The sequence below is a fragment of the Musa acuminata genome, chromosome BXJ3-4 (genome assembly GCF_036884655.1).
Source record: "Musa acuminata AAA Group cultivar baxijiao chromosome BXJ3-4, Cavendish_Baxijiao_AAA, whole genome shotgun sequence".
Taxonomy (NCBI): domain Eukaryota; kingdom Viridiplantae; phylum Streptophyta; class Magnoliopsida; order Zingiberales; family Musaceae; genus Musa; species Musa acuminata.
Genome location: NC_088352.1, coordinates 46,793,910 through 47,891,116, shown reverse-complemented (window position 1 = coordinate 47,891,116; position 1,097,207 = coordinate 46,793,910). Strand labels below are relative to the sequence as shown.

Below are 1,097,207 nucleotides of genomic sequence, written 5' to 3'. Positions count from 1 at the left end.
TCAAATAGGCCCATTTACTAAACTAATATGGTTACATAATTACTTTTAATCAAATAATTTCATTTACTTGTTTGATTTCTCTGCTGTTCAAAAAATACAGATTCGACTACAATTGATCTTCCTCAACCCCCTCACTGCTTGAGCCGAACAGGGATCTCTCTTCCTTACTATTTTCTGTTCACTGATCCTGATGTATATGCAGGTACTGATTTTTGCATTACTGATTCACAGGGCACTATCATTCTAGAGGGCAGCAACGTGCACCAGGCTTCAAGACGTCTTCAGGCATAATGCTGGGCTATATGGGATGGACTTAAGAAAGCTTCCCAGATAAGCTTGATTAATATCACCATAAAATCTGATTGTCTAGAAGCTGTGATGATTTGTGGCAAAAGCAAATCTAAGCCCCTTCCATAGCATTTGAAAAATATTTGTAATAATATACTTCAGATGGCTGAGAGTTTAAATGTTTTGTGCTTTGAACATGTACACGGGGAGGGGAATTTTGCAGCCCACAACCTTGCCATTCGGGCAGGGCATTTTTGTTCTCATCCAGCCTCGGAGGAGAATTCTGTGTGGGGACTGATACAGTCCCAGTTACTTAAAAAAAGCTCAGTTTTCCTTAAAAAGAAAAAACTACAATTGATCTCAACATTTGTGCAGGTTAGCAAATATTTTATTCATTTTGACAAAGCGACCTCAGTATAAGCAAAATTAATGATGCAGAAAACCCTCCCGAAAAGAAAACGCACACGCATACACAAAACACTTAACTACTCACTGGTGCTGATACTCTGGCTTTGCTACCGAGTCCTGAAGCCAAAAGATTAAAAACTCTTAATGATGTAAAATCTGTTGTCAATGATCTTTAATGTTCCAAGAGAACAGAAATGATGGCAGAAACAATTCCAGGTGTGTAAAAAATTGAAGTTAGAGATATGGATAATCTAATTGGTAACAGTAGCTTCAATGTGTATAAGATTTTGGATCAGTAGAAACACTGTGACAGCCAATTATAAGAAAGCACATGCTATTAGCATCCAGAAACAAAAAGGAAATAATAGAATAAGTGGAACAAAGGAATATCATTTTACGATGATGGATATACATTCTAAACACATTTCTTTTTTTGATAGTTGCTATGCATATCTTGCAGAGAGATGATAACGATTATCTGACAATGGATGTAAATTTTTAATTCTAAATAAGAAGCAAAAGTAGCACATTTGGTCACCCTGCTGTGTTGGATGAATGAAATCTGTCTTGTTCTTCAACCACTCCGTTGACCTCCTCCTTTCATGTAGGTTTCAGACGCACTTAATTAGTGCGAAACCTTTTGACATGGTGTCCAACGGAGCCGATTAAGGACATAATCGAATTCCATCAATCCAATTAGTGAGCTACCAGATTGGATCTCATCAAGAAGATATGATCCTTGGAATTCACAACCTAAGTAAACATTTTTTTAATAAAAAAACTAGAACTCTTAATGAAATAGTCTAGTGAATCATATCTTAACCCCTCTCTTACACACCCATGAGTAACCTCTCTCCCTCTCTCTCTCTCTCTCTCTCGTTCTCTCTCTCTCTCTCTCTCTCTCTCTCTTTATATATATATAATAGAAATCTAAATCAACTCAAGATATATATATATATATATATATATATATATATACATACATATATATATACATATATATATATACATACATATATATATACATACATATATATATACATATATATATATACATACATATATATATACATATATATATATACATACATATATATATACATATATATATATACATACATATATATATACATATATATATATACATACATATATATATACATATATATATATACATACATATATATATACATATATATATATACATACATATATATATACATATATATATATACATACATATATATATACATATATATATATACATACATATATATATACATATATATATATATACATACATATATATATATATATATGTATATATATGTATATATATATAATAGAAATCTAAATCAACTCAAGATACATATATGTATACATACATATATATATATGTATATATATGTATATATATATAATAGAAATCTAAATCAACTCAAGATTATATATATGCATACATATATATATGTATGTATATATATGTATGTATATGTATGTATATATATGTATATATATATATATATATAATAGAAATCTAAATATATATACATACATATATACATATATACATACATATATACATATATACATATATATACACACATATATATACCACTCATCACTTAAAATGATTCTAAACTTACAATCTATAATTGAAATCTAAATCAACTCAAGATTTTACAATTCTAACACTACGTTAATTTTACAGTTATAAAAATTTGGGAACTTTTGATACAACCGAAATGACTAATTAAACAACTTTTGAGTTTTCCTTTTTAATTCTTTTTCTCCAAACTTATGAATGCCCTGTCTGTTTGAATAATATGCATGCACACATGCGCACACATAAACTCGCGCTCATGCACGCATGCACACGCACGTGTGCGCGCAGACAGGTGGCCTATCATTGCAATTGCAGTCAGATCGATCAGTGGCAATACCAATTTACAACTTTCGTCTTTCCTCGTAGTCCTTCAAAGAGGATGATTGAAATCAGAGTTACGTCTCATATCAGGGAAACGATTTCTATAAAGAAATCAATTGTAAGCACTATTCTCTTAGTAAAATCGATCCGACGAGAAATCAGCCACAACAACGAAGAAGAATCAACCAATTAAGCGTGAATATCACAACAATAATGTCCGACCATCAGCAAAAGCTCATCATCAATCGAATCATGCTACTAGGGTTTTTAGAGCGGCAGAAAAAGGACATTTACCGGAGGATGAGAGAGGAGGAGCAGGCGAGGAAGGATGGAGGTTAGAAACCTCGCGGTCTGGCTGAGGAGCGACAGACCCGACCCTGCGGTACGGGGCGGCGGCGTCGGAGCGGAAGTCGCAATACATCATGAGGAAAGAAGCGGGGACGAGAAGGGGCTGACGCCAACTCCGCCTACAGGTCGAACAAACCCACCCTTCTTATGATGATTTATTGATGCGTATATTTCTTTAAATAGACTAGCAATTGTGATTTGGAAAATTTATGTAAATAATTATTGATTTTAGTATTTATCCCCTTAAAATTGGTTTTAATATAAATAATTAAACTTGAAAATTACATGTATATATGTATATATTTATATATAGTTAAAGTCAGAGACACACTATCCATTAAAAACTTTATTGACTCAAGAAAAATAAAAAAATATTAAAAAAAAAATTTTAAACAGTTTATAGTAAAGAGTACTAAAGACATAAATTTTCTACATCAAACAACAACAACAACCAAGATAAAGTTGACACTCTGATGAACTAATGGAGTTCAGCACTCATTTGTTTCCACAGACAACCACAGCAAGCAGTCCCTCTGCATCTATCTACTCATCATCTGCCAAATTCGAGGATCATACATGAAACTTACGATCCATTTTAAGCTTTGTCAATCTTACTGACTAATACAACTCAGGTGCAAAGCTTTGTTCATTTTGAGCCCCAGTAGAAGCTATACACTGAGAGATTGAAAGGTGTGATACAAAAAGCAGACCAAGAGATTGAAAGAAGTGTACAAAGGAGTGAGCATGTTAGAGATTTTGGAATAAGGAGAAAGGTAAAAATCCCAAACTTGCGGAATTCTTTGGCAAATCACAAACCCCTAAATTGAGAGAAGGTGGAGGTCACATGAAAGTAAGGTTACAAAAATTTCCAGTAACCTTGTATGAATATACTGGGTGTTGCTCCACAAGCAGAGTTTGGAGTAAACCTTATCCAAGGCTCCTGTCCATGTCTGGGTGACTGATGGCCTTTGGTGCATCAACAATCTCATGGAGTGTTTCCTAGGCAAAGGCAAGAATCCAAACCATCATCAACACAATGTAGGGGGCATGGCAGGATATGATTGGTTTACTGGCCTATCCAATACTTGATTGCCAAGTTCAAAACCACTGCTTGACTTTCATGCAGACAACTTGAAATTTCTTGTGCTGAGACCTCATTGCCTCCCCCACAAGAGGCTCATGCAAAACATGGAGAAGTTTCTTGAAAGGCACCATAACTGCTTTTATTGATTCCACAGTGTGTCAGGATGACTTTAAAAAGGACATGTGATGGTCTTTCCCAGCCATATAAATTGGAGTAGGAAGGAGTCCCCATCAGATTTGTCACATGTAGCATGCATTATGCGTGCCACTGCAGACTGGCTGGTGGATAACAGTGGCCTTTTGGTCTACCAGCAATGCCAAAGCTGACAAATGTGCCATCCCACCTATATTAAAGAACTTCAAACTACTTGTTAGAATACCTCAGAGGAAGATAGAATGAGATTATCTACCTACAGAATCAAGCACTAGACAAAAATATGATGCAGCCAACTTAAAAAAGTCTCTGATCTATCTAGATAGATAGATATATATAGAAAGAAACATGTCGAATATTTACAATGACCCAATATAGCACTCAGGTAACTCAAGAAAAGAGTTGAATTCGCTCGATCCTAGGAACTATATTTCTACTTTGATATAGCCCTGAAGCTTTGCCTTCATCACTTAAAACCATACATATACTAATGCATAACCGAAGGGGAAGAAATAAGAAACAACCAGACTTTTGCAAAGCTTTCATAACGTCAGGGCCCTAAACCATGACTTGTGACTACCTCCATTACCTCCACCAGACAATTCAGAGGTCAACTGGCTCTGTGTAGTCTTGAAGAGCCAGGCGCTCGGATATTTCTGCCAGTGACTTGAGGTTGCATTTGATCAAGGCCTCCACAAAGTAGCAAGTCTCATCCTTGGTGTTCCCATCAGGCACATCCACTACGAACGATTCGATCACCAGCGTCCCAGGTTTCCCATCGATGGTCTCGGGATGGGCTGTTACGATGGATGAATAGTTCTGCATAGCCACAAAAAAAACAAGGCAGCTGATGGTCAACAGCATTTCATGAATTTTGTATGTATAATTCAATGTTTATACCACATTTCCAGCGGAACCACCAGATCAAACAAAAGAAGATAGATGATCAACAGTCTGAAACATCAACGGCAAACTAACAATTTAAGAAATAAGAATGGTTTTTATCATTAAGCAATTTTTGTAGTAGCTCAAAGGAACCGATCTCTACCCGGTAATAATACTCATCCGAAGCAACGTCACAGAGTTGATAGCTAAGACACATTCTTAGATGGATGAAGTGCAAACGAATCATAAAGCTTAGGCGGTGATACTGAAGTTGCCATTTAAGTCTTTACTATATGATCTTTAAGCAAAAATACAGCCAAAAAGTCTTCACTACATGACAACGTTAGCACCAAAGTCAAAACTAAGGAAGAAATTAAGCTCATATGGGGCATACATCGAAATAAATACATTAATAATTCACTGCAACAGAAGAAAAAATATTTCAGCAGTCTAAGATCACATGCCCCTTCCCTGACTGAGTCAAAAAGTCAGAAAAGATCCGTGCTTCCTCATTTGGGAACAGCAACTTTTCCTGAAAATACATGCTCCTCAGAAAGACAACTCTATGCTAATCCATCATTGCAAGAATTAAGCAAAGTCATGATATTATATATCATCGAGCACAAAAGCTTATCCAGATGCATGACAGTCGTGATAATTTCCCATGGTGCTCATCGAGAAGCAAACAGATGTTTCATTGCTACATCATCGACTAGCTACATAAAATTCTCTCGATTAAGCTCAAATCTGGCTGCAAATTAATGATCATGATGTGTGTTAATCAGAGGACAGTCTTATTTTTAGCAGAATAGAGGTTGCCATAACAAGAACAGAATGTAACAAGATGCAGTCAGCAAGGAACCAGGGATGAACGACAGTGAGAATATCGACAGACCTTAAGCCTGTGGTCCCCTCCGACGATCTTAAAGCTGAGAATGTGCTCAGTATCGTCGAGATGCTCCAACCTTTCAGTACTCGTGGTGGCAGGGAGCCCGGACTTTACATTCACCTCCCTCAACCTCCCAACCCCGAGATCCCCCTGCGCAATACACCTGCTTACAAAGGGCTTGTACTTCTGTGGTTCATCAAATTTCCTCACCAGAGACCACACCTACCAACATAAAAGCAAGAAACAATAACTCAAAGAATTAAAGTTTATGGTACAGCTCTATTCGTTAACTAAAGATAAAACCTTTACCATCAAACCCCTGTCAACAACAAAATGAGAGAAAGAGAGAGGGAGGCCAATCAATCTACAGCTGTATTTTCCTCCTTTTTTTGGGCTAACATGCTACATGATTCGTTTATCCAACACCCCAACATCATTTTTTTGAGGAAATACGGGTTGATTACCTCGTCGATTAGGTTTAGTGTGGAAGAAACTCTCCGAATCCCACACAAACAAGCAAGACCTGGAACAAATACTGCATCCGACTCTTGGAAACTAGAAGATTCGATCGTTTACAAGGAAGAAAAAGACTATCCGTTTGCAGAGTTGAGCACACCAAAGACGAGTCACAGAGAGGAACCAAGAGAAGAGGGATCTTACGAGGTGGACGGGGGCTCTGATGTGCCTGACGACGGCGGAGCTGCACTGATTCTCTTCGGGCTCGTGGCGGTGGAACGCCCTCACGTGCTCAGCCGCCACCGCCCGGCATCCGACGCCGGGAGGGTGCATCTCGTCGGCAAGCCGCCACGGCCGCGCTCCCCTCCCCGCCGCGACGCCAGTCCCGGTAATCTCCACCATGCTGCTTCGATTCAACGCACCGTGTCGCACCCAAATCGAGGACGCTCCCCAATCGCCTTCAATCATTCCCTCTCCACACACATATATTATCCAATACCTTACTCCACTCAACTAATGTAACCTCGAGATCCAAAGAATTTACGGAAAAGCTACCTGACGATGCTTCCTAGCTGGTGGCAAGGTGGCACAAAGGTAATTGTGTTCATCGCAAAGGGGTATCTGAATGTAACGTTTTCGTCCATTTCTGCCGCCAGATTCCGCCGCCACTTGATGTACAAATGACGGTGGCCGTCCATCCACGCGTCCGGTGGGCCGACGATTGGACGTGGTGGGTCCACCTCTTCCCGCTAGGGTTGGGGCCACCATCAATTCCACTAAATCAGGAGTATTAGTAGCATGGAGCTCGTTAAGGTCGTTGACCTATTTCTTATTACAAGATAATTGATTAGCTATTGATTAATTATCGGAATTATACCAATTAATCGATTCAATTTGAGAGTTTAATTATCATTATTGTATAAATTAATCATGTCCCATTCTGAGTTCCATCTTAGACAAAGATGTCTAAAAATTCAAGTACAGATTTGTTCCAAATATATATATATATATATATATATATATATATATATATATATATATATCATACCCGATAAAATATCAATTAAATATCAAAGTCATAACAATAAATGAAATATCTCCTAAAATATATTTTTATGATTATTACATTACATCATTAAACCATTAATGAATTGAGAGATAATACACAAAACTATCAGGAATATGGTTACATGACAATGATTTTATTAAGCTAAATTTTCCATCGATGATTCAACCTATTCATCGACGCCACGTTGCTAACTTGTGAGATTATACGTGTCAACCAAATAAGTGTGACATATCGGCGATCATGTTGGTATCACTTGCCATAGTTAAAAACTTTTTGCACAATTATAAATTAATAAGAGGATTAGATGTCACATTGTCACCACTAATACGAAAAATAATATAATAGAAACTTATCCCTCCCACTCTAAGTTGAATATGATTTTAATTTTAAAATTAAATGAGATATATATATTTATTCCAATGCTTTTTCAGAGCCCACCAATTCATCATGTCGGATTGGTGGAACAAATTCCCATCCATTTTCTTACCAAAAACTATCAGACGGATGGAATCGATTGGACCTTAGGATCATTCAATCATTCTCCTTTGGAACGAGTAAAGTCTGGTTGCAGTAAAGTGAAGGAAGCTCTTGTTCTGGATATGGATCTAATTGACAGGTGAATAAGTGAACTACTTGCACCAGCATCTCTCTTTCGTTTCCGACGTGATATGATATGATCGGCAGCATGACATGATATGATTGGCACTCCATGTTCGAAGCACCTCAAGCTTGCAGCATTTGATGGGGAAAAGGAAGGAAGGGTTGATTCATTAACCTATCGAGTCTAATTATGTATCAAGGCTTACATCAATGACATGCGGTTCTTCAATTCACCCATAGCATCACTATTCTTCTCCTTGTAATCAGTTGATGTCATCCGCGTAAACAAGGAGGTGATCCAACGATCTGGCTGAGAATTGGTCTCTCTCTCTCTTAGACAAATGCATGGAGAAGAATTCTGGTCCAATCTTAATCTGTCGATGCAAAAAGTTACAAGGAGAGAAGGATGATATTCTTGAACACATCATGATTCTCAGATATGGAAGAAAAGAGAGGATGAATTCTGACAACAAGGCACAAATCTGAGGCATCAAACAAGCATGGAAGGAACATGAGATCGAAGAGGGCTGCAGTTTTTGGCTTCAGCATTCCCCACGGTGTATCTGAACAGGTAAAAAGGAAAGATCGATGGGCTTCATCTTGTATGCTTTTGCTTTCAGATTGGATGAGCATTTGCAGCATCAAATCAACATTGTTGTAATTGATACTCATAGCATTCGACGATGTCGTTTGTACTAATTAAAATTCTTCTGCTTGTTCAGTGTATCATGCTACATAATCTTCAGAGATCGTAGGCATGGTATTATCGTTCCCAGTTCTTGCGATGAGGACAAATCTTAAGCACTGGTGTTCATTTTACATCACTAAGGACAATGACACAATGCAAGAAAGAGAGAGAAGCAATAAACAAACATGATAGTTCATTGACCAGAATTGCTGGGTTCTTATTTCATCTGATAAAGAGAGAGAGAGTAGTTTGGGATAGAACAACTGATCCCTATTAGAACTAAGAGACTAACGACAACCCAACAGTCTAATCCAGAGCTCCAATCTGGTGATGTTGGGACTCCGATGAGCTCGGAACCCCATGAGCTTGATGACATGGCGGAACGCAGGCATTCTGGGAGGAATTCAGCTGTGAGCTTGGAACCAATAACCAACCAAACGGAGGATGAAAGAGCAAGTGTGGAAGGTGTAAGGGTGACGCAGCTATCATGTTCTATCAATCTTCTTGATCTCCATGCAACTGGTCTCCAACCTCTCCTTCCCTTCGATCCTAAACCTCCGCTTCTTCTTGGTGAACACTCTGTCAACTATCGTATGTCTTGCTATATGCTTGATATCGTAGAATCTACAGAAAGTTCTCTTCGCTGCCGCTATAAACTGTCTCAAAGTAGCAAGCAGCAGCGCTCCTCCGGTGGTCAGTTTGATCACGTAGGCCACATCGTGAGGCCATGGAAGGTGACGTAAACGGGTCGAACAGTCCTCCACTTGTCGCACTTTTCTCGAGATTGTTAAAACACACACACACACACATATATATATATATATATATATATATATATATATATATATATATATATATATATATATAAAATAAGTGGGTGGTATTAAGATTATGGGTGGTGGTGGTTTCGATTCTAATTTCGACTCCAAATTGATGGAGATGAAGATGAAAAAAATTAAATTATTATCTATTTTAATAGAAGAAATTAAATTGTTAAAATTAAACGAAAAATAATTTTTTTCATACTTCATAATAATAATAATAATAATATGTCGGTTTGGGAGTGGATTGATCACCACGTCTTCCCGCCAAACTTCGAATTCTCTCCCCCTCTCTCGCTCGCTGGCGGTCGGCGGTAATGGCGGCCCCGTCCACCTTTCAAGAGAGGCTTCGGCAAATGGAAGCCACCCGAACCCAAAGGCTCGCCCTTCTTCGGGTTCACCTCTTTCCTCCACTCTCCATCCTCTCCGTCCTTTCCCACCAACCCTAACCCTAGCTCTGATCGTGATGGCTCCAGACCGAGAAGGAGATCCAGATCGCCAAGTCCCATCTGCTGTCCGAGAAGATCGAGGAGCTGCGGCGGGCGGAGCGGCGATGCCTTCTCTTGGAGCGGAGGAACGCGGAAATCGCCCACCGGATCCTCACCAACAGGACCCAGATCGATGCCGTCGACGCCCGGTACCAAGCCGCCGCCCGCGAGTACAGGCATGCTCTGATCTTTACCCCTTGTTTATTGATTGATTCTTGTACGAATTGTACGTTTCGATGGAGAGGTGGTTTCGGGGAGTAGGGACTTGAAGAGCGCGATTGAGGAGCTGGAAGAGAGGGAGAAGGAGAGGGACGGGTTTTATGCTGCGAACAGGGCGGAGATGGAGGAGTTCAAGGAGCGGCAGAGGAGGTTCGTTTCGGACACTCGCGAAGAGGTGCGGAAGCTGCGGGATTGGGTCTCGGAAGTAAGGTTCTTTTGCTCCTCTGTTTCTAATCCTAGAATTTTGGTTGGATGTTTCTCTTCTCACAGCATTCCATTTCTCAGATTTTGTACATGTAGAGTTAATTGCATAGGAATCCGATTGCACTATCAGTGAATGGTGCTTAAATGAAGAAAGCATATGCCATTCTTCGGCCTATGACAGCTTCTTTCCCCTCCCAAATAGAAAACTAAGATGATAGTACTCCATCCCGGATAATAAACAGTCCATTTCACATTGATCAAACCTCCTTATGCATGTTATTTCTTTTGTCATTCGTCAGTTTGGGATGCCAATCTAGGGTTCCTTGATTCTTTTAGCATCAAGATGGCCTATTAAAATAAATTGAGACCATAAAGTTGATAATCTTCATTGAATTGAGCGATAAAAAAATATAAGCATGGTAGCCGCGACAAGCTGATATCAGAAGCAAAACATTTAAAATCTTGTGCAAATATATCCAGGTAGTCAAATTTCATGCCAATTTATTATGTGCACCATTGCATCTCATCCTTTCAGAACTTTTGTTAAATCTCTGTCCACATTTTGTGCCACATTCTGTGTACTTAGGAAGTCCAATGATAGATTTCATTGAGAAAGATGCCTGGTTGAAGAAAATGTAGTCCAAATCTTTTCATGATCAAATTTGCAATTAAACAAGGAAATTTCAAGTAATGTTTATTCCAGGTAAACAAAGTTAAAACACTTATTGGTTTGATGGCCCTCTTCAAAGCTTAATGGCAGGACAAAGCCATGCAGTCAAACCAAACAATTGGGATGTTTTCTCTTTCTTGGTATCATGGTAGGTAACTAGAACTAAATATATTTTTAATTTATTTACTAGAACAACAAACGAAGGAGCATTACGTCTAAAGTTTTGTATTTGTTTCATATGTCATACATCCTATCAGTAACGTAGACTTTTTCTACATAATGTATGCTATTGCAGCTCAAATCATCTCTGAAACGCCTTCAAGGAAATGATGGATATCTCAATAATGCTAAGATTGCTGCTGCAGAGGCGAGAAAGTCTGAACTTTTAGCTGAAAAAGAGAAGCTGGATAAGAATTTAGCTTCAAGTTCCCATTTGAGAACGTTGTTGCAGAAACAACTACATAAAATGTTGATATCAAAAGATAGAGAAAATAATTCAACTACATTACTTAAGGATAAAGCTGAGAAATAACGACAAGGGTTGAGGTTGGTGCCGTTATCTCTTTGCTGCTGTCAACTTGAACTAGAATTATGCTCTTTTTCATTGTTACTAGTACTTGATGCAGCATGTCATTCAGGACTCCAACCCCATTGCCATTTCTAACCTTTATTAATTCTACATATCACTGTTTGGTTTTTATTGCAAGACATGTTTTCCTGAAAACAAGAAACAATTTTCTCATTAAAATTGTTCTAGTACTTCCATATCATATCTGGACAAGTTAGCACATCATGCAAGAGAGATTAGAACTTATCCTTGGATTCTTTTTTTTTTTTAAGAGTATCAGTATATAGTGGATCGAGCTTGATATTTGTCAAATATTCGGACTTTTGACTGCTTTGATCTTTTGACTAGATTATTAACACTGCTTCATCATGTTGCTGGAGCACCCTCATGCATCATTGTATCTGGTTTTTATCATATTTAACTGAATATCTAGTTATATTAATAATAGAGACTAATGTGCATATTGTTATTGTATAGAGCACTAAATATCTAGGCCATCTCATCCTGGCTCCACCTGACCATTAACTGAGAACCCTGTACATATCTGCTGAAGGAACCAATGTTGTCTACTCTTTTATTAGCTGTTTTATACACAACTATATAAGAATCAAACTTGTTCATAAGGTATTTGATGGCCTCCTGCTTTTGTTTTAAGTAAATTCTATTTCATCATGTTAGTATAACTATCAATCAGACTTGGGATAGTAACACGTTAGAGAAAACAAAACTCGTTTTTGACTTTGATGTTGAAGGAAGAGAAGACAAAACCTCTGGCTAAAATTTAAAACGTGGAATCATAAACACTTCAGAAGAAGACATGAGTCAAACGCTGTAGCATGGAATGATATTGTAGGCTAATAAACAATGAAGATAGTGAGAGCAGGTAGGAATTTTAATACTTAATTTTATGGTTAATTCATTAGTATCCTTCTGCGTGGAACGAGTTGTTCCACATCTCCTCCTGCCCTGTCGGCATAGTTGGTCTCAGTGTTATTTGTACTTGCATAGGTGCAGTCTTATACTGTTTATTTCCAAAGCCACCAATTGCGGTGGTTCCACTTGCTCAACGTGGGTGACGACATGAATTGTTTTGGATTTACCTAAGATGTTGATAATTATTCTTTTTGTAATCTATAGTTTTTCCTTTAAATCAAGAATTGATTGTTACTGCTCTTCACGGATTCTTCTTGCTCTCACCTTCTGATCTCTTTATAAGGAATCTGAACCAGGTCATGGATGCATGATAAGGATCTGAATTAAATAGAACAAGCTTGAATGTCTTTTCCTATACATATGATATGGAGACTTAGCTCATAGGTTTTGACTCACTTGCAACCCTAATGAGTAGATCAAACCTAGTTTTTTTTGTTGTTGTGTCAAAAACCTAATTCATAAATACTCTAAATACTAGCACATTTAAATTAAATCCAAGCGTCATCAAGGCCTATGCTTGTCATGGCTTTTCCTGTTCGGCTGTTCTTAATACCCCAGTTTATAGATTAAATAGCCTGAGAAGACTGTAAGGTCGTATGAATTAATGAATATACCCCAACTTGGTCAATATAGGATCATCTAAAACACATCATGTCCTATCAAAAACAATAAAACCTCATCTTCATAATAGAATGAAAGTGATTTATGGCAGTGTAAGAACAGGAAGAGGTGAGAGCTCATGGGTGTGATGAGGTGTGGTTGTATTGAAGTGAGTTTATATATGTGTTAGTGGTTGTGAGACATACAAACCTGTTTCTTTAAGCACTACCAAAGCAGAAAAGTAGTACTGAACAATAACTTGCTACAAAAAAATTACTGATTTCATGCAAAAGTTTTGTGGATTGATAACTTCTTTTATCCCTTAAAAGCAGATGTTGCTGATATCTGCCAGCTGCATTAGCCCCATGAGGCCCTATCTTGGAGAGCCAGAAGAAGCAAAGCATACTCGCAAGATTTGTTGAGCTCCTCTCCATGCCTCCTTTTAGCAGAAGTCATTTTTGGGCTTCAACCACACATGGAAAGGTGAGGGGATACCTTACCTTGTTACAGTGGGAGTAGTTGCTCAACTCAGCATGTACTCGAACTCTGAAGAACGCTTAGCATTTAGGTTTGGAAGAAGAAAGAGAGTACATAAAATCTACCAAATGGTTCAGTGAGTAAACCTACATCAACAGAAAGAAATCATAGCGAGAAGAAGAAGAAGTCCTCTCATCCCATTTCCTCGACATTGTTGTGTGAATACCAAGGTTTTCTACATGAGCAAGAGAGGATATGTTCTTACCTTTGTTTACTCCTCAGGGATGACTTCAAGCGCTGGTCTCCATCTACCACAGCTCGATCCATGCCTGGAAGTCTGTGACCTTTTAAGCCTTCTTACGGCCTCGGCAATCGTCCTCTCTTCGCCTTGGGCGCAGATGGCTAGCAGCTGAGCTGCCTCCTCCTTGGTGAGAACCACCTTCACTCTGGTGACACCCTGCTTCTCTCTCTCCTTCGTGTGCTTAGATGCTGGAAGATACGTTGAGTCCCTGCTTCCGCTGCAAGTTTGCGTAGGTTGCTTCGTTTTCCGCAACCAGTTTAGAGGGACATCGAGGAGCAAATTGAGCCCTCGCTTGGATTTGTTCGAGGGCTTCTGTGACATCTTGGCTTCATGAAACAAGCAAGGCAAAGGCAAGAAGTTCCCCATGCAGAGAGAGAGAGAGAGAGAGAGAGAGAGAGAGAGAGAGAGAGAGAGAGAGAGAGAGAGAGAGAGATGATGGTGGATAAGTTGAGGCCAAGTACATATAATGGGAAGCCAAGTTTGTAATTCTAAAGGAAATGATGTGTAGAATATGTGAAGGTTGGAATGTGTTATCAGAGAGGCTCTAACAACTCCAAATCTATCATTAACGAGGAGATCATCCGCTATAGACGCTGCAGAATATTGTACTCAGTATTCTCAACCTGATACAAAATTTTCTTTTGAATATATACATGGAAACATATAAATTAATTGACCAGCTCACTAGTAATGGTTTCAAACGATTAAATTAATCTACATATACGGAATGGACAAAAATGCCCAATAATTCGTATCCATAACAGGCTTTATCGATCAACTCAGTTTATTGATAGTATAGAATAGATCGACGAAGAGTTAACAAGGCGAACCGATGTTGGGCCAAGACTCCGTTCCAGTTCAGACCCGACCCAACATTTTCTGTGGTCCGAAATCAAAGCTGCTTATGAGCGGCGCACGCACGCGCACTGTCCTACCGGGTACGAAGTGGGGTAGGTTCTGAGAGTAATCGTTTCTTTTCTCTTTAAACCCTAAACCCATATCGATCTTTTCCAAAATAAGTAAATAAACATACAAATCAAATAAGATAGAAATTTGAGTTTGCTTGGGAATCTGCTTGTGGTCTCCATCCAAAAAGCGATTATAAATACCCCACGGAGGAAGCCCCCTCCCACCACAATTCCTGGTGGTTTTGGCTCTATCTCTCTCTCTCTCTCTCTCTCGGTTATACATAGGACGCAATCATTGATCTCCTCCGCCGACGCAAGATTTCTAAAAAGATCCTCTCTTGGAATCCGTCTATTGCTGCCGGGTTTGTTTCTTGAACCCTCTCTGGTAGGCTGTGACGGCGGGATTCCCGGTCGTTTCTTGGTTCTCTTTTAGATCGAAGCATTGATTCCTCTATGTTCTTCCTCTAAAGGCCCTATTTTCTTGGATTAGAGATCTCAAGGTCTCTTCCCTACTAATTCTACTAAGGTTATTCCAAAATCGATTGATCTTATGTAGATTGATCTTAAGAACTGGGTTTTTGGCAATCAATGGTTGTCTTTCTCTACGTGCTGTTGTGTTATCGTCGTTTTTATACGTAATTCCTTGTAAATTGTACGTGTTGTCGTGAGCACTTGAGGTCACGGTCTTTAACTAGTTATAATTAGTGTAAGGTAACTTTAGGTTATTTTTTTGTCCCTTAAGCTAATTTTTTGCACAATGTAAGTTTCGTTGTTCATGTGCGGTTTGTTCTTTCACGTTGTTGACCATGTAGTGACTATCATGTAGCGTTGATGTTTAAGCCACCGTTTTGTTTTTGGTTAACAGAAAATATGTGCAAAAATAGTTTCTTAATCTTTTTTGTTTTAATGCATGAAGTTCTTATTGTGATCTTAAATTAATTCCTTTTCTATTCTGAAGTACATCCAGAATTAATTGGTATTCTGTTTGAACAGCTAAGAGCAAAGTTTCCAAATCGAAATAAAAACTCATCGCAAGAATTCGTACGAAAAGAAGGCAGAAAAAATATTTTGTTGATCCTCTATCTTGTTGGAGATTCACTTTCAGCATGGATGTCGCATATCGACTATCTTGGGGCAATGTGTATCAGGAGATTGAAAAAATGTGCACGAGTAATAGTTTAGTTCAGGTTTGTGCCATTTATTTCAACTTTTGTGGTTTCTTTGACTTTTGAGTACATTTTTTCAGTACCTTCTGAGATAAATCTATTAAGTTTGATAAATATCTGGAGCAACAGAAAAACCCAGGTTTGTGTCATCTGTCTTAGTTTCAGTCATTTGTTTTGAGCATAGTCTTTCGGTAACAAATGAGAAAAAGCTATTTAAACTTGTACAGATTTTTGGGTCATTTATTTGTTCATTACAACAATAACAACAAGTCTGGTGTCCAAACTATTTGGGGTTGGGTTATGGATAGTTGACCGCCATTGAGCTTTTTGTAAAAGAAAAATTAGCTAAACTAAGGTCGATATGAGGTTTGATTTTAAGGTTTAATATGGGTTGAGTGAAAAATTATGATCCTATCCCTGATGTCACTCTTTGCATAATCTATTGTATTTTTTTTTGTCAAACTACTCTATCAAAATAGTGAAGGGCTATTTCTGTAAGGTGTAGGATCAGAATCTTGATTTTGATTATTACTATTTGGATTTTGAACATATTGCCAGAAGAGAATTCATGAAATTTTATTGTTTTATAAGGGTGTTTATGATATTATAACTATACAAGGTTTTTTTTGTGAAATTCTAGGCGACCCTCAGGGGCATGTGCAGAATTTTCCAAGCGAACTGACTTCTTCTGTGTGCCAATTATTTTTTTTGGTGGGACAGGCCGGTAAAGTTATCGCTGAGAAACTCGATCAGGCTGTGGGAGATTGGCTTGATCCTGATGCTTGTGTCTCTAATAAAGACACACAAGAAACTTATGAAGCTGAATCAAATGTTTTTGCGGATACACTAAATGAAAGTTCTGAGAATGCTTTACCTGTTGCTGAACCTCTTGCTGGCTGCCAAAATGATTCTCTATCAGATGATGAGGCCCTTAAATCTGCATCAGATCAAATTAATTCAATCAAGGAACTTGCTAGCTATATTTCACCAACTGGAGCATGTGGTATCTTTGCTGTTTGATTCTATGGTCTTTTCTTCTTTTTTCTCCTCTTTTTGTTCCCTTGCTTATCATATCCTTTGTCCTCTTCTGACAGATGTGAAAGAAAGCACTTCTATGTTACAGGATTTTACAACTCACATGGAGGAAAATGAATGTGAACAACAGATTGAAGATATTAAGTCACTTGTTTCTGAACAAGACATAGAAATTGGTATGTACTAAAATTTCTTCTTTTCTTGTTTTCCTAGCCCTTCTTATAAGGATGCTACTTGGAAAACTGTGTACCATGAATTGGATTATGAATTCTTATCCTGAAACCAAGTTTGCTTTTGTTTATTTTATTGATTTTCTAGCAGAAGTTCTAATGGTTCAGCTTAAGGTTATTAGTTTGGGTGGTGCATGGGGTGCCATCTGGCTACTAGAATGAAACATATTGGCATATTGAGCCATGCTGTTGCTTGGCACATGTTGGTCTGGAGGTGGACTTATTGTGGGTGAAAAGGGGGAAAAAATGAGAGAAGAAGATAGAAGGAAAGAGGAAAAAAGAAACAGGGTCAAAAGACTGTTGTCTGGTCAGAACAGTTATTAGGGCCAGGTGGAGTGTCTCTCCATCATGGTGGTCTCTGGTGAGGTCCTGGCTGTGGTTGCCTTGTCAACTCTCGGTTGTAGTCTTGTCTCATGAAAATTGATACTGGAAGGACTGTGAACCAAAATAAAGGTTTGAGAAAGCCATCAATCCCTCTGAATGTTATTAAATGCTAGAGTACCCAAATTTGTTTCTGTGTGAACAATTAAATGTTCTTTGTTATGTTGTTCCCTTTTCTGGAGGTGAAGTTGCATGGCAACAAAACTGAAATTGTTGCTTTTGCCAACCATTTGGCATTTGCATTACCTTATCGTGCTTTTTCTCAGGGGTTTCAGAGAGCTCCCACAGGGAAGACATGTGGAACAACATGCATGTTCTTGATCTGAAATCTGAAGACTTCCAGGATGTAGATCTTCATGATAGCTGGGAGGATGATGATGAAGACTATGACCTTGTTTTGGCCTCGTATCATGAACCGAGGAAGATGTCATGCAAGGTAATTAGAAGCTTGCATAGACAACAATCTATTTTTACCTTCTCTTGGCTATATGTTTAAACTGTTGCATGAAACATCATGGAACTAGTTAATCACCAAATCCATTTTCTTGTTTGAATAGTCTAACAGCGAAACCCAGTTTTTGTTTCTTGGTTTTATGTCATGACCAGCATATGTTGGCCTCACATTTTGATTGTGGTATTGGATTACTCAGGGCTGTAAAACCATTGTAGGTAAGGTCTTGCATTTCCCAGTTGATATTCTTCCAAAGATGTTTGTAGGTCTGTGTAATCCCTGTAGCTAATGTCATGCATCTCCAACTTACAGCTACTGATTACTTGGCTGCCTGTTGCCCTGGTTGATCTCTTTTCTTCAAATATCTATGTTTCTATACCAAGTGCTGACAAATATGTGACTGAATGAGACACAAGGATGAATGTAACATATGGTTAAATTTATTACCTTGAATGTGACCTAAACACCGTTTACCACCTTCACATCAGAACAGATCCTTTATGGACACGGTGGGACTTTGTGGACAGTCGGTCAAATAAATTGCACCGAGCCTTCTTGCCGTATTCTAATATTGGAAATCTGAACTTTAGTATTTAGAGAAGTTTTTGTTGTTGCACTCAGTAACTGATGTTTTGTCTTTCACAGAAAAAAGTCGTTGCCTTATTTATTTCAAAATTACGAATGTTGAGCCATTACAAGAAGGCTGGTACCTCCTGCCGTGATCTCAATGCCCAAAAGCAACGTGCACGAGGAGTCCGCTCATCATCAGATTCTGAGAAGGGTTCTAATCGTGACTTGGAGTCTGAATGGGAACTCCTATAGATTAAACAGTCATTTCTTTCCACGTCGTGCCAGAAGATTGTCGTCTACCGTAGTCAATGATTGCTAGAGGAAACTTGATGGCCATATCTATTCACCAAAAAAAAAAAAACATCCATTTTTATTAGCAACTACCTGCGCTGCTAAATTTTGTCCATATGAGTGAATATTTTTAGATGCATTCTTGTGTAAATTCTCATTATACATAGTTTCATTATGAAATGTGTTGATAGTTCTTTAGCAAAATCGTGTTGCTGCATTGTTTCTGTATGCCTATTTGCATTCTGGCAAAGCACAAAAGGTTCATTCCTTGTTGCTTCAGCAATCACCTCTGTTACAGGTGCCATGACTCAGGAAAATGCATCAGCTTCCTGCTACTGCCTTGCTTGTGTGCCATACATAAATAGCGACCGAGACAGATCAAACCAAGTCTCAGTGCTGTTCTCTAATGCAGCTCTCGATGGTTATTAGTGAGGTCTTATGCTATAATACAGTACATCATGTTTATTAGTTAGTTTATCGAGTTGGATGATCTAACAACATTATTTTGGACTGAAATATATTGAATCATCGGTTCAATCTCATCAATTTATGACTCGATTTTGACGAGAATGTCAAGTCTTAACTATTATCCATTTGGATTTAAGCTATAAGAATGCAAAAGAACACACTTATTAGTAACCATTGAATGGATGATACACAGACATCGAAAGAACACATGGATCCAAAAGCTAAGCTATTGACTTGGATTTGGTGGTGGAACTGTGGCCAATAACATGCACCACAGTAGATCTAGTTTTGTTGCAGGATTGGTGGATTTGCATAGGGACCTTTGAGCCAACCATTGGCTATGAGGCGATAAGCCGCTTCAGTCAAGTGAATCCCATCCCAGCTCACATACATCGATGGATCTGAGCACACATCCGAGCCTGGCTCGGCACACTTGGCCTCCAGATTCACATTATAGTCTCCTCTCCCACCTGCCCCGCAGCACGCCTTTAGAGCTCCGCCATCACTGAATCCTGCAACATTTCGCAGATCTTTAGCTTGCTGTGATGGCGGTCGCCAATGGAGACGAAGAACTCACCGTACTGTGTCGGACTGGTAATGAACTGAATCGTGGGGTCGAAGAAGTCGGCGTATCTGATCCTCGTCCATGAGTACCTCCGCTGCAGCCCGCGCAGTCGCCGGCGCAGCAAAGAGTTGTGGTAGGATGTCAAGTCATTGAACTTGTTCAAGCATCCGATGTCGGTGTAATCGTTTGTGTTCGATGTACTGTACAAGGTTAAGAACATGGGGAAGCACCCGATCGGTAGCATTCCCGGCACCACGATCTCAGTCGCCCCATGGCCGATCAACCTCTGCACATTGTTGCCATGAACAACGACGATGAGCGGTAACAGCAGATACAGGTTTGTGATGTGCGATCGAGTACCTCAACACCGGAATGGATTGCGTGGATGACTTTGGGCACGAAAGTATACACTTGTTTCAAGCTCCTGCCGGCAAAGATGGGAGTGTTATAGTCGTTCCCACCAAACTCTCCGACCACGAAGAGGGATTTGCTCAAGTACTCCTTGCATTCTGCATGCGTCCATCGTCTCACATGTTCCGATAAGAAGAAGAAGAAGAAGAAGAAGAAGAAGAAGAAGAAGAAGGATGAAGATGGTAGGGAGAGAGAGAGAGAGAGAGAGAGATGAATCAGTTGGCACCTTGAGAAGAGTTGCAGAGAGAAGGCATCATCTTCTCGAACGACCTTATTTGGGTGCTCAGGGAGGCGTTGACCCATAGACCGCTGCTGAGTCCTAGCCGGTGGAAGAAGCGGAAGCCGAGTGTGGTGGCGGCAGTGTAAGCAAAGTTGGCGCCTTTAAGGAAGCTTTTGCCCTTCGCGGTGGATGGTGGAAGCAGCGGCAGCCCAAGTGCCTCGGCTGCGTCGATCATAATTGAGTTCTTAGTTACTACGCATTGCCTGTATGTTAGATTGAGTGCAAGTAGTAGCAGTAGTACCGATGAAATCTATGACTAGGCGTCCGTTGGAGCAACGGCCGGTGGGCCGGCCGAAGAAGCTCATGCCGTAAGGCAGCCCGGCGACGACGACGTTGCCGGTGTCGGAGAGCGAGTCACCGAAGCTAAATATTGCGTTGTAGCTCTGAGAGCCGGAGAGGTGGAAGCAAGGGAAAAGGAGAAGGAAGAAGAAGAAGATTGAGAGCCACATTCTTAGCGCTGGAGTTGGTGAGCAAAATTGTGCTACGGCTTACTGCCTCTTATAATAAGCTTCGTGTCTTCTCTCTCTCTCTCTCTCTCTCTCTCTCTCTCTCTCTCTCTCTCTCTCTCTCTCTCTCTCAACTGCTGCAGGAGAAGCTACGAAGTGAGGTCCATTGTCGCACTAACGTGGTTTGCAGTAAGGGTCAAAGCAGAATCAAATTGAGCTATACTCTACATCCTTCTTTGCAGGATCTCCAACACTCTGCTCGCGGGAGGAAGACCACAAACACCTGATCAATGAACCATGCTTTATATTTCTTAGTGCCAGCTTCTGGATTCAATGATGAAGAAATATATCAAGCAAATCCATGTCCGATATGGTAGATGTAAGTGAGATGCCAGGCGGCGCGCAGTATAAAGCGGCTGAATGATTGCTTTGCTGAATCATTGAGATGTGAGGAGGATAAGTCCGGTGGGACACGAAGGGCAGCAGCTTGCTCTTGGCCAGCTGCATGTGGGAAGGTGCCGCTTTTCCTGCAACTGGCATCTTCCTCAACCATGGCATCATGATGAGGAGCCCCACCCACATGTGACCCATTCCGGAGAGAGAGGTGTCATCCAACAAGGAAGAAGAACACAGAAGGAAGTCGAGGAGGAGTTGTCTGTGATCAATTCCTAAGGACTCGAGTTCGATCAGTTGGCTCTACCTATGAAAGATGAAACATCAACTTATTTCTTTTTGGAGAAAAGCATCAACTCCATCAAAGAAAGTAGATTCTTTGGCTACTTTATGATGTGGATCACACTTCGTTGCTGCCAGTTGTGCCTGATCTCTTGCTTTTGGATGTGTCGAGCCATTATTCGCTTGGTGTTCTCCTCGGGTGATTGATCAGCTCAGATACTGAGGGAAGCTTTTGTTTGTGTCACAGATTTATTACAAGCTAAACGAGAGAAGAGAGATGAATAGCAAGAAATCTACAGCAGCGTCACTCATTCACACACCACAGTCTTCCAATGGCAACTCGAGAACAGGAAAACAGGGGAAAGAAAGAAAGAAAGAAAGAAAGATAGATGAAAGCAGGATGTCGCTAACAGGGGATCTGCGAGGTGAACCACTCCATGACATGGAGAGGGGCCTTGACGAGCTCAATGGCCACCTCCACCAGCACCGTCACGCACAGACAGCAAGGGCAGATGCAAGACAGCAGCAACCTGCGAACCATGTCATCACCATCACCATCATCACTTCATCGAACTGTGAACCAACGAAACTAGAGGATGATGAGAGAGGTATCAGGATTACCCGACGATCCAAACGGCGACGCCGACGACGGAGACGAGGAGGGAGAGGAAGGCGAAGGGGAGGCCCAACAGCCACCCCAGAGGCCTGCACTCACCATCGCAACACATGCTCTTCCCCTATCGGTGTTCTGAATCGAACCACCAGCTTCAGATACATATATTACGGAGGAAGCAGCGTCAAAGCAAAGAAAGCCCAACACGTCTTCTCGGTCTTGAAGAAGACTAGTAGATTGCTTCCACGGCAAGGAACAGAGGCAGCTGTAGCAGATTGAGATGAGTTGGTGGCAAGTCGAACAATTGCAGAACTCCCAAACAGGAGGATGACACGGGTGAAGATAGTGGGATCACAGGAACTCTCGCAGCAGAGCTGATCCATACCCTCCTGTCTCATTTTACCCACATCAACATCAATTTCCCTCATAGATCGAATTTAATGTCTCAAAAAGAAAGCGAGTGTATGCATTTGCTTAAAGAAGTTGGAATTGGTTTTGTCTCGTAAAGGAATCTTTATTTCCAGCTCACCATATTTGTGTCGGTCAACCTTCAGTACACCCCACGATTTGACTCTCTGCAAGCCGTCGTCTGGTCAACAGGGCCGCAAGAAATCAAGATCGTCACACCACCGTATGTTTCATCTTTTTTATCATTGAGGAGAAGAGGGGAATAACTTCTAATCTACCCACAAATGTGTCGTGGATGGTGAGTCAGCATGACTTGATCCACGGGTTGATATCGGGAGTCTTCTGTCGGTTGAGCTGGATGCCGAGGTCGATCGGGCTCTCTCGTCGGGGTGCTGATCAGCGTTTCTTGGTGTGCCGATCCGAGCGTCGTGTATGTCGAGCTACGTCTCTCCTTCTTTGGGGTGAACTCGTCTTTGTGAGGTGGCTATGCCCTCGGGAAGGGGTGCAGGTTGGCGTTAGTCGGGATCTGGGTCGATTAGCTGCTCTCCTTCGTGCACTGAATGACAATTCCCGAGTGGTTGGCAGCTCGCCTTCGTGAGGTGATCGCGTTTTCCTACAAAAATAGTTCTCGCAGGGATCACCCGACGAGAGCCCTCCGACGAGCAAGTTAGTGGAGTGATTAATTGATTTTTTTACCTTTTTTTTCTTCCTTGGCTAGATGACGATCAGAAATCTTTATATTCGATCGTACACGGGTTGACGTGATGGATGTGTCAAACAGTATCTTAGTACAGATTCTAACTTGAGGTGTCTTGGGGCTCTTGACACGTGATATGTTGAGTAGTGTCTTAGTACGGATTCTGACTTGATGTGTCTTGAGGTTCTGAGGCATAACGTGCAAAGTAGTACTCTCAGTATCTCCTCGGGCACGACCGTCGAGGCTGCCCGACCACCGCCCGCGTGCTTCATGACCGAAAATTGGTGACCTCGGCGATGAGGAGGTGGCAGTGGGGGCGCGGCAAGTGCGAGTGTGCCTGCGCCCGATGGAGGTAGGGGAGAGGGTGAGGTTTCTGATCAGATCTCACCTCTCTCTCTCTCACACTCACTCTCTCTCTCTCTCTCTCTCTCTCTCTATATATATATATATATATATATATATATATATAGGGTTGTATGTATGGGTGTGTATGTATGTGGATGCAAATTTCTTGGTATTAATGGTTAAGAGATAAGGGTTGGTGGGGGAAGTCGTCAACGCCTCATCCGTCCATAAGCAGTATGTCCAACCATGGCAGCACTCCCATGGCTAACAGAACAGCCTGCTGCGATTTGGACACCATACTGGAGCTCGTCGGCATCTCCTTCAGCGTCTTCATCCTCCTCTACCTCGTCATCGTCTGCGCCCGCCACCTTTTCGTCCGGCGCCTGCGGCCCGGAGCTGCCGCCCACGATCGGCGGAAGCCGGCCGGGCTCGATCCCTCCGCCATCGCCGCCCTCCCTTATTTCGCCTACGGGAAAGCCGCTGATGCCGTGGAGTGCGCCGTCTGCCTTAGCATCCTGGAGGAGGGGGAGATGGCAAGAGTGCTGCCCAACTGCGATCACATGTTCCATGCAGCCTGCGTCGACCTGTGGCTACGGAGTAACTCCACGTGCCCGGTGTGCCGGACCGACGCCGAGCTGGGGAAGGCTGCCGCAGAAGCCAAACCAGGTGGGGGAAGCCAAACCAGGCCGCCACCGCCACCGGTGCTCCATGGCGGTGCTGCGGTCTTGCTAATGGGTATGTGAGATGCATGCATCAGAAGGAACTCGATAAGATAGAATGCAAGTTGTTTTAGAGTTTTAGTAGAGATGTAGATCTCTATTTTTCTTTCATTTTCTTCTGTAAGTATAAATATGATTGATCAGTGTTCTCTCTCTAAAAAAATCAATGAAGTGAAAACAAGTCTGCAATGGAAGATAGAAGAAGAGAAATGAAGAGAAAGAAAGAAATTTGCCAATAAATTGGTTGATTAGAATGTATTTGAAAGGAAATAATCTTTTGGTTGATTCAATTATGAAAGGAAAATGATCCTTTGATTGATTCCATGAGAATATATAAACAATTCATTTGACTGATTTGATGTATATTTAGTTTTAGAAACTATATAATTGTAATTATAATTTCATGTCTTAATAATAAAATATTAAGTAGAGTATTAATGCATAGTTAATAGAATCTACTCGAACCCAATGGTCAAATCAAAAAAATCAAAAATTAAACTATCAAAAAGTTTGATTCAATTATTCTAATAAATGTGTTGGAAAATCAGAATGTGACCCGATCGATTTTTACATGAATAGAATATGCATAAAACGATTCAGTTTTGTAATATAACAAAATGTTACTTAAATATTTTTAACTTTAATTTTTTTTATTATTGATTTAAGATGACATTTTCATCGATCATAAAATTAGGATGATAATTTTCTTCCCATTATATCATAACTTCTAAAGTTGGATTGTATTTCATAATAAAAATATAACATGCTCTTTTTTTTTTTAGAACTGATAATGAATTCCTGCTCATAATTAGAAATGGAAAAGTAAAACTTTCCCATTTCACTTCAGAAGTGTTAGATTCATTTCTATTTTTGTTAGTTAGTAGAATGAAAATTTTCTTCTTATTTTACTATAATGCATAAGTATTCTTTTTTCTAAAATGGGTTGCATTCACATCACATCATGACCTTTCAAATAACACATATCACGTATTCATACCAACTACATCTTAGTTACAATGAAGCTCGTCTATTATTTTAATTATCTCATTAGTAATTTGGATACAATATCATCAGAGCTTCTATTGTCCATGATCAATGCATAGATTTTATTAATAAAAATACATTAAGAATGAAAATTTTTCTTATGTCGAGAGATGGATCTTCTTGTCTTGAGATGAGTAATAATATATATTATATGTTCTCTTTCTTCTTATTTGTTCCGGTATTATCAATATCATCAATCGTATCATCTTAGGTATCTTTTTTTTTAAATCATATTTGTCATATGTAAGGTTGACAATCTTATCAGCATGACACTCATTGGAATAATAACTAAGCTCCCTACATATGAAATATTTTTCAATCATGGGTCAAGCATATAAATTGTTTATGGTAGTTGGGATATGCTTATCTTATCTTGTTACTCTTATGGTACTTGTGCATTGATTTATAGGTTATATTGACTGATTTTCTCTTATTTGTTAAGAGTATGTCATGTTATCAGAGAATTGCTAGGTAATAATTCGAGGTTAAGTCAATAATATTTTATCTTTGATTATAAATTTTAATTTATTGATATATCTTATTGTTTGCTAGTCTTTTAACTCTAATAAATTATATCTGGTTAAAAGACATATAACTCATCAGTGTACTCGGTTATAGATTGAGTGCCTTGGATGTGATTACCGATGTATTTCCTTATCTTTTTCTATTATTCTATGATGTATCCCATTAAATTATTGTACCTCCTTTCAAGTTGTACGTAACAAACTTGTTTACTATCAAGATCATCCTAAGAAAATTCTCTACTACATAATATTTGCATGGTTACTTTCCAAATGAAATTTAATTATATATAAACATAAACTCGATTGGACTTTTCTTCAAATAGAGAGGATTAAAGTAGGAGAAGAAGAAGAAGAAGAAGAAGAAGAAAGCTTTTATAAAAGAATTGACCAAGTAAATTTGAAGAAAAAAAAAGCTAAATAAACTTGATCAAAAGCCTAGGAGCCTCAAATCTTTCAAAATATATAAATACTTAAAAAAGAAGTATACTATATTATTATAAAGATATCATGGTAATATACAAATAGGTACCAAGATTCACAATATCATGAAAAAATTATTTTTAATTATTTTTATTTTTATGTTTCTTTTAATTATTTGACATTCTTAGTTGACTAATTTTTACTACCTAGAACTAGTACAAACAAAAGTCTTTTGTAAAGGTCTATGGGATCATCGAGAAATAATATCTTTCATATTATATTATAAAGATCTTCTCTCATTAGTTTGGCAGAATCTTTTGCAATAACATTTTCTTGATTTTATTTTGGTTTTATATTACAAGAACAAGCCAGTGAAAATTGACAGGGATTCGGGCAATTCAGTCGATAGAACTCTGAGATACATGATTTTTTTTTCTTAAGATCAATCGAGAGTGTACACTTACTGTCCTAATTAATTTGCTATTAATTCTTGGAATTGACTTCAGCTCCTTTGATCAAATTTATATATTTATTTATTTCCTGAAATTGATTTGATCAATTCATTTATAAAAAGTCTTCTTTCTTTTCATCCCACGTTATTCTGTATCACCTCTCCATCAATCTAAATTCCTCAAGCAGCGGAAGACATGATGCAACTTCCAACACCTTCAGCGAAGAAGGCAGTCCCTTCTCCGGTGAGGCCACGCCACGCGTGGCACCATCTGCCGCGAATTGACGAGTTGCATGAGATATGCGGCTGCATCATAGAACTATGACCACATCCCTGGTTTACTTAATTATTTTGGTTAATGTTTGGATGCATTGAATTCGTGTATGATTCTCTCTAGTTACTACAACATGAGAGTAGGTCAGGTCCGCAAAGGCTCAAAGGCAGGTTAAGAAGCAGTTATCGGGCCTTCATCTGAAACCAGGTTAAGCAAACACACCAACCCAGGCATAAATTTGATACCGACATTAAATGGGGAACACTGTAGTAGCAAACCATTGGAATCTGACAAAACTAAGGTTTACACTGATACATTAAAAAAGTGCCACGACTACGAAAATGATCAACACCAGTGCGAATGTTGGCAATTTATGATCAGTTTCCAGCACTTACATGTTAAAACTTCTCTCCATGTATGTCGTTATGCTCCAGTTGCGTACAGACGAGTCCATTCTCTTGCTGCATTATCCAAGACGTACACAACATAAACAAAAGCATAAAACAATAATGTTCCAAGCAAACAATAAGCTGACCTGTTTCTACGGCTTCGGCTTCATTTGTCTTCCAATGTTTTGCAATATTCTCCGAAAGCGGGTCATCCGGGTTTGGAGCACTTAGCAGTGCTTGAATACTGGTACAAAACGTGAAACAAAGAAACCTCAAAGAATTGAGCGACTCAACCACAATGGTAGATTTGATTGGTTTTCTTTACAATTATTATCACTATTGAAACCAGATACCTCACAATCAAGCCACAAAATGTACTACTAGCATATTAAGTATCTAAAACATAAACAAATCAGTTTGTACATGCCCTCATAAAGATTAAATTCAAGTAACTACACCCATCAAGACAACAAATAATTACTCAAGTTGACTATCAAAAAACAATAGCATGAAGTTGCAGTCATCTTTTCCCCTCCCTCCTCTCTCCCTCGTCTCTCTGCTATGTCCTTCATCTTTTTGTTTTATTTTTTGTTTGTTTATTTTGTTAAATATGCCTCAGAGGTTATCTAAAGAAAATATAAAGATATATGTCATTTTACATGTTATAAAAATGGAGGGATGCATGAAATTTTAAATTTAGAAAAATCACATACAGAATCTCTTGAGTGTGTGTGTGTGTGTGTGCACGCGCACGCGTAAGCACACACAAGTTCCTCTTATTTTTTATCCATAAATAAAACAATAAGGTAAATGAATAGTATATTTAAAACACAAACATAAAATATCTTGAAGCCTTAAAAAATAAGGTAACATATAGTATATTTAAAACACAAACATAAAATATCTTGAAGCCTTAAAAAAAACACTGGTTAACAATGACCCACTTTAAGTTCTTTTCTTAAAGTTGATAAACTTTACTTTCATAATGACGAGAAAAAAACAGTTAACTAAGAAAAAGTGCTTTCAGAGAAAAAATAATGTGCTAAACGCACCCCTGACCATGAAAATCATAAAAAGTTCAACAAGTTATGACTGCAATATAATAGCTCAAGTCACACGTGAAGGTCACCTCAGCAACACAGTCCGAATTTGTAGGGCTGGACTCCATTTATCTTTAAGTATATCAAGGCATATACGTCCAAGCTGCAAGAATCATTTTACCATTTCAATACACTAATAGCACCTCCAAAGCATGAACAGAGAATGATGAGATATCTGCTTGCCTTGTCAATATTCGGATGGTAGATTTTTGTTAGAAAGCGGACCTGTAACAGAGGATACCAGAACAGAATGAACAGAAAGCTCAAACTTCACAAAAGAATAGGCGAAACAAAAATCAGGGACTAATAGAATGAACAGAAAGCTCAAACTTCACAAACAGAAAATCGAAAGTAGTAACAGTAGTAGTCAATCCCACGTATCAGGGCCAATCAGATTGTATTAGCAGAAATTAAAAGCAAATGAATGTAAAACCAAAAAACTGCATGTAGGATATGATAGATTTATGGGTTTTAATGATATGGTCCTTTTCTTGCTAAGATCTGCTTTTGCAAAGAATCAGTTTCTGGGATCACATCTGATTGACAGCAGGCCCAAAGGTGATTCATCTTTTATAAAGTCTCTCGCCCATGAAATTTCCAACATGAACACCATGTTTGATATGAGAAAGACTTGAATGACCATCTTGAAACATTTGCCATCACCTTTCTATGAGCACATGCACACATTCCTACTACTAGCAGAATCAAGGGCAACATCACCACAATAAATTAGCTTACTGGTTTAGCACAAGATGAATAATGGGTGGGGAACTCTGTTGAGTTTAAACAGCAATCCTTAAAAGAGGTTATGCTTTGGTAGAACAAGGAATATTAAATAATTGCTTGTGTCTATTTCCAACTTCAGCTTGCAAAGAATTTCTTAAACTCCTTTCACAAAGCTAATGACCAACAACACAAGGCTAAACTAGAGTTCTTTATCCCTGATTCTCCATGCTTTTCAAATCCATGTAGAGAGCTTAATTTGCATAACGATATTTACACAAAACATTGCCATTATAAAAATCAGCTTTTATCTTAACATATAAAAAATAATAATTATAAGCTTTGTTAATCCTTGGCAACATTATGCAGTCATAATATTCTGGCTTCTTATACATGAATGGGCCTAATACAGCTAATGCTATGACTGTAAACTGTGCAGGAACTTACCAAATCCAACAAAGGGTTGAGATTCTATGAAATGGAAAGTTGCTAGCAGGTGAAGTCATCAAAAGACATCCAAGTAAATCATGTAGAAGTGCAAATAACTTACCAATTTACCATGATCACCAGATTTTGTATTCCAATTGTAGAGTTGCCCTTCAAAATCAACATATAGGCTACCTCTACAGTTATTATCAACTTCTCTAACTACTTTGCATGCCTTTGCAACAGTCAACATGATCTTCCAGCCTCCCCATAAATACATAGAAATAGGGGGAATATATGTACCAAAAAGGTGACCTAAATGGCTCAAGCAAAAAATCTGGATGCCAACTTCGATTATTTAGCAAAGTCTTCATCAAAGACTTCCACATGCAAAAGTGATAGGTCCTTTCCTGACTCTAGTATTCTCCCTAGATTGACCCCCTTGAGACATTCCAATGCCATCTAAGATGTGTCTGAACTATATTGCATCAGAACTCTTACCTTCAGGACCAACTCTACCAATCATCAATGCAAGATCATGTCACAGACACAAATTTATTTCAACTTGGACAGCGCTTATCAATCATACTAAATGCTTGGTTTCATGCTAAAAATTCTGATGCTTCAAGTTCACATTATGCACCAACATACTCAATGGTAAAGAAATTTCAAGTTCATGAAGCAATTAGGAGAAAAATACAACAACAAATATGAACTTAAAACGGTAACTAGGTTTTCTAAATTTATCAAATTAAACAACCAAATGAATGGAAATTTTATGGTTTATTTAAATTTCATTTGTAGCATCAGAGTTTTTTATTAATATTGAACAAAGAATAGATGAGTGATTTTTCCCGATCTCTAGGTAATGAAATGTAATTCAAATATTTCTAACTATGCGTGAGCCATGTCTAGATATAGTGATGCTTCATATTTGTGAAGTTGGAAATTTTGAAATATGCAGTGAAGTACATTTCAACTAAGCAAATGTAAAGGGTGAACCCAGTGGACACCGTTCCCACCAAGGGCCTGGGAAGGATCAACATGTGTAGCCTTACCTCATATAGTTTATACAGAGGTGGTTTTTGTGACTTGAATCTTGGCCACTCGAGTTGCAGAGGAGAAACTTCACCATTGCACAAAAGTTCAACCTCGATTCAACTAAGTAAATGTTATTATCTTAATGCTATTGTGAAAGAATGAGTATGCATACAAGACAATTACATTAATCAACTACCAAAAGTGTTATTCTTGTGCACACAAACTCATTGACTAGTAATAAATTTAACAAAACAATCACATCGATGATGCTTGTACCTTGGGGGCAGCCATTGGGTACTCTTCAGGCAAGAACAATTCAAGCTTAAAAACACCTCCTAATAAAGAAATGATATAAAATAGGAGGAAAACAATTAACATAGCGCATGATAACTAAGCATAAATAACATATAATGTCTTTGAGAAGTTACTATTCCACAACTTAAATGTGAATGGATATCCGAAAAATTCTACTGTTCACTACTTGAAACAACTTAAATCTCATGAAGACATGTTGTAAGCAATTGCCACTAAACTTCATCAAAAACATGCAGTAATCCACTAGAAAGTACAATTTCTAATAAAATATAGCATAGAAAAAATTTCCAAACAAAAAATTCAAAGAATAAAAAAATACTGAATTGTAGTGTCAAACAAAAAGTAAATGTTAGCCAGTTTTAGAAGGATGGAAAGTCTGATTAACCTTAAAATAAGCATTAACCATCCTCGGTTTACCAACTACTGCATCAACGCTCACTAAGGATAACCTATCAAAAAGTCTGGTTGATCACATATGTAGATGGACTTATCCTGATTAAGTCAGTTAAACATTTATGACACATTCACCCTAAACAAAAAACTAGAATTAATTTGATATAATAATGGTTTCCTTGGAATTTTCTCATCTAACAATTTTCTATCTCCATGCCAATGCAGACTGCTGTCCTCTAGCTATACCATCAACCCATCAACCAGCATACGCCCGTTTGGAAAGTAGTAAATCGATAAACAGAAGGTAAGTTAAACTAGAGGGTGGCATCAATGGTAGATCTGACACCACAATGCAAAAAAATAATCTCAACTAAGCAGATATATTCTTGTCTAGATCTAATCCCATCCTAAAATACACTATTCACAGTAACACTTTCTAAAATTCATATACTTCTACTTTTTTCCTTGAACAAACACATGTGGCAGGACCCACAGCACTGCTCGTTCCAATTTAAGGAGGAGGAAGTGCCTCCCAAGATAGGACTACGTCAACTAAAGTAAAAAACCCGAGGTAGGCACACAAAATACCAGAAAATGTTATACAAGATTGATTTGAGTACTGAACATCCAAAAGAAATCCATCTACAGGAAAAGAACCTTCGTAAGGAGACTGTGCCGGGCCAAGGATCATCACGTTGAAGTAGCGCATGTTTTCTTCCGACGGAGATGCACTGATCCCAGGAGCTGCAACAAAGGACACCGAGATGAAGCTGACTAGGGAAAGAACAAACCCTAACACCCCAAACAATCTCCCCACAGATTTCCAAGCAGATCAAGAACATCAATCCGACCAAGATATCACTAACACGCAGAGATCGAACATTACCCGGTTCGCTGAGCAATCTCTGCGTTTCCTGTTCGAGCGAGGCGTCAAGAAAGAAAGAAAGAGACAAAGAGACAGAATCAGATCTTCGACGGAGATCTCGGGAGGAAAAAATGGGAGATCGGAGCACAGATCGGGAGACGGGAAGAAGCACCTTGATGATCCTCGGGGGTAGATTGCTGCTCGCCATTCCCAATCGGAGATTAGGGTTTTGGGTCGTTTCTTGGAGTCGACAGAGGAAGAGGAAAGACGAGACGAACAACAGCGACCGCAACGAATAAACGAATGGCGGTTTATATATATACCAGAAAAAATAAAGAAAAAGATATTAAAAAATAGCCTCATAAATAATATCGATTTACCGAAAGTGACCTCGGTTTTGCCTCCAATAATCATAAAAGGACAAGATAGGAATTTAAGATTAAAAAATAAGCTTAAAATTATGAATTTTTTAGTGGTCTTTATCTCCTTCAAACAAAACATTAAGATTGCTTCCAAAATGTGGCCTTACAGATACCAAGATTTGCTTGGCGACGACGAGATCACAGCATGTACTTGATTGGTGACCTCTGATCTGAAATCGACATGCTTGTGGAGCAGATCTTCTGTGGCCTCTTGCCGGTCTCAGCGAGAAGAGGCGGCACGCTCTGCTCGTTGCTGAAGAAGTTATGGGGATCCACCTCGCCCTTCACCATAGCCAGCCTTCGGAAGTTGTTCTTGAAGTACCTCTCACCCCACGCCATGGCCTTCCGGTAGCTCGCATTGCCCTCCTCGTTTCTTCCCAAGTCGAGGTCCCTGTAGTTGAGATACGCAGCTCGAGGGCGTTTGGAGACGTACGGAGTCATGAAGCGGAACATGCTCCTGATCCAGCCCAGATGCTTGGTTGACGCTGCGACGCCTTCATCTCTCCATGTTGAGAGGTAGAGGATGATGAAGAGATTCCCCTTCCTGTGTGGGAATGGGATGTCCGACTCCGAGATCTCACTCATCCTCCCTCCCCAAGGATCCATGTGCATGGAACCCGTAGCTCCCTCCTCGGAGAGCCTCGCCCAAATGGCTTCCCATCCACTCACCGGGATGGGCTCCGTGACGTAGTCGGACTTGCCTTTGTTGAAGTCCTTCGGCTGCAGCTCCCTGTTCACCAGAATCTCTGCAAGTTCTCCGTTCGTGTAGCCGGCGGCGTAGACTGCCGAGTCGATCCAGCTCATCTCTCTGCAGTCATTCCTCTCCACGCCCAGCGCCGGGAAGTGCTCGCCCATGTGTCGGAGCAGCCCATCGCAGTGCCCGAGAAACAAGGACTTGAACGCCGCCTCCACCACCCTCCGATCTCCTCTGTTCACGTGGACGATGTCAACCCTGAGGAGTAGATCCTCGTGGAGCTTGTGAGCAGTGTTCTGCCATCGGTGAACGAGCTCTATCGCTCCCTGCTCCATCGTTCGGCGAACGGTGAACACGCTCACAGTGGCAGGAACGTGGACGAGCTTCACCTTCCAAGAGATGATGATGCCAAAGCTGGCTCCTCCGCCGCCTCTTATGGCCCAGAAGAGGTTCTCGCCCATGGACTCCTTGTCCAAGATCCTGCCGTCAGCATCCACCATCTTGGCGTCCAGAATGTTGTCAGCTGCGAGGCCATACTTCCGCGACAAAGGACCGAAGCCGCCCCCGCTTAGGTGGCCACCGACGGCGACCGTCGGGCAGACACCAGCCGGAAACCCAAGACGCCCGCTCTTCTCTGCAACCTTGTAGTACAGTTCGCCGAGAGTAGCACCTGCCTCCACCCATGCCACGCCATGCTCGACGTCGACGGTCACCGAACGGAGCTTCTCTAGATCGAGCAACACGAAGCTGCTGGCCTTCTCGGATCGGTAGGACAACCCTTCGTAGTCGTGGCCCCCGCTCCGGGCTCGGATCGGCAGCCCGTGACTCCTGCAGCATATGACCGATGCTTGGACTTGGAACTCGTCGGCCGGTGCGACGATGAGGAGGGGCTTTGGCGTTTCAGAGGATGCGAACCGGAGGTTTTGGATGGAGGAAAAGAGGAGGGAGGAGTAGTCGGGGCTGTTAGGGAGGTAGAGGAGCTGAGACAAGTTGGTGGTTGGCGAAACGTGGGAGAAGCAACGGAGGAAGCTTTCATGATCTGACAGCGAAGAGACTGAGAAGATGCAGAGACACGCAACGACAGAAAGCGAGAGATAATAGGAGACTGCTGCCATTATTTCCTCTTTCACTTGTTCTTCCTCTTCTTATATATTGTCACTTTGTCATCCATGACCCGTAAAGGTCTCAGATAGGCAAGTGTTGTCAGCCACAACCCGTGACCTTTCTAATGTTGTTCATCTTGGCAGAAACCACACCGGTGGAACTCTTTCCATCAGTGTGCGTCTGTGGATACCACCGGCGGTGTCTTTCTTTTCATTATTGGCAGAAAGTCGCATTCTCTCATACTTATCGTGCCCGACCCAATAAATAATCGATATGTTTGAAATGAAAAAGGAGATCCACGCGGATCACATGCCATTTTATTTTAGTGAGATTGATGAGAAAGAAGAGTGAATTATTTTATAGGACTTGATGGATCTATTATTATTAATTTAGATCTAAGCATTTCAATTGAGTAATACATATCCATTTTTTTTATATGTATGTGTATTTTGTTTGTATTGTGTATATAGAAAAATATACAGGAGAAATCATGTCAGAGTTGTATCCATCTCATGGCCGAATAGAGAGCAGTGAATCGACTGAATCCTTGTTAATTTCCACCGGCTTCTTCTTGTATCACCTCTCCATCAATCTCGATTCGAGGGATGTGCCTGATACTTTCCCAGTTGCTGCCACCTTCCTTTCCGCAGCGCCCCTTGAGCAGGGGATGACATGATGCGATTTCCAACACCTTCAGCGAAGAAGGCAGTCCCTTCTTCGGCAATGACTGCATCTGAGGGCAGTTTGAGACGATTAACTTCTTCAGGTAGCGAAGACCTCGTAAGTTCGGGAGGGACCGGAGATTGGCACAACCGTTGAAGCACAGAGTTCGGAGGAAGGTGAGATCCTCAAATGCCTTTTCCTGCTCGGTTGTCAAGGAAGTTATCTCGAGGCAATTGTGGATTTCTAGATTTTGAAGGGAGGCAAGGTTTTTGCTAACGGTTAGTCCTGTGAGCAACGAGATGTCACCGACGCTGAGAGTTTGCAGCGATGACAAGCTGTCTTCTTCCTTCAGTGATACACAGAATCCAGCGATGAGCACAGGGCAATTGTAGATGCATAGTGATGAAACTATTGATCCAACTGGTGCCGTCCTGGTGTCATCAAAGTACGGTATCCAGAATCCATGATCCAAAACGGTTAATTCCGTAAGATTGCAAGGTAAGGGAGGCAATATCTTGAGCTTGTTGCAGTCCTTGATCACCACACTCTGGAGATGTGGAAAGAATCGTCCGTCTCCCAAAAACTCTTCGAGCTCGGGCATGCCATCGAGCACCAGCTCCTCCAGGCGTCTAAAAACCTCGCGACCAGGACCCAAGAGCTCCCAGCCAATGCTCTTCGTTGCATGCAACCCCTGTATCCAGAGTACCTTCAGCGAAGGCAGCTGAGCGAGAGGGGGGAGGGATTCCCAGCGCCTGCAACCACTTAGATAGATGATGTTGAGATCGGTGAGCCATTGGGTCTTTAACCAGCTGGGATATGTGGCACCTCTACAGCCCATGATCTCTAGCCTCTTGAGATTTGGATGTGGCCGAAGGCCTTCAAGAACTTCATCATCGTCATCATCCACCACCTGATTCCTTTCACCGGATTGCCATTGTAACTGCAGAACACTAAGATGCTCTTTGCCGTTTAACATGGCCTCACTTGCCTTGTTCTTACTCTCCACATTCTCTAGATTCCTCACGTAAAGGGATCCTCGAAGCTCGTTCAGGTCCCTCAACTCTCTTATCGTATACCCAGCTTCGGTTCTAACTTTGAAAACTTGTAATCTCTGAAGGCAGGTCAGTCTCCCGATCTCTGCTATGTCGGAAATTAATTGATCAGCCGCAGTAAGATGCCGCAAACTTACCAGGTTCTTCATGTCCCGAGGTAAACTACGAAGCCTGCATCCGTTCAGGTTCAGCACTTGTAGATGGTAAAGCCTGCACAGAGATTCCGGCAAACACTGAATCGAAGTTGACGAAAGATTCAGGAAGCGCAAATGTATACACTGGCATATTACTTCTGGCAGATTATCCATCTTGCAGTGAGACAGATCCAATACCCTTATGTGTTTCAAATCCCTGAGGACATCTACAAGAAGACCATCATCGAGGCCCGACCGGAGGACTCCGCTGAAGGAAATTAGAGTGCGCAGGTTATGAAGGTGGTGGTGGTACACATCTTTAACCATGACAAGCTTTTCGGCCTTGATGGATAGGTGACGCACGGATGGTGGAATGTTGGTGGGTTCATCGTCTTCGACTATGATGCATTCATCTCCGGAAACAGACTGTGCCAGATCGTGCAGTGGGTCATGTATGCCATAGAGTGTGACGAATTCCTTATTCTGCACTTGGAAGAATGATCTGCGCATCAAGTCATTCATGTAGTCTTGTCCTGCATCCTCCATCCTCACATTCTTGTTTCGGGGTTGGATGTACCCTTGTGCCATCCAAAGGTGAATCAAGTCATCAGACTCGAACTTCCAACCTTTGGGGAATATGCTGCAATACGCGAAGCACCGCTGCAAGTGAGCGGGTAGGTTATAGTAACTCGGTTTTAGGATTGGTATGATATGATCCCAGATGTCATTTCTCACCAAAACTGAGTTCCATTCTTCGGCATCCATCTTGTTCTTTCGTAACCTTGCGATTGCCTTTGCTGCGAGAGGCAACCCCTTCAGTTGTTGAGCGACTTCGCTTCCAATCCTCTCCAATTTGAGTTGTTCTTCGTGATTCGCATCACGAAACGTGTGTTCCTTGATCAAGGACCAGCAGTCTTGATCTCTCAGACCCTTCAAATCGATCGAGTGCATCGTACCTAATGTCTCAGACACCGTTCCCGATCGTGTTGTCACCAAGATCTTGCTGCCACTTTTTCCTGCTTTCAGAGGAGCTAAAAGCTTATCCCATCTTTCCATCTCAGATAGCCTATTATTCCTCTCGTCATTCCACACATCATCCAGGACGAGCAGAAACCTCTTCCACGCTACCTGATCCTTGATCGCTGTTTGAAGCCGATTAAAGTTGGTGACACTTGGGTGCTGAAGATAATCACCGGATGATGCACATTCTAGGATCTCTCTCGTGAGCTCGGTATCATCGAAGCTATCAGAGACGCAGACCCACATCCTCAGCTCAAAATGCCGAACGATTTTAGGATCATTATAGACAAGTTGTGCGAGAGTAGTTTTTCCAACCCCTCCAATGCCGACTACGGGGAGAACCGAGACTGGTTCATCGTTGGATCTCATCAGCAGCAGCAGGTCAATTAGATTTCTGACTTCGTCCTCTCGTCCGAACACCTTGGTGCTGATCAGTGAGCTGGTTGCGCCTTTTCTGGTGCTTTGCTTCGGGCCGCTACTGCAGCGATCCAATTTAAAGAGTGTGATGGTCTCGCTCACACAACAACTCACGTGATCCAACCTTTCGATTACGCTTCTTATTCTAGCTTTAGTGATCCTATCCCATGCCAGTTCAGGAGTGCCCGGGGGCCTCGAATTGCTACATGTTCTGGGAGCCGAGGAAGCAGCAGCTGCCTCCTGGTTGGAGGCGCTGCCGCCGCCTTTGAAGCTAAAGAAACTTGAAGAAAGGAGGCCACCGGCTCGGGTGGCCACATCCCTAGCAGCCTCCAAGTTGGAGACAAGGAAAGCACTCACCGGACTGCTGCTTTCACCGTCCAGTTGCTGTTGAAGGCGGCGATATTCTAACTCGTCGAGAAGGTCTTCGGCATCATAAGCGACGTCTCTGAGCTCCTTCATCCACCCGACCAAGCCGTCGGATTGGGTTTTCTCTGCGCTGCTGAGTACCGATCGAATCCTGAGCATCGCAACTCGCAGCTTGTCGAGGTCGTTGCCTATGCCGGAGTTGGCCGCCCATGTTTGGAGCTTAGAGGAGAGGAACTTGTCGAAGATCACTTGGATGAACCAGCCGCCGATGGTTATGTAGGATGGCACATCCATGCGGAGGGATCGGAATGGCTACAGTCACCACCACGCCAGCGAAAGAGGGAAAGAACCAGAGAGGAAAGAGGGAAGGGATCGACTGTGTCTTCCACAGCGGACGAAGCTAACATCTAAACCTTATCCCACCTACTAAAGCATTTCGGCCTCTGTGCATCACTGTCGAAAAGGTGGTGGAAAGGTCAGCAATAATAGTTTCTTTGATAAATCCATTTAAAATCGGTTAATTTCATTACTTTCGTCTAAATATAAATTTCTTGACCTGTAACTGTTAAGGACTGCACTTTGGGGGCTATCAGACAAGGATAGAAGAGATTTACGTATTATATTATAGTGTAGGAATCATGTGTAAATATTCATGTTTAGAGTTTTATTTGACCTTTAATCCTTATTTTATGTAAAATATTTATTGTTAAATAACAAGAAAATTGCTATCGAATTTAGATTTATTGTCATGTCACCATGCCACGTCATCGATCATGTCAACGTTGACCACACCACGTCACCACCGAGTTGCAACAGTCGGTGATGACCATTGACACAGCGGACTACATCACAATCTACACAAAAAAAAAAAACTGCCTTGCCATCACTTATTGTGCCACGTCATCATTGACCGGGGTTGACTATTGCCGCATCATCATTGACCACTACCACGACGACGTTGACCACGGTGTTGACTATTGCCACATCCTTCAATGCTATCAAACCCGACCTCATTATGATTGAGCCCAAGCTTTGCACCCAGCGCAGATTTGAGAGACCCAATTCTGTATAAGCCTCCAGTGAGCTGACTATGTGGGCTCAATCCATACATTGGCTATGCAGGCTAAGTTAGTGGTGGGCTTGTCCCAGTGTCAGCTCATGAGCAGTAATAAAATTAGAATATAGATAATAAATTAATATATAGAAACAATAGAATAGTGCAGCAAATCATAAAAATATAGAACGAACACTAGAAAATTTTATAGTGGTTTAGAATTGATGAGTTATGCATACAATATAAACTTAAATAAATTAAGATTTACGATATATAATAAAATTTATCATGCAATTTATCTGTTTACTTTCCAAAATGCATCGTGGTTATATTCAAGATGATGATGGTACATCTTATTTTGTATATACGTGGATGCATGAGATACTTGATATTATGTTGAGAGCAATAGACTAGTATTAATAGGGTGATTTTTTTAGTATAAGTATTATTGAACTTTCGACTTAAGACATTTTTTTATTTTTTTTTTAAATTCATAATTAAATAATAAATATTATTTAATTATATGTATGTCATATATGTCCATGTTTTTTCCCTCGTTTTGTTACCTAATCGATCGCATCAATCTCAAAGCAGACACAACAGCGAATTACCAAAATTACCCTCTTCTGTAAATCCCCTCACATTCTAACGGAAGATTGCGCGGTGGCATATGTGAAATTTAAGCACTACAAATCCATGCGCTTTGCCGTTGGATCCCAGAAACACGAATCATGAAGGAAACGAGAAGATATCTCCGCCTTACAGGTCTACAAATGCTTGCATCGATATTAGTGTTAATTGCTGTCATAAACATGCTGCTGATTGTAATTCTATGAACAACAGCCACAGCTTTAAGATTAGGCTACAGAGGGTTGGATTAGTAGTCGAGAACGGAAATGCTGTGTTGACTTTGATAGATAGATTGAGATTTGCAGCGTTGAGTGATGGAAAGAAAAACTGTATCGATCAATAATACAAAATTTTTGAGTGAAATAAATGTCGTCAAAGTCTGTCGGAGAAAAGAGAGAATCTGATGATGAAGCTAATGGCCGACGCCGGGGCTGGGGACGGAGCGCGCCATCTCCTTCGTGTCGTTTTCGCTGGCGCCATGACTGCTGCTCGGAGGAGATGGTGGTGGGAGAACGCTCTGCATCAAATCAGCTTTCGAGGGAACCTTCCCCTTCCCCAAGTGGATCAGCTTTCGTGCCTGCGGAGTTGGTGCAAGAAGGAGAAGGTAGACGAGCAGAAGTGGCGTTGACGTCTTGTTGTATGAAGCCATGGAGGAGAGGTATGTGTATATGTCTGTGTGTGTGTGTGTTAAGTCATGGTGTGGCCTTATATCGATGAAGGTGATGAACATCCCTCTCTCTCTCTCTCTCTGGGGATGCTGATGGAGAATAGATGGCACAACAAAGACAAAGAAGGGAGTGAGAGAATTGAGAAGCGTGGGGAGGTAGCTAATTGGCGTAGTCAAATGGATATGTGTTATTGTGGTCGTACCTCCGTTGTCTCAACCTTTCTTCCCCCACGCTCACTCCATTTCCAGTAGTCACACTTTGGAACTCATCAAACCAACCATTCAATTCATATTAGTTTAATCCAAAGTATTGGCATTTTCATGTAGTCGATATAATATACACTAAATAGATGCCAAGAAATAGCTTGCCTTTGTCCTCATTAGATTCAAGAAATGAGTTCACGGAAGGAACAAGAAGAAGCTCTTCCTTCCAAGCAAATGCAAGTTCATGTTCCTCATGCCTCTTCCTAACCACATAAATAGTTCTGGGCACAACTGTGGCGCAGATTGCGGAGTTGATTCAGCGTGGAAGACACCTCCGGAGGGAAGTGTTTCTTAATGATGGATGGAAAGGGAGAGACAAAATCCCCCCAAGTAATTAATTGTCCGACATCATTGTTCTTAAAGAAAGAAAATGTAATTGATCTTAAGAACGAAGGAACACATTTTATCTAATTAATCAATCACAATCACTTGCCTACGAGGAAAACTTATCCGGATTCCTTTACATATCATCATATCTGGTGTGTCCTGGAATCCACCGAAGCCTCATCATTTGGTGATGTGATTTCATTCACACATGCAGGTTTGGGAGGAAGTTGATTAGACCCCCCCCCCCCCCCCCCCCCCCCCCCAGTTTGTGACATCAAATGGCCACATATGCACAAAAGATACGTAAGTGTCTGCACTGCACACCATCATCATCCAAAGTGATCACTATGCTGCCAACCTTATACTCTTCTCTCTCTGTCTCTCTTTGTTTGTGGAAACAGCTCACCCATGTTTCATGGTGTGGAAGGAGGAATATGTGAGGTATCTTTGTGGACCATGTGATCTCGACTCGACTCGATCCATGCCAAAACTATCCACATCTAGTGTTGAATTTGCATAACTTAGAATATAAGCTTAATTCATGTACTGGATCGAAACAAATATGTACATAATATCACCATCCATCGTAGTTATGGACATTTTATTTTGAGATCTACATGTGAATCGAGATGAGTCTAGCTCAAAATTAATATTAACATGCAAGAATCCCTGCGTGCTTGCATGCAGCCGAATGGACTTCATCGGCTGAGGTTTATGGGCTGCTGATGCCCCATTAATGGCTCTTTCTAGGTCCATTGTCGCTCCATTAGGTGGATTTCAGGCCCATTGTCGCCCCATGAGGTACCACCTCAAGGAGTCATCGTCTTCGTTCTCGGTTGTGGTCTCGTAAGAATGACAGTAATGGCGTAGGAGTGTCCGAGAATGTTGCACTAGCATACACAGAGAGAGAGAGAGAGAGAGAGAGAGAGAGAGAGAGAGAGAGATCATCGCCTGCTGCAGAAACTCTTCCAACGTTTCCACTGGATGCTTCTCCGTATCTCGATCAAGTGTAGGTGGTGTGTGTTTCTTGCCTCGGGGGTGGCGACTTCACCCGCCTGGAGGCATGTAACCCCGCCGCTGCATTAGCGCCGCCCATCTTTCCGTGTTGTGGTCCCCTTCTCCTTCGTCTCTATCCTCGCGTAGTCCCATGGCGCTCCCGCTCCTGGTTGGGCCCCTCCTCCCCTCCCCTGGCGCCGATCACGTGGTGGACGAGGTGGGTGTGTCGTGCTCCGTGGTCCCCCCCACCCGCCCGCCCCGACTCGACCTGGCGCCGCTCCTCGTCCTCCGCCGTACACCCTGCGCCGTAAACGCCGCCGCTGGCTGGTCCCACCGCAGCGCTAGCGAGCCAACCCGACCAAGAACCACCCGCTTCGCCTCCGACGTCCGCCCGTGCCGGACCCACTCGAGAGGCGGCTGGGCCCCAGTCCCGCTTCTCCGCTCCAGTCTCATTGATTTGGCCTCGCAAAATAAAAGACGCTGTGCCGTCTCAGACAGGAAGTCGCGGATGACGTCACGAAGACGTCTTCTGCCTTCTTCGCTGCATGTACGCGGTTACGTTGCCAGCGAACTCAGATTTGGTGCTATCTGCCGTCGTCGTCACCCACCGAGCCTGCAGCTTAGGCTCTGATGAACAGGACTGCTTCCATCTGCGTGGTGTCGGTGGCAGGCGGCGTCGCTTTTCCGTGTACCATGCGCCACCTCGAGAGCCGGGAAAGCTCTCCTGTTTGACCGTGACTCACTTTCCTAGCAGCGTCCCACCCTGCGTTCTTGTCGTCAGGTGCGGATCGTATATCGAAATGGGCGAACACCACCTGCCGCTCCGCAGTCCCTCTTTTCAGCGGGCGAATGATGTCGTCTGCGGCCAGAAGTTGCAGTCACCGACTTCTGCCTCCCGATGCCGCTGCCGTTTTCTCCTCCGTCCCCTTCCCAGCTTCCGAACGTTCCACACTAAGTCTCACACGAACTTATTATTGTTGATGATAAACATCATAATGTGGATCCCAGTAGCCGGGTCGAATCGTAAGGCAGGTAATTGAGTGGGTGGTCCTAGTTACCTTTTTCGTAATTAATCAGAAAAGAAGGGGTGATAACTAGCAGCACCTGCATTTGACTCATCTCGAGGAGGAACCGGGAGTCGGACTCCTCCTGTTTCCTCTGACTCCGGACGTGCCCGCGGCCGCCCCCGCCCCGACCTCCTCAGAGCCCCAACCCCTTCTTCTTCTTCCTCCTTATTTCCATCTATTCTTCTTTGGGGAGCTCGCGACGGACGGGATCGGGCGACCGAAACACACCGTGTTGGGTCGAGGCCAGATCGATCGAGGCGCGGGGGGTGGAATCGTCCGAGTTGACGAGGTGGGCAGGGGATGACGTCGGGGACGAGGATGCCGACGTGGAGGGAGAGGGAGAACAACCGGCGGAGGGAGCGGCGGCGGCGGGCGGTCGCGGCCAAGATCTACACGGGCCTGCGGATGTACGGCAACTACAAGCTTCCCAAACACTGCGACAACAACGAGGTTCTCAAGGCCCTATGCGACGAGGCCGGATGGTCCGTCGAGCCCGACGGCACCACGTATCGCAAGGTCCCCATCCCTCTCTTTTTTCCCCCTATATTATAATTACCAAAATAATCGAAAGCCGGCGCACGCGCCGCTGCGTCGGTGAAGTTCTGGTCGAGATTGGCTTCCACCGGCGCAGGTTAGCGAAGATCGTCCGATCTGCGCGCCTCATGCAGCTCATTGTCTCATGTGACCTGGGGCTCGGTCTGGATCACATGGGCTTCCTTTTCTTGAATTCTTTCTTCACAAATGAATGAAGGTTTTAATTTCTAGGGATCTAATACCTACTCGGCTACCCAGAAGAAAAGTTTGCATCTTTGTATGTTCCTTTACCACCGGTAAAAACATAGTCTGATTTCATCCTTTTGAGACAGCTTATGCGAATGGATTTTTGCTTCGAGGAACATATGTATGCTGTGTCATCGTGTGTTGAACTCAAGTTCAGTAGCATCGAAATGATTGGATTGTCCCCCTTTCTGTTCTTCAATCAATAGAGCCCTGGTTTTTATTCTTCAAACAAGTCAGTCCTCTTTGGATTCTTCGATCTTGTAAGCTACATGTGATGTGCATTGTATCGAAAGAACCTCTACGGAGCATTTCCAAAGACATTTCCTTGCTAGGTTTGTACTTGATCTATGTGACAACAAGTTTGCGAAAATTGTACAACTTTGATGAGTTAATTAGTGGTTAGCACTTCTTAGATTGATATTATCTATAAGTTGCAACAATTCACAGTCGAAACAAGTCAAAAGCTTTTGGCGAGCATTTTAGAGCAATGCAGTTGCTCTAAAATATTGAAAGGATAATCTATGTTCCTCTTTATTTTTCCTTTGATTTCCCTCTTGTCTCCAAGGTAAAAGCCATTGGTTTCCTATGATATTTCACAGTCAACACAGAACAATTGAAACCAATGGAAGAGGCCAAAGTGTTTCAGTGCCAGAAAAGGGTGGAAGAAGCTCACCAGTTTTGTCTGCAGCACATAAACAGCTTTCTCATCACTCAACTGTCATTTTGTTTTATTTATTTTACATCATATTTTGTCATATATTATTTATTTATTTCAACTCCACGGTATTTATGTCTTGCATTTACTTGTTTATGCCTCTCATTCTGGAAGATTGTGCTTCTGAGTCGTTTTACTGTAGTACTACTATCTGATGTCTGGAAGTTCTAGTTTAGCTTTAGCTCATTGATGAGATCTTTGCAACTGCGAACAAATAAACCTGTGTGAGTTATTGTCCATTAAATCTATCTTGAGTTCTCAAACCATCGATCAGGATCCAAGCATTCTATGTAGGATGCAGCTTATTTCATCTTTTGCATCAGCTGTGAATGTCTTTTGACTGCTAATTTGAGTCCTCGAATGCTGATATATTATTTTCAGGTCTTCTCATGGAATTGCTTTATCTCTAACTATGGGTTTCGCATTTTTTTATTGCAGGGGTGTAAGCCTCCAGCAGAGCATATGGATATAGTAGGCGGTTCAAATTCACACAGCCCATACTCTTCTAACCAGCCAAGCCCATGTACTTCATACAACCCCAGCCCCGCCTCTTCATCCTATGCAAGTCCTGCATCTTCATCCTACATTGTTGCTACGAACAATTCTATCAATGCTGCTGATGCAAACTCCCTCATCCCATGGCTTAAGAATCTTTCATGGACTTCCACCAGTGACCTAACCAGGTTTCTACACCAACATCCTTTCTCCATGCATGGTGGGTCGATAAGTGCTCCTGTAACTCCACCACTGAGTTCCCCAACTGCTCAGACTCCCCATATCAAGTGTGACTGGGATGGTTCAAATGCTCAACCATCATGGACCAATACAAGCTACACTTTCCTACCGAATTCGACTCCACCGATTCATGGTCATCAAGTCATTCCAGATCCTGCTTGGATTGCTGGACTCCAGATCGAGACCGTGTCTCCTTCATCTCCCACCTTCAGCCTTGTTTCATCAAACCCATTCAGTTTTTCAGGTGGGGGGTCCTCGAGAATGTGGACACCGGGGCAGAGTGGTACCAGCTCCCCCGCCTTACCTGGTATGCCACACAATGTTGGTATTCAAATTTCCGATGGCATTTCTCAGGAGTTTGCATTTGGTAGCAGCACCACTGATGATAACCCAACAGCGACATTAGTGAAGCCTTGGGAGGGGGAGAGAATCCATGAGGAATGTGGATCAGATGACCTGGAGCTTACTCTTGGAAGCTCAAGGACCAGAACTGATTCCTGATTGATCTGAAGAGACTTCATACTCTGGAAACACTATAAGCTCATGTTATTATCCATTCTCTGATGTTTCCACAGAGAGAGAGAGAGAGAGAGAGAGAGAGAGAGGCACAGGAGACCATCTAATGGTTTCCACCAAACAACCTCCATCCCTCTTTCAGGTAGTTGACATTTTTTCTTTTTAATCTTTAAGTTGGAAGTATTTAAATGCCACAATGGTGGATGCCAATTGACAAAATTGCTACTGCCCAAGTTTGCTTTCCCACTCTGTAATCAATCTTCATTTAAGCTATCAAGGAACATTCTGGTTAAGTTACTCTGCTTCCTTTGTACTAATGCATATTTCCTTTGTGTTCTGGTTTCTCTCTCTATAGTTTTTACAACTATGTCATTAAAGATCAAATATCACATTAAACAGAAGACAACATATCAGCAGAGCTCTTCAAACCTAAGATGACTCTTAATTAAAATAATGCTTTACTACTTAGTATACTCATGCTACCCTGTGGATCTACATTAACCTCATTAATCTAATATTGATGTCATATTTGTCCTAATATTTCTAAATCTTTTCCATATCGATGTTCTTTATAAGAAGGAAAAAATGTTTATTAGTAACTCGGGCTTATCATACGGCCCACTAAGCTACCGCCCACTTAAGCTACGGCCCACTTCAGCTGGCCACGTTGCCGACGTGCTCCCTATATAAACCGCCTCGTCCACCACTCCTCCGCGGTTCGATTCCTCGATCTCTCAAGAAGAGGAGGGAAAGCCCCTGCGAGGATTTGAGGTGATTTTGTGACTCTACTCCCTTTCCACCACTCGATCGATTTCGATCCTCCGTTTCTAATTTGACTGCTTAATTAGAGCTTCAGGTTCTGTAATTAGGTTTCGTTTAATTTTTTTCCCCCATCGTGGATTTTCGTCTCCCGCGAGTTGTTTTTATGATTCTGGCTTATTTCTCAGTGAGTTAAGATTATATTCTCCTTTTCCATCGCTTAATTTTATTAGATCCTTCGTTTCGTATCCTATTCCTGTGTTAATTTCTGAGCTTGAGGCTCTAAATTGACGGCAGAGTTAGGGTTTCAGGTTCTATGATTAGGGTTTGCGTGAGTTGTTTTTATGATTCTTGCTCATTTCATAGTGAGTTAAGATTCTCCTTGTCCATCGCTTAATTATATTAGATTCTTTCCTTTCCTTTCCGTTCCTATTAGGATATTTGTCCTTGCGATCCGCATGCACGGTGCTGATGGTTTCGAGGTTTTTGAGTGCCCAGGGTTTCGGACTTTGGTTCCGATGTTGCGAACGATTACTTTCTTGGGAATTATTTATGCTCCTTTTCTTGCAGTTACTGAAGTAAGATGGGGAAGAGGAAGTCGAGAGCAAAGCCGCCTCCTAAGAAGCGAATGGACAAGCTCGATACTGTCTTCTGCTGCCCATTCTGCAATCACGGCAGTAGCGTCGAGTGTGTCACATGTAAGTATGTTGAGATATATTACATTCAATGCATTCTTTCACCAAGCTTTGCTCCTACCCTTCTTTATAAGGTTGCTTGTTTTGATGTATGCAATTGCACAATAGTGAAAAAAGGAACTGCAAATGGTAGGATCGTTCTCCCTCGTAGTTTTTTAGGCAGAATGTAGATTATAATCTTTCGATCGACCTTTTTGTGCAGTGACATGAAGAACTTGATCGGTGAAGCCTCATGCAGGATTTGTCTGGAAAGCTTCAGCACTACTGTCACTGGTATGATTTATTATTATGATTATTATTATACATTATACAGAGTCACAGAGTATATGATTTATGCTTATTATTATTATCAGACAAGAAAATTGTAGTTCTGCTCATTATACAGAATCACCGACTATGTTGTGCACCACATTGCCTTAGGAAAACTTTCCCATGAAAACTCAAGCAGTGGATAGTTATTTTGATGTGCGGTTTCATTTTTAAGTGCTTGTTTTTTTGCTGATGAGACATGTGTCATATAAACCCTTTAAGAACATAGAAAACCAGAACTCAAAAAGAGGCTACTTAAAAAGACAAGTTTTTGAGGTGAACCAATGAACAGATTGTTGGTTCATCCATAACCTTGAATCTCCAGGTGCATAGCTCGACTCATCCAGTTTTGACCGAACTATGAACCACGGGAAGCAGGTCGATGGGAAATGTTTGTCTTTAGCTTCACAAAGATGTTTAGGTTTGCCCAGAATTTTCCTACTGCAACGCAGAGATGTTGGTCCAATATATGGGGAAGAAAAAGGCATTTTGCAGTGCTGTGTAGTGTGTTCTTTTATCTTTGAACGTTCATCTATCTGACCCCTCTATCTTTTATCTTTATTTATTTACTGTGCAGCACTGACCGAGCCTATCGACATGTAAGTTGATGTCTATCGTGTACTGGTACATGTGGATGACGATATTTCCAACCATCACGATGACAAGGATTATGATGGTTTTGACTTTTGCAGATACTGCGAATGGATTGACGAATGCGAAAGGGTCAACAATCCGGAAGACGATGGTGCTTGATCATCGTGGCTTGTGGATGTATATATGATGATATATACGCTGGTGTTGTACAATATGTCATCTCCCTGGGTTGTGTGCCTGATGATATCTGGGGGGTACTTGCCTACGGATTATATATATATATATATATATATATATATATATATAGAATTGAATAGCTTAATGTACAAAATCTGAGTATAATTTCACTTCTTCAAATAAAAAAAAAGAGTGCAACAACCTCGCACTCCACAACCTGAAGCAAACAACGCTCAAACTATCTGAAAAGATGCAATCACAGCTTTCATAAGCATCACGCATACCAACTCCTTGCAAAAACAAATGTTATAAGAACAAGAACCACAAAAGATGCAGGGAATGATTACTTATAAGGGTTAGGGAAGCAAATACAAATGTTATAAGAACAAGAACCCATGACTGGAACACGCAATCAGATCACCAAACCTATGAGAACAGAAGAATCGAATTGCTTTGCCCAAGATTGGGGCTCTTGCTCACAATTACAAGAAACGCAATGATCAGAAATCAAACGAAGACATCCACAACATAACGAGTGGCGCAGGAACATTAGGGGATCAAGGCGATCGATAGCGGAGAGAAGAGAGAGAATTCGAACCTTTGGGGGGCTCGGACGTGCTTCAACGGGAGGAGCCAATCGAGCAAAGGCGCAGAAGAGGAGACGAGACAAGGGGTTCATTCTTGGGGCAGGTGGGGCTTTAAGGTTCGATGGAACTGTGACGGCGAGAGAGAGAGAAAGAAGAGGGGGAGTAGGTTCGGGTCGAGGGACGTATCACCGACTGATTGCATCAGGCAAATCCGACGGCAGAGGGAGAAACAGCGGCAGTGTCATGCCACCTCACCCTTGAACGGTGAAACGCATCAGCAAACATCGCCAAAGCCCTTCTTTGAGGCGAGGGGCAAAAATACGTATTTGCCCCTCTCTCTTTAAACTATTTCTCTCGCATCATCGATGCATCACGCCAATCCAACGGCAGAGGGAGAAGCAGCTCCATCATCATGCCACCTCACCGTTGATATGTAAAACGGGACTGCAAACACGTCGCAACTGTAATATATCAGTCATGAAGCACGCGTGTAGCAACGTACTGTGTTGCATTAGACGCGAAGGAACTAAAGATGATCGTGCAGTGCCTTTCACTGTTGAGAAGCTGTAGAAAGTTCATACAACCTGCAGTAAGCTGAGAGAGAGAGAGAGAGAGAGAATTAACCCTCTTCTGTTGTGATGTACCCGGTGCAGATCGATGTCACCAGCTAAAAACAGCAGTGTTTCATGTGGAATCCTACAGCCATACTCGGAAACATCACTATCTCGACATGGAAGAAATCCTAGCTATTTCGTAGCCACACTCACATGTTCACGTAAAGATCACTACTCTCTTTGCCATGCTTTGGGTTAACAAGATGATGTTCCATTAATTAAAGCCACATGTTGCTGCAAGTAAAACCTAATAATTCACGGGACCAACCTGCCTTAGTAGTTGATGGTGGAAGTACCGGCAGTACCAACTCATCCTACTACCTGAGCCGAGAAGGCCACATAAACAAAAGTACAGGAGCTTCCACTAACTCCCTATAGTCGTCGATAAAGGATTTGCCCATGATCCCTATCTATCCCGACTTCCTAAAAAGAATCGTAAGACTTACTCATCGCTAATACCATGGCTAAAGAAAAGGTCACATCCTCGCATTAATAATCAGTGTCATGGTTCGCCTCCCCCACATCTCCCTTTTGGATAATTGAAGAAGGGACCACTCCCTGCTTGACTCAAAGCAACTAAAAAGACGGACATGGAACGTCGTTTTGATCACCCAGTATCGACGTCAGTCTCGGGACGGCACACCGATAAGCTGCCTCCATTAATGGCCCATGATAAGCTGGGTAGGAGGGACCCACACCAATCCTCATCCTTGCTGCCAAGCGCCCAAGTATAAAAACAAAGCCCCAAGCCAAACAAAGGCAAGCGAGTGAACACCACACTCTCCTGAATACTGCTAACTTTCTCCTTCCCAATCCCCTTGACTTTAGCATCAGATGGGTCACGTCGGGATATCTCCTGACGTTGACCTATCATGTAAGATCCCCGATGCGGTTGAGGAGGCACTGCGAGATGACTCCTCCACTGGTAAGGTGGTCCGTTCTACCAGACCAGTTCACTCTTTCCACAAGCGGGAAGCCCCAAGCCAAATAAGGGCAAGTGGAATCCCCAACATAGCTAAGGAGGTACTACGAGATGACTCTCCCACAGGCACAACGGTCCATCCTCGCTCCCTCCATAAGCGGGAAATCTGGGTCAAACAGGGGCAAGCAGGATCCCTAACATGGCTGAGGAGACACTGCGAGACGACTCCATCATGGGTAAGGCGGTCCATCCTCCCATATCATTTCACTACCTCCAAAGCTCTTCACACTAGCTTTTAATGCTAACTCTCTATGCTTGTGCCTCGTGCCAGCTCTCCATAATAATTCTCCACCTCAGCTCTTCGGGAAAGATTTACACTTTCAACATTGAACCAAGTCAAGCTAATTAGATATGATAATCTAATTATATGATCCTATCTAATTATGAAAAGATTTCTTAGGAGATGATATTGATAAGAGAACTTCCTAGAGAAGAACTAACTCAGCAGATTATTAAGAATATAGATATTCTTAATATCTCTTAGTCCGTATTCCATCGCTCCTAATAGTGCTGTGACAAATATAAAAGAGAGGAGATGGTGCGTCTAATTCTCCATGCAGATCAACATTACTATCACTATTGGATCCGACGATGGTACACCTACAAATTAGATAAAGACTTTCTGAATGATATCAAGAGGTACACATCATAAATTTGATATATCGTTATTTGATTTTAATTTCTAGCATTAAAGCTTTTTATATAATAGTAGCATTAAAGTTGAGATCAGAACTATGTTTTCGAAATCAAATACCTTAGATCCTATTTATTAGCACCCTTTGCTTGCAAAAAAATATTATTTGGTTTTGATTATTATGCTTAAATTATTCATGTATATTATTGCTATATTTTTTTAGTCCATCATATTGCTTACTTGCAGGTAATTTAAGGTTTATTGTATTTGATCAATGGATCATCATTGACAACTTACTATCCATGTTAGTATTGTTGAATGTGACAACCTTCGAATGTTACCAACTTAGTCATGGGTAGTGACTACATACATAGCGAAAGCACCGCGGGATGCAACAACCTTACGATGGCTATGGTGGCTATGTAGTATCGTTGAATGCAGTGATTACAATTACATCGCATACCTGATGCAACGATCGCGAAAAGGGAAAGAATTTGGGTTTTGATTTTAAAATTATGATTTTACCTTTATAAATCTTTTTATTGTTCTACCCTTAAGAAACTATATAATTTTATTATATCCTAACAAAATTATAGTTTTACCCCTTCCAAATTAAGATTTTTTAACTTATGTCCTCAATTATAAAATTAATCAATATGATTTATTTTTAATTACATTTTTTATTAGACCTTATCATAATTGTTTGATTAGATTTAGAGTATATTAAATAAGTTTTGATAAATTTAGGAAAAATCAAACTTTGATTATTATTTTTATTTTTTTTTGACTTATTTAATTGGGCTAATTTAGCTTAATTTTAAACATGTCTAATTAAATAGGATTGACCGATCTAATTTAGGGCTTCATGCATAATTAAAAAATAAATTATTGTCTTCTTTTATAATTTTCTCACATGACTTATTTTTACATATGATAATTAAACTTCAATTATTATTTTTGAGGGATTTGTTTAGTTATTCATATGTTATATTTATTTTTCATAAAGACATTATTTATCTTTTATCATGATTATAATTATCATATGAGTTCTTATTATGTTGATTAATATTTAATAATTATTATAGTTATTATTTTATTATTATTAAACTATTTTGATGTAAATTAGATTAAAGGATACTTAATAAATATTATTTGTAACTTATGTCACCAAGTTTTATCTGAGTGACAATTGTTCAAGTGACTGAGGATAATAGATATATGGGATATAAATTATAATAAATATTTTATCAAGTATTAGTCCTAAATGATATCAATAAAATAATTTCATAATTACATACATAATTATGAGATTTAGATAATATTAAGAGAGAATCTACATAAATAAAAGAACTGGCTACACTTAATATGATGATACTCGAGGGATCTAAGATAATATCCTCAATATGACTTGATAATACTACAAAACTTAAAGTATGTCTTACCAAGTGTACTAGCAGAATGATATTACTAAAATATAAAATGATACTCTTATGGACATAATTAGGAATATGATGAGCTATTCTTTTATATCTAAGTGGGGGAAGTTCTTAAGATAATTATGTATATCTTAAATGGGTTCCTCGTAAGTTGATTCTAACAATCCATTTGAGTTATGGACCGATATATTTCCTAAATAGAGATATATACATATTTAGAGTTATCTCACGTAGATGAGAATTTTTAATTCACATGGAAAAATATAGGATCAAATAACTATATTTTAAAAAATTATTTATTATCTAGAAAAATCTAGAGGATATAGATTTTATTGACTTGATCACAATATGAATATAGTAATATCTGGTAATATAAAATTCTTAGAAACTAACAAAATTAGTTGAAGTAAAAAATATCAAAAGATCAATTTGGATATCGAAGAGATACAAATCGATATTTTTTTATCATTTTCTATTCGAGATATTAGTATTACTTAAATCACTAAGAGAATTGATGATGGTAAATAACAAAACAATATTGATGAACTCTCATATGATATTGATGTCGTCTCTTGGAGGACAATCACGACCGGCAGTTTTGAGAAGATATGAAAGAGAAAAGAGATATGTCATTTCTAATAATTATATGATACATTTATAAGAATCAAATTATGACATAAGAATAAAAAGAGACCGATTATCATTTTCAGTTATAAAAAGTAACGATTCTAAAAAGTGATATGATGCGATGAAAAAAGAATTAAATCGATGAATCAAAATGAAATTTATTGAATTACCCAATAATTATATCAAATGACATGAAACTAGACTTGTGGTCAAATATTTTTCTCATAAAGAATATATCAACTATAGCAAGGTATTTTCTCTAGTTTCTAAAAAAGATTCGTTGAAAATTATTATGATATTAATAATTTATTATGATCTTGAGTTATGTTAGGTGAATATAAAAATAATATTTATAAATGAAGATCTAGATGAGAAAATCTATATGAATAAAAATTGTGTGTGGATCAATTTTTTTTTTAAGTTTGATTTTCTGAGAATGTCTCTTATTCAATTTATTGATCGACAAAGCATGTACCGGTAACTATATCAAGCCAATTAGCTTCTAATTAAGTTTTACCACTAGTCTCTCTCCTGTCTACTTTTTCTTTTCTTTTTTAAGTAGAAACAAACAAAAATCAAATCGACTAAATCGCTGTTACGTGAGAATCATTTGGATTTATGCTTTCAGATAGATAGGATGACTTTTTTGTGAAGGAATAAAAGCATCACACTGTTCATATTTATTACCGTACATTTCCAACCTATCAGAAAAACAAAGCAAAAACAAATAAAATTAATCCAACAATTCATCTTTATGCCTTTTGTTAGCCATTCTCTCGTTTTCTCCATCAACACACCCCTTCAGGTTTATTCGCAACGCATGTTGGTTCTGCGAACCCATCGACTTACAGGATAACATTACTCACCAGCGATCACTCGGGTCAAATTGGTTCTCGCCAGGCGTCCCGATTCCTCCGGCACGAGGACCCATCAACAGTGCCCCGTGTCTTATCCCACTCCAACAGTTCTACTTGGACACCGAATATTTCAGCCATTAAATCCAGCTTCAGTTCTCTCATGGACTGCAGTGGCAAGACGGCATCGAGAAGACGCCATTCTTGCAACATCTCATTTGGTAGGTAATATGCTGATCATATATAGAACTCACATGTACCCAAAGACCAAAGGAAAACTGCACAGCTTTATTTGCGTGCTAATGCCAACAGAAAGAAAGAAGGAAAGATGCAAAAAGCAAGGGAAGAGGATAAGATAGATACATTTTGACTCCATGATTATGAAGACAAACCGAGAGCTAAAACCCTGTGTCCAGATGGAATGAGAAGGGATAAGCTGCTGATCCAACACCAACATCCACCTCCATCCCTCCATACTCACTCCCCGCCCACGCCGGACCGCCGTACAACCCCACGGAGTCGATGGTCCCCAGGAACTCCTCCTCGTCCCCCTCCGTCATGGCCTGTCCATCGAAGGAACAACCACCGCTGCCGCCTTCCATCTCCAGCATCCTCTCGTCGCCCCCCGATCGAAGCCGGGCCCGCTTCTCCCCTGCCTCGATCGCGTCCGCGGCCGCCGCCGGCCCCCCGAGGCGGTGGATCAGCTTGGGGTCCCCGGCCACCTTGACCAGGAAGGCCAGCATCTGCCTCGGCCTGCGCTCCGTCTCCTGCACCCTCCTCCACATCCCCTGCACCGTTTCATCTATCCTCCGCTGCTCCTGTTTCAGCCTCACTACCTCCGCCACCACCCTCTCCTCTTCCTCCTCGTTCTCCTCCTCCTCTCCCCCTTCCTTCTTCTTCTTCCCGCAGCCGCTGTTCCTCCGCACTATCTGCTTCAGCAGATGCATCTGTCCTCTCAGGAACGACGCGTGCGCGAACTCCCACCGATCCGGATCCACCTTCCGAAACCCCTGCGTTCAACAACATACAGACCGAGTGAGTTCATGCAACGCGATGCTTCTCGTCACGGAATATATGCCGCGCGTGAGATTGTCCTCACATAAGTGTTGAGCTGGCGAACGAAGCTGGAGAAGTTGCTGTGCTTGAAGTGGGAGGGAAGGAGGGACTGCGAGAAAGCAAAGGGGTCGATGACGACGAAGCTGTTGTTGTCGCAGCCCCAGGCGATGACGGCGTCGGTGGAGGGGTCGTCCACCATGCGGTACGTCTTCAGCACGAAGGGGGCGGCCACCGGTCCTCCTCCCCTTCCTCCATGGCGGTAGCGTTGGTGGTGAACCGTGCTGCGGCTGCCGTCTTCCATGTCGATGCTAAAGACAGCGGGGAACGGACTGCACGGAGTTGATACCGCGGATGATTTGCCAAACACGGGAAGAGTAGGTAAAGAAGAGGAGGTGGTCTTGTAGTGGCGTTGCGGCCGGGGGGGGTCAAAAGCTAGGCGACAGACACCGGTACGTCATCGGCCGCGTGTCCCTCCGTCCCGACTCTTCCATGACCCCGTCCAAGAAAAAGGAGACGGAGGAAGAGCAAATGACAAAAAGACAGTGAAAACACTCGACCTTTTTTTGCATCTCCTCCCCAACGAGTGAGGTCAAAACAGGGAGTGTGATCCCCTAAGTCGAAATATTTTGCCCCCTCGTTCATCTCTTTACCATATCTTTGCTTTTTTCTGACAATGGTCCGGCCGATGCCTTGTGAGCCAAAAGATGGCACAGTAGGTGGTGAACGCCGATTGCTCCACGTCCATGGCAGGGACAGAGCACACCGCGACCCACCACCGCTCTACGCTGCGAGCATCTTCCCGTACCTAAACCGCTACAAATCGGGAGGCAGAGGTTTCAGCTTCCAATGGCTTCAGCCGCCTTACAAGTGGACTTCAATCTCCGTGGTGCCTAAATGAATCTCCGTTTGCAGCGGTCGACTCCCGAGTGGAAGTGTTTCTTTCACGTGGTGGTGTAGCCAAACACACGCTCCCATCATGTCCCCTTTGTTGGGATCTTACATGGATTCGGGTTGTCGCTTTGGTGACCGCCAGCAGTCGGTCGGGTGCGACGGTCGCTCTCCGGGCCTCCGAAGTCGACCGGCACATGCACGCACCGCGTGGCTTGCGGTGAGGGGCGCGACCACGTGGAGCGACTCATGCATTTATTACTGTCCTTATTATTATTATTATTACATTTTACGATATATCTTAATAATCTTCACATACGAATCGTTGATTAATTCATATATATATATATATATATATCAAAGGAACGGCTGAGATTTTATGATCCAAAATACGGCATAATCGAGACGAGAGATCTCCCAAACTACGTCGTCTAACTTACGACAATCAACCTGCCGTCGTCTTCTGAAGTTGATCGGTGTGGAGTTGAAGTGGAGATTGGCATGAAGAGTCCTTTATGTATTTTGCTTGTTATTTATGTGTCTTGTCCAAGGAAGTCGGATCGATCTTTCTGACAGTCGAGGCATGCTGCAGGCATTGCTGTTCTGAGATGCCCGGAAAGGACAGCCGCGAAATCAGCAGCTGCCATGAACAAGAGTCCAGGTTAATGTCCTCCCTGCTCCTGCTAATGTAATGATGACATGAGGAAACAGTGCAGGTAAGTATAGTAGCAAAAGGCATTTTCGATCCTTTAAGAACTTTAGTGATGTCTGAGAATGATACTGTCGTTTAGGATTAAACAGTTGTGAGCGGTAGGGTTAGCGATGATGTTTGCAGAGACTCAGCTCGATTTGAGGTGTTAACAGCTTCCTCAAATTCCTCCGCTGCTCATTAACAGTCCCGAGTGTCGCCGTCCGCGAAGGTAACGTGTGGGATATTTCGCGGAGGAGTTTAGGATGAAATGACATAGGACGAATCGGCCATCGCACAAATGTCCTTTGCTGTTTGCAGTGACGCAATCGAAGTGGATTCCATCGTTATCTTCTTTCATCTGGGGATGCAGCCGGGCGCGTCACACAGCCAAGTAAATCTGCTCGCCATCCGTGATGGATCTTGATTTGGCTTGCAGAACACGGGCAGCCGGTGGGAACCGATGCTTTCTTTCTTGGGGTTCCCCAAGTAAGTTGGCAGTGCACGAGGCTCGTGTGATCTGCGGCGAGTAGTTGGATCCATTGTCTGAAGCATCGATACCATCGTTATGTTTGTATGCAGAATCTAAGGAAACAAGCAGCCGTGTGTCGTCAATTAATACTGCGCGGTTGGATAATCTATTCATCGGCATATGTTTCACGTTTTGGAGAACAGTAGTACGCAAAGGAAACCATCAGAACGAGTGAATAGATCGACATATCAGAACAAGGCAGCAATATTCCAATCTTTCAGCAATCTTTTGCTGCCAATCTTTTCCGCATTGCATGCCGCCTGGGGTAGGGTGTGTGCACCACTGCTCGAATCTAACCGCAATTCGATGAGATCCGACATCCATGGAATGACTGTTAATTAAAATGGATCGAATTTTTCTTTTCAGGTATTCGTATTTATCCGATCCATTTAAATCATTCATGTTCACGGTCATCAAGATTCGTAACAAATCTAAATTGTTCTACACAACACACATGAATCCAATAAGAACTACTTTGTTCTTTTGACACACACAACATGAGGTCAATTACTGCTGCTGGCTGATGGTTTATTCCATGGTGTTCGCTTGGTAGGTTGTAAGATGGTGGATTGCAGTGGGCTCGAGTACAGCCCAGGATTTCTCTCTCTCTTTTATTTCCTAAATCAAATCTTTTAACACTGCAGTTAATTAGACGAATCAGGGGGGTCAAAATTATGCATCGGTTGGTTCTTCGTCGTTCGTTGATCACTGTCTCAAGATATATATACTTATCATATGGATATCATGGTGTATGTAGTCAAACCACTTGATATCATCGAGAGATCGGATCAAAATGGTAAATCTGATTTGATTCGATTCGGCAGATCATACCACTTTGTGTCATATAGATAGATAGACAGAGAGAGAGAGAGTGTGGAAACGGGACTTGATATTGAGAGAGCAGAGGGAAACGTATGTATCGAATCAAAATGGTAAACCATATTTGATTTGATTCAATTTGGTTGATCAAACCACTTGATATCATATAGATAGAGAGAGGGGGAGAAACGGAAACATATTTATCGCATCCCAATGTGAGCGTCGTATACGTCATATTTATCGGATCAAAATGGTCGACGCGATGTGATCCGATTTGGTGGATCATATGAGAACCGAAAGATCCGTCTGAGAACTCCGGGACTTTGACTGTTGACTTCTTTCCCAATCACAATCCCAGTAAGATTCTCCTCACGGTTGCGTTGACTTCCATTTGCGTCGTTCCGTAGGGTTGACGGCACCTTCCTGCGTCTTTTTCACTTTGCTCCCTCGATAAATTCCTATTTGCACAAATTATGCTTATTTTGTGTTTCTGATAATGTATTTACTTTGCCCCCATCCAAATACATTTTTATACTTTTAATGCCACCTATAAATAATAATATTTGAGGCTCTCTAAACAAATAGACGATTAGATTATTTCCATCCTAATTTTCTGATACTTTATAATTAATTTGTAAACAATAATCAAGTCAGGTGGTGCGGTGGAAAATAATTATTTGGGAAGGATCTATATGCGAAAATGTATCATGGCGAGATGGCTGGTCTGAGGACCAAGACGACGGTGGCGGCGGCAGCGGCGTCCGTACCTTAAGGATTTTCTTCTTCGTCACTTTAGCTATCTGGCGGCTACGGGAGGAAGGCGGCGGAGCGGTTCTTTGTAAGCACCAGGTTGGGATCTTTCTGCGGGCGGATGCGGGTTGGGACTTGGCCTCCCTCTTCGAGGTTCTTTACCTCTTTCCCTTTGCATAATCTTGTCGTCTGCTTCTCTTCTTCCAAGATTTGTTCCTTTCCTGTGGTTCATGGATAGCCCGTGATCACGGTTTCGCCCGCCGTAGCGCAAAAAAGGCGGCTTTTATGATTATTTCGTTGACTACCCGTTAGTCCTTTCGGAAAAGGAGCGATTTTGACGTAATTTGAGCTTTGTTCTTCGAATGCCTTTCGTCGTTATCGAATTTGATCTTCGCTCTTTTCCCCATCACTGATGCAGAAAGGGCTTTTTCTTTATTCTTCTTCGTTTTTTTTTTTTTGCAAAATTCATTAAAAAAAAAAGGGGAGCGATTTTGACGTGGTTTGAGCTTTGTTCGTCGAATGCCTTTCCTCGTTGTCGAATTTGATCTTCGCTCTTTTCCCCATCACTGATGCAGAAGGGGCTTTTTCTTTATTCTTCTTTGTTTTTTTTTTCTGCAAAATTCATAAAAAAGGAGCGATTTTGTTTCATTCCGTATGTCCATGCTGAGATGATGGTATGATGACGACGGCGACAACGACGACGATGAGTCGTTTACTTCTGGTCATGGAATACGACCTCTTCTTTACCTTTTCCTAATAAAAATCCCTTCTTGGAATCATTTCCTGCTTTTTTTTATAGGATTTCCGAAAGGTATATGAGAGGTTGGGATCGCATCTCCTCCTCCCACTGGGGTTTTAATTTTGTTTCGTTGTGGGTGGATTCATCTGGTGCAGGGCATCATTCGAGTCTTCGCTTTGGTGTTCTTCGACCCAATCGGTGGACAGAAGATTTTGATATGGAAGAGACCGGAGATCCGGAAGCGCTTCCTTCGCTGGTTTTTGATGGGATTCGAGGCTTTGCTGCCGGGATTTGATTCATTCGGTGTGCTAATTGGTGGGCAGTAATGGAGGAAGACGGCAGCTCCTGGGTGAGGAGGGCAAAGTTCTCTCACACGGTTTGCCACAGGTTAGATTCTGCTAAGCTGCCATCGATCCCATTGCTCGTCAGATCTGAAAGTAGTCTCGAATTGAAGCCGACAAGGACCGCAGAAGCATCAAATTTGGCTTCAGTTTCGTTGCCGGTCAATCGAGGTGCAGCACCGAAGGCAACAGGCTCGATCACTCATTCTACTAGCTTGCCTTCATTGCATTTGTTGCTACAGGATGGCCATCATGGAATAAAGACAGAGAAGTCGAGCTCGGTGATTCCTACTTCTTTGCACTCTGAGCAAGTACCAAAGACAGGGGCCACAAATTCGATACTAGAATCTTTAATCTCTCCTCAGAAAAGCGACAGACATCCTAATTTGAAGCCGAAGAGCTTGTGTAGTTTTGAGTTTTCGAACTTTGCTTCTCATCCTGATCGAGAAACTAAGGTGAAACCAAAGAATTTGAGTCTGGGATCTTCTGCCTTCACTTCTCAGCGTGATCTAGATCAAAGATTGAATCCTAGGAGCTCCAATTCTGGCACAACATTGTTTTCTAGGCCTTCAATTAAGTCTCACCTGAATTCTCATTCTCAGAAGTCTGGTACTTACATGGATTGGAAGAAGTTTAAACCGAAGCAGAGGTCTGCGTCTCCTCTACCAAGAATCTCCATTTCAGATGTCTTCAGAGAAGCTAAGGCAAATAAGAAGAGGTTCTCAACTCCACCACCTAAGAGGAGAGGATCAGATAAGAGTGCCTTTAGCAAGTTATTTTCGAGAGAAGTCCATGATCATGTGATCTTTCACTCACCACCTCCCGAAACAAGTCCTCTACATCACTTCTCGCTAATGAAAGAGTCGGACAAGCATGAGAGTCAGAAGGAGGCTTTATGGACGAGATATTTCGAACATGGTGGAGGGAAGGTAAATGCTGTCGAAGCTCTGGAAGAGTGGATGGTTGATCTTTCTCAGTTGTACCTTGGGCATAGGTTTGCTTCTGGAGCTCATAGCAAGTTGCATCATGGTATCTATAAGGATCAGCCAGTGGCAGTAAAGTTTATCAGACAACCTGATGATGACGAAAATGGGATGATGACTGCTCGCCTTGAGAAACAGTTCACGAGGGAAGTCACTCTTCTCTCTCATCTCTATCACCGAAATGTGATTAAGGTACTTCTATTATTTAATGCCTCTGTTATGGGTTCTTCTTCGGTATGTTATTATACCTTTGGATAGAATGCGAAGGCGCACAATGATCTGACAGCAATTTATCTTGCTTTGGATACATCAGTTGTATGCTAAACTACAATTACTCCTGAATTTTGTAAAAGGAAGAAATGTTATTTAAAAAAAATGCATGTAAAACAAACACAAAACTTAAGGTTTTCTCGTGAGTTTTTTTTTTTGGTCTTATAATTTGCATTATTAGTTTGCTTGTCAATTTCTCATAAGTCATTGTATCTGTTTCTATAGGATACCAAGTGTGGATCTTATTATGTGAACCATGGACATTATTTCATGAGACTCCGATTTCCTTCATTTGGTTGACCATGCTTCAAAATTGATTTGTGGTCGACCATTTCTCAGTAGTTGACCCTTGAAATATATGTCCTAAAGGCCATGATCTTTGCACACTCTAGATTTTTCTTACGTTCCTACATTTGTAATAGAAAATACTTTCTATACGCTACATTCTCAACTTTATGCACATTATGAGCACTTTCCTATTTCTCCTTGAATCTTTATCAAGGAATAAAAATAAATGCTTGATGTAACACTACTTTCTGGCTTTACAGAACAAGTAATGAATGCATATTGCATGGTTTGTAAAACTTCGATTGAAAAAATATAATCAAAAGAATGTCCAACCTCTGAAAGATTCGACTGCACTGCAGAAAACAAATGTTAATATAGCAAGGAGTTTAGTTGCGTTTGATTATGCAGGGATTATAGCAGACATTTTTTTGCATTCCAGTTCATGTTTTGACTTCAGCTAGGTTCTAATGCTGAGGATATATCCTTTTGCATTTTCTCTGTTATTCAGATGTTCCGTGATGTCCATCCTCATATCTTATTGTATATTTTCTTTGATGCAGCTGATAGCGGCATTTAAAAAACCACCAGTCTTTTGCATTATCACTGAATACCTTTCAGGAGGGTCACTGAGAGCATTCTTACACAAACTCGAACACAAATCTGTTCCTCTACAGAAACTTATTGTGATCGCTCTGGATATTGCACGGGGAATGGAATATATTCACTCGCAAGGGGTTATTCACCGGGACTTGAAACCTGAGAACATTCTTTTTGATCAAGAATTGTGTGTAAAAATTGCTGATTTTGGAATTGCTTGCGAAGAGGCTTATTGTGATACTTTAGCAGAGGACCCTGGAACTTTTCGTTGGATGGCACCTGAGATGATTAAACACAAGCCTAATGGACACAAAGTCGACGTCTACAGTTTTGGGTTGGTCCTATTGGAGATGGCAACTGGAAGTATCCCTTATGAGGAGATGACACCTATCCAAGCGGCTTTTGCTGTGGCTAATAAGGTATAATTTGCGACTTTGATTTTTACTTTCAATTTTCTCATCCTTTGCACATATGTAATGGACCTGCATAATTATTATCATGAATTTGTTCTTGCAAGCCTGCAGTTATTTTTGTCAGGATTTGTGGCACAGGGATCATTAGGAATTGTCAAATGGGTTGGTTGATGATGTTTGTGGTTTCTTACTTTCCCTTTTAGAGATTGTTTTCAGTTAGAACTGTGTGTGCATCCTGGATTCATCTGTCTTTCTTAATTAGCTTTGTTGTATGTTACCGTCGTGCATGGACCATGAATGTGGTGTTATCTATAGTTTCTGCTTGAATCAATGAGGAAAAATAAATGTTACCATGCTTGATGTGTTGTCCTACAATAAATTCATGAAACATCAAGTTTCTAATCTTTCGATATCCTTCAAATCTGATGATACAAATGGATGATAGAAAGATAGCAGTTGGCTGTAGAAACTTATACATTCCTGATATGATCAATTGGTATTTGTCAGAACTTGCGGCCTGTTGTTCCCCCTGAGTGCCCGGCAGCCTTACGAGCCTTGATCGAGCAATGCTGGGCGCTCCAACCAGACAAAAGACCTGACTTTTGGCAGATTGTGAAGGTTTTGGAACAATTTGAGTCTGCTCTCGCTCAAAATGGCACGCTTGACACTGTTGCAAACATGAACTGCGAAGATCATAAGAACCGACTTCTTCACTGGATCCAAAAGCTCAAACCTACACATGCTGATGGGTATGGGTCAGGGCTTCCGATCACCAAGCTTTCGCCTTCCATGCCCAAACTCTTGTAGCGCTTGCTCGGCTCGTGCTTCTGGATTTTGTTTCTTCACCGTGTAATCAACTATCTTGTCTGTTTTAGTACCACACCGGGGAAACCTGCATGAGTGACAATGTACATAGATTGACTTGTTGTTACTAGGATCCCATCCGTGTGGGGAACTATCACTGATCTAACCAACCATTCCCTGCTTGTTTAAGTTGATATGCAGAAGGTTCTTGTGGACTCTCTTTCAGACTTCATACTGTAACTATATGTGTGCATATGCAATTTTGTGTTGGGCAGCTGTGGCTCTGCAACATACTAATAATACCCAGCTATGTTGAGCTTCTCAGATCATTTCGAAGAACATCGGCTTCTTGGACATGACTGGTTGATCCTTTTTGCTATATAATTTGCCTGCTTGACACACATCTCATAAGTGGAACCATTCGAGAATTCAGTTCTATCTGATGAAGAGGCTTTTTATGTAAAGCAAAGTAGAAACAGTGTGGAGGCAAGAGAGAAATGCATCTCCTTTTAAGAATTTACCATTCTCGACAGATGACAATATGACCCTGCATATTTCATGGATATTTCGAATTGAAGTTGTGCAGCTAAGTTTATCTATGTAAGGAGGTAAGAACTTAAGCTTTTCTATATATATATAAATAAATAAATATATATATATATATATATATATATATATATATATATATATATATATATATAAATAGTACTCTAAAGATTTTGGACTTTAGAGGGAAAAGGTTCACAAGATAAGTAAATCCCAATCCTCAGCATGCATCTGATGTTTTCATTTGATCTGATCTGCGAAGAGAGATGGTGGCTTGGATGACCCATCTCTCTTGATCCAAACATGTTTCTATAAGAACTATAATTGGTTGGCATATTAAAACTAATGAAGATCAAGGTCCAAATCAGGTTAAGGTTGGTCCTTTACAACCCAAAGATCAGAATTCTAAGTCTCGAAAATAGTTTCTTTATATTTAGAGTAAAATTATGTATGTACATTAACTCTCTGTAGATCTTATTATATAGATGAAAGCTTCATTTGGTACATTTTTTATTTTCTTGAAACTAATGGAGAACATGAATCATGGAGAGTAGACTGACCTTTAAACCTTTTTGAGGAGAATGTTGAACCTTTAGCTTTAAGTCGAAGCTTCTTTTCAAGCATGCATGAAGGTTGAAGCATCTTCAAGCAACAATAATTGGCTAAACAAGTCTCTAATCCCAAAAGAGAAGGATACAGTCCAGCTGGTACTCTTATCATATTTCAAACCTACATGTTTTCACACATCTTACATATCTTATTCCTGGGAGGTGAAGCTTTGATCTGCCAACAACAAACAATAGAGTTGGGTTAGTAGGTGTAAGTTGATGAAGCTGCATCCCTACCGGCGATTAAAAGTTGCAGTCTCCACTTGGTCTGCACTTCACCTCACCTCAATCGGAGGAGCAAACAGGGATCATTAGCTCTGAAAACAAGCAAGAAAGATTCAACAAAAGAAACAAAGAAGACATCAGTACAACAGAATAAAGAAAGAGATATCCTTTGGAAGAACTAAGAGGTACTTACTTTTGCACTCACCACCGTCGTTAAAGCAAGGGATTGATGAAGGCGAAGCAGAGCATCATCAGGCCACGGTGTAACGTGATACGCAAGCAAGGAAAAGTGCATGCTTTTGAAGGGAAAGGAAGGCACACATGCTTCGACTTCTGATCTCATCATGGTAGAAGAGCAACTAAAATATATGAGTCAACAGTGTGGCTGATTTCTCTCTCTCTAACCAAGCAATATATATATATATATATATATATATATATATATATATATATATATATATATATATATATATATATATATATATATATATATATATATATAACATTTGGGACAATCTCCGCTTTAATTTTATCTTTATGATCTTATGCTCCACGCCTTTCTCTTTCTATTTAATGATTAAATAAAATAACTAAAAATAAATTTAGTTATTTTATTTTTTATAATTACGAGAACTCAATATACATTTTGTATAAGATCAACAACAATACTAAAGGCTTTTAAGTACAAAAGGCAAAAGGTAATATGTAATGAGTGAAGTCAGGCCTATGATCTCATTGATCCAACTATGTTGACAGTCTGGAGAAATGTGCTTCAGAAAGAATATTTTAAAGGAGAGGGATTGGGGAGAACCAAAGATTACTCTTTAGGTTGCCAATGCCTGTAATCTGTGTCAGTGATTCTTTCTCTCCCTTTCACCAAACATACACATAAAAGCTGAAGTGTCAACAGTGTTTCTTTCTCTCCCTTTAGGGAATCTCTGCTCTGCAGCTCGGAAAAAGATGCTGATAAAGACAGCAGCTGACAGCATTGTCATAGATTTTGATATCGTTGTTGAATCTTCTCAAACTGTGTACCGTCTGAAAGCTCCATGTTTAACCTACACCAAACACTGGTGAAATCCTCAGATACGCAGCAATCTGATAGAAGAGTCCTTTCCTTTCACTTGGAACAGTTCAAATGACAACTAAGATCTTGACTTTCAATAAGGAAGAACATCTTTGCATAGCTTTGATTGATGTATCCCATCACACAAGAACCCTAGAGAGTGAACTCTCTTCACCTTTCCCATATTATTATTTAGCAGCTACTCATGCAAACATCCCCAAGCAAGTCTCTGACTTTACTGTCTTCATCACTTGTACTATTTACATGCATGCGTCAAGCAGCAGCTAGTAAATCCATGTGGCTCTCGTAACCTTGGAAAGCCATGACGACGTCTTCCCTTCTAATCCAACCAAAAGTTTCACCGCCTCCTTCATGGATGGCCTCTCAGCCGAAGTGCACCGGACAGCCAAACCCATGGCTCCGATCATCTCGTCTCTGTGCTGGCTGACCTGTCCGCTCATCGCAGGGTCGATCCACGCCTCCACGTGGCGCTCGCGGTAGCAGTAGCGGGCCCAATCCACTACGCCTCCGGAGCCTCCTCCCTCCTCGCCGTCGTGGTGGCGCCGCCCGGTCAGTAGCTCCGCCAGCAGCACGCCGAAGTAGTAGACATCGGTCCTCGCCTCCCCTGGTGTACGTGCATGGTAAATATCAGCAGATGCTAGGGGCATTATCGTCCGAAAAGTGTCATAAGCACGCGTTACGGCATAATTGCGTTTATTTCGGTACCTGGACGGACGTTGGCGACGTCGAGCACAAGGCGAGGCTCGCCGTCGCCGTCCAAAACCACGGTGTCCGCCGTCAGCACTGCGCCGAGTAAACCGCAGCGGTGAAGGTGGCGGAGGCCCTTTGCGACGCCGAGGGCGACTCGATGACGCTGCTTCCAGCTCAAATCCCTCATCGCGACGCCCAAACATCTCGCGCCGGCGGTCGGCTCATACACAAACACCCACCTACTCTCCGACCTGCATGCCGCAACAAATCCGGCCACGTTGCGGTGCCTCGACCTGCCCAACTTCGTCACCTCTGCCCATCCTAACCCCGGCACCTCCTTCACCTCCCTGACCGTGAACCACCTCCCTTCACCATCGCTGTTGCTGACAGCTCCACTCTTGGCGTTCTTGATGGTCCTCAGGATGGCTTCCACCGTTGACAAAGTTCCGTCGAAAACCCGCACCTCCCAGACGACGTTACTGTCAGTCTCCGCCTTCTTTATCTCGAACTCTCCGCCTCGCCACCACTTTCTGGCTAGAAAGGTCAAGATAACGGAGAGGAAGATGATGACAAGAGCCGCAGCCAGAACCGTGACCGGGAACCACCACGGTGTCTTCGCGGAGGCGGCCTCGCATGGCAGGAGACCGGTCTTGGGCCCACCGCCGCAGAGGCCGGAGTTCCCGACCAGCGAAGCTGCCTCCACGGAGAAAAACGCTTCGGTCGCCGGGACACCACCGATGAGCCTGTTGTGAGAGACGTTGATCGACACCAGCGAGCCGGTCTTGCCCAAACTCGGCGGGATCTCTCCAGAGAACCAGTTCTCTGACAGGTCCAGGGCGCTAAGGACCGGTAGATCAGCGATGCCAGTCGGGATCTCGCCGGAGAGGTGGTTCTTGCTGAGGTCCAGTCTCACCAACCTCTTCAACTCGCCAATCGATTCCGGGACCGCACCAGAGAGTCGATTACCGCTGAGATTGAGATCCGATAGTTCAGTGAACAGCCTGAATCCCGCCGGGATGCCGCCGGCGAACTGGTTCTTGGACAGATCGAGGTGCTCGATTTCGTCACCCCCGAAGGACTCCGGCAGGGGCCCGGAGAACTTGTTTCCTGCGAGGCTCAGCATCCGCAGCGCCGGCATCTCCCACCGCAGGCGGCTAATCTCTCCGGAGAACCCGTTCCCTGAGGCGTCTAGGTAGTAGACCGCGGGGAGCCGGGCGAATTCCAGCGGTATCTCGCCGGAGAGCTGGTTGTTCTCGATCCGGATCCTCTCCAGGGTGCGGCACCGGCTCAGACCTGGGGGGATGCCGCCGTGGAGGGCATTGGAGAAAAGGATGAGCTTCACCAGACGGAGCGAGTAGCAGAGGTGCTCCGGCACCCGGCCGGTGAGGTTGTTCGAGGAGACGTCGAGGACGGCGAGGTCGTCGTTTCCGAGGCCGAGCGAGCTCGGAATCGGTCCCTGGAACCGGTTCGACCACAGCTGCAGGACTTGGAGCTGCCGGATGGCCCCGAGCGAACTGGGGATGGCCCCCTCGAACCGGTTCGAGAATAGGTGCAGCACCTCGAGATTCTCGAGACGCACTACGTCCTCCGAGACCTCGCCGGACAGCTGGTTCTGGCTCAAGTCCAACGCGATCATGGCCGTCAGATTATAAATGGACGGTGGGATGGGGCCCGACAAGAGGTTCTGGTACAGGAAAAGGTACTGTAATTTCCCCAGGTTCCCGATCGAGCTGGGGATCCCTCCGGTGAGATTGTTGTACACGAGGTCGAGGTGCTCGAGCGCCGTCAGGTTCCCGATCTCCGGTGGGATCTCACCGGAGAGGTTGTTATACCCGAGATACACCCATCGGAGGGCTATGATCTCGCCGAGCTGGGCCGGGATCGGCCCGGTGAGCTCATTGGAGGCCAAGGTCAAGAATTGCAAGCTCCGAAGCTCGGAGATGGAGATGGGGATTCGTCCTCGGAAGTAATTCCCACCAAGATCCAGGACCTTGAGGCGTGAAAGATGGAAGATTTCGTCGGGTATCGGCCCAGTGAGGAAATTATTGGAGAGGTCGAGCACCTGCAAGCTAAACAGTCCTCCGCCACCGCTGTCGGAGACGAAACCGACCGGGCCGGAGAGGTTGTTGTTGCTGAGGTTGAGGTAGAGGAGGGAGGGGGCGAAGCGGGGGAAGGAGAAGACGCCAGAGAAGCCGTTGAATGAGAGGTCCACGGCGGCGACGAAGGGGAGGGAAAGGAGGGGAGCGGGGAGCGCGCCGGAGAGGTTTTTGCCGGAGAGCCGGACGGCGGAGACGTGGCGGGAGGAAGAGTCGCACGTGAGGCCTTCCCACGTGCAGAAGGAGGTGGTGGAAGAGTTCCAGGTGGAGAGGGAGTGGAGTGGGTCGTCGGTGGATGATCGGATGGATAACAGAGTCTGGAGCTCTTGAGCTCGGGTTGATAATAGTAGTAGCAGCGGCAGGAGGAGAGTATGCAAAGCACAAGCCCTCATCTCTGTCTCTCTCTCCCCTATTCGAGTGTGAAGAAAGGGATGGGTGAGAAGAAGTTGGAAACGGAGCGAGAATACATATAGACAGGAAAGGGTGATGAATTGGGTGGGAAATGTCGATAATGGGGCTTGACTCAATTTTGAATGTGATGGCGTGTCACATGAAAGGTGGGGGAGGGGGGATGAGAAGGATGACACTTGTACTCGACTGTGCATATACTGCAACCAAACTCACGTGTCCTGTCGTATTTACAAATATTTGAACCCACCAATTAAGAAAAAAAAAAAAGAAGGAAAAATAAAAATATTGAAGCGTCACACACTCATGTCTTATCAATGTGTTACGGCTTGTCACATCATGGAGAGGGAATGACAGATGATCATGATCTGATCATCATCAATGCTTGTGAGTATAAAAGTTCTGATCATCTCATCAGATTCACAAGCGGACTCTGCAACCCTATACAAGCCTCAAGCACGAAGAGAAGACCTCCGGCCTGTTCAACCCTGGACATGGATGGCCTTCGTTCAAGGCTGCGAATCTGCCATGGCTCTGATTTCATTCAGTGCCTTCGGCAAAGAGAATATGCAAGGAAAGGAAGACAAGGGAAAGGTGGGAGACATCATGAGAGCCCAGATCTGATTGACTCTCGTACGCAGCCTTTTTCTGTACCCACACCTCTACCAGTCTCTTCCTTTCCCTCGTAGTGCTGTCTTAGTCACACCAAGCACGCTTGTTTGCCTCCTCCTCCCTCACACTCTCCTTCGCTTTCCCTTTGGCCCTTTGCTCCTGGTTCACTGGTTCCTCTTCTCGTGTGTGGCACTGTTTGTGTTACTGTAGTACTATGTTTCAGTTTTCAAAGCATATGGGTCATCCTCTTCCCCAGTGAGCTCTCCTTATCTAGTTCAGATGTCCAATGAGCTCCAGAGTCGGTTGCTAGCAGGAGGATTAGGTTTCTCTTACACAAATGCTGGTGTTTCCCAAAGGAGAAGCTGATACATTATTGTGTACAAAGGGTGGCATCCGCTGTTGGATGATTCAGGCATGCTGGTAGTGTGTGGCCACAGCACAAAAAAATAGATACTTAACAATGGAGGAGACAACTTGCATGTATCATGGATAATCTAGATTGTTTAATTAGAATAGGAAAAATCATGGAAACAACCATTTTGCTTGCAAAGTAAAGCAGTGTATAGTAATTCAAAACATGAAAGTTTTGTGATTTATGCTAAGCCAGTCCATGATAACTTCAGAAGGTAAAATTGAACAGCAATAACAGTCTTTACTAAGTATCTAATGTTTCTACTTCATGATTAATGATGCATTGTATTCTTTATCTTGTAAACATATTATGGATTGACTCACCTGAACCTCTTCCAAACTCTTGCCAAAAAGGACTCAGATGATCTTGTCCCCTTGCTGAGATATTTCCAGGTGGTGAAACTGGACTCTGGCTAACAGAAGGATATCCAAGCTTCAGCAACATCAATGGTCCTTCTGCTGATTGAGGAAGTTCACCTGAGTGTGCATCCATGATAATTTATGGAGGAAACACCTGAAAGGCATTCAATTTGTTCAGTTAATAATTATCTATGAATTTAGTAGCAAAATGGAAGTCAGCATTGATCCTCAAACCATATATTTATAGTTCAACCTTCTCTCTAGCTATTTTTAATCTCTGATGAAAGCTGGAATTCCAGCTGAAAGCTAATTATCACTTTACAGCAAAGAGACTATTATTTATTTTCCTCAGAGAAAGATGGAAGGGAGAACCCCCACCCCACATGTATATATCATTTCAAATCGATGACAGAGTAAGAACCACAGAGCCAAGAAAGAAAGAAGCCAAAGGAAGAAAAAGTAAACAAAGGAAACACAAAATCACAAGTTTTTTCTCCCACAAAGCAAATTCCAGGGTAGCCAATTCACAAAGAACATCAGAGTCTTGCCATGGTTCATGAACATTCTAATGTAACAGCATCACTAATTATGATTCAGACTGCCAAAAACTTGGCACCTATGTGCATGCAGATCAGAGATAAAAGATCAAACTGTGAACAAACGATGGAATCTAAACATATATATAAATGCGACCCACCTTTTGCCAAATTCACAGCTTGGTTCATCATCATCACTCTCTCTCGACTGCTTGTTGGTTTGTTGATTGGCTCAGAATTCCACAAAAATACACCAAGAAACCCATCTGATGCCCTGTCCACTTTAACTCAATCAAAGTGCAAGTATTTGTGTCAGATTTGAACTGGCAAATCGATTCCGGAGGGTTTTCATCAAGCACGCCATCATATGCGGTCGATTCTCTTCTCCTTGTACTCGACATTCAAAGAACCTGGAGAGGGTTTGCCAACTGTTGATTTAAGGGGAAAGAAAGAATACAAGTTCGACAAACGAAAGGGATATCCTGCCGAATTTTCATCGAACAACAAAAACCAGAAAGAAAGGAGGTACCGTCGATGTGAAGGACCTTTTTTTGGGCCGGAAATAAAGCCCTAGTGCAGCTGCCGGGGAGGGACCGGGACAAGGACGCGTGGAAATCGAAGGGAAGGGGAAAGGGAGTGGGAATTACCGAGAGTGTCGCAGCGACATGCGACGGCCCTAATCCAAGCAATAAAAGACAAGATTAGCGTCGCTTAATCCAAGTTGTTAACGGCCCATCACAAGCCCAAGCAATCTTTGGCCTTTCTTTTAGGCAAGTAAATATGATTATTATGCCAAAAATAAAGACAAAATTGCATATATATATATATATATATATATATATATATATATATATCCTTTTAAAACAGATGATTTTTATAATTATTCCTCTATATATAATTATACGATTAAATCGCCTTTGTAAAGTACAAAAAAAAAATTGTCTAAGATAGTATACTATTAATAGTTAAATGCAAATAGCTTTATAATCAACACTTCATGGGCTTAGTGATGACCTGTTCAGTGGCCACAGCCTAAGCAGGGCAACATGGCCTTCTTTTGCATGAGAAGATCATCCTTCAAACTACTCTCTCTCTCTGTATCATCTTACACCCTACAGCTTGAATTCACTTGCCCTTGAAAGCCTGCACAGGGGGGAATCATTTGAAGCTGCTGCTGATGGTAGCACTTGCAGAATCCATTCCCACAGTGTAGGTTTTGTGTCATCCAGGAACAAAATCACCAACTGATATTATATTCTTGCTTCAGAAAAGCACTGCAAATGGCTAATTGCAAGGCCTCAGTTTACCATGAACATGCTTCCTGTCACAAGAATCTGAAGCAGCATATATGGAATCTCAGAGTTGAGCAAAAAGTAAGAATTTGGAGTGAGATTCTACTCTCTGCTTCTGAAGCACAATCACCAACTCCATGAGTAATTCCTTAATACTCAACAAATCCAAAAGCAGATTCATTTCATTGTTGCATCAACAATCACTGAAGGGAATTTGTGATAGAACACAACCACTCAGATATAGTTAGAGCTGTTCATTCGACACAACACAAAAGCTTTCTCCTTTGTAGGAATCTTAAACAGAAGGAAGAATGGTGCCAAGGAAAACATACGAGACAAGCCCTCATTAGAAACAGTGAGGTTCTAATAATTTCTTGCCTTTCCACTTGCCTAATCCACAATCCATCTTTCCTCTACCACACAAACTTTTTTCTTTCTTCGCTCTTATCTCTTCTTTTAGACCAGCCGTTGTTGCATCTCCATCCTCTCTAGAAGACCAAAGTCCACATACTAAGGGAAATGAATAATTGATATGGACCCCCTCCCCCCCTTTGTTCATAATATTATTTTGGAGCAGATGGATGTGCTTGCAACTTTGCTTGCAAAGAAGGTGCATCTTGGCCTACAATCAAGACAACATGTATTCCTTTACGATGTAGATGATCAACTTTTTTACTATTAAGCAAGAAGTATTATAAGCATCTCTTGCAATAATGTGGCCAATACAGCCTTAAGCAGTACAGTCATGGTAGGAAATATGGAGACCTTTTGGCTCAACCTTTATAATTATGCATTAGACAGAGAGAACACCACTTACATACATAGTCAACCATCCTATCTTTTGCACTGTTTCCTATCTTCTTTCATGAAAACTACTGAATGTAATATCAGGTGAGCTTGATCAGTTCCTCGAACAACAGTTTGCACATATTTACTAAATTTATAGTCTCAATCATAAGCTACCTAACTTGTTAGCTTTTTGATATGATGTGGTGCCAACCTCAAGGACCTGAAAGGGAGACTAGAAATGCTGGCTAATCAATCCACTGGCACTTCTCTAGGTTGGGACAAGGGGCTTTCTTCAGTTTTAGGTAATCCAGTGAAACAGTTCAAAGGGAGCTCACATGCTTTGTGTCAGCTCAGGAACACTAATGCTTTCCTTTTGTTTTGCTAGAATCCCCTTTGGCTATGCTTCTGCTTTGCTAATGGATAAGAACTCAGAACAGAGGATATTCCTGCAGAATTCACATCGGTTTCTGAGTCTTACATGGAGCAGCAGGCTGTGGGAGTCGAATGAACTGTGAGTTAATGCTGGGTTTCTATGCCAAGTTATTTCCCCTGTGTCTTAATCAAGAGAATAAGATAACTGCAACCTAGCTTAGATGATGTCTCTTTCATGATCCACAACCAAGACAACAATGATCGTCTGCACTTCTTTCCAGAAAGTTAAGGTGTCAGATGTCAAACTGCTGATTTCTTTCATACGAAGAAATGACCGAGTCCCAGTTCTTACTGTTGGTTTATTGCTCACCAATACGGTCCGGTATATTCCCACGCGTATTTCTCGCCAATACCTTGATTGGAGTGCACACAAGGCTGCTGCAGAGAATCCAGGCACCGAGCAGCACCACCACCCACCCAGTGGATCGGAAAGGGGAGAAGACCGCAGGAAGGAGAAGAAGAGTATTACTGTTTGCGGCACGTGGTTTTCATGCGGATTCTGAAATTAACGAGGCAAGAAAAACAATAATCATTATTTTTTGGGGCATTTTTTGGTTTGAAAGGCCAACATGTCTTCGGTTTTCAGATATAATATCTTTTTAATCTAATTTAAAATATTAACATCATCCTTTTCTCCAAATGAGTATTATCGATAATCGTCTTCGTCTTCTTTCCCCCTTAAAGAGGTCTCATTATTTTTATCTATCCTACCGTTTCAACGGTGCTACCGTCACGACGAAAGGAGAAAGAGTCATTGGCGATGATGAAAAAGATTATTAAAAATATATATATTAAATAAAAAACAAAAAACATATATTTAGAAAAGAAATCAAGAAAAAAAGTCTTTTCAACTAAAAAAAATGACTAAAAAAATGTCAATTTGTAATAGAATATTAAAAGAAAGGCAAGAAATCAGCATCCACATTGAGAGGTATGGTAATGCATGGTTGCATTAAAAGCTGCACACCAATAATGTAATGAAGTCACTCTTATGCTTTTCTTTCTTTGTTGGGAGACCAGATTTTGTGGTGTACACGTCAACATTTATGTCTGGGCCCACTTACCTGCCACGTGGATGGATAGGTGTCACCAGTTCCTTGCTGCCAACCTTTTGGAGAAGCCCAATTAGCTGCCTTCTCCAATCAACCCTAATAATGTCTTCGACTTGCTAAGTTTAATCCTACCAAGCGATTTCCTCGGCAATTATCACCGTTCTTTTATTGGTTTCCATGCTCTATAAATGGACTCCTCTCCTGCCACCCTCTCTCTCAGCCCAAAAACCTCTCTACTTTCTCCTCTCTCTCTCTCTCTAGAAAAGAGAAGGAAGCAAGTAAAAGGACAGCACCTGAGCATGGTCCATATGGAGCCGTCCAGAGCAGCCAAGAGGCTGTGGCACGTATTGAGGGTGGTGCTCTACATGCTCCGGAAGGGCCTCTCCAAGGACAAGTTCATGATGGATCTCCACCTCCTCATCGAGCGCGGCAAGATCGCCGGAAAGGCCCTCGGTAACCTCATGACCTTCCACCACCACGACCCGCGTGAGGACAGAAGCTTCATGTTCTCGGGCTTCTCGTGCCGGTCCACGGACCCCAACCTCTCCTTCTACAGCCCCATGGAGGTGGAGTTCAGCTGCAGCAACACGCCCGCGTACCCCTCCTTCCGTGCCGTCAAGCGAAAGAGCCGCCGCCGCCGCCGCCGCTACCACGACGACGACTACGATTACGATGCAGCTGCGGTAGCGAAGGCATTTGAGATACTGAACTCCGAGTTATCGGATGCCGAGTCGGTCGTGGCATCCCCATCGCCGGCGCCGGTGATCTGGAGCTTCGGGAAGAGCCCAGCGGTGGTGCGACAACTGCGGATTACGGACTCGCCATTCCCATCGAGGGAGGAGGACGACGACGTGGACATCCATATCGATGAGAAGGCAGAGGAGTTCATCAGGAGGTTCTACGAACAGCTTCGTCTTCAGCAGAGGACTCCAATGACGCCGGAATTCCAGCGCTACCGGCGTCAACCATTGATGGGGCGAGCCTGAGACGATGGTTCTCTGTGAACGATTCTACGTAGACAAGAATGCAATCTATGTTGCTTACAGCTACTCTGCTTTCAGTAATGAAGGAGATATGTATGTATGGAGGTGTACATAACTAGATGTTTTCCTTTTTCTTATTCCCTCTTCGATGCATCAAACAGTGAACTCCTTTCATGCTTTGGTTATAGACCGAGCGTTCACTGAGAAGCTTCGTTCATGTAAACATTCCATTCTGTATTCTAGTAGAATATTTGTGGTATTTCCTTTTGTCTCTTCTGCTTCGGAGGATCTGCTGGTAGAAGTTCCAATTCTTTCAAGATTCCAGGCAGTATCAGACAATTCTAATAATTGGAAGGGAAGACACTGTTGCATACGAATGGGAAAGGGATACCTGAAATGAAAGAGGACATAAGCCAAAGGCATCTGTTTTGTGGTGTCAAAGTGATTGGAAGTCATATCAAATGGATAAGGCCAACAGTAGTTCACAAGGATACAAGACAGTGGATTGCTCTACTTCACGTGTGTGTGTGTGTGTGCTAACAAGAAGAAGAAGAAGGACATGTACACATCTCTCTTGAAGAACAATATGGTAGGCTCAAACATCTCGAGGTTCATCAGATCCTTCGTGGATTTCTTGATTGCTAGCTGCTTTTAAGCCTCCTTAAACCCTTGTAGAATTTAGAGAAACAAGATCTTGATCCGTTTCTAGACACCAACTCTTGCTGAAGTATCAACATGTTCTTGAGAGACTTGTGCTTGTTCGAACAAGCTGTTCGTCTATCAGTCGTAAGCTGTGTTCAGTGGAAATGCATTATCGAAAGAGAATGACGGGCATTAGCCGCAAGAATTCAAAAGTATTTGTAGTCATTTTCTCTGCATTAACCCCTTTTGTCAATCTAGGAAAAGGACATGATAATTTCCACTGACAACATTTATTGATCTGACAATGTCAAGAAACCCTACTGGCTAAGCAGGCATCTCTTCTGATGCATCCATGGATGTGACAACCTATACTAAATGAGAGTGAGATTGTTCAGCTATAATATTATATGTTGACCAAAGTCTCCTGGTTGATTCATGTCTTTGGAGGCATTGTTCTTTTGCTACACACAAACTTGCAATATCATGCATAGTTAGCAAAAATCTCTTTTGCCATTGCCAATTCCACCTCTCTTTGTTGCAAACAACAATCATGCATTCATGCACATCTGGATATGTGCAACCACCCCTCCAGGAAATATATATTCTTGGGAATCAAACACAATGATGCTCCCCCATTTGTAAGGCTTTTTCATGTGATTCAAGTTGGTTCTACTTCATGATGTATGTAGCATTAAATATATAATTGCAGTGCCCACAAGCTGCAAAGAAGAGGGTGAAATGAATTGGAGGTTGAAGAACTCACAAAGCTGTTGTCTCCTTTTCATTGCCATTGCACTGATTTAAAATCTCTAGACATAGAATGGAGAATTGAAGTAGGTGGATTGATGATGAGAGCAACATGATTAGACTTGTCCATATATTTGTTCCTTGTTGAAAGCAAAAGACTTTTGGGACCATAAATCTTGCCTTTTTTGGTTGCTTTAACTTTGTACTGCATGCTTGCCCACCCCCCATGGCTAATGGACTGTTACTTTGTGAGAAGTTGCAATTACTTTTCTTATGTTAATCAATCACAAGTAGCTCACAATTTAGTGCACTAACATTAAATTATTTGATCCATAACACCACTAAGTTGCCATTACTTCTCTCTCTCTCTCTCTCTCTCTCTCTCTCTCTCTCTCTCTCTCTCTCTCTCTCTCTCTCTGTATATAGGCTACTTAATCCATATAATTCAAATTTCTAGAAGATCTCAAGTCAATTTCAAATTTTCACTTTTTTGGCAATATGTTGTCTTAAGATTAGAACAAGTCATTTTCTTCTTAGTGATGAGGATGACTTCTACCTTCCTTATTACATTAAAAAAAGAACAACAATGCTAGTAATTTCTATTTCCTTTTCTCTCTTTCTTTTTTTCTTTTTCCAGCTTCGAATATTCTTGTGCATGCACATATGCTTTTTTTTGTTGTGATGATAAGGTTACTCCCTAATCTAGGATCTAAGTAGTAAAAAAATATTTTTATTTTTGTGACGATAAACCTATATTAGTGGAAGACTCACACTAGAGCTTTTATTTTTTATTTTTCTCTTTTTAATTAATAATTATATCAACTTGATTAAGAAAATATATATATAATCCTAGATCTTTTATTGTATAATCATTTAGAGAGTCTATGACGTTTATATTTGTAATTTATAGTGTCTATCGAGTATTTACTGAAATGTAAATCTAAAATTAAATGTTTCTTTTAACTCGAATTCTTTTATACATATTTTTAAAAGATCATAAAAGATTAAAAAGAGATTAACCCGTTATAAACAAACATATAAATATATTATATGATTTTAAATAAAAATAATTAAGTTCATGGCACACATACAAGATTAAAAAAAAAAACCCCAATTTTATAGAGCTACAAAATTTATAACGTTTTGGGTCGATTCGACGTGATAACAACATCAAAGCTTTAGGTTGGCTCATTGACATAATTAGTATTCCTCACTTTGATAGTATGCATGATTTGTAATGTTCTTGTAGTGATGTGATATTGTTAAAACGATTTGCTACTTTTCTATACCATAACAACGTTTAACTTATGCTACAACTAAACCATAAAAAATCAAAGTTTTTCTTTATTATGTTATTTGATAGGGATTTCATTCGTATCTTCAATCCTTGTCATAGGAAAAAGTTTACATACAAACATGATAATTTGGCCCATAAACCAAACACATTTCAGCATTTTAATGCAAGAAAACAATGAGATCATGTTATAAAAACCGACACATTCCAATTGAGATAAACTCGAGAAAGATGACAATGATATGGGCCTAATATCGGCCCATTAAGATGACCCAAGACATAGACAAATGGCCCAATTTAGTTATGGGCTCATGAGCATAATATCGGCCCAATAACATGACACCGAGCGGCACGCCTATATAAGCAGCAAACGCTGATTCGTCATAGGGTTTCGTATGTGTCAGCCGCTTCGCCTTCTTCTTGTACGTCGCCGCTCGCTGTAGACAGGAGCAACAGAAAATGGCGGATACGAAGGCTGTCACCATCCGGACCAGAAAGTTTATGACCAATCGCCTCCTCTCCAGGAAGCAATTCGTCGGTCCATCAATTCCTGCCGTCTCCTTTTCTTCGATTTTCCGTGGAAAATGCCCCATCTCGATCCCTTATTGATCTTTCTTCGATCGGTTTCAGGTCATCGACGTCCTTCACCCCGGAAGAGCCAATGTCTCCAAGGTATGCGATTTCTCCATTTGATGCCTCTCGTTTAGGGTTTGGTATCGACCCGGATTTGTTCGCCGATTTCCTTTCGTCGAATTCATTTGTTCTGTGCTTGGTGATGTTCTAGGCTGAGTTGAAAGAGAAACTGGCGAAGCTGTACGAAGTGAGGGATCCCGACACGATCTTTGTGTTCAAATTCCGGACGCACTTTGGAGGAGGGAAGTCGACCGGCTTCGGTTTGATCTACGACACCGTGGAGAACGCCAAGAAGTACGAGCCCAAGTATCGGCTCATTAGGGTATGCCTCCATCTCTCCGATCCATGCCTCATCGAACTATTTTAGTTGCTTGTTTGTTGTTTTGATCCGTGGTTGCTCACTGAACTGTTTTTTCTGCCCTTAGTCGTTTAAGACCTTCTACTTTGGAATTTCTATTATCTCGTATCAGTTGACATTATTGTTGTCCTATATGGCTTGGGCGCTTTCGTGGTCAAGAAATTGCTCAACTAAGTACACTTCCTAAGTGGGCGGCAGTTTCCTTGTGTTTGGGTTGGATGATTTAAATTCCACTTTTAAATTCCTCCAAGGAAGTTGATTTTGATCATGTACAAGTTGCCATCTTCTCATGTTTCCCTATAGCCAACCATGCCCTGAGGTTATGCCTTGTGCTAGAGTGTTAATATTCTTGAGATACAAAGCAAAACATATTTGCATTCTTGATTGCCCTTTTTCACTTATAGCCTTTTGTAATGCTTACATACTAGATTTTCACTTTTTTACATGCATATCTTTTTTTTCTTGGTAATGCTGGAAGTCATCATTCATAGGATTGTTGCAGTATTTTTTTTGTTTTGGTATTTACATTCAGCAGTCATGGTTAGTCATTCTTTGTCATACTTGATGTACTGAACATAAGATTGCTAATTTTAATTGAATTTGTTCCAAAGAAATGGACACCTGGTGAATTTGGTTGTTAAGATGGATTGATATGTTTTACGTCCAGATTAGGGTAATTGATCAGATTGTTTATCTAGGTCTTTCTCCCTTTATAGAAATAGGAGCTATCACATGGAAATCCCCAAACCTATATATCTACATTATCCTATAAACTATGATCCAAATGGTGTCTTTGTTTGTGCTTTTGAATGCTCATTTCATTCTCTAAAAACTGTTGTCGGCATAGTCATCTCAGCTACGTGATGAATGTCTTGACTAGTTCAGAAGTATCTCCATACGTAACTCCTTAGGTTTTCGGTAATTTGGTTTTTAAAAGCGCTATGCGCTAAGGTCCCAAAATACTCGAGGTGTTAGGCGTTCTAGAATATTAAAAATATATGGAGGAAGGTGAGGGAAGGAGAGGGTGGTAAACAAAGTTGCAAACGAAGGCGGTGGCAATGGAGGAAGCTATGGACGAAGGCAACAATGGCAGAGAAAGTTGCAGATGAAGGCGGCGGCGATGGAGCAAGCTACGAACGAAGGCGACAATGGCAGAGGAAGTTGCAGACGAAGGCAGCGACTACAAAGGAAGCTATGGACGAATGGATGTAGGGTTTCACTTGGAAGACAAAATGGGTGGGTGGGGGGGGGGGGTGACTTGCTTGTTCAGAACTAGGCACAAACCCAGACACGTCGTCACTCGGGTGCTAGCCCAAGGTGCCTCGTTTCAGGCAAGTGACCGGTAGCACTTCATCAAAACGCTTTACCTGGAGGTTTTGCGAGGTGCTACACTGATTTTTGCTTTCAAAATAATGGGTTGTTCCTTTGGTGGACCAAAAGTCACCTTGATAATATGATCATATGCCATGTCCAAACGAGTAGGTGCTTACCTGTCATATAGGTTTTATTTTGTAACTATGTGTAATGTGCACTATTTTATGGTTAAAGCTGCCAGAAATTTTTTTATTTCCATGATTAGACTCTGGATATTATATTTGACTATGGTGTCTTTGTCTACTTAGCAGGACGACAATGTTTTTCTTGTTAGCAGGACGACAATGTGCAACTATGCTTATTTTTTAACTACATAACACAACTATTTTTGTAACTTTGTTTCTTGTCTTTTGTTGGTTTTTCTTGTTTAAGTACTATGATTTACTTTTTGCAGTGAATTTAGAACTATTTTTGATCTGCGTATGGTGTTTTGACAGAATGGGCTTGCAAAAAAGGTAGAAAAATCAAGGAAGCAGATGAAGGAAAGGAAGAACAGGGCGAAGAAGGTCCGCGGTGTTAAGAAGGTGAACTGTCCAAGCTTCTCAACTTTTTACAGTATACATCATTAGAAATGTTTTCTGATAGATCAAGTATTAGACTTGTACTATTATAGGTGCAGTGGACCAGCAACTGACAAGTCTTATGGTAGCTTGTTACTTGTTGGTGTGCTGTGAATTTGTTTTCTCTTTTTCTTTTATGATGTTCTATATAGCTTGCTACTATTCGGCCTCACTAAAGATGTTCTCATTTTACCCCATCCAGACGAAGGCTGGAGATGCTGCCAAGGCTGGAAAGAAGAAATGAGGTAATCATCTAGTCTCTTTTTTTTTTTTCCACCTTGGTTTGGCTAGTGAACATCACATGCAAGGATTTATTTTTTGGTAAGATACTTTTTTGAGTTGTCTCAGAAGGATGATTTGTTTGTTTGATGTAAGAACAAATGATGTCAAGAGTTTCATTTCCTCGAGGCCTCTATTGAGGTCCAATCATAATCTGGCTTTAAAATTGATTTTAGACCACCACTGATGTCACAAATTGGTTCTAACTCTCGGGAAATTAATTTGACCAAGTTGGTACCGCAAATAAAGAGCTCAGCCTATTGTTGTGATCCTCTGGCAATGCTTGATCGGATTGAGGTAGACCTGCACTCTGTTTGTCGGTGTGGTTCACAACGTATCATGCTGGTTTTAGAGATCTCGTTGATCTGAGCGTCAGCTCCTTTGTATGCTAGTTCATCTTTTTGTATTCTCCCAAGTGTGATGTTCGAAGACATTACAAATGCATTTTAATTCCTGTTTCCTTGTGCTATCCTGATTGGTGCCTCCCATAGATTTAGAACGCAACTTTGTATGTCATGTTTCCATTCTTATCAATAGGTAAAGTTAATCAATAGATTAATGGGCATTTTTACCAAAAAAAAAACCCCAAATAATATGCTTTTGTTGGATGGCATCCTTTTTAATCTAAGGGTTGCATTTTTTTTTCTCCAAAAATTGTGATAATGCTATTGAATCTTGTTAATTTGGTTTTTTTCAAGTCGATTCAGGTAGAATCTTTTCAGTCGGATTCGTTATATTCAAATTATATCTAGGTTATATTTGAGTCACATTCATTCCTAGAATTTATTGAGTTTTATAGAAATTTATTTTAAATTTATCATAAAATAAAACAATTAGTAAATTTTTTAATAAGTAATTATTTTAAAAATATCTTTAAAAATATTAATTTTAAAATAGGTTAGGTCATAAAATTTAAAATATTTTAATTCGAATATAATTAAGTCAATATAAGAAATTAGAAATTGGAAATAGGAAATATAGGATTTTTTGATTATTTTTATGAAGAATTTATGATAATTTTATATAAAAATTAATATATTTTTAATATGTTATGTGAATGAGTGTAATTTTTAACTAAGTCTAACAATTATTTTGAATAATTTAAGATAATTTTATTTTATGATAAATTTAAAATTTTTTATATAGATTTAATATATTTTCTAATATGTTTTGTGAATGAGTGTAACTCAAATTTTATTTGAGTATAACTCGAACTTGATAGTGTTTTTGGGATAATTTAGGATATTTTTATATAAAAATTAATATTTTTTTAGAATAACAGAGGGAGTCGGGGAGGAGGTGGGAGAATGAGATAATGGTGGAGGTGGAGTGAGATGAGGAGGAGGAGACGACATCGGTGAAGTGTGAAGAGGATGAGGAGGGGTGATGGAAGTGGACGAGAGAGAGAGAGAGAGGGAGAGGAGTAGGAGAAGGTGAAGGTGGAGGAATAAGCTATGAGGGAGGCGAAGGTGATGTCAAAGTGGGAGGAGGAGGTGGTAGAGGTAGAGTGGGAGGAAGTGATGGAGTGGGAGGCGTGAATCAATTAATTGAATCAATCGAATAGTTAAAATTTAGTTAAATGGTTCAATTCATTTAAAAAAAAATTGAGTCAATCTTAAAAAATTAAGTTAAAACATAATCATTAATTTTTTTTTATAATTTTATTGAGGGTATTTTGATCAAAGATTAAAAAAAAAAAAAAACATAATCACTCTTTGCATTTGCTTATTTCAGGATTCAAAGTACATTACATATGTAGTCGCTACCGTTCTCCTGATGGCATGTCGTTCTCGACCTATATATCAGTAACACATGTTGAGAGCGAGAATGGACAAAAAAATTTTATTTTTTTTAATGTAGTCAAATCAATTTACAATAATTTTCATGTCGATATGAACTAATAACGAATGATGTGATAGATATATTCATGTACCTTATGACATGCGTATATATGCCTTTTTTGTTCTTATTTGTTGATTGGTTTTATAGGTCAGGCAAAAATTGATGTATGTGACGGACTTCCATCACGCACATGAAACGTCACATATCTTGCAAGAATATTATAAATATGCAAGAAAATGTGACTCAGATGAGCCTCCCAATCTTCTGATTTAATCCCACATGTCGAAGGCCCAACAATACTTGAGCCCAATCAAATCACGGTCCGCACGAGTAGCATTAAATGTCTTTATGCCTAATCCTAAAAGTATATGCAAGTATGATGGATTGGAGATACACCAAAGGCGTTAGGGAAAGAGAAGCAACCCAAAGGGCGGATCATTTGCAGAATCCACAAAGGAAACCCATGTTCTATTATTCTCTCCACCACCACACAATTGTTCCTGCAATTTCTTTATGGGACCGAATCTGGTGAGCCCTCCATGCCCTTTCGAGAGAGAGACTGTGAGAAGAGAGAGAGAGAGGAATTAATGCCTTTAGGAGGGAATGAACAGGCATGGCATCCTTTTCCGTCTCCTGTTGGGGAGGGACACACGCACACACACATGTACACGTTGCAAATGCTGTGTTTGGCTCAAGATTGAAGATGATCTAAAGGCATCCATTGTCCCAGTAGTCCATAAGGATTCTTTAATGATTGGAAAGACAAACGCACCCTTCGCTTTATCTAAAGCCTGTTCTCGAGTTTAAACCACGGGAACTAAGATTCATGGAACTGGAATTGGTTCTTCTTCATACTGGTAGATGCATAGATCTTGCTGCAACTGCGTTCTGGGTCAAGTTGCAGTATAAAAATCCAACACCATGCATGAAGTCTGTGGTACTTTCACCAGATTTAGGGTTTATCCAACTAACAAACACCCTGCAATAGAATACTTGGATATCTCTTGATAAGTGCCGACCTTCTTTTGAAACAGGCAGGCAAATATATTTGATATCTTTCTTGATATTATTTATGTGGAGGGAATGTGCAGACAGAAGCAAGCAAGAAAAGGCATTCCTGTCACTTCACCTCAAACTGTTTATGCTCAGTGCAGCTAAGAAACTACGAAGAAACTACGACAAATCTCCCTTTCATGCACGTCCAAAGCAAATAAAAATGGTGGAAAGAGACCACCATGCACGTTCCCATCTCTCTCTCTCTCTCTCTCTCTCTCTCTCTCTCTCTTCAATCGACTAAAGGCAGATAGATACCAGCAATCTACTTACTTGGCATCTTGTAGAAAAAGAACCGAATCTGATTCCTCCTAAAGTAGTCTTCAGCATGTTTAGGATGTGCACATATGCCAGGGGGCGCATTAGGGTTAGGGTTTTCTTTCTACAGGTTGCAGTAACTGGGCAAGCATGTAGAACATCACTGGGGAGGCAGATGTATATATAAATGGCTACTAATTACTATTCTATGATCTTTCAGAAATTATCCAAATATTAAAGTGTAAAGAATATTCCAACAACAAGTTCAAAGAAAAAATTAATACATTACATAATAATCAAAATCATATAAAGAAAAAAGGATAATGAAGTGAGTTAATACATGAGATGAACCTCTTTACCATTTTAATTAATAGCTACAGTTAAGTTTGAAGAAGTAGGAAAAAAGACTATCCACTCTTCACTGCCCAGAAGCCAATTTTGACAAACAATTACAAGAGCAAGCAGTTGTTTCAGAAAACCTTCTTCTTCTTCTTCTTCTTCTTGTCTTCTCCATTCCTACTTTTTAATATATAAGGAAAAAAAATGCACATGAACAACAAAGCCAAAAACAAAAAACAAAATCAACATATTAGTAATGGTTACAATTAAAACAATCAAGCACTAGCATTAGTTGATGATGATTTGCATGCAGGGAATTATTCCAGGTGTGTATCCTTCTTCTGGCAACAAACAACAGCAGCTTTCCTCCTTGTTTTCTGCTCTCCCTCTACTGACCTGAGGCTTCAGCTCCTTATCCAAATCTGCAGCATGTTCTCTTTCACTCTCTCATGCTTTAACCGGAAGAGTCTTAGCCGCTGATGAGAGTAGCGATGATGCTTTGTTAGGTTTCCTGGCTTATCCTCTTCTTGGTCATCACCCATGATGATCCGGGTTGGCAGGAGACCAGTATGAGTACTGCCATGCTGTCTCTTGAGAGATTGGAGTTGAGGTCTCCTGCAAGAGAGAGTATTCCAAAGTCAAAAAAGTAGAATATATTTGGCTATATTACTATCATATTCATATAAAAGTTTCACCATGTTCTTGTCTTCTTTAGACCAAATAAAAAGAGAAGATATATTCTTGAATCTATTGTCTAATTTACTCAGGATATTGCTACAGTACTACTAACATAGTAGATGGCAAAAGGTAATCAGAAGATGAACAAAATTTTGACTTGACTTTGGCAATAGATATTAAATCTGTGGACAAGAAAAGTAGGAAAGTGTCTTTTGTTTCCTTTTCCTTTCTCCTTTCTAAGTTAAATATACAAGAGTGTTGACATGTTCTTCAACACTGTGAGCGTTTAGTGTGATGGAAACAGAGCCAACCAACAAAAGTTCCTGATTCAGTCTTAGTTGCATGCTTAGGTAAAAAGATAGAAATGAATCAAACTGCTTCCTTGTCTCACATTTGTTACTTGGAGCAGTAGATCTTATCTTCGACTGGTTTTTGGTCTTAGCTGCAAGTAATTTTGATTGATGTTTATACTTACTCCTTTAATTCCAGCTGAGGTGCAACTCATAATCAGTTCTTCCAGGCCAGATGTAGATCTATGATGGTCCAGCTTCTGTTGCTGTTCACAATTAATTTCCCAACAATGTAAACTGTTAGTTCTTCTCGAGAAGTAATCATCTAGAGGAAGACCGACACACCCAACATTCACAAAAGAGAAGACAATTAAGATTCCACTCATAAGTTTTATCTCTTGTTGGATTCTAATATAAAGATTTACTGAAACCAAAAGAACGAGGCATCGGAGGCTGGAAGAGATCAAATCTACCAAACTGGATTGCCATACCAGAAATTTATCTGGTTGAAGAAGCATCCTCGGGACTTGATACGGGTCTTCAAGAACGATCGACGTTTGCTGCAGCGGAGTCGGGACAAACTTGGAGATGGGATTCATAGGCGGCCTTCTGCTGTGGAAAGCCGCAGTAGCGGTTGCCATCCGCCATTGCTGCTGCTGCTGCTGTCGGGCCACATGATGATACGGTGGTGGTGGTGGTAGTCTAACATGGCGCTCGTGCTCTGCATGCTCATCTGACGCCTCTCCCATGGCCACCTGTTGCATGCACGCTCGTCAAACGGTTGCAGCTCAAATCCTTTTCTCTTTTCCCAACTCTCTACTTGTCTGTTTGTCTTGTGTAGTTTTTGGTAGGGAAGGTGGGAAGAAGATAGTTGGAACAGTGCACTTATATGAATGTTGCGCATACGTGCATCTAAGTTGTGTTGCAGATTATTGCTCGATCGATCATTTAAGTTTGGTCGATTAAAATTGCATTTCAAACTCAAGAAAATGGATGAACAGAATGAAACATAAGAACCGATTCAAACAAAAGCTTGTGGAGAGATTACCTCATTAAAACCTTCTGCGAAAGGAGCAAAGCTAAAGTTATCAGGCTTCACGTGCTGGTGCCTCCCCATGGAACTGTACAGGTACTCGTCTCTCTTGCTAAGAACCTCACGATCACTTCTTTGGCTCATCCCTTCCACGGCTGCTGCACTCTTATCTGACCACTGCCTCGGCTGGATCTGGTAAAACACCTTCGATACCACAAGCTCCCCATCCTTCTCCTCCTCTAACTCCCCCAAGTGGTATTGGTGCATGACCCAGTTGGTCTTCACAGGCTTCCTGTGCTTCCCAAAGTTGGTGTACAGGACCAGTATCTTCTTGCACCCCTTCTGCGTCCCGTTGACCATGACAGGCCTCGTCTTCCCTGTCTTGTGCCACCTGGTCTCACCCCTATGAAGGTCACTCTCTGACTGGATTTTCCTTCTCTTCCTTGTTCCTGTGGTGTAGGCCTTGGATGGCCTGTGGAAGAAGTGCTTGCTCAGGCCATCCCTTGTCACCCCTGGAGTCGAGGCCAAGAAGACAGTGAGGTTAGGTATGACCCATGGAGGAAGGAAGCTCAAATTTTCTTGTCAGATACAACTATATTGAGAGGTGAGACCGAGAAGGGCAGAGAATTCAAACACAGAGAGAGAGAGAGAGAGAGAGAGAGAGAGAGAGAGAGAGAGAGAGTAAAAGACGTAAAGTAATACTTGATCTAACCTGGGAGCTTCTCAGGATGGGTGTAGCAGATGCCATCTTCGCCTTCAATTGTGGGTATGAACTCATCTATCAGGGGGTGGGATCTTGAACCTTCTTCTTTAACCTTCGCTTCTAGGTGCTCTATCAACTCTTGATCTGTCGGATCGAACTTTACTCCGGCAGGCAACCCAACCCAGCCCTGCATCATCGACCATAATTGTAGGAGATGATTCATCTATCGCATTGCTTGACGTTGAAAAGCTTAAGGGAAATGCAGATAAATCGTAATTTCCATACCAGATTCCGATCAAGCTTGTGGCCGCAGCTAGGACAGCGTATGGATCCACACACCGGGTGCTCTCGGAGCTTTGCGTCGATGAGGCTGGAACTGCTGACTGAACCTATAGAGCTCGAGTTCATGGCTACCTCATGAGCATCGAGATTCTATACCTTCTTGCTTGATGTTGGAATTGCTGGTAGGGTTTCAATCGACTGTAGATGGTCATTTGGAGTCAAGGCACACCATCGGTATGTTCCTGCAACTGAAACATAAGGAAGACATGCATAGAGGAGGCAATAGACAACCCACAAAAGGAAGAAGAGAACTGATGGGGGAAGTAGAACAAAAGTGACAGCAATTAAAACCAATCTGAGATTTAATTCAGGAATAAATTAAAAGTTGAATTCAAGAGGAGGAAAAAAGAGAAAGGAAGGAGAGATGCTAACTAGGAAACAAGAAGAGTTCAAAAAGGGAAGAAACAGTATGTGTTCTTGATCTATAGAAGATCTTCTCAAGAGATCAACATACTAGAATGCCTTTTTTCTGCTTTGACTGAAGCCTGTGAGGAAATCAAGAAGGTTCTCAAAGCAAACCCACACCCACTCTCAAGAACAGCTTTAGACCTATATGCTACATCAAGCTACCTCTTCCACACACACACACACGCACTAACAGAGAGAGAGAGAGAGAGAAAGAGAGAGCTCCACACACCTTTGGATTACAGTGGTTCAGCTACTAAAGCAAAAGCAGGGAACGGCGTCCCGCAGTTGTTTCTGCACATTCCGAGCAACCCAAGCTGACTAAACATGAAAGAAACATGGTGAACAGAACTTAGACATGAAAAAGTTAAAAGGCAAACCGGACACCTCCCAGTTCGTCAAGAACTAATGGCAGAATATGCACCAACAAAATAGAATTATGCTGCTGAATGAATATATAGACGGTAGGGGGGTTTGGATCATTGATCTTTTTGTCGCATGAAATGATGGAAATAGAATAGTTTCCTTCCCCTAATAATGGAATCCTACAAAAAGGTGGAGACTGAGGGATGATAGCTCACACGGGTCTTGGGATGCGCTGATATGATGATCCTTTTGGTGGACATCAAAGCAAGGAAGTCTGCACCTTGCATAGAAGAGTGTTGATGAGATGAATCTATAGGATGCTTCATGCACAAGGCAAAATGAGCAGCAGGACACTTGATGGAACCCTAAATAAAATAATCTTATTATGACATATATATATATATATATATATATATAAATAATATGTCAGAATCCAAGCAGTCTTCAGCTGCACCATCTACCAATTGTATTATACTATTCAGACGTTATAAAACCATTTACCAGCACAAATAGAATATCTGAAATAATTATGTAGATATTTACAATATGTTATGCTTTATTCTTGTGTTTAGGTTGATGCAATGAAACTTACCCGATCGGTGTTAGAGATGAGCAGTGATTGCTTGTCAATATGCTGTTGTATCAAAAGGAAGACAACTTCAGATCCTGATATCAATAGTCATTTATTGCTCACACTTAGATGATTTAAAATTCCGACTAAATTGAAGAGAGAAATCAATAGATTTCGATTTCGATGGTAATGATTATGATTGAAAGTATCATACAAATGATTAATCTAAGAAGTTTAATTTTCGATGTGATTTTGGTAGAAATTTTATGACTGCCACGTCATCTTCTCACAACTCGGTTTAAATATAATTAATAAATTATTTTAAAATTTGTACACGTGAGCCTGGTCAAACCTCGCTTGACCGACAATCGGACGGTTCGGACCCCATCAATCAAGCATTCTATCCCATCCACAAGATCCCGGTGTGGTCAACAACAATGTCGATTTAATGCGACCAATCAATACTCGCTCGATTCATTTTGTCTGTGCGTTCGACCATAACAGCAGAGCAGCAAAAGGACCGAGAGGAATGCTGAAACCAAGACCTCCGGCACTCTTCGGTCTCATGTTTCCTCCGTGCTCGTTTGATGGCTCAGAACTGTCTTTTTGTGAGAATTCATTCTGATCTCTTTTCTTTCATACTTGAGGTTCATGGTACGTGTATCAGCTTCATGTTGTCGACGTTGAATTTGACGTCGCCGTACCGGTCTTCCTCGGAAGCGTCGCGAGGCGTGGACCGGACGAATGCAGAAACTGTGTCTATGGATATAGCGACGTGGGAAAAAGGTCGACGAGAATAATCTGGAGCTGGGCGGCGATGTTATCGTTCACGACTGTGATTGCCTCGAGCTACATCTAGTGGAAGAGTACTCTCTTGTCGTGAACTCAAGCTCGATCAAAAGATCATGGGTGGTGATGGGGTGAATGGCTGGGTGAGCTCTTGTCGTCAACATATACGGCGGCTGAGGGTTTCTGAGCCATAGTAGGAATAGAAATACATATTTCATATCGAGCTCGACTCCCATTCTTACTACGATTAGGTAAACATATTGCTTCGACGAATAACAGAGACCAATGTATCATAATGTTTTTCGTGTAGAGCACTACTACATATCCATGAATCAATCTAAGGTTGTCTATTTATCGTGTACACAAGCATGTGAGTACAAGTATATACATTTCATATATATTTGTCTTAAACGATATCAGTAGTGTTTGCATGATGATTATCTTCTTGGTGTGAAGATATCGGCACCGCCTTGGGAAGCTCTAAACCTTTTCTTGGACTGAGATTTCTGGTGGAACGCCAAAGCACCATAAAGCTGCGGCGCAGGACTGCTACCGATGTGCCGGTCCCGTTCAGAAGCAAGACGATGGTGGAGGTGCAGCCCGTGAAGAGGAAAAGTGCCCAGAAGCAGTCCAGGCTGAGGCTGTCTCTCTCCCTCTTGTCGTCCAGTGGGGGGGAGTTGGACAAGGTAAAGGTGAACCATTTGTTTTCCAGCTCTTTCAGTGTCCCGTTCTCTGCTAGTTGTAGTATGACTTCGGAGAAGTCGTCCGCCAGAAGAGAATGTTTAGGGAACACCTGTGTCGGAGAAGAAGATTGACATGAACAGAAGTGCTCGGTTGGGGAATGCATATTCCTAAAGTATCTGTTAAAATGCTTGGTTAAGAAAAATAAGAAAGCATCTCTATCTGTCGACGAAATGCATGATTGCTAGGATGCCATCTCAACCATGTAGCATAATTGGATCAGCAGAGCAAAGTAGTAATACTCACAAAGCCCAAGCCTCCGAGCCTGTGTGTCTCCCCAATGACACTGAAATCTTGATGCTGGGAGAGGAAGACCCTGAGATACGGCGTCTCGAGGTAGGCCGCCGTGATGTTCCCACTCTTGAAGGCTTTGACGTATTCTTCTGGTTCGCCAATCGTCTCAATTCTGCTATTGTTATAGAGCAACACTTGCTGAAGGTACTTGAGAACGAACGAGTCTCCATCACAGCCAACCCTACTGCCTGGTGGCACCGGTTCCAGCTTCTCAATGATTAAAATGGAGCTGAGGTTGGCCGTGAAGCTGGTCGTCAAGATCAACACCACGACAAGCCAAACTATAACCACTGTTTTCGTGTAATAGCTATAAACCCTATCTGCACGGTGAAAATAAATCGAGTTACAAGTTAAACAGACGAAGATGCTATGCGACGGCAGGCGGCTCCGGTTTTGCTCACCGTGGGCGAAGAAGATGCTGGAGAGGATTAGCCAAAGCGTAGCTCCGAGCTGCACCCACGGAGTGCCGTGGAACTCGGGGTTGCTCTCGCGCTCCAGGTACCAGACGACGCCCCCGGTGTAGACGAGGGTGGCAAGGATCAGAAACCACACCTCCTTGGTGAATGGCTTCGTGAGCATCCATGGCGTGTGGTTAGGCTTCACAGGGACCAACATGGAAAGGCCGGATGAGAGGAAGGGCTCAGTAAACGTAGCATTCACTGCCCGCTTTGCTAGGATTGTGATGTCCCCCACCACAGCATCCACTTCCTGCAAGAATACCTTTCTCGCATCAGAATTGATATAATGAGAACTGCTCGCTTTCGTCTGCTTCCACGTAGTTTCCTTTTATATAAGAAAGTCTTACGAAGTCGTCTCGGTCGACCTTCTCATTTTTAATGATCTATATAAGAAAGTCTACGAAGAAAGAGTCAAAGTCAACAGAGATGTGTATGGTACCTGGGAAGGGACCTTATTAACGAGATCATCATAGCAGCCATCGAAAGCTTCGAACTCATAAATTAGATCATAGTTGAGGTGTTTCAGAATCTCCCGGAAGACATCCATGCAGAATCCAGTAGGCTGCAGCTTCCCATCTTTGTCATACTCCACCTTAACGAATTGATTGAAGGATGTGGCATTAGGTATTCCAATCTTCAACTTTCCCCATCCTCCTGGGATCTTGTCTGTGTCTCCCGGCCAGAAAACTGGACGCAAGACATCTAATACTCCCCCAGGGCGGCTTATGTCTGCTTCGTTCTCAAAGAAACCATGTCCTTCTGACCAAAACCCTAGGTCCTTGTAACTCTTCCCTACTACGTTTAGCACACGAAAGGTCGAGTGGCCTCTCCACTCAGGTAAAAGCCCATCTCTTGTGAATTCTATAAAGCCGCTCAAACCAGTAAAGTTGGTCGAGAGGATACCTTGTAACGTTGTGACACTTCCGGTCTCAGCCTTAGTTGCTATTGCTGCTGCTGCGTTGGCGATAGCGTGCACTGCATCATATGCTCCGACTGCATGCCTCCCTGGTTCGAAAAGATGCTCCCCTTTGAGCTCGTACTCTTGCTTGAATCGACGCCGGAAATCAGAAGAGAAGGCGTGGTAGGAGCTGGTGGTGGTTTTGAAGTAGGTGCTGATTCCGATCACGCCTTGCATGTAGGAAGAGATGAAGGAAGGGGTGAGAGTGGAGTCGAGGAGGGCGGTGACGTCGTCATTCACGATCCATACATGATCCTTGGCCATCATTCCCATATCGTTTGCCTGCTCGAACAATTCCACGGTCAGCTCTAGTGAGGATCGGATGAGGACGAACACCTTCGATAGCTGTCGCGGAATGCCCGTCAACGTTCGGCGGATCATATCCGTTGCGTTAGAGACTGTGCGCAATGGTGGGAAGGCTATATGGTAGTCGATCTGTGAACCACTGTCTCGAAGAGCATCGGAAAAGAGAGCGAGGACTCCGGAGGAACTGCCATATATATCTTTTTCGTAGATGACGATGACTCGCCTCCAGTTAAACGATCTTATGATGGCAGCAAGGCAGCGCACCTCGCCGGTGGCTGGATACGACATCTGAACCACGAACGGCATGGTCGATGACCAGGTTGGTGTTGCGGCAAGAGATAGTACCGTTGCGACCTCGGGCCATGTTCCGATGCCGATGATTGCATCCGCTCCCCAGCTAATGAGATCTTTAGCTGCAAACCCACAAACGCACGCATGCATGCCATTAGCAACAAAGAAGCAGCTAATCCATGACACAAGCGGAATCAACGTACTACCTCTTGTGATCACTTCGAAGGGATCGCTGCTGTTTAATTCGCTGACACCTAGAAAAATTGGCGAAGAAGAGGAGTTGAAATGTTGGGCTGCGATCTCCATTGCCACCTTTTGTTCCCTTCCGATGCGTAAAGTGGTGTTGACTATCGCACCAATATTAATATTAGCTGCTCCGGTTAGAAAGAGAGCTGATGAGAGGAAGAGGATCGAGAAAAACATATTCCGGCTTCCAAACATTTTGGCAATGGTGATGTTCATAGAAAAAAAAAGACAATGAACTCTGAGGAATATATCATGGAATGACGGAGGAAGGATCTAGGAAAGTAGTATGTGAGAAAGAGAACAGGATACCAAGTATTTACATGATAGAAAACGTCAACCAGTAAATTACATACACAAGTTATATGGTCGATCATATAATTGCAAGTTTCTATTTTTTCTGCAGCTTCCTCGCAAGTGCAAGCTTGGAAGAACATTAATTCTTGACATTGAAGTTTATGGCGTGAGACAGAAGTCACGATACAATTCAGTATCATCTGGAAGATTGAATTTTTCTTGACAAGAAGCTCAAATCTCAGCCTCGGATGGACGAAGAAGAAGAAGAATAAACTGCACAAAATAGGCTGATAGATACACCTGCAGATTTTTTTGGGCACATGGACGAAGGCTTAACACCGAAGTTGTTGACGTATGCAGGCTTATCACCGCAAGTATGCCTGTCATGTCAGTATCATATGGACTATCGGATTGCTTGATACGAAGCTCAACTGCTGGCTTCGGACAGATAACCGGAAGACAGCAGTTTGGGGAATTCGAGCCACTATATGCGAGCCTCTTTATCAAATTTTCCTCACAGTACCTACTTCTTTGCCTAATTCCCAATATACCTATGATTTGTTAGCCAATCATTTATACATTGTTCCCCCTCCCTTTCCTTCCCATTTTTCTAGCACTAGTTACAATATATATATATATATATATATATATTGGTATTGCTAAAAACACTATAACTAAGTACAAAAATATGATGAGTTTTTTTCAGGTTAAGTCCTATACTTGGTATAGGATTCATAAATATTTTTCAAATATTTTTTCATCGGTATACATGAGCAAGTTTGATAAGTATTTTTCTAACTTTTTTTTTAATCCATTTCCCTTATAGACCTTATAGTATTTTTTAAAATGTCCTAAACACAATCTAAGTCAAATTATTTGAAAATCTATTTTCGTGTTTATAGCAGTCTTATTCATGGTCGACGAACTGAGAATAAAAAAGAGCATAGTGAAGGTTTCTGCAGAGAAAAAATAATATTATAATAAAGAGATTCTGCCGAGGAAGGTTCATCATTAACTGTTTGTAGCATTCATCGAGGCATTTTGCTTGTTCTGTGTATCATGCTACATGATATATGGAGATTGAAAGGCTCGGTTTCTCTGGAGGGTTCGCAGGCTGCCATGGAAGCAAAATGACAGCCTTGGTAAATCCATGCATATTACTGTTCTCAGTTCTTATGACGAGAAAAACATTGGTGTTCGTTTCATATCAGTGAGGACAAAACGACACAATGCATTAAAGAGCTATAAACAGGATTTTCTGTATATAAAGAGATATAAACAATGCAATAAAGAGATATAAACAGGACAAAACATCTGATCAAAGTTGCACACAACGAGTGAGGTCATCGACTCCAAGACGCACTGCAAGGAAGTAATAAGACTTGTGAATACGAGGACGACGACTCACCGAGACACTAAAAGAAGTCATCCCTATACCTATTAAAACTCAAAGCTTAACGCCTAACTTTCACGTTCCCCATCCCGGAAACGTAGCCGTGGCATGAAAGGGTGTTTTGCTGTTGTTGGGACTCCGGTGAACTCGGAACCCCATGAGCTTGATGCAACGGCGGGCCGACTTGAGGTAGGAACACAAACATCGGGGTGGGGGGGAGGGGAGGGATTCCACTGTGAGCTTGGAACCCGTACTGCCCAACGTAGTTTGGATGATAGGCCATGGTACCTCTTTGATACCTCTTCTTGCTCTCCGTGCAACTGTTCTCTAAGCCATAAAGAACAGAGACGAACCTCTCGTTCCCTCCGATGTTATACCTCCGATTCATCTCGTCGAACACTCTGCTAATTGATAGACTGTCGTATGCCGCTTGATGAGGGTTCCCATCTTGTTCCACTACCAGTTCTTGTGCAAGCCTCGTCAGGCCAAATTCTCTTCCGCTTAATCCATCGCAATACTTTGCTATATACTTGATGTCGTATAATGCACCGAAAACTCGCCTCGCTGCAGTTATAAACTCCCTCAACGTAGGAGGCAGCGGCGCTCCTCCGGTGATCAGCTTGATCACGTAGGCCACATCGTAGAGGCCATGGAAGGTGACATAAACGGAGCCGTAGCGTCTATCAAAGAGCTTGTTGCGCAAAACATTGCTCCACTTGTCGCCATTGATCCCGTTTCGCCGGTTTCCCTCGAGGTCGTGGCCGCTCCGGCGCAACAGCTCGAGCGACTTAGGCGACGAAGGATGCACCAAGGGATCGAAATCAGAGAAGTTGAACTGCCAGCAGCAGCCCGGCCATGGAGTGCTGCCGTTCTCATCGAATAACGTGATTCCGAGCTGTATCAGCTTCATGTTGTCGACGTTGTATTTGACGTCGGCATACCGATCTTCCTCGGAAGCATAGGGAGGCGTAAGCCGGATGAATCCAGGGAATTCTGTATCTATGGCAGCATAACGAAAAGATCGACGGAGATCGACGAGAAGATCGAGCTGGGCGGCGATGTTTTCGGTGACGACCGTCACTGCCATGAGAAATCTTGATCTATTGGATGGGTGGTGAGTCGTCCTCATCCTCATTATACATATATATATAAGGGTTAGAAGCAGCGAATCATCCGACTCCGACTCAGAATCGGATTATCCGACTCCCTACTCAGAATCGGATCATCCGACTCCGACTCGGAGGAAGATCGGTACGTTGCGACTCCGACTCGGACTCCGAGGCACAGGCAACAACCTCGACAAGCTGCAAGTTGCGATGCTCAGGATTTGATCGGTACTCAGCAGCGCAGAGAAAACCCAATCCGTCGGCATGGTGGGGTGGATGAAGGAGCTCAGAGACGTCGCTTATGATGCCGAAGACCTTCTCGACGAGTTAGAATATCGCCGCCTTCGACAGCAACTGGACGGTGAAAGCAGCAGTCCGGTGAGTGCTTCCTTGTCTCCAACTTGGAGGCTGCTAGGGATGTGGCCACCCGAGCCGGTGGCCTCCTTTCTTCGAGTTTCTTTAGCTTCAAAGGCGGCGGCAGCGCCTCCGACCAGGAGGTAGCTGCTGCTTCCTCGGCTCCCAGACCATGTAGCAATTCGAGGCCCCCGGGCACTCCTGAACTGGCATGGGATAGGATCACTAAAGCTAGAATAAGAAGCGTAATCGAAAGGTTGGATCACGTGAGTTGTTGTGTGAGCGAGACCATCACACTCTTTAAATTGGATCGCTGCAGTACTGGCCCGAAGCAAAGCACCAAAAAAGGCGCAACCAGCTCACTGATCAGTACCAAGGTGTTCGGACGAGGGGACGAAGTCAGAAATCTAATTGACCTGCTGCTGCTGCTGAGATCCAACGATGAACCAGTCTCGGTTCTCCCTGTAGTCGGCATTGGAGGGGTTGGAAAAACTACTCTAGCACAACTTGTCTATAATGATCCTAAAATCGTACAACATTTTGAGCTGAGGATGTGGATCTGCGTCTCTGATAGCTTCGATGATACCGAGCTCGCGAGAGAGATCCTAGAATGTGCATCATCCGGTGATAATCTTCAGCAGCGAAGTGTCACCAACTTTAATCGGCTTCAAACAGCGATCAAAGAGCAGGTAACGTGGAAGTGCAGCATAAGGAATTCGTCACACACTATGGCATACATGACACACTGCACGATATGGCACAGTCTGTTTCCGGAGATGAATGCATCAGAGTCGAAGAACCTGAATGGGTGCAGGCTTCGTAGTTTACCTTGGGGCATGAAGAACCTGGTAAGTTTGCGGCAATTGATCAATTAATTTCCGACATAGCAGAGATCGGGAGACTGACCTGCCTTGAGAGATTACATGTTTCCAAAGTTAGAACCGAAGCTGGGTATCCGATAAGAGAGTTGAGGGACCTGAACGAGCTTCGAGGATCCCTTTACGTGTGGAATCTAGAGAATGTGGAGAGTAAGAACAAGGCAAGTGAGGCCATGTTAAACGGCAAAGAGCATCTTAGTGTTCTGCAGTTACAATGGCAATCCGGTGAAAGGAATCAGGTGGTGGATGATGACGATGGTGAAGTTCTTGAAGGCCTTCGGCCACATCCAAATCTCAAGAGGCTAGAGATCATGGGCAGTAGAGGTGCCACATATCTCAGCTGGTTAAAGACCCAATGGCTCACCGATCTCAACATAATCTATCTAAGTGGTTGCAGGCGCTGGGAATCCCTCCCCCCTCTCGCTCAGCTGCCTTCGCTGAAGGTACTGTGGATACAGGGGATGCAAGCAACAAAGAGCATTGGCTGGGAGCTCTTTACATCGACGAGTAATCAACCCTCCTTCCTGTAACTTTTTACATCGACGAGTTATCACGCACATGTCAACATCCAAAAAGTGAGAGAGAGAGAGAGAGAGAGAGAGAGAGAGAGAGAGCAGCAGCAGCATTCATCAGTAATTGTTTGTAGCATTCCTCGAGGCATTTTGCTTGTTCTGTGTATCATGCAACATGATATATTGAGATTGAAAGGCTCGGTTTCTCTGGAGGGTTCGCAGGCTGCCATGGAAGAAAAATGACAGCCTTGGTAAATCCATGCATAATATTGTTCTCAGTTCTTATGATAAGAGAAACATTGGTATTCATTTCATATTAGTGAGGACAACGACACAATGCAAGAAAGAGATAGAAACAGGATTTTCTGTATCATCTGATCAAAGTTGCACACAACAAGTGAGGTCATCGACTCGCACTGCAAGGAAGTAAGACTTGTGAATACGAGGACGACGACTCACTGGGGACACTAAAAGAAGTCATCCCTATACCTATTAAAACTATAACCCCTAACTTTCACGTACCCGATCCCGGAAACGTAATCCATTGATGTGGCATGAAAGGGTGCTTTGCTGATGTTGGGACTCCGATGAACTCGGAACCCCATGAGCTTGATGCAACGGCAATAAGTTGGGCACCCCATAAGCTTGAAATGGAAGCACCGGGAAACCACCATCATGAACTCGAAACGGGAGGCCGGCATGAGGTTGCAATGCAAGCATCGTTGGAGGAATAGCACGAGGAGCTTGGTACCGGTGGTGACCATAGTAAGCCCGAAGAGGTTGGTGCCTGTGGTGACCATAGTAAGCATGAGGCGCTTGGTACCCGTGGTGACCATAGTAAGCGCGAGGAGCTTGGAACCGGTGGTGACCATAGTTAGCATTCGCATTCTCCCCGTCGCGGTCCATGCAACTGTTACTGAAGCCATAGAGGACGGAGACGAACCTTTCGTCCCCTTCGATGTGACACATCCGCTCCATCTCGATGAACTCTCTGCCAATCGTTACACTATCGTGTGCTGCTTGATGATGGATCCCATATGCTTCTACTCCTAGTTCTCTTGCAAGGCTCATTAAACCAAAAGTTCTGCTGCTTAATTGCTCTCCTATGTACTTGAGATCGTAGAAATGGCCAAACGTTTTCCTCACCGAAGCTATAAACTGTCCCAAGTTATCAGGCAACGGCGCTCCTCCGGTAATCAGCTTGATCACGTAGGCAAAATCGTACAGGCCATGGAAGGTGACGTAAACGGACTCGTCGTCTCCGTTGAAGAGATTTTGGCGTAGAAGATTGCCGCACATGTCGCCACTGATCCCCTCTCGCACGTTTCGTTCGAAATCGTGGCCGCTTCGGCGCAACAAGTCGATGGAGACATTCGACGGAAGAGGCGAGATATCGGAGAAGTTGAACTCCCAGCACAAGCCCGGAGTATTGCCGTTATAGTCGAACAAGGTGATTCCGAGCTGTATCAGCTTCATATTGTCGACGCTTTCTTTGACGATGCTATATAGACCTTCCTCGGAAGCATCGGAAGGAGCGGAATTGACGACGCCCGTGAACTCCGTATCTATGGCGATGTAGCGAAAAGTTCGACGAAACTTGACGAGACGATCGAGCTCCTCCTGGAGTTTATTCTCCGAGACCCTGCGTCGGATGATTGGGTGATGCGCCATGTAACGGAAGAAGCTCTCGCGCAAGAATATTGTGAGTGTTGGGGTTGGTTGAATTGCCCGGTGAACTCTGCTCATTTTATAGCTGCCCCCTTACTGGGATTGACTCCATGGAGAGGATGATGCAGATGAAGATAAAGATGCAGCAGATCGGACTGCAATAAAACTATTCTCTTTGTTTCATCGAAATTGTACATTCGATATGTACTAATATTGGATTCCAGTGTTCTTGCAGGAGAAGAAATCCAAGTCTGGAAAGAATTCTTCTGTGAAATACAGCAATAGTGAATACTAGTGTCGAATCATTCTATTAGTGCCAAATCCATCTATCTTTAGATTCATGGAAGAGGATGTGAAAGGATATTGCGAGTGCAATTGGGAATTTTCCAGTGATTCTTTTGAGATGTAAGTGAGAGAATGTATCAAGAGCACTTATAACTTTGTCTCATATGATAAATGATAATTAATTTTCCACATGAACATGAGAATAGAATGTTGACCCAATCTTGTATTGATTTTTCTTTTATTTTTATGATTTCTCTTTTGCAATAATCCATGACCATACTTGTGTTATATATATATATATATATATATATATATATATATATATATATATATATATATATATATATATATGTATTTCAAAATCAAATAATATTCTTCTCAGGAACAAAAAATAATTTGCAGGGAATTTACCGACGACGTCGAAACTAGATAAAGAAATAGCAAGTTATGGAAGTAGGAGAATAATGCTTTAAAAAGAAAAAATATGTCTATTATCAGTGCACACAGCCTATACTATTACTTATCTCATTGCCTTCTAAATGGATTTGTTCTTAACTTAATATGCAAGTTTCTTTGTTCTCCAAAGGAAACTATATTTTTCACATTCACCAATCTGTCCAACAATATCAGACATAAGGGAAGCTTATAATGATTCAGCATACAGTGGAGGAAGTTGAAATATCAGATGCTCCACATTTGCTATAATCTTCATAGCTTTATAATTATGGTTTAAGTTCATGAGATTTTTCTACATGAATCCTAAGATGAGAAGGAAGATTATCTATCTATCTATCTATCTATCTATCTATCCTTTCAACTATTCGAGTACAATGCGAGACTTTTTTTTGTTTTTAGGAAGATTTATCATATGATACTTTTGGATTATCTCTAGTCAAAGAAATACTAATTTAAGAATTGAGGCCATGCATGATGAACGTTAACAATTGGATTAGCCATTGACCTTTATATCGTATACAACATCTTAACAATCAGCACGTCTCCTTAAAGATCGTATGTCTCCTTAATGACATGCTGAAATATATTAAGCGTAAGAAATGATTATGCATATCATTCGATCATAAACATGCTGAGATGTATTAAGCGTCAAAATCTATTGATTCAAGTTCATGATTAATATCACAAACGAGAATGAGACATATTAAGCGTCAGAATCTACTAATTCAAGTTTATGATTAATATCACAAACGAGAATGAGATGTATTAAGCGTCAGAATCTACTAATTCAAGTTCATGATTAATATCATAAACGAGAATGAGATGTGTCAGAATCTACTAATTCAAGTTCATGAATTATATCACAAACGAGAATGAGATATGCCAGAATCTACTAATTCAAATTCATGATTAATATCACAAACGAGAATGAATCTATGAATCTACTAATTCAAGTTCATGAATTATATCACAAACGAGACTGAGATGTGTCAGAATCTACTAATTCAAGTTCATGATTAATATCACAAACGAGAATGAGATGTGTCAAAATATACTAATTCAAGTTCATGATTAATATCACAAACAAGAATGATTACGCATATCATTCAACCATAAATAGAGAAAGTCAGAGTGAGTCAGCATGCCAAGCAAGAGTAAAGGTGACACGTCGGTTAAGTGTGACATATTGTATTAGCCAGGTAATAACGATGCATCGATAACCACCAAAACAAAACCTCCATTGAAAAACAATGACACCATAATTGCAGGCATCAAACCAACTTATTTGACAGCCTGAACGAATAAATAATGGCATTGAATGATCGATCAAGAAGCTGAGCCACCCCAGTGGACAACACAGATGTGAACAGTAAACATGATAAGAACCTTCACAAGCTTCATCGTGCAAAGTCCGACGATACAAGCATTCATGAAGCCATCTCACAGCAGCCCACTGGAAAATCTAACATGAAAATGGCTTCTGTATTAGTTGCAAGAGAGCTACAATTACTTGGGACCTCCAAATCGGCCATGACTAGAAAACATTTGCAATCCTTTTGATAAAAAAAAAGAAATAATAATAACAATAATAATAATAATCTGAAGAAGCTGCTGCCACTGGTGGTGGTGGTGGAAGATACGGATTGCCTCGTGAATTTGCATAACATCGTTAGCTGGTGCCGACCCCGAACGTAATCATGTAAAAGTGACCTACATATTCTCCTGCACCTTGCTCATTGCATGTAACAACAGGCCTTCTGAAGCAAACCAAAATTAACATTAAAAAAGGAGGCACAAAAGTGACCTTCCTTCCGGTGCCATCTTCAGGCATAGTACATGTACAAACTGTTCATAGCAGCACAGGCTATTGAATTTTCTGTCGGGTGCCATGCTAAATGGAGTAACTTTGTTGTGAAATCAAATGAATTTCCATTGGCATCGACTCCTGGGCTTTCTGCTCCTGTGACAATTCAACACAAGCATGGGACATCATAGAACGAAGAACGCACTTTGAAATCCATCATTTATCAAATAATCCAAAGAACAAAAACCATAGTGCATAAGCACTAACCTCGTCTGACAACACGTGCAAAGCTGCTCAAAGATCTTGCCGGCCTAGAGGGGGTTTGCACTTGTCGCCTATATGATTTCGTTCACAGAAACAGAAAGGGGAGGAATCAGCTACACCAAATGGTTCAATCATAAAGCAAAAAAATTGAATCAGCAAATGAATACTCTGTTCCATGAATCCACCGACATAATTAGATCATATTAGTTCCATAAACAAACTAGAACAAAGGTAGAAAACACATGTGTCGCTCTAGTTCTTGAAAGAACATTGAAGAAACCGACAAATAACCGTGGTGACATCACTATTGAATGTTCAGTCTTAGCAACAATATATGCATGGTACACCAACTGTGGTGGGCGTAAACTGCCACTTCAGATGTCGCATACCTCGACCATGTTGGATTGGATGCCTCCCAGATGACACTTCAGCTCCTGGCCTTTTGGCTCTTAGCCTCTGGCCTTCGGGCATGAAGAGTTCTGGCTGCTATATCACACACCTTTCACTTGACCTTCTGGGTAACTTGGCGATGAAACTAACATAGACGATATTTCCTTATAGCAACATAGACAAATGACATCCTGAATATATAAGAGTTTCTTAACTTAAACCAATACTGTCTGATGCTAACATACTTGCTAGGCAGTAAAAACTAGAATGTAAAGTTAAAATGTTTTCTAACAGTTTTTGCTCACTTACTCAGTTAACAGTTCGTACGCTACAAAGCTTCTAAAAGTACATATCCATGTGCACTACCAGCAATAAAGGACCAAGTTTTACAGTAAAGCTAATACCTTGTTGGATTTTTACTGGCCTCCAAAGTTGCTGCTTCGTTGCTTCCAGGAATACAGCCAAAAACACGGAAAAGATTGCTGCAATTACAATAATTATTGAGCATCAATGGATACAAAACTGCAAATAAACAGTGTTAAAACCAAATATTTGAAAAAATATACCCATAAGAACCAGTTGCCACACGTAACCCATCACCACTTAGGCAGCAATCAAATTTGTCAAAGATCGAATCATTCTCATACAGATCACATAGCTGCAAAGCAATGATAACTACGGTTACCAAGATCCATCCATGTTAATGTACAGAGTACTATTATCTAGACTGGAGGAAGGTCAGCTAAAGTTACAAAAGAAAAACAAACTCACCTTAGGCCTTAAATACTCGTGAATCTGAAAAGTTGCTACAGGAGCAGACTCCATGTTTATGTCCCATAGCTGATCGATAAACAAGAAAATTATACGAAGCAAGAAACAATTTGCAAAAAGGAAGAAGGGGACAAGAATTAAAATTATGATGTTCTTTTCTGAACAATCAATGGAGAACAACAAAATTGAGAGATCAGAATACCATGCATCAAGAATGTCATTCAATAAAGCACAGAACCTTTTCCACCAGCCTGTGCCGTACCCACCTCACCTACACTTCTAATGGTTGGAGGTAACACGCGCTACCCAGCTTCATCAATGGTAAAGGCTTGGTTGGGCTTTTAGGATTTTGAGTTTGAAAATCTCCACCCAACACTGTTTGGGTTCAGGGTGAATTCAAACTCCAAACCCTGAACCAAACCTGAATTCAACCGGAACCTAGTCTATACCAAACTAATTGACAATGTATAATGTATCCTATTGCAGAATATTATTTACTATCATTTTTATTCAAAATTTTATGGGTTTCAATTATACATAAATATACACACGCAACCAAGAAACCTGACACAAACCAGCCATTCTCAGACTGAGATTATCACAAACAGAGCCTAGGTTGGTCTAGGTTAGGATTGAGGAACATAAGCGTTGGATTGGGCTAGGACTCATTCAATCAGGATTTAGGATTACTCTACCACTGTGGAACCATGATCTGAGTTCCTCACACAGATGTATGATGAGTTTTGTATCCAACATCACTATAGTAAGCAGTCCAGCATATCAAAATTGTGAATTCAATCTCATTAATGCCATCAATCAACTAAAAGATCATTACATCAATGGGGCCTAGCAGATATTAAATGAAAGAAAAAGGTTGATACCAGAAATCATAGCCACAAAATCCCACATACTGCAGGTACTTGAACACTTATAAGCGATTAAATTTGAGATTTGAAGCTTCTCAATAAAGCAATAAGAGAAAAAAACCAGTAAAAGAAAAAAAAGGAGGAACCTTAAGAGTCATGTAATCACGACTAAGGATGTGTCTTCCGTCCTTTGCAAATCTAATATCCGAAATTGAGGCAATGATCTCTGTGAAAAAAGATCTTGAACCAGGAGCCTCCCGTTCCTCAAACCTGTTGATAGTCAGTCACTAGCTATACTAACTGACATCAAGAAATTGAGGCTAAAATTTATCTTGAGACAAGAACATTATCTTTAAGACTCATTCTGCCATCGAAGGAACTCAACACACATACACACAAAAAAAAAACTTACATCTTAGAATGTTTATCACATAATGCTGACTGCCGCAAGTCAATAAGCCGGATTGAGCCCTTTGAGCTACTATATGCTAGCATGTTACACTGGGTTGGATGGAATTCAGCAGACGTTATCACCTCTGAAATGTGACAGAATTTACAATTCAAAATGAATTTATCACTGACAAATTTATAGCTAAGGCAAACCTAATGCGCAAACGGATAAATTAGGAGGGACAATAAAAATAAGGTGGTGCAGAGAAATTTTATTAGAGAAATAGTGTTGGTGAGATTAAACACCCAATGAGGAGCTGTCTCTTACAATTTCCACTGAATAAAAAGTCCCAAGCAAGCATCTAAAGGATCTTAATATTGCCATTTCTTTACCTCCAAAAAGTCATACTCTCAAAATGACATTAACAAAGTGACATAGATGTTGAAGCTGACCACACATCATAACCGTTCTCTTAAAATGAGAAATCTGCAGTTTGTTACGGTAGGTCCAAAGCTGATCTGGGCCAACTAACTAAAACATAACATTAATCGATAAATGTGTGTGGTCATTTCAACGAGAGTACTATAATAGAAAGCCAAAAGTACTTCAAATTATTGTCAAGCAAAGGTAAATATCTTTTGCATAGATTGCATTTTCAACCAGTTAGTGTACTTAATGTTCCATTAATTTAACCATAGCTTCAGTCTATGTTTACATTTAACTTGGATAGTACTGGCTGCAAGTTTATTCAGGCTAGCAACTAAGAACTAGGATTTCTTTTTCATTTTACTTTTTTTTAGCTTTTAAGGCCTTCAATTGCTATGTCAAATAAATGTGAAGCCCTTATACTAAGAGAATGGTGATCCGAGGCCAGGAATTGTTATAAAAAGTACCAACTGGTGAAGTGGCTTCTTGTTTTAAGATAGCTTCTTGAAGAGCCATTTTAGAATCATGAGAATAATGAAGTCAGTTGATAGTAACTTTGACTGTTGTTGTTATGTCTGTTTCTGTAGAAGCCAGTTACAAAATGAATTATTTTTAAATATACAAAAAAATAGATGAGTTCTATTTAAACACAAAAGGTCCCTTCATAATTGGATGAAACAACTAACAGGAGGCCATTATTGTCACATATTCATTTAGGAAAAAATATGTTCAAGATTCACAGAACAGCTAACTATGACTCAAAAGTGCTACTTAAGCTCTTAAAAATGGAAGATTTAATACTTCCAATAAAAAAAGTGATACCAGTTAGATCCTCCATATTTGCAGGCTTCACATCAACAATATTAAAGCTTTGATTGCTGATTTCCAAATTCCAAAGGTTTATTCGCAGATCATCAGCTGATATAAATGTCTCACCATCACTGGATGGAAGAAAGAAAATCAGCATTTTGTTTCAACAAGGCTCAAAGCACAAGTGGACTTTCAACCATATATAACCACTAGAGAAATTTCTAAAAGAAGCCTCCTGTTTTCATCATATCACAGAATACTTATAAGAAGTACCAACAAAACAATATTGCTGACTTAAATATGCAAAAGCTTCCACAGTTCATCAGGAAAACAAAGAGATCCTATTCGTGAAAGCATATATGCAAAATCATCACCTGCTATTCTTTGTTAATAATTTCATGTTTGCTTGCTTCTGCTGTTCAGAAGTATAATGAGTTCAAAGAAGTTCCATCTTCAATAATAGAGTTTGAAATGCTTTTACAAATGAAACTACAGAACTGTCGGCACAAACAGGCAAAATAAGTTTGTTGGACACAAAGGCACTTTCTTGTAATTAGACCAGGTTGGTGGCAAGTTAGGTAGCCAATTGATTCACCATGTGTCAGAAGTGTTCAAAGCAACTTGTGCAGTCATTTGCTCATATTAGACAAATGAATCTGCCATCTTTATTATGAGCCTTGGTCTTAAGAAATACTTGGTATAGGAGCATATTTCACTTGGTAATATTAATATGAATTACTAGTTCAATTGCTACTTTATACAAAGCATATGGTCATCACCACATATCTTCTCCCGTTTCCATAAGAGTTGGCTAAGTTGCAGATATAGCAGATGGCATCACCATCACTAAATTCATTGGTGGGGCCATAATTAAGTCATAAAAACTTATGCATGATACGTAAAAGAAACATCACAAGTACAAGAAGTGCATTTCAGCTAATAGAGTGATTCAATAACCAGGAGACTAGAATAACTGGAAAATATATGATTCACCTGTTATTTGAGATGGAATTTATATGGTAATCATGAGCATGGGCATATATCTTCCGGCATCTAGCAGTGAGACTTGTCTCGTGGCACGTCACCTGTGCAAACATATAGAGAGTGACCATTTTCATTGAGTTAGCATAACAGAAAACCTGAATTCACATGACAAAAAGGGATGCAAAAGAATAAAAGAAGCAATCAGTGCATAAAATGTTGGAGAAAATGCAATATGTAGCGACAACAAGCTAGTCAATTTATTGAATGCATACAAAATTTCTTAGTGCCTTTTTATATATATATCTAGGCGGCAAACAATTATTTGTATGTCCAATAGTCTGGGTTAAGCACAACTACCACAGGCAGATGCAGTGATGGAAACCCTCCAGGGGGGAAGGACAAGTCATTGCTTGAGTGACTGTCGTGCCCTTCATAACATCCACCATTTGGAAGACATCTTCTAGGAGTCACACTTGAACTAGCAATGCTGCCGTTTTGTACGGCTTTTGAAGCATCCACGTTCATCTCAGAAATCTTCTTGACTTTTTTTTCTTGGACCTGTAGGGATTCAAGAACAGCTAATATTACAGAGCACCAAAAAGAGAAGGAATCTAGCAGGCCATAGTTTCAGAAGGGTTGAAGGACAGTAACATAATCACAGGTTTGAACAACTATAAAAACAAGACATTAACAATAACACAAGCATTTCAAGGCAACCCAATTCAAGTTCCAAATCTGCCTTTATCATCACAGTCCTAACCTGTACTATCTTGAATCCTATCATCAGAAATATCAAGTTCTTTTTATTGAAAAATCTCTTGTAATTCAGTAGATGTTCAAGACTAGTACCTTTTTTTAACTGAAAGCAGAGATTTTATAATTTTTATATCTTATGTGTATGTATTTTTCTATATAACAGTCAAACTAATGCTTTTGATATCCTACATTTATATGAACAGAATGGTTTTAGGACACAAATATTGTGATATATCTTCTCTCTAAAATATGTTTCTTGTGTTTAGGGAAGACACAACAAGTAATGAATACAAGGAAGTCAGGAAAATATTGTTGCAAGAAAAGAATGAAACATAAACAACAGATAATATAAGAACCTAGCCAGAAGTTTAGAAACAAAGTATTAGTGAATCAGAGAAAAAGCACAAAAGCATCACTAATGAAAGGACATCAACTCTACCAGAGGTTAGTTTCACACTAGGCATATATAAAAATATCAGCAAGTTGCAATGAATTTAAATATGATTGTACTAATAGAGATTTAACAAAAAAAAAAGTATAAACTAAACACCCCTGTAAAGACAACCTACATTCTTCAACAGCCATAAACGGTATATATTTCCAAAACAATTTACAGATTTCATGATGGTGGATTTGCAAACCATTAAAGTAAAACACAAAGTATATATGCACCTTCGTCAAAAAGCCAAGAGGTATGATGCCAAAATCAAATAACAATAAAGTGAACTCACAAAACTTGATAGATATTAACATTGCTCAGAATTTCAATGGAATGCTAACAAGTCACTTGCTGTCTGGCTTGGTTCACCATGGCTAGCGTATGCTATCCTAGGATATCACTCTGGAAATAACGGTCAATAGCAGAAGCCAGAAATGGTACAATGAGATAACTGAGAAACTAATAGAAGAAATAGAAATGGACATATATAGAACTTCCTCTAGAATAGCAAGAATCAAAGGAACAGATTTTTTGGATACAGTCAGAATTTTACCAAGTACATGTAATATTTGACTTGAAATAGTAACATCCCACATAACTCAGAATATGAACACAAATTTACAAAAAGAAGGGAAACATTAGTGATAAGAATAATAAAGAAAGATTACAACATCGGTCCGAAAGTGATTAATATCTACCTTCCAGTACTTGATTGTCTTGTCATTAGTAGAAAGAAGAAAGAGTGCACCATTGGTTGTTTGGCACCATTTAATCTTATTAATCTTCTCCTCTATCTCCAAGCTTTTAAGATAGTCAAACTGAAGTGTGAACATGAAAAATCTTTATCAATGTTCTATTAAGATTACAGGATCATGTTTCAGATAGTAGTCATTGAGAATAAAGCACCTCAGGTTCATGGCTTTGAAACTCTGTTTTGTAGCGAAACTCAGGGTGTCTAATAGTTGGATAATCTTGCTTCTCCAGGTCTTTTCGGGAGCCATGCTACAGATTCAACACAGAAAATATGAAAAACAAAGGAACACAAATAGACAAAACATGCTCTAGCTTAAAGATAAGGCAACTGACGTACACTCCTAACATCAATCCTTTCAAATAGAACAACACGCCCTCCTCGATCGCCAGTGGCCAGATGGTCTCCGGATTTATCAAATTCAATAGCTGAGATAATATCAACTGCATATAAAAATAGACATTAATGAAGTCAGCTAACATTGCATAGGATTCGACAAAGCCAGAGGATGAAGGGAAAAAAAAAAATACACACAGTATGAAACACAAGAACATGGACAATTCCTGTATTCTGGTCAATCAAATAACATCATACATTAGGCAGTCCCTGTATAAGAAGGCAGTCCCTGTATAAGAATGCTAGCAGGTTCCATGTACGCTTTGGAGCCTAGCATGATCAGCTGATCATCAAAAAATATCACTTCAACAATAGATACTTATGCAAAATATAACCAATAAAACTGACTCATACTCTTAGAAATGAGAACCTCCGTCTTCGAATAAGCTCAAGTCACACCTGAGTATACAATTAGAGGGCCAGTCTTGTTTCCACAGTTAAAATCACTCCATTGTAACCTAAGTGAACAGGGTTTGGATTATGGAAACAACCTCTCTACTGATAAGGTTACTTGTATCCCTAAATCTTGCACTGGACGAAGCCCCATGCACTAATCTACACCTTCTTTTAGAGTATATCTTACCACCTGAACATGTATAACCTTTTCAGTCTCTCACTTCAAGATCAAATAATCTGCTATGGTTTGAAAGCAACACGAGGAAGAATTTTGGTTCAGCCAGCAACACAACAATAACTTTGCACTTGAAAAAAAAAAAATTGACAAAGCTATGACATTTAGCAATATTAAAATGATGACACAAATTCCATTAAGTTGTTTGCCATTTATTCATCATCCCTGCGAACTGAACTGCCAGACTTTGCTCAAGAATGGTATCAATTAGAGCTGTTAGACATTGTAAAGAACTGAAGCATTTTCACTCTAAGAAGGTGTAGGAACATTATGTGAATGAGAAACATCCAGCGACAGAAAAGGGCATAGTTTCTTCTCTTACCTAATCATTGATGTCGAACTTGGAGAAGTGATGAAAATTACAAATTTCCCATAGTGTTATTTATGACACTGTTACATGCTTATCAGAAACATGCAAATGTGAAAGTTTTAGTTCACTTCCAGAAAAAATTCCAAACAACAGACCATATCACTGGATTCATCAGTACAATATGCACTGGTTAATTATGTCCGAGTTCCAACCAATATAGAATAGGTTACATTTCTGATAAAAGAGAGCAGCCATTGTTAACACACACGGAAGAAGATAGAGAGGCAAGTCAAAAATAACTAAATACTCTAATTAAAATAGATCAACAGCTAATAGATAGAACTCACCCGTGACTAATCTGCCAATCCACAAAAACTACTAAAATTCGACCAAAGCTTTTAACAAGGAAACATAGTGGTAATCAACAATTTCACCTTTATCTATAGAATAGTTGGTAAGTTCACAAACAACAACAGAAGTGAGAAACAAGGAATTCATAAAACAACCACAAGAAGTAAAATATTCATGCAAAAAAAGAAGAAGAAACATATTTTTTTTATATTTGGAAAAGTAACAGGTTCCAATCTTTCCCGCAATATGATGGAGAGACCTCAATAAAATAGCATTCCCTGCGGTTGTCGCGGGACAAGGCACTTCCAGTATTTCTCATAAGCCATTCTATCGGGAAACACGGAAAACGAAGAATGGCAACTCCGAAAAGAACACGTAAACCTGACGAAACCCTAAGCTGACCCCGCATCGTCAAGAACCGATCTGACAAAGGGTAAGGAAAGATCGTACCTTCCTGGACCTCCTCCCCCGCCGCCCTCTCCCCGAACACCTGCGAGAATTTCCACTCAAGCGGCTGCGACAGTCCAGGGGACAAGTCCTCGGCGCCGCTCCCCTTCATCTTACTCCCAGAATTCCCGCAAGATCGGCCCTCTACACCAGTGGCATCAGCGATCCGGGCAGCTCAGATGCGTCCAATTCGGATCCAGTCTCCTCCATGAAGATCTCCAGCGATTGGCAAGTCCACAGCGGCGATCCACACGTTAGAGAGAAAGAAATCTAGAAACAAAAGCGAAGAACCGCTATCTCGCTCGCTCTCGCTCTTCTTCTTTCGCCCTAACGAGGCCAAGTGTGCCTTCTTTTTCCCTTCTCTATCAAGCTCTCAATCATTCACATGGAAACACAGACCGATCTCCTCTTTTATGAAGTGGATGAAAGCCCAGTCCAGTATAGAATAAGGCCGACTTCATCGGGCCTTAGAAGCTGCCGTTACCACCGTATTTCGATCGACTTGCCAATATAATTTTTCACCCTTTTTTCTTATTTATTGAGGAAATTGGCATTCGCTTAAAAACCGTTGTATGTACGTATGCACGTATTATGTTTCCCTCATACCAAATCAAACGAAATAGTTCCCATCCAATCATGTCCGTCGAAAGCCCAAATTGAGCCCATTTAGTTAGTTAGTAATCGGTCCATTCGCAGCCCGAGTCGACGATCAATGGTTGTTGCAGACATACCTCAAACCAAATCAAGAAAGATAAAGAGTTTAGTTTGGATTCAGAAACTTTGACCACATCCAAATTTATATACCATGAAATTGGTGTGCACACAGTCTCAGATCCAAAATTGCATTGTGTATCAACCCGAAATTGTCCGAAACAGTTCCTTTGACCGACTGCAAAAGTGATGACGACGTGGGTGTCGGAAGGATAAGGGATGGGCAAGCAAACTCCGCGTTAACACCACTCGCATGGCTGTCCGTTTGACTTCCGCATGCATGCGTTGACCCTGGAATCAGGAAGTCGAGGACCGTGAGCTGACGACATTTCCCGACGCTGCATCTTCTTCTGCTGCTAACGGAGGCTCGCCGACATCGAGGAGAGACGGTGAGTGATGATGACAGAAGGGAAGTGAGTCTCTCTGCTCGTCGAGCGTGACTTTGGAGGAACAGTACGAAAGAAGAAGACTTGTTGGGGGCAATACAGGTCAACCATTTCGGAGTTGTGATACGAACAGAAGCACTGAGAGATGGATTGATTACATCTGAAGGCATGAGCACCAAGAAAAAGAAATGGATTTGACTATCCGCAAAGGGCAAAGCAGTTGCTCTGACATATTATATGTCATTACAGCAAACTTCTGATCATAATCTACTTCAGAAAGATGGCAATCTTTATTATATGTCTAAGAGTTCTTCGGTTATGATGGACGACTACGTTAGATGAAGTTGACCTTCGAAGGAGACATCTATGAACATCATGGTCAAACAATGCAGCTCTTATATCGTATGCTCTTCGAGTTCGATTGCAAAAGTCAACTCAAATGTACATTTGTTGCGTCGCTGTGCACAGTGACAAACATTCACGTGTGATCATCATCCCTGTGCTGAAAACTAGCTTGTTGTTATTGACCATGGCAATTGTTGTCCACCTCGTTGACCAGCGACTTGCACCAAAAGTTGCATACCCTTTGACTCGTATCATAGATTATCATAGCTAATAAAGATTGGGGTTCGGTGGTGTGTGCAACATACTAAACCTAATATGTTTGATGATTAGGTTTCTGTATCAAGTGTAATTTAAATCAAGTTGCACTTCTCGTAATGTGGAGGGTGGGTTCAATAATCATGACATCGGCAATACAAGAGTTGACTACACTAAAAATGGCGGATGTATACTTAGTAAAGCCACAGACATGCAACCCAATGATATGGGAGGAGAGCAGTACATATTAAATATTGGGATGACTTCACTCCCCAATTGTGGGCTATACAGATTATTATTGTTGAACAATCTTTCGGTATATCTGGACTATATATATATCAAGGTTAGACCGGAAGAAAAGAAATAATTGAGACATTAAGAGGAGCAATACAACACCACATATATAGCACTCTAAGACTATCAGATTAATGAAAAGATATTGCGAGGAAGAATCATAATGAAACAGGACCAAAGCATTTTATTCATAGATGGCTAGCTAGCTTCATGATTGTATACATTGAAGACGTATATATGAACTTCCTGTGAAAGTATTCTATGGAAATGCAAGGCTCTAATCAAAAGAGGTGGTGTTTCTTCACCTCTTCAAAAACACAGTCTTCCCCCAAGATAAATCAAAAGGAAAAGAAAAGAAAATTGAAACCAGCAAAATCATGAGAGGATAATGAATGAAGTGGCTGGATCGGCAGCAAACATTATTTCTCTTGTTTTGCCTTCATGTTCTTCATGAAGTCCTTTATTCTCCTCAGTGCAACTTCCAGTGTTTGCTGGCTCATATTAGCAAAGCAAACCCTAAACCAGCCTGCTTCCGAACAGTGGCAGGAAGAGCCTGGGGATATGTTAAGCTTCGCCTCGTGCACTATCAAGCTCCAAAGTCTCAGCTCTCCTTCCCTGGTGGGCTCTTCGAGTAATGGTGCCAGATTCATCCAGCAGAAGAGCCCAGCATTCCCTGGCAAGCACTCGATCCCGGCATTCTTGAGACCTTCGGTGATGAAATCACGCCTATTCTTGAGCCTTTCTCTGTTTGTCTTCAGGTAGTTCTCGGTGAACCCTCTATCAGCCAGCATCGAAGCCAACATCCTCTGAGTCTGAGACGAGACTAATGTGAAGCTGGACATCCTCCTAGCAGCCGTCACCATTCTATCGTTGTACGAGTAAATTGCTCCCACTCTAAATCCAGGCAGGCCAAGATCCTTGGAGAGGCTATACACGATGTGGACTCTGTCACAATCTTTGTAGCCGCGAGCTTCGACAATCTCCGCGACGCTGACGAACTCATCGGAGGAGAACACGGAGCCTGAGTAGATCTCGTCTGAGATCAAGTGGATGTCCTTCTGCGTCACAAAGTCTAATACCTCCTCGAGTACATGCCTTGCGATCGCGGTGCCCAACGGGTTCGATGGGTTTGTGAGGAGAAGTCCTCTGACTCTAATCTTCATGCCTTCTGCTTTCACGTATGCATCTTCTAAGGCCTGGAGAGTTACTTGGAATCCATTTGAGCTGCTACAGTGGACCGGAATGATACGAACACCAGTTCTCCATCTTAAATCTCTGTCAAACCTGGATTAGAAGTGGTTTTCCTGTTAACCTAATTAAGCCAAGATTAACAAGCGGCACTGTGAGGTGGCCGTAGCTCTTACCCAGGATAATAAGGTGTTGGGATCAGCAAACAATCTCCGGGATCTGCTAAGATGAAGGTGAGTAGCTCGTTTGCGGCGGTTGCACCTGCGGTGAGGACGATGCGTTCGGGATCAAACTTTGCCCTGCCTTCTCTTATCTGTTCCATAAAAGTTGCCATTTCCTGCAGACACAGTTGTAGTCGAGCGTGATTCTCTGAAACAATTACGAACGGATAAGCAACACAATCGTTCCCAGGTTATGCTTATTGCCTGTCTAAAAGTTTGTAGACCATGGTAATCTTGAAACAAAGCGTTTTCTCTGAAGCCGGAGATACCACATCCCCAGCCGGATGCTCCCGGGTGCTGGTCTAAATACTTCTCCAGTAGATCAAATGAAACCTGAGAAAGGCCACAAGGGCACAGTCAGGCAAGAGAAATGAAGACAACTTCTTCTTATGCTAAAATGAGTATGCATCAGTAATAGCTTACTTGGTTCTCTGCCAAACCCATCTGAATGACCCCTGCAGGGTTGCTTGCAGCATCATAAGGGTCTTCATCATAAGCTTTCCACCCAGCAAAGTAAGGGGAGTCCTCCCCGTGGGTGTTGGAAGTTGCCACTTCTGAGAGTGGCACACAGGACTCAGCACAATTAACCATTTGTTTGGAGTTCCAAGTTAGAGTTGCCGAGGGAAATGAACGAAGTCAAAGCAGAGCCTCCCGAGAGAACTCCCCATTTATGAGTGCCAAAAGGAGTCTCAAACTCTGAAACAAGGACATAACAATGCAAGGCAGCTAATGATTGCCAAAGGGTCTGGCAAGATCAAAGTCTTATCTTTCGGGACAGCTGTTGCCCTGCTGCGGTTTAATAGAAGCTTCCTTTTTATCCCTCATTTTCCATGATAATTTTTGCCTAGAAATGGAGACAATGGTGTTCGCATTTCTACCTTATATACTATTTTAAGCAAAATCACTTAGTCAACCCATATTAACGCAATGATAGATCTGTGCATGGAGGAATATATCAATAAGATGAAGCATGCATGCTCCTCCTAAATGACCTAATCCCTGGGATCAAATTAAGAACCTAAACTTAGCTTGTGGAGGTGTTAGGTCGTAGATTGCATGGGAAAAAATCAACGTAACCTCGCAATAGATTAGGATGACAAAAGAGAAGGCCACAATGGAAATCCACCACATGTTAGAAAATACTTATTCTTTGGTCATAGAAAAAGATGTATCATCCAATGGCTCACAATACATTCATTCATTCTATTTTTTGCTCATCCACTGTCGTTAAGAAGAGGAGTCGGATAACTTTTCGCCTCGAGATAACCTTCATTCTGTCTCTACAAAGCGTAGTGATACGTGATATTTAGTTGATAGATAGATAGACAGATATCAGGCTTGAATCCATGTAATGTCATGAATGCAGTTTAATGTAGCACCTCAACAGATCACTGCAACATCATATGATGGCTGGATACTTCAATGTATGAAGAGGTAGGTGTACTCCAATATGTCATGCTGACTTCTTCTACGGAGGTGATATTTGTGGTCCTTGTTAGAGTTCAGTCAACAAGACAATGAAACAATACAAATCTCCCGAGTTCAACCAGAAAAGAGTAGCAAACTGACACAAAGAAATATTGTATTTAATGCCTGGATCTGCCCTTCTCGAGGGATCCCTCAGAGAACCAGCTAAACCAATACCAAGTCATTGACTGTGAACCATGAGCGGTGACTTTAATAGGGGCTGCATGATCCTCAACATCACTATTTTATGTGGCTGTTGGAAATATGCGACCTTCAACTCATTCTTTATCGAGGTCTGACAATTCTTAAGATGTTTCAACACATTTATAGCCAGATATATATCGTTTGCCTCGATTTTTCTGCTCATCTCATCCTGCAACAATTGGCATCTCAACAACTGCGTTATCTAAGATGGTATCTGTGTGGTCTATCTATGCCGATTAATCACTTCATTGGCCTGTTGATGTCTACAGCAATCAATTCTGATGTCATGCAGTGATCTACTTGGATTAGAGGCTTGCCAAGATCTAGTTGGTGAAGTTTGATCATCAAGTGTTAGGATTATTAGGTTATGTTTTCGTCAGCCTTTATATAGCTGTTAAAATCAATGATGGTATATATGCTTTGTGGAAGGTATCGATGGCGATAATTGTATCCTTTTCATGTTGTAAGAAAACCTTTAAAGACAAAGTTTTCAGCTTGCTGCCTTGTACAATTCTCATCAATTGTGCGCATGAACAGTTTGGAGATGTTGTTCTTGAAAAGAAGGAACATGCCAAATTTTCCTATTCAATGAAAATGGAATCTTCACATAAATCTTTAAATCCTTCTTTATCTCAATAATTTTGCCAAGGAGATCTCTTGGGCGTGCATCGAATCGGACATTCTCTATGCTAGAGGATCTGTTTGGCTAAATGTGAGAATCAAATCGAATGAGAGACTGAGAAGATCGAGTCGGTGAGTATAATGTCAGTGGCCAAAATAAGTGGAGGAAGATGAATGCGGACAAACATCTCATTCTAGCAAGAGATGCTCTCTCAATTTAGTTCATGAACTATGGCCACTCGTTTATCTGCGGCTGAGCCAATGCAATCTCCATGGCTGGAAGAGATATGCTCTAAAATAATGAAGGCACCGCCACCACCACCACCGACTGCCATTAAGAAGTGGACGAGTATATTAACTCTGGTTAGCAAATGAAGCATGAGAAGAAAGAAAGAAGAATATGAGAGCCAAGGATGGAATCCGTTCTTCATCTTGCTCAGCAGAACAGTTCTCCATCTTACATCTCCACATCGATCGAAGAACATTTTTCCTGTGTTCACTGTCGAGGAGCAACATCATATAGTCTCGGATCACAAAACAGTTCCTAGTGCTGCTAAGTTTTGTGGCTTCTGCAGTTACTGTCTAAAGAAGGACATCATACTATCTTGTGCAGTCAGGCACACCAAAGATGTTATTAGAAGATTACACTTATTTGTAGATTCCTATCATGTAGATGTAGTCAGTCTGTTCTAAATATATGTCAAGCTAAAGCTATGTGGCTGCTGCGAGTTGCCATCACATTGGTTTAACGACTACGTACATACCATTGCATGCATCGCAAGAAACACTAGCAATTGCATTAGCAGACAGGAGAAGATTAATTGGTGAACGTGTGATGAATAGATGCTTTACGTAACTGGGAAAGATCTTGTGGACGTACGTCATTACCATCTCATGCAACTGCACATGCGATTTGCAAGATCACATGCACACAAAACAACCTCTCTTGTTGGAACACATGAAGGCAAGCAAGGCCATATGCTTGTTGCGGGCGTACTTGCCATGAAATCTGAAGCTGAGGCTTCGTATCACTTCAGAATATTAATTGGGAGGAACAACGAATCTGAAGGAAATGTAGGGTTGTCTCTGTGTTCCTTCTTCCTCATGACATTTTATATGCTATTGCATCAAAGAATAGATTGACTTGGATTCTTTCCCCTTCTTATAACCCTGGGATGTGTGGTCTCGCCATAAGACGCGTTGTGGCACAGACCGCCGTCAGAATCCTCATGCCCAAAATGCATTATAGGTTGCTAAATGGTCAAACGCAGTATCAATCTCAAAACCCAGCTAGATTTCAGCGCACAATTGCAGGTATGTTCTTAACAACTTGATTTGGAGTTGCATTAGTGTTCCGATTAATTCTTGTGAGCTTTACATTTTGTTTGCGCCCCTTCTTTTACATAATGAAACAAGATCTGGTGAACTGCATGGAAAAGAGCAGGGAAAATATAATTCAAATCATAATTGTAATTGATTTCAGTGGGATTTCAGGGCCTCGTTTAAATTGATGCTGTACTGGAATCCAAAGCCCACGGATGAGAAGAATGTAGTCCGTACTTTGGGCTGTCCAATCGATGTGTGCACAAGAAATTGTCATGTATTTTTCCTTGTCTTCTTCCATTGAATCCCAAGCTAGCTTGTTCTTTCTCCATCTCTTTCATTTTCTCACGTCTTTGAACTCAAAAACAATTTTTTTTCTCAGTGGGGAATCAGAAACACTCTGAAGATTTCATCAGAAGAAAAAGAAAACGTTTTGAGGAAATCTAATCAGATACTTGGAAATCTGTGTATAGCTTAGCTGTACAGAACTGAAAGCCCACCGCAAGAAATTAGGAAGATGATTCAGTAAGGTTCTTCGGTCATCCCTTCCCTTCTGGTGAATGGAACACAAACCAAAGCACAGTTATACACGATTGTGCGTCGAACGGTGTGCCCTGTGATAGGCAGGCAGGCAGCCATTTTGGCATCTCTGCGATTGTTCTCTGCAGGGATGAGCATATCATATGCACTTGTGTCTTCTGCCAGTTTGCACCACATTTTGATGCCATCTCTTTGTCAACAATCTGCACCAGTCTTACCACTTGTATGTGGATGAAAGGATCCAACTTCATGTTACCTTTCAGTGGTAGTTTATGGCACAGAATCGATGCAGCAAAAGCAGACATATAGACAATTCTTAGATTGTTCAGTAACCATACAGGTTAGAGGCATTGCACAATTTTCAACTGCTGATGGCTTGTGATGCTGTTCTGTATCTCAAGTATTCTCATCTTTCGGTGATCGGAATCAGTTCTTTGGACTTGTGACAACCAAAAAACCAATACTGGGGGTCACAGATTCACAGAATCGATTCTTGATCATGGAAGCATGGAGAACAATAGACATGCATAAACATCACAGACATTGGAGTATACTATGAACATCTAACAAGCTTACTGATGCTAATGAGTTTGTATCTCGCAAATTCCACAGTAGGGATGTAGTAACAGTGGCGAACTAGTCATCCGGCAGAGTGGACATGTCATGCTTATCCTCTCAGCTCGTTAGATGTTCGCCACTGTTTGTGATGTTTTGGGTTATCATCATTTCAGATAAGACTACAAGACGAACAACTCAAGTGAGTCCATGGAAGCCAGTTGCAGTCAAGTGTCATGCGGGTTGGTGTTGTCGAGTGGATCTATATTTAAATATATGTATGCGATGAGCAAAAGAATAGGATTGCATCAAACCAAGTAGCAATGCACCGTGTCTGGTTTTATGCATCTCAATTATCAATCCAATATGAACTGAATCAGATTCCATGCGATCCATCAACATGTAGAACAGCAATTTGTGGATCCATCGACATGCTAGCCATTGAAGCAAATAAGTGGTTAAGTATAATGCTTTGCTTCGACGCTATCATGATTATAAATTAATGATATCATGGTGCTGTCAGAGATCTATAATTTCACCACGTAAGACTGTTCCACCGCAACACAGATCCCATTTGAAGAGAATAGATATAGCACTTTAACCACATCATTAGCATTAAGATTTGCATGAGTGGGTTAGTAGTCAGCACTCAGCAATGGAAATCTCTGGAGCGACACCCGAGCCTGCTGCGTTATATATTCCACCGCACCAGACCACCATGCACACAGATAGAGAGAGAAGAGCAAGACAGCGCCGAGTGGTTGGAATATGTTCTTCGTTTTTGTGTACCCTCCTAATTCCATGTTTGTCTTTCTTTTATGTCGTTTCGTTTGAAGGAGAATTTATGAACCATGGATTGATGGATTCAGAGGCTGCTTCTTCTTCTTCTTCTTCTTCTTCTTCTTCTTCTTCTTCTTCTTCTTCTTCTGTCTCTATTTCTTGCGTTGTATGAATCCAAAGGTTTCTTTGTTTCATGCTCAAACATTCCTGTCGAGTATCTAAACACACGACAAGATTTCTTCAGTTGAAACAGCAAAAAGAAGAAGAAAAATCCCGACTTTGGCTTCGACATGGTTTGAATTCTCAGACTGCAAGTTCTCTTCTCAGTTGATTCCTCTGCAGCGCAAAGCCAGCCAAACACAAGAAACAGGAAGGAAAACTGCATCAAGATCTCACCTTTGGGGAGGAGAAACCGGCTGTGGCTCTTCTTCTTCCTCCAAAGAATGCAGGATTCGACGGCGTCGGCAGCAGTTCAAGCGGCAGGGCCTCGGTTTCCCGAGCAAGAGCAGAATCTGAGGTGCCCCCGGTGCGAATCCACCAACACCAAGTTCTGCTACTACAACAACTACAACCTCTCGCAGCCGCGTCACTTCTGCAAGAACTGCCGCCGCTACTGGACCAAAGGCGGCGCCCTCCGCAACATCCCCGTCGGTGGCAGCACGCGGAAGAACTCCAAGCGCTTCAACGCCTCCTCTTCGTCCTCTGCTGGGTGCAGTATCAAGCGATCCAATCCTCCTACGCCCCTGCCTCGCCTCCCTGACCTCCCCAAGCCCGAGCCCTTCTCTGTTCTCTACCCGCCTCTCGACCACGACCGCCACTTGCTCGACATGACGGGAAGCTTCAGCTCGCTGCTGTCATCCGACGGGCACTTGGAAACCTTCCTGGGCAGCATCCATCCGGCGGGCGGCGGTTGCGCTACGTCGTTGCCGAGCTCGAGCAGCGTGAACCGTCGCAGCGTTCGCGTTCAGGGGACGGAATCGCCTAGCCAGGCCGGCGACATGTCGACGCCAGCTGTGGAGAACGTCGAAAGACTGGAGACCGATTCCGAGTGCTGGTCTGCGGGGTGGACGGATCTTGCCATCTACAATCCAGGTTCGAGCATGCAGTGAAAGAAGATAACTTGCAACATAAAACTACAAAGATCACACTTTTTCTTGTTCGTATAGTCTTCTTTTAATGCAATTTAATAGATATGTTCATACGGATAGATACATAGTGATGAAGAGATGGATTTCCAGGTTCCATTTCCCTGTCTAATCTGTTCGATCTTAGTGAGATTGGTTTTGAGAGTCGAAGTTTTCTGTGTTGTGCATGTGGTTTCGCATTGGTACTCTGATTTCTTCAGAGGAGAATGTGGATGCCTATTTGGTTCACAGATTAATGATGCAGTGAAGGACATTAATCTCCAGTAGAACAGCCAGTGTCTGATGCATTCAGAGTCATATCCTGCTGCTTTTGCACCAACAATAATGGCTGATTCAACATCAGAATCCTAAACAAGGTAGCTGCTCAAAGTCTACTATGGCTCTTTGTTCCCAAGTTGGAGTGCAAAATTGGCCTAATATGCTTGCGTTAATGATAGCTGACTCACATAGTCATACAAGTAATATCATTATGACATGATCCTGCTGGCACTGCACATCAATCCCCATAATTAGATGTCAACATTGTTTCATATGCCAACAATTGAACAAACTAGAACAACATTGTTTTATCTCATCCCACTGCTATGAAGAAAGCTATGATTAGATACAACTATAGAGAAGGCATTAGAGCTACACTGGCATCAAATTTCCTTATCTATGTTTTCTTGATCTTATTCATTATCCTGCATGTGTGAGGAGGCATCACAGTTCTCTTGACAACAAGTGGTGACCAAGAATCAAGAATCTTTGTTGTGCCTCCTTTTTCTTCCTTTGCCTGGTTCTTCTTCACTACGAAGAACCTGAAATTGAAACCAAGAACAAGCTACCAAAAAAGTTAAAGCATCCTCAGCAAACTGACATAAGATTCTTGAGAAAGAAAGGATGAAATGCCGCATGCATGCTTGATTATGCTAGGAGAAGGCAGAGAGCATCCAGGAACACCAACAAGGAGATATCCATGCCAAAGCTGGGTTTTATCTTGGATCAGAAATAAGCTGCATTCACATGATGAGCATAGAGATAGATTCGGAGATTATAATTGTCTAATAATATTCACAAGCTGTGATGAAAGCGCCAGTCAGATTCACAGATATGAATTGCTAGGTTCTGATCGAAGCCGGGACACAATTCAATGGAATGAAGTAACTCAGATATTGGTTCAAATGTATCTAATCTCATTGAAATGGGAACATCCTATCAACTTTTTGTCTGCAGAATACAAGATCATAAAATATAAGTTTAAGTTGGGGTTCTGATTACATGCATCGAGATAAATCTGTGAACATGGCTTTGTGATACGAGTACAGCAGCACAAATGAAGCGTCCACAGGGTGAGCATGCAACATCACATTGAGAAATGGGAATCACATCAATCAATCCTTCATACAATTAAGATCCAACAATTTCTGATGTTTACAGATGCATAGGCCTAAAAAAGCTGAGATTATGGTGACAAATCGAAGAGAGGAAGATGCATGATAAAATACCTAAAGGAATCACCACCACCCATACACCACCTGGGTGCATCTGTCCTTGAGCCACCTGAAGCTTCTCCTCAGGCTCCCCTTCATCTTTCCCTCCACAGCGTAAGCCTTGTATCCCGCCACCCTCTTCTTCCTCTGTAGCTCGGGGTCGCTGAGGCTCCATCCACTCCTGGAGGAAGAGGAACCAGAGGCGCTCTTCCCCTTCTTGAGCTTGATCTCCTTAGGGGCCTGGTTGCTGCTGTGAGAGGAGGCATAGGATGCGCTGTAGCACCTGAGGTCCTGAGGGCCAGAGAGAGAAGGCTGAGGCCTGCTCTCATAGACCTCCATCTCCATCCTCCCATCCCCATAAGACCTTGACCTGTAATCCTCCATGGAACCAAAGGAGAGACCTTTCTACCACTTTCTGATGTATTGATAAAGATTGGTGTTGGAGAGGATCTGTCTTCAGAGTTTCTCAACTGGGAGAAAAAGCTGAGCTTTTCTTCTTCTGCTTTTAGCTGCTTCTGCTGCTGCTTCACTTTACCATCTTTTTGTTGTGCGTTCTGAGTCAAAGGAAGCAAAGTGGGGTGGGGGAAAGGGGGTCAGAAGTGTGATGAAGGGAAGGTGGTCCAAACAAACAGATGCTCTGAGAGATTATGTTGGAGTTGTTGCCCATGATTTCCAGCATGACAACCAATGAGCTCAAATTTCTGGTTAGTTGCATGTAATTGTTAATCAAACGTGCTTCATTTGATTGGAGAATCTAATCCAGTTGTCCTTTTCTTAGGCAAATCTAATCTAGTTGTCCTTGTTCTAGGATTTCTGTTGCTAGAAAAATCTACTATGTTATGCAAAATATAATACAATAATGCAGCAGAAACATTCTCGTTGCTATACTCTTTACTGAGAAGTATATATATATATATATATTGTATATTATAAGTGCTTACACACAGAGGAAACCCATCGAACACAATTTAGCAAGCACAAACTGTGGCAATAATCAACACAGCCCATTTCATTTACACAAGAGAATGCCACAACACTGGCTTTCGGAACTCTGATTGATTAAGAGGAACAGTGACATGCTTGTCCTACTTAGCCTCTCTGACTACTTGCACATGGATCTGTTATGTGCCCACATCACTGGTCTGGCCATTCATGTCCTGTTGCTTCTCTTGTGTGGTAGGTGTGACTAATCCTTGTCCTCTGTCTACCTTGGATCAACTTGTGGTTGTTGTCGGTGGCATTTTCCAAGAACTGCACGTAGTCCTCCACTCTGAGGAGAGAACACGAGCGTTGATGTCCAACCTTGTCTCCTCCTTTCATTGATGTAGATGGTCTTTTCCTATGGTCTTCTATGATCTTTATGTTAGGAGGAAGAAATGAAGGCTCATGGTGGTGATGCATCACAAGCAAGACCAACTGATTCACAGTCTGGATTTACCAATCAAGATCACTTGGATGAGAAGCTCATAATTGGATGAGTCGAATTCTTTTGTTTCACACTCAAATGAGCGATCTACAACAAAAAGTACAAATGATATTTATTTCATGAACGAAAAAAAGAAGAAGAAAAATTCAAGTGCTTTGTGATCGTTCACGAATCGCAAAGCATCACGTTCTTTAATGTAATAACCTTTCTACTGCTTAGCACGATCGCTAATATATTGAACAGTCATTCGTTCTTAGATTTGTGATCGTTCACGAATCTCAAAGCTTCGTGTGTGTCAGTAACCACGACTGCTTGATCACATGATCCCAGTTTTATTGAACCTATGTGTGATCGTTCGCGCATCTCAAAGCACCGTGTTTCCCAGTGTGGTATCCAATCAAGAACCCTCCAACTGACATAATCGGCCTTTATATTGAATCATCCTTCACCGTTAGATTTATGATCTTTCTCGAATCGCAAAGCACAGGGTTCCCCCGACGACGTATTTATAGACCCCTCGCCCCCTCGCTCTTGAATAGCCGCTCCTTGTGGTCTTCGATCCGGTCAGTGGCGACCCGATCCATCTGGTACTCGTCTCCCCCATCTCCTCTGCTTCCTCCGCCGGATGGTAAGAAGTCCGTCTCGATCTCGATCTCGATCTGTGATCTTGTTCACCTTTCCGCTCTCGAGTTCTTTTAGGGTTCTTGAGATCTTCAGGGTTTTGAGATCTCCCGTGTTCTCTCTTCTTTTTCTTCGCCTTATTCTTCTGATGGAATCGTGTTAGGCACCGAAACCGGTGACGAGCCCCGTCCCCGTCCAGTGGTACCCGGCGCTCTCCGCGCTGTTGCTCATCGGCGGCCTCTTCTTCACTGCCTTCTTCTTTATGTAAGCCCTCATGTAGACCCCTCTTTTTCGTCTGTTTCTTGATTTCTTTCTTGTTGATGCAACCTTTCTCGATTTCTTCTTGTCTCGATGTTAAACTGTAATGTCTTTCTGTATCACGCTTGTGCATTTGGAGTCATTAAACAAAGATTTGAGAGAAATATGAGAGTCCTGCACCAAATTTACCAAAATTAGTTGAGAGAATCGATTTTATGTATACGGGCTACAATCTTCCGCCGATGATGGCTTCGCATACCATAGGGTAAATATCCTAATCTAGCAAAGGATTTACGGTTAGATGTTATTATTGGATCTTGTTTGTGCTGTCAGCTTTCATGGAATGCGTTGTGCGCTTGTTGTTGACTGAGAGTCTCTTTGTATTGTTTGGCTGCAAGATTTCTTTTGGGATCTTTATTAGATAATTTTTTGACGATATATAATACGTAGAGCGTTACTTGGTTTATTGGAGAACTTGTGAAACCTAACATATGACCTTTGCCTTGATTCAACAATATGACAAAGTGAAAAAAGATTGAAGTGGATTTTCCTCGGATTGCAGTACTTAGTCATCATTGTGATTCAGATAGATATCACCTCAGTCACATATGAAATGTATAGATTGATTCTTTTCTTATAGAACCAGTAGATTCATATGGACCCAAATTTTATTTTATGTTACTTATTATGTATATAACCCAGTGGTTCTAGTTGCATTTCTGTCATTTGGCAGCACTGTAGTGAAATATTATTTCACTGCTATGGGGCTGCAAGAGTGCGATTTCACATCCATTCCCTTTGCTGTTCATAATTTGTTTGTTCACTTGCTAATCTTAATTGGAAGCTCCACAAAATCATATAAACCGCCCCTTTTAGTCTTCATTGTGTTTTTTCTTGGTGATTTTGAAAAGAATGTATAGGCGTTGTTCAGGTTGCTCTTGGTATATTATATTATATTTTAGTTGGATTAATTTATTTCTTGGGAGAATGACTAACCAAGTTATTCAGAGAAAGGCAATTGTGTTGAAGATATTACGGTCATAATCGTCAAGTAAAATTGCTGGTAATCGAGAATATGATCAGCTGAGATTTGATGTTAAACTTGTAGCATCCAGATCTTCATAAGGGAAAACAGGAATGGCATGTGATGGTAAGAGTAGGTGGAATTCGATGACGTTTTGGATAGACCTGTTTTGAGGTTTTTGTTTTAAGATGAATCTGAATATTCTATTGTTGAGATAAAAATCCCTGTCTTAGAGCAGCGTCGTTGTGTTCAAGGCAGTGATTGCTTTTGCTTCCTAATTCTCTTAGGAACTATAGTGGGATATAATGAAGTTTGCTCCCTAATTTTCAATCCACGGACTTACAAAGATATAAAGGAGGTAGTAGCATAATTTGTAATTTCCCATTAGTTTTACTGAGGAATTTAATGGCGGGTTGGATTTGTATGTAGGGACAACTGAGTTTCTACATGATCCATCTGATTAAAGGACGACTATATATGACTTATTCTGTCATTGACTGTACTTAATTATAGGATCAGTACTTCAGACTCTTTGAATCAGGTCGTGACAGATCGTACTTCAGCAACTCTGTGTGCCTGTGGACTAACAGGTTCCTTGATGAGGTGCTACCAGGATGATGTTTTTGGGTTAGATCCACACTAGAACCGCTGGTCAACCTTGGGCTTGTTTCCTTGCACGTTGACAAGGACATCAAACCATTTCAGTAGAGAAGAACACAATGTTCCAGTAGTCCCACATTGATAGTTGATTGCTAATTGAATAAATACATTTAGCTAGATGAGACTACTGTCACATAAGATATCTTCAAATGCAACATAGTTGATATCTTAATATTTGATTTCGGGACTGCAGTTCAGAGGATGGAACAGAAATTCCCTATAATACTTTCATGTTTAGGTTTCGATTTTCAATTCTTATTGGGTTTGCCTTTCTTATCATTGCTATTAACAAGAAATCTTGCTAGCACGTCTTCAAAATCAACCTTGCTATACCTTTATCTATGATTAGGAACAATTGTTGACTTGAGTAATTTTCTAACCAGGTGTTACAATTCAACACTTCATTTGAAATTGTAGAATATAATCAGACTTAAGTAATTGTAGATCTTACTAGCCGTATGGTTTTAGAATATAATCAGACCCATACTTATATGAAATTGAAGCATGCAATTGACAGATTGGTGTATGAAGGAGATTTCTACTTATTAATTAAAGTAGAGTTTGTGAATAGTGGACCCTGGTTCTTCTAAGAGTTTGTGAATAGTGACCAGTGTTCTGTTCAAATATGAGGTTATGACACATTGAAGTGAAATGGCTTTTTTTGTAATAGCATAAAGTTCAACCATCTTTGAATTGTTTGTCTTCCCAGAAATTTATTTCTCATGCAAATTCAGAAATTATGTATATCATGAGTTGGATTTGTTTGATTGAAATAAACATTCAGGGTGTGAGGTATTACATGGGAGTAACTGTAGTTCACAAATAGCCAGTGTTAAATGTTAAGAACAGTTTGTTTGGCTTGATAATCAATTGTAAAACCAGCCTAGTAAAAATAACCTTGACTACGAGGGGCTTTGTTGTTGATCTTGAGGGAAATGGAGAGAGTAGTATTTTTGTGCTGTGGCAACTGGAGTTTATGCTATGAATGAATAACAATCTTGGTGAATAGCTGTGTTTTGATTTAAAAATTATTGCTTAAGAGACATGGAATCGAGGTTTAAACTTCCAAACCAATATTGATACTCATATTGGACCATATTTTGTGCCAATACAGTTTGATATCAGTCGGTGCCAAATGTTAACTCCTAAAAACCTATATTAATTTTTTTTTATTTTTCTTCAATAATGAATGAAAATTAATTTTTTAAAACCTATTATGAACTTTGTATCAAAAACACATGAAAAATTTTACAAATACATGAAATCACATGCTACTTTATTGCCCAAAATACACAAATTAATACCCAAAGAATTTGCAAATACATGGATTTTATCATGATTAATGGGGCAACTACTATCATAGAAACAAATTTCATGTTGCCCAGGTTCATGATTTCATATTTTAATTTTAAAGAAGGCACGAATGATATGACATCTATATTGATAGATTACATGCTATTATTGAATTATTCTTGCAATAGTAGGGTACGAGACCCTCATGCATGTGGGTAACATTATACATTTACTTGAATGATCTAATATATGTACAAATTTCTATAACATCAAGATATCCTATCAATCTCATATGGTGGAGACTATACCCAAGGGTTGCAACATGGATTAGTGTTGCATTAGGAGATTTATGGTTGAAATCAAATTCCTCTGTGATTGCCTTACATATATCTCTCTCCTTATCTGGCATATAACAATTATCAATCTTGGTACATGAGGAATGTCATTGGATGGCCTCCTATTGAAAGAGTTGAAGAAACCCCAATGCCCTTGCTCGGGGTTGGGATGGGTGGGTTGACTGTCACGACCCGGCTCAATGGGATGATAAGCCCATTAACCTAATGAGTCCAAATTATTAGCTTAAAATGCTTAAACTCATCTTAACAATAGTGGATCATTATAAGTCAATCCCAATCTTTATGTACTTCTAATGTGAGACTAAATCATAGTGTTACAATCTCAACACTCCCACTTAAGGGCTCGATGCCCTCATCAGGGCTCAATTTAACTTGGATCAAACTTTAGCATAATGCATATGAGGTCTATTCTGATGTTGGTTCTATGTCGCAACATGCCCTCTAGCCCAGTACACAAGTAATTCTTTCCTTTTCAGGCCACTCACCATCCCATGAGTCACGACTCGGTTTGATGGGATAATTAGCCCATTAACTTATTGAGTTCAAAACATTGGCCCAAAATGCCTATGTCTGAGTTATCAGCATCCTCATTAAGTCTTTAAATCTTTGTCCACTTCTGATATGGAATTAGAACTAAATCAGGATGTGTGACACTAACTGCCTTATATTAGCCCTCTGGTTTTGTTGAATGTGATGGATCAGCAGCATTAGTGTGGTGGTGCTATCATTGCAAAGGTTGAACTAGGATGAATTGAACTGATTATTTTCTTATGCATGTGATGGTGCTATGATGATGCATGAATGACGACAGCAAGTTCGGGTCCTCATCAACATTGTCCTCTTTCGTAAGTGTTCTTTGTGCATCCATCATGGCAGAAAATCCATGGCCAAATGTTTCTCATTGGATGCATTGCCATTGTTGGCAGTGCTCCATGTGACATATGTGCTTCCATTTCAGATTCATTTTCCATGATAGCGGTGTACAAATGTGCTTTAGCGTCATATATTTGACTATATCTAACAAGAAATTAGCTTTTTGAAACTAAATTGATGCATATATTTAAAATAATAAACATGAATCTAAAATAAAACTAAGCAATGCCCCATATCTTGCTTTGTTGGGTTTGAGTCTATCTTGCTCTGGAGAAAAGGGTCCAGATTTCTCGAGGTTGAAGCTTAATTCGTTTTAAATTGAAGCTTGATTGAGAAAGATCTAAGAGTGAGATCCCATATATTTATGTTCTGTGATGTGTATTTAGTCATCTTTTTTGTACGAGAAAGTATAGAATTTTGGTTTTTTTATTTATGTTCTGTGATGTGTTGACATCTTGGATTGCGTTGAACAATTTTGGGAAGCACTCAAAGCTAGGATGGATTATCTGTGACATACAGTACTAGTATATTTTGGTTGGGAACTTCATTCTCTCTTGCTAATTATACATGGCACATTTCAGCTATGAAGCTACTTCATCCACTAGGAACCGCAGCCTAGCAAAGGAGGTTGTGATTGCTGCTGTGGCATCCACTTTCTTGGTAAATTTAAAATGATTCAATTATTTTCAATTATTAACTGGTGAGAATGATTCAACTGATCACGGGTCCTCGTCTGCTGCAGGGTTTCGGATCTTTATTCTTGCTCCTTGCTACTGGAGTCTACGTTTAATTCTTGGTAACTTGGTCATGCATTGTTGAATATGAGCGGTGCTGAGACTTGGTTAATAGACTTTTTAGTCGCATGCATTTTCTTCAGTCACCAGGCGGTGCTGAGACTTGTAATGACAGTAGAGACGTGATTTTATGGTTTAGTAACCAAAGGGATTGTAGTTGGCTCGCATGAGATTTTTGTTATTGGTAGTAGGCTTTAGGTAAGCATGACTTTTTGGTATTATTTTTGTTGGTATTCTTTTCTTATTCTTGTTTGATTTCTTTGGGAGATGTTCAAACGTTACAAAGCATAGGCGGACAATATTCAGAAGTTGTAAGTATGGGTTGCATGCCTAAGATCTCACCAACTCGGCAGCTCAGCTCAGCCCACCATAAATAGACACTCTTGTTGTACAAGGTCTGAGAGAGTTGTTTGTCCACCATAAATAGAATTTGATTTCTTTTACTTACTGTTATTATATTGTTTGTGAAATTTAGTCAAACAATAATAAATGGTTTTATAACAGTAGAATAATAAATGATTTTATAACAGTAGAATAATAAATGGTGCAGCTGAAGACTGCTTGGATTCTGCCATATTTAGGGTTCCATCAAGTGTCCTGATGCTCATTTTGCCTTGGGTACGAAGCAACCTTCAAGGAGATGAGCAAAAGGATCATCATATCAGCGCATCTCATCAACACTCTTCCTTTGCCTTGATGTCCGAAAGGATCATCATATCAGCGCATCCCAAGACCCATGTAAGCTATCATCCCTCAGTGCGATGCTACATAGAAATGAAATGGAAGAGGAGGCAGAGTGGTGCCCAAGGAGATGTACAAGTAGCACTGCACTTTTTGCTGATTGCAATCTAAATCCAATGCCGACATTCATTGTATCATATCTTCAAAGCATTCATTGTATCGTATCGTAGCCATAAGAAGCAGCAAAGCTGGCATTCTAATATAATGTTCTTCCACCTTCCTCTTTCAGAAAACTACCATGGGGAATGAACCCATGGCTTACGGTGTGATGACGTGATGCTTACTCTTGGTTTACTTTCTACATAGACACAGATATTCACATGGAGATGAGCAGCCATGAGAAAGTGAAAACTTGGGGTTGAGCCACTTCACTGTAGTGGCCTGCTGTAAACAGAAACCTAATCTACCTTAATAGAATTTGGAAGAAGAAGAAGAAGAAAAAGAGGAGGAAGTAGTAGGTTAACCTTTTTAAACAATTATTTGCTATCATGTGTATGGATGCGTACACAACAACCTTCAAGTAAAAAAAAAATCTAATTAACCTTCAAGGAGAACAAAACTGACTCCTCAGGTCCAACAGAAAATGTCCTTGCATCTTCCAACCATTGTGAACAATTGTCATAATATTACTACAACCACAAGCCGTAATGTTCTAATTATTTGAAGTCAGACATGGATTTTGCCTATCAGTGAGATTTGCATAACATAATATCTCTAATTCAATCAAGAGTATTAATACTTTTTATTACTATTAAAATGTTCTTATATGTCTTGCTAGTTGTTATATCATCACTAGTACTAAATGACTCATCTCACCAAACCATCATAATCATAGATTGCCTTTGAACATATTCACTGGTACTAGAACATTTCTTTTTCTATATATTTTTTTGAAGTAATACCTCAGCAATCCTCATTTCAAATATACAATTTTTTGGTACATGTTTTTTAACCATCCAGCATTCAAAACTCACAAAGTATGACTAGCCTAACAACCATCTTAGATATTTGAATATTTAGTCCAAGGGCATCGATGATCACAAAAAATCATTGATGCCCCTCTCCATCATAACTACCTACTTTTCCTCTATGGATAATATCTTTATCAATTTTTTTCATTTGGTTGAACAATAGACCTAAGATACATAAAACATTTACTAATACAAACTTTTTATCCATCTATCCTCCTAGCTGCAATATCAGTTCTTCCCTTATTATTACTAAAATTCGATTTATATACTTAATTTTATTCCTACTTAATATAAAGTCTTTAGTTTCTAAGATGAACTTTTTCGAGAGATCAAATTTAAAAATTCTATTTAAACTCTTATCAACCAAAATAATATTATCAACAAAGATCAAAAGGTACTATCCTTCAACCAAAACCAATTACCAAAAGAATAAGGAATTAAAAATGATCCTTGGTGTCACATAATTATATAAAACACATTCCTCAAACCTGATCCTTACAACCTAGCTTATCATAAAAAAACTACCGTAAGCCTTATATTTTAAAATTAAAATTTTGAGCTTTCCACCGAGCGTTATATCTAGCTATTACAAATATTCACAAAATTTCTTATATTTATATATTTTTTTCAATCTTTATAGGCATGATCTATAGTAGTGATTGTCATTTGAGATTTCTCACATCACCATCAACTCTCTCTTGAGATTGTATTTGTACCTTTACATTCTACAAGGAAATCCATTGTTACTCTCCCCATCATAGTTCCAATCCTAGTCCACATTGTATTAATATTATTCTACCTGATGCCAAACCTCCTATTTTTCCATCCAACACTTCTTTTACATCTTACTTTAAAAGCCTTTACACTGTTTGCTTTAAAATTTCACCATCTCATTCTATAAAAACTACTATATTTCTTCTCTTTTCTTATCTAATACATATATTTAAAACCAACAATCTACATTGATTCACCCATCTTTTTTTACCAAATCTAATTTTATACATGTTACAAGTAATTTTATCAATTTCGTGAAAAAGAAAAGTCTACTTGACTGATTACATCCCACCCTTGTCAGCAATCAAATGCCCCTCTCTCCTTGAAGTGAATATTAATTATTATGAGATAATAAGATATGCATAATCTAATATCAATCCACCCCCTCTTTGTTCCTCTCCTTTCTATAGGCGTCATCCACTTATTTATATTCACCATGGTATTCCTATATGATCATTCAAATATACCTCAATGATTAATTTTCAAATTAAAAGTATCCCTTAAAATATTTTATTTAAAATTTTCTCAGAATTTTCTTTTGGTGTAATCATATAGTTCAATCTTAGGTGCATAAGTACTTATTTACGTTTAAAATATCTTATTCTAATGCAAATTTTAATGCTATAATTCTATCCCCAACTTTCTTTACCTCCACAACGGTATCCATTTATCCTTAAGATCCTTCTCTACAATAATACCTACACCAATTATATATTTAACTATTAATAAACCAAATTTTATATTTAATAATATCAATCCCCTTATATTTTTTTTCAACCCAATTAGCCTATTATAGACATATTATGTTAAATTTTCTTATATACCATATTGTTAGTCGAATTTTATGTTTTGGACCAACTACTTTACCTGCACCAATATAAAACAATGGGAAAATCCTTTCCTGTTTTGCATCATATCTGGATATTAATATGACCTTCCAACCAATCTCCTGGTCCATTTTTTCGCATTTAGAGACACCCATGTGGTAAAATTGCCTTGTGTCACTTCTAGATAACATTCCTATAGTAAAAACAATTTAGATCCATACTAATGAATTTTGATGAAATTTTACTGGCTGTTAGTGGCCTACTATAACATTCAAGCTTGAGATTGGCAATTTACAGTAGTTACAACTTAATCTACTTTCAAAAATGCAAAGACCTCCAACAAAAAGGATGAGAAAAAAGAACAAGCAAAAAAGATATAGAAGAATTCCAAGGCATAATACATGTGGTATTGTGGAGATACCAAACAAACACTTGAATGGATCGATTTTCTAGAAGAAACAAGAAAGCTACAAATCAAACTCTACCGACTATGTCAAAATTGTCAATTTAATGTGAGACATGTCAGCCATATTATATGAACATAGGTGTTACTAAAATGCAACTACTATAAGAAAGTAAAGAAACGCTCAAGACTTATTTATTTGGTTCAGATTACCTCATATGTAATGCTAAAGTACTTTAAGTACCTTGAGTTTTTCACATAAAATATTGAAATGTGAAGTTCCACTTGATTATTTCCATTGAGTTCCACTCCCACTCTCCTCTAACAAGGTTTTATATATTTGTTCAGTATTTGTGCAAATGCATAACAACATGTATTAACACACAAGAGGAAGTAAAGCAAATTCCACATTTTTCCTTGCGGTAAATTTTTTGGTCACTTGAGCTATGCATAGTGAAGTATATTACTGTTCATTATAATCTCGATACCACTGGGAAATATTACTTTGATGATGTTGAGATTTATTTAAGCTCCCAAGCTAACAATAAGAGCAAATTAAACAAATAAATTTCTTGATCGAATTAAAATAGGCAAACCCATACTTTGTCATACAAAATTATTAGAACCCATAAATTGCCTAGCAAACAACTCCGAACTTTATTTAAATGGGAAAAGTACGAAATTGCTCTAGGGTTCTGAGTTCCAATGACTCTTTGGCTTATATGTATCTTTGAGATAGAGATATCTATCTAAAATGAATCAGAGTACCCTCCAAACTGAACTCTTTTCAAGCATAGATGATTTGAAGGCTGTCTCCTTGGTTGCACGGGCTAAGCATATAATTGATAGGGCATTTATTAACACACTAGCCTTCTAGATATTTTTTGTATAAATCCTTCTCTAAATTAAGTTTCCCTGGATCAAGACATTCACATCAAATTAAAGGGATGATATCAAATCCATAGCCAATTACAAGATGTTGCATCATCTACCAAATATCTTTCTTAGTTGAAACTCGTGCTTGCATCCTATATCATACTGATGGAAGCAATTTAGGTGATTTTATAGCAGTTTTGCTCTATAAAAGCAATCATATATGATGTTAATCATGGCAAAGCTTAACAATAAATAAACATCATCATAAAGAATTTAATTTCTATATGCAAGGGGGAAAAACCTATTTATAACATATGCATGAAACTATAAACAACTTACTTAGGAAGTATTCACTTTCCCCATCGGAAATATCCTTTGTCAGTATGACATCTCATTTCAAATACTAGTTTCTCTCTTGTAGCATATTTCACATTATGCCCTTATCATATATCAAACAGTGAGTTCTCATCAAGCAAGTGATTTAGATATGTCTACCAAACGGTATTCATTAACCAATAGCCGCTTAGTTCAAGAAAACACGTCTGAGTGTGAACATTAATGGCATTTCTTGTTGAAAGAGAGTTTCATTCTGATGACCATGCAAGAACTATTCCCGAATCAGAATCCGTTCTGATTCCTTATTTGTGTATGCAAAGGGTTGGAAGAAATTACTAGTCAGTAATTATTTTATCATTTCTTGCATCCGACATTAGAAGAATCATAAACAAACAGCAGTTGCTACCATGTCTCATGCAATGACCATCTTGAAATCAAGATCTGTTCTATGCTCATACTTACAGGCAAGGGTTGGCAGTTCCTATTTGGTTTAAACTCGTAAGTTAACATTTCGCCGGTTAGAACACCTTAATTACCCTCTTTCTTGTAGGGAAAGAGCCATGTAAGCGAACACAAATTGTTGGGAAATTACGGCTTCTTGTTGTTGTTTTTGTTCCCAATAAATCAAGATTCAAGATCGGGAACTCGAAAACGTGAGTAAGGAGGAAACCCATAATAAGAGAAAAAGGGAAGAGAACGGATCTCACCGCGACAAGAAGTCGGGATCGGACGGGAACCAGGCACTCCGGAGCGCAGCCCCGCGATCGGAGCGGAGGAGAACCCCATCGAGGACGCCAACGACTACGAGCACCGCGGGCCTCGACTCCGTGCAGCCGCCACTGCCAGCCTCCCCTGGCGTCGAGGTTCTTGGGTCGGAAGGTATGGAGGGATTCCTCGCGCGGCCCCAGCGTAAGACGGTGCCGATCCGCCGGGGCCGGCAGAGAGGAGGAGGAGGAGAATGTGGCGGGAGGGCGCGATCTAGGGCTTTTTGGGAGGAGGCGGTTTCCTCCTTTTTCTTGATGACGTCGTTGTCGTCGTCGATGCAATGGGATGAAAGGGGTGCGGTGGCAATTCGGTCACTAACACATGGTCGTAGTTGCACGGAGAAGTTGAAGCGTGAATCTTGATGTCTTCTGGAAAAACGCGAATCTTAATGCATCACGGCCGGAAGGGCAATTTCGTCGCTTTATTAGAAAATATTAAGAATATTTGGGATTTATCCCTCATTTTGTCCTTGTTTCGGCCAAATTACATTTATAATTACATGTTTACTCAAATCATTAACAAAATACAATTGTAAAATTGTTTTTCTGTGATTAAACTACATTTATCCTTATCAGAATTAAATTTATCCATTAATTCAGTTGAAATAATGGTGAGGTATTCTAATCCATCAGGATCTATTTTTGAGATAATAATCAGAAATAATCCATAAATACTTGAAAATTGTACTGATACTAGGAAAGAATCAGGACATATTTGATTCATCATCATCATCATCATCATCATATATATTATTTATATGCTGCATTCTATGTTATCTTCTGAATGACTTCCTCCTTTGTTCAGGACTCCTATCACCATCTGCGACAGAGACTCGCTTCATGAAATTGATTTATGTACTGTGGTGTGAAGCTTTCACTTATAATAAATTCATCTGAACGTTGTCTCCTGCTGGATTCAGGATGACAAATCTTCTGACATATTGCATCCTCTCTCTGTATATGCTGGAAGCTTAATGAAGCTACACAGAGTACTGTAGCATCGATGCATGATGGATCTTCTGCCAATCAATTCCCATCATCTGTAGACTTCAGTCGAACATAAGGTTTCAGTTGCATTTAAGAACTCAATGGTGGATGGACCGAAGCAATCACTAGATGCCATGAGCTGAGGTTAATACCATGATCTATAAACATTATACTTGAGAGGAGAGAGAGACCAATGACATAGTTGAGTTCCATTCTCAAGTATATGACTTTCCTGTGGTTTACACTGCTACATGTTGGTAGTATATCCTCAAACAATCACGAGAGAGAGAGAGAGAGAGAGAGAGAGAGTCTAGCATGGTATGCAGTGTCTTGTAGCTGGGAACCATCACCCATGGATATGGGGACACCCATATATATGAAAGGTGCACCTGTTGGACTTACTCTATTAATCATTGCGCCTTATACCTCATGTAGATCAAGAGTGAGGGACATTTCTTTTACGTATCCACTCCCGCTGTCATACAAATTGATTGCAGCAGCTTCCCACAGCAAGGAAACATTATCCAGAGGTGAGTTCAATGAACATGAAGCAGGTATAGGTTCATTAGTCCATTTCAACTACATACTTATGTCTCCCAACAGTTGCGTGTTCGAGAGTGGTAACTCTTCCTCTAAAACATGTGACGAGTGGTATAGCATTTGGAGCCGAAGAAGAGAGATCTTTATCTTTATCCACAGCAGACAGCAAAAGATAGAGACATAAGACCACTGTTCTTCTTTTCGCTGCAGAAACGCAAATCCAGAGAGTGGTAACTCTTCCTCCAAAACATGTGACGAGTGGTATAGCATTTGGAGCCGAAGAAGAGAAATCTTTAGCCACAGCTCTAACACAGCAGACAGCAAAAGATAGAGAGCTGCTAAGACCGCTGTTATACTTTTCGCTGCAGAAAGGCAAATCCAGAGAAGATGAGCCAAGTTTGGTCAGGAAGCTATTCCTGACCCTTTGCCTGCCCTCTCAATAAATGCCTTTTGGCAAATAGCGAGAGATGCCCTGCGGAGAGCTCTATTCGTATCTTACATATCTGATTGGTTGCTGGCAAGTAAAGATATATCTTTCTTTTTCCCGTGGGATTTAGCAGACACTATTTGCAGCATCTTGGAATGCCTTTCAGCTTTCGTTGTTCTCGTTTACCTCATTAATGGAAGTTTTACCCCTTCTCAATCCTTTTTAGCTATGGTGGCTCATTTGTTTGTATGTGACCATTGCACTCTGCTTTGTCTATTAATCTCCATCTCACTTGTGGTACAAATCAGAGCCCAGCTACGCTTGTTTGCCCTCCTTCCTTTCTCACCATGTCTCCCTTGGACTTGAACCAAGTATGTGTTATCCCTATAGAAGAGGGAGGTCACCTCCCTCCCTACGCACTAGCAAATCCTTCTTCTTCCTTCTCATGTCCCGATCTCTTCGGTGTCAGCCACGATGAAAGAGGAGGTTACTGCATCGGCCATCACCTCCATCAGCCACAGCAAGAGGTAAGGTGCTTTTGCACCACAAGTACACCTCGTGACCTTGTGATCTTTGATGGCTTACGATCATAACACCGCGTTTCCTTTCTTGTTGTAGCCCGAGGAAGAGTTCCAAATAGCTGGATCGAGCGATGAGTACATGACACAACGTCCTGCTGACCCCAGCGATGGCATTACAGAAGAAGAAGAACCGGCGAGGCCTGGTAGATGGATGTCGCCTAAGATGTGCTTTGTGAGGAAGACGATGAATTCGACTCACATCGTAGTAAGCGAACCGAGAGGAAACAGGCTAGTTTCTGAGTTTAGTACATACTATCGAAGTAGCAGCTCTCCCGGTGGCATCATCAGAGTCTGCAGCGATTGCAACACAACCAAGACTCCTCTGTGGAGGAGTGGACCTCGTGGCCCCAAGGTGAGCACCTCTTAATCTACTAAACGGCCATCTATAGATCTCTCTCTCTCTCTCTCTCTCTCTCTCTCTCTCTCTCTCTCTTTTCAGTTAATAGCATCCCTCTCTGTGGTGCAGTCGCTCTGTAATGCGTGTGGAATTCGACAAAGGAAGGCGAGGCGAGCGATGGCAGCAGCGGCTCTAAACGGCGGACTAGTCCCGGCTGATGCTCCATCTCAAGTGCAAAAAGAGAAGGAATTAGATGTCGATCGAACTCTCCCCTTCAAGAAACGGTGCAAGGTTGACACTGCCAGCAGTATGACTGCGACGAAGCTTTGCTTTGGTGAAGCTAAACTAAGCTCGAACAGGAGCTCTGCAATCAAGAAAGTCTTCCCGCAAGAAGAGAGAGATGCAGCGATACTGTTGATGGCTTTATCATGTGGCCTTATTCGCAGTTGAGCTCTTATGCATCAATGAAGTGTATATTTGTGATGGTGTGAATGCTATTTACGTATGTGTTTGCCCAGTGATAAGCTTGTGGAAGAAACAAGCTCTTAGGGAATTCTAATGGACTATGCTTGTTCTCGAGGAAACCTAATGGTGTCTTGGTATGATATCACATCTTTCTTTCTCCTGAAGAACTGGTTCTCACTACAATGACTCATGGATTTGGAAGTAATTTACTGCACAAACTACAAATTAGTATTGAGCTACAATAACTCTCGTTTGTCAGTATGGATGAAAGAGTAGACATTCAGTCGAACACTGAACTAGAGAACTTGTATTCATTGCATGAACAAAAATCAATAAGCAGAAGCTTAAAAGAAGCACAATCCAAGCACACACAGATCCATGCACCGATATGCTATGAAACAGGTGACAAAAATAGTGGTTGGAATGTCTGAATGCCACCCTTATACTGACATGACTAGCATTCATGGTTGAAACAGTGGCAAATCACAAGCATTGCATGATGCCGACCACCCGTTCGACGCAGTGAAAATAGAGGACTAGTTGTGCAAACTTAGTCAACTACGGTGCTCTGTCCGCGGACGTTGGGGTCAATTGCTAAAGGACGCTGACCTCCTGTTCAACTTGGACATCCCTCTTGCTCTCTTCAGAGCCACTGCAAGCTTCTTGATCTCAGCCTTCTCAGGAGTGTCACCTCCTTCAAAGTCCCTCGCGGTATCCTCTCGAGAGACCATTTTCTCATATCTGTAGGGTGTTCCAACCTCTTCCTTCTCCTTCCCTGCTTCTTCAAGGTCAAGTCTTTGGATAATAAAGGATGACCTGGAGGAAGCCTGCGACCAAGCATCGTCGTTGTGGCATCGTTCGTCGGCTCCGGGATCGATCCTGCCTGATTGATTGGCTGGGTTGGCTTCCCCCGTTATGCTCGACGAGAAGCTACCATATGATTCTCTTCCTATCATGTCATCGATCGAACAGGTGAAGACGGATGCCCTCCTCCCGGAGCTGCTGCCGCTTGTTGGAGTTCTTGGAATTCTGTCAGCAGCCGGAGGTTTGTGGCTACCGGTGTCTTTCCCCAGCACTAGCTTCTTGAGTTTACTGAGAAACTTCATCTTTTTCTGATTTCTCTGTCTTGTCGAGGAGGAGACGTCGGGGGAAGCGTCTTCAGGTTCCCCAGTGGATGCTTGCGATGAGTACGAATACTCCGAGTCGAAGTCCATGGAGCTTAAGCTCTTCGCATCGGCACCCGAGTTGGAGTACTCCAGTATGAGCTGCTTCGCCTTCTCCTCCGACCGGGGACTCAGATTCTTGCTGAGATCTCTTGCGACTGTCTTCCCCGGCGGCGGCTGATAGTTCCTCAGCTCATACCTGAGGCAAGCGTTGACCCATTTAAGATAAACAAGTTGTTCGACGTCGGTGCACCGATCTGTTTTGAGCTGTTCGATGTCTTCCATCAATTTCGCGTTCGATTCCCTCAAACAGTTGGCTTCCTCCGATGCATCTGCCTGCAACGGAGTGGAAATTGGTTCATGAACCACGAAGAAACAATAATCAATGCAACAATCAAATCGGGTGCTACCTTTGAACTCTCAAGTGCGACCGATGCCGAAGCTTGTGATGCCTCCAACTGTCTCACCAAATCCGAGTTCTCCTCTGCTAGCCTCGAGTTGATCGTTTTGAGCTCGACAGCCTCATCTTCCAACTCCTTCAGCCTCTTGTCTTTCGCTTCCTTCTGCTCTTGACACTGCAATACGCTGATCCTTTGATGAAGGGAAACTATTATTTCCTTTGCCTGCTCTCCATCCGATTTCAGCTTCTTCTTCAGGATCTTGATCGTTGCTCTTCCAGCCTCAAGCTCATTCATCGCCCTCGAGTACTCCATCAGCTGATCTTGGAGTCTCCGGTTGTCGGCCTGTAAAGACTCGATCTTTAAGGAGTACAGCTTAGCCTCTACCAAGTTGATCTTTAGTTGGCTCTCAAGCTCTCTCACGGCGGCCTCTTGCTCTTGCATCCCGTAATGCTCCAGCAGCTGGAGCTCAAGGCTCCTCTCATTCTCCTGGAGGGACCAAACCAATTTCCTAAGGTTTTCTATCTCTTGCTCCATTGCGTTGTCCTCTTTGATCTCCAACTTGTTAGGCGCGGAGGTGTTGGCGGCAATTTCCGCGTCCTTCCCGGTTGCTCTGAATTCTTTCATGACGATATCGTTGAATTCCGACAAGAGAAAGCCCTCACCGTCGCCGGAGCTCTTACTGGTCGGGGACAACAGGACGGTGGTCGTAGTGGTTGTAGTTCTGGTGGTGATTCTAGAAGTGGCATTGACGATCTTGGCCAAAGAGTCTTCCTTCAGTAAAGAAACGGACGATTAGCAAAATAGAGACGAATCGCGGACGAGCTCTGATCGCAACAGGTCTTAAATCTTACGCTTTTTGGAATACGAAGCTCGTCTTTGAGGCCAACGCTAGAACTGGCAATGGCTTGAGACTCGGCACCTGATATCAGCAAAGACAGATGGAAATCACCACCGGATAAAGGTAAAGACCATATTTGATTCTTAACCTCAAAGAGTCATCGCGTCTTTTAGATCCAAAAGAGATAAAGATCGAGTTTTGACGAGACGGGGAATGGGCAGCCGAAGAACCTGAAGAAAAACGAGGACGGGAAGCCATGGGAGAGGGGGGTCGAGCACGTGCACGAGAGCGGAGCTGGACGAGGACGAAGCCGGCGAACGAGAGGGCAACAGTGACGCCGAGCTTGATAAAGAGGGGACTCACGTCCCGCCTGCCTCTCACCACCAACTCCATCCCGTTGCCACTTCGTCTCCGCCGTCCTATCTACCAATGCAACCCAAAAGCCGACTCCTCCGGGAAGAAGAACCCGCAGCCTCCGCCGCCGCATCCACAGACAAGCACCGGTCACGAACAGGGCAGCCAAATAAAAGCTGATCGAACTTTCCTCCCGTAAAGAAGACGAGGGCAATGCGCATGCGGAGGAGAAAAAAGGCGGCGCCTTGGGATAGCCACCATCTGCTGCCCATTTTCTAGATCCTTAGCTGGCTGCAGGGTGGGAAAAGATCAAGGCAAGATAAGGAAGAAATGGATAGACATTCCAATTCCTTCTTCCTCCTCCTCCTCTTCCGTGGGCAGAGCTAATCCGAAGGGAGCAGAATGGGAGGTGACGCGGAAAGATCGCTCCACTCTTCGTTCCCAACCAAACCCTTCCTCGAAACCTCGACTGCTCGACGCCAATCGCTGAATGCTGCGTCGCACAGCGCGCACGTTTGTGGTGCTGTCTTTATTGATTTGACTCGTTTGTGAAGCCAAGTCTTAAATGATTTGACTCATACATCTTAAGTCAACTTCTGTGCAAAGTTTGACCAAGAAACAGGCTTCCATTTGTTAGGTAACAATCTCGACAAGAACGAGAGAAGCTTAACGATTAGCGATGGAAATATTTTCATGAGAACAGCTATTTTCAGCGAGAAACATTTTTTTGTCTCAACTTACAAAAAAGGATTTGGTTACACTTGAAATGAAGATCAAACTTAATTTAGGACAATGAATTATAAAAAATATAGAAAGTCCATTACAAAAATAATTACTGGAGCTTTACTTAAATTCTATCATAGAAGAGGAAAAAAAATGTTTCCTAATGTTAGGATCCTATGTGATAGTACAATTGATCCTATTTGATAAGATAATTTATTCTTTAACTTAATAGGTCTATAAATTACATATAGAACATTCATCATAAATCAAAATCTCCTTCCATTTTTTTTAAATCTGGGCATTACTTATAATACTACTCGGTTTAAATAAAGAAGATACTATATATCATAGTTCATCATGAATTTTCTCTCTCTCATGATTGAGGATATATTATAAATTAACAAGAAACGAACGTTTAACAATATAAACTATAAGAAAGTCATATACTTGATAATGAAACTCAGGTATTATTGAGTTCCTCCTAGATTTTATACTTTTGTAGGTGAATCTAGTATTTGCTACTATTGAAAATATAGTTTTTTTTTTTCACCAACACCGATGCTAATGCTAATCTATCGTCGAGAGTATCACAATTCAATTTTGATAAGTATACTACTGACATAATAAATTGACCTATGCATTCCGTCCACCTCTGGAATGAGAATCAAAATGAGGATCAAACTAATGATGAGGTCAATTATAGTAAAGTATAGGCTCAATGATTTATTGGGATCTAGGAACATGAGTTATGGTAACTCAATTAAATAATTCATCGGGATCTAGACCATTTAGCATTTCTTTGTCCATATGAATTCATTCAAACTTTTTAGCGTTAAAAAAAAGAGGAGACATTTGTCCCCTGACCGAGATAGGAAATTGTTCATAGCCACCAACCTACCTACTGGACCTCTCTAATCAACTTAGGAGGTCACATCTCCATGATCGATTAAGCTTTCTCTAGGTTAGCATGAATTCCTTGGTTATGCATAATTTACCCGAGGAATTTTTTCAAGTTCATATAGTTTGTGAGATTGAGACACATGTTGAACCATTTTAGTATCTAGAACGTCTTGGGTAGGTTAGTTAGGTGCATGTTGGTCATTTTACTTCTGACAATCATGTCATCCAACATAAGCCTTGATGTTCCTCCCTATTTGATCCTTGAACATCTTATTAACCATTCTTTGGTATGTCTTATTTGCATTCTTGATACTAAAGGGCATGACTTAATATCAATATGTTTATCTGTTTGAGATGAATGATGTATCTTGAAGTGTATGACTTAGTGGCATAACTAAGGATATGATTTAGTGGCAATATCTTCAAGAGCCATTCGTTTTCTATTATATCCCAAAACGTCATCCATGAACATTCGTAGCTCATGGCCCGAGGTGGCATCTATCAATTGATCAATTTTTGAAATATGTCAAAGTAGAGGATGTTGGCCAAACTACCTGTGTCAATCATATCCCTCTTGATTATAACATTAATCATCATGATAAAGATGACCAAAGAATTATCATGATTAGGGTTGAGGTGCTCCACCTCCTCTTCGTTGAAGATTATTCTGGGTCACTCTCCATCTGTCAATGTTTCTCGGTCGTAGCTTAGGCCTAGGCTCTTCGACCCCCATAAGTTATCTCCTCCCAAGGTGGGCCCACCGACTATCACATTGTTACCTTTCAATGGGTCCCTCGGGCTCTCGGGAGGGCTCTCTTCTTTGGAAAAATCGACCAAGGTGGCCATGCTAGATAAGCTTCTCGATCTACTCCTTAAGGTTGAGAAAATCCTCCGTGTCATAACCATAGTCTTGGTGGAAATGATAATACTTAGATTTGTCTCTTTTTCCTAGGGTAGATCTTAGGGGATAAAGGTTTTGGAGCATTTCTTTTTCTTAGATTTGTTGAAAGACTTCAGTCTAAGAGGATATATTAAGATAGGTAAGGTTAGCTCGTGGTCAAGAGAATCCCACTCGATCTATCGCTTTGCATTAAGATGCCCTTGTTGCTGAGGCAAGGGGGTGCGCTCTAGCCTTGTGTGCTTTTGAGACCCTTCGTGTCTCTATGTCATCATTACCTTAACAACTATATATTTGTTGACATTTTGCAGTATCTTAGCCATGCTAGATAAGCTCCTTGATCTATTCTTTAAGGTTGAGGAAATCCTCCATGTCATAGCCATAGTCTTAGTGGAAATGATAATACATAGATTTATCTCTTTTTCCTAGGGTAGATCTCAGGGGATAAGGGTTTTGGAGCATTTCTTTTTCTTAGATTTGTTGAAAGACTTTAGTCTAAAAGAATATGTTAAGATGGGTGAGGTCAGCTCGTGGTTGAGAGGATCCTGCTCGATCCATCGTTTTGCACTAAGGTTCCCTCGGTGCCGAGGCAAGGGGGTGCACTCTAACCTTATATGCTTTTGAGACTCTTCGTATCTCTATGCCACCGTTACCTCAATGACTATATATTAGTTGACTCTTTGTAGTATCTTGAGCATCATTATTGATTCTCTCTCATGAATGCTTGGATTAGAATTGCCAAGTGAGTGTCCGTAACTCCTCTAGCCTCATTGGTGAATCTAGTGGCGAACTTTACCAATGGCTTGCCCTTCGCCCGTCGGATGCCAAGGAGGGGCGATAGTTAGGCATCGAAGGCAGACATTCATCACAAAGTACTCCTTAAACTCTTTTACAAGTTGAGTAAAAGAATTCATCTAGAGGGGATTTAGGCTAGTGTACCACTCTCGGATTGTTCCCCTATGGGTTGTGGGGAAAGCTCAGTATATCAAGGCATTGGATATGCCATAGAATACCATCTAAGTGGGAAACATTGCCACATATTCCATCGGATTAGTACCTCCATCGAAGACTTCCAAATTGGGGAGTTGGAAGCTCAAGGGAATAGACTCCTCTTGTATCTATCTTTCATCATGTGAAACTCACAATGCATGTCCTCCGAGCACTAGTCTATTTATTGAAGTTATGCATGTAGAGTATATTCAGAGTTTGTTGATTGATCCATAGACTTAGAGAGCATCGACTATGAGTAGTGCGATCTACTAAATTTGATGGTTAGGGATCTAGGGACCCCCTCGATTGGGGCATCGATGGGCTAAGGCAGCTTGACGACCACTTGAGCTTGGGTTGACCAAGGAAGCTTTACGGGAGTCTACGATCTCATTGGCTACTAGGGAGGGGCTATGATTACTGATTGAGCCAATTGAAAAAGTAGGAGAATGATTGACTATATCATCCCTATTAATGTATAAACTAGTTATGCGAGGTTTAGGAAGACCTTGCCATCGCCACGAAGGATGGGAAGCAAAGGTCATTAAACAACCACCACATAGGAGTTTGGGTAGAGGTAGAGGCATTGTGCATCGAGAGTATCAACTGCTGGCCTCTCTATGTGGAAGTATTGTGGGTTGGTGATGGGGCATCCTCGCTCGAATGCTCTTAATGGGAGTTGGTGGTGTGGTGCTCCTATGATTTTTCTAACATCAAAATGATAAAAAATACTGATAACACCTTTGTCAACCTGACTCAATCTTGAGTCATGTGTACAAGAGTCTAGAAAGAGAGTTGAGGAGATAAATTAGGTATTCAATGATGACTGACTTGTAAGAAAACTAATGTCAAGTGGGGGTACCTAACTTGATCTTTTCAATGCTTAAGTTAGGGTCAAAGTGAAAAGTGGAGTCATAGGTAAATAATAACTGACCTAAGTAACAATGAATTAATGGGCTTTATACAAGGGTAGGTTTGAAAAAATATTCTGTAATAAGGGTATAATATTCTCTTTGGGTCCTATTGCCACGCCGCTCGGGTCCCATCTCTTATACTGATCAGGCAACTATATGGTGATCTACGACTCAGGGGCAAACTCTCCTCCTATTATTCCTTTAACTGGATCTACTTTAATAAAAAAAAAGAAGAGGTACATAGATCAAAATTTATTATTCATCCGAGGACTATGTATTAAGATCTATAACAAAGGTATTAGGAGAGAAGCATGAAAAATGATTTGACTAATTTTGTGTCAAGTGCCTAATGTGTCAAGTGAAAACTGAATACCAAAGTACCTACTAGGAAGTTACAGATGATGATGCCTATTCTAGAATAAAAGTGGGAGTAGATGACTATGAATTTGTTTTCTAGATTGCCTAAGATATTAAATAACTATGAATATATTTGGGTGATTATTGATCGACTTATTAAATCTATATATTTTTTTCCTATTAATAAATAATATTCACTAGATAGATTAGTAATATTGTATACGAGAGAAATTATTCAATTGTATAGAATTCTAGTAAGCATTATGTTTGATAGAGATTTGAGGTTCACATCAAAGTTTTGATAAAATTTATAAAAAAATTTAGAGATTTAATTAAAATTTAGTATACCTTTTTACCCTTAGACAGATGGACAATATAAGAGAACAATTCAAATTTGGTGGTAGTTAGGACCTTGGTGGTAATTGGAAAGTATATTCATATGATCAAATTTACTTATAATAATAATTATAATTCTACTACTTATATGGCTCCGTTTGAGGTTTTGTACGAGAGAAAATATATATCACATGTTTATTAGGATGAGATTGGAGAAAGAAAACTTCTTGGATCACAATCGATTCAAAAGGATGCTGAAATTATAAAAAAATATTTATTAAAGACTATTGTTAGCTACAAAAGACTTATGCTGACTAAAAGAGAATGCACCTATAATTTAAAATAGAGACCATGTCAAAGTGTCACCCACTAAAGGTGTGATAAAGTTTGTTAAAAAGGGTAAATGAACTCCTACATTTATTCATCCTTTTGAAATTTTGGAAAGGAATAGATCTCTAACCCCTCGATTGGCATTGCCTCCGGCACTCATACGCGTATACGATATGTTTCATATTTTTATGCTTTGAAAACATATTAGAAACCATCTCATGTTATTTATGACCAATATTTGAGTCAATAGATGATTTTACCTTTTCAAAGTAATCGATTAAGTTATTAAAAGAAAAAGGAACATGTCTTAAGGAACAAAACTATGTCTCTCATAAACGTTGACCAAGAAGCCACTTGGGAGAGAGAATCAAATTTAGGACCAAAATTTTTTTTTAAGGGAGAGGATATAATCCCCTAAATGTCTTAAATTTGGAATAATTTTAAAATTAAATAAAAATAGAAATATTTTATCTTAAAGGGTATATTCTATCCTTTTTTTTTTTAACTAAATTTGATAAGAGAATTTCTAAATCTAAATAAACACATTTAAGTTTAGTAAAAAAATAAATTAAGATTAATTAAATATTAATTTTGAAATTTTAATTAGAGACCTAACCAACCTATTAAGATTCTCTCATCCTCTTCAATATATATGGATAGATTATACTTGTTAGTGAGACGACTCGATCCAAATAGAAAGACATGAGACGTCAACAAATAGGTAAGTTGCTTCGTCCTCTCCTAATTTAATAATTTTTATTTTAATATTAAAGATAAATAATCTATTTTAGGATCAGTATAAATTTTCTAAAATTCTTTTATTACTTGTGTCAATGGAAAGTAATACATGAAATATAAGGTTAGAAATTGTTTAACAACCCAACTATATACTATAAATCTGATTATACTGTTTGATCTAACTTAATGTTAATTTTTTAAGGCTGCTTCTGTATTTTAAATTGTTTAACAAAATTTTTAACACGGATTTATAAGTTCTTTATTATTTTAATTCATGATAAATCGTTTTAGGATTTAAAAATCATGTTTATGTCTATTTAAATTATTATGCATGTTTGTTGCTCGACGTTCAGAGAGACCTTTTACGAAATAAAGCCTGATTCTTTAGAACAAACCCTGGGCTTATAACAATTTTGTGATTAGCGAGGTAGATGATTTGATTTTGTATAACTTTTGATTAGTTCAAGGTTGCTCCTCTTATTCACTTATAGATTGATTCACCCTGCATTTCATCTTGACATGACTCTTGTGTTTGAGTTGACCAATTCCACGTGTTTTGATCTTTTCAATTCACGCGTACTTTTGAAGTCAATCTTCTTTAATTTTCTCTTTTGTTGACTAAGACTTTTTATTCTAATGTATTTTTCCAATAAATTTCCAAAAGAAAAATTATATTCTCTTATATATATATAAATATATATTCGATCACTCTATAGTCCTACAAATTATTCATGTTTATAATTTTCAAATAAAAATACATAAAAACAAGATAAATTTATTATCAAATATATGTACAAGCAAATAAAAACGACGAACGATTCAATGACAAAGATATTATATGTATACAATAATCACCCGTGAGAATATGATCAAACGAAAAAAAAATAATAATCCCACAATAACATGAGGTGAGGCCTGACAAGCTAGGGATACTCGTAGCACCGAGCTTTGCGATAAGGTTGGTGAAGACAACACGAGACAATACTAATGGTTTTGTCCTTCACTTACGTTAATTCATAAAGTTATCTCATGTGCAAAAGATTCCATCAAAGTAATAAATGTCATTATTAAAAATAAAATAAATCATAATGATTTTGAAACTATGAGGATCCAATATAATTTTTTAAAAAAATAAAAATCACAACACTAAAGAGACCTAAGAGAAAAATATGTAATTAGCTCATAGATAGCTTTATTGAATTATATATTCCAAGTGTGATCGTTATGTAAAATGCAGCGACTAAGTATATTACATGCTCAGTGCAAGCTGCATAGCAGAGCGATCAAGAATACTAAATGCCCGGTGCACAGCATTAGACTTTCTCTTCGGGAGAGAGCTCATTGGTTTTGGCAAGAGAATAAGCATGATCGACGACACCACCGTCCTCCGTCTCCCGATATATGAACAGCCCATAAAACCCACCCACGGCGACGGATCCCGACAATAGCCAGACGACGACAGCCAGTACCAGAGGCATTATCTCCGCCACCCGCCACGAGAACGCGAGGATGAGAGCCGTCGAGAGGGCCCAAACCGGGAACTTGAGTCGCTCCCTCCCCTCCAGTGGCAGCTGTTCCATCTTCTTGAGGCAAAAGAGGAGCATCATCAAGTCAGAGTAGGCGAACACCACGAAGGCCAGCGTCGGGGGATCGTGGCGCGATCGGTAGGCGACGTCCGCCGAATTGACGGTGAGGAACAGGAGGGCGATGATGGTAAGGAAATTGAAGCCATTGGCATCAGCCTGCGGCGGTGGTGATGCTGGTTGCTGCTCTGGCTCGCGCTCTGTCTTCTTTTCCGAAACTGGTAGCTCCATGGTGACCCGTGTCTTGTTTTCCGACGCTGGTAGTTCCATGGTGACCCGTGTCTTGTTTTCCGACGCTGGTAGTTCCATGGTTGGCATACATATATGCATATATATACTATTCCGGTCAACGCAACTTGAACTTCCAGGAAGGAAGGAAGTCAACATTTTTCCGAACGCGTGACGATATTCCAACAAGAAGTAACCACGAAACAATCGAAATTAGCCACACGGAGGAGATTCAAACAACGAGTTTTAGCAGTAGACGAAGTCCAAGACACGGCGCAAGACCAAGACGAAGTCCAACGAGTTTTATAAAGAACATACTTCTTTATGAGATTAAGAAAAAGGATCCAGAAACCCTAAGGCGAAATTGCTTGTGCCGTCCATGGGGAAGCAGAGCGAGATTTCTTGTACAGGCGAAATTGCTTGTCCGACATTAAGAAAACCTCAAAGAGGGCAATTTTTTTGGGTATAACATGAATCTTTTCGCTAGGTCTAGATAAACATACCGTAGATCGGAGAAAAGGGGAAGCGAATCATACGACTGTGACGCCCTAACGATGATCCCAAACGCAACTAGGGTTTATTGAGATACCAACAGAGACGAAGAGGAAGAGGAGGACTGGCCGCACCTTGGTTGGGGCGTTACACGCACGCTGATCGTCCGCAAAAAGGCCTCTCTAAATGTCGGGAGGAGAAATAGACGATAAAGAAGAAGAACCTGGATGCTTGTAACAGAGTCACGGCGGATCCGAGGGGTACGACCGGTGAAGCAAGGAGGAAGAGGACGTCCACAGGCGCCCGGCGATGACGCGAAGAAGAGAGGGAGAGAGGAAGGCGGCGAAGAGGAATATAGAGAGTCGACGATCTCACGAGACTCCCACCCGATTATGAGGTATCGGATAACGACTCCAACATCATCATCAGATCCGAACCGATTCAGATATCGAGGCTTCGGATTCGGGCGAAGAGGAATATAGAGTCGACGATCTCACAAGACTCCCACCCTATTAAGAGGTATCGGATAACAACTCCAACATCATCATCAGATCTGAACCGATTCAGATATCGAGGCTTCGGATTCGGGCGAAGAGGAATATAGAGTCGACGATCTCATAAGACTCCCACCCTATTATGAGGTATCGGATAACGACTCCAACATCATCATTAGATCTGAACCGATTCAGATATCGAGGCTTCGGATTCGGGTGAAGAGGAATATAGAGTCGACGATCTCACAAGACTCCCACCCTATTATGAGGTATCGGATAACGACTCCAACATCATCATCAGATCCGAACCGATTCAGATATCGAGGCTTCGGATTCGGGCGTCAATAATCAAATAAAATAACCATATCGGACTTGCTTCGTACCCGATCCAGTAAGAAATCGGGTTTTTTGCTTCTTTGGGTGAGCTCGGAATTAATCCGAAAGTAACTTTAGGTACATAGTTTTTGGTTCCAACGAGAGAGCGCAATTAATCGCGGATGATACACTTTAAGCTCAAACCATGATATGCACTTTCGACCTTATATTTCTTATACAATATTGTCCATACACACAAGTATTTACTTTTCATACACGAGTATCAATTTAGTACATTTATTCTTATTTTCCAAACCATCAAGCAAACATAGTGGAAATCTCTCTTTCTCTTTTTTATTCGATGAAAAAAAAATAATTTTTTAATCTTCACATACATACATAGATATATATTTTTGTGTCAGGGACAACGACGTCGTCCACCATATCCATAGTAACCTCCACATTCTGGCGGATATCTGTAGGCATTTGGATTGTGCGAAGTTTGATTCATTGCGTCCTCTGCACAGATGCAAAACCATTGAGAAATCAAGAAGCAAAAAAATCCATGGTTCCTAACAACAATATCAAACTATTCTTTTATCTCATTTTGGATCTCCTCCGGGAACTACGAATCATTATGCAACCAAGTCTAGAGGTGAAGCTATTAAGCATGTACACTAAAAGAAAAAGGGGAGAAGAAACCAATTGGTGATACGAAATAGGATCGATAATTCGGGTTCTGCGTAATCTTCGATCACTTCATCCTCATCCACCATCTTTGGACGATGACTACGACGAGAAGATGAGTGTTTTACTTACTTGGGGTAACATCGTGAGCCAAGTTTCTGGCAGCAAACGCCGGAGCGGCGACGACGAGGAGCGAGACGAGAAGCAGGAACAGGAACAAGCGTACACAGCGTGCCATCCTCTTCCTTCGCTGCCTCAGGGTTTGTTGAACTTTAATCCTCAGGCAGCAGTGGCATTTATAGGTAGGCAGGCAGCTGATGGGCTTCATTTCATAAACATTTTCTTAATATTATGTATAGTGTTTTTCTTAAACCATTGATCTTAGCATATAAACTGCTTGTTTGTATTCTAATGGAAAATGCAACCTTGGAATGACTGAATCAACCCGAAGACTTCGATCCTGCAGCCTCCACCTCTGACTTACATATTATATTCATGTAAACATTTCGAGGAAGTAAGTTAGATCGGTCGATTGTGAACGTGGTCCAGCTGCATGGAGTTGAGAGTGTCAAAGTAATTCCAAAACAAGTCAGTGGTACTCCGACAGAAGAGAATAATTAAGATAGTCTAAGGAATGAAGCTGTCTCATTCATTATGGCTTGCTTGACAACATTTTGATTGATGAACATATTAATCAAAGATAATCTAATTAATACCAAGCCAAAATTGATGCAAAGATCCGCATCACCTCGCCAGTTATTTGTTGTCTCATAGGAAGAAGAAGAAGAAGAAGAAGAAGAAGAACGTATGGAGAAGGGAAGTGCTACCCGAGGCTTTCATGAGACTTTTGACGCTGCAGTCAAGAAACCTCCTCTCTCTCTCTCTCTCTCTCTCTCTCTCTCTCTCTCTCTCTTTCTTTCTCTCTATTTCCCAAGAAAAGTAGCGTTATTCAACCTGGAAACCTGCAATCGACGGAGAAGAATACAGTCGATGATAATTAACAAGCATCAAATGGATGTTCTATATGCTACATTCAGGGAAGAAGCCACTTAATTCAAGTCAAGTCAAACTAAGTGCATGATAATTCATAGTATGCTATGAAAACTAGACCTCGTAAGCTAATTTGTCTGTTTCTGCAAGTCCACGCTCCACACAACGTATTATCACGTCTACTTGAGCTACTGATCCCTATCAATCATTTACGAGTTCATGCACATAAGTGAGAATCTCTTGTGGCCACCCATCAATGATGCTTGGCTTTGTTTTATTTCTCCTGTTCAAAGAGAATCTCTTGAGGCCTTGACCAGATGGACATGCCCATCTTCTTACTCCATTCTCTCAAGGAAAAATAAAATGTAATCAATCTGCTTTGCGAGTTCTATGCTCAAACAACACTCATCAACTATAACCCATAATATCCCACTGACAAACGTTTGGAATAATAAGAACATTTTATAAGAACAAGTGGCGTTGACTAAGCTTGTTAAGAACAAATGAGTGATTGGATTAGTCTTAACTGTTTCACCCACACTTCCATTCCATGGTCACGTTCTCCATTGCTCTGTAGTCAGAACGATAACTTGTTCTTTGATTGCTCGCCCGATATCTCTGTATAAAAACAAGTGGATGTTGTTTCCTTCTCCTTCGAATTCAACTCAATAGCTCGTCCCTTTGCTGAGCCGTAGCCGTTGAACTCAGTTTGCTTCCACGGGAAGTTCCAATCAAATGGAGCTCCACCCAGAGAGAATAGTGCTTAAAACACTCATCCTTTTAGCTTGCATGGCCGCATCAACACACCAGTCCTTCCTCGCTTCTGACTCCGCGTCCAACTCGACGTCCGCCGCCGCCGACGATGTGCTCGCTCTCCTGTCGTTCAAGTCTCTGCTATCCGATCCCGGCTCGGCACTGTCCTCGTGGAACAACCACACGTCTCATGTCTGCGACTGGCACGGTGTGAGATGCAGAGATGGCCGGAGAGTCACAGCCTTGAGGCTGGTCTCGCTCGGCCTCGCCGGTCCCATATCGCCCACCATAGCCAACCTCACTTCCCTCAGGAACCTCCACCTCGGAGACAACCAGTTCAATGGAAGCATCCCACCTGAGCTGGGAAACTTGGGTCGGCTGGCGAATCTTAACTTCAGCTATAATTCTCTCTCAGGTGAAATCCCAGCCACGCTATCTCGCTGTTCCAGACTCCGGACCATCAGGATCGATTACAACAATCTCGAGGGAAAGCTCCCTGCGAGCCTCGCTCGATGCTCCAACCTCAGCGTCATTTGTTTGTCAGGGAACCGCCTCGTCGGAGACATTCCCGCAGAGTATGGATCGCTTTCAGAACTTTTATGGCTCTACCTTAATGGCAACAACCTTACAGGAGCCATTCCAGCAAGCCTGGGGAGCAGCTCCTCTTCTCTCACCCAGATCATGCTGTCCAATAACAGTCTCACCGGAAAGATTCCACCTTCTTTTGGCAACCTGTCGTCCCTCACCCACCTCTACCTCTCCAGCAACAACTTGGTAGGAAGCATACCGCCTTCGCTAGGCAACTGCTTGAATCTAACCTATCTTTATCTAAGAACAAACAGCTTGGAGGGGAATATACCAGAAAGCCTGGGCAGCCTCACCAGCTTAAGAGTTCTTGATCTTTCCGTCAACAAGTTATCCGGTACGATCCCTCCATCTCTGTACAATCTATCGAGGCTCGGTTCTTTGAACCTCGGGATAAACCAGCTCGTAGGAACCATTTCGCCTGATATAGGCCATGCTCTTCCGGGACTCGAATACCTTATCCTTCAGGGGAATAGATTGGAAGGTTCAATACCACGATCATTAGTCAATGCTTCTGAACTCTACTATCTTGATCTTTCTTTGAACAATTTCAATGGAGTTGTCCCAGCAGATTTGGGTCAGCATCATAATCTAGCCGTCCTGAACCTCGAGGGGAATCGGTTCAAGGCAAGGGATGCCACGGATTGGAGCTTCCTTGCGTCTCTGTCTAACTGCACAGAGCTTACATGGCTGTTTCTGTCCGACAATGATCTTGCTGGCAGATTTCCTGCATCTGTAGCGAACCTCTCTGCGCAACTCGAGTGGTTGTCTTTAGCAGGGCTTCAGATATCAGGGGCCATTCCGCCGGAGATAGAGAAACTCCGTGGCTTGCAGCAGCTTGATCTCAATGGAAACCTTCTGAACGGCAGCATCCCTAGAGAGATTGGATCCCTTCGCAACTTGACTCGATTATACTTGTTTGGGAACAAGCTCTCCGGCCCCATTCCTGAGTCACTGGGGAACCACACGCAGCTAGAAGTACTCAACTTGGGAGACAATCGATTGCAAGGAGGCATACCGCGGAGCTTTATCAACTTCAAGCAGTTGAACGAGCTGAATCTTTCTCGTAACCAGCTCGGTGGCGCCATTCCCACAGAGGTCGTCAGCATTACTTCTCTCACAAAGGTGCTTGATCTGTCTCATAATTCTCTGGTCGGTCCGATTCCAACTGACATCCAGAAGCTGAAGCTCCTCGTTCTGCTCGACGTTTCTGAAAACAAGCTTTCTGGCCAAATTCCTAGTGGTCTTGGAGGCTGCGAGACCTTGAACTACCTTTACATGCAAGGTAACTTCTTCCAGAGTACCATACCTTCGCAATTGAGCAACTTGAGAAGCCTTCAGAGGCTCGATGTTTCGCGTAATGAATTATCTGGGCAAATCCCCAAATTCTTGGCTGGTATCAGCAGTCTCCAATATCTCAACCTTTCCTTCAACGATTTCGATGGTCCGGTTCCAACAGAAGGTGCCTTCGCCAACGCCAGCGAAGTTTTCGTCGATGGGAATCCCAAGCTTTGCGGGGGTCATCCGGCGTTACGCCTTCCACCATGCCCTGTCGACTCTTCTAACAAAAGTAGAATGAGAAGTGTCGCAATAGGGCTCGCCAGCCTGGTCCCCTGCTTTATTGTTCTCTTCATCATCATTCTCATGCGGAAGAAGGCGTCGAACAAGAGATCTCCGCTCGAATCTTCTCCGAGAGATCAGTTCAAAATGGTGTCTTACGCAGAGCTGCACAAGGCGACCGACGGGTTTTCTTCCGCCAATTTAATTGGCACCGGTAGCTTCAGTTGTGTGTACAAAGGAACTCTGGAAGGCTACGAGAACGGCGTTGCAGTAAAGGTACTGAACCTGGAGCAGAAAGGAGCTCTGAAGAGTTATCTGGCAGAATGCGAGGCCCTGAGAAGCATCCGGCACCGGAACCTCGTCAAGATCCTCACTTGCTGCTCCACCATCGACCGCAGCGGAAATGATTTCAAAGCTCTCGTGTTCGAGTACGTGCCCAACGGGAGTCTAGATGATTGGTTGCACCCAACGGTTGGATCGAATCGTGAGACGAAGCAACTGAGTCTTGACGAAAGACTGTGCATAGCCATCGATGTTGCGTCTGCGTTGGAGTACCTGCATCGTCACCATGGCCAAACGCCAATCGTTCACTGTGATGTGAAGCCGAGCAACGTTCTTATCGACGACGACATGGCTGCCCACTTGGGTGACTATGGGTTGACGAAGTTCCTCGCCGAGTGCAACGCTGCATCAACGGGGAATCCCAGTTATTCCGTCGCATTGAGAGGATCCATAGGTTACATACCTCCAGGTACTAATATCTTGGTTTCTACTTTTCACATCTGCTTGCACGCGTACCGATACAACCGTGTTTGATCTTTTGCTGTAGAGTACGGGATCGGAGGCGAAGTTTCCGCGCATGGAGACGTGTACAGCTACGGAATACTTGTGCTGGAGATGGTGACAGGGAAGAGGCCTACCGACGACATGTTCAGGGACGGCCGATCGCTTCGTAGCTTCGTCGAGGCGGCGGCCTTCCCTGACAGAGTAGTGGAAATCGTGGATCCTGCGATGCGATCGGCCATGGAAGGTAACGATCGCGCAGCGAATTGCGTGGTCTCCATGGTCGAAGTTGGGCTGCTCTGCTCGAAAGGAACACCACAAGCACGGTTGGACGCGGAGAGTGTCACTACCAAGATGGTGGCGATCAGAAGTGCGTACCTTGGGTTGGGATATGGTGAAGTGTGTGATGATAATGGAATCTAGGCATTGTCATGGAGAGGAAGATTTTTCTTATGACGACTATATGTACATAAGTTTATACATCAAGGACAAGAAAGCGTCGTGTAGTTGACCTGTCATATCACGACGAGTGATGGAAGCAGTTGCTGTGGCCCGCGAACCATCCACGACCCTGGAAAAGAAAAAGGAAGGAAGGAGATGCACACATCCACCACATAGAAGTTGGATCTGATAATGTTATAAAATGAGTTTTTGTGTCAGCAGCATCTACCAATAAACATTATAAAACAAGTTTCCGAATACTGGATTTGATGAGGAACATAAGTTACAGCTCTGCCTCAAATCTTTTCGAATACAATATCAGAACAAATTGGAGGTGGATTCGAACAAGATGTTGAAGGCATTTATGATAGTGGGTATATTTCATTGTTTTGCGACAACTCTTAACATAAACAAAACGATAACAACCGGACCAAACAAAACCACGCCACACACAGAAAGGGACTGAGGCTGTACATCCCACCGTAACTTGATTTCCAACATAAGAAAGAGACAGAGGAACAGTATGCACGCCACACCGGTAATGATCCAACTTAGGTAAGGAGGATCGCAGCACAACTTACTCCATAAAACAAACAGTAAGGAGGGTGTGTAAGACTGTAGCCAAACTTATCCGCTGTGAAGAATTTAAATTACCACTCTGACAATGTCACCTCCTCCATCCCACTTGAATCGACTTCTCTGTGGTTTCGAGGAAATTAGACAAAACAACATTGTCAAAATCAGAGTCGATCTGGATCAAATTTTAGAGGGAAGAGGCAAAAACAAGGAGATGAAACAGTAAATATCAAAATAAAAAGAAGAAAAGAATCTTCAGGTTACGGTTTTAATCTAATAATACAGCATTTGACATCCAGTAACTTTGATATGGTGCCAACATACCTTTTATCAAGAAATTAAAAAAACCATATTGATGACATATAAATTCGATATGGTGCCAACAAACCTTTTATCAAGAAATTAAAAAAACTATATTGATGACGTATCAACCAATGTGTTATGATATCAATCCTTGGTTAAATTGACAAAATTAGCAAAACATTAACTACTGGCATTTAAAACCTTGCTCCATGCAACAAATCGATAGGAAGGATGCGTCGGTAAACATATAATATTCACCCACCCCCCACTAACTAATTATGATAAAGCTTGGTTATGTGCAACGTATGTGTTAAAAAATGGTTTCTCACCTTTTGAAAGAAAGTAGGTGCTCTCTTTTAATGGGAAAAAGAATAAAATGACACGCATGGACACAATTTTGGTTGGCAGCATTGAGAATGCCCTCAAGTGCATGATGTCAAAGCCTCACTACAGAAACCAGGTGTGTTAGAAGACTTAAAGACATAAGATCACCAGATTTCTTTCTTACTTGGGGTAAGTGTGGATGTCTACTTATTCGCACCAGTACATTCAGAACAACACAGGATCTCCCGTTCTGCATTCCAAAGATGTGTTGGGATAAAATCATTAGGAATAGTTTGTTTTGGTATGATCAGATTTTTCATCCTTCCATCCCTAATCCACCAAATACAGTGTACTGATCAGATCCTTGGACCATTTTTTAGCAGAAGATGGAGGGAAGACAAGTGTGAAGGACTGTGGTGATTTAAGAATGTACAATATTTAAAAGATGAAGGTTGGAGTGGTCAAAGGATGAATGACGATGGAAAATGGTCAGATAACAAAGTGTGGTGGCCGAAAATCATAGGACGGTGGTGGTTGGGAGATGAAAGGTGATAGAAGTTAATGATAGACAGGTCACTGTAAAAATTTAGTACCTAGACAAGAAGATCCACACCAAAATATGTATGAGCAGAATGATAGACAGGTCATACCACTACCATCTCTTGACGATGTAAAGGATCTGTCGTTTCTAATTCCATCCTTGCAGCTTGCTTGGATCAACTTATGTGCACGTGATGATTGCGAGTTTAACTTTCCATTCGTGGAAGTTGGCAGAGAATGACGTCGAGGCATATTATATCTTTCTGCAGAATCAGATCCAACCCTCGGTGAAACTTGTCCTCTTAGCTTTGCCTTAGCTGATTCAGTAGTTGCCATATAGCTTGGTAATCTTGGAGCATTTTGCGAGGCATTCTCTGCAAAAGGTTCTGGCTTTGGTGGGAAAGAAGCCCTTCTCTTGCTACTCTTCTGGATCTCATTGCTAGTTGGCTCATCTTTCAAGCTTAACTCTCCATCACAGTTAGAAATACTCTCTTCTTTGCAGATTTCTTCTGGGCTATGCGGTTTGATCGCAGTACTGTCATCTATTACTGCATTCTTAGGCCCACCTGATGCAACGGACTTTACAGCAGCAACTATTTCAAGCTTACTGTCAATAGACACTACACTATCTTTTTTTATCTTCATTGAAGAATGCTCATTAGACACTTGTGGAGCATCAGATAGTGAGTTTGTCACCTTTCTCGGAGTGCAAGTTAGTTTCTGATTTTCAGATTCTGGCTTTTCAGGAGGCTCTTTTTTAGAATTGGATACCTTTCTCAAACTACGCTTGACCTTTTCAATTTCAGATTGTGGATTTTCTACAACAGAATCAGCAGGAGGGCTTAGCATTTTCCTCGTAACACGTTTATGCCTTTCTGATTCAGTCATGACATCAACCTTTGCAGCCACATTTTTATGAACATTTGATTTTAATCTGACAGATTCACTTTCCACAGCACTACTGCATCTCACCCGAGATTTCACATTGACAGACTTTTTTGATTGAGGAAGTGGATTCCAAAACTGTGAGGATGTCCAGCGCTCCAGCCAACTGAAGACTGAATTTGGTTCCACTGGATCATAATGAATCTGCACAGGCTTTGAAACAGGCAGTGCCGAGAGTAGCTGTGGAAAGGCAAATAAGTTATTTGCTTGTAAAAATAGACAGTAAACCTAGACAACAGATGGGCATTGGCTCACATGAACATAAAGTGCATGAATATCTTGAAAACTGTGCTTTCCATTCCCAGAATATTGATCTTAAGTATAAGAAGCTAAGCAATGTGTTTCGAGAATGTTAAAGAATCATGGAAAGCAATAGCATCAATTTTTCGCACAAAAATATGATGAAATAAAGTTTTTGCTTAAAATTGTAATATTATCATATTATTGTAATACTAAAAGATTCATAGTTTACCTACCTTGCAAACAAATTGATTTGCAGACAGCTGCATCATCGAGAAATCCAACTTCTTATCATCCTACAAAAGAAAATCAACATACCTAAAAGAAATAAGATGATAAACCATGAAAGTATAGTTCAGCCCGAGTGAACATCACATATCGAATTCATGTAGAAAAACTTCGTTGCTAAATGGCCAAACCTTTCAGAGAATAAAAACTACCACCACCACCACACCATTTCAGCAGAAATGTTTCATTAATATTCACAATACAATCCCCATTGCATATACAACAACATGCACACATGTCAACCAGTCAGGGGAATTCTCTGCGACAAAAGAATCTCACAGTATGTGGAAAAAAGAGTTATCCCTCAACAGGAAAGAAACCAGAAATGACTCATTCTCGATGGATTATCATGACCAATCTCACAAAGAATTCATCTTCTTGACAGAATAGAGCAGTCAGATACTAGGGTTTATCAATAATTGAAACACTACCAGACAGCAAATAATTAAAATGAAAGCTTATGTGGGAATTTACAGAATATACAGGACACATTATAAGTTAAAAAAACATAAAATATTTTTTTGAGATCATTTCTGCCATTAGATGCTTACCACACTCTTCATTTGAGGATACATTGTTCTGACTTCAAGGCCAATACCTGAAAGCCTGACTCTCTGACCGCGAACAAGAGCTTGAAATCTGACAATACCCCACGTGCAATGCAAGGTGGTAACTGCTTGACGCCTCACTAGGTGCCCACGAATTAGAGCCTGCAGTCTTATGATGCCCTTCAATGCAGAGAACACCCTCCGTGACTGCACATAAATACAAACACTCTCTTCCTTGAATTCTCCTGTGTGTTATTTAGTGTGCATATAGAACCCATTTTTAAGAAAAATGAAGAATAAAATGGTCCCAATAATAGTATATGATGCCAATGTTACCAAAGAAGAATGCAAACACTATTTCCACAAGAATTACCTGATAACCCCTGAAGGCAGCTTGAACTTTTGTAGCAGCACGCTCTTCCAAGGCTTTGGCTGGATTACTTGAAGCTTGATGTCCGACAATTTCTTGGCTCTCCACCCTAACTGCTCCAGTAACTAAAGTGGAATCTGTCCTATTTTCTGATGATGGACCACTTGAATCGTTGCTTACAAGAACTGGTTGAGTAATCACCAGAGATTTCACTGTGACATGAGATGGTTCTCCCCCAGAAAAATGCTCTTTATCAACACCAGGTTTCTTCAAAAACACAAATGAGGATCAGAAGATCAATTAGTGATGAAGCACTCAAATATAATAGATTTATAAGATTACCTGTCGTACTTAATGCATTATAATAACTTTGGAAGTAAACAAAGATAAAATGGTCAATTTAAAGAAATAAGTGAGGAAAACTTTAAATGCAACACCTCTAACTTATAGACATATCTTCAGTTATTTCCAAAAAATTTTGGAAGAATTTAATTTTTTGAAAATCTTTTTTGAAAATCTCGACTTTACCTTGGATGACTATGATTTGAGCTAGTTCAAAGAGATGTAATGAGAAATAACCTATCCTAATTCATGGTATTGGTGGGGTTGGTCGTGTGTATGGTTTAGGAGCCTAACACTTCCAAGGTCACCTTACTCGATAACCATGTATCAATCTATCCCCTCCATTTTGTTGGAAGCAACTCCTTGAATTGTCTTAACTGAGAATAATATGAAAAGACAGATACTCAGATTTCTGCACATAGGCAGTGCAACAATATATATTGTGCTTGATGATATACCGAATTTCACAGTGATGTAAAAGGAAATGCATCAATTAAAGTAGTGATGTTATAAAAGGAAATATTCCTTAAGTCAGTGCAGGGATTTGGAAAGACATTGATATCTGAATACATCAACATTCTCTACTACCAGGCAAAACTTCCACAGGAAGATAGCCAACCATGTAATCAGTAAACAAGTTCATCGCACACCGAATAGAAAATTAATATGTTCAATAATAAACCAATAGATTCTCAATTCCATACCAAACCATCTTTCCCTTTTGAAGTATGAGATCTAGATGATCTCTTTCCAAAAATAACTGCTTTAATCCACTTTGCAGGAGATTTTCCCATCACAGAAATCTTTAGATGCTGTCCCCCTAAACTCGCAACTGCAGAGAAATTGTACAGTAACTTTAAGGCAAAGGGAGAAAAATCCAATCATGTTATAAGAAATACAAAATTGATCTCATCAGTACATACTAGCTTTGAACATGTCACATGTAGATAATTTTAATCCTGTTTCGAAGGGAGTATTAATCCATCATATTATTTTGAAGGACGTGGAAATTATCAGCTCATTTACAAAATAATTTACTAAAACAGCAACGAGATTTCAACGCGCAGATTTAGTTGGGAATCAACCCTCAAAAGGAACATCTAAGCATAAAATAATGGTACGGGGACTACCCCACATGAACATAAATATAACAAAACCAAAGAGAAACTTAAACCTCAGTGACACAAATATAAAACCCTAATCTCCTCCTGCATCAGAGCACGAACACAGAACCCTAACATGCATGTCCATCAGGATCAATCTACAACGAGAATCCTCGCACCGAATTCCACAGGCGCAAAACCAAACTCATAACCAATAATCACCAGCGAAAAATATCTCAGAACGCGCAAGAAGTGGCTCAAGCTACAGATCCCCAGCTCCAAGTCCAATGTTCCTCGTAAGAAATCAAAACCAGGAGAAAAGATTCACATCGAAACGTAAAAGATGAAGATCAAGAGGATCCGAAGCTCACCGAGGAAATCAATTCAAGATCAGAGGCACATTTCGCAGATCTATGAGCAGATGAACACCCCCGCGACTGCGTTGCGGAAAAGGCAAGCGAAGAAGGGTTGGTGAGCGAAAGAGCGAGCAAGTGAGCGAGAGATGGTACGAAATAAGACCAAAAGCGAAAGAAGACTACAAGATAGAAGGCGGTGTTATCGGTAAAGGAAGACGCCGTTAGAGTACATCAAAAACGGCGTAAATGTGACCGCTTCCAGGTTGTGCGGCTCAGCTGCATCGTCCCAATCAGCGTTCAGGGTAGATGACTACCAACCTTTTGAACGACCAACCAATGAAAGTAATTTTGCGATCGAACCATGCTGAACCCTGTTTGATATTTACATGAAATCCTCGTTCTTTTTGGACTTCCAGTGTGCTGATAGGCCACTTAACCCCCGGCTGTCACGGTCTTTAGATTTCATCCTAAATATACACCCTCATATGCATCAGTTATTTACGGTTCCGCCCTCACCTTTTACAGTATGAGAGTCCATCCCTGGCGTCCGATGGTTTTCTGATGGATATCAGCCGTCCGTTCTACGGTCCACCGAATTAGCCGGGCCTGGGGTCAGTCACGTGGTCGAATCATGGCCCGGACGAGCCATGATTGCCGGGTGTCGGGTGCAGACCCGAGTAATTGTGATGTTGCATGAAGTTTCCCGGGTGGTCAATGATATCAGCGTTGTCACACTGTTATCGCCCACAGACAGTTCAAGTTCAGAGAGATTGACTGATACTTTGCTTTCGTATTAATGGAAGAAACATACAACAGCCTAGAGTGAGCCTCTCTGACAGGCCACCAATCTAACAAACATGTTTTATTCTTCTAGCTAATTTGTTCTGGTTTGTATGTTTCAAAATTTCTTCTGAGCAGAGCTCAGATGAGGAGACAATGGCCATTGTTAGGGTTCAGATCACAAGCAGCTGGCATAATGTTCATCACCTCACGGTCCTGCTAGCTCAAATTTTGTACGAGGTTGAAGCAATGGCCTCTTCGATCGTCATGTAGAAGCATTCTGGTCCAAAGAGCTCCCAAGCCCCCGAGTGAGACAGCTTCTGTGACACTTCCCCAACAGGATTTGCTAGCACCAGCTGCAATTTTTGTAGACAGGTTATTCATGGTTAAGATGGATGTGATGACGACGATGATGATGGTGTTACCTCGAGAGATCTTCTGTCAAGTGTCCTCTTCAGTTCTTTGAGCGATTCAATGCCGCTTATGTCGATATTCGTCACAGCTGTGCCAATTTGGTAGCTCATGATCAGTGTACAAAACACTAGATTGAAGTTTCTCTGGTAAATTTTGAGCGCTTCAACGCCACTTACCAGCCATGTCCAGTATGATGCATTTGAGGGGGCTCTCGTTCGAGTTATTAATCCTCTCTTCTTCTTCTCGAATCCATCTCAGGATCCTGCACGCCAATTGCTGCATCAGGGAACAGGTGTTGTTGCAGACGGTGGCAACTCTTTGAACTCACGCCTAAACTAACCTTTCTTGCAGATACACCGAATTGGTGAAGTAGACAGGGGACTCGATGCCAAGGATTAGAAACGAAGGCATCCTTTTGGCATCTTTGTACTGTGCCAGATCTCTGTAGCTGTTTGTTCCCGGGATGTTCCCCATGACCGCAATGTTCGGCCGAGTGGCATGAAACAGAATCTTGAGAACCGATATGCCCACCTGCAGAACAAATGGGAACGCTTCTTTTGGTTTCCGCAAGCAGAGATTGCTGTCGAGCGAAGAGCGCTTACCGAAATGCCGAGGCCTATCGGCACCGAGAGGAGGAGAACCCCGAGGAAGGCAGTCACGCAAGCCAGGAAGTCAAACTTGTCCACCTTCCACAGCAGTATTGCACCTCGGACGTCGATGAGGCCGATCACCGCCGATATGATGATCGCCGACAAGATGACGTTGGGGGTGTAGTGGAACAGCGGCATAAGAAGTAGCATGGTGAAGAGCACCACAGACGCCATGATTATGTTGGTTGCTGCTGTTTTGCAACCGGCGTTGAAGTTAACGGCGGATCGAGCGAACCCACCTGCATCATTCAGCAGGAGCTTCCATGATCAACTCCGCATGCTTCTTGCTATGTGTTTCTGCTTCTTCGATCTTACCGCTAGTGACATAGCATGAGACACATGAGCCGGCCAAGTTCATGGATCCTACGGCCACCATCTCTTTGTTACCATCGATCTGATAGTTCTTCATGGAAGCAAATGTCCTCCCCACGGCAATTCCTTCCTGTGTATCCATGGTAAGCCTCAGCTTGTTAGTTTGGAGAGAATTAATGGATGATCCATTGATCTAAAGGTTCAGAGTGATACCGTGAGAGCCAAGAGCCCAGACACTATTCCCGTTTTGAGAGCAAGACTCGAGTGAGGGCCTTTGAAGTGCAGCATGCTCACTGAAGAAGGATTCACCCCTTCCGGTAAATACCCAATCTGTTTCACATCGATAACTTAGAACAACGAGAACTAATAACTCTCTACCTATATCTATACATATTTAAGAAGATGATTCTTACTGTTGAGATGCCTTTCTCATGGGATCTGAGGACGTAGGAGATGATAGTGGATATGATCACTGAGGTTAGAGGAGCTGCTGCCGATACCCAGAAGAGCTTGGGTCTGACAGTGCTCTGATCCATGTGAGTTCAGTCAGTTCAGATTGCATAAACGACTCAATAATGCACAGAAAGCAACAAGCAGAATCGAAGGCATCGATGCCGGTGTTTTGCAAGACTAAGAACATTACTATTAACACCCCACACAAAGTGGCTTATATAATCACTGCCTGGTTTTGGTCATCAGCATCCTCTTCAGGAATTCATTTTAATGAAAGAGGTGTATCGATTACTGGGATGGATTGACAACTTACTATGTGTCTTGCCGTCAGTAGGAGAACCAGGAATGAGAGACCCATAACTACTGCTTCCCATGACCACTGCTCGGACAGAGAAATATAAGTTGATCAAACAGCAGAATCTTAGTAATCTATCATCCAAATCTTCCAAAAATCCTTCTGTTACCTCTTTCCTATTGTCGAAAACAGATTTCAGGACTGGAATGATTGCCATCTTGGTAGTGAAGTGCACTATTCCAAGCAGCCCTTTCAGCTGCTGAAGCGAAACGAGGACGGCCGCGCCGCCCATAAATCCAGTCAACGTTGGTTTCGATAGAAAATCGATTATGAAGCCCAACCTACAGAAAACAAGTAGCGATTCTGAGATTGTGTTAGGAGAAACTTCGACTGTATCTACGCCGCAAACCCCAAGAATTAGATGTAATCGGAGCAAAAGTAATGTGGTTTTATTGTGTTTTACCTCAGCAAACCCAAGCCGGCTTGGAAGACACCAGCAAAGAAAGTAGCAGTGAAAGCTACTTCAAGGTATTCTTTGGTGTCCTCAGGAGAGACCACATCTCTCAGCATGGATCCCATCACTAGGGATGCAATTGATAAGGGGCCACAAGCAAGATCTCTTGAGCTCCCGAGAACAGAATAAATCAGTGGTGGCACGAAACTGGAGTCTGCAAGGTCCAATTCGATCTAAGGTCAGTGGTATTCTCCATTACGGTGGCAATGCAAGAAAACGCGAATGGCTTAAGCTTTTTCTATCGTGTTGCAGTCGATGAGTTCCGAGAAGTGTAGAAATTGGACTCACAAAGGCCAATTATCGGAGGCAGACCTGCGAGCTTAGCGTAGCTAATTCCCTGTCGCAGAAAACAGATAGATAGAAAGAGTTACGAGTTAGAAAAATTCGAGCTTCCTTTCCAAATCCATTTCCTAACTTCATGAAAAGATGCGAGTAAAGACATGATCAGCAACAGAGCTTTTTATCGAATAGACACAGTCACTTCTACTACCATGAAAAGAGAAAGAGTCGCGTGCAGGTCATACTTGTGGGATAGCCAAACTAGCAATGGTGATGCCTGCGACCGCGTCGGACTTGAGAAGCTTGAGGTTGTAGTGAGCACCCCAGTCGAAGATGGGAAAGAAGTACTGGAGAGCTAGAACCACCTTCTTGAAGAAAGGCTTGTTCTTGAAACGATGGAGCGGATCATCGGGGAAGAAGACCTCGCTCAGACTATGCCTGAAAGAACGAAGGCCAGTCCTATCTTGTAGCACGGCTACCTTGTGGACCTCCATGGCCATCATGTCTGGTGTTGGCATGCGGGGAGATGCTTCAAGGTCGGTATCATCTGCGAAACACTCCACTCTTTTAGAGCTTGCAACCATGTCTGGAGGGGAGAAGGAAAACAAATCAAGAGATCACCCCCGGAAGTGGAACGAAATATGTTACTTATAGATTGAAGGGGATCGATGTGGGTGATGGGAATATATGTGTGCTCATTATTACATTTTTCTCCACGAAGTGATCAAGAAAAGACTTGAGTAATCGGCGGAAAATGGAGGACATGTAGAATATTACTGTATGCACCCTTACCAACGAGATCAATATCGTGCATGTACTTACTGAACACCCATAGCCATGTCTTCTCTGTAAACCATGCTTCTCATCAGAATCAGAGAGCAGTTCTCGGTTGCAACAGAAGAAACACATCGGTTCATTGTAGGTATTCATGTGGAGAATCGACACTGCTCTTCACACAATCATGTCATGATTTTGGTTATTGTACTTTTTCGGATGATCCTTGATGAATCATGGGTCTCATTTGATACAAGCCAATGCTAATGTATTTTACCATATTCTCCTTCTCAATCTAATCTTCGATCGACTCTCAAGTAGATTCTCAAGTTCATGGACGGAAAGGAAAGAAGCCAGAGCGTTTCTACGTGACTCCTTTCACAAGCAGAAAAAAGAAAAAGGCCATAAAGTAAAAACATCAGTCGTCTTCTTCACTTCCTACCTTAACTCCACGCAAATGCCGCATGCGTGCACAGAGACGCAAATGAACGACAACAAAGCGTTTCTAAGCAACTCCTTTCACGAGCATAAAAAAGAAAAGGTCATAAAGCAAAACCTCATTCGTCTCCTTCGCTTCCTACCTTAACTCCACGCCAATGCTGCATGCATGCAACAAAGCGTTTCTAAGCAACTCCTTTCACAAGCATAAAAAAGAAAAGGCCATAAAGCAAAACCTCATTCGTCTCCTTCGCTTCCTACCTTAACTCCACGTCAATGCTTCATGCATGCATGCAACATTGGCGTGGAGTTATGGTCTTTTCTTTTTTATGCATGCATGCAACATTGGCGTGGAGTTAAGGTAGGAAGCGAAGGAGACGAATGAGGTTTGGATTTATGTTTTTTTCTTTTTTATGCATGCATGCAACATTGGCGTGGAGTTAAGGTAAAAAGCGAAGGAGACGAATGAGGTTTTGTTTTATGACCTTTTCCTTTTTATGCTCGTGAAAGGAGTTGCTTAGAAACGCTTTGTTGTCGTTCATTTGCGTCTAATGCATGCATGCTTCCAGGTTAGCATACCTTTAGCAACGTAAACCTAAAAGCAGAAGCTTCGCTGCAGATGCCGTCGACGCTTCCTTTGGTCGCAGGACAACTGGCCGGGGATGCGTTCGGTACGAGAACTGGAAAGCAGGAGGTGGAGAGATATAGAGGGAGAAGAAAGGGGAAGAAAACGAGAAGAAAAAGGCATTGCTATTGCACCGGGTGGTGGAAACGGATAGGATTCCGAGGTACGCGGCGAGGGGTAATCGGTGAAGGACGGGCACGCAGCTCACACTGGAATTAACCTTTCAAATCTCCAGCTTCAATGGCTGCCGTTGCTCCGGCCATCGCCCTCACCTCCCGTCTTCTCTTCTCTCAACCATTGCAGGAATCCGACCATGTGGCCCGTCTCCATCCATCCGATTCGACGGTGCAGCTTTTATTGGCTCATCCTTGGCCACCGTTGGATCACAATCCTCAATAATAAATATAAATACATTCGTATATATTTCTCAAAAGAATAAATAGTTCCATATTATTTCTCTAAAAATATTGAATAGAGTTTGTATAGTATCCTTCAATATTCCAACTCTTCAAATATTTAAAAAATAGAGTAAGTTTGTACATCTTATTTTGGAGGTTTTATATCATAATTATTGTGTTTTTATCTTTATGATTTCCATAACATAAAACCAAAAGAATGGAAAAAAAAGGGAACCATTGGATCACATTGGCCCCGATGTATGAATATATATGTATATACATATAAGTGTATATATATATATATATGTATATATACATATGTATGTATATATATATATATATATATACATACATATATATATAAATATATATACATATATACATATGTATACATGATAGGTTATTTCCCATAGTGTTATTTATGACACTGTTACATGCTTATCAGAAACATGCAAATGTGAAAGTTTTAGTTCACTTCCAGAAAAAATTCCAAACAACAGACCATATCACTGGCTTCATCAGTACATTATGCACTGGTTAATTATGTCCGAGTTCCAACCAATATAGAATAGGTTACATTTCTGGTAAAAGAGAGCAGCCATTGTTAACACACACGGAAGAAGATAGAGAGGCAAGTAAAAAATAACTAAATAGTCTAATTAAAATAGATCAACAGCTAATAGATAGAACTCACCCGTGACTAATCTGCCAATCCACAAAAACTACTAAAATTCGACCAAAGCTTTTAACAAGGAAACATAGCGGTAATCAACAATTTCACCTTTATCTATAGAATAGTTGCAAGTTCACAAACAACAACAGAAGTGTGAAACAAGGAATTCATTAAACAACCACAAGAAGTAAAATATTCATGCAAAAAAAGAAGAAGAAACATATTTTTTTTATATTTGGAAAAGTAACAGGTTCCAATCTTTCCCGCAATATGATGGAGAGACCTCAATAAAATAGCATTCCCTGCGGTTGTCGCGGGACAAGGCACTTCCAGTATTTCTCGTAAGCCATTCTATCGGGAAACACGGAAAACAAAGAATGGCAACTCCGAAAAGAACACGTAAACCTGACGAAACCCTAAGCTGACCCCGCATCGTCAAGAACCGATCTGACAAAGGGTAGGGAAAGATCGTACCTTCCTGGACCTCCTCCCCCGCCGCCCTCTCCCCGAACACCTGCGAGAATTTCCACTCAAGCGGCTGCGACAGTCCAGGGGACAAGTCCTCGGCGCCGCTCCCCTTCATCTTACTCCCAGAATTCCCGCGAGATCGGCCCTCTACACCAGTGGCATCAGCGATCCGGGCAGCTCAGATGCGTCCAATTCGGATCCAGTCTCCTCCATGAAGATCTCCAGCGATTGGCAAGTCCACAGCGGCGATCCACACGTTAGAGAGAAAGAAATCTAGAAACAAAAGCGAAGAACCGCTATCTCGCTCGCTCTCGCTCTTCTTCTTTCGCCCTAACGAGGCCAAGTGTGCCTTCTTTTTCCCTTCTCTATCAAGCTCTCAATCATTCACATGGAAACACAGACCGATCTCCTCTTTTATGAAGTGGATGAAAGCCCAGTCCAGTATAGAATAAGGCCGACTTCATCGGGCCTTCGAAGTTGCCGTTACCACCGTATTTCGATCAACCCGCCAATATAATTTTTCACCCTTTTTTCTTATTTATTGAGGAAATTGGCATTCGGCTAAAAACCGTTATACGTACGTATGCACGTATTATGTTTCCCTCATACCAAATCAAATGAAATAGTTCCCATCCAATTATTATGTCCGTCGAAAGCCCAAATTGAGCCCATTTAGTTAGTAATCGGTCCATTCCCAGCCCGAGTTGACAATCAATGGTTGTTACATACATACCTCAAACCAAATCAAGAAAGATAAAGAGTTTAGTTTGGATTCAGAAACTTTGACCACATCCAAATTTATATTCCATGAAATTGGTGTGCACACAGTCTCAGATACAAAATTGGATTATGTATCAACCCGAAATTGTCCGAAACAGTTCCTTTGACCGACTGCAAAAGTGATGACGACGTGGGTGTCGGAAGAAGGATAAGGGATGGGCAAGCAAACTCCGCGTTAACACCACTCGCATGGCTGTCCGTTTGACTTCTGCATGCATGCGTTGACCCTGGAATCAGGAAGTCGAGGACCGTGGGCTGACGACATTTCCCGACGCTGCATCTTCTTCTGCTGCTAACGGAGGCTCGCCGACATCGCGGAGAGACGGTGAGTGATGATGACAGAAGGGGAGTGAGTCTTTCTGCTTGTCGAGCGTGACTTTGGAGGAACAGTACGAAAGAAGAAGACTTGTTAGGGCAATACAGGTCAACCATTTCGGAGTTGTGATACGAACAGAAGCACTGAGAGATGGATTACATCTGAAGGCATGAGCACCAAGAAAAAGAAATGGATTTGACTATCCGCAAAGGGCAAAGCAGTTGCTCTGACATATTATATGTCATTAGAGCAAACTTTTGATCATAATCTACTTCAGAAAAATGGCAATCTTTATTATGTCTAAGAGTTCTTCGGTTATGATGGACGACTACGTTAGATGAAGGAGACATCTATGAACATCATGGTCAAACAATGCAGCTCTTATATCGTATGCTCTTCGAGTTCGATTGCAAAAGTCAACTCAAATGTACATTTGTTGCGTAGCTGTGCACAGTGACAAACATTCACGTGTGATCATCATCCCTGTGCTGAAAACTAGCTTGTTGTTATTGACCATGGCAATTGCTGTCCACCTCGTTGACCAGCGACTTGCACCAAAAGTTGCATACCCTTTGACTCGTATCATAGATTATCATAGCTAATAAAGATTGGGGTTCGGTGGTGTGTGCAACATACTAAACCTAATATGTTTGATGATTAGGTTTCTGTATCAAGTGTAATTTAAATCAAGTTGCACTTCTCGTAATGTGGAGGGTGGGTTCAATAATCATGACATCGGCAATACAAGAGTTGACTACACTAAAAATGGCGGATGTATACTTACTAAAGCCACAGACATGCAACCCAATGATATGGGAGGAGAGTAGTACATAGTAAATATTGGGATGACTTCACTCCCCAATTGTGGGCTATACTAATTATTATTGTTGGACAATCTTTCGGTATATCTGGACTATATATATATCAAGGTTAGACCGGAAGAAAAGAAATAATTGAGACATTAAAAGGAGCAATACAACACCACATATATAGCACTCTAAGACTATAAGATTAATGAAAAGATATTACGAGGAAGAATCATAATGAAACAGGACCAAAGCATTTTATTCATAGATGTCTAGCTAGCTTCATGATTGTATACATTGAAGACGTATATATGAACTTCCTGTGAAAGTGTTCTATGGAAATGCAAGGCTCTAATCAAAAGAGGTGGTGTTTCTTCACCTCTTCAAAAACACAGTCTTCCCCCAAGATAAATCAAAAGGAAAAGAAAAGAAAAATGAAACCAGCAAAATCATGAGAGGATAATGAATGAAGTGGCTGGATCGGCAGCAAACATTATTTCTCTTGTTTTGCCTTCATGTTCTTCATGAAGTCCTTTATTCTCCTCAGTGCAACTTCCAGTGTTTGCTGGCTCATATTAGCAAAGCAAACCCTAAACCAGCCTGCTTCCGAACAGTGGCAGGAAGAGCCTGGGGATATGTTAAGCTTCGCCTCGTGCACTATCAAGCTCCAAAGTCTCAGCTCTCCTTCCCTGGTGGGCTCTTCGAGTAATGGTGCCAGATTCATCCAGCAGAAGAGCCCAGCATTCCCTGGCAAGCACTCGATCCCGGCATTCTTGAGACCTTCGGTGATGAAATCACGCCTATTCTTGAGCCTTTCTCTGTTTGTCTTCAGGTAGTTCTCGGTGAACCCTCTATCAGCCAGCATCGAAGCCAACATCCTCTGAGTCTGAGACGAGACTAATGTGAAGCTGGACATCCTCCTAGCAGCCGTCACCACTCTATCGTTGTACGAGTAAATTGCTCCCACTCTAAATCCAGGCAGGCCAAGATCCTTGGAGAGGCTATACACGATGTGGACTCGGTCACAATCTTCGTAGCCGCGAGCTTCGACAATCTCCGCGACGCTGACGAACTCATCGGAGGAGAACACGGAGCCTGAGTAGATCTCGTCTGAGATCAAGTGGATGTCCTTCTGCGTCACAAAGTCTAATACCTCCTCGAGTACATGCCTTGCGATCGCGGTGCCCAACGGGTTCGATGGGTTTGTGAGGAGAAGTCCTCTGACTCTAATCTTCATGCCTTCTGCTTTCACGTATGCATCTTCTAAGGCCTGGAGAGTTACTTGGAATCCATTTGAGCTGCTACAGTGGACCGGAATGATACGAACACCAGTTCTCCATCTTAGATCTCTGTCAAACCTGGATTAGAAGTGGTTTTCCTGTTAACCTAATTAAGCCAAGATTAACAAGCGGCACCGTGAGGTGGCCGTAGCTCTTACCCAGGATAATAAGGTGTTGGGATCAGCAAACAATCTCCGGGATCTGCTAAGATGAAGGTGAGTAGCTCGTTTGCGGCGGTTGCACCTGCGGTGAGGACGATGCGTTCGGGATCAAACTTTGCCCTGCCTTCTCTTATCTGTTCCATAAAAGTTGCCATTTCCTGCAGACACAGTTGTAGTCGAGCGTGATTCTCTGAAACAATTACGAACGGATAAGCAACACAATCGTTCCCAGGTTATGCTTATTGCCTGTCTAAAAGTTTGTAGACCATGGTAATCTTGAAACAAAGCGTTTTCTCTGAAGCCGGAGATACCACATCCCCAGCCGGATGCTCCCGGGTGCTGGTCTAAATACTTCTCCAGTAGATCAAATGAAACCTGAGAAAGGCCACAAGGGCACAGTCAGGCAAGAGAAATGAAGACAACTTCTTCTTATGCTAAAACGAGTATGCATCAGTAATAGCTTACTTGGTTCTCTGCCAAACCCATCTGAATGACCCCTGCAGGGTTGCTTGCAGCATCATAAGGGTCTTCATCATAAGCTTTCCAGCCAGCAAAGTAAGGGGAGTCCTCCCCGTGGGTGTTGGAAGTTGCCACTTCTGAGAGTGGCACACAGGACTCAGCACCCTTAACCATTTGTCTGGAGTTCCAAGTTAGAGTTGCCGAGGGAAATGAACGAAGTCAAAGCAGAGCCTCCCGAGAGAACTCCCCATTTATGAGTGCCAAAAGGAGTCTCAAACTCTGAAACAAGGACATCAAAATGCAAGGCAGCCAATGATTGCCAAAGGGTCTGGCAAGTTCAAAGTCTTATCTTTCGGGACAGCTGTTGCCCTGCTGCGGTTTAATAGAAGCTTCCTTTTTATCCCTCATTTTCCATGATAATTTTTGCCTAGAAATGGAGACAATGGTGTTCGCATTTCTACCTTTTATACTATTTTAAGCAAAATCACTTAGTCAACCCATATTAACGCAATGATAGATCTGTGCATGGAGGAATATATCAATAAGATGAAGCATGCATGCTCCTCCTAAATGACCTAATCCCTGGGATCAAATTAAGAACCTAAACTTAGCTTGTGGAGGTGTTAGGTCGTAGATTGCATGGGAAAAAATCAACGTATCCTCGCAATAGATTAGGATGACAAAAGAGAAGGCCACAATGGAAATCCACCACATGTTAGAAAATACTTATTCTTTGGTCATAGAAAAAGATGTATCATCCAATGGCTCACAATACATTCATTCATTCTATTTTTTGCTCATCCACTGTCGTTAAGAAGAGGAGTCGGACAACTTTTCGCCTCGAGATAACCTTCATTCTGTCTCTACAAAGCGTAGTGATACGTGATACTTAGTTGATGGATAGATAGACAGATATCAGGCTTGAATCCATGTAATGTCATGAATGCAGTTTAATGTAGCACCTCAACAGATCACTGCAACATCATATGATGGCTGGATACGTCAATGTATGAAGAGGTAGGTGTACTCCAATATGTCATGCTGACTTCTTCTACGGAGGTGATATTTGTGGTCCTTGTTAGAGTTCAGTCAACAAGACAATGAAACAATACAAATCTCCCGAGTTCAACCAGAAAAGAGTAGCAAACTGACACAAAGAAATATTGTATTTAATGCCTGGATCTGCCCTTCTCGAGGGATCCCTCAGAGAACCAGCTAAACCAATACCAAGTCATTGACTGTGAACCATGAGCGGTGACTTTAATAGGGGCTGCATGATCCTCAACATCACTATTTTATGTGGCTGTTGGAAATATGCGACCTTCAGCTCATTCTTTATCGAGGTCTGACAATTCTTAAGATGTTTCAACACATTTATAGCCAGATATATATTGTTTGCCTCGATTTTTCTGCTCATCTCATCCTGCAACAATTGGCATCTCAACAACTGCGTTATCTAAGAAAGGCTTGTTCTTGAAACGATGGAGCGGATCATCGGGGAAGAAGACCTCGCTCAGACTATGCCTGAAAGAACGAAGGCCAGTCCTATCTTGTAGCACGGCTACCTTGTGGACCTCCATGGCCATCATGTCTGGTGTTGGCATGCGGGGAGATGCTTCAAGGTCGGTATCATCTGCGAAACACTCCACTCTTTTAGAGCTTGCAACCATGTCTGGAGGGAAGAAGGAAAACAAATCAAGAGATCACCCCCGGAAGTGGAACGAAATATGTTACTTATAGAGGGAAGGGGATCGATGTGGGTGATGGGAATATATGTGTGCTCATTATTACTGTTTTCTCCATGAAGTGCTCAAGAAAATACTTGAGTAATTGACGGAAAATGGAGGACATGTAGAATATTACTGTATGCACCCTTACCAACGAGATCAATATCGTGCATGCACTTACTGAACACCCATAGCCATGTCTTCTCTGTAAACCATGCTTCTCATCAGAATCAGAGAGCAGTTCTCGGTTGCAACAGAAGAAACACATCGGTTCATTGTAGGTATTCATGTGGAGAATCGACACTGCTCTTCACACAATCATGTCATGATTTTGGTTATTGTACTTTTTCGGATGATCCTTGATGAATCATGGGTCTCATTTGATACAAGCCAATGCTAATGTATTTTACCATATTCTCCTTCTCAATCTAATCTTCGATCGACTCTCAAGTAGATTCTCAAGTTCATGGACGGAAAGGAAAGAAGACAAAACGTTTCTATGTGACTCCTTCCACAAGCAGAAAAAAGAAAAAGGCCATATAGTAAAAACATCAGTCGTCTCCTTCACTTCCTACCTTAACTCCACGCAAATGCCGCATGCGTGCACAGAGACGCAAATGAACGACAACAAAGCGTTTCTAAGCAACTCCTTTCACAAGCATAAAAAAGAAAAGGCCATAAAGCAAAACCTCATTCGTCTCCTTCGCTTCCTACCTTAACTCATGCATGCATGAAGCATTGACGTGGAGTTAAGGTAGGAAGCGAAGGAGACGAATGAGGTTTGGATTTATGGTCTTTTCTTTTTTATGTATGCATGCATGCAACATTGGCGTGGAGTTAAGGTAGAAAGAGAATGAGACGAATGGCCTTTTCTTTTTTATGCTCGTGAAAGGAGTTGCTTAGAAACGCTTTGTCGTCGTTCCTTGGCGTCTAATGCATGCATGCGTCCAGGTTAACATACCTTTGGCAACGTAAACCTAAAAGCAGAAGCTTCGCTGCAGATGCCGTCGACGCTTCCTTTGGTCGCAGGACAACTGGCCGGGGATGCGTTCGGTACGAGAACTGGAAAGCAGGAGGTGGAGAGATATAGAGGGAGAAGAAAGAGGAAGAAAAGGAGAAGAAAAAGGCATTGCTATTGCACCGGGTGGTGGAAACGGATACGATTCCGAGGTACGCGGCGAGGGGTAATCGGTGAAGGACGGGCACGCGGCTCACACTGGAATTAACCTTTCAGATCTCCAGCTTCAATGGCTGCCGTTGCTCCGGCCATCGACCTCACCTCCCGTCTTCTCTTCTCCCAACCATTGCAGGAATCCGACCATGTGGCCCGTCTCCATCCTTCCGATTCGACGGTGCAGCTTTCATCGGCTCATCCTTAGCCACCGTTGGATCACAATCCTCAATAATAAATTTAAATACATTCGTATATATTTCTCAAAAGAATAAATAGTTCCATATTATTTCTCTAAAAATATTGAACAGAGTTTGTATAGTATCCCTCAATATTCCAACTCTTAAAATATTTAAAAACTAGAGTAAGTTTGTATATCTTATTTTGGAGGTTTTATATCACAATTATTGTGTTTTTATCTTTATGATTTCCATATCATAAAACCAAAAGAATGGAAAAAAAAGGGAACCGTCGGATCACATGGGCCCCGATGTATGTGTATATATGTATATACATATACATAATTTTTATTACTGAAACGCATGGACACAATTTTGGTTGGCAGCATTGAGAATGCCCTCAAGTGCACGCCAAAGCCTCGCTACAGAAACCAGGTGCGATAGAAGACTTGGGGCAAGTGTGGATGTCTACTTATTTGCACCAGTATGTTCAGAACAACATAGGATCCCCCGTTCAGCATTCCAAATGTGTTGCGATAAAATCATTAGGAATAGATTGTTTTGGTATGATCAGATTTTTCATCCTTCCATCCCTAATCCACCAAATACAGTGTACTGATCAAAGCCTTGGACCATTTTTGATCAGAAGATAGAGGGAAGACAAGTATGACGGACTGTGGTGATTGAAGGATGTACAATATTTAAAAGATGAAGGTAGGAGTGGTCAAAGGATGAATGACGATGGAAAATGGTCAGATAACAAAGTGTGATGGCCGAAAATAATAGGACGGTGGTGGTTGGGAGATGAAAGGTGATAGAAGTTAATGATAGACAGGTCACTGTAAAAATTTAGTGCCTAGACAAGAAGATCCACACCACAATATGTATGAGCAGAATGATAGACAGGTCATACCACTACCATCTCTTGACGATGTAAAGGATCTGTCATTTCTAATTCCATCCTTGTAGCCTGCTTGGATCAACTTATGTGCACGTGATAATTGCAAGTTTAACTTTCCATTCGTGGAAGTTGGCAGAGAATGACGCTCGGTGAAACTTGTCCTCTTAGCTTTTCCTTAGCTGATTCAGTAGTTGCCATATAGCTTGGTAATCTTGGAGCATTTTGTGAGGCATTCTCTGCAAAAGGTTCTGGCTTTGGTGGGAAAGAAGCCCTTCTCTTGCTACTCTTCTGGATCTCATTGCTAGTTGGCTCATCTTTCAAGCTGAACTCTCCATCACAGTTAGAAATACTCCCTTCTTTGCAGATTTCTTCTGGGCTATGCGGTTTGATCGCATTACTGTCATCTATTACTGCATTCTTAGGCCCACCTGATGCAACGGACTTTACAGCAGCAACTATTTCAAGCTTACTGTCAATAGACACTACACTATCTTTTTTTATCTTCATTGAAGAATGCTCACTAGACACTTGTGGAGCATCAGATAGTGAGTTTGTCACCTTTCTCGGAGTGCAAGTTGGTTTCTGATTTTCAGATTCTGGCTTTTCAGGAGGCTCTTTTCTAGAATTGGATACCTTTCTCAAACTACGCTTGACCTTTTCAATTTCAGATTGTGGATTTTCTACCACAGAGTCAGCAGGAGGGCTTAGCATTTTCCGCGGAACACGTTTATGCCTTTCTGATTCAGTCATGACATCAACCTTTGCAGCCGCATTTTTATGAACATTTGATTTTAATATGACAGATTCACTTTCCACAGCACTACTGCATCTCACCCGAGATTTCACATTGACAGACTTTTTTGATTGAGGAAGTGGATTCCAAAAATGTGAGGATGTCCAGCGCTCCAGCCAACTGAAGACTGAATTTGGTTCCGCTGGATCATAATGAATCTGCACAGGCTTTGTAACAGGCAGTACCGAGAGTAGCTGTGGAAAGGCAAATAAGTTATTTGCTTGTAAAACTAGACAGGAAACCCAGACAACAGATGGGCATCGGCTCACATGAACATGAAGTGCATGAATATCTTGAAAACTGTGCTTTCCATTCCCAGAATATTGATCTTAAGTAGAAGAAGCTAAACAATGTGTTTCAAGAATGTTAAAGAATCGTGGATAGCAATAGCATCAAGTTTTTGCCCAAAAATATGATGAACTAAAGTTTTCGCTTAAAATTGTAATATTATCATATTATTGTAATACTAAAAGATTCATAGTTTACATAACTTGCAAACAAATTGATTCGCAGACAGCTGCATCTTCGAGAAATCCAACTTCATATCATCCTACAAAAGAAAATCAACATACCTAAAAGAATTAAGATGATAAACCATGAAAGTATAGTTCAGCCCGAGTGAACCTCACATATCGAATTCATGTAGAAAAACTTGGTTGCTAAATGGCCAAACCTTTCAGAGAATAAAAACTAACCACCACCACCACACCATTTCAGCAGAAATGTTTCATTAATATTCACAATACAATCCCCATTGCATATACAACAACATGCACACATGTCAACCAGTCAGAGGAATTCTCTAACGACAAAGGAATCTCACAGTATGTGGAAAAAAGAGTTATCCCTCAACAGGAAAGAAACCAGAAATGACTCATTCTCAATGGATTATCATGACCAATCTCACAAAGTGTTCATCTTCTTGTCAGAATAGAGCAGTCAGATACTAGAGTTTATCAATAATTGAAACACTACCAGACAGCAAATAATTAAAATGAAAGCTTATATGCGGGAATTTACAGAATAAACAGGACACATTATAAGTTAAAAAACATAAAATAATTTCTTGAGATCATTTCTGGCATTAGATGCTTACCACACTTTTCATTTGAGGTTACTTTGTTCTGACTTCGAGGCCAATACCTGAAAGCCTGACTCTCCGACCGCGAACAAGAGCTTGAAATTTGACAATACCCCACATGCAATGCAGGGTGGTAACTGCTTGACGCCTCACTAGGTGCCCACTAATTAGAGCCTGCAGTCTTATGATGCCCTTCAATGCACAGAACACCCTCCGTGACTGCACATAAATACAAACTCTCTCTTCCTTGAATTCTCCTGTGTGTTATTTAATGTGCATATAGAACCCATTTTTAAGAAATTAAAAGAAGAATAAAATGGTCCCAATAATAGTATATGATGCCAATGTTACCAAAGAAGATGCAAACACTATTTCCACAAGAATTACCTGATAACCCCTGAAGGCAGCTTGAACTTTTGTAGCAGCACACTCTTCCAAGGCTTTGGTTGGATTACTTGAAGCTTGATGTCCAACAATTTCTTGGCTCTCCACCCTAACTGCTCCAGTAACCAAAGTGGAATCTGTCCTATTTTCTGATGATGTACCGCTTGAATTGTTGCTTACAAGAACTGGTTGAGTAATCACCGGAGATTTCACTGTGACATGAGATGGTTCCTCCCCAGAAAAATGCTCTTTATCAACACCAGGTTTCTTCAAAAATACAAATGAGGATCAAAAGATCAATTAGCGATGAAGCTCTCAAATATAATAGATTTATAAGATTACCTGTTGTACTTAATGCATTATAATAACTTTGGAAGTAAACAAAGCTTAAATGGTCAATTTAAAGAAATGAGGAAAACTTTAGATGCAACCCTTCTAACTTATAGGCATACCTTCAGTTATTTCCAAAAAATGTTGGAAGAATAATTTACGTTTTTGAAAATCTCGACTTTACCTTGGATGACTATGATTTGAGCTAGTTTAAACCTAATTCATGGTATTGGTGGGGTTGGTCGTGTGTATGGTTTAGGAGCTTAACACGTCCAAGGTCACCTTACTTGAAAACCATGTACCAAACTATCCCCTCCATTTTGTTGGAAGCAACCCCTTGAATTGTCTTAACTGAAAATAACATGAAAAGACAGATACTCAGACTTCTGCACATAGGCAGTGCAACAATATATATTGTGCTTGATGATATACCGAATTTCACAGTGATGTAAAAGGAAATGCATCAATTAAAGTATTGATGTTATAAAAGGAAATATTCCTTAAGTCAGTGCAGGGATTTGGAAAGACATTGATATCTGAATACATCACCATTCTCTACTACCAGGCAAAACTTCCACAGGAAAAAGCCAACCATGTAATCAGTAAACAAGTTCATCGCACACCGAATAGAAAATTAATATGTTCAATAATTGACCAATAGATTCTCAATTCCATACCAAACCATCTTTCCCTTTTGAAGTATGAGATCTAGATGGTCTCTTTCCAAAAATAACTGCTTTAATCCACTTTGCAGGAGATTTTCCCATCACAGAAATCTTTAGATGCTGTTCCCCTAAACTCGCAACTGCAGAGAAATTGCACAGTAACTTTAAGACAATTCAAGGGGTTGCTTCCAATCATGTTATAAGAAATACAAAATTGATCTCATCAGTACATACTAGTTTTGAACATGTCACATGTAGATAATTTTAATCCTGTTTCGAAGGGAGCATCAATCCATCATATTATTTTGAAGGACGTGGAAATGTATCAGCTCATTTACAAAATAATATACTAAAACAGCAAAGAGATTTCAACGCGCAGATTTAGTTGGGAATCAAACCTCAAAAGGAACATCTAAGCATAAAATAATGGTACGGGGACTACCCCACATGAACTTAAATATAACAATACCAAAGGGAAACTTAAACCTCAGTGACAAAAACATAAAACCCTAATCTCCTCCTGCATCAGAGCACGAACACAGAACCCTAACATGCATGTCCATCAGGATCAATCTACAACGAGAATCCTCGCACCGAATTCCATATGCGCAAAATCAAACTCGGAACCAATAATCACCAGCGAAAAATATCTCAGAACGCGCAAGAAGTGGCTCAAGCTACAGATCCCCAGCACCAAGTCCAATGTTCCTCGTAAGAAATCAAAACCAGGAGAAAAGATTCACATCGAAACGTAAAAGATGAAGATCAAGAGGATCCGAAGCTCACCGAGGAAATCAATTCAATATCAGAGGCACATTTCGCAGATCTATGAGCAGATGAACACCCCCGCGACTGCGTTGCAGAAAAGGCAAGCGAAGAAGGGTTGGTGAACGAAAGAGCGAGCGAGTGAGCGAGAGACGGTTCGAAATAAGACCAAAAGCCGAAGAAGACTACAAGATAGAAGGTAGTGTCATCGGTAAAGGAAGACGCCGCTAGTGTACATAAAAAACGGCGTAAATGTGACCGCTTCCGGGTTGTGCGGCTCAGCTGCATCGACCCAATCAGCGTTCAGGGTAGATGAATACCAAACCTAACGAACAACGAACCGATGATTGTAATTTTGAGATCCAACCATGCTGAACCCTGTATGGTATTTACATGAAATCTTTTTGGACTTCCAGTGTGCTGATAGGCCACTTAACCCCCGCTGTCTACGGTCTTTAGATTTCATCCTTAGTATATACACTCATATGCATCAGTTATTTACGGTGCCGCCCTCGACCTTTTATAGTATGAGAGTCCATCCATGGCGTCCGATGGTTCTTTGACGGATCTGAGCCGTCCATTCTACGTGCCACCGAATGAATTGGGTCTGCGGTCAGTCACGTGGTGGAATCATGGCCCGGACGAGGCACGATTGCCGGGTGTCTGGTGCAGACCCGAGACATGGTCAATGATATCAGTGTTGTCACACTGTTATCGCCCATAGACAGTTCAAGTTCAGAGAGATTGACTGATACTTTGCTTTCGTATTAATGGAAGAAACATACAACAGCCAGTGAGCCTGTCTGACAGGCCACCAATCTAGCAAACAAGCTTTTCTCTTCGAGCTAATTTGTTCTGGTTTGTATATTTCAAAATTTCTTCTGAGCGGAGTTCAGATGAGGAGACAATGGCCATTGTTTGGGTTCAGATCACAAACAACTGGCATAATGTTCATCACCTCACGGTCCTACTTGCTCAAATTTTGTATGAGGTTGAAGCAATGGCCTCTTCAACCGTCATGTAGAAGCATTCTGGTCCAAAGAGCTCCCAGGTCCCCGAGTGAGACATCTTCTGTGACACTTCTCCAACAGGATTTGCTAGCACCAGCTGCAATTTTTGTAGACAGGTTATTCATGGTTAAGATGGATGTGATGACGACGATGATGATGGTGGAGACTTGGTTACCTCAAGAGATCTTCTGTCAAGTGTCCTCTTCTGTTGTTTGAGCGATTCAATGCCGCTTATGTCGATATTCGTCAGAGCTGTGCCAATTTGGTAGTTCATGATCAGTGTACAAACACTAGATTGAAGTTTCTCTGATAAATTTTGAGCGCTTCAACGCCACTTACCAGCCATGTCCAGTATGATGCATTTGAGGGGGCGAGAGTTGGTAATCCTCTCTTCCTCTTCTCTAGTGTATGTATGCATGCAGCATTGGCGTGGAGTTAAGGTAGGAAGCGAAGGAGACTAATGAGGTTTTGCTTTATGGCCTTTTCTTTTTTATGCTCGTGAAAGGAGTTGCTTAGAACCTACTTAAAAGATAATCTCGTCAGGGCATATCAAAAAGAATGGAAATATTGATTTCGAAAGTCATGAAGGAGGTAAGCTGGAGTACGAAAGTGGGCTTGCACCTTGCTTGCTCTTTATTCGCAACAAACAAGTAAAGCGGATTATTGGGTTGCTCATTCCATTGCTTGGTTCTATTGAATTTCCCCTCCCTACCAGAGGCCAGTCCGTGGACGCTTTGTTGTCGTTCCTTTGCGTCTGATGCATGCATGCGTCCATGTTAGCATACCTTTAGCAACGTAAACCTAAAAGCAGAAGCTTCGCTGCAGATGCCGTCGACGCTTCCTTTGGTCGCAGGACAACTGGCCGGGGATGCGTTCGGTACGAGAACTGGAAAGCAGGAGGTGGAGAGATATAGAGGGAGAAGAAAGAGGAAGAAAAGGAGAAGAAAAAGGCGTTGCTATTGCACCGGGTGGTGGAAAGGCATAGGATTCCGAGGTACGCGGCGTGGGGTAATCGGTGAAGGACGGGCACGCAGCTCACACTGTTATTAACCTTTCTGATCTCCAGCTTCGATGGCTGCCGTTGCTCCGGCCATCGCCCTCACCTCCCGTCTTCTCTTCTCCCAACCATTGCAGGAATCCGACCACGTGGCCCGTCTCCATCCATCCGATTCGACGGTGCAGCTTTCATCGATTCATCCTTAGCCACCGTTGGATCACAATCCTCAGTAATAAATATAAATACATTCGTATATATTTCTCAAAAGAATAAATAGCTCCATATTATTTCTCTAAAAATATTGAATAGAGTTTGTATAGTATCCCTCAATATTCCAAAACTCTTAAAATATTTAAAAATTAGAGCAATTTTGTATATCTTATTTTTGAGGTTTTATATTAATTATTGTGATTTTATCTTTATGATTTCCATAACATAAACCCAAAAGAATGGAAAAAAAGGGACGTTGGATCACATCGCAGGTCAAACATGGCCACTGATCTCAGTCCCAATCCGAACTCGTACTTCACCACTGACCTACGCGTTTTTTTCTAACTTCTTTGTGGCTACAGCGCAACGGGTCCCTCTGTAAGCTCCAATCAGGAGTCAGGTAACCCGTATTCCACATTTAGATGCAGTTGGACGTCTTCATACAATTGCCATTGAGTTGAATCCAACAGTTGACCCAATTCGTAAGGGATGATTTTGAGCCAATCACTTAGAAATTTATTGTTGCTCGTTATATAATGACCAACATTTTATTTCTTTTTCTGTAATTACATAGGGCTTTTATCTAATTAGATAGTACAACGTTATATATATATATATATGAGGATGTTGATGATGATGATGATGATGATGATGAAAGTGTCTTCTCTCCATCGACGTCGATCTGGCACTCGGGCAAGTGGCTCAGAAACCAATTTCGACGGCGATGGGGGTCGTCACGACATGCGTACCAGAATCCCACTCAATTTTGCCTCTTCCGTAGGGTCTGCTGGTCTTGTCTAAAGACTCGATGCTGATGTCGATGTCGAAGGTGTCTTCTTTGTCGGGCCCAGAGAATTGAAGCTCCTGTTTCGAGAGCTCCACTGCCATCCCTGGCGGCGCGGTAACTCTAGCACGGTAGGTCTCCGCCGATCCATCGACGTGCTTCACGGTCCGAGAAACTTTGATCACCTCGTCGGGAGAAAGAACCACCGAGATGGAAGGGTAGTTCAAGTCCCATGGATTGATATGCTTCTCCGCTTCGCACTGGACTCCGCTCTCGTGCCACATTAGCTCGACCATCTCGGTGGTGTACCCTAAGGAACAGAGGTATTTGGGGTAGATAGCCGGATCGATCTCGTAAACCAGGCCTGGATCCAGAGCTCCCGATGGATTAACCTGCCCGGCGCCGACGGCGAAGACGTTGGCGGCTTCGTTGGTGTGCTCGTCGATGATGTAGTTGCCGTCGGAGTCTGTGTCCTTGGCGGACGTTATGATGGCTGAATGGATCGCGGAAGGACTCCAGTTTGGGTGGCTGTTCTTGATCAGCGCCACGATGCCAGCGACGTGAGGAGCTGCCATGGAGGTGCCACTTATCATGTTGAACGTGGGGTTCGACGGGGTTGCGCTAGCATTAGGTCCGACCATGAATGGCCATGCCGCTAATATGTTCACGCCAGGCGCTAGGACGTCCGGCTTGAGAATGTTGCCATTGTTCGGTCCCCTGGAAGAAAACGAAGCTACGGTCGGAGATGGCCGCTGCTCGAAAACCGTGCCACCGAAGATGATCGTTGCTGTGCTCGAGCTTTTCTGTGATTTGAAGTATGCAAGGACTTTCGATCCGTCCTCGTAGCTCAGATGAGATACTGGGAGGACGTGAGCCTCGGCACTGGTAGTGTAACCATCCTTTTTTCGGTTCATGATGATCATGGCGGCGCCTCCCGCTTCAGAGACCGCCTTGCCCTTGTCGACCTCCTCTGTTTGACCAGCAGAACAAAGAACGATCTTGTCACGCACGTCGATGGTCTTAAGTGATTCGGCGGAGCAGTGATCCTCGCCAGGGTACACGATGGTGCGCATGATGGATGAATCGAAGGAGTCAGGTTGGTAAGCAGACTCGCCGGCGAACTCCTCCCCGTTTCCAAGCTTCACCTTGGCTCTTATTCTCCGGTCGGTAGAGGTGGCGCCGACGGTCAAGACCCACGGCGCGTCATGGTGCACTGTGTTGAACATGGGGCCTCCGTTGCCGGCGGTGGTGACGGGGACGATACCGTGACGCAGTGCTGTGAGCGAGCCGAGTTGAACGGCATCTTCGAAATAGTAGCTCGTCGCGGCAGTAGTTCCCAAAGACATTGACAGTATGTCGACCCTGTCCTCGATAGCTTGATCGATGGCAGCTAAAATGCCAGAGTCGGGGCAGTCCACGTCATCAAAGCACACCTTGTAGATGGAGAGGTGAGATTTGGGTGCGATCCCGGAGGCCTTGCCGGCCGCCATGCCAAGGACCTCAGCACCTTCGACGAAGTTGGCAGCTGCAATGCCAGCCACATGCGTCCCATGGCCATGGTGATCGATGGCGATGACCTCTTCACCTTCAAGAAAACCCCTGGCCCCGACGATCTTGTTGTTGCAGGTAACACCACTCAAAGGGATGCAAGACCCTTTGAACTTCTGCGTCGGAGCCGGCATTCCGTCGTCGCCAAAGGAGGGATGGGGCCAGATCCCGCTGTCTAGCACCCCAATGACGACGCCTTTGCCCTCGTTCCCGGAGTCCCAAGCCCTCCCCGTCTGGCTCAGCCCCAGGAACTGCGGTGTGTGGGTCGTCGCGATCCGATGCGTCACCTCCAGTCGTGCATACACGAACCCCTCCATGGATCTCATGGCCGTCGCTTCCTCGGGCGTCAGCTTCGCGGCGAACCCACTGATGACCTCGCGGTACGAGTAGATGAGCCGGCGCTTCCCGGAGTCGAGAGTGGTGTTGGGAAGGAAGGACTCGTGCCACTGCTTAAGCTCATGCCTGGTGAGCAGACGTGCGCCTTCGGGCCTCTTGACATGGACGATGTAAGTCCTGAGGCGGTACGACGTCGTGCTGTCTCCTCGGTCATCGACGACGGGAAGAAGCTGGCCTTGGCTCACACGAAATGCCAAACCGTTCAACAACAGGAAGAGAACGCAGCACTTGAGGACGAGTGGCCCGCGGTGCTCCATTGCAACGGTGGAGAAGGAAGCTTCCGATGATTCCACGTGCAAATTACCTTATCTGCATGGAATTCATTGCATCATGCATTAATAACGCAAGAATAAGTGAAACATAATTACAACAGCAACTGCAGGAAAAGTCTTTGATAGTAAATCATAAATCCATTTTAACTTAACGGGTCGGGTTAGAGAGTTTATTCTGCCCGACTTCCCTCGATCTCTACACTCCATCATCGTTCTCCTCTTTCTTCTTATTATGAATTAAGAAGCTCATTAAAAAATAAAAAATAAATAAAATTCATATTCTTACTTGAGGAAACGGACAGCCACTGCTACGCAGGACTCTGCCTGAGGTGGGATGGGAACTGAGAGCTGCATGGAGCTATTTATAGCAGTGAGTCTTGTAAGGATAAGGACTAATGGAGCTATTTGCTTCAACCCTCATCTCCTCTTTCCCTCATTTCTCGTGCTCGTGATAAAGAAGAGGTTAAGTCAGGTTGAGATACTTCCTTCCTGGACTGACTCTATGATGGATCGATTTGTAAGGACCCCTTTAGATTATAATATATATATATATATATATATATATATATATATATATATATATATATATATATATATATATCTCGTGATGGAGAATCGCTACCATCTTCTCTCGTGAATGTGATAAAAGAAGAGAAGGAAAAGTTGAAGACGTCCTCACTCCCCCCTCCTTTTCTCGTGCTGGTGATAAGGAAGAGATGGGTAGGAGGGAGTCGTGTGTGTGCTATATTGGAATCTGCTGTTTTGGTTGCACTCAGCGGTACGCTTTAAGATAAATGGACTCCGATGTCAGAATTTTCGGATCCAAATACGAACCCGAGAAAGGAAACTACGGGTACAAATCGGGTATCGAGTTGGGTCTCGGATCTTTACAGAATGGATCGACGAGTCGTGCTCTACTAATTGCTTAATGAGATCCGATAATTGAGACTTTACCTATGTTGTCAAATCGGATTCACTGATCAATTTGGTTGTCTATTCAACTTGGTGAAATGGACTGGTTTTAACATGTCTTTTGACTGTTTGTTTTCAGAAGAAAAAAATATGTGAAGAATTTGAAATTTAAAATTGACAGAAATCTTTGGATGATTTTTCTTCAAAAAAAAACCTTCATTTTTCATTTTTTTCATATAGCATCCTCAAATTTTATTTTTCCTATATAGTACATCTAATTTCTATAATCTTAAATATATCTTCTTTCTTCTTGTTTGTCATCATTATCGCCTCTGCCCTTTCTCTATCTACTCAATGGGACGGAAATAACACCTCCTCTGTAAGGCCTCTATTCCACTACCTCAATTGCTAGGCCTCCACCTATGCCACACATAGCAGAATAAAAGTAGTGCAATGAGTGGGGAATGACCAAAACAAGTTGAAGTGATATGCACAATGAGGCGAGGAAGACGAGACCTTGTGGTGATAAGCAAGAGGCAAAGATGATGGGAACTACGATAGATGTTGTGGTTGCGACGGGCAAGTAAGGGTCAAAGGCAACGAGCGTGATGACAAAGGGACCACGTGGCCTCTTGATGGAGGCATTGCTTCCATCCCACGAAGCTAAGCAGGGATAGAGGCAAAGGGTGACGGTACCAATGACATAAAGGCGATGATAAAAAAGAGAAGGGAAAATAGGCAAACAAGATTATAAATATTAAAAATACTATATGAAATTAGAGGTCACTATCTAGAAAAAACGAAAATGGCACTTTCGCACTGAAATTGCCCAAAATACTTCTAAAGCTGAAAACATTTATATTTTACTTAGATTCTAACAAAAGACTATATTGACATACAAAACCAAATGGATAGTCTAAGTTAATTCATTTTAGACTTTGAAAGTGGTGTGAAGAAACATGTTAAAGCGGAATAATTCTTTCCCTCTCTTTGTGTATTAAAATAGGTTTCTCGTCAAAATACTAACTTAATATCCAAATGAAAATATTAACCAGCACAACATAAACAATAAAGCAAAAATCAATCACACAATGAGATCAAATCTTTTTAACGTGGAAAATCCAACGTGGGAAAAATCACGGGACTGTAGTCCATCTCAAACTTCCACTATCAATAATAATGATAACAGGTTTACAATAGGTCTTATGAGGATCAGAATAACATCAAGAGTATCTTCGTTAGGATGGATCTTTGATAGAATTCTAGATCTCACAAAAATGAATATCGCATGAAAGTACCTTAGAGAGGGTAAACTGCAGATCAAAACCGTTAGGATTGTAGAGTTTGCTGCAAGGATTCTTCACATAAAATTTGGGTCGAAACTGACAACGTTTGGCCACCGATCGGGAAGCGGAAAACTCATAAACCTAATCTTTCTCTCTCTCTTTCCTCTGCACGTCGCCGCACGCTCACTGTGCAATCTCACAGCGCACACTGCAATATCTGCCATCACCCAACAGAAAGCTCGTATAGTATTATTGTTCTTATGATCATCGATTTAATAAAAATATTTTTTCTTTACATAATCTTTTGACAAGAGATGTTGGTATCTTTGTGATCTTTGCTAGCTGACATGTTCTGTGGGCAATGAGGATCATCATCGTGGGAGTCGAAGGCAGAACAAATAGATGAACATCATCATCGTCGAAGAGCAGTGACAGGGAGCTGAACTCCTTTCGATGGACTGCTGTTTCCTCCTCCTTGACGAATACTGCACTCTGTACCTTCTGCAAAGATTTCCATGCTGCGATGTTTACCTTCCTTCTCCAATTTGTGTACGCAGTATCTGATGAACTACTGAGCAAAACTGATGGAGAAAGGGATGAACGCTGACAAACAAATCCAACATAATATATTAACGAGGAACTGAAGCGTAGTTCTCAAGCAATCACATGAGACGGTAGAAAGATACGGAGGCTTCGTAGTGCTAATAAACAAATCCAACACCACCCACTGGAGTGCATAGATCACAGTACAAACATATACACGAGGAACTCGAGCAGAGTTCTCACAAGCAGCATATCAAACGGCACACCGTGCCTTATTGATCACAGGAAGCCACGACACGCTTCGAACACCTGCACTCACACGGTGCTGCTCTTCTTCTTCCTGCGGCCTTGATCCATCAGAAGCAGCAGCAGAGGCACTCGAGGCAGCACTCACAGGTCTCGAAGCAGCAGAAGCAGCAACAAAACGCAAACAAACTGCCAACACCACCATAGTTCTAACTTTATATACATACATATGACAGAGGAATCAAGAGGGGGCAGAAGGAAGCGTGAAGATGGTGCCATGGCAATTACCAGGCGTAGAGACAGCCCTTCTCTTCGTGCCGCTTCTGGACGTGCTCCATGTACGATATCTCCTGCGCGCTGGGAGCGTCCATCTTCCCTCTCGGAGACCAACACACAGAAACAACAAGGGAGGATGAGACTGGTGCTGCGAGTCTTCACAGATTTAATTTGCTTGCTTGCTTGTCTATCTTGGAGGTCTTTCTTTATTGTATCTCTGTAGTTTATCTATATTTCCCAGATCTCTCTCTCTCTCTCTCTCTCTCTCTCTCTCTCTCTCTCTTCTGCTGTCCGACAGCAACCGTTGTGGGTCGGGCATGCGTAGGTAAGCGATTCCAGCTTCTATTACCTGTCACATGGAGGGTGGAGAGAGACAGCTGAACCAATGCATATCCCATTGGAGCAGCAATCAATGGCGAAAGATGGGGACTTGATTGTTATCTGTCACCCATATTTAAAAGAAGGATTCAGAAGCAGTTGGGTTACATGATTGCTCCATGGCCTATATGATTGCAGTGATATTTGGCTTGCATGTGTAGTGCATGTAAAAAATATATATATACATATGGTCTATGATGATGGAAGATTTTTAGAGACAGAAGGCTTCATCAATCCACAGAAATAACAGTGTTTCAGCAAATGATCTGTTCTTGTGTTGATGTTATCTCGCAGGCCTCATCTGAGACATTTACTGATTTATGTAATAGAATCTGTAAGATGCACTTTTAGCCTTTCCTTTCAAAGTTCCAAGGCCAAGAAACCTAGTCTGAAGAATTGTTCCAGCGCAATCATTTCATCAGTGACAAAGCTGTCATTTTTGGATCATATACTTGGTGTGTTCTTCTCTGGCTATGGTTGCAAAACTGACAAAAGGACATCAGAATTTTCTATCTTGTAAATTTGAGTACAAGGAGATCAGACTGAACTAGTCATAGGTCCTGCCATTAGTGTCAAAGCAGCCATTGGATCAGTTGCAGAGCTACCATTCCAAGACCCCCTGAGCTGATCTCATACTGATGCCGGCAGTCTCACTGGGTAGGGATTTGATCCCATTATCTTTTCTAGTATGAGGAGCAAGCAGGGTTGCCAAAATAAGCTTCAAGGACAGGGTGGAGAGATCTTGGATCTATTCTGTCATGAGTCCCAGTAGATTATTGTCAGAGGAAGACAGTAGAGAAACTCCAGCTTACAGGTCCATCCTAAGCTATGGCTAATGGCTCCTAAAAATGAGACACAAAGCCAAAGCATTAGATGATTTCTAGCAAATGTTCAATGTAATCTAGTTAGAAAAAAAGGCTCTCCTTCTCTATCCTGTGAAAGGAATACAGCAATTCTGAAAAATCTGTTTGTTTACATTGTCAGATTAAGCTTGAAGTAGGTGATAAAATGTTGATTACCAATAGAAAGGAATGATCCAAACATGAGGTTTGCAGCTAACATCACAACATATGATCAGATAAACCACAGATAGGCAATTCCTAAATACAATGATAGCATTTCCTTTTCTTCCTTCAATACATGCAAAATTGTCAGAATTGATCTTGTACATGCATCATCAAAATCTTGGTACAGCATTTTCAGAGAGAATCTATCTTAGTCTGTATCATGAAGAATGAGTGTTCATTTCTCCAATCATAGCAAACCATATAGCATCAAATAGAAATAAGCAATTCTTATGTGGTGCATGGACAACCATTATGTTGAAACGCAACAATCTTGACAGAGAGGACTGTTTCAGAAGTCAGTCCAACTAAGAAGAAAAGCCCATGAAGCCTGGATAACATATTTGTATGAGCTAAGATGAGAATGACAATTGGAAGGTTGAATAGGCTACACTTTTGTGTTCGGTTTGGCATTGTCTTGTACAGCTAAGATGTATTCTTTCGGTATCTGAGTTCACTCTCTGTTCTGATCTGTGTACCAATAATTGTGCAGCCAGTGCTGTGTCCTTTACTAAATCATCGCCTCTGCACGGAGTACACGGCTTGCTGGAGAATCATGTGCAGCTTCTCCGATGGTACAAACTGACACCATCGGAATTCAGCTCATCAACGACTTCATCCGAGACTAGGTTTCGATTACAAGACCGAAACAGAGCTAAAACCAAGCCAAATGTTTGCTTCTCCGTCAAACGTGAATGGAAGACAAGGAGGAAGCTCGAAAGCAGGGGATGGATCACATGGAGGCGACTCGCGTACGCTGCAGAGGCGAGGGTGACGTGACGTCCCGGCCATGGAATGGAACTACCGAGGTGATGATGGTAAGTAATCGACGCACTCGAACAGTGCCGCTTTCCTTTCACCAAAGGCGAGATAAAAGAAGGCCCGAAGAGGACCATATCCGATAAAAGCAGCGGTGCAAAGATGAGAACGGTCAAAGCGTGCAGTACCGCCTGCGTTGCCGTATTCCATTTCTCCTGCCCTGTAAAGGGGGGCAAAGTGCTTTGGTGATTGGGATGTGTTCTTCGAGGGGCACGCAGCAGCAGCGCCCACTTTAATCCTTGTGCGTGAGCTGACGCCACTGACATCCCCAGCTTTTCCTTTTCTCCTTTTCACAGTGGTGGATCCTCACTCGCATGCCATGCATGCATGCATGCGTCCGGTATCTGTTTCCTCTTCGCTGCTCACATCCTTTTTCCTTTCTTTTATGGAACCCTTGTCTTCTCAATTCAATCCCTTCCTCTTTTCTCCTTGCAATCTCGTCCTCCATTAAATCTGACAGGATCCGATGATTTAAACTACGATAAATGCAGCCGTATCAAGATATGGAACTCAAATAAATCAACATGTACTGCATCACCATGGATTGTCTCCGTTCTTTACGTCAAAATGACTTGTAATGCTCTGGATTAAGATCACTTTTTCCAAGGCTTGGGAGAGAGAGAGAGAGAGAGAGAGAGAGATGAAATGTGATCTTGGAAATCACAGACACAGGCTCGAGTGGTAGCTCTTGTTCACGAGGCCCCCCATAATGCTCGTCCAGTGCTGTTAAAAGCAACGTCAAAACCCTGGCACTGAATCAAAAGTGTGTAGTGTTACTTTCACGGAAAAGAAAAGAAGAGAGAGCGCTCCGTGGTCTTTACTTCCATGCCAATTTTCCACCTACCACCTCTACTAAATCCAAGCAAGACATCAACTTCTTCTCTCACCTGCAGAAGAGTTCCTCCACCCCATTAATCTTCGTAATCTTACAGGTTTAGTTAGTTGCACCATATCAGCAATGATGGCTATTATGGCGCTTCGATGACCGTAAACATGAATATATATCTGTATATGAAAGAAATGTATGTGGTTGTATATTCATATTTAATTCGCGTCACTCGTCTCTTTCCTCGCGCATGCTTTCGAAGCGGGTCTTCACCTCATCTAATCGACGGACATTCTCTGCTGTCGCTGCCTCGATCCTGAAGCCCATATCCTCCTCACTTTGTTTCTTTATCCAGCACTGCGCTCTAGACCAGAGCCAGGGGCCACTGAGAGCAAGAGAAAGCACCAGGAAAAGAGCTCTTGCTCATGGAGTCGTGTTCGCGAGCACAGCAGAAGGGGGAAGCTTTGCTTTTGGCGACGGATGGGATCTGAGTTATTATAACGCCATCCGGCGAGTTCGAAGCGTGGAGGAGGCCTTATAAAAATACGAGAAGAAAGGATTCGGAAGGAAGAGAAGCGCACGCCCTCCCTCTCCTCCTCTTTATTCAGCAGCAGCAGCAGCAGCAGCAGCAACGGAGGATAAGAGTTCTCATCTCGGCATCCCTTCGCAGGGATCGTAGACACCAGGTTTGCTTCTTGTCGCTCTTGCACTCCTTTCTCTTTCTGGGTGTTTTTGGCTCGATGCTTAGTTTTGAGCTTCTTCTTAGTCTCTAAGTTTCTCTCTAGTACTTGGTCTCAGCATCTGGGATCTTGGCTTAAACGACAAGATCTTGGTCTGCAGCTGGACTGTAGCCATGGTGCGAGAACATGGAGATATTTATTGTTGCTTCAAGTATGTCCACCTTAGAGCCATTTTTCTTCGTAGAAGAATAGTCATTTTGGCAGAGCCAGTGTGATCTGTTTCACTTTTGGTTCCCCACTGCCACACCTCACTCTTCTTCATGTCCCTCGCTCACTCTTCCTCGGGTGTTTCAAGGGAATAAAGAGAGCGGAGAGTACCAAATGGCCCTTCCTTTTCCCTTCCTTTTAGCAGTAGCGCAAAGCAAAAGGTTCTCTGTGGGTAAGCAGACATCGCTCTCTCTATACCTCCATGGCCATCTCATGATTGCCCTTGCCGCTCTGTAGCTCTCCCTCGCTGCCAACGTGAAAGTCCATTCGCTGCCAGTCTGTGTTGCGTGTGAGCATGGAGGTATCGGGAGTCATCTCGTCGAACCATCATTCACGCTCCATCTTCTTAGCCCGAGGTTATCGACAGTCACTTGGCAGCTACCTTCTGCGTTTCCTTTCCTTTGCTGACCGCACAGAACTCCTTTTGATGATTGGTTCTTTTCGATCCGGCGAATCTTGTTTGCTCTTTCGGGGGGCCTCAGCGGCCGCGGACGTAGCTGTCTTAGAAGTAGCTCGAAAGGAATTGTAATGGTCGGCACGCTGGTAGTGCGAGGTGCCGCTCACGGCCGCCTTTTAATGCTCTCCATCTCTTTCTCTACATCGATCACATCAAGTCCTATGAAATCTAGCCTGACAGCTACTAACGTATTAGATATCAGAATCCACAAACCTCTCCTCCACTTGGCTCGCCAATCGAGGCTACCATAAAGCATCGAGTCCAAATCCTCGAAGCTGAAGCTGAAGCTGCATAACGAGATTTAATCGAGTTTAGTCGACTGCCTGCTTGCAGTGAGAACCGGCGTTAAAATAGCTCGCTTGTGCACTGTAGAGACTCCATGGCTACAGCACCTACATCTGCTGCTATCGATGGGGCAATGGGGGACGACTGTCGAACGCGACGCTTTGTCCTTCGGGCATTTAGGAACGCTCTTCTCTCCTCCTCCACTGTGCTCCTTGTAGCCCAAATCCAAAGCCCATCACGTAACGACATCGCTGCGGTGTTCTGCTACCATCCCCATCGAGCCCGACACCAAGACTGCGACGAATCCATCCCAATGTGCTCTTTCTCCTACCCACCATCATTAAATTACTAGTTTGTGAAGGTTGCAAGTTCTAGCCGTTCCAGCGATGGTGCTTTGTTTGTTCTGTAGACAAACCTGTAATGCTTCGACCGAGGCCTCCTATGCAAACAGTGATGGAATATGGGAGGAGGGGTTACCATGTTCTTCTTTCTGTTTGACTCTGCACCTCGTGGCAGCCGCTACTGGCAACGTATCTGCTGCGTTTGAATCATCCTCTCCTCCTGCTTCCCAAATTAGACTGAGCCCCTGCTCCTAGGTTGGCCCATGCCGCCTAGAGAGTCAAAGAAGCCTCACGAACTGTAGAACTGCACTTCTGCAGAAGATATTAATGCATCGGTTTATCCCTCATCTGCTGCTGCTATCACTGCAAAACCTTTACTATATGCGCTTCTTTAAACTCTCTGCTGCTCTGCTCATCCTTGCCTCCCACTGTCTCTGTTCTGCTATGCCCAGGGGATAGATAATGCATGTGGATCCGTAGGGGCGCGCGATGCTAGCTGATGTAGGTAGAGAAGGTGCCTGTGTCCGTTCTTCGTCATCCCCTCGCGCCGCCGCGATGCCCAGCCGGCAGATGACGAAGGAGCTCAAGGGGGTGAAGCCCATCGTCTCGAAGAAGCAGCCTCTCAACAACAGCATGAACCAGCAGAAGCTCGAGAACGGGTGCCTGCCGCATGACATTAAGAGTGTTAGACGCCGACGAGGAAGAGGGAGGAGGAAGGCGGTGGAGCGAGAGGTGAAGCAGGAAGTGGAAGTCGGACCAGAAACCGTTGCTCCTCCGGTCTCCAGTAAAGGCGTCGTCTTCTGCCGGCGGCCAGGATTTGGACAGGCGGGCACCAGGTGCATTGTCAAGGCCAATCATTTCCTTGCAGAGTTGCCCGATAAGGACTTGAATCAATATGATGTAAGTCTACTATTCACAGCATCAGCGATTTCTTAGTGCCCAAGCATCCCTGAAGTTGTTACCTTTGATCATTTGCAGGTGACGATTACGCCGGAAGTGAGCTCTCGGAGTATAAACAGAGCTATCATAGCAGAATTTGTAAGGCTGTACAGGGAGACCGACTTGGGTATGAGGCTTCCTGCTTATGATGGGAGGAAGAGCCTTTATACGGTTGGGTCTTTGCCTTTCACTTCAAAGGAGTTCACTATAAAGCTTTTGGAGGAGGATGGAGGGATTACTAGGTTAATTGCTGCCCCTTTCTCTTGTTTCTTCATGCCCTTTGTGTCATTTTCCCGCATTGTGGCGGCTCTTTACTTAATCCAATTTTGTTGTGAAGAGAAAAGGAGTATAGAGTTGGGATCAAGTTTGTAGCTCATGCTGACCTTCACCATTTGCGTCAGTTTATTGCTGGACGACAGACTGATGCTCCGCGACAAGCCCTTCAGGTTCTTGATATTGTTCTAAGGGAGTTATCAAGCCAAAGGTACCGTTTCTTTTGAGAATTGTGTTGCTTTTAATGTGTACACCTTGTGATTGCTGAAAATGCTATCTTGTAGGTACATATCCGTCGGAAGATGCTTCTATTCTCCAGATATCAGAAAACCACAAAGGCTGGGTGATGGCTTGCAGTCATGGTGTGGCTTCTACCAGAGTATTAGACCAACCCAGATGGGCCTCTCGCTCAACATCGGTATGTATTTCTTGCTCACGATATGATTCTTTCTTTATCTTTTTGTTCTTTCTAATGGATTGGTTTATATCGGATATCAGATATGTCGTGCACCGCATTCATCGATCCTCTTCCGGTGGTCGAGTTTGTTGCTCAGATACTAGGGAAAGATGTATCGTCTAGGCCATTATCGGATGCTGATCGTATAAAGGTGTACTTCCAGAATAATTCCAGAATATGCACCCAACATTTTATCATCTTCAAGTTATTTATTTTTAGTCAGGGAATGTTCATCTGAATATAACTTGCAAATTGGCTTGTAAACAATCAAATCGTTTTTAAAGATTTTCTGGCAGAAACTAGAGTGTAATGCCTTTTGGTGATTTTTCGATAAAATTTATATACATATTTAACTAAGAACAGCTCTGCATAATTGGTGATGTCAAGCAGATAAAGAAGGCTTTAAGAGGTGTCAAAGTTGAAATCACTCACAGAGGAAATGTGCGGCGGAAATATCGAGTTTCCGGGCTGACAGCACAACCTACTCGTGAACTAATGTAAGCAGTATAATTCCATATTCTATTTAGTTTGTGCACTTACCATTTCTACTAGAATGTAAATGACTACTGTTAGTGAGCCATATAGTCTTAAGCAAAAGAATTTCTCGGAAATGCCTATTTTTATAACACACGATACACATTTTACTCGATAGTAAAACTTTGAGAAATTCTTGACATGGGCATGTGCCACACATGTGGGATCATGTTCACCTTTACTGTGTACACATGAAAACTAGCCTTCTGGTAATTTATTTGAATGTGATTTATTTCAATTAATACATGCAAAGTTGCCATGAAAATTGGTGCATAATGTTTCAAAAAGTTCCTTGCCTTGATTATTATATAATTGTAATTGAAATCCTTCTATTTGTTTTTAGAGTTCTGACTCTGCTATTTCAACAGTTTCCCAATTGATGATCAGATGAATATGAAATCGGTGGTTGAATACTTCAAGGAAATGTATGGGTTTACAATTCAGTATTCTCATCTTCCTTGCCTTCAAGTAGGAAATCAAAAGAAGGCAAATTATCTTCCGATGGAGGTGAGTGCAATCAGTCATAGCAGAGTCTATCAACCAAAATTTTAGATCTGATTTTATTCATAATATGCAGGCTTGTAAGATAGTTGAGGGTCAGAGGTACACAAAGAGGTTGAATGAAAAGCAAATTACTTCCTTGCTAAAAGTTACATGCCAGAGACCCAGAGAACAAGAAATTGATGTTTTGCAGGTTAGTATATGTGATGGTATCATGGTAAAATCCACTTCTATTGTGAACATTATGCTGGGGATTAACTTCTGGGCCTTAAAGAGGACTTCATATAATCTCCTCTAAATTGTTTTAAGTTGATTTTAACTATCAAATGTCATCCATCATTGCTACAAGAACATTTTCTAATACTTGGTTGGGATTATATGGGAAGCATATATGTATATGGAGTTTTCAAACTACACTAGTAACCACCAATAAAAAGTATAAATAGGATTCTTGCACTGACCATTCACAAGTGTAAAAGAACTAGTTGAGTGCCGAAACATTTGGTTTCAAAAGATCAGTTCATAACTGTTCCCATTCTGGTGCAAACTGATCATGCTGGCCGAGATGTGACTTTTTCTTAAGCCAGAAATCTCTCACATTTGTGAGTCAAGTTACCATTATGCTGGGCTTTGACTACTTATGACTATTTGTTCATATGCTTATGACCATTTTAAAAGTATGTGCTCTTCTTTTAAACTATTGTTATGTTCTGTTTCCTTTGGTCGTTATCAAACACAAAATGTTTCTCAAATTGTTATGAATCTTTGCCCTTCATCTACAGACAGTTCGTCAAAATGCTTATGGACATGATCCCTATGCGAAGGAATTTGGAATCAACATTAGTGACAAGCTAACCTCAGTGGAAGCTCGAGTACTTCCTGCTCCATGGGTAATATATTGCTTCAACTACTTGATGGAATTGAATGGCTATTATCATTTTTTCTTCTTGTGCAATCAATTGTCCATGACAACATATTGATTTGTGCAATGTGCATTATGAAGCTGAAATACCATGACACCGGAAAAGAAAAAGAGTGTCTGCCTCAAGTTGGTCAGTGGAATATGATGAATAAGGTACTTGTCCAATTTAAACGTCATTGTGGTTATTATCTCCAGATACTTTATGTTTCCAATTATGATCATACCCTTCATGTCCAAAATAGATGTTTAGCCCCCATCAAGGTGAGAGTCCACTGGACAGTTTGATTTGGAAGGTTCTAATTGAAAGCAATATTGGAGAAAATCCTCACCCTTGAACTCTAGAATAAATTTCTCCAACTTCGTTTCCACTAATATCTGTTAAATGAATCAATGCAGAAAGTGATCAATGGATGCACAGTAAATTACTGGGCCTGTATTAACTTCTCTCGAAGCGTTCAGGAAAATACCGCTCATAGTTTTTGTCAGGAGCTAGCACAGATGTGCCAAGTATCTGGCATGGTAAGGTTTCATTTTTCAATTTATTATTTTACTTTATAATTTAAATATCTTAAGTGGATGTAAACCAAAGAATAGTTTGGCCAAGTATCTTATGTGTATTATGTAATTAATCTTGAGATAGTTAACATTTTTGGAAATGGTCAAGGGAATGTGGACGCAATTCTCATGGTTCATACTCCTCAGGAATTCAACCGTGAACCAGTTATCCCAATATATTCTGCAAGGCCTGACCAAGTTGAGAAGGCTCTAAGACATGTATATAATGTCGCAACCAACAAGCTCAAAGGAAAAGAGCTTGAGCTTCTTGTAGCCATCCTTCCTGATAACAATGGTTCTTTATATGGTATGCATCCAAGCCTTCTCATCCATTGGCTCCAACCTTTTTTTGCCTATTGCTTAAATATGGTACAGTAATGATGGTTGTTCTTCTATAGGTGATCTTAAACGGATATGTGAAACTGATTTGGGGTTGATATCTCAGTGCTGCCTAACAAAACATGTGTTCAAAGTCAGCAAACAGTACCTTGCAAATGTCTCACTCAAAATTAATGTCAAGGTGCCTTTAAAGCTTCTTGTCATCTTCATTAACAGACTGCCTGAAACCCTTGAGTACATTTTCAAACACCTTATGGAGCTTTTATGATATACCTTATGTCGATTGCAGATGGGAGGAAGAAATACTGTGCTCTTAGATGCTATAAGTTGGAGAATTCCATTAGTCAGTGATATACCGACCATTATATTTGGAGCAGATGTGACACATCCAGAGACTGGAGAAGATTCTAGTCCATCTATTGCTGCCGTAATTAAAATTATAATATGTTTAATTTTGCCCGCATATTTCTGCAGTTAGTGATATGCATTCATAAAATTTTGTTTTGATTTCAGGTTGTTGCCTCTCAAGATTGGCCTGAAGTTACAAAATATGCTGGACTAGTTTGTGCTCAGGCTCATCGACAAGAACTCATTCAGGATCTATTCAAGACATGGCATGACCCTCAACGTGGCACAGTTACAGGAGGCATGATCAGGTTTGTATCTATTTCATGACAAGGTGACTGCCCTGTCACTAGTTTTCCTACTAAGGTAGTTGGCTGTCTGTGTGGCTGCAGTTATAACTATCTATTCAGGAGCGAAGACTTTATAACCGCAGTTATTAATAGGAACGCTGTCAGATGTTAGGAATTTAAACCAATATAACATATTCCAGTGCTATTAGTCTGACTTTTAAATATGATGGCAGTATCTCATATCATAAATTAAACACGCTATAAAAGTATTTGCTCAAAGCTCATGCATTAAAGCATATCTTTTTAAATATTGCAGACAAGGTTTTTCGATATGGGTCTGATACTGCTTTTGGGTATCACTGAAAGAAATATAAAAAATTAAATACTGATTATCATCAACCTATATAGTCCAGTGTCAGTCCTTGTTCGGACTGGTAAGGCTGGTTAGTATGAACCCATTTGACCACTTTGAAGCTCTGAACTCAGGAACAGGAAGCAAGCTAGATATCTATGTTATTGATACTATAACAGTCAATTTTCTTGTACTTATATTTAGTCACATGCATGACTTTCAAAAAAAATTTAGGTTCCGCTGTATCTATCGATATCTAAATTTCATTTAATGCAATTTTGTAGGGAGCTTCTAATATCTTTCAGGAAGGCAACAGGACAAAAACCATTAAGGATTATCTTCTACAGGTAGTACATCTTGTGTCTATCTTATAGGGAATGGTCACAGTTAATTATCTCTTTCTCAGAAGTTAATCAAATTGTTCTCAGCAAACATTTTTTTACTAATATCAAATATTTTAGGTACTATATAGTAGAATTGGTTTTCTCATATTGATTCTTTCTCACTTTGCAGGGATGGTGTCAGCGAAGGACAGTTTTATCAAGTCTTGCTATACGAACTCGATGCCATTCGCAAGGTTAATAAGATCCAAAGTGTTTAAGCTAAACATATCCCTCAGAATACTGCTGCTTATTAATTCAGTTTTGCAGGCATGTGCATCTTTAGAACCAAATTACCAGCCTCCTGTGACCTTTGTGGTGGTTCAAAAACGCCACCATACAAGGTTATTCGCAAACAACCACAAAGACAGAAGTAGCACAGACAAGAGTGGAAATATCCTACCTGGTAAGGACTGTCTTCTCCATTATTGCTGAACCATGATTGTTGATAGAGATATGAATTTAGTAGGTTGCCAAGGAAAAATTAGCGATATTGGTAATAGTAATTGCATTCTTTAGGGCTAGATTACTGATGGTCTGATGTGGCAGGCACCGTGGTTGACTCTAAAATTTGTCATCCTTCTGAATTTGACTTCTACTTGTGCAGTCATGCTGGAATACAGGTAGGAAAATGCCAGAAGTTTGTCATACTATAGTTATTAAGCTTTATAATCTTTCCAAGTCTTTTGATTATGAAAATGATGCATTGGATGTATAAGCGACTCGGCAAGCTAATGCTAAGAAGATTTTATCTTGCAAACCTTTTCAGTGGAAGATGTGCTTGGTGAAAGCACACAATCTTGTTGGATATTATTAAAATTTAATGTTGTTAGGACAACAATAATCTAAATCATCATAGAGATGATGAAAAAAAAGCCTGTTCTCACCATAACAATTTCTTACGTGTTCTATTTTGGTAGGGTACTAGCCGACCAGCGCGTTACCATGTTCTGTGGGATGAGAACAATTTCTCGGCAGATGAGATGCAGACACTAACAAACAATCTCTGTTATACGTAAAGACATTCAGATTAAATTTTGTTTTGTGATTTATTTTAAATAATTCGCCTGATACTGGGAATAATATGTAATTTGCAGGTATGCTCGATGCACCCGCTCTGTCTCTATCGGTATGTCTTACTCATATTGCTTATTGTCCTAAGACAGTAACATAACTAGATGTAATATCTTGATCTTTGCATTCCAGTTGAAGGTTACTTTTCTGTTCCCTCATTCTTATTTTATGTTCTTATAGAATTCCCATCAAGTTAAGAGAAATTTTGATTGGTTTTCTGTTGCTTGAGTTGAAAATATTCAACTCTCAACTAGATAAGGTCTTTAACTGCCTCTCAACTAGATATGTACTTGAAAATTCATATCAGATTGGCTGCTAACCATGAAATATTTGTTGATCCTACATAGGGCCTTCTTAATCTTGCTTGGTGTCTTACCATAGCAGCACAATAGTCCATTATCAGATTCGTGTTCCTACGTGCAGATTAATTGATGTTCAACAAGCAAACTGCAACACAAATGCATCTTCATTCTCATCATTCTCAGCACCTACGAATCGAAATAGACCAAGAAAAACATGTCTTCTTTTGCATTTGACAATGAAGAACGACACTTCGCTTTTCTATCAATGATGACAACACTAACCAATCTCTATCATTTGCTTTTCTATCGATGATGATGGAACAGTGCCACCTGCATATTATGCTCATCTGGCTGCCTTTCGTGCCCGGTTCTACATGGATCCAGCGGTATCGGAGAATTCAACATCACGAAGCGTGTGCCAGGGGAACGATTCCCCTGTGAAGCCCCTGCCTGCTTTGAAAGAGAAAGTTAAGAGGGTGATGTTCTACTGCTGAGAGGAATGGTGAAGATATCACTTTGTAAATCCAAGTTGTATTTATAGTGTAGAGACTTGCTGATGATATCCCTATATAAGCCATGAATTTGTGCAAGGAAATGCTGTATACTACTTGTCAGTCAGTCAGTCAGAAATGTAATACATGTGTGATATATCCCAATCCGATCTTTCCATTGGTTATATGTTTTGTGTTTAGATTCAAATTTTAGATTAGATTCAGGTTTTTTATATCAGGCATCAAACTATGCTATTATATATTGATCTATTATCGTCAGATCTCTGAGGAGACTGCTTTAGTTGGCAGATTTTGGACTCCCATGTTTTCGTTGCCAAAATCAAGAGAACACGCAACAAAGCGTCAAGCACTGAAGGGGTGGCTCCCGCGATTCTTGTTGTAAGGTTGTTTTTGTTTCCGGAAACAAGAAAACACACAGCAAGGTTCTTATTCCACGATCTCGTGTGTGGCATCGCATCAGCTTCGCCTCCTCTACTCTTCGCTGAGCACTGCGATGGCGAGTTCGTGGTCGCGGGCGCTGACGCAGATCTCGCCCTACACCTTCGCCTCCGTCGGCATCGCCATCTCCATCGGCGTCTCGGTCCTCGGGGCCGCCTGGTGAGACGACGATCAAAACCCTCCCCTTTACCCGCTTTCATTTCCAGATGTTATCGTGTATACTCTGTTTTGATTACTTCAGGGGGATTTATATCACCGGGAGCAGCTCGATTGGTGCCGCGATCAAAGCCCCCAGAATCACCTCGAAAAATCTCATTAGGTATGCGCTATTGCTCTTCAATCATTCATGATGTATGTTGAACCGAAGGTTTCCATGGTGACTCAATTTTCCCTTCTCGGTTTAAGATTTAGGTTTTGATTGTTAGCAGAAATCGCTTTATTTTTTCTATCGATGACCATAAATCTAGATTTTATCTTCAAAAAGTTGTGAATTTTCAGGAATTCCTTTACAGCCCAAATAAGCATCAGTAATGATAGGGGAATCACCATGAAAGTCAACGGGGACACGAACCATGACCCCAGCCATACCAGGGTGGGACAGTAGAAAAGACTCCCCTCAGGGAGTGATGACGACGCAACATGTCACGCCATCCTCCGCGCGCAGGCCGCACCCTGTCCGAGTGTACGGGCATTAATGTCGACCTGACGTCTCCAACGTCACCCCCTCAGCCAGCGACTCCCTCGCCCATACCCTGCGATCGGATGATCCGACACGCCACCCTAATGGCAACGTCAAATCCAGTCAGAGGCACGACCCCGTTCTGACAAGCAGGAACACCAGGTAATATCAGACCGAAACTATAAGAGTCCGGGGCCAAAAAGGCCACCGGGGGGGGGGGAGGAACCCCTTTTGATTCACTAACAAGACCGTCGGAGGGGTCGGGCCCAGAAGACGGTCCGACCTTTGTGCAGGTACTCGGCGACCACGTTGCCAGGGGATTGCAGCTGACCACCTCGAGGGATCACCCGCGGATCGACCGGCCGTGATCGCCCACCCCGAAGACACCAGGAGGCTCTACGCGCGATCTTCGGCATCCGGACCCCTGAACCAAGCCGTAACGTCCCGAGGTCACGGCTTAAACAGGTGCAGACGACATCAGAATGGCGCTAGAAGGAGGGCCTCGAATGCCGAACGATCCTCACGCCAACCCTCCCGGGCCCGTCACCCACGGAGAAGGAGAAATGCTGACGTCAACGCCAGATCGTTATTGGCGCCTGTTCAACGACTTAGGGATGCCACCCCCGTTAACCACGGTCGACCCTCCGGCCGCACTGCCCGAGGCGTTCCTAGCTCTCGCTAAGCAAGTGCAGGGAATGATGGAGATAATGCAGACCGTTGTCCCATTTATTCCCGAAATCAGGCGACTGACGGACGCCTCCGCCGACCCGGCCCATCGAAGGCCGAGCGCGGGACAGGATGCAACCGGTGAAACCCGAGACAGAGCCATCCACCACGAAGGTTCGCCCACGCGCGTCTCTCCCGCCCCCTCTCGAGCCGCACGGCGTCGCCCCGAGCCTGACACCGTATCGTCCGACTCGGCGGACAGCTTCCTTAAGGTACAATTCTCCCAGGTCAATCGTCGCCTGGATGAGTTCCGACGCGAGCTCCAGAGGTCGCGGGACGAATCAAGCGAGGGCACCTCGGGGGGGTCCCCTTTCGTTCAGGAAATACAAGAAAAACCCATCCCCCTCAACTTTAGGGTGCCGGCCCTCGAGACATACGACGGCGGCTCCGACCCAGCAGAGCATGTCGCCGCGTTCAGAACTCAGATGGCCCTTTACGGCACGTCCGACGCGCTGATGTGCCGTACGTTTCCAACCACCTTCAGAGGACCAGCACGCGCGTGGTTCAGCCGGCTGCGACAATCCTCGATCTCGTCTTTTGACCAGTTCGCCAAAGAGTTCGAACAAAACTTCCTTACCAGCGCGCGACCTCGGCCTTCCATAGCCGCCCTGCTGGCACTATCGCAGCACGAAGAAGAAACGCTCGCGCAGTTCGTGACGCGCTTCGCCGCGGAGGTCCGCGGCTATTCGGACACTCACCCCTCTTTGATCATGCAGGCGTTCCTGACGGGGCTGAAACCATCGAGATTCTTCTGGTCATTGATCGAGAAGCCGCCCGCCATTGTCCCCGAGATGCTCTACCGGGCAAACCAATACGTCGCCGGCGAAGCATTAGCAGCAGGAAGACGTCCGGTCGGGAAGAAATCGCGAACCGAGCAACCCCGAGCCGCCACCTCGTCGGCCGACTCGCGAACCCATCGGAGGCCCGACCACCACGAGCAGCGGCTCCCGAGGCCTCCGCCCCTCCCGCTCAACGCACCTCGCACCGAGATCTTCCTCCAGATCAGGGAGAAGGGTCTTTTGCGGCCCCCTAATCCCATGAGAGCTACTTACAAAAATCGGTCGAAATACTGCAGGTTCCACCGAGACCACGGCCATGACACGGAAGACTGTCACGACCTCCAGAACCAGATCGAGGAGCTAATCAGAAGAGGGTACCTCGGTCGCTATCTCAAGGAACCCCGCGAAGCAACCCCGCGTCCCCGAATGCCCGTGGAAAGGCAGGTCGACGTCATCATCGGTGGACCGGCGGCAGGCGGCAACAGCTCAAGCGCGAGGAAATCCTATGCCCGAAGCTCGGTCGAGAAGCGCCCCCGACCCGAACTAGAACCCGAAATCTCTTTCGGGGCTGAGGAGGGGGAAAGATCCCACCATGACGACGCTCTGGTAATTTCTATCCAGATCGCCAACGCCCGGGTGAAGCGGGTGATGGTCGACACTGGGAGCTCCGCCGACATCCTGTACCTCGACGCCTTCAAAAGGCTCGGCCTGCCCACTGAAGACCTTGATGCGGCAAGGCATCTGTTTAAGCCGTGGCCTCGGGGCCGTCGCGGCTCGGTTCTGGGTCCGGAAGTCGGGGGTCTCTAGCGGCGTCCGTCGGGGTCTTCCGGCGGCCGCGTGCGGTGGTTCGGGTCGGGACATCGGGTCGGCCGCAGCTCGGGTCGGCAGGTCGGCCGCAGCTCGGGTCGGGACGTCGGGTCGGCCGCAGCTCGGGTCGGCAGGTCGGCCACAGCTCGGGTTGGCAGGTCGGCCGCAGCTCGGGTCGGCAGGTCGGCCGCAGCTCGGGTCGGCAGGTTGACCGCAGCACCTGAAGAGTCGACCGTCTGGTACCTGCACAAAGGTCGGGCCGAGGCGCTCGGCCCGACCCCTCCGACGGCTAAGTTAGCGATGTGGAGGGGGTTTTGGAGGAAGAGATGGCTCCATACAAGTGTGGAGTGTGAGTGTGTCCTCTCTAGTCGGAGTCCTCTTCTCTTTAGCATGCGAGGGTATTTATAGGGGAGTATTCTGCAGTATGTACCTCGATCAGTGTGTTGGACCTGGCTTTTGCAGGATATTAATGTGCCTTGGTCAGTGTGTTGGACTTGGCTTTTGCAGGACATTAATGTGCCTCGGTCAGCGTTCTGATCAGTTTGACCAAGTGCTGAGGCGTGATGGGACAGGTGACGTCAGCCCGTCTTGTCGCCATTATTTCCCTCATCATATTCCCCCCCCTGAAAGGAGCTATGCGTCGGTTGTCAAGCAAGGGGAGTCCGATGCATGGCTCTTGTTTTCAGGTGGGTTGGTCGTGCGGTCGCAATTTTGGGGAGAATGGAGCCGAGGAGCATAAGGCTGTTGGACAGGTTGGGCCGACAAGTCGCAAGTCGGAGATCGAACTAGAGCGACTTGGGCTATGAATTGAGCCGGCGAGTCGCAAGTCGAAGATCGAGCTGGAGTGACTCGGGCTATGGTTTGGGTCGGCGAGTCGCAAGTCGGAGATCGAACTGGAGCGAGTAGACCGCGTAGGCGTGTCTCGGGTTATGGGCCGAGGCGGCGAGATGCAAGTCGGAGATCGAACTGGAGCGAGCAGACCGCGTAGGCGTGTCTCGGGTTATGGGCCGAGGCGGCGAGTTGCAAGTCGAAGATCGAACTGGAGCGACTCGGATTATGGTCTGAGCCGGCGAATCGCAAGTCGAAGATCGAACTGGAGCGACCCGTGCTATGAGCCGAGGAGCCGGCGAGTCGCAGGTCGGAGCCTGAACTGGAACGAGCAGACCGCGTAGGTGTGTCTCGGGTTATGGGCCGAGGCGGCGAGTTGCAAGTCGAAGATCGAACTGGAGCGACTCGGGTTATGGTCTGAGCCGGCGAATCGCAAGTCGAAGATCGAACTGGAGCGACCCGTGCTATGAGCCGAGGAGCCGGCGAGTCGTAGGTCGGAGCCTGAACTGGAACAAGCAGACCGCGTAGGCGTGTCTCGGGTTATGGGCCGAGGCGGCGAGTTGCAAGTCGAAGATCGAACTGGAACGAGCAGACCGCGTAGGCGTGTCTCGGGTTATGGGCCGAGGCGGCGAGTTGCAAGTCGAAGATCGAACTGGAGCGAGCAGACCGCGTAGGCGTGTCTCGGGTTATGGGCCGAGGCGGCGAGTTGCAAGTCGAAGATCGAACTGGAACGAGCAGACCGCGTAGGCGTGTCTCGGGTTATGGGCCGAGGCGGCGAGTTGCAAGTCGAAGATCGAACTGGAGCGACTCGGAATGACTGGATCGACGAGTCGCAGGTCGGAACCTGAACTGGAACGACTCGGAATGACTGGATCGATGAGTCGCAGGTCGGAACCTGAACTGGAACGACTCGGAATGACTGGATCGACGAGTCGCAGGTCGGAACCTGAACTGGAACGACTCGGAATGACTGGATCGACGAGTCGCAGGTCGGAACCTGAACTGGAACGACTCGGAATGACTGGATCGACGAGTCGCAGATCGGAACCTGAACTGGAACGACTCGGAATGACTGGATCGTCGAGCCGCAAGTCGGGAAATGAACTGGAGCGGCTCGGGATATGAGCAGAGGTAGCAGGTTGTGCCGTCAGCCGAAGAGCTGACGCGGGGTGGCCGCGCATGGGGCCGAGGAGCCGAGGCAGCGTGCAACGTGTTGGCTGCAGCGTGTTGGCTGCGCATGAGGCCGAGTGGCCGAGGCAGCAGGGCTGCTTGCTGGCTGCGCACGAGGCCGAGGAGCCGAGGCAGCGAGGCAGCAAGGCAGTAAAGCGGTAAGGCAGCGTGCTGGCTATGCATGACGCCGAGTGGCCGAGGCAGCGTGTTGGCTGCGCATGAGGCCGAGTGGTCGAGGCAGCGTGTTGGCTGCGCATGAGGCCGAGTGGCCGAGGCAGCGCAGTGCTTGCTGCGCAAGGGGCCGAGTGGCCGAGGCAGCGTGCAACGTGTTGGCTGCGCATGAGGCCGAGTGGCCAAGGCAGCGAGGCTGCTTGCTGGCTGCGCACGAGGCCGAGTGGCCGAGGCAGCGTGGCTGCTGCCGCTCATGGGGCCGAGGCCGAGGCAGCGCAGTGCTTGCTGCGCAAGGGGCCGAGTGGCCGAGGCAGCGTGCAACGTGTTGGCTGCAGCGTGTTGGCTGCGCATGAGGCCGAGTGGCCAAGGCAGCGAGGCTGCTTGCTGGCTGCGCACGAGGCCGAGTGGCCGAGGCAGCGTGGCTGCTGCCGCGCATGGGGCCGAGGCCGAGGCAGCGCAGTGCTTGCTGCGCAAGGGGCCGAGTGGCCGAGGCAGCGTGCAACGTGTTGGCTGCAGCGTGTTGGCTGCGCATGAGGCCGAGTGGCCGAGGCAGCAGGGCTGCTTGCTGGCTGCGCACGAGGCCGAGGAGCCGAGGCAGCGAGGCAGCAAGGCAGTAAAGCGGTAAGGCAGCGTGCTGGCTGCGCATGACGCCGAGTGGCCGAGGCAGCGTGTTGGCTGCGCATGAGGCCGAGTGGTCGAGGCAGCGTGTTGGCTGCGCATGAGGCCGAGTGGCCGAGGCAGCGCAGTGCTTGCTGCGCAAGGGGCCGAGTGGCCGAGGCAGCGTGCAACGTGTTGGCTGCGCATGAGGCCGAGTGGCCAAGGCAGCGAGGCTGCTTGCTGGCTGCGCACGAGGCCGAGTGGCCGAGGCAGCGTGCAACGTGTTGGCTGCAGCGTGTTGGCTGCGCATGAGGCCGAGTGGCCGAGGCAGCAGGGCTGCTTGCTGGCTTGGCACGAGGCCGAGGAGCCGAGGCAGCGAGGCAGCGGCGTGTTGTAGTGAACATAGCTTACCTTAACAGGGTTCTTGGGGAAGAAGGACGACCTCCAGCTGTTGATGAGGCCTTCATCAATGATGACGAAGCCTTCGATGTAGTCGAATCTTTCGCTCCGGTGGGCGCTGTGGAGCGAGACGAGGAGCTCCTGGTCTCTGGTGAAGGCCGCGGAGTCGTACAGTACTCGGATCCATCTCACCCCGTGAGGAGCTGTCTCCAGTGCAATCCGGGCTCTGATGATGATCCCAAACTGTCCCAGACCACCGAGAACTCCATGGAACAGCTCTGAGTTCTGCTCTTCTGAGCATGTTATCAGCTCGCCCTTGCCTGTGACCATATCGAGCTCGTGGACATTGCTGATCTGACGTCCGTGGTGAAAGTCTTGCCCGCTTGCGCCGGCGTTGGAGAGAGGGCTGCCGACCGACAAGTAGAGGTAGTCGGTCCATGACTTGGGCGCGAGGCCGCCGTTGGCTAGCGTCCAGTTCAACACATCGACCTGGAGATCACCCTCCGAGGCGTCGACATAGTACTCGCCCGTGGACGGCGAGCACGTCGGCTCCGGGCGGGGCGCGATCCGGCCGCGACTCATCTGGACCACGACGCCGTCCGGCGAGAGCGTCTGGCCCTTGATCGAGTGGCTGCGTCCCCTGGCGGAGACCGGCAACCAGCGGGCCGCGCGTGTGGGACCGAGGGGCCGAGCCGCGCGCGTGGGGGCCGAGGCGCGCAGGCTGGTCGCGCGCGTGGGGCCGACGCGTGCGGGCTGGTCGCGCGCGTGGGGCCGAAGCGCTCGGTCTGGCCGCGCGCGTGGGGCCGAGGGGCCGAGACCGTCCACAGAAGTCGCTGCTGCTGGTGCAGGTCGGCTGCAGTGGAGCAACCAAGGAGAAGACTAACGTACCGTCATTCCGGGCCCTTCCTCTAGCGCCATTCTGATGCGGCAAGGCATCTGTTTAAGCCGTGGCCTCGGGGCCGTCGCGGCTCGGTTCTGGGTCCGGAAGTCGGGGGTCTCTAGCGGCGTCCGTCGGGGTCTTCCGGCGGCCGCGTGCGGTGGTTCGGGTCGGGACATCGGGTCGGCCGCAGCTCGGGTCGGGACGTCGGGTCGGCCGCAGCTCGGGTCGGCAGGTCGGCCGCAGCTCGGGTCGGGACGTCGGGTCGGCCGCAGCTCGGGACGTCGGGTCGGCCGCAGCTCGGGTCGGCAGGTCGGCCGCAGCTCGGGTCGGGACGTCGGGTCGGCCGCAGCTCGGGTCGGCAGGTCGGCCACAGCTCGGGTTGGCAGGTCGGCCGCAGCTCGGGTCGGCAGGTCGGCCGCAGCTCGGGTCGGCAGGTTGACCGCAGCACCTGAAGAGTCGACCGTCTGGTACCTGCACAAAGGTCGGGCCGAGGCGCTCGGCCCGACCCCTCCGACGGCTAAGTTAGCGATGTGGAGGGGGTTTTGGAGGAAGAGATGGCTCCATACAAGTGTGGAGTGTGAGTGTGTCCTCTCTAGTCGGAGTCCTCTTCTCTTTAGCATGCGAGGGTATTTATAGGGGAGTATTCTGCAGTATGTACCTCGATCAGTGTGTTGGACCTGGCTTTTGCAGGATATTAATGTGCCTTGGTCAGTGTGTTGGACTTGGCTTTTGCAGGACATTAATGTGCCTCGGTCAGCGTTCTGATCAGTTTGACCAAGTGCTGAGGCGTGATGGGACAGGTGACGTCAGCCCGTCTTGTCGCCATTATTTCCCTCATCAGACCTCATCCCCATGAGCTCGGCACTCACGGGGTTCACCGGAGACTCAATCTCCCCGCTCGGCACCACCACACTCCCTGTCTCCATCGGGGAGGAGCCAAGGACCAAGACAATAATGACTACGTTCATGGTGGTCGACCTGCCCTCGGCTTACAACGTCATCCTCGGGCGGCCGACGCTCAACAAGCTAAAAGCAGTAGTCTCAACCTATCACCGAGCCATCAAGTTTCCCACCTCGGCAGGGGTCGGAGAATCGCGAAGCGACCCAGGCGAGTCAAGAAGGTGCTACCTCACCGCGGTCTCACTCCCGAAGAGGGCGTGCCCCCACATCCCAGACCCCCGAGAAGAGGCCCCCATGCCAACACGCTTTGAACCGCCCGAGCGGCTTACCGAGGTGCCGATTAAGGAAGACCGACCCGGTCAGACCGTAAAAATCGGCACAGCTCAGCCCGAAGGAGACCAGCTCCAGCTCGTCGAGTTCCTAAAAGCGAACGCCGATGTATTCGCATGGTCGCCCAAGGAAATGCCGGGGATCGATCGGACGATAGCCGAACACCAACTTAATATCAATCCCGAGGCCAGGCCAGTAAAGCAAAGACCACGCAGGTTCGCCCCCGACCGGCAGAAGGCGATCAGTGAAGAGGTCGACCGGTTAACAGAGGTCGGATTCATTTCCGAACTAAAGTACCCCCAGTGGCTGTCAAATGTAGTCCTCGTTAAAAAACCTAATGGAAGCTGGCGGATGTGCGTTGACTACACCAATCTCAACCGGGCGTGCCCCAAAGACTACTACCCGCTCCCCAGGGTAGATCAGCTAGTCGACTCCACCTCCGGCTACGAGCTCCTTACCTTCTTGGATGCATACTCGGGTTATAACCAAATCCGCATGGCACCAGCGGACCAGGAGAATACAGCTTTCATCACCGACAGAGGAATATATTGCTACAAGGTGATGCCGTTCGGCTTAAAAAACGCTGGGGCAACCTACCATAGGATGGTCGACAAGCTGTTCAGACACCAGATCGGTAGGAACATGGAAATATATGTGGACGACATGATCGTAAAAAGCAAAACCGCGGAGGCGCACCTGACCGACTTGGCAGAAACTTTTCAGACCCTAAACGATTCAATATGCGTTTGAACCCCGCGAAGTGCGTCTTCGGGGTTAGCTCGGGAAGATTCCTTGGCTTCATCATCCACCAGAGGGGAATAGACGCCAACCCAGAAAAAGTACGGGCCATAACCCGGATGCGCTCACCCCGATCCGTCAAAGAAGTACAGTGTCTCACAGGGAAACTGGCGGCACTCAGTAGGTTCATATCCAGGTCGGGCGACAAGTGCTTGCCCTTCTTCCAGGCCCTACAACAAGTCAATAACTTCGCCTGGACACCCGAGTGCGAGGAAGCCTTTGAAAACCTGAAGGTATACCTTGCTCGCTTGCCCCGACTCGCTTCCCCAGAGCCAGGAGAAACCTCGAGCCTTTACTTGGCGGCGTCAGCACGAGTAGTTAGCTCGGTGCTGGTCCGAGAAACACCACCGCAGCAGCAGCCCGTATATTACGTCAGCCACATCCTCGCCGGCACCGAGGCGCGGTACCCCCCCATCGAAAGGCTAGCTCTGGCGTTGGTGAGGACAGCGCGAAAGCTACGCCCCTATTTCCAGTCCCACACAATCAAAGTCGTCACCGACCAGCCGCTGCAGAAAATCCTGTCCAAGTTCGACGTGTCGGGTCGAATGTTACGATGGTCGGTCGAGCTCAGCGAGTTCGACATTCGATACTCTCCGCGGAGCGCCATAAAAGCCCAGGTACTGGCCGACTTCATCTCTGAACTAACGCCTGAGGATTGTGCAGAGGGACGGAAAGATACCGACCGTGCTTGGACCCTGCATGTCGACGGCTCCGCCATCACCGGCGCGGCCGGAGTCGGCCTCATCCTTAAAAGCCCTACTGGGGAAACCTACGAAAGGTCCATCCAGCTGCAATTCCAAGCCACCAACAACGAAGCCGAATACGAGGCGCTACTACATGGCCTACGCCTCGCCTTGGAGATGCAGGTAGACAACCTCGAGGTATTCAACAACTCTCAGCTGGTGACAGGACACGTAAACGGGAACTACGAGGCCCGGGACCCCACGATGGCATCATACCTGGCGGAAACACAGCGGCTCGCCCGCCTCTTCAGCCGATTCTCAATCACACAAGTGCCCCGAGTCCGAAACGCGTCCGCCGACGCTTTGGCAAAAGCAGCCTCCGCACGGGGTTTAGAAAAGGCCCCCGCGACCGAGTCCATAACAGCGCCAACCATACCGTCCTGCGGCGTCGTCGAGACCCGAACCCCGCCGAACTGGATGGAGGAGATACTCCGCTTCAAGATAAATGGGGCGGAGCCCGACGACCCGGCGGCGGCAAGTCGACTGAGACGAACGGGCGCCTGGTATAGCTTGATCGGCGGGAAGCTGTACCGCAGAGGGTTCTCACAACCACTCTTGCTCTGCCTCGCGCCCCCCGAGGCCCACACCGTCCTCGCCGAGCTCCACGAGGGAATTTGTGGGGATCATATAGGGGGTCGGACCCTGGCCTTCAAGGCCCTCCGGCAGGGATACTACTGGCCAACAATGCGCCGAGACGCTGCGACATACGTACGGCAATGCCAACCGTGCCAACGGCACGCCCGACTGCAGCATCAACCGGCGGTCCCTCTCAACTCGATGGAAGTCGCTTGGCCATTCGCCCAGTGGGGGCTAGACCTCCTCGGTCCTTTCCCTCCGGCCTCGGGGCAACGCCGTTTCCTCATTGTCGGGGTGGATTATTTCACAAAATGGGTTGAGGCCGAACCACTGGCCTCCATCACCGAGAAGCAAGTCGAAGGCTTTATGTGGAAGAACATCATCACTCGGTTCGGGATCCCAAGGGCCATTATCACCGACAATGGGGCCCAGTTCAACAACACGAAATTCAAGGCTTACTGCTCGTCGTACGGAATACGACTAAAGTTTAGCTCAGTGGCACACCCTCAGACCAACGGGCAGGCCGAGGTGATGAATCGGGCGGTTCTAGAAGGCCTCAGGAGACGAGTCACAGGCGCACTCGGAGCGTGGGTAGACGAACTACCGAGCGTTCTATGGGCGATGCGGACTACCCCGAAAACGGCTTCAGGCGAATCCCCGTTCAGCCTTGCGTTCGGGACCGAAGCAGTCCTACCGCCCGAGGTGGTATTCCCAACCTTTCGCACCTCGGATTACAAGCAAGAGGATTCCGAGGAAGGCCTGAGGCCGCGTCTGGACCTCCTCGAGGAAGGAAGGACCGAGGCCCACCTACGCGCCCTGGCCTACAAAAAGGCCGTGGCACGAATGTACAACCGAAGAGTCTGTCCTCGCCCAATCGAGATTAGAGATCTCGTTCTTCGTAAGGCGGAAGTGACCAACCCGACCCGGGCGGGAGGCAAGCTCGCACCCAACTGGGAGGGCCCGTACAGAGTCTACGATATGGTCCGAGAAGGGACCTACCGACTCGAGACCATGGAAGGGAGCCGTCTCCCGAGGACCTGGAACGCAATGCATCTGAAGAAATTCTACCCGTAAGAAAGGACCAAGCGGAGATGTATATCGCGCCAGATGCGCAAGACAATAGCCAGAATAAGTCGTTTCATTTATGAAGAATTCATAGAGACATTGGTTGGGCGATACAAAGACCCGAAACTCCAGCCCGACCCAAAGCAAAAAAACATCAGCACGGAGGGGGTGTCTCGGGCCCGTCATCGAAGGGGACACTCGCCGGCATGTCCACCGCCCCGTCCGCAGGATGGTCGGCGAAGGGATCCGACTCCAACTCCCACTCCGGATGACTCGAGCGGGCACGGGCACAGGCTACTCGGTAACCGAACTCGTACGTCGCCCGCCCTGACCTTACCAGGCCGCGTTCGAACCCGTCCGATGCCTTGTACTCGGCAATCGCCCTCTCTATCCGCTCGGGCAGAGCCTGTTGTTCCTCCTTCAAGGCTGCCTCGGCGGCCCAAGCGGCTGACCGCGCGGATTCGACGTCATTGGAGAGCGTCTGGAGTTCGTCGTCCAACGTTCGGGCGCGAGCCTGGCTCTCCTCCAGCTCGCCCTTCAGGCGCTTCACCTCTTCGCCCAGCGCCGCGGCGCGATGCTCGGCCACTGCCACGACCTCCGGGCCGAACGACTGCCTCAGCTCCTGGTTCTCGAGACGAAGCGCGGCGTAAGTACTCGACTGTCGTTCGATCAGCCGCCCGGCATCAAGGACTCGATCGATCAGCGCCATGGCATAGTGTTGGCCCTGCACCTAGGTCAGCATCAACACCTAAAGTAACGGACAAACGGAAGAGGCAAGGGCGTCACTCACCCACACCAAGGATTTCGCCGCCCGTTCCGCCAACACCTCCGAGGTGGAGCCATAAAGTTCTTTGGCCAGCAGCGGGTGAAGCGCCCCCCGGATAAACTCCTGAGCCGTCGACCCGTCGGCCCAGACCTTGCTGTCTGCTTTAAGCCCGGGCCACCGCGGGACGTAGGAGGCTCCTGCCGCGCCGGTAGGGAGGTTGGCCATGATCGGGGCCTGATACTCCTCGTCCCCCAACCGGCTGACACGGCACAGGTCCCGCATCGACCTCGGGCGTGCCGATGCCCCTTGAGCCGGGTCGCCACCGGCCGGCTCGGCCGCCTCTTTTCCCTTAGCGGCCCCCGCCGCTTGCCCCGACGGGGCGGTCCCCGTCAACCCCGCGGCGCCACGCTCCCGAGCGGCCGAACGCGCAGACACTTTCCTGACCGCAATTTTCAGTTTCTTCGCCGGCCGACTCGTGTTCGGAGAAGTCGGCGTAGTCTCGGGCGCCCCCCTCTTCGGGACCTCTCCGGAGCCAGTACCGCCCTGTGGCTGAGACACAGTCGGTCGGGAGTGCGACGCCTTCTTTACGGACTGGAAGTTCACCATCCCTGCAAAAGGAGACCCGATCAATCAGACAACACGAGACAAAGGAGAAGGGGCATGCGACGGGAAGGCAACCGTACCCCCAGCAGCCGGGCTCAACCCTACGTCGGCCAGCCACTCCTCGGTCATCTTTTTGATCATCCGAGAAGAGGACAGGATGCCCCTCAAACGATCTACATCCGCCGACTCTCTGCCTGAAAGCAACGGGAGGACGTTGTCGATCGTGCGAGAGGTCCATCCGGTGTTGAAGCCCCACCCCCGACTGCAGCTGACGAAGAAGAAGCGACTCTTCCAGCCCTTATTATTGGAAGGGGCCCCACCGATCCTGAACCCACTACGAGCGGCCAGATGATACCCACCCCGACCCCTACACAGCCGAAAGCAGGCCAGAAATAGAGCCCTGGACGGTTCTATCCCGGCCATCCTACACTCCCCAAGAAAGACGACCAAGTATCGCCAGGAATTCGGCGCCATCTGGGATGGCGAGATGCCCCAGGCACGGAGGCAGTCCTCGATTACGGGATGAAGCGGAAACCGCAACCCCGCCTCAAGAGCACCCACCGTCAACCCGAATCCCTGAGGGAGCTGATCATACGGCCGTTGGTCCGGACGGGGGGCCCACAAGCTGTAACCCTCCGGGATACAGTAGCGAACCCGGAGCTCCTCCAAAAGCTCCTCGGTCACCACCGACTCTACGTCGTGCCACAGCTTGAGGTTTGCAAGCCGGGCGGAACTTCCCCCCACTTTTAAGGACTCGCCCCCCGGGGACAAATGCCTGACCCCGGGGCCCTCAGAAGAAGAGGTGGAGGATGAGGAAGAGGAGGAAGACGAAGACATCCTAACCTCAGAAACGATGTAGAAGGCCTGAGTCGAAGGACAAGGTGAACGAGGGACAGCAGCAACCCAACGGAGCGACAGCAGCTAAACGACGATCAGCGAAACCCCTTTAAGGAAGGCTTATATAAAATGAGCCAGAGGTAACGGTCGAGCTTCCCGAGAAAGGGGAAATCAATCACAGCCGGTAGCGCGCCTCAGCGCCCCAGATCTGCCGATCCCGCGCGACCGCGCCTGATCCCTAGAAACGGCGTCACCCCCCCCCCCCCCCCCCCCCCCCCCCAAAGCGCCACGTGGCGCATGACGCCGCACGATCCACTCAAGACGCCCGCGTTCCCGCCAGTAGGAAACAACGGGGCGATATGTCCCAAGCAATAAAGGTCCGCACCTCGAACGCAGCGCCAACGCGTGATAGCACGCAATCCGTTTCCGACCGACGACTCGACGACCTCGCCGTCCCGAATCGCTCCGGTTCAGTTCCCGACCCGCGACCCCTCGATCCAGTCATTTCGAGTCGTTTCAGTTCAGGTTCCGACCTGCGACTCGACGATCCAGTCATTTCGAGTCGCTCCAGTGCCGTTTTCGACCAACAACTCGACAAACTCGCCGTCCCGAATCGTTCCAGTTCAGTTCCCGACCCGCGACCCCTCGATCCAGTCATTTCGAGTCGTCCCAGTTCAGGTTCCGACCTGCGACTCGACGATCCAGTCATTTCGAGTCGCTCCAGTGCCGTTTCCGACCAACGACTCGACAAACTCGCCGTCCCGAATCGTTCCAGTTCAGTTCCCGACCCGCGACCCCTCGATCCAGTCATTTCGAGTCGTCCCAGTTCAGGTTCCGACCTGCGACTCGACGATCCAGTCATTTCGAGTCGCTCCAATGCCGTTTCCGACCAACGACTCGACGACCTCGCCGTCCCGAATCGCTCCAGTTCAGTTCCCGACCCTCGACCCCTCGATCCAGTCATTCCGAGTCGCTCGGACTTATGGTTTCCCTGTCCAAACGCACGAGGGCGCCCTCCATCCGCGAAACTCAAAAGACCAATGCAGCAAACCTCCGCCTGGGGGGGGGGGAAGTGATAGGGGAATCACCATGAAAGTCAACGGGGACACGAACCATGACCCCAGCCATCCCAGGGCGGGACAGTAGAAAAGACTCCCCTCAGGGAGTGATGACGACGCAACATGTCACGCCATCCTCCGCGCGCAGGCCGCACCCTGTCCGAGTGTACGGGCATTAATGTCGACCCGACGTCTCCAACGTCACCCCCTCAGCCAGCGACTCCCTCGCCCATACCCTGCGATCGGATGATCCGACACGCCACCCTAATGGCAACGTCAAATCCAGTCAGAGGCACGACCCCGTTCTGACAAGCAGGAACACCAGGTAATATCAGACCGAAACTATAAGAGTCCGGGGCCAAAAAGGCCACCGGGGGGGGGGGGAGGAACCCCTTTTGATTCACTAACAAGACCGTCGGAGGGGTCGGGCCCAGAAGACGGTCCGACCTTTGTGCAGGTACTCGGCGACCACGTTGCCAGGGGATTGCAGCTGACCACCTCGAGGGATCACCCGCGGATCGACCGGCCGTGATCGCCCACCCCGAAGACACCAGGAGGCTCTACGCGCGATCTTCGGCATCCGGACCCCTGAACCAAGCCGTAACGTCCCGAGGTCACGGCTTAAACAGGTGCAGACGGCATCAAGTAAGAGATTATATTAAATGAGTCTATAATTCTGTATTTCATGGAAAATCCACTGGTACTCTATACTTGCATCAAACGAAAAAAAAAAAAGACTTTGTTGTGAGATGCTTACTAGAATACCACATGAAAAGGAAGGTCTCCGAACCTGCATAACAGATGATCATCCTGTTGTGAAAGTTGTGTGTGATTGCACTTTTCTATACTTTGGAAGATATCCCAGCCTAATCTTCCCATTGAATTATGAATGCTACTTATGCCAATTGACTCCTTGAACTTCGGCTAATGTCTCAATGAAGTCCTGTTATTAGCTTTACCGTAAACCATGATAGAAGGCAGACCTAGCGGCACAGAAGGATTTCACATACTAATTTGAAATAATTATTAACAAAAAAACAATATTTGACATCACCATCTGGTTGGCAAATCAAGATTAGTCAAGTTTAACATGCTTGAATTTTTTTAAGAAACTACATTGAGCATGCTTGATAAACTTTCTTGCTTACATTTATCCTTGGTAAGCCAATGTGTTTCCATTTATCATGGTCAATCCTTTAAAGGTCTATTTGACATACCAGCAGGGTAGATTAGTACGATACTGTGTTTGGATGCACCAATCAGAGAACTGGTTTTGTATACTGTCTAAAGTTACATGGTCGAACCTGTATGTGCCAGTACTGGTCCATTGTCTGGATCCATTTTTTTAAGGTTACGGTTTGATCTCCACAATCCCGGCCGAGCTGCTCGTCTTCTTCTTGCTCAAATTGACCAACCAAACAACCATGAGCTGCAGCAATCAGACGCCGCATTTCGTCTTGTTCCCTTCTTTGCCCAAGGTCACATGATCTCCATGCCCCGTCTTCTCGCTGGCTTGCAGATTCGGCTCGCCGAGCTCAGTTTCCCCTCCGCTGACGCTGGATTGCCGAAGGGCTGCGAGAACTTGGACCTCCTCCCGTCGGCAGAACTCATGCTCAACTTCTTTGCAGGGTTGAGCAATTCTGCGAGAAATCCTTGTCGCCCTACCTCCGTGGGCAGTGGCCGAAGCCAAGCTGCATCATCTCCGATTCATGCATGATGCACCCCATGATCTCCGGTGCCTCGTTTGGTGTTCCATGGGTGTGAGAAATTTTAATGAAGCCAACTTGTGTTTCTAAATCATTGTAATAGAAACACAATAAAACTAATGCGGAAACGAAATAGCGTACCTCCAGCCATTGTCGTCAAGAATTTCTGTAAAGGTTTCTTCTTGAACTTTGGTTCTTCTCGGCTCAGAACTCTCGCTTTAGATGGTGTAGGAAAGCCTTTCGCTTCAAAGAGATGATAGAGCCAAGGGACCAAAATCCTCATGTATATATAGATATTCTCCCATCAAGAACATTTATCATCACCAACTCATAACGTTCAAGAATTAATTCAAATTTGTAACGTTTGGACCATAATGAAGAACTTAATGATATTAAATATTTAATTTAATAATAACGGTTTCATGCATAAAGAATAAGAAACTGAAATCATTTAAACCATAATAAATGAAGAAATTCATGATAATGAATTATGAATCTTAATAAGAACGGTTACGTTATTATTAAATAAGATATTTAATAATAACCGTTACATTCTCCCACTTAGTCCATACGTTTATCTTAATAATTTGAATTAATCTTTCTCGAACAACTTTCTTAAGAAATAAATACATGAATCATAGCGATAAGTCCTCTAAGAGCGAGTATTATCATCCATGTATCACGATGTATTTAGTTTCTTAATCTTAATGTGGTAATATTACTTAATGAATAAACCTTATGTTTATTCTTGGTCTAGTAACAATATATTTTCTCAAAATAATGTGCACATAAATGAGAAAATTTCACAATATATAAGAGTTTCAATATCATTACAAAGTGGAACTAAGTCCCATTTTCTTTACATGATCCTTGAATTTTAGAGGTGGCATGCCTTTAGTCAAAGGATCAGCAATCATCAATTCAGTGCTAATGTGCTCAATGGCCACTTTCTTTTCTTTTACACGTTCTCTTATGGCTAAATACTTAATGTCGATGTGTTTACTTCGACTTCCACTTTTATTGTTTTTAGCCATAAAGACAGCAGCTGAATTGTCACAGAAAATTCTTAATGGCCTAGAAATAGAATCCATGATTCTAAACCCAAAAATGAAACTCTTAAGCCATACACCATGTGAAGTAGCCTCAAAGCAGGAGACAAACTCAGCTTCCATGGTAGAAGTAGCAGTCAAGGTCTGCTTAGCGCTTCTCCAAGAAATAGCTCCACCGGCTATCATAAAAATATATCCTGATGTTGATTTACGAGAATCAACACAACCGGCAAAGTCTGAATCTGAGTAACCAATCACATCCAGATTGTCTGTATGTCTATACATAAGCATGTAATCTTTGGTTCCTTGTAAATACCTCATCACTTTCTTTGCAGCTCTCCAGTGGTCCATACCTGGATTACTCTGATATCGACCTAGCATCCCCACAATAAATGCAATATCAGGTCTAGTACAGACCTGAGCATACATAAGGCTTCCTACGACAGAAGCATATGGGATGTTTTTCATTGATTCCCTTTCAAAATTGTTCTTTGGGCATTGGTTCAAATTGAACCTATCACCTTTCACAATGGGAGCAACACTTGGTGAACAATCCTTCATCCGAAATCTTTCTAAAAGTTTATCAATATAGGTTTCTTGTGATAGACCTAAAATGCCTCGAGGTCTATCTCTATAGATCTTAATGCCAATGACATAAGATGCTTCACCCATATCCTTCATGTCAAAATTTTTAGAAAGAAATTGTTTCACCTCATGCAGCAAATCCTTATCATTGGTTGCAAGCAAAATATCATCTACGTATAAAACAAGGAAACATATTTTACTCCCACTAACCTTATGGTATATGCATTGATCCATGAGATTTTCAACAAATCTGAATGAAGAAATCACTTCATGAAATTTAAAATACCATTGGCGGGAGGCTTGTTTTAAGCCGTATATAGACTTCCTAAGCTTGCAAACCAAGTGCTCACCAACACTAGAGGAGAAACCTTCAGGTTGTTTCATATAAACCTCTTCCTCTAGATCTCCATTAAGAAATGCTGTTTTCACATCCATTTGTTGCAACTCAAGGTCAAAATGAGCAACTAATGCTAAAATAATACGCAGAGAATCTTTCTTAGATACAGGAGAAAATGTCTCCGTATAATCGATTCCCTCTTTTTGAGTAAATCCCTTTGCAATAAGTCTTGCCTTGTATCTCTCAATGTTGCCTAACGAATCTTTCTTAGTTTTAAAGACCCATTTGCAACCAATGGCCTTTGCTTCATTAGGCAACTCTACAAGATCCCAGACTCCATTGCTCATCATGGAATTCATCTGTTCTTTCATAGCATCATGCCACAAATTTGACTTTTTGTAACTCATGGCTTGTGAAAATGTTTCAGGATCATTTTTGGCTCCAATATTATAGTCAGATTCTTGTAAATATACAACATAATCACTAGGAATTGCTGATCTTTTATTTCTAGTAGATCTTCTTAATGTTGTACCAATGGTTCCTTGAGGAACTTGTGGTTCAACTAGTTGTTCAGGAGCTTGTTGTAATTCCTGAACTGCTTGATCTATTAGAATACTATCAACAACTTGTGGAATTTCAATGATTGGTTGTTCAGCACTAGTTTGTACTTGAGGAGTGCTATGAACTATAACCAATCTATCATTTGATGTGGAAGGTTGAGATTCTATATGATCATGTGCGGAAACTATGTTCCTGAAATGATCGCTCCCACTAATCCAATCATCCTCAAGAAATTTAGCGTTTCTTGATTCCACAATCCTAGTTGTGTGAGATGGACAATAGAATTTGTAACCTTTGGACTTTTCGGCATATCCAATGAAATACCCACTAACAGTCCTCGGGTCCAGTTTCTTCTCTTGTGGATTATATATCCTGACTTCAGACGGACATCCCCAAACGCGCATATGTCGCAAACTCGGTTTCCAACCTTTCCATAGTTCAAATGGTGTCTTTTGGACAGCCTTAGTTGGAACTCGGTTTAATATATACACAGCCGTTTTTAATGCTTCAGTCCACAAGAACTTAGGAAGATTGGAGTTGCTAAGCATACTCCGCACCATGTCCAATAATGTTCGGTTTCTTCTTTCTGTAACACCATTCTGGTCTGGAGAACCAGGCATAGTGTATTGGGCAATAATCTCATGTTCTTGAAGAAACTTAGCAAATGGACCAGGTGCTTGTCCAATTTCAGTATATCTACCATAATATTCTCCACCCCTATCTGATCTCACAATTTTAATTTGCTTACCACATTGGTTCTCAACTTCAGCCTTAAAGACTTTGAAAGCATCCAATGCTTCATTTTTATTATGAAGCAAATATATATACATATATCGTGAGTAATCATCTATAAAGGAGATGAAGTATTTCTGACCATGTATGTCCATGTCTGGACAACATATATCAGTATGAATTATTTCTAATGAGTCTGAACTCCTATTAGCACCCCTTTTGGACTTATTGGTCTGTTTTCCTTTAATACAGTCTACACAAGTCTTAAAATTAGTAAAATCAAGAGTACTAAGTACCCCATCTTTAACTAATCTTTTAATTCTCTCTATGGAGATATGTCCTAATCTCCGATGCCATAATATAGAGGAGTCCTCATTAATATTACACCTCTTAATGCCAGCGTGAACATGCATTGAACTTTGAGTATTATCATTTTGTAATAAAATACGGTAAAGACCGTAAGACAAAATACCATTCCCAACACAATCAGATTTATATAATAAACGAAATGATGTGTCTTTAAAATTAAAGGAATATCCAAATGGTACGAGTCTGGAAACAGAAATTAAGTTTCGTGAGAAACTTGGTACATAAAAGGTTCTTTCCAATTTTAAAACAAAACCACTACTTAAAGTTAAAATGCATGTTCCAATTGCTTCCACATGTGAGCCCATCTTATTTCCTGATAAGATGCTTTGCTCACTTCCCACTGGCTTCCTTAGGTTTTGCATACCCTGCAAAGAGTTTGCAATATGGATTGTTGATCCAGAGTCAATCCACCAGGTGTTAATATTAACATTGACCATATTAGATTCATAACATACATATGAGGTTGGTTTACCTTTCTTTTCAAGCCATTGTTGGAATTTCGTACATTCCTTCTTCATGTGTCCCTTTCTTTTACAAAAGAAACACCTTGCTTCTTTCTTGATATCAACTTGGGGTGGTATTTTACCTTTTCCCTGCTGATAAGCTTTTTGATTGGCTTGATGTTTGTCAGTTTTGTTCTTCCCTCGAGTGGTTACTACCAATGCACTCTCACCCAATTTCATTACTAGCCTCTCTTCTTCTTGAACACACATGGTCATTAATTCATTAATTGATCATTTGTCCTTATGTGTATTGTATGAAATTTTAAAAGGGCTATATTGAGGTGGAAGGGTGTTCAGAATATAGTGTACAAGGAAGGATTCTGACATATTAACCTCAAGTTTCTTAAGTTGAGCCGCAATATCTCGCATTTACATTATGTGCTCACGCACACCCTTTATGTTGGTGAGTCTAAGTGATGAAAATTTCATAATAAGGGTGCTTGCTAGTGCCTTATCCGAAGTGATGAATTGTTCATCGATAGCCTTTAGCAAGTCTCAGACATTTTCATGCTGGTCAACAGAACCACGTATGCCAGCAGTTATCTTAGTTTTGATAAACATCACGCTGAGCCGATTGGATCGCTCCCATCGCTCATATAATGCGATCTCAGTTAGAGTGCTGGTATCAGTGACTATAGGTGGTTCGTCTTTTCTAATAGCATAATCAATATCAATCCACCCTAAATGGAGGAGAACCCTCTCCTTCCATATCTTATAGTTATCACCACTAAGTTCGGGAATATCACATCGAATATCAGAGAAATTAACAGTTTGAGAAACTGCATAAAATCAAACATGCTTATGTCAAAATTTGAAGCTTAATAGACTAAATTACATGTTTTACCAATATGAAACATGCCAAAAATATGAATCTCATGACATAAAAATTGCCTGTGGGCTAAATTCTTAATTCAAATAGATTCAAATGATCTTTATGATAAAACTATCAAATTATATTCCAATTCATAATCCCTGTGGATAAATTATGAAAATAATCTGATATTTTATCCTGATTAATTATATTAAATATAATAAAAGATCCTATGGGATAACAATTATTATACAAAATATAATCAATCACAATATGATGTCTAATTACTTATGTGATCCTCATTTTAACTTTATATATAATTTTAATTAATTAAGGATGCTGTGGCTAATTTTTAATTAATTAAGATTATATGGATCACTAGACATTTTAAACATAAAAAATTTGCTCATAAGCATAATTTAATATAACTAAATATGCATACATAATATGAGCATTTTACCGACTAAAAATGTTGAAAATGATATTTCCTCATGATTTTCAACAAAATATATCAACAAGTTTCCAAGAAGAAACCAAAATCAAATCATTTTCATGGCATAAAAATGAAAACTTTTTCATATCAAGGTAGAGGTCATTTGGCTCTGATACCAAATGTAAGAAATTTTAATGAAGCCAATTTGTGTTTCTAAATCATTGTAATAGAAACACAATAAAACTAATGCGGAAACGAACAATAAAACTAATGCGGAAACGAAATAGCATACCTCCAGCCATTGTCGCCAAGAATTTCTGCAAAGGTTTCTTCTTGAACTTTGGTTCTTCTCGGCTCAGAACTCTCGCTTTAGATGGTGTAGGAAAGCCTTTCGCTTCAAAGAGATGATAGAGCCAAGGGACCAAAATCCTCATGTATATATAGATGTTCTCCCATTAAGAACATTTATCATCACCAACTCATAACGTTCAAGAATTAATTCAAATTTGTAACGTTTGGACCATAATGAAGAACTTAATGATATTAAATATTTAATTTAATAATAACGGTTTCATGCATAAAGATTAAACCATAATAAATGAAGAAATTCATGATAATGAATTATGAATCTTAACAAGAACGGTTACGTTATTATTAAATAAGATATTTAATAATAACCGTTACAATGGGCCCTTCTGCTTCTTCCTCATGTGCAGTCGTGAGTAAGCACTAAGTCCGGTGAGCAGTCCGCTGACCTATTCGAACCTTTGCTCGTGCGCGACCTGCCTCACAAGGTGGAGGTGGTAAGAGACCAGTCTTTGAAGTTCTTTAGCTATCCAGGATGGGAGAAGCTTCATGACGAGGCGATGGAAGCTGATGGGTTGGTGATGAATAGCTTTCATGAACTGGAGGCTTCCTACATCGACAGCTACCAGGCGGCGCTCGACAAGAAGGCTTCCTGCTATAACTTTCATCGGCTGCCTGTTAGTTGTTGAGTTGTGTGGGGTTCGGTCCCTGTTGAGTTGGGCTTTGGGCCGGAGTCATGTATCTCACCGGCTTCCCTACGTAGCTCGGCCCAACAGGCTCAGATTTCTCCGAGCCCATATATATATATATATATATATATATATAATATATATTATAGTAGAAAACACATACCGATTTGTTTGGGGGTTTAAACGCAAAAAAGAATCGCACGAACATTCTAAGAGGCGAGAGATAAACTCGGAAGAAGCAGCCGGCGGACGCGGAGGGGGATATGTGGTCACTGACGGCGAAGTTCCAAGGAGGCAGAGGACAGGGGATGCCGCACGACTATTTGTAGCGCATTCACGATCTCCAGCTCCAGATTCTGCAGAAGACCAACAAACTCCTGCGCCTTGAAGCATCCCGACGCCTGAGGTACATGCCCCCATTCTAAAACCCTAACCCTAGAATTGCTTTCTTGGGCGTTTGTTCTTCGCGTGCTCGGCGTCCTATTCATTTATCGTGTTTGGGCGGTGTCATAGTTTGTTTTATGGAATGTTGAATGTTAAAGCAAGGAAGATAAGTTCTTTCTGCAGATTTAGTTCTCTTTTTCTGGTCTAAGTTTATTCTGATGTGTTTTTAGTGAATTCATCTTCTTGTGAAGATTTAAATGCCAATGCCATTTTTTGTTCATGGCGACGGCTTATGTGGGTTGTGGTTGCGGTAAGGATGCTCCGAGAGGAACTGCAGGTTCTTCAGGAGCCTTCTGCCTATGCCGATGAGGTGGTGAAAGTTACGGGGATCCCAGAGAAGAAGGGATGGAAGGCGGGGACGGGTATCGAAGGCATGAGAAATCAAGGAACAAGGCCAGAAGGTTGTTATCTACCTGTTGCACAAGTTGATATATGATTTATGCACATGTTTAGTCTCTATTTTCAAAGTACATTTGTAAGCATCGGGGTTCTTTTAGTACATAAAATTGATCAAGCACTTCTTCTGCTGATATCAGTGATGTTGGAGAGTGAATCTGAAACCGAGGCTTATAGTTATAGCATCTATGATGATGATGATGGAAAATTGCAAACGACAAGGATAAAAGTCTCAAGGCCTTTTTTTTTTTTGGTAGCTCTAATTTCTTAACTTTAAAGTTTCTTTAGTGCTTCCAATGAATCCATGTAGTTGCTTGTTAAGATCATGAAATGAAAATAATTGTCAATAGAAGTTGGAGGCTAGTTATTCATTAAAGAAGCAAAACACATGGTTGAGTTATTTCTGATATTTGACTTATGTGCTGTTTAATCCAATCCGAACATGTATTCTCTGTGTTTGTGGATCATATGCTGCTATTGTTGCTATTAATTTTATTTTATTGCCTTCTTTAGCGCTCTTGAGATATTGCTGGGATTTCACCACACCCTTAACTTGAAGCTTCGGCAGAAGCCCATCTAGAAAAAATTAGAAGTCCCGTTGGAAAATTGTTAGCAAAGCTCCAGCTGATCAGAATAGGGGAAGTAAAAAAGCAGAAGCCCTGTTAAAGTTCATAGTAGAAGCAAGTCAAATCTCAACAAGGTCCTTGCAGCTGAGAATCCAAATGAGAACATGGTGATATCATGCTCTAATACTTTTTTGAGCCGAGTTAGAAAACCTTGATATGGTTGTGTTTGTGCCTGAAGATCAATAATTTCCAGTTAACACATGACCTGCTAATCATGATGTTGTTCATTTATAGCAACTTTTATCTTTAAGGATGATTATTTATCACTTACATCTCAATGTTTCAACGATTTCAACCGTAGTCACCATCATGGAGATTCTTAAAAACAGTGGTTTTGCAATGAGTAGAGTAAGAATTTTTTATTCTGTTATTTATCCTGTTAGATAATACTACCACATTGTTGGACTCAATTGCGAAAAAATAAATCAGAGATATTGACATCTATTGTTGATGTGAAGAACGAATCAAGAGGGTGATCAATGCAAAAGGCCAAGGTATGATGTTAACTACTGATTTAAGTCTGAGGTATGGTGTCACGGTAAGGTTACTCTTTCACGACTTAAGTACTTATAGTAACTGATAGCTGCAGCAACGGATGAAGACACTACAGATGGTGAGGAGCAGACCTGTAAGAACAAATTCTCACTTTTGTGTTTTGTGCTCATTTGAGATACTAAAGAGACTGTAGTTCCAGTTGGAACAGAATTTGTCAATTAGAACCGATTTTGATGGTCTTTTTAAACTGGTTTCTCTTATCACATTATGGAAACATATTGTTTACAATATGGAATTCTGCTTGCTGAATTTATTTGGCAGGGACTGATTATGGATTTATATGGAATTTATATGTAGAAAACATTTTGCTGAATTTATATGGAATTCTCAGACTATTAGGACTGATTGTGGATTTATATGGAATTTATATGTAGAAAACATATTGCTGAATTTATATGGAATTCTCAGTCCATTATGGAAACATATCAGTTCAAGGAAAAGAAGGTGGATGCCTGGTTGTGATGCAACTGGGACTGAAGCATCCAAAACTTGCATTTCTATGTTGCCAAAGCTCATCAAATTCAACATTCCCTTATTCTGATTCCGGTCTTGATTGTCATGCTTCATTATGTGGTTTAAAATTTCGTTGTATGGACAAAGTTTGAGCCAGTTTAAAGTTTGATTCTACATCTATAGTTTGTAGTTTGTATATTAGAACTGAAGGGAAATAGCCTAAAATTGTACTTTTGCTGATTGGAGTTTCTCTTTTTTGTTCTTGAACAGGAGTAAACGACAAGTGATCAATATAAACCACATCCTCTATTCTAGTATGGCATTGGAGTCTCTACCTTTGATTTGTAATACACTTTCAATGAAGCTTGATGATTTTATCGACACTGCACCGACATAAATCCACTGGAATTTAGTATTACATGTTGTTGGTGTTTAGTGCAGGCTCTACTCTGGTGCTGTTTTGGAAGCTACTTAGTGTTACAAGTTGTTGAAGCACCTCCTCAGAACACAGTCGTAGCTGTCTCATCTAGGTTGGGAGTTAGAACAGAGAAAAACCATTTTAGCACATCTTGGAGTTGCTTGTAAGTGAACTGTTTGCAAGTCATTTTGAAGAATTGCTTGTAAGTGATCAAACAACTCATAAAGAAGTACTGATGTTAATGTATAATGTTCAAAGGATTCTTTTTGGGTGACATGTCATGCCTGTCACATAAAACCTCAAATTCTACTGGTGGGCCTCCTCTTCTGAGAGTCAACATGTGATCTAGATAAAAGGTTTGGCAACTCCCAATACAAAAGCCTTGCCTATATTGTTCCCACCAACTAGTAGTAGATGTGTACGCAATATATCCACTCCCTGTTGCTCCCTCTGTCCATATGTGCATAGTTAGCCATATAGGCACACAAAAGGGCATCTTCCTTCACCCTTTTATGGTGTCAATCTCATTAGAAGTCGTTGACTTTTGGTCCATTAACTATATATGACCCTCATCTGCTGTGCAGAAGTCTACCATCTGTCCTAAGCAAATATGTGGTTCACTCAGTCCAACTAGGGTTCAGGGTTCACTCACCCTTAAAGTGGTCCTAACTCATTTGGAATCCTTCATGTGGGTGGAAGCCAATCCAACTAGGTTTTAGGGTTAGGGTTTAGGTTTGTTATTCACAGTTGACTTGAAGTGTATAACATGACCTTTGGGACCTACTATCAACATTGATTTGACATCCCCTGGTAACTCATGTAGCAACAAGCACCTCAATTTCAATGCCACATTTGATGTTGGAGAAATTTTGAGTCAGTTAACATGGTTAGTAGTATAGCATTTTGGTATGAGTGCTTTTTAATCATAATAAAAATAACTTTTAAGCTTTTTTTTTTTAATATTAGGGATCTTCTAGATTGACTTTGAAATGACAGGATTGAGACCTCAATCCTGTTGATAGGAATCTATAGCACAACATTTAGGATCTGTGTATGCAAACCAACCTGATCAACTATGTGTGTATGAACTACCTTGAATGTCCTGTGGTTAAGAAGAGCAGCCCAGTGAAGCAGGATGCCCTATCTCATACATTCCTCTCAGTTCATCATTAAGTTTCTTGCAGAAGCTCATCATCCTCTCCTCTCTGGGGTTGCAGAGAGGTTCCTTTTAATATTATCCTGGTGTGGCTGTAGGACCTCATGTTTGGACCAATGACTCTTATCACCTGCTCCACATTGAGGGAATATTCAGCCTAGCTGTACTCCTTTTCCACCTCTCATGGCTTGTCTCATGCATGGATACACCATCTCACCAGTGAATGAACATGTTTCACCACAACTAGGGTTTGCAGGGAATTCTCAATTCTTAGCCTGCAAGTTGCAAGAACTTGATGTGCTCTACTGATTAATTAGCACTTTTAGCTATGCTTTAAGGTGTCATGTGCTTGCAGATATTTGATGTGTGAAAGAGAAATCCTCCAAGTATCATATTCCCTTTTCCAGTTCCAGAGCATGGGCTGTGAAGAAGAAGCTAGAGAAGGCAGCTTTCGGTCGTGGGGTAGCAAGAGCACTCAACTCTGCCACTGTGCTGTGGATCACTACACAGTCAAACACCCTTTCATCCACGCGAAGGTGCAGCCGCAGCAACGCGTGTTACAAGATTCCTTGTAGGGCGAGGCTGGCTGGGCTTCAAATCTCGCGCGCCTATAAGTAGGCAACCCATCCTCCATGGGAGCCGCAGCATAAGAGAGAACGATCTCCTCCCTCCTCGCTTTCTGAAGCTCTTCTGGACTCGCAGAAACCAACATGGTGTGTGTTTGTAGGTTTAGCAGTCTCTCGTCGTGCCATTTTAGCTTCCTTTCTTTGCACCTCATCCCCTTGGATCCATCTCTGCAGGAAGGAAAGATGAGCCCGGCTGTGGCTGATGCAGTTAACTACAAGGGATTCCCAGCTGACAGAAGCGTCACTGGTGGTTGGGTACCTGCCGCTCTCATCCTAGGTTTGTCGTACGACTCCTCAGCTCATACAATAATATGATACATAATCCGGTGGTTCTTCTTTTCTTTCTCTTGTTGAGATTAATGCAAACGGCATCTGTCAACCAAACTGGTCCAAAGTGCAGTTCTCTGCCTTCGCTACGACCAAAAACTCTCTTGGGACCAACTTTGATGGAGACATCTGTGGCTAAATGATGATGAGCCATTCCAAATTCGATAGTAAAGAGTCCAGTAGATACTGAGATCTCTCTATTGATCTGTTTCGCTGTATTGACTACTGTGTCATTAAGTTCGTTGTGCTCATCATGAACATGAACATGAACATGAACAGGCTAAGCATCGGCTAACTTTCTCTATCCATCTTTCATTACAGTGATCGAAATATGCGAAAGGCTGTCGACGATGGGGATCGCAGTCAACCTGGTGACATACTTGGGCGGCACGATGCATCTCCCGAGTGCAGAGTCGGCCAACGTCGTCTCCGACTTCCTCGGCACATCGTTTCTTCTCTGCTTGCTTGGAGGCTTCTTAGCCGATTCATTCCTAGGCCGATACCTCACCGTCGCCATCTTCGCGTTGGTCCAAGCACTGGTAAGACCAATCGTCCCTTCGCATTGCAATGGGTCACATGAACTCGCCAGAGAAGATGATTCGACGTTCTCTTTACGTGTCTTAGGGAACAGGAATGCTCACTGTATCGACGAGTTTGCCTCGGCTCCGGCCACCGCCCTGTAACACTTCTGCTACGAACAGATGCCGGCGAGCAAGTGGCTTCCAGATGGGCATCCTCTACTTGAGCTTGTACCTGATCGCGCTGGGGACGGGAGGGCTCAAATCAAGCGTCTCGGGCTTTGGGACCGACCAATTCGACGACAAGGACGAGAAGGAGAAGAGCCAGATGGCGTACTTCTTCAACAGGTTCTTCTTCTTCATCAGTATCGGCAGCCTGCTCGCAGTGACCGTGCTTGTCTACATCCAAGATGAGGTGGGCCGCAGCTGGGCGTACGGCATCTGTTGCATCTCCATGCTGCTTGCCGTCATACTGTTCCTGTCTGGCACGAAGAGATACCGATACAAGAAGAGCTCAGGGAGTCCAATTGTGCACATACTGCAAGTGATCGTGGTCGCCTTCAGCAAGAGGCAGCTCAAATACCCTGCGACCATCGCCTTCTTGTACGAAGACAGCCCTGAGATCTCGAGAATACAACATACTGACCAGTTCCAGTGAGTCTCTGCTGACAAAAATAGATCTTGATTGCATCCTCTTCCTCCGAACATTCCATGATCATATTCTCGTGATGCACCGCATTCGACAGTTTCCTCGACAAGGCTGCGATCATGGCGGAAGGGGATAGCGACGTCCATGGTGAGACCTCAACTGTGAACCGGTGGAGGCTATGCTCGGTAACGAGAATCGAGGAGGTGAAGATGATGATTAGGCTGCTCCCTGTGTGGGCTACGACCATCATGTTCTGGACTGTCTATGCTCAGATCATCACATTCTCCGTAGAGCAAGCGACAACCATGGAGAGATCGATCGGGAGCTTCCAAATTCCAGCGGGATCGCTGACAGTCTTCTTCGTGGGTGCCATAATGGTCACCCTGGGCATCTATGACCGAGCGATCATGCCTCTCATGAAGAAATGGAAGGGCAAGCAAGGTATTCAGCTTGCAAAACGTACATGATTCGCTAGAGTAGCAATAGTTCTGATATCTGCCTGTGTTTTGGATAGGCTTCACCAACCTACAAAGAATCGGTATCGGTTTGGCCTTCTCCATCATAGGAATGGCGGCCGCAGCAGTCGCGGAGGCGAAAAGGCTCTCGGTTGCACGGCGAGCAGGCGAGGTTGCTGCTCTCAGGGGCGCGACGCTGCCCATCAGTGTTTTCACCTTGATCCCGCAGTTCTTCCTGGTGGGCGCCGGAGAGGCGTTCCTCTACACAGGCCAGCTCGACTTCTTCATCACCCGGTCGCCGAAGGGGATGAAGACGATGAGCACCGGCCTCTTCTTGACGACGCTCTCCTTCGGCTTCTTTCTCAGTAGCTTCATGGTCTCGGTGGTGAGGGACGTGACCGGTGGCAAGAACGGGCAGGGATGGCTGGCAGACAACATCAACTACGGGAGATTGGATTACTTCTACGGGCTTCTGGCTGCACTGAGCACGCTTAACATGGGAGCTTTTCTAGTTTGTGCTATGTGGATCAAACAAGAGAACCCTAAGCAAGGGTTGCAGATGGGGAGTGCAGCGCTGAAGAGTTCATCCATGGAAGACACGTGCTAGTGCTAATATAATCTCAATCAGCTTGTATTACCGGCAGTCTGTAGTATTGCTGCCGTCCATGGTTGCGCTTTAACTTCTTAGATCTTCTTTGTTGTTCTACATCCAGCAAAACACAGTCTTAATTATAGATTGGGTTGCAGATGACAATTGTAATTGTAGCGAGTTCATCTATAGAAAAGAAGTGCTAAGGCAGCCCCTTATTGCTACTTTCTTCCAGGGTTTTGCATCTCTTATACCCGCTGCAAAGGCCTCTCTCTCTCTCTCTCTCTCTCTCTCTCTCGATCTATATAAAAGCAAACTTTGTTGAGAACAATATATGGTGAGATTCTTGCAATTAGTGCTCCAGTTTATCGTGAGAACCATCATGTTCTTGGGATTCTACTTACAACAGAATCCTCGTCTTTAGAATACACTTCCCGATGACTCTTGAGGTCTCCTCGTCCTCCGTTAAATCTCCTTTTGTTGGATCATGATGTGAGAAAAGTGCCAATGGTTGAGTGGGGAACGACAGATGGACGAACATTACAAGCTCAGCATCTTTTCGGTGGGGAAGAAGAATCCGCATGAAGAATCGTTGACATGGTTCCACCCCAATCTTATAGCTTATCTTGACTGAGAATGCCTTGCATGCCCTCCACTAGATTCTGATAAGCTCATCAATCATTGCTCCAGATGAAGTGCTCCGTTCTTGGCAAAACGTTGGAGGAATGTGTGTCTTCGATACTATTGTGGCCCGCACATTGATCGAATCATGTGAGGATGCCTTTTAACGTGTGGATTATACGAAAGATTCCCGTGGAAGAAGTTGAAAAGAGCGTGGAGATTAGTCCTCAAATCATCAAGTGCGATTGTTCGACCGACATGTGAGATCTCTTTTGTTTTACTCGACTTTTCCGAATCCCACGAGACACAGTTTGACCGAGCAGAAGATGGATGGCATGCATCAGAGCCTCGTTAAAGTTCTTCAGATCTAAAAATGCATTTAGAATAATAATAATATACATCGCTTACGATCTCGATTCGATTTTCCATACTGAATTAGAATTTACTCGAGTAAACTAATGGGTGATCCGCAGCGATCAGCTCTGCGACACCCGACCATGGTGGGCTCAAGTCACTCAAGAACAGCGCCGGCGGAACGGACGGCTGACACGATGAGGAGGTCTGATCCAAACACGTCTTCGTCTCCTTGCCGACGGCTTTCAGTGCTCGAGCTTTGACCCGCACCGGAAGCTGCCGCTTTCGTCCTTGGAAGCAAGCTGCCTTTGCAGGTCCCGATGATCCGCCGACGATGTCGGCCGCCGATGAATCACGCCCCGTCAGGCGCTGAACCAACGCCATGAACTCGCCGGACTTCGCGTGGATCACCGTGGGCGACACCAGGTGGATGACGACGGGCTTGCGAATCTTGCGGGACTCCTCACGGATCACCGGCGGCTGCAGCTCTGCGTTCCGACGAGATCTCATGCTGTCCATGGCTTGCATGTTCTCGATCATGTCCACAACCTATATATTTACCGCAACAGCAACGCATGAATCATATCGTATTCCTTCCTAGAAAGTCAACTTTATTAGGAACCGACATTATCTTCATGCCATTACCAAAAGAGTGAAGCTTTCGTGCTGGTTTGTAGCGGTTGTTCGTTGGTTGTGTCGCAACGGTTGGCTGTTCATCGTGGAAGTCAACGAACGCATGAGGGTGGACTAAGAACATGTGGTCGTCCGAACAGGTGGGAGTCAAGTTGAGCTACGCAGGTGAAGCAGCCATCAGGATTGAATAGAACAGATTTAATTTACTTATTTAGATCGAAAGTTAGCAGTTAATATAATTAATGCATTGGGAATAAGACGTCAGAGAATTCTTAACTGAGGCATCTTATCCCCCTCATAGAAGAACAGTCGGAAGGCTCAGTCAACTCCACGCAATTGCTCTGCTAAGACTGTCTCAGAATTCAAACATGGTCACATCACTGTCTGCTTCATTTCAAGGAGCTCTTCATCAATGGACAAACCCATAGGATACAAGTGCTTGTGGACCTTGTCAATGGATGAATCTTATGACATTATTATTTCATCCACCCTAATTGGAAGTAAGAGTTGTTGCGAAGTAGATGGAATTAGACTAGCTAGGCTCAACCATTGACAACCAATTTCTCCTATTCAACCTTGCAGACATTCAGATTTCAACATCATACATCTTTTGTAGGTCTGGATTCTGAAATCTGGTGAAGGTGAAAGATTACAAGATACAAGAAAAGAAAAGGAGAAGAGAAAGTTGTGAATGAACCGATGATAGTGTTGCATCTCCAAGAAGTTTTTATCTGGTCATTACTTGGCCTCTTGTTCGAGTATAGGAACATTGTTCCACTTATTTTTCCTTCCATTGCTCTGCAAGGGAGGCAATGAAAAGAAGCTCACGGTGGAACTTCCACTCCTGATCTCTTTCAGAGCCCGCAATGCCGCAATTGTGCTCTTCATGTACAAACTCTCCATGTATTCAATCTCCTCGAGCTCTGGAACTGTTTGGGGCAGCGACGAGCTGGGTTTTGATTGCTTATGCTCTCCATTCTCTCTATCGCAATCGTCCGTGGATGTCAGTGGTTCGTTCTTAGGGAAGAGGTGGTCCAGCATGGTTTCACACTCCTTCACAAGTTTGTTTAGCAGGTCAGTGGTAAAGAAGGGCTGCTGCAGCACCTTCTGGATGAAGGGTTGCCGAATAAGTGCTCCGGTTCTCTTGTCATACTTCTTCAGTATCTTTACCAGCCCTGTTCATCCACCACAAAGCACAATCAGCCTCTGTGAGAGCTGGAAGAAAAGCTGACATGAAAAGTTCTCTCTGAAAAACATAAGTATTAGGCTATTTATCAATAAAAATTTGACCTTGTAGAATTCCTGACCGTTTCGTATAATATATTATATTTTCCTCTGGAGCAGATAATTGGTGCTGGCCGATGTAATTCCTATTATATTCATTTTTAGGACAAGGCCCCAATTCTTCATTCATTAAGGTGCTGTGAATCTTCTGTTATATTAGAACCGTTGTTAATTGCCCCAATCTTCGGTTGTTAATTCTTCATTCATTAAGGCCCTAATGTTCCACTGGATAATTGCCTGCCCTGCAATATTCATCCATCATTATCTTGCATAGGCTGTCCTAAGACTGAATCCTGCTATGATTCTATAAACTTAGTTTACCGTATCATTGATGCTCTCCAAGACATCCATGGCACGTTACAATATAATAAAATACAGGGAATCCTAAATTCCTTTTGTATAACCACCAACCAGCCTCTAAACAAAACATAATAAGCAGCTACTGGTTCAACTTAAATTTGCTTTGTGGAGTTTGGCAATCCGTATATGATAGTTCTAGAGTTTAAAATTCAACAATATACAGAGGTTTCAGTTCTCTACTCGACTCACCAATCCGTTAAATCCAACATGAAGTTAGTCATATTTTTTAGCTCAAATGGTTCTTACCAGAAATGGATTTACGAGAGTAACCCGATTAAAAAATGAGTCAAGTATGGGGATGGGAAATTTAGCAATCAAGCATTACATGTCATTTTCCGGTGATTGTGTCAATCTGTGATGCTTAGATTCTGTAAATGAGACAAAAAGACTCATTAACACAAACATCGACCTTCCCCACACCCTCAGCTCAAGTGAAGAACAGTAACTTATACTGAGCATAAGCATGATGAGTGTAACTAAGTTTTTTTGTTTTCGCCTTGAAGAAGTCAGTGCCGAATGTGCGAGACATGAATATTCGAATTAGATGGAAGTCATCCTACTTCTCTCAATCTCTTCTGCCATTATGCTAGTTAGTATTGTTCCAAGACTTCATTAAATTCGACAATAGTGAATACATGATTATGCAGCACAACTCACTTGAAACTGAAAAGAGATTAAGATGTTTACTTTTTTAGTGCAGAAAAGAGGCTAAGAACTAGAGCAAATAAGTTGTCAAAGATGAGATTAAGATGATATACCAGTATAGTTGAGGGCACTGTAGTTCTCGAGGAGGACTATCTCTCCATGGAAGTCCACGATCTCCTTCCTTACTTTCATCAGCTGCTCATCAGAATCCTTTGAGACAGCCTCGGCAACTCGATCCTGCAGATCCTGCAAAGCGACATATTGATGGAGATAGGACTCAGTAACCCGCACCACAATTTCCAAAAGCTAAAGAACAAGCAGAATGGGAGCTCTAATCGGATACTTAACAAACTAGAGGACAGTAGATAAAGACCAATTTGTGTCCCTGTTTGGATCGAGAGGAAAGAAAATGAAGGAAAACTTGAATCTTTCAAGACTCCAAATCTCTGCAATCGATCTCAGGAGAATACACTCTCTTGAGATCTGTAATCAGAGGAGAAGTATCGAAACCTCGTTCTCCTACGGGCAATCGCGTACCAAGATGGCGTTTTAGAGTTAGGATTAGCCATATATCTAACCATCGTTTATAGCTTGCAATTTGAAATCAAGATCAAATTTTGGCACCCTAATTGCAACAGGGAAAGAAAAATGAGTCGCTTTTAATGATCTATAGGAACTAGAATGCCTGAAACGAAGAAAGAAGGAAAAGAAAAGGAATAAAGAGGAGACCTTTTGGCGAATGATGTACTCCTCCTCCTTCTCCACGAAGAAGGTGTTGAACTTGTCGAGCTCGGCCTCGAGGAGCCTCACAAAATCCTCCTCCTCCTCCTCCTCCCGGGTCACTAAGGAAGCGGCGCGGCCGGTAGCCGCGCCGTCCTCGGCCACCTTGGACCGCTTCGCAGGCTTATCTCCGGCGGCGATGAGCTTTAGGCGCCGCTTGAGGTCCTTGTAGGAGAGGAACTTGTCTCTCCACTCCGGCAGCGTCTCCTCTATCTGATTGCTGAGGCTCTTCCCGAACTTCATCTCCAAGATCCAAACTTTACGCTCAGATCCACGACCTCCCTATCTAGCTAAGCGATCAAGAGGCAATGCAGGGAGATCAAGTCGCGGGGACAGCAGCAGGAAGAGATGCGTCAAAGAAGGAAGAGAGAGAGAGGAGACGATATAGAGTGGGCCGACGGATTCGCAGAGTAGATAAGAAGGAAGAGCAAGCGAGGGAGAAGGGAATATACGAGGAGGAAGAGCATATCTTTGGGTTTTATTCCCCCCCCTCTCTCTCTCTCTCTCTGCGCTTTCGTCGGCCATTGATGTCGTTGTTATCGTTCCTTCATGCGACAGGTACAGGGGGAGAGTGAGGTTCACGTGTTTGTTCCCCGGCAGGGTTCACAAAAGCTACCAATAGTTGATCCGGAAACTCGACTCGTACTCTCATAAGGTAACATTTGTGGTTATGTTACTCGTTGATGATTCTAATTTCTAAACGACAACGGTAGCATATCTGGTCTGCTGTGTATTTACGTGAGTACCCTTTAGTGTGGGTGGGATCCACGGCTTTTATGAGGCCGAACAGTGTTCCCTGTCTTGAGGGAGACAGATGCAAGTGCATGGCGGTGAAGTAAATCTCATTATATATATATATATATATATATATATATATATATATATATAACTCGAATCTACAAACCAAGTGGAATATGCCACGTATATAACTCGAATCTACAAAGCAAAACAACATCATTTAAAGTGTGGTGATGGATGGCTTGGATGCTCCACCTGTGACTAGTCTCTTGCCTTCTCTATTAAGGATCAATTAATTGAATTGGAATCAACAAAAGTAAGTAAAAGCAATGAAAAGGCTGAGGATAACATCACTCGAAACACGCAACCGAGTTTTGCGGATGAATGACACGAAGAGAGTATAATTAGGTGACAATAATGGCATTGTACATTGTTGAACTCGAGTTTCTATTAGTCATCATGTTTTTGGATGAATTCGGATAGAAAAATAATGCCTAAATTATAGGGTTAAATACAAAAGATAATTCGTTGGATTCGACCTTTTTATATCGGCATAGTCTTTTATCGTTAAAAAATAAGATCCAACTCCAATGGAATAACTTAAGAACTATATTATATTTTTTATTTTATTATAACAATATTACTATTTTTTTTCTAAGAGTATTTAAATCTTTTTTTTATCGTAAGAATGTATGAAAAAATATCAATGTCACATCTATTGTTTTTAGACGACAAAAGACACATTTATGTGCATTAAAGAAGGTGACGAATGGATGAGCATTCCATTGGCATATTCCATCCTTGGATACTTTATTCTCCTCACGTCATCGCATGTCATCTACTTATTATATCTCTAAAGGTATATTCTTATTGTCATGTTGGATTCTCTTCAAAATCTCTCTCTCTCTCTCTCACTCTCTCTCATGGAGTCAAAGGCCACCGTGGATTCATTCAATGGAGTACTGATGGCTATCTCGATCTCACAATACTTGTGATGTCATGATATTTTGCCACCATCCCTAGTCTTCCTAGTGATGGTCTTCGTGTATATCATATACTTTCTTTTCCAAATACACATTACATTCATATTCATAAGTTAAATTTTAACTTTGACTACTATAAAAGTTATATATATATATATATAATGAGATCGGCCTACTCATCACCTCTTGCATTCACATAATACTTATAAGACTTAAAAATATACAAGCGATGAGCAATATATACACGTCATATGATGACTACTAATGAATTGACGAAACTGAGATATTTCTCTTAGAAAATTATTCATAACAAAGATAGTACATAAATTTAATCCAAATATATTCAATAAAAACTTTTAATTTAATAATTTAATTTTTATTAAGATTTATTACTGATGAATACTGTTTATCGAACATGTATGAGGTTCATCCACTTCTAAATATGTTACAAACTAAGGTGTTGATGGATTAGTTCTCAGGTCTTATAAAAATCATATTTGAGATTTATCCTCTAAGACCTATATGATACTTAAATTAGTATAATTTTAAAGATTGGATTAATATATTTAGTCAAAGAATGTGTACGATAAAAAATATATTTAAGGAGATTCTTTTGTAGTATGGTAGAGGATCATTAGATTGATGTGTAAATGTTGAGAACAATTATATATATCTTTCGATCATCAATAGGTTATGAAATTATCTATTGAACTTAGGGATACATAGTAATAGTGATACATGGCTAGTCCTATAGAGCCAAGTCGATGTCCTTGCTAATGCCTGGTTGTGGACCTCGTAGAGTCCATTGAATAAAATCAAAGTATTAACCAAATGAAGATAATATATTAAGTACCAAATGAGGAATAGATATCTCTCTTATTTATATTATTTGTTCATCCAATTTTGAGCCTTATTCATAGTATCATGTGGATCAAAAATTTTAAACTGGACCTTTAGTTGTATTGGGCTAAGATTTATGATTTATTGGGTTTGATCTCTCGATCATCTTCTTTTATTTTTCAAATAAGAAAAAATTCTGCAAAGAAAAATAATCAAAAAAAAAAATTTCGATTACTATAGTTTATTCGATTTCATAGTATAAGATTGGCTTAAACTTATCCTTCAATTATATTCAATAGGTGTTTGGTTGATAAATATTTTAAGGTTCATACAAACGACATAATTGAAGAAGTATGAAGATAATTTTATATACAAAAATAAAAATCCTAAAAACTAAAATTTTGTTATCTTATAAATACACCGTCGGTATTTAGGGTAATAATAAGATTCTCTTCTCTCTCTCTCTCATGGAGTCAAAGGCCACCATGCATCTTTGATTCATTCAATGGAGCATATATGGATGTCTCGATCTCACAATACTTGTGATGTCATAGTATTTTGCCACCATCTCTCGTCTTCCTAGTGAAGTTTTTCCTGTATATCATTATCATATACTTTCTTTTTCAATTTATACTATCACCCGTTTTTCCTGTATTTTACCCATTACATTCATATTATCACCGGTTAAATTTCAACTTTGACTATCATAAAAGTTAAAGTGATATATATATATATATATTAAAGAACCATGAGTTAAGTTCATCAAATTTTTTTATTGAGATAGATAATATATAATCCTTGAAATGATACTATTTGTGATGATGTGTTCACACACACATATATATATATATATATATATATATTCTCGTAAAAAGACCAACTTATTCATCACCTTTTATGTTATGATTGCATGTCATGACCAATGATGAATTAATTGATTGATCCGATTTATTATTTAAAAAAAATATTCAATAGCGCATAAATATAATCCAAATATATCCAATAAAAAAACTGTAATCCACATATGGTTGAATCAATGGATGCCCAACATACATAATTATTGTGGAGATTGTGCTGTTCATGAAGAGTTCAACACTGCATCGGTATCATGTTGAATCAGATTCGAAAGTTTTTGTTAAGCTACTTATCGAGAGATCTAAACCTTTACAGACTAAGGTGTAGAGGGATTAGGTTTGTTTTATAAGACCTATATGTTACTTAAAGTTAGTATATGTTTAGAGGATTTAATTAGTATATTTAGTCAAAGAGTGTTCGTTACGAAAAACAAAGTATCAAAAGTTTTCTTCGATTACTTTATTCGATTTCACAACATAAGATTGGCTTTATGTCCACTTGTCCTTCGATTGTAGTCAATATTATTTGATTTGATTGATGAATATTTTGAGATATATGCAAACACCATGAATATTTTTTATATAAAAATAAAAATATTATTATCTTATAAATACTTTTGAGTGATCATAAGATTATTATGTATTGTTCAAAAATTATTTGAGAGAATATACAACTTGTAATTTGAGAGAGAGAGAGAGAGAGAGAGTCAAATGGCACTGCCATTTTCGCCATGAAAGGAGGAGAAAGCAGCATGTGTTGAACTGCTGCATCTTCCCAAGGCCACCGTACACAGACAAAAGAGCGAAGAATGTAAAGATCATCCCAAGGCCAAATACAGACATGAATGCATGCATATGTGGAACTGCAGCTATCTTCTTCGTCTTCTTCTTCTTCTTCTTCTTCTTCTTCTTCTTCTTCTTCTTCCTCTTCGTCGTCCTCCATGTGCTTTGACCTCTGAAAATTGCAAGGTGGAGAGGGCGCCAGCAGCACTGCATCTTCTCCCTAACAAAGTGCATGCATCTGTCTCCTTCCTCCTCACATATTTTCTTTCCTGACATGATATTTGCTGCTCGGTAGAGTATAATTAAAAGGAAGAAAATTAAAAGAGAAGTAAATAAATCAGTGATTTAGCACTATAAACTAATGCCATGTTTCCATTTGGGTAGGGAGGATAAGGATGGAGTGCGAGAAGTGGACACACATCACATCACTTGTGATACACGCCAATGGTGCGAGGAAATGTCATCGCCCGCTCTCCAATTCATATGACGACACTATATTCCTAATGGATGATATCACTCGTCACTTAATTGATCTGTCTAACTCGTTTCGATTCCAATCTTTCATACGAAAACATATAATTCATAATTGAATTTTTAATTATTATTCATACTTCACCATCTTTTCGTAATTTACGTAAGGGGGTGTGTGTGTCATTTTCCATCTTCACAAGGACGGATGTATAAATAAAACTTTGGTAGAACAGCAAACCCATTTCTAATTTAATTTCCAAAGTTTACAAGGACGTATATGCAAAAATGCTGAATTCAGGACCTTTTTGAGATATAAAATTTCAAAAGGGTAAATATGCTATTTTAGTTTTATTTGGATGAACACAGTACTGCCACGTGGCCCAATCCGCCCCCATTACTTGTTCCATCGCGCGCGGGTTCAGATCGGAATGCGGTCGGATGCAGTGTATGGTCATGGCTGGCAGACCACGTGGTCGATGCATCCCCCCGGCCCGTTTCCCTTCCCGTTTCATCTCCCTTTCTTCCCCCCACCTTTTCCCCATCTCTGTCGCTTCCCCATTCTTTTATGTGCAGCCGACGCCCCGCTCCTCACCCAACCCGATTCCTCCCTCCTCTCCCTCGCTCCGATTTTTCCCCCCTATAGATCGACCGATCCGTGCGGGGTTCTTCCTCTGATGCGCTCGGCGGTCTCTCTGGATCCGGCTTCGCTGTCTTTCTCGTCGATTGGCTATATTTCGTTGCTGTTGGTTGTGGTGATCGGGTTCGGCTCCTCGGAGTTGCTCCTCCTCCTTTCTCAGCACGCATGGCGGCGCTCGTCAACCGCAGAGGTAATCCATCCTTTTGCTCCTTGTTTGGTCCGTGAATGGACGATGATGCTTGTCTTGAAATCGATGGATGGGTTTTGCTGCGTGATCTGTTGGATCCTTGGTTTTTCGGTGGGATTTTCTTCGTGTTGACGGATTCCGGCTCGCCCTCTTGGGTAGGAGGGTTCTTGTAAGTTTTTGTGGATTTCAGCTTTGTTTGAAAGTGGAAACGTTGATACACAGGGTCGGATGCCGTTGTTTTCTTTCCTTTGGTATATCATTATCCGATCCCTGCTTAGTTGTCTATTCGTTTTGCTTGCGTTTGGTTCCTTTGGGGAACTCGGTGGTTTTTACTGTGACTTGGAGAGCAGATATGTGTGTTACCGAACTTAGGGGGCCTTAACAGAAGATCTATGGATTCTTGGCTATAACTTTGGGGAAACTAATTTGTTATTGGATTATGCTTGCTTTTTGGATCTACCATGATCTTCTTTGATTTTAGGGGTTTCACGAGGATGTCGCTTGTGTCCTTGTTTTGATTTCCATCACACAACTTCTGAACTGATCACGTCCTTTGTTTCTCGGCTTTGCAGGTAGCGATGATATATGCCCTGGTGGCCCTCTCTTCTCGAACCTCGTGGATTCGAGCTTGCTTCTGTCTCTCACGCGTAACGTCGATGTCTATTGCCCTCCTCGTAAGAGGCCCAGGGTCACTGCTCCGCTCATCTTTCGAGCAGGAGAGAAAATCGCGGATGAGAAGCTGCAGCGTTCGATCGACACTCTTCCTGAAGAGTGCCTCTTTGAGATCCTCAGGCGGTTGCCAGGAGATAAAGAGAGGAGCAACTCCGCTTGCGTGTCTAAGCGCTGGCTTATGCTTCTGAGCAGCATCCGTTCTTCTGAGATAGCTCAGAAGAAGCCTAGTGTCGAATCTGTGAAGAAACCTGTGCCGGATCTGAATAAAGATTGTGCTCTGGATGAGCATGAAAGTGAGAACAATGGTTATCTCACCAGGCGCTTGGATGCAGAGGAAGCTACCGATATTAGACTTGCTTCTATTGCCCTTGGTACCTACAGCCGAGGTGGGCTGGGCAAGCTTTTCGTTCGAGGAAGTAATTCCACTCGGCTCACTGATGTGGGGCTCTCTGCAATTGCTCATGCTTGTCCTTCCCTTCATGTTCTATCCATGTGGAAGGTACCATTAATCACTGATGCTGGCCTGTCGGAGATTGCCGATGGATGCCCACTGTTGGAAAGGCTTGACCTTTGCCAGTGTCCGCTGATCTCTGACAAGGGCCTCATGGCTGTTGCTCAGAAGTGCCCCAACTTGATGTCTTTGACAATCGACTCATGCTCAAGCATCGGTAATGAAGGTCTTCAGGTTATTGGTCGTTGCTGTCCAAAATTAAAGTCTGTTTCCATCAAGGACTGCCTGCATGTTGGTGACAGAGGAATTGCAAGCTTGGTCTCTTCTGCATCTTCTTCCTTGGAAAGGCTAAAACTTCACACCTTGAACATCAGTGACATTTCTCTTGCTGTTATTGGTAATTATGGAAAGAATGTTATTGAGCTATCTCTCATTGGGTTGCAGAATGTTGGCGAAAAGGGATTTTGGGTTATGGGAAACACTCTTGGCTTGCAGAAGTTGAGGTCCATAACCATTACTTGTTGCGGCAAGCTGACTGATAGAGGCTTGGAAGCTATTGCAAAGGGTTCCCCTTTCCTGAAGCATCTCTCTGTTCACAAGTGTTACTACCTTTCTGATGATGGTTTGAAAGCTTTTGCTGAAACAGCGAGGGCACTTGAGAGTTTGCACCTTGAAGATTGTAACCGGATTACTCTTATGGGTGTCACTGCTCTTTTGGCATGCAATTCAGAGTTAAAGTCACTAGCTTTGGTGCGATGCCTCGGCCTCAAAGATTTAGCTTTTTCCCCAACCCGGCTACCATCATGCGTGTCACTTACGTCCCTGACCATCCGAGACTGTCCAGGTGTCACGGGTGCTAGCTTGCAAGTGGTGGGGAGGATCTGCTCCCAGTTACAGAAAATAGACTTGAGTGGACAAGCCGGAGTCACTGATGCTTCGCTCATCCAATTGATTGGGAGTTCTGAGGTGGGCTTTGTGGAGGTCAATTTATGTGGTTGTGTTGATCTGACAGATGACTTGGTTACCTTGCTGGTTAAGGCACATGGAAGTACACTGAAGATGCTTAATCTTAATGGTTGTAAGAAGATTACTGATAGAAGCCTCCTAGCAGTTGCAGACAGCTGCTCCATGCTTGATGACCTGGATTTGTCATGTTGCTCAGTAAGTGATTACGGTGTGGCAGTCCTGGCATCAGCGAGGCAGCTTAATCTCCATGTCCTTTCACTTTCAAGTTGCTCAAAGGTCACTCAGAAGATTGTGCCATTCTTGGGAAACCTGGGGAAGTCTATGGTGGGACTGAATCTTCAGAACTGCAGCTTGATCAGCACCCATGGGATTGTTTTGCTCGAGGAGAAGCTATGGTGGTGTGATATCATATCCTAGATGAACACCAGGGTAAAAGTTGGTACAGGGATATTTCTTGAGAGTCTATTTATCAAGCTTTCATGATCTCCGAAAGCAGAAACACGTCGTGAACAGAAGCAGTCTATTTCAGTTTGTTTTTGGCTCATATCCTCTGGTCATGGGCTTTCGACTTCCTTACTGATTTGCTCATCTTCAATGGACCTGTGGCTGATTTCATTTTTGCAGATGTTCTTCAAAAGAGAACTCTGTTTTTGGGTGTTTGGCAGTCATCGACTGGCTGGATTTCCTCTATTTTGGCTTAAAGTCTTGGAGGTCACAACCATATCTGGTATGGGGTAAGTTATTCACTCATGGGTGTAGTCATCGGTTGTGGTAGATGTTTTCCATATGATCCTGGTTAGGTTTTAATTACCAGGGAAGCCTCATGCAGTGCGTCTCTGGTGTTTTAGCCAAGTCATATTGGCAATATTTGTGGGCTGAACTTGAGTCCAGATGTTTCAGGCTGGTCACTTCTTTCCGTCGTTCCACTCTGGGTTTTATGCTTTCTGAGTCATTGGAGTCTGTTGTCTGCTTTATCGTCTTGTTCGGTTGCTTTTGCACAGTTATTATCGGATGCTTGCGACTAACAGGATTTGGCTATGGCTGCATATAGTTGGAGCATGCCGTGACAACCTTGATTGGTTGTTTTTTCACCAAATCCCCACTTTTGCAAGCTGATGGAGGAGGACTGAGATCTTTGCGACCTTTCTATAATGAATAAACTTGTTTTATGGATACGTGATCCTATTTGGTGTTCTTGGCATACTAGTTGATCTACGTTTGTGATTCTTGGTTCTTCTGTAACAAAAGACTGGTCATGAGGAGTATGATGCTCTGCCTCTGGTTGGCTCCATACATATGTGGTGATCAAAATCTGTAACATCTTTACCTACGGTGGATGCCATCTTTTTGGGTTTTTCAGTGGTGATGGAAGAGGAGGATCCACCAGTGTCTATTCCTGTATGAATGATGGCTCTGTTTTGTGTGGCCACTGATATCATGACGTCTCCGGTTGTATTCCTCAATGAACCAAAGGTAACAGTCGATGCCATTGTTCTTTTCATTTGATGCGTCTCTCTGTGGCGACTATACTTTGAAGTCTGAACTCAAGAATTCATTGCTTTTGTGATCTTTGGTTGACTTTGATTCGTCTACTGTTTCTGCATTGTGTTTTGTAATGGATTTTAGTTTGTTCATGTTCAGATTTCATTCATCTGCTTCAAAAAATTCTCATATATATATATATATATATATATATATATATATATATATATATATATATATATATTCCAGGATCTATTTTTTAACTTGAATCTATCTCAAACTTGATCAAATATTTTAGGCTAAATACGTAGAATCGATACCTCACGAAATGAGATCCCTTATCATACATGTTAATTTCAAAGTAATGCAACCAAAATCTTAAATTGATTTGGGATATAATTTCATGTGATTTTCTTAGAAAATATTCACATTTTGGGTGTTTCCCAATCGGTACCCTCATTTTTTTCCCAAATACTATCTATAATTTAAAAATACCTAAAATACCTCAAAAATTTTCTCATCAAAATTTTCATCTTTTTTTACTAGTTTTTTTACTATTTTAATGTTTTCATTTGGAACGCTATAGTAGTTTTATTAAGATATTGAAAAACTCTAAGCTATATCTATTTGGTTATCATTACTCATAAGTCATTATAAGATTAGGAGTTTATTTTTATCATTTATAGTGATTTGTTGTGATGATCAAAATGTTATAACATGCTAAAAATACTATAATAGGCCAAAATACTATAACAAGCGAAAAAACATTTGAGAGGTAATTTGAAATTTCTTTTGAATTAAGGGTATTGTTTGAGAAAAATCAAAATAGGGCTATTGTTTGAGAAATATATAAAATGTGGGTGTATTTTAGGAAAATCACCCTATAATTTTCATGCGCAAATTCGTTATAAGAGAAAACCTATAAGGATTCAAATCGCCCGCCCGCTCTCCCTCCCTCATGGCTTCAGTTTCAATCTCCTCCCCGTATCTCCTATCCTTCTCCCCGCTCGTCAACAGGGCTTCCTCGGCAGATGCGGTGGCAGCCAGAGTCGGTCTCCAACACCTCCTCCTCCAGCGGCAACGGTCCCCATCTCCATCGCTGGTTAATACATCTTCCTCTTCTTGCCCTTTCTGTCTACCTTCTCTGATCTGCCCATTAGGTACTTCTCCGTCTTTTCTTTGGTAGTTTCCTTGGTCGAGGGTACCACCTGCTGTGCGATACTTTTGGAGGCAGCCTCTATTCTGTATTTGGCTTCCCACAATTCTCTATTACTTCACTTCTCGCTCCTGGTTTATAGAATGATGGAATCTCATTGGTGTATGTATATGAACTACAATCTTTGAAATTGATGAAAGTATAAGTATTCTATTAAGAACTATATTGGGAAAGTAAGTGTAGCATTTTCACTCAAATCTAGCATATGCTTCCTTCTTAGATCATAACTGTAACTTTCTTGTGTAGGGTTCAGCTGGAAGTCCCATATTGCTTGGTTTCCTTTTGTACCATCATAACATATGCATAAATCTCCTACAGTTTATTGTCATTAATTTGCCTTTTGTCCATAGCATCATAGTATCATGGGGTTATATAGTACATAATACATAATGTATTGTTTGTGTAACACTTTTGATTAGTTCTACATCAAAACAAAGTTAATAGGTTAGTTAACCCATCAAACCCGGATCGTGATATTTGATATCAGAGCCGACTACCAAGATAAAGTTAGAGGATTTGTCATGGCATTGAGCCACCATTGAGCTGTCTCACATGCGTCATGCTTGAGTGGGGGAGATTGAAATACCATTGATAGTTTCACATCGAAAGTAAGTAAGACTAAGATTGATTTATATGGGTCTGATGAGTATATTACTATTAATTTTAATTTAAATATTTTAAACAATGATTTGGACTAAATAAAATTGATAGATCAATTACAATAAAGACGTCGGTGTCCTTATTGATTCTTATTCTTTTCAAAATACACAGCCATATTAGCTAGACACTTAGTCATGTTTTGGGTTCTGAGTGGTTGCATATCAAACAGACTCAATGGAGCTTGAACATTACTTTTAAAAAGCAATAGCTTTTAATTGTATTGGGTTGCCCAGACTCAATTCCTAATTGCCTGTACTTTTCTTTCAATGAACATTACTGAAAAGGTTTGCCCAGGTGAGCACACTCTTACGGAAATAGTGTGAAAGTGAGAAGATATTCTTCTTTTCTGTTGTATGCAAGATTGACTTTCCATATTCTTATCCTTATGGTAGTATGTGCAAAGGATTTAAACATCGATCAATATGTTCTGGTCTGTCCAAATATATATCTTCTTTTTATATAACTGTATCAGCTGTACTTCAATGAACCATCCGTGAGGAGACTTGCTTCTGTAACACAGTATTATTTCTCTTTATATCAGATGCCTTTCCCTACAATTTTCTTGGTTGGATATGGGAAGCTGTCTGCGTTTTCAGTAGTTCCTATATAGTATTTTATATTATTTGCCTTTTGTCATCTAACATGCTGTCATGCCACTATATCTTTACATTATGAGGTCGAAGCTCCATGGAGATGGCCTGTTGATGGTGACAGGAAGGTGCTCTCATCTGCAAGCCAGTACTACAGTTTCCAGGGGACAAAACATACCTCTTAAAAGGCAGTAGAAGCGTAACTGTGAATTCTGAGCTACATTTGTTGATATTGTCTCCATACTAGTAAGAAATAGAGAGAAGACACCACGCTCTTGACACTGTGGCCTCTCGCCCATCAGGTAAAGCTCTGTAAACTCATTCTCTTTGTACTTGTATGATGATCAAACCATCTGATACATCTGTTCCTTTCTTTGTTCCTTTGGCACATTTGTCACTATTTTTGTTTATTAATTTTGTTGCTGCAGTATGCCTTTGTTTTGTGGAGAATTATCATTCACAAAGAAAGTTTCAGCCAATTCCTGAATGCATGCCGTTGATTCAATGGGCACTCCAATGTATCATCTCAGGTAAAACCACCCAACTCTCTGCATGCATAATACCTGTTTACGTTGTATTGCTTTAATAATAGTACGAATTTGATCCAGTGTTGATGTAGCAGAGAGTTCAAATAGATTGAATGCTGTAAAAAAAAGTGATTTAGTTACATTTATTGGTAAGCTTTTCATATTTTGGTGCTCTTATATATATCAACAAAATCTTTAGATTTCGATGATCAAATGCTGGTCCAACATGATGAATAGATCAATTGATGGATTTAATCCAGCTAAATTAAGGATAATTTATATTTCAATTATACGGTCACATGAAGATTTTGATTTTGATTTTTTGTTGCACAGAGGAGATTAATCAGTACTCTTGAGAGAGTTGAACGTTATTTGGTGATCTCTTTCACTATGTTATGAATTTTATTTGTACATAAAGTCATTAATTTTAGGATTAGACCAATTGATATGTAATGCGAGAATTGATCGGGTCAATAGGCGGTCCGATTCTTGCGTGTATTAATCGATTTCGGTCTTGTCCAGATATTTGTTCTTATTTGGACGTCTGCTGTGTTGCAAGTGCTAGCGTGTCGCGAGGAGACGGTGAAACCAAGTCACATTGGCCGACCTTTTTATCTGACGCCTCTCCTCTGCTCCATTATTCCCCCCCGACAACAGGTGTCTCTATTTGCGCCGCATGATCCAAGCAACTCAATCATGCAGTGTACGGAGGCATCCAAAAGATCAAAGTAAAGCAACAAAGATCTTGCGTTTTCTCGGATGATTGCCTTTAAATCAAACCGGAGGTTGATTCTCTTCTGCCGCTGCTACTTGATCTGTCCTTTGTCTCGCATGCGATGCTCCTCCTTCGCAGCGCTTCGTTGCCTCTGCCGAACTCGTCGTGGGTGGCGGCCGCAGCCCGTGAGTTACCTGTGGGGGTGGGGGAGCTGGTGGTTCCGCCGCTCCCGAGGGCCCGCTCGCTGGCCCACCTCATCACACCTTGCCTCTCCTCCTGCACCAGCGCCTCCTTCGGCGCCTCGCCCTCCGCTTCGTCTCCGTCCGCGAGGAGGCGGCTGGTGCTGCGAGCGATGTCCGGGGCAGACCATTCCCCCAGTTTCCGGGCGCCGCCCCTCGCCTCCCGCGGCTTGCCTTCCCCGCTGGATATAAAGGAGGTCATCGAGGCACCTCATTCGAGTTCCCCTGCTTCTTCTACCACCTCGGAGCTGGACGAAAGCGGCGTGGTTAGCGATGCTTGTACCGGTGGTGGTAGGACCTGCAGTGGTGGAAGAGGTAGACGAGGAAGTGGAGGAGGAGGTGGTGGTGCTGAAAATGATGGAAGCGGCGGACTCAACCCCTCGGATTCTAACCATGGGAACGATGCAACGGACGCGTACTACCTACAGATGATCGAAGCCGACCCCGGGAATTCTCTTATCCTCGGGAATTATACCAAGTTCTTGAAAGAGGTGCATCTCACCATGGCTTCTCTTCTCCTCTTCTCACTACTCGACCTTGTGCAGCTTAAAGACGAGTAGAGAAGGGTGTGGCTTGCATCTGAGATCTCTTACGGCGGTGATCTCCGCTATGGCTGAGCCATTGCAGGTTCGAGGAGACGTGGCCAAAGCGCAGGAGTACTGCGAGCGGGCGATCCTGGCGAACCCGAGCGACGCCGGCGTGCTCGCACTCTACGCCGATCTGGTGTGGGAGACTAGCCATGACGCTCCTCGAGCTGAGACCTACTTCCGCCGAGCCGTCCAAGCTGCTCCCGACGACTGGTAACTCCACTCCTGCTCTTATTCCTTTGCTAGTGAGAAAAGGTTTACCAGCCCAATCAAGGGACGCAGACAACTTAGTGTTCTCTGCCACTGCAGCTACATCTTGGCTTCTTATGCCAGAGTCCTGTGGGACGCCGAGGAGGAAATAGAGACGGAGGGAGTCACAGAGAACAGCAACCAGTCTCCTACACTGCCACCAATCGCAGCTGCTTCATAGAGACACCACAGTTTTCCCCTCTCTCCGTCATGTGGTCTGTCTCTCTCATGAAGCAACAGCTGACTGTAAATTTTGTGTGAGGTATCTTCTTAGTGCTCAGTGTCGTTACTACAAAGAAAATATATTCTAAATCTCCAGTTTGTCTTCTGCAATGTAGATTAGAATAATAGAAATTAATCACGATGTCTAGTAAGGCAGCACAGCAGATAGACACGTACGCGAGTTCCCAAATGTTTTGATTTTATATTTTATGAATCTAAATCGAATCTAGGGTCAATTTTAGAATCAAAAAAGAATATTCTGATTTTGATTATATATATCTTTAGAATCTTTTAGTATAAGACATACTTGGATCTGTGCCCAACCCATTTATTCCATTTTTAAATTGAGTTGACTTGATTGTCTTGGTCAAAATTAATTATAAAATCTCTCCCCGGTAGATTTTGTTCGGCACTTAATCGTGTCCCATCTTAATCTAACCTAACTTGACTCACACCCACCTGTTGATGGTGCGCTATTCGATCACCAACCCAACAATAGGATCCGAATCCAACCCGTTAATTCAAAATCAGGTAAGCCACTCAGTTTCAGATTCAGATTTAGGTGGATCTGACTTGACGACACTCGTTCTCTCCACATTGCTATTAGAGCTCGTCGTCTATCAGTCGTATGAGGGTCATCTTTGTCCACTCTATCTTATATAGTTATCATATTTTAGATAATTTTAATCATGTTCTAAGTATAGTTTCTATACCTAAATCATAAATGATATGAAATGGTGAGAAAATTATCATTATATTCTATAAATAGTGTCATGTTCATCAAACAAAGATGATGAATGGTGTTCTTAATTTTACCTCTTTGTTTAATATTATTTTAATTTTTTTATTGAAATTATTCTATTTTCAATTACACCATATTATTCTATTTTTATTATTTATTTGCTTCTCCATCTCCTAATACGAAGTGGTGCGAGAGAGGATGACGAACCAAAGTGGTGGCGGAGCACGAGGTGCTGTGAGGGGTGAGCCTCGCCGTCCGAGACCTTTGGAGCAACGACCCCTATGTCATCCTCGAGATGGGCGAACAAGTTTCTTGATTCCGATCACTCTTACTCTGAATGCACGATGAAGGTTAGGAAGGGATGTCATGAGACATCAATTATACCCATATCTATCTCGTGAAAGTGGGATAGTTATGAGACAATCGACGAACTCACCCAAAAAGAGAGATGGTAAAGATAAGGAGTGATGAAGAGAGAACGAGACATAAATTGACAAATAGAGGCATTCATGATCTTACAAAAAAAAGAGATATAACGAAAATCCTAAAAAGAGAATTTTTTTGAAGGGAATCATCACGTAGTAGAGTTTATGCCTTATTGATACATATACTACTACGTATATGTATATATATGTTTACAATATAATCTGTGTTTTAAAATGAGTTTATGCAGAAACTGAAGACGCCAGCAGTAAAGCGTAACACTAATCCTGAATGGAAAGAGGACTCTGCAATTCCAGCGAGACTGGTTAGTTTCTTCCATGTTTTCTGCTGCTACTCATCAGTCTGCATTAGGCAATACGGATCACTGTTCCTGCACCGAGCTCCACTGTTTTGCAAGTGTTGTTTGGAGAGAAGGTATCAGATGATAGCATTTTGTTGGAAACAAAGATTCAAGAATCCAAATGCTTCACTATATACATTCACTCCCGACGATCCCAAAATCATTGATACAATCCTTGTCGATTTCTAGTTGAGGACTACAGCAGTAAACCAAGATTAGAATATGGTGCTGTAGATATTATGAGCAAGCATCAAAGTTGAAGAACTGATCAAATAAAGCTTTTTCTTCATCACAATCCTAAAAAATGATAGAATTGCAAAGAAGAAACAAGAGTTACTTGGTCTGTTACATATCATCATCTTCCATTGATGATACTACACCACTTAACATAGAAACGAAAAGAAGCACTAGTAATTGATTGATATGTTAGATATATAGATACATAGATATCAACTTCCATTGATGACTGCTACCCACAATTCCTGCTTGAACTTAGCAATCTGCATTCAAAGAGTTCATTAACTTGGTGGGGTTTCTTTGATTCCTCCTGCTTCATCGGCATGATAAGGCAGGAGCTGCTGCCTGCTTCACGAAGCGGCCCTTCATCCTCGGTCGCTTCTCTGCGTTCAGCTTCCGCACCTCGTACCTTATCTTCTTCGAGAACAGCCTCGTCCGCCGCTTCTCCCGGTACCTCGACACTCTTGCCTCCCTCCCTCCATCCACCGCCGCCATGTGACCCGCCTGTTGATACATCCCTTGCACCTCTCCTCCGCCTCCTGCCTCCGCCACCTGTGACAAGATATTGGCATGTAAGAGGACGGATCACCCGCTAAATGAAGAGGTCGGAGCCAAGCACGGATGCAGTATCTTACCAGGAAGTCCGCCCATGCATCACTCGGGTCGAACTGTGGCCGCTCGCCGTCGGTCCATGGCGAACATCCGTTGGACGACCAGGCAACGATGACAGCCTCGTAGTCCAGCCTCAGTATCGGCCTCCTCTTCGTTGCTGCCTCCTGTGATGGTTTGTGGTCTTTGACTTGGACCGCCATCGTTGCCGTCCGGCTGTCGAAGTCGAGGTCCATCGTGTCCTTCGATAAGGCGATCTCCACTCCGAAACCACAGGCGGCGTCGCCATCCTCCACCTTCACATGCTCCACACCGTCATCCTCCAGCGTTGCGTCCGCTAGGCCCAGCCCGTCGATGCAGAACGAGTGGTCGTCGAGCCCCCGACCGAGCAAGGCCTCCATGTCGGACGCGAACTCCGCAAGGTCCAAGTCCGACGGACGGAAACCCGCGAGGCCATCGGCGGCGGAGACGTGAGCGAAGTCCGCTAGCTGCAGGGCCGGCTTCACGTCGTCCTCAGAAGGGCTGCCATCGTCGACTGGATGCTGGGAGCAGGACTCGATAAGGAGAGGGTCGAGGGTGGGCACGCAGTGGAGGAGTTGCTCCTCCTCGTTGGATCGGTTCTCCTCCGTGGACATCGTCTCGAGGTCGGGCACGAGGGTCTCCACTTTGGCCGCCGCGAGGGCTCGCCCCGGCTTGCCGCGAGGAGTTCGCGGCTTGCGCTTGAAGCCATGCAGCCACGGGGGCATCGAATGATCACCCGACACATCATCCGTCGGGGGCGAAGAAGAGGAGGAGGATGGCGAGGAGCAGGAAGCGGTATCGAGACGGACGCGGCGGTGGCGGCGGGCGAGAGGATTGGCGGAGTGGACTGAGGCATCGCAGGACTGGCAGAGAAAGGCGTCGTCGGCCTCGCAGAACCACCTGGCGCGGCGACGGAGGCAGCTGTCGCAGGCGCGAGCCGTCCTGGCTGCCACGGCACCGGCCGAGCGCTGCTTCTCGGCGTAGCTCATTGCTGGAGGAGAAGTCAATTGGAGAGAAGTGCAAGTAGAGTCATGTTGAGAACCGAAGTAGCCGCGGCAGTTATTTGCGTTAAAAAAGGGTGGGGAAGCGCTTTTGGCGACGTGGCGAGCTGGCACAGGACGAGATGCGGCTACCGGGGCCCGCGTGCGGCTTAACTCGAAACATGATTGGCCGAGATGGTGAGGGCATCCGCTACCTCGGAATGCTATTGGGCGAAAGGTCCATTGGCCGGATTCCGCGCGGGGCCCGCGCGCCGTGGCGGAGCCTTTCGATCGCCCGTCGCCGTCACACTTCTTCCTGAGGAGCTCCGTCCACCTATCTCAAGCGAGACAGGGAACAGGGAATCCCAGTCACTGCTTCCCAACTCCTTGTGAGGGGACTACATGGTCCTTGTCTTTGCCTTCTCCGTCGGCAACGATTGCTCGACGCAACCACCTCTCGGCCCTTCTCCGGTCCCCCACGACCACTGCTAGCTTTGCCGTCGGGATCTGGGAAGGTGAAAAGATTTCATGCCTCCTTTTTTACATGCCATCGGTGTAGCTGCCAGTAATATGGACCTGATCGATTTCATGCACCGTTAGCTTGGAAAAGAAGAAGCTATTGGATGCTTCTTGTTGGGGAAACTTGAAGAGCACAGAGTACAACCTACGGAGTCATGTCATCCGTGGATTTGCAGTATGCCCTGTCCTGCACAGAGTATTGGGTATCTTCGTGTCGCATAATTGTGTCCCTGAAAGAAGTCTCAGATTACTCGTTAGAAAAGAAACTTGAAGTTAAAAAGTGTATCATGTGTTGCATTCATCTTTGTCCATAGAACACATTTCAAGCGTGCATGGATGATGATATGCTTCATTGTAAGTAAACATATAACAAGAAATAAAAACCTTTTGTTTCGAGTACAAGATGACTAGTAGTAAAGATGGATGGCAATAACAGCAGTAAATCTTCCTTAAATTGACACAACTATGCACCTTCTTGATCAAGAACTATGTATCACGTAATGACACCACGGCCAATCAATTTGATGTCTTTATCCACTTGTACGAATGAGATGGCTGCCCCACCAGGAAAAGATGATCTCGTTCCTTCCATACGTGGTTGATCACCAAGGGAGGAGGAGCAGATGCCACTTGTATGAACTGTAGAAAAACACGCAATGCAAATCTTCTGGCACTTCGAGGATTCAGATGGTTAAAGGGCAAGCTCTTTGTTCGTGTGGTGTGGCTGTCAGTGATTCATCAGCTCATGGTGCCCGTTAGCTCCCTGTTCTTATACAGCCAACTCAACAGAAGAGGCCAGCAGAACTGCACAATTATTACTTCCTTTGTGAAGGCTGCATCATTCACAGACCAGACGAGGTCGGAGAATGTGGAGATCCGAGCATGAATATGGTGTATGACAGCTGCATCCTTCTTCATTCTTGTGGGTCTTTCAGTAAGAGCCTTATTCCTTCTTAGCTATCAGCTAATAGATGGCCACAAGGCCACAAGAATACCAAGAGGTCTGCGGTTGCCCACGCGGTCTCAGGAGGCCATCTGAGGAATGCAGTGTTCTGACCAACCCTTGGATGCAAGCATTTCCATGGGAATCCCTACCAAGTGATTGGAATGGTGAGCCAAAAGAAGTAGAAGAGAAATCATTTAAAAGCTGAAGTTCATACCAGAACTAAACATGCTATGTCTAATAGCAACATGTGCTAATGTATAAATCATAAAGGGAGGAAGATTGGGTGCATGTCAAAGAAAAACTTTCAAGGGTTTTTCTTAATTGAAGTATGATCTAACCCAAGGATGAAGTTGAGAACCACAAGAAAAGGAGCCAATTAGATTCTTTTTCCAAGTTTAGACTGAATATGTCGATGGTTCATCCTTCGACAATCAGGATGACAAGATCAAATAGTCTCAAACCTTAAAAAATAATGTATTAAAACATGAATTATAAAATAAAAAATCACAAACTTTTGCTGAAAGAGAAATACAAGAAAGTGAAAAACAAGTAATCAGGAACAACTCACAACATGCTGCGCTTGTAATTTGTAAATGAGTAGCTGAGTTGATAAATAACCTGAAAACATGGTGGTCCATGGCATATAACACTTGCGTCATGATATAATAATTTAGGTCAGGGCACTCTTACAAATTTCTAAGCTATCTCCTCCTTTTTCTTTCTAAGGAAATGGAGAAATTATGGAGACATTCAAAGGCCTAACCCTCATATGAAAATTTGGACTCTAGTATTTGAACTCCCTGAGAACAAAGATTTCAACACTTGAACTCTCCTTTGGTTGAGAGAAGTTTTTGTGTTGCTTGGCTGAGACTACCAAGTTGATCAGTTCAAAAGATGCAGTAATTCTTGTCTGTAAATAAATATATGTACCTTATGAATTTGAAGCTCACGGACTCAAATAATCCTCTGATGGAAGTGTGAAACCACAGTCAGCATCACAGCCCATATTTCACTGGTGGAATACGGTCTGAGAGGGACCATATTTCACTCAATTGTCTTATTCAAGAAAATTCATGTCAACGGAGAGGGACTTGGTCTGTTGTTATTGAGAAATTTTGCATTTATTTTGGTGTCACTAGATTCTCCATTTCGGTAGGAATAACCCACTGCCGTCAATATCCATACTTACCCCAATCACTACAGCCCTGTGGTGACTCCAAGAGCCAAGACAATGTCACTTTCAAAATTGTTAAGCTACTTCTTATCACATTACATTTCTTTCCTGTGCATAAATTACAATTTAAAAACTACCAATGAAATCACATTCTATTTTCTTAATTGTAATAATTATTAATATATCAACTCTGTGCTAAAAAATTGATTGCATGATTATTTGCCCTCCTTGAATGGGGATGGCAAATGGGACAGAGGTCAGTGATTTTACTCATATCATTGCATCTGGTCACTTGAAAAACTGGTCTAGACCCCTCCTAGCTAAAGAAATAATCACATGAAAAATGTTTGGAATCAGTTTTTTTTCTTGATCAGGCTGACATAAATAAATTTATAAAGGGATAAGTTCAAGGTGGAGAAAAGTGATATCGACTTGATCTGACTATAGAAATATATGCTATGATCTCTTAACTATTCATCAGCCAAAGCTGGTCAGATCTAATCCCATGGAACTAATGAAACCAGTGTACTGTGCTTCAAGTTGAAATTGCCATCCTTACCTTCAACTTTATTTTCTGTGAAATGATAGCTAAAACATGGAACAACAGAACAGAGTCAATATACATAAGGACTGGTTATCTCTAACAATGTGGCATTGGTAGTTACGTGATCAGTTGGCGCAGAAGACTTTATTGTTGAATTTTAATTTTGCACTAGTAACTATTTCAAAATTATCTATCTATTCATCCTCCCTATAATCCCCAACCTTACAATTTTTCCAATGCTTATTTCATGGTTATTATGTTAGTCAAAAAATTACATTTTTTATGCCAAACATGCTATAACAAAGCAGATTTTATGAATCAAATCTCACAAACTAAATTTGTAGTTTGAGTTGATGTTACTCTCAAACTAAATTACATACACAGCAAATGCAGTTTAAAATCCAAGGAAACTCAACAAGATAGACCATCCAACTAGCCCCTTGGGATTCACCTTTAGCTGGAACATATACATGTTACAACTGTAATCAACACCCAGTGCAACCTGAGGTCAAGAATTTTGAAGATGAAACCAGAAAGTATGACAAAGGAAAACACACTAATGATCTGCAAATCTTTACAACAATACAGTCTCACAGAGTGAAATCCATTGGAAATTAAGTTAAAACAACATGACGCCAGAATAAACTTTGTATCATATCTAATTTTTCAAAACTACAAAATCAATACAAAATATATAAAAGATTACAAAGATTTCATAAATTAAATGTGAAAATGAAGATGATTTATAGCAGCTCGAATACAATATATTGTGCTTTTCAATATAAATATTACAGTTCATTTGTTGGCAGACTAAGTAGAATGCTTCAGGGTTTCAACTGTAGATTTGCATAACATTGAGAAATGGAACTACTCTTAGACTGTTGTGTAAAATACACTACAATGGATGGAGATTAGAAGATTAAATGCCCAACTACAAAACCAAGAAATATTTCGCAAACTATAATGCATTAGGTTATAGAGTAAGGTATTTCTTGGTCACCATTGTTTCTTCAAGACGTTGGCCTTGTCGAGGCGCCGGATGTAGCAGCCGCAGATGTTGGGGACGACGAGGCGACAGCGAGAAGAACTGCAGTACCGCCATGAAATCGGCGCTCGGCAGTATAGGGTTTTTGGCGGAGAGGCAGGGTTCCCCCAATTCCGCTGTCCATGGCAGGCCCGCAATGATAGACCAGTCCGATTTATGGGCTGGGCCAACTCATCCAATTAAGTAATCGATAAACCGGATCCGGGTATCTCTTAATTGGATTTGATACGAATTTGAATGAAAAAATAGGTACCCGGATCCGATATTGGATTCACATTTAAGTAACTAAATAGTTGGATTCGGACTCAAAGCATAGTGATACTATATTCATTATTGAATGATAATAACAGTGTATCGATTTTTATCAGGTATTTATTTTAATCTATCGCACTTTAAACCTAAGACAATGACTTGGTACATTATATAAGATACCAAACCGGGTTCGGGTTCGGGTTCGGGTTCGTGTACGATTAATCTGAGAACGTAGTAAACGTCATAGAGGGCTTTATGACGTTAGCTCGACGTGTGCGGCGCGGCTGCTGTGGGAGGATAAAGACGCCCGTGACTGGGTGAAACAGGGGATCCTTGCCCACTCCAGTGCCCGGATGACGCGGGCTGTCGGTCAAGTTGGGACCACCACATCGGGCGACTCTGCTTGGCCGCGTTGCCGGTGGACCCAGCGATGAGCGGTTGTCGTGCCTCGTGAGCTGGCCACCCGAAGTCGCCTTCTACTCCGACCACGTATTCGACCCTCCGCCTCCGAAGGACCCCAACACAATACTAACCCTCTATTTCCCAAAAACTCTTTTCCTACTGGTTGTAAATCTACTCCACAGTGCACCTTTCCTTTTATTGGGCAATGACGTGGCCCCAATACTAGTCCAATCACAAGGAGAGTTTGATTGCAGTTACGGAATGCAGGGGTACCAGATGTATTTTTCTGATCCCCATATACCTCTCCAACCCGAGCAACAAATGGAGATCGATCGGGCGGCTTAACTCATCTCGGACAAGAAAGAAGAACCCTAAGCGTCTCGCTTCGGTGGAACGGGAGTCTTCTTGTCGCCCTCGTTGGCTGTGCTTCCACAAGATCCTGTTTACTTGATCGTTTTCTGGAAGGAAGTATGCGATGCATTTGTCTTGATGAGTTAATTCGACGCATGATTTCTTCTTCACAATCGTCAACTCTTCTTCTTGAAATCGAATAGTTGCATCACTTGGGGAAGATTTTAAGATCCTTCTAGCTGATGGATCCGTGTGCCATCTTATTTATTTTCATTACTGGCTCAAAATTGGTCTTCTTTGTTCTAGATTTGGGTGCCTAATGAAGTGTGAATTTGATGATGGGCTAACATTTGATGCCGATCTGGTGTTGCGGATATACAGAGAGGAACTTTCTTGAATAGAGACCTAGCAAAATGTCTCCCGTGGAATCGTCGCGCGAGGGCAATGTGTACATGGCCAAGCTCGCGGAGCAGGCGGAACGGTACGAGGAGATGGTGGAGTTCATGGAGAAGGTGGTGAAGACGATCAACGGGGAGGAGCTCACGGTGGAGGAGCGCAACCTTCTCTCTGTGGCCTACAAGAACGTGATCGGAGCGCGCCGTGCGTCCTGGCGCATTGTCTCCTCCATCGAACAGAAGGAGGAGAGCCGCGGGAACGAGGATCACGTGGCGTTGATCAAGGAGTACCGCGGCAAGGTGGAGGCCGAGCTCAGCAAGATCTGTGATGGGATCCTGAAGCTGCTTGATTCCCATCTTGTCCCCTCCGCCACCGCTACAGAGTCCAAGGTCTTTTACCTTAAGATGAATGGTGACTACCACAGGTTAGAAGAAGCGTATTCCTTTGAGAAAAAGAATAAACTTTGTCAGAAAAGAAGCGTTATTTTCATATTTTAATAATTTGATAATTATGATTTTGCTCTGTTGTTGTGCTTAGGTACCTGGCAGAGTTCAAGACTGGAGCTGAGAGGAAAGAAGCAGCTGAGAGCACGCTTTCGGCTTACAAATCTGCTCAGGTACGTAACATTTACATGCAATTTGTTCTTTACAATCTTTCCAGAAAACATTCTTATAAATTTGGTTCAAATTTGATATTTTGGCAAAATTTTTGACAGGATATTGCTTTAGCTGAATTAGCTTCAACTCATCCGATAAGGCTGGGGTTGGCACTTAACTTCTCTGTGTTCTACTATGAAATTCTTAACTCACCAGATCGTGCTTGCAGCCTTGCGAAGCAGGTTTATCTCACAGATCCCTCCTGTTTCCATATGGTGTCGTGCAATGTTTAGTAAATACTTTAATTGACATTCTATAATAATTCATTATATATTTGACTTGATGTGATGTCTATTTTTCGCTTGCATATGTTTACCTGGAAAAACATGGTATTGCGTCCAAATTGGAGGATAACATATAAAGCACAGGAATCACACTTCATCACCCTATTTGAAGATTGAGTTGGGGATTCAAGAACCTCCAGCGGAAAAACAGCCGCGATGATTCAATTGTTTAAAGCATAAGTAAAATCATGATAAAATTGGTTCAGTTAAGTTGAGTTTATCATTTTTCCATAAAATTTGGCTGATTATCATCACTTTTTTGAAATGATATTTAGGAAATTTTGTTAAAATGATGCATGAAAGCCTTATTCCATATAGACTTCTTTGTTAGTCCGAAAGGAATCATTCTTTTAAAGATCCAGATGACCCATTATACATGATTCGTTGTACAATTTTTCTAAATAGGTGTTTTTATCCTGTAAGGATCTTTTATTGAGAACCCTACCAAGCGTGAGATTTAGCCTATAAAAGGGGCTTTTATAACCTTATAAGAAGTTTAATAATGAGTTCCTGTTAATGGCCAGCTAGCCCCTCTTCTATTGTATACTCATATAATATGTTCCTTGTAGTTATAATCTTCTATCTTGTTTACTGCAATCCTTCCAACCTCACATCTTGTTCTGCATCCTTAGTGATAAATTTCTCTATAATTCTTCTTTCTTCCAGATATTACATGTACAAGATTGGGCTACCTGAACACCATTACTTTGTGTATAAATCAAATGTCCTTTGTTACATCACCAAACACAATATAATTTATTATTGATTCTTATTTATGTGCATTCACGTGAAGACATTTGGCTTCTTGGGAGTGTGGTTCCTCTATTTGTCTAGTCTCTCTTGTGATTATGCATGTGCTTGGATGGTATAATTTGACTTGAATTTCTTCATAGAGGTAATCATACAACACATTTCTATCAGTGTTTGCACATGAACGTGCAGACTTTTAACTGCATATTGTACACACAAATTGAAATAATTTATGTTGACTTTTGCCAAAGAAATGTTATCTTATCTTAACCTGCAACTTGTATTTCTATTCTCATCTTTCATCCATGCATTTCAGAAGTTCGTCCAAGTATCTAGTTTGTTGACTGGGGATCTTTGTTTCTGTTGGTGATCCATTCATTGTATCATCGGATTCCTGGCTTACCAGCTCGTGATCTGATAATTTGGTTGACTCATTTATCAATGTCTTCTTGAACATTCTACTTTGGCATCCTTTTCAGGCATTTGATGAGGCAATATCTGAGCTGGATACATTGGGTGAAGAATCATACAAAGACAGTACTTTGATTATGCAGCTTCTTCGAGACAACTTGACATTATGGACCTCTGATATTACGGTCAGTGTTACTTCCTCTAATTTGTTGGTGCTGAAATCTGTTGACAACAGACGGAGTGTCATCACACTAGTTTTTGCCTGACAGGAGGATGGAGCTGATGAGATCAAGGAAGCTCCAAAGAAGGAATCAGGAGAGGACCAGTGATCACGAATTCAGTTTCTTTCTAATGATATAGGATGTACCTTTTTAAGTAGATGCTTGTGAGGATCCTGTGTGTTCGTTGATGTCTCTCTCCTATGGGTTGAGGACAAACACAATGTTTGAACTAATACCTTCTAAACATTGGTTTCTTGTCTGTTTGTTGTCTTCATGCCTGTTCTACTGAGAGATACATAGGCAGGAGATTAAAATGATTCTGATTTTTGAATTTTTTGTATCAATGTCATTGCATCTAAAAGTTTAAATCGATTTGGATGATTGGGTATAATCTTTAATCTTACATGTGGGAATTAATTAGAGATATAATCTTTAATACTGAGAGACGAGATATGATTTAATTTATATTAGAGATATAATCTTACTGAGAGATACATATAGTTCGATCTTACATGTGGGAATTAATTAGAGATATAATCTTTAATACTTTTAATTTGGATGATTGGGTATGTTTTGACATGATCAATGCCATTACATCTTAAAATTTAAATGAGAGACGAGATATGATTTAATTTATATTTCTGGTAGATTGGATAATCATCTATCATTTGCAACGACCATAGTGACTTCGATGTGTGCAAACTTATATCATCAATGTGTATGATTAACATTCTGCGAATGTTTTTATATGCATGCAAATGGTGCCTTCGATGTGTGCAAACTTATGTCATCAATGCGTATGATTAACACACTGGGAATGTTTTTATATGCATGCAAATGGTGCCTTCGATGTGTGCAAACTTATATCATCAATGTGGATGATTAACATGCTGGGAATGCTTTTATATGCTTGCAAATGTTTTAAGGTTCGCGACATGATTGCTGACGTGAGCTTTGGATGGGTGTAGAAGATGGTTAATTATAGATTTTCATCCTTTTAAGATATGTGTGGATCTTTTATATTTTTAAAAATTATATTAAGATCTCTATACTTGTAAAAAATAAAATATTTAATTTTATTTTTTCACACATGTTGTCAGGTATAGAAAATGATACTAAAATCATAGTTTCGTCCTCTCCTTCTACTTCGTATCCTCCTAAACGATCTTTAAGGGGAGAAAGTTTAATTAAATCTCGAAAGTTTGTTCATCAGAACGAGCTCATCGAGGGTGAAGACTTTAGAATTACTGAAGTTGTCGAGCATATGAGGGGTGAAACAGTTGTTGTTCAAGAATATTATATTGAGCTCCTTGCTGAAAAGCACCAGCAACAACTCTCCCTCGAAGTTATTGAACCGAAGGTTAAGGTACTTAAGTGACAACAGGTGAAGGCCAACATCCGGGAATGGGTCAAAGTAGCAACTGTTGCTAGCATTGAGCTCATGGAGGAGTTTGAGATGAGAGATGATTTAAGGGGATGATGCTACATAAGCGATTGGAGTTGATATGGAGGAGAATAACATTAATCAAGAGGGTGAGCTACATTGGGAGGTACCCGACGATATCGACGTCGTCGAGAGTTTGTCAAGCATTGTAACGTAGAAGATATCGTGATAGTCGTACACGTCAAGATCGACCCAATTATCGATGAATTTGTGAGGGACGAAGTACATGGCCTTCTTCCATGCCCTCGTAGCAACATCGATCTCACCGTTAAACTTGAAGTCGTTGGGGGAGGTCTCCTTTCTCTAAGAGAGCCAAGAGCTTATAGTGTACGATGAAGGTAGCCTTGATTTTGAAGAGGGCCAAGGAAAAATACAAGAGGAAAGATAAATAGAATAGGATAGCAAAGTTGGAGAGGAGGATGAAGTAGAAGTAGGATAAAGAAGCTTTTATATAAGAGTAAATTACCTTTTTATCTTTTTTTATAATGTTATTTACAACACAGAATATCTTTCGCTCGTAGAATTAACTGCATAAAGAGAAACGGATTAAATGTTTCACTTTTATAAATATATAAATTTTTTTAATATAATTTATTAAAATAAAAAAAATAAAAATATTTAATATAATTAATTATAGGAGTAATATGTAATTAGCCGACTGTGTTGTATGTCGGAAACTAAGTCCAGTCGGTCCCTTCGGTCACACTAACGTAACCGCCGTTATCTCATACCATTTTACTCATTTGTGATTCCATCCCAGGATAACGTGATCCAATCCCTGCGCCTTCCTTGACGCTTGTGCTACCCGAAGTCACCGAAGGCGAACGTGCAGATGGCGGCCGCCATCTCGAGGAGCGGCGCGGCGCTCTTCATCTCTACCATCAATACCCGCCTCCATTACAATAAGATGGTCTCCGTCTCTGCCCGTTGCTTCTCCATCGTCCGCTCCCACGGGACCTTCACCGGTCGCCACTACTCGCTCCTCCGCTCATCCCGAACGGCGAGAGTATACTGCTCCGACTCCCCTCAGTCGACGGCCGCCGAGGCCGCCAGTGCGACGGCGGAGGAAGGCGCTCCTCCTGGTCCCCCTCCGGACCCGCTTCGTGAGTCGGCCGACTCGCTGGACATCCGGGTCGGGCGCATCCTCAAGGCGTGGAGGCACCCCGAGGCCGATTCCCTGTATGTGGAGGAAGTAGACGTCGGCGAGCCGGAGCCGAGGACCATCTGTAGCGGTCTCGTCAACTACATTCCTTTGGAGCACCTCCAGGTTTTATTCTTTTCTTTCACCCCTTGTTTTTGATCGCCATGTGTTTGTATATATGCTTGTAATGTAAAACGGTGCTTAACATAGCGGGCACATGGTTATACATCCAATCGTCCTGTATTTTTAGGTGCGCCCTGATATTGGTGGTTTATCTTTTAATGCCAATTGAGAATCTTGGTGAAACTTGGGTTTTGATTTATGAATTAGTTGTGTGCTAATCCTTCTTGGAGTTCGTTACAGATGTTTACAATCAAAATTTTGCAGTGGGTTTAGCTTTCACCGGCTGCGGTAATCACTAAAAACTGGTTAATGTTCTTGTGCTTCAAACAGTCAAAAGACGGATAGTGAGCAATCAGATTTTATAACGGTTATGATTAGGAACACACAGGGTGGAGGTGTATGTGAGTATGTTTTGCTCTATAATTTCATTGAGATGACCTCATTACACAGTGTAGAATTATTCATGTTAGAGACTTTTTTCTGAGATGGATTAGTAGTAATTGTCTTCTTTAACACCATAAAAAAATTCATTTTATCCCATGTATGTGACATAGAAATTTGCATTCACTTATCTCTTCTTTTCTAATTTTTATGGCTATCCATTGTTCTTGAAATCTAAATAGCCTGAGTAATAGTTCATTTGATTTTCTTATTGGTCTTCTCCTGTGTGTCTCCATTTTCTAGGTTGTGTTGAGTAGGTTACTGTATCACTAATAAGATTCACCTGGCTTTTATGTTTTCTCTTAAGATGCAGCTGCCATACACTTAGCCATTGTGATTTTTTTTCTCCTTTTGTTATCTGATTGGAGTCTGTAATCAAGAAGTGTGCTTAGTTTTTTCTTTCATTTTCTGTGTGTACATGGATTTTCTATCATGACATCCATTGAGCGTCATATTAAATCAAGAATCTTTCTCTTCATTAACATTTTCACATCCATTGAGCGTCATATCTAAATATGGAATGGAGATTCAACTAATTGTACATACTATATTGTGAAGGTGATTAATCATGAGAACAAAAAAAAGGAGTGAACTGATAAATTGCTTTTAACTACCTTGCTCGGAAGAATTGTTATGGCTTACAATGTTTTATAGCGACTTTGACTACAAACAAAGGAAAAATGTGCCATTTGCTTTTTTTCACCCATATTCTGAATTCTCCTCGCTAGTCAGACTCTTTGATTGGTTGATGCAGAACAAGTGCAATTTCTACTGTGATAAGAAATAGCTTTTATTACTAAAAGATACTGAAGTAGCTATTGATGTGTTCATGTGCAGGACATCAAAGTTGTCGTTCTTGCTAACCTGAAGCCCAGGAACATGCGAGGAATCAAGTCAAATGGAATGCTTATGGCTGCTTCTGATGAATCTCATGAAAATGTTGAGCTTCTTATACCTCCCGAAGGTTCAATCCCTGGTGAAAGAATTTGGTTCGGCTCAGAGGATGACAAAGATAAGCAACCCGATGCTGCATCTCCTAATCAGGTAAGGCCTTTGGATATCAGGATTTTTAACCTTCTGTATACTGTTACTTATGTGACAGCATATAATCCAACGGCATATTGACACTATGTGGATACCTTATGACTATTTTAGCTGCATATAGGTAGCATAGGTCCATTCCTTAGCTTCTTGAAAAATTTGGATTAAAGATTAATGATATCTATTTTTGGTGTCTTAATATGTGAATGCCTTTTATACACCCCCTTATAATCGGAAAATGAGTTACCACAATTACAAAATTATGATGATGTAGACATTTTATTAACCTTTCCCATCACTATGTTGGGTTGTTCCATTGGCATTTGTCCTTATCTATCTCTATCAGATGTATATTGCTCCCTGTAGCAGACTTGCCAAATTCTCATACAGGAGGTTTTCTGTTTGTGAACGACCATAGAAGGTTGCTTTTCAATTGCATGGCTGATCAAGGTGCATCAGTTTTTGAATAGTTGGTTTCCTGTCTCCTAATTGTTTAAAGTTCTTATTCTGAAAAGTTAATTTTGATGGTTGAAAAAGATGGATAGTTGGCTTCAATTTTTCAGGGGCAACTTCATATGTATTCTTAAAAGTTGCAAATATCATGATGCTTCCTATAATTTTTATATTCTTTCATATATATGCACCCCCCCTAAAATACTTATTTAGTTATACTGATTTATGATTAAATATACTCCCAGAGACTAAAAGATATTGATTCATGACCTTCTCAGTTTTTTTTTCAACTATGCTGGCTTGCAGCATGATTCTGGACAATGTGTCCATATGATGCAATATGTTGTGGCAGTTTTTATCAGCTAGGCTGGCTTGCAATATGAATTTAGATAATAGTGTCTCTTGTGGATCATTTATGGATGCACATGAGACTTCATTTTTGATGGACCATATAGCCTATTTGAAAGGTTTAGCAAAGTAAGTTTGTCTTATTTGTGGCAGCAAAGAAATAGTTTTCTTTCCCAACTAAATCAACTTCAGTCTCATGGGAAATGTAACTTGTTCGATGGTCTTGCCAACTATGTTGTGGGCTTCGACATGCTAATGTTGTTGTTGCTGATGAGATGTTTGACAATATTGCTTGCTGTTCTTTGGGCATTTACCGTCTGCTCCCTTGCCACGCCACAGGTCCAAAAGAAAAAGATATGGGAGTCTGTTCAACCTCATCTGAAATCCACAGATGATTGTGTGGCTGTTCTGGGCATCCACCCTATGAGGACATCTGGAGGCATGGTTACATGTAAAACTTTGAAGAATGCAAGGATATCCTGAACGGTATGCTTCTGTTGCCTCCAGGCTTAGGAGTCTATTTATCTGCACATCTCGAAATCTTGTTTCAAGTATGTTGTCATAAACATCGCTATGCTCTTGACATGGAGATTTTGGTTCTCATGAGTTTTATGATTGGTTTTTAATATGTGTCTGGTCATTAATGTCTGTCACTATGCCCCTATGTTATAGTTTTTGATTCGTAGAAGAGTTAGGGAAAAAGATTTTGACATTACCATTAAAAATAATGTGGTTGGAACTTTCTTCTTGTTCATGTTGAAGTTCGACTTTATGTTTACCACACTTTTTATATCGGTAAGGTTGCTATCACTTTGTGCAATTTATCGGAGAACTGTGTCACAGATTCAAATTCCTATTACCATCATAATAGCACACAATTCTACCTGCTCTTATTTCTGATTTGAAGTGAATCTGACTAATATATATTCTTTAACCTTTTGCTCACAAGATTGATGTACCAATGCCAATGTATCTATTGTGTCACATGAAGAGATGAACATATGCAAGAACCACATAACATCTGATTGTGGAATTTTATTACATGAGATGGCTTCAGTGTCACACTGTGTAGGAGTTTTCAGCAGGTTGAGGATGGTATATTCTCCCACTTTCCCTCTCTCCTCTTTCTTCTCCTGATGACTTTGCCTTGGCATCTCTCTGGCCTATTCTCCCTTATCATCTTCTTCCCTTTCTCATTTTCTTTCTCCTTGTATGTTCTCAAGGTTGCATTTTCCCATGATCACTATTTCTGTTCTTTGATATTATTATATTTTGTTAAGAACATAAGTATCTAGGTAATATCTCATCTACTAGCTTAAGTTTTTAAATGAAATGATATTGAAAAAAAATTAAGATCATGTGTTCAAGAGTTATACAGGTATAAAGAATACAAATATAAAGCATGAGGAGAGGAAAAAATTAGTGACACTGAAGAAATAAATAAACTTCATTTCTGAACCAGAAGTATAATGACTGCCACAGTCTAGCATGCTTTCTGTCATGCCTAGGAGGAGATGATGGAGACAGTATTGAACTGAAGTGATTGTTTTGATGCATAAAGATGGTGTAACTGTGGAGTATCACCATGGAATAGTGTTGATGAGAAGCTTGGAGGCCAAGTGCAATGAGAGGCAATCCATTCCATCTAGGACTGAAGATGGACAAACTTGAAACTTTGGAAGCTTTTGATGTAAGTAGGTTGATTTGTTTGTACACAAACACAAGGACAACAGCAAATGGCTTGTGCATGAACCATTGGTTAATAAGGACAGCTGAGCTGATGGGATGTGACTGATATTAGAATCATTGATGCAATGAGGCCAGAAGAGATACTGTGATGTGACTCAGAGCCAACATGTTCAATGTTGAACTCTCTCCATGCAAATACTGTGTAAATACTTTGTCATGTCACTATCCATTGCAGCCATCATTGTTGTTAATACTATATAAACCAATGGCTTTGAGTTGTGCTGTAGTATTACTTGCTCTAACCACTACGATAGTCAATATATTTCCTCAAGGGTTTATAATGACAGCAAACAGCCCTCTCAATGAGCTGCTTTGGAGACATGTTATACGTGTCGATCTATGGTTGGTGGGTTGAGTTGTTCTGTGTTCTTTGTCGTCACAGAGGATCAAAAATGAGTGACACGTTATTTTCGCTGTCTCGGCAGTCTTGATATTATAACAGACGGATCCGCTCACCGTCGTGAGAATAATCCTTCGTGGACCTCTAACATTCTCTTTAAGGCGTCGTTTTCGAGGCTGTTCGGACGAGACGCCGCTGTAAGCTCTTCTCCAGATTACGACCGGCGGAGGCGGAGGCGGAGGAACACCCGGACCCGCGATCTCGCTCGTGCCCGCATGGCGGCTGTGGCGGAGAACCTGTTGAAGTCCGGCGAGGTCTCTGCCATGATACGCCAAGGCTTCATCTCCTCCCCCGGTCTCTCCCCCACTTCATCTCCTCCGCCGGCTTCCCTCAGCCCTGCTAGCCCTTCCCCTCCGCGCCCTTCGTTTCCGTCCCCCAAGACTTCCACGCTCTTCGAGATGATGTCACAGGAGGGCGTCCCCCACCGGACCTACCCCCCGCCGCGGCAGCCCTCCGGCGACCAGAATCGGCTCCGTCTGCAGGAGAAGATCGCGGCGATCCTCGCCAGGGAGGGCCCCGGCGACATGGAGCTCTCCGTCAGCTCCAGCGACGGGTTCCGTGTGACGGTGACGGCCCACCGCCGGGTACTGGCGGCGCGGAGCCGATTCTTCGCGGAGAAGCTGGCGGGGGTCGGCGGCCGGCCGGGGCGCCCGGTGGCGGTGGAGATCTGCGAGTGCGACGACGCGGAGGCGTACGTGGAGGCGGTGGGGCTCATGTACTCGGGCGATCCCAGGCGGAGTCTGGCCGGCGAGGACGTGGACAAGGTTCTTGGATTGCTCAAGGTAACTACACGTTTCTCTCGTAATTCTTTCTTCTTTTACCCCCAAATCTTTTAGCTAAAGAGATTGATCGAAGAATGAGGGATTGTTTGTGCTCTCTTTTGTTTCCGAATCAGATTCCTGCAAGAAAATTAACTTATCTTTTTAGGGTTTGAAGAAAGCAAACCAAAAAAGATAAGAACTCTTTTCTACATTCCCTTATAAACCTTTAAGCGTTTTGCAAAGTAGACACTTTGCTTTCAACACATGTACTCTTCACGGCAGATGACGATTAACCAAAAGGTTGATGTAGACAAATGGATCGACAAGCTTGGACTAAAAATATAAGTAATCACAATTCATCAATGAGTTGATGCTGATGTGGCAGCAAACGTGGCAGCTTACATGGCATCAACGTGGCACTTCTCGGCCCTGCCCAAGGTTGATGAGTACCATAGCTGCATGCCAAGTGGTGCCGATGCGGCTAACATATCCACACGGGTGCCATGTTGGCACCAACTCGGATTTATCCCATGTCGGCTAACATCATACTATTTTTTACCCCACATCAACATTGAGGTCAAATGTACTGGGTTTGCTAAGGGCCAGCAATGCAGCATTTGTCTATGTCAACCAACCATTACTGACCAGAATGAATGGATAGGGTAAATAGTTCATTTGTTGTAAGTTCATGTACCAGCAGAGCCAAATTTTATGCACATCAGTATGTTTCTTTGCAAGAAGATCAAATTTGAGGGTCGTCCTTTCACTGGTGTTCGATGAATCTTAACTGAAATACAACACTTTGGAATTTCTTATAGCTGCTTTTAGTATGTCAAAATTGATATTGAGTTGTGTAAAAGGAACATGCACTCTAATTTGCACAGTGATGAAGTAATGTGTGATTGCCATCGAATAATTGAAGAAACAAAGTGGGTACACATTTAGTTGGGGCATTCTTAATGTTCTGTTTTTGGAGTTGGTTCTGCTGTGGGATTGATATAATCTAAATAGGAAGAACAGAAGTTGTTTACTTATGTTTCTTGCAGTTTACATTGTGTCAAATAGTTTCTTTTATGTTTGAATGCAATAAGTAGAATCATCTCCTTTTGCATCAATAAACTGAGAAGTATCTCCTTAAGGTTGCAGCGCAGAAAGTAACACATCTCTTTTGAATCTGCACTCAGGTTTCTGTGGATATACAATTTGATGATGGAATTTTGGCATGCCTCGACTACTTGGAAGCCATTCCTTGGTCTGAGGCTGAGGAGGAGAAGGTAGTATCTACCCTTGGCAAGCTTCAGATTCAGCAGGTCTGTGAACCAATCAGAGGAATCCTGCAAAGAGTCTCAGTGGAGCCATCTACTTCTGCAAATACTGACTCCATATACCTAGGGATTCTTGATGGTGTTCTACAAGCCAAAGATAAGAAAGCTCGGCGAGACATGAAAGCCTTAATAGCTCGTTTGCTCAGAGAAGACCTAGATCAAAGCAATATGCACTTCAACAAGCTTGAGATCTCAAGGGAAACCCTCTACCACCTGTGCCATAAATGCCTTGATTGTCTTTTGCGGCTCTTGTCCGAGGCTGCAAATTTTGGTGAAGGTCACGGGGATCGAGCCTCCTTGATGGGTGAGGTTGCTCGAGAAGCTGACAATGTGCAGTGGCTTGTTGATATTCTGATAAACAAGAGGATTGCTGATGAATTTGTGGCTCTGTGGGCTGATCAGAGTGAGCTCTCTACCTGGCATTCCAAGATACCATGCTTGTATAGATTTGAGATCAGCAGGATCACTGCTCAGTTGTGCATTGCGATTGGGAGAGGGCAGATTCTGGTGACAAAGGACGCAAAAATTTCTCTTCTAAGGACATGGCTGGAAGCGCTTTACGAAGATTTTAGTTGGATGAAGAGAGCTTGCAGGATGTTCGACAAGAAGTTGATAGAGGATGGGCTCTCTGCAACCATCTTAACATTACCCATGGCAGAACAACAAGAAATCTTATTGAGATGGTTTGATTGTTTTCTGAGCAAAGGCGACAATTGCCCCAACATCCAGAGAGCCTTTGAGGTGTGGTGGAGGAGAGCCTTCTTTAGACAGTTCACAGGGGATCAAGATCACTTGCAGCCGCAGATTGTTGTTTCTGATGAACAAACGTGAAGGTAATCTTTCTAAAGTTTACTGTATCAGCTCAATGATTTGGATAGTCATTGGTGTAGACATGTAGATAAAGGTCTTATTTCTCCATTGTTCATCTGCTTCTGTTAGAAGTAAATAGGGTTCGCCCTTTTCGGACCCTGCATTGGTTGGTGGGAGCATCGCGCATCGGTATCACCCTACCTTATGTTTTAATTGCAGTCATTCTTTTAGATTCATTTTGGGCTGTCACATGGATGAGAGATGCAAGGGTTTTGAGCATGATTTTGTTCTGACAATGGTACTTTGTTATCACATGATAGTTCTCATAGTTTGTGTTGGAAGGAAAAGCATAGTGCAATATAAGGGCACTGTTTTGATTTCTTGAGATAGTGGAGATAAAGGTTCCTAAGACCTACTTGCTCAAGAGAATGACGTCACATCCTTGTTCCAGAAGAATATGGATTAGAGGAAAGGAAAAGAAGAGGATAGCAAGTAATAATATGCTTTGCTGGAATCCATAGGATTAGACACATGGTTATTAGCATTGATCTGAGGAAGAAAAGAACCGGTGAATATGAGAAACCTCTCTCTCAGATAATCATCTAGCAGCCTGTTGTATAATTTGAAGAAGATTAATGAGACTTGGTCATTGGATTATCAAGGACATCATCTGCTGTATTATTCACTTCTAATTGTTCTTTTTTCTTGCTTTTTATGGTGCAGAAGTGTTTTTTTATTTCCTTTTTTTCATCCGAACATTACACAAATCTGCATAAACTGTGACAGGATTATTTTTTCTTTCTCTGCATCTCTTATCAAAATTTAAAGTGGGGTAGGGAATATGTTAGTGGTCAATTACTATTTGACATTTGTCATCATCTTTCATCCATCCGCCCGTATGGATAATAGTCCAAGGAGGCGGTTCGGATATGTCTCTTTTTTCTCGCCCATTTGGCCAAAACATCAAAAGAGGATGTTGGGGCAATTGTAAGTTATCCCTTTCGCAAATCAAGTATAAAAGTTGTCGATGTTGTGTTGATGGACTCTCTTTTCGAGAAAATCTCATACCCGAGAAAGGACCTCAGTCTAATTTGAATGTCAAAGGGATTGGGTTAGGAAATTTTTTTCGACATCAGTCTTAGTGCAAGCGGTGCCTCGGAAGCTCGACCCTCAACCTTGGAACCACCTTAGAGTCATTTAAAAACTATCTCGGATCCACTTTGGACACTCCTACACCCTCGGGTTTGGATCATGTCAAGTTGACTCGGATGTTGACGATGAAATCTCTTAATGTTTTGGTGCTACAAGGAGAGTCTAATATTACAAGAACGTCTACCCACATATCTACTTAATAAACATTCTAGCGATGAGACCCTACCTCCAACCCACAAAACTTTTATTCGAGGGGAACAACTGCCATTCTTTTCGTATGTGGATGCATCCACTTCGGTAAATATGCCCACGAGGTATCGACGTCTATTTAATGATCCAAGCTTCTTGCTCCCGAGGATGAATTCGAGCCACCTACTCATCCCCGTCAAGGTGTTTCTGAACCTCACCCATTAGGTGCAGACGCTCATAAGCATGATGCGGGCTACTCCCTAACCATGATATTCAGTGCATTGTCGTACCATCGTTATGCTCTACCCGAATTGGAGATCTAATTGGTGGATTCGATGGATGACTCCTTAAGGATTCAACTATGGCAAATGGACCAATGCTTAGACGAGACACGATGGGAGTTCCAATAGTCTGGGGGGAGCATCTAGTCAATCCCACCTCGAGTCGGTCCCAATTCACTTAGAACATCCAAGAGGAACCAATCCGAGCAACTTCTATCTCCCATCGCTAGAAGCCTTTAATGGCAGTTCCGATCCATTTGAACACATTATTACCTTCCACACCCAGATGTCTCTCTGTGGCACCTTGAATGCTCTGATGTGTTGCGCATTCCCGAGAACGCTACTCGTTTGAAGCCACTCTCAATCGACTCCTTTGCCCAGCTTGCAAAGGAGTTTAAACTATACTTCCTTGAAAATATACACTCGAGGCCATCGATGACAATGTTACTTGAGCTTAAGCAAGGGGAGGAGGAGACACTCTCTGACTTCATCACTTATTTCACTAACGAAATTTAAGGTGTGCAAGAAGTCCATTCGTCACTCATGATTCAAGCCTTCATGATGGGGCTCGGACCCTCTCACCTTTTTTGTTCATTGGTGGATAGGTTGTCGACAATTGTACTCGAGGTCCTCCAAAGGGCCAACCAATACATAGCCACCGAAGCGATGATCTCAAGTAAGCACAAGGAGACGCACAATAGGCCGTCGTGGTAAGAGCGACTATCGTTAGCTCCAACCCCGAGGTCACCTTGGCGAATAAAATAAGATCGACCCGAGTTGACCCCTCTTAAGATGATGAGAATTGATGTTTTTTTTATAGATAAAGGAAAAAGGGTTCTTGAAGGACCCTCAACCGATGAAGACACTATTAGAAAGGAGAGACAGATCTAAATATTATCGCTTCCACCATGATTATGGCCATAATATGGAAGACTGTCATGATTTGAATAAACAAATCGAGGAGCTCGTTCATTGGGGGCACCTCATAAGATTCGTCCGGAGACCTCGGGAACCTTCACCTTGACCTCAAGGCCTTGATGTCATCATTGGTGGACCTGCCTCGAGAGGGGACAATACCTCAAGTCACAAAGCTTATGCCTGAGTCACCATCGAGAAGCACTCAAGGCCAGAAGATGACTCGGAAATAACCTTCAAGGAAGAAGAGATAAAGTATCTCGACCTAAACCATGATAACACCATGGTGGTTTCCATAATTGACACAGGTAACTCCATTGACATCCTCTACTTTGATGCTTTTTAAAAACTTAGGCTCTCGACTAATGATCTCACCCCTATGACTTCTTTGCTAATATGGTTCATGGATGACTCCATCTCCTCTCTCGGGATTATGAGCCTGCACATCATATTTGACGATGAACCATACTCCAAAATTGTGATGACCAAATTTATAGTGGTTAACATTCCCTCAGCGTACAACGTGATCATAGGTCTACTCACACTCAACTGGTTGAGGGTTGTGGTGCTGATATATCACATGGTGATGAAGTTCCCAACAAAAACCGATGTTAGGAAGTTGAGGAGCAACCCGAAGGAGTCTTGCTAGTGCTATTTGATGACAGTCTCCTTACACAAGAAGGCTTGGCCCGAGGTACCACCATTGAACCCCGAGATTTCACTAAACCCCTCCCATATTTGAAGCTAATGGAGTCACTAGTCGAGGAACTTTTGAACAAGGCCCATCCGAATCAGGTCGTCAAAGTTGGGGCAACACTCCTTGAGAAGAAGCGAGTGTAGCTTATCAACTTTCTTAGGAAAAATATCGAGATGTTTGCATGGTCAATGAGAGACATGCTAGGAATATACTCCAACGTGGCCTATCACCACTTAAACATTTCCCTCAAAGTCCGACCTATGAAGCAAAAGCCTCGTAAGTTTGCTCCCGAATACCAGCAAGCGATTAATGACGAGGTGGACAAGCTACTAGAGGAAGGGTTTATTACCCAAGTGAAGTACCCACAATGACTTACTAATGTTGTATCGGTTAAAAAATCTAATAGAAATTGGAGAATGTGTTTTGATTATACCAATTTTAACAAAGCATGTCTAGAGGACAGCTGCCCTCTTTCCCAAATTGATCATCTCGGACCATGAGCTCCTTACCTTCATGGATGTGTTTTCGGGATATAATAAAATAAGGATGGTGCATCGAGATCGGGCACTTACATCCTTTGTCACAGATTAAGGTATATATTGTTGCAAACTCATGTCGTTTGGATTTAAAATATAGGGGCAACATACTAAATGATGACGAATAAAATATTTAAGCACCAAATCATGAGAAATGTCAAGGGACTTGACGGCCAATCACCATTAGGCTGGCGTAGAAGGAAAAGGTTCCAATTGCTCTCCACTTATCTGCCCTCATTAACAATAGTCCAAGAGAGACGGTTCAAGCTTGTCTCCCCCGTCACCACAAAATGCCAAAAGGGGACGTTGGGATAATTGTAGGTTATCCCTTCTTGTCGAGTGACACATTTTTTTGAGAAAATCTCATACCCCACAAATGACCTTAGACTAATTTGAACATGGAAAGGACTAGGTCAGAAAACTTTTCTTAACATCGATCTTTAGATCTTTAGTGCAGACAACACCTCGAAAGCTTACCTCTCACCTCGAAGCCATTCAAGAACCACCTCAGATCCGTTTTGAACACTTTTGCGTCTTCAGGTTGATTTAGACATCAACGACGAAATCTCCAAAGTGTAAGCTTTTTCAAATTTTCATGAGTTGTGTTGAAAAATATCTGTTAGATTGTTCGCGCGCACACACAGTAGAACTCTTATTTTATCATCACATGCAATTAATTATTTGACAAAGAGAAACACAACATGCTTACAGGTTGAAAAAAAAAATCAAAAACAATTTAAGAATAACAAAGTGAAACTGTTGCTACGGATCGTTTTAAGCACATGCAGTGAAGTTCCTAGCTGTAGGAGCTATAGGCAACAAGACTCGAGCTTAGATCTCTCAAAAAGAATGTTGCCAGAGCCAGCAATAAAAGAGACGATTCTAACATCCACCAATGTCGTAGAAATCCTTCGAGGGAAAAAACCAACCTTGAAACAGAAGGACGAACATAGCACACGCATCACGGCTGATACAGATGATGTTGAAGACAATCCAAGAGCAATCGAGCTCCGTACCGTAGAAATACAGGTCCAAGCTGTCCAACAAAATTTAGTGAGCACATGAGCACATATGTATAGATATCCTTCTCGACAGAGGTTTGTATCATATAAATATCTTTCTTGACGTAGGTTTGTGAACATGAGCACATACCTTTAATCAAAAGACATCTATCTGAACATCCACTGGTTCAGGATCAGCCATTTTACTATCAAATACTGGCATGTCAAGCTTGGGAGGGTCCTGTCCAATATGGAAACATTTCTCAGTCAGGAACGAAATCTCTAAAATAAGGCTACAAAACAACAGACACACAGAAGCTTATTTTCTTAACTATCAAGCAACAAAAGTGCAGTCTACATTTCAAACATAATTTTCAGACACGATGACAGCAAAGTGGACATTGCTTAACTTTTCTTAAAATATGTTTGAAGTTTGAAAAAGTCACTACAGCTTACTAGTGACAACACTCGCAAGATGAGATCTTTTTTTTCATGGTGTCCATAGAATGTAATGCTGCTCTCCTTTGACTTCTATGTTATGAACTATGATTTCCAACTATGAAAATTTCTCTAGATATTCCACTGTTTGGGAGATATTGAATTGACATCAGCTGATTCTGATCCAAGTTTGACCAATTCGGGGAGGAAACTGACCAAGCTTGAAAATTTATGCTTTTAGGTTTTTAAAGAGATGTTGAGCTTGCATGTTGTCAGGAATCAGTACAAATTAAAATTACATATTCTTAAGGTCATATCAAACAACATATAACATGATTAGATCGAGCTTACCATGCAACGCACAAGAGCCCAGTTGATGCCACGAAAAAACAGATGCTGCTTAACTTCATTGGCTCCTTGACTTGAACCTAATCTATTTCTAGGATCCCTATGCAACAACCGATATATCAACTGTTTTGCAGGAAGGCTTACCTGCTCAAAGAAATGAATTAGACAAGTAATTTGGTGTCTTGGTATACAAGTAAATAGATTAGTGTTTTCTGCAAAAACGGACCATTGCAGTAAATAACTGAACATTACTAAATGGATAGATTGCTCAAATGACCCTCTTTTGTCCTCTATCACCATACATATGATATTTAGAGTCAGCACAGATGACTAGAAATATATACACTATTTGATCAATTTTAGTGAGAAAATAGATGTAAGAAATATTGCAGTTTTTTTACACAGGTTGTGGACATGACACTTCTCTGCATATGAAGGGGAAAAAGGGAACCTTAAATTATACTTGATGAATGGTTGCTTAGTCTTTTTCATAGCTAATGGGACATCCACATGCCTCACTTCGATGGAAGTCTGGAACTCGAAAGCAGCATGATTATATATTTTCAGATCTAACCTAGCACAAACCAATATGACCATATCGATCAGATAAAATTGAAGTTATACCAAGATAATCAATTCTGGATCAACTAAACCAACTCCAAGTTCCCTTTCACGATTTATTCCACAAGATACAATATAACTCACCGGAACTTCAGTTCCAGTAGGTTGGGTTTTGGACAAACAGAAACTTCACCAAAACTTAGGCTCCAAGGAACTTGAGTTCAAACTCAAACTTTTCGGGAAAAATAAGAATCAAGAGTTTACCATTCAAGATATTCACAGTTCCACTGGTATGTGAAGGGCCAAACTCTATAATATTTACAGCTTATACTATTTACAGCTTTTCCCTTTTCTCTTGACTGGTGAAGTGCTTTTTCACTCTTGTTAAAATTGTTGATGGATTCTCTGGAACCTTAGACCTCTATATTGTAGATGTTTTAATGGTCAATACTCAATAGTGGATATTACCAATTATCCAATAAATTCAGTAAGAGTCCTAGGAAACCAAATCCTCAATAAATTATATACGACATCAATTGTTTCAACTTGCCAGTATTCATGCATGAACACTGGATAATGTTGAATATATAATTTGAATAAACACTTGAATTTGATCAAATACTCACCGAAATACATCCAGGAAATCTTAGGTCCTTATGAAGAATATTAGCAAATGTCTTTTGTCTTGTCTTTCCTCGGAATGGTGTATATCCATATAACATCTCATAAAGAAGGATCCCTAGCAATGTAGAAAGCAGCAGTAGAATCAGGTATTGCAACTGAGAAACTATCTGGGCAATGAGGTACAAATATAAGAGAAACTTTAACAAGTATGGTCACCTTATTTTGAGATGTCTAGGCATGAGATATGATACAAACATTGGAAGAGAATACCATTAAGATGTCTTAGCTTCCTAAAATCTTCAAAGAGAGAAATGACATTTCTGTGCATATAGTTCATATTTTGCTTTCAGAAAGACTTGGAAAGAAAGCATAACTTGATTCATATCAATAGCTTTTAGAAGTTAATTCTCATGTTGTGATAAAGCCTGAGAACAACCTAGGAGTCACTGGAGGAAACAGGTGTCTCCGCATTTGGAGGTTAAGTCTGTGCAATTAACCCTCCATGGAGGCTGCAGTGGTTCCACCTGGTCCACTACTAAGACACAAAGACCCATGTCGTGTCCATGCCATGCCCATGATGGACACCTGTCCTTGTCAGATATTGAATCGACTTGAAATTTCCATGAGCTGAGTTAACTTCATCGAGATTCAAACTGACTCTGAACTATTTTGATATATGTTGACAACATGTGTGCACAGTGATTGTTCACCTCTGTGGAATCCAACTACTCTACATCTCTCACCTAGAGAATCATGCTGCAAAATAACATGAGCGCAGCGCAATCGGACTGACAGATCCATCTTCCTGTTAAATATCAGGCAGACAGGTCTTGTACTCCTTTGAACCAGCATGCATGATGCTGTTACACTGATTTGTAAATTAACAAACATTCATTTTTGTCTTTATCTATATAACATCATCAGGATAGAAAAGTCTTGCAAACAAATATATGTAATCACATATGTTGTGATGATTGTGAAAAATGGATAAACAATTGAGCTGAAACATATCACCTACCAAGCGCCCACCAATCAACTGCACTAGTATGGCCAGCTCCAGTAATAATCTCCTGAAAAAAAAAACCAGACATTGGCCTTAAATAATGTTTGTAGAATAAGTTTACTAATTATCTAATCCAACACAAATATTACATTTATATCCATGGATATTGAATATATACATAATCATTTATGGAAAATATAATGAAAATACATGTGATTACAAAGTATCTAAGGCTGATAAACCTAACCAAGCCAATCATAAGTACTAGTGCAATTGATTGAAAAGAGTGAATTAGAAAGTCTAAATATAGCAGATAAATATTCTTGAAGCAAATTGTATTGTCAGCTCTTGGTATTTCACTTCAACTTATTATTGCATTTCATCATGGACCTTAACAATCATGGTTTCAAAAGATTCACTGCTTGGCAGTATTGTGCTGAAATAGAAACAAGATAATTTCCAAACAATAATGAACCATATCATAGAAAACCAACATAGTGTTTGGGATTAAGCTCTCAAAGGATAGCAAGTGCCTAATTTTAGCTCTAAAGCAGCCATTGTTTTTTTTGGTTCAAAGTTTTGTTCCATCAATGTAGGGGGTTGCTAGTAGCTTTAGGGTTAAAATTGAGCATTCATTGTCCTGTCAGGACTTATAACCAAATGCACATCATTCAATGTTTGATTGAATGCCTTGTATGTAACAGAAAAACTAAGTACAAGCCGACTTAAGTAGTTCAAGTGCCACCGTCTGGACCACAGGTGGGCAATATGAAATCAAAATAAATTAAAAGTGAGTAAACTATATTTTTCATCATGAGATAAATGGATTAAAGTTCAGTAAAACATAAAGAACAAAGAAGTGCACTGTTGCATCTGCCTCTTCTACGCTATCCCAAATTGTTGTTAATTTCAGCAAAACGCAACTTTGAGCAATAGGGCAGTCTAGATGATTTATTAAAATTTATTGTTTTCTACCTTCTTAATTAGAGCTGCACAATAACTATCGGAGCATTGTTTAGAAACAATGCTAGCACAAACATATGCTGCTTTTTGAAAAAAATCAATGAGCAATTTGTAAGAGACTTGAGGAAATGATTATTTTAGATATTAAACATTTAATTACAAGAGAAGCTGTATTGAGAACACAAGATAGTGAATCTGAAAATAGGAAGTTATGAGTTCAGCTCATGTCTTCTATCCGAGATCTTTTTAGTGCCTGTTTGTATAGGTGGATCTTAAGGGATCCACCCAATTCAAACTTGTAAGAAGGGCAGTTAAATGCATAAGGCTACCATCAATGAGGGGTCTAAGGGTGACAATGTACGTAGTGTGAGGTTGTTTCTGTGTCTCAAACTTCAGTCACATAGACCGCAGCACATCCACCTACTAATTCAATAGGAACTTCATCTTATAGAAGACATGTTAGAACACAATTATGTCCTATTAGATTATGAATCAATTTCAGTGGGTAGATCTATCCATGATGAAACATTTACAAGTTGCCATATATGCCCTAAAGGTAAGAAATCAATATCATAGAAGCTTCCTTTTTGTAATACAAGAAACTGAGAAAGGAACACCATGTCTTTGTATAGGATTCTTCAAAGTGATGAAAACTTGGAAATTGAAATGTACTTTGGAAGCTGTTGCTTCTTTTTAAATTTTCAATCATTCAACACATGAACAAACACTAAAAGCTGACTGCTCAAAGTCCTAACACCAATCAGCAGACATTTTGTTGCATCAAGAAGAATGATTGGAGAAACAATGTCATTTGTGAAAATTAATAATCTATCCACTCTCAAATATTCATTACATGTTTGTTAGATCTACACTCTAACAGGCATGTTAATAAAAATGATAGAATTTAATTCACAGTTTTATGCAGTTATAAAAGAGCAACAACAAAAGGAATTAACAAAGAACATTCATAATGATTTTGTGAGAGTTACAGCAGATAGATCAAAAAACACAGGTTCTTCATTTGTATGAGACCAAATGATATTTCGCATTGCCAGTTATTTGCTTCCATACAAGTATAATTGAAGATTTAAAGGAGTTCTTATACACCAAAAGAGAAAGTTGTTTTGTTCAATGACAACACATACCGGTGCAATGTATTCTTCGGTTCCAACGAATGAATTTGATGCACGCATTGGTTCAGCTACAAAAATAGGAGGAATCCTTCCTTTCATTTGCTTTTTCTTATCCTCAATTCTTGGAAGCAAAAGCTAGAAATCCATGCAGATCAGTCGATCCATAAAAGACAATAACATCAATGTCTATCTAATTATTGATATCTGCTTCATATTAAAAGACTACTTAGCGGACCCTAAATATTGATATCCAATTATTGCATCTGATTTAAGTGTATCTAGAAAGTGAATAAGTACATTACCAATAATTTTCAGGTAAAGCTAAAATTTTCATAGGAGTATGATGTAGAGACTTCACTGAAATAAAGTTGCCAACAGCAATGGACAATTTTATTCTTATGAATTATGATCAAGTATTATATATAGAGTCATCAAATAAGGGTCCATTTTACGAAGGTGACGCCGTAGGCTTCTCAGTAGGAAAGCGGTAGAACTTGTTTCTACTCATATTATGAAGGCAATGCCATAGGCTTCTCAGTTGGAAAGCAATAAAACTTGTTTCTACTCATATATTATAGTGAACCAAATTATGCAGATATGTCTGTGGACTTTCAATTAGCGTTAGATTGCTAATCACAAAATGGACGTCACAGTGAAAAAATAAATACAGAATAATTTCTATGAGACAATGAATGTAAGAAAATTTGATAACATACATCTCCAACAAAAATACGGCAGACTCATATATGATGTCATCAAAGAATTTACTCACCTGTGGCTTGCAAGATGTCAAGCATGATAAATCAAAATCTGTCAAAGCAACATGTCCATCCCTCTGAAGCAAGATATTTTCTGGCTTTAGGTCTCGGTATATGATACCTACAGCGAGTAAGCAAACCTCCATCATCGGAACAATGTGAAGATCCAAGATACAGACTTGATAGAATATCTTGCTAAACAATGGAAATTTTCTCTTTTTTCACTATGTCAAGGGAGTTGAAGAAAATTTAGGACCTAGTGTATTTAAACGGAAAACAAATGCAGTAAGTTTCCGAAGATGCAAGGCAACATTTCATAGTATTATTTGAATCAACGGTATCAACCTACCGCCATACAACTGAACAGACAAAAAGGAAAAGAAATGCTTGTTTTTAAGCAATTTCTATAGCTTGATGCTCGGGTGGAGCAAGGCACATAAAGACAAGCAGGGGATTGAAGCCAGGCATCACATGAGGGAAGCACATGCCTGTACCAAACTGCACTAACCAGAGGGAAATTTTCCAAGTTGTTAAATGTGTAACATATACATGCATAATGAAAATGAATTTTGGGAGTGACTGCAAACAAGGTTTAATGTGCTGTTCCTGTATAAATGTCATATGCTTTATATCCAGATGGTACACATCATGGCATCATATGGTGAATACCTATAGTGCAACTAGAAGTAAGTTAATTATATCTAACATGACAACCATTTAATTTCTTAAAAGTAAAGATTGCCATTGAATTCCATTTTTATATGTAAAAAGCAGGGTAAACCATAAATAAGGCTGACTTCTCTTTTATGTGAACTTATTCGGTACCCTACCAACAAATTACATGCCATCTGGCATGGGGCAGCACGATTACGCCACCTATTGATGTTCCATACAAGTTAAATCTTGATAGTTTTCGTTATAGGGATGACCATCTAGAACAATTATGCAATTATATATTTACCATGGTAAAGCTCTATTGCTAATCCAATATGATAGAACTTTGTTCATAACATATATGGTATAATGTTTTCTCCCAAGAGATACTAAAAAGCCTGAATAAGGACTTATTATCACATAGCTGCTATAGAATGGTTTTTAGTTTGAGATATCTCTTCAGTGGAAGAAGCATTTATGATCTTATAACAAAAAGGATGCATAACTTAAGCAACAAGAATGGCTACGGTTATTAAGAAATAGCTATGCACCTTGACAGTGAAGGTATTCAAGTGCTACAACAACTTCTGCAGCATAGAACCTGCACTAATAAGATGCATTCAGTACAATACAGATAGAATTAAAGTACTCTTTTAGAAGAGAATTTGAAGTAGAACATTAACTTAAAAACATAAATGACTACTCATGTGGAAGTTATGTGGGAAAATGAAACCAGGAAAGACTAACCCTTAACTACTCATTTCGAGTAAGGTCCTTGCTTCTTTTGTGTAAGTTCATTGGAGCTTGGTTCCATGACATGCTAAGTTGCATCCATGTGAAGATGAAGCAAGGTCTCACCCAGCAGAAAAGAACACATGCTGTGATGGTGAATGGAGGGTCTAGATTGTGTGTGTCCATGTGTTTGGAGCCTGGCTCCCTTGGTTATGAACTTGGAGGTTCTAGTAAGACTATTCACATTATACTTTCTTATACATCTCTAACAAACTCTACTTTTACTCACTAATCCCTGAAACACTTCTCATTAATTGTCAAGTTTCCTGTTTACGAGTTTGCAGGAAAAATAATAAATTGTTGAAGTTTATATATTGAGCTTGTCAGTATGATAAACATTAACTGTGCAAATGAAATATTCTAAACTACAACATTATTGTGATTAAGAGAAAGTTTTACATATTTTTACGATGCTTTATCATCATAAATCTTCAACAATAACTTAAATGGTACTTAAAGTGTATATGATTTCTATATATTTTAGAAATTAGCAATTAAAAATGGCATGGAAGTCAATAATTTTCTGTGCATATTACCAATATGTTAATTTCACACAATTTGTCTTGATGAATGCCTGCTTCAACCTAGTAGAAGAATGAGAAAGGAAGTAAATGGACAGCTTCATTTCCTAATATATTTTGCACTGCTTTTAATTTTGGTCTGTATTGGAGGCGATAGGATTCAGATTCTCAGGGAGCTGAGTCATCTAAGGTTTTTTCTAGTTTGGTCTGTATTCGAGACAATAGGATTAAGAAGCTCATGGAGCTGAGGTGTCTTAAGTCAACTAAGAATTACTCATGAATATATAAGATAACAATATAGAAAGCATCTATTATACATTTCAACAAAAAATAACTTGGAGTCAATTATGGTGTCATCAGAGAGTGTACTGGGTCACTTGTAAAGAGGGGTCATGAACAAAGATTCTTAAAGTTATCGTGCAAACCACTGTCTCCTCTGTGACTTACTGTTTTTATACAATATGTATGTTGCCAATACCTAAGATTAGTAACCACATTTTGGTGTTTCATATATTTTATTAATTCCATTTAACAGCAGCATCAAGAAAGTATCCAAACATGAACGTGGTAGAATTCAGTAAAAATTTCTAACAACTTGGAACAAGGATTAGTTCTAAAAGAGGGTAACTAACTCTCCTAGCCGTTAAAGACAATAATAGGATAGAGATTGAGAAGATAGATAGGGACTATGCTTCGAAATATAAAAGGGAAAACTTTTGGGTTACGTGATAAATGACAGCTCAAAATACGATACTTTTCACAAATAAGTCATATGGTGCACTGTGCTATATGTTGCCATGCAAAAAGAATCAGAATAATTAATCACAAATGTATGTGTTTTGAGGACAACTTTTACCTAACAGCATCTTCTTTTAGGACCTTCGCAGGTTGCCTGTCTAGCATTAAGAAAAGCTCTCCACCAGGGCAGTAATCAGTTATTAAGCAGATATGTGTTTTGGTCTGCAAGAATGTGATAATATATGATTATTATTGCTCCACAGAAACAGTTTTGCATATAAAAAGAAATTTATTGGATAGTAATTTCTAATTTAACAACTAAAATAGAGTGGCCTAGTGCAGAAGACTCTCATCAATGTCAGGTATGAGGATCAATGCAGCCTTAAACAAGAAGAAGGGAGACTATTATTGTGACTTGCACTGTAGTCATCAAAATCATAAGAAAACATCCCACGCCATATCAAAACTTGCAGTCTAGAAGTTTAGCACTCAAAACTTAAAAGAAATATTAGATATATTTTGGAAGGATTGCAGTTTCGGTTACCAGGGTCCGGTCCATGGTCGGACATGCATGGCCATTTTGCTCCCCGATCCATGCCCAGACCAATAAATACCACCAGCATGTACCAGTCTGGGCAAATTAGGAACCTTGGTTGCATCTTTTAATAAGCTTCTATATGTGTTGACATACTTCTAGTCAAGGTAACTTTTGCCCTTATATCCTCCATATGACATGCAAATGGTTTCCGTCTTAAATGGGAAAATAATCTCTTTCCCAAAAATTTAAAGACTGTGTGAGAGCCTTAGCCAGACGCCACAGGTGTTTCTTTCATTAAAATAAATAAGGGCTAAAATAACTGCCTGTCTCTATTTTAGCTTTAAAAATCATAAATTATTGCTGTATCATGCTCTCTACTCTTGCAAATAATCAATAGCATAGTAATTGTTTTACTTTCTTATATGTTTTATCGTTATAAATGGTGCTTAAATTGTTGCAACATTTTTCACCAAAACAAGCATATCACTTTAGAACAGACAGCTTCAAATGGGCAGCCTCTTCTGTGTAAATTACATTTTTCATTTCTGAAAAAAAAAAAGAGAAGTTGGAGGCTTGGAGCAAATGACCTGAAAAGATGCATATAATGTAGGAAGGAAAGGGTGATCCAGAATATTAAGAATCTCTCTTTCTGCACAAGCTCTATGGACCTGAAACAAGCAATCAGAAATTTATCAGATATGCACAGTATTTTCTTGGTGTTTCCATATACTGTAATTAATTAGCAACCATATAAAATGAAGAACCACATAGACGAAGAACAAAAGTGCAAGACTTGTGATTCACGAACATGTGTTTCTTAAAGTGCACCCAGACAGTGTTTTTGAAGGATGCACTCAACTTAAAACTGAATTTTATGGCAAGAAGCGACAAGCTTTGTGTTCTACAAACAAGTCACAATACTAAGCTTACCTACTTTAACCAATTTCAACACATTTTAACAGGCTTAAACACACATTCCTTCATTATAAATCACCTTAAATAACAACTCAAAAGAAAATTATCAGTAAAGGATGGCTGACTAACCAATGTAGTAATGTGGGTGAGGGTATGAGTCACTGAAGCAAACTGACAATGACTGATAGTATTTTGTGATTACAAGTGAGCTGTTCAGGGAACTGCAGTAAAGATGTAAAAAATACTGCAACTCCTAAAGATGTCAGAGGAGTCGCAATGAGTTGTTGGGGTTGGGTTGGGTGGGTGGGTGGGGATGATGATGGATTATAAGATGCAACACCTGTTTCTGAGTCTACAGTTTAGTTTTGACTAATTTAATTATTAATTTAAAAAGAATTAAAGTAAGAGGCAGATAACAATTCTTCTTCAGTGTTGGAAAAAAATCTCAAGACAAATCATTGAGATTGGAAACAAGGATTATCCATATAGGTACCATGCTGTGAAACCCAAATGATTTTATGGGTCAAACCAAGTTATCTTAATTCTGTAACTGGTACGGTCCAATTAACACTGAAATATTGGGTTCTTCCTTTCTCTTTGGATTTAGAGCTTCAATGAACCGGCCCATGGTTTTTGTCGTCATGTTGCCTCATTGTGTGCTTAACAGGAGGGACGCTGAAGAACAGGAAAGGAAGCAAAGAAAGAGTGGGAAGACACAGAAGAGGATAGTTGGCCAGGAGAGAGAGAGGCAAATTTTGTTTTTACTTGTACTTTTTTGTAGGAAACTGTCAACAGCACTGTCTCAACATGTAGATTTGTCATGCTGTGCCAGCTTCCAGCTGAAACAAGGTGCAGCAATAACATATATTATTGGCTAACAGTAGTAGTTTGAGAGAAAATTGTTTAAAATGAAATGTATATGTGTTTGGGAGACCTATAGATGTGATAGTTAGAAGAGGAAAAATGATTACTTTAAGTGGCATGAGAAAAGGTGGAGGAAGACCTAAAAAACCTTAATAGAAACTATAAATAAAGATTTAAATCCTTTTAACTTCACTATATATATGACTTGTTACAGATCTTGATGGCAAAAAATTCAAGTAGCCAATCTCAAATAAGTTGGGACTTATGGTTTTGTTGTTGATGTTGTAGTATTGGCTAACAATAGTCTAACCTAACCAACAAATTCTGAAGTTGGCTCCAGATCATGCAAAATCCTTCCTTAACCCATAGAAACTATCACTTTAGTTGAATCATACAAATTGCATAATCAATTATCACTAGGCAAAGCTGGCATGTTAACACGCAAGTGAAAAAATAAAATAATCAGTGCTTACCTTATTACGATTAAGCATGGTATTTTTATCCATAGCCTTCATTGCAAAAAACTCTCCAGTTCCTAACAACTCCACCAAGTGAACACTGCCATTTCAAAGCATACAAAAGGCTTTTGGATTTACGAGTCAATCATAGGTAATACATATAAGAAGAATGCACAAAAGGTGTAGCAGACCACATAAGGCACATTAACATAATTTTTTAAAATTCAAATATTGAGAATATTTGTTTAACATAATTTTTTAACTGCATTCTGAATATACATATGTGATGCCTTAATGTAAATTGCCCAATGAAGTTCACATTCACGCAATGAATAAATGTTTAAAATTATTTAATCTCTAAATGTCTTAAAACAATCTTTTCCCCATAAAAACTCAACAGACCGTATGTTATCACAATATTCAACCTGCCATATTTTTATTTAATATATGGAGATGCTTAGGTTGTCTATTATAAATGAAGACTGATCACCAACCATAATATTTGGAGGCTTTAGCTTAGATCTAAAACAACAAAAAAGTTCACACCGGCTAGATTATAATAATATATGCTTCAGGAACCTAGGCATGCATACACCTATTCTTTCTTGTTCTTGCTTGTTAACTCACATATTTTTAGGTGAATGTAACCAAACCGGTACTCTGTGTGTTGTAACCATATGGTGGGGTGCAGAACTATCAGCCAAGAAAATGCTCCCATGCATCTGACCACCAGTAACTATAAACAGTAACACATGCATGATCATTTTTTTCTCTTCAAACAATTACAGAAGGAGAAAAAGATGCATAAACAAGTCATAGGAATAGAATGGAAGAGCAAGGGACCAAGCAAGCCCTAAGGCACTGATGGGCACACCTAGTTTGAGCAACAAAATCAGGCCCAAATTCATTCCTCGTGCCATGATTTGATGCAAGCCTAAGAAGCCAAATCCATTTTCAGTCAACCAGGGTAAAACCCCAAGGAGCCTGACTGGCACCCAGCACAACCCAAACTTCAAGCCAGATAAATAAAGTTGATGTTTGGGTGCACTGTCCAATCTCATTTGGGCCTAAGCAATAGCTGACTGCCATGCATATTGTGGCTTTTCAGAGATATGTTTTCAGGAAGAGAAACAAAAAGGTCTAACCTGCTAAACTATAATATATTTCCACTTTAGTAAGAAAACAATCAATGATTATTTCAAGAAGTTCGACAATATCATTGTTATTTCTGGGACAAATAAAAATTTTAATATCAAAAGCCATCAGTTGGTGGTATAGATTCACAGGAGCAAACATATATCTGCCTCAACAAAGAACTTACAAGAAAAGAAGCTAAGTCCTGCTATCAAGGCAAAGAATAGATATAAAAAAGGTATAGGATTACTATTTTACACAGTTGGCAAATGAAAAAAGAATGAACAATGTGCATGAAATGAGTATTGTAGGCTCTCAGCAAGTATGGAGATATTGTATAAAGAAAAGAGTTACCTGCCAGTATCACCAAAGCCCAAAGGCTTAACAGGTCTAAAATGTTTCAATCCTATCTTTTCTCCGCTCCCTACAACCTGGAGATTAATTCTAATTTTGAGCCCCAGAACTATTCAGAAATGTGAAATAGAATGATAAACTACAGCTGGAACATTGAAAATCCACAAAGATATCTCAACTTATATAAATATTAAGTGCCTTTTATCAAAATAGAGATAAACATGGTTATTATGCTTACTGAATCTTTGTCCTACATACCTTGAGAACAGAAAACTATATGCTGGTTTAAACTTTAGGTAGGTTTGTTTGCAAAACTCTCATAATCAGTTGCACTCAATAGGCAACATCAGTCCATTCAAACAAGTGTTATTGTGTATACAATAACACTTGATGAGCTGAGGTGCCATCAAGAAGCGCACTGTATTTCTCAATTGTTTACTCCGCAGATCCCCCTTCTTTCCAAATGGCAATGATTATCAATGGTCAGGTAGAAATTTAATTAGTTACTTACAATCAAAGACAGCTTACAGGGATAAAAGTCAATAAAAGGAAATTTTCTTTTATGAAAAACAATGAAAGATGTTTATGACTTTATTCTGTATTACAACAAGAACTCTGCCAGAAAAAGCACAATAAAGTTTTTTTTCATGAAAAATAAACTTTAATAAGTCATTTTCTAGGTTTAAACAACTTTAACAAGACCAAGTTTTGCCCATAGTAAAATTTGGATATCCAAGTATCACATACTTTTTGAATGGCTCTCCATGATGGATTATTCTTCATGTGTGGTTTTGGCAGAACTACCTTTGAATGATTAGCCCATAGATCCTCAGGTTTCTGCACATAATCATGAAATATCATCAAAATTAATAAAATGGACTTGTTGCCAAACAGAAAACATGTCGGGCTCACCAAATTAGCATCTGGGAGTTCTCTAACAGCTTCATCAACATTATCTGCAGTTTCTTTCACCTGAAATTTATGCAATAAGCATTGCAATTATTGGGAATATATATTGTCAATTTTTTTTATAATTACAAAAAGAGCTGATATGGAAGGGAAATAGGTGAAGATCAAGAACCCTTGAGGGAGTGTGGCAATGGTTTTAGAAGGTTTGTGTTAGACTGAGATACTAGACCAAGTGAACCTGAAACGTTTCATCCCTTAAATATGTCAAGATTCTAAGCCAACCATGGCCGATCCACAGTCAAAGCTAAGCCAACCCCCTGTAACTCATTTAAAAAACAGGCCAGCATGGTAAAAGGCAAAAGCAACATGGTAAACCATTCGAGGCAGTTTGTCCTATTTGCATGACTTACACATTAGACATAACTGACCAGCTGCCATGTCCAAAACATGGCAAATTAACTTGCAACTTGAACACGAAATGTTTACTAATCATTGAACTGGTTAGCTAAGGTCATTATGGATCAGATCAAGTCCCATATGGTTTTGTATTTGTTCAACCTGATATACTTCGTTTCTTCAGATCTACAAATAAGGCCCCAGGACCAATTGGCAACAGTCACTTCCTGTATGAGAAGGAGGAGCTTTTCGAACCATGCTGTACATATGAAGCTCTATCATGCAGTGGCAGGGTGGCCTAAAGGAAATTGCAACAGCATGTTTTACAAACAAGAAGACAGGAATATGGTCTACAAAGAAAAATCTATAGAAGACAATTTTGTTTGAGGTACTCATTGAACTATCGTTACATAAATTAGTGTGACTCAAAGTTGGCAACTGCATTGTAATAAGCAATTAGTTTAGAAATGCCTGCAAGTGTCCAAGACTACTGACCAGCTTTTCACTATCCTTGGCAGTATCTTCCGGTATACAGTTCTGAAGTGGCTCAACATGCTCACTACCATCCAACTGGACACCAATAAAGTACTGGACTTCTGCCTGTTTAAGAAGCATGATGATTTGTATTTGCAGGTATACGAGGAAGTAACACAATAAAGTGCAAAGTTCTGAAACAACAAAATATACATATTATCTTAAGAACATACCTTCTGATCTCGCATGGGTTGCAAGTGAAACAGATTCCAGAACTTCTTCCCTAACAAATGAAAGCAAGTGATAATTTGAAAAAATGTACAATAGATCACAGGAAATTTTCTACAACACCATTATTTATTCAGCATTATAAAAGGAGATACGGGACACGATCCTCTTTAGAAAAAATAATTCAACTTTGACACATCAGGTGTACAGATGTCCCAAATGATCATCCGTAGTAGCAAAGCACAACACCACGGTAACATGAACCACTCTGCACTTTGCAGCAGCTGTTTCATGGGTTCTTCCTAGTGCAACATATTTCTCCAGAGATGTTAGGGTTTAAAGTTTAAACAACCTGTGATGTATTAATAAGTTAAAGTAGTCAACAAGATTCAAAGATTAGAAATTGGAATCTGGGAGTGCTTCCATTACATAATTAATATTGGACACCATGACACTGTTGACTCTGGAGCTGATTCAACTGTAGATATCAGATTCATGAGAACATGTTAACAAGTTTGTTGGATCTATAAGACTTGTAAGAAGTGCAAAATTAAATAAAGGCATCACAATAAAGATGTTTTTATCATTTTTGCATCAGGTTTTAGGAATAAGAACTACTGTATAATTACAGTTTATGCCCTGGAAGCTCTCTACTTGAATACAACTAAGTGAACTACTGCACAAAATTTGTAGGGAACTTTCAATCTAAGGTGTGCCACATGCTTCAGCCAGCATGAGGCAACAGTGTCTAAAAAAAGAAGCCTCAGAATGTATATGAAAATTATCTTGAGATCAGAGGAATACAGTAAAAGGGTGTTCATCATTGATCTTAGCTATGTTTTGCACCTCCATTTCTTTTCAAGCCATGACAACATCATGGCATCATGGGCCAAAATATCAGTAGCCTCCTCCACCTCCCCCATAAAAACTAGGAGTTCAAATTTGTGCCATTGACAACCAAAGAGAAAACACATTTATGACACTGGAAGGAATTTTTTTAATGATTACATCTCAAGCAAGATAAGGAAGATTAATTAGTGTTTTAACAAGTGTCTGTCGTACCGAAGCATACCGGCCGTACCGGGCGGTATGTACCAGTCCGCCAGGTACTCGGTACGAGGACCGCCCTGTACCGCTACAGTGCTACACTGTAGTACTGCTACAGTATCGGTACACCAGGGTGTACCGCTCGGTACGCCCTGATGTACCGCCCGGTACACCGGTACCGTACCGTACCGAGCCCGGGTCGAAACTCTGGTACAGTACGGTATGGCGGACCTTGGTTTTAACAAAAATGAGTCCTGAACTTGGAGAACCATGCATTATAGAGGGTCTCCCTAGCAATCAAAAGACAGGAACTAACACCACTCTTGAAGGCTTCCCCATGACCACATCAGAGTTCAGGAATGAAACCTTAAATGGAAATCCATGCATCATGTGATAAAAATTACATGCACGATAGAGGATAGCATGCCCTGTTCATGTCTTGGATGGGAACAAATCACTCAAATTCGCCCATGCCTATGGATCAGTCTAAAACACCATCTCAAGCACAATAACTTGTCCCTATAAACAAAACAGCATTATGCATGGAATTCTATCTAATCATAACTGCCAGAGTTAGGAATAAGATTAATGCTCTTCAAAAAAAAAAAAGCATACCACTTTTTGTGTAATTTATCAACTGCACGGTTACATCCCTTTGGTTATCTATAGCCTCTCTTATTTTCCTCACAGTTGTTGGGTCAGTTTCAGGGCCTTGGAGAAACCTACAAATACCAAAGCATTAACCATAAAAACAAACAAGCGAAGTTGAATTTTGGAAATGTGCATTAAAGGCTCTTGTATATGTTGAAATCTATCAACCATGTCATACATGCAACATACTCACAAACATTCGTAGTCAAAACGAAAATGCTCAGCACACTTTATAATCCATATATTAAATTATATGAAACCAAACATTATAATAAAAATTCACAGAAGAAAACGAATGTTTCATGCCTGCAATGAGATTTATGTAATATTATTTTTTTAGTATCTCGATTCAGTTCCAAACAGAAAAGCTTACATATGATTGCATTTATTATGATACAAATTTTTGGACTGGTCCATAAAATTCAGCACTATGCACTAAAAGGGCAAAGGAAATTCCTGCACACCTGCAGTTTCTTCCCAATATTTCTTCACGGCTGTATTCTGTCAATTCTAAGAAACTGTCTGATGCGAATATCTGAAAAAAGAAACGTTAACTTCTTATTATTGTTATTCTTATGAAAGCTCTGATTAACACTCCGATAGAAGAAATGAAACATATAGGAAATAAGAACCAGCATTACAGATCTTACAATAGGATTGTCAGGGAGCCTTGGATCAGTAATAACAAAATTCTTTTCAATGCGTTCAAGGGTTGTAGCAAGGTCTATGCCCCTTCTCATCTCTTTTTTTCTTTCCACATCATCAAAACTTTCAGGCCTTTCATCATCACTTTCCATCAACAGGTCTTCTTCCTTGACAGGAACTTCCAGCTCATGCTTTTCAATGTTCGCATGGCCTAAGCCAATAAGGCTGCAATAAGAAACGAGTTAATATTTGATCAAATGAAGTATTTGCATTTACCACATAATATCCACACCTACTATGAAACCACAGGGAAGGCTGAAAGTCAAAATGCTAATCATTGTACTAGTACTGAGATTAGGCAAATAACATGGGGCGTGGACTTGGGTGAATACTCACTCAAGTTAGCCCATGACAAAGTAAGTCTATTCTTTGGAACAGAAAGTAGTGATACACCAATGACTTTCAATATAAGTCGACTAGTTATATTTACTCAATTAACCGAAAGAGATTATTTAGTGGAGATAGGCAATGGTTCTGGCTCACATTTCAGAGCAGCATGTATAGCATTCTGGGAAAGATTGCAAACAGTATTACTAGTAAATGAATGAGAAAAATATCACAAGCACCGAAGCAGCATTTATGACAAACATCACGAGGTGAGGAAAAACAATCATCAAACCTACCCCATGAAGGACTTTAGACCTGATATTCTTGATTTATTCGCTACTTCAGGAAGTTCAGAAATTTTCTGCATTGGATTCCTCATCTCACTACGTGAATTACGCCAAACTGGAGTGGCATTTCCTGAATTCTTCCTTCCAGGAACTTCCGACAAAACAATTTGTCCACCACCTTCAGATGTCCTCATGAAAGGAGAGTTTCTCGACTCTGACAGTGCATGTGGATCCTTCACGGCCATGACTAAATCAGAGACTGAACTGCGTGCCCTATCCTTTTGCCTAGCTGCAAGATTATCTATGTAAGAACAGTACTTTCCAAAAATAAGCTTAATCTAGAATTTAAAGCTATTATGTAAAACAAGATAAATTAATTTAACATATGTTTTGATATATAAAAATAGATCCAGAAGAAATGCTACCATCATATCGAATCAAAGACTCTGGTAATCCATTGGGTCGCACCATTGTTTCCTTAGATCCTTCCGTATACTTACTAACCTCAACTTGCATCCTGCAAAAACCAAGACCAGATTTAGTTCTAAGAAGGAATGTATGAAGAGCATCATCATCTTACTAAAGCATTGACAAATTTCCAAGATTCAGATAGTTAGACTGATTTAAGGGTATCAGAGATAGGCTGTTAGATAACTTATTTCTATAAGCAACACAATAGTGAGAATCAGCATCTTACCCAATGAACTTGAGAGTATTTCCTGCCTCATCTTTGATGGGTGCAATTGTCAAAAGATTCCAAAATGGTGTGCCATCCTTCTTGTAATTCAATATGCGACCACAATAGTTTGTACCAGCTGACAATGCTTCCCTGATTTTTGCAATCTCTGCAGGATCAGTTCCAGCACCTTGCAGAAACCGGCTGCACAGAAGCAATTTCAAGCAAAAAAGGAACTGTGAGGTTTATGTGATAAATCAACAACAAGAAAATTGCTCTAACATTACATTTGCTATAGCCCTTCAGAAACCACAGAGTCACAGACAATAATCGATTTTAAAACTCTACCATATACAGAGTAGAAGACCAAGACAGAGATATTTTACTCAGGACAAAAATATAAACAAGCCATCTAAGTCAGCCTAATTTTGCATGGTCCTTTCAACAATAGAATTTTCTTTTCATCTAAGCCTAACTTCATGAAATGTTAAAAATAAAGCAAAGAAACCGGTGAGCTTGCTAAAAGAACTATAAGATTTGAAGAGGGTCAACGTCCACAATCTTATCCTTCTAAGCAGAGAGATTTCTAAACGCAAGGAGCAATTCACTTTATCATCTTTCATGAATTTGAAACTCGTTAACTTTCTTGGTCCCATATTACTATCCAATTTTTCATGAACTCTATCATTTTTATAAAAGGGGCCTGTCTTCCATAAATCCCATTTTCATGAAATTGGACTTGAATGCTGGCTGAAAGTTACCTCAGGGGCCCCAACATCCACAGAAGTCACAACTGGAAGAAGAAGAAGAAGAAATTTATTCTTATGTGCAATTTATCCAGATGCATAATTTGCGAACTAATAAGATACATCTATGGCTTAAAATCAGATTATGTTCACACATTCATGAATCAGGTTATCATTCACTTTAAATGCTTCTCAAGTTGTGTCACCAGAAGTTCTAGAAAAGTCTTCTTAGAATGTCCCTTTGGTAAAATTCCATGAATGCCCAACTTCTTGAACCAAAATAAGATAAAAGAACTTAAAATAAAGACGAGAACATTCCTTTCCCTGCTTCAGCTGCACAGTTGTATTGTTCCCGTTATCAGATTGTACAGGTATATCATTACATTTAGACATTAGGGCAAACATTTTGCGTACCAATTCCTGCCGATGACTTCTTTGGCGAGATAACCGGTCATGTTGAAAAATCCGGCGCTGGCGTACATGATGGGGTGGTCGGGCTTCGTCGCGTCGGACACCACGAAGGTCTGCTGGAAAGCGGAGAGCGCCTCGCGGAGGTCCTCCGAGACCCGGGGAATTCCACCCTTATCCTTCCCCCCGCCGGCGATCGGCGCCCCCGTCTCCGAGTCCTCGGAGCTCCGGTACGAGCTGCCTCCGGAAACCTTCGACGGGCGGCCCTTGCCACCGGCGTCGTCGCCCGACCGCCGCACCCCGACGCCCTGCGGCCGCCCCGTCTCCTCGTCCGTCATCAGCACCAAACCCCACTCCGCCGCCCTTTGCGCCGCCGCGCCAACGTCCTCTCCGGCGGCGGAGGAGGAGGAGGACGAGGTCTTCTTGGAGATGGAGATTGTCTCCGAGGAGGGGTAGTGTTGCTGCGACTGCGGCGGCGGCGCCGCCGCCGGTCCGGTTGGGAGGGCCATCCATGGGCGGATGATGTCGTCTTCGCCGGCCCCGGCCCCGGCGCCGTCGGGGAGGGGTGGGTCCCATTGGGAGGAAGGCGGCGGCTCCGCGCGGGGCTGCCAGGCAGGGTAGGGAGAGGGCTGGGTGTGGTGCGGCCGCGGGGAAAAGCTGGAGGGGTTGAAGACCTCCAGGGACCCACGGGAGTCGCGAGGCAGAGGAGGGATGAGTGAGGAGGTCGGTCGGCGGGCAGCGGACTCCTCGTCCATTTCCTGAAAAGGAGAAACGTTTTTGTTCAAAAAGGAAACGTAACGAAACAAAAACAAAAAACAAAAACGTTTTCTACGAGGCTTTGGAATAATCAGTTAATTCCATTCTTGAATTTGTTGACTTGTGAAGGTTAAGTGATAAAGTTAATGAACTTTTTTTTGTTGGATTTGATATTTAATGTGTCAGTGGGAAGAAAACTCCCTTTTTTTCCTCCAAAAATGAAAGTTTAGTTTATCTTAAATAATATATATATATATTCAATTTTATTGTCTCAATGTTATGTATCAAGTCAAAAAAAAATAAAAGAGAGAAAAAAAGACCACCAAAAGGATGAATTAAAAAACACAAAAAAGTACTTGTCAAAATACAAACAAACTATAATATGATATTTTCAAGAGAAAAATGGTAAAATAAAGGTTTTTTTTTCTTACAATCCCCTATTTTCAAAGCTATTTTACAAAAAAAAATTCATAGAAAAGGACCTTTTCATTTATTTTAATATAAAATCTTATATTTGTTTTGTCATGCGTTATGCATTTGGCATGAAAAAGTATGCAAGAAACACTAACGAATTGTAAAGAACATTCAATGTGAATTTTGAGAGGGACAATCCATCTTCATCTTAGCTAAATTCATGTAATTTGAGGCCATAAAACTGCGAATAAAGATGCTTATATCACATACAAGGCAAAAAAAAACTTGCAGTCCATTGTAGAATCATGTTGATGAAGACAATGAAACGAAAGCTTAGAACTAGCAAAGATTGCCTGAACCACTAGATTTTGTCACATCATGAAGAAGGATCACTTATCTTACTGGAATCGATCTCCCGGAAATTATGCTTGCCCAGACACTCCAATTTGTATGAGTATGTGGGCAGATGTGTTTTCCTGGTAGGATCGAATCCGATCCGCCGATCAATGGAATCTAACAAAGGCTCCAAAGATATTGGATAACTATTGCAAGCTAGAACATAGTATAGTAGAACAGCAGCTCTCTTGATTACTTCGACTGCAGTAAAGGCATGATTCCGAGGAAGAGATTTTTGTCAGGAATTATCATGGATTTATGTCATGATTCCGACGCTAAGAGCGCACCAATCAACGTCGCTACAGCAGAAGAGAGAGGGAGATGACTCTTGCGAGGATAAGACGCTGATATGTCGAAGTCCTTTCGCAATTAGGAGACGTGTTAAGAAGGTCCGTGGTGGGAGATCACTATCCTCGAACTGTACCTAAAAGCAACGTGGAAAGATCTCGGGAAAGAAGGAAGCAACTCATAGTTTCTGGAGCGAGATCCTAACTTGTGAGCATGCGATGCACGTCGAGAGAACCCTATGACGAAGCAAGGTAGAGATTGGAGTACCTGCAGTGGAGGTGTTCTCGATGTCTAGCAGCCGAGCTACGGGCAGGCTTTATTCTGCAGGTGATGAATCCGAAGAGATCATGATGAGGGATGATGGGAGAGAAGCAGCCATTTGGTTCCGGCGGAGAACTGAGACAGATCACATGGAGTTGCACGTGTGAGTATGGGCGTCCAGCAGGCTCTTCTGCATCAGAAAGGAAGGAGACGGACCACGTCGAGATGATAATTCCCGTGCTTCTGTCTCAGCCTTCTCTTGCAGACGGTAACAAAAGATTGGAATGTAAAAGTTCGGGGAACGGGAGTGAGGAGAAGCGAGGGAAGGGGAAGGAGAGAGAAGGCAAAAGTTGAGAGGGAGGGAGGGAGGCGGAGTAGATGGGATATCTCGAGTGTTTGCCGACAAGATTGGCTGATGCCTTGTGCTTGTGGGCCTCTGCCAGTTTATCTGGTCTTATTCATACTGCCCCCATGCCACCAAAAGTCCATCTCCATTCCTCTCTGTCCGGATGATAGTTCGTTAATTAGATTATTCGAATCTTAAAATATCTAAAATGTATATAACTCAAAAAAGAAACCCCGAATTTTCCCTGTCCTTATCTCAATTATTTCTCAAAATTATATGCATATATATCTTTCGATTCATCTAAATCAAATGGGACCCACGCATACGTGGCGGAGCCTTGACCACGGGAGAGACGGCCCCTCGGGGGGAAGGCGCAAAAATCATGTTGCCCACTGCGTCATGGCCCCGTGTGAGGGTGGGCCGCCTGTGACCCTGACAGCGAGCGATCACCCCCATGTTGCTGCGGCATCGCGGCCTCATCTCGGATCGTGCCGCGAGCAGGTAAAGCGATGAACGAACAGCACCTTTCCCAGATCACAAGTTCCAGCAGGCATCTGTAGTTCTCAGTCTTTCTGATGCGCTCTTTCTATTCGGCTAGAGGATTCTGTGCTGATAAATGTTCGAAGACAGCAATCCATGAGATCATATGATCACACAGCCCATGGAGGATTGCAGTAAGGTCATAGTTTGGATTGTGGAAAACTAATCTTCTCGTCCGGTTAACTTCATCGAGGCTACAATCACAGACAATAAATTGACTCTGACAGGTTGTGTTTATCCTGGATAGAACATTATCACTGCAGTTATTCTTCTCCTCCAGTAATCGCACCTTCAAGGAGAAAGCCAGTACATGTTGTTTGGATCTGTCTTCTGGCCAGAAGACCCGTTCATGACTTTTTCATTTTGGTGCAGAATTATGGTTTCTTGTTGTATTGCTTCTTTCTTCTTGATTGCTAATATGCGACTGTCTGCAAACTGAGCACCGGACAAGTTGCTGCATTAATTCCAATTAATTGATGGTGTCACCCATGAAAGGTAATGAATTCACAGGCAGCAAAAGAGGACTGATTTGAAATCCAACGCAACAATGTCACTGGACATAGTATTCTGTCTCATCCAACCTCTCCAGAACAATTCTGTGCCAAACTTTCTTCAAGCAACTCATGAAAAGACAGCCGCTGTGATTTAATTGATGGCAAACCCTTCAACCACTCACCTTAAATGTTGTCAAATGCTAATAGAGTCTAATATTATGTTTCTTGTTTTTGATGATTTAGAATGATGAAATGGATATACATACTCAAAGAAGGCTACAAGGCAAGTTATGCTATTGGCTCGAACATTAAAATCTGGCAAGAATCTATTCCTTTCTCAAGTTTTGTGCTGCAATTCATGTCACATCTCTCCATCAATTTCTACCAACACATATTTCTGAACAGAATCCTTCTTCTCAATCTACTTTTACAGGAAACAGACTAATGCTTCGTGTTTGGAGAAGCCTTCTCCTATACAGGAACAATGAATCTTTCTGTGTAATGACTAATGCTTGCGGAGTTACATAGTCACATAAGACTCCCTTTGAATTGCTTCTATGTTTTTCCCATCTCGGAAGCTTGGTGTGTGATCATATGAAATAGTAGGCATGAAGATGATCGACTATGCTGTTTCCTTTTGACTCAGCAAGGAGACATTCTGCTGAGCTGCATTGAGATTGTGGAAAGAGTCACCTCTATATATGATTCGTGTTTCACAGTACTTTTGTCTCAACTCGAGCAAACTGATGGGATGTTGCACCCTCATATATTATATGCCACTTATAATTTGGAGGGTCAGACGACTTCCAATTCCTTTCTGATTGCCCCTACAGGGGGTGTCAGGATGCGCATGAGACCCGTTCAAGGGACATGCGGGAGAAGCAGCGTCCGACCCATGAAACGACCCCCAAGACGAGAAAAAGAAGCCGCAGTAGGAGAGTCCGGTCAAGCTTTATAGAACCGATGGGATGGCTGAACGAAAGACAACGCTGGATTCCGGTCAACTTTGATCTGCACGAGTGGACATGCATTTCATTCCCTTGTCAGCATCCTTCAGTAAGTGTATTCAATAAGATCAGCACATGTTGAAGCCTCGAAGGCATTTGAACCATTCTGCAGTCTTTGAGTGACTACTGCACCGCTAATTAATTATATCCTCCTACAGACCGACTGTTTCCTTTCGGCAGAGACAAAACGTCTAGAGATGCAGGAACAGCAGCAGCAATGCCGAGGGGGAAGGTGGCGTATGAGAGAAGAGAATGAGATGATTCAAGACATGATGAGGGACAGGTCACATCTCTACTGCACGACTTCATTGCTGCTACTGCTGCTTTATATCCGCATTGACTTGCCTGCCACCTCTCCTGTGCCCATTGATCAAACATCAATGCATTTCTTATTGCGTTCATGCTTATGTACTGAAGCTGCAACGTGAAGGATATGCTCCGTCTCCGAGAAGAGTGATAGCACTTTGAACTCGACCAAGTTTGTCCACAGGTTAACTTGATCTTTGAGCGCAGATCTGAGTAAATCAAACAAACAGAAGGGAAGGAATAGATTAATATGCTTGTGACTGTGGCTACAGTGACAAAGGATTGAACAGTACGTAGAAGAAACATACATTCATTTCCCACTTATCTTCCGTGCCAATTGATGCAGGCAGCATATAGATGCATCTTCTTCGAGCCAACTGACTACATCTTAGAAGAAGGTAATACGAGAACATAAAATACGGATGTAGAATTCTACACACCCTAACATCAACTTGTAAACAGTTCGATCAACGCATGCATGCATGTCTATGTACACTAATTTAGTTGTTTTCATGTTCTCAGCTTCCCGTATCTTAATTAGTTAGATTTTAGCTTCTTATCAGGTTGCACTTACTGTGTAGAAAGTGTTGTACATCCACTGGAAAGATGCTGTATGACTAATAGTTGCAACATGGATTCAAGCCAATCATAGTCTAACTATTCGAGTACTTGGTAAGTAAATGAAACATAATATCTTAAGACCATTGATATGAGATTATTATTGACATTAAGAGCTATGCAGGTCAGGAAGTGGTGTGAGAGATGGCTTCCAATTGCATATGGTTGCCACTTGTTCCAATTCAGTAGCAAATGACGTGCCTCAAAAGGATTAATTGTTTTGTTCCGGTGATCTTTGGATAGAGCTCTTTGTTTGTCCAGTAAAAAGTGATAGAGGACCTAAAAGAAGTTAAAATGAAGAGAAGAAAGAGAAAGCATTCAACTCTTTAGTGAATGCCACTGTAAGAACCGTAAACATCAACATGGCAGAATTCCCCTCTCTTTTTCATTTGCTCACTATTTGCATCTCTCTCTCTCTCTCTCTCTCTCTCTCTCTCTCTCTCTCTCTCTCTATGTGTGTGTGTTTTTCTGATTCGTTACATGCACAGAGGACCTAAAAGAAGTTAAAATGAAGAGAAGAAAGAGAAAGCATTCAACTCTTTAATGAATGCCACTGTAAGAACCGTAAACATCAACATGGCAAAATTCCCCTCTCTTTTTCACTTGCTCACTATTTGCATCTCCACAGTCTCCTTCCCAATTCTCTCTCTCTCTCTCTCTCTCTCTCTCTTAGCCCTATCTCTATATAACTCAAAACCCTAGAGACAGCTGAAGAAGACAAGAAGAGAGTAGAGAGATGCCTCAGACGACCCCTTCAACAAGGTGGTGTCCGACACCAGAGCAGCTGATGATACTAGAGGAGATGTACAGGAGTGGGGTGAGAACCCCGAATGCCTCCCAAATCCAACAAATAACAGCACACCTCTCTCTCTACGGCAAGATAGAGGGCAAAAACGTGTTCTACTGGTTCCAAAACCACAAGGCCAGGGAGCGACAGAAGCTCCGCCGGAGACTTGGCTGGCAACACCAGCTTCTCCACCTGTCTGAGGGTCCTTCCTCTCCCACTCCTCCACTTCACCACCAAACCCCACCCAACTTCCCATACCAGGTCTCTTCTTCTTCTTTCCTCTGACTGCTTTGAATTGCTGAACTACTCTACCTTATATTGGATGCACGTATAGGGCTGCTTCCATGAGGTGTCAAGCCAAGGGATGAACCTGGTGGGCAAGTTGGAGGCCATCCAAGGCCAGGAAGAAGAGCCGACCGGACGCAATGTGTTGTATGCTCAACCATGTGGCAGCACCGACGGACGTCCTTGTTGCAGGCCTCTCAGGACCCTGGATCTCTTCCCCACCAAAAGCACCGGCATGGGAGACGAGTGCAGCTCCTCCAAGTCCTCCGCATGCTCCACGTCCACCAACTAAGTGCAGCATCCCCTCTCCGTGCTTGTGATGTACTCATGTCTCTCTCCTCTGCACCTTTTACTACCACTTCACTGTTTGCTTTAGTCTCTCAACGGTTTTTGTCATGCAACTTCTATTTCCATTTAGTATGCGCTGCTTTCCTCCTCTCTTCCTTCCTTCTCTGTTCATCATCCACCTTATGAAGAATTATGATTGATTATAGGCTAAGCTTTAACTGCCAAAACTAATCACATACGAGTAGAATTCACGTTTAATTTGGTTTCGAATAAAGTGGAATGTACATTTTTTGTTTGCCTTAATCTTGATTGACACCTTCACATCCTAATGATATGCATCTAATTGGTCTCTAAAGCTTTGATATTTCATGTTAAGATCAGACTTAAACATGTAAACGAAAAAGAAATATACATTGGAACAGGAAATATAGAGTGCAGTTCTTGTAATATTAGATCCTACAAAACCTGGCCATGGCGCCTATAAACCATTTGGAGCATGTTGAAGAGGAACAGCATATATTTTATCTTTCAATTTGGAATTTCTTAATCTTCCCTAATGTCTATCCAATGCAAAATAGCTCAAATCACCAACACCCCCCCCCCCCCCCCCATTTATAGTCTAATTAGGAACATTTCAGATTCTTGATCAAAATCAAATCACCCATTAGGAACATCATCAACTGTTCATGGTCAGTCTGGAGTACTAAGAAAAAGAGAGAAGTTGGATATGAACATATTACACTAAGAATATAAACAAAATTTCAAATTCACTTAACACTAGCTTATCTCAAAAAAATGATCAACCAACATCAATTCCGAAATATAATACCGTCTTTACGACTTATCCTTACATTCTTTTAATTTTCTTCCTAACTTAACTAGCAAAGATCTTTATTATTAATAAATAGAAGTTCTTGTTCTTGTTCAGTGCATTCAGGTGCAATCAATTTGTACAGATCAAAGTATCCTTCACATCCTACTGCTTACCAATTGGATTCAAAGAAGGTAAAATTCATACATATACCTGTCTGTTGTATCTGAGAGGAATTTTTAGGATATCTATAGGTCTACCAACTTGTTTAAATTGAGTACATGTACCATTTCCTTTTATTAAAGATGGATTCAGAAAGGAAAGGAGAAATTAGGGTTGCAGGTTCTATATGATAGTCAACATAATTGACATCATTCCATTGTTTTGATCACTAAAAAGATGGTCATCTCAATTTAGTGAACTTGATGGTGTCATATTTGATTCTTTTAGCTGCATCATCTGCCTTGTTCTCTTGAACCTTTAGGGTGCTCACACATGCTCATGCAAGGTTGCATGTTCTCAACAATGCTGGTGTTGGTGATTCCAGGCACTCTTTACCAGGTGTTAAAACTTGCTGGCAACTTTCATCACTAAGTTGTGAGTTCATGTATTCTTTCTTAGTGGATTTTAATCTAGTTTTTTTCCTGTGAAGCTGGCAAATCATATGTCCAAAAACATACAGTGTTTATGTCTTCTGCTATCAAGCAAGCAACCTTTTGAGTTCCTGATCTTTGACAACAGGCACAATTTTGTTCCTTGACAACCATGTCAGTCGATGCATCAAATGGTACTGGGTATTAGATATCTGATTGCATGATCGATCTACATTTACAACTCCTTTTTCAGATTTTAGAGTAGCCTCTTTAATTCTCGGCCATCCATTGATCCTCTCTTGTCATCTCAATCATCCATCTGTACGAAATGCGCTGGCAAATCGGAGTATTTAAGTTCAAATATAAGATTCTATATGCTCAAATATCCTTTGTCTAATTAATAGCCTACAAGTTTTGACTCATCTCCTTTTGTATCTGGAACACCATCAAGGGGCAAAATTGGATTCCATGCAGCCAAATCTTATTCATTGACACAGAATAGATTTATCTAAAAAGTGACAGTGCATCATTTCTTTACAACTGTTTTGTTCTGCCTTCAATGCATTAGCTTGTAAGCCTCTGTAGCATTAGGACCTGAATTCCCAAGTGAAAACTCCTACTCAAATCATGAGCTTTCAGTCATGAGAAGGAATTATTCCAATCATACTTCGACTAGTGAGAGATCCTTTGCTGAGTTAGAGATTAAATCTTGGTCAAGGAATTAGTGGGGGTGTGACTAGAATTTGTTGTCCCTATTCAACATGAGAATCCAAAGGTTAGCTTTCCCCAGCTCTTAGCCTGCATTTTTCCTGTCATTCTTTTCTTAGTAAGGAGTTGGTATGATTTCCCCTTCCACCAATGGAACCTCAAGTGATACATTTATACTTCGCTGGAGGACCACAGCATTGGGTGGGCACACAATTAAAATAAGCTTTCTCATCATTGTGTTGTAGCCTATAGCACTTTATGATCCTTGACATATAAATATGATGTCATTGAGGAAGCCATTTAATCTGCCAAATGAGTTCACCTTCATAGCTGTAAACTACTATGTCAAGGGCAATCAAGCTTAGTGGAGGGATTACCCCAGATAAAGGGCAGACAAGGAATCAAATACAGTGCTCAAATGCAGCTTCCTCCTTGGCCTTTGTATAAAGTTAATATTCGCAGGGCAGTGAGATATTAATGTAATCTGCATTTCCTCTGCTTGTCTAAAGTAAGGAGACTACCTTGTGAATGCTTGTTAGTTGCAGCTCCTTTTTTTTTTTTTTCTTGTTCTTGTTGTACACAATAACATGCAACCAGGCCAGTCCATGTCATATACTTCATATTACTTTATTGTAATTAATATTTATCATTAGAATTACTTTGATCATTGTTAATCCAGTGCTTCTAATTACCTTTATAATTACAGATAACCATAACATCCTACTAAAGTTATATACAAATATATGAATTAATATATGAAAGAGATTATATACATAAAGGTATATACAAATTCGGTTTTTATACGAAAACCTATAATCAAACTGAAAAGCCAAAAATACATAAAAATACAATGAGACTAAAATCAATCAGTTTTTTGGTTCTACTCTTTTGTTTTTCCATATTTAGGTTTGCTATGAACACCCCTATCATTATTCTTTAAGCTTAAGTACATGGGGAACAAAGGAGATTGGGGTGCATATGAGAAGAGCTCCTATCCTTTCAACATATTCATCAGGACAGTAGTGGACAATGAAGATCTTATTTAAAGATAGTAATGAAGCAAGCATAATGACCCTGCTTTGTTAATCAAAAGGTGGAAGCTTCAGCATTGCTCTTTGGTCTGTGAATTCTAATTTTGGTTTTGTGTTGACTAGTCATGATGCTTATCATCATCTCATGTTTGTATGCTTTCCCCATTTCCTAACATTAGAATCATGGGTCAGTGACAAGTTCAACTGAGTGAGAACACAATATTACTTTACCAAATTGGTTCCTTCTGTTCAAGGGCTTAAAGTCATATGTGCAGCATCTTTACTTACAATTTAATATAGCATAGCAGTGGTTAGTCTGCAGAAACCAGATCATTATGTTGTTTGTTTTTCAGTCACTAAATCTCATATAATGTCTCACTTCACATTAATATGTTTCATTCCCTTTAAAGGTGGAAATCCAGTTGGGTCTGTCTCTATTTTGTTTGATTTGATTAAGGGATTTTAATTAAACAGGAGATTATGGAGAGGAAAGCTCATCAGAGGATGATTCAGGTGCAGACAAGATTGGCTAGCAAAGGCAAGTGAATTTGAAGAGAGCTTATAGGTTAATTAGGCTGTCCAACTAGGAAAAATTCTCCTAATTATATAAAATGAGTCCATTTGGACTAACCTAAACATATCAAAACACTGAAATCTAACACCACCAAACTTGTATCAAAACTTGTGCTACTGCAGTCACTTTATAGTTGGCCTAAATGCAATGTATTCCATCCTTTTCAAGGTTCCAGCCTTCAACATGGTCAGAACTTTTGTTGCAGCTCACTTTGTTGAACAATGCTATGCTCTTTCTTTCCTAGTTAATATACATATCTAAATAGTACTAGCAAATACCCTATGCTGATGCACAATCATTTAGCCACTAATGAACTGCTCAAGAATCAAACCATTGCTGAACATGTTCGAGTATCACTATTTGAACCCTTTTTCTCTTTTCTTTTCTGAGCTACAACACATAGAACCCAGAATTTACATTTAGGTAATTAATGCCAGTGTTCTCAGTCTCTCTTTCCTTTGACCAAACAGCCTACTACGGTCACTTTCATGTCAAAATGATCAACACTTTGTTGTGGTACAGCCTCTGCTGAAAAAGAAAAGAGTATGCTTATCATTCCCCACTTATAAACTATGAATCACCTTTTTAAGGGTCACAAAAGTTGGGTTGCAGTAATTTCTGAGGAGTGAATCTAACAACATCATTATGCCGACCAGTGTTGCTGATTAATGGAGTGGGATTTCATGAAAGGCACCAACAAAATGATTAGAAGAAGGTAAAGAATAATGTCTGTTCTCTTTCTCCCATCCTTGTGCTATGAGTGTCTTTACTGCAAAGCAAACCCAAAGCTCACCATTCCAACATCTTGGAAATATCCATGATCTATCTCAATGGGGGCACTCAGCATAGAATAGCCTTGTTTGCAGATGAAGAAAAGGACGACTTTTCCCAAAAGTATGAACACGGGTGCGATGATGATGATGATGATGATGCAAAGCTACGTTAAATTAACGAGACAAACAGCGGCTTTGTTCTTATTCTCTGTGGCCATATAAATCTCAGTAAGCGTGACTCTTTGTTCTCTCTCATGCAGAGATTTAATACAATGGCATCAAGTTGACTGAGAAAGCTGTGAGATTTATAGAAGTATCTGAGGAGGAGAGAAAAGGAACTGCCCCGAGGTCGCGCTTCGAGACATCAGAAGACTACAACAGGAATTTACTGCCGCTGCACCTACGACCGAGCTTCCAGTACTACCCTCGTCTCTTTCTCTGCTGCTTTGGAGTTCAGGAGAGATTGCTCATGGTGAAGACGTCGGCGAAGCTGGCGAGGAGGTCCTCGTCGTAGCAGCTCTCGTCTTCCTCATCCGTCGCCAGCGCCGCCTGCAATTGGCTCCACCAGTCGCCTCCGACACTGCAGCTTTGATTTTGCTCGTAGTTGTGGTGGCCGACGCAGCCAAAGCTGCTCGCGCCCGCTGTCTCCGTCTCGACCTCCGTCTCTGTCTCCATCTCGCCGTTCCTCGCGAACCGGCCCCTAACCCGCGGCCGGCTGTCAGCCAGCGTCTTCCTGCATGCATACTGGAACGCGAAATGAATTCACTTGCGACGTATATGGCGAAGAAGGAAACGATCGAGGAGGAGTCGATGAATACGCACAGTGATCTTTTTGTGGAAGTTCCGTTGGTTGCGCTTGCTGCGATACCTTTCGATCCTTTCCTTCCTCTCCTCGGCGCTGTATCGTCCGACTCTCCCAGCAATGACTCCTCCTTCCTGGCTGTAACTCTCGTGCAGAGCATTCACCCCCTGTCATCATAATTGATCGAACGAGAAGAGCAAGGATCCGAATTTGAACGTGAGAAGTGAATCAAAATGGGATTTTGGGAGATAGAAACAGAGAAAGGCGGAGACTTTGGTGACCTGGAGGTCGCCGGTGCTGAGGACCCTCCTCACTGGACCGGCGTTGAAGTCGAAGTAGTCGCAGGAGGAGGAGGACGGAGACGACGAGAGCGGCGGCGGAGGAGGAGGCGGGGGATTGAGGGCGTCAGGAAAGTGGTGGCGAAGGGGCAGGGAGTGCGTGCTGCTGCTGCGGTGGAGGTAATAAGGGGACGGGGAGGACGTATAAGGAGGAATGGAGGAAGGGAAAGGGGGGAGGCAGCCATTGGCGTCGGAGAGGAGTCCGTGAGGAGCCGCGGCGGAGCAGAAGACCGGTGGGAGGAAACTGGGTTCCCTGTAGGAGGAGGAAGACGGGGAGGAGGAGGAGGCGGAGGAGAAGAAGGACTGGAACATGGCGCTGGTTGGGTTCGAGCAGGGGAAGACGATGGCATGGGCCTGCATTTTAATGGAGCTCCGGGGACAGAGGGCGTGGGGTCCACCCGACCATGACATGCGTGGGTTGACCACAGTGGGCCCCAGACAAGGAGAGATGTGGGCCCGGGACCAGCGTCGAGCTACTGAGTGCTACTGCCATGGCCTCTTCTCCGAGACACATGATATAGGGAGCCACTGCCTTCCGCTGCCGCTGCTGCTGCCGCTGCCTACAGGCAATTGTGCTACAGAGAGCAGAGTGCCCTGTAGCAGGCTAGCTAGCTCAAGGTAGATGTTGCCTCCACACTAATCTGTTTCAAGAACAAGCATCTTTAAAAGCTAACTCATTTTTTCTTCTGGATTTGACCTCAGTAGAGCAGTGATACAGCAGAACTGTGCTGAAATATAATCTAGAAGCCATGCCTAATGGTTGACAGCCACCAGTTTGATCTGTAATTAACAGATAAATCAAGCAATGGATCTGAAACAGCTTGATGGCCCTCTTCATTTCTTTGAGTTGCTTAAAGCTAATGATATTGCAGATTGTTTCAGACTAATTTATTTTTAGTATTTTAAGCATGCTAATGATCAACCTATCCCTTCCTTTACCAAGTAGTCAATTACTTGTAGATGATGCACTTGGCAAGTGGTAATTTAGTTTAAGCTACCAAAGGTCCCTATAAAAGCAAAAGAGAAAATGGCATGCATCAATTAACTCACCTTCTTTATAATCCTACTCTGCTGTTATATTTTCAAGAATTCATAAAATCTATATATGTGAGTTGAGTGTTATATTTTGCTCTAATAATTGTCTAATCATACGAACATATTAATTATTTTGAATTAGACTAGAAAACTTGTTCCTCGTAAATTTTTTTATGCGACGGTATCTTCAACTGCACAAGGTTTCATGTTTAATCCTTATCATGTGTGCCATAATTGTTCATTAAATTGACACCTTTTTGTCATCAATAAGTTTAAGCATATCTGAAACTTCTTTGTTAGCAAAGGCATCTTTCTGCATATTTTTGGAGCAGTAAGAACCTGTCAACAAGATGCTTGAGCTTTGCAAAACAGCCAAAGAGAAGAGGCTACTTTACAGTTCCAGCAAAATGTCTGCAGAAGGAAAAGCTTCTCATGAATGGTTAAACATCATCAAAGTTTTCGATTAAACTTGAGGAGCAAAATACTGATGCAGTTCATGCACTGTTTGATGAACATGCAGAAGGAAGTACTTGGATTATCAGGTTTACAATGCATATGGAATTACTTCTCTTTTGTTTTTCTTTAATGACAACTCAAAATATTGATGAAGGAGGAATTATGGTTTAGTTTTTTAAGATATTTACCCATATATTGGAAAACCATTAGATTTTGACAATAAATATCATCAGGGAACTGTGGCAGGCAGCAACAGAGCTGCAGACTCCTCTAAAATGGAATGTCTTTCCATTACATTAACATTTTGGGAACAAAAACTTAAATGATTTGATCTGCCAATGATTGAGATGAAGACCATCAAACTATTCACCCACTAGCACAAACAAAATAAGAAAAATCCTCTCTTTTTCTTTTATTTTTCATTTCTAGAATCACAGCAGTGGACCTTCTAATTTTGAAGTTCAAATTCCACAGAGTGATATGTTGATTAAGAAGCTTCTTAGTTTGTGGGGCTTTGAGAAGATATTTGACATGGTTGACAAACTTGATGCTTCCAAGTTAATGTATCATCTGCTAGCATTGCATGTCTGATCTTTACAAAAGAGCAAACAAAGATTATTCCTCTTTTTTTTTTCCTTAAAGCTGCTTTTAATATATAGATTTATAATTTCACGTAACTTGATTCCTAATTCCAGATGACTCTGTAAAGACATACACTGAACCATCATTTGTCAAATTATTAACTGAGAAAGAAATGTCTCCTGAGTAATTTTGTCTGGTTGATAGCATCTGTAAAGTGCATTAGCAAATTATTCATCCATTTTATTAGTTTGTGATTCTGTAACTTTTCCCAAAAGGCAGAGGAGGAGAGCAACAATGGAACAGCCAATCTGGCAGACTGTGTTAAGGAAACAAGTTGATGGAACATGGTGAGTGCATTAACAGAATCAAAGAGGAGATCAGCTTTAGACTTGCAGATGAAGGCTCTGCTGCAGATACAAGTGACAGCAGATGGATCCTTGAGGAGTGCATGAAGTTAGCATATGATGCATTGTAAGGTACTTCATGTTGTTGGATTGATGATTCAGATTGTGCTTTCTCAAGTATCTTGCAGCACTGGGGTTGAAGAGTATCAATAGAGACAGCACTATTGGTGTAGGTGGGAATGGACTTGCCATGTATCAGAAAACCAAAAACATGGAAGAAAAATTCAAGCATTCTCTATGGCCACCTATCTTCTGAGAAGATCTAAATCCCACCAAATTGTATTGGTGAGAATGACAGAGAAAGAGAGAGGAGAAGTCTGCCTCCAAATTGTATGGTATGGGAGTCCCACCAAGCAAAAGTCATGAAATAATGATAAAAAACAGTCAACTCCCTCCTTGATCATGCTTGATTTGACAAGACTGGCAAAGTCAACTCAGTTGAAGACTTGATGGTGCACACATTAATAAAAATGCTCTCCTAATTCTCATAATATCAAAGATTCAATCACTTGAATCAAACATATTTCATGAGAATTCCCTTCCCCTGGTCCACACCTTGGTTTCCCTTCTAGGCATTTACTAGAGGGAGGCAGCTACCACTGTTTGGGTCGGATGGAAAGGAGGTTAATATTGAAAGGAAAAGCTTGATTCCTACATCCTACTGTTTGGCTTTACCATCCCTACAGCACTCCACCTCTGCATCCAATGAATCCACCCATCATTATAACTTTCATTCACTCTATCTGGCTTTGATCTGCTTTCAGAGCACCACTAATGGTGTTCACAACATTGATTAACAAAGAATGATCCACTTGGAGCCTGGAAGTAAAAAAAATGATGCAATTCTCTTCAGCTGTTGGATGTAATCCAAATAGAAACATGAAGAATGACAGCCTTTTGACTCTGGAGCACTACACAGTGGCCCAATCTATCAGACTGTGCACCAGCGTTGTGCATCTCCAACCCTCTTTGAGATGAAGAATGCATCTCACCAGATTAGAAACAATCTGCAGATTTGTTTCACTCTCTCATATTCCAAAGGCAGGAGAAGATTGAAGTGCAGTAAGTCCTTTTAATATTGCTCAGATGGCTGTGCTGGAACTTGTATGATTCTTTTCATGGAAGAAATGATGATTGGCTTCTACAAACCACCACCAGGAAGCCACTAACCTGGCCTAATCAACAAACACAACCCCAAAAAATGGTGACAGATGACAGATACAGAGTACAAGCTCAGAACTTGTGGTGCAGATAGCACATCAAAAGGTTCTCAGCTTGCATCATTTGAGTATATTAAGATGGCACCACCTGTTCCCATGAAGAAGAGCGAGCCTCGTGAAACAAGCAGCAGCTTTGGTTGCTTAGGAGTCACAGACTCTAATCATTGCATCGAATGTAGGATGGATGGCCTGTTCAGAACCTCTGAAGTCCACAAGAACAGCCTTAACAACAATCAAAATGCTTCTAAACTCTGCCCCTGTCAACTAAGAATTCAAAGACAAGAAATGCAAACATGTTTCGACCCCACAGACCCACAGATAGTTCCGTGGGAGAATGATTTCATCTTTGAACACGACTGCCTGCAGATGTCACAGATAAGAAAGGTATAAAGGAGACATCCATGTTGTTTCGATCATCTATTGGACAGCATGTGTTTGCTCAGTCACTCAGCATGGGCAGAGGTCACTGTGCTGCTGCATCGAGCTCTCGATTGCCCACTCATTCATGACAGAATCAGCAGCATCCAATCCCAGCTCGCAGTGGCCATGGCCAACACAGCACCATGAAGTCCACGCGCACCCAGCGGCATCATGAGGAGATGATGAGAGGATTCATCAGAGCTTCTGAACACAAGCAAGCAGGAGGGTGACAGAGTTCATACTGTTGGGTGATCCTGGGAGATCTCTAGTTGCAGAGTTGGCGATCCATCTTCTCGCACACATTTGTTATCATCCATTGGTAGGTACACACGAAGACAAGTGGGAAGGAAGAAGATTAGGATGTGGTGCAATCCTGAGAGACAAAGAGAGAGAGAGAGAGAGAGAGAGAGAGAAGGTCAACAGGGAAAACAGTCCTCCCACCACTATAGCCATGAGTGGGAATGAAATTATTGCTTGGGTGATGGGCGTCAAGGGACTTGCAGCACACAACATGACATGTCAAGAAGATGCAAGCGAGCTATGTGTTGAGAGCTATGTCAAGAAGGTCATTGATTTGGGTGGTGTTGTGAGTCTCTTGTTAGGTTTTGGAAGGGACAACATGTACAGCTCCAACTACACAAAGACTTGGGTACAATTCCTTAAACATGTTCAGTACCTCAGTGTAGATAGACCATTACATTATACATAAAAACCAAGATAAGACATCAAAAGATTTGAAAATATATATAAAAAAATTGCCAAGAAAAATCAAAAGATACAAAAACATCTTATCATCTACTTTTCGTGATCCGAATTCAATCGTATTCGCGATAGTCTTATGTATCTGAAACAATCCACCACTATCATTTCAAGATGTAGATTACTCATGAATTTATTCTATCTATACTTTTCGACCTAAATATATTCCAACCCCGATTCAGTGTACCTAACCGTGGTTTACGGATTGGTTAATAGGACACACTCACATATCTGGGATTGGGCCCGAACTATTGTAAGGGTTGTGGTGCTTGGCCCAAAGTGGTCAAAATTGCTCAAGAGGTTTGACATGGATGTCAGCCTCAAGTGGGTGATTGGCCTTCAAAATCTAATCTGAGAGAGCTGATGAATTGACTGCATAATATTTACATGGTAAGAAGAAAGTGATTGCAGGTTTTGGTGTTGCAGTAAAGCAATCCAAGGCCAAAAATGCTATATAGATAGTGGAGTTTGGCCTGCTTGTTTGCCACAGCTGAAGCAAGAGATGATTACATTACCTTGATATCTTCAGCATCCGGAGACATGATATGATTGCCACTTGGCAAAGAGAATGTGATTGCAGGTTTTGGTGTTGTAGGAAGGCAAAATAAGGCCACAGCTGATGCAGGAGATGAATGAATGCATTACCTTTCCTTCAATCCAGCATGTGGTGGCCTAATCAATCCTCATCATCTTGTTCTTTGAGCTTATTTATTTGGAACGCCATGGAAATAATCAAATGCATGATTATTCCTCTTACCGAATCAGCAATCTTTCTGTAAGACTGTTGGATCCACGGACAGAAGAAAAAAGACATGGATCGAACAGGAACAGAGAACTGGGAATTAAGATTTGGGCTTCTCCTGCTGTCTTGATTGCATAGGCTGCCTCTGCTTTCTCAGGAAATTAATGATGGAGTTGGAGAGCGCGAAAGACAGGGCAGATCGACCTCATCTGTCAAATTGATCTCCAGCCAAAAAGAAGATGCCTCGAGCTATTTGCCACCCACCAATTACTGTCGGGCAGGTCTGAGTGTTAAGACGCAGAATCAATGCAGTGAGAGAGTGACGACGATGATACATGAAGGATGGAAGAGAGCAAGAAAGAACAAGTTGGATACGGATGATCTAGTGTTTGTAGACCTACATCAGATACTCCTATACTTGAAGATAATTTGCAGACCAAATGCAATCTCGTTCTTCACCAGCTTCAAGATTAGAAAAGAAAAACATGAAACTCTTGATAATTATCTGTTTGGTGTTATTAAGAGGAGAAGATTTTGATACCAAAAAAAAGAGATCAAGAATCAAATATTTATGGTAATCTCTTTGAATCTATTAGAATCTCACATGGATTATATTGACATTTGTAGAAGCTACTTCTGTCGTTGTAGAGGTGCCACCCCTGTATGTATGACACAGTGAGCATCAACAGATGGCCTTAAGCTTGGTCAAAAAGATGAAGCTACTTCTGTCCCAGCATAGATATCTAAACCAGCCGACTGTTTGGGTTTTAATATCTCTGATCAGAATGTCCGATTGTCTCATGTTGAGACTATTTTTCACTTTGGATAATTAGCAACAGTGGCATTGTTCATTAGAGCACACAGATTTGTGTTGCATGGAGAGAGAGAGAGAGAGAGAGAGAGAGAGAGAGAGAGAGAGAGAGGGAGATTGTTTATCCTCGGCTTCTCTTGGCCAAATCCATGCTTTAAATGACGCCATCTTCCAATCTCTTCTCTCCAAAGACTACGCCACAGAGGAGAGCACAGAGAAAGTTTCTTCCGGTCTTCTCCTATGGCAAGAAACCCTCCTCCAAATGAACAGTTAGCAGAAGAAGACTACATCGACATGGACTTCAGCTCCGTCACCTTCTTCTGCGCTTCTCCTCCGCACCCGACAGAGTTCGAGTTCCAAATGAGTGCCAACCCACAGCAGACCGAGCCCGTGGCTTCCCCTGCAGATGAGCTCTTCTTCCAAGGAAAGCTCCTTCCCCTCCACCATCCCCCGCGGTTGCATATGGGGGAGGAGCTCGTCCACGATCCGACTTTCTTCATCCGTGAACGCGGCTCGGATCAGATTGAGAAGAGTACTGCAGTCATCAGAACTCGAAGTGTTGCCACCTCTACTCCATATCAGTCCTGCAACGCCTCGCCCGCCACTTCTTGCTACGTCAGTGGAGAGCTCGAGGCAGATGACTGCTCCGAGGAGCTCATCCAGTCACACCCGAAGAGATCATGGACCAGGAAGCTCAAGTTCATAAAGGAAGCCACGCTTGGGCTGAAGCTGAAAGCTTCCAAAGCTTATTTCAAGTCCTTCTTCACCAAATCTCGATGTTCGAATGAGAAATTTGCAGCCTCTAAAGACGAGCACTGCTCGCATGCCTGCCAAAAGGAAGCAGAAAGGAGCAAAGAAGAAGCGAAGACGAAGGAAGCAGTAATTGCAGGACACAGGAGGTCTTTTTCTGGTGCAAACCACTGGCAGTCATCAGTTAAGTCCTCCATTTCTTCTTCATCATGCACTTCCTCTAAATCTTCATCCTTTTCGAGTGTGAACTCCAAGGAATCCTATGGACAACCGACGCTGAAAAGGAGCAGCAGTGTCAACTCTGACATAGAGAGCTCGATCCAAGGAGCAATTGCTTACTGTAAGAAGTCTCATCAGAAGGACTCGGCCAGAAGAAGCACAAGTGAGATTGGGTTCTGTTTGCTCTCTGTGTCTAAAATTGCTCCACATAGTCAACATGAGAAGCCAAGAATTTGGGGAAGAGTGATGTGAATGATGTCCACTATATAAAAAAGAACGAGGACGATCGAATTGCAGTGTGTTTACCTATGTATGCCATGATTCAATCTATGAACCTAAGCACTGTATTCCTGATGAAACTCGACACAAAGAAATCTTTTATTTTACTTGATGATCCTTATTTTAGATGCTAAAAACATCTTTGAAACAGCATCGATGTGACCTTTGTTCTTGCAGCTTCTGCATCTAAGCAATGAAAACTCTGGGCATAGGCATAAGCAATGAATACAATGCTGCATGCATGAAGAAAGATGTTGTATTGCCTCAGTTGGAGGTGCCTTGATGCAAAGGTGATCTTAAATGAAGAGGTGCAAGTAGGCATGGAAATGAGGCAGCTCACTGCATTCGATCGGATTAAAAGCAATAATAGATTTACATATTGTTCAGTGAAAGTGATGTATGAAGTGATAGCAAAGACTCCAAGTTTGATAGCAATAATAGATTTCTTTACAGTACACTGTCACTTCCTATCATTTCATGACAAACTTAATATCCTTTCATCTCTCTGCCTGTCACCATAGTTTGAAGCTAGACATCATCAATCACTAGCATGGACTGTTTTCCCATTTATGGTTTGCAGGTAAGTCTGTTCCCATCAACAATGTCCATGTAGGAATCAGTATTGATCTCTAGAGATTGTGAGATGCTAATCCTACCAGTTATCCACACATTACAATGAAACAGTTTCTCTGGCTGTCATTTCTGAGAGTATCTTTCACATTCTTGGCAAGTATATTTTTGTTGACAGACTAAAAAATGTAAGACTATAACCTACAAGACAAACTACCCAAAGAAACAAATCTTCAAATACCTAATGTGATAGTGCCACCTGAGGTCATCTGCATGTCCTCATAACCTAGAGTTAGAAACTTAATACAAAGCCATGATCATAGCAGTGGTAATGATTGCAGAATACCACTTGTCCATAAGCTGCATATGAACCTTTGCTTTCAGAGAACACATTGCATAAACTCACAGGTTGATTCCTTGGCCATTAAGTAGTAGAAGAAAAAGATATCTAAGGTGGAGACAAATAAACCTTAAACAAGGCAAGCATGTCACCAAAAGGATTGGTATGATTGAAGTCAAAAGGAAGCAGGGCACCCCACTCAAGTGATGCTGTTGAGCACTGGCAGCCAGAGTTGATGGGCACAGAAGAGGAACCCCTCACCTTTAATCCATCAGCATGCATGATATCTTTTTTATTCTGGTTATCATATGAAGGTCTTTCCCTTATGGGTATCTTTCATTTAAATACTAACACCACTTTCCCTGGATGAGGTATGGGTATGCTAAAACTTGATATATATTTGTAGGTAAGAACACACTGCCTAAAATATGAGATTTCAGTTAATGATTTGTTAGCATCCACATCAATATAGAGAGAATCATAGTTTAGTATCCACAAACTCAGTGATGAGATTTAAGCCTTCTTATTGAGTTCTCAAATGACATGAATATTTCAGGAATTAGAGAACTGAGCCACATCAGTTTCCATTTGACACTTTGTCCTATTCTCCTGTTACAAAAATGTGGAAGGTTTTCATCATATCAAGAATCCAAGAGATACATTAGAGATACATTTTCATAGACAATGATATCTGTAGAAGCGAGGCAGACCAAGAAAAAAACTAGGATGAAGTGCAATCATATACTGAAACTGTAGTGCAAATTATATATTTTTAATGATGTTAATGATGATGGCAAAAAATAAATATACGTATCTATTTCTATAAATCAGTTTTGACACAAATCTCAAGATAAAATTTTTCGATGATATGGATCCGTAACCCTAAGATCAACTTGGATAGTTAGTTTGATCTGTAACCCTAAGTCGTAGAATGTATAACGTCTTTCGATACTCAAATTAATAAAAGAAAACAGATGAGATTTCTTGAGAAGAGCTTAGACCGAAATATATTCTTTCGATCAAGAATAAAATATTTATTGGGATCTATTAGCCTATTTTGTGGGTATCTAACATGTTAGGATCCAAGTACCTATTTTTAATTATGAAAAATATTTATCATATAAAAGTCTAAAACATGAATAATTGAAATCAATCAAAATAATAAATACAAAGCGAACAATCATAGTATAGAAAATATTTCGAAAAGGAAATAAAATATGAATTATAATATCATTGGTTATCGATGATAATCATGATTAATTAACGAAAGTTCTCTTTTACTTCTATTATTTTGATTTTTTTACTCTCAATTTTGCACGAATTGATTTAAATTGTTTTTATTTTTATTTATTTTTTTGGTATTTTGATTTTGAACTCTAATTTTCAGGAGTTAAATCATCAAAGTCCGAATGCCCATTGTAAGCAACATATTGGGCCGAGCCAATAAGGCTTTTGGCCCAACCAAGCCTACTTGCGAGCCGACTAATCTGAGCCGAGCTCCTTTAACGGCTAGGGTTTTGGAGCTCCTCTCTCGATATATATAACTCTTCCTCGCCCACCGTACTTGATTAGGGTTTGCGCGCGGCGGAAGCGGAAGGGGAAGAAAGCGACGAGGGGGGAGAGGCGATTCTATCCCGATGGGTAAGAAACTATTTCCGAAAGGTTAAAGCCACTCTTTTCGATTGATCATGAAGAGTAATTTGTTGGGTGTAGCGAGGATTAAGGTTCACGAGCTTCGGGGGAAGCCCAAGGCGGAGCTCCAGGCCCAGCTGAAGGACCTCAAGAACGAGCTCTCCCTCCTCCGCGTCGCCAAAGTCACCGGTGGCGCACCCAACAAGCTCTCCAAGATGTGAGCGATCCTCGCCCCCTTGATCTGTCGTTCTTTTGTTCGTGCGCATCTTGCTCTTTGATTCGGCGCCTTTTCAAAGGTTGATCTTTTCGTGATTTCTTTTGCAGTAAGGTGGTTAGGGTGTCGATCGCGCGGGTGCTGACCGTGATCTCGCAGAAGCAGAAGGCGGCGCTGAGGGAGGCCTACAAGAACAAGAAGTTCATCCCGCTCGATCTCCGTCCCAAGAAGACTCGTGCCATCCGCCGCCGTCTCACCAAGCATCAGGTAACGTTTTTCTTCGGGCTGCCTCTTCTTATGTTTCCTAATACTTTATTCTGTTTTGATGAAGTAGGAAAAAACCCTAAGAAAATGAACTTAAGTCTTGTAAAATACTTTTAAATGTGTGCATTTAGTGTCAATTTCATTCAAGATGCGATTTTTTGTACTGTTTGATTTGGTCATGTGTTTCTTGTAGTTAAACACTAATGCTCTGTGATGTAAGAACATTATTTATCATGATATAACACTCATCCACTTTATTTTATTGCCTGAAATGTTTGTTTGGGAAGATGAACATCCCAAAAAGACCATTATTGCATTAAGTTTGTGCCCTTGGTTCTTCAAGACCATTTATTATCTAGCATTTCAGATCACTGTATACTTGAGTTGTGTGGTTTTGTGAACAGAGTTGTGTTTCTTGGATTATCTTGTGTGAAGGTGTAGTTGCTAACATTGCGTTTAAATTGCCTAGTGGGTAATGTCACCTTAATATTGCATTTAAGGTGTAGTTGCTAATATTGCATTAAGTTTGTGCCCTTGGTTCTTCAAGACCATTTATTATCTAGCATTTCAGATCACTGTATACTTGAGTTGTGTGGTTTTGTGAACAGAGTTGTGTTTCTTGGATTATCTTGTGTGAAGGTGTAGTTGCTAATATTGCATTTAAATTGCCTAGTGGGAAATGTTAGGTTTATATCGACTATCACAGGAGAATATTAGGTTGCTTGATCTGCAAAATAATCCAAAGATTTGGAGGATTGAATTGTTGTCTTTGGAGAATAGAAAATTTAGCTATAGGGATAATTAAGCTATGTAGATGGTTGAAACGAAGATTACAGAAGGAACTCAATTTGTCCTTAACATAGTTCTCTCTTAAAGAAGCATCGAGTAAGCTTATGCTATCTTGTTCAACATAAAATCAAATATTTATATTGCAATAAAATGCTAAATAAAATGACCATTATGTTCTGGTTTTCAGACTATCTGAAAACTGTTCTATGGATTGGATGAGCATGATATCTGTGCTTTTATAATTATACTAATTCAGATCATTGCATTACATAATATCTCGTATGAAGTTGATTCAAAGTGTGCTTGTTGACACCGATACAATTCCATGATCGGTCATCAAGTAAAAGCTCTCTAGAATTAACATCAATGTTCTTTTTATTTGCATTTGCTTTTTTTTTGGGCCACGGTTCATAGATTGATGTCGTGTTTCTTGCGTACCACAGGATTCATTGAAGACAGAACGGGAGAAGAAAAAGGAGATGTACTTCCCGATGAGAAAGTATGCCATCAAAGCTTAGATTAGAATGCTTATGAATCCACTCTTGCTTTATAATGAGTACTGTATGTTTTGACTTCTGCTTTATCGATTAATTAATTTTGAAACACTATGGTTGGATTTTGTACTTTAAAATGGCTGAGGAAGACGATATATTGTGTGATCAACTTGTTATTACATGGCAGCATTGGTCTGATTTCTCGATTGTGTTTCACAAGATCACAGGTTATAAATAGGTTGGTCGGCATTGCCAAGGAAAACAAAATGCTCCCAGTATTACTTGAGATAAACATGTACCGCAAGAACTTTGTGTTGCATGCTCTCCTTCTCGCTGCTGTATTTTGACGCCACAGCTTTTAGTATGGCAATACCATTTGCGTCTCGATACCTTCCGGTGCCGCCCACCACGGCGATGTGGGACTCCTCTTGGGCCGGCTGATGGACTCCGAAGAGGCTCAGACTGTCCCCCATCTCGCCGCCTCCACCTGCGAAGGTGACTCTCATCGCCACAATGTGGCTGCTGTTGTCCTCCAAGCTCGTCACATATATCCCTTGCGCCTTCCCCGACAGCGGCGACCCAAGCTCGACGTTGCCCGCCAGCTCCTCGTCGACCGCCGTCACTGTTCCGGCCTGCAATGCCGGTGCGCTCGCGAGGATCGGTAGCCAGCCTCTTGCCGGACCTGTTTGATCCCTGAACTGTGTTCTGCCGAGGTCGACGCTCATCGGCTGTGGTGACCGTAGCGGGGCGCCGCTGTGCCGACTCCCGAGGACGTCGTTCATTATGAAGGTTATCGTCTGGTCGGTCGCAGGGGAAGTCGTTGTTTTGTGATCCAAATTCCTCGCGGAAGTCGAGAGGTCGATGGTGACGAAGACGAAGAAGAGAAACAAGAGTAGGTTGGACTTGTAGGTGGCCATCATTATCTGCTAAATGGGATTCATGGGCAGTGAGTTGAAACCCATACGTGTAGTGTTTATATGGAAGATGAGGCTTTCTTGACGTTGGAATGGTTTAGCCGAGCACAACGATGATCATAATGGAGTGGTTTAGTCAGAGCTGATGATGCATGGCTTTGCCAACCAAAACAACAATCACACCAACTCCATTTCCCAGGATTATTTCCACAGAGAGAGAGAGAGAGAGAGAGAGAGAGAGAGAGAGAGAGAGAGAGAGTATGCAGAACTGCTGACTACATGATGAAGCTGCATATAAATTTTTTTGTCGTGAATCCTGGGTTCTACTGACTACCATCCTGATACAGATGAAAAGGGTTGCTGCCTCATCAATTATAATTTGCTGACCACAAATATTTATGATTCATACTTGGAGTGCAAGTTCAAAGCTTCTTCCTTGCAAGACAAGGAACATCACGAAGCCCATCCTGCACAAGTCAAGAACACTAATTTTCTTCTTTCAACTATTCTGTGTGAACATATGCATGCCTGGTGAAGCATTAGCTTTTCTAATTTCCAACATCAACAGAGTAGAGTTTAGTGGGAGAAGTATGATCAAAGAAAGGTTATATGTATATATATTATGTTCTCCAGCACTCTTTATCTTGTGTAAGTCTAGTAATCATGGCCAGGTAATTAATTAGCAAGAAGACCAGAAAAATCCATCAAACAGAGGAGAGGCCAAGTATTCAGCAACCACAAATTAAGGCTAGTTATTGGACACTACTCACATAATTACTCCTAATAATCTCACCATGCTTAATCTTCCCTTAGTGTTTATGCTCGTTAGAATCATAGGATAAGAAGATCCAAATTGTTTATGCTCACAGAATTGTCGGCAGAATTCTCAAGGGAATAATTGTTATCAGCGTATTTATTGGCTTGTCCTACCATGACAAGAACAGGTATTAAATAGTAGAGACTTGGATGCATGACATCCTTGTCTCAATTAATCAAAGGTTAGCTCTGATATCAGAAGGCACACCAAGTGGGCACACCTCTGCCATGCATTCTTCCTGGAGATGTCTCGGAATCGGACTGGTTCAACTGTGGGTTGGTTTATGTTCATGGATCACAAGGAAGAGAAAGCTGGCTAAGCTCGAAGGTTTGGTGCTTGGATTAATTCCTGTTGCTCGCTTCTTTCTTGGCACTGTTCTCCACTGTGATCCTCAGCCCAATTTAGCCTAAGCAGCAAAGTTTTCAGGGAAAAGAACAGAATGATTTGATGAGAAGAACCATAAGTTTTCCCACTAGTTTTCGGATCTCACAACACATACGTTGTTCCACATAGATGAAGACTTTCGATCAAAGGGAAGGCCATAACTGAGCATTCTTAACCTTGGAGACGCTGTCTAGGACTCCCAGCGGCGTCACGTCTCCGATCACCGTCACCTTCTTCGTTGCCAAGTCTATGTTGAATGAGGTCACGCCTGGTTATGATGATCGGTTAGTCCGGGAAACTGCAAAGGATGGATGCTCGAGGATTTGTAGTAGCTGTTCTCACCTTCCATCTTCGAGATGTGCTTCCTGACCTTCATTTCACAAGCTTTGCAGTGCAAAGATACCCTCAGATGCACAACCTTGGACGATATTTTACGTTTGATCAGTGGAGTCGGAAGAATATTGGCAGATAGCAATCGTTCTGATGTCAAACCTGTTCTTGTGACGTAGTAGAAGACGGTGGCTTCAGGACAGCAGGTTGATCCACTGAGAGAAGAGGAGCAGCAGTCACCACGCTCGGGAAAACATCGAAGAAGTCATCACCGTTCAACAAGTATCGCGAGGAGCCCGGCGGAGTCACAAGATCAGATGGTTTATCCAAGATCTTCCTGCTCCTTTGGTTGCGAGATCGCCTCTCTCTGGTTGCACCAGACATGGAGCCGAGAGCAGAGTTTGCTCTCCTTGGATCTCTCGGATGAGTCATGTGCCGGTCGGCCGCTCTTCCGGTGCTCCCTCGGACCATCGACCGCCGATCTATGCTCGTGCATATCGCTGCTGATGCCGGTGATACACAGGAGAAGTTCACTCCTTTCATTTCCCTGAGGAGAGAGAGAGAGAGAGAGAGCTTAAGGGGACTTGCAATGGTTATCCTTATAAGCTTGAAGAAAGAGGTGGTGGCCAGAGGAGCAATTTGATGCTCGGTAAGACTGAACTATTCCAAGGCCCAATGGTGGCTATGATTGCTTCTACTTGCACCAACTGGGTTGCTGCCACCATCCAAATGATATCATTAACCTCATCACCCTCTTATCATGATGCTACCATGCATCATCAGTTCCAGGTTTCAAGCAGGTGTTTGCTCACCCTGTCACTCTATCTTGGTTCTACATTATCATCTAACAGTCTCTTAGTTTCATGATTTGCCCAGCTTAATTAATTAGATTCTTCAACATTGATGATTGCTATAATCTCTGGAGCAACTTATCTTATACTCAGGAAGTTTGTCTTAGTGTAATCATTCTGCAAGTAGCATCAGAAAATATTCTTGGCTACCATTGCTCAAGTCCCTTGCTGAAGTACTTTGTCTCATCATGTAGATTTATCACTATCTAAATCACTTGACATGCTTATTCTCTTTGTTTCAAATATAATATTATCATGGAGATAACCTACCAACTTAGTTTCATGTCATTGCAAAGCAAAACCCAGACAAGAAATCAAACTCCAGAGAAGATTAGACATGCTGTTCTCTTGTTGACACACAACTTTCAGTCCAGACATACCCTGCAACCTTATGTAATAATCATCAATTATGTTATGAATGTGTAATAATCAATTAGCCATCACTTGTTTGTATAATTGCTAGCTATGATCAGAGTCAAATAAACCTACATGGGTGATGTTTATGTAATAATCAATCAGCTACTTTCTGACAGTATCTTTCTAGTTAATGCTGCATCTCATCCATATGAAGCCTACAAAAACTAGTGATCCATAAAATCACTGGGGATGAATTGAATCCTTCTACTGAAGACTAATGGGTGGAATGACCCATCTCCTGTATCCTTTTTTGAGATGAAGCAGATCACTGAAATGACTTGGCACCAACCATTTGGGACCCATCTCAGGAATGATGCTAGTAACCAAGTCATTACCTCTTTTTGCTCTCTGAAAGCGTAGTCTATGCCTCTTGGCCACTAAAAATTTCTAAGGAGTGCAGCAACTCAAGGTCTTTTTATGTCTATTTTTTATGAATCATCTAATAAGACTACTCTCTTTGATGATTCCTGAGCCAGAAGTAAGTAAATTGTCATTGACTTGACTGCTGTTGGTAGATTGGCATGAAAAGATCATTCTATCTTGTTGATAGCAATTTTGACATTGAGTTTTGAAGACTTACCATCTCTCAAAGAGAAAAAAACAATTAAACTGAAATGTTACAGATTTAAATTGGTTTGTGGAACAGAGTAACAAATAAGAACAAATTTCTCACCTAAACTATATGAAGGCAGAGTTTCCAATTGCCTTTCAATTGATCCAGGAATACTGTTCTGAACAATTCAATGATTTTTCAGTGCTGCCTCTGTTCATCAGCAGTAAAGAGAAAGATGAACATGCACTTACCAATAATAAAAAAGCTTCAAGTGATGCAAGCACAGAAAATAATTGTATATATATATCTATATATCCTCCAAATATTAACTTCTTTTACATATATCATTGTCATTGACATCCAATTAATATAGGTTAATGGTGGTCAACATTAGTCTGTTGGAGTTGAAAAGATGAAATACCTAACACATCTCTACTGATTTGACATCAAGATGAGTATTTTAAAGAAAAAAATAATGTAAATTAAACCTTTGATCCTTGATTTCCAGCCATGAAAGATGAAAATTACTAAGGTGACAAAATGTCAGGATGAATGAGATGCTCTCCAAATTTAGGTGACATTAATGTCTGTATATAAGGATTTGGTCCATGAAATGAAAAAGGAATTGCCAGCAAAGGATTATGTGCCAGGTAGCCGTTAGATCTCAAATGGACGGTTGGATGTATGGATTCCAACCCGTTTATTCTTGAACCCGTTGATTGTTACTCCTGGTCTTTACCTGCCCTCTCATCGAAACTAGCAGTGACCCTCATGGCCTCTTACATGGGTCCCACCGAACAGTAAAAGTAAAAGGGTCCCACTCATGACCCTCAGTGGGAACGAAAACCTCTCGAAGTCGCGCGAGACTGTCGGTTGTGGTTAACCTATCAAGTTGGTAGTGAAAAAGAAACTCGATATCCTACCGTCCATTTTGAATCTAACGGCTGCTATAATACTCTTTATGAAATGTAGGGCTGTTGATGGAGGCTTCGGGAAGGTGGGGCCATCAGAGGGCGGTGACCCGACCGCGCCTTTGGAGGTGTCGACCCCTCCCATAAACCCCCATAGGAGACGAACGAGTTGCAGAAGGGGGGCGAAGCGGAGGGAGGAGACAAGATGAGGATCGAGGAGGTCCAATCTGCCTCCAAGAAGCAGCGCATCGCCACCCATACCCACATCAAAGGCCTCGGTCTCGATGTATTCCTCTTTTTCTATTCCTCTCCTTTGACCTCTCGCTGTAGCCCGTGGGGGTCGGTTTCTAGGGTTTAGGGTTTAAGTGTCATTGTGCTAACACCAGCTTACGGCTTTGATAGCGTTGTCTTCCATGTGAAATCTTGTAGAAGGAGCAATCTTGATTGTTTACTTTTGTTTTCTTGATTAAAGATTATGATTTTGGTGGAAAATTCGAAACTTTGGGATGTCTTTTTGATGTCCACTTTTTGCATGTTAGGCGAACGGAAATGCTCTTCCTTTGTCTGCTGGGTTCGTCGGGCAGGGGTCTGCTAGAGAGGCAGCGGGCATTGTTGTGGATATGATACGGCAGAAGAAGATGGCTGGGCGGGCACTTCTGCTTGCTGGGCCTCCCAGCACCGGCAAGACTGCTCTGGCTCTCGGCATTTCTCAGGATCTCGGAAGCAAGGTATTCCCATCTGCTGATCCTTATTTATCATGAGAGTTTCCAACATTAATAACAGCTGGACAACTAATTCATATGGGATCATTGAGAGAAACTCGTCATGTGACTACTGCTTGAAGGTTCTGAATATGATATTGCATGTTGACCAGTTTGCACATTGCATTATGCAAAAGTATTCCACTTTTATGATGCAATCAACGATACTAGTAAATGGTTGATTCACACCTTCAAGCCTCTGATTACAGCTCATTTTGATGCCCTTAGTGCATGCAACTTAATTTTATCCAATTGATATCCAAAATTAGTATTGCTTATATAACAAATATAGCATGGCCCATCTTATTGTGCATCTCATGAACATAGATATCAGATATAATTTATTATAGTAAAATGCTTTGTCACTTATTTCGTATTTGTATCGTTACCGATGTCAAATTGAATTTTAGGTCCCGTTTTGCCCTATGGTTGGATCAGAAGTGTACTCATCAGAGGTCAAGAAAACTGAGGTTCTTATGGAAAATTTTCGAAGGGCTATTGGTCTGCGTATCAAGGAGACCAAGGAAGTCTATGAAGGAGAGGTACTGGTTACGTATTTGGTTTCCTTGGTTATGGGACACCCTAATATCTTTCAGTTTTGGCCTCTTGTATTATGAGTGCCTCCCTGTCTTTATTTTCTTATTACTTGCAAAGCCATAAGTTTGATCCCTTTTCAGGTGACTGAGCTTTCTCCAGAAGAGAGTGAGAATACAACTGGTGGATATGGGAAAAGCATAAGCCACATAATTATTGGACTAAAGACTGTTAAGGGAACCAAGCAATTGAAGTTGGATCCAACTATTTATGATTCTTTGATCAAAGAAAAGGTAAGTACCTCTCATGTTAGGGTTTTGTTACGTCGTGAATTGGTGTCTCCTTTTGGGGAACTTTTTCTGTGAGGGCAAAACTCTCTTTTAAGTAGCTACTTCTAATCATGAGGCATTGTTCATGCAAAAGTTATTTTACTTTTTGCATATTCATAGAAGTGGAAAGTTTCTTGAAAGGTAACTTTTTTCTTAAGCATAGGCTAGTGCACACAAAGAACCAGAAGATATTAACACCTTTATTGTGAGAGATTGTTGTTTTCTAAGTCATCATAGTAACATGTAGCCTTGTGGGCATCTTAAGCTAACCGATGCACAGGAGGTGCTACCATGTCAGATTTCTTATGATGTTAACTGTATATTCGTACTCATTATAGTTGTTAGAAATGATCTCTACTACTGCCTTCTTGTTTTAATTTGCTTATCTTATTTCCTTTTCTGCAGGTTGCTGTAGGTGATGTTATTTACATTGAAGCAAATAGTGGTGCAGTGAAAAGAGTAGGCAGATGTGATGCTTTTGCTACAGAATTTGATCTTGAAGCAGAAGAGTATGTTCCAATTCCAAAAGGGGAAGTTCATAAGAAAAAGGAAATAGTACAGGTACGTCATTAGTAAACTATTTTCTTGGCTTTTTGTAGGACATATACTTATTCAAAATAATGCATCTTGATGCATATAAGTTACGTGTGTTTCTTCTTCTCTTTTTAATTTTCTTTGGATTCTTTTCTATTTGACATATTTACATAGACTCATTATCCTATAGACTCATTTCATGCCCCCATCCTCACTATCTACCTTCATGACCTTGACATGCTCTTTGTAACACCCCAATTAGCCCTGTATTGGAAGTGAACAAAGATTAAAATTGATTTATAAGAGTCTGATGAGTATGCTACTGTTAACTTCAGCTTAAGCATTTTGGTCAATGGTTTGGGTTCAATAAAGTTAACAAGTCAACTATCTCATCAGGCCGAGTTATGATAATTGGTATCAGAGCCGACCTAGTATTGAGGCATAGTGAAGGGCTCGTGTAGGAAATGACTATGTGGATGGAGTCAGAAGACGCGTCACAACGTGATTTGGGTTATATTGGGTCTTGACGAGGACAGCGATTTAAAAAGGCGCTCGGGCGCTCGCCTAGGCGCTCGAGCGAGGCGAGGCGAGGCGAGGCCTGAGCGCCTCGCTAAACTTCTAGGCGGCGCGCTTCAAAGAGGTGCCGCTTGGGCGCTCGAGCGCCTGGGTTAAACCAGGTGACCGAACCAGGATTTTAGGTCTGGTTCGGTCCTGGTTTGGTCTCCGGTGGTTAGTTGGTTCAATCGAACCAACTAAAATTGATATTAGCGACAACCCAACCCTAACCCTCGTTGCCGATGCCGCTCCCGATCCCGTTCCCGTTGCTCGTCGCTGCCGCTGTCGTTGCTCGCCGCTGCCGCTGTCGCCGCTCCCGCTACCGCTGCCTCCTTATACTCCTGCTGCTGCTGCCTCCCTACACTATGCTCTCGCTGCCGCTTCCTCTTTTCTTAGTCAGCACCCCCTTACACTTCCTTTTTCTCCTTCTGTTCACAGTATACAGTATACTGTTAACAGTATACTGTATACTGTTAATATTGTTAGGTTTATTTGAAATTATTAATTTTCAATACTGTTAATATTTTAAATAATTATATTTATTAATTATATTATATATTTTTATATTTTAGCGCCTCGTTTCGCTCGAGCGAGCGCTTAGCGCCTCGGGCGTTTTTGGACCTTGACGCCTAGCGCTTTTTAAATCACTGGACAATGATACCATGCTCATAAGTGGGGGAGATTATAACATCTTCATTAGTCTCATATTGGAAGTGAGCTAAGGATAAAATCGACTTATAAGATTCTGATAAATATACTATCGTTAACCTTAGCTTAAATGTTTTAGCCAGTGGTTTGGGTTCAACGAAGTTAATAGACTAGTTATCCCATCAGGTCAAGTCATGACACTCTTATCATGAAAAACCTTATTATCTACTACCCCTTTAATTGAAAGATGAATCTTGTTTACATGGTTAATAGCCATAAGTTTAGGGAAGGATTTTAGGGGAAATATTCTAGTTAATGGCCTTGAGTTAATGGCAGGGGAAAAAAGAAAACATATAAGCAATGAAATTTATTTCCTTATTCCTATAATGGTGTTTAATTAGCAATGCACAATCACGATATGGAATGCATCAAGAAATTTATAACTTTATTGAAGCCTCTAGTTATTTCATGTTAGCATCTTCTTTTTAATAAGGAAAAAACCATTTTAAGGGGAAAAAATTAGAAGCAAAAACTTGGAGGTCTAACATTGATGGAATTTGCGATAATTACAATGGTTGTATGTTGCTTAGATATATTTCTGTAGATCTAAGGGACTGGTAGAGAATTGAAAAAGAGAAGATGGAAGTTGTAGTGCTTCTCCTATATTATGGGGATTATTTAAATTTATGTGGTGATTCCATGTGATGTGTCTCATGTGAAGTATGCACACATATGCAACTTATATTCTAGCTTATATTAAGAATTTATTAGGTCCAATACTTGAAACAGTTCCAACAACTGAAAACATTAAAAATCATCAACAAATAGAAATATTCACTTGTGTACTGACATATATATATATATATATATATATATATATATATATATATATATATATATATATATATATATATATATGTTTGTGTGTGTGTGTGTGTGTATATATATATATGTGTCAATGTGTGTATATATACATATATGTATATGTACACACACACACACACATATTCATATATGTGTGTGTGTGTGTGTGACCACTACATTGTGATTTCAGTTGATTGTGTGTTGAGAAGGTTGATTACATTACATGGTTTCGGATACTGGTTGAACTAATATGTGTGGATAAATTTTTATTTGTTTGACCAAGAACTGATACCGAGTCATATACTTCAGGTTCAGTCAATATTCATTTTATTTCAATAATATTAGCCAATACAAGTTAGTATACCATTTAGTGTACTATTACCATGGTGGTGCTATGTTGTCAAAATTGGTACTAGAGGGTGAGACAAGTTGTCAGAATTGATATTAGAGAGTGCCACAAGTTTTCAAATTGGTATCAAACAATGTTTTAATAGGCACTTGGGCACTCACCTAGGCGCTTGGGCGAGGCAAGGCCCGAGTGCCTCGCACAGCTTCCGAGCAACACACTTCACTAAAGCATCACCTGGGTGCTTGCCTGATGAGCCCAAGCGCCTTTGGCGAGCACTCGAATGAATTGTGACCTGAGCTCCTGATTCAATTGAACAGGAAAGTTGGTTCAATCGAACCAAATAAACCCTAAGATTAACCCTTGCCTGACCTAGTGAAACCCTTGCTTGACCTAGTGAACCCATAAATCCTATGTCGTCGCTCGATCCACCTCTTGTCCATTGCCCAGTGTGCCTTCATGTGCAACTACCTTTGCGGCCGTTGCTTTTGTGTATAGTTCCCTTTGCCACCGACGCCATCGTCTGAAACTCCCTCCGCTGCTGTTTCCTTTGTTCGAAGTTTCCTCAGTTGCTGCTGCCTTTGTCGGAAGCTTCCTTTGCCACCGCCCTCTCCTTCCCCACCTTCCTCCAGAGGCCAATTACTCATCGCCTCTTTATAGCTGTTTAGCATTGATCCTTATTTAGAACTGTTCTCAGTCCTTTAAACTTTAAAGCTGTATGGCACTGGTTAATCCTTGTTTGAAACTGTTTAACATTGCTTAGCATCGGTTAATCTTCTCTTTTGAACTGTTTAGCACTGGTTACTATTAAAATATTTATTTTTTATATTTTAATATTCTGGAGCACCTCGCTTCGTTCGGATTTGCTCTGGCCAGCACCTAGCACCTCGAGTGTTTTGGGACCTTGAAGCCCAGTGCTTTCAAAAACACTAGCATCAAATTGGTATTTATATCTTAGTTACACAAGTGTTTTCAGTTCAGAGGTTTAGGAGCGCATTCATTAATATAATATAACCTAAATGTTGTTAGTTTTAAACTTACGAGAAATTGTACCTTCCAAAGTCAGCATTATCAATTCATAAAGGAGTTAAGATTATCATGTTCAAATGAAAATGCAACTAATGGACCTTTACTCCTATCCCAAGTTGCTTTTATACAATGTATGTTTACAAACACATAAGTTGTTTACCTCTTTAAGTTACTTTCATTGCTTAGCATTATTTTCAGGTGATATTTTTCAATTATGTTTGGAAGGTCTTCTAAAGTCTGATTTTCCACCTCTTTGATTTGCTTCCATTGGTTTGCATGCTTTGTTGAAGTTGAATGTATTTCTTAATTTGCTCTTTGTATTTTCTGAGATCACGATGATTGCGTTACTTATGTACTGTATTTCTGGTCTTTGATTTGGCAAGCATGACAATTAGCAAAACATTATTCTTCTTGTCTACTAGGATGTTACACTGCATGATCTTGATGCTGCAAATGCTCGCCCTCAAGGAGGGCAAGATATATTATCCCTTATGGGCCAGATGATGAAACCTCGCAAAACGGAAATCACTGACAAACTGCGACAGGAAATTAATAAGGTTCAGCTTTTAATACCCTTAAATCGTGTGTCTCGTTTTTGTTCTTGTAGACATATACAGTTGTCCTGCATGAGTGTTCATTCTTAATATGGTGGTTTGCTTAAATTATCAAGGCATGTGTTATATGAACTAAAATTTACATGTCTATTCAGGTTGTTAACAGATATATTGATGAAGGCATTGCAGAACTTGTACCTGGTGTCCTTTTTATCGATGAGGTTGCTTTCCTTCTAAATGTCAGACCTCTTGGATGTGTACATGAGCTTTTTTCTTTTTTTTAATATTGCAAATCTTGTGCAGGTTCACATGCTAGATATTGAATGTTTTTCTTACTTAAATCGTGCTTTGGAGAGCTCAATATCACCAATTGTGATTTTTGCTACTAACAGGGGAATATGTAATGTGAGGTATGAGAACTTTCACTGCATAATTTGGGATTGAGATTTTTAGATTCAAAATAAAGTAAAAACAACATACTTTATTAGACTGTGGTGGTAAAATGGATCAACTACATGATAATCAGCTAATTTGAGATTGACCTGTGATAAAGTGAAACTTTTTTTTTCTGAAATTGCAAACCTTGATTCTCATATTTTTTGGATTTCTATTATGTTCCTGAAATGAATACACTGCTACTTGCGCAACATTCTCTATTATCCAAACACAATACCACTATGCCACAGTGCTCAATTCTAATTTTTTATGGTGATCAGGGGAACTGATATGACCAGTCCACATGGCATACCAGTAGATTTGCTTGATCGTCTGGTTATTATAAGGACCGAAACATATGGTCCCACTGAAATGATTCAGGTTTTCATATCTACACTTCATAAATTGTCATAGATGGTCATACCATCATAGTTACATTTTCCTTTTTTTTCGTATGTTTTGTTCTGGACCAGATATTGGCTATTCGAGCTCAAGTTGAAGAAATTGATATCGATGAAGATAGTCTAGCTTACTTGGGGGAGATTGGGCAACAAGCATCATTAAGGTCTGTTGTGATTATTTTCCTTTCTTCTGAACGTTGAACGTATGTGCTTATGGGAATACGAGGTAGTATTTATACTTATTTGTAAATGTGATCTCGTCTAGATCCTCCATAAACATTTTGAATTTGAGGAACTTGCCGACAACACAAATTGCATTCCCTGAACATCATGGTTATTGATCTTATTCATCCCGCATTTTAACTTTTGTTTTTCTCTTTTTGACCTCACACTTTTCATCTTCATCGAAAAAGGAAGATAAAAAGTATTAGTAATGGCAACTCTGGCACTGTGTATATTGATTTTCCCAAGACTGCATTGGCAGGAGCCTTATTCACTGTGTTTGCCCATTCTTTTCTACATATCATACTCATGAAGATGAGATATTTTGTTTTTCGAACTTTTCTGTATTATTGCATATTATATTCTGTTTGGTTTAGCTATGATTTAAAATGAAAACTGTATCGTACATAATGTTATTTAAATTTACAACTTTCCAAAATGAACAAATTGATTAATACAAATAACTTGATCCAACCAAACAGAACAGTACTAAATTGAATGTGCCTGTTGCAGTTTGCTTTGTTCATTAGCAAACCCTTAGTACATGCTTGTTGCTTGTTGCACTACACTTGTATCCCTGTTTTTCTATGCCCATTGGCTCTCCCTCCACAACTAAAATTTTCTTTATTATTTTGGTTTACAAAACTTTTCTTACTGAAATTACATGCTTATCCAGGCATGCAATCCAGCTGCTATCACCTGCTAGCATTGTGGCCAAAACTAACGGAAGGGATAAGATTTGCAAGGTACTACGACCCTATCTCTTTATACGTTAGTCCATCGTTATATGGTATTTAACCTTTTGTTTAGATATCTCAAATGTGGCTTTGCTTCTATTTCACCAATTCTGGATTTCCTTGTTATAATTTACTTTCAACTTTTCGCAGGCTGATCTCGAGGAAGTGACTTCTCTATATCTAGATGCCAAGTCTTCTGCGAGGCTTCTTCAGGAGCAGCAAGAAAGATACATAACCTGATCATATTTTATTTCCGTTGGACATTATCCTCTTCCAAAAGGATAGCAGTGCCTTAGCATGTAGAATTGAAGTCACAGACGTTTGCTTTAACCGATCTGTATCTTGGTGTAGTAGTCATTTATCTGATTTAAAGCTCAAGCTTTGTCGGGATGTAATTCCAGTCTCATTGTGGCCTTTGTTCTTGATATCAGCACAGAAATTAGCAATTGGGGTTTCAAAGAAAGGCTGATAATTGAGCTGTGAGGACAGAAATTGGCTTTTTTTACTTTGTTTGTATTACTTGTGGATGGAAATTAAGCATTCCATGCTGTCTTATTTTGACATGCATCTTCTGCTATTGGTCATCTTAAAGCAGCATAAGCAGCATAAGTATTATTCTTTCTCTTGTTTAATTCTCTATTTTTGACACTAGCAATGAAAGTTTAGTGTATTTTTCATTATCTAAATGTAAAGAAAAATATTATAGTTATCTTTATTAGTTGACTATTTAATACAATCATATTAAAGTTCTAACAAAATTGTCCTTTCAAGGGGTCAAACAATCAATAAAAAATATTTTAGATATTCAAAATTATAACTATATATATTATTATATGCAAAATTTTAGTATATAGAGATTTTGGAGATACTAAGATCAAAGTTTGGAGGGACAGATATGTCATGTCCAAGATTTGGGAGTATAAATCCGTGAAAATTATGGCTCCTTGTAATGCCAAACTCTCTTGCACCATAAGAGGCTGAGGCAGAAGCAAATGAGGCCAATACGTGAAAGGGAGATGCCACATCCCACTGCCGTTGCTACAGTAGAGACGTCATTATCGGCAGATGATGTCCCTCTCATTCGTGTCCTTCAAATTAGCCTTCGAACAAGTTATCATCTCTTCCTTTGCATCATTCAGAGAAAAATGTAGTCACCTAATTATGATAGCACAGCTTTAAACACCAATTCAGTCGGCCTATAAGTCTTAATTTTAATTTTTGTAATAAAAGATTAATCATTATTTTATCACATTGGATCATTTAGACGGTCTTAATCGGATACATAATCGTTTATTTATATTTATTTATTTTATTTATTTATTTTATATAAATAATAATATAATAAAATATTATAAAGGATCATGTTTGATGTATAGTCTATTAAACTATCTCATCATCGCATTATGATGGGTCGTAGCTCGAGTTATACTTTTAACGTGGACCACTCAATATAGTAACATATATTACACGATAATAATCACGTCAATTTTACTAATTTAATCTAAAAAATAGTTAAAAACTATTAATCATTTCTAAATGATTCCTTTAGAATTTTTTTTTGTATTCATTAAATCATACAAGACAATAATTTTTCAATAATCCATAATCAACCATAACTCTATTTGAAATAACCTAATTGACTTAAACTAAATTAAATTTTATTATGAACTAATGGAACAAACCTTATATTTTTATAGAATTGGTCTATAATCACCCCAAGCTGATTTAAATCTTATTAATTTTAATTAGGTGAAGTAAGCTTGAACTAGTAAAGTTGATCTAGAATCGTCTTGAACCGACTTGATTGCTATGAGTTCAAACTAATAAAAAAAGAGAAAAAAAACTAATAAAAAAGAGAAAATTAGATTATGATATTAGTTGAAACCGAATCAACCCACTTGAGCCTCGGACAAGTCATATATCTAGTGTCGATTAAGGATGACTCTCAGGTTCCATCGTGCTTGGTCACATAAGTTGAGCATGTTTGGAGCATTTACTTTTTATAAATTATTTTTAAAAATAAATTAATTAAAAATTTAATTAATTGATAAAAATTTTAATTTATCCACCTGATTAAAAATATTAATTTTAATCATTTCCTTAATCATACGAAGGGGAAAAAAAAAATAGTGATGCATCCATATCAAATGTTCTCGTGGCTACACGTGACATACATAACCCCCAACACGTTTATTCCTACATCGGACATCCCGTGATTGTTTGGTAGTAGAATTTGATGAGATTATATGCATATTGGATGATCGAAGGTGATGGTAATGGAGAGTTCGATCTCACTCTTCCTTGTCGTAATCTTTGGAAGCCAACTCGGTGAGAATCTTCTGCATCCTCTGCGCAGCCTCGACCTCCATGGCCTTCTCCTCTTGCTCCTTCATGTACGCCTGGAAGAACTCCCCGTTCTCCTTCTCTAACTCCTTCCAAACTGCAACGACGCAGTCATCAATGGAGGTACCACTACTGCACGCATTCTCTCTCTCTCTCTCTCTCTCTCTCTCTCTCTCTCTCTCTCGTGTCACAAGATCATGATGATGTATACCTGTGGAGGTGATGACGGACTTGATGTCGGCGTGCTTGGCGAGGGCTTCCATGCACTCCTCCTTGCTCATGCGGAAGAGGAGGCATTGCTCGATCAGGTGTTGCACCTGGAAGCCATGCAGAAACAATAATGGAGAATGAGAGGACTCCTCAGTGCGAATTAAGAGAATACTGTGACGTGCTGCTGCTCTTAGCTCACCGTTCTGATGTAGGAAGCCGACGACGAAGATTCGCCCATGGTGATGGTGGAGGAAAACCCTAACTCCGTGGTGAGGAGAGAGAGGCGAGAGACGAGGGCAACAAATAGACTGCGGGGGAGGATGAAGAGCAAGAAGGGGAGACGTGGGCCGGCGGAAGGTAATTGGTGGGGATGAGATGAGAAGCCACGTGTCTCCTCCAAATGAGCGACGGTATTCCTGTATTAGATTCGTCCTGTCATCAGAGTGAGCCACGTCAATATATGACGGTTTACTTCCAATAGGAATATTATATAACAATCCAATACTAATAAAAGCACAAACAACACGCGTGTCCTTTCTTTCCACCAACGCATTCTACGCATGATGTGTATTTTTCTTCGACTGTATTTGTTCTCGATCAAAATTGTTTAAATCTAATCAAATTTATTGTAGTGAAAGTACTATATGTCGTATTATAAAATTTTCCAACATCAATGGTAAGATTTTAGGAGCAATTCAAAGAACAAACTTTGTTCCATGCTAACCTACATACATGATGTTCTTTCTATTTTTGATCTTTCTATTTAAGTCAATAACCCTTTTAGGAAATATTTCTTAAACAGTCTACAGGGAATCTTTCATAGCTTTTTTAGGAAAGGGTTTTACACATACCTTGTCAAAATTGTCCATTTCAACATAACTGTTGATCACGATCGTTCGTCTGTCTAAAACAAAAGAATTAACATCATAAAATTGATTTGGTCAGAACAGACAGATGATGTTATGAAAGAGAATAGCGGGATAGACAAACAACTCCATGACTTCCAACTTTTAAGAGAGACAGCTTAGGATTTACATTGGATCAAACCATTACTGTGCCCGTCCACGTCTCCTCTCACTGTGGGTTCTTTGTTTTGTTGCAGTGAGCACGTCTCCTCTCACTGTGGGTTCTTTGTTTTGTTGCAGTGAGGTTGCTGTTGATGCTTGGGCTCCCATTCGAGACAATGGGCAAGGGCCAAGAATGGCCACATGCTTTTGTTCTCATGCAACCTACAAGTTACAAAAGAGACTTCTCACACAAAGGCTCTCTTCCTCTTCTCCCTGGCTCGTTGGACAATGATTTGATCTAATTGTCCAACAACAATGGCCTGAAGGTGCAAAGAATCTTGTTGCTGTGGCAGCTCACACCTTCCTCTACCCTCGCTGATGCTTTGCATGATCCAATGATCCAAGGATTAGCAAATACCATTGTAGACCATGTTTCATGTGATGAACACAACGGTTGGGAACCAGGAGTTCTGAGAAGACGGGAGATACGGGCATTTCAAGTCTCTGTTTTCCTCCAAAATGTTGAGCTGCTACAATACTGTTGATTATTGTGATGTGCAATGGAGGACTCAGGGTTTCGTTATATCATGGACTGCACCCTGCAAGCTACATCATGGAGATGCCCTGGGTTTGGGTGGGCTTCACCTATACAAAAGACAAAAGGACAGGAGAAGAAAAGGACTGCACTCCCAAACAAAAGGAATGGAATAAACCAGAACACATCCTGTAAGATATTTCCATTACCATTATGGAGTTCATCTGTGCCTGTCTTTTCTTCACCTCCCTCGCTTCAATTGTCGATCACAAATTTTGCTGTACGACCAGAAGCCTGCAGACACAGCAAGATGGAACTCAAACAAGATTGAGGAGAAGAGATAAGCATAACAATCTACCACAATAGTCTTGAATTTTAGATATTGCCTACGGTGCCAACTTGTGATCCTACTGCTACACGGGCTTGCATCACATTTTTATTTAATAACCAAACCAATGGCTGAACAAGATATATCAGGTGCACAGAAAGAGAGGATATGCAGATGAACAAAAATTGGTACTCCTATGTCCATCAGTGATGCAATGTGGTGGGATGGACACCAGATACTGTCAGGCCATGAACATACACTCATCAGGCATGACTAATTCACCGAATGATATTGGTCAGAAACATTGATCTAGGATAGTGGAATTAACCAAGAATAGTAGAATGGACTGCATTTGATATAGGAATTAAATGCATCTGAAGCAGAATGCTTATACATGAATATACCGAAACTCTTAAATGTTTGCCTAAGCATGCTATGGAGATCAAATCAATAAAGAGGAACTAGGCACCTAAAACTCTTTGTGCTTTGATCAAGATTATGAAGTAAAAATGACTGGGAAAAGTAAATAAGTAGTTTCACAACCAAAAAGAAATTTGAGGTGGTCACATGTCAGTTACCAAAATGAATTGCTAGCTCTTATGTCGTACATAAATGCAGTGTCAATCCAACAAAAATTTTCATGACTGTCATTGCAATAATTTTTTTCATAACATCTTGATAGTAATACCGGGACAATCAAGTTAATGTTCACGCTAACAAGCCTCTATAATCCATTATAAAAGAATTTTGTGTACCAACATACATGGAGAAATTAGTGGGTAGGAGCTATGTTACAAGTGTCATTACTGAAGGCAAAAAGGTAATAGATATTTACTATGATCGTGTGCTTTAGTATGGAAACATTACAAACATTGCTCCCTTGATCACGAGAAAGCGCTAGCCGCACATGTGGAATGTTCTTCCAGCTCTCCCCCAAAGCAGGCTTCAAACTTCCTCCCTCTCCTCCGACCATATGATTTGTTACCTTATCAGCATTAAGTAGCAAAGAGTTATAATCTTTTCGGCTAGCTCATGGCTGTCACAAAGGTACAAGCTGCAAGACATGCTTACATACTAACAGTGGATATTAGCATTTCTCCATGTTAAACATGGGACTACTTTTAGTAGCTAAGGAAAAAACCAAATTCTTGCCTGATATGTTCAGTTTAAATACCAGAAAGAATTAAAAAAAGCTTTCCTTGGCTAACCTAATAAACCTGATTTATAGTTCAATGAGAAAATACAACTATATAATTAATTTTTAGCAAAAAGATAAGTTTAACTTTTTTGCTTCAACAGGAAAATAACTTTGCCATGCTCAAACATTCTGCTTTCATCAAAGCCTGCTGACGTCTAATGTAACAGCAATCTTCAGCAAATATCAAGAATGAAAATTTCAACTGGTGAACCTAAAGTGCAATAGGCTTTGTGTGCATTTCATCACAGAAACATGATACAATAATTATGCAGCCAAGCACAAAATATGCAACACCAGACATTATTGTACTTACCAAAACTGACAGGTTGTATTCATTTGCTATTTTCTTCAACAGAATTCCAGTTGTGATCATCATCAGCCGTCCTGCATTTTTATCAGACTAAAGCTTGGAGGAACTCAAAACAATGGAACATGTGTGCTAAAACTCAGAAAACAAAACCTGTTTGCAAGCATACACAGTCATGAGAACTGGTGATATACAATATTCCTATTGGGTTACTCAGCCACATCAATGATATAAAAATCATGGGGCATGTTGATCGCATGTAAAGCAACAATATGTACAAGCACTTAGTGGATCTCATGTAAAGCTACCCAAGTAAGCAGTTGCATAGAATAGAACTTAAGTCAAATTAATCATGGGGCATGTCGGGAATACAAACTAAGAGTATATGAGGTGCATACCTTGTGAATTTTTGCCTCCAAGGATGGGTGTTATGAGGGATGATATTGAATCAACGATTAGTAACCGTATCCTGTTGCCACTACTTTTTACCTGAACCATTGATAGAAGTGCTCAATGCACTTAAATTCAACTAACATAGCACCATTCACAGTATCTGTGGGACAAAAAGAACCTGATGCTTCAATTTGCATTCAATTTGATGTAGAACATCCAACAACTCAAAGATGTCAAATACGGAGTGGCATAGTATGCTGCTCATAATCCTCTTGAGCCTACCTTCTTTTCCCTACAATGAAAAATTCACAATCAAGATTGACCCATAAAAAACATGTAATTTGCAATTTCCATAATAACAAGAATGTTCCTGATTATCAATTATGGAATTTACACTTATAGGACTACTGGTAATTCTCAATGCTCATACTAAGGCAACAGAGCAGACATTAAGCAAAAAATAAAAGACAAAAAGAAAAGGATTTCACCTCTTTAATCAAAGTGTCAGACTGCGAATTAACCATGTACGCAATGCGGTGTGGGGAAAAAGAGTTACAAGTATCCAAGAACAAAACAACACCCAAATGCAAGTCTGCAACACCCAATGCAGAGTGCAGACAAACCTGCACAACATGTTTGCTGAATAACATGACTAAGAACTTATGATTGCACCGGAACTTCCAATAATCAGGAGTAAAATATCTAACATCTATGGTCTAAATGAAGGGGAGAACTTCTTACAGACTGATTTTACATACTTGAAGATTTAATGGAGTCAAACAACTTTCTTACTTGTGTTTTACCAGAAGAGGATGGCCCCACAATTTCTGTTAACTGACCTTCCCGCAAACCTCCTCCAAGAAGGATGTCAATCCTGATAATTCATTACGCCATAAAAAACATCATACTGTTGAAAAAGAAAAACATCTAGAGAAACACAAGACAATAAACTATACTAGTTAAATTTAAGATACCCTTTACATCCAGTTGGAAGAGCATGCTTATTCCATTTAGCATCCTCAAGCAGCTCCACACCATTCAACCATGGTGGTTGTCGTCTGTCTATCGCCACCGAAACTTCTTCCATCCCCTGTTTTCGTCCTATTAGTTTAACATATTGTGACGGAGTAGTGCAAAAAGAGAAAATAAATTTGAACTAATTCACAAATCCAAAGAAAGAGGATAAAAATCTTAAGTAAAAGGATAAGTAATTACAAATCCTTTTAGATTCTTAAGAAACCATAAAAAGGCATCAATTTTCAGATGCCAATCACAACAGAAATGGGTCTATAAGAAATTAACAGAACACCTAATTAGCATCCACGTACCAAGATGACTCTCAACTTCGACTACTGGAAGAAAAATACCAAGTTTCTTTGATTCTTACGAAAACATAAATATGCATCAATTTTCAGATGCCAATCACAACAGAAATGGGTCTATAAGAAATTAACAGAACACCTAATTAGCATCCACGTACCAAGATGACACTCAACCTCGACTACTGGAAGAAAAGTACCAAGTTTCTTTGATTCCAACAGATGAAGTTAAAGAAAAGGGACAATAGGCATTCTATCATCTCCAATTGCAATAAAATCAGCATAATAAGCTACATCAACAATTGACCTCCCATTCACAAGGAACATCACTGGTGGAAGAACCTTACCACATCCTCCTCCCCTAACTCTTTGGTTATGGGGGACTTGGCATGAATCGCAGAGCGAGGGTTTCGGGGTGGAGGCATCGGGACCTGAGATGCTACCGCACATTTGTGTTGGGTTCCGCCATCAATCAATCTTTCGAGCTCTCCCGCTACGCGCCCCCTCTCTTCCATTTGGAATCGTGGAGGGTTTAGTCACACATTGCCACATGTGCGAAAGCGCGTGTTTTCACAACTTGCCTCTCGTGCCGTGCGGACTTACCCACACACGAACTTGGATCTTGATAATCATATGACTGCACAACTATCAAAGCGAAATGGACGCAGATCACGTGGTTTCGGGGCAACGGGATTGAACCTTAGCTAAAGAAAACCGACGTCACACGTGCCCTCCGTGGCCACTCGCCGGAAGCATCAAGTCACGTGGCGAGCACGTGTACTGTGGAACCTCCCTCCCTCGGCTCCCACCCATATAAGCAATTCTGTCCTCAAAACCCTAACCCGTCGCCGGACCAATCACTCGCGCTCCCACTTGACCGACCGATAGAATCCTAATGGCTTCCAATTCTAACAAGACCGCCGCGTCCTCTGCCTTTTCCAGCGCCGGTGCCTATTCATACGACCAGCTCCTCCTTCAAACCCTCATGAGCCGCCTTCAGCTCCGCCCACCGTACCTCGACACCAACTCCTTCCTCTCTCACAGCCTCGACGACTTCCTCCTGGGTGACCGCGGCTCCGACGCGGAAGGCTCCGATGGCGACGACGAGGGGGATGACGAGGACAGCGGCGAAGGGTCGAAGAACCGCCGGCTCCTCTCCAAGGAGGAGGCCAAATTGGAGAAGGAGATCGTGCGGATCGTCCGCTCCGGCAACGCCGTCGAGGCCCTCAAGGCCAATTCTGGCCAGTCGGTGGCCATCGGTGATCACAACATCTGTGTCGCCGTCCACGAGGAGCCCGGGTCCGAGTACCGGGTGTGGGAGTGGCACGGACACATCATGCTCTTCGATGAGGAGAACGGGTACTCGGCCGAGTACATCTACGGGAATTACTTCGAGAGACTGCCGGAGAAGAAGGGTAGGAAACAGGCCGATGATGACGATGAGGAGGAAATTGAGGATGGTCAGGACAAGAGCAAGCTCAAGGCAGGTGGAAGCTTGGGGCTTAGGGATTTGATCCAGGACTTGAAGGACTCGATCAATAATGGGGCTGGGAGGGTTCTTCACAGGAACTCCTTGAAAGATGGATCAGTGGCAAGGTAATAGTTTGTAGATAAGATCAAAGATCTATATGATTAGTTTAGCTGTCGCAGCAATCCAAACAGACTTATTCTATATCTTGTTTGCCTCTGGTCTTCAAATAACACGATTTGGCTTAGAATATGCTCCATGGTTTCGATGCAAAATATTCTTTTTTTGTGTGTGAATTTTATGTTCTTCTAGTTTTTGATGTGTTATGTCTGCAAAATTGTGGTTAACTGATGAATCTGGAGTGGATAAGTTGGTTCTAGTTTGCTTAATTGTTGTGTTCTGCAGTCCACCTTAATTCTTGTGGTTAACTGATGTTCTAGTTTTTTATGCATTATGTCTGCAAAATTGTGGTTAACTGATGAATCTGGAGTGGATAAGTTGGTTCTAGTTTACTTAATTCTTGTGTTCTGTAGTCCACCTTGTGCAAACAAACGTTGCATTGCTGCATGAACTTTGTAATTCTATTTTTACTGATGGTAATAGTACTCTTGTTGATTTCTTATCATAGTTAGAATATATGAACTTTCTTTTTAGGCTTTTTATGGGATGGTAAACCTAATTAGAAGTCATTTAGCACACCTGTAAGGCACTTCCAACTTCCTAGCTTAGCACCATAAATACTCAGACCTGGTTTGAGTGATGTTGACACCTAAAGAACAGACATGAGTGGAAATAAGGAAAAAAATACAGTTTAAGAGAAATAAATGATTCATTGGTCTGATCAAGCAATAGTATCGGTATAGTATGGTTCTAAAAGAAGTAGCAATATCAACTCTAAAACAACAGTGAAGGTGTGTGTTGAATCAAGGATAGGCAATTAGTGTTTTTGTTATGCTCATTTTGTTCTATGCATGCTTATGAAAGGTCAACCTGATACCATAGGTAATTGCTATTCAAAGGAACATGTATTAGGTGTGCAAAATCTAAGAAAGCGATGCATGAATATTCATTGAAGAACAGGTACATGAAATCTGACTAAGATTGGAAGAAATTGTAATACACTTGTCCAGCATAGCACCATAATTACTCAGGAACTGGTTCAAATGAACTTTTTTTCTCATCGATGTTGTTCTGATTAGCGTATCAAGAACTGTGATGTTTGGATGACAAGGCATTGCACTTGGTGATAAGGTCATGGGAAATACTTCAATAGGTTATGAACAAGCAGAGAAGGATTGATTAGAAGGTCAGTATTTTCCTCACATATACATCAAGATATCAATCCAGTTTATGATTGCTTAAGGAACATAATTCTGTGCTCCACCTTTCATGGACTAGTCATATATAGGTTTTAAGTATAGCTCAAGATGTTGCCTTCTAAGGTTTCCTGGTCAATGTAAATGGTGATCTGAGATAATTGATTGCCATGAAAGAGCATAGAGCATCTAATAATCAAGGAGAGAAATTTTGCGTTGCACAGTAATTGTCAAATGGTTCCATGTAGAAAGATCAAAACAAAGTTTTTTTCCCCAGTAAACAACAAAATCAAAAATCTTTTTACAATAAATGATCCCCTAAAGAGTGAAGATTGTGGTACAACACTGCTGGAACCTCCTAACAACTATGCAATTAAATTGTGGTATGAACGTAGTGCTCAACTCATAAAAATAACGTAATATCCAATAGGCAATATCGTAACACAACTCAGTCCAAAGCAACGAGTAGATGTTGACAAAAATGACAATGGCTTCGCCCGGTCTCGAACCGGAGACCGTCAGTGTGTTAGACTGACGTGATAACCAACTACACCACGATACTTCCTTGTTATTTGTTGTTTAGAGACAAAATAACCTATATGTAACATAACTCAGTCCAAAGATCAACGATTAGATGCTGACAAAAAGAGAGTGGCGTCGCCCGGACTCGAACCGGAGACCTTCAGTGTGTTAGACTGACGTGATAACTAACTACACCACGACACCACGTTGTTATTTATTGTTTGGAGACATAATAATCTATTTATAATATAACTCAGTCCGATGGTCAACGATTAGATGCTGACAAAAATAGAGTGGCGTCGCCCGGAGACCTTCAATGTGTTAGACTGCCGTGACAACCAACTACACCACGACACCTTGTTGTTACTTGTTATTTAGATACAAAATACTCTATCTATAACACAAATCAGTCCAAAGGTCATCGATTAGATGCTGATAAAAATAGAGTGGCGTCGCCCGGACTCGAACCGGAGACCTTCAGTGTGTTAGACTGACGTGATAACCAACTACACCACGACACCTGGTTGATATTTATTATTTATGAGATTTGGTGAATTACACAGATCGAACTCGAACCAGACGGATCAATGCCAACCAGGTAAGTGGGTCGTCGACTCGATGGCCACAGCCGGAAAGCATTCAAGAAACGGTGGTAGAACTCGCCAGAACAAGAAAGATCCGGCAGCCGGCACTTCATGCGAGTGCGATTATGGCCCCACGCCGCCTTCGCCCATCGGCGACGTCACCAAGAACCAGGTGGCCATGACCAATTTGGTGAGCCCTTTCCTCGGTTTTTCTTCTTCCTAGAAACGCATGAATCCGATGTTGTTGTGGCTGAATTTGTTAGAAAGGTTTGATCTTGCAGGACACTGGCTTTATCTTTGATGGAAATATCCTTAAATTTCTCTTGTTCTTGGAAGTATAAAAGAGTCTCCATCATGTTCTCACTCAAGATTTCTGGTTTGAGTTTAGGTCCCCATGTCGATTTTGCCGGTCAGATACTCTTTTGCACGCAACCAAAACCAACTTTAACATACGGTCACACAGAAGCTAACAATAAACAATTTCAAACAATTCAAGAAATCAATCTGTCTGAATTGGGAACTAGTTAAATTAAATTAACAATTGGTCCCTGAAAGATAAGATCAATTTGACAAAGTGACAAAAAGGTATGGTCTGTTTATCCATCCTCCAGCATCTCTCTATGGACATGCATGCAAGAGGTGCTGCAGTACTTGTAATCATACCTGTGGAAAGGGACTTTCCCTTCCAAGGAGGCACTGCAGCAGGAGCAAATGGCATCGCCAGCTCCGCTCTTAGGCGCTGAGCTGCTCGGTGGTGCTACCGTGGTGCTCGTTAGTCGAGCATTTAGAGCTGCTATTCTCCTCTCTGCTGCGGCTGCTCTCTTTTCTCTTTCTGCTGCCAGTGCCCTTCTCTGTTCCTCCTGATCATGGACACGTTCGCCAGTTAGACAACCTGTGAGCATCAAAGATGATTGTTCTAAAGATGAGAATTTTTCCTTGTCTGACCTCTTTAGACAAAACAGGCTGATTGCTTTGGGGCTGCTGTATATGAGCCGAGGCAGATGCTCCTTGATTCTGTGATACAGCAGCCGAAGCATTTTCGGAAATGGCAGCTTGGGCCTGGAGTTGTCAGCAGAGAGCAAACATCCAAACAAACACCCATCAGTTTTTTATCCTATCGAGGTCAAAAGATTCAATTAATAATTTTTGTTTGGTCTACATTGTCATTCTGATTTGGCAAAACAATCATTCGCAATGGTCAAGCCTACATTAAAATCTAACAAGGAGAACGACAAGCCAGACAAAAAATTGAATTTACTGACTACCGAATGCAATGGTAACACAAATCACACTGTAGTAAGGAAAGGTAAAAGCAGTATTAGTAACACAAATCACACTTAGTAAAGATTTGAATGACTACCGAATGCACTAGAAGCATACCTTTGCCTTTTCTTTCGCTTTCCGCAACTTCTTCAACTCTTTAGCCTTTGCCTTCCTCTTGGCATCCTTCTCAGCCTATGTAACCATCCCACAGAAATTAACAAATCCTAAGGTCTATAAAGAAAAATGTTCCTCCAGAAGTTTTAAGCAACAAGCATGAACATAAACTTAATCCATGTAAATTTTTTAACATCATAAAAATAACCAGTCAGCATCCCAGAAAGCATATGCATTAAGTTCACTGATACTGATGCTAAATGAATTTAAGTTACTAGAGCAGAAGAATTATTAATCAATCAATCTGTTTACATAAATGGAATTCAGGGGTGACAACAGGAATTGAAGAATAAGGAAAAGATTCATCACTAACTGCTTTTCCAGGAACACTGTTTTATTAGACAATAATGCAGTAGAAACATTGCATTAATAGAAAACACAGATCAGGTACCTGTTTTGCCGCTTGCGCCTCTTCGATTTCCTTTGTCAATGGACTTGGCACATTGGCAGCATGCCAGTCCCACTTATCAGGATTTATCGCCATAAATCTTCTAAAAATGTTTCTGACTTCCTTCTCTGATGCTAACATGTATGGAGTCCGACCTCTACCATCTTTAATACAGGGATTTAGACCTTGTTCAAGAAGCTCAAGAGTTCGTTCAGCATCACCGCACTTTGCTGCTTCATGCAGAGGTGTTGTTTCATCCCTATAAGATGATGCATTAACTGCCTCAACTGCAATTGCCAAACCTTGTATTACCCCTGAACCTGATCCAGAAGAGGATTTCTTGATCTCCAAGTGCCCACTGGAATTGGAATCATTGGATTGAGGAATGCTATTTCCTTCACAAGATACACGAGAAGATGTGTCTTCATCTGGGATGTGATTCTCATCTACCTCATAGGCCAGGCTTGTCAATTGCTGATATATACGTACGGCTTCCTTGAATGTTGGCCTACGGACAGTCGAAGGAACATGTCTAATTTTATGATCTTGAGAACTCAACTGAGGCTTTTCCCCATCAAAAAACATCTGACGACTCCTGGATGGAGCATGAATAAATATACATGAGGAAGAATCGATGAACGATTTCCAAGAGACAAGCAATTCTTGAATTTCCTGTGTCAAAGAAATTTACAAATCAATTTATAGGACATGGATAAGAGTAACCAAGAAGTATTGTATGTTTTATTAACCGGAAGTGTTCACAATGTGGTGATGCTAAATAGTAGATCTAAGAAAAAGGCTGTCAAATTAATAGATCATGTTCAATTGAAGAGTAAACATACACTGCATGAGAAAAGAAAGAAAAATTATTCATTCTTAGTTCCAAACAGACATTGAAGTTTCCTGACAACAGCGGTAATGCTCCACATATGCTTTATGCATTAGTGATGAAAGATCTCTAGAAAACTCGTTATTTAGTACCTTTTTCAGTGCAGCTTCATTATATCTGCGAAGAGATGAACCAGCTGAATTTGCAGCTTTCCCGGTTGCATCTTTGGCAGATTGCCTCTTGCCAGCCTTTGCTCTAACGACATACCTACAAATGGACATTAGGAAGTTAATCACAGCTTAAAGCAATCAAGTTAAATGCAATATAATTGAGGAAAAAAAAAAGAAAAGAAATTATACTGCAGTGGGCTTAAATCAGGTCTCCCGAGTTAAAATGGAAACTGATATATCATTTTTGCCAAGCAAATGTTTGGATTAAGTTAGCCTTGTCCTCTCATGTCCAGCACAAATATACAAGAAAAAAGAAATTATTAATATGTCGTAGATAATCAAACTGTTCAGTAATCTGTATTAAAAAAATTATATATTTAGATTATCAATATGTTTAGATTATTCTGTTTGAAAGAGAGTTATATGATAATCAGCAAGCTAGGATAATAATTTTATATTAAAAAGAACGCTACACAAGAATGAGAGTGCAGAAAGAATAGATTGTACTGACCTGTGAAATGTCTTGTGAGCTATGACAAAGTTCCCATCAAAAACACAGCCAGCAAAATGACCACCACTTGCAAGCAAAACAATCCTTAGATGTGACCTATCTCGAGGTTCACAAACCAAAGTTTTCAATCTGTTAATCAACTCTGTCTCTTCTAAGTATGTATCTCCACTTACCATATGGTTTGACTTGCTGTTCTCAAAAGATATATCTTCAGTTTCATCCATGAGCAAGCATCTCCATACTGAAACTATATCACCTGACTGAAGATAGAAACATGGCTTTTGTTTATCACGTTCTTTTCCTTTGCTCGAGAGGCAGCTCTGATGGATAGGATCATTCTCAAACTCATCTTCTGAACCAGAGATACTAGACACATCAAAGTCCTCATATACAGGATCACCACCCAAGTTGTCAAAGTCGTCTTCCTTGATAATATTCTTGCCAGCAATGCTCAGCTTGACCTAAACATGGAGTTATATTAGACAATTCATGAATATCCAAACTGGCCAGGAGATAAGTTATTAGGCCACTATCTAGATGCCCTTTGGTAATTGAAAAGGAATTTAACTCTAGAAAAAAAAACCTGCATACAGAAGAACTGGAGAAATATATTCAACATGATGAAAATGATGAGGGTTAGCATGAGGCCCCTGCTGATCAGCCAATAGCTACTTGCCATATAGCCTAATGACACATAAATTAATTAGAGTGCTCCTCCACCATGCCGCTTGGAACTATCACTTTCCTTGCAGCCAGTTTGACAGGGCCTAAACCTGCTCCATACCAACGTGTGTTTGTAATCACCACCATTTCTGCAACCAGACTAGGAAGGAAGCTTCCATTCCTCCTTGTTGTTGGACCTTGTCCATCTTTATGGAGGCAGGCAACTAAATTTTCTAATCCCTAGACTACTACTCTCTACCTCTAATATTAATGAGCACTAGAGAAAGACTCCATTGGACACACTCCCTGTGCACCTCTTTTTATATTTTCACAAGATAAGCTCAGTGTATGATACGCACATCAGACTCCTCTCTTCCAATGTGTTGTTTCTAAGTTCAAATTGAGGTCAATCTCAACTCCATTCATCAGGATGTTCAAGAAGTGTCCATCGGAAATAAATGTTTAAGGCAAGGTTCACAATTTCGGTCCATATCAACGTACCAAGCGGTACGCCTAAAATAGCTGAAAACACTAGTACATATTGTATTAGTGTTTTCAGCTATTTTAGCTAAAATAGCTAAAAGGTCGGTAAGGTAGAAATCAACCATTACTTTCCAGTACAGGTCAGTAATAGTTGAAATCGACTGGTACTGCTCGGTACAGGTTAGTAACGATCGAAATTTCGATCGTTACCGCACGATACTGAGCCAAAAATTTGGTATCGCTCGGTAGTAGGCAGTCCGCGTATCGAGAGGCTCTCGGACCGATACGCACCACCCGTACTAGGCGGTACACATCGAAATTAAAAACCATGGTTTAAGGTCATCTTAACGTCAACAAAGTTTATTGGAACAGAAAAATGAGCTAATAGAACTATATTCCCATTTCCATGATAGACAATTTAAATTTGATGAGAAGTCATGGAATTTCCATGATCCTCTAAACACTAAGATTTGGCAAGTAGCCTTTTGAAGTAGTAGTCAACAGGTCTTTGTCCTAAATTAGCAATCACATGATAAACCCATGCTATCGAAGATCAATATCCAAAAAATTCCCTCAAATTAAACGAAAAGATGGCCTAAGTAACCTAAATTTCATGAACTCCTAAATGTTCAGACTTCAGAGAATAATAAGTTCTTAACTGTGATCAGAAGTCATAATTCCACCAAATATTTTTTTAAACTAAAATAACATTTTTTATTAAATCCTGTTAAAAAAAGCAAACCACCAGAAACATATCTCATGATATGCCCAAGATCCTGCATTGGAATGACACTGGGTGCCAAGCTCTTCAGAAAGTTGTTTGAGTTTCAAAAGTCCATTCTATGATATATAAATAACAACGTCTGTTAAAATATTCTATGCCTCATCAAATATCTTCTTATACTGCTTATAATTCTATCGATAGTTACAGAAGAAGAAAAAAAAAACACACACACACTTACGATTAAAGATTTAGGGTTTTATGATGATTTAGGGTTTTCTTCAGTGTACGATTAAAGATTTTCTTCTTGTTCTACACCTTTTTTATTAATACTATTCAGATGCAAGAACCACATAGAGAAAGAATTTCGACCAATCCATGAGCCGCTCGCGTGTGAACTACATAACCTACAACAAGCAGAAAAAAATCCCTATTTTCCTTTGAACACCGAACCATAAGTATCATATCTACGCTTATGATAAGAAGGGAAATTAGGTATCAAAGAATAAAGAAGACCAAACGAATTTGGAGTCAACATCAAGAGGGAGAGGGTTGTGCTAACGTTCAGGCGGTGGAGGTCGGATTTGAAGTGGGAGCGCTGGTCCTGGAGAGAATCAAACTCTGCCTTGCAGGTGTTGCACGTCCACCTAGACGACGAGGCGGCGGCCTCCTTCCCCATCTCCCCAGCACGAACCGACTCGACCTCCACATCCACTCTCTCGCCGACGCTCCCGGCAACCCCGGTCTCGGCCGTCACCGGAGAAGGGTCCGGGATCCGCCGAAGGGTTTCGGATTGGAGGGAGCGGAGAAGGCGGCACGAATCGAAGAAGCCAGGCGGGAGATCGAAGACGGAGCGGGGCTTCCGCTCCGCGAGGCTCTTCTCCTCCGTCGCCGCCATGGGCGAAGCCAATCGAATGGTATCTCTTCTCTTAGTATTACTCTCCTTCTGATATGAATAAATAATATAAATCTAATATTTGAAGTTGATATGTAAAATTTAGGAAAATATTCCTTTTTTTGTGTTTTTGCAAAGATGATATCCCTTTTCATAATTCTAAAATAGTTACCCTTATTTCAAAAAATTTTAGAATATCCTCCAAGAGAGAAAAGGTAAAATCTAATAGAAATATTTTAAAAATAATTATGAAATATTCATCACGACTAATGTATTATAAAAGGTTATTTAAGTATGATAATCAAAGTCAATTATTGTTTATTAAATTTATTATACTCATCCATGATTTTAGATATGATAATCGAGATCAATTATTATTTATTAAATTTATTATACTTGAGTGTCGAAGAGATTATGTTAAAAATAATTATTCAATCTCGATCTTTATGTCACAAAGCATTTATTCAAATATATCTCAATTCATGAGTGATCGAGACTTTCTTTCGACCACCTCAAATCTCTTGTGCACATAGATCTGAACTAAGTCATTCGAATGTCATCGACATCCATAATATTAAAGTTTAATATATGATATTAAAAAATTTATAATAGCGAGTCATTGATTTTTAGGTAATATAAGTCTATTATACGTATTTAAATTAGTTTAATAACATCCATTGATGGAGTTCGGATTGGAAAATAGCTATTGGGTAAATGTATTCAAATAGTTAGTCAAGCACCTCATATATGCATGATTAAGAATCCTTATTAAGTGTACGATACTTTCCTTAATCTGCAAAGACTTTGGTCACAAGACAACTCAAACTTTCATGTTAGCTATATCTTTGATCCAAGTCCCTAACCATGTCAAGTTGATTGAAATCTTTGGAGATATCAACAATATTATGAACATGAAGTAGAAGATACAAGCTTCAAATTCAAGTATCAACCGGTCTATATTGCCTACCATTTTTCAGCACTGTCATATAGGAGTATGCTTTGACATATGGAAATTTGATATAAGCTACTTGGATTTATTGGAAGCTTTTATCATAGACAAATTGAGAATTCGATACTTATGTAATCACTTGTATACAAACGGTACTATAGTGCATAAAATCTTTCTCTTAAATATGAGAAGGATAAGTTCAACATGTTCTTAGGTCTTCGGGGGCATAGGAGCTATATCGGTGAAGAGTCACAATCTCGCAAATGCATTCGCGATAGCAAAAAAGTGTATAGTGAATTCACCAAGGCATAGTCCAAGGGGATGTTGATCCTCGAAACTTTTAGAAAGAATGATATAAAGAAAAAAATTACTCTAACGAGAGATATCTTTGAGAAGGATAAGCTTCGATGCTCTAGAGAGAGCTATGTGTAACAAATCGCATATGTTGAGGAGACACCTCAAGATGATAGCTCTGTAAAATTTAATAGACCAAGCGAGCGGTGAGGAGTCAACACATGATCTCACATGAGATAATACGTGAGTTGATGTATTCTGAGATCAAGTGGGGGAGCAACCTTAGGCAACACCAAACAAATGCGTACTTAAAGTCGATGTGGAGATTAGACTCAATAGAGAGATGACCAGTGGAATGGTCAGCACAAGGACAACTCAATACAAACCGAGAAGTTGAGTAACTTGGATGAAATTTAGTGAAGTGTCCAAGCCACATGAAGAGAATCGATATAGAAGATAAAATATAGAACGGAGGCATTAAGCTTTCTTTAGACAAAGGTTAAGAACATAAACTCTTATAAAAGCAAATGCGAGATTATATTATTCCATGGGTCTTATAGAGTAGAATCATCTTGCTTGGTGCTAAAGTCAAAGGGAGCTTTGAGGCACATGCATCTATCTTAATGAAACAAATGACAAAGGGACTAAGGTAAGTCAACTTGCTGTGACAAATTATTGGAAAACCTTGGCACAAGGCAAGAAAATCAGAAGGTGAGCACTCTTGAATAATATGACCTAATTTTATCATTCAAGTTGTCGCAAATTGAAGATTATGTATATCAAAGATTATATTGGGGGCAAGGGCTCAAAATCCAAACAATAGCATACCAATTTTAATAAAGTCGATAGATTTTTGAGAGCTGTTGGGCGATGAATTGTTCTAGAGTTATGCTTTATCCATGTGTGACCCGACAGCAAGTAGATAAAGATCAATTGTCAAGAGAGCAAACATAATCGGAGGTAGTAGAGAACCTGCAATGTACTGATAGATACTACACATGGAGAGATCATAGTCTGTTTTCTTCCCACAAAGATCAAAATACAATAGAAATGTTACTAAGAGGCGATATGATGTAACGGATCATAGTGGAATAATTTGAAGTAATGTGACATATGAGAGAAGTCTCGTGAGGGACTTGATCATATGGAGGTATGATTGAGAGCTATTGAGAGCTTTACTTCCATGAGTAACATAACAATAATAAATGCTATAGATACAAGGAGTAAATATCATAATACTACAAAGGCGGGTATTCCATATGTGTATCAAATTTTATATTGGTTGAAAGCCTTGGTCACAACATATATTGGCTATATACCATCGAGGGGATTCCGTGCAAGAATCATTAAGTCTCATAGGGGGACTTGATCATATAGAGGTATTATCAAAGTGATTAGAGAGTTGGATTATTCTAAAGCTCATATTTATTTGAGAGAGCTCAACAAGTCAATTGGGCAAGATCGAGTGAGCAAACATTGTTATCAATGATGCAAAGAGGAATAGAATTAGTGTAACCTCTTATAATATGATGACAAAGGCTATGCATAAGAGTCATAGTTTATCTTTCCATTGACTAAGGGAAACTGCTCGAAGAACATAGATATGTTAAAGCAAGTGATCGAAAGGGATAAGGAAGTGATGATAAGTCTAGAGAGACCTAGCTACATAAAATCAAGCATTGATTAAGATGGATATGGACTTGGAAGAGTGTCATAGTATCACAAAGGCAGATCTATCGATCGTAAAGAAATAGATATAAATGCGAGATGACGAATAGTAAAGCCATGAGTATGACAATATCATGATATTGTAAATGTGAGATTTTTATGGAGTCATCGATCTCTTGCTCTCATGGATGAAGAACACATTGTTGTAAAAGGGGGCTAAGGAGGTAAAGAATAAATAGACAAATTCTAAGTATCGAGATAAGACGACGGGGTTGAGGCCAAATAACTTTATAAGGTTGATGTTGATAGATTTCTCATCAAGATAGCCAAAAGTGGGGGATTTTGGGTCGATGCAGAAGTATACTCAACTCAACAACGGAGTATGCAAGATATAATATTGTACCTTTTTATTCATAGGAGTAAGCAACAAAAATGATAGAGAAGATGGTATAATGTTAAAAGCAACCAAAACTGTTAAAGACTTACTCTAAGTCGAGGTGAAATTTTATTTGTTTTAGGTAAAATTTCTCACATTTCAAAAGTTTGATGGTAATGAAGAGGTGAATTGCAGTAACTAACTTAATGCAATGTGTGCAAACACTATGGTTACTTCACAAGTACGAGTAAAAAGAAAGTAAAGGCTAGTACTAGCTTGATGCACGAGTACAATCTTCAGATAGGCAAGCAAAGTCAATTAACCATTGCCTTTGTAACTTTTAAGAGAACGAGTAAAACCAAGTATTTAGTTCTCTTATTTATAATGGAGCTCTACACATATTCAAAGCCCTTTTAAAAAGACTTAGTGGAAGATAATAATTGTCAAATCTTTACCAATGGTGATTGATTCTACTGAGAGTAGATTATACGTTTTATTTTCTAATAGAATGTTAATCAAAAACAAAAATGACACAAACCTACTTGGAGGAAACAATTAACTAAAAGAGGAATCGATGGACAAATTTTATGGAGGAAAGATATTAAAAACTTCTCTATGAGACGATGCTCATTAAAGCTCTAACATACATCCACCTAGTTTAAGTGGTACGAGACGTTCGAGAGACTAGCACATAACAAAAAAGTATTTTCTTTATCTTAAAAATCTATAAGAACCAAGAAAGATCAATACAACTTAACCACTCCCACGTTAGAGTTAGAGTCACTGATGAATTGAAGTAACATTGATAGATCAAAGTTTGAGTACTTAATAATAACAAAAGAGAGCAATTGAGAGCTAAGAGGTGCTTTGCAACTAAAACGAAAGATTGAAGATTTAGTAAAGGCAAAGAGATGCAGGATCTGAAAAAGTTTCGATGAGGACATCGAAGGAATGAGTAGGGGAGAATGTTATAGACAAATATATACAATAGATGTTCAATATAATATTTGTGCATGTCTATGTCTTTCGATTTTATTCATGCTTTGCACAATATAGAGAGCTTATGGTAAATAGCCTTGATAACCTTATTTCAATTGATCTTTGTAGTTGTTTTAGTCATGTAAACGTAAGTTGTGTGCAGTCTTCATGTAAAAGTAAAATTATCCAAAAATAAACTATCAATGTAGCCATTTTGGGTGTATAGTATCAGCCAATATTACACCGTGGAGCTACCCAAGTGATACATGATTGGATGGACCTTTGGGGCAATGTTTAGGACTGATTTATTGTCTTGTTTCACAAAAGTATCATATGAGCACCTATGAAGATTTTTTATTGTCACAAACCATATTAGACCCTTTGTCATGCGATAATACGAAGAGTATGTTTGTATATATTGTTTATCAAGTATTTATTAAAAACATATTTATTTATATATTTTATCTTTTTTTTATATGAGTAATTTTTTCTATTTTCTTTTTGGATGAAAAAGAGTCAAAATGCGTGTTTAGTATAAACTTATAGGAGTTGAAGGTTTTAACACTTAAATTCCGGAGAAAAAAAAAACAATGGAGATTGAAATTTAAGTAAAGCCATCTTATTTATGGATAAAAAATTTTAATTAAGACATCAAATTTTCATGAAGCTCTCATGGCATTCTCGACACCAAACCGAACCCCACGTGTGGGTCCCGACAACTGTTTCAGAGAGTGTGCAGACCCATCAACGGGTATAGAATTCGGTCAGAGACCCTGGGGACGCGTATCAATTGATGGTCATCAGGCATAGTCTGATGATATGTATCGACCGAGCCATCAACCAGGGAAACACTGCAAGAGGAGAGCAGAGAGGTGGTGAGATGATGGAGGAGAGAGAGGGAAACACTGAAAATGGAGTATGTTAGCAGCCACTTGAGTTTTGAGGAATCAAGAATATATCTCACTCTACTACTTTTCATGATCTTACACTTCAATCAGTTGTTCATATCTCTTGTATTACATAAGACAGACAGAAAGCTGGAACAAAAATCTTTTGGAAGATGTTCCTTAATCATAGATCATATAGCATTTGATCAAATGAGAGGTAGGTTATACTACTATCAATCTTGGGACACAAGTTTTAAACTACTCCAAGGGGAGATTGTCTCAAATACCTATCAATCAGTGGCAGAATAAGCAGCAGAATCAGAAGAGAGGCCGATCGAGCAATTTGTTCAGCAGAATAAACCCTACTTCGCTACCGAAATCCAAGTTGTTCAAATGAGCCACAGCTAGAAAGTAGAGGACTGAAGCAATTTGTAATTGTACTAAATAAAGCTACAGACATTGTTCCCAAAGATTGCAGACAGTGGTAATGCAGCAAGCACAACATAATGACACAAAGACATATATCACATACAAACCATATCAGATTAGGGCTCACCCTCCCATCTGATCATGTTTCACAGAAAACCTAAACTTTGTTCTCATTTAATTCATGACCCATATACAACTAAGAGAAGAACAACAATAACCTTGTGCACCAGACTATCTAACGACGACAGCTCTGGCATGCGTTTGCTTAAGAACCAAAAACTTCTTCACTGCATACTGGACATGCCTGATACGGAAGGAAACAATGAATCTTACTACTCACTTCTTATGTTGGATAGAAATCCTAACCATATATTTTGTATTTGGAACTTCGATCAGTAAAAGAAATGTGTATCGACAGCATATGAAAAAAATTGCAATACTTGAAAAATCAGAAACTGCATCGCAAGTCTAGAGCAACATGGGGTTTATGCATGATTGAGCTCTTCATCTGCATCTCTAGTTCTTTTTGGAGCTCAAGATCCAGTTTCTCATGTAAGCGACAGAAAATAGAACTTCGCAATAGTGCCGAATTGTCCACTTTCGACAAGATAAAAATATCTTCAATGTGTTCTAAACAAAGGCGTCCATGCTAGTCGAGAATTAAAAACCAGCACATTTTGGTGCATGGTGCTTCTGGCCAAGAATTCTACAAGAAGTTCGTTGGTTAGTGTTGGTCCTTGATAGCCAGAAGCTATATGTGGAAGATCACCGGCATTTAACAGCTATCGTAGTGTACAGGTCATACAAGCAGCTTTCCTATCTATCGAGAGAACAGGAGAAACCTTTCTTTCTCGACAACTTAATATATTTGCTCTTCTTTGGTGGTTGCATATTTCTTTCTAAAATTTGCAGCACAGTGGCTGCTTTCCAAAGTTTAAAATATTGTTGCCACTCTAATTCCAATATTAAGTTTGCGCTGAAAGGAGTGTCCAGGTAGCAAACATGATCTCCTTACACTCCAGAAGAAGTAATGATAAGAACAGACACTAAAACATGGGCAAAATTAAGATCATAAACTTGGTAGTGACAAGAAAATATACCTTATTGATCTTTAACCATTTAGTGATACAGACTTTATGGTATTGATGCTGGCAGGGTAACTTAATCAACTTATCTCGGTTTTTGTAAGCCATGCAACATATCACACATCTGCATGCAGCAAATATCATCAATATCATTCAGAAAAAATCTAAATATCAGCAACTAGAGCTCAATAAGGAAGAATAAATATAAAGTTGGGTCATTCTCAAGTAGAAAACAGTAGTGTGTTTTTCACTACTAATAAGTCTTTCACCAATGTGAAGGTCCAGAATGTTCGTCTGATATGTACTTTGGTCGGCCTTACATTTAAAAGGGTCACTTTTTTCATTACAATGTATTCAAGAACAAAAGATAATGCAAAATATAAATAAAACAATCTGGAGTTATGACTTGCTCTAATGACAAAAGAAGCATTACCTCTACCAATCTGTTAAAATTTCTTGAAAAACAATACATGTACAACATTTTCAGCACTAACAAGATCACACTGCTCGATATATGTTTTTTTTAGCCTGTTATCTTACATATATACAAGTTAGAAGAAACCTAAAGTACTGGCTTGGCTAACACCTTGAAACAAACGTGAAACTTCATATAATTCTGTCAAATGTTCAGAGAACCTTTACCTACTATGATCTACTGAATGTTTAGAATCTCGGTGACAAGCATAATGTTGTAGACAATAATCATATAATTGAGATTAATACATACTTCTCAGATTTGTCTTTTCTTGAAAATAACCCTGTTTTGTATGTTGAGGATTGCAAGAGGGAAATCAGCTCATCTGACAATCCTCTGCTTTCAGCACCTATGGTTTCACCCAATTGCTGCAACTCCTAAAATTGCAGAAAGAAAATTTTCAGTTTCGACGAAAAAACATATAACTACAGAACGGAGGCATAACCAGTCAGCAACAAAATTAAATGCAAAGTATACAAGATTCAATACCATTTCTCACAAAAGAAAGCAATGCAAATAATTCAGCCTCTAGCATGATGCATATCTGATAAATAAATAAATAATTGTACAAGAAATCTCAAATTCTAGATCAAAACATAATAAGCCCATCCTTTGAACAATTTATGACAGAATATAAAAAAAAGATTGATTGAAGCATAATCTATGATCAAAACATAGTCTACAACATTTCCAAAGAAGTTCATCAGGTGGCACATTTCGGACTCGCAAAGATAATAGCAAGAGAATCTGGAAGGAAGCTTGTAATATAGATGTGATCAGAAAGAAGCATGTCAACACCACCATATCATTGCAAGACAAATTTACAAGCATTAGTTGCCGATGTGACAAAAATTTTACAACTAACTTGGAGACAAGAAGACAAGGAGATGGCTAACAGCAAAAGAGAGTAAGAGTTATAACTATCCACTTCCTCTCACAGGAGTTAGTAGTATCTAACTAGCAGCAATAGAACTTGTATCAGTGTAATACAAAACATATATATACATATATATAAATATATAAATATATATTTTCAAGATAACAAAAAATAAGCTACATTCAAGATACAAGAAAATTATTTGGAGTAGATGCTAGAGGAAATGATAAAATAGTTCAATCTTCTTCCTAGAGCAATTGAGATTGCTACGATGAAAATAGTGAAGATATACTCAAGGGCAAACAGACCTCATAACTCATACTGTCTGGATCAATATCATCCTCCCTTGCAACCTGCATCACCAATTGCAAGAATTTAGTTTCAAATGCACGAATCATCATGCTCATAAAGAAGACTAAGTATGATCCAAATTACCTGAGAAGATGGGCTTGCAGAATTGGGCTCAACATTTGCAGTGGAAGACTGTGCAGGAGTTATATCTTGAATAGAAGGTGTTAAATAACAAATGTTAGCAGTAAAACCATCAAATCTTCATCAACAAAGATACATACACATAAAGAGCAGAGAGAAAACTTCATAAGGTCTCAACTTTTATGGGGTCAGCTAAACCTTTAGGTGCCATTGGGCTCTGTTATAAAGCTTGACATATGTAAATCTCAAAGCTGGATTAGTAACTGCTAATAGTGACAGTGATTTATTTAGTGAAATTTGCTGAACAACCACAAGCTATCCCTCCCTAAGTTTTAGACCCCAAAGAGGATAATTCTCTCTGGAGATGCTCAACAGGTATGACCGTAAGTGGTTCAACATCATAGATGATGGAAAACAAATTTAACTTTATAGTGCATAAAGGCATTGTTTCTTGGGACCATTTTAGTTCTTGCTGAAATGATTCTTGGAAGCTAGATAACTGGCTGGATAATACAGAAAGACTCATGTAAAGAAGGAATACCAATGGATGAAATATTTGACTTAAAAAGGCTGTATCCATTAAAAGAACAGAATATATTTCAGGTTTTGTTTATTATCCTTCATAACAATCCAAGGCTAAATCCACAAATGGAAGATGAACAGGAAAACTGAAGCACTAATGCAGTAAGTATATAAGCAATCAGGTTATTAATTCCACTTAAAACATCAATCTGAAAAGGATTGAAGTTCCTTGGAGACGATCTTTACTAGCTTCTATTTTGGTAATTTCACCAAGTGAAGTATCAGCAAGCTGATTCTCTAATTCCTGCAGTTCTCTGGCAAAAGCTTCATCACGAGCTAGCTGTGACTCAAATCTAGCAGTTCCTGAAGAATTGCTTTCTCCCATGCTTTTATTATGGCCATTATGCAGCCTAGAACTGGCACTTGATGAATCTTCCGATATGTCACTATGAACATTTCTTTGAAATGAGCTGTACATGCTTTCCTGAAAGGAATGGTTGCACAAAATACAATGAATTAAAGCAAATAATTGCTTCCTGTGCGATGAATAAAGACCTATTTCTCAGCACAAATCATGTAATTATTTCATTACCTAAGTGGTTGATTCAGAGATTCTACATAATGGAACATATGAATATAAAACTATATATATAATGTACACACACACACACACATGCAAATCGGTGACAGAGCACGTATGGCATAAGAAAGAAAATGGAATGCAGAAGTTTCACGAATGCTATTTTAATAAGGTTGTCTTATTCTCCGGTAGATTGTTGTGGGACCATTATGACTTGCTCTTTAGGTTATGTAGAATCCCACTGTTCACACAAGAAGGTCTAGAGGTAAGGCAGGATTAAATAGCATTTGTTAGATTTATTGTCAGAAACTCTGCAAAATTTTATTTCTAGATGATAAAAATTTATTGCAACAGCATGAAATAATTACAGAAAAGATATTTCAATTATAATATGTAATAAGCAAAGATTTCCGAACACTTTCTGGTACACATCAATCCCAGATAGGCTGATTATGTAATGCAGTGCTGTGTGCCAATCTTGTGCATGGTTGGATGCCACACCTTACTCCAAGATGTTACATGAGCATGTGATCATTATCATGCTAATTTTAATTCAACCACATGAAATGTTCTCTTCCCTTGTGAGGGTAAAGCTGCCTAAACTGACCGTCCCCAAGCCACACATTTTTGACGAGTTGGGGAGTTCTGGGGGTTCAATTAGGAAAACATTTAATCACTCTTTTTCTATAAGTTTGCCATTAGAAGCTCTAGAAAGTGTTTCCTTAAGTACTGAATATGGAGAAACCCAAATGGGAACTACTCTTTGCTTTTGTCAAACAAAAACTTAACTAGGATATATTTTCCTGCATATAATAAAGAAAAAGAGCCTTACTAGATAGTTAGCTCATATAGGCCATACTGCAGCCAATACTGCCATGTTATTTCCAATGAGAATCAGATAACCATTAGCACATGTTTGATGCAGAAATGTTGTTGAAGCATTATACATTATCATTCACCAAGGAACTTAGTTAACAATTAAGATAAAGCAAACTGTTGTTGAAGCATCATACACTATCATTCACCAAGGAACTTAGTTAACAATTAAGATAAAGCAAGAGGGAAACATGAATGTATAACATTCAAAAGGAAATTATCTGTTTAGCATACAGTCCAGTTCTGCTTTGGCTAAGAGAAATAAAGTAAATCCAATGTTCTACCAAATGCGTCCACTTTTGCAGAACATTCCAAGTTACAGCTACAACCACATCACCTGATAATTATTTTGAGAGACAAATGAAAAATTGGACAACACCTACCTGATTCTGAAGCTCCTCAGCCCATGCAATGTCATCGTGACTGTGGAAATAGCCTCCAAAATTCTCTTCCACCACATAAGGTACAGGGATATTCATGTAATGGACATTCACCTGCTTCTTTTCCTTTGTGTCGAATTCCATTGCCATGACTGCCACGTATTACGAAAGAGATTTACAAATGCTTTATACAGAGTATAAATAAATTTTGGTGTACCTTTATCTATACTGTTGTACTAAATACATGTGGGTTAATTTGAAGGCTGAGTTCTCGTTACGCATAATGGTAAAACTATTACCATTGTGCAACAGTAACTCAATATATGCAGAAGAAAAGAGTTTCAAGCATTTTGTAAGCAGCTTTCAACTGACAAAGCACACGGTTGAAGTGCTCGAAACCAAATTTATACGAAAATATTAAGCATCAAATTCATCATAGACTGTTTTATTATTCCCGATGATGCTCCTCCAAAAAATAAAAGGGACAAGAGAAATTTTCAATCAAGTAGCAAAAAGATTTATTTAATATAACTTGGAGCAGAAAAGCTTTAAATGAAAAAGAAAAGTAAGAATGTGATTTCTGTCATACTCCATCTGCCAATACTGTATCAAAAAGATTCAATATTGACTATCTTATTTTTTGACAAAATTTTTTTGAATATTACTCACGGGATTAGTAGCTCAGACCAGAGCTACCAGACATTGCTAAATCTTGTAGTAACAGAAATTTGGAGCTCATTTTTATTTCCAAACATTTCTCAGAATCCAAAGAGACAAATTATCTTGTCAAGATATATAGAATTTTATATATGAAGAACATCATTTCTTTTTATTCATAATCTAAGGAATCAAAGGACATACAACTAAGATTATCAGCCAAGGATAGCTCAATATAAGAAATTCATCAAAGCAACATTTCAAACAGCATGGACAAAAATATGAGTTTAGGCAAGAATAAACTTATAGACCATATCATGGCTCTAATTGTAAGCATCCACAACATGTTATTCCAATCAGCAGGAAGAGGGGAAGGAGCAAATTTCTCTTCAATTTCAACAGAAATAGTTCACCACTTCAACTGAGACACGAAAACCCAGATGGATTTATCATACACCTAAAGATCCCTCCTTTTCCCCCTAATGGTTTCGAAAATATCGGTCATAAGAACAAAAGATCCATCGGACAGGCAAAGAAAAAGCTCAATAGATAAATAGAGTCCAAAGATCAAAACTTTGACGGAATTATTGCAGCAAAATGTCCCAAGAAACTTACTTTCTTGCAGACAGCGAAGAAAATAACAAGATACCCAGCAGGATCCAACGCAAACCCTCAAGAATTCCGAGGAAGCAGGGAAGAGCCCTCACCTACAGGTAAGCCTCCCACTCGCCCTCCGGAGCTTACGGCAGATCGATCAAAGCTTGTCGGCCGATCGCCATATACCCTGACGGAAACAGAATGCACCTTTCCATCCTCACGAGAGCCGCACCCGCAGCCCACAAATGCAACCCTTCTAAGGAGGGCGTGCGTCCGAGGGTCCCCCTGTGTGCGTGTTGTCCATCCAATCAGGGGAAGGATAGACGAACGAGTAAGACACAGTAGGAAAAGGTGCGGCTTTCGATCTTTTACTTGGTGACGTTGAATCCGTTCTTCGATCGCAATAACGTGTGGTGCCTGTTGAAGTCATCGAACGCCAAGCTAGCTAATGACAAAAACTTCATTCTCACTGTGCAGTCCAAATCATTAAAGGTTGATCTGCTTGCAGGTGCTTCACCAATTCATATTCATCATCGGACCGTTCTTCTTCATACTAGTTGAGCCGCACGTTGCCAGTTCAAAGATCTACGGAGTGCTTTGCTGAACATAGACATCCCAGTGAGAGGAACAGAAGCTTCATGCAGAGCCGCCATGAATTAATCCTCCACCATCAGTTCATTAACTTCACTGTCTTCACCACTGCTGCGATGTCTCAAAGCAATCAGATTTGGCACTAACAACGCCAAATCGACCATGACTCGGGAACTAAATGAATCGTTTCCTGCTACACCTTCATACCTTGCTGGATCAAAAAGATCATTCCATGTGAAAGAAACAAGTAAAAACATCTCACCAGCATACAAAAGGCGACAATTTGACATGCTCTGAAGCCTCATCTGCAAGTTTTCTACGTGATATCATTTCTGTGAAACGTAGGAAGAAATGGTCAGCAATTAATTGAAAGGGGTTATTATTGACATGATTGTGGGCTAATTTAAAGGCCCAAAATTACGGCCCACAAGTGGAGCCCATTTAATGCGAAGACCCGAGTTAAGCCCATTTCCGCAACAAGTAAAGGTTAGCATTCCGCGCCGCCGAAACCCTCGTGAGTCGCCGCCGCTCGCCGCTCGCCGCTTTGATATCTTCATCTCTGGGGTTTCCCTCTCTCTCTCTCAGCGGCTTTGCGAAGGTAGTCTTCGAAGTTGGGAAATCTTGGTGGTAGGTTTCCGGTGCTTTCATCATGTTGGTGTCCAGGGTTTTGGGGCGAGTGCTTGGCGCCGCTTCCAAATCGGAGTCCTTTGCGACTTCCGCCGCGGCGGCCGCTGCAGATTCGGCTAGGAGGGCACATAATCCTCTCGAGGAGTTCTTTGAGGTGGACAGAAGCACGGATGAAGAAAAACCCGTCGTTTATGGTATCGTTTTGATCCCCCTTTTTTATCTTTAGGATCTCTCTTTCTTTTCATGCCTCGTTTTACCTAAAGCCTGTTCAGTCCATTTTGTTCATTGAATGTGGAAAGATTGCTGCAGGATACAATTGCTTTTGACACCCTCTTCTATGTTTTCTAGTTCTAATCACAATTTCAAGAACAGCTTTTACTTCTTGTGATCTTTAGATTACTTCCATCCTTTTTGTCCAGTCTCTAGTTTTAAATACAAAGCACCTTATGCTTCTCATAATCTTGAAATATTCCCTTATTTGCTTCGACAAGCCTCTACATCGGTTTCTTCCTTTTTTTCTCCATTTATATTTGTTTTCTTTTTCTTGGTGTTAGGGTGTCTATCTTGCTCCTAGATCTTCACCAGGTGCCCATCACCATTTACTATCTTGTGGATTCTTATTTTGCGGGCATGGTTTATTCATGTTGGAGATGTTGGGGTTTTTAGCGGTATTGAATGATAACAATACACTGTATGCCATATATCATCAGTAACAATTATGCATTACCTGAAATCATTGTATTTTGGTCGACCTTTTTTACAGGACGTGGTTGGAAGGCTTCTGAATTGCGTCTCAAATCTTGGGATGACCTTCAGAAGCTGTGGTACGTCCTTCTGAAGGAAAAGAATCTGCTAATGACTCAACGCCAAATGCTTCATGCTCAGAACCTTCGCTTTCCTAACCCAGAACGAATTCCGAAGGTTCGTGTTAATTTTACCTTGTCATCATTTCAGAATTCAAATCTTTATTAATTTGATTTGTGTTTCTCTAAGTGTTGATTTAATTAAGGTGGTATGGATTTTGTAATTTTCCAAAGCATAATTACGGTGGTATGGATTAAAGTGAGTAATCCATTCCTTTCGTAAGAGACACGACCATGATAAAATTGCTTTATCTTAGATAATGTTGAAGAATAACAAGCGGTCTGAATCTCTTTTTCTGTATCTTTCACCTGGTTTTATCTAAATTTTCAATTGAATATTATATTTTGGTTATCAGTCAACAAATTTTCCATTTGTGCCATGAACATAAATTGAATGGTTCTCTTACCCAGGCATATGGAAACAACCACAGAACGATTGCAGACGTGGCCTTGCCATCTTGCCATCGATTTGTTGACCTTTGATTTTCTCTGCCTTGATGTTGTTTCGTGAAGAGAAGTGATGATAATAGAATAAGCAGCATGTCTCTCTGCTCTTATCTCGACCATCATTTATGACTTTTATGCATAACTAGAATATCTCTTGGAATGAGGAACAATTATATTATCCATAAGACCACATTCAGTTCATCTACTCTTTTGCTTACCCATTTTTTCTGCCGTTCTTATAATATAAATGTATCGCTGCTGCTCTTTGATGCATTTATAATTAATGGAGAAGATTCTACAGTTGCCCGACTGCAGTAGCTGGCCCCTTTTGACAATAGACCTGAATTTTATATGTAGGTAAGGAAGTCAATGTGTCGAATAAAGCATGTCTTAACTGAGAGAGCAATTGCTGAACCTGATCCAAGGAGGTCTGCAGAAATGAAGAGGATGATTAATGCCTTGTGATGTTATCTGTTTTCCTTTTGAATTCTAGTATTATCTTATGTGCTTTTTTCCCAAGAAGATACAATCAAATGTCAAAATCTATTGGGCAACTGGGATCCTTTTTTATGCTTGAAAGGTTTCTTTGTTCTGTCGTGCAATATGTACTCAGATCCTTGATTTGCTTAAAACTTGATCTTGAATTTGTATGCACAAATGAGATAATCCTTCTTTTAGTATATATATATATATATATATATATATATATATATATATATATATATATATATATATATATATATATATATATATATATATATGGAGCAGACTAAGGAAATCATGTGACTAGGGATGATAACATGGTGGGGCAGGATGAGTATTACTCAAACAGTTTCTGTTCATGTCATTCAATTCTACTTAGTTCCTACTGTGTCCTTGATCAAGAATACCAAGGGCAATGCTATATCATCAGTATATTGATTGTATTGGTGTCTTCTTATAGTGTCCTGAGATGAATAATATCTGTGACCATATGTTATGTCATTAACATCTTTATATTTATAACATACAAGCAAACAACAACAGTCATAATAAGTCATAATATTTGGGGTCAACTAGTCATAAGCAGCTTTGTAGGAGGCAATATTCTTAGTGGGATGATATCTTTATTTGGTGAGGTGAATGAGAATGGGATGGTATCTTTATTTGGTGAGGTGAATGAGAATGGGGTGGGGTGGGGATAAGTGATGATATTTTTGCCTCTGTCTAACTGGTTTTATGTAAATTATATACCGACCCATCCTATTCTCTGACCAGAGTTGATCAAATCGGACTCGACTAGTTTGGTCGTTCAATCTGTTCCAAAAAGTGAATCCAGGATGCTTCTTCTCAATTCATTTCAGATGGAGGAAAAAGGGTAGGGGAGGAGTGCTCTTTGAGGCAGATGATTACCACTTACCAGTTTGCTGCCTTTTTACTGCACAAGGTTTATTCAAGTGCCGCTTTATTGTCAGAATCTTATTGTGTACAGTATTGGTGAATCTTAAAGGTTTAAAGGTGCTTGTGCGACACTCGATCTTCTTTTCTGCGTTGTTAGCAATCTTAAGTCCAAGTTGGAAATTGTTGACTTTTTAGCAAAGTGTGCTTGTTACACTCTTTTTGTTACGTATATATTGAACTCTTCGGTGAGTGAATTGGTTAATATGAGGTATGTTCCATTCATTTCACTTCATTGCCTTTTTCCTCGAATTTTGCTCGAGTTAACAGTGCATGAACATTTGCAATGAATCAGCTAGTTCCAAAGTTGTAGCAAGTTAGGTTTTAATTTATGTATCTGAAAAGAATGGAAAGGGCCAAAGTTAGTAGCAAGTTAGTTTTTAATTTGTTTATCTCTATATGTTTGCTGTTGTTGTTGTTGTCTGATTGGAACAAAGAGGGTCAGGGGGAGCAAGTCTTGGCTCCACCAACCATGTCCATTAGCTTTTTGGATCAGATGAACTTATTGGTTAATCTTCTCCACTTTGATGGTGAACGTTTAAAGGTGCTTCTGAAACACTGGTTCAACTTCTTTTACTTGTTGCTTTCCAACAGTCCAAGTTGGAGACTGTTTGCTCTTTAGCAAAGTGTTCATATTAAACTCTTCTAAGGTTGCACATATCAAACTCTGTTGACTCAATTGTATGGTACTCTTGTTTGGATAGATTTCAAACATACTGATAAATCTGAGTTATATTCCATTTATTTCATTCTATTGTCTTTTTTTCCTCAAATTTTGCTTGGAGTGTAAATAGTACATGAAATTTTACTTACTAGCACAATCGCTAGTTCACATTCTGCAAATAATCACAAAGCTTCAACAGTATATCAAGATGTTAATGTGCATATCTTCATTTGTTTGCTGCTGTTGTCTGGTTGGAACTCTGCTGCTGTTTCAAAAGTCTTGGCTCCACCAACCATGTCCATTAGCATTGTGCATCAGATATGAACCTGTAGGCGGCTCCTCTCTTCACGGTGGAAAGCATGTTAGGTGAGAAATTAACAGGGGGAGCAGATTCAAGTGGTGGGGTGGAAGAAAGTGACAGAAGATGGGGAAGGGCAGGTCAACTCTGGTTGAAACATAGTTGTCCCTGGTTTGAAGACTTCATATTTTACATAAAGGTTTGTTTGGTAAGCTAAATTTGCGATTTGTCTATATGATTTGCACTTTAAATGTATGGGTAGCTATGATTTCAGATGCAAAAGCAAAAGATAACACGGCTGGGATTCATCAGACTCAGAAAGTATATTGACATAGTGGTCGATGAAAGACGATCCAGTACTGCTTTTTATACGGAATAGATTCTGAGGAGGACATGAAGAAGACCTTTTCTCTTGTTGCTTGGATCAGGTTTTGGCAATGAGTAATTTAATGTGGTGTCCAGGAGATATCCATGTTGTGATTTGAACTCCTGTTGGATGGACAAGCAATGTCTAAGCAGGGGTGGAGTTGTTTGACTGATTCTTCCCACCATGGTGGTGGTGGAGGTGATCAAACTATGAGATGTTTGAATAGATTGCAATGATGATTAGCACTTCATAAATAGAATAGTCATCATTGTTAGTTACATATGTCATCGATGGGTTAATTATATATTATCTTTAGTAGTTAGATATCTTTAGTATCTCAATTTTTAGATTTAAAAAATTTATATTAGAATCTCTATAGGTATGAAATTGAAATATCTAAGTTTATTTATCTTGAAATCGTTGATGTTATCGACGAAAACATAAAAATAATAGACAAAAGAATAATTTTAATGTTTTAATTATGTTTTTGATAGTGACAAATGATGGTGTTATTAGGGGTTGTGGACAATTGTTGTGGATGAGGAGGGATAACAACGACAAGAGATGAGGTAAAGGGAGGAGGAAGAGGACGTTGCATATATTAATGTTTTATATTTGTGTCGATGTAGATGCAGAGCAATGTCACTTTGCATATGCATCTACATTGTTGTTAATGCAAATGCCTAAGTGATGTTTTGCATTTGCGCTAGCATCGATGCAAATGTCGAGTGACATTATGCATTTGTATCTACGTTGATGCCAATGCAGATGTCGAGCATCTCTTTCATCGTTTTGTATCTGTATTAGCATCGACACAGTTGTTGAATTGCATCGACACAAATGCAGAGCATCAACATCTACATTAACATCGACGCAAATACATAGTGGTGCCACCCTTCCCTATAGTTATGGTGTTCATGCAAATGCAAAGCAACGTCGCTCTGCATCTGCTGTTAACACCGACTCTTTCGTCACTTTACATCTGCATCGATACTAATGCAGTTGTTGAGTAACGCCAACGCAAATGCAAAGCATCATCATATACATCGTCTCGTTCCTCCTCTCCCTTTGTCTCACCTCTTATCATTGTTTTTATTCATCATCCACAACAGTCACTCATGGGTCCCAACAATGTCATCGTCCGTTGCCATTGAAAACATTATTGAAATATTAAAATTATTTTTTTGCTCATTATTTTCATGCTTCCATCGATAATATCGACGATATCAGGGTAAATAAACTTATATGTTTCACTTTCATAGCTATAGAGATTTTAATATAAATGTTTTAAATCTAGAGATCCTTAACTATATATAATTAACTCTTTCATCGACCTAACTAGTCTTGAAATTTTTTTTTGTAAGATCAATATATCTGTAACCTTGGTTCGATAAAACTTATGAAGATAGAAATTTTGATTATTATTTTATTAAATTATAACTATTAGGATTAAACGATCATTATAACTATAAAAGATTGATGGCAATTTATCACCAGCAAAATACTAATACATTAGTGTCCAGATATATATACATAGAGAGAGAAGAAAAAGGTACAGTAGAACTCGGAAAAACTGTAGCCCTTTGCTCATGCATTCATCCGGTGATTCCCAGTCGTGTAACGGAGACCAGTGGTGAAGCCATTAAGATTACGTTCTGCAGAAGACCAGAGATGGCCGGAGCGCATCCGTTCTCTGCATCCTTCTCCTCCTTCCATCTCTGTGTGCAACACTTGCAGTCGGCGGTCTAGCTGTCCCATTCCGAGAACCTCTGCCTACCGAGAGAGAGAGAGAGAGAGAGAGAGAGAAGCGCATTAATTTGCCATCATAGGTAGAAGTATCACATCACACCTCGCTGCCCCACTGTCATCTAATCCGGACCATGGCAGGTTGATCCATCTCCAAACCTCAATGGGAGTGGGAGTGCACGAGCTTAAAGTATCATAGTTCACATTCCCCCCTCCACAGTGGCCTTTATGTTCACCGTCCACCTTCTCTGTTTTCTTCATGCGCACAAACTGGGGCCAAAACAGGGCCCTCCCCACACGTGTGCTGCACCTGCACACATTCCCTCCCTCGAATACAGATCTCGGCATTAAAGAATGGGTTGGTGTTGCAGAAAGGAATCATCCTCTCCTCATCTCTAAGGCAGTCCGTTCCTGTGGAAAGCGCTCTCTTCCTCGTCTCCTTCCTGCTGTTCTTTGGATGGACGCTACCCAGTGGCCTCAGGTAAAGCTGCTCCAGATTTTGATGAGCTTCATCTTGTGTTTCTATCTATTGATCTTTGTGGATCTGCATGCTCAGTGCACCTTCTTTAGTTCTCTCTCTCTCTCTCTCTCTCTCTCTCTCTCTCTCTCTCATCCTTTGGCCTTGAGCTATTAAGCCTGTCACCCCCACCACCTTTACTCTTGAAAGCAGCAAACCGCTTTCTCTGCTTCCTTTATCTGTGTCTTCTTGCTTTCCTTTTATCGTACGCAGCAAAGCAGTGACATGAAAAAGTGTCAGCCTTGCTTTGTTCTTGTCCAAACCGTGTGGTTTCTCTTTCCTCTTCTTTTTCCCTTTCATTCGGAAGCTTCTGTTTGGTGACAGTTCTCAAGTGATCGTTTCGTTCTCCTCTAATTGAGTTTGCCCCATGGTGATTTCCCGTTGCCGGTGCTGTCCAGGGCATAGGGCTGATGAAGCCCGTGGAGGAGTCCGCGTCCTCCATCACAACCACCGCGGGAGGCAACACATGCACCACTGCCAGGTCACAGGAGATGGAGAGGAGGCCAAGGCCGCACAAGGAGCAGTCTCTGGGCTGCCCCCGGTGCAGCTCCACCAACACCAAGTTCTGCTACTACAACAACTACAGCCTCACGCAGCCCCGGTACTTCTGCAAGAGTTGCCGGAGGTATTGGACCGATGGCGGATCCCTTAGGAATGTCCCGGTGGGTGGTGGCTCAAGAAAGAACAAGAAATCCTCCCTGATCTCCTCCACCACCACGAAATCCTCCTCCTCCTCCGTAGCAGCAGCAGCAGCGTTACCTACCACCTCAACTCTGTTCATCCCTCCATCTGCATCCCTCTCCACCAGCCCCGAAGCTCCAAAGTTTCATGAGGCCCGGCAGGACCTCCACCAACATAGCCACCCTGGCAATACCTTTGCCACTGTCGCTCCTCTCTCTACCATGGAGCTACTGAAGAGTGAGATGGAAGCAAGAAACCACCTTGGCCCTTTCATGCCCGAATACCCATCCGGATTCGGATTGCAACAACTCAGACCACCTACTCTCACTTTTCCTTTGGATGGAATTGCTGGGTACAGGAGCTTGCCCGGAATCCAGGCGAACGCTAGTGGTAAGCTGCTGTTTCCTTTCGAGGACCTGAGGCCAGTAGTCCCATCAATCAATGTTTCCGATCAGTTCCATCAGAACAAGGAACAAGGAAGTGATCCTCCTGGTTTTTGGCACGGTATCATCGGAGGAGGAGGAGGAGGCTCATGGTAGTGGTAGTAGTGTTCATGGCACATCGTGTCCAGCTTTCTTCATTCACTCCTTTCAACTGGTTTACTTCTCTTATACAACCTCATCACTGTGGATATCTGAAGCTTCATTCCAGCTTGCCTTGACAAGTAGGTCTTTGTTGACTTCGTTGTGCCATTTTGTTGGAGAAGGGAATGGATGTAGTATTTATGCATGTAAAATTTCTCATGGGGTTGACTTTGTGGTGTGCGGCTAAATCTGCAGCCTTTGTCTTCCCATCATTATGAGAAGTCAGAGTCTCATCATCCCAACTAACATTCTCTTGGCCATGAGAGCACACCACACCACTTTACGTCCTTCCTCTTCCGCTTGAGAGCATGAGATGGTGGCGGAAGAGTGCCTACGGTGGCGTGAAAGCTGGAAACCAGCAGCTCATGTGTGCTCAGGGAAAAGCTTCTCATCTTATGATTCCTGCACACACTAACATAATCCTCACTTTTGCTCCCTATGATTACACCCTCAACCTGCCTTGGCCTCTCTATGCAATCATCCAAAAGACTTAAAGAAACAATTTCATCCCTTCGTGTCGGTATTGATTGAATTAATATCTCACTATCATTAGAATATTGGTATAGATCTATGAGTGATATGTGTATAGAAAGGTAAAAATAATAAGATTCATCTTATCGCGATTATTATTATTTGATACGAGTGATATGTATCAATATTACGGACGATAATATTGATATGTCAGTACGTACCACGTTGACAATTAATCGATATATCAATATGTACCAGTAAGATGAATTATGAAAAATAATAGTAAGATGAATCGTGAAAAATAATACAAAATTTCTCAGATAATGTATTATGCCAATCCTCATTGTGCCTCCTCAGCAGATTAACTCTGCCATTCTAGTTTTATCACCACTTTAAATTCTTGCTTTCAATTTCTTTCATTTAATTTTTTTGAGAGATGAGCATCATAGCTTCTTAGCAACTTGGAAAGAAATAGCAATGATGAATCAAGAGGAAGATGCCTCATGCAAGTTTTATACATGAAACCAGATTGATGATTTGAAGGGTAAAAGTATTAGTTCTGCAAATTCATAAGCTACATCACATGTAAAGAGTGGGTAGTTTTCGTCTCCCTCAACACATCACTTGTGATTACCTTTGAATCTTAAATTATCTACACATCATGTTGCATCTGTGAGTCTCATATTATGTTTTGCTTATCAGGTATTCTTCTTGTTTTCATCAGAAGCAATAAACTCCTAAAAAACAGTTTCATAAAACTTATAGGCAAATAAGTTTCAATAGCCTGGAAACAATTGCAAAGATAAAATAGGATTATAATTCATCCATCGATCAATAGTAGATGAAATATTACAAAGTAAGACAAGTTTGAAGATTTACAAGATGTTACTGATACTATATGAAGATTTACAAGATGTTACTGATAGTGAATGAAATATTAAAGTATCTGAGTTATGAGGCTGGCCTTAAAAGCTCAATATAGAAAAAATGTTTGAAATTTTTGAAAAATCTTCCGTCAAAGTAGAATTTGCCATCTGCTGTATTGGACAATTGACCTTAAAAGTTCAAATATACCATCTAAGTGCAAATGCACTTACCAAAGTATGCCACAACCAAAAGGTGTATCGGTTGATCATCATAGCAAGCACAAAATTTTCTCATCTTTTAATAGGATCACACAAAAAATTTCTTTCATAGCAGCAACTCCTGGTACCAACATAGTAGTCTCTAATCTGATCAGGAACAAGAACAAACCAAATCGACACAAACTTTTTAAGTGGTATAATGAGGAGGTTGCCTTAGGTCTTGACAAATTGTACTTTCAAAAACAGTTATGAGACACAATCAAGTAAACGTCCACTCAAATTATAAGTTCAATTGACAAATGCCTAGTATTAATATTTTGGATTTTCATATCTTGTCTTGGAGTCAGCTCCATAATCTAATAAGACAGTATAGATAACCAGAAAAATGCATGGAATTTCACTCTTAGATGGCATTGGATATAGTCACGTTTGGTATATCAGTCATCTCGCCATTCATGTTGACAATTATCATTGCAGCACTTGTAAAATGTTGTCATTGGTTCATCAGCGGATCGAATTTGCATTTGTCTGAAGAATGCCTCTCCATTGTGACATCTTGGACAGGTTGCTGCAGGAGAAAGTATAAAAGATCCATGAGTGCACATTTTTATCATTTAATGCTTTCAAGTTATAAGGACAAATTTATAATCAACTTATGTGTATTCTATCTTTCCCGATTAGCAGCTCTGGGAAGACGTAGAGGAAGACAAAAATTGACTTTATTGAAACAATAGAAAAGGAGACAATGGTTCTTAATTTGACTAATTACATTGACATCAACAAACTTCAATGTGGGAAAAGCACATTCCAGAGAATCGATGCTTATGGCTGGCATGTTGCTGTGCTTGTAGATTACGCGTTTGAATAAATAAGTTAGTAACATAATATACAGAATTTCTGACATGGCCATGAAGAATGTTAACTTTGAATTTTGCTTCATGATCAAGGCTGCAATATATTACCAAATACGCAAATAAAATACTGAAATATGGCAGTCTAAGTATTACAAACCATAAGTGGCATTGCCTAACAATTGGAATAGGTTCTAGGTGTTTTGTTGTGAAAAGAGATGCATTTTACCCCTGAATTAGTTGGAACTAAAAAATAGTGGTGCTAAAAGTAAGAAAGTGCCCGCTATAAGAAAACAGATAGGTTTCACCATGTAATGTTAATTACAGACATGTAAGATTGGTACTCTTTTCAAGGGTGCCAACCTGAATCGAACCTACAACTTAGTAGACTATTTCATGCTAATTACAGAAGGGCAAGGATGAACTTATTTATCATCTAAACTTTGAACCAATAGATTTTCCTATGGGCGCAACAGAGTGGTTCCCTGGTTTCGAGCTTGAAACAGAACAGTGTCAAATGCTATGCCTAACATGCAGATTACAATTGGATGTGAAAGTACCTATAGTCCAATAGAACCCATAATTATATCCATCCATCCGAGATCATTATTAAATTACTCCAACCAATGTATGTTCATTGCTGGTACTTTAGGTAGATCAAAGACATGCTTTGACGCATATTATACCAGGCATTAACAGAAAGTGTTGTTTGTCCACGTGTTGTTGCATACGCTGAAAGAATCCGTTTGTTCAAACCTTGTCATCGGCATTTTAGCAAGCAAGTAAAATGCAAAAAATCATTCCACCTATCAGGTGTCTTTTCGTGCGAAAATCCTCCACATAAGAAATCTATAACTTCTGCTATTGTGATTCGTCTCTTATTTCTGTTTTCCTTTTGCGTTTGGACTTAAAAATCCGTTTTTTTTTTGTTTTGTTTTGTTTTTGCTTGAGTGGGTTCCAAAAGAAACGAGAACCGAGAAGAATAAGCAAGTGATAGCAAAAGGGTGAAAGAGATGACATACTTGCGGTTTTGGGGGCAAACTTCATGGCGTCGGCTCCGCTGAAGATGGTCTCCAACTCTTTCTTCGCCAAATGCTGCTTCTTGACGATCTGGACGGTGGAAGAAAAACAAGAGAGTGGGTCAACACCAATCAACAAACACAATGCGAGCATGGACAGGGTTATAACAAACGAGAAGTGAGACAGCAGATGATGCGGAAAAGGAGCCACCTTGTTGGTGACGGGGCAGACGTAAGGGCAGGTGGGGCAAAAGAAGCGCAGCCTCCGCCCGCTCGCCGCCGGCTCGATCTGCAACAGGTTCCCACACATCGGGCAGAACTCCATCAATCTCTGCAGTTCTCAGGCCAAGTCAACAGCGTCGCCGACTTGAGGGCAAGAATACCACAAGAAACGGGGATACTTTTGGCTATCAATATATATGCTCGCGACATCGAATCTTTGTACCTAATCTATCTTCCGTATCGGCTTCCCTTTCACGCTCCGAAAAAAAACCCATTATTAATTTATTTTATATTATGATTTTTCTTTTATATTTTGATCTCCCTTAGATAATAAATTTTCCTATATTTAAAGATCTAATTTGACTATCCAGATTTTATATTTAAATCCAACGAATATTAACTATTTTATCTCAAACTTAATTACAAATTTCCGAATCTAATTTAAATTGAATCGAATAGATAAAAAGAGCCAACTTTTTCGGAAAAATCATTGTATTATATATATATATATATATATATATATATATATATATATATATATATATATCAGTTAGACTTAGGCTCCAATTTTTGTTCAAAAAATAAAAAAATAAATAAATAATACAAGCGACAATACGCGCGTGCAAACACCGCAACCCGGAAGATTCCTTCCTGATTCCGGCGGGACCCACGAAACAGCCCGGATATTTCTGAGGGCATACAAAAAAACCCTCGATAGAATTGCCGAAGCCCCCTCCATTCGCGCCGCCTTCGTCTCCCACCCTTACCCCCGGCGGCGGCGTCGGCAGCTCCTCCTCCGCCACCACTATCTAGAGATCCACCGTAACCCAAGAGATAAGAAGATCGCAGATGGCCGATCCGAGGACGTACGGAGGAGACGACGCCGATCATCGCCAGGGTTCGGGCGGGCGGCGGCTTTACAGCCCCTACCACGAATTGCAGATCCCCTACCGAACCCTCTACGACCTCCCCACCTCGCCGGAGTTCCTCTTCCAGGAGGAGTCCGTCGCCCAGCGCCGCTCCTGGGGCGAGAACCTCACCTACTACACCGGCATCGGGTACCTCACCGGCGCCGCTGCTGGCGCTTCGCTCGGCCTGCGCTGCTCTCTCCGCTCCGCTGAGCCTGGGGACACCGTCAAGATCCGGCTCAACCGCATCCTTAACTCTTGCGGCCAGGATGGCCGCCGGATCGGCAACCGCGTCGGCGTCATCGGCCTCTTGTACGCCGGGCTTGAGAGCGGGATGGTTGCCGCGAGGGATACCGACGACTGGGTCAACAGCGTCGTCGCCGGGCTCGGTACCGGGGCCGTATTCAAGGCCGCCAACGGGCCGCGGTCGGCGGCCGTCGCTGGCGCCATCGGCGGGCTCATGGTTGGAGCTGCTGTAGCGGGGAAGCAGGTCTTGAGGAGATACGTGCCCATCTAGGGTTCGATCTCTCCCTCTCTTTTGTCCTTTCGGATAAGTCTATGTTATCGATATACCAAATTTTGACCTTAACGCGTTTGGTGGAATGACCGGAGGGTCAGAAAGATTATTGCAATAAGCTTATTAGAAACAACTGAGTTGATGTAGGATCGCAAGTGATAAGTTTTACATATTATGGATTTTTGCTTGCATGAATCAGGAGCTTGTCAAGATAATCCTGTGCTACTTGTTTGTGGTAAAGTACAATTAGAACATTAGCTGCTTGGATCTTGCATTTGTGTGTCAGAATCCTGCTAATGTCTTCCGTATTCTTTTTGTGATCAAAGATTTTCTTTTGGCTATTAGATGTTGTCATGCTCCTTGTCTGATCTTGTCATCCATGAGTTCAGGATGTTGTTGATTATACTTTTTTGGCATTACTTTCTCGTGACGTATAAAAAGATCCATTGGTTCTGCTTGGTGAAGTTGGATCGACTCTTTTTTTTTTTTTTTCCTATTGAATGAATGCATTCTATGGATTGGCACCATTGTCGAGCTGCTCGAAAGTTATTTTTGTGTTTATAACTAGAACTGATTGTAATTTGTTTGCTCATTTGGTTTAACAGGAATTCTAGGTATATTTTTCATATGTAGGTGGTGGAAGCATTGTCCTGAAAAATGCATAGAATTTTTCTTTTCACTGTTACTTGTTTCGGAGTTTGGAGGTAATCAGAGTGACATTGTTCTTTGTTTATGTAAAATATTATGAAGAACAATCATATCTTTTGCTAAACTGGAAATTTTATTGTTGTCCTTCAACATTAATTAGTTCAGAGACACAAAGCACCACCATGCCATCTTGGCATCATTTTTTCAGTTTTACTTTAACATTGTATTGACATATCTTATCATGGAATTGTCACCGGCAAAACATAATTCCTTTTATAGATTCCCTCACATCTAAGCCCACCTTGAGGCACATTAGAAACTTCTCATGACTTCCAAGGATTTTTTTCTAACATTTGTAGCTAAGTTGTTTTTTGGCATGTAACTTTTTCATGTTCCAATTCGTATGCTAGTCTTTACTCTTTCGTCTTTTGATTTTCTTCTTGCTCATGCATTAAATCCTACATCATTTACTTTTTTTGGCAATTTTGAGACAGTACCAGGAAATGACATGAATTACTATATTTCAGTTATTGCAATAATATGATGGACTATTCAAAAAGAAATGGTAATAAAAATATATCTTTGCGCATAGGGTAAAATGAATTTGACCAAAGTGGATAATCACAAAAATTAGTCAGATGTTAATAATTTCTTGTTTTACAGTCTTTTATGATACACTTCTTTGGCTCATAGGATTTTAATAGCTATGTTGAGTAATTAACCGTGGTATCTACTTCGTCTAAGATTTTAATTGCTATGCTGACACCTAATTTTCATTTTAAAACACGGTTGGTTTGTGCCATGAAGAGAATGTATTGACCTTTAATCTTATGCATTAGATAAATGTATGAGTAAGACACTGAGAGAGAAGAAACCAGCTATTGTTGCAAGATTACCAACTATAATTTAGATGACATCTTCACCAGATTAAGCACTGACATGATGAAATATAATTTAGGGATGATTCAACTTCACAATCTGGAAATGTGGTCTACTAATTTGGGTCAGTCATATCAAGGGGATGGAGGAAAATAATTCTTACACTAACTAGTTGATGCCATTAGCAATTTAGAAGAAAATGGAATATAAACAACTTGCTGTTTATATTCAGCTGATGATGTTTTCAGAATGGCTAAATCTTTCGAGGGAGTATTCTTTGGCACATTAGAGGTTATAAAATTCAGGTTTTCAGCTTGATTTTGGATGACTGGTCTTTTTGTCAACTTAATTAAACCTCCACTTTATCCTACCGGATGAGAATGCTTTCTGATTTAAATCAGACTTATGTGTTCCACTATAAACTTTGTAATTTTTCTCTCGTTTGTTCCTTAGGTCGTGTTCTTTCATCGTGCCTTCCCTTTCTCTGTTCTTCTCCGTTGCTTGTTCCCTTTCTTGTGGATGATGCCTATGAATCTTCTCTGGACTCTATGATTCTGCCTTGCAGTCCACATATGTAATAGTCAGACTGGGTAGATGGAAGCAGATGGCCGATCAACGTCCTCCTGTTGCTGTTGTCAATTGCCTGATCACTATACCCAAGTAAGTTGATTATGTTCATTACATGTCTATCAGCTTTAGATTTTGTTATGCAACAAATAAGATGAACTCAACAAGTTAGTTCTTTCTATTTGCTAAGGTTCTCTCAAAATGTTCACTTAGTTCACCTTTAGTTATTGTTCATTGAAATAAACAATGTTACTGTGTATCACAAATTTAATTGATTTTACCTTAATTATGCAGCATTTTTTTTCGACACATTGAATCCTCGTAGGATATCCATTGAAAATAATTGCCAACATTTTTCTGTCATATAATCTGAGAAACTCCATATAATTATTGCCTGTCATGCAACTCCTCCACAGGGAACCATGGAACTATTTGAACATGTGCTGTCTTTTCTCACCAAACTTTATATCTTTTTTATCTTTCTTTTCACTCAAAAAGAATGGAGGACATAATTTAGGTGGAGGGAGTCGGTCACTGGTAATATATTTCGATTCGAACCCTCGCTGATCGATTTGTTGGTACCACTCTAATAATTGCACCGGCCTAGTTTGGACAGCCGTCACTGCTCAGCCTGTGGTAGATGAGACCTTCGAACCCGAGCCTCGAAGTGGACCGGTCCGAAAACATAAACCCAAATTGGCACGAGAATGTGCTGATTCAATCGGGCGAATTCGAAATCGAACCGATTTGTGCTTATAATCCAATCAACGCAAAGCAGAGCGAGTCGCCAAGGGCAACGTTGAACGAAGACTCCCCCGACATGGAGGGCGGAAGAAGGTGGGAGGAGATGCCGGTGGACTGCCTGGTCGACATCTTCCGGCGGCTCGGCCTCCACGACCTCACCCTCTCGGTGCCCTTCGTCTGCAGGTGCTGGCGGCGCGCCTCCCTCGATCCCGGCTGCTGGCGGCGCCTCGACTTCCGGTCGCTTGACTTCATGCCGTGGAGCCACTTCTCCAGGAGCTTCAACTCTTGCTACCGCCTCAGCAGCCTTTCCTTCTCCGCCTTCATGAGGTTCGTGGTCGCCCGCAGCCGCGGCTCCGCGGCGGAGCTCCTCTTCCCCTTGTCCTTCGGCGCGTCGATCCAAGACCTGACCTTCGTCTCGATGAAGTGAGTCCGAGTATGACCGCCTCTCTCCATCTCGTCTTCTTCGTCTCCGGCGATGTCTGTTACGATTTACATACCTATCATCAGATGCCCGAGGTTGAAGCGTCTGGCTTTGCCTGAAAACTTTATGCTAGAAGACGACCTGCTCATCCCGGAGCTCGTCGGGCGATGGAGAGACCTCGAGCAGCTCGAGATGGAGACGAAGCCCTCCTCCTTCTTGGAGATGATCGCCGTGATCGGCCGTAACTGTAGCAGGTTCGGCCGGTTGAAGGTGCGCGGTCTGATCGGCAAGGAAGACGCGAGGGCCATCGTGGATTGTCTTCCGGACCTGAACCACTTGGAGCTGAGCAAATCCTACTTGACGAAGGAGGAGTTGGTGGTGATCGTAAATGGCTGCAGAAAGCTAGAAAGATTGACCGTGAAGGATTGCCTGGGTCTTCAAGTGGACGATGAGGTGGTCAGATCGGCGTCAAGGATCAAGTGCTTCGAACATGAGGGTTCGAAGCTGCTTGATGATTATGGATATGAGACAGATGAATCGGAGCAGCAATCTGGATTTTTCTACTGGTGATGAAACCTACATGTTTTCCGAGAAAAAAGTGGCCTAAAAGAATGTTCATTTCATCTCTTAGTTTGGTGAGCTAACTAAGAAAAAGGAATCGGTCAGGATAATTAGCTGTGTCTCAAACTTTGGTTTCAGAAGATAATTTATGAGCCAGTGGATGAGATCTTTTATGTTTCTAAATTAGCATGCCAGATTGGCATATCCATTACTTTTGAGTTCCTATAGGTTACTGTTGGTCGGCTGTATTGTGTTTACGTAACAGATGACAGGTACAACAACAACATTTGTGATATGATGCGAGTGTCAATCGGAGGCGATCACTTTTGCTTCTCGCTTAGAGTTGCTGAAACCGACGGTATCGACATACAGAAACAAATCACAAATTGCAGGAGAAAGAACAAAAGCTGTCTTCTTGCTGCAGAAGGGGTCAACTTGGAATGAAAGGCAATAGGGTGGACACTTGGGATGAACTACGCCGATCGACTTGTCCAATCTACAATTTATAATTACGTTTTTTACTTCAATATATATATATCAAATCTTGAAAACTATTTTTAATTCGACAAATTCTCAATTAGTGTTTTTGAGGAATTACAGCTTATTTAGACTATTTAGAGGATGCTTTTGATTTAAGAATAAATCCGTCTTTATCCGCGCACACGTGGAATGACGTGGTGCGTCTTGCGCGTCTCATGGCCCTTTGGGTCCCATGTCGGTGCATCCAATCACGAGACGGGGCGGAAGGGTGTGGGCTGCAATGCTAGCGTTCGGCCGAAGCATCATCCTCTCTCTCTTCTCTCGCTGCCGCTTGGGAATTCTCGTGAGGAGATTTGGGCATGGAGAGATTGCCGGGGGAGCTGTGCCTCAAGATCTTCCACCTGCTGAACCATAGATCTCTCGCTGCTGCTCCCCAAGGTCTGCCATCGGTCCGCCTCTTATTACCCTTTCGCAGCAGATCTTCGCGTTTCTTGTTCTTGCCGAATTCTCCCTAATCGACGCCGGTTTCTTCATAATTGCCTTCCACTTTTTGTAGCTTTATGCCGTTCGCCATGGAATTAGACACATTATCGTAAAATCTGTGTAGCTTGTACTGGAAATACGTTTCTTGATTCATGATAAGTGTCAAGCAACTTTAGATGTTAATAAAAGGACAGGTTTGCACGGCAATTCATATATGTCTTCGTCAGACGTGTAATTGGTACTTGGTAGATCACGTTGGGCGCAAAAAGAACTTGCTTTGGGATCACAAATGGCAATGACAGATAGGAGTGTTAGTTCATTTAGGTATTGTAAACTAATACACTGGCAGCTTAATTTGACATGCTCACTAATTATCCAATTTTTTAGCACTTCTTTTTCGGGGTTCAATTATCTAAGTATATAGAAGCTTTCAGTTCGTATCCTTAAGAATTGCTGTGATAGAATGTTATGGCACCAAATAGCATGCTTGCTTATGTGAAGTTATCCTTCTGATCATAGTGCTTCCTGGAGCAAGGCAGAAAATTAGTACACAAGTTATTGTATTATAAATTTGGTATTGTAACCACTGTGGGTGCATCTACCTTCGAAAGGCTTTCAATACTGATTCATGCTGAAATCTAGTGTGCAGAAAGTGGAGGGTATTGGCATCTGATGATGCACTGTGGTCCAACCTATTTAAGGAAAGATGGGGAGGAGACTGTGCAGCATTTTATGCCCCAATTGATCCCAAATCCTGGAAGGATGTATACATAGTGCAACACCGATGTGACCGGTTTGGACTGTAAGTTTTTGGCTCATCTTGTGTCGTCCTCCTTTTCTAAAAAAGGATCTGCAAACAGAAGTTGACATTATAAATCACCTTAAGAAACATTGCTTCAGAGTTCTATATGTATAGATATATGTAGCTTGGTATCGAATTACTTTGTGATTAAAACTTAGCAACACTTAATTATTATGGATGGTTGTAGTGCAGATCAAATAAAGACTTAAATTAGTAGATTAGTGCATGTTGCAAGTTGCAATATGTTTTCTTAGTGTTTTATGCTTCAAAGCTGTATTATACATCTTCTTCAGTAAAGCTCCAGTAACAAGATTGACTGGTGTATGGAAACTTGCCTGTAAGTTGTGACAAAGTTATAGCTTCAATGGGAATATGCTGCATTTAAAGGACATAACACATCTAATCAACTCAATGTTACTCATGGACATAATCAGAAGATAACTAAAATTGGTTTCCCTACTAAAATCAGTTGCATTACGTAGATAGCTATCTTACCAATTTTCTGCAATAAGAGTGAGTATATTTCCACAGCTTGGAAATTTCACCTAGGTATAAACATCAGTAGGGAACTGATGCATTATGTAAAAAGTGAACCCAAAATGCCAATTGCTTTATCTGATTAGTGGAGTTGCACAAAGATTTTCCTTGAAATACTAAAGAAAGATTTGTTTGAACTAAGAATCCCTTGTGACTGAGGTATTTTAGCACACAGACTGCATAGATAAGCTTAACAACTTATTATTGTTACTGAAAAATAGTTGAACTTCTGTCTCCATTATAAGTATACTTATAATTATAGGTTGATTGGAACATGGGCTGGAGATTCCTCAGCTAATATTTTTCTGTATGTAAAGAATGCATATCTGAGTTACTCTTAAAAATGATTGTGTATGGATGCTCATTGATCATAAATTTGGGTTATATAGAATTTTGTTTTGCTGCCCTACCAGGTTAGATGTTAATGTTAAATTAACATAAATAACTGATAGGGATATGCAGTATTAGGTTTCACAAGCAGAAAAGAATCAACCAGCTTAGTCTAATAAACGGAAGTAACTGACTAGTAATTTTCTATTTTTTTGTAATTTGGAGAAAAGAAATCTTCACTAGACATTACTAACTTGTCTCATTAAAGAGGTTACTGTCTCAAATTATCTATCTTTGAGTGAAATTTTATTGTCTGGCCCCAAAGAACCTTTATAAGAGAATCAAAAGGACATGCTTTTTGATATATGAGTGTCTGTTCCCATTTCTTTCCTTCTAATTGCTATGTCCATGCCATTCTTGATATCGAAGAGAAGTTTTGTTTTGGTCTCTTCAGAGTCTTTAGATGTGGTCCTCAAATTAATACAGGTAATCTTAGCAATGTTAATTGTTATGAATAAGGGCTATTCAGGATGAGGATTACTTTCTTAGGAAATCCACCTTTCTTTTTCGTATTGAAGAGATTTATTTTTTGGTCTCTTAATGTGGTCCTTAAATTAGGACAGATAACCTTGTCAAACTTTATTGTTATGACTAGGACTACTATCAGACAAGATTGGCTTGTCAGATACTGTAAGAAAGATGCTTAATAGCCTCAACAGTGATCAGATCTAATACAGTAATACATTCTCACAAGCAAGTGACTTGTTTTGGCACAATCACTAATTCCAGACCAGATTGACAATTAGTGCAACCTTCTTATAACAAATCACCTTAAATTGAGGATTCTGTAGTTAATTATTACAGCAGAGACTCGAATTGGACTATGCTTTCTCTGGTATTTTCCCTTTGGCATATTATTCTTATTCAATTCTGGCCATCCCATAGAAGATATTCTTTTTAAGCAGTGGTTTTCCTTGAAGGTTAAGATTGTCAGAAGTCTTAACAACTAAAAATTTAGCATCCCAAGGGGGAAACTTTATGCTCTTGTCTGGAAAAGTAATTTTAACTTCATCATATGTTAGAGCTTGTAGCTCGATGATAGCATTGTAGATTTTCTATACCAGTTAGCATCAAATCTCTGCTTCTTTGCTTATTCAGAACAAAACAATTGGGTATTGCATCTCAGGGGCCTAAGGATCATCACAGAAGGTAATGATTACTATCTCATCCATCAAGGTGAAATCCAAAAATACCTGGGCATGCGCAATCTCAGAAATGAAAGTTGCGATGATGTAGCGCCTCTACAAGGCGTTGAAGAGCATCACTCAGGGATTCCGGATAGAATCCTTTTCTTTCTTGGGGATCTTGAGGCTGCCTGTGCAGCGGCCAAGCGTTTACAGACGTGAACATGCATTTTCGTCAAAGATGAATGAAACAGCGCACTGTATTATTCGGTGCAGGTATTCTTTATACAAATCACAACTGATTTCTGTAGATCAGTATATTTGTGCATTGGATTCTTGTGGATTTGTTTTCCTAAATGTTATTAAAGTCAGATTTTACCTCCTTCAGGAACTCCTTCCGGGAAAGTGAGTGTCAAATCTCTGATGTTTCCTTTGCTTAACAGCATAATTATACAATTAATGGCCAACCACACCCGAGTATGTGAGAGAAAGCTTCTTGCAGTACCAAGTTGTGTGGTGAACCATTAATGCAAACTGAGTTTTTAATGTTGAGGAAAGTTGATTTCGTATGAAATAAATGCCACAGTGCACCTTCTACATGTCCTAAAACTTTGGCATTTCCTCTTGTATGCAGATTGTAGTGGGAAAGAGTTGATGCTATCACAGAAAAGAGTGCATGTAACTTGAAAGGCAACCAAACAAGGAAGACTTTACCCGTCCTATTGGGAACTGATGCCAAGTTGCTGAAGGATATCTTACGTGGTCCAGAAAGAATGAAAAGTTTGTTTGTGGAGAAAGAATGTACCGTCTCCTCTTCTGCCGTAATGACCTCAGTAAGTACATAGAGATCCTTAGCATCTTGATAGATAATGCTTTCTTGGAGCGGAAAAGAAGGTGAAGGGTCAACGTAAGCTGAGGTTGACAAAAAAGCCTTCTTATTTGCTCAAGACAGTTGACTATGGGTGGCTCACATCAACTTCATTTTGGCAGAATGATAATGTTGACAATTGAACCGGTCATATGGCTGCTAGGATCGAATTGCGAGTGTATTACGGCATTAGACGTGAGGAATCTGACTTTCTTCTTTGGCTGCAATTTCCAAATACATAACACTTCGTTTCTTTTATTGGAAGGTTGTCATGAAAATATAAGAAAATTGCCCCTAACAGTGTTCCAAACAAAGTTGTATCATTGTTCTATCCGGTCAAGTCTCGATCACTAAGTTATTGATTGAACTAATGAAGGAACTAATTGAACCATATGCCTAATGATTTTTTTAAAGCGTAATGTATTGTCGATGTAAAAAATAATTTTTTAAGGGAGAAAAAAAGAAGAAGAATACACTGTAAAGGAATGACAGAATAATAACTATAATAAATTTCTTCATTCTTGAATTGAATGTATTTCAATATTAGGATTCAAACGATTTAATCTCCAACTATTTCAATGCTTTTGAAGGTAAGTAAGAGGTCGGAGAAGTGTCAATGTAAGTAGGGATATCTCTACCTAAGATAATGGGATAAATTAATTTTTATTTTATTTTAAATTAATAAAAAAAGATTATTTATAATCTCATATAAATATTTTTAAATTATTCATTATAAATATCCTCCTCCTGATAGTCGAGGTCATATAACATCGACGACAAACGATGATGATGACAATTGATCTTAAAAATGAGCAATATTGTAACATCGATGGTAACTAAAACAATATTGACTGAGGATAATAAGAGATTATTAGGAAAAAAAATAAATCGATAATATTAAGATTATAAATATTTTTTTTTTAATTATCAATAAAAAAAATTACTAGTGAAAAAAAGGACTATGGATTTTATTATCAATAGTAAAAAAAAATGAATATGAAGCTACAGGAAATTCAAAAAGCATTGAACCCAATCTCTACCTGCATTAGTGACTAGAAATTGAATTATGTGGACCCCGTATGGTCGATCGGACCCAACCGCCATTTAGAAAGCAGGTACCTCACGGGTAGTAAGTCAATAAAGAGGAAAGGTTTTGCCCTTCGAAGTGCCGACTGATGGATATTTCCGTAATTTGCGAGAAAGGATGATGACATATACGTCATTTGGAGATGATAAATCGACTCCGTGGAGATGGCGGAGTTCACGGCGCAGCCGCAGCAGCCATCGTGGACTACAGCCTGGGAGTAGGTGAGAGGTTTTCCAGCTCTCTGTCGCTCTATTAATCCTCTTTTGCATGGTTTGTGACCTGCAATTCGTTCCTTGCTTTGCAGATTTGCATCCGATCTTTGCATCAAGGAAATGGCCGATTCCAAGGTGTATCGCTTCGATGAGGTCTCCAAGCATAACGTCGCCAAAGACTGTTGGCTCATCATCTCCGGAAAGGTCCTACCTTTTTCTTCTACCAATTCTGTGTGTGTGTGTGTGTGTGTGTGTTCGATTAGTTGATTTTGATGGATTTGTCGGCGTTAGAAATTTCTGGCAAGAACTATTAAGTACTCTTTATTTTGAAGGTCGCTCAGTTGAGATCTGTGAGAAAGGGGAAATTTTGGTGGGAAAAAGAGTTCTTTATTTCACAGGGTTCGGATTGTTGATTCTTGGAGAGTTGGTTGTAGAAAGAACACATGATTTGCCTATTAGCTAATAAAGATTATGCTGCGTGACACCCAAATAGGGTTTGGCATGTTCGCAGTAACCTTTGCTGCCGTTAATATTAATTATTCACCAGTATGAATCTGGGGCACTTAGCAAAAGATTTGATTTTGATGTGAAGGCCTCACGTTACACCCAACTGCATATAGAACAATAGGCAAAGGATGTTAGTACCTGATTTTATATGGGTTTATAATAAATGATCCCTTTTAAGTCAAATATTAAAGGATCTTCCCATGCTATAAACTATAAGGGTTTTGATGGCAAAACCAACCACTTCTTTTGTGAAAAAAAGATACATATACAGTAGTCAGTTTAATCATGAGTAGCCTTGGCTTCAATTAAGACCCTTCAATTTGCAAGAGACTAGAAGTAGGCAAGATGCACTCTTGACTAAGACTTCATTAGTCTCTGGCCAGATATTCCTCCAACCAAATGTGTTGTGCACCCCTATGATCTTTCCAAGTTTCTAATTCTTTTCAGGTTGATTTTATAGCATGTTAATAATCTCTGGTAACATAGTCCTACCAAATATTCTCTACAGCTAGACTTTCTGGAGTTACTTTTTTATGGCTTAGTAAATCGTATAGCTTTCAACAGTTATTCGCATTTAGCAGTTCTAATCAATTAATTGTGATTGTTTATGATTGTCTAGATTTCATTCTAAATGATGTTTTTTCTTTATCAATTTTTTGAGGGAAGCATGTATCATATGGGTTGAAGGGTTATATCGAATTGTATCCTTATAGCACATAACATAAATGAAAACCTGAACCTCATAGATTTAGGCATAAGTTTAATTGGTCTCGTATTAGTGAAACCTGTAATGCACGAGCTAGCTGGCTGGCTTCAGAAACTATAAAAATTATGGAATAATGGTAATGATATGTATCCTTAACCTCTTCCTTCTCCTTTTTATTCTTTAAATAAATATTTAGCCATTTAAGGCATCCCTTGTGATCAAAGGATGATATGTTTAGGCACATTCAAATATCACAACCAATTCCAGAATTTAAAGTAGTCGTTAAACTGCCAATACTTTTTGGACTAGGATCCTGTGCACTTAACTGGGTGTTATTGACTTAATTTCTGAATCAGCTGTAATACTTGGTTTGATATTCTATGCTATCTTCTAGCTTTATTACTCATCGAAGAGGTTCTATGTGAAAATCCTGTGTGCTCATGCTTAACACATATTGCTGTCACTAAACATGTTCACCACATTTTCTTTCACTGCTGACTAATGCCAGTGAATGATTGATCGTTTCAGGTTTATGATGTCACCCCATTTTTGGATGAGCATCCTGGTGGCGATGAGGTTTTGCTAGCAGTAACCGGTAAGAATTCAATCTTTTTCCTTTTCTTTTTGACCCTTGCCTTGTATTGTAACTTGCTGTCCCTTGTGATTACGATTTTTGTTGGATGCTTTCTCTGCTTTACTCGAAAGGAATCATAATCAGACCAGTCAAAATTCAGAAGTTTATGTTCTTTTATGTTTACAAAGTATAGTAAAATTCTCTGCTGAATCTCTCTGCAGGAAAAGATGCCACCAATGATTTCGAGGATATAGGTCATAGTAATTCTGCCAGGGATATGATGGCCAAGTACTACATTGGGCAGGTAGATCTTTCAACAGTTCCAACAAAGGGCACCTACATACCACCTCAGCAAGCATCCTACAATCCAGATAAAACTTCAGAGTTTGTAATCAGAATTTTGCAGTTCCTTGTGCCCATAATGATTTTGGGCTTAGCCTTTGCTGTCCGGCGCTTCACCAAAGCAGATTAAGCATTCTGTCATAATTATTCGTCCTCTACAAAATTCGCTACATTAGTCAATTTAAAGACTTGGAAATTATTGAACTATTATGTATTGCTACTTACTGTGATGCAGTGATTGCCTTCTCACGCCTGTTGGTTAAAATTTGCATCAACTTGGTTCTTTCTGATGGAAATGTGATTTTCTTGTGTTGGTGAGATATCTGCCAAAGCTGCTGATAGTCCATTGACAATTTTTTGGTGCTTGATTGTGTACTGCTGCATGGCTGTTGTTTGAAATCTCAGATTTACTGGCTATCATGTGATTTCTGGCTGGAAGCTTAATTTTTGCTCATGCTATGTTGCTGGGAAACCTTCCTTTTTTTGTAGCCATCATATTTCACCCAAGAATTTGACTAATACTCTTGAGAATGTTATTGAGCACCCCTTTGCTGCTTCCCAAATATGATTTCTGGGAATTTTTAGTCTTATATTATGGTTGTAAAGATTCATTAGATGCATCAACTTGTAAAAGAGGTTAGTATTTCATAGCTTGCATGCAGGCTCTGCAGTCACTCAAAGTAATGATGTCTGAGACATCTGCTGATACCAATCCTTGTAACCTTGTCAAGTACTCGCAAGATTTTAGGTTTGCTCATCTTCATAGATCCAGCAGTCCTCAAACACCATCCTCTGTTGGCTGGTTGCCAATGATGAACTAATGAAGTTGCCAATTCAATTACTTGCTTTGTTCTTGTGCAGCTTCAACATATGAGCAAATCGATGAACGTGGAAGGATATGTTAAAAGGGTTCTTGATGACTTCCTAATATTCCAAGTAATTACCAAACAAGTTCATGGAAATCATAGTCTATTTGTTAGATGAATATAAATTAGGTGGCGATCTCTACTTCCTTGTACCCACCTTGACACATCTTAGATGACCTAACTGTTCCTATTAGCTCAACTTCCCCACCTTCCACCTTCCCTTGCTCGCAAACTGCTTGTATAAATGACAGCTCTCTAAGACAAGGCTTGCATCCCAAAACTTGCATTAGCCATGGGCTCCCTCGTCATCAGCAACGAGGACAGGGAAGGCGCGGAGATCATCTACGGCGCGGAAGAATGCCACAGCCACTCCGTAAAGATGCTGGAGGCGGTCGGCTTCCCGAAAGGAGTCCTCCCGCTGAGGAACCTCGAAGAGTGCGGGTGGGTGCAGGCGACGGGCTTCGTGTGGATGAAGCAGAAGGAGCCGTACGAGCACTTCTTCACCGGAACCAACACTCGGGTGAGGTACGACAGGGTGGTGACGGCGTACGTGGAGATGAAGAAGATGAAGAAGATGACGGGGGTGAGGAGCAAGCAGGTGCTGCTGTGGGTGCCCATCACTGAGATGAGCATCACCGACGCCGATGCCGCGAAGATATACTTCAAGTCGGCGGTGGGGATCGGGAGGTCGTTCCCCATCTCGGCCTTCGTCGACGAGGCGGAGGGGCAGGAGGAGGAGAAGAAGAAGCTTGAAGTCGAGGTGGGTGCCTGAGGACGTCAGAAGATGCATTCCCATGTGAACTGTGTGTCCGTCTAAATTGTTCGTGCAATTACATTTATGCCCATCACTATGTATCGATGTAATGATGACGACATATCTATACCCGTTATAATCCGTCCAATAAATTCTGATTAATCACTATTAGTCATTATTATTAGCAGGTTTGAAGGAGTATTAACGATTTAAGTTCGAGTATATTACCACACGTTATTCACGTCGTCGGCCGATCCGTTCTACCTTCCGAGTGGGTCCCGCGACCGTCAAAGCCAAACGTGTTGGACCGGTACTCAGCGACCCAACCACACGAGCTGCACATGCTTCTCCATCGTGTTCCGCGTGGGCCCCGTGGCCGTCACGGGTCGGCACGCGTGTGCGCGACTCGGTGGCCAGTCAATGATCTCAAGTCTTTGGTCAACCAAGAAGAAGATGGAGATGCGTCGGCCTGTGAGAGGAGACGCGCGGCGATCAGATCGGAGAAGACGGATAAGACGTAGAAGAAACGAGCGTCGACTTGATCAGCCGGTAAGGAAAGCGTTCCTCAACGCCGAAACCGCACAAAAAGCCACACCGCCTCTCGCCTCCTATATATATGTCCTTCCATTACCGTCCTAAGCCTGCTCGATTTAGATTTGGATCGATAGTTGCCTACTTAATCCTTGGATCAGAAGAAAACGCTCTCTCTCTTTCTTTGTACGAGGATTGAAGCAGGAGGAGGAGAAGAAGAGAATAGGAAGGGGAACAGTTGCCACCGCCAAGCAGACCACCGTCGATCGATGAGCTTTCTGCAGCTTGGCATGGCCCACCACCACGAGAGGAAGGAGAAGGCGGCGACCGAGGCGGGGGCGCCGCCCAGGGGGTGCATGGCGGTCCGGGTGGGACCGGAAGGCGAGGAGCAGCAGCGGTTCGTGGTGCCGGTGGCGCACCTCAGCCACCCGCTCTTCACGGAGCTTCTGGACGAGGCGGCGGCGGAGTACGGATTCAACCAGGCGGGGCCCATCGCCATCCCCTGCGGCATTGAGCACTTCCGCCGCGTTCAGGACGCCATCGACCGCGAGATAGGCGGCGGCGCTGGCCACCATCACCACCACCACAACCATCACCATCACCATCACCATCACCATCACCACCACCATCTTCCCCACTTCGCAGGTTGCTTCGGAGCTTGATGGTTGAAGAGGCCCGGTTTCTTGGATGTCTAATTGTGGATTAACGACGACGACCAAGAAAACTAATGTATAAAGGAGGGAAAAATAAGGAAATCGAGTTTACATGTATGTTTGTAGGAAATATATAAATATGTTAAGGTATTGTAATATAATAAGTGATTCGTAGTGAAGTTTCCATATTAATTTTGGGTCTACTAAGAGCCCATGTTAAAAATATATTCGTTTTCCAATTCCAATCACAAATTCAATTCATTTTTAACTGTTTCATTTCAACAATAAAAATGAATTCTACATCAAGTAGACATAAAATAATATTCTAAAAAAGAATAATATTCTAAGAGTGGATTGCCCATGTAAAAAAGCTCATAAAATGAATTTTTTTGGGATAAATCAGTCATTATTTTTAAACATTTGTATATATACTATTGAAACAATATAAAATATTTCTCTAAATATTTCAACCGATATGCCTCTCTTGTCACTATTTATCCATCAAAAAAATTAAAGACAATCACTCGTCATTATAAATAATAAATGATTTCTAACATATTCAGATGAGATATCGAATCCTCTCTAATTATTATAAAGTATTGAATTATACAAAACTATATTAAGGGTGTATCCAATAAAATTTCTTGGATACTTAAGTTTGTTTTCGATTGTAGTACGACGATAAGTGTAGAATCCTTTAAAATTAAATGTGTTAGAGGAATCATGTTATGTCAACTCTTAAGAATATGAAATGATCATAAATGCGACTTATAACATATAAAAAATAACAATATATGGTATTAGACTATTAGTCACAAGGTATCAAATTATACCCATACTCTAAAACATGATATCATATTTTAAATTTTTATTATAGGAGTGCAATGGAAAGTATATAATCTTAAAATTAAAATATGCTAACGTATTAAACAAAATTGCAAGGTTTCTTCTATACATATTATTTAGCCTCTAACCAAAAGAAAAACATAAACATAATACATCCAAAAGTTATATACATAAAATGTCCATAGAATATCGTCCATAACTATGCTAGGCTTGCACATGCTTAGTTCTCTACCCAATTATTTGGGTAGAATACTAATATCCTTATTTATAAAATATGATTTACGGTGAATACTTACTCACTAAGCATAAGTTTTCATTCAGGTGAACATACATCATGTATAAGATATTTGATGATGAACATCTCATATACTATGTTATAATCCTATAACACAGTATATGAAGATAAAATTCTATGTCAAAATAATTTAAATGCTTATATGCACATATAGGAAATATAACAATTTGATAAACTTTTATACTCTAAATCATAATATATATATGTATTCTCATACCGTACGATATTATAATACATATATGAATTCTCACACAATACGTTATAATATATATGTACACTTCTATACCGCACAACATAATATATATGTAAACTTCCACACCAATTGTCGTAATATGTCTGTATACTATCACACTGCACATCACAGAAAATACATATTCTCTTATACTGTTCGTCATTATATATACATGCATACAAGATATTTTTATTATAATTCATATATAATTATGCTTACAAAATACATACATTCACATTCAGCTCTATCACGATCATATTACTTGAAACATGTTTTTCAAAATATATTATACATACGATAATTTATATTATTACTATTTTATAACGAGTTAAACTTATATTTTCCTAATTGAACTAAAAAATAAAGATACAAATGAAAGACCATATTCTTTAATAATTGAGGAGCAATATACCTATCAAATTGGAAGCATAAGATGATGAGATATCTTAATTAAGAACCATATATCTTGAATTATTAATTTATAATAATTTATAGTAATAATTTATAAAAAAATGTTTGATATAATCTTATATAAAATAGACCGTACTCAACCTGAAAATTTATCTAAATTTCACTATCAATTTTCTAACCATTCACTTTGAACTATTTAGTATTAATCAAATCATCGCGTAATTTCATAAAAAATTTTTTGCTTTACTATTCTAGCTAACCAAACGATATTGAACTATAATGAAATTTTGTAAAAGACTACACGACATATAAAACTAAATACATATTAAATTTTAACTTAAAATTGAATCATTTGGAGGTTAAACTATCCTCTTAATTCGACTACAACACCTATTTTGTTCTACTCAAATTTGGTTGGGACTATTTAAATTTATAAATCTCATATCTTAGTGTATAGATGTGACATTCACTCAAATTAAAATATCACATAACCAGAAATATTTTAAAACATGGCAAAAGGATAGAGTATAATCATATTCTCGAGGGAGCTTATTTAGTTTGAATATAATCCTTTTTGAAAAAATAAGAGATTCTATGCACTTCAAATTGGGACAATTATAACTCTATATACAAATCCTTTAGAATAATAAGAGAATCATATAAAATATATTCAAAAATTAAATATTAATTCAAAATCTAAGTTACTCAAAAATAGCTAAAAATATCAACTTATAATATGTAAAACTAAAACTTATAATAAGAAAAGAATTTAGTTTTTCTTATCTCATTTATTAGTGTTAAAGGTTTTCTAGCCCCCTAGAAAAGCTAAGGGAATGAATGAGATTAAGAATGAGAAAAATAGTGGTTATCATGTTCATAAAGAGGATGAGATTAAAATAAGATTAATGTGTTTACAAGTTTAGGGTTTAACCTTATTAGGCCTTATTTAGAGTTGTTTTTCTTCTTTTACTAATATAATTAAGTTTACTTTGGCTTGATAAAGATGTTATTTTTTTAGTCTAACCTCATACTTCAATCTCACTTATTTATCTCAATACTTAGTATAACACTTCTCTTTTATTTGTATCTCTATTTAATTTTTCATTACCTCATCATGCATTAGTAACTTATGATTCTCTACATATATAATATTTAAAACTTAAACTTCTTTACATTAATTGTGGTCAAACTCATTCAAGCCTTAGATTCACTTAAGGTTGATTAAAATTTAACCGTCATTTCTGGTCAATCATTTGTATGCTTATTACCATAACTTAACTTGATATTCAAGTCCATTAATATACTTTGATTTATTGCACTATGTTTAATGTAAACATTAATACTTATGCATACCCAACCAATATTTAAAAGAAAACTAAGAATGATATTTCTGAAAAACATATACTTCAATCTTAAAAAATATGAACATATTATTTATCATATTTATGAAGCATAGATATAATAAATTATATCACTAAGTAAAGATAATATATATATATATACATATATATATATATTATATATTATTTATAGTTCAAAATGTGTGAGACTCGAGCACTATATATATATATATATATATATATATATATATATATATATATATATATATATATATATATATATATATATATATATATATATATATATATATATATATATCGGTTCAACCACTCATGATTATAAAGAATACTATCTCTTTTTTGATATAAACTATAAAAAAATTAATATTACTATTTCATAATAACTATTTTAAGGGTTGTCAATGATAAATGAAAATGTCAATTAAAAATAGATTTTGCAAGGTGTGTGTATATATATATATATATATATATATATATATATATATATATATATATATATATATATATATATATATATATATATATATATTAGATTGATTTTTTTGTCCTTTACTATATTTGTTTTGCATAATTTCTCAAATAATCTTATCATACCTTTTCTTTTGGTGAAAAGAGAATTTTCAAATTGAATTTGTCATTGCAGTCAAATCTTTGATGTTTCTTATGTTTTCAATATAGGTATTCTTTTATTAAATTAATTTCCAAATATTTTGGTCTTAAAGTTCAATAAAAATTTAGGCTGAATTATATCCTAATAAAAAATGGGATAAATGATTGATTATAACGGATTCGGAGTTTTCCGTTATATTCGCCGTAACTTAAGTTTCATTACCTCCCGTCGTCTTCGAAAACCCTACTCTACGGACGGACGGCGGCCAGCGGAGATGCAAAGGTTCAGAGCCCTCGCGTCTGCCCGGCGGTCCATCCCGTCTCTCCGCCGCGCTCTCTCTACGACGCGCCCCTCGTCCGCCCATGACCACGCACTCCAGGACGAGGTCAGCCTCCCGTCGATCCTGATCCCTGCGATCTCACTCCCGATTATTGCCTTTCGTTTCTCGCTGCTTATTGTTGAATTTTCAGGTGCTCGTAGAGGGCAAGGCGGCTGCCCGTACCGCAATCCTCAACCGGCCCTCTGCTCTCAATGCTCTGACCAACAGCATGGTATGCTTTCCTGATGCACTTTTGGTGTTCGAGATTTTGCTTGACCGAAAATGAGGCTAGGCATTGTGGTCTTTTTAGGGGATTCGGTTGAAGAAACTCTATGAATCTTGGGAGGATAATCCTGATATTGGGTTTGTCCTGATGAAGGTTAGCTCTTTGCTTATTTAGAGTGGCGAATTGTTTTATTAGTAGTATTGTGGATTTTCTTTGCGTAATACATGTATTCATCAATCACCCGTAAGGAAACTTAAATGTGATTGTGATCTTCCGAAGGGCAGCGGCAAGGCGTTTTGTGCTGGGGGGGATGTTGTCACACTTTATCGGTTGCTTAATGAAGGTATAGTGTTCTTTGTGTGATGTTACAAGGTTTACGATATATTAATTCCGAATTAGGATTTGGTTTACTTGTGTAGATGTTGGTCTCTATGGCAAAAGTCGAAATTAAATAAAAAGAAAAAGAAGTTTATCATTTCAGCTATGCAACACAATCAACTTGATAGCAAGATAAGCAATTTCGAATAATACCGTCCGATACGAGCGATACGTACCGGTCCGTCAGTTTACCAGTACACGGACCACCTCTTACCGAACGAAACGATAAATAAATAAATATATATATATATATATATATATATATATATATATATATATATATATATATATATATTATAAAAGGCGATGTCGCATCGCCTTGTTCGACGAAGTCACCTTTTTATAAAAATATTATATATATATATATATATATATATATATATATTGAGCGGTATATCGAACGGTATATCGTTTGGTATACGGTTTCGTACCGTACCGAGTGAACGTCGAAATTCCGATACGGTACGAAATTGTATACCTTGCTTGATAGGGAAGAAAAATAAATCCACGTTTTCTAGTCTCTACATCTTTGTGATGTTTTTATTTTAGACAAAAAGGGAGGGTGAACAAATAGGAAATACGAAGGAGATTATTTAGTAGGAAAAATAGAAGGTATAGGATCATGATCTTATTTTTTTCGTTAATCCTTTTCTGAAATGTCTGCAAGATATTATGGTTGCTACTAAAGTTAAATGTCTTGTTCATGGATTAGTAACTATCATAATATTTATTAATCAATGATCTTTCCATCAGTAGCTTAGGCAGTGAAAATTGATTAATTGGTTCTTGTAGGGAGCCCATGTATTGGTTAATGCTCAGGAGAGCAACAATCAGCCCAGACCTAAAAAACAAGTAGGTCGATTGATTTGCTGTAGAATGCTGGATGTAGGACATTATCTGGAAATTGCTGCAATTGATCCATAGTTTAAACTTTAAACTGGAAAATCAAGCTAACTGGAATGGACTTAGCTTATTATAATATGTCTCTTGAAAATGCTCTACCTTCTGATAGTCTCTCGAAATTAAGTTTATCCTTAACCAATTGGGAAAATCAGAACTCCTCCATGGTAGGTGAAGTCAAAATTCCTTCATGTTTCTGATTTTTCTGTTACATAGACAATGAGACATGGGACATAAGTGCATGTTATTGTTGTTGTAATTTAACAGTTGATCATACTTTTGGCTGAAACTAATGTTCTTTTACTTTTCTCATGCAGGTAAGGTAGAAAATTGCAAGGACTTCTTCAGGAACTTGTACATGTTCATTTACATCGTAGGTACATATTTGAAGCCACATGTGAGTACAGAAGCTTTAAAATTCACTCTCTTAGGAACATACTGATCTCTCTACTCTATTTTCTCCACTTTGTATATAGTTCATACTTCATAGCATTGTTGTCATACTTTTCCAAATTGAGCCCTTTCTCCTTCAGCACTTGTTCTAATAAGTTGCACCTTAATTATCTCGTGCAGGTGGCTATCATGGACGGTATTACCATGGGTGGTGGAGCAGGAGTCTCTATTCCTGGGACATTTCGTATTGCAACGGATAAGACCGTATGAGTTTCATATTTATACAGTGATGAGCTTTAGACTTTCTACTAGTATAAATTATTGGTTATTACAGTTGTTTAGTCTTGTAAGCTAGTTGATCAGGTGAACTTGGTGGTCTGAATGCTAAGTTTGTTCAAGGAATTCTGTAATATTGGCTTTATATCTGTGACTGTTGCAAAACAATTTTTCATGCATTATGCACCAAAAAAGTTCCTTATATGCACACATTAACATACTTCTCGTAAATGTCAACTTATGGAATGTACAAACTGGAGTTTTATGGTTTTCTAAAAGTTAATTTATGTTTCTTTGTATGGCCACCAATACATATATGTTCCTATTTCTGAGCATTTTTTCAATATTATTTTATCATATTCCTTTTCTTATAGTGAAATAATGAAAGACTAGCTTCATGAGCTTTATCCCAAGAACTTTATAAAATGTCTTTTCTTGTATACCTGTCATTGTTTTTTGTCTTGAACTTGCTGCATATAAAGTTGTACAGAAAACTATTTTCAAGGACGATTTTAAATTAATTATGTGCATCTTTTTTTCCTTCTCATTGTTCTATGTGCTATTGTTATTAAGGATCATTGAATGCACATGTATCTTTCTTGAAATCTTTTAAGATGTATCTAATGTGCAATTGAATTGTTTTAGCAATTTGATCTTTTAGATGAGAACAACCTGTACCTAGATCTCCTCTCTGTTCTAGTAACATCAGTTTTAGTTGAGCTCACTTGTTAAGTAATATATTATATTTAATGATCTTCAGCTTGTTTGAACAATTTCAGATCTTTGCGACGCCAGAAGTTCATATAGGTTTCCATCCTGATGCTGGGGCTTCTTTTTACCTGTCAAATCTAAATGGTCATCTAGGTACAGTTTTTTTTATGGAGTTGCATTCCTGGCGCATGTCAAATCTTTAATATGTCAATTCATTTGCTGCAATCACCCATCCGCTGCTCATATCTGATGTTACTAGTGGTTCTATCTTTTCTATGTGAACCGGTATTGTGTATCTAGTATATTTTGAGCATAGATCGCTATTTCGGGTATTGGACCTGTATCAGTGACATGGTTCAGGTACATGCCTATTGGTTCTGGTGTTCTGACAATTATATACAATAGTGGTGAGTCAAAGAGGAAGGAGGAGAAAAGAAGGGGCGATGGAGGAAGAGGTGGAAGAAGAAGGATGAATGAGTAGGAAGGAAAAGGAAGAACGGAGAGGAGGCAGTGGAGGAAGAAAGAGGAAGAAAGAAGATGAGGCGGTGGAGGAAGAGGGGGAAGAAGCAGAAGGAAGAGGAGGCAGTGGAGAATGAGAAGGAAGGAGAGGAGGTGGTAGGGGAAGAGGAGGAAGAAGGAAGAGTAAGGAGGAGGAAGGAGACGAGGAAGGAGGACGAGGAAAAGGAAGAGGGGAAGATGAGGAAGCGTACGCATCAGGCAGCAGAAGGTGAAACACGTGGATGGTTCACATTCAGGCCATCTAAAAGTCTTAAATCAAATTTTTTTAATGGGTTGGAGCGGACTGCCCGAAACAAGGATTATGCACATACCAGTTCACGCTCGCTTGGACCAGAACATACGGCTTGTTTCTTACCTGTCTGGGCGAAATGGCAGCTCATGATTTTGAGTTCGTGAGTTTTAAGATGCCATATGGGTTTCTTCAAATGTAATAGAAGAATCTGAGTTAACTTTATTGGAAATATCCATAGTCTTTCTGATAAGGATATATTGGACAATCAAATGATGATCCAAGTTTTCATTCTGCAGTATTGCTTTTGTTGGTTTTTCACTTCTATCACATCAATCTGTGGTTATCTTGACCAATTATTTTCATAGCAGTGCATTTTATTCTTTGTTTGAGCAGAATACTTCTTATGATCTTGCTGTAGGGGAATACTTGGCCCTAACAGGTGAGAAGCTCAATGGGGTAGATATGCTTGCAGTTGGCCTTGCTACAAACTATTCGATGAGTGATGTTTGTTCCCTTACTCCATTTTTGGAAATTTCTCTCTGTTCTCGTTTCAGTTTTCTTACTTTTGTCACCTCTTTATTGACTAATAGAGGCTTGATTGGGTTGATGAACGGCTTGCTAAGTTGATGACTGACGATCCTTCAGAAATTGATTCAACACTTGCACAATATGGTGATATTGTCTATCCAGATAAGAATAGCATTGTTCATAGGTATTCTCATGCTTTTAATCTCTTCAAAGTCATAATATTTAGATGATACAAGCTCCAGTAGTGATATATATGTTGTGTTCCTCACTCAAAACATCTATCAGAAAGCATCATTAATGATGTTGCTGATTACAAGCTTCCTGCATATCTGAAGTACATGATACATTTCACTGCTGCTATAATATAGTTTGTCATGCAAAATGTATCCACACAAAGAAGAGATGTATAATGTATAAACCATTTTATTTTGCCATAGTTTATGCAAAAGAATGTTATGTTGTTTTGCTGATTGTGATGATTGCTGTACTAGTCATTCTTTTTTATACGACATAGTAATATCTACCGTGATGTTTTTTCTTTTTTGCCTATTTTATATATAAATGACTGAAAATGTACAAGTAGCTGCATCTTTTATGAAGAGTATTTTGGTTCCTTGTTCAGGCTGGAGGCCATAGATAAATGTTTTGGCCATGAAACTGTTGAGGAAATCTTGGATGCTTTGGTGAGCCCCCTTGGTCCATTGATCTCTACAACTCTTGTCAGATTAATTTGTACATGTATTACTGTGGCTGCACATATGACATCATGGTTTCATTTATTAGTGAGAACTGGAGGGAAAAGTAAAGGTCTTAGGTCACAATTTTGTTTCACTAGTAAGATTGCTAAATCACTATTTGCTTTTATGAGGATGCATTCTTGTCCTTCATTTTTTTTAAGTTCCAAAGTATAATCTTTATTTTTATCATGAAGTCATTGCTATAATCTTTTGATCATAATTTGTGGCATTGTTATGGTTTTTATTTCTTTTACAGCTTTGACATGAAATACAGTTCTTTTTCATTTTTGTTTGGATCACTTTGTACATTTGAGTGACAACATGAGGCCTTACTCCAGGTTGCAGTTTCAAACAATTAATAATTCAGACAGCATTTTTTTCCTCTATTTCACCATAAATTGTTAAAAAAAAAAGGGTCAGGATTAAGACATCCACAACCTGTGAGTCATTTGAGCAAAGAGTAGGCAACGATTCTTTTTTTTGTTAATTTTTACCAGGGTGAACCCTTTTCTTGGGATTAAGAATAGTCAGCTACAAGCATCAAGTTTTTCCAACTTAACCATCAGAGTTAGTAGATAAACTAAATCTCTACTATTTTTGTCTATTAGTTATTCATGCATTTCAACCGTGCTGAAATGAGAATGAGGTGGACCTTAAAAGAAAAAAAGAGAATGCAACAGCCTTCTTGCAGCCCACTGTAGAAAGAACACATATTTTTGGTCTTATGCAATAATGCGTTCATTTACATGTTCTTTATCACACACAGGAAACTGAGGCAGCCAGATCAAATCAAGATTGGTGTATTTCTGCATTAAAGAAACTAAAAGAAGCTTCTCCATTGAGTTTAAAGGTTTCCCTGCGATCTGTAAGTTGTTAGAACCCTCTTGCTGAATACCATGCTCTTGGTAATTATCCGCTGATGTTTCCTCAGAAAACTTAAATAGATCCGAGAAGGAAGATGTCAGACATTCGATGAATGTCTTGTTCGCGAGTATCGAATGTCGCTTCATGGGATCTCAAAATTGGTTTCCAATGACTTCTGCGAGGTACTTGAACCATTGATCAACTAGAAAGGTTTTAGTTTGTTCCGTAAATTTCCTAACCTCTTTCTCCTGGTTCTACAGGGTGTTCGAGCACGATTAGTCCATAAAGACTTGGCTCCTAAGGTATCTATAGCAACAATTTAAAATGGTTCAAAATTTTCATTATTTTATGAAGTGTTTTCATTCATGAACCATGCAGTGGGATCCTCCAGTTCTGGAAAAAGTATCAGAAGACATGGTCGATCATTATTTCTCACCTCTTGGTGAATTCGAGCCTGATCTAAAGCTACCTACGCACTTGCGTGAAGCTTTTATCTGATTCTGGATTTGTCCAGAATGCTTCAGCTTTCACAAAGCCAGTCAACCAGGGAGGCAGATGGTTGTATAATTCTGTTATAGCAAGCAAGGTTTAACTCTTTTGTTAGGAAATAGAAAAGAGAGTATCAGCAATTTCATATCCAAATTGAAACAGTCCTTGAAACAAATCCATCCTGGATGTGGCAGTACATGCAAAGCTTGCTGCTGTTCTCTTCTCCTTTGGATTGAAACTATGATTGGGCATATTAAAGAACTCTGAATACTCGATTGGATTTTTATTCTTCATTCATTCTTCATTCATTTGATCGGGAATACTCTAAACTACTATATTGTGCATAGGAAGAAATGGTAATAGCTTTTGAATATTATGAATGCGCATGAGCATTTGAGATACTTGATGAATAAACGTGAAATTTTACACATGAAATGGATTCATACTTGTATGCACCTCAACTCAGCCTAAACATGAAATCAAGATTGGGATTGGGGTTCAGTAACAACAACAAATAAACAACAATAAAGTCTTTTCCATCTCTTTGAGATTGATTATATAAATCTTTTACTTTTTACAGTCATTGAGGTCTGTAAAAATCATGAGATTGAGATTGAGATTGGGGTCCGGTAAATTCCAAAATATTCAAGCTAGAGAAAGAAAGCCTGGTGTCCAAAGAATTATGGAGTAACAGTCATCAGATAGAAAAATTGAGAAAGTTGATCTTAAAGAAAGTAATTACTGTTGGACTAACTACATCAAAGATATGATTATACTCATTTGATATGCTCTTTCTTTCTGCTGATAGAAGGCAAAGTGAAACAGTATAGTAGCAGACTTGCTTTATGCTAGGGTTAAGCACCTAAGTCTCTCTCTCTCTCTCTCTCTCTCTCTCTCTCTCTCTCTCTCTTTTATGACTCATTTCCAACTTCCAACCTACATCTTTTCTTTTTTATGGTGTTTGCTAAGGAATGGACACATGTAGGGATTTTGTATCATTCATATCACTACTGACAAAGCATTGTTGACAGAATCAACAGGACAAAAGCTGGAGTGACAGAAGAGTTAGATTCCAAATATTAAATTTAGATTGCAAATGATGAATGCCAGCCCATATCACATGGGTTTTAGCTATATTTTCAGACATCCTCTTTATCTTTCTTGGGACTAAAAGGAGTCCGATTCTGATATGATAATATCTGCATGTACAGTAGCAAATCTACACAGAAATTTGTGGCAACTTGAAGCACTAAACCTCCATGAGGAAAAGACAGTTGAGCAACCTGCCACAAATAAATGGGTCATAATTTGATTCAGGAGTAAATGGTTGGTTGATATCATACCAAGTGGGTTGGTGGGACCTAATGCTCACCCATTTAATGACACAAACATAACTGAGTTGGAAAATTAATAGGTTTCAGTAAGCAGAGAGGGGGGCTGGGAACTTTCTCAGCCCTCCCCACTCAACATTCATCTGAAACAAAAAGATAGTTTAGGGATTGTTGCATTCTTGTTCATGACATCCATCAAAGAGCATGCACTTGAACACATTTTTAAGGATTCAGTGATGGCCATATCTACCATTCAGAGTTTATCTAGATCAGATATCGATTCAAGAAAAAAACTTCGTTAGCTTTATAATCCAGTGATATTTCATCTCTAATCATAACTCATTCCATAATTTTTCTACATCAATCGATTCAGACCACTACTTGGTTTCACTAGTATAGTACTTTTGAAACATCCAAAATAACCATCCCTCAATGCCAGTCTCCTAAATCAAGAGAATCTGGTTGCCTTGCTGAAACAGAGATCACAAGAACTGTAAAGAGCTGTTTTGACAGTGATCTGATTTCGCCAGAAAAGCTAGAAATGAGTCAGAAAGACTGGTCGAGGACAAACCTTTGATCAAAGATGACATAAGCATCACAGTAGCTTAATGGAGTTTGGTCCCTGAATTCTAAACGGAGTCAGTCATGAACGAAGGAAGTCAGAAATACCAACTTGTCTCCTGGCAGCAGAGTGAAAGCATAGTAATGGAGTTTCTCCTCGATGATGGACATTGATTTAGTGACAACTCTGGTCAGTGATGAAACCAAGGAGACTCATTTTGGTCAACTGTCTCCGACACCACATTCTCTTGTAGGCTGTAGCTGATGCATCAATAGTTCTATTTCTGGTTAGAGCAGCACATACCAAATGTTTTAGTCTGTCCAAGATTGATGACTCTCTTTCTTGTTTGCATGTAGCACCCATGTTTGATCAATCTAACCTACCTCGAGAAGATCCTGGGATGATAAGCTCGCATGTCCTTTATCTGCTAACCCACTGTAGAGAAGTGAAGGTTTCTTTCACATGATTCCATGGTTGCCAAAATTCCACAATCTTCATCTCGCATGGCAATGGCGATGGCAATAGTTACCTAACAATCTGCTTGCCATTGAGTGAATCCAAGCAGGGACCATGCCATGAATGCAGTGGGCATGAGCTAAAAATAGATGTGTATCCATTCACTTGACATGTATTATATACTTCTACTATCATCCAATCTAACTCACATAAATATAGAATTGACCACATGATACATATTGAGAAGATCCAACAAAATCTCAAGTTACTGATATGCTGCACGATACTCGACAAATCTCATCAGAGCAGTGGACCTCAGATCCTTCACCTTCGTGGATTCTTGCTCCCCTTAGCAAGTCGAGAACACTGGTCCTACCATTTGCCCAAGTAGATCTAACATCACAAGATGCAGGTTTCTTGCAACACAGACAATATGCCTCAGTCACACTCAAGCACACCAAGAACAGACAAAAATTCTATACCTGTGCCAAAAAGAGGGATTTTTACACGATCAGACCGTCTCCCCACAGTCATTGGCATCGCCGGGTCGGTAAGCCGAGTTGGAGGATGACCACCAGAAAATAAGACATCTTTGAAGACGAAAGGGAGGAAGCCATTGTTGAGGGTTGAGTTTAGAGCTTGTAGATGATAAGGAAGCAGGGGAGGACCGCTCTGGGATCGAATACTACGAGCTCCCCGTTGCCCAGGCTCACCGAGTCGGCGTCCGACTCGGTGTGGTCCGACTCGCCCCTGACGCGGCCCGCGATGACCCGGCACACCAACATCCCCTTCCGACCGTCCCCGCCGTCGCCACTCGCGTGCGCGCCGCCGCTCCCCGCGAAGGTTCGGACCCCCTTCGCCTCCCCCCCAGCCGACGACCGCACCACGTCACGCGCCACCCCGGCGTCGTAAACGCCGCCGGCGCCGCGCCCGAGGTGGAACCTCAACACCTCGTTCCCGTCCGCGGCGCAGCGGGCGCCATCGACGGCCCGACCGCGGACCGCCGCGCGGTGCTCCTCGAACCGGGCTAGCGTCCGGGCCGGGTTGTCGACCCGGAAGAGCATCTCGATCTCGCCCGGGAACGCGCCCCCGGCGGAAGCTGACCAGCTCGAGCTGAAGATGATCTCCACCACCCGCCGCGAGGAGTGGCCCTTCGGCAGCTCCTCCATCGTCGGGAACGGGTCCGCGTGGACGGGCCGCACGAGCCCGTCCGCCGGCGTCGACGGAGACGCTCGTGCGGGCCTCTGCTTGCGATTGTGGTTCTGCGTCGTCTCGGGCAGTGGCTTCTTGTTCAGCGCATAGGAGGAGGAGGAGCGGGGTTGCTTGGGGAAGAGGAAGACGACGTCCTTAACAGCGTGAGAGGAGTTGCTGCAAGAGACGGTGGAGAGCAGCGGCTTCTTGGACGACGGCGTCGGCGGATAGACGACGTCTTCCACGGCGTTAGACTTGCAATGCAGGGACTTGACCCATCCCGTCGCCATTAGACGGCGACGATGACGGTGCTGACGGCCAAACTTGTGCAGCAAAACAATGAGAGAGAGAGAGAGAGAGAGAGGCGGTGTTAAGTGGTGGTAGGAAGAGGTGATGGCCCTGTTTGAGTAATATGTACTACTACTTGGGTGGTGGGTTCGATTCAAGGTGGAGTATGATTTCCTGTGCTCTATATGATGCCTGAGAAGGGTGTTAATTGTCGTCGAGTGCACGATTACCCCTCCATTGCTCATTTGCCATTGCACCTGGGTTTGGATTAACCCGCATTTAATACCCTTTTAATTGATGGCCTTATTTTGTACTATGTTTCTTGTTAGGTGAGAGATTGACCTTCCTTTCCTAATGCTATCACAATCACCTGACTCCAGGTTATGATATCACCTTCTCTTATTCAAGTGAGGTCAGTCCATTTTTTGAAGACTTGAATAAGCGTACTGTTTCCACATGTCATTCATTTCAAACCTCTCAACACCTTTGGCCACAAAGGCACTATTCAATTGGGGTTCAGGAGAAAGAGACAAGCAGATTAGTCCACTCTTCCACCAAGCCAGAGAGGACTAAATGAATTCTCACTCAGTACTTACCATGTCAGTGTTAAGGAGAAAAATCCAACCTCAGAAATGTATTGTCTCTCACTACTGGTCAAACCTCAACTGCCATTGGTCCATAATTTTAAATGTATAAGGATTCTGCTACTGCTGATGAGTATCTGAATCTAACCCCAGGCAAAAGTTTGATCTTCACTTGAAACATGTGATATACTTGTTAATCCTTAAACTAAATTGCAGTAGTTGAATATAATCTGTAACATCCCCATCATTCATATTGCTATAATACAATAGTCTGCACAAGCAAACTCACAAAATCAAAATGATCATATCATGTCTGCAGTGAGAGTCAACCATCTCAATGTGAGGTGGACTAAATCAAGGTCATAGAGTTCCTTTTGGAGTCATTTCCTTTTGTTTTCTATTGAGCTCAAATAGGCAAACTGTTTCAGTATTGCCCTCCGCTGAGCTGTGCCGACTTTCTGGAGACAGGAAGAATGACAGTCATCCATGTGAGTTGTCGGTAGAGACTGGATTTTTATATCAACTAGACTGCTGTCACAGGCTTATTGCCGTGGAGAAATTAATGGAGACACAATATTAATATGCATTGATGAGAAAGACACTGAAGAAGGAAGAGGAGTTGAAGTTAGCCACTCAAGTCTGCAACACAGTCTCACTGCAAGATGATCCAGTGATGGAGTTCAAGGCGATCAGAAGCCAAGCTGTTTTCTGATGGAGATTAGGAATTCAAAGAGGAGATGAGGAAGAAGATGATAGTTTGAGTGACCATCAATACACGGACACAACCTAACTACTATAACTATCTCCTAAAACTCCCTACTAAATTCCATATATCTTCAAGATATCAGGCATATCAAGAGTGACTACATCAACTTTGCGAACATACAACACCTTGTTGATGACATGTTTCTGTCCTATTCATGATCACTTCACAAACTGATGGCATGTGCAGTCAATGGTGCTTCACTGCCCCCCTTCAGTTGTTGTACTGAAAGTGACATCTAAAGGAGTGCAATCATGCAGCAACCCCCATAGGAAAGAAGGCTTTCAACAGGTACTAAGCCTTGATGCTAATTTTGGTCAACTGTTCATTCTTTTGTTTAGCAACCAAGTAAAGCAGCTAGATGCATGTCTACTAAAAGATGGATCAAATACCACAATGGATTTAGTATCTTCCACACGAACAACACTCAAATCCAGATCATGGGTAGATCGAGTTCGCATCCTTGGCCTAAAACCTACGCCACAAATTGGGCACTTTCCATGACAGCACCCAGTGGTCCTTTTAACGAACACATGGTAGACGCAATCACGATCCAGTCCACAAGAAGTGAAAATGTTTGGACAACGGTGGCATGGTCAATCAGTGGGGAAGAAGGGAAACTATTAGATGCAACAATCACGACCAAAATCCACCCGGGAAACATCTGATCTGGTATTTCTAGGTTGAGAAAAGGGCTGCTACATAGGCAACAAGGACGGTATCGATCCGAGTACGAGATCGATCAGTGAACTGCTGCATCGATGGGGAAGAAAGAAAACAAGACTCGATCCTGAATGTTAAATTTCCCTTCCCATGCCCTGCAATGAACATCTAATTCCAACCTTGGAAATGGCAGTACCAAATCACACAAGAAATTGTATTCGCATTACCCGACAGAGAGAAATACAAAGGAAAGAAAAGCAAGGCCCGGAGCGGAAAGACCATACCTTGTTGGCCTCGTAGCAAAGGGGGCACCGGAGCAGAAATGGCGCCTCTTCCTCTTCGCTTCCCCATAATTGAGAGTTAAAGCTTCATCTTCCTTTTATCGTCAAACATTCCTGATGTGAGCGAAGTCACAGTCTTTCTACCTCATTCCGACCAACAGAAAAGATCTTTCCATATCTTAATCAAAAGCATATATATATATATATATATATATATATATATATATATATATATATATATATTGTTAAATTCAAATTTAAATTTATTTAAAAAAATAAATTTAATTAGAACTCCTTCCAATAGTTAGAATTTAATAAGACTCCTTGGAATCTCCTAAGATACTAAAGAACCCTAACACGAACAAGAGTGTATATTCGGGAGTTGATACTCATAATCTCAAGAGTACATATGATTAAAAGCGATACAACAGTAAGATTAGCAAGCAATACAAGAGTAAAGCAGCAATTAAGGATCGAAGCACTGTCACACTTGTTAGATCGAACCCACAGCTCAAGGATCAAGGTCTAGCTAGGAACGGAACCAGCTGAAACCAAGGCTGTTAGGATCGTAAGACCTCTCCGGCGGCGGCGGCTGGTCGTTCGCAGCCAGCGTCTTGGCGAACCGGCCTTTCACCCTCGGCCTCATTTCGGCGTACGCCTTCCTCGACTCGTACCGCACTTGCTTCTCGTACCGCCGCTTCTTCCGCTTCTCCTTGTACCTCATGATCTTGGCTTCTCTCTCCCTGCTGGCGTCGCTGCCTCGGCCGCCGTCCGTGGGATGTCCCGCCTCTTGGTTGCTCCCACTCGAAGCGTCCGTGAATGTGGTGCCCGAGAAGGACATCTACGAAGAAGTTTTGGTAGTCATTAAGACAACAGATTCATGAGAGAAAAGTTTGGCTTGCTCAAAATGCCTGCTTACGGAAGGCACATGAAATAATAATTGTATCAGTGGATGTTTCCAATCGGATAATGATGATGGATTCGCTGATGCTGGAAGATGACCATTAGGTTTATTAGTGTAGAAATCGACAAGAAAGAAGTTGGTATCAGGAAAGATTAGAATTGGTGCAATGAATCTGATCTCCTTTCTAGTTCTACAGCATATTCCTTGGCTGCGGTAAGTGATAGATTTCTTTTTGTTTGTGGATAATTTGATTGAGATTGGGCACATAAATTTCCTACCTTATAAATTTCAAGGTCACATGAAATAGGAAATCTTCTAAAGAGGAGAAGAAGGGGAAATAAAAGGAGGAAGAATAATAGGCTGTGATTATGCCGCCACCGATGACCGCAGAAACCACAAAACTGCTATGAGAGATCGAAGAGAGCTGGACCACTCACGATGGTGGCGCTCGACGATGGCTGTCTCATGGCCAGACCTGCCGCGGTCGAGACCTGGATCGAGTCCGGCGGCCGAGTCGCACTCAAGCAGACATCAAAAGTCAACCCATCTCCGAACTCATCGCTGGTTTCTCTCAAGCTACAAAGAGGCTGGTACCCAGAGGGCACCGGCGGCCTTTCCTCCTCCGGCGGCGGCCCGTCGTAGTTCAGATCGTTGAACATCCACGCCACCGCGCTGTCGTGCCCGAAGAACTGGAACTCGCGCAGCTCGTCGGGGCCTCGAATTACCGGGTCGTCGAACGTCGGCGCCGCGCGGTTGAGGTCGGTGCAGCGGGGACACGGGCCGCCGGCGCCGCGGCAGACGTCGCACGGGTTGGACGAGGACATGACCTCGATCATGTGGTTGAGGGCGGCAGCCGGATAGGGAGAGGGAAGGGCTGCCGAGGTGTGGTGGGAGTTAAATGGGGGTGTGTGTGGGCGGCAATGAGGAGCGAGGAAGAGATATAGGTGTGTGTGGGCGGCAATGAGGAATCATCGCCATTGGCGTGCGTACATGCAAGACCAAAAATGTTTGGTGATGAACGCTTGGGGCTTTGGAGTGTTAGGGAATTCTGTGGCGACGGAATTCTGGTTCCCCAGAAAGACAGCGACCGGCCGGTGGCATCCCCACCCAAGCCGAGACCCAGCAGGTGGTGGGCTCTCAGCATCGAAGAGGAAGACGTGGGCTCTCATGTCTCCACAGGTGCCAAGCCTACACTTGGAGACATGGCTTGTCTGATCCTGAGGTGCCTGCCATGGGGTTTGGTGTTGGAGTAGGAGAGGCGATCGTGTGGGTGGGCGGACGACGTGGTGCTCAGATAACCAGAGGTTGGAGTTTCTTCGATGACTCCATGGTATCTTCTCAGAAATGAAAGCTAATACCATCTTGTCATGGAGTGAGTGTTGAAAGCAGCACAGTTAGGACTGCTAATGACAGACAGTGAAAGATGCACACGTCTGCCGACTTATAACTACAGTGATAATGTTGAGTCGATGAGGAGTGTGGGGTGGAAGAACATGTGGTGGTGATTCAAGAAAACGACTTGAGATCTGAAACGCTGTTGGTTTACATAATAATTCACTCCATTCCTTAGGAAAACAGATATAATATTCCTCTTTTTGTTGTTTTTGTTTATGACTGGAGAAAGAGAAACCAGTATCCATTAGCTTGCACTCAAAAGTGGAGTCATCCACCCATCCATCCATCCACAAAGGATTCCTCCCCTTTAAGGAGGCTGATGATAAAGGGGAAGAACGGAGACAGCTTCCAATATGAGCAGCAAAGTTATTCCGAAATAAAGTGGAAGAGGAGGAGGAGGACGAAGAGAATTAAAGGGTGGAGAGAGGGTGAGAGAATCCAAGCCACCGGCCGTCACTGTGAGTCCCTTTTCTCCGTCATCAGATCTCCTCTTATCTCCCCCTCCGCCACACCTTTTCCTCGCCCTGCAATCTTTTGCTCCGCTTTGGTTTCATCAACCAAGATGGTCGTATCTTTTGCATGGCCCTGGTTGCCTCCGGCCATATCCGGCTCTCCCCACCACCAAGAAGTCATGGCCAACGTATCTTCTGCGTCAGGTAGCCCGGAAAGCGGTATAAAGCTAGCTGAAACCCTGCTGCTTATTGCGCCAAGGATTACGTGCATGGCTTTGGTGATGTGAGGTGGAGTGCTGCGTGCGTTTTGAGCTTTGGCGAGGGGAGTAGATTCGGGTGGAGACAGGTTAACACACGCACCGACATGAAGTGGTGTACGTGTAGCCTTTGGGCATCCGATGACAAGGTTGTTTGTCTCCGGCAACACATGATTACTACCGGAGCCTCGAGGAGCATTTGCATCCATGGCCACAAGTGGCAGAACCCCGGGAGACACAGGCTACTGTAGCATCTGTCTTCCGGCTATTCAACTGATAAGTGATAAGATTTCTCCAACTATACGAGGAAATCTGTAAAAAAAATTTATTCTATTGAGGAAAATTTTTCCTCTGTATAAATAGGAGAGGGACATGTTAATGTATTTAAGCTAAAGCTTCTTCAATAATTGTTCTTTATCTTCTATTATTTTCAACATGGTATCAGACCAGCGAGAAAAGAGAAGCTTTGGTCTTGCCTTCGGTCAACGACCAACGTCGCTGAGAAAAGTAAAGCTTCGCCCTTGCCTTCGGCCAGCGACTAACGCCGCTGCAGCCAAATTTCTAAGAGGCTCCACGGCCAATCCTCATCTTCCTCACCACGATAGTCTTCGTTGATCTGCCAACAATCGACGGACTTAAGGAGAACGAAGGGCAGACTTAAGGGGAACAAAAGGAACGCATGTGCCCTCACAACAACAGCAATCGTAGTAGCAGCAGCAACAGCGATCTGCTCTTGCTCTACTAACGACTCTCGCTCGTAAATCATTCTTTGCATCGATCCAAGATTAGTATCCTTGACATGAGCACCATCTTACGGGGGGCATGATAGAAAATAAGATTTTTCCAACTATATGAGGAAATCTCTTTATTTTGTTGAGAAAAATTCATCATTTTGTTGAGGGAAATCCTTCCTTCTAATATGTATAAATAGGAGAGGGATATGTTAATGTATTTAAGCTAAAGTTTCGTCAATAAAGCTTCTTCAATAATTGTTATTATCTTATATTATTTTCAACGATAACATATCGTGAGACATCACCTCAGCTGTCATCATCCAACTGGTGTGATCTCCTCCTCTCCCTCCATTTAGGTTTGTTTGATGAGCACTCCTATCTTGTTATAGGTGGACTTTGAGATGAGCCATTAAACTATAATTTACTACGTAATGCCACAAGTATCTTTGGAGCTAAACTACCATTCTTATATTTTAGTAAATATATTATAAATTATAAATATAGATTTTACAAGCTCTAAATGATCGTATAATAAATGAATGATTCAAAATGATCCATAATAATTAAAAGTCCTCATAAATATTTATATAATATTATCATAAAATAAGACAACAAGTCAACACTAAATACTACCCCAAAGCTCATTCACTAATGTGCAATCTAGACTAACTTTTGGGTATTATGCTAGTTGACACTCCACGTCATTTTATAGAGTTAGAAAACTCCTAAAATGATTTCATACATGACTTTTTTTTGGATAGTTTTACCTCTGCATAATGATTACACATAATCCATATTTGCGGGGCTAAGACAACTATAAAAATAAACTAAAATTAAACTACCAAGCCTACTGCAAGCCCTCTTTATATGTTATGCAATGTATGAACAAAATTGAAAGATATAGACATACATAAATATTATATTAAACAATTTTTGTACATATTTGTTTGTGATATCCCCCCCCCCAACACCACCCCCCCCCCCCCGCCCTTTTATTTCTTCTATGTCCTCATCAAAGCTTTTACAAACATTACATTTTTTTTATTTTTATTGAATTTTTAATTTTTAGCTTCAATTACAATGTGTCTCTTTGCTCTCAATTGCTTTTTGTCGCTAATGTTGAGAAGTCAAACTTTAATCCACTAATGTTGCTTCAACTCACTAATGATTGACCCTGGTGTAGGGTCGATCGAGTTATATTAATCTTTGCTATTTTTATACATCTCATACATGAAGAAAAAGACCTTGATGTGTGCAAGTCTCTTATCACTTGAACTATATGGATGCTTGTTGAAACTTTAATGAGCATTGCCTCGTAGACTTGGAAGTTTAGAAGTATTTCTTTCATAAAATTTGTCTATCAATTTCTCTTCTATTTGTCACCTCCAAATATATTTATATAACTTTTGTTTTCGATTGACATTATGTTAGGAAATGAAGTTGACAATCTACTCTTAGTAGAATCGATCATGATTTGTGAGGATTTGACAACTACTATCTTTCAGTAAGTTTCTTTGATGGGTTTTTAAATATATGCAAAGCTCCTCTTTTAGGTAAATAAGAGGACTATGATATTCGGTTTCACTCGTTCTTTCAAGAGTTAAGAAGACAAAGTTTACTTGATTTCACCCACCTTCTCGAGGGTTATATTTCATGTATTAGGCTAGTTAGTAGCCTTCTCTTACTCTTTACTCATAATTCTGAAGCACTTGAAGTATTTACATTCCTTGCATTGAGTTAACTAATACAATTCGCCTCTTCATTACCATTAAACTTCTAGACAGCAAAAAGTTTTACCTAAAAAGAGTACATTTTTGTCTCGACTTGGAGTAAGTCTTTGATAGTTTTGATCGCATCTGGGATTGTATCATCTTGTCCATCATTCCTACTCCTTTGAGTAGAAAAGGGACAATACCATGTACTGCCTACTTCATTTCTTGGTCAAGCACTCCTATATTAATCCGAAGTTCTCCACTTTTGATTATCTTGATGATAAGCTCATTGACACCAATCTCACAAAGTTCATTGGTCTCTATCCTTCGATCTTAACTTGGTATTTAGAGTTTATCTCTATATTCTCTACCTCTTTGGCTCCTTTTATGATTATACACTCTCCCTCCATAAAGAGCAAGGGATTAATGATTCCATGGAAGTTTTGCCTCTGTGGTACCATAGAGATGCCATGCCCATAATGATACTATCTATTATCTCATATCCACGTCATCTTCTTCGCAATTAGTAGATTTGTTTCTATGGCATTGTGACACTCCTTCAAGTTCACATTCATCCTAACGAACACTTGGATTTAGGTAGCTAAGTCTTTGGGGACTCGTCGTCGCTTTTTTTCCTATTTCGACCACATACTTCAATATCTCTATATTCTCCAAGTAGTTCTCCTTAGTTGATGAAAAGATAAACTACAACTCTCATGTATAGCCTTCACCATCACATTAAAAGACTTGCGTCGATTCTATTCTATTTTGTGTCCTCAGTAGTAACGTTCACTCACTTGGTATTGTTATCTGCTTTGTAAATGAATATGAGCTCTAGAGCAGTTTAACTCTCCAACCCCTCTAATCATACTTTTATATGATTAAGTCTCCTCCCATGGGACTTACTAGTACTTGCACTCAAAATTTTTCTTGGTGGTACATAACCTCTATATGCTGAAGATTAAGGCTTTCATCTGTTATAAACTTCAATGCATGACATTTACTCTTTAAATCCATAGTAGCCCATTTTATTGTCACATTGTTCATCGAAGTAGAGCTCTCAGTAGCTCCTGATGATACCTTCATATGATCAAGATCTTTATCGGACTTCTCCCATACGTGTCATATTGTCTTGAATTGTTCCACCATAATCCATTATATCATGTCACCTTATGATAACTTCTCTATTGCATTCTAATCTTTGTGAGATGAATTCAGATTGAGAAATCTCCAAGTGTGGCCTCGCAAGGCCTTCGCCACTTTTAATTGTGTTTGCTCCTTTTGTAATTGATATTTGTTTGCTCTTGAGTCACATACGGATAAAGCATAACTCTTGGATAGTCTGTCACTTAGCAGGTCTTGAAGTCCACCGACTTTGATGAAATTTATGCATCATTATCTGGATCTTAGACCCTTTGCCCCTAACATAATCTTTAATATGCATAACTTCATTTGCGATAACTCAAATGACAACACCACAACATATTCTTCAAAAGTATCTACCTCTAGATCCAGTTATATTATATCAAGGTCATTTGACCCTAACTTCGCCTTCGTAAGTTAAGCCATCTTAGTCTCTTTGTTAATTGCTTCACCGAGATACGGTGCATGTGCCTCAAAGCTCCCTTCAACTTGGCACCGTGAAAAATGAGTTTGCTCCATCAGAGTAAGGGGCCCATAGAATGACATGATCTCGCTCTTGTCTCTATAAGAGTTCATGTCCTTAACTTTTATCGAAGGAAAGCTTCGCGTCTTCGATTCATGTTCCGTCTTCTATGTCGACTCCCTTCATGCGGCTTAGATACTTCACCAAGTTTTAGCCAAGTTGCTCCTTTCTTCGATTTGCATTGAGTGATAGTGGCTCTCGTGCTCACCATTTCACTGATTAGCCATCTGTTGAGTCTAATTTTCATATCGACTCTAAGCGTGTCTTCATTTTATATTACTTATGGTCGCTCTTCCACTTATCTCGTAATATGTCTACCAATGTATTACATCATACGAGATCATATAATGACTCATCGCTACTCGCTTAGTCCATTGAGATTTATGATGTTGTCTTAAGGTATGCTCTTCAACATGTGTGGTCCGTTGCATATGATCCTCGCTCTAAATAAATCAGAACTTATCCTTCGATATTTGTCACGTTGGAGCAATTTTTCCTTTCGCATCCTTTCCTCTAGAAGTTTCAGAGATCACCATCCCCTTAAACTACTTCGTCTTACTGAAAGAAAGATTTCATGCTACATGGCATCGAGTTTCGATTACCTTAGGATGACCACAAACGATTTATCAGTCACATATAAGTCATTGTATGAGCATCGAATTCTTCAAGTTAACAATTCTCCTCACCTCTGTGAGCTTTGCATAACTCTTTCAGTTATCAAGGAACACATCCCTCCTTATACAGTCTCATCCTTTACCAAGTGCCCCACTTGCTTTGAGCACCACCAAGTTTGATTGTCGATCTCGAGTTATAGCTCAAACTCAGCCATTTCAACATTTTTGCATTACGTATTCTCCCCAACTCGCTTGTTCTCGTAATGTCTCTAATGCGAAGGGTTGATCATTCCTCTTAATGCTAATCTTGGATGTTTGTTTCTCTCAAACAATCGTGCATGTTTGTTATCTTAAATACAGCTCTGCTATATCTCCCATGTTTGCACACTAAGTATTTCTAAGTGTGTTTGTCCTACTCAGAGACCATCTTTCATGAACTCCATTGGTTTTGTCTAAGTTATGTAGCACCCTTACGTGTCCATTCGCAAAAGAATCAACCTCACTGAAACCTCTTATGATCCCTTAAAGACATGCAAAATAAAATACAAGTTTGAGAAAATATTTGACTTGGGATCTCGCAAACTAACATTTTAGTAAATACTTGATAGACAATACAAATTACAAATATAAACTCCGCAAACTTTGAATGATTGTATAGCAAAGAGTCAAAGATGATCCACTATGGCCAAAACTCTCCCATGAGTACTTACATGACATTTTTACAAAACAAGATAACAAACCTACCTTACATATTATCCCAAAGACCTATCAATAGCATGCCACCTGGTAGCTCTTTAATGTTGTTTTGGCTAACACTCTGTACCACTCTAAGCTAGAAAACTCCCAAAATGACTATCTAGATAGCTTATTTTTAGATAGTTTTGCTTCTCATACGATGATTGTACACAACATCCATTTATAAGATTAAGACGATCATAAAGACAACCAAGATGAGATTACCAAGCCTATTATAAGTTGTCTATATGCTGTGCAAAGTATGAACAAAAACGAAAGATATATATACACAAATATTACATCGAATATATTTTGTACAGATTTATACGTGACAATGTACTCAATAAAATCAATATGTTCCAAGAGAAGGCTCGAGCGTTCGTTTAGGGATATATAGGAGCTTGAATGCCGATTCCGAATGAAAGATGGAATGTTGGTTTTATAATCAAACCTATATGAAGATTGAGGTTGGATGGGTTTTTTTTTTGTAATTCCTCAAATGCTTAAGTTAACTAGATGAAACAGTTTTAATGATCGACATTGATTATTATGACTCTCGTAGTCTTTTATATTTAATTAATAAAAAAATATTTTATAATATGAGTAAAATATTTTTAAATTATTATTTTGAATTAATTATTGATTGGATTCTCACTAATAATTGTATTGTCAAGTATCGAGTCGTTAGGGTGAATATTTCTCCTATGAAGAATTCATAGGACACTAAAGTGGAAAAATAAAATTTAAAAGAAGAGTAGGGAAACATTTCAATAAAGTAGGAAGCATCGGAGTCTTCGTAATGCTCAGCCAGTATACATTTCAATCACGAAATCTCAACCCATCACTGATCGGATCGGATTCGGGTTCAAATAATGATCCGGTTCCATCAAGAGTCGGCCCAACAGCGGGCCTTTAAGACCACTTCAGCGGTTCCCTTCCCTTCTCCTCCTCCCGCCACGAATAAACCCTAAGCCCGGCCCTCTTCCCTTTGACCTCCATAGCCGAAACCCTCGACGCCTATCGATCTCTTGCATCGATGGTCCCTTCGTTCTTCGAGCTGCGTGAAATCCGCGGGGCGCGTGCCGTTTCATCATCTTGCTTGGCCGTGGAGCCGCCGCTCCTCGTCCGATGTAGGTGGGTTCTTCAACGATCGGAACTAGTTTCTGGTACACTGATCTATGCTTGACTTCGTTGACGTTGATTTCGATTTGAACGAACGATCCCAGTTGAAGCCCAAGCGCAGCGCGGTGGCGGAGGCGAGGCCAACGTCGCGGCCGATGCCCTCTATCACAGGGCTTCCGCTTATATGTGAGTAGCTTTCTTCCGATCATCTATTTGTTCTCCGCTTCTTTGCATCTGGTTGTTGCGGAAGCGAGAAGTCCAGTTGATGGATATGTTTTCGGGTTTTTAGATGGATATAGTGGTGCAGAAATCCATTTCTGCAATTAATTTAGGGAACCAAGTTTCAGATTGAGTAATTGTTGGTAATTCTTTCAAAACCTCTGCTCTGGTGGTACCAAATTAATGAGCAGATGCTTTCAATTACGATCACGTCGGATGTCAAACATAGCAAGCACAAATTTAGTAAGTAGGCATATAGTAGAAATTATTGGAGCTTCATGCAGTTTTTGACGGAAATTGTTCCGACAAAACCTCATTAGACTTCATTCTGACTGTGGCTCGTGTGAACCATCTTTGCTCTTTTTCCTGGTGTTATTTCAGGAAAAAGGATTACTCCTCTCTAATGTAAGAATAACATGATTTATGGTTCTCTTTTATTCTGCCGTATGTCGGGATTTGGAATATTGAGGTATCTGATGAGGGGAAGTCTTTTATGTTTTCATCAAATCAGTGAGAAGGACATGAAACAATTGAACTACTAGAGTTTCTACAATGGCTATGAAGCAATGTGGACCACTGAGTTAGGGAAGATGACCACTGAAGTGTGGAAAAGAATGGGAACGGATCATGCAATCAAAGTGATTTGGAAGATTGCAAATGTCAAACTCCGAAAAAAGGACTTCAAAAACATGCAGTTTTTTGCTTGTAGATGGTTATCTATTGTGGTTGGAGTAAGGAATACTGACCTCTTGAATTATGAATTCGACTACAATTCTATGATGAAACGAGCTTCCCTTCATACGATAGCTAGTTGGAAATGGCTTATTGTGGTTGACATTTGCCGGCACAGTACTTTTTGGAGCTCTTTGCATAATTTAAGTTTGTGTTGTTGATGTATTAGTGGCTTCAGTAAAATACTCTTAATCTCGCTTTCATCGTTGAACATTTTATGGATTGATTAATTGAAGTTGACTTCTGATACTAAGGACGAAAGTCTTGTTTAGTAGTTATGTCATTCATGTGCCTTTTATTAGTTATTGTGAATGCTTGGACTCCAGAATGAAAGTAAATTTTATCATCTACCTTGTTTCTGTAAATAGTTTTATTGAAAGCATTAGTTTAACAACAAAAAATCGAATCTAGAATAATCTGCAAATTATCTACTTAGTAGACACTATCCAGAGGCACTAGGCGCTTCCCTAGACACTCAACAAGAACAAAGCAAGATGATATATATATATATATATATATATATATATATATATATATATATATATATATATATATATATATATATATATATATATATATATATATAATCATCAAGTCAAGAATTTCAACTAAAACATGAATTCTTTATCATGCAAGAGCTTCCAGCTGTCTATAGCGCACAAAGTCAATAAAATAATAATTAAAATTAGTTCATGCTCAATATGAAAAGAATTCAAACATCTATTGATTCAAGAGCTTTGGAGAGAGGAGAAGAGAGGGGAAGGACTGTGACTTACAGTGAAATGCACATACATCACTTGTTTGGTTAGGTCGGGTTGAGTTATTGATGTGAACGTCTTGTTGTCCAACACCTCTATTGAGCTGCTGGCCCGGGTTTTTGTGGGTTAAGCAGGGCTGATGCCTCTCTGCCTGGAATAGGCGCTCACCTGGGCAATGCCTACTAGGAGTTACATCTCTTAGGTCAACTAGATGCACTCTGGGGTGCTCAGAATGCCTTGTGACAAAATTATAGTTACTACACCTGAAACCCACCAGAAGCAGAAAACACAGGTTCTTGTATCTGCTTGCTGGTAGTATGAGTAAATAAGCTAGACCTGGGTTATGCCATACAATGGCATGGTTTCTCCTAACTTATAAGAGAATTGCTAAGGACGTCGATTTCAGTTTTATCGACTAGTAAATTTCAGCATTCAACAATGTTGTCCTTTGTCCAGATCACAATGATGTTATGTGACCTTTGCTAATTCTAAAGATTTGGTCCACACTTGTCTGTAATGTCTTTTTCTCAGTGACACCCATATCAATTGCTGCTTCAGCATTGCTACGCTGGCATTTTTAATCATCTTTTCCTTATTACGTGTCTTCGATGATTTTTGTCTATTTATATTGTCCACAGAGAGATGGGTCATCTTTAAGTTCAACAGTGATGCTTCGAGCTGACCTACAGCAAAGTCTCTTTCACTTTCTACCAGAGGCAAATGAACTTGTAAACCTCCACTGCTTATTATGTAAGTAGAATTTAACTTTGTTCCTCACTGTGTCCTTTTTTCCATTCTTCACAGACCATCAACAGTTCATTAAATTATTCTGCTTTAACGAATTCAGATTTTAAAACATTGCATGGTTCCATATATCATTCTGCTGCTGTCTTCAATCCATAATCTTAATTTTGATTTTCTATGCTAATTACTCTCTTCAACTTGCCAAATAATCTGCTAAGCATAAGTTTTATCCCATGAAAAAATTGCTGGAAAAACTTGACTTGGGTATGTTCCCAACCTAGTTTCCGGGAGGAGATACAACCAGAAGCCATACGATGCCGACCTGGAAGAGATCCGTTGAGTTAAAGTTGCAGGCGTAAATGGAGGCAGCGTTATTTTTAACTACTTTTCTACTAGGCAAATGGAATCAAGTAGATGAGCTCAGCCAAGGGTGACTGACAAAATAGGTCTTGACATGTTGCGGACAGGACCACGAGGGAATATTCATGGCTGTGATGTACAGTTTTCACATTTGTCCCACAAAAAGCTGGAATAGTACTGGGCACAGGGAAGGTTCAGGCTCACGGTGTGACTGGCCAATGTGGAGCGAATTAGTCAGTCCCCTGTTCTATAAATGTCATTGTCAGAGTATGAACGGTATTATCCATCTGATCAATATTAGATGAGCAGACCGGCAAAAGATAAACTACGTTGATTGATGATGTTGTTGATGTGTAGTGGGAAGGGCCTTGCCGTGTTCATTGTGTGGTTCTGCTTGGTCATCGACTAAAGTTGATAGTGTCCCTTAACGCCGTGGCTCTGCTGGTTGCTACAGGCGAGAGGAGCACCGTTTTCTGAGAACATGGAAAAAGACGAGGAACAAGAGAACAAGTGCAAGGCCACCGTACGCGTAACGTGATCATTGGCATACGTGCGCTGCACATGCATCTCTTGCTGTGTCTTTGACGCATTTTTTAGAAATAATGATGAGCGGGGAGGGTCCTCCGCTTTCCTCGGCTGGCCACCTGATGATAGCCCAATGTCGGTCGAGGGACCTCGACGTTGTGGTACCGACCAACTTCGGTCGTCGACGTTGGACGCGTGGCAGTCGACTAAAGCTGCAACGCTGGGAGTGATGGGACACTACGATGGCAAGAACTTCCCGCCGACACCTACGGAAAGTTGGGTCACCTTACCTTGGGTGTACCCTCTCGCCGGTTCAAGTGATGCTTCAGTTAAGAGAGAGACAAAACTTTATTTTAGCTAATCAAATGTAAGCTGACGACGAGTCGTTAAAGAAACTAAGAACACAGAACGTTGGCAGGAGGGCACGAGGGAGCACGTGAGGGATCTCTGCCCTTTATCTCGCTCTCTCCTCCCCTCCGCTTTGGATCCTCCCTCCTGTCTTCTTCCCAGCGGCATCCAACGTCTCCCCCGCGCCTTGGGCGCTCAACTACCGTTGATCCTGCCGGCGGGGCCCGCTGGTGTTCCTGTAACGCACGGGAAAAGGCGAACAGCTGGCGGCCGACGCATCGTCCACGACGTGGGGACCGCCGGCGTGGCTGGAGATTACTGTACGGACGGGCCTGAGAATGACTGCGACTCCGCGGGCGTGGTCGGCCCCCTTGCCGCAAAAGCAGGCCGCGCCGAATCTGTCTTGTGCCCCGCAGGGTTCAGACTTCAGCTTCCCCTAATCACATTGACAAGTGGCGACCCCTTCTCCCGGTGGCGGACCCATCGGCAGTGTGGTCTGATAAGGCTGAATCCTGCTTCACCGGGGACGGCAAGCCATCAACCGAGAGCGGAACAACGTCAGCCGCATGATTGGACTGTCGTCAGAGATCTCACAGCTGTATCCGGTTGTCTCGCGCCGTCCCTTGATTGCCCTCCTTTCATTTATTACGTCAATGTAATGTGAGGTGAAAAGAAAACGAACGGTAAACGGTTAGAGAAACAGGTGCAGCGGTTGTCCCCGCGGCGGCCGACACCGCACATGCCCTACTGAACGCCACTCACCTCACCCGTAGTAATCAACAAACGTTCGCTCGGCGCCTGAGGCGCCCCGGACACCAAACAGGTAAGACCCTATGTATTGCCCAAGCAGTGGGACCCACCGGGCTTCCTGTAGACCTCTGCACACCGTGTCGCAGGAAAGCGCAGCTGATCGTCGCGTGAATGCTCTCGGAAATGTTCCAGGCGTGCAGCCGCGAGAACCCCCCGGTGCCATGACTTACATGTAAATTTCTACTAGCGCGCCAGTGATTCTCATAACGAGGCGAAACCTAGATATATAACTCACATTCGTAGTCTCTTATCATGGAGCTGACTATATTAAGTACTGCGGTGAAAGACCGGTAGTCGTCTCCTGGGTTTCGGCTGCAAAAGTGCATGTCAACTTACTTTACCGCAGGAACATGTCCTTTCCCTATGGTAAAGTGCATTCAACAAATAGAAAATATGCCTCTCATACCGATCTCAAGCATAAAAACAATGGCCTAAACTGTGGATGCCACCAACCAATCACACTGTGAGGATACATGTACATTTTCCTCTGAAAGAGGTGAACTGTACGCCCAGTCTCCAGCTCATCACTCACATTTCGGGAGGTGAGGCCGTAATATATGTGCCAGAACTAACATGGTAGAGGGACAAATACGCGGGACAGCAGGCGAGGAAAGAGAGAGGAAAAGGAGGGTGGGGTGGGGTGGGGTGGGGTAGAAAGTAAACAGGAATTTAAAGGGAATGCATGAAGGGCATGAGCCACCTGCTCCTTTTTAATGTGCTCCCCCTTCACCACTCCGAGTGCCTCATTATTCCCTCAGAGGCATGGAAGCCCTTGTTATTGTGTTCCTTAGCAAAGCTGCACATTAGCAGTGCTCCATCGATCCCTTGTACTCAACTCTTTCTCCACATCCACTCCATCACTGCTCGTTTGCTCTGATGACGCCGTTGTGGGAGATGCCAATTGGCACGGATATAATTGGGATGGGGATGGAACCTTCTTATACTAGGAGCTCTGCTGCTGTTGCACCACTCATTACTCATGCCACTACCACTATGCCTGCGTACCTCTATGGTTCTCTTCCGCCTGCTGCCAGTGGCAACAGTCTCCGCGAGAACGACTTAATCGCCTTCTCTGACCACGATCTCTTACCCTCTGCCGCCACCGACACCCACTTCTATGCTACGACGGGGGCGTCTTCGATGGCCGGAAGCGTTCCGCTCTTGGCGCAGGCCTTCTCGAACTTCCAGTCTCAGCAGAGCCAGTTCGATCTTTGTATGCCGGTGAGTACAACTCTAAAACAACTAAACCATGATTCACCGACACTTCCTTGAGATAAATAAAACATGGTTCAAGGTTTCGAGGCTATCATGCAGCAATGCGAGGACGCAGCAGAGCTCGAGTGGCTGTCCCAGTTTGTGGAGGACTCGTTCTCCGACGTGCCCTACCAGCCCAGCACGAGCATGACTGCGCCCTCTTGTGAGGCGCCGCCTCGAGCGGAGCAGTTGGCCAATGGTCGCGGAGCTCGGAGCAAGCGCTCGAGGGCAGCCCCTGGTGCGATCGCCGGCCCCAACGCCGCCTGGTCCTCACTAGTGGCGCCACCGCAACCACCGGACCATAACTCGCCTTCGTCCTCCTCCTCATCCTCCGAGCTCCCACCGTCCAAGCCGACGGCCGACAAAGACAACAAGAACAGCAGGGGAAAGAAGGGCGGATGGGGGGGCGTGGGGGTGGAGGGCGTGGTGCGGCGGTGCACGCACTGCGCGTCAGAGAAGACGCCGCAGTGGCGGACGGGGCCACTGGGGCCGAAGACGCTCTGCAACGCATGCGGCGTGAGGTACAAGTCCGGGCGTCTCGTGCCGGAGTACCGCCCGGCGGCGAGCCCCACCTTCGTGCTCACGCAGCACTCCAACTCCCACCGCAAGGTCATGGAACTCCGACGCCAGAAGGAGCTCCTCCTCCACCGCCACCAGGAGATCGACTCCTCCGACGCCGCCGCCGCACGGCCCGAGCAGCAATTCGATGACTATGGCATTTGCTGAGTTGACACATCCCACACCCCTGAAAACCACCGCCGGCCGTCCCATTCTACTCCCTAACTAAAATTCTCCCCTCTAAATTTGTGTACCTATAATTAATTGCTTCTTGGGGCTGCTAAGAAGACTATCCACGAATCGGACGGTTGAGATCTTATCAGACTTCTAACTTTATCCTTCTCTATATTATTTTAACTTCTTAATTACTAGGCCGGGGTTAAGAAGGAAAGAAAAAAAAAAAGAAGCAATGACTGAGCTGTTTTAACAAACAGCTAGGATAATAATGATGACCGGAGGCAGCACGTGACGTGCTGCAGCGGGGGTGCCTGCAACTCTGTCGGGTGGAAAGAGAAAAGAACCTGTTCGGGTCACGTGACGAGACGCGGTGATGGCGATGGGATGCAAAGTGAATGGGGGCTCAGCACCCACCAATTTGGCTGTGCAGGATCTCCAATTTCTCCCCTAAAATGAGGAATTGCCACCTTAAATCCCTGCAAATACAAAAAAAGAAGAGTAATGAATTATAACTAACTCATGATATTTATCTTTCAAACCAAACATTTACAGTGCTCTTCTACAATTCTGATCTAACCCAACAAGTTTGAGTTCTTATCCTCTAAAACATAGGAATTTATTCAACAGAGGCATCCACCTGTTTGCTTACATGTGATATTCATTTCTGTGTCCATCAAACCATAAGAAGAACAAGACTTTTCCGCTAAATTGGTCTATCTTTTGTGGGTCTGACCATAACCTTGTTAATTAGGTTAAAAAAGATGTAAAGCTTCTAAATGGACTGAAATCGCTACTTCCTCAACAAAATGATGCAAATAACCCAAGAATTCCATGACTATATTTTGGATCAAAGCAAGTTCTCAAAGACGAACAAATATCAAGAGTATGCAACAAGGAAGGAGGCCAAGAGTCTTTCTAGCAATCGCAAACTGGTGGCAGTCAGATTCATCGAAGAACACAAGGAACGATAGAATCACGATCAATGCACCAGCATCAATAGGAACCAACCAGAAACGCAGCGACTAGGTTTGGGGAAGCCCCAAGCAATCAAAGCAAACCCTAAATTGCCGGCAGGAGGATGGTCGATTACCTTCCGTCGGTGTCGACATCGAGCCGAGAGGAAATCTGGGGAGGACGTAACAGCGAGCCGCACGCTTCGGCTCTCAAACAAAAAAACTCATCTCGATCGAAATAAAACAAAGACGATTTCAAGAATCCACTTACCAAACCACGCGAGGCCCGGTTTTGATGGCTTTCCATCGGCCTTCCATCATCTCATCCCTCGATCCGGATCAGGATCCGGGGGAAGGAATCCCTACTGTGGCTTCCGGCGTCGCCGAAGGCCCTCCTCGGTTCCCGTGGATTCCGCCCCCTTTTGATCTTTCGTTTGAGCTCTCCGTTCCAATTCAGCTTTGCCGCGCAAACAATATACAAAGCAAGCAAGAGTATGAAATGAGAATATTATACATATTCTCACCTCCTGGAATGTAAAGAGTTTGATCACCTTACATCTTTTTAGGACGACTAATCCTTTCAAGTACTTTGTGGACTACGAGCAACTCGCTTGCCAACATATTGCAAGTGTTTTATAACGTTTATCCAATTAAACCAAACATACGCAATGTGAAAAAGAGACTCGAGGCAAATGCATTGGCCTCTGCTTTGCTCCGTCCGGACAAAGATGAATTTATGTTCCTGCATTCATAGTTTCAGACATATAATAATGATATGAATCTTTGAAATCATGTAATTGATCGCTCGGAGAATTCGATACCTGTCGAAAGAAACGAATACTGAACCATTTTGCTGGGAATGCAACTTTGTCTAATTTGTTTTGCAAGTGACAACAAAATGATGGAAGAACGACTAAGATTATTAAAATGGTCAACGTATCGAGCCGTCTATACCGTAATCCACAGAGGCAAACAGCCACTTGTAAAAGAATATGTTAAACCAGCAGACATGAACTTGAAAGCACAAAAATGGTAGCACATCGGTGTGATTTTGTATCCACACAATGAGCAATGCTCATCTCTATTCACAACTCTTCTTTGATTTCTTTTGGCTGCTGTTAATCCTGTAGAAACCAAGCTTCAGATCCTCTTAAAAAATCTCCCACCCCTCCCCATGCCTGTCCCTACCAAGCTCATAGCAAGAACAGATTTGGTGTCTGGTCTCCACTTGAACTCCTTGAGAACTGAGAAAAGGCTTGATAGAGAAGGAGAAACTTCATCATCCTTTATATTATTGCATGAGACAACTGCAAGACGCTGCAAATCCACCCAGGATAGAGCCACTGATTCAAAACCTTCTGTTGTTAAAAGAGAGCATCCTTCTAATGAGAGAAACTTCACCCTTCTGCATATAAAGTCAAAAGAAACGGTATAAAACATCAAGCCAATCAAGACCAAACCATGAAAAGCTATCAACACTTGAACACTAATCAACCCAGTCTGCGAACAGACACCAAAAACTTTACTACAACTATCTGCTACCATAAACCAAGTCCAATTTTCTAAAGGAATAGGTTTGGAGAATTTGTCTCATAGAAACTCAAACTGCTTTCAGAGAAAGTTCTCTAGGTCATCCACGGGAAGGAATTAATAGAAAAAAATAAACATCTACAATTTAAAATGATAAGAAGTCTAGGCAAGAAAGCAACTCTATGTTATCTTGCAGTATCAGAATTGATTTTCATTTCTAGATCAGGACACATTGTATTCCCAAAGACGACCAGTGGGAAGAAAACTTGAAGCTGGTCTAGAACCAACCAGGATTCGTTGGAAATTGGAAAGATCAGAACTTGCAGAAGGAACCAAGACTTTAACCCCTAATCTACTCCAATCAATTCCTGGAGAAGTCTGATCCCTGTTTTCAGGGTTCTAAAATTGAAGCGATGAGAACAGATGAGTGAAATATTTGACAACATTGTGTCTTAATTTTTGGAAATGTTTACAAACTTAAAATCCTTAGATATGCAACTGCTAACTCATGACCTATGACATCTGAACACCAATTTCTTTGAAGAATACTCGATGCAATATTAATACTGCCATATAATTTCTAGCCAATTAGCATTTCAATAACAATATAAACAGCCTATGAATCACTGACACTTTAATTAATAGTGATATAAGTTTGTACTGTTTCTATCATCTATAAATATCAACAATATATATACATAAATTGGACTGTTTCCTTACTCCTCATTATATCATATGTGTGTTTGAAAGTGCCTTTATAAATTTCAAAACTCATAAAAACGGTTGTTATATTTCTACAAATTTCATATGATTATCATAGATTGTCTAAATTGTACAAAATCGTAAAATCATATCATATATAGAGACTACCCATATATGAATCATGATGTCCATGACATGGTGAGTACTACTTTTACAAAATTTGACATGTCTGCATGGCTGCACCATTTAGTGTTTTATAAAGCATGTATATGTCCAATGATTAAAAGTTTTCACTGTTACATGAAACAAATATGACTGACGTTTGCATTCTACATTACCCATATGAACCAATACAATACTAAGTTAGAACTTAGATTAATGACAAAAAAAAGCAACCATATAAGAAATAAACGGGGCCAGATTATCAGGTTTCAAATATATGGTTATCAACATCCTTGCACATAGTTGAGTACAATATCTACAGATATGTCCATTTGCTAAATTGATATTGACAATTAATAAACAATATCATTACTTAAGCAGGCTAGAGAAATGTATAGAAAACCGACAAAATATTTGCATATATAAAAGTATATAATGGCTTAAGGAATATGCATTCCTGAGAAAAGAGTGAAAGGGTACTAAAATAAATAATTATATATGGCTATATGCTATGCATACAAATATAAAGCAATCAACATTCCAAAAGCTATTTGTGATGGAAGGATACAGTTATAAAATCTTCAACATATTTTTGCAACATCCTATATACATTTCAAGCAACAGAATGCTTACAAGGATAGTTAAGGCATCATGTGGGCCATCAAAAACATTTGTTACATACGAGAGCTTGAAATTATATGGGGGAAGAAAAAGGCAGCATACTTCTCCAACAAGATAGGCTACTCAAGTTCACTGTCTCCATAGCAATTTTGTATACATTGCTTCATACATTGAGACGTTCTAAAGTTTGAAAGAGGATAGAATTCAGCATATATCAATATCCCTGATTGGAGGGCTTTACAGGTACATCACAGATATACAAACCGTACTCGGCTCCACTTGTATTTGGCTTATGTTATCTAACCATTTCTAGCCCTACATCACCAAAGATCATTTAATTCAGAATGATATTCCAAACCTTTCTAAAGCCAAATCTACAATAGAAGGACAGAAATGATTTCACATGAACCTCTCATCAAAAGTTCTTTTCGAAACATTATTTCCTATGGTAATAAAATATCCAGTTATACACCACCACTAACATTTATTAGCTAAACATACTCAAGTCGGACATGTCATATTATTTCTGACATGTGCAGATATTGAGTTGATAGGTCCTGTCTCTTTGATATATTTTGTTTGCATGACTGATTACTGCAAGTCTATACAAGTTAATTTGGCATACTTCACATGCTTGAATTTGATTTTGTATAAATTAATCCACGGATATTATTCCTCGAAATTAAGCAGATATCACTCTTTCAAAAAGGGAAGTACATAAATAAGCTCTACAGAGCTCTGAATAGCCAGTTGGCAATTCACAAGTTTACCCAAACACATAATTCTGTGAGGATAATTCATCCTAGCAAATCTAAGTAGTCAAAGGAAGTCTATCTGAAGACTATAGATATCAAGGTTAGACCAAATATGATCTTCAACTTCTACAATGTGCTACTTTCATGATTCAGGAACCACACATGAAAAAGTAAAAAAGTAAAGACAAAAAACAACAGCTACTATTATCACATGTCAACTATAAATTAGATATAACAAAGCAAATAATTTGGGAGAAACAAAAAATACCTGCAAAAGCTCGCAAGTCCAAACATGTCATTGTCCAGGCCCCAGCAATTTTCGAACCTAAGATTCCTAACAGCTTCGCACACCATAAACAGTGCCTGCAAGCTTCTTTTATCCCGCAGCTGGCACCGCTGCATCTGTAGAGTTTCAATGGTTGGGCACGTTCCGAGGTGCTCCAATGGCCCTGGATCAATGTCTATCCTTCTGCAGCTTTGCAGCCTCAGCTTCTTCAGGTTTACACAGAAGGACAACGCCGCCATCCACCCAGCATCCATCCGATGGTCGGAGATCGTCAATTCCTCAAGCATCATGCAACATCGCCCTATGGCGGAGATGCCATCGTAGCTGCCTTCACATCCGCCTAGCTCTAGCTTCACCAGCCGCTTGCACCCATGGGCCAGTATCGTGAGTCCGATGTCGGTGACGCCAGGCCCACGGTAAAGCCCCTCGACTGAACCCACCAGCCGCAGGATCTGGAGGTTGTTGAAGGCCGATATGGGGCGGAGGGAGAGATCAGAGCAGCGGTGGAGCTCCAGCTCCTGCAGAGTGTTACATCCTCCAGCGACGGACATGAGGCCAGCCTCCGAGGCTACGGCGACGAGGGAAAGCTTCCGAAGGCCAGGGCAGTCACGGGCGACGGTCATGAGGCCGCGATCGATTGCAGCAGGCTCGAGGAAGCGGCACTCACCGACGGGAAGGTCGACGCCGATGTCGACGGCGACGGAGACTGGGCCCACAGTGATAAGCACGCAGCCCTTGCAGAGGGCGGCGGCGGCGGCGGAGGAGGAAGGGGACGCGAAGGAGGCAGGGACGAGGTCCAAATCAGTGAGGTCGGGGAAGCGGAGGGGGAGGCGACGGCGGCCGATGAGGGACCAGTCGAGGAGTGTGAGGGAGCGCCGGAGGCGGCCTACGACACGGAGCCATCGCTTGCAGACGAGGGAGGCAGGGAGGCGGAGGGACTCGGGAACGGCGGCGAGGATGCGGAGGAGGATCTCGTCGGAGAGCGTCGCGGTGGGATCCGCGACGCCTCCTCCGACAGGCCGCGGCGGGAGATCCTTCAGGGTTAGGGTCTGGTCACCCAGACCCATCTTGAGGAGCACATGCTTGAGGCGGTTATCGGCAGCGAACCAGAGGTCGGGCCAGCTCCTCAGGCGGTGGTGGTGCATCTAGGGTTCCGGCTAGGCGTCGAAAGTGGTCGGTTGCCGGTGCATCGCCTCGGGCGCCGCTGCCTCTTGTCCCTCTACTTGTCAAATCTCCGTGCGAGAGCAAATGCGGCTGCCATCAATCTGTTTGATTGTTTCGCCCACCAAATGTTATCGTTCCATCTCTTGTTCTCCTCCAGGACACAGAGATGATGACCACCGGATCACCCTCCGATCGGTTGTAGCGAACGGACGGTCTGGATCTGAGCAAGATCACGCCCTCTTTTTGTCTTATTTGGGACTTCCAACACTACTTGTCCACCGTTACCTTTCTCACGCTCCACTTCAAAGAGCATATGAACATAGATATAGTTGCTATTCTGACGACGCGATGTCCACTGTGGGGGGGGTTCGGCAACTTTGTCCTCGTGCCACGAATTTGAAGGAAAACGAGGGAGGAGCGGAACTGATTCAAGTTTGATGTGGGACCTGCGCAGAGAACCGTTGGTTTAGCCGCGCTCGCGTGAAGGTGGGCCAAACCGACGGACGGCCCTTTTGCCTTTTCTAGGATAACATTATCATCATCATGATCATCATGATTATTATGACCATCATTGTATCATCATAACAAAAATATCTTAATATTTTGTACTTTGTTTTAGTTTGAAACTGATAAAATAAAATATCTTAATATTTTTTTAACATGATAATGAGTTTTTAAAGAGTACTAATGAAAATTAGAATTAAAACGAATATTACATTAAATAAAAATGAATAAATAAATAATCAGAAAATTATTAATTTTCTGTAATATTTTCATTCCAAACGGAGAAACAGTTTCCGGTTTTTGCTGAGACACGGTTTCCCCAAGAAACTACATAAATAGGCGGCGTGGAAACGCGGGCGCGCCGCGACACGCGCTTCCCTGCAAGCGCTTTACCCGACACGGCGACCGAGTCAAACCCGCGACTCGTCCCGAATCCCACACCGATTCGACTCACACCCCCTTTCCGTCTTGATAACCGTTACGGTCCCCCTGCCGTCGTTTATTTCCCCGGCTTGCTCCTCCTTCTCACCCATCCTCCACGCGGCACGACCTACCACTCGATTGAACCGATGGGGCCCATAGGCAACGCAGTGGGTACACCAAGGGGTCGGATACTTACGTGTGGTAAGTGATAAGTTCTCGCGCACCGTTTTCTTGCTTATTCTTTCGACCAAGCATTCAATGCATGTATGTCATTTTCCATGTCTTCTCCCACACACACACACACACACAACAGAGTTGAAGAGAAGAATACATAAGCTAAAATCCAGTAAATACGATGTGCGTCCTGTTGTGGACGACACCAATGCCTAATTCCCAGCTAAACCAGTCTCAGTATCGAGACAGGAGGGCTGCTCAACAAGTACTATTTCCTGCTATATATAACCAATCCTGAAGCTATCAGCTTCCTTTTCCCTGGTTCTTTCATCAGAAGAAGAGCAGTCCAAGTGCCAGGCAAAGCAGTACACTCTTCGTATCTCCTCCTCTTCCCTCCTTGTGGTTCTCCATGTCTTCTAAGAGAGAGGAAAACACCTACCTCCACTTCACTTCGATGACATGCAAGGCTGCTTTTGATGCCATCATCCACAAATAGTTTCAGCTCTCTCTCTCTCTCTCTCTCTCTCTCTCCCGCACACACAGCGCAGCAAGACATGTCTTCTGTTGCTGTATTCTTCATCCTCCTGTTAGCTCTCTCGATCCCATTGCACGGTGCCCGCCATCTACGAACCAACCCAGAAGATTCGGATGATGGCTTCGATGAGGTTGGTGCAAATCCTTCGCACTGTACTCTCCGAAGCAGCAAGATCATAGCTTGTGGATCATCTCACCATAGTCATTGTCTCTTGTTCAGGGTTTTCATGAGAAGGTTAATGTGGCGGGGAAGGAGGAGGCGGCATCAGGTGCTGTTCGAAGCCGGTCGCTCGTCAGGGCTTCGTGGGATGTGCCTCATGGTGGTGGACGACAGAGGCAACCGGAGTTTTATGTGGATTATGTCGGGCCAAGAACGCATTCCCCATCCCACAACTGATGCACCCTCGTCCTTCATGGCTTATGGTCTTCGTTCTAACTCGACATTTCCTGATAGGATTCAAACGAGTCGGGTTTTACGGGCTGTATGCGTTTTGTCTGCTGCAATGGCTTGCAACTCTTTTGTCGCTGTACAATAGAGAGTATACTTGAATGATTGATAGATGAGAACTCCTCAAATCTTTCTCAAACATTAGATTATTATTGATGGTGATGGAATGTGGCTTCTCGTTCTTTTTCCAGGAACTTTACAGCTACAAGAAATCTGTATGTGAAAACAAAGGAAAATACATAGAATAGTAGATGTAAGAGTAGAGAAATTGTTGGTATGATGTGCAACTCAGATTGCTTATGAATGAAATATATACATGTATGTATAGAGATCGCTTTTTCCTTTCCACGAGAGGAGATTGGAAAGTCCCATTTCTTGACCTTTCATGTTCTGAACTGAGAACAAAGCATGCAGACTCAGTAGCAGGACAGGATTGGATTGGCATATCTAAAGATGAAATCTCTGAACTGAAGAGGCTTGTTGGTGCTTGAGAGTTCCATAAGAGCCTTTTCCTTCAGTCAAGGCTGCTGCTGCTGCTGCTGCTGCTTAGTGTGTATGATATCACATAGAACGCAGGAAACGAGGTGGAAACCCACTAGTTTACGTGAACTTATTATCATGCGCTCCTTGAAGTTGGGGGAGTTGACTAAAACAGTGGAGTTCAAAGGCACAGACAGCAAAGACAGGCATGTGTGCCTCAAAGGCACACATGACGAGGACATGGGTGAGGATTGTGTGTGTGTGTGTGTGTGTGTGTGTGACTGAGGACAGCAGCTTCATGCCTTCCAAAAATGTTCCCCTTTCATCAAAATTAAACTTGAAATTGGACCACAGCAGCAACAATGGGGATAATAAGAACAAGTATGCAGCATGAAAGAGACAAAATGCCCGTTCCATGGATGACAAACATCCTGATGAACAAGGAATTCCTGAGGGCCTTTTGAATTCAGTACTGGAGCAGAAGGGAAAAATGAAATTATGTTCCTTTTTATTTCCAAGATGATTATGACTTAGATTCTTCACGTGCTGATTGTTGCTGTTTCTTCTTCCATCAGCTTGCATGATTCTGATAGGATCTCTGACACTATAAACTCGACACATGAAATCCAATTAAACTAAAGGTGCCCAATTGAGATCCGACAAATATAATTTAATGAGCATGACAATAACGTTGTGTTACTTGAGTTTGCCAAGTCAATATGATGATGATGATGATGATGATGATGATGATGATGTGATATTATTACCTATACATACTCAATCAATGTAAGTTTAACTGACAAGCAAGTTTGATGGACCTCACGACCTTTCATGGCTACTACTCATGATGTTCGTGATTGATTAGTGATGAAGCTGCCGAGAGAGAGAGAGAGAGACTACAACATCGCTTCCTGCAACGATTGCCAGCGAAAGATGTCTCGCCTACCGAAGGCATCATCCACTTCCGGTGCCCCTAATTAAGGCTTCTGCTCCTGTGAACTTGGTAAGTGTTGAGCTTATGTGTTATTGTTTCTTGATTCCAAGATTGTGATCTTCTCTCTCTATCTCTTTAAGATTTAGTGACAAAAAATCCAGTGCTTATGTCAACCCATAAGGAATAGCAAGGAAGACTTCCCCATTTATTTTATTCCTCGACATTGCCTTTCTCTTCTTTTATCGCCCTTACAATGAGCTCAAGTCATTGAAGAGGAGGCTTGTTATCAAAAGATAATCTTGTTATCAAAAGATAATCTCTAACTTGACCATCGAAGAGGCTCATTTGGTCGAACTCCGATGCCTGCCTTCCTTTTTCTTTTCTTGTCTTACAAGTCTCCTCTCGGAAGAACATATAATCGAGACGCAAACATTTCGATGATCGAACGAACGAGTGCAACTACATGTACCTCCATCCTATTGTCAGGGTTATGGTGTATGATGAATGCCATGACTTATGTGATACCATCTCCAAAGAAATAAACCAATCAATCAGAGTCTCTCAGATGCAATCACAAAATCAAATGATGTCATTAGTCCTCAAGTGACTGTAAGAAACTCTCACTTGTGCATCCTTCTCAGCTGGTTCATTGTACTAAGATGTGAGTTCAGCTACATGTAGAAAGGATTCTTCCTTGATGTGATTGCCAGGACATCTCTATCTATGGCACGAGTGAGAGCTTTAATAGAATCAAAGCAGTTTGTGAATATCTCAGGGCAGGCACTCAAAGATCTGTTAGCAGCTATGTCTCAAGCAGCAGTAGTACATTCTGATGTCTGTCTACAATCAACATAACCTACTAAAGCAGGAACCATCAAAACACTGATCTCACAATGACCCAAAAAATTGCACAAGCTTTGAATTAAGAACCAGAAATAAATTACAAGCAGCAGCAAATTGACACCACATCAACACCTCTTCGTCTTTGCTTTCATGTCCTGCTGCTTTAACATCAAAGCAAATCAAAGAAGCTGCTCCACAAAACAGGAAAGAAAAAGAAAACACACAAGAACTACAGGGACAGACTGCTGAGATGATGTCTCTGTGGATTACAAGCGCTGGAATTCCGAGGGGACCTTCTTGCCGCAGTAGTTGAAAAGCAAGCTGAGATTGATGAGGAGGTTTAGATGAATGCCCAGAACATTGGCCTTTGGGGCAGTGCAAAGGCACACGGTGGTGTTGAGGTCAATGACACCGTTGATGAGAGTGCAGCATTGACATGGCTGCTTCGGAAACTTGCCAATGGCAACAGTCATAAGGCCATTCCACACATTGGCATAGGTGGCCAGTTTGAGGGTGTCAACGAGGCATTTGCCACTGCCACGGGGCTTAGGGCTAGGGTTTGTGCTAGTACTAGTAGTGCCACAGGCACTGGTGAATGCAGGAAAGAGCAGGTTGAGGGTGAGGAAGAGACTAGCTGACTTTGAACTACCAAATGCAAAAAAAGACTTTGGAAGCCATGGCTTCTGATGCTATAACAATTGCAGTCAGAATCACTTAACCGAGAGAACTACCAAGTGCTTGTGATGGACGGTTTGAAAGGCTGCTAAAGTATTTATAGATCAAGGAGGTGTCCGAGGGGTGGGTCATAAACTCCAGTTGTTACAGAGAAAAATGACAAAGTAAGCCATGTGGATGAAGAACACAGCTGCCATAGCATTTTAGCTGGCATTTGCATGGATAATTCAAAGGAAGAAAAAGCTGCTACTTGACTTATAACATACTTGCTCCACTTTAATTAGCACAGAACACTATAACTTGTTTTGTTTGTTAATCTTTTGCAACTTCATAATTGAATAACACTTTGTAAAGGTACAGTTGACAAAATACATAACAGAAAAAAGGAAAGAGAAGGTATATATGCAACTGTGATGATAGCAGGATAGATTGGTTCATACATGTAAACTGATAATAATGTTGAGCACATTGATTTTAAAGATCATAAAGAAACTTTAGAAATTTCAATTATCAGTTTGGTGCCTTCAGTCAAGATGTTGAATTCTACAATTACACCTGAAACACCTCTGGCACAACCATATGCGGTATGGAGAACTCGAGTCCAGAATTTGACAATAGGCAAAAGAAGCATAACACCAATCAACCTTGTAAAAGAAAGAAAAAAGGGGGAAAAAACACAAATCAAGTGCACTGAGTGCCAAGAGTAGCATCTGACATGCATAGGATGATGTTTTTCCTGGTTCCAAGAGAACTCTGATATCATGTAGCACTAATGCAAAAACAATTGACTACAAATGTACTTAACAATGAGGAGAACAAGCCCTTAATATGAATAGGACCATGCAAAGATGAGAGCAGAAGATATAATAGTTTATCCAATAATAATAAAAAAAGTAGTGTCAAGTACATGCAGTTCAACATGAACTTGTAAAGAGGCAAAATGGTAACTTATGAAAAAATAATATCTACTTTTTCTTTCACCAGACATGTAGATATATATATATATATATATATATATATATATATACAGAACAAGTAGAAAAGATTCTGACTTGAGAACTTGGAGGATGATGGAGTTTTTATGTTATCCAAACCAGGGGAAAATATCAAGTATCCAGGTCAGACTGCATAATTACATGACATGCAGACAATTGTGGATGTCAAAGACAGATGAAAAGGAAGACAGAACAAGAAGAAGCCATTTTTTATCTGCTCTAATCTATCTTCAAATTTGATCTGTAATATTATCTGGATGAAAAACGATCCATAATGAACAAGAAAAAAAAAAGAATAAAGTTAAAGCAAAAGAGGAGGTTTACAATGATGAAGAACAAGGAAAACAAAATAATGCATTGATTAGTAATAAAAAGGAATATGAAGATAAGAATTATGGTAAATACCTCATAATTTTAAATTCTAAACAGTAGACACCACCTTGGGGCAAGGAAGTCATACTAAAAGTCATTGCTAACATATCATTAGCCTCTATTCTTTGAAGTCATGTCCCTTGTAATATCTTATAGTTAGTTCTTCTAACCTATCGGAAGCCGAGCCTTCCCTTCAGATGGTAACACTTTTGTCATGTGTGTCTAATCACTACAAGAAATTGATTACCCATCTATCGTAGTATCACCAGTAAAGATTTTTTTGATCTTATATAAGACAAATGATTCTACACTTTGTAGTGACTGATGCGGACAGAGTCCTGAGATTCACCTCTAAGTTGCTCTTCTCATATTGCCGATGCATCAGAATTTGCTATTTCTGGTGAGAAACAGTTTGAAGATTAAGAAAATCATCTCCTAAGAGATATTATTTGCATCGTAATTCAATTTAGATGGAAGATCAGCGATGTAGAATGAGAAACAATGAGATTTTTTTTACAATAGTGGAATAGAAAAAAAGAAGAGAAAAATAGTAATCTTAATATAATAGAAAAAATTAAAAGATAACTATCAGAATCGTTCTGGCTTAGGACTCCTAGGATGGTCTTGCACCTCCACACGTTGACGATGAAATCATTCCATCAAAAACAAGTACTTTGCATCACACACACACACAAGGCGAAAAAAGAACTCAGGTCATTAATCCAATTCTAATTGATGTGTTACAATGTTCTAGCTCTTTTTAATAGACTCAAGTACAAAAACAAGAAAACTTATAATTGTATCAAATCAAATATATAATATGTTCCCTTTGAATTGAATAAGGTAATAATTCTGATTTGATTTGAAAAATAATCTTTCTAATGATATTCTTGATTGATCGATTTTCATATTTGTATAGATTTCCTTTTTTTTTTCTGCATTTGCTTTCTTTTTCTCTTATGTTATCACAACTTAAAATATCCTTAAACTAATTAAATTTATTTAAAGAAAAAAATAAACTAATTGGTTCTGAATCAGTAACCCAAATTATATAATAATAGGGTGTGGTAAGCACACCCACAATGCAAGCGTGTGCGTGCATTGTTTTCCCCTCAAATATACCTCTTACTATGCATTAGAATCATAAGCATTGCATTCGTCTTTGTAGTAGACTCATCCAAGAATAGCCAACATTTGTACACTATCTCTAATTATGTTACTGAATCTACAAAATCATTTGCAAGGTTGCAAGAATTGAGAAGTGATAAATAACTTTAGATGTTTAGTTTTATAAATAGTATCCATAAAGATATAAGACAAAACTGGAGGCACATTATGATTTAGATTGGAAAAAAAAAATCCTATCTCCCATCAAACAATAATAGCATGATGGCTACAGATGCAAGAAATTGAGTACAAGCAGAGCTTCCAAGATGCCCAAGAATGCCCCAGCAATAACATCAAGAACGAAATGCCTACCGAGGAGGACGCGAGAAGTCGACGTGGCCACCGACCAGGTTGAAACGATCCACACCAGGAGCTCGGCCAGCTCGCCGTCGTAGTAGTCCTCGATCCAGCGGCGGGCGGGCGCGATGGGGCCGTCGAAGAGAAGGACGCGGCGGAGGGAGGCGGAGGAGAGGCGGAGGAAGGCGGCGATGAAGAAGACCCGGGAGGAGTGGCCACTGGGAAAGGACCAGTGGTCGACGGCGAAAGTGAGGCTCATGCCCTTGTTGTAGACAGGCCGGGGGCGGCGGACGAGGTGCTTGATGAGGCCAACGAGGAGGAGGTCAAGGAGGGAACCGAGAAGAAGGCCGAGGAAGAGGGAGTAGGCGGCGCCAGAGGCGGAGGAGAGGGGAAGGAGGGCGATGGGGATGGGGAACCAGAAGCGGCCATCGCCGGAGATCTCGAGGGCTTTGAGGAGGGGGCGGGGAACGGGGCGGCAGAAGGAGTGGACGCGGAGGGACAGGGCGGTGTCGAGCGCGACCAACCGGCGGAGGATGGAAGGACGGGAAGCGACGACAGAGGCGGCCGCGGACGTCGGAGCGTCGGCAGCCATCGGCTCGGGTCGCGCGAGGGCTTCTGGATTCTTTCGTCCCAAACCGGTGGAGTTGTAGGTGGGCACGAACCCATGGGCCAAGTTCTGGATTGGTCCGGTTTAGTTAGACCGTGAATGTGCGGGTCGGTCTCCGTCGATGTGTGTTGCTTCCCAAATTCAAGATCAGGACGAATAAATGAAGCCGTAAGTTAGGAAGTTGTGGGATTGAGTAATATATGAGTGGGAAAATGAGATAGAAATCTAAGTCTGTGTGCAAGTGTAACATATGAGACATTTTCGATTATAGATCCACTTGTTGAACATAGAAGCATATAGTTAGTTGCATATGGTGCCTATGGCTGCAAATGGTTTCAAATTGAAAAAGGAAGGTTATTAATAAAAAAAATGTGAGATGATACTAAAATCAAGATTATATATATATATATATATATATATATAACATTTTCAAAGTTAACGATGAACAAATGCCAACGCAAAGCGCTGTAAAACCTCTTCCGGAAAAGATAAAAGATAAAATTAGAAGCCATCATTTTTAAGTAAAATTGGGTAGAAAAATCTCTTCCGAAAAAGATAAAATTAAAAACCATCATTTTTAAGTAAAATTGGGTCGAAATTGAATCAAGATGCACTTAAATTTTACTTGATTAGTTAGTACATGTATAAATTCCCTCCCAAGTTCCCAAACCTAACGCAGATCAAGCTATTGGAAAACTGGAATAAGCCAAACTGGTTTCACCGAGTCCATCAGTCCTGTTTGTCTTTTAACCTGTTTGCATCACTTGAAATTTTACAGAAAATTGATAGTTTATTATCATCTGACCCGTTTAAAATCTGAATCTGGACAAAAAGCCACATCTCTCTGAGTTCATCAGCACTAGTTACCAAAACAAAAAAGGCATGGCATGGCATCACAGATTGAGAAGACAAAATTACACAGGGCCACACAAGTAACAGGATGAAGAATGCAATAATAAAGTGACTTCAATAGCAGACCAACCGCCACAGTAACATACAGAAAAACCCCATATAAGAAGACAAACCTAGGAAGATGAATGGAGAGAATTAAGTTCAATTTTACGTAGATGAGCAGTCAGTGAGGTGGGATTTTACTTGGTCGGTTGGTCACAGCCACAGCAGTCAGCTTTTCCTGAATATTCACCCAATAGCCAGAAAAAGAAAATAAATGGTCAATTGTCATGTTCACCTTCGCTGAACCGGCTTATAAAGCACAACGGTCACGTACTTCGATCGGAAACGGTGGGTAATTCCCATAGCTACAACAGATCTTGGGCCATCCCGGTTCTCAATGTAGAGGTGATTAAGAATCACGTTTTGGGGAACTGAGATACTACTTGGATCGTCTTGGCTGGGTGGGTAGTTCAGCGAGGTGTGGTGCAGATGGGCAGGGACAAGTGGAGGCTCTCGGGCTTCATCTTCATTTCCTGCTACAGGGTTGTTGTAGCTTGAATCGGGTGATCTTGGAACTTCGAAACCTACGACGCTGACTCCTTCCTGCAACATGAACTTTCTGTTGAAAATGCAAAAAAAGTTTATCAAAGAATAATTGAGCTAAGAATCGGCACCTACATGATCATTTCCATTTGGGCGATCCATGATTCAGGAAAACTGACTTACAGTGATGGTAGTAAGCCTGTAAGAATACCAAATCATCATGTTGATCAAGATAAAAAATAAGCAAAGAAAATCCTTAGGTGCACTACAGAATTTTTCATGATGAAAACGAAAATAAGCATCCAGTTTTAGCACAAAATTTAAAGAGAAAATATGTCATAAGGTCAAGTTTGAGATGGTTGTGACCAATGAAATAGAATTTGATACCAATCAGAAGCTAAGCATGACCAGATCTAATCAGCATTTTCAGATTTTAAATAAATGGTAAATCTCATTTCTGTGGAAGCCCAAGATCAAAAGACAAATAACACCAGAGCAATGCAAAAACAACTAATAAACCAATGTACACATATATATAATCGGCATCTTAGTGTCATGAGTATATCATGCTTCAAGAACATTATTACCAAAGCTTTCCCCAATCATAACTAATTTGATCATAGAATTTAGCTGAAATGGAGCCTTTATGCTTTAAAAACTGTCTTCACCACCGAAGGGACTGTTCTGAGTTCCAGCCAAGTTCAGATTAACAAAATCAATTGTAGAAAAGATAATTTATTGAAGAAACTGGAAATGATGATTATTTATCAAGGCAGACAAAAGTGTTAACTACAGTATGAGCTCATGGAACCAACAAGGTATTGTTCATCCAACATCCATCTTTTTCCGAGATTGTCAAGTCAACAACCTTGTTCTGGACCCAGACTGGGTCATTTCCCGGTCCAAATTAAATGTATTGCCCGGTCATTTCCAAGTCCAAATTAAATGCCAACATAGAAAAATCGGCTGGGTCTAAATTTTGGCATACATAGAATTAAAAAAATTTAAATAAAAGACAGAGAATAATAACCTAGTAATGAATAACTAAATTACTTTTGATGACAGAGGGAGAACCACCGAAATGCATATATGCAAACATCCCATATAATAGAATTGTCACCAAAGGTCTTGGTTTCTTTGTTATCAATGCAACAACAAAAAAATACTGCAACAACCCTCTGATATGGACAATGCACATATAAGACTATAAAATTATTGGCAAGCTTTATTAGACAGTTTAGGTAATGCAAGTAAATGAATTTCTCATCATTTAATTTGTATAACAAGGTGCGTGTTAGTGTCACAATAAGGTTGCTTTTGAAATATAGGTGACCAAGGTTTCAGATGCAGAAACAGCCTCTCCACTTACAAGGATAAGGTGGTGTGTGCATTGACTCTCCTTAGACATAGTATCGGTGGAAACCTTATGCGCTAAAGGACCTTTTTATTTTTAATTAAAATATCAAACGAGAAGGTAAATTTTTGAGAAGGCCGGATATAATTCAACTTAGACCGGATATAAAGATCACATATGAAGGCAATTTTACCATTGGATTATCGTGTTTGATCAAGTATAGGTTGCATTAGAAATCTGGAACAATTTGGTCCAAGAGACATCACTTGTAACCAGTGGATTTACTCCAGCATCTCATCAATAACCACAACTCAGAAGTCTACCTTGAATAACGGAGGCTTGAGCTCCACAATCAAGCATCACATTGGTGACAGAAAACTCAGATTAAGACAATAATGGCTCAATAATTTCCACATTCTGAATCCATAGTAAAGCTAGTAATTTATAGAGACATAACATAAGAACTACATTTCATGTATGCCTGGAACCATTTCTATGTGAAAAAGAGAGAAACAACACCTCTAATGCAGCACCTGAACTATTTCCTCATCAGAAGATGCTAACGGCTTTGAAATCGATCCTATCCTCTTTGTACATCAATCAGTTCAAAAATAATTATTTTATCCACTTCAATCATCCTCACAGATTCATAGCATTCTATTAATAGCCTTAGAAAAAGGCATTGCACCATATGTGGCACAATATGAAAGGAGAACTTTCTATATAGCCATTCAAAAATCAATTCTAAAGACAAGTAATAAGTAACATTAAAATATTAAATAATAAAAATGAGAGATAATAACTAGATATGACAGGACATGAATGAAGGCATGGTGCACAAAAACCTATGCAGGCCCTAGGGATTAATCTGGTTTTGCGGAGATCTCTCTGTGATCCGTGACTGCTGTACTGCAGCCATAAAACTACACAAGCCATATGCCAATATCATGGACTCTTTGGAAGCCTTGACTCACATATTTTACAAGTTATTATACATTGCTTAGTACTTGTGAATGATCAGGCAAAATGCTATTTATTCACATTATCAAATGTCTAAGAGAACAATTTCTGCTCATACTTTATTTACAGTTAACAGATTACAGTTAACATTTCTCCTCTTATTGTGTATGCATGTCCAATAAATCCATCCTCCTTCACGCTAACAATAATAATCATCACTGGTGGTCACAATAAGGCATCATCATGATACAGGTGTGTGCCTCATGCCAGGCCCATTTACAAACATTGCATGTGCATGGGCATTTGACTGGTATGACATGTCACAAGAACACAACATGCAACATGTACCTTGGGCAAGGGTATAAGAGATAAGGAATTGAAAACAGAAGATTTTAGGTCCTATATCTTCAGTTGAAAGATTTCTGTTCACAATACTATTCCAAAAGCTACGGCTAATGATTCCCTCTTGCTCTACCTACACCAAATCTTAATCATTCTTTATTTGCATAAATGTGGCTTTCCTAACACTGGACTATTGTTGTCAATGTAAATCAGGGTTGATATGCAAGCCATCATCAGTATTGGTCAGTTCACATTGTAGATTAACTCGATATGTGTGCTAGATCTATAACTAATTATGAAATCTGATAACACTACAAAAGCAAAATAATGATGGCTTAAGCTCAAAAAAAGAACATTATTGCAAAGGATATAGGAAAAGAGAACTCTAAGCCAACAATTACAGGTTGAAGTCACAAGACTAGTTGAAACCAAAGAAGCATGCATTTTCAAGACAATAATAACTGTAAAAGTTCTCAATGTCATGTTAAGAACAACAGTGAATCATAAAAATTTTAATTATGGTCATAATAAAATAAACAAGTATAGATCAAAGAACTTTAATGGGACCCGGATAAACAGAAATTGCAACTCGGTCCTATTATATATCAATAGGCAAAATGATCAAGATAGAGGATCCAGTTTGTCACTTCCTAGGCACTGCCTACTCCAACAATTATAAGAATTTTCATTACAGCAAATACAATGACCATTAAGTAACCTATCGAGAAGCATCTCATAAGTCTAAACGAACCAAAAGAAATATGGGATAGCTATGAAGATTCACAACCACAAAACATAATCTGAGGAAAAGTACAGGAAGCAAATATGACCAAGTTGAAATTTGAATATCATGAGGGATGCCAGGTTGTCATAGTTTGACATAAATAAAACTGTAAACTAAGAAAAAAATTGCCAAGAAATAAACCTATTCAATCAGTTACATAATCAAAATGATAATTATAGAAACATCTATGCCAAAATAAACTCAGATATCTTCTTGTAAGCTCTGTTGCAAACACCCAAAATAAACTGTAATTAAGGTATTTAGATCAATTATATCCACGGTTTGAAACACATGGTTATCGATCATTATGTCAGACAAACTAAAAGAAGTTTCAAAGCACAGACACGGGATGCATAGGTGAAGTGAGAAAACAGTGATAGCTATTTCTAACATGATTATTTGTCGAATATCGACCTTCACGTCATAAATTAAATTAACTACTACTTAGAACGATGTAATTCACAGCGATCACAAAATGCATCATATCTAAGAATAGTTAATAACCAAATCATACCCAAAATTGCACGAATACACCGAACAAAACGATGCCAACTGAAAAATCTGGAACGAACGATCGCCAATCGAAGAATTAGGCATGCAACATTAGAGATAGAGATATCGATCACTTGTGAAAGCAAACACTGGTACAACCGTCATACAATCAACCACAACTGAACAATCTAAACGGATCCCACCGCCCACCATTTTCCATCGAAATCTGCCCTCGATCTGGAAGGACGCAGGTGAAAGGATGAAGGGAGAAGTGATTCGAAAGGGAGGAGGGTCGGAGGTACCAAGAAAGTGGGGCCGATCGGAAACACTAAAAGAAGGAAAAACTGGGAGAGGAAGAAGATATACCGTCGCTGTGTCGGCCGGCCGTGGGCGAGGGCGTCGAATCTTCTGCCTCAGGGCATCCGGTGGCCGTGGATGGTTGTGGAAGATACCCGGTTGTGACCTTGCTTCTCCTTTCTCCTTCGGATTAGGGCACGGGGGAGAGGAGGATATAGAACCAACAAACAGAATCGGTGATCCGCGAGTATCACAAAGAAAACGGAACGCCGTTTCGGGGTTATAACCCAGACAGAGTTGAGATAACGGATCCCGTCCTCGTATGCGTGACCCGAACCGGGATATACTATTCTCCTTGGGATAACGTATCGGTCCATTTCTCCACGTATAAAGCGCTGCTAATTACCTAATCATTCGAACTCGAATTGAACCCGGTTCAGGTTCGTATCGGCCTATCCGAGTGAGTCCATCTCAAACTCGGTTACAGGGCGTCGAAACCCAAATGCTTCCATCCATCGCAACCGCGTCCGACTAGCCACGTGATTCGGTTGCCGCAGCACGGTGAAGCGGTGCGACTTGCTTCGGATGGAAGGCTCTCCATTCTGCTTCTCTGTCCTACTGGAGTTGCATCAGAGTTTGATCTTGCTCATGCTCATGCTCATGTTTAGTTGCTGCTGTTGCTCCTGCGCTCAGAAACAAGACCAGGGAAAGGTAATCCTTATTGTTTCTTCTCACTTCTTTCCGTATTCCAGGATGTGATTTGAAGAGTCTATGTTTGCCAGTGCAGCTTAGGATGATGCAAATGAGACTCCTGATGATGCTTGAATCTATAGCTGCTGTCACTACCAATCCATCTTTCCCCTCTATGTTTCTTCCCAGTCATCTGTTCTTGATTAGTTCTCAAACATTTTGCTTCTTTGTCACTATTAATTACTTAGAAGATTCATATCACCGCACAAGATCTGTTCCTCTGCTGAAAGACAGCAACCAGAGGCAATAGGTAGTAACGTAGGCAAATGATGAGCTTAAAAGCCATTCATGACTTCCTCATTATGTACAGTAGATTATAGGCATGTGATGGATTGGAGCAGATGACAGACAAAATACAGTAAAGGAGGTAAATTTGATGACTGGGTATGGAAGTTGAAGATGGGTAGGATCAGACGAGCAAGTCTCGGTACGCCTTTAGACCTTGAGTTGTAAGGCACCACTCTTTCAGCTTGTTCAGAGCTCGGCTCTCGAGCTGTCGTATCCTTTCATTCGACAGGCCATATATATCGCCAATCTCGCTTAGAGTCTTCTTCTTGTTCTCATGCATTCCAAACCGGTACTGAATTATCTTCCTCTCCCTTGGCTTCAAGGTCTTTAGAATGTCGTGAACATGCTGTCTCATCAGCTGCTTCGCGACGATAAGATCAGGAATCTCAACCCCAGGGTCTGCTGTGATCTCCTGATAGTATCAATATTCATGGAAAACTATACACCATAAGATTTAATTAAAAAACATATTAGTTTGACGTTCATCTCATAAAAAAACCAAAGCCATGTCTCTGAATGCGTGCAAGCAAGAAAAAATTTCACCTACAGCTTTTTACGTGTAATGGTTTTAACACCAAATGAGAGAAGAAAACCATTATACATTGCTTTGAAATTGAGAGCAGCAGATGGATAATAGTTGCTTTTCTGGAATTATCAATCCATGAGCTATGTTAAACCAACTCCATCAAACTGATTTAGAAAAGGAATTGCTTAATTAGAGGATAGTGAGGAATGGGATCGCCTCCTTATTGATAAGGAGATAGGGGGCTATCTATTGGATTGAATCGTATGAAATGATATGGAAAAACACATGCATTGGAAGGTTAACTTCTTATTAGAATGACTATCAACATGTTGTAAAGCCAACACCGAGTAGCTGCATTTAACACCACTGCTAAGTATGTGAATAGATGTTAAAAATGATAAAGATATATTTCTCTTGCTTGCAATTAGTTAACACAGACCTTACTGAATGGTTGATGAACTTACTTGAAAAGTGACATTCTGCCAAGCATGTTCCTGAATTGATACTGGATCTCTAAAGTATAGGAGCAGTTTTTCCAATTTCTTAACTGTGATGCCAACCCGCTTTGCGATCTCTTCATTTGTTGGGAGCCGGCCTTCTTGAATGCACAGTCTCCTCGCATACTTTATCTCCTTTAGAAATGCATAAATGTTATCCTGCATGTGTAGCATATGAAACATAAACAGATCACAACATTGACAAGGTATCAAATTCTAATGGCAAACTAATTGACAGAATTAGTTTAGTTGCAATTGAAAATTCTGGATTCGTTAGTCATTATAGATAAGACTAACTCAAAGTGACATAGATGGAAAATTTTGATTCATCCGCTGTGACATTGACCAATCCTATGATTCAGAATCACCAGATTCATTGAACTCAAAGCAATGAGCTTTGTAACAGATGTGTGGTTCATTTTTAGCAATGGCGACTGGAGAAACTTGTTTTATTGGGTGGATTAATTCCACTAGTGAACTAATCCAAATAATTGACTCATATTAATGGTTCATCCTATGATGGAGCTGAGTCTTCTGAAATAGAATCTTCCTTTTCATTAAAAAAGAAAAGCTCGGACAGATGTGAAGCTAAAAGGTAAAATCTCTCAGCGTTTGCAACTTCAGCAAAAAGCTGAGTTTCCTCAAGCAAGAAGAAAGCTGATTAGGCAAACCAAATATCATACCGGAAGACGAATGATTCGTGAATTCTGAAATATGGCCTTCCTAATTGATTGTCTTATCCACCAATAAGAATAAGTCGGAAACCTGCAGCCAGCATTGGGCTTGAACTTCTCTAAACTCTTCATCAGCCCCCTGCTTCCCTCCTACAATAACAATAATCGTTGATAGTTGAAGGAAACATCCCAGCGTGCAAATATAGAAACAATTTCAAAATGATTCTGCAGTTCCAAGCAATGAAGTTCCCTAAGAACACATAATTTAAGATCATCTTCTGCAGAAGTATCACAAAATTTTCAGTATCCCTTTGTAACAAAATTAGAATTTTTTTCTCCCCTCCAATCACAATGGTGTCTCTCCCCACCACTTCTGCAAGCTTAACATCAAATCTCTTTTTCCTCCACTATTTAGTATTTTGTTTGTAGTTTCATGAAGCAAATTTTCTTGTGTTTGACTGTTTTTCCTGTAGAATATCCATGAAATAAGAAACAAGAATTAATTTCCAAAGATTTAAAATTGCAATTGTTTGGCACAGAGAAGTAACTCACAGACGATCAAAATTTATAAGCCAAAGAAGTAAGAAATTTTTGTTAATAAGCATATAAATATATGGAAGTGCAGTCAACCTGCAATAGATCCCGAAACTTGAGGCCCTTCCCTTCATACTGTCTAGCCAAATGCACCACAAGACGGAAATTAGCATAGATCATCTTGTCCCGGCTGCGTCGCCCAGAAGAAATCAAGGACCGCAGGACATCACAGCTCATTCCAACAGACTGAGCCCACTCAGCCAATGTTGGTTCACGATTAAACTGTACCTGAAGTCTCTGTTGAACTTCTTCCAATCTCATAAGATCCTACGCCACAGGAAGCAACACAATAATCTCAGCAAACATATGAAAAAAACGTAAAGCTTTCAACAAAGGTTTAGAGCAAGAGATGCCTGTATCTGGACGAATAAGTCCTTTTCTTCTTTAACAGTTAGCAGCTGCTTTGTCTCAGGACCCCATAAAAATGATCTAAGGGGGTCATTTGAATCAAGACTTCTATTTATCTTCTTGTTAATTTCAGCTGCTGATCTAGTATCTCCGAGGATGAAACTTTTGAGTTTCTTGGACTGCCTCTTCAACAATCGTTTCGATCTGACGGTCATTTTTTCTTCGATCACAGTTTCCTTGGTTGATCCATCATAATTTAAGCTGACAAGGAGTCTTGTTAAAATCTAAATAAGATCATATATAATCCAATTCACTTTTAGTCATAAAACAGAGCTCAGATCTTGAGAACAAACCGAGAAGAATGAGATTCAAGAAGCTGTGCTGCTAAAATATTTGATTTTTCTGCCAGTGATGTGGCTTCTCTAGAGGCCATTGTAGCTCTTGTAGCAAGGGCGAGAACATCCACCAGTGTCATGAAATTTGTACCATTAGCGGACTGCATTCTCTTATCTTGACCTATAGACTTAGTACTGTCTTCTTGTTCGATGGACATCGCTAATAGGGATTTTTCCTTGCAGTGGAAAGATGGGAATCTAAGTTGTAAAAGATTAAAAAAGAAAAGTTTGTTATTAGGATATCAGTATTGAGAAATCGGTTCACAACTGATCACATCAACAAGAGTGAGCCAAGATTCTCTTACGGATCCAACAAACCCGAACGATAAAGCAATTGGTCTTCAGATCCTCTCTGATGTCGGTCAAAATCATACTCTTCCTTCTCTTTGTTATCTGAACTTCCAACATCCGTTAGCTGTTTAAACAGTGTTGCCTTCATATATACAAATGAATAGCATTAATATACAAATGAATAGCATTAATATACAAATGCATGCTATTCACAGTTTATTTATAAAGCATAGCTTATGCTTATCAAAAAAGATCTGCTAATTGACAGTAGTCTTCTAAAGATTGCGAACTATGACAGATAGCAAAGTTGTTATAGAAAAAGCATACAACAAATTCTCAGAAAAGGCAGAAGCAAAAAATGCATAGAGATCCAAAAGGGGCAAAAGATGCTCACTGTTGCTCTATTTTCATCCTTGTTAAAACTAGCTCTACGATCATCCTGTTGGTCCTTTGAAAGAGTTGATGCCGAAACAGGACGCACAACCGATGCAGCAGGCACAGATCTAATTGTCCGAACAGCTTGATCATGTAGCCTCGCAACTGCATCACAATTAGACAACGAGTCTGGAAAGATGATAATGTTCTCCAAATTTGCCTAAAGCAAACAGCGGCCTTATTGGTAGGAGACCGACCAATGAAAAAGCAAAGACCACATCAGTGTAAACATTTCACACTCTCAGAAGCAACTCAAAATACGATCACCATGTGATAATGCCTGTAGATTAAGTAAATAAGCATGCGTAGAGAACAAACTGCACAAGGACACAAGAAACAGGATTTGAATCCAAGACATGAGTACAGAGTAGCAAAAAGAAGAAGGAACTGCTGCGAACCTGAACCGAAGGAAGGATTCCTAATGTATGTTCTTGCTTGCTTGGGCGGAGGTGATGGAGAAAGGAGCCTCGTACCAGCTTCCATCTTCTCCTTGATTCGAACTCGAAAGGGTTTCTTGCGCTGTGTGTGTGTGTGTGGGAATGTGGGAAGAAAGTCGAAGCATCTAATTACAAAAATGTCCTCTTGCAAGATCTGAGGACGGCGACGGTCGGATTTCGTGGATCGATTTGCCACACACATGGCGGCTTCCCATTGGATGTCTCTGATAAGCTGGATCTCGAAGACGAACCCCAATCTCACGTTCGATGGATGATGACGTCATCGCTTATATCCAATAAACGTCGAGCGATGGGATATCCACGACAACATCCACCGAGCCAAAGTGTGATTACACCATGTAAATTATATACGTCTACATGTGTATACATACATACATACGCACATACGTATATATATGTATAGGAATAACTTTGATTTATGTTGTTGGTATGTATAGTTTGCACAGTACATATTTCTTCATCCAAGCCAAGAAGGCTTCGAATGTACTGATACAATCAGCAAGCCTGAAAGAAGCAGTCTCACATTTGCTGCATATATTGTCCAAAGAACCAAATCCATCAGTGCATATTATAATCAGACTGATGATTGAATTATGATACAGATATTTCAGTTTCAATATGACTAGAGAATCACAAGATTGCAATAGCAGAGTTTAGACTGGATCATATCAAACACAGTAGTAGATACTATTTCGTTTGTAATTTTTGGAAATGATAAATAGGGATCATCTTTTTCCGCAAAACATAAATCCACAGCCAGTTTGTGAATTCTGCATTTACACAGCCGCAGAAATATTTATTGCCACACCGTCATACAAAACATAAATTCGAATACAAACCTAGCCGCGCATCATCGTATTTGCATTGTCTTGTTGCTACAAATCACCAATCTTTCAAGTATCAGAATCATCATCCATGCCCCGCAGGAATGCATTGGTATAACTAGCTATTCCCGCTTTCAAGCATGTGGTACACATTAACCTACTGTCTTTATGATCCTAAGAGCCTTATTGGCCATCCATGCCATGGCACAACCATTTCACTTATTATACCTTCAGATCACTAATCCTAGTCTTCAAGTCCATTCCTCTTCCTTCTCGTTCTCGACAACTTCTTTCCTCGGGAAAATGACTCGAAGGATGCCGGAGGGTTCCATTTTCTGTACATACAATCCTTTGCACCATCCCTAACACATCACTCATCTTTGGCCTCAACTTTGGGCTTCGCATTAGACACTTGTTTGCAACTGCAGACAATTCCATCGCCTGTTTTAAACAGTAATTATCGTCTATCTTTGGATCTACGATCAAGTGAAACTTCTTGGCATCGGATGTGTATGGTTTGACCCACTCCAATAGCTTCTGCTCCTTTCTCGGACGGTTCCTGTCCATTGGTTGACGACCAGTGATTAGCTCATAAAGAACAACACCGTAGCTCCAGATATCACTCTTGGCTGTAAGGCGTCCAGTTTGTATGTACTCTGGTGCTGCATATCCCATAGTTCCAACAATCTGTTCCGTTTATGTTCGAGAGAATCAGATTAAATCTGAAGAACCATCAATAGAGGGAAGCAATCATGCATAATTAAAACCCTGATAGAGCACTCACTACCAATAAAAACTTCATAAGTGGACATTATTAACATTGAAATATGAATTAAATGAAACATATCCAAAATTTTATCCTCAGTTTTTTAATGCAGATGTTTTAATCTCCATGAAACAAACCATTAGATTATGCCTGTGTTCTAATGTCCAACTTTTGCAAGTCCATACAACCACCACCCGACACGAATCAAGTTATTTCCTCCAAATAGGTCAATCATGGCCATCCTGGGCAAGTCAAATCCTTACCCCTAGGTTTACAAAGTTTTTTGACATGTTAATTGACACTTCAGTTGTGCACAACTTGGAAACGACAAAGGAAAGAATCAGACAATCTAGTGCCAAGTTTTGTTCAGCATTTCACTGTGGACGACACATCATCCACAAAGGAACAGGTACGCAGTAATAGCCATGCTTGCAGAATATCCTGGTGGAGCATTTCCCAAATGCTCCATTCTTGTTGCAAAACTATTTCAATGAGCCATTTCTCTAGGCCATTCTTTCAGCCCTCTTTTTGGACTTCCTACAACTCTCATTTTTCCTGAAATCTGGTACTCTAAATATGATATAAAGGGTAATAAAAAGTGGGCCTTGTGCCGCTAACAAAGAAAAATGTTTCGTAGATTTAAACTCATTGTTCATGTTTCATCATGAACATATGAAAAGTGGTCGTCGACTAGGATCAGGTGCCCTTCCCCTGTAAACTACCTTGATTGAGATCTTGCTAAAACTTCCTTAAATATCTGAACAAATGCAGAAATAATCACATAAAAAGCCTTAGATGGCAACTGTGAAAGCTCAACAAAACTGGGATGAAAAGTTCAAGAAGCAAGATCTTAGTGTTAACATTGTACAAGATATACTACAATGACAAATTATCTAAATGTAATGAAATTGTGCATACCGCTGTTGAAACATGACTTAACCCATCTGTTGGCCCTTGTCTAGCCAAACCAAAGTCAGATAATTTTGCATTCCAGTGTGCATCCAAGAGGATGTTAGATGTCTTTAGATCTCGAAAAATTATCTGTACATCATGAATTCAGTATTAAGCAAGTGTTGTTGGGGCAATGAGTATCTTCTTTAGTAACAAATGACAATGGTAAGCTAGACATAACCAAATGAATACCAAAAATTGATGTTTCTTCTTCAGTGGCTTGTACTAAACAAGTAACAAACATGTTGGACTTTGGGTCACTATATTTGTATAGGCATAAGAAATAAACTACGGTGAGGTAAATGCAAGGAAGAAACTTGCTTTATAAATTTACAGTATATAAGATCAAGGATATGACTGTTACTTTTGGTGCCCTGACTAATAAAGAATTGCTGCTAACCATTTATTTATTGCATTTGCTGAAGTATTATAAAGACAGTTCCTCAGAATTCTCAGAAGACAAATCTACATGAGTAGTTGTAGAGAAAATGCAAATGAAAAAAATATATATCCTCCAGTGACAATCACAACATCACACAGACAGAGAACCCATAGAGTTATATTGACATGAAGTCTTCCAACAATGCACTTCAATGATGCTCTTTAAAGAATGGAAGTTTTGACTTTACTGCTTGCATATTCCTCACTTAACATGAAGCTAGCCATGATTGAGAAGTTTGCACACATACATGTCCTTACGAATTTATGTACAGCAGGCAGGCAGGCAGGCATGCATGCTTATAAATACATATATATGTAATTTAGTGTTTATATGTACTTCCAAAGGTAATAACAGGTGTATGGTATATTTCCCAGATTATGCTTCTACTTCAAAATCCTAATGCCAATTCCTTAATTTTCATAATTCAAGTCTCCATCTGCTATCCATTATGGTTCTAGTGAATTCATCATTGCCCCCATGTTGCATTTTGTTGCAACAATGAATTAATATTATTGCTCTTTTTCATGTTCAGCTTCATTGCAATAAGATGACAATTATGTGATCTTTTGGGCAATGAAATGTTGCAAACATGTTTTAAGCATCAGACATGTAAACGGAAGCATTTGACATGTATATCTATTACTATTCTAAAATATTGCAGCATCGCCCATGATGTACTTTTTGACATGAAGGCTTTATTTGGAGAGTATGTTGTAAGCAATCTTTGAAACAGTGATTTTATATGTATTACTACCTACAAACCTTTCACATTTCTTTTGTCAAAGCCCTAAAAACTTGTTCAAAGCCACTTCAAATAATAAGAATATAGTAAGATGTACCATTTTGTTATACCACTAAGAAGCTGCATATCAGTTTGCAATTAAATTGCAGAAATGAGAGATGGAATGAGGAGAAAGAAGAGCACCTGAAATTCTCCTCCTTCGTGCAAGTATGTCAAGCCATTAGCAGCATCAAGTGCTATTTTAAGTCTAATGGGCCACGATAGAGTTGTGATGGAGCGAATTGATAAATGATCTTCCACGCTTCTGTTAGGCATAAACTCATAAATGAGAAGTCGTTGAATTCCTCTTTCATCGTTTTCAGCACAGTAGCCAATTAGTTTTACAAGATTTGGATGTTCAACCACCCCAAGAACATCCACTTCAGTTAACCATTCCTTGTGTCCCTGAAAAGCAATATGGTATCATCAGTAGCTAGTTGTTTCTTTTAGGTAATTACCAGCAATGACATGGATCTAAAAAATAAGGATGGGATTCACAAGGTAAGAATAAGATACATTAGATCCAAAAAAAAATAGAGGTATTTCAGACCATGCTTAAATTAAGTCATCAAAAAAAGTGTTCTAACCATGCAAAAATTCATAAAGATAAGTATAATTCTCAACGAAGCTTCTAAATTAAATAGACAGCTTCCCCAGTATACCCTTGCACATACTCTAGATTGCCGAAATCATTGGTTAGTCCCCCTACAACCGAAACTTCTGTCTTTCTCCCACAAGGGGATGTTATGGGACATATTAACCTATGGGAATATTTAACAAGTTTGCATTTGTCGAACCCATTTCATGACAAAATAATACAGACAACAACAACAACAGCCATGACATGTGGTGGCCTTGGGAAGAAATTGTACACATGACCCTTTTTTTCTCATAAATTTTACAGTGCTACTATTCACTTTACTTCACACAAGGTGTTGATCTCAATGAGTGTTAGTGCCGAAGCATTTATCTCACCATACTAATTCAATGATTTTGGAATCAAATGGCCCAAAATGATTAAACTCAAGTTAATGTTAGTAAATCTCTCTAGCCCGATATACCAAGCCCTGTACATAGAGTGTTCTCATGCTCTAGTATGCAGCATGTGTTGACCAACCCAATAGTGGCATCAGGATATGTGTCACTACCATGTCTTATCCATTACACTGGGATCCACACACCATATTCTGATATCAATAGTGATACATTTACTCTTATAAAACATTGCAACATTATCCCACATCCAGTGTGAGATCAATCGAGGTATAACCATCAATCTTACTGCTGAATTAGAATAACAATCGACACATCAATGTTTAGGCCAAAGTTACTGGTAGTAATACATTTATCCTTATCACGATTCATTTTTTCTCAATATTACAATGGTATCTAGCTTGCATTAAACACAAATTTACTTCCAACAAAAGTAAATTGTTTAATCAGGAAGTTGATATTTTTGAGATAAACCACACGCATTGCAGATCTTGTAGATGCCCAACAAATGTGATTTCCTAAAGCAACACTGCGAAATTTTTAGAACTATTATATGGCAGACAAAAAACATTTCAGATTAAAAGGAAAAAGTTTTGGCAATATCAGATAAAAGAACTGCAAGTATCTTGCCTGGAGGCCTCCACGGCTCAATTGTTTTACTGCAACATCAAGTGTTGTACTTGGATCGTTGGAACTCTGGATTATACCTTTATAAACACATCCGAACCCGCCTTCTCCAATCATTAGTGAGCGGCTAAAGTTCCGCGTAGCGTGTTTCAGTTCTTCGAAGGTGAAAATTCTGAAATTGTTTCGTCTCTGGGACAAGCTAGCGAACCGGGACCTTCCTACCAAAAAATCACTCATGTCTGATGAAGAGTTGAAGTCAGATTCAGATACCCTCCTATCACGATCTGTTGATCTACTGCTATTTGATCTAGTTGAGGAAGACTTCCTAGACTGGGGCACCATCTTCTCCCCGTTCAAAAATTGAAAGCAGTTCATCCGCATCTAAATGTCCCAAAGTTCTGTTATGCAATTCCAAGGTCATAAAATCTCATATGTACAAGAATAAACTTCTGTAACAATAAAACAGATGAGGCATATAAGAAGCTGTTTCAAGTACCAATTCCAAGTGAAACATAAAGATCGAAAACCAATACAGCATAAGAAGGTCTGTAATGTTTACCTCTAAAATCATTTACCCCATTCTTTCAATAAAACTAAAAGGAACCTTTTTCCTTGAGGGAGATTACATAACTACGACGTTTTAGGCAGAAGTAACATGAACTAACAATGTAAAAAAAACACATGATTACAGGAAGCTCTACTAGGAATGATTAACTGAATGCCCAAAACTTGCTTCCTTGACCAGGAAAGAATCATCTTCTCCAACCCAATCAGAAGTTACATGAACTGACAGTGAGAACGCACTTGTTTTCTGGAAACTCTACCGTGAAAGATGAACTTCTTTAACGAGTAAAGAATTATCTACATCAACCCAACCAAAATACAATTGATCTAAATATGTGCAGAGAAAACCAAATAACATCAACAACAACAACAAGCCGCAGCATCCCAACTATTCGGGGGTCGGCAACAAAGCAGTACCCTTAAATCAAGATAATTCAAGAAAAGCAAACGATATACTCAACCTATTCTATTAAGTAATCTATCTAAAACCCATATGTTTCCTTTTCACCAAAACTCCCATAACTTTCGAGATTCACAAGCAAAGAACTTTATGCCACGAAACAACAGCGAAACGAAAAGCATCAAATTCCGTCACCAACCCGCGTCAGAAAACACATCACGTAGACCAAGAACTGTAATCTTTCGGTGAGGAACAAATCGACGAGGTGCGAGAATATAGTACACAAGCAGAGGAAAAGAGGAAACATCAAAATACATGAATATCAACGAACCAACCGAAGAGGATTCACGATCTTGCCGAAGAGAACAGCTTTGCTACTTTGTGAGGCTGAGAGAGTATTGAGCGTCGGACAGTGGGCAAGCCACTCGTGACGATAGACAATGAAGGAGAGGAGGGAGTTTGGTGGCGACAAGGAAGTCAGTGTCCGGTAGCTAAGCGTCGGCTCACCCACCAAGCGATGCCTCACCTCACCTTTCCCTTTCCGAGGGGGGAAATCCGAGGGTCGCGGAAGGTGAGACGATGACACTGGATCCCAACAACGGGCGCGCCACCACGATGCAACGGGAGACAAGATTCTTGGATTAGATTCGGTGGGCATCCCGATATCCGCTACAAACGGAAGGTTGATTATAACGGACACCCAAATCGCTTTCCGGCGTTTATAACGGATCGCATAAGGGGAGCAGCGACCACAAGCGTTGGAATAACGGACTGTTACAAACACTTCAGTATAGTTTATAACGGATTTAATGGGTGTGGGCTTCACAGGCATAAATTGTTGGCAAAGGTAGCTGAATTCATTAAAAAGATCAACCTTTATTTGAATTAAATTGATGAATAGTTTCATATATTTGAAATTAATTACTTGGTTTATTGTGAATTTACTGATCTTTTCCTTCAGCTTTTCTTGGGAATCTGGTTAAAGACATCACCAATGGGCAGCTTTAAGATTCTCATTTGCACTTAAGAGTCTGGTGAGGTTGCTGTTATTTGCCCCCTCACACAATAAATAGATCAAACTAATTAAGCTTAAAAGAATATATATATATATATATATATATATATATATATATATATTCTTAAATTTTGTTTGAAGAAAATATTTATTGTTGTGGAAACCTTTAATCTCCTCAAGAAGTTTATCATCCCACAAGCCAACAACACTCAGAAATAAAGAGAGAATATGGGCACAGAACCAATAACAAGTTGTAGTTAGTTCCATGATATGTAGCTATAACTTGTAGTAAGTGTTACGGTAAGTAACTTTTGTAGTCGTGATATCGGGGTCGACGCGGTTGGTTCAGGGGTCCGAATGGCGGGGATCGAGCGTAGCTCCTCTCTGGCTCTTGTCGTAACTGATCGCGGGGGATCCGGTTGGAAAGTTCCGCGGCGCCGGGTGGGGGACGGCTTCGGTCGAGTACCTGCACACAGGCCGGGTCGGCAGCTCGGCCCGACCCCTCCGACGATCAAGTTAGATGATGTGGAAGGAGTTTTCTAGTGAAGAAGTGTTTCCCCTTTTTTCGTTTGGAGCCCGGGGGTATTTATAGGTGAGTTTGATGTTACCTGATGTGCCACCATGTCGGAGCAGGGCCGTACCTCTGATGGTGCCTGTCGTAGTCGTGGGCGTTGCGTGGAAGGCCGGGCTGCCGCAGGGTAAAGGCGAGCTTCAGTCGACACCTTCCCCTGCCTCGACAGGTCGTGCGGGGTCAGATGATGAGGTCGTCTGGGTACGACGAGTGTGGGTGTACATCCTGTTGGTTTAAATGCTTGCGCCCTGGGACAGTGTGTCATCCAGGGGTGGCTGACGTCGTGGGGTGTTACGTCAAATCTATTTTTACCCCTATCGTAAGCATAGATGTATAAATGGAACTTCTTTTCAACAAGACTTTAAGATAAGATCTTTATGAGAAGAGTCTTTTCTCCGATCTCATCAAAGTAGTCTTCTTTTATCTTATGCTTATCTCTCTATCATTTAGCACACAGAAATAAAATAAGAAGCAGTATTCCTGCCATAATTATGAAAAGTACAAGTGATGGATTACATGAGGATAACTAACGAAGAAAAGAAGAATACTGAAACATCACTCTCATCTTAAACAGTCAAAAATGGATCATTCGTTACCTAATAATGATAATTTAATCATTGATCATTGTCGTCGTATCAAATCAAACATAGGAGTAGCCTAATGAGAAATGGAGCAAAAGTCAAAACCCAATTCAAAAAAGGTGTTGTTTTCACAAAGTCAACTGATGAGCCATCTCAAAAGTCAGATCTGTATTAAAAAAAAGATTAAAAATAAGAAACTTATTCAAAATCTATAATTCACCAAGAAATGAATAAACTAATTTATTATAAAAATATTTATTTTGAGGAGATGTGTCATATTTAATTACTAGAGATCTTATCTGATAAATTTTAATACTTAAGATTAAGGTTTTGATACACCGTCTAATAGATATTAGTATTAAATCTATTATTAATTTCATAGTCATAATTATTTATCATAGGTTTTCATAGTTTATAAGAATTCATGAAAATGAAATTAATTCTACCCAACCAACATCCGCAAAGTATGAATACTAGTGAGATTATCCAGCAGTCAACTCTTCCGGTACTGATGCTGATACTATAATGCACAAACCATGTGCTACTGAGCTAATTGGATATAGATTGCAGTATCTTACTGCATGATTCATCGTGATGGATTCGATTATAGCATTAAAGGTTGAATCAATACCATTAATACATGTTTCTTCTTCTTCTTCCTCCGTCGATTGTTACCATTGAAGTCCATAATTCCAAACAATAGAACCTTTTTGCCACTGAATATGTTTGCATACATGTATGAGAGTACCACAAGATTGGATCACCAGATTGGGGTGTGCTTAACGAAGCGCAGGTCGACCGAGGACGGAGGTTAACGCTAAACAGGGACTGTCCTGCCGTAAGGAGCAGGGGAGGAGGTGTCCTGCTCCTCTTCGTTCTCGCCGGACATTTCCTCCAGCGATTTGCCCTTCGACTCGGGCACCAGGAAGGTAAAGATAAGGCCCACAAGATTGGATGCCGCGAGCACGAAGAGCGCGTTGCGGACGCCGATGCCGGCAGGGTACCCCTTGTCCCGCTTCGTCGGATCCCGGCTCTGCGCCGCGTACAGGAATCCGAAGGCGCCCACGATGGCCCCGGCCTTGCCCGCGGCTGCCGAGATGCCGTGGCATGTGGACCGCAGCCGCGCCGGGAAGATCTCCGCCGGCACGATGAAGGTGGTGCTGTTGGGCCCGAAGTTGGCGAAGAAGAAGGTGAACCCGTACATGACGACGAAGCCGATGTGGTTGCCCGAGGTGGTCCAGTGATGGTAGGGGATGGCGAGGCCGAGCATGAACACGGTCATGAAGAAGAAGCCCATGAGCTGGATGGCGAACCGGCCCATGGTGTCGATGAAGGCGACGGTGAACCAGTAGCCCGGCACGGTGCCGCAGAGCGCGATGAGCGTCTGCGCCCGGGCGATCCGGAACACCTCCTCGATGGCGTTCATGGTGGCCGCCTTGGGGATCCACCCGATGGCGCTGAAGATGTCCTTCTGGAAGAGATTCTGGCTGTAGAAGGCGATGTCGAGGAGGAACCAGGTGGTGGTGGTGCCGACGAGGTGGACGCCGTGCCGGCGGGCGAACTCCCTGGAGAAGAGGCCGAAGCTGTTGGCCTCCTTCATGGTCAGCTGCTCGACCTTCTCCTGCTCCTCCAAGATCTCCACCTGGAGGACCTTCGACATGTCCGCGGCCGCCTGCTTCGCGTTCTTGGCGACCAGGGCGGTGTATCGCGCGGTCTCGGGCATCTTCATCCGCCAGTAGTATGTCAGGGCCGCCGGCGCCGCACCGAGCATGAGGATGATGCGCCAGATGTAGTCGGCCTCCGGCACGGTGGAGCCGGCAGGGTCAACGGCGTAGGTCGGCGCATCAAAGTGGTTCTTAAAAGCGGCAGAGACCACGATGGCGACGATCCCGCCGGCGAGGATGCCGAAGCCCTGCATGGCGAAGACGGCGGCGATGAACGCGCCGCGGGTCTTCTTGTTGGCGTACTCCGACATGATGGTGGCGGAAAGCGGGTAGTCGCCGCCGATGCCAAAGCCGAGCCAGAAGCGGAAGAAGCAGAGCGTGGCCACGACGCCCTTGGCGGTGTGGCCGAAGGAGAGGCCGGAGGCGACGGAGCAGATGACCATGAGCATGAGGGTCATGCCGTAGACCTTCTTGCGGCCGAGCTTATCACCGAGCCACCCAAAGAAGAGCTGGCCGGTGAGGGTGCCGCAGAAGGCGACACCATTCACAGCGGCAGCCACGTTGGGCGGGAGCGTCCCGGGCGACGCCGAGCTGGGGTCGAAGTAGTAGATGCGACCGAGGAGCTTGGTGACGAGGGAGATGCAGAAGAGGTCGTAGGCGTCGGTGAAGAAGCCCATGCCGGCGATGACTATGGCCGTGAAGTGGTACCACTGCGTCTTGGCGACATCCAGAGCATTGAGGACTTGGAGCTGATCTCCTGCCATTGTTGCCGCGCTTCGTCCTCCTTCCTACTTCCTTCTCAACACATGCAACTGCAAGTAGTGGTAGCACGTCGCATCAGTACAAAACGATTCCTAAATGGCGTAGAATTCATAATGAAATCATAATGAAATCCTTCAGAAAATTCCTCTCTGTTTCAGAAATCAAATCAACACAGCAGACACGAGCCAGAAAGACAAGCAGAAAGAGTTCCCAACATCCCGTCACAGACACCGTAACAACACCCTTTGAAGGGAAAAAGCATGTAGAAGAGGAGAACCACAAAGTTGGGCGGTCGAAGGGTCAGGGATTCCTCCTCAAAAGGTAGAATCCAGAAACAACGAATAGGAATATTCTCGTCATGGCACCATCGTTGACTACTCAAAAACACAAAAGAGAGGGAGAGAGGTCATAAAGCCACAAAACAGACATAAACTAAGATCATGAAATGGTGATCAAAACTCCATGCGATTTAACTTGACTAAAATCATCAGAAAAGACTCTCTGCATGGAGTACATCTGGACACAAGAGTGTCAGCAAGGGACGTACGTGGGAGACGTTCAACGACCTTCTCCGTAAGAGGAGGGGGAGGAGGAGGAGGAGATGAAGCCCAGGTCAGGTTGCAGACAGCCGGAGAGGGGAGAGCAGTGGAAGTCGAAGGTGGGAGGAGGGAGGTATTAATTGGCGTCGGGACTCGCGGGGGCGAAGGCATCTCCGGGTATATTCGCTTGCGTACGCGGTGGTCAACGCTTCCCCGTGCTTGCGAGGAGAAGGGACCCACAAAAGAAAACAGCTCATCTCTGTTCCCACGTTGCTTACGTGCTTCCTCAGGATGGGGGGTATTTTAGTCATTTTGCGTGTTCGAAGTTGACCTGTACACTTACACGTTTGGAAGTCGGGAGGGGTATTTTAGTCATATCGAGGATTGGATATTGGACGGCCGTCTATCTTTGACTACGCACCTTCCATAGTGGCGGAAGTAGTGATTGCCATTGCCCAATTGACGCGTTTCTTGACCTTCTCCTCTCTTGAAACATCAAAAATGGAGACACGATTATTTGTTGCTATAGCTTCTCTTCCCTCTCGCTTTCTCTGTGCAGCCACACCAATAGTTTAGTGTAATGGACCAGCGAGATTAAGCATAGTATTTATTATGTGTATGTTCATCTATGGAAGATTAAACAATGACAATACAAGTTTATATAAATAGAAGATATACTCTATAATCAACTCTTCTCATAAAGAACACTTTGGTTAAGTTGTCTGTATCCTTCCAGTTTTCTCAGATACGACCAATGCATTTGTTTACACGGCAGTCGGCAGTCAGTGAATACAACTAGTAATGATAATATATTCTTGTGTGCCTGAAGCCTGTGTGATCTTACAAATCATATCTGTATCAAAGTCCACAGGAACAATAGAAGAATATCCCATGGAGTTATTGACACCAACTTGGATCATAGCTGATTGAAGATGTTTAAGTATATTACTTTGATTAATAATGCAAAGAAATGCAAGTCATTTATTAGTATCTCATATCATTTTCTTTGCAATAATTAATCTAAAACTTTGATTCCTTATGTGTACATGGAAGAGATATACAGAAAGAAAGAATGCAGAGAAATGCAAGTCAATCATTCTATCTCATATCAATCATGCAGAGACAAAAAAAACCATTCTATATATCATATCAATCTCTTACAATAATTTATCAAAGGAGGAAGCGTGGTTGACTTTTCATCTCTGCCTCCGTGAACAGATTTGTTATTCGTTTCGTGCTCCATCTCAAATGATTGACGAAACACTGTCGATATGTTTATACAACTTTAAGCTTAAAGATTGCTTGCATCATTTTGGCATCATAGTGTAGGCTGTGAGATCATTTGCAATCGAAACGACAAATCGGAAGAATGTTTTGATTTTTCATCAGTGCCTTCATGAACAGAAACATGGTGAGATGATTAGTCAAGAGTCAAAACGATCTCAATATCTTTGACAAAGCTGTGTTGGGAGACAAAATCCACAACTTTTGACATCAGCAGCCAAAATTTCCACAAAAACATGCTTAAGCCACACTCTGTATCTTTGAAGCTTACTTCCTTCACCAAGTGAACTAAACCTGCACAAGCAAAACATGAGAGACAAGTGAGAAAATGTTCAAGCAAGTTGGGAAGGAAGAACAAGAGAGCTGTGTGCTGATAGATAACCTTCAAACGAAGGTACACGAAAAAAAAGTCAAGCTCCACATTTTTGACCAATCTCTCCAAAATGAAGCTAAAGAAGGTGGTCCAACGTTGTGGCTAAATAACTTCAACACATAGCACAAGTCAAGCTCGGACAGAACTCCTCGCAGGAAACTACAAGAGGGTTACCTTTAAAGAGCCATGAGAAGCCAACTTCTCCTTTCTCAAGTCTCAAAGCTGACATTGCTTTCTGCTTTCTGGATCACGCATGGGTGGGTAGACAAGCACAGTATGGCTCGGAGCCTTCACAAGAAACTGTTGGTGCAGTGGATAGTGTCACTGTTCCTTGAAGCACAGGGACAAAACTCAAGGAGTTCCGTTAGTCAAAGTCACAGACTTATGCCTCCATGCATGCACGGAGAGAACTCCATCTTAAACTAATGTTTGAGGAACTACAAATCCGTGGAAGTAAGCAAAAGTCACCCATCTTGTTCTCCTTCATCCCAAGGGAAGATGCTTGGGATATCCTTGGACTAGCAGATTAGAACATGATCATGAAGGATATTTGTTTGGTTTTCAGATATGAAGTGGTGTACTAATTTGGCACAGTATAGAATTAACCTGAATTGTGCTTGAAGGGTTATATGCACTGCACTTTTACATGGACTGTCAACAAAGCTTCATTCAAAGAGCATGAGATTCTGTACTCTCTCTCTCTCTCTCTCTCTCTCTCTCTCTCTTTGTAGAGCAAGAGTAATACTTAGGAAGGCTTGGATTCTGGCTGGGAAATGTGCTGCGTGAATGAATGAAACATGCAGAGCAAGTGTTGGAGATGGGCTTACTTTGCAAACAGGGAAGATGTAGAAATGTTACTGAGTGTTCCATGTGAGTCCACTGCTTCTGATGATGAAGAAACAGAATCAGATGATACCCACACAGTGTCTAATTCATTGCACTTGTTCTTAGAGTTTGTATGTGAACCTTTTGCATCAGTTGTTCATGAGCAATGCTGACAAGATCTCATTTAAATTCATGAGCATATTGCACAAGTTAGGCATATGATGATAATTCTTGGTCTATATATCAACATTGATATCTAAAACCATCTGTCCAAAAGAAATGTAAGTTCATCAGAGAATCTATATTTTCACTTCTAAAATAGATTGACAGGACTTAGCATGCAAGCGGAGCTGCCACTGTTCTGATAAGATTACCATCAGTATGTCAATCATAGAACAGAACTCTTATCATATCAGTATCTCAAACAGCTGGTTCTTTGAACACACACAAAATTGTTATGCAGCAAACCCTACATTCCCCTTGATGTGTTCCAAACTATAGTTCCTGCTCTTTTGCCACCCATCACATCTGAGGTCCCACCGAATTTTCTAACACATTCTGGAGTTTTGAAGCGTAAAGCAATGTTGAGGAAGCTTCCCTGTGGATATGAGGAGTGGTTTCAGAGCATTCTGAGTCAAGAATTCTGAGGGCTATAATGCTTATTTGATGGTCATGGATTTGCCACATTGAAGTGTTCTACTTCCAATCTGGAAGTTTGAAGGTCATGTTCTATTTTATTTAGTTTTGTACTTTTTTATGAGGATCATTGGACTTATCTGTTCAGTCTCATAGCTGATGCCAAAAAAAAAAAAAAGGTTCTGCTGCTAATGACAACTGAATTGAGCAGTCAATAACTTTGAAATGTGTCAATTTTTTTTTTCCTTTTTTTCCCATAAAAGCCTTTTGTTTGGATCTGAAAAACTATTTCTAGTTTTACTTGTGAAAATTAAATAAGTTTATGCTATGGTCACCTAATCCGAAGAAAAAATTATTTTTTTTCACAAGTTCTTCTAACCTTACTAGTTTTACTTATGTGAATTGAGAGAATTCATACTAAAAATAAAAAGATTCTTCAATATAGTGACTAAAATTTACATCTATACTCATTTACGAAGATCTATCCCGTGAAAAAATTATATCGATTTTTATTTATTTTTATTACATTAAAAGATATACGAAACGCTTTCATATAAATTTGAACATGATACATATCATACACTAGCCATTGAGATAGAACTAACTGATATAAATTCGAACATGATACATATCAATCATACAATGACATACTAACCACTAAGAAATTTAAAGAACTAACTATAAAAAATGATAGAAGAAGAAATTTAAAGAGAGAGAAACAAAATAAAAAAAATATAAAATAAATAAAAGAAGGAAGAAAAAAGTAGAGGTCTTTTTCTTTCTTCTAAAAAACTCTAATTCTTTCTTCTTAGTTTTTTTATAAGTTTGTCTCTCCTATGATCCACAAGCATGTAAGAACAAGACTAATGATGTAAGATGAGTGATGTTACATGTAATATTTATGCTTTATAGACTCTATTTGATTTGGACTATATATGACTTGAGTGTATGAATACGTATGAGGTCAAGAAACGGGTTTGAGAAATGCCCACCCGATACTGTAGGATTCGGGTCCGGAGCCACCCTTAGATAACCCGACCCGGAGAAACTATAACTAACGTTCTCGGTCCGTTGAAAGGAGGAGACGGGGCGTTGGCCGCTTTGACTGGCCGTTCTTCCGCCCCTTCTTTCTGGTTCCCTCCTCCATGGCCGCTCAATCTGCTTTCACTGAGCCACTTCTCTCCACATGGACGCCCCGACGCTCCTCTTGCTCCCCGCTTCTTCTTCCCCCTCTCTTCCCCCTCTTTCTCCCTCTTCCTCCTCGCAACCATCGCCGCCTCCGCCTCCTCCTCGGCGTCCAAGCATCTCCTATCGCATCGGCATCTCGATCACCAATGCCACTTCACGGCAGGCGAGAGACGACGCGTGGTCCTGCCTGGTCATCCTCCTCACATTCTGGTTCTTCGGTACGCCCATCTTTGCGATTGTTGCCTAAATCATGATCCTCTACGACGATGGTACTGATGTTCTGAGCCGGCAGCCTCCATGACGTTGATCCTCGGTTTCTATGGCTCCTCCAACCTCGTCTTGGGCCCGAATTCCTCCCGGATTCTGCGGGCCAATTCATGGTTCGTGCAGGATATACAGGTCGGCAGGCACCAGATCCTTCGCCTCGATGCCCCGCTTCGATGGTTTACATCATGCTTTTTGCAGGTTAAAGCGGAAGAGGGGTTGAGGCTCGTCCCGACGCTGTATGGGTTTCTTGAGCCTCCGCCGCTCGACGTATTGACGACGTGGTCGGAGAACCGAAACGTGTCCATGCCATCCAACTTCCACCAGGCAAGACTCGATGGATGTTTCTTTAGGCTTATAATTGCTTTCCGCATGCTTGTTTCAATAACAGGAGAGTGTGGGTTACATGATGCAGGAATGGATATACTATCTCAACGAGGGTGCTCAAGTCGAGATTACTTACAGCGTGAAATCACATGGCACATACCCATTGATCCTCGTCATCGCGCAAGGTGATTAGCATCTTGTCTTTTATCTCAATAACACAAGTTTAACCAGCGAAGCTTACAATTGTGTGGCTCAGATTTTTGTTAGGATTTAGTATAAAAGGCCATGACACCTACTGAATTCAAACATGTGGATTAATGTTCTCCAAAGTGGAAAATGGATGATAAGGAGCTATTATTAGTTATCCAGAAGCAAACGGGCTGGAAGGTCAACAATTTAATATGATATCTTTAATATCATGAGTTCATGACCACAAATCACTCCCAGAGAAAAGTTTTTCGTCTCTTGGTAAATAGTGTCATCTATTCTTTAGTAACTATGAAGTGCCATGAACCACAGCACTAGGATACCAACCCCTGAAGCTGCAGGAGGAATGCAACCACCTCATTTTTGTAGATTTCATAGGAAGATCCCAAGCTTCAGGTGACTAGGGTTTAAGAATATCTTTTTGAACCCTTGTAGGAGCTGATAGAAAATTTAGTTGCATGAACTTCTTTTTTCACTCTTTTTATTCCTTTGGTACCTTCACAAGAAAAGAAAAGTTCTGAAACATCCTCATCCTCTTGCTTTTGGCCATGAATAATTGCATGTTTGATGACACTTGTTAACATCTAAAGATGTCCTTCATGTACAAAGATCGGGCATTTGTCCCCTCATGATGTTAGTAACATTGAATCACAATCAGGTAATTATAAAATAGCATTGTTGTTTTATGCATCATTTTCTAGTAAACAACGAGAACAAGCCTTAATATCCCAGCTATTCTTTCATTTAGGAAAAGATATTGTTGTTAGGCACCATATTAGATTGTTATTGTCCTGGTAATATGATCTTATATTTAGTCATAACAAAGGGAAACAGCTGAAATTTGAGTCGGTCTGTGTAACACAATCATCTACAATCATTTCTAGAGTGTAATTGATAAATGTAACTTAATGATCATTCACATTTTATAAATCTATATGGCTTATAAATGGATCTACCTTGTTTTAGGCAGATTGGAGAGTCACATGGATACCATTTTTCAATTATATTCACCTTCTAATTACTGTCTCAGTAGAAAATAGATATATTATTGCAGTTATATTTACTGTTCTTCACGTTGAAGCAAATTCTGATCAAGCACCCTGATCTAATGGCCAATACTTTTGTTTTAGGCAAGGACGACCTTGTTCAATGGATTGAGCGACCATCACATCCTAATATAACACTGTCATGGTCACTCATACATGGTAAGGCTCTTAAGCAATGACATTAAGAACTTTCTGATGGAGTTAGAAAGTTGATTGAATTTGACAATTCAAATACAGGTAATGGAAAAATTCAGCAGACTATTGACAAGCCTTCTGATTATTATATTGCTGTGGGTAATTTGAACAACATAGAAATCCAGGTACATATTGCATTTGCTAACTTTTATTTTACTTTTCATAATAGCACTCAATGGATTATGAATTATCACAGTTTAGTCTGGAGAGTATCATGCTTTACTCTAGTGAAATATTTTATCATAGATTTGTGGATTCTACTAGTGTCCTTGTTTCTTACTGCAATTTTTGTCAGCTTGTACTTGAGGGCTTGAATGAGCAAATTGTTTTTCCTGCATTGGTGCTTTTGAGCAGTTTGAGCATGGGTAAATTCTGTGCATTCACTTGAGAAGCAGGAAAATCTTGCAAGTGGAGAGGGATATCACTCTAGCATCAGTTTGACCCTAGACAATTACTGCATTTCTGCAGTGTTCTTGAAATTATGAGGATTAAGTTCCTTCAAATTTCTAGGCAGATAATTCTGTAGGTATCATGGTCTTTCAATCTTTATGTTCAACTTATTTTAATTCTGACTACTTATACCACATTTTTTCTCAATCTTAACTGTTAACACCCCCATGAGTTCCAAAGATTAAAATTTTTATCGGGTCCATCCAACCGCAAATCGCATATTAGGTGATTTTGCACTCCAGGATTGTATGCTTTATGAAATCAGGCAGTTCAATGAAAATTCTCTCTCTCTCTATCTCTCTCTCTCTCATTCATGGAGAGACTTAATGAAGTTTTTCAGCTCTGAGCAACAAAATCAATATAGCATGATAAAAAAATTGCAACAAAATCCAAGTCATTGGGCTTCAACATATAGACCTTTTATTTCATAACTGTTTTAGGGACATAAAACAAAAACAGTCATAAAAAAGGAAATGGTTAAACTATCCTAAAATTAAAATAATTGTTAAATAAAAGAAATAGGTGAAACAGCTAGGAAATGGCTAAAATATTTGATCAAGTCAATGAAATTAAACCAATAAATTTGTGTTAAGCTATATTTAAGTGGAGAGGAGAAATTTTAAGTTTTTTTCTCTTTCAATGTTAACAAAAGACATTGTGACAAAGAAAATATATTTACCAGGAACCAAGGCAGCTGGTGTGTGTGGTATTAGCATCACAACTTTAAGATAGGTCAAGCTAACTTAACTGCATCTATGTTTCACAGCTATTCTTGATCTATCAGTACTTAATCCCTAATTCTTTGTTGTACTTGAATTGCATCTGTTTTGATAGTTATTTGAAACATAAAATTGAATATGATGCACATTAGCAATAGTGTTAAACTTCCTGATGAGTTCACTTTAGTTTTCTGCTTTTTCCATCTATATTAATCTCAGTGTATATCTTGAATTATTTTTCCTCAAACATTGGTTTCTTGAAACAGGTTCAACTAACCTTCAGAATCCAGGCAGTCTTGTACAATACAACTGGGGCATATTACAAATGTTCACTACATCATAGGTTCTGTGCTTTGAAGTTGTCCTTACAAAGGGCCAATGTTGCAATTCTAACAACTCCAGCCCCAGACCCAGTAAAAGCCTCATCATTTGACTTTTTTTCTTATGCATATAGATGCTTCCTTCCAAGAATAGTCATTTTCCATTTGCATATTGAAGGAAATTCAAATGAATACAGACCTGAAGTGCTTCAAGTGCCCAAGTCATGCATCTAACATTAACTGATTGATTATGATGTTCGTACAGAGGATTTGCTCATGAACATTAGAATTAAAATAATTTAAAAACATAAGATAGCATGTAGCTCTTACCAGTCTCATTATCATCCAACTTTTCTGTGGCTTTAAATTTATTGTTCAATAGACTGACGAGGAAATCTGATGTTTTGTATATTTTGACTAAGCAATTGCAAGTCATAGCTACATCCATATATAATTTTAAAAGTGTCAACCTTACGAACTGAATTAAAGATTTTTCATTTGTTATTTCTTGATGGCATATAACTCATGATTTTCCCTATCTTATTGGAAAAGCTAATTAAGAAACAATATATTTATTTATTAGATGAAATGGCTCCACATCCTACATATTAGTTCTAACAACAGTTGTTTGGAGGATCAGCTCATGGTATTTCCCTGGCATTACATTAGAGCTTTCTTCACAGAATACCAAATTGTTTCACAGTTCTTGTTCTTTATTTTTTGAATTTTTCACAAACTCATTTAGCTCTTAGTCTAAGTTGTGCTTAACTAATCATAGCTAATCTCGTGCAAGATATGGCTGCTGATTTTGTTCAGGATGCCAACTGAAAGTGTTTTTGGATAAAAGTAGTACTTGTTGCTGTGTCTCTCTCCCTCTCTTTTTTTCATTGTTTATAAACTTGAAGGGGTGGTTAACGGTCACCTATGCCCTTTAATTGCAACCTGGAATCTATGACCCCTGATCAGTGCATGCAGTTTCAAATGATGAATTACTTTCCTGCCAAGGGGAAAAATTATAAGTACCATGATCCCTTGATGTACTAGATTTGTTTAGTAGATCTTAAGTGATCTTATGAGTTGGTTCTTAAGTTCGAACATGTTGTTTCATCACTGGAAATGCCACATGAAACTTCTTGTTCAGAGGTACTAATGCATCATCTCATTAGACTATGCAGATTAGTGAATGGTATGTTAAGCTGTCATATGGGCCCCGGTGGATTACTTATTTTGCAGGATCAGGTAACTGTATCTACCTACTTGCCTATCTAACTTTCTATTATTCTGTAGTTATTCTTCAGTGATTTTTTTTTTTGGCTGGTGTAGGTCTGATGACTCTAATGATTTTCATGGCGTTCCAAATATTTAGCAGTCTACAGTGTGACACTCAAGAAAATACTACTCATCAAACAGCAGAGGTGACAACCGAGAGGCGTCCTCTGCTTGCTAACAAGGATGATGACAGTCAGAGCTTAGGATCATCCTATGAATCTGTTTCCCATGATGAGGAAGATATTGAAGAGCAGCCTGCAACGGGACCAGAGTTGCTTAAAGATGGGGAAATCAACAACTCCCAAGAGCTCTGCGCCATCTGTTGTGATGCTCCGAGGGATTGTTTCTTTCTTCCTTGTGGACACTGTGCCATGTGCTTTACATGTGGGACAAGGTAATGTTATTACAAATTCATTGAAATGGTTATGCCGTTGCCTTGAAGTTAATAATTTCCATCAAATTCAGAAATGAACTACCAGGGACTGATCAAGTATATCTTGATCATGCAGGATATTGGATGAGGCTGGCATATGTCCCATCTGCCGGAGGAAGATGAAGAAAGTGAGGAAAATTTTTGCAGTTTGAGGTGAATGGGTGATAATATGCCCCACTCGCAATTCCACGCGGTAATATAATTTGCATGCCCTGTTATTGTAGTGGTTGGCTTGAGATCATCCTAAGCACATAAGTTGGAAACCTCATTGTGCTGCTTCTTAATAAGATTGCATCTCAATCCTACTTGGTGGAAAAGGCTAGACGTTACATGAAGTTTAAACTCTAAAGACTAAAATGTTGTTCAGATCCTCATAGTGATCAGGATAAAGTTAAACACATGGTGATTATAGTTTGACAGGCCTAATATAATATGATGTATAACTATAATCAATGCCTTTTCACTGTGTACTTTGTTTTCAAGAGCTCTAAGTTGGAATTTTTGTCTGCTCCACTGCTGCTATTTATGTTTATGGTAGATGATTAGTTTTTTCAAAGTTATATCATTGCTCCTATTCCCTAATTTTTCAAAGTCCTAAGTCTCAATTACTTAGGATTAGTTACATGAATATTTTATCATCATTGAGACCGGTAAAAATATTTGATAATTCTACATTATCATATTTTTTTATATAGTTAAAGCTCCATTCACAGAAAAACTATATTGGTGGGAAAGGTTATCCTCACTACACACAGGAATAGCATGCATGCTCATATATTTTACTGATGAATAAAAATATTATAAAATCAATTAAATTGTGTTATCTATTGCTACATCATTTAGTATTGACTTGGATCTTGATTTTAATTCATCTACATGAACCAAACATCAATTAAATTGGATTTCTATCTCTGATACAGATTTAGATCCCAACAATAAGCCAAACGTCCAGTTTTGTTTTAGAAAAAGAATATTTTCGTATTCTGTAACACTTATCTTTGTTAAAATCCCGTCCACCTTTAACCAAATCACCGACCGTAAAATCGAACCGGGATCGGTTTCCTACCACACATTGACCAAGCCGAGACGTTCAAGTATAAATCTCATCAGCTGCGTCGCACCAATCAACAAGCAGCCAACTGAAGCAATGGCTGAAGCCTCGCACTAGCGGGACCCGTATATCTCAGCCTGTCATCACGCGGTCGACAAGAGTGGGTGAGTCCGTATAGGTACATAAGAAGTGATACTCAAATAGGAGCATAGCTTCTCATGGCGGGAAAAGTCGTTGGAGACGGTTTAAACGAGTACTTTTCCGAAATAGCCCCTTTCTTATCGACTTACTACATCTCGCTCCTCGAACAATTCCATGTGCCCCCTTTTCTTGATTCATGACCCACATCTTAAGATTTTTCGATGTTCTGCCTCTGCGGCTGCCCCCATCGTTTCCGTCGTTGACATCCTTCGCAAGCCCCCAAGTGCTGGCTCTTGAGATGCCTCCGACATGGCCACGGCGAGAGCCTTGGCGGTCTCTTCGGTTAGAGCCCGTTGGCATTCTGCAACCGAGATCCATAAGAGAGGAGCGATCCGACCATACTCGCCGATGTCCTGTTCGTCGATTCGTTCAAGCCCTTCTCTGTAGTGCAAGCAAAAGGCTGCCGCGAAGTGGTGATAGAAAGACCAAGCACGCATAGCGGTCGGTGGCTGAGGCAGTAGGGTTTGGAGTCGTCATTGAAGCTGGAAAATAATTGGGCAAGAAACCAGTGCAGATCTCCAAATCGCGACGAAGATTGTGAGCCTCCACCGCCTTCAGTTACAACCATTTCTTGGGAGAGATGATGACGATGTCATGATCTTGGGAAAATGCATCGTTAATTGAGGGCTTCGCCATCATAAGGGGATAGATCATGAGTTGGGTGAGAGAATTGGCAAGGGATCCTAGAAATCCTTCCGTTGCAAAAGCATTAACGTACCAGAAGAGGTGAGGCTTATTCAATTGGGGAGCTCTATTCACATGCACTTACTTTTGTCTGGACAGGAAATGCTCTTCAGAAGAACTCCAAGAATAAGCGCTAACCTGTCACATTTACAGGTACCTTTTCTTTCTTTTTTCGTGCAAGTTCTGTAAGAGCGTCATATGGTTTATATAAATTGAAGTGCTAACAACCAAGAAGTTGGAAACGGATTAAACAATTACAAAGTCATGTTGACCTCAAATCTGAGGAACTTAGATATGGACTCAGAAGATGCATTGCAGAATCATTTTAACAAACAAGTAAATCCCATTCTGCTTTTTAGTTTTCATTTAAAGCATGCCTAATGACTTGTGAGGTTTGGTTCTAAAAAATTAAACCGTTTTCCTGTTTCTGCCTTACATTCTTACTTGATTCACTGCTCCAAATTGGTAGATACTGATAAAAATTGTCATTCAATACATGAATACTCCCTGTAATTAGGTTTTGATAAGCATGTAGAAAGTGGCCAACACTTTCAATCTCTATTTGGTCCTCAACACACATTATGTGATAGATGCTATGGGTGTCTCCTTTGTATGTTGTATTAGAACCACTAGAAAGCAACTGTTTATAATGACATAGCACCTAGCAAGAAAGAGTGACTATCCTTCTCATTCATCCTTTCAAGGACCATGCTCTATGTATCTTCTTTTGCTAAGACAAGGTTTTGAGTACCAGACAAGCGAGAGCTTCAAGAGGTCAATTCCTACTTACTTTTCAATAAGAATCAATATCTCTCCATTTTGTTTGCACAACAGAGAACTTGCAATTTTCCAGTGCTTTTGTGTTTTCTCTTATATTAGATTGCCTATCTAGGTGGTAAACATAAATTTGAGAAATGCATCTTATTTTTTAGCATCACGTATTTTGAATTAGTATTACTTCAAGTATATGACAACACCATTAATCAGGTACTTATCAAATAGGCTTGAGGATATGATATATCTGTTTATGTGGCGGTGGCTTTGATACCCTTTTCTAAATATACTGGATATTTTGGATGGAGCACAAATTATGTGCATCACTTGATCTCTCTATCCTCTAGAGCTGTCTAATAATATTAGCAATTCGATAAGAAATAGTGAAGTCGTCATCTGTCATTTGCCACTAGGATATCATTATGTCCAGAATCCTCAAGTTTTAAAAGAACAAGCAGATTACATCTAGTAATAGAAAGCATTTCCAATTGTGATCGACTCTATGATATTGGTGATATAATTTATGATTGGTGAAACAATGCCTTGAGTGGTAACTTTCAACTATAAGCTGGTCTATAATTGTGTCCTACCTTCTTTCTTTTGGCCTGAAGGAGGTCCCAGTGGAACTTATTTTACTGCATTCTATAATGTAGATTATAATGTTTGAACTTCATGCTTAATAAGTCACATAAGTTGGACTTTATTTGCGTTCTTAGGTGCATATGTGGCCAATAATTTATTCTGCTTTATGATAAATTTCTTTATTGAGGTACAATGGAAAACACACAGCATAATCATACCAGGTACTGCAGGAAGTACAGAAGATACAGACTTCCCATATACGAGACTACTACTGGTTCCACCAGGCAGGCCAAAGCAATAAAAAAGGAATCAAACACTTCAACCTGCTGTGTGGCTTTCTAGGATACGAGTCCAGATCCCTGTGGGTGCATGTTTTCGAGAAGCATTGTCAATTTTGACTGGCCAGCCTACAGTATTTTCTACTGATTCTGGTATATTAAAATGGCTGAGTAGATAGCCTCGGCCTCCTGAACATTAAGAAAGCAGTCCTTTATTGTACTGTGTTCATGTTGGAAGAGACAGGCAGGATATCCGTCAGCGTGAATGACCAGGCTCCTTTAATTGTATTACATCCCAGAGAAATAGCTCCACTTGAAATGTGAGCTGGATCCTGCTTAAGTTGCACTTTCCTGGACAGGGGAAGAAGAAAAAGCTTTCAAGGACACACTATCAAGAACTGACTTGGCCAATCATATGAGAAAATTCTTCTCGTCCACCGATCGTGATGACTGTTGATAGCTATTACACTTAATATAAATAGTTTGGATCCATTTGGATCAATTGGATGTTTGACTTTGGATAGTATCTATTGGAATTGATGGCTTCACCTACAGCAAATTCAGTACAGCATCATATTGAATCTTTGTTGTCCAATCAGAATATAAATGCCCCCCAATGATTTAAGTGAAGCTTGACTTGGATGATACATGGTTCAACAACATCAGCTGTGTTCCACATAATTATTGTTCACTGAATACCCTATTGCAATGAAATCTCTCATGGTATTCGTGGGAAATGTTGATACATAATAGAGTGGACAGGATGCCAAATTCTCTTATCAGTTACAGTAGCTGTTGATGAAGTTGAATGTTTCTCATGCTCTTTTGCCTACAAATTCAAGCATCTGAATTTTCTCTTCCAAGCCAGCAATTTAGGTTTGAATGGGGATGTCGACCCATCCAATTCAATCCTCCTTTAGAAGAACAAAACCTACCTTGTGATCTGGTACATTCAATCAATGAGTTATGCTGTTCTTTTTTATTCTCGATTTGCTTAGCAGGTGTGATTCATGAGATTGTTCTCCTGCCACAGATAAAAGATTTAAGTGCTCAAAGAACACCCACCTCATGAAGAGAGGTAAAGCATTTAGATGTCTCGCTTGCAAAAGCACATACCTCGAATGGCGGATGGAAGAGATGTCTGCGGATCCAACGGCTCTGGTGCATCGTAAGTGATGAATTATTATTATTATTATTATTATTACCCTCTTTTTCACATGAAGTAAAAGGAAACCAATAAACAACTGCATAATTCAATTTGGCAAAATTTGGTGGTCGTTCGACAGAACGCATAAAAGAACGAACGCTTCATTCAACGTTCATAATTACAATCAAATTGCAAAATTTGCTACCATTTTGTTGTATAATTAATCGGTTAAGACATAATTTTTTTTCCTCCAAATCATAATTGCTAAAATCTTTTTGCTTGTAAGATACGATTGTCTATCCTGACTATTCTCACATTTTACATTGTTAAACAGTTGGGCATTAGGTTTCCATCTATATGCAAAGATTATAGTGGTTAAAATGTCACGTTAAACTGTTATAGCCTAAGGAGTCGAGCATTAAATTTGGCATCCCAAGCTCCAAAAGTCTACCTCATTTTCACACAGCCAACAGGTAAAAAAAGAAAATAGTAACAAACCCATTATTTACATAAACATGACAATTAGTAAAATCACATAATTTTCCTTATTGACATGTATATGTATATATTAATATATTCCCTCAACAATATATATATTACAATTTCCACCCTTTTAAATTTATAAATATATTCTACCTTCTCTCTTTCTAAAAAAAGATAATCTCTTTTCACCCCTAATTAGGCCTATAAACAACCTTCTAAGCCTAGATATATATAAGTTTTACATTGTTGAATGACTAATATAAGGTTTTTTTTGTATCGAATTTATAACACTTCATATGTTTTGGTACAATCTAATATACAATTCTTCATTTTTTTTTTTGGTGATACATGTTGGTATACCGTCAAATATACTGCCAACCCTATAATATTGGTGTCGGACTAATATTTTATTTTTGGTTTCGGATCAACATCCATATATGTTGCTTTAATGAGGATATTAGTGCGTATATAAATTTTGAAATAATACATATACAAATACAAGTACTATAAGGGTATACATATGTGTAAAAAGGAATTATAAAAAGGTAAGTAAAAATAAATGGTTAAATATAAAACACCCAATTTATAGAATTCAATTTAGAGGGATGAATGTGTAAATCAATGGTTTTGTGGTGGGAGATGTGCAATCATTCCAAGAATAAAAATAAATGAGGAAGAGGGCGGTGAAGAAAGCGATGGGAACCTAAGAAATATAATTCCAAAAGCCGGTGGGTTTTGAGAGAGGAATCCCAGCAAATTACAAATACAGCACTCCTTTTTTTTTCTTATTTCTTTCGCCCTGTCCTCTAACCCCTTTCCTCTCGTCATCGGAGAAAGCAGACCGAGACAGGACGATTTTTATACCCCCCGCAGCTCCGATCTCATTTCTTGATTCCTCTCGATCCCTTCGGAGCGGGATCAAGATGTCGTCCCCGAGCAAGCGCCGCGAGATGGACCTGATGAAACTGTAGATCTCCTCAGAAAAAAAAGAACCCGACCTTGATCCGATGATATTGTTTCGTTTCGTTTGCCCTGATCATGTTCTTGTTTCCTGTGGTGGGCAGGATGATGAGTGACTACAAGGTGGAGACGGTTAACGATGGGATACAAGAATTCTTTGTGGATTTCCATGGCCCGAGCGAGAGTAATCCCATCCGCTATTTGTTCCTGCCTCGGGTTCCTTTTTTGCTTGACGATCTGATTTTTTTATTAGGAGTCGGCACTCTGTATTGCTTGTTTTGGTTCCCTTTCTTGATTAGTGTCTTGTCGGTTTTAGATGTTGGAGAGTAGCAGCGAGTTGATACTATTTGTTTTGTTGAGGCTTTCATCTCTTTTTCTTTCCCTTTTAACATTTCCTTGTTAATCAGAAAGAGAGCTTGTATTTTGGTTTTGACATGTTTGATATTTGATTTACTAGTTTCTGTAGGTCATATCACCTCAACTGCTTGCTCAACTTTGGTTCCTTTTTCGCTGTTGCAATGAGATTTAGAGGTTAAAATTTTAGCATTAATGTGTGCGATTGTGATTTTTGGATTAGTCATTGAAAATGATTAGATTGGCTATGCAGCCCTTTATATTTGATCGCTAGTGTTTTATATTTGATATTTTAGTGGAACTATTTTTTTGCCTCTCGATACTTGATCATTTCGTTTACTTTTGTTGGACTCGCTGGTGGTAAAGTAAGAGGGTTTCTTGTTTAATTGTTGACATTACAGGTCTTTATCAAGGAGGAGTGTGGAGGGTGAGGGTGGAACTGCCAGATGCTTATCCTTACAAATCTCCATCAATTGGCTTTGTTAATAAGATATATCATCCTAATGTAGATGAAATGTGAGTGTTTGAGTGCAATTTTATCTTGTTTCATTTTTCCAGTAAAATATATTCTTCCACTTCCTCTAACTTTTTGTTACCCACTGACAATGATTTAGACAAACTCTGAATATTAAGATTTCACATATTTAGCCTGCCAAATTTGCAGGTCTGGTTCAGTTTGTTTGGATGTCATCAACCAAACTTGGAGTCCCATGTTTGGTAATATAACTTACCCCTTATCATTTTCATCCGTTTAATTGATAATTGGCATATAATGCAATGTGTGATAGCTGACAATTAGCCAATTCTGTTTGTTGGAAGTTAATGATCTGCTATTTTTCTGTCAGATCTTGTCAATGTATTCGAAGTTTTCCTTCCACAACTTCTTTTATATCCAAATCCTTCAGATCCATTGAATGGGGAGGCTGCAGCACTAATGATGCGTGATCGACCTGCTTATGAACAAAAAGTGAAAGGTGATGGATTTTTTTTATCTTAATGTATATGTTTATAGATTCTACATATTTCATGCTTGTTTTATCTCTCATCTATGCACTTTTTAGGTTCGTTCCATCATCTGTAAGATGATAGCAGTCTGCAACAGTCTCCTAACAGAGTCCTATACAAACATTTTGTGCACATGAATCTAGGGACTTCATTTTGATAGAGAGATAAAAGTTGCCCAATTAGGTGGTTTTCTCCCATCAGTTTGGTGTTTATTTATTGCACTGAACTGCGTCTGTTGGAAGCTTGCTCTTGCGTATCTGTTTCTAGTGAATATGTTGGAATGTATCAAAATGAGGTAGCATATGAGGTTAGAAGGGTAAACTGAGAGTGAGGGTCCAGATGTATCTGTTTGTAGTGAATATGTTAGAATGTATCAAAATGAGGTAGCGTATGAGCCTATGAGGTTAAAAGGATAAACTGAGAGTGAGGGTCCAGATCCAAAAGAACTAATTATATAGTGACAAGTATAAATAAAACAAGCTCATTCTTTGCATTTTCTGTCCTGTGTTTGTGTCTGAATTGTAAAATTAATGGTCCTCTTTTGTAAACTAGTAAATCGCGTTGCCAGAACTACAAGGATGATGGATTATAATTTGAAATCTTTGCATCAACTATTTGTCTTCCGGCTGTGAGGTTCTAGCTTGGTAACACCCAGAATGATGATGGCATACCTGAAAATTAGATGTCGTGGGGAGAGTGTTGCATTAAGTGATTTTCAATATAAGCTAATCTAATTATATGTGAAGGTGGCAAGAGATAGTTGAAAAGTAATTGACTGTTGGCTTTACTTCACCAATAAGGAAAAAGGAGTAGAATTTTACTTGTGACTTTCCACCAGATGTGGAGTTGTTAAAAGTTAAGTTGGAATGATGGTTTGGAGAATAAGCAACCAAAATAATTAACCAATTAAAAATTTCCACCTTTTCTAAGTTGGTTGTTTCGATTGTATGTATGCTAAAAAAGATTTGATTCTTTATCTGATGAATCAAATAATCAATGAGATTAATTTCTTCCTGTGAAGTTTGTATTAGTAGTATCATTTCTGTTTTCCTAATAAATGCTACTTAGCAAATAAAACATATCTTCTAAAGCAATTTTAACTGTTTTGATCTTCTGATATTACAAATTCTGTTCCAAATATTTTAAATTTACTTGGGTCAGGCATTGGTTGTAGATGCTGAGTTATTCCTTTCGCTGTTGCTTAGATGTTAGTTTTGTCTTGACAGTGTTTTTTTGGTTTTGTAAAAAATAAAAGTAAATCATTCTAATATAAGTTGGTGTAGAAATTTTGAGAACTTTTTTCTTATTTGTTGAAGTTGATAAAGAATACTGAGGGATACAGTGTGTGGTATTAATGCCATGTGCCTTACCTAATAATCTTACACCTAGTGCACCTAAAGAAAAGAAATACAGATATTACCCAACCAGACCACAATAGCTTCATGATTTGGAAATATTTCATCATCAGAATTTGTTTATTCTCCATTATCTTTATGAATCAGTCTAAGTTAGGAGCAATCAATTGTGAATCGGATCAGCGTTAACCAGTGTAGTAATTAAACCCGTTTATTTGCATCAGGTTTTCAGCATTCTCATAGGAAAGAACCTAAGTATTACTTTATTATATTCGCCACTTTCCTGCTTTCTTGCAGCATGAATCTAGTTACTACATGCAGCATCGATGCAGCTAAGGGATTAGTGGACTGTATCATGTGGAAGTATAGCATGATATAGTGCAAAAGGAAAGTAGTGAATACATTTGGCTTTCATTTTCATGTTATTTAGCATATTTAATGGGTTGACGAAAGATTCTAAAGTAGTTTATCTTGCCAGAATTTGCGAACCATTGGACATATCTGTATTTCTGAAACTAATTTATTTTTGACATGATTTATTTCTGCTAATAAATCAGTTGTATAAGAGTAGTGGCTAATTCCTGGACCTGCAGTAAACAAAATTGAGACAGCATATATGTTGGCTGCTGAAGTGTGATAGAGGATCTAATGTTAGTCTCGACTCATTATTTATCTCATTCGGAACCAAAATACCTTTACAGTTTTTTTTTTTTTTTAATTTCTATGTAAACTGAATTATGCTGTTGAAAAGACTAGCTATTCTATGTTGTTTTTAAAGATTTTTCAATCTTTTGTATTCCAGTTTCTAATTGCTCCTGTTTTTCCCTCATTATCCAGAATACTGTAAAAAATATGCAAAGCCTGAAGACATAGGCGCTTCTCCTGAAGATGAATCAAGCGAGGAAGAGCTGAGTGAAGATGAATATGATTCTAGTGATGAGCAAGTGGTGGGAAAACCTGACCCTTGACATGCATTATCTTGTTTCAGATACCCGCTGGAAAATCAAACTCTTTCATTTCTTGGTGCCATTGTAAATAAGCATACTCAAATCATGAATTTATTTATGGTTCATTGCATGAATGGACTTAGTGGGACCAGGTGCTGGAGTGGAGCACTCCATGTAGATCCAAGACTTGGATTTCAAGATCACTCATGCTCTGCCATGCCATCCCCTTTTTAAAGTCATCTCAAGTTGTTGTTGTTGTTGTTGTTTTCTAATTTCTCTTCGGATCGTTAGCTGTCCCCAATTGACTTTTGCCCTGTTCAGCCCTAAATGAGAACCATCTTAAAGAGTTTGATTATATTTTGGTATGACATTCTTAAGCTCTGAGCTTTTGTTGAAACTTAATTCATCCCCTTCGCATGAATCCTCTCTACTTTTTAAAGTATGTCATCCTAAATAAGATTGTGTAATTCAACAAAATGGATATATATTTCCTACCAACAGTTGTGTTTCTGGTATCGATTTTGGTGACTTCAACAACTGATATATTCCATCAGCAGTTTGAAGTATGCGTCTGCATCACCGTTCTCTCTTTAACTTGGTTTGTGGTGCTCCTGTTCCGTGTGTGTGTGTGTGTGCGTGCGTGTCTGTGGTGGAATGGGCTTTTATTTTTTATCTTTACATTTTTTATTTTTTCCTCTTGATGTTTTTTCTAGCCTCTCTTTTCTCTCTGAAAGGTCATCATCCTCTACCCGTCTTCCCCCCCATCCCCAGCTATATGTATACCTTACCTCGTGTGTCCGTTCCTCACCGGAATTTGGTCATCAAAGTTGAAAAGGTATGCCCTCTTCATTCATGGCCTTTTGTTTCTACATGCTTCTCTTCCCTTCCTCTCGTTCCTTTTCCCAGTAAGCAATTCTACTTACTTCTTCTTCTGCTCTTACAGCTAATCTCTGTATATTTTGACTGGGTTTGCTTTGTCTCTTGTCTTTTGTGGCTGCATGAAATGATCCAACTTCACAACCAAGTTCCCTGCTGATGATAGCTTACTTTGATTAACACCTATAAAAGGAAGGGAAGATGACTTCTAGTTAGCAATCACTTTGAAGCTCTTGTTTATACTTCACCCTATAATAGACTTACATCATATGTAGCTTATATAAGTGTTTCACCCAATAACATTTAGGCTCTCTCTCTCTCTCTCTCTAATAATAATAAAATGGAGTTCCAGCTGTTACTATTACAGACTAACTCGTATTTTTAAGGAATGCATTAGATAGCACTGAGAGGGTATTTGAATGAGGATTTGTAGGTCGTTTCTTAGGTTTGGGTCAGAGTAAGACGGAATTCTCGAGTACTTACTTTATCTGTTGTTATTCCCCCATAAAACTATTTAGTGCGTGTAAAGGGAGAAATGGATTCGCTCTAAATGGGCTGGCCCATTATAAATCTTGTAGGCCCAAACAGGGAGGCCCTAATTTGGACCGGAGCCGTTCCCCTTCTATATGCCGCTCCATTTTGTCTCTCCGTGTGTCAACCCTACCCCACCGCCGCCATCCTCATCGCTTCCCCCCGCTTCCGGGGGCGGGCAACTTCTCACCGCGTCCACGCGTCTTTCTTCTCTTCGACCTCGCGACCGGGTCCGGCTTCGTCGCTGGCACCTCGGACGGCGGCTCCGAAGCTCCAGGAGCTAGGTGGGAGAGGACCGGCGTGGAGGTCTTCCCTCCTCGCTGACATCCGCTGACCAAGGTTTGATCTAATTTCCCAAATCATCTTTCTCGGTCGCTCATACCATGAATCTTAAATCGGAGCCATTTATGGCCGTCTGATGATCTTTTCCTTGGCGATGAAGCGACCACAGTCTTCTATTTCTTTCCATATGTGCACAACTGCCAAATCCATATCGAGACGAAGTTCCTTCGTTAGATAGTTAGATTTGTGATACTTGCCTTGATCGTAATAAGTCTGCTAATTCCTTGTCTTTTTGGTTTGGTGGGTACAATTTGACTGTCTGTCTTTTTAGGTACCTGAAATTTGTTCAGTTCTAATAATTCCTTTTTTACTGGATGTTAGGATTTGGAAATGGAAAAGCATGGTCGAAAACCTGAACCCAACATCTTTGCAAGCGTATGGCGTTTCTTGCGTAGGTGCCTCTTTCTTGTGCTCGCCCTTGGTCCTATGCCCAACCATATCGCATTCATCATGGACGGGAACCGGAGATACGCCAAGCGAAGGAATGTGAAAGAAGGCACCGGTCATGGTGTTGGATTCACGACTCTTACCTCTATTTGTCAATACTGTTATGAAATGGGCGTGAAGTATGTGACCGTGTATGCTTTCAGTATTGACAACTTCAAGCGAAAACCAGAGGAGGTCCAGTCGCTTATGGATCTGATGAAGGAAAAGATTGATGAGTTGTTAGAGGAGGATAGCATTGTGCAAAAATATGGTTTTAGGATCAACTTCTGGGGAAGCCTGGACCTGTTGAGTGAGCCGGTAAGGTTGGCAGCTGAGAAGGTAATGACACACACTGCCGATAACACTGGGCCAGTTCTCTCGATCTGCGTCGCCTATACTTCCACCAATGAGATCATGCGAGCCATCAAAAAATCGTGTGCGAGGAAGAGCTTCAGAACACAAGGGTATGTGAATTGTGACGGTGAATCGGTGTGCGAGGACAACAACGGTTACGTTACTGTGGCTGATTTAGAGGAGAACTTAGACACTGCTGATTGCCCAGACCCTGACATTGTTATTAGGACATCAGGGGAGGCTCGGCTGAGTAATTTTCTTCTTTGGCAGACTTCGTTGAGCCACTTGCAAAATCCAAACCCGCTGTGGCCTGAATTTTCTCTTAGGAACCTAGTCTGGGCTATCTTGGAGTACCAGAAGATCTATCCTTACTTGGAAGCAAGGAGAAGACTGGCTAAGAAGGAAAACTAAACCTGCTTATGATGCTTTGCTTTTGAGGCTTGTCATGCTATTCTGGATGTTATTGTACACTGTGGTTTTGAGCTTGTTTATCATCATCATGTGGGAGCACTGCTCTTGAGCCTTGCCTTCCAAGTATCATTTAGTTTGGTTGCTTTGTTGTCGCATTGAAGTGATGGATCAATGGTGGCGTCCCTCCATCTCCAATGTGAGATTGAAAAGGAAGGATGTACTGAAGATTATTATTCTTGTGAACAGAGGCATTTTGGTTGGAACATATCCAAGGCTGTCACAGTCGAGCTTTTCTTCTTGCCTATATATATATATATATATATATATATATATATATATATATATATGTATACACATATATACATATTTGTATGTATATATATATATATATATATATATATGTATATGAATACATAGATAAAATTAATTAATAAATTTATAAATTCATCAATTAATTTTATCATCAAAATTTGGGATTCAATAAGAATAAAAAAAAAAACAAATGTTATTTTCATGGAGTAACAATGCAGAGATTGAGATGAAGCTAATTATAGGGGGATTTGCAATTGTAGCATTCGCAATAGGAAGGATGCTCATTTCGATCCGAAGAAACTCGATGAGTGATCAATCACAGACGATCCTATGATGTTTTGCTTCCCATTTATTCGGACCAACAGTTGTGTAGGTTAAACAGATCACATAATCGTTGTTTTTGATGCGAGGGATACAAAAGAGGAGGAAGGAGAGTTGAGGGATACAAAAGAGGAGGAAGGAGAGTTAGGAAGAACATGAGCATCATAATGTGTTTCGACTCATGAATTACTCATATGAATGACTAATTGGTACATGCAAGTTTCTCGTTATTAAATAAGCGATTGATCAAACTCATAATCATTCCTTCACCCAAGCATAATTCACAATCAAATTATAACATCATGTGTATATACTTGTATTGTAACATTTGATTAGGAATGACATGAGATATAGAAAACTTCTTTTCTTACAAAATTCTGTAGATTATATCAAGTATATTACTATTTTTAATTAATTTTGATTTTTTGAGATACTCATTAACAAAACAAATAATAGAAAAATTAAACAATCTTATGATAATTATAAATAATAGGAGAATTAATAATTTGCTATCGAATCCGTTTAGAGATCCGACCCGATTTGTGGACAGGTGTCCGAAGCGGGGCGCCTCCTTTTTTATCCACGCCGTCGGAACTCTACTACCACGTGGGTGCTTCGCTGTCGCCACCCACAGGCCAAAATAAGGCATAAAGAAACACGAGTCCGATCCCCTTCGACTTCGCCTGTCTTTCTTGCCCTTCTCCCTGATTTCCTCGGCGAGCATCAGATCCCGCCTCCTCTCTCTCCGTTACCCGCTCACTCTCTCCGGCTGCGAGAAGTTCCGTGAAGAAGCGGGCAAGAATGGAGGAGAACGGCAGCGGCGTGGAGGAGATGAACGGCAACGGATCGGTCTCGTCGCCCGCCGGTAATCCTCGGGAGCTTTCATTTTCTCGACTCTTTCGATTCTTGCCTCAGCCTCTTGTAGGTCGGGTTCGGATTCGGGGGTTGTCTGGTGCCGCACATGCGATGCGGTGGGTTATGCCAGGGGGCGTTTGAGTGATTGAACCTGTGGATCTTGTTTCGGGGGTGTTTTGGGTTGGGTTGGATGTGAAAATGGAAGCTTCTAATTAGTATGAGAATGTGATCTCAGATTAGAGAATCGGTCCTTTTGATGCGTTTTGAGGAACGGCGGATCTCAAGAGTGAAGTTTGCTGATTCAGGCCAGATGGGGAATTCTGGACTGGTTTTATGTCCCCACTGTTGAGCGGACAAGTAACTGAGAGGAAGTTGTCCAAGAATCACTCTATTGCAATGAACCTAAAGGGTTAACCATACGGTGCATTGAAAGCGATCGTTATTGCAATTGTGGGTTCGGTTTTAGCGCTGGATCTTTGCTGGTACTAGTTTAAGAAGGTTTACCAAGTTGTTTTTTTTTTCCATTTTTCTTCATGATGTGGTCCCCTGTATCCATAGAAAAACAATGTATTAGTTCTTTGATTCTTTCCCCCATCTCTTGTCATTGTTCTTTCTCAGGCTAGAGACATATTAGATTTTTTTAAAGAAATTATCGGTTCACTTAGAGTTGTCTCTTGTTGTTTCTACCATTGTCCTCTGCAGGAGATGTGTGAACAACTCTACGTTAGCAAAGACCCAAAGCTTATTAAGTTATATATATATATATATATATATATATATATATATATATATATATATATATATATATATATATATATTATATGTTGCTTAATCATTATAGTGAAATTTTTATTGCTCCAGTGCAAGTCAGTTGCTAGCAAGTGGTGATCACATCTTTGTTGCCTTTCGTGATTTGAGAAACTTTAAACTTATGGCCCTTGGACATTCAATTTTAACTCCAGATGTTTCTCTTTGATTTGAAGCATAATGTAAGGTTCTCATTTGAAATATATAGCTTTTCAAGTCGAGAGTCTCTGGGCCTTATGTTCAGAAGAAGCTAGTTTTGTGACTAGTTACAAAAATGAAATGAATTCTTGTACTTCAATAAATTCTAGAGTCATTCTATAAACAGTGAAATTCAAATAACATTTTTTTAATCATCGCCATTACATCTTGATTATTCTAGTTTTGATTGCTTAAAATGAAGCTGGAATTATTAATTGATTCTGCTTTCTGTATATGCCAAACTTGTGGTAACATGAATCAGCTGATTTTCTACTGTCCAAGAAGTCAAAATTTTCTTTTGTATTATTGTGCAATGTCTAAATTCTTTTTTTTGCCATTTCTAGTTGACAGAAGTCTTCCTAGGGCAAATACGATGCCTGGAGGAACAAACTGTCCTGAAAGATTAGAAACAACCCCAGTCAAGCCAAATCTGGAAAGGTCAAAGACTGAGAGACGAAAGCAAAGTATTCCCCATGATGATCCAACAGCTCAATTGTTTGATGATAAGATTTCTGATAAACAGAAGGTTTGAGCCTCTTGGCATCCTATAGTTTTTGGTGTGTGTTGTAATTTGATGTATTACAAGAGTTTTCTTTAGTATATAGCATTTGATGCTGCAAAATTGTTGTTACTTTACATCTGTTTCCACATAGTCAGTTTCAATTTATATGTTGAGACAATCTACTACTGTTGCATTGATCTCTTTAACTAAGGGCTTGTTTGACCTTTGGTGGCTTAAAAAATTGAAACATAAATTTTTAGAGTCACAGTGGTTCTGTCTTTTTATTTCTTTGTATGGTGCAGATGAAGATGCTAAATCGAATTGCTACAGTGAAAGATGATGGAACTGTTGTGGTTGATGTTCCGAGCAATCTTGAAGCTACATCATTAGAAGTAGAATCCGAGGATGCATATGGTGAAACAGTTGATGAAGAGCCACTAGATTCGACAGATCTCCAATATCGACCTCCTATGCAAATTGTCATTCTTATTGTTGGGACACGAGGTGATGTGCAGCCCTTTGTTGCGATTGGAAAACGCTTGCAGGTTAGCTATCTCGAATTGTGATGTATTACTAATAATTACCATCAGTATATATTTTGTAACTCACTTCAGGTTTTTGTCTTTACGGTATAACAGGTCGTTTTACTCCATTCTGAGTAAAATTATAAAAGCATCTGGAAAGATTATCTTGGATTTATTTTTTTAATTTTTAAACTTTGCTAATTGTTTATGATGTTGTTGTTGCCAAAGTTCATGTATTTTTGTTCATCTTGATTTTAGTATGTTGAGATCACCCTTTATGCACTTGGGACTTGACATAAATGAATTAAGAATTTTTGTTCCAAAAGGATTTTTGTCTTATTGGATTAGTATAAGAAACTCATTCAGAAAGACATATTTTGGATGTTTTTGGTTGAAGATTCCCTCATGACATGTAATAATCAATTTATATCTTTAAATGGTTCATATTGTTGCCATTGCTAGTAATTCTCAATTTCAGAAAGAAATGTGCTTACTACAAATTTTGGAATATAATCTTTTTTTTATATTTTATATTGGAATATTAGTTCTATTTACAATGGACATCCTTCTCAGGTGTTTAACCAAACAGTGTTGTTGGTATATGTACTTGCTTTATTTGATATTAACATTTTACATTTTAGATTACTATATTGTGACTATTGAATATGTTTATATAGGATTATGGTCATCGTGTTAGACTAGCAACTCATGCAAATTTCAAGGAGTTTGTATTGACTGCTGGACTGGAATTCTTTCCTTTAGGTGGAGACCCAAAGGTCCTTGCTGAGTGTATGTGCATCATTTCTTAACTTGTTAATTAAAGTCAAATGAATGTATGTTTTGATAGTTTTTGCTTTATATCATGCACTGTTAATTTTCCAGATATGGTGAAGAATAAAGGGTTCTTACCTTCTGCACCTTCCGAGATACCTATTCAACGTAAACAGATTAAAGAAATCATTTTTTCATTACTTCCTGCCTGCAAGGATCCTGATGTCGACACTGGTATTCCTTTCAAAGCGGATGCCATAATTGCAAATCCACCGGCATATGGTTAGTTTCATCTGAATCTCTGTATTGTTACCTGAAAGTAGCATAGGTTCTTTTTTTGCTCTTGGTTTTTGTTATTGCATATAGAGATTATTAGAATCCATTATTTATCTTCCAAGAACATAGAAATTGATATATGACAACACTACCCTAAGTAAACAGACCTCTGTTTTATTAATACAAGTTAAACATTTGGCAGATTTAAGACTAAATAAAACAGAAATTGTAGAAACTTGACGAAAATCTTAAAATTGAAGAAACTACATGGTTTATATCAAGGAATGCAATTTAGGTATCGTTGCTAGCCGAACCGATACGGATTTGATATGTGCCGAGGCATTAGAAGTGAGAAAGAAGAGGAGGAGAAGAGGTGGTGTGGCTGCAGAGGAGGATGAGGAGGTGGAGGTGGAAGAGGAGAGAAGTACCACCGTGGGTGGGGGTGGGAGGCCCTAGTGCACTTATAGGGTTTGGTGCCATGATGAGGGTATGCAGACATGTAGATCAATGTGGTGTGTTTGATTTGGTTTCTACGGAGTCCTTTCCATTTTGTTCCTATTGGTAGGGTCAAAACCAACATGATATCAGCACCTGAGACAAAAATAATCCTTTGATAGAGGAGTATTATCGACATTGTATAAATAAAATGTGGAGTTTGGAAAGGGTTAATGTATGCAGCCTTAGGTTGTTTTGGTTTCAACCTTGATAATCCATGGTCTAAAGTTGGGAAGAACAAACACGATGATTTGGGTGATGTACCCGTGTTCGACATGTGTCGTACACAGATTCGTCTCCGACACAACCGAACATCATTCAACATGCGTCTTTTTTTATTTTTATTTTTTTAATTCGTTGGATACGCCGTTTGTGTGTCGGACTCGGTGGTCGCGTGTGGAGACGTCTAGGAACCTTCAGAATCTGGCTCGATGGCACGTACGGAGGTGTCGGGAACCTCTAGAATCCTTCTTCCTCACGGATTCAGGGAGGATTTTGGCATTAAATACCTCTTGTCCCGATTGAACCCTAGCACATTACCAGCCTTCCCTTTGTTGTCATTGTGTATCATCGGACCATCCGCCCTGAGTGCCTCTCTGTAGAGTCACGCGTTGCCATTGTGCATCGTGGGACCATCCACCCCATGCACCCCTTTGCAGAGGCAGAGTTGCATGCTATCGTCGGACCATCCACCCCGAGTGCCCCTCTACAGAGGTGAAGTCACACGCTGCCATAGGACCATCCGTCCCGAGTGCCCGTCTGCAGAAGCAGAGTCGTGCACTATTGTCGCCCCTTTATAAAGCTTCTTCCTCAGTCATGTGGCGTCGCAAGCCAAAGGTTTAACGTATACTAATGTTTAGCTTTTTTTACTGCTAAAGATATTATTAACATATAATTATTTTTTATTCTTTTTGATTTTTTAATCTGGGTTTTTTTTATTACTTCTGATTAAACTATTAACATATTATTAACCTATTTTATTTTTTATTTTTTTTAATCTTAGTTATTTTACTACTTCTGATTAAATTGTTAACATATTAGTAACCTATCTTTTTTTTTATCTGAGTTTTTTACTGCTTCTGAATCCCTGATTAAATTACTATAATAATTTGAATAAACTGTAAATTGTATAAACTATAATTGTTATAATAACTTTGTTAAATTGTAAAATATAATAATTTGAGTAATATATAAAACTCATGTAAATAATATATATATATATATATATATATATAAGTGTCCTTGCCGTGTCTATATCCTATTTTTTTTTTAAATGATGTGTTGTTGTGTTCGTGTTGTGTCAGTGTCCCATGTCTGTGTCTATGCTTCTTAGGTCTAAAGGAACACGGTCCACTCTCTTCATTAATGTATGAATGGTTTAATAAGTAGTGAGAACTACATTAAGCACTTTGTAAATGGAAAAAAATTGACAATGGAGAAATCTTATGATTTGAAATTTCAAATCAAACCCCGTTATGCTAGCTACTTTGGCGAATAGTTATTGGGGCATAGTTGCAAAGATACAATGGGTTGGGGAGAGTATCATGGTGATGACTCTTCATTCAATTTGTTTATGTTGTCTTTAGGGAAGTAAGAGTTAAACTAATGGTGAACTAGGAGGGAGTCATGTTAAATAAGTTACGGATTTTTACAAACACTAATTTATAATGTTCCCCCTTATGGGAACTAACTCTGGAGGTGGAACAAAAGACAAAGGTCAGGCTCAACCTCCTAGCAAGTAGCACTTATAAGTATAATAAAGATTGCTTTATACAGTTCACGTGATGTTTGGCTAGCAACAATAAATAGTTCAATAGAATATGACTACGGTATGATTCCTAATGGAATATGAGCATATTCTACAGGATTTGCATATTTTCAGAAAATTGTTCTCTACCAATCCTGTGTTTTTCCTTCCTATTTTTTGATTCAATTCTTTATTAATCTTTTGAAAGATGGAATAACATAATTACCTATGGGAACTAAGCCACTATTAATCGGAACAGAAAAAAATTAAAGTGTTTATTATAGTTATATATGGGAACTAAACAATCATTAATTATCATACTTGTCATGATAATTTAATTATACATGTTGTAATTAACGAAAGGTTATTAGTTTTCTTGTTGCTAAGTTGATGTTTTATCGATTCGATAAAACTAAAGATACCTTGATAAATCTTTGTTAAGGAAATATTTCCTTGATCAAATCATCAAGATGATGCAAGACATAGTGGAAGTTGTATGGATTATATCATTATTTGACTAATCAATCAAGCTACAAGATACCTTTTCACGATTCGTGTTTTTTATGGTTTTTTGAAGGAAGATTGTCTTTCATATTTTCTTTGCAAGGAATTGCCATCATTATGCAAGGGTCTTAAATTTCATATTTGTTGCATCCTTAATGATTGAAAAACAAGTTGATATCATCTTTAATGGCATACTCACATACAAGAACAAAAATGAAGTTTTAGCTGTGGTTCAAAGCTTAGGTGCATTATTAAGCTTTGCTACTGACATTTACCAACTATTTTGTCTAAAATAATATCTTGAAGAGTTGAAGACCTCAAGTTGTTCCAAAGTAGCATTTGAGTTTATAGTATGTTAACTATGCAGCAATGTTCATTGCTACTAGTGTTGTCTTTCATGCTAGTGTAAACAAGTTAATGACTGTCGTTGATGTGAAAAATATGAGAACTTGATGGTTGTTTGTTTGACTAATAACATTGCATTGTATGAATCTCAGAGTTGGGAAATGTCGATATATCTGGCCCTATATAAAGGCATTTATATGCTGCTTCGTTGAGTTTTTTCTTCTTTGTTTATAAGCTTGTTTGGATTCCATAATCCTATGCTAAATCAAGTTACTTGTTTAGCATTTAAGCAAATTCAATTGTCTTATTAAATAGAAATATTTTGTTTCATTACATGCACATGGGAAAGTTGAACATATTTGGCATAGTTTGATGAGCTTGCACAATATGGGAACTTGTAGGAAAATGCGTATAATATGTAAAGTTTAACCATTTATTTTAGGTGTGACTAACAATTGGTGATGATGAATTTCTTTCTATATTTGTTTCATTCCTTTTTTGTGATGATGAAGTTGCCTTCATAATTTGCAATTTGACTTTCAAGTTTAATCATTGACTTGGATTTGCTTATTCAGGACATACCCATGTAGCTGAGGCGCTGAAAATACCAATTCACATTATTTTCACAATGCCATGGACGTGAGATCTTATTTCCCTTTTTTCATTCTGGTTTAGCATATCATAAATTTTAGGTTATGGTAATGTTTACCTATCTTCCAATTGAAGTTATTAATTTAAATATTCATATGCTTAATCGGCTTTTAGCTAAACCTAAATGTGGAAGTGTGTTTATCTAATTATTTGTCACAATTTCAGACCAACTAGTGAATTTCCGCATCCTCTTTCCCGTGTCAAGCAATCTGCTGGATATAGAGTAAGAATAATATTTCCCACTCTCAACTGTTAATAAGTGATGTTGCTTGGTTGGTTATTTTTTTGTGTATCAAAATATCAAAGTATTCTTGAACATGTCTGATTAATCTGGTTAAGAACTCGAGTGTGGTATAGTATTGTATATGTAAGCTAGTCCAAGGAGCTTATTTGTGCTTTTGACATCAGCTTAGGTTTTATAATTTTTATAGTATGTTATTGAATTATTTCGGAGATTTTATCCATAGATTTCAAATCCTGGTATGGGCTGGGGAGATACATTTGACTAGATTGGTATCCATATTGCTGAGATTGGTATCAACCGAGAGAAAATTCTTAAAAAATAATAATATTATTAAAAGATAAAAGATCTATAGGATATAAAAATAAAAATATAGTTTTTAATGAAAAAAATTAATATGTATATGTAGCTTGGAGCTTCTATATCCACCATATAGGTGCATTTTTAGATGATGTAGATTATTTGTGTGTTTTTTGACATTTCCTCTATATCATGGTATACCTGATCCCATATAGGGTTAAGGGCTACGTTTTGTTTTCTTCTTTTTTTGTTCTTGTATCGTTTCCTTCTCTGTCTTATCGATGCTAGATGATAAATATTACAATGGTGGTAGATGATAAATATGTTGGTTCTAACAAATAGCAAATAATATCAACATTTCTTCTATTTTATATTAATTATATTTTTGCCTTTAGTTAACAACGATTTTCTTATTCTCCTTATCTTTTATAATTTTTTTCCTTCTGAGGTTGTCAAATCAACTAGTATTAGCTAAATCTGGTTGTGTTTGATCGATTCTAGCTAATTCTAATCAATTTCTGACTACAAAGCTAATAAATTGATCAAAACTGGATTGTTTTTAGAAAAGTTTATATAAAATGGGCATATCATATTGGAATGACCAATGCAATTTGTTTTGATTGGCATCTTGTATACATTTGAGCTATTTGTTGTGCTCTCTGCTGATTAAGAATATTTTTGTTCTATTTTGCAGCTTTCGTATCAGATTGTCGATTCTATGATTTGGCTTGGAATACGGGATATGATAAATGATTTTAGAAAAAGAAAGTTGAAACTGCGACCGGTGACTTATTTAAGTGGTGCACAGGATTCTGCCTCTGACATACCTCATGCATATATATGGAGCCCACATCTTGTTCCAAAACCAAAAGGTAATTCTTTAAATTAAGAGGCTATTGATTAATCGATTGGTTTGCCTGTAAATGTTAAACTACATCATGGAATGAATCATAAAAAAAAACTACGCCATGAAATGTAAATATTAGATGATATGACATGAGAACACAAATTTAGACTCAAATAATAGGTCAGTATGGGGTTGAATGTTAAATGTTCTAATGTTCTATATTATTTTTTGCTAGCAACTGGCTCATGACTCTAATCATTTTTTTTTAATTTTTTGTTTTGGTTTTATTAACATGACAAAAAAAGTATGTCATATGAACTATTCCACTATTAGGAAACAAAAGGAACAACAATTGCAACAAATATTTTATCTACCTTAGAAAAGTAATGTATGTTTTATGTTATAATGTGTAACTATCCATAAGTGTAAAAATATATTTCGTTTTGATAGTTGGTGTAGGCAAGTGTGACAATTCTTCTTCGACATAAACCTGTCTATTTTGAATCTTTTTTATTGTTACTGTCTGCAGATTGGGGATCCAAAATTGATGTGGTTGGATTTTGTTTCCTTGACCTTGCATCAAATTATGAACCTCCAGAATCACTTGTGAAATGGCTGGAAGCTGGTGAAAAGCCTATTTATATTGGTTTTGGTAGCCTTGTAAGTTCAGTCATCTCAAAAGAAACTATGCATTTATCAACCTTAGCATCTGCAAAGTACTATTGCTTCCTGAGTGCACTTACCTTGTTTTGCATTCCCTCAAAAGATTCTTAGAATCATCGATGCTAGTTGACATTAACATACTATGCATTAGTTTCTGTAGATATAGTATTGATTTTATCCTTCTTGTAGGTGTGCTGATTTGTAATCATGACACCATTTGTAAAACCTTAACTAAGTAGATTTCTATGTTGGTTTTCTGACTTGCTTGAGTCTTTATATTGACTCTAGCATGTTTGATAAATCTTCTGGCATATCAGTCATTGTAGTGTCATAGACATGCTGTATGCTTTATTATAAATATGTTGCTTTAATTTCTTGGTACACAAAGAAAGTGATTTTTTGGGTTGGCCAGATTTGTTTCATCCAAAACTTGACCATCTTGTAATATGGCATATTAAAAACTGCATATATGAGATTTTAGATATCAAGATTATTCATGAGAAGTTGCAGCATACCCTATCATTCTTGTAATTTAGAATATTAATATTGACTCTAACCAATTAGTCTGTGCTGGTAAGTCACTCTCATTATTGTGATTCTTTGGTGATAAGATTGAGTTAGTACAGAGGGCAATCAATATTTTGCACCTTCTTTTTTAATTGAATTCTGTCTCTCTGTTTATCCTTTCTTTCCCTTTTTGTGTCCACCTCATATCTTTTTATAGGAAATTTCATATATTTTTGGAATGTAATGGCATGATGGTCCATGAGGAAAATGGTATGATTCTAAAAGGGTATATTATATGATGGATGGCTTAATATTGTATCGATGATGATTTCAAGACAGTCATGAAAGTGAGGAGCTTCCAAATTCATCTATAATGCAAATTCATCTGGCTTATTAAGTTTCATGTTTGTTTGTGCGGGATGGAACTTTGGTTTTAGATTAAGAGATGAAGGAACGAAAAAAAGAGGTCTTATCCACGATATCATATGCTAATGATAAAGGACATGTTTGCCCTTTTGATAAGTTGTCAAATGGCAAGTTGTTAGATTGGACCAATGTCTAGCGCAGTATGGAAAATCATTTTGCTGATTGCATCCCACCCATCCATTCAGCCCGAGGGGAAACTCAAAAAGGGCAGCCCTATGCATGTGTCTTCCACCAATATGGGCTCGGTGGTCATAGTTTTGCTCCTGCAAGTACAAAGGTTAGTGTTGTAGCCAAAACCCTAATTAACCAGATCATAAAGAAGCAAAACTTACCATAGTCAGAACGTTTTTGGGATAAACTACAGCAAGGAAACTCTTCCATGCCTTCTCAAAGAATAGTCATGGTGGCAATTAAGTTGAATTCCTAAGCTCTAGGCTCTATGAAAATTGTAATTATTTAAGCATGAGCCTGATCAACTGTTAATATCATGAACTGGTCTCAACTTTTTAATACTGTTAAACCAGTATCTAATTCAATAGTGGATACATAGTCATCTTCAAATGCTTGGATTGTCATGTTATTTTCTATAAATTTTCTTGATAAGTTGCTCCACTTGTATTATTATCATGATACTTTTTACTGTGTACAAAATATGGAATTTCACTGTTGGTAGGGATTGTCATCAGACTCATCTCAATTACAAATTCTCTCCTACAATGCCTCTCTTAGTGTGTATGATGTTTTATCATAAGAACCCTGGTCCTCCTTTGTTACAATTTTTTTTTTCATTATTGTTCACTTTTTATTTTGATATTTTATGAGTAGCCTGTTCAAGAGCCTGAAAAAATGACGGAGATTATTGTGGAGGCACTGAGTATCACTAAACAGAGAGGCATCATTAACAAGGGCTGGGGTGGCCTTGGGAATTGTAAGCATAATATTTATATTACAGTTTATATTTGTTCGTCTTTGGATGGTTGGCCTCGACAAATAATTCAAAAGTATACCTTTTTTTTTTCAGTGGCAGAACCCAAGGATTTTGTTTACTCATTGGATAATGTTCCACATGACTGGCTATTCTTGCAGTGCAAGGCAGTGGTAAGCCTCAGATTTAACGCTTATGGTATATGTTATTGCTACTTTTGGTTGTTGTATGAAGCCAGATCTTTTATGACATTTATTGAGGAAAGCAGGAACCTTATAATATGTGGATTTATCCGATTTGCAGGCGTCTGCTTGTGCATGACCCTGTGTGATAGCTGCATTGGGTCTTAATGTTGTTAAGTTACAACTAATGATTAAGTAGTGTATTTGTAGGATTTTATGTTTACTAAAGCTTATCATTTTCATTAGTGGGATTTTCCCATCATTTTTGTTAAATGTGTTTTTCCTTTCTCTCGACCAAGCACCCAGTCGAATTGGAAAACATAAATCAATGTAATGCTGAGTCTAGATTACTGAACAAGAAATATCAGAAGCTGCTTGAAATATGTGGATGTCCGAGAAATCTGTTTGTATGATTAGTTTTGTAATTCTTTCCTCTAGGAAAATAAGAAGGTTGATTCGCTGAAAAAGACTTCTGTTTTTAAAATTTTCTGTCTAAGGCTGTCCTTTTTGGTTTCTGATCACCCACGCAGTGTTTCCCTCAAGGATTAGGAGCTTGATCTAGTGACAATACTGAGGGCTGGGTTTACCATCAGGTGGGCTTATCGTTCGGTACCAATCACGTGATGGGCTGAAGTCGAGCAGTAAGCATGGTTCACAGCGGTTACCACCCCTATACCGCTCATAAGGTCTCATTGTTCACCCAGACTAGTAAATACTGATCAATATCTATCAATCCGAGTGAAATCATAGTGTACCAATTTGAAAATGTGCCCATCTTAGATTGTACTTTTGGGGAAAATGGAAGGATATGTTGGCTCCTAACATGTCCTTAATATTATCGAGGGACAAGAGGGTTCAGAACAATGTTATGCATGTGCCAATGCACCATCATAAGGTAGTTATACGGACTTCACAGTTTACACATAAATATGCCTGTAAGGTAGGCAAATTTTAGTACCTGAAGAAATATGTACCTGTTTGAATTCAATCTTATTTTTTTCTAGACATTCATTTCTCTAAATTAGTAATATACTAAGTTATATAGAATGTCAAAGACACAATGCTAGTTAGTGAAATTATGAGTCTTCCTCTGAATTGATTGTTGTGGTTTGCATCTCAGGTGCATCATGGCGGGGCTGGAACAACTGCTGCTGGGCTTAAGGCTGCTGTACTAATTTTCATATGTTTTAGTTTGCTTTTCGCTGTTCTTATATTCCAAACAAAATTTGCTTATTAACCATGGCTTTGTAGTGTCCGACAACCATCATACCTTTCTTCGGTGATCAACCCTTTTGGGGAGAGCGAGTGCATGCTAGGGGACTAGGACCTTCACCTATTCCTGTCGATCAATTTTCATTGCAGAAGTTGGTCGATGCAATAAACTTTATGATGAAACCCGAGGTGGATATACTTGATCTTTTTTCTCTTATTTATTGTTTTTGTTCCTATCATCACATTGATAGTTCTTTTTCAAGTTGTCCTTTTAGAGTTTAAGTATTTTTTTAAATATGACTTGGAATTAAAATCTGATTGGTAGTTAATTTTTACAAGCATTATATACTTTCTTAATGGTTGTTGGTACTTGACATAATCATACTAGTAAGATATTAGGTCTGCAATACAGTGATATACAATTTTGCATATTTTGGTTGGCTCAACAGCCATTTTAATGCCATAATCATGGAAGTAAATTTATTCATTCTTTCTTATTAACAATCTTTGATTGATAAGCCTTCCTTTTCTTCCGTTTGGATGCTTACTGTCAAATAGTTTGTCTTCCATCTCAAAAAAGTCATTATTGTTTCTATTCATATATTTTCTGTTAGCCATGTGTTATAATTTTGTTCATTTCTTCTTTAAATACCTCAATATGAAAAAAATCACAACTCCATTTTATCAAAAACAAACACAATGTCACAATAGATAGGTGGTGGTTCTGTGGTAAAACACAGCAGTGACTAGTATGAGAACTAGATGAGAGAAAACCACTTATTGCCATACTGAGATTGATATTGACTCTTTCTTATTTGCAGCAAATCATAAAATCAGATCTCATTATCTATGTTTACTATCTAAGCATCCGATTGGTGCTAAATTAACATACAAACTTCATTTTGCGTCTTATTGTTGGTCCTTAAAACCTTAATTAGTATTTAGAGTTGAAGTTGAATATTAGAATTCACTCTTGAATTTGAATATTAGCATTCATGTCAACTTTCACTCTCCATTATTTGAGTATTGTCTCCTATTATGATTTGTGTTTCTTGCTTCTAATATTTGTATGTTATGTCAGTATGATTGCTTTAGATTGATAAAAAACATGATTGAGCATGTATGGATCTCTCAAATTTATAGGTTAAGAAAAATGTTATGGCACTATCAAATGTCATGGAAACAAAGGATGGTGTTTATGAAGTAATGAAAGTATTTTTAAAAATTGATCATGAGGTGGTAATTTTAGAGGAAGATGTTTTAAAAATACTTTTACTGTTTCAGAAACACCATCCTCTATTTTCATGATCTTGGCCAATGCCATGACATTTTCCTTGATTGTAAATTTGAGAGATCCATACAAGCTCAATCCTAGTTCTTATCATCAGTACTAAAGCAATCATACTAAAATAATATGCAGATATTAATGGTAAAAAGTACAAACCACAATAGGAGACAATATTCAAATAATATTCAAATAATGGTGAGTGATTTGACATAAATATTCAAATTCAAGAGTGAATGCTAATATTCAAATTCACTCCTGAATTTGAATGTTAACATTCATGTTAATTTTCACTTATCATTATTTAAGTGTTGTCTCCTATTGTGGTTTATGTTTTTTGCTTTTAATATTTGCTCAGTATAATTATTTTAGTGCCTATAAGAAACATTATTGAGTATGTATGGATCTCTCAAATTTACAAGTGAAGAAAAATGTTGTGACACTAACCATGGAAACAAAGGATGGTGTTTTTGGAGAAAAATATTTCAAAGATGCTTTCAGCTTTAGAAACACCATTCTTTATTCCCATGGCCTTGGCCAACGTCAGGATTTTTTCCTTGACTATAAATTTGAGGGATCCATACAAGTTCAATATTATTTCTTATCAGCACTAAAACAATCATACTGAAATAATATGCAAATATTAACAATAAAAAGCACAAATCACAATCGGAGATAATACTCAAATAATGGTGATAATGGTGAGTGAAAGTTGACATTAATATTGAAATTCACTTTTGAATTTGAATACTAACATTTATGTCAACTTTCACTCATTATTTTAAGTGTTATCTGGTTTGTGTTTTTTACTTTTAATATTTGTATGTTCTATTAGTATGATTGCTTTAACAGTGTTGAGAAGAAACACGAGTACGTACGAATCTCTCAAATTTATAAGTTAAGAAAAATGTTGTAGCACTAGCAAAGGTCATAGAAATAATAGATGGTGTTTCTAGAGTAATGAAAGTATTTTTGAAATCTCTTCCTCTAAAATTAATCTTGAGGTGGCAATTTTAGAGGAAGATGTTTTAAAAAATATTTCCATTGCTCCAGAAACTTCATCTTCTGTTTTCATTGTCTTGGCTAGTGCCATGACATTTTCCTTGACTATAAATTTAAGAGATTCGTACAATCTCAATCTTATTTTTTATCCATACAAATCATAATAGGAGATAATACTTAAACAAGGACGAGTGAAAATTGACATGAATATTCAAATTCAAGAGTGAATGCTAATATTTAAATTCAATCCTGAATTTGAATACTAGCATTCGTGTCAACTTTCAATGACCATTATTTAATAGTTGTCTCATGTTGCGGTTTATGATTTTTGCTTCTAATATTTACATTATGTCGGTATGATTGTTTCAGTGAAATAAGATTTGAACTTATATGAATCTCTAAAATTTATAGGTCAAAGAAAATGCCTTGATATTGGCCAAGTCCATGGAAACCGAGGATGGTGTTTCTGGAGCAGTGAAAGCATTTTTGAAACATCTTCCTCCAAAATTATCATCTCAGGATACTTTTGAATCCTCAGCCTTCATGGATCCTTTGCTCGCCCCAGTGAAAAAATGCTTTGGTTGTTCCTAAACCTCATCCTATTTCTTTTTTTACACCTGATCTGCACATTCATCGGTCATCAATTTTACAGCCTTGGAGGTCATGTGATCTATGTATAATTTATATGTAGAAGTTTGTATCGTATTTCTTGTATTCTTTGTTAAAACAACACATCTTCTCCTTCGATGTAATCCGATGTATGTTCAGTACGAGGAGAGTCTCAACAAATTTGGCTCATCTTTTGAGATATAGGACCAAAGTTCATCGAAGTCAAGATGGAGATTTAGATTGGTGCATGTTTTGTCATCCCCCCCCCCACCTGCTTTTCTGCTTAGATAATCCATGACGGTTTCTTGTTTCCTGCAAACAGAAAAGTAAGTTGGTGGAGCATTATATCTCATGTTTGTAAAATTATTCTTCGTGATCAAAGCTTCCAATGTGTCTGCTCTTCATTCGTTTATCATTCGGTACTATAATTCATTCACTACTGCTGTTCTACCTTCGTGCATCACATTCATTATTAACTCTCATGCTCATAATATTTTGGCATTCATGTTAGATTCTGTTGGTGCCAGATATCATCATCTTAAACATATTGCAGCCATCAACACTGAATCGGCACAGAGTAATAAACGATGGAAGAGGATCTTACCATTCAATATACAGAAGTTGAGATTTCCTAAAGAACTCTTCCATCCATGCCATCGAGAAGACCTGACCACAGCCCTTTCACCGGCGGCAACTGTGCCACTAGCGCATTCCAGGGAGGGTAGCCGACGCCACTCCCACGAACTCGACCATCCATGCGCAGAGAGAGATACCTACAAATCCAACCCGAGTCTTATGGAAGCAGCTAAAATTAAAAACCAAGTCAAACATACGACAGAATACTTACACTGGTGAATCGAGCGAGACATTGGCCAACTTCTTCTGTTCATCTAACCATCTGCAAATGAAGCAAATATAAGAATGATAAAAGGATATGTTTGGCCCGAATTAATATCCCTTACTTGGCCCATTCAGAAGTGTAAAGAGGACTCAGCCGCCACAGCCTCTTCTTTTTGTCGACGATCGCCTCATCCTCTTCATCAGTCTCGTCGAGGTCAAACCTAGGCGTATTCCCATCTGTAGCAAAAGGAACGACGAGCACTCCTCGCTCCACAAGTCCATCCGTGTAAGGTTTGCTACGGGCGAAGGAATCAGCAATGTACGAGGCAGGACCGGCGAGAATGACAAGACGTGCGACTCCCCTCAGATCACCGACCGCGATGCTTCTATTCCCGTCCACCCGAAGCTTAAGCTTGGAGAGGTTTTCCTCCCTCGATAACTTTGCTAGCTGAGCATTTTTGGCACTGCTCTCCCTCGTATACAGAAATGCAAAAAACAGAACTGCTCCGAGATCTATCCCAAACCCCTTTAAAATCTCAGGGAGGTCTGCGGCTCTTGACGAATTGACAAGAGCAGGAACCAACCGCGTGATGGAAATCAATCCTCCCAAAGCACCACTTGCCATGAACGCAAGATAGAAGAACATCCGCACCGAACGAAATGGTGAGAGGACTTCACTTCTTATCTTGGCTGTTGAACTAGAGACAAAAAAAAAACGAAATTTAAATCTAAAAAAAAGACCTCTTTTTTCCGAGAAATTGAAGAACAGGGTGACATTACTATAATTCTTGTTGAAATCAGAAAGACAGGAGACGTAACGCTAGTTACCAAGACATAAATAAGCCCTAACAGCAATCATTCGGATCTTTCCAATTCGAGCGCAAAGAAACAAGAAGCAAGAGGGGTGGACTCGTCGATGACCTGATCTCGGTGGAAGGCGACGGCTTGTTGGCCGCCGAGCAGCGGAAGATGTGGGGCCGCCGCTTCGTCGGGCCAAGGCGCTCCCCCGGGGGTCGAGGAGAGGAGCAACCACCTCCGCTTACGAGAGGTGCAGATGTTGGCGCCAGAGACAGGGCTCGATGACGAACCGGGCATGAGATGAGGAGAGAGGCGAGCGCCGGAGCTGCCATGGCCGTTCTCGTTGCGCGCACCTCCTCCCACTTCTGCGGCTCTGCTACCGTGAAGAAGCCACGACTGGCGTTTGCTCGACCACGCCATTCCGTGGCTCATATTATAGCAGTGTGCGACTTACTGGAAAAATTACACATATATCCTTCATATTTTCTTATTTTTATATTTACCCCTATAAACTATATATATATATATATATATATATATATATATATATATATATATATATATATATATATGTATATATCTATATATATATATATATATGTATATATGTATATATGTATATATATATATGTATATATGTATATATGTATATATATATATATATGTATATATGTATATATGTATATATATATGTATATATATATATATATGTATATATATATATATATGTGTATATATATATGTATATAAATATATACATATATATATATATAGTTTAGAAGGGTAAATATAAAAAAAAAAACGCCCTTTTTAATATATAAATATTAAAAAGGATATATATTTTGACAAATATATAAAAACGGCCAATTTATTAAGGGGCAGTCATGCCATTTAAAAAAGGATAACCTCATTAATTTTTTTTTATTTTACTGAAAGGAGAATTTGCATATATTAACTTTCATTAATGCTCATTCAAAGAACTCAAGCTAATCATTTTCAATCACAATCAATAATACTGTATTTATGTTAACATATACTAAAAAAAATATGAACTAATGCATTATGCATCCCTTGTTTATAGAGGGTTATTCACTATGAATATATAACATAAATGCCTCTCAAAATATTAGTTACATAATCAATATTATAAACATCCAAAATAAGATCCTCAATATTCTTAACATCAATTAAAATTTTAAATAATATTAATGCCAGTTAGTTATATCATAAGATGTTGAATTCAAATCCCACATTTGCCATTTACCTTCTAAAGAAAACATTCATTTGATGATTAACCAACAAAAAATACACCTCAACCAACTACTGTGGTGGTTGTGTATATTTAAAACAAAGAAAACTAATACAAATCCACTACTCTTTTGAGTTTCAAGTTTTTGCATACATCTATTAGAGGATTTGTGAAATTGAGCAGCAGACAAGAAAATATATGTGCATAGAAAAGCTTGCAAGAGATTTTGTATGACAATAGTAGTATAGCAAGTACCAAAAGTGAGAGAGGATGCCAAGACATGATATCTTCATTCTATCAGTGTGATATGTTACTATTAACATCTTTACAAAGTGAACACGGATGGATTAGGCAATACAGGAGAAGAGACTAGTAGTGCATTCAATTGTGGAAAATTCGATCCGACCAATATGGACTCATGATAAACAAGTCTCACATCTGCCATGGACAACTGATGTTGATAGAATGAAGTCTTTCGAGGAAAACAAGGATCAAGCATATAGAGAAACAAAATTTGGCCAGAAGAGACACTAACCACCCTTGAGGTCATTGACCACATCGTAAGGAATAGGGGTGACAGTCTCAAGAGTCGCACCTTCCACCATAAAGCCAGGCTTAGGGCCCTCCGGCTGTCGTTTTGACACGGACTTAGCTGGTTTTGCCTAAGTCGTGCGGCACCCTTGCGTGTCCGTCCGCAAAGGTCAGCCTCCCCGAAGCCTCCCATTGTCCCTTAGGACCACCAAAAGAGAGAACGGGTTAGAGAGAACGCCTCAATCGGGATCCACAAGCAAACATATCCGAAAAACACTTCATAGACAATGCAAATTACAAACAGACTTTACAAGCTCTGAACAGTGGCACAACAAAGGGTAAAATGGTCCATTACAGACCGAAAATCTCTCGCACGTGTCCACATGACACAACCTTTATTTACAAGCCTAAAGAGGCCACCAACCCAACTAAAATGGGACTATTAAGCCTTCGTCCGCCCCTCTACATGCTGTACAAGGCACGAACATGCCAAAAGACACGGACATACATAAGCATTACATCAAACACCCTGTTTCGAAGTTTGTCCGTGACATTCTCCCCCACTTATTCCTTCGACGTCCTCGTTGAAGCCTTTGTCGACACTGCAACTCCTCGCCTTTGCTGAGTCTTCAATCTTCTGCTCCAGCTACAATGCGCCTCTTGACTCCCAGCTGCTCTCCGCTGTTGTTTTTTAGTAGTCGAACATTTGATCCGTCATGCTGCTTCAACTCACCAATGACTCTGACTCTGGTGTGGGGTTGGCTGAGTTGTGTTGATCATTGTTGATTCCTGCGGATCCCCCAGATGAAGGAAAAGACCATCCTTACTGCGCCAGTCTCTCAAAGATTCCTCATGCTGCTTGAACTGGTTGGATGCTTGTTGGAGCTTTAACGAGCATCGCCTCGCAAACTTCTGAAGTTTTGGGTCCTTCCTCCACAGAATCTGCTCATTGACTCTTCTTTCAGTTAGTTGTCACATCCAAGTAGGTTCGCATCACTTCCGCTTTCGATTGGCATTTCATTGGGAAATGAAGCGGACAATCTACTCTCAGTAGCACTGATCACCGTTGGTGAGGATTTGACAACTATTGTCTTCCATTATCTTCGAAGGGTCTTTGAACTTGTGTAGAGCTCCTCTGCTGGATAGATAAGAGAATTGGGGTACTCGGTTTCGCCCATTCTCTTAAGAGTTGAGAAGGCAAAGGTTACTTGACTTCGCCCGCCTCCTCGAGGTTGTACTTCATGCATCGAGCTGGTTACTGGCCTTCACCTGCTCTTTGCTCACACTTCTGAAGCACTTGAAGTGTTTGCACTCCTTGCGTTGAGTTAGCTACTGTGATTCACCTTCTCAATGCCATCGAACTTCTGGAATGCGGAAAGTTTTCACCCCAACTTGGAGTAATTCTCTGATAGATGAGGTCGCCTCTGAGATTGTACCGTCTTCTCCATCAACCCTGCCGCCTACTCCACTGAGTAGCAAAGGTACAGCACCGCGTACTGCTTGCTTCGTTCCTTGGTCGTGCACTCTTGCATGACCCGAAGTCCTTCACTTACGGCTATCTTGATGAGAAACTTGTTGACACCGGTCTTACGAAGTTCCTCGGCCTCTGCCCTTCAGCCTTGTCTCGGTACTTGGAGATTGCCTCTGCATGCTCCACCTCCTCGGCCCCTTTCACGACCAAGCGCTCTCCCTCCATGAGAGCAAGGGATCAATGACCTTCACGGAAGTCCCGCCTCTGCGGTACCATGGCGCTGCCATGCCCATGGCACTACTATCCGTCGCCTCGCATCTACATCCCTTTTCTTCACAATCAGTAGATATGCCTCCGTGACACTCCTCCGAGTCCACCTCCATTCTAACTGATTGCTTGATTTTGGGTAGCTAAGTCCCTCTGGACTCGTCGTCGCTTCCTCGCCCCTTTCGACCCCCTGCTTCAACACCTCTGTGTTCTCCAAGCAGACTGTTTGGTCGATGGAAAGACAGACTGCAACTCCCATGCATGGCCTCTGCCATCACGTTGTAGGGTTTGCACTGATTCTGTTCTCCTTAGCTTCCTTGGTAGCAACGTTCGCTTACTCGACCTTGTCCTCTGACTTGTCGAGCTCCCTTAAGCGAATAAGAGCTCTGGAGCAGTCCAACTCTCCAGTTGCTTCGATCATACCTCTGCATGATCAAGTCCCTCCCATGGAACTCACTAGTACTTGCATTCGAACTTTTCCCTTAGTGGAACACAGCCCCCATATGCTGATGACCAAGGTTTTCGTCCGATGCAAAATTCGATGCACGCACGGAAGACCCGCCTCTGCGGTACCATGACCTTCACTCCTTGAATCCATAGCCCTTCTTGCTGTCGTGTTGTTCACCAAAGTGGAGCTCCCAGTAGCTCCCGATCATACCTCCATATGATCTCATCCCTCACGGGACTATGTCGTGTGTGTCGCATTGCCACGAACTGTTCCACCACGATCCGCTGCACCATGTCGCCTCCTGGTGACATCTCCATTGCATTCTGATCCTTGTGGAATAAGCTCGAATTGTGAACCCTCCATGTGTGGCCTCTGCCAATACATCGCAGGGTCTCCTCCACCTTCGATTTTGTTCGCTCCTTTGGCAATCGACCTTCATCCACCCACTCTTGGGTCACACCTAGATGAAGCATCGCTCTAGGACAGTCCGTCGCCTAGTAGCTCCCGAAGTCCACCGACTTCGCTGTAAATTGTGCACCATTGCCTGGATCCTGGGCCTCTGCCCCTACCAGCACAATCTCCGCTGCGCACCGCTTCCATCATAGCAACTCGAATGGCAACACTGTGGCATATTCTTCAAGAGTACCCGCCTCTGCATCCTCTTGCCCCGTGCTAAGGCCTTCTGTACCCAACTTCGCCTCCGCAAATTGAGTCGCCTTAGTTCCTCCATCAAATGCTTCTCCGAGATAAGGTGCATGTGCCCCGAAGCTCCCTTCGTCTTTGGCACCATGCAAGATGAGTCTGCTCCGTCAGAATGAAGGACCCATGGAACAACATGATCCTACTCTTGCCTCTGCAAGAGTTCATGTCTTTGACCTCTGTCTAAGGAAAGCACTATGCTTCTGCTCCATGTTCCAACTTCTCTGTTGGCTCCCTTCATGCGGCTTGGGTACTTCGCCAAGTTACACCCAAGTTGCTTCGCTCCTCGTTTTTGCATTGAGTCGATGGTGGCCCTCGTGCCCACCATTCCACGGGTCAGCCCTCCCTTGAGTCCGATCTCCACATCGACTCCAAGTGTGCCTTCATTTAAGTTGCTTTGGGTCGCTCCCCCACTTGATCTCGCAATGCATCCACCAATGCATTCTCTCGAGCGAGATCATGCGACAACTCCTCGCCGCTTGCTCAGTCCATCGAGCTTCGTGGAGTTGTTGTTTGTTGAAGTACTCCTCCTCAACATGTGAAGTTCATCTCACATGATTCTCCCTCTGGAGAGCCGAGACTTATCCCTCCTGGATAACTGTCCCATTGGAGCAACATCTCTCTTCGTTTCTGAGACCACCATCCCGTTGGACTACTCCGATCTGCTGAACAAACAGTGCATTGTTCTGCCTCTTGCAAACGCACTTGCTAGATTATGCCTCCACGTCAATACAGCCACCGCTACACCCCTCAAGGCCTAGCAACATGCTGAACTCGTTGCACACTTCAGCCTCCTCCGGACGTATCCTTCGCATGCCGAAAGGAAAGTTTCAATGCTCCATGGCGCCGAGTCTCGGTCGCCTTGGGATGGCCACGAACAGTCCGTCGTCCGCATACAAGCCCATGCATGAGTACCGAATTCTTCGAGTTAGCAATTCCCCTCACCTTTGTGAGCTTTGCAAAACTCTTTTGGTCGCTGAGCAACTCATTCCACCTTGCCTGGTCTCTTCCTTTGCCAAGCGCCTCGCTTGCCTTGAGCACCATCAAGTATAGTTGTCAACGTTGAGCCGTAGCTCAAACTCAGCCATCCCAACCTTTGTGCGCTCCACATTCTTCCAAGCTTGCCTGTTCTCGTGGTGCCTCTTGCGCGAAGGGTTGGCCATTCCTCTGAATGCCAATGTCAGATGCCCGCTCCTCCGAGCGACTCCTTTACCCTATATCTCCATGCCCGTTTTCCCCCAAACGGTCGCGCGTGTGCTGATTGCCCTCAACGCAGCCCCGCTAGGTCCCCCACGTTTGCATGCTAAGTGTTTCTATGAGTGCTTGTCCCGCTCTGATACCATATGACACGGACTTAGCTGGTTTTGCCTAAATCGTGCGGCACCCTTGCGTGTCCGTCCGCAAAGGTCAGCCTCCCCGAAGCCTCCCATTGTCCCTTAGGACCACCAAAAGAGAGAACGAGTTAGAGAGAACGCCTCAATCGGGATCCACAAGCAAACATGTCCGAAAAACACTTCATAGACAATGTAAATTATAAACAGACTTTACAAGCTCTGAACAGTGACACAACAAAGGGTAAAATGGTCCATTACAGACCTCGCACGTGTCCACATGACACAACCTTTATTTACAAGCCTAAAGAGGCCACCAACCCAACTAAAATGGGACTATTAAGCCTTCGGCCGCCCCTCTACATGCTGTACAAGGCATGAACATGCCAAAAGACACGGACATACATAAGCATTACATCAAACACCCTGTTTCGAAGTTTGTCCGTGACAGTTTGGTGCTGATGACCTCGCCGCATGCCTTTGCCTCGGCCTTCAATTGGTCATTCTTTTTCATCCGCGAGCGAAAATCTTCCCTGGCTCTTGGACGGCTGCACATGCTCCATGTCTGTGATCCTTTTCTTGATGAGCCGGTTGCCGACCTGGAAGTAGAAAATTTTGCTCCACCATCAATTGGCATGAAGTGAAAACCAACACTACCGGAGTAAGCAGGACAGTTCATAAGGCCCCAGCCATTTAATGATCTGGAATTGGTCGATCCACACAACTGTACCCTGCAAGCAAGAGCGGCTGTTGTCATGGACACCCGCAACACACATAGAAGCACTTTTAAATATACACCACACAGAAAGAAATTGAAACAAACTACAACATGTACCATCATTTACGAAGCAAACGATCAATTTGCAAATCACTTAATTGCCAAACAATTAGTAAAAAAATGACTGCTAAAATAATAGTAAAAAAGGAAATGATTGTCAAAATACAAAGGCACCCTTAAAGATTTCATTCCATTATATTAAGCAAACAGAAGCTTATGCAGCCTAGTATAAACGTCAGGCTTAGTTTTGGGCTTGGGCATGAAGATAATGTAATACAAAGTAAGCCCAAGTCATGGAATGACTGTATAGAATCTTTTGCAGGTAATGATGATGTGATCTAGTCTCACAGCAAAATACTCCTTGGTTCTTGTAGATCGACATCAGATGAATCGAAGTTGACTGGTTTTTCCAGATTTTGCCAATGTTGTTTTACCCACCTCACATCACAAAGAATACCAATTTGGCATAAGACCATAATGAGCAATAGGCGAGGACGCATATTCAACCTGGAACTAGCAATAGTAAAGGACGTCGGATCTAATAATTGAGATGTCATGTCCCAGGATAATGAATATCTTATTCGATTATCCATCAAAAAGATCATCTAAACCTAACAATAGCTTTTGACACTCGATCGAGAACTCTTCCCGATGTGCAGATTGCCAACCAAAGGTTCCTGTTTTTTCAGTTTATGACGCCTATAGAACTTGTCCAAGCTTCTGAAAAGAAAAAGCCTTTCCTTTCCAACACAATCAATCACCAATTGAATCTTACGAACAAAGACAGAGAGAAAAAGAAAGGGAACCGGGGTTAGGATTCCGACCTGCTTGTTGACCTCGACGCCGACGGCGCGCTTGGTGACGTTCCAGAACTTGCCGGTGCGACCGTAGTAGAACTTGTGTGGCATGCCCTTGTGTACGGCGCCGTTGACCTTAATCTCGACCTAGTCGCCGATCCTGTAGGTACGCAGGTACGTCGTAAGGGGGATGTACCCTTTCTTCCGTAAGGGCCGGGAGAAGAGGTCCCTGGTGCGAGAACGAAGGCCGTGACCCACCGGCATTCTCTCTCACTCTCCCGCCGCTCTACCGCCGCCGCTTGCCGCCTCCAGGGGACACTACCGGGACGGCACCGTAGTCCAGGGTTTCTTTTCGTACTTATGGTCGTGTACATTTGGGCCTGTGAATTGGCAGACCGGCCCATTTAGTTCTTACGATTGGGTGCTTCATACGGGACTGATAAGGAGTATTGCCTCTTATGAGGATTTCCTTTAATTATTGATATGAAAAAAATAAATATTTTTTTTACTAATTAAAATATGTCAATACACCATCTCACTCTAATTGTTCATTTACTTCCAATATAACATTCCATGGTATTTCATATAGATTTGTTTTGTAGTTTATTTAATAAAATAATTAGTAAATTAAATAATATAATTTCTTTGACTAGTATAATCTTGATTAATTTTATTATCGATATATTATACTATATACATTCTATGGTGAGGATATATTATTAATTTTATTTTATAATTATTTGATAGATTTTTATTGTTCAAAGTGATATCTACTTTGAATTACGTTTCATGTCAATATATTAGAAAATTAAGAGATTCAATCAAAGACTACAAAATCTATGTTGGAGCGTATCCGATAATACCCCTCTAATACTTAAATTAGTTTGTATTAGGAATGTTCGATTAATGTATTCAGTGGAAAGTGAAAAGTTAATATCCTTAATTTTTAAGTAATTATTATTATTATATTTGGTTCAACTTGACGTGTTGAAAGTGCAAAAAACAAAAAACAAAAAATCACTTTATTCAAAATGAAATATCATTTTATTAAATTATACCTACAATTTGAATTATCCAACCCGTTTTGAAATTTACTCCAACCTTCCAAAGCATCGAGAACAATTAAATTGTAAAAGGTAAGTTTCATGTAGCCAAATACTAAATCCGTAATCAAATCTTTAGTTCCATGAATCGCATACATATCACTAGTATTTGGTATGAGCTATGCATGTATCCATGTCTCGAGTTGTAATGGTATAATTATGCATGTATTTCAATCACTTTCCCTTTTTTCTTACATTTTCTTCCAAATAAAATTCCCATTTTTCAATCTTGAATCGTATGCCATATTTGGGCTCGAAACAATGACACAGAATGACCTCATTTTTATCTCTTCTTCTAACCAAATCATTTTCTTTTATGGCAGAAATTTGTAGTGTATTTTTGTGAACTATGTATATATTTATTTATTGTGCGTGTATATTATCATCATACGTGACATGCGCATGTCGGATGAATAGGGTAGTACATATTCCTCAACACACGTGACGTGCACGTGATAGCAAAGTGAGTGCGTTGAACGTGGGACAGGGCTTTGGAAAGGAAGCGTACTTGCCAAATGCGGGCGCTTCGGCATCGGCGTCCACGAGCGGGGCCCGCGGATCGGACGGCTGGTATCGCTTCATCGTAAGCCAGTTCGTACCGCCAGCGTCAGATCTTCGCCGAAACGTGTCACGAATCCGCTTCTTTAAACCCGCGCTGCCTCGAGATCTCTCTCTCTCTCTCTCTCTCTCTCTCTTTCTTTCTTTTGTGGCGAAGCGGAGCGGAGATAGAAGGAAAGCGGCCGAAGAAATCCCCCGTTTGCTGGACCGTCGGCGGAGACGGAGGAAGAGCGGAAGGGCACCCCCCCCTCGCCTCGCCCCTTTATTCTTCTTCTTCTACAAGTCGAATCCCGGCCCCTAGCGCGGTCTCGCTCCAAGTGGTAGCTCCTCGGATCGACCGCTTGGTTCATCTTTGGATCCAGGGCTTACAGATCCGCCCCCTTGCATGCGCCGCGATGGCTTCTTTGTACCCTGGTCATGTCGGTGCCGTCCAGGTAATCGAATCTGCGGAGTATATCTGCTTCAAGCAACATCTTCGCCTGATTTTTTTGCTCCTTTTGTTGTGGTTGATTTTACCCCCTTTTTGTTGGGATTCGTGCAGGTCGGTGCTTATTTCTTGGAGCAATACTATCGGATTCTTCAGCAGCAGCCGGAACTAGTTCATCAGTTCTACACGGACGTGAGCTCTATGGCGCGATTTGATGGGACTGCGACGGAAACAGCTACGGGGATGGTGGTATTGTTCATCATATCAGATTCTTTTCCCCCTTCGATCTTTTTGATGGAATTCTATTTCTCCATATTTTTGCTTTCCAAAATCCTTAGACATCTCTTTGCCACAGAGTAATGAAATAAATATTGAGTAAGATTTTTCAATGGTTAGAAGAATATAATGTATTATATTTTTATGATATACGAGTTAATCGTTTTGTTGCCTATGTCCAGAACAACGTTCCTTGAAAAATGATGATCCACAACTTTTGTGCTTTTGGATGAGAATGCCTGTATTTTCTTTAGCTGTTCCACGTTTTGACAGTTTTTATGTTGTTTACTAACCCATGCTATTCAACTAAGAACACCGAAATCCTTTTTGTACTTCAAATCAAGGGAGATTCGGTCCTAGTTGGTTTTAGGTTGTCACTGATGAGTGTTGACATAATGGGTTTCTTTCATATGAAATGGAGTTAATTTACTTTGACTCTATACCACCTATTTTTGTTTCCACTGGTCTGTAAACCGGAATCATGTTAATTATTATGAGGTTTGCTGGTAATTTTGCTCTTAGAAATCTTTGTATCATATTCCTTCTATGGAATTATAAAATTATGAAATGATATGTCACCGATCTTCAACTTTTTTTCTTTGATATTCTTTTAACCGGCGAGGTCATAGTTATGCACTACCTAAAATATCCTAACATTTTGCAGCAAATCCATCATCTAGTTATGTGCCTGAATTTTAATGGGATTGAGATTAAATCAGCTCAATCTTTGGAGTCTTGGAATGGTGGAGTTTTGGTGATGGTTTCTGGTTATGTGCAGCTGAAAGAGTATAGTGTCAGGAGGAAATTTGTGGAAACATTTTTTCTTGCTCCTCAGGAGAAAGGGTACTTTGTTCTCAACGACATTTTTCACTTACTTGAGGAGGAACATATTCATCAGCACCCAACAGTCATCTTGGCTCATAGCAATCTTGACACCAACTTAAATGCACCCAGTTCTGTACCTGAAACAGGTAATGATTACTGTGGAAAATGTAGAGACCAACCCTATTTGTCAGGGATATTTGTTGCTAGTAGATGTTTGACATGTTCTTCTGTACTTTGAAATCTAATTTGCTGCCTTGTCATTACTTTATCTTTGGAGCATGTTGAAGAAATGAAAGGAGGTAGGGATGTATTTGTCCATGTTTATGAACTATCGCATGATTCATATCATATGGTACTACTTGAGAGACTTTCTAATCAATGTACCTACCTTTTCACATAAAATTTTAAATAAAATTAAAACAAAAGTTATTACAATTTTGAAAATGATTGGAACTCTTTGTGAATATTCAGCTTAGTTACTGCCTCTAGAATTCTTACTAAGTTATCTTTATAAGTTAAGCTTACAGATTTTTTTTCGTTATCATGTACAATAAAATCGTTTCGAAGGAAAATTGTGCGAAATTAAATAGAAAGGTGGTGCTGCTACATGTTTCCTTGTGTGCTACTTTGCTTTTCATTTTAGAAGATTTTTATGACACATACTTATAAATTGACATAGTGACTTGGAATAGACAAAAGGAATACAAAATGATATCTGTTATCTCTGTTAAAGTGAATGTTATCATGCAAAAAACAAAGGAAGTACGTTTTATATATAAGAGTTCACCATTTTATTTCTGTTTGTTTTCCTTCATTCTTTTGAATTTAAAATTTTTTGGTCAGTTTGGTCCCACTAGTCTCTATCATGTCACTGCTGGTCAGTTCTGATCTTGATTCTGTTCATGCCAAGTCGCCAAGTAAATGTATACAAGACCCATGTCTTCCAAATGAACATTACTTGCCCACCCTAGAACCAAACACACCAAGTTTTTTTATACTTGATATGTTTAATTAGTGAAGCAGTGATTTAAAAAGCGCTAGGCGCCAAGGTCCAAAAACGCCCGAGGCGCTAGGCGCTCGCCCGAGCGAAACGAGGCGCTAAAATATTAAAATATATAATATAATTAATAAATATAATTATTTAACAGTATTAAAATCAAAATAATATATTATTAATCTAATAAATACAAATACATTACTATTACTAGTATACTGTTAACAGTATACTTTCGAAAGAGGAGAAGGAAGATGAGTGTAAGGGAAGATCGAGGGTGCAGCGACAACAATAAAAGTGAGCAACGACAGCGAGCAGCAGCAGCGGCGAGCAACGGCAGCGGGAGCGGCGAGCAAGGTTAGGGTTGGGCAGCAGCAGCTGATATCGGTGCTTTAGTTGGTTTGATTGAACCAACTCAAGCACCGGAGACCGAACCAAACCTAAAACGTTGGTTCGGTCGCCTGGTTTAACCTAGGCGCTCGCCCGAAGCGCCCGGCGCTTGGGCTCGGGCGAGCACCCAGGCGGCGCCTCTTTGAAGCGTGCCGCCTGGAAGTGAAGCGAGGCGCTCGGGCCTCGCCTCGCCTCGCTCGAGCGCCTATTGAATCACTGTAGTGAAGTACATAGTTGTCATCAAGTTTGTTTGTCGCTTGTTCACCATATGTCCTAAGAAGTAAAGGCATTGTTGTATCTTGGGTGTCCTATGTTTATTGGTGCTTTATAAGTGTACTATACGAAACAAATGAGCTGCTGTCGTCAGGTCATCTTGATAAAATGTATGTCATTTTGGTCTGTTTCCTCTGTTTTTAAGAGTAAGTTATAGTCTGATTGGAGTAATGTACCTTTATTTGTTATATCATCTCACACTTGTATTTTTTGGAAGAAGTTGCTGCATGTAGGCTACTTCCTTCTAGGAGTGGGGTACTACTGCATCTTCCAGTTTGATGTCTCTGTTTATTAGTCTGTTCACTTTTATTTCTTGTATGGCTTATATAGGATTGCTGAGGCCACTTTTGGCAATTTGTTAAATGTTAACAATATGAACAAGGAGTGAGAAACTTCTCTCAGGCCCAATTTATCATGATAGAACAATTTTTTAATATTCTGAAAGCCTATAGTGGTCTTTTTTGAGGGCATGAAAAGGTGACCTTGATAGCTGGACACCTAATTTCTTTCTTGTAATCTTAAGCCTGACTTTGTTGATTATTTCGGCAGTTTCTGACTACATTCTGGAAGAACAACTTCAGTCTCGGGATTTGGTGCCCTCATTGGAAGAAAATGACACAGTTGAGAAGTATAGCATACCTGAGGCACTGCAGCAACTTCCAGAATCTGATGAAAGAGTAGACGAGTCTCCTGTTGAAGATGCTGCTTCATATCCAAGTGCCTTGGATACTGCAAGAGATCCACCCCTTGCCACTCCAGAGGAACCTGTTGAGGAGCCAACTCGGCAGACCTATGCATCCATTGTATGTTGAATTATACATTTCCCACAGGTATTTCATAGCAAATTAATGTTGTTTGTATCACAGCTTCGTTCTAAAGGCCAATCTGGACAACCTATGCCACATACAACATCTTTATCGAAGCCCAGTCAGGTGGCCTCAGAATGGGCTCCTTCCTTGCAGCCAACTTCTCAACGACCACAGCCTGCCTTGGTTTCTGAAAGGTCCGTCTCAGAGGCAGCTGAGGAGGCTCCATTAGTTGAAGATGAAGGTTTTTTTCCTTTCTTCGCTTTTATATATTTGTACAGTATGTTTTTTGAACAATCCAGCATATTGCTACTCCAAGAAATTAAAAGGTCATCCCTCTAATAGAAAATTAGGCTTCACAATCTCATATGACTGAGTTTCTTAGTAATTACTTCTTGTGATCTAGTAATGTTTGTGCAATTTTTGATCTGGACCCAACTATTAAGATATCTATCATCTTCCTAATACCTCAAATTTCATTAATTTTAACTCCAGTGAGAATTTGAATTTGCATATCAATCTCAAACAACCAATTGGTTTTGCATATTTCAAGAAATTAAACGGTCATCCCTCTAATAGAAAATTAGGCTTTGTAATCTCATATGGCTGAGTTTCTTAGTAATTACTTTTAGTCACCTAGTAACATTTTTGCAATCTTTGATCTGGATACAACTATTAAGGTATTATCTTCCTAATACTTCAAATTTCTTTACTTTTAAATCTAGTGAGAATTTGAATTTGCATATCGATTCCAAGCAACCAATTGGTTCTTTATTACATTAGCATATATTTTTTGTAGTTTTGTTGTTTCTTTTTTGTTTGTTCTTTATGGTTTTACACTATTCTGTTCTATCAGAAGATTCCTCCTGCTTTCTTAAAACTGCTTTTAGTGTTCTCTTTTATCTTTGTTCTCAGGTGAAGCAAGATCAGTTTATGTGGGAAATCTCTCTTCATCTATTTCAGTTGTGGACCTTGAGCAAGTCTTTAAGAACTTTGGTAGACTAAGGCCTGATGGTGTTTCTATTAGGAGCCGCAAGGTAAATCTCATAGAACCTTGTTGTACTATTTTAAACATATTAACATAGGTTGGAATGTTTGCCTCAGTTGTCTAGTTCATGTGAATTTGCAGGAGTCTGATGTTTTCTATGCCTTCATTGAGTACGAAGATGCCATTGGTGTACATAATGCACTTAAGGTTTGTCCTCTTCCAATAGCTCTAAATCTGAATCAGTGTCAGATACATTCTAGATAACTCTGGATCAAATTATCATTGTATATGTTTTTAACTAAATGCTGATTGATGTGTGTTTGTTTGTCCTTGTTTCTTATTTGTAATCAGATGAATTCTTTGATCGTGTTCTGATAAAATTTGTGCTTGTTCGGTAATTGATGCTAGTTCATTTTCCTTGACTGCTCTATTTTACAAAATCGAGTCCGTTACTTAATTTGGTCAATGTTGGACAGTTGAGTTTTCTTCTGCAAACAACTATTGTGTTCATGTTGTTGTCTCTTTTGACCTCTTTGTAACTTAAGACAGGTTCTTTTATGCATAAGACAATCATCAACTTTCTGAACCTCGAATCTCTGAAGCATCTTTCAGATCTGCGTATCTTACAGAATCATTGTTGACGTGCAGGCATCTCCAATACAGTTGAATGGGCGGCTGATTCATGTTGAGGGGAGAAGACCGAACAGTGGGGCTTTACGAGGAAGTAAGTCATGTCTTGTATAATTTTTCGTCAACTGTTGACACTATAATTTTCAATCGTTATGCTAAACATTTTTCAGTATTGATTTCTATATATATTGATTTGTTTAATAGAATATATGTGACCAAAAACCTTTTAGCAGAATGTGAACTCACGAAGCATTTTATAGCTTTTTTTTGTCCTGTAGAACTAATTTAAGTTGGAGTCACACTTGAACTTCAGTGATGTCATAGTTCAAACTCTTATAAACCTTTTCTCATCATTCCAGATCATAAGCATTGATTTTTTAAGATGGGGCATCGTATGTTGTACTCCGTGACTGTCATTTCTAGTGCAATTTGGCATATGACGATGTGTACAGGCGAAGAAGTGGCAAAGTCAATAATCAAGTGAGTCTAGATAACATTGTACAGGCGAAGTCACTAATCAAGTTAGTCTAGATAACAATCAGTGCCTATGCCTCAATCCTGAATGTAATGTGTGTCTAGGGCTTGTTTGTCTGCTTCAAGTAGATTGCCGCCTAGCCTAATTCAATAACATTCGCTTTTCTTTCCTTTCGCCTTAACTGAACAAGCAATGGATCGAGTAATAACAGACTCCATTAGCGCTTAATTATACTAAGCTTGTTTGTTACGAGATAAAAAGAAAGCAACATGGAATATTCAAACTTATCGGGAAGTGAAGCATGAAATATGCATGGACCTTGGCAGATATAGTGGATTGTCGAATCAACCTTGCCTTTTATGATTTTATCACTTTGTTGTGTTTTACATAGAAAGTTGTGGTTGATAAGAAGTAGATCAAGAGGGGAAAATTTTGGATGCCTGTTTGGATACCTGGTGATTTATTCAGACATCTGGAGGTGGCAACTAACAATGCTGGATAGATTCCTACTCTGATCCTTCATACTCACCAGAAAACTGAATATTTGAAGTTTATGGTGTGAGCAGAAAACAAAAGAGGTGGCAAACTAACAATGCGGCATATCTGCATTTCTCTCTTGTGTCTTTCTTGTCTTACCTCTTGCTTTTGCTACCTTTCTTATCTATCCTCTGGATCTTGATGGTCACTAATCTAGACCCTGATGTAGAATTCACGAGTGTGTCTGGCTCCGTCGGTGCTTCCTCAAGAGAAAGAAGGCACGTTGTGCTGTTAATCCTAATTTTTCATTAATATTCTTAATTGTCATATATTTGTGAAATTACAGATACTGACATATAAGTACATAAGATATTGTTTTTTTTTTATATAACCATATGCAGTCTCATAGAAAATGCCTAAGTCCAAAACTGCTTATTTTTTTGATATTCAATATTATTGTTTGTGTTTGCAATATACAATTAGAGATGCAACCTGTGAATGTCTAAACAGCATAAATAAATGCCTGACAATTTTCTAGTATATTTTTCATAAATAATCAGCTCATCCATTTTGGCAACTATATCTGTTCCTACTTCCCCAGCATTGGCAATGGGGTTCCCTTGTTTGTATCGATTCCAGAAAAAAATATTTGAGGTGGTAAGACAAGTTAGTTTTCATCTTTTCAATCTTTTTCTTCAGAAAGGGGCAGAGGAAGAGGAGGATACCCATCCGAGACCTCAAGGGGGCGTTTTGGTGGCCGGATGTTTGGTCGGGGCAGCAGGCAAGACAGCAACGAGAGGGATTATAACAGCCGAACGAGGGGAAATGGCTACCCCCAGCGAGTTCAAGAAAGGGGATTTTAGATGCTGCAGCTAGCTCTAAAGCACTAGCACAATCAATGGGAAGCCTCAATAGACTCCCATTGTGTGGGAAATATTAACATCTCCTTTTCGAGGTGTTTTCCTACCATAAATCTGAAATTAGTTCTATACTTTTTCTCCGATTGGCAATTTATGATTCCTATTCCATGGAGTGAGTGCCCTTTTGATAAACTTGCAATCAGGAGCATCATGAAGAGGTTTTTGTGTCTCTCTAGTCTCTCTCTAATTCTCTCTTAGCGAGTATCTTTTGGAGTTACAGGGTAGTTTAATACCATAGGTTGTCAGAGTCTCTATGTTACATTACCCATAAAAGCAGTTTCAATTGCTACAGCCGCATCTCGTCTTTGCCACTCGCATCATTCTTTGAACTCAGTTTTGTGACCAATTCCTCATTTAATGTTTCATATGTTCAAATCTTTCCCTAGGAAAAATAATATATACCGAGGCATATAAAGATCTTTGTACATTTGCTTATTTTTCGTTCTAACATCTGCAGCTTAATGTTACAATCGTGCAAATACATATCGCATGCATGTCACTTCTTTGTGGTAATTATTCTTCTTCTGTGTGGTAAATGAGATGATCCTCTAACATTAACATGTAGTTTCTGAACTCTTTATTTTACATTAATTTGTATGGTAAATTTGATTTGAGCCTACGCATCCATAAATCGCACTCGGAGAAGGATCAATGCATTAGAACTCTTGCCTACCGACGAGAAATAAAATAAAGCAATAAAAGCACTCTGTAATACCACCTTCACCGAATCAAGACCGATGAGGAAGAAAGAATAAGAAAAGATACAGCAACAACAAAAGGAATCCATGTGCACGCACGCACGCACCACTTGGTAGTTTATAGCCCTCGACCAACCGGTGCATGACCAAAGTAAGAAAAGTTGTGTTCCACTTCCACAGCAAAACAACTCTCAAAGAATCTCACAAAGAGAAGGAGGAAGGCTTGCGGAAAGGCCATTAGAGCTGCTTGTGGATGGCCAAAAGTGACGACGACGCACCAACGTGATTACTTTTATCCAACCATACCACCTCCGGTTTTTCATAGTTATTATATGATTTTTTAGCTTACCACATATCTTGCAAAATCTTTATAAATTATACGCATCACCATATTAATCTCTATGAGTTTACTGATAATTGACTGTTAATATTGATGCCTTTCCAAAACTTGTTATGATTATAAAGACATCAAGGGGTTTTTTGTTTTTTTGGATGCAGAAAAATATATTTTTAAGTCATATTTTAATTAATATATATTATCTTAATCGCTGGAGGGATCTATCCGTTATATCGAAATTTGTAAGGGTCGATACGTAAAATAAAAAAGCCTAATGCGTTCCCCCGCAGGGGGCCATGTGCAAAACTCAAAACCCCGATGGACTGCAGCGAATAAATCTTATAGGGGGCTATCAGAGAAAAGTGAAACGAAAAGGGGTCTATTAGGAAAATAGAACCTGCATGGGGGTTGTATTTAAGAAGCAAAATTCCCAATCTGTCCTCCGTTTCATCTCATTAACCTAATAATTGGCCGCCTTCGTGAGCTGAGACGCGAATCCACATCTGCCCTTCCCTCGGATCGCACCAGTATGTTCTCGCGTCTGCCGATCGACGGTGGACTCCGCCTCAGCTTCCTCCGTTCACTAGAATTCGCCTTGACCTCCCCTTTTCTTATAGACGTCGATAGGTGAGAATTCCCGGAGATCAAATCCGAGCGGGGCTTCCCCCCTTTGGAGTGATTCGGTCGTGGCCCGGAGAACTTTTTCCCAAGTTGCTCGCTTTTTGGATAAGAATATCGAGAGGTCTGTTGTGGTTTTCTTGTTTCTTGTTCTCTTCGGTATGGGAATAAAGCTGCCACCTTGATCTCGGCTCATCTTTTCCTTTTCGTCCGTTTTCAATCGATAGGATATAAAAATCCCACCTTGCTGAGTTTGGGTGTCGATCCTCTGGTATCGCACGCATGTCTTTGAAGTTCTTCATTACTTTTTTTTTTTTCTCACCTCTCTCTGTGGTTTTTGTGGAGTGAGGGAATCAGCATGGTTTTGCTGCTTCATTTTCTTTGATTGAATTGAAATATATATGGGATGACAACTAAAAAGAAATTTTGTTTCTTGTTTTTTGTTGGAGTCTATCCCTAGGTAAGGATAAGGATACAGAATCACAGTTTTGATGTCTGAACTTATTTTTCCTGTGAAGTTGAGCAAATACTCGTTTGATCGTCCGCTATGCCACTGATAGGTCCAGGGAAAGGGAGTATAATATCTATTCTTATTTCTAAAAATCTTTTGTCTTGGGATCCTCATAAGCGCTTTCTGAAGATGCTTTTTTGTGTATAAGGGTGCTGTTACCTTTCTCTGTTCTTGTTTTAAGAGTCGATGTTGAGTTCAATAATTGATACTCCTCGTAGATCTTCCCCCATATCATGAATTTCTTGAGGGAGTCGGAATCCTCTATTCTTATACCTGTAGCTAGGCTTTTTCTTGTTCTTTTTGCATGCTGAAATTGTTTTCTTCTGCAGTAATGGTCAGATATATCAATCATGTTTCTTCAATTTCAATTATGTTTGAGCTCTTGTTCATTCATAGGCTGTTGGTTCTCATGGTATATCTCTTAGGTCTTGCGTGAGGAATACTGTGTATTGCAACAGAAGTAAATTTGTGACTTAGAGGTGTAATTGTGGTAGATCTTCTTGTAGATACCTTCTGAGTTCTGATATTATTGTATATTCTAGTTCTTAGTTGCTTTTTCTTTTCCAGTTTGAAGTTCTCTTGAACCGTACAAATCTTTTAAATTCTCCAAATTGCTAAAGTAGGGAAATTGAACAGAAATCTTCACGGACGTGGAGAATATTTGATCGATTGTTGTTGTGCATAAAATTGTCCAAAACTTAAATCTACTCTGAACATACTGGGTGTCTTTCTTGCAATTCAAATAGATCATGGTATCTAAAACCATTGGCATTTGTGTATAATCTAAAATGTCCAACGTGACATTTCTCAGAAGATCACAGATGTCACCAGATTACCGAGAAATTAGTTAAGTTGATATTTAGTGCAAGTATTTTATACATTTATGTAACTACGAACACATTTATGTGCGGTGAACTTACTGCAACGACACAATTCAGAAGGTCTACTTGTTGGTATTTTCTGGAGATGTAGGTATTTACCTCAACTTGAGTCCAAATAAAACTGAGATGAAGCCAATTTCATTGGTAAAAAGAGTAAATTTTTGGCATCTGATAAAAGTATCACACTTTAAGCATATGATGCATAATTTTTACTACCAGAGTAGTCTAGAGTTTAAGAGCTATGACCTGTAGATATGCCTTGTCAATTTATTGTCACTTAACTCTGCAAAGGTCATTTCACCAATCTCTAAACCAAATTTCATTCATGTCACCTAAGGTCTCCAATTCAAGTACCAAATAGTAACATGTTTGCATTACATGTGGACTTACTTGATTCACAATGTTTTTTAAAGTGTTTTATTTCTTCCTGATAATGTATTGTAATTTTTAAATGGCTTATAAAGTAAAGTTATCATCATTTATTATTTTAGATGATGATTGTTTTACAGAGAGAAGCAGTTATCCTTCTTTTTATGTTATGTTGACATGACACTTGTCACTTTATTCATGTTCCACCTAGGTTTCTGGATTTAATGGCTTGGCACATGGAAGTTAGTTCCAAAGTTATTTTAATATAATTCTAGCAATGTGTTTTTGTAGGTGAAAAATCTATTGGCAATGAATGCATAGAAAGAAATGGAAACACATTCAGCTTTACCAGTGGGGAATCTGAATATGCAGCAATTCTGTAATTCTGGGAGCTCTGGAGTTATGTCATCATCTCTGCCTGTTCTACCAAACACCTTGGAGGAGAAATTCCCTGAACTACCAGATCCCCAACATGTTCCACTGGAGAGGGAAATACAAAGAAATCCTTTGCCTTCCCAGAGACCTTTGTTTTCATCACCTTCTGGATTTTCTCCAGATCTTAGTTTCTCTTCAACTCTCGCCCATGAGAGGCATACCAACAATACTCCATTCGTCAGTCGATCACTGAATGCTGGAGTTTCTTTGCCTTCAACCTATTTGTCAAATATGGAAATATTTCAAGTGCCAAATAATTTCCCCAAAGGTCCAACCGAAATAACCTGGTGTCCGGATTCAGTTCAAGGCATGTTAAATTGTTCAGATGGTGTAATTATGGGGAACAATCAAATACAAAATAGCTCAAATAAGGTTTCTAATGACCTTAATAAGCAAAATGAATGGTGGAGTGATATAATGAATGTGGATTGGAAGGATCTTTTTGATGATACAACTATCTCTGAATCTCAACCGAAGGTAATTGAACTATCTACAGGTACTTGTAGAATGCTGAAGAAAGGATTAGTTTCTTCTCTCTTTCATATTGTCCATTAGAGTTTACATTTGTTGCAACAAATGTAGTATGTTAAATCACACATGGTCCTTGCCTGTTGTCTTTCGGATTACAAGATAATCTTGTGCTTCTCGACACTTGAGTCACAAGACCTTTATTTGAAAAAGAAATCAGTGTTATCAACTTCTAGTATTTGAAATGATCATATCATATAATTCTTGAACTATCTGGTATTTAACAGTCTAAGACAGTCCCTATATATTACATAAGCATTATATGATTTAGGTGTATAATTATCTTCATTGTGGTGCATGAATTTTCCCATAGCCAATTCATTCTGTAATTAGATATTTTAAAATTGCAACTGGTTTATATGATTTCTGATTGTCTATAGGTTGTTTGCCCACCTGCCCAATCCTCCTCTAATATTTCAATGCAGCAGCCGCAAACAGATCAGTCTGTTCCATGCCATTCTGGTGAGGTTTGTGCTGTCACTGGTGCATCGTCTTCTGCCACTACTGCTGCAGCCAAGCCACGGATGAGGTGGACTCCAGAGCTTCATGAATGCTTCATAAATGCTGTCAACCAGCTCGGTGGTAGTGAAAGTACGTTATATCTTGTGTGTTCCTCCTTTCTATTCTTGCTGGCTTGCTGAGTTTCCTGTGTTCACTCTCAGGAGTTTTCTGTATTCACTCTTAATTGTCTTTTTACCTTCAGAAGCTACTCCTAAAGGTGTACTGAATATCATGAAAGTGGAAGGATTGACAATATACCATGTGAAAAGTCATCTACAGGTCTAGCTATTTGTCTCCTTTTGGATTCTCTTCACTTGTATAATGTGTCCTTGTATGATCATTAATAGGTCCTTTTTTTTTTTTTTCTCCAGAAATATAGGACTGCACGTTATAAGCCAGACTCATTAGAAGGTCTGTCAAAGTTGGTTATAATTTTTGAACTAAAACTTTAATATGTTTATTTTGTTACTGTTTTCTGAAGCATATTCTTTAAGCAATTTCTTCTTTCTCTAATGACACAAATACTCCTGAAAGATGTTCTCCTTAGCTTGCTATATGTAATTTGTTGCCCTTGTACCTTCTATAATGCATTTCAATTCCTTAGGTGGAATCTATTTGCTATAATTATAAGCTATAGTAAACATCATGTGGGCTTTGTGTCTTTTTTTGTTAATGTTATTTCTTGATGCATCAGGGATGTCAGAAAAGACGGCCACTCAGAGTGAGGAATTACCTTCTCTAGATCTAAAGACGTGAGTTAACTTTTGCCAAATAATGGATCCTTTGTTTCTGTAGCTCTTCTGTTGTCGGATGCTGCCTTGTGGGAGAAAAGAATTGAATTTTAAGAAGTAAATAACCATCTGCTTTCGGAAGAAATCACGATCTTCTGGTTGTATTTAATGGAAGTTTTGGGAATAATCCACTGCTGTGTTGTTGATTAAACATGAATCCTTCATCTTGTCTCTGACATCTTGATGTTTCAGCATAGTGCCTGAGCAATCACTTAACAACCATGATAGGTTGGCTATATGTTGACCGTTATGTTTCAAAATTCATTCTTTGCTTGGTGCTCTGTTGGGTAATGCCGTTGTGGTTCTATGTTAGCTTTTAGTACCAAATTAAAATTTCTTTATTGTTAGTTATTTATATTATAGATCCTTTTCAGTTTCTTGACTCTTGTGTTTCATTAGCAACTAAACTGGAATGTGCATCACAGCCTCCTTTCTTTTCATTCTGTGCTGTCATTCCTAGTCAATAGGTATAAGCTTCTACAGTTAATCATTGATCCTGCATTCCATTTTTTATAACAGAGGCATTGATTTCACTGAAGCATTACGACTCCAGATGGAAGTTCAGAAGCGACTTCATGAACAACTTGAGGTTTGTTTTTGTGGGTCTGTTATAGGCATGCTTTAGCTTGTTGCTTTGCTGTACTTGTGAATATTCTGAAATTTCAACTCTATTTATTTAATTTGTTTTTCATACCTGTAATAGAATTTAGGACTCTGTAATTTGGCTTATCAATATTTTCTCTTGGACATGTTTTGCATGATTATAGATTTGTTGGGATAATTGAACATACTGTTTCCTTGTTTCTTATCTTTTTCTTATCAGTATTTTGTAGTCCTTCCAGGAGTGCTGCAACATACATAGCAATGACTAGCACTGACAAAAGCAACTATAACAACATACTACTGCAATGACTGCTTCTGCTGTATATTTATATATATATATATATATATATATATATATATATATATATATATATAGTTTAAGTTTGTTTTTAATTGTTAAACTAAAGGGCAGTAGAGATCGGTTTCTTAAATTATTGTGCAGCTTTCCAAATCTGAACTGTTCCTTCGAATCAAATTTATATTTTAAATTGTCTGTATTATTTCATCGGCATTTTATCATGCACCATGTCCATTAGAGGCACGATATGAACTTTAGGCTGAGGAGCACCCTTTTTGATGACATGCTATTAATTAATACACTTGCTTCTACTGGTCATTGCTTGTAGAATGTAGACATCTGGGCAAGTTACCTCCAGTTTTGTAAGTCTGACCTTTTTTTGTCCAAAGGCAAAATAGATTGTATTAAAATCTACAAATCCGACTTGATGACCACTAATTGTTTGTCATTCTTACAGCTTATTCTCTCCTTTTCTTTCACAGATTCAGAGAAATCTGCAGCTGAGAATTGAAGAGCAAGGGAAATACTTGCAAATGATGTTTGAGAAGCAATACAAGTCAACCATGGACAAGACCCATTGTTCTTCCACTGTAGAAAAACCAACAACCATATCTTCCGATCAAACACATTCTACTGCTAAGATTGATCTCCCAGAAGCACGAAATAGTTCCACTGATTCAAAAATAACAGAGGGCTTTAGGCAAGTCAGTAACAAGTGGAAGATGTCTGAAGTTGAACCTTCCAATGAGAAGGAAACAGATGCTCTTACTAGTTCCCTTCCACCAAGCAAGCACTCGAGAATAAATGACGAGGACTCGTGAATTCCAATCTCAGCATTGCACTGACTAATGTTACAACACCGGTAGCTGTCGATATGAACATCATTATTGCAATAAAAAGTTTCCAGTACAAATGGGAGGTTATTTGGGAGGAGACACTTCTAGCAGTAGTAGCAGGTTTAGTAACTTGTTTCATATCTATGTTAGGTATGAATCATAGGGTGCAGTCTTTAAGAAAATTCCTATTAGAAGGAAGTGGAGAAGTGATGTCTCTGAACAACAAAGTTAATAAAAAAAGACCTTGATATTTTATGGCTTTATTTTCCCTTGTGTGGCTTATGTTTGAACACACAAAGAAAGAAATTTCTGTATTTGCTTATTTCTCAAAAAATTATTTAATTCTCTTCAAAAATGGCAACATTGATTATTGTTTTTGTGTATAAATTGTGTACTTTGTTGTTATCTTTTGTCACCTTTATTTTGCTGAGAAGTGAACTGAAAACTACATAATTTGTATGCCACCATGTGATTCTTCTTTGGATGTTCGATAGATTGTATCATTTCTTTTTTGCTTCAGGATGCTTCCAGAAATGACAACAAGAGCATTCATGACATGTAAATTACTTTTCACAAGTCCTGATCCAAATATCAAGTGCATCTTTGTACTTTATTTGTTAGCGATAACTGGCAGCAGATACAGAAAAATAGAAAAAAAGGAAAGAGTATATATACAGGATATTCTTAATATCCTGCGACCTTCGAATATACATTGAATTTAGGAATTGATCCATTCCCTGGCCAATATTTGTGGCCTAATTTCTGTTTCCTTTTCCTTGGACGGTTCCATGGACTTGGGACTAGGAAGAGTCGATTTTGGTCATATGCGAAGTCCGAAGACGATCGGTTATTTTCTTGACTTGAAACTTGATCATCTACGATAACTTACACATTTAAGAACCAAAATAAATGTCATAAAAAAACAAAAAAAAACAGAACTCTCGGTTAATATTTTGCATTTTTAAATACCTTGGATCCTGTATCAGAAATTTCAAAGATCCATACAAACACAAAAGCAGTCGCTGATGAAGTGTGTAAGGATACATTCAAGAAGAAACATATGAGCAAATCAGCAACAAAAGGGCATTCTCCCAACTTTGCAATTATTGGTTGCGTTTGCTCCCGTGACTTCCACAAAAAATAAACAACTTGAACACAAAATGGAACAACTGTACATTGATACACTTGCGACATCGTGAGACGCTAATTTTATGACTTAGTGATTGATTTGCTCCCCTAGCTTACAATGTAAGAACTCCCAAACCCTTACTCTTCTCGAGGGTTCAAGAGAAAAAATATCTACGACTATCCTGTAATGCATTTTGTGAACTTTGCCCAAGGTTTGATCGATCAGCATTCACAGTGAAACACAGCATTGCCGAAACAACCAGTCTCAGGTGCGATTTTTTGGACGTCTGTATCATTAAGTGTTGTCATTTTAAGGGTTGATGTGAGAAGCTTATTCATGTTTACTTTAGGGACCTCGAGAATGGCCTTTGGAGGAGACAAAGCCCACTGCATAGCCCAGATTGCAAGTGGTCTCATGTAGATCAGTGAACGGTAGCGGCCGTCTGTTGTCCATCCCTCAGGAGTTTGAAACCAGTACCTGCAAGACCAGGAAAAAAACATGGCTAGTCAATGCCACCACTACAAGAAGACAATCTGCAGCAGCATAATCCAAAATCATGTTAAAATCAAGCTGATAGAGAATGACATATTTGCAATGGAAATAGAACTGAAGTGTCCTTGGATGGGTGCAGAACTGAAAGAACAACCAGCAAACCAGCCAAGTGTATGTGAATCCATATAATTGTAACAGATAAAAGTGTAATAAGTACCTTGCCGGGAAATCACACAAAGTTTTGCCTACTGTGAGGATTAATAGTATAGCAGATAGGACAAGAAAATGCAACACTTACCCAAACCCTTCCTCCGACCAACCTCCAGTGAAAATCCCTTCGGCAGTAGTAAAAGCTTCATGATCCATTCCATGAAGAAGCATGGTGGCTGCCAAACTATATGTGACACCAGTCCATATTTCTCGTGATTGCATGCAACATTCATCAACCTTTCCATTTGGGTTCATCCCATTGACTGCTCCCATGCACCCTCCTCTGACCTTCATCACATTAAATTCAAATATTGTCTGAAGAGTATTTCTAATTTTAAGTTCGTCAAAAAGTGGGGGCAACTGTGAAGACGCGGTGTACCACTGTCCTGCCAGTTGATCAGCCTGTATAGAGCAGCTGTTGCTGCTGTTTCCACTGTCATAATTGAAATATGATCCATTCCACAACTTAGCTTCAAACACGGGTTTGGCTTTCAGAAATTTAATCTTACATTTTTCAGCAAACGCCCAGTCACCAAGGTGCTCTGCCATTGCTGTTGCAGCTTGGAGTGCAGCGAGCCATAGACAACCACAGTAAGCACTGATACCATGAACCGTCCATGCATCATATGTCTGATCAGGGAATCCATCATTCTCAATGAGGCCATCACCATCGCGATCAAATTGTTCCATATAATCCATAGCAGCACAAACGGCAGGCCAGACATCCCGTCCAAAGGACATGTCTCCTGTAGCAGCAAAATCCCTATACACCTGGAGCACAAACTTTGGGTTGAGATCCTTCCATTTACTGGTGTCATGTATATTGTAGGCATTCATCTCATTCCAGGGATCGTGAGTTCCTAAATCATGGGGAACAGAACCCTTGACTTTTCGAATTCCCCAGCTACCATCATTCAGATATTTGACTTTTCTTCTGTCTTCATGCAACACTGCCCTGGCAAAATCATGTTGAATGGTCAACTCTATTTTTGGAAAGAGATCCAGAAGAGCGAACGAAGCATAGAAGTGTACATCATATGTACACCACATAATGTACTCTACTCCTTCCAAGTACAAAAACCTCCCAACATTTTCAGGGTTGTGCTGCTGATGCAGAACGTTACCAGTCTGTGCAGAATCAGGGCCACACACATCGTCGTTATCAGCCAATTCTTGTACTGAAGTTGGTGAGAACAATTCCTCATTCTTCAAATTGCTGTCTGTAAAAGTTCTCTCCACAACCATATTAACATGTCTCTCTTTGGAAACAGATTTCTCATCCTTACTTTTTGTGGATTCGTGGCAGTCGGAAGCAGCGCTTAGGTTCTCCTCAATTATTGGGGCTTCACCATCTGCATTAATTAAGGTATTACTAGCTTGGAGCCATCCATGACAAGCTCTCTAAAAAAATTGAAGACTTGAGCAACATGTTTACCTTCAAGCAGCCTAATGAAACACTATCATACTAACACATGAAAAATTATTATTATTTAATTAAACATGTCTACAACTGCCAAAAGCTGAGGTCACTGAGAGTTAAAAAAAAGTTCAGCTCTTCTACGTAAAATAAGTTAACATGTGGGGGACTAAGGAACAAAAAGAAATAGAAAACATACAAAAGTACCTGTCCAAACTGTTCCTCCGGCAACTAGAAAATAAAGCTCATTAAAAAGAGTGAACTTGTACCTGCCAAATTGATCAAGATTTAAATTAGATGTAATTATGATGTAAGGCAATCCATGTGCAACAAACTACTTAAAAGATCGAACACAGTAAGTTATATATATATATATATATATATATATATATATATATATATATATATGCTACAAGAGTCTTGCTACTCTTAAATATGTTTTTGGACAATACTGAAGTTGCCAAATATTATAATATGCAGGATCACAATGCAGATGTCTCATAGAACCACATAAACTGGAAAATGGAAAGAATTTTTGGTCTAACAATATCAAAATTACCAATCAGGAAGTTTTGCATTTTGAAGTATTGGATTTTGCCATTTTTCAATCTCTTCCTCCCACAACTTGTACTCTGTAACATAGGGGAAAGGTTGTCAGAGTCAAATAGCTAAAACTAATAAGCAAACTCTGCCAAACAGTCCTGTATTGAGTATAGCCACAATATATATAAATGATTATTCAAGCAAGTCAACACATGACCAATCACAATATACTGCAAAGAGTAAATGACAAATTTCTGATAACCGAGAGATCAAGCTTTTTGCCATGTATACGTACTCTTTAATGCATCATGCACTAGGTTAATAGCCGATCTTTCAGAGGCACCATAAAATTTTGTATATCTCCTGTAAGAGAAAAGAAAGGAATAAACAAAAATTCTAAAATCAAAATTGGGAGAAGACTTTTCTCTTAATAATCAAAATTTAGAAAAGGCCAACTAGAGCCAAAAAGCTCAGCAGCATTGCTGACTGGTGTGCCAATGTTAAAATTTGAAAAACACACTTCAGAATCCAAGAAACAACCCTGATTCTTTAAAATTCAACCTCAACTTTACTCGTACATATCCTATCTTTGTCAAGGAATCTCACTCTAGGAACCTCACATGGTTAATACTTTATTAAAAGCTAAAATTGTGTCCCAACTTATACTTACATAAAAGGTAGCAGTGGATCTCTCCTTGCAACAATGAACATCACAAAGATGAAAATATGGCACCATCACAGGTTCTAAACTCAGACACTCGCGAAAAATGACAGTACATACAATTGGTTAATTATGTACACGTCTAATCACATGTCTCAAAAATATGTAGATTCAATTACACTAAAACACATGTCTAACCATGGTGCACGAAAGAGACTATTGTACACGAAAAAAACAGAACTTTATTGTCTGCTAGAGTTGTTAACTGGAACGAAAAAAGTCACAAAAGTTTTTTTTTAAAAGAAAAAAATAGCACAATGAGGATGTATGACAGCACCTATGATATGTACATCCCTTCTGAAACTTCACTTTTGGAGATGACCATGCTAAAGCAAATACAGCCGTGCATCTACCATGTGGTTCAACCCATGTAGAGGCTGAAACTGCCGCACAAAGGGTATCACCAACAGAAGATGGCACACAAAGGCCAGCTCCAAAATTTTCCCTCTGAAATTGCCCATCCTTAACAAAAAAAAATCACTGATTAATTCACTGTCACTAAATGTAATTGCAATCAAAGTGTTTTTGTTTTTACTCAGAAAAAACCACGGGAAAAATCCCATATAATCAAGAAAAATAAAAGAAAATAATGACATGATCAAATAAAAAAGGTGGCAATTTAAAATTTATAACCAAGGTTGTGAGCCAAAGAAGAATTACTTGCAACATCGTGCCCCACATATCCCTGGCTGTAACATAATTTTCCCCACAAAGTCCAAAACTTGGCAACACAGTAACAGTAACATTCTGAGACTCACATGCTGCAATAGCAAATGTTACAGGAGGATTGTCCTTCGTAGTCCTGGATAGAAACATATAACCAGAAATTGCACAAATTATATCTATGAATAAAAAAATGAAATAGAAGAAAGAAAACAAATGAATAACTACAGAAAGACTATGAATGACCTTTAGCCAGATATAGACACTTCCATTAACGTAGAAAGCAAGAAAAGTTTCTAAAAAAGGAATATTTAGGTAAAAAGAGAGTAGTAGGTGAGGGAGAGGGAAAGGGTGGTGGTTTCAAATTTATGTTGCCATCAGAGTGGTCACAAGAAAGATCTGCTAATCAACTGTCCTATAAGACAATTAAAGGTAGATAACTTGCTTGTGGTGTAGAAGCACCCCTGACACTCCATCATCGTCTCTGCACATATCGTAACAAAGCATGCATGTCAATCATAAGAATTACTTGGAGAACAATTAAATTCAAAAACTTGAACAGCATAACACTCACATGAATGGCTCATTGATATGGCCACCTGTGTGATGTGAAACTCCTCCAATAGAATTCTACCCAATACCAAAAAATGGCATTAAAAACTAAACATGAGAGGTAATTTGGATTTTGGAGGATTAGCAGCTTAAAAAGGAAAAAAAATAGACACAGAAGGTTCACCTACCGCCCAGGTCATCAGTAAGCTGACCTTTGCCCTTTCCTTTCCAGTATTAACTAGCTACAAATGAGAAGAAATAAGAGATTACAGATGTTACCAACAGCACAAAAATAAGCCAAGGAGAACCTCATAAAAAACTCAGTACTAGCATAGATGCAATACAACAATTTTCAGGCAGCAGAATAACCTTTTCCTCACAATGAGGTGACTGAAAAGTGAAAACAATCATTAACTAAGAGAAAAAAAATTCTGTATCCACCACAAATAATCCATTTTCTATTGCTATAGTTAAGGTTAAGTGCTAAATCACGATTGAAGATTTATATTAGTATGCATTCTATCATAAAAATATATTTTCCATATAAAATGAAAATAGCACAAACAAGCTCTGTTTACATCCTGCCAGAGTCAAATGGAAAATTTGCAACTTTCACTAAGCCACAAAAAGGGCACCAAAGAGGACAGAGGTAATTTGCTCAAATACAATTGAAACATAAAGCACATACTGTGTAAACAAATACAGCTGTGGGAAGACTACTTTCATGATAATCATGAGGTATAAATGGCGATATTTGGCGACATGAGATTTTGAGGTCGGGGTCTGGTTCACCTGGAGGAAATAACCAATTGCATTTAAATACCAGAAGCAAAATATAATAATGATTTAGGCATTACTAATAGTAAGCCACATCTCATATTGATAGAACCAAGATTATTAAAAAGAAGAAACAGTGGGCTGTCAGTGGCTAAATAGTGGTGGACAGTGTCAAACCTTTCTTGGCTCAACATCAATTATCATTACAGGTGAAGTACCTAAAAGAAAGTGCTGACTCTATTAAATGTAACTACAATAATACCATCATAAACAGTCCACGCCCTGGGGAACAAAGCATGATATGTGGAGTGTTGACCACTCAAGTTCCAGTCCCATGAGGATATACCAAGGTCACCATTCTTCCTGAAATGTTTGCAGAAAGTCAAAAGAACCAGTAAAACTTGAAATTTAAGAGATATCTAGACCAGCAAACTTCCATTTCTCATATGCTAAAAGAGCATGTAACAAATAACATTAACAAATTTCTATCTCAATGGCCAGCACAAAATACATCATATAAATTTTGATATATACAGAATCGAAAAAGTAAAGGTGTAATCAACACTCAACCACCAGGAGCAAACCTATCTGTCTGCAGTAACAAGTTTTTTTATGTTTTGCCTACACTTTCACAACCAAGAATTTTTCTTATTCTTTTAGGGACAGTGTTTCTTTCTTGCACCTTAAAAAATAATATTACATTTTATTTGGAGTTGAGTATTTATTTAGCATTTATACTTTTTATTGCATGTGTTGGAAAATCCACAACACAACATGTTGACATGGCTGCTTGCCCATTAAGAACCTCAATATAGAGTATGGTAATCATGTTTAGTGCATGATAAAAGTGTTCACTAGATAGCGGATGTCATTACTCATTCACGACGGATTTGAACATGCACTACACTCTGCCTAGGTTACCTGCAATTTGAATTTGGCTTGGGGATAATATGTGAATTCACGTACAGGGGCCTGCTAGTTTGTACCTGATACAAAATCAATGATTGTAATCTACGAGAAATGTCTACATATTCAATAGTGTGGCCACCTCAATCGATTAAGTATCAAAACTTTGGCCTCCTATTCATTCACCAACTCTTCCACCACTACAAATTATTTATCCAAACAAAACATTTTTCCTTTAAGCTAGCAACTGAAGTTACGTTAATAATGGGAAATATACATGCCCCTCACTGCAAATTTTAATTCTATTAATTCAAAATTGAAAAAATAAAAATTTCTTGTTAATCAAATGAAGATAGATGCCAATGATAAACATATAATTATAGATCATATTTTCTACGTCGAACTCTTTTGGCAATACTTGTCAATTACATCTCTGGCTTAATCAAACATTTAATTAAAAAATTAAACAAAAATTGGTCAGTGGGCACATAATTTTTAAGATATTTTAATGATTTGATCTATGTAGCCTAAAAATATACCATAAGAGAATTTTTAAATAGCAAAAAAATTATCAAGTTCATAAATAACTCGTCTAGAAAAAAAATGTACCTATGTATGGATATAAATCTCTATATATAATTGTACCTATAGTTATATATAGAGATTGTTTCAGTGACTCGAATCTTGGTCATAGAAATGTATTAAAACTTAAAAGAGAAATTTATATTCATACACACATCTGCTATTTATATTGGCAACGAAATGTGTCCTTTCTACAAAATTTGATCATATGCTAAGGCAAAACGGAAAAAAGAAGAAAGTCTTTACAACAAGTAAACAGAATAAAAAACTATGTTCAAACAAGAAGTGAGGAAAAATCCCTACTTTAATCCTTCATGATGCCCTGGGGCTAAAACTGATGAGTACTTCTTTTCCCCCCCATCTCGAGATATAAAAATCTGCACATTTTGTATCATGAAACCATGTCATTCATCTTCAAATTGGCAGAAAAATGTCTGCAAGAACTGAACATTTATAGCTTAAAACTCAGTTAATTCAAAAATGCCTATAGTTGGCATGCCAATTTCCTAAGACAACAACATATTGGACAGTTTAAAAGAACACTGAAACCAAAAGTTCCAAGACATGGATAAATAGAGTTTTGTTAGAAAAGATACAAGTGACTGCCTTCACACTAAACTCAGGTTTAGATTAAAACTGGGACAAGTTGTACGAAGTAAGACCAATAAGATTCATAGAGCATGAAATTAAGGGTTTGATAATATTAGCAAGAATAACTATCCTATGGAATTTAGGTGTGCCTCACCATTCTAACTTAACATTTAAGATGGCCTTCCCTTCATCATTTAACCCACCAAAAGATGGAATTTCGAGAAGAGGAAAATTTCAAGTGACAATGACATCAAATATTTAAGAATACTTGGTCTGGAGTTACAGCTAGTAAGATAATATCATCCTAGCACCAGAAAATTAACTAATTCCTGACCACTATCAACCAGGTAGCTACATAAGCCAAGAAAGCAGGGAAATAAGGCTTAATCAAACAGATCACCATAATATATATTCTAAGGCATTGACTCCATCTTCCCACATTATCCTTGTCCAAGCAACCACCATAACAGAGGATACTAATTCTAGTACAAAAAGGATCACTTTTCAACAAGAATTCATTACACCCAATGGGATTTCAATTGTCAAGTGAGAACTACAGTCAATGAAACAGGTGTGACTCCCTCATTGGATGAAAAGTTTAATGGTTACCTAACTACATACAGACATATTGGATAATGAAACTCGCAAATTAAAATTTCCTTGGTAAAAGAGAAGAATTTGTCTTCCAAACAGCCTTAAGATTCTATATGTTGATACAACCATATTTCCCTCAGCAACTACAAAAACAACAATTTAAAACAAAGAAAAGATGGGACAGACATGAAAAAGCAAAATGCCTTCCCCTCCCTCAAGTGATAAACCTAAGAACTTGACAGTTTCTCAACAAAATCTGTACTTTGTGCTTCTCTCATATGCTATTTCTTATTTGTCAATGCATGGGAAGGGCCAAAAGGAAGAGCAAAGCCAAAATAAGCTCTGCCAACTAACTTTCACCTTTGTCAGACAACTTGCTATTTAATAAAAAATTGGTAGGTAATACATTACTTTGCAGTTCTTCAGTTCACAATAAATTCAAGTACTAACGTAGAAAGTAATTAATCATATGGCAAAACCAAAATGAGTAAACAGTCCAGAACTGCAAGTGGACAACAAATTTCCATTTGGAAAATTTCAAGAAAGGAAAAAGAAAAAAAAAGAACTGGACAGGAGGATGTCAAAGAAAAACTGATAATTACAGAAAACTGATTTGCCATGACAGGGGATGTTTCACATGAACCAGGGATTATTTGCCAATGTTTAAACTCCCCTCTAAATCCTCTTGAGATGCTGCCACTTCTGCAAAATGAAATAAAATCATGAGATATAACATTTGCAAAGGAAATTTTCTAAATTAAAAAACACATACCCCATTCCTCCAAGTGGCACTCCTTGTGAAGCTGTAGGTTTGCATTGTTCTTTTGTGAAAGGATCAATTGGTGCTTTCTGTAAAGCAAAGATCATAACTCCAAATTAAAAAAAAAAATCATGTGCCTTAAAAATTCAAAAAGAAACCAAAATCCAAAAAATTACAAAAACAAAATGAGTATTTTTATGATACATTAAGTCAATAGATGAGCAATAGGTTGCTGAATTTACCCTTCCCTGAGAAGCTTCCTCTCTAACATATGACCAAAGACGAAGACCAAGGCGCAGCTAATTCAAATATTGATAACATATATCAGCAAGTTCATCAATAAAACTTACTACTAAACAGCATACAAGCTGACAAAGGTTACAATCATTGTACCATTCTAAATGCCTCCATGAATGTCACACTAAATTCCTTCAGAATGTTAGCATGACTGTTTAACCTCCTCCTCCATGCATGTTCTGGTGGGGCGCCACCATCGAAATCCAGCTACAAGTATATCCATCAATGAACAATAGCAAAGGCTGTCATCACGACTTTGGTTAAAGAAAACGGTCAAAGACCACTAAAGAACTACACTAAATGTCGAGATATGGAGAATATTATATAAAGCTCGGTAAAACCATTTTCCAAGCATAAAAACAGATATAAAACCAAATCCGAAAGCAACTTTGAAAGGGTAACTTCTAAAAGTATTGTTACTGGAAGAAGTAATGATCAATGGAAGATTTCAACAACTTAGAGAACCAAAGAATAGCCTCACCAGCAGCAACGTAGCTTGGCTGACATACTCATCTGCAGGCCATGAGCTCTTCTTGTCGTGAAAAAGGTGTCCGGCCACCATCCTCGCCTCAATCAAAGTGTCACGCCCCAATATGCTTCACATTTTTACCAAGAAAATTATACCATGCATAAACCACCACTTCAAAATCAATGATTACAAAGCTAAATATTCATTTATATTTACAATAATAAACTTCATTATCCTGAAAAACAAGCAGGAACTCCTTGGCAATCCTACTTAACAACAAAAGTCGCCTCCAGATCTAATACAAATCACGTTTGAAAATAAATGTGAAATCAAAACACATCAATAATCGTACTGAGTAAAAAGCTCCAAAAATCATTAAAAAATCTTCAATACTCATAAAACATTTTCGATCATTATATACTAACACCTTTAATAAAATTTATCAAATAAGTATTTATAATCATTATAGAAAATAATAATTTTTATTCAATAAACAAAATCATGCATTAATTTCATGCAACACATTTTGATCATGCATAAGTTTCATACAACATATCTCAGTTATGACATCCACATATAACATAGGCGTATATTAGACACTCGATGATATACTCTCCCAACAATGTATGAAGAGACACACTTCACGGAATGAGTTCTATATTCTCACACCAACGAATGAAAAGATCTCATATCGCACTATCAACAATGAATGAAGTGATGTCCTTAATGTATTAAAGTGGGGACAAGTTCCTCCTAACAAAGGATGAAGAAACCTTCCATCGACCACACCCAATAGCCCGCTAATCCCCGAAAGATGTCACCCAATCAGTATTGGTCTTTGTGCCTTCGTAGGAAACAAAGTCCTCGTCATCATATATCACAATCATTTATTTTCACTTGTCATGCAAACATTCAAATAAGTCATACAAAATATCATGATAGATCGTGCATCGTATATGACATGGGAGACTCCATCCATCGGTGGCTCTACGACGAGCCCATAGCTCTTTTCGAAGGGGGCACTCCTAACATGGATCACATTTCCCTCGTGATATCAACAATACTAATAATATGCATCATATCATCAATCTTAGTGTCAAATACCATCTAAACTTGAAAACCATTAATCATTTTCAAATTTCATGACATAGCTTTAAATAAGGCTTTAGAACTTGTTGAATCATAAAACAATTCTGAAATCCAAAATATTTCTTTTTAACATGAATCAAACTATCAAATGATTTATAGATGAAATAAGTCAATCTAATTTAGACACGAAATTCTAATGAAGTTAACAATAATAAGCAAACTAATTTAATCAAATAAATCAACAAATCACGATAATTAAACCAATTTAAGGAATCATGGACAATGGCAAATTTTTAAAAAATTCATTAAATTTGCTTATTAAACATGATTCAATATTTAAAATGACAACATAATTCAGGCATCATGATTTTAAAATACAAGATTATTTCAATACCCAAAAATCTTTAATCATAATTCAAAATTTTTAAATAATGAAGTTAGCATCATCATACCGACTCTTGAAGGTCCCTTTCCGCCCTCTAATCTGCTTGTACTGTTAAGTTCCGCTTGACCCTATTGATCAACCACAGAGAAGTCTGGGCAGCATATAGGAGAGGGAAGTGGGTTCCAAAGTAAATATATTTTTTTCGAATTAATTAATTATTCAACAATTACTTTCATCCCTAAACTGTCTATACAGTCAAGGAAATAAGAATAAATAATGTTAATTATTTTTTCCTTAATTAGGTTGCTCAATCAAGGAAATAGATTAATCATATAAGGTAGAATCCTAATGTGGAAGTTTTTATTTTTGGGACGAGTGGAAAAATCCTGGTTATTACATTACTACCCCTAAAAAAAATTTGGTCCCAAGATATGATTCATGTTAAAATGATGTTAAATCAGTATCACTCATAATTAAACTACTTAAAGAAAATTAATATATTACCTTTAAGTCAATGGATAAATCCAACTTAAGTTTAAGATATTTGGGCACAAATGTATCTACAATTGAGTTTTTTTTATAAAATTTTTTGCTCCAAATAACCCAATTAAATCAAGAAGCATCTCAAAACCTAATTCATCCTTATTTAACATACTTTCAATGACAACACAGAAGCATTTCAAACGATCTAAATCTCTCTAACATCTCAGATAATTCCTACATTAAAAAGATTAATATTATGTTTAATCCTCATTAGAATCTCACTGCTGTGTTAGTCTAATAATATCTAATGATTGATTTAACATGTATTAAATCAAAACTTCACTTTTCATAAGCTAGTTATATGTACAAATCAGATTTAAATGCCAATGTGCGTGTGTCATGCATCATCGAATTTATCTAATTGTAATAGCCTAAATATGATTAATGTTAGAAACAACAGCCTTGTATATCTAGATGATTGTAATACACTTCAATACTTATCCCAACTTAAAAAAGAATGTTTTGTATCAATAGTCGTAACCACAAGCACCTTTGTATTACCATGAAAACTACGAAAAACTCTATAACCATGAAACTTATGAAAAACTACATGGAGTTTGTACTCAAAATTTGTTAAGACTTCACACCTTTGGAAGCAATTGATACTACGGTCTCCATGCAAGTCCGTACGAATAGGCAGAGGATCAACAGCAAAGTTCAAGACACCAGTGACCTAACCGACCACAGATAAAACGACCATCACAAACTCTCCAACAAAACGTGCTTCCAATCCCCCAACCGCGTCGAAGGCGATAAATTTCCGGCTGACGCGCGTCCAAGCCGTAGACGACGAAAGCGTCGCGGTCGGCGACCGCCACCGGATGAGGCCCTCCTAAAGAGAGGGAAAGGGAAGGGAAGGGAAGGGGAACCTCTGGGCGGGGTGCCCGCAATTTACTGTGGTTTATGACGGAACGGAACGTGGCAGCTTGCGGGGCGCCCACGTAGGCGACCCGGACACAATCGTTCTCAACAGCAGCCGAAACTAATAAGATGCAGACTGTTTGAGTGAGCGGACCCCACCATTTTGTTCCAATTAAGATGCAGCTTGCGAAACTAGTCACACGTGCGGGTAGAGAAAAGCGTCCTTATTAATCGAGCGTATTCGTTAATAGGCTTTCTTGAAAATTGTAGTTTGGTTTTCTACTTGCTTTCATATTTCGCCCAGCTTTATCCGAGTGGGCTCCACAGTGTTCGGCCACTTACACTGCAGATTGTGACGCGAATAACGCGTGTAGAGGTTGGGTTCGGTCCCAGTCGAGCGAGACGGCTATTTCATGGCCCCCACGGGGAAAATTTCAACTACGTAGTCATAGTTGATCAGGTGATCACTGACTTGAATGATCTCAAATTTCTGGATTCCTTTTTACTTCTTCAGATGATTCCAACATAAAATAAATCCTCATTTTATCATTCATAATTGATAAAAATATTTATCTTTGAATTTAAATTTTTTTATAATATTATATATTTTTATTAAAAAATAATCATATTTTTTAGGATCAAAAAAATATACTTCATCCCTACCTTAAATTAGTTCAGTTGGGTTGTATCTAGCTATATGGGTTACACCATACATGACTATATAGGTTGTACCATTCTTAACAATACGGGTTGAATCGTATTTGACCACGTCTCTAGTCACGTGAGCTAAGTTGTACTTGACCATTAGATCATACCAAGTCACATGAGTTATGTTATACCTAATTATATATATTGTGTCATACATGACTATATATGATAGGTCATGTCTAACTATATGAGTTGGACCACCATGTCGGATCATATTTGATTATTTGGATTAGATTATGCCTAACTACATATGTTATGTTAGGTGGTGCTTAGATAATTACATTTATCATTGGCATTACTTTTCAAGTTGGTGATGCTCAGATTTACTGGTGCAATAAGGTCAGTATTCTGGAGCTCTTTCATCGTCGCCGAAGAGGGATACAAGAATTGGAATCTGGAATAGGATTCAAGTTCCTCAGATTGGAAATCAAGATGAGATGTCAAAGTTCTTGCTGAAAGAATCCTCAAACTCTGCACTCACGGTGCGGGCAGTGTCATTCCTATGACAACGACCTGCATCAGCACTGGAAGTCTCCTCCCATTTCTGCATGCTACTCAAAGTAACCCTCGTCAAGAACTCATATTTAGTTGATAAAAATGGACAAGCCATTACAAATGTTACAACGAAACAGCACTTCAGATGTCCCTGACGGAATAAATTCTGATCCAAAGGAACTGAGGAAAAAGCAGGCACCAATATCTTTTGCAGAACATATTCCAGTGATGACAAGGGAACAGAAGGCATCTTCACTGCTCATTGTCTGACTTGGTTCATGGTAAAGGTTTAATGTCTCACTGGAGCTTCATAGGAGCAGATTCTTTGGGTTTTGATCACACTCCAGCTATTTAGTCTTAGATAATTTGATACATTTATAAGCTAACATTTAAGCTTCTTTCAACCTGCAAATGGTCATTGGTTTATAAACATTATCAGCAGTTGCATATTTGCAGCATAGTGAAATTGCTGTGCAATTAACATAATCTCAACAGTATGTGATGCCACCATTCATCTCTCTCTCTGACTACTGCGGCCCTTGCAACACAGACATGGAGCCTCTTCATCTTGATCCCTTCTCTCCGATGACAACAGAGGTTCACTGAACTCATCAACGTTGATACTCTGTTCCTGTGGGACTTGGTTTGAACAAGTGCTGCTTTCTCTCCCACCATACTTGTGCAGGAGGTGCATGCTGTTGAAGATGACAAGAAGACATGTGCCCATGTCAGCCACTACGGCGGCCCAGAGAGACGGGAGTCCTCCGAACGCCAGGCCGAAGAACAGGAGCTTCACGGCCAAGGACATGGCCACGTTTTCGTAGATCTTCCTGAGAGAAGATCTCGCAAGTTCCACAGCTTCTGGTATCCTTCGGAGGTCATTCGACATGAGTGCGACATTGGCAGTTTCTGTTGCCAATGCTGAGCCCGAAATCCCCATGGCGACTCCCACGTCGCTTTCCGTGAGTGCCGGTGCGTCGTTGATCCCATCCCCGACCATTGCAGTCAAACCCCATGTCTCCTTGAGTTCCGCAATCTTCTTCATCTTCCCTTCAGGTGACAGACCTGCTTCCACCTGCACATTCTCCCCAATCTGCACAAACAAGATTAAGTATTCATCTCATTAGCTCTTTCTGAATGTTATGCAGCTGTTCTGCTTGATTTGTACCTGTTTCTGGACATGTTCTGCAGCTGCCTTTGAATCACCAGTCAGAACAATGACATGAATCTGTTGTTTCTGAATAAACACAATGCATGTTAGAAGAAACAACAACAAAAAATCTTTCACCAAATCCTTTGGGTCCTCTTACCTTTAGTTCCTGAACAGCTCGTGCAGCTTCTTCACGGAGTTGGTCTCCGAGGCAGAAGTATCCAATGCACCGATCCACCATGCCGACGTAGCTGATGGTTATACCTGCTTCATTGTCACGAAGCTCATCTGAAATTAAGAGATGCGAACAAGCTTTAGATTTTTGGGTTACTGTTTCTGAGAGTAGACAAGTGCTATTACTTTCTCTCAGCCAGCCATTGCTGAGGGCTACTTCTGCATTTCCAATCTTAACATAGCAATCATCTACAAATCCAGCAATTCCTCCCGGGATCAAGTTGAAGTTTCTGACATCACTGCTAGGTCTGACACCACGCACTCTAGCATACTCTACCAGAGCTCTTGCCATCGGGTGGCTGGACATGTTCTCCAAGCTTGAAATCCTGTAGAGTGAAGAGAGCACACCTTGTGTTAAAGACAACCGATGCAGTACATCTGTTCACAAGACCGTGTCGATTTACCAGTGCAAGAACTGTCTGATGTTTGCGTTCGGCTCCCAACACTGCACTTCCACCACTTCAAATGCTCCTTCTGTAAGTGTTCCTGTTTTGTCGAACGCCATGGCTTTCACCTTTGCCAAGGCTTCCAAGTAATTCCCACCTTTGAAGATGAGACCCATCTTGGCAGCTGCAGAAAGGCCACATGCTTTGGCTACTGGGGTTGAGATCACCAAAGCGCATGGGCATGCGATCACAAGCAACACCAAGGCCAGATAGATCCATTGACGGAGAGGATGAACACCTAAAATCCATGGTATGATTGCAGTTCCAGCTGCTACCAAGAAAACACCTGGAAATTCTGAAAACAGTAAGAATTTCTTGTCCTGTGGCCAAAGCACTACTAATATAACCTTCATGTTAACGAGCTTAAGTAGAGGGACGAAGTGTCATTATGCCATAAGAATCAGACTCTGTTCTAAGATCTCATTCCTTTTGAGTTCATCGACTTCTTACGCACATCAAAATCTTCTTACAAACCTGGAGTATAGTACTTTGCAAACTGTTCTATGAACTCCTCCATGTTTGAACGCCGGTTCTGTGCATCTTCTACAAGCTTAACCATCCTCGCAACAGCAGAATCCTCTGCTGCTGCCATCGTCACCACCTTGATGAACCCTGCCAAGATCGTAATAATATGAGCTCCAAGTTCCTCAAAGAAAAGGATATGATTCGTAAATTTGGGTGGTTCTTCTCGATATCGAAGTCGGAAACAGACCAGTGAGAACCGTCGTTCCAGACCATACATTCGAGCCAATCTCTTTATCGACCGGCATGAACTCTCCCGTCAAACTGGATTCATCAACCGTGCTTGCTCCAGCCACCACCGCACCGTCAACTGGCACAAGCTCTCCTGCTTTCACCGAGACAATTGTGTTGATCATGATGTCCTTGACGTGCACGGTTTCTCCAGTCTCTGCAATGACTGCAGTTTGGGGTGCCAAGTTCAGCAACGATTCCAGTGAAACCCGAGCCTGGAGAAGCAAATTAAAGGATTTATCGTTGACGATCTGCGTTGGAGAGGCATAGCTTTGCATTTTTCGCCTACTTAAACCTTGTTGGTAGACTTGGCTTCCAGCCACTCTGCTAAGGTGAAGAGGAAGACTATGGAAGCTGCCTCAAGGTAATCCCCAAGCCCAATTGCTCCAAACACTGCATCATCATCATCGTTAGACACAGTGATTGATCCTTCAAAGCTGATTGAAGCTGATTGAACTGTTACCTGCAGTCACCATGAGCACATTAATATCAAGCACACACCGCCGTAGAGCCGCCACGGCGCGCCGCAGCATGTCGAGGACTCCGACAGTAACTGATAGCACGGCGATCCATATCAACGGTGGGAAGACGTAGCTGCACAAGGCCACGAGCAGCAGCGCTCCGGAGGCGACGACGCTCTTACTCGGCCATGGTCGACTCTCGATCTGCACTCTCCCGGACTCCTTGATTCCAGCGTTCAGATGAGCCCCATTCAGCGCACTCACTGGTTTCAGCCGGTGAAACATGAGACCTGGCGATCGAGACAAGCAGCGTGAAGCAGGAAGAAGAAGAACCGACGAGTTATACCTATTCGAGAAGCCGGAGCTTTTGCCGGATCGTGGACAACGGTGGCTGTCTTGGCCAGTACGTTGACGGATACGTTCTCGATGCCTTCAAGATGGTTCAGAATGCGATCGATCAGCTTGATCTCCGAAGAACAACAAATACCCAAGACGGTGAACGTGGTTTTCTGCACGGCTGAAGGAGGCCTCGCCTCCATAGCATCTGCCATGATTGCAACAAAGAGAAGGCACCGAGATGATCTTATCCCACTGAAGGTCTACCATGCCTGTGAGCAGCAACGTCAGCGTTGACTTATTTGATCTGATATCCAATAAATGTACCAGGAAATGGCCTTCTGAGCCTCAGAAGGCTATGAATTCTGTGTGTTTTATGGTTGAATGAGATGTGTCATGTTAAATATGCAGATATATTAACAAGTTCCTTCTCATCCACGCTAACCTTTTAATCTTTGTTTTCATGTGTTTATGTGTTGACAAATCATTCTTATTTGTTGATAGTTTCTGGGAGTCTTTATCTCAGGCAATTCATTGTGTTTGGAGAACACCTACTCTGCACTGACATCGCTACCAAGAAATAAAATATATTATCTCTTCACCGACCAAACATCATAAGACATGGATGTCCAGCTTTCCTTTCTTTATATCTCGAGGTGTGGTTGGCCGGTAGTGTCTCAGATCCTTCAAACTAGTTCAGCAAGATCATGAAAATTGCATATTTCAAAGCCTGATGGATGTCAAGCAAGGCTAAATATTCCAATTATTTTCTCTTAGGAGCAGCATTTCTCAGAAAGAACTACTAAAGTAATCTTCGTTGCTGCCATTGGACGTAACCAGAGAATCTAGAAAAGGTGAACATGGTAGGTTTTGAGGTTAATTGTATCCTCTGATATCTCCCATTAATGATTCCTCATGCAAACCCTTGGTCAGTCTCTCTTTCTCCTTTTGTAGAACAATCAACAGGAAGCATCAACGGAACATTGACTGCTGCAATGATATCTCAGAGAGGCCTGATACATATTCCTTTTACTTCTCTCTTCATCTACAAGGGTTTGAGAATCTCAAAAGGACGAACTACAGCGCTGCAATTTATATTCTCCATCTTCTATCCGATTTGTGTCCTGTAAAGTCCTGCGACTGGCTTGCTAAGATTGAACAATTAAGGGATCATTTCCTTGCGAAGAGAACTGATAAGAAAAGCAAGTTCTGATTGATAGTTCAGTATGGAACTGGTTCTTGTTATCATAAGTGTTTGATCCTTGAACTATCTCAAATTTATTGCACACTCAAGGGATCATTTCTTTCATTGAAGCATATTACTAATTCTGAGGAAAGTGGCTCAGAGGAAGGAGGACGAATAGGGTTAATGGAATCTGGCCAGCAAAATTAGTATTCTCTTTCCATCATCATATGACTAGTGTTCTTAAATATTCCACTGGTTCTCCACTATCACCCTTCTTCCTGCTTTGATATTGTTCTTGTGTTTCAGTGCTGTTTCTTCTCGATATAATATATCCTTTGTGCTGGAAATGAGAAGACATGACCTAGCAAAGAGAATACACACAAATTTATTTCAAGGAGAACAAAGAGTGTGGGTTTAGGTGAAACGAAGAGAAAGAGGATGCAAAGGGAAGATAATATCCTAAAAAATCTTCTTTTCCTATCATACTTATACCTCTTCCTTGTAGAAAACTCATCAGCAATTCCAAGCTTTACCTTACTGTCATCATCATTTGCTTTCAGATTTAAGTTTATGCAGTGCAGCAACCAAGGTAACAGCTCCACTACATGTTTTGTTCCATGCACCAATCTTTTAGTGGTCAATGTCCTCATGAGAACCACTTAATGCCTATTGAGATGTCAATAACTACAAAAAAAAAAAAAGGGATTTGGGCGAGTTTTTGAAAAAAAAAATTCTAATTCTGAGAATTTTATGGAAGAGTGATTTAATTTCAAAAACATTCTCATATAGTGTTCAAATCATTGTATCCTTGTCTTCGTCGGACTCGTCACTATCTCCACTGACCTCACTAATCCTGTCCATACTCGTCTGTAACTCTTGCACGAGGAAGGAGGGGGTACAAGAGCCGTTGCCCACCTAAACTCAAGCCTAATCGTCTTATACAAGGTCGCCCCACTCCACCATACCAATCGACTCTCGTCATGCTCACATATAACCCTCGCACGAGGAAAAAGAGAGCTCGAGGGTCATCGCTACTTTTATAGACTTCATTAGCCCTTGTTGAATCCATTGTCACCTCCACACACATAAGGGTAGGTCAAACAAGGGTCGATAGGTCCACGGAGGTTGTGGTGGCACTTACGCCCCTCTTTATTAGTGTAAGGGTCACTGGCAAGCATAGAAAAGAAGGTATAGATAACATTATAGAACGGAGGCGATGACATGTCCAGTGGAGATTAGGAGCAAAATGATTGTTTACCAAAAAATTAAGACGCTATTCAAAAAATTCTCAAAGTTAATTTTTTTTTTAAATCATCCAAACAAGTTCTTGGATATGCATTCTATTCCAACCTAGTATCAAGATGATTTACATATGCATGAAAGGAAAGGAGATGGTGTACTGCATATTTGTAGTTCATGTTCCAAAATGGATTACACTCCAGCAGAAACAAAAGTTGAAGTCAAATAGCTAAAGTTTATGCCTTGGTTACTAGTTTGATTAGTGACATCAAACTTTAGCTCACAGGGACAAAAATGTTCCTGTCTAAAATCATGATAACAAATCATGTTTTGTTTGTTCATAACACAGAGACCTAATTACTTGTTCTTTAGTGAACTGTAGGGGTGTCATCTATCATTTTGTCACTGATACTGCAAGGCTAGAATCAAAAATAAATTACCTCCTTCCAGCTGAGATATAAAACCTGGTAATTGGTGGAGAAATAATGCAAGAGCAATGCTTACACATCACAAGTATCAGCAGATTGAATGATGACCTGACAATGTCGACAGCACAGTAACTTTTTGAATTAGTGAATAATTTTACATAAATCCCTGCAGTGTTTTTTTTAATCATAAATAATCATTTTATTTTTGGTCATTGTTGGAACCATCGTTATCTTTGTTATCGCCTTTGTTATATAATGTCTCTACTCAACGCTCTTTGTTATCGTCTTCTCTCTTCTCTACTGGATCTATCTTGGAAGGGGTCATCATCGTTGTGCCCCCACCTTGTTTGCGCGAGAATCATCGTCGGCATGACCTCTCCTTGTTGGGACGAGGATGAGACGAATAGAGATGAATTTAATAAGATAAACGTGATTGATCTCGCATGAGGATGAGGTGGGTAGAGATGAGCTGGACAAGAACACGATGCAAGATAGAGACAACGGTGTAAGAGCGTCGCAATCAGCAATTATATCAAAAAAATTTAAAATAAAAATATTATAAAAAAAATTCTAAGGTTAATTTTTTTTTTAAGAATTCACCCAACATATCATTCAACCTTAAGCTGAGTCTACTGATATCAAGTGGATCACCAATTAGCTCAGGAATTGCAGGAAGTCAATAGCCCCAGCAATGGCTTGCAGGATCAGCAAAGCGGCAGCTTTTTGCCTGCGTCCAAAGATGTCATAGACTGATAGTGTGGCAGCCTCTTTAAATTTGCAGCAACACCTTTTTATTGCTCTCTCTCTCTCTCTCTCTCTCTCTCTCTCTCATTGTCTTCTGTCATTGCATTCTCTCTCACATGAGGGCAGAAAGAGACCCAACAGAGAACTCTCAACGGTTTCTCCAGTGTTGCAAGGTTGTAGGATGGGCAACTGCACTTCATGCAGCAATTATTTAGGGTTTCTCGCCCTCCGTTTAGCTTTTGGTTCAACCGGAAAGGAGGATTATCGATGGGTGAGGGAAGGAGGGTTGAGTCAGCTAGGCAGATCCCCCATGAGTAAACCTGAACCTTCAAAGCCATTGGTGAGCCACAGATCAAGTGATCATAGTGGAGGCATACAGCAAGAAGAGTTATGATCACGGTGGCCAGTCAGCCGCAAATGAGGTGGCCGGGGGCATTCCAAGTGGCACATCCCATATGGTGGCATCATTTATGACATGGATGCATGCATGCCCCATCTGATTATAAGGATAACATGAACCTTCCACATCTATATATATGGTAAAGAAAACACCACGATGGTGGCATTTGAGATGCAGCATTGCAGAGGCACACACTCCAATGTAGGACAGATACTGAGCATGAACACAGCAACGCTGCTCCACTGTTTGCTAGCTCCATTCCTCAGAGAATTATATATTATACATAAAGGTTGTGCTCCGATCCATACAAGCATGGCAGGTCTCCATCTTTGGCAGTGCAAGTTCTTCTTCTTCTTCTTCTTCTTCTTGTTGAAGTTTGACGTTCGAGTTCATCATCATTTTGCAGCTGAAGAGAACCACGCAGTGAGTAAAGGTAACAATTCCTTTGAGCTTTCTGCATGGAAATAGAAATCTCTTGTTCTATTCATTGCTAAAAAGTGACCATTTGCTCGCAATCTCATACTAAATGTCTGTTAGACTCAGAGACAACATAAATTATACTCATGATCAGAGTTCAAGCAACACTTTGTTTTAAGAGGAGAAGATTGCTTGCACTGACCTTACCCAATCTTTGTATGGACTTAGTTAGAACAAAAGAAGACCAACCTGATATGCATTAATTACTATTAAGCAACCTATTCAATCACTTGCATACAACATACAAGTGACCTTAAATAGGAACATGTTATACACAAATAAGATTAGTAGTTTTTGGATGAAAGCAAAGTGCAGTCTCAGAGTCTCCTCATCACTTGCAGGTAACCGATGAAAGAGAACTTCTTGTGTTCATGTTTTTGGATTGTTCTGAGTTCCTTTTTTTTTTGTTTTTCCTGTTCTTCTCTTTACAATATGCCATGATTGACCATGACAAGCAACTCTTTGTCATAGCCATTTGTTTATAGCAAACCATGAATCTACCATGAGCAAGTCTTGGAATCATCTGCAACTCATAATGAGTTATATAAAGCTGAGCATGATTCAGCATTTTTTTTTCCATATACTATTGGGTTTTTTATCAACTCTTGTCTTGCTGCACTTTGATATCTGACACCAGCAGTGTAGTCGGATTTGGAAGCTCTTTAAGAAATAGTTTTTATTCTTAAAAAAGCAATTTTGGTCAGAATTCAATTACTAAAAGAAATCATTGAATTTAGTAAGCTTCCTTCACACCTCTTCTTTATGATACATAATATGCCAACCATCTGTACCCACAAGAAAGAAACAATTCTTGTGCAACTCAAAAGAGAGGAAGTGAAGATAGACATGTAAGCAAAATCGATTTTTATGACTCCAATCCTAATTACACATCGAAAATTCGACTTAATCACTGCATTGAGATTGACATGTAAGATAGAATGAGCTTCTGCAAAGAAACATCCACTGATGAACATAAAATATAGCACAATGTCTGAAGACTCTCAGTCACAAAGTCTCAGTATTTTTTTGAAGTGTGATTGGATATCTTGTGAAGATGATGGACTCAATTCACCTGAGGTGTTCCAACTTTTGCTGAATGGATGTCATGTGTCATGAACATAAATGACATATGAGCATGATGAGGCTGACAACCCTAGTCTATTAGTGTATTCTTACATGAGTCTTCATGAATGCTCAAGATTATGCCAAGACACTGATCAAATTGGTAGGGAACTCCTGGAGTATATATTCTTATGTTTGAAATAGTTGTTGAATGAGTTTATCTGGTGTGGCTATTGTTACACCATCCCATCATCAAATGGTGATCTACTACTGCAAAATATGGCACACCCAGAGGACCAGATAGCTCTACAGTATCTAACCATGACAAGTGACTTCTTGAATGCCATGAAAGTAAAACATTTCTAAATGGACAAAATCTTTATTTCTCTCTCTCTTCATCATCATCTTCTTCTTCTCCTCCTTCTGAATCACAATGGCAGATCGGGTTCAGGGTAAATAATTCTGCAACTGGCTGTATGGGAGCCAGTCTCAGAGATTTTTACATGTATAAATCCCCCATATGATGAAAAGGACAAGCTCACATGACCTCAACCAGATGACTCATATGGTCCCTCCCCCTCGACCCCCTCTATTCCTTTATAGACCTGCCACTTACATCTCCCCTTTCATTTCTCTCAAGTAGCTATCAGAGTTGCGCTTCTTCATCAATCCTGTCCTCATCTGCAGCTCTTCTTCTTCTTCTTCTTCTCTGCGACCGAAGCTAAAGGTACCCAATTAATTCTTTGTCATTGATTCCTCCGCTTGAGGCCGTCCATGCGTATCAGAAACAGAAGATAAAACTACGAACTAACAGTTTCTGAGACTTCCATCCATCAGATGGAATTCAAGCTTGGGAGATCGGATAAGCTTCGCATGAGTGAACAGGAACAAGAGCAGCTCGAGGTCCCCGAACACCCTCTTTTTGTGACTTCCTGCCCTTCTCCGTCGTCATCGTCGACTGGCTTTTGGTGGCATGATGTTTCATCGGGTGGCGGCAGCGGCGCCGTTGGATCTTTCGTGGAGAAGGAGCACATGTTCGACAAGGTCGTGACGCCGAGCGACGTCGGCAAGCTGAACCGGCTGGTAATCCCCAAGCAGCACGCGGAGAGGTACTTCCCGCTGGACACGTTGGCCGACGAGAGGGGGCGGCTGCTGTGCTTCGAGGACAGGACGGGGAAGCCGTGGCACTTCCGCTACTCCTACTGGAACAGCAGCCAGAGCTACGTCATTACTAGGGGATGGAGCCGCTTCGTCAAGGAGAAGGGCCTCGACGCCGGGGACACCGTCTCCTTCTGCCGCGGCGTCGGCGAGGCCGGGCGCCACCGCCTTTACATCGACAGTCAGCGGCGACCTCCAAGTCGAGACCCACCCTTGATTCCACTTCCTGAGCTATCATATACGCGGCTCTTCGCCTTACCGGTCGCGAGCTTGGGTACTAGCGGCGGCCAGCTTATGTCCTACGGATGGCCAGCCGCGAGTCCACCTCAGATGGAAGTGCGGCAAGTAGGCAGCGGCCGGGTGCCGATGCTTCTCAGGTCAGTGCCCCTCGTGCGCCACCAGGCTGCCGTCAAGCGTGTTAGGCTCTTCGGAGTGAACCTGAATTGTCCTGAATCCAGAGACGAAGCCAGTCATCACCACAGCGATACTCTCTCTGTGTCTCTGCCGCAGTTGGATCCCAGGACTGCGTTTCCGCTCCTCAAACCGCCGCATGCGAGCGGTGACACACCGCCAGACTCATCGTCGTCTTCGATCTGCAAGGGGAAGAATACACCACTAAACTTATATCTATGAAGAAGGATACGATCGCAGAGGAAGAGAGGACATCTTGACCATCATCCTTCTCAGCAATTGGGACGCACACTGAACTGGATGTAAGATTCTTTGATAGCGGGGGTCGGAAAATAATAAAATGATGTCTCTAAATCATTTTATATACTCATTATGTTCTTTTCTTATGATTGTAACTGATGATTGCACGGTACAGATATCTCCTTCCTATAATCCCTACATGTATTAAAAAGTGCAGTATCAGAATTTGTCTGACTATTTGTTTCTTTTCTTTAATTTCCCCTTGAATATTTTGTCTTGACTAATCTATGCTGTATATATCATGGTGAACTCAGATGCTCATATTTTCCAGGCCAAGTTTGATTTCCAGCTTCATCTTCTATCAGCAGTTGAGATGCCCTAAAATGGAGAGCATGCAGTCATCGATTCATCCAGGTCAGATCTAAAGCCGGCTTTATCCATTCCTATTTCTTGTTTGCCTGCCATCTGTGAATTTTCTGCATCTTTCAAGGAAAGCCAAATCTAAAGTGCACTGCATGAGGTGGTGGGGGATGAGAAGACAAGTACTGTATGTTTATGTAGTTCATTAAGATCATCAGATGCAAGACATGCTTTGCTTCTGCTGCAACACCAATTCGTTTCAATTATACATAGCAAGATGTAGAAGCTGGTAGCATGCACTTTGTGGGATCTTCATAATCATGTCATCTGAAGGATATATTGCTCAATTAAAGGTTCACTAACCAAACATAAAATCAACAAATTAGAGGAAGACAAGACAATAATCCTGAAAAAAAAAGAAAGCAGTCTTTGCATCGAACTTTCTCCTAAGCATTAGATGTATTCATACTTCTGCTCTTTGTGATCATGCCACTGCTTGGTTTTGTCTCTATCACTTAGTTCTGGAAGAAATTGTTCTGACATTTTTTTTCAGTTCATAAATTTGCCTATAATCAAGAACACAATAAATTGCAGAAAGTTTATGTAGTTTCTAAATTCCTGTTGCATATGTACCTTGTGAATCCTCACTTCCACCAAAAAACCTGTGCCACCAGAAGCTAAATTAAGTCAACTCTTGAGCAGATACATGTGCATTAGAAGTACTGATACTGCCATTAAAGCATGGTTACTTCTCTTTGGTTCCTGCTCATTGCTTCACTTTACTTCTTGAAACAAACAAATTGTGCTTTGGAGTTCAACCAGTCTTTTTTCTCTTTCTTTTTTCCTCTTTAGAACTCTTTCAGTTTCTTTTCAGATTCAATCAATTGTGCCTCATAATAGTATAGTTCAACCAGTCAATCCTTGCATTGATTAACCTCATCCATTTGTTTATTGAAGTAACATATATCCCTTGATGATGTAGAGAAACTATGTTTGATTTCTTTGGATTTGTTCATATCCATTGTGTGGTAATAAGCTGATTGTATTGAACAAGAAGTTGCAATCTTTTCTTGTTGTTTCACTTGGAAAGAGTGAATTCATGTGGTGCTTATTTCAAGGCTGCTTAAAATAAGATTATGTCCATGTGGGCTGCTAACATGAGATTATGTCCAAAGAAATAGATTAATTTGGTCTTATAGGGCTGACAGAGAAGTTACATGTACTAAATTTACTAAACTATTCAGATACTATTTCCTCCAACAATGTCAATATTCCATCTGATCTTAGAGACTGGGAAAGCTTGAGCATTGCACTCAAAATGAAGTTTGAATTCTACTGAGCTAGATGCTCTTACTTATTTAGAAGCATCTTTGTAAATGTGCATGTATACATTCAAATCATGTTGTACATTTGATTATTAATAGCATAAAACAATCTACATGGGGAGTTCTGGACTCCAAGTGAACTGATATTAGAGACTAAGATCTTTCTTTGAGCCAAAATATCAATATGTGGGCATGAATTGAGCACAAATATGTTAATGTATTATGTGTCTTGATGATGATATAGACCTCATGAAAGATTGTTTTTGGCATGATTGGTTGCTTTTGAGGTAACAAATGCATATGTGGAAATAATTAAGTTCAACAACTTATGCATTAGTCTAACAAATGAATCTTTTTGACGATACTTTATCATTGTTATGGCTTCTTTTATTGTTTATGATTCTGCATTTAACTTTCTGTTCTGGGTAAACTTCATCGACCGGTGCATAGGATCACACTGTTCGTCAAAAGCTCAAGAGATCATAGTAAGTTCTCTTCTGCATGCTCAAAGATGTATATTTGATCATGATCATATAATGAACTCGACAGTATTTGTGAAAGAAAGAGGGAAACGAAAGGCCAATATTAAGTGAAGATGATAGAAACTTGCATCTTTAGGAAGCTTTATGTGGTATAGATAATGTGATCCCTTGGAAATTACAATCTGAACTGATGTTCTTTTTCTTTTCCTTTACATTTCAGAATGCTGTCTTATTAGAACAACATACCTTGTATTGCTTTAGAATCATATAATTTCGTCCCTGAGATCAAGTTTCTTCCTACATGTGCACTGGATATGTGCACAGCTGGCCTTGGATCAGAATGGAAGTAGCTTCCAATGAGAGAAAAGATCAGTCTGTCCCCATCTTCCATCATGGACCAAATGATAAAGCTTGGTGGAAGGTTACTGTACATGAGGTCTTCGGCCTCTATTTTCTCTAGTTCTTCCTTTAGCTGATCAATTCCACCACCACCTCCTCCTTCTCCACCAGGTCCACCACCATCCCCATCCTATAGAGATGACCTTTCTTTCTCTGCAATGGTGGGGACTTTTGGACTAAGAATCTCCAAACTTAGCATGTGATGAGGCTACTTTCTGAGCTTTCTCCCACTCATCTCATGCAGATACCTTTTCTGTACATGCTCATATATCAATTTTGCTGTGTGTGTGTGTGTGTGTGTGTGTGAGAGAGAGAGAGAGAGAGAGAGAGATGTGGGTTTTATGTTTTATCTCTAAGACATAAAGACGGTAAAGAGAAGGATGCAAAGAGGGCATGCAAAGGTTGGGAGTCGTGTGCTGGTCCACTGAAGGACTCGAGGCTTGCAAGGGACCGCGTTGTACGTAATTGCCTTTCTTTAGCATGCAGTGGAAGCACACTTCTCCATGGCGTGCTTTATTCCACTGCCTCAGCTGGACAAAGCTTTCAATAATGCATCTTTCTCAGTTTCTAGTACGGCTGTGGAAACTTGCGAATGAAAACTAAGAAGAAGAAGAAGAAGAAGATACTTGGTGATATGGACGAGAACAAAAGCAGTGACATGTACACAGTGATACTGCAAGATTGAGAGGGAACTTCCAGTGTTGTTTGAGTTGAGTGCATGAGCAAAAACAGAACGAGCCTTGATCTGAAGCCTAGTTCATGAGATTGTAGATGAACAGTTGGTCATCTTTTCAAGCGGCTTGTTTCTATTTTTGTCCACATACGAAGAAAGAAAGATAGAAAGTTCCATCAACACAGATTCAGACACTTCTCCAAGTGCCTTCGGCAATGAGTGTCGATGTCTATATATTCTTGTGATGCAGTCAAAAAGGAAAAGAAGCATCGAAGGACTTTCTTCTTCTTCCTCCTTCCCGTATCATTCTAGCAACTCTATGGTTGAAATTAACACAGCAAAGAGAAGCCATGCGGGAAGAGAAATTATCCGCGAATTAGTCTTTGAAGACGTACTTTGGCTTCGATAAGTAATTATTATCTCCTGATTAATGAAACACGTCTAATTACATCATGCTGTTGTTGGACTGTGACAAGGGGTCCTGCATCAAAAATGGCGAATTGTAGAATCCAACGGCCATGATTGATCCACAGCGGGCGCGTCAACGACGAGTCCTTTTATTTCCGTTTGCTGACTACCCGCCTCGGTCACCTTTCCACTGGTTGGGGAAGCATCACGTGGAGCCCAACTTTGCGTGTTGGGGCTCCACATGATCCGAGGAGCCACGGAACATCCCAGCCGGGTGAGTCCACGTCGAGACGAAGTGCGGAGGCTTAACGGAGGGGCGTCACTCGCTTGTTTTCCTCGAGACAGGGAACAGATTTCATATCTCGCGTGGGACCACCTTAGATGACGGGTTTCCGTGGTGATGTCCGATTGTTTTTGGGGTTTATTCGCGTTTCCTGTCTGAGTAGATACAATTAAGCCCTTATGGAGAAGGTTGGGGATTGGGGCCCACGCGTCCACGTTTGCCCTTCACGGCCTCGCCCGCTCTTTTAACGCCCAAAAGCCTCTCCTTTTCCTCTCGCATCTTCTTCTCCTCGAGGTGAGACCAGCGGACAAAAGGAGAATCGAGCTCGGTCCCTGGGCCCGAGGATCGGGTGGGGGGGGCGAGTGGTGGGCGACCACATCCTGGGCCCGAGGATTGGGTCCGGGTCCGTCGCGGTGGTGTGGTGGGCACGCAGCGTCAGCTCGGGCGCGAGGTGGCCGTGAAAGAGATCGATATGAAGCAGGTCGACAGCAAGGTCCGCGACGGCTTCGTCAAGGAGAACCACATCTCCCACCCCGATATCGCCCGCCTCTGTCAGGCCATCGAGGTTGGCTCTTGTTTTCTCTAGCGATGACGCGCTTGCTTGAATTGTTCTTATTTCGAATGAGAACAATCTTTTGCAATGGTGGGTTTGACCAGACGGAAGACAAGGTATTTATTGTGTTGGACCACTGCGCCAGCGGCGACCTTGCAGCTGATATCCAGTGTCACAGGATCCACGGGAGGGTTTCCGTGGGTGTCGCCAGGCACTTCATGAGGCAGCTTGGTAGGCGTTCAACTTTCGAGCTCATCAAAGAATCTATTTGGAATTTTTTGGATTGCTGCATTGATGAACAATTTGATCAATTATTTCCTGTTTCTCCTTAGATGGCTGAAGGATTGAAAATCCTCGGCGAAATCAATCTGATTCACAGAGGTGGGTTGCTTTACCTTGATTGTTACCTTTCTTTTCCGTTGGTTTGATTATATTGCTTCACATATTCACATTGTTATATTTGTTGGGGGTAAAAACTCAACAATAGATCTGATTAATAAAAAAAAAAGAACAAGATTTATAAATCACTCGGAATTGCTATCAACTGTTCTAAGGAATGACTCTACCCCTTCGTGGAGGTTTGTATTTGAATTCATTCCCCAGGGTTAAAACAAGTATTCCTCCTGCATACCTCCATTGCAGGCATGATCATAGAGATGTTTACGTAGTATTACAAGCAGTAGCTATTCTTTATATAAAGGAGGTGGTCTGTAACTACTATGAGAAATAATAATCCAATGGCTATGTGTAATCATAGTAAATAAATCCAGTTAAAATGTGTAAATTAATCAAAACAAGCAATGGACACAAAGTATGGAAACAAGTAAATAAATAAAATAAATTTTGAGGATTCTATTTCTAAAATAAAATCTCTAACAATCCATCACAAATCTGAAATTTTTTTAATAAACAAAAATATTAAGACACAAAACATTTATTAAAATAAGTTGTTTGGTGCTCATAGCCTCATACGTGTCATTAAAGACTTAAACTTCACTTAGTGTGATAGTTTTTATTTGAAGACTTGGAGTGAATTAGGTCTTGAACTACGTTCATCTGATGCAAACTTCAACTAATACACAATGTATGATATTTGCATCGTAGTGTTATGCGCTATTAGTCGTGCGCTATGTCTTGATTATTCATAATAATTTCTAAGGATTACTTGTGTTCCTAGCTGCAACCATATACAATGATTCTCATATATGAGAGTCCTAATAGGGATGTGTGCCGAGTCACATCTCAGGAATTTTTTTTAAATTTATACTCTTTGTATACCTCTACTTGGAGAAATAAATAATATTTTTGTTGGAGAAGCTCATTTTGAGCTATCCATATGAAAGAATGAAATAACACATTTGCATCACTGTTGTGTCATTGGGTTTCCCTTTTTGATCTTGGCTTTTGAAACTTAACGTAATTAGACTGCTTTTGTACCTACTATACATGGCTAACATGCTTCAAGGATTACAATAATTATTGGCCAGATGCATAATTTTTGAACTAGAGCATACTTACGCTTTATAAAAGCACATAGCATTGCTGTTATCTTTTGCTGTTTATGAAAGGCCTTGATGAAATAGTTCATGATATTATATGCAGGCATAAAAGATACTGTTTTTCTATATTGATCTGATTATTTCAGGAATCACCTGTGTTTCCTGTAATGCACTATCATGTAATTAAAATATTTGGGTGGATATATCCTGTTGGTATATTCTTATACTGCTTTAGTGAAAGATTTACCGTACATTGGACCTTCCCAAACCCACATCAGTAGATTCTCATGCTCTTGGACCCTCTTTTTAAATTGCTTTTCAGGTTGATTCTTTTCTACGGTACTATCTTTTTGTCAACAAAAATTATGAAACGTTACATACTTTATGTTCAAACCTGTTCTTAAGATTTTTTTCCATGTCAGGTTTGACCGATGAATGCAGTCATCCAATTACCTACAAGAAGCCGAGTCTTTTTTCCATTTCTTTTGTTATCCAAGTTTGGAAGAACTTTTCATTCTTTTTACTGCCTGCATGAGCCTATATAATCAGTATATATGGTTGCACTTCAGCTGCTATTCTTTTTATAAAGATTTGCCTCATCCTTGGCTTTTGTACATTTTATTTTTTTGATCTGATTGTGATGTTAGTTACTGTCTCAATCTGTGTGGCACAAATGTCTCCAAGCTGGTCCACTTTGTCTGTTCTTTTATGACCCATTTGGTATGGAGATCTCACACAGATTTCCTATAAAATCCTGAGATTTTAAATACACCCTTAAGATCTCACCAAAGACTTTCCACACTCAAGCTATCATAATAACAGGAGCAGTGCCCAATCCCACCTTCCAAGTTCTCCTCCAATTCCAGTTTGATATAGGAATTCGTTGGAATTTATGTCAAACATGCCAAAAATCAATCTAAATCTCACCCTTCAATGAAATCCTGGTATTTTAACATATTAACTTTAAGATCTCACCCAAGATTTCTACCCTCAATTTCTGATTATAATGTACCATTATCCAATCCCACCTTCCAACCCCTAGCACTCCAATTGTAGTACCCCATATGGTATAACTGTATCCTGTTGCAGACTCATTTGAATTCATTGAACAAGACTACGTTCCTGTTCATGCTAATTTCATGTCTTTGGAGACTTGGTTGTCTTCTTTGAAGCCTTGTATGATAATTCTACAACTAGGATTCCAAATTGCAAAGTGAGGATGATCAAAAAGGGTTGAGTCCAGTTAAATCAAGGGACCTAGTTGTGAGTCCAGTCAAAAAGGGACCAGTTAAATCAATGGTGCAGAGAGTATGGGCAGCCATATTCCAGCACTTTTGTCAATATCACAAGCTTATCCATCAGATGATTTGCAGGGGACATCATTATTGCACCCTTCCTGTAGGATTCAGCTTCTCACCCAATATATTAGTGCTCTAACAGAATTAGCTCAAGAAAAGGTAAGAAAGTTTTGATTGGAACTTCATCAGGCACTGCTTTTAAAAGTGCCTGGTATCATTATTGATGGATCTTCATATGCTTGTGGTACTATTTTATTTTACGAAGTACTTCCAACAGGAGGTATTATGTGAGATTAGGGGCATAAACACATGATGTCAGACTAGGCACATATTTGTGATTCCTTATGGCATATCAGTCTTGATGTGAATAGTGACCAAGATGCTGCAAAAGAACAAAATTCTTTCATTGCTTGTAGCTTTGTGCACTTTAGGTTTACCCAACTGAAATTTAGTCAATATAAAAAGGTTGAGTTCGGTTGCCACTGGTCGACAATATGAGAAACTCAAACAAAATAATCTTGTGATTCTTGCATCCTCAAGGGGGCAGAACCTGATACTCATGGCTGAGAAAGGATACTATGTCGAAGATTGAACACCCCAACAGTGCACCTCATGTACAATTTTCCTAGTGGTCAACAAGTGTCAATTGCACATTTGAAAAGGCTTCATGTGGTTTGATGTACATGTCACCATTCTTATCTTGTAGTAGCTGTGTACAAATTTATTACTTACAAGAATGATGAATTATAAGAGCTACAGAAGTGACAGAATATTTAGCTTTGAAGCTGATAAACAGGATGAGTAACAAAAAGACAAAAAATGAGACGCAATGCTTCAAGAGACATCATGAATTATAAACCTCAAGAAAGAAGCTTGCATGTGGCAATGTTTGTGTTTGCTATTTTCCTGCAGCTAGAAGTAAAAAACTCAAACACATGAAAAATGTTTGTATCTGACAAGCATGACATGTATCAAATAGTGGGGCAAGTCAATTTGTGTTTTATAGTTATTAGTGTGAAGGTATGAGTTTTTAATCCTTGTGTTGCAGTAAGACTTCAGTAGCATTTATATCATAATCGAACATGAAAATTCATCTTTCTTTGAAGTGACCCTTTTTCTAGGGTATCATGTGCATGTGGCAGAAACTCTTCCCATCCAAGCCTTCATCGCTAACAAGTGAATAGAGATGGATAACTGGAGTCTGATTAACCAATGGATGCCCCCAGTGGTATTTTGGTACAAGTTACTTTAATGTCACATAGCATTCAAAGCGTAGAAGCTCACATCACAATACTTGACCTCATGATTTTGATTCCAAATTTGCAGGGGAAGATCACTGTATATATCATGTCCAAGGCTCAAGCATTCCATTGGAAACTATAATCTCATATTACTGTAAATATGAGACATTTTGTGAAATATTTTTTGTAGTTGCAGGTTTTGAAGTGTATCCTTCTCCACTGTGATGCAAAATGATCGACGGTGGTAAACTTCTTTAATTTCTTCAGATATTTTTTGGAGTCTCACTTCAACAATGTTAGCTATGATGATTTCATCTTCCAGGCTGGAACTCCATGATCAACTCGTGCAGGAAGCCCTCTCTCATGAGATGAACAGACATTTTGCATGAGATGTAAAGCAATAGATTTGTATTTTGGTTATTGACGTTTGTGGTGTGGCATCTGTTGGCCATTGTATACAGTGACAGATTTGCACTATGATCGATTTTTCAGGCATTTATGCCTCTTTTTTTAATAAGTATCGAAATCTCGATCCAGCATCAGTTTCAATAATCTACTGTATTGGTGCACCACCAGTTGACTGAGCAGTATGTCAAATTATATTGTTCGATATAAAAAATACAATCGAGTGGTCTTTTACCCATATCCAACTGAATGTTTTGATATTAGTTTTTGAAGGGACCCATGTTACTTGCTTGTACTGAACAGTATGATCGAGCTTTAGAACTTTGATTTGGGAATAACTCATCTGATTCGATCTGAACATTTTTTGCTGTGAATGAACATATATATATATATATATATAGTAACGAACTAATTTAATGTGGGATGAGTAGTGAACTAATCACTTTTGATTTTTCTCGAGATCTCTCTCATAATTTCATTTTCCCACTATTACCTAGTAAATAACAGTATCAATTCCGGAGAAGTATTTCAATGCTGAACCTATCTATTAATCGCATCAATCTCCTAGTAAATAACAGTACCAAATCCAGAGAAGTTTATACCACAACATGAAAAAGCTTCGGCGTCCTGTGCTGTGGCAACATCATGAATCTTACATAAACACAATCAGCAGGAGATGCATGATGGAAATTGAATCTTAGAATTGAATAGGATGTCCAAAAGAAAACTGAAATTTTGATCTGCAGATGCAGATTGTGAAAGAATACAAGAAATGTTAGACAACTGCCTTCTTCTTGGGCTCCAGGACCGGTGTTAGACAACTGCCTTCTTCTTGGGCTCCAGGACCGGTGGATCAACGACGATGCCCATATTAGCTGCAGTGCCTGCGATGATTCTCATGGCAGACTCGATACTGGTGCAGTTCAGGTCTGGTAATTTCTCTGTTGCTATTGCGCGCAGCTGCTCAATGGTTACCTTCCCCACCTTCTCCTGCTTCGGTTCTTTGGAACCTTTCTCAACTCCTGTGCATTAAAAAAGATGACATGGATTAGAAATCCCCTCCAAAAATAACAGGCAGATGAATAAGCATGTCTTCCATGTCAACTGCAAACTGCGATCAAGCACTCGATTAGAATCTTTGTTGTTCATGCATGCATTCCATACCATGTGATAGTTCCTATGTGGGTTTCCTAAACTAACCATACCTATTGCTGCTGATAAATTCATGATCCACTGAATATGTTGAGTGTTGACCATGTGGTTTTCCTTGGTCTTTGATTTGTTAATACCCGCCATACTGGCATGACAACTGCTAAGGTCCACAGCAACAGAGCTTAGTGGCAAAATTCAATTCCTCCTCATTCCAAACTTTATCCTTGTGGATGACCAAGGGAGAAAAGTTGCTGTTGATATGTGAATATGAACTAAGGTCGAAATAAGTTAATTGGGATCAATCTTGTAAGAGTCATTCCTACCTTGTTAACCCAGCTGTTCTAAACTTATAATTCTTGTGCAGCTTCCCTTTACTGCTAGTTTTAACTTGACATATAGTTTCTCCTTTTTCATAATTCCAGTACTAAAAGACCTACAGCCAGACAACAAAACTGACTGAAAGTGTACTTTCTTAGATAAATCCAGTTCAAGTGTTTGTAGCTAATACCCAAAGATAATTCTCAAACTCCAACCTAATTGAACTCCATACAGCTTACCATATAAGTGGCAAATACAGCCTTTTCATGTTCTGTTAATGGATTTTGATATTGTTGCAGGCATGGTTTAAAATACTAGTTGGATGGTTATACACCGAGCAATATTTGCTGTCCAACCAAGCAAACGCAATGGTCCTTGCAACACAGTATTGCTCAATGTACCATTCATTTTCTTTTTATTTTTTTAGTGATAAAAGAGGTCGGTATACTGCTCAATATCTTAGCACCACGCTAGTTCAACAGGTGCAGTTTGATAACTTTTCAAAACTGGAATCAGACCTGTACCTAAAAGATTGCTCGATGTACGATTCATTTTCTTATTATTTTTTCAGTGATAAAAGAGGTTGGTATATTGCTCAATATCTTAGCACCACAGTAGTTCAAAAGGTGCAGTTTGATATGTTTTCAAAACTGGAATCAGACCTGTACTTAAAAGATTGCTTTTTAAGTGAGTAGATTAATAAAAAGGGCATACCCAGTACACGAGGCTCCCGCATTGTCTGGTGAGGGTCAATGTACATAGCCTTACCTTTAAATACTTAAAAAGGTTATTTCCATGACTTAAATCCAGGTTTTTCAAGTCTCAAAGGAACAACCTTACCATTGTACCAAGGCCCACCCTCAAGTGACTAAATTAATACAGAACAAAATAAGAAAAGTTTGCATAAGTAATAGAGTAGCATTTGACTAGTGTTTTAAAAGGCACCTTCAATATGTGGTCTAGCTATAGGTCAGTATAACAGTTTATTCAATCAGAAGTTGAAGATAGGGGTGGGAATAATTTACCCAATCCTATTGGATCAATCCAACCACATGACTTGTTTGAGATGACCCATGAAGTTCATGAGTTGAGTCTACCTCAATAGTTCTTGAATTGCTAGTAGGTTTGATTAGGTTCCGATCAAGCATATCATTTCGTGATGTATGAATCAATCTGACCTAGCACAACCCAGTTCTTTTGCAAAAGAAAAGGTAAAACATGCCTTGACCCACTAGTCCAACTCAACTTAACTCATATTGACCCCATTTGGCCTGATCCACTAGTTGTATAGTTGGGTCCAGTCAGAAAATCTTGACCTAAGAACAGGCTGGGTCAGGTTTAAGTTAAGCATGTGTTCTTGTTAATCCCATCTCAATCTAACCCAAACAATTCCAAGGTTTAGCTATTACTTAACACAAATTGTAACATAATACTGATCATATAGTATGATTATCAATACGAAGAACATCACAATATGTACAAAAAATCAGACTATTACAAGATCATAGAATGAAGGATAAAAACATAAATCTTAGAGCTATAGCTATGTAGCATTCTTAATATAGTGCCAAAATTTCCCCTATTAACAATGTGGCAATATCAACAGATTAATAGAGAAAGCAAGAGCATCAAACAACTAATAAATAGCCATAGAATCAGAAGTAGGAAGAGTAACACATCATTGTGTCCTAAAGCTGATAAAACCAATATTACACATCATAAATTCATAATCAAAACAAATATCACATCAGGGCACTGGTGAATTTAGCAAATGCGACCAATTTACTTAAGCTACCACCATGCTACTCGAGTAACTTAGAATGTCAAAGCTTGTACTTAATATATTGTATAATAGCTGGGCTGTAAACAAGCATTTGATTTCTAAACATGTTTTGATATGAACTAGAGATCAGAATTAATTGCACAAGATAAAGAGGAGGAAACCTTGTTGTGGTTGGCATCATTCACTTTCTTTCGATAACTAGTAAAACTGAAGATTTTACTCATTGACACGATCCAATGAAGTGATTAGAAAATTTAACTAATGAACAAGCACTGAAGCTGAAAATTAATCAGAAAACTTGGTCACCTGCAGCCTTGAGAAGCAGAACTGATGCCGGTGGAGTCTTCAAAATAAAGGTAAAGCTCTTATCCTGTCAACAGAGATATCAGAGATTTGTTCCATTCAATCACCCAATCTAGCAAAGCAAGATCGTTCTTTGATCATATCCAAACAAATAAAACGGGCGCAATAATCGACCAATTAAGGTTCACATCACCAGTAAAAGCTAAACCGGGAAGAACATAATGTGGGGAGAGCTCACGTCGAAGACGATGATTTCCACGGGGATCACGTAGCCGGCCTTGTCGGCGGTCCTGGCGTTGTACTCCTTGCAGAAGGCCATGATGTTAACGCCCTTGGAACCCAGGGCGGGCCCCACCGGCGGCGCGGGCGTCGCCTTGCCCGCCTCCAACGCCAGCTTCACGATGCCCACCACTGCAAGAAAGCCGAGACGAAGGAACAAGGCACGGATCAAAAGCCGAAGAAGACAGCGATACGAAAGCAAACGAGGTGTCATCGCCCGAAACGCCGCGCACCCTTCTTGGATTTCCCCGACGGTTTGGGGGGCGCCATGGCCCGCACGGCAGGGAGCGGACGCCGGGAGCAGAGGGACGGGCGGGGAGAGGGGGAGGAAGAAGGGAAGCGAGGGAGGAAAGAGGAGCACAGGCGGCGACAGGAATGGGCAGGAGGAGGCGGAGCGAGGGAGAGAGAAGCCGTCGCCATGGTGGCGTGAGAGAGCGCCCGGCGCGAGGGAAGACGAGATGGCGGTGGGTGGAGGCGGATCGCTTCGCATCTGATCTCTAAACGTCTCGCTGACGTGGCTGGGGCTCACAAGAACGCAACGGAGATTGATCGGCCCATTTTGGCCCAATAAGTTAATATAATATAATTTGATTAACACAGCTTAAAATAACCGACGAAATATTTTAGATTCTTGTATAATTATTTCACCGATTTATTATTCCCTTGCAATGTTTTAGTTTATTGAAGTCAAAATACGGTCAAACATTATTTGTCTTACAACACAAAAGCCGAAACGCTGCCGAGACAGGTCATGAAATCATCCCACTTTTGACCAATCCGAGATGTCCACATCATCAAGGTTGCCACGTAGAGCACTCATCCTGTTGCATGCCACGGGCAGCAGCATTAGGCATTAGCTTCTGAAGAGCTGCAAGCAGTGCTCGTCATCCAGGTTTCTGCTCCAGAACTTCTTGTAGTACTCGTCGTAGGTGTAGCTCCTGTACATGGCCGGAGATCCGTCGGCGACGAGCTTCTCCGGAGGGCTGATGATGGCATTGTTGCAGGGGCAAAGGAACGACGCCACCGATATCCTCTCTTTGTCCGCGTTGACCACAGCCCGATGCCAAACGCTCCGGTATCTTCCATTACTCAGTGCCTGCATGCGTCGACGTAATCCATGTCGACCATGTTTCATCAGCTTTTCGGGACGGCAAGACTTGATGATTGCATAACCTATGCAAACAACTCCAGAAACAACCAGCAGCAGAAGGATATGCCGATACCTGAAGCTGGTCACCGATGTTGACGACGAATGCGTTGGGTTGGGGATTGACAGCGATCCACTTGCCGTCCTTACGAACCTGAAGCCCGGCCACGTCTGGGTCCTGAAGAAGGAGAGTGAGGGCGTTCGGGTCGGTGTGCGCCTGCAAACCGTACGTGAGCTCCGGCGCCGGGCACTTTGGGTAGTAGTTTACGGCCATATGCTGCTCTTGCTCGCCGAGCACCGTCGCCATGTAGTCCTCCTCCAGTCCCAGGCCGATCGATATTAGTCCGAGGAGTCGAAACCCCAGTTGACGGACTTCCCTGCAGTAACTGCTGACCACTTCCCTGACAACATAACAGTACAAAATGAACTGTGTTGCTTCGGGTGAAGTCATATAATCTGGTTGATCATTATTGGCATTTTCTTTTCTTTTTCTCCTTAAGAGAGTTGAAATTAATCTTTGAAATTTCTGCATGTTGTACCTATCAAAAGGAAAAGAAAAAAGAAACATTGGAATCTTCTTTAGGTGAAAGAAGATTCCATTCAGTGGACCAGTTCCACATTTTTCTATGCTTCTAAGCTCATCACATCAAAAAACAATTGGACTCTATCAAAATCTCAGGAGATTTTGGTGGTGGCTTACATGTCAAGATTCCTATCCCAATATGACGATCGGCTAAAAGAAGCAGGTCTCCAGGATTATCTTATCCTTTCCTTGCTATTGATGAATCATATGCCACAGATATGGAGCTGGAATCAACCCCTTAGAGATGCAAGGAGAAGAAGAAAGAGGAAGAGGAATATATATATGTATAATATGTATATTCTTGGACTTTCCTGAAGAGAAAAAATTGGGAGAAGACTTACTTAAATGAAGAGGGATTGGAAGGCCAACCAGGCACGAACTCCTCGAGAGGATAGCAATGGAGCCGGAGATAGTCCCTCCAGTTGCGGAACTTCTCCTTCCGGATGTTGAAGCTCGTCGACAGCCTCATCTTCTTGGCAGGGTCATCGGAGTAGAGCTTCGCCTTCTCTTCGGAAGGGAGGCGAAAGAACTCCAAAGCCACCGCCATCATCTTCAGCATCAACTCGATCGGCACTCCATGGTTCACTACCTGCACACACACATATACAGCAAGGAACAGTTGAAGCACGCAGCAGTAGGTTTGTCCCAGGTTGCAGAAGCTGGACATGCACCTGAAAGAAGCCGTAGGTGCTGCAGGCGTCGGCGACTTGCGCTACGGTCTGCGACAAGTCCGGTGAGCCGAGATCGATGGTGGGGACGTCGGCGTCGCGGAGGACTTCATTTAGGCGAGGCCTTTGCGACTCCGGACGGACGTAGGTCTCCGGCAGGGAGCCGTGGTGGGTTACTGTGGAGAGAAGCTGGTCTGCCATGGACGAAGCACGACGGAGAGCATAGGAGAGACATGAGGACCGTGTGGGACTTAGAGATAGGTAGGGCGAGGACGGACGGACGAAGTAACCAACCATTCAGTTCGACTGACTCACGCATGACAAAAGCAAGGGCGATGTGGTCGATCATGTGGCTGATGAGCGGACTCATGGACGTGAGAGGTGACATCATACCTGCTGGTTCTCAGGGGTGACTGCGTCGCCCTGTAATCCCGCGGGCGAGCCTTCCACGAAGAGGACTTCATGTTTCGAAGAGAAACACGACAAGCCTTCCTCAATAGTTTATCGTGCTGGCGCAGCGGCTGATGTCAGCGAATGAGGTGCGATGTTGCCAATAAATATATTTCCTCGTCGTTTACCTGCAAAAAAAAGAATAAAGAAGCTTAAAAAATCGAGATATCAATTTCATGAAATCGTGGTCATGATAACGACAATGATGCACGCACAAACCATGCGGTGTGTAGGGTCTTGCTCGTTCTACACGAAGTGATTATTTTAAGATGAGGTAAGTTTGGTCAACAATAGTATTAAATCTCCGTGGATAAAGATTATACTTACACGTCACCATGTGATAATTATCATGGGCTTATTAAAATTATTTAATTTAAATTAAATAACTATTTAGTTTCTTTAAATTAAATCCAATTATAGGAGTTGGAGAAGTATATCGAATCCAACTGATACTCTTTTTGAAGTTGTCTCAAATTTTATAACGATGTGCTAACTCTATAAAACTAAGTTGGGGGTATTCCCAATTGATACCACTTCGATAATCAAGTCAAATCCCAAAGTCAAGAAATTCGAATCTAGTCGAATTGATCAGATTTGCTAGTGAGCTTGAATAAGTTAATGTGTATAATGCGTACCTTGAGATCTCTATAAGTGATTCAGTAATAGTAATGTTTGAGATTGTAGGGTGTGAGAGGAGATTATGTGATATTTTGGGCAATGGCGTGGCATGTTGTTTGCCACTCCAAAAGCTCACATCATCTTATCGCATTTTTCACTGGGTCAGACAATTAGATGGTTATGCGTTCGATCATATGCGATCTACCGAGGCCACATGTTCTTGGATTCGACCATCACTTATTAACTGGGTGTGACTAACAAGTGGCTAGAATAGCCAATTTATAAGCCACATTTGAGCTTATGCATTTGTCATGTCAGCCTTTCCCTATCACTAGCCCCCTTTTCATTGCTACTAGTTAGCAGAGCCATCAATCCCTAGAGCGCTCTCTGATCTTGATCTTTTGTTTGAATGATGGGTCGTTAGTTTTGGAGACATCCAGTTGGACAGTACTGCAAAGTAGATTTCAGGAGATGTATATTTGAGCTATCGAATTGCATGTTGTCGAAGTGTGTAGTTGACTCGCAAGTTGTGCGTTATCGAAATGCTCACTTGGCCAATGGGCTATGCATCATCAAAATGCATACTTGGCTTATGGGTTGTGCATCATTGAAGTGCACACTTGGCATATGGACTATGCATTGTTGAAATACACACTTGACCCATGGGCTATGCATCATTGTTTGGTTAGTCGAGGCATAGATCGTGTGGTCATGTGTTCAGTTAGTTGGGGTGTGGACTATGCAATCAAGCATTTAGCTAGTCGAGGCATGGGCCATGTGAACAGACAGTCAGCCATTGGGCCAGGAGGCATAACCCTTGGTCGCTTATTCAGTTGGCTCAAGGTTTGATGTGGGCATTCAAACCCTTGGCGGATGCATCAAAACTTTGACATGTAAGCCTGCATGTATTGACCCTATCTCGATCCTTGGTAGATGTGTCAGTTTGATTTCCTAATAAATCTGGTTGGATCTGTCATTTCGACTATCACACCACCTGCGTGGTGTACGCATGAGTATCTATATATGGGTTGCATGTGTCATCAGGGATTTGAATGATCATGATAATTTCTATCAATCGTCCCTGGCCAATAGCATAGTGTCATATGTCCTATCAGTTGAAACATCAACTAGTGGGGCAATCAAGCGAAAGGTCATTCAGACACTATAAATAGCCCTCTAGGATATTAGAACCCTTCATGATTTCAGACATTCTTGGAGCCCTTTGACCTTTAGACTTGCCTAAAGTTTCAAGTCTTACTTCGCTTACGAACTACTCATCTCAAAGTTCGAGCATGTCTGAATGACATCCTCATCGAGCTCATCTCCAACGTTCGATTGCAAGTTGGACAGTTCTCCAATCCCGTCACCACCTTTGGTGTTGGCTTCCATTTCTTCCCTCTCCATTGAAGGGGTTAGAGTCATCATAATGAGGGAGGTTGCCTCGTTAGAGGTGAGACTCTTAGGTGATTGGACCACGTAAATCATGTCGAGGTCGTATGACTTTAATTCTTGGTTTTCTAATTTAATTCTTGGTTTTCTAAGGCTAACTTGATACACATTAGGGAGGCTTTTAACATTCCCTCCGAGTTTAAGCTAATCACTCCTTGCCCTGGCGATCGATCATATGAGTCGCTAAGATTCCCCCTTTATTCTTTTTTCATTATAATCTTGAATATTTGGAAAATCTCTCTTACCTAAGTGACACTAAACACTGAGTACTACTTGGCTACCTTAGTTAAGGAGTGCTGAAAGCTCGAGGAAATCCTTATTGTCAACTTCCTTTACTATAAGTCTCAGGATCAACTTATTTTTTTTATGATCATCTCAGTTGTCTAAGTCCTAAGGGCACCTTCTTCCAATAAAGGTTAGAAGATATATTTTTCTTTATTTCTTCATGAAGAGAGTGGCTTATCGACTTTACGTGGTTCATTAGAAAGATTCAAAACTTGATTCCAAGACTTAATAGGTCAAATCAAGAGAAATAATGCCAATTGTTAATCGCTTTGTTTGAATCCATGGCCATCTTATAGATAAGCAAGATCTGGCTCAGGGAAGTGAGTATCAGCCCTCTCCTCAAGGTTAGCATATGAATCTTTCCTCTAGTGATTGCTATTCCTCTAGCAATTACTATTGTAAGTAGTATTTAAACTAATAAGTCTTCATCAAGCAGAAATACATCTTCATGGTAATGTGTTTTACGTTGTTGAGGCATATGACGCCCCCAATATCGAGTGAGAAAGAGGATGACCAACAAACCTCCCATGACTAAGAGGGTCGAGTCAATAGCCCAAAGTCAAAAGAGGGATGAGCCTCTTCTGAAAGTATGCAAAGTGACTCATCCGACAATGAATAGTCAGGACCAAATGGCTATTGTTGAGGTGCACCTCAACAAATGTTTTATTGTCACTGCTCTGCCATCGCCAAGCTAGTGCCAAAGGGGGTCGAAAGGTCCTTTGTCCTCTCGAGCCCAAGATAGCTCCTAGGACAACTTAGAGTCAAGAGGGGCATTATCGCTCGATTACTGCATCGGGCGACCAACCAACCTCTATCCCATCCCAGTGCTTGGGAGAGAGTAACCCTAGTCAATCCATATAAAATCTAACCTATTGATCAGGCTTCCTTCTGATGTGAAGTAGTGGTCACCTGGCCAAAAGGGGGAAGGGGTTTCCTTCTATCGACCTGGTCACCATGGACACAGGTCAACCCTATGAAATTCCCCCGGTGGTTGTCATCTTGAATTGCAACGTGCTATTCCAATGTCTAGTTAAGGGGTTGTGCATAAGGCCTATTGAGGATCTCATTATCGATGCCCATAAGTCCTTAGTTATGGTAATTATCGATAACACGTCCAACCTTCTTTATACTTTTCTCTCGTCCTGACCACATGTTTTATTTTACAGGGAGATCATTTATTGGTTGCCTTCTTGGATTAGGTTAGAGATTCATCGACAACCCTAACCTGGGTGATGATGGAAAGGGATAATTTTGAAAGAGGGCTCGAGAGAGAGATTCCATTGTTGACAAGGCTGAATGCCTTCAAGTCCAAAATATGGACTTGGAGTAGGAGTTGGCAACGAAATATCATCACTTAGTAGATTTAGTGAGTTGGTTGGATTCTACCCTTTGGTTCACTAGCGAGGTGAGGGTCGATCTCCAATGTCTATATGAAGAGTTGCTAAAGGCCAACAAAGAGGTGGTGGCCCTTGACGTGGAGAATGCCAACCTTCAGCGGATCACTAAGAGGATGGTCAAGCAGCTCTGGGTGGAGGAAGAGAGGCGACCCAAGTACGAGGCCCTCCTTTTGATCTATTAAGTCAAAGTCTAGTTGTCCGAGTTGGAGAGATGAATCTGATCCAATTGAGACTCATTCTAGAGTTGTATCAGACTAGTTAGTGAGCTCAAAGAAGTCAATATATAGAATATGTACCTTAACATCCCTTTTATAGATGATTTAGGAACTATTACGTCGGAGATCGTCGAGTGTAAGAGGAGATCCTATAATGTTTTACGTAAGGGCATGGTATAATGTTGGCCACTCTAGAAGCTCATGTCATATGACTATATTTATCATAGGATCGAATGATCGAGCATTTAACTACATGCAATCTATTGAGGCCATGTGTCCCGGATCCGACGACCACTTGTCAATTAGGCACGACTAACAAGTGGCTATGATGGTCAACTACATTGGAACTTATGTGCATCCATCCTTTTCTATCAATTTTATATATTATTAAATAAATTCATAAGAGAAAAATATGTCTATTTAGGTTGAATCGATAGCTTTCACTTATTAATGAATTGTAATGGTATCAAATTGGATACATTAAGAGGTATAGGAGAAGGCTTCGAATGAATTATTGGAAAAGTGGTCCAGGGTGGATATTAATTTTAGCATGATTTGTATTTTTTTAATTTGAAATGCTATATTTATGGTAATAGAAGTGATAAGGACTTGCCACAATATGACATTTTTTATACCAATTATGCTTCACCACTCTGCCAACTTTGACTTATTGCCAAACGCCGCCGCCTCGATAACATCTTTTCCATGCTTTGCATGAGAAATCATACAAAAACTGAGCTATTTGGACGGAGTTTACGTAAGCGACTCTCTAACAAAGGAAGCTTTTTCTCTTTGCGTGCTTCTCATGTGGCAGATTTTTCTCTTGGAGAAATGTATTGATTCATATAAATCATCTTTTTTTTTAATCGAAAATACTAAGTTGGATGATTTTTTGATTAGTTTATCTAGTCATTTAAGTGAGATTTTATCGATTAAATACAAATTATTATTATTAGGTCTAATATCGATTGATTGAGAAAATTAAGACAAATTAAGCAAGTAGACTGTGTATAACTTTGAATCAGTCAACACCTTAAATCATCTTCAATTATTTTCACTAGCTTTACTTCCACACTAAATCACAAAAGATTATTACATAATCTATCAGAATCAGGGTAGGCTGATAGTTTATTTCTATTTTTTAAGATTTACTAGTATTATTATCATTATCATTATTATTATTCCTATTAAGTTTAAGACATTAGATGTGATATAATATTTAGATTTATTTTCTTAACACTCTTCATCATGTGTGGATGATGGACTGATCCAAACCTAATTCATGAAATAGCAGAAACTGGAAAAGAAGATGAACAGGCAACCCTGAATAAAAATCAGAAACAGATACATAGTAGTTGAAATTAGACATTGAGTGCAAGCTACATCCACAAACACAGGTTTTTCTTAGGCTGTAACATCAAATGCAAGAGCAATTCACAGAGACAAGAAGCAATAGCAATACATTATATGTGTGGAGATTATAGGGAGCACATCCATTATGGAACCCAGTTCAGCATCAAGTTATTCTCCCCGGCTTCAGGAGGAGCAAACTGTTGATACCTGTAGTAGGTGTTTGATGTGTTTGGAGGTAGGAGGAAGGAGGTTGATTAGTAATGTTGCTCATGCACCCTAAATCTGCATCAAACCGAGAGGAGGAAGAAGTCTACCCGATGTGAAGCGTGGGTCCGTCATCTGTGCCATGGAAGTGTGATGGTTGTAGATGAAAGGGGTTGCTGCTTACAGCTGCGTTATCAGGACACCATGAACCTTGAAGGGCTCTCAAGGCGGCACCTTCTGCCTCAAGCTGTTAACACAGGATAATGATGATGATGTGTTTATATGTTGGGATCACTGGCATTGGCTCGGAAGAATACCTGGTCTTTAAGCTGCTTGTTTATCTCTCCAAGATGTCTCTCCTGCAGCACAAAAAATAATGAGACTTCACACCATGACCATTGTTGTTTATGCTATTACTCGTAATGATTTGGTCTGGTGCAAGAAGATTGAGTTGAATTCTAATATTATACACTGAACAATTAGGATAAGATGAAGGAAAACTGCTTGCCGAGCTGAAGCAGATGGTTGGCATAAGGACACACCAAAGGATGTGAATGAATAAACGAATGAATATAATGATGATTACTGAAAAGGAAAATTGACGAAAAGTTTCGAGCCTCAGATATAAAGAACTATAAGATAGGATACACTACTTGAGAATCAATCCAAGTGAACTGCATGGATTTGTTTGGTTTAGAGATTATTGTCTGTCTAAGTTTGTACTGTTTTCTCCATTTCTCTTGTGACAAATCCAACTTTAATTAAGTGGACATCTTTGTTTTACTATTACATGAAATCTAATTAAGCTAAGATGGTGATCTGTGACCCCTAATTAGCACTACATCAAGATGGATGTTGTTGTAGTTTGCTTTTATTTCATCTTTTCTATGGGCAACTTTTCACCTCATTATAATTCTCTATGTAAAATCTGAAAATAAATCTGGGATGTTGCATCCCACATCTGAGATAATAATGCTTTCTTTTAACACTTAGATAATGGCTCAGAAAATAAATGATAAGTGATGACACTTTGTGCATAGCAAACATGATATTACACCCTTCATCATAGATTTTGGGAGTTATTGATATCAACATTCTCAAAGACCAATGCATACTAAACAAGTTCCTTAAGAAAGAGAGAGAGAGAGAGAGAGAGAGAGAGAGAGAGGGAGGCAGGTGTTGAAGTATGATGGACATTCAAAGATCAGCACTTAATTAAAGTACATAACTATATTCTTTATATCATATAGTTTTGACATGAGATATTGCTGATTGTTAGAGAATTGAATTGTAGCACTATTTGTAGATAGCAAAAGCACAAGGCAAAGACGAAGAAAAAGAACGTTTGATGGATGAAAGAAATGTTTAATGGGTTGAGTAGTGTTGCTTACTTTCTTCCGAAGTTCTTCCATCTTGTCCATCATTAACTGAGTCTGCACTTAAAGAGTAATCAAATAAGCATGCATTTTAACTATCTAAGAATAGTACAAATCCAAAACGAAGATAAAACCCGGAGGGATAAAGAAGCACTTTGTATGGCACCACTATCTTCTCTCTCTCTCTCTCTCAAGAAGAAACTATTTGTAGAGCTACTTTCTGATGCTTCTTTCATCAAAATAGCCAGAAATCTCAACTATGGCCAACTCAAACACTAAAGAGAACAAGAAAGAAGATAATTGAAATGACCAGAATCATTTTGAATCCGAGAAAGAAAAGTCTAGTATATATACATGAGAATAGATTTGATCTTTGCAACTGTTTTAAGTGTTTGTATTCATGCAGAACATCACTAGATCGGAATCAAGATAGAGATCTGGTGAAGTCTGAGTCTTAACATCACCTTTCTTTGCCTGGCCTGTGACAGTGCAGACTCGAGTTGTCTCTCCAATTGCTGCAGTTCTTTCACACTCAGTGGACCGAGGTCCTCACCCAGCAAGTGCCTTCACATGACATGTAATTACCATCTCGAGCATGGCATGTTAAGGAGACACAGACAATAAATGATTGATTATGAAGGTTCTTTCTAGCTGAAAACAGAGGAAATTGTGCAGATGTCCTAAGACTGCTAACATTATCGAGAAGAAGAATAACCTCTGGGAACGTTGGAGAGACTCAAACTTGACCTTCAACTTGGACATTTCTTGGTACCAGCTCTGCAATGTGATACAATTACAAGATAAACTTCACAAGTCAAAGATCATTTCTCAAGAGACTTACAGATACTAGAATGAACTTGCGACTGTGACATAATAAGAGTGAACACAACATTTGAATTGTGATCGACTGATACGCTAAATAGCTCTCTAAATACGAGGAGATCTATAGGGTAGTAACTTAGTTGACACATTTGAGGAATATACTAATTTTCCTCACAAACAACTCAAATATGTATGAGATCACAGTCTTGAGGTGTTCAAGTGACTGTATCGCAAGAGTATGACATGTTGAGGGTCATGCAAGATTAGACATCTCGTTACAAGGAGAAAAGGATGTTGACTAAACAAGCAACAGCTCCACATCCATAGCCATAGCTATAATTTTTTCTAGTGTAATCATTATGTTTGGATGGAATTCCAGCTGCAAAAGATTAAGGTTTTATTAGATGTCATAATAAAGATGCTTCCTTTTTCTTCCTTAGCAATGGTGATAAAAATGTTGTTCATATATATTAAGGAAAAATTAGTCTTAGCATCCTACACGGTGAATACGATGAGCATAATCAGCGTTTCATGAATACGAATATGATACCGTATTTATGGGAATTTACAAACAACAGACATCTGACAGATTCAAGGAAAAAAAATCAAATAGTTAAATTAGAATCCAGTGGTATTCTTAGAAAATTTCTGTGTGATTCGAGTTTGATAACTGATCCACTTGCTTTTTCCATGTTAGATCAAGATACTATTAATATGAAAAATGAGAATGCCATGAACAATGGTAGATCGAGGAAGAAGAAAAGAACATATAACTTCTGCCTCATGAACCCAATTTTTCTCATGATCATTCTTTAAATCTTAGTCTGACTATCAGCCCTAATTTTGTTATAATCTAAAATTGATGTAGTGAAATCGAAAACGCGGAAAGAACACAAACCTGTGCCTCCCCATTAGCAACATTAGGATCTTGGGGTGCATAACAACAACGTTGATATCGCTCCAAGGTTTTGCTTGTTCTACAAGATAGAATTAGAGTGATCCATTCATTTCTTCTCAACATTCATACAAAGAAAGCAATGCATTTTTATTGATGAAATACAACCCAAATGTACATAGAATAGTGTACTAATGTAATATGCAAGTGTCGAGTATATTTAAGAATGTTTTGAATTGGTAAGCTAGAAGATAACAAAAGAAAATTATTCTAGAATGTTTGAAGCCCAACAAAATTAGCTGCACTATGACTACTCTGGTAATTGCTTCAATCTTCTTCCGATTGATTTTGACCATATATACATATCTTTATGCAGTAGGAATGTGGTTATGTTTGAAAAGACATGTGATACTAAACAAAGGCAGAGAATTATCTTTAGCAATCATTTCTTCATGTTTGGATTTCTGATTTGCTTTGAACTTCTTGATGATAGTATTACTAGTATAAATAAGGTAAATTTTGTTCCATTTAAGATAATATTCTCAGCTATCAGTTTCATTGTATCCCTTCTTTAATGAAAAATCAAATGTTGCTGTTGAAGCTATCATATTATTCTTTGCTGTTAGAAGAGTAATAGTGTAATGATAGCGATTTCCATCATTGCAATGGATAGTAATATCTTTAGAATCATGAATAGTAATAGTAATACGTATAGTAATCTTCCAGTGCCATTCATAGGTGAGATCAGTTTGGTTCTATCACATCATTCATTGTTGGAATTGTGAAGTTCGACATCACCAATAGTCAGTATCTTATCTGTCACAGTATCAAAACAGATGATATGGAAAAGTCATTGCAACAACAATATTTATAGCTTAGTGGAATTTCCAGTGAGACCAAAGATCTGGTAAAGAAAATGGATGATATACACCATCTCTAGTTGGGCAGATCACTGGATCTTACCCTCTCTCTCTCTCCTTAAAAATTGGAAGGTTTCTTCTTTTGAGATCTTAGCTTGCATGAATGCAAAATCATGCATCCAAGATGCACAATAATCTGCAATAAAAATGCTTTAATCCCTTCTATTCATCTTTCTTTTTTGCGGAGAAAAGAGGTATGTCAGACACTATACATGGTTCGTGACAAGGGAGAGAGAAAACCAGATTTTCCAAGAAAGTGAAGAGATTTGTGAGATCAAAATCCATAACTCTACATGTGAACAAATTAAGATTCGCCACCAAGCATGTCTGGCAAAGACAGATCCGTAGAGAGGAAAAACCAGCAGGCTTAAATGGTCAGAAAGTCGACAGAAAAAGATAGAAAGAGCCAGTTCTTTCTCCTGTGATCTTGTTTTGGAGCTCATCTTTGTCATGATCTACAGGAGTAGCTTTAGGTTTAGGGTTTCCAGAGATCCATGATCTCCACGACGAGTAACCATAAATGATGCCATAAACAACAGGAACGAAGGGCTAAAGAGATTCATCATGGCAAAAGACATGAAGCAGGAAATGAGGGGCACTGCTTTGTTATCTTCCTCCTCCTCCTCCTTAGCATAGAAATGGCAAAGCATCTAATGAGGTAGAAAAGCTTAACGCAGCACAGATCCAGCGTAGATCTCTATATGACTCTATACATACGAACATGTAAATATGCTTGTGGGTTTACCCAGCGCTGCCGAACTCATAGAGCTTGCCGCGGCTGGAGAAGATTATGAGCGCCACCTCGGCGTCGCAGAGGACGGAGAGCTCGTAAGCCTTCTTGAGCAGCCCATTCCTCCGCTTGGAGAAGGTCACCTGCCGGTTGATCTTGTTCTCGATCCTCTTCAGCTCCACCCGTCCCCTCCCCATCTCCTTCCCCTACTACCACCTGCTTCTCTCTCTCTCTCTCTCTCTCTCTCTCTCTCTCTCTCTCTCTCTCTCTCTCTGGTTTCTGTTGCCGTGGGCGTGGCGGAGAGAATCTGATAATGGTGAAGGAATTCTGTGGATGACAGGGAAAGGGCACAAGCACTGTTGCCTATCGCTTTCTCTCTTTTACTTTTCCTTCTGATCTAAGTACATGACATGAGCTCTTGTCTTCTCAGATAAACTTACAGTGCTAGGCATCGTTACCATTGTTATTACTACCTTAAGCTCTTTCTCTGTGTTTTACTTTGGATCTGGAGATGTTTAGAGTGAGAAAGAGATCAGAAAGTCTTGGTTATTCTACTGATCTTGTCCTCCGGAAGACGAGGGAATAAAGGAGCCGGGGATGCTGCTGCGTGTCGTGTGATACAATCGCCACACTAGCTTGTCAAAATAGCCGCTCATACATTGTGTAGGTTGTGGCGCCAACCTTAACGCCGTCGTCACTCTTGTCCTCGCATGAGCTAAGATTACCCCCACCTTACGATCTAACGACATCATCTTTGTCCGAATCATGATGTTGTAAGATTCACACAGATCTATCAGCTATCTGCCTCCGAAATGTGAAGCATTTACCGTTCCACTGTCCACCGTCGAGCGAGCTGCTGCTACGAGTAGTCTCCTGGCACCGCGCCACCTACGAGCTTGGGGTTGCAGCATCCTATCCTGCTTTGTTCATTCCTCATGACAAACCTTGCCTTTCCTTTGCTTCCCTTTTAGCATGTCCTCTCCACTATGGAATTTCCCATATCCAAGAAAGATGGATTCATAGGGGGTAAGGTTGGGGGAATGTGTGGGTCTTCAATTCCCAACTACCAAAGGTGCAAGGTAGAGGAGATAAAGATCTCAGAGCTTAGAGTGGCTTACTGGGTGTGAGGGCGACCTCTCTCTCTCTCTCTCTCTCTCTCTCTCTCTCTCTCTCATGTATGTATGGTAAGGTCACTTTCTATCTTTTCTCTCCCCCACTTTGCTACCTTGGCCTCTCTAAAATATCTCCATAGGCAAGCAAACATCTGAAGATGTTTAACATGGTGTGCAGTAGAAGAAAGAGCTCGAGAGCATTGTAGCTGCCCGATGTGCATCACTACAAACTGGTTGCTAACATAGCCCTTTGCTTGGCTCAGCCATGAGCCTGTCACCAGAGATCGCTCTTTGGTACTGGAGAGAGCCTTTGGATGACGATAAGCCGAGAGATGCCAAGTCTGATCATCACGCTATGTTTAGCTCTGACTCTCTGCAGTTGATCAGTTGGCAGCTTCGGCCAATTTTATTGGACTATCTCCAATCCGCTGACAAAATCTATGTGAAATAATAATGGATCATCATAGAATTTATTTTGAATCTTCGACTGTGTATCGAAACATAAATTCTCAATGAATATTTATATGACAGTCGATTGAATAATGCAGGAATATATTTTATGTTTATATATAAGTATGGTAAGTAGGATTTGCAGGGTTGGTGACATCGAAAAGCATTTATAGGTTCTTAAGGAATTGAGAAAGCTGGAAGATTATATGGGATCTGAAAGTTCTTCCTATAATCAAAATATTCCTTATGTAGACCAATATTGTGTTTGTCAAGAAGGACTAACTCTAACATCAATATGTCTTTCATCTGTCTATTAAGGTTAAAATTTTATATATTGAGCAAGTAAATAAAAATAATATTATCTATTAAGGTTAATTAATAAATACTTGTTTGTCAAAATTATTGAGCATTGGTCCTCGTGGTTTCTGCATTCTCATTGGTTCTACGTTGAAATTATCGTGGGACCCGGGTATGTTGACGACTGGGAAACCGCTTAAATGTGTTCTGTCAATCGATCGAGATAGTTGATCTGGAATCAAGAAGCACCCGCTCGCTATGGTACGCCTCCCGAGCACAAGCATGCAACCTGCGCAGCGTCGAAGAAAGAAAAGCCCCAATTTGTCGTCTTCCTCGGGTTCAAACCCGAGAGGGAAGGAGAGAGATCGAGCCATGTACCGCCAAGCCCTGCGCGTCCTGACGCGACCTCTCGGCAGCCGCCGCTCCGCCGTGGGACGGCCCTTGTCCACCGGCCTCCCGGCGGCGCCGTCGGAGACGCGGCGTTCCTGGATGCCTGGCGGAAGGTGGCGGCCCCCAACATCGACCCGACCAAGACCCCGCTCGCTTTCATGAAGCCCCGCCCTCCCACGCCTTCCTCCGTCCCCTCCAAGCTCACCGTCAACTTCGTCCTCCCCTGCCGATTCGAGATCTCCAACAAGGAGGTTTGCTTGCTCCTCCGCTCTCCCGCTGATCCATCTAAATCTTGTCTAGGGTTTTGTTCCTCCGTTTGGATGATGCTGCGCCTGGCCTTGGGTTATCTGATCTGTATATTTTTCGGACATTAATTCTTCTCCAAAAAGAGGATTTTTAGTTGAATCGATGAAATTTCTGGAAGTGCTTATGCATTATAATTGCGGAATGCCATCATATGCCCTCGTTTTGGTTGCTGGGTATTGACATACAAAAGATAGTTTGAGAATAGATGAGTAGAAAGGTCTATTATTTATATAATTGATAGAAATATTTTTTTATTAGTATTATGGCATACTTGATACAAAACAAACAACAATTTTGTTTTAAATTCAATTAAATTGCTGGTTCTTTCTACAACATATTTAGTTTTACATAGGCTTTTATACTGCTTTGATTCATTTTCTTGGTGAGCCTTTTGTCGTGCATGATTTCTTCGATTACCAAGCTGAACAATCTGTTAGTAATCATTTGAAACATAGTCTGAGGAAGGATATAAAAGAAGAGATATTCTCTAAGTATTAATTAAAATGCCTATGTAGGAAATGGATCTGGCAATGCCATCTCACTTTTAGGCTAATACCGACCTTAAAAGGCTTCTTTAACCTATCCAATTCATGAAGTTCAGAATGTACATAATCTGACACAGCCACATTACTTGGCACATCAGCAATGAGATGAACATCACCAATGTTTTTCCAAATTTGTACAAGTCGTGGTGACATTACAAAAAATTCAAGGCCAATATACTGCTTGAATGTCCAAGCAGCCTTGTAGTTTATCTATTTGATCTCATGTATGTCTGTCAGGTTTAAGAAATCTGTATCATATCTATCAGTTCACAAGTGTCTTAATGAAATATATTTTTCTAGGCTTACCAATTGACCACTAGCTTTATTCCCATATCCTTCCCCCCCCCCTTTTTTTTTTGCATTTACTTTCAGGTTGATATGGTCATTGTACCAGCAACTACAGGGCAACCGGGTGTTTTCCCTGGACATGTTGCCACCATTGCAGAGGCTCAAGCCAGGGGTTCTTCCTGTACACGAAGGGAATGAAGTTACCAAGTCTTTGTTAGCAGTGGTTTTGCATTCACACAAGCTAACTCAGTTACGGATATAGTTGCTGTTGAGGCTGTTCCTGTTGACCATATTGATCCAAACCTGGTCCAGAAGGGACTTGCTGATTACACCCAGAAGCTAAACTCAGCCACAACGGATTTGGAAAAGGCTGAAGGGCAGATTGGCATTGATGTTCATGGTGCACTGGATGCAGCACTATCTGGCTGAGTGATGGTATTTATCCTTGTGATTTTACCCTCTTGAATTCATATATAGAACAAGAAAATTGACCAACTTGCTATGTGAAAGAAAAGAGGAAAATGTATAATAAATCTTTGGTTCAGTTGAACATGCATTTCAATACTGTTACCATACAACTCTGGATGTTTAATTTTTTTGCTTTTTGATTTGGTAAACTCTCATCATTTATTGCAGCTTTTGTTATAACCATGTAGTGTATTTGTTGGATTGGTTTTAATTTGGTAAACTCTCATAATTTTCTGCAGCTTGTGTTATAACCTTGTAGTGTATTTGTTTGATTGGCCTACTAACATACTTTCTTTCCTACCTGTCTCAATGGCATGAATGTGAAATGATTTACATGACTTTGATGGTTTATGAATTGTTATTGTGTGGAATACCTGTTGCCATGCTGATGTATGAGTTTTCTTCAGTCAATATTTTAATGAGTCACGTCTGAGCTCCGATTTCTGCTTCATTGGCATGTATCAATCATGCTACATTTAAAATAGATTAGACTTGGGAATTTATGTTGTAAACCAACCATACTTAGTCTTTGTGGCAGCTTGAAGCAAAGACTACATGGTCTCAGCTTCAAAATGCAAGTGGTGTTGTAAATCATAAGGCTTTAACAAGGTTTTTGCATTGTTTTCTGAATCCAATTCTTAAGTCAGAATGCGAAAATGATTCTTGTCTTCACTGGAACATAGGAAAAGAGGTGACTTTGTATTTTCTTATATAAATCTAACATAGAGTCAGTCACCTCAAAAGAGTCAGGCACAAGTACCTGATTGGAGTGAGACAATTCATGTTCCCAGCAGCATTTCTTGGGTACTGGAATCTCTTCTGCTCCCTGACATGTGTTGTTTCAATCCTGTAGACATATGAGATCAGAGAGATGAGTTTAAGGTGGATGCCTCAGTCCTTCTCTTACATTAAACTGTGCAGAATATCTATCTACCTCATTGAGAATAATATGATAAATTTTTGCATGCAATGAATCAGTCCTTGGAAACCAAAATATTCTGATTTTATTCAGATTCAAATGGTCCAACCCTTCTTATTTTATCTTGTAATCAGTTCCTTTACATTATATCCTCCTCTGTTTCATGTGTTTCAATTTTTGTGCCAGTCTTACTTGAATTAAGCCAATAATTCTTGAAAATGATAGAATTAAGTCAGATATCCTGCATCTTATAGGCTGCTGAGAAAAAAAGAATATTTCTGAAACAAGGCATACTTCAGTTGATAAAGTTGGCAACTGAAGCACTTCTAAATCACTGCAATTCAACTGCAATATTACCCTATTCAATCATTTATTGACTATGGAATTTTGAATCAGGTGATAGCTTTAGCTGAATATCTCATTCTGCCACCATCTCATGATCATCAAAATTATGTGACAATGTTACAGACCACAGCTTTCTTGTTGCTTCATTTCCCCTTCACTTTTCACCTACTTTTTCCTTTGCTCAGGTACTTCAGCAGAGAGGTCATCACATTCCAATACTGACACATTCAGTGGCCAGCATCCATCTCCTATTCCTCTCACCATGCTCTTCAGGGGCTCAAGTACTCAGGAACCATGTGACAGCTTCAATTCCCAAAATATTTCCAATTTCTTGATTGACAGAGATGCTGATAAGCCCCACCCCACCTTCTCTATCTTCAATCACGGTCTGAGGAAGAAGAAGATGCCTATCAGATCTCATCAAAATGGGAAGCATGTTCTCCTAAGAAAAAAAAAAAAGAGTTTGGTTATTTAACTATTATAGACTTGAAATTAATGTTCACGAGTTAGATTCTCAATCTTATATCCTATGGATATTTTATGTTTTTCACCGTAGATAATTAATATAACTTCTATCATATGTATCCAATACATGAGACACCCGTCAATCAATACGGGTATAGAAATGATCAATACACATAGTTTTATCTTTAAATATTTATGAAGATTGTTTGATGCACATAAATTTTTGTCATCTCAAAGTTGATTCATAATACTTGGGACATATCATATCATGACCAAACAAACACATTCCATATATTACTATTTTTCTCTATACATGCTAGGACAGATTAGACAGAAATTAGACTATGAAATGTGTCCATTCTTACTCCTTTCTCTCCTCTCCTTTTGAATACCTAACAACTCAATGAGCATCTCTCAAGTATTGCCAACTCCTTTGCTTATCCTATGTGAGAACCATTGAGTGCACCAGAGTATTATATCCTCTTTGGCTGCACTGGTAGCTACTCCATGATGAGATGAATTAGATGCTGATGGATGTGGCCATGACAACCACCTCCTCTGAAGTCATTTTGTCCTACCAGTGTCCCCATGTTGAAAGATAGATTCAAATCTGATCCTATGTGCCACCTCATACTGATTCTCAATTCATTTTCTTCCATCTCACGTAATAATATATTCTTGCATTGCAACCTTTTTAGGTCAGTCAGAATTCTCTACAAAGAAAGCAAACAAAAAAAGTTCTCTCCCTCTCTCTCTCTCTCTCTCTCTCTCTCTCTCTCTCTCTCTTTTTGCTTTTCTGATTTCTTCCCTTATCGGGACTCAAAAGATAAGAGATACATCAGCAAAACATGTATCAATATACCTAAACTAATCGAGAGAGAGAGAAGAAGTTAATATGAGATAGTGGGTGTTTAACCTCCAGTTCTTGATCTTGTAAGGCTGAGAGAAGGAAACGAATAGGCCAAGAAACAAAGAACCAGACATGGAAATCTAAGCAGCATCAACACCACCCACATGCATACAAACCCAACAAAAAAGCAATATTGCCTAGAAATTCTCAACGCAAAATGAGACCCTGCAGCCGAGCAAAGTGGATCCACTCAAACCCAAACACACAGAGATCAATGGTTATCTGCAGCTGCGGCACCACTCACCCTCTCATCTTTCCCCGCTGGTGCCTCCATTTGTGTGCACTTGTGCCTCCAGGCGGGTGAGGTGAAGAGCGAGAGCAGAGCGGCTGCAGTAGCCGAGAAGCCTTCGCACCGCGAGCCTTTGCAGCATTTACTTCCACCGTTTCTTCTGCCTTTACTGCCTCTCTCTCTCTCTCTCTCTCTCTCTCTCTCTCTGTTCCGTGATGGCAACTCAAGCCCAACGCCGCTGCAGATTTCTGCTCCCGAGTAGGTAATTCCTCATTCGATCAAGTTCCACTCTTGGTCATGTTGGTTTCGGATTGGTTTCTTCGTGAAGGTCGAATCTTGATGAGTTTCTTGGGTGAATTTTGATTCTTGATTGACGCAGAAGCCAGGGGAAAGGGAAAGAGATGGACTTCCCCCAAGCTGCGGCTGGTGTCCTCGACTCGGCTCCCGCGTTGTTCGCCAATGGAGGTGAGAAAGAGTTGCCTCCTTTTTGGTGTTTCTTGAGCGGTATGTGTTGGATTCTTTTTCCCGTTCGTCGCCTGAGGTGAGATGGGTTTCGTGTAACAGCGGCGCCGTATCCGAGGAAGAGAGGAAGAGATGCCATCGGCGTCCCGGTGGCGGCGGTGGCACAGCAGCAGAGCCACCCTGCTAACCTCTTCTCACTGCATGGCGCGCTTCCGCCTCCGACGCTCCTGAGCCTCGCCCAGCTCCAAAGCCGCCCGCCTCCCATCGTCTCCACCGGCCTCCACCTCTCCTTCGAAGAACAACACCAACAGCAGAACCAGAAGCAGTCCGACCCCCTTTCCTCTTCTTCTTCCTGCTCTATCCTCCCTTCTTCCCTTCTCCCCGAAGAAATCGCCCCCTATATCAACCAAGAGAAGGACGAAATCGGAAAGGTCCTTTACGCGCAGGTAGCGTCCCGTCTTTCCCTCCCTGTCGATCGCTCCGTCTCCTTTGCTTCTTCCGACGAACAAAATATTAGCTGAATAAAAATTGGATCTTTCTTTCTCCATGGCAGGGAGAACAACTGCGGCAAGCCTTCGCGGAGAAGTGGCGGAGGCACTACCGTTCTTTATTAGGAGTGGCAAAGGAGTGGGCGGCGGCGCGGCTACGGGAGAAGGAGGCGGACGTGGAGCTGGGGATGCGGCGGAGCGCCGAGCTGGAGGACCGCCTCACCCGCCTGCGAACCGAGTCGATGGCGTGGCAATCCAAGGCCATAGCGAACCAGGCGACGGCAGCTGCCCTCCACGCCCGGCTCCAACAGGCCGCCGCAGCACCGACTCCGGCGAAGGGAGGCGAGTCAGCCGAGGATGCGGAGTCGGCCTTCGTCGACGCTGACCGAGTCGAGCTGGAGCGTGCGGGGTGCCGCGTGTGCCGGGGGCGGCCGGCCTCGGTGGTGCTCCTCCCCTGTCGCCACCTCTGCCTCTGCGACGCCTGCGACGACGATGGCGGAGGCAGCGGAGGAGGAGGTGCGGCCGCGTCGTGCCCGGTTTGCCGCTGTGTCATAACCGCAAGCGTCCGAGTCTTCCTCGCTTGAAACATCCCCCGATCTCAGCCGTCCAACATTTCCATCGGAGAGGAACTTAATGCAAATAAATAAGAGAACTCAAAAAATAACAAAGAAAAAAAAAAAAGCCGATGCCATCCATCATCGCCGTTCGTTTCGCTTCTTCCTCTTATTGCGGGTGCCCCTCTGCCGTCTGATTATGATCACATGGCCACGGAGTCTTCTGAGAAAGCCCAAGCATTCACCATACGACCCGCCATATAATTATGTGCTTAGCCATCGCTTCATCATGTGTTTCATGATCACATAAAATGTTCATTTCATGTGGTGTCCAAAGTGGGCTGTGATGTATGTATGTTTCATGATTCTTATAGCCCAAAAAATAAAATAAAAATTCTACATCTCTTGATATATATATATATATATATATATATGAAGTATTTTTTTTCTCATTTTTCATAATCGTCGTGTGAGAAGACTATCTAAGTGCTTTATTTATAGGAAAAAGATTAACTTGGCTTAATCGCCAAACTTCGAAGCCCAAAGGTATACGGACTTTGGATTCGAAGGAATCCAAAGAACACAATGCAGGCCGTCCCATGATGGCACAACATCGGATTGGGTTCCACCATGTTCGAACACGCGTCCCTTCGCACGCCTTACGAGGGAATCATTGAGACCACCGAGATGTCGAGTCGCTCCATCATCACATCAAATCAAGAGAGGGATCATTTGAATACACTCGAAAGAAAACAAGAAGTTGAGTTCCACGAGGAGACACCTCACAAATACTTTGAGAGGCGCCGCTTTGTGTCCGCAACATCACACAGTTCGGCTGTGTTGAAAGGATTTTGGCATGAAGTTGATGAACCAATGAAGAAGCTTAATTTTAAATGCAGATAATTTTAAATCCGAGTCTCTATATGTTCAACTTCCCGGATCAAAATACTAGTAATTTTCAAGCTCTTAGGACTTAGGAAGACATCTTCCATATGAACAATCCATAAGCCCCACCCTGCCTATAATTTCTACTCAGTTGTCTGCGCTTTGAGCTTTTTCTTGTCGGTCTAACGTTCCATGTAACTAAAATTCTTGTTCTAAGATTATCTTCGGTAATATAGAGAACTACCATCCGTCATTTCTTCAAGAAAGAAAAACTAGGAAGTTCCATCAAATCAAAACCCAACAATCCAAGAAAAGCAATTCGTGGAAACCACCCTAAACTAGAAGCAATTCGTGGACAAGGTTTAATGCAAATTGCTGTAGCCTCTCGAGGGTTCGAGAAAGTATAATGATTTCAGGACAAATCTATCTGTGACAAAAACACAATGATATTATGCCATATAGATGAACAATGAATTAACCTACTTGATTAATCAAGACAGAATTGTAACATCAGCCACTAAATGGAACTGAAATTTTCTACTGCTTAATTAGCCAACACAAAATTTGAGAATTCGGCATGGACATGCCGACAAAAATGATAGCCGATAGAAGAAAGATTGAAAAAACGTAACACTTATTGGAACCTACAAAAAAACATTAGCTTCCCTCCACCTTATTTAAATAAACCCTAGAATTAAATTTCGGCCACAGGAAATACCGATCCAATCTTATTTTTTCCCAGCCTATAGCACTTTATGTTGACAGAATATGGACCTAGACAAACATGATTATCTTCTTCACCCACAAAGAAACATAGAGTATACAGTGCAATTTCAAATTCTGGGCTCACTCCAATTAAAGTACTTGAGACAGATTTCAGAACACCATTCCATTCAAACTGAATAGTTAGCAGCTGAGTTTCAGAGTCTGGCTGCAAGTTCAATAACACTTAATTACTATAAAAACAACACACAGAAGCAATGCAAACAGTAAACAAACTGCGACACAATAAAGATTACGGTGAATCACAATTATGTTTCATAGTAAGAAATAGATGAAAAATCAACAACATTCACGAAAGGTTTCTAGTGTACTTACGCTCTCTCCTCGCTTCTTTGGGAATATATAGCCTTGGTAGTCTACTCTCTCTTTCCATTCTTCTAGATAGAACTGCAAAAGAGAAGTTACAGATGATAAAATATATACTAGATAACAGGAATCAACAGATACGACATCATCAGGTCATCATGATAAATAAGCACTTGCTTTAAGGTAGCATGGAACTTTGTAATTCTTCCCAAAATAGGCACTTTGTACAGTAACATGGTCAGTTCATGTTGAACAAGCTGTACAGCAAAACAAAGCATGGTCAAATCATGCCAGAACAGTCACAGAAGCAAGTTTGCCATAAATATCCTGTTAAACCAATAAATTGCTTTCATGACAAACTCTGTGTCTAATAACTAGATAAACGAAAAGTAGACAATGCCCTTGGATGATCTTATCTTTTTAGGCTAGACTGGGATCCTTTATTTTTATGATTAGTCTGAAAAGCTATTGTGTTATTTCTGCAGCAAGCTCAGTCAAATGGTGACTGATTAACATAAAATGAATAACTCAGCAACTTGCCTGAATCCAGTTATGGAAACCAGAAACCTCATATTTTTCACGCCCTTTAATTTCTCCAACAAATACATGTTCAAAAGCTGAAGAACAACTGGAATGACCACCTCGACCATATAGATTAAACCATAGATCTGACATCATTCTCTTGAAGTCTTCATAATCATTGGATATTATGTCCTTGGCAACTAAATAGTGGTAAAGATACTTAATTGGTGCCGTCCTGCTTATTTCCTCGATAAATGCAGCTTGTTCATGTTTCTCCTCAGAAGTTATGACTTCTTTACACCCCACATTTGGGTTGTAATTGTCCAGAAGAGAGCAAAAACGAGAGTATGTAGGCCGCATAAATATGTCTTTGCTTATCCAGGAAAACAAGCTTTTTGATGCCATATCTCCTTTTTGATAAACCTTCTTCCCTTGACCACAGTCAATATCATAGTCCTTGCCAGGCACCAATCGATTAAGATCAAGTTCCCATAACCTGATGCAGGCTTTTGACAAATTGTCAAGCTCCTCTCTGATCGGTTCTAAACCCATACCATTATTAGCTTCATTGATGTATTCCTGCTCATTAGGCGGCCGCTTATACACACCCCAGAATTTCATTACTGCCTGCAGTTAAAATGACAATGGCATATGATTTATCAAAATTATTTGAACATCAGCAATTTGCTTCAATCAGAATAAGCATCCAAAAGCAAAAAAAAAAAAAAAAAAACCAAAGATAACCTGATTAGCATCTTTTGGTTAATCAAGTAGAACAACTTGTTGTTTCATAGTCAAATCATGATAGTTTGTTTGGACAATTGGTGGTCACAATACAGAAGCATTATTTACCCTTTTGTCTATCTTTTTATGTTATGTCAATTCCTGTGCCTTTAAAGAACCTTTAAATAAAGAGTGATTTATAGTTGATAGAGAAATAAAATGCAGGTAGCCACAAATGTAATTCAGTTTCACTCAAATTAAAAGATCATAGATCAAAATATTACCCGCAACTTAGTCCGAGCAAGGCCGAGCCGAACCATAATAGAATAATAAACAGGGAAATAAAGATACTTGGTGTATAATACAGACATTTTACCAGCAACCAAGGAATTAAAAAGCAAATATTCAATTGTCAAAAAATGTTCCCATTTTTCCTTGAAAAGACCAAACCTTGTGTGGCCTTCTGGGTGCAGTCTGCTGATGCTTCTTGTTCTTGACGCCAACGACCATCCATTCTCCATCATCCCGCATTTCACTCTCCTCCTACACAAGTAGCCACAACACACAAATCAATCATTGTAAATCCCACTCATCACTCTTACTTAGCAGTTGTCTTGTGTCATTGTGTAGTAATCATGTTTTCAAGAAGTTGAAACGGAATCCAACAATAAGGAAGCCCAATTAAATTACTTAGATGATTTCTTTTTGGTAGGTTCTTGAAAAATCTTTTGTTACAATGTTAAGGGTATTTGATCGGAAGATTCAACAGGATTACAACTTTTGCCATCCATGTTATCTTCCTCTTCCCGGAAGATTAGGAGGTCCAATCCACAGTTTGCAATAAAGTCTCGTATTCCGTTTTCTATCTTGAGATTCTACCAAAAACGCCAACTTTGCACAGCAATCATACAGACAAAACACAGGGATTGAGAAAACAACTCACCTTTCTAGCGACCCTTTGGTTTCGACCGTTACCACAATCGCTCTCTGGGACCCGCTCATGTTCCTCCTCATGCCCCGAGGAAACCACCTGCCGCACACACATCCAGCAATCACCATTCCGAATCACGAAACAGAAACAACAACGAAAGAGGAGAAAAAGAAGACGTGTAAAACGAGATGCGACCTCCGCCCAGGTGGATCTGGATCGCTCCTCGGCAGGAGAGGACTGTATTCTAGCGGCAGCGGCGGCGTCTTCGTCTTCCTCACCGGCGACGGCGTCTAGGGCTGCGTTCATCAAACCCTTGACGAGTCCTTCCATCTGCAGGCCTCCCTCCGATTCTCGCTTCCCCTCTGCTCCTTTCTTCTCCGTTATGATCGGTGGACGAAAACGGTAGGGAGTTATACCGGCGAATAGAAAATTGGTTTATTTCGACTTAAAAGAAATAAGAAATTATACTCTTCATTAAATATATATTAAATTGCGTGGGTATGCAAACTGGCGGTTTATATTAAAATATTTAAGTTGGAGCTGTAATTAACTAACAATTCTTTCATTATTATTTTTTCTATCCGATACATAGTAATTAGAGCCGTATATATATATATATATATATATATATATATGTATATATATATATATGTATATATATATGTATATATATATATATATATGTATGTATATATATGTATATATATGTATGTATATGTATGTATACATACATATACATACATATATATACATATATATACATATATATACATATATATATATACATATATATACATATATATATATATATATAGAGTGATGGATGTAGCTTACAAGCAACAGGAAGCAGGTGGGATGCAGAGAGAGATTTGCTCAACTTCTTCCGGATACTATGAATTGCCAAAATATTTCCTGTGGAGACTAAGCATTGATTAATTTCCATCCCAGATCATACCCTTTTTGTTAATTCATTAATTATTACTGTTAATCTTATTTATAATGAAATGCATATTTGTCTCGGCATGTGTCATACCTGATCACGTAGTTTGTATGTGCTTTTTATATTGTAGTAAATGAAGTCAAATCCAAATTGATACTAATTAACCTGATCATGCATTGACGAGAATTAAAATTAAATCCCATATTAATTGGAACCCTTAATGTAAAATGCCAATTAATATGGAAAAAATCTAAAGCTAGCATTCACACCGCAAGACCCAAACATTATGGTGGAGGATGTGAAGAAAACTAATGCTATGATCTGGTTGCCAAACAAGCCTGGCCTCTACAGTGTCTCCATCTTCCAACAAGAACATGTTCCTTTTTATACAACATTATATATCAAATCTAAGAGGAAAACGCAAAGAGTGGAATTTTAATTAGGACGCCATCACCTAAATCTATGCTTCTATCCCCTTATGATGATATGTAGCATAAAGGATTCGATAATTACAACCGAAGGAAACCATCAACATTTCCAAGGATGAGACCTAATTATACCTCCCAAAGTATGAGAACAGATTCTGACCAAATTATACATCCCAAAAAAAAATGAGAAACAGATTAGGTAACTACGTTTCCACATCGAAAGCATTTTTGAAGATCTACCTTAGGCAAATGTCTATAAAAGCAAAGGAAATTGTTGCAGGCTAGAATTTAAGCTTGCATCACACTACTATATAACAATCAATTGCACAAGTACAGCCTTCAAGTGAGATTGCTCCAAGGAAAAAAAAAACATCTATACCCACAGAGATATATGCTATTGATATTATTATCAGTGTCTGGTATCATGGAAGTGATCCATCTACATATTTAAGCTTGCATTTATTGGCGAAGAGATAAATGGTCAAAAAAAAAAAAAGGTAATGCAAAGGTGACTAACCTGGCAGATTGTAGCATGGAAGTTAATAATCAACCATAAAAAGTTACAGTTCCTCAGTAATTCAAAGATTACGATAAAACAACATGAACAATGGGACAGCCCATTATAGATATTTTCTAAACAATTAGGATATGGTAACACTTGCTGCATTCTGAAAATCTTCCAAACACAATGGAATTCTATTCATCTGGCGGCTCAACTCCATTGTCATGGTTTGTGAAGTTTAAAGCCAAATACCCTAGGAACATACCGTTGCGATGGCTTTTGTGGCTTGAGGTGCCCATAAGTCATGAGAAACAGGTGAGGAAATGTTGTGCCAAAGTAGGCTCCGTCAATATCTAAGCATCGTCAAGTGAATTTAAACAGATTATATCATTAAGGACAAAAACACACACAATAACTGCTGTAGCAGCACCTATATACACCGGACTAGCGCTGTTGCAGAATTATATCTCATGCATGTTTATACTAGATAGTATTTTGGAATAATAGTGTTCAACGATGAGGACCAAAAATAAATAATGTAACTGTTGAAATTGCAGATAAGCATGGCTCATATTAGCATAACAGCTTATCAGAATGCACCCACTATTTTAAGGATTTTCCCAAAATCTGACTATGAGAAAAATTTGCTAGTGGGAAAAAGGATACTGCCTTGGTACTTCGATCTTGGATAGTATATATCTTCACATTTGGGACAATATATTTTCACAGTACTTGATCGAGGAATGTCTGATTGCCCAACAGGAAGACAGGGCTGACCACAACAGTAAACTCGAGGACACCTTCCAAAATCATAGTTCTTGAACTTCTCAAGCTACGGAGTTGTCACTAACAAATGTTATTGATGACCAACACGTTAATAAATAAAACAGAGGACAAACATATGATTTTACCATTGCTGCCATTCCTTTACTGGTTAATATATATCGAACATGAATCAAACCATAAAGCATCTCTGCTGCTGATTCAACCAACTCATTTTGTTCCTCGGTGAACATGTCCCCTGCCCAGATGACAAATACATTGATATTTCCTGACTTCAATTTGTGATAAAAGAAACATAATAAAGTATTCAGGTAATCAGCCAGTAAAGGTAGCAGCGAAAAACATCTAAAGAAATATCAAGGTATAAATTGCAAGGCATTCAATCTAAATAGAAAGGTATGAAATTTTCACTCATGTAAATTACTTTTGGCACCTCTTGTTTACAGTTTTTTTTTTTCATGCAACACATTTTTTTCTGTGTGTTGGAGGAGAACTTGTCAGGGGAGAAGAGAAGATATCAGCATTGGAGGAGAGATGCTCATTCGAAATGCCATCTATGACAAACCAACTGGCAATTAATTAACAAAGCACACCATTCCTTAGTCTATCTAGTTTCAATTTCACAATGAAAAGTGAAAATGCATTCTTTCTTCTCTTGCATATATCTGTCTAGTAAGGGACTGGAAAGAGTTTGTGGTGCAAAATTTCATAAACTAATGCAAAAGACAATCCAACAAATTAATGTTCAACAATAGTGAAGTTACCAAAGAAGCATAAACAGTGCAAAATAAAGATTTGATCGCCACATACATATACCATAATTTATCAAAATGGTTCAAAATGTTATCCTACTAATTAAAAAAAAAATCAAGCATGTAAAATGGAGAAACATGGATTATCAATGTTCAACATTTATTTTTCAGTGCTTGATCAATCCAAAGCTTAAATAATATCAATTAGGTTCCAATAGAGGCCAACAAGGCAAATTTAAATGTTTATTATATTATTTTATGACAATTAATTAAGATATATTACCCAATAAGGATTTCATGTGACACATACAATCATATAAAGCAAACATAGAAGTAATGCCAAATTTCTTAATCATGTGGTTAATCATTTTACCCAGCAGATTTCAAGAACATGAAACTTTGATGCCATTTATAATCAAGTGAGCATTTGTTTTAGCTAAGATTTTAGCGCACATCCATCAGCCACACAAATAAAATAATTGAAGAAAGCAATGACAAGTTGCAAAATAACTTGATCCTAACAGGAAGTCCTTTAAAAGATACGGTCCACCTCTCATGGTTTCCAAATTGGCCATTCTAGCAGTGTATTCACTACTTGGCCCCTCCAGGTCACAAACTTGATCAACCCCATCAAATGCAACACTTGTCAAAGCTCCCTTAAAAAAAGAATTACAGCTAATAAGACGTACATCTACCAAAAAAGAGAGATTGGGTAGATCCTCTTACTAGAAAAAAGAAACATTATAAAAAATCTGTAAAGAATACAGAAGTACCTACACTAAATTTCGAAAAATAAGAAAAGGAAAAGAAAACATCTAAAAACAAATGTTCAATATTTTATTTAAACATAATGCAGGTTAAATGTTAGAAACTACAAAAGATGCCAATGATTACTTTCAAAGAATATTACTGGTAATGTTTTTCCAAGTTCTTTAACTGAGTTATATCGAGTTTCTTGCCTTTAATATTTCCATTATGTGTTGCTGCCCCTCCATAGTTTAATATCTATAGTGCTCTTTCATGGCTTCATCACCTCTCAAATTCCCAAGAGCTACCTCAACTAGAATTTCAATGTCATGCTAACTGTCATTGGCTTGTAAAACCCTTATGTTTTAGCTCTTAAATTGCAGCCTCAATAATTGCACCCTGTTAGAGACATTTCGGTCATAGTACAAGTTATTGCTGCAACAACCATTTTGACAGTAACATTACATAGCCACAAGTTTCACAAATCGGAAAAAGAAGCTTTTGCATTCACTTCCTAAAAAATCTGAAAAGCAATTTAGTCGCAATGCTACTTGCATATATTTGCCCTATCTGTCATGTTTCTTACTAGAACTTTTTGATAGCATGGGTATCTTACGAAATGCATAGTTCATTTCATTCTATGGATGTTTCTCCATCAAGGGCTTATCACCCTTCTCTGAATTGCAACTAGTTTTATATAAAATAGAAACAACTACAACAGCAAAAGTAAAGATAGTTGCTGTCTTTAAAAGAAAGAAATCACTGGTGCAAGCACACCTGTTCATAAAACAATGGTGCTCTTTGCAAAAAATAAAGAAACATCACAATATAAAAAGATAATGTTTTTAGACATAATGAAAACATTGTCAGCAAACATACTATTGCATAATTTTGGAAAAAAGAAATAAAAAACCTAGTAAAGCCAGCTTTAGAATGTTTATTGCTTCTTTGCTAGTTGGGGCTTTATGTTAAAAAAGACATGTCAACAACCAAGAATTCAAAATCAGAGAAAGCAATATTTATACTTCGGCTAAAGGCACGAAATTTCCTTCCTAAACTTTTTTCTAAAATGCTATGCTAAAACTCCAAAAGTAAAGGAACTATGATATGATTTCTTAACAAACCAAACAAAATACAAAAAGAAACTTGGCATTAAACCTGGCTGACAATGCTCAAGATTGAGGGAAATTATTGCCAACCTAAATATTGTAATCACCTCAACATAGCTATCAAACGAATGACAAATTATTAGGATCCAAAAGCTTGGGATCATCAATAATGCATAATCATTTGTGACAGGAGTGAAACAAAATGGTGCACTGTTAGGCAAGTCTGTATGAGTAAAAGGCAATCAAGCTTACCATGAGAAGACTCTATATCCAAGATCAGATCTAGAGCATAATCATAATATGGAACTTGACTGCTTAGCCCACATAGGTTGAAATCATCTTGTATGTACTCATCATCAACTTCGCAGAAAAACTCATTCCCTCTTAGATTACAGAACCAAGAAATCCAAGATGTGTCTTCCATGTCAGAACCACTAACATCCGACTCTTCACTATCTGTTTCTGATTCCTCTGTGGCACCAGATATAGCAAAAGTTGAAACACTTATCAGCAACACTATGGCAAAATTCATACAAGAATATTAACAATGAGTATTATAGAGAAAAAGAAGAAGAAGCTGAAAACCTAGAATTCTTCAAAATTAACTAGATATATAAACAAAAACCAGTACATATTATAAAAAAAAGGAGCTTTACATACAATATTTGGATATTACAATATAAGTTTTTGTGTATATTCACATACAATAAAACAATCATCATAATCAAATGCGAGCTAATTAAGTCTCTTAGAGAAGTCTAAAGGAATGATGCAGATATCCAAGAAAATGAATGCTTGCTGTTTCTAAAAATTAATGTTGCATGTGTCACTAACTCTAGTTCGGAATGTACAAGGAAATAATAAAAAACTACAATAAAATCTTAGCTCATTAGCTGTGGTATGCATGAGGATAAAGCATGTATTGATCTCAGAGGTGCAAAGACGGTCGGATAACAAACTTAAATCAGGAATTTTGGATCCTGGAATACGATATTAGCTCAATTATTCTAAGTAAGTTTCTACTTCTGCGTCACTTGTTCATGGAGTAAAACCATGAGCAGACTTCTTAGGAAAGTCTACTCAATGTATTAATAGTTAATCGTCTCCTTTCATCAAGAATGGATGACTAGATTATGTTTCACCTGATATATATGCCGCAATTTACTTTAGTTCCAAACAGAAACATATGCAGTTGAATCACAAACCTAAATAGATATTGAGAATATAAAAAAATTAATCAAGCATGAACACATCTCCAAAACCATTTTCAAAATGGAAAGAACAAAATAAAACAAAGATTGTAACGACATTTTACCATCTGAGCACTTGCTTTTCAACAAGGACCGGGGCTCCGGCTGCTTTCCGGAAGACGTCGATGGCACCAACATCCTATCCTTCTCCTTGCTGTTCAAACCCCTCGAAGCGGACGGAGGGGACTTCTCCAGATGCTTGTCGAGGACATCGTTGATCCGCTTCCGATCCACAGCTCCAATCTCCGCCTTCGACCCGCTCCCTCCCCTCTCCCTATACATATCTCTCTCCTCCCCAATTCACTCGACCCTCTCCCCTCAAACCCACCTCGAAACTGATTCACCGCACCATTTCGCAAAGAAAAAAACGTAGACCCTGAAATCCAGAAGAATCGCCAAATCTGACGCCAAGAACCCTCGATTTCAAAAAGAACGGCAAAGTATTTGACGCAGGAACATGCAATTTCAAGAAAGGAAGGAAAGAAACCACTGTTCCCTGTTCCTCTCCAAGGAGAGAGAGAGAGAGAGAGAGAGAGAGAGAGGGGTAAAAAGAAAATTATATGGAGATATTGGTGATTAGGATTCGCGAACACGAGTGATAGCATCTCGGCCGTTCGTTTGAGAGAGAACAGCAGAAGAGATACTTACGTGGAAACGTTCGTAGTTAAGATTCGGAAACGCGATTGATTGCATCTTGGCCGCTCGCTTGAGTGGAGGGTAGAAAATTAATTAGAGGCAACGTTGGCGGTTAGGTTCGTGCACTCGATTGATTGCATCTGGACCGTTCGCTGGGTTGGCCTATATATATATATATATACGAACGATTCTTTGGGGATAGGATCATGTTTATTTAAGTCTCGTAGGATCTCCTCCCTTACACGATTAGTAAATAATAAATTCCACGTACAGATTAAAGTGGGTGTATAGAGATTAATTTGGATCCTAATGATCAACAAATTTGAATGGAATTCCATAAATCCACCCTTGAAATTTTTGAATAGTATATTAGCTTTTACTTTTTGATATATCATTAATATGCATGTAAATACTAAGATCCTTTCACATGTAATCATTTCCTTAATATTCATTCAGAAAATTCCAAGTTATCCAACTCTAGTAATAATTGATATTGCCTTATTATTTTAATAATATTAAAAACACAATAATTTTTCTTAAAAAAATAAATATCAGGTAAGAGTTCCCATTGATAGTGAAAGAAACCATAAAAATTAGCTACAAATACATATATGTAAGTTTCTAGGTTTAATATACTACAATTACATTTAAGGATTAACACAAAAACACTTTACAATGAGATACATTATTTTTACTAAAACTGATGGTAAGTCAGTTCTTCAGTCATAAGACCAAAGTTATACAAATTTCATGAGTTATCTTTTCCATCTGTATTCACTGCACTGAGGAAGATGGTAAATCATGGACTCCATCTATAGCAATGAGTGATACTATTAGAACTACTTCTTTCACTAGATCAGAATGGCAGATGACACTTAATTTGATACCATGTTCTTCAAATTCAGAAACACACGAGATCCTTGCAAGACCCTGCTTCTGCTTTGAAGGCACTCCTAAATGAAGTATATGGCAAGGCAAGATTACTGAGAACAGATACATTGGCTCCCTGGCCAGGTACCATGATGGAATTCCACAACACAACTTGGGCAGATCATTTTATATGAAAAATGACACTTTGACACCGACTATCAAATGTCTATTCAGGGCATCTTTAATAGCATCGCAATCTCACTGCCGATGCGAGCTGACAGTTTGCTCCATTCTGCATGTGATAGCTGCTGGTCAGTCACTCTTAATCTCCTTGAAAGAAAGAAATAAGGCAACATACCTCATGAAACAATGTCGTCAACTTTTGAGTTAAATACAAAACTTGGAAATGTTGTTGTTATGTCCCTGCATTTTTTTGACATCAAGACAGCCATTTGAGATACATCAGTAAGCAATGGAGCAATCATCCCAGATGAACCCACATGCAGTCCAAAACAATCTATGTCCTGTTAATTCTTTGTTAATATCTATCAAGCACACCAAAGAGTATCGAAGTTGATTGTTTCCATCAAAGAAATCAATATTTGCAAGTCCATGTACATGAAAGATTTGAAAGACAAATTTCATAATGGAGTTTGTAGGTTAAAACTCTCACTACTTTTAATGCCCTTATTTGCCTCCCATCTTGATCCAGCATCTCAGGAAGAGTAATAGCAAGAGATGCTCCTAATTTCTCCTCAATATCCAAGTCCACGATATTGAAGTTTAGGTTTGGCTAGTGAGAGACAATCAAGCATGGTAATGTCGTGAATAATTTTTAATGATGAGTGTTTAGGACAACACATCGAATCTTCTATACAGATTAATGCTCCTAATTGACACTCAGATAAAACAGTAAACTGACATACCAAAACAAAGCCTTAGAGCCCAACTTTTGGTACATGGCAGATAGGTTCCTTTCTTTCATTTGGCAATACTAACATGGTTCCTTAATCCAAGTGTTCAATGTTTTTTCTAACGTCTCTACTGATCCTCTCAGTAAGTGCCCCAAGCTTAAATCAACTAACTATTTTGTACTTAATGGGACACTGGTCCGCTTGCTAAGGTCACACCACTAACGTCTTTCTACGCTCGTTCTCTAAAAGGAAAAACTTAAAACTGAAGAAAACAAGTTTGACATTTGTGCTTATGAATCACAATATTCACTCATTATGATGCTCCATTCAACAGCTGATCAATTGCTGGTTAAATTTCTGGACTTTTAAGCATAGGGTCAAATCCAAAATAAGTTCACAAATGAACCTTTGCGAAGTTCAATTATTTCTTTAAGAAAAGAGGCCCAGCGTTTCTGAAGAGCTATAAAGGAGTGTGAAAAAAATATATGTCCACGGCGTCACACTGAAGCGGTTCTCTGTTGATCTTACTTGAGGCCAAATGCATGAGCTATGAATTAGTATGCTTTTTCTATAATATCATGGAACACAAAGGGAGCAAGCAAGAAAAATATAAAGCAGCCTGTAATATGCAACTTACAGATTCTGGTCTTATTTAGAAGTAGTTACCTAAGATATGGAAGGGTCATAATCTTCATCAATGATGGATTGTGAGAAACAAAATTTCCCCATTCTGTTTTATCTATTCTTCCATCCTGATTAGCATCAGCTTCTTGAAATGTCTGTTAGAAAAGAAGAAAAAAAGTAAGAAGCACAACAGTTGAAGCTAGCTTATAGGGTTCCATAATCAGATTGTAAACCTTATCTAGGATTATCTCCATGGTTTCATCAGACAATCTCATTTCTGATTCAGATAGCAGAGCAGTCAACATCTGCTTGACCTGTTAATTCAGATTAAATTTGCAAGGACCACAATATGCCAACATTGTAATGAACTAACAAAAGTGTAAGGATGTTAATGCATTGTTCAGTCAGCTCCAATGAAAAATACAAGTGAATAAATTTAGTTTCTGTTATATCTACTCGATTCCTATTTATTGTGTTTTCATATATGCCATGAAGTCAATAGAGCAGATTCACTAACCAAAAAAGAACAAGCAAAAGAAAATTATTTTGGTTGTCCACAAAGCGTGTATGTTGCCAATAGTTCATTGGTTTTGATGTGGAACATTGATCTATGCTCTGTAAGAAAAGGCAAAGAAGCTGTTCTTGAAAACTTTATGCCAAACGACCTGTTTCTTAGAACTATCATCTTCAATAAAATTGCAATTGATGATACAAACAAACAACCACCAATAACAAGCAGAAATGTCTGAAATATAAATTTGCAAAAGATGATATGAAAGAATAACCATGCCGATAGTATTACAGGGACTTGTTCCTGCTAAAATTTCAAGCATTTATTTTCTTTAGAGAAAAGCATAGGTCCTACTAGATATCAATTCACAACGTTCACCAGTTAGTGCAATTTCATCCTCTTCAATTATCACCTTATGTTCACAATTTCACTATATACCATATGTGTGTTCAACTTGTGTTAATTGATCACTCTTTTCACTAGCCCACCATTGCCTCACAAAAAGTGAAATAAGCTATAGCATATTGTATCAATTACTTGGACAAATTTGCTATAATTAATCGTGAGTGTACCCCTAGGGAAGTTTTTGTAATTTATAAGTGGAAGAGAAAGCCTTGTTCAAAAGTAAAAAGTTGACATTGAAGGCCTACTATGACCGCATAATTGTAAAGGAGATTCATTTACCAAGGAGAAGTCTTGTAATGGATTTATAATTTATACAATCCATTAGCATATTAACCATTCAAAATATATCAAGTTACCTCTTTCCGTTCAATAAAGCCTGTACCCTCCAGATCATAAATCTTAAAGGAAACTGTCAAATCAAGTAAAATTTTAGAAAATGGTTCTACCAATTAGTCAATGCTGACAAAATAAAATAAAAACTTACAATCTACTTTGTCTTCTTGTGGAGCATTTGGATGAAAGACACTGAGAGCTCGAACAAAATCCGCAAAATCAATAACTCCCTTTTGTTTGACATCAAATAGATCAAAGATCTGCATTTTTTCAGTAGTAACGAGTTAATGAGAATACAAAGAGCAACTATCACCAGTAAAGGATCCAGCATGTTTTAACCATCTGGTTACACTAGTTATGCTGACTCAAACAAATAAAGTAATTGCACTGGATTCTTTAGAGATACAATTACCACATAACTTTAACATTAAGTGCAACACTTAATGCAAATAGTTAAATAAAAAAATTCAAAAAAAAAACAGAATACTATGATAATATGTTAGGAAAACCCCTGAGCTAATTCAACATGCAAATGCCGAGTAACAGGACACAATGGATACTGTTTAAAAGGTATGACAAGACAAACAAAGTAGGCATATTATGAACCTTCACAAGCCATTTATCCTTTTGATTGAAGGAACTTAGGTGGAGCTAGAGGCTACAAATAAAACCCTAACTATCTTGGCGTTCATTAGGATCACTGTTTGAAGCATGTCTTCTTGTGCAAGCTAATTATCTGATCCTTTTGTCTTATGAGAACCTACATCTACAAATTGGTAAATTGAAAAAGGTGTGAACTGATACCACATTATTGAACCATCCAGAGAGGAGAAATATTAACTTTAAAGACTTTCCGATGATCCACAGCATCAGTTGAGACATCCCAGTGGCTGGGAACTATTGCATAATTTGTTTTACATAATCCCATCATTATAAAATTTACTAAATTATTTAATAAAGTTGATCATTCTTGGCATAAAACACCAATTCATCATGGATATTATGCGTATTTGACAGGTTAGGTTGACCATTTATAGAGTATTAGCCTTGATGCCAAGGATTTTATGTCGTGGCTCTACAACTAACAGGAGCCTTGTGTACTAGACCACCCTTTTTCTTTTTAAAATACCTTCCATAGGTTTGGGCCACAGATAAATTCAATCCAGTATGGCAACCAAGAAGATGAGTTGGCACTTCAATATGTGTTTTCAGCTCTATAAATACTAGGACAGCAAACAAGGAAATTTGACAGTTTGAAAATAAATTCCAGCGTGCAAGATGGACCTCTCTTGATCTAATAAAGAAGGAAGATGGGGTCCTACGTGCACAATGAGCAGCAGTCTTATATCAAAGAGTAAAGAGGCCCTGATGAGATGGAAAAAGTCCTTATCCTACAAAAATAAGGGATGGACAGCCCCATTAGAGGACCAAAAACCACCATTCCAAAGGATTGCATAGTCCATCTGTTCAGTTGGTACAGACAGGATGATGCAAGTTTGTGGGGACTAACTGGGTTCGACAAGCCTTAGGAATCAAGGAACATCTGCAGTAATTAACAACAACAGATCATGTATAGAGATCTATTTGCTAATTTTCAGCATATATTTTATGTGGATTAAGAAATTTGGACACTAGTGGCTCTATACGTAACATGTTTCTAAAATTTCAAAATCTGCTTGGATTATGATCACCCTTTTCATGCAATATTTTTTTCATTTTTTTATTAGTATTTAGTTCTTAAGTAGTTAGCTTAATAAGCTTCTTCTCCTCCACAAATTGGAGAAGTGCATATTAGAGGTGACACTGTTTGGGCGTTTTAGGTTCATCTACTGTCAGAGGGAAAAAAAGAGTTATGAGAACAAGTTCATAATCACAACAGACAATTAGAATTTGTATTCAGCAACTATCAAGAAAGACAAGTTCAAGACAAACTATGGGTACTTAATAGATGCATATTAAAGCAGAGATATAAATAAGGATCTATTGATAAAGTACCCTGTTTGCAAAGAGATTTTCCTTTTTTCTACACTTGAATAGTGCAAGCTGAAATTCTTCCTGCAAAAGTAGAAGATATGAAGTTAAAACCATCGACTTCCAATGCTTTCCAAGGTGATTTATACTGAATTTACATCAGTAATCAGCATATACTAATCAACTGGTGAAAACAATTTGCACTCACTACCAGGTTGTTGTATGCATTTAATAGAATAGTTAGAGCAGCAGTATCTGTAATCAACATATAACCAGGATTCCTTAATCTTATCTTTGGAAAGAAACTAAAATGAAGTTTCTTAAACAAGAGATGCCAAGGAATTCAACAAAAACCAATAGAAAGCAGAAACGACTCAGACTGCACCCTACCTTGTTGATCAACCCGTCATCAATCACTGAACTGCTAATGCTCTTGAACAATTCAAACAGTGCTTCAACTTCACTGACGGTGACTGCAGAAATATTGTATAGATAAATTATGGCAGAATTTATTTTCTAGCAAAAAGAAGGAATAATTCCATTGGACCCATCATTGTTTTGTTCTTACAATAGGTGGGGAAATAAAAAGATGATTTCTTAATTAGTATAATATTAATTTGTTGAATGGCCTTAACTATATCCATTGATTATCTGATAGTACCATTTTTTGTTGCAAACTAAGGGAAACCACGACTATGAAATTAGAAAACATGAAAGAGTACATCTACTACAGACATAACAAACAAATTTCCTGAGGCTGTTACTCAATTTAAAAGCTAGGCATAAAGCTAATAAATCATTGATCAACAGAGCTTATTGACTCCTTGTCACATGAAAGATGCTTCCAAGGAAACAAAGGCAGAACGTACTAAATTGATTGCTTGGTGATCACTCCGATATCTAAAAAACATGAAAGGTAAAGAATGAAAATTATAGAGTTCTGATTAGAAAATAAAAGAAACGCCTGACATACAAGCAGTCTGAGAAGCAAGAAGCACAGGGTCCTCATATCCTGGGAAATGCCTTCGACCCTTCGACTGAAAACAGCCCATTTACAGCAGCTACCTCACAGCCTGGGCCTTAGTCACATCTCACAAGCAACTCCATCTTCCACCCTATTCATCTACAAGTAGAAAAGAACAAAGAAGGAATTACAATCCACTAATTCCACAAAAAAAGAAACTTTAGCAGGTAATCCAAATCATATATGGAACGAAACAGTTAACGGAAACCCTTAAAAGGAAGAAAACAAATCTTTTTCGCAAAGAAAGAATCTAGATATAAGAAACGCGGGGCAAGATTGCAGCTTTATTTTCGAGATTCCAACACAGTGCAAAAGAAACCCCACTGAAAATAAATCCTTTAAAAGCCACCAATTCCATGTACGAAGTCTACAAATTACCGGCTTGATGAGGCTTTCTATTTTAAAAGATGATTCTTGAGCGAGAAATCCTCGACAAATGGAAAAATTCCTAAATGACACAAATACCGACTGAGATGCTAGCAAACTCATTCAAAGAAAGGGAAAAACAGAAATTGAGACCAAAAGCTAGACCTAATCATGGGAAAGGCAGAGAAGGGCACCCACCGGCCGCAATTCAAGGGTATTGCGGAGCACAAAGAGAGAGATGCGGAACGGACGCGGTGGCGGTGATTGGGGGCGCATGAATCGGCCAGCCGTTGTACCTTCTAGTGATTCTTTTCACGGGTTTTGCTTTCTTTAGAGACCGCCGGCGGAGGCGTGCCGCCAGGGAAGCGCGGTTGACGGGTGCAACAGCGAACTTCGTGTCGGTGGCTCGAACGCCAAAGCTGCGCCGACCGCGGTCTTCGACACGTGGCGGAATCTCCTAATACGGCGAGGTTGGGGAAGTACGGGGTAGTTCGACCGACACCGACCTCCGCGGACGCCACCAACTTACCTATCCTTGTCCGGAATCGACCGGTGGACCTGATCAAGCTTGGAGAAGGTATCGCACGGAGAGGATGGGAAACGGGTAGCGGACATCACTACTGACCCGCTTCCGGTTAAACCAAATCGGGTTGATGCGGATTACCGATCAAACCCGACCCGCAACGAGGTTTTGAAGCCGTTCGTGGGCACGGATCCCCAACTAACGGCAGTCTCGGGTGAGACAGGGAACGACGGATCGCCTCCCCACAGGAGTACCCCACGTGTCCCGCTGAATCCGAGTCTTCGCAAGTGCTTCTTCCTGCGGCTTCTTCTACTTTCCTCCCTGCGTAATTTCATGGGTTTGTTGTTTTTGATTTGCTTCGCATTCGGTCGATCCTAATGCTGCGGCTCCAAGAACCCTTACGATGACCCCGACGATGGCCGCCAACGTTTTCTCCTCGAGTTGGAGTTCGCCGCCTCGCCAACCCGACTTGCATCCACCGTGAGTTATCTTGCTTTCTGTCCCCTGTCACTGATGTTTTTGTCTTTGCTGCTTTCCTACCTTTTCAGTATCCCTCGCTGCAATTTAGTATCGAAATTGCATTTTAATATTTAATCTAACGAGAAAAAATATATTTTTTATTATTGGATATTAGTAAATGAGAGTTAATTTCAACTCTGGATGTATGCCAGTCGTGAAATTATTATTCATGAGTACTGTGTTCTGTGCCTAATCTTAACAGCATATGTGGCTTGTGCATCACAATGCTCCTTGAGTCTTTTAACCATTTCTTTTTGCACAAATTGTTGTTGGTAAGTCATCCCCTTGTAATGCCTCCCTTCATGAAATTTAGAGAACCAATATTGATGTCTGAAGCCATATTAATCTTTGCAGACCATAGGATTTGTTCTTGAAAACTCATGGCAAAAGGAAGAGTTAGATTAATGCCATAAAGACAAGACACTGGTCATATTTGATATGATAAGCTTTTCTTCTTAGGACTATTGATGCTTGTCCAAGAAGTCTTTTTTTTATTTCCTATGAAAACATAGTTGTATCATTTTCTTTGATGGATTGTTATTGGTTTCTCTGGATAACCGGGATGACTTGGTACACTTGTGGAAGTTCATTAGATTTGGGTATGGGATGGGAGCTTTAGTTTTAATCCACCAGGAGATTGAGTTCATTGCTCTGAACTATGTGCAGTTTATATTCATATAATCACTTATTCCTTTAGCATGATACTGTCATTTACTCATTTTATTTCTATATATTATAATATCACACATTGAGACAATCAAGAATCAAACCAAATTAGACTATATTTTTTTCTAACAATTGCTGAAATATATTCTGTAGCATCACTTTTTTTTCGAGCTACTACATACATGTTCTTTCTTGATTGCATGATTTGGAAACATAGAGCTATTGATGGTCAAACTTGTTTCAGTTAGACATCATTCTGTTTTCTTCATTTCATTTGTGTCAATAGGAGATTAGCTAGAGCCTCGTGCACTGGGTTAGCCACTTTAGTCAGGTTAGTTCTAGTATCTCTCTTTCTATTTGGTTTTGTTTGATAGAGAAACTACGAACAGAGTATCGAACATAACCCATATAGCAATATTATCATCGTGAGGAAATCCCTTGCCCGCAATTCGTTCCATCTTCGATCACCTTGTGCTCATGAATTTTACGATCTATGAAATTTGTACTCTCAGACCTCTCCGTCAATGCTAAAGGCATATCCTATGTCTTCGGTCTCGATGTATTGGTAGCATACCGACACAGGGTCTGTGCCAATGCTTGCAGAGTAATTGAAGCTCACTGACTCCTAGATACTTGCATTTCAGTTTGGATCATACTGGTAGAAGATAGTGTCTGAGAGGTTACCAAACATGCCCTGACTTCAAATACTACTTGCAATTAAAGCAATCTAAGATACATGCAAGTTGTATCTTTGCTCAAGAAATAGATGTAGCATGGCACTGATGGCTTTCAAGTCTCAAGTTGTTGTTGGGATATAACCAATGTCTTAACTTCTGACTTCAAATTCTATACACTGAAGTTGTCTCTTTTGCTCAAGAAACAGATGTAGCATTGGCCTTGGTGGAATCTAATTCTCTAGCTGTTGTAGGGATAAACATTATCTTATCTCAGCTACATTCAAGTTGTATCTTTGCTCAAGAAATGATGTAGCATTGGCCTTGGTGGTGTCTGATTGTCAAATTGTGTTGAGATGAACATTATCTTATCTGAAACTTCATGCAAACTACAATTGCTCATTGTCAAGTTGTACTGTGATATTTTTTTCTAGCCATGTTGATGTTCTATGATTGATATGGTAGCATGGTAAAACCATTTGGTATGATGTTAATGAGTCATGCCTAGCATTTGATCAATCACTCCAAATATAGTTGTTCCTTTCTCTCCCAACAAACATAAAAGCTCTCTTTAGGCTGTTATTTACTACTCACCACTCTCCTTTGCAAGGTTTTCTCTTAGCTTTATGTGGAACTTAATTTTGATTAACTCCAAGTTATGAGACTATCTTTTAGCAACCTACATTTGATGACAATGAATTGTTAACTGTTCAAGTATTTACTAGCAAAGCAAAACTGTTGTTGAATTCCCATGCCTTCAATTTTGCATTGATTAGAATTGCCATTGAGAACTGTGAGATGAAGACATGTTCAATGCACAAGCAACCGATCTACAATGAGAAAATCCAAAGCCATCGACAGATGAAGTCATGCAAATCAAGCACATAATTTCCTCAAAATTTATGCTTCGAAGGAAGAAAGAAACAAAATCTTGTAGGAGTTGAACAGAAATGTTTTACATGAAGCAAACCCCTTGTGTTGTGCAAGATAATGCCACCAGCAAATGAAGCCTCGACAGTGGCGCTTGGCTTTGTTGCCTCATCGAACACTTGGCTTGCGTTTGGAAGGTCGGCCACGGCGGCGCTTGGCGACTGAGGAGCCATGGTTGCCGGTCTCTTCATTTGGTAATCTTATTGCCTCTGCTTCGTCCTCGGCCACCGTTGATGGAGCCATCGATGGAGGATCTTCATCGTCATCGGCCCTCGATGGCCCTGCGCATGGCAGTGCGAGCACGGTCTCCGTTCCGTCGACGACGATGTTTTGTTCAGGGGGCAGAGCCTCGGCGTGCGTTGGCTGCAACGATGGTGGTGCTTCTGCGAGATCCGAGGAGCCGGCATCGCCGCAGTTGTTTCCGTCGTCCTGTGAGACATCAGCTTCAATTCTCTTCCGAGGCTGCCGTCCTCGGCGTCTACGCACCACGGAACCACCTTCTCCACCACAATCTTCTGGTCCGTGTTGGCTGCCAGGGCCATCTCTTCTCCTCCTCTTTGGCGGCCGTCCTCGGCGCCTGCGCACCGGGAAGCCGTCTCCACCAGCATCAGCCTCGTGGCGCCTGGCCTCGTCGGCGGCAACTGGCTCCAATGAACACCCTGCGGAACATGGTTCCGGAGCAGGTGCAGGCTTCGACGTCCGGGGCGCGTCACCAGGCGGCCCATCGTCGTAGGCCGTCATGTACCGGCCTGGCGAGCCGACGACAAACTCTCCCTGTTCGGTGAGCTTGTTGAGGTAGTAGGGGAGGAGCCTGTCGTGCGCCCACGGGATGTCGTCGTAGTTGGCACGGATGTACTCGGATATCGCCGCCTCCGACGAGCCTCCCTCCTCGGCCAAGCATCGGATTGCGGCGGCAATCATCTGCAAGACCCCAGTAACCGTAAGCACAACCAAATCAAAGATCAATGGACGTGCAACTGCTTGGTTTTGCACTGGGCGGCGAACGTACCACGGCGTAGGGAGGATGAGTTGGGGTGTGCCTCTTGGGTGCTCCTCCAAAGTTCATATTGGACTGGAGACAGAGGGAAGGGAAGGGAAGAGATAAGAGATGAGAACCAAGGGGAAGGAACGAGATAGAGGCTTTTGTGATCCGAATAAGAGTGCATGCATCCTCTCTCTCTCTCTCTCTCTCTCTCTCTCTCTCTTAAATCTTGTGAAGAATCCTTTTCGGATTGCCAAATGACAGTTTCTGAGAATGTCTGTTTTGTTTCGACAATTAAATATATATATAAATCTTGAACATAAAATATTGATCCTTTAATTAGCAAATCTCAACACCATCATAAAATCAACATTAACATTTTGACTTTGTAATGATGATATTCTTATGCAAATATATTGGAGTGATTTGGGCTTTTATTTTCTCTTATTTAACACTTCATATGCGTGATAGGTGGGCGAAGCCATTCCAGCACAAGTTTCAGCTCCATCCTTGGCTGCGAAAACAGAGGCACCAAAATGAGTTGACCCATTCGTTAGCGGTCTGCGGTCCTTCTCCATTGAATCGCCTCTGCGAGGTCCTTCTGCAGCTTGGCCTCCGCCGCCACCTCCTTGAACCCCTTCTTGAGAGCAGTCCGATTCTTGGAGATCCCCACGGAGTCCGCGATGAGGGCCAGCAGACCGTTCGTGTAGGAACGAATGGAGTTGTTCTCCTGGATGGTCGACTCCACTTTCCGCAGGATTTCTTCCTCGGTGGTGGGCGGCCCGGAACTCGGCCCGGTCCATGGAATCGCCAAGTAGCTTAGCCTCATCGCGGATAGCGGAGCAGATATCGAGGGAGGCGAGGGGGAGGAGGCCGATCTCCCTGGCGGACTCAAGGCACGTGACGATGCGACGACAGTTGAGGATGAGTTAGACGCGGTTGCGCTTGCCGCAGTCGAAGGCGAGGGCCCGGGCGGCCTCGACCTCGCGGGCGAGATCTCGGCGGCGACAGGGAGGGGGGGAGCTGCCGTCACGGTTCGCGGTGGGCGTCGTGGCCATCAGACGGTCGAGGATGGGGACGACGCGGTCCACGTAGGCGGCCAGCTCAGCGAAACTGTGGCGCTCGATGAGTACATCGCGGTCGGGCACGAATGGTTTCTAATGCGCGGTGGTACGTGTGACACGTGTTGGCTTGGGTAAAGGGATTGGAGCAACGAACGAACGGTCTGGTTGGACTCGGGCTAGACCGGTTCACGTGGCTGCGTTGGGGTTTCGAGCAGCCACGTTTTGCGATGACGGACCGGCTCGGGTCGGATTGGATCCGATAAGCTATTGGATCGAGTGCACCCATTATTTCGGAGGCTCAACAGGTAATGGAGTTCGATCCACATATATGTGACTCGATGATGTATAAAACAACGATTTGCATTTCTGGGTTTCTCAATCCACACAGAGTCTAAGGACACATTTGATTAGCCCATCATACGTTGAGGAGATCAAAATAGAACATAAATAAACAGAATGCGACAGAAGTCATACCACAGTAGTCAAAAGCTGACCTGGGACATTAAAGCTGGGCATCAATATAAGAATCAAAATGAACCACAAACTGCATCTCAAGTTTCTCACAAAGTGTTTTTTTCTTTGTGTTTTGATTGTAAGTTCACACTGTCGAACTTTTTTTATCTCACTTTTTCATAATAACTTATGTCGATATGGCTGACCACCGGCAGTAAATTATCGGATACCTTCACCTCCTTCACATTTCACATGGAGCTTTTGGGTAACCTGACCTTCACCACACAGCAGCAAAATAAGAAGGTGTTGATGCCTCCGATAGAGGTTGATGGCAAACGAAGAAAGGGAAAGAAAAGATAGAAGGTTGGCGACCAAAGGAGTCCAGCTTTTGACCCTTTGGTCACTCTCCTATTTACAGAGAGTCATCTCAATTTAATCTTAATGGATCTTATCCTATTAGATATTAAATTTTCATTTAATTATCTTTACGTGTTGGACATTGGATCTTCATCTAATTATCCCTAGCTTGATAGAATGTGGATATCTATCCAAATATCCATTCTAAGCTCTTATTAGGTTTCACCCAATGGATCCAATAAAATAAAGAATTATTAAATATCATATATCCAATCATCTATTCAATCATTGTGTCATCCGTGAGTTACACATGTCAAAACTTCTTTTGACTCAGAACTTTTTCTAACTCAGTGAATTATTATCCTCATAATAATTAACTTAACTCATCGACTATGAACGTACTAGGCTACTACGCTATAGTCCTCAAACGATATATGGGGATATAATTCATTGGACATGTCTGTCTTCAATTATCATATATCTATAATCCATCATTCATCTAATATCCCAAAGATCATATACCAAGCATGGTACTATTAGGCTTATACGATATCTATCTGAGTATCACTCTGATTAGATTCTCTTATAGAACTCTTTCAATCTGAATCTCATGCTTATTGAATTCATCATGATTTGATTGACTCTGGCCAGGGGTTTGCCATAGTGAGAACATACAAGATATTCCTCTCATGATACTAAGAGTGAATAATCTTCTATTGATACCCAATTGCCTTTGTAAGGTTGGCTACTACTCCCGATGACCGGTTATGCTATATTTGAAACTTCTAAACATATACGTCTTGTATCAAAAAATGAAGTACTTAAACAAGATATCCTTAGTGTCTCAAGCCTAAAGACCAGTTATATAATTGGGACCACGGAATCGCTATCTAACAATGAGGTATCATTAACCATCTAACATTTTGTAAGTGAATTCATTCTTCAATGAGCACCGACACTATATCCCTAGTGTCCCAACGTAAGCAGCTATGAGACCAGTTGCCTCCATCATATAGATGGGTATATAACACATTGGTCTGTTCGGCTATCTCGATATCCTTCTCGAGTAACCCATGATCGGAAACATTTAGTGATCTATGTTTATATGTGAATTAGTCTCACTATCATAATCTCATCATGATCTAATTCTCATTATACAGATCTAAGAATACCATAACATATATTTATCATATAATATAAAATAAAAATATATAATAATAATAATAAAAAAGATTATGCAACGTGTCATACGTTTCATCACTAATGTGATTTGCTTGCAAGGTACATATAATTAGCAAGAAATTGGTCGAGATGGGCTTCTCGTGAATATCTTAGGCGAAAGGGGAGCTGCTCGAGTTATGGTTGCCAGCTTCCCCCTTTGACTAATGAAACTCCCATCATACCTTGTCTAGGCATTGGTTCACCAGTCGTAATTATGCCTTGAGCAAGTCGTTTATTGAATATATCGAAATGAGTGTCCAACTCGTGAAAGGCTGAGGTGGTGCAATGGAGTGGGGGAGCGCTACACTCCGCCATCATGGAGCTTGAGTCCCCGAGTTGCCCCTCGACTAACTAAGGGTGGTCTTGGTGCATCGAGGGTGATTCGGTCAGGGTAGGCCTGAGGGGTGTGGGAACAAGCAATAACTGGACCACTAGTCGTGGTTGCAGAATATGCGTCATTTATTGAGTCAGTTGAGGCAATAGAGGAGTGATGGTTTTCATCATCTAGGCAAGTGCTTGCACCTGGTGTGTGTGGTTTAGGAAAGCCTCAGCACAGACCACCAACAATCATGTGTTGGCTCTGGAGGGGAGAACTCAGGGTTATTAAATAGGCGCCAATAGTGCTAAGGGGTCTAGGCCAAGGTGGACCCGTCTACTTGTGGGAGGGTGAGCATTTGTTCTCCTTGGTCGAAGGTATTGTGTGTATGTGAAAGAACCTCAACGCTAGAGCACTTAGTTAAGTGGATTAACCGGTAGACACTTTTACGACATTCAACTCTTCTTCTAGTACCAAAAATATTATGCACCTTTATGTCATGGCCTAGGAGACGGTACAGCATGGTCTAGTCCTAAAAGTGCAGAGTCATCCAACGATTCCTCAAGGAGATGACGGATGGGAGAGCGAGGTCAAGCTGGGGAGGTTAGCTTTGAGGCGCTAATCGAGCCTTCAAGAGCATCCCAAAGTGGAAACGTGTTACACTCGCTCTATATCGAGATTCTGTACAATAGGTCAATGTTGGAGGGGGATTCCTAACTCGTCCCATCCAATAGTTAAGTTAGATTCTGTACAATAGGTCAGTTTCTTTGTGTGTTGGACAAATGTTGTGTTGTGTTCTATATCGACTCCACGGTGACTGTTGACTGATGACCTATAGCTGATACGAGAATATTCCTCATCTACAAACGATTATATAAGACCTTCAAACAAAAGGCCTTTTACACGAGGAATTATAGGTAGCTGTCACATACACTATCACATCGAAGTTTCCAAGATCAACCACACTTACTGGGTATAAAAACAATAAATAAAGTTGCAAGGAGTAACATCACCATACATGAGAACATTTGGAATCTTGCCCATGTTATCACCACCAAGTGTGTCTGATAGAATTTTCAGCAACTACATGTTCCCTCGTACCTCTCTGACGAGGGAAATAAAAGCAATTACGACCGCTCTAAATCAATTAATAACATCATATAAGTCTATTAAGCATATGAAACCGATAATTTAACTCATCAAATAAACGAGTTTTCCTATCGATTTGAATCATAACATCGTTTATCATTTCATCGTTCTCTCAAATCGATCATTTATACGGCTATTTGGTCAAATCCACTTAACCGTCCAACATCAAACTCCCGTACAAACCCAGTCACGACGCGACAAGCATTGAATCGTGAGGTTGCCGACAACACAACCCCTCGGGGCGGAGTTCACCTGTGAAGTCCGAGACAGGGACAGAGTTTGCCTTCGCACAAATGCAGCACCCATTACGTCACCACAGTTGTTGTCAGTGGAATCGGATAAAGACTGTTTCCTGTCTCGACCGTGACACGGCAGCCTCACGAAACTCATTCTCTTCACCCCTCTTTATAAACACAAAATTACATTTATGTCCCTCTAAAGTACATATATCATATATCATTTTAAATAATTTGTAATTAACCTTGAAAATTTACATTAATTCCCACGTAATATTACTAACTCTAGGTTTTGATCTCATTTCATAAGACATTTTCTTTAGCCTAAACTCCATGCTTGATCATATTCAATTTCTCGTCGATTTATTTCCAATAAAATGAAAGAAAATAAAAGAGAAAAATTATTATGATGAGAGATAAAAATATTATCTAGCACTCAATGATATATATATATATATATATATATATATATAATAGCTTCCATTTGGAGAAAATTATGCTATTTATATATTGAAAAATCCTAATATAATTTGAGGTAGTCTTGGGGTATAATTATAAATAAGAAAATGTGAGGAGCTATTTGTATGTATGAAAGGTTATAGGGGGTTGGATGCAAAGATCCATTCCATTAAGCGGAAGCTTGAAGCGAGAGAAGCTGGACCCTCTTCCCCTCTCCTTGAGTCGATGCCGACGTGCTCCTCTTCGCGATAAGGGAAAAGAATAACCCTAAATCCCGCCGACCCCGGTTCTTTCTCTGAGGGATTCCTCGTCGGATTCTTGAACGCGACGTCGAATCGAGGGTGGGAGGTGGAGGATTCGATGCGGGATTGGGGATTCTAGGGTTGGTCCGCTTTCGTTGCGCCCCCGGCCGAGTCGGACTAACATGCGCTCGATTCTGTCGAGATGTTCGTCCGTGAAGGGGCTGAGCGGTAGGAACGGAGATGGGAGCGGCAGGACGCACCTCTACCTGAATGTTTATGACTTGACGCCGGTGAATAACTACCTGTACTGGTTCGGGATCGGCGTCTTCCATTCTGGGATCGAAGGTATGCCATGCCTGGTCGGAAATTTAGGATCTGGGAGTTTCTTTATGTAATATTTCCTCTCATACGACTACTGTTTTGTTGTACTTAGTGATGCTTAGTTTGGAAATTTCCGCTCTCGATCCTCAAAAGTTCCATCTTTCTGGATCTGTGTTTTTGCTGGAAGCATTTCGTGGTGATAAAGTTTGCTGAATTGCTGAAGATTTTGTAGCAAACAGATCTGCCTGATGAATGTTGAAAGGGCGCAGTATTAGTCACTATAAACAATTTCCTAATTGGTCTGTGGTTTGCTGTAAGATTCTTCGGTCACTGCATAAGCTTTGTATTAGTTCGATTCAGGAAGCACATTGCTTTGCACGCCTAACAACAGCGCTTGTGACGCAGTGTCAATTTAAGGCGTATCTATTATCTAAGGAATTAGCAAACATAAACTGTCACTAAGAAAATCTTGCAGTCAGTGCCATGAATCTTTTAGTTCTCAACCTCATCTTTAACTGTGTTGAGTAGGTAATTGTGAATCTTAGTGAGTCTACTTTAGTGCTGCGGTTGTTCATTCTCTCAACGTGTCATTTTAGAAAGCGACCTTATTGATTCTATAGTGTTATCTTGTTTTAGACTTGACTTTGAAGGGAGACAATTCTGGCTGTTTATTTTCTGACCTACCAGTCTTCATCCTGTTAACTTGTGATTGTGGAGGATAGAGGAAGTGGAAGGTTAGCTGTTGTAGTTTTGACTTTTTGTTTCTGTATTGGTGAAACTTCCACGATAAACAACTTTGTTCACCCATATTTCCTGCTTTACATTGATCTCATAAGCTTGTTGTTTGTATCCTGTCATCTGTTCAGATAGGCTTCAACTTCTATGCTTTGTCACAAATATGATTTTGTGTTCTGCTTATAGTTCATGGCATGGAGTATGGATTCGGAGCACATGATTACTCGTCTAGCGGAGTATTTGAGGTGGAACCGAAAAGCTGTCCTGGTTTTATCTTCAGACGGTCTGTGTGGTTGGGTACCACCGATATGTCTCGTTCAGAATTTCGTGTATTTATCGAAGACCTTGCTGGAAAATATCATGGTGACACCTACCACTTGATCATCAAGAACTGCAATCATTTCACTGATGAAGTTTGCATGCGTTTGACAGGCAAGCCTATTCCAGGATGGGTAAATAGACTTGCCAGATTAGGTTATTATCTATCTTGAAACATGTTCTCTCTTCTTAGAATTTCTTTTATAAAAAAATAGTACTAACTTGTGTGATGATTGGGAAATTTCAGGGTCATTCTGCAACTGTATTCTCCCAGAGAATATTCAGGTTACAGCAGTTGGACAACTACCTGCTAATCCAGCTTATTCTGGTGAGTTTTTATACCTTTGCCTGTTTTGTAGTTTGGTTTTCCTGCTACTGCAACCATTGCTAGAACTACCAAAATCTTTGTCCAATAGAGTACTATGGCAATATCGATAATCGATATACAAGAAAAACATCCAAAAAATAGCTGAATCCTAGAAATATAGAATAATAAGTCAATTCAGGGTATTCTACATAGTTCTGATTTCATCATTTAGCTCAATTGAGTATCAACTGCATTGTTCTGAATCCTAGGGTCAGCCATTGTTTTAAGTCAAGGTCATCTTTGCTTGTCTTCTTGTTCTGTCTTCCTCTTATGTCTCTTTACCACTTGAATTTGTTAATTTCACTTGGTGCGTCATAGAAGTATGCATGGATCAGCTACCCAAGTTTCCCTTTCTATGCTCCCTAATACTACCTTAATCTTCGCTAGAGTTCTATTAAGTGTTTGTTATATGTGTCTTTTTCAGTGTCACATAAGTAACTATCGAATTTCTTTATTTACATATTTTGTTTCAGAAGATGGTTCAGATTCATATGCTTCATCATTGATAGACGAAAGCGATGAAGAAGATGCAGATCACCACCTTCTAAAGAAACCAAACGGTGATTTTGTGCATTCAAATGATGTGCCATTAAGGATTGGTAGAGATGACATCTGACTTATTTGTGTGCTTTCTTATCTTTGTCACTGTTTCTAATGTAACCACGAAAGTTACTGTACAATATCCTTTTACTATTAATCTTCTTGGTGGCTAATGTTGCAGAGTTTTCACATACTGTATTATGGGAAGTGCGTTGTGTTCCAATATATGAAGCTTGGAGCCTGGTCTGGTTTCCTGCAGCTTTCTGCATGCATAGAGCTGGCCCTTCTAAGTCTCTGAATGGCAATTTTCCTATTGCACCAGTTTATTACTACCTTGATCTAAAAGATGCAAATTACAGTATGTATACATTTAACCATCAAATGCGAAGCAAAGAAATCAAATAGCTTAATTAATATGCATCTTAATATAACAGTGATAATAACGCATCATCTACTACTTGCCTGGTTTACAAACTGCATCGCTGGCTCCAGGTTCTGATCATAATGGATTGCGAACGTTTCTCTCTAAGGAGATATTGTCTCGCTTGGTAGCAGTGCCATTTGTGTCAAAGAACAATAGGAACATCAACATGAGAAACACTATATTTACGCTATTGACTTATAGTAAATGATCATCGAATAATTTACCTGGGAAATCTGTAGATGAGGAAAGCAGCTTAAGCTTTAATTCCTTAACATATCCATTGCTTCATGCAGCCAAAATTACGCACCAGATTGATACTTTACAAGTAGCAGAAAATATTATTAGTTAACTGCAAACGAAGTAGTAAATATTCTTCATCTATGTCCCTTAACAACGTTACATATTCTTAATGGATGGTGAATAAACACTGGTTATGGATGAACTCCATGTTTGCCATACAAATTTGGCTATCAAGAATTAGTAGAGAATCAAAGTGAATCCCACGAGAGAAGCACTACTTATGGGATGTGTGACAACATATTCATCGTGCATAGGTTACTACATTTGTCACATCTTAATGCCTCAGGCATACTATGATGATTAATAATTGGTTCTTTCGTATTAAGCAAGCAGATCGAGCCAACTATGACCTCACCCTAGCAAGTCGTTCCCTTATCTCATCTAGGTCTTCATCCTCTGCACCCTCGGCAACTGCTTCACGCTGAAAATATTAGCGGCACAATAGTTTCAGCTCTTGTGAATGTCACTAAGAAACTGCTTGGTCCATGCATACATACCTCTTCAACAGCTGTGCTCACTGAAGGTTGCTTCATCTTTTCCTTCCTAACAGCATCTGGTAGCTGTGACACAGTTTCACCTGCTATTGCAGCAAGCACTTTGTCCACTTCCTCTTCTATTTCCTCCTCTATGTCCTCGGAGTCCAAAGCTGTATCAACAGCATCGTTCACCATTTCCTCCATCACCCCAGCCTAAACACAAAAAACATGTAGAATGAGAATGAAGCAGATAGACAACATCTGCAGTGCACCAATTACTACTAAAGAGCAGAATGTTAGGCTACACATGAACAAGTAAAAATCATCAGCAACTTATTGATGCCATGCAATTCGTATATTAGTTCCAAAGCCAACATATGAAACTTATTAAGAAGCATATCTGGTGTGGTCAGCATAACTATCTTTACAATTGTACTAAGGTAAATGATATGGCTTTAAGATATAAAACAGAGTTGCATGACATCAGAAATCTCTACGATCATCTGCCAACCAAGTGCCCTAATATCAAGGAATGCGACCAACCCTAATGTAGTTTATTTCAGTACTGATGCAATTCTGCATTTCATTGCGCTATATACAACATTACCATTAGTCTAATAGATACTTCTTGGAGAAGGAGAAAAAATTTTCCGTTGCACTACCAAGCATAATTTTAGGATATGTAAAGGCAGGCATCGTCTCTCCAGAACCAAACATGAGAAAGCTTCATTAGATGGAAAATTATTAAGTATCAAATTTAGTTTCATTATAATTGTGATCACTGTAAAGATTTCTCTTCAAATGTAAAGAAGTAACATTTCTCATAATGGCGAGTAATCATGATTGCTCAGGTTCCATCTCAATGAGACTTTCTATATTATTCTACACAAATGGATATGTTAAATTTAAACAAAAAAGTAAAAAAAAAAAATAAGAGCACAAAATCCAATATATCAAAGATTACCAGAAATATATTGATGATGCAGTAAGAAAGCAACAAAGTGAACTATGTTCAATGCAGGTGCAGACAAGATCCTTCAACAAATGCAAAAAAAAATCAGAAATGAAATAACAATGTAAAGATAAAGGCTCTCTAGTGACAAGCAGTAATCAATATACAATAAATATTCAATGCCGCAAACTCAACTACATAACAGTTAGTAATAATAAAGAGCAACTTATTTCAAGTACAAAATATCCAAACCTTTACACTATATCATGCACGTTGTTTAATTTGGACTATTGCATTTCTTAATTTAGTTAGGAAAGGAACAAGAACATCATCAAAATGAATACCTTAGTCATTTCTTTGCTAAATTCTTGCATTGTAGCAGCCACCTCAGGAGCTTTCATAAGATTATTAACAAGTTTCATAACCTCAGCACTCTTCGATAGATGGCCGACTGTCCTAGCCGTTGCTGAAAATAGAACCAACAACAGACAATTTCATTTTGATGTGGAACAATTTCTTACAATCTTCATATCTAGAAAAACAAGTACATCATCTAGGTGCCTAACAAACAAAAGGTCTAGGAAAGTCCAATAGAATCCCAAACAAGAAGGCAATGCATGCTAATGCATTTTTATATGTCTACTCTAGTGCCAATCAACCTACAAGTAGTAAACTTGTTCCCTTCTATTTACCATTTTATTGCACAGTGCAATAATATTTCCTCAAGTTGATTTTATTAGATAAGCAACATCACGTGAGAATATTCTTGAATAAAGAATATTATTCCCTAACATTTCTATTTAGACTCTTTTCCTATCATTTGATTATAAAAATAAAGAATGGAAAAGAGGTCATTTCCTGGGAATTGAATTATCCAGGGAGAGAAAAACTTTGCATACTAGATCATTATCATACTCCTAGAAGTTATCTTTGTATGTTTATTATACTTTCTGTTCATAATATGTTAAAACTGCTCAATGGATGCTTTGACCAAATGACAATAAGACAGGAAAAGTGCCTTTGGATGCAATAAACAATCATCAATGGTCCAATCTCATCTAGTCGACTGTATGAGTGGGAGCTGTATGCAAATTCTTTTGCTGAGATAGTATAATAACCTACATACCTCAAACTGGTCTTGTAGGCCTCCGGATTTTATACAGTAAACTTGAATACATGAAGATAAGCATAATGGATGAAATAATCTTCCCAAAAGATGCATGTAAAAATCAATTTATGCAACAAAAAATTTAAATTATATTAAGCCAAAGAGATCGAAAATGGCAATAATAAGTTCAAGTACATTTACATTATATGTTAATAAAGCATTTAATTCATTAATTTATATACCATTTGTGGGGCCAAAGTTAAACATGTCTTCAAAGAATATAGGAAACTTTTACAAATGCTAGAAGGGTGCTATGAGAATTAACAATATTATATGAACCCAAACATTTATATTCCACCGCTGCAATAGAAAGAAGCTACACAAATACAGACAGAACTACTGTAATTTGTGGTTAATACAGAAGCTAGGCCCCACAGTATTGTGCCATATCATTAACTCATTAAATTCTAAAGTGGAAACAGGCAAGTAATAGGACAAGTTTTTTCCCAGCCTTAGTTCTGATGATCTGATGGAATGAGTCTCTTTCTATGGCTGTAGGGTATCAAACAAAGTTTCATGATCGAACTCTTATCCATCAGACTTCACTGTGATCATAAGTCCCTATACATGTTTCATATAAGAAATGTCATTGAATATAAGAACCATATCTATTTTGTGGTTAGGAAGGAAGCTACAAAGCAAAGCAAGCCATGCTTAATATTAGTATATTGCTTATGCATTTCAAATGAAATTTCTCATCCAAAAATGCATCAAGAGGTTACTGTTCTCTGTAGTCCATACCAACAAGTTCACCAAGGTGCATAGAGACCGAATTCAATTGTGCCTTATTTTCATAAAGACGGTTCACAGCTCGCCTTGATCTCACAATTTCTTTAGCAAGAGACTGCATCACAAGGAAATGGTAATCAACAGTGTCAAAATAACTCAGCTTCCAAAAAAATTATATATATATATATATATATATATATATATATATATATATATATATATATATATATATACATATATATACATGTACATATATATATATATAGATATATTCATATATATTATTGAACTATCTTAGTATGCAAGTCTTCTTTGCAGATAGTGGTCTTATTATAAGAAACTTGGATCTTTACTCTATATCACAGCCTGGTATTTATGAGAAACTCCTAGTTTGTTCTCTTAGCATATTCTTAACTAATATCCGATGGCTGACCCTTTAATTGATTGTATCAGAGCATACTATGTTAGGAAAACATAGATAAAATATTTGAGTCGCCTGCTAATCATGACAAAATAACTTATGATAATTACAACCAAAGCACAACAGAATTAGTAAGTTCAAGTTCCCAATCAATTACTTTCTCAAGAAATTATGAAAAAGTTCAATTTGTGCATATTCTTCCCACCAATAATGCGGAAATCTCCGCAGAACTGACGCACGCAAAACTGAGAACGAGTATACAAAGAGATATATGACATATTTCTCGAGAGGAGATAATAAATATGATCAGCATAGTTAGATCGAACGATCGAAACAACGATCATAGCTTCTAAAAACTCTCGCTATAAGTTAGTAACCAATTCATCAAACGAATCCAAGAAACTGCATCAGGATAGAGGAGGAGGAGGAAGAGATCGGAGTTGATCCGACCTTTGCTGAAGCCATGTCGTTCCTTTTCGCGGCATCCTTTATCGCCTTCTGCACGTTCTTCTCCTCCCTCTGCACATCTGCAAGACCAATCAACTCTTTTAATAAATCGAAACTAATTGATCAAGAGAACAAGGGGGATGTACGTTCCTCGGATCTGGCGCTCGATGTTGCGGCACTCTTGGCGGAGCCGGCGCTGCCATTCGCGGAGCTGCTGTTGGGGATTGGGCTTCGGCCGCAGCAGATTCTTCACCGTCTCCATCTCCTTCCCCTGCCGCTCCTCCTCCTCCTCTCGTTGATCTTTTCTCACTCCCAACTCCGGAGAAGAGCGATCGATTCAGGCTGAGATCGAATCGGTTCTGTTCCGTTTCTAGGTCTTCTTTGTCAGCCTCCCGATTGGTTCTCCAGGCGCAAGAAAAAGCAATAAAAAAAAGGAGAAAAAAAAGGGGGAAAAGAAAACCTTTCTATGATATCCAAATAATTAAACCGTAAAGCTACCCCTTGTTTACCTGCCTATTTTGGGTGAATCCGATGGAATCCACCAATCACGAAGCAGGTTGAATCAGTATTCCTCTACTAGCCTATCAGTAACATTCTCGCCTGAACCCCGGTTGCCACGTCATCTATGACAAGTCAACTACTAAACTCGATTTTTCTATAACTAATTTGTCAACCTGTCTGTCACCGACACGTCGCCTCTCCCGACACCGCGGCAATCAAAGGGACCCACATCATTGAATCTCCCGTGGTTTTCTCCAACTTAAATGTTATTCTTCCAGATTTAGTGATTTTATGAAATTGATTGATTAGTGTTTGAATAGCAAAAATAAAGAACAAAAACTGCAATATCCGTGATTGATTAAACGAAAATGATTACAATAAGAAAATTAGCTTCGAGTAACAAGTAAACTATCCCAATACACGCAAATAGACAGCTAAAAGTCTCATGCAGGTCAAACGCTCCTAAGAGTGGCACTCGTACAGTAAACCCTGTCGAAGTGCGACGAAGGAGAGCAATGCATGACCACCGGCGCGCAGTAGGCCTTCAGCTTATAGTGCTTCTTCACCACCCCCACCGCAAACCTAATCCTCGCCCTCGCCCTCACCTCCAGCTCCACCACCCCGGCCGACTCGTTGTGCCTCAGGTTCTTCTCCACCGGGCGTAGCAGCGGCGTCGACTGTGCCGTTGCGCTCACGGTGATCGTCTGCACGTAATGACGGGGCTGATAGAACGGGGCGACCTTGGAGATGGCCACCGTCTGCTCGCCGTACCACACCGTAACCTCCATGGCGTCGTAGTACACCGAGAACCTGGTGTTGTGGTTGTAGGACCGGAGCCTGAGGTCGAAGACGCCGTTGAGCGCGTGGGCCGTGATGTTGAAGCCGCGGATGTGGGCGTCGTCGATGGTGTACTCGAGCGGCATGGGGCGGAGGGCGAGCCAGAAGACGAGGACGACGAGGCCGACGAGCACGATGAGGCCTACGGCGGTGATGGCGATGCGCCGCATGTTTCCTTGCCGCGAGGGTGGGGTGGCCGGCTGGCTGGAGGGGGCCGCCGCCGTGGTGAGCGCCGCCGCCGCGTTGTCGGGGGTCATGGTGGTGAGGGCGTTGTCGGGGGTCAGGGTGGAGGGCTGCGTGAGTGGTGATCACAAGCTGTCTGAGAACGGCATTGATTTAAAAGCTTCATAAATGGGTGATGATAGCGGCTCGCTTGTTTGCTTTGGCTTTGAATGGTTGTCCTTAAAATCCTTGATGCACACTCCAAGAACAAGACTGTGTTAGCAGTGGTAGAGAAGTGCATACTGCACCTCATTTCTCTTGATCAAAATATGTGATGTGCTGATCTTATGATACATTTTCTTGCTATTTGTCCATGTTAATTTGGATATTTGATGATGGAGATACAATAGGGGAAATGATAAGACAATTTCATTGCAAATATCACATTAACATTTCTCTCACTATCAGTAACTCAACCTTTGCCTGATTATTTGTCCGAGACTCCATTGTCCCAAGTTTCTAACGATTCCTTCTTGTCCTCTTCTCTTGCGTCCCAAGACATTCTTTCATGAGTTGGATTGATGGGACACACAATAATATAACTCTATCTAATTGTATACATAGTTTAATAAATCAATTATATATAGAGTAAAATTTCGGAAAAAAATATATAAGTTTAAAAATGTTTAGGATAGCATCTCAAGTTTAAAAATTTTTTATAGAATACGTTTGACCATGTGAAAAAAAAATAATTTAATCCTAATTAATTTAAAATTTAATTTTTTTAGACTCTCCGTCAATCCCGTTGTTGTCGCTGACAACCTTTGTACAAGGGAGGGCTACCATCGCCTATATTCTTGGTTGCCCTCTCCACTTATAAATCTCACATGATGGCTCATCGTTACCGTCTACGACTCTTATGCAAGGACCTACAACCACACCTTCGTTGTTGACTATAAAGGAACCATATAGCCTCCTTATATCCCTTCATTATCAACCGCAGGTGACGAAGGTGAGGGGGCAGCTCGCCCTCACGCCCATCCTTCGTCAGTGATTGTGAAGGGGTCATAAGATTATACTTTCACCATGGGTCAAATGAATACCGTTGTACCTTCATCACTAGATGAGTCCAACAGAGAGGGTGACCAGTATAGTAAAGAGAGGGCAATCGATAGGTTGGAGAGCAAAAAATGACCAAGGATAGGATGGAGAGCAAAAAGTGATTATTTAAAAAAATATTCTATAATTTCTTTTAAATTAAGATGAAATTAGAAATATATATATATATATATATATATATATATATATATATATATATATATATATATATATATATATATATATATATATATATATATAAAGAGAGACAAGAACAAGTAATACAATTCTAACCATTCATTTATTACAAACTTTAGAAAGACAGCATAAAGGGGAAAAGATTAAATGCAGTTGCTTGCCTGAGTAAACAAAAGCAACTCAAGTTCATATTAATAGCGTCCATTAAGAATGCTTAGTCATATTTATCATTATCTTTTGTCTAATCCTTGACCTTAGTGTTGTTATTGTTGCTACCATTCCCACCGTAGTATCCCTTGAGGGCCCTGGGAAGGTAAACCGGAAGCAGAAACCCAAAGAGATTGAAGGCCCAAAAGGCCAAATTGGCCACGGCGAGCGCGCGCCCCGCGAGGAGCCGCCGCCCTGCCCCGTGCTTGCCCTCCGCCTTCCCGACCTCGCTCGCCAGCCAATCGACGATGGTGAATAGCCGCTTGGTGTTGTAGAAGATGGGCACGAAGGCGCGCATCGGCAGCGAGAAGCGGCCCGAGAAGGTGACGCCCTCGAGGAAGACCTGGGCGGCGAGGAGGAACACGTGCGGGGCGGCAGCCCTGATGCCCTCCTTGTCCCCCGCGAGGACGCCGTCCAGGATGTAGGCCACGGGAAGGAGGAGGCCGACGACGGCGCCGACGGAGACGTAGGCGGCGAGAAGGCGGTTGCGGGCGCCGAAGACGGGCGGGTCGGCAGCCGCGCCCGGGGGGCCGAGAGGCGGGAAGGCGGTGGCTGAGAGGAGGAGGAGGTAGACGAAGGAGAAGAGGACGAAAGTGAGGTCGGTGGCTGGGACCATGCCGCTAGCGGCGAGGACGGCGACGACGGCCAGCGCGTTGACGTGGCGGAAGGAGAGGAACCGGCGGCGGCGGGGGGAGTGGGGGTGGTCGTTGTCCTCCTTCGGGAGGCGGATGTCGCCGCCGCCGGACATCGTGCGCCCTCTGTCGGATAGCTCCTTGCTGATCGAAAAATCGGATTTTGATGGTAAGGTTCGCACAGAAAGCGGATCGGTGATAGGGCAAATCGTAGGAAGCAAGGGAAAAGGAAGCTCTCTTAGGTGATCGGAATGAAACGGCGAGCAGATGGAGGAAGATGTGGTGACGGAGAATTAGGTCTGCCGGCTGCGTCGTGGAATCGTGGGGACTTGCGTTGTGGAATCCACAGGACTGCGTGGTATATCCTCGACCAAGCACGTTTCGTTGACTGTAGCCGCCAAATATACGGATATAATTAAACTCGTTTTAAATAGTTATGCATCAATATAGTCGAACCATTTTCCTACAAAATATCAAGTATTTCTTTTTTCATTTTATCGGCGCTTTGCTCTCAGTAGGAGAGCCTCATTTCTTGTCATCTTCATCGACTCGAGCATGAGAGCTCGTGAGTAATTATCCGGATGATTTTGGTCTTATGAAACGTGCTTATCAAATCTGATACGTGTTTTTAATCTCCGTCTTTTTATTCCAAGAGTCCATAATTCAACATCCTCTACTAACGGAATCTCAATTAGTGATGAAAAGGGTAGCTTAACCTCAATAACAATTTCTTTTAATGATATCAAAGATATATACTTTACATATATGCTATAGATTGATTGATGAATATATTTATCTCAAATTTGTTTCATGAAAAATACATAATAGGAAAAAACTAATATTTGTTATCATTCGATCTATCGTCAATATATCGTTGTGGTATACATTAAATAATCTTCGCTAAAGAGAGAACAAATGCTTTCGTTCTTTGGGAAAAAATTAATTAACATAAATTTATATATAAAAAAGAGATTATAAAATATGATAATTATATACTTTTTCAATCAATAAAATATTTATATAAATAATTTCATAATAATTACAATATATAAATTTTATAATTTAAAATTTTAATAATATATTATTGAAATATCAAAACAATCAGAATAACCTTATCATGATTTATTTTCCTCGATAATATTGTTTCTAACACTGTTTCGACTCCGTGTGCCGTCTCCCTTCTTCTGTTTCGCCTGCCCATTGCCTCTCTCTTCTTCGTTCTTGTCCTCGGAGAGAGTGAAGGAGCGAAGAAACAAGGGGGCCGTCTCTTCGTTCTACAGATAGAGGAGGCGAGGGAAAGGGCTGAAAGGTGTGTTTTCTATATTTTTCTTCCCAACCTGTTCTTGGCTTCAATAGTTGCATCTCTTTTGGCGCATAGGTTTCCTGTTCCGTTGTCCTGTTCTTGGTTACGTTCGAAAGAAGGATGAGAATTCATGTTGTTCTTTAGTAGCGAATTAGGCCATTATGGACAAATGTGGAGGAACTTTGTTCTCGGATTCTAGTCTTTCTTCTAAACAAAATTTTGGATCCTGACGGATTTGCTGTTTCTAGGGTTTATAGGAGGAGGGTTGTGGTGATGGCGGATCCGGCCGCATACTTCATGCGTCGGGAAATCGCCGACCAAGACGCCGGTGCGCAACTCGGGTCGCAAGTGGCTGCACCACCTGACAACCGGTTGAATTTGGCCGGGCCTTCCTCCGGCATCAGATCGTCTGAGTTTCAAGTGGAACCACTGTCGGGAGTCCTGTCATCTCATGGTGGTGGAGTGAGCCGGGGGGAGCTGGTGAAAAGAAGGAGGGGGAGGCCGAGAAAGTACGGTCCGGATGCGGCCGGGGCGGTGGCATTGGCTTTCTCGCCTACATCTTCTACCGGTCCTGCTCTGATGTCTGGCGGCCCAGATGTTGCTACTCCTAAGAGGCGCAGAGGGCGTCCGCCGGGAACCGGGAGGAAACAGAAGCTGGCTTCACATGGTGAGTTAAAACGTTACACCTTTGACAACGGGGAAAAGCTATTCTTTAGCAATGAAAGAATTGATATCATGACCACAATTAAATCATTAGTCTTATTATTCTGATGCCAACACCATAGAAGAATGGTGATGAAGAGACAAAAGTGAGTTAGCAAGACGATAGGAATATAATGCAGATTTTATCAAACAATTCTTTGTTCTGGATACTGTTGTTGTTTAATTGTCTTTTCTGGAATTTGTGCAATTTGTATGGCACTCTATATGAGCCACATGGTGAAATATAGGTACCTTGTAGGTTATTTGTTCCCAATTTTTGGTATATATAGTACAATATTTTCCATTAAATTTTAAAATGGTTCCTTGAAAAAGACGGGATTAGTTTCTGATGCCAGTGTTTGTTTTTTTTAATCATTATATTATTTTAAATGTAATGCTGATGAATCAACTTTTACTATGTAACTTTAGCTTTACATTGAGGTACTACCTGCCTTTTATGATTCTTGACATTCAACAGAGAACTGCCTCTGCTATGGGTTTTTGGTTTCAGAATATATTCTTAAATTGTGAAGCTTATTCACTATTCACACGTCCCTTTTAACTATTCATGACCCCCTTACTATTGACAATCCTTTAAAAAATATATATATATATATTAATTTACTATTTACAATCTAGTATTACTGATTTTATCTTTTTTTCTTCTCTACAACCTCTTATTTCATCCTTGCCGTTGACGTTGATGCTGTCACTACTGACGCTGCTCGTTGCCATCGCCGTCGCCGCTTGACACTGTCTAGCCCCACTCGTGGCCCTCTCGACGCTGTTATCCATGGAGAGGAAGAAGGGGAGGAGAATGAGGAGGAGGAGAAGGAAGAATAAGAGGTGGGGAAGAAGAAGAGGAGGTGGAGGAGGAGGAGGAGGAGGAAGAAGGAGAAGAAGAGGATATTTACATCCATTTGCAAAAATATAGTTTAGAAATAAAAAAAAAAATTAAAATGTATTGTAAATAGTAAAAAGGGGTTACAAATAGTAATATCCTAAATGATCTATCAAGGAATTGTGTTCATACTTTGCATTAACAAATGTGAACTACGGTTGTTGGCTTTCACCCACATACCAGTTTAGATATATGTTATTTTACGGGTTGATATTCGAGCAAGCATTTAAAAGTTGGAGGCCCAGTTCATGTTTTTTCACTTTCCTGTTGGAAGTTGCTTCCCAGTGACATGTCTGCTGTATTAGCATCTTTTCAGTTCTTTATGCTGGTTTACTGTCAATAGTGGGATTTGGCACCCTTGTATTGTTATTACCATTACCTCCAACATAATGTTTATTAGCTAAACTTCAAAAGATCACAAACTTCGGATGTATTGTGGTCCAAGTGCTAGGAATGTCCTGTCTTCTGTCAGGACTGATGAAGTTTGTGTGGGAACCTGTAGACATGCTTAAGAATTGATTTTCAAGATCCTGATCGTGCAAAATTCATAACTTATAGGCCATTCTTGGACAAAGTTGAAATACATTGTGTTTTTTAGATTGTTTGGTGCTATGGCTTCCTCACCTCGATGATGGGCTTTCCATGGTCAATGGAGAAACCTTGCATTGAGTGAGGTGCAGATATGAACTTTTGGTAAATCACAATGTACCAAATCATTGATCAGGGAAGAAATTTATTTTCTTAGCTTGGTTCCTTGTAAAACTCTGTGATTTTATATCAAACCGGTGACAACACCATATAGAGCTTGTGCATTTATATTGTCCCACGATTCGAGTTGTGTCTACCTTTTTTGTCCATGAAATGGAATATAATTGGCTTGTACATGAAAAATATTCTTACCTGTTCTTTTGAATTCATATAGCTAATTTCTTTTATGCTTTGTTTATGATTAATTTCTATGTTACTCATGATTTTTATTTACTTATTTGAATAATGAATGATTTTGACTGTTATGTCCAAGTCTGATTTCCAATTTGATTACTTTTTTGCAAAGGGGAATGGTTTTCTGGTTCAGCTGGATCAGATCTTATTCCACATGTGATAACAATTGCCATAGGAGAGGTATGATTTGCATCCTCTATTTCTTCTTTTAGTGCTTTGTAACTACTAGTTTGAAATAACTTGCTAGTTTCTTTACATTTTTGTGAGATACCTAATTGTTCTCTTTGTAGATTAAAGATAGTTGATTGTTGTAACTTTTTTATTGTTTCCATTAAGGTTCACCTTAATGGTCCGTATCGGTGTACCAACCAATGGTCGATATGGTACATATATGCCCAAAAAAATCAAAAATAGCTCAATTTTTTTTAATAGATTAGGGTTTTTAAGTTGAAAATAAATATAAATTTAGTATAATTTTAGCGAAAATAATCTAAATTTGGAAAGAATAGTGACACATATTTTTTTCGGACTTTGAGAAGTAGCTTTGTGATACATTTCGGATCGTCCTTCCGTTAATATTGAATTATCTACAAAGAAATGATTTGAATTGTTAGATTTTTTTTAAACAACTTAAACTTTAAGATTCAATGAATCAAGTAATCAATAATGAATATACTTGGTTCCACTACCAAAAAGAATGATAGGATTCAATGGGCGGTGGTTCAAGATCCTCGATCCTATATATCTGTATATCAATTGGATATGTTTATCGGACCTAATCCTGAAATTTATCCCACGACATAGTATACTGATACACTATATGCTATTGCTGCATCATTGTAGCGATGGTCGTAGTCTAATCATCGTGAATCACATGTACTTGAGGCGGCTTTTGAGGTAAGGCATGTATTAGTGTGAAGCATGGAGAATGTCAGAACTTCTACTTTCGCCATTGATCTATTGTTTTATATCATAAGATTGATCACCGTACTGCTGCTCGGAGAAGTATAACCAACTATCATCGCACTATTTTTGGCCATAAGATTTTCAATGATACGACGACCGTGAATACGATGAGCTTTGCACTGTGTCTATGTCATGTAGGTTCTGTTGCATCTGTTCAAAAGCATCCATTGCCTTCTCCTTCCCCTTCCCCTTCCCCTTTTGTGTATAAATTTAACCATTAATTCATCGAGTTCTATGATTTGAATAGGTGGTAGTATGTAAAATATTGCTCCTTAGTCCATGCAACACCCTCAAATTGTGAGGCATTGCTGTCCACGTCGTTTCCATGTTTGTGGACTGAGCGGGTTGTTGAATGCAATTGAGAAAGTGTTTCATCACCCGACTCAATTCTTTCCAACGTTACAACTGATGCTACTGCCTTTCCCTTTGCCTTTGCCTTTGCCTTTGCCTTTGTACGTTGGACGGACGACTATGATGGTCGGGTCACCCAAAACTTTATTTTCAACTTGGGTGTCTCTAGTTCCTCGAGTAGTCTGACTCGATGTTGTCTGGCTCTTTCCGTCACGTTCTAATCTTAGGGAATCTTCCTTTTAATTCTTTCAAATTTGATCTAATCCACAAATCGTAACTTTGTTGTATTTAGGAAAGTGAAAATATGAAAATGAGAGAAATGTGAGTGAGAATAAGTTTTAGAGAGTTGAGGAGATTGAGAGTGATATGAGTTGAAAGATGGGAGGAAAGGGTTTATATGGTTCAAATGGTCAATTTGACCGTTTGAAATAGGGTGATCTCAACCCTTGATCAGTAACGGTCGAAATCCGATTGTTACCAATCAGTACAGGTCGGCAATGGTTGAATTTCGACTGTTACCGCTCGGTACAGGCCTTGTATCGCTCGATACATGATCAGGTTATGGTACCACCCGGTAGAGGGTGGTTTGCGTATCGGTCCCCTATCGGATTGATATACCGCCTATACCGGGTCTATACGGGTCGATATTTATGTTATGCATTCTATTTTTTATGTTCTAAAGAAAGAACAATGACAAGCTGTAAGGTCCTAATTTATTATCAGGAGAACAGTGAATAATATCTTCACAGTAGAAGTCAAAAAGAATAAATTGAATTGCTCTAGTTCACATGGACATCAAATGTTGTGATTCAGAATGTGGCAATATTGATCATCATCATCATGGTTATCTCAGGCAAATGAGTAAATAGCCATACTGCAGCTGCTGGTTTCAGTAGCATCATGTATTATGTGCCTTTGATCATACATACAACATTTTGCATTTACAGAAGCTTACTGCGATGCAATACCACTATTCCCATCCTGATGTAGTCTTTCTTTCATCCATAACAAACGTTTTTGTAACTCTGCTATGCTTGTACAAGAAATATGATCCATTTTGCAACTGTTTTTTCTTCCTCATGTAATAATGGCATGGGTCTAGCTTATATCATCATCCTCTGAAGCTAGTCTTGGCTGGATTCCTACCAAAGAGGGTTTTGAGCAGGAGGTACATGCCTTAGTGATTTGTATACTCTTCACTGTTTGGCAGGATATTGCAACAAAGATTATGTCATTTTCACAGCAGGGACCAAGGGCTATTTGTATCCTTTCAGCTAGTGGTGTAGTTTCCACTGCGACCCTTTGTCATTATGCAACTTCCGGGGACACTATCACTTACAAGGTTATAAAATTTTTATTTTGATTCTTTAGTCAGCATACTGGCTGCTCCATGATTAAATTTTCCTTTAATATCTTTGTAAGCACTGCAAGGCCTGATATATCAGATCATCTGGGCATTGATAATGTTGCATTTCTGTTTTCTCATTTTATGTTACAGAAAAGTTACTGTGGCTCGAGTGTGCATTGGTTATCAATCATGGATGAGCAATAGTGGGAACTTTATTTTTTTTCTGTTTTAGGCAAGACTATAAACCAGCAATAACCTTAAGGATAAGTTCATTTTATGGGCAAGTGAGAAAGATTAACGTATACAATACAGTTCGATAGACTGATGATTCCTATTCCTATGTTGATCTAAGGCTAAAATTGGCTCTCAGGTTATGGAAGCTGGTAAGTCTTTGACTGCATGCCTTTTAGAGTGAGATGTTATGGTCTGGGAAATAAATCCTAGATATGGAGAACGACTCACAAATGAAGGAAAAAAAATGCAGGCTATGGAAAATGTGGATGTTGAGCAAGTTAAGCGTGATTTATTTAGGAGGTTAGTAGTTACATTGATAGAAAATATTTTAGATGCTTGTTTGGCAGACACATGGTTTGGAGCCCTCTTGTAATAAATTGTCATCCAGATTGCTAGATGAATTGTATTCTGGTATTGGAAAGATAAAACTGAGTGAAATGCTTGATGGATAAATGTGTTAAATAAAATCAAAGAAGAAATGACATAAGTGTCATAGGTCCTCAGGGAATTCACAATTAGAAGAGTGTTTTTGTTTTGTTTGATCATTGTTATTATGCCTCAAACTTCTTTTGTTATATTCTGGTAATATGATGACCTCTAAAATAGTATTTAGTAGGAATGAAGTTCATGAAAGGAAAATAATTCGCAATGATGCTTTCCATTGAAAAGGACACAGGTAGAAGCAAAATTTTGCCAAGGTAAGTTCTGAAATATCAGAATGGATTTCCATCATTAGGTTTAGTTGGCTCAGCTTAGATCAGTTGGATGCATTAGAATTTGATAGCATCGATGAAAAGTTGCCAAGAACTCATTGGAATCACCTAGTATCATTTTCACTTCTGATCAAGGATTTGACTTAATATGTCTAATGAGTAACGGGACTCATCAGAGATTAGTTGGGAACAGGTGAATGCATCATTGAACTGGATCCTTAAATTTGGGTCAATTATGTCCATACATTAATTTGGGATCTGTCCACACCTCAACAATGGAAAAAATTGTTTATCCTTTCCTCTGATCTCTAGTTAATAAGGTGATATTTTGTCTATAGTCCAGCCTAAGGAATTGGTTACAAAGAGTGGTTTACTTGTACACAGTATCTTTATAATTGAGATGTTAGGAATTTAGATTTTGATAGCCAAAAGAGTATAGTTAAGATGGATTAAAATTTGAAAGTACTAATTTTTGCAGCCGTGGTGTGTCATCCAATTAAGAGTTCTTTCTCCTGACTGCTTAATAATACGAATGCAATTTGCTGTGTATATATATATATATATATTTTCTTTTATGTGTTGCCTTGCGCTCATCAAGTTTATGTGTCATATTGGTCTGAGAAGTTTCTAAACCAAACGCTGTTCATCTTCTTCAACTTATACAGGGTCACTATGAAATACTTTGTTTATCGGGCTCATACATGGTCTCTGATACCGGTGGATCACAAGGTCGAAGTGGGTGGCTTAACATCTCTCTGTTTGGTCTCGATGGCCGGGTAATTGGCGGCAGCGTTGCTGGACCGCTATTAGCTTCGGATCCTGTACAGGTGACCGCTTCGTTCCTTATAGACGCATTGTCCTTACGACATGCAGTCGTGATGATATTATTTTTTAGATCGATGCTTATCTTCAGACCTTCGTCTGATTTGTTTCTCAAAGGGACAGGAAAACTTGATTTCCTCGTACCAACTTTGTTTCTGCATTTGCCTCTTGCTCCAACGTGTTAATATTCTTCTAGTCATTCTTGTCTAGGTGGTTGTGGGGAGTTTTGTTCACCCGGGATCGAACGCAAAGAACAAAGGCATAGCCAGACATGAATCGGGTGCTGAATCCGAACATTGGAACGAGGATGGTCAGCAGAGGATGCCATCGTCGCTTCCGACTCAAAACCTTTCCCCATCTCAAGTAGGAGGATGGTCAAGTTCGAGGCAACTGGACACGGGTGCTCATCTTAACATCGACTTAACCCATGGGTAGCACTTTTGTTGATAACGCGTAGATTGTGTTGGTCCTTTTTAGCGAGTCTCAGACCTTACGTAACTAGCACGGTTCCAGTGAGCCCTTGAGTTCGTACAATAGTTGGAAGAGTCGAGTACCTTGAGTTTATTTTTCTATAAAGAAAAAAAATTAAAAATTCAGATATTTAACGGGATTATAAGTTAAGAAGTTTTTTTTCTTTATTCTCCTCTGTTATCACCTCGAAATAAAAGGAGAGGAGAGAGAGAGAGAAATAATAGGAGAGTAAAAGAAAATTTAAGAAAAAAATGATAAAAAATAATTAAGAGATTTAATTATAACATGAGATAAGATGATCGATTAAAAAAAATTGATTGACGAAAAGGATTGTCTCGATGTCAATTATTTAATAAAAAATAATTATTTTTGTTTTAAAAACTAATTTTAATAATTTATTAGGATCCTTTTTATTTTTTAAGTTTTGAATCATGTTTTATTAAGTTTTTGTAATCCGTAAGAGATAGATAAAGAGGAGTCTAAGTCGGGATAGACTCATGGGTGAAAATAATACAGAGAAAGAATTAGAGAAGAGAGACAAATAATAGGAGAGTAAAAAAAAAAATTAAGAACAAAGAAAAAAAATGATTCAATAATAATAATAATAAAATACTTAAAAGATTTAATTATAACATGAGATAAGATGATCGATTAAAAAACATTGTTTGACGAAAAAGATTGTCCCGATGTCAGTTAATTAATAAAGAAACAGCCATCTTTTTAAAAAAAAATTAACTTTGACAAATTATCACACGATAATTTGTCACCTACCTTTTAATAGAAATATTAAAAATAAAAATCTGAGACAAAATACTTAAAAACATAAAATTATGATAAAAACTTTTTTGGACTCTTAAAAGATATTATCAGACGATAACATCTAATAAAATGCAAAAAAAAATAAATTTTAATATAGAAGAAGGTAAATCACCACTGTAAAAATAAAAAAATCTTATTATTCAAACTTTTTATTTATTATTAACAAATATATTATTTTTTTATTATTAATCTTTTAAAAATAAAATTATATTTTTATTAATATTAAATTTATATATATTTTATTTCTCCTTGCACTAGCCCCACAACTCTTAATACTTCATCAATGCTCTAATAACGTTCTAACGATCATATCTCTCACTCCCTTTTGTATTTTACAATACCTCATCATCCCCCCTTTTATCTCACGACCCGACCACCTCTCACACTCCCTGACGGATTTTATAACCCTCCCTCTCATATTTTATAATCTCTTTAATGATCTGAGAACTGTATCAAACTTCATACATCAAACCCTACCGAAATCATAATTAATAAAACATATTTTATAACCCTCCCTCTCATATTTTATAATCTCTCTAATGATCTGAGAACTGTATCGAACTTCATACACCAAACCCTACCGAAATCATAATTAATATAAACAAAAACAACTCTATGATATCCCCCTAAAATATATCATCATAAAGCATATTAATTTAAAATTTTTAATTTTAATAACTTCATATTTATAAAAAAATATAAAAATATTTTTTATTAAACACCAAATTTTTAAAAAATATATTCATCAAACTAATTTTTCATATAAAAACATTCAAAACTCTGATAATTTTTACGATTGATCAAAACAAATAAATAACATAGATTTAAATTTCTTTTTGTAGTCACATAAAATTTTATCTTAAAAATATTTACCCCAAATAAAGAAATCCTCATTTTACCTCTACAAATAAATAAAATCAAAGTCCTCAATTTATATCATTATATATACAAAATATTACACAATCAATTACAAAAATATAAGATAAAAAAATAAAAATTCCGATATCTTAAAGATTCTAAATTTTCACGTTTAATATACATTTTTAATTTTAAAATTTCTCGTTTTTGCAAGAATTTTCGACTGTGTAATGACCCATCTGGTTTGCTTCTCATGTTATGAGCCCAATTTGGCCTACTATTACACAACGAAGTCTGCAACCGGTGCAGCAACAGAGCAGAACGACGACCCAAAAAACACAAGCCACACGTATTACCACAGACAGAGAGAGAGAGAGAGAGAGGGAGAGAGGGAGAGAGGGAGAGAGCGCGCGCGACGAACACCTCCCACGCCCCAGCGTAGTAAATGAGAAAGTATGCGACATTAGCACGCCGACAGCCTCTGCTCCGTCTCCTCCAACTCCTGCTCATGGATCTCCTCCTGTGGTCGATCACCTTCCGTCTCTGTCACACCAACAGGAAGAGCAGTAATAAGACCTGAAGATTGGTATGCATCTCGTGATTTCCATCTTTATTGTGTACTTACCTTTTCTCTGGTGCTCGATCGACGGCGAGGCATGAGACTCCCGTCGTCCGCCAACCCAAGATGTGACGGCACCTCTGAGCCGCCCCATCATACCCAACTTTCCACTCTTCGCGTTGGAATCCGTCACTGCCGCCGCCGCCTCCTCTGCCCCCTCCCTCCTCTTCCGTATCGCATCCGATATCACCTCGCACAGTGCCTTGTCCTCCTCTCCAGGTTTCAGCTTCTCCGCCAGCTTCACTCGGACTCCGGAGCCAACACGGACACTGCCACCCTCTGTTGCGCTGTCCCCCTGCTGCACCTTCTCTAGCACACCCGCCCCCGCCTCAGCCACCGCCTCGTATGGGGCCTTCGCAGTTGTTGTGATCTTATCGGTGCCGCTCGGCGGCTTCTCTTCTTCCGATATATTGTGGACTCCACATACTTCGTTCTTCACCGGCGGCTGGTCGGTCACGGTCATGGCCTCGAAGGCCTGGATCACGGGCGACGTCCCTATGTCCTCCCTACCTGCCGCACAACAGCTGCATGTAACTCGAGGAACGAGAATGATCCAGCTAAATTCAGTCTCCTACTGCATGCTTTTACCTCTTTGGGCTGAAGTGTCCGACATCGGAGCAGCAGGATCCTCTTCCAAGCTCCTGACGTAGTCTTTCAGAGGCGCCTTCTCGATATCTCTCGCCTTCTCGCCACCGGCATGGCCTGCGATTCCTGTTCGTCAACTACGAGCCGTGAGCAGGTGAGACAGAAGGCGTACCAGTGGCGCCGTGGACCGCAGGGTCGTCGAGTCTTTCTTCGTCATCCTCTTCGTAGCCTTCCTCTTCTTCGCTCACGTCGCGGTGGTCGTCATGGTTGTCGTCGCCATGGCCATGCTTCTTTTTGCTGATGGTGTCCTTGATCTTCTTTACCTTTTCCTTTACCTTCTCAAACACCGGCTTCTTCCCATGGTGCTCCTCTTCGCCTTCCATGGCTGCGTGCAGTCTGATTAAACAGGAGAAACAGCACCAGATCACTATTGAACGCCATGGACATCGACCGTACCTGCATGCAGACCACGTCGTTCCGGCTCCAGTTCGCGCGCGTGCCCGTGCACAGGTGCCACCTCAACGTTCATTGCTAGGAAAGAGATTCCGATGAAAGAGATTGGAATCGAGGCAGAGAGGTATAAATGGAGGAGCAAAGCATGGGGATGAGGATAGAGTTGCTCGTGTTCTTATGCCACCTAGGGGGACACGTGGAGGAAGAGTGGCGTAGTTGGTATCGCTCCGAAGACGTGGCGCGTGTCGGAGGTTTCGTACCGGCTCGAACTGTCATAGATTCATTCGTCGGAATAATTCGACCGAATGGATAAGCATTGATAGTAAAATAAATTGAAATGTAAATTTAATATTTATTTCTCCCACTTCGATCGAATTATCATTTTCTGAAAATTAAAATTAAAATTGAAGCAGCTAAGAACTATGGAGAAATATCCTTTCTGACCAATAATACGCTATCATAATTAAGAATTTCTCTCCTTATAATTTTTATTTAAATTAATAAAAATATTTATTATTATATTTAAATAGTTATTAACTTAAATATCGAAGGGGGTATTATGCCTTCCATAGAAGACTCGATAGAAATGTTCGAGTTCAACTCAGAGGAGCTTAAACATGAAAACAGACAGTGAAAAAGGCTTCACTGTTCTGTTCCTTCAAAGTCAGTGTCACTTCCAAAATTATCTTTGTTTATTCTGTGGCTGCAGAAAAGCTCCTCCAAATGCATGGACAAGTTTCTACGACCACCAAAATTATCTTTGTTTTCATTTATGTCTTCTTTTTTCTTTCTAATTCTAGTGTTTTCAATTGCTTATACATATAATTTTTATTTTTTATATTTAAATTATATTCGATCGATTTGGTTCCGATAACTATATTTTGAAAAAAATAAATAATAAAAATAAATTCTTTACCACATAATTCTTCATATGACGTCCTATTATTAGCAGTAGAATTTTAAAAATATAAAAAATATTTTAATACTAATTATTTAAATTAAAATATCATATTAAAAAAATTCTAATTTGATGAATATTATTTGGATTTCTAATTTTTAGGGTTTTAAGGGATACTGAAAATAAAAATAAATAATTTTTATTATATAGCGTAGCGTTTAACCGTAGACACAATTTGGTTATATGTTATTTAGTGGATGGGCACATCCACTCATATCCGTTTCGTATGACCTTAGCACCACCATTTTGTGTGATCTCACTGTCTCCCGCCCTCTCCGAATCTCCTCCACATCTTATATCGCATCCCCTCCGCCTCTCCCTTTCTCTCTCAGATACATCCTCTTCCTTCTCCCTCCAACCCACTCTGCTTTCATCTACTATGGCCGCCGCCGCCGCCGTCATTCTCGAGCCGCTGGCGGTCCTTTGCCCTTCCCGCGGCGTTGCCTTGGCCTCCGCTCGTTCTCCTCGCACCTCTCGTCGGTCGGGGCTCCTCCTCCCCCGGTTTAGCGGCCTAAGGTGCTCTCCGCTTCCCTCGAGGGCCAGGGCGGCCGCGCCGGCCCGACCGAGGGCCGTCGGGAGTGGAGCCGTGGTCTGCGAAGCGCAGGACACGGCGGTTCAGCGTATGGCCTTCTCCTTCTTGTTCGTTTCGTGTGTTTCATGTGCGTATGCCTTGCCTAGGGTTCACTTGAGGTGGGAGTGGGTTTCTTTGGTTGGATTAGGGTGAAACTAATCTTTGGCTTTTGTCTTTGCTGAAGATGATGAAACTAAATCTATGTGTATCGAATGATCAAATTAACGAGCTTGGAACTTGGAAGTGAGGGTATGGCAGCATTGTTGTTGTGGGTTGTAGCAATCGAAACATAACGTGATCGGATTCACATGTCTCTGCCCTCCAGGAGCGATTCTTGTTATCTACTTTGATGCCCCAATGTCATATGAAGGTCGAGATTTAGGTTTCTTTAGTTCATAGCTTCCGTTTATTCTAGATGCAGGAGCTATTTTCTTTGAACTTATTTTTGGAACCAGTTTTAGAAAAGGTTTCTCTGTAAACATCATAAGTTGGCATATGATAATATTTTTTATATTCTAGATTACTTACTTACCTAGATCGTCCAAAAAGATGAGAAAAGAAAGACAAACTAAAAAAAAGGAGGAGATAAATCAGGTTTGATTGGAGATTCCACGAGAAAAATGTGAGATAAATCTTTCACTTGATTGGAGATTCCATGTTTGATCAAGGATTCCACTCTATGAAAGATGCATTGGGATAAAAAAGTTCATTTTTTTATATGACTATCTTATCCCTTGTCATAAGCATAAGAAAGTGCTCTTAGAGTTTGGTAGCATGTGGAACTTCCAAACCCTATGTCATAGGTTCAGATCATACAGTGTGTATTTTGTTTTATTTGATACAAATTATAATAAAATAATTTAACAAAACCAAAAAGTTGAATTGTAACTTGTATTTGACCTCCCTGCAGGAGGTCAATAAAAAAAGAGAATGATATTACTCTATCAAAAGTCCCACCGATTGCCATTTCTGTATTCTGAATACGCGATTCCTGCTAAAGTAATGGGAATTAGATCTAAGATGATTCTGGATAGAAAAACTTAAATCATTTTGGGTTGTTTTAAGAGGACAAAAAGAGAGGCAAGCTCTACTCCTACCTATTAATCTGAAATATCCATGAATCTCGATGGCCATAAGTTGGCAATTGATGTGAGAAAAGCCCTAGAATACCTGGAATCTCAGAAATATTTGTGGAAGGTTACCCATGAAGAAATATTATTTGTCAAAATAAGTATGGAAATATGTCATTTCCAAAAAAGGAAAGAAGAAATGATTGATATAGTTTTATCCAAAGCAAGTTTGACAAGTTTGATTCTCATCCTAGAATGATGTAAGCTGCAATCCTTACCGATGATGCTAAGGAATTAAAGGAGTTCAGTACTATCTTCTCTCCCTTGCTCTTTTATCTATCTTCATTATCGCTACTCATTACTATCTTTTGCTTTCCCTCTCTCTCCCTCTCTATCTTTCCCTACATTCTTAAATTTCCATGTGTTTGTCTTTCATCAATTAGCGTCATCCTCATTAGGCCCACATGGAAAGTAAGAGGGGTTATGATGGTATATGGAAATAAATGAAGACACTTCTAAGAAATTTAACCTTGAGCATTTTTAGCAATGTAGTTGTAGATAGACATTACATTTGGAAAATTCTACGACAAATAGGTTATATCGTGGATATATTATGCAGGAGTCACATCAAGTAATACCTATTATATATTTAACTATTATACGAAAGATAGTTCATTGTAATGATGTCCCTGAGGTATATACTATTGTAAAGTTGTTTGTAAATGATAGATTCTGCAAGAGTGATAGGTTTGATTGTGAATATATAAGATCATGTTCGTAAAGGCATATAGAAATCTTTTATCTTGCTTGTGAATTATAGACTTCTAAAGAACATCATGCATCCAAATCTTGATCTGCTGATCTGTAATCTAATTGTTGAACATTGCTCTATCGTCTAAAGGGTTTAGGCATTTGTTTGAGTTGAGTTTCAAGGGAACCACTTACAATCTAAATTGATGTGTATGCATGTCTAATTTAGTAGGCATTTGATTTCTCTTTCTGCAAGTTCAATTGACCTCCATGAGTGATCTATAGTGTCATGACAATATTCTGGCATGAGTCCTGAATATAAACATGGTAATATTCTTTGCTATGAATTTAGAACGAGGCTTCTTCTTTCATAATCTTTTTGTTGCACATGGTAATAAGGTTAATGATCTGCCTCTACCATTAAAAAAATTGTTGTGTCCGAGTATTGTGGAGTTTTATATGCCCAAGTGGATGTACCATGTTGTTCCATCTTTTACCAGGTTTGTTAGCTCCATCTTTTACCAGGCACTTTTTATTCATATTACAGTTCCAGAAGTGGGTAAGGCGACATGGCAGTCGCTCGTCCTGGACTCGGATATCCCAGTTCTAGTTGACTTTTGGGCCCCATGGTGTGGGCCATGTCGAATGATTGAGCCACTTGTTATCAAATTGTCGAAGGTTTACGAAGGAAAGCTGAAGTGCTACAAGCTCAACACTGATGAAAACCCGGACATAGCCTCTCAATATGGGATTCGAAGCATCCCCACTATGATGATCTTCAAGAATGGTGAGAAGAAAGATGCTGTAATTGGGGCGGTGCCAGAAAGTACTTTGATCACATCTATCGAAAAGTTCATCTGAGTTTCGAGTGTATTCCTCCAACAAGGAGATGAACTTGTTTCAGTAATCTTTTTGAAGTTTGGGAAGGCCATTTATGTCTGTAAATCAACATTATCTTTGCCTTTAGCTATCTCCCAAGTGTACTGTGTATATTTTGTTGGAAGGAGTTAGCAGTACTTGTCATCCTTTTCATGTAATTGCAATGCCTACTGCTGATATTTGAGTCTTTGTGTGTGATATGGTTGTAGCTCTGACAAATTACTGCAAGATCAATGGATTTTGCTGCTCCCATATCTTCTTAAGACTTTTTGGTCTGGTGTTGGATAGGCACAGGAGGGAAATGATTAAACAGGATTATGTGTTGCAAATGGTAGAGGGCAATTCGAAAATCCATCATGTAGCAACATCAAGTTTTATTGAAAATGAACACCCCTAACATTAAGTTGAATGTGTTTGATAGGTCATACATACATATCTTGTTCACATACATATCTTGTTCTACAAACAAGAGGACGCATGCCATATTGTAACATAGATCCTTAACTAATGGAAAAAATTCATTTTGATTAATAAATCACTTTGTGATGGAGGAATACATGTTATCATATCCTCAGACTCCTTATCATCGATTGCATCTTTCGCCATAAGAGAACAAAAACTACTCAATAGTAATTGAGTAAATCTATTTTTTTTTTTTTTTGATTATTTTAGATATTTTTAAGATATGTTTTTAGGTTGATTCAAACAAATGTAACGAAGTTCATTTATTAGTGTCATTGATGTAGATGGTTGAAAACGTACAAATATAAAAAAATAATTCTCTGATAAAAAATATAAAATAAGTTAAATAGTCAATTAAAAAATTAAAAAAATTCATCCGATATGAATAATTAATCAAGAGAGGACATAGGAGACGATAAAACTGTAAAAGAGATATTTATTTTGGTTATTTTTTGTAAAGTTGATATTTATTTTGTAAAATAATAAAATAACAAAAAAGAGATCAAATAATTAATTAAAAGTTATTTTGATGAAAAAAAAAGAACCTTTAGACCTAATTCTTAAGATCTTTATCGACAAAATTAATTTAAACAGTGCCAGTTGTAAAGCGAAATTTTAACCGTTCTAAATAGATTCAAAGCTACCAAAATGCCCTTATCGAAACCTGAAATGTTAAGTTTACCATCACTGGCTCTGCCTGACATGCTCTCTCAACCGTCCGATCCTTGCCTCTGAGGGTCAGTTTCGGAATAAGAGAAACGTCATTTGCATATGAGGAAGGCCGTCGTCGGTATCGCTCGTTTCAAATTCACAAAAATCCCGCTCCCTCTCTCTCGGCCTGCGCTTCTTTCCATTCGCCTACACGAAACCCTAAGCGAGAGAGTGGGAGAGCCGGAGAGAAACCCGTCGATCGATTGGCGTAGCAATGGCGACCAACATAGGGATGATGGATGCGGCTTACTTCGTCGGTCGGAACGAGATCCTGGCGTGGATCAACTCCACCCTACAACTCAATCTCTCGAAGGTCGAAGAGGTGAGTCATTTGTCGATCCTTTGTTGTTTATTTAGATCGGCTGAGACGGCGTCTTAATGAATCGTTTTGTGTTGGGCATCGATGGGTCCGGCTCTGGGCGAATTGGGGGCTCCCAGGCAGCGTCGGGGGCGGTGCAGTGTCAGCTGATGGACGCCGTCCACTCAGGGATCGTGCCGATGCACAAAGTCAACTTTGATGCCAAGAGCGAGTACGAGATGATCCAGAATTACAAGGTCCTTCAGGATGTCTTCAACAAACTCAAGATCACCAAGGTCTACCCTTCATCTGTCTTTTGTTTTCTCCCTGTTCCTTTTCCTTTTCTTTGAGCTGAATGGCGAATTTTAATGCGTGCAATAAAAGGATTTCATTTTTGTGTAGTGTTTTCTTGATTTATCAGCCATTAGGGCTTGATATGTAGGAATCTCAAAGCTTCTTGAGAAATCTGTCAAAGGGACTAACAAAACTTTTAAGATTTGTGTCTTGTGTGGCTATATATATGTTGATGTGGTTGCAAATATTGTGACGTTTTCACATATCAATGTCTTGCATTTGCACTAAGATGCTTTTTTGGTCCCTCTTCTTTGATGATTAAGGGTGGTTTTTCATTTTGAATATGCTGATTATTGCGATCATGTCAATCTTTTGATGCTTGTGATTTTCTGTAACTGACGGAAACCTTTTCTACATCACATTTGAAATTCATGGAACCTGTGTTGAAGATTTCCAAGACTGGCCAGTTTGAGAAATGAATGACCATAGGTGTAAAAGCCTTTTCATTCGTGTTGATTCCTCTATAATACATGTTTTAATAAACATGATCATGATTGATTTTTGCAAAATTAATCAAAGCAAAATCTATTTTCTCACATCTTTTGCTATTCAAATTGGTAAATCCAATAGGTATTTGTTTTCCATGGACACATATTCAGGAATTATTTGTTCGAAATGACTATTTTTCCCTGAAATTAGTAAATCGAAAGCAATTTTGCAAAGATTTGCTTCCTTGCACTGTTTTTAACTTGTCAATCATAGTGTCTGGCTGTCTGCTTATGCATGCTATTACGAGTTCTGAAGATGGCAATACAATGTAGTGATGGTTTGTCCGTGGACTAGAACACTTTAGGCAACCATATAAACGATCTTGTAGTTTGTTTAACATGTAAGAAATACTGTTGATTTGACTGCCATATTATTCAGGATTCTAGCCGACCAATTTAAGATTACATATAGACTCTTAAAACATACTGTATGCCTTCGTTTGCCCCTGAAAAAATCACGACCTCTGTCAAATCAAACCTGGACACAATATTTATTTGCCTATTTTCTGTATCAAATGATGGTGGTCTTAAAAATATATCTGTGAATGAGCATTTCATTTCAACACATACATGGAACTAGAGTTGTACTGCTGGCCATATGACTATATCTGTGATTCAGTACATGGAAGGAGATTAGCAGGTGGGAATGTTGGTTGATGCCATATGTACTACCTGTCATGCTGGGCCCATAATATGCATGGATGGTCTAACCAATATTTCATATCGAATGAGTTTTTGGTAGTGTTTTTCTATTTTCTCGTCGTTTCTATAAATGATTAAAAATCTAATGATAGAAATATGAGATGCATAGAGTTAAGTTTTGTGTAATTCCATTACATGGATTAAAATTTTAAGCCTTTCCGAATGAATCTGCCATTTGATGCATGCATACTTTTTTAGGTTTCACTCAATTGAAATTCTTGAATCTCTCTATTCTATCTAGAAATTTAGCAAATGGTGAATTACTTTCCCTGGACTATGCTTCTATGATAGTCTATATCTTACTGACAAGATTGAGGATTTGATAATGCACACTACACGTATATGATATTTTGTATATCATTAAAGAATTCTAAGATACTGGTCATATGCAATTAACAAATTATTTTTATAGAATTGTCATCGTGTTTTGCTGAATGCGTTGGACGAGAAATTATGAATTATTCTGCCTAGCTTCTTGGAATCACAAGTCAACAAAGAGAGTTCCTTGGCATAATTGGTTAGAACAGATGTATTGATGAAAGGTCATTCTCGGCAATAATTAACTATTCTTTTTTGGAATTCTCATGAATGTGTTATTTTTTTATCTTTCTATTGTCAGCACATTGAAGTCAACAAACTTGTGAAAGGAAGGCCCCTGGATAATTTGGAGTTCATGCAGTGGATGAAGAGATACTGTGATTCTGTTAATGGCGGTGTCTTGAACAAGTAACTTTTGCTCTTTTTTCTGCTTTCTTACTCAGTTTTATAACACTTTATTTTATTAAAAAAAAAGTTGTCTTTAGAATATTAATGTGCAATAAGCAAAGCAACAATTTAAATTTCTATTGATGAATGTAAAATATATGGATATCATTGTTTTCTTGGATAGTACGGACATCAGGTTCTTGGTTAATATAATCTCTCTTTGTTCATTGAAAAATATGTTTTCATACAATCAATTGAACATTTGACACTGTTATTCCTCCGCCTGCAAGATCAATTATCATTTTTGCTTTCATTGTTGGAAGATAACTTTGTGAATATCTATCTTCTGTGATATTCTTTTCCAGTTATAACGCTCTGGAGAGAAGAGATTCTTGTAAAGGTGGAAAAGAAGCGAATAAGAGGGCAGCACCCTCTCAAACATCAGTCAGATCTTCGTCTGCTGTCCTTAAAACTCAAGCTTCACATACCACAAAAAAGAATGATGGGCATGCTGGAAATGCATCACATAAAGCCACAAGACCTGATACCTCTGTATCTCAAGCATATGATGAAAAGGTAAGCTTGCTTGATGATGAAACTTTGTTTTCCAGGATAATTTGCCAAGGAACTAAGCTTAAACCTCTGAGGCAAAACGCAGATCACAGAGCTGAAGCTTTTTGTGGATAGTCTTGAAAAAGAAAGGGATTTCTACTTTGGTAAACTGAGGGACATCGAGATCTTGTGCCAGAACCCTGAGATTGAGCATCTACCTGTGAGTCAAACTTCTCTTTTTTGCTATATTAAGAAGGGGATATGCTAATCAACGAAGGAACTTGGGTGAAGAAATATTTTGATTGCGTAATACGTCACTCTTATGCAGATTGTTGGTGCCATTCAGAAGATCCTGTATGCTACAGATGATAGCTCATCTGTTGTGGCAGAAGCACAAGCCATGATAGCGCAGCAACAGAGTGGATCACCACCACTCAGCCCAATCCTGGAGACATCTGAAGAAAAACCAAAACAGGAAACACAGAAGAGAAAGGATATCTGTACCCTCGAGTTCGACATGGCAGCCAATTCGACCTTGTCCCCAAGACAGAGGCTTTCCGACATCTCAGATGTGCACTGCTGTGGTTCACCGCTAACAAATTTCTGAAAACTTTGAGTTGAGTCAGGTGCTTAAATAGCTCTCTTGCAAGCTGTTGTTTAGTTCTCTTATGTGCTTCATTTTAAGTTATTTGTTTCCCTAACAATTTAATTCTTTTTTTCCAGTCAGGTCTTCAGTACGACGGAATGTTGCCACTGAATTGGAATTTTATATGTTACCCTGATGTGAAACTCGGTGCCAAATTAATCTGTATACATCAAACTACAAGCCTCGATGATTTAGGAGACTTGTCGTGAGTTAAGGCCTCATGGATTAGGATGGAACCTTCAAGTATATGTACTCGCTTTATCATGCTGTTTCATGTTTTCTTCGGATAATGTCTGGATAAATTTTTAGCTATCGTGCTTTCATAATTTTGGGCATTCAAATACTTTGGATTGGATCAACTAGGAAAGGAATTAATGAATTACCCATTCCTATAAAGATTATGTTCACGCACCTTTGGATCTTTTTCAAACTTTTTATTTATTCTTTTGTGTATATTATCCGTTTAATGTTTTCTCAAATCTGTTTAATTTTCTATTCACATTTTTTAAAAATAATTAGTTCTAACAAATCACGAGCATATGCATCCATTAGGATCACTATATTAATATATGAAATTTTCTTAAGAGTTATAGACGCAACCAGCAAAGCAATTTCACCTAAATGCAATACATAGGACACTGAATATTGAAATGAAACACCAAAATGCTCCAACAGGATAGCTTTGCGTGTCGAGGAAGAATCTGATGCTACCACAGAAGACTTCTTCATGAAGTACTACCACTCATTGATCATTTACTGCACAGTTTCTTCCACCTTTGTCCTCAGCCACTGTCCGCAAATGGCCATCAAGAAGTCACATTTCAAGCAGCATATCATGCAATTAGGCTTGGAGCATCGACCGAACAACAAGGAAGGAGAAGAAATCAAGGATCACATCGCCATCGTGTAATAACAAGAACCCACAATGTGGTGTGGCCACTAAAATCATGGAACCAAAGAAGCTACTGCAAACACCAAATCCAAGTCTCTGACCGGCCTAAACAATAAACACTGAACAGAGTGTAGAAAGAGGAGCGGATCGGAGCAGATCTAGCGGTATGAGCTCATGCCCACGGCGGGAGCTTCGCCGTAGGGAGGCGCGCCGGAGCTGCGGGCCGCCTTTGCGTAGTACACGTAGTACAATTCGGAAAGGACGGCGGTGAAGAGGACGAAGGCGGCACCGGCGGCGAAGACGCCCTTGCGCACCGTCTCGCACGACAAGTTGCCGTCGAAGAACATGTTCCGGTAGCGGGTGTGGTGCGCGTTACGCACCGACCCGGCGAGCAAGCACGCCTCCGCTATGAGAAACGTCAGCCTGCAACATCCACCGCCGCAGATCCAGATCAAAGAACAAAAACTTGAGCTCATTGGAGATAATTGCAGGAGGAGATGCGTATGTACCAGGAGAAGAGGAATAGGAGGAGGGCGCAGGCGCGGGGGCCGCCGGGGCCGAGAGAGCGGCCGCAGCAGAAGCACTTGCTAACGGCCATGAGGATGGCCTGGCTTAGGAGGAGGAAGAGGAAGGCGCCGACGCCGTAGCCGGTGGCGATGTCGGAGTCGTAGACGCAGTGGTTGTAGGTTTTCTCCGAGTCGGGAACGACCGTAGCCTGAAACATCAGGCCAAATCAACTCAGATCGGGTTCAGGGGGAGACGGGGACGAGATCACGGGCTCACCTTGCTGCGGCGCTGCTCGGCGGCGACCGCAAGGCCGAAGGCTATCAGGTCGACCACGAAGACGAGGATGAGGACCAGCTTAGACGCCATGGTACGGGGTCGATGGTCTCTCTCTCTCCCCCTCTAGCCTTCTAGTGTCTTCTATGGGCGTCGGTGGGGTTGGGGGAGGTACTAAAGATCAATTAGAAGTGGCCCGAGCACTGGCAGAGACCCCGATGTTTGGAGTTTTGTTACTGTTATCATCGGGGTTGTTGCTGTCGTTATTTACCGCTGGTCTAAGAAAGTTGTGAACCCACCGGTTTTCTTTGATAAAACTTCGCTACTCGGGCACTTTGTATCCATGCCACCGATCGTCTGATCTCGCCTCGGATCACCCAATGGGAAGGCAGGTAGGTTTGGGGAGGTAAAAGAGTATTTCTAACAAAAGGGTTTTGTGATTAATCTCCGGGTTGATGAGGTTGTGATGACAGCTGGAAACCCGGAGATTAATTAAAATACTTATAAAAAGGATCCTTTTTTTAATATATACAAGCACACCACGACTAGGGAAAGCGGGAAAGATATCAGACTTGAATGTGAGGAGGAGCGGAACGGGACCGTATAAATGAATCCCTCTCGTTTCCTAACCCTTCTAATCTCATGTCTGTAGGCAGATCGAGGGAGCCATGAAGTTTAAGGCATTCCTCACCCAGGACGGCGTCAATCTCCTCGACAAGCGTACGCTTCTCTTCTCTCAGTCCGCGATGATCTCTGTTGCTCATTTCCGCAAACACCTTACATGCTCTTTGCTGTATATAACTATTGTAGGTTTTCTCCCCGCCCTCGACAAGCATGGACGCATTTGCCATGTATACTTGACTCCCGATCACGCCATGTTCCTCCACAACCTCCTCGGTGGCGACGGCGTGCAGTCCGTGGCGCAGTTCAACAAGGACGTCCTCTTCCGAGACTATCGAATCTCCAGCCAGAATGCCGGCCGCATCGCCTTCGCGGTCGATGTTGCCCTCCTACACCGCGCCCTCCGCAGCGCTCTCACCATCCAGGCTCAGGCCCGGGACGACACCGCGGCCATCCAGATCAAGCTCGTTAAGAAGCTCCCCGCGGGCTCGCGCGACCCCGCTCCGTTTCTCACGTTCGAGACCAAGGGGCGGGTCTCCGCTGTGGTGCAGGACGTGCCCATCTCCAAGCCCCTACCCCGGGACGACGTGCAGCAGCTCCAGTCCGCCCTGGAAGCTGCGCAGGACCTACCCCAGGTATCGGTTTTAGAATCAAGATCAGTTCTTTTGGCTTAAAATTGTGCCGGTTTTAAATGTAACCCGGCTATTTTGTGCAGAAGATGTAGAATTTAAGGAAGGGAAAGGAAGGAAAAGAAAAGAGAGCTAGAGTGGGTTAGAAGAGCTTCTCTTAATGTTGATTGCTTGTTCCATCTGCAACCAAAAAAAAAAAAAAAATCTGTTTTTTAAAATAAAAATTGCATTTAGATTTGATGATTGGTGTCGTCGTGGTTTTCTGAAAGAAACTGTGTACTAGACTTCAGTTTTCTCGTTTATTTTCTAGGTTGATTAATTGGTTTTGATCGGTTTCTTTGACCTGGAATTGACTGCTTGCTTGCTAAATTGTTTATTTTGGATTTCGGTTCTCTGTTTTTTTTTCTTTTCTCTTCACAAAATATTTTATTAAACCAAAAAGTTTTCAGGTTGGTGTTTTCTACTCGATTAAGTTAGCTTAGTATGTCCACCTCATTCAAATTCTATCAATTGGCTGATCGCTTAGTTGCCATGTTTCTTCTCGTAGACTCTGGTTCAGGTCCAAGATCTTGCTCAGCTACAGAGCTTGGTGGACCGGCTGAGGAATGTTGGAGACCTTCTCACAGTTGCCATTACCCAGTACGGTGACCTTCATCTGCAGGTGTCCACCTCACTTATCACTGTTGGTTCTGAGTTCAGGAGGTTGAGAGTCCTTGGTGTGCGTGGTATATTGCTGCCTCCACCGCCTTTTATGTTACCAAAAGGATAGTTCAGTTCAAGAATAATCCTTTGTGATTCATTTCAGCTGATCCACCGATAGGTGATCGAACTTTAAGCGCTCCGACACGTACTGAGATGGCGATTCAGAAGGGCGAAGGAGCCTCGGTGGTCTGTAATCTATGAGAGATTTTGATTCTTTTTCCCTTTATTGGACTTTCTCTTGATTGGTTTTCTATATTCACGACAGCAAGTGAGCCTGAAGCATCTTGCAAAGAGCTTGCAGTGTCACTTGGCCAAGCCAGATTGCGCCTTCTACGGTAAGGGATGTTGGGTTGGTTATGATTTATCTTAATATGGTGCCCATCATATTGATTTTACAGAGTTCCTTATATGCAGGTATCGCTCCTCAGGGTGCTTGCTTGACCGTGATATTCCAGTTCTTCGTTCCGGGGACACGACTGACAGATAAATCCATTAGCTTCTACTGCAGGCTTCCGGTCCTTGACCCAGGCTCCGGCCCTTGAGAAATGTAAAAGAATATTAAAATTTTACTGCAAAGTTCTTGAAAATAATTTAGGTACAATTACAGTAAGAGTTGGCTACCAATATATCTGTTTATATACACTAAATCTTGTAATATCTAACAATTTGTCAAAAAGGTCTGGTACTTTTTATTTTTTTTCTCTTTTTATTACTGTTTTGCTCTAAATCTTGCAATATTGTCTTCGGATAACATTTTTTTTTCCGTATACTCTTCTCTTTTTATTACTGTTTTACTCTAAATCTTGCAATATTGTCCTTGGATAACATGCATGTTTTGCTTGGATTTTGATGTCAACTTCATTTTAACTAGAAAATTCTTGAGTGATAAGTCAATAAATATTTCACTCGTGAAGTGATGACAAATTATGTTTGATGCGTTCGTGGAAGATAGGATTCTTCGTCATTGCAATAGTAGATTTATTGTCCTAGTAGATTTTAGTCCGTTTATCTTATTTTTCTTAGAGATATGTTAGAATTGAGCCAAATTGTTTGACATGTTGTACTTATAGTGATAATATACTACAGTAACACATTTTTACTTTTTTATTATCTATGAAATTACTTCTGAACCAAGGTTAAACATAAATATTGAAGTGTTTTTTCTATTGTTTGCACAATCAACCTAATCATTATTTATATAAGAATACAATTTAAAATCTTTTACCAACTGATAATCGATGTCATAATTGAGAATTCTCTATCTAAGAACTCTTTTAGTTGCTCTAAAATGATGCTTACTAAGACTATGCATGAATCTCGATAACAAACTAATTGTAAACATAATATCCGGTTTTGAATGTAAATAAAATAAATTAACCTTCTAATTTAATTTTTATATTGTTTTTATCTGTTTTTTCGATTCCATTATTTAACATAAATTTATAATTTATATTTATTGGAATATTCATCGACTTACAAATCTTTTAAACAAATCTTTAGCATATTTTCTTGACTAAATTTTTTTTATTTATATTTTAAATCATTTTCATTGTTAGAAAATAATGTAAAAGTGCCAAATTAGTTATTTTATATTTTAATATTTTTTTATACTTTTGTTAATGTTAATATTGATATGATTCAAGAAAATAAAGACTCATCTATTGCTTGTTGTAACATGTAGAGAGCTCTTGCATCTTTCTATATGTTCTTATTCATTTGATCGTTTTAATCTTTAATATTATTGGGATTTTGTAGATCATACTTAACAAAATTATTTTTTACCAAATTCTATAATCCTTATGAAATAAATAGAGGTCTAATTTTAATGATCCAAAAAATAATTTTCACCTTTAAAAATAGAAAAAATTGATTGAAAATATTTACTCCAATATTTTTTTTTTTGATCTATTGATCTTTCCTTCCTTTTTAATCGACACACTCATGTTGATCTTTTTCGAACTAAGCTCTGATACCACATTTGTTGGATTTATGTAAAACTCGAAGAAGAAAGAAAAGAAAATAATAGAAGGGAGTAAGAGTACTTTTAATCTTGGAGTACTTTAGATTCATTCATAAGCACATATTTATATTAGTCAAAAACTAAAATATAATTTTTTTTAAGTAATGAAAAAATCAACATAATCTAACAAATCTCCTCACTTGTCTATTAATCTTAATCTAAATCTTTTTCTCTTATCCAATGTGTAATTAACTATTTAAATATGTCGGGAGTCGACGACCATGATTCATAGTGGAGAAGACAGGCTTTGATCCACGTGGTGCCAGACTTGGGGATGGTGGCGACTAGTACATCGATAGGTGGAGCTTTGAAGTATTTTTGGGGTGACCATGGTGCCTATTATGCTCATCAAAAACCCATACCAGCCGTTGTAGCAGTGGATTGGGTTGACAACGTTGCACTCTACACTTGGTAGTACCCACACAAGATCACGGGTAGGTCTCATCCAGTAAATGTGTGCACGTCGTTTTGTGTCTTCGTGACCACATAAGCACGGCAACTAAGCTCTCCATTATTGTCAGTAACATGTAATGACAGAGAAGATGGACACCCAACTATTGCAGTCCATAAAAGGAAAGAAAAACACAAGTCAGTGAAGCAGGCATAAGTATAAATAGAAGTAATGAAACTCGTAACTATCTGATCTCTTGTTAGGACGATGCAATTATTGTCCTTAAAATCTTGTTTAGTATGGATATAAGTTGATAAGGACATTTATTTTTCTTTATGAACCACAACACCAAAGAACTACTGATCTGTTGCTGCGAGTCAGTAAAGGCTCAGGAGTCTACTTGTCACTCAAGTGATTCGTTTGGGGATAGGTCTTTATTTTTAGGACTGAACCAGGTTGTGTTGACTCTCTCGTCGACACATAGAAAATAATATTTTGATACTAGAAAGAGGGCTTGAACCTCCGATGTTATGGTTAATAGCCAAAATGTCTAGTAGGATTGAGAAATCTCCTGATTCTAACTAATTGTATATGATCTCGACGCATCTAAGGAGCAACCTAAGGTGATGTAGAGTATCACCAAATAAGGCTAAAGTACACATCGGGATGACTTCAAACTTCCTTTAATAGACAAACCATACCTTGAAAGAGTCCACCTATCACCCAAGCAATCCGTTTGGGCTTTTGAGACAAGTCCGCACTTTTGGAGCTAAACCAGGCCGTATTGACTCTTTGGTTAATGACACACAAAAAATAATTTTTTGACGTTAGAAGGAAGGCCCTGGGCCCTTGACTCCCATATGGGAAGGAGCACTGATAAGGATATTTAGTCTCACATTAGTTGAGGAGTATAAGAACTAAGGACTCGTAAGTCTACCGGGTCACCCTTACCCTTAAAGGCACTTTTTTAGAGTTCACAATCTCCAAAAGGGAAAAATCGTGTGGGTACGTCCATCACCCAAAGCGAAAAATTCTTCGCGAGCCTACGGACCACACCAATGGCGGACCGATCGAATATTGACTTATTACAAGTATTTGTACTATTACGTAATTGTTATTTCTGATCCATCCAATGTATCTTTTCGATAAGAAAAATGTGATATGAAAAAGAGGTTTATGATCCATTTTATCGAGAATATATTTCAAAATTAAAAGTAAATTTTTAGAAATTAATAATAAAAATATATTTATTAAAAATATTTTTTACACGACTCCGAAGTTTTCTTATCTAGGAATAATCATTCTCCGTATATGGAGGGGAGTTTCCAAATATTTTGGAACCCTTGTTTCCCCTAAAAGAGTGAGTAAAACTCAGCTTTATAATATGATTCAACTCGTGCTAGATTGGATTGGTAGTTGGCAGGAAAATTTTTATCATAGGCAAGTAGGATTGTATTAACTAATTCTATGTTGAACTCTATTTCTATTCATTTTTTGAGTGTCACTTGGATGCCGATTAAAATTCTTGATGAAGTCGATTGGAAAGTTTCTTTGGGGTAGCGGTTAGTCCTCTTGTGGTTTACATCTTTTACCTTTGGAGATTGTCACTATTCCTAAGTGTGAGGGGAGATTAGATATTATATCATAAGGTTTGCTTTGTAGGAGAGGAGGATCTTACAATATTTGAACAAATATTGGTCTGAGGTGGTTAGAGTTAAATATGAGAATGTCGACATATGGGACATTCATTTTTCTACTAAGAATGATCGGTCGTGGTGATTGTTTTTACCTGCTTTTGAAACGTTGCATGATAGATTTTCACTGGTTATGGGTAATAGTTCTTTAATTAACAACACAGTCTTGGATCCTTAGATTTTGGATGTGTCTATCTGTGTAAACCTGACTTTTTATAATGTTTCTAAATTGGAGAATTATTGTTTGGTTTTGGATTTTATTTGTAATGGATCTTGGGATGTTAATTAAATCTGTGTGAACCTGACTTTTTATAAGCTTTTGCACTATTGTTTTTTCATTTCTAATAGAATTGCCAAGCTTGGTGTATATGATGATATTTGTAATCTTACACACAAGAACAATACTTGAAGACTTGCTTGAAGCAATTAATCTTGCTATGGCTTCTTTGATTCCATCATTCTGCCGCTTCTTCTCTCTTCAATACAATCGTATTTGTGGAATCTCAAACACGCCATAAATGAAGCACTCATCGAGCACCTTAGATCTGGAAAAGATAACAAAGAAGGAACAGAGGAGTATAACCGCTGCATGTAAACCTCACCAACGATTGCCTTTCCAGTAAACGAAGAAGAACGATGAAGAAATGTGTTGTTGTCTTGGAGGAGATAAAGAAGCAAAAAAAAGTTTGGAAATAAGAAAAGAAAATTGGCTTCATCGATCTTACACCTTCAGATCAGTCGGATTACACACATATATTATTATTACGAGATATGTGCCTTAGAACATCAAACCAGAACCAGCAAATTTCTCCTCCGTCATCTTCTGCAATCGATCAGCCATCTCGGGCGTGATCTACTGCACGATGCCATCGATCACCCCTTCCTTCTCCTCATCCTCCGAGAAGGGGCAGCCAAGGAACTCCGCCAGCCTCTTCAGCTGAGCTACTGTGTCCTGCAGCAGCTCCTCGTACTTCACGAATAGTATCTTCTTTGGCCTTTCCAAGTGCGCCTTCCAGTAACCGAGCACATGATCCCAAAACGGACCAAAGAAAGAGAAGCCCTTGCAGAAGTTGTCGAAGGCCTTCTCGAGCGGCCATGGCTCTAAGTTAGCCTTCGTCCTGTGCCGGTTTTTGTGGTGCCATAAGGATATGAAGTTGTCCTTGGGGTTGCGGCACAAGTACACGACTCTGCAGTCGGAGTCCACCACCGACGCCGGTAGGGAATGGAAGGGGATGTGTGTGGAGAAGAGTCGCGGGGGTGGCAGCTTGCTTAGGTCAGGTACTCGGTTGTTGGTGTAGATTTGGAGTTCAAGAAAGGGGATGCACTCGTGGGGATTGCAGGACTCCAAGGCATGTCGGGAGTCGACGTGGGAGCCGCGGTTTATGGTGCAGAAGACGAGAGCTTTCATCCATGTGGTGCCGGACTTGGGGATGGTGGCGATTAGTACGTCGGTGGGGCGAGCTCTGAAGTATTTTTGGGCGACCATGGTGCCTACGATGTTCGTCAGCAACCCGTACCAACCATTGTAGCAGTGGAATGGATCGACAAAACCGGACTCTAAGCTTGGTAGTGCCGCCACCAGATGTGTGAAGTGTTGATAGGTCAGGTGGCGGACTTCTTCCTTCTCGGCTTCTTCTGCGATCCTCGATGGAAAGCGGGATCCGAACGCATCGGCCATGGGAAAGCGGGACAAGGCAACTCAGGCTGATCTACCAATTGTCTAAATCTTAGCCAAACACACACACATACATACATAAATAAATAAATAAATATAAATAAATATATATAATTAAAATTTATTTTAATCTCTATGATTTTTGTCATGACGTAACCGTTGTGACGTAATAGTTATTTAGAGATTATTGTATGTAGGAAAAGTTAGATAGTGTAAACGAAATCTGGATTTGGACGTGGTCAGAAACGTCAGGTGAAAAATGTTTGAAGGCGAGTTTAGAATGGTGTGATAATACTTAGGTGCCTCCAAGACGTTGACATTTAAACTGTTGATGAGACAAGTTGGTTGGTTTTATAGTAGTTGAAGTTTGTGAAACTAAAAGAAGATATTTCCTCTTCCCTTGCCATTTGGTTTATGTAATCTTATCCCGTTTTGAAGTTTTGGTATTAGATAGCATAGTTGTTTATTATGCTTATATGCATTCTTATTTATTAGACGAAGAAGTGCACGAATTCCTCATTAACAGCAAACCAGCTCTCGGAAATATATCATCTTCTTGCAGTAAATACTTGGTAAATCAAAATCTTCCTCCAAGGCTGTAAACATTTCAGTTCGCATACCTTTCTTCACTTGGGAAGTTAGGAAAAACCTCTTCGATCTCCTGACTATGGTGTCTTTTTTAAGCGTGTCTTGTGGAGTTATATTGGTGATGGTTCACCCTATTCGCTTGTCCAAATAAAGTTTTCATCGAGGACAATTGCTTCTTAGTTATATTTATATTGTTTGGGTTCCATTCTAACATTGACTTTGCCACCTATTTAAGATATATCTACTTTTAAGTGGTCCTAGATTTTTAATGTTTTTTATTACGAAGGACACATGTTTTTATCGATGCTTCCAGTTAGCACATTGCTTTCCTGTCAAGTCATTTCTTCACAGCAATTTGGTTGGTGTCTCTTTTCAAATATTATATATACTACAGGAATCTGGAAAGCCTTCTGGATTAGTTTTCAAGAGTTGTTGTTTGAAAGATAAAATCTTTCAGTATGAGTTGTCATGAATGAGATTTAGCAGTAGTTGAGATTTCCACTGTCAAATTTAGTTTGGTCATTTGGTCCAGGATTCAAGTCACATCAGTCCTGTTTCTTTTACTTTGTCACTTATGGAGTGCTTAAAGGTGCTATATACTTCATTGGTTTCACAACGAAAGATGATGATCTATATACATCAGTTATTGTTAAGATCAAAACATCATTGTTATTGTTAAGACCAAATGTGGTTCGGTCATCAGTCGAGCATGCATTATGGATGGTGCTTTGCAATGAGTTGGAGTCTAAATCACTTTCAGCCAGCCATTTGTGTGCTAGCAGCACAGACATCTGATATTGTTTTCCGTCTCTCTCGCCATTAATCATCCAATAATTGTGTAGTCACCAAGTATACTAATGGAATGACATAGCAAATTACAGGAACATGCATTACATCTTGGATCACATGTAGAAGTAGCATTGTCTCTCCAATGTGTTCAAAATTCTCTTCAGATCTGCTATAATTGTCTCTCCATGTTTGGTGAAAGCAGAGCGGCCTACTGCGGCGTCAGAACGTACATCTTGCAAGCATGAGAATCCACCGTAGCAGTCAGCTCCCCTTGAACGGATGCAGTATCCGAATGCTGAAACATGGATTTGAAGTCGAAGACAGTAAGAACATGAATCTATCGTAGAGAAGGAAATGGATTCGTCTCGGACGCTTACTGCCCAAAGATCACGAGCATTGACGACGGTCGACGACGAGAGGCCTATATCGGACCATTCGGCGGTGATCGTCGCTGGTGAACTTCCGCGGTTCCAGAGGACCACGGCCACCGTCCCTCCACTGAGCGGGCCTGCCCAAACCTACACGAGCCGACACCAATCGCAAGGTTGTTGAGACAGAATGATGAAGACGGTTGACACATCCTATCAATTCTCTACTATGATAGATGTGACAGTCTAAGCTTCAAAGAGAAGATGTTTAAGATATCGAAGGGACCAGACCTCTGTACCGCCTCCCCACACTACCTTCTTCCCTTGAACTCCAAGTGAATCTGTTGACAGAAACCACATCTTGTTTACGTTCTTCTTATGTTATCTGTGAAACGTGAAGATAACTTGAAATTGATACCTTGATTAACAGCAATGACCTCGGAGTTGCTCAGTATCTCTAATGCATCTTCGCTAATAGATCTTACATCACATCCGATCAACAAAGGAGCCTAAAGAGTTGCTGCGGCATTAGTATTTCTCTGGTAGTGCAATCAAGATGTGGTTACAGTTGAATACCTTTGCCAACGCCCATATACTAAAATGCGATCGGTACTCCTCTGTCGTCATCCCACCATTCCCTACTTCGAGCATGTCGGGATCTACATGATTGAGAATCATGTTATGATAATCGATACTGTCGACAAGGTGGAAGGAGAAGTCTAATGGAACAGTGTCGTCGAGTACCATTCCAGCCTCCAGGCTTTGCATAAGATGCCCATTTGTCATTCTCATCAGCACGGGATGTCATGCTGACACCATGTGAAACATCAGTTTCTAAGTGAGGTTTGGAGGAATCTAATGTATCTTATGAAACAATTCATGTAGGTGTTCATTTCAACCTGTCCCAACTGTCGAAGATGTCTCCTGTTGTTCTCCAACTGTGGCCTATACTGCTCGCCCAACTTGCTGGGTCATCTACTCCCCTGTGATACAGTTTTTTCCAGAGCAAGTCAGATTTCTCCATGTATATGATGATGATTCTAACACAAGCTTAATGTCAGATTCTCTTTCTGCAAACTCACCATTCACAGAGAGAGAAGAAGATGTCCCTTCCTGAATTCTGAAGAGCACTGCTCATCTTAGAGTACCTATGTCGGCAACAAAAAGCAGCTGAGACATCAGTTCTTAAGCCATGGCTGGAGTCCGCTAAATTGGCATTTAAACTATCTGTGCTTCTTGACATTGACCACATAGCTAACCTTTCTCTTGGGCTGGTACCAGGGTTGTTGCAGTTGTCATACTTCAAGTAATCAACACCCTGAAGTAGAAGTCACAATAGAAGAATGAAGACAGACCAAACAACTGAGGCATGACAGAGTAGTATCTTAACATTCAAACAGATCTTGCATACCCAAGAGGCAAATGTTTGAGCATCTTGATCTTCAAATCCCAGTGACCCGGGCATTGTCTTGCTGCATGTCTGTGTCCTGAAATGTTTTGTTTAAGGTCACAAATAGTTTGCCAACACTACTTATCCTAGAAGACCATAAGTGCTCAAACCAACTGGTGGATTCACAAGACCTGAGTGGCTAATCAGCTAAATTCTATGTAGAATTATGGGGCAGCTACACTAAATCGAGTGTTACGATGTCTCAAGTGGCTACTTGTTTAATTCAATGTTAGTTTAACTTGCAGATTGCCAAATCCAACACTGGTAATCACAGAAAGTGGAGTCATGGAATGAACAACATGAAAATTAGTACCCTGCATCACTGTAGATTCCAAGCTTAAGTCCTTTTCCATGCACGTAATCTGCAAGAGAGTTTATCCCAGAGGGGAATGTTGACTGCTTCGCAACTAAATTGCCCTGAAATCATCATGGAATAGAAAAAGGAATTGACAGTTCTGTAATATCTCAACACGGATCAGTTTACACTACTCGGATCTCCTAAACCATATGAGACAATAGATCAGTTCATCTATTATATAACGAATACATAACAAAAATAATAAGAATTTATGTGAACCAAAAACTTTTCTTACACATTGCCTGGTAAAACTGTTGTTTTTTCTTATATATATATATTGTTTTCCATACATACTTCTAAACTTCTTATCAGACACTCAAATTTGGTTATGGTTGAGGTTGAACTATGCAAATAAAAAATGTAAAATACTTAAAAATCATAATCTTGGGCCAAAGAAATTTTATTTGAATGTAGATAAGTCAAACAGCCACAGGCGAGCGATGAAAACAAGCAAAAACAGCTGTGAGTTGGTAAGAACTTTGGAGTGTCAGGAAGAAGAAGCACAAGATGACAATGTTTCGATGCACCTGCATGTGTTGAAGCAGAACAGACATGAAATAGCTGCGTCATACAAATCTCCAAGTTTTCTACTCAAGTACTGACATGGGCAAAGAACCAGTTCATAGCCACGTATAACTTTTGTCATGCCTAGAATTCATGGTCTGATGGTGTTGGGAGCACACCGCCGCTTGCATCCAACAAAATCCATGGCGCAGTAGAAAGGAGAAGACAACGTTTGACATAAATTCTCACCTGAGAGTCCCGGTAGTTTTCTCCCCAGCAGTCGTCTGTCAGCAGTGAATCCAGAAATTACAGCAACAAACCACAGTAATTAGTGGTATTTACATGGATCTATTGAATCAGTCACTAAGAACAAGAAGGTTATAGATAGAGAAGAACACCTATGTTGACGTATTGATAACCCAGTTCGGCAAGTCCGGTGGACACCAGCGCATCCGCTGCATAAGATGTCACACATAGTCAATAAAGCTTCCGTGTAAGTGAAAATAATTTTGTCTTCTTGTGAGGATTCCTTTGATTGTCAGATAGACCGCAACACAAGTTGGTCATCTTCCGTCCACGGCGATCTCTCAGTATTCCTTTGTATTGATTCGTGGCCGACGTGAGTCACGTGTTGACTCAAGAAATCGAAGACTTCGCTTTCATGCAAATCCTTTACGGACGGCAAACTGGACTTATTGCGTAGCTTTACACCACATCGTGGGTTAGGTGGAGTGGGTATAGCAGCGGCATGAACAAAGCCTAGATCTCCCAGAGCATAGAGAGAGAGATGAGTCCTACCTGTTTCTCTGATGAGCTGCTCGTTGATGTCGCAGTGGAAATGGTTCCAGCTGTTCCACCTGATCCATTTGGTGAGATTAATATCATCAATTAGATACGTCCACCAACATAATTGGACGCTTGAAGCATAGAGCAGGAGCAAAGATGGGGTCCTTGCAGTCTGAGGAATAGATAACAAGGCTAACATACAGAGAACAAAGAAGATGAATGAAAACTAATACTCATCGACAAGAAAGAGGAAGAAAACACGATCGGAAGCGGATGAGGAAATATGTACCCCATGGGAGGAGTCGTGCCGAGGCCATTGTCCAACACGCTTCTCCTCGTCTCCACCGCCGATTCCCAACCTTTGGTGACTCTGCCTCCGGTTGCTGCCGTCGGTAGCAAGAGGAGGAGGAGTAGGAGAGACGTCATTGTTGCTTCACCTGCAACTCGAGCCATCCTCAACTCCCAACCGAAGCCACACACCCTATTATATATAGTGTTGATCCAAAAGCGGTAGGTATGTTTCGCGGAGGGAGGGAGAGGGGGAAAGGAGAAGAGTGGAACCCACTTACCCTCGCGCCAGTCCCCCGCGGACTCCCAATCTTTAGATAAACTCCCCGCCGTGTAACACCGTTGCTTGCTTGCACGCTGCCGCCGGCGCCGCGGCACTCATCGGACTAAACATCAAACACCTTCTTGCGGCACGGGTGCATGGGAAACGTGGGTGTATGCGCTTCGCCCGTGATCTGTTCCCTGTGTTTGGTCCCAGCATGACCCGACACGTGGGGCCCTCGACGGGTGTGGCGACGCACGACAACGTGGCCTCTTCGAGGCGAGTGCCGCTATCTCGTCACGGTTCCATTTAGCTCCCGGAATCGTGTGTAACGTACGTTACGGTTTCTTTTGAAGTATTCATATGAAAGTGGAGTTAAATATGATTATATATAATTGATGTGGAGTTGGTGTAGATAATTATCGGATCACTCTGACCTAATTCAAGCTTTGTTATGGTCGAAGACGACTCGGATACTCGTTTGGTGATCGATCTATTCAAAGATTTCTCCTATCATTATTTATTTAATTGACATCAAACATACTTTGCTACACCATCATTATTATCATTTTCTCATTACCATGATAATTATCACTATCACTTTTGTTAATATCTGTCATCATCATGGATGTTACTATTGTAACCACTGCTATTATAATGATAGATATTTATTTTTATTATTATTATCATTTATTGTAACACCACTAGTCACCTTGTTTACACACACACACACATATATATATATAAAATATTGAAAAACGTAAATATATATGTTGATGGAAATGGAGGATTTCTTTTATTAGAATAAGCATATGTAAAAGTACATTTATATCCATATAAAAGATGATTTTTTTCCATACACAATAATTTCTAAATATGTCTATTTTAAACAAATATGATTACCGAATGTTATCTATTTAGTCTTAAACAAATGTAATTACGAAATTTAGGACCCATTAGGATGTGATTTCTCCACCATCCCATCTGTTTTGGTGTGATATCGGAGCATGTTCTAACAACTTGGATGTGAACAAGCTAACTGTGGGGTTAGCTGAGGACATGCCATGTTATGATCTTGCTTTTGGTTTGAGGACATGATTACAAGTTGTGACCATTCGCTTTCCAAGATTTCATTGTGCAATTCCTTCGTTGTAGCTGCAATGATATTCCTGCCGTTTATGAAGTTGGTTGGGTTGATCATAAATATAATGGATCGTTGCATTCAATTGCATTTAGTATTAGTTCGATTACGGAGAACTAAGCTTCACCAATCCCTAATACGATGGAACTCTAGAAGTGAAGCTAAGGCTACCAAATTACTAGAAATTAGAAAATCCACACCATGTAATTATTAACTCGATTGTAAAAACTTACACAAATATATGATTGATTATGTCATTCCCTAATTAAATCAAATGAATATATAATAATGATATAGGAATATGATTGACACCTTATCGTCACATTACTGATACTTTATTGCTATGTCATTAATACCTTATCGACATGTAATCGATGCTTTGATTGAATAGGATGGACGTTATTATATCTTAGGTTTAACGTATCATCTTCTCCATAATCGACGTTCATAATAGTTTTATAAGTGCTCGACTCGATTGATTTATGATTATGGTGGTATAGACTGAAAATCACCTTGGGACAAGTGTGTTAGATGATCACCGTTGGCTTCGAATCAGCATCAAACTTCGATAAAAAAAAATTAACTTAATAAATTTGATATTATTATTTTAAAATTTAGGATTTTTTATCACATGATTCCATATTTTCAAGTTATTTTTGGTTTGGTAACTGCGTGATTCCGTTTGGAACTTTTGGTGATCTTTGACTTAGCCGTTAGTTGATAGCAGGTCAATGCCCACTTCCTTCTTGGAGGAACACATCAAAATAACCCACCTTTCGTAAATTCTGATCTCTACTATGGTTTGTGGTATCCCCTTTTGGTTGTCACACCGTCTGATTTATGCTCCGAAGTGAGTAGATCAACTTCTTTGCCTCGAAGATTTGCGGTTCCATTTATTGACCAATTGATCAACTTCTTCTGAAATGGCTGTCGCCGTGGTGAGTTCTTTGCCTTGTTTATCGGGAGTAATGCGCCAGACGAATTGTTCCGCAGATGGATTCGATCGTTTGGCTTCCACAAGATGCGGTAGAAGCACGAAGATAGCTTGCGGTGAGAGGCAACAGAAGTTGCCCGCGAACCGTTTGTTTCGTGGTCCGTGTGACTCAGGTGACATGAGAGTCTTTGTTTTATCGGACTTGCACACGGACTATAAAGAGAACATGGAGTGGGTGAGGCGCCTTTCAACCGTTTGGTACAAGAAGGATGTTCTTATTGTCGCTGGAGACGTGTCGGAGACATATAAGAACTTCGTGTTCACCATGGCTGAGTTGAAGCAGAGGTTTGACAGTGTTTTCTATGTGCCAGGAAACCATGATCTCTGGTGTCGAAGAGAAGGTGGAAAATTTGTAAGGTTTTCTTGATTTTATGTTTGATAATGTTGATGAAGCTTTCGACTTGCTCAAGTTATTTCTCCACTTAGGGACAATTGCATTACTGCATCAAGTGTTGACAAAAACATTCTGTTGCCTTTTTCTGAACTGATACCATGGATCTTTAATCAATCTGAGACATGGCTACTCGGGAGGTGTACAAGTTTGTGATTTACATGGTTGCCAGATCAACTAACTGATACAGCTAGAATTCTCGTTTCAGATGGACTCTGTGGAGAAGCTGAACGCTTTGCTTGATGCATGCAGCAAACTAGGAATAGAAACCTCTCCAAGAATTGTGGGGGATGTGGGTATCATTCCTTTGTTTTCATGGTATCACAAGGTAGTTGATCGTTCTCATTGATGAAACAATGTTTTCTTGTGGCTCTTTTACAGTCAGTTGTGTCAAACTTATGCATTAGAATTTTCTTATACTGTAGTATATTCTGTTGCAGAGTTTTGACACAGAGAAAGATATCAGTGGCATTCGAATTCCATCACTTGAGATGGTAAGATCATAAATGACTGACTTGATAATTCTTAACCAAATTGCTTTTGGTGACGAACTATCCTCTTTGTCACTTGAGATGGTTTGTCAATGTTGTTGCAGTTTCTCAAACAATTAGTTATCTTGTCTATATCATGATCCTTGTTTCCTATATATACAACCAGGCATGCAAGGATTTTCACTCATGCAAGTGGCCTTTACAACTAGCAAATGGTGATGTTGCCCTTGCTCACTTCTTTGATATTATGAATGAGAAGAACCATAATTTGTTCGAAGAGATACGAAAGACTAGTTGTCATTTGATAACATTCTCTCATTTTGTTCCAAGGTAATTTGCACTTTAAATGTGTAGGTCCTTTATTTTTCCAAACACCAGTATGAAGGTCACAAAAATGATAATGCATGATTATAGTTGCCAGGAATGGGCACTTAGGGTTTGTTTGCTTGCCACATTTACGAGTACCGGTAACAAAAACCCTGCAGTTCAACCATATGTCAGGAGTGCAAGTTACAAGATCTGTGTTGAAACTGCACGTAATTTGCAATAGTACAAGTAACCAAATTCTCTCATTTTGATGTAATGCCTGCATTTGGATTTCATCATTTCCAAATGTGAGCGACCAAATGACCCCTTCCACATCTAGCATTCATTTTGAGCATGGTATTCTTTCTTGGATGACATCTTAGAGTTATCTGATTTATGTGTTTATGATATGATTGTTCAGATATACTTATCATCAATATGCATTCATTATGTTATTTTGATTTATCTTACCTAGGGAAAAATGTGAAAAAGTTAGCAGACCATTTTTTTCATATATCTGCTTGCAAATATACATATTTACACTAAAAAATGGACTGCAATAGTGTTATTTGGCTCTATTGTTATTTTATTTTTGCTAAATCAGTCCTGATTATTCACAATGTTTTCTCATCCTTGATCTGCTTTGTGATTCAAAGTTTAATCCATAAGAAACCTTGTGTGACTGGCTGCCAATCTGACTTACACTCTCACAAGAGGGTTTTTGGCAGGAGAGTGTGTTATAGGAAGTCTAGACAGTGAATTGAAGAGGTGCATTATGTGCCTAACTGGTTGCATAGTTTAGGCTGACAAATTGCAGAAACAACTACTTTATGTTATAAGGGCATATAGGAAGACAAAAATAGACACATTTCGACATAGAATACATGCCTTACAAATTTTAGCCATTTGATCCAATTGAATCAGGATGCCAAAAGTTTAACCTCACGTAAAAATAAAGAAGGTAATAAACCACCAACTATCCCTGAATGTGAACTTCAAAATTAAGATCTTAAGAATGCACCTTAACTCTCTTTGATGCATATATTGTTGTAACTCGAAACAATTATTGCAACAGGCAAGATTTATGCCCGGAGAAGAGGATGCTTTTCTACCCAAACCTTCCAAAGATAATAGGCTCTGATTTTTTGGAGGTCAGAATAAGGTCTATACATGGAGAGAATATAGGCAGATCACCGTGCCATATTTTTGGCCATACACACTTCTGCTGGGATGCCGTACTTGATGGTGTCAGGTATCTATAACTCCATACAGGCACGGCTCTCTCATGCTCCAGACAGACAAGTACTTCAAAAGAATCAACTTATCTTTACATTGCAGGTATGTTCAATCACCTTTAGCTTATCCCAGGGAAAGGAAGAGGAGGATGAATGGTGGTGAAGACTGGTTGCCATTTTGCATCTACGATAAGGGATTCACTGATAGATTATCACCTTCATACTGGTCTGATTACTACTCCAAAATCAAAAGAGATCCAGAAAATACTGATCTTGCACCATGGGTCGCCAGATTCTACGCAAGGTAGCCCAGGTCACTTTGTCTTCGATTATTTATTCTTGACCCTCTTATTATGATCTCTGGAGTATAATATGTTCCAGTGATGAAGAGATACACACTTGGTTGTCTCTGTTGAGAGGAAACATCGCCTCATGGGGCTAACTGTGGGTGGAGTTCCTTTCACAACCTCTGTATCAGCTTGACACAGAATATTAAGACATTTGAAGGAACTATTTGAATTGCTCCTATTTGGAAATAAAGAAAGAAGGAATCTTAGACTAAAAAGGACTCTTCATAAAGCCCTCCATACTTGTCTCCCAAAACTCTGAAAAGGTTTCATGGCCTCTTCTCGTCTCAGATTGTTGTCTTCTGACAGTGGAGTGTGGACTTCACATGGCTGGAGACAGAATTCTTCTGATAGCAATCTCGAGTTAATTGAACTGGAAGAGAGAGTTGAGAACAAAGTGAACAGAGGACAGTGAAGGTTAAGGTCGAGTGAAGTAGATTCAACTTGAGCATTTCTTTGCTAATGAACCGATCCATCGGTGGTTTCGGAACCATTGTCAGGTCTAGACCATGGTTGCTAGTGATTGAATCAACCTCCCCCAGTTTCTCAATCCAGTACTACTGGGAGCTTTAAAGAAAGATGAGATACCTCCTCATCAGGGCTCCACATTCCACTTGCATCTCTGCACAACAATAGTTTGAACTGGATCATACATCCATCAATTATTCTCAGAATTTTCTTGGATTTTCTGTTGTTTAATTAGATGGACATGCTAGCATTAAATATGAAGGAAGCAGTAGCAAGCTACAAGGCATGCAGCTCTGACCTCCCTTTGCCCATGTGATGGCCAAAACTTGCCACATACCATAATATTGTGAACATAGGAGCATAAAGTAAGTGAAAGAGGAATCAAAAGTAGCACTCCCCCAATCTTTGTCCGTCCTATAAAGCTCTGTAACGTCCACTATAGCCTCAGAGTTAACCCAACAAGTCTCATTCTATCTCACCTCTCCCTCCAAAGGATGGACTAGAGGTCGCCTGCTCCTTGTCAGGTGCGGTGCTGTCTTGCGTCCCTCGAAGGTTTGGGAATCTTATTCCATTTGCTCTCTGTGAGGTGGAGTGGTGATGGCAGCCGCAGGAGAGGCTGGGACGGCCACAGGAGGAGGGAAAGGGAGGTTTAGAAGCCTCTACTGGAGGCTCAGAGCCGGAATAAGGAGGCAGCTGGGAAGAGCAAGAGAGAGCAAGCAGCGTTTCAGCTTCCATTATGATCCCTTCAGCTATGCGCTCAACTTCGATGATGGCTGCTCTGGCTTCCTCTCGCTGTAGCTCCTAGTTTCTCTTTATTGTTCTGAGAGATGTATAGCGACATATCTCTGGAGTAATGGGTGTTTCTGGCTTCTTTGTAGCTGCGTTGGAATGTAGGGAAGCAGAGGTGAAGAAAGATATCATGGCAGCTCATCAATGTTGATGTTTTAGTAGATAATCATCTTTCGTTTATAGATTTCACCTCGTTCACTGTCTGCTTCATTGGATGAATGCTCTTTTTGAACAGTTGTGCTGTTAGTGTTTTTGGTGTTCATGAGGAGATGTCTTAGTTCTATTCGATTCCTCTTCCAGAACAAATGTAGGATGTAATCTTTCTTTCGAAGAAGAACAAAACTTGAGACGTTCTTGTAGCAACCAAATCTGGCTCTCCTGCTGCTTGACAGATGGAATATAGAAGGGGCCATTATGGCTTCTTTGATTCCATCAGTCTGCCGCTTCTTTTCTCTTCAGTACAACTGTATTTGAGGAAGCTCAAACGCACCATAAGCGAAGCATTCATTGAGCATCTTGGATCCGGAAAAGAGAACAAAGAAGGAACAGAGGAGTATTACTGCTGCCTGTATACCTCGCCAATTTTACCAGCATTGCCTCTCCAGTGAACGAAGAAGAACGATGAAGAAATAGTGTTACCTCGGAGAAGATGAGGAAGCAAAAGAGTATGGAAATAAGAAAAGAAAATTAGCATTTGTGCATGGATTCAAAAGGATACAAGCATCAAAGAGAACTTGAAGACTGAAGTGCAATGTTTTCTGAAGGCTTAAGAGCTTCTTTGTGCTTAGAGCTGGCTTTTTGATGGCTGTGTTTCCTGGTTGGATGAATGAGAAGGTCAAGTGTGTGCTGCTACTTGATTTGAGCTAAAATGCAATCACTCGAAAGTACATCAAATCAATGACAATAAGTTAGATATAATATCATTAGATCATTCTATCGTTTTAATCTGTCTCATATATGTTTCTTGCTTTTCCGTCAATCTATATACCTAAGTTGAATTGGTTCACTCCATTCATATGGCTGTAGATCCTCAGCTCGTTCGATCAATTGACAGGCTTTAATTGAAGAAGACTGCCACCAAAAGACAAAGTTTTCAATGAGGAAACAGAGTCTTACCAAAAGACAAGCATGCTTTGACAAAAAAGAGCAGCACAAAAAGACAGCCTATTTTGACTTATGCGTCTTCCAAACTTCTGACACACAAACAAACAGTGGACTTCTGATCACTTACTCGGATATCTCAATTCGATATGTTGCCATTTAGCTAAAAGATCGAATTTTGTTTTACCCTCACAATGCAATTCTGCTGATCGAAAGGAAACTTTCTATCGAACACCAACACAGGTGTCGTGGAGAATTGGCTAAACCATCTCACGCCGGGAGGTGGTTGATCGATCGGAGAAGACGACGGAGGATAAATTTAGTTCTGGTTTGACGTTTGCAGTTTCGAGGCTTGTTGTTAAGGTTGTCAATGTCATCTGTCGGATCTTATGGGATCTCTCGCGAACTTAATGTTTGATGTAACGCCTGGTAATCGAATGAAGGTGTTTATATCGAAACTTATATTCTTGCAATCTTCCTACGAAGAACAGTTATATCGATTTATATTCATGCATTGATGTTTTGACCTTTTTCTTGCATTAATAGATATATTCTGAGTTGGGGGAGAGGCCGAGTTGGACCGGGTTTGATGCGGTGCGAGTTACGAGTTGGACTGAACTCGGGTGAACCATTACTAACAGTAATTACCTGTCTTGCACTTTTCCAAATCATTTATCGAATTAAGATCCAATATAAGTTTCGATATATATATATATATATAATTCTTGCAAGATATGGCTTAGAGAGTCAAACCAGAACCAGCAAACTTCTCCGTCGTCATCTCATCCAATCGATCAGCCATCTCGGGCGTGAGATGATTCAGCCAATCCCCTACCAGACCCGCGTCTGAAGAAGGAGCTGTTGTCGACCGTCCAATACCCCAAGTCCGTGGTGCCGATCCTGGTCACCTCCAAATTGCTTAAGCTCTCCATGGCACACAGCCGCACGATGCCATCGGTCACCCCTTCCTTCTCCTCATCCTCCGAGAAGGGGCGGCCAAGGAACTCCGCCAGCCGCTTCAGCTGAGCTACGGTGTCCTGCTGCAGCTCCTCGTACTTCACGAACAGTATCTTCTTCGGCCTTTCCAAGTGCGCCTTCCAGTAACCGAGCACATGGTCCCAGTACGGCCCGAAGATGGAGAAGCCCTTGCAGAAGTTGTCGAAGGCCTTCTCGAGTGTCCATGGCTCCAAGTTAGCCTCCGTCCTGAATCTGTTGTTGAAGTGCCACAAGGATATGAAGTTGTCCTTGGGTTATGTACACGACTCTGCAGCCTGACTCCGTCACCGACGCCGGTAGGGACTGGAAAGGGATGTGCGTGGCGAAGAGTCGCGGCGGTGGCAGCTTGCTCAGGTCAGGTACTCGGTTGTTGGTGTAGATTTGGTGTTCAAGGAAGGGGATGTACACATGGGGATTGCAGGACTCCAAGGCATGTCGGGAGTCGACGCAGGCGCCACGGTTTATGGTGGAGAAGACGAGGGCTTTGATCCATATGGTGCCGGACTTGGGGATGGTGGCGACTAGGACGTCGGTAGGGCGAGCTTTGAAGTATTTTTGGGCGACCATGGTGCCTACTATGCCCGTCAGAAACCCGTGCCAGCCGTCGTAGCAGTGGATTGGGTTGCCATTGCCGGAGTCTACGCTTGGTAGTGCCGACACGAGTTGTGTGTAGTGTTGATAGGTCCGGTGATGGACTTATTCTTCTTCCTCCTCGATTCTCGATGGAGTAAGGAATTGTAAGCGTCGGCCATGGAAAACGCGATGAGGCCACTCAGGCTGATCTACCAATTTCCTAAATCTTAGCATATATGAGAATCAAACTATGTAGATCCAATTCATGATATATATTTTTTATATTAGATAGTTTGAGTGATGACTGAGTTGGTCTTGTCCATTATACATGTGCACGAGAAGGAATCTCTCCATCCATTATTGTCATTAACATGCAATGACATAGAGATTGATCGACACCCATCGATTACAGTCCAAAAAAAAGAATGAAAACAACAGTGCGCAAGTTAGTGAAGGACACAAGTAGAAAAAGAAATAGAAATGGTGAAACTCGAAACTACCCCATCTCTTGTCAGGACGATGCAATTATTGTCCTTAAAATTTTGTTTAGTATGGATATAAATATTTGGACTATTTGGTAATTGTCATTTCTGGTCCGTCCAATGCATAAGGAAAATGTGACAGGTTTATGATCCATTTTATTGAGAAAATATTTTAAAATTAAAAACAAAATTTTAAAAATTAATAATAAAAATATATTTATTATAAATATTTTTTATACTTATGAGATCCTCACGGTTCAAAAGATAAATTTGTCTAACTCCTAGGTTTTCTTTCCAAGAACATCCTCGAGGTATTAAAAGAGAGATTGAGAACCCAGAGTGAGTAAAACACACATTTCTAGTATGATTCAACTTATGCTAGATCGGATCGATAGTTGGAAGGAAAAATCTTTATCACAAGTAGATCGGATTGTACTGATTAATTCTACATTGAATTCTATTCCTATTCACTATTTGAGTGTTGATTATGATTCTTGATGTGATAATGAAGTCGATTAGAAAGTTTCCTTATGATAGTGGTGAGTCCTCTCGTGGTTTACATCTCCTATCCTCGGAGACTATCACCCTTCCAAAGTGTGAGGAAGGATTAGATATTAAAGACTTGCATATAGATTTGCCTTGCAAGGGAGAAGGATCTTACAATATTTGAATAAAATTGTTCATTTATTGTTTGAGGTGGAAAGAGCTAAATCCGAGAATGTTCACACTTCGAACATTCGTTTTTCTTTTAAAAATAGTTGGTTTTATAAATTGTTTTTATCAGCTTTTAAAATATTAAATGATGAATTTTCTATATCTATGGGTAATGGTTCTTCGATTAACATTACTTAGATCCTTAAAATTTTAAAATTCGAATGTGTCTATCCATTTAAAAGTGACTTTTTATAATATTTCTGAACTGTATAGTCACTTTATTTTGAATTTTATTTGTAATGAATCTTGGAATGTGCCTAAGGCTACAATCTATATTTGAGAGTATGTTTTTTAGGATTATTTGTCATGTGGATCTTGTCTTTGTGCCACATGATAATTTTTTATTGTGGAAGCTTGGTGAGAAAGATTTGATTTCTTGTAAGTCTGTGTATTGGTATCCACATTGCTAAATCGGCAACTCTCTCTCTATCCACTGGGGATTGGTGGCATAGGTTATAGAAGCTATCGATGTTATCTAAGGGTAAGAGTATTTTGTTGAAAGCTTTCGTACTATCATCTTTTCATATTTGATAGACTTGCTAGGCTTAGTATATGTGATATTTTATTATTTTCATTTTTGTAGATAGGTACTTGAGTCGATCTCACACTGTTTCCTTTAAGTGTTCATTTCATTGAACGGAGGATACGTGTGCATTTTCTTTCCTTTTAAGCTTGGTATGTGGGGCAATGAATCAATGAGAGTATGCAGGGATTTTTTTTGGGCTATTATTTGGAGCTATCATTGCTACTGTCTTGTGGTGGTTGTCAACTTTTCTTTTTCAATCTCTTGGCACACACGAATATATTGTAACATGACTATTAGATAGTTATAATTTATAGACATTCTCATGCATCTTACCTTTCAAAGAAAATAATGATATTTATGGTCCATATTATTAAGAGACTTCAAAATCAAAAGAAAAGTTTTGACAATTAATAATTAAAAAATATACTAGAAAATCATTTCCATGATTTGATACTTCATACCTACATATGTGAAGAAACCTAAAATTTTTATCATTTGAGATCCATTATAAGTATTCTTGAGTTAACACTACATCTATGAAAACATTTAAAATTTTCACATGTAATAAATTAAATATATACTTGAGTTAACCTCGAGTGAAGGATAGCTATACACTCTTTTCAATAAAATTTCTCACATCCTTTTATCATCTTCTCTTGATCCGCTAGAGAGAATTTTAAGAATACTCAAAATATTTTTCTTATATCTTTCACTCCATAAGATTAAGATATAGACGGAGCTCTAGGAATCTAAAAACAGTTTGCTAATCACAACTGAGTATCTATTCACCTAGTTTTTTCTACAGATTTAATCTTAATAACTCAATGATCAATATACGCTAGAATATAAATAAACTTAATTTGTATGTACTGATACATCCAAGTTTTGTCTCATCAACGATGGATAAAGATTTAAATTAATTTTCAAAAATTAGATGAGCGTATTACTATTAAAGGACTTAAATAAGAAAAGATGAGACTAAAAGAACCATATAAACTAGCATCTAATGTATCATAATATGTTTTGATTCTCTATGTTTTATATTGAATACATAAGAGAATTTAAATTAACTTAGTAGGAGAGGTTGTCTGAATACTTTAGTTATTATTTTGTTTGTTTGCTCTAGCAAATCATACTCATCACAAATTTTGTATATAAATAAATACAAATAAGTCGTAACACATAGTAAAATTAAATGAAAATCACAATGACACCAAGATTCACAATACTAAGATTAGTGTGGAAAACCCTTTCAAGATGAACGATAAAAATTACGGGGTAAACAATAGAAAATTCACTATAAAAATAATGAATATACGAATCTTAATGTCTCTTGCCCAAAACATAAGCAACAATCACAAGAGAATAACTAGGATACAAAGATTATGTCACTGTGCATAATATCCAAAATCTCTCAAAGGAATCACAACAAGAATCTATTATAGACCTAATATAACATAAGAACACTACCTAAATAATTGAGAATAGTCTTCTCTATGTATTATTCTTTATCTTTTTCCCATTACTTCCCTTGTTTTTCTATCAATTTCTCTTCTTTGTCAATCACATTGCAACTATAGTTTTCTACCCCTACTGTTTTAGTTTTCTACCTCTATTTCACAACTACCTCACTCCTTTATTAGATCTAATATTAGATTAAAAGGGAGGTGGGCTATGAGCTATTAAAACCCACTATGAGTTGAACATATGGGTAGTGAACCCAACACATACTGATAAAATAATCCAAAAATAATAATGAAAACATGATATTTCTATATTAGTCAGAGATAGTGACTAAGAAAACATAGTGACTAAGAAAGTGTTCACCAACACAAAACGATCTTTTTAAATCATAAAAAAAGGGAACATTTTATTTTGGCGATAAAGATGTTCTTGTGGTGAACAACATTATGAAATAACATTTCAGTAAATGATTTCATCATTCATTTCCGGTTCTGTGATCTCCCATGCATTCAGTTCGGAGAGCTTCACATCCTGTGCACCGTTGTTGAACACAAAGAGATGAGCATTTTCTCCTATAGCCACACTAGGATAAACCCTTGATGTGATACATGTCTTGCCTCCGGCTCCAAAACTCTCCACAACAGAGTGATCGATCTTCAAAATAATAAATAAAATTAAAATATTAATTTTGAATATATATAAAATTTTATATTGTTTCAATAAGGACTACAAGAAATATAATGCATAAAGATATATATACAATTCAAACATACCAAACTTCTAAGAGATATCTTTCTTGTTTTTGTAACATCGATGTCAACGAAGCCGGCAAAAGTGGGTTTGTACGTACTTTCCCTCTTCGATGATCTGGTGATTTAAAGACACAAAAAATTAGATAACATAAAAGAAAAAAAACATTTAACCATTGTATCTCTAGATCATTACTATGCAATATTCGATGCACAAAGAACAAGATGAAGATGTTATTTTCCCAGCTAAGTTTTTTCTAGGAATTTTCCTACCACCCAAGGATGTTTGCATAGAGGATTAAGATTCTTTTATGTAGTTCAAGATCTAATGTTTTTGTCCGAATAGCTTCAAGGCTTATACAAAAAAGAATTGCAAAATAGATGAGATCATAATCGTTAGAAATTGAGGTCAAAACCAATGTAGATATTCCCAGGCTGTTATTTATTAAGCTAATTGTACACCATAAAGAATGAAAGAGTTTAGTTCAAGAAATGACCTGGTAGGATCATGGCACATGAGGACCATATACTTGCTTTGAGCTTTGAAGATCCTGAAGAAGACAGCAGTTCTCTCTTCTCGGTTGGCTGAGGCCAAAACCAGCAGTCCAAATGGCCCAACCCCACCCTTGGTTTCTGCTGTCTTTTTGGCGCAGAATGCTTGAGCATCGTCGACATAATATGGATCAAACTCCTCAGCCTTTTCTAGACTTGCAACGTCGAATGTCACCTCCACATCCGCCTATTGCAACATAAAGAATTCCAAACAGAGTTACCAAAGAGAATAACTATGGCTAAGTCTATTTCAAGAGGAAACTTGCCTGCGCTGTTTGCATTTCTTTAACTTCCAAGAAACCACCACTTGGGATGTTCTTGCTCTTGACAAAGATGTGTTTGTCTCTAAGGGTTTCGAACTCCTCAATCGGCCATTGGACAAGCTGTCGTCCACTGTCATCTAGCCAGATAGATCTTGGAATTGCCTAAAAATAATCAAAACAATACAAAGCCAAAAGAAGAAGAAGAAGATAACGACCATTCAACACTAACACAAAAACCCAATAGCAAGCCATTAAATCTTATGCTCACTTGAACTCCTGCCCAACCCTTGTCCTTGTCGGTATACGCACTGTCCGATTCATTCGCCCAACCCCACAGTATCCTCCTCTTCTTAGCAGGATCATAGAACGTCTTGGATGCGTAAAAGTTCCCGTAATCATACCTTAAACCAGTATGATCATCCGACGATGTAACATCCGGCACGTACTTATCCATATAATGGAAGTACTTCCCGACAGTATAGTACTCGTATCTCGTCGCGTCCAAGCTAACCTTCAACACATGCTTCACCCCGTCACCGTACGCAGACGTGTCTAACCCTTGCCTTCCCTTCGCCGCCACCGGGAAGAAGTCCGGGCACTCCCACATGCCGATATCCTTAGAGGAGTGCAGCGGGTGCTTCGCCTTGATCCAGTGCACGAAATCTTTGCTCCTGTACAAGATCGCCATGCCTCTTCTGTCTCTCTTGCTGCCTACAACCAGAGTCCAGTGCTTGTTCGGGGCGTACCACGCCGTTGTTGGGTCTCGAAAGGCACTGGCGTTGACGCCAAGTTCCGGGGGTATCACTGGGTTGTAGTCCGGCTTAGTCCATTCCCGGAGGTAAGGGTCGGATAGGTTGGCGGGGAACGCGATGTTTTGGACTTGGCGTTGCTCTGGGTCGACGCCGGTGTACAGGATCACGGGCTTGTCGCCGGGAAGAACAGTAGCGGAGCCCGACCAACACCCGTAGATGTCGAATGGTTCTGACGGGTAGATGGCGGGGGCGAGTGCCTTCCAATTGATCAGGTCCGTGGAGACCGAGTGGGCCCACACGATGTTGCCCCACACTGAACCATATGGATTGTACTGGTAGAAGAAGTGGTAGATGCCTTTGTAGTACATAGGCCCTGCACGATTTTTACAGTTTGTTTTTAGCCTTTGATTTAAGGAAATTGATTAATTTATGTTATAATACACAAATTACAAACATACCGTTCGGATCTGCTCGTTGAAATCATTGAATTTGTTGATGGCGGTGTTCAAATAAGAAAAAAAAAAAAGTAATCAGCAATTGCTACTAAAAATATAATTAGACGACAATTATAAAAGAATTAATACCTTAAGAATTAATAAAATCTTTTTTTTTTCTTTTTTTTATTTCATTCTATGCACATCCAAATGGGACTCTGACGTCGTAAGTAGAAGTGAAAGATGGAATTCAAGTGAAGAACTCAAGTATTACTCTAAATATATTCACCTTCCATAGAATGAAGCTTTACGATGTCTAGAGATAATAAGGATCTTACCATTGAGCCAATTTCTAGCGGATCGGAAGTGATATCTTGGTTTTAACTCGTCATTTACCAAGGCAGGTGAAACAGATTGAAGCTCTTCATACACTATATGAGATGGCTCCACAAACATTTTGTTCCTCTCCATGGAACAAAAGCACCAGTAAACACAAACCACAAATAGCCATGCTGTCCAAACTCGATTGGGTGATCCCATCCTCTAAATTCACAAGGAAGATGATTCGGGAGAGACCTCGAACCACTGATGTTGGGGTCGTGGAGTTGACAAGTCAGAAATGTGGAGACCAGCAGAAGGTCCCAAGGGGTTTATATAGAAGATGAAAGGATCGAGGGGTGGAGAGTATACATAGATATATATATAAATGCGGAGGGAGAAGGTGATGATGGTGGATGTGAGAGCATGCGGTCATCATTTTCCCACTCTCCTACCTCCTAGGTTTCTGCCACTTCATGATATCTAAATCTATTTGCATTAACGCTGGCAATGATTCGGCAGCTTAGTTCTTGCTCACATGCAATCCATCAGAGAGAGAATACGTATCGCCGCCTTAAAACAGGCAGAATATGAATAAGAGAATTTGTTCATCATCCCAGATTGGAAATCGAGCTTCTTTCTTGACCTTTTAGAGGTTCTTTTAACGACCATCTATTTGAAAGTTTGTATCATCGGGTTTGAAGGCTTAATAAGATCATAATTCTGGAAGAATCTGCCCAAGTGCACAGACATGATGTTCAGATCCTAAAAAGCCCTTATCCAAACCATCAGGCTAATCATATTCAGACAAGAATGCTGCTCCGTAGACATGGAGTTGTTTGTATGCGTTGCCTTTGCTGTCAGAACTGGGTTTGAAGCTACGTAAATAATTGATCTTGCAACAGTTCCTATTGGAAAATATAGCAAGCAAGACAATCATTGTACAAGTTAGTTCATGTAGCACTTGGTCATAGAAAGACGCATGAACTGCTGCTATAGCTTTTGTGACCTGTATCACTAGGATTTTATATTCCATGAGGTGGTCTATTTGTTAGCCTCATATTCGATGAGTGTCACGCCTCCTCTCATCCTACTTTATATCAGGGAATGATATGATAACGTATGTCAGTATATCATAAAGAGTATTCTATCAGTATGATCATATTCTGCTACACACATCCATCTCCAAGCACTGCACTCCACGTTGTCCCACGACCACCGTCGTTGTATAGAAATCTCTAACACCAAACTTTGCCATTAAAATATAGTAATCGCCATAATTATTCAGGACATGATGCGTAGCCTAATTAACATTTCCATCGACAAATCGATCTCAAACTTCTTGGCATTTTCGTCAAATGATATTCTTAAAAATTATCTTTGCGTTATCGTATATATAATATCTGTGTTGTGATCGTCGAACCACTAGCGCTTTTATTAGACTCAACTGCCTTCAAAGCTGAAAGCATACGATATCCGAAGCATAATGCATACATTTCAGATGCTGTGATCAAAGCAAAAAAGCCCATCTTTACAAATAAAACTCAAAAAACGAACAGTAAAAGCACACATCACAGTTCAAGCTAGCAGTGCAAATCAAACTTTAGTTTACATGAAAAGCATGGAAATTTTCTTTGTTCACAGTGATGTTGACTTAGGAGCGGTGGTCGTCTTTACTAATCACTATACTATATTTATCTCACCTAAAAGTAATAGAATGAATAATTTTATATGAGTTAAATGTAGCAAAGATAAAATTAAATATTAATGGTTCTTCTTCATTTCATGACGGTGACATGAGGTTTTGCGATTCGCGTTCATTATAGGTCAATGATATATTGAAGACAAATCATCTATCCATTGCGAATTGTTGACACTCAAGCTTAGCGTTTAAGTTGTTATTGACCATGAACTTCTGGATGTACAGATTGAATCTGACTCATCAATATTATATGACATATTAACCAAAGACTCGGATTTCCTAGTACATTTAGACATTGATACGTGACATCAAAGTCCTTTTTGTCTCAGCTAACATCGCACATGATTTTGTACTATTTTCATCAATGTAATCAAGTAGTATGTTAGGCTGCCTATAACGCTCATGTAGATAATTATATATTTTTATAGGTGGATACCTTCCCCCTTAGTTTGACATCCAAAGATCCTTTTATACATCTTTAACAGTCTAATAATTATTTTTGACAAAAAAAGTATGTATCTAATGATCGAATGAATGGACAACCATCAACCAAATCCGTTTATGGATTTATCAGTATTCACCTGCCTTGGGTGCCTTTTTCACATGTGGAGCGAAAAGAATTATTACGATGCATTTCTATGCTCCCTACAACTCATATCTTTAGATGCAAACTCTTAATAAATTGCCTACTATGCATGTGCATGAATATTTTCTTTGTGATAAGGAAAGAAACTTGCAAACTCACTGCTATTTTAGTGTGAGTTCTCTACCAAAATTTGGAAAGTGGTCACTCAGAAATTGAATGTATCATTTCATTATGTTTCCCAATGATATACTAGGCTTTGGCTCAAGGACGGAGAAGATATGCTCATGGAGAGTGCCCTTAATCCTAATAGGAATAATCTTGTATAGGTTTCGGTTGATGTGGAAGGCATGCAACATGATTATTGCTTATGCATTGGACTGCACATCTCCTGAAGAACAATCCTGGGAAATGTGTTAAATGAGGGATGGATGAAACTAAATGCTGCCATTTTGGAATGAAGGGTTGCAGTTTGCTTCTTTAGTCGATTTTGATAGAATAGGAAATGGATGTAATTATTGCATTGTGAAGTAATATGTTTACCTTTTGACAAACAAAAAAAAACATACATCACAGTCAACCTTTACATAATATCTTCTAAAATAAATCAATCAAAAGGTTTCACGTAAATCATCAACGACCAAGAAAGTAAAATTATTATCCGTCCGATAATATATAAATGGTTTAGTTGTTGCTATATATATTATCAAACTATTTATAATCTTCCTATCTCTCTCTCTCTCTCTCTCTCTCTTTCCTGAATCATCTTCCTTGTAAATTTAGAAGCTTTTGTTGCATGGAGAGAAACAAATTGTTGGTGGAGACATCTCATGTGGTGTATGAATAGCATCAGTATGTTTCACCTTCCTTGGTAAAAATGGCAAGTTAAGGCCAAGATATCACCTTCCTTGGTAAGATTTAGACATTTGTGAAGGGAGATTCTAACGATTATTTTGCATGGATTTTTTATGGAAGGTGTAAGTATTAGAACAATACTTGACTTGAATTCCATTTATTACTTCCCACTTGCAACATCACAGTCCCATTTCGATGTTCATGAAAATAATAAGAAACAAATAGTTCGAAGCACAAACGGCATTGACAGTTAAAATTCAACTTCAAGCAGGCAAGCTTGATTTAAAAGATAATCCTTCTTATTAAGAGAATGTAAGCATTTAACATAGATAAGATGTTGAGCATGGAATGTAAGCATTTAAATTAAAAGAAATCAAATGCATTTGAAGAGATTTCATATCAATCAACAAATAAATAAATAAATAAATAATACTTAGGCTATATCTAAAAATAGTTTTAGATTGCTACAACAATAATAAGAATCTAACAAAATTAAAAAGAGTGATGATAAAAATATAACAGAATAAAAAACAAGATGACAAAAAAATATTAGAAAATAAATCTGGAAACTACTTTTATGCTGCCTTAAATTGCTGGACAATAAATAAAATTTTAATTTTAGAAGAAAAAAAAAAGAGAAAGTCAAATTCTCTTCAATATTTAGGTGCGCTCCCAATAGGTGAATATACAGGGTAGGATAGAGAGAGAAAGCTAATCTTTATGGATGTGGGACTTCAAAAAAAAAAAAATAGATTTTGCCCTTCCAACAATTGGGTTTTTTTTAATTTTTATCATAAATTTATTTTTGGGTGAATTTTTTTTAATATTTTTTCAAAAAGATACCTCTGTTTTTATTTTTCGAATTATGCTCCTATTTAGAATAATAACTAAAATATCTCTCACCAAACCCTATAGTACTTTTTTTCTATCAGTTGTAGTGTTTTGGCTTATTATAGTATTTTGATCACCATAATAAATTTATTTAAAATATACTTTAAAATATTATAAATAATATAAATAAACTCATAATCTTAAATAAACCACATTTAAGCTTAAAAAATTTATACCATAATAGCCTATGAGCAATGATAATCAAAGAGATATAATATTATATTATTTTATAATATTTTTAGCATATTAATAAAATATTATAATACCATTGAAAAATACTATAAGTGAGCCAGATAAATCAAGTATTAGTTATAAAAACATTGGTTCGATCTTATTCTTATATGTCTATCCACAGATAATCAATTTTCTTAAAACCTCTTATAATTCTTTGACGATGTATAGATAAAAAAAAAATGTTAGAAGAAATATTTAATTTATGATATATAAATAATTATTTTAATAAAAATTTAATAGATAATATAAATTTTACGTATTTTAAACGATGACATGACAAAAGATCTAAAGTGATCACGATCCAAATTTTTCATAAATACCCACTAATGTAAATATCATTCTTGAAACATATGAACGTAAATACAAATATTTTGAGTTATATATTTGCGCAAAAATGATGTTTATATATTGTGGATAATTTAATTTTAAAATGTAAATCGTGCTAAATGAGTTACACTTCTAATATTCCATTGCGATTAGCGTCTTATTTCCAACCTATGCCCTAAAACGCAGGCGGCATCGCCTCCGCCCGTCCCTCCCGTTCTGACCACACTCCTGGGTCTCAACAGTGAGTTTTGATCTCCTCTCCCTCCATAATTGATTCGATTACATAGTAAAGGACTGGATTTTGGGATCTGGTTTGCTCCGCGGGAGTTCCCCCGATTTGGTTTGCCCAGATTTTTCTGGTTTTGCTTGTCACATTAGATCGGGATAGACTTTCGTGTTCTTTCCTTTAATTTGTTTGTTTTTCTTCGGTTGAAGGGATATGATAGTTGTATGTCGACGGTAATGATTAAAGTCCGACTCAAATTTCAGTGCCATTCTTCGCTTAATTGGCGTTTTTGTTTCAAAAGATCGGATTTTGCTCATAAAAATGATGACTTCGAAACATAACTTCGTAGTATAAGCTTGGTTATGTGGGATTTGAAACATACCGGGTTAATAGGCTTTCGAAGTGTCTCAGGATAAAGAGGAGATTGGATGGCACAATGTTTGTTTGCGTCCAATCTATCTACAGTTGATTGGTCATGAGGAAAGAGATGTTCTTTGGTTGTTCATCCTTCCCTGGAAGGATTGGTCTCAAAGATTTATTGTGCGTGTTGTACATGCTCAATGTCATAGTATATTTAGACCTCCATTTCTATGTCTTAATGATTTTGATTAAAGAAAACTAACCACATTTCAGGATTCTTATCCAGCTTCACGCTAGGAAATAAAAAATCGTATGAAATATCATTGTTGATAACCGTCACTAGGTTTGTAATTAACAACTGTTCCTGATACACCATTGTTGGCATGTAATGCTGGTTTTGAATTTTTATGATTTTTGTATGTACCTTTGCTTTGTATCTCAGCCGTATTTACTATATATATTATGTTAGGAAACTCTTGCAGTATGTCATTCTGGCGTACATCCACGTTGGTGACTTTGGTCTCTTCTTGAGAAATTAATGAAGAGAACATGTGGAATGGCATAGAAACATGCAATGACATTGAATCGTTTAATCTATCACTAGACTACTAAGCGCTTATGCAAGTAATTACTTTTACAGGCAACTTAGTTGAATTTAGGGTTCATAGGAAGAATCACAAGAGAATTTGTATAGACAATGGGTTCACGAGGTGCCAATGTTCTGCTTTCCAGAGCTAACAGAATCAGGCAAAAGCTGCAGTCTGCTCTGGAAGCAAGTGTTTTGGAAATTGAAGATGTTTCATATCAGCATGCCGGTCATGCAGGTGTTCAAGGAGATGCAAATGAGACTCACTTTAACATTAAGATTGTCTCTTCAAAGTTTGAAGGGCAGACCCTAGTGAAACGTCATCGAATGGTATATGAACTTCTAGGTGATGAACTGAAATCTGGACTTCATGCTATCTCCATTGCTGCAAAAACTCCACAAGAGTCAGGGTCAGCCAATGTCTAGTTCAAGGGCACAGAGACAATTACCAACCTTGTAATGAATTAATTACATTTACATGACTTGCACATTCTACATTATGAATTAAGCCCATTGTACTTTGTACTTTGTTGTGAAGGCCTTATCAGAATTTTCATGACTTTTACTTGGCATCACAATTTGGGTCTTTATTATGATTCTATCGGATAAGTACATGTGAGGCAAATTCTTTTTTCCTGTAATTGCATTTACATCATATGCCAATTCTTACCTAGCCATGGTAAAACATGTCACATTTGAACTTGATGAAATGATTTTTGTAAGAATGTTGGGTGAGCATGGACATGATTGGTAGCTGTTTTCTTAATGTTCTATTCTGCAATATGTAATTAAATAGGTTGGTTGCGTGGTATGAATCCAACTCATTACATATCATTTCTGTCATGCTGTCTTTTTTTACTTTTAATCTTTGAACACATTATGATTTTCAAAACTTGTAAGCTTGAAGTACAAGGAGATTACCAAAGGGACATCCATGTAGCTGTTACCTGATGAAAGAACCAATATTTCCTTGTCTTATTATTACCTTTATTGTTACGAGGAGCAATTGGTTTTTTTGCTTTTGAAACATGTGTTAATTGCTACACTACACTTCAGTTGTTATTTATCTCTAATTATTTGATCAGTTCTTGTTTTCCTATTATCATAATGTTTTTCTGCAGTCTGTTGTTGATACATTTTTCTGCCAGTTCAACACTGGCACAATATACAGGTCCATATTGTGCCATTATAGGTATTGTCTGCATGCCTGTGACAAGGCAATCCGGAGCATCTCATAGACTCATGCCAACCCACTGTGGGACAGGAACCAATTTGCTACGCAAAACACATCAGCAAATGATATGGTACTCCACACAAATTTTGTCGGGTGGTAGAGTGAGAGGCATGAGCACAACATGAACACTGCTTCAGTTCTTGACTGAATGGACAAAAAACACATGGTGCAATTTCATGGGGATGGATGAATTTGCTGGAACTTGTTAAGAGTAGATTAATAGTTTCCGCATAACCATTTTACATGCCATTTTACATGATGAGTCTCCTTTCTTTGTTGAGTTGGAACGAGTTCTACAAGAAGGGAAGAGAGGTTTGCGCGAGTTGCGAGGTGAAGTTAAGATGATGAGAGAGAGAGAGAGAGAGAGGGAGAGAGAGACACACACAAACACACTCTGGATTGCCAGACACGGTAAACAAAAGGATGGATGCCAACTTCACGATAGTAGTAAACACGCATCCCTTTGACCGAGCTCTCAATATCCATCCCAGATAAGATTTCGATCGCAGGGACCCTAAAGATGGCGGTGGCCAGGAATGCGCCCGAGCCCCTGCTTTCATGGCGCGTCAGACCTTTGTTTGATCTTCTTGGACGACCAAGCGAAGAGGAGGTATAAAAAGGAGCTGAGCCACCAGCGTTATCGTGGAGCCCAAAAGGGAAGCAGAAGTAAAACTCTTGCCTTCCCTCGTTCACCACAGAGACGGAGAGCTTGCGCTGAGATGGCAGGTGGTGGGTTAGCGCCCTCAAATGGCGACGTGAAGCACTACAATGGCCGTGTCACATCCTTCGTGATCGTCACTTGCGTGATCGCGGCCACCGGTGGCCTAATCTTCGGCTACGACATTGGCGTCTCGGGTGAGTAATTGGTGTCTACATATGAGCCAATTTTGGATGACCGAGAACGTACGTGTGGGTTTGTCTGATTGCTGATTTGATGTCTCTGTTTCTTTGCAGGGGGTGTGACTTCCATGGATGAATTCCTTGAGAAGTTCTTCCCATCGGTGTACCAGCAGGAGAAGACGGCCAGCGGGTCGAAGAACCAATGGTGCCAGTTCGACAGCCAAATGCTGACGTCCTTCACGTCGTCCCTCTACGTCGCGGGGCTCATCTCCACCTACTTCGCGTCCATGGTGACGCAGGCATTTGGCAGGAAGTCATCCATGCTGTTCGGCGGAGCGGCCTTCCTCCTGGGCTCGGCCATCAATGGCGTCGCCATGAACGTGGCCATGCTCATCATCGGCCGCATTCTGCTCGGTGTCGGCGTGGGGTTCGCCAACCAGGCCGTCCCGCTTTACTTGTCCGAGATGGCACCGCCGCAGCTCCGAGGGGCGCTCAACATGGGGTTCCAGATGGCCACCACCATCGGCATCTTCGTCGCCGGCCTTGTGAATTATGGCACGGGAAAGCTCCATGCGGGATACGGGTGGCGCATATCGGTGGCCCTTGCTGCCGTGCCGGCTCTCATCATGACCCTTGGTGCCATCGCCCTCCCCGACACCCCCAACTCCCTCGTCGAGCGTGGCCTGCGCGACCAGGCCAAGGCCACGCTTCAGAAGATCCGGGGGACCGACGACGTCGAGGCGGAGCTGCAGGACATGATCAAGGCGAGCGAGGAGGCGAAGAAGGTGAGCGACCCCTGGAGTAGCATCCTCCGCCCGGAGCACCGCCCGCATCTCGTCATGGCCATCGCCATCCCCATGTTCCAGCAGCTCACCGGCATCAACGTGATCATGTTCTACGCGCCGGTGCTCTTTAAGACCATCGGCTTCGGGGACAGCGCCTCGCTCATGTCGGCCGTCATCTCCGGCCTCGTCAACGTCTTCGCGACCACCGTGTCCATCGCAACCGTCGACAAGTTCGGCCGCAGGGTCCTGTTCCTGGAGGGCGGGATTCAGATGGTGGTGAGCCAGGTGGCCGTCGGGGCCATCCTGGGGACCTTCTTCGGGGATGCCGGCACCGGGAAGCTCTCGCCAGGGTTGGCCAACCTGGTGCTGGCCCTCATCTGCGTCTACGTCGCAGCGTTCGCGTGGTCGTGGGGGCCGCTCGGCTGGCTGGTGCCCAGCGAGATCTTCCCGCTCAACATCCGGTCGGCGGGACAGTCGATCGTGGTCGGCGTCAACTTCTTCTTCACCTTCGTCATCGCGCAGCTCTTCCTCATGGCGCTCTGCCACCTCAAATCGGGTCTGTTCCACCTGTTCGCTGCCTTCGTGGTAGTGATGACATTGTTCGTCGTCTTCCTGGTGCCCGAGACGAAGGGCGTGCCCATCGAAGAGATGACTCTGGTGTGGAAGAAGCACTGGTTTTGGAAGAAGTACATGCTCGACGACCGCATCACGCCATCGGAGCACCGGCGAGAAGACTGACGATGTCATGCATGAGTCTCTGTTTGCTGATATGAGAGAAACAAACAACACAGGTTGTGTGTAGTCCACAACAAGTGTGGCCTCATACGTCCTCAATTTTCCCAGATACAATTATGTATGTTTACAATCTATCAGTAACAAGGTTCGCGGTGGAACTGTGCCTCCTTTCTTTCTCCCAACTCTGTTGTGTTTTGAATTTAAATGTGTCTTGTGATCTTCTACACCTCTGCTCTTTGTCTCCCACATCTAATTATGTGCATCATTACACACAACAAATGAGAGAATAAGTTCAATTCTATTCTGCACCCATATAACAATGTTTAGGCCATTATTAGATTCCATCATTTGGACCATTAATTGAAGAAAAATCTACTACTAGTTAGGCGACAACCCAACCAACGAAAGTAAATTTTGACAAATGATAAGGCTTACGAGGGAGGCATTTAAGGTATCCGTATCATTTGTTCTCTTGTCCCAACCCAACCAATCCTACTTCCTTTAGCTTGTCTATCTTTTTACTATTTATTTATTATCGATTAGGAGCAAATTTGTGAGGTTTTTATTTTACGCTTTTATTTTACTGTTCATGTCTTAGGAGAAATGTTTGAGTAATGCTAGGCTATGTCTAGGTTGATTCCTAATATATCTTTTGATAATCATACAAACGCCTTGATATTCTCATTAAGAAAACTGATAAGTTGTACTTGTTCTTCCTTGGGAAGTATTATCCCGATCTTAACAACTTAATCGAGATAGGTTTTATCCAAGGGTGCCTCGATCATTGATTCCACTAGCTCCAAGTGTAAGAGGAACTTGGCAAAACTTCGAGAATCCATATGCAGTGCCTCAAATCATGACTTCTTCGGTAAGGAGATCATCGTAAGGTAGCATTAATGTGACTTTCGCGAGTTGCTTCTCAATTCTCTAATGTTAGTTCTCGTCGGAAACTTCATTACCATTTGGTAGGTTAACACTATTGCCCTTAGCCTATTCAGTGTGGAGTGTCCTATGATTACATTATATGCTGAGAGAATATCGACTATCATAAACTTGGTCATCACTAGTTTAGAGTGTGACTCAATCCCAAATGTGGCGTATAGGTTCACAATCTTAGGGGGCGGGGGCGTAGGGGGTGAGAGGGGAGGACAAGTGATAGGGGATACCTTGAAGCATACCATCCTTATTTGGTTATATCCCAAGAATGCATCTATAAACGTGAGAAGCTCATGACCTGAGATAATGTCGACCAACTGATCAATACGAAGAAGAAGATAGCTGTCCTAATTAACACATATCCTTCGGTTTCCATTAGATTTTTTAGTGAGTACAATATTAGCGAGCCACCTGGGGTATTATACCTTAGTGATAAACTCTACTCTTATTAGCTTGTCTATCTTTTTACTGATTATTTATTATCAATTATGAGTACACTTGCTAGACTTTTATTTTACTAGTCATGCCTTAGGAGAAATGTTTGGATAATTCTAAGCTATGTTTGGGTTAATTCCTAATATATCTTTTGATAACCATACAAACACATCGATATTCTCATTAAGAAAACTGATAAGTTGTACTTGTTCCTCCTCGAGAAGTGTTGCCTCAACCTTAACAGCTTAATCGAGATAGGTTTTATCCAAGGGTGCCTCGATCAATGATTCCACCGGCTTTGAGTGTGAGAGGAATTTGGCGAAACTTCGATGATCTATAAGCAGTGTCTCAAATCATGGCTTCTTTGGTTAAGAGATCGTCGTAAGGTAGCATTAGTGTGACTTTCGCAGGTTGCTTTTCAATTCTCTAATATTAGTTGTCGTCGGAAACTTCATTACTATATGGTAGGTCAACATCACTACCGAGGGAATATCGACTATCATGAACTTGGTCATTATCGGTTTAGGGTGTGGCTCGACCGCAAATGTGACGTATAGGTTCACAGTCCTTAGAGAGGGGGGGAGCATGTGGTGGGAGGGGAGTACAAATGATAGGGGATCTACTATCCTTATTTGATTATATCCCAAGAATACATCGATAAATGTGAGGAATTCATGACCTAAGGTAACATCGACCAACTGATCAATACGAGGAAGAAGATAGTTGCCCTCCAAGCATGCTTTGTTGAGGTTGGTATAATCAACACATATCCTTCAGTTTTCATTAGTTTTTTCAGTGAGTACAATATTAGCGAGCCACTTGGGGTACTATATCTTAGTGATAAACCCTACTCTTATTAGCTTGTCTACCTTTTTATTGATCGTTTATTATCGATTAGGAGCAAACTTGAGAGGCTTTTGTTTTACTGGTCATACCTTAGGAGAAATGTTTGGGTAATGCTAGGCTATGTTTGGATTGATTCCTAATATATCTTTTGATAACCATGCAAACAACTTGGTATTGTCCTTAAGAAAACTGATAATTTGTACTTGTTCCTCCTCGAGAAGTATTGCCTTGACCTTAACAATTTAATCGAGATAGGTTTTATCCAAGAGTACCTCAATCAATTATTTCATTGGCTTAGAGTGTGAGAAAAATTTAGTAAAACTTCGAGGATCCATAAATAGTGCCTCAAATTATAGCTTCTTTTGTAAGGAGATTATCGTAAGGTAGCATTAGTGTGACTTTCGCAAATTGCTTCTCAATTCTCCAATGTTAATTTTTGTCGAAAATTTCATTACCATGTGATAGGTCAACACCACTGCCCTTAGCATATTTAGCGTGGGGTGTCCTATGATTGCATTATATGTCAAGAGGATATCGACTATTATGAACTTGGTCATCACCGGTTTAGAGTATGGCTCGACCTCAAATGTTACGTGTAGGTTCACAGTCTTGAGAGGGGAGATCGAGTCGCTAGTGAACCTTGTCAACAAGATGTCATAGGGTGAGTTTATTAGTCAATATTCTGAGCTTTTGGAAAGTGTCAAAGTAGAGGATATCGATAGAGCTACTTGTATCAATCATGACTTTTTTTACTCATGTATTGATCATCCTTACAAAGACAACTAAAACATTATTATGGTTTGGGTTGAGATACTTTGTATTTTCCTCTTTGAAGATTATCTCAAGGTTATCCTTTGTCTGTAGGCACTTTTCAATGGTAACTTGGGTGTAAGCTTTACAACTCGAGGAGCTATCTCCTCTCGAAGTTAGTATACCAATGATGATGTCAATCTATATTTCCACTGGTCCTTAGGGTCGAGGTGAAGGTTCTTAGTGCCTTCGGATAAATTGCCCAATGTGTCCTCTATGAATGAGTTCTTTAATCTATTCTTTTAAATCACGATAGTCTTTTGTGTCATGGCCGTAATTTTGATAGAAATGATAGTACTTGAATCTATCTCTTTTCTCTAATGGACTCTTTATTGGTTTATGGTCTTTTAAGAGTTCATTCTTTCTTATTTGTTAATCATTCTTTCTTATTTGTAAAAAGACTTCAGTCCTGGTTATATTAAATAGGGTTGACTCGAGTCTCGAGTGAGGTAATTCAGGTCTATCACTTCTTATCACCACGGTGACTTTGGGATTGATTGGGTTTATAGTTGATCCTATCTTGGCCTTTTGCATGTCTCTTTGTGTTTATCCAAGACCAGTACCTGTGTCACTATGTATTGATTGGCCTATTAGAGTACTTCGAGTACCATTATTAGTGGCTTCTCTATCAATGACCAAAAATGATAAGAAGGCTTGAGTCATATCATGAAGGTCTCTTTGACAAGTGATGGATGTACATCTTGCACCCCTCCAACGAGTCGATATTACTATCGAAAGCTTCCAATGATAGGAGATAGAAGTTGACTCGGATCAATTTCTCCTGAAGTCATTAGTGAATGACGACAGACACGAGGTAGGGTTGGTCAACTCTTCTTTTCTGGATTATTAGAATTTTCATTGCATTTCTTCTCAATATTGACCCATCTGTCGTAGTTGAATTCTCATATTATTATTTATCGAATATGTCGATTGAGTTTGGGATTCAGGTGGAATAAGATGATAGCATGGTAGTCCATTGAATTTCGTAATTGGGGAATGTGGTGCTTGCCTGACCAATATCTTGATGGGTCTAAAGGGTTATTAAGATATTGGCATTGTGTTTGGTGGGAGAACCCCGACAAGCACTAATGCCATTGTTAATTGAGCTACTAGCTATGGCTGAGGTGGTGGCATTGCTTAATGGGCTAGTTAAGACAAAAGTGGAATAATAGCTTGCATCATACCTATTAGCATTTGCACATGCTAGATGAGGTTTAATGATGCCTCAATCGGGATGAATAGATGACTTGGGGTCAACCCTAGATCATTGAATGGACGTCAGTATTGCATCAGCGTTTGCACTGAGATAGATGCATCCATGTGTTGATATGATGGCTACTGCCCCCTTGAATAAATGTATTGTGGGTCGGGATAAAAGCCACATTGTTTGGGCATTTGTTAAGAGGGTTGGTAAGCTCGATATTCCTATAATATCAAGCCCTTTTTCTAGTACCAAAATGCTAGAAAAAATATCTTTGACACCCCCGATATAATTCGAACTCAAATATATAGGACCGTTTGACGTGTCTCTAAGGTGAGAACGCCAAGCTCCTGAGGTACCACCTATACGAAGATTAAGGTCGAAAAAGGTTTACTGGCCTAATTCCTCCGATGCTTAAGTTAGTAACATGAGGTATATGAGTATGGACGTTAATAATTTAAGGAAAATTTTGTTCTTCTTTATATCATAGGTGAGTTTTTGTGTCTGATTATAATGGTATGAAAGAAACTTATGACTCGTAGTTGAGAAAGAAATTTATGATTATTTTTTTTTTATAAACAATGAAAAATATTTCATGATGGTTATGATGATGTGAAAGATGACGTTGTATCTCCTACGAATGAGTCTCCTACCATTGTTAAGTTGGAACGAGTTCTACGAGAAGGGCAGAGAGGTTTGCGCGAGTTACGCCTCCCGGTAAACAAAAGGATGGATGCCAATCTCTCAATAGTAGGAAACACGGATCCAGTTGACCGAGCTTTGAATATCCATCCCAGATAAAATTTAGATCACAGAGACACCAAAGGTGGCGGTGACCAGGTACGCGGCCAAGCTCCTGCTTTCATGGCGCGCTTCTCGGAGGCCCAAGCGAGGAGGAGGAGGTATAAAAAGGAGACAAGCCACCAGCGTTATCGTGGAGCCCAAAAGGGAAGCAAAAGTAAAACTTTTGCCTCCCCACCATCACCGCAGAGACGGAGAGCTTGCGCCGAAATGGCAGGTGGTGGGTTAGCGCCCTCAAATGGCCAGGTGAAGCACTACAATGGCCGTGTCACATCCTTCGTGATCGTCACTTGCGTGATCGCGGCCACCGGTGGCCTAATCTTCGGCTACGACATTGGCGTCTCGGGTGAGTAATTGGTGTCTACATCTGAGCCTATTTTGGATGACCGAGAACGTACGTGTGGGTTTGTCTGATTGCTGATTTGATGTCTCTGTTTCTTTGTAGGGGGTGTGACTTCCATGGATGAATTCCTTGAGAAGTTCTTCCCATCGGTGTACCAGCAGGAGAAGACGGCCAGCGGGTCGAAGAACCAATGGTGCCAGTTCGACAGCCAAATGCTGACGTCCTTCACGTCGTCCCTCTACGTCGCGGGGCTCATCTCCACCTACTTCGCGTCCATGGTGACCCAGGCATTTGGCAGGAAGTCATCCATGCTGTTCGGCGGGGCGGCCTTCCTCCTGGGCTCAGCCATCAATGGCGTCGCCATGAACGTGGCCATGCTCATCATCGGCCGCATTATGCTTGGTGTCGGCGTGGGGTTCGCCAACCAGGCCGTCCCGCTTTACTTGTCCGAGATGGCACCGCCGCAGCTCCGAGGGGCGCTCAACATGGGGTTCCAGATGGCCACCACCATCGGCATCTTCGTCGCCGGCCTTGTGAATTATGGCACGGGAAAGCTCCATGCGGGATACGGGTGGCGCATATCGGTGGCCCTTGCTGCCGTACCGGCTCTCATCATGACCCTTGGTGCCATCGCCCTCCCCGACACCCCCAACTCCCTCGTCGAGCGTGGCCTGCGCGACCAGGCCAAGGCCACGCTTCAGAAGATCCGGGGGACCGACGACGTCGAGGCGGAGCTGCAGGACATGATCGAGGCGACCGAGGAGGCGAAGAAGGTGAGCGACCCTTGGAGTAGCATCCTCCGCCCGGAGCACCGCCCGCATCTCGTCATGGCCATCGCCATCCCCATGTTCCAGCAGCTCACCGGCATCAACGTGATCATGTTCTACGCGCCGGTGCTCTTTAAGACCATCGGCTTCGGGGACAGCGCCTCGCTCATGTCGGCCGTCATCTCCGGCCTCGTCAACGTCTTCGCGACCACCGTGTCCATCGCAACCGTCGACAAGTTCGGCCGCAGGATCCTGTTCCTGGAGGGCGGGATTCAGATGGTGGTGAGCCAGGTGGCCGTCGGGGCCATCCTGGGGACCTTCTTCGGGGATGCCGGCACCGGGAAGCTCTCGCCAGGGTTGGCCAACCTGGTGCTGGCGCTCATCTGCGTCTACGTCGCAGCGTTCGCGTGGTCGTGGGGGCCGCTCGGCTGGCTGGTGCCCAGCGAGATCTTCCCGCTCAACATCCGGTCGGCGGGACAGTCGATCGTGGTCGGCGTCAACTTCTTCTTCACCTTCGTCATCGCGCAGCTCTTCCTCATGGCGCTCTGCCACCTCAAATCCGGTCTGTTCCACCTGTTCGCTGCCTTCGTGGTAGTGATGACATTGTTCGTCGTCTTCCTGGTGCCCGAGACGAAGGGCGTGCCCATCGAAGAGATGACTCTGGTGTGGAAGAAGCACTGGTTTTGGAAGAAGTACATGCTCGACGACCACATCACGCCATCGGAGCACCGGCGAGAAGACTGACGATGTCATGCATGAGTCTCTGTTTGCTGATATGAGAGAAACAAACAACACAGGTTGTGTGTAGTCCACAAAAAGTGTGGCCTCATACGTCCTCAATTTTCCCAGATACAATTATGTATGTTTACAATCTATCAGTAACAAGGTTCGTGGTGGAACTGTGCCTCCTTTCTTTCTCCCAACTCTCTTGTGTTTTGAATTTAAATGTGTCTCGCGATCTTCTACACCTCTGCTCTTTTCTTTGTACACATTTGTGCATCCTCCGTTTGTCTCCCACATCCAATTATGTGCATCATTACACACACCAAATGAGAATTAAGTAAAATTCTATTCTGCACCCATATAACAATGTTTGGGTCATTATTAGATTCCGTCATTTGGACCATTAATTGAAACCTCGTAGATCAGACTCTGACGCACAAACCATTTATTTATTTTGTATTATTTTAAACAATACATACCGAAATCACATGAATATGTATTTTAAATGTTCAGATCATAGTTAGTGTACAACATAGTTGTTTGTGACATCAACCGATGTTGCAAAGCCAACTTGGTTAAGGATCACCTTCATCGCAAAATCAATATCTCCAGAACGGGTGGAAGCAATTGTCCGATAAGGTAGATGGCGGGACCCAACAAGCCTCCGACGTTACACAAGATGACTGTATCGAAGTTCGAAAGCCCATTGGGCCTTCTACAGCATCCCGTTATGAGCTCGGCTATAGATCTGGTTTCAAACGATTGGTACAAAGACAATGCATGCTTCCCAATTGGAAGGGCTTTATATCAGGAAGCTGTTCTTTCGGAAATGAAGGCAGGCACATGCAACATAATCTGAGCAAGTAGAGTTGTAGCAGCATGTAAAGATTGAGGGATTATGTTCTCTCGATCTACTCAAAAGGAATTGGTGTTGCCATTTCCTTGGTAGTATGGTTCACAATCCAGCTAGAACATATACTGTGTTGCTTTGTCTATAGATGCTAATTAGATGACCATCAATGCATCACAAGTATTAACGATATGCCTTATCTTGTAATCAAAATATGAAGTGGGTCAATTCTTGGCTCTTGCTGCTGTTTGGAGAAGAGTTCCATTTGGCATATCTTATCTGCTTTCAGACCCAACCTACCAAGATGCTTTATTTATTTTCTGGCAGTAGTCCATCCCAGCTAATAATTCTTTTGTTTAGATGAAGACCAAACAGAAGAGACATGAGCATTATGATTTAGTTGTCCTGTTATGAGAAATTCTAGTTGTGATACCACAGTCAAACTCCCAACATTTATAGTCATCCTTTAGGCTACAAGTTAGGCACTTGTACTCTTGACATGTTGATTTCTGAACTTGTTGTTCAACATTTCCTAGCAATTTTGTACCATGATTGTGTTGTTGAATTCCATGTCCATGTTATGGTTTGAGGAAATTAGATTTCCAAGTCTTTGCCATGGCCTGAGGAGATTGAACAAGGACAGTGACATTTCAGCTGCTTGTAGGGAAATCATTGTCATATACGAAAGTGTTTGTGGCCTACTTTGGTTTGGACAGTCAGCCGATGTCACTTGTTTATTAGCACAATGAGACTTGGATGCTTCAACTTTAGCAGGTTCTAATCAACTGCTACGCAGATCAGAAGACAGTCACTATTTCAATGATAGACCATTTGAGCATATGTGACACCATACTAATTAATTAAGAAGCTGTGGCTAATATGGATAGCATAAAGTACAAAAGATTAGATATGAAACTGTAGCTTGAATTGAGACAGAGGCTATCCTTACTATTTAATTAAGAAGCTTTAACTGATATGCATAAGCATAAAAATAAGAAATCTATATATGAAGTGAGCTGTTTTCTTGCAGTCAGATGACGATAGGTAGAATCCAAATTACAGATAAGGAGCCTTTTGGATGATCTAAATACATGCTTATTTTCTTGTTACTGACCAGATGAAGCATAAACACTATGAGCTTCAGGGAGGGGGGGATTCAGACTATTGAAATCATTAATTGTTTGATAATAAAATTTGGATAGTGTTTCAGCTCATGAAGATTCATCCTGTTACTAAAATGCTGTAGACAATTGTCACCATCTGCACAGGGTAATCATAAATCTGATTCTGAAAGAGATGAATCTTCTTTTAGCATACACACTGTCCCACAGAGAATTTTATCCTTGGTAGATTGGATATAATCAATCATTACTTGCCACCAGCATTAGACAGCCTGCACTATGCTTTATTTTATTAAACCGTCTTTACATAATTTTTCTTCTACTGTGGATTAACAATTGAAGAATCTTGCTTGATGAATGATTGAACCTTCATCCAACTTCTTCTCTATTGGAATCTGGGCTTACACCTGATTCCAAAATGGAACTTGCAGAGGAAACTACGACGGCTGGGGACCGAGACAAGCCTGGTGGGATATGCTAGAACGGGGAAGAAGGCAATTCCTGGTCGTCCAAGAAATGATGAATGAGCTGTCGAGCCTGCCTGGGAGCAAACGTGGGGACTTGATGACCTGCGCCCCTCACCGTGACGAAGGTGAGCCCGTCGAAGATGATCGTCCACCCACCGACCTGGATGATTCACGGAAAAGCTTCAGGCGGCCGTACACAGATGATGAAACTATTATGTTTCAATCGAGGAAGCAACTCATACCTGCTTGCGGTCGTACCATGGCGTCCACTCTCGAGTTGTTTTCAGGCCAAGCTTGTGCAGCGTGTATCTCGTGGAGGTGACTGGAATTCTTCCATCCGTATCACCGCTGAGAACAGACGAGAAATTTAGATTCGCGATGCTTTCTCTTTTGATCAACTCAGGAACAGTACAAACTAGTTCAGAATCTTACCTGAAGACCCACACCCTGATGCCGCCATGGATGAGCTTGCGGATGACTGGGAGAACAGAGGCCGGTGCATCATTCCAACGGGTAATCACATCACTGCTAGAATGTCATAAACTCTCAAATGCTGATCAGAGACAACCCAGAAACTTTGTGTTCTTACACAAATCTTGTAATGCATGCCAACAAAGTCTAGTACCTGCAGTGAGTCCAATTGTAACCAAGTTTGGTGACATTGGCATGAAGAGCTTCTTGAACATCTTCTCGGTTAAAGTACACCTCGCTATAGAGCGAGACACAAGGATCATAACCTGCCGGTTTCTGATGCCATCCGCTCTGCAGCGAAAACGCCCATCAAGTTCACTGTTTTCGTAATAATATGTGATGTTGGATTGATCATAGAGCTTACATATTTGGAGAACAGCTTGGGGGAGGCGCCTTCGACGAAGTATGACCTTTCGCTCCAAGACATGGATGTGTTCGGTCGGACACAAACAGGGGCATACAAGCTGTACATATCGATGATATCGTACACTGCAAAGTACTCTTCTAACGCATCATCGCATGCCTTGGTGACATTCTCTTCACTAAAATTGCAGCTCTTCTTGACATCATGGTACACACGATCGGAGATGACAGCATGATCCCATGCGTAGTCGACCATTCCGGTCTGATCAGTATCATCATCCATCAACGCATTTCCAATCTGACAAATAGTTGGGATTATAATTAAGATGAGCGATTCTTCAACCGAAGTCCTGAAAATACCACTAGTATGACCACGACTGCTTGTGACAGCCAACTGAAGAACAGAAAAGAAATCTCACTATGAAACCCTTGAAGTTGATGTAATTCTCCTTGGAAGCTTTTTTGTTTTCGTCGAATATTTTCTCGGAAAGTTGAGGTACATAATGCCCTACCATAGTTGTGATAACAACAAGAACAATTAATGATGTGACACAATTCAAGGATTGAATACTAAACTTAGCACGAATTGAACATAATAATCCAATGTTTTTACCTGCATAGCTTTCTCCAGCGATGTAGAAGTCATGGGATTTGAACTGCGGGAACCTCTTGAACCAGTTGAGCAGGAAAATGTACGAGTCTTCGGCTACAATTGGTCATCGATCGACAACAAGTGAGCAGATAGTAACAAATCTTAGGAGGAGTTTTGTTGTCATCAATGAATTAGAAACACTATGTCGTCAAGAACTTACCGGTGATCTTATCCCCGAGTGAGTTCAAGTCAGAACTGGTGTTTGTGTAAGAAAATCCCACGCCCACCGGAGACTCGAGAAACAACAGATTGGCCTCTGCAAATTTAGATTTCCATAAGAATCTTCTTCATTTGTTTTAAATCCTAAATGTACTCGTCTAAGGGGGATTAGACTCGCCTTTGTTCCAGGAATGCTTGTTGAACATGAGCTCTGGCTTCCCCTTTTGCATCAGAAAAGGCCCCAACTCCTCTGCCTCTCCGTACCCGATGGAAGAACAACCAGGCCCTGTAATCAAACTTGGTTAACATGCAGTCACAATCTAGCTGTGTCAACAAGAAGTTTCGCGTCCCACCGACAGGAAAACAATGCGTGATGCACACCTAATCTTCGAAAAATCAATCCAATCATTGGCCAAGCAGTTTAAGTTTGGCCGACCGGACGATTCAGATGGACGGTGAGCTCAGAACCAGTTCATCTTTCTCCCCCGAATATTACGTTCAATTCTAATGACCCGTGAGAAGAGTAAGAACCATTCGCAATATGAATCAAAGCAAGCTAGAAACTTGTGCTGCTGTCCACATATGGTCCCAACATTCATTTGTCCTTCTCGACAAGCAAACGGTAACCTTTCCTTCCTTTGGAAGGTCACAGAGTGACCAGAGTTCTTCACCACTCATGGCTTCCCCACACGCTTGTAATCAAAGCACACTAGTTTTAGACCTTTCGACATGCACTTACTTCGTTCCTATCCACTCGTGAGGAATGGGTTTAATCTCAATCGGGTCCGTTTGACCAGAACTTGGTCCCCTACAATGATTTCCATTATTGCTTGAAAGAGCAATATCATCTCATTTAGGCCATGAATCTGTAGGGGTGTCCCCCCTCAATCATGGATACTTTTACATCGCAGGATGGAGAAGCAGTCGATGCATGCATATTAAATCAAGTCAAGCACGAGAACTACAGCGAGTTTGCATGATCGAAGAAGGGGTTTGCGTAGAGTATGAAGTTAGAAGATGCAGTATCTTAAAAGGAATGTAGATTGACTATTACGTAAATTAAACCTGGACACAGAATCCAATGTAAAGTTCCTTCACAGCAAAATGTTTGACATTTGATAATTTAGTAATCAAGATGCCAACCAACACTACGATTCGTCCACTGGTCAACAGATCAATCATCATATCAGCAAGATGTGCAAGACCATAATGTGCCAGCGAATTTATTTCCATACATGTTTTTAATCCTTCAGTGAGGAAAGTAACCCCTTGCGCCAAACAAAAGAGGCAAATAATTAGGCACAGGGGAGTATCGGATGGTGTTGGGATGAATGATGAGAGGCCCCAGTTCTACAACACAAGGATTCATGGTGGGGGGATGACAGTGTTGATGATATCACTGAAACATGTTGGCCAAGTAGAAATTGGAAAGATTTTTGTCAATTTCATGATGATGGTGGAACCACCTATTTGTCTGATACCATCTCATTGCCCTTTTGACGTACAAACGAAGGAAAGGAAACTGATATAGCATGAGAGGTTCCTACCATAGCGGACAACTCTGGATCTCGGAGAAAGAAGAGCACCTCTTGAGAGGCCTTAAGAGAAGAAGAATAGTTGAGGAGCCAATTATGGCCTTAAGAATGACGGAGAACCGATACAGGATTGCAGTGGTGAGAGAGAAATCGCATCGTCTGATGCAGAGAGAAGAGAGAATTATGTACCTCCGTTGAGCCAAAGGAGAAGCGGCTTCTTCTCGACGTCGTGGGTGGCCTCGAAGAACCAGTAGAAGAGGGCCCGCCCGTGGCTTTCGTTGACGGTGACGTAGCCAGCGTACTGGTGGAAGTCAACCGGCGGCTGGCCGGGGAGTCGAACCACACGGTCGGCCTGCTGTTGTTTCAAGGCCTCGTGGTCCAATTCAGCGTAAGAGTAGGATAAGCCGAAGAGGAGGAGGAGGAGGAGGAGGAAGAAGAAGAAGGAAGAAGACGAGGAAGTACCCATGTGGCCCAAAGATGAACAGAACTCAAATGTACCGAGTACTAACGCATCAAATGCTCTCTATTTATAGTGTTTTGAGCCCGTTCTACGATATGTGAATCGGAACGAATTGATTTTGAGATATGATTCCATAGGATAGGATGGAAGGAAATTTTACCTCTGAAATGAATTTGTGACTAAGATGGAAGTATTTTTCATCATATTTCCTATAATAATTGGGGTTAAAACGCTTCCTCCGTCGTCAATCACCTTCCCCACTTAATGCCTGTGCCTTGGCATTGTGTTCGGTTTTCGTTCCAAAATGGATCTCTTTCGAATTTTTTTAGAGAGATGGAAGAATTGATAGTTTGTGGTAATCAACATGACACATTTGAAGGAATCCCCCGCCGTCAACTATGGGCCAAACTATCCCCAAATATTATATATATATATGAGAGAGAGAGAGAGAGAGAGAGAGAGAGAGAGAGAGGCATGGCATTTGTGACTAAGATGGAAGTGAATTACAATATATGTGTTACAATACTTGTGATTAAATGCTTCCATTTTCCAAACGCCTTCCCCACTAAAAGCCTATACCGAATCAATGCGTTAGGTTTTGGGGAGAATAAAAGGTGTCCTCTTCCTTTTGCTCCTTTCAGAATTCCAGAGAAACACTGCCAAAATGTCCAAAGAAGTGGATGGAAATTGGTTCCAAGCTAATCAATTAATTTTTCTTTCAACGGAGAAAAAAAGTTCTTATGACAAAAGCCAAAAAACAAGTGTAATATTTTACACCTAATTCAAAAAGATAAAACAGACCACTAACTTTCGAACTCACGTTGCAATCAATCGCATAAGACTCGGTTGAATCACTCTTCTTGATTTGATGACATTTTTGCGCAGAATTAATGAGTGAAACGTATACATGTGGTCTTAATTTTTGGTTCGGTGAGAAGTCGCATCACCCTAAATACTTGTATATGGTTGTGCCCATCGCCTCTTTACTCCTTGCCATGCTGTTGGAGTCGTATATGGCATTTGGAGCTCATAGCAATAATATTTAAAATATTCTAAAAAATTAATAATGTCTAATTATTTTTGTAATCCGATTTTATGTAACTTAGTTCGTTCATGCAAATTATCCAAAAACCGATTGGCTCAATCAATTCATTTTGATTTTTCGATACGATTCGATCTAATAATTAAGTTGATTTTTAATATTCTAATTGGTTAGATCGAATCGTATCGAATATTAAAAATAACTCTTAAGGACAATTCAATAAATCTTGAGAAAATATATTTTTTTGATGTTAGCATATAATAATATAGTGTGTATATATTAGAAAATATGATACGAAGGTTATAAACGTTATACTTAATGAATGTGAGAATAGATGAAAGTCGAAATGTAATCAACAATTTCAACTAATACACCATGAGCAATCTATATTTAAAATAGCCACATCAAGAGTAATCTATAATAACCACACAACAAAAGTTGAAATATTATTTTTAAGTGACATAACAAATAATCTATCAATATTCATTCGACACATAGTCTTCGTGTGACATCCAAGCCAAAAAAAAAAAAATATATATATATATATATATATATATATATATAGGTTATCCTTTGTGATCGACAAGGATCCAATAAGAATAGTTGTAGATTGTCTCTCCTTTAAAGAAAAAGCAAGTGGAGGTTGTTAAAAGTGATTGACGATTGTCTTCTTATAGAATATTCTATCTTTTTATGATATTTTTAGTGTAATTATAATGGAATCAATTTTTGATCACTCGCGATCACACTCATCTATCTCGTGTTATTAACTTGAACATTAAAAAGGATCAGGTCAAAAAACCTTATTCGATCTCGATCTTCATACATATGACATATTGAAAGCTCAATATTTTTAACTCAATGCATATTGGACAATCCTGTGTATATCAACGATATCTTTTCATAATAAAAATAAATTTTCATTAATGTAATAGTGGCCGGGGCCCATCCCTCGTACTAATCGGTAAGATGATAAGTTGTGATTGGAGGTTAACTTTTCCTTACCAAATAAGCGACACAACAAATAACAATCTGTAATAACTATACTAAGAAAAGTTGAACTATGATTCATAATCTGTAATTTGGTCGTCAGTTGTTTCGTGATAGGACACTTCCACAATTATCATTCTTTTAGTGAATTTAGTGCTTTATTTTCATAATACTTTCTTTAATATACCTTTCTAAGTAGAAGGAGCGATTTCTTGTACCATCTAACATTTATCACATCAAAACAAAAATGATACTTTTACCGTCATTTATGCTGAAATAATGCATCAGAAGCGTAAATATTATAATTGTCCCTTCCATAATCACCTGCTTTTCTTTTATTCTACGAATCTCAAAAACCTTCTTTTTCTTGGATTCAAAACAAATGAATCTGTGTACTTCGTAAATGTCTGATGGAACGTTCATCTGTTTTGGTCAACAAGATATCAATAATTGAGACATAATGTAGCTGTTGGAACCTCAATGGTATTGGTCAATATATATGAATATTAAAGAACAGGACGTGGATAGAATGATGCAAAGACGTTGATGAAAATAACATGAGAATACTCTTCTGCTAGCCTTCTTGGCTTTCCAGAAGAAATTCCATGTTCTATGAGTTCAATAAATTAAGTTCATCTTTGAATAGCTTTGGAAGTATGCAACAACCAAGGTTAGCTAAGGAACCAGAGAAGTTCCCTGTAGAAACTTCTCATCTAACGAAGAAGAAGCTTCAGGTACCAGTAGCGATTGGAACAACTACTTCCACTAGTGAATATGAAAGGAAGTGCTACATCCACAAGTTCAAGTGTCTAAAAGTTTGCAGTCTAAAGTCATAAAAGAAGCATTTTGAAACCAGAGTTTCAAGACCACTCAACACAGTCAACAATGGCCAGTGCAGTTCTCAGAGCTCCATTGTCATTGGATAGAGGCGCCGCCCATCAGGTACCGGATTGACTCACAGAACCTGCTACTTTAAGTGGGCGTATAAATGGGCAAAACAAAACTTGCATGTTTCTCTTTCTGTTTGTTGCAGATTTGACACTGAACGAATAATCGAAAATCAAGTAGAACATTGATTTATGCATAAAGAACAGAAGCATTTATTTGCTATAGCCTATTTTCATCATCTCTGTGGGATGCTAACACTCAGATTGATGAAGACAATGATCCATATTAGTTACCCTTTTGCTACTTGGGTTTCAAGATAGAGTTCGAGACACAGAAACCATGGATCGTTTAGTTTTCCTTTCGGACCCATACGATTTAATTGGTTAAGACGACAACTCGACTCGACTCGATTATATTTGCATCTGATCAGCTGTCCATCTACAACAACTCTTGAATAGTTTCTTTTCCGCTATGATAGCAAACATGCATTCAGACTCGAAAGATCAGAAAGAAACTGCTTTGCATTTAGCTTCAGTTTTCTTACAGATTTGTCTCAAAGCATTCACAGTAAAAGATCGTATTCTTCTCCTCTATTACAACTTATACTCGAGCTCGCTACAATGCATATGTCCTATATTGATAATGAAGTGATAGATCCAGAAAAACACAGCTAATGAGATATATGATCCGCCAACAAAGTTTAGCGTCTTTTCTTGGAGAGGGCGATGACATTGACGGCAGTCTCTGGGCTCGTTCACCTCCTCACATCGGTCTTCTTTTCTTGGAGGGGCGGTGATCGTCGTCACAGAGTACTTCTACAGACTTGTTGACCTTCTCACATTCGTCGATCCACTGGGCATATATGTATGTATATATGCATTGATTACTTGATTCTTTAAGAGGAATAAAAGGAGTGGGAACCAATAATCCTATTTCAATATTATTTTCTCATCATGCTGTACACGCTTGTTAAAGAAGATGATGAGTTTTGCAACCGATACCAGCCTTGCTGATCTCCGTTATCCCGTAGAATTATGTCTGCTGAGAAGAACAGCACCAACAAGATCCGACAAGGGAAGAAGACATCGGCATCCTGCTTCACCTGCTTCTCCAGCTCTGCCGATTCCGACTCCGGTTTACCGGAGGAGTCGAAGCCAGGCGCGGGCTCCAAGCGCAAGCTCTCATCCTGCTTCTCGTGGCCTCGGTGTCGAAACACGAAGAAGAAGAGGAAGAAGGAGAATGCAGCACTCCTCAATGCTCCGACGCTACCATCAACTGATCTTAATGCAGTTGAAGGGAGGTCACCACTTGCTCAGGTCAGAGAGATTTACCTGCCTGCATTGGCTTCTTTTCGCTTAGAGTGTTAACATGAAATCGAAGTGCTTCATATCCCAATTATCTCCTTGTGGAATTACTGTCGACAAGTTCCGAAACCTTTCCATGAATCTTGAGTAATCTTGGAATTCTTATGGACTGTTAGATCCTAAACTTTTCTTGAATCCAAGACATTCACAAACTACGAAAATGTCTCAAGGCTGTAATGTTAGATCCTTCATGCTTGTCATGTCAGTTGACTGAGACTTCAATTTTGAATCAAGTTGGGACATGTCGCGGTGCTCAACTTAACACACCCAAATATGATATCTCAGTATATCGTTACGGCCGGCATTTCATATCGCAAATAATGTTGTAGTCGGAAGCTGAGAGGTATAGGAGTCCAAGTGGTCGCCTCTACGTGGAAGTGTCGTGCCGAAGCTTTCGCGCTTCCTTTTCCGTGGGAGTTGTGCGTCATCTAGTGCGGCTTCGCTGTCGTCCCGAGTCAAACTCTTCATGGTGATCACGTCAAAGATGGGATTAATGCGTAGTAGTCCATGTTTCGTGAACGTTTAATATATATACATAGACGTGGTTTAATGATTTGTGAATGCAGGAGTGTAATAGCGGTATCCAAACCAAAATCGAGGATCAGCAGCAGCAGCAGCAACAAGCAGAGGCAGAAGACGATCCAAAACTCGACTCACGCGGTCAACATGTTGTCACCCACATCTCACCTGAGATCGATTGTCGGTCGCAATTGGCACCACAAATCGGGGCGAGGAGCAGCAGGCCAACAACATCCCGGTTCGGCCGTGCATCCCCCCGCGGACCGGTTCGATCGGAGAGGCTCGTGCTGTCTGTCGTCGGGCCATGGATCACGGTGGCGACGCTGGCGGTGATGGTGTTCTCCGGTCGTGCAGCTGCTATCATTTGCTTGTGTTCCTGCTTCTATTTGCTCCCACTCTACAGATGGCCAGTCTCGGCCGATGCATGGTTCAAGAGAAATTGACATGAGATCCGACGAGAGTAAAGAAACACAATTATAGAAGAACCGATGAAGAAAAGTTACCACTGACACACTTCAATCTATCAAAGCAAGAAGAGCCTGTTGCATGCGAGAATATTTGTCTTTTTTAATCTATTACATCATATGAATTGGCAAATTCCAGTGCTTCTTCATATTGGTAAAGCATATGAATTGTCTCAAGAATGATACATGGCAAGCAAAATCTCATATTGGTAGAACCAAACGACAAGACCACAATAAAGAAAGCAATTAACTTAATGGTGGATTATCACAAAGTACACAGCACAAGGGGTAAGACTCCATCTTGAATAGGAGCTATGTTTATATAAATGCCAGTTTAGAAATTGGTACAACAATCGATGTTTCCTCTTTAAATAAACAACTTCAATGATACAAAAGAATCCCTCTACATGATAGGCTGGCTACACATGAACGATATACAAACAGTGATAAGATGACCAAAAAAGAATGTAACAACTCGAAGCCTTGCACAATGGAGGCCGCACTTACAATCTCCGTCAGAATCTCCACAATTTGGGTAACACCAACATGTAGAACTAATCATGATCTGGGGGTGGCGCTAATCCAGAGCAGCTTTGTTCCTCTTTGCAGTCATGGACTTGGGCAAGCCATCAAATATTGGCCTAGCAAGGACGTCTGGTTTCAAGATCCACTTGCTTCTAGGCCAGAGGGAAGAGTTATTATCAGGGTCCTGCGATTGCAAACACGAAGTGCTGGAGGATTTCCTGACAGAAAAAAGACCTTCAGTCTTGACAGAATCACCACTGAGGATGGCACTCAAGCGTTTGGTATCGGTATCAGTCCTGCTCCCTGGTTTTGGCCTCGGTGCTATTCCTTTTCCTACCCTACCTGAGAATCCACCATTGCTATCCAAAAATTCTGGGGTATCAGTTTTTTGACGTCTCCTAATAGATCTCTCAGTCTCATTATTATCCGCAGCTTCTAAAACTGTATTTTCCCCAGTGATGTCTCCATTTTCTGTTAAGAATCCATTTGCCAGACTTCTAGACTTCCTATGCCTCCTTGGAAATGGATCAGAAGTGGGAGATTCTTTAGATGATAATTCATCGTTCAAGCAGCGTCTTCCTACTTTATAGTCTGCCATCTCCGCGCCTCCAAGCTCTGGCCTCCGTTTATTGGGGGTGAGACCATAGTATCCCTGTAACTTGCTCATTGCAGGAGAAACTTTACATGCAGAAGGTTTCCAGTTGAGGGACTCGATCAAATCCAAAACATCATTACGAGGTTGATAGGGCGGAGAATGCTCTCTGCAATAAACGAATCATGAGGAGACAACTGATATCTTGCTGCCATGTTCATAAAACAAATATGAAAAAAACAGGATGCATCAAAAGATAGAAGCTACTTGTGCAAACTTCAATCTTTCTTTATTTCAGTATGTCATCAAGAACAACTCAGACGAGCTCCAAACACAATACAATCTCGCATCAGTACTCATATCCTTACACATATTCAGACTTATGCAAAAACAATATATTGTTTCAAGCCGAAGACATGAGGAAATACCCGTTCTCTACTGAACCGTCGCATAGATAAGTCGACGGAGGATGCCTTCCGGGCAGAGGAATTTGCAAGGATTTGTGAGCAAACATCTGAAGATCCGTCACTAATCCATTTAATCGTTTGATGTCTGCCACCTGAATAATCAAAAGCACAATAAAATTATGTTTCTTCAATTGCAGCGGTTTGACCAATGTTTTTATGATTCATAACAATTACCTTGACACCGAATGTAAGCATTCAAACAGAATTCCAATTACCTCGACACCATACTTAATCGCAACACCAGCAAGAGTGTCCATCTTGGAAACGCGATGATGGATGTGACTGGATCCAGCGGACGAGCCAGGCGAGGAAGACGGCGACGACGGAGAAGGCAAAGACGAGGTCACGTTGATCGTTGCAATGCCTTCGATCTCTGTCGGTCGGCGTACGTTTCCGTCCAAGAAGCCATCCGCGAAGAGTTGAAAGTCCCTCCGGCTCATCATCTCCGCCAGCATCTCTGAAGACAAAAATCTGCCTCTCGCTCGTCCCGATAAACCAAAACAAAAAAAAAAAAAGTGATATTTTTCACATCAGAAGCCCCAATTTGTCGGTCGACGAACGAAACAAACTCCAAAACTTCGCAAGAGAGGGGGAACTCTACAGAATTGGTGGAACTTCGCAGAGTAAGAAAGAAAGAACAAAAGCCAAATCTAGACAGGTAGATCGGTGGGTTCCGAACCAAATATCGATGAGAATTCAGTTAATCTCGCATCGGATTCGTGGAACCGCAAATAAAAAGATCCCAGCTAATAATAGGAAGGGGGAATGGAGGACGCGGGGAGCGAGTGCGGTCGATCGTCAGTTCAAAGAATGCTTCCATTGCATCTCACACGGTTTTCAAACCGATAAAGGTATTATTATTACCACTGCTACTGTCTCATTGTTGTTTTTTCTTTTAATGCTTTAAAACTAATAAAGATAATATATAAGGCAAAATTATATATATATATATATATATATATATATATATATATTGATAGTCTGTGAATTTTTTATTCTCCTCTCTAATTTTGTGTTAGAATATGTATTCTTGTAGAATCTAGAAATGTAGATATGCTTCTGTAACTGTTCCAATTCAATGATATTAATGGAAACTTTAGTGGATATAAATACTCTTTAAGTATCATATATTTATATATGTTATTAAAAATAATCTATTCGTACTTCACTGCAACAACAATTTCTAATTGATTACACTAATCTTTTAAGTCATTAAGATAGGTAAAAAGCTATAAGATGCGCTCTTGGAAATTTATTGTTTTCATGCAATTCTTTGGGTGATAAGAATATTAAGGGAGCATCAATTTTTTATTTTTCAAAAAATAAAAATAAAGTGAAATAGAAGCAACAGTTTCCAAATTTTCACTTTTAGTGTGTAAAAAATAAAACCTTGAACTTTTTCTGGAATAATACAATTTTGGATGTATGATGGGATGAGAAATTCTTAGATTAACTTAAATCCATTAATTAACTTAGACCAGCGCAATGTGATCAAAAGATTGAATATGTACTAAGATTGAATTTGACATGTAACGGGGTGGTTCTTTAATGAACGACTCGAATGTATTCTTACTCTTCATATCAAATTAAATAGTTGGATTGTTCAAAGATGTTGAGGGCCTTCTAGCACGAATCTGTTAAGTCAAATTTTAGTTATCCGAATTGGAGAGGCGAGTCATATCCAACTAATACTTATTCCAAAATCGTCTTAGATTCAATTTGAAATTTTTCGATTTGTCGACCCTACAAGATTGAGTTGGGTGTGTTTCTTATAAAAGCCCATTTGACGATTAAGTTCCAGAGGTCAAAAAGTTTAAAATTAGTCAAGCTAATCGAACTAGTCGAACTGATTAGAGAAATCAAATACATCAATCCCTAGGATGCGTACCTTGAGGTCCCTTTTATAGGTGGTTTGGGAACTATTACATCCGAGATTATTGGGCATGAGTGTTTTAGGCAAGGGCGTGACATAACGTTTGTCACTTTTATAGTCTGTCGTCAGATCATATTTTTCATGAGGCCAAACAATCGAGCGTTCGACCGCATACGATCGATTAGAGGCCTCGTGTCCCTGGATCTGACCATCACTTTGATTGAAAAAAAAAAAATGACAGTCTATAATTGAATAATTAGCAGGAAAAATAGAATTGAGAAATCATGGTGAACTCCATTTTCAATTTTCCTTTTCAGACATCTGCCAAGCAACCGGTAGATTTAATTAGCAGTCTTGGTGAAAAAAAAAATATTTCTTTATTTAGTATTACATCATTTGTTCTAAAGAGCAAAGAAGCCCCTAATTTCCTTTTTGGAGCCCATGGTCTTCCATGTGAGTGGGAATGAGAGGGTTAATATATGTAGTTTTACATCTAATGTATAAGTGATTATTTAGTGATGCTAAATGTGATCTTATCAACTATGCATTTTTTTAATGATTCTAGGCATAATTTGATTTAAGTTCTTTATATATATATGCTTCAAACTACATAGCTCTTTGGCAATGATTTCAATGGATCTCAAGTCCACTTATATATGGTATGGAATTAACCTCAATAATAGGAGGATATCTGTTTATTCATATATATGTTACGAAATCATTTCAGTGACTAATGAGGGAGAAACACACTGAATAATAGTTAAGAGTCGCATACTTTTTTATCAATAAGATATCAATCAATATATAGAACTCAAACATCGTCACCTTTTCTGTTCCACCTCAGATAAACTTGCCCTGATCACTCATGCAATGGCAGGAAATCCTCTGAAAGAGAACCCAAAAGTACTTGCCTGCGGGCATTGGCAACTGGAGGCCACTATTTCTGCAAAGGTTCATAACTTTGTAAAGTAGTATCGAATGGAATATCACAGCACATGCATGCGCACTGCTGTGATCTGCAGATAACCTTCCCCATTAAATTCTCACAGCTCGACCTACACCAAGTTAGGACAAAAGCTACCAATACTTTATGGTCTCCCTGCAGTTTTTCTGTGTTGTGAACTTGTATCGATCCCTCACATCCCATCCTTCACCATTCTCTGGGGATTGATGGAGCCACCATCTTCTCAAGTAATGTCAACCGGGGATGATTCACAAGATAGAATCATCAATGCATGGCAAGTCTTGTCACCATCTCATCTCTCTTGTTGTTTCTCTTTAGTGGTGATTGCTACTTTGTTATTTTGATTGTTTTGTTCTTTTCGATGGATGATCTCCCATTTTGCAGTTGCTCTTGCTGCTATGAGTGCTCCACCAGTTTCCTTGACTACATATGCTGTTCCTGCCTCTGGGACTGCTAGCCTTGACAGCACAAGAAGTTTCGAGCGAGGAATCAATGGATCCTCCTCAGCGAGAACAGTTATACATGGTGGAGTTGGAAGGGGCCGGAGCAAAGGAAAGCACTCAGTTGTGCTTCTAATCTTCTGCTGACGCTAAATTCTTTGTCTTCAAAAATCATCTCTGGATATCTAATGAATGACCAGAATGTTGCAAGTGGAATACTCTTTCTCCGAAATTGGTGAAATCAGTAGATGCCAAATTGATCCATTTGATTCGAAGATTTTTGTTCTTTTAGACAATTATGGCTCACAACATGTCAGTTTCTTTTATTAGCTTCCATAGTAGTTTTTGTTGCCGATATTATAGAAAAAGGCCTAAGAAGATGAACATGACAATTAGGAGAAAAGAGATATAATTTTTGCTGTATGCTTTTACCCGTATCGATCAACAAAGATGACTCTCATAAAGATGCAAGCATAAGAGCTTTTAGCCCATCCGACAGTATTCTTAAGGAAAAATAAGATCAATCGAAGTAAAACATTTTGCTTACACAGATACATGGAACAAGCAAAAGCTCGAGTCTCGCTAGTTTAGATCACGCGACAGAAATAAAAACCATGAGCTAGCATGTTACCTACCACGTAATGGTAATCGAAGCGCCTATAGTGTGTCAGTTATCTCGACTTCTTCTGAGTACTTTCGTTTTGATCCTTGCCATGTTCACTAAGATCACAGTACAGAGCGAGTCATACATGCTATCAGCAGCTCTGAAGTAGGCAATCCTCCATCTCCTGTACAACAGAAGGGTTCCGAAAACTGTCCAGAATCCTGTGATGAATCCCAGTGTTATACCTGCGTATAACCAAATAGTTTCAATTCTACTATCGGCGTCTTCATTTGGCTCTCCTTCATTACCTTCGGACACATCATCTGTACAAATTTTGGAAAGAGGAGGACCGCAAAGATTTGGATTGCCGGCATAGATAGATGGATCATTAAGAGTTTGCAACTGATTGCCGGTGGGAATTCTACCAGAAAGATTATTGTATGACAAGTTCAAATGATCTAAAAAGTTTAAATCCGCTAAGCCTGAAGGAATTGCACCTGAAAGATCATTTCTTGATAGATCAAGTATTTCCAGTTGTTGCAAATTACTGATGTTATTTGGTATTTCTCCTATCAAGTGATTCCAAGATAGATTTAAGCTCCTCAATCCATGTAGATTCCCTAACTCCTCAGGGATATATCCAGACAACCCATTGTTGGAAAGGTCGATAATCGTAACTAATGTAAGTAGTGAGCGGTCATACTCCAATTCTCTTCCTTTCATGAAGAGCATCATGTGGTCGTCCCAAAACTCATCATCACTATTGTAATCTGGATGAAAGGAGAGTTCCATAGCACGGAAGTTCCCAAAGCTTCGTGGTATAGTTCCGGAAAGGTTGTTGTTTGAAAGATCCAATATTTGAAGGGATGGAAGATGAGAAAATTGAGGAATGCTACCATTGAAGGCATTAGAGCTTAAGCTGAGTGCCTTCAGCTTCAGGAGGCTTTCTTTGCTCCAATCCGGTATACTTCCGATCAATTTGTTGTCTTCTAGATCAAGGTTAATCAAGCTCGTACATCTTCTTAAACAAAAAGGGACCTGCCCAGATAAACTATTGTGGCTCAGGTGTAGTAATTGCAGCCGCTGCAAATTGCAGAGGGAATCAGGAATTCCTCCTTGTAATTTATTGTTTGATGCATCTAGCACTTGTAGAAGTGAAGAACTCTTCCAACAACTGGGAAGCTCTCCTGAGAGGTTATTTTGGAAGAGTCCAAGTATCTCCAAATACTTAATTCGACAAATAGAGAGTGGGACTGTGCCACTCAGATTATTCCTGGATAAGTCAAGTAAGCGCAAGTTTGGCATCGTGTTTGAGATACCTGGAGGGAGACGGCCGGAGAAGGAATTATTTGAGAGCTCCATAGCTATTAGATTCGGCAAATACTGTGGCACCTCGCCGGTAATCTCATTATTGGAGAGGAATAAAAGCCTGAGACCGGAAGGAAGCCAATTAGGGATCGTCTCTTTGATTCCTGTTGTCCTCAAGTCTAACGTATAAAGATCTTTCTGTGTTTGGAGCCATACTGGAAAATGAGGCCTCGGTGCTACTTGGCAGAAAGCCATTCCCAGTGCTATAAGTTGAAAAGGAGGAGTCCAATCATGGCTTTCCATCAGGAACGACGTGATGAAAGAAATATGCAAATACTTTAAACTTGATAGATTAGCCAAGTGGACTTCAGACAAGCTCAATGAGTTACTGGAGAGATCCAAATAGAAAAGGCTTTTCAGTTGTCCGAGGCCTTCGGTAATCGACTCATTCAAATTGTTGAGACCGAGATCCAAAACTTGCAGCAATTGCAGGTTAAAAAGAGAATCAGGCACTGAACCATGGAGCGAATTCTTAGAAAGATAAAGATATTTGAGATTCTTCATGTTTCCTAACCAATCTGCTCGCATGGAACCTCCAAGCCAAGTGGAGCGAAGGTCCAATTCCTCCAAGCTGAACCTAAGGCATCCAGAGAAAGCCACTTCCAAATTGACTAGCGAATCGTTGATAGACGTGTCACTTAGTCGAAGGCTTTGGAGCTCGCAGAGGTCGGACAGAGCTCTCGGTATAAACCCCCTGTGGAACAAATTTCCGGACAAGTCGAGTGCCCTGAGAGATGTCAGCTTGGCAATGGCAGGAAGGAAGACAGAGAGAGAATTGTAACCAAGGTAAAGGTACTGGAGACTAGTTACATTAAGCAACCAATCTGGTATGCTAGAGTTGAAACCGTTATTTCCAAGATCAAGTCTGGTGAGAGATGTGAAGTTGACATGAGGAAGCGAACGAGGTAAGGTTCCCAAGTAGCAGCCAGACAATTCAACTTCTCGAACATGAGGGAGGGCGTTCAATGCTCGTAACCAGTTGGACGCACTTCTAAAATCCACTGAATTCATATTCAGACGCCGAAGTGAAGCGAGCCGAGAGATCCATTCAGGGTTTTCGATGAACAAGTTTTGAGGGAAATAATCTCTATCATAAGAAAGGTCGAGGTAGAGCAAGGCAGAGAGATTCCCCAGCTGATCGGGTACTCTGCCCACGAAGCCTGCATTTGACAGATTTAGATACGTTAGTCTCGTCAAGGATCCCAATAACTCAGGGATGTCGTTACGCTTAAAATGGTTGCCGCTGAGATCCAAGTGATGAAGACGCCGCAGAGAAAGCAACGATGGGTTTAGGTCACCACGCAGTGCCCATTTGCATCCGGTATGTACCACAAAAATGTCAAACGTATTATCGTCAGAACAGTCAAATATGTCCTCGTTGTGTTGATTCCGAAGGTCGAGCTTGGTAACGTGGCCAGTGATGTTGCTGCAGTCGACGCCTTCCCAGGTACAACAATCCTCCCCGACCCAGGAAGAGAGACGATGGGAAGGATCACGGAGTCCGAGCTTCAAGTCGATCAGGGCTTTCCGCTCTCTCTCTCGGCAACGGATATAGGTGGAACCATGAGAAATCTCAAGCTTAATGGTCAGTAGAGCAAGAGAGAACATGATGACAAGAAGAGGGGATCTCTCACCCATGGCAAGTGCCCCGTTTTCTTTTTCGTTGAGACGGAGGCAGCTCTGTTCCTTTCTCTCTCTCTCTCTCTCTCTCTATATATATATATATATATATATATATATATATATATATATATATATATATATATATATATATATATATATATATATGGTTGAGAATTTTCTCTAGCCCGGTCACACATACCTACGTGGTGGTTGCGTTAATGGCTGATTAGGAAGGGAGAATTATTTACAGATTGACCACACTGATAATTAATGAGTTGCCGGTCAAAGTCATCCAACATCGAAATGTCCCGAACTAATTGGAATTTTAGTACAGAGGAGGCTTATCCGTCTCTTAAATTGGATAGGTTGAGAATGATCAAAAAGCAGAGAAGTGATAATTGGACTGGTAACAATCATGAAGAATCGGAGTGTCTTCTGCAGAATCCAAGTCACACTTTCCACGAAGCAATCTATAAACTTGGATAACGACCAACTCAAGAAATATGTCGGAATATTTGTTTGGAGGAAAAAATAATGTCATTCAGTAAGCTATCCTCGATGAACATATAGTGTCGTGTATGTTGATGTTCATGTTAAGAGATGCTTAATTTGTGCATTCATTTGGTCAAAGCCCGACCATTCGATGGAGTTCATCGTTCTTTACAACACCATCCGATCACTTTGATGCGGTTGGTTTACATATTTTATAATATTCATCCAATATTTTTATGATACAAAGCATTGGTAATTGGTTGGTGGATTTCCAAATATGTGCCAGCGGAGAGTCAATACGAGAAACATTGGAACTACAATGTGATCCATGAAAGGGAGGCAAAACGAGATCCAAATTTCGATGGATTTTTTCTCTTAATTTTTATGAGGAAATAAATTTGGGTTTGATCAAAGCATATGTTTTACTGCAGGACGAGTTTGTGTTGGTCCACATACCCCCTCGGCCATGGACTAGTTCAATGAGGTGGGGTCATCATCACAGCTGAGCCGAGCGAGACGTTTGACGCAGAAACTCCTGTAGTATCCGAGAGTTGGATCCTTGTCGAGTTTCTGAACCACATATGCTCGACGAAGAGTCTGTGGAAGACGAAAGGTGTGGAAATCGTTGGAGTCGAGTCAGTCAAACAGATATCCATGGACTTCCCGGTGGATCATCGCGCGTTGCGTCTCTGTCAACCAATACAACAACACAGAATGAGACTCTTCTATTGGTTGGTTAATTGCGAGGGCCTCACGAAAATTTATCGTCCTAACGCATTGCCCTCAACCCGCTGCAGACGGATTCGTCGTTCCTAATGCCTTCCCAACTCGTCTCTTTCAACCCAGTCCTGGAATCACCCGGGAATTCTCCTTTTGAAAACTGCAGGTTATTCGCGATGACCTCTCCAAATCTTTACTACATGAAACTGATTCCAACCTCTCTGTCTGTGGCAAAACCCATCCTCCTTGAGTTACTAATGATATTCTATTATTGTTGGACTCTTCAACTCTTTTATGATCTCACGTATATATCGTTGCAAACTGAGTAATAGCAAATCATGCTAGAAAATTTTTTTTTTTGTTACAGTTTTTGAAGAGGGAAGTGGTTATGATCTCTGCTTGCTTATTACCTCTCTCGTTTTATTTAGTAATTATTTTTTTCTTTCAGAAAAAAAAAAAAAATCCATGATCAATGATGTATCAATCACAATAGGAGAAAATTGATGAACTATAATCGCTTTCGTATAGACTAACTAATTCGTTTTCACAGAACGATCGAGATAGGATGAGCGAATTGATGGATTAGACATGATGATGATGATGATGTATCATGTTAGATGACTTAGAAACTTATACCGTAGACTCTTGTGGAAAAAATAAAATCAAATACTTAAAATTATACTTAAGGATGGCCATGTGATTAGACTTTACCAAGGAAATAAATAACAATTCACTGTTATATTTTCAAGAAAACAAAGGTTTACAAAACCATGCAATTATAGTTTGTGGAAGATGAAGATCGGTAGATTGCCACGGATTCGTATGTTCAAGACTTCACGTTCCATCTAATTTGATAACTTAAACTCTGATAAAAAAGTTTAATCATGATTTTTTATTGATTAAGATGATAAGATCTGACCCTATTTTTCTCGGAGATAAATTCAAAGAGGCTTATTACTTGGTATTTATCTATATATGAATCTCAGGTTACTATCGCATATATTTGATCGACTATCTTTCTGCTTAGTATTAGGTTTACCATCTTTTGAACTCGTTTTCAACAATTCAACTGCTCATCAGTAATGAATATTTTTGCCATTGGAAAATAATCGAAGTTTGACAAGAACTGTTATCTAGAAAATCCATTAATCTTCATGATCATAGTTTTCTTGCAAAATAAATAACTTTTTCCATCCCTGAATACAAGTTTTGGTTTGCTCCGAAAACGAACAATGTCGGGTGCATTTCGTTGACTGCAATATAATTCCCTTTCCTTTTCTTGCAAAATAAATAAGTAAAGTTTGAAATCAAATCTACCATGACAATCCTTTTTTCGAGTCATATATACATTTGACTACCGTGAGTAAATAAAATGTTAACCGGTTGTATGATACCTTTGTCTCACCTAGAGTAACTCACAAAGCATAAACCATTTGCACGGCCGAGCTAAGTCAGGAATTCGATTACTAGTTGGGAAGAACATATCATGACAAAGCAATCTACGTATCATTAATAATCCAGTGCAATAATTGTTTCTTCAGGACTCGACACATCCGGCTCAACGTCATTGAAAATTGCGTAGCATCTTTTTTTAATGCTCGATGGAACAGCTCTCAAGACTTCAAAACGCTAAATTTTCCAAGTCTTGTCAACTAATTTTTAGGTTTTCCTGATCTCGTTTTCTGACAGATAGCGCATTAGTTAATGAAGTATTATTTGCACTGCAGAGCTAAATTATGATCCTTGATCTTAGTTGTGATGCAGATTCTCATGAAACTAATTATGTCAAAGCGATCGACGCATTAAAATGATGGTTGCATACAGTTTATGATAATCCGAGTTAAAAGTTTCGCGCCAATGTCTATGATATTGTATCTTAGTGTATTAACACCGATTTGACAGCATATAGAAAAAGTATCGCATCATCATCGAGCCGAGCGTGCCCGATGGATCGAACTCTGACGAGTTCAAAGAGTTAATTACCACTCCACGCTAAAAATCTTAAGTCTTCGTCAACGTGATTGACTGTTGAGTAGTATAGCTCCAGTTTTCCACTGGAAGAGGTTGCCTATAATTAGGCACGTTCGTCCCTCAAGGAGTAGGCATCACTGATTGTATTCTTCTAATCTCTATGCTGCTCAAGCCTCAGGTGCTCCTTCCCTCGATAACACCAATGTAAGCGTCTTGCTCTGATTTTTCTCTGTTGTTTGCTCATCTCTAATCGTATCTCATGAAAAAGTAGTATAAGTTTGCGTTGAAAATATTTTTATATGTGAGATAAAGAGATGGATTGATAGATTTATATCTCTGATTATTGAAAAGATCGAATTAGATATAATATAACTTAAAAACATTAAAATATAAGATTGACTAAAAGGTCGTCATTATTAGTTTTCTAACCGTTTGCAATAACGTTTTACTCGTGTCTGCATTGCCAACCTAATGCAACTCGTATGTGACAGGTGGAAGAGGAAAATGGTCGGATTAGGAGAGGGAAGAGGAGGGATGGGGTTGGTCAAGATGTTACTCTTTCTGCTGGCATCCACATCAACGGGTTCAATAAGAACAGAAAGTAGATCAAAAAACACAACTTTTCCCCTCCCTCTTTCCTGCCCAAAAAATTGTGGGAATATCAGCTTCGAGTATCCTTTCTGCATCGGCGATGGTTGTTGTTCTCGGCCGGGCTTTAATCTTACCTGCAGAAACAATTCCACCAGCGCTCCCAGGCTTTTCCTGGGTGATGGCACCGTCGAGGTAACGAGAATTGCAATGAACAAGGGGTTGGTATATATCAAACCACCAACTGTCGTCATGGGTGTCGACGATGAGTTTATAAGCACCTCACTGATTGATCTGGAGAATTGGCCTTACTCCTTTAAGTTAAAGGAACAGATGACACGTAATTCTTATCAAGAATTGACATCTAACAGAGTTTACGTTGTAGGTTGTAGCGCTCTCGCCAGTATAGTGGATCTTACTACCAATAAAACCATTAGCAATTGTTTTAGTATTTGCATTGCCAGTGAGCCGAGTCAATATTCAGAGCCGTACGACATTGACAGTAGATATTGCACATTGGATCTATCTTCTATGAATACAGCTGCCTTGGAGATTCACCTAACTCGACTCAATCTAACCGAGTTACACTTGGTGAATACCTCCAACATCAATGTCATCATGTTCAATGGTGATGATGATTATGATCTTCAAGGAGTATTAAACGGAAGTAGAACGAATGTGGAGGCCACCCTGGCATGGTACATGAATGATCATCTTTCATGTAAAGAGGCCATTAATACTGATACATACGCCTGCGTCAGTCAAAATAGTCTTTGCCGTGATGTCATGACTGATACAATCTACTTGAGTAATAGCATTGGATATTTGTGTCAATGTTCCGCAAGTTATCAAGGCAATCCCTATGTACCTAGTGGCTGTCAAGGTAATTTTCCTCCTCTTTCTCTCTTTAAATGAGTTCGAATAAGTATAATTAACTGGATCAAAGTGATGTAGAGTCGTGCTTCTCTGTTATGTTAATAAGTTCCTGCTGATTTCTAGAAACTCAAGCAGTAAAAAAGATGCCTAATTGTAATACTGTTATTATTTATAGAAAATCACCACTTGGATCCATAAAGATTGAATTCAAATCATGAGGCATACTCTTATATGTTTGTCATTAATTAGATGGTACAAGTACTAGATATGGTTTCCTGGCAAGGCCACCTGCCATCAAAGTAATATTGCATTAATGTCCATGCAGTTTCGCATTCCGTTTGTAATTGTGATGGAAAGTTAGTGTTTGGATTTGGCCAAATATAATTGATAAACATTTTAATTAGGTAACCATAGATTCTTTAGGCAATGACCGAATATGTTTGTAAGTCTCAAATATAATCGATGTATATTTTGACTCTGGAAAAAAAGCGCATTAATCTGATGTCGAATTCTTCTGCTGCAATTTTTGATCATATCAACAGATAAATCTTTTTCCTGAACAAATATTATGTCATAATGTGTAGTTCGCCATTCACTTCTGAATGCTTGTTTTTTCACCGTTTAGTTGAGAAATGTGATTACTTTCTTCGTGTGATTGGTGTAGATATTGACGAGTGCAGCTTTCCCGAGATATATCTTTGCAATGGGATTTGCATTAACACGATGGGCGGTTATAGTTGCATCCCCGACAAAAGGCACACTCTTGTGTTAGGTAAGGCCTTGAAACTAATTTACTTTCAAAAGATTATAAATGAGTGTTAATTTGTAATTATTTGTAACTGATACACATGAAATAGTACGATTGAATAACAGGAATTAATCAAACGAAAGGAAAATAAAAAAAAGAAATAACACACAAATTGAATGCCAATTGAGAAAGCCATGTCGACAAGGACCAAATAACACCCAAAAAAAGAATGCACTGAAAACTAAAGGTCACTGAACAATCTTTAGAATGTGAGGGTTTTATGGAGCTAAATTTATGATTGATGTTGTGCAGGTGTCATCATTGGTGCAAGCACCGGCATAGGCCTATTACTCTTATGTTCGAGTCTCCTTATCCTGAGAAGGAAATGGGAAAAAAGAAAACAAAAGAAAACTAGAGAAAAATACTTCCATCAGAATCATGGTTTACTGCTACAACAGTTAATCTCGTCTAGTGAAGATATTAGTGAGAGAACAAAGATATTTTCTCTGGAAGAGATGGAGAAGGCAACAAATAATTTTGATGAGACTCGAGTGCTCGGCCGCGGCGGACATGGAACGGTTTACAAAGGAATTTTGTCAGATCAACGTGTAGTCGCCGTCAAAAAATCTAAATATGTGAAACAAAGTGAGATAGACCAGTTCATCAATGAGGTTGCAGTTCTTTCTCAGATTAATCACAGGAATATTGTTAAGCTTTTCGGGTGTTGCTTGGAAACTGAAGTTCCCTTGTTGATTTATGAGTTTATCTCGAATGGGACTCTTTTAGATCATCTCCATATTCCAGAAGGTAACTCTACATTATCATGGGATGATCGCCTGAGGATTGCTGTTGAGGCTGCCGGAGCGCTCGCTTATTTACACTCGGCTGCTTCAATTTCGATATTTCATAGAGATGTCAAATCATCAAATGTTCTCTTAGATGATCATTTAACGGCTAAAATATCAGATTTTGGATCTTCAAGACTTATTCCACTCGACCAAACTCATTTACTCACTGCTGTACAAGGCACCTTTGGATATCTTGACCCGGAGTACTATCAGACCAGTCAGTTGACGGAGAAGAGCGATGTTTATAGCTTCGGAGTCATTCTTCTAGAGCTTTTAACAGGTAAAAAGCCAATTTTCTCCACCGAATATGAAGACAGACTGAATCTATCGATGCATTTTCTTCAAACGGTGAGAGCGAATCGCCCCTTTGATCTTATAGATGATCTTGTTATGAAAGAAGCGACCGAAGAAGAGCTCATCGACATGATTGGATTGGTAGAAATGTGTTTAAGATTGAAAGGGGTTAAACGGCCTACGATGAAAGAGGTGGAGGATAAATTACAGAACTTGAGAAGGATCAGACTGAAAAAAACAGGACATTGTTTGGTTAAAGGTGACGAAGAAACCGAGCATCTGCTGAGAGACTCACCTTATGCCTTCTCTGAAGTCGTCGACCCAGCAAGTCAAGGTACATCCAGGAATTATACCTTAGAGAAAGAATTTATGTGGTCGCATCATCACCCACGGTGAGTTTGTATTCGATGTCCATATCATTATTGACTGCTTGAATGCCACTGAATAAGCTTCCTTCTGCTTGAGGATCGTATGTAATGGTCATATGGGTAATGTTATGTTCCAAACTTGTTCATAAAACAGTTTCCATATTATGGCTCTATCACATATATGATCGAGTTGGTGGGAATGGCATGTAGAATTAGTACGTATGTGTCTGTACTTTACTTGTATTGTAATGTTAAGAGAATTACCCTTTAATATGATCAAATCACTTGTGTACAACTCATTCCTTCTCTGGTTTTATGACCGTCGTCGGTTCATGTTTTATGGTAATATTTCTGAAATCGTTTGTATATGACTGGTTTATGTTATCACTCAGGTCCGTCGTGTTTGGATTTACATCTTCTTGAATTAGTTGATGCCATGAGATAATTTCGGTTGCTCATTTCATTCTACGGTCCAATCCAGAGAACCTTTACTCTTACTCTCTCTCTCTCTCTCTCTCTCTCTATATATATATATATATATATATATATATATATATATATATATATATATATAACTTTATTATTTACCACACTCGCACTCGCATCATTGACTTGCCAATTCGTCTCATTCTAATTCACTTTCTAAGTCCATGGTTCTTGATATATTAAGTTAAAAATAAGATGGATCATATATGGACTCTACACGTTTTCTTATGGACTAACTGTCCTATTCTTATGAACTTCTTGAAATATCTTAATTATAATTGAAGATATCATCGTCCTTTCAAATTAAAGATATCATTCTTATGACAAAGAAAGGACGATGATGACAAGGGAGTACGGGATGCTCCTCCACCTATCGTCACAATGGCAAGGGTGAGGATGACAAAGATAACAACGATAATAGAGGAAGAGGAAAGGGGAGACGAGGTTGATATGCGACGGTGTTGAGCGAAGATAATAATCAAGAAGGACAATATTATTATTTAAAAATATATATATATTCTACGATAATTTTTTAGGAAAAGAGTGGTAGCTTAGAATTTTTTAAAAAATATGAGTTTTTTTAAAGAATTTTCTCAAATAAAAATAACTTTTCCATTCTTATGAAAACTCCTCTCCGACTTTTACTTTCTTTGACTAACTTAGATAAAAGCAATTTTTTGTTCGTAAAAGATAAATAATGTATTATATTTATAATTATTTTACTTAGAAATTGACAAGACCATTTAGTCCCACATTAATTGAGGAGTATGGAAATGCTCATAAGTCGGCCAAATCTACCTTACCCTCAAAGGTTTTTATTTTTAGCACACTAACTAATTAGTTTTCACAATGGAGATAGGATGAGCGAATTGATGGCTTAGACATGATGATGATAATGATGTATCATCTCTTAGAAAGTAATATCTAATAAAATAAGAAGAAATTATCAACTATAATTTAATTCTTTTGAAAAACAAATAATCTAAAAAAATCCTATTATATTATATTATTTGATTATTTTTTCCTTCTACTAATAATTATTAATGGCGATATAGTATGTCCAAACATATAATGAATATAGCATACGTAGCGTAACATAATATATTATTTTTTGTATCAACAAATATTACATAACATGCACTAAAAACTTATTGTACGATTTGGACTTCTAAATTTATCAGTGCCCACGGTATCATTTTATATCGTTATCATTTTCTTCATCAAAAAATAAAAAAATTTCTTCAAATTATCATCGTTTACTTGACCCATACTCAGATAGCTCAAAATCACTCGATCAATGTGTTTGATATTTCAAAATGGGTATATATGACGTTGCTTTCATGATTTATGTCTTTGTAAATTATCATGGCCACGAGAAATGTTCGATCTCTATCAACCCTTATTGGAGGATGAAAAGACTGTTTGAAAACCTGCGGCAGGAATCATCAAGACACTACATCGCAAAGCACTATCATCAAATCAACGCCATGTCTTCTCAAAGAAATCTCAAGAGGTGTTTTGGGCAGGGACAACTATAGCTAATGTCATCTTCCACTTGGGTTAGAACTTTCAGTTTTCCCAGCTAAGTCAGGCATTCGGATGAGACCAGTGTTTTTCCTTTTTCTTTTTTATGTATAAGAACTAATTTTCTATTCGTTTTGTAACTCGACACATTTATACAATAATTAAATTCACGCATAGATTAGAGTCAATAAATGGACTCCAAGAAATTATGATATATATATATATATATATATATATATATATATATATATATATATATATATATATATATATATATATATATATATATATGCCACCTTTTCTAGAGTAGAATTTCTTTCGGATCCTTATTAAATGTGGATATAAATTAAGGCTTTTATAAAAATAAAAAATATTCAGAAAAATGATTATCATAAATAATTAAGCCTATTTTATATGATTTTATTAATTTCAAATAATAAATATTGATTTATTATTTTTCTGTAAAATTCCCTCGGTATCAGCTAGTTGTTGCACTTGTATACATTATATAAGGTTTGCATATACATCGAATTTTACTAATAATTTTTAGTAGCAATATTCATATATCTAAATATTTTAGGACATTTTACTGGAAAAAACTTTCATTATTGGTTTTAAACCCCATATTCATTTTTACTTGGGGGCTTCTTTTTTTTTTCATTTGAATGAAATTATCCTCAAACTGTTACTAAAATGATATGATCGCATATGCTATTCAAATTTTTTTAATTTTAATAATTATTTTTCAAAAAAAATTATAAATAAGAAAATGTTACTAAATATTTTAGAATCATATCATATGATTCTGTAGAATTTTGAGTTCGTTTAGTAAAAAAATAATCATATATGAATGTTACATTTGAAATTGAACCTATTAAAAAAATCTTTAATTTTAATAATTTATTACAGTAAAATCATGTAAAAATTAAAAAATATATATATATTAATCATTTTAGAATCATGGCCAGAACCATGACCAGAATGATGAAAAAAAGAACAAAAGAAGGGTTTGATGATGTTGTTAGACTTAAAGAAACATGTTTACAAGTAAAAGGAAACTATAATCCCACGATGAAAGGAGTTGAGTTTAAGTTGCATAAGTTGAGAATGATCAAAAGGCAGAGAAGTTGATCAAAGCATATGTTTTACCACAGGACGAGTTTGTGCTGGTCCACCTACCCCCTCAGCCATCGAACATGAGGTGGGGTCACGTTACATCACAGCTGAGCCGAGAGACACGTTTGACGCAGAAACTCTTGCAGTGGCAGAGAGTTAGATTCTTCTTGAGTTTCTAAACCGCATATGTTCGACGAATTGTCCGTGGAAGTCATAAAGTGTGAGAATTATGGGAGTCGTCGAGCCGGTCAACCAGCGTCTCTATCAACCAACACAATATGCAAAAAATGATACACTAAACGTGTTTTCTTATAGACTAACTAATTCGTTCCCACGGGAGATAGGACGAGCGAATCGATGGATCAGACGACTCAGAAACTTATATCGTAGACTCTTGTGGAAAAAGGAAAATCAAATACATAAAGACTTTTCCAAGGAAATAAACAATAATTCACTATTATATTTTCAAGAAAACGAAGGTTTTCAAAACCATGCAATTATAGTTTGCGGAAGATGAAGATCAGTAGAATGCCACGGATTCGTATGTTTAATCATGATTTTATATTGATTAAGAGGATAAGATCTGACCCCATCTTATTACTTGGTATTTATCTATATATGAACATAAGGTTACTATCGCATATATTTGATCAACTATCTTTCTGCTTATTATTAGGTTTACCATCTTTTGAACTCGTCTTCAACAATTGAACTGCCCATCAGTAATGAATATTTTTGCCATTGGAAATTAATTGAAGTTTGACAATAAAAGTTTCGAGAAAATGAAAATGATTAGTCTTTCTTCTTGTGTGAAACGAGAAGGAAGACTTTGGTTCACTGCCTACCTGTCTTTCTTCCAACTTTCTTTCTCTTGTCCGTTCATCTTCCAAGTCGCCAACCAAGTAATAACACTTTTTCCATCCATAAATACATGAAAAAATTTACATTCTTCCTTTAATCTTCATGATCATAGTTAGTATACTCTAGGAGGTGGAGTACACTAACTTTTTCCATCCCTAAAAACAAGTTTTGGTTTGCTCCGATAGCGAACAATGTCGGGTGTATTTCGTTGACCGCAATATAATTCCCTTTCCTAATCTATATCTCATCAATAATCCAGTGCAATAGTTATTTCTTCAGGGACTCGACCCATCCGGTTCAACGGCATTGAAAATTGCGTAGCATGTGTTTTAATGCCCGGTGGAACATCTCTCAAGACTTCAAAACGCTAAATTTTCCGAGTCTTGTCAACCAACCGATCTGTAGCTCTTCCTGATCTCGTTTTCTGACAGATAGCGCATTAGTTAATGAAGTATTATTTGCACTGCAGAGCTAAACTATGAACCTTGATCTTAGTTGTGATGCAGATTCTCATGAAACCAATTATGTCAAAGCGATTGACGCATTAAAATGATGGTTGCATGCAGTATATGATAATCCGAGTTAAAAGTTTGTCAAAGGGTTAGCGCCAATGTCTACGATATTATATCTTAGTGTATTAACACCGATTTGACAGCATATAGGAAAAGTAGAGCATCATCATCGAGCCGAGCGTGCCCGATGGATCAACTCTGACGAGTTCAAAGTGTTAGCATAAAAAATCTGTAATTATGCTAAATCAATTATGCGGAATTAACCTATATGCCAGGATTTGAAATCAATACATAGATCAAATTATACGATGCGTACCTTTTGAAGCCATCCGTTCAGAGATCTTGTTTGATCTGCTCAGCACCGTGATCCAAGATTGCTGCAGGCTCCGTCTTTAATCCTAATCCGATCGCGCTGCGGAATCTGCAGGGAGTGCGAAGAGTAGACCCTTTCTCCTCTCTTCCTATCCTTTCACAGGATCACTCAGATTGATGGATTTCAGGAGAGGGTTTTGGGGAGAGAGTCGAGGAGAATAACTCAATTCCTCAACGGAGAGATGCGACGTTATAACGCACTAACCACCCTCTCAACCACTAGAGATCCTGTCCGTTTATAGGCGAGAGCAGAGGGTCTACGATGAGATGAGATCTCAGAAGATTTCCTCCCATCAAGGATATCTCCGAGGAATCGTTCCGTAGTGGACTTAGTCTTGGCTAAAATATCGCAACGGAACCCAATTCTATTATATATCTTATTCAATAAAAGGCCACATATTCTAACATTCTCCCACTTGGCCCATTAATTGATAAGATATAAAAGAGATACAAAATCAAAACAAACAAAACAAAATTTGTTTGAAAACAATTTTACCTAATTGGATTCCAAAAATTTTGAAAAAAAAAAAAAAAATTTTATACATGGCCATGTTTTTTAAAAATAAGCCAATAAGTCCAATAAATACAATAATACTATATTAAGTCCAACTATCAATGCGAGTCATAGCGGTTGTATTTCATCAATGTCATACTCCCTTCTATGTACCACAACATTGTTAGTCTTTCCTAACATAGTCCATAATGACCCCTGTAATTTGTCTTGTCAAGACAATCCTGTTGTTACATTCAACCATAATATGCATAAACATAAATGTAAACAGGATAGCAGAAACAGATAACTTTTATTAAAAATGTCAATAATAGCATCCACATAAACATGCATCACCGTATCCTTTATGACTTGCTCACAAGCCCCATTCTAAGAACATGTTCTTTGAATATTTTGCACTGTAAGGCTTTTGTCAATGGATCGGCAATCATCATAGTGGTGCTCAAGTTCTCAATAGACACTTGCTGTTTCTGGACTCTTTCTCTAACCACCAAGTACTTTAACTCAATGTGCTTGGAACCACTAGAGTACTTGCCATTCTTAGAGAAGAAAACTGCTGCGGTGTTATCACAAAATATCTTCAGCGGCTTGGCAATTGAGTCGACCACACCAAGTCCTGAGATAAAATTTCGCAGCCATAAAGCTTGATTTGTGGCCTCAAAGCATGCCACAAATTCAGCTTCCATTGTTGATGATGCAATAAGCGATTGCTTTGCACTTTTCCAAGAAATTGCCCCACCAGCTAACATAAATACAAATCCTGAAGTGGACTTCCTGCTGTCGAGGCAATTTGCAAAATCAGCATCTGAATATCCAGTTACTTCAAGCTGATCAGATCTCCTGTATATGAGCATATAATCTTTTGTCCCTTGTAGATATCTCATTACTTTCTTTGCAGCTTTCCAATGTTCCATTCCTGGGTTGCTTTGATATCTTCCCAGCATTGCAACTGCAAAACTGATATCTGGTCTTGTACAGGTTTGAGCATATAGTAGACTTCCAACTGCGCATCCATAAGGAATATTCTTCATTTGATTCTTTTCTAAGTCATTTCTTGGGCACTGGTTTTGACTGAATTTTTCACCTTTAGTAATAGGCATATCATTGGTTGAGCAAAGCTGCATATTAAATCTCTCCAAGATACGATCAATATATCCTTTCTGAGACAATCCTAATAATCCTTGAGATCTATCCCTGAATATCTCAATGCCAATGACGTAGGATGCCTCATTCATATCAACCATCTTAAAGTTCTTGTTGAGAAATATTTTGGTTTCGTGCAATAAACCAAGATCACTGCTGGCAAGTAAAATATCATCCACATATAAGACCAATATAATAAACTTGCTCCCACTTACCTTCAGGTATATACACTGATCAACAGTGTTTTCCTTAAATCCAAAGGAAGTAATGGTATTATGAAACTTTATATACCATTGTCTGGAAGCTTGTTTAAGGCCATAAATGGATTTCTTAAGTTTACAAGCCCAACTTTCTTTTCCCTTTTCTATGAATCCTTCAGGTTGTTCCATATAGATTTCCTCATCCAGATCCCCATTCAGAAATGCTGTTTTCACATCCATCTGATGCAACTCAAGATCATAATGAGCTACTAATGCCATAACGATTCTCAATGAGTCCTTTTTAGAAACAGGAGAAAAAGTCTCATTATAGTCGATGCCTTCCTTCTGAGAAAAACCTTTGGCCACTAGTCTGGCTTTATATCGTTCGATATTGCCCGTTGAGTCACGTTTTGTCTTAAAGACCCATTTACAACCGACTCTTTTACAATCATTGGGCAATTCAACGAGATCCCAGACATCATTCTGTACCATTGATTTTAACTCTTCTTTCATTGCATCATACCATTTTTCAGAATCGTTACTTTCTATGGCTTGTGAAAACGATAAGGGGTCTCTTTTTATTCCTATATCATAATCTGATTCTTGTAGATATACAACATAATCATCAGAAATGGCATGTTTCCTTTTCCTTTGAGATCTTCTCAAATCTGCCAATTGTGATTGTTCTACAAGATCATCAGCGGCGACATCAACATCATGTGAGAGTTCTTGGATGTTATTTTGTTGTTCACCCTCATCAATACTCTCATTGATTTGAGGAACAACAATCTCTCGGACAGGAGATGATATGGGAGAATTAACCTGAATCTCCTCAATATCAAAATTAATCCTTCGAGATTTTTCACTCCCACTGATTTCGCCATTTTCTAGGAATTTTGCATTACCAGATTCTACTATTCTCATACTATGATTAGGGCAATAAAATCTGTATCCCTTGGATTTTTCTGGATAACCAATAAAATATCCTGAAATAGTTCTTGGCTCCAATTTCTTTTCATGTGGATTGAATACTCTTATCTCTGCAGGACATCCCCAAATATGTAAATGTCTCAGACTGGGCTTCCTACCAGTCCATAACTCAAATGGAGTCGATGAAACTGACTTGCTAGGAACCCTGTTCAAGATGTACATAGCTGTCCTAAGAGCTTCACCCCACATCGACTCAGGTACAGAGGAATAACTCATCATGCTCCTAACCATATCCATCAGAGTACGATTTCGCCTTTCAGCAACACCGTTCTGCTGTGGCACACCTGGTAATGCATATTGAGCACAAATACCCCGTTGTTCTAGGAATCTAGCAAAAGGACCAATATTCTGACTAGATCCATCATATCTGCCATAAAATTCACCACCTCTGTCAGATCTGACAATTTTAACTTTTCTATCTAATTGTCTCTCAACCTCATTTATGTATACTTCAAGAGTATCAACGGCTTGAGACTTTTCATGTATTAGATAAACTTTGCCATATCTGGACAGATCATCTATAAATGTGATGAAATATTTTTCTCCACTAAAACAAGGAATATGGAGTGGTCCGCAGATATCAGTATGAATAATCTCAAGGAGTTCTTTGCTTCTTGTGGCATTTTTCTTTATTTGTTTAGTTTGCTTTCCCTTAATGCAATCTATACAAATATCAAAATCAGTGAAGTCTAAATGTTCCAAAATATTATCCTTCACTAATCTTTCAATTCTTTCCTTGGAGATATGTCCCAATCGTCTATGCCACAATATGGAAGATCTTTCATTATTGAAACTACGTTTCAATCCAACATTTGATTGCAGGGTCATTAGTGTCTTTGCGAACTCAAGATCCAAATTAATTCTGTACAAACCATCACACAGAATTCCATAACCAACTTTAATTGAATCGTAAAATATGCTGAGTTTGCCACTACCAAAAGAAATACAATATCCCAACTCATCAATTCTAGAAAGAGAAATCAAATTTCTAGAAATTGTAGGGACATAACATGTGTCAACAAGATCCATCAAGTGACCCGTCTCTAAGCGTAGACGATAAGTTCCCATTGATATCACTTTCGCTTTAAGACGATTTCCCATAATAATGAATCTTTCATGTTCTTTTGGTTTCCGAATTGAAAGGAATCCCTGCATATTATTTGTAACATGAGTTTAAGCACCGGAATCTATCCACCAAGTGTTAGAAGGAACTTCTGTAATGTTTGATTTGAAACATACAAAGGTCGAGTTAATACCTTTCTTTTCGAACCAAGTCTTGCGTTTAATGCAATCCTTCTTCACATGTCCTTTCTTGCCACAAAAGAAGCACTTTACAGTAAAGGCTTTCTTTTCATTAGTCTGTTTAACATTTCCAGACTTAGCAAATCTCTTTGATGGATGATGCTTCAACTTTCTTTTCTTGTTACCACCTCCTTGAGTAGTCGTCATGACATTATATGAATTTTCCTGCCTTAATCTCAATTCTTCCTGAACACACATGCTAGTCAACTCATTCAAGTCCCACTTATCCTTATTTGTATTGTAGTGAATCTTGAATGGGCCAAACTGAGAAGGAAGAGAATTAAGAATAAATTGCACGAAAAAAGATTCATCAACATTCATGCCTAATGTTTTAAGTTTTGCAGTTTTGTCAGCCATATTGAGGATATGATCCTGAATTCCTCGAGTACCATCATACTGAGCTGTAGTCAGTTCTTTCATCAATGTGCCAGCCAATGACTTATCAGCAGATTTAAATCTGTCTTCAATAACCTTTAAATATTCCTTTGCGCTAGTTACAATCGGTAATGAAGTCTTTATGTTATTTGCAATTGTCATTCTTATGAACATTAAACTAAGCCTATCAGATCTTTCCCAAGCCTTCATTTCATTAACTTGTTCTGCAGTACTTTCATCAGTCAAGTCTGCAGGCTTTTCAACAAGTAATGCTAGATCAAGATCTAATACGCCTAGTGTGAATTGCACATGCTCTAACCATTCTGAATAATTTGATCCAGAAAGTACAGGGACACTTGAAGCATATGAATGTATATGCGGAAGTACCACTGCAAAAAGATATATAACAACATTAATGCTTTGAGTTTGTCAAGAAATTGATGAACTATTGATATCATCTATATTACACCTTTGGGTGAAATATTGACATATCTAGTGTTCACTCAAGAATATTTTTGGAGGACTGATACCATCCTTGAGGAATAGGTATTGTTACCTTTGGGTATACAACCCTAAACTGCAAGGATATCTAAAATAGTATCATCCTACCCCATCACATAATTATTTGAATTAGATTCTCCTTTGGGATTATCTAAATCTCATAATTATATGTGCCATTATGAATATTATTTCTTTAATATCATTTAGGACTAATTCTTTAATATTATTTTATAAGTCATTAGTCTAGGTCACTTTGGTGGCTACAAGACTAATGCCATGATATAAAATAAAATGTCCTATAAATGATAAAACTTTTATTGTAATTCATATCACAAAAGTCTATCATCCTAGGCCACTTTGGCAGCTACTAGTCAGATAAAACTTAAGGAAATAAATTACAAATAATATTCATCAATAATTCTTTAATTTTGCTAAATAGTTCAATAATAAAATAACAATAATAATTATTGAACATTTATGTAAAGCAATTCAATAATAAATAACAATAATAATTATTGAAATTTAATGCAAAACAGTTCAATAATAAATAACCATAATAATTATTGAACAATAATGCAAAACAGTTCAATAATAAAATAACAACAATAATTATTGAACATAATGCAAAACAATTCAATAATAAAATAATAACAATAATTATTGAATATTAATGCAAAACAGTTCAATAATAAATAACCATAATAATTATTGAACAATAATGTAAAACAGTTCAATAATAAAATAACAATGATAATTATTGAACATTAATAAAACTCATATGATAATTTCAAGCATATACATGTGAATAAATAAATAAAAATTCCAAAAACAATAATTGGATTTTAATTTTATTTACCACATATATAATGAATAATTGATATGAGAAAACCATAAAATAAACCATAATTTATAGTTTTTTTTTAATCAAAATTAAATCCAATCAAATAATCAAAAATTATAATCATGATTAAAATTAATCATAATTATAATAAATGATATTTATCAATTTTATAATTGAGAATTTAACCTAAATTTCTCAATTTCATAATGATAAAAAAAAACGGAAATATTTGATAAGATATAAATCGAAAATATGCGAATGGCAGAACTGTAATTTGGCAGAAATTAGATCCGAGGGCAAAACCGTAAATATGTTGACAGAACATAAACTGTAATTACGATATTTGCAAAGGGTAAAACTGTAATTTTCAAAACCCTAGCCTTGATGGTAAAAACGTAAATATGCCAAAACCCTAATCTGCCATCGCCGCCGCCGCCGCCTGCGCGAGCGGCGCTGCCGCTGCTGCCTGCGGCCTGGCCGCCGCCTGTGCGCGGCTGCCGCCTGTGCGCGGCTGCCGCCTGTACGCGGCTGCCGCCTGTGCGCGGCTGCCGCCTGTGCGCGGCTGCCGCCTGTACGCGGCTGCGGGTTGCCGCCTGTGCGCGGCTGCCGCCTGTACGCGGCTGCGGGCTACCGCCTGTGCGCGGCTGCCGCCTGTACGCGGCTGCGGGCTACCGCCTGTGCGCGGCTGCCAGCGACCGCCTGTGCGCGGCTGCCAGCGGTAGATCTAGCCTGTGCGCGGCCACTGCCGTCACGGCGCTGACGCCGCGGGGCTGCTACTGCTCATGCGCGGCCGGTGCCGCTGCGGCGGTTCCTACCCGCGGGTGGCTGCTGCCAGCACGCGGCCGCCGCCTGTGCACGGCCAACTCACGCATGGCCGCCACCTGGGCTGTCTGCCTGCGTGCGGCCGACCGTCGCATGGACGGATTCTGGCCGTGTGCGACCGGGGTTCTGTGATGCCGTCGCACGGACGGAGTTCTATGCCGTCGCACGGACGGAGTTCTGTGATGCCGTCGCACGGACGGAGTTCTGTTCTGTGATGCCGTCGGACGGGGTTCTGTGATGCCGTCGCACGGACGGGGTTCTGTGATGCCGTCGCACGGACGGGGTTCTGTGATGCCGTCGCACGGACGGGGTTCTATAATGTCCGCATATGGGATGAGTTCTGTAATGCGTACGCTACTTTGCGTAACCGCAGATTTGCAGCGAGGTCGACGGTGACCATTACTGCTTAGCAGTTCTTGGAAGATAAAGGTAATTATGCATCGTAAATTAATTTACAGATCTAATGCATGATTTCAAAAACCGGGCTCTGATACCAATTGTTAGCATAAAAAATCTGTAATTATGCTAAATCAATTATGCGGAATTAACCTATATGCCGGGATTTGAAATCAATACATAGATCAAATTATACGATGCGTACCTTTTGAAGCCATCCGTTCAGAGATCTTGTTTGATCTGCTCAGGAGAGGGTTTTGGGGAGAGAGTCGAGGAGAATAACTCAATTCCTCAACGGAGAGATGCGACGTTATAACGCACTAACCACCCTCTCAACCACTAGAGATCCTGTCCGTTTATAGGCGAGAGCAGAGGGTCTACGATGAGATGAGATCTCAGAAGATTTCCTCCCACAAGGATATCTCCGAGGAATCGTTCCGTAGTGGACTTAGTCTTGGCTAAAATATCGCAACGGAACCCAATTCTATTATATATCTTATTCAATAAAAGGCCACATATTCTAACACAAAGAGTTAATTACCACTCCACACTAAAAGTCCTAAGTCTTCGTCAACGTGATTGACCGTTGAAAAGGATAGCTCCCGTTTTCCACTGGAAGAGGTTGCTTATATCTGCGACCTATTTCTCTCTATAATTTGGCAAGTTCGTCCCTCTAGGAGGAGGCATCACTGATTGTATTCTTCTTATCTCTATGCTGCTCAAGCCTCGGGAGCTGCTTCCCTCTATAACACCAGTGTAAGCGTCTTGCTCTTTCTATTTATACGAAGAATGATACAAAGATCCGAATAATTCGACTTAAACTATATGAATGATTTTTTTATGTTGTTTGCTCATCTCTAATCGTATCTCATGAAAATGCTCATTCTGACATAATCTGAAATTTGCCCATCAACTCCCTTAGAAAAAAAGTTGCATACGTTTTTGTTGAAAATATTTATATATGTGAGATGAAAAGATGGATTGATAGTCTCATATCGTGAATGATTGAAAACATCAAGTTACCTATAATTAAGTTTGGCTCATAATTTAATATTTTAATTTTTTTTAGATTGAATTAGTATCTGACCTAATATATGTTAACTTTGACCGGATGGACTTAAGGTCATCAGTAGTAGTTTTCTATATGTGAGACACAAAAACGCTTTGCTCGTGTCCGCATTGCCAACTAATGCAACTCGGTATGTGGCAGGTGGAAGAGGAAAATGGTCGGATTAGGAGAGGGAAGAGGGGGGATGGGGTTGGTCAAGATTTTACTCTTTCTTCTGGCATCCACATCAACGGGTTCAATAAGAACAGAAAGTAGATCGACAAACACAACTTTCCGCCTCCCTTTTTCTCGTCGAAAAAGTTGTGGGAGAATCAGCTTCGAGTATCCTTTCGGCATCGGCGATGGCTGTTTCCGGACAGGTTTTAATCTTACCTGCAGAAACCATTCCACCAGCGCTCCCAGGCTTTTCCTGGGTGATGGCACCATCGAGGTAACGAATCAAGATCTTTCTGTGTTTGGAGCCATACTGGAAAATGAGGCCTCGGTGCAACTTGTCAGAAATCCATTTCCAGTTTTATTAGTTGAAAAGGAGGAGTCCAATCATGGTTTTCCATCAGGAACGACGTGTTGTAAGAAATATGCAAACACTTTAAACTTGATAGATTAGCCAAGTGGACTTCAGACAAGCTCAATGAGTTACCGGAGAGATCCAAATAGACAAGGCTTTTCATTTGTCCGAGGCCTTCGGGAATCGACCCATTCAAATTGTTGAGACCGAGATCCAAAACTTGCAGCAATGGCAGGTTAAAAAGAGAATCAGGCACTGAACCATGCAGCGAATTCTCAGAAAGATCAAGATATTTGAGAGTCTTCATGTTTCCTAACCAATCTGATCGCATAGAACCTCCAAGCCGAGTGGAGCCAAGGTCCAATTCCTCCAAGCTGATCCTAAGGCATCCAGAGAAAGACACTTCCAAATTGACTAGCGAATCGTTGATAGACATGTCACTTAGTCGAGTGCCCTGTGGAACAAATTTCTGGACAAGTCGAGTGCCCTGAGAGATGTCAGCTTGGCAATGGCAGGAAGGAAGACCGAGAGAGAATTGTAACCAAGGTAAAGGTACTGGAGACTAGTTACATTAAGCAACCAATCTGGTATGCTACAGTTGAAATCGTTATATCCAAGATCAAGTCTGGTGAGAGATGTGAAGTTGACATATGGAAGCGAACGAGGTAAGGTTCCCAAGTAGCAGCCAGACAATTCAACTTCTCGAACATGAGGGAGGGCGTTCAATGCTCGTAACCAGTTGGACGCACTTCTAAAATCGACTGAATTCATATTCAGACGCCGAAGTGAAGCGAGCCGAGAGATCCATTCAGGGTTTTCGATGAACAAGTTTCCAGAGAAATCATCTCCGTCATAAGAAAGGTCGAGGTAGAGCAAGGCAGAGAGATTCCCCAGCTGATCGGGTACTCTGCCCACTAAGCCTGCATTTGATAGATTTAGATACGTTAGTCTCGTCAAGGATCCCAATAACTCAGGGATGTGGTTACGCTTAAAATAGTTGCCGCTGAGATCCAAGTGATGAAGGTGCCGCAGAGAAAGCAACGATGGGCTCAGGTCACCACGCAGTGCCCATTTGCATCCGGTATGTAGCGAAAAAATGTCAAACGTATTATCGTCAGAGCAATCAAATATGTCCTCGTTGTGTTGATTCCGAAGGTCGAGCTTGGTAACGTGGCCAGTGATGTTGCTGCAGTCGACGCCTTCCCAGGTACAACAATCCTCCCCGACCCAGGAAGAGAGACGATGGGAAGGATCACGAAGTCCGAGCTTGAAGTCGATCAGGGCTTTCCGCTCTCTCTCTCGGCAACGGATATAGGTGGAACCATGAGAAATCTCAAGCTTAATGGTCAGTAGAGCAAGAGAGAACATGGTGACAAGAAGAGGGGATCTCTCACCCATGGCAAGTGCCCCGTTTTCTTTTTCGTTGAGACGGAGGCAGCTCTGTTCCTTTCTCTCTCTCTCGCTCTCTCTCTCTCTCTCTCTCTCTATATATATATATGGTTGAGAATTTTCTCTAGCCCGGTCACACATACCTACGTGGTGGTTGCGTTAATGGCTGATTAGGAAGGGAGAATTATTTACAGATTGACCACACTGATAATTAATGAGTTGCTAGTCAAAGTCATCCAACATCGAAATGTCCCGAACTAATTGGAATTTTGGTATAGAGGAGGCTTATCCATCTCTTCCCACCACATTCGTTGCGATCGTGGTGTTACTTCGAAGTGACTTCGTCAATGGCAACAAAATATCTGAAGTGGCCATGGTTTTCTTGGAGATTCAAATTCTCGAAGGCCTAGGCGGTGTCGTCTATTTATTATACATTTGATCATTAGGGATTCGGTTAAGATCATTTTAACCTCTATAATTTTGATCATTATTATGGTTTACTAGTGTTTAAATATAACTCCAACGTCTTTAAAAATATGATATATAAGTTTTTCCCGTGTTAACAGACGTTAGGGTCTATTTACATGACATATTAATTTAAAATAAATTATTAATATAATGATATATATAATTTAAGTTTAAAAAAAATTTAAGATCTATTTTAATCCATTTAGTTTTAGTCATGGACTACTTAAGCACTCATGGTTTATTCGTATATAAAATAACATTTACATTTTAAAAAACATAACATATAAGTATCTCTCGTCAAGTCTGAGTTAATAGACGTCTAATGTCTATTTATGTGAGACTAGAAGATCACTACGTACTTAGTATTGAACTAGTTGATCCACATCCACTTGAGGTAAGATCGAAAGTTCTTAAGCTCATCGTCAGCACTAGAGAGGTTATGTGTGTATGATGCCTTACTAGGCAATAACGGCTCGATGTTGTTGTTGCTAGTCGCTTTCACGACGATGCCTCCTCCCGCTATTAATAGTAGTCTTAAGTTTTTTAAAACTTAAATTATATGTATTAGTATATTAATTATTTATTATGAGTCAGTATCTCATATAAGTAGATTCTAGTGTCTATTAACTCAGACTTGATGAGAGGAGCTTATATGTTGCGTTTTAAAAAATATATGAGTTATTTTATATATGAATAAATCATAAGGGCTTAAGTGATCCATGATTAAAACCATATGGATTAAAATAGGCTTTAACTTTTTTTAAAACTTAAATTATATATATTATTATATTAATGATTTATTATGAGTCAGCATATCACGTAAGTAAGCAGATTCTAACGTTTGTTAATTACGAGAAAAGCTTATATGTCATATTTTTAAAAATATATATTATTTTAGACAAAAATAAATCATAAAAACTTAAATAGTCCATAACAAAAAATATATAAGTTCAAATGAACCTTAACCCTTGAGGACCCTTACGGATAGCGGGTAGGAGAAGAATACAATTTGACAAAAAATTGGCAAAAAATTACATTCGATTTCACTAACTTTTTGATGATATTGACAAGCCTATCTTTTCCATGCATTTAACGAATTAAATAACATGGATCTAATGAAAAGCTTAGGTTACCAAGTGACATTTGGCATGTGACAATAATTTCCTAAAAAGGAAAAAAATGTAGGAAGCCAAAATTTCTTTGGTATGTGACTAATTTTTTGCATGTGGCAATCTGTTTTCGTTAATATATTCTGTTACATAGTGAGTGACGCAAGATATATGCAAAAAAATCCTATTATATGATTTTTATTTTTTACATATCATATATGATTATTTTTTTTCCTTTGAATTCATGTTCTACTAATAATTATTAATGTCGACATAGTATGTCCAAACATATAATGAATCCTTGACAAATATAGCATACATTGCGTATCATAATCTATTATTTTTTGTATCGACAAATAATACATAACATGCAGCACCAAAAAATAAAAAGCAAAACATTACTTCAAATTCTCATCGTTTACTTGACCGATAGCTCAAAATCACTCGATCAATGTACTTGATATTTCAAAGTGGGTAGATATGGCGCAGCTTTCATGATTTATGTCTTTGTAAATTATCATGGCCACTAGAAATGTCCGACGTATATAGTTGGAAATTGTAGGTGGAAATTTTCCGAGTTGAAGTTGTTTCCACGGCGTACGATCTCTATCAACCCTTATTGCAGGAACTACATCACACAGCACTATCATCAAATCAACTCCATGTCTTCTCAAAGAAATCTCAAGAGTTTTGGGCAGAGACATATATATGCCACCTTTTCTAGAGTAGAATTTCTTTCGGATCCTTATTAAATGTAGATATAAATTAAGGATTTTATAAAAATAAAAAAGAAATATTTAGAAAAATGAAGATACAAGTAATTAAGCATATTTTTATGATTTAATTATTTGCAAATAATAAATATTGATTAATTATTTTTTGTAAAATTCCCTCAACATCATCTGGTTGTTGCACTTGTATACATTATATAAGGTTTGCATATCCACCAAATTTTACTAATAATTTCTAGTAGCAATATTCATATATCTAAATATTTTAGGACATTTTACTGGAAATAAATTTCATTATTGGTTTTTTATTATATGATGCCCCCATATTCACTTTTACTTGGGGCATTTTCTTTTTTTCGCTTGAATGAAAATAACCATTACTAAAAAGATTTGATCACATATGCTATTCAACTTTTTTTAAAAAAAATTTAACAATTATTTATTATAATTTTTTATAAATAAGAAAATGTTACTAAATATTTTAGAATCATATCCCATGATTCTGCATAATTTTGAGTTCATTTAGTAAAAATGAACCATGTGCAAAAGTTACATTCGAAATTGAACCTATTAAAAAAATCTTTAATTTTGATAATTTATTATAATAAAATCATGTAAAAATTAAAGATATATTAATCATTTTAGAATCGGCTAGGATGATGAAAAAAAGGACAAAAGAAGAGTTTGATGGTGTTGTTAGACTTAAAGGGACATGTTTACAAGTAAAAGGAAACTATAGTCGCACGATGAAAGGAGTTAAGAGTTTAAATTGCATAGGTTGAGAATGATAAAAAAACAGAGAAGTGATAATTGGACTGGTAACAATCACGAAGATTCGGAGTGTCTTCTGCAGAATCCAAGTCACACTTTCCACGAAGCAAGCTATAAATTTGGATAACAAGCAACTCAAGGAAGATGTCGGAATATTTGTTTGGAGGAAAAAATAATGTCATTCAGTAAGCTATCCTCGATGAACATATAGTGTCGTGTATGTTGATGTTCATGTTAAGAGATGCTTAATTTGTGCATTCATTTGGTCAAAGCCCGACCATTCGATGGAGTTCATCGTTCTTTACAACACCATCCGATCACTTTGATGCGGTTGGTTTACATATTTTATAATATTCATCCAATATTTTTATGATACAAAGCATTGGTAATTGGTTGGTGGATTTCCAAATATGTGCCAGCGGAGAGTCAATACGAGAAACATTGGAACTACAATGTGATCCATGAAAGGGAGGCAAAACGAGATCCAAATTTCGATGGATTTTTTCTCTTAATTTTTATGAGGAAATAAATTTGGGTTTGATCAAAGCATATGTTTTACTGCAGGACGAGTTTGTGTTGGTCCACATACCCCCTCGGCCATGGACTAGTTCAATGAGGTGGGGTCATCATCACAGCTGAGCCGAGCGAGACGTTTGACGCAGAAACTCCTGTAGTATCCGAGAGTTGGATCCTTGTCGAGTTTCTGAACCACATATGCTCGACGAAGAGTCTGTGGAAGACGAAAGGTGTGGAAATCGTTGGAGTCGAGTCAGTCAAACAGATATCCATGGACTTCCCGGTGGATCATCGCGCGTTGCGTCTCTGTCAACCAATACAACAACACAGAATGAGACTCTTCTATTGGTTGGTTAATTGCGAGGGCCTCACGAAAATTTATCGTCCTAACGCATTGCCCTCAACCCGCTGCAGACGGATTCGTCGTTCCTAATGCCTTCCCAACTCGTCTCTTTCAACCCAGTCCTGGAATCACCCGGGAATTCTCCTTTTGAAAACTGCAGGTTATTCGCGATGACCTCTCCAAATCTTTACTACATGAAACTGATTCCAACCTCTCTGTCTGTGGCAAAACCCATCCTCCTTGAGTTACTAATGATATTCTATTATTGTTGGACTCTTCAACTCTTTTATGATCTCACGTATATATCGTTGCAAACTGAGTAATAGCAAATCATGCTAGAAAATTTTTTTTTTTGTTACAGTTTTTGAAGAGGGAAGTGGTTATGATCTCTGCTTGCTTATTACCTCTCTCGTTTTATTTAGTAATTATTTTTTTCTTTCAGAAAAAAAAAAAAAAATCCATGATCAATGATGTATCAATCACAATAGGAGAAAATTGATGAACTATAATCGCTTTCGTATAGACTAACTAATTCGTTTTCACAGAACGATCGAGATAGGATGAGCGAATTGATGGATTAGACATGATGATGATGATGATGTATCATGTTAGATGACTTAGAAACTTATACCGTAGACTCTTGTGGAAAAAATAAAATCAAATACTTAAAATTATACTTAAGGATGGCCATGTGATTAGACTTTACCAAGGAAATAAATAACAATTCACTGTTATATTTTCAAGAAAACAAAGGTTTACAAAACCATGCAATTATAGTTTGTGGAAGATGAAGATCGGTAGATTGCCACGGATTCGTATGTTCAAGACTTCACGTTCCATCTAATTTGATAACTTAAACTCTGATAAAAAAGTTTAATCATGATTTTTTATTGATTAAGATGATAAGATCTGACCCTATTTTTCTCGGAGATAAATTCAAAGAGGCTTATTACTTGGTATTTATCTATATATGAATCTCAGGTTACTATCGCATATATTTGATCGACTATCTTTCTGCTTAGTATTAGGTTTACCATCTTTTGAACTCGTTTTCAACAATTCAACTGCTCATCAGTAATGAATATTTTTGCCATTGGAAAATAATCGAAGTTTGACAAGAACTGTTATCTAGAAAATCCATTAATCTTCATGATCATAGTTTTCTTGCAAAATAAATAACTTTTTCCATCCCTGAATACAAGTTTTGGTTTGCTCCGAAAACGAACAATGTCGGGTGCATTTCGTTGACTGCAATATAATTCCCTTTCCTTTTCTTGCAAAATAAATAAGTAAAGTTTGAAATCAAATCTACCATGACAATCCTTTTTTCGAGTCATATATACATTTGACTACCGTGAGTAAATAAAATGTTAACCGGTTGTATGATACCTTTGTCTCACCTAGAGTAACTCACAAAGCATAAACCATTTGCACGGCCGAGCTAAGTCAGGAATTCGATTACTAGTTGGGAAGAACATATCATGACAAAATAATATATATCTCAATAATGATCCAGTGCAATAATTATTTCTTCAGGACTGTGAAAATTACGTAGAATCTTTTTTAATGCCCGATGGAACAGCTCTCAAGAGTTCAAAACGCTAAATTTTCCAAGTCTTGTCAACCATCCGATCTGTTGCTCTTCCTGATCTCGTTTTCTGACAGATGGCGCATTAGTTAATGAAGTATTATTTGCACAGCAGAGCCAAATTGTGATCCTTGATCTTAGTTGTGATGCAGATTCTCATGAAACTAATTATGTCAAAGCGATTGACGCATTAAAATGATGGTTGCATGCAGTATACAACAATCCGAGTTAAAAGTTTGTCAAAGGGTTAGCATCATCATGAAGCGTGCCCGATGGATCAACTATGACGAGTTCAAAGAATAAATTACCACTCCACACTAAAAGTCTTGAGTCTTCGTCAACGTGATTGACTGTTGAGTTGTATAGCTCCAGTTTTCCGCTCAACCTATTTCTCTCTATAATTAGGCAAGTTCGTCCCTCTAGGAGGAGGCATCACTGACTGTCTTCTTCTAATCTCTATGCTGCTCAAGCCTCAGGAGCTCCTTCCCTCGATAACACCAGTGTAAGCGTCTTGCTATTTCTATTTATACGAAGAATGATACAAAGATCCGAATAATTCGACTTAAACTATATGAATGTTTTTTCTCTGTTGTTTGCTCATCTCTAATCGTATGCCATGAAAATGCTCACATTCTGACATAATCTAATTTATCCATCAACTCCGTTAGAAAAAAAAGTTGCATAAGTTTATGTTGAAAATATTTATATATGTGAGATGAAAAGATGGATTGATAATCTCATATCGTCAATGATTGAAAACATCAAGTTACCTATAATTAAGTTTGGCTCATAATTTAATATTTTAAAATTTTTATATTGAATTAGTATCTGTCCAAATATATGTTAACTTTGACCGGATGGACTTAAGGTCATCAGTAGTAGTTTTCTATATGTGAGACACAAAAACGCTTTGCTTGTGTCTGCATTGCCAACTAATGCAACTCGGTGTGTGGCAGGTGGAAGAGGAAAATGGTCGGATTAGGAGAGGGAAGAGGAGGGATGGGGTTGGTCAAGATTTTACTCTTTCTTCTGGCATCCACATCAATGGGTTCAATAAGAACAGAAAGTACATCAACAAACACAACTTTTCCCCTCCCTCTTTTCTGCTCAAAAAGTTGTGGGAATATCAGCTTCGAGTATCCTTTCGGCATCGGCGATGGCTGTTTCCGGACAGGCTTTAATCTTACCTGCAGAAACCATTCCACCAGCGCTCCCAGGCTTTTCCTGGGTGATGGCACCATCGAGGTAACGAGAATTGACATGAACAAGGGGGTTGTCTATATCAAACCACCAATTGTCGTCATGGGTGTCGACGATGAGTTTAAACGCGCCTCACTGATTGATCTGGAGAACTGGCCTTACTCTTTTTACTTGACGAGACAGACGTCACGTAATTCTTATACAGGATCGACACTTAACAGACTTGACGTTGTGGGTTGTAGCGCTATGGCCAGTCTAGTGGATCTTACCACCAATAAAACCATTAGCACTTGTTTCAGTCTCTGTGCTGCCAGTGATCCGAGTCAATATTCAGAGTGGTCCGACGTTAACAGTGGATATTGCACATTGGATCTAGATTTTAATAATACAACTGCCTTGGAGATTCAGCTAACTCGACTCAATCAAAGAGAGTTACACTTGGTGAATACCTCCGGCATCAAGTTCATCATGTTCGATGCTGATGCTGATGCTGATGATCGCGAAGGAGTATTAAACGGAAGCAGAACGAATGTAGAGGCCACCCTGGCATGGTACATGAATGATCATCTTTCATGTGAAGAGGCCATTAATACTGATACATACGCCTGCGTCAGTCAAAATAGTCTTTGCCGTGATGTCATGACTGAGACAATGTACTCGAGTAATAGCAGTGGATATTTGTGTCAATGTTCCGCAAGTTATCAAGGCAATCCCTATGTACCTAATGGCTGTCAAGGTAATTTTCCTCCTCTTAACTCTCTTTAAATGAGTTCGAATACGTATAATTAACTGGATCATAGTGATGCAGAATCATGCTTCTCTGTTATATTAAGTTCCTGATTATTTCTAGAAACTCAAACAGTAACGAAGGTGCCTAATTGTACGACAATCCATCTAGTGTAATACTGTTATTTTTTTTTTCCAAAAGAAAAACCTTTTATTAGATCCTTAAAGGTATACAAACGGACCTTTCGAGGTCAAGGTGTAACACCGTTATTATTTGTAGAAAATTACCACTTGGATCCATAAAGATTAAAGATTGAATTAAAATCATGAGGCATGCTCTTTTATACGTGGTGCAAGTATTATAGACTCAAATATAAATGATATATATATATATATCAATTATAGACTCCGGAAAAAAGGTACATTAATCTTTTTCCGAATTGTGCTGCTGACCACTTTGAGATCATATCAACAGATGAATCTTTGACACCTACTGCTGCTTCTGCTGCAAACGGCTGTGTTACTAAATGCGGGAGTATTGACGTCTTGTTTCCATTTGGACTGGAGAAGGGCTGTTATAGGGACGACTCATTTGCTCTGACATGCAATACCACATCCAATCCTCCCACTCTCCTTTTCGATTACTCTTACACAGTGACTAATATATCGCTGGAGGAAGGCCAATTGGAACTCGATGAAAAGTACGGTTCCATCTACATGGAAAATAGTAGAACTGGAACTTTCGTCTTTTTTAAAGGGCAGGCCATCGTTAGTTGGGTGATCGAGTTGCAGCTTTGCGAGGATGCTAAGAAGAACAAGACCACCTTCGCATGCGTCGACCAACATAGCTCATGTCTGAACACAACATTCACTAACGACGATGGCGAGTTTCAGGGATACCGTTGCAAATGCCCGCAAGGTTACCAAGGAAATCCTTACGTGCCTAATGGATGCACAGGTGCTTCACTCTTTTCTCAAACTTCCATCTTGACACTCTGTTACTCCATTATCTGATATGACGTTTCTAAGCCAACACAATATATTTGAGATAAATCATAACATTATAGGCTCAATGAATGTTTCTTTGCAGTATGTGATCTATCATATCTATTGATATTAGATGAATTAGTACTGTTCCCCAACAGGGTTAATGACAAGAATCATCACGAAACACTGTAGAAAAATTATAACATTATGATCATTTTAACGATTATATAATTATAACTTACCTACACAACAAATACTATGTTTTTTTTATATAACTTAAAGTTAAAAATACATGAACATGCCTTTTCTGAGAGGAAAAATTGAGCGACAAATATGATCAAACAGCACACAGCAGAATAACTATAAATAACAATCGAAATTGTGATCATACATGTATTGTAAAATTATTTTTATTGTAAGCCACACAGAAAATTGTACTATAATATTTAAAAAAAAATAAATTATGTTAGCTAAACTGCAGAGTTACAAAGAGAGCTTTGTGTCATAAAATTAGTAAATAAGAACAAACAGATAATTATGGTCAATAGGAGCAGATATGGGGTTATCTACTGAACACAGGATCAAATCAAATACTTGTTTGTTGTCATTCTTTACTATCAATTTGTTTATTTTAATTTGATGAGCAAATTATAATTCCTTTTGTCTCTAATGACTTGTCTAGATATCAACGAGTGCAGCTCTCCCGAGAAATATCTTTGCTATGGGATTTGCACTAATACGGATGGCGGATATACTTGCACTTGTGCAGCGGGCACATCTGGTGATCCTAAACTTGCACCCTGCATTCCCAACAACAAAAATCAGACTCTTCTGTTAGGTAAGGCATTGTGACTAATTTACTTATAAAGAAGCAAAAGGTGAATAATCGAATAATGGAAATCAAAAGGAAGACATTGAGGTCATCGACAATCCTTCATCCACATATATCGTAGAAAATAAAATTAAAGGAGTGTTTTTATGGAGCTAAATTTATGATTGATGTTGTGCAGGTGTCATCATTGGTGTAAGCAACGGCATAGGCCTATTACTCTTATGTTCGAGTCTCCTCATTTTGAGAAGGAAATGGAAAAAAAGAAAACAAAAGAAAACTAGAGAAAAATACTTCCATCAAAACCATGGTTTACTGTTACAACAGTTAATCTCAACTAGTGAAGATTTTAGTGAGAGAACAAAGATATTTTCTCTGGAAGAGATGGAGAAGGCAACTAATAATTTTGATGAGACTCGAGTGCTCGGCCGCGGCGGACATGGAACGGTTTACAAAGGAATTTTGTCGGATCAGCGTGTGGTCGCCATTAAAAAATCTAAAAATGTGAAACAGAGTGAGATAGACCAGTTCATCAATGAGGTTGCAGTTCTTTCTCAGATTAATCACAGGAATATAGTTAAGCTTTTCGGGTGTTGCTTGGAAACTGAAGTTCCCTTGTTGATCTGTGAGTTTATCTCGAATGGGACTCTTTTAGATCATCTCCATATTCCAGACGGCTACTCTATATTATCATGGGACGATCGCCTGAGGATTGCTGTTGAGGCTGCCGGAGCGCTCGCTTATTTACACTCGGCTGCTTCAATTTCGATATTTCATAGAGATGTCAAATCATCAAATGTTCTCTTAGATGATCATTTAACTGCTAAAATATCAGATTTTGGATCTTCAAGACTTATTCCACTCGACCAAACTCATTTACTCACTGGTGTACAAGGCACCTTTGGATACCTTGACCCGGAGTACTATCAGACCAGTCAGTTGACAGAGAAGAGCGATGTTTATAGCTTCGGAGTCATTCTTCTAGAGCTTTTGACAGGTAAAAAGCCAATTTTCTCCACCGAATATGAAGACAGACTGAATCTATCGATGCATTTTCTTCAAACGGTGAGAGCGAATCGCCCGTTTGATCTTATAGATGATCTTGTTATGAAAGAAGCGACCGAAGAAGAGCTCATCGACATGATTGGATTGGTAGAAATGTGTTTAAGATTGAAAGGGGCTAAACGGCCTACGATGAAAGAGGTGGAGTATAAATTACAGAACTTGAGAAGAATCAGACTGAAAAAAATAGGATATTGTTTGGTAAATGGTGACGAAGAAACAGAGCATCCGCCGAGAGACTCACCTTATGCCTTCTCTGAAGTCGTCGACCAAGCAAATCAAGGTACATCCAGGAATTATACCTTAGAGAAAGAATTTATGTGGTCGCATCATTGCCCACGGTGAGTTTGTATTATTAGATGTCCACATCTTTATTGACTGCTTGAATGCCACTGAATAAACTTCCTTCTGCTTGAGGATCGTATGTAATGGTTATATGGGTAATGTTATGTTTCAAAAATGTTGCTAAAACAGTTTCTGACTCTACTTATATTGTAATGTTGAGAGAACTACCCTTTTATATGATCAAATCACGTGTATACAACACGTTTCTTCTCTTGTTTTATGACCATCGTCGGTCCATGTTTTATGGTGATGTTTCTCAAATCGTTTGTGTAGGACTGGGTCCGATCCATGACAAAGAGCCCTTACTATATATATATATATATGTAAGGATCATTGTTGTTGACCCCACTCGCATCATTGCTTCTTGTGAAGTTTAATATAGACTCCTCGTTGTAGATGACTTCCTCACTCGCATCATTTTCATTGACTTGCCAAAAAGACAGTCATCTATAAATGAAGTTAAAAACAATATGTGATCACTACGCGCTTTCTTATAGACTCTACACGTTTTCTTATAGAGTAACTATTCCATTCTTAAGGACTACTCGTAATATCTTATTTATAATTAAATATATCTTTACCCTTTCGAATTAGTTTATATTTTTTTCTTTTATTGATATGGTTGGATAAAATAGGTGACCTTTGTAATTATTTTATTTAACAATATCTTTTGGTTTTATTAAAAAAATAAAGAGTAAGTTCTTAAAAAAAATTTCTAGTTTTAAAATTTTTTTACAGTGCACTCACATTCCCTCGTAAAATGATGATTTTGTCCCTTCCTTCATCACATTGGCCATCGTCTCTATTTTTAACCACCTCCTATACCGCCATTGATAACGATCATGATCAATCACCTTAGTTGTTGGTGAAAGAGCCACGAGTAAGGAAGGAGGGGGGCACAAGGTGAAGGAGGGGGTGCAAAGTTTGTCATCGTCTCCACCCCTAGTCACCTTTGTCGTCACCTTAGTGGACAGGCCTATAGGGCGAGGGTGAGGGCTTTGTCCATCGTCACTTTGGCAAGGCAAGGGGGGGGAGGGGGGGGGGGCAGGGGTGGGGCGACAATGAGGTCGACATGCAGTGGCGTTGAGTAGAGGCGATGGTCGATAAGTGCAATATCATTATTTGAAAAAAAATATATATATTACTATTTTTTTTTAAAAAAAAATGCTAGCCGGGAATTTTTAAAAAAATATGAGCTTTTTTTAGAATTTACCCAAATAAAAATAACTATTCCATTCTTATGAAAACTCCTCTCCGACTTTTTCTTTCTCTGACCTGCTTCGATAAAAGCAATTTTTTTCGTAAAAGGTAAGTAACGAAGGGTAAGTAAGGAACTACATTTATAATCAATTTTACTTAGCAGTATATTCTGGTTTCGAAAAAAATAAGTATTCTTAAGGAGCGAGACAAGATAAGATGTCCGAAGACGTCTCGTTATTCCGTATCGAGCGAGAGGAATCCAATTTTATGGACGATCCCAGACACGATGTATCATGTGGTGCACATCGACACACACGTTAGACGACTTGAAACTTCTACCATTGACTTGACTTGTAGGGGGGAAAAGAGCTGCCGACACACACGGTATGAGGAGGACCGCGTGATGAGACTTTTCGAGTCAACTGAAGAACCCTAGCAACATAATTTCAACGTTATACTTTCAAGAAAAGAACTCGTCTCTTTTTTATTGTTCTTACTTGAATTAGTCTTTGCGTGAGTGGGATAAATTTGACTTTTGCATTTGAGGACCATGTTTTGGATCAACAATGAAAATGGGGCCCATTTTTGAACAAATGATTGACTATTTCAATATAATAAGTATTATGTTGTTTTATATATCTTTAATAGGTTCCTTTGGTCGAAACCATTATATCCAATCGCCGGTGTCACATATTTCGGGTAGCAGCCAGGTGTGGATGCGCTTTCTCATAAGAGTCGGAGAAACAAGTTAATTTTGGCAGGTGGCTTTAACTAATCATCTACATGTTCTTTGAATCATCCTTTGGTTTGATAAGCAATGACACGATTTTTGTGGTAGAGCGAGGGAATTGAAAGAATTAATGGAGCCCGTGGAGTTCCTCCTGCTACTGCTGCAGCTGATAGCAGTGACTTCAGCAGCGAGCTATCCAACGTTTCCGCTCCCTTCCACCTGCCCAAAAAGCTGTGGTAATATCAGCATAGTGTACCCCTTCGGCGTCGGTGATGGCTGCTTCCGTCCGGGCTTTGAACTCACATGCAACCACACAACCTCTCCTCCTAAGCTTTTCTTGGGCGCCAGCAATATCGAAGTCAACAGGAGCATTGATGCTGTGGATGGCCGGGTTTACATCAAAGCTGCAGTCATTACCATGGGCATCGACGTCGGTTCTTCCTACACTCCGTTGATGAATCTAGGGAATGGACCTTACAATTTCCTTTTGCTGGACGTGTATAGCATTCCCTACTCATACTCGTTCGGGTATCACACGCTTTCGGTCATCGGCTGCAGCGCTTTGGCCTCCATAGTGAATCCCACCGACGGGAAGATCATGGGGCAATGCTTGACACTATGCCCTGGCAATGGTACGAGCCAGATCGATGAAGTATTTCTGACAGGTTATGGCATCGGTCACTGCGAGAACTTTGTATCTCCATGGAATGGCCAGGGGAATAATCTGAGTAAGTCATTAGGAATTCGATTAACGCGACTTAACCAGAGCGAGCTACATTTGGTGAACGACTCCAGCATCAAGGCCGTCATGTCTTTCCAATACTACACGAGAGATGAACTCGAGGGGCTTAATGGCGATGTGGAGCTCCCCCTCGGGTGGTTCATCAACGATCGACCATCCTGCGAAGAAGCACAGAAGAAGAAGGAGAGCTTCGCTTGTCTTAGCAGCAACAGCGATTGCTATGATGCCTGGTCTTATAACAAGTCTTCCGACACTGGAATTGGATATATCTGCAAATGTTCCTCAAATTTCCATGGCAATCCATATTTACCCGATGGCTGCCAAGGTTATGTCCCGTTACCGTGTGCAATCTACTCTGCTACTTATGCATAGTTTGCAATCTTTGCCCATTTAACTGCAATTTAGTTGCAATATTTTTACAGAACAAACTTTTCTAGTTCGATTAATATCTACTGTGCAAGTGAGCAGTAATCTCTAAGCATTCGGCAACTTCAACAGGCTCTTCTGTGACTCACCCTGCAACTAATTGCGCGACAAAATGTGGTGACATCGATGTGCCCTATCCATTTGGGCTCGAAGAAGGCTGCTACAGGGATGAATCGTTTGCTCTGACATGCAACGACACAGCCACTCCACCCATTCTCCTCCTCAATTTCGGCTATTCCCTGGCTCCTGTGAGTAACATACTGTTGGAGCAAGGGCAATTATAACTCAGGAAAACCGATGGCAACATCTTCATGATCCCATCTGACGCAGACAAGCCTTTCATGTTCCTTAACGAAAGCGCCATGTTTAGCTGGGTCATCCAGTATCAATCCTGCGAGGAGGCGATGCAGAACAGGACGACGTACGCGTGTCGCAGCGATCAAAGCATTTGTCTGAACGCAAACATCACCAACTCTGTTGGCATCCATCTGGGATATCGCTGCAAATGTACCGATGGCTACGAAGGGAATCCTTACGTTTCTGATGGCTGTGAAGGTAACCCACGATTTGCTGCCGCATTTGAATTTAAGTCTACTTCATCCATGCAGAAATTGCAATGATAGGGAACTGAATTGATAGTACACATCAAATAAACATAACAATTAATGTAATTTCTTGAAGATGGAATTTTCAGTTTAACAAAATAAACAATTCTCAGTTTCTTCTTCATTGGTTTTCAAACTCTTCACTATTATTATTCTCCCAGAAAATATCGCTACGATTAATTCTCTCAGGTGCATATAAAAATCATACTTCAGATGTCAATTTCAATGTACAAACGTCGTCTCTAATTTGTTGTTTATTTGTTAGATATCGATGAATGCACGCGTCCAGAAAAACATGTGTGCAAAGCGCATTGTGTTAATGGCATTGGCAATTACAGTTGCATTTGTCCAGAAGGCACATATGGCGATCCCATACATGGATTGTGTATTGCAGACAAAAAGCAAATTCTTGTGCTTGGTAAATGTCTTTAACTATCTCTCTTGCACAACGCAATCATAGAATTTGAAGTAACAGATGATACACATTATGTAGGTGGAATCCTTGGTGTAAGCACCGGCGTGGGGGTTCTTCTTCTAGGCATAAGCTTTGTCGTCATTTCTCGGAGATGGAGAAAAAGAAAACAAAAAGAGACTAGAAAAAGATACTTTCGTCAGAATCATGGTTTGCTGCTACAGCAATTGATCTCATCCGATGCTGATATAGCTGAGAAGACGAAGATATTCTCCTTGAAAGATTTGGAGAAATCGACCAATAATTTTGATGACACCCGAATCGTCGGTCGTGGAGGACATGGAATGGTTTACAAGGGAATTTTATCCGATCAAAGGGTGGCCGCCATCAAAAAATCAAAAATCGTGAAGAAGAAAGAGATCGATCAGTTCATAAACGAAGTTGCTCTTCTTTCTCAAATAAACCATAGACATGTGGTTAAGCTTTTCGGATGTTGTTTGGAGACTGAAGTCCCCCTGTTGGTTTACGAATTTATCTCGAACGGGACGCTTTCTGATCATCTGCTTATGCCAAATGGTAATTCATCATTATCTTGGGAAGATCGTCTGAGAATTGCTACAGAAACTGCAGGAACTCTTGCTTACTTACACTCAGCCGCTAGCATCTCTATTTTCCATCGAGACGTCAAGTCATCCAATATACTCTTAGACGATCATCTTACTGTAAAAGTGTCAGATTTCGGAGCTTCAAGATCCATTCCTGTCGATCAAACTCATATATCTACGGGCGTACAAGGTACATTTGGATATTTGGATCCTGAATACTACCAAACCGGTCAACTAACAGAGAAGAGTGACGTTTATAGCTTTGGAGTCATCCTCGATGAGCTTTTAACAGGAAAGAGATCAATTTTCCACAGCGAGGACGGAGAAAACATGAATTTGTCCATGCATTTTGTCCAAGACGATCGCCTCGTAGAATTTCTTGAAGCTCGTGTTGTGAAAGAAGGGATGGAAGAAGGGCTTCACGAAGTGATCCAACTTGCACAGATGTGTCTCCAACTAAAAGGAAATGACAGGCCCACGATGAAAGAAGTAGAGTTTAGGTTGCAGAGCTTGAGAAGGATCAAGAAGCAGAGCAGGAATAATTGGACTGATAAAGGTCATGCAGACTCCGAATGCCTAAATGCAGTTTCTACTTTTCTTGGAAAGAATATTTACAGTAATTCGGATAATATGGCAATTCAAGAAGCGTCAAGAAACTATAGCTTGGAGAAAGAGATGATGTCATCACTAAATTACTCACGGTAAGCATATTAATGTTCTTGATAAGTAGATGCTTTGCTCGATTCCTGTGGCACCCATATGAACACTTGGTTTGTGATGTGCTTAAGTTGATTCGCAGAAAAGTAATCACATAATTTTATCCATCTTTAAATATTATTCTACAGAATGCACATAGCGTATACTTGAAATGATTGTGATGGATGTGATCGTGTAAATGAATCGAATCGTTCTATAAAGTTGATAGCACAGACGAGTCTAGAAGATCATATGTTGGTATACTTGAAACCTTTAAATAAGTATGCACTGTTCTTCTCATCTTTGAACTAACCCATGATGTTCTTCTCATCTTTGAACTAACCCATAATACGAAAACCTACTTGCTTAACCTCTAAAACATATTATTATTTACAAATTATGGATTCCATCTGAGATAGATAAATGTTATATTTAGAGATGGTTGCAGGATGGATACTTGTGAATCCCATTCCTTTTGTTCTACGATTGTCTAAGCCCGTATGATATCCAACTCACGTATTCAGTTTCGTTTCGATGCCAAACTCAAGTTCGATCAAGAAACCTTCGATCGAACTTGAGTTTGCTCATCCGAGGAAGCTTCGCTCTACAATCCGATCCACGAAAGGAAGCCAACACGAGATCCAAATTTCGATGGATTTTTTCTCTTAATTTTTTATGACGAAATAAATCTGGGTTTGATCAAAGCATATGGTTTGCTGCAGGACGAGTTTGTGTCGGTCTACCCCCTCAGCCATCGAACATATGTTCCAATGAGGTGGGGTCACGTGACATCACAGCTGAGCCGAGAGAGCCGTTTGACACAGAATCTCTTGTAGTCTCAGAGTTGGATTCTTGTTGAGTTTATAAACCACGTATGTTCGACGAAGAGTAGTATGTGAAACACACAAAGTGCGAGAATTGTGGGAGTCGTCGAGTCAGTCAACCAGCTAACCATGGACTTCCGGGTAGATCATCGCACGCTGCGTGTCTGTCAACCAACACAATATGAAAAAAATGATGGACTATACGCGTTTTCTTATAGACTAACTAATCCGTTCCCACAGAAACGATGGAGATAGGACGAGCGAATTGATGGATTAGACGACTCAGAAACTTATATCGTAGACTCTTGTGGAAAAAGGAAAATCAAATACATAAAGACTTTTCGAAGGAAATAAAAAATAATTCACTATTATATTTTCAAGAAAACGAAGGTTTTCAAAACCATGCAATTATAGTTTGCGGAAGATGAATATCGGTAGAATGCCATCGATTCGTATGTTTAATCATGATTTTATGTTGATTAAGAGGATAAGATCGGAGGATAAGGCTTATTACTTGGTGTTTATCTATATATGAACCTCAGGTTACTATCGCATATATTTGATCAACTATCTTTCTGCTTATTATTGGGTTTACCATATTTTGAACTCGTTTTCAACAATTCAACCGCTCATCAGTAATGAATATTTTTGCCATTGGAAATTAATTGAAGTTTGACAATAAAAGTTTCCAAAAAATGAGTATGATTAGTCTTTCTTGTTGTGTGAAACGAGAAGAAGGAAGACGTTGGTTCACTACCTACCTGTCTTTCTTTCTCTTATCCGTTCATCTTCCAAGTCACCAACCATTTAATAACACTATTTCCATCCATAAATACATGAAACAAATTTACATTCATCAAAACAAGAAGATAATCCTTTAATCTTCATGATCAAAGTTAGTATACTCTAGAAGGAGGAGTATACTAACTTTTTCCATCTCTAAAGACAAGTTTTGGTTTGCTCCGATAACGAACAATGTCGGGTGTATTTCGTTGACTGCAATATAATTCTCTTTCCTTTTGTTGAGAAAATAAAAATAAAAATAAAAGTTTGAAATCAAAATCTACCATGACAATCCTTTTATCGAGTCATATATGCATTGTACGACCGTGAGCAAATATTAACCGATTGTCTGATATCTTTGTCTCACCTAGTGTAACTCACAGAGTATAAACCATTTGCACGGCCGAGCTAAATCAGAAATTCGATTACTGGTTGGGAAGAACATATCATGACAAAGTAATCTATTTCTCAATAATAATCCATTGCAATTATTTCTTCAGGAATCGACACATCCGTAGCATCTTTTTTAATGCCCGATGGAACAGCTCTAAGACTAAAAGCTAATAACTTTGAAAGTGTATTGATAGTTTGAAGACACTAATCACTTAAAAGAGGTTTGCAGTAAGGATATAGCAAGAATAAAATACAAATCGAGATTTAGAGTGGTTCGGTCAATCTTGACCTACATCTACCTTCGGCTTCCTTCTTCGACAAAGTCACCGACGTCCACTAGAGGCCTTCCTTCAATAGGCGAAGGCCAATCACCATTTTACACCCTTCTTCTCCTTTTACCAGATTTAGGAGATAATCCTTACAAGCACTCACACTCCTCTCTTACAGAAATATAACACTTAGACTCGAGGAGAGAATTATAAAGAGATAGCAACATCGTTTCTTTGCTTTTAGACTCTCTGTGCTCGTGTTATTTAACCAGAGAAGAGAGGGGTATTTATAAGCTTCAAGTTGATTCAAACTTGAGCCTAAAAACATCTCATCACGGGTTCCCCGGGCACAAGTGGTACCACCGCCTAGTGTTAGTGGTTGACATTGCCCTAGGTGATACCACCACCTAGGTCTAGCGGTACCATCACCTGGGGGCCAATGCTAGGCGGTACCACCGTCTAACATAATTTCGAAGACTGTGTGACTCCTTAGGGCACTGTTTAGGCTTCTTATTAGGCTCAACATAGTTCTTACATGGGCCTAGTTGGCCCGTGATTAGGTTGGCCCAATCCAAGCTCAATTACGTGCTAATTATGATTCCTAAGACATATTCTAAGCTAAACAAAGTCCGTAAGTCTATTCTTTCGGTGAGCTTCCGGCAATCTTCCAGTGAACTTCCGACGATCTCTTGGCAATGTTTCGACGGACTTGGCAAGCTCCTGGACTTCACGATGATCTTCTTGGCAAGTTCCGACAAGGTTCTCTAGCAAGCTCCGAGACTTCTCGGCTAGTTCCTCCAAAACTTCTAACAAACGTTTGGACTTCCGACGAACTCTCGAACTCCCAATGTGATCGCGTCCTTGACTCCGGGACTTCATTTTGCTTGATGTCTTGCTATCGTAGTTAATCCTGCATATGTAAAACAAACTTCGATCTAGACAATTAATACTAAGCATTAATAAAGTTATCCGGCATGTCATTGGTCCCTTGACGCTTCATCCGATTCTTCGGCGCATCGTCCTTTCTTGCGGCCTATTGCTCAATCGGCCAATTGACTCTGCAACTCCGATATCCTTAGCGCAATACCCACTCTTCTTGGTCCGATGCCCAAATCCATGTCCCAAAGCCTTCTGTCGATACGTAGACCGATCCACCAGCCCGACGTCCAATCTTCTGACATATTCCTCCGGCCCAACATGATTTTTCCTGCTTTAATTGTCTCATCCTGATTGAAGCATCCTACATCACTCAAAACGCAGATTAAATCATAAATACTTATCAATTGGTTTCATCATCAAAATACGAGATTCAACAATCTCCAACTTTTTGATGATGACAATCAATTGACGACGGATTTAACCTTAACTCCTAGAGTTTAAACAAACTCCCCCTATCAATATGCCATATTGATAGAAACTCTTGGATTCAAAAATCCAAGCAACATGTCATGATCAAATCATGACATACCAACAACATACTTCTCCCCCTTTGTCATCAACAAAAAGGAGAAGTCAAATTCTCATGTGTTTAAAAATAAATTCAAATCATTGCATGATTAACATAATCTCCGGTTTTATCATCATGCAGTTTTGCTATCATCATAGATATGCAAGGTAATAAGATAATAAGTTCTACAACATCAAGCTAGCAAATTTTACAACATTTTAGAACATACAAGCTAGCAGTTTTGAGATGTTCAAAAAAACAGCTATTGCTTTTTGAAATATGAAAATTTGTCAAGTTTTGCTAGATGTGCAAGTTAGCATTTTTTGCCTCTTGAGATAAGCAAGATAGCACATTTGCTTCTTTTGAAATGGCAACTTTTTGCTTCTCTTTAGATCACAAGCTAGCAATTCTAGTAATTTTTACATCATGAAAGGTAGCAAGTTTTGGTGATGTTCAAGATGTCAAGTTCTTCTCCTTGCAATATGTAAGCTAGTAAATATTTGCTTTCTTTGCAATGTTTGAGCTAGCAATTTTGCTTCCTTTGCAAAGTGTATGTTTCTAAATTTTGCAAAATGAGCTAGCGATATTTCTCCCCCTTTGTTAATATCAAAAAGAAGGGAAGACCCTTTGCATCAATTTCTAAATTATGACAAAGGTAAAATATTAATCCTTTTTTAATATACTTGTGCATCATCCTAGTTTTAAATTAAAACATGCACATTCCAAAACTTTACATATCATCCTTACTCCATGCATGATACTAAAAAATCAATCATCACTATGGGCATATCATACATAATATTCAAGCATTTATGGTACATCATTTTGGCAATATTATCATAGCTTTTCAAATGATGGTATCTAAATGTCAAAATTCATTACATCCTCTCATGCATGATCAGTAACTTTTCATTTGTATTTCATGCATAATTTAATTTCATCACATTCAAAATATCAAGAGAATTTTGGTATGAAAAATTTTGATTCATAGAAAAATATCATGTATTGAATATCGAGAAATCAAGATGATGATATAGACATTCCTATAACAAAAAGATGTCACATAAATAATCACAATTCATGTATAATATCTCTCAATTCTTTATGAATCATAAAAATTATAATTTCAAAAAAAATCATGATTCATTTCGATAAATTTCAATAAGAAGATACAAGAACACAAAGTAGGAGATCTTGATTCATAAATGATTTCAAGTTATAATTTATGAAAAATCAAGATCATGATTTCGATAAAAAATATTAAATTCAAATCATCATAATCATCAAAATCTCAATATTACTTTCAAGAGATTCAAAATGGCATAAATAATTTATTGGTATCTTAATGAAAAATCGATAAGATAGGGAAAAAAAATTTTCAAGAAAAATACTTTCCTCCTTTTGTTTCAACTCATTGATTGATTTCATACATCCTTGTTCTTTTCTTTTATGCCAAATCCATGCATCATTCATTAACGCCGAAAAAGATCTTTCAAAAGATCACAAAATCACAAAAATCATCATGCATAATTTCGAAATATAAATTTATTAAGCATGATCATTATATATTACTTCAAATCAAACATGATTTCATTTAATCAAAATCGAGAAATAATATGAAAATCAACATAATACATATTATTATTTCTTAACCACATATAGCATGATTTCATAAGGCATTTTTAATCAAAATAATTTTTTTTATTAAACATATAATTTTCATTATCATTTTCGAAATTACTATCATGATCATAATTTTTGTATTTTCAATACATTATGCAATTTTTTTTAAAAAAATTTAAATTAAATAAAAAAAGAAAATACATCATGAAAGCATCAGGTAATTTGAAAGTAAACTAAAGGCGTTTTGATTACCTCAATGTCGAAAGCTGTTAAGGCGTAGTTAGCCATCTCGCCTTTCTTGATTCTCTCATCGTCTTCAGAGGAGCTCGATTCATCTCAATTTTTGTTCTTCTTCTTACGTTCAAAACAAGTAGTTCTATTCTTTTTGCTTTTTAATTTTTGTTTCACGAACCTTTTAGATTTCATTTGTAGTTCAAGTTCACCATTACTTGAGCTTATGCTCGAGTGGTCTTCAAATATTCTATGTCCCAAATCCTTTTTGTTCTTTGGAAGGTGAAATTATTCATCATGTTCATCAAGTACATTGTGCACTATTTCATATGTCATCAATGTACCAATAAGTTCTTTAAGTGGAAATTTAAATCTTTTGTTTCTTGTAAAGCTATTACTTTTGAATCCCACTTCTTAGAAAGAGAATGCACAATCTTGTTCACAAGTTCAAAATCTGAAAAACTTCTACGAAGTGCTTTTAAACTATATATGACATCCGTAAAACGGGTGTACATGTCAACAATGGTTTCGCTTGGTTTCATTCAAAAAAGTTCAAAATCATGTATTAAAAAATTTATTTTAGAATCTTTTACACTACTTGTGCCTTCGTGTGTGATTTCGAGAATATACTAAATATCGAATGTCGTTTCGCACAAAGAAACCCAATTAAACTTCATTTAATATAAAACGCAAAATAAGGCATTCATAGCCTTTACATTTAGTGAAAAAGCTTTTTTCTCCTAATCATTCCATTAGTTAATTGGAAGAGAAGACTTTTGAAAATTATTTTTGACTAAATTTCATAAATCTAGATTCAATGAAAGCAAGAAAATTCTCATTCAAGTTTTCCAATAAATGTAGTCCGTCCCATTGAAAAAGGGAGGACAAATGAGAGAGTAACCCTCTTGAAAGCCGAAATGAGCAATTTCTCTTAGGTGTTAAACCAATTGAGAAATAACAAGGCTCTGATACCAATTGTTAGGATCAGGTTCGGCACTAAGAGGGGAGGTGAATTAGTGCAATGGATAAAAACGTCAACTTCGTTAAATCTCTCGTACGTTGAAAACTAATTTCGACGTAAAAGCCGTTTCGTAAAGATAATAACTTTGAAAGTGTATTCATAAAGATAGCTTGAAGGCAGTAAGCACTTAAAGAGGTTTGCAATAAGGAAATAGCAAGAATAAAATGTAAATCGAGATTTAGAGTGGTTCGATCAATCTTGACCTACATCCACTTTCGGCTTCCTTATCCGATGAGGTCACCGACATCCACTAGAGGCCTTCCTTCAATAGGCGAGGGTTAATCACCTTTTTACACCCCTCTTCTCCTTTTATCGGGTTTAGGAGATAACCCTTACAAGCACTCACACTCCTCTCTTATAGAAATCTAACACTTAGAGTAGAGGAGAGAATTCTAAAGAGATAGTAGCAGCATTTTTTTGCTTTTAGATTCTCCGTGCTTGTGTTCTTGAACCAAGGATGAGAGGAGTATTTATAGGCTTCAAGTTGATTTAAACTTGGAGACTAAAAATATCTCATCTCGGGTTCCCCGGGCACGGGTGGTACCACCGCCTACGTTGGGTGGTACCATCTCTTGGGGGGCATTGCTGGGTGGTACCACCGCCCAAACTGGCGATACCACGGCCTGGCACCCTACCAGGGATGGGACAACCACCCAGACTTATGGTACCACTGCCTGACACAGTCTCGAAGACTGTGCCACGATGGTGAGACTCCTTGGGGCACTGTTTGGGCTTCTTATTTGGCCCAACATAGTTCTTACATAGGCCTAGCTGGCCCTAATTAGGTTGGCTCAATCCAAGTCAAATTACGTGCTAACTATGATTCCTATGATATATTCTAAGCTAAACAAAGTCCGTAAGTCTATTTTTCCGATGATCTTCCGGCGAACTTCCGACGATCTCTCGGTAATGTTCCGGAGGACTCCCGACAAGCTCCTGGACTTCATGATGATCTTCTTGGCAAGTTCCAACGAGCTTCACTAGCAAGCTCCGAGACTTCTTGGCTGGTTCCTCCATAACTTTCGACGAACGTCCGGACTTTGGACGAATTCTCGAACTCCCAACGTGATCGCGTCCTTGACTTCGAGACTTCATTTTGCTTCATGCCTGGCTATCGTAGTTAATCCTGCACATGTAAAATAAACTTCAATCTAGACAATTAATACTAATCATTAATCAAGTTGTATGGCATGTCATTGGTCCCTCGACGCTTCGTCCGATTCTTTGGCGCATCGTCTTCTCTTGCGCCCTATTGCCCAATCGGCCAGTTGACTTCGTAACTCCGATATCCTTGGCGCAATACTCGCTCTTCTTGACCCGATGCCCGAATCCACGTCTTGAAGCCTTTTGTCAATACGTCCACCGATCCACTGATCCGACGTCCAATCTTCTGACATGTTCCTTCGACCCAACATAATTTTTTCTATTTTAATTGTCTCATCCTGATCGAAGCATCCTACTATTGAATCTCGTATTTTGATGATGAAACCACTTGTTATGTGTTTATAATTTAAACTGCATTTTGAGTGATGCAGGTCTACTCGATCAGGATTAGACAGTTAACGCGGGAGGAATTGACGTTGCGCCGGAGGAGATCACGTCAGGATATTGGACGGCAGAAGGCTTCGGACGTTGGGCATCGGGCCAAGGAGAGCGAAATTGTGCCAAAGTTATCGGGGTTACGGAGGTCAACCATCGATTGGGCAACAAGCCGCAAGAGAGGAGGATGCGCTGAAGAATCGGATGAAGTACTAACCAATAACGTGCCGGGCAACAGAATGTCAATTCGCGTTGTAATAATTATCTAGATTGGAGTAGAGTTTTGGCTTATGTGTGCAGGATTAACTACGATAATGATGAAGACATAAAGCGAAACAAAGTGTCGGAGTCAAGCGCAAAGGATTTGTTGCGAGTTTGAGAGTTCGACGGAAGTCCGAAGGTTCGTCGGGAATGCTGCCGGAACTAGCCGAGAATGAGTAGGGAGCTTGCCGAAGGGTTTTTCGGAAGCTCGCCAGAAGGTTCGTTGGAAGTTCGCGGAGCTCGCCGAGAAAGATCGGAGCTTGCCGAAGAAGCTCGTTGGAACTCGCCAAGATCAAATCGTGAAGTCTAGGAGCTTGCTGGGAGTCCGCAGAATGGTTTCCTAAAGTTTATCGGAAGATCGTCGGAAGTTCGTCGGAAGCTCGCCGGAAGAAGTCTTGACTTACGAACTTTGTAATAGCTTAGAAAATATCTTTAAATTCGTAGTTAGCATGTTAATTCGGGTTAGGATTAGGTGTTAATCCTATAACCCAAGTAGGGGCCAATCGGGCCCGAGTTCGGACTGGTTTGGGCCAAGTTTGGAGCCCAACCAGTGAGCTGAATTGGCCTAGGCGGTGGCACCGCTTGGCTGGGCGGTGGCATCGCTCGTCCACTGTCAGTGTCTGACACTAATAGGCGGTGGCACCGCCAGCATCGGGAACCCAAAGAGAATTCAAATTTTGGAGCCCAAATTTGAATCCTCTTGAGGCCTATAAATACCCCTCAAATCTCAACTGAGATAACAACTTTTTGAGAAGCAATTGATTGAGAGAAAAGTCTTAGAAAAGTCTTTGCTAGTCTTGTTTTCAATGTGCTAGTGTTCACCTCCTTCTTTCTTGTTGAAATTCTGTAAGAGAGTGAACCGCTTGTAAAAGTTGTAAGAGGGGTATTTACCCTTTCCTTTAAGTGATTTGCTAGTGGAAGGTGGGAGCCTCATCGAAGAGGGGCCTCGCAAGTGGATGTAGGTCATTTGACCGAACCACTGTAAAATCGACGTAATCTCTAGTTTGCAGTTACTTATTGTCATTTATATTACTGCAAATCATTTGCACTTTAATGCTATACTACTTTGTCTCTGTCTTACTTATCTCTTCAAGTTAAAACGCAATCGAAACGGTTTTAAATGAAAACGTTGCTTTTATCGTACGAAGTTTCCGAAAAGTGTTTAAATCGTGAAAAGTTTATCGCACTTCACCGCTGCACTAATTCACCCCCCCCCCCCCTCTTAGTGCCGCTCCGATCCTAACAATTGGTATCAGAGCCACGTTTATCTACTTTGGTTTAACATCCAAATAGAAATGGCTCTTTACGGCTTTCAAGAGGGTCACTCTCTCATTTGTCCTCCCTTTTTCAATGGGACGAACTACACTTATTGGAAAACTCGAATGAGAGTTTTCTTACTTTCTTTGGATTTGAATTTATGGCACATAGTCGAAAATGGATTTGAAATGTCTTCTCTTCCGATGAACCATTGGAATGATTTGGAGAAGAAGATGTTTTCTTTAAACGCAAAGGCTATGAATGCCTTATTTTGCTCTTTGGACAAAAATGAGTTCAATCGGGTAGGTTTGTGCGAAACAGCTTTCGACATATGACACATTCTTGAAATCACACACGAAGGCACTTCTAGAGTTAAAGATTCGAAAATCAACATTTTAATATATGATTTCGAGTTTTTTCGAATGAAGCCGAGCGAAACCATTGTTGACATGTACACCCGTTTTACGAATGTCGTCAATGGTTTACAAGCTCTTGGCAAATGTTTCTCAAATTTTGAACTTGTTAGTAAAGTTTTACGATCACTTTCTAAAGCTTGGGAATCAAAAGTAACGGCAATATAAGAAACAAAAGATTTAAATATTTTTCCACTTGAAGAACTTATCGGCTCATTGATGACATATGAAATGGTGCGCAATGCACATGATGAACACAATGAACACTTGAACCACCTTCCAAAGAATATGAAGGATTTGGAACTCCGGACAAATGAATACCACTTGAGCGATGACTCAAGTGATGAGGACAATGATGAACTTGAACTTCGAACACTAACTCTTAATAAGTTCATTAAATAAAAATCTAAAATAAACAATGAACTTGAACGGAGGAAGAGGCCAAAGAAAAGGAAGGCACCCAAGGATAAATCAAGAGCTTCTAAAAATGAAACGGCGAATTGGGCTTTGACGGGCTTCGACTACAAGGTAAGTAACTCAACTCTCTTGAATTATTTTGAAATTACTTGAAGTTTTTCATGAGTGCTTAATTTAGATAGTAGGAATAGGAAATAAAATATTACTTTTAAAAAAAAATATATTATGTTTTTTTTTTTTAGTATCTTTGAAAAATTAAAAATTTGATCATGAAAAGTATATTGCTAAGGTTTCATGCATGTTATGTTTTGAAATGTTGAATGATGTATGCAACATTAAGGATGATAATTATATAATATGTGATAATGCTTAGGATTAATCCATACATGTGTATCTTGATGATTTTATGTCATGCATAATGATCATGCTTAATAAATTTCGAAATTATGCATGATGAATCTTGTGATTTATGGATTATTGATTTTTACCATAATGAAAGTGCCTTATTAATTTTTATTGTAACAAATCTTACACTTTCAGTTTTAAACATGATATATGTTTTTATTTGGCATAAATAAAAACATATGTTTTTAAACATAAATCATATGTTTTGAAACAACCGAAAAGAGGAAAACATTCTTGAAAATTATTTTGCTCAATCTTATTGATTTTGATGAATCCATTTGCATTATCTTTATGAATCTCTTGGATTTTAATAATGATTTTGATGATTTAAATTTGAATAAATTTTTATTGAAATCATGATCTTGATCTCTTGAAATTTATAACATGAAATCTTTTATGAATCAAGATTTCTTACTCTTTATTCTCTTACATTTTGAGAAAATTTTCAATATGAATCATAAGTGTTCTTATGCATGAATTGAAATCTTTTTCTCCTACGTTTCCTTTTGTGATTTACTAAAGAGAATATCCTTTTTGAAAATTCTTAACTTAAAATTTTATTTAAAAATCTCTTATTATTTGATCTCCTAAGATTTTCCTTTGATTATTTATGAGGAGGCTTTTCAAAAAGAAATCATGTCCTTTCACATTCACATATTCTAATATTTTATGATATGATTTTTATGTAATTCCTTGTATTCATGAAATGTTTATCTCATCACCCAATTATTTTTCTCCTTGATATTCCTTATGTGATGATATGAATACATGAAATATTCATTAATTTGTTTTGATGAAAAGTTATGATCATGAATGGTAGGTTGAAATTTGACAAGTTAATACCATCATGATTTGAAACATTTATGATTTGAAATTATGCATGCAATTACTTTTTATTGTGATGATATATGCATATAATGTGTATCATGAATGCTCAAAATGATGAATGCTTGGTATCATGATCAAAATATTGATAAATGCTATGATTTATTTGCAAAATGATGTATCATGTATGATATGCTCATAATGTTGATTGATTTATTCAATATCGTGTATGAATGAAATATAAGGTTTTTCAAATAGTGCATGTTTTAATTTGAAAATATAATGATGCACAAATAATATTGATACTTACCTTTGTCATAATTGATGTAAAGAGTCTTCCATTCTTTTTTACAATGACTAAGGGGGAGATAGCCAGTTTGCACAATTCAAGAAGAAAGCAAAAATTGTACTTCTCAAAAGAGAAGAAATTGCTATCTTGAACATCACCAAGAATTGCTAGCTTGAAACATCAAGAAAATACAAAAATGTGCTATCGTGCTTATCTCAAGAAAAGCAAATATGCCAACTTGCATATATTTGAATTTGCTAGCTTATAAAACTTGCATATTTCAAAAAGCAAGAGGTACTTTCTTGAACATCTCTAAATTGCTAGCTTGCAAGTTCTAAAATGTTGTAAAATTACTAGATTGCATGATGAAAAAAATTTAACATTATGTTTTTCATGCAATGAGTTGAACCCATATAACAAACACTTGATTGTGGTACTTCTCCTTTTTGTTGATGACAAAGGGGGAGAAGTATGTTGATGACATGACATGTGATGCATAAGTTTTATGCATATGTTCATGATGATGTGTTGCAAGTATTCATGATGAATATTGCAATGACTTGAATTTTGTTTAAATTCAAGGTTCTATCAATATGGCATATTGATAGGGGGAGTTTGTTTAAACTCCGGGAGTTAAGGTTAACTCAGTCATTAAGTGGTTGTCATCATCAAAAAGGGAGAGATTGTTGAATTTCGTATTTTGATAATGAAACCACTTGATATGAGTTTATAATTTAAACTGCATTTTGAGTGATGCAGGTCTACTCGATCAGGATTAGACAGTTAACGCAGGAGGAATTGACGTTGCGCCGGAGGAGATCACGTCAGGATATTGGACGACAGAAGGCTTCGGACGTCGGGCATCGGGCCAAGGAGAGCGGAATTATGCCAAGGATATCGGGGTTGCGGAGGTCAACCATCGATTGGGCAACAAGCCGCAAGAGAGGACGATGCGCTGAAAAATCGGACGAAGCGCTAACCAATAACGTGCCGGGCAACAGAATGTCAATTCGCGTTGTAATAATTGTCTAGATCGGAGTAGAGTTTTGGCTTATGTGTGCAGGATTAACTACGATAATGATGAAGACATAAAGCGAAACAAAGTGTCGGAGTCAAGCGCAAAGGATTTGTTGCGAGTTCGAGAGTTCGACCGAAGTCCGAAGGTTCATCGGGAATGCTGCCGGAACTAGCCGAGAATGAGTAGGGAGCTTGCCAAAGGGTTTTTCGAAAGCTCGCCAGAAGGTTCGTTGGAAGTTCGCGGAGCTCGCCGAGAAAGATCGGAGCTTGCCGAAGAAACTCGTTGGAACTCGCCAAGATCAAATCGTGAAGTCTAGGAGCTTACCGGGAGTCCGCAGAATGGTTTTCGAGAGTTTATCGGAAGACCGTCGGAAGTTCGTCGGAAGCTCGCCGGAAGAAGTCTTGACTTACGAACTTTGTAATAGCTTAGAAAATATCTTTAAATTCGTAGTTAGCACGTTAATTAGGGTTAGGATTAGGTGTTAATCCTATAACCCAAGTAGGGGCCAATTGGGCCCGAGTTCGGACTGGTTTGGGCCAAGTTTGGAGCCCAACTAGTGAGCTGACTGGGCGGTGGCACTGCTTGGCTGGGCGGTGGCACCGCCCGTCCACTGTCAGTGTTTGACACTGACATGCGGCGGCACCGCCACTGACAGGTGGTGGCACCGCCAGCATCAGGAACCCAAAGAGAATTCAAATTTTGGAGCCCAAATTTGAATCCTCTTGAGGCCTATAAATACCCCTCAAATCTCAGCTGAGATAACAAGAAGCAATTGATTGAGAGAAAAGTCTTAGAAGAGTCTTTGCTAGTCTTGTTTTCAATGTGCTAGTGTTCACCTCCTTCTTTCTTGCTAAAAATCTGTAAGAGAGTGAACCGCTTGTAAAAGTTGTAAGAGGGGTATTTACCCTTCCCTTTCAAGTGATTTGCTAGTGGAAGGTGGGAGCCTCATCGAAGAGGGGCCTCGCAAGTGGATGTAGGTCATTTGACCGAACCACTGTAAAATCGGCGTAATTTCTGGTTTGCAGTTACTTATTGTCATTTATATTAATGCAAACCATTTGCACTTTAATGCTATACTGCTTTGTCTCCGTCTTACTTATCTCTTCAAGTTAAAACGCAATCGAAACGGTTTTAAACGAAAACGTTGCTTTTATCGTACGAAGTTTCCGAAAAGTGTTTAAATCGTGAAAAGTTTATCGCACTTCACCGCTGCACTAATTCACCCCCCCTCTTAGTGCCGCTCCGATCCTAACACCTGCGTCATTCAAAACATAGATTAAAACATAAATACTTATCAATTGATTTCGTCATCAAAATACGAGATTCAACTTGTTTTAATGCATATTCTAAAACTAATTATGTTAAAGCGATTGACGCGTAAAACGATGGTTGCATTCAGTTTATGGTAATCCGAGTTAAAAGTTTGTCAAAGGGTTCGTGCCAATGCTATGATATTATATCTTACTGTATTAACACCGATTTGACAGCATAGAGAAAAGTATAGCATCATCATCCAGCCGGCCTGATGGATCATCAAGCCGGCCTGACGAGTTCAGAGTTCAAATAATACATTACCACTCCAAGCTAAAAGTCTTTAGTCTTCGTCAACGTGATTGACTGTAGAGAAGTATAGCTCCAGTTTTCCATCGGAATAGGTTGCCTATATCTGCAACCTATTTCTCTCTACAATTTGGCAAGTTCGTCCCTCTAGGAGTAGGCATCAGTGACCGTCTTCTTCTGATCTCTCTGCTGCTCAAGCCTCAGGAGCTCCTTCCCTCGATAACGTCAGTGTAAGCGTCTTGCTCTTTCTATTTATACGAACGAAGAATAATAAAAAGATCCAAATAATTCGACTTAAACTATATGAATGATTTTTCTCTGTTGTTTTCTCATCTCTAATCGTATCTCATGAAATTGCTCATTCTGGCACAATCTAAAAAATAATAATTTATATATGTGACATAAAAAGATGGATCGATAGTCTCGTATGACTAATAACTGAAAACTCAAAATTTTATATTGAATTGGTATTTGACCTTATATATATATATATATATATATATATATATATATATATATATATATATATATATGTTAACATTGATGAGATTGATTTAAGGTCGTCATTATTAGTTTTCTAACCGTTTGCAAGAACGTTTTACTCGTGTCTGGATTGCCAACTAATGCAAGTCGGTATGTGGCAGGTGGAAGAGGAAAATGGTCGGATTAGGAGAGGGAAGAGGAGGGATGTGGTTGGTCAAGATTTTACTCTTTCTTCTGGCATCCACATTAATGGGTTCAATAAGAACAGAAAGCAGATCAACAAACACAACTTTTCTCTGCCCAAAAAATTGTGGGAATATCAGCTTCGAGTATCCTTTCGGCTTCGGCGATGGTTGTTCTCGGCCGGGCTTTAATCTTACCTGCAGAAACCATTCCACCAGCGCTCCCAGGCTTTTCCTGGGTGATGGCACCATCGAGGTAACGAGAATTGACATGAAGAAGGGGTTTGTCTATATCAAACCACCAACTGTCGTCATGGGTGTCGACGATGAGTTTAAACGCGCCTCACTGATTGACCTGGAGAATTGGCCTTACTCTTTTGAGTTAATGGAACAGACGGCACGTAATTCTTATCAAGGATTGACATCTACCGAAGTTTACGTTCTGGGTTGTAGCGCTATGGCCAAGCTGGTGGATCTTACCACCAATAAAACCATTAGCACTTGTCTTAGTATCTGCGCGGTCAATGATTCGAGTCTAAAGTCAGAGTGGTCCGACATTAACAATAGATATTGCACAATGAATCTATGGTCTAAGAATTCGGCTGCCTTAGAGATTCAGCTAACTCGAATCGACCAAACCGAGTTACACTTGGTGAATACCACCAGAATAAAGGTTATGATGTTTGATGATGAAAATGATTCCGATCTCGAAGGAGTATTAAACGGAAGTAGAACGAATGTGGAGGCCACCCTGGTATGGTACATGAATGATCATCTTTCATGTGAAGAGGCCATGAATACGGATACATACGCTTGCATCAGTCAAAATAGTCTTTGTCATAATATCTTTCCTGATACGGCCTACCTTAATAAGAGCATTGGATATTTATGTCGTTGTTCCGCAAGTTATCAAGGCAATCCCTATGTACCTAGTGGCTGTCAAGGTAATTTTCCTCCTCTTTCTCTCTTTAAATGAGTTCGAATAAGTATAATTAACTGGATCAAAGTGATGTAGAGTCGTGCTTCTCTGTTATGTTTAAGTTCCTGCTGATTTCTAGAAACTCAAGCAGTAACGAAGATGCCTAATTGTGCAAGAATCCAACTAGCGTAATACTGTTATTATTTATAGAAAATCACCACTTGGATCCAAAAAGATTGAATTGAAATCATGAGGCATACTCTTTAATTAGGTAACCATAAATTCTTTAGGCAATGACCGAATATATTTGCATGTCTCAAATATAATTGATGTATATTTTGACTCTGGAACAAAAACATATTATTCTTATGCCGAATTGTGCTGCTGACCGCTTTGAGATCATATCAACAGATGAATCTTTGACACCTGCTGTTGCTACTGCTGCTGCTGCAAACGGCTGTGTTACTAAATGCGGGAGTATTGACGTCTTGTTTCCATTTGGACTGGAGAAGGGCTGTTATAGGGACGACTCATTTGCTCTGACATGCAATACTACATCCAATCCTCCCACCCTCCTTTTAGATTACCTTTACATAGTGAATAATATATCGTTGGGGGAAGGCCAATTGGAACTCGAGGAAAAAGGCAGTTTCAGCTACATTGGCAATAGCACCAGACCTTTCGTCTTTTTTAAAGGTCAGACCATCGTTAGTTGGGTGATCGAGTTGCAGCTTTGCGAGGATGCTAAGAAGAACACGACCACCTTCGCATGTGTCGACGCTCACAGCTCATGTATCGACACAACAATTACTAACGACGATGGCAAGTTTGTGGGATACCGTTGCAAATGCTGGCAAGGTTACCAAGGAAATCCTTACATGCCTAATGGATGCACAGGTGCTTCACTCTTTTCTCAAACTTCCATCTTGACACTCTGTTACTCCACTATCTGATATGACGTTTCTAAGCCAACACAATATATTTGAGATAAATCATAACATTATAGGCTCAATGAATGTTTCTTTGCAGTATGTGATCTATCATATCTATTGATAGTAGATGGATTAGTACTATTCCCCAACAGGGTTAATGACAAGAATCATCACGAAACACTGTAGAAAAATTATAACATTATGATCATTTTAACGATTATATAATTATAACTTACCTACACAACAAATACTATGTTTTTTTTATATAACTTAAAGTTAAAAATACATGAACATGCCTTTTCTGAGAGGAAAAATTGAGCGACAAATATGATCAAACAGCAGCACACAGCAGAATAAGCCACACAGAAAATTGTACTATAATATTTTAAAAAAATAAATTATGTTAGCTAAACTGCAGAGTTACAAAGAGAGCTTTGTGTCATAAAATTAGTAAATAAGAACAAACAGATAATTATGGTCAATAGGAGCAGATATGGGGTTAGCTACTGAACACAGAATCAAATCAAATACTTGTTTGTTGTCATTCTTTACTATCAATTTTTTGTTTATTGTAATTTGATGAGCAAATTATAATTCCTTTTGTCTCTAATGACTTGTCTAGATATCAATGAGTGCAACTCAACCGAGAAACGTCTTTGTTATGGGATTTGCACTAATACGGATGGCGGATATACTTGTACTTGTGCACCGGGCACATATGGTGATCCTAAACTTGCACCCTGCATTCCCAACAACAAAAAGCAGACTCTTCTGTTAGGTAAGGCATTATGACTAATTTACTTATAAAGATGCAAAAGGTGCATAATCGAATAATGGAAATCAAAAGGAAGACATTGAGGTCATTGACAATCCTTTATCCATATATATCGTAGAAAATAAAATTAAAGGAGTGTTTTTATGGAGCTAAATTTATGATTGATGTTGTGCAGGTGTCATCATTGGTGCAAGCACCGGCATAGGCCTATTACTCTTATGTTCGAGTCTCCTTATCCTGAGAAGGAAATGGGAAAAAAGAAAACAAAAGAAAACTAGAGAAAAATACTTCCATCAGAATCATGGTTTACTGCTACAACAGTTAATCTCGTCTAGTGAAGATATTAGTGAGAGAACAAAGATATTTTCTCTGGAAGAGATGGAGAAGGCAACTAATAATTTTGATGAGACTCGAGTGCTCGGCCGCGGCGGACATGGAACGGTTTACAAAGGAATTTTGTCAGATCAACGTGTAGTCGCCGTCAAAAAATCTAAATATGTGAAACAAAGTGAGATAGACCAGTTCATCAATGAGGTTGCAGTTCTTTCTCAGATTAATCACAGGAATATTGTTAAGCTTTTCGGGTGTTGCTTGGAAACTGAAGTTCCCTTATTGATCTATGAGTTTATCTCGAATGGGACTCTCTTAGATCATCTCCATATTCCAGATGGTAACTCTATATTATCATGGGATGATCGCCTGAGGATTGCTGTTGAGGCTGCCGGAGCACTCGCTTATTTACACTCGGCTGCTTCAATTTCCATATTTCATAGAGATGTCAAATCATCAAATGTTCTCTTAGATGATCATTTAACCGTAAAAATATCAGATTTTGGATCTTCAAGACTTATTCCACTCGACCAAACTCATTTGATCACTGGTGTACAAGGCACCTTTGGATACCTTGACCCGGAGTACTATCAGACCAGTCAGTTGACAGAGAAGAGCGATGTTTATAGCTTCGGAGTCATTCTTCTAGAACTTTTAACAGGTAAAAAGCCAATTTTCTCCACCGAATATGAACTCAGACTGAATCTATCGATGCATTTTCTTCAAACGGTGAGAGCGAATCGCCCCTTTGATCTTATAGATGATCTTGTTATGAAAGAAGCGACCGAAGAAGAGCTCATCGACATGATTGGATTGGTAGAAATGTGTTTAAGATTGAAAGGGGTTAAACGGCCAACGATGAAAGAGGTGGAGTATAAATTACAGAACTTGAGAAGGATCAGACTGAAAAAAACAGGACATTGTTTGGTTAAAGGTGACGAAGAAACCGAGCATCTGCAGAGAGACTCACCTTATGGCTTCTCTGAAGTCGTCGACCAAGCAAATCAAGGTACATCCAGGAATTATACCTTAGAGAAAGAATTTATGTGGTCGCATCATTACCCACGGTGAGTTTGTATTCGACGTCCAAATCTTTATTGGCTGCTTGAATGATACTGAATAAGCTTCCTTCTGCTTGAGGATCGTATGTAATGGTTATATGGGTACTGTTATGTTTCAAACTTGTTGCTAAAACAGTTTCTGACTCTACTTATATTGTAATGTTGAGAGAACTACCCTTTTATATGATCAAATCACGTGTATACAACACGTTTCTTCTCTTGTTTTATGACCATCGTCGGTCCATGTTTTATGGTGATGTTTCTCAAATCATTTGTATAGGACTGGTTTGTGTTATCACTTAGGTTCATCGTGTTTGAATTTACATCTTCTTGGATTAGTTGATGGCATGAGGTCATTCATCGGTCCGATCCATGACAAAGAGCCCTTACTATATATATATATATATATATATATATATATATATATATATATATATATATATATATATATATGTAAGGATCATTGTTGTTGACCCCACTCGCATCATTGCTTCTTGTGAAGTTTAATATAGACTCCTCGTTGTAGATGACTTCCCCACTCACATCATTTTCATTGACTTGCCAAAAACACAGTCATCTATAAACTAAGTTAAAAACAATATGTGATCGCTACGCACTTTCCTATAGATTGATTGTTCCATTGTTACATAATTAGGCAAGATAAGATGAGCAATTAGTCTCATTCTAATTCACTTTTAGATCACTAATGGACTCGGAATATCTTAATTATAATTAAAGATATCTTTGCCCTTTCGAATTAGTTTTTTTTTTTCTTTTGCTGATATGATTCAATAAAAGAGGCAACCTTGTAATTATTTGATTAGCAATATCTTTTGGTTTCACAAAAAAAAAAAGGTAAATTCTTAAAAAAAATTAGTTTTAAAAAATTCTCAGTGCGGTCCTATTATTTCGTATGATGATTTTGTCCCTTCATCACATTGGCTATCACCTCTACTTCTAACCACCTTTTATACCACCACCAACAATGATCATGATCGCCTTAGTCATGTGCAAAGAAGAGATTAAGATTTGCCATTGCCTTCACCCCTAGCCACCTCTATCATTACCTCAGTGAAGGGACTTATAGATGAGGGTGAGAGCTTCACCCACCCTCACCATGGCGAGACAAGGACGATTAAGACAAGAGCATGTGGAATGTTCCTTTGCTCATCATCACATTAGGGAGGGTGAGGACAATGAGAGCAATAATGACAATAGAAGAAGAGGAGAGGGGAGGTGACAAGGGCAATATCATCATTAAAAAAAATATATTTTATAAATTTTTTTTAAAAAGAGTTCTAACAGAAATTTTTTTAAAAAAAGAGTTCTAACAGAGAATTTTTATTTAAAAAAGAGCTTTTATGAGAATTTTCCCAAATAAAAATGACTATTCTATTCGAAAATTCCTCTCGGACGTTTTCATTCTCCGACCTACTTTGATAAATTTGATAGGTATTGAAAAGACTAAGAATTCAATAGATGATCCTATAAAAGTTACGACGAGAACGTATTATCTGATATTCAAGTTATTGAAGACTTGAGATAGTTTGAAAAAATCTTAAAATTAAAATATTCTCAAATCTAGATAAGAACATACTTGAGGGGGGTTTTTGTAATGTTCCAAAGTGATCATTAGGTCAGAATTACATCGGGTTGATGAGAATATTAACGATATTTTCTTAAGACCGTAATAGAATCAACGATAAGATGTTTAACTTAAGTTGTTGAACTTGACTATTTGCATGGATAGAGACGGAAGGACATCAACCTGCAATCCATTTCTCTCTCTCTCTCTCTCTCTCTCTCTCTCTCTCTCTCTCTCTCTCTCTCTCTCTCTCTCTCTCTTTATGGTATTCTATTAATAAGATGTGTTCTTTATTTAATATTTTTTATGAAAAACTTTTGCCGTTTGGAATAAGATAACGTGATGCTGATGGACCATACTAATCACGGCCATCCAATTATATCAAGTGTCTTATGGGTTTGGAACTTCCATGTAATATAAAGGCAAGTATTGGGCGTTTTGTTCGTCAACCAGCGCGAAAGGATAATACCCCATTGACTTCTTTCATCTCAAATAATGAAGAAATAATTGAAATAAATAGCATGAATCCTGTTATTTTATCTTTAGTTGTTCGAGCCCATGGGGGGGATCAGTAGTCGATTCTCACGTAGTTCCACCTTCCATACTCCGACTGACCATTCTAAATTTCACGTAGATGTATGTCACAGGCTGCCAAGGAGGCAGATGGACATGCATTAGTTGGAGAAATAGCACAAGCCACAATAATTCATGTATTGAGTAAATATTACATGGCATTCTTATGATATTCATCGGTACACACGATCAACCTATCGATGACCTTATATAGTCCTTCCTATAAGAGACTTAATCATATTAGAACAAAAATTTAAAATCTAACATAATTAAAATAAAATAAAAAAACTAAAAGAAAAATTATAAATTAAACTCGAGAGTGTTATACATTGTCATATTGCGCGGGTTAATAAAATCGAGATACAATCGAGAGTCAATTGCATGAACGTGAAAATGTTGAAGACTGTCGACGAACGTGGGAACGTTGAAGATCACCTACGCGCATGACCTTGGGAGTGTTGAAAAACGATCCACACACCAAAAATAAATAAAATTAAAATTTCAGAGGAAAAGAGATGTTAAAATTCTCTTCGATCATGTTCCTTAACGAAAGCAAGCCTCTTGTTTAGCCGGGTGGTCGAGTATCAATTCTGCGAGGAGGCGACGCAGAACATGACGACGAACGCATGTCGCAGCGATGGTAGTAAATGTCTGAAGGAAAGCATGGCAAAACTATGGTGGCAAACGTCTGGGATATCGCTGCCAATGCGTATGAAGGAAATCCTCACAATATTCCTGCTGGTTGTAAAGCTATGTTCTTATGTTTATGAGGAAATAAAATTGGGTTCGATCAAGTTCGACGCTATTACTTAGGAAAACATATGTTTTACTGCAGCATGAATTTGTGTTGGTCTACCCTCAGCCATGGACTCGTTCAATGTGGGTGATCACGATCATAGCTGAGCCAAGAGATGCTCGGCGTAGAAACTCTTGTCGTGGCAGATATTTCGAATTCAATGCGACGAACAGTCTGTGAGATGAGAGTCAGAATTAAAAAAGTGTGGGAATTGCTGGAGTGGAGTCAGTCAACCTGGCAGACGGCTGGCTAACCATGGACTTCTCGGTGGATTTTTGACATCACACAATTGGACTCTTCTATTGGTTGGTCAATAGCGAGGGGCTTATGAAAACCTATAGTCCTCACAAAGCGGCAGACGGCTTCTCAGCATGGATTCGCCGTTCCAAATGGCTTTCCAAGTCGTGTCTCTTTCTTGTGCACTTTCCAAGTCAACCAGCTGCTGATATATTATTATTGATCACAATACGAGAACACTAACGCGCATTCTTATAGACTAACTATTCCGTTTTCTCAGAACGAGGCACAGTTAGGATGAGCGGATATTTCCATAGACAGAGACAACACGATGATGCATCTATCACGTTAGACGACTTAGAAATTTATAACGTAGACACTTACTTGTGGAAGAAAAAAAAAAGGAAATAAAAGTATAGTACTTAAGGAGGACCACGTGAGTTGACATCTGGAGGGAAATAAACAGTCAGCGCCCGCTGGTGGTATAGCATAATCACGATGTCCAACGTAGACCTGGAAAATGATCACTTATTGCTTTATTGCGTGAGACTTTGCATCGATAAACATATTTTTATTCTTACAGGCAGTTTGTGATTTTTATTATTTGAATCGTCACAAATTCCTTTTGTTGCAAAAATAAAAATAAAAATAAAAAGTTTGAAATCAAAATCTACCATGACAATCCTTTTTTCGAGTCATATATGCATTTTACTACCGTGAGTAAATGTTAACCGGTTCTCTGATACCTTTGTCTCACCCAGAGTGACTGACAAAGTATAAACCATTTGCACGGCCGAGCTAGACCAGGAATTCGATTACCAGTTGGGAAGAACATATCATGGCAGAGTAATCTATATATCAATAATAATCCAGTGCAATAAATATTTCTTCAGGACTCGACACATCCAGTTCAACGGCATTGAAAATTGCGTAGCATGTGTTTTAATAATAATCCGATGGAACATCTCTCAAGACTTCGTCAACGTGATTGACTGTTGATTAGTATAGCTCCAGTTTTTCACTGGAAGAGGTTGCGTATATCTGCAACCAATTTCTCTCTATAATTAGGCAAGTTCGTCCCTCTGGGAGAAGGCATCACTGACTGTCTTCTTCTTATCTCTCTGCTGCTCGAGACTCAGGAGCTCCTTCCCTCGATAACACCAGTGTAAGCATCTTTCTCTTTCTATTTGTACGAAGAATAACGCAAAGATCCAAATAATTCGACTTAAAACTATATGAATGCTTTTTCTCTATTGTTTACTCATCTCTAATAGTATCTCATGAAAATTCTCATTCTGGCGCAATCTAATTTGCCGCCCATCACCTCCGCCAATAAAAAGGTTAGTATAAGTTTGTGCTGAAAATATTTACATATATATATGAGATAAAGAGATGGATCGATAGATTTATATCTTGATGATTGAAATGATCGAGTTACATATAATAAATTTAGCTCATAATTTAAAAGCTTAAATTTTTTATATTGAATTAATATCTGACCTAGTAGTATATGCTAAGATTGATCAGATTGACTTAAGGTCATCATTATTAGTTTTCTAACCGTCTACAATAACGTTTAACTTGATCCTGCAGTGCCAACCAATGCAACTCGTATGTGGCAGGTGGTAGAGGAAAATGGTCGGATTTGAAGAGGGAAGGGGAGGGATGGGGTTGGTCAAGATTTTACTGTTTCTGCTGACATCCACATCAATGGTTTCAATAAGAACAGAAAGTAGATCAACAAACACAACTTTTCCTCTGCCTTTTTTCTGCCCAAAAAGTTGTGGGAGTACAAGCTTCGAGTATCCTTTCGGCATCGGCGATGGCTGTTTCCGGACAGGCTTTAATCTTACCTGCAGAAACCATTCCACCAGCGCTCCCAGGCTTTTCCTGGGTGATGGCACCATCGAGGTAACGAGAATTGATATGAACCAGAGGTCCGTATATATCAAATCACCATCTGTCGTCATGGGTGTCGACGATAAGTTTAAACGCGCCTCACTGATTGACCTGGAGAATTGGCCTTACTCTTTTGAGTTAATGGAACAGATGACACGTAATTCTTATCAAGGATTGACATCTAACAGACTTTACGTTCTGGGTTGTAGCGCTATGGCCAAGCTAGTGGATCGTACCACCAATAAAACCATTAGCGCTTGCTTTAGTATCTGCGCTGCCGGTGATCCGAGTCAATATTCAGAGTGGTCCGACATTAACAATAGATATTGCACAATGAATCTATGGTCTAAGAATTTGACTGCCTTAGAGATTCAGCTAACTCGAATCGACCAAACCGAGTTACACTTGGTGAATACCACCAGCATCAAGGTTATGATGTTTGATGATGAAAATGATGATCTCGAAGGAGTATTAAACGGAAGTAGAACGAATGTGGAGGCCACCCTGGTATGGTACATGAATGATCATCTTTCATGTGAAGAGGCCATGAATACGGATACATACGCTTGCCTCAGTCAAAATAGTCTTTGTCATAATATCTTTCTTGATACGGCCTACCTTAATAAGAGCATTGGATATTTATGTCGTTGTTCCGCAAGTTATCAAGGCAATCCCTATGTACCTAGTGGCTGTCAAGGTAATTTTCCTCCTCTTTCTCTCTTTAAATGAGTTCGAATAAGTATAATTAACTGGATCAAAGTGATGTAGAGTCGTGCTTCTCTGTTATGTTAATAAGTTCCTGCTGATTTCTAGAAACTCAAGCAGTAACGAAGATGCCTAATTGTGCAAGAATCCAACTAGCGTAATACTGTTATTATTTATAGAAAATCACCACTTGGATCCGAAAAGATTGAATTGAAATCATGAGCCATACTCTTTAATTAGGTAACCATAAATTCTTTAGGCAATGACCGAATATATTTGCATGTCTCAAATATAATTGATGTATATTTTGACTCTGGAACAAAAACATATTATTCTTATGCCGAATTCTGCTGCTGACCACTTTGATCATATCAACAGATAAATCTTTTACACCTGCTGCTGCTGCTCCTGCTGCTGCTGCAAACGGCTGTCTTACTAAATGCGGGAGTATTGACGTCTTCTTTCCATTTGGGCTGGAGAAAGGTTGTTATAGGGACGACTCATTTGCTCTGACATGCAATACTACATCCAATCCTCCCACCCTCCTTTTAGATTACCTTAACATAGTGAATAATATATCGCTGGAGGAAGGCCAATTGGAACTCGAGGAAAAAGACAGTTTCAGCTACATTGGCAATAGCACCAGACCTTTCGTCTTTTTTAAAGGTCAGACCATCGTTAGTTGGGTGATCGAGTTGCAGCTTTGCGAGGATGCTAAGAAGAACACGACCACCTTCGCATGTGTCGACGCTCACAGCTCATGTATCGACACAACAATTACTAACGACGATGGCAAGTTTGTGGGATACCGTTGCAAATGCTGGCAAGGTTACCAAGGAAATCCTTACATGCCTAATGGATGCACAGGTGCTTCACTCTTTTCTCAAACTTCCATCTTGACACTCTGTTACTCCACTATCTGATATGACGTTTCTAAGCCAACACAATATATTTGAGATAAATCATAACATTATAGGCTCAATGAATGTTTCTTTGCAGTATGTGATCTATCATATCTATTGATAGTAGATGGATTAGTACTATTCCCCAACAGGGTTAATGACAAGAATCATCACGAAACACTGTAGAAAAATTATAACATTATGATCATTTTAACGATTATATAATTATAACTTACCTACACAACAAATACTATGTTTTTTTTTATATAACTTAAAGTTAAAAATACATGAACATGCCTTTTCTGAGAGGAAAAATTGAGCGACAAATATGATCAAACAGCACACAGCAGAATAACTATAAATAACAATCCAAATAGTGATCATACAAGTATTGTAAAATTATTTTTATTGTAAGCCACACATAAAATTGTACTATAATATTTTAAAAAAATAAATTATGTTAGCTAAACTGCAGAGTTACAAAGAGAGCTTTGTGTCATAAAATTAGTACATGAGAACAAACAGATAATTATGGTCAATAGGAGCAGATATGGGGTTAGCTACTGAACAAAGAATCAAATCAAATACTTGTTTGTTGTCATTCTTTACTATCAATTTTTTGTTTATTGTAATTTGATGAGCAAATTATAATTCCTTTTGTCTCTAATGACTTGTCTAGACATCAATGAGTGCAACTCTCCCGAGAAATATCTTTGCTATGGGATTTGTACTAATACGGATGGCGGATATACTTGCACTTGTGCAGCGGGCACATATGGTGATCCTAAACTTGCACCCTGCATTCCCAACAACAAAAAGCAGACTCTTCTGTTAGGTAAGGCATTGTGACTAATTTACTTATAAAGATGCAAAAGGTGAATAATCGAATAATGGAAATCAACAGGAAGACATTGAGGTCATTGACAATCCTTCATCCACATATATCGTAGAAAATAAAAATTAAAGGAGTGTTTTTTTGGAGCTAAATTTATGATTCATGTTGTGCAGGTGTCATCATTGGTGAAAGCACCGGCATAGGCCTACTACTCTTATGTTCGACTCTCCTCATTTTGAGAAGGAAATGGAAAAAAAGAAAACAAAAGAAAACTAGAGAAAAATACTTCCATCAAAACCATGGTTTACTGTTACAACAGTTAATCTCAACTAGTGAAGATTTTAGTGAGAGAACAAAGATATTTTCTCTGGAAGAGATGGAGAAGGCAACTAATAATTTTGATGAGACTCGTGTGCTCGGCTGCGGCGGACATGGAACGGTTTACAAAGGAATTTTGTTGGATCAGCATGTGGTCGCCATCAAAAAATCTAAAAATGTGAAACAGAGTGAGATAGACCAGTTCATCAATGAGGTTGCAGTTCTTTCTCATATTAATCACAGGAATATAGTTAAGCTTTTCGGGTGTTGCTTGGAAACTGAAGTTCCCTTGTTGATCTATGAGTTTATCTCGAATGGGACTCTTTTAGATCATCTACATATTCCAGACGGCTACTCTATATTATCATGGGACGATCGCCTGAGGATTGCTGTTGAGGCTGCCGGAGCGCTCGCTTATTTACACTCGGCTGCTTCAATTTCGATATTTCATAGAGATGTCAAATCATCAAATGTTCTCTTAGATGATCATTTAACGGCAAAAATATCAGATTTTGGATCTTCAAGACTTATTCCACTCGACCAAACTCATTTACTCACTGCAGTACAAGGCACCTTTGGATACCTTGACCCGGAGTACTATCAGACCAGTCAGTTGACAGAGAAGAGCGACGTTTATAGCTTCGGAGTCATTCTTCTAGAGCTTTTAACTGGTAAAAAGCCAATTTTCTCCACCGAATATGAAGACAGACTGAATCTATCGATGCATTTTCATCAAACGGTGAGAGCGAATCGTCCCTTTGATCTTATAGATGATCTTGTTATGAAAGAAGCGACCGAAGAAGAGCTCATCGACATGATTGGATTGGTAGAAATGTGTTTAAGATTGAAAGGGGTTAAACGGCCTACGATGAAAGAGGTGGAGTATAAATTACAGAACTTGAGAAGGATCAGACTGAAAAAAACAGGACATTGTTTGGTTAAAGGTGACGAAGAAACAGAGCATCCGCCGAGAGACTCGCCTTATGCCTTCTCTGAAGTCGTCGACCCAGCAAATCAAGGTACATCCAGGAATTATACATTAGAGAAAGAATTTATGTGGTCGCATCATTGCCCACGGTGAGTTTGTATTAGATGTCCACATCTTTATTGACTCTTCGAATGCTACCGAATAAGCTTCCTTCTGCTTGAGGATCGCATGTAATGGTTATATGGGTAATATTATGTTCCAAACATGTTCCTAAAACAGTTTCCATCTTATGGCTCTATCACATATATGATCGAGTTGGTGGGAATGGCATGTAGAATTAGTAGGTATGTGTCTGTACTTTACTTGTATTCGACGTCCAAATCTTTATTGGCTGCTTGAATGATACTGAATAAGCTTCCTTCTGCTTGAGGATCGTATGTAATGGTTATATGGGTACTGTTATGTTTCAAACTTGTTGCTAAAACAGTTTCTGACTCTACTTATATTGTAATGTTCAGATAACTACCCTTTTATATGATCAAATCACGTGTATACAACACGTTTCTTCTCTTGTTTTATGACCATCGTCGTTCCATGTTTTATGGTGATGTTTCTCAAATCGTTTGTATAGGACTGGTTTGTGTTATCACTTAGGTTCATCGTGTTTGAATTTACATCTTCTTGGATTAGTTGATGGCATGAGGTCCTTCAGCGGTCCGATCCATGACAAAGAGCCCTTACTATATATATATATATATATATGTAAGGATCATTGTTGTTGACCCCACTCGCATCATTGCTTCTTGTGAAGTTTAATATAGACTCCTCGTTGTAGATGACTTCCTCACTCGCATCATTTTCATTGACTTGCCAAAAAGACAGTCATCTATAAATGAAGTTCAAAACAATATGTGATCACTACGCGCTTTCTTATAGACTCTACATGTTTTCTTATAGAGTAACTGTTCCATTCTTAAGGACTACTCGTAATATCTTATTTATAATTAAATATATCTTTACCCTTTCGAATTAGTTTATATATTTTTTCTTTTATTGATATGGTTAGATAAAATAGGCGACCTTTGTAATTATTTGATTTAACAATATCTTTTGGTTTTATTAAAAAAATAAAGAATAAGTTCTTGAAAAAAATTTCTAGTTTTAAAATTTTTTTACAGTGCACTCACATTCCCTCGTAAAATGATGATTTTGTATCACCTCCTGTACCACCATCAATAACGATCATGATCGATCACTTTAGTCGTTGGTGAAAGGGCCACGGGTAAGGAAGGAGGGGGGTGTAAGGTGAAGGAGAGGGTGCAAAGTTTGTCATCGTCTCCACCCCTAGTCACCTTTGTCGTCACCTTAGTGGATGGGCCTATAGGGCGAGGGTGAAGGTTTCGTCCATCGTCACTTTGGCAAGGTAAGGACGATAACGAGATGTTCCTTTGCTTGTCGAAACATTAGCGAAGGTGAGGACGATGAGGAAAACGACGACAATAAAGGGTTGTGGGGGAGTGGGGGTCGAGTTGGGGTGACGATGAGGTCGACATGCAGTGGTGTTGAGTAGAGGCGATGGTCGACAAGTGCAATATCATTATTTGAAAAAAAATATATATTTTACTTTAAAAAAAAAAATGCTAGTCGAGAATTTTTTAAAAAATATGAGCTTTTTTTAGAATTTACCCAAATAAAAATAACTATTCCATTCTTATGAAAACTCCTCTCCGACTTTTTCTTTCTCTGACCTGCTTCGATAAAAGTAATTTTTTTCGTAAGAGGAAGTAACGAAGGGTAAGTAAGGAACTACATTTATAATCAATTTTACTTAGCAGTATATTCTGGTTTCGAAAAAAATAAGTATTCTTGAGCGAGACAAGATAAGATGTCCGAAGACGTCTCGTTATTCCGTATAGAGCGAGAGGAATCCAATTTTATGGACAATCCCAAATACGATGTATCACGTGGTACACATCGACACACACATTAGATGACTTGAAACTTATACCATTGACTTGACTTGTCGGGGGGAAAAGAGCTGCCGACACACACGGTATGAGGAGAACCGCGTGATGAGACTTTTCGAGTCAACTGAAGAACCCTAGCAACATAATTTCAACGTAATACTTTCAAGAAAAGAACTCGCCTCTTTTTTATTGTTCTTCGAAAGTCTCACTTGAATTAGTCTTTGCGTGAGTGGGATAAATTTGACTTTTGCATTTGAGGACCATGTTTTGGATCAACAATGAAAATGGGGCCCATTTTTTAACAAATGATTGACTATTTCAATATAATAAGTATTATGTTGTTTTATATATCTTTAATAGGTTCCTTTGGTCGAAACCATTATATCCAATCGCCGGTGTCACATATTTCGGGTAGCAGCCAGGTGTGGATGCGCTTTCTCATAAGAGTCGGAGAAACAAGTTAATTTTGGCAGGTGTCTTCTTCTAATCATCTACATGTTCTTTGAATCATCCTTTGGTTTGATAAGCAATGACATGATTTTTGTGGTAGAGCGAGGGAATTGAAAGAATTAATGGAGCCTGTGGAGTTCCTCCTGCTACTGCTGCAGCTGATAGCAGTGACTTCGGCAGCAAGCTATCCAACGTTTCCGCTCCCTTCCACCTGCCCAAAAAGCTGTGGTAATATCAGCATAGTGTACCCCTTCGGCATCGGCGATGGCTGCTTCCGCCCAGGCTTTGAACTCACCTGCAACCACACAACCTCTCCTCCTAAGCTTTTCTTGGGCGCCAGCAATATCGAAGTCAACAGGAGCATTGACGCTGTGGATGGCCGGGTTTACATCAAAGCTGCAGTCATTACCATGGGCATCGACGTCGGTTCTTCCTACACCCCATTGATGAATCTAGGGAATGGACCCTACAATTTCCTTTTGCTGGACGTGTATAGCATTCCCTACTCATACTCGTTCGGGTATCACACGCTTTCGGTCATCGGCTGCAGCGCTTTGGCCTCCATAGTGAATCCCACCGACGGGAAGATCATGGGGCAATGCTTGACACTATGCCCTGGCAATGGCACGAGCCAGATCGATGAAGTATTTCTGACAGGTTATGGCATCGGTCACTGCGAGAACTTTGTATCTCCATGGAATGGCCAGGGGAATAATCTGAGTAAGTCATTAGGAATTCGATTAACGCGACTTAACCAGAGCGAGCTACATTTGGTGAACGACTCCAGCATCAAGGCCGTCATGTCTTTCCAATACTACACGAGAGATGAACTCGAGGGGCTTAATGGCGATGTGGAGCTCCCCCTCGGGTGGTTCATCAACGATCGACCATCCTGCGAAGAAGCACAGAAGAAGAAGGAGAGCTTCGCTTGTCTTAGCAGCAACAGTGATTGCTATGATGCCTGGTCTTATAACAAGTCTTCCGACACTGGAATTGGATATATCTGCAAATGTTCCTCAAATTTCCATGGCAATCCATATTTACCCGATGGCTGCCAAGGTCATGTCCTGTTACTGCGTGCACTTTTGTAAGAGGCCATCTACTCTGCTACTTATGTTTATGCAATTTATTTGCAATATTTTTACAGAACAAACTTTTCTAGTTCGATTAATATCTACTGTGCAAGTGAGCAGTAATCTCTAAGCATTCGGCAACTTCAACAGGCTCTTCTGTGACTCACCCTGCAACTAATTGCGCGACAAAATGTGGTGACATCGATGTGCCCTATCCATTTGGGCTCGAAGAAGGCTGCTACAGGGATGAATCGTTTGCTCTCACATGCAACTACACAGCCACTCCTCCCATTCTCCTCCTCAATTTCAGCTATTCCCTGGCACCAGTGAGTAACATACTGTTGGAGCAATGGCAATTAGAACTCAGGAAAACCGATGGCAACATCTTCATGATCCCATCTGACGCAGACAAGCCTTTCATGTTCCTTAACGAAAGCGCCATGTTTAGCTGGGTCATCCAGTATCAATCCTGCGAGGAGGCGATGCAGAACAGGACGACGTACGCGTGTCGCAGCGATCAAAGCATTTGTCTGAACGCAAACATCACCAACTCTGTTGGCATCCATCTGGGATATCGCTGCAAATGTACCGATGGCTACGAAGGGAATCCTTACGTTTCTGATGGCTGTGAAGGTAACCCACGATTTGCTGCCGCATTTGAATTTAAGTCTACTTCATCCATGCAGAAATTGCAATGATAGGGAACTGAATTGATAGTACACATCAAATAAACATAACAATTAATGTAATTTCTTGAAGATGGAATTTTCAGTTTAACAAAATAAACAATTCTCAGTTTCTTCTTCATTGGTTTTCAAACTCTTCACTATTATTATTCTCCCAGAAAATATCGCTACGATTAATTCTCTCAGGTGCATATAAAAATCATACTTCAGATGTCAATTTCAATGTACAAACGTCGTCTCTAATTTGTTGTTTATTTGTTAGATATCGATGAATGCACGCGTCCAGAAAAACATGTGTGCAAAGCGCATTGTGTTAATGGCATTGGCAATTACAGTTGCATTTGTCCAGAAGGCACATATGGCGATCCCATACATGGATTGTGTATTGCAGACAAAAAGCAAATTCTTGTGCTTGGTAAATGTCTTTAACTATCTCTCTTGCACAACGCAATCATAGAATTTGAAGTAACAGATGATACACATTATGTAGGTGGAATCCTTGGTGTAAGCACCGGCGTGGGGGTTCTTCTTCTAGGCATAAGCTTTGTCGTCATTTCTCGGAGATGGAGAAAAAGAAAACAAAAAGAGACTAGAAAAAGATACTTTCGTCAGAATCATGGTTTGCTGCTACAGCAATTGATCTCATCCGATGCTGATATAGCTGAGAAGACGAAGATATTCTCCTTGAAAGATTTGGAGAAATCGACCAATAATTTTGATGACACCCGAATCGTCGGTCGTGGAGGACATGGAATGGTTTACAAGGGAATTTTATCCGATCAAAGGGTAGCCGCCATCAAAAAATCAAAAATCGTGAAGAAGAAAGAGATCGATCAGTTCATAAACGAAGTTGCTCTTCTTTCTCAAATCAACCATAGACATGTGGTTAAGCTTTTCGGATGTTGTTTGGAGACTGAAGTCCCCCTGTTGGTTTACGAATTTATCTCGAACGGGACGCTTTCTGATCATCTGCATATGCCAATTGGTGATTCATCATTGTCTTGGGAAGATCGTCTGAGAATTGCCACAGAAACCGCAGGAACTCTTGCTTATTTACACTCAGCCGCTAGCATCTCTATTTTCCATCGAGACGTCAAGTCATCCAATATACTCTTAGATGATCATCTTACTGTAAAAGTGTCAGATTTCGGAGCTTCAAGATTCATTCCTCTCGATCAAACACATATATCTACCGGCGTGCAAGGTACATTTGGATATTTGGATCCTGAATACTACCAAACCGGTCAACTAACAGAGAAGAGTGACGTTTCTAGCTTTGGAGTCATCCTCGTTGAGCTTTTAACAGGCAAGAGATCAATTTTCCACGCCGAGGACGGAGAAAACATGAATCTGTCCATGCATTTTCTCCAAGCAGTAAGAGACGATCGCCTCATAGAATTTCTTGAAGCTCGTGTTCTGAAAGAAGGGATAGAAGAAGGGCTTCACGAAGTGATCCAACTTGCACAGATGTGTCTCCAACTAAAAGGAAATGACAGGCCCACGATGAAAGAAGTAGAGTTTAGGTTGCAGAGCTTGAGAAGGATGAAGAAGCAGAGTAGGAATAATTGGACTGAAAAAGGTCACGGAGAGTCCGAATGCCTAAATGCAGTTTCTACTTTTCTCGGAAAGAATATTTACAGTAATTCGGATAATATGGCAATTCAAGAAGCGTCAAGAAACTATAGCTTGGAGAAAGAGATGATGTCATCACTAAATTACTCACGGTAAGCATATTAATGTTCTTGATAAGTAGATGATGCTTTGATCGATTCCTGTGGCACCCTTATGAACACTTGGTTTGTGATGTGCTTAAGTTGATTGGCAGAAAAGTAATCACATTATTTATATCCATCTTTAAATATTATTCTACAGAATGCACATAGCGTATACTTGAAATGGTTGTGATGGATGTGATCGTGTAAATGAATCGTTCTATAAAGTTGATAGCACAGAGGAGTCTACGCTTAAAAAGATCATGTTGGTACACTTGAAACCTTTAAATAAGTGTGCACTATTCTTCTCATCTTTGAACTATTTGTGCAACCCATAATACCTTAACCTCCAAAACATATTATCATTTAGAAATTGTTCGTGAATTTAAGAAAAAAAAAAAAGCTAAGTGGATTCCATCTGAGATAAATTTTGTACGTAGAGATATTTGCAGGATGGATACTTAAGAATCCCATTCCATTTGTTCTACGATTGACTAAGCCCGTATTATATCTAACTCACGTATTCATTTTCGTTGCGATGCTCAACTCAAATTCGATCAAGAAGTAGTTTAATCTCACTTACATAAGTCTATCAAACATGAAAATACAGCTCTATAAAATTGTTATATTTTCCTACAAATTCATGGTTTGCTAAGGATAAGTAAGATTTTGTGTCCATCACGTGATATGGATTCGATTCTAACTTCTTTCACTTTCAAGCTTGTTGTGGGTGGAGGTGTTTGAAAAGACTAAGGATTCGATAGATGATCCATATAAAAGTGAGGATGAAGAAGTATTTGATAAAGGTCTATTTGATGTTAAAGTTAGTGAAGAATTCAGATAGTTTGAAAATTTTTCAAAGTTCAAATTTTCTCATATCTAGTTAAGAACTTTTTTTTTTTAACATTCTGAAGTAATCTTTGAGTCGAGATTGAGATTAATATCGAAAATAATTATATTGATTTGTTAGATTATATGGCTCTTCTAATTATGTAAGATATATTATGAATGTTATTGGATTTCGATTATGATTATTGATAAATAAAAAAGAAGTTCAACTATAGTAAGATTCCTTAGGAGATAATCTTGATAGGATGGACTCTCCTAATTATTTATCATAGATCTTCTATTCTTACCCATAAAAAGATAAAATTTCTTAGGGACTAATACATAACGTATAATATATGGATATATGAATATGTAAATACGTAAATAAGAGAAGACAGGGATATGTGATATGATTGAGAGATTTTAGATATTCTCTTATCTCCCTTAGTTATGTGAACCAATCATTGAGAGATTACATATCTTTTCTCATATCTCATTTATTCCTAAATCCATTGCTCATAGTAGTCTTATGAATGATAAAAAGAAAGAAGAAAACGGTTCTAGTTCTTCTTACGTATCGGTATCACTACAAATTTCAGATCCAATGATGGTGCTCCTGTAGATTAGAGAAAAGGTTTTTTGAGAACATCAAAAGTGTGTATCGTAAATTTAGATCTATTATTATTTGATTTCAGATTTTGGTATTAAAGTTTTTTTTTATAATAATAGTGATTTTTATGCTTACAATTGGTATCAAAAGCCTAGTTATTAAATCAAATACTTTAGATCTATTTGTTAGTATCATTCACTTATGAAAAGGTATTAATCAGTTTTTATTTATGATGCATAAACAATCTATTGCTGATTTGCTTTTCAATCTAGTCTATCCTATTGCTTACTTACCGGTGATGTAAGACTCCTTGTTTTTTATCAATGAACCACTATCGATAGCTTGTTATCGACAATAACATTATTAAGGGTAATGGCCTCCATTGGTCGCTAGCCCAATCATAAGCAACGACTATGCAATGCAAGTATGTGCAGCAACTATAGTAGTGCCATTGCCCGTGATGGTTGTGGTGGCTGCGCAACGTCACTATGTGTGGTGACTATAACAACAATATCGCTACCTACAATAATTACGACAATATAATTGTCAGCGGTGACTGCAACAACATCGCTGTGGAAGCATTTGCTAGTGACGGCCGGCATCAATTAGACATTAAAGATCGCACATCACATAGTGGCTATGAACATCGATTGCGATGCCTTATGCAACGATCATAAAAAGGGATAGTTAGGTTTTTACTTAGAAGGATAATTTTATCCCTAATAAATAAGATAATTCTAATATGTATCCCTATATTTGCTTTTCAATTTTTCCCTTCAAGAAATTATAAATTTTCTCTATATATCCTAAATGAAAATTATAATTTTACCCTTTAGAAATTAAAAAAAATTAAATTATGCCCTCAATTATAAAATTTATTAATGTAATTTATTTTAATCAAAATACTTTGATCAAACTAATCATAACTATATCTTTTTATCATTTAACTAGATTTAGATTTGATCAATCAAGTTTTGATCAAATTAGAAAAAAATAAATTTTGATTAATTTTTATTTTGATCAAATTTAGTATTTTATTGACTTAATTGGGTTGATGTTTAACCCAATTTTGGACTTGCATAATTAAATAAGATTGATTGGTATAAAGATTCTATAAGAATTTTTTTAAAAAAATATAAATTATAATTTTTTTATTTTTTTCTCATATGGCTAATGGATTAAATTTTGTATGTAATAAATAAAAATCTAATTATTGTTCTTGGATATTTATTTGGTTATTCATATGTATATGTTTGAAATTATGAAATAATATTTATTTCTCACATAAAGATATAATTTATGTTTCATCATGATTATAGTTATCATATGAGTTTTTTTTTATGCTAATTAATATTTAATAATTATTATGATTATTATTTTATAATTAAATTTTCAAACATAAATTATATTTAAAAATTTTAATGAATATTATATATAATTTATTTCTATAAATAGTATCTGGTAGTGTCAAAGTTGCTTGGGATGATTGACATATGTGATATAATTTATAATAAAGGTCTTATTATTTATATGATATTTTAAATTATATTTTATATTATTGTATTGGTATTACAACTATCAAAATGGTCTAGACGAATAATTTATAAAATAAAATTATATTAAGAAATTAATCCTATAAAATATTAAAAAAAAATATTCATAATGATATACATGATTATGAGATTTAAATAATTGTAAAAGAGAATCTACTTCAAATGTTTATGAGATAGGATAAGATGATGCTGTTTTGGATATCCTTATGGTTTAAGATTATATACCCAATAATAATAATACTATTCCATGGTATTCATACATAAATAATTTTGTGTGAATAGTAGATATGTCAATATCAATATTTCACGAAAGATGAAATAGAGATGATATCAATAGTTCAACATTACTTGAAAAACTCAAAATATTAATATTATATTATTACAATGGTACTTCTTTTATTTTATTCTTATAAATGTCTATATATATTTGGATTAAATTATTATAAATGGCATAAGTATATGTAATTTACACTAGGTATATTAGACCTTGATTAGATTAGTTAAAAGGATCACATACTTAATTATTGAAAGTTTTATGGAATAAATAATTAAGATAACCGATAAAAAAGTTTAAAAGACTCAATTTTATGATAATTATGAATAATATTTAGACTTCATTATAATCTATAATTAGCGTACTGAAATATTTTAAAGATTAATTTAAACTTACTAATAAGTAATTGACTAATATATTAATAAAAAATAACTAAAATTTAATATGAAAGTATTTAAAAATTTAAGATTATATTCTTAATATGGTTGATAAATTTGTAAACTCAAAGAACATTCATATAATTAAGTCATTTCTTGTATAATTTATTTTAAATTTTATTTCTTCTTAGTTTGTCTCATTTAAAATTTACTATAATAAAATTAAGGATAAATGAAATTTGGATGAGCTAACTAGTATATGTATTTGGAAAGAATTAAGATTAAAGTAGAAAACACTCATAATATTTTAGGTACAAGAGTGGGTAACAATAAAAGAAAGTTACATAAATTATCTAAGTTTATAAATATTACATAAATTCATAAAAAAATCTCCATATTACTTCTATGACAAGGAATGTCATATGAAGAACGTAAAGTTTGGTTTGAAATGGAAATGTACAAATTTGATTTTTGTATGTTTTAAATAAAACATTACAAAAATATTCTTAGATTAATTCTAACACGTTACCAACAATAGATATTTATTTTAATATAAAAATTAAAAGAGAATAAAATATTTATCATTACAATGAATCATCTTAAAATGAAAGTGATAGTGATTGGTATTTATCACCTACGTTTGATAATAATTTATTTGATAAATCTTAAATATTTCTTATAATTATAGATATTTAATTTTTTTATCGATTTGATAAATCTTAAAGATCGACGTCACTACGGATTTTGAATCTGATGATGGTGCATCCGCAAATCAGAAAAAAGATTTTCTAAGCAATATCGAAAAGTATACATCATAAATTTAAATTTATTATTATTTGATTAGACATTAAATTTTTTTGTATAATAATAACATATTATGATTTTTATACTAACAGGATTATCCAACCATCATTAAGCTAAGAAATCGTGCATAAACAATTGTGGAGTGACGATTTATGTTAATGTTGGGACTATCAATTATCATTTCGTCTTGTGAGTACTGAAATATGTAATCGGATTGCCTATACGTGAAAAGCCCCAAGACCGATAACTAAAATAGAGAACTGAAACCTGCAGCTCCTCTTCTGCAACCACATTACGGATTGCTTCCGAACTTACTCGGCTCTTGGAAGATGGATGTAAATTCGCGATCTACAATACAGTCGGACGACGAATTGAATCGAAGTTGACGGGGTCAATGCAACAAGCCATCAATTGAATGTCTAATGCATTCGCATCACGGTAGATGAAGTCGATCATCATTTCTGAACCAACACGGATGGATTTTACTATGAGAAGACTTGGCCACCAAACTTCCGTCCCTGTTCTTAGCAATTTTGTGTCCATCAAACTTGCAATAGTCAAACAAATTCCACCGACGAGACTGAATCGATCAAGGTACCGTGTGATGGTAGTCCGAGAACACGGGATGCATCCACAAAGCCCAACGTCACCCTGGATAACGTATGCACACATCAAAGCACCGGCGTCAATATCCTATTCGTCATGCTCATTCCATTCATAAATCCTTTGTAAGTACTCACTTGACCCGTTCCAAGCAACCATGGCAACGTGGTCGTACCAAAGGCCTTTAAGGCATTTAACTAAACACGCAATACGCGTGTTTGGGTAATCCATCCTTTCCTGTATAAAGCTTGGCCCCTCGCATCCCTTACCCCCAACACGGAGTAAGCTATTCCTGCCTCTTCCGCGGCACGCGCACACAGTTCTTTGCATCCCTTGTCCCCGACTCCGAATAAGATATCCCAACTGTAGCGAAATACTCTTAGGATCCTCCTCATCCCATGTCTTCCATAATCGACAAGTGTTATACCTCGCTCCTCCTCTTCCCCTCGAAGTCGCCCCTCAAGCCCTCCCCCTCGCCGTCCTCCTCTCGCCACTTCGAAGAAACTCTCGCTCTTCGTCTCAGCTCCCTCCTCCCAATCCCCGGCCACTCGCTGCAGGTCCCCCTTCCTTGGGTGGCCGGCGCCGTCCACCTCCTCGCCCTCACCCTTGCCAGCGCCGCGGCCCTCGTCTCCGACCACTCCCTCCGCGGCCCCGACCCGGATGACCTAGTTGCCCTCCTCGACGCCGGCGTTACTCTCCTCGACGCATGCAACGCCGCCTCCGCCGAGGTCGCCAGGTTGGAGCGCTGGCTCCTCCCCCTTCGCTTCGTTCTCCGCCTCCTCTCCGACGAGGAGTCGCTGACGAAAGAGAGAATCCGACGGGCGCAGAAGGCGATAGTCGAGTGGGAGAGCGCGCCGAGCTGCGAGATCGAGGGCTCAGCAGGCAAGACGATCCGGATAATGGCGCCGGATGAGCCGCCGCGTGGCAAGGCGTCGGTCGTGCGGAGGGCGACGTACGCGGTGGAGGCTGTCTCGCGCCTGGTAACGGCGGCAACGATGGGGGCGATCGGCAAAGGGGAGGCCGCTCTCCCGCACGACATACGGGTCTCCAGCGACTGGCCGTGGGCGGAGGCCTACAACGAGGTCGCGGCGAAAGTTTCCGCCCGAATAGGAACGGTGCCCCCCAGCGAGCTGGAGGCGGTGGAGGCGTCAGTGAGGAAGTTGAAGGCGGTGATTTGCTGGGAGGAGCACGGAGACCGAATGGAGAGGCTGGGGATGGCGGTGGCAGCGTTGGAGAGCGCGACGGAGGAAATGACGGACGGGTTGGACCGGCTGACGGGCAGCGTCAACGGAGCGTTTCACGCGGCGATGGGAACGAGGAATGCCGCGTTGAGCCGCCTCCGGTCTGCTGCAAGTCGGCATCGCAAGCAACTGTTGCACGCAAAACGGAAGCACTACTAAATAGTAATTAAGGCGAATTCGTGCGAAAAGTTTGTTACCTTTCAAAATTTTTCGCAAAATATTTTTATTTTTAAAAAATTAGAAACAATATTTTTTTTTTCAAAATAATCATTTTATTTTCGAAGTTCTCCCTAATTAGAACCAAAATGGCAATGTAGAAACTCGCTATTTAATGTAAATATATCTGATGTATATCTTGTTTTATTTTTTTTTTCTCTTTTCTGTTCTAATATGAACTCTGAATTTTAATTTTTTCTGTAATTTTGATTAATCTATACTATGTTTTTGCTGTAATTTCACCCATGTTTTGATCAGACGCTGAAGAGATCGATGTTCTATGCATTAGTTTTTTGATTGGCATATCAATTAAAGCACGCGTTGATCAGCCATACTTTGTGTCCATCAGTCGTGATTTGATCAGACTCTCAGACAATCACAAATTCCACCGTGATGAATCAAATTAAGTTTAGCCAAAGTGCACAATTCCAAAGCAGAACTGCCATCACCTTACGACTCTATACAGTCTACGCCATAACGTAAGGCAAAAAGAAACAAAGCATGAAAAGGGCTCAATATTATTAGCCGAGGCAGCCTTTGGGTCCCTTTGCTTGCCTCACGTGCGGAACGCATGGGGAAGAGGCCCATTCCAACATACTTACCCGCTCCCACAAGCTGCGAGCCCGCGGCCGACCACCCCGGGCCGCCTCCGCCTCCTCCCTCAGCTGGCGGTTCTCATCGCGCAGGCGGTTCACCTCCGCCCGCGCCTCCCCCTTCTCCTTCTCCCGTCGCGCCATGGCCTCGAAGCACTCCCGGTTCCGTTGCTCCAGCCCGTATATCTGCGCTTGGAGACCCTCGATCGTCCGCCCCATGAGACACACACGGTGGTCCTCCCGCAGCTTCACCACCGTCCGCGCCAGGTCCGCACCCCGCCGCCGCAAGTAACCGAGCTCCGCCGCCACCGCACGCATCTCCTCCTCCGCGGTTACCGCCCGGAAGCCCAGACGCGAATTCTCCCCCAGCAGCACCATCCGCTCCGCCTCGAGCACCTCCACCAAGCTCCCCTGCAGCTCGATCTTGCGCGCCGACTCGGCCAGCCGCCGCTCTGCCTCCGCGCTCTCCGCCTCCAGCAGATCCCGCTCCACCGACGCCAGCACCATTTGCGCCACGATCATGTCCAGGGCGTCGGCGGCGGCGACAGCGGGGGGAGTACCTCGGCGCAGCGGTTGTGGCTGGGCAGCCAATGGTTGGAAGGAGAGGGAGCTCTCGGCGTCAGAGTAAGCGGAGTCCCGCAGATCATGATCGTCATCGGCGTCGAGGTCGGAGGGAACGGAGGATGTGCGACGTTGATGTCGGTGGAGCAGGGACTGGAAGTAGCGGTCGGCTAGGTAGAGGTACCGGTTATGGAGGTCGTGGAGGAGGGCGATGAGTTGGGGCTGCCTCTGGTAGTAGTTCTCCGCCCGTTCCGCGAACGTGTCCGCCTTCGAGTTCTCCGGTACAGCCACCGCGACTGCTTGCACCTTATGCTCTATATCTGCACCCCATTAACCCAATTACTTGCAATTTCTATCTCATAACCAAAGAAATCAGAGATCTAATTTGAACTTGAAATTAATCCCAACCTTTTTCTCCAGAAAAAAAACACATTCAATTTATGTTTTGCTGCAGAGTAGGCAGAAATTGTAAATCTGCATCGTAATGAGCGAACAGTATTGACAAGAGGACAGCAGATATTAATAGACCTACGTAACGTAGCAGGCTATTCTGCTTCTACTCTCCATTCCACTCCCCATTTGACTGCAAGATCCCATTAAAAACTTATCGTACGTTTCAAACTCAACCAGAAAGGGATGATAGCAACCATCCAAAGCAAATATAGAGAATCCAACCACTTTACTCTGCCTGGAAGCAACACTACCGACACAGTGACATAGCATCCTTCATTTACTTCGGCAAACACTCAAGTACATTAATTTTGTTCTTTTCCCATCCGACTTCTTCCATTCGCGAGATGAGAAGCAGCAGCAGAAAAGCTAAGGGGAACAGTGCTCGTCACCTGCAAGAGTCGCTTGAAGCCAAGGCGGGCATGTGGAGGACCGACACAAGGAGTGTCCCGTCGTCGTCGTCGTCGTCGTCGCCGTCGTCATCGCAATGGGAAACGTCGCCAGGGTCGCCGCGTTTCAATGCGGTAACACAAAAGAAGAAAACGCTGCAGGCCTTCTCCTGAATCGATTGAGCATGACGTGAGACGAGCCAAAAAGTGACAGACAAGTAAACTCGTAAACGAAAAGATAACTTGGTGCGAACCCGGAGGGTTACATCACCGGAGATCAGGAAGCAGGAGAACCATGGCTGCGTGGAGGCATTGTGATAGGGTTAAAAGGCTAAATCCGATTGAAACAGCTTGGAGATAAGATATACATTTTAAATCTGATAAGTTACGTTAAATAAGTTGGAACGTAATCTAGATAAAAAGAAATAAATCATAATCACCGGAAAAGTTGGGATTGCCAGCCTGCCTTAAGAGCGAAAAAGATTGGGGATGTGAAACACGGAGAGAAGAGCTTCAGAGTGTTGTAATTCCAACTCTGGTTTTACATGTAACCTTTATTCTATGCTATATCAGTAATATTTCACATTGTACACGTTAAACTAATGAAATTATTTTTTATGTTTGATCAAAATCTTTATAATCCGTACAGATATACTAAGAAAAGAGAAGGTTTTATTTTTATTTTTGCTTTCTTTTGCAAAGCTAAAGTTATCTGCCTGGGTGAAAAAATAGGAGTGGGAAAGCAACAAAGAATGTCAAGTTCACAGAAAATGAACTCCAGTTTGGCAAACAGGATCAGTTAAGAACATCTAAGGAACCACTACATCAGTAACATCTCACGTTCTATTGCAATGTTCGTAATCTACTGCTGTCATTCTAAGAAAAGAAAACTTAGGGTAGGTGTTTCTTTCTTTTCTTCTGCGTGCTCTTGAGAAATATAACAAGAAAAAAGACAAGAAAATGGAGAACAGAGGATGAGAACATGACATGAGACGGGAAACTGTACCGCTTTGAAGGAAGAGAGAGTCCAGTTCGCCGGAGAAGCTCTGCTATACTACCCGAGAAGCGACATGAGTAATCAGCAGGAGCAGAAGCAGAGCAGAGCAGAGGGAAGGGGCCATTTAGGTCCGCCCGATGTCCACAGAGAGAGAGAGGAGTAGATCCAACCATGTTTGGTTTTGCTGATTCGTTCAAATTAGAGCCCAGGCTTCTATGGCCATCAGAGCCGTCGACACTTCGGGTAGGGGAAGATGGACGGTGGTGGCGGTGGACAACAGGTTCCCCGTTCTCTGATGTATAGCCAATAAAAAAGGGAAACGTAGCCTGCGGCGTCTAGTGTTTTCAACTCAAGCCGTCAGATGTCGCATTCTTGACTACGGGCGTTTTGGTTTGGAGCCCCCTACTTGGTCGTATTCACGAAATTGCCAATCACCCACCGCTACCGAGAGGATTGCAAATATATCATTTTCGTTAAATTAATTAGTATTATATATAAATTAATTAAAAACATTATGGTATTTATTTATTTATACTCGAAACAGACTAATATTGACTACTGTTAGTCTTGATTAACCTTATTTTTTGGAGTAATATTAACAAACAATATTTGAATATCCACTACAAATCGCATTTCAAGTGCTATCCATATGGTTTAGGTAAAGGGCATGTAGCAAAATTGTCTAATGTAAGAAATGTAATTCAGTAATCATTTTAGTGTAAGATATGGAATCTGCGTTTGGAGACGTAAGGTCATCAAAATCTGAACGAGTCCACTGTGATAAGAATCATGGTGAAATGTGAATTACCAACTATGTTGGCCATCAAATGATAAATCTGCAATAATGAATTCCACACTGATCCCTTCAAGAACGGGCAATGCTTCCCAGGCCAAGATTTTGCTTGTTAACACAAATTGTTCATAACCCCATCCTTGATGTGTGCATGGATCGGCTCTGATTGCCAATCAAAACAAAAACCTCGAATGATCTGATCACCAGGCCACACCTGAAGTAAATTCTGCAAGTGACTAATGATGCCGACCAATCTCTATCCACTTAGCTTTATATGATTAAATGGACATAAGATGATTATAATTGTTTCCTCTATGGTATTTCTGTGTCATGCATGGTAGATACACTAATGTGGCAGTGACTGACCATCACACACAGAATAGGTAATACTCAAAATCCTGATAGCTATTCCACTTTAATATACTCAAAACCAGTTAACAGCCTGTTCATCCTAACTCTTGATATTTGCCATAAAATTCATTTACTTTGCAGTCCAACTACAAAAGTAGAGTGCTAGGAAAATGAAAGATGAAGTATCTCAAAACAAAGAAGGTCACAACCATCTCCTAAAGCATGAGCCAAAAAACAGTACTCGTGAATCAAACTGCTTTGTACTAAAAGCACACAGAGATAAAGGTGTCATATTTATAACAAGCAGATCTGCATCTCCTAGAGCTTCTACAATTGAAAGGGATAAACGAGATCCACAGCATGAAATGTAACAAGATTCGGCAGAAAATGGTCTTATTTTAGCAAGAACTCGACTTTTTTTATGTGAAATCCAAGGAAGATACCATAGCCATAAGACACAATGCAAGTCATACGCGAACATAATACTATGGGAATCAATTGGTGCAGTATACTAAACAATTATCCAACACCATGATTCGTAATGCACCAAGCCCTAATTCGCCTCATACCCTTCTTTGGCCGGGGCATGATCGGCGGCCGGGATCTGGACGTACCCCACCTTCTTGGGGCTATCAGCCATGTAATCCTCTTCCTCCTCCCCGTCGGATGCGCACGCATCGTAGTGGTTGGAGACGAGGGACCAGACAAGGTACATGGTTGCGGCGGTGAGGGCGCCGCAGCCGACGCCGAAGAGAAGGCCAGCCACGACCACGATGATGTCCTTGGCGCGCTCCTGGAGGGAGCCGAACCCGAGGCCGGCGGGCTCGGCGACCGCGCGGCGGACCAGGTGCGGCCGTCGGATCAGAAACGGGCGGCCGTTGTTCAAGGCGTAGGCGGAGGAGGAGGAGGAGAAGGGGGTGATGGTGCGGTATATGGAGACGAAACGGCAGAAGCGATGCGGCGCGGCGGAGACGTCGGCCGCAATGGAGGAGGATCCGGTGGTAGAGATGGAATAGGTAATAAAGAGGATGTTGCGGGGGTGGAAAGGGGCGCCGGGCCTGGCGGCGGTGGAGGAGGAAAGGAGGGCGACGACGGCAACGAAGAGGACGGTCGCAGGGGCGGAGAAGGAACCCATGGCTGAGAACAGAAGAATGGGAAGACGACAGGAGAGAAAAAAGCGAGCAACTTTATGTGGAAAAGAAGGCACTATATACACCAAAAATCTATTCCGACCTGTTCTAGATTTACCCGGAAACTGTACCTACCTCACAGCTGCTCGTAGACGATTTGCATTCGCGAATCACAGGAAGGATAGGTTGTAGGGGAAATTTGGGTGTTCCATATATAACAAACTCCTTTGACTTCTTTGGTTCTGATGGGCCCCTGGCGGTGTTTTGACGGCAGAGCACTCTGAACCGGACCGTGCCGAAGCTTTACTCTTTTCTGGACCGCCCGAATCTGGCCGATCTCTCGTTTGAGAAAGTATGACATGAAGACGGGCCCCACAAATTATGCTCTCAGAAGGGCCAACAGATTAGGGAGACGACATATTGTTTAAGAATGTTGATTACGGTCATCATGAATCCATTCCTCTCCGTTATGATGATAATTACACTGGAGTAAACTATCGTGTTGCTGAATTATAGAACATTAGGATGTGGAATTATCATCTTATTTATTGATTTGACTAGTAAAAATTACAAGAAGTCTTCCCGTCTCCTATTGAAAATCGCACAGTGCTGTCCATTGCATGCATTTCAAATAGATTTCCAAACGCATCGATCAAGATTCGTGCACAATATCGGCGGGTGCATCGGTACCGTCGGATTGGTGCTTGCTAGCCTTCACAGTACCTTGGAACTCTTCCAGCACCCACTGCTTTCTGAGACTAATTAGGAAACTTGATGTGGTTATAATTCCCATCAAGATTTTACCAAAAGAGGTGATGTAGGCATTTCTTGGAAATCCTAGTTTGAGCAGGAAACCAGAATGAAATGGAAGTCCGAACCCCAGTGGAAGTGGTGTTTCCTATTTCAAACGCCGTCTGAGACTATAAATAGAACCCCATTCCCGACCTTAGATTCTGCCATTCTTTCCTCTCTCGCTTGCTTCATTCTCGTAGCAGATTAGAGTGCGCTGTTGAAGAATTCTGGTAAGCGTCTTCTCCTCTTTTCCTTCTTGATTAGTTTCTCGCTGCCTTTCTCTCTCTTTCTCTAGTTTTTTCCTTCATTGCACCGTCGAGTATTTGATAGATCACACTGCTTCGGATCACAGCGAACGAGATGGCGAAGAGAAGGTCGAGAACGTCGAAGCTGATTAAGACCAAGAAGGTGGAGTCCAAGCTGGAGGAGGCCTTCACCTGCCCCTTCTGCAACCACGACAAGAGCGTAAGTTGCACCTTGGATACGAAGCTCAAGATTGGGGAGGCGCAGTGCTGGGTCTGCAAAGAGAGCTACGCCACCACTATCCATCACCTGACGGAGCCCATCGACATATACAGCGAGTGGGTCGACGAATGTGAGAAGGTCGACAAGTCTGAAGAACTCCGTGACGATGATCACCGCCACTCCAAGAAAAGGCGTGCAATTCTGGTGGAGGATTATAGCATTCGAAGTAGACACCCCCAAGAAGCATATTGTTGATACATCACGTTGTTTTTGTCTAAGTTCCATGTGGTTCTTTCTCGTTTTCTAGGTCCCACAATTTTGGGATCAGGTTACAAAACGAAACCAGCATATGCAATAACAAATGATAATATACATGAATAAAATGCCATCCCGTCATTGTGGCGAATGTTTTCGGTGATCAAAGTCTCTGAGGAATTCTATCTGATGTTGCTGTAAAGGTTGTTTCTATGATGTGGATGCACATAGTTACAGTATACGTAACTGCGAAGTGCTCCTCTCGAGTAAGAAAGCAAAAAATGCTGGGTCTGCAAAGAGACCTACGCCACCACTATCGACCGCCGTCGACTTGTATAGCGAATGGCTCGACCGATGTGAGGAGGCCAGCAAGTCTGAAGACTGGCAAGAAGATCGTCCACTCTCCAAGAAAAGGCGTGCAACTATGGTGAAGGATGTTGCGATCCTTGGCCCTAGTTGATCTTGTCTGCAACTTTGATCAATCAATCTCTTTGTTATTGTCTCAGAAATATGAAGTAAATGAGGCAGAAATATGATCAATCTCCTGGATATCCCCTTTGTGCGGATCAAATTGCAAAATGAAACTTGTCTTGCGATGAAGCAATTCCTGTTCCACTTTCTCCTCTCTGTTCTTGAAGGTGCACCGCGATATGCTGAAACGAATTTACATGTATAAAATTGCATCAAAATTGTCACCCTTGAAGTTGATGTAAAATTTAATTTTGTGATGTGTATATAACTACGTGTGTACATAATTTGCTCATGGATCTTACAGTACTCACATAATAGGACATCAAACTCACTATTGCGTAATGTAACTAGTGATGAAATCTGTAACAGCCGTTATTTCCTACTCCGTATCCTAATCCAACTCGTGTTAACATTAGCAGATCATTCCGCTATGTGATGTGCATGCCAAGTATAATCGATGATAAATTCTATTGAGTAACTTGACAGAATGATCAAGTGGGTTATAGACGGTCGGGATAGCTTGTGCACAGTCTTCTATTGAGACATAGCACTTGTCTTGGAAGAAAAGAAAATATATCTCAAATCCTAGTCTCAATCGAAGTAATGTTTCCTTTTCTATAAACAACAGTCTCTGTCCTACAAATACATGCACATGAAAAGGAATAAGAGGCTCAGCCCACAGATAAGCTTCAAAAGTATGTGGCACTATAAGTTCCAGCCATTTCAGAATACTAACAAAAGCAATTCAAGAAGTAATGTTTCTACTAGTAAAAGTGTGGGACAAACAAATAAATATAACGGTGCAGCTTGATCACTGATTAATTTTTTATTTGATGAATCTCAGTCCAGAAAAAATACATATACTTAATGAATCAGTGATTCTTAAATTAGACGATACAGAAAAATTAACAAGAGAAGGAGAAACAAACAAGCCTCATCATGCTTTCAGGTCAATCACCAGTAATCCTGACAAGAGCAAGATCCTTCTCTAAAATGGTGAAAGCGGTTGGCGTCCCGCACTATTAGCTCTCTTGTAGTAACCAAAGATATGAGTTTTATGACTGTGTGACAGTCACAGCATATTCGGAGGTTCTTCATGATGTGGATAGGCATCCATTCAGGCAAGCTAACAAGACCATAAGCCACTGCCAGCTTCTCACTGTGATGGCCTCGAGATAGGAAAGTTGTGCTCTGGTCGTATCCTACAGCTTCTATCATCTTCATGAGCTCATCCAGTTTCCTCAGAATAATGTCAATTTGTGGATGGCTTGAATCATCAGCAGTGAAAACATGTACTGTGTTCTTAACCTCAATCCAACTACATCCAGGATTCTTTCTTATTCCCCTTTCTCTCATGAGTTTTCTCACTCTAGCCGAATCATCTGAATTCCCTGCATCTGCATATATCTTAGCCAGAAGAACATAACTACCAGAGTCCTTCGTGTCCAACTCAAATAGATGTTTCACAGCACATTCTGCAAGTTCTTTGTTTCCATATATCTTGCAAGCTCCAAGCAAAGCTCCCCAAATTTCAGCACTTGGTTTTATAGGCATGCTGTCTATGACTTTTTTGGCTTCTTCTAGCAAACCAGATCGGCTAAGAAGATCCACCATGCAAGCAAAATGCTCTAGACCAGGATTTATATTGTGGCATCTTGTCATACTGTCAAAATAAAATCTCCCTTCCTCTACGAGCCCCGAGTGACTACAACCTGATAAAACTGCAACATAGCTTATATAATCAGGTTTTATTCCGTTACATAACATCCTTTGTAAAATTTCTATTGTTTCCTTCCCTTGACCATGTTGTGCATAAGCAGTAATCATAGCATTCCAGGAGACCAGATCCTTGTCCAAGATAGAATCAAATACTTCCCGTGCTTCGACAATCTTTCCACATCTCGAGTACATCGTGATGATACCGTTTGCCACCGAGGTGTCAGAATTGAGCCCCAATTTGAAAGCATGGGCAATTACCTGATTACCACATCTCACTGCTGCTACCTCAGCACAAGCACAAAACAGTATAGCAAAAGTAACCCAATCTGGTTTTACAGCACCTTCCCGTTGTAGCATAATGTATGTTTTAAGGCCTTCTTCCTCGCTCCCATGCTGTATGTATGCACCTAGCATTGCATTCCATGTGACCACATTTCTGTCTTCCATGGCATCAAAATATTCACGAGCCTTGCTAATGTTACCCATCTGAGAGTATGCAGTGATCATGCTGGTCCATGATATGACATCTCTAACAGGCATTGACTGGAAGACACACTCAGCAGTCTCTACATTTCCACACTTTGCATACATTGTGACTAGAGCATTGGACACAGGAACAGATGAACAAGATCCAACCCGAAATGAAATAGAATGTAACTGAGTTCCAAGACATAAATCCATTTTAGTACAACAAGCACTAATTACAGTTGCCAGGATGAACTGATCCAAAGACATCGGCACTGATCTCATTTGATTGAAAATTTTCATAGCTTCCTCTACAAGTCCAGAACGAGCATATCCTGCAACAAGTGCAGTCCATGACACAGTGTTACGGTCACATAAAGCATCGAAAGTTCTCTGTGCTGATTGTAGGTGGCCACATTTAGCATACATATCAACCAGTGCACTCCCAAAAAACACATCGATGCTCTTTTGGCTCCTTATAATGTGAGCATGAAGATGCCTGCCCCATCTCAAATCAAGAATACTAGCGCAAACACTAAGCGCACAAGTGTATGTTGTAGAATTTAGCTCACAGCCTAGGGCACTCATCTCTATTACCATAGAAAGTGCTTCTTGTTCTCGGCCATTGTGAGACAGTATCGAAATCATTGTGTTCCAAGATATAACATCTCGATCAGGCATCTTATTGAATACCTCAATAGCACGTTCAGTGCCATAAGAACTCCCATAACCTAAGATCATACTGTTCCAACAACAAAGATCAGGGCTTTCTAACAGATCAAACACTTGCGAGGCTAGGTTGACAGCTCCACACTTAACGTACATATCAATAAGAGATGCACCAACCTGAGAATCCCTTCCAAAATCAAGCTTCTCAACAAAACCATGCAATTGAAGGCCCAACCGATGAAAACCAAGTGCGCCACACGACTTCATTGCACAGGCAAAAGTAAACATATTTGGCTTGCAGTTTGGATCCTGAACCATCAAAGCAAATGTCTTCACCGTCTCCAAGGGCTGTCTATTGCGGAAATAACCTGCCATGAGCGTGTTCCAGGAAGTAGAGTCCCTAACAGGTATTTCATCGAACAGCTCCACTGCTTCACGTAAAAATCCAAACTTTGAAAGCCCGTTTATTATCATGTTGTAGGAGAAGACATTGGGGAAGGAAATGCCATCAAACACTTGGCGCGCATCGTCGAGGGAGCCGCAGCCGAGGTAGGTGTTCAGGAGATTGTTCTGGAGGAAGCGGGACGCCTCGAGGCCAGCAGAGACGAGGCAGGCGTGGAGCCTCCGGGCACCGGATACAGAGCCGGTGGCGCCGCAAGCTGCCATAGCGTCGGAGAGCTCTTGGGTGATTGCCATATAGGCTTTCTCCCCGAGGGCACCGGCGGAGCCATAGGCTCTCGATCGGAGGGGGGAGTGAGGAAGAACATGAAGAAGAAGGATGAGAGGAGAAGCGAATGCCTTCGGGTGACACCATGGAAGCTTTATCATCAAAGATTGTGGCTTTGGCGACACGAGACTCTGTCATTCCAATCCACCAGTGGTTTACACAATGTAAGCATGCAATTGGAATCTATGATGGTTTTACGGTTGATGAGGAGTACGGACGTCCTTTTATTGTACAGTTCCGTATCAGCATATACCGGATACATTGGTAGCATCGTATCGGTCGGCATGTCTCATGCGTTTCGACGAGACAGTGCAAGTCGTCGAGTGCTTTATGATTAGCGCAAATTTTCGTCGACTGCTTTAAGACTCGCGTGAAAATATTCTCCTCGGTATCACTTTGGATGTCGTTGAGTGCTTTAAGATTCACGTAAAATTTGATCTTTTTATTTTTCTTGTAGGTTTTTCTTTTGGGGTCAAAATAGAAAAGATCGATCTCAGCCCCCTCCCACCCCGTTCTCTCTCGTGCTCGTTGCTGGGCGCCACCGAGGCTTAGGGTTGGAGTTCTACGTGTTGGCTGTGGATCTATGGCGGCGGCGGACAACGGCGGCGGCTCGGGGTCCCTCGAGACCCGGCCAGGGGTTCTCCTCGTCGGTTCCCCAAACGTTGGGAAAAGAACCCTCCTTTCGCGTTCGTACCCGTCTCTCCCTGCCTGCCACTATTTCTTTGCAACCATCTTTCGATCTTCTCTTGTTGCTGTAGGTTGTCCACGTTCGATCCGTCTACCAGTCTATGTAATCGACCATATGAAATGATCTCTTCTCTCCGTTTACTTCGGTTGCTACTAAGATTCCGGTGAAGTTGCTCTTCTTTTAGGTTGTCTATCGATACTCGTGAAAGGGGGAAATTTTCAGGAACATTTGTGAATGATCGGCACCTCGTTATGTGGTAGTTCAATATGTTTTTTATTTCTGGATTCATTGTGTTGTCAAATTTGGTTGTGGGTCTCTTCCAGCCTTTCTTTTTTCTCTTAACTTTCGGCTGTATCCAGATCCGTCATTTGTTGTTTGTAGCGTAAGTTCAATCTATTCAGTATGCATTGAATCTTCCTATCTGGTTGTACGACAAGCCCCTCTGAAGTTATAAATCCAAACTGTAAATGAGTTTTGATACCTTGATGATCATGCAGCACATATAACCTCTTGCGAATTAATCTTATTTCCTATGCTAACCTGTGTTAAGTACCTACTAAATACTTGCTACGGACTTTGTTTTCTTCACCTAATCCTGTATATTGGTTAAGCTTATCAGTGCCTTCAGAAAACTTGATTGTATCTCTTCTTTTATTATGGTACCTCAAAATTGTGATGGCTGAAAATAACACATACTATGTACAACTAGAGAACAGTATCAGAGAATTTGTCTCAATGCCTTTGTGCACTTCCTGATCTCTTCATATTACTTCGTATTATGGTTGATTCGTCATGTTGGCTCTTTTTAAATCATGAAATTTACAATATGTTTTGAATTGTAAACATTGATCTCCAGTCATAATGCTTATGCTTACTTTCAAAGATGAACAAATGGAACATATTCATTGTTAATCTTAAAGGGAATCTGTTCATGGTCATTTCATTATCTGAAACAACAGAATGTGTTAAATTTTTTTGCTTGTAGTTTTTTTCTTTTATTCCTTTCGAAGATGGAAGACTGGCCTGCATGTTTTCTATCAACATAGTTTTACTTCACCTGGGTGTATATTAGACTTTCAGTTGGAAAATTTATGCATTGTGCTTTCAGTTGCATCTGTTAAGCTAATAGAGAACATAAGTTGAAGTTATTGCTATGTTCCTATGATTACAAAGTTAGTAGGGCTGTTATTGCTTCTTTTATGATTAGAGAAAATTGCATAGAAACTCTTTACATTGTATCTTATTTGGATGATTTGAACCCATTTAAATTCTTTATTGAAAATAAAACAGGTCATTCATGGTCTTCAAGCTTATATGGATCTCTGCCTTTAGGCATCTCATTATCATTCATAGAATGTCTACATTATCAAGATTGTTCGGAGAAAGTTCTTAATAGTTTTTCTGAACTCTGAATTTGTGTTATATACTTGATGGCCACACATTAATGCATAATGATCAGAGTTATGAAAGTTGATTTCTAATCTAACACTGTTTATAAACTTGTTGTATGTAGCCTTCAAGAATGTCGATTTTAAAAGTGTTTCATGTAACAGCTTATGCATAGTTGTTGCGTCTAGCTCTTAAGAATTTTCAAATATTATAATATTGTATGAGCTGGCTGATCCTTTTAAGTAGCTTCATATGTATTATAGTGTCTTAACATCCGATTGTAGCCCAAGAGAGAGATGGAGGTCTCAATTAGTTGGTAGTTTAAATCCTGTGCATAAATTCATCTTGTGTTCAAACTTTAAAAGGATATTTTTCTTTGTGAACTTGAATAAACATGTTCTTATTGTTTGTTACCTTGTCAAGCAGCTTAACTCCAATTATTTTCTCTTGGTTCTTGTGTCTCATTGGATGTTGTCTTCATTAACTGCAGGATTGCTTTCAATTGAGTTTCCAGACACATCCGACTTGTCAACAGGGGTCTTTTGTCAAGGGTATGTAATATGCATGTTAATAATAAACTATTCTACTTTGCTGTCTTCTCATGAAATTGTTGATGTTGAAATGTTATTCTTATACATTTTAACATTTTATGCTTTGATTATTTTGCTAGGTGGACAATTGACACTAAATATTACACTGCTGATCTCTCTATATGGACAGCTCATCTTGATGAAGAGTTCTCATTTAGATCATTGCCTATTTCTAAGCAGCTGGATGCCTTAGTGATGGTTTTTGACATGAGTGATGTTCGAAACACAATCTATGCTTTTTAATTTTGATAGTTTGTCTTTATTTTTATGTTTTGACAGGCTTGATATCTGAAATTAGACTATGTTTTGTCCTCTTGTGTGTGTGCTCAGATTTCCATTAATTTTTACAAATCAGTATGAAGCATGCATGAGTTTGTTATTGGCTAATTTACTCTGCCTTCTTTGGTTTATCTGCAGGAGTCCTCTTTTGTTGCCCTCCAAGATTGGGTTGCCAAAACTGATATTAAAAAGTTTGAAATATTACTATGCATTGGAAACAAGGCAGATCTTGTGACTGGTCACTATGCCCATACAGAGTATAGAAGATGCATGCAGAAATGTGGAGAGTCCAGTAGTGATCCCCACCCTGAGTATGTAGATTATGGGATTGATGAGACTGAAGCTTGTAGCTTACTGGAGAATGAAGAACCATCTTTGGAAATTAGAAAGTCTTGTCTAGACTGGTGCATCGAACATAATATAGAGTATATTGAAGCTTGTGCCTCAAATGCTGACTTTGATAAATGTAAGTTTACCCCCTTTGTACCTTAAATTTCAAATATTTGCTAGATTCATGTTCTAGGGTGCGCATTAGCAATATGGGTTTCATGCTTATCTCATATGTTGCCTTGAAAAATTTTGTTAATACTTGGCTGTTGCATATAATCATTCAGTACACTTGAAATTGAAGTTAATGCATTTTTTTGTCCCCTGGAACTTTTAGCTTAGTTCTGTTATATTTTCTATCTTGAAGGATAGGGACTACACTTAACAAGAAAAATGCAAATTCGTATTGTGCATCATACTTGTACGATTTTGCTTTTTTGGCTTCAAGACTACCAAGTGATCTCTCATGCCATTACATGCCTATATAATTGGCTTCTACATTATGCTTCTTTTATGTCCATGTCACATTTTATAATAATCTGGTAATGGAATATTGCAATATGTGCATTGTCAGGTCTTTCAGTTGATGGTGATATGCAAGGTGTAGATCGATTGTATGGGGCTCTGTCTGCTCATATGTGGCCTGGAATGATCCTGAAATCTGGAAACAAAATAATAAATCCATCCTTAGTTGAGAAAGAAGGTGAAGAAACTGACCGTACTATTTTTCATATTTTTAACAAACATAAACCAAACTAAATCTTGATTGGTATTGACATTTGCTGTTAGATTCCTTGTAGTCATATCCTAGGCCAACTCTGGATGCCATTCCACTGTAATGTCTATTAATTATTTATTGTTTGTAACCTTCTCATCTGTCAACCGTTGTTTCTGATCATTTCAGCCATATTTTTCTGTATGATCTAATTTAAACTCTTAGTTTCTCATTTTGTATCCTTGCCTATGGCAGAGTCCACAGATGATGAATCAGAGTATGAGATCGAATACGAGGCTTTGTCTCATGGTTCTGATGAAGAGTGGAGTGGCTATAGTGATGCCGTTGTGACGAGAACGCATAATGAAACAGCAGATGGGATCAATCAAGACCCAAAACATGAAATGTCTAATATTCATGAAGCAGAAGTTGAAACCTCATCATCGACTCCGGCTCCTGGCATCCCTAGTGTTTTTCCTAATACTTCTGCCTTAGAAAGAGGAATTGTAATACATGAGCCTAGTGCAGAAATCAACATTATCGAGAACATAAGAGGGAAGCAAGAGGGAGAAATATCTGTAGAACAGAAACCAGAATCAAATTTTGAGGAGCAAGAAGAGCTCGGATCTGATGTAGTCAACATCAACGATTTGGATGAAGATGCACATTATGGTCTGGATGATCTAGAAAGGCTAATGTTTGAGATCGGTAACATGCGAGACAACTTGAGGCTGATGCCTGATTTCCAAAGGAGAGAAATGGCTGCAAACCTAGCTATGAAAATGGCTGCCATGTTCGGAGATGTCAGTGATGATGAAAATGGGTTATAATGTTGCGAAATGGTTAGGTTTTCCAAATTCTCACACAATCAAACGTATCATCTTGAAGATGGTTAACGATGCCAGTGCTGGGTTTATCTACATCAGCTGTTATGTCAAGCCCATCGTATGTCCTAAGGGGTTTGATTGTTTGTTGATCCTTGGTTAATGGCTTGTTAATTGTCTTCAACGGTGGCTTTGTTTCTTTGATAGTGGCGGTGCGATATGGTTTCCCTTGATCCTCTCTTTCATGTGTGTCTCCGGTATTGCACGTTTTTTAGTAGGGGAATTGGCAACTTGTATTGGAATGTTTGTATGTAGTAGTTGATCCCGAATAACTGAAACTCATGTCAGCAATAGTAGATCTCATTGTTTTCAATCAATGAATAATGTCTTGTCATCGATAGTGAAGATCATACTTATTCAATTGGAATATTTGTATGGAATAGTTGATCTTGAATAATTGGAACTTCTATCATGAACAATATTATTAGTTTAAGAGTAACCACTAAGACAAGAAGCAAAGTTATGGTATTGGTTGGGAGTATATTGTCAATCAATTTTTATTTGACATATGATTGTCAAATGATATTGGGGGTGAAAAGAGAAGATAGAGATCATTCTCCATTCATTTGTTCACGTAAGTAAGATGTGAGTAAGATTTTAAGGCAAGTGATTATGGGTTATCACTTGTCTCTCGACTCACCTCCCGACCCCTCTCCCTCAATAATCGCTTCTCACCTCCCACCCCCTCTTTGTTGTTCACATGGATAAGAGACCAAGATGATGTAAAGGGGCGTTATCGTTTTTTGATGACTCGTTCCTACACTCATATATCTTAGGTTACTGATTTGGGTGTTAGAGAGACCTGTTAGAAAACATCTCTTGACCTTGATCTTCACGTAGGTGACACCTCGGGAGCTTAGTGTTCCACCTGGGAGAACCCTATGCATACGGCTCCAATCCATGTCGAACTGACCAAGACGTCAATAACCTCTTCCCTCAATATTTTTGGCACTAGAAGGAGGGCCCAATGACATAGGAATGACCGCTCGTCGACCCTCGCAATGAACACTCGAGTAAAGAGGTTTTACCCTTGATACACAGTACTTTCACTCAAGGGGGGTAGCAGCCACCCTTCCTGTATATGGACGTATCCACCTTAGTGTAAATATCGATACGATACTGGTATTTATTCGACAACTTGGGTCTCTCACCCATAGGGATGACCCTGAGCCACCTATTCGCTCTCGTTGAGATGTTCTAATTGGCATTGCAAATGCTAATGGGCATGACGCATGTCGTTGCTCCACTTTTGACCTAGTTCTTTCACCTAAGGGTTCAACAATCATAGTACTTTCACTTAAGGGAGATAGTAGTTTTCTTTTTTTGCATATGAACTCATCCACCTCGACGTTTATTCAATGACTCGAGTCTCTCACCCTCAAGAATAATCCCGAGCCACCTGTTTTCCCCCCACCCCTAAAAATATTTTATGGAATATTTTGTCCATTTACAACTAGGCATAAAGCCTTATCTTCAATACAATAAAAAGGAGAGTTACATTTTTTTACCACTCGCATCTACACTTATATACCTCGCGTTATTAACTTGGATGTCAAAGGGATCTAATTGGGAAACATCTTCTGACCTCCTTCTTCGTGCAAATGGCACCTTGGAAGCTTGATGTTTTCACCTTGGAGACACTTCGGACAACCTTACATATATAGGTCTGGATCACATGGTGTTGACTAAGACATCAACGACTTATTCCCTCAACAGATATAAACAAATATAGTAACTAATTCTATAATTTTTATTGAAAAAATATTTTATTGGCAACTATTTGACATGATAAATAAGGTAGATAGATAATCCAATAAATAAAGGATATATTTTTAAAAAATCTTAAGTTTTTATTTTTTTGTTGTAGAGGGTTTCTTTTTTGATTTATTAGGTTTCTTATTTTATAAAAGACAATAGTACCTAGGCCTTCCCCGTCAGTCTTCGTCTATCGCATTCATCCTCACTCTCCTATTACTCGCCTTTGTCGAGATGGAAGTGATAGTCACACGAAGGTGACAAGGCCTCATGACGATCGATGGAGTAGAGATCAAGAGTAATCTTATCATTCAAAAAAAATAAAACCACCACAGCAGCATAACAAATAACTATTTAGTAACTTTTTCAAAAAATTTGTCCAAAGTACTATGCATAACAAATAACTATTTAGTAACTTTAGCTATTTAGATTAAAAATTACACTGAGACAGATCTGACAGAAAAATTTTCAATACATGGGCTGACACCCGTGTAAGCATTGCTAAAAGACAGTGTAAAGCACCAACTTAACAATCATAATATAGAGTACAAACTACACATCGAGATGGATATTTCAATTCATTTAGATGCAGTACAAGTTTGGATTTGAAACCTCTAATCTGGAAAATTCTACCAGAAAATAAAACCACCACAGCAGCTTAGTTGGCAAATATTTTGTACAAAGTTGAGGCCGAATGGCTACTTCTTCAAGACAAACTTGGTTTTGTGCATTCACTGGACAAACTGGATACAAAATTTTGAACTTATATTTACAACTTTTCTGTTTAATACATAATCAAGAAGCTTAGTTCAAACCCTTGGCTTCTGCTGTAAAAACACTGTAATTCTTCAATCTTCTGGCCATAAAGGTTCTAAGTTCTAACTGGTAAACAACATATAACTGACTATTTGCTCAATTCCTCTGATGATTATCAGCTGAGGAATCAACCCCTTCATTGATGAGGCTGTTCTGCTGATAAATAGAAGAATCCTGCTCCAGCTGTTCGTGTGGCTTCACTGACTGTGATGGTGGCTCGAAATCACGGATGTTATTAAGATTGATGGCCACTTCATTAAACCTTTGCTCCTGCTAAAGTAGCATGCAGAAATGCAGGATTAGCACAGTATGGTGTAGCCAAACTAGACCTTTAAACAGATCAAATAAATCAGAAAGATGCTAACTATGAAACATGACAATGAACTAGAACAATGTCAAGCACTTTCATTATAAATCACCAAGAAAAGGATAAAGTTGGGATGCTGTTTTATTCATATAAAAAGCTTCAGAATGATTGTCTCACAGAACCAAGACATTCCAGCAAGTGCAATCATAAGGAAAAGATGGTAGGAACCAAAACAAATAGCTGATGAACTAGAAGATGGATAGTCAACAATCTAAATGATTCTTCATGATATAGAAAAACCAAACTATGGGAGATGAGAATCTGGAGGTTTTGGTCCGATGGCCCATAATTATTGCAAAGCATTATATACGACCAGAAAAAAATCATATGGCCCATTCTGACACATTTAACATTTGACCATTATTGTTCATTTACCAACAACCAATAGCTTGATAAAGCTATATTTTATGATGGAATTTTGGTATATTCGAAGTCATTCATTTCAAAAAACTATAACCTAATGAAGAATAGTCACATGCCAAAACAAATACTTACATTTTGTAAAGCCTGCAGCTTTTTCTGCATGGCTTCATGCTCAGCTTTAACACGAAAAGGAACACCATCTTTTTGATATACATTATTTTGAGCCAAGTCCTCATCAATATCGCTTACGGTTGTCGCAAATGGGTGATTGGCTGGAATCCACCTGACTGTATCAGGGTCAATATCAGGTGGTATAGAATCACCTTCTTTTAGAAATACTGTTGGTCTCTTCCACTGATACACATGTGATCTCCTCTTCTGATGTACCGATTTTTGCTCTGTGGTAAGGGTTACTGGAGCCAGGCGGTAAAGCTTCCCAAACATTTCAACAGTTGAACTACTTTTATCAATCTTCACGAATGGATTATTGAAAGGATCATCATACTTCATTGGCTTTGAGCTGTTAGATGGAAGCTTTAAAATAAGTATGTTTAATTGATAACTTTTGGTTCCAAAACAAACTTAATAGAAACATAAGTATTTGATTCATATACAAAAGATGGTTAGTTGGTCAAGAGAAGCTGGGTTTTCTGAGAAAAGCACTACAACATCATCTTCTTTTTAATATTCAAAAACATGAATTTTAAAAGTTCTAATCACCACATAAGTTATGCTTAAACTTGAATCTTGGTGCAAGGTTACTTTGAGGAAACACAGGGCAGCATTATCTTATTTGAGATATTTAAAAACAGAAATTAGAAAAATAATTATCCTAATCACCACAAAAAATATATGCTTAAACCAGAAAGTTACTTCTAAGAGTTTAGGAACATTTTGACTTGGAAATCAAGGACAACTTTTAGCTATCCTAACTGTCCATTTGTCACTGTTGTTTATATAGGTTAAAGGATTTATCTAATAAGAGACACTAAGTTCTTCACAATAAAACCACCTCATTGTTCCAAAAATCAGATGCCTAGACTGCACATATGGATGCAATTGGCAGGGGACACCATATAAGTCATATGAAGACACCACAAGCACTTTGCTGGAATGTACATCCAGTAAAGCTGATATATGCAATGTCACTCATTTTGGGATGAAAGGGACAGTGGTCCTCTGTCCAACCCTTTTTGTCACTGATTTGAAGTGAGTAATCCAAGTCTTTATTTTCAAAAAGAAAAATTACAGCTGATGTTGCTTCAGCAGACCTAATTATTGCCCTGAAACTTGGTAAAGAATGATAATTGAGACTGATTGAGATGATGCCGGATGGTAGTAGGGATAAACTAAATTTTGAAAAGAATTTGACAATTGACAGACTATACCTATCAAGTAATTCTGCCTGTTTTTCTCCATCAACCTTTTCCATTGCAACACTCTCCCATTTCTTCAATTAGCATATGAATATTTGCACATTTGTTCCTAACAACTGCTCATTTTTAGCTCTACTATGATTCATCAATACTATTTTAAAGAAGTAATCAATATGTTTGATGTGATTCATTAAAACATAAAACACTTTCTTAAATTTCCTTTGTTCTCTAATTCTTTTAAATAATTATGATTCAGTATTCAATTATCTGAATACAGTTTCGTAACTCATATGTGCCCTCAATCATAGAGGTCATTAGGAACAATGAAGGATGCCCCAATGCATTTTGCACACTAAACTTCGTATAGTTGTAAATAACAAAGTAATTACAGTTAGTGATTTCAAAAGGCGCTCAGGCGCTCACCTAAGCGCTCAGGCCAGATGAGGCAAGGCCCGAGCGCCTCATTATCCAGGCGACGCGCTTCAAAGAGGCGCCGCCTGGGCGCTTGCTTGAGACCAAGCGTCGGGCGAGCGCCCGATTTAAACCAGGCGATCAAACTAGCATTTTAGGTCTGGTTCAATCGCATTTGCGTTAGTTGGTTCGTAGCCTCCCCCTCGCGACTGCCCTCCAACCCCAATCCTACTCGCGATTCCGCCGTCAACATTTCCTCTCTGCTGTCGTTGGCGCTACTCTTTGCTGCAACTACCGTTGCCTCTCTCCACTGCTGCTGCTGCTCTCCGCTGCCTCTCTCTACTGTCATTGCTACTGCCGCTGCTCTCTGCTACCGCCCGTTGTCACTGCCACTATCGTTGCTCTCTGCTACTGTTGCCGCTGCTCTTCGTTGTCGCCCTTGCTACTGTTGCTACTCTCCGCTACCACTCGCTATCGTTGCTCTCAAATAGCAGCCTTCTATCCGCGACTCAGTTCTCACCGTGACTCAGCTTCTCAATTCGGTCTCTTTCTCACACTCTACTGTTAACAGTAGAGAACATTTTAAAATATTTAAAAAAAAATTATATTTTAATATTTTTAATATTTCAACATATTAAATTTTTTTATATTTTAATATTTTAGATGGCCTCGTTTCGCTCGGGCAAGCGCCTAGTGTCTCGAGCGTTTTTGGACCTTAGTGTCTTTTGGTACCTAACTCTTTTTAAATCACTGATTATAGATTACTCTCATAGTTACTTAGGATTAGTATATTGATCCTCATATTTTAAAAAGTAGCATTAAGATCCCTAAACTTACGAAAGTGAAACATTTAACCCCGATTCTTCTGATGTTGTTAATTTCGTCATGAATGGAAAAGGTAAAAAATTAATTTTATAGAAACTTCTACTTTCCTACCCTGCACACAGTAGATCACCAACGACGTCAGTGGCACGCAAGGCCGGCAATGCAAGTAGCACGTGAGGCCGATAGCGCACGAGGGGAAAGGGGAATGAGACTTACGGTGAGGAGGTGCGTGAAGCAGTTCTCGATCTCGTCGATCATGTTGGGCGCGTTGGAGACGAATGCGACAGCAGGAGGTGCCTCCTGCACCTCGCCACAGGACTCCCTCCTAGAGTCCTGTCGCATAAGGGAGTGGTAGAATTCCACCACCTCCGGCACCCGCCTCACGCTTGCTACCGCCGACCTAGACCCTAGCGTTGGCGACGGGGAAGGTGGAGACGAAGGAGGTGGCCGCGCTCCGCACTGCGGTGCGGATTTTACTGAAGGGGCTGGTGACGGATCGACGGGAGGCATGCCAAGTTGGGGCTTTTGCTTGTTGCGACGTGGGATGTGGTATGAGAAGACGACGTGAGGCCAACGCACTAGGGTGGTGTTACAAAGGAGATCTGGGCACTGACCTCGTGCACCACCGGCGTCGCCGGCCTTGCATGCCCCTGATGTCGCCGATGGTCTACTGTCTATGAAATTATTTTTTTATCCTTTTCATTCACATCAAAATTAACGACGTGAGGAGAATTGAGGTTGAATGTTTCACTTTCGTAAATGTAAGGATCCCAATGCTACTTTTTAAAGTATACGGATCGGAATGTTAATCCTAGATAACTACAGGGAGTAATCTGTAAACAGAATTGTAACCACCTATGACTATGACCAAATATGACTTGAACTACAAAGTCAGTAATATAGCAAATACAATTTCAGAACATGTCATAACATGACAATTAATACATATTACAATAAAAAGAAATATATTAAAACACAGTACTTACATGCCTCTCCTATCCGATCTTAGCTGGCCTCTTCTCACAAGATCAGCTACAGAACCTTGATAACTATGATCCTTTTTTTTAAGCATGATCCTCCTTGCAGCAATTGCTAAAATTGCAATTGCAATAGATAAAATTAACACAGATTTTGAAGGGGTAGTTCCTTTGAACTGAAATGAGGAAACTATCAGTACATAATGTGAGACATCACAGCAAAAATAATGAAATACAAGGTCATTTATGGTCCTCTTCACAATGAAAAACACTGCAGGATCTGTACATACATTTGAAGTTTTGAAGCCAGCAAGTTATTCATGCAAAGATGTCTCATTAAAAATATTTTACATAACATTAATAAAGGTGTCCTTTTAGGTTATAAGTAAATTCAAAATAATGAGAAGTGATAACAAGTCAAGCTTTTCTTTAAGATACTTTTACAAATTAGTATTTATGTACAAAAAATACTGTAAGGATACACATGAGTATCTAGGCACATCGATAAGACAACTACAGCAAAACAACGTAACATTAGCCAAAAAAGTTGGTGCAGAAGAAAATAGAATGAGGAATCATATGTACAAAGTTGAAAGTTCAGCTAAATATAGATATGGTCTTCTTGGTAAGGCAGTAAAGCGAAACAATAACTAAATAGTTATGGAGAAACATTTATTTGGTTAATTAGCTGTCTAGATGATTCAAGAAAAAAATTAGAAAAGAACGTACGACTTTTTCTCAGAAATTTCAAGCACCTCTTAATTTGACTAGCTGAAAATCACTCCACATTTTCACAAATCTTTTGGAGCGTCCACATTTCCACGGAAAAAAGGAAAAAATTTTAGGTTACAAAGCTGTTATTTTTTCTTGAGAAATGAAGTTCCAGTCTGATTTTAGTTGTCCCACTATGGAACATAATGACTATAAATTTCCAAGGACGTCATATATTAAGGCATAAACTAGCGGATTCATCACCTGACGCAAACGAAAGAAGCCAAAAGCAAAGGGAAAACAAGAACTCACAACAAGGGTTGCAGGAGGCAATGCATTAACCATCTCCCTAAATGATTTGATTCTCCTCTCCCAATCCAGTCCTTTTCCATCGACCGGCACACTTGCGTTGTCATTACCCGCCGAATCAAGGGCTGAGGCCCTTATCGTAAAAACCCACCTCGACCTCCCGCAGTTCCATTTCGGTCGGGGAGAATCAAACCGAAACCAACATAGATTGGCCGAATTCCATCCCTTATCATCACGAAAGTGGTTCTGCAATCGGACAGAAGCGGTAGCAAAAACTACAACCAAATGCAAGAAAAATCGAGGTAGCGAACAGCGATAAGAAAGAAAAGGAGATAAACCTGCGAATAAATGGATTGGAACGGAAGGAAGTAAATGGAGTTGGCGATCGATGTCATCGCAGCCTCAACATCAAATCCGAGCTAGCGAATTAGGTTTGGGTTAGAGTTCTCGAGAGGCAAATGTAGCGTCCTATAAATCGGTTTCTATAACAGAATTCATATATAACGGTTTATAATGGGAACAAAACGGTAGTTACATGCCTTCGCCACTTCATTGATATTTCTTGCATTTTGTATTAATGTGATAGATAATTAAAGCTATTCAATTATCCGAGACTTTTGACCGATAATAATTATTTTTTTCCTATAAGTCCTTTGATTCACAATAATTTTATTTTCTTTCTTGCTTGTAAGTCACATTTTCATACAGTGAACGATACAAATCATTTATTGAAGAATTATTTTGAGGACAAAATCTGTTCAGGATCAAAAAGTGTTGCATCCCCCGTTGTTTTATTATACATTTAAGTTGATTTAAAAATCTTGAACACATGAAGGAATTATTTAGAAAATTTAAAGCACAAAATTCCATTTGCAAACTCAAAAGATATAGATATTGTGTAGACTCCCACGAGTCTTCAAAACCTCCATTTTGGTACCCATTTGTTGGTGAGCCCTTTTTCAAGTTATCCGAACTTTCTAACTCCAGAAGCTGTTCCACAAAATAATGTGGCATTGTCCATAAAGCTGCGCCATTTAACAATGCAAACAAGACTCAAGCATGCACTTTATATTTGTTTTGTTAAGCCACAAAATAAGGATGAAATCAATGTTTGAAACCTCCATTGATGCCAGATGTCAATCCTAAAAGAACGAGTAAAGGAGTGACCTCACAGTTGTACCAAGGTTGTATCTTTTATTGATTCAAAAAATAAGTTGCCATAAGGTAGGTCAAGGAATTCCTTATTTCAACTTAAAATGAAGATGCACAATATGAGGAAGCATGATAAAGTCAGCACAAGTCCAACACAGTTTGATGAAACAAACACGACTTCAGTTCTTGGACGTTGTCGACATGAATCCCTTTTGTGGATCCTGATCTCCTGTCCAAAGAGAAAGAGAATGATTTGTTAGAAGAAATGGTGACCAAATGAATTCCCAATGTAATACAGAAAGATGACCATTTTGAACCAGCAACCATGTGAACAATCACTCCTGTCAACTCGAGTTGCAAGAGAACAACAAACATAAATTAGTAAAGCAATGTGTAGAATAATTCAGTACATAAAGGACCTATTACTAGTGGCTTGAGCTATTGATGACCTAGAAAATATTGTTTTGGGAGGCAATATGTCTGAAGGAAATTTAAATATTAAACACCTTGACTAGATTGCTTACACTAAATTGTATCGCCGATTTTAGTGACTTCATAAGGCACCATGATGTACTCACCTGTTCTAGAATCCATGTGTTTATGTAGGAAAATATTCCCAAAAAACCTATGTGCACTATGTACTTATAACATGTAGAAGGAAACCAAATGAAAACAGTTCATTTTCAATGACAACATGGCATAAGTTCAGGACTTTCAAGTGCCAACAGCTGCATCAACACCATTGTATTTAGGTTTTAATGAATTAGCTGAATACAGTAAACCTTTAAGTTATAGTCAGACAATTATTCACTTCATGCACTATCTCATATAATGGATGAAAATCATTTAGAAGATTTTAAAAACAGAGTTGTCTACTTATTGATATACAAATTAATCTATTATCAAGTAAGCCACAATAACTGTTAGTTGTCTATAATTGTACTTGTCATGTTTGTAGTCTAACAATAAGTTAGGTTTAGTTAAGGTATGATCACTATTGCCCTTTGATAACAATAAAATTCACAATTATAGGTCACATATAAACACTATTACTGTATTTAATAAAGTTCATAATATAGGTCACAGATAAAAATTGGGGGAAAATATTACAGTAACAAAGTCAACAAATACTAATTATTGAACATGGAGCTTAAAAAACTGATTGTCCTGGTTGGTAAAAACCAATATTACCAGCCTGATCTGGTCACATCGACCATCGGTTTTCGTCTGATATGGATTCATGCCACGCTCCTTACTGGGTGTACTGCCCAATTTTACTTGTTAAAATTGGGAGGTACAAGACAATAAGCCTACCACCTATTACCCCTATTATGTTTTACAGTTTTTGATAGCTTCCAGTTTTTTCTTTTTTTCCTTCTCTATCTTCATCGTCACTCTCTTCTTGTCTTTCTGTTTTCATGCAGTTCACTCTCCCTTCGCAACTCAGCCTATTCAACCTTGCCGTCCTGCCACTACCACCTCCTCTACCCTGCTGCATTGTCACCGCTGCTGCCTCCTCATAAGAGCTATTTCCACCCTTGTTTCCAATACACCACCATCACCATCTTCCTCCTTCCTTTTTCCCTCTTTCATCCGTGTAATATTCTTTTTTTATTTTTCACTAGTTATACATGCATACTTGGCAAAACGTGCAGTATAACCTCAACACACTGTTCTTGAAAGGTCATGATCATATCATTTTCCTAATAAAGCAAGTTGATGAAACCACTGTGCCAAAATAAATGTATGTGGTACAAAGTTTTAGGGATCACCCAGTAGCTAGAAAGCATGTCATCTAATGGCCTGTAGGCAGCCAAGAGATACTAAAGAATAGAACAAACTTCAATATAACAGCAATCTATGTAAAGCGCCTGAATTTCAGGATAGTGAAGACAAACTTGATAGTTTATTCAGTAAATCAGTGCTAAGATGAGTACATAATCACAATCAATTTGTATTTCATACTTCAACATGAAAGGAGACGTTAAATTGGTCTTCTAGACTGCACCAAAAGAGAAATGACAATGAACCAAACTTGTATCTAATTATAACTTTTTGCCAAAGACCACATGAGAGGGTGAGTAAAACAAAAATAATTAAAGCAATATATTTTTAATTAATCCAATTTCACAAGTAATAAGTTATTGATTTTGATAATAGGAAAAAAAAACAAACCATAATACTGTCAGATAAAACATTCATGAAGACGGAGAGTCTAGAAGACTTCTGGGAATACATGAAAAGCTGATCTAGACAATATTATTTTATCTTCTTATGATTTTAGAAATAACACAATAATGTTCTTTTTTTGTTGGTCTCTTGGTGACAAGAAGTTTGAAAAAATAAATACTTCGACCTTTTTCAATCTTTGCCAACTAATTTGAATTTGTCCTTGTAAGTGGTCCTGGTCCTTGTTCTTAAGAATAATTATTTAAGATAAAGATTTTTTTAATGTTTAATCATTATTCTTTCTCTTTCTTCATTCTTCAGCTTTCTTTTCTCCAACCTTCAATGTATCACCACCTTCCTCTCTTGTTTTTATTTCTCTCTTCTATAGTTTCTATCAGCATCACTAGCCCTATGGCCAGATCCATTGACTCACTGATCCATATAACATCTGACCACCCGGTAAAAGAATATTTTTCCCCAATAAAGCCATTGGTTAATTTTCCCTCTACAACCTTATACAGCATAATTTCCACCATAACACAGGAAACTACCTAAACAGCAGAAATCATTTAATTGCAGCAAAGACTTCCTGCTCCATTCGGTTATACTAAAATGAGTAATACTGTTGTCAGAACAAACATTCATTACAATCACCATAGCCTTTATCAGCCATTTCTTTCTTATACAATCACCAAAACTTCCAGGTCAGGGGGAATGTTCTCCTATCAAATACAACCGGAAACCATAGTCATAGCAAAATTAACAAGCCAATTGGATGGCCCATTAACTAGAACATTAAAATTAAGAAAAATTCCTGGCCCTGTAAGAGAAGATAAATACTACTAAAGCTGATTATTCTTAAGACTTAACCACCACAAAATCAAATCTTTATCATAAATCTAAAAGTACCAACACATACCTTATTCCATAAGAAAGATGTATCAATTCCAATAGATCAAAGGAACAATAAAGCAGCATCTCTAAATCCAAAAGATCCTATCTTTCTCACATATACAGTACTAGGCGACTCCCAAAAAAGAGGGATGCATCATCAAACCAAATTCTGCTTTGTAATAACCGAAGCGACAAAAAGAATTCCTAAACACTCATCAAGATTCAATCTTTCTCAAATGCTAACCTAGAATAACCCCGAATCGAGGAACAGATTATCAAAACTAAACCTTGATCGGCAAGAGACAATGATCCTAACTCCTTTTTTCTTTAGGATCAACGTTATCAAAATATCCAAAAGAGGATGTACCACCATAGTCGAATCTTGAACCTAAAATCATGCATTTAGATTAATCAAAGCATAAGAGTAGAGGTATTTGAAACGGAGCCAAACCATCAGAAAGGGGAAAGGCGAACGGAGAAGAGGATCAGGCGTTGGCGGAGGAGGGGATGAGCGGGATGCCTGCGGCGGCGCCCTGGACCTGCTTCGCCTTCTTCTTCTTCTCTTCCAATTCGCGGATCTTCTGCATCTGGAGCATGCGCTCCATGACGAGCTCGTACTCGCACTTCTCGTAGGTGTGGCGCTCGGCCTCGCACTTCCACGGCAGGAAGAACTCCGCGGAGCGGCACTTATTGAGGGGTATAAGGAGGTGGGCGCACTGGTCGCGGTAGGAGATAGGCACCCGATTATCCATCATCTCCTGCTGCGTTGCGATCATCGGCTTCGATGAGCCCAGCTTCACTTCCTCCTCCGCCATTCCTCTCTCTCGAAACTCTGCTATCGATCTCAATCTCTCTCTGGTTTGGCCTTTGGACTCTGATCGAGGCGCGGTTGCGGACCGATATGACGATTGACGGCGAGAATCTGGGACTCAACCCAAACACCCTTTGGGTTCTCCTGTTTGGTGTGGATTCTCTCCAACATATTTGTAAATTGGATTGTCCAATACAGATCATAACCGGTCCCTGATGTGGCCCCACTTTATCAATGGCGTAAACCGTTGCGTGCCATACTCACAATAACTGCAGAGGATCCCATCGCGGTGATTGCCATCTTTCACCCCTTTCCGTTCCTCGTTCATATTCCATTCTCTCCCCAGAGAAAAGGAATAGCGAGGAGGATTCGTTCTATCTGATTTGATCCCATCCGATCCAGTCGGGACCCTCCTTGCCTTGGCATCAGCTCCCATGGCGACGATCGGGAACAACAGCATGAACGCCAAGCTCGTGAGTCAACCCTCTGAATTCCGCTCCTTTTATCTCGATTTCTCCGATACAAAACTTGGATGTTCTTGAAACCTAGGTCTTGCTCGGAGACATGGGCACCGGGAAGTCCAGCCTCGTCCTTCGGTTCGTCAAGGGCCAGTTCCTCGAATTCCAGGTCCCCGTTGCACCGCTTTGTTTTGTTGATTTTGATTTGACGGTTTTGTGACATACCGTTGTCTTTGGATCGATTGCAGGAATCCACGATTGGGGCGGCCTTTTTCTCGCAGACACTGGCGGTGAGCGATGCGACGGTGAAGCTTGAGATTTGGGATACGGCCGGGCAGGAGAGATACCACAGCTTGGCTCCGATGTACTACAGAGGAGCGGCGGCAGCGATAATTGTGTATGATATATGCAGGATGGTGTGTGGTGTCTCATCCTGTTTCATTCAATTTAGTTCAATTTTTTCAGGAGACAGATGGCTGAAAATTACAACTATTACGTACTTACAATCCTTGTCCTTGTTTTTTATCTATTTGTTCTCCATGAGTTCAGGAATCGTTTGAGAGGGCTAAGAAGTGGGTGCGAGAGCTACAAAAACAAGGTCTGTTAAAGCTGGAACATCTTGATCTCTGCCAGTTGATTTACTGATGATTTTTTATGTTAATGTGGATACTCTACTGTAGGTAATACCAACATGGTGACTGCTCTTGCTGGAAATAAATGTGATTTAGCAGATAAAAGGGAAGTTCTGACACAGGCAAGTTGCGTCGCATGGACTTTATCATCAGTGTGATCCCTTACGTCAAATGCAACTTTTGTGGTTGTTAGTTGACTATTTATTCTAAATGTGTTGCATTATTTGCTGAAACTATGGCTTCATGTCAAGGGTAAATCCAAAAATCAATTAGCTTAATTAGTTAAGCTCAGGCATCATGAACTCTTAGTTGCTGGTTGATTCATTTGGATACATTCGGAAGCTTATGAGTTTGAATATACATATAATTTTCCTGTCTGGTTACCCAAGAAAATGGGCAATATGGCTGTAGATGAATTTATTGTTTATTTTTATTAAGTTAAATCTCCAGATACAAAACACATTATTTTATTACTGATCGTTTAGATTTTCATGAGATTGTGGACTGGAGATGCTGGTGTAATTCCTGTGTGGAAGAAATGTGAAACATCTTTTTTGATTTTTTGCATTGCAGGAAGCACAGGCATATGCTGAAGAGAATGGACTTTTCTTCATGGAAACCTCTGCTAAAGCTGCCATCAATGTGAATGACATATTTTATGAAATAGGTATGATGTTTGGTATTTTCATGCTACCAGTGGAAGGGTGAGCTTGTTAATCGTATGACATGGTAAACCATAGGTGGAAATGAAGCAGTTACTCTGTCCTTAAGTGGGAGTGGGAGTCTCATGATTATTTCTGATACCTTCTAGTCCAAAATTCATCTACATAGCAAATATCCTAATATTTTGAATATTACTTAATCTGATAAGAATCATGTTTCTATTTATGTCGGACTAAATTTTCTTAACAGGATGGTCTACATTATTTTGGAATATCTACCTGCTGCACGTATATAAGATCTACACTAGATGATCTGATTAATAGGATCATACTTTACCTATCATGTAATTTGATTCCTGCAACTCCTAATTTGTTCGATTATATCAGTCCAGAGCTTCTTGAGCTTTCAGGGCTTATGTATTTTTCTTCTTTATCACTTCAGCTTTTGTAATTCTTGTTGTATTAGTTTCCCCAAACCTCACTTCCTTTGAAGTTTTTGGCCAGTTTGCTTTTAATTTTTTTGGTTAATTTAAGAACTTTGAATCTTATATTATGTAATGACACTTAGCTGTTTTTCATTGTAAAATATAAATTTGTGGTATTCTTTATGAAACAGCAAAAAGATTACCTCGTGCTCAGCCAATTCAGCAGCCAGCAGGAATGGTTCTTGCAGATAGACCTGCTGAAAGATCACAATCTTCAGCATGCTGTTCTTAGGTAAGAAACAAGTTTTTTTTATCGTTGTGCAATAGGCTTGTCTTACAAGGTGGGTAAAGATTGTAGATATAGTTTGTTTGGTGCATAGTATGTACATTAGACTAACAAGATTAGACTTCGGTGAGACTTTGCTTTGCTTTCTGCATATGTATGAAATATATTAGTTTCAACAGCATGTATTTGTGACATGTTATCTTACCTATTAGTCTGCCCTTTATGTATCAATTGAAATCACCTCTGCAGGTTGTTGCTATTCTACTGTAGGGAGTGAATTGAAGAGGGCTGTCTCTAACTGTGGAGTGATGATGTAATTGTTCTGTTTCATCTTCCCTCTGTACTGAAAGCTGCTTGAAGATTCCAACTCTAGTTTTGAACCCTGTATATTTTCTGTCATGCGGTTTTCATCAAACTCATGTTGTGAATTTTTCTGATGTAATTAGTGTGTTTCATGGAATTTGGAATGACAAGCCTATTTAGGGTCACAAAACATGCCTGCGGTGAAAAGCTATTTAGGCTCAGATTGTGTGGCCAACTTTTAGTTGTTTTTACCGCAAGCCTGCAAGTAACTGGCAAGTAGAGGATGAGGCTGAGCAGAAGATATCCATCAGGTTCAGACGGCAGACGACACAATGTGGGGTACGATCAATAAGTGACCTGACACGATCTGATCCATGAAATGATATCACGAGCTCACTGTGGACGAACCACAGATCATAGAGATCTCTGGATCCTTTTGCCTACTACTCTTTTGCACATGAAAAGTAAATTGAGTTTATATATATATATATATATATATATATATATATATATATATATATATATATATATAGAAAACACCTGATTATGTTATATCGAATATTAATTCAACGAAAAACACGTGCTTTAAATAAAACATGACATCTTGTGCAATTCCAAGTGACATTAATGTGAAGATGGATCAGAAAATAAAAAGACGCATGTGAAGTAGTGGACAAATCACATTTGTTCTACTTTGTTGCAATAAAAAGATTAGACATTTATCAAACCTTGTGTTTTTTCTCTCTTTTCGTTTTGGTTGGACTGAACTCATTAGTGCTCACCAGTCAGCACGACCTTTATTTTCTTGTTTGTTTGGCCTTACTACTCTCCAGAACTATCCTGCAAATTGACGTGGAGAAAAGAGAGAAAAGAGAGAAAAGGAAGGTAAAGTCCTTTCCAGCTAGCACTAGCACTGAGCATTGCCACTATAAATATGGCATCCTACTGCCTCTCTATTGTCATAAGCAAACCCCAGAGGCCACAGAGGAGGAAGACGATGGGATCCACCAAGAAAGCTTCAGTGCTCCTCGTTCTCCTCCTCTCCCTTCTCCTAATTGCTTCTGGTAGGACTTCTTTTTCTTTTGGAGAACTACAAAGTTAGCAGTGAATTTGGACGACTAATCAAGAGATAAAAGCTGTTGGAATCACTTGCCGTGAAATCAAACCGAGATCTACTTGCCTGTTGTCTTCCTTTATGAGATTGGTGACCAAAAATATCTGAATGCATTGTGATGTAAAGTGTTGTAACCTGGAACTGCTGTTGTTGGGAATGTCATGCAGAGGAAATGGTAGCGGTGGAAGGCAGGACGTGCGAGTCGGCGAGCACCAGGTTCAAGGGGACGTGCGTGAGGAGCAGCAACTGCGCCAGCGTCTGCCAGGGCGAGGGCTTCCCCGACGGCAAGTGCGAGGGCGTCCGTCGCCGGTGCATGTGCAGGAAGCCCTGCTGAAGAAGCCCCTCCACCTGTTTCTCATCACCGTCGTTACTACGTTGGCGTGCATCTTACCATGACCTTCCTGGTTTCTCCTTTGTTTTCTTGACCTACTACTTGCAGGAGACTACGTTTGGAGTAGCCAATAAGAGGAGTGTCAACACTGCGTTGTGCTCTATGTTTGTGTCTGTGGATCGATGTGTGTTGTTGCTTGTTTTGGGTGAATAGTAGTGGTATAAAAATCTCTTTTCAGTAAAGCTAATTTTTCCTCCATCAGCATACTTCTCAAGCCTCGATTCATGAAGTCTGACAGAGGCTGCCTTAAAATCTTTAGGAGTTCTATTGCAGCATGAAATCTTGTCTGTTCTACATAGGAAGAAGATTGACGAAAGGAAGGATGGATCTGCACGTCTCCTGTACATAGTATGGAGAGTGCAGATCAGATCACTATTTCCTTATTGGGGTATGCTGCTCAGACACACTCTTCTTCCATTTACATTTCTGGAAGAAAGTAAGAACTTATGGAGGAACAGTCCTATTCTCATCTTTTGTTCTTGTTGCATCAAGGAAAGGGGCTTTGGTTGGCATCACATGCCAATGACTATATTGTATATCATTCTATTAATTATACTTACTTCTTTTGTTAAACAGTATTTTATTGAACATATTAATCAAATAATTATATCCATTAGCTTATTAGAATATTTTGTAAAACTACTAAAATCATATCTGTAACAATATAAACAATGCATTTTCCAATTCTTCAAGAATAAAAATCCTCAAAAGTTGCAAAATCTCAGAAAAATAAACCACTCCAAGGCAAAAAGAGAGGGGAAAAAAAGAATGAAAGATGTCAAATGACTCAGAATAAACTGTGCAGGTATCTATCCTTTTTCTAGAACTTGCTAGTGGCTCATAAGTTCATGTAGCAAATTCCAAGAATGAGCTGCTCCCATTGCATCAACTGTTGATCATCCTGAGAACAATGACAGACAAGCTGTGTATCAAACCCAGCTTTGTCGCCGATAGACTGAAAGTGTGAGAAATATAAGAGTCATTGTCTCCATGCTAGACCTGTAGGCAGTAGTCAAATATTAGTGATTTTACACTATTCTCATGAAACAAATCTACTACTCTATTGTTCTTACTCTGATCCATGTCAATATTTTTTTGTTGTCTCAGGTAAGAATTTAACCAACAACAAAGTCACTTTTTAGGTACTATATAAATAATTAAAAGCAGCCAAACAAGCATTTTCCACAGTGTGGTTTATCTGTCAACCTAAACTCCATGCAAGCCCAGGAAATGAACAGTGGATGTTTACTAGGATACAGAAGCTGAAGACAAGTTATGAGTCATGGAGATAGGAACGGCATCTGATCTCTTATGAAGGCAAACTATACACAACATAAAAGCCTCAAATATAAGTTGTCTACACACACAAGGATAAGCCATCATCAAAGAAAATGAACACCAGCATGATGTATATGTTATGACAAACATTCAGCATGATGATGAAATCATCAGCATAGGAAATATATGAGTAGTATGTTTTAGAAGGCACCATGAATTGTGTGTTAAGGATCAATGAGACATTACCTTACAACAACAAAATAATGTTTAAAAGCATCAATCAATTGTCTGAATCATAAGTTGAAATAGTATATATTATATTTTCATGCAAGGATCTTCCATTAGTCAGATGATCCAAATAGTACTAAATCTTATTAGTTTTCGCTGATAAACGTTGCGATCGGAAAACCCTGACTCCTTTACATGATACTTGAGCTTCTAATTGTCAGCAAGTTTTAAGTTTCTGAAATATCCACAAAATCCCGAGTCATTAACCATGTTAAGACAACATGGAATAGAATGAAATCGAAAACTTATCCCAATTGATCAATGGAAAAACCATTGCATGAAAAGGGTAATAGATGATACTTACAAAGAAGCAAAAAGGAGAAGGATTCTCCTGGGATTGATGGCCCTTCTGGGATTAAACTTCCTACATCTTCTGTCTCCTACATCTGAAATAGAAATATTGGCTGCAACTTTGAAACCAGAGCTTGCTTAAATTGCTCCATGTGAGAACTGGCTGCTATTAGAGAGAGAAAAAAAGAATTCTACTTTAGGATATGGACTATTGAGACATGGCAAATTAATTGTTCACAATCTAAAATGAGTCTTACCAGCAATTGAATAGTGAATCTGAGGTGAAGAAGTTAAAGTACACCATCACAGTATCATATTTAGCAGAAATGGATAACAAGCTATACATTTGAGACAAAAGTTACAGAGTAGGCCAAATCTAAAAATCACATGCAATGGAATGTCATGAAATGGTCCTTTTACATCTTTGATGCAAACAAATATGCAAAGACAGAGATACAAGCATCAACCACCTCAATTTCCATGCTAATTGTGTGTTCCTAGTCTCTTGATCTTATTTTCTTCATTAGTTGTTAATCCATACACACATTCCATACCTTTAACGACAACCTTTTTGGTTGCATCATCCACATCTTAGATTAAAACACTTTGGTAACAACATGTAGCTACATGATATTACAGGGATAATTGCATTAGGTATCATAGGATTGCTCACTGTCATTGTTGGGTTTCCAAGGCACCTATTAGAAGACCCTTTGAGCCTCTCAATATCTAATACTACATCTCCTGCTGTATCTGTAGCTATGACTCCACTCTGCAACAAATTGCATGAAAAACAATTACACAAAAGATTCTGTAGCTATAACTTCACTCTGCAACAAATTGCATGAAAAGCAATTGCAGAAAAGATTCCGATACATGTAGACCAGAAAATGAAAAGGAAACAATATTCCAATTGTGCTAAAATAATCTATTTTTTTATGAAATAAAAACCTTCATTAAACAGATAGACCCTTTATGTTTGAGATGGTGCCATACTGGAAGTAGTTGCTTGAGTTGCACAAAATAGAGAAGATAGTGGACATTTGTTCCATTGCCTGGTCTAAGATAAAAGAATACCGCAACAAAAAGCTTCAGGTCTTTCGACTAGAGAATATAGTCTTCTATATATGTTTGGCTACATCGGTATGATTCGTAGTGGACAATACCATGTTCTTGAATGCACATATGTCATTGGCAAACTACCATTATAGTTCATAGAAACTGAAATATCTCGAACACCTAAATTAAGGTCTCCATTTCAGATGCTACTGATGTCACTCAAGGGACTGCAACACCAATTGGCACTCCAGAATTAAATGAACTTCAATGACCAACCAAATATGAAGATAAATTAGAAGAGATAGAATCATCGCATTATATGCAGATGGACCAAAACCAACAGACTTGTTCATAAAATCATCGCGAAGAAAATGATTCAACAATACCACTTGCTTCACACCCTGCAACTCCCAATTCTTGTTTCGCAACCTGCAAAATCAGAGCTTTTGCCGTAAGTGATACTACAAGAATTAAAACATACGAAAACTCTGACAAAGCTACAACCACAAACACAGTTCTTTCTCTTTTTCTTGGTCCTAGCAAAAAGAACAAAGAAGAATGGAAAGCTGAGACAATTCATTTGAAGGACGAACCCAACCCAACCCACGACCGGACCCGACCCGGCCTCAGTCCGACCGACATGATCTCCGACCAATAGTGGGCCCAACAGAATCCAATCAGCCGATGAAATGCCCGTGACCAAATACCCCGGTTAATGCTTCAACTCGAGTCCTCCAAATTGGAAGTGAGACCTTTTTACTACCACTTCATTTATCCACTTGTTCTAACATTAGCAACTCGAGTAAACTTTTTTTCCTTTTTTGTTTTTGTGCTCATATCACCCAACCCTATCCGAAGCATTTCTCATTGAATGCAATGTGTCTTCTCATGATTCAGAAGATCTAAAATATCTAATAAATTATTTTTAAACTAAAATGATTCAAAAGCGTCATAAATGTAATGTATCCATTCATAACTTTCTTTTGTACATGATATATTTACTACTATGACATAAGTACCAAAATATTTGATGCATCCTAATCGAATAAAATATCTTCTTATATATGTTACGTTCGTCTAGGATATATATATATATATATATATATATATATATATATATATATATATATATATATATATATATATATCTTTTGGATGAAATAAAAAAATATGAGAATAGAGTGATATAGTGGAAGTATGATTCATGAATTTGGAGGCAGCATATCTTTTTTTTCTTTTTTCTTTTGTAAGGGGGGTGGAATGTACTCATATTTTATTAGGGATATTTTGATAACTTTAAGCTAATTCTTGATTTCTTGATTCAAGAGGATGCAAAGACAAAGCTGATGCCCTCCTCTATAAAGAATTCATTGCTCCTCTCAAATCATGATGGGGTGCGAAGTCGGAGATAAGGTAGGAGGAGAAATCGGATATTTCCTAGACAGGTAATGACACTCTTTAACTTCTGTAGATGAATTATAAGATTAGATTCATATATAAAGATTGGAGGGATTTTGTAAGATTTTTTTTATAGTTTCTGATGATTTGAAATTGTGAAGCATAAATTTATTTTGAATTATGAATCGTTTTGTATTTGATTATTTGATAACTAATTTAGTATCTTTCATTGAGATTTTGATTTAAGACTTGTTTTAATGAATGCAATTTTATTGATTTATATATTTTATAATATTTGATATTAGGATTTCATTGATATCATTGTGAATTCAGTAGGAATTTATTTTGAATTGTGGAATGCTTTCATACTTTATTATATAATCAATAGACAATTTTCTTTTTATAAATTTATTTTAATATATTTATATTAATGATTTATTAATATAAGGATCTTTTACCAAAAAAAAAAATCAGTATATTGGCTTTTCATCATATGGCAGTCCCTTTCCTATTTGATCATACAATCAATATTAATGATTTATTAAGGATATTTTACCTGGTGGTGCTCTTTTTTATTCTTAGATGAAATTGTCCACATACTATTACTTAAATGATTCGATCATAAATATTATTAAAAAATTCCTATTTTAATAATTAATTTTCATAAAATTTTTAAAGAATAGAAGAAAAATATACTAATGTCATAGTGATTCTAAGCTGATTGGTATCACTTATTCTATCTTTTGAAAATTTTATTATAATTAATTATTAATATTTTTGAATAGCGTATGTGATCAAGTCATTTTTGTAAAATATCGAGGGTATTTTCATCCAAATAAGAAAAAAAATAAATGTGAGGGGTACTATTTGGTAAAAACCAATTGTGTAGGCTTTCTTCTTTTTTTTCAGTAAGATGCCCATTTATTAATAGTTCATGTTATTTGAGATTAAGATTTTTATTCTGAAATTCCTAAAATTTTAATAATTTATTCTTTTGTGATTTTAGATATAGATAAATAGAGGTTTAATAATATTGTAAGTATTTATTTTCATGCAAACACTTTGAGTTAGTTGTTGATGTTAGTAGTATTAGGTCATGTCTTTTGTATTGATTATAATGTTGTATAATGCCTCTGAGGTTCCATATAGTTGACTTCGGATCATTACTTTTGGTGATATCATTCTTGTAGGATTAGATGACATTTTGCTTGCAGATTTGGCTTATCAATGTGATAGCTACTCATTGGCTTCAACTCTCAGGTGAAGAGCAAGAACACCAAAGGGAGGAGGGAATGGAATCGAAGGGGTGCGCCCACAGGATCAGGAATTGCGGCTCTGAGCTGCTGGCCTTGGAGGGACATCTGACCAACGTCAACGAAAACAAATGGAAGCTCATGGAAAACAGTCTTCGCCTCAAGTCCACCCTTCTTGTATTGCGACCTCAACCGGCTCATCTCAAACGAAAAAGATGAACGCAAGGAGCTTCTCACCGACGTCACCAACAGACTCTCCCGTTACCTGGAGAAAGTAGGAGCTCTTTCCCTTGGATCAAGTTTACTGATAATTTCCAAGTGCTCTTTGTTCTTAATTATTTGTCTTAATTGGCAGCTGGATCGTGCTGTTAAGACCAGAAGCGTTCCGCTGTCAAGAATCCACTACAATGACGTTGCTATTGTTCTACGGGAGATCGAGGCTGCTCTCATGCCTTTTCTTTCATGATGGATCAAGAGGAGAAACATTACATGTACATAAAAGAAATATAAAATGACCTCTCTTTTCTGTTTTGATTTCCGGAGCTCTTCTCCATACTGTAAATAAAATGTTGCCGATGCATATAGTCTGCAATTAAGTTGAGAGAGAGAGGACACCGATGGCTCTGCAACAATCCAAATGCTCCAGGAAACAAACGAGTGGAAGACCACTAGCAGCTAAATCAAACACTGCTGAAACTTTTAAGCATGACAACACTACACGCCATGCGAATCAAAGGTTTTACAGATTTAGTCGATCTCCAACGCATCACTAGACACTACCTGTACTGCTGCAAAATCACAGTAGGAAGAAGCAGTACAGAGTGCGAGATCCATGAGCAAACTATGTACACACGAAATGATACATACTATCATAAAATCAAACTTTACAGCAACTTCAAGGGAGATGATTTTGATGGCATTTTATTCCTGTATATATATTCACATGACCTGTTTCAGCATGTGATGGTGCATCTTCTTCAAGAACAGAAAGAAGGAAGAAAAAGGAATTGCTCCAAGGCAGGACAGGTTTCATTTTGCAACCTGATACTCATATGGGGGGCAATCCAGGATCTAATAATAGTGCGTGAAAGACAGAAGAAACGGATTTCCGTCTAATTTACCTCGTATTTCTGAGACAATAACACATAGATTGATCAAAGTTGCACGCTTTTATTCGGAGCGTCGACGATCTTCTCGCCAGTCACTGTATACGTCGATGGCGGTCGATAGTGGTGGCGTAGGTCTCTTTGCAGACCCAGCATTTTTGCTTTCCTACTCGAGGAGCACTTGGCAGCTATGTATACTGTAACTATGTACATCCACATCGTAGAAACGACCTTTACAGTAACATCAGATAGAATTCCAAAGAGACTTTGATCATCGAAAACATTCGCCACAACGAGGGGATGGAATTTTATTCTTGTGTATTTTCATTTGTAATTACATATGCTCAAAGACAGCGGAATAGGAACTGCTCAAAGACTGGCAACCTGATCATCCCAAAAGTCCGTGACCTAGAAAACGAAAAAGAGCTGCATGAAACTGATCTGCCTGGTTTACTTCGTTTTCTTGAGACAATAACAAAGGCGATCTATCGACTATATGCTCCCTGGGAGTGCCTATTTCAAATGTCACAATCATCCAAACAAACCGAACGCCTTTTCTTGGAGGGGCGGTTATCGTCACGGAGTTTTTCGGACTCGTTGACCTCCTTACGTTCGTCGTCCCACTCGGTATATATGCCGATGGGCTCCGTGGGGCGGTGATCGTCGACAAGGAGTTCTTCAGACTCGTTGGTGTTCTCACATTCGTCGACCCACTCGCTGTATATGTCGATGGGCTCCGTCAGGTGATGGATAGTGGTGGCGTAGCTCTCTTTGCAGACCCCGCACTGCGCCTCCCCAACCTTGAGCTTCTTATCCAAGGTGCAACTTACGCTCTTGTCGTGGTTGCAGAAGGGGCAGGTGAAGGCCTCCTCCAGCTTGGGCTGCACCTTCTTGGTCTTAATCAGCTTCGACGTTCTCGACCTTCTCTTCGCCATCTCGTTCGCTGTGATCCGAAGCAGTGTGATCTATCAAATACTCGACGGTGCAATAAAGGAAAAAACTAGAGAAAGAGAGAGAAAGGCAGAGAGAAACTAAACAAGAAGGAAAAGAGGAGAAGACGCTTACCAGAATTCTTCAACAGCGCACTCTAATCTGCAAGCAAGAGAGGAAACAATCGCAGACTCTAATGTCGGGGATGGGGTTCTATGTATAGGCTCGGACTGGTGTTTGAAATAGGAAACACCACCTCGACTGGGATTCGGATTCCATTACATTCTAGTTTCCTGCTCAAACTAGGATTTCCTAAAATGTTTACATTATCTTTTTTTGGTAAAATCTTGATGTGAATTAGTATTCACATCAAGATTTCTTCATAGACTCGGTCAGATGCTGGTGTGGGATTGCTTCGTTTAGTTCAAGACACCGTGAAGGCTAGCAAGCACCGATCCGACGGTACCAATTCACCCGCCGATGTCGTAAACGAATCTTGATGAGTGTTCAAAATCTGTTAGAAATGTATACGAACTCAAAGCATATTCTACCATCTTGTCTTTAATGAATAGGAATTTGTGCTTCGAATGGCTTTCTTATTTGTATTTTTCTTATGTCTTATTTTTCCTTCCTTCTTTTTGTAATTATACAGGGGCCCACCTTGTAATCAATGATAAGGCAGGTATAGTTGCGGGTCGTCATGGGCAGGTAGCCAAACAATGTCTGTTTAAAGCGCAGTAGCCTATTTGGATCGATCATGACCGTATATTTCAAATCGTAAGTTATGGAATCCGTTGCAGAGGATCTCCCTCGTCGATGATGGGGCCCGCCGTGGCTGCGCAAATAGGCGCTCTGGCGGCGTGCGTCGTCGTCTTCGCGTCCCTCGGCATGACGGGGTGGCACCTCAGCCGCAGCAAGGTGCTCTTGTTCTGCTGTGCCCTCTACGTCTCCCTCGCCGTCGCCGTCCACCTCGCTCGTCACCTTCCCGCCCTCTCCCTTTTCCTCCCCCTCCACTGCGAGCACCGGCTCCCCCCTCTACCTCGGATCCGATTCCCGCGCCACCCTTCTCCTCTTGCTTCCATTTCCCACACATCGATCGGAAACAAGAATGTCATCCGTAGAGAGCAAAAACTCATCCATGTAATGACAATGTGTCTTTACAAATAATTATAAAGAACTCCACAGAATGAAGAAGACAAAGCTGCATAATTATATAAAAAGAATCATTTTTTTTATGATAAATTTGCATATGTTGAGATATTTCAAGTTTTCCCATGATGATTATTATTTGATTTTTGGATTCCATAAAAGATTCGATCTATATATTGATATATTCAGGCCGGTGGGTCTCTACGAATATACATAATTAATCAGGTCGGTCCTCAAAAGTCTTATTACTGAAATATTTTCTTTCATGAAACCAGAAAAAGAAGAGAAATAAACACTGTTTAGATTGATTGGCAATACAGAAGGGGCAAAAGAGAATACACATGAAATGGAAAAGTAAATGCAACGATATAATCAAAACCCTTTCCTATAATACAATTTTCCAGGCTACTACAATGATCACTTTCTCATCAACAACAAGGGCATGAAGAGAGGATCCAATCACCACATGTAAAGCCGCATTATGGACCTCTACCACTCTTTTGCCTCTTCTCCTCCAACATGGTTGCTTCCTGCAACATGTCCAGGGAATCACTCTGCATGTTCAACTTGGCCAAGGCAACTGCTTGCATGTAGAATGCAGTAGGCCAGTCAGGGTAAAGACATTGTGCCTGCATCGCGTCTCGCAGAGCAGCATCAGCTTGATCACACATAAGATGGCACAGGCTTCGCCTTGCGTACACCGTAGGTGAGGCCATTGTCCCCACATCTAAGAACTGCAAGAGAAAACTTCATTGTTTCATTATCACCTACGAAAATAGCAGAAATTCTTAAGTTACGTAAATATCATCGGTTTTCTCGAAGATTATGAGAATCTTAGTTTCTCAGGGAACTAGATTTTCTTTCCGAAAGGCCTTGTGTCTACTCCTTTGCTTGGAATTGGTTTTCTGTCTCAATTCTAGATCTTTGACCATGTCGCATAAGAGTACCTGAGAGTAACACTCGATTGCTGTCTTAAAATCTTTGTCACGGAAAGCAAAATCCCCCCGCTTCCTCGCTTCCAGCATGTCCCTCATCTGTTGCGTCCACTCTTGAAATGATAGCTGATGACAGAAGTAAAAAGACCAATGCATCATGTTTGCTCTCTAAACGAAGGCAAAGTTCACTATAAACTAAACATTAAAAGTCAAAATCCATCTCTGCTGTTGAAATTAATGTAAATACCTCATTAGTTACTTCATCATCTCTGTAGTGTGTCATTACTAAAATCTCATGGATGGCTGTAAGGTCCATTCTAGAGCATGCTTCACCCATACGTGAAAAAGGCTGCTGAGGGGCCGGAGGGGCTTCTCCATGCATTTCAGCACCCAACATTGTGTGAGATGGCACCTGTGCATGAGAGTTTACTATTTCATACCAGAACAAGATTCAAATGAACATTCAAGTTCCAACACTGCATAATAAGTAGAAAAGTAGAAAACTGGAAAAGCTTCTTCCAGTACTTCAATATACAATAATCAAACCACTAAACTTTTAGTCATTCAAAATTGATTCTCATGTTAGAACTGGCAATCCTGATCTATGACTGCCAAATCAACCTGCATTTAGACCCAACCCATTTACAGAAGAACCTTTGTGTATTGATCTGTTGATTACCTAATCAAGTGCCATGATGACTATTTATTACCTCCTCTCTTAAAGCTCTTTGTCTTTCTCCAAAAACAACAATCTACAGGTGAGCATCTATCACACAAATTGACTAGTAATTTGCAAATAACATGAGAACACAAGCTTCAGTTTTTAAGCGGAAAATACCAGCTCCCGGTCTTCATTCAGATTCATCATACCATACTTAGAAGCTGTTGAATCTTCGAGTTAACATTATGCCAATTCATTTCTTACTAAACTCAATCAGTAATGTAATAACAATATATGCTGCTCTTTTGAATTAACATTTGATAGATCATAAGATTACAATTATAGAAAATTTAGTTCATGTTCAATCTATGGTCCAATTGAAAAAAATTATATCTATAGACAGTAATGATAGGAAAAACAAATCATCTATTCAGGTATGAACAGAAGCATAAAGAAGACAATACCTCTGATTTGGTTTGCAAGGGTCCAAGGGTTGCCACTAGCTTCTTTGTGTTAGGTCGATCCCTAGGTTCAAATTGTAAGCACTGAGAAGCAAGGTCAACCAGTGTAGTTGCCTCTTCTGTTGAGAAATTTCCCTCCAAGTGTGAATCCATCAAAACTAAGATATTTTTACCTCTTATCATGTCAAGAGCCTGCGAGAATTTCAATCTCATTTAAGTAGTCAAAAGTAATCATATATTTGTATGTGCATAAAGATTTCCAGTACAAGGATTCAGATATCACCTATTCCTATACATTTCTCCAACTGTCTTTTGAGGTTCTTTTTTCAAAGATTTAACAGGTTGTCTAAGTATCTAAACTTAATGATGGTTGCTTCTATTAGATTTTTAAAGTTCTGTTTGACCAGGTGATTATGAACTTTCTTCAAAGTCCGGTAAGATAAACACTTAAATTGACAAGGCACATGTATCCAATTTGCTTCGATTGTCACATATGTAACTTACAACCTGGTTGGCTTTACAAAATCAGCAACTCAATTCTGAATTCATACCCTTAACAATTTTAAAGTACTTTTATCTGTATAATACAGTCTGGTAAAAGCTTGACTTATTGCCATACAATTCTCGCTGACAATCACCATACCAGGCACTGAATCATTAACACGCACAATTCATCTTGCTGCACAGTTTTCCAATCAATCCACCCAATTTCTTCTACTCCATCACAATCATTGGCTTTGCAGTACTTCAACAACAAGTCAACAACAACAATAACAAAACCGTAAGTCCCCATTACTTAGGTTCGGCTACATGGATATTTTGTTGTCATCATTGAGATCTGTAAAAAGTCATATGCTTAGTTAAATTCAGAGTACTTAAATCTTTATTTATAGTTTATATTAAAATCTTTTTAAGTCTTCTTCACTCTCTTCTCTTCTGACTATTGTATCCGAAGGTCTCCTTGGCATATATCCATACCATCTTAAACGATTTTCTCATCTTATTCTCTATCGAAGTGACACTTAATTGTTTAAGAATAAAAGCATTTTTTTTCATATTTTTCCTAATAACTCAATATATCCATCTCAACATTCTCATCTCGACAACACAAGCTTTTTGTATATGTTTTTTTTTTTAACTATCTAATACTCAGATCTATATAAAATTTGCTTTGATTGTCACATACGTAACTTACAACCTGGTTGGCTTTACAAAATCAGCAACTCAAGTCTGAATTCATACCCTTAACAATTTTAAAGTACTTTTATCTGTATAATACAGTCGGGTGAAAGCTTGACTTATTGCCAGATACAATCCTCGCTGACAGTCACCATACCATGCACCGAATCATTAACATGCACAATTCATCTTGCTGCACAGTTTTCCAATCAATCCACCCAATTTCTTCCGCTAAGACGTTCTGTCAGAGTCCTACAACCCAAGGTCTATTCCATCACAACCATTGGCTTTGCAGCACTTCAACAACAACGACAACAAAACCGTAAGTCCCAATTACTTAGGATCGGCTACATGGATATTTTGTTGTCATTGAGATTCGTAAAAAGCCATATGCTTAGTTAAGTTCAGAGTACTTAAATATTTATTTATAGTTTCTATTAAAGTCTTTTTAAGTCTTCTTCTACCTCTTCTCATACCACTAACATTAATTATTTCACCTCTTCTGACTTCCACATCCGGAGGTCTTCTTAGCACAGGCCCATACCATCTTAAATGATTGTCTCATCTTCTTCTTTATCAAAGTGACATTTAATTGTTTACGAATAAAAGTATTTCTTTTTATATCTTTTCTAGTACATATCCAACTCAATATTCTTATCTCGACAACATAAGCTTTTTGTATATGTTTTTTTTTAACTGTCTAATACTCAGATCTATAAAGCATTGTTGTCTCACAACTATCTTATAATTTTTTTCTTTCAATCTCAAAGGTATCCAATAATCACACAAGACCCCTCGTCATTTTAACCATCATGTTTTTACTATATGAATAATACCTTCATCGATCTCTTTATCTTGTTGAATAATTGATCCAATATACCTAAAACATTTACTTAAAGGGACTTCTTGTCCATCCAACTTAACGATATTTTCTTGTCTATTTCTAAAATCACGAAAATTATGTTTTATAAATTCAATTTCAATCCTACTTAACCTTTAGTTTTTAAGGCTTTGCAGCACTTGCATCAGAATTAAATAATATATAGCATATAGAACCAGAATTTTAAATTCTTTAGTAGTCAAGATAAAAGACTACCCAAATTGTTTCTGTTCAGTGATGTAGAATGTAGCACAATGCAATGATATTTTTTTCAAGTTTTATAGCCAGTATCCGAGAGAAATTTTTGAAGCAACTAAACTAAAACAAGGGTCTAACAACTTTCCCTTCGACAAGGTTCCTAAAGCACTATTCTGGACTGCAAATCAATTGTGATGCAGCCTTGTGACATAAAATCGTTTACTTCCTACTCTGCATTAGTTAAGGACTTCTTTCTTGTGAAAGTTCCTTTAAAGATAATTTAGAACAAATATACAAGGGAACAATTGGACTTTTTATGTAAAATATTAAGTTCAGCTGCCTCATATAATTGTTAATGTTCCAATATGTTTCTCATAACCTTTCTTGAACTCTCACCAACCAACGTCTAACAGACTCATCTTAAACCTTCCTTGCAAATACCTAAGAAAATTTTACCAGTCTTCTTGCCCTTAAATACCCATGGTCAGATCTAACAATAGATGTTCACAAGATTTTCTGCTTTTCGACATTTAGAATCTATCTCTCTATTGCTAAAAATTTCAACCTATATATGGTACAAGATTCTGTGTTTTCTTGTATAGGTTTGCCAATATATCGTGTACATATGAAGTTATGAACATCAAACTCTATTGGGTAATGCACAAATATTTCTAATTAAATGCTGGGAAAAGAGAGATGCAAGATCCGAACTCATGTTCTGGTCTGATACCATTTAAAGGGGATAGATACAGGATTCAAACTCATGATTTGTTCTGACACCACTAAAAGTTTGATCCAATAACTACAAATCTCAAAAACGTAAAATGTTAGGAAAGGACCCAACATATGTTTTAACACAAACAATCCTGTCGGAAGACTTCGTTAATCTTAAGTCTACAGTGGTTGATATTTTTCCCATGTTCTCGAAGGAGACATTTCATAATATGCAATAACAGATGCAACAGTATTAATCAACAGGCTTGCAGCAATTTCATATACTAATGCCTGAAAGCAAACAAAGAAAAAAAAATCCATAAAAACTTAAAAATGGAACCGCATATTAAATAAAAGATGTGTCCTATAGGAATACAAAATAATTACATGACTTGGAGGGATGCGCTTTCCACTAAGAAGATCCAGGAGGACAGTACCAAAGCTATATATGACACTTTCTGGAGTTACTCTCCCTGCCAAAATGAAGTTTTAGTTAGTTTTCATGTGGATATGTTTCTCTTTCACTTAGATAGCAATATATTGATATATCAATTTCATATAGCTACATGAATCACGAGTCGAGCATCTAGGAATCTGTAGACTAAATACAATATAGAAGTCCAAACTGTTAACCATTCTATGCAAAGTTTTCAACAACAATAACATTCTATTAGGTTCTCACAAGAAAAAAAAAGTACTTCAAATATAATGACTGATGTCACTGCATTAACAGATCGGGATATGGGATACCATAAAAAGATGCAAAGAAAAGATGATATAGGAAAAAAAAAAAAGAGATTTTTTGGAAGAAAAATGAGAATTCGTTGATCTCCTAGTGATCCTACAATTTTCCAAGTTGTGAAGTAATGTATAAATCATGATCTATTGAGTGTTAGTAAGTGTGCTAGGACAGTAAGAAGGGAGAGTTGATGCAACATCAAGTTCTGTCACATATCTTTATCAATTGTTAGAAATACTTCTTTAAAAAACCACAAAATTCAGCAAGATGACATGTCCAAAGATATGCATATACTAACCATAAAGTAATGGGTAGTTAACTAACTAAACTGAAGATTTTTGCCTCTGTGATCAGTTGACAATAATGGATTACAAACTGTTTTTATATGTAAACAGAATGTACAAAATTCAAATTGCAGGGAAAGAATTCCAAAGTAAGCATAATCTAAGAGGCCTTTAACACATCAATAATCTAGTTGTAGACTTGCAGTATAAGAGACGATGACATGTGTTCTTAGAAACATAAAAAAAACATGTCCATAGGTGCATATAGATATGGGTAGAAATAGAATTAGATTCATAGGATAAAGACAGTAAAATATGAATAACTTCTTTGTCCAAATTAGGAACTGCAACGGTTGGTGATAAATGCATTTTACATATGTAATTCAAAACAAAGATTTAGATACTTATATGGACCAACTGGCCTACTATCAGTAAATTTGCTTCAGAACTTTGCACCGACTTGCAAGCCTAAAATTTTCAGTGGGGATATTGTTTGGGCCAGAGTTAGTGGTGCCAAAGCAGAGCCAACCCATATTTGACTATAAGAAATGAATGCTATGGTATGGGTGCTCAGCACTTGCCACAATCCAGTTATCCCAGTGACAGATTTGAGAACTACTCTGGATTGTACTTCACAATTTAAGGAAGAGAAGACCAAAATGGCCTTGCATTCGGCCTTGTATTTAGTCTTTCAAGTAACTTTAGTACCTTTGGCATATGACTATCAACTATTTTATGATATAAATCTTAAATAATGGTCATTTTTGTTGATAAAGATAGTACAATGATATCTTATTGCTTCTGAGATGGTATATTCATTTGGAATTAAGCAAACACAATAAATAAATACCTTGGTTAAGTTCGATGAACATGCCTCTGACAGTCAAAATGATCATACATCTCATACAAATAGAGTGAAGGTTGTAATGTGTGAACACTAGCACATAGTGATGGGTGAATTTGAGGTTGTTCCTCATAGTACAAAATGGATGTTTGAATGGGCTTTTCCGATATATTTTATGTTTCATGCATCCTACATAATTCCTCTAAATCATCTCCTTCAGATTTGACCATAATTTACACAGTAGGAGACAAACACAAATGAATTTCTGTGAATTTTAATTGATCATAGAAATATGCTAATCTTTTCCTACATATTACTGTGTGCACCAGATGTGCAATTAACATTCACATATACCCAGTGTCAAAAGATGTTATTTTCTATGCTTGCCACGGACTGGCTTTGGTAGAAACTGAAAGAACGTACATAAACTTGAAACTGCTATATACAGAGATATACAAGCTTCAGATGAGATGAACTAAATAAATCTCTTCAGAAACAGTAGGGAAATACCATTTCTCAAATACTCTGGTGGCGTGTATGCTAGGTTAGTGCTATAACTTTTTCCGTCCCTGCTGTTCTTCATGAGACCAAAACAAGAAAGCCGTGGATCACCACCCTGCATATATATACAAAATTTTCAGTTTGAGTTGCAGTCGAAACTGCATTGAAATCAATTATTTCCAAGTCTAAATATGACGAGAAACATGATTGTCTAGCAACTCTTTACATTATAAATAAGTAACAGGTGACACACAACATATAAAATCTTTAAACTAGTCGACCTACAATGTCAACAAAACAATTACTTAAAAAAAGGTTCTTTCAGAAGAAGTAAATAGGTCACCTCATCAAAAAGGACTCTGTAGGCATTTAAGTCATGATATAGTGGCCATCCTTGGTTGCTACAATACTCCAATGCTTCAGCAATACAGAAAGCAATCTTCAAACGCATAGCCCATTCAATGCTTTGATTTTCCCCTGTCAAGAAAAAAAGATAAATGACCATGGATCCATACACTAGCACAATTGCATCATACTAAAGATGTAAAATAAGGAGCCGAAACAATTGCTAATTAATAAGAACTGATTATATAGGATGTTGAAGATTATATCTATGTCATGTCATGAAGCCTACTTATTTTCCTAATGGAACTACTTGACTATCTAACAAATTGTATTGGATATTTCTTAATTGTAGTTAACGATAAAATGCAACACATTTTTCTTTCATTCTACTTGTTTCTTTACCATTTGTACCTCTTAAAAGCACTGAGGTATTCTATTCTTGTCAACTAGATTCTAATGGGGTCAAATTGAATTACATCTAGTACTCTATCATCAAAATTTTAATTTCGATCTTTGACAAGCAACTCGCTGTTTTAACCTGATATACACAAATCTCATACTTGACAATTGTGCACTAGTTGACCAACTTCTAAATATATTATATGTTCAACGAAAACTCCAAACTCAGCATTCAAACTCCGATGCCTTTGCAACTCTATATAGAAAATAAATTGCAAAAGGCAGCTTCCTACCATATCGATCTCCAATTCAAAAAGCATAATAACTAGCAGACTTTTACAATTCGAACCAAAGAGACAAAAACAGAGTGGTGAGCATACATACAGTGGAAGAGATGCTTAGCAAGAGTATCATTGGGCATGTACTCGGCCACAAGAAGCCTCTCCTCACCATCGCAACAGTATCCGATCAGATTTGCCAGCCTCCTGTGCCTCAATTTCCCAGCTCCCCATGCCTCCTCCTGCAAATCACGACAAAGGAACAATTTTTTTCCCTGTCAATAACAAGACCGATCCAGCAATAACAAGTTACGAAGTAATTGAACCAAAATCGGGGAAACAGAGGCCGACGGCGAACTGCTTGGGGTCGGGCCAGGCGGTCCTGGCGAACTTCTTGACGACGATCCGCCGGCGGTTCTGTAACCGGCCCTTGTAGACGACATTAGGGGCCTTGTCACCGCTCTCGGAGACTATGTTCTGCGGGCTGAACCCGTCGGTCGCCGCCTTGAGCTCCGCGAAGGAGAACTGGGAGAAGGCCGGCACCTCGCGCCCACCGCCCTCGGCCGCCGCCTGGTTGAGCGACAAGGACAGGCGTCGCTGCTGCGGCTGGCTCTGGTAGCTCCGCTTCTCCGCCGGGTGGCTCTCCTGCCGGAAGTAGGACCAGCAACTCCCCATCAACACCACCACCAAAGACAACAAAAAAAAAAGGCTTCTTTTTCCGATGGGAACCTCTCTCTCTCTCTCTCTCTCTCCCCTTATATTTTACATACATATATCAGTTTGTGACAGAACAGAGGAAAAAGAATTGATCGCCTCTCGTGTAGTGGTAAACGGAGAGGCTTATCGATCTCCTTCCCCCGTCCATTCTAGATTCGGTTTCCAGTTTGGAGTTCACAAGTAGTTGATATAGCGTCAGGAGTCCTTGCGAAGACTGCAACTTACGCCTCATATGCGTCATTTTCTTCGTTCCCTCCTCATATATGACGTCCAATTCATTGCAATTTCTTGCAGATATATATTCATGTATATATATATATATATATATATGTATATATTAAAAGCTAGGAGGTCACAGATCACAACAACTAGCGAGTCTTAATCAGTGGGAGAAGAACACGCGAATCTTACAGGTCATGAGCCCATGTCACGGGTTCCGCTGAAGGTCTTTTCGATATTCCAATTACTTTCGAAGAAACAGAGAAAATTCGTATGAGATGGAACAAAATACTGACCGTATAAACACGTCTTTGGGTCTCTGTCTCATGTTTTCCTGACGAGGAAAAGGAGATACAGATCTGATCGATAACTCTACAAACTGTTCCTTATGTACAACGTCCAAGTGTCGCAAGGGGTTGCCGACTTCTTCCACACATTTGGCCGAGTCCATTCCGCGTTCTTGACGAAGACAGGGAGTAAATATAAACCATGTCCTACTCGTAGAGGGAAGACGCGAGCGCTTGCCATGTTTGAAGGACAATATTTAAACAAAAGAAAACTAGAACTGCGGTTGTTGATGATGTCGCCATTACTGCTCGCCTCTCGGACACCTAAAAGGAGCCTTCCATGAAGCTTTAAGATGGTGGAATCATGCAGACATGGCGATGACCAACTTTCGGTACACGTATCGTGCACAAAATGGCTGAAAGACGACATGATTTTGGGGTTCGGAAAAGATCATCGGCCGAAGCAGAGAGAGAGAGAGAGAGAGAGAGAGAGAGACCGAGAGAGAGACGGGGGTGGGTTGGTGAAATGGTATCTCTATAGCCGAAGCTTCTGCTACGGCCACAGAGCGTACTGACCTTACACAAAGCCAATCATCCTGCATGATGATAATAATAATAATTATTATTATTATTATTACTATTTATATAATCATTATAGCTGATGCTATTTATTATTACTCATATCATCATTTTGAATAATGGAAACTTTTGCAGGTGTATCATTTTGTTGCATTAGGTGGCGTGGTCGCATCCATCGAGCAAGTGATGGGATCCATCGAGTTGGAATAATGATTAAGAGAATCTTAATCCTCAGATGCGGGAAAAGAATAAAGAGAAATTGAAGGTTGGTGAGGAAAATGATTGAGAGAGAAAACAAAAGGTATGATGAGAGAAAAAGAAACCTGTGATCATCGAATGATTGATTCAGTATGGATATGCTGATTTAAACATCAAGCTCTATATAGATAGATAGATATCAGTGAGATCTAATTCTTTGTTCATTGCTAAAATTATCTGACAATGTTTGTCATCCTCTGATTCATCTAAAGAGAACCGTTGATCATCTCATCACTCCTAATTTTTGTTCCTTATTTAAATGGTCTGAGCTTTGCAGATTTTTTTTATAGTTTGATATCAGCTGACGTTGATCTGTGTAATCGATCATTATGTAGACATGTAAGAGAGGCATCTAAGCATGATTGGTGAGAACAATCAAACACACTGCACACAATCTACTTGAAGTTTCTAGTGTTGTTTATTATTCTAAGAACTTTGTTGGAGATCAAATTGGTGAAACATCAATCATAACATGAAGAAAAAGATCAAAACAAGCAATTAAGAACTGGTTGAGCAAGTCTCACAATAGCAATATATTCGGAAGAATGGTGTGCTTCCTACACCAAAGTCAAGCACTCAATAACCTGAAAAGTCACTAATTCATATCCTTTTCCCAAACACAGGATGTTGAAATCTGGTTCATCATGTGCCAGATTGAATAGGTGTTGGAGCAAACAAAGCATTTTTGCAGTAAAAGAAACAGACTATGTTGCAGGTTTGGAAAAGTTCTTCTAATGGGGTATGGAATTAGTCTCAAGGTTTTGAATGCTCGGTGCCTTTCAGTCTTTGGTCAGATGGGTGTGAAGCATGCATGCATACATGGAAATTAAAATGGGAAAGACAAGACTTCATTCATTCTTTATGCAGAAGCCTTTGCTGGTGTGAAGGGGCCTTTTTTTGTGTTCATAGGCTGGAATGGAATCCTCCTAATATTACTTCTTTTCTTGTCTGTAATTTTTCTTTTATTCGAATCTATATATCACATATTACTTGTATGTCCTACTGATTTTAGATTCTGGGATACATCTGAATCTAAAAGACAGTGTCTACGAATGATGGGCCTTATGAGGCATGGTTTGAGGACATTTCTTCGGTGTAAGAAGAACAGCAAGAACAAGAGTCTTTAGCCACCGAATCAAATCAATTCATCAGCTTAAGCCGGCATGGCACGAAGTGATCCACGTTTGTGTTTTCCTTCTCTTCTATGTTTCTGTTCACATGGGGAGCTGAGAACTGTCACAGAAAACACATCTAGTTGTTTCCTGTGCTAATCATGCCTGTGCATGCATCTCATATTGTGGTTGGCGAGTAATGCATCTCACATTCAATCTTTCTTGGCAAGCAATTCCAGATTCGCAATGTCTTCGACATAAAGTCGAGCTCCGGTGGATGAAAAGAACACCTGAAATGCGAAGCTTGTGGATTTGGATTTGCCATCGACTAACACCAACTGTTGGAACCATCGATATGGTTGCATGTAGACGAGAATGTGGTCATTTTTAAGACTGCAATATTATTATTTGTGTAGATTGTATGGATCGTATCATTTTGGTCTAAGTAGAAAGCTTCGTTAATTAGTCAATTTCCATATGCATGACTATGTTAAACATGTAATGCCAGCACACAAGAACATTTCTTGAAAGCTCAAGCAACTGACGTACATATTATATCGTATGATTGGAGGTACAGATTAAACGTTGGGCCGGCACATCACCGAATCTAAAAATTCAGAAGTTGTTAGATACGGATGAATCTTAGTCAAACCATGTGTTATTATTATATCTGATCAATCTGTGGATCTGCAATCAACTTGGATGAGATTAAGAATAAAACAAGTTTTTTTCTTAATATTTGTACTTGATGAGATAAAGAAGTAGAAAACATTGAAAGGATACCCTCTTTATGCGTGCATGCACTTCTTATTTTGTATCTTATTTATAAGAAGAAATATGGATCACAATTGTACCATTGACTTTAGCCAAGTTTCAACGGTGCTTGATTGGGTCTGCCAAATCTATGAAGATAGGGAAATCTTTTGTCAACCTTGTGTCGGCATGTGTAAAAAAGTGTAATGCTTTTGTTCTATGTCAATGTCAACTTGTTGTGAGCTGGAAATATTTCACATTTGTAAACACAAGAATGGTTGCTTTCAAGTTCGAATTTTGTGTCATGCTGCTTCGATGTGATCCCAAATTCCATCCAACTGAAATGGTTGAGAACAAAATGTCAATTTGAGAGTCTAACAAACCTATTAAAATATAACATATAGAATATAATTATAAGTAAAATAAATATAGAGCAGAGTAGAATAGCTGAGGTGATAGTTACAGAGTGAGTATTCAAGGCAATATGAAAAGATACAATAAGAAATTGTTACATTTAAGAAGATAATCATCTAAAATAGCATGAATAGAATGAAAATAAATTATGGGAAAAGATTTACTATCAATAAGGCAAAGAGATCCGGATGCTCTAAATTCAATCAGAGATATTATCTTGAATCATAATTCAATATCAAGAAAAGAAAAGGGCAATTTTGAGGATAACCAAATAGTCAACCTTTCTATATTCTAATTATGAATGGTAAGAATTCTCCACGATATCGATAAATTATGCAATATTACTTGCCCTTCTGAGCTGAAAGAATATGCGAACATTCATATAAGGTGACAATTGCAGGCTAGTGAAGGCCTTTTCTCTCCCCTGGCAACACTATGATTGTAAACAATAATACCCCAAAGAAGTTACATCAAATATAGAAACAAATCAGATAGGAAACCTTTCCAAAAAATGGTACGGGTGTAAGTTAGCATGAAGTAATTCTGGTTCCTCACTGGTCTCCCAGATCTTAGTTTTGCTTGGCGCCCAAGGCCTCATTTTGATTTCTTTCGAGTATTAAGCTACAATTGTTCATGGTGCGTGCGTCTAAGAGACTATGATTCCAAAGTTTGATCATAAATAACCTCCAACACCTGCATGCAACAGATGTCATTTGAGTAGTCACAACTTCCTTGATCGCAAATATTGAAATGAAATCTACAGGAAACATATTGAAAACCACACAGCAATATGTATCAGACAAACAGCAAAAGCCAGCATTGGATGAGACAGCCATTTTACAGAGAATGCCTACGAAATTAGCTGGTAAGACTCAGCCCAAAACGTCAGTAGTTCTCATCAGAAGAAATAGCATCCATCTCTAAGCAGGATCAGAGACGTTTTTTTTTTTAAATCCTAGTGAATGAGTTCATTAAGGCACCAAAAAGGGAGTTGAACTTGAATGACACTTTTAGCATGCAAGAATAAGGAAAGAAAAATGTGCTAGCATAACCATATGCATGAACAATTCAGCATTACTGATTGACTGAGCCATACCACATTAAAGCTGGAGATCGCACAAGCTCTTGCCCGTGAATTTGAGAGAATGCCTCACAAGCCCATGATATGTGACCATCAGCCAGAACCCTGGAGGGACACCAAAGCCAATATGTATGTTAGATATTAAGTTTACACTTAGGTTTACCGGGAAACAAAAGTGTACACCCTGAATAACAAAGTTTGGGCAAAAGATTTGGTCCCAGGAAAGAAACTAATAGTACAAGGCCTCTGGTAACCATGTCAATCACCATGCCAGATGGGTACCACCTAGTCAATTGTGGCGAGTCACCAGCCACATGGTTGACTTTTCAACAGTTGATGGTTCCATCCTCCACCCCTTTCAACCTCCACTACTCTGAACTCCAGTCTGCCATTCGATCTCAAGGGATCACCATTATTATCTCCTTTGCATAATAAATTCACATAGCAGATGACATATTGACTCGATTTCGAAAGAAAAAAAATGTAATGGCACTTTGTGCACCCATTGCTAAATCCTTATGTGTTTCTTGCCTTTGTAGCATTTGTTTGGTGCCTTGTGCACCTATCAGGCCTTGTTGGTTGTACTTACCCCCCTTGCGGGGTAAGGTTATGTTCAGGCAGCACTGTTTAGAAAAAACAATAATAGGATGACTTGTGCCTCACCAAAACATGGTAAGTCCACCACTCTGAATGCTGGCCATGCAAGATGCGGCATCCAAAGGTCATCTCCAATTCTAGTGACAGAAAGAAAGGAGATAACATGTCTGATCAGGTACTAAGTAGCCTATCAGTCTTCGCAATTCAACAATTAACTATAAACCAAGGATACATCAAAACGATATTCTAGTCAATGAGTAGTTCAAAACATATTATGACTCTTGTGGTACACTTCCTGACAAGTGTCATGTCAAGTAATTCAAAACATCTTACGACCATTGTACCAATAGCATTTATTTAATATATTATATTTAATATAATGTAGGACACAAATTATTCACCAAATGCTTTACATGTTAAATATTGGGCAATATGCATATAGTTTGGACTTTTGTTGTATGTATCTAATTTGCTACCTACATATATACAGAATTATATATATCCATCATAAAAATTTCATCTCTGATAATTACACAACTATTTTTCAAAAGTATAGAATTAAATAATATATATGACAATATTCCGGTTGAAGCTTAGTAGGACTAAAACTGAAATGACAAAGGATCAACAAAGGGAGAACCATCTGAAATGAACAACTCATGTTCAACGAAGAGTTATAAATGTTGTAGTTAAACAAGACGAGTCAATTAGTGTCAGTTGTGCAAGGAAAAATAAAGGAAGATTTATAAAGATTTTATAGGAGACAACGAAAAGAAATAGGAATGCTCTTGACTTTATTAGATATATTGTGTTGTACAAATCTCAATAGTGGAAAACAATCCATACAGCCCAAATAGTAGATACATTACAGTAACAATTCCACATTTCCATATATGGTACCTAGACACAAATATTTGACCAAATCTGTCAAGCCAAATACTTCAGTAATGTAACAGCCAGTTTAATAGATACAAAGTAATATTTCCATGTTTGTGTGTGTACACTTAGTTTGATCATACTATAAAAAAGAATAATAAAAGAAATCTTAACTGAGTCTATTGAAATCATGGAAGACATTATTTCAAACAAAAATAACTGGCTAAAGCAGGTAAAGAAATACCTTTGTTTCCGAACAAAAGAATTCCACAGATGCATAATTTGCTTCTCATCCTTCGTCACATCCACAAAATCATCAAGCATCTGCATTGTCTTATGGCTCATTACAGAAGCAATAAAATTTTAAAAGTATATGAACAACGAACATTATCATCTAATATGGTTAGACAACAACCAAATGAGAAATGATAGGACCCTGAAGGAGACTAACTCGGATAAAAATGCACAAAAATATGACCTCTTTAGAAAACAAAAATAATTTGCTTATTTCTCTTCATTTCCTATGAAGTAAAATTGCTAGCAAGAAAAGAGGAATGCCCAGACAAACAATATCTTACTCTTCTATCTTCAAAATCAGCAATGTCATCATCAACTTCATCTTCACTATCCCGATCTAAAAATACTTGCTCCAATGCCATTGGCTGCTATGTATAAGTTACAAACTCAACTTAGCAGACGTGTATATCAAATGCTGGATGGCCATGAAAATATGCAGAAAATTAACCTATTTTATACATAGTGCGTAACTTTCAAAAAAAAACAAAAACAGTAATCACAAAATATAGTTAAGTACATGAAACCAAGGTTCATCTACATGACTAGAATAAATATGAATGAAAAGGATTTTAGTATATAGTGAATATCAAGTAGATCAAGTGAAGTGAAATAACCTATTAAATGCAAAATAAAGTATTGCAATTTCAGTGAAGGTCAAAAGCCAGTAAGTCCAAGCATAGCCTCTATTTTTATTAGGAAAAAATGATAAACAACACACCAGGAACCACAACTGGAAATATACTCCTTAAGATGAACTTCTACTCCACAGAGACATGCTAGTTAAGCAATTCATGTTTCAAATCACACAGAATTTGCCATGCGGTCAATAAAATTGGCTTTTTAATGATATAATAATAATTTTAAAACAGAACCTATATATTTTAGCATCAACACTAGGGTCATAATAAGCTTAATAGAACCCTCCATTTTATTGAATGATTGGTCTAAGATACCTAAAGATTTTATTTAAAGGGACTTATTGTCCATCCAACTTAACTATAATATCTTGTTTATTCCTAGAATTACTAAAATTTCATTTCATATATTCAAGTTATTAATTTAAAACCTTTAGTTTTTAAGGATTGACTCCATAGCTCAAAGTTTATAATTAATTACACTTAGGCTCTCATCAACTAAGACAATATCATCAGCAAATAACATACACAAGAGAGGTCTATCATGTAAGTAACTAATAAATTTAGTTATTATCAATGTGAAAAGGTAAGGACTTAATACGGATCCTTGATGTAATCCTATGCTAATAGGAAACTCATGAGACACGCTCTATAGTTGTAATACTAGTAACTACATTATCATATATATGTTTAATAAAAATAAAATAATTAGTTGATATATCTTTCTTTTCTAAAATCCACTATAATAAATCTCTATGAAACCTATCATAAGCTTTCTCTAAGTCAATAAAAATGATATACAAATCTTTCTTTTTCTCCCTATACCTTTTCATTAATTCTCTTAATAAATAAATAACTTCTATGGTTGATCTTCTAGGCATAAAATCAAATTGATTTTTAGAGATATTTGTCTCAAACTTTATCTTACTTTCGATAATTCTTTCCCAAAATCTCATGAATTGAATTCCTCTATAATTCGAATAATTTTATATGTCACCCTTATTCTTATAAATTGACATTAAAAAACTCCTTCTCCATTCATCGAGCATCTTTCTGAATATCATGATTTTGTTAAATAAACTAGTTAACCAAGCTACTCCCATATCCCCTAAATTTTTTCAGACCTCAAACAAGAATATCATCAGGTCCCGTAAGCATTCTTGAGATGAAAACAAGTTAAATTCAAGCACCGACAATAAATCCAATGTAACAAAATCAACTAGATCAATAATTTGCCTCAAAATACCACAAGATTCATGAATTATTATCATCATTAAGGTATGCACCTTCTTAATCTACATTCCTTCCTAACTCTAATCTTCATCGCTCTAAAAGCCATTTGTGGACCGCTTATATTTCTTCATTCTTGTTCTTTTTCTATCCACAATTATTTGTTGCTACCTATCTCACTTATTTGTTGCTACCTACCTCTTTTCCTATACTTCCGCATATCCAACTAGTTTCCAACCCTCCATCTGTTCGGTTTTGTTCCCAAGCAGAAACATTATAGTGGTATCAATTCTCTGAATTCTACATTGAATGCATATGGAGAAAATAATATACTAGTGTTAAAAGTGCTCAGCTTTGTGCTTCTTATGTGATTCAACTCAAATGTCTTCATTGTTGAGAGATCTGGTAGGCACAGATTAGCTTCTGTCCAAGTAACTATACCAAGACTTCAATAAATTACCGAACTAGTTATTGGGTTTAGTACCTATCTTGAAGTCCTCTATGTGAAAACAATAATGGCAATTAATCCTCGTCACAAATACTCAAAACCATTACGTAACCATGTTCTTTAAATGTAAGTGGAAAATGAAGACATCACTGCAACCTTAAAAGTGGTAATAGGAAGTGCTATTATAACAAATAAGCATCGTCCAATACTGGCAGAGTTTCCAAACCTATGACTGATGCATGCAGTTTGCACAGCCCACCAGGCTCAATTCATATATGAATATTGTAACATACCTAACTAACGCAATACCTTAATAAGAAGATGACAGATATATCTGTTTTCTCTATTTTCAAAGAACCATTTCACTCTTGCTCAAACTATAAGAAATGATAACAATCTTCTATATGATTGTTCTTTGCTTTGTTAAAGAAAATTCATTCCAATTAGCAAACACTACCTCCCAAATGAGATGTCCAAAAAAACACAAATTTCTAAGTTTCCCGAAATTGACAGAGCTACGCAGGAAAAACAGCCATAACACAATGATCCAGTGTGCACAAGGGAGAAGAGGTACCAGAATTTTGGGTGTTGCAGTAAATCAGGTGGCAACTTAAAAAGTATCATGAGTTATAAGAACAAAACATTGCTAACCACTAATAGGAAGTTTAAGTAGATAAGCCAAAAAAATGAAGAAATCAGGAAGGAGGGATTGTGCATCACCTGAGCTCTATGGGAATGAAAGAACTGACGTTTTTGTAGCAGAGCACGACTGTGAAAAGAAGAGGATTGGTAAAGAAGATATAATCTTATTGTGGCAACCAATATAACACACCAAATAAAGGTGTGCATTGTAAATGAGAATATGCATTTTCATTCTCGAAAAATAATTAAAATGAGATAGATACCAACTTTCTGGGATCAGCTCGTTCATCAGATATCTTTCGCATCTTAGAAAACTGCAGCATATTTTGTGATGCTAGATTATTTCCAGATGCTTGCTGACCAGAATCATTGCTGGTAGAACCTTGAGTTGTCACAACACATGCACCTATTGTATCAGGGCAAGATAATATATGTCTTGTGCACCCTGCAGCATAACGAATCTGTGAACTGATGCTTTCAGATTGCTTTCAGATTTATGTCTCACAGGAAGTGAGTTCCACTAAATAATAGTTGTGTTTTGTTGTTCATCTTTGTAAGAGCCACCATCTGTTCCATAATGCTTACTCTGGCATCACAGATATGCGATCACAAAACTAAACTCAGCACGTACCATCACATCCATTTGTAAGCGAAGCACTCGTTGTATATGCATGAGGCCTTTGAGAGGAGCATGTTCCATTGTCTTTGTTATCATAATCTTCACGGGAACCTTCTAAAGCTGCTTCAGGCAAGCCTGATTCCAAAACATGTGGATGCACATGACTTGCAGTCTGAACACTATTCTTCGATCTTCTACTTCTCATTAAGTTTGAGCTGCAGTAGAACTCACTTGTCAGTTGAAATAACTCCATTAACTTGAAATAAGTTATAGAAAGACAAACAAGAGCTAAGATAAATAAATAAAAAGGACCACCAATAGAAAAAAGTTTGCAGCCTAGGATCAACTCCATCTGATGCAACCTGCAGATATCATAAAAATAAGTAAATAAATTCAAAAGGTTTCTCAAGTTAGGATTGATCATAAGAAACTTTTAAAAGCTGGGAAGTGGCACTAAAGACTGAAAAAAGCATAATGAGAAGCTAAGTCAAATGCCATACTGGAAGCAAGGCAAACTGGTAATTCACCCAAGGGTTACATTTACAGCTAAGGCAGTTGTGAGTTAGAACTTCCCTGATTCAGAAGAGCCAGACATCTGTATCATGCAATATCAATATTTGACCATATCTTCACAGTTTGTGACAAAAGGACAATACTTTATGTCCCCTTCCAGTTTATGTCCATGCTTGTTATGGAAGGCACCCAGTATTCTTATTTTTATCAAGCCATTGGCCAGTAGGCAATTTCCTTTTTGGCATGGGAATCTGGAAACAGAAATGAATATAAAGGAAGGTGGAAGGTGCACAGGTGTTTCTTTGGTGATTACAGCTTGCTGACATTTCTGAGCCCTCATCTTATCATCTATTACAGATTTTCGCAACAACCATCCAAAAAAGCAAAATGAAAGACGAGCATTAAATCTGGTATCCCTTTGGTACATGTTGCCATACACCATGTAACATACCATATCAATGCACCCTGAACCTTCTAGTTGTATAATTTATCCATTCTCTTTACATTTTTTTTATTTGAAACTGTTTACCAGTTATAATTAGGTTGCACTTCAAAATTGCAGCAAATCATTTGTACATTTAGAGTCATTGTTCATAAAATTGTCCAAAGGGTTTGTTCAATCAATTTGGATGGATTGTTTTGTTTAATCAGGAGTTTAATTTGATTATTTTCTATGTGCAATATTACAAGTTTCCTGCACATTCTGATGTCATCAATTTTTCATTAGATTCCTTGATTTAACTTTCTTTGTTATCAATGTCAAAAGTCAAGATGGTACATAATTCATAATTTTGGATATGCTGGCTGGGATGATTTGTTGGTTGCATATCCCAATAGTAATGGTTGTAGCTACATACAGAGGTTAAAGATTTGAAGTGCTGGTCTATGTCATTTTGAAGTGTGGCGGCTGACAACCTAAGTAATGGACAAGATCTTAAAAATTACGGAAGCCCAATCTGCAACATCCAATCTGGACCAAGAAAGAGCCAGACCTACCCACCAACATGTAATTACTAGTCCTACCTCCGCTTATTCTTAACTGTTCCCAGCATGAATTATCATCAAATTGACAAGAAGATAAAAGCAGAAGACAAAGGAAAATGTAGAAAAGGGAAAACAATGAGGAACAGTAAGATGGGATGTGCATATTGTTTGTTCATGTATATTGTTTTGTACCTATAATAGTACCATCTTTTAGACAAATTAACAGCCTTCAATTTCTTTTCATATATTTTTTTACTATATTTTTAAGAGAATATGATACACTTGAGTTCTTTTTCTACAATGATCCAATCTGGTAAGTCTTGAACAATGGGGAAAAACCAGATGGCACCAACAAATAATATTTTTTATATCAGATCTTCAAACCACCTAAGCTTATTGCTTAGCGCGGTCACTCAGCTATAGATTATGCTAAATAAGCAAATAACTAAAGCCGCATGATATCAAATGAAGGTTCTGATGATTGTTAAAAACCTCTGATCTCCAAATATCAGTCCTCACGGAAACATTCACAGCTTGATACTCCTCGGTTACCTGAGAAAATGTCAGCCAGATGGTATATTTAATGCTCAAGAAAATAATGAATTAAGAAGACCCCAAAAGTTTACCAACCCAGAACTCAAAATTGAAAAGGTCATGATTAGAATTCAAATGATATCTCAGCCCCTGCAGAAACAGCACCAAAATATTACAGATAAAACCTAAAATAGAGGCAATATAGATTTTAAAACCAACATACATAAAATACCTTAAAGCTTGAACACTTCACCAAACAAAAAGGACAAGAGAAGTCCTCCGTAACTGTCAAATGGAAACAAAAATAGTTCAAAAACTTGAAAATAAGGGGCAAAAGATACAAGGAATGATGAGTTCAAATATAGAAAAAATAGGCGAGAGGAAACCATATAAATCAAAACTAGCAATAGGAACAATTAGTTTAACCATTAACAAGCCCGTTAATTTACCTCCACTTTTGGAATTCAACAAACTCCAAATTCTAATATATTAACAAGCCATGAAGGAACAATTAATTTATCCAAAAAAAGAGAGAATACAAAACAAAAAATCTTAATTAGGATTAAAGTTTTCGTGAAGGAGATTGTTAAATGTAGATTATCTAAGCACACCTCTCAATGAGATGTAGGTGGAAGCAATGGTGTAATAGACAAGATTAAAATCTCAACCCAATCCCAGTTTTCACACCTTAAAGTAGAGTATGTTACTGGCCTATCAAACAAAGTATCAACCAGTACCACCCACTATGACAGAAAAAATAATTAAAAATGTTTACCAACTATTACTGAGCCATTTGGTCTGCTATGGCCTTTGATCAAGTCAATAGATACAAATGTGTCAGTGTGACCTGTATTTGAAGCATTCATTATAAATTTTAGTCGGATGCTTCAACTGCACCGATCCCTTGGGAACATAACACTTTTGGAGGTGGTAGATTAGGTATGCAAAAGTCATGAGGACAAGCAAGGCTCACTTCTTGCTGAAACAGCCCCTTAGTTGCTCCAAATTCTGTCGTTTAAGGTTAAGGGAGCAACTAAAAACAGCCAAAAATAGTGTAACTTCTCTTCTTTATACCAATTCCAATCCGGCCAGAACCAATTTTATAGTCACTGGCCGAAACCAATACGGATTCCGATTTCAAAATCTGTGCAAAATTAGGCCCTTGATGATGCTTTTGAGTTTTGTTGCTACTATAATCCTTGTACTATTTTCCATTAGACAGCATATGCAATGCATTTACATATTTGCATTTTTAAATATCACAATACTTTCGAGTATTGTGATTTTAGTAGGGAATCACAAAATGGTAAGTAACAAAATTCTGCACTAAAATACAAGGTATTTCAGGAGACTACACTAGTCAATACATGAGTCCCTCCAGGATACATCAAAATCACCACAGCTACCCTTTCCACATACCTTTTATGATAAATAAAAATGGTGGTGACAAATTAAGGCTATGAGTACAATGCCACCAGAAAGCAACTATATCCACAAGTACTATAAAACAATGAACAAAGAGAGAGATCACCTTCAGTTTTTTGCAGCATGTTGTTGTAGTATCTATAGTTAAACAGAACATTCCCCATCCTCAATCTACAAAGTAGATAGACTAATTAGGAAAGAAATATAGAAGGCAAATATAGATAACTTCCAGCACAAGAATATCATGGACAGAAAACAACATACGACAGCTAACTTGACAATATTAATATACCCTCTGCCATAAAATTTTTGAAGAGCAATACATAGACCAAAATGTTAGATTGTTTTGGTGGCTAAACTATTAGCATAAAAGATAAAGCAGAAATCCAACTTCAGATGTAATTAACCAGGAACTTGATTGACTAATGCATCAGTGCTCTCTCAAAACAGCCACATAAACAGCCGACAGGTTTAACAAAGGAAAAAAGCAGGTAACCGATATTATCCTAACACTACTGAAAAACGCTTGAAAACAAAACATCTATAGAAAATCCAATTGAAGTTTGTACATATTCTGATTCTTCACATTTTGCAGCTATTGTCACCTCTGGAGAACTAATGTGGATGCCACAGATAACCACTTAAATACAGTAAAAACTTATGAGTTGAATCAGATCCTGCATCATGACAACCTATGCTTCTAAAATCGACTGGAAAAAAAAAAGGCATGAATTCATGGAAGACCAATAATTGTAGAAAAGCTGTAATGCAGCAGCATTAGTCACTATACTTAATCTTGATGGAGAATTAAGCCCTAAACCTTTTGTTATTTTCTGTTCTTAGATGCTGGACTCTACTTTTTTAAAGAGCAGCATTTACAGAACCAACCACAGCAACCAGCCAAAATTGTAAACCATTTTTAGCTACAATGGAAAATGACATTAGTAAATGGAAGCTTGACTAAATTAAAGAAGATAAATTTTATTTTGCAATAGAGTATGACATATGAAAACAATCATTTAGTTGATACACAAGAAAATGATAATTGTGTAGATGCCCTTTCAGGACATCTGAAGTTCATAAAAACTTCTACATAAGCAAACCATCAGATACAGAAATTGACACAACAGGGAATTATGCCTTTGACATGCTGATTACATGCCCATGCATGGAGTTGCAACAATTTATGAGCATGCACCCTGCCAATTACTAAAAGCTGGTACAAGAATGTCAAAGTACAACACATAAAGCTGGCAAACCCTTGTGGCAGGTGAGATACTACCATCCAAATAAAGGAACAAAAATAAACTAAATATTGGAAAACAAACAAACTTTTGGTTACCTGATAATTTGAGGTAAAGATGATGTTGGAATATCATCATATGAGTAAAAGTCATAAGGAGATGTCTCACTTGCTCCCACCTCTTGAGCACATATGCTGACTTTAACTTGGCAGGTATTCTTAAATGAAGAAAATCAACTCAGTACAGAAACTATACCATAAAAATAAACATTTAATATCAAGCATGAACTTACCGCTGAATCTATATTTTGAGTTTGCAAAAATATGCAGTCATTCTTGCCCAAATATTTAGGCTGCAAGATATCTGAAGTGTTAGTATGTAAACCAAACTTTGTGGCCCCATGCATAAGAATCTCACCAATATGAGGTTTGGGAAGGGTCAACGTACATCAAATTTGTACAACCAAGAAAAAAAAATCCATATTCGGCAAGAAGCTAGCTTAATTTATCATCAACAGAAAACAGTACTTTGCATTGCAATGTTAAAGATTAACAAATGCAAGCAAGGTTCCTGATTGCAATGATTTGACTGAATATGACAAAAATACCATGTGTCATGACATAATATGGACCGACAAGCATTTTAATACAAAGTGGCAAAATGCTATCAGTATTGTTTACTCGAGCATCAGTAGTATGCACCAGCTATGCGAGACTTACAGTGACACTACTTTGGCTAGTCAAGGAATGGTGCATATTTACTGAAGAAGCCAGTAACTGTGCCAGAAAAAATAAATTTATTGCCATCTGCACGTTTTGTGGCCTACCACTCAACAGGCATCCATTCTTACAAAAAAGCTTGTGGTCATACAAATGCAACTTAAAAGCATGTAATATCTGGTCATGCTATATTACATGTAGGAGTATATGCTGCTACCTGGACAAGGCTGGGATTTGACAAATAAATTTATGTGGTTGCCAGATGCAATTCCCTCTGAAAAGCATAGCATATAGGTAACCTCTGGTCATATTACATTAAGAAAATACAGGAATATATGCTGCTAAATGGACAAACAGACATTTAACAGTATTTAATAACTAGCATATGACAACTCAAATTGGTGTCATATTCAGGTTTTCCTTCCTCTCCTTTTCCCTCAATATCAGCCTACCAATTGTCACTTGATATCTAAAAGTAGAACAACATTAAATTACAAGCCACGATTGACATTCTTTAATCTCTACGTTTTCTTGTTTTCCAGAGCCTACAAGACCACGAGTACATCCTTATTTTTACCATCCCAATATATTATGATCAACATTACCCAGATTCCTTTTGTAGGCACCAATCCAGCAGAATTGACAAGAATGTTGGAGTGCACATTCTACATTTGAAGGATTCACATCCTAAGCAAAGCAAGCCAAATATACTGCATTGCTATTATGATGTGAGATAGACCAAAGGTAACATTCAATTCAGTACGCACAAGAAAATACACATGTGACATCTGCCAACATGGGAAGAACCATTAGGTTACTCAAGTACAAACTGTTATGAATCTTATCACAAGATAAAGCCTTACAAAGAATGAGATTCAACCATCTCTATGTCCACAAATACAGATTGTTTCTATGCCCATCCACTGGTAAGTCCAGACATCACACTAACGTGCAGGGTTCTCAATTTCGATGTGTATCGCCCGGTATGGGCGGTACATACCGGTCCGAGAGGATACTGGTACGCGGACTGTCATCTACCGGATAGTACCAATTTTTTGACCGATACTGAGGCGTACCGACCTGTCACGAACGGACGTCGCGCACCCGCAACAACTCTGTTCAACGAACCGTTCGTCGCTCTCATCTACATGTACAGCTGCTTGGCAACATGTTTTGGCTTGGTTTTAAGTCCTTTTGCTTGTAAAAATATAAGTTGGAACAAGTTGTAGCGTTACAGTGCGACTGCTCACCGAACCAAGCAAAACAACCCCAAAACAGCTCCGTTTTCGCATGCCACGGCCTGTTTTCTGCAGCCCGTTGCTGCACGCGAAACGTCAGCCATCTTAGCACCCTGGAACCACCCGAGTGGCACCATGGGGGATGGGGCTTCGGTATAGTGTCGGGTGTTGAACACTCTTTCGCAAGTTCGCATGTTACCTTGACGGGAAATTGTTGTCGCGCCCGGCACCTGGTGAGCAGCTGTTTGTGGACTGCAGCTGTTCGTTCAACCCTCTAAAGTCCTTGTTTTCCTCCTCTCCCTCTTTTCTCTTGTACACGCAAGGTGCTCGCTGAATTGCTTGTAAAGCTTCCCCTTTTCGCGAGACGTCGGGACTTGTCCGTCGCTCGTTCTTCGAACTAATCAACTTTCTCTTTTACAGGTTCTTCGGGACCTGCGAGAGGTTGCAAGTGGGCTGATCTTTGCGGATGCAAATCGCAAGGGCGAAGCGCGACTTAGGCAGCGTAAGCTAAGTTCGCGTCTTTGCCGCAAGGGTGCCTCACGACTTAGGCAATTCCAACTAAGTCCGTAACATTGTGGTATCAGAGCGGGCAAGCACTTCGAGCGAGCAGCGAAGGAACTTCGCAACTTCACTATGGCAAAGCATCGTGGCGAATCAAGCAAGACGGGGCAAGCTAGACCCTTGCCCCAAGCAGCCGTAGGTGGGCTGCAAGTGCACACTCGCTCTCATGCTGTTGGAGCCGCTCAGGAGGAGCACGGCAGCGAACATGATGAGCGAGAAGTTGGCTGCTCTCCACGAGCGGAGGAGGTGCAATCTGGAGTGCCAACCGGGAAAAAGAGTCATAAGGAGAGACTCACAACGGCGGAAACCCGCTTGGATGTTCTTGAAGCGAGCTTGGAGGAACTCTACCATGGCCAACGAAGGCTTGTCGGGGTAGAAAGCTCGCAAGAAGAAGCAGAGTCCAGGATCGACAAGGTTGAGGCCCTAGTCGACCGATTGTCAGATGACACCAAAGACTCCGTGCAACACCTGCAGGAAGTTATGGCGGAACTCACTTCAAGGGTGACCATGCTCACAAGAGCACTAAATGCGGGAGGAAGCAACACTCGCATTGCACCGTCACAGAACTTGAGGGCACCCAAGCCTCATGGTTATGGAGGGGCCAGAGATGCCAAAGAGCTCAAGAATTTCCTGTTCGACATGGAACAATACTTTCGAGCTACGAGGCCTGATTCTGAAGAAACCAAAGTTTCTATAGCAACAATGTATCTGAACGGAGATGCAAAACTCTGGTGGCGAACCCATTGGGAGGAGATCCAACAAGGTCGGTGTCAAGTTGACACATGGGAGGACCTGAAGCGGGAGTTGAGAACTCAGTTCCTACAGAGAACAAAGAGTTCGTCGCGAGAAGGAAGTTGAGACAACTCCGTCAAAATACTTCCATTCGAGACTACGTGAAGTAATTTTCTGCGCTAATGCTAGACATACAGGACATGTCCGAGAAGGACAAGCTGTTCAGCTTCTTCGATGGTTTGAACTCATGGGCTCAACAAGAACTACATCGAAGGAATGTCGCCGACGTGATCGGGGTAATTGCTGTCGCAGAAAGGCTCACCAACTTTGTTTCCTCCGAAGACCCGGGAAAAAGGAAACAATCTTCAAGCAATCGCCCTCCGAAATATTCTCGAGGGAAGGAGCTCGGGGGCGAACAAAGGAAGAAGAGTTCCCACAAATGGGCAAGCCCGAAAGGCAAGACCTCGAAACCTGGTGGATATTTCTTGTACGGAGGACCGCACATGGTGAGGGAGTGCCCACAAAAACAGGCACTCGATGCTTTAACAACTTCCATCCACCCCTCCCGATCGGACAAGGGCAAGGTTGTCGCTCTTAGTTCGAGTAGTTCTAAATCCAACAACAACGATGAGGAGTCGCAACTCGCAAGGACCCCGGATGGGAGCAATGCATTTGTTGAATGCCATGCGGGGTCAAGTGGGGGAGAACACGAAGACAAGGCTACAAAAAGCAAGAAGTGGCAAGCTGATGTACGTAGACATTATGGTCAATGGCCAAACGACCCGTGCAATGGTGGACACGGGCGCTACCCACAATTTTATTGCCGATCGAGAAGCAAAGCGACTTGGGCTGATCTTAGAGAAGAGCCCAAGTTGAATGAAGGCGGTGAACTCGGAGGCCAGGTGAATCTCCGGGTTGGCAAAGAGAGTTCTCATCAAGATCGGAACATGGAGCGGGAGCACAAACATGGTGGCGGTGCCACTGGATGACTTCAAAGTGATTCTTGGAATGGAATTTATGCACGCGGCGAAGTTGGTGCCAATGTCGTTCCTTAACTCCCTATGTGTGATGGGAGGTGACGACCCTTGTGTGGTTCCCGTCTCTCGAAGAGGAACCAAGGAACCCCAACATATATCGGCATTACAACTAAAGAAAGGGGTACGAAAAGGTGAATTAACATTCGTGGCTACTATGAAGCTAGAGCCACTCGACGAGAAGGCCATTCATAAACCTGCTGTGGTGGCGAACATCCTGAAAGAGTTCACTGACGTTATGCCACCCGAGTTGCCGAAGACTCTTCCACCACGCAGAGGCGTGGATCATAACATCGAGCTGGAGCCAGGAGTGAAGCCTCCAGCGAGACCACCCTACCGCATGCCCCCGCTAGAGTTGGCAGAACTCAAAAAGCAGTTATGTGAACTGCTAAGCGGTGGTCTCATCCGCAGTTCTAAAGCATCATTCGGAGCTCCAGTTCTCTTCCAGAAGAAACAAGATGAGAGCCTCCGACTATGCATTGATTACCGAGCCCTCAACAAAGTGACGATAAAAAACAAGTATCCCATCCTGCTCATCGCGGACTTGTTCGACCAGTTGGGCAAGGCCAAGTATGTCTCAAAACTCGACCTTCGATCGGGGTATTGGCAGGTGCGCATTGCTGAAGGCGATGAAGCGAAGACTACCTGTGTGACCAGATATGGAGCGTTTGAGTTCTTGGTGATGCCTTTCGGCTTAACCAACGTTCCGGCCACGTTCTGCACTCTCATGAACCAGCTATTCAAGGAGTATTTGGATAAGTTCGTGGTCGTCTACTTCAACGATATCATCGTCTATAGTCAAACGCTCGAGGAACATGTCAAGCACCTTCGGACAATTTTCAAGGTTCTTAGGGAGAACACATTATTCGTGAAAAGGGAGAAATGCTACTTTGCTCAAACGAAGATCTTATTCTTGGGGCATCGAATCGATGATGGCTCCATTCGAATGGACAAATCGAAGGTGCAAGCGGTTGCGGAATGGCGAACTCCAAAGAAGGTGCTAGAGTTGAGATCCTTCCTTGGTTTCGTCAACTACTATCGACGCTTCATAGCGGGGTATTCGAAGCGTGCAACTCCACTGACAGAGTTGCTGAAGGAGCAGCCTTGGAGGTAGTCTGATAAATGTGAAACTACATTTCAAGATCTGAAGGCTGCTGTGTTAGAAGAACCAGTGCTCAAATTGTCATCCGGTGGCCTTCGAAGTCCATACAGATGCTTCAGACTTCGCTATTGGGGAAGTGCTCATGCAGAAGGGTCATCCGGTGGCCTACGAGAGCCGCAAACTCAACGAGACCGAGCGACGATATCCGGTGCACGAGAAGGAGATGACAGCGGTGATCCACTGTCTACGAGTTTGGCGACACTACCTTCTTGGATCGCGATTTGTTTTAAGGACCGACAACATCGCTTTGAGCTATTTTCAAACTCAGAAGAAACTCTCCCCAAAGCAAGCACGATGGCAGAACTTCCTGACTGAGTTTGATAAGGCAATGGAGTATAAGCCTAAAAAGGCAAATGTCGTGGCTGATGCATTGAGTCGAAAAGTGGAGCGGGTGAATGTCGTACAATTGGAGGGCAGAGGCCAAGCAAGTCAGTTGCACTCCAACTTTCTTTCCAGGATCAGGGATGGTCTGTACAGTGATCCCCAGGCAGTAACCCTAATGCAGCTCATTAAAGAAGGCAAGGCACGACGGTTTTGGGTCTAGGAGGGACTCATTTACACCAAAGGGAATAGGGTTTATGTTCCTTGAGTGGACAATCTGAGGCGTGAACTCTTAAGAGAGTGTCACGATTCCCTTTGGGCTGGACACCCGGGCATTCATAGAACCTTGGCTCTCGTGGAGAGGGCCTTCTATTGGCCGAAGACAGGGACTAATGTGGAGGAATATGTTCGAACGCGCCTCACTTGCCAACAAGACAAGGTGGAGCAACGGAAGTCGATGGGACTTTTGGAGTCGTTGCCCGTACCAGAAAGACCGTGGGAGAGCATTTCCTTGGACTTCATATCAAGCTTGCCCGCAGTAGGGAGACTCGGATCGATACTTGTGGTGGTCGATCGATTTTTACAATATGCAACTTTCATTGCTGCTCCCCTACACTGTTCAGGAGAGGAAGCGGCCAAACTGATGATGAAGGATGTGGTTAAGTATTGGGGAGTCTCACACAATATCATCAGTGATCGAGACGCTCGGTTCCTGGGATGATTCTGGACCGAGTTATTCAAATTGTTGGAGTCCAAGTTATACTTCTCCACAAGCCTTCACCCCCAGACGAATGGCCAAACCGAAAGGATAAACTCGCTCCTAGAGCAATATCTTCGACACTACGTGAGTGCCAACCAACGAGATTGGGTGAAGTTGTTGGACATTGCCCGATTCTCCTACAACTTGCAGCGGAGCTCTGCGTCCAACAAGAGCCCCTTCGAGATCATTACAGGGCAACAACCATCAACTCCTCACACCATGGCAATCGGGTATACTGGGAGTAGTCCGTCAGCCTACCACTTCGCAAAGGAGTGGCACCGAAATGCAGATATTGCGTGGGCTTACTTGGAGAAGGCGGCAAAAGGGATGAAGAAGTGGGCAGACTTGGGAAGGCGACCGCAAGAGTTCAAGGTCGGCGATTTGGTGTTGGTAAAGCTCCAACCAGCATCACTCCAATTCTTTAGGAACAAAATACACAAAGGATTGGTGCGCAAGTATGAAGGGCCCTTCCCAATTATCAATAAGGTGGGCAACGTCTCCTACAAGTTGCAGCTTCCGACGTGGTTCAAAATTCACAATGTTCTTCATGCCAGCAACCTAAAAGCCTACCACTCGGATCCGCAAGATGCTTCCCGAAGTATTTCAACTCGGCTACCCCCCACCAGAGTCTCCTACAAGAAGCGAGTTGAAACTATTTTAGCGGATCGTAAGATAAAGCTACCCAATGGAGCTGAGCAGACCGAGTACTTGGTGAAGTGGCGAAAGCTTCCCCGAATTGAAGCCAGTTGGGAGCCCGAAAATGCCCTGCGATATGAAGAATCAATTATCAACAACTACCAACAAGTGTCGACGAGGGCGTTGACAGTTTGAGTGGGGGAGAATGTCACGAACGATCGTCGCGCACCCGCATCAACTCCGTTCAACGAACCGTTCGTCGCTCTCATCTACATGTACAGCTGCTTGGTAGCATGTTTTGGCTTGGTTTTAAGTCCTTTTGCTTGTAAAAATGTAAGTTCGAACAAGTTGCAGCGCTACAGTGGGACCGCTCACCAAACCGAGCAAAACAACCCCAAAATAACCCAAAACAGCTCCGTTTTCGCATGCCACAGGTTGTTTTCTGCAGCCCGCTGTTGCACGCGAAACGTCAGCCATCTCAGCACCCTGGAACCACCCGGGTGGTACCATGGGGGATGGGACTTCGGTATAGTGTCGAGCATTGAACACTCTTTTGCAAGTTCGCACGTTACCTTGATGGGAACTTGTTGTTGCGCCCAGCACCCGGCGAGCAGTTGTTTGTGGACTTGCAGTTGTTCGTTCAGCCCTCTAAAGTCCTTGTTTTCCTCCTCTCCCTCTTTTCTCTTTGTGCACGCAAGGTGCTCGCTGAATTGCTTGTAAAGCTTCGCCTTTTCGCGAGACATCGGGACTTGTCCGTCGCTCGTTCTTCGAACTAATCAACTTTCTCTTTTACAGGTCCTTCGGGACCTACAAGAGGTTGCAAGTGGGCTGATCTTTGCAGACGTAATTCGCAAGGGCGAAGCGCAACTTAAGCAACGCAAGCTAAGTTCGCGTCTTTGCCGCAAGGGTGCCTCACAACTTAGGTAATTCCAGCTAAGTCCGTGACAGACCGGTACTGCCCCGGATTTCGATGGTTACCGAGGCATATCGATCGGTACGCCTAGCGCAGTAAGTGAAGGTATTTTTAAGGTTTTAGGGTGTACCATCGGTACATACCGTACCGAGCAGAGCTTAGTACGCCAATATGGATCAGTCTTCAAAACTCTGCTAATGTGTCTAAACAACAAATCTTATGGCTTCTTTAATTAAAATAACAATATAAGACCATCATATTTTTTATCTTGCCCAAATTTTGGATCAACTTCATAGAATCTCTAGTCAACTTCAAAACTACTTAAGGGTTCCAAACGCTAGCCACGGTGTTATCTACAATTTAATAGTGAAGAATATCCAATTAAGAGATTTTAACACATCAATTGGCAGGGTCTTGTCCTTAGAACAAGAACTGATATACATAAGATAAGCTCACCATGGAATCATACAAAATATTATCTAATTACATAAATGTGTCCGGTGGAGGTAGTCCCAGACCAGTCAACCTGCTGGCATATTGGCAAAAGATACAAAAAATACGACATGACTAATTTCCACAGAAACCAATAAATAGAAATTCTATGTTATACTAATAGGTCCCAATAAAAAATGAAGGTATGTGATGACTTAAAATGATATATTCATAATGTCATATTTGGCATACCTCCAAAATGCTTGGTTGCATATTAACAGCTGAAAGCATGTCAGTTCTATGTCCTAAGCTCAAGGTCACACATTTCTCTAATGACAAACAAAGTGAATCAACTGGTATTTTTCCACAAAGGCAATTCCCTTCAAGTTCTGAAAGTAGAGCAGGAAAAGGTGTAAATTTGGTTGGATTATGTAATAAAAGAGCCATGATAATTAAACTTAAAAAAACAATAACATGATTTTATATCTATGCACATGATATCATATTTTCATCCAAAAAATTATCTACTTGTGAAACGATCCAACCACAGGTACTAACAAACAAAAGGGCAAAAAGGGTAAAAGAATAGAGAAAGATTACGTCAACAGCAGCATAAGGGTAACACAGTCAAAAGTAATAAATACTGAAAGACCACAAAAATCACAATCACACCATTAAACCTTACTAAAAATAACATGGCTAAGAAAATAAACAGCATGATTTGGATCAATATCTACCATGATGCATCTTATTGTCATTAGTCATTACTATGCCTGAGAGCTATATGCATAGCACAGAGGTGCATACTGTTGCACTGCCTATCTTGGTTCATATTATTAAATTCTACACTAAAAGAAGACATTTGTTGACACAACTTGCATCAAGATTTCCATGGATCATAGAAGACATTGTCGACACCTTGCATCAAGATTTTCTTGGATCATATTTCATTCTGGTTATATCAATTTAAATATTATTAAATTCTACACTAGAAGACATTTGTCGACACAACTTGCATCAAGATTTCCTTGGAGCATAGAACACCATCTCTTATTTCTGTTCAAGATGGTTTGTAGCTCTTTTCCTTTTTTTTTTTGTCTTCACTTTTTCTTTGGTCATGTTATGGATTCATCAGCACATATTATAGAGGGTTAAGGTCCATTTTAACCCCTGTGATTTTGGTCATGAACATCTTAAGCCCTTATGGTTAACTCGTGTCTAAAATAACTCATACATTTTCAAAAATATAGCATTTAAGCTCCTCCCGTCAGGGCTGAGTTAACAACCGTTAGAGTCTGCTTATGTGGCATGCTGACTCACAATAAACTATTAATATAATAACACGTGTAATTTAGGGTTAAGGTCCATTTTAGCCCCTATAGTTTTAGCCATGGACCTTTTAAGCCTTTATGGTTTACTCATGTCTAAAATAACCCCTACATTTTCAAAAACATAGCATATAAGCCCCTCCCATCAAGTCTAAGTTAACAGACATTAGAGTCTACTTACGTAGTATGCAGACTCACAATAAACCATTAATATAATGACCCGTGTAAGTTCTGTTTAAAAAAGAAACTGAGACCTCTATCAATGGCAAGAGGAGGCGTCGTCGTGGAAGCGACCACCAGCACCAAGCCGTTGGTACCTAACAGGGTATCGTACGCACGCAGCCTCTCCCACGTTGACAATGAGCTAAGGAGCTTCCAATCATGCCTCAAGTGGATGTGCGTCAAGCAATTTGACACTAGGCACGCAGTGGTCTCTTGGTTCCTCTTCCTCCTCTTGTGCGTCTTCGTCCCCACCGCCTCCCACTTCGTCCTCTCCTGCATCACTTGTCACGCCTATGACGTGGTGGTCCAGTTCTCCCCCACCTCTCCTCCGGCCTCTCCACCTTCATCCGTCGTTATGGGCTCCGCCGCTTCCTCTTCCTCGACAAGCTGGTCGAGGAGAGCGAGCGAGTGAGGGAGGGCTACATGGACTAGCTTAACTGCTCCTTCCGCCTACTCTTCGTCTTTGTGATGTCGTGCTTCGCGGGGGAGGTGGCTTACAAGTAACAAGATATGGTGGTACTCGTCAGGATCGAAGTGGGTGTTGTTCGCGGTAGTGGGCAACGCCATGGTGGGCAACGTGGTGGCATACGCTCTAAAGCTGGCGAGCTAGATCAACCGAATGTCACTACGCCCTGGAAGCATACCCCCTGGAGGTGGCATGTGCCCTGAAGTGACATCCGGTAGATCCAGCTAGCTAGGTCCAGGGCACATGCCACCACGTCGCCCACCATGGCGCTGCCCACCACCACGAACGACCCCCGCTCCAATCCTGACGAGTACCAGACCACCATACCTTGTAAGCCACCTCCCCCACGATGCACAACATCATGAAGACAGAGAGCAAGCAAAAGGAGCGGTTGAGCTAGTCCATGTAGCCCTCCCACACCCGCTCGCTCTCCTCGACCAGCTATCGAGGAAGAGGAAGTGGTGGAGGTCGTAGCGACGGACGAAGGCGGAGAGGCCGGAGGCGGAGGTGAGAGAGAGCTGGACCATCATGTCGTAAGCACGGTGGGTGGGGCACAGGAGATGACAAAATGGGAGGCGATGGGGGCGAAGCCACCCAAGAGGAGGAAGAGGGACCAGGAGATCACTGCGAGCCTAGCGTCGAACTGGTCGATGCACATCCACCCGAGGTAGGATCAGAAGCTCCTGAGCTCGTCATCAACGGGGGAGAGGCCGCGTGCATACAACACCTGCTAAGTAGCAGCGGCTCGGTGTTACTGCTGGTGGTCGCTTCCACGACCACACCTCCTCCCGCCATTGATGGAGGTCTCAGTTTTTTTAAAAAAATTTAAATTACACGTATCATTATATTAATCGTTTATTATGAGTCAGCATACCACGTAAGCAAACTCTAACGTCTGTTAACTCAAACTTGATAGGAGGAGCATATATGCTACGTTTTTTAAAATGTAGGAGTTATTTTAAGCACGAGTAAATCATAAAGGCTTAAGAAGTTCATGGCCAAAACCATATGATCTAAAATAGACCTTAACCCTAAATTACACATCATTATATTAATGGTTTATTGTGAGTCAACATGCCACGTAAGCAGACTCTAACGTTTGTTAACTCAAACTTGATGAGAGGAACCTATATGCTACGTTTTTGAAAATATAAGGGTTATTTTAGGCACAAGTAAATCATAAGGGCTTAAGAGATCTATGGTCAAAACCACATGAGCTAAAATGGACCTTAACCCTATTACAAATAGAGAAAACCCAACTCAACCCCATTAAAGCGATGAGCCCAACAGAATCATGCTTTCCACTTACTCTTAATCGTCATCTTATAGTTACAACTTAATGTCTGCAAAGTATATTTTATTCTGAGCAAGAACTTTTATATCACACCCTGACATTCTCCATCTCCATGATAGATTCCCCAAGCATGGAGACAAAAAAAAAGGATTCATTTGAAAACAAAACAAAAAAAAGAAACATGTTGAACACCAAACACAAGTAATGAGGTTTGATCATATTGATGATAATGGTCAGCATGGTGGTCACAAAGTAGCATATGATAACTAAATATTCATTTGTTCATTAGGTAGAACAAAATACATCAAATACTCACACTAAGATGCTTCTCATGTATTAGACATAGTACACGCCAATAACCAGCCTACCACTATACTGAACAGTAAAAAACCAACAAACTGAGCTTCAATGTATCTTCTTGAGCACTAAAAAGTTGGGCCTACTAGCTTAGAAAGACTCAGAATCTAAAGACAGATGAAGAATATCGTGACCAAAGTAAAGGTCTGATCAGCTACATAAAAACTAACATATGAGAAGTCGAGAGCTTATTGACTTTTTTTCCCATTATCTTGAATGAGTAGAATCATGGAAGGTCATACAAGGAGCTTTTAAACTGACAAAATATGACATAAGAACATAAGTTTCCGAGTTTTATACCAAGAAGGAAAAGGCTTGTTAGATTAGAAACAGAATAACTCATGAAATTTATCATATATATCTTCAATTGAAAGTCTTAAGATAATTTAAATAGCATCATAGAGTGTCATTGAGAAATTTGAGCTAATCTTTCTAATATTAGTGTGACAGTGATAGTGTTTGGCTTGGATCCAGGCCTTCAGTTTGCACCAATCCAGAGGAATCAAATCAAATTTTCTGCATTCATAAGCAAAAATAACTCAGTAGGTCAAATTTATCAAGCGTGGCAAACCATTTTGCTACTTCACCATTTATAGTTTCTTCATAAACGGGAATGCATTTTTTGAGAAAACAAAATGGAATCTTCAAGTTCTCAAAATCAGAATCCTGAAGTTCAAACAAATAATATATCCAATACAAATCTGGCAATTAATTATGCCTTACTTAGAAAAGAAGACCATTCTTCATGTTCATTCAATAGATGATTTCCACCAAAACCACCTTTTGATTCCCCTGGAAGAGAAAATAGATCATCAGGTTTGTAGATGCAGTTCAAATATTCATATGTGACATGAATATAAGTCAAATAATGCAACAAAATAAAGGTTACACACACACACACATATGAAAGAAACACACCATACCTTTGCTGATGATAATAATGTTGAGATTGTTAGCTCGTGCATTGGTTATCAGTTTCTTAATCTCAGGAATAACAAAACTGGCTTCCATATGAGCCTTTTTCCCAAACTCACTGAAATTAGTTAGGACACAAGGGCGACTGAGTCGATATACTGCAGAATGCTGTTTATTTAGCACAATAACAGGAAAACTTCAGTATTTAACATAGAACAGAGTCTTGCAGCAGAACAGGAAACTTCTATACCTCTGCAACTGCAGTATCAGCAACAGATCTAGCTAATAGCACATAGAGAGGGAACAAATGTTCTTTCTCAGCGTTCAGACTTCCAATCAGTGAAATGATTATTTGAATTCTACAAAAGGGGGAGAAATTTTGATGTAGTAGAGGTCAAATCTAAATAAATTATATTCAACTAAACCTATAGTATACTGAAACTTTGGCATGATCTAGAAAGTTACACATGATACTTCAAAGTCCAGGAAATTATGAGAAATCAGTTTCAGAAGACCTAAATTAAATGATAAGAAAAAAAAATGTTTTACCAATAACAATAAGCAAAAAAGATATAGAAACTTCGATGTCCCCAGAAAACCAACATATCATCTCTGTGTTAAAGTTTGTAAAAACAACCAAGCTATGCACATGGGTGGGAGACTCGGCTACTAACATCAATGAAACAATTAAAGAGGAAATGGCTTTTTTTTCTGTAGAATGTGCAGAACACAACAACTTTTAAACATCATATCAAGTACTATGAAAGAATACATCTACACCTAAAAGGGAAATTATTATATCACAGAATAAGAACCTCCTTTTGCGCTTTGCTTGCATCTTGTACTGCAAACATCTCTGAAGAAATGAAGGCTGCAATAAAGTGAAATAAGCTGTTATCACCTCAGAATCAGACTCTTACAAGCAAATATCTGCTTTAAACTGCACATCTAAACATAAGAACCTCATAATCATGCTTTTTTAACAAGAAACCAATATCCTAGAACACAAACTTACATTTTGTATTGCCCTACGTTGAAGTATATTATAAAGTTCAACAGGTTTGCAGTATACAGAAAGACTTTCTTCAGCTGCAAGTTGCTCTTCAGCTGTCAGTCGAACTCGAGACTGCTGATGGCACATCTGATCAGTCCTTGATTGGCTGCAACTGCAACCATGATTCCTACAGCAAAAGTAATCAGCAACGCAAAAGGGCTGGAAAAGTTGACATCTTGAAAGAAAGGAAATAGAACCAATTAAGTAGAAATAGGAAATTAAGACAATGCATAACTTGAATCACAAAACTATCTATGAAACAATTGCAAACACAGAATGCAATACTTATTAAGAAATTATCATAATTACTATCAAAAAATGAAATGTAAGTTGGGCATACATGGTCTCACGAACTGCCAGAGATAAGCCTGGCATTCTGGAAGAAAAGTGCCACGGTCAAGCTATAAGTTTTCACAGCCTTCCACAATCTCAAAGAACACGCAGGGATCGGATTCCAGTGGGCAACATTCACCTTCTTCTTTCCAGATACATGCTACCCTGGAATTTACTATATTTAAAAAAAAAATTAGGGACATTTTGAGAACAACTTTAATTATGAAATAGACAAGTAGCTAAAAGAAATTGTAACTGGAATCACAGTAACATATCATGTGATAGTGGACATTAATTATAAGCCAAAAAGACATACCAATTTTTTTCTCCGACAGAACATGAATGAAGAATAGAAATAGCAGAAAAACTACAGCCAGTAGCTCCCATGTGATTTATACTACATTATTACGAAGACAAAATTTGCCTTTGATATTTGACCAAAACCAACATATTTGCCACCAGGAACAAAGAAATTTCAATAATTAACATTAATATATAAAATTCTATCTACATCGCATAATTATAATCGAGTTGGAAAAATACCCTCGAAATATGATTGTACAGGAAGGAATAATAGATATCATACAAAAAACTAAATTAATAAGAAAAAAACTTCATGTATGTTAAAAACCTTTTATGCTACTTATCAACAGCATGAGAGGAGAATAAAGAGTGCACTCCATCATGTCTACAGATCCAGATATAATCCAAAGAGACATCTTTGACCTTTTAGTCAAATACAAAGCATGCTTCATATACTGCAGGTGATGTTGGCCTAACCTGGTTATCAATTCTTCTCCACCTTCTCCTCCTCTTCTTCTCCTTTTCCTCCCCCTCTGCCTCCTCTTCCTAATCTTTTTCTTCTCCTGCTCCCCGTGGCCCCCCTCCCATTCTTGGTACAATGATGCATCCCAGTGTACCGTGTATTGGTACATCAGCACAGACAGGACTCATATCGGTCCAGCCATGCTCAGGCACAGACTAGACCAGAACCGGTTCAACCATGAACAGACATGGGTCTGGTACCCAAAATGTAGAACATTATGTACATATATGAATATATAGTGCATGTACACATGTATGCCGTATGGATGGATGGACAACAAAACTGAGTGAAAATGACAGATGATGGGGAAATAAGGATATGACTCAAAAAGATAAAAGAAGGCCTTGAACCAGTAAGCTAATTCTAGTCCTCAGAAATATCTCACACCCGCCCCCTCCAATGCAATCAAACAAACACTTAAATAGACTAAGCAGAGACATGTAGACATTGTTGCAATAATCAAGCGTCATGACAATGCATGAAGACATGTTCTACTCGGGCGCATATATTGTCCATGATTTATCTAAAAAAGAAGTCAGAGTACTTACAGATTAAAAACATAATTCTAGTGACCGGCTAAAACTTAATTCGGATTAACAGCAAAGATTTTATGAAATACCAAAGACGAGTTCCACGACAAGTGGTGGTGCAACAAGAGAAAGTTTCAAGCAAAAATTCACGTTCAGAATTCACATCAACTACCAATACCATATATTCCAGAAGCATAACCACAGAACGGCCTTCACCCAAAAAATAATAATTACAACAACGAGAATATTTTCGAACGAAATGAGAAAACAAAAAAGCAAAAAATAAACCGCAGCAACACAAATCCAGCTCGGAACCTCCAAATAAAACAAAATGAAAGACGAAAATGCGTAGTTTTGACGCATTTATGGAGCCAGAATGGGCAAATGGAGTCCGATAGAGAGGGAGGCCGCGGAACGGGAAGCAAGAAGAGGAGGAGAAGAAGATAAATACCGTTGGGCCGTCGCCGCTAGGCTTCCAGGCGCCGCCAAAAATCGCGCCGGCAGCCGGCCGCTCCCCCTCCGGCGGAAGATCGGCGTGGTCGTGCGTGGAAAGGGGAAGGGGGAAGGGACGGAGGGGAGGATTTAGGGATTAGTTGGCTGGTGGCGAACGCGTTGATGGAGTAATAATGAGTGTTTAATGGTTTGGTTTCAATTTACGGTCGTCATATATATTTATCCTTCTGCAATTTATAAATGCTGTAACCAATCGATCCTCTTCTTAGACTCCTTTCATTGAATAATTAATACACAAAATAACCGCATTTTTCTTGCAATTCTTACTGTGATAATAAAATTTATTATAATAAATTAGATTTAAATGTTTCTATTTAATTGTGGCAATCAACTGAAGAACATTAGCTATGGGAAAGTCTACATATCTGTATCTAAGATTTTTTTTCCATTTTGCAGTGTGTATCTGCTAAATTTAAATTGAGATTGAAAGGAGTCAACATAAAAAACTGCTAATTTAGGAGGGATATATATATATATATATATATAAGCCAATCCTTAATATATATTTTCGTATTAGTATTCATCCAATAAACTTATTTTACTCACTAATATTAAAAATCTAAATACCTAAATGTCTCTTACCATTTCCATTGGTTATATATACATATATATATTTATATGTAAAAATTTATCCCATATTCTAAAGATATCATCAATTATCTGATGTGGGAGTGTCTTTTTTTATTAGGACATGTTCCATAACACAGCAAGAGTCGATCACTCTTTAATTACCAAAATCATGTAATTTCCTCACGTACTTGTCATGTTGCAAGGATGATTTAACCCTAAATTTTTTGATGCTATCATCAAACTAGATTGGAAGTTGCAGAACATTTGGATACGGAACTTATTCAGCCTAAACTAGCCTCGGTAGCAAGACAAACTCCTCCAACAAGCACACGGCGAGGAAGCGCTTGGCTGAACAAAGCAACATGGTAGGCAAAGATACAAAGGAGCAAACCCTGAAGACGACCCATGAACTTAGACAATGTGGGGGGGCTCCTGCTGCATCTGCACCACCCTCTTCCAGGACGGGCGGCTCGATATCGCCTCCCACCACCTGTACACCTTCTTCCTCGACTTAAAGAGGGAGCGGCATTTGTCGTCGGCGACCAGGCGATGGGCGTTGGGAAGGTGGGAGAGGTCGGCGAGCGTGAACTTGTTACCGGCCAGAAAATCCGTCTCGTCCAGTCTCCGCTCGTAGATGTCGAGCACCTTGCCCAGCTTCTTCATGCTCTGTTCGACCACCTCCCAGTCCTGGTCGAGGCGCAGCAGCGGCGCGAAGGCCAGGTTGAAGACGAGCGCGGAGCTCGGCGGGTCGAAGTTCTGGGCCTCGGTCTGCAGCCACTGTTCGATCGATGCCCTCTCCAGCGTCCCGGAGCCGAGGAGGTCTCTGTTGCCTTGGTCCGCGTACTTGTCCGCCAGGTGCCGGCATATCTCCCTCGAATCTGCAACCAGAACGAGCATCATATAGCAACAAGAACTGAAGCTCCAATCAATGGTGCAACTGCATCGAGTTTGTGGCCTTTTCTCACCGACGAGGGTCAGCTTTCCGTCTTCAAAAGTTAGAGCTTGTCCAAAGGGCTGCAACGAGGAGTTACGTTCGTAAGAACCACATGAGAACAACATTAGAATTGGAACGGAAAGTGCCACAGAGCGTCATTGCCTGTAGCTTGAGGTACTCGGGGAGTCTTCTTTGGCCCTTGTAGTTGTCGACGCGAATGAGCTGGAACTCGATCTCCTTCTCAAAGAGGCATGTCAGCACCCTCGCCACCTCTGCCGACGTCGGGGAGCCGAAAACCTTCACGCTCGCCATGTTTAGCGGATGAGACTGATGTTGCACTCGGTACAAGTGTCCTCGCTTATTAGTGCGTGGAAGAGAGACTTCAAATAAGCAAGGAGGGAGGATAGAATAATCAGTTCCTTCACGAGAAGAAAATATAAAGGAAAAGGAAAAAGATTTAAAGGAAAAGAGAAAGGGAAAAGGCAAAGGTTTAGCGTGTTGTTAGAGCTACATAGAATGTTTCAGGAAAGCGGTCGGGTCCGTTGGATATGAATCAGATGGCAACCAGGCATTGCTTTTCCTGCTCTTGATTAAGCTTCGGCATCACGCGACGAACATGGTGAAGCTGGCCAACATTTATACGTGACTATTTAGGTTCTGACACAGATATGATGTTCGTTTAAAGAAAAGAACAAGAAACACAAAACAAGGGCTTAAGCTATGCTGCAACAATTGCAAGGAACAAAACTAGAAGCTTTTAGGATGTTCTTAATCTGAAATTAGCCCTTAGCACAAAAGAACCCTATGGTCAAAAATGCAAGGACATTTAAGATTCACGTCCACTACCATATCTACATTATAGTTGCGTTCTAGCTTATTGACCTTACACAAAGCTAGCATGACCTTGTAATTGAAGTGTTGACTTGTTTATATGGATACAGAGATTGACCAGGATAGAATTCAGCTACACTCTTAACTTGATTAAGATTAGGCCAAGAGGCAACACTCGCATGGACAGTACCCCCACGGATGAGCGATTGTTAGAACTGAACGTATTGCTGGGCTGTATCTGTCTGCAGTCAGAAAAAATGTAAGTGTTAAATGGCATAAAGCTTAGATGTTATTATATAAAGGACAAAGAAGAACTGATGAAAGATCAATTATACCTGACAATAACGTCATCAAGATGGCGACTTGTCGAAGATGGTCTTATGCAGACAAACATAGGGGAACTCAAGCAGATGTCTTCGACAGGGGAAACTGCTTCAGTAGTTTTATGAGCTCATACGTTCTTGAGTTGTGACCCGAATAAAGACACAGATCTAATGGTGTCAATCCATCCTGATAAAAGGTATCAGTATAAAGTAATGTTAGCATTGGCAAACCAATGAAAGCTAATGGCCAAACATAGATGAATAAGAAATATCATATAAAGGTCAACAATGGCCAATTGGTACCAACTTCATGTCCACTTGCCAAGAAGACAAAATTCCCAAATAATGCACAAAAAAATCCTATTTCAATTTAAGCCAAAAGTCTGTTGCAAAAATATCTCAGAAGGATCTCAGAAGACCACAAATAAATCTCAAATGCACACTTATTAACAGAAAGCCTTCAGTTGGAGAATTACATGATTTCTTATGGTCTTGTCCGCTCCTTTAATCAGCAACAACCTGACTATATCTGTTCTTTGTGTCTGCACGGCAAGATGCAATGGAGTCCATCCATCCTGCAAAAAACTTATGATACTTAATTTTCATCTAGTTAAAGTATAAAAAAACTAGCAATTAATTGAAAACAAAACAAACGTACATCATCTGCAAGGTTTATGTCAACATTATATAATAGAAGGATCTTCATGGTCTGACTTGATGCTGTTTGGACAGCATAATGCATTAAGGTAGCCCCATCCTGATGCAAGTGAGAAATATTAACCTCAACATAATCTACAACATAGAAATCTTAGAACACTTTAGTCTTTAGATCATAAATGGTCAGAAACATAATATGAATTCAGGAAAGACTGTTGTTTAGTGGAGATGATAAATAAATGGCCAGTGCCTACCTATAAAGATTGTTATTTAGCTTACCAAAACCACACTGAAGAAGGAAATAAAAGCAGTATCAACAGAATGGTTACCAATTTCCATCACTAGATGATCAAATAACATCATGAAGCATTCTTGAATATAACAATTTCATAAACATATATCTAGGTATTATATGAAATTTTTGTCTCGATCATGTAATATTTGGTAAGTGTCAATCAAAAATTTTGAAAAATGCCAAAATTTGTTGGCCTTTTAAAGCAAACAATTAGATTCACTTTGACAAGGGTTTCAAGGATCCAAAATGTGTTAACATGACTTCGAAAGTATGTATGACAAACTACATTCATATGGAGTTTTAACAGTCAGTTTTGACAAAACCTGATCAAAAGTGGTTTTTAATTAGTTTGGTTCCTATCTATGATTTTGTGTATATAGGATGATCTGCAGGCTAGTCCCTGCTTGGATAGGTATGTCTAGCGCAGGAGAAGATCCCATGGAATGAAATAGCGTAACACCAGTCATCTAGTTTATACTATTACCACTGACATCACAAATTAAATGGTCAACTTTCCAAAATGACTATCATATTGACATGTTTGTTGAAAACTTCAATAACAAGTAAATAACAAAATAATGCCATCGAAAAAAGATACTAAGATGCATTATTTGCTTTATAGGGGAACTAAAAACCTAAATTTGTCGTAGGATGGAATTAGCACAACTGATAAATGAGGATATTTTTTAAAGGCGGTTGGGAAACCACAAGAAGATAATCCAAGTGATCTGGTAAGTAGAGTGAGTATTCAATTAATTGATCCCACATGAAAAGCAAAGGAAACATTGTTAAGGAGAAAAAATGTACAAGCACTAGGATCAATGTTCCAGAAGGAAAGCTCATCAATATCTGTGAGCATAAACATTTAACATGAGGACAAGCATATTCAGGTCTTTAGATCTATCAATCTTCAGTGATATATGCAAAATGAAAGTAACGGCACAGATCTGGTGATCCTGCAAAGTACCTTCCCCTCCTCCTCAAGAAGCTAAAAAATGTCAACATTGGGCAGCAGCAGCTGCATGCTACTTCTCCAATTCTTCAATGGAGAAGGATCAACAAGAATAAGCCAAAAGCAACCTATGGATTGGCCTAGTTTGGCTTTGCATTGGCCATTCATACCAATTTCAAACTGATTACTGCCAAGACCAGCAAATTCCAACCAATTCAGATACAAATCCTCTAGCAGCATGAATGCTGAATTGTGTACACATGGTTGCAGTTGGGTTTAGGCCAAGTCAGATCATATCAGAACTAACAGAACACAGTTAAGAACTAACTGAAACTGTAAAGCACAGTGTACCCAATTTGAATATATCATTTGTGAAACCTTACAGTGAGCATTTCCACTTTGTTGACTTTTGTACTATTTTCTAGTATTTTTCTAGAATAAGTTTTTTTTCACCTCAAAAGAAAAAAGTTACATTTGTGATCACTAGATGTTATGACATCAAATAGATAAAATTATGGTAGCCAAAAAATTAAGAATGAATCTTACAAGTGTATCGGTCAGCAGCAATGAAAAAATGTCACAGCATATACAAGCAAGAAAGCATATAATATTATATGCAGCAAATAAGATCTCATAGTGCTTACTTTATCACGAATGAAAGGATTTGCTGAATTTCTGAGGAGGTAGTTGATAACAGCCTGCTTCTTACAAAGAATTGCTTTGTGTATTGCCGACAAACCATCCTATGAGATATCAAAGAGATTAATAGAATATTCCCTACATCACAGAACCATAATGCACAAAGCTTTCACGAATGTTTGTGCACTAACACACAACCTCATGGTTACTATTTAGCAATAACAAGCTTCCCTTGATTGGTTCCAAGTGAATATCCAATAAGTTCATAACAAGACAGAAAAAGATTTCAACAAATGGTGATTTTATCATACCTTATCAACACCATTGATGTCAACATTGTGCTTTAGTAATGTATCCAAAAGAAAGAATTCTCCTGATGCAGCAAGACTGTGTAGAGGGAGCCATTTACTCTGAAAAGAAAAAAAATGTAACCATTTTTAAAGAACAATGAAAATAAGAAAAAAGTCACAAACCAGTTGACACCCTATGAAGCAGAAAATACAGAAGCATGATACAATTACATCACAATAACTGCTGCCAAGATCAGAATTCTAGCATAACATACATGGGCTTAAATTGGATCAGATCATTGACTAGTTTCATAAGATTTAACCAATTTCCCCAAATAAAAATTGGAAAATCAAAAAAATAAGATGCATTCATCTGAAAATGGATCATTTATTTTAAAAATTAAGATCTGATCAGATTGATGAAATTAGGAAAAACAAATCAGAGGATTGGCTCCAACAAGATGTACGAATAAAAATCTACCTAAAGTTACAAAATAGTTAAAACATAAAATATATATACAAAAATAATGTTTTTTAATTGTTTTACAAGAAAAAACTGTGAAATACTTATATTGTGACTATATACATTGTTTATTAAGACAATATCAATGCACATCATTTTTAATATTATGCAAGTTTCAAAACATAATGCTTACTAAATGAAACTTCTTGTTTAATCAAGCAATAAAAGTAGTGAATGGAATTCTTGTAATGTATGTCACCATACAGAATATTTTACAGTAGCCAGTAGTGTTATGTTTTTATAATATATTACTTAGAATTTATCGGTTATTACTTGTTATATTTACATTTCTATTAATCATAAAAAATTAGAAAATTGAATATGCAGATACTAGTGTATCAAAAATAGGTCAAACCGATTCGTACCGTCCAATATTTACCTATCCAACTAATAACTGGCACCTGGATCAAACAATTTCACTTGGTCAATTTGTAGTCCTATCAATTTATTTTTGAACTTTTCAACAATGACAATTGCCTTTTTCTTTTAAATGTACTATATCCCACTTTCTCTCCCCCAATCTTCTCTTGTACACCACCTGTTGCCTCACTGCCATCATCTGCTGCCTCGGCGCCACCACCCGTTGCCTTGCTACAATCTGCTGCCTCACACTGCCACTTCTTCCTCCACCTCCTCCTCCTCCATCTCTTCATCATCCTGCCCCCTCTTCTCTCACTGTCTTGATCGATGGCAATTGATACACCAACATTATATGTATCAATATATCAGTATGTCCTAGAACCATACCAGTACGCCGAAAACTGTTATCGGTCACAAAATGAAACTTTTATACAATAAAAGAAAAAAAGTTTTTAAGTAGAAAGAATACAGTGTACAAATCTTCAAAGATGATTAATTTAAAAAATAAAGAAGACATTTTAAATAAAGATAAAATATTTGCCCTTAAGCAAACTTGAAGTCAAGAAAATTACATTGATAAATTTTATAGCAAACATATTAACTTTCTCACATAACTCCGAGTTGAGCACTTTGTTGAGAACATGTAATAAGTTCCACTTGTAACAAGCAAACATATAACCAATATGTGATCAATAAATTCCACTTGTAACAGGCAGACAACAACATTACATGACATGAGATCAATAACTTAATTCAAACAGATAATTCTTAGCATTTTATACAATTCATTCAGAATATGCAAATGAGTAATATTCCATAGATGAATCCAGTACATGTAATTTGAAAATAAACGACTTACTGAAGTTGCTTCTGCCAAATTAGGTATGCGTTTATTTAAGAGAACCTTTTCTTCTGGTGTGAACAGCTTACGCCGACCTGCAAAATTGTGTAAATAATTGCTATATCAAAACCAAGTCTGACATAAAGCATAGTAAGGACAACTACATTGTAATAATTGGGGAAAAAACAAGACTAATCCTTACATAGAACCCTTCAAGAAGATTCATCTAAGATCTTGCTATGTAAAACTTAACCATAAATGTAGATATACAAACAGATGATACAAATTGGATTGAAGAAACATACCAGAATTATGAAATAAAAAAGTACTAGGCAATGAACAAGTATTTCAACCATGAAACAAGAAGTTGACTACGGACAAGAAAAATAATATTGGTATCAGCTTTCATTGACTACCCTGAAGGAACAATTGCAGACCGGTGGTATTGCACTGATGACTGAAGAAAGATCCAAGTTCAGACCAGGAAAATCATTCCTTTATCCCATTTCTATACTCTAGCAATATTTCCAAGTCATGAAAAGAAATGGGCCAAAGTATTTACTAATAGAACAAACATCAGCACACAAAAAGGACAATTTGGATTATTATGGTTTGGCTGTTGTGTAATATGTATAATATTACACATATTATATATGTATCTGTATGTATCTGCATTTAATATGTACTTACAAATGCAGATACATATTTTACACATATTACACATATGTATAATATTACCTCCCACATATTTAATATAAAGCATGCCAAAAGTTGCACAAATTTTGCATAACATGTATCAAGCTATGGATGATTATGGTTTGGCTGCATATCAGAGCCAGATCTTCACATCATTGGAATGAAAGGAGGTATTCGAGTGATTTTGATCTTAGGAATCTCATCCTTAAGCCACAGGGATAGCAATTGAACTTTCAACTTTACAAAAATAGTTTATAGCTATATGAAGCATATCTTCATGTTGCCATGTAGTCCTGCCCACACCAGTCTTTGCCTACTCCACCTAACCAGGACATCAGATGCATCTTCTACTATCTCTTCTCCTTGTTCAACATTCATCTAACCTCACAAGCTTGACAAACTAATTGTCGCTATATCTTACTGTTGAATGGAAAATATACTCTGTCGCCATCACTGATAAGCCCCTTCTTGTTGAGAAGCATACACATATATGACATAGTAAATATTAAGAAAGTTGTAATGAAAGATTCTGTTGAATATTTGTGATCCAAAGAGGTGCTTAGTTGAATTAGTTTTAACACTATATTGAGTTCTACCTGTATCACACATTTCTGCCTCATTAGAAAACGCATGTAATTTTTGGCTTACATGCTCCTTATAGATAGACAAATGAGAGTAAGAGGCCCAGACTTGCAGGAGAATTATCAGAAGTTACTTTCACTTATTCTTTCCAATATAGCCATTCATGTTCCACTGCTCACAGTTCATCATGCAAAAGTTCATGGCTGCTCAAAACAACTACTAATCTTGCTACAACCAAATGTCTATAGCATCAATAGTAAGAGACAAGGAAAGGGAAAGAATTGATACTAGAACTGATATAGAGAGCCCAAATACCAAACTCACCTTGGGGATTCTTGTCATCATCCACATCTCTGGGCACATACTTTCCGCTATTGAAGAATTCTCTGATATCCTCCAAAGTTCCCCCATCCAACCCCAGTCTAGGGTTCCTCGGAGCCACTCTTCCTCCCGGTAGCCCCTTCTGCTCGGGAGGCACCGCCGCCTGCGGAAACTCGCGTGGATCATCGAGGACCACGGGCTTCAGCTGGGCGAGCTTCATCTCTCGGTACGTCCGGTACTCCTCCATGTCCGGCACGGGCGGCTTCTTCCTCCGTTCCATCCGGCTTCCGAACTTCAACTCATGCGAGATCCTCCGCTTCTCCTTCTTCGTCATGTTGATCTCCTCCACCGCTTCCTTCCACTTATTCGGAACTAAGCTCTCGGTTTCCGCCGTGGAGGCAGCGGCGGCGGGCCTTCTCCGCCCCGGCCTACCGGCCTCCTCGGAGGGGGACGGTGGGTCGAAGGGGTCGCCATCCTCGAAGGCACCATCCTCGAAGACGAGGCAATCGCCGATGACGAGCTCCTCGTCCTGCGGTACCAGGAGTTGTGGGTCTCGCTGCTGATCTCGATCAGGGTTCTGATAAGAATAGGGGAAGGAAGAGGCAGCGGCGGCAGGGGGGAAGGGTTTGAGGGCGGGGAAGGGAGAGCAGAAGGGGAGAGTGATGGGAGGAGAGTGGCAGGAAGAGCGAGGGTAGCGTGAAGGAGAGGTGACGAAGGGGAGTGAGATGTTGAGAGAGAGGAGGTGAAAGCACAGCGGGGGCATTTCGCTTCGGCAGCGCCGACTCAAACGAATTGCGGTAATATTTCTATTCTAACGTTTATATTGAGGATATTATGTAAATTAAAATATCAACAAACGTTTTATTTACTAATAGTTATTACATAATACTATAATAATATATATTTCTACATACAAATTAGAGCTAAATTTAGAGTGATAAATAATAAAATTATTAAATTTTAAGTGAACATTTATACTTATACTCATTTCAAAATTCACTTATCAGTTATTAAGATTTTAAATTTTCATCTATTAAAATTTCTAAAAAATAATAATTTAAAGGCTCAACCTTTTTATTAGAAAAATAATCGAGACATCATCTAATGAATTTTTTTATCAAAATCACTTGTCATATGATTTAAATATACTAACTAATTTATCGATAATTAATCATTTGTCGTATAAATTGATTTTCTACATCAAATTGGAGGTTTGTGCATGTATAGCACATGGCAATTAAATTTAAATTGTGATATTAACTATCTCAAGCTCTTTAAGAGGATCACAAAACATTACTCTTCATGACGTAGCTTTACCTCTATTCTGGTACCTGCATCCCTCCTTTCAACCTCGAACTGCAGCAATGCTCAATAGTTCCAATCCCTTTGGAGAGAGAAAGAATATGTTAGGTGATCGGATGCTACTTTCGTACCCTTGGGGAATTGCTTGAGACCATCTCATTGGAGTTGATGACCTTCAAAGTAGCAGCTCTTTCATGTAATCAATGGCGTCTCCAAGGATGGATGTCCTGTCCATCTACCATTGGATGTTGCTATCCAAGCATGCAAAGATCCAAAAAGAAGGAAACAAAGAGCTTAACTGCGATTTCTATCTTGCTTATCCAGCTGGGAACAACAGATCCCGAGCATGGAGAGCCTATCATTGGGCCTCTTCCTGCTCCTCTACGCCATCAAGTTCTTGGATGGCAGACCATCCACCTTTCTCATCCGGTTGTTCTTTCTCCCCATACAGGAGCCCGGATTACTGGAGGCTACAGGAACACTACGCCGCTCGTCATTTAAAACAGGTTCGTAACCTTCGTGAGAGGAGAAAGGGAGAGACCCATGACTCTGCATCCCTGTTGAGGAGTGGGAATCTGATGCTACTGCCGCGGGTCCTCCCGAGAATGGGCAGCAGGCTTCACCGTGGGAGTCATTGTTCAGCTTTGAAGCCAACCATAGCCTTTTTTAGTTCACTGTAATCTGGTGAAACCAAGCTTGGGATCTCCTGTGAGCAATCTAGTCTCCCTCCATCACATAACAGGAGCTCACTCGTTCCCACAGGATAGCTGTCCCATGTCTCCCTCCTCAGAGCGAGAAGTTCGTCCAAGAAGCCTTCCTCATCAAGCTCCATCTCTCTCTCTCTCTCTCTGGTACCGTGAGCTTGCACCAATCTGATGACTGCATATAAAATCTCAAGAAATCTCTCTGGTACCGAAGCCACACGGCACAAGACTGGAAAGAATCTCTTCTTTCTTTAGTATTTCTATCACTGCATTGCTTGATCACAATGATCCGATATCCTGTTCATCAATTTCTATAGACTTATGCTCAAGATATTTTATTCCCATGGCCTGAAGGCATTGGCCCACAGATCTGTCGGGACGAGGTAGGATAAGAAGTTAATTAGCACGAAAGCTAAGATCCTAGTCGTCAACGCGACACATGGAGTACTGCTGAGGAATAAGTACAAAGACTATGTTGTCTTTCGGGCCACTGCTCATTGCCTCACTCCTCGGTGTCGTCTTTCTTAGGCTCTGACCCTCTATTCTTAGGTCATGAAAGCTTGCCTGCCATTGTTTAGAGAGATCATGTGTTCTTTACTGACGATTAATGGAATGTCTTTTTCACTCGTCCCCATAAACATAAAAGAAGAATTGACTCAGAACAATCATTTCGTCAAGACTGGGAATAATATATTGTACACCATCTCATGTGGAAGACTCTGCAGTGGCTCCTTCTGCGTTCGAACTTGACAAGACTTTCTCCGGAAAAGTTGCATCAGTAATACACATCAAGAACAAAAGCTTCACATGGTAAAGGTTTCCTTTGTAGGACATTTCTCCAAGATTCAAACCATTTAATCTTTGTAAACACAAAAGCTCTGCCGCAGATGGGTCGAGATGATTACTGCAATCGAAGCATTCATGTAAATCTTTATGAAACCAAGGAGTATGAATAAGGAGTATGAAACCAAGGCTCATATGTACATGCTGGTGGTAGATCCATGTCCTGCACAAACTTGAGTATCCAAAGGAAGACCAGCTCTCTTCGCCTTTGTGAGAGAAAACTCCTTTTTGATGTTACATCTGTTGCTGCTTCGTGTATCCTATAGATCTCAGCTCGCAGAAAAGGATGCCCGAAGGACAAATTTATATTCTTGAGAGTCGTTTCGTTTTCTAGTTTCATGTCTTTGGAGTTGCCCTCTAGTAATTAAGACCAATCTTTTTTGCATTAAGGAGATTGCGAAGTTAACAATGAGTCGAACACCAAAATACAAATTGGGATCCATAGAAGATGATATGATGCAGGACTAGAGAAGACTGAGAAAATGGTGCAGTCTTCAGCTATCCTCAGGAACGCTTTGGAGACCCTTTCTGCTCTCGGCTCTCTTCCTCATGTGCGACGCGACCATTTGCCGGAGTTATCGTTTGCTCGTCACGACGTATTACTCCATCACCTCCAATGGCCTCTCCTGCTGTGATCCTTGTCTGGTTCTCGAGGCAAAAGAAGCACTTCCAGAGGCCATGGCAATCTTTCTTGGTGAACTTGGGCTCCATTTCAAGCTGTGTTGCTAACTCCTCTTCAGGGATCAATGCGCAGTAGTCATTGGTTTCTATTTGCATCTGTAATCGAAGCAGTGGATTGTTAAAGCAGATAAGGATGATCTATTCAATGAAGCAAACATAACTTCATGATTACGATGAAATAGAACAAGGAAGAAGTAGCTATTCCGATCACCTCAATCATACGTCTAATTGTGTCCGTAGAATATGGCAATCATAAAGCTTCGATGGATTGTCAAAGGGGTCCTCTTGATTTAAGCGAGAATTCATACTTTTCATCAACTTGACTTCACATAGGAAAATATGGTGTTTGAGGCTATTTATGACTCTTAGGTAGGGCCAAGAATAATTTAAAACGTTGGATTATACCCACGCAAATGGGACAAGCAATAGTTGCAGAGAGATCCTAACAAGTGATCTTTCTGGTGCAAGTATTTCGAGATTTTTTTTCGGTGCTATAAAGATGTCAAGGAGGGCAAAATATCATCGTAAAAACTTGTTTAGATCGTCTTAATATTAGTTACGATTCTTCTCCAGGTCTATAGAACTACATGGATAGCAACCGACCCAGAAACAAACACAGAGGGATGGCAATGGCAGAGCGGAGGCTGCATCAAGAGATGGCGTCGCTTGCAGTAGGAAAAGAAAAGCTCGCTCAACACGACGATGAATGGAGGCAAGAAGCCTTGACGATATTAGTATCGGTGGCGGCAGCGGAGGTGAAGAGACGCAGGGCAAGAACTCGCAGGAAGACGTGCCGTAGCCTCGCCGAGATCTACGCAGTCACCGAGCCCATCGAAGGGAAGCAGCCGCCTCGAGTGCAAGACAGCTATGATAGTTGAAATGTATGGCCTTTTCTTGGTTCCTCTCGCTTCCTCCTCTTGATGGCTTGGAATCAGTTCTTACTCATGAAGTGGTGCAATGTTAGCTTTCTACTGCAGTAAAAAGAGAGAACTACAAAGCAAGTCAATTATTGTGGGAAGGTGATGAACTCCAATAATGCATGATAAAAAGAGAGAACTACATAAGTGATGGGCTAAATTTTATTTTCACAGCAGTTCATTTAATTCTACACAGACATCAATAGAGCATGTGCTAATCTTATCTTATTGAGACTTCTAATCCTAATTAATTGTCTGTAATAATAATATATCTTTAATCAGTAGTGTCTTTTTAGGTTCTCTGAGAACTCAGATACTATGCAAATAACAAGGGCCGCTTTGGTGAATTAAGAGTTTGCTGCTGATTTCTACTAGAACTGGAGGAGACACTGTGGACAACCTTCTTCTTCCCCCCTTTACATCCGCAAGCCTCTCATCTATGCCTATCTCAGAAGTCCTGTTCCAAGACATTATACCTATGATAAAAGAGTCACCTTCCCATGTAGCATATAAGGCAGCAGCAGTGCAGGCTACCCCTCCATGGGTGGCTTCACGTCTAAATCAACTCTATCCACCGTGTAATGTGTGGGAGATGTAAAAACCCGGACCCTCACAGCTCTCCCGTTTGAGAGAGGGAGAGAGAGAGAGAGAGCAGAGCCAGTGGTAAATCGGCAAAATCCTTCCATATCTCCACTGTATCCCTAGGTGACGGCACTGACATGCATCGACGTGAGTTCAAACAGTGCACAGCCTCCCTCTTTACGCTCTATATTTGCTCTTATATTCCCTTCGAATCTAGCACAGTATAATCACCGCAGAGACCCGTCACATCGGCAGAGACCTTGTTTAGCTCTTTGCCCACTCATGGCCGGCGGTTCTCATTACCCCCACTGCAAACCAGAACTCCACCATCACCTCTTCTTTCATGTCACGCTTCAGACCATCAATGCAAAGGCGCTTGCAGTACCTGCTTCTTTTGCTCCTCCGGACAAAGCGACAATAAAGGCAAACGAGTTGGTGAATCCAAGCAAAAACACATGGTGAAGGTTGTGTTGGGGATCATATGCGGCAGCAGTGTAAGTTCCGTTAGGTATTAGTCAAAGGAAGCCCATACGTACAACTTTTCCTTCGCTCCCTCTGGTGAAAGATATCTCTTTGAAGTCGTCTTGGATACTGTGAGTCGCAAGCACGTGTCTGTGTGTACCTTTTGTACGGGGAATGTCTCTGTTTTTTATAAGGAAATGAGTGAGAGGTTTGTTGGAGAAAAGGGTTCATCAAGCTCCTCATCTCGATTCGATCTCCATGCTTCACATCACAGGAAGAGCGTAAGCAAGCCTCTTCTCTTCTCCCTTAAGCCTCCACACACTTCGTGCGGTCGGCCATGTGGTCCTTGGAGCAGCCTGACAACAGCCATAAGAACAAGAGCAGCACCAACGGAAACAGTAACAGTGGCAACAACAGGGTGCTGTCTTCCTCCTCCTCCTCCTCCAGGTCTTCCCCTTCCTCGAACGCTTCTATCCTCATCCCCCAGACACCGAGGAGGAGGACCATGGAAGAGGTGTGGAAGGACATCACCCTCAACACCTTCCACCAAGAGAGGCCGATCACTCCTCTGGACCACCATATTTATCACCATCACCACCATGCGAACTCTTCGCCTTCCTTCAAGGGCATGATCCTGCAGGACTTTCTGACCGGGCCATTGAACAGGCCCCTCCCCGTCTCGCAGACTGTCGTCGAGCAGCTGCCACTGCCACTGCCACCTCATCCGTCTTCTGCCCTTCCCGAGACAGCCCTCAGCTTGAACTCCGGGTTGGAGTTCCAGTACCTGGGACCTGACGCCGCCAATTCCCACTCCAATTCTAGCTCCAGTGGCCACAACGCCTCCTTCATCTCCTCCGCGTTCTCCTCTGTCGCCGTCGGTCCACCATCGCCCACCGGTCTCTTCTCACTGTGCTCCAAGAAGCGGTTGCAAGAAAACCCCGCCATCGGCGTCGATCGTCACCACAAGCGAATGATCAAGAACCGGGAGTCTGCAGCCCGATCACGCGCAAGGAAACAGGCATGGAATCTCGTACATCCTCTTGACGGTTTAAACAGTTCAGCTGAAGCCATCGATCTTTTCGTGTAAGAAACTACGTTCTGGTTGCAGGCGTATACCAATGAGCTAGAGCTGGAGGTCTCCCATCTGAAGGAGGAGAACTCCAAGCTGAAGAAGCAATACGAGGAGGTAACTTCGCTAGTCCAAAGAAATGCATACTTGCGTCACAAAGTACAATAGCATTTCCTTCTCGTTGATTAATCACCGTCATGTGGGCAGCTGCGTTCGGCAATCGGAAACCCACTGCCCAAAAGAAATCCACTACGGAGGAGCACAACTGCACCATTTTGAGAAATGAGCCGGAGAAGGGGAACATTTAGCTGCAGCATAGAATCCTCTTCCACACTCATTCGACCGTTTCCATCGTTGTTGTATATATGCATCTTGTTCTCCCCCTTGGCTTTTTCCTGAAACGAGATAGTATGAGCAGCATTATCCCAGTGCCTGTGCAGAAATGGTAAATGCCTCTTTGGACATCTTCGGATGAATCATCTTTGGAGGAGTCTAAACAGAAGCCCCTCCTTAGCTTCCTTTTCTCTTCAAATCAAAAACTTCGGTAGGAATGCATAGTTCAAACTGGTGTGCATGATTTCCTGTCAGATTTGCATGTAAACGGAACAACATCTTGGGGGTAGGTTGCTGAGTGTGGGCTGGGCGGCCCCTTCAAATGAAAGGGAGAGACGGAACCCTCTGGCGAACATGGGGAGGGAGGGGGACGTCGGTGTTCCGGCCATTTGTTTTGTAGCGGCGCGGGCCAGTCTCGGCCATCATGAATGCGTGCTGCCATCTACCAATGGCCACAGTGGTCCATCACCGATGCGGCCCTACGTACTTTGGACTCGGCTGCAGCTTCGTTCAGCTCAAGCAATGGTCTGCTGAGTTGGCAGTGCCCACAGCGACGAGACGATGGGAGGATCCTTAAACGGTGCTGACTTTGACACGGTAGCAAAACCGGCCGTTCGCCAGGCGACGTGTCGAAGTTCTGTGCGTCATGAAACAAATCGAAACGCTGACCGCTGGCCTTTCGTTGAATCCATGGTCGCTACGTGGCAGCTCCTGATTGGTACACATGGGAGTCGACCGGCAAGCCGAGATAAAAAGTAAGCGCCAATACATGCAGCGTGGCTCAGCTCCACGAGGAAGCCGAGGTAAGAACAAACCAGGTTTAGGGATGAGTGTTTATGGAAAAGATCAAAGGCATAATTAAATATTTTAATTTATTTTTATTTCTTTATAAAACATGCCAATCGAGACAGGTTCAAATTAGGCCTTTTTTATTAAATTAGTAATTTCTGTAGATATATCCGAGTGGTTTGTACATTTTTATGTAATTTTTTGTCGACCCATTAATATCTAATCAGGAGGAATGTTCACGATAATTTATGTAGCTTAGAAAGCATAAATCAGACCCAAATGGAAGCCATAAATAATGACAAATGTCTCAGAAAAATGTACCACATTGTAACAGTACAAAGACAGCAATTGATTGCACTTATTAGTACTGGTGAAAATTCAAAAGCTATTACTTGCACATGCTAACTCGCAGGTGGACAAGAAGTGCTTTATTTGAGTGCATTAAACACGCCATGAGATCGAATTAGGTGGGGTTCGATTGCTCCACACCATGGCCTCATTGAATGGACCATTGAACCAACTCGAAAACGTTTGCGTATGATACAAAGGAAAGCATGCATACTTTCGATTAAAAGACGACATTTATCGACTTCCTTGTTTTGTTCGTGTATGTATATATTGGAGAATCAAACATCTGATCGACAAAACAGCTCAGAAAAATGTTAGCAGGTGCTGTTGGATGTGGGCAGAAAACAAGATATATTTCTGATGTCATATTTATTACAATTCAAGATTATATTGCCTTGATCGAGCATTTAAAAGAAGCAAAATTAACTGTTTAGAGATGGAAAATAATTAGTACATTAATGTCATTAGTATTATACAAGTGTCTCCGAACACATTCACCACCCTACGATTCGCCCTCCTACCGGACATCGTTTCCTCTTCTTTCCTCGAGAGGCTGACGAAGGAAAGAAAGAAAGGACGTGGCTTTATCTTCTTAAAGGCGGAGGAGGCGCCGGAGCTCGTCGGTGGCGCCACTGTGCCTTGCACCACCGTCGCTTGCTGCAGTCCTAAGCCTCGTGAGGGCAAAGCTTGGAAATGGTAGGCTACTCGGGGGCGGTGACGGCGAGTATGCGGTGTCCATCATGGTCTCCTGAGTCTCCTCCTCTAACTGATCGTTTCGCCCGAGTCTCGGTACCGATGCACTTGCCTTTGTTATTGGCTTCTTTGGCTCGTCATCGTTTGGCTGACAGACTCTAGTGGCCATCTCCTTCTTCGAGCTCGCCGTTGGCCTTCCTTTCCTCGTTTGATCTCTGGATCTACCACTGCTTACTGTGATCATAGTGTTTTTCTTCGTGCCGGGCGGTAGAGGAAGGAGAGGTGTTCGTAGCAGTGGAAGATGAGGAGACACCATTGAACAAGCAGAGGAAGAAAGAGAGCGATAAAGCGGCAGCAGCGGTGAGCAAAAGAAACCCGAAGGGACGTAGTTTCTTACAGATGATTCGTATCAAGAGCAAAGAAAACGATATCCATGGTTAGTAGCGAAGAACCACTCTCGATCTCATCAAATACATAGAGATCAAGAACATCCACAAAGTCTATTTGCACAACGTAAACATCCGCCACACCAAAGCAATCGAAGATCTTTGCACAGAAAGTGTGAAAGATCTGAGACTACATCTATCTGAAAAGCTAACAAACGCAGCAGCAACAACATGAAAGAAACCCAACCAGCAGTACATAAAATGACAAGAGACCGTCTTCCTACGCACCCCTACCCTTGGATCTCCTCTCCTCCCTTGGCCTACCCTTTTGAGCCAACTGCACTCTTCTTATACAAGAACAGGGATTAAATAAAGGCTTCTTTAGTTTTTGGTGGCTGGCAGATGCCGGCAGCAGGACAGGATCCGGGCCCGGGCACAATCTTTCTGCAGGGCGGCTACCGACCTTAGAATGTCGACTGTTGGATCGAGATGTCGTTCCATCCTCGCCTTTCTTTTTGTTCCTCCACCTCCAACGAGCACTCAGCGAAATTGACGCCTCCATCTTTGCGTGGCCCAAACTTTATGCACCTTGCATTGTTTATCTCACAGTCAAAAGCGACATGTCACGTAGATTTAGGTTGTTTGAACGTCGAAGACTACGTTACTTCACATTAAATCGTTGAACCCTCGTAATTGTATAATACATATATAATCGATGTCTCAAAATTTGGTGTGCTGGTCAATCTCTCGGTGGATATGAGTTGGTGAGATGAGATAAGGAATATTTGAATTGTTCCTAATCAAAATTATGGAGACCGCAACATTCACATTAGGAAGTAGGTGATATGAAGGAGGGGGTTTGTCTGTATTCAAGCATTTGGAACGTGTCAGGTCAAGTTGAAGATGTGATGTCCATAAGATATGAGCTTAGGTCAGCTTGATCAAGTAACATGGATCCATGACCAATTCTGATAATAGCAAATCAATTCAGAATCCAAATAATCAAAATTATAACTTTTAGGGTATTATAAATTAATTTAAGTGGTTATAGATGAAAATTTAAGGAAGCCTTAGCATATTTCAAAATATAGGACGATAACAATTCTTTTTTTTTCCACTCGCCTTAAATCTAAATTGTATATTTAAAAATATTAAAATATTTATAATCATTTATCGTGGAAGAATGATAATAAAAACGGAAGATATTGCCTGATAATTTTGAATGTGATATTACACCAAATCAGTTTGAGTGACGTTTCGATCCAAGCTTATTTTTTTATCTATAGGAAACACTTTATGTTTTATAATAATAAAGGTATTTTGATTATGATGTTTTTTTTTTGTTAGGAATGATTCTATTCAATATTACGGAAATAAAGTTTTTTTTATCTTCCGAAAAATCGTCCAAAATAAAATATTTATGTACAACACTCATGTAATTTTGGATAATTTAAAAAAATATATATTTTTTTAATAAATTTATAAATAGTATTATTATTTTCAAAAATTCCACCTCACTAGTTGTCACCTTTGTCTATGATCGCCTCCACGTGTGATCCCCTAGTTACTCCGCTTTCGTCTCTGATCATCTCCATACATAAGTCTTTCTATCCTCTGCTTATCGTTCTCATCTATCCCTGATCGCCTCCATGCATAAGTCTCTCCACTCTCCATTCATCACCCTTGTTAGACCCTTACCGTATTTGCTTCTACCTAAATGTCTCCATACATCATCGCCAATCATCTTTATCCTCACCTCACCTCTATGTTTTATTTACCTCAATTGTTATCATTACCGATGTCCCCTCCATCAAGGTCAACATCATGGACGAATGAAATAAGGGATTCAGGAGTGCTCTTGCTTATGACCCATTGTAATAAAGTGACAATGAGGATGACAAGGATAACGGAGTGATAATATGTGATAATAGGAGTGGGAATAATGGGGACATGGTGATGATAATAAGACAAAGATGAAGGCAAAGATGATTAAGATCGGATGAGAGTAGAAGATAACGAGTGAGATGTTTATATGTGAAGACAAAAGAAGTCAAAGACAAAAACGATTAGGAGCGGGCAAGAGATAGGAGATAAAATAATATTTTACAAAAGAAATGACTCTCTACCAAAATTTTTAAAAATATAAATATTTTACCAGAATTTCTCAAAACTATATATATACAATTTGCTCTTGAGTTTAAGAGAAAAAAAAGGGCATTTTCGTTTCCCGCTGGTGTGGTCAGCTTCAAACTCGAGAGGAGGAGCGATCCAGACAAAGTGCAAAACAAGCCCAAACCAGCACACAACAGATTCGAAGATACTCATCAACAATCGAAGGGAAGCGGCCGACGGAGCTCTCAAATCCCCGATCCTCATTAACAATCTTAGGGACGCGTGCGACGGAGCGACAAAATCTCCGTTCGTGACTCCTCATGGACTCACCATCGTCTCCTTGCCCTCCCACCACCGTCCGGCGAAACCCTCCTCGTAGGGCGAAGCAAACGGCCTACGCCGAAGCCCTACCCCTCGCCTCCCTTCCCCAGGACACTTCTTGCCCCGCTGACGCTGACAACCTGAAGGTCTTCCTCCGAATCCGTCCCAACGAGGTCGCGCCGCCGAGGCCCGGCCGCATACCCCCCAAGGCCGGCACCAGGGCACTGGCAAAAGGCGCGCCGCCGAAGATGGAGAGGAGGCGGACCGGTGCGTGCTTGTCGGTGAACGGTCCCAGCTCTGTTACGCTGTCGGCGCCACCTCTGCTCGACCGGGGGCGGGCCAAGAACGAGGTCTACGACGGGTTCTCTTTCGTCTTCCCACCGGATTCAACCCAGGTGTGGCTTTTGGATTTGTCGATTCTGATACCGTCTTTAATTCTGTTACTCCGTGCTGCCATTAGATGATATTTATAAAAGATTTCTTGTTTGGTTTTTTTTTTTAAAATTTAAGATGATGAATTTAGGGTTTGATTTGGTCTCATCACCAGATTGCATTGGTTGGGTAGAATCTAGTGATCATGTTACTATTGTCTATGAAACTTTTTGACGTCATTGATCTTCGGCCTAAAGAAGCTATGCTATGCAATTGAGGTAACGATAATTATTTTATGAAAGGTTTAATTATGTAGTGATGGCCTTTGCTATTTAGATAGGAGTGCTAGCATGGTAAGATATGCTACTTGTTAAATCTATTTGAGCACATTTCTGTTCCATCTTCAAACTATATCTGATATTCGAACAGGGCAGCTTTGGGCATCCTTGCTTTAATATTTGTTTTTATATTCCAAAATACAAATAGACATTTCCATCCAATTCGGCCTTCAATCAAACAATAAAAAAGAAAACAATGTATGCAAGTTCACTTGCATTTTCTTCCTTTCTTTTGAATTCTCTATTTTGTTTTAGTTGAATAATTTTTATGTTCCCATCTGTGTTGAATAACATTATTTTCCAAATATTTTGTTCTATAGCAAGAAGTATATAATATGGCGGTGAACCCAATCTTGATGGATTTTATGGGGGGAAAGAGTGGTCTCTTGGTTGCGTTGGGACCCACTGGTTCCGGAAAGACTTACACCATGTTTGGATGTGCACGGAATCCAGGTGTTGTGCCTCTCATTTTGAAACAGCTTTTTGATTGTCCATCTCAAGGTGATCTTCATGAAAGGAGGTAGATGTCGGTAAACATATTTACAGATGCCATGCTGTTTTTCGGTTGTTGATCTGTTGATCATTCTCTTTTGCTCTCTTTTTTGACTTTAATTTTTTGAATGTTTAACTAATCATTCTTCTCTGTTCTCTTGTCATATAAGTGGAATACAAACAATCAAGAAAATTCAGGTTCAGGTGATAAATAGGCTGGTGTTACTTTAATTATGAATCTGAACAATATGAAAGTTAAAGATGAACACATTAAACTGATCATGTTAACAATATGATTACTGTTTTATTCTTCCACAATTGTCATATGTTGATGTCAAATTAGAAAAATGGTGATCAGTTTTACACATCCTTTTACACATCATGCATCCAAAGTTATTATGAGTTATGAAGAAAACATAAGTATGTTTTTTTTTGTTTGATCTTGTTCTAAAAAAAATTTACTTGAAAGTTGAAACTTCAGATATTAAAAAAGTTTCATACACATTTGTGCTTTGGAAGAGTTGCACAGTTCACAGGGGTGCTCTATATAAGTTGTCAGGATTAGCATAGTGCTGATTGGTTCCATGTCAATTGGAATTTGAAGGAAGTGGTCTTGGATTGTCAGTTATGTATAAGTGACCATGATTTAATTGGATGTCATATTTGTCAAGAGTATGTTTTTCTCTTTAAACAAATCTGTTGTATTAGTTTTGATAAGGTAAAATTTATGTTTGATTTCACCTTCTTTGGAATTTTTCATTTTAGATTTTGACAGTATTTTTAACACTTGCATCTTTAAAGAGTGACTTATAGCAATACAAAGTTTTGCACTGTGTAAAATGTGAGATGGCTTGATTGAGATTATTAACTATTAAGTATCAAAATTTTCACACTTTACCATGTTGGTGGACATGCATAAAAAGAGTGACCTAGCATTCAAGGTTGCTGCCAACTTAGATCTGAGAACGTCAGGTACATGCAGTCCTATGCGTTTATGCAATGGGATTACGCCGTTCCACAAAACCCAAACTACGAGTATTGAGTAGGTCATATTGTGCATAAACCAACTTCATTTAGAACAATCACTACAGAACTGTATTTCAATATAATCTTTAATTCTACTACATTCTAACTACATCTCGCTTATAAGAAATTAAGAACTTCCAACCAAACATTTAATGCAATTCAACACACTAGTTGAAAATTCGGGTATAACATATTATCTTTTTTAAAAAGTATTTGACACCTAGGTTAAAATGGATCAATCTTACTGTTGTGTAAGAATCTCCTATAATTACCTTGTGTTTGCAATTAGGGACTTTAGTGGATAAAAAAGGCACAACCTCTCTGATCTAGGTGTGCTTTAAAGGATTTTATGATTGTTGTCTTGAAGATGCACGACTTATGCCTTACACAAAAAGGATATGGAGGAGGAAGTAATTTAATTAGACTGGAATATGGAAATAGAACTTGGGAATAATTGACTGTTTATGCATGATTAAATGTACATGAGATGATTTACTCTTCCAGAAGTTAGTTCCCCCAATCTTTTAGGCTCTTAAAAATAAGTTTGTATATCCTTCTGTCTTGGTAGTTGCCCATATAGAATTAAGTATTCACATATACCATAGCGCACGTACTGTGCCATCTGTGCGATCCAACTATGACATATTATTGTGGTACATAGCTGTCATGCACTGTGCGATTTTGTTCTGGTGCAGGCTAATCTGTTACACATTGCACACTGCTATATCAACTGACATGGACCAAATCTAGTCAGTTACCATTGCTGGCACAATGACTATCCACTAGGCATGTGATAGGTATTGGTAGGGGAGCAGAATACCTTTAAAATTTAGGGATAATATATAGAACTATAACCGAACTTCTTTTATAGTTGACATGTGCTTCTTTCTACTATAAGCTATAGCTTCAGATGAATCTGTAAGTTGCAGTGTCAAGTTTTCTCAGATTGAGGAACTTTAGGTAATGTGAATATCTCTCTTCTGAATAGTGAAATTTTATTTTTATATAGGTATTTAATATTTCTCCATGATCTTCTCCTGTTGTCATTCCTCAGTAAAATTTTGTTCTGATTATGACTGCAGATCATATTATCTATCAATGTTTGAGATACATTCTGAACGGGGCAAAGGGGAAAGAATCCTTGATTTATCTCATGATGGGGTCGAGCTGTCCTTTCAACATTCTACTGTAATAGGTCTTAAAGAGGTAGGTGCTGATGTGCTGTTACTTCTGTTTTATCATTAAGAAGTTGCCCATATTTATGGAGGCTAAAGTTGTTTACCTTCATGTCAACAGGTCATGGTTTCAAATATTGCAGAAGCAGAGAATGCACTGGCACTTGGTATGCTTAAACGTTCTACTGCTGCAACGAGTGCAAATGATCAGTCTAGGCATGTGATATTTTTGTTTAACTCATTTTCTTCAGTAAATATATAGAGCTATTCCAATTGGTTCAAATTTCTACAATATCTTGTTTTTGGTCTCGTTGCAAATTTGTTTGAGATGGTTAAGAATTGCTTCATACATTTGCAAAACGCTTTTATAAGATAATAGAGCAACTTTTTCTACTTGTGATTAGATGTTGTCTAGGCTACTCACTGTTGTAGATTCTCTGTCGGACGCTCATGGTATTGTAGTATCTGCGATCATCTATAGGGATTTAGGCATTTTTTTTGGGTGCTAGTAAAATGAAAGACAGTAACTCACTGATGGTATTTGTTCTTTTTTGTTACTGGCTATTACTTATCTGTTTTCTTCTCTGATTTTGATATGTTATTGTTAGTTTATCTCTTTCTAAGGTTAAGACAGTTTTGTCTCTTGCTTTCTTATTCACAACACATGCCTAAAGGTGCCCATGTTCTGATTCGGTTTGGTTTTGGGGGAATTTTGAATTGAACCAAATTTATTCCATTTCCGAAAATTGAAAAGGAAACCAAACTGAAGCCCTAAAAATACCAAAACAAATCCGAGTTGATTGGCTTTTATGATTCTTTATTCAGTATCTAACATATATTAAAAAAACAGTGTTATATAATTGTAATATAATGGAGGAATGCAAAACTGTTAAGACCTGTTCGTACTAACTGGTTTTATCAGACTGGATGTGATGCGGACTGCCCATTTTCAAGTGGCACAGTCTGATTACGTTAGACTCTGTGCTTAGGATTTTTTAAATATTTTCTCGTGTGGCAGACGTGCGACTTTTCACTCGTCGCACTGCATGCCTCCCTAGCCCATCTTTGGCTGCCACCGAATGCTGCTCACCATTGCCAGTCTGGTACTTCTCCTCCCCTCCTCCATCTCCTTCTTCACCTCCTTTTCTTCTCTCCTCCTTCTGTACCAGTCTGGTCATGGATCAGTATGGGACTGAAACCTACTGCATTTCATGAATATAACATAAATTTCATCTAATTGATGTATATTATGTATGTATTTATTATACTAATTTATCGTTATGATTGAGTAATAATATCTGCTTTATTTGTGTTAATAGGATGTATGATTTAGATGTTATACTTATGCTTATATTGATTAAAAAATATTTGGTTCAGTTCAGTTTGAATGTTTTTTGTAATGCCACAAACCTAACTGAACTTAAAATTGTTTAGTTTTTCAATTTTCTTAGCCAAATGAGCCAGTCAATCGAACAAAATAAAGCGGAACTGAATATCTTGGTTCAGTTAGTTTTTCTTTTACTGGTTCATTTGCATGCCTTTACATATGGCTAAATCTAATTACATTTAGCTGTTCTTTACTCTTGCTTTCACATGATTGTTAATTATTCTGCAGTTGATGTCTTCTTAACTCATTCAAGAACTGTAGTTGGCTAATTTTGCTTTAGTTTGATTAATGATTAATGACTTCTGTTTGTTTCTGCAGTCGATCTCAATGCATTATAAACATTCGCAAGACTGAGAAGAGCCTCAGTGAGCACAGTGTTTCTCTACATAGTGCTGTTCTCACTATAGCAGATCTTGCTGGAGCTGAGAGAGAAAGAAAAACTGGAAATCAGGTTGTTTTCTAACCAAGAAGTCATGTTTAGAGTTTTGCTATTACCTAACACTCTTTCTGTTTTTGCAGTACAGGGTAGTTTCTGTAGTACAATCGATGTTGACTACATGTCATCTTAAGTTTTTGTAAGATAATGCCATGTGACAGCTAGTGACGTTTACAAAACCATCTTGTACAGTGACATTACAATCGCGAAAAAGAAACCCTAAACTTATAAAATTACTCCAAAAACGAAATTAAAAAAATATTTCCTGGATTGATTCTGTATCTATTTCTGGTTGCATGGTTTAAGAGGGCTAGGTTTGCGTCGGGCCTGATTTATGTTCGACAGATGAAATTTATTATGTTGTAGTTGTCATTGTACTTGTCAATAAAATACATGCCTCTCTTGTTAGATTCTCGAAACTATTATATGGGACAGCCTTCTCATGTTGTGATGATGAGTAATTGGTCCATTGTGTTTCATATAGCATATGTATAACTGGAAATTGTCTTTTGTTTGTGTCTTTTAGGGTGCAAGACTACTGGAAAGCAATTTCATTAACAACACATCAATGGTTTTTGGTCTATGTTTAAGAGTAGGTTGCTTTTAATTTTTTTTTCCTTAGAAACTTTATAAAAACAAGTACAGTTAGATAATCTTAAAATACAATGGAGGTTGATTTTCAAATTTCTTTCATACTTCTCATTTTCCAGGCTTTGCTTGAACATCAGAGGAATCCAAGGAAGCCAATAGAGAAGCACTTCAAGAACTCACTGGTATGTTCCATTTTATGGACACAATTTGATCATGCACAAGGCCAATATGCTTGTTGTAGAATGATAAATGCAAGTAAGTCATCATATATGTGGTTCTGTACAAGAAGGTAGTAGAAGTGCATGGTCCCCCAACGTGTTCTTTGTTCATGAACCAATATGCAACTTCACAATTCAGCAAAAGCTATGACTATGATTTCCTAAATGCTTGTCTGTGCCTATTATATTTTTTCCTTTGGAAATTTCCTTCTACAGAAAGTCTAACTCAACTATTTGGTCCATAGTTGACCAGGTACTTGAGAGATTATATGGAGGGCAAAAAATGTATGACTCTGGTATGAAACTCAACTCTGTGTTCAGATCAAATCTTATAGTTTTCTATTCCAATATACTACTCTTGTTGGAAACTTATCATTCACAGAAGTCAAAAAATCCTTTTTATGGTATGCTATGTATTGAAATAAGTTGACTTTTAAGCTTCTGTTTACTTTATTTAACTGTTTAAGATATGATATGTGGTTTGCATATGCCCACTCCTTCAATTTTCCAATGAATTTAGACCCACATTAATATGTTAGTTGATTGCTTGTCGCATGATAACAAAAGCTTATCTTAGTGAGGCTTGATGATGAAACATTTAGTATGAACTAATTTTATTGAATATATTCAAGGGAAAAACCTGCATTCACTTTTAATATTGCTATTAAAATTTTCCTTTTCATGTATCCTTTCAGAATTGTTCCTAGTCTTGGCCAAGTCCAATGCTATATTGGGTTGTCAACTTGATGATCACCACATGAATGCTCCTTAATGTGATATGGTATTTTTTATACCCAACTTTGCAAGTGATGAAGTGGGAATTGATCCCAGAACCTTACCAGCGATGGTCAAGATCTTTACTAGCCAAAGTGGTTCAGCGCTTTAGTATGATTTTTGTTTTTAACAACCAAGAAAAATACAACAATAATGACAACGACAACAAAGCGGTAAGTCCCAACTATCTGGGGTCGTAACAACCAAGAAAAATAGAAAATGAAATGAAGAAACAAAAGACAATAGATGTGGCTTTGTTCCTAAAACAAGCCATTATTCAGAGAACATAATGGGGGACTGGTTGTTATTAGATTGTAGGCTTTTAGTTTTTGCAGTGCTCTTTGTTCAGGTCTTGCAAAAACTCAGTGAGAATTAGAGAGAATATATAGACCAAGGAATGCAAATTCAGATACTAGATTTGTACTGGTCGATGAGAGATAAGGAAGAGAGGAGGTGGTAGTGGAATCGGAGTAGGAGAGGTAGCATAAAAGAGGCTGATGATAGTGGACAACAATGGTTGGGTGATGAGAACAGGGAGAGGTCTTCGAGATCATGAGCCCTAAGGGATCTAGGCCTTCAAAAAATTAAATCCCACTTTTTTGAATTCAGATCAGACCAGACTACCTAAAATAGGGTGGTACATATCAGTTCATGCGTAGACCAGTATTGACCAGTCCAGGTGAAATCGAGTTCCTCAACATGGACACAAAGATTGTCTGACACCAGTATCTTATAAAATTGTCTGCTCACAGCAACTCTTATTGTTTTTGTCCCTATATATTCCTTGAAAAACAATCAGAGAATTGAAAATAGAATTGCATACAACACAGATTTGCATAGGGCATGCACCTGTTATATGATTTTCTGTCCATGATTTCCAAAGCATGTTATTTCTGGGTTTACCTATTTAGCTTGTAGCATCCATTAACAATGTGTAGAGATCAATTTCTTGACAGACATCCTTTCTCCTACAGGTCAACATATTATAAAAGATTGTTTGATGATGTTTATCACCGAAAAAATGTATCTATATGTTCTTAAATGAGCTCAGATTATCATGATAAGAAATATCTTTAACTTTATTATTTCTGTTGGATTATGGTTCGGGGCACATTATTAACCAGTGGTAGCCTTAAGAGCATATAATTGGACAAGGAAGTGCTTTGTCTTGCAGATCTTGATGGTAAAACCTGGAGAAGATGATTATGCAGACACATCATTTTTACTGAGGCAGGCATCACCTTACATGAAAATCAAGTATGTCTTGTTTCCTCCGTTCAACTAAATATTCAGTGTCAATTTTTTGATACATTTGGTTTCAATTTATTTCTTTAAGCTGCTTTTGATTTCATAATTCATACCAAAGGATGTTTTTTTTAGATGTTTAAACGTGCACATTGACGCTTCAAGTGATATATTTTGGCTACAATTCGTTGATTGTTCTTTTGATTTTTCTCATTGAAGAAATGGTTGTCCTTGAATAAATATTGCCCCATGTTGTGTTGAATAGATATTAGCATGTTCATAAGTTAGAAAAATGGGTTGGATGGAAATACAATTTTTTCTTTTTTTATATCTAATCAGCAAGTCCAGCATGATTGTGCTTTTATTTCTTGTTATCTCTATGGATTCCAATTGCAAATATAGTGAGTAGTAGGAAAGATTATTTGGCAAAGCCATCATCAATGTCATTTAAGTTTTTCCCCATCAAAATTCACTCGATTTAAGCATACAACTAGGTTTATAATGTTCTGAGAAAAGTTTGAGTTGAGTTTCATGATCAACTCAGTTGGCCACTTTTAATGGGAAATTTTGTGTGATTAAGGGCCCAAATCTTGGAGGTCTCTGAACTATCTTATTGGGTCTGTTACTTTCAAAATGAGATGCTTTTTTTCAGCCTGATGTTGTTTTAAGAGTGATGGGCTTTATTTGTTTATTAACTTTTGTTTTCTTATTGTTTCTGTTTGCCAAAGCCAATGACCTCTTTTTTCATCGCATCCCATTTCCTTTAGTTGGAAGAAAGCTCTGTTGTACTATTTTCCTTTGAATTCAAAATGAACAACATTTAAAAATGTCCTGTACTAGCTAAACTGGAGAGTTTCCTGCATTATAAGTGAAATTGCCCACATTGTTTGTTCCCTTTAGGCAATTGTTTTGATATTTTTGATACTAGTGTAGTGACGCTCGATACATTGATATGTTCCATATTTCAATATTTGCCTTAAAAAAAGGCTTGGAATAAAAAAGACCTATTTGAGGCCTTTTTTACACTTTATTAGTTATATACAATCAATTTAGACAACTTTAAACTAAACTTAGAATATAAAATGATAAATGAGATGTAAAACAAAAACATATACCTATTTGGATCCATACTGATATAGGTATTGTATCTTGGATTGAACTCATTGTAGTGCTCCCACCACCAGAATGAATGATGTGAGTCAATGACCGATAGATGGGAGTCTTCTATCCTTTTCTCCTTCTTGTATGCATCATTTATCCATGTTTTTTTCTCTGTGGTGGGCTTGCAGCAAGATCCAGATCAACTACATCAAAGAGCTGCCATTCTGTCAACTCCTCTAATAAAGTCCCATAGGCTGGACTGTGTATGTTAGCTGTCTTGCTAAACTGAGAAGGGCTAGTCTACTGCCTCACGGTGGAACTTGTACCCAATCCATGTGCACTGATACAAGTAGTCTCCCTCACTAATGTGCTAAACTAAGTTGGACCATTGCCACTATCATACTTAAACAGCAGGTCTGTCGGTCTATCTCATGCTTTCCTCATACATGTGTTGGTGCTGTACGGAAGAACGTATACTAACACTGAGATCCGGGTTGACATCATTACCATGACTGATGCACTCATCATACACCTACAGCTCTGTAGTAAGTCTATTAGATACCTCCTAAGTTGCCTTCTACAAACATAGTGCATTTCAGGCATGAATTCTGCTCTGATGGCCCTCTTGATCTCTTGGGGCACATTTGTGCACTTCGCTATGGCGGAAAATCGACCAGCCAAATGTTGCTTCAATTACATTATTCCTCCACCCGATCAACATAGTCGCAATGAATGTCCTGTTAATGATTGCATGCCTCCAAGTGACATGTATGCTATGATTTGGGATTAGAACTTTGCTGGCTTCAGTGCATTTATCTGCGACAAGAGTTAACATATGTTCAGATCCACATATTCATTATATTTCCAAAATTACGACTAGATCCAGGATTCCAGGAAAATAAATGCTATATCTGAATGGATGAAGCTTACATTTTGTTTGATCTGAGCTGGACCTACTATGATCAAACCTCGACCCATTCAGATCTATCCTAGATCTGCGAAGATCTAAGCTAGATCCATGAAGATCTAAACTAGATTCGACTAGATCAAACCTAGGTTAGGATAGATCTAAGCTAAATCTAATCAGATCTAGGCTTGATTCTTATGGATGTAGCATAGACAAACCAAAATGTAGAGATAACATTGAGCCATGATTTAAATCTAAACATTGAAATTTAGTCTAAGCATGCAAGAATAAACATAAACTCTAACCTAATTGCATGTTAAATCCTAGAGATTAGGCTTGAAATTACCTTGATCTGAATAGAACATGGAACAAATCTTAATTGTCTTCTTCTTGGGAAAAACAATTATTCATAGAGTAAAAATAGATGGTTAAAATGGTTAGGGGCATTAGGAGTCTTGTGTGATCATCGAATATTTTTGAGATTAAAAGAAAGATTTTATAAGACAATTGTGAGATCAATAATACTTTATGGATCTGAGTGTTGGAAAGATTAATTTTCTTAAGAACAACAATGACAACAATAAAGCCTTAAGTCTCAACTATTTGGGGTTTACATGGATCTTTTATCACTATTGAGATCTATAAAAAGTAATATGTTTAGTTAAGTTCAAAATTCTTAAATTTTTATTTATAGTTTCTATTAAGGTCTTTTTAGATCTTTCTCTATCTCTCCTCATATTATTAACATTTTCACTTCTTCTGCCTACCACATCCGGAGTACAAATATGGACCAAATCTTGATTGTCTTCTTCTTGGGAAAAGCAATTATTCATAGAGTAAAAATAGATGGTTGACTACATGGATCTTTTACCACTATTGAGATCTATAAAAAGTTATATGTTTAGTTAAGTTCGAAATACTTAATTTTTATTTATAGTTTCTATTAAAGTCTTTTTAGGTCTTTCTCTACCTCTCCTCGTATTATTAACATTTTCACCTCTTCTGTCTATCACATCCGGAGGTCTTATAAGCATATGCTTATATTATTTTAAATTATTTTCTCTCATTTTATCCTCTTTTTCCTAGTAACTTTATACATCTATCTTAATATTTTCATCTTGATAACACAATTTTTGTATATGTTGTTTCTTAACTATCCAGCACTCAGATCCATAAAACAATGTTGGTCTCACAATTATCTTATATGATTTTTCTTTTCATCTCAGAGGTCTGATGATCATACAAGATTTCTGACACTCCTCGCTATTTTAACCATCATATTTTCACTTTATGAATAATATCTTTATCAATCTCTATATCTTGTCAAATAATTGATCCATGCATCTTGTTGTTGTTATTGTTGTTCTTGGAAAAAGCAAATTTCCGTTATGATTTTCAATTACTTTTGAAGGGAGTAAGAAAGTTAAGTGAATTTTGAGAGAGATTAGAGTGAGAATGAGGGTGAAAAAGAATGGGTGAGAGTGAGGGCATATTTGGCGGTTTTGGGAGCATTTTATAGCCTCTCAAATACCCTCCAACAGTACCTACCCAATGGCTTTGCTATGGTTACTTCTGGTTCAGGGCCTGTATTGGGCTTGTACCACCCGGTACAGGTCCTGTCCTGATGGTACCAAATTGGTATTGGTTGGGACCGTGTATACCATTCCTGTACCAACCGGTATAGCCTGCTTTGTGTACTTGTTCCCCCACTAGAGCTGCAAATGAGCTGAGAGCTGCTTTGAATCTTTTAGGATTTTTGCTTCTATGGTGGTGTTAGGCTTCCAAGAGGACAAGCCGTGAGCTTGTCAAAAGAGACCAGCCTAGGAGAGAGACATGGAAGTTTTAGAAGTTGTTTGTAACAGATCATATGAGAGAGAGGCCAGGGCAGCAGGAGAGAGGGAGGTCGAGATTGAAGTGGTTTTGAGGATCATGAACGAGTGGGGGTGGATCCAAAGAGGGTGGTGGGGAGCAAGGGGGAATTGCGGAAAGGGAGGCCATCACATATGAGCTGTTACCTCTTTTTTTTTTCCCACAATTAGATTGCAAACTATTGAAATCATAGAATTCCTTATGAGAGTCACAATTGTCTAGATTACAGTTTATCTCACTTTGATTCTTTCTTCAGTGAATATAGAATAGTTGTGATTTGTGATGCTTGCATAACTTTATGATAGTTGGGCTGATATTTAGTTGACTGTTGTAAACAATAAGCTGCTAATAAAGTGATTGAAATCTGAAAATACTTTGGTGATATTCATTTCTGGTACATAACTGTCCAAATATTCTTTTATTGCACCATTTTTGTTTTCTATAAATAAATTAAAATTTCTGCTATTTACATTTTCAGGTTTACCAATCTTGAAGATATGTCAAGCTTACCTAATCGAAAAAGAAGTACCACTTCACCTGTTAAAGTAGATCATCATAAAAGGAGGAAGATCGATGTATCTAAAACTTCATTGGTATTTTTTCTTTTTATTAAGAACCTAATTTCATCTGATGTTGCTATCCTTTCAATTTAATGACTGAGAATATTTTCTTTGTGAAAGACTGCATTAAGTGTTATCAGACACCATCTAAATCACATGAGTTGGCAAAAAGAGCTAAACATTTTATTTGTCAACAGTACCATTATTTTTTTGAAGATTATTAATCCTCTTTATAGTGTCGAATGCTGCTGTAATCTCCTTCCTTGCAATCATTCTCTTTGACTATTTCTTTATCTGAATTTTCTTTTACATAACTATTGAATGTCACTAAACTTGAATTTTTGTGATAGTTTTATAAATGAGTACCTTTGTGCTAACAAATCTTAGGTCAATGAATAATGACCCTTTGTATTCTGTGTGCTTGAATAAATGTTCAGTCAAGGTTCCTGAATTATCCTGGTTATGTCATCTAATTCTTGTTCCTTCGTTATTGAAAGTTTATATTTATTGATGCCATTCTAACTTTGATGGATAAAATCATTAAATGTCTTCAGGCATCCTAACATTTTTTGCTCCCATTTCTTTTATTGCAGGATGATGAAGGAATACATGGTAGTGACGGAAATGTTGGAATTAAAGCATCCAAGAAAGGTTAATAAAATACTTCTGATTTGAATAATCTTCTCATTCATCTATTGTGGACCCAAATACTTATGAGTTATGATTAGTCTAAATAGTTAGTATGTTCTCCCGATTTGTTTCGTCTATATTTATCCTTGTAAGCTACTGATGGCTTATAGATGCTAGTTCGAAGAAGCTTCAGGAGATCGGAATACCACAATCTTTCTCAATTTCTTCAAAGATTGTTGAACCTGCAACAATGGAGACACCCATGAAAGGCGCCCTCTATATTGAGCTGCAAAAAATGACAAGACAAGAAGAAATTATGAGGAATTTTTCGAAGGCTTTATGGAATGTTCTAAAGCAGTATAAAGAGAAACTTATGGTAATTACTTCTCTGATTTATTCATATATGGGCATTGATATAATTTTAGGGTGGTTGAAATTTCTTTTGCCTGTTGCACCAAACCATGCGAATTTTATGGACTCAGTCAAGGAGCATTTCACTAAAAAGTGAAAAATCAATTTCATCTCCTTTATTTAGCTGTTGTTTCTATATACTCCCTAGATTGTTTCTGTTATGTTCATTGTTAATATTAACATATATTTCTGTTAAATTTATTAACGACAATGACTTCTATCTTTTCTTGGAATATCTTAGTCTTTTATGCACCTATGATTCCCTCTATTAAAGATTATGCATTGCCATTAGGAGTCAGAAAAAAACGTGCTTAGTCTTAGGGAAATCCTCCAAAAGGATGAGATCCAACGATTAGAACTTAAGAGAGAACTTGAGGAACTGAAGTCCCATTGTTCATGCCATAAAGCTCCTCATGTGGGAGAGTTGAGTAGTGCTCAAGGGGAACCTCTGCTTGATTGTTGCGGAACACAGCTGGCAACACCTTCATATCAAGTTAACTCAAGCAATATTGACTCAGCTTTTCATGATAGGGGTTCTCCAAAGGTATGGCTCTTCATGTCACACTTGTATATTGCTATATTTTTTCTCCAAGTTTATATGTAGTTTTTCCTTGTGTTAAAGATTATTTCCTCAAATTGCATCATTTCAATTTTATTTTCCAGAATCCACTACAGGTTCATTTTCTGAATAATTGTTGACATTGTTCCTTGACTCCAAATATATCCTTTATGCATACATTTGTTATTCCTTTAAATTCTGAAATAACTTTTACAAGTCAATGTTTGATTTGTTTTCCTAGTTGACTTGAAACATATATCTGACATAGACAAAATAAATAAGATTTTTCATAATTTTGGCTCTTACTGGGGCTTAATGTTAAAAAATATCATTGAACAATAAGGTGATATGCAACTTACTTTTATGATGTGAAAGTTACTTCTTCTTTGTGGATCTTTTTCATTGTGCCATCTATTAAGTTTGTACCATCCCCTTGCTGGTTCATTCCAATTTACCAGTATTGACTTGTCTTAACTTGCTTCCAGCTTTTACTATGGTCGATGAGCTCTAGACTGGTTATTCATCTGCCTAACTTGCTCATAATGCAGTTTTACATAGTGACCTATTAAAGTTAGATTACACGATCTTTACATGAACTAAGAAACAGATAGGATAATTATTATTTTGTGAGAGATCGTTCTGGACAATAATCAAATATTGCTGAAAATTCATGATTAACATTTTAAAAAGTTAGCATCTAAAGGTTCCTAATTTTTTTTATCATGCAGTACTGTGGTTCAAGCTTTTCTTTTCAACATGGTATTAGATTTACGCCCTGAACCTGTTCTTTCTGTGTAATATTGTTTTATGCCACAGATGATAGACCAAGTGCCCGAAAATTCACCTGGCGTGACACTCGTCCCTGAGGATTACAAGGGTCCTGCAGATTTTGGTGCAGAAAGAACCTTAACTAAATTAAATAAATCAGGTTGATTTTGTTTTTCTTGACTGTATTAATGATATTAGTATTAACTTGAACAAGCATCAAAGTCTTATAAACTACACATGATTTTCTTAACAGACATTGATTATGGAGGTGCAATTTCTTTGAATAGCTTATGCATGGTGGATGGCATTAATGTTTCATCTTCATCAGTGGAGAAAATCACACATCTAAAAGAAAATGAAGGGGTTAGATCTCTTGCATTCATTTTCTTTGTTGTTCTTTTTAACCTATGCATATATGGGCACTTTATTATTGAGAAAATAATAATCAATGTGTAGTATGTTTCCCACGCTATAGTTACCCGTATATGTATTAGTGCATGCATTTTGAGTGCAACTTCCTATGCATGTTATTCACATTGAAGAACTAATGGAAATGGAAAAAAAGTAAACAACAATCCAGCTCGAGTTGTTTAGTAAATTCACTAATTACTAGTCAATTTTCACAATAATTTAGTGCAATTCTTACTCAGCATTGCTGCATCCTTCAGATCTGAAAGAGTAGGAAACCCCAGGAAAGAATTATACTTTGGAAACTAAATTAGATTGGAACAGTTTCGAACCAGATTTGATATTACAAGTTTAATAAATAGTTATGCAGTAGCAAACTTTGGTCTCATTTTCAGTTGATGAATTATATAAGCTGGTGATTCTTCAAATTTGATATGAATTTCAACTTTTGACAGGCAACAAAGATACTGATGTGGTGAATCTCCACATACATATATCATCTGTAGATGTGTTGAATACATATGTCCTTCATTAGTTGTGCATCAAAAATAGTTCATAGAGAAGAACAAACTATTATCATTCGCTGCATATTTTGAGCAAACGACTCATGCCTTGCCAAGCTGGAATTTTCAGTTTATGAATGAGTTCTCATCTATAATGCATGTGAAGTAACTTGGTTCCAGTTTTATTTATGGCATTGTATGTAGATGGTTGATGAGCTCTAGACTGGCTATTCATCTTCTTCCCTTCTTTGTTGATAGTCCACTTTTTGCACCATTACCTTTTAGAATTGCAATGATAAATGATCTTTACATTAAGAGATGGGTCAAACAATTATTATTCTATGGGAGATGATATTACTTAGTTTTTTTATTGTAGATAATTAATAAAAAGGAGCGTACCCGTGCGTTAGGCTCCCACCATTGTGGGATTTGAAGAGGGTCAATGTACACAATCTTAACTCTAATTATAAAGAGATTGTTTCCGTGACTCGAACCTAATCTCTAAGTTCACAAAGTAACAACATTACCGTTGTACTAAGATCTGTCCTCTATTGCAGATAATTAGTATGTTATAAAAATAGAAAGATTAACATCTATAGTTACTGAACCTTTTATCATGCAGTACTGTAGTTGAAATTCTTCTTTTTAACTTTAATGAAGAAATCTTCTGTTTCTTGTCCTGTACGGCTGCATATTTGCTTTGTGGTTAATGACCATGAATTTATGTATTTCTTGTTTATTACAATTGTGGCACAGTATAATTACTTTTCTTTTGGTGCTCCCTTACTCCATAGTTGATAGACAAGATACCTGAAAATATGCCTGGAAGAACAATTGTACAAGAGGATTTCAATGGACTTTCAGATTTTGGCTCTAAAGGAACCTCAACTAAGTTAGATAAATCAGGTGGCTCTTTTTGTCTCATTAAATTATTAATCTTTTTATATTTTGTTAAGCAATAACATCTTTTATGAAGTACACATTTTCTTACCAGGCATTTGTAATGGAAGCTCAAGTTCTTTAGATAACTTGTGCATGGTGGATGACATAAATGTTTCATCATCATCATCAGTTCAGAAAGTCACAAATCTGAAAGAAAATGGAACGGTTAGACTCCCTCATGTTTCCTGTCCTTGTTGTTTTTCTAGATAAGTATTTGGGCAATTTGGCATTAAAAAACTAAGCAGTTGATCCATGTAATGTGTCTCATGCTAAAACTTCCTATTTGTGCATTAGTTTTATTCATGCTGAACTAGAAACTCAGTGCTGTGAGATTAATTGGTGATAATACTCAACATCAAATCAGTAATCATTGATGGAACTACTTAAAACAAATGCAATGAGATTGTCAAAATGTGTGGTTGCAAATTTGGCATGTACGCAATTGACTTGACTGGTGAATGCTTGTTGTACTAACTTTTACTATGTAAATCAGACTAGCAAGTCCTGATTTTAGAATGGAAAGACTTGCTGAGGCCTGACTTTGGCCAGTTAATCATTGCTTACGTCTCCAATTTGAAATTTTCACTCTACCTCAGAAACTTGTCTTTTTATCTTTGATAGTTTGTTTGTTGGTATTCTTTATCAATAGGATAATATAAGTAGTTTATTTATTTAAACAATACTCATTTACCAACTGGTTTTATGCATCAATTAATTCCTGGTTATTCTTATTTGGCAGTCGCCAGATTCAGATCGGTCACGTGTACAGCATGCGAAATCAAATGACAAATATCATGTCCGTAAAGTCTTAAAAGAAAAAAATGGTCCTGTGTTCAAATCTTCAAATGCTGAGAAACCAAAGAGGTTTGTTATTTAAATGCCACTATTGCTAACAGATTGGGACTATCTGTTGTTTTGCACAAGCTGGTTTCTTGATGTCAAAAGCTGTTTAGTGGTTAAAATAGCCAGGTTTCAAGGGTTAGATTATCTTAACCCGACTAATTAATTTGAACTTCTTATGTTTGGTTACTAGTCCAGCTAAGTAATCTGGATTAGCTGAAGCTTTCTTTTCCCGAAGCAAATGTGATCTAAAGCATATGCAACAATATTAATGCTGTACTTGCATTGCTTCCACTTACATATAATCTTTTATACAAAGACTAAGCTCTCTTGGAAGGCGGCAATTTAGAGGTGTTTAAGCTGGCTAACACTTTTGGTTGATCTCATCTTTGCCTGTCTATCAAGATTAATCTTATAACTCAAAATCTCACTGATTAAAGTATTTTCATTTCACTATATTTTATCTGCAGGAAGTTGCTTCCAGCATCAGCCATGCTACTGAAGGAATTAACTGGTCCAGACATGGAGGCTGCAAATGGGGTGCGTTACTCAAAACTTGAGGAGATGGTATTTAATTTGGGTGGGATCAATGCACTTATCTCATTATTTTTCTGATGAGTGGAACAAGAAAAAAGGAATTTGATAATAGTGATGCCCCATATTTATTTTTCAGACTAGAGTCGGTATCTTATCAAGTATACTTGGCTCAATATTTTGTTAAATTACCATCGATTGACAGGATGCCAGAGGCAAGATTCCCGCAGGTGGACATGGAATTTCTCAGAGAAGCACCTCACTTTTTAGTCTATTGAGAAAGCAATCTTGAGGAACGATGGTTCCGCCAGCTTTGATTTTTCTTGGACCATAGTGCAAGATGTTCTTTCAGATCTGGTGACCGTGACAAGACATGTGTCATTGTAAAAGCATTTGAAATAGCGAAGAGCTTTTTGTTCAAAGATGTCATGAAACTAAGGATTAATTCCGTGCTCATCACCGAATTGCTATTTGTAAAGAACATCTATATACCATTATGAGTGTACCTTATAGCTCCTTTGAAGGAGACCTTATGTAAACTCAAAGTGTACTAATCCTAGAGCATAGGAGAGAGATGACGCTGTGGATTGATTTGTTAGTGCAAAGAACTTGAATGAATAATTGTGCATGGAAGTTTTCCCATAATTTTCGATCTTGCTTCGGATGATCATTTCCTTGTCATTTCAATTGATGATGTTGATTACCTTAACCATGATGACACAGGAGATGAGCTTCAACCTTTCTCCTTCGCCTTTTCGTTTTCGTTTTCGTTCGTCTTTCGGTCGAGTATTCTTAACATAAACTAACAATAGGATTTGGTTCGAAGATGTATATGAACTGTTTATAGACATAATAATCTTGACATGAAATGATGAGAATATATTTATATTTAAAGGAATATAAAGCAAATGATGAATGCAGGAGTCATTCATAATCACTCCTCTTGTGGTACCAACAGCATTCAAGTAGTACACAAAACGGAAACAAAGACAAATAAGAGATACATGTTTGATTGTTAATAGGTACGCAAATCAAGTGAGATTTACGGCGTTCCGGAACGAGCAGCAGCTTTTCCACAGAGAACAAGGCCGGGGGAGAAGGGCATCTCGTCTCGAGGATTCGGAACAGTGTTGTTGTTAGCGTCATCCCACTTGACTCGCATGTAGAGTTCTTGACCCAGCTGCCTCCTCTCCAATTCCTGAGACCTTATGTTCCACATCCCCATGTTGTCAAAGGCCACCAAAATTGCCGTCCATGAGTTTGGATACACCTATCAATCGACAAAGACAACGTGTTGAAGCGTATGACAAATATTTTCTTCTAAACATAATAATGAATGCATAATTACCTGAGCGGTGGAGCGAAAGATAGCATCCACCATATTGTACGTTGACCTCGAGCTTTCGTTCCACTTCCCCTCCTCCATGCTTCAACATCGAGTGACCAAATACTAAGCATTGTTGGATCGCATCAACCTACCGAGACAACAATACGCATCGTGTCGAAACAAAAATCTCACCCGACGACGAAGAAGTTGTAGCCATCCAGATGCCATGACTGAATCGACGACTCATTGTTCTGAAAGATTATCTCGACGAAGCTTTTGTAGATGGCGTCGACCACCGGTGCGCCGAGTGTCGGCTTGCGGCCGCTGGGCTCGTCGGGGACTTCACCGGCCATGAACACGCCGGGAATTCCGAAGTAGTCAGCCAGCTTCAAAGGCGTGTCGGGGTACACGAACGACACGCCGTTTATTGCGTACCGAGTCCGGTCACCGATCATGACTTCGTCATTTTGCAAGACGATCGTCCGAGAGATGTTGATGTGACCGTAGCGGTACGAGCCTTGCGGGTTCGGACGAGCAGCCCCAACTTTTAGATCCCACCTGTGATGATCACCAAGGAGAAGATAAAGAGAGGTATGTTAAGAACGAGTACGACGATGCACACAAAAGCTCCGACCTAATGGAACGAGCTTGTTCCATCGAATAGTTGTAGTCGAACGGTGATGGCCCTTCCGGTATACCACCGGAAGGTTTCTTGTTCGAACCATCGTCATAGTTGATGATAGCAACGCCAAATAGATCGAGCTCGACGAAGCGCGACGATGCGACGACGTAGTACGAGGTGGACGGAGGCTGATCGGCCGTGACAAGCACCGAGTAAGATTGGCCAACATGGATATCGAGTGAGTCGTAGTATTGTTTGAGGGTGTAGGATCCCTCGGTCTCCACAAGTAGCATCTTGTGACCTTGAATTCTGAAGTTGAGAGTCGTCTTGATGCCCACATTTGAGATCCTTAGCCGGTACGTAGCTCCTGTATTCAATGACAATAGATTCGTGCCAGGATCAGCCTCATTGTGATTCTTCAAGATAGCTCGATTATATGTTCGATACAAATTTTCGTGAGCATGAACGTAACAAGTCATATAAATCTTTCATAGTTTGAATAGCAATAATAAGAAGTCATATATACCGATTTATCTTACACAGTCTTGGTCAACCCCTTTTGACCAATGCTAGATCTATTCGCCTATTAGATTTGAGATCTCGACTCAGTTGACAATGTTTGACCAGGCTATAAAGTAAACGATTCGTCACTTCTTCTTATGGCCGACTCGTAGTGGATCAGAATAAGGCATTACTTAATCAACCATTAAATGCTCGATATTATTTTATCGGCACGATTACCGATGTAGCTAATGCTCCAAGTAAGAAGAAAAGTCAACGCCTATGTACCTAAAACATCCGGGAGTATCTGATCCCCCTTAAGCATGAAGTGTTATTCTTGATGAAGACGCTTATATTAGAAGTATGCTCTGATTTCAATCAATGCATTTGTTCTCGGTAAGTGTTTCCGCATTGCAAGAAACAAGGTGATACAGGTAAACCCTGCGATTCCAAGGACAGAGATCCCAATTAACGAAGCTTCCTAAATCTCCCTTGTGTGTACTTTTGGATCTGCATGATTAATATAAGATCATTCGAATGAACGACATTCATGTGCTCTTAATCTCCCTTCTGTACGTGAGTGTGTGCATACAAGAAACACAAAGTTAGCAGTGTCCGTGAAGCATCAAAGTCGACTTGCCAGAACGCAAAGATCACGATTCTCACTTGTTCAGACACCAGAGAGAATCATAAGATCTGGTTTCCGGTGAGACATCTCAGCCGTGATGCACGCAATTATGTGCAAGTGAGCAAAGCAAAACATGGAAGAACCACAGTGTTGATGAAGATCTATCCAGTTGTAGTAATCAGTTAATTTATAAGTTATTTTACCTGATTTAAACGTGAAATTTGCTTTCTCGGGTGGCAACCCATTGATAAGAATCCCATCAGGCAATGATAATGGAAAACCTTGATCGACAGCATCCCTCATGTCCTGCTCAAGGAGCATATCACCGTCTTGTTGAAAGGAATATAAGGCGAAGGAAAAGAAGATGAAGTGGAGAAGAGACCTGGTAATCCATGTCGTACCAATCTGCAATCAAGATATCCAAGTCATCTTGCGGGAAGCTGAACGGGATGGGTATGATGACACGATTGTCGATGCGGATGGGCCCGTAGCCACCGGCGGCCATCTGAAAGCCGAGAGAAGGGAAGTAGAAGAAGCTGCCTATTTGATCCTTGACCTGCATATGATACGTCCAGTTCTTCCCCGGTGGTATCGGGCAGTTCGTTCCTGGCACTCCATCGTTCCACGAGTTCCTCCTCATTTGCACTCCATTCCTACAACAAAGATGAGCATCACAGATCAGTAGATTAATGCAGGTGTGCATCAACCATGCACGTACCATGTGAGGAGGAAAGGCTCGTCGAGATTGTTATAGACATTGACGCTAACGAGGTTGTTGGTCGTCACGTTGAGGAGAGGTCCTGGCAAACGGTCATTGATCACGATAACCTGCTCATCATGTTGCGTGCGGGGTTCAGGAAACGATGGTATAGTAAGAAGAACATTCTTGAGGAGGAGAAGAGATTTCTGACCTTCTTCTCTACTCCGAAAGGAGACACTTTGGCGAAGGAGACGTTCCAGTCGAAGTACAATTCAGGATCTCCTGCTTGCACGAAGCAGCCATGGAAAGAGAAGGCGAAGGTGAAGGTCAAGAGAAGGAAGACAACCGGCATGGCTGCAACAATTCTCTTCTCCACAGCAGAAGCTTCTGTAAAGCCAGACAGATCGAATGCATGAACTCCTTATAAAGGAGAAAGGAAAGAAGTATAATACTCCTCGATCCGGTTTAGGAGACTGTACTCGGATCTGCTATCCCAGCGTCCCATGTTATGTTGTCTTCTCTTGGAAGAGTCATGCACGTTTTTGCCGTCCTCATCGTTTGACAACTTTGACTTAAAGATATAAAAGCAAAAGAGATATATATATATATATATATATATATATATATATATATATATATATATATATATATATATATATATATATATATTCGAACAATTTATTTATCTTTGCATCAATGATAGCTTAAACCACAATGCTAAGATGGTGTTATTAAGCAGTTCCTAATCTAAGAATCTTGAAGTTATCCAGCGTTAAATAGCACGGGTTGGGCTTCTCTCGAGCGGGTCGGATTCGTGATGCTTCGGATCCGCTAATAGGTTTGTTTTAAGACCGTCGATGTTTTTAATTTTCGACTTTTGGAGGGTATATATGTTAAAATAAATACTAAAAGAACAAATAAGGAAATCACTAACTCAATAGGGATTTATTTGCAAGTTTCCATGATTATTATGTTTGTGATCTTACATTAAACCCTATGCTGGTCATCGTTAGGGTTCACAGAGTCGTCCCGTGGTGGTGGGCCCGCCTTCGTGTGACGCCTTGAAGGATCTCCGAAGGGGTCTCCTCTCGTTCGAGTCACCTCCGCACTCGAGATCGCTGCTCCAGGTAAACGCCGCCGGATCGCTCTCCATCTGTTCGATCGAGGGGCCTCGTCTCTCGTCCTCTGCCTGGCTCCTTGATCTCCTCTCTCCTCTCTCCTCTTCCGGGCATGGCGCGAAATCTTGGATTCGTGGTGGGGTTCGCTGCTCTGATCTGCGCCGCGCTGCTGTCCATTTCGGCGGCCGCCAGCATCCGGCCGATCTCCGATGCTCATCGATCCGCAGCGCTCGAGTTGTTCGTGCCCGTCGATGGATCGTTTCCGAGGTTGGTTTGTTGGATCACGTTGTTCTCTCTCCGAACTTTTGTATCATGCTTTTCTTCAAGGCTAATTCGTTCCGGGAATGGTTGGAACTTCAACTCTTGGACATGGATCCGACGTTGGCTTCTCTTTCGATCATTAAAGTTCTAATTTTTCGTCTATGTTGCACTCTGTATTTACCAAAAAAAAAAGTTTCTCTAATTTCTGATCTTTAAGGCTCTCTGTGGATGCGGAGGGGAGAAAAGAAGTAAAGAGAAGATGATAAAATAGTAGATGAGAAGAGAATAATATAGAAGAGTAGAAAAGATAGGCCAACGAGAGGAGAAGAGAGAAGAGAAGAGGAGTGAGGAGAAGAGAAGGAAAGATCACTTTCCCTTTGTTTGGATCAAGAGGAAGAAGAGAAAAAATCATGTAAAATTCTTCCTTCCTCTCAAATCCCCCAGTTTTTGGGGGAGATAGTAAAGAGAGGTACCCATAGATCAATACTCTAATTTCCTCTCCATATTGTTGACTTTTCTCCCTTAATTTCCAACAACACGAGGGAAATATACTTTCTTTCCACTTCTCTCGTTAGGTTATTGTATTGAGTAGCTCTCTCTCTCTCTCTTTCCCACTGCCAACCTGCCTGCTGCTCGCACCGCTCTGCACAGCTGGCCTGCCCACCTGCAGCTCATGCTGCTCACCACCACTGTTCCGTCCACCTTCTGCTCGCGACTTACTATCAACTACCAATCATATCATACAGCTTCTTAGAAGTACCAAAATATGTATCTTACTCCTACAATCGATCTTGAACATTGAAATTCATTGTTGCTGAGAGCATTGTAGAATTCTTTACCTGGGAGTTTTGCCTAGAGTCATTTTGCAAGACCCAATTTTCTGCTTGTTGTTCATGCAGTCTTCACAGGTCGTTGTTCAAATATCTGTTCTTGTTCATTGTTTGATGCTTGATTACACTATGTTTTGATGTCATTGTGGAGTGAAACATCAGTCATTTCAGGACCCTGTAATCCTTGGTTGCAAAGGACCGGATGGGACTCCTAGGTAGCAGACTGGTTGCTCTCTCTGCACCACAAGCGATTTCTTTTATAGTGGTAAAATCAAGTTAAATTTCTTGAAGGTGCTCTATCATTGTTTAGGATAGGGGAAGATTGGGGTCTTGTCTCTTAGTGCAAACAATGCTTTATGCATTTTTTCTCCATATACTAGCTTATTGAGCCATAAGGTCTGGCCTTGGCAACGTCTATGTTTGAATTCATTTCTTAAATGTCCACTTATTTTCCCTTATCAACTTAATCCTTCTTTTAAATATAATTTTTGGTAAATTGCATAATTTACTTCCTGTTAAATTTTATCCAAGGACTTTCGCAGTGGAAAGTTTTGGATTTTTATGTTGAAATTTTTTTCCTAAATTTATGAGTTGTAAATAGTAGATATCTAACATGTGTTTTTGATGTGCAGCTTGGAGGAAACTTATGAAGCATTAAGAACATTTCAGATTCTTGGAGTTGGAAAAACTTCTGATATAAGTAATGCTACATGTCCAGTTGTTCTAGACAAACTTAGATCGCCTACTTCTAGTCCTAAGGAATTCTTCAATGCACTCAGACTAAATGGCATCTTGGGATGCGAGATTGGTTCTCAAACTTTTGAGGTGCCTCACTGATATTCTTGTTTGTATTGTGCTTGTCTCTGTTTTGAGTTAATTACTTCTGCAAGTATCTTATGGCTATGCTTTCTTTCTTCTAGAATGTTGCATCACATCTTCAAGCTCTGATAAAAGATGCAGATTCATTGATGGACTTATATTACTCTGTCATTAGCTTGCTGCATATCAAGGTATGTTGTCATTGGAACATAAGATGCCTTTTCTCCTTTTTTTGATACATCTTGCATTCAGTAATTGCTTCACTTAACTCTATTTAATTAGTATTTTTGTGACTTCCCCTGGTATCTGTTATTTAGTCCTTCATCTTGGATTATCGTAATATTTTGAATTCTATAAAATCATGGGCTCAAAGTTAATACATTCACTATGCAGGGGCAAGGTGTTAGTGCTGTTTTATCTGATGCTGAAGGTGTTTTCCATTCCATAAAGGTGATTTGCTTAGCTTTCTAACTTATTTTTTTCAGCATATTCTGTGTTCCTCTTCTTTTCTCTGTTTTGTTCTCTTATGATGTTTTGCTAACTGATAATAACTGGAATGTTCATCTTGGTAGGCACTTAGCCAAAGTGATGGAAGGTGGCGGTATGATTCCAATAATGCTGAATCTAGTACCTATGCTGCTGGTATTGGTCTTTTTGTTTTTACAACTTGATCTTTTCTTCGTTTTTTTATGGAAGTTGCATCATGTAGATTTGTGTTGTGTTTATAATTCATTTTTATTACTGTTATAGGAATAGCACTAGAGGCACTTGCTGCTGTTGTTTCCTTAGCAGATGCAGAGGTGGATCAATCCAAGGTGAGACCATACTGTACAAACTGGTCCTTTTTCATATATATATATATATATATATATATATATATATATATATATATATATCATGCCTGTAAGGTCATCAGCGCTCTTTATAAGTAATTCTACACTACATTACTGTTTTTTCTTTTATGCCTTTGGAAATCGTGTTTTAAACCAAGAGCATCCTTACTCTGTTGATTATGGAACTGATGAATCTTCACTGGAGATGCTAGGGTTGTTTATATGAGTGAAGATCTGAAACATAGGTTTGACCATTAATCTTCACTGGAGATCCTAGGGTTGTGTATGGAATGAGGTTCACGATGATAAGAAGTGGACATAGTACTGTTGAGCCTTTTTTTAAACTTGTTATGTCAAAGCTTTTAACTGAGGTAAGGGTTTGCATAGGAAGAAGGATCTACATTGTACAAGAGCCAAATAAGCTTTTGACTTTTGATCATATAGTTAGTATCAAATGCTAACCATAGTTACTTATACTTTGCATGTCCACCTGAAGAGTTCTGTGTCTCCTCGAACTCATATCCACATACATAAAAGAGGTTATTTCTTAAGTCCTATTCTCTCTACATGAAAAGCAAGGTTTGTGCCTTTCTTTTTACTATGTGACCCATATGAAGGCAAAAACCCAGTGTATAGGGAATATTGGTATGCATAGAGAAGTATATTTTTCTGAGGTTATTATCCAAAATACATCGTACCTTCTCATTGTACTGGAAGTTCATTGGTTGAGAATTGTATCATGGTTAGGACAGTTTGTTTGTGTTCTTGGTGATGAATAACTTTATCTTGTTGACTTTCTAGGATGTCTCCTGTAAGAGCATCTTGTGACATATCCATTGTCATAGTTCCATCTTGTCAATATATTTGGTATCATATTTTGTTCTCATGTTAAACATGTAGTGCTAGCATGTGTTACATCCACAATAAAAGAATGTAGATAACAGCTACAGGCATGCTTTATGCCTAAGTTCATTATAAAAGTTGTCTAAGTAGTTGCTCCATTCTCTTTTGAATCAAGAAAATGATAGGGAATTCTTGTTTATATATTGGAATGGTGCATGTGGCAGTAAACATATTTTGTCATCTGCAGCCTGTATGACATTACATACTGGCATTTTGATCAGGTGTTCTTCTTTAGGCAAAAATGGTGATATACTAATGTTAGACTGTACAGCATGATGTATTGACATTTTTGATCCATCTACTTCCTCACTTTGGTGATTTTGATTTCAAATCAAGTCCCTTTTCTCTGTTTACAAGTAAATATGCTTTGATTGGTCATTCATGTTACTTAACTTCATACCACCATAACCTGAATCTACAAAATGTTTATGCTTATTCTACCTTTTTCCCACTTGTGGCACCCATACATGGCTTTCAGTTTATTCTGATGCAAGACTCATGACATTTTTCACTTGTTTGCTGATGGTCATGCTATTAGAAATGGCAAATATTGACTCTGCTAAAAATGGCTCACTGAGATTATTTAGAGTTAGGGCTTCCTACTTAATTGTGCATATAAAACATCTGTAATCTTGTTCTTATCATCAAATGCTAATGGCCTGGTGCTAACTTTGTCAGGGACATGATTTTGTAGTTGGGTTGGGCATCTTTGCACCAAAATTATATGATTTCTTATGCATTTTAAGTAAGCACAGCTAGGTTTATCCCTTTGTATGTCATATTTTAATTATGGGTATGGTTTCTGATTTAAGGTTTATCAGATGTTCTTTTGTTCTGATCAAAGTCCTTGGTGTGTATCATTCATAGTCATTATAGCTTCATGGCTTTTATCTGTGGCCTGGCTACACATTTAGTATGTTTTTCTGCTTTTTTTCTCTCATTTAAGGAACTGAAAACTGTTGTAAATGTTATTTTGTTTTCTTACCTTTTACCAGTATCTTGGTGCTTCCACCTCTCCGAAAGCCTAGCTCATTTTACTTTGCTGTTAGAAAATACCCCTCCGTTAGAAAATTATATTAAAAAATTGTAAACTTTTGTGGAAATTTTAACCAACAAAAGCCTTCCACAGTGTTAGTATAGTGAGTGGCTCTTTACAATCTTCTCCAAGACCCTTTGTTGTGAGTTCCAAAAATGTTTGTGTTTTAGAATGAATAGTCCATTTCAGCACCATCTTCATTCTTTCTTTTAGTTTGGACATCTGCCAATTAGTGTGCACCTCAATAAGCTAATTTGAGTGTTGCCTGATCTTCAGAGCAGAGAATATGCTGTTCCTGACTCTTCTAGTTATTTTCTTGTCTTGTTTATGTTTCTGTTGACAACTGTTAATGTCAACAATATGGCTAGTATTCCAAATAATTAATCGTCATTCAATAGGTCATCACATTTTTACTCCATTTTTATTATTTTCAAGCAGTAAATAAAACTCTATTATATGTTCTTGGCAGATTGGAATTGTAAAACATGATATCGAGAAGCTATTTGATAGTATCAAGAGCTATGGTATGTGCACTAGCTTCTTGTCTCTCTGCATCTAACTTATAGTTTCTTATATACAACTGAATTTGTCAGAGTAATGTCTAAAGAACATATCTTCTGTGATCTGGTGCTATCTGGGACACATTCCAACCATGCATTTATAGTATGCCAGGGGCAATAATTATGAGTATAAATTAGAGTGAAAAGCTCAATAAATAGTTTGATGTAGGGATTCCACTTATTGTGAACTTTTCAGTTTGGTGAGCGCATTGCGTGTGCATACATGACAAGCATCTTTAATTAAAATCCTTTTGTATGGTTGAGGTCCGTACTCTTTTTTAACATGTCTCAATATTTTATTTGATGACACTTGTAATCATGGTTTCAAATGCCGGTCTGTATGGTGCATACTAGCTACCGACTGGTGCTTACCAGTTCGATCACAAATTGATATTGGATCATATTCATTTTTTTCCTTCGGTGATACAAGCAGATACAGGTTGGTATATTGTGAGGCAAGGTTTGCAATTTCGTACGTTTCCGGAGTATCGAGCTCAACTCGGTATGGTACGGTACGAGTATATATATATATAATAAAGTTAAAAAATAAAAAAGGGGTGACGTCGTCTCGTTTCTTCTTCCCGCGAAGCCTCGGTGATGTCACCGAGGCTTCTTCTCCCCTCACGGAGGAGGAGAAGTCGCTGATGACACCGAGACCTCGTCGCCTCGGATGAGGAGGTGGCGACATCGTATCTACGGTGTCCAACGAGGGAGGGTGGCGATGGATTGAGATCGTCAAGGGAGAGCAGTGCCGAATCTCTAGGTTCTCCCTTTTCTTCTCTCTCTTCTTCCTTCCTCGGCTAATACCGCCTCGTAGTGGGCGGCGACGGTCAAAATCGATCGTTGTCGACCGATTTCGCGTGGTAATGGGACGGAAATAGCCCCAATCGATGGTATTGCCCGGAAGCGGGCGGTCCATGTATCGGTCTGCCGGCAGACTGGTACGTACCGATCGGTACGGGCGGGATCATTCAAAATTAAAAACCCAGCTGTGAGGTATACACAAATATTGTACTGGTCCAATGAATCATCAAAATTGGTATTGATCTGATATTTAAAATCTTACTTGTGATAGTAAATGGTTTTTGATTGCTTGAGATTCTTTCTATGGTACAGGATCTCTATTCCCCTGATTCTTTCACTTCCAGCTACTGTATTTTCAGAGGTATTACAATGTAGGGACATATGTCATAAAACTTGAAAAAAAAGTCTCAAAGCTTTCATTGTTATTAAACACAATTGACAATCTGGGTTGAACATAAAGTACGAGAACTATAAAATGACAGTGCCTGAAACAGTTGAAAAAATATCTCAAATATAATCAAAACACAACTAATTCAACTCACTATAAAGCTTTATATTCATATTGATTAGCATTAAGATGTTTTAACCTTTTTGATTTGCATATGAGCATTGATGAACATGTCTCATTGTGGAAATATAGAAAATGGTAAAAGCAAAAGAGAGCAAGGAGTTTGTAATCAGGAACAATAGATTCCCTGACACTCAAGAAGGGTTGTTGTGCCATGCGGCAATGACTCATCCAGAAGGAAGCATGCTTGGTAATCTTTATTGTTGATTTATGGTTTGCGTCCATGGAATCTTAAGATATCATTCTTTGCATAATCCTGTAGGCATATTGGTCTTGAAAGCTCTATGGATTAGGATCACACATGCCTTCTGTGCTGCTCATGCCTCCTCCATGTTGATAGTTTACGGATACCCAATAAACTGCCCTGCTTAGCCCTTGCCCTTTCCCATATGAAAGACACATAATCTAGAGGGCAAGCTATGATACCACCTTCCTGGTTAAATAAACCTTGCTAAAGGCTGCATATATGTGATCATTCTTCAGTGTCAATTAGAAGCCATTTCTGGTGATACACGTAATCCTTCACTACTGTTTTTTGAAAATTTTTCAATAAGGCTAGGCATTGTGTTAGATCAATCATTATATTATCTTTGTATACTTTGATAAATTATTTGACAAGAACTAGCTTTTTTATTTAATAATTTGAGCAGAGAACAAGTGTTTCCTATGTACTATCTTTTCTGATTTGCATTCATGTTGATGCTGGACATGCATTGGGAGATCCCTCTTGTCTATTTTTAATCTTTACCTTAGTATTAAGTACGTGAGCTGGATCACTAGATTTCTTTTATGGTTTCAGTAGTATATGTCTGGGATAATAATCTACTGAATTGGACTTGCTGCAGATGATGGAACCTTATACTTTGATGAGAAGCATGTTGATGGTAGTGAATATAAGGGTCCTCTCACAACTACAGCCTCAGTCGTCCGCGGTGTTACAGCTTTTGCTGCAGTTGCTGGAAAGTTGAATGTGGGTTAGCAGATATTGCAGAACATGTAACTCTTATTTGTGCTAATTATATTGCCTTTTTCGTTAATCTTGGAACCTTAATTTGCAGATTCCTGGTGATAAAATGTTGGGCTTGGCAAAATTTTTTCTCAGCATTGGAGTTCCTGGGAGCACCAAAGATTCGTTCAATCAGATAGATGCATTATCATGCCTTGAAAGCAACAGGCAGGTTCATTGTTCTAGTGACATCCTTGTCAACCAATGGTTTAACTATTTATAGGAGACATGTGAAGAAGGAACCTGCTTTACGGTTTAATTTGCAGCAATTTTGTTTCTGGTTTTATTGTTGTTACCAAGATATTTTTATCCAGTACCCTTTAGTGCTTCATTCTTTTGATTATGATATCTACATTATGCTTGCTGGTTTTGTCAAAAGTTAGGTTTTTAGATCATATAAGTTGTATGCAATTAAGGAACTTAAATTTCTGTATCTAGGAAGTACCACTACTAATATCACCACTTATGATAAGGAGAAAGTTGATAGTCAGCTCTCAGAATTTATTTTGCCTGTAACTGCACATAGTTTATGAATTATATTATTACCATCTTGCTAAAAGATATGAAGTTTTGACTATTCAAATGGTATGGCTAACTGACCTGTCAAGGGAGCCTTATCTGGAATAATTGTGACAGACTAAAACATCAGCAACAATGTTATTACCAAATACCTGTTGATATAAATTGGAAGCTAGACATAGATCAGTGACATTGCGTAGGATTTCTATGGGAAGTAGTTTAACCAAGACTATGGTGCAGTTTTCGCTACCTGAGCTTGCTCATGTTGCTTCACACAATATAACTCCATTGTATCATTACCACAGCTTTTTCCTAGAGAATTATACTTATTTTCTCATCAAATGATTGCATATTAGAAAGGGGTTTCGTAACCTTTCGCACCATTAGATGAATAGAAGCACATTAGCTAGAAAATGATCTTACAGTAGCTAGAAAGTAATCTTATGGTAATAGACATACAAGAAAGCAGGTCATAATCAGCAGAAATATGTTGCAAAGAAGCACTACCATCATGTTCATTTGCAGGACAGTGCTAATAAATGAGCCAGCTTAAAAGCAAAACTGATAAAGATTACCCATTTTGGACATAAATGGAAGTCAAGTAAATAACCTCCAACTTCTAGTAAAATAACTGTTGAAGGATAAACCACAGGTCTAAAGCAACTAGAAAGCAACAGTGGCAAGCCATTAGAATGCACTGTTAACCAAAGAAAGTTGCCGATCACATTGAAAACCTCCTCCAAGTGACCCACTCGAACTCCATAAGCACCTCGAAAGCTGTGGTGAGACTGAGTTTCCTGGGCAACTAAATCAAGGTTGAACACAAAATGTTCAGATAAGCAACTTGTAATACCTCCGAAAATAGTTTTCATAAACAGTTCTAAAGACCTCTAGACAAACTACCTTTAAGTCAATTACTGAAATTATGTATCTGATTTTTGGATAAACAATTGAAGTGGAATCTACAAATATGCATGGAATGGCACAATTTACTGTAAAATGCATTTTTTGTCTGTTAGCACCATGACACTATCTACTTAGCCTTTCCTTTTGTTTGGTTACTACCACAAGATGAAAGGGTTTTTTAGGTTGACAACATGTATCTTCCCCACCATGGAGCTTTGTTTCTTAGTTAACTAATTAGTGATATTGTTCTTGTTCTTTTGGCAAGTAAAATATAATAAGGCTGCAAAAATTGGTTTGTATAACATTTAATATTTGTTACATATGGTAGATGTAATCTACTTAGCTACTTCTTGTAAAACAAATATTATTATGCTTACCTTTTTTTATATGTGAATATAAATGCAAGAAGTTCCATCTAATTATTTGTGTACCTCAAGTACTTACAAGTGGGATTCTTTCTATGGTACAGGATCTCTATTCCCCTGATTCTTTCACTTCCAGCTACTGTACTTTCTTTAACCTCAAAGGACCAGCTTAAGGTGATTAACTCTGTTGCAGCATATTATTCTGTGATTTCTTTGTTTCTTTTTAAATTTTGATGTTCCAATACTTCAAATTACAGTTCATTACTTTCTTCGGCTTAAGTTAAACTCTAAGGAAAATAAATTGGTAGATTTTGTGAAGCACGTGATTTACACTGCTCATGTTAGAGCTTTTTCGTTTTTGTGGTGTTTTGAGCAACACCAAACTTGAAGGTATCGACATGTTATATATGCTCAAACTGTTCATTTTCCATCGTGTTTGCATTTAGCTAGGCTGTGTATTTTGTATGTCATGCCTGAAGCATCTCCACAAATACTTCGTGCATGTATCATAATATATTGAAGTATTGAACAACCATTGCCATTGGAAGTTGTCAAATAATTAATTTCTGTTGTCTGTTGTGGTTTTGCAGAGTCTTGGGCTTGAATCTCTTGCTTGTCAAGAAAATAATTATTATGACAACTGCATTATCGTATATGCTAATTTATTAAGTTACAATGGCTCAGAAAAACAAATTTGCTAGATTGTTCATACTTTTAACTTTTAAGTGAATCATTATTCTTGTGCTTATCTCAGGTTGAGGTGACTACAGTGTTTGGTTCAGCTGCACCTCCATTAACAGTGATTTTGGTGCAAGCTTCCAGCTATGATAAGGACACTCCTGTCCTTGAGAACCAGGTCATGCAGTTTTCTTTAGTTTGTTGTACTATATGGAGCCATATATATACAATTGGTAGTGGCCTTATGAACTATAATGTTTCTTTCTTACTTTGCCATCTAAATGCATAGTGTATTTTTTCTTTTAAAATTACAGGAGCTACAGTTTGACACAGAAAACAACATCCATTACTTGGATATCCTACCCCTGAAAATTGATGTTGGAAAGTATACATTAGAATTTGAGGTACTTCGGAATTTCATTTGTCTAGATCTATAGCTTTGTTTCATTATCTACCAACAGGATGTTCTAATTGGGCTGGTTGCAGATCTCACTTCATGACCCTGAGAACTTGAATATCTATGCTACTGGTGGACGCGCCAACGCATTGGCTTTTCTAACAGGAACCATTAAAGTGGACAAGGCTCAAATTGGGGTTTTTGATAGTGATGCAGAGAGTGCAGCGACAATGCAAAAGTAACTCAATTTCAGAAAAATAAATGTTCTAGTATCCTATATATTTTGAGTCATATTGTGAAACATGTCCTCGTACTTTCTTTCCTAGATATTTTGACTTGTGAAAACAAATAGAAAATGGGTTAGTTGTTGTGTGAGATGGGTAAAAAAGAACGAAATATGAACAAAAATTAAGTATAATATTATATTTCGGCAATGATTAAGCTATTGGGAAACTTCCTGCAACTGACATGAAGTATCTCCATTTAAAGTGTTTCTAGTGGCTTTGAGATTATATATCAATCTAGACGTCTTTGTTGTATAAGGGGTCTTTGTAGTTCTTTTTGATTAAGTGTGTTGTTATTTGTCCATTGGCCTTTTTATCTACGCTAAATTGGAAGATTTCACATCGAACATTAGTCAAGGATGATATCTTATTTGAAAACCCCCTCGTCACTAATATGGCATTGACCAAGAGGGTCAAAGTAAATGATAGGTAATCTTGAAGTACTCCGATCGTGAGATTATATGTCAACTAGTAGTGTTTGTTATATCAGGGGTCCTGTGTAATTTTTCTATCAAGGGCATTGTTACTTCTCTGTTTTGTTCTTCATCAGTGCTAACTGGAAGTTCACAATGAAGTTAGTCTAGTTCAGGATGATATCTTATTTGAGGCATCACTCGTCACTAATATGGCACTGATCAAGAGGGTGAAAGGAAGTGATTGTTAATCTCCCAGTACTAACCAAGTTAGCAGATACAAAGGGTGTCTGGTTTCTTTTCATTTTTCACTAATTTATTTTGAATTTTTATATATTCACTTGATATTTTATGTTGTACAAATAATTTAACAATCTTGCAATACATTATCTTCACATTGAAGTTTAAAAAAAGATAGTTCAATTCCATTTTGCATAGCAGAGTATCATGGTTTCGCTAGACTTCCCGTTTGAAAAATTAAAAGTATAGAGATGTCAAGAATCTTTTCTAGTATTCAAATTCCAAAGGTGTTTGCCAAGCCTGACCATTCCAAATCTGCTGCCGGATCTTTTTCTTTTCAGAACAAGTTTTTATGGAGAACTGACAAGAAGTCTAACTCGTGTTTTATTGTGATTACCAATCAAATTTATCTTAGACTTTTTTTAAATAGAAAAATTACCTCTACCTATGACTACACCTGGCATTGTTCAACTGCTTTTCATATTTTGGCTTAAGCTGATAACTCAAACTAAAGCACTACTTTTATTCTTTCTAACTAAGAGCCTTGTTAAATATCAGTATAGCTTAAAAATCTAGATTGTAAAAAAGATTTAGGTAAATGGCCCTGAAGACATCATATTTGAAGGTGTTGACTAGCTTGGCTGGTAAAGATCTTCATTATCGTAAGGTCCTGGATTTGAATCCTGCCTTCATCACTTATCCTTTGAAAAAAAGAAAAGACATAATATTTCCTTACCGATAATGTATTTTAATCAACATTGTCAAATAGGCTATGTCATTATTTCTGATAATCTGAACAATTCCCATTCTGAAATTTACTTCTTAGTTCAGGGTAGGTGATTTATATTATAAGTTTAATCCCAAATATGCATTTTCTGAATTGATATGATTTGCTTATTGTCTCTTTCTTTTATTTATTTCAACCATGAGACACTTCACATATTTTTGTTATAGAATATTGCACATGTGCCTACTATCATTTTTCTGTTTCTCATGCAGGTTAGATCTATCCCAAGACAACAGGATTTCACTAGCAGCAAATCATCTTCAAAGGATGCGTTTAACTTTTCAACTCGTGACTCCTCTTGGACACAATTTTAAGCCACATCAAGTTTGCAGCTGACCTTCATGATAATAAGCCATACATACACATATCTATGTGCATCTATATGTATGTTTTTATCTGATAGAGAACAATTGTTAACAGGTGTTCCTAAAACTGAGGCATGAAAGCAAAGTTGAGCACATCTTTGCATTGGAGAGCTCTGCCAGGCAGTTCAAGATAATACTAGTGAGTTTGTCTCTAGTTGACTCTTTCTCCTGAATCTTCAGTTTCTTGTGTATATTGAACATCAGTTACTTTGTCAGTCTACAATGTTTAATGTAAAATATGGCATACTTGGATGAATTCAGGTTACCATAGTGTCACGGACTTAGCTTGTTTGGTGCATCTTTCCGAATGAACCTACTTGATTGGTCGGTGTATTTTTATGAGAGCATGTTAGAGGGAAGAATACTAGGTATAAATTGATGAAACATATTTAAAAAAAAGAGAAATCACGTCTTTTGATTGGAACAAGCATTTGTATTTGGTAATTTATAGGTACATGGTATGTATCATTCAGCATGAGTATAATCAATATCATAAAGTCCACTTCGAAGTGGTAAGATTTATCAATTTTGTTATATCTGCTTTATTAATGTTTTTGGTTCGACTTATTTGTGTCCAGCAGGAGTTGTCTATTGTTTGTATAAATTTAAATATACGTGTTTCTTTTAGATATGTGGTCTTGTTTGTTCATAGTTCATTTTTAATCAAAGTATTTGGTCTGTGTTAAATAGCATGTACATCTCAGTTTAGTCTGAATATGACCCCGAAATGGATTAATTATGGTTCTGAAGATCAAATTTTGATTAAATTTTGCTATGACCAGATATGAGAGATAACATCAGGATCCATTTCTCTTACCTATATGATAGTCATGATTACACCCTTGCCCATAATAACAGCTGTCGTACTTTTGACTCTCATATCTAGTTTTGGATGGTAGGACTGAAATCAGTTGTGTTAAAGCATATAGGAGGAAAGAAAATTAAACTCATCAAGAAACTACATGACAGAAAGATGTGGAAAACAATGAATAACATCCTGTTGATCTTGCTAATTACATGGACATGAATTGTGGTTGAGAATTTACAGATTTATGTTAACTGTTGCCTCTGTAGAGCAAAATACTTGGATCTGTATATACCTTTACAAAATCAGTTGCCAAAAATAAAAAAAAAACCTCTGATCATAGTTAAAGTATGGCTATGATGCTGGAATAATTTTATTGATGTATGCTCGACTATTTATTAAGACTTGTGGTTTACTCATCCCTGCAGGATTTTCTTGGGCTGGTGGAAAAATTTTATTACCTCTCAGGAAGATATGAAATTGAGCTTGCCATTGGTGATGCTGCAATGGTATTATGTTTCGCTTCTGTTGAGTCAACTCTTTTATTGATGTAGCTTATATTAATTTTTTTTGCTTGTGCAGGAGAATTCATTCCTCCGTGTCCTTGGTTACATTGATTTAGACTTACCAGAACCACCAGAGAAAGCATCACGTCCTCCACCACAACCTGTTGACCCATACTCAAGATTTGGGCCGAAGCCAGAGATATCACACATCTTCCGATCTCCAGAGAAGAGACCACCAAAGGAACTCTCTTTTGGTTTTTTGTCTTTAACCATTGTACCACTTGTAGGATTCCTGATAGGGGTGAGTTTCAGTTTTCGTTTCCTTTGATGTGTATTTCATGAGCTCTAATCCGAACTAGATGGTTTAATGATTTTTGGTTTTTTATTTATGTTATGAATTCTCATTCCTATTTTAATTTGCAGTCACCCTTTTGTTGTTCTTGTTTGTGTGCAGCTGCTACGTCTGGGAGTCAACTTTAAAGGCTTTCCTTCCTCATCAGTGCCTGCACTCTTCTCCATACTCTTCCATGCTGGCATTGCGGCTGTTCTGGTGCTCTATGGGCTCTTTTGGCTGAAGGTGCTTTATCGCATTCCCTTTTGAGCTTGTTTGCTCCGCACTCCTCAAACCTCTCTGACTGTCATTTCTCTTTCTGTTACAGTTGGATCTCTTCACGACCTTAAAGGCGCTTGGCCTTCTTGGAGTTTTTCTGATCTTTGTGGGCCACAGAACTCTTTCTCATCTTGCTTCGACATCGGCCAAGCTGAAGACTAATTGAGAGGACAATACAAATGCCCGAATAGACATCATTCTGTGTTGTCATGCATGGTGGACTTGCCAAGTTACTTGGCATTACGACAAGAACAACCATGTTTTAGGAACTCTAGAAATATGGAAGTAGACTTGTTCAGTTTTTGACATAGCAAACAGTTATCTGGCGGGGAAAAGATTTTGCAAGAGGTTACAGTTAATTTTGTTTCACAGTTAGCGCACGCTTGAATGTGGAATTTCCGCCCCTTTTGGACTGGATTGATTTAGTGTTATATTGCTAACGATGGTTGTGTTGATAGGTGCTTGCAGATTGCCACCTTGAACTTGGTAGAGTGGCTGCCTGATTGCATAGATATCAGGATTTTTCAGAGGGTCAGGTGTTTCAACAGTTAAGTGTTCCATTACCATTGGAGAATCCTAAGAACTCAATATAACTCTTGTTATCATCATTCCCAAGAATCAATCATTTTAGTTATCTGATCATATTTCTGGACGCTGACGAGAGTGTATCAAAATCACTGCTTCGATGTCAAGATGCATGGTTTCGGTGTTGAAACAATGCATTCGTTAGGTACTCGGTGACATCCACTCTTCTTGACAGAGAGAGAGAGAGAGAGATAAGAGTCCGAGGAAACAGTTTCCACGAAACTGTCTTTAGGATTGAGAAAACCGTGTTGGTGTGACGATGACTACGGCCAAACCTTTTCTGCCAACCAAAATAAGTTCCGAAACAATGAAGAGAGGAGATCTTAGAAAAGCATAAATCATTTTTCACACCAATCCTCCCGCCCATTAACGTGGGGAAGGGTAGGAGGGAAAACTAAAGAGAAAAAAAAAAGGAAGAAAACACCAAAGGGTACAATAAATCGCCAGTGCGCTTACCGTATGCCAGTCAGCTCATTCGGAGGCCCAAAATTTTTATTTTTTGTCATCAAAACCTTCCAATTCCGCAAGCTTAGTATCACCTGCGGTGACCACACCTAATTGACCTTACGTTTAGGCTCCTGCTGCGCTTACCGTTTCCCTCATTGATACAAGACTAAATGTAATGGGATACGATCACTCTCGGTTGGCATACCGAATTAAAACTCAGCTCTCAAAGTCCACCAAAATAATTATTTTGGTGTCCAAACCTTCAAATTTTGTGTTCTTATATTCACCTCGGGTGACGGGAACCTAGCTAATACACCATGCGTGTAGAATTCCGCGCTGAGCTTTAGGGCCGCCCTGTCGAGGATAAAACGCCCCCTAAAAAATCAAATTTATGCTAAATTCGTTCAACTTTCGATTTATTATCGTTACAATATTATAATTATATATGTTGTATATTTAGAGGATACATCGATGCAAATTCTTAAGCTGCGTTTGGTATGGAACGAGACATTTTGAGACACCTTGCATAATTTTCTATGTGAATATTTTGAGACACATTAGATAATTTTTTATCTTCGATGGATTATCACAGATAAAGTTATAAATAGAATATTCGATGTAATGCTCATGTATATCTATATCTTTTAATTTTATTCATACTTAAAGATCATATAGAGGGTTTGTAGTAGATTTAACAATCTTGTTGGATTTTGTAGATGTTTCAAAGCTTGCGAATGTAAGTTATGTGCAATTATAGTGTAGAGGCAAAACTATTCAGAAATAAGTCATCCATGTAATTATTTTGAGGGTTTTCTAGTTTCGTAGAGTGGTACAAAGTGTTAGCTAGCACAACACCTAGGAGCTACCCAGGTGACACACGGTTGGATAGGCCTTTAAAGTAATGTTTAGGGCTGATTCACTGTCTTATAACGTAGTAATATCATGTAGGCACTTGTGGAGATTTTTGGTCGTAGTGAACTACTTTGGACCTTTGTCGTGCAATCATTCTGAACTTACGAAGTCTATATTTATAATTTTTATTGTCTATTAAGTGTTTATTGAAATAGTTATTTATATATCTCGAATTAAATGTTTTCTTTAACTCATCTTCTCTTTTATAAGTTCTTAGGAGATCATAAAAGGTCTCAGAGAGGTTAATCCTTTGCGGATGGTCATGCATGAACTCACGTAGAGGTAAGAGTCGTGCAACTATTCAGAGCTTACGAAGTCTATGTTTGTAATTTGTATTGTCCATTAAGTGTTTACTGAAATAGTTGATTATAAATCTTGAATTAAATGTTTTCTTTAATTCATCTTCTCTTTTATAAGTTCTAAGGAGATCACAAAAAGTTTTAGAGAAGCTAATCCTTTGCGTATGGTCATGCATGAACTCACGTAGAGATAAGAGTGAGTTCATATCATTCTATGAATCCCTCATTCTAATAGAATGAACCATCTAGATAGATTTTCCTACATCAGCCCATTGGCATATTTATGTCATTCAATTTTATTTATATTTTACACAACATGTAGATGACCTACAGTAGATTTTAGAACCCTATTTTAGTTGACTTTTATGATTATTTTAGGCTTATAAATATAAGATATATATAATCATCACAAGACAAAACTACCAAGAAATAAACCATCTAAATAGTCATTTTGGGGGTTTTCTAGCTCTACTAAGTGGTGCTAAGTGTTAATTAGCACAATACCTATGAGCTATCCAGGTGGCACATGGTTGAATAGGTTTTTACGATAATATTTAGAGTTAGTTCATTGTTTTATTTTACAGTAATGTCATGTTGACACTTGTGGGGATATTTAGATATGACAGATCACCTTGGATTCTTTATTATACGAACGTTCAGAACTTATGAAGTATATGCTTATAATTTATATTATCTATTAAGTGTTTACGGAAATGATTGCTTGTGGATCTCTAGTTAAATAGTTTCTTAAACTTATCTTCTTTTTTATAGGTCTTTAAGGGAACATAAGAAATTTCGAGGAGACTTGACTTTTTATATGCAAGGGTTTCACATAACTTAGATAAAACTAACTAAGTTTGTGATTTTTTTTTGTGTCGAATGTTTTATATACTTTTTTTTTTCATGGATCGATATATTATGTGCAATACAAGATATGTTAGGCTATATCAGATGCCTCAAATATTTTTTTTCCTACAAATAATATATTTTAGGATGCCTAAAATGATTCAAATATTTATTTATCCTAGTTAACATATGACACACTAATGAAATGCATTGGGTGCTATGAGTGCAAAAAAAACAATGTTTTATATACTTGTATCATATATTTGGATGTAAAAGTTTGAGTTGAAAGAGATTATAGATCGAAGCCTATAGATAGAGTTAAAGAGCTTAAAAGCCCCTCCATTAGTCGAATAAATAGGGTGCATGGGCTTAAGCCCAACCTATCTTCGAGCATTGTGTTGGGTTCGCTTGCCCAATATTTTTTGTTGTTCAAAGTTTTGCTAAAGATATTAGAAAGTGAGCCTCTTGTATATCTGTGTTGGAAGGTTTAACACTTGTGGTGAAGAGTTTATGTTGAGTGCAAAAAAGATAGGTTTTCTTTTTTGGCCCTTTTAGAGAGGAGAATAAGGTAGGCCGTGGGATTCCTCCATGTCCTCGTTTTTAAGCTTTTATTATCAATGTGGCTAATGAGTTGCTCTTAGCCTAGTGGCTAGGGTGTTTTGTTTTTTGGTTTAGTTGTTTATAAGAAGTTAAATCTTCAATACTTAGTGCAAAATATTTTTAAAATTTTGATAATAAGTCATAATATTCACCTCCTAAGTCTTCACTTATCTGTTATTATTGTCTTTATTAGCTCTTTATAGCAAATTGAGTAAACAACCTATCCAATTAAAATAAGGTTTCGATTGACTTCAAGGTAATTAATGTGAAGTTGTCATTGACTTAACAATGCAACCATTTTAAGTGGTCATTCGATCACCTTAACGAAATAACCTTCTTGGAGGGTGCAATCGACTTTACGATGATCATATTGATGATGATATTCTTGAAGATACAATTATTTTAAAAGATACAATCATTTTGAAAATATAATTGACTTATGAAAATAATGATGCATCATTGTTTTTGAAGCAGTAATGATGATGGTTTGAGAAGGTTGGACCATTTGATGACTCAGGTGAATGAAAGTGTGAATGTATTTTAGTTTTGGAATAAGATGTAATTTTTTATATTAGTTTGCCATCATCGAGAATTTGGTTTCGTGAGATGACAAAAGGCTAAAGTCAAAAGGTTATCATCTTTGTAATGCTTCATATTATTATCCTTCCTTTTGTTTGAAATAAAGAGCTTATGTCAATTTCTTTTTCGTAAGGGTTTTTTTTATTAGTGATAGAAAGAATTATGATGATCTTATATTGTCAATAAATATGTGAACTATCATAGACAAGTGTGAATTGAGCATTTGCTTAATCTTTTTGTTGAACTATATAATATAGTCGATTATGGATGTATTATCAACTTGTCGATAATCAATTATGTCATTGCAAACTTTTTTGGGTATTTACTATTGACGAAGTCAAGTTCAAATTCTTTTACCAACTACTCGATAGACATAATTGAGACCAGAAGAAAGTGATATTACTGTTTCGTATATTTTGAGATAGTTAGAAAATGACGATGAGATATCTATATCCTAAATGTGATAATAGGAAGGTCTCCAAATAAGGTTAACAAAAATTAAAGAAAATATATTTCTCTTAAATTTGATGAATCAAATGAGATCGTTTCTAATAAAAAATATTTCTAAAAATTCCTATATAAGGGAAGATAGAGGCTCTAGTCTAAAGCCAATCATTGTAGGGAAAGCTAAGGTTTCTCAATCCACAAGCACTTCTAAAACTTCTTGTGCTCATGGTATCAATACTCTTCTTCTAATGCTATAATGATATGTTCAAATTAGGTTAATTATAAATTATCCTTTATAGTTAAACCTTTTTTTTATCCTAATCTTTAGATTTAATTTACATTGAAATCTTTATAGTTATGAAAGTGAAACATCTAAATTCATTTATCCTAATGACATTAGTTTTATTAATGAAAACATGAAGAAAAAAAAAAGGTAAAAAATAACTTCAACATTCTACATAGTGATGCAGTGGTGATGGATGACGGCACCATTGAGAGTCGTTGGTGATTAGTATAGATAAGGAGAGTGACAGCGAGAAATAAGAGTTGTTCTACATCTTTGTCGATGTCGATACAATTGCCGAGTGACAAAAGGGCCACTCAGCATTTGCTTCGACACTAACACAATTGTATAGCGACGTTGCTATGCAACTGCGCAACGTCGCTCGATAATTATATCGATGTGAATACAAATGCATAGTGGCTTTTATCTCTCCCCGCTGCTCTTATCATCTACAATAACCACCCATGACCCTCAATGGCACCGTCGTCTACCATTAGCTAGAATGTTATAATTTTTTTTTTTATATTTCTGTCGGTAAAACCAATGACGCCACGATAAATAGACTTAGATATTTTACTTTTATAATCTAAAAATTTAAAAATAAATTTTTTAAGTCTAAATATTAGGATACTAAGTAGGTATAATTATAAGGGTAATATGTAATTAGGTCATTCAAATTTGATTGTTAGTTTGACTTTATAAAATTGACTCAACTTGGCTACTTTTTTTAAAGTTTCATTATGATAGTAGAAAGAAGAAACTTTTCATTTAAAACTTGGACATGGACAAGGAAGAAACTTTTCTAAATAAAAATATATATATATTATATCATGTGTCCCTTGTATCATTATGTATCAAAAGCTTAAAAAATATTCATTTGAAAAATCCCGAATCAAAATTAACTCAGAAAGCTACTTTATACTTTCTATAGCTATCCGTTTAAAAGAGAAACTTTTTTTATGTTCTTCTTATAGCTAACTATTTTAGAAGAAATATTTTTAATGCCAATGGTATAAAGTGGAATGTGGTGGGTATGTCACGCACAACCCAACAAATTAGAAATTATTTGCCATAATATTAATCACAATAAAAATAAATATATAATAAATCAGCAATTCATATTTCTTAAAAAAATATTAAAGAAAATATTTTTGAAGGGATAAAGGCGACGTTTTTATTAAGGAAAATGGATACCTTTGGGAAAAAAAAATCATAATCTCAATTAATATTTAACTGTTTCATATACGTTTGTGCCATTAGGCCTATAAAACCACATCGTCACCGCCGTAGAAACAAGGCATCCTCTTTCGTCTTTCGTTGCTCAGCTATGGATGGCGCCGCCGAAAATGGACTCTCTACTGCCGGAAAAGTCATCACCTGCAAAGGTAAGGGAAGCTTTCCGACTCTCTTGCTTCTCTCTCACTGCCATGAAAGCTTCTCACATGACTCCTTTGCGTCCGCGAGCATGTCTGAAGCCGCCGTCCTCTGGGGACCCGAGGAGCCCTTTGTGATCCAGGAGGTGCAGGTGGAGCCACCGCAGAGGTTGGAGGTCCGCGTCAAGATCCTCTTCACGTCCATCTGCCACACCGATCTCGGTGCTTGGAAAGGAGAGGTCAGTATATATGGACAGATATCCGAGTGTTCTTGTGTTCGTGTGGTTGATTCTGACCGGCTTCTTCCTCCTTGGATCGAATGATGTGAAGAATGTCGTGACGGTGTATCCCCGGATCCTCGGCCACGAAGCAGCCGGGTAAGGAATCAACGAAAGAAAGCAATGGGGACTCCACGAGGCAGCGAGACTGATCGAGTTATGTGGTGTTGGGCAGGGTGGTGGAGAGCGTGGGGGAAGGGGTGGAGGACATGCGGGCGGGCGACCACGTCGTGCCCATCTTCCACGGGGAGTGCGGCGACTGCGCCTTCTGCAGGAGCGACAAGACCAACATGTGCGCGGTGTACCGGGTGGATCCGCGTAAGAGCGTCATGGTGGGGGACGGCGGCACGAGGTTCTCCGTGCTGGACGCCGCCGGCGAGCGCCGTCCGGTCTACCACTTCCTCAACACCTCCACCTTCGCCGAGTACACCGTGCTCGACTCCGCCTGCGTCGTCAAGATCAACCCCGCGGCGCCGCTCGAGAGGATGTGCCTGCTCAGCTGCGGCATCACCACCGGTATGTGTCCATCACAATCTTTGCAGACTAATTAATTTTTTCCATGGAAGTATGCATAGGTTTTATTTTGGGACCATTTATTCCGAAAACTCGATGCTTTATATATATTTTTTTTCTAAAAATATTAGGAAAACCTAAAAAAAACATATATATATATATATATATATATATATATATATATATATATATATATATGCCAACGAACACTGCAGGATTTGTCTCCTCCATTATTAACATGATTCCATGTTCTTCCTGTCCACTACAAAAGGAGTAGGGGCGGCGTGGAATACAGCGAATGTTACCGAGGGTTCAACTGTGGCGGTCTTCGGCATGGGCGCTGTGGGCCTTGCGGTTAGTCTCTTCCATGTCTTCTCAGATAAAAGAATTCTACTACTCCTTTCACGCATTTCTAACATGAAGAAGAAAGGTGCAGGCTGCAGAAGGAGCACGGCAAAGGAAGGCTTCTCGGATTATTGGCATTGACGTCAATCCAGTCAAGTTTGAGTTTGGTAAGAGCTTTTATCCATACTGCAAGCTGTCTTCTGCTATGTATGACGGATGCAATGACATCTAAGAAGCTCCACTGAAGCAGACAAACTGTGTCGGTGCAGACTCCAAAATGCCAAGAGAAAGAACGAGGATTAAAATAATCGTCATTAACTTTTGCATGAAACAGTTCTTGGCTTTACATAAATCTAAGAAGCTCCGCTGAAGCAGACAAACTGTGACGGTGCAGACGCAAAAAATGCCAAGAGAAAGAACGAGGATTAAAATAATCGTCATTAATTATTGCATGAAACAGTTCTTGGCTTCACAGAAACCCAAACTTTCTTGGTTTTAGATGGTAAATAAACTACAGGCTGCAGCATCAAACAACCAGTATATTTTACGTTCTGTAATGTTGACTTCCCTGATGCTTGACCAGTGGTTTGGTTTTCTTGATCATTCAGGGAGGAAGATGGGCATCACGGAATTCGTCAACCCTCGAGACCACGACAAGCCAGCCCATGAGGTACCATTCTTCTGAATCAACTGGATCGGTGCAGCTCCATTAATACATGCAATGCCTTAGAATTATCTATGGAAGTTATAACCCAAATTTTGCATGTTGATGATCTATGAAGCCAATGTGTCAAAAGTAACAGGCACCATTGACTTTTTTTCCTTCATAAGAAATCTATAGAAGAATGCAGTTGGTGTCATTAAAGCTTTAGAAAGAACGTTGCTCTTCCAAAGGATTAAACACTTGTGTCATACTTCTTATCATTTATCATCAAATGGCACAAGTGGCATGTATGGTTTTGCACACGAGATATGAGATCTCATCGCTGCAGTGGCGAGTAGTTCTTTGCATCTGCAGCATCGTCTACGTGCGTTAATAAATGATGATCATGTGGCATGTTCTTGCATTGATGGCAACTGCAGGTGATACAGGAGATGACGAACGGAGGGGTGGACTACAGCTTCGAGTGCGCAGGAAACTTGGACGTGCTGCGCGAGGCTTTCCTCTCTACCCATGACGTACGTTCTCATCTCCTCCTCCTCGTAACCCGAGCTTCTTCAGCTTACCCACCATTGGAATAGTTCTTGTGGTTTCATCTATGCCTTTGCTTTTGACTTCAATGCTGATCTTACACGTTGAGTCAAGAGAAGTTCCACATTGCATTCATAACATTTGATTACGGAAGATATTAATTAGTAAGCTTTTGTATACTTTGAGTTAACAAATGAATCTTGGACGAATTCTCGGAAGACTTTGGAAAAAGCTTTTCTTTTTTATTTTTATTTTTTGAAAAGCATCCCTGCTTTTAGAATTTTCAAATTTTACCTAATATCTGATTTTTTTTTTCTTCTTTTTCCAATGGACCGGTCCACAAGATGAATCGGTCTAGTTATAATATTTTACGCTGATATTTTCAACACTGTAACATGAATAAAAAAAATACTATAACATAGTATTTTCTACCAAATTTAAAGCATTATGTTTATGATGTTTTGACACTAAGTTATGGTGTTTTCAGCAATATTAAGAAAATACTGTAACAAAATATAAAAATATTATAATATATATTTTTTGTTTTCAACAATACTATAAAAGCATTATAACATCATACAAAGCTATAATATTTTTATACTCATTATAGTGTTTTTTAGGTATTACTAAAAATATTATAACTTGATCTTTGAAGATCGGTCCATTAAAAACTGATAAGTAATTAAGAAAATCTAAGTATTAGATAGAAAAAATCCAGAAATTTCTAAAAATGTGGACTACTTCCAAAAGAAATCTAAAAAGTTTTTTTTTTTTTAAGAATTCCTGCATGGATCTTTTCCTCTCTTTATCTTCAAATTGTTAATTGTCACTAGAAATGGACAAATGAAAAAAAGAAGCCAAATGATTATACACAGTTATTATGTTGTTGTCTCGATGATTAATGTCGCTTAAAGCGTGTATTATTTATTACTGGATGAGCAGGGATGGGGTTTGACAGTGATGATGGGGATCCATCCCACACCAAGACTGTTGCCTGTACATCCCATGGAGCTCTATTACAGGAGGTTAGCAGCCAGTGTCTTTGGAGGTTTCAAGGGGAAGTCACAGTTGCCAGACCTTGTGGAGAAATGCATGCATGGGGTGAGTGCCTGCAGGGATGATCTGTTGTAGCACGTCACAGCGCTGTGTTTCTATCTGACATAATGTGCTGAAATGCCCACCTTCATTCTCACAGGATGACAGAATAAATTTGGATGGATTCATAACACATGAGCTGCCATTTGGTGAGATAAACGAGGCCTTTCAGCTGCTGCAGCACGGGGAATCGCTGAGGTGCATGCTGCGCCTGTGATAGATCTTAAAAGCTTGGAACGTATCATGGTGAACACGCACTGGCTTGCTATGTTTTTATCAAAGCCCACCATTTAAATAAGTGGGTCGGTTTGATCAACTAAATTGTAATAAGTGAACCGATTAATTTGATCTCCGAACAAGCAATATTGTTTTATTTGTGACTTAATCTTTTCATAGTAAGTCTTGTCAGTGGATAGCTGAATTAAAGTACCTCTCAATTATGAGTACAAAAAGAAAAGTAGGCACCGAAACGAAAATGAAACGTCAGATTAAGTAGAGCTATCGGAATTAAATATGATATGCAACGTTTGCCCGTGAAGCCGTAACACGGACAATATTTGCATGATGTATATTCTTAACACTACCTTCCTCGCTGACATCATATTAATTTTTTTTAACATCATTCCATATGAAAGGTTAATCCTAATTCTACATATTAGCCAACAGCAAAACCCTAAACTCAAATTTTGTTTTATATGTTATTTCTAAATTTAAGAAATAAGATAAAACAATTAATTGAGAATTAATTATAGAAATTTCCGATCCAAAGCTTAAGAATGCAATATTGATACACAGAATTATTTATAAATGGAGCTCAAATCTACATTTAAGTTCAAAATAATACGGATCAATGAATCTAATTATATTTTACTAGCTCACAGTTACCTTTTCTTTTTTTCTAATTTCTGAAGCTTTCTTTTCCGAAAGACTTTAATATAGTAGTCATTAATCTTGTCCTTCCCTTCTCCTTGCCCCCTTTTCAAACCACTCTCGGGCTCCTTTAAACCATTTAATAGTTAAATCATGAAATTTAAGATTAGCAAACAATTCGTAGGGTCACCTGTCGGCGGCGGAAGCAAAGAGAACTGGTGATGATGGTGGTGGTGGTGGTGGTGGTGTTCTTCCTGTATGAACAGAGGAAAATAAATAAATAATTTCATATAGGTAAATAATAAATAGGAAGACAAGAATCAACGAATCACAGTAAGCCTCTATGTCTCCATCTTGTCTTGGACTTGTGTTCCTGGGCTTGCGCCTGGATTCTGATTAGTTTTACGTTAATTAAGTGGCATGAATCAAGCCAAACATCCGATGAATCGACATGTTGTTTACAAGATGATGATCGAATAGAGGGACGCGAACATGAAAACACAGGAAAATAGAAGCGACATCATCCAGAATGATCACCGTCCCACGAACAAAACTCTTACCAATCTCACGCCACTAATCGCGACGAAAGAAGTAGAAGAACTAGTAGAGATCAGATCTCACATAGAGTCACCGATGAGCCGTCACCAGCGTCTCGATGAACCTGAGCCCGTCGAACCTCGGGGCGAATTTGTCGTCCCCTCCCCTTCTCGACCCCGATCCAGCGGCGGTGTCCTTCTTCTTCGACGTTCCCGATCCCGATCCCTATTAGTTAACCCCCCCATCATCGATCGATCGATCGATAAATGTTTCCCCTATCAAGAACCATGGGACAGAAGGCAAGGAGTTGCCTACCTCATTGGAGGAGGACGAGGGGAAGGGGAAGTTGGTGGCGTGGTCGCCGGCGGCGAGAGCGGCGGAAGAGGCGGCAGCTACAGAGGCGGCGAAGACCCCGGCCTTCTTCATCTCCACGACGAGATCGAGATCTGCCACCGTCTTCCACTGCTCGTTGCAGCCCCACCTGGATAACTTGCTAGTGACGTCCTTCCCCCCCCCCCCCCCCTTCCATTTAATAGTCCCAAATAATCTCCTCTATCTGCAACTAACAATCAACTGTATTGAACTCTCCGTTCGAGTCCGCGTTGACGGAAGTCAATTATTCGGTGCCACGGGACGGGAAGGTGTTCGGTTTCGACGCCGTTGGAGGTGGAAGCGAAGCCCGGTAACGATTCTATCCTTTCAAATAATTATCCTTATAATTTTTTATGACAAGCACACATCGCCAGCATAAATTAAAAGTTTTCTAAAAATATATAAGAAAATAAAATTGCTAATTATCGGAGGATATGTAAGTAATTTTGGCTCGATCGTCGTCCGTCAGATTCTGTCGCTCCGCTTTGGGCGGTTGAAGTCGTTTTCGAACTTTAAATGCACTGGCCATGATTCATGTGGTGGGCCCCGCAGGAATCATAGATTTTTCTTTATAGCCCTAATTATTGGCCACTGTTGTGTTCTTTTTATTAATTAATTAATTAATTATATATTTATTTATTTCAGCCTTTAAGGAGAAAAAAAACATTTGTACTTGAGACGTCGAAGACGTCTTGGCCACATGATCATGGGAGTTTCTTATTGGTTTAATTGGAGTCCACGAGAGAGAGATTTATATGGTAAGATTCTAATACATCTTTAATGTCCATCTCACCGCTTGGGAGGGGTGGCAATTCTTGCTCTCACTTGCCAACTTTATTCCTACATTACATGATTATATTTGGTTTTAGGTTGGAAATTAATTAACATGATCGGCTCTAATAGTGAATAAGTTATGCTAGTGTATATAAAATTACTATTTAAATTAAAAATTATTATATTTGAGAAATAACAACGTATGAAAAATGTTTTAAATAATATATGATAACGTATCGATATTTTATAACTGATACTTCGATATCCGATATATTGGGACCACATGATTGATATCTAAAATCTTACGTCTAATATCTCATGATTATATGACCCACACCTTATCATTTAGAGATTGATTCATCAAAATCGCATGCTTGACGCTTATGGATCATATGATTGGTATATTTTTATATTTTGAATATTTTACTGTACTCATAATTGTGTTATATTCTTTGAATTTAATGTAGCATGATTATAACTAACATTGAAAGATATGCATAATTGCTTCGGAAATTAAATCATGACACGCAACATCACGATCTAAAATCTCACTATAAATAAAACCTCGCATATATGTTTTTTTTTTTAAGAGACTCACTTCGATTAGTGTATTTGGTCTTAAAGATCGCATTTGAGTGGCACCACCTAATCAAAATCTAATATAAGTTTTGATTGAATTTTGTCGACATGCTCCCGATATAATTTTATAATGTTCGATGTATGATCTGACTTGGGCAAGATAAAAAATTGTGCGTTGCAACAAAATTAAAGCATGTTTTTGCCCACTTCATCAAACGTCTTCGTTCTTATCATCTTTTGAATGAGAATGAATGCAGCCTTTTAGATCTTTATTATCTACATTGCTTTCGAAGTTACGTCTAAACTGGGACATCGATCGCCATTAATGACAGGCATGTAATTGATGTGATGGATTATGTCACCCTATCGAGTTTAAAGAACATGTCGATCGACCCAAATTGGCTTATTAAGAATCGTGTTAAATATGATGATCTTTGGTCACCATGTCAATTGCATCTCTATCAAGTCGAATCAGATCACGAATGCGAATCAAATTTTGCTGCGTTAAGTTCATCCTTGACCTGATCTGATTTGGTCCGGCTTTAATCTGAGTGTTGAGATTCACGCACCGGGAATTCCCACCCCGATCGTCCACGACGCCAACCATGTGTGGGCTCCGCGAGAGAGGGAGCTCGTTTGAGGTGGGTGGGAGCATTTCTGGGAAGTGCGTGCATCCCTGACACCGAATCGTTCCCCGTTCTGAACTCGGTTTCTTCCCCTCCGCTCCTTTTAGGATTCTAATCGGCGACACTTTATTCATTCCAAAGAAAAAGAACGGGGAGGAATAACGCACACCTCCCTCGGCGTCACGGGCGCTTCCCGGCCACCAATCCATCGATTAAAGATTTCGTTCCTGGTGGGGAGAGAGAGAGAGAGAGAGAACGATGGCGGCTTCTGTGTCGGCGTGGGCGAAACCAGGCGCGTGGGCGTTGGACGCCGAGGAGCACGAGGCGACCATGACCAAGGGCGATGAGAACGCTTCCTCGGAGACGGCGCAGCAGCAGCAGGATGACTTCCCTTCTCTCGCCGCCTCCAAGACCCCCAAGAAGAAGAAGAAGGCGCAGGCCGTCTCCCTCGCCCAGTTCACAACAGGCAGGCCTGTCTCCCATGGCGCTGCCGGCCGCGTCTCTTCCTCCTCCAAGGGCCTCACTTCCGACGAGCTCCTCCTCCTACCCACCGGCCCACGCGAGCGCTCTGCTGAGGAGCTCGAGCGCTCCTCTTCCCGCGGCTTCGGCTATGCCTACGGCGCCCGCGGTCGGGCCTCAGGGGAGGACACCAACCCCACCCGCTGGGGCTCGTCTAGGGTTTCCGACGAGCCGAGGAGGGGTGGCTTCGAAGGATCTGGCGGTGGATCTAACCGGGATCTGGAACCGTCCCGCGCCGACGAGATCGACGACTGGGGCGCGGCGAAGAAATCCTTCGTGCCACAGAGGAGGGAGAGGGGAGGAGGAGGAGGGGGTTTCTTTGAGTCGCAGTCCAGGGCTGACGAATCGGATAGCTGGATCTCGAGCAAGAGCGTTGCGGCGCCACCCGATGGACGGAGGATCGGCGCTGGTTCCGGATTCGATGGGCCGAGATCGAGGATGGATGGTTTCGAGATGTTTAATAAGGAGGGGTCCAACGGCGGCCGAGCTGATTCTGAATCATGGGGAAGGAAGAAGGATTTCACGGATTCTGAGACATGGAAGAGAGACGAGGAAAGAAGCAGCGGAGGAAGGCGTAGGCTTGTGCTGCAACACCGCTCGTTGCCGTTGTCCAATGCAAACACCGGAGAACAAGCCCTAGGGGAGCAGGAAAAGGAATCTACCGAGAAGAAGAGCAGAGGTTCGAACCCCTTTGGAGGAGCCCGTCCTCGAGAAGATGTATTGGCGGAGAAGGGGCAGGATTGGAAGAAGATTGATGAGAAGCTGGAGGCCATGAAGATCCATAATGCATCGCTTGAGAAGTCTTCATTTGGGGTGACAAATGGGACTCGTAGATCACCTGAGAACCACACAGATGGGGCTTGGAGGAAACCAGAGACAGCTGAGGCTTCACCTTTGAGGTCTGTCCCTTAATTCTTCACTTCAGTTGTTTGAATTTATTACTGTTTCTTTTAGAATTTTGCATGTCAATCATCTTTAATTTAGTTTACTTGTCATCTGATTTGTTCATTAAAATGTTCATAGATGTATCTTTGTATCTGATAGTGTCACATAACATACACTTTTGATTTGTAAATCATGTGTTGGGCCACATATATTGCTCTGAGGGAAGCCATATGGATCAGCACTCATATGCCATTTCCATGTATGAATAATTTATTCATGCTAACAAACTTACAACCTAATGGGGTACTTCCATTTAATTTTAACACAGTTACCTTAATTTTAGCACAGTTACTTCGTTTAGTTTTCTTCATTTTATGTTACCTTAAAAGGTTTAAAAGCAAAGTTATCTTCTGCCCTACAAATCTATTTCATAGTTTTTTACTTGCATTCATGAACAAAGCTAACTGAAGTCTGGGATATTGAACTTTTTAATCCGTATCAATAATTTTGGTTGAAATTGGAGTAAACTCTTGTGAGTTTTAAACATCACTCAAACTTTGTACACTGTTAGAAAGCTTCTTTTTTCAACTTAGTCATTGAATATATGTTTATTATCCATTTTAAAGCTCACATGTTGAGCCACTCTCGTTCCACTTGTCAGTTTTTTTTTTTTTTCACTTGTCAGTTGAGGAGTAACTCATATCTACAATCCATGGTTGAGATCCATAGGTTTTCGAGTATTAGAGTTCTCCAAATAAAATGCATGTTAAGATGATGAGTATATTTTGGACTGTTAAGTAGGTGATATTTAATTGTTGCAACTTTTTTTGTTTAATTTATTTTCAGGTTTAGGTGAATTTTGATTTTTTTTATTTAATGAATGAACTAAGTTAAACTAAATCTTCCTATAGCCAACAAACCTTGTAGATGTTAGCACAAACTCCTTTCTATCTAAATTTGGATTTGTCACTAGCTTAAGAGAGTTGACATCAGGTTGATACTTGATCACAGTCTTATCTTTCATCTTCATGGAATCTTCTCGAACTTGACAACGTTGGTAATTAAATTTGTGCTTGTGTTAAAACTGGGTCTCCTTATGTGAGCTTTTCACTTTCTTGGAGATGTAACAGTTTAGTCCCATGTTGGAAAAGGATAAGACTTGAATAAACATGTAAGGGCATGATGGATCATTAGCCTTGAGCATTTTTGGGCCATTGGTCTATACTCAACAAAGATAATGGGTCAAATCGGATCATGACATATGATGTCAGAATCGCATTGAGACATGGTGAGGGGCGTACCCCAAGTTTAATCTCGAATAGGAAGTGGATATATTGGATCAATGGTTGTTAATGGGTCAATTATCCATCGGATTGGACTTGATATAAACATTTTGGATCGATGGTCTTAATGAGTCAGTTATCTATAGGATAGCACAAGTATCCCACCAGGTCATATGTTTTCATCTACCTACTCATATTACTATATATCGACTTCTGTGATAGATCTTTTCTCTTCATGAAAGTTCAATCTCATACTGCTTTGGCAACTACACGTTACAGGGAAGACAAGATTGAAAGCACAGTACCTGAAAACTGAATTATACAGATGGATGCCCTCAGAAGCAGAGATTTATCCAACTAATGGGTCGTTTTGAAGGCGCTGGGTTGTGGAATTTTTGAAGCAACAGTTTTGGTAGATGAGTTAGTATCTCGGTTTTGCTTGTGGAGGAGTGAGCATGGCACATCCAAATCGTCTGCCTTCACTGCGTTTTTAGTAGGTTCTTCATGATCTAATGGATCTTTTTTCATTTTTATGTCATAGAGTTATATTATTCTGAGAGTGTCACCAGTGTTGTGTGATTTTGAATTGCCATACAATGTTTACATTTGTGTTCAAGGTTGATTGTACTGTCATGTTCATTGGGTATGCTGAGCTAATTATGGGAAGTAGCGGCTGCATCCTTGTTATCGGCCATTGGATCAGAAAAAATAGCAACAACCATAGGCCATGAAAGTATTAATTTGATGGTACTGGTTATTTTCCTGATTCAGCGATCTTATATTCAAGATGCATTATATAGGGACATTCTCCAAGTAAAGATGACTTGTGTGTGTTTGTTGAATGGTCAATTCTAGCACTGAAATGTCAAGAGGAGAGGAGGATGAATTAAGTGTCTCATTTTGTTAGTGGTAAGAGCTTCAACATATTAAACAAGCGAATAAAAGTAAATTTTATATATGCTGGGATTATGTGACTATTTTATCTTGGTCTCATATATCATATAAGACGATGGTAGTCCTTTGCACCCTCTCTACTCGATAAAATGAGACCAAGACTTGTGGATAGGTCTCTCCATGCCTAACACTTACGTGTACCATTAGCTGAAGAAGAAGATCAAACATAGAGGCCAGGCAGTGTGCTGGTGGTCTTCGATTCATGAGTGGTCTGTACTATTGAGTCTGTCGTCTTCCCTCCCCCTTCGTGCAGTTCATCGATGGTGGTGGCACATGTGTATCCTGTCTCTGCCACTTTGATGGCCACTGCCTGATTCTGGAGCACTGGTTTTCATTCCATCATTGGTGGTGATGCAATTGTGTCACTTCTCTTCCACCTTTTTATGCCCACTACCTGAGTCACTCCTGTAAATTCTAGGCCGGCGACCGTGTCGTGTCCACTATACTTCTCCTTCCTCATCGTGTCACTCCACATGGTTTGCTTATCATCCACTGAGAGACTGAGAGAGAGAGAGAGAGAGCTGGTGTGGAGGTGATGGCGCACTTCGAGCATGGAGGAGCAGTCAGAACCACCTGCTTAACCCTGCAGTCCTTGCCACTGACCTCTCACCCTATAAATCCAACGCAGAAGACGGAGGATCAAGTAAAGTTGGGACAACACGGTGGGAAATGAAGGGCTCGGTGGTCATCGGCATTTTCCTTTCTCTTTGGTCTCTTGCGCCGCAGCAATTCATGGGGATGCAAGAAGCGAAGAGAGAGGTGTATGTGATCTACATGGGAGCTGTCCCTGTTGCTTCCTCTGGGGACATGTTGAGAGAGAACCACCTTCAGCTTCTGTCCTCCGTGTTGAGAAGGTTAAAATGCTGTCTGCTACTGTACTAATCTGAACTTATAGACAACGAACCTCACTGTTTCTGACGTGCAAATCACTACTTGCATACATTGCCTTACCTGAATCAGGGGACAGTCGCCAGAAAAGACACTACTTTGGAGCTACAGACATGGCTTCTCCGGCTTCGCAGCCAGATTGTCCAAGGAAGAAGCCGTCGCCATCAGCGAAAAGACAGGGGTGGTTTCGGTGTTCCTCGACCCGATCTACCAGCTTCACACCACCAGATCATGGGACTTCTTGCGACAAACATCCTTGGAGACCGACTCGAAGCCGGATGAGGAAGCAGCTTCTTCGCCTCAGACCTCCGACACCATCATAGGATTCTTGGACACCGGCAAGCTCCAAAACACTTAAATACTCGCTCTTTATGTTTGGATAGTTATTTGCTTCTCATCATCATCATCGATCATAGGCGTTTGGCCGGAATCGTCGAGCTTCAACGACAAAGAAATGGGTGCTGTTCCCGGGCGATGGAAGGGAGTGTGCATGGCAGGGTCTAACTTCAGTGCATCCAGTTGTAACAAGTGAGCTCAAAGCAGAGGTTTTTGGTAGTTTTGTTAGGTAATCGGCTGAGGAATTCCCTCCCTCTTCTTCATCCATCGACAGGAAGCTAATTGGAGCAAGGTATTATTCTTCGGACGATGATGACATGGCCACACCAACCACATGGTCGAGTGGCGACTCCCCCCGAGATGCTTCCGGTCATGGGACGCACACGGCGTCCACCGCGGCCGGGAGCTCGGTTATGGACGCCTCCTACTACGGCCTCGCGAGGGGGATAGCCAAGGGCGGCTCGACCTCGTCGCGGATCGCAATGTACCGTGTGTGCTTCGAGGACGGCTGCCCTGGCTCTGCCATTCTGGCCGGGTTTGACGACGCCATCCGCGACGGCGTCGACCTGATATCGGTGTCGCTGGGGGCGTCCAAGTTCAACAGACCGGACTTCGCGGCCGACCCCATCGCCATCGGAGCATTCCACGCCGTGGCCAAGAGGATCACGGTGGTGTGCTCGGCAGGGAACGATGGGCCCTCTTCGGCCTCCCTTGTGAACACTGCTCCTTGGATTCTGACCGTCGCCGCGACGACCATCGATCGAGACTTCGAGTCCGATGTCGTCTTAGGCGGCAACAAGGCAATCAAAGTACGCCAAGCCCTTCCCTGCTTTGCTCTCGTATGTGGATTACTAATGCCTCATGTTACTGAATCCAGGGAGGAGCTATAAACTTCTCTGGTCTGCAGAAGTCCCCGGTTTACCCGTTGATCTACGGGGAGGCAGCAAAGTCCAATTCGAGCTCCAATGATGGATCTGCAAGGTAAGAATTTTTGTGGTAATGCGTATCGACGAGGAACAGAGAGTTTGATCGAGTTTACTTTGCGCATCATCCACAATCCAGTCACTGTGATCTGGGAACACTGGAAGCCAACAAGATCCGAGGCAAGATAGTCCTCTGCAACCATTCAACGGGCGACTTCTCGAAGACGTTCAGGACAGAAGAATTGAAGAGCTCAGGAGCCGTCGGAGCCATCTGGATCAGTGACATGCAAAGAGGCGTGGCTGATACCTACAACTCCTTCCCCGTGACCCAAATCTCCTCACAGGCAGCTGATGAGATCCTCAGCTACATGAACTCCACCAAGTAAATCGAAACAGATACGGCAAGATGATACGAGACTGCATATTTCAGATAATTGTGGCATTTAACACTAATTTTGCTTGCTGATTTCTTCGAAGAAACCCAGTCGGCACGATACTCGCGACGGTCACGGTTACGAAGTATAGGCCGGCGCCGGTGGTGGCGTACTTCTCCTCCAGAGGTCCGTCAACGGAGGCGAGTGGCATCCTCAAGGTAAGCTCGTGACTCTTGCATGATGAGTTCTTGTGGCGAAGATGGCTGAGCGATTAGGCATCCATATCTTGCAGCCTGATGTTGCTGCACCTGGAGTGAACATCCTTGCAGCATGGATCCCAGGCGAGGACTCATCGGATGTTCCCCCAGGTCAGAAGCCTTCACCATTCAAACTCGTCTCCGGAACCTCCATGTCTTGCCCTCATGTCGCCGGAGTCGCTGCCACTGTCAAGTCTTGGAACCCAAGCTGGAGCCCCGCCGCTATCCGATCGGCCATCATGACCACCGGTCAGCAAACGCCTCCGATCTCCGCTCCATCTAATTCCAAGCTTTGCTAACTCAATCAACTTGAATTGCATCGGGTCTCGATCTGTAGCTACTCAAGTAAACAATGACGAGGCACCACTGACGACCGAGTCCGGATCAACCGCGACTCCCTACGACATTGGAGCAGGAGAAGTGAGCCCAACGGCTGCGCTGCAACCAGGCCTGGTGTATGAAGCAGGACCTGAGGATTACTTCCGGTTCTTATGCAACTATGGCTATCCACCATCCAAACTCCGACTCATAGCTGATACACCGGAAGGATACAAATGCCCGGAAAACTCGAGCAAGCAGCTCATCTCCGATCTCAATTATCCATCGATCGCCATCTCAAACTTCACAGGGAAGGAGAGCAAGATTGTGAACCGGATCGCGACAAACGTTGGAGCCGAAGAAGATGCTACTTATGCTGTGAGTGTCAAGTCTCCACCAGAGTTAGATGTGCAGGTGGTACCAAACAAGCTTCATTTCTCCAAGAACACCACGAAGCTCAGCTACCAAGTGATCTTCTCTGCTACCAAGGCATCAGTGAAGGGGGATTTGTTTGGATCCATCACTTGGTCAGATGGAATCCACAGAGTCAGAAGCCCATTTGCTGTGAGAGGCATATAGCATGCATTTCTTGGATGCAACACTAAACTCATTATTATATAGCTCGACATAAATTAATGCTTACATAATTCATCACGATTTCAAGACATGCTAAATGATACATATCATTCTTGTGATTTCACTAAAACTGACTCATTGATGATACATATCAATCTTGATTGAAGGACCTTATTTGACAGTGCCTAATTAGCACCTGAATGAGAAGCAATATTATAAAGATAGATAGAAGCAATCTAGCATAATGAAAGCCTCTTTTTGGTGCCCCCTTTAAACAAGCATTTGAGGTAATTCTTCAGGATGTAAGCCTTCTCTGTGGGGGTGACACTTTTGATGGCTGAGTGCATGAATGGGGTGGCTGTTTGGTTGTCTTGTGGCATGTAAAGGACACTCCCATTCCTCCATGGGGAGGGGGGTCTAAATCACATGGCACATTCCGATCCGATCATGACCTCCCTCCCCTACCTGAGAGAGAGAGAGAGAGAGAGAGAGAGAAAGAGACAAGAGAGGGAGAAAGGTAGATGTCATTAAATAGCATATGGAGAAACCCACCCCACGCCATCAACATTTTGTAGCATATGACTTATATAATGTTTATTAGAAGATTGATAATATGAATGAAGTTTTATTTATAGGACAACATTAATTATGCTGCCGACCGAGGAAATAACTAAGAATAGGAATCAACATCAACATAAATAAAATGCACGAGTAGCAGCAAAAGTCCATTTTGTTGGTGGTGATTAAGCATCTTCCTCGATTAGCCATGTCTACTGCATGACCTAATATTCACTTATCACAAAATCTTTGTTCTATTTGCTGCCCGAGCTATAAACGCCGAATCCCTTCGATGCTGAAGCTTCATTTGTCAGACTCGTGATTGATCTCCAGCAGACATCATAACATTTAGGAGGTTTAGTTTGGTTAAAGCATGTTTTAGGTTGTCCGACTAGAATATCGATTCGATGTAAATCGATGTTCTACTTGTTATTTATCTGTGAGTGAGATAGAATCGGACGGTCAATTTTTGATTCAAATGATTTAGCTCAATGTCAAGCTTGTGTCCGAGCCTTTTTATTGTGAGGTCTTGGACTATTGTATTTAACGTCATCATCAAATGTTGGGAATAATTATGGCATTAGATATTATCGTATAGTATTAAAGTTGGATATTATGCATTAGATGTCATGGTTAAGTGATAGTATTTTAAATATTAGTTTGGTGATGGTGTACTAGACTCATTTACCAACAAAAGATTGAAGGATCGAAATCTCAATCGAGGTGCTCACTTATCCTTTTAAAAAAATTAAAAAATATTAATCAAATGATTGAAAAGTGTTAACCTTGTAAAAGCGAGGTATCGACCATACCGTAATGAGGTGTTGAAAGTAACCTGTCGTTTATATCCATTTTAAATTTGATAATCAAGTTAGCTTCACCACCAAATAAACTCCATTATACTTTGTTAAGAACAAAATAATAATATTTTTTTAATTTACTAGTATCATTACGCGAAAAGAATACCATAATACCAAAGGAATTATTTAGAAATTAATATAATAAAATATAAACATAAAATATTGAGGATAAAGTTAAATTGTTTGATACTGTTACCTATATCAACCCAAAAAATAAAAGAAGAAGAAATTTGACCTCTTCACTATGTTTAAACAATAAAATATAAAAACTATTCAAAATGTGTTCTAACCATGTCGCTGAGATTAGCATTCTCATCAAGAGCATGTCTCGCAAAGAGTTCACTTGCCCGCGCCATATTCGATTTTATCTTAATTAAATCATGGTCATTTTATTTTATTTTTTATAAATGATTAGTAATTAGGATGAGATTTGATCCTTATTCTTTACTAAGTTCAAAATATCAATGTTTTTTATACAAAAATAATCGAATGTAATGTTGAATTATTAATTTTTTTATATGAAATTTGATATATCTTCACTAAATTAATGTTTTAATATAAAATTATTCGATAAAATTAAATCGACAAGTGGATCCATAATATTATCATCAAATTAATATTTTTGGCATGACCATGAAATATGTGCTAAAACTATGTTTTCTTTTTCTTCTTTTCATGAACATTACTCCCTTTCAAATAGCTCGTTATTTGCTCGCTTTTCATCTGTTATTGAGATTTGTGCAGTTAAAATTTGATCCGAATTGTAAAGTCCTTTTTTCTCCCCTTCTGATCGGGTGATCTGAAATGACATCAGCATAGCAAATTTGCTGATTGCAACTTCTCCAATCCCCAATTGGTTCATTTTGTTGTATTGGTCCGTTTGGTGGTGGCCACTTCAACCAAGGCTTCGTCTCTTCAATGCCGTGTTGGTCTTTGCTACCAACTTCTTTGTCATTAACCCTCCAACTCGAGTGCTACAGAGAGAGACTCGCACTTCCAATAATGCAGAATATTTCTAAATCTACGACACTCTCAAGGCATCATTCTCTTTTGACCGTAATTAGGTTAATTAAGCTAACTCGGAGGTCAGGAACTGAGTTCGCAGACTCGAATTTAATGCAATCAATCTTGCATTAACTAGAAATGATCTTACATAAGTCAGAGGGATATATAAATTATTTCCTTAATTTATAACGGTTGATAAATAAAGAAAAACCCAAAAAGAACCTGAAATTAAGATATAATCTAACTTAGCTGTCTGTTCAACGCTTAAAGAGCACATAAGCCAAATATAAGTTTCTAATTCCAAGATGCGAAATACATAAATTTCTATAATAATGATTTGATGAAGGGTTAATTGTTTTCATTTAATCCATCGGACTGATTCCGATCCTATAACTGTGCAGACCGTACAAAGTGGTACCAGTGGTTCAGCAGTGGATGTGTATTAAATGTTTTCCAGCGGTGCAGACGCATGATGGCATATGTATTACATGTAATACAAATATTCCGTGCTGCGAGGAAAGCGATCATGCATACTTTTCCACCGCCACTCCACACATCACGTCCCCTTTCCCCTCTGCCAGAAGATTCGAGATCGAGGAACAAACAAACGGCCAAATCGGAAAAGGGAAACCGCCCCCCTCCCACCTTTACCTTTAGTGTTGAAATGTTTCTTGTTGACAGCGTTACCGCACCGAATGGGACTCTTCCCACCACTAACCGACGCCCTCGCCAACTAAGCCCAGCTGTAACCACCCGCCCCAAACGACCGACTGTGTGACACATTACACCCGAATCTTTATCAAAGTTTTCCTTGAGAGATTAAAGCTTTGTTGAAATAGAAGACGAAGAACATTTCATGGACTCCATTCCCATCGAATGAGAAATGAGGAAAATGAAGCCAGAGATCACGAGAGACGAATATAAGTTAGAAAAGCAGAGGCGCACACAGATTTGAGACGAAGAAGAAAATGATCTGAAACTAACTAAGACAGAATAAAATAACTCTCAACTAACCTCCGGTGGAGCCGTCCGCCGGATTCCGAGTTTAGTTAATTAGGACGAGGGCGGAGGAGCGGCGAGCGGCTTCCGGCAAAGGATCATGTGCATGGGGGTGAAGATGCCGGACTCGCCGCCGTCGCTGAGGTGGCGCGCCGTCTCGTAGAGCATCTCGTGCACCTCCACCACGCCCTTGGGGGCGACTCGCAGGGCGGTGAGGGCGGAGACGAGCAGGTGGTTCCGCCAGTAGGAGATCCGCCCCATCTTGAGGCGAGTCCACCACGGCCCCGCTGGGGGCAGCGCCAGGTCGCGCTCCTCCGCCACCTCGAAGCCCACCTGCCGCGCCACCTCCGCGATCTCGTGCTGCGCACGGAGCCCCGGCAGGGCGTCGCCCGCCTCGATCCCGCGGATGGTATGGACGTGGGCGGGGTCGTCCGCCCTGTAGAGTGCGGTGGTCACCCACTCGTAGGACACGTAGAGGGCCCCGGGCTTGAGCACCCGGAAGACCTCGCGGTAGACATCCTCGAGGCGGGGGGCGTGGCAAGTGGCCTCGATGGAGTAAGCGCCGTCGAAAGAGGCGTCGGCGAAGGGCATCTCGAGGAAGTTGCCGCAGATGACCTCGCAGCGGTCGTCGAGGCCAGCCTTTCGGTTGTGGGTGCGGGCGCGGGCGACCTGGTACTCGTTGATGGTGATGCCGACGACGTGGGCACCCGAGTGAGCGGCGATGGCACGCATGGGCCCGCCGACGCCGCAGCCTACGTCAAGGACGCGGAGGCCACGGCGGGCGGCGATCAGGTCGGCGGCGCGTTCCTCGTGGAGGCGGGTGGCGTCGCGGTGGGAGCGACCGGGGATGGAGGGGGAGAAGTGGAAGGACTGGCCCCAGCCCCACTCGTAAATGTCGGTGACAAGGTTGTAAAAGGTGTCGACGAAGGCGGGGACGTTGTCGTCGTCGTCGGCGGCGGCGATGTCCTCCTTGGGGCGGCGGAAGAAGGACCAATACTGCTTGTAGTTGTCCTGCACCTTGTCCCGCGTGATCGACCCCATCTTCAGGTTCACCGCCCGCTTCCCCTTCACCTCCGCCGCTCCCATCACCCACACAAACCAGTACACCACCACCGCCCCGACAATCGCCGCCGTCCACATCGCCGTCGACACCTCCATCGCCTCTCCTCCTTTCCCTACCTCTCTGTCGTTGCTCTCTCCCGTATTTCGCGAGAGAAAACGAAGAAAACAAGATAAGAAACGATAGGACGCTGGAAAGCGAAGGTAAAGATAAAGCGAAGGGTTGGATCGATCGCCGTGAGGCGTCAGAATCGATGCGGTCAGATATCCCGCGGAACACTTTAACGAAATCAAAAGTAATCCCTGGTCGCTGATTTGAAATGTTTTGAATCCGACGCGGGGAAGCGCGGACCTTTTGCGCTGCGGTGGGGGCAGCCTCCCCTCAATGCCATTCGACAGGCGTCGTGGGGCCACGCGGGACCCGCTACAATGGTTTTCTTGTTATTGTCCGGTCTCTTCTGTCCTTTCGTCCAGAGAGACAGAGGTCGCTCGGAATCTGATGTTCCGATCGATCCGTTTGATTGATGAGCGAAGTCTTTGTTTAACTGCTTGCAGGAAAATATTGTTTCTAAATAGAAAGCATTGACTGCTCGCTCGAATATGTTGACTATATATATATATATATATATATATATATATATATATGTTTTAGTTAATAAGAGCATACATGGGGTTTATTAATGAAGGGAATATTTCGTAACACGAGATGCGAGGTGGGAATTATAGGTTGTGTCGGGTCCATTTTGGAGGAGACGGAAGCACGTGTAAGCCCACATGGCTGTGTATGGGTTGGAGCAGCATGTGCACGCATATACTGCCACTTGATTGATTACATAGCGATTTTTAATAATAAAATTACGATTAAAATCAAAATTATCATAGATAATGGTGTTAAGATTTAAAATTATCTCATAAATTTAAGTAAATTTATTATTTTTTTCTATTAGTCGATAACTTTAATCGAGATCCAATTAAATGTTAAATATATTTTATCCTAAATTAATTGAGCTACAAAATCTTACAATTTTCATTTCATTATTTTAAACCCTTTTAGTTATTTTAATGGTAATATATTTGGTTTGATAAGTAAGCAACAAATATAGAGTCAATTTAAACTCAGGTGTTTCAAAAACTTATTCCCACGTTTTTCACAACCAGACAGTGAGTGGTTCTGTCTAAAAAAGAATTAGATTAATTCCAATGCACATAGTTTGGAGTTCTATGTAGATTACTTTGGAACTCATCATATGATCCAGTAACTTGCATATGTACCATATTTCCTATGTGCAGGGTTGTAATTCTCGTTTTTTATGGATCTATGCTTGCTGGTTAAGGAACAAAATGGTGTGAGCTCTTCATCTACATGTTTTAAGCTGTAATCATCTTCACATTGATCAAGAGAAAGGTGGTTGATCACAGCAGGGATGAATTCAAGTCTGTGGAACTGTCAGGCAGCCAACCAATTTAATTTTTCCTCTTGACTTGGTTTGATCTTTCTTTTCCAAACCAGATAGGAGTTACTACAGAAGGTATTGTGTCATTCTCTTTTTTGTACTTCTTGTGGTTCTTATTAGGTCTTTTTAGTCTGATCATAGAATGTTCAGCAACCATTTCTTGATCTCTTCATCATATATCCTGGCAGACACTTTGTCATGCATACTTGACTTGTAATAGCAATCCCAACTGGTAGCAGGCATTACTGGTAGCTGGAAATGGCCTGCAGCATTACTTGTTCTTTCCTTTCTGAAGTTGAATCACAGTTTTCTGCATGCTAAACATCTAAGAACAGAATAGGAACCAACTGAAGGAAGACAGAAGGCATCGAGTGTCAGCCAGAAGTCTAGTTTCAGAGTCTCATGAACATTTTGAAGAGAATAAATGATCTCCTCCATTTGTATAATAAACCTTAAGTAGGTAACTCATCATCATCTCAAAGCATGCAATGCTGGGTTGGTCTTGTGATGTCAATCCTTCTCTGGAGTCCGCTTTTGCTGTGTGGATCGATCTGAATGTGTACAGTCATCTTCATCTTTTCTTCTCTCCCATCTGAAGAAAAACTGAGCTGGAACTTATTTTTAGGATGCACCAAGCTCCATGATATGGCAACACAAGAACAGCAGCAGAAGCATAGCTTTATCGCCATCTTTCTTGTGACAGAAAAAGGTCCACCTCCGCAATCACTCGCTGTACTCTCTGTGCTACAAACAGCAGGTCAGCAAACACACCAACACATATAAGCCACCACTTAGCGGAGGACACACTGCTTCAAAAAGTGTAGGTAAGAACATCTCTCTCTCTCTCTCTCTCTCTCGTTCCTATCAGCTTTGATATCTCGGATCTTTGATATAATAAGGAGCGTTGGGTTGGGGGAATTGTTTGACCAGACCAAAGACAGCATTCTCCACGGTACTGTATAGAGGGAAAAGATGCCAACCTTTGGCACAACTGAAGGGAAAGGAACGTCAGAAACATGCATGATTGCCATTGGACATTCATCATGATAATTCTTTCTTGTCGCCTTCATCCTTTGAGGCAACGCAGATGCACATCGAGTCACGCTTGTTTCCAGTGGATACGACTCCTTCACCACTCCTTTACCCTTTCCCCGTCTCTTTAATTTCCATATGCAAGGATTAATGCTTAGGCATGACCAGTACCCGTCCAGTGTCACCCTGGATGTCTACAGCTTTTGTGAGTCTTCCAACAAAGAAGATGCATAATCTTGTATTGGTAGTGACCACTGCTCTTACTATGCACGTATGCATGGGGAGCAGCAGCTTTTAAGATTACTTAGTAACTGCAACGAGTTGCAGAATGATGATATATGACTTGTGGGCTATTATATTGTCGACCATGAGAAAATGATTCCGGTATATGAATCTTGAGAATGTGCTATAAATCAGTAAGAAAGATTGAGATCTTCTTCTTCTTTTTCATCTTGTATTAGAAATGACATAGCTTTTCAAAGATAAAACTAATTCAATTTTGAGTCTATGAGCAATATTTTTGCATATTATTTTTACGCGCACACATCTCAATTGACCTAATATTAGTATTAACTCATGAGTGTCTCATTAATGTATTATCATTTACTTCAACTTAAGTATTTTGAATCAGTAATTCAAACTCAATAAAATTAACAGACTAATTATCCTATTAGGTTAGATCATAGTACTCGATATTAAAGTTGATTTAGTATTGGGACATAATGAAAGAATTGATCAGGAAAGAATTATCTATCGATAGAGTAGACGATACGTCATAGCATAAAGCCACCACTAAGTTGTAGGTCTACTATTGTTTATTTTTCTTTATCTACGGATAGAGTATTATCTATAGACAGAATAGACGATACGTCATAACATAAAGCCACCACTAAGTCAGTGGTTCGAACTTAATAAAATTAATAGATTAATTTGCCTATTAAGTTAAGTTATGATAATTGATATGACTCGAGGACATGATGAGAGCTAAAATAGAAAAGAATTATTTATAGACAAGATTAGATGATACGTCATGACAAATTATGTCTCGTATACATTAGGATTTGATTTTAACTATATTGAATCTTGACAATAAATTAAATCTTCATGTGAGAGATATTTTAACATTCTAACGATACATTAAAGTGAACTAGAAATAAGATTAAGGATTTGATGAATATATTATAATTAATTTTAATTTAAATATTTTGAATTGATTCAGATTTAATCAGGTCATAATAAATTATACAGTAAGATTAGCATCCCTTCATCCAAAGAGACAGTCACTCGCTAAGCTTCCCCTCAGATTGAAGATTTTTCAGGGCATCATCGGCCGTACGGTGCTTGTGAGCCCCTGCCAGCCCACAGAAAATAATGAAGGAGAAGGCAGACATTTTTGTTCCTTGTTGGTGTCTACATGTGAGAGAGTAAATTGGAAAAGGGAACCTGTGTTGAGTTTCGCTCTACAATCAAGGAGATGGATCAGGACTCCTGTGATGTGGAAGACGAATGATTGATGTTCTCTCTCTTGCTTCTCCTTTTTAGAAGGGGCGAGCTTGAAACAATGGAACCGATGATGATGGAGTCTATGCCACTACTTTGTGACATGGCCAGCCATCTTCTCTCTCTCTCTCTCTCTCTCTCTCTCTCATCATTCTTCTTATTTTTCCCTTTTTCCTTCCTTCTGGTTTGGAAGCTATTAGTACTCCAAACTGCCTTCCTCCTCCTCTCCTAAGTACCTCCCACAAAGAAAGAGCAACTCCGGTAGGAGGCTGTGGTGTGATTTCAGCTACGGTGACTGTCATGTGGGTTTGTCAAGGGGTCTCTTACGGTGCTTATTGGCATTCTGTCCACCTCCAACCCTTCCTTTCTCATGGCACCAAGAGCATCAAAAGAAAGATATGGAGGTGGGCAGCCTGCCAACCGAGCTCCGTAGGCTTCTCTTTGTAAAACCCATATGATTAGATCTTTTGATCTAACGCTAGCCTGAAGTTTCTTACAGGAACGCAGACCGACAACTCAGGCGAGGAACTCATGGATGATGAATGGAATCTACAAGGAAGGTGAGGATGAAGACTCTTGCCGTACGTATTGCTAATCTAAGCAAAAATATGATTGCACTTCATGGAACCATGCATCCATCCTACTACTACTACACTTGTTGGCATGAGGGTTTTCCTTTGGCTTCATTGCTGTGTCATATATCTTCATTATATGCTGGTCTCTCTTTGTAGACGCACACTTCAGCTTGCCATGCGGAAAATAGGTTACTCCTCGTTGGTATATTGCTAGTTTCATCTGCTTCAATGCCTTCCATCTTTCTGAATCGATTTACGAGTACGGTTTTGGTACTGTTGCTCTTCGACGGCAGATCCAAATGTTAGATGAGAGCAGGAAGGAAGCCTGTTCATGTTTCTGTTCTGAATGCAGATCCATATAGTAAGTAAACCAGGGCAGAAAGGAAATCCAGATGTTATGTTCTTACAAGAAACATCTTTATGGATGCCTTTTATGGTACTGTTGCAGTTGTTCCAAATGTCATATGAGAGATGCAATCCATGCCCTAAACAAGGTAAAATACACTTATATAAATCAAACAAATATAATGGACTATATACCTCTCTCTCTCTCTCTTTATAATTTTTTTTCTTGGGTGGTCAAATCTTCTGAAGGTGAAAAAAAAGGAACGGAAAGCTGTCTCAGCAGATGGTTGGATCCTTGAAACCCTAACATTTATGTGCTGCTACGAATAGATGCTATCAATCATCACTTTCTTGTTTGCTATCTGACAAGATAATAATAAGCAACATCCATCGAGTACAATACTTGCATGTAATCTCCTCGTATCATGAACATGTAGAGAGTTGCAGTGTGATATGAATCATGTGTGTTCTAATGGACGATGGACATTAGGGTGGTGGAGGCATCAAAATATCTCTCAAAAGACTTGATTTGATGTGGAAGAAACACTCTTTCATCCGCAATCATAAGGCACGTTTGCAGAGAAAGAATGTTTAGTAAGAGACTGCCCAAAGTAGATTTGATTCAGTATACATTTTCTATGGTGTGTTGTTGTTGTTGTTCATCATCATCAATATGAAATACTTTGGCTTGAATTTATGTGTTCTTCGGCAAGTGTTACGCTTGCCATGAAAATTTCATGACTTTATTCCATGCAAAATATGGTTGAATGAAGTACTTAGGTAATCAATCATGGTGATGGAGGAATCGCATGCCAATTGTGGATGTGTAAGATCATAAATACTCTAAAGAGGTGTAAAATGATACCAAATAATCGGTTTAACATTATTTAAAATGACATATATGAAACTCATACATGAACTCCAACATGAGATCTGTCACTTGTATAATAATATACTGATCATCAGAATATATTTTAATGTGTAACCTCTTATGATAAGATCCAAATCATAATCATACTCATCATACAACTATCATATAATATAACATAATAATTATCTTTACAGGACTAAGAGCTTAAACAATTTTTTTTTTCATATTATTTCAAACTTTATGTAATCATATATCATCTAAAACTAACAATATTCATATATTTTTTAAATTATATTTAAATATAATATTTAATAGATATTTTCATATAAATTCAGTTAAGATAACTTAAAAATACTTATAAAACAATGACGGATTAAATCATATTTTTTTAAAAATTATAAATATTAAAATTTTGTTAACAATACTTTTCAATAATAAAATGATTTGTAAATCATGGAAATTATATGCATTTATAAATTTCAAACATATCTATTATTACCTTCACAAACAGATTATACAGATTTGATGTAAACATAAAAAGATAAAATCAAAATATCCGGATAATAAAATGCTTAGACTCACAGGGAAGCAACTCTTCATCACTGTGTTGTTCATCTTCTGTGTGATACTTCTCAGAACCGCCATTAGTTTCTTGCTCATACGAATCGACATGATCACAGTGGTCTCTAACATCCGATGAGCTATAAGACGACTGCTTTCGGATGTCAAGGAAGGATCATCTCGATGAGTCGATACATCCACGACAGGAAAAGCAGATCATAGGGTGTACCTCTTCCGAGAGTAGGGTGAGTGGAATAAGCCTCAAGTACTTAACGATATCATCCTGTGCTCTTCTCATCTGGTTCCGGAGATGGCTGTGGTTGATCATACGAGAGACGTAGTTTTGTCTGTGGAAGCCGTGGACGAGCTCGTAGGACCTCTCCAGTGTATCCTCCAGCTTCGTCAATGTCTTTATGGAACCCTCACTGAGTGCCTTGTCCTGGAGCTTCTCCAGATGCGAGGTGATCAGCTGCAGATACTCCGGGAATTCCAGGCAATCCTCCCTGAGGCTTTGTGCAGTCTCGGCGGCGTCGATGAAGGTTCTGATGAGGCCGACGACGTTGGCCACCTCCTCCATAGTCGCCTTGCCTTCCCCAAAACAGTCTCAACGCTAAAACTGTAAGCCGATCGTCGTTGGTTTGATGGAGACAAAGGGGAAATGTTTCTATTTCAGTGTGTTTGTCTGGTCACTCTTCCTCCTGTGCTCATCTCTGGCTGTTTCTGAAAGAACCTTAACAGAGGAACAGCATAAGAAAGTCAGCGTTGACTCGACGTGGTCGTCCTTTCTACCTCGTACGCTCTTTCTATCCTCTCTAGTTTTTGTTGTTCTAAGCATCAGTAAGGTGGGTTGGATCACTTAACGAGTGTTAGGTTTCTTACTCTAAACATTAGTTAAGCGGGCTCGGACACCTAATGGGGTATCTAAATGCATTCACAAAGGCCTCTTGCTTAGATACGTGTTTGTTTGGTGTTAGATCTTGTCATCTACGATGAGGATCATGTTGATATTGTTTGACCTTTTGGATTAATCATAAAGATGCGATTCCTCAACAGATTATATATATATATATATATTCAACCTTAGATTTTTTTGTCCCCTCATCAAAAAGACAAATAATATATGCAACAAAAAGATGGAGCAGCAACGGCACCAAAGATTAGAAGATCTCATTTTATTGGGCCACGGCCCAAAAAGCCCATTATAAGATTATTTGACAGCAAAATGATGTATAATTATTTCACATCTGTCGCTTCCGTAGCATAGTGGTAGTGCGTTCGCTTCGTAAGCGAAAGGTCGCGAGTTCGATCCTCGCCGGGAGCTTTTTTTTATCGCCCATTTTTAAGATAGCGCAATAAGATATCATTCGTTGTCCTATATATTCACGTTGGTCGGAGTATGTTGGGTTGCCGATGGAAAAGACAGCGACGTGAGTTTATTGTCTGCGATGAAGAACAAAAAGAAGGCTTCTTTTTGACTCGTTGGGAAGGATGGAACGAACGCGTTCATGCTGCAGCCGAAGCCCACAAAATCCAGCATCAATGGCGGTAAAGGACTCACCTCAGCATGAGAGGAGACACAGAGCCACTTCGTCCACCTTCGAGGTTAGGCAACAATGGTGGAGCAGAGTATTAGCCTGACCTACCTAGCATGCACCATTGATTCATTTGATTGGATCGGCTCACGTTCACCAAATTACGTTTCCCCCTTCCCCTTCTGCACGTCATAGCTTGACCTCAACGTCACGTAGCACCCCAACCTCCCCACCCCATCATCACGTCAAATCCGATCCTACCATCTTCCATTCCCCGCCATTGGATTCCACCTCTCGCTCCCCAAATCCTTCCGGCGGCTCCCAACTCATTCGACAGAGAGAGCGGTGGCCAACCGCAGGTCTCGTTCTGTTTCTGGAGTCGTTGTTTCTTCCTCTAACAGCAAGGAGAAAGAAAGCAGATTCGGAAACTATTTTCCTCCTTCAATCCTTGCGAGCGTTGAGAAGACGAGAGAGAAGGGAATGGAAGAGAGAGATTGCTTCTGCTGCTGCTGATACTGTATTCGAAGTCAGTAAACGAAGCATGGCGGAAGGGGCGGCGGAGGAGGGAGTGTTATGCGCGAAGGTGATGACGGACGAGCAGATGGAGGTCTTGATGAGTCAAATCTCCGCCTACGCTACCATCTGTGAGCAGCTCGTGGAGATGCATAGGACCACGACGGCCCAGCAGGACTCGCTCTCAGGTCCTCTCTCTGTGTTAGTTCTCCTCCTCCTCCACATGGCAGATTCGGGTGCTCTTGGGTTGCTGGTTAAGCCAAAATTGGAAATTTTCTTAAGATCTTCGTATCTAGCTGCTGGATATGCCTAAAATTGAAGAGTTTTATGTGCCTCAGCGTATCTATTTTCTTGGGAGCACTTGCTGAGTTTGATATTTCATTTGGGTTGCTTCTTCCTTCCGAGTTCTGACAGTTTTAGAACTTCCTTGTCTTCGACTCCATGAGGTTGTAGGTTTAGAGTCAAATACATGGTTGTTGGAGTAATCATGCTCGTCAGGGAAGTCTTGGATTGCTGGATTCGAGTGCAAGAACTGTTTCCTTTAGTGTTTCTTATGATCTCAACTCCGGAACTGTTGCCTTTTAGCTATCTGACTTCGGCTAAGGATCACCTCTCGATCCTTCTGATCTTTTCAGGCTTATTCTTGGGGTTTTCGATGTCTCTTATTCTTGAATTGTTTCTTTCGGGTAATCAAATTGCTGTCTGCCATCAGGAACGAGGTCGAGTCATCTGTTCGCTGATCAACCATCTGGAGGTGCCAAGATCTCTGCAAAGCAGCGTTGGACACCAACCGCTGTGCAGGTACGGATTCTTGAGAGCATATTCTACCATGGCAATGGAACTCCAAGCAAGCAAAGGATCAAAGAGATCACTTCTGAGCTCTCACAACATGGCCAAGTTTCCGAGACCAACGTCTATAACTGGTTTCAGAACAGAAGGGCACGTTCGAAAAGGAAGCAGGCATTTGCAGCACCGAGCAATACTGAATCTGAAGCCGAGGAGGAATCCCCGAGCGAGAAGAAAGCCAAGAAAGGAGATGCATTTACATGACAGTCGAAAGTTTTCCGGTGGTTCTGATGAAATGTCTGTCTGTGCATCGACTGGTAAGCAGCCTTAAAGTCTCTTTCAGCTTATCGTTTATGCTTTACATGGATTTAGCTGACAATGATATCATCATCACAACTGAAGCAGATATCGGTCGAGATTGCTTGTTTGTGATCTAAATGATGTTCTGATATGAGTACGAGTCTCTGACAAATCTTATGCGCTGAGCCATTATTTTTTATGCTGCTAACATTGTTAGGTTATTAATCTGTGCTCAGTATTATCTCCACAGTGATATGAGACAGTCTACTTCAAAAGATCTGATCAAAATAAGGTGAAAAGCTTATGTTATATCAAATGTAAACAATATTGCAACCTGTGAAGGTAATACTGAATCATCAGAGTCATTTGCAGACAAACTTTTGATAATTATAAGGTGTCCGATCGACATACATTTCATGCTGTCAGCACCTCTTTTTTAAGGTGATATAATTAGGAAAAGAAATGCGTATAAGGAGAGAAGTACAAGAAGACATACTTTAGCTGCTCTTTGAACTGTATTAAACACTGCTTACATTGCTTTCAAGAATGTTCAGATCTATACTTAATCTTCAACTTAAAATAAATATCATATATATATATATATATATATATATATATTGAAATCCACTGCAAATTCAATTAAGTCGGATTTAACTAAAGTTACAAAGTGTCTGAATATGAACAAACACTGTTCATGCATGCGGTTTTGCCAAGTGTATTTTGGGAAAACTCCCTCTGATTATAGGAATCGGATTATATCAACTAAACAATAGACATCAATCTCCGAAGAACTTATGTGGTCAATTAGAGATAACAGAATCCATGAGTGTAACTTACAAAAGGAAAACAGACCTTAAGCACATGAACCGCTTGTTTAGTTGAAAGAACACTTCCACATGCATAAATTTTACTGTCTCGTGAATCTAATAATGTCCATCGGGATTCCTGTTCCAAGACAAGTATGAAGGATCTCCGAGGGTCCTGCAAAAGAATCATATGAATTAACTTAACCATCACCGGGAAGCGAAAAATGCAATGTCTAGATAATGGGACTTGCATTTAGTTGGTTGGTTCTAAAAGGTATATGATGTTTATGCCGACTGTCGCACTTTGCATTTCTATCAGATCCAATTCAAATTAGTTGTGAAACATAACTTTAGCTCATCTGTGAACCAAATATCTTCTGATGCACCAACTAAAACCAGAAACTTGCTTGAACTAAGAAGGATCTATCAGTAAAAGCTACAATGTTCTATAGTTCACTGGTTGATGGAATTACAGTTGTTAACTAAAGAATCCATTGTCTTATACAGGTAATATAAGTTGGACATGCTGAATGATGGAAAAAAAACAAATAAGATGGTTTAGCAAATCTAAATTTAAAGGTTTATGAACATAAATATTTCATGTATTTGATATATTTCAATAGAATGTGTGATAACAGAAAATGACAGGCCAGAAGCTTACCTGGGTTTCAACAAATACAATATTATGAAGCCCATAGCAAGAAATAGGCATAGACTACCAATTGTGAGATAAGCAGTACCAAGGAAATCATTCTTCCCACCTATCCAGGAGGTAGTTGAAAGTACCAAGTTTTTCTTCCCCTCAAAACTATATGTGTTATAGTTGTTCTGTATTGTCACTGTGACTTGCTCATTAGCCGCAAGGTCCGTCTCAATTCTCCCATAGAGTTTTCTGAATCTTGGCAGAGCAGCTGTTCTCATCCAAACAATGAGATCTTCTTGCTCACTTAACTGCAGTTCATACAATAATTAGCCACTGTTGAATAAAGAAAAAACAAATGATGACAGGACATCCAGAAATAGAAGACAAATAATTGGACAATACAACAATAATAACAAAGCTATAAGTCCCAACTAAAACACAACAAGAACAAAAGAAGTTCTTGGGATGCCGGCATTGAGTTTGGCACCTCCTACAATAATCGAACAATATAACAGGAAGTCAAATCAAAGGAAGAATACAATACTTACAGGAATGCTGGCATTGAGTTTGGCACCTCCTATCAGACCTCCCATCTGGAAATTCTTGGGATAAACATCACTTCCAAATTTATGTTCTTTATCACTTTGCCAGGCTATATTCTTTTTGTTCACCTCAATGATTTTACTGTTTACTGCAAATGAGTATGTGTCATTGAACAAGCTCCATGCAATGAGACCACATGGAACAATCACAGACCCATCTGAAGTTGTGGCTTCCGGTGCACAATTAGTTGTTTCTGTCTCACTTGCCTTGCTTCGGAGTTGCTTATCGCTTCTGCTTTTAACATACCTAGGTTACCAAATTAAATGTGCATTCAGTAAGAAGGAAAATTATGCAATGGTTTGGGTTGTGTGAATAGAAAATTTCAGACAATGCAAAATGAATCATCCATAAAATAACAAAGAATAAGAGAGGTAAAAGTGTTATTCAAACCTGCGATGGTTCTGATAGAAGTTGTCAAGCTACATAAAATGAATCAGCCAGGAAAACAAAACAAAGAATAAGAGAGGTAAAAAGTAATTCAAACCTGCGATGGTTCTGATAGAAGTTGTCAAGCTCATAATAAATATGAACGGGACCCTCCATGTTCTTTGGCACCTGAAATACGAGTTATACTCACTCAATGCTGAGTTCTTGCATTAAAAACAACATAAATCTGAGGAACTGAAATAGTGACGATTTTGATTACAGTTAAAGTTCTGGTACAAGTTTTGTTAGTCGTGGTGCTTTGGATGAATGCAACTTTGTCATTCTGCAACTGCTCAGGAATGCAGTCTGTGTCATATTGATAAACAATTTCAACCACCTACATGTCAATCAAGATTCATTAACACTGCATGAATTTACAGGGGATGAACTAGAGTGAACAAAATGAACTTACTTGTCCTGATGCAGACAAGGAGAGAAGTCCAATTGGAATGAAGATAATTCCTATGAAAGCAAATGCTGTTACTACCTGCAAAATGAAAAAGAATAGCACACCAACTTATTCAAAAGGAAAATAGCATGTCTTTTCAGTTCAAATTTTATATAATCATCACAAGTACTTACAATTGCTGGAGTTAGTAATGGTTTGCAAGCAGGAAGCTCTTGTTGTGTAAACCTTGAATCTAGAATCGAAAAGAAAAACCACTTAGTTGCATTTCAAAGAGAAAATGGGAGGCCATCGAGAGATGCAAAAAGATGGCCTCAACATAGTATCAGACAGTAGCTTAAAATGAATTAATAAGATCAATGTTTTACAGGAAAATAAATGAACAACTTTGATGCAGCTATTGAAAGCATGATATTTTGGAATAAAGTATGCATCATCCAATCTCAGGCTACAAAGTATCTTGACACATGCTTTTGCACGGTTCCCCAATCTCAGACTACATTTCTACAAGAGTCTTAAACTATTTTCCAAAGCTATATTTTCTCTGTTGCGAAAGATATTTTATGCTATGATTTACAAGACAAAAGGACTTAGGAGACTGAAATACGTGGAAATCAAGCAGATATTGAGCTATGCATCAATCACTACAACTCTTTCCGATCCGATACAAAAACATTTTGATAAAAGATGCAATCCTTATTAATAGACACAGAATATGAGCTAAATATCCTCACAACTAATCACAATTCACAAGTCAACGCTCACCTTGCTTGGAACACTACTCTATCTCATCTTAAATTCAGAACGCTGCAGAAAATTACAGTTTCCACTTCCCACAAGACAGTTTCAAAAACGATGGCCGACTTCTATAATAAATGATGTAAATTTAATAATGGTAGAACTAATACAACCTACATTGCTTCAATTGACATTTAATCCGAACAGAAGAAACAAAAAAAGAAGAGTCGACTTATTCGCAATGTTAAAAGAGAAATAAGGAAAGGAAGGAAGGGGTGACGCACATTTGGGTTTCTTGGACTTCCTCCTCGGTTCGGCAGCGCCATCGCTTCCGGAAGTCGAATCTCCCCTTGGATTCATATCAAAGAAGAGATAGAGACGAGAACCAAAAGGAGATCGAGCAGCGGAAGAGGGAGAAGGGAGGACAAGACGAGGTGTGGGTATTGAAAGGGGCGCCTTTTCCGCCCCAGGGACGCGAGAACCGTTGGAGCCGAGCGACCCCTGCCGGGGTAGTAGAGGCGCGGAAGCGGATCGAACGCGTACCGGGTGAGGGTTCTAAAGAACGATCCGATCCATCCGAATTCGGATCTGTTATCTTTCGGGCGTTTAATCCGATCCGAGAAACACTATCATTATAGTGTTTTAACATTGTATTATAGTATTTATAGAGATAATTCTATAAGTCTGAAGAGGACAATATTTTTTTATATGAGAAAATTTAAATTTTAAATTTTAAATATAAAATAATTGGCTTTTAAAATATATATAATTATTTTAAATGACATTGCACTATCAGCAGAATAAATATATGTTGACAGGCTGATGATGCAAATTTATTCGTATCTGTCATCAACCCAATAATAAAAAGGATAACGAACCAACAAAACACCCAAAAAAATCCAACAACCACACATTATTTGAGTCCTCGGTGCATTAAAATCCACCCACTACACTGTTCTTCACTTCAAATTGAACCACTGATCTGATGAAGTGAACGAATTCAAGCAAAGGGTAAAGGGTGTTCGCCGATTTGCTGCAACGAAGCCGGCGACTTCACCCTCTCTCTCTCTCTCTCTCTCTCGCTCCCCTTTCTCTCGCTTCTTCCCCAAGACGATCTCTCTGTCTCCAATCATCTACTCGATTGAGTAATTCCTTGAGGTCGACAGCCGTCTGCGACATCGCGGCGCTCGATGCGACCTCTTTGTAGGTTTTGATGGGCAATTCTTGCCGGGGATCCTTCGGAAGCAAGTACCATCGCCGCAGCTCCGCCGAGCCACCGTCGTCGAAGTGCCTCCACCAGTCCGAGCGCAGCTCCGTCCCCGACGACTCCCCCAAGAAGCCACCCAAGCAGCAGCGTGAGGCCGCCGCCGCCGTCATCATGAGGCGGGGCTTCGACCCTAGCTCCAACTACGTGCTCGGCCACAAGACGCCCGACATCCGGGACCTGTACATCCTGGGGCGGAAGCTGGGGCAGGGGCAGTTCGGCACCACGTACCTGTGCACTGAGATCGCCACGGGGAATGACTACGCCTGCAAGTCCATCGCCAAGCGGAAGCTGATATCGAAGGAGGACGTGGAGGACGTGCGGCGGGAGATCCAGATCATGCACCACCTCTCCGGCCACAAGAACGTCGTCACTATCAAGGGCGCCTTCGAGGACGCGCTGTACGTGCACATCGTGATGGAGCTGTGCTCCGGCGGGGAGCTCTTCGACCGGATCATCGAGAGGGGGCATTTCAGTGAGCGCAAGGCGGCAGAGCTCATCCGGATAATTGTTGGGGTTGTGGAGGCCTGCCATTCGCTGGGGGTCATGCACCGGGACCTGAAGCCGGAGAATTTCTTGTTGGTGAATAAAGACGATGACTCCTCCCTCAAGGCCATTGATTTCGGGCTCTCTGTGTTCTTCAAGCCAGGTAAGGAGGGATGAAAAGGGAAAAAAAACACATCTTTGGCAGTTTCAATGTCTAGAATATTACTTAGATTGCAGCATATTGTGGCTTCGTTAGTTATGTTCTGTTTGGAAGCGGTAGGGTTTATGTTAGCTTCCTTTATGATAAGTGTCATTGCATTCATGCCCTAATTGTCTTTTTACAAAGTCATCAGTTTGTCTGCCTTCTCGAATTGTTTCTGTGCGTTGGTCTTTGGTGGAAACAATAGCGAACCAAAATCCGTTCTTATCAGTCCACTTCAATGCACTTGTTTGGGTTTGACCTTGACACCAAGGCTTAATAGCTGATTGGGCAGACATGTCAGTGCAATGAGCGTAACTGGCATATATATTTTCTTTCACAAATTTTGAGCACCATGGAAATAGTGAAAATCACACTTTGACCTGGGATGAATGTGCTTCTTTCTTACCCACTTTTGACAACTAAAACAACAAGCATGCCAATAAATGATGCCTTTAGACAAGTTAACAATCACAAGTTTAGGCGCTTTTGGATTTGGCTCATAGAGTCTTGCATATTAACAGAACGTGTTCTATGGATTAGATATTTTGGCTGTCAACTTGTGTTCTGATTGCTGGTAAGAAATGATCTAGGATGAAGCAGAAGTATGCAAAAGTTAATTAGAGGCAATTGATGATTTGCCTTTTAGATGTCTTCTCTCCAGATCTGGCTTCAGGGTGTTTTAGATGTTTCTAGAAGCATTACAAGCCTTTGTTAATAAACGACTATCATTTTTTCCATTATTCTGTAGCAGGGGAGGAGCTCAAATTCACTACACAGTAAAAGGACAAGATAAGTAACTGACTTATTTCTTATAAGACAATTGGGTTCTGTATTTATATGCATGCTTGGTTATTTGTGTTCTCTAATGACTTGCCCTAAATTCATTTATTGGGAATGCATAATTATGTGTTTGCCTCGAATTTGTCTATTTGGAACAGGGAGGAAGGGGGGTATGTTTAACAACTCAGGAATTAATTAGTGTCTGTAGAACACTGAATTTTAAAAGACAAATGTATTTTTGAACACAAAGAAAAGGTGAAAAAGGTCAAATTTATGCTTTTCGTTTCACAGAATGCTCATCTTATTCGTTTCACAACTTCCTAGATACTATCTTTGATTTTGTCAAATTATTCTTGGTACAAGGCCTAGTTAGTTACTCTTTTGTGTTTCATCTGGTAAAAGCTAAACATGTGCAGAAATGTTCCATTCTATCACTTAATCTAATGGTTATATGACATGTCTAGTACATTTTGCAATTTACTTTGATGATAAAAAAATGATTTGATTCTCTATTTTCCTATCAAAATGAAAAATTAGCATAACACATCACCGTTTAGGTTATATTTGTTCATTGATATTGGCATCTTAAGACTATAATTGAACATATTTTATTTATCAAATTCTTTAACTGTATTGAAGATACAGCCACTTTCGAAGCTCAATGAGGCTTATCATTAGTCCTTTGTTCTTGTGATATACTTCATAGTTCATATATTATTTTGTCTTTGTTGTTTCTACAATCTTCATTAGTCATTACTGCTTGCTTAATCACATTCTGTTTCTTCTTTGATTGCAAACTCTTGGTTTTCATGCTTCATTCAGGTCAAATTTTTACTGATGTTGTCGGAAGCCCATACTATGTCGCTCCTGAAGTATTATGCAAGCACTATGGACCAGAAGCTGATGTCTGGACTGCTGGTGTTATCTTATATATACTATTGAGTGGCGTGCCACCTTTTTGGGCTGGTGTGACCTCGATGTCCTTGTGCTATTATATTTTATAACAAGAGAAATTATTAAAGCTGATTATTTTGATTTCAGAAACACAGCAAGGAATATTTGATGCAATCATGAAGGGAGTCATTGATTTTGACTCAGATCCATGGCCTTTGATCTCTGAAAGTGCCAAGGTTCTAATAAATAAGATGCTTTGCTCTCTTCCTTCAGAACGCTTGACAGCCCACCAAGTACTATGTATGTTCTAATCTGAAATTGTAGATATTTGATTCCTTGCTTATATATGTCATTGTTTTTCTATACAAGGAACATAAAATACGCAGTTTGAGTTTGCACTTTATGTAATTTTATTCTTTTTTGCAATGATGTAGGCTAGTAATATTTTTATGAGAGACAGTGAGATGTTATGTGTTAAAGAAGCAAGTACTTTATACCCGATACCCTTCCTTCTTTCCTTCCCTCCTCTGGTTTGGTTTGGTTATGGGCAAGAAGCTCTAATTGTGGGATTGCTAGTGTAAAGGTGTCTAATGAACCAACTCTGGAGAATCTGTTTAAGAACAAAGCTTTATTGAAGTTGAATGAATTACAAAATTGTAGATAATGCTCTCTCCATTCATCATCTATTACAATATTCAGGTTTCTGAAAATAATTCTTTTGTTTTACATGCACCACAAACATGGTGGTTCCACATTTCTTCTGAACAATTATTCTTCAATGGCTTTTATTAAGCTAGAGCAATCCTAGAGTTCGGTGCAATCTTTTAAAGAAGAGGCTGAAATGATGAATGTGCTAGCAATGATGAAAAAGAGACAAAGAAAAATGCAATAAGAAGGCTTTGTCTTTGACAATACTTCTATTGATTTTTGTGTAGATTGAAATATTTTCCAGTTATCATCCATTAACTAGTTTAGGTTCCCGAAATAACTCTTCTGCTCACATGAATGCTAGAGATCTAAAAAAATGATGGTTCCTTATTGTGAAATGTCATTGTGTCTTTTACTTAGCAAAGGTAATGGTATGCTAGAATCATCTTTCTTGAGAGAACTATACATCCTACAAAGAGTTTTCTTTGCTCATCTGCGTACAGTTTTTATATCTTTAGACTGCATCTGTGAAATCTTGCAGTACAAAGTCCTGTAGTACTTTGGTCTAAAAAGTGGCATATGTGGTGCAAGGTTCATGAACCAAATGCTACTTGAGATTAAAATGTTGAAAACATTGTGGTTGCAAGGAGCAGGACTTAGATGCTGAATCTATAGATGTCATTCTGTCAGAATGATTGTACTTTCAAGTTTCAAGATATCAATAATGTCATATGTCATTTCATACCTTTTTGCGTGCGCAGGTCATCCATGGATTTGTGAGCATGGAGTTGCTCCTGATCGAGCACTTGATCCTGCAGTTCTCTCACGCCTAAAGCAATTTTCAGCAATGAATAAATTAAAGAAGATGGCTTTGCGAGTGAGTACACAGCTTAAAATTTGATGATGTTTCGTTAATTAGGATTAAGAATACCCCTAGTTTGACTGTTCTGAGAGATTTGCTGAAGCTAAAAGAACAAATTTAGACCCCGAAGCTGTTATAGGTGTATTCAAATATTACATTTTTGTACTCCGGTACAAGTCATTATATTTACATTCTCAAAGATTGGCCCTATTCCCTATCAGGTTATAGCTGAAGGCCTTTCAGAGGAGGAGATTGCTGGATTAAGAGAAATGTTCCAGGCAATGGATACAGACAACAGTGGATCAATTACATTTGATGAGCTTAAAGCAGGTTTGAGAAGATATGGTTCCACTCTGAAGGATACAGAAATTCGTGATCTTATGGAAGCTGTAAGATAACATTTTTCTTTTATAAGTATACTAGTTTGATTTGATGACTGCTTATTACAAGGTATGCTTTTAGTTTACTGCATGCTACATGTGCATTTGGACTATAAAGTCGCTCTTTTTCTGTTCAAACTCTGCTGTTTCATCACCCTCACAACACTAATTGCTTGTTCTGTGTTTTTTATGTTTATAATTAAGAACACTAAGCTGTTTTATTTTTCATAAATGGAATGTTTATCCATCATTTTGTAGTTATCAGGAAATACAATATATTTTGAAGTGGGAACCAGAAAAATTCTATTTTCTACCGGTTATAATTTTCACATTATGGCACTGATAAATATTTTACTTAGGGTGACCAATATTCCTGAAAACTTAAGTTGTCAGAAAAGGGCTCAATCTGTATTAAACTCTAAATGAACAATTAGGCTTGACAAGTGAAACTCTAGCCATTTTCATGGTGCAACCTAAATAAAGAATGACTATTGCACAAATATTAGTTAAGCATTGGGTGAAATAAAGAGGGGACAATACAAGACTCAAATAGACAATCTGTTCCAGTCTAATGATAAAGATTTTGATAGGATCCTCACTTATTTTAAAAGCTTAAGTTGTCAGGAATTAAGTTATAAGGAAATAACCTGATCTATATTAATCTCTAACAGGTACAACAAATGCCTAGAGCTGAGGGTTAAAATTTTATTTTCCTAATGACCTTGCACAACATAATAGTACATGGAGATTAAGAAATGTTTAAAGCTGTTATTTAATTTGATTGTCAAAATTGGGTTGGGAATAGATGGATCTAAACTTTTTGTCTTATTGGACACAAAAGCCATAGAAGTATGGGAATGACTCGACCGATTTCTAATAACTATGTGGCATCACTTGAATTCTGGAGTATAAATGGTTAATGATGAACTCTATTTAGATAGAATATGATGTTCTGGGTTGCACTATGAACTCTAATCTATGTGCACATTTTTACTTTCATGGGCACTGCTCTGAAACTGAGAATGAATGTACGGATTGTACATGGGAAGCTACAGTTGTCATCTGATAAGTTTCTAGAAGTCTTCACTGTTATTCCTTAATGGTAGGCATATCTGCTTAGGAAGCCTTTTGATTATAAAGGTTGATGATTGTAGTTTTAAAATTTTTTTTGTGCTATGTTTTTGACTTCATAAAATTCTTTCAGGCTGATGTGGACAACAGTGGTACCATCGACTATGGTGAATTTATTGCTGCAACAGTTCATCTCAACAAATTGGAACGTGAAGAACATTTGGTGGCAGCTTTTTCATATTTTGATAAGGATGGAAGTGGTTATATCACAGTTGATGAACTTCAGCAAGCCTGTAAGGAGCATAATATGACTGATGCTTCCCTCGAAGACATTATTAGGGAAGTGGATCAGGATAATGTAAGTTGTATCTACTATAAGCTAAATATAGATTTGGTCGAGACCAACATAACATTTCCTTTATTCATCGACCTGATTGAGCTCAATCAATAAATCTAATCTGAATTCTCTGTTTTCCAGCTAGCTAATATTTAAATTTTTTTTATGGAATCTACACTGCCTGTTGTTTTCTTTCACATTAACTAAACATAATCACAAAATCGTTATATAAACGCAGAACTGAGTACACCTATATAATCAAAATTGTTCATTTGTATCAAAAGAATTGTTGCTTGTGATTTGAGTTGCTGATCTATAGGATTTATTTTGATATGCTACTCCGAAATTGTCTGGTAGCATGCCTAATGAGGATTCAGCTTTTGTAAAATGATTGGGAAGTTTATAACCATTCTCACTAGATTGCTTATTTGTCGTTAATGTTCTTTACCCTGTTTATAGCTTCTCCAGGATGTCATAATATGTAGTATCAAATAACACGACAAAGTTATTTGTTTCTATTGCATCTTTGTGGCAATGCTTTTGTGAGCTCATATGCTTGAGATTGTGCAAGGACTCGTATGCTTTTGTAACAAGCATTCAAATCTTTAAGAAAAGCACTTGATATATGCTTCTGAAACTTTGGTTTACCACATCCAATACCTGACATAGACTCATTTGTCATGTTTCAGGATGGCCGTATTGACTATAGTGAATTTGTTGCTATGATGAGAAAGGGTACTATGGGAATAGGTAGGCGGACACTGCGGAACAGTTTAAACGTAAGCATGAGAGATGCACCAGGAGCTTTGTGAAAATTTTAGCGACGTGCAGCTTCTGTTCAAAAACCTACCTTCTTACTTGTTGGCTCTGTTTGCCCGTTCTGATTTGGGTTGTGAAATGAATTTGGAAGCAGCATGCACGGAAGAATTTGAGAACTTGCTGCATGTATCAAAATTGAACTGAATACTTAATGTCTGAATTAAGACCCCGATGCATTATTGACAATATAGTGTTATCTTCTCAATTTTCAAAACAAAAAAAATTTAGAGTTCATATTCTATCAGGTGTTCAGGATTGTTCGGCTATGAATGATGAAGTATCAGAGCAGCCTTAGAAAATAATCAATGGCTAAACTGGGAAAGCAAGCGATTTGTAGTTGTGCAAGAATGAGAAGATGGTTCAGCCAATTTTTACATTGCAGAAAGGCTCAGGAAATCATGGAGAACTTCGTAAGGATGTATCTGCTCTTTATAGTTGTTTTCCTTACTGCACTAATCTTCTTCTGCTCATGAAAATATTTGTCAGCCTTACTTTTCTTTATACCCCTCCAAGAAAAAGATGCCACATGTCATCCTCTGTGTATGTAATCAAAATCTGTTAGCCCACCATTCCTTTCTATACTTAATCTTCCATTTCAAATATATGCATGTATTCAGTACTCGTGGTGAGTTTGGAGGATTCGAAGTTAATGAGCGTGTGTTTACTCTGAAATCTTTAAGAAGACATTTGGGATAATTATGGAAGTTAATGAGTATGTTTAGTCAGAAATCCTTAAGAATACACTTTTTATTTATTTATTTTTATGTGAACGACTAGGTTGAGGGAGACTTGACTACTCGTATCATTCGACTATTAACGAGTGATTGAGATCATGCATCGATCTGTCAAAGTTATAGTTACGCAACTGTCAAGGCTATAGTCACAGGGTAATCTCTTTCTTCATTAATTGTCAGTGAAAGTTCTTTCTGAAGCTCCTTTTCAAAGAGAGAATTCTGTATCTATCATAGGTTTCATTGGTTCGTGACGCTTTCATACATGTCAGATCTTTGCTGGTGAATATAAATCCTACTCCAACATCAAGGTGTCTACATATACGTGTCAGATCTTTGCAGGTGAATATAAATTCTACTCCAACATCAAGGTGTCTTACATATACGTGTCAGATCTTTGCATGTGAATATAAATCCTACTCCGACATCAAGGTGTCTGTCTACATATACGTGTCAGATCTTTGCAGGTGAACATAAATCCTACTTACTCCAACATCAAGGTGTCTACATATACGTGTCAGATCTTTTCAGGTGAATATAAATCGGACTCCCAACATCAAGGTGTCTACCGGATGAGCACATCGAGAGAAGAATACTCTTCTTGCACACAAAAGACTGCAGGTTTGACCTTTTTATTTTGTTTTCTTCACTTTTGATCTACACACGCAAATACTAATTTCTTGCAAGTAATGTATTTCACTGAGTTCTTTCAGTGAAATGCTAAACATACATACATGCACACATATATTCTTCCAAACCAGACGAGCCCCGATCATTATTTCAAACCCTAGATTTAATAACATGTTAATGGTAAGCCCGGCTTCATCTCTTCTTCAGAGCGTACGTAACCGAGCTATCTAGCTTTTGTTCTTCTTCATCTTCTCCACCGGCTCCACTTCATCTCTTCTGCAGAGGGTGACCTGCAGTCCGTGCTTCATGTACAAGGTCAGCGCCATCTTGGGCACCACGGGGTGCTTCTCCACGACCTTCACCTGGTAACGATGCAGGATGGAGGCGGCCACCACCTTCATCTGGTAGTACGCGAAGTCCTTGCCCAGGCACAGCCTCGGTCCGCCATTGAAGGCCGTGAACTTGTACGCCGACTCACTCATGAACCGCCCGTCCTTGAGCCACCGCTCCGGCTTGTACTCCATGCAGTCCTTCCCCCATATGCTCTCCATCCTCCCCATCGCGTACACGGCGTAGATGACCTTCGTTCCTTTCTTCAGCACCGTGCCATCAGGAAACACGTCGTCCTCCACAACCTGTCCAAACACAACATCACGATTCAGAATCTTCACTGGTGTGCTTCCTTGTCAAAACCATCGATATCCTGCACTAACTCCACCATAGCATATAAATGCATGGCTTCCGACCTACTTGGATGTGTTCATGGTGTCCGATGGGAGTCACATTTACAGCTCTGGGCCACTGCCGAGAATGACCCCTACAGAAAACCTAATCCAAAGTTTACTGCCGCCACTTGACTCATAAAACGAAGCAGAAGAGGACATCATTGTTCTGCAATTGTCCGACCTATTAAACACAAGATGACGACACGACATGCTTATAGTTCGATGCACCGTGCGCGGGTCCCAACTCAGTGGAGGATGAGACAAGGACATATGTCGTAATGATTTGGATCCACACATCCTACTTGTCGTGTATCCCACCCCACCAAAAGCTATTCCTAATTAACATTATGATAGCATTAAAAGCAAAGAATTCTTCTTTTTCCTATAGCCATCCATATATGCCTCACTAAAAATCCATCCAAATAACTCAATTTAATGACTATCCACCATGATTAGTTGAACTAATAACATGTGACAAACATATATAACAAGAAAGCACTTAGAGCTTCAATAATTAGATTTGTATAATAAAAAACCAGAAATTAACTAAAAGGGCACATCATAAGCTCAAATTTAGAGGAATAAGAAATATATACACGCGTGTCTTTTTTTATATATATTTTTAAGGTAAAAAAACAAAAAAGTATGTGTTGTTGAAATCCAATTTCGGTACTATATTTCAATAAAAAAAAAAGTCATGAAATATGTATGACTTCCAACCTCAAGCTGATTTGCAGGTTGAGAAATATTTATTTATTTTTTATAGAAAAATACTAAGATAAAACTTAGCAAAATATGCAGGTAATCTCTCCTATAATTCATAAGTTGATGTTTTCCTGCATGCATAATTCATAATCAATTTCATTTGTTGTGATAAGGTAACATTGAATAATGTATTATTGGTGCAAGAGCTTAGCATGCATGAGATGTTACCTCCTTGTGGTCCATTGGTACCGAAGGATACAACCTTAGAGCCTCCGATAGCGCCGCATGCAGATAATCCATCCTCTTCACTTGTTCGGGCTTAAACACCAACTCACCATCTGCTTCTCCTCCTCTCTCCTCTGTTATACTCCTTATCTCGCTAAGAATGCTCTGCTCGACCTTCGGATGCCGGTTCAGTAGCCAGAAGAACCAGGCCAGCGCCACCGACGAGGTGTCGCGGCCGGCGAGTATGAAGTTGACGCACACGTCCCTCAAGAACTTGTCGGAGTAGGGCCTGCCGTCTTCGTCTGTTAGCTTCGTGAACACTGTCAGAAGGTCGGACCTCGCCGTCCGCGTCTGTTCCGAGGACGAGAGCTCCTCCCTTCTGGCCCGGATCACCTCGTAGGCGAACTCGTCGACGACCTCGATGGACCTCCGGAGCCATCTCTCGCTCCCGAGGTCGAGGTAGCGAAGTGCCTTCCACACGCCCGTCGGCATGATGAAGCGCATGGTCGTTGCCTCGGTCGCGTCCTCGAAGGCCTTGGCGAACGGTATCTCCGGCAGCCCGGGGCGCAGGCAGCCCGGGTCGGTCCCGAGGGCTATCATGCAGACGTTGTCGAACGTCAGCCGGAGGAGCACGTCCTGGAGGTCGATCGGGGCGCGCCGGTCGTGGGCCGCTGCGAGCACCGGGAGGAGCCTCGAGTGGACGAGCTCGACGAGGGACTGCACCGTCATGGACCGGAACTCGGCCGAGTGGAACTCGAGGCTCGCGATCTTCCGCTGCCTGCGCCAGGTCTCGTCGTCGGCGCTGAAGATGCCGTTGCCGAGGAGATCTTGGACCGAGGTGCGGAAGTACTCGCCCTTGGGGAAGTTAGTGAACTTGACCTTGAGGAGATGCTCCAGGTTGCGAGGGTCGGCAGTAATGACGCACTGAAGGCTGGTGAACCACGGCCCGCAGAAGGTGAACGTGCCACCTTGGTGGTTAAGCACGCCGGTGAGCCACTCATAGATGTTCTTACGGACTCCGAGGACGAGCGACGGCAACATGCCAAGCACCGGCCACGACGTGAGGCCCTGACGGCTCCCTTTCCTGAGGGAGTGGATAGCGACGAAGATGGAGATGGCCAGGAGGAGCTCAACGACTTGAATCTCAGGCAACAGCCTAAAGAGACCCGCAGCAGTGGTGGAAACACCGGGGCTATAGAAGAGGATGCTTTCGTTGCTGGAGTCCATGGCGTCGAGCTTTGCTACCTAGAAGAGAGAGAATGGAAGACAAGTAGCCTCTGGCACTACCGTAATATAAGGATCGGAGGTAAGAGTCGTAGGCGTGCCTTCCATCAGCTTTAGCCGTTGGATATATCTAACAAGCGGAAAACGTTGAAGAATAAATGCGACATATATTCTGAAAAGCCTATATATCGGTATTCTTTAAGGCCACTTCACAAGGAGAAGTGTCTCTACTAAGGGGGGACCTGTGCGGAAGAAAGGGAAGGTGCGGAGGCTGGGAGTCGGTGAGGGTACGGTAACCATGGAAAAGGCGTGAGGGTGGAAGCCAGGCGTGACTAAGGAAAGGTGGCCGGCCGGCCTTCCGCAACTGCCGTTTGCTCTGTTCCCAAGCGTTTAGGACTTCAGTTCTGTGAGTTCCTATTCAAATATCTTCTCGATTACTATAAGAAGCAGAACATGAATGATTCTGATGGCAGTAGGCGCTGTGGAAGTACAGAACATAATGGTGCGATCCTGCATATGGCGGTACATGTTTCAAGTGTTACTAGTGATTATAGATTTGTCTTCACGAAGAATGTTCTAAACGTCACTCCGGACTTTTAGTGTTCACTCAGATTTGACGCATTCCTACTCGAATTGTGACACAGAAGAGCTTGTGGCAGTCTCGTAGCCCGGAGAGGCAAGCCGTCGATTTCCGGAGAAGGGAGAAATTAACAGTCATTTAGTATTTATTACACAGATCATAAGGTCAAACAAAATGCCACATCTTGAGAGATGATAAGGACGAGAGTTTGTAGAGGTTTATTATCGGTGATGGTTGGGCAATCGCCATTAAAGGTTACTTGTCGGTGCTGTGGTTGCGTTGGCTTGTGGAACAAAGAGAAGAAGATGTTGATGTTTCGGGAATGAGTGGGCTAAAAACTTGTGCGAGTGTCTTTTTTTCCTTGGTGTTATTGACATTTGGCAGCAAACGTACATGAATCTAATCCGAGTTTATGATGGTGAAAGAATCGGATTAGAAAAAAACAAGGAATATACTGATCCAATCCACGGGAAAAGTAGTCTGACACAGTTTTAAAGATCATCTTGATAGTATCGTCGCCTAACATAATCTTAAAGACTGTCTCAACGATATCACCGTCTAATCTGACCCATTCAATATCCTATACCAGGGTCTGGCGATGACATTGCCCAGACTAGACGATGGTACTAGTCAGACACAATATCTCAAATTGTATAAGTGGTGGTACCACCAAACTATGCGATGGTACCATCCAATGTGAGTGTGTCAAGCGATAATATCACTAGACTGGACGGTAGTATTGTCTAGTGTCAGAAACTATTGGCGGTAGTACCGTCCAGTATTGGTAGTGGTATCGCTCAGTACCGGTGGACCTTGAAATCCCATAAATTTAATTTTTTGGCTCCAAATTTGAATCCATTTGGGGCCTATAAAAACTTTACTCATCCCCGCTTAGTGAACATAAAAATTGAGAGCAAAAAATAAAGAAAACTATGTTATAATATTGTGAGAATTCCTCTCAAGCTCTAAGTGTTGGGTGAAGTTTAAGAGAGGGGTGAGTGGTTATAAAGGTTATCTTCTAAACTCGTGAAAAGGAGAAAAAAAAATTATAAAATTGTAGTTTATCTTTGTCCGTTGGAAAGAAGATCGGTAATAGAAGCCGGTGACCTTGAGTGAAGAGGAATTGGAAGTTGATGTAGATCACGATGATCAAACTACTATAAAAAATAATGTGCCTCACTTTCTTTTCTTGTTTAATTATTTTATAATTGCTTTACCTAATCATTACTACTCTCGTAAATTAACTTCAAATCGACGTGATTTTACGAAAGTCCCCTCCTCTTGGTGCAGATTTAATCCTAACAATATCAAGTATATTTTTCATCTTTTTTCGAGATTCAAAAAATATTTTTTTTATAAATTTATGCTTAATTTCATACATGATAATTCTATTAAAATATTTTTGTTGATGAGAGGAAGAATGTGAATGAATCAAATTTTGGAAAACGTACGAAGAGAGAATTTAATTTGATTAGATAATCTGTCGTCGCTAAATAATAATTATTTTTTTAATGAAGTACAAACTTTATTATCAAATATTTAATATGGTCGTATAAGATCTATTTTAGTTGAAGGGATTAGATGGCAAAATAAGTGAGTCACATGAATTCCTTGTTGCCACCCATTAATGAAGTCTAATTCAATTTTAGAGTTAGGACAATTACTGGGTAGCATCAATGAGCTATGACTAGAAGCAATATTTAGTCATTGTCACTTATCTGCAGGTAAAACAGGTCTGAAACCTGTTATAAAAAAAGATAGATGAAGACTTTTCACCATCTAATCTCTTCGACACTCAAATCAATCTCAATAAAAATGAAATAAATACAATAAAAAACTAGATGTCGATTACCGTATCCTAAATTAAGAAAATATCTTAAGAATAATTTTCTCCTTTGTCAATTCTGATGAGAGCCTAATGTTTCTTAGGCTACTGTTTTGGATTGATGTTCGTAGGCATATTTCTGACAATGCCACCACATCTGCCGTGATATGCAAAGCTGCTATCGAATAGAATATCTCCCTTATCAATTATTTTATTGGTTTCAGTATCTTCCAGATTAAAACAATCAGTTCACACACCATGCCTTACTCGTTGAATCTTCGAATTCGAGTAGTCTGAACAATCTCTTGGTGGAAGTCTTATATCATCTCTATTCCTCGAGGAAAAAAAAAAAAAGAGAAAAGAAATTTAAAAAAAACAAAGAGGAAGGAAGAAACATTTATTGAAATTTTTGTATAAATTAAATCTAAAGAAAGAAAAGAATGACTGTGAGCTGGCCAAGCCAAAAAGAAGAAGAAGAGAAAAATAAACCTGGAAGCAGTAAAGGGCTGAGAGCAATCAAACAGTTCCACAGTCTTAAGCTCCCTTGGCATTCTTTTGTCAAACCTACAGCATCTGATGGAGAACTGCAATTGAATATGACTTGATTCACTTGTCACCACCTCATTTGCAATGAGGACGACGTTGATGTATCACCCAACATATCTTCCACAATTTGGCAAGCCACGTTGACGTGAACTTACAAGAGAAGCTTGTGACGGTTGAATACTTCGGTTTAATTTTGATAAGCCCACCTACAATGGCTACTCGAGTCTTCCATCGGTGGAAGTAACAGTGTGATGCTTATCTTCTGGCTGATAGAAGATAAACTTTTTCTAGAGAAAATATCTCTATTCTGTTGAGGAAAATTCTCTTAATATATTGAAAGCATTTTCATTTCTTCGATAAAACTTATTAAGCTTAATTGATAGAAGATAAGATTTCCTCAACTATATGAGGAAATATCTCTATTATGTTGAGAATGTTAATATATTCAAGCTAAAGTTACTTTAATAAAATTTCTTCAATAATTATTCTTATCTTTTATTCTTTTTATCATTGATGACTCCCGTGAATATCAGTTTCATGACGTCTCAAAAACTCCTTATACAGAGCACTCTCTAGAAACAACAGTAGCTACAGAATCCAAAGTGTGTTGAAGAGCTTTCCCCTAAAGTTTTTAGCTACTAAATTATGATAGGACCATCCGTGACTCATCTGCAAATTAAGCTATGTTGGCATGAATACGGTGTTTGGATCAGTTTAAGCATTAAGAGACTGATTTGTCTTCAAGAAAATAAAATTAAGGACAATGGTTAATTTTATTTTCCCTAAAAGAATCAAAATAAGTCATAAACTATATGTGTGTGGATATACATATTTAAGTTAGTACGGCTCTCTTTTAACACTCGGTAATAACGTGAGAAATTTCTTAACTCAGGTTCATAAGATTCTAGATTCTGATCCCTTGTTCGTCACTTATTCTTAAAAAAAAAAAAATCTAACTCATATGGATACAGAAATAATTATTGATATTTCTCACCCTCTTTTATTTCGTTTTCTAGATTATTAAAATATATCAGCTATTGTGTTATCTTTTTCAGCATAATCATGCATGTCATAGAAACTATATAATGGATGTAATTTATGTGATTGTGGTTCATAACTGATTGGAAATATTTTGGTAATTAATTCTTATTTATCAGCTAATCATCTTAAAAGGGTTGACATGAAAATAAAAAGCTGAATCACTTTTTATTACGCAATAACATGAAGGTAGTTATAGTCTATTGACTCTTATGGATAATAGTCTACGATAGGTTATTTGGACTAGTCCTATCGGCCTTTGTGGCCAACAGTTCACGCAGACCATTCAGTCCTATCCCCCCCCTTTATTAACTCCTATGGATAATAATATAAGAGAGGTTATTCGGGCTGTCACTCCCGTGAACAAAATGCTAAGGGGGGACGTTGTAGCCATTATGAAGGACTTCGTCAATCGGTCAAGTATAAAAGCTAACTCCTAACACTGACCTAAGGTCAGATCTTTTTCTAAAAACCTCACACACCCCATATAATTTTCCAAACTAACTTGGGCGTCAAGTCGAGAAACTCCTCTTGATGTTGACCTTCATGTAAGAACCCGCCAAGAAGCTAGATCCCACCTCAGCTCGACCTTAAGATCATCTCAGATAGGTCAAGGTTACGCAAACACCACCTCAAAGCCACCTCAATCATTCCAAGTCTATCACAAGGGTTCCTCGGATGTCTCTATGCCTTCGAGACAAGACCAAGCCAGGCTAACTCAACTATCGACGGTGCATCCCTCAGCATTTTGGTGCTAAAAGAAGAGCCTTGAATGTTATAGGAACATCCACTTACGAACCCTCTAAATACTCGAGTGAGAAAGCTCTACCCCTAACCCATAGTACCTTCACACAAGGTGGGTAGCTACCCTCCTTTCCTTATGTGGAAGTGTCCACCTTCGCTTAGACACCGAGGCGTTACTAGCATCTATTCAACGACCCAAGACTCTCACCTCTATGGATGAATGCGGGGCACTCGGTTGTCCTTGCTGAAGTATTCTTAAACCTCATGTATTAAGTGTAAGCACATATGAGCATGATATAGGCAATCGCCCTGCTTCTGCCCCAACTAGCTTAATAGACTATGCCACCATTGCAACCGTGGTTGATCTCTCAACCACAGTTAGTACCCATGTCGGCTAGGGTCCCTTTAACTGATCCAGTATCAATCACTCAATATCATCCCTGACACATTGAACTACTAACAGAGAGGGCACCCCACTCCCCAACTATAGAGTTCAACGTGTCGCTACACAAAAGCCCAGCCTTACTTGAATTAAAGACACAATTGGCAAATTTAATGGATGACTTCTTTAGAACCTAACTATAATAGATGGATCAGAGCCTAAATGAGATGCATCGGGTATTCTAGTAGTCTAAAAGGGAAGGCACAGACGACCCCATCTCAGGCTACTCCCTATTCATCTAAAGCATCTAGGAGGAATCAATCGTGACAAACTTTTGTCTCCCATCACAAGAGGCCTTCGATGGTAACTCTGACCTAGTGGAACACATTGCTACCTTTTGTGCTCATATGTATACCTTGGACGCTTTAATATATTGTGTGTTTCTAATAACGTTGAAGAGCTTAATGCAGGAGTGGTATAGTCGCTTGAAGCCACTCTTAATCTTTTCTTTCACACAACTTATAAAAGAGTTCAAGCTCCACTTCCTTAGAAACATACGCCCAAGGCCGTCTACAACAATGCTGCTTAGTCTAAGATAGAGGGAGGATGAAACCCTCTCTGACTTCATCATGTGATTCATTGGCAAAATATGAGGTGTATAAGAAGCCCACCCCTTCCTTATGATATCAGCTTTCATGATGGGCCTTTCGTCCACTCGCTTCTTTTGATCATTGGTGGAGAGGTCGCCTAATTCCCGAGATCCTCTAGAGAGCTAATTAGTACAAGCCACGAAAACAATGATCTCAAGCAAGCATGAAGAAATACACAAAAGGTCATGCCAAGAACCATCTCAGATGTCAACCTCGGGCTCGCTACGGTGGAGGTGCTAGTCATAGGTGCCCTGCAAGCCAATCATATGAGTGATGACACGTGTGACATGACACACACACACTCTTTTTTCTTATTATTATTATGATATTTTCTTTATATATATATATACAATGGAAATCAGATCATGATGAGATTACGATAATGAGATCGATTTGCTTTTAAACACAAACCCTAAATAATCCCAATCATAGGTTACTCGAGAGAGACATCGAGATAACCGGACATATTGGTGTAATGTATAGCTATCCATATGATGGAGGCGACTCATCTCATAGCTGCTCGTGTGAGAACACTAGGGATACAGTGTAGGTGCTCGATGGAGAATAAGTTCACTGATTGATCCGCTCGCGGAATGTTGGATGGTTGATAATGCCTTATTGTCAGATATGTTAGGATCAAGAGCACTAAGAGGGGGGGGGGGGGGGGTGAATTAGTGCAGCGGAAATCTTACAGCAATTTAAAAGCTAAAGCTGCGTTCGTCCGATAAAAGATGATTTCGATATAAAAGCAGAATCACAGTGCAGTTTGCTTCTAAGCGCAGTTTTGCGTCTAAGCGCAGTTTGCGTCTAAACACAGTTTGCGTCTAAGCGCAGTTTGCGTCTAAGCACAGTTTGCGTCTAAGCGCAGTTTGCGTCTAAACGCAGTTTTACGTCTAAACGCAGTTTTACGTTCAAACGCAGTTTTACGTCTAAACGCAGTTTTACGTCTAAACGTAGTTTTGCGTCTAAACGTAGTTTTACGTCTAAACGCAGTTTTACGTTTAAACGCAGTTTTGCGTCTAAACGCAGTTTTACGTCTAAACGTAATTTTACGTCTAAATGTAGTTTTGCGTCTAAAAGCAGTTTTGAGCCTTGAAAAGCGTTTTACGTAGAAAACAATTTGCAGTTATAAATGGAATCCGAATGTAAGCGTAAACTGCAGTGTGAAGATTGTACGAAAACACGATTTACGTTTGAATGCAGATTCTGAAAGATCAGAGCTTAGAAACTCGTTCGTAAAGGCGCAGAGGGCAGTAGCAATGTAGGAGGTTTGCAGTAATAATAAAGTGCTCAAGGTAAAAGCAAACCAGAGATTTAGAGTGGTTCGGTCAGTCTTGACCTACTCCACTTTTGGCTTCCTCCTCCGACGAGGTCACCGACGTCAACTAGCTACCTTCCTTCAATGGGCGAAGGCTAACTGCCCTTTTACAGTTTCTCTCCTTTTGACAGGCTCAGGAGACAACCTTTACAGATCCTTTCTCTCCTCTCTTTACAACTCAAGACTTGAAGAACAGAAGGAGGAGAACTTTAGGACTTTACACAAATTTGAGCTCTTAGAATCACTGAAAAGATCAAGAATTCGGTGTGGATCTATATCTATTTAGTGTTGAATGGGTGGGGTATTTATAGGCCCCAACCCAATTCAAATTTGGAGCTCAAAACGATCAAATCGATCAAATCCCAGAATTCTGGGATCAGGCGGTTGCACCTCTTGACTGGAGAGGTGGCACCGCCTGGCAGAGCTCGACGACTGAGCTCAGGCGATTGCACCTCTCTGCCAGAGCTCGAAGACTGAGCTCGATGGTTGCACCGCCTGGCAGAGCTCGAAGACTGAGCTCGGTGGTTGCACCGCCTGGCAGAGCTCGAAGTCTGAGCTCGGTGGTTGCATCACCTGGCAGAGCTCGAAACTGAGCTCAGGCTGATGCACCTCTCTGCCAGAGCTCGAAGACTGAGCTCGGTGGTTGCATCACCTGGCAGAGCTCGAGACTGAGCTCAGGCTGATGCACCTCTCTGCCAGAGCTCGAAGACTGAGCTCGGTGGTTGCACCGCCTGGCAGAGCTCGAAACTTGAGCTCTGGCGGTGCTACCTCTTGACAGAGGAGGTTGCACCGCCCAGTCTAGCTCGAAGACTGAGCTCTGGGCGGTTGCACCTCTTGGCTGGGGCGGTTGCACCGCCCAGCCTCGCAGCCCTGGCGGTTGCACCTCCTGGCTGGGGCGGTTGCACCGCCCAGCCTCGCAGCCCTGGCGGTTGCACCTCCTGGCCTAGGCGGTTGCACCGCCTAGTGCAATCAGGGTCCGAATGGTTCGCTCCATTCGGCCCAATTTGAATCTTTTCAGGGGCCCAATTGCCCCAAGATTAAGCTAATGGGATCACCTCCCATTTTCAAGCTTAATCATCGTGCTAACTACGATTAACTCTAAGACAACTTCTGCAGCTTTGCTCCGATGCGTCAATCGCTTCTTCCGGCGAGTTTCCGGTGAACTTCCGTCGATCATCCGATAAACCCTCGGTGATCCTTCTGCGGACATCCGGCATACTCCTGGACTTTGCGACGATCCACTTGGCGAGTTCCGACGAGCTTCGCTTGGCAAGCTTCTGGACTTCTCGGATCTGTTCTCGCTGAACCTCCGACGACCGTCCGAACTTCCGTCGAACTCTCGAACTCCCAACGTGATCATGATCTTGACTCCGGCGCAACACCTGCTGCTTGTCTTACTCTCATCGTAGTTAATCCTGCACACCAAATCAAAACTTCGATCGAGACAATTAATCCTAAGCAATTAACCAAGTTGTCCGACATGTCATTGGTCCCTCGACGCTTCGTCCGATTCTTCGGCGCATCGTCCTCTTCTGCAGCCTATTGCCCAATCGGCCAGTTGACTCCGCAACTCCGATATCCTTGGCATAATACCCGCTCTTCTTGGCCCGATGCCCGAGTCCACGGCCCGAAGCCTTCTGTCGATACGTCGACCGATCCACCGGCCCGACGTCCAATCTTCTGACATGTTCCTTCGGCACAACATGATTTTCCTGCTTTAATTGTCTCATCCTGATCGAAGCATCCTGCGTCACTCAAAACGCAGATTAAATCATAAACATATATCAAGTAGTTTCATCATCAAAATACGAGATTCAACAAGATAATCATTTCGTTATTTTAGTAGTGTATCTAGTTCTTAGACTTGAGATACTAAGGATGTCCTATATGAGTACTTCATTCTTTGATACTAGACTTATATGTCTAGAAGTTTCAAATCTAACACAATTAGTCATCAAGAGTGGTAGCCAAACTTACGAGAGCTATTGAGTGTTGATAAAGGATCATCTACTTTCGGTGTCATGAGAAAAATATCATATATATTCTTGCTCAGACAAATCCCTAGCCAGAGTCATTCAGATTGAGAGAGAAAGAGTTCTTCGGGAGAATCTAATTAAAGCGAGACTCGAGTAGAAATCGTATGGGTCTGATAGCATCACGCCTAGAACACAATCTCTAAGATATTAGATATATGATAACTAAATATGGATAGGTCTAAAGAATTGGATTCACTTGTATCGTTTGGGGACTATAGCATAGTGGTCTAGTATGTCCGTAGTCGATGAGTCAAGTAAATTCTTTTGGAGATAATAATTCACTAAACTTTCTAATATGTATAACTTACGGTCAGCTTGATATTAGGTATAGAGGGTTAGACACATATGATAGGTATTACAACGAATAGAGGTTTAGATATGAGATATCCGTCGGAGTCCTTATTTTATTGGAATTCCAGTAAGCCATTTAATTATTGGATCTTATGAATGAGATCCAATAAGGATCAATGAGAGATTATTGGGTAGAGATCCACTAATTAAAAAGGTTTGGGTAGTTGGATGAAGATCTAATACCCTATATGATAGGATCCATTAGGGTTAAGTTGATAGGGGGTCTTTATAAATGGGAGGGAACCGAAGGACTATATGCTAGGATTTTTTAGCTACCACCTTCTATTCTCCTATCCTCTTCTCCTTCTCAACCTACGACCCCTATTTAGGGTGTGTGGATAGCAAGAAGGAGCATTCCTTTTTTTATCATGTGGTGTGCACGAGGAAGAGATTTAGGCAGTGACTCGAGGAGCACCTTATTTTGGGGATTATGATATAATGGAATAGTACGTTCATAGTAAATGAGTTGAGTGAATTATTATAGGACGATAATTCACTAAATCAGAAAGAGTTCTAATAGATACAACTCGTAGTGGATTGAATATATGATATCCAATAAGCCCCTATTTTGTTGGATCCGTTAGGTGAAACCCAATAAGAGCTTAGAGTGGATAATTGGATAGAGATCCAATTTTCATTAAGCTATGAATAATTAGATAGAGATCCAATATCCAATATGTTAGGATATTTGGATGAAGATCCAATATCTAATATAGCAAGATCCATTAGGATTAGCAAAGAGAGCTCTTATAAAAGGGATATGGGACTAAAAGGGTTATAAAGTTGAACCCCTTAGTCGTCGCCTCCTACTTCTTCCTCAGCCTACTACCTCCTATTTGGTGTGAGAGGGTAACAAGAAAGACTACCCCCGTTGCATGGTGGTGATGTGCGAAGATGAGGAAAGAGCGTATTATGAAAGGAGGTACGTCACTGCTTCATCCGTCATATAGATCATCGTTAGAGAGGAGAACATGAGATCTCATTCATCTACTGACTAAGATCTATAGATCAGAGACATACGAGTTTCCTTAAGTGAGATCATCTCACGTCTTAAGTAGTTTCGGATTTGATGAGTTTTTCACTCCCAATCATCGCATACGATTTGATATAAATATTTTTTTTTATGAAACTGATTTTTGTTTTATTTTTCTACTACCCACTCTCTTATGTTTCTCAATAGTTAAGACTTTTTTAAGAAAATCTCTCACACCTCATAATTTTATAATGCATCGAAGAAGTCACATTGTGAAAACTCCTCCCGATGCTGACCTTCTTATAGAAATCTATCGAGAAGCCAAATCCCCCCTCCATTCGACCTCAAGATTACCTAAATAGGTTGGGGTTTATATAAAAACCATATCGGAGCTACCTCTGCGCCGTTATAATGGTTCCTCTAACAACGCTGGACAAAACGCTGACTCAATTGTCAACCGTGCATCCCCTGAACAATAACTATATGCATATTTGACCACAAACAAAGCCATAAACATGACATTGATCAAATGTTAGCTTGACATAGCTTTTTCGTTCCTTTTAAGTGCTGACAATCGAGAAGAACACCCAGTTTAGTCGGTAACGGAGCGGAAGATCCAAGTTATCCAAAGCGAGAAGATGCCAGAGGTTGGTCGCCAAGGAAGTGGGAGAGTAGGGCGAGAGCACGGTCAGGGGCGAAGAGAGGTACCTGATGCCCCGCCCCCCTCACGGTGGCCAAAGTCAGCCCCTCCTCGTACTCCACCACCCACCCAGCCACCTCCTCCCTGTAGTACCAAGCCCTCCAGCCTCCCCATCTCTTCTTCCTCTCTCCTCCCTTTTGCCGAAGCCTCATCTCGTTGACGCTGTACCTCGTCGACGTCACCGGCACCCTGGCATCGGTATCCCCACTGTCGACATGATTCAGGAAAGCCCATGCAAGTTGGTCAGCTGACTGCAGTAGCATCAATCCAACATATTTCAATGGCAGTAGTTAACTACCTGTAAACCCAGACTCGAAGTCCTGCTTTCATGAGCTTCTTTAGGATGGGGAGTACTGTGGGTGGAGAGTCATTCCACCTCCGTATTATTTCGCTGCTTAACAAAGAAGACAAATTTAAATGAAACATACAGGACACAAGTGAGTTTTATAGTTATACAGATTTGTTCCAAGAAATCAATGTATGCGAGATACAAGCAGCAGTTATACATGTTAATTTAGTGGACTTGAAATTAGAAGAACCTGCAAGAGGAGTAGGGGTAAGAGAGATGAGTGACATTGGCGTGCAGTGCCAGCTGCACATCCTCTCTGTTAAAATATCTCTTCACGTAGTCCTCGGTGCATGGATCATATCCTGCCGTCGCCCTCCGCATGCCGTGCCACGTCTCCTGTAAGCAAAACCAACAACAGTGAGGAACATTGCACGGCGAGTCTTGCTCCAATCTGATACCGCGGTAGGCACTGACATGCTGGGAGAAGAGGTGGGGGGCTGCGACAAGTTTGTTCGAGCGAGGGGATTTGGATAGCGAGGAGAGGCAGACCGGTGAGTAGATGCTGTACATGTCGATGTCCTGGAAGGCCCGCAGAAAGGCTTTGACGGCGGGCAAGCAGGCTTTGCCTTCCCCTGCTCCCTCGAAGGAGTTGCATTCTCTACGTAGAGAGGCGTGGAGTTCGTCGGAGATTATGGCGTGGCTCCAGGCGTACTCCACCATCCCTAGCTGGTCCGTCGCATCATTAAGCACTGCATTCCCGATCTTTCCCTCGTAAAAAAATGGCAGTGTCAGCGTCCGTGTGACATGATTAGAAATCCAAGTCCAAATAATAGAAGTGTCCAGCATTGTTTCTTTCAGCTGGCTGTATATTTTGTTAGATTGTATTGATACTTAACCTGAAGTCCACTGTATTAATACCATACGGTGAAGCAGTCAGCTTTTGCTTCTTCCATTTTATTATGGTACTGTGGTAGTTGGAAATTTGTACTAAGGCCGATGTCCAGGTATTGATTTCATGATGATTTGTCTTACCATGAAGCCTCTAAGATTGATGTACGAATCCTTGCTAGCTTTCTTGTTTCCTTCATGGATGAGCTCTGCAAGCTGGGGAACATAGTGCCCTGAGAAAACGTGCGATGCAAGTTTAGAGTTCGCCAGCGTTTCTGACTCTGAGGAACACAAAGCAATTCACTACAAGTAGAACAGATTCACTCTACCTGCGTAGCTTTCTCCTGCGATGAAGAACTCATGGGACTTGAAGTTTGGGAACTTATTGAACCAGTCCAGCAGAAAGGAGTGTGAATCTTGTGCAGTGATCCTATCGCCGACCTCCTCCAGATCCGATGACCTGTTGGTGTAGGAGAATCCTACTCCCACCGGAGCTTCGAGGAACAGAAGATTTGCAACTATACCAAGCAGAAAAAGAAAGAAGGTATCACACTAGACTGCAACTATTATTGCATGAGGAGAAAGTGGGAATGAGAGATCATGGAAGCACTTGCCCTTGTTCCAGGAGTAGGGATTGAGAGTGAGGTTGGGAGCATTGCTTCTGACCAAGAATGGCCCCAGCTCCTGTGCAGCTCCATAAGCAACAGATGAGCATCCAGGTCCTGTCATATATTACACCATAATTCCATCGACCATGACAGAATTTACGGAGATAAGTTTACATTCATGCATCATGTCACATCTATCTCGATCGAGCTAATCTACTGTGCAGGGAAGGGAAGATCAAGGGATCATTGTGTCATTATTGAAGACAATCCAAAGTCAAAACCCCTGTGCTAAAATTTAGGTGGAACCACAGTTAAGAATGTTGTACGCCTGCCACTTGAATGGCAAACGCATGCACAGTAGTTGCCAGTACGACTGAGGACAGCCGCAGAGTACCTCTGCAGGCTGCTTCATGGTAATTGCCTATGCAACAAAATTTTCTTGATAACCAAAAGCTAGATAAAGAATTATTACATTTGGACCACTATCAATTGATCTAAAAGCTCACTTGGATAAACGTGCATATCACTTAAATTAACTCTAAAACAGGATCATAAAAACAGAATTATTACATTCTCTCTCTTTTTTGCTATTCGTCTTCTAATGAAATATACAGGTTCTAAGTGGAGCATCCGCAAACAGTAGAGGAAAGAGGGAAGCATGAACAGAGTCTGACCACAGAGCCTAAATCGGTAGAAGACAATTCTGAGGTTGGACATGTTGTTTTGCCATGTTATCCACCCCTTGTAATCTCATAGGAACTCTTCATGTGATTGCTTTGTTAAAAAGAAACAAACAGAAAACAAAATTATTACTTGTTTTTGAAGTTCGAAAACAAGATTGGTGGTCGTAAGTTTACTCTCTACTTTTAACATTGATCAAGAGTGATTTGTTAAATAAAGACAGAGAGCTTTTTAGAAATGTGTTTCTGTTCAAATCGGAAAACACTTCCAAATCTGCAAGCACAGTTCATGTGCCTACATCGTTTTCCCCACAAGGATGAAGCCAAATAGGCCTAAAAAATATTCTCTGTTGCCTCTTGTGGCCAGACCATGATTTTGATTTGACATCTTGGCATGAATCATACGATAGAAAGAGAAAACAAAGAATCTTTTTTTAATGTTGAAGGAGAGAAGAGAGGTTGGAAGGAACCGGACGTACCTCCATTGAGCCAGAGGATGAGAGGCTTCTCGTCCGGCTTTCGCTTGGCCTCGAAGAACCAGTAGAAGAGCGCCTTGTCGTCGCTTATCCTTACGTACCCGGCGTAGTGCCGGAACTCCACCTCCGGCTGGCCCGGGAGTGCTGTGACTCTGTCCGCTTCGCGCTGCGAGTTCGGTTCGAAGCCCCGAGCTGTGTCCATGGCGAAGGATGATATGAACAAGAAGAGAAACAATGACTTCTCAAGAACCGGCATTGCGGAAATATCTCCGAACTCGCTTTATGTCTGCGGGTGGAATAAGGTGAGGTGGCGCAGGAGAAAGTTTTGAGAAGTATATAAAGCGAGTGGGTGGTTAAGGGGTGATGGTGAAGACAAATGTCCCCCTTCATCAGTCTCTTAGGCACGAAAGAGACACAGAAACCAAGTAGGACAAACAAGGGCAGCAGCATTCTACGATAAAATTTTTCACGAAAATAAATATAGACATCTGATAAAACTTTCGATCCACGCTCACGGTAATTTATTAATTGAAATTAAAACCAATATGTAATATTTTGTTTCGTAAATAATTCACTATTAACTATTCAACAGTGAAAATTATTACTACAAAATAGCCATTTATTTTGATATTTCTATAACAAAATAGAGTTTTGCTTGATATTATTATTACTTAATATAAGAAGACACTTGTGCACATCTATCAGCTGTTGAGAAGGCCGAGTTGGTCTAAGGCGCCAGATTAAGGTTCTGGTCCGAAAGGGCGTGGGTTTAAATCCCACTCTCAACATTAAAGAATTTAAATTTTATATAGAAACAAAATGAATTGTACTATGTTTTGAACCAGATATAAGCCTGGTTAACCAGAAAATTGCAGCCTAAACTAACTCTAAATGGACTTCTTGGCAAATGAGTCCCAGCTTGGCTCGTCACAATAGATGTGGATACCTATTAAAGACAACTCATTAAGGGTTGTTGAGAAAGTTTGACTCTAATATTAATTATTATGATTTGATATGATGGGATAACTCATCTACAATTTTATTGAGTTCGAATAATTAATCAAAATACTTAATATTTTTTTAATAAATACCTAAATTGATGTGTTACAATCTTTTTTTTATTTTGAACAACATAGTATGGATAAAATTAACATGATGTGTAAAAGATCTGGCTCAATAGTAGTAGCTCAACATCACCACAAACCCCTAGTTCATCTAAGAATAATTTATGTTTATTTAAATATTTCACCATAGCTAAAGGTCTTAATATCATTTAGCATATCAATTGCTGACTCAAAAGGTTTAGTCTTAAGTCAGATGCAAATTAGGAATTAATAAACCAGATATATTATACAAAAATAATATAACATCAAGATCCCGTAGCTCAGTTGGTTAGAGCGTTGGTCTTATGAGCCGAAGGTCGCGGGTTCGAGCCCCGCCGGGATCAATGATATTTTTATATATTAAACGAATATCATCAAAACCAAACATATTTTTATAATTAGAATAATATATCAAAAGGCATGCACATTTAGTCACTTTACCCTTGTCTATCAAAAGTCATATATCATCATCCTTTATCATTGAAATCTCAATAATATTCTTGCAAGTACTTTCATAAATTAGATCAATATCATCAAAACCAAACATATTTTTATAATTAGAATAATATATCAAAAGGCATGCACATTTAGTCACTTTACCCTTGTCTATCAAAAGTCATATATCATCATCCTTTATCATTGAAATCTCAATAATATTCTTGCAAGTACTTTCATAAATTAGATCAATATCATCAAAACTAAAAACATTCTTATAGTTAGATTAATGTATCAAAACTAATGCACATTTTGATTAATATATCACATTAATGCATCTTTTTTATATTCCAGTTATAGATTTAGATATGTGACTTTTTAGATTAGATTAACATCATGGAAATCAACATTTTTAAAATTAGACTAATATATCTATATATATATATATATATATATATATATATATATCTTCATGATTTATCTTCTATTAAGACTTTAATCCAGGCAATTACTTATGATGCTGAGTACCTGACCAGGAGAAAGTTCTACAGGAAAAGCAGTTGATAAAAAAGAGTAACCACAAAGTAATGTAGTATAGACTGGAACACTAACCTGACTTGCAGCGACAACAATAGCAGCGGTGATTACATAGGCACCACAGCAAGCCACAAGAAGATTTCTCGTTCCTTTTTGGAGCTTCTCCTCTCCTCAATTGCTGAACAGAACTAAATTGCATTAAATGATACATCACATTATGTTTAGCAGACAAAATATAGCATCAAGATATGTATTAGCAATTTACATCGGTTATTTACCTACATCACAGAGAGCATTACTACCGTTTATATATGAATGAGTTTATTCACCACAGATTGGCATTAAACTTGTGGTACTTTCAACTATAATTTGTCGAAAAGAAAATTGCAACATAGTTCATGCATGTCAACCATTTCGAAGAAAGCGAACATGTTTCTGTTAAATTTTGATCACTACCAACTCAATCTAAAAGTTTACAGTATGCAATGGCTAATTGTCATAGTCCAACACTAGAATTGAATAAGAAAGTAGATAGGAAGCTAAAAGAACAACAAAAAAAACCACATGTTGCTCTCATACTAATCTTCCAAAACTTGAGTTATAGAACAGCTTCTATCCATGGCAATTAAGACATAACTACGGGCTTACGACAATATGCTATTCCAATACCATGTTCAAAATTTCAGGTCTCAGTTGTTGCAAAAATAGCTTCTGTCCATGGCAATTAAGACATCACAACATGCTTAACACAATATAGAAACAATAGAAAATGTTGTGGTGCAGCAGTGGAACAGTAGGCAACAAAAAGCATCTCAGCACAAATGTCCTTATGCTGATATGCATCAACTCATAGCAACATATAGATTTGTAATTACAAGATCAGTCAGTACTCTCTTATATAGGTTGAGGACATGACATGCCCCTATCATGCCTGTGAGGATGTGGTTGAGTTGGAATTCAGTGATATAGGATTTAAAAGACTTTATCAAGTATAATTTTCAGATTAGGCTACTCTAATTGCAATCAACTTTTTGTATACAAACAGGTGTTTGTCAAAATCACAGCATAGTTAAACAATGGCTATATTAAAAGAAATGGCACAGACAAAAAATTTGAGTAAAAAAGGGGTCTTGAGGTTTCATGTTTGGGGATTTGAATCTAGATTTATCCCTTCGAAAGCACTGGAAAATCACTTTATATTTTCAGTCAGAGTGTCAAGGAAAACCTAAATATTAATGCTCTTAAGACAATACTGCCAAGCAAATTGGACCTCAAACCATAGAGATATCATCGGCAAGTTGCAAAACTCTCGTTTTGTTTTGTTCAGTTTGTAAATCAAATGTATATCCACAACTGTGACGGTCACAGTTGCTACTAAAATGCATGAACAAGAAACAGGTCGCGTTGATGGTCAAACAATATTCGACACACAAGAATCATAAATCCAGTTCAAATTAAGAGCCACTGGTTCTCTAACGAGTTCTTCCTTCGATATCACTGTAACAAATTGGAAAGCAGATCATGCAGCTACAATGGACGGCTAATGCTAGGCTCATTTCATTCACAATATGAGAAAAAAGAACATACTTTTAAGATCCGATGCTACACAGAATCAGGGCATAAGGCAATTCCTCCGTCAGTAAACCCAATATCTTGCTGATTAATTTTTTAAGGTGCTCGCTTCATGAACATAAACCTCTCGTTCTTCTTTCAACTCGATTAGAAGTTGTCCGACCATGAACCAACAGATTTGCATTTGGGGTTCGGATCGAAACGAGGAGAAAGGCAAGGAAGGGGAAATCAAGATAGGAAGATCAGCAGCAAGTACCTGCGCGTTGGATTCGGACTGGCGATCGACGTTTCTGAGCCGATCGATGGGAGGAAGGCGAGAAGAGGACGCGCGACCCGGGAAGGCACACCGTCGCCAATTCACATTTCATTTACCCGCGCGTTGTTATTTATATCGCCAAGTCTCTTCGTGGGTCCAACAAGACGATTGGAACAGTACGGAAGCCCAATTAGATGGCCCATCAAAAATAGACGGGCTTTTCTGGGCGATTGCTAGCCGAGCTGACACTTCCACACTCATAGATATATAATTTATTATTAGCTAATAAGTGTTAACATTATTTAGAGTTATAATTGCTCATAAAATGATAGATAATTCACCCCAAAAAATGATTATAATGTTTATGCTAATATTATGTTGGGCATATTTGGTTATTTCAGATAAATAAATCATAGCAGATGCCTCCAATAATTCATGCATTCATCTGATAATTACATGACTCACAGGACCTTTTAGCAGCATGGAAAAAAGTACAAACATGTAAAAAAGGAAGTCGACCATTTATTTTCCTTGTCGCAAGTCTCATACGCATTAGAGCAAACACCCAGCAGAGACGAAGCTGGAAGAAGCCAGAGGGATCAAAGTTACATTTTTACGACTGCTCTTCCTCCTGCGTGGGTTCAGCCGCTGCCTCCTCGCTTGGTGCCTCCTCTGCTCCAGAACTCCGCTTCATCGACGCCACCTTGTTCAGGTGGTTGTAGCTCCCCTTCTCCTTGAACAATTGCGCGAAGTGGTGCTTGCAGTAGAGGATGCCATCGAGTGCCGCGTAGGACGAGGGCGTAAGAGTGCAGCCCCCGTGAGAGCACTTGAAGCAGGTCTTGTGGTATGATTCACCTTCCACGGTCAGCTGCCAAGACAAAGAACAACCATTGGAGTCCTTGTCAAGCTTACAAACTTATTACGGTTGTGGGGGATCATGCAGACCTTCTCCAAAGGGTACGCTGTCTTCTTGCAGCTAGCGCACTTGTCTTGGGTTCCTGAGAACATGGAGGAGACCTTGCTTGGAGTCCTTGACTGCAAAAGAGAATGGTGCCTTAACTTCATGATTAGCTAAGGAACAGAAATGAAAAAGGTAAGGATTAACGTACCAGTTCTTTTTCGCCAGACTTTGAACCTTGTATCATATCAGCAAATCCCACAAGGAAATAGTTAATGGTAAAGCTCAATACCAAATTAATGATGATCTTAAGTAGCTACCAACATAGAGTGCATGATTAGAATTGATCTCTTTCTGGTGTAGAAAGATGCATTTTGATATGCATGATGAGGAAAAAAGACAGTGGCTATTACTCGTTGGGAACTTCTTGGAGAAGCTGCCAGTCTCCTTGAAGAGCTGCTCAAAATGAGGCTTGCAGTAGAGGATGCCATCCATGGAAGAGTAGTTGCACATCTGTGAGAAAAAATGAAGAAAGAATGATTAGTGTTTTTCACCTATAGCTAGCAAACACCACCAAGAAAGATTGATCTTGTAGAAAAAGGTCAAAACTTCTTATATGATTGCACATTTCTTCTATTTGTATATGCATATATATATGTTTCCTGAATGAAGTACATGAATGGTTCATCAAAAAATCAAATATATAGAGAACTTACAGTACTGTCCATCAGAAAACACTAAATAATATGAGAGATGCTGTTGCATGATACTTTATAGGGATTAAAGAACATTATCTCATGGTGTTTTGCAGGTTGGGAAATGGAACATACAGAAAGAGTTCCTTTGCAGTGGCTGCACTTGAAACAAGTCTTGTGATAAGGGACTCCATCCGCGGTCAAGAGGTCGATGAAATGGACAGTCTTGTCGCAGGCCTTGCACTTGTCCTGGGTGCCACTGAAAGACATGGTGACGATCCAAACAATGCCCAAGTTTTCTCGCAATCTCCCGAGACACAACCACAAGAGCAAATATCACAGGAGCTCTTGTGATGTTGTATCTGTCCTTCCCTCTCTTGTGTGCCACGAACGGAAGGTGAAAGGAGGGGGAGAGAGCAGAAGAAACCTGTGAAGAGTCAAGCCCTTTAAAGAATGAGAATTAGATCCTTATTTGGTGAAGGAAGATGGGAGTAAAGGTAGGAGAGAGGACCGGAGGCATGTAAGCTCTACACCACAGACCCATTCAAACAGGTGAGAGAGTGATGCTATTTGTTCTCTGTCTCTGCTAATCTGAGGACACCTTCTAATTTGACTTTAACATAATTCATGATTTCATCTCTGCTTATTTATGCATCTTTTTCATACAATATTTCTCATCCTGCATGCATATTTATGATGAGTTATCAAACTCATCACGAGCTCAAAATTCTTATCATGGCAGTGCTTTAGTGTCTTTAAGATTAACCATTAATTAATTATATGAAAAGTAGGCACCTAACTTGGGTGCAACATTCTCTTCATCATGTGTTGTCAGATGATGCATGCTGGGCCTCACTCCATTCCATTTAATTACCAAATCAGTTGGAAAATTATATTTATGTTGACACCTAAACATGTAAAGGCAATTACATGCAGAGCCAATAGAAGCAGAACTGTGTCTGCATGGAATTGATGCCCTTTTCTTGGTAGTTAAACAAGATCAGTCTGTGGCATGTAGTTATTGTCTGTACTGTAAGGTATTTTCTTCATGATCAGTTTCATGTGCTTGACAGATACCTACTGAATCTTAATGATGCATGAGTTTTAACCATTATGTCTGAAACAACAATTAATTTGGTTATCTTCCGACAAAATGTGATGATATAATTATTGACTATGTGTACAACAGATAAGCTGTCCAGGTCCAGTGAATTAAAACAAAACAAGAATTTGACTTGGTTTACTTGTTTTCCTGGAAATCACAAACTAAAGCATGAACTTATGAATTTCCAGGACCACTATAAGCTAGTTTAGTTGATGTTCATGATCCAAAATATTAAGGATGTCATGCGGTTTGCAATCATTATTTCATTCATGGCTTTTAAAGCTCTATGGAATCATTCCTTTTGTTCATACTTACAGAGTTTAATCAAGTCTAAAGGGTTGTTTGAGAATCTGGTGTGTTCATCATTTCATATTAATAACCATGGAAGTTTTGTTTAGCATTTAGATGGCAACCTCATATTGGCTGCTCCTCTTCATGGTTCAGTTATTAATAGATCGGTCTTGGAATTAATATAATCGAAGGTATTAACTCATGTCCATATAGTCAACCTGTTCCTATCACTAAATTATATGTAGCATGTTCCTATATTCTTGGTCCTACAGAAAAGGACAAACTAGTGTGAAAGAAGAGCAGCATGATCTAAACAGTAAACAACTGTGTGGTTGCTGGTAGGTAGTGTCAAATGAGAGAATTAGTAATGGAATGGAACAAATCTTAAGATATCACATGGATCATATTTACTCTCTGTAAATGCTTGATCTTATGCTCATCATGGATAATCCAGACATTTTTCTATATTCAATCTATGTTCCAATCTCTATTTCTATATTTCACCAAATTCATATTTTATTCAATTTAAGTGGTGTTTCTTTCGGGTTTTGATGTAGTCTTTTGAAATTAGGTTCATGTTTTCTTGGTTGATTTAACTGTCTGTTATTTCTTTCAACTTAGACTGGATCTTATTTTTGTTTATGTTTAAAAAGGGTGAACCTAGTGCACGAAACTCTCACCAATGCAGGATCTGGGAAGGGTCAATATACGCAGTCTTATCTTTAAAAATATTAAAGAGGTTTTTTTTGTGACTCGAATCTTTATCTTTGCTTATGCTTGAGAAATAAAAATACAGTGGATATATCTACTTGTGTTTAAAATAAAAGATCTAAATGCATCATTTTTTTTTTGTGCAATTGTAACTTTGTGAAAAGTGCAGTAGCTGCCAGAGATACAATAAACTTAAGCCCCAAATGATCAAAATGATATTGAAATGCCTATTCTGGATCAGTAGTCCCCTGTGTAGTGTATGGTGAATAGAAAAGTGTATCATGCCTGCTATAGACTTCTTGATGTGAATGGTATTGTAAAACCAGCAGTAATCTATTGGACTTCTTGATGTGAATTGTTGCCTTCTTATCTCTCTCAATAAACTTGGTATTTGTTACTTATCCAAGTCAATGACATCAGTTTGAAGCCTCTCAGGTCATTTAAAATCAGTTAGGAGAACCATCACCTATTAAGGCCCTGTATTGTACATGTTTCAGACAAATGAGCAACATGTGAAGTTTTTGATACTTACCTTTCCATGAAAAAGAGAGGACTAGTCTCTAGTCAACAAAGAATAACTTCTTGCAGGAAGGTAATTGAAGAGGAAAGCTGTCCATTGTGCTTGAGTCATAAACAAAGATAGTTCTAAATGCTGTATATTTTTCATCGGTACTATTACATAGATTTCATTTGGAAGTTTGTCCATTTTTCCAAAGGGTTGGTGACTAATTATTCTTTAGTTCATGTATGATATCTTCAAAGACAACATAAGATCATTTGTTACTGAAATTTGACTCAGAGCTGTTTCTGCCAGTAAAAGAAAAGAAAATTGTGTTGCAATGTTAGAGATAATACATCGACTAAAGCAGTGAGTAATGTTTTCAGTTTAACAAAATTTATGACAAGAAAAAGGATCAGCAGTAAGAACTGCTAGAGAAATAAATGGTATAAGTTAGTTCTTGAGGGCACAAATTGTCTTCAAAGTAAATAATCTCAAGAATGGGCATATAAAATAGGCACAGCTTTACATTAAAATGCTTTGAACAAGTCTTACTAAAGTTTCAAAGATTCCAGAGCAGTTACATGTTTGATACCATTAAAATGCTTGTCACAAGTCTTTGTAGAATAAGGATCACCACAGCTGTGTTTCTCACAATGATTGTTAAATGATTACAGACCTTCCAAGGCATGCTTCATAAACCATTATTGAATCAGTGACCAATCTTAGTATTAGGCACAGCACAGAACAGTCTTTATCAGTAATTTTCCATTCTGTGCCAATTGTTTGACGGGCAACTCCCTTATTATATTCTCCAAGCTGCCTTTAAGTTTCAGACATCTCCCACCTATGGCATTGCAGAGGGAAGAAGCCAACGGCAGAGTCTTGCTGCAGTCTGGAGTCTCCAAAAGCCAGTCGATTGTAATGGGTTGCAAGATGTGCGAGAAGTCGAAGGTGAACCATAGGAAGGGTCTGTGGTCGCCGGAGGAGGACCAGAGACTGAGGGACTACATCCTTGCGCATGGCCATGGTTGCTGGAGCTCAGTTCCTGTCAAAGCTGGTGAGTCAATGTACTTAGAACTGCTTCAATGATATCTATCTGTATCGACGTACTTGACAAAACCACTCCATTCTATTTATCTCTCTAGTGAGGTCTGCTCTTTGCCTTGTTCAAAGAAATCATTTTATTTTGGTTTTACCGATGAATGATCAACATGCATTGCTTTTATAGGTTTGCAACGGAATGGAAAGAGCTGCAGATTGAGGTGGATCAATTACCTGAGGCCGGGACTAAAGCGCAGTGCTTTTACTCATGAGGAGGAGGCAATGATCATGAAACTTCATGCGATCATGGGCAACAAGTAAGCCTCCAGACTATGAATTGGATGGCCATTCTTCATTACAATCTTTTCTATAAACACATTCACTACGTAGCTAATGCTGGAAGATTAATCGACGTAATTGTAACTACAACAGATCATTCTGCCTGCAACCTATCATAGTCATTGCTAGTATGGAATCAAGCTGTTCCTTTATTAAAAACGAAATTATGAATCAAATTATAATTTGGTTGTGGCCTTCTCCATAAACTTATATGTTGCTGTATGCTACTTTGAGAAATGCTGATGCCTCATTGAGATGTTTGAAACTGATGTCACAGGTGGTCTCGAATAGCGATGCATCTACCAGGAAGAACAGACAATGAAGTAAAGAACCATTGGAACACTCATGTCAAGAAGAAGGCGATAAAGATTGATGGATCAGCTTCTCATGACACCATGGCAAAATCTCTAGGCTCAGACGACCAATCCCTGAGGATGGAACAGTTCTTGGATGAGAATAATAGCCAAATCTTACTTTCAGAAACCTCAGCTTCGTTGGAATCATTTTCTCCAATTCCATGTCAGTCAATACTGAATGTTACCAATCATGCACAATCTCAGAGAACCCCTCAACCTCCCCTCCCCAAAGTTCTATTTGAAGATTGGCTACCAATGTTCAGCGACAATGGTGGGGTGAATCGCCGACAGGAATCCACCTCGAATTCTGAGGTTCTCAGTCCTCAATTTCTGCAGCTTGACATGATATCCACTGATGACTTCCTTCATGGATTTGAAGCTATAAGCAACTCTGGTGGATTAATTCAGCCGCACTATGGGCCTGTAGATCTTGTATCATCCAATGAAACTTACGCCGGATTCGAGTCGAACCACCACATGTTTGTCGATCTTTAAGTGAAGGTCATACACGTTCAGAAAACTCGAGAAACATTTCACATTTGTTTGACATTGATGCAGCAAAAGGCATTGGAACATGTGGTCAAGTATTTGTTCTTGTTCTTCTCTCATTTGTTCTGTAGATGAATCTGATGGCATGCCCTGCTTTGTTCCCGTCTGAAATCGAAAACTAGTCAAGTTGCTTTTTGTATTTGGGGTAAGTAATCAAGTTGGATCAAGAAATCAACAAAAGATGAGTCCAAAATGAAGGATAACATGGATCATTTACAAGGAAGAATCAGAGATATCAACCTACTATTAGCTGCATTGTTTGAAGACTGTTGGTCTCTGAAGTCTTTAAGTAATGAGTTTCTATGTCATTAAAATCTGAAGATTAAAACAGAGATGTAATTTAACGTGGGAATGATACACAGAAATGAGTTGGGGAGTCTTCCCCTCGAGAGACAAGAATGCCTCATTTATAATCTGTGCAAATTTGATGAGGACAAACAATATAAGATGGGCAAAGCCTGGTTTATCACATATGATTGACCATCTCAAAGAGCTCGCCCTTTGATGATGTCAAAGCTCATCTCACTGGGATCAGTTGCCTGTAGGTCCACTTGTATGCCATCGAGCTCCCTCTTGAATCTGTCCTTGGAACTCGCGTACAGCATCTTATTCCTCACCCTCGACGTATCAGGAGACCTGCTCGTAGGAAAATGGATGTAATCATGAGTTGACTCCCTGTATATCATGGATGAGGCATTTTCTGGCAGATTCAGATACCAGGAGATGAAGAAGATCTTGCTCTTTTGGCATTTCTCGTCCGTGATGAAATCGAGATCGAAGACGGCGTAGCGGCAGTCGTCGGGCGGCAGGGATGCAGCCAAGTCATCGTAGCTCTGCTCCGGCTGGCCAAGCTTCTCCACCATGACCCGCTGTATCTTCTCCTCGATCCTGAATACGATAAACCGGAAGCTCCTCTTGGCCTTCAGCTCCAAGAACTTGAGCTTGCACTCATCACTCACCGCCATTCCCGACGCCGAATTCGCCTTAGCAACGCACAAAGAACAGTTAGCAAGCGTTGTATTTGACATGATCCATGACGCAAGGGATGGGAGAGAACGACGGAATGGGTAGCTATACGGATCAAGAAATATGTCGACAGCGAAAAGGTCAAATTGACGTTCTTGTAAGGCCACTCAAGTTTGCGATCGAGATGAGGAGAGAGAGAGAGAGAGAGAGGCTCACCATGGTGTGTTGCCGATGAGGGATGAGACAGCCCCAGGAAGACCGTGAGGCTGTGAGAGAGGAAGAGAAATGGAGGACTGCAGGAGAAAGAGGACGAGAATTCCTTGGAAGAAGAAGGAATTGATGGATGCGAGTGGAGTGAGAGAGGAGACAGTTTGAAGCCTTTCCGCAAACCACTTGCGTATCGCCACGTACATGGCTACGAGGCTAAATTTCGCGTGATCTTTGACCCAGCAATCTCCATTCAAATATTACACACACACAGACAAACACTACACACACACTGTATATATATATATATATATATATTTATATATACAAATATATATTTATATATACAAATATATATTTATATATACAAATATATATTTATATATACAAATATATATTTATATATACAAATATATATATATATATACAAATATATATATATATATATATATATATATATATATATATATATATATATATATATATGTTCCAATTCCCACGTTGCTGCTTAAATGAAGCTGATATTATATACATATAAATATATGTATATATGGAACATCGTGGATAATGTTTCTCGTAAATAAAATATATATGATTTTTAATTTTTTTTCCTCCTTCACGATTGCTTACTGCATATTAAATCACGTTGATTAAAAGGTTAAATACAGACGAAAGAGAAACATACGTAATTATGGAAGCTTACGACGATAATTTCCACCTGGACAATTCTCATTTTATATTAACGAGAGATGCTTAGAACAGAAACGAAAGTTTGAATCAGTACATTAAATGGTATGGATTATACTTTTAATACACAAGGTGTTGGTCCATAATGTTATAAACTTAGCTAGTGCTGAGGTGGAAAAACAGCTAGGACAGATGACATCAGAGCAAATTGGTGTTTGGTCTCACATGGCTGGGAACGACTCTGCATCAGCTGAACCCAAGCAAACACATCAGGTCCAAGTTCATCAATGGAACTCCATTAGTTGCAACCCGTAGTAGTCCTACCTGTCAAACACTCGTCAAGCATTTCAAGGTGAAACCTACTGCGGTGCGGATCCATGGGGCATGGTTGGAGGTGGCGGTGGCATTCCGATGTTCCCTCCTAAAGCCATGCCAGGAACTCGAACATCCATCATCCCAGGCTGCAATTATTGAAGCCGACCACATTAACAAATGGGACTAATAGAGGAAACAGAACTAGTTGACGCATCTGTTTGTACGAGACTTGGCATGCATAAATGCAACACATTGCATGAGCGAAAGGGGAAGAAAAGAGTGTCGAACCTGGTAAGCATTTAGTCCTGGGATCGGAGCCATCTGACCACCTTGTGGCAGGTTGAACACACCACCAATTTGGAAGTTTTGTAACCCGCTTGTTGATGCACCCTGGATATTTGCCATAGGATTTGCAAAACCTCCAATTGCAGGAGGGATATTGCTGCTGGTAACAGAACCTGGGTTCATTTGATTAATGCCCATCATATGTGCTTGTGGCATCTGAGTTGCTGATCCTTGCATCATCTGAAGGAGAAATAATATGCATATTCATTGATAGAAGAATTTAACCACTTCTTTGCATTTCCATTGTATCCAAAAGAACGATCTGGATTAAACAAGACACCTATACATCCAATTGAATGGTCAAACATCAAATTGATGTTATCATTTATAAGCTATCTATTCGTAGGTAACCTTGCATCTCTTGTGCAAATCCTGATCATCAAAACACATACAACAAAATCAAATATCTAAACTTTTTTATCTTTTTTATACTAATTTAATGTAGCAGCAGTCTAGGGACCTAGAACCCCTCTTGTGAGTGGAAAGAAAACATGAGGTATAATACTAGATCAGTTGTGGTAAGGAAGCCCACCAAACTTGTAAATCAACCCTCCTAAAGGAGCTAGCACAAGTCAATCATGTGAGGAAGCCGGTCCATGACCTTTGAAGGTAAAGAAATGTGGTGACACAAAGCAATAAAACCTCTAAACTATAAACTTCCATGCAAACCTTTGGTAACAACATGATGTGAATAAACATTTTCCTACTTCCGGTTTTATTATGGTAGAGGTGTCAATCACAGCCTTGACCTAACCCATTTAAGATGACCCATTTCAGATTCATGAATTGGGTCTGCACAAAGAACTTCTTGACAGTTCATCAGTTAAAAGGTTTGGATCAAGCATACATTTCCTTGGAGCTATGGTTCAACTTGACCCAACCCATTAGTTATATGGGTTGGTCAGGGAATCTTAAGACATCAGAGGGTCAGATCTGTTAGGTCAGGTCACTTCCACGTTATCCCATCTCAGACCAACTCAATATACATACAAAAATATACCTCTATTAAGCATGATACTCCTTGAGTTGAAGAGATTAAATAATTACCATTGAGTTCGGGAAGGATGGAGTCATAGATGGAACCAACGAGGAAGGCATTGGCATGGATCCCGGAATTGAGGAAGGATATGAAGCTGACATTCCAAGAGGTGCAAGTGGAGGTCGGGGAGGAGGTCCATGTGGATGCGGAAGAAGTGGAGGCTGCAATTGAGGCAAGTTTGTAGAAATTGGCATCGAAGGCATTTGCTGTGAAAATGGCTGATGCTGCTGGTGAACAGGAGGAACCTGCTGGTAAACTTGCTGCTGACCAGATGCTAAAAGAGACGGATGAGGACCTGGTGGAAGAGGAGGTGCCCCAGGAGGCATGTTGCCGGGAAAAGGCTGCCTCTGTTCTCCTTGATCAGAACCGTCAATAGATGGAACAGACAAAGGCATTGCAACTCCAATACCAGGAATCGTCCCTTCGTTTCTTGATAATCCGACAGCAAATGGTCCAGGAGTCGGTGGAGGTTCTGATGCTGAGAAACCACTGGCACTACGACCTGACAGAATAGGATTTTGATCACCATAACCTGGAAAGACCATCACAGAGTTGAGTCTTAAGTTTTTACCTCATTTTTTCAATATAAAGAATCATGCACATCGATCAAATGAAAAAAAAAAATCACATAATAGCAAACAAAAAGACTTGAAAAGGGAGAGCATGACCAACCAGGAGTTTGACCAAGACTGTATTTATCACGACTAAGATCTCCAGGCCTATTTCTGCACCAAAACTTGGTTGTGTGATCATTGCTCCCACTGCAGTGATCAAGATGACAATTAGTATCAAACTAGCCATGCCCTAGTCGGACTATATTAAAAAAGCTCATAAATATACATTTTGCATAGAGATTATAAATCAGACAGCACTATAAAATGGCAATAGTACCTTTCTTAAATAGTTGTATATTAATAGAAAAGATGAGGTTATATTGATAGGACATAATAGGTCATATATCTGAACAAATAAAAGTAGGGGATTCCATATGAAGATTTACATAGTAAAGGCTCACTTAAATCATTAACAACAAATGAAAAACTCGCCAAATTATGTCTGATACCTGCAAAGTAGATAGCCGATTGGATGCCAAGCAAGATCCCACACACTGTTATCGTGTGCACTAGGTATTTCAACCTGAGGAGTTTCATGCCTGCATATCAGCAATCATAAGGGTTGAGTGACAGCTCAATATTGCTAGCAAACTACATGAACAGACATACTGATGCCATTCAGTAGGTCGATAAATAATAAATTGAATATTTTAATTAATTAGGCCTACAACTGGATATATTAAATGTAATTTTCGTAATAGTAAAGGAGAACAAAGAGGACATATGATGCCTTTTGTTACAAATTTATACAAAACTTGATTACATATAATGCCTTTTGTCATTAATTATCCAATAAAGCCAATCATATAACTTAAATAAGTGGACATGTAGAACAAGCAGGAAAGGAGAAGAAGGCAAGGAAAGGAGGTAAAGGTCTAGTCAATTACCCAACAAGCCAATGAAAGATGGACCCATCAAAGCTCCCACTAGCAAAGTACTCTTCATGGAACGGATGCCATGCCAATGCTAGCAAATCATACACCCAAAAAAGAATATGTTATTTGTCAGGAACTGAGCACATAAGAACACAAAAAGAATCCAAGGACTACTAGACTTTCATAAAAGAAAAAATAAGCTATTGGTAGAGTGAAACCTGAATGAGAATACTGCATCAATAATAAAAAGTTACAATTGAACGTGGAAAAAAGAAATTTCACCAACCAGTTACATCCTTTGTATGCCCACGAAATGATTCAAGCTCTTTCATGGATCTAATGTCATAAAGCTGAAATTCATATGCATAAGTATCATTAGTAATAAAACTAAATATCATGTGAATTGAGTATGATGCAATATGAAATTCAACTTCCTTAGTACCAAGCTCATATGCTGAAAGATATGAAATTGCACTTCAAAGACTTAAACAATAAAGGTACTATGAGCTACATTTGCTCACTATCAACAGATATAACTATATTAAGCAACTAGTGCTCTTCAGTTGCCTTATGAGAGCATATCAAGTCTTCTATCCATTAGGTTACAGTCACATTTTGTGCTACCACATCTATGAATGATGAGCATTGGTTACATATCATCACTGGATCAAATTACAGGAACAAACAACATATCTTCCACATAAAATAATTATTATCTTGAAGAAAAATGAGATAATCTGGAAGCACAATGAAGGCACATTTAAGTTGATATTTCATATATGAATATTTCGAATTTTGCAACAAAGCCCAGGTGTTACATCAATCTGTAGTTGATTAGGTTAGAAGTGTCTAATTACGTTGAATTATTTACTCTCATATATTTTTGGGTAAAATTTCATCCTTACTTTAGGTTTGCTATGTTAGCAAGTTTTCAGAGTCATGTTCTGAATCATATTAGCATCAAAGATAGCCATACTGTTTAAGAGAGCTTGGCTATTAGGATTTGTGCTAGAAAGCTTTAGGTCTCTTCAGGTAGGTTTTTAGTTGATTACAAGGTTTTGAAAGGAAAAAAAAAATCCTTCACCAGAGATCTTTTAGTTTCATGGGACTTAAGTCAGTCAGAGAACTTGTCTATAAAAATTGGTGCTTTCTTAATGTAATATAACAGTTTCTCCAGGCTGTTTATCATTGACTATCGTCTCTCTTCTTCTAGTATGTTTTATACTTCCTCTCTTCCAAAATTTCTCCTTCCACATATTTCCACTCTGAGATATTAAACACACATCCTGGATGGAATTCACCAACAAACACGTTGTCCTGGATGGCTGGATGAATTTCACCAACAAATACACACTTGGCCATGACATGTACAGAGGCCCTCAGTCTACAAGTCTGACAAACAACACAATGAAGTCAATACCAAAGTAATCTATTAGTATGTACTCAAAATCTGATTCCAAGTTCTAATACTGCAAAATTCATCAGGACCTATAGCTCATCAAATAAAATCACTGTATCTATCGGCTATATATCCACCAACTTTTTTAGCAAGAGGATAAGGGTTATGCCCTAAGGTCCAACAACATAAAGAACCTACTAAAAAGAATTAAAAGAAGAGAATCCAATAAAGTTATATCTCAGTAAAACTGTGAGCAAGCTGCAAAACTGATGCTTCCAACATAATCACAAAATGTTAGTCCAAAGAAGACAAATCTACATCTCATTGCTTTCTTGACAAATATCATTAAGCAAAGACCTGATCACGCCACATGGCATGCATGTATCTCATGCTTTAAGGCTTCAATTCCGGCAACTGCCAATCCATGTGAATAAATAAGTCTGTAATTTCCGGTCGAAAATCTAAAATTCAATGTTGCAGGTTAGGTACTACAAAGTGATATTGTTAGAAGCAGAATTGCATCATGAAACACCAAGGACCTCTGGTTTAGATAAACCCAGTAGTAAGTTGTATATCATAAGATGCTTCCTTAAAACCTTAAATGGTTTACAAATGATAAAAGCAATGAGAAATACGAGTTAGCTGAATCTAGACAATTAACGAACAAGAACATTTCATCTACAAATGACCAATTATTTTTATGCAAGTCTGTACACTGTCCTATTTCCCCGACATGCCAAAGATTTAACAGATCATAAACAAAATTTATTACCATATGAACAAACAATTAAAATTAGATAAGTGTGATTCTCAACAAGTCAATGTGACCTGACATGTGAAAGAATTAATAGATCATAAATAGAGTTCATCAATATGTGAACAAACAATTAAATTGGATATTGCATACTGAATTTGACTAAAAAAAAAGAAGCCAAAAGAATAACTGTTGAAAACTCCACATGGGAATACAAACAAACTGGACAAGATACAAAGCTAATCAAACAAACTTAAATAAATTCATGAATCATATTGGGTTAAACAAACAAGAAAAACAAACAGAATTATGTTTTTGCATAAAATCAGAAAAAGTAACAGCGCAGAATTCTAGAATAAATTGCAACAAGTTAGTAAAAAGATTATGTTCAAAGCAAGTCCAGAAAAGACAAGTTGCCAACCTTGATTATCTGATCCTTAGAAGCAGTCAGCACCCAGTTACCATTCTGGTTCCACTTAACACAAAGTACAGTATTTTTATGACCATGGCTGCAGATAAGACTCACTAATTAACCATAAAGTTATGGCATATGTGAACACAACAGAATTAAACTGTACTTACAATGAACACAGCTCTTTCCCTGTTTTTGCATCCCACAGTTTGATAAGATTGTCTTTACCCCCTGCCAAAACAAGATGAAAAATAACACATTTTTTTACGAAAATCAGACCGATAAAAAGAGCACATACTACTAGGTCACAAACCTGACACAAGTAAGGATTTTGTTGGGTGCCAGTCAACACTTTTGACATCCCAACCATGGCCTGCCTGAGTTCAAAGCACAAACAAAGAAATCTAAGGTTATTTAAAGTGACCACAAATTATATCATGTGCCAAATACTTCAATACCACTCCAGAAAATACCATCCAGTAGATGAGTACTACTGATATTATATGGTATACATCCATATTACTCTGAAGAAAAACATTCAAAATATACATATACTAAGAGTGGTGATATATGCTAGTATGTTCAGTATACCACAAAATGGTATGAGATTGGACCGGTAGGTAAATTTCGGTACTTAGGTTCATAATTGTCCTACTCCATTAAACACAAGATTGAGATTATATAACACAAATCGCTTACCAATTGAAGTAGCAAACATAAAAAAATATCATCATAAAACAAATGAAAAATACATCTAGTAAACAAAGAAATGTTTGGTTGGAAGGGTAAGCATGCATAGATTAGCCCTCCCTAAACCAACGTCAGCGGGAACCTCATGCACTGGGCCATCCTTTCTTAACAAAAAAGAAAATGAAGCCAAAATGAAAGAATGAGTGAATTCTAAGTAAAAGCAAACCTGGTCCTAGGGAATTCAAATTCACTTGGACCAATAAGTAGTGTGAGCCGAGACCAGAACCAACCCATTACAGATGGTCATGTTTGCGACTCCTTGTGAATTGCATCCCCTTTGCGTTGTCGCTTGCCGCCCACCTGTTGTCGCACTCGCACATCCACCTGGGATGTCCCTCCATCGCCTGCAGACCTAACCCAACACACCCTCATTTGCAGAACTCCTCTTCCTCCTCATCCACTGCCTATTCTTTCTCCTCCTACTTATTTCTTCTTCTTCCTTCCCCCCCTTATTTTTCCCAGCAAAACAGTACCATGGCACATGCTAGCAAATTGGATGTTGGCACATGGCTATGAACCAAACCCATACTGGTCCCACCATTGAACGGTATGGGTCCAGTACATTGAAATTTCATAACCACAAGAATGATCAATACCAACTTGTGCAAAGTGCGTTGTTCAAGGACACTAAGAAACACATCCTACTTAATTGGGTACTCAAGACCTTAACTAGCACCAAAGCCCACACCATATAGGCAAGCTATGATAAGATCAATACTTGGGTGTGCTACCATCTCTATCTCAAGAGATTCGATTTTTTCAGCCTCTAGTAGGTGGGAATAAAAGACATGGAAAACAGACATATGAAGATCAACAAGTAAAATAAATTGGCAAGAAACAAAAAAAATAAACTAAAGCTGGTAATAGATTAGACACATTACCAGTTAAAGATCTCTCTTCCTGGCACCTAGCAAAGTCCCAGACCTTAACAGTAGTATCGTCTGAGCAAGAACAGAATTTCAAATCTGTTCTACAAAAACTGTTCAACAAAAAGTAAACCAAATAAATTAAGACATCCATACAAACAAACAAAAAAATGGTAAAACACAACCTCAAGTCCCGGACCGATTCTTTGTGGGCAGTTTTGTTTGCCTTAACATTGTTCATGTTACTCTGCCAGTACCTGAGTAACATTTTCGAAGGCAAATGTTTTCTAAGGTATTAATATACCGAAAAAAGTAGGTGTCAATCAAACAATAACAAAGAATATATAATATGACAAAGCCATTACTTGATTGCACCACCATCATCCCCAGTAACCATCCAATTGTCGTTGTGACTCCAAATCATTGACCTGATTGCATTATCATGAGCCTACAGTAAAAAAAAAGGAGTTAGGAACTAGTCAAGTTTATTTGTGAATCATAAAAGCCAGACATAGTAAATACCTGAAGAATCATTTCAAAATTGAAAGATTGTCCATTCCATAGAGTAAATTCACCACTCTGTGATCCCGTGATGAGACGACGCCCAGTAGGGGTCCACTTCATCCCAAAAAGAATAAAAAGCACAAAAATCAATTAAGAAAAACAGATATTCATTGAATATCAACTTTATGAACAAAGCACTTGTAAAAATAAGACATCTTGTGAATGAGAAAATACAAAGAGAAACACACCATTCAGTACAAAGGCATAGAGTCAAAAGCAGGAAACATAAATTAATAAATAACTGAAAGTCAGCAGCAGGCCAGACTCCGCAACCATTCAAATGTTTTTAGATTTTCACTCTCTTTGTTCAAGCCAGAAATCTTGAAACTGAATACAAGTCCATCATAGAATCCTGGCTCATCTACCATCGAACTTCTATCAGATGCAACAGCAAACTGTGAGTCCAATTTCCATAGATATTCAGGTTCTGTATCACATTAATGGGACAAAGGCTTCCCATTACAACTTACTGAACTTTTGACAGAAGGCATGAAGAAATAGTAGTCCAGTGGTTGATGGTCCATTCTGAAAATATATTCAGCACAATTATATAGTATTGTTTATTTGATAATGGCCTCCTGCCCTACCTTTAAAGCTGTGCGAGAAGAAATAGTCTAAGCAAATACTGGAAATTAAAAATAAACAGTTACTCCCTGCAGTCAAGGTAAAATCAATGTGTCCAAACACAGCAGCCACTCTATCATCATACTAGCCTCAATCTAACCCAAACCTAAAATCCTGAAGCCAAGACTTGTCTTGATAGATTTAAGTTCAAAAATGTCATTGCTTTCAGGGAAACCTAACCCAAAATGCAACATATTTTCAAAGAGACCAGTATGCTGTTCTCAAGCATCAATGGTTTAACCACTTGATGGAACATAACCAGGCAACTAGGGTGTTCAAGTCTTAATAGATTAAAGTTCAAAATGTCATTTGCTTGCAGGGAAACCTAATCTAATATTAAGTGCAATGGTTTTTTTTCAAAAAGACCAGCATGTCAATCTTGAGCACCAATGTTTAACGACTTGATGGAACAAAACCAGGCAACAAGAGCGTTCTTACTGTAAACAATTATGACATTTTTTTTAGAAAAGTAAAGAAGATATATATAAAATGAATGGCATGTAGTAGTTGAATATGTTTTGTGGCATGAAAGATCTAAAAGATAAGAACTAAAGACATACATCGAGAACTCAACACAAATAATCAGCATCAAAGTAGACGGTGAAACAACAAAAAAAGCTGCATTAACCACGTAAAACACATAATCAGCATAAAAGTAGAAGATGATACAGAAGAAAAGATACATTGGCAACTAAACACAAATAATCAGCATATAGGTTGAAGGTGAGACAACAAAACTGCAAAAGACTAACCAAAACTTATTTTAATTGCTAGCCAAAAAGGATAAAATGACTTGAAATTCTTGCAACTTACCAAGACCCTATTAATGGAACACCTATTTTTGTTTGTTGAAGCATGAACAAATTTGGCAGCAAAACTTATGGATGGGTTATCTGCATATGCAGCTGTTGGTAAGATCTGCACAAATAAACAACATCAGCAACTCAACTATATGCAGGACTTTTCAGATAGACTAACATGACAATTCCATGTTGGATGAATATAGAATTCCTACAATTTTGTCTAATTTTTTTAGTGAACTACTGAATTGGTTCCGCCAACATTTGTATCATTCCACCTGTTTGTGTCCACACATCATGCGGCTCGAGGACTGATTCCACCCAATGACTTCTATTTTATTTCAAAGAAGCTTCTGGTTTCCCCTTTTTAAGGAACGAGTACTTTCCCACCAAGATTGGTCATACATTAAACCCAGACCATGAAGTTATTTGAAGATTGAATAAATCAAGCTCAAGCAGCATGCAGTTAAACAAGAGAAATGTATCATGTCCTATGAATAAAAAAGAAAAAGCATAATGAATAAGCAAAAAAAAAAAGATAAAATCACGAAGAAACTAACCAAATTAGTTCTACTACATACTCGATTGTAATTCAATTACCAATACAATTAAAGTTCCAAATTATTGGAAAAATCAAATTACTAACATCCAAGACTGCAGCTGGAGTAGGTTGCAGTGCAGTTCTGTCCCCAACATCTCGCTGCCACATACGAACCTGCAAATGATGATATATTAGCAAAAAAAGGCCTCTGACCACTAGAATTCCACAAGAAAAGATCACCCAGAAGATACACTCAATGCACAAGCCTGGCAACTTGCACCAGTACAGTTTGTTATTTCACAAACTGTGATACCATATCTGAGAATTGCAAAACCAGGTAGGAATCTAGACCTAGTGGTCAAATGACTACCTTTCAATTTTGATATTCTTTGAAGGTTCATTAATTTTAGTTCAAAGCATCTTACAATGTCTAGAAAAAAGGAAAGAAACAAATAACAAGTCTAGATACTTCAACAGTGAACAATCCTAGATTTGAAGGCTCTTTCATCTTTCTAAGCTGAAAATAATTTAACCACATGCTGTAATGTAAAAACAGTGAAGCACATGCATGAGAATGCTTAAACAACTCTCTCAACAAAACATTTCAATTTGCAGAATAAAATTAATTTGCAGTAAAATAAAAGCTAATTCCTACCAAGCATAACAATATAAACCATGACAAAAAAGGAGTCGACCTACCAAGAAATACCACCATCATGGAATAACAAAACATGAAAAAGATGCAATATCAACAAATTTTATATCTTTTCTGGTAATGTATTAGTTCCTTCAATGTGGTACAAGACCCATAAAAAATATGATATAATGAAAGCCAATAAACAGACAAATAATCAACAATGGAATTTGCAATTTATCACATTTCAGATATACAATGAAAGTAACCTGCATATATCGAACAACTGTGCTTGTATAATCCACAGCACGCCGTTGGACAACCTTTCGCATTCTTCTAGCAGCAAAACTATCTCCATATGCTGCAATTTTAGAATAAGCTCAGATCATATATGACATTGTGACTCGAATACTAAATCAACTAAGACCTAACTTCTAACTTAAAACTAACCCTGAACCTTCAAAAAATTTCATGAAGTAGATAGTAAACACCAAAAGATAGTAGAACTTCAGTAAAGATCCGTAAACACCACGGAGTTAAAGTGAACCAAGTGTGCCACTCAATAACTACCAGTGTAATGAGAATCCCTAAAATAGGTGATGTGATAATGTCTTGGTTGAAACAGATAGGACTGACAGGCAAAACTTAAAATTTTAGTCGGGGGCCAATTCTGGTAAACAGCAAGGTCGGGACAGTACCAATATGATCCAATGCACCAAGTGCAAGGTATGAATCAATGATGGTCAGAACTAGCGAGACCACTGCAAGCAGAAAGGAAAAAAGAGAGAGAAAAAAAAGAGAAAGGGGTAGAGGGAGAAAAAAAAGGTGGCGATGTGGATAAGCAGCAGCAGCGAGAACGGGGATGTGGCAGCAACATACAAAGAAAAGGGAAAGAAAGAAAGAGAAAGAAATAGATTGGGTTATCAAAGCACAATGGGTATTGAACCTGAGCAGTAAGCCAAGGAGGAATCGGATGAGGAGTAGAGGGGTGATGTGGTTGAGCGGCAAAGAAGAGGATGGTGTCAACCGAAAGGTGGCAGCAATGCAGGAGAAACACCAGCAACAGAAGAAAGAAGAGAAAGAAAAAACAAATGTTAAAAGGATGATGGGTACTGCTAGGCCTGGTGCCATAAGGTTATCAAGCAGTTTGCTCGGTTTTGAACCGAAATGGAAAAAATTGTCTGATTTACCTACCAGTCGACCATCAAACCTGTGAAAATTGATCCATGCCAACAGGTACGATTAAGACTTTACTACATGCTGACCAGCACAACATTGTCCCTGATGAAATCAATATGACACAACAAATGCTCAAAAAAGAAAGCCTTTCTCATCAATTTCACCCAAATTGCTCTAGTGACTCTGACAGGATATTCCCTTCTTGTCCTATGACCCAACACAACTCAAATCCAACCAACTACCACTAACTAGTTCTCAAGTCTCAACTCCCCCGTCATCGTCTGGAAGCAAAACACCTCTGATCGACAAAGGTACCAACTCTCTTCGAGCCAGCTTGACAAAGCATAGTTTGACATACCAGATCTACATTAGTATCACTTTTGGTAATTTCTCTGTCTTATTATCAAAAATCAGTAGAAATTGGCCGCCTTTCTCCAATTCTAGCACATACTCAAAAGAAAGAAGACGGGGAAGGGAAGAGTAGAAATAGAAGAAACCAGAGAAGAAAAGACAAAGGAAACACAAATTAGAGATGTTGTTACCATCATATTTACGAAACAGAGGACAGAGTATTCTCAAGAAAACAGTGGTATCATCACAAACAAGGAAGATGTCAAGGTTTTCAAGGCCAATCAAGAATCTCATGGATGTTATCTTCAAATAAATTTCTTCTTTATTTGTATTTGGATCAATGACACTTCACTTCCGAGGTGATTATAGAAGAAATAAGTTCACAATGGGATCCATCGTTATCTTCAAAGCTACAGCTGAATAAGCTTTGAATCTTTTCATTATATAATAGTAACTTACTAATAACATTTCTGTATAATGTAATAAAAAAATTTCTAATAGATTATACTTGTTAACCCCATTGATAGATGTAGAAAGATTGTTGCATCAGCACCCATACCAAAGTGTTGAACTCAAGAGGAAACATATATACCTTCAGGTGGACTTACATTGACAAGGCCACTCTGAACCTCATAGGAGAAGTAATCTTCAGGCATATTAATTGTGACACTAATTACCCGTCTTCTTAGCTCTCTTGGATTTCCTTATTGTTAACTTCTCATCGACCTAGACGAAGTGACAGGTTAATTGGCTTAGCCATTTAAGAGCATATTTTCCTGGGTGTTTCTGGTCCCAAGTTGTGTAATCATAGGTCAGAAGCTTATCCCAAGTTCTTGGATATGCTTAAGCACACAGCCCGTCTTTTCATTGTCATCATAATTTCGTTAAATTCCCAACCTGGGTATGATATGCCTGCATTTTTCCCATGATTCCATAAAAAAATGTTAAGGTTTCAAAAGCCAAGTAGAAAGAAGCATGACCTATCGTAGGGCAGTAACAAAACAGTCATTTCTACATGCATTTGGATCCTTCATCTATAACTCCCAAGCCCGATCGTCCGTCCAATAACTAGTATTACAATTTTCTCCACACACAAAATTCCATGGTTTGCTTTCAATGTGGGGTTCAATAAGTTCAGTGGTTGGTGGACACGATAGAGCGACACCAAATCTAGAAATAAAACAAACTAAAAGTCAAGAACATTCCGATATCTTGCTATCAAACCATCCTATACACCGAAATCATCAACGCCAAACCCAAAAGTCAATAAAAAATCGCATTCGGTAACTAAGGCTAGAAGAGAACTCGAGCGCATAGACTGGTAACCCAAGAAGAGATGACTTAGACAGCGAAAAAGAACAAAGAGCAAGAATTAGTGGTCACGATTTCCGGAAAGTGGAGAGAGGGGGCTCCTTTACTGCCCCGCTCGGGTCGTACCTTCGTAAGGGGCCGGCGGGCGAGGGAAATCCGGCGCTAGATTGGTGGACGACGCCGACGGCTGCCGTGAAGGAGGAGGCGGTGCGCGGGAAAACTCGGGGTTGTGCGGCTGCTCGCCATACATCATCTTCGTCCGGATTCCACACCCTAACCCTAATCCCGATCGAATCGAAGGTCCACCGGGTTTAGGGTTTGGAAAAAGGAAGCGACAATATAGCTGGGTGGCGCTCCTAATGGGAGCCAACGAGTCGGGCCTCGAGACTTTTGGGAACCCCTTGCTAATTGACTGAACGGAACCATTATATTTCGAGCGCGGCGTGTCCCACGCGTCAGATTAGAGAACGCCACGTCATCCGATAATATACACGGCGTTTAATTATGCCTCCTGATTGGGTCGGGCTGCAAAAAAAACTTATCAATACCTTTAAAAAAAAACTTGCAAACACCTAAAAATTCAAACTTAAAACCTCCCAACACGCGCGGGGAAAACTCGGGGTTGTTCTATTTTAGATACCTAAAAATTTAAGATCAAATATTTTAAAAAAAATCTTAAGTTTTGAAAAAATTTTATAAACCATCTTCATTTCCAAAAAAATTTCAGAGAGTACTCTTTTTTATATAAAAAAATTACTTTACATCTATTTTCATATTTCATTATCTTTTTTTTAATATATGTTTTAATTTGTAACTTAGTAAACAAATAACTATGTGTCATGGTCCGAGTATGATGAACTAACTGATCAATAACTCAATTTTAGTTCTTCAATCACGGACCAAAATACTTAAACGGAAGTCAACATAGTATACTCATCAGGTCCTTATAAGCTAATCATACATATTGTCCACTTTCAATACGGGACTAATGGGATGTTACATATTTTTTATCGAAAAATACTGTACTATCATTTTACGTCGAAGTTCGATGAACGTAACATACATTCCTGTTCCAGATGCGATGGTATTAAAAAAATAAATAAATCGAGTCAATTTGACTAAGACAATTTGATAATCAAATTTGATCATATCAAACATATGATAATACAATGTCACATGAAAATCGACCACAATAAGTCTCACAAAAATATTACGGTGAATCAAACAAAGAAACTGTATGTATGAAACCATATAGTTTCTTACTTAGAACAGACACACACACAGGCCATCGCTTTGTCTTCTTAGAACACCAACAACCATACTTTATTACTGACGACGATATGATATATAGCTTCTTGGTTCTTATTTTACGGACTTCATTAATGGCGATTGGATTCAGATTAACGGAGGGAGGCTAAGCCACGTAGATGCCGAGTGCATCGAGGTATAAGCCCGAGCGACCGGTGAAGCCAACGATCCTTCTGCCAGGTGCCTCCAAGGTGAACGCGACTCCCTCTTCGCGGCCGAACGGGCCGTACGTGCGCTTGTTGCTGACGAAGGTCAGCGACCTCAGGATGGAGACGCCATAGAACTCGCCGTAGTGACCTCTTATGGATCTCAAGGATTCATCATCATCCAGGTTGAACTACACAAGCCGGCCATATAATGATCAGATGAGTTAAGTAGAAGTAGAAGTAGCAGCAGTCTGCAACCATGGGTGGGTATCGTAGCTTTACCTCGGACAACTGCCCTCCTCCTCCGCCCCACTGGTCGGTCCACACGTCTCCGCCGTTGCGCCGGTACATGATTTTGATTGCATCAATTGCATGTCCATGACGAAGCTGCACCTTCAAGATGCGGTTGCCAGCGCTGATGTCCATGTCTCTCTGACCGCCTCCGCCGCCTCCACAGGGCCCCAAACGAGACGTCCCGGCCTACAAGAAACATGGATCTGATCATTAACCACACAACGCATGACTTAAGAGGAGTGTCTCTTACCATGTTTCAACAAGCTTGAAGGTGAATGGTTTTCCCTTGCGGAGTTGATGACAAAGGAATGAAGCTTACATGCATATATATATCTATATATAGGCATTGGAATTCCCAAGTCTTGCATCAGCAACACTTCATTCGCCGGAAGGTGGATGGTTGATGTGAATAATTAACTAAGACGCAGCCAAATTTTTTGGGCGTCTTTGGCTGTTGACTTGTGCATGATGTTCAATACAAAATGACTTGGATGCCCTGACTTGATCTAATACAACTTATAAAATGAAGCTCAAGAATTAGTCGTCGTTGACAGTCTCCTTCCAATCCAATCCATGGAGGATATATGTTGAGATCACGTCTTACTCGTATGCACATCGACAACATTGTGGCAGAAAGCAACTAAAAAACTATTATGTCATCTCGATCATTCCGTTTGCCATCATCAACGTTTATCCATGATGGTCGTCTAATAGTAACCTAACGGAGGAAGAATTCAAGATTCCCTTTGCCGGTCTCGTGGCCGACCTTTGAAACCACTCTCGTTATTTTCTTTTCTTATAGACATTTGAGATGTGGAAAGAGATGGATTCATTCAAGAGAAATTTTCAAACCCGCGTGTGCTCAACTTGGGAATATATATTTATATCGATATTTTATATTTCATTTTTCCTTTTCCTTGTGGATGGTTGGCAACTGTCGGCCTCGATTTTCACTGTGATTCTTTGTTCTATTTCGAAGACATGTTCTTAAAATTCTAAATAGAAAGAATTCTAAAAAAAAAATTATAACTTTAGGTTTCTCCCGCAAACCATCCCAAGTTTGAAAAAAAATTTCAGAATATTTTTTTAAAATAATTATTTTGCCCATGTTGATCATCGCCCTCCGCTTGGCCACACCTCTATTCTATACTTGACAGCCTCACTTGTTAGCATTCATCATCATCAATTGTGGCCCTAGTGCAAGGAAAGAGGGATTGATCATCGATCCTCGCGTGAGGAATGAGGGGTTGACTGTCGACCCTTGTGTGGCTCTTGCATCGACGATTATCGATGAGAGAGGAGGGAGAGGAGTTCGAATAGAGAGAAGGCAATGACGAATTCAATGGGTAGGGAGAAGGCAATGACATATCCGATCAGGAGAGGGAAGGCCAGCAAGGTCCATTGAGGCGACATGGTCCTCATGTCCCCTCCTACCTCGCGCAAGAACCACCATGGCGAGGGCCAATGGGTCGGGCAACTAAGCGTGAGTGGAGGTGTGGTTAGGGCTAGAGCTACAGAGAAATTTTTTTCAATGTTATAAGGATAAAATAATCTTTTCATATAGCCATAGACGTTCTGTGAAATTTTTTTGAACATGATGTATTCTATAGGAGAAACCCAAAGTTAGGGATTTTTTTTTTAGAATTTACCCATAAAAATATTTAAATATAGACTATATTTAAATATTAAATTTAGAAATGACTAAATTATTAAATATTTTAAATTATTTTAAATTCTTATAATCATAATGAGTTTTAAAATATTTTTATGTTATTTATTGTTTTAACTAAGTAGTTTTTTTTAGAAAAAAAAAAGAAAAGTTATTACTTTAAAGATATAAAAAAATCCATCACCTACTCAAAGAGAGGTCAAGCACTTGGTTGATTTTGTATAAGTCGTATAATAGTTATGTATTTATTTACAAAGAGTTAGCCTCCCTGAAAGCTTCCGAGGTCTCTTAAGATTATGTAAAAGAAAAGACAAGTTAGTTGAAGTATTAAACTTGAAATTCTATAAGTAGATATTTTAACAAGCAATTGATAAGTAATGCAAAATTACTTTAAGAGCTTGCTTGATATGGTTGTATCGAAAATGACTTGTTGGTATTATTTTTGGATAATTTTGCTTGTACATAGTGATTACACATATATTATATTTACGAGTCTAAAATTATTACAAAACTCATTTAAAATAGGATTGTCAAATCTATTACAATCTCCTTATATGCTACATAAGTCATAAATAAAATTTAAAATCATAATATTAACAAACGTTACGTCAAACATCTTCCATACGATTATCCATGATCCTATGACCCATTGTTCTTTATGAGAAAAATCACATCTGCTATTTCTTATAGAACTACTCATTTAGTTTAGATGCTAGTTTCTCTCTTTGAATAAATACACTAAATTATATTTGGTGAATTTTTGCAACAGTGACATAGCTTCTCTAATGATATTAAGTCATTTTCAAGGCTGAAAGATCTCTTTTTGAAGATTTTCATAATCAATTGTGCATTTGTTTCGATGACCTTTTTTTCACAAATAGAAATAAAAATATATTACTTCATAAAAGATACAATATATGTCTCAGCATATGGCCAAGCCTCTCTACAAAAAGTAAAATTATGGTTTATGCTGCCTAATCGTAAGAAGCAAATAGATCCTTGATGCATGGCTCCAATCTAAGAAGGAAGAGAGGGGGAAATCGGAATGACAATATCATCTGATGAAGGTCCAACAATATGTGCCAAAGGTACCTCTTGTAATGACCCCTAATAGTGTCGGTTCCATGTAGCCTTCGGTTTGAACTAAGGTCCAACAAAAAAAATTGTCACTTTATCGTTTTAGCGAGACTTGGTCATGTGTTAGAGATAATTGTGTTTTAAGTAATAGAATTAGACTTTTTTTCTGAAGAAAAAAAAAGAAAAATTTTTGAAGAAAAAAAATTAGAATTTTTTTTAGAGCCCACGAACTTTAAAAAATTATTAGATATTTTTTTTTTCCTTTCAAAATGATCATTCGTGCATGGGCTAATCTCATTAGTCGTCCTTTTCTATGCACATGAGGACTAGTTTTATTGGCCTCCCCTCTTTCTTTCCTTAGTCGTCTATGTCTTTGTGCACGAGACTAAGCGAACCACCTCCCTCCTCTCCCTTGGCCTCTTGTGCATTCCATGCAAAGGGGTAACGACGAAGGCGGTGCAAGAAGGAGACAACAATGGTAGCGACTAAGGTAGTGGTAAAATAATCATTTTATGTAGTTATGAAAAAAATATATAATGACATACTTATCCAATCATAATAAATGCGTCTCTAGTAATTTCTAGATATAGAACGATAAAAATTAATTAGGATTTTTTTTTGTGTGCATGAAACTTATACATAATGAATATATCCTTGCATATTGTTCTAATACCTCATCTTTCATGAATATATCCTTGTCACTTGCATGAACTGTTTGAATTCGATTAGTGAATCTTTTAATGAGGTTTAGGATATGTTTAAATGGAAAATTAGATACTCAGGTCGAGTTTGGATCCCTTGGTAATAAGTTGGGCATTGACACTTCTATCTTAGGCCACCACGACAAAGAAGCTCGATCATAAGCATTATAATGCATGTGTTATTTTCTAGTTTTGAAACTAATTAAAATCTTAACGGTGTAATGGTGTGACCTAATGGTCATGGTGGATCCCTACAAAGAAGCTTGTGGGGTCGCACCCGATTTCAATACATGCAAAGAATAATTAATAGACGGATGCCACATCATACCACGTCGACTTGTGTCCCTCTCCACAAGAACCACCCCGGTTTGAACCGTTCTTCTGTGCTCGTCTCCCGAAGTACACTTAGGAGTCACTTCTAGTTAAGAATGAATGAATTCGGTTCTAATTCCTCAAACCTAAATTGAACCAAATCCAAATATTTTTTGATTTAGAATTGATAGCTTTTATTTTGATTTCGAGTTAATTAAGAATCCAAATATTCATAAGAAACTGTCTTGTTCATTAGATCTATTTAAGAATATGGGTGACTTCTATTCTAATATTAGGTATTTAGGATTAGAATCAAATAGGACCAAAAATATGGGTGACTTCAATTCTAATACCATTTCTAGATCCTAAGGTTCTAGTTCTATTTTTATACATACATATATATATATATATATATATATTAATAAAAAAAGTTTAAAGTAGTAATAAAATTCATAAATTTATTTTAAAATTTTGATCAAAGTTTTGCTTTTGAAAAGTGGATGCATTTTCATGCACATAATAACATTAAAATGAATAATAAAATCATCAATCATTGGTATTATGGATGTCCTTATCCTTCATTCGGTAAATAGATAAAATAAGTTTTTATTATCTTCATCCATTATCTTTCCATTTCGTTGCTCCGTTTTGATTTAGTTATCATGCTTGGGCCTCAAATGATTAAAGACTTGTTTTATTCAGAATGCATCACCCACGATGAAAGCTTGCTCAATGGCTACTATTAACATTCGAGTTGCCAATATTTATCTTGCACCGATGGTTAAAATTAGGAAAATTATTGAATGATACGTCCACACCTATAGTGATATCACTAAATTTAGAAAAATCATTAGATAAATAATAAATTTAGAGTTTTCACCTTAACAAGTCTTTTTGTTTCCTTTTATCGTTGCAATAATAATTTTTTTATTTACAATAATTATATTTCGATCACTAACTTGGTCCACTTTGAATATTATAATTTATTACCAATTATAACTTGTACTATATTGGTCATATAAATTAATAACTATTTTTCAAACTTTTCATATTCTTTTAACTAATATCAACATCTGAATATAAATAATCATAACAATAATAAAATAATTACATAAAACTATTTATTCTACAATGAGGATAAAAAATAAAAAATAATCAAATCGGACCGATTAGGTTCCGATTCGAATCCAAGCGTGATCCATGGGAGATCCTCCTGCCATCATAAAGATATGAAGTTGACCTCAAGTCAACCACAGACAGGTCCGGTCTTCGAAGAGCACCAACGGTGATGCTTTTCCTGTTCCGTACCGCAGCCGGCGAGACTAATCTGTCAGTGGAGATTGCACCGATAGATTCAGCTGTCATCCACGACAACGCTGTCTGATTGGGAGGAACGTCACAATATCGACCATTCTTCTCCAGCATATATACTATTTTATCCGAGAAATTGTTCACCCAAAGCTTCCTTTGTCAATGCCAATCCTTCTGACAGGAAAGAATCAACGCCACTACCGTGTTTCTCAGATTATTCCTTTCCCTCAATGAGAGATAAACCATTGCTCAGGTTCATCCGACTTCCCTCGAACCGAAAGAACCGCTGCTGAGGAAGGTCTCATGGCTTGGACCAGTAGTCCCATCCCACTTCTTTACCTCATATGGATCGGTTTTCTATTCAGCTCTGGAGATGTTGCTGCTTCAGGGAGATGCATAGAGAAGGAGAGGAAAGCTCTCCTCAGCATCAGAACTGGCATCTCTGATGCTCATGAATGGCTATCTTCCTGGAAGGGCAAAGACTGCTGCAGCTGGGCGGGAGTTGAATGCAACGCCGCCACCGGTCACGTGATAAAGCTCGACCTCCACAATCCTGGCGGTCCTTCATCGAACAAAAGCAAGGTGAATCCCTCTTTGCTCGAGCTGAAGCATTTGAGCTATTTGGATTTACGCTGGAACTATTTTGATGGTGCACCGGTTCCTGGCTTCATTGGATCTCTCACCGAATTGGAATCCTTGAACCTTTCGAGCGCCGGATTCGGCGGAACAATCCCCCACCAGCTTGGCAACCTATCCAACCTGCTCTCGCTAGAACTGAGTGAGAATACGATTAGCGGTGGGATCCCGGAGAGCTTGGGGAGTCTTTCAGAGTTGGTTTCGCTGGGACTAGCTCTGAATAGCATCAATGGAGAAATACCAGCAACACTCGGTGATCTGAGAAGTCTACAGATCATGGACTTGAGTTCTAATAATATCAGCGGAGAGATGCCAGGAACCATCGGCAAGCTCAGAAACTTGGAATCGCTAGACCTCTCCTCTAACAAGATTCAGGGGGTGATACCCGAAAGCATAGGGAACCTCAGCAAATTGTGGGCTCTACGTCTGTCCAACAACAAAATCGGTGGAGCAATGCCGGCGAGTCTCGGGAATCTAAGTGCATTGCAGACTTTGGACCTACCAAACAATCAGATTAGCGAACGGATACCAGATTCATTGGGAAACCTCTTTCGCTTAGAATCCTTGAGTATGAACGGCAACAATATAGGGGGAGCAATACCAAGCAGCATGGGAAATCTATGCAACTTGAGCAGTTTGGATGCTTATGGGAACAGAATAAGAGGACAGCTTACTGGTTTCATCGAAGGCTTGTCAAGATGCAGAACCAGCGGCATTCGGTATCTTGACCTGCAGAACAATGAGATCAGTGGTCCTATTCCCAATGAGATAGGGAAACTTCAAAGCTTAACACGTCTTAACCTTGGTTCGAATTCATTGAGTGGTCCGATTCCTGCATCCTTGGGGAACTTGTTTGCACTGTCTGATCTAAATCTTTCTTCAAACTCCCTGGTAGGGGCACTATCCGAAGCCAACTTTGCCAATCTAACATACTTAGATAGTTTGGATCTATCCCACAACTCGTTGACAGTGAATGATACCCAAGATTGGCTTCCTCCATTTCAAGCCACTCAGATCAGAATGCGCTCTTGCAACTTGGGGCCCAAGTTTCCTCCGTGGCTGCAGAACCAGACTAAGTTGAGTGTTCTTGATCTATCCAGCAATGGGATATCAGATACTTTTCCTGATTGGTTTTGGAACTTGTGTTTGTCAGACTTAAATCTCAATGTTTCTTATAATTATATGAAAGGAGGTCTGTCGAGCTCGATAGAGTGTTTCTGGACAGTGATTGTTGATTTGAGCCACAATAACTTGGAAGGTTTCATTCCTAGGATGGATCCCATGCTTGCATTTTTGGATCTCTCAGACAATTTGTTCTCTGGGCCTATTCCTCCGGCCATGGCCGCTGGGACTGACTACTTGGCTTTCATGCTTCTGTCCAATAACAGATTGAATGGCACCATCCCATCCTCCTTCTGTGAGGCAAATCATTTGGAAGTTCTCAACCTCGCCAACAATGGCTTCTCGGGAGCACTCCCGGACTGTTGGAACGATTCATTAGCCTTGAAGATAATTGATGTGTCAGGCAACAAAGTATCGGGTGGCATTCCCGAGACATTGGGTCTTTTACCTCAACTCAAATCATTGCACTTGAATGACAATGGCCTCTCTGGTAGAATTCCCTCGAGCTTGCAACACTGCAAGGACCTGGTGACCATCAATCTAGGCCAGAATAGATTGTCTGGTGCCATACCCAGATGGATCGGGGAGAAGCTCTCGTCGTTGAAGGTCCTTCGTCTGCGCTCAAACATGTTTACTGGTGCCATTCCGCCGCAACTATCGCTTATTGCCTCCCTGCAAGTGCTGGACCTCGCTCGGAACAATCTTTCTGGTGCGCTGCCTCCAGCTTTTGGCAATTTTAGTTCCATGATATCGATACAGAATGAAACCAAGCCTGTTCTCGGAGAGGAAGGCACTTACTATACGGAGAATATCGTCGTAGATGCAAAGGGACTCAAGCTGTACTTCACCACTGTGCTCTCGCTCGTGACGAGCGTAGACCTCTCGGGGAACAATCTCTCCGGGGAGATTCCCGAAGAGCTGACGAAGCTTCATGGCCTCCACTTCCTGAATCTGTCGGACAATCGTTTCTCAGGAGACATGCCACAAAACATCGGTGCCATCGGACAACTTGAATCGCTGGATCTTTCCAAAAACAAATTGTCAGGTAGGATTCCTTCGAGCATCTCCGCCTTGAATTTTTTGAGCCACTTGAACTTGTCATACAACAATTTTTCTGGAAGAATACCGTCGGGCAGTCAACTCCGAACCTTCACTGATCCATCCATCTACGCTGGGAATCCTCAACTTTGCGGACCACCACTTTCGGACAAGTGTCCTGATGATGCACCTTCGGAGATCCCCACTGAGGCAAGCCAAGAAGAGGATGTGGATGAGGATGAGTATGGAATCATCTGGGTTTTTATTGGCTTTGCGCCTGCGTTCGTGCTCGGATTCTGGGGATTCATTGGCACAGTGATGATCGATAGGAGAAGAAGGATCAGATACATCCAATTTCTTGATATGATCTGTAGCTGGTTTACGCATCGGTAGGTCTAAATCTTCCGATGCCAAAACCGAGAATAAATTTGTGCTACATGAAAGTGCTTGTACTTCTATACTTTCAAACCTACCTTTGTATGTCATGAAAGTGTCCCTTGTGTCCTCTCGGCGAAGAAGTATCTCGAGCACCCGATGTGGCTCGTAGGTCAAAAAATCTTGAGCATCCATTTCTCCATTCGCAAATAGAACTTTTCATGGATAGATATATCCCAAACGTTCGATGCATCATTTATTGATTATGACGTGATCTGGACTCAAAATATATCTTATAAGCTTTTATGATTTCTCTTGCCCAATATTGATAAATTGAACAATCTATAAGTCATCTGATATAGGTAGATCAATCGATTCAATAGAATCTCTTGATAGGGGTAGATCGGTTAGATTCGATATATATATATCGATCTCAGTTGCTTAATCATCACTAGAATGATGTTATGACTCCAATTAGCATTAGTATCTTTTAAATAGACACTATTTTAGTTGAAAGTTTTAAAAAATAAAATTATTGTGAAATAATTATTGACATCAACAAAAAAAAGTATTTTAGGTTTTAAAATTTTAATATCTGTTAGCTCATCAAATCGGAGTTCATCAGATGCTTACTTACTAATGGGAATGACATTTATGATGGACGTATATGAAGATGAAGAGAAACATATTAAAGGTAGATTGAAGTTCTCAACCGCTTAACGCTCCCTAAATACAATACAAGACAATAATTAATTGCTCTTTCCGAGTAACAGTTTGTGTTCGGTAAAGACAGGTTTATTGTTTTATCATTTAATTCGTATTTAGTGCCTTTATTAATGTAATATTCATCACCCACTTCAACTGTGAAGCCACTATGAGGAATACTGTTATTGATGTTGACAACTTTACCTGTCTATATATATCTGAAACATCCGATGGAAAGTAAAAGAAAAAAAAAAAGGAAAAATAATTAATCTCTTTCTCTCTCACTGCGCTACGGACTCCCACGAGGGACGAGAGCGAGTGAGGAAGGCACGAACCGAGATTCCCTTCTCTTCTCCCTTGATTCGATCGAGGTGTCGGCGGAGGAAACCAAGAAAGCTGTAGGAGAGGGGGAGCGAGCGGAGACGAGATGTTCAGGTTGAACAGGCACAAGTCCGACAGATCCGGGGATAAAGTCGAGTTCAGGTTCTCCAATCTGCAAGCATTTCAGGTCCTCCAACCCCCCATCTTGCTCCCTTCTCCCTTGTGTTCGTCTTCCTCCGTTCTTGCTTGTCGGAAGTCATCCTTTATTTGCCTTCTGATGCATTTCGTTTTGCCGACTTCCCTGAGCTCGAAAAAAATGCTGTAGGGTTTCCTAGGCTGCGGATTTTGCAGGATGCGGCGTTCTTGGCCCATCAGATGGAGTAAATTTTGAGATCAATTTTTGGTTTTGTCTACAAGAGTATCTGTCTAAGGGTTTGTAGAATGTGATGAAGTGACAAAGGGAGAGTAGTCTTTCTCGGTTCTCACTACATTGACTAATGGACTATTTTGCCTCTGCCATGATAGTGTGGGAACTGGAAGTTAGTCCTAGTAAGACTCCACATATTTTCTTCTCTACAAATTGACTGCGTCTATTAATTATTGATATTTCAGCTTATGCACCTCAAAGTACTTTGGGAATGTGTACGCTTTCCGCTGTTAATCTTTAGGTTCCTGATTTAAGCTACAATACAACCTCATCATCCTTATTATGCACTTATTTGATCTTAAGTTTGCTATATTATACACTTACCATTATACTAACTTACGCTACAATGCAACTTTTGCTTTTTCTTGTACATCAATTTGTTTTACCATTTCATGATGATGTCGGAAGGATGCATCAGACTGCCATATATTTCTTCAAATTTCATGCAGGTTCCTAAAGGATGGGACAGGCTTTTACTCTCTATTATCTCGGTAGAAACAGGAAAGACAATTGCTAAATCAAGCAAAGCAACAGTGCGAGGTGGAACTTGTCAATGGACCGGGCCAGAAGTTATATGGATTTCTCAAGATGATGCATCAAAAGAACTTGAAGAATCTCAGATTAAGTTTGTTCTTTCCATGGTGTGGGCCAATATTGGGTTATGCTTCTATATATAGCTTTGTCTTTATGCTTTGATCAATATTTTCATTAAATTATACATGAACATATGCCATTCTTTATTTACTAGAGTTAGGCATCTTCTCAGATTGGTCTTGTATTGCAGGGTTCAGCTAGGTCTGTTATTCTAGGAGAGATTGTGCTGAATTTAGCAGATTATCTAAGTTCAGAGGATTCTGGCTCTCTTTTGTTGCCATTGAAGAAGTGTGAATCTGGAACAACACTACAGGTAATGCTACTTCAATTAAGCTTTAGCTGTGTCTCAGTCATGTTTCCAAGATATTTCAACACTTCATACTCAAAAGAGTAAATTTAGCTTGTTCCCTTATTTTATTGGAGTAGTTTTAAATATGTTACTATTATGATTTAGTAAATGGAGCCTAAATGATGGCATTTGAATTAATACTCTCAAAGATGACTGCAGGAAAATAGGGAAAAAAGTTGTTGTGAATGAATGTCTTCCATCAGAATTATATAGAGTGATAGGATTGGTAGGAAGCATTAGCTATGCCTTTTAGTTGTGCTGCATTGTTCTAGGCTTGTGAGCTTGTTAACCATCTTTTTTTTAGTACAATTTCTTGAATTGGCTTAACCAACAATCAGAACGTGCATATTTTTTGTTTGCATTATTACTTTTTTCCATACTGGGACAACTATATTTGAGATATAAGTTTTTCCCACCTCTGTATGTTTATTTAATTGTTTAAACCATTAAATTTAATGGAGTCCTGGAAGCATTGCAACAATAAACTTCCCTTTTGTTATATGTGCAGGTCAAGATTCAGTGCACTACCCCCAAATCAAAGTTCAGGTTCATGATCATTTGATTGTTTTGAGTTGAGTCAAAAAGATCCCTATATGCCGTATAAGTGTATTCATTGATACATTTATTTGCAGTCATGAAAAGAATTGGAGGGAGACTACTTCCCATTTTGAAGGTTTAAATACCAACAATTTTGGCACCAACATCAAATCAGATGCTTCAGATAGCATATTCAACAGAAGCGCAGAATCTTTGTCAATCAGTCATTCGAGTGATACCTCTTGTCCAGATGAACTTCAAGATATGGTGTGATTCTCATGCGCAAGATGATATTGTTGCTTGAGCATTAAGAAGATTAGCCTCCATAACTTTTATTTGCTGATCATCTTTTTTTTTTTTTTCTAATCTGGAATTTGTTGGTATCCTTTAGTCAGAATTTGGCCTCCCCAATTTGCTTATGTTGCAAGCAAATATTTCCTAGCAATGATTTTTGTTGTGTTCTCTTAATGAAGCTTAATTTCCAAGTTTTGAGAACTCATAATGCTTTTGTTCTTAGAATTTTCCTAGGCTTCATGATCAATTTGGATCACATAATAGGTTGCTCATGGAAACATCAAAATTTCTTGGTCTGACCTTAATGTCATTGACTATTGTTGCATTAATTCCATAATTTTGTAGATTTTTCTTATTTTTTGATTTTTTGAATAATTTGCAAAGTTGTTTTGTCTTTATTTTGGTTCCTTCAAATAAAATTCTTCTGCTACATTAATTTTTTTCCTGCACTATGTTTATGGTTTTATCCTATGATACAAATTGTTCATATTTCATTATCGCAATTCATCCATATTAACTGCTTAGATTCTACAATTCTAATTCTTTCTGGGGTACTTCCAGTCTCATGTGAGTGAACCTAGGGTTGCAAAAACAAGATATATTCCATAAAAAATGTTCTGCAGAGTGGTATTTTTGGATTGCAATAGAAGAGCTCTCACCCAGGTGTAGAAACATGGGTGTTCTGTGCATGCAACAAGGTAGCATGCCAGGATCCTACTGGCATAGTGTAACAAGGCCATAATACTTTGGCATGGGTATCCTTGATCTTGTTGCTGTGGATGTCTACATCCTATTCCTATCTGTTGCAAATTAGTGGTTTTAGGTTGACCTCTACCTTTTCCGCGACGTGAATGACCAGGATCCAAGTTACAAAAATTCTCTTTGTATGGATATGGCTGCATACATTGAACCTCCATAGACCTTGCCTTGGCAGTAGCCTTTCGCACTGAGCCATCCTTGTTTGCTTGATTGATACCTGCACAATATACATAGATGATAGATATAACTTCACTTAAACCACATTCATGAGATGAAAATAGAAAAAGTTTGTAAAAGATGCCTTACATCAATGATCGACTCTTCAAGGACCCGAGCAAGATCAGTAGACTAATTCTTGTTCTTCAAATCTCGGACTAATATAGCTTTAATAACCATAGTCAGCAAATTTCAAGGGTTATATGCGCACTAGGTTGACTTACTGCTATTAAGTATATATCAAACTCACCTGAAGACTTCATCATCAACCTGGAACAGCTATTTTAGAGATCTAAGGTTGCCAGTGTACCCTCCTACACTATTAAGGGATAGAAATCTATTGATACCCCAAAATTTTGCCACTTAAATAAGTAATTTCTTCCTTCTTGCAGTTCTTGTGCACTTTCTTTCAGTTCAGGAAACATGGCAATCTAATATGATTTTATGAAAGCCCATTATGAATTTGTGGGCCTCTTTAGGCTGTATATTTGATTAATGACTTGTCTTAGAAAGATACAGTCTCTAAATAATTAGCTGCTTCCTTTTCAGTGTCACAACTTACAACCATTGCATTCTGCTCCACAGGATACAAGTTTCTTAGCATCAGGCTCACATTGTTGTTCCAACTCTGGAAATGGTTCGTCAGGTGCTGGCAGGACATTTGTTTCTCCTAGAAGTAGCTCAAATGGAACACAATGTCTTGGCAGACATGACTCAGCTGGCTCCTTTATTGGAACAGGGCCTGAAGGAGAGCTTTCAAAATCAAATAGGTCATCCTTCAATTCCAGGGTCTCAGGTTCATCCATTCATGTGAACCAGAGGCAAGATTTTGCTGCACCAAAATCTGAAGATGGATACCATGCACTATCACTAAGGTCCCGTGATTCTTCTATTGATATTGAAACTGCTGAAGAAATGGAGGAACTTCATGATGAGGTTAAGATGTGGGAGAGGCATTCTCGGCAGTTAAAGCATGACATTGAGATTTTAAAGAAGGAGATTTCGGACAAATCCAAGCATCAGGTGAATCTGGATATGGAACTTGCAGCTGCATATAAAGAAAAAAATTCTTTGAAGCAAGAAGTTGAACAATTAAAAATAGCATTAAAGGAGTCGATCTCAAAACGAACTAATACTGCCACTGATGAAAGCCAAGAGATGACATTTTCCTTGAAAAATCAAGACATGATCAATATGCAGGAGGAACTCAAAGATGAACTGAAGCTTCTCAAAGAGTCTAATGCCAATTTGACTCTACAGTTGAGTAAAAGTCAAGAATCAAATATTGAGCTTGTATGTATCGTTCAGGATTTGGAACAGACCATAGAAAAACAAAAATTGGAGTCAGAAAAATTTTCGCAGAAGAACCATGAGACCATAAATGAAGAAATCCTGCCGGGTCAAAATTTGTTGGACAGAGAAGCTGAACATGCAAGCAAGTTATTTCTAAAAGAAGAAGAAATCTTTAAGTTTGAGAAGTTATCTAACACGCCCAATACACAACAGACAAATCAAATTGAATTGAAAAGAAGTTACTCTGATCTGAAAAGAGAAATTGAGGTCTTGAAAGCAAAATTACAGGAGGTGGAGAAAGACCAAGTTAAACTTACAGATGAGAACCTAGATCTCACATTCAAGATGAAGGAACTTTACAAGGACATCAGGGAAGAAAAAGATTCACATGGATTTAGGTCTAGTGAGTCTCAGGGTTTTATATCAAAAGATGAATTAGAGTTGCATATAACTAAACTGGAACAGGAGAACGTACAATTATTAGAACATATATCTGGGTTAGAAACTCATTTGGGGTGTTTAACAAATGCTAAACAGTCTACCCAACTGGAACTAGAAAATTCCAGATCACTTATATCAGATCTGAAGGAGGAAATTGAACGAAAGCAAGCTGAAGTTGAAATGCAGCAAATGGATGCAAATCAGAGACTACGGAAGTCACAAAAACTATTGTCAGAAGCGCTACAGGAATATGATATTTTGAAGATATCTAATTCAAGTTTACAAGCTAGCATTGATAGCCTTATTGAGGAATGCAGCTCTCTTCAGAATCTGAATGCAGACCTGAAGATGCAGAAAATGGAGTTGCATGACCATGTTATGCATCTAGAAGTTGAGTTGGATCAATCACGAAAAAAGGTCTCTGAATTTTCTAACCAAGTTAAAAATATAGAGGCAAAACTTTCCTCACTGCAAATAGGCATTGCTTCAAAGGAGAAGTCATTGCTGTCACAGCTTGAGAATCTTTTTCAAGAACATAAGGAATATAAAAAGAAACTATCCCAGACACATGCCATGTTAAAGAAGATAGAATCAGACAAGACATCCAAAACAGAGAACCTTCAGAGAGAGCTTGCACATCTCTCTGAACAGATATCATCAGACCATAGGGAACAAGAACCAATAACATCAGATGCAAAAGAAGCATCATGTGCTAATGGAGCAGGGTCAAAGAGTGAAATTTGTCAGATGCAGAGAGAAAACAATGAATACAGAAGGATGATACAGTCTCTTAAGGATGAAATTGATAAGTTAATGAGGAAAACACAGCTTATGGAGAAGGAACTGATGCTAATAAATGAGCACAAGCAGGATGATAAAGTTTGCAGTGAGGTAACCATTTGATATGATTTTGATGCCATATGAGGTTAAAAATCTCTAAATAAAAGTATTCCTGAAAATGCAGTATTTAAATCTTCTTTAAGATGAGGTGTTTCTATGTGCATTCTCTGTATTTTGTTTCAATAAATAAATTTTCTTCATTCAACTTAGTATCTCCAAAATAACACAGATTTATACATAAGATGATGGTCAATCTAAAAATATCATATTGTCTGAACTGTTTGCTTGTTTTGGCCTTGCTGGATTGCAACAATGAAGTCCATGATTTTCATTTTTCTCATTTGAAATGGAGTTTAAACTTTGGACCTTTTGTTGTGGAGATGTTAAATAGGTTGATTTTGTAATTTATTATATATTAGGATCTATGCACATGGTTTGACATTTATAAAATGTTCTTAGCTCTCAGTTATTTAGAAAGCATTAGTTAGGTGACATCTAATTTTGAACCAAGAGAAGATATCATAAAAGATAATGCATTCATGGATAATATTTTGCAAATGAAGAATTACAAGGATCTAGGCAAAAACACTTTGTGTGAGATAGATACAATGCCTCAATTCAAAGGCTGAGCCTACCAATTTTAGTTTTTCTTTTGCATTTATGATTCCTCATTTTTTTTAGGTCAATGAAAAGCCACATGGAACGGGAACGTCACATGTTACTGAAGTTTATAGAGAATCAAAGACCCAGCAACATGGATTGGAATTTGCTGAGGTTATGGAGTCTAATAACATGCTTAAACTGCAAGCGAAAAGGTAAGCAACGTCTTCCTTTTGTTATTGCTCATCATCTTATATATGTGTATCCTTTGTGGGCATCTATCTGTTGATTGTGCATTCAACACATTAAAACTTACTAAACACTGGTTTCACCTAAATGATGATATTCATCCAGATAAACATTTATCTTGTATATCTTATTAGATATCAATTAAAATTTATCTTCAAGTTGTTGCTTTTCTCAAGTTGATAGTTAAAAGGAAAGTGCTTCCTCCGAACTCATTGTTGCAATGGTTTTTTTTGCAGATTTTCCACCGAGGAACAAATTGATGACTCTGAGATCCTCAAGAAAATTATGACTGAGAACAAGACAATGACAACCGGCACAAACAAGATAGCATCTTTAGAGGCAGAGCTAAAAGATATGAAAGAGCGTTACCTCCATATGAGTCTCCAATATGCACAAGTGGAGGCTCAGCGGGAAGAACTGGTGTTGAAGCTTAAATCTATGCAAAAAGAAAGGAGGTGGTTCTCGTGAAAATTGGCAGCCTCAACAGGTCACTTCTGAATATACTAGTTTCACATTCCTTTTCTTTATTGTTCCTATATTTATTATCTTGTAATCGGAAGGGAAGGATTAAGCATCAGACTTTTACACAATTTTCACTGGGGTATCTGCTGGAAATGATTTATTTAGCATTTGAGAGTCACAGGTCTCCTAGGGATCCATTAGATCCATCTATACTAATCTTGGGCATGTTCCCAAGCTCAATCATCAGGAGATTGGTTGGTGGATTTAATATATGACCCTAGACATCAAAAAATCAGTGATGTTGGTTGATGGGAAGAATATTCAGATGAATTATTTCGGATCAGATATTCCATATATTAAACTGGGATGGACTCTTTAACTGGCTGGATTCAATCGATTAGTTCAGATGAACAATAGAGGTTGCCATAAATCAGGTTGCGAAGTCAATAATGTCATATATGATGCAATATTTTTCAGGGCCATATCTGACAACATCTGGCAATAGAAGAGACAGGTTGGCTTCTAGTTTTTCTCTGTTCATAGAATGAGAGGCAAAGTCAGCCATCCACAATGGATAGAGATTAGACAGCAACCAAAACCTATGTGAAGAACCCGGTGGTTTATTATGAGAAATTTGATCTGGTTGATAATGAAGACACACTATGTGAACTTGGGAGAAACTTAGTAGCCTAGTATCTTGGATAGAACAGGATCTTAAAAAAATCTATGAAAGGAGAAACAAATGGTCTCAGTTTTTGTTTCTTGGAGTACGTCGATGAGCCTAATCTTGGCTGGACATTTTGGAAGATCTTTCAACGATTAGTACACATGAAAAAGATCTTCATGTTGGAAGACGTGTTCCCATCGAGACATACAGTTGGTACAATGTATTACATTCATATTATTAAAGATTTTATGGAATGATATTGGAAAGTATAGGTTGGTATATCAATCAATACCATCTGGCATAGTAGGCATTGATATCACTCAGATTTAAATCCTGTCAATCGACAGCAGATCTGCCAATGTATGACACCCCTGAATCTGCAATCTTGCGGTCTGACATCTGGCAATAGGGATTTATGACCGCATCAACCATGCAGCCAATTTACACAAAATATTAAAGGGCCCAAACTGCCTGAGGAGTTTTTGTAAACATGAAACACCGAGCAAGAAAGTTCTCAGCATAAGTTGATGATGACAATAGTTGTAATGTTTACAAGATACTTGTATCTCACCATATCATCAAAAACCTGCCCAACCTGCTATAACTTCCTCATGTCCTGTGATTCGAGGAGGTTCACATTGTATCCACTGTAACCATGTCATCGATAAGTATGTTTACCTATTTCTGGTTTTGATTATTTTGCTTCTTGAAGCCTTCTTCTCCGTCTTTTCCCTCTTCTTACGGCTCTTCTCATCCTCCATTTCCCCCTGCACCCAAGGGAGAATATTATACATATCACACAACAGTATTCTTATATTTACCAACTTAAGAACATAGTTGGTGTTTATAGTATACCCCTAAACCTCCTAACAGTGATCCTTTTAGTAGATCAGTCACCTTGTATGCACCAAATGCCGGTATCTGCGGTTAGCAAAGAGCACTTAGAAAACTTAAGCGGAAAAGTTCAGCTAATTATTCATCCAATATTGTGATATACCAACCCTAGCAACACTATCACACATAAGTGGTACTTTTAAAGTGAACAGAAAGATAAATTAGTCCACTATAGCTATGTACTTTAACATGTCACAGCTAGATAGACATTTCAGAGATTTAACCAAGCACAATGTGTGTCTCAAAAGAGCTTAAGCGCAAAGCTGAGAATTCCAAAGCAAAAAACATAAAACTTGGTTGTATAAGATTGGACTGCCAGGACCTAAGACTTTAACAAGCTTACTTTGATCATGAAGATAATGTGAAAGAAAAGATCACAGGATGTTAACCGATGCCAAGACCCATTGCACAAAAGCAGAGACAAAAAGGGTTGGTCTGTGGATCTTACCACTAAATAAGTCCACCAAAATTTACCAGATAAGATGGATGTTATCTGTACAAAGCTTGTTATGTAGATCAGGTCATGCAAATAACTGCAGCAGAAAAAGAAATGTTAAGCACTACAAGTGATAAAGTTACATTTATATAACATCGGCATGGGAGATTTCCAGATGAATACAATTATGCTATTTCCATTATGTCATTGTCACCATGGTATCTGCACATACCCATACATCACACTGCTTTGAGATACAGCATGTGTAATGAGAACGAAATTCCATGGGTCATGTTCCACACCACATGGAGTCAGTCAGACTGCAATGTAAATGCTTTCTATTTTTTATATGCCTCTTGTTCCATGCAAATTAATTCTATCCTTGTGTCATTTATTACTAGTTCCATCTTAACCTCTTCATACCTGACAAAAATCTATCTACATAAGTAAAACTATATTATCCATTAAGGATTAAGAAATCTCAGCAACTAGCTTTATCTAGTAGCATCAGAATAATTGGTATGATTATTATAGAACCTCACTTTCTAAAAGAGTTAATACATGCAATCAAGAAGTGCCTTCAAATAAATATTAAACAAGTGACTAGATAAACAAGAAAAGGTGAAGGCTTGACATAGCCTTGATATCCTAGCAAATTTAGGGTCAGAAAACCAAAGATCTTTGTTTTATGACAACATAACCAAACTCATAATCCCTAAATTTAGATAGATGATTATTTCTTTTATGACATTTGGCTTGGTTGACTTGGTGCAGTTCTCAGATCAGAAACCAGACCAGACTGATCAATGAAAAAATGTGCCAGCTTGGTTCCTTTTCTTGGTTTGACTAGTTCATTTGCAGAACCCTATAGGGAGGAGCCCGAAAAAGCTAAAACAAGATCTTCATGAATTTCATTTGGTCACGAAAAGGTTGAACGAGTCAAGTAAGACTGTGCTAGTGTACAATAAAGGCCATATATGATAGAAACTAAAGATTATAATTAGTATATGTAGATCTAAACTACTTGATGCAAAAAGCAACAGTCCTTGACATCATCATAGCTCAATTTATATATAAAGAAACCCTGTCAATCAGTCAAATGACATGAAATTACTTGATGCAAACAACAAAGACAACAGCACTTGATATTGTCATAGCTCAGTTTATATAAAGGAACCTTGTCAATCAATCAATACCAGGCAACTGTAGTGTTAAAATGGTATATCAATCAGCAAAAGAATTGAAACGAACCCACAGATTCCACCAGTGGTCATATCATATCCACCGTCGAGGAGTTCTCCATCATCAGAGTATGTTGGCTTTGCCATACTATCAAGTTGTTTATATGGAAATCCATAAGCGATGGACGTAACAAGAAGACCAACCCAGTGCTTCCAAGTAAAACTTGAATGAAACATAAGCATCCGCACCAAAATATAAATGATCTGCAAAGTAATCATTATGATCAGCATTTGTCTTTACTGTAAGACAAAATTAAAAACCAGGTCAGGTCCTAATCGGTATTACTGTGGTTAGTAAAAGCAGCAAGCATCCCCTATAATGAACTCTATTCTGCCACTACATACCATTAAAAAACTAAGCAATGACCTTAATAAGTGTCATCAACTCCTATCCCAGCATTATGCACCATGTTTTGCAATTTTGCCATTAATCATGTTGTGGTAAGTAACACGAATTTTCTTTAAAAGAACCTATGGTTTCATTTAAGTTGAACCTTAACCATCTGTAGTTCTTTTTGGTAAGCTAAAGAATAGATATTGAGCCAGAATCTAAATAATTAATGGTTTGAATCTGCACACAAGTGTGAGGAGAAGCTATAAACCTCAATCATGATCAGAATTTGGGTATTAAATAGTATACCGGATTTTGTTCATGGTGATCAAGGTTTGTATATGGCCTGTTATGCTAATGCTGTGTTGTTAAAATGCAGAAGTCAAATCATGATATACAAAAGTGCTAGCTTTAGGCCAATTTGCGAGCTATGTAAAAATGTCCCAGATAGGATAAAGAGGACTTGGCCCATACATATTTATAATATGTATCATGTAAGTGTTGTTTATCAGTTTGCTTGTAATGTTTCAGCTTTGTGATCAAGATGTCACAACCGAACCCAATGAGGATTTTGTTTCATTTCAGGCTCGCCCCTTCTACTTTTTTTTTACTAAATGCATACTAGCATAATCAGCATCACTCAGTCACGAGCTAGGACTACTTGTTTTGTGCCTGGCAGTTTATGTAGAAAGATTGACAAGCATAACAAAAAAGATCTAATTGTCGATCTTTTTCTAGACCTAATTAGGAAGACTGTTTCATTTCCAGGCATCAAGATGTTAAAAAGTACGATAAACCAAAACCAAATAGGCGTGCAATTTACTCTAAGTTCAGTCTTTACACGAAAGATTTACTCTTTCACGTCGCCTAAGCAGAAATGTACAATTCTTGCCCTGATACATGATTCCAGCATCGATTTGCCAGAAAAAGAAAAGAAAAACGATAGCCGATGGGTTCCTCGGTCTGCATAAAAACAGATAACCTACAGATTATTTTCTTGCGATTCAGATCTACGTTTATACCCAAAAAAAAGCCAACTTTTGAAACAACCCTAACCGGTAAATTGGTCCGTAAGGAGAGGTTAAAGAAGCTTTGCTCGCGCAACAAATTACTCAAGAGATACAAACAACAAACGAGACATATTCTAATTGCCCCATGATTTCCAACCAATCCAGGATCAAAAGAACCAATAAAACGACCGCAGAAGCAAGAAAAGGGACCCGAGGAGGACAGCGATTTGTGAACTTACATTGGAGGCGATGATGAGGCGGCGGAGGTTGGTCATATGCTTCTTGTTCTCCTCCTTTCTCTTCTTGGCTCCCTGATTCGCCATCGCTTCCGATTCCTACCCCACGCCGCTCCGACCTTGAAACGCTGAGAACCAGGCGAAAAGATTCGCTCTCCGACGAGTGCCCTTATTTTGTTCGGAATGCATAATACAATAACATTAAAACAAAAATATTGTGCATATATACCCCTCAACATATCGTTATTTTCATATGCAAGGCTTCCTCAAGAACTCAATATTAGTGGATATTCTACAAATGTATTGATTTATTTGCACGATTCAACATATAATAAATACATATCGATATTATGTATATACGCCTCTCAAAAAACCGCTTATTTCTTCTATGCAATTAAAATAGTGGGCATTTAATGTACAACTTCATCGAAGACTAAGTTTGAGAAACCGATTAGTGTATTATTTCCTTGATTTTTATTTTTATAATATTATAAAAATGAAGAGAACAAAAAAGGTAGATAGTGTCAATAAACTCGATATGTAACTCAATTTCTTTCTATCCATATGTATGCTATTTTGGAGGGCGTGTTGTAGATATATATCCGTCAAACGTATGACGATTATCCATATATGAAGATGTATGTATCCTCATGCAATCAATTAGGTCTTAGGCGAAGGAGGAAAAGAAATCCATCGAAAAAGAGTAAAAATCGAAGATGATGATAACACTTCAAAGCTAGCTCACATAGGTGTAGATTGCAATCGACTCGTATAGGCTAGGATCATCATCGATCGGACCATTCATATAAGAGATAGAGGTAATATGACAATGGGTGAGATGATAGGAGGGAGGTCAAGGGTGATATTATATTTAAAAAATAATCTACGAAAATAAAAGAAAATAAATAAATAAATAGGATTCTTTTAGGCAATTTGTCCTTTGTTGATTTTATAAGTCGATCATGCAATTTATCTGAGAAAGATTTATGGGATAATTTAACTAGCGGAGGTGCATCCATGAAATATTTAGGTTACGTATCGCAACTACAATTGTTATTTGGATGAAAGCGAATCCTCGACGGATTTCACGATCAACGAGTGAGAAGGGGTCGTCGAGCGTGAGGCAAAGTGAAGGGGAGGGAGATTGATCCTTCCCTTGAATGATTTGTAGCGAGAATGAAATCCCTATGAAAGCATAAAAACTATAATATGCTTCATTAAAATATAAAAATAACCTTTATACTAAGATTGAAATCAAACACTTAGATCTCATTTAACGATGCGTACCTTTTGATGTCATATGTTCAGAAATTTATGTTTAATCTGTAAGGCATTATTGTTAATCTGCAAGGAGTAGATCTTTTCTCCTTTCTTCCTATCCTTTCACAAGGACCAACTAGATTGATGATTCTTAATGAGTTCATTAAAAATCTCGTTATGGTCGATACATTCTTTATAAGTAAAACTTTTAACCACAAGTCTTACCATTATATTGTTCGGCATTGTCCTTTGAGTTACATTTATATAATAGACTCTTTTATAATTATTGGACAATTCGATAAATTTATCGGACACCATTCTGGTTATTGATTTTAACTCTTCTTTAATTACATCATATTACTTTTCAGAATCATTACTTTTCATAACCCATGATAAAAATAAAGGATCCATTCTGATTCCTATATCATAATATAATTCTTGTATATATATAATATAATAACCATAAATAGCATGATTCCTTTCCCTTTGAGATATTCTAAAAATTATTAATTATAATTGTTTTATAAGACCATTAGTAATGATATCAATATACGTGGCAGTTTAGTAATATTATTTTGTTGTTCATTTTTATCAAATCATTTAATGATTTGAGTAACAAGAATCTCTCAAATAATAAAGGAGTATTAATTTGTATCTTATTTATATCAAAATTAAATTTCGAGATTTTCACTCCCGATTTGTTATTTTATAGGAATCTTACATTACAAGATTTAATTGTTTACGTATCAGAGCAATAAGATATGTATCCCTTTAAATTTTTTTGAATAGATTATAAAATATTCAGAATAGTTATTAAATCTAGTTTTCTTTTATGTGAGTTGAAGATCTTTATCTTTACAGGACAATCTCAAATATGTAAATATCTTAAATTAGGTTTTCTATCATTTCATAACTTAAAAAGAAGTCATGTAATTTACTTACTAAGAACACCATCAAGATATACATAGTTGTCATTGGAGTTTCTTCTCACATTGATTTGGGCACAAAAGAATAATCTATCATGCTCCTAACTATATACATAAGTTACCATTATATTTTTCAGTAATCATATATTGCTGTAACATATCTGGTAAATCATATACCTTATTTTTTTAAGAATCTAACAAAAGAATTAGAATTATAATTGGGTTCATCATAAATACCATGAAATTTATCACCCTTAAATTTATCACCCTTGTCAGATATGATGATCTTGATTTTTCTATCTAATTGTCTATCGACCTTATTTATGTACACTTCAAAAGTGTAGATTTACATGAATTAGATATATGTAATCATATCTCAATAGATTATTTATATGGTAATAAAATATCTCTCTTTAATGAGACGAAAGCATAAAGTAATAAATATAACTTCAAGGAGTTTATAAAACTACATTTCACTTCAATATTTAATTGTAGGATCATTACGATGAAGCATCAAATTAATCCATCAATAATATCTATAATATTTGATTTGAACCATATAAAGTTTATATTTATACTTTTTTTCATTTCTAATTAAATATTATACCACAGAAGTAACATTTTATTGTGAAGATATTTTTTTATAGGTTTATATAGTAATTATAAACTTAAGTGACTTACGCTTCATCCTTATTTTAGTGTTACTTACTCCTTGAGTAATACTCAAAATATTATAAGTCTTGAGCTTATAACTTTATCATTTTATTTTGATGATATAATCTTGAATTCATCGAATACTATAATGGTAAGACGTCAACTAAAGACTTATCAAAAAATTTATATTGATCCTTAGATATTTTTATGCGCTAGTTGTAAATTGTATTGAAGTCTAAGTATCATAAAATTGAGTCTTTCGTGCATTTCTTGATCAGTCACCTTAATTATTTATTTCATAGAACTTTCAATAATTAAGTTTGTATTATGTTCAATTAATAGTCTCACTTACTCAATACAACTTATATATGCTTAAGCCATTTATTTGAAAAATATAGGGACATTTACAAAAACATAATAAAGGAAGTGCCACAGTAATAATATAACATTAATGCTTTGAGTTTCCAAAATACGATGAACTATTGATATCGTATATATTTCACTTTTGAGTGAAATATTGATATATCTAGTATTCACTCAAGATCACTCATAGAGGATTGACACTATCATTGTGGAATAGTATTGTTAAATTTGGATATATGATACTAAACTGCAAGGATATCTAAAACAATATCATCCTATCCTTTCCCATCACATAATTATTTAAAATAGATTCTCTTTTGAGATATCTAAATCTCCTAATTATATGTGCTATCACGAATATTATTTTATTTAATATCATTTATGATTAATTTCATAATGTATTTTTATAGATTATTGTTCCAGATCACTTTGGTGGTTATAGGACTAATACAAAAAGATAAAATACAATCTAAGATTTCCCATGAATGACAAGAATTTTATTGTAAAATTCATATCCCATAAGCCTATAATCCCAACTACTTTGGTAGCTATTGGTTAGATAAAACTTAGGAAGATAAATTACAAATAATATTCACTAAATTTATTTATCCTGATTCAGGTTGCCATTGTGAATATTATTTTATTTAAATATCATTTATGATTAATTTCATAATGTATTTTTATAGATTATTGGTCCAGATCACTTTCGTAGCTATAGGACTAATACAAAAAGATAAAATACAATCTAAAATTTCCCGAATGACAAGAATTTTATTGTAAAATTCATATCCCATAAGCCTATAATCCCAGGCTACTTTGATAGCTATCGGTCACATAAAACTTATGAAGATAAATTACAAATAATATTCATAAATTTATTTATCTTGATTCATGCTGAAATAGTTTAATAATAAAATAACAACCATAATAATTATTGAACATTAATGTTAAACAGTTCAATAATAAAATAATAATAATTATTATTAAATATTAATATTAAATAATTTAATAATATAATAATAATCATAATAATTAGTGAACATTAATCAGTAAAAGAAAACTGATAATCATGGTAACATTATTGAATATTATTTCATAATTTCATATATATATATATATATGTGAATAACTAAATGAATATGCAAGAACAATAATTAGATTTTATGTATAATCAATAATTAATATGAGAAAATTATAAAGTAAACTATATTTTATATTTTTTAAATAAAAATTAAATCTAATCAAATAATCAAAAATATAATCATAATTAAATTTAATCATAATTATAATAAATCATATATTTTTAATTTTTATAATTTAGAATATAAACCAAATTTAACATCCTGGTGATGTAACCCTGGTGATGTAGAAAATTCGCTGGTGGGGATATCCGATGGGGCGGCGGAGCGGGAAGAAGCCCTTCTCCTTCTTCTCCAAGAAGGGCCGATCGGCCAACCGTCTGGAGCTGCAGCCGCTCCCATCCCCGATCCCTAATCATCTTGCCGCCAAGAACAGCAGCAACCCCGCTGCGGCTTCAGATAGCGCGACGGCGGCGGCGCAGTTGCATGGGGTTAAGGCGGCGAAAAAGAAGGCCGGCTCGCGTCTCTGGATGAGGTTCGATCGCGCCGGGCAGTCGGAGGTCCTGGAACTTGACAAGAGCGCCATCATCAAGCGGGCGGGGATTCCTCCCCGCGACCTTAGGATTCTTGGACCCCTCTTCTCCCATTCGTCGAACATCCTCGGTGAGCTACGTCTTCTTGTTTGCTTTGTACCTAAGTTGTTTTCAATAAAGACGTTAATCATGATTTCACCCTAATGTTTCATAGCTTTTTATCTTTATTTTGGCATCTATGGGTCTCGTAGTTTATTATTCTCTGATCTTTGTTTGTTTCCTGACTTCTGGAACTATGTCCACATCTCTGTGGTGCGCTAATAATTTGTACAAAATTATTCACGGCACAATCATCATTGACACTGTTAGTGTTACATTTCCTGTTAGGCCTTTAATGTGCAATTTTTCACTTGTGCCCTGAACCTAAGATCTATACGAAGAAAACACTGTTCTAAGTCACTAATAATATTATATAGAACAATCACATGCCTAATTATCGAAGTAGTTTGTTATTTTATAGCTTGTTAATAATGAAACAACCTTGCAATATTCTGCCACATGGCTCTTGTTCTGTAAAGTTCCTCATAAATATTTCTAAAAGGTCTGTATTTTCAGCATTTGTATTATGCATCGTAATCATGTTTTCTGTCCATGTCATACAGATTCTTCAGTAACCAACTTTTCTACACAGTAATATATTTTGATTCTTGCTTTTATGATGTAGATAAAAATTGTTTGATTTTTAACTGATTTCATTCTGGCAATGGTTCAGCCAGGGAAAAGGCTATGGTTGTCAATCTAGAATTCATAAAGGCCATTGTTACTGCTGAAGAAGTGCTAATACTGGATCCTCTGTGTCAAGAAGTTCTCCCTTTTGTAGATCAGTTAAGGCAACAACTCCCTTTGAAGAGTCCTTTCAGGGTCGATGATCCTAATCTTGATAAACAAAGCAAAGATAAACATGCAACTGGTGAAGAGTGGACAAAAATAAATGAGGCAGCTGAAAGTGAACGTGAACTACCATTTGAGTTTCAGGTGCTTGAGATTGCACTAGAAGTTGTTTGTTCATATTTGGACTGTAGCGTCTCTGATCTTGAGAAAAATGCATACCCTGTGCTTGATGAATTAGCCATGAATGTTAGCACCAAGAATCTTGAGCGTGTGCGGAGTCTGAAAAGCAACCTTACACGTTTGCTTGCACATGTTCAGAAGGTACCTTTTGACTTATATAATCATTTATTGACATTTTATCTGTACTCTTTCATTATCCTACAAAAGTTTGGATAGGCTTTGCCTCAAAAAAGTAAAAACATATGCAAGGATCCTGAAGAATTTGCATTGTAAATTTTAGACGAGAAGGCATTTTTTTGGTACTTATTGACATTCCTAAAACATAATTTTTTCAATAAAAATGTATTTCTCTAATTCGTAGAATTTTTCAGTTTGCCATTCTGAAGAAGTTGGATATTATAAAACCTCTAATATTCATGTTTTCATGTTACCTTTAAGTATCATCTACATAGCACTACTCCACTATTTTACTATGAGTATGAGAATGATTTATCTCCAGGTTAGGGATGAAATTGAACACCTTTTAGATGACAACGAGGATATGGCCCATCTATATTTAACAAGGAAGCAAATCCAGAATCAGCAGTTTGAAGCTTTGATAGCCTCTGGGGCTTCAAATAGCATTGTTGCTGCAGGACCAAACCTCGCAAGACTTGGCTCTAATTTAAATTGTAGCGCAAGCATTATTTCTAGTATCTATGCTGATGATAATGATGTGGAGGATTTGGAGATGTTACTTGAAGCTTATTTCATGCAGCTTGATGGAATGCGCAACAAAATTTTGTCGGTTAGTCCTTTCTGCATGCTGCATTTTGTGCTAACAGATTTCTGTTTTTTTTATAAAAATCGTATGATTATGTCCATGTTCTAAAAGCAAAAACTGGTATGAGAAATATTGCACTTGCATGTTTTGACAAACTAGAGATTTAGCTTTTAAGTCAGTGGTTGTAATAAAGCATATTGTATATATTTTTTGTATGTATTACTTCATTTACATGTCCATTTATAGTTATTTGCTTATTTTGTTTAAGTTCTTTGCATGAGCTTGTGCTTGAACTTTTTTGACAGCAATTTCTAATTATTTGCATTTTGCAATCTGATATGACTATGCACTTGCTGGCATGTCTGCTTTAATGCACTCTAAGAGGGAAGATTGTGATGAAAAGCTTTACCTATGAATGAAGTATGGCTGCTTAGAGCCTAACCAACTATTTATTTCTCCTTGGCTGAAGATATGAATAGGACCACATCTCTTGAGTGTCAAAAAGAAGCTTACTCTAATTGGATTCAGCTAACATAAAAATATTATATGATTGTTGTAGATGGGCCAAAGCAATTGTTGTAAAGTTACTTTTCTGGGAGGTGTTTTGAATTGGTATTGAGCTGGTCTTAGATGATTTTTATGTCAGAAGTGTCTCGATGTAGTATTTATTATATGTGATTGGAGACACTCTAGTCTTTTGCATAATTAATTAAGGCTACCAATTCAGATACAATCAAATCTGAGGATCTAATGGAATAATATTTTTCTTGCTGCCAATTATGTGAGAATTAAGACTCAGGATCTTATGGAGCAAGATCTTTCTTGGAAAATGCCTTAGTTCCTTTAAATTCTTTACAGTTTACCCAGGAATCCACTCTTCCAGAGTGGCAGACAACAGGAAAAAGAAATCCCATTAATCAGGATTCAACATATGCGTAGAACAGAAAGGAGTAATTGTGGTCTGTTTGCCCGATGGATTGTGCATTTATTCCTAAATTGAAAATTTCTTCAATGAGTAATTAATGTTAATTTTGAGCAAATCAAGTAGAGAAGAAACTTAATCGATGAACGTCCAGAGGATTCAAATTGCTTTGTGAGTTCAATTTTTGAGCTTTGTGGGCTTTAGGTGAAGTTTATCAGTAGCAGTAGAATATTTGGCATATAAATCATTCTTTTCTATGTGATTGCATAGTAGGTCCTGACAGTAGATAGCCATTGCATTTGCAAGTTAAAAGCTTATGCTGTTGCTGTTTTGACCTCATTGTTCCACCACCACATCTCTGTGTTTGCTGGCAGAGAGTTATTTGCTCTGTCATAACCATTTTCCAACTGTAGGTGAACTGCTTTGATTATGTGAAATAACAAAATTATTTCAAATAATTAAACATAATATATTAAATTTGTTAAACATATAAAACAATAATATAAAAAATGTAAGAAAATATTTAAGTTATTTTTATTTTTTAAATGTGTTTGTGAAAGTTTCAAAATTTTAAATTATTTAATTTGTCTTCTTCCATATTTTTTATATTTTATTTTTTAAATTTAAAATATTTTCTCAATTAATTTAGATTCTTCAAATTTGATACAACTGATCTGATTTATACCGAGTTTTCAGAATTGAAAATCCTGATACCAATTCTTGTTTTAATATGACTGCAACCTGTGTATAAAAAGGATGAGTTGCTTTTGTTGTGTATGACTGATTATCAATGCGCATGAACTCTTTTCTTGACTGTCTAATATAGCAAATTTGGTGCTATCTCGATGGATTATTTCTTTCTTTTGTTTCTTGGATATTCATTCCACTCAGTAGATAAACCCATTTAGATGCTTGCAAGCAAGCATGAAAAGACACCTCTGGAATCTGGATCAACTTGTACCTTTCAGTGATGAAGAATACCTTGGTGGTGCTTTGATTTTTCTACTCCATTCTTGTCTTATTTTACTTTGTGAGAGGAGCTCATGTTGGTAGTTCTATAACAAATTGTATACTTTTATAACCGTTAAGTATTGATCATCTTTTATGTGTTTAAAATTTTAAATTGATATTTTGTAATTACTGGGAATGTTAAGTTTTAAAGTAGTTAAGACTTAAGATGATTGATCAATTGAATGGTTCAACTGTAACTTTCTGGCTTGTATTTTGAAAATATGATGGTAAAGATGCAAGTATTGGAAGTTGAAAGTATATGAATGCTGAATAGTAGTTATTCAAAAAATTGTCAGATGTTGAAAGGTCTTTTGTTTGTATTATTATGTATATAATCTTTTGCTTTGTAAAATTCAACATCATGTTTTGTACCATCAATTTGCAGTTCTTTAATTGCCACAACTAGAAAAGCAATGTCAGTTCCATTACATGTTTTATCTTGCATTGACAATGTCCATAATTTCTATGTCAAGCTTAATGTTACCATTTGTACCAACAATTTTTTTCCTCTGAGATCAATAGGTGAGGGAATATATTGATGATACAGAAGACTACGTCAACATCCAGCTTGATAACCAGCGAAATGAACTTATTCAGCTCCAGTTGGTGTTAACCATTGCATCATTCGGCATAGCTGTAGACACCCTTATCGTAGGTGCATTTGCAATGAATATCCCCTGCCAGTTATATGATATTAACCACATCTTTACCCCCTTTGTCGGAGGCACATCAGGAGGCTGTGTCCTGATCACGTTGCTCATGCTAGCATATGCCAGGTGGAAGAAATTACTTGGGTCTTAAATGGACCATGTTCCAGGCAATGTCAGAGCAAATAATTTCACAGCAACAGTTATGGATTGGTTATGGTATGCAAGAGTACAAGTTTCATTCCACATTGCTGCTAATGTGCGAAAAACTCTTTTGCTATTGTGTTAATAATCAAACTGCAGAGTTTGTTGCACTTGGACATCGATCTAGTCATCAAGTGGTGTTGCCTTTTTCTCTTCCATATCGCCTTCCTTTCTTTCTGTTTTGCTGTTTCTAGCTGTTCTTCCTGGTCATGTATTGATTTGTGACTTGTGAGTACATTTTCTTCAGAATGGCCACTTAGACGGGTAAAGAAATTTTGACATAGAGGTGCAGACTTTCCTGTGCTTTTCATGTTCATCTTTGCCTCAGAAAAAGAATTCAATTTTTCTGTTGTAGATAAGACTACTTTACAAGGACTTGAATCAAAGGAGATTTACTACACCCATATTGTTTTGGAGATTTGGTGATCCCACCAAACAATGAAGAAACGGATGGAGCTTACATGTATTTTGCAAAAATTCTTAATTAGCTGCAGTTTTACACGCAGAAAAATCTGATTAGCAACTTTACATGATCAGCAAGAATGTCATTTTTATATAATATTTTTATTTAAAGAATAAAAAATTGAGGATTAACTTTTTTGTAATATCATATATATTTTACGGTTTTACTATATGGAAAGGAACACCACCTTTGTCGACATAGGGTTCTTTGTTCTTTGTTTATGTAAGTAGAGAGAGAGAGAGGTTCTTCTTAGATGTTGCGAGTAGGTTTGAGTTCTACTTAATCTCCATAGAAAAGGCAAACAATTGTATGTAATAATTTGTGTTCCATATATATATATATATATATATATATATATATATATATTCTAAATGAGTTTAATTAAATATTAAAAATCATTTCATTACCAAGTTTTATTTTGCCTTAGATGCAGCTCCCCCGTTCAAGCGTGTTCCCTCGAAGTTAGGATGATACCATTCCACCCCTAATTTAAATCCGCTCCGATCTCTTCCGTGCACCAATCTAAAAGCATCTCGGTTTAACAGGAGCCATCGCTGAAAGATTTGCAAAGAACTGTTACGAATCTGGAAGCACCTCTTTCCCACAGTAGCGTGCCGTCGAACTTAAGGCACCATGTCGATCCCCTCCGCATCGACCGCACGCCGTCGCCCCGCCGAGCCAACTCGGTAGTCTCGCTGGGATTTCTCTTCCCCCACCGTCGAATGGGTTGTTCTTCCTCTTTCCCAGGTCCCTAATCCCTTCTTACTCTCCCCGCTCTCCTCCTCTCTTCTTTAAGGTTTGATCGATCATTCTCTAGCTTTATCCTTTCTTGATCTTTCCATTCCTTCAAATCCTAGGTAGGGTTGTCTTTTGTCTACTGTTCTCTTGTATTGATCCATGTCGAATAGTAAGATAGATATGCAATTCTATAAACCGTAAACTGTCTGAATTCCTCTGTGGTTTTTCTTTTTGTTTGATCTTCGATGAATGATTAACCTTGCGTATGGAGGTGTGTGGGGTTCGATGTCAAGGAAGTTGTCAGTACGATTGAGATTTTTATCTAACTCCGGGAACTGTACGAGTTGTAGTCAATGCACTACTGGAAAGATCTGAGCTTTTGCCTTCAACGTGCTTGTTTTGCTTGAGTTGTACGAGATGCTGCCTAGTAGGATGCTTCTAATTAGTTACTATGCCAGGACTTGCATGCGCTTTGTCATCATAGGATTCCTAGATGCTAATCATTTGCTCATCAACCCATTTGTTTCAGGAAGTTTACCGATACTAATATGCGAATAGCTCTTTGTGTTCTCATCATGTGAAGCATTTTCTTCAGAGTTAAATGATGCTGTAGCTTGGAAATTATACGAGTGATTAACATGTGCAACTTTTGGTAATAATCAGACAGAAATGCTGGAAGGTTGGCCAGTTTGAACAGTGAAAGCTCAACAGCTCCTGAATCAAAAAACTTGCGTGTTAAGGTATGCTACTTGTCTTTCCTATTGTAGCAAACTAGCAATATGCTTTCGGCCATGTGACCCATTTGGATGCTACTTCACAACAGATGGGAATTGCCTGGTAGGATTAGGGGTTCAAAGTCAGTAATACTTTTCCACCACCTTCGGCCATGTGTCCCATTTGGATATCACTTCACAACAAATGGGAATTACCTGGTAGGATTAGGGGATCAAAGTCTTTTTCCCCCGCCATTTAGAATTTGGAGGGAAACTTTCATATGTATTTATACTTTGACCTCAATGTCTAGGAAGATTGTCTTGATTTACTTGTTGGTAAATTATTGGAGATTCGACCTTAATTTGATGTAATTGATAGAGATAAATCATTCATCTTTTATGAGATCATAACTTCTTTTGTCACTTTCTCTCACATTCCATGTACTTGAACTATAAAAATGTGACTCCAGGGGATAAAGTCAAAAAATCATCCTTGTGAAGAATAACAAACAGCAGAAGGATGGCCAAAATTAAGAATCCACGTGTTCATTGAAACCCTAGGAAGAATGTGTGAAATCATAGCATATTTCTGCATGTGACACTGAATTTTTTTTGAGTGATGTATAATGGATTGAAATCCCAAAGTCATGGATGTGTGAGTGTGGATAAAAGATTATTTATCCTTTGTCTTGAATTCGTTTACTTTTTTAGTGTTGTATAATGGATTGAAATACCAAAGTCATCGATGTGTGAGTGTGGATAAAAGATTATTTATCCTTCGTCTTGAATTTGTTTACTTTTGTAGTCCTTTTTTATATGGAATTTCATGATGAACCCAAACAGTATTGCATTTTTTGTTGAAACATATTCAGTTTGGAATCTTGGGATATCTACTGTTAAGGAAAACTTGTTGATTTTAGTAGGCAAAAAAGGAGAAAAACATCTAGATGATTTTGATATACTTACATATTTTATATGACATTATCAGAGATCAAATGATCAAAATAAACCAACCCTGGGCTTACATCTGTGACTATAGATAATGGAGCTGACTTAAGTTTTAGAACTTGAGTGTGCAGTGTATAAGCACCCATGCTGCAACTGAAGTTCCTTGGAAGATAAGTTTTGAGCTTTCACTTTTGACAAAAACAAATGCACTTTTGATGTATTTTATCCTCATGCGACATCAATTTTTTTTGTCAATGCCATTCATTTGGAACAAGATATACTTGCTGAAGAAGATTGGTCATAGTTTAGCATGTATTTTATGTAATTTGGCCTCAATTTGTTAGTTTTAGGTGTTCTCCTTTAGTTAGAAATGCTTCCTGGTCTTCTTGTTTGGCTCCCTTATGTGCCCTAATTAGTTTGAAGTTATTCTACTCGAGTCACAAGGGAGTAGCTCTTCTATGGTACGGTACTTTCTATTTGCTTACAGATATGATGTGCTTCTTAGTATTTAGGGAAGTAATATAGCTTAGCCGCTGCCCATAATGCTTTTATTTGCTAATATGCATGAGTTTTCATGCATTCATGAGTCTGGCATCTTTGCCTGTTTGTGTGATTTTTTTTGTCATTTGCATCTTTATAAAGACATCCGCAAAACAGGGCTGTTTTAAATTGTGAGAAGAGAACAAACAGGAAGTGTTGCTTACCTTCTATTTGAAAGAGTAATTTTTACCTAGAAGAAAGTTAGACAAACTTTTGCTTTGGCATGTGTTGTTTGTCTTGTGAATTAGTTTGCTGCATAATTGCACAAGCTGACTGATTTTGACACTTGTGATATATCTGTCTTTGCAGTTGGTATTGTTGGGGGATTCTGGTGTTGGTAAAAGCTGCATAGTCATTCGATTTGTTCGTGGTCGATTTGACCCTACTTCACAGGTAATGTTTTATCTAAATGGTGGTCTAACAATTGTCAGTATTTTGTTATATCGTTGTTCCTATATATCCTCCATGTTGCCACTGCCACATCATCCTTTCTGCCATGTTGTCGTCACCACATCATCCTACCCACTGCATTGCCGCCATCTACTTGTCACTCAGTTGCCACCACCTCCTTGTTCTCCCAATACAAGTCATACCTTCTCTTCTTCCTCTGAGCTTCCTCCTCTTATACCTTTTCACCCTCTGCTTCCCATTCCTCCACCGCCTCCTCCATCTCCAGCTGAGACCATAGCAATCAACATGGGGGAGTATCCATCACGCCAATACCTAACCACTCCACCCAAGGACTGTGTTGTATTGGTACTTTATTTAAATTTACAACGTTTGGCCTGATCATATCCAAGGAAAATCTTTACTTGGTAAGTAAGAATAATTCAGGATAGAGATTGCATTGATGAGGAAGACTAAATAATACTCAGACAGAACTTTTGGATGAGAATATTGATATACACAAAGCAAAAATGCAAGAAATTACATGGCCAAGAAGTTAGGAACAAATGATTGTTGACACAATTATTGCACCAATATAATATGCTATATTTTGCTGGTGCCCCTGTTTTCTTGTTTAAGTTTCTTTTTCTCCTATAGCATGTGCCACAGCAGTTTCTTATGATATATGTTTGTCATTTGGTTCTTCTAGGTAACAGTTGGTGCTTCCTTCTTATCTCAAACATTAGTCCTGCAAGACTCTACAACAGTGAAATTTGAAATATGGGATACAGCAGGACAAGAGAGGTGCATGTTTTAGTAGAATGGTCATTTGTTATTACCTGTGATCTCATGTTCTTTGTGGATTGAACATGATATAGTGTGTTTTTGGTAAAAGTGTGTAAGTAAATATGGATGATATTCCTACTTCTGTTTTTAATGTCTAATATACTCACCACATTTTGCTTATCTTTAACAATAATACTGTAAGTCAATATAAACTAATATTTACTATTTATGTTCTTTTCAGGTATGCTTCACTGGCCCCTCTTTACTACCGAGGAGCAGCTGTTGCAGTTGTGGTATATGACATAACAAGTCCAGACACATTCAAAAAGGCACAGTATTGGGTTAAGGTATCACATCTTTTTAACTCTGATTAGTTTATTTATGGATTGGTGTTTTTGCCTTTTTGTGTTTTGTGGGGCCTGCGTATTAATTTCTAGTTAAAGTGGAAGGCATGTTTTAGGCATTAGATGTGGTGAGGTTTCATCTTGCAGCTCATGGTGTCTGATGAATTGAAATCAGGTGGTGGTTTTTTTCGTTTCTCAAATTTAATGTTGCATAAGCTTTTAGCTTATGAAGAAATAAAAACTGGTTGACTTCTTCCAGTTAAGAACACGACGCTGAATTGGCTTGGAACTTGCTATCTGGCAGTGCATGACAGCTGAGAATGTCATCCTTACGAACATATTTCTTTAGTTGTTAGTTAGTAGAGGAAAATTGTTCTTTTAGTCACACCACTTGACTCTTGGGAACACGAGAAAGTTCTTAATGAACCTATGAAAGGAAAACACACAAGAAAGCTTAAAGCTTTATCATAATTATTCTTGTTACCAAATTTGCTTTATTTTTTTTAACATCTTTATCAGGAATTAGTACAAGCATATATTATAAAATTCATTTAAGAGTCTATTGTCTCATCAAGTGTAGCTTTTTTCAAATAATAGAATGGTGTTCTTTGCTTTGTTTTATCAATTTTGGTTCTTTAAAATCCAAATGTTCCTTCTTATGCGATAAGATGATCCATGTTTTAACTTTGAAACCAAGCCTTCAACTTGTCATGAAACTAATATCATATGAGAGAATTGCAAATGTCCTTAATCTTTTGCATAGTTGAAAGGTAAACCAATGTATGCCTTCCTCATTGAATTTTCACATCCTTCCTAGTGAAATCATATTAACACACAGGAATCAGGGGTACCTATTTCTTTGTAGAGTACAACACAATCCATATACCATTAAATCAAAAGATATCCTAAAAAAATTGTGGTAAACTGTTTCCTCCCAACTTGTTGATTATGCTCAATTTGGACAATTTCTTTTCTTTGCTCACTAATAGGTCATTCATTACACTTAGACGGGCTTATGTAGGAGATATACTCTCAGTGATCACATTGAGCTCCTCTCTTCTCTTGTAAGGTAGTCATCTTATTTAGTGAACCCAGCACTCTGTAATGGAACATCCAATTTAAATCTTATATTTTTTTTCCTTTTTAGAGTTTCATCTAGGCTGAATAATAATTTCCATTTATGTTTCTTAACAAAACACGAGCTCAAGTTCTTAGTAGTTATTCTGTCAGAATTTAATGTCTGCTGGAACTACATTCATGATTTGAGTAACATAAGCATCTACTAATCAATAATGCATTTGGCCTTTATATTCGTCAGCTACGTAATACTATCCATTTATATTGCTACTAATCTTGTTATTCTAGTTTTCTTGGGATGTTTGATTATCGGTATTGAGCCATCAAATTGTTTTGCAATTATGTTTTGTGTTACCTACATGTAGAGGTTGGATCTTGGCATGATGGTAAATTAAGTTGGCTCCATTCAGAGGTTCAAAGACTTAATATATTCTCTCTAAATTAAATTGGGTTTGGTTGCTTAAAGCTGACCGTCACTAAATTCAGTTGCAGGAACCTCTTGCAGTTGATTGCCCTTGTTCATATCTTTCATCTTTGTCTGTTAAATATTATGTTATCAGATTGATCAGTTGGAATATATGCCTAATACAGGAACTTCAGAAACATGCAACCCCCGGTATCATAATGGCTTTGGTTGGTAATAAGGCTGATCTGCATGAAAATAGAGCTGTATCGTCCCAGGTAAGCGGTGGAACTACTGATTCATCTATGAATCTGGTTGGCTTTGGACAGTATCTATTTCGCTTTCAAGGAGATGACCGTTCCTTCATTTTGAAGGATGCACTGGAATACGCAGATAAGAACGGTATGTTCTTCATCGAGACATCCGCAAAGACAGCTGACAACATCAACGAACTCTTTGAGGTATACATTCATGTAGCGTTAACTATGTCTCTGAACCATGTCCGGTCAAAACTGGTGCCACACAATAAAAGAAAAAAAAATCAATCATTTGCTATGATCAAAGTTTTCTTGTTTTTATTTCAGGAAATCACAAAGAGGCTTCCTCGAACATCTTCTTAGCCGTCCGTCCGGAGATTGATTTTAGAAAGCTCCATATTGCACATGGGATTGTAGTAGACCTGTTTGTGACGCTGCCTATAGGTAATGTATTATCGTCTCTCGCTAGTTCTTATGTTATGACTTGAATACTTTTCACTAGTAATGGCATGCAAAGAGGGTATAATGTCCCACTATTTCCAGTTGTGGTATTTTGTTCTCTGATGAGCACTATGTTCTGAACGGTGCCTTCTTTTGGCAAGTCTATACTGCATGCTGTTTTGACATCTTCTCATAAGTCGCTACTGTAGATGAGATTAGAAAAGTGGGTGATGAATCCTAACTTGATCAGTATAGGAGACAGAGGAGTGGTCATATTGTGATTATTAGCGACCACACGCACGAAGACTATATTAGAGGCTTCACTACATGCGCACGCAGCTGTGTCTTAAAAGATGAGAATACGAGTTGGCAAATCTGTCTCCACAAGCTCTTCATTGAATGAACATCATATATATGAGAAAGAAATCAATCCTAGAAACCAATGGCTTTCTTTCAAATGGATCTCAGCTAGAACTGATGCAAATCTATTGATGCAATAGACAAGAACTTGGATCACAATCAAATCCAAAACGATCTTTCATGCTTAGATCATCAACAAAAAGAGTAACTCAAATGCATGAAGCATCCCCAACCAAAAATTAGCATATAATTTCGTCCATTTTATTCCTAGAACTAGAGACCAGTAAACCACAACATGGTTCACTGCACGGACAGGACAATTTATTTGTTCTTAGCACATAACAAATCATAAATGGTAAGACATGCATAAAAATAGCATAATCAGTGTATACATTAGTCTCAAAAATATAGTAAATCATCTTCTACGTGACAAATTCGACCTTTTTATGCAGATCAAGAAAATTCACAACTCACAAAGTTAAGCATGTGCGTGCCACACGTAACTATTGTACATAAAACATCGACATGGTCGATGCCAAAAATCTCATCGGAACAAATACCTTCATATTGTTCACAGCACATGCTGCTTGATACCTTTGAGAACAAGAGATCAGTAATCAGTATGTGATGGCTGGCTTTCTAAGATTGCCGGTTCTCATGCTCTTGCACCAAGAAGACTGCTGAAAGATAGGAAGATTTTAGAATTGGTCCAGAAGAATAAACAGATTGGTCCCTCATGCTTTAGTTTCTTTTCCAATTAAAATTGCACACACTTAGATGAACCATAAACCAGAAACAGAAAAAATATGAAAGTTAAAGAGAACAAACATGAAAGACTTATAGAGAAACAAGTTACTAGATGTACCATGGATTCAAATACTAGTTGGTACTTGAGATGTACTAACCAATATTTGTCAATCCATCTATGGTACAGGACTGGAACCATATGGCCTAATACCAATTGGTAGATTATCTTTTAAGGTGATATACCAGGCTGTATGATTCAGTATCCCGCTTGAAATACCATACTAGTCTGGTATACTAGTAGTTTACCAAACCTGTTATCAACCCAAGATTTAAATCCTTATAACTCTACAAACATTGAACTATAAAAGAAAAACCATCTACGACATATCAGTCAAAGGTTTGTGATATGTTAATTTTACTTATGATTCTGAAAAAATTCAAATGCCTAGTAGCAAAACCTTTTCTACCAGTCTTGTTTTTGGTATAACAAGAATGGGTTAATATAGTTACTTCAGGTTGAGTTCTGCAATTTTCACACAATAATCAGGAAAAATCAAGGATGAAATTTGAGTGGCATCTAAAGATGAAACATACTGTTCAATAGTAGATTCTTCCACAAAACTATCATACTCCATGATTATCAATTAAACATTTAGGGTCATTACATAATATTGGTGCAAGTAGAGCTTGATTCTTTTCAAGTTGCATTAAATGACACTGATCATTGTGTGAAAATTGCACACTGTTTCATCTTTAATTATCATTATGCAACTTGAATTTGTCCAGGAAGCTAATTTAAAAGAAAAGAAAATGCATAGACCTTGATTCCTGGAGAGAGGGTCTTGATCTGCATTGCAGCACAACTACCAAGCAGGAGTTCCAGTTCTAGATGCAGCAGTACTACCAAATCCAAACCTTTTCTTTTCTGAAGCTGCAGGCTTCAGAATTTGGAATGAACACATCAGGGTCTCATCCACGCTCATCATAGCACCAGCATTGTCAAATTCACCACAGTAATTTGGAGCTGAGAAGATTGTTACAAGTTGCCTATCAGCAAAGAACTCATATCCATCCTCCACCACCTAATAACAAAGCTTAAGCTGAAACATACTGGCATGCTTTATAAATGTAAGTTAAAGAAAAGGAAGAGAGAAAGGAGAGATATGGGATGGAAAGAGAGATGAGAGAGAAAGAGAGAGCCATCCCTAACCTGGTGAGCACGGCAAATAAGGTCTAGATCATGCTTCTGAAGAAAGTCAGTGACCCTATCAGGTCCAAAAGTATATGAAACACCCCTATCATTCATTCCCCATCCTTGGATCTCTTTACTAGGATCCGACCACAAAAGATCACAGAGTAATCCATTGTCTGGCACATCAGTAGGCCGTGCTAAATTACGAATTTGGTCCAAATTATTCAAGTCCGGAGAAAGACCTCCATGCATGCATAGGATTTTTTCATCAATAAGAGCTGCCACAGGCAGGCAGTTAAAACAATCAGTGAAGACCTTCCAGAGTCTCACATTGAATCTGCGCTTGCATTCATCATAGAACCCATAGATACGATTTATGGATGCACATTCATGATTGCCCCTCAAAAGAAAAAAATTCTCTGGATACTTAATTTTGTAGGCTAAAAGAAGGCATATTGTTTCAAGGCTTTGTTTTCCTCGGTCCACATAATCCCCTAAGAACAAGTAATTGGCTTGAGGTGGCAATCCACCATATTCAAAAAGTCTCAAAAGGTCAGAATACTGACCATGAATATCACCTGTTCAACATGGGAAAGACAATGTCAGCCTTTGGAAAAAAAATTGAAGTCAATTTAACTGACCAATCAACACAGCAACTAACATAGCAAACTCTAAATTCAGGACTGATAAGTCTTTGATAACAGTGCTTCAATTTCAGAACAACTAGTTGCATATTTCAGAAAATACTTGTTAATAGAATTATCAAAGGTGAACTTCAAACTGATAAATGTCGATGCAAAAAAACATCATCTTGGAGAAACAAACGAAAAAGAGAGATTGATTTCATGATCGTTTATAAATTTAAAACCCAAAAGTCAGAACGAACCCAGGCACAAGTCGGGAAAACCAGAACTAAGAAGAAATATGAAAAACAGTTATAGTAAAAAAAAAAAAAGCCATCACGTGGAACCTTTTTGAACAAGAGCACAGGTTAACTACGATGACGAATTGTTACAATTGGTCAGGAACCATAGATGTCTGTTGTTATAAGCAATCACAGAGCAAAAACCTACAGAAGAAGTTTTATCTACATGGACATGAGATCTTCTGGAATACCATGAAAATTAATAAGCAATGAAGAAAGTTGATCATTATAAAACATCAGTAATATTCTAACAGTTAGGTAAAACCAGGCATTTTTCCAAATAGAGTCCAATAGAAATACATACAATATCAATCATGATGATTCTCAACAAATTTTGTTTTTTCTCCAAAACGGTCAATATATGAGTGAAATGATATTAACATTCTATTTACATGATATTGGAGATTTTTATACACAATATTTAATTTTGGTGCAAGATGCTAGAGTATTCTTTAAAAAAATAATTGTGTTCAAACTAACATCATTTACCAAAGAATTATACCAAATTCAGCATATGTTCTTCAAGGTGGATGCCAGACTTCTTTAAGAAGAAGGCTGTCATGGCAAAACAAAGGGTCAAGAATGATAAGATTGGGATCATATGATAAATGGTAAAGGGCCTTACAGTTCATCTAGCCATGAATATGAACTTCATTTGAATTTTGAAGTCAAATTATTTAATAGAGGTAAACCAAGGGTCATGTATAACAAGCATAAATTTCTAAAAATTACTTTTCAACAAAACTTACCAACATTCACCTTCCTAAAGCTTGTCAGAAGGTTCAAGAAACAAAATATATGGTCTCTTTAAAGAAAAAATGTTTCATTGAAGCACATGGTAGTAGCAAGAGTAGAGCGAGAAGAAGAACAAAAAGAAAAAGAAAGAAAGAGCATAATAAAACTGTACAGACAAGAAAGGAGTTCATTAGGAGGTGAAAGGAAAAAAATGAAAGTAAGAATAAGGGAAGAAATTCTTCGTGCAGAACCAACCATTTGATCTCGTAAACCGTTGTGCTCTCCTTCTATAAGTAAATCTAATCCAAAATTTTCCATCAGCTAACAATAATTTGTAATGCTAAAAAAGCACACCTTTTGGCTATGGGCCTTGGAGAAAGCTCCATGAAGCCTATGAAACCAACCTAATGTACAATGTGCATCGACATGATTTCATAACATAATACCTATAAAAAGATGATGGATTCATTTCTAGGAAAGGTTGAACAGATTGATGAGATCCTAAATATGCTTGATGGGAAAAAGGGTAAAGAAAATCCTGAAATATCAAAAACATAAAAGAAGGTAAAAGTATTTTGTGTGGTCAACTTTTAAGTCCTTTGTCATTTCCTTTCTAACATTATATTATGAAAATGACATAACTTACTATGAGGGGGGAAAAGAGTTTGGTTAGTATTAGATGCACAAATTTTGAATCCAAAAAAGATTCCTGTAGACATGAAGACCAAAGAAATGATACATCCTTTTCCACCAATTATTGAATATAAATCTACCTTCGTCTTTTAGAGCTTAAAAGAGATAAAGGGATGGACATAAAGCATGATAGTCTGGCTAATGCAACGTCTGAGAAGGGTCAATGTATACAATCTTACTCGAACAAGTATAAATTATATTTGTAACTCGAATCTCTATCACCAACATGTAAAAGTACCAAGGTTAGCACTTAACAACATAGAAAAAAAGACTCAAAACTATTAAGTATACAAGTGAGGTTAAAAAATGCACTAGAAAGATGAAAGCAAGTACAACCATACATGTTGCTTAGGAGATAATGGGCTATGTGGCTAATTATCTTAGTTAAGGTGCTCAACTCTTGTCCTATATAGAAAAACAATGGATAAATTCAAATTGATAGAAACTACTGATGATCAATCATTTCATAATGCAATTAGTTGGGACAGTTGTTGATCAACGACTGAGATATTACGTAACTATTTCTCACTAAAAGGATGAGAAATAAAAGCAGGTTCAAAGCTAAAACTGAAGTCCAATGACAAGGATGCTTCGATGAAGTATGGATGAAAGTAAATGGTGTAAAAGAGGCACAAGACAGAAAAGAATAGGAAGGATTACCATGACATTCTTCTGGAGCGAAGGAAAACAGATGCAACAGACAATGTATTGATTGTAATCCTTGTTTTGTTAAACAAGTGAACAGCAAGAGAAACAAGAAAAAACAAACAAGATAGAGGGGATCAAAGCAAAAACCTCACAAGTCCAATTTACTAGAATTGTTTTTACCATATAAGAATAAATATCCTCTCCTCATCGCATTACAACCAAGCAGAAAGAAAAAGAAGTAGCAATGCCCTAAGAAAACAAAGAGCCAGTAATGGTCAGAAAATGCTGTGAAGAAAAGGAGCAGTAGCAGCAGCTTTTAGGTGCAAGCAGGGACAAAATTATATAAATTTTGTGTTCCTCTCTTCTAAATAAGCATGTATGTAATTATTTACAATATGTCATCAAGCATCTAAGCTGTCATTCACAAGTTTAACGACATGACACATGACATCCCCTGATAATTATTCCTCTAACACAAATTTGACAAATTTTTGGAATTAAATTAGATCTCCGGCCGCTCTTGCATATGCAATTATCAAAACGAAAAAATAAGCAAAAAATTTATTAGAATGAAATAGTCTTAATTTGATTGCCCGATTGATGAGTCATCTGAAGTGTGATTTTGAATTTAAAAGCTACAACATATTTGTTATTTCCCTATTTTAAGAAAATAAATACTAGCTACATGAATCATCTAGATTTTATTGCCAAATTACCTGTTCTGTTTGGATTGCAGGAAAGTAGTGAGTGACATCTTAAAAGATAGCACACTTGTGATGGCTTTTGTTAAAAGAAAAGACAAAACTAGAACAATTTCATGTAACAAGTTGAATATAACATTAAAAGAGGGAAAAAAAAGACAACACCATCAAGTCATAATGTCCCTTTTATTCAAGGTCCACTAATATATCATTTTCGCTATTGAATTCCAATAAAAGAGAATATCCTTAGTTAAACTAAAGGCATTTGAATCTCTACTTAAAGTTTCCATTGTAGTCTTTTTCGATGTTCCCTATTGTTCCTTGCGCCACTAATATTAATTTTCCTATATCTAATCACAACATCTATATGTCTCACACCTAAAACATTGGCCTGGTGGTGACATACCAAACTAATTTACCAAAGGTTAAGAGCTCAAAACTTATCCGATATATTTAGACCTAAAACATTGGTCTGTTGGTGGTGTATCAAGTCCACTTATCAAAGGTTAAGAGTTTAAAACATCATTCGATATATTTTATACATAAAATATTGGTTTGATAGTGGCGTACAAGACTGTCTTATCAAATCTTGAGAGTTTGAAATCCAACATATTATCTTTACGGCACTAACTAGCTTGACGAGTAAAGACTTTATCATATCACTGCAAGGTCCTGGTATCAAGATCCTCCCTCATCAGTCATCCTTTGGCCAAAAAAAAAGTTTCCTTATAACATGTTCATACCATTTTAAACAATTTCTCACTTTTCATTCTCTTTTGTAGTTATATCTCATCGTTCATGATAATGAACAATAATTTTTTTAGTATAAGCATTCATCTTAACATTTTCATCTCAGTGACACAATTAACGAGGATAATGTCATTTCGTGCTGATGGAAATTGGATCATTAGAATTGTGGTCACCAAAAATATTCGCTGGGCAGAGAGGAGACAACCAATCAAGTTTCAGATATCTTTACAGATCCTCTGTAATGGTGAAGACTGCCCTGAACCAAAAATAACATTTAGAATGTGTATATTATAAAGAAGGAATAACAAACATAACTCCCGAAGACATGAACATGTATCAACTCACAATCTTCAAAAACAATTATACAACATTATGTGCCAATTATGCAAGAAAGTAATGTTAAAGGTGATCTCAATCTTCAAAAACAATTTCAGAAAATTAGTATGTTTCGTCTGATCAACCAACTTCCATTATGCCCATTTCATAGGATTCTTTCTGACATTCCTAACAAACAGAATAAATGATTTCCTTGAATTACCTTGATTCAAGAAAAAAACAGATCTTTTTGAGTGAAGCAATTCGAGAAACAAGACATGACATTTATGCAACATTAGGTGTTAACTGGACCACAATATATATACTGCTCAACTAATCGAATCTAACACAACGAACCATAACAATGGGTTATGTAAAATTGCAACCACCAAATTCCAAGAACTCTTTCCCACCATGTTGAGAACCGTAAAAAGAGAAATAAAAAGAAAAATATCTTCAAAATCAAGACGTGCAAAACCATTTCAATGCTGCCGACTGAACCCATGCCACGATCATGAAAATCGAAAAAGAAACGTTAGGGCTTACCACAAATCTTAATGGGCGCCTCGAGCTCCAAGAGGTTGGGCTGCTGAAGAAAGAGGTCCTTCGACACGAGACATAGCTGTCGGATCTCCGCCTCCAGGAGCTGCACCTGCTTCCCCGGCCGGCCGCCCTTCACTTCCAGCAGCCTTTGGATTATTCCATCCAGCACCTTGGGATCCATCAACAAACCCTTCTCTCCCCTTCTCTTCCTACAAGACCAATCCCCTCCTCCTCCCAAATCACAAAAGAACACAGTAAGAAACCGCAAAAACCCACCTTTTGGTTTCTTATGAACCACCCAAAGTGCCGAACAACCTCAGATTCCAAGATTGCAACGCCCGGAGGCGGAGGAAAAACCGGCCGTCTTTTTCGGCCTTTGATTTCCTTATTAGAATAAGAACTTAGCAATAGCTCCTTCGATCGCCCTCTGGATTAGAGGATCGAACGGCCCGACCGATTAGGGTTCTCCTGATTCTTTGCAACTTGAGAATAAGGGAGAGGGGCTCCGCTCTCCGGTTTCATTACAGACCCAAAGATCACAGACCCCATGATTAATAGGATTTCTTTTCGCACCCTTCCATTGAGTACCCGCAGACCTACGGGGCTTGTGATTCGATAACGTACCTGATGAGCAGTCATCACGAGATGGACGGTTGAGATATCATCAGATTTGGTTCTGGTGGCTCAAGCCTCTTGGTAGATCCTGAACACCCGTCTTGCGCAGTATGATTCACGAGTGCAAGGCTCGATGCCGATGTGGCGCATCCTCGTACGATGCGCTCGGTCCAGTAATTTACGTTAAAATTGCTGGTAACAACCCAGCTTTCCTACCCTAAGGTCGCTCATCCGATTCCAAAGAGGACCCACACTTGGACCAGTCAAATAACAGGTAGATTCAGGCGTAAAGAGTACAAATTCTGGCTTATAATTTCGAGTAGTTGGAGACCAACACATTTCATACCCATTTGTCGCGAAGTACCCCGCCACTGTCGGACCCACCTTTTATTATCCAATGGGAAGACAGGTAGTTTTGATGGTAATTATCACAGTAGAGATTCAGTCACCTCAAGCTTCTCCTAGGTATAAGAATGATGCCATTAAATTCAATTTTCAAGGTGTTCGAATTGAACGTGCCTTACCGACAACTATATGTCGGTTCAAAAAATTAAAGTTATTTAGCAAGCTAATTATATATTTATCTATTATAATTAATTATCTTCTGTATCCATATTTCTTATATTGAAATCCTTATATTTATAAAAATAAAATATTTAATCTTATTTTTAAGATTTATCATTGAATATGTGCTGACTTTATCTTTCTTTAGTTTATCGTTGAATATGTACGATATTTCTATTAACATAGTATGAAAAGAAACGAGATTAGATGTTTCATTTTTCATAAATATAAAAAATTAAAATATTAAAGATAACTAATCACAAAGAATAATATATAATTAATTCTTATTTAGCAAATACCTCCTACTAATTTTTAAACCATTTAATATGGTTTAGTAAAAAAAATTCTTTTTCATAAAATTTTATACCTATTATTGACTACCGTCTTGCTTGTGTTTTGCTTGTGTTATTTCCATCACTTCTACTAGTTATATATATAATTACATATGTTGGTTGTATGACTCGAATCTATAAAATATTCTTTCCTTTTTATTTTTTTTATCTTTCTTTCTTCTCTCTCCTTTTTTTTTTTTCTATCTTCTCTTCTCTTCTATGAGGTGTAGAAAGAGGTACCTCAGACAATTCCCCGACATATTCATGTTGTTGACAAGAAGCTTCGCTGCATAACAGTCATTCAGCTGATGCAGCCATGACCATCTGGAATGAAGCTCTCAACACATCTTCCACAATCTTAATTCCAGGAACCATCGTATACATCAGTCACAGAGTTCTCATCAAGTCCATGGCTATTGGCTACAATCCACGACAGCTAAACAGTAACTTCTGCAAAAACAACTATTGTTTGACTGTTTTCTGGAACTGCTCATTGCCGACACCAGATAAAGAAAGTAGCTGCACATCATTTTGGATATCGTCAATCACAAGACGCAACTCGACATCTAAGTAGCTTCAATGGTCTTTGTGCAGCTTCAGATTTGGCCTGTCCCCAGCGGCTGCCTAGAGTTGTCGCCTGATGCCCATGATTGATAGTCCTTTACAAGCTGAATGAACACAAATCAGCAACCATTAGAGTTTTCAAGTCAATCGGAGAAGCATACTCGAAGAATCATTTGGGTTGTGCCATACTACATGATATTAATATATCACAATAGTGAGCATAAACCATGAGACATTTTTCTTGGCAAACATATCAACAAGTTGGTATTACAATTTGCAAAGTCGTGCCACTTATATTTCAGCAGAAACTAGATGAAGCCAAATTATATAATGATTAACAACAAATCTAGGAGAAGTTTATAACATAAAATGACAAGTTTTGATATTTTTCACATATATTGGTTTCTGATTCAAGCGTGATATATTTGTCCTGGCCTGCCTTAATAAAGCATCTTCATTCTGTTGTTCTTTCTAATGATAAGATTCTGGAATCTAATTTGTTCAACACCTCCAACTTGTTAAAAAGGTAATGCAGAGTACCAATATAAGTTGGCAAGTGACAATGCATGGTCATAGATAAGAAACAAATTCTTGCCAGAAAGAGCATATTGGTCTATGTAGCTCAAAGAACTATGTCTAATTTTCAAGAGAACTGCACATGAAGTTGTTTTCTAATCACAATATTTTATTCAAAGCTAATCCTTTCAGTCTCCTTCAATAGACTTCCAATCTGACAAATGTAACCGACTGGGAAACAACTTTTTTCCACCTTATTAGAAATTGGTTTCAGAGACTACAGATCTCTTTGGGAACATGACGTGGACCTAAGATGACCAGTGGAGACGTAAAATTGGCAGCATAAAATAACCTAAAAAGAAACAACAAATAGACAACAAGCAACATGCTTCAGCCAAGTGTAGTTAATCTTCCAGTCACAAAGCTGTGCTGTATCTCTGGAAAATCATGTATTTATTTGTGCTACAATCAGTTCATAGAGCTTCAACTCACCTGTGCCAGAAATCGTGGAAGCATAAGTCGTAGTAGCTGTTCAAGGACCTGGGTACCAGTCGATTCAAAAACTTCTACAGGTATTGCACGAAACGCAAAGGGGATGTCAATAGTCACCTGGATATCATGACAAATTTAAAATATATTTTTAAAAAATGGCAAACTTGTATGACAAATAAATGGAATTGACTAAATTGACCTCGATAACTGTATCCGTTGCAAGCTGCTGGAAAGTTGAGTTGGGCAAACCATCGTTGCAGGATACTCTATTCACCATGGAAGCTGCATTCCCATACCAAATCAATGTCAAAGGTTTCCTGAAAAGGCATTTGATGGTTCAACTCAGGATGAAGCTTTTGTATTTTATTTCAGAATTTCAACATTGGCTACAAGAAAAGAGAGGCCCTGAATTGTATGTTAACTGGCCAATGTAAGATTATCAACTAATATAAGATCCATACCAGAAACTTTTTGAACTTGCTAATTACTTTCCCTTAGAAATGTAAGATCTACAGTAGCTTCTTGAACAATAAGAGGATACATTTGATGCTTATGTAGTATAACTTACTCATTTTCCTTGATTATTCAAAAGTTTTGATCCATGATTTAATATTCTCAAGTATCATTCAACTCATCCTTGAGATCCAAGTGCAAGTGCCATGGGCAATTTAATGTCTAGGTCTGCTCAGATATCTATATGCTACTATCTACTCTCTGTGTTGAATATTTATCATTCTACTGATTAGCAGTTTGTGAAAATCATGTCCAAATGCAAAACACAAGTTAGTGAAGAAAATGTAAAGCAACGTTCGACTGAGTGGACAAGAAAGCATAAATTTTAATTGTTTTTCATATTAATCATTCTACATATTTTTTAATTTTTGGTCAAATATTTTTTAATCCTTATCCAACTATCAAACTTTACTATTGATATCATGTTTTCATCTAAGTGAATATAAGGTTCTCTCACATTTTTTAATGGCAGAATTCTTCGACAGAAATTCAAGTTCACATGTAACTGAAGATGATCAGTGTATCTAAGTATTGGACTTCAGAACAATCTCAAATTCATTCACTCCACTTACTGCAAGCTCCTTAAAAGCCAACTATGCATACACTCCCCATACTAACTCCACCTACATCTAAGGTTTATAACCCAACCAACAAAAGGATCTGCATTATCTTCCTTCATATGTGTTGATGATCTAAACTTATTGCAGAATTTCTTTGAATTTGAAATACTAAATATGACAGTAAAATAGGACTAAATCACGGTCCTAACCTTTCCTAACCTCATAGAAAATTTTAATTCATACTCCACCTCTGCTACTTCACATCTCATGATAATCTGTGCCCAAGTGTCCCACGTTTATTAATCTAATCATAAATACAGGTTAACAAAATATCTGAAAATGTAATTGCTCCATGGATCATGGGAACAGTACTGTTTAAAATTTGCAGATTTAAAGCTTTGCAGATTTAGTGCCCCATGACATATATAGTTATCATGTCTAAGTGTCTGCTAACTTGACTCTCTTTTCATTCATGACATCATTTAAAATTCATAGGCGAATCTTGATGCCATGGTACGGTTGCTCCTTTATAACTTGGACAAGCAAGGTTTGATTACATAAACGACCTTTTTACTTTCAAGGATAAATCTACATGTATTAGTACTCATAAAACCACAAATTTGTAGCAGCCTCAGACATTGGACTGCCCTCCTATGCATGAGGTCTCATAGATTTCCAAATATCTTTTAAATTCTCCTTTGATGCTTTTGGTTTTTGTGTCCGCTCATTTGTTATGCACTTTGGAACTCGCTATATGTTTGTGGCTGAAGTGTAGGTGGAGTACCAAGCCTTTATGATTTTTTTTCTTGAGTGCTTGAGTTCCAGTTCTGTTCAATAACATAGCAATGTTCACTCTCACGTGTGTGTAATTTTCTAATTACATTCCTGATCATGTAGCAAATGTGCTTCACATCTAAAAGTGGTGACACACCATTTCTCAACATAAATATCAAGTGCCAATAGCCAGATTAACTCGCCAGCAAGAGGACATAGTAAACGATTTATACAAAAAAATTCAATTTCAAAATGAAGCACCAAAGAATGAATAATCATAATGGGGCCACAACAAGTTGTGCGTGTGGAACTTGGTTATATAGTGATAACAAAGACCAAACTATGGAGCTTCAATTTGTGACACCCATTACCAACTACAGCTACATAATCCTTTAAATGCAACTTTTGTTAGAATTTGACGATGACAAGTCCGAGTCGAGTGGTGAGGTTTAATCTATATTAGGTTTGACACTAATTCAATAAAAAAACCTAAGCCTAAGTTAATGGTAGTACACCAATCAGGCCCTTATAAGTCAATTAAAGTATTTGCTCACTTCCTAAATCAGGGTGAGACTAAACAGGAGTGTTACGATCTCCTTGACTTAAGGGTTTGACGTCATCATCAAGGCCTAACATAATCCAAAATCAAAATCTAATATAGTGCATGTAATGCCTAACCCAGTGGTAGTTTGATGTAACGTGTCCTTTTGGTCTCATTCACAAGGAGCCCTTTACTACTTGAGACCCTCATCATACCTAAATATTAACTCGACTCTGAGATCAATTGTCATGACCCGACATGATAGAATAATTGATTTCCTAACTTCTTTGAGCTTAAACCACTACCTCAGAATGATTAAATTTCTCAAATAATGACCAACCCGATAAATATCTATACCACCAGACTCCTTAAATTCTTACCAACGTGGAATTATTCTCTTGGTTTTCTTTTCAATCTCTCATCACATTACGTTAATATTTACCAACAACTTTACCTAGCTACTTCCATGAACTATGCGAAATGCAAAAAAGAAAACAAAATCAAATAACTTTTCCATCAAAATACAGCAATACTAACCCATAAAAAGCTATGAAAAACTACTGTAAGGACCAATATCATGCGAAATTTTAAGAAGCCAATTTGCTGTCTTGGTTCTTCAATCAAGTATTTGTAATTGGGAGGAAGAAAGAAATAATAGGAAAACATGGCATTAGCATACCTGAAAACTTCTCGTTCTGAGCTTCCACCAACGGCGATCCCTCCAGCTGCAATAGAAGATCCAGATGCCATATCAAGCTCAAGAGCACAAAGGAAAAGTCAGAGAGAGAGAGAGAGAGAGAGAGAGTGAGAGAGAGAACGCACCTTGCAGGACAAGAGGCGAATGCAACAACCATTGGGCTCCTCGTCGACACGAACAACGAGGACAGGGCAAACCTCAAAGGCGAAGAACTTGATGCGATAGACGTAGCACCGGAAGGTGTTGTCGTCAATACGCTCGATTCGCTCCGCGTCCAGCACCGAGTACTGGCTCGCCGGCAGGCTCATGTACTCCGCTGTGATTCAACTCAACGCGAAAAAGACACCCGTCGATTCCTTCTTCAGATGGGGAAAACACTTCTTCTTATTCTCTCTTCTCCTATCTGTCCTCGGGAAAGAGGCTTACCAAGGGGACGTTGGAGCTGCTGCACAGTGGTGGACTCGGTGCGCCTGGCGACAAATCGAGCTTTGGGGGCGGAGGAGACTGCAGAGGCGCGGAAGGAGGCGGTGAAGAAGCGGTGGCGCCCGACGGTGGGGGCAGCGGCGGCGGAACCCAGGCGGACCGGAGCGTAGGAGTAATGGAGCGCCATGGCCGCTCACTTTGCTGTCGATCAGCTGCTACTTCCGGATGGACAAGATGAGGAAGATGAGAGAGAGACGGGAGCGACGGTCGTTTGTGTGGGCGTAACGATGCGAGCGTCGCCGGTTCGAGGGCACGGGTGGGATAAGATAGCAATGGGAGCGGATCCGATAGACTGGGCATTCATACCCGACCCAACTTTATTTGAGCCCATACCTAAACTGATTTGGACGCATGACCAAATGGGTAAAATATGTATCTAAATTATGACCGTTGGGACATTCGGATCCGGGTCTAGGTATGGTATGTTCTCAGTTGGATGCACATGGGCTGATTTGATCCAAGCCGGCCAAGACCGGCCCAAGCTACGGGCAGATGATGTTATCCAGATTGGTCGGATAAGGTGCCACGCGTCATGATCCCAATGGAGGGAATCAAATCCTTTACAGCTCCTGGTGGAGAAAATTCTGCTTCGATTTGAGGTCATCTGCAGCTTCTTCTTCTTCGCGACAGCGCTGCTGCGTTAAAGGTTTGGAAAGAGAGGGAGAGAGAAGAGAGAGAGAGAGAGCTCGAGGAGGTTCCCATTTTGTCATATATCATGGCAACCTCCGGCTTGGCCTCGGCTGCTTCGAGCTTCGTGCTCGCCTCCAGCCTTCCTACCGCTGCCATCAACACACCCTCGCGTGTCAGCTTCGTTACCTTCTCCAGGCCAAGTAGAAAGTTGGTGGTTCGAGCCGAAGAGGCGGCGGCTCCGCCACCGCCACCCCCGGCAGAAGCGGGAGAGAAGGCAGTTGCCAAGCCTCCGCCGCCGCCACCAATCGGTCCAAAGAGAGGCGCGAAGGTATGGAAATATATGTACCGGTAGATTACTTTCAGATATATCAAACACATACAGTAAACATATTAACTTGCTTAGTGTTCTGCCATGAATAATGAAGCTACTCTCTGCACGAGCAATTGTTTTATCTGAATCGTAAGCTTCTCCAGTGTAAGATAGTGTGATTTTAGACGGCACTGTTCTTCCCAGGTGAAGATTCTGCGAAAGGAATCCTACTGGTACAAAGGCATTGGATCGGTTGTGACTGTGGACCAGGTACTCACTCTCTCTGCCTGTGGCTACTCTTCAATAGATCAGTTTAGGTTGTCTCCCTTCGGTTCTTGACATCTTGACCTTCTTCAGGATCCCAAGACTCGTTATCCCGTCGTGGTTCGATTCAACAAGGTGAACTATGCCGGCGTCTCGACCAACAACTACGCTTTGGATGAAATCCAGGAAGTGTAATCAGTGACACTGCTGCTTGTGCTTTGCTAAGAATGATTTGATGGAGTCTCATGTCTGTATAATACATGTTTATGCAAACTCTTGTACTTAAGTTTCTTAAGGTTTCGATCCAGTTTAGCTTCAAATGACTCCTTATCTGGTAGATCAACATTTATACATATTTTTTTGTGTCAATCAATCATAATAAGTCATCTCAAACAAAATATCTCATATGATCAAGTCCAAGTTCTCCTGCATATTCCCATGGAATGCTGTTCTACTGAAACATCCTCAAGTGGATAAAGCTGAACAATGCCAGAAATCAATAACAAGAAAAACTATAAAGACCATACTGTTTTATTCTCTTCTTTTAGACTATTTCCAGGTCTAGGGAACTATTCTGCTTCCAGATCATATTAGCTTGAACTCCAACAAGAGGATAAATCTTTCTACCACCAAAGTAGTCCCTCTTTTGCCTAATCTTATGCATCTTAGCATGTAAAATGCTTTTAGTTGTTATGATTGATAAGTATTTTTAAGATTTTTAAAGTCTGATATCCTAAGAGAACAAAAAATCTTACCACAAGAAAAAGATCTCAAGAACTAAGAAATTATGAAAATTAAAATTTAATACTTCTTTATATTATATATATATATATATATATATATATATATATATATATATATATATATATATATATATATATATCTAGATTTAGATCGGGGAAGAACAAAGTGATCAAAATATTTTGGATAATTTTAGATTTCTCTCTAGGATATTCATAGAATGTACTCGCTAGAGTTTCTAAAGAGTATATAAAGGGATTTATACTTTAATAAAAAGAATTTAATTTTTTTAAATTAATTTTATATAAAAAAATTGATCTTCCATGTGAATATAAATGATGAATACTGAATCGCATTAATCTTTTTTAGATTTTAAGTTATTCTCTCTTGCCTCATGAGTTTTTAGATCCTAATACCTCTTCCCTTCGTTTATCCAAATTTATCCTTTACTTTTTTTTTTTTCCCTTTCACTCTACTTTCTTCAAACATTTAGAATTATAGTCTTAGACTATTTAGGTTTTCTAATTTTTTTCTCAAAAATTTTCTCTAACTATTTATTTTGATAGATTGGTCCCATGATCTCTTTGCAATCTACACAATGATATCTTTCGTCTTGTAATGTTTTAGATTGGATTCAGGTATTTAAACTCGGTCCGAATGAGACAGGAATTTCATATATTTCTTGGATAGTCTCGTTGAATAAATAAATAATATTTTTATTAAAAAAAAACTTTTATCACTAATATTAATTATTTCATATCTTTTAAGTTTATCAATTTATTATCCAAATTTTTGTGTTTAATGAAATTAACTATCTTCAGACAAGTAATAAAATCTACCTTTATTGGCTTCTTAAAGACTCTTCAATAACCTTCCTACAAGAATCACTATTATTTCTTAACATTTAAGGAAGTGTGTCAAATAGTTAATTAGTTAATAGATAAGTCTTAGGTTCAATGTAATGAAAAATTTTAAAATAAAAAATATTTAACTTAACATTATAAATAGAAAATCATATTTTTATTGATAAAGATTATTTTTAAAAGATAAGTGATGAAGACATCATATGATGACATAAGACCTTATTATCAACGACAAGATATTTAGCTCGTTGACATCTTCTATAAATGCCATTTTATTTTATGTTACAAATTAATTAATATAATTATATCTTAATATTTAAACTAGCATTATAAATCGAGAATCAAAAGGATAAATGATGAAGACACAACATGATCCAAGGCGTTGCTATCAACAATAAGATGCTTAGCCAGCTGACATATTCTATTTAACATGGAAATTATATGTAGTTATATAGATTAGTGATTCTTTAATAAGTATGATGTTCCTGCTTTCGCATGCACCTCATAAATTAGTGATTCTTTAGTAGGCTCATAACTTTATTCGAAAATTTATTATCTATATAAATAAATAAAAAAGTGGTATTGAATGTTACAATTTTCCTTTATTTTACATAATAGGACAAGAAGGTTCTGAAAGATAAGAACCACAAAAATAACCAATAATAATAATGAAAAATATGGGAATAGCCATCTTATATTTGTATATCTCACAATCCTCATCAATTCTCTTTTAACCTTTGTAGACGAAGAAAATTATAATAGTACTTAAAATGTTTATTATCTTCACTATAATGTAATAATCAAAATATATTTGTATATTTGTATATTTGTAATAATCAAATATATTTGTATATTTGTATATCTCACAATCCGCATCATATTCTAAAATTTTAAGATATATAATGTAATAATCAAAATATTTATCAACTAAGCTAATCGATGCTATCATGTCAATATCGACCATATATAAAGAAGGATTATAAGACTGGAAAACAACTATAACTTCACATACATAGGTTACAATAGTCTAACTCTTAATTTTTAAGATTTTTTTTCTCTACCATTAGAAGTCTTCCAAATACCACTTATTATTTTTATTGTAGTTGTAGAAGTCTTTCCAAATTAGAATTTTTTTTATTGACCAAGCAAACTTTATAGCATTCTTACCCTCTTTTATTTTTTTCTTTCTCTCCCTCCACATAGGATTACCTCTTGCAATGAAAGTAAAACCGAGTTTCCACCTCTAAATCATTTAAATTTATGGCTCTTATGTACTCATCCTTATTATTATTATTATTATTATTTATTATTATTTATTATTATTATTATAAATCATATTCTCCTACTCCATAATTCCAAGAATTCTTTTTTGGATGGAACCCCTTGGGTATCTTGGTGAATGTGGTCTGCTCATAGGTATCACATGATCACTTAGTCAAGAAGATTATTATTTATAATATTTTTTATATTTTAAAATTATCTTTTCATGGATATAAATATACTTTTTTTTTCTCTTTTTCTCTTCGTCTTATTTCTTTTGCATATTTTATTTTTCTTCTTCTTTAAAGGATAGAATTGAGTGAATAAAAATACGATCGGAGTGCATGCTAAAGGGACACATCTTGGGGGTGGCTAATGATAGTTGGGGGGCAACAATCAATGACAAGAAATGTTGGGGAGCCTCGATGATAATTGGATGCACAAGCAATGATCATAGGAGAAGAAAGAAAATTAAATAAAATTAAAATTAGAAAGGTTATAAATAAATAAAAAAAATTATTTAAAAAAAATAAAAATTTTAATAGAAAAAGATTATAAATAGTAAGCTCTCGTATTCAATCGTTTTCGATTGAGTGTGATGATGATCGAAATATACATTTCATCCTAGACTCTCAACATAGAATTTTTTTAATCATTTTGGAGATGTTTTAAATCTAAGTTAACATGTCTCGTATTAGGGATTAATTTTTCTATTTTATTATATTTTGAGATATTTTAAGACTAATTTACCATGTTTTTCAATTGACTTTGTAAACATCTATAATTGCATTCATTTGTCAATATAACTCCACAAGTGGTGCCCAATTGACCTCAAAATATTATAATTAAATATAAATTATTATTAAGTAATTATTCTATTTATTTTAAAAATATTAATTTTATGGGCTCTTATACTCAATTTACATATGTTCTTCTTGACTAGTCTATTTAGATATGTAATAATAAAGACTTGTTTCCGAACCTCCATGATTTACAAAAACAAATACAGGATATAACTAATTATTAATTGATATTTCTATTTTTATTGATTTTAATATTTTTATAATCCAATTTGACACGTTTTCAGTTTGATCTTGCAATGAGAATAGTATAGTCTTATTACCAGTTTAACGGTTTGTTTATACTTCAAAATCATGAAAAGAATATATGATATAAAAATTATTTTATATCATAAAAGTAATTTTCATATGGTAGATGTAAAGATAAAATGATCTTTTCATATGGTTAGAAACGTTTTATAAAAAAAATAAAAATAATTTAAAAAAAGTATCTTAATTTTTTTTATATAAAATATATTTTTATTATCAATAATATAAATGTAAAATGATATTTTCATGTGATAAAAAAAACGTTTTCATAAGAATTTTTAAAAAATATTTCTTTTTCAAAAATTCATCTTAATTTTTATAAAAAAAAAAAAGGCGTCTCGATAAAAACATATAAAGTGAGGTTCTCTGCATATATTATCATCACTCGCTTGTCCGGGAACGTACGCAAGTCTCGAGGGCCCCAGTAGCTTCCGCCATTCCCACGATGGTTCCTCCGCCGCCGCCACCGCCACCGCTGCCTTCGCCGACTCCGTTTCAGGACCTCAATCTCTTCCCCATCGCGAAGCTCGAGCCAAAACCGGAGCCTGTCGATGGCTGCCCGTCTCAGCTCGAACCTCTCGGTCCGGCGGAACCGCTCCCTCCTCCCGACGCTAGCCCCGAAGAGGCCGCGCTCCTCCTTGACTACTTCCGCCGATCTCACCTCTTCGCCGCCGATGACGACCGCAGCCGCCACTGCTCCATCGTACCCGCCCCGGTGGCGCCTGCCTGCTCGTCCGCCATCGTCGCCGCCAAGAAGCGCAAGGCCCGGTCCGCAGAGATGGTCCGCGTCTCTGGCATCGGCCCTCGCGACCGGCTCTATTTCCGCGGTCTCGTCCGCCGGACCCGCATCACCTACGACTCCCTGCGTGCCCTCCTCCTCCTCCGCGACGAGGATCGAGGCGAGACCTTCCTCCGCGAGGAAGCCTTCGTGGCCGCCTGGGGCCGGCGGACCCGCCCCGACCTCAGGGCCGCCGCCCTCATGACCGATCGCGACCTCTGGCTCAACCGCGACCGGCGCATCATCGGATCCATCCCCGGGATCAGCGTCGGCGACGTCTTCTTCTTCCGGATGGAGCTATGCGTGGTCGGCCTGCACGGCCAGGTCCAGGCTGGCATCGATTACGTCCCAGCCAGCCGGAGCGCCAGTGGCGAGCCCGTTGCCACCAGCATCATCGTGTCCGGCGGTTATGAGGACGACGATGACAAGGGCGTCGTGCTCATCTACACCGGCCATGGTGGCCGTTCCCAGAACATGCAGCGGCACTGCGTCAACCAGAAGCTCGAAGGAGGGAATCTCGCACTGGAGCGCAGCATGAATTACGGTATTGAAATTCGGGTTATTCGTGGCATCAAGTTCGACGGGAGCCCCTCCGGAAGGGTTTATGTCTATGACGGGCTTTACAAGATTGTTGATTGCTGGATGGATGTCGGGAAGTCAGGTTTTACGGTGTACAAGTACAAGTTTCTAAGAATGGAAGGCCAAGAGGAGATGGGCAGTGAAATTCTTAAACTAGCTGATAAGTTGAAGGTGAATCCATTGAGCGTGAGACCGGTCGGGTATCTCAGCCTCGACATTTCAAGGGGGAAGGAGAATTTGCCTGTTTCTATTTTCAATGACATTGATGATGATCGAGATCCATTGATGTTTGAGTATCTCACTCGTCCCATTCTCCCTCCTGAGGCTTTTCAGGGAAAGGTGAAAGCAGATGATTGGAATGGGTGTGACTGCACTTTAAATTGCTCAGCCGGTTGCTATTGTGCGAAGAAGAATGGGGGTGACTTTGCTTATAATCGTGATGGGATCCTCTTGAGGGGAAAATCATTGATATATGAATGTGGCACCTTGTGCCGATGCCCGCCAACTTGTCCTAACCGGGTAAGCCAGAAGGGAGTCAGCCATCGGTTGGAGGTGTTCAGATCCATGGAGACAGGGTGGGGAGTTAGGTCGTTGGATTTGATTCGGGCTGGAACATTTATTTGTGAATTTAGTGGGATTGCAATCACCAAGGCACAGGCAGAGGTGCTTTCAAGAAATAATGAATGTTTGGTGAATCCGGGTCAGTTTCCAAGAAGGTGGACCGAGTGGGGAGACATTTCGGATATTTCACCTGATTATCTACTAGCTGACTCTCCTTCTATGCCTGATCTCAATTTTTCGATAGATGTTTCAAGAGCGAGGAATGTTGCCTGCTATCTCAGCCATAGCTCTTGTCCAAACGTGTTTGTGCAGTTTGTCCTTTTCGATCATAATGTGTCATATCCTCATGTTATGATATTTGCAGTGGAGAATATTCCTCCTTTAAGAGAGCTGAGCGTTGATTACGGGATTGGGGATGAAATTGTTGAGAGACTAACACTGTAGATAATGTATTATGTGTACGTGCTGAAAGTTCTGAGGCCATCAGGTTGTTCAGTTTGAGAATTGCCTTCAGGTGAACAGTTTTTGACCCTCTTGAATTTTCTGCAATTTTCATCTTTTTATCATTGTGCTGCATTTTCCTGCTATAGTTTTTGTCAAAACAAGTTGCACTTACATTGGAGTATCCCAATTCATGTTTGCAGGATACTTGAAAATATGTACATAACTTTTTTCTATTTTACTGTTATTTTGGTGAATATTATGCTACAAACCAAGGTTTGTAATTTCGTACCATACCGAAGATTCGAGTTTGGTACGATACGATATGAGTATACCGAACGATACATTTTGGCATACCGTTCGATATATATATATATATATATATATATAAAAGTGAAAAAACAAGCGACGTCACCTGGTGTTTCTGCTCGCGTGGGGAGAAGAAACCAAGGTTTCCTTCTCCCCACTTAAAACAGGGTGACGAGGCAACGTCACCTCGTGTTTTTGCCCGCGTGGGAGAAGGTTTCTTCTCCCCGCACAAAACAGGGCAATGAGGCGACGTCGCCTCATGTTTCTGCCCACATGGGGAGAAGAACCGTGCAAAACAAGGAGATGAGGTGATGTCGCCTTAATGTTTTGCCCGCGTGAGGAGAAGAAACCGAGGTTTCCTTCTCCCAACGACTCTCGGTTTCTTCTCCCTGTGACATCGTCGAGGCTTCTTCTCCCCGTGTGGATGAGAAGTCACCGACGACGCCGAAGCCTTGTCGTCTCAGACAAGGAGGAGGTGACATCTCATCTTTGGCATCCGACGAGGGAGGGCGGTGACGGATCGGGATCGTCGAGGGAGAGTGGTGCCGCATCTTCACGTTCTTCCTTTTCTTCTCCCTCTTCTTTCGACTAATACCACCTAGGAGCGGGCGGTGACGATCAAAATCGACCGTCACCGACCGATTTCAAATGGTAACGAGACGGAAACAACCCCAATCGACAGTACCGCCCAATAGTGGGCGGTCCGCGTACTGGTCTGCTGGTAGACCGGTACATTCCACCGGTACGAGCGGTATTATTCGAAATTAAAATCCTTGCTACAAACAGCAATGAAATTCTTTTCTTTGTGGAAAACGTTATCGAATATGACTTGTATATCAGTTTCCTTTAATGCATAGCTGCAGTCATATTTGAAAGACATGTACCTCGAACAGCAGTAGTAACTCCAGGATGTTTTCCTCCACTCTATATCCCAGTACAGGAAGCAACGTGTTTCAGTAAGTAAAGAATTCACTAATTACTTGTCACCTCTTGTTGTCCTGATGATAAGCTTACTCCCAGCTATTTGATCAACAAGATTGTTGACTACTCTGCTCTGCTTCTGATTTTCATCTCGTTTTCTCCATTCATATTCTTGTTACGTCTAAATTGGTTAATCATATATTTGAATTTTTCATGATAATCTCATTGGCACCTAGGTTAATTTCTTTCTAGGTGGTCTATACTAATGTCGAAAGAAAAGAATGCACTTCTATTGTTATGAAGGATAACTAATTTGAAATAAAATAAAAAATGAAATAAAATCATATTCAAGTTCATTGATTAGCTGGTTTCCTCGAGTTATTTGTACTTTGCTTGCTAATTATGAAGAAGTTAGTGCCACTTAATAATTTCTATTGACAAAGAAGTACAATACAAGATGTTTTAGGTTGTGATAAGAGATTTAGAAGCATGTGATAAAATAAAGATATAATGAGCTTATTGTTTAATTCTGAATGAATATGTCGTGAGCCAATAGTTTATGTCTAGTTAATGGTGGTGGAGAATGGAGAAAACATAATGATGCTGGTTGAAGGATGTTGTAATTAGTGGAAATATTTAATAAGGACTCAAAGATATAATGTGTTTTGTACATTTGGTATGTGGAAGTTGGAATTCAGCAGCTACTGATACTTGGATTGATATGATGTGTAGGTCTGAGAAAAATTGGTGGCCATGTGCTATGTCACAATGACTTGATTTGCAACCAAATACTCTCAGTTTCTTAGGTTGAAATCAAAGCCTGTTGGACCTTTTTACATGAGTTCTGAATGATCCCAACAAAATGCCTTGACAAGGGTTCTGCACAGCTAGATCGTGTTGTTCCTGTTCACAATTGCTTCTCTAGATCAACTCGTTATTTATAACATGTGGAAATGCATATACTTTCCCCTATATCATCATAGATATGTTGGGGTAAAAACTTGAAAAAGAGAATTAAATTTGATCCCTTTAACAAAAACTAAAGAGAATAAATTTTAGACATGATTCAAAGGCACATGTTTGTTGACCTGAGGAATGATTTCGTCCTTCATGCAAGTATATGGTTGAATCCATTCCCCAAGGATACGGCCGTTTCTTTATCTTCTACACACAATTGTAATTGTGAAGAAGTCGACTAGCTTCTTTCAATTTGAGCAGCAGAAAAGATAAGAGAGTTGAAAAAAGACATGTAGAAATCTTGAAGAGGATTTTCTAAGGAGAAGAATCGTCGTTGTCTTCAAAGAAGAATTTGCATTTTGTAAATCAAGCATCCTTTATATAGAAGAGTTAATATGTAACATCTTGCAATAATAATAATCCAAAGGGTTAATAATCAGTAAATCCAATTTAACATCTAAATTAATGGATGATCAAAGTAACAGATACAATTATAAAATGGTAAGAAAAGAAATAAAGAAAGAAAGAAAGTGAAAGGTAAATGGAAAAGAAATTTTGAGGTTTCTGTTTTTAAAAATAAAAACTGTAACAGGATCAACCCATCAGCATTGCTTTTTGTAGCTAATAGCAGAGGTCAGCATACTTGGTTGAAAAAGTTGACCATGGAGTCTCAAAGGTTCAAGGTAGCCATGACAAATTTCAGCATAATTATACTGTTGATGATGATGTAATACTATAAAGCTTTTCATGCTATTCTCTATCACTTATAACCAGTTTTGGAGCTAGGCATCTAAAGATTTGAGATCAAGGAAGGGGAGGGATACTGTTCGGTTCGGAAGAAGAAAGTGAAGCAAAGGCTCTTCTGCTCTTTTACAAAAGCATAACATCATTTAGCCTGAAAGTTTAGCCAAATGATGTATTTGTATAGGCATACAGTGTTTAAGTCCATAAAGTGAATCAGTCAAATTATTATGTTTATAACTTGTCTGCGTTGTAGTATTAACAATCCACATGCCAAATAAAGTGTACATCTGCAATGTATTGACACCGAAATGCTGTAAGCAACAATTGCCCTCCATCTTATAATGGGCATTTGATGTATTAATATTAATATTGTTGCTAAACAGTATTAGTTTAGATACCTACACTCAGCAACTGTATTACATTATACAACAAATTCTTTACATTTGTTTATGGAGGCAATTCTTGTTTCTGTTTTTGCTTGCAGTTCTGGCAAATCTGCCAGTTGAAGATTGTGCAAGACTAAGCAACCTTACATTTATCCTCATGGTTACTCGTGGAAGCTTACGATGACTCCTGAGCAAGCGGCTCTGATCATGTATCGTTTGTTGGCACATGCGGGAGCTGTACAGCTTACTTGGACACTCTGCTCCGGAGAAGATGGTCATGAGAGATCCAAGTGAGAGGTTATCTTCTCAACAGTGCCATGGGCACAGCAGAGATGAGGTACTGAGAACAGAGGTCAAGAAGCTCTTTTGGTGCAAGTCTTGGGCATTTGACTCTCTTGTCTTCAACCAGAGCCATCTCAAGTCAACTTAATCTAAATCCAGGGCTCGTTTGAATTGTACCAAACTCAATGTAAGTAAAGATAGCTAACTATGCAATCATTGCAGTGTCATGGAAATTCCAATCAAGCAGTGATACCTTCGATGACAAGCCTATTGACCTCCATGTGTTTGCCAGGATAATCCTGCTGATGGCCCCAGAAGTAGAATGGAGGAATGGACCATCAGTATGAACCTCCAAATCAAGTTCAGGCTTAAACTTGGTCGGGGGGGGGGGGGGGGGAGGGGTCGGGCAACTGCAGAGAAAATACAAATATTTTGCACTTGGTTTATCTGAGGTAATATTTTGTTGCATTTATTTTGGATCATACTTACATATGGTAAAACATGATAATAGATGAGACATGCACGGAATAAAAATGCCAAAGTTCCATGTGATCATGCAAAGTGATGCATTGTGATTGTAGTATAAAAATGACCCTTACAATGTATAACAAGGAATAAAAATCCCAAATCTTCCATGCAACTGACCCTTACAATGTATGATATACATGCAAAGCGAAGAAAATCTACATATATATGCTAGTATAAAAATGCCAAAGTTCTGTCATGCTTGCAATCTTCCAATGCTTTATTTCATGTGAACCTCATCAACTGATGCAATTGAACTGTGTGAAAAGGCTGCCGAGTAGCTTCAACCTTGCCAGCATCAAGTGCTTGAGATACATGTTGCATGCTTGGTCGAGACTGTGGTCTGATGCTGATGCATTGTAGCGCAAGCTTTGCAGCCAACATCACAGCATTTGATTCCTCCGGTGTTGGGAGTGGGATACGTTGGTCCAGTAGATCCATGAGCAATATACTTTGACCATCTGATGGCCAAGCGGAGATGAGCTCCCCAGGATGCCTCCCTTGCAGCACTTCCAGAATCACCACGCCAAAGCTATACACATCATGCTTCTCGGTGATCTTCATGGTGTAAGAAAGCTCTGCAGCATGATCAGAAGAGAAGATTCAGGTAGCCACATCGTATCTTAGACAACATGCTCAGCAGAAAATTAAGATGTTCTTATTGGGATTTTTTACCTGGTGCCATGTATCCGGGTGTGCCTGCATGCTCACTCCAATTCGACGAATCCGGATTCACTGACCTTGCAATGCCAAAGTCTGCAACACGAGCCTTGAGCTCTGAATCCAGCAGAATGTTCTTGCTCGATTTGTCTCGGTGCACGACAGGCGGACTGCAATCATGGTGCATGTAGGACAAAGCATCGGCCACATCCTTGATGAGGCATACTCTCTTACTCCAGTCCAGTTCGGTGGCTACTTCTTCACTGCTCAGAATGGTCGATAAGTTGCCCTTCTCAATGTAGTCATAGATGAGAAACATGCACCGAGCATGAGAGCAGAAGCCATAAAATCTCACGATGTTACGATGCCGTATCTTGGTCAGGGCCTCAATCTCACTCCTGAATCCTCTCTCATCGTCTAAAGAATGAAGCTTCTTAACAGCTACTACCTGGCCTGTACGGATCTGTGCTTTGTAGACACTGCTGTATCCTCCCACCCCAATACAGTACTTCTCATCAAAGTTTTCTGTGGCTTCAACGATTTCATCATACAGAACCTTTCCATCAAAATCCAATGCAGAAAGTAGATCCTTAGCGGAGGCTTCCGTGTTGTTTTCCTTCAGATTTTTCCGTCGAACGCGGAGTGTAATGATCAATCCGAGTAGAATCACGAGGAAAAGAAGCACCACTGGAGGAAGCACACTTGCAAGAACTATTTTGCGGCGCTTGTTTGAACCATGGCGGCTTGCAGGTTGTGGACATGGAGATAAATGAAGCACTTTGCCGCACAAGCCTTTGTTGTGCTCAAACCATTCTACCTGCGCATTCTGCAAGAATCGATTCTCAGGAATTGGCCCTTCCAAGTTGTTGTACGACACATCAAAGGTTAACAAGCTTTGCATGTCACTGTAGCTCGATGGAAGGGAACCGGAAAGTCCATTATGAGAGAGGTTCAGGTTTTCCAGCTTATCAAGCCTGCCAATGTCACTTGGGATGGTCCCTGTGAGAGAATTATGACTGAGGTCAAGCATCTCTTGGATGTTCACTAGCCTCCCAATCTCCAGAGGAATGCTTCCATTCAGCTCATTTGCACTCAACCTCAGGTCAAGGAGTTGAAGGCACTGCCCTATTTGCATGGGTATGGTCTCAGTAAGGTGGTTGTTAGAGAGATCAAGAGTGGCTAAGCTAGACAAGTTTCCGATATCTGATGGTATTCTCCCTGACAATAGGTTATTGCTTAGATTCAGATTCAGCAGCAAGGTTAAACCACCCAGTTGCTTTGGCACCTCTCTAACTATCTGATTAGAAGATAGATCAAGTGATGCCAACTGAGTTATGTTGCCAAACTGGGGAGGTATTCTTCCTGTGATCATGTTGCCTGACATGTGCAGAGTGGCCAAGTTTGGACACTTGACCCAGTTCGTCGAGAGTTCGCCGGAGAATCTATTGTCGCTTAGATCAATAAAGTCCAGATTAGGGTACACTCCAAAGACTTGGGAGACATCACCTGTGAGATGGTTATTGCTCAGTTGAAGCCTTACCAGACTGGTGCAGTTCCTCAAGCTTCTCGATATCGGACCATCGAAATGGTTTTCATTCGCGCTGAAATACTCGAGTTTTCCTCCCTTGCATACATCTGGAGGTAAAGGGCCTGAGAAGTCGTTGCTACTCAACTGCAGCTGAGAGATGTTGGTGAGGTTCGCTAGTTCTTGAGGCAAAGAACCTGAGAGCTGATTCTGGAAGATCTCCAGGTCTGTCAGCCTCGTCAGGTTGCCAAAAGATGGGGGAACCAGACCAGATAACTGATTCTTGGAGACTACCAGATCTTCCAGGCTCAGCAAATTTCCTAGTGCATGAGGAATGGTTTCTGAGAGTTGATTAAAGCTCAATGACAAAGATTTAAGCATGGACAGTCTCCCAAGAACTGGTGGTATTGGCCCAGATAGCTCGTTCATGTAGATGTACAGAGTCTCTACATTTGTTAGGTTCCCTAAACTAGAAGGGATGGTGCCTGTTAAGAGATTCTCTGACAGCCTGAGATCCTCCATGTTGACCAGATTGCCGAATTCATGAGGAATTGGACCATTGATGCCGTTGTTGAGGAGGTACAGGAGTTTGAGCTGTGACAAGTTTCCAAGGCAAGAAGGAATGGGACCAGACAAAGTGTTATGGTAGAGAGAGATGGAGTTTATCTTTGTTAGATTGGCTATAGATGGAGGAATAGAGCCTGTCAGGTTATTGGTGTTCAGATTTAGCACAACCAGGTTCGTAAGCTCACCAACTTGATGTGGTATGGAGCCACTTAATCGATTCTTGTAGAGACGAAGAACACGAAGGTTGGATAAGTACCGGATCTCGTCGGGAATGGTTCCAGTGAGTCGATTGAATTGAAGCTGTAGGTGTGTCAGCCTGGTCCAGTTGGCGAGGGCCGCCGATGAGAGTTTGCCACCCACTTGGTTGGCAGAAAGGTCGAGCTTCACGAGGCCGGAGAGGACTGCCAGTGAGGCAGGGAGCTCGCCGGAGAAGCGATTGTGGGAGAGGTCGAGATCGGCGAGGCTGGAGAGGTTGGCGATGGCGGCGGGGATGGCGCCGAAGAGCGAGTTGCGGCGGAGGCGGAGGACGGTCAGGGATCGGAGGGCGGTGAAGTCGAGTGTGTCGAGCGTGCCGGCCAGGCCAGCTCGCAGGACGCTCACGTTGGTGACTAGCCCATTGGTGCACGTGATCCCAAACCAGTGGCATGGGCTGGCGGTGGTGGTGTTGTGTGTGTCAATGTTCCAGGACCGCAGAGCTCTTGGTGTTGGGCGTCGGAGAGAGGATTTCCAGTGGAGGAGAGCATGTGCTTGGGACGTTGGAGAAGCTTGAGCCAGTGGGAGAGCTAGGAGAAGGGAGAGCAACAGGTGCAGGAAAGCAAGAAACGACGGGGACTCCATTGTAGCTAAGCTCTGTGGTCTGTGTGGTGCAAGAGGGAGTTCTCAGCAGCTTATGAAGACAAGGTGAGGTGCTGCTGCCGGTGCAAACTGCAACAGATTCCTCCAGTTCAGATGACGTGCACTCGAAGTCCATGGAAGAAAGACCATGGAAGACGACTCATCTGACTTCACAGTCTTCCAAATGACGTAACGTGACTCCCGTCCGATGAATGAGTCGGAACTGAAATGGCGGGCCTTTGGAAGATGGTATAACACGGAATTGGAGTGTTAGTCGGGCCGTAGCTGATCATACCATGGACTGATCAGTCTGAACGTGACGCATATAATTCATTTAATGGGTCAATAAGATTTGTCATGTCACCATATAATTCATTTTTCTCATATGTTTTAACAATCTTTCTTTAATTTGTTAGTTACTGCTGCACATCATATTAGCATTTACCTGTTTTTGCTCATAAGATATTTATTGCTTTTCAGGTGATTTGTTCTGCTCGATCAATGGACTGATGAAGTTTCACACGAAACAAGAAGCCATTGTTGTAGAGTCCACAATTTACTTCAGGCAAAATGTAGTAAACTTTGTAGGTCAATAAATCTAAGTTCACAAAGGTAAGTGAAGGTTACAAATCATAGTAAGAAGATTAATCCATGAGACAAGCAGCCGAAGAATTCTCATCAGAATGACAGTAGAATTTGCACCGTAGTTTGAATTCAAAAGGGTGAATTAGCTTACTGTGGACCAAATCAACAAGCTTTCATCTGCATCATCTTCCCTGCAGTTAATGGTGTCATCTTCCTCAGCACATAAATGGCAGTATCTTCCACAGTAATTCCTTTCAGATGTAACCCTTTTGGTAGGTGCTCTAGTTAATACCCTGAATGCTTCTGCAAATCCTCTCTCACCAACCTATTTACTCACTCCACCAACTTTTCCATGGCATCCTCTTCCACACCTTCTTCAATGCTGAGGTTAATGGATTATGCTCTGCTTTTATTTCAAGCTCTCGACGGATTGGATGAGCTCAACTTGTTGCAGTCTTATTCTAATATCATTGATCTGATGCTGCATAGCATGGAATTTTCTGAGTTCTCGTGATCATTTTGACACCAAAAGAAAGAATATTCTTGTGATCAGATTGGCTGAGCTCTTGTGATCGACCAACCTTTTTGGAAGGTGTAGAAGAAAGAATATTCAGGATAATTGTTGATTTATTGCAGTGGTCCTCATTCCCTGTGGAAGGCCGCCTTATATATGGCCACCCCTTTAGGCCTCGATGCGTGCATGTATCGATCTCTCCATCACATCCTCGAGTCACCGGGACTGTTCCATCCGACACCGCAAGCTTTCTCACGACCATGAGCGAGCCGTTGCTTCTCTTCGCTTATGTCACCTTCGTCGCGGTCTTTGGGAGCTCCTCGACATCTTCGGAGGCCCGCGCCTTCTTCGTCTTCGGTGATTCCCTCGTCGACAGTGGCAACAACAACTACTTGGCGACCACTGCTCGAGCTGACACCATTCCTTACGGCATCGATTCCCCGTCTCACCGGCCGACAGGGAGATTCTCCAATGGCCGTAACATAGCTGACGTTATGAGTGAAGTGTTCCCGTCTGCAACTCCCACGTACTTGTGAGTGAAACATCATCGTGACAGCCTAACAGTCGTAGCATGCATGTCTCAGGTGAACAACTTGGAGGTGAACCCACGCTGCCTTACCTCAGCCCCGAGCTGCGAGGGGAGAAGCTGCTTGTTGGCGCCAACTTCGCGTCGGCGGGGGTTGGGATTCTAGACGACACCGGGATCCAATTCGTAAGGCGATCGATCTTTGCAGGTTAAGTTTAGTGGCGACTTCTCCGTACCGATGCGAGCATTTACCTGCAGGCAAACGTCATTAGAATCAGCAAGCAGCTGCAATATTTTGAGGAGTACCAGGAGAAACTGAGTGCTCTGGTAGGTCGATCGCAGGCGAGGAAGATAGTGAGCCACGGGCTGGTGATGATCACCCTCGGGGGCAATGATTTCGTCAACAACTACTACTTGGTCCCCCTTTCTCTGCGATCTCGCCAGTTTTCTCTGCCCGACTTCGTACGCTATCTGATACTCGAGTACAGGAAAGTTCTCGTGGTAGGATTTCTCTCCATGGATGTTGCGATCTCTTCTTCTTGCTCCAATTCAGTAAAGTTCTCTGTTCCCAACTTCTGCAGAGGCTGTACGAGTTGGGGGCTCGTTTGATCCTCGTCACCGGGACCGGGCCACTCGGTTGCGTCCCAGCCGAGCTCGCCTTGAGGAGAAGTCTGAGCGGCGATTGCGATCCCGAGCTCCAAAGAGCGGCAAATATGTTCAACATGCTGTTGTTCGACTTGGTGAGGGAACTCAACCTCGAAATCGGCTATGTTAGCTTCATAGCAGCCAACGCCTTCAACATGCACATGAACTACATTACGTCTCCGCAGGTCTACGGTAAATGCCATGACCAGCATTTCTCGACACCTTCCTCGCAAACTGAAGCAACATGAACAATGACCATCTCTGCCACCAAACCTGCGCAGGTTTCATCACGTCGAAGGTCGCGTGCTGTGGGCAAGGACTTTACAATGGCGTCGGGCTCTGCACTGCGGTATCCAAGCTCTGTGAAGATCGAGACGCGTACGCCTTCTGGGACGCGTTCCATCCTACAGAGAAAGCCTGCAGGATTATAGTGAGGGAGATTTTGAGTGGTTCCGAGGAGTACATGCATCCCATGAACTTGAGCACCATCTTAGCTAGGGATGCCACAGTTTAGCCTACGATGAACTGTGAGCAGGATAAGCATTTGTATCAGGGAACAATGTTAGATATGGAGTATTAGCTACTCTTCTTTGCGGATTAGCTGATGAACATGCAAGGTTGATATGGTGATGCATAAAAAATTGTTGTATGTTAAGAGTAAAGCGACTATTTTGAGTCCAAACCTGCATAACAGAGGAAATTTATTCCAATAAATTAGATTGATATCAGACATTTTTCTTCGTTATACAGTAAAGTCTTCGATTTGATTCGGACCTTTCAAGTTGTCTTTGTGAAACAATCCTCAAAGATCGAAGCCCACTGGGGAAGACGCATCCTTATGCTTCCCAGCTCACAGAGATTGGCCTTCTCATCTTGCACTTCCTTCGGCCACTATGCACCCACACCAGTTGCCCTTCTGCAAAACTTCCTTCGTCGGACACGCCCTTCCACGACTCGAACACGACCGCGTAGCTTTTGATCTCCTTGATTTCTCCAAATGTCAATCATGTCCGGCTTGAGCACCGATGGGCTCGACGGCCGGCGCCCTTGACTGGATCCTCGTCCCTCCGTAGATCAGCTTGGCCACCGGCCGGTCGGTGGAGTTGAGGTAGCTCTTCAGAAGCAGGGATTGTTTGTAGCCTATCAATGTGGCCGGCAGGACGTGGACGTCGACGGAGTCGTCCTGCTGGTTTACCTCAGAGTTGGCTTGGTCGACGAGGGTAATAATAACGTCGACTCTGGGTCACGCGGATCGAGGAGACGCATGGGCCATCTGCCTCGGTCTGACCTATCGGCGTCGGGCCGAGTTAGACCAAAACGCCGACCGAGACACGTCGTCATCTTGCAAGAGTCTGGTCCTCCACGAAACCCCAACGCCGGAGTCATATGCCTTCCTAGGTACAGTCCTGCTCCTTGCGAGCAGGCACATCAACAACGGTGACTTGCCCTATAAAAACCCTCGCATTTGGAACGAGGAGGGGAAAAAAGGAAAAGGGGGAGAAAACCTCCTAAGATTATCAACTGATTTGATCATTGGAGGGGTTGGATCGAGCTCTCCCGACCCGACCTGTATGCAAGGACGAAGACGGAGCGCCTCCCACCACGAGCCCAGGCGAGGAGTTCCCTCGCGAAAGAAACAATTGTCTTGTCAAGACCGGACCAATGTAGTCGGCTACCTCAGCACTCTCAAGGGCAATCCCGAAAGATCTCCGTTCATTTGGACCAAAACCCAACCGTGTTGGTCCCGAGACCGTGGCTTCAAGTTGTTAACACTGCCAGCACCATGCCGGCCCGCCGGCTTATCTCACAGCCTCGCCCTTCTCGGCTCTCCCGTTGACTCCTCGGTCGCAGACCACCATCTTCCCACGGATTCTTGCCTCAGAAAGGGATCCCTTGAGGCAGAACTGGGCAACCGTCTCCCCACCGGACTCGTAGACGAGCTCCGGCTCCTTCCCGCCACTTTTTAAATAGTGGTTTCCCGGGTACATGGACTCGCCATAGAGGGCACGGCCATTGCCCATACCGACGAACGCCGGGAACCGCCGGTCCAGCGTGCTCGCACTCACCGTGATGATCCAGGGAGCCTCATTGGCCACGGAGCTCGGCACGGGCCCGTTGTTTCCGGCTGCACAGACGACGGTGACGCCCCTCTCTGTCGCCCGGAGCCTACCGATCGCGATGCTGTCCTCGGAGAATGGGATCGGGAAGCCGCCGACGGAGAGGGAGAGGACGTCGACCCCGTCCCTGATGGCGTCGTCCATCCCCGCGACGATGTCGGGTCTATAGAACCCGTTGAACCAGCAGACCTCGTAGACGGTAATGTGGGCAACGGGGACCATCCCCTGCGCCACGCCGGTGCTGATACCGAGGACGCTTGCTCCTGGAATCACAGATCCGGCGGCAGTCGACGCTGTGTGGGTGCCATGCCCATGCGCATCACGCTGGGACACGTACTCCAGCATGGATACCGGCGCCGGCTTCTCCGGGTGGTTGATGCTATGGCCTTCAGAGAACAACCGAGCACCGATCAGCTTCCGGTTGCAGCTCGAAGAATTAAGTCCTACCCCGCCCGGTAAACGGCTTTCCACCGCCTTGGCACCGGCGGCATCCTGTCGTCACGGAAGCTTGGCGGCATCCTGTCGCCACACACCAGTGTCGAGTACTCCGATGATGGTTCCTCTGCCGAACCTTGACCTGGACCAAGCACCACTCGTCGCCAAGCTCAACCCCAAGAAGGTGTAATAGTACGTAGTAAGCAGCTCGAGCCGGCGGTCGGAGCGGACCGAGGCGACTCCAGGCAACGCTCTCAACGCCGCCACTTCATCCTCTCTCAGACTGGCCGCGAAGCTTTGAAGAGCGGTGTGGTACGAGTACAAAAGCCGACAAGAAGCATCATTCTCCTTCGCCAAGAGGATTGTTCACTGCAGGAAGGACAGGTGCCATTGCAGCCCTGGTCCAGAAAGCAGCAGCAGCAGCAGCAGAAGCACAATTAACCATATCCGGTGGGTGAAGTTGCCAACGTGAGTAAGAACAGGCAGAAGGCAGCGGATTCCATGGACGGAGCACAGATCGTGCTCCTTACCGCAGTAGAATGTGGTGGTGAAGCCCGAGAACGACAAACGGCTCTCCTCGTCGCAAAGTGAAGGACATGAGGGGCAGGTCGGTGCTGAGACGTCACGCGAGGTCTGCCGGTGGGAGTTATTGCCGTGTTCTTCGCTGTGGCCGCTTCAGAGAAGGACGGGGGAGGGAATGCTTACCGCGTTTCACTGCAGCGCACTGTATGGGTTCGAACATTGACATCAAAGTCTGTCTTGTCGCGTCTCTCTTCTGCCCTCAGAAGACTTGTGCTTATGTGAGCATTGAATGAGGGAAAAGAATAGGATTCCTCTTTGGTGATCCCTTTCATTTGATGGTTCCTCACAAGATTGTTTCTTTCTTTCTCTGCAGCTATCTCTGCTTTCAACTTTGGAAGAAGATTTGGATTGCTCGACTCAGTTTCACAGGAGAGTTATGAATTTTCTCGAGCTTTTTAGTGTCTTTCTTTCAACAAGATTTTGATGGAAATGATTATTATGTGTTTTCAGATAAGCTAAAAGAAGAACATGATCAAAATTGAGGAAAACCAGAGGATCATGATGGAAATAGAAGAAACCAGAGGACAAGATTCTGATTGCATAGTGATTATGATTGAAGAAGGACTTTAGATCAAGAATATCTTTTTTGGTGTAAGCTAATTTATTAGTATAAAGGTATTATTTTTACATCCTAATACAAAGATTCAATGATGCATAATCATGAAACATAGTAAATATTATTTGATTATTTTTTTCATGATAAAGAATTTTCTCTCGACTTAAAATTAATGTTTTACGAT

At 39.8% G+C, this 1,097,207-nt stretch overlaps 166 protein-coding genes, 9 long non-coding RNA genes, 4 other non-coding genes and 8 pseudogenes across 292 annotated transcripts; 88 read left to right on the top strand and 99 right to left on the bottom strand.

The window, feature by feature from the left end:
- LOC135586185 (uncharacterized) overlaps nt 1-3,044 on the bottom strand; it is a 4,855-nt pseudogene extending 1,811 nt beyond the window's left edge.
- Nucleotides 3,045-4,505: 1,461 nt separating this feature from the next.
- LOC135637007 (abscisic acid receptor PYL3-like) lies at nt 4,506-6,912 on the bottom strand. Its single transcript, XM_065149313.1, has 3 exons — nt 6,643-6,912; nt 5,989-6,204; nt 4,506-5,027 (listed from the first exon to the last, which is right to left on the bottom strand). The coding sequence occupies exons 1-3, from the start codon at nt 6,904-6,906 to the stop codon at nt 4,812-4,814; spliced, it is 696 nt and encodes a 231-aa protein (XP_065005385.1). The 5' UTR covers nt 6,907-6,912; the 3' UTR covers nt 4,506-4,811.
- Nucleotides 6,913-15,190: 8,278 nt separating this feature from the next.
- Nucleotides 15,191-19,299, top strand: LOC135635032 (uncharacterized). 2 transcript variants are annotated; one of them, XM_065145835.1, is made up of 6 exons: nt 15,191-15,346; nt 15,978-16,171; nt 16,871-17,153; nt 17,245-17,361; nt 18,063-18,232; nt 18,893-19,298. In XM_065145835.1, exons 2-6 carry the CDS (start codon nt 16,091-16,093, stop codon nt 19,067-19,069), a joined length of 828 nt encoding a protein of 275 aa, XP_065001907.1. In that variant the 5' UTR covers nt 15,191-15,346; nt 15,978-16,090; the 3' UTR covers nt 19,070-19,298. The 2 variants fall into 2 exon arrangements, with proteins under 2 accessions (XP_065001907.1, XP_065001908.1); XM_065145836.1 differs by lacking the exon at nt 15,191-15,346 and adding an exon at nt 15,368-15,510 and having other exon boundaries at nt 18,893-19,299.
- Nucleotides 19,300-19,714: 415 nt separating this feature from the next.
- LOC135637281 (GDSL esterase/lipase At5g45910-like) lies at nt 19,715-21,984 on the bottom strand. The gene is made up of 5 exons (XM_065149907.1): nt 21,074-21,984; nt 20,779-20,994; nt 20,502-20,650; nt 20,154-20,427; nt 19,715-20,088 (listed from the first exon to the last, which is right to left on the bottom strand). The coding sequence occupies exons 1-5, from the start codon at nt 21,279-21,281 to the stop codon at nt 19,859-19,861; spliced, it is 1,077 nt and encodes a 358-aa protein (XP_065005979.1). The 5' UTR covers nt 21,282-21,984; the 3' UTR covers nt 19,715-19,858.
- Nucleotides 21,985-22,173: 189 nt separating this feature from the next.
- On the bottom strand, nt 22,174-22,806 carry LOC135637282 (signaling peptide TAXIMIN 1). The gene is made up of 2 exons (XM_065149908.1): nt 22,575-22,806; nt 22,174-22,483 (listed from the first exon to the last, which is right to left on the bottom strand). Exons 1-2 carry the CDS (start codon nt 22,679-22,681, stop codon nt 22,360-22,362), a joined length of 231 nt encoding a protein of 76 aa, XP_065005980.1. The 5' UTR covers nt 22,682-22,806; the 3' UTR covers nt 22,174-22,359.
- Nucleotides 22,807-24,189: 1,383 nt separating this feature from the next.
- On the top strand, nt 24,190-24,929 carry LOC135634737 (RING-H2 finger protein ATL39-like). Its single transcript, XM_065145285.1, has one exon. The coding sequence runs from the start codon at nt 24,253-24,255 to the stop codon at nt 24,757-24,759; it is 507 nt and encodes a 168-aa protein (XP_065001357.1). The 5' UTR covers nt 24,190-24,252; the 3' UTR covers nt 24,760-24,929.
- A 2,727-nt stretch (nt 24,930-27,656) lies between these two features.
- Nucleotides 27,657-33,004, bottom strand: LOC135636934 (ubiquitin-conjugating enzyme E2 36-like). Its single transcript, XM_065149149.1, has 8 exons — nt 32,873-33,004; nt 32,722-32,749; nt 32,493-32,579; nt 31,404-31,462; nt 29,121-29,162; nt 28,967-29,040; nt 27,984-28,081; nt 27,657-27,909 (listed from the first exon to the last, which is right to left on the bottom strand). Exons 1-8 carry the CDS (start codon nt 32,906-32,908, stop codon nt 27,872-27,874), a joined length of 462 nt encoding a protein of 153 aa, XP_065005221.1. The 5' UTR covers nt 32,909-33,004; the 3' UTR covers nt 27,657-27,871.
- Nucleotides 33,005-33,150: 146 nt separating this feature from the next.
- On the bottom strand, nt 33,151-35,016 carry LOC103983321 (tetrahydroberberine oxidase-like). Its single transcript, XM_065149148.1, has one exon. The coding sequence runs from the start codon at nt 34,929-34,931 to the stop codon at nt 33,261-33,263; it is 1,671 nt and encodes a 556-aa protein (XP_065005220.1). The 5' UTR covers nt 34,932-35,016; the 3' UTR covers nt 33,151-33,260.
- A 353-nt stretch (nt 35,017-35,369) lies between these two features.
- Nucleotides 35,370-38,975, bottom strand: LOC103983322 (putative disease resistance protein RGA3). Its single transcript, XM_009400544.3, has one exon. It carries the CDS (start codon nt 38,864-38,866, stop codon nt 35,471-35,473), a length of 3,396 nt encoding a protein of 1,131 aa, XP_009398819.2. The 5' UTR covers nt 38,867-38,975; the 3' UTR covers nt 35,370-35,470.
- A 4,663-nt stretch (nt 38,976-43,638) lies between these two features.
- On the top strand, nt 43,639-46,620 carry LOC103982288 (protein BZR1 homolog 2). The gene is made up of 2 exons (XM_009399179.3): nt 43,639-44,093; nt 45,511-46,620. Exons 1-2 carry the CDS (start codon nt 43,878-43,880, stop codon nt 46,306-46,308), a joined length of 1,014 nt encoding a protein of 337 aa, XP_009397454.2. The 5' UTR covers nt 43,639-43,877; the 3' UTR covers nt 46,309-46,620.
- Nucleotides 46,621-47,656: 1,036 nt separating this feature from the next.
- LOC135634633 (transcription elongation factor 1 homolog) lies at nt 47,657-48,994 on the top strand. The gene is made up of 5 exons (XM_065145079.1): nt 47,657-47,771; nt 47,937-47,943; nt 47,980-48,050; nt 48,664-48,685; nt 48,779-48,994. The coding sequence occupies exons 1-5, from the start codon at nt 47,666-47,668 to the stop codon at nt 48,837-48,839; spliced, it is 267 nt and encodes an 88-aa protein (XP_065001151.1). The 5' UTR covers nt 47,657-47,665; the 3' UTR covers nt 48,840-48,994.
- A 5,866-nt stretch (nt 48,995-54,860) lies between these two features.
- Nucleotides 54,861-56,163, bottom strand: LOC135635918 (heat stress transcription factor C-2b-like). Its single transcript, XM_065147383.1, has 2 exons — nt 55,691-56,163; nt 54,861-55,601 (listed from the first exon to the last, which is right to left on the bottom strand). The coding sequence occupies exons 1-2, from the start codon at nt 55,946-55,948 to the stop codon at nt 54,990-54,992; spliced, it is 870 nt and encodes a 289-aa protein (XP_065003455.1). The 5' UTR covers nt 55,949-56,163; the 3' UTR covers nt 54,861-54,989.
- A 3,191-nt stretch (nt 56,164-59,354) lies between these two features.
- On the top strand, nt 59,355-63,984 carry LOC135635917 (serine/threonine/tyrosine-protein kinase HT1-like). Its single transcript, XM_065147382.1, has 4 exons — nt 59,355-59,477; nt 60,219-61,579; nt 62,506-62,961; nt 63,463-63,984. Exons 2-4 carry the CDS (start codon nt 60,389-60,391, stop codon nt 63,760-63,762), a joined length of 1,947 nt encoding a protein of 648 aa, XP_065003454.1. The 5' UTR covers nt 59,355-59,477; nt 60,219-60,388; the 3' UTR covers nt 63,763-63,984.
- A 2,253-nt stretch (nt 63,985-66,237) lies between these two features.
- On the bottom strand, nt 66,238-71,975 carry LOC103982293 (leucine-rich repeat receptor-like serine/threonine-protein kinase SKM1). 2 transcript variants are annotated; one of them, XM_065147381.1, is made up of 4 exons: nt 71,868-71,975; nt 71,500-71,748; nt 66,931-70,956; nt 66,238-66,829 (listed from the first exon to the last, which is right to left on the bottom strand). In XM_065147381.1, exons 3-4 carry the CDS (start codon nt 69,614-69,616, stop codon nt 66,489-66,491), a joined length of 3,027 nt encoding a protein of 1,008 aa, XP_065003453.1. In that variant the 5' UTR covers nt 69,617-70,956; nt 71,500-71,748; nt 71,868-71,975; the 3' UTR covers nt 66,238-66,488. The 2 variants fall into 2 exon arrangements, with proteins under 2 accessions (XP_065003453.1, XP_065003452.1); XM_065147380.1 differs by lacking the exon at nt 71,868-71,975 and having other exon boundaries at nt 66,931-70,448; nt 70,767-70,956; nt 71,500-71,841.
- A 3,137-nt stretch (nt 71,976-75,112) lies between these two features.
- LOC135635915 (uncharacterized) lies at nt 75,113-76,145 on the top strand. Its single transcript, XM_065147379.1, has one exon. It carries the CDS (start codon nt 75,203-75,205, stop codon nt 75,887-75,889), a length of 687 nt encoding a protein of 228 aa, XP_065003451.1. The 5' UTR covers nt 75,113-75,202; the 3' UTR covers nt 75,890-76,145.
- Nucleotides 76,146-78,961: 2,816 nt separating this feature from the next.
- Nucleotides 78,962-81,943, top strand: LOC135636039 (small ribosomal subunit protein eS24z-like). Its single transcript, XM_065147570.1, has 5 exons — nt 78,962-79,103; nt 79,200-79,241; nt 79,354-79,524; nt 81,372-81,458; nt 81,697-81,943. The coding sequence occupies exons 1-5, from the start codon at nt 79,029-79,031 to the stop codon at nt 81,736-81,738; spliced, it is 417 nt and encodes a 138-aa protein (XP_065003642.1). The 5' UTR covers nt 78,962-79,028; the 3' UTR covers nt 81,739-81,943.
- Nucleotides 81,944-85,391: 3,448 nt separating this feature from the next.
- Nucleotides 85,392-88,515, bottom strand: LOC135636524 (NAC domain-containing protein 75-like). The gene is made up of 6 exons (XM_065148233.1): nt 88,255-88,515; nt 87,979-88,156; nt 87,282-87,778; nt 86,725-86,988; nt 86,419-86,499; nt 85,392-85,880 (listed from the first exon to the last, which is right to left on the bottom strand). Exons 1-6 carry the CDS (start codon nt 88,375-88,377, stop codon nt 85,800-85,802), a joined length of 1,224 nt encoding a protein of 407 aa, XP_065004305.1. The 5' UTR covers nt 88,378-88,515; the 3' UTR covers nt 85,392-85,799.
- A 2,333-nt stretch (nt 88,516-90,848) lies between these two features.
- On the bottom strand, nt 90,849-93,796 carry LOC103983324 (glutamate receptor 2.7-like). The gene is made up of 4 exons (XM_065148174.1): nt 92,375-93,796; nt 91,879-92,185; nt 91,430-91,797; nt 90,849-91,235 (listed from the first exon to the last, which is right to left on the bottom strand). The coding sequence occupies exons 1-4, from the start codon at nt 93,794-93,796 to the stop codon at nt 90,849-90,851; spliced, it is 2,484 nt and encodes an 827-aa protein (XP_065004246.1).
- A 1,688-nt stretch (nt 93,797-95,484) lies between these two features.
- On the bottom strand, nt 95,485-96,510 carry LOC135636486 (putative CCR4-associated factor 1 homolog 8). Its single transcript, XM_065148173.1, has one exon. It carries the CDS (start codon nt 96,508-96,510, stop codon nt 95,485-95,487), a length of 1,026 nt encoding a protein of 341 aa, XP_065004245.1.
- A 283-nt stretch (nt 96,511-96,793) lies between these two features.
- Nucleotides 96,794-98,291, top strand: LOC135636485 (putative disease resistance protein RGA3). Its single transcript, XM_065148172.1, has 3 exons — nt 96,794-97,026; nt 97,203-97,572; nt 97,707-98,291. The coding sequence occupies exons 1-3, from the start codon at nt 96,794-96,796 to the stop codon at nt 98,289-98,291; spliced, it is 1,188 nt and encodes a 395-aa protein (XP_065004244.1).
- Nucleotides 98,292-98,780: 489 nt separating this feature from the next.
- Nucleotides 98,781-99,944, bottom strand: LOC135636483 (putative CCR4-associated factor 1 homolog 8). The gene has a single exon (XM_065148171.1). The coding sequence runs from the start codon at nt 99,942-99,944 to the stop codon at nt 98,781-98,783; it is 1,164 nt and encodes a 387-aa protein (XP_065004243.1).
- A 2,101-nt stretch (nt 99,945-102,045) lies between these two features.
- Nucleotides 102,046-111,864, bottom strand: LOC135635581 (serine/threonine protein phosphatase 2A 55 kDa regulatory subunit B beta isoform-like). 3 transcript variants are annotated; one of them, XM_065146757.1, is made up of 14 exons: nt 111,473-111,864; nt 109,674-109,777; nt 109,490-109,585; nt 109,282-109,401; nt 107,743-107,946; nt 107,398-107,489; nt 106,417-106,535; nt 105,190-105,313; nt 104,924-105,047; nt 103,912-103,980; nt 103,707-103,798; nt 103,545-103,622; nt 102,754-102,821; nt 102,046-102,636 (listed from the first exon to the last, which is right to left on the bottom strand). In XM_065146757.1, exons 1-14 carry the CDS (start codon nt 111,579-111,581, stop codon nt 102,506-102,508), a joined length of 1,530 nt encoding a protein of 509 aa, XP_065002829.1. In that variant the 5' UTR covers nt 111,582-111,864; the 3' UTR covers nt 102,046-102,505. The 3 variants fall into 3 exon arrangements, with proteins under 3 accessions (XP_065002829.1, XP_065002827.1, XP_065002828.1); XM_065146755.1 differs by having other exon boundaries at nt 102,046-102,642; nt 111,473-111,863; XM_065146756.1 differs by having other exon boundaries at nt 102,046-102,642; nt 107,746-107,946; nt 111,473-111,863.
- Nucleotides 111,865-113,624: 1,760 nt separating this feature from the next.
- On the bottom strand, nt 113,625-115,482 carry LOC135635585 (1-aminocyclopropane-1-carboxylate synthase 7-like). The gene is made up of 4 exons (XM_065146762.1): nt 115,293-115,482; nt 115,074-115,202; nt 114,825-114,985; nt 113,625-114,744 (listed from the first exon to the last, which is right to left on the bottom strand). The coding sequence occupies exons 1-4, from the start codon at nt 115,458-115,460 to the stop codon at nt 113,880-113,882; spliced, it is 1,323 nt and encodes a 440-aa protein (XP_065002834.1). The 5' UTR covers nt 115,461-115,482; the 3' UTR covers nt 113,625-113,879.
- Nucleotides 115,483-118,644: 3,162 nt separating this feature from the next.
- LOC135635582 (dof zinc finger protein DOF3.1-like) lies at nt 118,645-121,618 on the top strand. The gene is made up of 2 exons (XM_065146758.1): nt 118,645-118,761; nt 118,867-121,618. Exon 2 carries the CDS (start codon nt 120,803-120,805, stop codon nt 121,466-121,468), a length of 666 nt encoding a protein of 221 aa, XP_065002830.1. The 5' UTR covers nt 118,645-118,761; nt 118,867-120,802; the 3' UTR covers nt 121,469-121,618.
- A 376-nt stretch (nt 121,619-121,994) lies between these two features.
- LOC135635583 (uncharacterized) lies at nt 121,995-123,598 on the bottom strand. Of its 3 annotated transcripts, none has more exons than XM_065146760.1 (2): nt 122,992-123,598; nt 121,995-122,327 (listed from the first exon to the last, which is right to left on the bottom strand). In XM_065146760.1, the coding sequence occupies exon 1, from the start codon at nt 123,358-123,360 to the stop codon at nt 123,001-123,003; it is 360 nt and encodes a 119-aa protein (XP_065002832.1). In that variant the 5' UTR covers nt 123,361-123,598; the 3' UTR covers nt 121,995-122,327; nt 122,992-123,000. The 3 variants fall into 3 exon arrangements, with proteins under 3 accessions (XP_065002832.1, XP_065002831.1, XP_065002833.1); XM_065146759.1 differs by having other exon boundaries at nt 121,995-122,304; nt 122,992-123,596; XM_065146761.1 differs by lacking the exon at nt 121,995-122,327 and adding an exon at nt 122,334-122,499.
- A 1,280-nt stretch (nt 123,599-124,878) lies between these two features.
- Nucleotides 124,879-130,502, top strand: LOC103982303 (uncharacterized). Its single transcript, XM_065148952.1, has 4 exons — nt 124,879-125,030; nt 125,187-125,287; nt 130,069-130,147; nt 130,230-130,502. Exons 1-4 carry the CDS (start codon nt 125,028-125,030, stop codon nt 130,275-130,277), a joined length of 231 nt encoding a protein of 76 aa, XP_065005024.1. The 5' UTR covers nt 124,879-125,027; the 3' UTR covers nt 130,278-130,502.
- Nucleotides 130,503-130,816: 314 nt separating this feature from the next.
- Nucleotides 130,817-136,376, bottom strand: LOC135636853 (uncharacterized). 2 transcript variants are annotated; one of them, XR_010496067.1, is made up of 2 exons: nt 135,917-136,376; nt 130,817-131,320 (listed from the first exon to the last, which is right to left on the bottom strand). It is a non-coding gene; the product is annotated as an uncharacterized LOC135636853 (long non-coding RNA). The 2 variants fall into 2 exon arrangements; XR_010496068.1 differs by lacking the exon at nt 130,817-131,320 and adding an exon at nt 134,553-134,912.
- Nucleotides 136,377-138,140: 1,764 nt separating this feature from the next.
- On the top strand, nt 138,141-139,362 carry LOC135635226 (protein CYTOKININ-RESPONSIVE GATA TRANSCRIPTION FACTOR 1-like). Its single transcript, XM_065146173.1, has 3 exons — nt 138,141-138,454; nt 138,546-138,860; nt 138,975-139,362. Exons 1-3 carry the CDS (start codon nt 138,275-138,277, stop codon nt 139,293-139,295), a joined length of 816 nt encoding a protein of 271 aa, XP_065002245.1. The 5' UTR covers nt 138,141-138,274; the 3' UTR covers nt 139,296-139,362.
- A 535-nt stretch (nt 139,363-139,897) lies between these two features.
- LOC135635630 (protein CHUP1, chloroplastic-like) lies at nt 139,898-142,185 on the bottom strand. Its single transcript, XM_065146847.1, has 4 exons — nt 141,943-142,185; nt 141,726-141,793; nt 140,884-141,645; nt 139,898-140,809 (listed from the first exon to the last, which is right to left on the bottom strand). Exons 1-4 carry the CDS (start codon nt 142,103-142,105, stop codon nt 139,898-139,900), a joined length of 1,905 nt encoding a protein of 634 aa, XP_065002919.1. The 5' UTR covers nt 142,106-142,185.
- A 7,232-nt stretch (nt 142,186-149,417) lies between these two features.
- On the bottom strand, nt 149,418-151,094 carry LOC135634629 (uncharacterized). Its single transcript, XR_010495411.1, has 2 exons — nt 150,687-151,094; nt 149,418-150,193 (listed from the first exon to the last, which is right to left on the bottom strand). It is a non-coding gene; the product is annotated as an uncharacterized LOC135634629 (long non-coding RNA).
- Nucleotides 151,095-153,730: 2,636 nt separating this feature from the next.
- LOC135636482 (probable LRR receptor-like serine/threonine-protein kinase At3g47570) lies at nt 153,731-157,377 on the top strand. The gene is made up of 2 exons (XM_065148170.1): nt 153,731-156,687; nt 156,766-157,377. Exons 1-2 carry the CDS (start codon nt 153,774-153,776, stop codon nt 157,140-157,142), a joined length of 3,291 nt encoding a protein of 1,096 aa, XP_065004242.1. The 5' UTR covers nt 153,731-153,773; the 3' UTR covers nt 157,143-157,377.
- A 21-nt stretch (nt 157,378-157,398) lies between these two features.
- LOC135581356 (protein IQ-DOMAIN 31-like) lies at nt 157,399-163,250 on the bottom strand. Of its 5 annotated transcripts, XM_065149225.1 has the most exons (8): nt 162,962-163,250; nt 162,811-162,870; nt 162,341-162,468; nt 161,298-161,561; nt 160,928-161,131; nt 160,325-160,384; nt 159,014-160,028; nt 157,399-157,859 (listed from the first exon to the last, which is right to left on the bottom strand). In XM_065149225.1, exons 3-8 carry the CDS (start codon nt 162,428-162,430, stop codon nt 157,828-157,830), a joined length of 1,665 nt encoding a protein of 554 aa, XP_065005297.1. In that variant the 5' UTR covers nt 162,431-162,468; nt 162,811-162,870; nt 162,962-163,250; the 3' UTR covers nt 157,399-157,827. The 5 variants fall into 5 exon arrangements, with proteins under 5 accessions (XP_065005297.1, XP_065005296.1, XP_065005295.1 ...); XM_065149224.1 differs by lacking the exon at nt 162,811-162,870 and having other exon boundaries at nt 163,111-163,249; XM_065149223.1 differs by lacking the exon at nt 157,399-157,859 and having other exon boundaries at nt 157,890-160,028.
- An 849-nt stretch (nt 163,251-164,099) lies between these two features.
- LOC135636481 (probable sulfate transporter 3.4) lies at nt 164,100-167,376 on the bottom strand. Its single transcript, XM_065148169.1, has 13 exons — nt 167,038-167,376; nt 166,802-166,850; nt 166,463-166,667; nt 166,169-166,340; nt 166,018-166,083; nt 165,665-165,778; nt 165,465-165,581; nt 165,255-165,381; nt 164,892-165,178; nt 164,630-164,820; nt 164,466-164,551; nt 164,301-164,377; nt 164,100-164,231 (listed from the first exon to the last, which is right to left on the bottom strand). Exons 1-13 carry the CDS (start codon nt 167,374-167,376, stop codon nt 164,100-164,102), a joined length of 1,962 nt encoding a protein of 653 aa, XP_065004241.1.
- A 5,171-nt stretch (nt 167,377-172,547) lies between these two features.
- LOC135635309 (1-aminocyclopropane-1-carboxylate synthase 7-like) lies at nt 172,548-174,138 on the bottom strand. The gene is made up of 4 exons (XM_065146293.1): nt 173,977-174,138; nt 173,758-173,886; nt 173,509-173,669; nt 172,548-173,428 (listed from the first exon to the last, which is right to left on the bottom strand). The coding sequence occupies exons 1-4, from the start codon at nt 173,995-173,997 to the stop codon at nt 172,564-172,566; spliced, it is 1,176 nt and encodes a 391-aa protein (XP_065002365.1). The 5' UTR covers nt 173,998-174,138; the 3' UTR covers nt 172,548-172,563.
- Nucleotides 174,139-177,393: 3,255 nt separating this feature from the next.
- LOC135636052 (protein IQ-DOMAIN 31-like) lies at nt 177,394-182,159 on the bottom strand (annotated as a pseudogene).
- Nucleotides 182,160-184,712: 2,553 nt separating this feature from the next.
- On the bottom strand, nt 184,713-187,614 carry LOC135635467 (subtilisin-like protease). The gene is made up of 2 exons (XM_065146553.1): nt 187,470-187,614; nt 184,713-187,220 (listed from the first exon to the last, which is right to left on the bottom strand). Exon 2 carries the CDS (start codon nt 187,166-187,168, stop codon nt 184,886-184,888), a length of 2,283 nt encoding a protein of 760 aa, XP_065002625.1. The 5' UTR covers nt 187,169-187,220; nt 187,470-187,614; the 3' UTR covers nt 184,713-184,885.
- Nucleotides 187,615-194,079: 6,465 nt separating this feature from the next.
- On the top strand, nt 194,080-203,502 carry LOC103982308 (protein argonaute PNH1-like). 2 transcript variants are annotated; one of them, XM_018824412.2, is made up of 23 exons: nt 194,080-194,219; nt 196,016-196,463; nt 196,542-196,744; nt 196,840-196,986; nt 197,060-197,193; nt 197,274-197,383; nt 197,623-197,729; nt 198,135-198,273; nt 198,344-198,460; nt 199,050-199,157; nt 199,271-199,342; nt 199,586-199,708; nt 199,892-200,051; nt 200,143-200,264; nt 200,373-200,510; nt 200,597-200,739; nt 201,355-201,417; nt 201,584-201,647; nt 201,721-201,856; nt 202,000-202,073; nt 202,371-202,465; nt 202,548-202,579; nt 203,151-203,502. In XM_018824412.2, exons 2-23 carry the CDS (start codon nt 196,053-196,055, stop codon nt 203,318-203,320), a joined length of 2,868 nt encoding a protein of 955 aa, XP_018679957.2. In that variant the 5' UTR covers nt 194,080-194,219; nt 196,016-196,052; the 3' UTR covers nt 203,321-203,502. The 2 variants fall into 2 exon arrangements, with proteins under 2 accessions (XP_018679957.2, XP_009397478.2); XM_009399203.3 differs by lacking the exon at nt 194,080-194,219 and adding an exon at nt 195,768-195,898.
- A 294-nt stretch (nt 203,503-203,796) lies between these two features.
- Nucleotides 203,797-208,514, top strand: LOC135635168 (uncharacterized). Its single transcript, XM_065146056.1, has 3 exons — nt 203,797-203,935; nt 204,018-204,095; nt 204,275-208,514. Exon 3 carries the CDS (start codon nt 204,938-204,940, stop codon nt 206,765-206,767), a length of 1,830 nt encoding a protein of 609 aa, XP_065002128.1. The 5' UTR covers nt 203,797-203,935; nt 204,018-204,095; nt 204,275-204,937; the 3' UTR covers nt 206,768-208,514.
- Nucleotides 203,832-204,380, top strand: LOC135636480 (V-type proton ATPase subunit c''2-like). The gene is made up of 3 exons (XM_065148168.1): nt 203,832-203,935; nt 204,018-204,095; nt 204,275-204,380. Exons 1-3 carry the CDS (start codon nt 203,832-203,834, stop codon nt 204,378-204,380), a joined length of 288 nt encoding a protein of 95 aa, XP_065004240.1.
- On the bottom strand, nt 207,346-211,738 carry LOC135636479 (cytokinin dehydrogenase 5-like). Its single transcript, XM_065148167.1, has 3 exons — nt 211,656-211,738; nt 209,945-210,785; nt 207,346-207,390 (listed from the first exon to the last, which is right to left on the bottom strand). Exons 1-3 carry the CDS (start codon nt 211,736-211,738, stop codon nt 207,346-207,348), a joined length of 969 nt encoding a protein of 322 aa, XP_065004239.1.
- A 1,161-nt stretch (nt 211,739-212,899) lies between these two features.
- LOC135636478 (uncharacterized) lies at nt 212,900-215,233 on the top strand. Its single transcript, XM_065148166.1, has one exon. It carries the CDS (start codon nt 212,900-212,902, stop codon nt 215,231-215,233), a length of 2,334 nt encoding a protein of 777 aa, XP_065004238.1.
- An 11,460-nt stretch (nt 215,234-226,693) lies between these two features.
- LOC135637105 (protein NRT1/ PTR FAMILY 6.2-like) lies at nt 226,694-234,005 on the top strand. 18 transcript variants are annotated; one of them, XM_065149520.1, is made up of 9 exons: nt 226,694-226,975; nt 229,314-229,357; nt 229,485-229,624; nt 230,973-231,330; nt 231,418-231,520; nt 231,892-232,109; nt 232,195-232,742; nt 232,835-233,178; nt 233,252-234,005. In XM_065149520.1, exons 4-9 carry the CDS (start codon nt 231,328-231,330, stop codon nt 233,797-233,799), a joined length of 1,764 nt encoding a protein of 587 aa, XP_065005592.1. In that variant the 5' UTR covers nt 226,694-226,975; nt 229,314-229,357; nt 229,485-229,624; nt 230,973-231,327; the 3' UTR covers nt 233,800-234,005. The 18 variants fall into 18 exon arrangements, with proteins under 18 accessions (XP_065005592.1, XP_065005593.1, XP_065005590.1 ...); XM_065149521.1 differs by having other exon boundaries at nt 229,480-229,624; XM_065149518.1 differs by having other exon boundaries at nt 229,314-229,387.
- Nucleotides 234,006-234,765: 760 nt separating this feature from the next.
- On the bottom strand, nt 234,766-235,795 carry LOC135635289 (uncharacterized). Its single transcript, XM_065146267.1, has 2 exons — nt 235,402-235,795; nt 234,766-235,305 (listed from the first exon to the last, which is right to left on the bottom strand). Exons 1-2 carry the CDS (start codon nt 235,492-235,494, stop codon nt 234,838-234,840), a joined length of 561 nt encoding a protein of 186 aa, XP_065002339.1. The 5' UTR covers nt 235,495-235,795; the 3' UTR covers nt 234,766-234,837.
- Nucleotides 235,796-235,938: 143 nt separating this feature from the next.
- Nucleotides 235,939-238,960, bottom strand: LOC135635288 (SPX domain-containing protein 1-like). The gene is made up of 3 exons (XM_065146266.1): nt 238,408-238,960; nt 237,792-237,924; nt 235,939-236,564 (listed from the first exon to the last, which is right to left on the bottom strand). Exons 1-3 carry the CDS (start codon nt 238,699-238,701, stop codon nt 236,128-236,130), a joined length of 864 nt encoding a protein of 287 aa, XP_065002338.1. The 5' UTR covers nt 238,702-238,960; the 3' UTR covers nt 235,939-236,127.
- Nucleotides 238,961-243,661: 4,701 nt separating this feature from the next.
- LOC135634728 (EIN3-binding F-box protein 1-like) lies at nt 243,662-247,541 on the top strand. The gene is made up of 2 exons (XM_065145269.1): nt 243,662-243,954; nt 244,524-247,541. Exons 1-2 carry the CDS (start codon nt 243,930-243,932, stop codon nt 246,455-246,457), a joined length of 1,959 nt encoding a protein of 652 aa, XP_065001341.1. The 5' UTR covers nt 243,662-243,929; the 3' UTR covers nt 246,458-247,541.
- Nucleotides 247,542-247,759: 218 nt separating this feature from the next.
- Nucleotides 247,760-254,195, top strand: LOC135634730 (uncharacterized). Of its 3 annotated transcripts, none has more exons than XR_010495430.1 (6): nt 247,760-250,290; nt 250,417-250,518; nt 251,075-251,960; nt 252,097-252,269; nt 252,366-252,567; nt 253,943-254,195. XR_010495430.1 is itself a non-coding variant. In XM_065145272.1 (5 exons), exons 3-5 carry the CDS (start codon nt 251,352-251,354, stop codon nt 252,484-252,486), a joined length of 903 nt encoding a protein of 300 aa, XP_065001344.1. In that variant the 5' UTR covers nt 247,760-250,290; nt 250,417-250,518; nt 251,075-251,351; the 3' UTR covers nt 252,487-252,633. The 3 variants fall into 3 exon arrangements, 1 of the variants encoding a protein (XP_065001344.1); XR_010495431.1 differs by lacking the exon at nt 253,943-254,195 and adding an exon at nt 253,454-253,835; XM_065145272.1 differs by lacking the exon at nt 253,943-254,195 and having other exon boundaries at nt 252,366-252,633.
- Nucleotides 254,196-254,309: 114 nt separating this feature from the next.
- Nucleotides 254,310-256,335, bottom strand: LOC135634729 (zinc finger protein CONSTANS-LIKE 16-like). The gene is made up of 2 exons (XM_065145270.1): nt 254,926-256,335; nt 254,310-254,842 (listed from the first exon to the last, which is right to left on the bottom strand). The coding sequence occupies exons 1-2, from the start codon at nt 255,907-255,909 to the stop codon at nt 254,606-254,608; spliced, it is 1,221 nt and encodes a 406-aa protein (XP_065001342.1). The 5' UTR covers nt 255,910-256,335; the 3' UTR covers nt 254,310-254,605.
- Nucleotides 256,336-261,089: 4,754 nt separating this feature from the next.
- On the top strand, nt 261,090-264,110 carry LOC135637329 (14-3-3-like protein). Its single transcript, XM_065150016.1, has 6 exons — nt 261,090-261,250; nt 261,515-261,953; nt 262,067-262,145; nt 262,245-262,367; nt 263,699-263,815; nt 263,900-264,110. Exons 2-6 carry the CDS (start codon nt 261,547-261,549, stop codon nt 263,957-263,959), a joined length of 786 nt encoding a protein of 261 aa, XP_065006088.1. The 5' UTR covers nt 261,090-261,250; nt 261,515-261,546; the 3' UTR covers nt 263,960-264,110.
- A 1,924-nt stretch (nt 264,111-266,034) lies between these two features.
- Nucleotides 266,035-270,817, top strand: LOC103982314 (uncharacterized). 5 transcript variants are annotated; one of them, XR_010495939.1, is made up of 5 exons: nt 266,035-266,562; nt 267,838-268,044; nt 269,182-269,328; nt 269,792-269,937; nt 270,404-270,817. XR_010495939.1 is itself a non-coding variant. In XM_009399212.3 (4 exons), the coding sequence occupies exons 1-3, from the start codon at nt 266,128-266,130 to the stop codon at nt 269,323-269,325; spliced, it is 786 nt and encodes a 261-aa protein (XP_009397487.2). In that variant the 5' UTR covers nt 266,035-266,127; the 3' UTR covers nt 269,326-269,328; nt 270,404-270,817. The 5 variants fall into 5 exon arrangements, 3 of the variants coding, with proteins under 3 accessions (XP_009397487.2, XP_065004493.1, XP_009397486.2); XR_010495938.1 differs by having other exon boundaries at nt 270,305-270,817; XM_009399212.3 differs by lacking the exon at nt 269,792-269,937.
- On the top strand, nt 269,190-274,602 carry LOC135636596 (BTB/POZ domain-containing protein At5g60050-like). Of its 2 annotated transcripts, XM_065148420.1 has the most exons (4): nt 269,190-269,328; nt 271,017-271,773; nt 272,937-273,910; nt 274,017-274,602. In XM_065148420.1, the coding sequence occupies exons 1-3, from the start codon at nt 269,309-269,311 to the stop codon at nt 273,906-273,908; spliced, it is 1,749 nt and encodes a 582-aa protein (XP_065004492.1). In that variant the 5' UTR covers nt 269,190-269,308; the 3' UTR covers nt 273,909-273,910; nt 274,017-274,602. The 2 variants fall into 2 exon arrangements, with proteins under 2 accessions (XP_065004492.1, XP_065004491.1); XM_065148419.1 differs by having other exon boundaries at nt 272,937-274,602.
- A 3,696-nt stretch (nt 274,603-278,298) lies between these two features.
- Nucleotides 278,299-300,851, bottom strand: LOC135635974 (phototropin-1A-like). 2 transcript variants are annotated; one of them, XM_065147461.1, is made up of 24 exons: nt 300,430-300,851; nt 298,315-299,066; nt 297,176-297,358; nt 296,904-296,995; nt 296,488-296,767; nt 295,810-296,029; nt 295,624-295,694; nt 295,124-295,230; nt 293,467-293,516; nt 293,255-293,359; nt 292,367-292,426; nt 292,202-292,291; nt 291,455-291,531; nt 289,982-290,066; nt 288,317-288,397; nt 287,310-287,413; nt 285,692-285,741; nt 284,501-284,607; nt 283,741-283,863; nt 281,648-281,699; nt 280,632-280,744; nt 279,448-279,588; nt 278,810-278,899; nt 278,299-278,693 (listed from the first exon to the last, which is right to left on the bottom strand). In XM_065147461.1, the coding sequence occupies exons 2-23, from the start codon at nt 299,061-299,063 to the stop codon at nt 278,816-278,818; spliced, it is 3,024 nt and encodes a 1,007-aa protein (XP_065003533.1). In that variant the 5' UTR covers nt 299,064-299,066; nt 300,430-300,851; the 3' UTR covers nt 278,299-278,693; nt 278,810-278,815. The 2 variants fall into 2 exon arrangements, with proteins under 2 accessions (XP_065003533.1, XP_065003534.1); XM_065147462.1 differs by lacking the exon at nt 300,430-300,851 and adding an exon at nt 299,881-300,099 and having other exon boundaries at nt 278,556-278,693.
- Nucleotides 300,852-304,470: 3,619 nt separating this feature from the next.
- Nucleotides 304,471-305,181, top strand: LOC103982317 (WUSCHEL-related homeobox 3B-like). The gene is made up of 2 exons (XM_009399216.3): nt 304,471-304,782; nt 304,856-305,181. The coding sequence occupies exons 1-2, from the start codon at nt 304,471-304,473 to the stop codon at nt 305,096-305,098; spliced, it is 555 nt and encodes a 184-aa protein (XP_009397491.2). The 3' UTR covers nt 305,099-305,181.
- Nucleotides 305,182-309,779: 4,598 nt separating this feature from the next.
- LOC135635395 (zinc finger protein CONSTANS-LIKE 2-like) lies at nt 309,780-311,041 on the bottom strand. Its single transcript, XM_065146427.1, has 3 exons — nt 310,668-311,041; nt 310,407-310,553; nt 309,780-310,328 (listed from the first exon to the last, which is right to left on the bottom strand). The coding sequence occupies exons 1-3, from the start codon at nt 311,034-311,036 to the stop codon at nt 310,038-310,040; spliced, it is 807 nt and encodes a 268-aa protein (XP_065002499.1). The 5' UTR covers nt 311,037-311,041; the 3' UTR covers nt 309,780-310,037.
- A 6,205-nt stretch (nt 311,042-317,246) lies between these two features.
- LOC135635022 (probable membrane-associated kinase regulator 4) lies at nt 317,247-318,513 on the top strand. Its single transcript, XM_065145815.1, has one exon. It carries the CDS (start codon nt 317,394-317,396, stop codon nt 318,372-318,374), a length of 981 nt encoding a protein of 326 aa, XP_065001887.1. The 5' UTR covers nt 317,247-317,393; the 3' UTR covers nt 318,375-318,513.
- Nucleotides 318,514-320,826: 2,313 nt separating this feature from the next.
- On the top strand, nt 320,827-322,873 carry LOC135637335 (large ribosomal subunit protein uL29). The gene is made up of 4 exons (XM_065150027.1): nt 320,827-320,952; nt 321,025-321,160; nt 321,268-321,424; nt 322,654-322,873. The coding sequence occupies exons 1-4, from the start codon at nt 320,949-320,951 to the stop codon at nt 322,726-322,728; spliced, it is 372 nt and encodes a 123-aa protein (XP_065006099.1). The 5' UTR covers nt 320,827-320,948; the 3' UTR covers nt 322,729-322,873.
- LOC103982323 (dirigent protein 25) lies at nt 322,862-323,797 on the bottom strand. Its single transcript, XM_009399220.3, has one exon. It carries the CDS (start codon nt 323,622-323,624, stop codon nt 322,983-322,985), a length of 642 nt encoding a protein of 213 aa, XP_009397495.2. The 5' UTR covers nt 323,625-323,797; the 3' UTR covers nt 322,862-322,982.
- A 692-nt stretch (nt 323,798-324,489) lies between these two features.
- On the bottom strand, nt 324,490-326,352 carry LOC103982324 (protein SODIUM POTASSIUM ROOT DEFECTIVE 2). 3 transcript variants are annotated; one of them, XM_065150026.1, is made up of 4 exons: nt 325,312-325,788; nt 325,162-325,237; nt 324,935-325,087; nt 324,490-324,841 (listed from the first exon to the last, which is right to left on the bottom strand). In XM_065150026.1, the coding sequence occupies exons 1-3, from the start codon at nt 325,690-325,692 to the stop codon at nt 324,963-324,965; spliced, it is 582 nt and encodes a 193-aa protein (XP_065006098.1). In that variant the 5' UTR covers nt 325,693-325,788; the 3' UTR covers nt 324,490-324,841; nt 324,935-324,962. The 3 variants fall into 3 exon arrangements, with proteins under 3 accessions (XP_065006098.1, XP_018680441.2, XP_009397496.2); XM_018824896.2 differs by adding an exon at nt 325,811-326,352 and having other exon boundaries at nt 324,836-325,087; nt 325,312-325,696; XM_009399221.3 differs by having other exon boundaries at nt 324,836-325,087; nt 325,312-325,787.
- Nucleotides 326,353-328,007: 1,655 nt separating this feature from the next.
- LOC135635035 (ruvB-like protein 1) lies at nt 328,008-336,391 on the top strand. The gene is made up of 12 exons (XM_065145839.1): nt 328,008-328,167; nt 328,421-328,609; nt 329,053-329,184; nt 329,320-329,469; nt 329,911-330,066; nt 333,904-334,038; nt 334,191-334,256; nt 334,339-334,445; nt 334,752-334,851; nt 334,944-335,035; nt 335,770-335,839; nt 335,981-336,391. Exons 1-12 carry the CDS (start codon nt 328,087-328,089, stop codon nt 336,068-336,070), a joined length of 1,368 nt encoding a protein of 455 aa, XP_065001911.1. The 5' UTR covers nt 328,008-328,086; the 3' UTR covers nt 336,071-336,391.
- A 1,549-nt stretch (nt 336,392-337,940) lies between these two features.
- LOC135635551 (uncharacterized) lies at nt 337,941-338,812 on the bottom strand. The gene is made up of 3 exons (XM_065146692.1): nt 338,583-338,812; nt 338,385-338,490; nt 337,941-338,270 (listed from the first exon to the last, which is right to left on the bottom strand). The coding sequence occupies exons 1-3, from the start codon at nt 338,619-338,621 to the stop codon at nt 338,122-338,124; spliced, it is 294 nt and encodes a 97-aa protein (XP_065002764.1). The 5' UTR covers nt 338,622-338,812; the 3' UTR covers nt 337,941-338,121.
- A 423-nt stretch (nt 338,813-339,235) lies between these two features.
- On the bottom strand, nt 339,236-344,178 carry LOC135637260 (DNA repair protein RAD51 homolog 4-like). 4 transcript variants are annotated; one of them, XM_065149872.1, is made up of 10 exons: nt 343,818-344,178; nt 343,126-343,241; nt 342,944-343,025; nt 342,640-342,774; nt 342,330-342,443; nt 342,157-342,247; nt 341,765-341,835; nt 341,089-341,238; nt 340,135-340,219; nt 339,236-340,035 (listed from the first exon to the last, which is right to left on the bottom strand). In XM_065149872.1, the coding sequence occupies exons 1-9, from the start codon at nt 343,983-343,985 to the stop codon at nt 340,181-340,183; spliced, it is 966 nt and encodes a 321-aa protein (XP_065005944.1). In that variant the 5' UTR covers nt 343,986-344,178; the 3' UTR covers nt 339,236-340,035; nt 340,135-340,180. The 4 variants fall into 4 exon arrangements, with proteins under 4 accessions (XP_065005944.1, XP_065005943.1, XP_065005942.1 ...); XM_065149871.1 differs by having other exon boundaries at nt 339,236-340,219; XM_065149870.1 differs by lacking the exons at nt 339,236-340,035; nt 340,135-340,219 and having other exon boundaries at nt 340,959-341,238.
- A 121-nt stretch (nt 344,179-344,299) lies between these two features.
- Nucleotides 344,300-345,190, top strand: LOC103982328 (uncharacterized). The gene has a single exon (XM_009399228.3). It carries the CDS (start codon nt 344,366-344,368, stop codon nt 345,068-345,070), a length of 705 nt encoding a protein of 234 aa, XP_009397503.2. The 5' UTR covers nt 344,300-344,365; the 3' UTR covers nt 345,071-345,190.
- Nucleotides 345,191-346,906: 1,716 nt separating this feature from the next.
- On the bottom strand, nt 346,907-346,980 carry TRNAV-AAC (transfer RNA valine (anticodon AAC)). Its single transcript has one exon. It is a non-coding gene; the product is annotated as a tRNA-Val (tRNA).
- Nucleotides 346,981-347,223: 243 nt separating this feature from the next.
- On the bottom strand, nt 347,224-347,297 carry TRNAV-AAC (transfer RNA valine (anticodon AAC)). Its single transcript has one exon. It is a non-coding gene; the product is annotated as a tRNA-Val (tRNA).
- A 553-nt stretch (nt 347,298-347,850) lies between these two features.
- LOC135637283 (uncharacterized) lies at nt 347,851-353,501 on the bottom strand. Its single transcript, XM_065149909.1, has 7 exons — nt 353,125-353,501; nt 350,696-351,156; nt 350,167-350,281; nt 349,189-349,857; nt 348,741-348,815; nt 348,306-348,419; nt 347,851-348,220 (listed from the first exon to the last, which is right to left on the bottom strand). The coding sequence occupies exons 1-7, from the start codon at nt 353,458-353,460 to the stop codon at nt 347,957-347,959; spliced, it is 2,034 nt and encodes a 677-aa protein (XP_065005981.1). The 5' UTR covers nt 353,461-353,501; the 3' UTR covers nt 347,851-347,956.
- Nucleotides 353,502-358,319: 4,818 nt separating this feature from the next.
- Nucleotides 358,320-365,788, bottom strand: LOC135636766 (E3 ubiquitin-protein ligase BIG BROTHER-like). Of its 3 annotated transcripts, none has more exons than XM_065148786.1 (8): nt 365,538-365,747; nt 364,269-364,417; nt 362,676-362,913; nt 361,911-361,975; nt 361,784-361,828; nt 360,851-360,975; nt 360,139-360,247; nt 358,320-358,573 (listed from the first exon to the last, which is right to left on the bottom strand). In XM_065148786.1, exons 2-8 carry the CDS (start codon nt 364,413-364,415, stop codon nt 358,559-358,561), a joined length of 744 nt encoding a protein of 247 aa, XP_065004858.1. In that variant the 5' UTR covers nt 364,416-364,417; nt 365,538-365,747; the 3' UTR covers nt 358,320-358,558. The 3 variants fall into 3 exon arrangements, with proteins under 3 accessions (XP_065004858.1, XP_065004859.1, XP_065004857.1); XM_065148787.1 differs by lacking the exon at nt 358,320-358,573 and adding an exon at nt 359,022-359,342 and having other exon boundaries at nt 365,630-365,788; XM_065148785.1 differs by lacking the exon at nt 358,320-358,573 and adding an exon at nt 359,022-359,342 and having other exon boundaries at nt 365,538-365,756.
- Nucleotides 365,789-366,580: 792 nt separating this feature from the next.
- LOC135635301 (uncharacterized) lies at nt 366,581-368,705 on the top strand. The gene is made up of 3 exons (XM_065146278.1): nt 366,581-366,931; nt 367,501-367,658; nt 368,405-368,705. Exons 1-3 carry the CDS (start codon nt 366,760-366,762, stop codon nt 368,510-368,512), a joined length of 438 nt encoding a protein of 145 aa, XP_065002350.1. The 5' UTR covers nt 366,581-366,759; the 3' UTR covers nt 368,513-368,705.
- A 4,001-nt stretch (nt 368,706-372,706) lies between these two features.
- Nucleotides 372,707-374,514, top strand: LOC135634850 (dof zinc finger protein 1-like). Its single transcript, XM_065145514.1, has 2 exons — nt 372,707-373,040; nt 373,475-374,514. Exons 1-2 carry the CDS (start codon nt 372,819-372,821, stop codon nt 374,294-374,296), a joined length of 1,044 nt encoding a protein of 347 aa, XP_065001586.1. The 5' UTR covers nt 372,707-372,818; the 3' UTR covers nt 374,297-374,514.
- A 1,642-nt stretch (nt 374,515-376,156) lies between these two features.
- On the bottom strand, nt 376,157-378,211 carry LOC135634803 (uncharacterized). Its single transcript, XM_065145415.1, has 3 exons — nt 377,979-378,211; nt 377,771-377,858; nt 376,157-376,465 (listed from the first exon to the last, which is right to left on the bottom strand). The coding sequence occupies exons 1-3, from the start codon at nt 378,090-378,092 to the stop codon at nt 376,335-376,337; spliced, it is 333 nt and encodes a 110-aa protein (XP_065001487.1). The 5' UTR covers nt 378,093-378,211; the 3' UTR covers nt 376,157-376,334.
- A 493-nt stretch (nt 378,212-378,704) lies between these two features.
- Nucleotides 378,705-383,417, top strand: LOC103982335 (mitochondrial import inner membrane translocase subunit TIM23-1). Of its 10 annotated transcripts, XM_009399239.3 has the most exons (4): nt 379,276-379,415; nt 381,507-381,601; nt 382,436-382,675; nt 382,760-383,417. In XM_009399239.3, exons 2-4 carry the CDS (start codon nt 381,546-381,548, stop codon nt 383,241-383,243), a joined length of 780 nt encoding a protein of 259 aa, XP_009397514.2. In that variant the 5' UTR covers nt 379,276-379,415; nt 381,507-381,545; the 3' UTR covers nt 383,244-383,417. The 10 variants fall into 10 exon arrangements, 8 of the variants coding, with proteins under 8 accessions (XP_065001963.1, XP_065001964.1, XP_009397514.2 ...); XR_010495542.1 differs by lacking the exons at nt 382,436-382,675; nt 382,760-383,417 and adding an exon at nt 382,125-382,331 and having other exon boundaries at nt 378,705-379,415; XR_010495541.1 differs by lacking the exons at nt 382,436-382,675; nt 382,760-383,417 and adding an exon at nt 382,116-382,331 and having other exon boundaries at nt 378,705-379,415.
- Nucleotides 383,418-387,439: 4,022 nt separating this feature from the next.
- On the top strand, nt 387,440-388,216 carry LOC135635064 (uncharacterized). Its single transcript, XR_010495543.1, has 2 exons — nt 387,440-387,883; nt 388,041-388,216. It is a non-coding gene; the product is annotated as an uncharacterized LOC135635064 (long non-coding RNA).
- An 860-nt stretch (nt 388,217-389,076) lies between these two features.
- On the top strand, nt 389,077-391,595 carry LOC135636828 (cytochrome b5-like). Its single transcript, XM_065148902.1, has 4 exons — nt 389,077-389,226; nt 389,310-389,421; nt 390,959-391,025; nt 391,226-391,595. The coding sequence occupies exons 1-4, from the start codon at nt 389,123-389,125 to the stop codon at nt 391,474-391,476; spliced, it is 534 nt and encodes a 177-aa protein (XP_065004974.1). The 5' UTR covers nt 389,077-389,122; the 3' UTR covers nt 391,477-391,595.
- A 550-nt stretch (nt 391,596-392,145) lies between these two features.
- LOC135636829 (uncharacterized) lies at nt 392,146-393,131 on the top strand. The gene has a single exon (XM_065148904.1). It carries the CDS (start codon nt 392,505-392,507, stop codon nt 392,982-392,984), a length of 480 nt encoding a protein of 159 aa, XP_065004976.1. The 5' UTR covers nt 392,146-392,504; the 3' UTR covers nt 392,985-393,131.
- Nucleotides 393,132-393,448: 317 nt separating this feature from the next.
- Nucleotides 393,449-394,375, top strand: LOC135636830 (auxin-responsive protein SAUR32-like). Its single transcript, XM_065148905.1, has one exon. It carries the CDS (start codon nt 393,767-393,769, stop codon nt 394,157-394,159), a length of 393 nt encoding a protein of 130 aa, XP_065004977.1. The 5' UTR covers nt 393,449-393,766; the 3' UTR covers nt 394,160-394,375.
- Nucleotides 394,376-398,119: 3,744 nt separating this feature from the next.
- On the top strand, nt 398,120-404,763 carry LOC135634798 (small ribosomal subunit protein mS47-like). Of its 2 annotated transcripts, XM_065145400.1 has the most exons (14): nt 398,121-398,290; nt 398,376-398,456; nt 398,535-398,603; nt 398,730-398,793; nt 400,046-400,125; nt 400,302-400,385; nt 401,177-401,261; nt 402,278-402,363; nt 402,450-402,571; nt 403,010-403,070; nt 403,891-403,989; nt 404,069-404,170; nt 404,249-404,290; nt 404,367-404,763. In XM_065145400.1, the coding sequence occupies exons 1-14, from the start codon at nt 398,180-398,182 to the stop codon at nt 404,484-404,486; spliced, it is 1,206 nt and encodes a 401-aa protein (XP_065001472.1). In that variant the 5' UTR covers nt 398,121-398,179; the 3' UTR covers nt 404,487-404,763. The 2 variants fall into 2 exon arrangements, with proteins under 2 accessions (XP_065001473.1, XP_065001472.1); XM_065145401.1 differs by lacking the exons at nt 404,249-404,290; nt 404,367-404,763 and having other exon boundaries at nt 398,120-398,290; nt 404,056-404,170.
- A 1,081-nt stretch (nt 404,764-405,844) lies between these two features.
- On the bottom strand, nt 405,845-410,733 carry LOC135636329 (uncharacterized). Its single transcript, XM_065148013.1, has one exon. The coding sequence runs from the start codon at nt 408,548-408,550 to the stop codon at nt 407,459-407,461; it is 1,092 nt and encodes a 363-aa protein (XP_065004085.1). The 5' UTR covers nt 408,551-410,733; the 3' UTR covers nt 405,845-407,458.
- Nucleotides 410,734-410,949: 216 nt separating this feature from the next.
- Nucleotides 410,950-412,476, bottom strand: LOC135635791 (transcription factor GHD7-like). The gene is made up of 2 exons (XM_065147130.1): nt 411,938-412,476; nt 410,950-411,437 (listed from the first exon to the last, which is right to left on the bottom strand). The coding sequence occupies exons 1-2, from the start codon at nt 412,334-412,336 to the stop codon at nt 411,126-411,128; spliced, it is 711 nt and encodes a 236-aa protein (XP_065003202.1). The 5' UTR covers nt 412,337-412,476; the 3' UTR covers nt 410,950-411,125.
- Nucleotides 412,477-412,630: 154 nt separating this feature from the next.
- Nucleotides 412,631-413,951, top strand: LOC135635792 (uncharacterized). Its single transcript, XR_010495739.1, has 2 exons — nt 412,631-413,353; nt 413,525-413,951. It is a non-coding gene; the product is annotated as an uncharacterized LOC135635792 (long non-coding RNA).
- A 6,049-nt stretch (nt 413,952-420,000) lies between these two features.
- LOC135635789 (uncharacterized) lies at nt 420,001-423,338 on the top strand. The gene is made up of 4 exons (XR_010495737.1): nt 420,001-420,199; nt 420,292-420,373; nt 422,535-422,646; nt 422,922-423,338. It is a non-coding gene; the product is annotated as an uncharacterized LOC135635789 (long non-coding RNA).
- Nucleotides 423,339-425,395: 2,057 nt separating this feature from the next.
- Nucleotides 425,396-426,841, top strand: LOC135635788 (GATA transcription factor 2-like). 2 transcript variants are annotated; one of them, XM_065147127.1, is made up of 2 exons: nt 425,396-425,904; nt 425,998-426,841. In XM_065147127.1, exons 1-2 carry the CDS (start codon nt 425,560-425,562, stop codon nt 426,661-426,663), a joined length of 1,011 nt encoding a protein of 336 aa, XP_065003199.1. In that variant the 5' UTR covers nt 425,396-425,559; the 3' UTR covers nt 426,664-426,841. The 2 variants fall into 2 exon arrangements, with proteins under 2 accessions (XP_065003199.1, XP_065003200.1); XM_065147128.1 differs by having other exon boundaries at nt 425,774-425,904; nt 425,978-426,841.
- LOC135635790 (uncharacterized) lies at nt 426,818-427,870 on the bottom strand. Its single transcript, XR_010495738.1, has 2 exons — nt 427,763-427,870; nt 426,818-427,148 (listed from the first exon to the last, which is right to left on the bottom strand). It is a non-coding gene; the product is annotated as an uncharacterized LOC135635790 (long non-coding RNA).
- A 654-nt stretch (nt 427,871-428,524) lies between these two features.
- LOC135635787 (F-box protein At5g51380-like) lies at nt 428,525-433,146 on the bottom strand. Its single transcript, XM_065147126.1, has 2 exons — nt 431,664-433,146; nt 428,525-429,030 (listed from the first exon to the last, which is right to left on the bottom strand). The coding sequence occupies exons 1-2, from the start codon at nt 432,824-432,826 to the stop codon at nt 428,766-428,768; spliced, it is 1,428 nt and encodes a 475-aa protein (XP_065003198.1). The 5' UTR covers nt 432,827-433,146; the 3' UTR covers nt 428,525-428,765.
- Nucleotides 433,147-440,489: 7,343 nt separating this feature from the next.
- On the bottom strand, nt 440,490-441,350 carry LOC135635494 (probable lipid phosphate phosphatase beta). Its single transcript, XM_065146598.1, has one exon. It carries the CDS (start codon nt 441,281-441,283, stop codon nt 440,621-440,623), a length of 663 nt encoding a protein of 220 aa, XP_065002670.1. The 5' UTR covers nt 441,284-441,350; the 3' UTR covers nt 440,490-440,620.
- An 896-nt stretch (nt 441,351-442,246) lies between these two features.
- On the bottom strand, nt 442,247-452,321 carry LOC135636762 (RNA polymerase sigma factor sigF, chloroplastic-like). The gene is made up of 12 exons (XM_065148777.1): nt 452,161-452,321; nt 451,722-451,867; nt 451,342-451,469; nt 450,995-451,234; nt 450,647-450,902; nt 450,330-450,560; nt 449,709-449,849; nt 448,993-449,184; nt 447,034-448,414; nt 442,871-442,934; nt 442,527-442,784; nt 442,247-442,430 (listed from the first exon to the last, which is right to left on the bottom strand). Exons 1-9 carry the CDS (start codon nt 452,243-452,245, stop codon nt 448,124-448,126), a joined length of 1,710 nt encoding a protein of 569 aa, XP_065004849.1. The 5' UTR covers nt 452,246-452,321; the 3' UTR covers nt 442,247-442,430; nt 442,527-442,784; nt 442,871-442,934; nt 447,034-448,123.
- Nucleotides 442,484-442,884, bottom strand: LOC135636477 (SNF1-related protein kinase regulatory subunit beta-3-like). Its single transcript, XM_065148165.1, has 2 exons — nt 442,871-442,884; nt 442,484-442,811 (listed from the first exon to the last, which is right to left on the bottom strand). Exons 1-2 carry the CDS (start codon nt 442,882-442,884, stop codon nt 442,484-442,486), a joined length of 342 nt encoding a protein of 113 aa, XP_065004237.1.
- Nucleotides 452,322-452,980: 659 nt separating the features above from the next.
- On the bottom strand, nt 452,981-459,160 carry LOC135636765 (serine/threonine-protein kinase PCRK1-like). Of its 5 annotated transcripts, none has more exons than XM_065148780.1 (5): nt 458,768-459,160; nt 457,608-458,002; nt 456,129-456,389; nt 454,729-454,851; nt 452,981-453,731 (listed from the first exon to the last, which is right to left on the bottom strand). In XM_065148780.1, exons 2-5 carry the CDS (start codon nt 457,983-457,985, stop codon nt 453,267-453,269), a joined length of 1,227 nt encoding a protein of 408 aa, XP_065004852.1. In that variant the 5' UTR covers nt 457,986-458,002; nt 458,768-459,160; the 3' UTR covers nt 452,981-453,266. The 5 variants fall into 5 exon arrangements, with proteins under 5 accessions (XP_065004852.1, XP_065004856.1, XP_065004851.1 ...); XM_065148784.1 differs by having other exon boundaries at nt 457,608-458,053; nt 458,884-459,160; XM_065148779.1 differs by having other exon boundaries at nt 458,884-459,160.
- Nucleotides 459,161-461,320: 2,160 nt separating this feature from the next.
- Nucleotides 461,321-463,843, bottom strand: LOC135636764 (probable inorganic phosphate transporter 1-8). Its single transcript, XM_065148778.1, has 2 exons — nt 463,709-463,843; nt 461,321-463,211 (listed from the first exon to the last, which is right to left on the bottom strand). Exon 2 carries the CDS (start codon nt 463,161-463,163, stop codon nt 461,553-461,555), a length of 1,611 nt encoding a protein of 536 aa, XP_065004850.1. The 5' UTR covers nt 463,164-463,211; nt 463,709-463,843; the 3' UTR covers nt 461,321-461,552.
- A 4,130-nt stretch (nt 463,844-467,973) lies between these two features.
- Nucleotides 467,974-473,749, top strand: LOC135635396 (E3 ubiquitin-protein ligase APD2-like). 2 transcript variants are annotated; one of them, XM_065146430.1, is made up of 10 exons: nt 467,974-468,224; nt 468,299-468,405; nt 468,472-468,597; nt 468,686-468,782; nt 469,935-470,009; nt 470,088-470,170; nt 471,481-471,627; nt 472,710-472,773; nt 472,858-473,197; nt 473,313-473,749. In XM_065146430.1, the coding sequence occupies exons 1-10, from the start codon at nt 468,005-468,007 to the stop codon at nt 473,386-473,388; spliced, it is 1,335 nt and encodes a 444-aa protein (XP_065002502.1). In that variant the 5' UTR covers nt 467,974-468,004; the 3' UTR covers nt 473,389-473,749. The 2 variants fall into 2 exon arrangements, with proteins under 2 accessions (XP_065002502.1, XP_065002501.1); XM_065146429.1 differs by having other exon boundaries at nt 472,701-472,773.
- A 5,426-nt stretch (nt 473,750-479,175) lies between these two features.
- On the top strand, nt 479,176-483,412 carry LOC135636819 (ubiquitin-conjugating enzyme E2 4-like). Its single transcript, XM_065148886.1, has 6 exons — nt 479,176-479,403; nt 479,501-479,580; nt 480,152-480,266; nt 480,415-480,467; nt 480,596-480,724; nt 482,948-483,412. The coding sequence occupies exons 1-6, from the start codon at nt 479,360-479,362 to the stop codon at nt 483,076-483,078; spliced, it is 552 nt and encodes a 183-aa protein (XP_065004958.1). The 5' UTR covers nt 479,176-479,359; the 3' UTR covers nt 483,079-483,412.
- Nucleotides 483,413-483,765: 353 nt separating this feature from the next.
- On the top strand, nt 483,766-486,262 carry LOC135636818 (dehydrodolichyl diphosphate synthase CPT3-like). Of its 2 annotated transcripts, none has more exons than XM_065148884.1 (2): nt 483,766-483,892; nt 485,128-486,262. In XM_065148884.1, the coding sequence occupies exons 1-2, from the start codon at nt 483,833-483,835 to the stop codon at nt 485,995-485,997; spliced, it is 930 nt and encodes a 309-aa protein (XP_065004956.1). In that variant the 5' UTR covers nt 483,766-483,832; the 3' UTR covers nt 485,998-486,262. The 2 variants fall into 2 exon arrangements, with proteins under 2 accessions (XP_065004956.1, XP_065004957.1); XM_065148885.1 differs by lacking the exon at nt 483,766-483,892 and adding an exon at nt 484,562-484,803.
- Nucleotides 486,263-487,256: 994 nt separating this feature from the next.
- LOC135635503 (sterol 3-beta-glucosyltransferase UGT80A2-like) lies at nt 487,257-502,730 on the top strand. Its single transcript, XM_065146608.1, has 14 exons — nt 487,257-487,495; nt 488,835-489,016; nt 489,295-489,537; nt 490,194-490,305; nt 490,399-490,569; nt 494,230-494,293; nt 494,471-494,528; nt 495,541-495,718; nt 496,223-496,353; nt 498,115-498,217; nt 498,311-498,387; nt 499,517-499,564; nt 499,648-499,797; nt 502,307-502,730. Exons 1-14 carry the CDS (start codon nt 487,432-487,434, stop codon nt 502,484-502,486), a joined length of 1,761 nt encoding a protein of 586 aa, XP_065002680.1. The 5' UTR covers nt 487,257-487,431; the 3' UTR covers nt 502,487-502,730.
- On the bottom strand, nt 502,557-504,554 carry LOC135635504 (protein LOW PSII ACCUMULATION 1, chloroplastic-like). 2 transcript variants are annotated; one of them, XM_065146610.1, is made up of 5 exons: nt 504,266-504,554; nt 503,467-504,042; nt 503,352-503,402; nt 503,109-503,277; nt 502,557-502,816 (listed from the first exon to the last, which is right to left on the bottom strand). In XM_065146610.1, exons 1-4 carry the CDS (start codon nt 504,472-504,474, stop codon nt 503,136-503,138), a joined length of 978 nt encoding a protein of 325 aa, XP_065002682.1. In that variant the 5' UTR covers nt 504,475-504,554; the 3' UTR covers nt 502,557-502,816; nt 503,109-503,135. The 2 variants fall into 2 exon arrangements, with proteins under 2 accessions (XP_065002682.1, XP_065002681.1); XM_065146609.1 differs by lacking the exon at nt 502,557-502,816 and having other exon boundaries at nt 502,987-503,277.
- A 1,192-nt stretch (nt 504,555-505,746) lies between these two features.
- Nucleotides 505,747-512,079, bottom strand: LOC135635505 (large ribosomal subunit protein eL21z/eL21y-like; annotated as a pseudogene).
- A 1,420-nt stretch (nt 512,080-513,499) lies between these two features.
- On the top strand, nt 513,500-521,146 carry LOC103982358 (nuclear transport factor 2). Of its 2 annotated transcripts, none has more exons than XM_009399271.3 (9): nt 513,500-513,808; nt 513,916-514,050; nt 514,856-515,048; nt 517,109-517,362; nt 517,426-517,609; nt 518,281-518,402; nt 518,495-518,560; nt 519,002-519,077; nt 520,635-521,146. In XM_009399271.3, the coding sequence occupies exons 1-9, from the start codon at nt 513,770-513,772 to the stop codon at nt 520,796-520,798; spliced, it is 1,233 nt and encodes a 410-aa protein (XP_009397546.2). In that variant the 5' UTR covers nt 513,500-513,769; the 3' UTR covers nt 520,799-521,146. The 2 variants fall into 2 exon arrangements, with proteins under 2 accessions (XP_009397546.2, XP_009397545.2); XM_009399270.3 differs by having other exon boundaries at nt 513,501-513,808; nt 514,742-515,048.
- Nucleotides 521,147-522,352: 1,206 nt separating this feature from the next.
- LOC135636679 (protein PHOSPHATE STARVATION RESPONSE 2-like) lies at nt 522,353-528,524 on the top strand. Of its 6 annotated transcripts, none has more exons than XM_065148569.1 (8): nt 522,353-522,632; nt 524,561-525,181; nt 525,658-525,823; nt 525,936-526,012; nt 526,105-526,144; nt 526,428-526,485; nt 527,044-527,113; nt 527,908-528,524. In XM_065148569.1, exons 2-8 carry the CDS (start codon nt 524,597-524,599, stop codon nt 528,244-528,246), a joined length of 1,335 nt encoding a protein of 444 aa, XP_065004641.1. In that variant the 5' UTR covers nt 522,353-522,632; nt 524,561-524,596; the 3' UTR covers nt 528,247-528,524. The 6 variants fall into 6 exon arrangements, with proteins under 6 accessions (XP_065004641.1, XP_065004642.1, XP_065004639.1 ...); XM_065148567.1 differs by having other exon boundaries at nt 522,355-522,517; nt 525,613-525,823; XM_065148565.1 differs by having other exon boundaries at nt 522,355-522,632; nt 525,613-525,823.
- A 676-nt stretch (nt 528,525-529,200) lies between these two features.
- Nucleotides 529,201-541,848, bottom strand: LOC135637256 (uncharacterized). 4 transcript variants are annotated; one of them, XM_065149864.1, is made up of 20 exons: nt 541,569-541,848; nt 540,506-540,589; nt 538,977-539,091; nt 538,592-538,702; nt 538,441-538,497; nt 538,211-538,287; nt 538,041-538,140; nt 536,557-536,630; nt 535,028-535,128; nt 534,677-534,780; nt 534,177-534,230; nt 534,011-534,066; nt 533,882-533,920; nt 533,434-533,575; nt 533,051-533,235; nt 532,348-532,415; nt 532,069-532,141; nt 531,717-531,778; nt 530,181-531,444; nt 529,201-529,867 (listed from the first exon to the last, which is right to left on the bottom strand). In XM_065149864.1, exons 3-20 carry the CDS (start codon nt 539,055-539,057, stop codon nt 529,612-529,614), a joined length of 2,904 nt encoding a protein of 967 aa, XP_065005936.1. In that variant the 5' UTR covers nt 539,058-539,091; nt 540,506-540,589; nt 541,569-541,848; the 3' UTR covers nt 529,201-529,611. The 4 variants fall into 4 exon arrangements, with proteins under 4 accessions (XP_065005936.1, XP_065005937.1, XP_065005935.1 ...); XM_065149865.1 differs by having other exon boundaries at nt 540,506-540,566; XM_065149863.1 differs by having other exon boundaries at nt 540,506-541,848.
- A 1,592-nt stretch (nt 541,849-543,440) lies between these two features.
- Nucleotides 543,441-546,777, bottom strand: LOC135637258 (cadmium/zinc-transporting ATPase HMA2-like). The gene is made up of 10 exons (XM_065149867.1): nt 546,436-546,777; nt 546,092-546,352; nt 545,924-546,021; nt 545,588-545,843; nt 545,350-545,487; nt 544,834-545,161; nt 544,556-544,755; nt 544,356-544,483; nt 544,214-544,282; nt 543,441-544,138 (listed from the first exon to the last, which is right to left on the bottom strand). The coding sequence occupies exons 1-10, from the start codon at nt 546,638-546,640 to the stop codon at nt 543,557-543,559; spliced, it is 2,265 nt and encodes a 754-aa protein (XP_065005939.1). The 5' UTR covers nt 546,641-546,777; the 3' UTR covers nt 543,441-543,556.
- Nucleotides 546,778-552,564: 5,787 nt separating this feature from the next.
- Nucleotides 552,565-557,192, top strand: LOC135635984 (B3 domain-containing protein Os02g0683500-like). Of its 2 annotated transcripts, XM_065147473.1 has the most exons (3): nt 552,565-552,688; nt 552,799-553,832; nt 554,102-557,192. In XM_065147473.1, exon 2 carries the CDS (start codon nt 552,799-552,801, stop codon nt 553,750-553,752), a length of 954 nt encoding a protein of 317 aa, XP_065003545.1. In that variant the 5' UTR covers nt 552,565-552,688; the 3' UTR covers nt 553,753-553,832; nt 554,102-557,192. The 2 variants fall into 2 exon arrangements, with proteins under 2 accessions (XP_065003545.1, XP_065003544.1); XM_065147472.1 differs by having other exon boundaries at nt 552,581-553,832; nt 554,085-557,192.
- A 798-nt stretch (nt 557,193-557,990) lies between these two features.
- Nucleotides 557,991-562,810, top strand: LOC108952623 (serine/threonine-protein kinase ATG1a-like). Of its 5 annotated transcripts, XR_010495875.1 has the most exons (6): nt 557,991-558,265; nt 558,358-558,484; nt 558,586-558,634; nt 560,175-562,286; nt 562,377-562,535; nt 562,614-562,810. XR_010495875.1 is itself a non-coding variant. In XM_065147992.1 (4 exons), the coding sequence occupies exons 1-3, from the start codon at nt 558,173-558,175 to the stop codon at nt 558,591-558,593; spliced, it is 228 nt and encodes a 75-aa protein (XP_065004064.1). In that variant the 5' UTR covers nt 557,991-558,172; the 3' UTR covers nt 558,594-558,634; nt 562,172-562,810. The 5 variants fall into 5 exon arrangements, 2 of the variants coding, with proteins under 2 accessions (XP_065004064.1, XP_065004063.1); XR_010495874.1 differs by having other exon boundaries at nt 562,172-562,286; nt 562,377-562,810; XR_010495873.1 differs by having other exon boundaries at nt 562,377-562,810.
- Nucleotides 562,811-563,377: 567 nt separating this feature from the next.
- LOC135635323 (large ribosomal subunit protein uL11c-like) lies at nt 563,378-567,025 on the bottom strand. The gene is made up of 4 exons (XM_065146328.1): nt 566,765-567,025; nt 566,491-566,663; nt 566,256-566,319; nt 563,378-563,718 (listed from the first exon to the last, which is right to left on the bottom strand). The coding sequence occupies exons 1-4, from the start codon at nt 566,949-566,951 to the stop codon at nt 563,510-563,512; spliced, it is 633 nt and encodes a 210-aa protein (XP_065002400.1). The 5' UTR covers nt 566,952-567,025; the 3' UTR covers nt 563,378-563,509.
- A 157-nt stretch (nt 567,026-567,182) lies between these two features.
- LOC135635322 (flavanone 3-dioxygenase 2-like) lies at nt 567,183-569,389 on the bottom strand. The gene is made up of 4 exons (XM_065146327.1): nt 568,933-569,389; nt 568,603-568,850; nt 567,755-568,079; nt 567,183-567,627 (listed from the first exon to the last, which is right to left on the bottom strand). Exons 1-4 carry the CDS (start codon nt 569,224-569,226, stop codon nt 567,385-567,387), a joined length of 1,110 nt encoding a protein of 369 aa, XP_065002399.1. The 5' UTR covers nt 569,227-569,389; the 3' UTR covers nt 567,183-567,384.
- A 5,278-nt stretch (nt 569,390-574,667) lies between these two features.
- Nucleotides 574,668-579,903, bottom strand: LOC135636153 (agamous-like MADS-box protein MADS3). Its single transcript, XM_065147754.1, has 8 exons — nt 579,659-579,903; nt 577,997-578,075; nt 576,992-577,053; nt 576,741-576,840; nt 576,292-576,333; nt 575,218-575,259; nt 575,011-575,147; nt 574,668-574,903 (listed from the first exon to the last, which is right to left on the bottom strand). The coding sequence occupies exons 1-8, from the start codon at nt 579,838-579,840 to the stop codon at nt 574,840-574,842; spliced, it is 708 nt and encodes a 235-aa protein (XP_065003826.1). The 5' UTR covers nt 579,841-579,903; the 3' UTR covers nt 574,668-574,839.
- A 1,971-nt stretch (nt 579,904-581,874) lies between these two features.
- Nucleotides 581,875-583,460, top strand: LOC135636152 (ATP synthase subunit delta', mitochondrial-like; annotated as a pseudogene).
- Nucleotides 583,461-586,113: 2,653 nt separating this feature from the next.
- On the top strand, nt 586,114-588,272 carry LOC135581302 (BOI-related E3 ubiquitin-protein ligase 1-like). Of its 3 annotated transcripts, none has more exons than XM_009399284.3 (4): nt 586,114-586,629; nt 586,747-586,832; nt 586,932-587,275; nt 587,383-588,272. In XM_009399284.3, the coding sequence occupies exons 1-4, from the start codon at nt 586,583-586,585 to the stop codon at nt 587,899-587,901; spliced, it is 996 nt and encodes a 331-aa protein (XP_009397559.2). In that variant the 5' UTR covers nt 586,114-586,582; the 3' UTR covers nt 587,902-588,272. The 3 variants fall into 3 exon arrangements, with proteins under 3 accessions (XP_009397559.2, XP_018680039.2, XP_065001628.1); XM_018824494.2 differs by having other exon boundaries at nt 586,122-586,629; nt 586,750-586,832; XM_065145556.1 differs by having other exon boundaries at nt 586,124-586,625.
- A 1,002-nt stretch (nt 588,273-589,274) lies between these two features.
- LOC135634897 (uncharacterized) lies at nt 589,275-592,441 on the bottom strand. The gene is made up of 6 exons (XM_065145616.1): nt 592,217-592,441; nt 592,034-592,120; nt 591,541-591,633; nt 590,386-590,994; nt 589,855-589,926; nt 589,275-589,687 (listed from the first exon to the last, which is right to left on the bottom strand). The coding sequence occupies exons 1-6, from the start codon at nt 592,349-592,351 to the stop codon at nt 589,451-589,453; spliced, it is 1,233 nt and encodes a 410-aa protein (XP_065001688.1). The 5' UTR covers nt 592,352-592,441; the 3' UTR covers nt 589,275-589,450.
- A 1,473-nt stretch (nt 592,442-593,914) lies between these two features.
- LOC135635125 (putative casein kinase II subunit beta-4) lies at nt 593,915-599,070 on the bottom strand. The gene is made up of 5 exons (XM_065145997.1): nt 598,598-599,070; nt 597,535-597,753; nt 594,803-594,912; nt 594,558-594,723; nt 593,915-594,244 (listed from the first exon to the last, which is right to left on the bottom strand). The coding sequence occupies exons 1-5, from the start codon at nt 598,812-598,814 to the stop codon at nt 594,114-594,116; spliced, it is 843 nt and encodes a 280-aa protein (XP_065002069.1). The 5' UTR covers nt 598,815-599,070; the 3' UTR covers nt 593,915-594,113.
- A 680-nt stretch (nt 599,071-599,750) lies between these two features.
- Nucleotides 599,751-606,761, bottom strand: LOC135581298 (calcineurin B-like protein 1). Of its 2 annotated transcripts, XM_065145316.1 has the most exons (10): nt 606,385-606,749; nt 605,770-605,919; nt 605,187-605,269; nt 604,821-604,880; nt 602,977-603,085; nt 602,849-602,901; nt 601,810-601,890; nt 601,619-601,731; nt 600,397-600,461; nt 599,751-600,330 (listed from the first exon to the last, which is right to left on the bottom strand). In XM_065145316.1, exons 2-9 carry the CDS (start codon nt 605,846-605,848, stop codon nt 600,398-600,400), a joined length of 642 nt encoding a protein of 213 aa, XP_065001388.1. In that variant the 5' UTR covers nt 605,849-605,919; nt 606,385-606,749; the 3' UTR covers nt 599,751-600,330; nt 600,397. The 2 variants fall into 2 exon arrangements, with proteins under 2 accessions (XP_065001388.1, XP_065001389.1); XM_065145317.1 differs by lacking the exon at nt 605,187-605,269 and having other exon boundaries at nt 606,385-606,761.
- Nucleotides 606,762-609,606: 2,845 nt separating this feature from the next.
- LOC135636476 (HMG-Y-related protein A-like) lies at nt 609,607-610,736 on the bottom strand. Its single transcript, XM_065148164.1, has 2 exons — nt 610,508-610,736; nt 609,607-610,419 (listed from the first exon to the last, which is right to left on the bottom strand). Exons 1-2 carry the CDS (start codon nt 610,562-610,564, stop codon nt 609,607-609,609), a joined length of 870 nt encoding a protein of 289 aa, XP_065004236.1. The 5' UTR covers nt 610,565-610,736.
- Nucleotides 610,737-615,904: 5,168 nt separating this feature from the next.
- LOC135636911 (deSI-like protein At4g17486) lies at nt 615,905-618,447 on the top strand. Of its 3 annotated transcripts, XM_065149077.1 has the most exons (5): nt 615,905-616,322; nt 617,220-617,396; nt 617,466-617,507; nt 617,599-617,679; nt 618,192-618,447. In XM_065149077.1, exons 1-5 carry the CDS (start codon nt 616,160-616,162, stop codon nt 618,332-618,334), a joined length of 606 nt encoding a protein of 201 aa, XP_065005149.1. In that variant the 5' UTR covers nt 615,905-616,159; the 3' UTR covers nt 618,335-618,447. The 3 variants fall into 3 exon arrangements, with proteins under 3 accessions (XP_065005149.1, XP_065005148.1, XP_065005147.1); XM_065149076.1 differs by having other exon boundaries at nt 615,909-616,322; nt 617,220-617,507; nt 618,195-618,447; XM_065149075.1 differs by having other exon boundaries at nt 615,910-616,322; nt 617,220-617,507.
- Nucleotides 618,448-618,651: 204 nt separating this feature from the next.
- On the bottom strand, nt 618,652-623,610 carry LOC103982374 (vacuolar protein sorting-associated protein 24 homolog 1). 6 transcript variants are annotated; one of them, XR_010496086.1, is made up of 8 exons: nt 623,328-623,610; nt 623,179-623,257; nt 622,320-622,422; nt 620,755-620,876; nt 619,480-619,671; nt 619,338-619,403; nt 618,907-618,999; nt 618,652-618,802 (listed from the first exon to the last, which is right to left on the bottom strand). XR_010496086.1 is itself a non-coding variant. In XM_065149071.1 (7 exons), the coding sequence occupies exons 1-7, from the start codon at nt 623,435-623,437 to the stop codon at nt 618,982-618,984; spliced, it is 690 nt and encodes a 229-aa protein (XP_065005143.1). In that variant the 5' UTR covers nt 623,438-623,610; the 3' UTR covers nt 618,652-618,981. The 6 variants fall into 6 exon arrangements, 4 of the variants coding, with proteins under 4 accessions (XP_065005143.1, XP_065005146.1, XP_065005145.1 ...); XR_010496087.1 differs by having other exon boundaries at nt 619,338-619,393; XM_065149071.1 differs by having other exon boundaries at nt 618,652-618,999.
- Nucleotides 623,611-624,128: 518 nt separating this feature from the next.
- LOC135636475 (uncharacterized protein At1g08160-like) lies at nt 624,129-624,770 on the bottom strand. Its single transcript, XM_065148163.1, has one exon. The coding sequence runs from the start codon at nt 624,768-624,770 to the stop codon at nt 624,129-624,131; it is 642 nt and encodes a 213-aa protein (XP_065004235.1).
- A 1,282-nt stretch (nt 624,771-626,052) lies between these two features.
- On the bottom strand, nt 626,053-627,219 carry LOC135635514 (uncharacterized). Its single transcript, XM_065146623.1, has one exon. The coding sequence runs from the start codon at nt 626,924-626,926 to the stop codon at nt 626,213-626,215; it is 714 nt and encodes a 237-aa protein (XP_065002695.1). The 5' UTR covers nt 626,927-627,219; the 3' UTR covers nt 626,053-626,212.
- Nucleotides 627,220-627,958: 739 nt separating this feature from the next.
- Nucleotides 627,959-635,692, top strand: LOC103982376 (AT-hook motif nuclear-localized protein 9-like). The gene is made up of 7 exons (XM_018824675.2): nt 627,959-628,119; nt 628,362-628,780; nt 630,771-630,838; nt 633,078-633,143; nt 633,219-633,317; nt 634,936-635,097; nt 635,303-635,692. The coding sequence occupies exons 2-7, from the start codon at nt 628,387-628,389 to the stop codon at nt 635,525-635,527; spliced, it is 1,014 nt and encodes a 337-aa protein (XP_018680220.2). The 5' UTR covers nt 627,959-628,119; nt 628,362-628,386; the 3' UTR covers nt 635,528-635,692.
- Nucleotides 635,693-637,456: 1,764 nt separating this feature from the next.
- LOC135635199 (low-temperature-induced 65 kDa protein-like) lies at nt 637,457-639,152 on the bottom strand. Its single transcript, XM_065146119.1, has 5 exons — nt 638,901-639,152; nt 638,617-638,829; nt 638,448-638,561; nt 637,866-638,369; nt 637,457-637,783 (listed from the first exon to the last, which is right to left on the bottom strand). Exons 1-5 carry the CDS (start codon nt 638,971-638,973, stop codon nt 637,704-637,706), a joined length of 984 nt encoding a protein of 327 aa, XP_065002191.1. The 5' UTR covers nt 638,974-639,152; the 3' UTR covers nt 637,457-637,703.
- A 948-nt stretch (nt 639,153-640,100) lies between these two features.
- LOC135637358 (uncharacterized) lies at nt 640,101-643,309 on the top strand. The gene is made up of 2 exons (XM_065150063.1): nt 640,101-640,475; nt 642,794-643,309. Exons 1-2 carry the CDS (start codon nt 640,235-640,237, stop codon nt 643,105-643,107), a joined length of 555 nt encoding a protein of 184 aa, XP_065006135.1. The 5' UTR covers nt 640,101-640,234; the 3' UTR covers nt 643,108-643,309.
- A 1,095-nt stretch (nt 643,310-644,404) lies between these two features.
- Nucleotides 644,405-648,403, top strand: LOC135634911 (microtubule-associated protein RP/EB family member 1C-like). 2 transcript variants are annotated; one of them, XM_065145646.1, is made up of 7 exons: nt 644,405-644,620; nt 644,737-644,892; nt 646,760-646,866; nt 647,211-647,421; nt 647,504-647,617; nt 647,726-648,023; nt 648,125-648,403. In XM_065145646.1, the coding sequence occupies exons 1-6, from the start codon at nt 644,513-644,515 to the stop codon at nt 648,002-648,004; spliced, it is 975 nt and encodes a 324-aa protein (XP_065001718.1). In that variant the 5' UTR covers nt 644,405-644,512; the 3' UTR covers nt 648,005-648,023; nt 648,125-648,403. The 2 variants fall into 2 exon arrangements, with proteins under 2 accessions (XP_065001718.1, XP_065001717.1); XM_065145645.1 differs by having other exon boundaries at nt 648,121-648,402.
- A 515-nt stretch (nt 648,404-648,918) lies between these two features.
- LOC135634918 (uncharacterized) lies at nt 648,919-649,890 on the bottom strand. The gene is made up of 3 exons (XM_065145663.1): nt 649,719-649,890; nt 649,445-649,650; nt 648,919-649,358 (listed from the first exon to the last, which is right to left on the bottom strand). The coding sequence occupies exons 1-3, from the start codon at nt 649,806-649,808 to the stop codon at nt 649,094-649,096; spliced, it is 561 nt and encodes a 186-aa protein (XP_065001735.1). The 5' UTR covers nt 649,809-649,890; the 3' UTR covers nt 648,919-649,093.
- Nucleotides 649,891-650,266: 376 nt separating this feature from the next.
- On the top strand, nt 650,267-652,359 carry LOC135634917 (uncharacterized). Its single transcript, XM_065145662.1, has 6 exons — nt 650,267-650,435; nt 650,526-650,971; nt 651,513-651,690; nt 651,771-651,853; nt 651,933-652,002; nt 652,082-652,359. Exons 1-6 carry the CDS (start codon nt 650,384-650,386, stop codon nt 652,207-652,209), a joined length of 957 nt encoding a protein of 318 aa, XP_065001734.1. The 5' UTR covers nt 650,267-650,383; the 3' UTR covers nt 652,210-652,359.
- Nucleotides 652,360-656,426: 4,067 nt separating this feature from the next.
- On the bottom strand, nt 656,427-657,480 carry LOC103982382 (cytosolic sulfotransferase 14-like; annotated as a pseudogene).
- A 1,341-nt stretch (nt 657,481-658,821) lies between these two features.
- LOC135581280 (alpha-galactosidase-like) lies at nt 658,822-662,771 on the bottom strand. Of its 2 annotated transcripts, none has more exons than XM_065145741.1 (15): nt 662,580-662,771; nt 662,303-662,361; nt 661,903-661,959; nt 661,754-661,788; nt 660,956-661,059; nt 660,604-660,679; nt 660,452-660,510; nt 660,275-660,340; nt 660,092-660,175; nt 659,937-660,001; nt 659,769-659,851; nt 659,611-659,701; nt 659,484-659,533; nt 659,202-659,342; nt 658,822-659,119 (listed from the first exon to the last, which is right to left on the bottom strand). In XM_065145741.1, the coding sequence occupies exons 1-15, from the start codon at nt 662,741-662,743 to the stop codon at nt 659,033-659,035; spliced, it is 1,221 nt and encodes a 406-aa protein (XP_065001813.1). In that variant the 5' UTR covers nt 662,744-662,771; the 3' UTR covers nt 658,822-659,032. The 2 variants fall into 2 exon arrangements, with proteins under 2 accessions (XP_065001813.1, XP_065001815.1); XM_065145743.1 differs by having other exon boundaries at nt 662,303-662,482; nt 662,580-662,744.
- LOC135634967 (uncharacterized) lies at nt 661,380-661,741 on the bottom strand. Its single transcript, XR_010495512.1, has 2 exons — nt 661,604-661,741; nt 661,380-661,527 (listed from the first exon to the last, which is right to left on the bottom strand). It is a non-coding gene; the product is annotated as an uncharacterized LOC135634967 (long non-coding RNA).
- A 1,893-nt stretch (nt 662,772-664,664) lies between the features above and the next one.
- LOC135636150 (uncharacterized) lies at nt 664,665-668,811 on the top strand. 2 transcript variants are annotated; one of them, XM_065147750.1, is made up of 6 exons: nt 664,665-665,327; nt 665,575-665,694; nt 665,807-665,860; nt 666,024-666,187; nt 667,239-667,415; nt 667,502-668,811. In XM_065147750.1, the coding sequence occupies exons 1-6, from the start codon at nt 664,905-664,907 to the stop codon at nt 667,704-667,706; spliced, it is 1,143 nt and encodes a 380-aa protein (XP_065003822.1). In that variant the 5' UTR covers nt 664,665-664,904; the 3' UTR covers nt 667,707-668,811. The 2 variants fall into 2 exon arrangements, with proteins under 2 accessions (XP_065003822.1, XP_065003823.1); XM_065147751.1 differs by having other exon boundaries at nt 665,177-665,316.
- Nucleotides 668,812-670,692: 1,881 nt separating this feature from the next.
- LOC135635513 (cytosolic sulfotransferase 15-like) lies at nt 670,693-671,875 on the bottom strand (annotated as a pseudogene).
- A 3,298-nt stretch (nt 671,876-675,173) lies between these two features.
- LOC135636182 (beta-fructofuranosidase, insoluble isoenzyme 3-like) lies at nt 675,174-678,247 on the bottom strand. The gene is made up of 7 exons (XM_065147795.1): nt 677,947-678,247; nt 677,633-677,641; nt 676,691-677,547; nt 676,426-676,584; nt 676,105-676,346; nt 675,632-675,725; nt 675,174-675,512 (listed from the first exon to the last, which is right to left on the bottom strand). The coding sequence occupies exons 1-7, from the start codon at nt 678,146-678,148 to the stop codon at nt 675,318-675,320; spliced, it is 1,758 nt and encodes a 585-aa protein (XP_065003867.1). The 5' UTR covers nt 678,149-678,247; the 3' UTR covers nt 675,174-675,317.
- Nucleotides 678,248-682,637: 4,390 nt separating this feature from the next.
- LOC103982386 (protein BOLA1, chloroplastic) lies at nt 682,638-684,255 on the top strand. Its single transcript, XM_018824635.2, has 2 exons — nt 682,638-682,759; nt 683,745-684,255. Exon 2 carries the CDS (start codon nt 683,802-683,804, stop codon nt 684,114-684,116), a length of 315 nt encoding a protein of 104 aa, XP_018680180.2. The 5' UTR covers nt 682,638-682,759; nt 683,745-683,801; the 3' UTR covers nt 684,117-684,255.
- Nucleotides 682,649-687,453, top strand: LOC135586969 (sugar transport protein 10-like). 2 transcript variants are annotated; one of them, XM_065146895.1, is made up of 3 exons: nt 682,649-682,759; nt 684,839-685,779; nt 685,879-687,453. In XM_065146895.1, the coding sequence occupies exons 2-3, from the start codon at nt 685,461-685,463 to the stop codon at nt 687,285-687,287; spliced, it is 1,728 nt and encodes a 575-aa protein (XP_065002967.1). In that variant the 5' UTR covers nt 682,649-682,759; nt 684,839-685,460; the 3' UTR covers nt 687,288-687,453. The 2 variants fall into 2 exon arrangements, with proteins under 2 accessions (XP_065002967.1, XP_065002969.1); XM_065146897.1 differs by having other exon boundaries at nt 682,721-682,759; nt 684,862-685,779.
- A 5,002-nt stretch (nt 687,454-692,455) lies between these two features.
- LOC135635071 (sugar transport protein MST6-like) lies at nt 692,456-694,346 on the top strand. The gene is made up of 2 exons (XM_065145911.1): nt 692,456-692,659; nt 692,759-694,346. Exons 1-2 carry the CDS (start codon nt 692,524-692,526, stop codon nt 694,165-694,167), a joined length of 1,545 nt encoding a protein of 514 aa, XP_065001983.1. The 5' UTR covers nt 692,456-692,523; the 3' UTR covers nt 694,168-694,346.
- Nucleotides 694,347-696,380: 2,034 nt separating this feature from the next.
- Nucleotides 696,381-700,275, bottom strand: LOC135634663 (serine carboxypeptidase-like 34). 3 transcript variants are annotated; one of them, XM_065145128.1, is made up of 10 exons: nt 699,954-700,275; nt 698,408-698,515; nt 698,231-698,326; nt 698,032-698,124; nt 697,838-697,926; nt 697,420-697,716; nt 697,210-697,346; nt 697,017-697,112; nt 696,827-696,932; nt 696,381-696,744 (listed from the first exon to the last, which is right to left on the bottom strand). In XM_065145128.1, exons 1-10 carry the CDS (start codon nt 700,228-700,230, stop codon nt 696,595-696,597), a joined length of 1,449 nt encoding a protein of 482 aa, XP_065001200.1. In that variant the 5' UTR covers nt 700,231-700,275; the 3' UTR covers nt 696,381-696,594. The 3 variants fall into 3 exon arrangements, with proteins under 3 accessions (XP_065001200.1, XP_065001201.1, XP_065001202.1); XM_065145129.1 differs by having other exon boundaries at nt 697,017-697,109; XM_065145130.1 differs by lacking the exon at nt 699,954-700,275 and adding an exon at nt 698,611-698,739.
- A 3,889-nt stretch (nt 700,276-704,164) lies between these two features.
- Nucleotides 704,165-705,599, top strand: LOC108952640 (uncharacterized). The gene is made up of 2 exons (XM_018825022.2): nt 704,165-704,460; nt 705,075-705,599. The coding sequence occupies exons 1-2, from the start codon at nt 704,179-704,181 to the stop codon at nt 705,468-705,470; spliced, it is 678 nt and encodes a 225-aa protein (XP_018680567.2). The 5' UTR covers nt 704,165-704,178; the 3' UTR covers nt 705,471-705,599.
- Nucleotides 705,600-705,777: 178 nt separating this feature from the next.
- Nucleotides 705,778-707,927, bottom strand: LOC135634811 (uncharacterized). The gene is made up of 3 exons (XM_065145438.1): nt 707,291-707,927; nt 707,037-707,167; nt 705,778-706,777 (listed from the first exon to the last, which is right to left on the bottom strand). The coding sequence occupies exons 1-3, from the start codon at nt 707,528-707,530 to the stop codon at nt 706,069-706,071; spliced, it is 1,080 nt and encodes a 359-aa protein (XP_065001510.1). The 5' UTR covers nt 707,531-707,927; the 3' UTR covers nt 705,778-706,068.
- Nucleotides 707,928-710,828: 2,901 nt separating this feature from the next.
- LOC103983342 (receptor-like protein EIX1) lies at nt 710,829-713,986 on the bottom strand. 2 transcript variants are annotated; one of them, XM_065145624.1, is made up of 2 exons: nt 712,276-713,986; nt 711,861-711,994 (listed from the first exon to the last, which is right to left on the bottom strand). In XM_065145624.1, exons 1-2 carry the CDS (start codon nt 713,960-713,962, stop codon nt 711,957-711,959), a joined length of 1,725 nt encoding a protein of 574 aa, XP_065001696.1. In that variant the 5' UTR covers nt 713,963-713,986; the 3' UTR covers nt 711,861-711,956. The 2 variants fall into 2 exon arrangements, with proteins under 2 accessions (XP_065001695.1, XP_065001696.1); XM_065145623.1 differs by having other exon boundaries at nt 710,829-713,986.
- A 3,895-nt stretch (nt 713,987-717,881) lies between these two features.
- LOC135635569 (putative wall-associated receptor kinase-like 16) lies at nt 717,882-720,938 on the top strand. Its single transcript, XM_065146728.1, has 2 exons — nt 717,882-718,601; nt 719,655-720,938. Exons 1-2 carry the CDS (start codon nt 717,929-717,931, stop codon nt 720,878-720,880), a joined length of 1,899 nt encoding a protein of 632 aa, XP_065002800.1. The 5' UTR covers nt 717,882-717,928; the 3' UTR covers nt 720,881-720,938.
- Nucleotides 720,939-734,822: 13,884 nt separating this feature from the next.
- On the bottom strand, nt 734,823-735,779 carry LOC135636474 (receptor-like protein EIX1). Its single transcript, XM_065148162.1, has one exon. It carries the CDS (start codon nt 735,777-735,779, stop codon nt 734,823-734,825), a length of 957 nt encoding a protein of 318 aa, XP_065004234.1.
- Nucleotides 735,780-745,306: 9,527 nt separating this feature from the next.
- Nucleotides 745,307-746,505, top strand: LOC103974477 (wall-associated receptor kinase-like 2). Its single transcript, XM_009389328.3, has one exon. It carries the CDS (start codon nt 745,423-745,425, stop codon nt 746,443-746,445), a length of 1,023 nt encoding a protein of 340 aa, XP_009387603.3. The 5' UTR covers nt 745,307-745,422; the 3' UTR covers nt 746,446-746,505.
- Nucleotides 746,506-748,325: 1,820 nt separating this feature from the next.
- LOC135635383 (wall-associated receptor kinase 2-like) lies at nt 748,326-750,576 on the top strand. Its single transcript, XM_065146415.1, has 4 exons — nt 748,326-748,406; nt 748,484-749,442; nt 749,616-750,098; nt 750,414-750,576. Exons 2-3 carry the CDS (start codon nt 748,506-748,508, stop codon nt 749,825-749,827), a joined length of 1,149 nt encoding a protein of 382 aa, XP_065002487.1. The 5' UTR covers nt 748,326-748,406; nt 748,484-748,505; the 3' UTR covers nt 749,828-750,098; nt 750,414-750,576.
- LOC135636473 (wall-associated receptor kinase 3-like) lies at nt 749,906-751,908 on the top strand. Its single transcript, XM_065148161.1, has 2 exons — nt 749,906-750,098; nt 750,642-751,908. The coding sequence occupies exons 1-2, from the start codon at nt 749,906-749,908 to the stop codon at nt 751,868-751,870; spliced, it is 1,422 nt and encodes a 473-aa protein (XP_065004233.1). The 3' UTR covers nt 751,871-751,908.
- A 14,687-nt stretch (nt 751,909-766,595) lies between these two features.
- On the top strand, nt 766,596-771,338 carry LOC135635205 (wall-associated receptor kinase 2-like). The gene is made up of 5 exons (XM_065146131.1): nt 766,596-766,666; nt 767,081-768,045; nt 768,432-768,917; nt 769,575-769,730; nt 769,903-771,338. The coding sequence occupies exons 2-5, from the start codon at nt 767,094-767,096 to the stop codon at nt 771,126-771,128; spliced, it is 2,820 nt and encodes a 939-aa protein (XP_065002203.1). The 5' UTR covers nt 766,596-766,666; nt 767,081-767,093; the 3' UTR covers nt 771,129-771,338.
- A 4,058-nt stretch (nt 771,339-775,396) lies between these two features.
- On the top strand, nt 775,397-780,395 carry LOC135634984 (wall-associated receptor kinase 5-like). Of its 2 annotated transcripts, none has more exons than XM_065145762.1 (5): nt 775,397-775,474; nt 775,903-776,905; nt 777,292-777,780; nt 778,495-778,650; nt 778,824-780,395. In XM_065145762.1, the coding sequence occupies exons 2-5, from the start codon at nt 775,945-775,947 to the stop codon at nt 780,047-780,049; spliced, it is 2,832 nt and encodes a 943-aa protein (XP_065001834.1). In that variant the 5' UTR covers nt 775,397-775,474; nt 775,903-775,944; the 3' UTR covers nt 780,050-780,395. The 2 variants fall into 2 exon arrangements, with proteins under 2 accessions (XP_065001834.1, XP_065001835.1); XM_065145763.1 differs by having other exon boundaries at nt 775,422-775,474; nt 775,932-776,905.
- Nucleotides 780,396-782,292: 1,897 nt separating this feature from the next.
- On the top strand, nt 782,293-783,987 carry LOC135635387 (wall-associated receptor kinase 2-like). Its single transcript, XM_065146419.1, has 3 exons — nt 782,293-782,336; nt 782,414-783,400; nt 783,537-783,987. Exons 2-3 carry the CDS (start codon nt 782,436-782,438, stop codon nt 783,562-783,564), a joined length of 993 nt encoding a protein of 330 aa, XP_065002491.1. The 5' UTR covers nt 782,293-782,336; nt 782,414-782,435; the 3' UTR covers nt 783,565-783,987.
- On the top strand, nt 783,827-785,836 carry LOC135636472 (wall-associated receptor kinase 3-like). The gene is made up of 2 exons (XM_065148160.1): nt 783,827-784,019; nt 784,563-785,836. The coding sequence occupies exons 1-2, from the start codon at nt 783,827-783,829 to the stop codon at nt 785,798-785,800; spliced, it is 1,431 nt and encodes a 476-aa protein (XP_065004232.1). The 3' UTR covers nt 785,801-785,836.
- Nucleotides 785,837-790,991: 5,155 nt separating this feature from the next.
- Nucleotides 790,992-792,437, top strand: LOC103982392 (uncharacterized). The gene has a single exon (XM_009399311.3). It carries the CDS (start codon nt 791,232-791,234, stop codon nt 792,231-792,233), a length of 1,002 nt encoding a protein of 333 aa, XP_009397586.1. The 5' UTR covers nt 790,992-791,231; the 3' UTR covers nt 792,234-792,437.
- Nucleotides 792,438-792,700: 263 nt separating this feature from the next.
- On the bottom strand, nt 792,701-795,417 carry LOC135581264 (kinase-interacting family protein-like). 2 transcript variants are annotated; one of them, XM_065146364.1, is made up of 3 exons: nt 795,290-795,417; nt 794,287-794,453; nt 792,701-793,764 (listed from the first exon to the last, which is right to left on the bottom strand). In XM_065146364.1, the coding sequence occupies exons 2-3, from the start codon at nt 794,375-794,377 to the stop codon at nt 792,812-792,814; spliced, it is 1,044 nt and encodes a 347-aa protein (XP_065002436.1). In that variant the 5' UTR covers nt 794,378-794,453; nt 795,290-795,417; the 3' UTR covers nt 792,701-792,811. The 2 variants fall into 2 exon arrangements, with proteins under 2 accessions (XP_065002436.1, XP_018680011.2); XM_018824466.2 differs by lacking the exon at nt 795,290-795,417 and having other exon boundaries at nt 793,853-794,428.
- A 1,251-nt stretch (nt 795,418-796,668) lies between these two features.
- Nucleotides 796,669-797,609, bottom strand: LOC103982393 (uncharacterized). Its single transcript, XM_009399312.3, has one exon. It carries the CDS (start codon nt 797,557-797,559, stop codon nt 796,978-796,980), a length of 582 nt encoding a protein of 193 aa, XP_009397587.2. The 5' UTR covers nt 797,560-797,609; the 3' UTR covers nt 796,669-796,977.
- Nucleotides 797,610-799,140: 1,531 nt separating this feature from the next.
- Nucleotides 799,141-803,396, bottom strand: LOC135636017 (pentatricopeptide repeat-containing protein At3g24000, mitochondrial-like). The gene has a single exon (XM_065147532.1). It carries the CDS (start codon nt 803,216-803,218, stop codon nt 800,492-800,494), a length of 2,727 nt encoding a protein of 908 aa, XP_065003604.1. The 5' UTR covers nt 803,219-803,396; the 3' UTR covers nt 799,141-800,491.
- A 200-nt stretch (nt 803,397-803,596) lies between these two features.
- LOC135634584 (uncharacterized) lies at nt 803,597-808,334 on the top strand. 2 transcript variants are annotated; one of them, XM_065144972.1, is made up of 7 exons: nt 803,667-803,803; nt 803,876-804,061; nt 805,685-805,745; nt 805,865-806,000; nt 806,202-806,529; nt 806,965-807,093; nt 807,361-808,334. In XM_065144972.1, the coding sequence occupies exons 2-7, from the start codon at nt 804,040-804,042 to the stop codon at nt 807,933-807,935; spliced, it is 1,251 nt and encodes a 416-aa protein (XP_065001044.1). In that variant the 5' UTR covers nt 803,667-803,803; nt 803,876-804,039; the 3' UTR covers nt 807,936-808,334. The 2 variants fall into 2 exon arrangements, with proteins under 2 accessions (XP_065001043.1, XP_065001044.1); XM_065144971.1 differs by lacking the exon at nt 803,876-804,061 and having other exon boundaries at nt 803,597-803,803.
- A 1,949-nt stretch (nt 808,335-810,283) lies between these two features.
- On the bottom strand, nt 810,284-816,390 carry LOC135635664 (protein MULTIPLE CHLOROPLAST DIVISION SITE 1-like). Of its 2 annotated transcripts, none has more exons than XM_065146904.1 (5): nt 816,238-816,390; nt 815,903-816,145; nt 814,889-815,055; nt 811,423-811,810; nt 810,284-810,833 (listed from the first exon to the last, which is right to left on the bottom strand). In XM_065146904.1, exons 1-5 carry the CDS (start codon nt 816,292-816,294, stop codon nt 810,657-810,659), a joined length of 1,032 nt encoding a protein of 343 aa, XP_065002976.1. In that variant the 5' UTR covers nt 816,295-816,390; the 3' UTR covers nt 810,284-810,656. The 2 variants fall into 2 exon arrangements, with proteins under 2 accessions (XP_065002976.1, XP_065002977.1); XM_065146905.1 differs by having other exon boundaries at nt 810,284-810,830.
- Nucleotides 816,391-817,073: 683 nt separating this feature from the next.
- On the bottom strand, nt 817,074-821,037 carry LOC103982397 (NADH dehydrogenase [ubiquinone] 1 beta subcomplex subunit 7). The gene is made up of 2 exons (XM_009399316.3): nt 820,566-821,037; nt 817,074-817,280 (listed from the first exon to the last, which is right to left on the bottom strand). Exon 1 carries the CDS (start codon nt 820,927-820,929, stop codon nt 820,600-820,602), a length of 330 nt encoding a protein of 109 aa, XP_009397591.2. The 5' UTR covers nt 820,930-821,037; the 3' UTR covers nt 817,074-817,280; nt 820,566-820,599.
- A 185-nt stretch (nt 821,038-821,222) lies between these two features.
- Nucleotides 821,223-823,881, top strand: LOC103982398 (ras-related protein RHN1). 3 transcript variants are annotated; one of them, XM_009399317.3, is made up of 8 exons: nt 821,223-821,398; nt 821,475-821,552; nt 821,632-821,799; nt 821,933-821,981; nt 822,064-822,137; nt 822,589-822,682; nt 823,294-823,394; nt 823,638-823,881. In XM_009399317.3, exons 1-7 carry the CDS (start codon nt 821,360-821,362, stop codon nt 823,392-823,394), a joined length of 603 nt encoding a protein of 200 aa, XP_009397592.2. In that variant the 5' UTR covers nt 821,223-821,359; the 3' UTR covers nt 823,638-823,881. The 3 variants fall into 3 exon arrangements, with proteins under 3 accessions (XP_009397592.2, XP_065005463.1, XP_065005462.1); XM_065149391.1 differs by having other exon boundaries at nt 821,231-821,398; nt 822,064-822,141; nt 822,593-822,682; XM_065149390.1 differs by having other exon boundaries at nt 821,233-821,398; nt 823,659-823,881.
- Nucleotides 823,882-824,595: 714 nt separating this feature from the next.
- LOC103982399 (defensin-like protein) lies at nt 824,596-825,378 on the top strand. Its single transcript, XM_009399318.3, has 2 exons — nt 824,596-824,755; nt 824,973-825,378. Exons 1-2 carry the CDS (start codon nt 824,626-824,628, stop codon nt 825,137-825,139), a joined length of 297 nt encoding a protein of 98 aa, XP_009397593.2. The 5' UTR covers nt 824,596-824,625; the 3' UTR covers nt 825,140-825,378.
- Nucleotides 825,379-834,228: 8,850 nt separating this feature from the next.
- LOC103982400 (serine/threonine-protein kinase BSK1) lies at nt 834,229-843,249 on the bottom strand. The gene is made up of 9 exons (XM_009399319.3): nt 842,718-843,249; nt 842,473-842,608; nt 841,688-841,821; nt 841,354-841,459; nt 839,364-839,449; nt 836,009-836,197; nt 835,131-835,295; nt 834,896-835,009; nt 834,229-834,682 (listed from the first exon to the last, which is right to left on the bottom strand). Exons 1-9 carry the CDS (start codon nt 843,039-843,041, stop codon nt 834,428-834,430), a joined length of 1,509 nt encoding a protein of 502 aa, XP_009397594.2. The 5' UTR covers nt 843,042-843,249; the 3' UTR covers nt 834,229-834,427.
- A 3,779-nt stretch (nt 843,250-847,028) lies between these two features.
- LOC135634567 (polycomb group protein EMF2B-like) lies at nt 847,029-874,303 on the bottom strand. Of its 4 annotated transcripts, XM_065144943.1 has the most exons (23): nt 874,115-874,303; nt 872,315-872,482; nt 871,936-872,101; nt 871,736-871,791; nt 871,171-871,279; nt 870,929-871,088; nt 870,729-870,797; nt 866,591-866,727; nt 858,123-858,182; nt 857,929-858,047; nt 856,693-856,757; nt 855,394-855,446; nt 855,258-855,311; nt 855,120-855,179; nt 853,446-853,492; nt 853,143-853,345; nt 852,779-852,956; nt 852,590-852,638; nt 849,838-849,921; nt 849,504-849,583; nt 848,450-848,520; nt 847,802-847,891; nt 847,259-847,398 (listed from the first exon to the last, which is right to left on the bottom strand). In XM_065144943.1, exons 2-22 carry the CDS (start codon nt 872,347-872,349, stop codon nt 847,806-847,808), a joined length of 1,941 nt encoding a protein of 646 aa, XP_065001015.1. In that variant the 5' UTR covers nt 872,350-872,482; nt 874,115-874,303; the 3' UTR covers nt 847,259-847,398; nt 847,802-847,805. The 4 variants fall into 4 exon arrangements, 3 of the variants coding, with proteins under 3 accessions (XP_065001014.1, XP_065001013.1, XP_065001015.1); XM_065144942.1 differs by lacking the exon at nt 848,450-848,520 and having other exon boundaries at nt 847,029-847,398; nt 872,315-872,472; XM_065144941.1 differs by lacking the exon at nt 848,450-848,520 and having other exon boundaries at nt 847,029-847,398; nt 874,115-874,302.
- A 787-nt stretch (nt 874,304-875,090) lies between these two features.
- LOC135634683 (glutathione S-transferase F10-like) lies at nt 875,091-876,282 on the bottom strand. Its single transcript, XM_065145184.1, has 3 exons — nt 875,843-876,282; nt 875,712-875,760; nt 875,091-875,624 (listed from the first exon to the last, which is right to left on the bottom strand). The coding sequence occupies exons 1-3, from the start codon at nt 875,990-875,992 to the stop codon at nt 875,158-875,160; spliced, it is 666 nt and encodes a 221-aa protein (XP_065001256.1). The 5' UTR covers nt 875,993-876,282; the 3' UTR covers nt 875,091-875,157.
- A 137-nt stretch (nt 876,283-876,419) lies between these two features.
- Nucleotides 876,420-883,782, bottom strand: LOC135634682 (ankyrin repeat domain-containing protein, chloroplastic-like). Its single transcript, XM_065145183.1, has 8 exons — nt 882,994-883,782; nt 881,410-881,486; nt 879,689-879,787; nt 879,383-879,481; nt 877,493-877,591; nt 877,311-877,409; nt 876,847-877,021; nt 876,420-876,753 (listed from the first exon to the last, which is right to left on the bottom strand). Exons 1-7 carry the CDS (start codon nt 883,751-883,753, stop codon nt 876,914-876,916), a joined length of 1,341 nt encoding a protein of 446 aa, XP_065001255.1. The 5' UTR covers nt 883,754-883,782; the 3' UTR covers nt 876,420-876,753; nt 876,847-876,913.
- Nucleotides 883,783-886,203: 2,421 nt separating this feature from the next.
- LOC135635944 (uncharacterized) lies at nt 886,204-887,494 on the bottom strand. Its single transcript, XR_010495768.1, has 2 exons — nt 887,124-887,494; nt 886,204-886,616 (listed from the first exon to the last, which is right to left on the bottom strand). It is a non-coding gene; the product is annotated as an uncharacterized LOC135635944 (long non-coding RNA).
- Nucleotides 887,495-888,718: 1,224 nt separating this feature from the next.
- On the top strand, nt 888,719-890,014 carry LOC135635674 (bZIP transcription factor 27-like). Its single transcript, XM_065146919.1, has 2 exons — nt 888,719-889,667; nt 889,758-890,014. Exon 1 carries the CDS (start codon nt 888,819-888,821, stop codon nt 889,566-889,568), a length of 750 nt encoding a protein of 249 aa, XP_065002991.1. The 5' UTR covers nt 888,719-888,818; the 3' UTR covers nt 889,569-889,667; nt 889,758-890,014.
- Nucleotides 890,015-894,322: 4,308 nt separating this feature from the next.
- On the top strand, nt 894,323-913,263 carry LOC103982405 (kinesin-like protein KIN-6). 2 transcript variants are annotated; one of them, XM_009399323.3, is made up of 20 exons: nt 894,323-894,927; nt 895,563-895,762; nt 897,843-897,966; nt 898,057-898,151; nt 899,641-899,773; nt 900,285-900,350; nt 900,469-900,531; nt 900,813-900,863; nt 902,516-902,598; nt 906,942-907,056; nt 907,617-907,674; nt 907,824-908,029; nt 908,357-908,608; nt 909,440-909,551; nt 909,645-909,754; nt 911,097-911,208; nt 911,297-911,409; nt 911,984-912,108; nt 912,555-912,624; nt 912,824-913,263. In XM_009399323.3, the coding sequence occupies exons 1-20, from the start codon at nt 894,532-894,534 to the stop codon at nt 912,908-912,910; spliced, it is 2,571 nt and encodes an 856-aa protein (XP_009397598.2). In that variant the 5' UTR covers nt 894,323-894,531; the 3' UTR covers nt 912,911-913,263. The 2 variants fall into 2 exon arrangements, with proteins under 2 accessions (XP_009397598.2, XP_065003016.1); XM_065146944.1 differs by lacking the exon at nt 894,323-894,927 and having other exon boundaries at nt 895,616-895,743.
- A 264-nt stretch (nt 913,264-913,527) lies between these two features.
- LOC103982406 (L-ascorbate oxidase homolog) lies at nt 913,528-916,771 on the bottom strand. The gene is made up of 8 exons (XM_009399325.3): nt 916,608-916,771; nt 916,415-916,524; nt 916,079-916,349; nt 915,900-916,002; nt 914,580-914,934; nt 914,138-914,503; nt 913,967-914,045; nt 913,528-913,888 (listed from the first exon to the last, which is right to left on the bottom strand). The coding sequence occupies exons 1-8, from the start codon at nt 916,746-916,748 to the stop codon at nt 913,661-913,663; spliced, it is 1,653 nt and encodes a 550-aa protein (XP_009397600.2). The 5' UTR covers nt 916,749-916,771; the 3' UTR covers nt 913,528-913,660.
- Nucleotides 916,772-917,409: 638 nt separating this feature from the next.
- LOC135636171 (dolichyl-diphosphooligosaccharide--protein glycosyltransferase subunit 2-like) lies at nt 917,410-932,426 on the top strand. Its single transcript, XM_065147774.1, has 19 exons — nt 917,410-917,781; nt 919,238-919,430; nt 919,526-919,615; nt 919,818-919,874; nt 919,997-920,066; nt 920,175-920,239; nt 922,666-922,720; nt 924,974-925,098; nt 925,187-925,302; nt 927,029-927,098; nt 927,679-927,780; nt 927,917-928,006; nt 928,089-928,237; nt 929,936-930,047; nt 930,144-930,227; nt 931,322-931,402; nt 931,476-931,700; nt 931,854-931,976; nt 932,059-932,426. The coding sequence occupies exons 1-19, from the start codon at nt 917,627-917,629 to the stop codon at nt 932,173-932,175; spliced, it is 2,079 nt and encodes a 692-aa protein (XP_065003846.1). The 5' UTR covers nt 917,410-917,626; the 3' UTR covers nt 932,176-932,426.
- A 5,833-nt stretch (nt 932,427-938,259) lies between these two features.
- On the top strand, nt 938,260-942,188 carry LOC103982408 (alcohol dehydrogenase-like 4). Its single transcript, XM_009399327.3, has 10 exons — nt 938,260-938,392; nt 938,483-938,619; nt 938,711-938,757; nt 938,834-939,174; nt 939,443-939,525; nt 939,608-939,683; nt 940,125-940,186; nt 940,600-940,695; nt 941,651-941,809; nt 941,904-942,188. The coding sequence occupies exons 1-10, from the start codon at nt 938,335-938,337 to the stop codon at nt 942,018-942,020; spliced, it is 1,176 nt and encodes a 391-aa protein (XP_009397602.2). The 5' UTR covers nt 938,260-938,334; the 3' UTR covers nt 942,021-942,188.
- On the bottom strand, nt 941,604-943,851 carry LOC135636888 (uncharacterized). Of its 4 annotated transcripts, none has more exons than XR_010496082.1 (4): nt 943,526-943,724; nt 943,295-943,435; nt 942,689-942,927; nt 941,604-942,014 (listed from the first exon to the last, which is right to left on the bottom strand). It is a non-coding gene; the product is annotated as an uncharacterized LOC135636888 (long non-coding RNA). The 4 variants fall into 4 exon arrangements; XR_010496083.1 differs by having other exon boundaries at nt 942,864-942,927; nt 943,526-943,721; XR_010496081.1 differs by lacking the exon at nt 941,604-942,014 and having other exon boundaries at nt 942,527-942,927; nt 943,526-943,720.
- Nucleotides 943,852-945,679: 1,828 nt separating this feature from the next.
- Nucleotides 945,680-948,714, top strand: LOC135636280 (eukaryotic translation initiation factor 4B3-like). The gene is made up of 2 exons (XM_065147931.1): nt 945,680-946,979; nt 948,528-948,714. The coding sequence occupies exons 1-2, from the start codon at nt 945,820-945,822 to the stop codon at nt 948,562-948,564; spliced, it is 1,197 nt and encodes a 398-aa protein (XP_065004003.1). The 5' UTR covers nt 945,680-945,819; the 3' UTR covers nt 948,565-948,714.
- Nucleotides 948,715-949,733: 1,019 nt separating this feature from the next.
- Nucleotides 949,734-952,963, top strand: LOC103982412 (CO(2)-response secreted protease). Its single transcript, XM_009399329.3, has 9 exons — nt 949,734-950,056; nt 950,163-950,428; nt 950,507-950,618; nt 950,701-951,235; nt 951,304-951,407; nt 951,489-951,731; nt 951,827-951,941; nt 952,016-952,229; nt 952,318-952,963. Exons 1-9 carry the CDS (start codon nt 949,872-949,874, stop codon nt 952,875-952,877), a joined length of 2,334 nt encoding a protein of 777 aa, XP_009397604.2. The 5' UTR covers nt 949,734-949,871; the 3' UTR covers nt 952,878-952,963.
- A 2,610-nt stretch (nt 952,964-955,573) lies between these two features.
- On the bottom strand, nt 955,574-957,538 carry LOC135636885 (24-methylenesterol C-methyltransferase 2-like). Its single transcript, XM_065149012.1, has 2 exons — nt 956,312-957,538; nt 955,574-956,067 (listed from the first exon to the last, which is right to left on the bottom strand). Exon 1 carries the CDS (start codon nt 957,452-957,454, stop codon nt 956,351-956,353), a length of 1,104 nt encoding a protein of 367 aa, XP_065005084.1. The 5' UTR covers nt 957,455-957,538; the 3' UTR covers nt 955,574-956,067; nt 956,312-956,350.
- Nucleotides 957,539-964,942: 7,404 nt separating this feature from the next.
- TRNAT-CGU (transfer RNA threonine (anticodon CGU)) lies at nt 964,943-965,014 on the top strand. Its single transcript has one exon. It is a non-coding gene; the product is annotated as a tRNA-Thr (tRNA).
- Nucleotides 965,015-965,203: 189 nt separating this feature from the next.
- Nucleotides 965,204-967,001, top strand: LOC103983354 (WUSCHEL-related homeobox 8-like). 3 transcript variants are annotated; one of them, XR_010495460.1, is made up of 3 exons: nt 965,204-965,926; nt 966,451-966,841; nt 966,927-967,001. XR_010495460.1 is itself a non-coding variant. In XM_065145510.1 (2 exons), exons 1-2 carry the CDS (start codon nt 965,767-965,769, stop codon nt 966,786-966,788), a joined length of 498 nt encoding a protein of 165 aa, XP_065001582.1. In that variant the 5' UTR covers nt 965,206-965,766; the 3' UTR covers nt 966,789-967,001. The 3 variants fall into 3 exon arrangements, 1 of the variants encoding a protein (XP_065001582.1); XR_010495459.1 differs by having other exon boundaries at nt 965,205-965,926; nt 966,930-967,001; XM_065145510.1 differs by having other exon boundaries at nt 965,206-965,926; nt 966,451-967,001.
- Nucleotides 967,002-967,453: 452 nt separating this feature from the next.
- On the bottom strand, nt 967,454-970,935 carry LOC135636304 (ALA-interacting subunit 1-like). The gene is made up of 8 exons (XM_065147959.1): nt 970,731-970,935; nt 969,885-969,943; nt 969,715-969,789; nt 969,523-969,639; nt 969,361-969,431; nt 968,822-969,122; nt 968,292-968,581; nt 967,454-967,805 (listed from the first exon to the last, which is right to left on the bottom strand). The coding sequence occupies exons 1-8, from the start codon at nt 970,804-970,806 to the stop codon at nt 967,748-967,750; spliced, it is 1,047 nt and encodes a 348-aa protein (XP_065004031.1). The 5' UTR covers nt 970,807-970,935; the 3' UTR covers nt 967,454-967,747.
- Nucleotides 970,936-971,363: 428 nt separating this feature from the next.
- LOC103982414 (calcium-dependent protein kinase 26) lies at nt 971,364-978,428 on the top strand. Its single transcript, XM_009399333.3, has 7 exons — nt 971,364-972,359; nt 974,001-974,144; nt 974,220-974,372; nt 975,482-975,597; nt 975,804-975,971; nt 977,167-977,391; nt 978,060-978,428. The coding sequence occupies exons 1-7, from the start codon at nt 971,660-971,662 to the stop codon at nt 978,180-978,182; spliced, it is 1,629 nt and encodes a 542-aa protein (XP_009397608.2). The 5' UTR covers nt 971,364-971,659; the 3' UTR covers nt 978,183-978,428.
- Nucleotides 978,429-979,518: 1,090 nt separating this feature from the next.
- On the bottom strand, nt 979,519-982,576 carry LOC135636805 (cytochrome P450 86B1-like). Its single transcript, XM_065148859.1, has 2 exons — nt 981,209-982,576; nt 979,519-980,185 (listed from the first exon to the last, which is right to left on the bottom strand). The coding sequence occupies exons 1-2, from the start codon at nt 982,430-982,432 to the stop codon at nt 979,778-979,780; spliced, it is 1,632 nt and encodes a 543-aa protein (XP_065004931.1). The 5' UTR covers nt 982,433-982,576; the 3' UTR covers nt 979,519-979,777.
- A 10,746-nt stretch (nt 982,577-993,322) lies between these two features.
- LOC135635053 (serine carboxypeptidase-like 35) lies at nt 993,323-996,852 on the bottom strand. Its single transcript, XM_065145862.1, has 8 exons — nt 996,517-996,852; nt 995,364-995,471; nt 995,079-995,267; nt 994,894-994,982; nt 994,336-994,623; nt 994,112-994,257; nt 993,871-993,963; nt 993,323-993,779 (listed from the first exon to the last, which is right to left on the bottom strand). The coding sequence occupies exons 1-8, from the start codon at nt 996,767-996,769 to the stop codon at nt 993,494-993,496; spliced, it is 1,452 nt and encodes a 483-aa protein (XP_065001934.1). The 5' UTR covers nt 996,770-996,852; the 3' UTR covers nt 993,323-993,493.
- Nucleotides 996,853-997,886: 1,034 nt separating this feature from the next.
- TRNAI-UAU (transfer RNA isoleucine (anticodon UAU)) lies at nt 997,887-997,960 on the top strand. The gene has a single exon. It is a non-coding gene; the product is annotated as a tRNA-Ile (tRNA).
- A 2,876-nt stretch (nt 997,961-1,000,836) lies between these two features.
- LOC135636042 (LIM domain-containing protein PLIM2b-like) lies at nt 1,000,837-1,002,279 on the bottom strand. Its single transcript, XM_065147573.1, has 5 exons — nt 1,002,145-1,002,279; nt 1,001,728-1,001,827; nt 1,001,526-1,001,551; nt 1,001,362-1,001,451; nt 1,000,837-1,001,284 (listed from the first exon to the last, which is right to left on the bottom strand). The coding sequence occupies exons 1-5, from the start codon at nt 1,002,277-1,002,279 to the stop codon at nt 1,001,030-1,001,032; spliced, it is 606 nt and encodes a 201-aa protein (XP_065003645.1). The 3' UTR covers nt 1,000,837-1,001,029.
- Nucleotides 1,002,280-1,002,423: 144 nt separating this feature from the next.
- Nucleotides 1,002,424-1,006,929, top strand: LOC103983356 (myb-related protein 308-like). 2 transcript variants are annotated; one of them, XM_018824867.2, is made up of 4 exons: nt 1,002,424-1,002,561; nt 1,005,477-1,005,675; nt 1,005,847-1,005,976; nt 1,006,276-1,006,929. In XM_018824867.2, exons 2-4 carry the CDS (start codon nt 1,005,540-1,005,542, stop codon nt 1,006,847-1,006,849), a joined length of 840 nt encoding a protein of 279 aa, XP_018680412.2. In that variant the 5' UTR covers nt 1,002,424-1,002,561; nt 1,005,477-1,005,539; the 3' UTR covers nt 1,006,850-1,006,929. The 2 variants fall into 2 exon arrangements, with proteins under 2 accessions (XP_018680412.2, XP_009398854.2); XM_009400579.3 differs by lacking the exon at nt 1,002,424-1,002,561 and having other exon boundaries at nt 1,005,124-1,005,675.
- A 290-nt stretch (nt 1,006,930-1,007,219) lies between these two features.
- Nucleotides 1,007,220-1,008,204, bottom strand: LOC103982417 (actin-depolymerizing factor 1-like). The gene is made up of 3 exons (XM_009399336.3): nt 1,008,086-1,008,204; nt 1,007,621-1,007,886; nt 1,007,220-1,007,539 (listed from the first exon to the last, which is right to left on the bottom strand). Exons 1-3 carry the CDS (start codon nt 1,008,086-1,008,088, stop codon nt 1,007,389-1,007,391), a joined length of 420 nt encoding a protein of 139 aa, XP_009397611.2. The 5' UTR covers nt 1,008,089-1,008,204; the 3' UTR covers nt 1,007,220-1,007,388.
- A 633-nt stretch (nt 1,008,205-1,008,837) lies between these two features.
- On the bottom strand, nt 1,008,838-1,022,532 carry LOC135636637 (flowering time control protein FY-like). Of its 3 annotated transcripts, XM_065148508.1 has the most exons (20): nt 1,022,263-1,022,528; nt 1,019,565-1,019,656; nt 1,018,767-1,018,835; nt 1,018,134-1,018,238; nt 1,016,655-1,016,750; nt 1,016,498-1,016,580; nt 1,016,318-1,016,389; nt 1,016,148-1,016,245; nt 1,014,830-1,014,889; nt 1,014,687-1,014,747; nt 1,014,526-1,014,613; nt 1,012,238-1,012,301; nt 1,011,964-1,012,042; nt 1,011,526-1,011,615; nt 1,011,135-1,011,223; nt 1,010,708-1,010,994; nt 1,010,471-1,010,623; nt 1,009,367-1,009,603; nt 1,009,088-1,009,224; nt 1,008,838-1,009,013 (listed from the first exon to the last, which is right to left on the bottom strand). In XM_065148508.1, the coding sequence occupies exons 1-19, from the start codon at nt 1,022,387-1,022,389 to the stop codon at nt 1,009,123-1,009,125; spliced, it is 2,052 nt and encodes a 683-aa protein (XP_065004580.1). In that variant the 5' UTR covers nt 1,022,390-1,022,528; the 3' UTR covers nt 1,008,838-1,009,013; nt 1,009,088-1,009,122. The 3 variants fall into 3 exon arrangements, with proteins under 3 accessions (XP_065004580.1, XP_065004579.1, XP_065004581.1); XM_065148507.1 differs by having other exon boundaries at nt 1,010,471-1,010,994; XM_065148509.1 differs by having other exon boundaries at nt 1,008,838-1,009,224; nt 1,010,471-1,010,994; nt 1,022,263-1,022,532.
- Nucleotides 1,022,533-1,023,249: 717 nt separating this feature from the next.
- LOC135635061 (jacalin-related lectin 19-like) lies at nt 1,023,250-1,024,184 on the bottom strand. Its single transcript, XM_065145883.1, has 3 exons — nt 1,024,135-1,024,184; nt 1,023,873-1,024,070; nt 1,023,250-1,023,781 (listed from the first exon to the last, which is right to left on the bottom strand). Exons 1-3 carry the CDS (start codon nt 1,024,135-1,024,137, stop codon nt 1,023,551-1,023,553), a joined length of 432 nt encoding a protein of 143 aa, XP_065001955.1. The 5' UTR covers nt 1,024,138-1,024,184; the 3' UTR covers nt 1,023,250-1,023,550.
- A 4,940-nt stretch (nt 1,024,185-1,029,124) lies between these two features.
- Nucleotides 1,029,125-1,032,255, top strand: LOC103982420 (receptor-like protein EIX1). Its single transcript, XM_009399340.3, has one exon. The coding sequence runs from the start codon at nt 1,029,258-1,029,260 to the stop codon at nt 1,032,141-1,032,143; it is 2,886 nt and encodes a 961-aa protein (XP_009397615.2). The 5' UTR covers nt 1,029,125-1,029,257; the 3' UTR covers nt 1,032,144-1,032,255.
- An 844-nt stretch (nt 1,032,256-1,033,099) lies between these two features.
- LOC135636963 (uncharacterized) lies at nt 1,033,100-1,040,340 on the top strand. Its single transcript, XM_065149211.1, has 8 exons — nt 1,033,100-1,033,338; nt 1,034,028-1,034,219; nt 1,034,363-1,034,485; nt 1,035,030-1,035,067; nt 1,035,154-1,035,325; nt 1,036,913-1,038,952; nt 1,039,583-1,039,716; nt 1,039,987-1,040,340. The coding sequence occupies exons 1-8, from the start codon at nt 1,033,258-1,033,260 to the stop codon at nt 1,040,216-1,040,218; spliced, it is 3,012 nt and encodes a 1,003-aa protein (XP_065005283.1). The 5' UTR covers nt 1,033,100-1,033,257; the 3' UTR covers nt 1,040,219-1,040,340.
- A 992-nt stretch (nt 1,040,341-1,041,332) lies between these two features.
- On the bottom strand, nt 1,041,333-1,045,197 carry LOC103982422 (uncharacterized). The gene is made up of 5 exons (XM_009399342.3): nt 1,045,031-1,045,197; nt 1,043,461-1,043,654; nt 1,042,222-1,042,306; nt 1,041,735-1,041,800; nt 1,041,333-1,041,646 (listed from the first exon to the last, which is right to left on the bottom strand). Exons 1-5 carry the CDS (start codon nt 1,045,112-1,045,114, stop codon nt 1,041,554-1,041,556), a joined length of 522 nt encoding a protein of 173 aa, XP_009397617.2. The 5' UTR covers nt 1,045,115-1,045,197; the 3' UTR covers nt 1,041,333-1,041,553.
- A 4,387-nt stretch (nt 1,045,198-1,049,584) lies between these two features.
- LOC135636847 (putative magnesium transporter MRS2-G) lies at nt 1,049,585-1,054,618 on the top strand. 2 transcript variants are annotated; one of them, XM_065148938.1, is made up of 4 exons: nt 1,049,585-1,049,972; nt 1,050,615-1,050,877; nt 1,051,413-1,051,700; nt 1,054,132-1,054,618. In XM_065148938.1, the coding sequence occupies exons 1-4, from the start codon at nt 1,049,624-1,049,626 to the stop codon at nt 1,054,408-1,054,410; spliced, it is 1,179 nt and encodes a 392-aa protein (XP_065005010.1). In that variant the 5' UTR covers nt 1,049,585-1,049,623; the 3' UTR covers nt 1,054,411-1,054,618. The 2 variants fall into 2 exon arrangements, with proteins under 2 accessions (XP_065005010.1, XP_065005009.1); XM_065148937.1 differs by having other exon boundaries at nt 1,050,615-1,051,054.
- Nucleotides 1,054,619-1,055,493: 875 nt separating this feature from the next.
- Nucleotides 1,055,494-1,061,658, top strand: LOC135637215 (ras-related protein RABF1-like). The gene is made up of 8 exons (XM_065149767.1): nt 1,055,494-1,055,670; nt 1,056,325-1,056,401; nt 1,058,172-1,058,255; nt 1,058,959-1,059,053; nt 1,059,277-1,059,382; nt 1,061,048-1,061,137; nt 1,061,234-1,061,320; nt 1,061,444-1,061,658. Exons 1-8 carry the CDS (start codon nt 1,055,646-1,055,648, stop codon nt 1,061,477-1,061,479), a joined length of 600 nt encoding a protein of 199 aa, XP_065005839.1. The 5' UTR covers nt 1,055,494-1,055,645; the 3' UTR covers nt 1,061,480-1,061,658.
- A 605-nt stretch (nt 1,061,659-1,062,263) lies between these two features.
- LOC103982425 (serine/threonine-protein phosphatase PP1) lies at nt 1,062,264-1,069,693 on the bottom strand. Of its 2 annotated transcripts, none has more exons than XM_009399347.3 (4): nt 1,069,170-1,069,693; nt 1,063,875-1,064,434; nt 1,063,485-1,063,746; nt 1,062,264-1,062,597 (listed from the first exon to the last, which is right to left on the bottom strand). In XM_009399347.3, the coding sequence occupies exons 1-3, from the start codon at nt 1,069,345-1,069,347 to the stop codon at nt 1,063,528-1,063,530; spliced, it is 957 nt and encodes a 318-aa protein (XP_009397622.2). In that variant the 5' UTR covers nt 1,069,348-1,069,693; the 3' UTR covers nt 1,062,264-1,062,597; nt 1,063,485-1,063,527. The 2 variants fall into 2 exon arrangements, with proteins under 2 accessions (XP_009397622.2, XP_009397621.2); XM_009399346.3 differs by having other exon boundaries at nt 1,062,264-1,062,594; nt 1,069,170-1,069,692.
- Nucleotides 1,069,694-1,071,007: 1,314 nt separating this feature from the next.
- On the bottom strand, nt 1,071,008-1,076,137 carry LOC135637213 (uncharacterized; annotated as a pseudogene).
- Nucleotides 1,076,138-1,076,432: 295 nt separating this feature from the next.
- LOC135637214 (photosystem I reaction center subunit IV, chloroplastic-like) lies at nt 1,076,433-1,077,341 on the top strand. Its single transcript, XM_065149766.1, has 3 exons — nt 1,076,433-1,076,775; nt 1,076,962-1,077,027; nt 1,077,115-1,077,341. The coding sequence occupies exons 1-3, from the start codon at nt 1,076,533-1,076,535 to the stop codon at nt 1,077,214-1,077,216; spliced, it is 411 nt and encodes a 136-aa protein (XP_065005838.1). The 5' UTR covers nt 1,076,433-1,076,532; the 3' UTR covers nt 1,077,217-1,077,341.
- A 4,021-nt stretch (nt 1,077,342-1,081,362) lies between these two features.
- On the top strand, nt 1,081,363-1,083,407 carry LOC135637138 (histone-lysine N-methyltransferase family member SUVH9-like). Its single transcript, XM_065149591.1, has one exon. The coding sequence runs from the start codon at nt 1,081,440-1,081,442 to the stop codon at nt 1,083,354-1,083,356; it is 1,917 nt and encodes a 638-aa protein (XP_065005663.1). The 5' UTR covers nt 1,081,363-1,081,439; the 3' UTR covers nt 1,083,357-1,083,407.
- Nucleotides 1,083,408-1,087,598: 4,191 nt separating this feature from the next.
- LOC135637139 (MDIS1-interacting receptor like kinase 2-like) lies at nt 1,087,599-1,089,167 on the bottom strand. The gene is made up of 2 exons (XM_065149592.1): nt 1,088,153-1,089,167; nt 1,087,599-1,088,055 (listed from the first exon to the last, which is right to left on the bottom strand). The coding sequence occupies exons 1-2, from the start codon at nt 1,089,165-1,089,167 to the stop codon at nt 1,087,703-1,087,705; spliced, it is 1,368 nt and encodes a 455-aa protein (XP_065005664.1). The 3' UTR covers nt 1,087,599-1,087,702.
- Nucleotides 1,089,168-1,089,316: 149 nt separating this feature from the next.
- LOC135636471 (probable leucine-rich repeat receptor-like protein kinase At1g35710) lies at nt 1,089,317-1,091,066 on the bottom strand. The gene is made up of 2 exons (XM_065148159.1): nt 1,089,423-1,091,066; nt 1,089,317-1,089,355 (listed from the first exon to the last, which is right to left on the bottom strand). The coding sequence occupies exons 1-2, from the start codon at nt 1,091,064-1,091,066 to the stop codon at nt 1,089,317-1,089,319; spliced, it is 1,683 nt and encodes a 560-aa protein (XP_065004231.1).
- A 1,211-nt stretch (nt 1,091,067-1,092,277) lies between these two features.
- LOC103983360 (GDSL esterase/lipase At5g33370-like) lies at nt 1,092,278-1,094,025 on the top strand. The gene is made up of 5 exons (XM_009400582.3): nt 1,092,278-1,092,660; nt 1,092,747-1,092,874; nt 1,092,947-1,093,189; nt 1,093,270-1,093,525; nt 1,093,615-1,094,025. The coding sequence occupies exons 1-5, from the start codon at nt 1,092,423-1,092,425 to the stop codon at nt 1,093,845-1,093,847; spliced, it is 1,098 nt and encodes a 365-aa protein (XP_009398857.2). The 5' UTR covers nt 1,092,278-1,092,422; the 3' UTR covers nt 1,093,848-1,094,025.
- A 48-nt stretch (nt 1,094,026-1,094,073) lies between these two features.
- On the bottom strand, nt 1,094,074-1,096,388 carry LOC103983361 (subtilisin-like protease SBT1.2; annotated as a pseudogene).
- Nucleotides 1,096,389-1,097,207: the final 819 nt, after the last annotated feature.

What these genes read in the sequence shown, in the direction of transcription:
- LOC135637007 (XM_065149313.1), bottom strand. Translation starts at nt 6,906, where the DNA reads ATGATTGAAGGCGATTGGGGAGCGTCCTCGATTTGGGTGCGACACGGT. An exon ending in TCAGAGCCCCCGTCCACCTC is followed by an intron (nt 6,205 to 6,642) that starts GTAAGATCCCTC and finishes TTATGTTGGTAG; the next exon opens with GTGTGGTCTCTGGTGAGGAA. An exon ending in GAGGGGACCACAGGCTTAAG is followed by an intron (nt 5,028 to 5,988) that starts GTCTGTCGATAT and finishes GTGGCTATGCAG; the next exon opens with AACTATTCATCCATCGTAAC.
- LOC135635032 (XM_065145836.1), top strand. Translation starts at nt 16,091, where the DNA reads ATGGATGTCGCATATCGACTATCTTGGGGCAATGTGTATCAGGAGATT. An exon ending in TTCACCAACTGGAGCATGTG is followed by an intron (nt 17,154 to 17,244) that starts GTATCTTTGCTG and finishes CTCTTCTGACAG; the next exon opens with ATGTGAAAGAAAGCACTTCT. An exon ending in TGAACAAGACATAGAAATTG is followed by an intron (nt 17,362 to 18,062) that starts GTATGTACTAAA and finishes GCTTTTTCTCAG; the next exon opens with GGGTTTCAGAGAGCTCCCAC.
- LOC135637281 (XM_065149907.1), bottom strand. Translation starts at nt 21,281, where the DNA reads ATGTGGCTCTCAATCTTCTTCTTCTTCCTTCTCCTTTTCCCTTGCTTC. An exon ending in CCTAGTCATAGATTTCATCG is followed by an intron (nt 20,995 to 21,073) that starts GTACTACTGCTA and finishes TGATCGACGCAG; the next exon opens with CCGAGGCACTTGGGCTGCCG. An exon ending in TACCAGTCCGACACAGTACG is followed by an intron (nt 20,089 to 20,153) that starts GTGAGTTCTTCG and finishes GAAATGTTGCAG; the next exon opens with GATTCAGTGATGGCGGAGCT.
- LOC135637282 (XM_065149908.1), bottom strand. Translation starts at nt 22,681, where the DNA reads ATGTGTTGCGATGGTGAGTGCAGGCCTCTGGGGTGGCTGTTGGGCCTC. An exon ending in GTCGCCGTTTGGATCGTCGG is followed by an intron (nt 22,484 to 22,574) that starts GTAATCCTGATA and finishes CATGGTTCGCAG; the next exon opens with GTTGCTGCTGTCTTGCATCT.
- LOC135634737 (XM_065145285.1), top strand. Translation starts at nt 24,253, where the DNA reads ATGTCCAACCATGGCAGCACTCCCATGGCTAACAGAACAGCCTGCTGC.
- LOC135636934 (XM_065149149.1), bottom strand. Translation starts at nt 32,908, where the DNA reads ATGGCGAGCAGCAATCTACCCCCGAGGATCATCAAG. An exon ending in ACCCAATGGCTGCCCCCAAG is followed by an intron (nt 29,163 to 31,403) that starts GTACAAGCATCA and finishes CCTCTGTTACAG; the next exon opens with GTCCGCTTTCTAACAAAAAT. An exon ending in AGCCGAAGCCGTAGAAACAG is followed by an intron (nt 27,910 to 27,983) that starts GTCAGCTTATTG and finishes TGGATAATGCAG; the next exon opens with CAAGAGAATGGACTCGTCTG.
- LOC103983321 (XM_065149148.1), bottom strand. Translation starts at nt 34,931, where the DNA reads ATGGCAGCAGTCTCCTATTATCTCTCGCTTTCTGTCGTTGCGTGTCTC.
- LOC103983322 (XM_009400544.3), bottom strand. Translation starts at nt 38,866, where the DNA reads ATGGATGTGCCATCCTACATAACCATCGGCGGCTGGTTCATCCAAGTG.
- LOC103982288 (XM_009399179.3), top strand. Translation starts at nt 43,878, where the DNA reads ATGACGTCGGGGACGAGGATGCCGACGTGGAGGGAGAGGGAGAACAAC. An exon ending in ACGGCACCACGTATCGCAAG is followed by an intron (nt 44,094 to 45,510) that starts GTCCCCATCCCT and finishes TTTTTATTGCAG; the next exon opens with GGGTGTAAGCCTCCAGCAGA.
- LOC135634633 (XM_065145079.1), top strand. Translation starts at nt 47,666, where the DNA reads ATGGGGAAGAGGAAGTCGAGAGCAAAGCCGCCTCCTAAGAAGCGAATG. An exon ending in CTTCAGCACTACTGTCACTG is followed by an intron (nt 48,051 to 48,663) that starts GTATGATTTATT and finishes TTTACTGTGCAG; the next exon opens with CACTGACCGAGCCTATCGAC. An exon ending in CTGACCGAGCCTATCGACAT is followed by an intron (nt 48,686 to 48,778) that starts GTAAGTTGATGT and finishes TGACTTTTGCAG; the next exon opens with ATACTGCGAATGGATTGACG.
- LOC135635918 (XM_065147383.1), bottom strand. Translation starts at nt 55,948, where the DNA reads ATGGAAGACGGCAGCCGCAGCACGGTTCACCACCAACGCTACCGCCAT. An exon ending in TTCGCCAGCTCAACACTTAT is followed by an intron (nt 55,602 to 55,690) that starts GTGAGGACAATC and finishes TGTTGAACGCAG; the next exon opens with GGGTTTCGGAAGGTGGATCC.
- LOC135635917 (XM_065147382.1), top strand. Translation starts at nt 60,389, where the DNA reads ATGGAGGAAGACGGCAGCTCCTGGGTGAGGAGGGCAAAGTTCTCTCAC. An exon ending in ATCACCGAAATGTGATTAAG is followed by an intron (nt 61,580 to 62,505) that starts GTACTTCTATTA and finishes TCTTTGATGCAG; the next exon opens with CTGATAGCGGCATTTAAAAA. An exon ending in CTTTTGCTGTGGCTAATAAG is followed by an intron (nt 62,962 to 63,462) that starts GTATAATTTGCG and finishes GGTATTTGTCAG; the next exon opens with AACTTGCGGCCTGTTGTTCC.
- LOC103982293 (XM_065147381.1), bottom strand. Translation starts at nt 69,616, where the DNA reads ATGCACAGTCGAGTACAAGTGTCATCCTTCTCATCCCCCCTCCCCCAC. An exon ending in CGTCGCCAACGTCCGTCCAG is followed by an intron (nt 66,830 to 66,930) that starts GTACCGAAATAA and finishes CACGTACACCAG; the next exon opens with GGGAGGCGAGGACCGATGTC.
- LOC135635915 (XM_065147379.1), top strand. Translation starts at nt 75,203, where the DNA reads ATGGTCCATATGGAGCCGTCCAGAGCAGCCAAGAGGCTGTGGCACGTA.
- LOC135636039 (XM_065147570.1), top strand. Translation starts at nt 79,029, where the DNA reads ATGGCGGATACGAAGGCTGTCACCATCCGGACCAGAAAGTTTATGACC. An exon ending in TCCTCTCCAGGAAGCAATTC is followed by an intron (nt 79,104 to 79,199) that starts GTCGGTCCATCA and finishes GATCGGTTTCAG; the next exon opens with GTCATCGACGTCCTTCACCC. An exon ending in CCAAGTATCGGCTCATTAGG is followed by an intron (nt 79,525 to 81,371) that starts GTATGCCTCCAT and finishes GTGTTTTGACAG; the next exon opens with AATGGGCTTGCAAAAAAGGT.
- LOC135636524 (XM_065148233.1), bottom strand. Translation starts at nt 88,377, where the DNA reads ATGAACTCGAGCTCTATAGGTTCAGTCAGCAGTTCCAGCCTCATCGAC. An exon ending in TCGCAGAAGGTTTTAATGAG is followed by an intron (nt 86,989 to 87,281) that starts GTAATCTCTCCA and finishes TGCATGCAACAG; the next exon opens with GTGGCCATGGGAGAGGCGTC. An exon ending in TTCAACCAGATAAATTTCTG is followed by an intron (nt 86,500 to 86,724) that starts GTATGGCAATCC and finishes AATTGTGAACAG; the next exon opens with CAACAGAAGCTGGACCATCA.
- LOC103983324 (XM_065148174.1), bottom strand. Translation starts at nt 93,796, where the DNA reads ATGGAGATCGCAGCCCAACATTTCAACTCCTCTTCTTCGCCAATTTTT. An exon ending in TTAATAAGGTCCCTTCCCAG is followed by an intron (nt 92,186 to 92,374) that starts GTACCATACACA and finishes GTATTCTTGCAG; the next exon opens with GAAGTGGATGCTGTGGTGGG. An exon ending in CAGCATCTTCTTCGCCCACG is followed by an intron (nt 91,798 to 91,878) that starts GTGAGCAAAACC and finishes TTCACCGTGCAG; the next exon opens with ATAGGGTTTATAGCTATTAC.
- LOC135636486 (XM_065148173.1), bottom strand. Translation starts at nt 96,510, where the DNA reads ATGGCAGTGACGGTCGTCACCGAAAACATCGCCGCCCAGCTCGATCTT.
- LOC135636485 (XM_065148172.1), top strand. Translation starts at nt 96,794, where the DNA reads ATGGTGGGGTGGATGAAGGAGCTCAGAGACGTCGCTTATGATGCCGAA. An exon ending in GCAGCGCCTCCGACCAGGAG is followed by an intron (nt 97,027 to 97,202) that starts GTAGCTGCTGCT and finishes GGATCGCTGCAG; the next exon opens with TACTGGCCCGAAGCAAAGCA. An exon ending in AAACAGCGATCAAAGAGCAG is followed by an intron (nt 97,573 to 97,706) that starts GTAACGTGGAAG and finishes CAGGCTTCGTAG; the next exon opens with TTTACCTTGGGGCATGAAGA.
- LOC135636483 (XM_065148171.1), bottom strand. Translation starts at nt 99,944, where the DNA reads ATGGCGCATCACCCAATCATCCGACGCAGGGTCTCGGAGAATAAACTC.
- LOC135635581 (XM_065146755.1), bottom strand. Translation starts at nt 111,581, where the DNA reads ATGAAGGGGAGCGGCGCCGAGGACTTGTCCCCTGGACTGTCGCAGCCG. An exon ending in GGGGGAGGAGGTCCAGGAAG is followed by an intron (nt 109,778 to 111,472) that starts GTACGATCTTTC and finishes TTTTATATGCAG; the next exon opens with TTGATATTATCTCAGCTATT. An exon ending in GTGGCAACTGGTTCTTATGG is followed by an intron (nt 103,623 to 103,706) that starts GTATATTTTTTC and finishes TTGTAATTGCAG; the next exon opens with CAATCTTTTCCGTGTTTTTG.
- LOC135635585 (XM_065146762.1), bottom strand. Translation starts at nt 115,460, where the DNA reads ATGGTTAATTGTGCTGAGTCCTGTGTGCCACTCTCAGAAGTGGCAACT. An exon ending in TGGGTTTGGCAGAGAACCAA is followed by an intron (nt 115,203 to 115,292) that starts GTAAGCTATTAC and finishes GGCCTTTCTCAG; the next exon opens with GTTTCATTTGATCTACTGGA. An exon ending in GTCTACAAACTTTTAGACAG is followed by an intron (nt 114,986 to 115,073) that starts GCAATAAGCATA and finishes CTGTGTCTGCAG; the next exon opens with GAAATGGCAACTTTTATGGA.
- LOC135635582 (XM_065146758.1), top strand. Translation starts at nt 120,803, where the DNA reads ATGCAGGATTCGACGGCGTCGGCAGCAGTTCAAGCGGCAGGGCCTCGG.
- LOC135635583 (XM_065146760.1), bottom strand. Translation starts at nt 123,360, where the DNA reads ATGGAGGATTACAGGTCAAGGTCTTATGGGGATGGGAGGATGGAGATG.
- LOC103982303 (XM_065148952.1), top strand. An exon ending in TTCACTGCCTTCTTCTTTAT is followed by an intron (nt 125,288 to 130,068) that starts GTAAGCCCTCAT and finishes GGCACATTTCAG; the next exon opens with CTATGAAGCTACTTCATCCA. An exon ending in CTGTGGCATCCACTTTCTTG is followed by an intron (nt 130,148 to 130,229) that starts GTAAATTTAAAA and finishes CGTCTGCTGCAG; the next exon opens with GGTTTCGGATCTTTATTCTT.
- LOC135635226 (XM_065146173.1), top strand. Translation starts at nt 138,275, where the DNA reads ATGTCTCCCTTGGACTTGAACCAAGTATGTGTTATCCCTATAGAAGAG. An exon ending in TCCATCAGCCACAGCAAGAG is followed by an intron (nt 138,455 to 138,545) that starts GTAAGGTGCTTT and finishes TTCTTGTTGTAG; the next exon opens with CCCGAGGAAGAGTTCCAAAT. An exon ending in GTGGACCTCGTGGCCCCAAG is followed by an intron (nt 138,861 to 138,974) that starts GTGAGCACCTCT and finishes TCTGTGGTGCAG; the next exon opens with TCGCTCTGTAATGCGTGTGG.
- LOC135635630 (XM_065146847.1), bottom strand. Translation starts at nt 142,105, where the DNA reads ATGGAGTTGGTGGTGAGAGGCAGGCGGGACGTGAGTCCCCTCTTTATC. An exon ending in CCGTCCTCGTTTTTCTTCAG is followed by an intron (nt 141,794 to 141,942) that starts GTTCTTCGGCTG and finishes TGCTGATATCAG; the next exon opens with GTGCCGAGTCTCAAGCCATT. An exon ending in AGCTTCGTATTCCAAAAAGC is followed by an intron (nt 141,646 to 141,725) that starts GTAAGATTTAAG and finishes TCTTTACTGAAG; the next exon opens with GAAGACTCTTTGGCCAAGAT.
- LOC135636482 (XM_065148170.1), top strand. Translation starts at nt 153,774, where the DNA reads ATGGAGCTCCACCCAGAGAGAATAGTGCTTAAAACACTCATCCTTTTA. An exon ending in CATAGGTTACATACCTCCAG is followed by an intron (nt 156,688 to 156,765) that starts GTACTAATATCT and finishes CTTTTGCTGTAG; the next exon opens with AGTACGGGATCGGAGGCGAA.
- LOC135581356 (XM_065149223.1), bottom strand. Translation starts at nt 162,430, where the DNA reads ATGGGAAAATCTCCTGCAAAGTGGATTAAAGCAGTTATTTTTGGAAAG. An exon ending in ATCCTCAAATGAAGAGTGTG is followed by an intron (nt 160,385 to 160,927) that starts GTAAGCATCTAA and finishes TTTCTTTTGTAG; the next exon opens with GATGATAAGAAGTTGGATTT. An exon ending in CAAATCAATTTGTTTGCAAG is followed by an intron (nt 160,029 to 160,324) that starts GTAGGTAAACTA and finishes GCCTTTCCACAG; the next exon opens with CTACTCTCGGCACTGCCTGT.
- LOC135636481 (XM_065148169.1), bottom strand. Translation starts at nt 167,376, where the DNA reads ATGGTTGCAAGCTCTAAAAGAGTGGAGTGTTTCGCAGATGATACCGAC. An exon ending in GCCGGCTTGGGTTTGCTGAG is followed by an intron (nt 166,341 to 166,462) that starts GTAAAACACAAT and finishes TGTTTTCTGTAG; the next exon opens with GTTGGGCTTCATAATCGATT. An exon ending in TACTGACGGCAAGACACATA is followed by an intron (nt 165,779 to 166,017) that starts GTAAGTTGTCAA and finishes CACATGGATCAG; the next exon opens with AGCACTGTCAGACCCAAGCT.
- LOC135635309 (XM_065146293.1), bottom strand. Translation starts at nt 173,997, where the DNA reads ATGGGTTTGGCAGAGAACCAA. An exon ending in GTCTACAAACTTTTAGACAG is followed by an intron (nt 173,670 to 173,757) that starts GCAATAAGCATA and finishes CTGTGTCTGCAG; the next exon opens with GAAATGGCAACTTTTATGGA. An exon ending in CCAACACCTTATTATCCTGG is followed by an intron (nt 173,429 to 173,508) that starts GTAAGAGCTACG and finishes CTTCTAATCCAG; the next exon opens with GTTTGACAGAGATCTAAGAT.
- LOC135635467 (XM_065146553.1), bottom strand. Translation starts at nt 187,168, where the DNA reads ATGGAGCACCGCGGGCCACTCGTCCTCAAGTGCTGCGTTCTCTTCCTG.
- LOC103982308 (XM_018824412.2), top strand. Translation starts at nt 196,053, where the DNA reads ATGCTAGCTGATGTAGGTAGAGAAGGTGCCTGTGTCCGTTCTTCGTCA. An exon ending in CACTCAAAATTAATGTCAAG is followed by an intron (nt 200,265 to 200,372) that starts GTGCCTTTAAAG and finishes TGTCGATTGCAG; the next exon opens with ATGGGAGGAAGAAATACTGT. An exon ending in CACCCGCTCTGTCTCTATCG is followed by an intron (nt 202,580 to 203,150) that starts GTATGTCTTACT and finishes ATGATGGAACAG; the next exon opens with TGCCACCTGCATATTATGCT.
- LOC135636480 (XM_065148168.1), top strand. Translation starts at nt 203,832, where the DNA reads ATGGCGAGTTCGTGGTCGCGGGCGCTGACGCAGATCTCGCCCTACACC. An exon ending in TCGGTCCTCGGGGCCGCCTG is followed by an intron (nt 203,936 to 204,017) that starts GTGAGACGACGA and finishes TGATTACTTCAG; the next exon opens with GGGGATTTATATCACCGGGA. An exon ending in ACCTCGAAAAATCTCATTAG is followed by an intron (nt 204,096 to 204,274) that starts GTATGCGCTATT and finishes GTGAATTTTCAG; the next exon opens with GAATTCCTTTACAGCCCAAA.
- LOC135635168 (XM_065146056.1), top strand. Translation starts at nt 204,938, where the DNA reads ATGGCGCTAGAAGGAGGGCCTCGAATGCCGAACGATCCTCACGCCAAC.
- LOC135636479 (XM_065148167.1), bottom strand. Translation starts at nt 211,738, where the DNA reads ATGGAGACAGGGAGTGTGGTGGTGCCGAGCGGGGAGATTGAGTCTCCG. An exon ending in GCCGAGCTCATGGGGATGAG is followed by an intron (nt 210,786 to 211,655) that starts GTCTGATGAGGG and finishes GCTCCACTGCAG; the next exon opens with CCGACCTGCACCAGCAGCAG. An exon ending in TCCCCAAGAACCCTGTTAAG is followed by an intron (nt 207,391 to 209,944) that starts GTAAGCTATGTT and finishes AGCTCCTTTCAG; the next exon opens with GGGGGGGAATATGATGAGGG.
- LOC135636478 (XM_065148166.1), top strand. Translation starts at nt 212,900, where the DNA reads ATGCGCTCACCCCGATCCGTCAAAGAAGTACAGTGTCTCACAGGGAAA.
- LOC135637105 (XM_065149520.1), top strand. An exon ending in ACCTGCCGCTCTCATCCTAG is followed by an intron (nt 231,521 to 231,891) that starts GTTTGTCGTACG and finishes CTTTCATTACAG; the next exon opens with TGATCGAAATATGCGAAAGG. An exon ending in GAAATGGAAGGGCAAGCAAG is followed by an intron (nt 233,179 to 233,251) that starts GTATTCAGCTTG and finishes TGTTTTGGATAG; the next exon opens with GCTTCACCAACCTACAAAGA.
- LOC135635289 (XM_065146267.1), bottom strand. Translation starts at nt 235,494, where the DNA reads ATGCGTTCGTTGACTTCCACGATGAACAGCCAACCGTTGCGACACAAC. An exon ending in ACGAAAGCTTCACTCTTTTG is followed by an intron (nt 235,306 to 235,401) that starts GTAATGGCATGA and finishes GTAAATATATAG; the next exon opens with GTTGTGGACATGATCGAGAA.
- LOC135635288 (XM_065146266.1), bottom strand. Translation starts at nt 238,701, where the DNA reads ATGAAGTTCGGGAAGAGCCTCAGCAATCAGATAGAGGAGACGCTGCCG. An exon ending in AGTACATCATTCGCCAAAAG is followed by an intron (nt 237,925 to 238,407) that starts GTCTCCTCTTTA and finishes GTCGCTTTGCAG; the next exon opens with GATCTGCAGGATCGAGTTGC. An exon ending in CAGTGCCCTCAACTATACTG is followed by an intron (nt 236,565 to 237,791) that starts GTATATCATCTT and finishes GTGGATGAACAG; the next exon opens with GGCTGGTAAAGATACTGAAG.
- LOC135634728 (XM_065145269.1), top strand. Translation starts at nt 243,930, where the DNA reads ATGGCGGCGCTCGTCAACCGCAGAG. An exon ending in GGCGCTCGTCAACCGCAGAG is followed by an intron (nt 243,955 to 244,523) that starts GTAATCCATCCT and finishes TCGGCTTTGCAG; the next exon opens with GTAGCGATGATATATGCCCT.
- LOC135634730 (XM_065145272.1), top strand. Translation starts at nt 251,352, where the DNA reads ATGCTCCTCCTTCGCAGCGCTTCGTTGCCTCTGCCGAACTCGTCGTGG. An exon ending in ATACCAAGTTCTTGAAAGAG is followed by an intron (nt 251,961 to 252,096) that starts GTGCATCTCACC and finishes GAGCCATTGCAG; the next exon opens with GTTCGAGGAGACGTGGCCAA. An exon ending in CAAGCTGCTCCCGACGACTG is followed by an intron (nt 252,270 to 252,365) that starts GTAACTCCACTC and finishes CTGCCACTGCAG; the next exon opens with CTACATCTTGGCTTCTTATG.
- LOC135634729 (XM_065145270.1), bottom strand. Translation starts at nt 255,909, where the DNA reads ATGAGCTACGCCGAGAAGCAGCGCTCGGCCGGTGCCGTGGCAGCCAGG. An exon ending in ATGCATGGGCGGACTTCCTG is followed by an intron (nt 254,843 to 254,925) that starts GTAAGATACTGC and finishes ATCTTGTCACAG; the next exon opens with GTGGCGGAGGCAGGAGGCGG.
- LOC135637329 (XM_065150016.1), top strand. Translation starts at nt 261,547, where the DNA reads ATGTCTCCCGTGGAATCGTCGCGCGAGGGCAATGTGTACATGGCCAAG. An exon ending in CTTGCAGCCTTGCGAAGCAG is followed by an intron (nt 262,368 to 263,698) that starts GTTTATCTCACA and finishes CATCCTTTTCAG; the next exon opens with GCATTTGATGAGGCAATATC. An exon ending in TATGGACCTCTGATATTACG is followed by an intron (nt 263,816 to 263,899) that starts GTCAGTGTTACT and finishes TTTGCCTGACAG; the next exon opens with GAGGATGGAGCTGATGAGAT.
- LOC103982314 (XM_009399212.3), top strand. Translation starts at nt 266,128, where the DNA reads ATGGCGGCCGCCATCTCGAGGAGCGGCGCGGCGCTCTTCATCTCTACC. An exon ending in TTCCTTTGGAGCACCTCCAG is followed by an intron (nt 266,563 to 267,837) that starts GTTTTATTCTTT and finishes GTTCATGTGCAG; the next exon opens with GACATCAAAGTTGTCGTTCT. An exon ending in ATGCTGCATCTCCTAATCAG is followed by an intron (nt 268,045 to 269,181) that starts GTAAGGCCTTTG and finishes GCCACGCCACAG; the next exon opens with GTCCAAAAGAAAAAGATATG.
- LOC135636596 (XM_065148420.1), top strand. Translation starts at nt 269,309, where the DNA reads ATGCAAGGATATCCTGAACG. An exon ending in ATGCAAGGATATCCTGAACG is followed by an intron (nt 269,329 to 271,016) that starts GTATGCTTCTGT and finishes CTGTCTCGGCAG; the next exon opens with TCTTGATATTATAACAGACG. An exon ending in AGGTTCTTGGATTGCTCAAG is followed by an intron (nt 271,774 to 272,936) that starts GTAACTACACGT and finishes ATCTGCACTCAG; the next exon opens with GTTTCTGTGGATATACAATT.
- LOC135635974 (XM_065147461.1), bottom strand. Translation starts at nt 299,063, where the DNA reads ATGGACGAGGAGTCCGCTGCCCGCCGACCGACCTCCTCACTCATCCCT. An exon ending in GGCTCCCTGACAATCCTATT is followed by an intron (nt 295,695 to 295,809) that starts GTAAGATCTGTA and finishes TTCTTTTTTCAG; the next exon opens with ATATTCGCATCAGACAGTTT. An exon ending in CCGAAGAATACATTGCACCG is followed by an intron (nt 281,700 to 283,740) that starts GTATGTGTTGTC and finishes TTTTTTTTTCAG; the next exon opens with GAGATTATTACTGGAGCTGG.
- LOC103982317 (XM_009399216.3), top strand. Translation starts at nt 304,471, where the DNA reads ATGCCTCAGACGACCCCTTCAACAAGGTGGTGTCCGACACCAGAGCAG. An exon ending in CACCCAACTTCCCATACCAG is followed by an intron (nt 304,783 to 304,855) that starts GTCTCTTCTTCT and finishes ATGCACGTATAG; the next exon opens with GGCTGCTTCCATGAGGTGTC.
- LOC135635395 (XM_065146427.1), bottom strand. Translation starts at nt 311,036, where the DNA reads ATGTTCCAGTCCTTCTTCTCCTCCGCCTCCTCCTCCTCCCCGTCTTCC. An exon ending in TCAGCACCGGCGACCTCCAG is followed by an intron (nt 310,554 to 310,667) that starts GTCACCAAAGTC and finishes TTATGATGACAG; the next exon opens with GGGGTGAATGCTCTGCACGA. An exon ending in ACTTCCACAAAAAGATCACT is followed by an intron (nt 310,329 to 310,406) that starts GTGCGTATTCAT and finishes TTCGCGTTCCAG; the next exon opens with TATGCATGCAGGAAGACGCT.
- LOC135635022 (XM_065145815.1), top strand. Translation starts at nt 317,394, where the DNA reads ATGGCAAGAAACCCTCCTCCAAATGAACAGTTAGCAGAAGAAGACTAC.
- LOC135637335 (XM_065150027.1), top strand. An exon ending in CCCAACAAGCTCTCCAAGAT is followed by an intron (nt 321,161 to 321,267) that starts GTGAGCGATCCT and finishes TTTCTTTTGCAG; the next exon opens with TAAGGTGGTTAGGGTGTCGA. An exon ending in GCCGTCTCACCAAGCATCAG is followed by an intron (nt 321,425 to 322,653) that starts GTAACGTTTTTC and finishes TGCGTACCACAG; the next exon opens with GATTCATTGAAGACAGAACG.
- LOC103982323 (XM_009399220.3), bottom strand. Translation starts at nt 323,624, where the DNA reads ATGATGGCCACCTACAAGTCCAACCTACTCTTGTTTCTCTTCTTCGTC.
- LOC103982324 (XM_018824896.2), bottom strand. Translation starts at nt 325,692, where the DNA reads ATGAAAGGAGTGAACTTCTCCTGTGTATCACCGGCATCAGCAGCGATA. An exon ending in CTACTACGTCACAAGAACAG is followed by an intron (nt 325,238 to 325,311) that starts GTTTGACATCAG and finishes ATATCGTCCAAG; the next exon opens with GTTGTGCATCTGAGGGTATC. An exon ending in GCACATCTCGAAGATGGAAG is followed by an intron (nt 325,088 to 325,161) that starts GTGAGAACAGCT and finishes CATCATAACCAG; the next exon opens with GCGTGACCTCATTCAACATA.
- LOC135635035 (XM_065145839.1), top strand. Translation starts at nt 328,087, where the DNA reads ATGAGGATCGAGGAGGTCCAATCTGCCTCCAAGAAGCAGCGCATCGCC. An exon ending in TCAAAGGCCTCGGTCTCGAT is followed by an intron (nt 328,168 to 328,420) that starts GTATTCCTCTTT and finishes TTTGCATGTTAG; the next exon opens with GCGAACGGAAATGCTCTTCC. An exon ending in GAAGGGATAAGATTTGCAAG is followed by an intron (nt 335,840 to 335,980) that starts GTACTACGACCC and finishes AACTTTTCGCAG; the next exon opens with GCTGATCTCGAGGAAGTGAC.
- LOC135635551 (XM_065146692.1), bottom strand. Translation starts at nt 338,621, where the DNA reads ATGGGCGAATCTTCGTCGTCGGCTTCCTACATCAGAACG. An exon ending in CGGCTTCCTACATCAGAACG is followed by an intron (nt 338,491 to 338,582) that starts GTGAGCTAAGAG and finishes CATGGCTTCCAG; the next exon opens with GTGCAACACCTGATCGAGCA. An exon ending in GTCCGTCATCACCTCCACAG is followed by an intron (nt 338,271 to 338,384) that starts GTATACATCATC and finishes GCGTCGTTGCAG; the next exon opens with TTTGGAAGGAGTTAGAGAAG.
- LOC135637260 (XM_065149870.1), bottom strand. Translation starts at nt 343,985, where the DNA reads ATGGAAGAGAGGGGGCGCGTAGCGGGAGAGCTCGAAAGATTGATTGAT. An exon ending in CCTCTTCTGGTAAAACACAA is followed by an intron (nt 342,775 to 342,943) that starts GTAAGAAAGTTG and finishes CATGTTGTGCAG; the next exon opens with GTTTGTCTGCACTCTGCATT. An exon ending in TGGAGGCAAAAATTCACAAG is followed by an intron (nt 341,836 to 342,156) that starts GTATGCACCTCA and finishes ATAAAAATGCAG; the next exon opens with GACGGCTGATGATGATCACA.
- LOC103982328 (XM_009399228.3), top strand. Translation starts at nt 344,366, where the DNA reads ATGGCTTCCAATTCTAACAAGACCGCCGCGTCCTCTGCCTTTTCCAGC.
- LOC135637283 (XM_065149909.1), bottom strand. Translation starts at nt 353,460, where the DNA reads ATGGCGGCGACGGAGGAGAAGAGCCTCGCGGAGCGGAAGCCCCGCTCC. An exon ending in ATGAAGCTGCACTGAAAAAG is followed by an intron (nt 349,858 to 350,166) that starts GTACTAAATAAC and finishes TCTTTGACACAG; the next exon opens with GAAATTCAAGAATTGCTTGT. An exon ending in AGGCGCAAGCGGCAAAACAG is followed by an intron (nt 348,816 to 349,188) that starts GTACCTGATCTG and finishes ATGGTTACATAG; the next exon opens with GCTGAGAAGGATGCCAAGAG.
- LOC135636766 (XM_065148787.1), bottom strand. Translation starts at nt 364,415, where the DNA reads ATGGCAATGGAATTCGACACAAAGGAAAAGAAGCAGGTGAATGTCCAT. An exon ending in CTGAGGAGCTTCAGAATCAG is followed by an intron (nt 362,914 to 364,268) that starts GTAGGTGTTGTC and finishes CATTCCTTTCAG; the next exon opens with GAAAGCATGTACAGCTCATT. An exon ending in CAGACAGTATGAGTTATGAG is followed by an intron (nt 360,976 to 361,783) that starts GTCTGTTTGCCC and finishes CTGCAATTTTAG; the next exon opens with GAGTTGCAGCAATTGGGTGA.
- LOC135635301 (XM_065146278.1), top strand. Translation starts at nt 366,760, where the DNA reads ATGTTGGTGTCCAGGGTTTTGGGGCGAGTGCTTGGCGCCGCTTCCAAA. An exon ending in AGAAAAACCCGTCGTTTATG is followed by an intron (nt 366,932 to 367,500) that starts GTATCGTTTTGA and finishes CCTTTTTTACAG; the next exon opens with GACGTGGTTGGAAGGCTTCT. An exon ending in ACCCAGAACGAATTCCGAAG is followed by an intron (nt 367,659 to 368,404) that starts GTTCGTGTTAAT and finishes TTTTATATGTAG; the next exon opens with GTAAGGAAGTCAATGTGTCG.
- LOC135634850 (XM_065145514.1), top strand. Translation starts at nt 372,819, where the DNA reads ATGCGCACAAACTGGGGCCAAAACAGGGCCCTCCCCACACGTGTGCTG. An exon ending in ACGCTACCCAGTGGCCTCAG is followed by an intron (nt 373,041 to 373,474) that starts GTAAAGCTGCTC and finishes GGTGCTGTCCAG; the next exon opens with GGCATAGGGCTGATGAAGCC.
- LOC135634803 (XM_065145415.1), bottom strand. Translation starts at nt 378,092, where the DNA reads ATGGAGTTCTGCCCGATGTGTGGGAACCTGTTGCAGATCGAGCCGGCG. An exon ending in TCTGCCCCGTCACCAACAAG is followed by an intron (nt 377,859 to 377,978) that starts GTGGCTCCTTTT and finishes TCCACCGTCCAG; the next exon opens with ATCGTCAAGAAGCAGCATTT. An exon ending in GTTTGCCCCCAAAACCGCAA is followed by an intron (nt 376,466 to 377,770) that starts GTATGTCATCTC and finishes TTTCTCCTGCAG; the next exon opens with CAACCTGTCCAAGATGTCAC.
- LOC103982335 (XM_009399238.3), top strand. Translation starts at nt 382,149, where the DNA reads ATGAGACCTTCGAACCCGAGCCTCGAAGTGGACCGGTCCGAAAACATA. An exon ending in CTGACCTTCGTCTCGATGAA is followed by an intron (nt 382,676 to 382,759) that starts GTGAGTCCGAGT and finishes ACCTATCATCAG; the next exon opens with ATGCCCGAGGTTGAAGCGTC.
- LOC135636828 (XM_065148902.1), top strand. Translation starts at nt 389,123, where the DNA reads ATGATGACATATACGTCATTTGGAGATGATAAATCGACTCCGTGGAGA. An exon ending in GGACTACAGCCTGGGAGTAG is followed by an intron (nt 389,227 to 389,309) that starts GTGAGAGGTTTT and finishes CTTGCTTTGCAG; the next exon opens with ATTTGCATCCGATCTTTGCA. An exon ending in GGTTTTGCTAGCAGTAACCG is followed by an intron (nt 391,026 to 391,225) that starts GTAAGAATTCAA and finishes ATCTCTCTGCAG; the next exon opens with GAAAAGATGCCACCAATGAT.
- LOC135636829 (XM_065148904.1), top strand. Translation starts at nt 392,505, where the DNA reads ATGGGCTCCCTCGTCATCAGCAACGAGGACAGGGAAGGCGCGGAGATC.
- LOC135636830 (XM_065148905.1), top strand. Translation starts at nt 393,767, where the DNA reads ATGAGCTTTCTGCAGCTTGGCATGGCCCACCACCACGAGAGGAAGGAG.
- LOC135634798 (XM_065145400.1), top strand. Translation starts at nt 398,180, where the DNA reads ATGCAAAGGTTCAGAGCCCTCGCGTCTGCCCGGCGGTCCATCCCGTCT. An exon ending in GTATTGCAACGGATAAGACC is followed by an intron (nt 400,386 to 401,176) that starts GTATGAGTTTCA and finishes GAACAATTTCAG; the next exon opens with ATCTTTGCGACGCCAGAAGT. An exon ending in ATAAAGACTTGGCTCCTAAG is followed by an intron (nt 404,291 to 404,366) that starts GTATCTATAGCA and finishes TGAACCATGCAG; the next exon opens with TGGGATCCTCCAGTTCTGGA.
- LOC135636329 (XM_065148013.1), bottom strand. Translation starts at nt 408,550, where the DNA reads ATGAGCAATGGAGGGGTAATCGTGCACTCGACGACAATTAACACCCTT.
- LOC135635791 (XM_065147130.1), bottom strand. Translation starts at nt 412,336, where the DNA reads ATGATCGAGGTCATGTCCTCGTCCAACCCGTGCGACGTCTGCCGCGGC. An exon ending in CATCGTCGAGCGCCACCATC is followed by an intron (nt 411,438 to 411,937) that starts GTGAGTGGTCCA and finishes ACTTCTTCGTAG; the next exon opens with ATGTCCTTCTCGGGCACCAC.
- LOC135635788 (XM_065147127.1), top strand. Translation starts at nt 425,560, where the DNA reads ATGACGCCGTTGTGGGAGATGCCAATTGGCACGGATATAATTGGGATG. An exon ending in AGTTCGATCTTTGTATGCCG is followed by an intron (nt 425,905 to 425,997) that starts GTGAGTACAACT and finishes GCTATCATGCAG; the next exon opens with CAATGCGAGGACGCAGCAGA.
- LOC135635787 (XM_065147126.1), bottom strand. Translation starts at nt 432,826, where the DNA reads ATGCACCACCACCGCCTGAGGAGCTGGCCCGACCTCTGGTTCGCTGCC. An exon ending in GGACTTGCGAGCTTTTGCAG is followed by an intron (nt 429,031 to 431,663) that starts GTATTTTTTGTT and finishes CTTTATATGCAG; the next exon opens with AAGGGTGAAGTTTCTCTCAT.
- LOC135635494 (XM_065146598.1), bottom strand. Translation starts at nt 441,283, where the DNA reads ATGGCTGCCGACGCTCCGACGTCCGCGGCCGCCTCTGTCGTCGCTTCC.
- LOC135636762 (XM_065148777.1), bottom strand. Translation starts at nt 452,245, where the DNA reads ATGGAAGCTGGTACGAGGCTCCTTTCTCCATCACCTCCGCCCAAGCAA. An exon ending in GAATCCTTCCTTCGGTTCAG is followed by an intron (nt 451,868 to 452,160) that starts GTTCGCAGCAGT and finishes ATTGTGATGCAG; the next exon opens with TTGCGAGGCTACATGATCAA. An exon ending in CGTTCGGGTTTGTTGGATCC is followed by an intron (nt 451,235 to 451,341) that starts GTAAGAGAATCT and finishes TTTACAACTTAG; the next exon opens with ATTCCCATCTTTCCACTGCA.
- LOC135636765 (XM_065148780.1), bottom strand. Translation starts at nt 457,985, where the DNA reads ATGCGGATGAACTGCTTTCAATTTTTGAACGGGGAGAAGATGGTGCCC. An exon ending in TGAGCCGTGGAGGCCTCCAG is followed by an intron (nt 456,390 to 457,607) that starts GCAAGATACTTG and finishes ATTGCTTTTCAG; the next exon opens with GGACACAAGGAATGGTTAAC. An exon ending in ACGAAGGAGGAGAATTTCAG is followed by an intron (nt 454,852 to 456,128) that starts GTGCTCTTCTTT and finishes CATGATGTACAG; the next exon opens with ATAATTTTTCGAGATCTAAA.
- LOC135636764 (XM_065148778.1), bottom strand. Translation starts at nt 463,163, where the DNA reads ATGGCAGGAGATCAGCTCCAAGTCCTCAATGCTCTGGATGTCGCCAAG.
- LOC135635396 (XM_065146429.1), top strand. Translation starts at nt 468,005, where the DNA reads ATGGACGCCCCGACGCTCCTCTTGCTCCCCGCTTCTTCTTCCCCCTCT. An exon ending in TGCCATCCAACTTCCACCAG is followed by an intron (nt 468,598 to 468,685) that starts GCAAGACTCGAT and finishes TACATGATGCAG; the next exon opens with GAATGGATATACTATCTCAA. An exon ending in CAACTCCAGCCCCAGACCCA is followed by an intron (nt 471,628 to 472,700) that starts GTAAAAGCCTCA and finishes TCATCTCATTAG; the next exon opens with ACTATGCAGATTAGTGAATG.
- LOC135636819 (XM_065148886.1), top strand. Translation starts at nt 479,360, where the DNA reads ATGTCGTCCCCGAGCAAGCGCCGCGAGATGGACCTGATGAAACT. An exon ending in GAGATGGACCTGATGAAACT is followed by an intron (nt 479,404 to 479,500) that starts GTAGATCTCCTC and finishes TGTGGTGGGCAG; the next exon opens with GATGATGAGTGACTACAAGG. An exon ending in CATCCTAATGTAGATGAAAT is followed by an intron (nt 480,267 to 480,414) that starts GTGAGTGTTTGA and finishes CCAAATTTGCAG; the next exon opens with GTCTGGTTCAGTTTGTTTGG.
- LOC135636818 (XM_065148884.1), top strand. Translation starts at nt 483,833, where the DNA reads ATGTATACCTTACCTCGTGTGTCCGTTCCTCACCGGAATTTGGTCATC. An exon ending in TGGTCATCAAAGTTGAAAAG is followed by an intron (nt 483,893 to 485,127) that starts GTATGCCCTCTT and finishes ACTGGATGTTAG; the next exon opens with GATTTGGAAATGGAAAAGCA.
- LOC135635503 (XM_065146608.1), top strand. Translation starts at nt 487,432, where the DNA reads ATGGAGGAGAACGGCAGCGGCGTGGAGGAGATGAACGGCAACGGATCG. An exon ending in ATCGGTCTCGTCGCCCGCCG is followed by an intron (nt 487,496 to 488,834) that starts GTAATCCTCGGG and finishes TGCCATTTCTAG; the next exon opens with TTGACAGAAGTCTTCCTAGG. An exon ending in CGATTGGAAAACGCTTGCAG is followed by an intron (nt 489,538 to 490,193) that starts GTTAGCTATCTC and finishes ATGTTTATATAG; the next exon opens with GATTATGGTCATCGTGTTAG.
- LOC135635504 (XM_065146610.1), bottom strand. Translation starts at nt 504,474, where the DNA reads ATGGCAGCTCCGGCGCTCGCCTCTCTCCTCATCTCATGCCCGGTTCGT. An exon ending in TCGCCTTCCACCGAGATCAG is followed by an intron (nt 504,043 to 504,265) that starts GTCATCGACGAG and finishes TTTTGTCTCTAG; the next exon opens with TTCAACAGCCAAGATAAGAA. An exon ending in GTCTCGCTCGATTCACCAGT is followed by an intron (nt 503,278 to 503,351) that starts GTAAGTATTCTG and finishes TTGGATTTGTAG; the next exon opens with GTATCTCTCTCTGCGCATGG.
- LOC103982358 (XM_009399270.3), top strand. Translation starts at nt 513,770, where the DNA reads ATGGCTTCTTTGTACCCTGGTCATGTCGGTGCCGTCCAG. An exon ending in CAGTTCTGTACCTGAAACAG is followed by an intron (nt 515,049 to 517,108) that starts GTAATGATTACT and finishes TTATTTCGGCAG; the next exon opens with TTTCTGACTACATTCTGGAA. An exon ending in TCCATTAGTTGAAGATGAAG is followed by an intron (nt 517,610 to 518,280) that starts GTTTTTTTCCTT and finishes CTTTGTTCTCAG; the next exon opens with GTGAAGCAAGATCAGTTTAT.
- LOC135636679 (XM_065148567.1), top strand. Translation starts at nt 524,597, where the DNA reads ATGGAAACACATTCAGCTTTACCAGTGGGGAATCTGAATATGCAGCAA. An exon ending in CCAGCTCGGTGGTAGTGAAA is followed by an intron (nt 525,824 to 525,935) that starts GTACGTTATATC and finishes TTTTACCTTCAG; the next exon opens with AAGCTACTCCTAAAGGTGTA. An exon ending in CCTTCTCTAGATCTAAAGAC is followed by an intron (nt 526,486 to 527,043) that starts GTGAGTTAACTT and finishes TTTTTATAACAG; the next exon opens with AGGCATTGATTTCACTGAAG.
- LOC135637256 (XM_065149863.1), bottom strand. Translation starts at nt 539,057, where the DNA reads ATGGTGGCCGGACACCTTTTTCACGACAAGAAGAGCTCATGGCCTGCA. An exon ending in GTGCCACTTGGAGGAATGGG is followed by an intron (nt 538,141 to 538,210) that starts GTATGTGTTTTT and finishes TTCATTTTGCAG; the next exon opens with AAGTGGCAGCATCTCAAGAG. An exon ending in TCATGGCAAATCAGTTTTCT is followed by an intron (nt 536,631 to 538,040) that starts GTAATTATCAGT and finishes CAAAATGTGCAG; the next exon opens with ATTTTTATATCTCGAGATGG.
- LOC135637258 (XM_065149867.1), bottom strand. Translation starts at nt 546,640, where the DNA reads ATGGCAGATGCTATGGAGGCGAGGCCTCCTTCAGCCGTGCAGAAAACC. An exon ending in AGCTCCGGCTTCTCGAATAG is followed by an intron (nt 546,353 to 546,435) that starts GTATAACTCGTC and finishes GGCTGAAACCAG; the next exon opens with TGAGTGCGCTGAATGGGGCT. An exon ending in TGTGCTCATGGTGACTGCAG is followed by an intron (nt 546,022 to 546,091) that starts GTAACAGTTCAA and finishes ATGATGATGCAG; the next exon opens with TGTTTGGAGCAATTGGGCTT.
- LOC135635984 (XM_065147473.1), top strand. Translation starts at nt 552,799, where the DNA reads ATGGAATTCAAGCTTGGGAGATCGGATAAGCTTCGCATGAGTGAACAG.
- LOC108952623 (XM_065147992.1), top strand. Translation starts at nt 558,173, where the DNA reads ATGAAGCAGGTCGACAGCAAGGTCCGCGACGGCTTCGTCAAGGAGAAC. An exon ending in GCCTCTGTCAGGCCATCGAG is followed by an intron (nt 558,266 to 558,357) that starts GTTGGCTCTTGT and finishes GGGTTTGACCAG; the next exon opens with ACGGAAGACAAGGTATTTAT.
- LOC135635323 (XM_065146328.1), bottom strand. Translation starts at nt 566,951, where the DNA reads ATGGCGACGGCTTCTCTCTCCCTCGCTCCGCCTCCTCCTGCCCATTCC. An exon ending in GTCGGGGAAATCCAAGAAGG is followed by an intron (nt 566,664 to 566,764) that starts GTGCGCGGCGTT and finishes GCTTTCTTGCAG; the next exon opens with TGGTGGGCATCGTGAAGCTG. An exon ending in TGGAAATCATCGTCTTCGAC is followed by an intron (nt 566,320 to 566,490) that starts GTGAGCTCTCCC and finishes CTCTGTTGACAG; the next exon opens with GATAAGAGCTTTACCTTTAT.
- LOC135635322 (XM_065146327.1), bottom strand. Translation starts at nt 569,226, where the DNA reads ATGGTTGGTTACTTCGTCCGTCCGTCCTCGCCCTACCTATCTCTAAGT. An exon ending in TCCAATCCCTCTTCATTTAA is followed by an intron (nt 568,080 to 568,602) that starts GTAAGTCTTCTC and finishes TTATGTTGTCAG; the next exon opens with GGAAGTGGTCAGCAGTTACT. An exon ending in ACATCGGTGACCAGCTTCAG is followed by an intron (nt 567,628 to 567,754) that starts GTATCGGCATAT and finishes CGACGCATGCAG; the next exon opens with GCACTGAGTAATGGAAGATA.
- LOC135636153 (XM_065147754.1), bottom strand. Translation starts at nt 579,840, where the DNA reads ATGGGGAGGGGACGGGTGGAGCTGAAGAGGATCGAGAACAAGATCAAC. An exon ending in TTGCTAATGGGGAGGCACAG is followed by an intron (nt 577,054 to 577,996) that starts GTTTGTGTTCTT and finishes ATCACATTGCAG; the next exon opens with AGCTGGTACCAAGAAATGTC. An exon ending in TGGAAGAACTTCGGAAGAAA is followed by an intron (nt 575,260 to 576,291) that starts GTAAGCAACACT and finishes TTTGTGCTGCAG; the next exon opens with GAGAGACATCTTGGAGAGAT.
- LOC135581302 (XM_009399284.3), top strand. Translation starts at nt 586,583, where the DNA reads ATGGCAACTCAAGCCCAACGCCGCTGCAGATTTCTGCTCCCGAGTAG. An exon ending in AGATTTCTGCTCCCGAGTAG is followed by an intron (nt 586,630 to 586,746) that starts GTAATTCCTCAT and finishes TGATTGACGCAG; the next exon opens with AAGCCAGGGGAAAGGGAAAG. An exon ending in GAAAGGTCCTTTACGCGCAG is followed by an intron (nt 587,276 to 587,382) that starts GTAGCGTCCCGT and finishes TCTCCATGGCAG; the next exon opens with GGAGAACAACTGCGGCAAGC.
- LOC135634897 (XM_065145616.1), bottom strand. Translation starts at nt 592,351, where the DNA reads ATGGAAGGACTCGTCAAGGGTTTGATGAACGCAGCCCTAGACGCCGTC. An exon ending in CACCCAGAAGGCCACACAAG is followed by an intron (nt 590,995 to 591,540) that starts GTTTGGTCTTTT and finishes TTTTAACTGCAG; the next exon opens with GCAGTAATGAAATTCTGGGG. An exon ending in GTTTCCATAACTGGATTCAG is followed by an intron (nt 589,927 to 590,385) that starts GCAAGTTGCTGA and finishes TCTCTTTTGCAG; the next exon opens with TTCTATCTAGAAGAATGGAA.
- LOC135635125 (XM_065145997.1), bottom strand. Translation starts at nt 598,814, where the DNA reads ATGTATAGGGAGAGGGGAGGGAGCGGGTCGAAGGCGGAGATTGGAGCT. An exon ending in GGATATAGAGTCTTCTCATG is followed by an intron (nt 594,913 to 597,534) that starts GTAAGCTTGATT and finishes TCATCTGGGCAG; the next exon opens with GGGACATGTTCACCGAGGAA. An exon ending in GTAAAGGAATGGCAGCAATG is followed by an intron (nt 594,724 to 594,802) that starts GTAAAATCATAT and finishes ACAACTCCGTAG; the next exon opens with CTTGAGAAGTTCAAGAACTA.
- LOC135581298 (XM_065145316.1), bottom strand. Translation starts at nt 605,848, where the DNA reads ATGGGCTGTTTTCAGTCGAAGGGTCGAAGGCATTTCCCAGGATATGAG. An exon ending in TGGAGATAATCCTAGATAAG is followed by an intron (nt 601,732 to 601,809) that starts GTTTACAATCTG and finishes CTTTTCTAACAG; the next exon opens with ACATTTCAAGAAGCTGATGC. An exon ending in ATGACCCTTCCATATCTTAG is followed by an intron (nt 600,462 to 601,618) that starts GTAACTACTTCT and finishes AAAAAAATGCAG; the next exon opens with GGACATAACAACAACATTTC.
- LOC135636476 (XM_065148164.1), bottom strand. Translation starts at nt 610,564, where the DNA reads ATGAACTTTGGAGGAGCACCCAAGAGGCACACCCCAACTCATCCTCCC. An exon ending in CTCATCCTCCCTACGCCGTG is followed by an intron (nt 610,420 to 610,507) that starts GTACGTTCGCCG and finishes GGGGTCTTGCAG; the next exon opens with ATGATTGCCGCCGCAATCCG.
- LOC135636911 (XM_065149075.1), top strand. Translation starts at nt 616,160, where the DNA reads ATGCGCTCGATTCTGTCGAGATGTTCGTCCGTGAAGGGGCTGAGCGGT. An exon ending in CTTCCATTCTGGGATCGAAG is followed by an intron (nt 616,323 to 617,219) that starts GTATGCCATGCC and finishes TTCTGCTTATAG; the next exon opens with TTCATGGCATGGAGTATGGA. An exon ending in TGCTAATCCAGCTTATTCTG is followed by an intron (nt 617,680 to 618,191) that starts GTGAGTTTTTAT and finishes ATTTTGTTTCAG; the next exon opens with AAGATGGTTCAGATTCATAT.
- LOC103982374 (XM_065149071.1), bottom strand. Translation starts at nt 623,437, where the DNA reads ATGGAGACGGTGAAGAATCTGCTGCGGCCGAAGCCCAATCCCCAACAG. An exon ending in GCACCTTGGTGAACTTGTTG is followed by an intron (nt 620,877 to 622,319) that starts GTATGGACTACA and finishes TTCTATTTTCAG; the next exon opens with CAACGGCTAGGACAGTCGGC. An exon ending in TTAGCAAAGAAATGACTAAG is followed by an intron (nt 619,672 to 620,754) that starts GTATTCATTTTG and finishes TTTTGTGTTTAG; the next exon opens with GCTGGGGTGATGGAGGAAAT.
- LOC135636475 (XM_065148163.1), bottom strand. Translation starts at nt 624,770, where the DNA reads ATGACCCCCGACAACGCGGCGGCGGCGCTCACCACGGCGGCGGCCCCC.
- LOC135635514 (XM_065146623.1), bottom strand. Translation starts at nt 626,926, where the DNA reads ATGTCCGGCGGCGGCGACATCCGCCTCCCGAAGGAGGACAACGACCAC.
- LOC103982376 (XM_018824675.2), top strand. Translation starts at nt 628,387, where the DNA reads ATGGCGGATCCGGCCGCATACTTCATGCGTCGGGAAATCGCCGACCAA. An exon ending in ACAGAAGCTGGCTTCACATG is followed by an intron (nt 628,781 to 630,770) that starts GTGAGTTAAAAC and finishes TTTTTTGCAAAG; the next exon opens with GGGAATGGTTTTCTGGTTCA. An exon ending in AAGAGGGTTTTGAGCAGGAG is followed by an intron (nt 633,144 to 633,218) that starts GTACATGCCTTA and finishes TCATTTTCACAG; the next exon opens with CAGGGACCAAGGGCTATTTG.
- LOC135635199 (XM_065146119.1), bottom strand. Translation starts at nt 638,973, where the DNA reads ATGAACGTTGAGGTGGCACCTGTGCACGGGCACGCGCGCGAACTGGAG. An exon ending in ACGACGTGGTCTGCATGCAG is followed by an intron (nt 638,830 to 638,900) that starts GTACGGTCGATG and finishes GACTGCACGCAG; the next exon opens with CCATGGAAGGCGAAGAGGAG. An exon ending in GGACACTTCAGCCCAAAGAG is followed by an intron (nt 638,370 to 638,447) that starts GTAAAAGCATGC and finishes GTTGTGCGGCAG; the next exon opens with GTAGGGAGGACATAGGGACG.
- LOC135637358 (XM_065150063.1), top strand. Translation starts at nt 640,235, where the DNA reads ATGGCCGCCGCCGCCGCCGTCATTCTCGAGCCGCTGGCGGTCCTTTGC. An exon ending in GCAGGACACGGCGGTTCAGC is followed by an intron (nt 640,476 to 642,793) that starts GTATGGCCTTCT and finishes TTCATATTACAG; the next exon opens with TTCCAGAAGTGGGTAAGGCG.
- LOC135634911 (XM_065145646.1), top strand. Translation starts at nt 644,513, where the DNA reads ATGGCGACCAACATAGGGATGATGGATGCGGCTTACTTCGTCGGTCGG. An exon ending in ACAAACTCAAGATCACCAAG is followed by an intron (nt 644,893 to 646,759) that starts GTCTACCCTTCA and finishes TTCTATTGTCAG; the next exon opens with CACATTGAAGTCAACAAACT. An exon ending in CTGAGATTGAGCATCTACCT is followed by an intron (nt 647,618 to 647,725) that starts GTGAGTCAAACT and finishes ACTCTTATGCAG; the next exon opens with ATTGTTGGTGCCATTCAGAA.
- LOC135634918 (XM_065145663.1), bottom strand. Translation starts at nt 649,808, where the DNA reads ATGGCGTCTAAGCTGGTCCTCATCCTCGTCTTCGTGGTCGACCTGATA. An exon ending in CCGAGCAGCGCCGCAGCAAG is followed by an intron (nt 649,651 to 649,718) that starts GTGAGCCCGTGA and finishes CTGATGTTTCAG; the next exon opens with GCTACGGTCGTTCCCGACTC. An exon ending in CTCCTATTCCTCTTCTCCTG is followed by an intron (nt 649,359 to 649,444) that starts GTACATACGCAT and finishes TGGATGTTGCAG; the next exon opens with GCTGACGTTTCTCATAGCGG.
- LOC135634917 (XM_065145662.1), top strand. Translation starts at nt 650,384, where the DNA reads ATGAAGTTTAAGGCATTCCTCACCCAGGACGGCGTCAATCTCCTCGAC. An exon ending in CGTCAATCTCCTCGACAAGC is followed by an intron (nt 650,436 to 650,525) that starts GTACGCTTCTCT and finishes TAACTATTGTAG; the next exon opens with GTTTTCTCCCCGCCCTCGAC. An exon ending in GAGAGTCCTTGGTGTGCGTG is followed by an intron (nt 651,691 to 651,770) that starts GTATATTGCTGC and finishes GATTCATTTCAG; the next exon opens with CTGATCCACCGATAGGTGAT.
- LOC135581280 (XM_065145741.1), bottom strand. Translation starts at nt 662,743, where the DNA reads ATGGCTCGAGTTGCAGGTGAAGCAACAATGACGTCTCTCCTACTCCTC. An exon ending in GGAATCTACAGTGATGCAGG is followed by an intron (nt 660,680 to 660,955) that starts GTACTAATTTTC and finishes AAAACATTTCAG; the next exon opens with GACACAGACATGCAGCAAGA. An exon ending in GGTCATTGCTGTTAATCAAG is followed by an intron (nt 659,534 to 659,610) that starts GTATCAATTTCA and finishes TTCTGTCAACAG; the next exon opens with ATTCACTTGGAGTTCAAGGG.
- LOC135636150 (XM_065147750.1), top strand. Translation starts at nt 664,905, where the DNA reads ATGGCTGTCGCCGTGGTGAGTTCTTTGCCTTGTTTATCGGGAGTAATG. An exon ending in GAATTCCATCACTTGAGATG is followed by an intron (nt 665,861 to 666,023) that starts GTAAGATCATAA and finishes ATATACAACCAG; the next exon opens with GCATGCAAGGATTTTCACTC. An exon ending in TTCTCTCATTTTGTTCCAAG is followed by an intron (nt 666,188 to 667,238) that starts GTAATTTGCACT and finishes TTATTGCAACAG; the next exon opens with GCAAGATTTATGCCCGGAGA.
- LOC135636182 (XM_065147795.1), bottom strand. Translation starts at nt 678,148, where the DNA reads ATGGGATCACCCAATCGAGTTTGGACAGCATGGCTATTTGTGGTTTGT. An exon ending in AGGGTTGGGCAGGAGTTCAA is followed by an intron (nt 676,585 to 676,690) that starts GTGAGCATAAGA and finishes GATTATTTTTAG; the next exon opens with GCAATTCCAAGATCTATCTG. An exon ending in AGATATCTCTTAGAAGTTTG is followed by an intron (nt 675,513 to 675,631) that starts GTATGTTTGAAT and finishes ATTATTTTGAAG; the next exon opens with ATCGATCACTCTGTTGTGGA.
- LOC103982386 (XM_018824635.2), top strand. Translation starts at nt 683,802, where the DNA reads ATGGGTTCACGAGGTGCCAATGTTCTGCTTTCCAGAGCTAACAGAATC.
- LOC135586969 (XM_065146895.1), top strand. Translation starts at nt 685,461, where the DNA reads ATGCGCCCGAGCCCCTGCTTTCATGGCGCGTCAGACCTTTGTTTGATC. An exon ending in CTACGACATTGGCGTCTCGG is followed by an intron (nt 685,780 to 685,878) that starts GTGAGTAATTGG and finishes GTTTCTTTGCAG; the next exon opens with GGGGTGTGACTTCCATGGAT.
- LOC135635071 (XM_065145911.1), top strand. Translation starts at nt 692,524, where the DNA reads ATGGCAGGTGGTGGGTTAGCGCCCTCAAATGGCCAGGTGAAGCACTAC. An exon ending in CTACGACATTGGCGTCTCGG is followed by an intron (nt 692,660 to 692,758) that starts GTGAGTAATTGG and finishes GTTTCTTTGTAG; the next exon opens with GGGGTGTGACTTCCATGGAT.
- LOC135634663 (XM_065145128.1), bottom strand. Translation starts at nt 700,230, where the DNA reads ATGGGTACTTCCTCGTCTTCTTCCTTCTTCTTCTTCCTCCTCCTCCTC. An exon ending in ACTCGGGGATAAGATCACCG is followed by an intron (nt 698,125 to 698,230) that starts GTAAGTTCTTGA and finishes GACCAATTGTAG; the next exon opens with CCGAAGACTCGTACATTTTC. An exon ending in CCAAGCTGTTCTCCAAATAT is followed by an intron (nt 697,347 to 697,419) that starts GTAAGCTCTATG and finishes TTTTCGCTGCAG; the next exon opens with AGCGGATGGCATCAGAAACC.
- LOC108952640 (XM_018825022.2), top strand. Translation starts at nt 704,179, where the DNA reads ATGTCTGCTGAGAAGAACAGCACCAACAAGATCCGACAAGGGAAGAAG. An exon ending in GGAGGTCACCACTTGCTCAG is followed by an intron (nt 704,461 to 705,074) that starts GTCAGAGAGATT and finishes TTGTGAATGCAG; the next exon opens with GAGTGTAATAGCGGTATCCA.
- LOC135634811 (XM_065145438.1), bottom strand. Translation starts at nt 707,530, where the DNA reads ATGCTGGCGGAGATGATGAGCCGGAGGGACTTTCAACTCTTCGCGGAT. An exon ending in CGATTAAGTATGGTGTCGAG is followed by an intron (nt 707,168 to 707,290) that starts GTAATTGGAATT and finishes TTGATTATTCAG; the next exon opens with GTGGCAGACATCAAACGATT. An exon ending in GACGGTTCAGTAGAGAACGG is followed by an intron (nt 706,778 to 707,036) that starts GTATTTCCTCAT and finishes CGTTTATTGCAG; the next exon opens with AGAGCATTCTCCGCCCTATC.
- LOC103983342 (XM_065145623.1), bottom strand. Translation starts at nt 713,962, where the DNA reads ATGGGTGAGAGATCCCCTCTTCTTGTCATCATGTTCTCTCTTGCTCTA.
- LOC135635569 (XM_065146728.1), top strand. Translation starts at nt 717,929, where the DNA reads ATGAACAAGGGGTTGGTATATATCAAACCACCAACTGTCGTCATGGGT. An exon ending in TGTACCTAGTGGCTGTCAAG is followed by an intron (nt 718,602 to 719,654) that starts GTAATTTTCCTC and finishes GATGTTGTGCAG; the next exon opens with GTGTCATCATTGGTGCAAGC.
- LOC135636474 (XM_065148162.1), bottom strand. Translation starts at nt 735,779, where the DNA reads ATGGGTGAGAGATCCCCTCTTCTTGTCACCATGTTCTCTCTTGCTCTA.
- LOC103974477 (XM_009389328.3), top strand. Translation starts at nt 745,423, where the DNA reads ATGGAGAAGGCAACTAATAATTTTGATGAGACTCGAGTGCTCGGCCGC.
- LOC135635383 (XM_065146415.1), top strand. Translation starts at nt 748,506, where the DNA reads ATGGAGCCCGTGGAGTTCCTCCTGCTACTGCTGCAGCTGATAGCAGTG. An exon ending in TTTACCCGATGGCTGCCAAG is followed by an intron (nt 749,443 to 749,615) that starts GTTATGTCCCGT and finishes CAACTTCAACAG; the next exon opens with GCTCTTCTGTGACTCACCCT.
- LOC135636473 (XM_065148161.1), top strand. Translation starts at nt 749,906, where the DNA reads ATGTTTAGCTGGGTCATCCAGTATCAATCCTGCGAGGAGGCGATGCAG. An exon ending in CGTTTCTGATGGCTGTGAAG is followed by an intron (nt 750,099 to 750,641) that starts GTAACCCACGAT and finishes CACATTATGTAG; the next exon opens with GTGGAATCCTTGGTGTAAGC.
- LOC135635205 (XM_065146131.1), top strand. Translation starts at nt 767,094, where the DNA reads ATGGTCGGATTAGGAGAGGGAAGAGGAGGGATGTGGTTGGTCAAGATT. An exon ending in TGTACCTAGTGGCTGTCAAG is followed by an intron (nt 768,046 to 768,431) that starts GTAATTTTCCTC and finishes TCATATCAACAG; the next exon opens with ATGAATCTTTGACACCTGCT. An exon ending in AAAGCAGACTCTTCTGTTAG is followed by an intron (nt 769,731 to 769,902) that starts GTAAGGCATTAT and finishes GATGTTGTGCAG; the next exon opens with GTGTCATCATTGGTGCAAGC.
- LOC135634984 (XM_065145762.1), top strand. Translation starts at nt 775,945, where the DNA reads ATGGTCGGATTTGAAGAGGGAAGGGGAGGGATGGGGTTGGTCAAGATT. An exon ending in TGTACCTAGTGGCTGTCAAG is followed by an intron (nt 776,906 to 777,291) that starts GTAATTTTCCTC and finishes TCATATCAACAG; the next exon opens with ATAAATCTTTTACACCTGCT. An exon ending in CATGCCTAATGGATGCACAG is followed by an intron (nt 777,781 to 778,494) that starts GTGCTTCACTCT and finishes TGACTTGTCTAG; the next exon opens with ACATCAATGAGTGCAACTCT.
- LOC135635387 (XM_065146419.1), top strand. Translation starts at nt 782,436, where the DNA reads ATGGAGCCTGTGGAGTTCCTCCTGCTACTGCTGCAGCTGATAGCAGTG. An exon ending in CTGTTACTGCGTGCACTTTT is followed by an intron (nt 783,401 to 783,536) that starts GTAAGAGGCCAT and finishes CAACTTCAACAG; the next exon opens with GCTCTTCTGTGACTCACCCT.
- LOC135636472 (XM_065148160.1), top strand. Translation starts at nt 783,827, where the DNA reads ATGTTTAGCTGGGTCATCCAGTATCAATCCTGCGAGGAGGCGATGCAG. An exon ending in CGTTTCTGATGGCTGTGAAG is followed by an intron (nt 784,020 to 784,562) that starts GTAACCCACGAT and finishes CACATTATGTAG; the next exon opens with GTGGAATCCTTGGTGTAAGC.
- LOC103982392 (XM_009399311.3), top strand. Translation starts at nt 791,232, where the DNA reads ATGTCTTCCATAATCGACAAGTGTTATACCTCGCTCCTCCTCTTCCCC.
- LOC135581264 (XM_065146364.1), bottom strand. Translation starts at nt 794,377, where the DNA reads ATGACGACGGCGACGACGACGACGACGACGACGGGACACTCCTTGTGT. An exon ending in GCTTCAAGCGACTCTTGCAG is followed by an intron (nt 793,765 to 794,286) that starts GTGACGAGCACT and finishes AATGGGGTGCAG; the next exon opens with ATATAGAGCATAAGGTGCAA.
- LOC103982393 (XM_009399312.3), bottom strand. Translation starts at nt 797,559, where the DNA reads ATGGGTTCCTTCTCCGCCCCTGCGACCGTCCTCTTCGTTGCCGTCGTC.
- LOC135636017 (XM_065147532.1), bottom strand. Translation starts at nt 803,218, where the DNA reads ATGATAAAGCTTCCATGGTGTCACCCGAAGGCATTCGCTTCTCCTCTC.
- LOC135634584 (XM_065144971.1), top strand. Translation starts at nt 803,701, where the DNA reads ATGGCGGCGGCGGACAACGGCGGCGGCTCGGGGTCCCTCGAGACCCGG. An exon ending in GAAAAGAACCCTCCTTTCGC is followed by an intron (nt 803,804 to 805,684) that starts GTTCGTACCCGT and finishes CATTAACTGCAG; the next exon opens with GATTGCTTTCAATTGAGTTT. An exon ending in ACAGGGGTCTTTTGTCAAGG is followed by an intron (nt 805,746 to 805,864) that starts GTATGTAATATG and finishes TTATTTTGCTAG; the next exon opens with GTGGACAATTGACACTAAAT.
- LOC135635664 (XM_065146904.1), bottom strand. Translation starts at nt 816,294, where the DNA reads ATGACATCGATCGCCAACTCCATTTACTTCCTTCCGTTCCAATCCATT. An exon ending in AGATCGGATAGGAGAGGCAT is followed by an intron (nt 811,811 to 814,888) that starts GTAAGTACTGTG and finishes TCCATCTAACAG; the next exon opens with CTCAAAGCCAATGAAGTATG. An exon ending in AGCTGCAGGCTTTACAAAAT is followed by an intron (nt 810,834 to 811,422) that starts GTAAGTATTTGT and finishes ATGCTACTTTAG; the next exon opens with CAGGAGCAAAGGTTTAATGA.
- LOC103982397 (XM_009399316.3), bottom strand. Translation starts at nt 820,929, where the DNA reads ATGGCGGAGGAGGAAGTGAAGCTGGGCTCATCGAAGCCGATGATCGCA.
- LOC103982398 (XM_009399317.3), top strand. Translation starts at nt 821,360, where the DNA reads ATGGCGACGATCGGGAACAACAGCATGAACGCCAAGCTC. An exon ending in TGTATGATATATGCAGGATG is followed by an intron (nt 821,800 to 821,932) that starts GTGTGTGGTGTC and finishes CCATGAGTTCAG; the next exon opens with GAATCGTTTGAGAGGGCTAA. An exon ending in GCGAGAGCTACAAAAACAAG is followed by an intron (nt 821,982 to 822,063) that starts GTCTGTTAAAGC and finishes ACTCTACTGTAG; the next exon opens with GTAATACCAACATGGTGACT.
- LOC103982399 (XM_009399318.3), top strand. Translation starts at nt 824,626, where the DNA reads ATGGCATCCTACTGCCTCTCTATTGTCATAAGCAAACCCCAGAGGCCA. An exon ending in CCTTCTCCTAATTGCTTCTG is followed by an intron (nt 824,756 to 824,972) that starts GTAGGACTTCTT and finishes AATGTCATGCAG; the next exon opens with AGGAAATGGTAGCGGTGGAA.
- LOC103982400 (XM_009399319.3), bottom strand. Translation starts at nt 843,041, where the DNA reads ATGGGGAGTTGCTGGTCCTACTTCCGGCAGGAGAGCCACCCGGCGGAG. An exon ending in ACAGAGTCCTTTTTGATGAG is followed by an intron (nt 841,460 to 841,687) that starts GTGACCTATTTA and finishes ATATATATGCAG; the next exon opens with GGTGGTGATCCACGGCTTTC. An exon ending in CCTTGCAAACCAAATCAGAG is followed by an intron (nt 835,296 to 836,008) that starts GTATTGTCTTCT and finishes TCTCATGCACAG; the next exon opens with GTGCCATCTCACACAATGTT.
- LOC135634567 (XM_065144942.1), bottom strand. Translation starts at nt 872,349, where the DNA reads ATGCCAGGCTTATCTCTGGCAGTTCGTGAGACCAT. An exon ending in TGAAGTGTTCAAGCTTTAAG is followed by an intron (nt 855,312 to 855,393) that starts GTATTTTATGTA and finishes CTGTTTCTGCAG; the next exon opens with GGGCTGAGATATCATTTGAA. An exon ending in GAACGAGCTGATCCCAGAAA is followed by an intron (nt 852,639 to 852,778) that starts GTTGGTATCTAT and finishes TTCTTTTCACAG; the next exon opens with TCGTGCTCTGCTACAAAAAC.
- LOC135634683 (XM_065145184.1), bottom strand. Translation starts at nt 875,992, where the DNA reads ATGGCGAGCGTGAAGGTTTTCGGCTCCCCGACGTCGGCAGAGGTGGCG. An exon ending in CCGAGTACCTCAAGCTACAG is followed by an intron (nt 875,761 to 875,842) that starts GCAATGACGCTC and finishes TCCTCGTTGCAG; the next exon opens with CCCTTTGGACAAGCTCTAAC. An exon ending in CGGAAAGCTGACCCTCGTCG is followed by an intron (nt 875,625 to 875,711) that starts GTGAGAAAAGGC and finishes TTCTGGTTGCAG; the next exon opens with ATTCGAGGGAGATATGCCGG.
- LOC135634682 (XM_065145183.1), bottom strand. Translation starts at nt 883,753, where the DNA reads ATGCCCCCGCTGTGCTTTCACCTCCTCTCTCTCAACATCTCACTCCCC. An exon ending in ATCCTTTCATTCGTGATAAA is followed by an intron (nt 877,592 to 879,382) that starts GTAAGCACTATG and finishes CACTTGCATCAG; the next exon opens with GATGGGGCTACCTTAATGCA. An exon ending in ACATAAACCTTGCAGATGAT is followed by an intron (nt 877,410 to 877,492) that starts GTACGTTTGTTT and finishes AGTTTTTTGCAG; the next exon opens with GATGGATGGACTCCATTGCA.
- LOC135635674 (XM_065146919.1), top strand. Translation starts at nt 888,819, where the DNA reads ATGTGGTCCTTGGAGCAGCCTGACAACAGCCATAAGAACAAGAGCAGC.
- LOC103982405 (XM_009399323.3), top strand. Translation starts at nt 894,532, where the DNA reads ATGGACTCACCATCGTCTCCTTGCCCTCCCACCACCGTCCGGCGAAAC. An exon ending in GGTGATCTTCATGAAAGGAG is followed by an intron (nt 895,763 to 897,842) that starts GTAGATGTCGGT and finishes TTATGACTGCAG; the next exon opens with ATCATATTATCTATCAATGT. An exon ending in TCACCTTACATGAAAATCAA is followed by an intron (nt 902,599 to 906,941) that starts GTATGTCTTGTT and finishes TTACATTTTCAG; the next exon opens with GTTTACCAATCTTGAAGATA.
- LOC103982406 (XM_009399325.3), bottom strand. Translation starts at nt 916,748, where the DNA reads ATGCCGGTTGTCTTCCTTCTCTTGACCTTCACCTTCGCCTTCTCTTTC. An exon ending in GGTACGACATGGATTACCAG is followed by an intron (nt 916,003 to 916,078) that starts GTCTCTTCTCCA and finishes CTCCTTGAGCAG; the next exon opens with GACATGAGGGATGCTGTCGA. An exon ending in TACAACTTCTTCGTCGTCGG is followed by an intron (nt 914,046 to 914,137) that starts GTGAGATTTTTG and finishes TCGATGTTGAAG; the next exon opens with CATGGAGGAGGGGAAGTGGA.
- LOC135636171 (XM_065147774.1), top strand. Translation starts at nt 917,627, where the DNA reads ATGGCGCGAAATCTTGGATTCGTGGTGGGGTTCGCTGCTCTGATCTGC. An exon ending in ATCTAGTACCTATGCTGCTG is followed by an intron (nt 920,067 to 920,174) that starts GTATTGGTCTTT and finishes TTACTGTTATAG; the next exon opens with GAATAGCACTAGAGGCACTT. An exon ending in AGTATACATTAGAATTTGAG is followed by an intron (nt 928,007 to 928,088) that starts GTACTTCGGAAT and finishes GGCTGGTTGCAG; the next exon opens with ATCTCACTTCATGACCCTGA.
- LOC103982408 (XM_009399327.3), top strand. Translation starts at nt 938,335, where the DNA reads ATGGATGGCGCCGCCGAAAATGGACTCTCTACTGCCGGAAAAGTCATC. An exon ending in TCCAGTCAAGTTTGAGTTTG is followed by an intron (nt 939,684 to 940,124) that starts GTAAGAGCTTTT and finishes TTGATCATTCAG; the next exon opens with GGAGGAAGATGGGCATCACG. An exon ending in TGGAGAAATGCATGCATGGG is followed by an intron (nt 941,810 to 941,903) that starts GTGAGTGCCTGC and finishes TCATTCTCACAG; the next exon opens with GATGACAGAATAAATTTGGA.
- LOC135636280 (XM_065147931.1), top strand. Translation starts at nt 945,820, where the DNA reads ATGGCGGCTTCTGTGTCGGCGTGGGCGAAACCAGGCGCGTGGGCGTTG. An exon ending in GCTGAGGCTTCACCTTTGAG is followed by an intron (nt 946,980 to 948,527) that starts GTCTGTCCCTTA and finishes TACACGTTACAG; the next exon opens with GGAAGACAAGATTGAAAGCA.
- LOC103982412 (XM_009399329.3), top strand. Translation starts at nt 949,872, where the DNA reads ATGAAGGGCTCGGTGGTCATCGGCATTTTCCTTTCTCTTTGGTCTCTT. An exon ending in CTGTCCTCCGTGTTGAGAAG is followed by an intron (nt 950,057 to 950,162) that starts GTTAAAATGCTG and finishes TACCTGAATCAG; the next exon opens with GGGACAGTCGCCAGAAAAGA. An exon ending in TCCAATGATGGATCTGCAAG is followed by an intron (nt 951,408 to 951,488) that starts GTAAGAATTTTT and finishes TCCACAATCCAG; the next exon opens with TCACTGTGATCTGGGAACAC.
- LOC135636885 (XM_065149012.1), bottom strand. Translation starts at nt 957,454, where the DNA reads ATGGAGGTGTCGACGGCGATGTGGACGGCGGCGATTGTCGGGGCGGTG.
- LOC103983354 (XM_065145510.1), top strand. Translation starts at nt 965,767, where the DNA reads ATGGCGGAAGGGGCGGCGGAGGAGGGAGTGTTATGCGCGAAGGTGATG. An exon ending in CCAGCAGGACTCGCTCTCAG is followed by an intron (nt 965,927 to 966,450) that starts GTCCTCTCTCTG and finishes GTCTGCCATCAG; the next exon opens with GAACGAGGTCGAGTCATCTG.
- LOC135636304 (XM_065147959.1), bottom strand. Translation starts at nt 970,806, where the DNA reads ATGAATCCAAGGGGAGATTCGACTTCCGGAAGCGATGGCGCTGCCGAA. An exon ending in CATTACTAACTCCAGCAATT is followed by an intron (nt 969,790 to 969,884) that starts GTAAGTACTTGT and finishes TTCATTTTGCAG; the next exon opens with GTAGTAACAGCATTTGCTTT. An exon ending in CCTTGTCTGCATCAGGACAA is followed by an intron (nt 969,640 to 969,714) that starts GTAAGTTCATTT and finishes ATTGACATGTAG; the next exon opens with GTGGTTGAAATTGTTTATCA.
- LOC103982414 (XM_009399333.3), top strand. Translation starts at nt 971,660, where the DNA reads ATGGGCAATTCTTGCCGGGGATCCTTCGGAAGCAAGTACCATCGCCGC. An exon ending in CTCTGTGTTCTTCAAGCCAG is followed by an intron (nt 972,360 to 974,000) that starts GTAAGGAGGGAT and finishes TGCTTCATTCAG; the next exon opens with GTCAAATTTTTACTGATGTT. An exon ending in TTCGTGATCTTATGGAAGCT is followed by an intron (nt 975,972 to 977,166) that starts GTAAGATAACAT and finishes AAATTCTTTCAG; the next exon opens with GCTGATGTGGACAACAGTGG.
- LOC135636805 (XM_065148859.1), bottom strand. Translation starts at nt 982,432, where the DNA reads ATGGACTCCAGCAACGAAAGCATCCTCTTCTATAGCCCCGGTGTTTCC. An exon ending in TACCAATGGACCACAAGGAG is followed by an intron (nt 980,186 to 981,208) that starts GTAACATCTCAT and finishes GTGTTTGGACAG; the next exon opens with GTTGTGGAGGACGACGTGTT.
- LOC135635053 (XM_065145862.1), bottom strand. Translation starts at nt 996,769, where the DNA reads ATGCCGGTTCTTGAGAAGTCATTGTTTCTCTTCTTGTTCATATCATCC. An exon ending in CGCAGGAGAAAGCTACGCAG is followed by an intron (nt 994,983 to 995,078) that starts GTAGAGTGAATC and finishes ACGTTTTCTCAG; the next exon opens with GGCACTATGTTCCCCAGCTT. An exon ending in CCCACCTCTTCTCCCAGCAT is followed by an intron (nt 994,258 to 994,335) that starts GTCAGTGCCTAC and finishes TTTTGCTTACAG; the next exon opens with GAGACGTGGCACGGCATGCG.
- LOC135636042 (XM_065147573.1), bottom strand. Translation starts at nt 1,002,279, where the DNA reads ATGTCTTTCAGTGGCACCCAGGACAAGTGCAAGGCCTGCGACAAGACT. An exon ending in ACTGCAAAGGAACTCTTTCT is followed by an intron (nt 1,001,828 to 1,002,144) that starts GTATGTTCCATT and finishes TTTTTCTCACAG; the next exon opens with ATGTGCAACTACTCTTCCAT. An exon ending in CAGCGTACCCTTTGGAGAAG is followed by an intron (nt 1,001,285 to 1,001,361) that starts GTCTGCATGATC and finishes TTGTCTTGGCAG; the next exon opens with CTGACCGTGGAAGGTGAATC.
- LOC103983356 (XM_009400579.3), top strand. Translation starts at nt 1,005,465, where the DNA reads ATGGCATTGCAGAGGGAAGAAGCCAACGGCAGAGTCTTGCTGCAGTCT. An exon ending in CTCAGTTCCTGTCAAAGCTG is followed by an intron (nt 1,005,676 to 1,005,846) that starts GTGAGTCAATGT and finishes TTGCTTTTATAG; the next exon opens with GTTTGCAACGGAATGGAAAG. An exon ending in CATGCGATCATGGGCAACAA is followed by an intron (nt 1,005,977 to 1,006,275) that starts GTAAGCCTCCAG and finishes CTGATGTCACAG; the next exon opens with GTGGTCTCGAATAGCGATGC.
- LOC103982417 (XM_009399336.3), bottom strand. An exon ending in AAGATCTTCTTCATCTCCTG is followed by an intron (nt 1,007,540 to 1,007,620) that starts GTATCTGAATCT and finishes TCCTACGAGCAG; the next exon opens with GTCTCCTGATACGTCGAGGG.
- LOC135636637 (XM_065148509.1), bottom strand. Translation starts at nt 1,022,389, where the DNA reads ATGATGTATGGCGAGCAGCCGCACAACCCCGAGTTTTCCCGCGCACCG. An exon ending in CCCGCCGGCCCCTTACGAAG is followed by an intron (nt 1,019,657 to 1,022,262) that starts GTACGACCCGAG and finishes CTAAAATTGCAG; the next exon opens with CATATGGAGATAGTTTTGCT. An exon ending in GATGATGGTGGTGCAATCAA is followed by an intron (nt 1,016,390 to 1,016,497) that starts GTAATGGCTTTG and finishes AATGTTACTCAG; the next exon opens with GTACTGGCAGAGTAACATGA.
- LOC135635061 (XM_065145883.1), bottom strand. An exon ending in GAGGAGGGCAGTTGTCCGAG is followed by an intron (nt 1,023,782 to 1,023,872) that starts GTAAAGCTACGA and finishes CGGCTTGTGTAG; the next exon opens with TTCAACCTGGATGATGATGA.
- LOC103982420 (XM_009399340.3), top strand. Translation starts at nt 1,029,258, where the DNA reads ATGGCTTGGACCAGTAGTCCCATCCCACTTCTTTACCTCATATGGATC.
- LOC135636963 (XM_065149211.1), top strand. Translation starts at nt 1,033,258, where the DNA reads ATGTTCAGGTTGAACAGGCACAAGTCCGACAGATCCGGGGATAAAGTC. An exon ending in AATCTGGAACAACACTACAG is followed by an intron (nt 1,034,486 to 1,035,029) that starts GTAATGCTACTT and finishes TTATATGTGCAG; the next exon opens with GTCAAGATTCAGTGCACTAC. An exon ending in CAGATGAACTTCAAGATATG is followed by an intron (nt 1,035,326 to 1,036,912) that starts GTGTGATTCTCA and finishes TCTGCTCCACAG; the next exon opens with GATACAAGTTTCTTAGCATC.
- LOC103982422 (XM_009399342.3), bottom strand. Translation starts at nt 1,045,114, where the DNA reads ATGGCGAATCAGGGAGCCAAGAAGAGAAAGGAGGAGAACAAGAAGCAT. An exon ending in GCCTCATCATCGCCTCCAAT is followed by an intron (nt 1,043,655 to 1,045,030) that starts GTAAGTTCACAA and finishes ATTACTTTGCAG; the next exon opens with ATCATTTATATTTTGGTGCG. An exon ending in CACTGTTAGGAGGTTTAGGG is followed by an intron (nt 1,041,647 to 1,041,734) that starts GTATACTATAAA and finishes CCTTGGGTGCAG; the next exon opens with GGGGAAATGGAGGATGAGAA.
- LOC135636847 (XM_065148937.1), top strand. Translation starts at nt 1,049,624, where the DNA reads ATGGGGCGGCGGAGCGGGAAGAAGCCCTTCTCCTTCTTCTCCAAGAAG. An exon ending in CCATTCGTCGAACATCCTCG is followed by an intron (nt 1,049,973 to 1,050,614) that starts GTGAGCTACGTC and finishes GCAATGGTTCAG; the next exon opens with CCAGGGAAAAGGCTATGGTT. An exon ending in TGCGCAACAAAATTTTGTCG is followed by an intron (nt 1,051,701 to 1,054,131) that starts GTTAGTCCTTTC and finishes TGAGATCAATAG; the next exon opens with GTGAGGGAATATATTGATGA.
- LOC135637215 (XM_065149767.1), top strand. Translation starts at nt 1,055,646, where the DNA reads ATGGGTTGTTCTTCCTCTTTCCCAG. An exon ending in TTGTTCTTCCTCTTTCCCAG is followed by an intron (nt 1,055,671 to 1,056,324) that starts GTCCCTAATCCC and finishes GGTAATAATCAG; the next exon opens with ACAGAAATGCTGGAAGGTTG. An exon ending in ATAGAGCTGTATCGTCCCAG is followed by an intron (nt 1,061,138 to 1,061,233) that starts GTAAGCGGTGGA and finishes TTCATTTTGAAG; the next exon opens with GATGCACTGGAATACGCAGA.
- LOC103982425 (XM_009399347.3), bottom strand. Translation starts at nt 1,069,347, where the DNA reads ATGGATCCCAAGGTGCTGGATGGAATAATCCAAAGGCTGCTGGAAGTG. An exon ending in GGCGCCCATTAAGATTTGTG is followed by an intron (nt 1,064,435 to 1,069,169) that starts GTAAGCCCTAAC and finishes CATGTTGAACAG; the next exon opens with GTGATATTCATGGTCAGTAT. An exon ending in TTATTTGCCGTGCTCACCAG is followed by an intron (nt 1,063,747 to 1,063,874) that starts GTTAGGGATGGC and finishes CTTTGTTATTAG; the next exon opens with GTGGTGGAGGATGGATATGA.
- LOC135637214 (XM_065149766.1), top strand. Translation starts at nt 1,076,533, where the DNA reads ATGGCAACCTCCGGCTTGGCCTCGGCTGCTTCGAGCTTCGTGCTCGCC. An exon ending in GTCCAAAGAGAGGCGCGAAG is followed by an intron (nt 1,076,776 to 1,076,961) that starts GTATGGAAATAT and finishes TGTTCTTCCCAG; the next exon opens with GTGAAGATTCTGCGAAAGGA. An exon ending in CGGTTGTGACTGTGGACCAG is followed by an intron (nt 1,077,028 to 1,077,114) that starts GTACTCACTCTC and finishes GACCTTCTTCAG; the next exon opens with GATCCCAAGACTCGTTATCC.
- LOC135637138 (XM_065149591.1), top strand. Translation starts at nt 1,081,440, where the DNA reads ATGGTTCCTCCGCCGCCGCCACCGCCACCGCTGCCTTCGCCGACTCCG.
- LOC135637139 (XM_065149592.1), bottom strand. Translation starts at nt 1,089,167, where the DNA reads ATGCTTGACCTCAGTCATAATTCTCTCACAGGGACCATCCCAAGTGAC. An exon ending in ACCCGGATACATGGCACCAG is followed by an intron (nt 1,088,056 to 1,088,152) that starts GTAAAAAATCCC and finishes ATCATGCTGCAG; the next exon opens with AGCTTTCTTACACCATGAAG.
- LOC135636471 (XM_065148159.1), bottom strand. Translation starts at nt 1,091,066, where the DNA reads ATGGAGTCCCCGTCGTTTCTTGCTTTCCTGCACCTGTTGCTCTCCCTT. An exon ending in CTAATCAGATAGTTAGAGAG is followed by an intron (nt 1,089,356 to 1,089,422) that starts GTGCCAAAGCAA and finishes ACCTATTGTCAG; the next exon opens with GGAGAATACCATCAGATATC.
- LOC103983360 (XM_009400582.3), top strand. Translation starts at nt 1,092,423, where the DNA reads ATGAGCGAGCCGTTGCTTCTCTTCGCTTATGTCACCTTCGTCGCGGTC. An exon ending in ACGACACCGGGATCCAATTC is followed by an intron (nt 1,092,875 to 1,092,946) that starts GTAAGGCGATCG and finishes ATTTACCTGCAG; the next exon opens with GCAAACGTCATTAGAATCAG. An exon ending in AGTACAGGAAAGTTCTCGTG is followed by an intron (nt 1,093,190 to 1,093,269) that starts GTAGGATTTCTC and finishes CAACTTCTGCAG; the next exon opens with AGGCTGTACGAGTTGGGGGC.